The 1,106,621-nt window shown below is 40.2% G+C and overlaps 67 protein-coding genes, 8 long non-coding RNA genes and 6 pseudogenes across 155 annotated transcripts in view; 45 read left to right on the forward strand and 36 right to left on the reverse strand.

Moving 5' to 3' along the window:
* The first annotated feature begins 2,603 nt into the window (after positions 1-2,603).
* Positions 2,604-6,893, forward strand: Iswi (nucleosome-remodeling ATPase imitation SWI). Its single transcript, XM_077414527.1, has one exon. It carries the CDS (start codon positions 2,875-2,877, stop codon positions 5,896-5,898), a length of 3,024 nt encoding a protein of 1,007 aa, XP_077270653.1. The 5' UTR covers positions 2,604-2,874; the 3' UTR covers positions 5,899-6,893.
* Positions 6,894-7,701: 808 nt separating this feature from the next.
* LOC143901891 (CUE domain-containing protein 2) lies at positions 7,702-12,903 on the reverse strand. Its single transcript, XM_077414528.1, has 5 exons — positions 12,752-12,903; positions 12,089-12,178; positions 11,356-11,695; positions 10,638-10,811; positions 7,702-10,559 (listed from the first exon to the last, which is right to left on the reverse strand). The coding sequence occupies exons 2-5, from the start codon at positions 12,175-12,177 to the stop codon at positions 10,299-10,301; spliced, it is 864 nt and encodes a 287-aa protein (XP_077270654.1). The 5' UTR covers position 12,178; positions 12,752-12,903; the 3' UTR covers positions 7,702-10,298.
* A 1,312-nt stretch (positions 12,904-14,215) lies between these two features.
* Positions 14,216-21,615, reverse strand: LOC143901882 (uncharacterized). 5 transcript variants are annotated; one of them, XM_077414513.1, is made up of 5 exons: positions 21,533-21,615; positions 17,320-17,820; positions 16,391-16,656; positions 15,942-16,289; positions 14,216-15,855 (listed from the first exon to the last, which is right to left on the reverse strand). In XM_077414513.1, exons 2-5 carry the CDS (start codon positions 17,702-17,704, stop codon positions 15,241-15,243), a joined length of 1,614 nt encoding a protein of 537 aa, XP_077270639.1. In that variant the 5' UTR covers positions 17,705-17,820; positions 21,533-21,615; the 3' UTR covers positions 14,216-15,240. The 5 variants fall into 5 exon arrangements, with proteins under 5 accessions (XP_077270639.1, XP_077270640.1, XP_077270636.1 ...); XM_077414514.1 differs by having other exon boundaries at positions 21,537-21,555; XM_077414510.1 differs by lacking the exon at positions 21,533-21,615 and adding an exon at positions 21,050-21,446.
* A 2,122-nt stretch (positions 21,616-23,737) lies between these two features.
* Positions 23,738-57,334, reverse strand: LOC143901883 (putative fatty acyl-CoA reductase CG5065). Of its 3 annotated transcripts, none has more exons than XM_077414515.1 (8): positions 57,164-57,334; positions 33,424-33,666; positions 29,269-29,356; positions 28,937-29,166; positions 28,615-28,863; positions 27,256-27,605; positions 26,483-27,079; positions 23,738-25,994 (listed from the first exon to the last, which is right to left on the reverse strand). In XM_077414515.1, the coding sequence occupies exons 4-8, from the start codon at positions 29,147-29,149 to the stop codon at positions 25,853-25,855; spliced, it is 1,551 nt and encodes a 516-aa protein (XP_077270641.1). In that variant the 5' UTR covers positions 29,150-29,166; positions 29,269-29,356; positions 33,424-33,666; positions 57,164-57,334; the 3' UTR covers positions 23,738-25,852. The 3 variants fall into 3 exon arrangements, with proteins under 3 accessions (XP_077270641.1, XP_077270643.1, XP_077270642.1); XM_077414517.1 differs by lacking the exon at positions 57,164-57,334 and adding an exon at positions 56,058-56,079; XM_077414516.1 differs by lacking the exon at positions 57,164-57,334 and adding an exon at positions 48,656-48,794.
* Positions 57,335-77,768: 20,434 nt separating this feature from the next.
* On the forward strand, positions 77,769-82,162 carry LOC143901893 (putative fatty acyl-CoA reductase CG8306). The gene is made up of 7 exons (XM_077414529.1): positions 77,769-78,323; positions 79,468-79,719; positions 79,858-80,107; positions 80,190-80,382; positions 80,498-80,737; positions 80,822-81,079; positions 81,160-82,162. Exons 1-7 carry the CDS (start codon positions 78,132-78,134, stop codon positions 81,296-81,298), a joined length of 1,524 nt encoding a protein of 507 aa, XP_077270655.1. The 5' UTR covers positions 77,769-78,131; the 3' UTR covers positions 81,299-82,162.
* Positions 82,163-96,030: 13,868 nt separating this feature from the next.
* Positions 96,031-113,258, forward strand: LOC143901955 (putative fatty acyl-CoA reductase CG5065). Its single transcript, XM_077414615.1, has 7 exons — positions 96,031-96,511; positions 97,326-97,526; positions 104,977-105,216; positions 106,751-107,015; positions 107,283-107,585; positions 107,681-107,888; positions 107,986-113,258. The coding sequence occupies exons 2-7, from the start codon at positions 97,338-97,340 to the stop codon at positions 108,257-108,259; spliced, it is 1,479 nt and encodes a 492-aa protein (XP_077270741.1). The 5' UTR covers positions 96,031-96,511; positions 97,326-97,337; the 3' UTR covers positions 108,260-113,258.
* Positions 113,259-116,205: 2,947 nt separating this feature from the next.
* Positions 116,206-117,027, reverse strand: LOC143901906 (uncharacterized). Its single transcript, XM_077414539.1, has one exon. The coding sequence runs from the start codon at positions 117,025-117,027 to the stop codon at positions 116,206-116,208; it is 822 nt and encodes a 273-aa protein (XP_077270665.1).
* Positions 116,919-117,888, reverse strand: LOC143902043 (uncharacterized; annotated as a pseudogene).
* A 20,656-nt stretch (positions 117,889-138,544) lies between these two features.
* LOC143901876 (putative fatty acyl-CoA reductase CG5065) lies at positions 138,545-148,476 on the forward strand. Of its 3 annotated transcripts, none has more exons than XM_077414499.1 (9): positions 138,545-138,681; positions 140,729-140,985; positions 144,485-144,648; positions 145,632-145,767; positions 146,111-146,310; positions 147,203-147,455; positions 147,533-147,723; positions 147,807-148,064; positions 148,147-148,476. In XM_077414499.1, the coding sequence occupies exons 1-9, from the start codon at positions 138,582-138,584 to the stop codon at positions 148,283-148,285; spliced, it is 1,698 nt and encodes a 565-aa protein (XP_077270625.1). In that variant the 5' UTR covers positions 138,545-138,581; the 3' UTR covers positions 148,286-148,476. The 3 variants fall into 3 exon arrangements, with proteins under 3 accessions (XP_077270625.1, XP_077270627.1, XP_077270626.1); XM_077414501.1 differs by having other exon boundaries at positions 138,616-138,830; XM_077414500.1 differs by having other exon boundaries at positions 138,617-138,887.
* Rps3a (ribosomal protein S3A) lies at positions 148,463-152,371 on the reverse strand. Of its 2 annotated transcripts, none has more exons than XM_077414505.1 (5): positions 152,211-152,371; positions 149,980-150,083; positions 149,456-149,778; positions 148,793-148,954; positions 148,463-148,672 (listed from the first exon to the last, which is right to left on the reverse strand). In XM_077414505.1, the coding sequence occupies exons 1-5, from the start codon at positions 152,270-152,272 to the stop codon at positions 148,520-148,522; spliced, it is 804 nt and encodes a 267-aa protein (XP_077270631.1). In that variant the 5' UTR covers positions 152,273-152,371; the 3' UTR covers positions 148,463-148,519. The 2 variants fall into 2 exon arrangements, with proteins under 2 accessions (XP_077270631.1, XP_077270632.1); XM_077414506.1 differs by lacking the exon at positions 152,211-152,371 and adding an exon at positions 151,616-151,671.
* A 2,020-nt stretch (positions 152,372-154,391) lies between these two features.
* On the forward strand, positions 154,392-155,056 carry LOC143901907 (uncharacterized; annotated as a pseudogene).
* A 1,882-nt stretch (positions 155,057-156,938) lies between these two features.
* Positions 156,939-160,920, forward strand: LOC143901877 (protein RCC2 homolog). 3 transcript variants are annotated; one of them, XM_077414503.1, is made up of 5 exons: positions 157,409-157,548; positions 158,174-158,232; positions 158,594-158,834; positions 159,283-160,130; positions 160,648-160,920. In XM_077414503.1, exons 3-5 carry the CDS (start codon positions 158,624-158,626, stop codon positions 160,816-160,818), a joined length of 1,230 nt encoding a protein of 409 aa, XP_077270629.1. In that variant the 5' UTR covers positions 157,409-157,548; positions 158,174-158,232; positions 158,594-158,623; the 3' UTR covers positions 160,819-160,920. The 3 variants fall into 3 exon arrangements, with proteins under 3 accessions (XP_077270628.1, XP_077270629.1, XP_077270630.1); XM_077414504.1 differs by lacking the exon at positions 157,409-157,548 and adding an exon at positions 157,596-157,755; XM_077414502.1 differs by lacking the exon at positions 158,174-158,232 and having other exon boundaries at positions 156,939-157,548.
* Positions 160,921-162,131: 1,211 nt separating this feature from the next.
* LOC143901881 (uncharacterized) lies at positions 162,132-165,174 on the reverse strand. The gene is made up of 5 exons (XM_077414509.1): positions 164,886-165,174; positions 164,348-164,799; positions 164,020-164,255; positions 162,462-162,648; positions 162,132-162,326 (listed from the first exon to the last, which is right to left on the reverse strand). The coding sequence occupies exons 1-5, from the start codon at positions 165,148-165,150 to the stop codon at positions 162,132-162,134; spliced, it is 1,335 nt and encodes a 444-aa protein (XP_077270635.1). The 5' UTR covers positions 165,151-165,174.
* Positions 165,175-166,270: 1,096 nt separating this feature from the next.
* LOC143901880 (ras-related protein Rab-18-B) lies at positions 166,271-168,873 on the reverse strand. The gene is made up of 4 exons (XM_077414508.1): positions 168,587-168,873; positions 168,390-168,507; positions 167,694-168,011; positions 166,271-167,365 (listed from the first exon to the last, which is right to left on the reverse strand). Exons 1-4 carry the CDS (start codon positions 168,655-168,657, stop codon positions 167,204-167,206), a joined length of 669 nt encoding a protein of 222 aa, XP_077270634.1. The 5' UTR covers positions 168,658-168,873; the 3' UTR covers positions 166,271-167,203.
* A 3,074-nt stretch (positions 168,874-171,947) lies between these two features.
* LOC143901908 (uncharacterized) lies at positions 171,948-172,507 on the forward strand (annotated as a pseudogene).
* Positions 172,508-177,428: 4,921 nt separating this feature from the next.
* On the forward strand, positions 177,429-184,014 carry Pat1 (Protein interacting with APP tail-1). Of its 3 annotated transcripts, none has more exons than XR_013258224.1 (10): positions 177,429-177,932; positions 178,302-178,415; positions 178,722-178,963; positions 179,265-179,444; positions 179,748-180,003; positions 180,088-180,212; positions 180,281-180,560; positions 180,650-180,815; positions 180,894-181,645; positions 182,274-184,014. XR_013258224.1 is itself a non-coding variant. In XM_077414621.1 (9 exons), exons 1-9 carry the CDS (start codon positions 177,789-177,791, stop codon positions 181,121-181,123), a joined length of 1,737 nt encoding a protein of 578 aa, XP_077270747.1. In that variant the 5' UTR covers positions 177,429-177,788; the 3' UTR covers positions 181,124-184,014. The 3 variants fall into 3 exon arrangements, 1 of the variants encoding a protein (XP_077270747.1); XR_013258225.1 differs by having other exon boundaries at positions 182,794-184,014; XM_077414621.1 differs by having other exon boundaries at positions 180,894-184,014.
* A 2,158-nt stretch (positions 184,015-186,172) lies between these two features.
* Rbpn-5 (Rab GTPase-binding effector protein rabaptin-5) lies at positions 186,173-190,174 on the reverse strand. Of its 2 annotated transcripts, none has more exons than XM_077414618.1 (8): positions 189,525-190,174; positions 189,173-189,280; positions 188,645-189,090; positions 187,950-188,446; positions 187,477-187,758; positions 187,147-187,366; positions 186,876-186,986; positions 186,173-186,791 (listed from the first exon to the last, which is right to left on the reverse strand). In XM_077414618.1, exons 1-8 carry the CDS (start codon positions 189,565-189,567, stop codon positions 186,624-186,626), a joined length of 1,875 nt encoding a protein of 624 aa, XP_077270744.1. In that variant the 5' UTR covers positions 189,568-190,174; the 3' UTR covers positions 186,173-186,623. The 2 variants fall into 2 exon arrangements, with proteins under 2 accessions (XP_077270744.1, XP_077270745.1); XM_077414619.1 differs by having other exon boundaries at positions 188,657-189,090; positions 189,525-190,173.
* A 1,313-nt stretch (positions 190,175-191,487) lies between these two features.
* LOC143901967 (uncharacterized) lies at positions 191,488-192,371 on the forward strand. Its single transcript, XM_077414635.1, has 2 exons — positions 191,488-191,899; positions 192,093-192,371. The coding sequence occupies exons 1-2, from the start codon at positions 191,570-191,572 to the stop codon at positions 192,255-192,257; spliced, it is 495 nt and encodes a 164-aa protein (XP_077270761.1). The 5' UTR covers positions 191,488-191,569; the 3' UTR covers positions 192,258-192,371.
* A 565-nt stretch (positions 192,372-192,936) lies between these two features.
* LOC143901958 (zinc finger FYVE domain-containing protein 1) lies at positions 192,937-196,557 on the forward strand. Its single transcript, XM_077414616.1, has 6 exons — positions 192,937-193,466; positions 193,558-193,824; positions 193,930-194,302; positions 194,376-194,634; positions 194,740-195,190; positions 195,274-196,557. Exons 1-6 carry the CDS (start codon positions 193,004-193,006, stop codon positions 195,486-195,488), a joined length of 2,028 nt encoding a protein of 675 aa, XP_077270742.1. The 5' UTR covers positions 192,937-193,003; the 3' UTR covers positions 195,489-196,557.
* Positions 196,558-197,570: 1,013 nt separating this feature from the next.
* Positions 197,571-205,995, forward strand: LOC143901964 (uncharacterized). Of its 6 annotated transcripts, none has more exons than XM_077414623.1 (6): positions 197,571-197,697; positions 199,960-200,372; positions 200,498-200,928; positions 201,057-201,360; positions 201,458-201,563; positions 201,657-205,995. In XM_077414623.1, exons 2-6 carry the CDS (start codon positions 199,982-199,984, stop codon positions 201,937-201,939), a joined length of 1,515 nt encoding a protein of 504 aa, XP_077270749.1. In that variant the 5' UTR covers positions 197,571-197,697; positions 199,960-199,981; the 3' UTR covers positions 201,940-205,995. The 6 variants fall into 6 exon arrangements, with proteins under 6 accessions (XP_077270749.1, XP_077270750.1, XP_077270753.1 ...); XM_077414624.1 differs by lacking the exon at positions 197,571-197,697 and adding an exon at positions 197,741-197,928; XM_077414627.1 differs by lacking the exon at positions 197,571-197,697 and adding an exon at positions 197,957-198,282.
* On the reverse strand, positions 205,978-210,229 carry Bora (aurora kinase A activator-like protein bora). The gene is made up of 6 exons (XM_077414622.1): positions 209,469-210,229; positions 209,075-209,366; positions 208,926-209,011; positions 208,656-208,850; positions 208,297-208,519; positions 205,978-207,578 (listed from the first exon to the last, which is right to left on the reverse strand). The coding sequence occupies exons 1-6, from the start codon at positions 209,730-209,732 to the stop codon at positions 207,106-207,108; spliced, it is 1,533 nt and encodes a 510-aa protein (XP_077270748.1). The 5' UTR covers positions 209,733-210,229; the 3' UTR covers positions 205,978-207,105.
* Positions 210,230-210,416: 187 nt separating this feature from the next.
* Nct (Nicastrin) lies at positions 210,417-213,676 on the forward strand. Its single transcript, XM_077414617.1, has 8 exons — positions 210,417-210,649; positions 210,730-210,828; positions 210,949-211,286; positions 211,369-211,756; positions 211,840-212,257; positions 212,355-212,794; positions 212,855-213,047; positions 213,117-213,676. Exons 1-8 carry the CDS (start codon positions 210,598-210,600, stop codon positions 213,133-213,135), a joined length of 1,947 nt encoding a protein of 648 aa, XP_077270743.1. The 5' UTR covers positions 210,417-210,597; the 3' UTR covers positions 213,136-213,676.
* A 222-nt stretch (positions 213,677-213,898) lies between these two features.
* Positions 213,899-223,606, reverse strand: LOC143901966 (homeobox protein PKNOX2). Of its 4 annotated transcripts, none has more exons than XM_077414631.1 (8): positions 223,036-223,606; positions 220,933-221,053; positions 220,530-220,839; positions 219,825-220,025; positions 219,235-219,529; positions 218,881-219,021; positions 218,530-218,723; positions 213,899-218,455 (listed from the first exon to the last, which is right to left on the reverse strand). In XM_077414631.1, exons 3-8 carry the CDS (start codon positions 220,836-220,838, stop codon positions 218,135-218,137), a joined length of 1,461 nt encoding a protein of 486 aa, XP_077270757.1. In that variant the 5' UTR covers position 220,839; positions 220,933-221,053; positions 223,036-223,606; the 3' UTR covers positions 213,899-218,134. The 4 variants fall into 4 exon arrangements, with proteins under 4 accessions (XP_077270757.1, XP_077270759.1, XP_077270758.1 ...); XM_077414633.1 differs by lacking the exon at positions 223,036-223,606 and adding an exon at positions 221,793-222,014; XM_077414632.1 differs by lacking the exon at positions 223,036-223,606 and adding an exon at positions 221,545-221,765.
* A 1,722-nt stretch (positions 223,607-225,328) lies between these two features.
* LOC143901965 (tsukushi) lies at positions 225,329-229,739 on the forward strand. Its single transcript, XM_077414630.1, has 6 exons — positions 225,329-225,566; positions 226,163-226,434; positions 228,043-228,299; positions 228,388-228,679; positions 228,759-228,917; positions 229,043-229,739. Exons 1-6 carry the CDS (start codon positions 225,404-225,406, stop codon positions 229,367-229,369), a joined length of 1,470 nt encoding a protein of 489 aa, XP_077270756.1. The 5' UTR covers positions 225,329-225,403; the 3' UTR covers positions 229,370-229,739.
* A 1,664-nt stretch (positions 229,740-231,403) lies between these two features.
* Positions 231,404-238,860, forward strand: Bsh (brain-specific homeobox). Its single transcript, XM_077414659.1, has 3 exons — positions 231,404-232,313; positions 232,919-233,153; positions 237,704-238,860. The coding sequence occupies exons 1-3, from the start codon at positions 231,966-231,968 to the stop codon at positions 238,153-238,155; spliced, it is 1,035 nt and encodes a 344-aa protein (XP_077270785.1). The 5' UTR covers positions 231,404-231,965; the 3' UTR covers positions 238,156-238,860.
* A 4,874-nt stretch (positions 238,861-243,734) lies between these two features.
* Cdgapr (GTPase-activating protein CdGAPr) lies at positions 243,735-261,671 on the reverse strand. 5 transcript variants are annotated; one of them, XM_077414704.1, is made up of 9 exons: positions 261,279-261,671; positions 254,900-255,252; positions 252,504-252,703; positions 252,235-252,372; positions 251,769-252,173; positions 251,355-251,685; positions 250,927-251,260; positions 249,918-250,833; positions 243,735-249,848 (listed from the first exon to the last, which is right to left on the reverse strand). In XM_077414704.1, the coding sequence occupies exons 3-9, from the start codon at positions 252,570-252,572 to the stop codon at positions 247,404-247,406; spliced, it is 4,638 nt and encodes a 1,545-aa protein (XP_077270830.1). In that variant the 5' UTR covers positions 252,573-252,703; positions 254,900-255,252; positions 261,279-261,671; the 3' UTR covers positions 243,735-247,403. The 5 variants fall into 5 exon arrangements, with proteins under 5 accessions (XP_077270830.1, XP_077270825.1, XP_077270831.1 ...); XM_077414699.1 differs by lacking the exons at positions 254,900-255,252; positions 261,279-261,671 and adding an exon at positions 254,334-254,771; XM_077414705.1 differs by lacking the exons at positions 254,900-255,252; positions 261,279-261,671 and adding an exon at positions 253,916-254,271.
* Acc (acetyl-CoA carboxylase) lies at positions 260,151-275,710 on the forward strand. 6 transcript variants are annotated; one of them, XM_077414693.1, is made up of 12 exons: positions 261,789-261,982; positions 262,336-262,621; positions 267,403-267,526; positions 267,611-267,941; positions 268,108-268,405; positions 268,507-268,720; positions 268,845-269,178; positions 269,247-269,707; positions 269,850-273,695; positions 273,777-274,056; positions 274,133-274,413; positions 274,485-275,710. In XM_077414693.1, the coding sequence occupies exons 1-12, from the start codon at positions 261,952-261,954 to the stop codon at positions 275,097-275,099; spliced, it is 7,101 nt and encodes a 2,366-aa protein (XP_077270819.1). In that variant the 5' UTR covers positions 261,789-261,951; the 3' UTR covers positions 275,100-275,710. The 6 variants fall into 6 exon arrangements, with proteins under 6 accessions (XP_077270824.1, XP_077270823.1, XP_077270819.1 ...); XM_077414694.1 differs by having other exon boundaries at positions 261,790-262,191; XM_077414695.1 differs by having other exon boundaries at positions 261,790-261,949.
* Positions 275,711-276,038: 328 nt separating this feature from the next.
* LOC143902018 (SID1 transmembrane family member 1) lies at positions 276,039-281,510 on the reverse strand. 4 transcript variants are annotated; one of them, XM_077414709.1, is made up of 10 exons: positions 281,282-281,493; positions 280,721-280,916; positions 280,344-280,639; positions 280,099-280,246; positions 279,935-280,018; positions 278,598-278,906; positions 277,575-278,124; positions 277,241-277,509; positions 276,971-277,180; positions 276,039-276,868 (listed from the first exon to the last, which is right to left on the reverse strand). In XM_077414709.1, exons 2-10 carry the CDS (start codon positions 280,904-280,906, stop codon positions 276,581-276,583), a joined length of 2,340 nt encoding a protein of 779 aa, XP_077270835.1. In that variant the 5' UTR covers positions 280,907-280,916; positions 281,282-281,493; the 3' UTR covers positions 276,039-276,580. The 4 variants fall into 4 exon arrangements, with proteins under 4 accessions (XP_077270835.1, XP_077270834.1, XP_077270833.1 ...); XM_077414708.1 differs by having other exon boundaries at positions 276,971-277,509; positions 281,353-281,510; XM_077414707.1 differs by having other exon boundaries at positions 276,971-277,509; positions 281,301-281,499.
* A 319-nt stretch (positions 281,511-281,829) lies between these two features.
* On the reverse strand, positions 281,830-282,872 carry LOC143902019 (uncharacterized). Its single transcript, XM_077414710.1, has 4 exons — positions 282,704-282,872; positions 282,487-282,610; positions 282,144-282,377; positions 281,830-282,026 (listed from the first exon to the last, which is right to left on the reverse strand). Exons 1-4 carry the CDS (start codon positions 282,713-282,715, stop codon positions 281,923-281,925), a joined length of 474 nt encoding a protein of 157 aa, XP_077270836.1. The 5' UTR covers positions 282,716-282,872; the 3' UTR covers positions 281,830-281,922.
* Positions 282,873-283,713: 841 nt separating this feature from the next.
* On the forward strand, positions 283,714-290,986 carry Pi3k92e (phosphatidylinositol 3-kinase 92E). Of its 3 annotated transcripts, none has more exons than XR_013258202.1 (10): positions 283,714-284,448; positions 285,278-285,736; positions 285,813-286,250; positions 286,338-286,768; positions 286,853-287,140; positions 287,211-287,489; positions 287,618-288,268; positions 288,356-288,818; positions 288,914-289,339; positions 290,620-290,986. XR_013258202.1 is itself a non-coding variant. In XM_077414519.1 (10 exons), the coding sequence occupies exons 1-10, from the start codon at positions 284,284-284,286 to the stop codon at positions 289,043-289,045; spliced, it is 3,240 nt and encodes a 1,079-aa protein (XP_077270645.1). In that variant the 5' UTR covers positions 283,715-284,283; the 3' UTR covers positions 289,046-290,079. The 3 variants fall into 3 exon arrangements, 2 of the variants coding, with proteins under 2 accessions (XP_077270644.1, XP_077270645.1); XM_077414519.1 differs by lacking the exon at positions 290,620-290,986 and having other exon boundaries at positions 283,715-284,448; positions 287,618-287,887; positions 287,954-288,268; positions 288,914-290,079; XM_077414518.1 differs by lacking the exon at positions 290,620-290,986 and having other exon boundaries at positions 288,914-290,079.
* A 118-nt stretch (positions 290,987-291,104) lies between these two features.
* Positions 291,105-295,721, forward strand: LOC143901886 (protein white-like). 3 transcript variants are annotated; one of them, XM_077414521.1, is made up of 10 exons: positions 291,105-291,238; positions 292,552-292,789; positions 292,877-293,187; positions 293,391-293,592; positions 293,688-293,826; positions 293,889-294,225; positions 294,573-294,704; positions 294,830-295,058; positions 295,140-295,245; positions 295,321-295,721. In XM_077414521.1, the coding sequence occupies exons 1-10, from the start codon at positions 291,143-291,145 to the stop codon at positions 295,592-295,594; spliced, it is 2,064 nt and encodes a 687-aa protein (XP_077270647.1). In that variant the 5' UTR covers positions 291,105-291,142; the 3' UTR covers positions 295,595-295,721. The 3 variants fall into 3 exon arrangements, with proteins under 3 accessions (XP_077270647.1, XP_077270648.1, XP_077270649.1); XM_077414522.1 differs by having other exon boundaries at positions 293,394-293,592; XM_077414523.1 differs by lacking the exon at positions 291,105-291,238 and adding an exon at positions 291,346-291,509.
* A 1,441-nt stretch (positions 295,722-297,162) lies between these two features.
* On the forward strand, positions 297,163-309,161 carry LOC143901887 (protein scarlet-like). Its single transcript, XM_077414524.1, has 15 exons — positions 297,163-298,265; positions 300,122-300,247; positions 300,320-300,368; positions 300,458-300,507; positions 300,599-300,738; positions 300,799-300,969; positions 301,030-301,268; positions 303,110-303,305; positions 303,384-303,415; positions 303,528-303,633; positions 305,197-305,424; positions 305,512-305,647; positions 305,719-305,824; positions 308,278-308,378; positions 308,441-309,161. The coding sequence occupies exons 2-15, from the start codon at positions 300,133-300,135 to the stop codon at positions 308,608-308,610; spliced, it is 1,839 nt and encodes a 612-aa protein (XP_077270650.1). The 5' UTR covers positions 297,163-298,265; positions 300,122-300,132; the 3' UTR covers positions 308,611-309,161.
* A 9,018-nt stretch (positions 309,162-318,179) lies between these two features.
* On the reverse strand, positions 318,180-319,502 carry LOC143902041 (uncharacterized). Its single transcript, XM_077414741.1, has 4 exons — positions 319,231-319,502; positions 319,005-319,148; positions 318,654-318,910; positions 318,180-318,319 (listed from the first exon to the last, which is right to left on the reverse strand). Exons 1-4 carry the CDS (start codon positions 319,316-319,318, stop codon positions 318,212-318,214), a joined length of 597 nt encoding a protein of 198 aa, XP_077270867.1. The 5' UTR covers positions 319,319-319,502; the 3' UTR covers positions 318,180-318,211.
* A 167-nt stretch (positions 319,503-319,669) lies between these two features.
* On the forward strand, positions 319,670-322,821 carry Rtca (RNA 3'-terminal phosphate cyclase). The gene is made up of 8 exons (XM_077414737.1): positions 319,670-320,287; positions 320,355-320,499; positions 320,867-320,984; positions 321,068-321,389; positions 321,477-321,618; positions 321,698-321,837; positions 321,927-322,080; positions 322,141-322,821. The coding sequence occupies exons 2-8, from the start codon at positions 320,440-320,442 to the stop codon at positions 322,363-322,365; spliced, it is 1,161 nt and encodes a 386-aa protein (XP_077270863.1). The 5' UTR covers positions 319,670-320,287; positions 320,355-320,439; the 3' UTR covers positions 322,366-322,821.
* On the reverse strand, positions 322,355-325,667 carry Alg11 (ALG11 alpha-1,2-mannosyltransferase). Of its 2 annotated transcripts, none has more exons than XM_077414735.1 (8): positions 325,489-325,667; positions 324,682-324,915; positions 324,282-324,514; positions 323,953-324,170; positions 323,574-323,858; positions 323,249-323,508; positions 323,035-323,169; positions 322,355-322,951 (listed from the first exon to the last, which is right to left on the reverse strand). In XM_077414735.1, the coding sequence occupies exons 1-8, from the start codon at positions 325,512-325,514 to the stop codon at positions 322,864-322,866; spliced, it is 1,479 nt and encodes a 492-aa protein (XP_077270861.1). In that variant the 5' UTR covers positions 325,515-325,667; the 3' UTR covers positions 322,355-322,863. The 2 variants fall into 2 exon arrangements, with proteins under 2 accessions (XP_077270861.1, XP_077270862.1); XM_077414736.1 differs by having other exon boundaries at positions 325,440-325,663.
* Positions 325,668-325,822: 155 nt separating this feature from the next.
* LOC143902036 (zinc finger BED domain-containing protein 4-like) lies at positions 325,823-328,381 on the forward strand. The gene is made up of 3 exons (XM_077414734.1): positions 325,823-326,223; positions 326,345-326,718; positions 326,798-328,381. Exons 2-3 carry the CDS (start codon positions 326,457-326,459, stop codon positions 328,375-328,377), a joined length of 1,842 nt encoding a protein of 613 aa, XP_077270860.1. The 5' UTR covers positions 325,823-326,223; positions 326,345-326,456; the 3' UTR covers positions 328,378-328,381.
* A 3,233-nt stretch (positions 328,382-331,614) lies between these two features.
* Atp7 (copper-transporting ATPase 1) lies at positions 331,615-352,537 on the forward strand. Of its 2 annotated transcripts, XM_077414732.1 has the most exons (14): positions 331,615-332,123; positions 332,983-333,028; positions 345,213-345,628; positions 345,919-346,196; positions 346,349-346,570; positions 346,820-347,052; positions 347,141-347,330; positions 347,411-347,644; positions 347,720-348,590; positions 348,664-349,256; positions 349,339-349,542; positions 349,620-349,840; positions 349,980-350,162; positions 351,440-352,537. In XM_077414732.1, the coding sequence occupies exons 1-14, from the start codon at positions 332,057-332,059 to the stop codon at positions 351,570-351,572; spliced, it is 3,891 nt and encodes a 1,296-aa protein (XP_077270858.1). In that variant the 5' UTR covers positions 331,615-332,056; the 3' UTR covers positions 351,573-352,537. The 2 variants fall into 2 exon arrangements, with proteins under 2 accessions (XP_077270858.1, XP_077270857.1); XM_077414731.1 differs by lacking the exons at positions 331,615-332,123; positions 332,983-333,028 and adding an exon at positions 334,165-335,065.
* On the reverse strand, positions 337,875-341,407 carry LOC143902034 (uncharacterized). Its single transcript, XM_077414733.1, has 3 exons — positions 340,825-341,407; positions 340,516-340,723; positions 337,875-340,170 (listed from the first exon to the last, which is right to left on the reverse strand). The coding sequence occupies exons 1-3, from the start codon at positions 341,189-341,191 to the stop codon at positions 338,127-338,129; spliced, it is 2,619 nt and encodes an 872-aa protein (XP_077270859.1). The 5' UTR covers positions 341,192-341,407; the 3' UTR covers positions 337,875-338,126.
* On the reverse strand, positions 352,528-353,778 carry LOC143902042 (apoptosis regulatory protein Siva). Its single transcript, XM_077414742.1, has 4 exons — positions 353,510-353,778; positions 353,224-353,417; positions 353,000-353,151; positions 352,528-352,922 (listed from the first exon to the last, which is right to left on the reverse strand). Exons 1-4 carry the CDS (start codon positions 353,625-353,627, stop codon positions 352,877-352,879), a joined length of 510 nt encoding a protein of 169 aa, XP_077270868.1. The 5' UTR covers positions 353,628-353,778; the 3' UTR covers positions 352,528-352,876.
* A 935-nt stretch (positions 353,779-354,713) lies between these two features.
* On the forward strand, positions 354,714-356,791 carry LOC143902039 (MYG1 exonuclease-like). 3 transcript variants are annotated; one of them, XM_077414738.1, is made up of 6 exons: positions 354,714-354,968; positions 355,031-355,242; positions 355,397-355,492; positions 355,585-355,821; positions 355,899-356,100; positions 356,190-356,791. In XM_077414738.1, exons 2-6 carry the CDS (start codon positions 355,034-355,036, stop codon positions 356,547-356,549), a joined length of 1,104 nt encoding a protein of 367 aa, XP_077270864.1. In that variant the 5' UTR covers positions 354,714-354,968; positions 355,031-355,033; the 3' UTR covers positions 356,550-356,791. The 3 variants fall into 3 exon arrangements, with proteins under 3 accessions (XP_077270864.1, XP_077270866.1, XP_077270865.1); XM_077414740.1 differs by having other exon boundaries at positions 355,047-355,242; XM_077414739.1 differs by having other exon boundaries at positions 354,715-354,968; positions 355,054-355,242.
* A 1,182-nt stretch (positions 356,792-357,973) lies between these two features.
* Positions 357,974-397,479, forward strand: LOC143901902 (uncharacterized). Of its 7 annotated transcripts, none has more exons than XR_013258213.1 (4): positions 357,975-358,622; positions 365,092-365,401; positions 371,483-371,681; positions 394,818-397,140. It is a non-coding gene; the product is annotated as an uncharacterized LOC143901902 (long non-coding RNA). The 7 variants fall into 7 exon arrangements; XR_013258212.1 differs by lacking the exon at positions 394,818-397,140 and adding an exon at positions 371,773-372,201; XR_013258208.1 differs by lacking the exon at positions 371,483-371,681 and having other exon boundaries at positions 357,974-358,622; positions 394,818-397,160.
* Positions 372,418-393,534, forward strand: LOC143901899 (MYG1 exonuclease-like; annotated as a pseudogene). The gene is made up of 5 exons (XR_013258206.1): positions 372,418-386,450; positions 392,328-392,420; positions 392,506-392,736; positions 392,806-392,992; positions 393,074-393,534. The product of XR_013258206.1 is annotated as an MYG1 exonuclease-like (transcript).
* A 6,052-nt stretch (positions 397,480-403,531) lies between the features above and the next one.
* LOC143901901 (uncharacterized) lies at positions 403,532-409,980 on the forward strand. Its single transcript, XM_077414536.1, has 6 exons — positions 403,532-406,146; positions 406,240-406,330; positions 406,487-406,632; positions 406,818-406,950; positions 407,022-407,110; positions 409,627-409,980. The coding sequence occupies exons 1-5, from the start codon at positions 406,127-406,129 to the stop codon at positions 407,073-407,075; spliced, it is 444 nt and encodes a 147-aa protein (XP_077270662.1). The 5' UTR covers positions 403,532-406,126; the 3' UTR covers positions 407,076-407,110; positions 409,627-409,980.
* A 29-nt stretch (positions 409,981-410,009) lies between these two features.
* LOC143901897 (uncharacterized) lies at positions 410,010-416,276 on the forward strand. The gene is made up of 10 exons (XM_077414534.1): positions 410,010-410,660; positions 410,994-411,113; positions 412,208-412,325; positions 412,452-412,713; positions 412,804-412,920; positions 413,014-413,104; positions 413,264-413,409; positions 413,591-413,723; positions 413,795-413,883; positions 415,629-416,276. The coding sequence occupies exons 1-9, from the start codon at positions 410,517-410,519 to the stop codon at positions 413,846-413,848; spliced, it is 1,185 nt and encodes a 394-aa protein (XP_077270660.1). The 5' UTR covers positions 410,010-410,516; the 3' UTR covers positions 413,849-413,883; positions 415,629-416,276.
* Positions 416,277-416,423: 147 nt separating this feature from the next.
* Positions 416,424-425,443, forward strand: LOC143901898 (uncharacterized). Its single transcript, XM_077414535.1, has 10 exons — positions 416,424-416,645; positions 417,971-418,090; positions 418,871-418,988; positions 419,115-419,376; positions 419,467-419,583; positions 419,701-419,791; positions 419,961-420,097; positions 420,279-420,411; positions 420,482-420,695; positions 425,149-425,443. Exons 1-9 carry the CDS (start codon positions 416,502-416,504, stop codon positions 420,533-420,535), a joined length of 1,176 nt encoding a protein of 391 aa, XP_077270661.1. The 5' UTR covers positions 416,424-416,501; the 3' UTR covers positions 420,536-420,695; positions 425,149-425,443.
* Positions 424,797-425,561, reverse strand: LOC143901903 (uncharacterized). The gene is made up of 3 exons (XR_013258214.1): positions 425,440-425,561; positions 425,089-425,268; positions 424,797-424,903 (listed from the first exon to the last, which is right to left on the reverse strand). It is a non-coding gene; the product is annotated as an uncharacterized LOC143901903 (long non-coding RNA).
* A 319-nt stretch (positions 425,562-425,880) lies between these two features.
* On the forward strand, positions 425,881-432,996 carry LOC143901895 (uncharacterized). Of its 3 annotated transcripts, none has more exons than XM_077414533.1 (9): positions 425,881-426,171; positions 426,505-426,624; positions 427,399-427,516; positions 427,642-427,903; positions 427,994-428,110; positions 428,218-428,308; positions 428,478-428,614; positions 428,798-428,919; positions 429,001-432,996. In XM_077414533.1, exons 1-9 carry the CDS (start codon positions 426,004-426,006, stop codon positions 429,072-429,074), a joined length of 1,209 nt encoding a protein of 402 aa, XP_077270659.1. In that variant the 5' UTR covers positions 425,881-426,003; the 3' UTR covers positions 429,075-432,996. The 3 variants fall into 3 exon arrangements, with proteins under 3 accessions (XP_077270659.1, XP_077270657.1, XP_077270658.1); XM_077414531.1 differs by having other exon boundaries at positions 428,469-428,614; positions 429,001-432,995; XM_077414532.1 differs by having other exon boundaries at positions 428,469-428,614; positions 428,798-428,930; positions 429,001-432,990.
* Positions 432,997-435,431: 2,435 nt separating this feature from the next.
* Positions 435,432-439,494, forward strand: LOC143901916 (uncharacterized). Of its 4 annotated transcripts, none has more exons than XM_077414545.1 (9): positions 435,432-435,588; positions 436,868-436,987; positions 437,767-437,884; positions 438,011-438,272; positions 438,363-438,479; positions 438,578-438,668; positions 438,838-438,974; positions 439,152-439,284; positions 439,356-439,494. In XM_077414545.1, the coding sequence occupies exons 1-9, from the start codon at positions 435,445-435,447 to the stop codon at positions 439,407-439,409; spliced, it is 1,176 nt and encodes a 391-aa protein (XP_077270671.1). In that variant the 5' UTR covers positions 435,432-435,444; the 3' UTR covers positions 439,410-439,494. The 4 variants fall into 4 exon arrangements, with proteins under 4 accessions (XP_077270671.1, XP_077270674.1, XP_077270672.1 ...); XM_077414548.1 differs by having other exon boundaries at positions 438,233-438,272; XM_077414546.1 differs by lacking the exon at positions 436,868-436,987.
* Positions 439,495-441,639: 2,145 nt separating this feature from the next.
* On the forward strand, positions 441,640-446,644 carry LOC143901909 (uncharacterized). The gene is made up of 6 exons (XM_077414541.1): positions 441,640-441,775; positions 441,896-442,440; positions 442,672-442,783; positions 443,045-444,196; positions 444,313-444,316; positions 444,460-446,644. The coding sequence occupies exons 1-6, from the start codon at positions 441,640-441,642 to the stop codon at positions 446,642-446,644; spliced, it is 4,134 nt and encodes a 1,377-aa protein (XP_077270667.1).
* A 2,565-nt stretch (positions 446,645-449,209) lies between these two features.
* Positions 449,210-454,628, forward strand: LOC143901915 (MYG1 exonuclease-like; annotated as a pseudogene). Its single transcript, XR_013258216.1, has 10 exons — positions 449,210-449,682; positions 449,930-450,802; positions 451,602-451,957; positions 452,156-452,259; positions 452,358-452,525; positions 452,837-452,932; positions 453,036-453,248; positions 453,338-453,545; positions 453,631-453,970; positions 454,263-454,628. The product of XR_013258216.1 is annotated as an MYG1 exonuclease-like (transcript).
* A 38-nt stretch (positions 454,629-454,666) lies between these two features.
* LOC143901913 (uncharacterized) lies at positions 454,667-457,658 on the reverse strand. The gene is made up of 4 exons (XM_077414544.1): positions 457,407-457,658; positions 456,909-457,338; positions 456,541-456,828; positions 454,667-456,094 (listed from the first exon to the last, which is right to left on the reverse strand). The coding sequence occupies exons 3-4, from the start codon at positions 456,581-456,583 to the stop codon at positions 454,671-454,673; spliced, it is 1,467 nt and encodes a 488-aa protein (XP_077270670.1). The 5' UTR covers positions 456,584-456,828; positions 456,909-457,338; positions 457,407-457,658; the 3' UTR covers positions 454,667-454,670.
* A 1,972-nt stretch (positions 457,659-459,630) lies between these two features.
* Positions 459,631-464,682, forward strand: LOC143901917 (MYG1 exonuclease-like; annotated as a pseudogene). The gene is made up of 7 exons (XR_013258217.1): positions 459,631-460,084; positions 460,229-460,405; positions 460,545-460,640; positions 460,730-460,948; positions 461,041-461,236; positions 461,313-462,026; positions 462,306-464,682. The product of XR_013258217.1 is annotated as an MYG1 exonuclease-like (transcript).
* Positions 464,683-465,944: 1,262 nt separating this feature from the next.
* On the forward strand, positions 465,945-468,373 carry LOC143901918 (MYG1 exonuclease-like). 2 transcript variants are annotated; one of them, XM_077414551.1, is made up of 6 exons: positions 465,945-466,552; positions 466,771-466,943; positions 467,083-467,178; positions 467,268-467,504; positions 467,578-467,773; positions 467,860-468,373. In XM_077414551.1, the coding sequence occupies exons 2-6, from the start codon at positions 466,822-466,824 to the stop codon at positions 468,208-468,210; spliced, it is 1,002 nt and encodes a 333-aa protein (XP_077270677.1). In that variant the 5' UTR covers positions 465,945-466,552; positions 466,771-466,821; the 3' UTR covers positions 468,211-468,373. The 2 variants fall into 2 exon arrangements, with proteins under 2 accessions (XP_077270677.1, XP_077270676.1); XM_077414550.1 differs by having other exon boundaries at positions 465,945-466,943.
* A 36-nt stretch (positions 468,374-468,409) lies between these two features.
* LOC143901910 (uncharacterized) lies at positions 468,410-475,402 on the reverse strand. The gene is made up of 6 exons (XM_077414542.1): positions 475,376-475,402; positions 474,823-475,125; positions 473,600-473,789; positions 469,563-469,579; positions 469,158-469,475; positions 468,410-468,793 (listed from the first exon to the last, which is right to left on the reverse strand). Exons 1-6 carry the CDS (start codon positions 475,385-475,387, stop codon positions 468,605-468,607), a joined length of 1,029 nt encoding a protein of 342 aa, XP_077270668.1. The 5' UTR covers positions 475,388-475,402; the 3' UTR covers positions 468,410-468,604.
* A 1,417-nt stretch (positions 475,403-476,819) lies between these two features.
* Cpr92f (cuticular protein 92F) lies at positions 476,820-478,021 on the forward strand. The gene is made up of 2 exons (XM_077414554.1): positions 476,820-476,900; positions 477,277-478,021. Exons 1-2 carry the CDS (start codon positions 476,889-476,891, stop codon positions 477,766-477,768), a joined length of 504 nt encoding a protein of 167 aa, XP_077270680.1. The 5' UTR covers positions 476,820-476,888; the 3' UTR covers positions 477,769-478,021.
* Positions 478,022-479,772: 1,751 nt separating this feature from the next.
* On the forward strand, positions 479,773-481,761 carry LOC143901920 (cuticle protein 2). Its single transcript, XM_077414553.1, has 3 exons — positions 479,773-479,918; positions 480,429-480,703; positions 481,227-481,761. The coding sequence occupies exons 1-3, from the start codon at positions 479,901-479,903 to the stop codon at positions 481,438-481,440; spliced, it is 507 nt and encodes a 168-aa protein (XP_077270679.1). The 5' UTR covers positions 479,773-479,900; the 3' UTR covers positions 481,441-481,761.
* A 3,401-nt stretch (positions 481,762-485,162) lies between these two features.
* LOC143901919 (uncharacterized) lies at positions 485,163-487,268 on the reverse strand. Its single transcript, XM_077414552.1, has 3 exons — positions 487,102-487,268; positions 486,149-486,782; positions 485,163-485,547 (listed from the first exon to the last, which is right to left on the reverse strand). The coding sequence occupies exons 1-3, from the start codon at positions 487,111-487,113 to the stop codon at positions 485,354-485,356; spliced, it is 840 nt and encodes a 279-aa protein (XP_077270678.1). The 5' UTR covers positions 487,114-487,268; the 3' UTR covers positions 485,163-485,353.
* Positions 487,269-488,526: 1,258 nt separating this feature from the next.
* LOC143901923 (cuticle protein 2-like) lies at positions 488,527-491,604 on the reverse strand. The gene is made up of 2 exons (XM_077414555.1): positions 491,495-491,604; positions 488,527-491,104 (listed from the first exon to the last, which is right to left on the reverse strand). Exons 1-2 carry the CDS (start codon positions 491,504-491,506, stop codon positions 490,625-490,627), a joined length of 492 nt encoding a protein of 163 aa, XP_077270681.1. The 5' UTR covers positions 491,507-491,604; the 3' UTR covers positions 488,527-490,624.
* Positions 491,605-492,469: 865 nt separating this feature from the next.
* Positions 492,470-494,524, forward strand: LOC143902026 (uncharacterized). Its single transcript, XM_077414722.1, has one exon. The coding sequence runs from the start codon at positions 493,104-493,106 to the stop codon at positions 493,839-493,841; it is 738 nt and encodes a 245-aa protein (XP_077270848.1). The 5' UTR covers positions 492,470-493,103; the 3' UTR covers positions 493,842-494,524.
* Positions 494,525-494,790: 266 nt separating this feature from the next.
* Positions 494,791-497,512, forward strand: LOC143902025 (uncharacterized). Its single transcript, XM_077414721.1, has 4 exons — positions 494,791-494,892; positions 495,373-495,981; positions 496,192-496,375; positions 496,895-497,512. The coding sequence occupies exons 1-4, from the start codon at positions 494,878-494,880 to the stop codon at positions 497,140-497,142; spliced, it is 1,056 nt and encodes a 351-aa protein (XP_077270847.1). The 5' UTR covers positions 494,791-494,877; the 3' UTR covers positions 497,143-497,512.
* Positions 497,513-498,426: 914 nt separating this feature from the next.
* Heph (polypyrimidine tract-binding protein 1 heph) lies at positions 498,427-957,537 on the reverse strand. 7 transcript variants are annotated; one of them, XM_077414717.1, is made up of 17 exons: positions 835,005-835,135; positions 776,734-776,889; positions 722,447-722,503; positions 698,547-698,600; positions 649,316-649,420; positions 617,619-617,768; positions 579,874-580,062; positions 551,461-551,598; positions 532,320-532,371; positions 527,979-528,037; positions 523,687-523,906; positions 522,128-522,342; positions 519,463-519,496; positions 517,759-517,851; positions 517,285-517,501; positions 517,054-517,195; positions 498,427-516,638 (listed from the first exon to the last, which is right to left on the reverse strand). In XM_077414717.1, the coding sequence occupies exons 2-17, from the start codon at positions 776,812-776,814 to the stop codon at positions 516,570-516,572; spliced, it is 1,875 nt and encodes a 624-aa protein (XP_077270843.1). In that variant the 5' UTR covers positions 776,815-776,889; positions 835,005-835,135; the 3' UTR covers positions 498,427-516,569. The 7 variants fall into 7 exon arrangements, with proteins under 7 accessions (XP_077270843.1, XP_077270838.1, XP_077270837.1 ...); XM_077414712.1 differs by lacking the exons at positions 698,547-698,600; positions 722,447-722,503 and adding an exon at positions 836,289-836,368 and having other exon boundaries at positions 835,005-835,377; XM_077414711.1 differs by lacking the exons at positions 776,734-776,889; positions 835,005-835,135 and adding an exon at positions 746,365-749,983.
* On the forward strand, positions 557,723-560,357 carry LOC143902027 (uncharacterized; the record flags this gene model as incomplete). Its single annotated transcript, XM_077414723.1, has 1 exon — positions 557,723-560,357. A coding segment is annotated over one exon (861 nt), but the record flags the coding sequence as incomplete, so codon positions are not given.
* LOC143902028 (uncharacterized) lies at positions 605,523-608,364 on the reverse strand. Its single transcript, XR_013258245.1, has 3 exons — positions 608,233-608,364; positions 607,986-608,160; positions 605,523-607,675 (listed from the first exon to the last, which is right to left on the reverse strand). It is a non-coding gene; the product is annotated as an uncharacterized LOC143902028 (long non-coding RNA).
* On the forward strand, positions 608,573-611,875 carry LOC143902023 (uncharacterized). 3 transcript variants are annotated; one of them, XM_077414720.1, is made up of 8 exons: positions 608,573-608,759; positions 609,155-609,462; positions 609,719-609,949; positions 610,041-610,254; positions 610,343-610,446; positions 610,537-610,572; positions 610,691-610,820; positions 610,989-611,875. In XM_077414720.1, the coding sequence occupies exons 1-8, from the start codon at positions 608,573-608,575 to the stop codon at positions 611,117-611,119; spliced, it is 1,341 nt and encodes a 446-aa protein (XP_077270846.1). In that variant the 3' UTR covers positions 611,120-611,875. The 3 variants fall into 3 exon arrangements, with proteins under 3 accessions (XP_077270846.1, XP_077270845.1, XP_077270844.1); XM_077414719.1 differs by having other exon boundaries at positions 610,691-610,859; positions 610,989-611,874; XM_077414718.1 differs by having other exon boundaries at positions 610,691-610,904; positions 610,989-611,872.
* Positions 843,208-845,032, reverse strand: LOC143902021 (uncharacterized). Of its 2 annotated transcripts, none has more exons than XR_013258244.1 (3): positions 844,803-845,032; positions 844,181-844,337; positions 843,208-843,699 (listed from the first exon to the last, which is right to left on the reverse strand). It is a non-coding gene; the product is annotated as an uncharacterized LOC143902021 (long non-coding RNA). The 2 variants fall into 2 exon arrangements; XR_013258243.1 differs by having other exon boundaries at positions 843,208-843,895.
* LOC143901904 (uncharacterized) lies at positions 869,051-871,169 on the reverse strand. The gene is made up of 3 exons (XM_077414538.1): positions 870,655-871,169; positions 869,132-870,535; positions 869,051-869,090 (listed from the first exon to the last, which is right to left on the reverse strand). The coding sequence occupies exons 2-3, from the start codon at positions 870,232-870,234 to the stop codon at positions 869,051-869,053; spliced, it is 1,143 nt and encodes a 380-aa protein (XP_077270664.1). The 5' UTR covers positions 870,235-870,535; positions 870,655-871,169.
* LOC143901940 (esterase FE4) lies at positions 873,822-882,989 on the forward strand. Its single transcript, XM_077414577.1, has 9 exons — positions 873,822-874,141; positions 874,440-874,577; positions 875,000-875,162; positions 875,313-875,800; positions 875,879-876,047; positions 876,543-876,733; positions 876,792-876,939; positions 877,497-877,638; positions 881,944-882,989. The coding sequence occupies exons 1-9, from the start codon at positions 873,896-873,898 to the stop codon at positions 882,221-882,223; spliced, it is 1,965 nt and encodes a 654-aa protein (XP_077270703.1). The 5' UTR covers positions 873,822-873,895; the 3' UTR covers positions 882,224-882,989.
* On the forward strand, positions 932,475-934,909 carry LOC143901924 (uncharacterized). The gene is made up of 3 exons (XR_013258218.1): positions 932,475-932,580; positions 932,685-932,795; positions 933,069-934,909. It is a non-coding gene; the product is annotated as an uncharacterized LOC143901924 (long non-coding RNA).
* Positions 957,538-958,243: 706 nt separating the features above from the next.
* LOC143901911 (quinone oxidoreductase-like protein 2) lies at positions 958,244-960,963 on the reverse strand. The gene is made up of 5 exons (XM_077414543.1): positions 960,814-960,963; positions 960,436-960,627; positions 959,992-960,170; positions 958,639-958,779; positions 958,244-958,559 (listed from the first exon to the last, which is right to left on the reverse strand). The coding sequence occupies exons 1-5, from the start codon at positions 960,961-960,963 to the stop codon at positions 958,382-958,384; spliced, it is 840 nt and encodes a 279-aa protein (XP_077270669.1). The 3' UTR covers positions 958,244-958,381.
* A 32,494-nt stretch (positions 960,964-993,457) lies between these two features.
* LOC143902003 (pancreatic lipase-related protein 2) lies at positions 993,458-1,003,215 on the forward strand. Of its 2 annotated transcripts, none has more exons than XM_077414680.1 (7): positions 993,458-994,700; positions 995,896-996,167; positions 996,445-996,715; positions 999,363-999,602; positions 999,679-999,912; positions 1,000,516-1,000,843; positions 1,001,352-1,003,215. In XM_077414680.1, exons 1-7 carry the CDS (start codon positions 994,538-994,540, stop codon positions 1,001,458-1,001,460), a joined length of 1,617 nt encoding a protein of 538 aa, XP_077270806.1. In that variant the 5' UTR covers positions 993,458-994,537; the 3' UTR covers positions 1,001,461-1,003,215. The 2 variants fall into 2 exon arrangements, with proteins under 2 accessions (XP_077270806.1, XP_077270807.1); XM_077414681.1 differs by lacking the exon at positions 993,458-994,700 and adding an exon at positions 995,115-995,274.
* A 153-nt stretch (positions 1,003,216-1,003,368) lies between these two features.
* Positions 1,003,369-1,025,392, forward strand: LOC143902001 (pancreatic triacylglycerol lipase-like). 3 transcript variants are annotated; one of them, XM_077414679.1, is made up of 10 exons: positions 1,003,369-1,004,142; positions 1,018,617-1,018,783; positions 1,019,490-1,019,644; positions 1,020,904-1,021,023; positions 1,021,370-1,021,516; positions 1,021,740-1,021,968; positions 1,022,411-1,022,842; positions 1,023,526-1,023,652; positions 1,023,970-1,024,185; positions 1,024,257-1,025,392. In XM_077414679.1, coding segments are annotated over exons 1-10 (1,698 nt in total). In that variant the 5' UTR covers positions 1,003,369-1,004,140; the 3' UTR covers positions 1,024,360-1,025,392. The 3 variants fall into 3 exon arrangements, with proteins under 3 accessions (XP_077270805.1, XP_077270803.1, XP_077270804.1); XM_077414677.1 differs by lacking the exon at positions 1,003,369-1,004,142 and adding an exon at positions 1,018,209-1,018,405; XM_077414678.1 differs by lacking the exon at positions 1,003,369-1,004,142 and adding an exon at positions 1,018,213-1,018,405 and having other exon boundaries at positions 1,022,420-1,022,842.
* A 123-nt stretch (positions 1,025,393-1,025,515) lies between these two features.
* Rhogap93b (MyTH4 and RhoGAP_KIAA1688 domain-containing protein RhoGAP93B) lies at positions 1,025,516-1,034,118 on the reverse strand. 4 transcript variants are annotated; one of them, XM_077414675.1, is made up of 11 exons: positions 1,033,704-1,034,118; positions 1,031,870-1,031,971; positions 1,031,099-1,031,237; positions 1,030,166-1,030,330; positions 1,029,538-1,030,087; positions 1,028,858-1,029,430; positions 1,028,349-1,028,765; positions 1,028,080-1,028,268; positions 1,027,135-1,027,988; positions 1,026,573-1,027,016; positions 1,025,516-1,026,275 (listed from the first exon to the last, which is right to left on the reverse strand). In XM_077414675.1, exons 1-11 carry the CDS (start codon positions 1,033,715-1,033,717, stop codon positions 1,026,081-1,026,083), a joined length of 3,642 nt encoding a protein of 1,213 aa, XP_077270801.1. In that variant the 5' UTR covers positions 1,033,718-1,034,118; the 3' UTR covers positions 1,025,516-1,026,080. The 4 variants fall into 4 exon arrangements, with proteins under 4 accessions (XP_077270801.1, XP_077270800.1, XP_077270802.1 ...); XM_077414674.1 differs by having other exon boundaries at positions 1,031,870-1,031,974; positions 1,033,704-1,034,117; XM_077414676.1 differs by lacking the exon at positions 1,033,704-1,034,118 and adding an exon at positions 1,032,094-1,033,113 and having other exon boundaries at positions 1,031,870-1,031,974.
* A 239-nt stretch (positions 1,034,119-1,034,357) lies between these two features.
* On the reverse strand, positions 1,034,358-1,037,220 carry LOC143902005 (U5 small nuclear ribonucleoprotein 40 kDa protein). Its single transcript, XM_077414684.1, has 6 exons — positions 1,036,959-1,037,220; positions 1,036,759-1,036,888; positions 1,036,363-1,036,676; positions 1,036,006-1,036,278; positions 1,035,727-1,035,892; positions 1,034,358-1,034,942 (listed from the first exon to the last, which is right to left on the reverse strand). The coding sequence occupies exons 1-6, from the start codon at positions 1,037,070-1,037,072 to the stop codon at positions 1,034,890-1,034,892; spliced, it is 1,050 nt and encodes a 349-aa protein (XP_077270810.1). The 5' UTR covers positions 1,037,073-1,037,220; the 3' UTR covers positions 1,034,358-1,034,889.
* A 148-nt stretch (positions 1,037,221-1,037,368) lies between these two features.
* Pig-a (phosphatidylinositol glycan anchor biosynthesis class A) lies at positions 1,037,369-1,040,480 on the forward strand. Of its 2 annotated transcripts, none has more exons than XM_077414682.1 (8): positions 1,037,369-1,037,556; positions 1,037,637-1,037,818; positions 1,037,948-1,038,104; positions 1,038,296-1,038,475; positions 1,038,867-1,039,101; positions 1,039,184-1,039,481; positions 1,039,732-1,040,092; positions 1,040,336-1,040,480. In XM_077414682.1, the coding sequence occupies exons 2-8, from the start codon at positions 1,037,793-1,037,795 to the stop codon at positions 1,040,405-1,040,407; spliced, it is 1,329 nt and encodes a 442-aa protein (XP_077270808.1). In that variant the 5' UTR covers positions 1,037,369-1,037,556; positions 1,037,637-1,037,792; the 3' UTR covers positions 1,040,408-1,040,480. The 2 variants fall into 2 exon arrangements, with proteins under 2 accessions (XP_077270808.1, XP_077270809.1); XM_077414683.1 differs by having other exon boundaries at positions 1,038,317-1,038,475.
* A 2,292-nt stretch (positions 1,040,481-1,042,772) lies between these two features.
* Positions 1,042,773-1,050,995, reverse strand: LOC143901998 (GIGYF family protein Gyf). Of its 5 annotated transcripts, none has more exons than XM_077414671.1 (16): positions 1,050,853-1,050,995; positions 1,049,883-1,049,927; positions 1,049,540-1,049,774; positions 1,049,068-1,049,235; positions 1,048,578-1,048,779; positions 1,048,279-1,048,489; positions 1,047,216-1,048,200; positions 1,046,524-1,046,889; positions 1,046,120-1,046,434; positions 1,045,933-1,046,025; positions 1,045,424-1,045,854; positions 1,045,135-1,045,333; positions 1,044,276-1,044,479; positions 1,043,780-1,044,188; positions 1,043,482-1,043,711; positions 1,042,773-1,043,325 (listed from the first exon to the last, which is right to left on the reverse strand). In XM_077414671.1, the coding sequence occupies exons 2-16, from the start codon at positions 1,049,912-1,049,914 to the stop codon at positions 1,043,200-1,043,202; spliced, it is 4,206 nt and encodes a 1,401-aa protein (XP_077270797.1). In that variant the 5' UTR covers positions 1,049,915-1,049,927; positions 1,050,853-1,050,995; the 3' UTR covers positions 1,042,773-1,043,199. The 5 variants fall into 5 exon arrangements, with proteins under 5 accessions (XP_077270797.1, XP_077270798.1, XP_077270796.1 ...); XM_077414672.1 differs by having other exon boundaries at positions 1,044,282-1,044,479; positions 1,050,853-1,050,994; XM_077414670.1 differs by having other exon boundaries at positions 1,043,780-1,044,194; positions 1,044,282-1,044,479; positions 1,050,853-1,050,994.
* Positions 1,050,996-1,052,689: 1,694 nt separating this feature from the next.
* Skp2 (S-phase kinase-associated protein 2) lies at positions 1,052,690-1,056,618 on the reverse strand. 4 transcript variants are annotated; one of them, XM_077414686.1, is made up of 7 exons: positions 1,056,380-1,056,520; positions 1,055,355-1,055,484; positions 1,054,943-1,055,263; positions 1,054,577-1,054,865; positions 1,054,057-1,054,493; positions 1,053,842-1,053,969; positions 1,052,690-1,053,773 (listed from the first exon to the last, which is right to left on the reverse strand). In XM_077414686.1, exons 2-7 carry the CDS (start codon positions 1,055,396-1,055,398, stop codon positions 1,053,427-1,053,429), a joined length of 1,566 nt encoding a protein of 521 aa, XP_077270812.1. In that variant the 5' UTR covers positions 1,055,399-1,055,484; positions 1,056,380-1,056,520; the 3' UTR covers positions 1,052,690-1,053,426. The 4 variants fall into 4 exon arrangements, with proteins under 4 accessions (XP_077270812.1, XP_077270813.1, XP_077270811.1 ...); XM_077414687.1 differs by lacking the exon at positions 1,056,380-1,056,520 and adding an exon at positions 1,055,753-1,056,234; XM_077414685.1 differs by lacking the exon at positions 1,055,355-1,055,484 and having other exon boundaries at positions 1,056,380-1,056,618.
* A 138-nt stretch (positions 1,056,619-1,056,756) lies between these two features.
* On the reverse strand, positions 1,056,757-1,058,384 carry LOC143902009 (uncharacterized). The gene is made up of 2 exons (XM_077414690.1): positions 1,057,568-1,058,384; positions 1,056,757-1,057,481 (listed from the first exon to the last, which is right to left on the reverse strand). The coding sequence occupies exons 1-2, from the start codon at positions 1,057,741-1,057,743 to the stop codon at positions 1,057,346-1,057,348; spliced, it is 312 nt and encodes a 103-aa protein (XP_077270816.1). The 5' UTR covers positions 1,057,744-1,058,384; the 3' UTR covers positions 1,056,757-1,057,345.
* Positions 1,058,385-1,064,493: 6,109 nt separating this feature from the next.
* On the reverse strand, positions 1,064,494-1,082,911 carry LOC143902008 (MAP kinase-interacting serine/threonine-protein kinase 1). The gene is made up of 5 exons (XM_077414689.1): positions 1,081,785-1,082,911; positions 1,073,404-1,073,538; positions 1,069,598-1,069,954; positions 1,068,744-1,069,314; positions 1,064,494-1,068,639 (listed from the first exon to the last, which is right to left on the reverse strand). The coding sequence occupies exons 1-5, from the start codon at positions 1,081,840-1,081,842 to the stop codon at positions 1,068,186-1,068,188; spliced, it is 1,575 nt and encodes a 524-aa protein (XP_077270815.1). The 5' UTR covers positions 1,081,843-1,082,911; the 3' UTR covers positions 1,064,494-1,068,185.
* Positions 1,082,912-1,084,347: 1,436 nt separating this feature from the next.
* On the forward strand, positions 1,084,348-1,104,239 carry LOC143902011 (uncharacterized). The gene is made up of 2 exons (XR_013258242.1): positions 1,084,348-1,085,932; positions 1,097,763-1,104,239. It is a non-coding gene; the product is annotated as an uncharacterized LOC143902011 (long non-coding RNA).
* LOC143901957 (uncharacterized) lies at positions 1,094,643-1,095,832 on the reverse strand. Its single transcript, XR_013258223.1, has 3 exons — positions 1,095,443-1,095,832; positions 1,094,972-1,095,268; positions 1,094,643-1,094,902 (listed from the first exon to the last, which is right to left on the reverse strand). It is a non-coding gene; the product is annotated as an uncharacterized LOC143901957 (long non-coding RNA).
* A 1,318-nt stretch (positions 1,104,240-1,105,557) lies between the features above and the next one.
* LOC143902010 (uncharacterized) overlaps positions 1,105,558-1,106,621 on the reverse strand; it is a 3,083-nt gene continuing 2,019 nt past the window's right edge. Inside the window, exon 2 of the long non-coding RNA XR_013258241.1 lies at positions 1,105,558-1,106,621. This exon is cut by the window's right edge and continues 1,034 nt beyond it. This is a non-coding gene — a long non-coding RNA (uncharacterized LOC143902010).

Here is a 1,106,621-nt window from a genome sequence, read left to right on the forward strand (position 1 = left end):
TTCAAAACGTATCTTGTCGTTAAGGGGGGAGGATCAAGTAAACGGCCGTTTTTTCCCGAATTTTTTTTAAACAGATGGAAAGATTTATTAAATCGGAACAAAGTACATACAGCCAAAACGCGGGCATGACCACTCACTCTCATCTATTCTGCTAAGGCCGAACTTCCTCGATGTCGGTAATGTCAACATTTCTAGTCCTGTTTTCTATGTCATATATCTATATCTGTCTTTGTCTAACGAGAGGCATCTATTCTTGTTTCGATTGCTGCGCCATCTCTCGCTACACGCATAACTGCTTATCTTATCAATCTAAATGTGCTTTTGCTGCTTTTGCACATATAAAAATTTATTTAAACTAATCTTTTTTTCTAGGCGTTGAATGTTAGTTCTATTTACACAATATTGTTCCTACATGTTGTCCCTAGGTCATGCCGGTCTAATTTTGTGAATATTTATCGTGGCATTTTTGTACAAAGCAAATATATTAATTGTCGTCACGTTTACCAAAAATTAACAAAAATATTAATTTTTTTTGTTTTCGATATAAATTCGACCACCATGACCTAGATTTTGATGCGTACTTTAATTCTAGACAAGAATTTTGCATTTCCATAAAACCATTTAAAAGATTATAGTGTTAAGGAAAAAAGCCGGTATTACAGACGGTTTTAGGATAACCATCGGTTAAGCTAACCGATGGTTGGTGAAATTGGCTATTAACCGTTTGTAGTTATTCTCAAAGTATTCGCGCAAACATGATCGGAGCGCTAAAATGAAATATGATAACGCCGCTTATCAACGTACGCTGCATAAACATATATATAAATATGGCCATTTTGACTTTAAAATTTACCACTGCGTGAGCAAAGCGAATCGTGTAGCTTTGTCGTCCCAAATCGCGGGTTTTTCTGACATACGCGCGCGCCATTATCGCTTTCATACGCATGCGTAAATGCGCGCAGCCAACCACGTGACTGCCTCGACAGGCTTGTGCCGAAATGTAATACATACGGCTGGTCTAAAGCACACTGTGTCTAAAGTTCCTTTCTCATTTTTCATCACCGTCTTGTCATTATTATTTTACATTAATAATAATTTTTTCCTAATTAATATTCTTATTTTTATAATTTTTTTAAATTATTTTTAAGTTACCTTTTTTGAGTGAATTATTTCGCACGCGTAAATTTTTAGATGCTTGAAACATTTAATTGTTTAATGTCAATATTTCAATTATTTATGATGTTTGTGTCCATTTGTAAATTTGTATTTGATTGAAATATCAGTAAAGATTTTTTGTTTCAAATATAGTGTTTATTACCAGCAAAAATGATAAGTAACACATAACACTTTATTATTTATTAGTTCTTTATCTACAATCGACTTTACGCGAAATTACAAATTTACGAACAGACACATATATCCATGAGCAAATCCGCAAATAACTTTTTGTAATTTAATATAACAATATCTTTGATATATATTTTTTTTTACTATAATATTATCTATAATTTTGTTATGAGTATAAGTACTTTTGCTATTACCGTATAGTAAAGTAATTTATCATGAATATTTTACTGAAAATATGTGTTATAATAAACTGCTAATTTTTTTTATATTATTTGTAATTTGATTATAAACACAAGTAAAATCTTTAATTGTTATTTGTAGTCAACTTATTGTAAACTGTAACCTTAATTTATTGCAAACTATATTATTTAATTAACAGAAATTCGTTTCGCGCTCATGTGCGACTGAGCCCCGCGGCACCACTCTCTGGGTGCCATTACATGGAGCGCGGAAACGCGGAAACGCGGAAGCGCGGAACAGAATAGTAACTAGATTCCGCGTTTCCGCGAGTTGAGTCCCGCACGTTTGAACGGAAAAGCGGAATCCGCTATTATCGTGTATGTATGTATGGCTGCGTTTCGATATTCACTGCCAGTACTTAACGCAGCCTATGTATGTACCCTGGCTTGCATATAAGATATACTTCATAATAACCATCAACATGATGTTTGGATCTATAATATTATACTGCCACTTTTATTAAATAATAAAGTAATCGAAGAGTATGTGTAAAAGCTTTTTTTTTCAATGTGATTAAACAGCTCCGAAATTTGATGGAGTATACTGTATCCGCGTTAACAACGGATTTTTACGCGTTCGTTCCGCGAGTTTGTTTCTCCTTATATTACATGGAGCACAATTTGCGCGGAAAAGCGGAACAGTATAGTGACAAATAGACATTTGTATTCATTTCTTAAAATTGTGTTCACGTAATTCATTGCAATTTTTATTAATATGCTTATCTTTTCAGCTTATCTATTGAATACAAGCCTTTTAATCAATAAATACCGTTAAAAATTAATATTTTATAATTCTCCGTTCCGCTTTTCCGCTCAAAATATGCTCCATGTAATATAAGGCATTCAAAACAGACGGAACGGATCGACGGAAATCTAGTAAATTTTGTCTTCCGCGCTTCCGCGTTTCCGCGTTTCCGCGCTCTATGTAATGGCACCCTCTCTCTCTCTTTTCCACACTTCCCACTGTACTGCACTATATCGTATACGCTCATGTGCCGCGCTATCGCGCCGCGCATGCGTGGGAAAATCCGGCGCAACATGGCGTCAATGGCGATGCACGGCGGTGTTTGACGCGGTGTTTGCGTTACGGTGTGTTGAATTGTGTTGAATCGCTTTCGATGTGTCGGCGGCAACCGTAACCGGCCAGCGAGGTGGTGATCGGTGATACATACACAAACGGAACGTACAGTCTGTGCTCGACGCGAGTATTACGTGATCGGCGAAGCGTTTAGAGAGGCGGGACGTATAAGCTGTGCGTGTGTAGATCCGCGATCCGCGGGACCCCAAGATGTCCAAGCCAGACGAGAACGCGGACACCGGCGACACCGGGGACAACTCGAACGGGTCTTCGGCGGAGACGACGTCGTCGAGGGGGGGCGGCGACTTCGAGACGAAGCTCGAGACGGACCGTAGCAAGCGTTTCGATTACCTGCTGAAGCAAACCGAGATATTCTCGCACTTCATGACGAACAATCAGAAGGACAAGGCTAGTCCGTTGAAGATCAAGGCCGGCAGGCCCAGGAAACAGCCGGAGATTCCGAAACCTGACCCCGTCGATCACAGGCATCGTAAAACGGAGCAGGAGGAGGATGAGGAGCTGCTCGCGGAGAGCAACGCCAGCGTGGCGCCCACGACGCGCTTCGAATCGTCTCCTCACTACATCAAGTCCGGTGAGTTGCGCGACTATCAGATACGCGGCTTGAATTGGATGATATCGCTCTACGAACACGGTATAAACGGTATCCTGGCGGACGAGATGGGCCTCGGCAAGACGCTGCAGACCATCTCCCTGTTGGGATACATGAAGCACTTCCGAAATATTCCCGGACCTCACATCGTTATTGTGCCAAAATCAACGCTGGCCAATTGGATGAACGAATTTAAGAAGTGGTGTCCCAGCCTCCGAGCTGTCTGCCTCATCGGTGACGCGGAGACCAGAAATACCTTCATCAGGGACGTGATGATGCCCGGAGAGTGGGACGTGTGCGTGACGTCTTACGAGATGGTCATCAAGGAGAAATCTGTATTCAAGAAGTTCAACTGGCGCTACATGGTGATAGACGAGGCTCACAGAATAAAGAACGAGAAGTCGAAGCTGTCGGAGATCCTCAGGGAATTCAAGACCACCAATCGGCTCCTTCTGACAGGCACACCGCTACAGAATAATCTCCATGAGCTGTGGTCTTTGTTGAATTTCCTTCTACCAGATGTATTCAACAGTTCTGATGACTTTGACTCATGGTTTAACACAAATAGTTTTCTAGGTGACAATTCCTTAGTCGAGAGACTGCACGCTGTTCTAAGACCGTTCCTTCTGAGACGCTTGAAGTCCGAGGTGGAGAAGGGACTTAAGCCCAAGAAAGAGATCAAGGTGTACATCGGTTTGAGTAAGATGCAACGAGAATGGTATACCAAAGTGCTGATGAAGGATATAGATATCGTGAATGGCGCAGGTAAGATAGAGAAGATGAGGCTGCAGAACATTTTGATGCAGCTGCGGAAGTGCTGCAATCATCCGTACTTGTTCGACGGCGCTGAACCCGGGCCGCCGTACACCACTGATGAGCATCTCGTCTACAACTGCGGCAAGATGGTGATACTCGATAAATTGTTGCCGAAACTGCAGCAGCAAGAGTCACGGGTCCTGATATTCAGTCAGATGACGAGAATGCTGGATATCCTGGAGGACTATTGCCACTGGAGGTGCTTCCAGTATTGTCGACTCGACGGCAACACCGCTCACGAGGATCGTCAGCGGCAGATAAACGAGTACAACGCACCCGGTAGCGAGAAGTTCATTTTCATGCTGTCAACTCGTGCCGGCGGTCTGGGCATCAACTTGGCGACCGCCGACGTGGTCATCATTTACGACTCCGATTGGAATCCGCAGATGGACTTGCAGGCGATGGATCGTGCGCATCGTATAGGCCAACAGAAGCAGGTGCGAGTTTTCAGGTTCATCACGGAGAACACGGTGGAGGAGAAGATCGTCGAGCGAGCCGAGGTAAAGTTGCGCTTGGATAAGCTCGTTATTCAACAGGGACGGCTAGTCGACGCCAAGCAGACGGCGTTGAACAAGGACGAGATGCTGAATATGATCAGACACGGGGCGAACGAGGTGTTCGCGTCAAAGGACAGCGCCATTACCGACGAGGACATAGACACGATATTGCAGAAGGGCGAGGCGAAAACGGAGGAGATGAAGCAGAAACTCGAGAGTCTTGGCGAGTCCTCGTTGCGCAATTTCACCGTCGACGCACCGACGGACTCCGTGTACCAGTTCGAGGGCGAAGATTACCGCGAGAAACAAAAGATCCTTGGAATCGGCAACTGGATTGAGCCGCCGAAACGCGAACGTAAAGCCAATTACGCCGTCGACGCTTATTTCAGAGAAGCGTTGAGAGTCTCGGAGCCGAAAGCGCCAAAAGCGCCGAGACCGCCGAAGCAACCGATAGTACAGGACTTTCAGTTCTTTCCGCCGCGACTTTTCGAGCTGCTGGATCAGGAGATTTACTATTTTAGACAGACGGTCGGCTACAAGGTTCCGAAGAATCCTGAACTCGGATCGGACGCCGCCCGAATTCAGAAAGAGGAACAGCGCAAGATCGACGATGCTCAGCCGCTCACCGACGAGGAGGTCGCCGAGAAGGAGAAGTTGTTGCTTCAAGGTTTCACCAACTGGACCAAACGGGACTTCAATCAGTTCATCAAGGCGAACGAGAAGTATGGTCGCGATGACATAGAGAACATAGCGAAGGAGGTCGAGGGAAAAACGCCGGAGGAAGTTATGGAGTATTCGGCCGTTTTCTGGGAACGTTGCCACGAGCTTCAGGATATAGATCGCGTGATGGCGCAGATCGAGCGTGGCGAGGCCAAGATACAGAGGCGCGCCGGCATCAAGAAGGCATTGGACGCGAAAATGGCCAGATACCGCGCGCCCTTCCACCAGCTTAGGATAGCCTACGGTACGAATAAGGGCAAGAATTATACCGAGGAGGAGGACAGATTTCTCGTTTGCATGCTGCACAAGCTCGGATTCGACAAGGAGAACGTGTACGAGGAGCTGCGCGCCACGGTGAGGTCGGCGCCGCAGTTCCGCTTCGACTGGTTCGTCAAATCCCGCACCGCGTTAGAGCTGCAGCGTCGCTGCAACACCCTGATAACCCTGATAGAACGCGAGAATCAGGAGCTCGAGGAGCGCGAGAGGCAGGAGAGGCGAAAGAAGGGCAGCAACATAGGTACGAAGCCGACGTCGAAGCGAAAGGAGAACTTGCCGGCGCCGCAGGATAAACCGCGGAAAAAAAAGAAGTAAACGATTAAGTGCATTCGGTTTTTTCACTCTTGCGCGTTAAATATGACTGAAATACGGACCACGGGTATTCACACACAAGGCGCATTTTTCTATATTTACAAATTTACTCATTTTCATATGCAGACATACTCCATGTGACTCCTACTGTTTCATATTCCATTGTAAACGAAATACATTCTTTAGATAACGACTGCCAAGTTCATCAGGCTTCATCGAAACATTTGTAGTGACACGAACTTTAAATCATTTATCGCAATTGATCTCTGAAAATGTACTCGCGTAAATGCGAAAACTAGATTTATCCCGCAGAATCGTCGATAGCTATGCAATACTTCCCGATGGACTTAGGCAGAACTTTATATGGCGAGTGTTTTTTCATGTGCTCATAGATGCCTGGCCACTGAGATGAGAGAGAGAGAGAGAGAGAGAGAGAAACGTAAGATCAAGTACACTATTTATTTTTCCGGACTTAACGAGTAAGTTGTTATTAAAATTTTTTTCCTTTCTCGCTTTAACAAACTTTAGAATTCGACATCATTCTGTATGTCAAATATCTGTCAAATTGAGATATAAATTTTGTTAACTCAAATCTTTTACTAACTTGTAGTGTCCCATTGACATATTATGTTACGTTGCTACGAAATTTTTTTTATAACAATCTTTAAAATAAAATCGAAGTATTATTGTGCATGTATCGTACAAACGATATATGCTGATCTATTTTATAGCCAAATATTACTCCGTAACGCACTATTCTTCCACGTTAGTTTCAAACACCATCATGGATTAGTTTCAATAAGAAAAATTGCTGCTCCATCAATCGAAAATTGCAGCTTTTTTTTTAACACGTAAAATCCCATAGCGTTTCGGAAAAAAAGATGTACGCACTTAGGAAGTTTTATATTTTAAGTTTACATGTACACGAACACACATCGAATAAGAGTTTGCAAGAAAATTTAGTTTAAAACATTGATAATAAATAAATATTACTATTACGGATGGAGGATGTTTTATTTCAACTCTGCCATATGTCATCTTGATACTTCTTACGAGATGTTTTTATTGATCGTCGTAATACGATCGTATTCACAATTATTCGGAAGGAAATACAAATGTTTCTTATGTTTGAGCTTTATACGTAAAATACTGGCTGATTGAAACTATATCGTACTTATTATATATAAAAGTTCGACAATTATAAGCGTGATACTTCGATACTTAATTGCAAGTATAAGAGTGTATTGTGAAGAGAGAGAGAGAGAGAGAGTGTGTGTGTGTGTGTACTGAAAAATATGAACGTTTATAATGCTCGTATCGTATTTATTGATAAATAAAAAAATATAGATGAATATCACACGGTCAATTAGATCTTAAAAAAATGATGGAACTCACATTAGACAAATGTTGTTTCCGTTAACGAGTTATGCGAAAAAATAATAATCCTAGTATATATTTAAAAAAATCGGATGTAAAATTTCTTCCCTTTGTACACAACGTGGATACAGATTGAAAGACATGACGTATGTTGCGCAAATGTACAAGTTAAAAAATGAAACATTCTGATATCGACTTTTGTTTAAAACCGTCCTTAAGGCCTCAGAGTTCTATACCGCCGCGCCGCGGGATATAACAATCCTAATTACATATTTTTATATATTAGCCATAATTCGCGCTACCTTTCCCCCTCCGATCCAAAAAGCCATAAGAAGGAAAATAAAAGCATTATCAAAAATTACATGTAGTTTTTTACATGTCAATATAATCGCTGGCAATTGTCAAAAAGATTGTCACAAAGAGAAAGAATCCGTGTCATCAACATTTTTAATTGCGATCTAAGACATGATGTGATTAGAGCATATTAAAAGGCAAGTACAATTATAATTACAATCGTTACACATCTTACTTTCACACAACTTCAAGAGCTCACATAGAGTTCTATAACGAGTTAAAAATTAATAGCCACAATGCTTATTTATATGCAACACAGAAGGACACGTGGAAAATTCGCTTAAAACTAAAGTGATCCATTTTGTCATTCATCTTGCTATTTCTTTTTTCACCATATCCCCTTTAACAGTTTTATGGAATCGTTCCTAAGATCTATAGATAGAATTGGTACAATTTAGATTTAATCGGTGATGGAATACATAGCTTTTAACAAATATGTATCCACGATGAATACACACTTATCAATCGTAGCACGATATCACCTATGGCAAGAGTCGACCCCATTATAAGACATGTATTGTATTTGAATTGCATTACATTCATATGTTTACGAAGTGAATTCGACTATATATCGTAAAAAGATCGATTACGTAGAATAGCAATCCAAGATTAAAAAAAAAAAAGAAAAATTCAAAATTCTCGAACTGATGATAAGCAAATAATAAATAATTTTGTAAGTTTTTCTTTCACAAGTTATACGTTCCCCTATTTCACACAAATGTTTACAACTAACTTTATAACATTAAGGCAAAGAAAATTTAATGCAAAACGAATAGACGTCTCGATTTAAATCGTGTCTCGCAGTTACAGCATTCGGAAGCAATTCTATTTATACGGCGAGCATCGTCGAGATACGAATTCTGAAATAAGTATCAAGTTTATATCATTCTATACACGACTTTCTAACGTTTTAATGATTATATTTGCACTACACTTTAAAGTCTGCGACAGCGACAATAGGATAATAATACTGGCAAATCGTATGGCGGTTTTAAGCAGACTTCATCCCTAAAGAGTGAATATTTTCTAGCGACTGTTTTCGCGTTCATCTAAGTACGTATACTACAAATACATTATTCGAAATCTATATTATTTGAAATATTTCAAAATGTTTCAGCAATATATATCAATGCTTTCATTTGACACAGATGCGTGGGTGCTGTAGATGCACCTGTCAAATAATTTTTTATATCCTTCCGATTTTTGATTATTCGACAAACGATAATTATACGTACATTCTCGCTCGCGGCAATTGTTTCCTTACATCACTAGAATAGTATTGACTTACTAAATTGTTGAACAATTATTTCTGGACTCCTGAATAAACGTGCGGATAAAAATTCTCGTTTTATCGTCTAATATATAGTACATTTTCCTATAGTGCGGTTGAAAAAGGATCAGTTTGCTACCATGACAATGCTGCTATTTGGCTAAATATATTTTCAGGTATATTTTCATAAATCACCTCTCGCTCACTCATCGCTCCGCTATCAATGCAGACGTAAAATATAAAACAATCATTTTTTTCACAAGATTCACATAACATAAATAAAGCAATTGCGTCGTTAAAAGTATACACATTAAAGATTCTTCGCACACATTTACAAAGTAATAATGCAATTAAATAATTCTATTCGCCGCTATATATACAGTGTTCCACCAGAAACAGAGCACTTGAATAATGGACTGGATGTTCTTAACATTTAATACAAATTATATAAAATTGCTGCATACATTGTAATGCATGCCAGTTACACAAGAAGAAAGAATATTTTCTATTCAAAAGAAAAATTGATCGTTGATAAAAAAAAATTCGAATCTTCTGTTTCTGAAGAATCATTCTACGTAAGAATAGTGTGTATCTTAAATCTATATAAAATAAATAAACTTGAAAAATGTAACATGACTATTATCAGAGTAAAATAAGAGGAATGGATGTTAAGTCAAATGCCGAGTTTACACAATAGCCAGCGCACTTAAATAATAAAACATATTTATGTATTTTTTTACATAACAGTTCACAAATAATCACTGTCTAAATCAAATCTGTATCACTTTTACAATCAAATCTTAAACTATATAAAATTAATAACGATTCGGATAAATACTTAGTAAAAGAATATTTGACTGTGGAAGCTGAGAGAAACACCTTAATCTTAAATAATTAATTGTAATCGATTTATTATATATTTACTACGCTAAAATAAGTTGTTCCTCACAAGTCTTTAGTAACTATATTTCGATACTAACAGCGATTACTAACGCATTTGTGTAATTCCGTATATTCAAACTACGAATACAAATATTCACTTAAAACGGCCATTGCACGCTCGATCGTAAAGCTATGGTCTATTCCACGAAATAAAATATTAGAGATATCCAGTAAAAGATTACCCGAGAATAAATTCGAACGAATAACGTAAAAAACTGACTATTACTATAGCCACGTAATGGCGATAAGTTAACTTTACATGAAAGAGATTCCGAGAGTTGTGCAGACTGCATTTACGTAAAGGTGAAACGCCAACGGAAATGCAACGCCTTTAAATTCAATATTTCGTCTATACCTTTATATACGAGTAAGATGGAAATGATCTAAGTTAAAGATTCAATCGAAAATCTCGCAAATGCCTCCAGGGGGGTGGATCAGGGGGTGGAGGCAAAGGGACTGGTTACGGACGGCAATGGCCTCTCTTCCGACTGCCTTCGTTACCATCCTCGTCTTCGCCGCCCCTTCGTACTTCCGTATAACGTTCACCCTTCACACTTACGATCTTATTGTCAAGATACCGTACCAGCTTCTTGGGCTCCGTTTTCGGCGCGACTGGACGGTGCTCGCGGCAATCGTCGTCCCTGTCGACGTAACTGTATCGTGCTATGATACGAGATTTCAACTCCTCGTCGTTCAACCTCGCTTTGTTACGACCGTTGGGCTGAAACGAGCGAACGTCATCATAAATCGTAAGTCACTTTCATAAGATCGAATGAAATCGTCGTTGATGAAATCTCACCGTTAGAAACGTAAGGTTGCTCACGATGCTTTGACCTGCCTCTTGACGATGTAACGCGAGCTGCGCGGCTTTCGCTATATCACCTCCGGCTACCGCTAAACAGTGCCTTGCTTCGGCAGGACTCGCTGCCGGAAACATCTCTTGCAGCAGGGCCACCTGATGCCAGGAAGATTCCTAGAAAGGTAAGGATATATTAGATGTTCAAAGGCGCTTAATCACCTTGAGAATTCTCGTCGTTTTGAATTTTGCGTTCAGTCTCATGAAAATACATTTTCTCGTCACGAAATATTTTGTTATATTACAGCTACTAAATGTTTTTATCACTGTAGCAAAGTGTAACCAAGAGTTTTTGGGTGTGCTGAACACGATTTTTGAGTCTAATTTGCAAATTGTTGCCTTAGAAAAAAAATATGGTCATCAAAAAAAATGAAAATACTCGAATATTCTCGTCATGAGCTATTTTGTTATATGAAGTTTTACAATAAATTAATGACTGAAATAAAGTATACTTAGAAGTTTTTGGGTGTGCTAAACATGATTTTTAAATCATATTTGAAAAAAATTTGACTTGAAATTCGTTATCAGCACTCTGTATGACCCCTCTATATAAACTTATTAATTTCCGAGAATCTTTTATTTTTGGTATTTTAAAACCACTCGAGAAACATGATGTACACAAGGGGTTAACGCTGCACGTGTCGCTCGGTATTTTTCTTACTTCCGAAAAATATTCCCCACTTGAATCGCTTCCAGCGTCGCTCGTTTCTGAGAGATGATGGACCCGCATTCTCTGCGCGCCGGCTGGCAAGAGAGCAGTCAGACTGATGTGATTCAGCGGATCGCTGTGAGACTGGCAATTCTCGTTCTCCTTACTCTCCTGCTTCAATTTGCTTTCCACGTCGAGCAACCATTTTGACACAGCCTCCTTCTCGATAGTGGAAAACTCGGGTAAACAAGCAGATACCATTTCACATAGTCCGTCTACGTCTAGATTCTCCTCCAATGCGCTTTCTTCCACCATACTCACTACATAACTGAGTACAATGTCGTCTATTAAGCTAAAATGAGAAGATTTATTCATTTGTTAACACATTCAAAGTACACCAAGCGACTTTAGCTTGATTTTGCCATTTACATTGGATTAAATAATTTTATATTAACACTTTCACTGCCAAGCAGAGTAAAAGAAAACTACATCCTCAGGCCAAGACTGTTTTTTTTTAATTAGTTGCTGTATTTTATTGCAACCGATTCTTACAGTATTTATGCTTTTGTATTTCTTATGTTTTTTTACAACTTTTGACCTGGTGTATTATTTAAAAAACACTTGGCCTGCCTAGTTAGATTCTAGGTGTATAAATGATACACGTGGCAGTGAGAGTATTAATATCCCCGACACAGTCGCAGTATTAAATATAGAAATTAAAGACGAAAACGAAGGGGGTCCATACCTCAGTTGAGCGGTGGGCACCTGCTTCCTAACGAAACTAAATAAGGCCTTCTTCACCAGTTCCTCCTTCTCATCCATCGTACGACTCATCCTGCAAATTGTGAAGCTCGTAATACGTATACCTCGGCAACGCTAAGAATATTCAACGAATATCGACAACGTCCGGATCCGCGCGCCCATGGGGGAGCGAGCCGATCGTCTCCGCGTGCGAGACCGTTTCTCGAGTCGAGGGCACGATCGCGCGGTTCAAGCGGGTGCTGACTGCTGCGACGGAGCGTTCCCTCGCGCGTACGCACAACGTTCAGTCATTGATCCTCTAATATAGGTTAAGGGAGACGAGAGGGCAGCAGGTCTCTGGCTCGCGGCCCTCGCGCGCCCTTACGTACGAGAACGCCGCGACGACGTGCCCTCGAGAGCAACGAGACAGAAAGCGACCGGTCGTGCGATTGATAATATTTGCGTAATATTCGCGTCGTTTACAAGAGGATGGATACGTAGGTAGGTAGACGAAAAAAACAGGAACAGGTAAACCCGAGAGACAGCGGCCACAAGCCGTGGTCGCTCGCGGTAACGAGAGATCATCGACGACGCGGAACGACCCGTGCCGGTCGTCGCTCGTCCGTTCGCAAGAGGAAGACGTCAAGAAAGGCGCGCCGGTACGAACCTGATCGTGAACCAGGCTACCTCGATCGGGACACTCGGGTTTGTCGTTTGTCAGCGACGCCAAACACCCGAGATAAATTTCGTATACAAACAACGCTCGTCGATTTGACAGTTTGGCGAGGGGAGGGGTGAATGTGGACGCCTGGCGCCGCCTGACGTGTCGCGCGTCAACTTAACGCTGTATTTACATCGCGTTACATATGCATACTTACATACATGCATATACATACACATACGTGAATCTATGAATATCATACTCATACGTATTTAATGTAGTATGTATATATTATACATATATGTATATATCATGTGTTATATGTATGTATATATATATATATATATATACATACATATAATACATGATATATGATATACATGATATACAAATATATATATATAGGTATATGTATGTATGTACATACATATAGGTATATATACTCCATTAAACTAAAAAGTTTTTTTAAAATAACATTTTTTTTTCTAAAAAGAATGAAAAATAAACTCACATAAACACACGTACTCCTGATGGAAATATTTTACTGAAAATGTAATAAAATAAAATTTTATTAAAATGTATTTGAAATTCTTTCTCAATTGACCCTATTTCTTTATTATTCCATCCATATTTCAGTAAAAATTCAGTTAATTTCATGATATCTAATATTTCAGAAAATTATTATTATTTTTCAACACAGTATAATTTAACTCTTTCCTTATATTTCATAATATTAATTACATTTTATAAGGACAATTATGATTTATTTTGAAATATATTCAGTAATTTTTCAATAACTTTTATTTCACTTTTCATTGATTTCATAGTACTTCAGCAAAATATTTCCATATATTGTATTATAAATATGTATATATTATATACACCAGATCTCGCTTTATTAGATTTCTTCTTGTTTTTATTAAAAATAAAGTGATAACTACGGCTCCCACGATGAAAGAGGACATGAAGAGAAAAATTCGTGAAATATGCACATCCGTAATTCCACAATTGCTATCAGATGTCAGGAAAAATATTCATTAAAAAACTATTAAAATGTCTGGAAGTAAATGGACACCTCTTTGAACATTTAATAAAAATTCAACAGATGAAATTTTTTTGTTGTAACTCGTGCGTAAACTATTGTTAACTATATATGCGTAATAGGAATAACAAATATTTCAGATAAATATTATCAGGCTTGACAAGCGCTATTTGAATATTTAAGAGTTTATACCGCGTCCCAGTAAAAAGAATGAAGAGGCCCTCTATTTTGCCCCTCAGGGGCTTCCAACATTTTTTTATCCATCAAATTGTCAACCAACTTGTCAACCACAAAAAAAAACTCATGTTAATATCTCTAGCAATGGCGGAGAAAAACACTTTAAATAGGACACCCTGTATATGTATATCACATAATATCGCGAGACAAGGATGTTCAAGGAAAAGCGTATATTTATAGGAGTCTCGAGATTCGATTTTCAAAATTTTCTTCGATCAGCATTTTATTTTCTAGGTCGATTATCAAAGATGTCACATTCACATCTATCGACGCGTCAACGAACAAGGAAAAGCTTACATTTTTAATTTACATCCACATTTTCCCTCGCATAAAACCTATGTCTCTTTTCGGAAAAAATGCTCTTATACATACGATGAAAATTTTTGTATATTCGGTACACCGCGTGTTGCAGTAGCCGTTTATTTTTTAGACGTATCATCACGCGTTACAATCTACACCTACCAATCGGGTACAACGCGCGTACCGATGATGACAATTTATAGCTCGACACATACCCGATGAATAAATAATTACAACTCGCAACGAAACGGTACATAATATAACTCTATCACTTTCGTAGACAAAATAAGTTACACGACACAACTCTAGAGTCTAAAAAATTTAGACTTTTACAACATAAAATTTATCATATCCGCCGATAAGACAATCGAATACGTACTTTGTTATAACACCGCGGACATTACGTTAATTTTTATATAAAATGGGTGATCTATATCAGACGCTCGTATTTGTATACATACGAAGTTAATATATATACACGTAGAAGATATTTAAATAAATATTCACGTTGCGAAAAAAGACGCGCTGGACTAGCGGAAATATCTCTTGTTGTGTGTACCTTCCTCAAAGTTCTCCAGACTCTACATAATAGTAAGATATTAATCTTGGATTAGAGATCTCTGATTAACAGCAAGACTAAAATAAAAAGGTAAAATTTTCTCAATACGATCTCAATACGGTAAAATATTCTTAATACGTAGATACCAAAAATAACAATCTCTTTGTTTTGGTACTTGACTCGTGCACATCATCTCCGGTGAGAGTTATCCCAGTTCAGTTTGTCGTCATAAGAATGCATTTCTTGACTTGAGAGCTTCAAGAAAACAAATCGCAGGTATTCTTACACTAGTTTCCATTGAAATTTGTAGTATAATCCGATCGCGTTACGTAGATTACAAGACATTTCTATATCTTACTATGTCCCTTTTTTCTCTTTCGAGGGCTGTATCTCATTCTGCTCGATTTCATTGTCCTCGCCAACGGAAGCGTAATCAGGAGGCTCTTTTTTATTATCTTTATTACAACTCGATTCTGGCTCTTCGACAATGTCTTGCTGTTGCTCTAGGAAATCGGTAGGTACAAACTCCATTTGGTCTTCGTTATCGTTTAAATCCGGCGGAGCTGGCAGTTCGCAAAAGTGCAGTCTCTCGTCTCCGTCGTTAACTTCCTCGCCACCTGGGTCGTCTTCTTCGTGCAAACTCATAAGTTTCTCAAAGTCCGAGGAAGCCGTGGCGTCTTCACTATTCTCCGGAAATATCTCCGTTGGGCTAAGAGGTATATCTAAAGGCTCCATCTTCACGGTCGCGCATGGCGACGTTGGGGTGACAGGCCGCTGCAGACGTATTTTGGTAAAAGGTCTTGGCTCTATGTGTTCGGACTGTTGTCGCTTTTGCGCACGCTTAGGACTAGAAGACATAGACACCCTCGAGGGTGATGCTTTATTCTCTTTGGACTCTGTGGTACTTCTAGGAATTACGTGTTGAGACGACAATGGCTTCGTTTGAGGTATAAGTAGCGGTGACTTTGTGTTCTATCGACGAAAAGAGTACAAGTAAATTTAAAAATTTCGTACGTTAACGAATCTAATTACAATGAACCCGTTATGATCAGACTTACTTGGGAGGGACTCGGACCAGCTAGTCCCTTCACTTGCAACGCTTCGGCGGCGTTCAACAGCTGCGGCAATTTATCGTGAGCGACATTGACTTCCCCGCGGTACATGAATTTAACCAACGCCTCCACCTCCCAGAACTTCAGGTCCTTCATTAGAATAATGGGGTGTTGGCATGGATTCTCCCGCAATAGGTCTGCCAGGTAGTCGCTGCAGGAAGATAAAATCATCTTGTGACACTTCAAGGATCGTCCTTCGCACGCCAAGGTCACGTCGACAAATTGCTCCGTGTCCAATAACGATGGGAAGCTATTTTGCATATTACTATGATAACTGTTCCACCTCAAGCAAACCTGAAACACGTGGAAAAGGACGAGCTCGATAAAGATCTGTATTGAATTATATTTTCTTCTTGCAATAGATGCAACGTTTGCAAAGGATGCTATATACTTACTTCTGTAGGTTGCTGATGCACGACGTTATGGGGTCCCTGATTAGTCTGTCGCGATGGCATTTTGATAGTCGTAGGTGCAACTTGCTTCACTTTCAACGGAATAGTTTTTAATACGAGGGTCTTTGGTTGCGTTGCTTGCTGTTGCTGCTGCGACTGCTGTTGCGGGGGCGCCGGTGCAATATTACGTATGTGAGGTCTCACTAAGGACTGCGTGGCGATCCTTATGGCTTTCGTACTTCCGTTTCCGTGTGATGTCGACTGTAGAACTATAGGAAAAAAAAATATGTCATTAGTGGCATATGTGAGTAGAAAGAATAGTTACAGAAAGGGTCGGGGCACGCGTAAATTAAACATTAATGGTAATTAAGAATTAAATTCTGATCATGAGCCTCTAACTTTATTATTGCTGATTGTCATTTATAATAATTAAATTTATTGCAATGCTCAGTGAAAAATACAATAGAGAGAATTTGAAATAAAGAGTGCGCGCAAATGGTGATGAGGCATTAACATATTGTTGTTACCAATTGTAAGCCTACCAATAGTTAGACGAATTCAAATCGTTTAATTAGAATTAAGTTGCAAAACTTGAAAATAAATTTAATTAAAATATTAATTCGTTTAATTAAAGGTTGTAAAATTCAAAGATCATATCTAAGATTATATTTTAATTAATAAACACATAACAGATGTAAAACTTGAAAAGAATTAATTTAATTAAAATATCAGTTAGTTTTTAAAGCTGTAAAATACATACAATTAACCCGGACAGTACGCATGTCCAAAAGACGAAAAGACGTCGTAAAGAAGTCTTTAAGATACTTATCTTTTAGACATCTTGCTGTCTGGGAATTTGACATTTACAATTCTATTTTAATTAATAGACGCAATCCCGAAATTGCAAATAAACGTCTAAATGCGATATTTACCGTGATAACGTCTACCGATCAGCCTGCCTCCGTGATGGACCCTGAGATGCCGGTGCAGGTTCGTGGTTCCGCACTGGCGCGGGTTCGCGCCGCCCCTGACGACGACTGCCCCGCAGATGCGGCACTGGGCGCGCAGCGGATCGTTAGTACACAGGTCGAAATGCGCCCAGACAGCGCTGGGGTTCGCCATGGCACGTAAACTGCGCGCGTGGGAGCGCACTCGGTGCGTGACGCTCGCGTACCGGCCGGACGACGACGACGAGGACGACGACGTCGGTGGCGGCAACAACGCCGCCGTCGGCGGCGGCGGCGGCGTCGCCGACGCAGGCGGCATGCTCGACTCGCCGAGATAGCAGTCCTCCTCGTCCTCCGGCTCCTGCTTCATCGCCAGGCTCCCCCGAATGTCCGCTGTGGAGGTCGCCGTCACGACTGTTATACGCTTTACGCTCTTCCCCGACAGCTCGAAAATCGTCCCCGAACGAGCAGTCGGTCACCCGTCACCTGTCACCCGTCATAGACATTTTAAATCTTTTTAAAATGAACCAAGCTAATAATCGTCGCGCGGATGCCACGCCGTTCGCCGCTGTTTCCCGCCGACGAAGACCGTCATCGCGGCATCGCGCCTCCTTTATCGGATCTCCGTTTACGCAGGCACGGCTCTGCGCGAGTATATTCCTTATCGCCTAAACGACGATAATCGTCCCCGCGCTTTTTATAGGAATGCACCATTCTCCGCCGCGCGGCATTAAAATAGGCGTTGCACGTGCGCCGGGGTTCTCGATGGGAAACGTCGCCGCACGGAATTATTAACATTTTACATTATTATTAATCTCTATAAACGAAAGATCCGTCCGCTTAAATCTATTGGTCGTAACGCATAACCGATACAAATAAAATGTAGCGAACGATTATGTATTATAAATGTATAAATAATATGAATGTTTGAATCTTAAATGTTGAATATATGTTGGGTATTTATTAGAATACGGGCCTGAACGCGAATATATATGGATGAAATTATGTTGAATATATAATATTGAGTAAATGTTGAATAAATATTGAGAGTAAATTAGTAAATATTGAATAAATGTTTAATAAATGGTCACGTTCAGCAGAACGTTTATTTTGCAACTGTTGGACGTTTTCTGACCCCAGATTGGATTATTCTTCTACATCTAAAGAATAATCCAATCTGAGCTCAGAAAACTTCCAAAGGTTGCAAAATAAACGGTTCTGCTGCGGAACGTGGCCATTGTTGAGGAAAACTGATGCTCGAATGTTTAAATTTTCAATGACGTCAATTTCTTTCTCATCAGTTTTAAAATAACGCGAATGGAAAAACCAATAAATTGCATAATAAGACGAGGTACACTCGTGACTCGCTATCCCGTACAGCGACAGCATATACGTAGCGAAAGGGTTAAACGAGAGTTTAGTTACGTATCCGAAAACTGGAGCAAGGTTCGCCGTTACTCCCAGAACGTAGCAAAGATGTAATAGTTTCGCCCTCCCTTTCCTTCTCAAGACAAAAAATCGATGAATCTCTGTAACTTTGTCCGAATTGTTTGGACGCAAAATCGGTAAAATCAACAAGAGCATACGCGATATTCGTTCTATTCGTTATTCCGTTTGCGTCCGTGCGCAAAAAAATCCCGTAAATCACAAGAAGAAAAAAATCGAAAAAAGGGATGCACGTTTAAGCGTACCGTAAAAAGAGAATACAATAATAAAAGGATACAATAATAGCGAATACGATTTGCCTGTTCTACTCCACAGTTGCATTCTAAAGGCCACCGTATTCTTGAAGATATCCAAGCGAAAACGTAACGTAAAACCACTTTGACTGATAAAATATTGAATATATTTTCAAGGAAAATGTGATAATATTAACATTGAATATCTTACTAGATAACACGTATATTCTTGTAATTGAAACTTCAACATTTTCACGTCTTTATAACAAATAAAATAATTTTTCGTGAATTACATAATAAAATAATTTTATATATTTAATTGAATTTAAAATTAAATGTGATATTACTTTGACATTTAAATTTAATTCAAGATAAATTATTTAAATTTAATTTGAAAAGAATTATGTAACTAAAATTATTGTTATAAAAACTAAAATTAAAATTTTATAAAATTTTATAAGTTTTAATATTATATGTATAAAAAAATAATTTTATTATTTAATATATTAAACCTCACGCGCATTTTATAAAATTTTAATTTCAGTTTTTATAAAGATGTTTTCATAGTTACATAATTTTTTTAAATTAAATTTAAATAATAAAGTAATATTTTGTATTCATTTAAATTAAAATTTGAAGTTTATATACCTAGGGCACAATGTCCGCAACCTCTCGTATCATCAGATATCATTAAAACATCTTTTAGACGTCATATCATAAGTCGTCTTTGAGACATTTTTAAGACGTCTTACGTCCTCGATTTTGGACATTGTGCTGTCTGGATATGCGTTTTACAAAACTTTAACGTTTTTAAAATTGAACACAATCTTCCTTAAATTAAATTTAAATAAATTTTATATGCATAATTAAAATAGAATGGTTTTACAATTAATTAAATTTAACGATTTTTATATTTTTATAACAGCTTTATGTACAGTAGCCCTTAGGATGCATCGCTTGTACGGCTGCAGAGCAAAAGAGGCAACCGAATTCGCCACGAGGCTCGCTACGCCGCTGGGCTACTCCACGCCGTTCACGCGCCATCTTTCCCCATTCGTGTCCCTTTTTTTCCTCCCTTCGCGCGCGGCCGTCCCTTAGGCGCGCATATGCGCGAAAGGCCGGCATTCGGAGTATTCGGACGCGGAAATGTCCATGTAAATCTCTTTTTTTTCTTTTTCTCCCGATGCCTCGAGGATAATCGTCTGCACGTTGCCTCCTTCTCCTCCTCCTCCTCCCGTTCCCTCGCCCCACTTCTCTCTCCGCGTGGCGTTTCGCACCCATTCTCTCTCTCTCTCTCTCTCTCTCTCTCTCTCTCTCTCTCTCTCTCTCTCTCTCTCTCTCTCTCTCGCGTCACCCAGCGGCGTTTGCCGTTCGCGGAGGATCGGTGGTTATAAAACGGCGACTGTGACAAGTGCGCGCGACACACCGTACCGTGCCGCGCGGAAGCGGGGCTCGCTTTACTGTTTACTCCGGTTCGGAGTCAAGCCGTCAAGCCTCGTCGCGAGCGAGCGAGAGTGAAGAGCGAAAGCGAGAGCGCGACGTCACCGATCGTTCGAAATCGCCGACGATTCTCGATATCGTTCCGCGCGCGGCACACTGTATATACTCCCGATCGATTCGCGGAAACGCGCGCGCGACGCTTTATCGCGCCGATTCTCTCACCTCTCGAGAGTGTCTGTCCCTCCGGTTTTAGTCGCCGCGATAACCACGAAACCACGGCGTCGCTCCGCCGAGCGATCGGACGGGACGGGACGGGACACTTCTCGCGACGGACAACGATGACGGTTAGAACGAGACGATATCGTCGATAACCGTAGAGATCGACGGTCGCGTGTCCGCCCCGCGCCCGCGCGCCTATCCTCTCTCTCTCTCTCTCTCTCTCTCTCTCTCTCTCTCTCTCTCTCTCTCTCTCTCTCTCTCTCTCTCTCTCTCTCTCTCTCTCTCTCTCTCTCTCCCTCCCTCTCGCTCGTTCTCGTTCTCTGGCTCTTTATCTCTCTTTCTCTCTGTATCTCCACGCTCGTTCGACGTTCTCTTACACGATATACTTTATCCTCGTGAGATCACCAGGCGAAGATCGTCGGCTCACGCGCCACCCCTTCGATATTATCGCGCGCCGGGCGTGAAAGAAACTCAGGAAGATCGTTAGCGTCGGTAGCGGGGTCGCGAGACGCGAAACACGATATTGGGTGGTGGCCCCGTGGCTAACCGTGGCGCGCACGCTACCGCCGCACAGGAACGATTTTCCCCGAAGCCAAACCCGGGAGTGACTAAAATCGAAATCGGTGAACGAACAGGGGCGCGTCGGGGCGCGCATGTGCGGCGACGGCGTCGCCGGTTGTCGACGCATATTATCCGTGCCGCGTCTCCGGCTCCGGCTCCTCCGGCCCGTCCGCGCCGCAATCGCGTGCGCGCGCGTGCGTGCCGTCTCCCTCTCTCCCTTCTTCTCTCTCTCTCTCTCTCTCTCTCTTTCTCCTTCCCGCCGTCTATCTCCCAACTCTACACCACTCAGGATTACTAACCGACCTGACGATGTCCGACGCGACCGACGCCAACCCGAAACGCCGCCTACGACACACGTGAATTCCGATCGATCGGAGCATCCGGCATTGTCGACCGACTCTCGGCGCGCTCGGCTCGCACGCCGCTTCCCGGCCCCGGCCGCCTATCCCGCTTCCGTTTCCTCCCGCCGGCCGCCGGCGCTTCGCCGCAGCACGAGTTGGCAGTGTTGGCACGAGGCACGAGTGCGAGTGCAGCCGGCAGCCAGACTCCGGAGTGCCGGGAGTGCCCGGTGCCCGGCCGGCGCAGGCCGTCGGAATGTCGGAGTCGGAGTCGGAGTCGAGCAGAAGCAGAGTGAATTCTTCACGTAATCGAAAAGATATCGCGGAAGCGTCGAGAGAAAGAGAGAGAAACGAAGCGAGATTCGACTCGCCTCTCGCATTCGATCCTCGTATTTGTGACAAAAGACATGTGCGCGCGCGTGCAGAATGGAGGAGCCGCTCGGCGCCTCGTACGACGAGCAGAAACGTGACGGGAGACGGGAGCGTCGTATTTTTGGAACGTAAATCTCGAACGCGCGCGGCGAACATCGTGGGCGAACGTTCCCGCGTCTGTCTTCCGTAACTTTGCTCCTTTTTAATCGATTTGAGGAATAATGCGACACATACGATATGTGTCGTCGAGGCACACAAAGACTGTAAAATTCGTGAAAATGATTATTAACCGCGAGAGATCTCGCTGGAAAATGTCAATATTTATTTATCGCGTGTTACAACGCGGAATATAATTGTACGTTTTATCTCCATCAATTAACAAATTTATTCACGAGTTTTCGTATATCTCTATATGATTTTTTAGTGATTCTATAAAGTTTGATTCTTGCACTTTTATTCGTATTGCGTATTCGTTACTTATTTGTTTAAGTCATAAAAGTATTCTTAAGCCCATATCAGACTACGGATTGGGATTGAGATTGGATTGAAATTTAATCAATCAGAATAAAGAAAACTGATCTCAAGTTTAGTGAACTTTGCTTTGATTGATCAATTATAATCCAATCTCAATCCCAATCCGTAGTCTGATATGGGTTTTAGTGTGATTCTGCTGAAAAATGACATTCTTCCAAATATTCGTTATAGAGATGTGCGAACTATTCAAAGACGAATCGAATCGGGTGAGATGCGATTCGATTCAACTTCGAATTTCTATTATTCGAATTTGAAACTATTCGAAAATTTTGAATTTAAATAATTCGAATACAAATCATATATTGTGAATTTTATAAAATTATATTTCCCGTCAATAAGCAAAACAGTACGGTCATGTTAATATAAGTGCATTCACAACATTATTACAATCGCTCACTGAACGGCTAAGTAATAGTCAAATATGAGTAATTTTTTATATTGTACAGTATGAGTGTACTGATAATAAAATTGTATATTATTTTATTTTAATTTTTATGTAATGGATGTATGTAATTGGATAATGTTATTGAATACTACATCATAGAGTATTTGGTAATTATGCAAACATAGCCACTCCCGATTTCAATAATTTCGAGATATGTTTTATCAAGCTAAGTCATCACCCTAAGTAATCTTCAAAAGGTTTTAGCCGACGGTCATTGTTTGTTAAAAAGTTATTAACAAAAAAATAATTCGGTGAAATAATCCCAAATACTGCCAAATGAACATATCTAAAAGATTTTTTGGCGCAATTAAAAATTAACCGAGATAATACTAAAATAATAAATCTTAGACCTCTTATTTCCTTGTAAGCAGGAGGTGGGGTGGGAATGGTAGGATGGACTCGCTTCGTGTGGAAAGTTGAAAACCCAAAAAATTATTAACAAAAAAATTTAAGAAATAGAGAATTACGTTCTTCCCGGTGTTTATTGTCTATTGCGATAAATATTGCTACCAGCCTCACATGGATAAGACATCTCTGTTTCGGAAAATAGGAGGATCCAGTTCCGAATTCTGGCTGGAATATTTTTGCCATAAATTGTCTTGTAGATTTACAAGATGTTCGTTTAACGTTAGTAATGTTATACTGTATATCGATATAATAATACGAAATAAAATTTCTAGTTAATAACCAGAGTTCTAATTAATAATAAAATTGCTATTCGGTATAAGCAAGACTATGCCGTCTATACCCCTTTTAAAGCCGAATAAACTGTTTAATGTTTATTTCTAGGATAAAGATATCGAAACACTCATTCGTAATGATTCATCAATTTTAATGTAATTTGCATAATATATATAGCATAGTATAATATTAATTAAATTAATTATACATATTATAAATATTGTTTTTCTTGTATGCACTGTGTAACCGAGTAACAATACAGACGAGACTAGTAGAAGGTGACCTTTGTAGCACTACCCCTCTTTTACTCCTTGGCGCAGAATTAATATTATTTGTCGTTTTTCACTTTTACGTTGTTAACACGGAATATCTCCGTTACATTTATGTTTATCTATCTCCAAGTGTATGCTTTCATTCTCGAAGCACGACAACGTTTCATCGATCGTAAAACAGAAGGGGAAGCCCCGCTCCAATTCAATAAATTATTTTACTCAAAAAATAGTCGATACAAAGAGCTAATTAAATGTAAAAAGCATTAATGTATCATCGTCATCTCAAAGGCAAGGGCAGCAACGAATTGTCAGTTCGGCGATACGACTGTCGGGCGCAAATATTCGCATTCATATTTTCAGAAATGATGAAAGCGTACTTTCAAAAATATCTACGTGGCCAGATCTGTCGAAAGCAGATTTTGCGAAGTTACTGCTACAAGTTTTGTCGGCATAACGAGATCTATTAACAGAATACGATAGCAGATTGACTGCAAAAACTAAGCAGAAGCTGCCGTTTCTTAATCGTCTAAGTGATATATATTCCATTTCACTCAATTTCTGCTGGCAATCTGCTGTCAAATTGTGTCAGATTATAGTAAGGCTGTATGGTGGGACGCGAGTTTAATACGAACATCCGCCGCGATGTTCTGCTCGAATCTGCTGACAAATTGCTAGCAGTTTTATCTCCATTAATTAGTAATTTATCCACGAATCTTCATGTTGTGTGTATTTATACTTTATACATAGAAATTTTTGGCGACTCTAATTTGAACCTTGATGGTTTTGCATTTTTTATTCGTACCGCATGTCAGATCGATCAATCTTATTTCAGGAAAATTCAGTAAGTTGCCGATGCCTTCAAAATTCGTCAAACATTGATCCTGTGACAATAGGATGTGTAAGATACGTAGAGATATTTCATTAAAGTGGACTGTAACTGTAGCGCAACTTTTTTGAGAGACAAGTTATCGTAAGGATGTTGACTTCTCGTTGTTCCAGACAAGACGCGTTTATGGCTAAAAGATTTTCGCGTTTAGTGGCAGTTTTTAAAAAAGAAAAAGCTGTACATTTGTCGTCGCAACTTGTTGTCATATTCGTTCTAACTATCTTATTATATGGTGTCGTCTCTATGTGATCGGGTTTCTTGTACGTGTTATTTCTAAATAGTCGAACAATTTTCTCGCTTCTGTATGCGTGACCACAAGTCATACGTGCGGTCGTAGCAAAATATCTATCTAGGTATCTTACGTCACAGAGTAAAAAGGAAAAAGAATGTCAGATACCGACAATACAAAGGCACGACGACAATACGGCTCCTTGACGCGTCGTGTCGTGAGAACGGTGATTACTCACGAGCGTTTTTACCATACCGAAAACCGACTAGTTGGACTAAGAAACGAGCGATAGCAATGATCGAGCGCGTGCCGATGTAACTTGGCTCCTTTTATTTATTAGAAATTGACGTTGTGCAAAGTATACCAATGTACGATGACGCGAACAGAACAATCGTGACGATGCGCGTTTATTTTTATTCTAGCGTAATGGAACACGCAATGACGATTACATCGCTATATCGGAATTCGAAAAACGGCCAATTTTCGTGACGATCGCGACGGTTCACACGAGGGGCAACAAGGAATAACATCGGTAATGTAATAATAATTATTGTAATATATGCAAAGTGGTGGAGCGTACTTATATATTCACGGGGAGACAGTTCCATCATGGAATTCTTGTCTGATCGAATCAGTAACCGGCACTCTTTCGGGAATCAAGTATCTGTAACCGGCGTTGTTACTTGGCGTCGGTTATCAACATCGAAAAGGCCAATCGATGGGTATGTAGGTAGCGCTTTATCGTCGAGGAGGCTGAGCAACGAGGTCGAAGAACAAATCGCACCTTTAAATAGCGGCCGTTAGCTAACGGCCGCTTTGCGTTACGCTGATCGCGATCATCGACCGAGCCCGTTCTGAGCCGTCAAACAATCAAGCGGCATATGCGAAGTACGATGGACAGCAGCGAAAAGAAGGCTCCCCGCGCTGCGGAGCTGCGTAACAGCAGGATGCGTAGCATTATTATCAGTACCCCGAGTTGCACGGCCTTGTGAAGCCAGTATAATCTGTAAACAAATAAGCAAATTAGGATTCGAAAAGTAAGACGCGTAACCTTCTTCCATAAAATAAAATAGATAGAATATAAATAGAGAAAATTGGTTAATTATCGTTTTAAGTCAATCGTATTATTTCTGAGAATATTCACATAAATATTTATAGTAAAATAATATGAATAGATGATAGTAATAAAGAAACAAAAAATGCGTGTATTCAACATTAACATAGTCATTAAAAATAATTGTTTAAATAAATAGGATAAGAACGAAAAAAAAGAAATCACATAGAAAGAAAGAGATAAATTCTATAATATAAGTTCTCTAAATTCTAAAAATATAAATATAAGTTCTATAGTGAAAACATTGACAAATGTTGCAAATGATTGAAGAATCTTTCTTTAATATTCTGATTTCCAAACAGACACCAGGAAAGAGTTCTACAAAGGATTACCGCGCTGTAACAAAACGATTGCTGAAAAGCAAAAAATATGTCTTACTTTGTGATGTATGAACGAGCAGCTGGCAGTGTGTCCGGACTCTCTTTCAGGATAAACTGTCGTATTCCCAGAATGTAATGCTCCAAGTACGATGGCCAGTCGATTTGCCTAACATCGAACATGAATGTTTCTCGATCTTCCGGACTGAGTTGCTCACCCAGTCGTCGCACGTTGTCGTCTCTAAAATTCCACTGTTTCGTACTGAAGTACTCCAAACACTTGGCGGCTTTGGAAAGTTTCGTCTGCAGGCGGACCATTATAGGCCGCGAGCGCTTGAGCCGTGCGAGAGTGTCTAAGATATACGCAGGTAGTGTGTGCTGAAATGTCACGCACAATTTGTTTATCATGGCGGAGCTATGGCAACGACCGTCCGGATACCAGAGCACATTGTCCATCGGGTGTAGCCGGCAATATTTAAACGACAGGTCGACGAACTGCTTCCAAGTTATAGGATTTTGCTGGCCGGTGCAACAATTGTAGATCGGGATGGTGTCGGTGCGTTGCGTGGCGGTCCTCCATGCCGCGCAAATCATTAGGTTGATCACAATGTCGACGGGCACCAGATCCGCCACTTTGTCCTCGTGGCATAGCATAGTTCTGCAAGCAAGAGATCGCGATTTGTAAGAAAGATTTATTCGCACGAGAATAATGACTTACGAAGATTGTGAGCGATATTGAAGTAACAATACCGAGAGACGTCAAGTATTCATTCTAATTATATTATAATACCGATACTAGCGATCGCTAATTATGGCCGCCCGTTGTCATCTCACCTGAAGAAGCCTTTCCCAGCGGCGGCGATAATCCCCGTAGGGCCGTTGCAATTGTCCACCCAACCGGCGACCGGTTCTCTGTACGACGACAGCACGATCGATGGCCTGACAATCGCCACCGGTAAAGAACCCCTTTCCCGCTGGAGCATTCGCTCGGCCAGTGCTTTGGTAAATGTATATGTGTTTGGTCGACTGGCGATTAGATTTGGCGTGAGTTCCTCAAACATTTTGTCGTCCATCCATTCCGTCAGAGCGATCACCTGATCAGGTTCCCGTCCCACCGGATAAATCTCCTCGGCGACATCGGTCCGATCGCAATTACAATATGCCGTTGACACGTGAATAAACGCCTGCGATCAAACATTTGCATTTATCACATATAGCAGCTATAAATTGTTAAAAATACGAAATGCGTACGTCCATTCTTTTGCCTCGTGTCAATCGAACGTGCGCTTGTAATGACGATAATCCGTAAAAACGTTGACGAAGAAAATTCTAAGTAAAGTATACCTCAAAAAAGGAAAAAAAAAAGAACAAAAAAAAAAGACATAAGAGAAAAATAAATATCACTGTTTGATGATCAATAGCGTGCAGTGCCATCAAGTTGTACAAGTTCTCTGCTCCTTGATTGTCACATAAAAGAGATCGTACAATTTATCAGAGACAATTATCTGCGAATCGCGTGAGAATTTTCGCGGTTTATTATTTCGCGATATAAAATGCGTGTGCACAAAATGACAATAAAATGTTCATTTACTAATTTACTTGTTACAAAATATCTTTTGAAACTTCCGTGTAATATCACTTGACACTTTTTTTTCCTCTTACACTATACGTTTTATTCGCGCTAATCCGCGACTAATTTATGGTTGTCGTGAACAAACAAACAAATGGAATTGTTAAACGATAGACGGTGAGTGATTCACGATAGAATCGCGCGATACAATTAGAGTGCAGAGTACAAATACACTCGTATATAAGCCGGCTCTATTTACCTTTCGGAATTTGTTGACACAAATCGAATGTATTTAAGCAGAAACTTGGACAGACTAGTTGTCGATTAATTAAAAATCGATGTCGTACATCACGAGCAAATGAAACGAAGCGTTCAAAAGATTCTCGAGAGGATATGCCTCGAGGGTGTATCTTTCGAGATGAGGTAGAGATGTAAACCCTCCGTAGACAAAAGACACTGTAATCTTTCGTAAAGAGCACATTCGTAAAAAAAATGAGATTACTACAGACAAATTTGTCTTTGATTTACACGAATTCGATTTATGGCTGCAAGTCAATCCGGCTCGACGCGGCGGTTACATAGTTTAAATTGAGCAATTCGAAAAGAAAGAATCCCACTCTTACCTCCACATTGTGCATGCGGTTACATAATTGGACCAATCTTTTGGTGCCCAACATATTTATGGTAACCGAAAGCTTCAGAGCCTCGTCGAATTTTACGGTTGCCGCTGAATGAAAGACGATCGATACGGATCGTATTAACATATTTTGATCGTCCATCGAGATGCCCAACTCCGGTTCCGTAATATCGCCAGCCACGGGTATGATCTTGGTAAGCTCGCCAGGTGAATCCCGCCGTAGTTTCTCAAAAAGCTGCGAAAAGTACTATAACTTAAAATTTTTTGAAATAGCGATTGAAATAACAGGAGAAAGGTGATATTATTACCGGCCCGTTTAAAAGTTCCTGCAACCTCTCTTGTACATTCTGGGCCTTTTTAGGTCTCATTAGAAGGTAAATGTTTTTGAGGTCCGGACACGATCTCAGTAGCTTCTCGACAAGAACCTTGCCCATGAAACCTGTAGCTCCGGTTATGAAAATCGATCTGTCTCTGTAAAAATCCTTTACGGATGTATACTCACTGCCAGCCATCGTGGCCATATCAATTATTACGCGTCCTTTAAAAAAATATCAGGGATTAGAGAAAAAGACAAAAGTACTTAATAATATATAGTTATTCATTAATTTATCTATAATAATTATTGTGGCGAGTATCCTACCTGAATTATTTCGTTAAATCCTTGAATATTACTTTCAGGCAGAAAGTACTTTACACCTCCGTTTCCGCGATAAGAGTCGCCCACGTTTCTACATTTTTTACATAAAATCACGAATGTTAGATTATTTGGCATTGAAAATTCATTGCAATAGTGGATCTGTGAAGTTGGCACGACATTCTACGAATTTCAAAAAAATTATAAAAGTTCTGGTAGCACTTTTCATAGTTCTACAGTTCCTGATAAAAATTAAAAAGAGTTCCGCATTCCTTATATTAAAAAATCGAAATTGAAATAATGTCGTGCTAACTTCGCGAATCTAGCACGACACTTCTCCTCTAAATTACCAAAATTCGTTGAATATTATAATATTTCACAAGAGTTCCCGATAGTTCTAATCAAATTCCACACATATATACAATTTTAGATCGATATTCCACCAATTAACATTTTTAAACAATTATGATGTCCGCGCCCAGCGTGACGCTTAATGACAAGTGTCGTGCTGAAGATTTTCCGCGGTTTAACGATTATTTTGGACAGTTCTAAAAGAGTTCTGTTAGAATTAGTTGTAAAGAAAGTTCCGGTGATTAACAATTTTTAAACAATTTTAACAGTTACGTCCAGCACGACACTTAGTGAATATGTGTCGCGCTGATGATTTTCCGCAGTTCTGAAGGGAGTTCTCGGTAGTTCTAGCAGAGTTCTATGATTTAGAATTATTTTTACAAACAGTTCCGACTGTTTACTATTTTTAAAACAATTTTAACAGTTACGTCTAGCACGACGCTTAGTGAATATGTGTCGTGCTGATGATTTTCCGCAGTTCTGAAGAGAGTTCTCGGTAGTTTTAGCGGAGTTCTATGATTTAGAATTATTTTTACAAACAGTTCCGGTGATTAGCTATTTTTTTAAACAATTTTTGTAATCCACGCCCAGTACAACGCTTAATGACAAGTGTCGTGTTGAAGATTTTACGCAGTTTAACGATTATTTTTGACAATTCTAAAAGAGTTCTGTGCCTTAGAATTAGTTGTAAAGAAAGTTTCGGTAATTAACAATTTTTTAAACAATTTTTTGTGTCGTGCTGGACGTAACTGTTAAAATTGTTTAAAAAATTGTTAATCACCGGAACTTTCTTTACGACTAATTCTAAGGCACAGAACTCTTTTAGAACTGTCAAAAATAATCGTTAAACTGCGGAAAATCTTCAGCACGACACTTGTCATTAAGCATCACGCTGGGCGCGGACATCATAATTGTTTAAAAATGTTAATTGGTGGAATATTGATCTAAAATTGTATATATGTGTGGAATTTGATTAGAACTATCGGGAACTCTTGTGAAATATTATAATATTCAACGCATTTTGGTACTTTAGAGGTGAAGTGTCGTGCTAGATTCGCGAAGTTAGCACGACATTATTTCAATTTCAATTTTTTAATATAAGGAATACGGAACTCTTTTTAATTTTTATCAAGAACTGTAGAACTATGAAAAGTGCTACCAGAACTTTTATAATTTTTTTGAAATTCGTAGAATGTCGTGCCAACTTCACAGATCCTGCAATAATTACCTATCATTTTTTTGAAGATAAATGTATTTAAAATCTGATGTACGAATAGAATAATATATTAAAATATCGCAATAAAAATCTGATTTTACAAATACTCGCTATTTAACAAATATTCGCGTAAACCTCGTATAAAGATAAGTATATACACTGCTCAAAAAAATTAAAAGATCACTTTTCCGTAAATTTTTGCCGATTTTTAAACTGTAATTACTCAGCGAATAATTAACATAAAAGAAGTTCAAAAAAAGGTTTTACAGGGCAAACTCTCTACTATAAGGTGCTTTTGTTCAATTATCACTCAGGTTAATACGCAATGGTGTGGTCAGCTTTGAATAAGGACGTATTTAAGATATCTAAAATCTTGAAATTTGCAGTCTTCCACCGCCTAACAAAAAAATTGGTGAACATAATCATTAATACCATCTCAAAGTACGGACTTTGCCCTTTCAAATAAAAAAAAACTTTGTCCTACGCCGATTATTTAACGAGATATCGCAATTTAAAGTAAATCCTGTTTTTTTACGATTTTAGCACGATACTGCCGGCATTTTGCCGGTAACCTGATGTGCACCACGGGGAGGTTGAAGTTTTTTAAATCAAAGAGAAAATAAAATATTTAAAAAAGTATTACATATTTCTGGAAACATTGCGTTTAAATCTCTTAATGTTTCAACAACATTCCCTTACAACAAACATGTCTAATATTATCCATAAATAAATTTTGTATGTGTTTTTCTTTAATTTTAGAGTTGTACTTCGGTTACTGCTGTTCCTATCAGATATTGAACTTATCGATACCGATAATAATATTGAACTTATCGATACCGATAATCTAATTACGTCAGTGGATTGATATCTAATCACATTTACAAAGATAATATAAACATGAAAATTTTACTTTCTATTGTAACGGGTAAAAGCAGTTTAATAAAATTAACATCAGATATAATTGTAACGAAGTTTTACTGACTGTGAACGTAAGCCTGCTACATAAAAGTATACATATGCTGTATCTACTTACGTAAAGCACACGAAAAGTACTTAAACTTATACTTATCTTAAGTGCGCAGCTTTACGTATGTGCAAAACGACTTTTCGATGCTCCGTATATTCTCTCTTATAAAGTTCAAACTGAAAACGTGCGGCTTTATATATCTGTAAGAGGCTATCTCTGACTCTTTTGGCCCTTCTTTCCCTTCTGATTGAATGTCCAGAAAGGGAAAAATATTTAAAAAAATACTCAGAATGCTACGAAAAATTGCGCATTTAAAGGATTAAAAGTGTTATACTTATTTTAAAAGTACACTTAATGTTATTTTGAAAAATTCTTGAAATGCCACTAATTCTGATATACAAGGAATAAATAATCTCTTTTTAACATAACTCACATATCAATAAGGTACCTGACTTAATATCACTAAATCAATCATTCGAATATTTACTTATCTAATCATTGTTATACTTTTCTTATCTCGGTATCAATTATCAATACATTTAATATATTTAATATAGAAACGCCAGTAACCGAAACAGAATATTAAAATAACCAAAATAAAATATACAAATCATTGCTGAATAGCATTTTTCATTAAAATTAAAAATCTGACTAAACATTTATGAAAAAGACATAAAAGTTTTGCCAAAAATTTTTTTTATACATCTCACCGTTTCGACGGTATAATTGCTTAAAATCTAGTGTAAGCGTTACCTTTGAAGAGTTATTATACTCCTTAAACCTCAAACGGGCAAAAAATATATGTGTCTCAGATTTTTAAGAACATGTTTCAAAAGAGATCAAATCGGTTCCAGACAGATATAACACGCCTCTTGACTCTCTTGTTAGAATAATAATAAGAATCGATCTTTTTGAAGAGAATGCTTCATCTCCTTGCAAAAAAGCAGTTATGAAAAAATATGACTTTTTTTACCTATAATACTTCACAGCACATCTAAAGCTTATAAAAATCGGTGCACTTAAATATTTTCTCTCACAAGAATAGGATTGGATAGATCTTGCGAGAGGGTAAAATAAAGGACGAAATTAATTAGTGTAAGAAAGAATAACGTAACATATTCAATAATTTATTTCAAAGATTCTAAATTCAACATTTAAAGGATAAAATGAGGAATTAATAAAACTTAAACTCAATATATAGCGCGTAATTATAAGGGAAAGCTTGTTTCCTTATGTTCTCACATGTTTTTATTTTCGAAAAAAAAATAGAGTTTCTAATTTACACGTTTCTAATTTATTGCGCTGAAGATGACCACAAAAAATGGTCGAAACGTTCGCGAATTTTTTATGTATTGACGATAAGAAATATATATAACTTGCGCCCTATTTACCGCCCCGGCTCTTACTGCCTCTTTACCTTTAATCGATTCGAAAAAGAAGTTTTTAAGAATTATTATAATCTCGCAAGTCGACCGATTGTATCTGACATGTCCTCTCTCAGTTTTATTCCCCACGATCTAGAACGGCCAGGATATCAGATCGCGTAAGAAAGGAGAATCTTAGAATGCGCGGAATAGAAGCGGCGAAACACTCTGAAGCATTTTACTTATAAATTAACGTACTTTACCTGTTCTATTCGGAGTGACTTGGCCGATTCTTCTCTGGTGATCGTTTCTATTTATCCGACTCTTGTGAAAAAACGACGGAGCGGCGAGGACGACCCTCAAAGAAAGGGATGCGGCACCTGCGAACGGTGCGACGTCTCTTTTTCGCACACGTATACGTTGTACCGTGATAGTTCAAGCGGCTTGCGATCAGATCCAACATCCGTCGAATTCATGTCGCGTCCCTTGCAGGTAAGGACTCGTTTCTGTGTACAGAAAATAAGCGAGATCTTTTTCTGATTGTGAGATTCTGGAATTGTAGGGTAAACTCGGGTAAGATGGCCATACAGAAAAGATGGCCAACCTATGTTTTCTTTCAATCTAGCTCGCCATGAAACATCGAATGAACATGGGTTGGCCATCTTTCCTGTATGGCCATCTTACCCGAGTTTACCCTATATGCGCACGCATTGGTTAATGCAATTATGTGTGTCTTTTGTACGTAATTAAGGTAGTCGTCTCGTCAGGGCATGTATTAGATAAAGTTTTCAATTTCGGATTTTATATCAAATTATATGATCAGCTTTGCAGTCGATTTTTTCTGTGGCTCCTTACCGACTATTTACTCTAGAAAATCGATCTCGAAAATCACAAATTTTGCATTACTTCATACAGACGGCCAGAAAAAGAAGGCTCTATCACGGTTTCAATCACATATTTTCGCATTTTTCGATTAGATGAAGTGAGAAAAAACATTGCTTTTTGTACATTAGATTTCGAAGAATCCGATGCAACCATAAAATATATAGTTTACCGGAGATATCGCTGCTAATTTTTTAGTTTATTTTAGTGAAAATGCGGTAATCGAGCAGACATTTTTTGGTCGAGGTGAGGTTGGGAAGACTTGGCAACGCCGCTGGCTAATCACTGTAGTTTCAGGTTATGGGACTCGTCTTTCTTAGCCGAATTAGATAGTGATTGACACCCCTGTCATGCGTTTTGAAACCCTTTCTCAGTAATTGTCAAAATTCAATCGAAAAGTATTTTTCTTACTTGTAACCTTTCTCGACGACTCGCATGATCAGCTGATCAAAACGGAGTCAAATGAAAAAAATCACATAATTTGGAAAAAGTAACATACTTTGTCACGTATGAAATTTTACACCATAATTCATAAAATTTTTTTTCCCTTAGCAAAAATTGCCTGAAATATATTTCTGAACGTAAAAACCTACAAACAGTCACATGACTAGCACGTAGCGAGACGCCTACCTTTTCAACGATCTTATTTTAATATCTTTATATGAATAATGAGATTTTTTAGCGCAGCAGCGCAAGTTTTTTTACTATAAAATAAATATATAAATTAATATAGGAATTTTAAAAAGGAAGCTTCTTGGCACATCATTTTTTTTTAATTTTTGAGGTAAATATTAGTCGAAAATGTCGAAATACTCTTGTACACAGTCCCCTTTCCTTCTCACGTTGCAATAAGATATAAAACAAATATTTTACGAGATATTCTGCGATATCCGCTTCACTTTTCAATAATTGTTAATAAGCTTTATGCATAGAATAATAAAATTAGCAGCGCAAGTTATGTAGAGTTAATACAGTAATTAATTAATTAATTCAGCATAGAAATTTAAAAAAAGTAAGTCGTAGTATGCAGTAACCTAACTGCATGATTAATGGGATTTTTACAATTCGAGAATAATCGACTGTGCGGTTGGTCAATAGCTTACTGCATGCTTGTGTCTTACTGCATATTCTTATGGCTATTGTAGACGGTCCTTAAGGCCGGTTCTACAATCAGAGTCGTATGTCAGAGTCGGATGTCAGAACGCAGTCGATGGTCCAATAAAAAAAACTCGTTTTCAAAAAAAAAAATTATCTCATTGGACCATCGGTTGCGTTCCGACATCCGACCTCGACATACGACTGATTGTAGAACCGGCTTAACGCTGCGACACGGGTACCTACTACGGAAAACAAATGTTTTACTACTAGAGATATTCTGCGACATCCGTATATCGTTTTTCAGTGATCTTTAATCCCTTAATAGTCCGGGAGCCTACCGCAAAAATTTGGGTCGATCGCTTTTATGTCAAATTTTTACTCGAAACAGTGGGTAATGTACCACACAATACTAATTGCTTGTCAGCCAAAGTCGTACCCCCTGCTTTATATCTTATAACAAATTGTTAACAAATGAAATTATGCAAGGTACTTCACTCATTGCTTTTATGAAAATTTTCTATTTCAATAGATAGGGGGCAATAAAATGGACCTTCCAATACCCGGCTGCCACCCCTCATCCCCTGCTTTAAGGGTGGCTACCGATGTCCAATATGACAATATTGATTAACTAACCTACACCTATCACTTTTATGGACGAATGACATATCGTTGGAAAGCTCGTCAAATTTCCTTCAAAATAATACCCGGCTGCCGCACCTTCGCCCCTGTGGAGGTAAGGCTGCCGAGGTTTTAACTCGCTGCGCGAGTCCATTCGAAAACGCAGTTTAAAATGCGCGCTCTAGACAAGGACAGAGCGATGTGTTCCCAATTTGTTCTCCAATTGTTATTATTCTCCTGAATGTCACATTGTTACAATGGCAGAGTAGGTAAGAATTTGTGTTGTTTATATATTTTTCGACATTCATTGAGTGTAGTAGGCAAAATGTATAATCTTATTATCGAGTCGAGTTTCAAGTCTGTTTTTAATCTTTTCTGGAGTGTAAGGAAAGCGTAATTAGAATTTTCGAAAAGTTGTACTATCGAGTCGCATCTGTGTAATCATTTACGTAAATATGAATAACACAGTTATTGATATGTAATTATCATAAGTAAAAGATCCTAAAATTTAGTTGTAGGCAAAGGATAGATGTCATGTTTAACTGATTAGACATATTTATACTCACTTTGCCGTATGATTCTTAAGTGAAGGGTTACTTCAGCAAAGCTTTCGTGGAGATGAAGAAATAAAGGTTTTTCGTAGTTTACTAATGTATTTATTTATATGTTACAAAACCATATTGAGAAGAAGTATTAATTAACAATATGCTGTGTTGCAATAGCTATGTGAAACTTGAATGAAAAAACCAGCAATAACAGACATTTGCAAGAAAATGGAAAATTATTCATCGTAAAATTCGTCAGAAGACTCATTACTTTAGTCGCGAACGATAAAGGGTTTTGAATCGAATCTTATTATCCGCCTTGTTGGAAGTCTCTTAAACAAAAAATGTTGCGAACCATCTACATCAATTCAATGTTGCGCAATGCCACTGAATCTCGTTGCGTCAAATTACGTGCTGAAGATTGTGGATGGTTTGTAGAGCATTCTGGCGACAACACTAGTTTGAAACCGACGTGGTTCATTGGGGACGCTTTACCTTCGACAATAACTGAAATTTTGCAGGAAGATGCCAGAAATGATTCAAGTTCAGAGGAAATGATGAACGATACTAACGAAATTGTAGAAAAGGAAACAACCGACGACCTTGATTTTGATGTACATTTTTCGGGAGATGAGTCCTCTGACGAATTTTACGATGAATAATTTTCCATTTTCTTGCAAATGTCTGTTATTGCTGTTTTTTTCATTCAAGTTTCACATGCCTATTGCAACACAGCATATTGTTAATTAATACTTTTTCTCAATATAATTTTGTAACATATAAATAAATACATTAGTAAACTACGAAAAACCTTTATTTCTTCACCTCCACGAAAACTTTGCTGAAGTAACCCCTCACTTAAGAATCATACGGCAAAGTGAGTATAAATATGTCTAATCAGTTAAACATGACATCTATCCTTTGCCTACAACTAAATTTTAGGATCTTTTACTTATGATAATTACAGATCAATAACTGTGTTATTCATATTTACGTAAATGATTACACAGATGCGACTCAATAGTACAACTTTTCGAAAATTCTAATTACGCTTTCCTTACACTCCATAAAATATTAAAAACAGACTTGAAACTCGACTCGATAATAAGATTATACATTTTGCCTACTACACTCAATGAATGTCGAAAAATATATAAACAACACAAATTCTTACCTACTCTGCCATTGTAACAATGTGACATTCAGGAGAATAATAACAATTGGAGAACAAATGGGAACACATCGCTCTGTCCTTGTCTAGAGCGCGCATTTCAAACTGCGTTTTCGAATGGACTCGCGCAGCGAGTTAAAACCTCGGCAGCCTTACCTCCACAGGGGCGAAGGTGCGGCAACCGGGTATTATTTTGAAGGAAATTTGACGAGCTTTCCAACGATATGTCATTCGTCCATAAAAGTGATAGGTTAGTTAATCAATATTGTCATATTGGACATTGGCAGCCACCCTTAAAGCAGGGGATGAGGGGTGGCAGCCAGGTATTGGAAGGTCCATTTTAATGCCCCCTATCTATTGAAACAGAAAATTTTCATAAAAGCAATAAGTGAAGTACCTCGCACAATTTCATTTGTTAACAATTTGTTATAAGATATAAAGCAGGGGGTACGACTTTGGCTGACAAGCAATTAGTATTGTGCGGTACATTACCCACTGTTTCGAGTAAAAATTTGTCATAAAAGCAATCGACCCAAATTTTTGCGGTGGGCTCCCGGACTATAATGCATATAGATTAATGAGATGTAAGGTTAATACTGTAATTAATTAATTTCTTAAATTACTATATTAATTTAATTAAGTAATTAATTCAACACATGAAAATATAAAAACAGAAATTCTTGGCGCATTATTTTCTTTCTCACATCTTTAACGCAAATGTTTAGTCGGAGTATTCTTGCGCACAGTTTATTTTCTTTTATAACGCTGTGACACAGATATCACGCCGAGAAACAAACATTTTACGAGGTATTTACGATCGTTCCTCAATAATCTTACTTTAACATTTTTATGCGTAGAATAATTAGATTAGCAAAGTGGGTTTCTCTGACTATAAAATTAAATCAGTATAGAAATTTAAAAGGAGATTCTCAACATGTAATTTATTTTCTACATCTCTGACTAAAAGCGTTTAATCGGCATATTCTTCTCCCGTTGCGACATCGACAAAGTATATTACGAAAAACAAACATATTTTACGAGATACTTTGCGATTATTAATGATCTTGCTTTGATCTATGCCTAATGCATAAAATAGGTTTTCTAATTTTTATTTTAAGTTATAAGTTTTTAGTTGATAAATAATTGCATAATATGTACAATTTTTAAGAAGATATAATTTATTTACTCGCGGGGCTAATCACTCGCCTCATAAATGATTTTTTTTTAAATTAGTCCGCCAGAAAATTTTCATAATTTTTGTGGATTTTCCTAATTTATTTTTAAGTTACAAGTTTTAGTTGAGACAGATAAATGCATAATATATACAATTTTCAAGAAGATGTAATTTATTTACTCGAATCACTTGCCTCGTAAATGATTTTTTAAGAATAATTCTGTCAGAAAATTTTGGTAATTTTTTCGGATTTTTCTAATTCATTTTTAAGTCATCACAAGCTTAAAGAATCAACTTTTATTTACAGTTCTTAAAAATAAAATTAATAGATATCAATTTTACATTTAAATAATTTGCAGAGTTGTGCAAAAACAAGTATTGTGCAAGAACTATAATAATTATTTCGTTATTATAATTTTAGTTTTAAAGATATTCTATATCGATAAACAAAAATAAATATCATATGATATTATATTTATATGTTGCATTGATATGTTTATTTACTATATTTTAATATAATTTTTGATGTCATAACGTCATGCTACACAATTTTTTTTTGTCAATTGCTTGCCGCCCTTGGGAACTTATGTCTAGGAAATCAGCAATCCGAGTTTGATCTAATCAGACAATCAACAATCTTGCGAAACAGTGCAATGTATCGCTACAAAGTACATTATCATACTTTGTAATTTATTTTTTAGACATTCTATTCGTATACCGCTACTTTCAAAAAATGCAGAAAGACGGGATCACTTATTCAATATCATATTGTACAAAAGAACGAAGGAACGATTCTAATTATTTATCAACATACGCGTTTTACGTAGACGTTGTAATGCCAAGCTTTTGCCGGATACACACGCGGTCGTTCTAAAGCGATGTAATAAGAGAGGAGACAGATATATAGGAGATCGATAATCGTCCGTCACGAAAGGGCGTACGAGCGCGCGCCTTACCAACCGATTTGCGAGAGCGAACGTACCGTAAGAAGGTTATTCGGGCTTTATAGGAGGCTTTGAAAGGAAAGGAACGAGTGCGAAACGTAGGGCAAAATCGGATCGTTGACCTTGAAGAATCGAATGCCGACGGTGCAGTCCCGAGTCGCCCGAAACGTATAGGTACTTGCCCTCTGGAAAGTCTGGACGGGTCGGACGGCAAAATATTCATTATCTCACATCTCGCGTAATATCGATGTGACGCGACGTGACGCGACGTGACGCGACGTGACGTGATGTTATCTTTACGGTGTAACGTTACTGTTTGCACCCATCGCTCGATATAGCCGTATTTTTCTCCCCCTTCCGCGTAACGCTCGCGTCGTGGACAGAAGGGCGAAGACTCGGCTGGGACTGCTGAGAGAGTGGAGATTCGTGAAAGCTCGACCCGTCGGCGTCGGCTCGACGACGTGAGGAATCGTCGTGAGAAATTACGACAATTCCGGTCGAAAATGGCGGTGGATGTGTCACCGTCCGAGATCCCGCGATCTTCTTTCTCGCGGTCGACGTCGCGCGTGTCGCACTACGTGCGGATAATTGTGGGTGACTTGCTGGCGTGCGTGAGTTCACAATGCGACTTGAATTTACGTAACCGTCGCAACGGCTCGAACGCGGCTGCCGCGGCTGGATACGCTGTGTATATATACGGAACGATCGTGACTCGAAAACAAAACGTGAGAGAAAATAAAGTTTTCCTATGATTCGCGCAACGTGACGTGCGAGATCAAGCGACCTTCGAGAAGATGCGACCACGGCGACGAAATTGAAGAAGTAAATCAATCGTTACGATAATAGCCCGAGTCAAGCCGACGAATTTTCATTATACGAAAATTGTGAAAGGCTATTTTTTTCGCTCATTAATTTCGCCTACATATATGACGATAAATTTGGCCAACCAAACGAATCATAAATTCGTACTTTTTTCATGGCAAATGTTCGTGAAAGAAACCGTATAGCCTCGGTTGTCGGATTTACCTGGGCAACCGGTGGTGCAATTAACATTCTTTTCATCAAATACAAAAAACTATTACATCGCAGAACTATCTTGATTTCAATAAGTTACGAAAAAAACCGGCACTTGCATCCATCTCGTGTGACGACTAATTTGATTTTATAATTATTAAACACAGGATCTCTATATACTGAGAGAGTTTATAACTTTTTAATAAAAAACGAGCGACGGTTAAAACCTTCTGAAGGTCACTCAGGAGGGTGACCTTGACAACATATGTCAAGGTCAAGGTCATCGGAGGTGCCTCCCCTAAAATATGTAATTACCTAAAAAAATAAGAATTGTAACCATAATTATTTTACTATGCAATTATAGTCGCAAATACCAAATACTTTTCTCTCAGTGCATCTATATCATATTTAAAGTGGCCTCGTCAAAAGAACGAAGCGAGAAGCATCCTGACTCCCCGAATTCGGAAATCGCTATTTCATATTTTAAATTTAAATCTTTGAGAAAAAGCTATTGTATAATCTACCTACAAAGAGTATTAATATCAGAACATGGCTCCAAGTAGAAATAAATCTTTAATAGAAAAAAGCTGTTATATATTTTAAAAAACCTATTGTGTATTTTAGCTAGAAAGAATAATCGGAAAATAAAAGTTAGCTCGCTAACGTTTTTTCGTATGCAGAAAGAATTTAGGTAATTCAAACAAAGGTAATAAGAGCTGCGAGTCGGACTAGCTTTTGGTGCTACAATTTAACGTTAAGTAAAACTTGTATTGTGTGTACAATTGAAACAGACGTTTCGATTCTTAATTAGGTCACCTTCAGTACAAATAAATTAAAAAAGCAAAATGTTATTAGTTCGCAGATAACTATATGTATATTGTCGCTTGCAAATGTTGTCTGCGAACTAATTATATTTTGCTTTTTTAATTTATTTATTCATTGAACCTAAGATCTATTTCAATTGTAATCAACACAAATCTTAACATTAAATTGTAAACCTAGCTTTTGGCTTGTAGCCTATTACCTTTATTTGATTTTTAATCCGTTGAGCCCTTAATAAAATTTTATGATTTTAATTAATTTAAATAATTATTACCGAAATGCTCGCGGTAGTCCGTTACATACGTTTACGCGATACTAACCGGAGAAAGTGGAGACCTCGACGTCGTTCTGTCACGGTAGGTGCATTTCAAATAATTTTTGAAAAATTCTAGTTTTTTGAGATACAAATGTCGCAAACTGATATTTGTACCCGTTCTATGAATGTTGTATGAATGTTGCTATCGAACGGGATGATTACGTAACCGAAGCGAGAAAACGTTCCTTCTTTTTTCCTTTAAAACTCATTTGCGTTTCGTGGGAATATTCAATCATCCAATGACATTACAATTAAAAGGCGCCTTTCATGTGAATCGAACTGCAGCTATATAACATGTCTCGCACGATAAATCATGTGCGATAAATCATTTTTAATAGTCGCTATACGTGCCTGCGTGAACCGCCCGCGCTCCGCCGGCTAGAATTTTACAGTAATGCCTGTCGCGGTTCTACAGCAATGAAGAGCTCGCAGGTTTATGCCTTCTCTTTCCCACAGCGATTGCTTGCCTCGTCAAATTTCCCGATTTTTAACACATCAATAGCGCGTTGCATAACCTTCCGGCGGGCGCCTGTGTAGGGAAGAAGACTGCGGTTGGTTGTTACAGGGGTAAAATGATATAGCTATAAAAAGTAGATTCGTGAAACCACGTCTAATATAGTTTTTCATTGGTAGAACTGGTGCGCACTCAGTGCACATTAAAGCCGTTGTACACTGATTTAATCTCTAATATTTAAAGTAAAATGCAAATATTTCGACTGATAAAATTCCTAATACATATTTTATCAATTAGTACAATAAAAAATATTGAGGATTTCGTGAATAAACCCGTTTATATTAAACATATACATTTTACGTAGATTTGTGTACGACTGCTTTAATGTGCACTGGTTCTGCCAATGAAAAACGCTATAAGAAACACTAACGATTGTGAAATGCATGATGATTATTTAGCTTAAAAATGCGTTTATCGCTATCTAGCGTTTGTTAGATGGTTTCACGAACCTACTTTTTATAACTATCATTTTACCCCTGTTACAACCAGCCCCAGTCTCCCCTACTTTGTACACGCGTGGCGATTATGGACGGGATGCATGGAAACTTTCGGTTTGAGAATCTCAGCTCCCCGAGGAGCTATTCCTACGGTATCTGTTTGATTGTCGATACGCGTGGTTGTAGTTTTGCTAAACGTGTAAAAAAAAATCAAACGTAACGCCGCGCAATACGTATATATAAAATAATACGTAGAATAATAAAAGAAAGCGAATAATAATATTAATTATTACATTTACAATTTTGCAAAATTAAAGATGCGTGTCACTTATGTCAAAATAACAGGATAAAGCTGAAATTTACAGAGATTGTGCACTTATATATCCCAAAAACCTGTGTTAAATTTGCAATCGATTGTCCGACCCGTTTCTAAGATACTTGCTTTAAAAGTTACAGAAATTGTATATATATAGATATACTTCCCATGTAAATATCATAATATGTATCTCTGCTCATGTACGGTAAAAATGAATGAAATTTTTATGGTACACTTCTATGACATCGAGAATTGCAATTATGGTTTTTTAAGATTTTCTGGTTATATTTGTTTTTCAATTTTTTAATAATTTATTTAAACAATATCAAGTACAAAAATTGGGACAAAATTGCGATTTTTACGCTTTTTCTGTCCCAATGATACCATGTTGTTTATGAATAATTTCTGAGATTAGCTCTACACTGTTTAATCAAGAAAACAACATTATACTACATATAGCTATCTGACATACATCTTTAAATGCGTCTATAAAATGTAATCAAATTTGTTTAAGGTGGTCCTTTCGTGAGAACAAGTATTAGATAAGTACCTAAATTTGATATATGTTAAATATACAGTAATAAGGGACATCTGTACGAAAAATCAAGTGAGGTTACCGACACTTTACAAGAAATAAGTCATTCTAAATGTGCGTTCGCGGAGCGTGCCATTGTCAAGAAATCCTTGTTTACATCTAATGAACGAGAAAGATAGAATGATGCAAATCGCCACGGCCGAGATTTTCAACGAATAATACATGTACTTAGCGATCAGATGAATACATTATTCATGTCTTAAAATATTCCCTGAAGTTTCCGGATTTCGTACATACCTTGAAAATAAGGGCTTGCCGAATGTTTTGCTCTGATATATGAGGTTAAATAAGTAGTGGATCCACGCGCATATTGCTTTACTCGTACTGTCATGCCTGACCTAACCTAAATCGAGTCCAACCGCACTACTATTGTGATATTTTTTTAATTAGTAAATAATTAAATACGATTAAATCGTGCGTGTAAAATCATGTTATATTATTATAATTATTGGAATGCTGTGTGTAATGTTTGTTTTCAATTACCTCATGACGGACTGTTACTTGACTAGCTGGGTCCGCGAAAAGACCACCTTAAATATTTTTTTGTTTTTTTTTTACAACAATCGATTCCTTTCATTATTTTACGTATAAAAGTATGACGGTAAAGTCATCGAAAAGTGAATACTTTACGAGATATTTATATTCATATTTTATATAATTAAAAATATTATGATAAAATTTTAAATATCTCAAAAAATTCTTAACGAGAAAAAAAAGAACTTTATTATAGTGTTTTGAAAACGTCTCAACGAGATCTACAACTTTTATTTTAAAGAAAAAATCAAGTTCCACATTTTTAAGAAATTAAATAAAACAAATAAAATAATTAATTGCTTTGCTTGGCTGTATATAGAATAATATTTTTCTGTGTGTAATAATAATTATATATTGTTAATTAAAATTATATTTCAACGATTCACGGAGAAAAAGTTAGGGTTGCTACAACAGAATACTAATGTTATTTTTCGCTTATCAATACAAAAGAGTTATGGAAACTATAATACTCTGAAAGTGGCTCTGCGATTGAACTGAACTTTCACAATCAGTTCTGTACTCTCTAAATTTAAATCAGTGAATAGTCACTGATTCAGATTTAGAGAGTACCGTGCAACTATATCTTATTGATCTCTCAACCATACTATTTGTGCTGCAAACCACTTTAAAGAGAGTACCAATAATCCTTTAATTGAGGCAACCATATATGAGGATATTGTAACCGAATGTTACTTATAGTAAGAACTATGATTATGAGAATCATATAGATGAGCACATATTAACAGCTACATTTAATGTAATATCAATATAACTTGAATTCACATATACATATACATTTCTTTTTCAATCATAGAGAATGTTGTTGTAATAACCTTAGCAATTTTCTCCGTGTTTGTTTCAAAATTATTCGATTCGAAATCATTTCCTAATTCGTTTCAATTCGAATAAAATTGTGTCGATTTGATTCAATTCGAATTCGAAAGAGGTAATAAAATTTGATTCGATTCGACACATCAAAAATCCTTGATTCTCACATCTCTAGTGTCAACTTACAACTCTTGTTAGTCAAGTAACTTCGACCGATCTAATTTACCTTTCACCCCGATCTTCGCGATCTTTGCGTCAGATGATAAACGATATAATATAAACTCGATTCTCGAGTCCCGGACCGACGGTCGGGCACGATAATATAATTTCGATAGAGCGTATATAGACAGAAGCGGATGCAGTTCTAGGTCACTGCCCTGACATCGAGGCGATGCGACCGAGAGAAACCGAGCGTCCGGACGGTCCGTTACACGGAGACCCGTTAGACGAGAAGCGTGGACGAGCGCGAGCGTGATCGTGACCATGGTCACAATCGCAGCCGCGACCGCGAAACCGATCGGCCGACCGAGATTCCGCCTTATTTCTTTTCGGCGATCACTCTCTCCGGTGTCTCCGCCCTTCCTTTCCCGATGGCTCGATAAACAACGAGCAAGCGCGTCACGCACTCGTAACTTCGTCGCGCATAATATGTAATCGGTGCACGATTCTCAAATTCCACAAGCTCGCGCCGACTTGCGAACAGCGCAATAAAAAAAAATCGGCGAATTCAAGTTCACATTCCTTTATACTTATCAATCGTATCGATTCGTCAGCGGCACAATTTTTTTTTTTACAGAATCAAATGGCGCGAATTGTCAGAAATCGACCGATTCGTCACTCACAGCCCACTATTCGTATGAAATTCGCGAACAACGCGAATTTGAGTGGTTCGCTCGTTATTGCTTACCGAATCGTGTCGATTCGCCATCAGGAGAACTTTTAACGGAAACCAACGGCGGGAATTAACTGACTTGTAATGATTCTCTTGCTATACTTATAGTTGCTTATTCTTCATGTAATCGACCTTACGTAACGCAATTTATGTATACAAAACGTGCACCCAGAGAAATTTAAGTGACAACAAAATTTGATTTGCTGCTAGAGCAAACTTTTGCTATTGCAACAAAAGGTTTGCTACTATTGCTAAATTAATTAGTTCTCGCAGCAAACCAAGTGTTTGTTGTCACTATAGTGACAAATGATTTGCTAATACAGCAACAAATTTCTCTCAGTGTATTGTTATCATGGAAAAGTCGCTAAACTAAAGTCAATTGGGACATCGCACAGTTGGTTCATATTTATAAATATAATTTTAGCGTACGCTTTCAAAAATGAACAGACAATCGCCTGTTCTTGCACTCGTTAAAGATATTGGCCTGTTCGTTTTCGCTGCACTTCTGAACTAGTGCAATAGGTTAGACTAAAACAAATATATTTTCTTTCGTTCTAACTTATTGCACTAGTACAAAAATGCAGCGAAAACGAACAGGCCAATTAAAAAAATATAAAAGTACCCGAATTGTCACGATAAGTCACGAACAAATCGCGAACGAGTTACGAATTGCAGACGACGTGGAAGGTGGAAGGTCCGCGTTTGGGAGCGACGAACTTTCGAGAATCTTGTGATAGCAAAGCGCGATTCGCGTAGTCTGGCAACTGGCTTAAGGGATGCACGGATGTAACCGATAAGCGAATGAGTAAAGACCGTTTAACGCCGGGTCATTATTGCCACTGACAGCTACAACGCGATGAGAAAAAACTACGGCTTCCGCCGATCGAGCTACGTAGGTGCTTGGAGACAGGTGTTGCGGACTTCTTGCCCAACATTCTCGCGCACGCCGACTGGGAGGAAACGCGATAAATTATCGTGCCCGCATGTTATTTACTTTACTTCACGCTCTTTGATAACCGACTCAAGACATCGGCGTATACCCGCCGATAACGGGATCCGGTGATGGTACGCTAAGGGCCCCCGCACAATGAACAATATAAGGAACAGATAGTATAGCGATTAAGACTAAGGAATCAGGAATAAAGCTGGATGCACAATGAAAAACATATAGGCAACGGAAGCAAGGAATAACACAGGCAATAGATTTTTAACCTATCGGAAGCCGTGTATCAATGCTACATCAGCTTTATTCCTGATTCCTTAGTCCCAATCGCTAATATCTGTTCTTTATATTTTTCATTGTGCGGGGGCCTTAATTCTATAAGGAGCTCACGCGATTTGCGCGGCGCAGCCGAATTTTCCTCGCGAATGAAAGCCTTGCGAGGTGAACGCGCGGTTATCGCGGGAAACGTGGTAAAACGCAGTTGCATGACAGCTTGTGTTTAATAACGGCCAATAGCACGGCCTAGTATCCGGCTGCGTCTCGAAGTGTGTCAGCGGGGCACCGGCCACCGAAACGCGTCCGAGCGTAGCTAAGACGCGACTGGAAAGACAATCCTTATCTAATTGGCATGGACAATTGGAAAAGCGATCGGGATTGAATACCGATTGGCACGACAAGTGCAAATCGACTTTCTTCCGTGTCGCGTGTCTTCGAAAGAAATCGCGCGCGTGTTTCCGGTCGTTCTCAAAATATCCCTCTCCGCCTCCTTTCGCATTTTTATTGCTTCTTATACGCGCGGGATCGCACATCCCGGAAGCGTACGCTGAAATTATATATTCACAGATATAAAAAAACTGTGCAACGTCTTAATTGACTTTAGTTGACAGCAATGTTAACAACGACACGTTTCGTATATTATAAATGTAACTGACACAGTTTATATATCCGTGAATATATATTTCGATTTCGATTAAATTTTGTGCAGAAACGTTAAATAAAAGTATTAAGCTAAGACCGCGGTTAATTGATTAATTATACGATTCAACAATTTTTTATTTTGTATATTTCTGCATAAATTCGGTGAACACAGAAGTCCATGCCAGTTTAGAAATTTAAAAATTCGAACAGTAGGAGAGGAGTATGCGATATCTCTTTCAACGCAGACGTAAATGCATTCCACGCCGGTGTTAGCGATCGGGAACGCAAAGAAGCATGAAATACTCCGAGAATCGCGGTCAACATCCATGACCTACGTTAATAAGTTTCGCGACGTTCGATTCGGTCCAGACGCGGCGAGGTGAGTTTTCTTTCGGCGCGATTTAATGAGACGCGAATTTTGCAAGTGCGTAACACGGTATTCTCACTTTTTTTTGTCCCTGAATAAATATACAGCACATGCCGTGACACGCTGTAACGATAGACGTGATATACAATCTGGATTTATCTTAAATTTAAATTTAATCTATTTGATCTGACGCAAATGCGATCAATGAAATGATAATCGACAGGTGTGCGGAACGGCCTCGAATATTGGTAGCACTTCCCTTCTGCTAAGAACTCTATATACTCGATCAATTATTTGATCAACGATTAAGCCACGTGAAAAAGGATTACTCATCCGTCTGCGGCACCGATGATAGGCAGTATGTGTGCCATGCGTTCCGACGTGTGTGCACGTAATAAAACATCTTATCTATACGTCGTGGCGAACAACTTCTGTTAAGCGTTATTCACTCGCTCGTCTCGCAATTACATTGGAATCGACTAATTGAAACTAACGGAGAACTATATGTTCCTCGCGTTTATCGAAGCTTTACTATATCATTTACCTCGAGCAACATGTTTCGCTTACCCGATGGTCTCATGGCGCACTATCTTCTCTTCGATTTGCCTTCGACACTTGCTTGAGAAAGATGCCACACCTGAGGAAGGTGCTCACAGATGAGCACGGGATATTAGAATGAAAACGCAAACCTCTCTCTCTCTCTCTCTCTCTCTCTCTCTCTCTCTCTCTCTCTCTCTCTCTCTCTCTCTCTCTCTCTCTCTCTCTCTCTCTCTCTCTCGGCGTAGATAAGACGCGCGATGAGTTGACTTTCTTCGAAGCGGGACGACTAACGAAACATGCACTGAGCGTTCATGAAACTAACTCAAGTCCCTTATACCCGTCTATATACCTCCGTAGAACGGAGCGTTTTCTCCCACTGCGAGACGTTAGCGATACCTCAACTCGCCGATACATGATTCGCATTACCTTACTCTGCCGCGTGTATGTAGATAAAAGCTTTTTAATTTCCTTTTTTTACGTGCATAATGTTTTTATGCAATACTGCACCTTTAACATTACAGATTTTTTTAACGTCATCCTCTTAATTTTTCTCGGTAATAAAGAAAATGTCAATAAAAAAAAAAGCAATCAATCTGCTATGTAAAACTAACATTTACTGTCAAAGCATTCCGATTCGATAATCCTCTCCTTTTCCTTTGCGTTATTCAATTCAGGGCGTTAAAACGTCTTATTCGTGTGGTCACCGTATCATCTAACTATTTAATTAATCAAACATTAATTCAAACCACGCACGCTTTTAATTTTACATTAAAAGATGATTTTTGCATTATTTTACATTATTTTTGCATTATTTTTGCATTATTTTACATTAAAAGATGATTTTTGTATTATTTTGCATTATTTTGCGTTATTTAATCACTTGTTGGTATCGTATAATTAAAGTTTTTAGAATCAACATCAATAAAAATTTATTAGTTTAACTGGTTTTAACTGGTTTTGATAAAAATCATAGAATACTTTTAGATTATTTCCTAAACTTTTCTTTTTTAGAAAGAAGAAAAGGAAAAGGATTTCAATGTAAAATAATTACTCGTTTTAACTCATTCTCGCATCTCGTTTCATTTCTCGACGCCTACAGTAGAATTTCATTAGCGACATACGACAATGTATTCCAGCTCGCGATGAGCTGTTTTCAGTAATTACAACATCGTAATTGCAATAATATTGCAACCATATTAAAAAGTTTTTAATGTAACGGGTTAAAACCTGTTAGATATATGCAAATATATATTATATATTTTTGTAATTATATATACAAATTAAGTATGTATAATGAAATAATAGGAGCAATTTCGTAAGTTTCAAAACTTATATTATTTTGTTGACGTGAAATAACACAAAAATAAAATTATTTTCAAGAGTTTAGAAATATGTCGTCACATATGGCAAAATTCATCGAAATTGATCGATTAAGGTATTCCTTTCATGACACCAAAGTCTTAAGAATTAACTGATTTTTTGGTACGAAAAAGTTAAAATGCATATCTTTACGCTAGAAAAAAATTAAACCACATTACCGAACATATAAAGAAGAATTATGATTTAAAAAATTCGATATTTTATATGTGACGTTATCGAAAAAGTCTATTTTCTACATTTCAATGTAATAATTTGTTTATCTTAAGATTTAAGATATTAAATATTAACTGCGCTACACACACACACACATATTCGCTAAACTCTATACTTTCGATAATGATGCCGATAAAAATACAGAGTCACCAATTTAAACAAAATATTTATGTTAAAAGTTGACTTGAAATGTGGTTTATAGATGAATATTTTTGATGGCGACTTTCAAGGAATTATTTGGCAACGCTGGCGCTGCAAGCTACTGTGCGCTCATGTCACACTTCATTCATATAACGTACGGTTTATTATCAACTTTTATTTTCACAACGTGTCCCTTATTTTTGCCCACATTACTCCTCACTTTATGTTTCTTATCACTCATTATTATTATAAAATCTCTCTTTAATAAAAAGAAAATGTCACAATATTCTTTGATTAATGAAATTGACATTTACATTGACACTTTTTTTATCAACTTCACATTTTACAATCGGCGCCCTGAAAAGCGCAGCGTTGCCATATTGTTCTGACAGTAAAATTTACCATAAAATAAAAAATTTCTAAATACACATAATATTTTCACTTTTTTCTTATAATTAAAACATAATAATCAATTATAACTTGATTTTATATAAGTTTAATGCAATATACAAGAGTTTGCTGAGGCCCTGCTTAAGCGCCTACCAAATACGCTCCTCATCCGTGAAAGGAATATCTTAAACCAAATTGCATACGTTATAATTGTGAATTTCGTACTAATGAATGGAAAATATAAACATATGCATTATAAACACTAATAATAATAACGTTAAAACAGATAAAATATATATATACATATATATATATTTTTTTTGACAATTTTAACTTTGTACATATAAATACAGCAGGGTGTCCAATTTTAAAGTTGACAGTGCTATATCTCGCGAACCGATGATTTCATTGAAAAATGTTTCAGACAGAAGTTGTATAGTTTGGAGGGGACACATGAGATCCAGAGGGACAGATTTCTTAAATAGAATTTGGTTCGATCTTTCCTTGAGATAAAAGTTGTAGATCTCGTCGAGACGTTTTCAAAACACAATAATGAAACTCTCTTTTGTTAAAAATTTCCTATATAATATATTTTAAATTTTGTCATAATATTTTTAATCTAAAATAGGAAATATCTCGTAAAGTATTGCATGATAACTTTTACTTTCATACTTTTATACTAAGAATAATGAAAAAAATCAATTGTAAAATAAAACAAAAACATTTGTTTTAAAAAAGTTTGATTGCATTTTGTAGACGCATTCAATTTTGCAAAATTGCAAATATAAAAATTAATATTATTATTCGGTTTCTTTCATTATTCTACGTATAAAAATGAAAGTAAAGTCATCGAAACACGAATACTTTACGAGATATTTCATATTTTATATTAAAAAAATTATGACAAAATTTTTTTAAAATATCTCAGAAAATTCTTAACAAAAGAGAGCTTTGTGGTATCGTCTTGAAAACGTCTCGGCGAGATCTACAACTTTTAATTAAGAAAAAAACCAAGTTCCATTTAAGAAATTAATCCCCTTTAAAATTTCTTGAAAACGATGACGTCTACGATATGACTCACATCTGAATCATATGTCCCCCTCCAAACCATACAACTTTTGTCTGAAACATTTTTTAATAAAATCATCGGTCCGCGAGATATAACACTGTAAACTTTAAAATTGAACATAAGATTAAAATTGTCTATATATAATTAAAGACATTGCATTTCCTCAGCACACATTAAAATTCTTGCCTTCTTAATTAATTTGCCATGTTATGTTAGAAACGAGAAATTATATAAATTCTTTCCTTGCGGTAGATTAAAACAATTTCGGTTATATTAAAATTTTTACAGCAAATACCAAACTGTATCAAATATCGAATAATAAATGAACTTTTCCCTTAACATTATTACGCAAACAAAAGTGAAAATTTTCTTATGAAGGACACGATATCTTACCGTATTTTTAATTATATACCTATGATTGTATTTACAATAATGATTGTTTTTACAATATACAGATATGAAATTGTTTAAAATATGCATTAAATATAAGCAAATATATATATGAAATATATAAATGTGCACAATATAAAAAGTTACACGGAGAGAATTTTCTCTCAATACCCTGAAATCATGGTATAGTTGTGGGACAACATGTACCACCAAGAATTTTATGCGAGCTATTCTGATTGTTGGAGAAGTTTAATTGCAATCAAAATTAAGTATGCGTTGTTAGGACTTTCAGCCCTTAAAAGGAATTTATTGTGTCGATTATGGTTAAAAGATATTGATGATTAACGTAGAGTCTATTACGCCAAAGTTGCGACTTAAAGATTATGGATGTTATTAAGGATCAGTGTTGTACATTATTTGAATAAATTTTTATTCGATTACGAATAACGAATAATTTTTTTATTCATTATTCTTTATTCGTTGATAGAATTATTCATCATTAAAATTATTCGTTATTCACAATTAAATATGTTTAGTCGTTATTTTTATTCGTTATTTTTTATTCGAAAATAAAATGAAATATATAAAAAATTTTGTTAACAAATGATAATATTTCGTGAACGTAAAGTTATAATTTATTAATTAGTATTTTTAACATTAAAAAAATAAAAACTAAAGAAACTAAATAAATTTACAATCAATAAAATAAAAATTTAATTTAATAGATATACCTGTGTTATTAGTTTTAATTAATAAAATAAAAAACAACAAAAACTAATCTTATTTATAAATAGAAAAAGAGAAATTTAATGAAAAAAGTACATAATCAACTTTAGTTTCTCAAAAGTGTAGATTTAAGAATGTTTTTCTTTTAGTTGGTTAAAAAAAAATCACTTAATCAATGATAACTTATTATCAGTTTATTTTTTATTTTTGTTTTTTTTTGTATTTTATTAATTAAAACTAATGACACAGGTTTTTATTAAATTAAATTTTTATTTTATTGATTGTAAATTTATTTAATTTCTTTGTTTTAATTTATTTAATGTTAAAAATACTAATATTAATAGATTAACTAAGCGGTGTGGTCTAGTGGTAGAGCGCCAGACTCGTAATCTGAGGAACCAGGTTCGAGTCCACTAGAGCCATGTAACATGGAAAAGTTTTTTTCCGAAAAACCGCGCCCCTCCGTGCAAGATGCGGAAAAAACTGGGCTCCGTCTTTCGGAAGAGACGTTAAACCGTTGGTCCAAAGGAGGAAACAGTAAGGTAGTGGATGAATTGGAGGTTAGGGTTGGGTACGTCCCATCAAAACGCCCTTTAAGGCCCCTTGGGGTATATAAAGTAAAATTCTTTATCCTTTAATAGATTAACTAATAAATTAACTAATTAATAAATTATATTACATCTTTACATTCACGAGTGAGGACTTTAATTATTCGTTATTCACGAATAACGAATACATTTATTTTATTCGTTATTTTCTATTCGTTATATTCAAAATAAATTTTGCTCAACACTGTTAAGGGTCTATGAAATATTATTTAAATATGTTGTTCAAACTTAAAAGTTTTTCAGGTTACTGAAAATTAATCTGATATATCCAAGTTAATAAATTAAAAATGGCAAAGTTAATACAATAAATGTTAAAGATAAAAACCCAACCATTATTAATTATGATATCTGCCATATTAACTGACATTTTTAATTTATCAACTTTCACATCAGATTAGTTTTCAGCGACTTGAAAAACCCTTAAGTTTGAATAACATAGACTCTACGTTAATCATCAATATCTTTTTAATTATAATCACAATAAATTCATTTTAAGGACTGAAAGTCCTAACAACATACTTAATTTTGACTGCAATTAAACTTCTCCAACGTCATAAGTATCGTGGTTATAATATGCCAAAATACACTAAAATAGCCCATTTTTGCAACTTTACCTGTAAATTTCTCAAAATTGTGACGTGATAGAGCAATTTGGCAAACGCACTGATAACAAAATGATATTGATATTTGCAACATAATTGCATGGTAATAAAATAATTATGGTAGAGGTTACAATTTTATAGTTATTATTGCTATAATATTAGTATAACCTTACACTGAGAAAAAAATAGTTGCAGTTATCACAACTTCACGATAATTTTTAGTTGTCCCTTTACTAATATTATAGCAATAATAACTATAAGATAGTAACCCCTACCATAATTATTTTACTATGCAATTATAGTAGTAAATTTATGAATTATAGTCGCCAACAATTTTTTTATCAGTGCGAAATGTATTCAGCGTCCAAAGAAACCAGATGCTACAAATTCGTTCTTATTTTTTTTTTGTTAAACAGTGTTATTATTAATATACAAAAAATGTCTTAAAATCGTCTCAAAAACTACACATCAGCGAAGCATCTATTTTAACGATAGATTTATTACAAAGAAAATAAAAGGGCTAATAAATGACGTATAATAATGAACGTGCTATATCATTTTCATCATCATCATCACACACTGAAGATATCATTATTTATCTTTATTTAACTAATCTAATATATATCTATATATAGCACGCGGCGCGCGCGTGCATCCAACTTGCTTCACTTGCTCTTTTTATTTCCTTTATTTTTATTTAAATTTTTGAATCTTGAATTGTTTTATGTTTGATAGATTTATTAACCAAGTTGATTAACAAAATTTATTGAAGGTAGACTCACACACATCACTTATCGCAACTTATCATCTTTTCGTATCATGTATCTTTTTATGCAACTCTAAAATAAAAATTTTTTGCATTATGTATCTTTTCAACTAATTGTAAATCGGGAAGTGAAATTTTGTCATTTCACGCATCTTTCAACTAAATCTGAAAGCAAAATTCTATCACTTTTTGTATCATATATCTTTTTAATTACATCTCAAGTTAAAAATCCATCAAGGTATGTAATGCTTCGCGAATTAGCTAAAGAATACAGTTTTACATTTCGATCGCTTATAAAGTCAAAAATTACTCACTCCTCATTTTCGCCAGATTAAAACCGACTTCAAAGAATCTGGCCATTAGTCACGTCGGTCATACGTGAATAACAATTTTATGAAATCTCATAAACTCCCATACATGTTCTCTTTCTTGAAATCTATCTTTTCGTTATAAAACATTAAGTTGAAATATTAAAAGACGTGATAATTTCGACGTGATAATCTGACGACAAAAGACTAAACTTCGCGGAAATTAACAGAAGGGTCTTCGGGTGTTTATTATCGAACGTCATATATATTTTCATTTCGTAATACTATCGTGGCGGTCAATGTGATAAAATGATACCGGGTATTTCGAAATCTTACATAACGCAACGAGAAGGATAATGCGACGGCGCAGCGCCCATCGGGATTACACTTTATTGTTCGACTATTGCGCGAGTCAATTCACTGGAAACTGCGTGAGGGAGGAAAAAAGAAACGCTCAACGTTAGCGCCGATTGCAATAAGGCATCGCGTTATCGCGAGAAACTTCATCTAACATAAAATGCGTCAAGAAGTCCCGGATGTAAGAACTTCTTATTGGCGTAAACGCCACTCGAAGATTCGCACTTGGAAAGATCCGAGGCGCAAAAGGTGACAAAGTGGAACTGGGGAATTCGTTCTAAATAAAACGCAGGCTTCGGAGATTTCGGCCTGTCACGAGGAGGGTAGTAGCGTGGAAGTGACGCGTCGCGTATCGATCAGGTTTCCCCGCGGAAACTTATACTCGGCTCGAGATAAAGAGATTCACTTAGCCGCGAGATCTCTACGAGGAACGACCGCGCGGCGATCGAGGGCTGAGGTCGGCGGTTAGGAAAACTCACGGGAATCAACCAGCGTGGTTGCTGGCATATCACGGTTCCAGTTCTTTATCATCCCCCGCGGTGTAAGGCGACGCGCGTTACGGTACGGTTCCGCGAGAGAAACTTCGAGTTGCCCGAGTCGGCGGTAAACACTCCCTCGACCGATCGCGCACTCAAGCTGACGGAATGTCGCGCGGCTGCACCGAGCCTCGTCGAAGTCAAAGCACGCTCTAAAACGTTGTTTTTTCACTTCCCCCCACCCCTTTGCTTTCAGCATTTACCTTCACTGGACTGTTTCGAGTGGCATTTAATATTGTTTACATCTAATTTCGAGATGGGCCCGGCACCGACATGTTAAATTGACCGATTATACAGGCCGGACTGTGGGGTGCGAAATGGTTAACGAGAAGGGAAAACAGGGATGGCCCGGCCGGCGTATATCCGGTTGCACCTTGTCTCGAGATAAGGCGTCGAGCCGTCGAGATAACGCTCGGCTCGGTCGACGAGATGCGAGAGATAGGGAGAGAGAACGAGGATCGACGACGGCGAGGCCGAGAGGGCGAGGACGAGGACGAGGACGAGGGCGAGGGCGAGGGCGAGGGCGAGGACGAAGGCGAGGGCGAGGGGGAGGGCGAGGGCGAGGCGAACCGACTGCGGCGCGACGAGAGGAGCGGTCGCTCCGCCCGGCTCAGGCGCGGTCGGCGCAGCGGCTCGCGCCTATTACTCCGGTGTCCGTCGTAATGCGGCAGCGAGGCGGCACCGCGACATCCAGCCAGGCCTCTAGCCGCGGTCGAGAGGCCATTCCTCGAAGAGGCTCGGTCGATTTTTTAAAAAACGTCGAGATTACCCTGCCGACGTGCGACGACGGAGAAGGAATATACGTTGCTCGTCGCGCGGGTAAGAGAAACCGGAGAGACCCTCGGCGAGAAAACCCCGCGCGGCGGACGGGCCAAGGAGAAATAGCCCGGAGCGAACAAGTAGTAAACGGTAGAGTAGGCGCGGCCGGTGCGGCAGCGGCGACCAGCGGCGACGGCACTGACGGCAGCGGCGGCGGAGGCAGCAGCGGCGGCGGCAGCGGGTTTTCACATTTCCACCTTGTATCGCGTGAAAATCAACGTCGCGCTTACCTGCTCGATCGCGGACGGCCACCTCCGGTTTCGCGATATCCACACCGTGCACGTCCGACGCTGGCAGTGCCGCTTTAACACAGAATCACGGTTTTTTCGCGTGCTCGCCGCACTTTATCTGGCGCCCCTCGCGTGCCAATCGAGTCCGCCATCTTCGGTGAACTGCCAAATACCCCTTCTCAGGCCGGCCAACCGCTGCGCGCCGCTCGAAGCTAGTTTCGAGCGCTCTGCGCATCTCGTGTCATTCCGCGCGCGCGCGTGCGGTCTCGCCCTTCTCGTTACCGTATTACATGTATATATATATATATACATATATATGCATATGTATTTCACTCCGATTCACTCTTCTTTCCACTCGTCGCGGGACCAAGTTATCTTATCAAACGAGTCTCTTACGAATTTGGTAAAATTTTAATTATTAGGGTCAATTGATGAAAAGCACCGCCCAAACGTTAACGTCAGATTTCTAATTTTAGCTCTGCCGTCACGTGTTAGGATCTCTATTAGAAAAGTAACTAATTGTAAGGTATACATAGCAAGACCGATGTAGGAATATTACGAATAAATTTCAGAATTACATATTGAACGTTCAGTTTAAAAAATATATATAATTATAAAAAAAGTAAGATAAAGCAGCAGAGAGATCCGGCGAGCATGTAGCATGATCCTCTTGCGCAGTTATAAATGTGCGCAGATGTCACATTATAGTTGCTGCGACAATAGTATATATATATAAATCTATCCTCCCCCTCTCTCTTCCTCCTCCCTCTCTTTCTAATACAAAGTGCCGCAGAACTGGTGATACAAGCGGGAAGGGAGTGGACTCTATATATGCACATGAAAAAATAAATCGAAAATGTAAAATAAAACTTTTGCATGTATAATGCCTTATTTTTTAGAAAAGTAATTTTAAACATTCGTTGGATACGTGTGCATGTAATACACATTTGTGATTATATTTATAGATGTTTATAACAGAGAGTTTTATTCTACAATTATTCTCTTTTATTTATTTTTTTAATGTAGATACATGACTCTCTCGATCATATTCGCTTCCTATTTGTACCATCTTAATTCTGAAGCAGGAACTCATCTATACATGTATTCTTTTATATCTATATATGTGTATGCCTAAAGAGTAAGGCAAATGCAATCAGGCTTCTTTCACATAAAAACTGAAAACTCTATAAAACTGAGTTTTTAGAAGTTTCTGTGCACCTATGAAACACTACCTATCCGGTAAGCGAAATGTTAACAAGATGCCAGCAAATTATCGACTGATCTGAACAGAGTATTGCGCCAGATCGACGTCAACCGCCGTGTCCGCGTTAACCCTTTCGCTAAGGCTGCAGTGATTATTAACCGCCGCTGTGCCATCGCTGTAATGCGACAGCGAGCCGACCGCGTGCGTATATACACTTTACCGCGGGCAGATTCTGTTATCTCGTAATACTATGAGGTGATTTATTGATTTCCCTATTCGAGTTATTTTGAACCGATAAAAAAATTAACGGGATGGAAAATTCAAATATTTGAACACAAGTTCTTTTAATGAAAGTCAGACTCGTGTTTGAAAAGCAACATGAAAAGGTTGTGGGGCCAATAAACGAGCGACAAATTGTGTATTTCACTCAACTTTTAGTTTATTTTTTATTTTTTACCTATTTATGACACGTCAACTTGCTTCTGCATTTACTATCGCCTTTATTTATTATCGTGTCGTGGTTTTAATTCATTTTCCGATTTAGATACTAATTATTATATGTCATCTGAAGATTCTATGCAGTTCAAAACGTTCAACTTATTTTTCTTTATTAGAAGATATACAATATATATACATATATATATATATATATATATATATATATATATATAAAATAAGTCCTAATTTATTTGATACATTAACATTCTTGTTTCTTGTTTATTGACCCACGATCTTTCCACAGTTCTGCTTTGTAATACGTTTATTATTACATAATTATTTACTACATTTTATTGCACGTTGAAAGTAAAGCACTATTCCCATTACAGAAAAATACAGCTTTAATAATTTACTTTTATACCTTGCTAGCGCAAATAAAGCAGACTGTTCGCGTCGAGTGTGCATTATAGTGGCCGTTCGTACTCAGAAATCTGCAATATAGGCCACTATAATGGATAATAGCAGCTAGTGACGAAAGAATTAAACTATACCAACTTATAAACGTAATCCAGCAGATTGCAAGCAGAAACTAAGCAGGATCTGTCATCTTTTAGCAGATTCTTGTTAAACTTCTGCTAACATCCCATCGACAAGATTTACAGCGCGAATTCGACAAATAGGTAATCACCCGGAAATGATCGTAATATGGCAAAATTCGCTCGGTTTTAATTACAGCCAATCTATTGTTATATTTCACCAACAGATTTTATACTCCCTTCCGTTGGTATTCTGCCAAAATTTGTAGCAGATCTTTTCCGACCAAAACTCGTTTTCGACGGATGCACATCAGTTATTTAAGATAGACTTTTAAAACTACTTCTTATATAGCTTACATTTACTTATCGTACCGAAGGAAAGAAAGAAAAGAGGAACACGGCAGTTACGTTCCGCGAGGCAAAACTAGGCACGTCAAGGAGGTTTCGAGAACTCACAAAGTAGATGCTTGTCACCATCATTACCCATATTTTCAATTCCACAAATTGTCGCGTATTACTACTTATTGTAAGCAAAAGCTAAATAATTTAAAACGGCCAATTTTCGAGCATTTACAAGATGAGACATGCAACGAAGAACACGGCTGATTCTATATGTAATTTTGACGAATATTCGACAATTTATTCTCCGACTTCACTTTGACTATTGGTCCATATTCATGGATGAGATGTACTGTGTTTAATGTAAATCAATGTGTCGACACTGTTTCTTTTATGGATATTGATACATTTGTAATGCGTTTAGTTTTTTATGGTTCTGAAGAAGGCCAAGTAAGGCACAAAATGTTAACGACTGTATACTATTATTGAAATTATTAAATATAATTTTTTAACATCTTGTAAATGCTCGAAAATTGGCCGTTTTAAATTATTATGGCGTCTTAACCCTTAACTAGCACACGTCCGCGATCGAACGTTATCTGCACGCGGGGTGTTGTACACCCCACACACTTTGAACGTTGGGTACGGAAAAATGGAGGCTCCAATAGGCTTGAAAAAAATCAAGTACGTATACCATTAAACACTGGAAAATTATACCCATTAGCCTAAACTATGAAAGTTTTAGTTTTGAGGCTTCAAAAAAATTCTGCACTTGGGGTGTTCAGCACCCCAGCAATTCTATACGTCTGATTCGAATTGTGTTTGGAAGGGCACTGACGATTTCTCTGCCAGGTGAAACGTATTGGAATGTGTCATTGGTGACTTTTGACACCCCGCGTGCTAGTTAAGGGTTAAGATTGTACATCTTATGACACATCTCAAGACGGTATTAAATATAAGATCTGACTATAAATACCGCCCTACGACTCAAACACTAATGTTATATGATTTCAATGCATGCATGCGTGCGTGCGTGCGTGCGCGCTCGTGTGTATATGCACGCAGAATGCTATCATTAAGCGATTTTTGGCGTGACTCTGGTATAAGCAACCAAAGAGTACCAAACTGCAACAGAACCAATCGCAACCACCGATAACAACTTTGGTATATGTACCAAACCATACCAAACGATCGCCAAAAATCGCCTATTATACTTAAAATTTTACTAGGTAACGTCAGAAATAAAATTATCCTAAATCTCATTGTTATCTTGTTAGAAACAAAAAAAATAACGAAAAGATTTAAAAAATGTAAATATTATTCAAGTATACAGGTTAGTAAAACCGTAGAGAACAATTGTAATAAAACCATTAAGCCCGATTGTCACTATCGGTCAAGTCACGATTCGGTCAAAAATCGTTGCTATTAATAGCGTTTTTCACTGGCAGAACTGGTGCGCACTCAGTGCACATTAAAGCCGTTGTACACTGATTTAGTCTCTAATATTTAAAGTAAAATGCAAATATTTCGACTGATAAAATACTCAGTACATATTTTACCAAATAGTGCAATAAAGAATATTGAGAATTTCATGATTTAACCCGATTATATTAAACATACACTTTACGTTGGTTTGTGTACGACGGCTTTAATGTGCACTGAGTGCGCACCGGCTATGGTTTTGGTGTATGGGATTTTGATCAAGTTTGCTGCCAATCTACGAGCATTCTGCTAACATTTTGCTTACTAGATGGTTTAGATTTTGAGATATTTTACTCGAAAACTCGTTTGAAAAACTTCGGGTAACACTAGTAGTGCTTTGACGTTTATGCAATGACGCCAGTCATACGCATTACGCAGTTAGTTGATTTTTTTGTGTTCTTGGCACCGCTTAACAATTAATGATGATTTTACATACAATTAAAATTAGCATGTAAACCAGACAAAGTTTAAGAATTATTTTATTTTATTTGTGAATGCGTCAATGCGTGATATAATAGAGGAATCCGGGACATAATGGAAACGCTATATAAAAAGAGTTTAAACAAGTTTAAAACATATTAAAAATAAATAAATGAACTTGATCTTGCACCAAATATTCTTTGAAATATCCACTATAAGAAAAACACAAGAGAGAATTTTTACTGAGAGAAAATAATTTAAAAGGACGAAATTATTGTTTTATTAAAAGCGTGAGTTTTCCTTTTTATGCACTTTATGCGGGGCATAATTAAGATTTACGATCGCTGACAATATAACTTATATTGCTGTTAGTAAATTTATTATTATATATAGATGTCTCACAAATAAGCATACATATTTACAATAAAATAATATGCTGCAAAATTTCTAATCGTTTGTTAATCTACTCCTTAATCAATTTTTCTAAAAAAATTGAAAATTTCGTAAACTTTTGTAAATTTTCTTCTCAACGCGACGACTATCAGCAATGAAAATGACGAATCTCTATTGGCGACGATTGGTGGATGATCAATAATGATCAAAAAAAGTGAACTCATCTATTTCCGTGTCGTACGTTAAAGTAAAAAGTTAACATGAGATTACCAAATATATCGAAAGAGCCGTGAATGACGCCTCGAAAAACAACGATATTTGCACCGTCGTGTCGTCTCAAGTGTCGCCTACAATACAGTAAGGAGTAAGAGTACGCGTAAGAGAGCTATTCCCGGTTTAAGAGAGCTGGCGTAAGGGCGTAAGCGAAATAAATTTATTTTATTTTTTACTCCTATACTCTTTACTTTTATGCCCGATCTACAATAGCTGTAGTAAGCTGTAGTAAGACTCAAGATGTAAGAAATTGACCAATCACAGTCGATTATTCTCCTCACATTCGCCTGTAATTGGTCAATTTCTTACAGCTTGAGGCTTACTACAGCTATTGTAGATCGGGCATAACACTTATTATACCCTTGGCCAATCAGGACGCAATATAGGCTATAACGCTTACTCCTTTACTCTTACGCCTACTCTTACTCCTTACTCCACGCTTACTCCGTGTATTGTAGACGACGTAGAAGCGTCAGAGATCTATAATTGAACATTTGCAGAATTAGCCCACATCTGCAGTGTCTACAGCCGTGTGAGTTCGCCGAAGATAAATTACAAATATACAATGGTTGACTCTTCTTATGTCTGTTTTGCGAGGCAAATTTATCATTTTTATCTATTTTTATCCGCACTGAACACCGCGACTTCGGGTCGAGAAAGAAAGAATTTTGAAAAAGACGACTGGGCCGTAGGGCCGTAAATCACCGTATAGGGAATGATAGTTAAATCCGATGTAAACCCACTCTGTTAAATTCATAGTGTCAAATTATACTCAATCTGAGTAATTTTTGACCATTCGATCCTATAGGTCGTAACTGCTCCTAATCAATATAGTAATTAACTAAAACAATGTTAATTTAACGAATTGTAAACCAATTTTACAATTGTAATGGAATAATATAACAGTGTTTTGTGTTTAAAATAATAATTTTCGACACATATGGTAATTAAAAATAATAAAATGTTATTTAACCCAAAGTTTTGGTTTAAATTTCATCCTTTAACATTTGCAACAATAAACTTCACGTAGTATGACAAAAGATTAGCAATAGATTTGTTTAGATATCACAAAGATCCGGTATCATCTCTGTCCGCATTAAACTTTGTGCCTTGTGCTGGCAGAGTCTGCCAGTTATAATCTGACAACAGATTGTAGGCAAAAACCGAAAAAAATTCGTCATTTCATAAACATTTAAATGAAGTACATTATTCAAATGGTCACGAAATAACGGATCTTGAACGGATGAGCTGTTTCTGCAGTCAACCTGCTATTGTTCTATTAACAGTAATTTTTACATTTCTGCTGATATTCTATCGACAATTTGCATATCTATGTCCAATTGTGAACGATACATAATCGATTCAACCACGATTGTCCTTAATCGCAATGCTGTTTGATTTCGTTTGAATTTTATCACCGCTTTGTATTTGTTTCACACAATGCATATTACAGTAAAAACCAAATAAAGAAATAGTTTTCTAAGGCAGTGTACTTTTGGTTAGACCAAGTATAGGGCTAAGGCCCGGTTTCACCAACGTGATTTAATCTAATCGGTCGATTAAACTCACTCTTCGTCTCTTTCTAGAGGGACTATTTTATTACTGTCGCCCGTCCATCGCATCGTCGCGAACAAGCTCTCACTTGCCTTGTTTTGTTTATTTCTGCCAAAATCATTTGTATTTCTGCTGCTCTACTTCTTACGCAAGCATCCGCCGTAATTCTTGTTGAATTCTGCTGTATGTGCTAGTTTGCAACAATGCCGTTAGGCGGCGCATAATGGTAAAACTAACTCGCAAGTAAATTTCAGATGGGATCTAATATCTAATATAAGCAGGCCTCCGGCGAAGCGCGAAGTAAAATCATGATATTCGCGACAATCTTCGCCAGCAATACAACGCAAGGCTTACCCAACACCACTGCGGTGCTATAAAAATAAAAAATATTTTTGTAAATTATTTTAATCTTTCTAAAAAATATTTTAAAAATATTTTAAAAATATTTTGTGCTCTATATGGGTAGCAGTAGGCGCTGCTACAAATCTGGCGCGATTATGTTGCACTGCGATTTGCGCAAGCATCTGCCACATTGCTTGCACTATTCTGCTATATGTAAATGCATACACATATCTTCCACAATTCTGTTGCACTACGACGAGAGCAAGTTTCTGCCAACAGAAAAATAGTCAAAGTTGGAAATAGAAAACGCATTATCTGCCCGAAAGTTAGTGCACGACTTTTTGTGCAGTTTTACAGCAGAATTGCAAAGGAATGGTTACCAGGAATGCAGCTCATGAATCCATAAATATTGAGGAAACTGTAATAAATGTTGAGATTGCAAAAGATAAACCAACTAATCAAGTTGGTTTTCATATAATAATTATTTTACCTATGTCACACACAAACATAAATACATGCATATTTTTTTTAGAAGTGACACCGAACTATATACAAGCGTAACATTACATGCAGCACATAAAACCACAAATATTGAGGAAACTGTAATAGATGTTGAGATTGCAAGGGATGAACAATTAAAAAGGTTGGTTTTTACATATAATTATACTTTTTACACATTTTTTCAAAAATTAATTTACTATAAATAAAGTTATATACACATAAAATGGTTTACCTTAGTATAAGTTTAGTATTATTTTATTTTATTTTTAGAAAAGCAGATTTGTTTGAAAGTAACAAAAAACGTTTGCGTACTTTGAGATATGTCGGAGACCTACGTAGAGAAGATTTTGCTTCAGATGAAGCTTGGCACATTTTTCAAAAGTATTTAACGCAAACCAAGAGTAAAATAAAAAAATGTGATATAATACAGTCAGATATTTAAAAAAGAAAATAGAAAACCCCTACAAAAGAAATAATGAATTGTCAAAAAAAAATGGACTTTTTTCTAGTAATTCTATAGATATGATACAAGTAAGGAATTGTAGTATTGTTATATTTGACCATATTGCAATTAATCGCTGGTTGCTGTTGCTAATGGAGTATAATATATCAAGATATATGAAGATTGTGAAATTTCATACTAACTTTTCTGATCACTATATAGGATTCTATAAGTCCCACTTTACATGAAATAATTAAAAATCTTCTAACTTCCAAAAAAGTTAATACATATCCTACTGCATTAAGAGAGTTTGCTTGCACTTTACTATTTCACTCAGCGGCTGCTTACACTTATGTTAGAAATACATTTCCAAAATCCTTACCCCATCCACAAACTGTAAGGCGTTGGTTTTCCAAATTTGATTTTGGTCCTGGCATAAACCAACTTGTATTACATGTGGGGTAGTATGTTAGGCGACGGTGCGTCGGTTCCCACAATAACCAGTCATTCAATTAGGTAGAATCTCGCTAGGTTTATTCATGCTCTATGTACAGGTAAATTATTTCTTGGATGTGTACGGATAGGTGGACGTGTATGATTTGTGTAGAGGATTAATGTGTAGTGTTAACGCGGTGTGTTGCGTATTATCCATCCCGAATAGTTAGATTCGCTGAGGCCGAGCTTGGAGAGGAGTCTTGACGTTCTTGCAGACAAGGCCAGTGAGTGCGTTACCACAGAGTGCTCCGGTTGGAGTTAAATGTGTGGTACTCGGGTTGGCCGGTCGATGAGGTGTAGCTTTCACGGGAGGAAAGTATCCACCTTGGAGATCAGAAACAGACTCTTTGTCGTGGGTCGTGGTCCCAGGTGCAGGAATCGGAGTCGGAATCGGAGTTGGAGAAGGCAGCGCCTTGGTCTCGGTGTTGTCCGGTGTGCTTAGGGGCCCTGGTAGTAACAGTAGCACACCCTGACTGGTGAGCTGGAGAAACCCCGCTCGCTGGGTTGCCCCTTATATAGAAGTCGATGTCGAATCTTTCTTACGAGAGAATCGACCGGCGATGCGCCGCGTAGCGGGCGCGCGTTGGACTGCCCGGCTGATCGATACCGTGCCGCTGCTCGCGCCGCGCGCCTCCCGTCCTACTGCCGGCGTCGCGCGCGCACCGTCGCGCGTCGTGGCGGACAGCTGACCGCCACATTACATAATATTAAAAAAATTATTGATCGAAAAATGTATCATGGAACACACACACACACACACACACACACACACACACACACACACACACACACACGCACGCACGCACGCACGCACGCACGCGCGCACGCCCGCACGCACGCCCGCACGCACGCACGCACGCACGCGCACGCACGCACACCCACACGCACGCACGCACGCACGCACGCGCACGCACGCACACCCACACGCACGCACGCACGCACGCACGCGCACGCACGCACACCCACACGCACGCACGCACGCACGCACGCGCACGCACGCACACCCACACGCACGCACGCACGCACGCACGCGCACGCACGCACACCCACACGCACGCACGCACGCACGCACGCGCACGCACGCACACCCCCACGCACGCACACACCCACGCACGCACGCACGCACACACACACGCACGCACGCACGCACGCACGCACGCACGCACGCACACACGCACGCACGCACGCACGCACGCACGCACGCACGCACGCACGCACGCACGCACGCACGCACGCACGCACGCACGCACGCACGCACGCACGCACGCACGCACACACGCACACACACACACACACACAGAGTTGATTTGGGACTTGGCACTGATGATAGTAATAATTCTGAGAAAGCTACTTATGCTTTAGTGTTCATGCTGGTTTGCTTAAATGGTCATTTTAAGACCCCAATTTCTTATTATTTTATTAAGAGTTTGTCTGCAGATGTACGTGCAAATATTCTAAAACAAAATTTAATATTATTGCACGAAAAATGGTATATCTCATTTGTTCTTTGACTTTCGATGGAGCAAAAACCAATATAAGTATGGCAGAAAAAAGCTTGGAGCTAATATTAAAAATATAGAAAAAATTCCTATTTTGATCATCCAGTTACTAAGGAGCCTATTGTCATTATTCCTGATGCATGTCATATGCTTAAATTAATAAGAAACGCAATGGCTAGATGTATATTAAAAGATAAAGAAGGTATTATATTGAAATATAATATTATATTATATTGATATATGTGTATAAGTATGCTAAATTATTTTTTTTTAACAAAGACCATAAATACTTTCATATGCTCTATATATATTTTAAAATTAAAAAAAAAACATTTTACTAATTAACTAGCTTTCTTTTTTCTTTATCTTTATTTCTTTTCTTAGGAAATAACATTGATTGGCATTATATTGTAAAGTTAGTAGAGTGACAAGAAAAAGAAAAACTGCATGCAGGAACCCCAAAATTACAAGAAGACACATCAATTTTTATACAGAAAAAATGAAAGTAAAATTAGTTGCACAAATACTTAGTACCAGAGTAGCTGACGCGCTTATTTTTATGGAAATGAAATTTCCTAATGCATTCAATGGAGCGCGTGCAACTTCACAATTTTGTCGAATAATAAATGACATTTTTGATTTTTTGAACAGCAGGACAAAATATGGAAAAAATAAGTCTCAGGATTGCATTACTCCTGAAAATTTAAGTGAAATGGAAAAGAAAGCAAAAAACTTCATTGATTATATCATAAATCTAAATATTATAGAAAAAGGAGAAGAGAAATTTCTATTTTAAAAAGCCTTAAAAAAACTGCATTTTGGGGAATAATTGTTGGTATAAAAAGCGTGTTACATCTAGCAAAATTCCTTTTTATGAAACAAGTAATGTCTTATTTACTCACATATAAGCTATCTCAGGATCATTTGGAAACTTTTTTTCGTGCATAAAAAGAATGGGAGGAAACAACAATAATCGAACTTGTCGTCAATTTCGATCTAGTTATAAAAAAATAATAACTCATGTTAATGCAATTGTTCCAGAAGGAGCTAATTGTACTTTACAAGATGAAACAAATATGTTTAAAGTACAAGAAATGTCCGAGCTTACATATAATGAAAATTCAGAGACGTTTGTCAATTTTCAACATGATGCTACGTATAATAACTGGTGTTGGAACGAATATAATTCTGAAGTAGTAATGTACATTGCTGGTGCTGTAGTAAACAGTTTAAAAAAAACGTTGAAATGTGATATTTGTATAGAATGTTTGGAAGTGATATAATTTATTCTGAACTTCAAAAAATTTAAAACAGAGCACCTACGTTAGATATAATATGAAAATTAGAAGAAGTTTATTGTCACCATCTGCTGATGTAATAAAAATTTGCAAAACTGCAGAAAAAGTACTGCGAAGCACAAAACATCTTTTATCTACAAAGAACGTGCTGCTAAAATTAATGATTTGTGCTAAAAAATTATTACTGTCATTTAATATGTTTGAAAAGTTGAATTTTCTAATTGAAAAATCTTTTATTAATAATCATAAAAACGAATTATTAAATAAAATATTCTGAAAAAATATTTTTCTATAAGATTTTTTATATCACGAAGGCAAAACTTTAAGTAAAAATGTAAAACGAATAAGAAGTTTTCACAATCGAATTGTTATTTTTCAAAACCAATAATTATATTTTCACATATTATTGTTTATATTTTTGCAGATTTATGATATTATATTTGAATCTAATATATAATATATCTTATAGATAAAGCATGTATTTTACGTTAATTACATGTGCAACAAGTTATTTTGCTTATCTAATTTTATTTGTATGAACTATAAATACTTTTATTTAAAAAATTATAATTAAACGTTTTACATATTTTGAACTAATTATAATAAATAGTTATATTATGAACCAATAACTATTAAAAACATATACGAGTTTGTTATTGTGTATCACTATAAATAAAGTCTGATTCTTGAATACCAAACCATTTTTACATGTATTTTTATGAGTATTGTATTGCACGATGATACTTTTCCCGCAGCAAGATTCAAGGCGTCAATAACCACGTAATCACTTCTCCTAACCTTTTCTTCTCCCCACCAACGTCAATTAGAAAAGGAAGTGCCACTGCAAGCATTCCTTTACATCTCCGCGACAGATCTCCAATGGGAATGCGCAGTCTATTATATACGTCTATGGGTCTGCCTTATAGGATCCAAAGCATTTATCTGTGCTTTATCTTTTGTTATAAAAATCATAACAAAACAATTGCTATCAAGAACTAAGGAAACTTTTTGTTAATTTCATTTTTAGTCCAGTCAAATTAAACAAAAAAAAGGCTTTTGCTCGGAAGTGAAGAGAGATCAGTGAAACCTTTTTAGGGTTGTTGGGGGGATGTAGAAAAGCTTATTTCTGAGTTGTCGTGTTAATCGGACTGATGGGTTTTTAAGGGGGGGAAGGGGAATAAAATATTTCGTTTTTTCGCAATAACTCGGCGAATTTTGACCGTACATGATTTACTAACCCCTCATTTTGTAGCTCTTTTAAAGCCCTACAATTCATTTCGTGAAGACCCTAACTTAAAATCAATATTTGTCGAGTTCTAGCCGGTGAAAGTGGGAAAAAATGTATTTTGTCGCAGTTTTTTGCGTTTATCTCGTTTCCATTAATAGATAGAAATGTGCCGTCGCTGACAAAGTTGTAGGGCTTGAAGAGACCTACAAAATGAGGGGTCAGTCGTTCAGATTCGTTAAAAATTGAGCCCAGGGAAGCCTCTGGAAGTCGCGCTTTTAACGCGTGGCCGATCGTCGCCGGCGGCGCGGCGGCGGCGCGTGTCGAGTCGATTGCGCTCGGGACTCTCGGCGCGTATTCAAATGCTATCGTTCACGCGTTAAAAGCGCGACTTCCAAAGGCTTCCCTGGGCTCAATTTTTAACGAATCTGAACGACTGACCCCTCATTTTGTAGGTCTCTTCAAGCCCTAAAACTTTGTCAGTGGCGGCACATTTCTATCTATTAATGGAAACGAGATAAACGCAAAAAACCGCGACAAAATACATTTTTTCCCACTTTCACCGGCTAGAACTCGACAAATATTGATTTTAAGTTAGGGTCTTCACGAAATGAATTGTAGGGCTTTAAAAGAGCTACAAAATGAGGGGTTAGTAAATCATGTACGATCAAAATTCGCCGAGTTATTGCGAAAAAACGAAATTTTTTATTCCCCCCACCCCCTTAAAAACCCATCGGTCCGATTAACCCGACAACTCAGAAATAAGCTTTTCTACATCCCCCCCCAACAACCCTAAAAAAGTTTCACTGATCTCTCTTCACTTCCGAGCTCAAATGTCTAATTTGACTGGACTATTTTCCGAAATGGAGCTAATAGTGAAATTAAACTGAATAATAAAACCTAGTTAACATTGAATGAGAGAGAAGAATTAAATTTATCCAATTATTTGCAAGATTTTCGACTAAAATATTAGAAATTCTAATATAAATGTATAACATAAATTTTACAAAAAACTTAAATAATCGCAAATAAGATACAAGGTGATAGGCACCAAGCGGCCGATAATTGAACTAAAGTGCGTGATCCTTCATGAGTTTGTAACAATCTGATATCGCAACAGAGAGCAACAAATCTGGTATATATATTCGTTTTACCGTTTTAAACATTTAAATGGAATACTATAATTCTCACGTGTTCTTGTGTTCTTTAAATGTTTTATTTTTTTTAGCGCTGTTAGTGCTGCACAATATTGATGCCAAAGATTATTCAAACTAAATTTTGATTTTCATATAGGTATATATTTTAATAAAAAAAATGTACATTGTAATAAGAAAAGTGTTATTAATAAACAATTATTATTAATTAAAAGTGAAATAATATATTTCTACATATATTGCGAGTTCGAATAAATTACTTTTAAGAAGTTTTGAACATATATTAATAAAGAAGTTTTGTGAGGAATCCCATTACATCAGCAATCGATAATATATCGATCTTTATAATTATCCTGCGGACTATCCAGGATTGATAATAATATCTCGTCGGTGGAATAGTCGAAATAAATGTCCGTATATATCTGCAGATGGTATTGTTAAAGTGATAATTCTACGAATCTGGCATGATACGACAAAGTTGATAATGATACTGCACGTATGTTATTAATAAGTTTGTTGTATCTGAACTTGAAATCCATAAAATCGAATGTGCCATAATTTGCAGTTCTATGTGTATAATAATATGATACCAGACATATCCCAGTTTGTCCAATGGGATAATATATATATCGTATCTCGAGAAAAATATAATTATGTAAATTTATACATGTTTTTATATTTAAAAAATAATTATTTCAGAGACAAGCAAAGTTTATTTTAAAGGAAATTGCTTAAACTTTAAAGAGATTGTTTTTAAACTTTAACGAAACAATACTGTGATTGTTTATCACGCAATATCTTTTTATATTTTATGATAATATATTTAAATGTTAAAAGATATACTTGCTTAATAAGAGATCCAAAATTTTTTTTTAAGTATGAAAAGTTTGATATGGCGCGCAGTCGTTATCTTCATGTGCCATGGCGATTATGTAATGCGATTTTGGTAATGCAAATTTTCAACAATATTTATGTATAAGGTAAATAAATGTAAATAAATGTAAAAGGTACAAATATAAATAAAATCCTCGAATCTCTTGGTCTTAGGAATGTTTTACTGGCTGATATTTGTAAATATGCCCCGTTTAAAATATATATTATATATATATAATATTTTTTCCCCTTGTGTGTGTGTGTGTGTGTGTGTATAATCTTATAATTTGTATATGGAGGGATAAAAACCGCAGTGGTGTAAGTCAAATTTTTTAAAATATTTTCTCGTGTGCATAAATGCAATCTGTAGAATACATAAATTGCGATGCAATTTATGCACACAAAAAAATATTTTTAAAAATTTGACTTACACCACTGTGGTTTTTACCCCTCCATATATATAGATAGATAGAAAAAATTATATAAAAAGAATAATTAAATATAATTACCGAGAGTTTTGGATTTTACTGCATATTTTTCAGCAATGTGTACATATGTGTTGTTATATTTTTTATTTTATTTTTATATAAGTTGCATTGTATATATCTTTATAATCCTGATCATATATCTTTTTAATCTTAAAACTGTGTCAACGCGAATCTTTCATTAGAGAATTCGAAGATATTTTATTGTTCGCATTCGCCATATATTGTATCCGCCATTCTGGACTTTTTACATTTTAAGTACTAAAACAACTGTATGTTTATCTTAGACGTTCGGTAAAGCGGCGCACGTCGTACAATCCTTTTAACGTGCCTCGTTTTTGCGAGAGATTTCGCATTTATTTGCATGCAATTTGCCTCGCGTACATTGTCATACGTCAAACATAACGTCGGCCACGGTCGAATGCTTACTTTAAACACGAACTTCATTATCACTCGTACCTCGCGTCACAAATCGTTATGAAAGAGCCGACACACGACATACGAGCATTCCAGCATCAAGTACCCGACTTGTAAGCTATAAATCAATGCATCATCACAATCTTGAAATGCATTATGTTAATCATTGTACAATGCTGTTTTTAAAATCTCTCTGTCGTCACAGGTTTACGTATACCTGCAGCGTAATCATCATTCAAACAATTATTATCGCTTCAGATAATTATATCTTATCGAATCGATTTCACGCGTGTGTTATTTGTTTGTTTGCAAATCAAAGTGCAAGATATTTATGTGATTAAGAGGAAAAACTTGACTCACCAGATGGTGAGACAATTATAATTACATAATTCAAACAAAACAGTTAAAATTGAATTAATTAAATTGAACTAATTAAAATAATTAAAATAAGTAATTAAAGTTAATACTATATTAATACGTGTATTCTGCAAGCTAGAGTCAAGTTTTAATTTTAGCTATCGTCTTACATTCGGGATTTGTATATCCTAAAATCGGATGCAAATTACAAGATTGCTTAGAGTTAATATTTAAAAATGCAAATGGTTGGGTTTGTGTTTAAATCTAAACGATAAATCAACCTGAAATTTTTTACAACGTTTATATATCAATCTCCTATATTTTATTTCTTTTATTTTAATATAGAATTCTATATATAATTTTATACGCCGTGTTTGTATGTTGTACATGCACATATATATACGTGTAGGTATAATTCTGATTTTTGTATTACATGGCACGTAAAATTATGTCCTGAATTCTCATGCGAGTTATAAATCATGTAAAGTGAGATCGATATGACACCATTTCATTATTACGAGATAATTATGTTAATCGTCACATCGTTTTTCTCCGCAACAATAAGTTCAAGAATCCTTGAACTTATAATCGCGCAGCTTTAATAATTCATCAGGTTTCTGTGTTAAATCGTATAGCGATCTACCGGTTTAAAGCGACATGATACTTTTACAGTCAATACCTCGCTGTTATATATCACGGCGAAAGTAGTCAATTCCCTGCTATTAAATGTGAAAGTGTCTGATTGCAGTCGCGGTTACCTTTTTTCTTGGAACTTCAAGATCTTGAATATACAACAGAATTTAATAAAACACGGAAAATGTTATTGGCGAGTGTCGGGTCCATCGTGAGTCCATTGCACAAAAATTACAAAAATAATAAAACTGCTCTTAATAATGCAGATACAAATATGTCTTTTCGTGAAATAAAAAGCAAGATGCAAAAGATATTTTTAAAACATATCTGGAAAATAATGTATGCAAGGTAATGACATTTGTGTCGAATAATGTAGATTAAGCTTTAAAATAAAAATATCAAGAGATATATAAATTTTATAATGTGTGCGTCACCGCAAGAACATGCCGTTTATCGGAGGGCTCGTGTTATTTACAAAGACGCTGAATAAATAATGTTTTTACTTTTCACATATCGCAAAAAGTGCTAATGAGAAGTGCACCGTCGTAAATTCGATTTATACCTACGTTTCACTTCCGTGTATTGCGAATGCACGCAAGAAGTGAAAATTGCTGCGCATGCAAATGCTTCGCAGCGCAAAGTAAAACTGACCTGAGACGTACTTTAGATTGCGGCGTAGTAAGTAACTTTTTTTTCAGTTATTCGAAGAAATGAGCTCTATCGTGCGTTGTGAGAATCGCAAAGATTGTCCGCGACTTAAAGATTTTGCACCTCATTATTTATCTTAGACCGAGCACTTTCAACAGAATGACCGAACGCCGCGATTGACTAGCAAGTACACATTAACGTGTATGAATAAATGACATAAATGCTTTAACATCTCGGACGCGTGACTTCCACGATGAAGGTTTGCGAAATCTCAGGATTACGACGATCAGCAGAATAACGGCTTAGATAAATTTCAATCGGTTATTGCTGAACATGCAATAATAGCATTATAAGACTTCTTTAAAAATTACGAAAAATTTAGTGAGAAATCAATTTACATGAGAATATCGTAATTAATTTGAATAGTAATTATTATAAAGTCTTGAACGTATTTTTAATGTAATTTGATGTAATTAATTATCTATACTATTATTATGAAGCAACAGGGTTTGCATTTTTTTTTGTTCGCTATGATCTCGGAAACCAATGGACCGAATTTTTACCAAACGTATATGAAATAGGGGTTGAATTTTCCGGGGAGTGCCATAAAATGTGTAATTTTTTGTTACCGATCTCTTTGGAAGCCGGTACTGAAATTTTTGAAATTAAAAATTATTTGACCGAATTTTTATTAAATTTTATATACTTTTAATATCAATTTTTTTATAGTTAATATATATATACCAGTACCGATCAAAAGTTTTGAATCGCTTATGGAAAAAGAAGTCGTTACTTTAATGAAGAAAAATGTACATAAACGTTATAAAATGTTATTTTAGAGTACTGTTATTTTATACTTTGATTATAGGAGTATTTTAAGAAAAAAAAACAAAGATCTTAATGATCTCGTTGACGATAAATAATTATTATTGACAAAAAATATTCAACGTCAATTAAAATTATTAAGATCTTTATTTTTCTTAAAGTATTCCTATCAAAGTATAAAATAACAGCACTAAAACAAAATTTTATAACATTTATGTACGTCTTTCTTTATATAAGATATAAGTGATGCAATTTTGACCAATACTGCAGTATACTTTATCATATATTTTCTTTATTGGATTACATGTTTCAGCTGATCAATGTTAAAAATTTTAAAATATTTTTTGCAATTTCTTCAAATTTTAAGTTTTAAAAATATATTTCTAATTAAGTATGTTAATAGAATCAAAAGAAAAAGCAAAAATTGAAATTAACACTTTATTTTTTAATACGAAAATTTATATTCAAATCCGTATAACCCTAGAATCGCTGATTGTATAACAAACTCGTATGCGAAGCTATATATGATGTGTTTCTTTTTGTCAAATGGTATTTTTTAACGTTTTTAGATTAAATGGATCAAAGACGGGTTTGCACGAAATTCTATAATACAGAAAGAAAATGTATAAAGGAAACACATTTCTTTTATTTCTACCTTGATTAACTCAATTATTTAAAATTTTAATTTTTTTTATCCCAGTTAAATCTAATTAATTCTATAGTTAATTAAAGTTAATTGTAGTTTACAACCACCAATTAAAATGGAAAATGCTTCTCAAAGCGCTGTCTCTTAGTTATGTGTTTTTAATGACTATTCTGATACAGATATCTATATTTAATTATATGAAGTAAGAAGCATATTCAAGTACTTTTGTTTCAATTAATCGTATAAAACCTAATAAGATCTTTTTCTGATTCCTTATAAAACGTTTCCTTATTAAACGTTTTTCAAACCCAATGCAATATAAACAGATTTTAATAATATTGATTTTTTACAAAACGGCGATATAGATGTATAGATGATTTTTTGCTAAACACTGTTTTTTCATGTTTTTGAGAAAAAAAATTTATTTTTGTTTCAGAGAAAAATTAAAAAGATATTCCGGTTATCGCGGAAGCTGTTTTAGAAAAAACCGCCTCATGAAAATGGTTGCCACACACACATCCTTAATTTTATTAATTTTTAAATAAAACTTACAATTAATTTGTAGATAAAAGTATATAATTTAAGATGTATAATATAACAATTTTTTAATTAAAAAAATTTTTTACTAAAAAAATGGTAAAAAATTACTCTATACTTTTTCCCCGATAGCACCAATATCCTATAAATATTCATATAACGTCCATGGGCATTCTGGACATAATATGGACATCTATAGGATATTGTGTGCTGTCTGGGTTTTCGTCCTAGATGTATGTACATATACTGTATATATGTAGTCTCTTTAATATATAGAAAAAAAGATTTTAGATTATAAATAAATTGTATAGTTGAAAATTTTGCTGTAAAATATAATTTTGCCGCAGTTAAATTGATCGACGATTATAACTAGGGGTATTCAAATAAGTTAAAGTTTAACGGTTTGACAGGTTATGTCGGGTTAAAGTCGAGTAAAAAGTTAATTTTGGGCGCGCTACTCTTTAAGGTTATGCAAAATACATAAGTGACTCATTAATCTGTCACATTAATCTTTGGGTTAAAAGTTTAAAAATTAACTTTTTACCCGATTTTAACCCGACATAACCCGTCAAACCGTTAAACTCTAACTTATTAGGGATATTCAAATAAGTTAAAGTTTAACGGTTTGACAGGTTAATTATGTCGGGTTAAAGTCGAGTAAAAAGTTAATTAATTAACTTTGGGCGCGCTACTCTTTAAGGTTATGCAAAATACATAAGTGACTCATTAATCTGTCACATTAATCTTTGGGTTAAAAGTTTAAAAATTAACTTTTTACCCGATTTTAACCCGACATAACCCGTCAAACCGTTAAACTCTAACTTATTAGGGATATTCAAATAAGTTAAAGTTTAACGGTTTGACAGGTTAATTATGTCGGGTTAAAGTCGAGTAAAAAGTTAATTAATTAACTTTGGGCGCGCTACTATTTAAGGTTATGCAAAATACATAAGTGACTCATTAACCTATCACGTTAATTTTTGGGTTAAAAGTTTAAAAATTAACTTTTTATCCGACTTTAACCCGACATAACCTGTCAAACCGTTAAACTTTAACTTATTTGAATACCCGCCTATTATTTGAATACCCGGCCTACTTGTATTAACATGCGGATAAAATGATTTATAGTTTCTTGCGATTTAATATCATATAGAAAAAAAAATTATGGTATATATAGACATATAAACAACAAAAAATTAACAATCTTAATTATTAATAAAATAAATTGCGTATTATTTGGTAAATTAATCATCCGATTAAGTTAATCGGAGTAATTTGATCGAAGTCGTCCTATAAATATCCATTTTCTACCAACGTAGATTTTACTATAATCTCGGTTTAATTTATACTTTTTATCTTTTTTTTTTTCTAATTCTTGGAACCAGAAAGAGATAAAAAGTAAGTTAAGCCGAGATTATAAAGTATATAATCTCCATTAAACGAAATAGACGTGAATAAAAAATAAAAGCTCTTGAACTAATGATTTCTCTGTGTTTCCCGCATTCCCGCTCCATGCGCGAAGGCGCGGGCGCAGATTGCAGCGTGGCACGTCGACTGGACTGGCTGGAGCATACCACTCCGCACCACTCCGCTGCCAGCCTGGACTCTGGACTGGTTGGAGAGTTGAGAGTTGGACTCTTGGAGTCGTTCACCGGAGTCGCGGCGCAGAGCAGTCGACGCGTAACGGCAACGGCACAGTATATACTGTGCAGTATATACTGTGGCAACGGCATTGGCATAATCGATTGTCGTGTTGTTTGTATTGCACGCGGTGCCACTCGCTGCTTCTCGTTCGCTCCGAGTAGAGTGCGAGTGTTGAGCCGTTGAGTAAGTTGAGTTGGTTGAGATTCGATCGAATCGTTCGTTCCTGACTGTGAGAAGCTGACTCCTCGTCGTCAACGGAATCGCTCCTGCCGTGCTGGTTAAGTAATCAACGTGTGAAACCGTTAACGATGGCATCGCACGTAACGGACTTTTACAACGGTAAGAACGTATTTATCACCGGCGGCACCGGTTTCGTCGGCGTCTGCCTGATAGAGAAGCTCCTACGATGCTGCCCGGACATCAAGAACATTTACCTGCTGATGCGGCCGAAGAAGGGAAAGCAGATCGCGGAGAGATTGGAGGAATTGACGAAAAACTCAGTAAGTAGCGCACCACGAGACCTCGTCCGTGGAATCCGGTTCTCCTATATTCCCCCAGCCAAGCTGTCGAAAGAACAGATTTCTACGAAATGTCTGTTATGAACTTTCCAAAAAGACTACGAAAAAGGGACATAGGGACGTACAAAATATAAGCAAACTGCAGTATGACGACAGATTGGCAGCAGATTTTCTTGCAACATCCGGTCTCATCTGTGTCTGCATTAAACTCTGCCGATATAATTTGACAGCAGATTAATTGTCGGCAGAAACCGAATTGTTATTTCCTAAACATTTTAATAGAATACATTCTACAAAATAGTAGATTCTGCTCTGCAGTTTCTGCAGTCAATCTGCTGCCACAATTTATGTTCGGTTAACAGCTTCTGTTATATTTCTGACATTCTATTGACAAAATTTGCAGTAGGCACTTTCAAAATTTGTTCGTGACAGATTTGGCTAGCCAAACACTATTCTGCTGTTGGCAAAATGCTGACAGAAACATAACAGTTTGTCAATGAAATACAGATTGAATGAAATAACAGATTAATAGCAGACATTAAGCAGATTTTGATATATTTGTTACACAGGCTACATTCCGATATTCACTACCAGTGCTGAAAATCTATAGTATGTTACAGATTTTCAAAACTGTGAATATTGAAACCCAGCCATATATAACAAAATTTGCAGTAGGCACTTTAAAAATCTGTTTGTGACAGATTTGGCTAGCCAAACTATTCTGCTGTTGGCAAAATGCTGACAGAAATGTAACAGTTTGTCAATGAAATATCTACCGATTGAATGAAATAACGGATTAATAGCAGACATTAAGCAGATTTTAATATATTTGTTACATTCCAATATTCACTACCAGTGCTGAAAATCTATAGTAATATGTTACAGATTTTCAAAACTGTGAATATCGAAACCGAGCCATAGTTTGACGTTATAGCAAAGCAGAATTTGTGTTTGACATTTCTGTCATCAATTTGCTGCCAAATTATATCAGCTGGCTTTGCCAGTGAAACATGAGCTTAGTACGAACCGAATTGATGCAAATTTGCTAGAAATTTTTGATCAAATTTTCTATCTGTTGGCATATTGTCTACAATTTGTTTACTGAGTTATATTTGTTTTCACGCAGGTCTTTAACAGATTAAAGGAGGAGAAGCAAACCGATTTATTTAAGAAACTGATCGCAGTTGTTGGGGACGTAGGGGAAGAAAATTTGGGATTGTCCTCGCAAGATCGAACAACCTTGATAAATAAAGTGGAAGTAGTTTTCCATTCAGCCGCTACGTTGGACTTTGAAGCTGATCTAAGAAGCACGACAAATATTAATTTGTTAGGAACTCGCAGGATTGTTCAGCTCTGCCGAGAGATCAAGGATTTCAAGGTAAACCGGTATTTTAAAGAGATAATTAATTTACGTAATTAACTTACCTCTATATTTTTTATGCATATTTATTTATTTTTATGCACAATTATTTATTTTTATTTTACAATTTTTTTTGTTCAACATTTGCCATTTTAGGCGCTAGTTCATGTCTCTAGTGCGTACGTTAATTCAGTGTTGCACGATGTCGATGAGATAGTGTATCCTGCGCCAGCGGACGTGAATTCATTTCTCAAGCTGATCGATAGTCTGGATGACGCTACTTTAAATTCCAAAACGCCAGAAATATTAAACGATCATCCAAATCCTTATACGTTCACCAAACATTTGGCCGAGCACGAAGTAGTAAATGGAGGCCTGCCATCGACTATCGTTCGTCCTTCGATGAGTGAGTTTACGTTTAATTACGACACAGTTATCTGATCATTAGTATACATGTGACTATACTTCAAACAATTTTACATATTTAGTAATAGGAGCGTGGAAAGAGCCAGTTCCCGGATGGACAATATCGAAGAACGGACCGCAAGGTTTTATATTAGGCGCTAGTAAGGGCATTGTGAGAAGGTTGCCAGCTGCAAAGCATCTCGTTTACGATTACATTCCAGTAGATATAGTAGTAAACAGTCTGATTGTCGCAGGTTACAATGTCGATCGTGACAGGTAATTTTGAAGATAAAAAAGAAATTTGATTCTATATATTTTACTTTATAGAAAAACACACGCGCTTCCTTTGAATTATAATATTTATCTTTTCTGATATAATCTGTGATTTTAGCGACAAAGGATTAAAGGTGTACCACTGCACATCTAGCACGTGTAAAGCTTTCAAGTGGGAGCTCGTAGAAAAGGACATTAACACCTATTTACACAAGTATCCGTTACGAAGCGCCGTTTGGTATCCGTATCTCAAGTTTCTACCGTCGCTCTTCTTATTTAGAATCTCGGCCATCTTTGTTCATTTTATTCCCGCTTACATTTTGGATGCAATCACAAGATTATGCGGAGGCCGTCCTATGTAGGGTCGAATATTTTACCTAAAACACTGATTTGCCACAAAGTTCCTGTTGAACAATTGAAATATTCTTTATTTTTTTTTCAGTCTGGTTCGTTTGCATACAAACGTTAATAAATCGTTGGGGCGCCTTGAAAAATTTATCTTTCAAGAATGGAGATTTAACAATCCGCGTTTGCTGCAATTGCATGAATCGTTGTCGCCAGAAGATCAAAAAATATTTATACTCGACATTAGATCGTTAGTCTGGAACGACTATTTTACAGATTTGATACAAGGTGTCAGAACGTATCTTCATAACGAATCTCCGAAATCTTTACCGAAAGCACGCTCCAAAGATAAAATGTACGTATATTTGATTATGTGATTATATGAATAGTCGACGTTAATGACTTTGTTGTCATTGATGTACATTTTTGTTCCAGACTTATGATTGCTCATCTAGGCTTGCAAGCTTCTCTGTTAGGTTTGATCTGGTGGCTGGTTAAAGTTTTATTCGCTACAACGTGGACAAAAACTGGTTTAGTGGTACCAATAACATATTTGCTTTTCGATCAATTATAAATATAATACTTTATTTAAATCTAATAATCTATAAACATAATGCTACTTTTCTCAATTATTCATATACAGAATTTATACATAAAATTAATTTTTTATACGCAGTATATGCACATACGTATGTTATATACTCTTTATATCTGGATTTTTTTATATCATAACGAAAATATGAGATACTTTTATAACTCATATTAAATAATTTGGATATGCTATAAGTATTCACGATTATAGTACAATTTAGGCGTTTTAAAGCATCCTAAGGGTAATACATGATAGGTGTATAATATAGAGTTTTACTTCAGTTAAAAAGATAATATGATTTGAATATGAATATTACAAAACACTGGTTTACTTGCGTGTATGTGTGTAAATAAAATAATTGTAATACACACACACACACACACACACACACATATACTCGTACACACAATCATGTCTTCGGGTACTTCGTGCCTATGTATATATTTCAATTTATACTATTAATATTTATAATAATTTTTTTTACTATAAATATTGAATCTGAACTAATTGATCAACTGCGAACATCCATTTGCAGTTTGTTAAATAATAATAATGAAATTTTACAATGCAAAAATTAAGATTTCATCAAATTTCTAATATCAGTATTAGTTATTAGCGCGCACATTTCGTTTCCGTCCCATTGGAATTTTTAGGATTGGAGTACTTTGGCCGTATCTCAATGCCATATAAATTTTTTATTTGAATTTTAATGGACTAGGTAATGGGTATGAATAATAATAAAGTTCAAACACTTCATTATTATAGTATTGTAAGATTTTATTACACAAGTCTGTTACAAGTTTATTATGCGAACACATTGTTAATAAAATTTATAATTAATGTGAGCGTCATTTTCTTATACTGTTACTCATAGTATCATATTTTTATATTCTTGCTTTGCTTCTTTGTTTTAAAAAATTGTAGAAGGATTACGTTGATGAATACTTTGACGGTTTAATACGTATAAAATATGTGCAAACATTTTAACGATATATGTTTTGAATTGTGTAGTAAATAAAGAATTGAGGAAGAAAGGAGGAAATATTTTTTACTTTTTGCATTTTGATTGAAACAGGACACAGTTATGTAAATGAGACGATAAGAAAAATAAGGTTAATAGATAATTTAAGATAAAAAATAATGAAAATATGCAAAGAAAAAAAATTATAATCAAAATAGGAGACAGGAAATTTTGGAAGAATTTTGGATTGAAAAAGGGATCTGATGTGATGGAGGAAGAAATGAGGAATGAACATACAGAAGAAATAGTAAAAGGTAAAAGAAAATTTTTGAACATTTACATATATGTTATAGTCAAAGCCCGTAACGCGGGCATTCCTAGGATTGACTAGTCAATTCTGGGAAACGACCAAGCGTCTTAGTCAAAGCCCGAAATAAGTTTTGCGTTTCGGCTTTTGACTAGTCAATCCTAGGAATAACTAATACGGCTGGTCAAAGTTAGAAACTAAGAAAAATCACTTCGGACTTTGACTAGTCAATTCTAGGTGTGGCTTCATTCGGACTGTGTGACTGTTAACAAATAAAATCAAGATTTTTTTTACTAAATTAAGTTCTTATTGTTAACATAATGTAGCTTTGGTAAAATATTGGTTTAAAGCGCTTTAAACAGTTAAATACTTTTAAAGCGCGTAGATTAATGACGCGCTTTAAAAGTATTTAAGTGTTTAAAACGCGTTACTAAACTAAACAAAACTAAACAAAAATTAAACAAAAAAAAGTGTATGCGTGAACTATTTCGACATATATATTAGTCATTTATGCCTTCTAATACTCAATTTAGCTGCTATATTTTCTAAACTTTTTTTGTTAATAACTTTTTAACAAACAATGACCCCCGACTAAATAAAAAGCTACATTATGTTAACAATAAAAACTTAATTTAGTAAAAAAAATCTTGATTTTGTTTGTTAACAGTCACACAGTCCGAATTAAGCCACATCTAGGATTGACTGGTCAAAGTCCGAAGTGATTTTTTTTTAGTTTCTAACTTTGACCAGCCGTATTAGTTATTCCTAGGATTGATTAGTCAAAATCCGAAGTGATTTTTCTTAGTTTCTAACTTTGGCCAGCCGTATTAGTTATTCCTAAGATTGACTAGTTAAAAGCCGAAACGCAAAACTTATTTCGGGCTTTGACCAAGACGCTTGGTCGTTCCCCAGGATTGACTAGTCAATCCTAGGAATGCCCGCGTTTCAGCTTTGACTATAACATATATACAAACGATGTAATTTTGTTGGCAAAAAACGAATCAGAATTTAAGAAAGTGATGAACAAAATACTTGGAAGGAAATATGTGAAAGGGAGGAATTAGATAGAAAAGGACCCTTGATTTATAAACATTTTTAAATGCCTATATAACTTGTTTTTTTTTCCAGAAACTAATCAAAGAAAGTTGATGAAATTTGAGATTTTTTATCAGGAACACAAGAACTACAACATATCATACAAATTCAAGTAAAAATTGACCGAAAATGTTTTTCTTATAAGAATCGTGCGGGGTTCTTTAATAGCCAGATGTTATAGATGTAGAGATGAGATAAAAGGAAACCAAGATTGGAGAGAACAGGGTGACAGAACATTTAGAGTAAGGACGCAATAGAAAATATGTTACATGTATTAAACTATTAAAGGAATGTAAAATGATTAGAACTAATAATACACAAATACATGAATTTTATAGGTGTGAAGGAACAATATTGGGAATGTAAGGGGATAGATATGGAAACACATATAATTAGAACGAGTTATCAAAGGACAGAGGTTTAAAGCATTGCAAGCAGGGTGTGACGTAAAGTAAAGTATTAGTATAGAAAATGAAGAAATGTAGTCTCTATACTCTAGTTATGTTGAAGCAGAGTTATAGAATTATGAAACTGCTAAGTTAAAAATAATATATGGTATGTAGTACGTATGTAAAAATTGATATGTTAAAGTTAATAAAATATATACTGTAAATTTTAAACTACAAGCCGAGGATCAGAAAATGAATAGAAAAATAATGTAAATAAATATATTCTTGCTATATCTGTAAGGAAAAGAATGCACGTAAATAAGAGCAATAGTTTTAGATCGTTTAGTGAGATGGATACAATTTAACTCTTTACATAAACTATGCAAATGTATTGCTGTATTTTCTTAATTTAAGCTTCCAACTGTGAAGAAATTCGGGAAATCGCAATCAAATGTTTGAGATAATTGATCGATACAATGCTCTACATTTTTACATATTTACTCATCTTTTCTTCTTTGGAAAGCACTACAATAACTCACAAAATAAATTTTTTAAAGAAGAGTAGCATGATGTTGCTATGCACAAAATGAATTTCCAGTAATATAAAAACAGAGTTATATATAAATATATATAAATATCAAACTATCTGTTATAACCAGATAGACATCGCAATCTAAAGGAGAATCAAAGCCGGTTGGATTTTTTTATTTATTTACGTTCAATTATATAGCGATGTTAGTATAATTTATTTGACAATTAAAGTGGCATTTATCATGCCCGCCGTGCCCGCGCGTGAGCAAATTTTCTTCCCTATGCTCTTATTAGTCCTTAAAAATAACAACTGACCTTTATAAAAACTTTTTATTTAAAAAAGTTAAATTTAAATTTGAAATATTTCTAAATTCTGCTATTTAAAGATATCTTGGTATTGAATTCGATCGACGATCTGTTGAGATAACGTAACACACACACACACACACACACACACACACAAAAGATGACAAATATTAAATACTTAATTTAATTCACTTCGAACTTAAATAAAAAGTTTTTATAAAGGTCAGTAACTTGTAGTAAACATAGTTGTAAACTATGATTTATAAATATGTATTAAATTTGATTTATATATTTGAATATTTTTATATATTTGAAACTTGCATATTTGAACGAGTTGTACAGTAAGGTCCATTAAAATTCGCTGAGTCGCAGTAGCAATTATCAGCTCTGGTCTTTCATAATCAACACGTATGCAGTTCATCGAAATATTAAACTGTATCTATAACGAGAAGAATAAGAAGTAACTAGTTTTCTCTTTTCATTTCATTTTGCATTTTTTCACGCTGATAGTCAGGTATATTATGACCCATCGAATTATTGCACCTTACCTTATTATTTAGCATATGTAGGGTTGATTAAAAACCAGATACGAGTTATAATAGAGATATATTTAATAGCAATAATTGCCCAGTAAGTAAAACACTCGCAATACAACAGATTGGCAGCAGATTTTCTCAGATATTGCAAAAAATCTGGTATCATCTTTGTCCGCATTAAACCTTGTGCCTTGTGCTGGCAATTTGCCAGTATAATCATAGCAGATTTGAACAGAATTTGTCATTTTACAAACATTTAAATGAAAAATAAATCATTCAAATGGTTACGAAACAGCGGATTTGGCTCAATTTTCTGTAGTCCATTTGCCATTGTCAGCAGATTGTGATATATTTTTGCTAGCATCTAATCGACAAAATTTGTAGGGAATACTTTCAAAATCTGCTCTCGACAGAATCGACTATTCGACTTATCCGGAAATTTTTCGAATTTTTTAAATTTATTACACTGTTCCCCATTTACTGTAACTAATGTTTAAAAAATAAAGACAGCGTTCGTAAAAAAAATAGTCAACGTTACTGATTCAATGATTATATTCTTAAAACACACAATAAACCTAAACCATATCCCTAGGCTTTATTAGTACTAAACTAATTAGAATGCATGCGACTAGACTAGACTACATTTAACTAAAACATTGTGTTTAAGATTGCTTAAAAGTTCACATCGATATCGGAGTCGAAATAATAAATTACATGTCAGCACCGTAATTGCGAGTACCGAGACTCGAGCGTGCTTTATCGCCGTAACGCCGTGACGACCTAACGAGTAAACAAGGAAACCGAGGCATTGCCGAGCGAATGATCTTTGCGTGTTCGCTTTGTTTCCTCTGTTTATAATTGTCGATCACGGATCTCTCGGGGACTTCTCTCGGTGACTCGTGTGTTGGAGAAGTCTCGAATTTGCGAGAAGCCCCCGAGAGTTTAAAAGGACGCGCGACCCTGGCAACAGGGTCAGTCGCGCTCTGCTTTCCGAGTTGCCGCTGTCAATATATTTCGAGTTGCTCGCTCCTTTTCTTTCGCGTGCGCCTTAGTAGTTAGAGTTGCTTGCTCTTTCGCTCGCTTAATCATTCGCACTGCCTGCATCGGCGCTTTCGCGACACGATCGCTTCCAGCCTCATAATTGCGATACAGCTTGTGTAAATAGTGTAAATAGACCAATAAACTGTGCTTGTCCGTCAACTCTGCTCTTTGACTGTCTCTTCCTATCCGCGGTTCGTGTCCTCGCTCGCGCGCGCGGTCCACTTTCGAACACATTGCAAGCAATCTATATTTACTCATTCGATTCCTTAATGAACTATGCGCAGTCTTTGTAATAAAATAAACTCAAATTTATTTAGCCTAATGTGCAGGAGTAAAGTGTAGTTGTAATTGTTGCATTCTCATTTACAGAATATATCTATATGTAAGGCGCAATCAATATATACATATATTGAACTGTGGTGGTAAAGTTCGGACGAGATCAAGCAGCATTGCGATTGAGGACACTCGAGATCAAACACGACGGAGATCAATGCACGTCGCTTATGTAGACGGACACATGCGGATATTTTTCCTTCCAATGATTAACCAATTGATCACTTATCACAGCACCTGAGATAAAACTCCTGCAGTTCAGGATATTGTTTCAAAATAACGGAATAATTATCAGATATATCAAGTTTCGTTTCGCAAAGATATAACGTTTTCAAATTTTTGCACTGCGCTAATAATTCCAACCGGTGATTAGTGAGGACAGCAGCGAACAAATAAACTTCTTGCAAGTTTTGATAAGAGGAAAGTAATCTAAATATGCTGTCAATATTATCGTCACTATCTGAATATTTGAATCTGTAACAAAAATCATATAATTAGTACAGTATATTTTAATTGCAAAGAGAAAATTCATGTAACTTTTTCAAGATGCTCGCAAAAGAAGCAAACAAATTTCAATAAAGAATACAGTAATATGTATTTAAAAAAAAAAATGTAGCACACACACACTTACCGATCAAGGTTCACTTTGCGTAAATTCTTACAGTTAGCGAGAGCTTTAATACCCTGAGATGTAAAAGTATCTGCATTTAGTGAAGATATTATACTTCCAAGTCACGACACGAATTTCTCAATTCTGTTAGAACTGCGTTATATACCACGAATGTAACTCACGCATCTATTGATTATTTTGCAGTATTTTGCAAAGACGTTCAGTTCTTATAACTGTATAAATAAGGTTTAAATGTTCCAAATTATTTAGCCTCTCGAGATATATTTTAATTGCAAAGAGAAAATTCATGTAACTTTTTCAAGATGCTCGCAAAAGAAGCAAACAAATTTCAATAAAGAATACAGTAATATGTATTTAAAAAAAAAAAAATGTAGCACACACACACTTACCGATCAAGGTTCACTTTGCGTAAAGTCTTACAGTTAGCGAGAGCTTTAATACCCTGAGATGTAAAAGTATCTGCATTTAGTGAAGATATTATACTTCCAAGTCACGACACGAATTTCTCAATTCTGTTAGAACTGCGTTATATACCACGAATGTAACTCACGCATCTATTGATTATTTTGCAGTATTTTGCAAAGACGTTCAGTTCTTATAACTGTATAAATAAGGTTTAAATGTTCCAAATTATTTAGCCTCTCGAGATACGAAAATCCTTCGTTGTCTATGTTAAGACAATTATATAGACCCAATTCTAAGAAAAATTTGTATTAGATATATGCAATTTATCCATAATCTTGACAATCATGTATGTATACACTATATACGTATACTATATATATACATACTTTTCAAATTTTTGCATATCTCTGAAATTTTAAGTAGGGCAAGATTGTTGATATAGAGTGGCACTAGTGGCAGGGGCTTGATGTAAAGGTATTAAATACGCTTTCGAGACCAGTATCAGAGAGATTATCGGATCCTTAGGCACAATATTCACAGGTTTGATCTTATATTCTTAAGACCGTAAAAATTGTGTGGCAGTTTTAAAGTGCCATCCCCTCTCCCAATGAAATAATGCTCTTATTGTTAGAGCATTTCTGATTTTCAATTAGACGGAAACGATCTTGATAAATGCATACACCAGATCGAACTATGAACACTGTCTTAGGATCCAAAGTATCCATCTATGCCCTATCTTTATATTAGAATCATACCAAAAACAATCACTATCAAGAACTGGAGAAGCTTTTTGTATTATTAATTTTATTTTTTCGAAATGGGGCTAACAAGTGAGAGTAAACTTAATAATAAATCCTACTTAACATTGAAGAATTAAAGTTATTTGCAAGATTTTTTATGAGAATATTATAAATTCTAATATATAAGTGTAATATGTCACTCTTGCAACTAAATAATCGTAAAGATATTAGGTGATAGGCACCAAGTGGCCGATGACTGAACTAGTGCCTGACACAATTTGTTTTTTAGTATAATATCACAACAGAGCAACTAATATCATCTGTGTTCACGTTAAACTCGCGTTTTACCGGCAAAGTTTATACCTATAATTAATCTAATAGCAGATTGTGGGCAGAAACCGAACAAAATTTGTTATTTCATTAAACATTTAAATGGAATACATCACTTATACAAAACAGCAAATTCTGCATAGTTTTATAGTCAATCTGTTATTATATTTTGTTATAATAAACTCCTCAAAAATTAGAGAAACACTTAATTTTTCTTTAAAAAATAGGTAAAATTCAGGCAATGTTGTAACTTCGTCAAAAATTAACAAAATTTAAGTCTAAAATAGTTATTTGTGCAACACGTGCGTGAAGTTGAAAATTCCCGGGTGCGGTGACCGCACTCGCCTTCGGCTCATGCGTCAACTCCGCACCCGTAAATTTTCATCTTCCAGCACTTGTTGCATACCCTATTTTATGTTGCAAGTGTTTAAAGCTTAAAATCTCTACTTTCAAAAAGTCACTTTTTTTAGTTTCTGTGAATTTAGTCATTTTTACATATAGAAAACTACGAGCTGGGCAAAATAGGAATCTTCAAGCTTTCAAATTAGGAAGTCGAAAATTTACGCAGACATTTTTTGGACACTTGACAGGCCTACAAAGTAAGAAAAAATTTTCCTATTTTGTTCAGTTCATAGTTTTATATATGTAAAAAATTATCAAACACAGGAATTAAAAAAAGTAGTAATTTTTCGAAAATAGAGAATTTTTTTAAATTCTTTTTTTTTATTATTTTTCTTGTATACCTATACAAACAAAGATTATACAAGAGAAAAAAAACATACATGAACAAATTTTATACATAATTATATTAAAAAAAAAAATTGTTCCGGGTTACAAGTTTCAACTCATCTGACAAATATCATTCAATATTGTAAGTTGAATTGTTTAAACATGTAGAGCGCGACAGGATCAATATTTATAATTCATAAACTGGTTCCTTTTCCTTCTTCCTTTTCTTGAGAACGCTTAAGGCGTCTTTGCTCCTCACTACAACATATTGGTTTGTGACGTCAGAAGCGAGAGATTATACGGGTTTTTCCTCCACTGTAATGTACTACACATCGGAACAAGTTAATCTTTTTTTCATGCCACGACTCACGCTGGATGATATAAATTGATGAAATTATCCTAGAAATATATACATAGAATTTTCTTCGATGTTAATTAAATAGCTTCAGAGTTCGTTCTATTAGATGTTTATTACGTTTATTTCCACAGGAAATGTAAAGTCGGAAATTCACTACTTATGCGTCAGAATAAATTACTGTATTCCGGGAACGTACCTGCGCTCATGCTCATTAAATTGATAAGATATATACTTATTTACTTAAATTAATTTTGTCCTACACCGGTCTTAATCTATTTGTCATCGGACAAATCTGAGCTTAGAAAACTTACAATATTAGTTGCAAAATAAACGTTCTGCAAAATAAATGAACGTGGCCATTGGAAGAACATTTATACCCGTGTTCCGTTTTGAAGAACTTCCTGAACTGGTGCACATCAGTAATGCAATTAAGTTAGAGTGAGACAAGTATATTTTGTTTCACTTTAACTTATTGCACGAATGTGCACCAGTTCAAATGGACATTTTTACTCATGAGAAACGTTTCTAGAAATTGGTTATAAAACGTTTCGGAAAAACGCTTATAAAACATTTCTGAAACGTGTATGTGCTACCTGGGGTACTACATTTACATATATTTATATATATTTATTGAATTAAGAATAATTTAAAAAATATTATTTTGGCATGATTCATGGATGGATTTCATCGGTCCATGTTATTAAAAAGAAGTTAAAGGTAATTATTATAGAGATAAAAGTCATTAGAGCTCATAGTCATCAGTTTATCTTCAAAGGAAGAGATTTTTAACACGTTCAAGTGTAAGATGCACGTTTCTTCATATCGTCGCAGAAATAATGTACTTATTAAAAACTAATATATGTGGGGTGTCATTTTTCATTTAAATGCCCCAGGTAAATATCTCAAGAAAAATATGAAAGATATGAAAAAACGCTTTAGACAAAAGTTGCAGGATATCAAGGGTGACAAATAATGATAAAATCAATATTTTCGAAAATTTACTATTATTTGTCCCCTTTGATATTCCCCCTTAACGAGATTCCCACTGTCCCTATCTACTATCTAGCGAAACCACTGCCAAGGGAACGGGCTTGGAAAAATTAGCGGGGAAAGAAGACCCTGTTGAGCTTGACTCTAGTCTGGCGCACTGTAACTTTGATATTCTATAACTTTTGTCTAAAATGTTTTTCTGTATCTTTCATATTTTTCTAAATATTTGCCTGGGGCATTTAAAATGGCACACCTTGTATATATGTGTATGTATGTGTGTTTATTGTCTCTCCCCTCAGGGTTTACAAGGCGTTTTTATACGAGGAACGTACCCAAACCTCTTACAAAATTTTCCCTTTATTCCAATTCCTGGCCTTTTGCGACCTCACAATAAGTCTTTTTCCCTTCCCTTATCCCTCTCTTCTTCCTTCCCGACCTTAGGCCGCCTCCTTCCATCTCATCCTGTCTCATCTCTTCCTTCCTGTCTATCTCCTGCCCTGTGTCTGTTAGCCCTCTTCCTGCTCCTGTGGGGTTTCTCCTCCGTCTCTCTCGTGCTCTCCTCCACCTCCTACCTCCTCCCGCTCCTGCTCTCCTCCTCTCCTCCACTCTCTCTCCTATTCTAATTTCCCTTCCCTCTCTCTCTCTCTCTTAACCCCGTTTTCACCCTCCTCCTTCTCGCTTTTCTTCTATCCTAATACCCTCCCCTTCTCCTCCTCCTCCCGTTCCTAGCTGTCAACCTTATCCCCTCCCCTTTCTACCTCCTCCCATTTTCCCTCCTCCTCCTTCCATTCTATCTCCCTACCATCCACCCACAGTCTCCTGTTTTCCACCCTCGCTCTTCTTCCCTTCCCATCACCACCATCCACTGTCCCTCTTCGCCGCTCCTGTTCTCTTCCGTCTCGCTTCTCTCCTTGTCTCCTTCCCTCCTTTTCATTTGCCCTCTCACCTCTGTGCTCTCCCCTCTCCCCACCTTCCCTTCCCTTCTCTCCGGCTCTCTTCTTATCCTCTCTAACTCGTCCGCTATTCTGCCCCACACCCTCAACCTCCTCTGGGACTCCTCCATCTCTTCTCTCCGTCCTCCGTCCCCCCTTCTTCGCGCTTCCTTTCTCTTCCTTTTCTACGTCCCCTCTCCTCGTCCCTCTCTCTTTTTATCTCTTCCTCTCTCGCCTCCTCTCTTTGCACCTCCCTGGCTCTCCTCCTCTGCCCTCCTCCCTGCTCCTCCTTTTTTTTTTTTCCCTCCGCTCTCCGTTCACACACCCGGCTCCCTCCACTCGATTCCTCCTCTCCCTACAAACAAAATCTCCTTAAAATTTGCCTTCCAACCTCTTTCTCCCTCTCCTCTCGCCCCTCGTGCTTGCGTGTGTGTGTGTGAGTGTGTGCGTCCGCTCTTTTCCTCGCTTCCCTTGTCGCTCTCTTACTCTTTTTCCTGTCCACTCTCGCCTTTGTCACCTTTGCCCTTCCATCCGCCATAACCATCTGCCACGTGCTGTCCTTTCACCTTCCCGCATCGACCACATCGACCTGCTCGACTTATCGATTTATCGATCCATATTGTGCACCCGCCTTTACCTTCGTCCGTCGCTTCTTACTCCATCTCCTCCGCCATCGATACTTTTCTCCGTCATACGTTCTCTTCGCCATCGGCCATACTGCTACCTGCACTACCTGCATGCCATCTACGGACGTTGGCCGTTCACCTCCTCGATCGACTCATTCTCTCGATTCATCGATTTCACCCGCTCCATCTCATTGGCCGTCGTGCTGAGCTCTTGTGCGCTCGCCTTAAACCGTTCGTCTCTTGCGCCATCTCCTCCGTCGCCGATATCCCCTCTCTCTTCCTTACCGGCCTGCTCTGCCCGCCGCGCACTCCAGCGTATCGCGTCCTACCGCCCCGCGGTGGTGCCAACGTACTCTTTCGGAGCCGTCGACTCCCCGCGCCGGCTCTGACCGATGCATCCCCCGCACTTCCTTCTCGCCGACAGCCAATCAGCGGGTCCCATGTTTCCTCTTCCGTCCGCCGCCTCTCACCTCTTCCGTCTCTGGCGTCCTCTCCCACTTCCTCAACGTCATCCTAACCTCACTCTCAGCATTCTTCTTCCTTCTCGATTTCCGACCGCATTTCCTTGAATCCGCCCTCACCTCCAATGCCTCCGCTTTTTCTCAACCCCCTTCACCTTTTCCTTTACTCCTGCTCTCCACCCCTTCACACACCCACGTCTACAGCACCCTTTCCGCCTCCTCCAACTTTCCACCTGTTCACCCGCCGAGAGCTAACGAGTGACCTCCTGGCACACCTTGTATATATCCTGGAAAAGTGTCTTAAAATTTTTCATATTATTAATCAGAATTTCTATTAATAAAAATTTTCAGACTTTCTCAGAATGTGCTCAGAATTTTTCAGATTTTTTATACGAATTGGAACGTTCTTCAGAAAAACTCAGACAACATAAAAATAAAATATTACAAATTTCTCCTGCCAACATATCTTTGTAGAAATCTGAATAAATATGAGAAAATCTTTGCAATTTATCAGAAATTTTCATACATAAGAAATAAGGATACTGAAATATTCCGAAAATCCTCGATCAATTTTACTTGTGAAAGTATCTGAGAAATTTTATATATTTTTTTCAGAATTTTTCATAAGTCTTAATTCTTACAAAAATTTCTGAAAAAACAGAAGAAATTTTTTTCACCAGAGTAGCAATACGAATAACTTGTTTCTTTTTAAAGATGATGAGTATTGGTTGATATCGTTTGACAAATTACGTCCCAAATTGATTTTTTTTGTATGAATACGTATACTGTTATTACGCGCTATATCTATTTAGAACAGCGTGTAGGTAAAATCAGGTTTTAAAACCTTAAACTTTTTATGAATAAAACCGGTCGAGCAATAAAACTCATCTAAAAATGAGTAACAAAAGAGTGATTGAAGAGATTACGGGTAATGTCATGTATTATATATATAACTGCATATGCTTGAACCTGTTAGCGACGTCACGATGAAATTTAAGTCCCTGTACCGTTATATATTTATTATACGATAAAATTTAAATCAATATCTTGAGTTAAATAATATTGTTTTTATATAATTATTACGTGTCAAAATTTATTATTTTAACACATAACAATATTATTTTAATTCCATTGTTTTAGTTAATTTAACATTATTTTAGTTAAATTAACGACATATTGATTAGGAACTGCAGTGGCGACCTGTAGAGAATAGTTAAAAATGACTCAAATTGAACATGATTTAGCACTACAAATTTAATAGTGTACAGACAATTTTTGACTTGTCAATTTACTTTATTTTAATACAAAATTATGTCTTTATGAATTATAAATTTTTTCTAATCTGATAATCTTCCGAAAGATATGAGCTGATATTGCGTTTTTGCTGTACCAAATTGTATAAATTTAAAGTATTCAAATGTGTCTCGAATTTATTCAAATAATTCAGTCATACTCAATTATTCAAATCTTTGATGATGCCTATCTCACATTTTCTTCCTTCGTTCCTTTCGCATTTGTCATTTATTGTTTGACTCATATACACACGAATTCTTTTCTCTCTCCTGAAGTGACATCTTCGCTGATTCTCAAGTATTAATTCAAATCGATTTACTTTTTTTTCTCTTAACAAGCATAATAGTACGTTTTTAACGTAACACGTAATTCTATTAAATAACAATTTTCAAACTTTGACTCTTGTATATTTTACTTCCGCAATTATGAAGTGACAAAGAATATATTAATACGTCTGGTTAATTGATTTTATTAATATGACTATTGTCTTTGTAACTTCGACTTTTAAATGCAAATTCTAAATTCTAATTATTATTTTTTTCGACTCTGTCATAGCACGGTACACCATCATCATTCCAAACTGAACTGTAAGAACGATGAACACCCTTTCCGACACCAAGAGGCTCTCAATAAGGTCACATATACTATACACATATAATATCAATTTTTAACTATAATGCGAGATATTAATTTAAGTTTTTTTTTTATAACTCATTAATTTGCGTTTTTTCATTGAAATAATTCTCATCCCTGTATTGCGCACTGAAGATGATCGTGTTGAAGATTGATCGTTTTTAAACGATGATCTTTGATATCACGTGTGAACGCATGGTTTATTCGGACATTATAAATTTTCCCTTAATAATAAAGTGTTATTATATATGTAATAAAGTGTTATTATTGTATATAAACTATTCGTAAATGTAAGCTGTAAATACCTATTTATTATATTATTATACAGGGTGTCTCACACGTTAATTTATTCATTCTTTTCTCCAGAGTTAATCTTGAAAACATCTTTACTACTGTTCATCAATGTGTCATGACTGACCGCGCGAATTTCAGACACTTTGATTAGTAAACTTTGAATACTTCTCATTTAAAAACTATCATAGCCTCGATATTTTGGTATTAAAATTTTCGTCTCAAAATAATCTCAGGTATCTGCCATTAACGTAGCACAGCAGGTCGAGACACCTTGTACATCACATTGTGTTGCGAAGATATATGAAAGGAAAGAGAAGCTCTGTCGTTAGGTAGATGAGATGGTTACAAATAAGGATATCATTCACCACACACACTAGTTTATTTCTCAAAAATGCATTTTCAGATAATAATTTTTCCATATATGAATCTTTCTTTAAATAAACTTTAATTTGGCTAAAAAAACATTTCAAAGTTCTCAGAAACAACAGGATCTTATAACGGTATTTTATATAAGACAAATATATATTTCACACGTTAATTTTTACCACAAAAATGATAAAGCAGTCTAACGTAATCCCCCGAGGCCACTGCATTGCAAGGTCGCGGAATCATTGGGAAGCCCCGAGGTTCAATGGCTCCCTTTATGCCTGCGGCGATGCCGCGATGTAGCGATATCGCGAATCTCGGGTAGAATCCAAATCACTTGCTCCTTGCATATGAATGAACATAAATATACGATACTGTGACGTCGCGTCGCGGTAAGTTCCAGTTACGGACGGATCCGTCAGTGACTCGTGGGAATTATCGGCGAGACATGTAAATTTGCTACGTGAACAAAAATAAAATCGCGACGTAATGCCAGTGCGGCGAGCGTATCTGCTCGGTTCCATCGCTGCTGCATTTACCTGGGAAGGGGGAGGGAAATAAGAGAGAATGCGAGAGAGACCTTGGCGACTCGCTATCGCCCTCGAGCCTTCGATTACCGGACACTGTGGCACTGGACGAAGGCGAAGTCAAGAAAGGCTCGGGTATGACCGTGCGGTCAGCCGTGCAGGGATAAAGCCGTCGTTGATTATGCATCTGCATTCAGTCCGTTCTGACAGTCCCTACGACATGGAACGATAAGACGCGAGATTTTTTTTTTCAAGTGACTTCAAGTTTTGATTGCTAGTTTAGTGTACACGCTCTATTTCTCGTGCGAAGTGCAATATCCGTTCGAAACGCGCGTTGCATTTCCTGTATAATCTGATTTACAAATTTATTGCAATTTTAAGGTATTTATTAATTATGCAAAAAATACACGTTATTATATATATATATATATAATATTATGTAATATAATACATATTATTTATAAAGTTATATAATATAATATAGTTTAAAACACCTATTTTTTATATATAATACATATATACTCTCTCGCTTTTTCATTTTCAAAAATTACATATGCACAGCATAAATCCACATATATCCACACAAATAATAACTGCAATTTTTGCATCTGTATTTTTGTAACCTGTGGAACGAGAATCAGATGCCTTAATATAGTATCTCTTACAAAGATCGTAATTCCTATACTCTTTTTCCATTTTGTTTCCTTCCTTTATTTTGTGTTCTTCAATAATTATGTTTTTTTCTACTTTAATTTAGTAATAAAATTACAAATAATATGAATATTGCGAGTGAAAAAATAGTTATCTTTGCGTATTATATTTTGCATGTGTCCGGCCGTCCTAATTCAATTACAAAAGCAAAACTTTTAAAGAACTAAATACTCAATAAAAGCGAAAAGGAACGTCTATAAAAGAATAATACATGCTGTTATTAAAATATTAATACGAACTATAACGAAGTATCCTTGTTCATATTTAATATCAAATTTTAAAACTTTTTCGGTGGTTATATGTGTAACGTTCGGTGTGTGGTCATGTGTAAATATGTAACGGCTTATAGAACACACAACAGGAAAAGGGATTAAATAAACTAGAATTATAAACACTAAAACCTCAAAGAAATGAGCTATCACAGTCTTATAGATTTTCTTTCCATTTTTCTTCTTAACAAATATTTTACTTATATGTTCCGCAGTTTTTTAAAAAAATGACCACAAAATCGATACCCGAATGGTTTGCCAACAAAAACGTTCTCATCACTGGAAGTACTGGCTTTATGGGAAAGGTTCTAGTCTCCAAATTACTATTAAGCTGTCCTGATATTGGAGAGATCTTCTTAATAATTAGAAAGAAAAAGGGTTATGATCCGCAAATAAGGTTGCAGCTCTTACTGCAGGTATGTAACAAGCTCAATTTTATTCTTCTGTGAAAAATATTCACAGAAATCAATTCAATAGATCACTATCTTGAAAATTTAAACAAAATAATGCTGTTTAATGTTATTAAAAGCAAATTGCTATTATAGATATGTCGAATACATCTGATTAATTTGCGATCAATGTATTGAATAGTTATTACAGAATAAAGTTGAAACAATTGTCTTGCAATTAACCTATTAATTCGTTCTTAATAGCATTTTAATTAAATGTATATAATATTTAAAATATAAAATTCAGTGGTTTTTGCACGATTGTAACAATCTTGTTATTTTAAAAAAATGTATATTTTATAAATATTATCTAGTTCTAATAAAACAATTGATTAAAATTGATCAATTGAATTACAGATGTAAGATTTGTAATAGACGTTGTATCTTGTATTGATTTTTTCGCATAAATTTTTAGATGGTTACAATAAAAGTTTCCGTATTTTAAAATACCAAGAGGTTCAAACGATTAATAAATCAACTGATAAAAAAGGGGCTCAAAGCCACAACAGGATATTCGTGTGTCGCTAGGTTTTATTATTAAAATTTACAAACGTTTCGGTCTATTATTAGACCATCTTTAGTGTCATAAAAGTTATTTAACAGTAGAAATACCGGTAAAAAAAGATATAAAGTTCGCAGTAAACCACTCAAATTCACGCATAACTCGCATTAAGTATTCATTGCAAACCACATAGCTCACACTAAGTACAAATCATATTCCCACAATATGTTCCAACCGATTATTAATTACATTAGAAGTGACAGTTTCACAACATGGATTTCTATAAAAAATATTAAAAAAGACCTCCCACCATTTATATGGGGAAAAAAAAACGTTTTAAGTCAATTTTTTTGAATTTTTAATATGTTTTAATACGTTGTAGTACTTGTGTCTCTAATAAAAAGTTTCAATTTCATCAACTCTCTATGATTAGTTTCTGAGTTATTGACATTTGAAAGTTCACCCTTCAGTGTTATTTTTGCAAAAATATAATTTAAAAAAAATCTAAATACACGATTATATACAAAGATACACTTAATTTTTTTGTTTAAAACATTTTTTCATATACCGCACGGTATATGAAATCCATACTGAGGAAACACGATTCACGCTTGATGCGAGCTACGTGGTTTTTGATGTGATTTGCGAATACTTAATATATGCGAGCTATGCGCATTTGCGAACTTTATATCTTTTTTATCGGTTTCGATTGTTAAATAACTTTTTTATCACACTGAAGATGATCTAATGACAGACTGATACGTTTGTAAATTTTAATTTTAATAAAATATGCAAACAAACACTGAGTTCTCAGAGTCTCTTTTTATCAATTGATTTATTTTCCGTATTTTTATAACGCTATATTAATAGACGTACAAACATAACTGTACCACTAAAATGTTCAACGAAAGATTTTATTTATGCATTCTGAACGTCAATGATAGTTAAAAATCTTGATGCAAAAATATATCGCAAATAATTATTATTAATGCAAAATTGAGTATTGTCATTAGTTAGTGTAATCGTCGATTAGCGCGATTAAGATAATTGCACGTCAACGCGTACAAATTTATTCTAACAATTTTCACAATTGAGCTGGTATCGATTTATATTGTTCAATTGATTTTACTCTTTTCTCGTTACGCTTGTTAACAATTTTATTAAAAAACGTGTTTCATAAAAAAAAGTAATATATATATTAATTAAACAAAAAATGATTTTAAATAAAAAATATTAAAAATAAAAAAAATGTTTAACATATAATTTTATATTGTTTAAATATGACTTTTCTACAAAAGCAATAATGTAAAAAGATATATTAATTGGGAATAAAAACTATGCGCAATATTAAATTTAAACATTTCATCATTACCGCGTTTCAACGTCCTATATATAAAATAGCGATAAGACGATATAATATATTGCTATATACTTTTAAATTTTGTGTATATTTTAATCTTTTTGTGTATATTTTAATATTTAAATTAATTCTGTTTTTTTATATTTATTATATATACAAATATTTCATTTATTGTACACTTTTAAAAATTAAATTAAAGTTATTAAAATTAAGAAGATTCTGTGTCTAAAAGTAAATTCTGCAATCGTATTGAAATACATCGCTATAAAATATGTGAATTTAATTTTGTATCATGCATAATTTTTTACTTCTTTATCACTATAATATAAATAATAAATAAAACCAGGGTGCAAATTACAAACTTGCACATTGCTTCCTCATTATTACAGGAGCTTATTTTATTTAATGTATAAATTTAATGTATATGAGGAAGCTTTTATTTTATTTAATGTATAATTATTAATATTTATTTTTTTGGCTTCCTCATAGAGGAAGCTTTGTGAGTAAAGGGTTCTACTTGCACACTTAAAAACTATAAAGAAGCCCGATATCTCAATATTTGCGGAAGTTAGAGTAAATTTACCGAAATTTTTATAACTCCAGAACTAATCAACCAAATCTTAACGAATTATATATGAAATATAGGGGTAGAAAAGATTGAACAATATAATAAAATTAGAAATAGATCGATATCTCTAAATTTGCGGAAATTAAAGCAACCACAGACATTTCTAAAAAAATTCAAAATTTTTTTAAAAAAGAACCCCTTTACTGATCATCGCCAAATTCAATACCAACCTTCCTTGAATGATACTTTATCGATTAAAAAAAAAAACAGCCCGATATCTCAATATTTGCGGAAGTTAGAGCAACCGCACGGACATTAAATCTGCCATACACACACACAGACATTTTTTTTAGGCGATATTTCAACGTTTTACAACGATCTGAACATATTGAAAGAAAAAACTCAAAAACCAATCTCTTCGTTGGTTTCTTCTCTACCCCTATTTCATATATAAATCATTTAAATTTGGTTGATTAGACCCAACTTTATACGCAATCAAAGGTTCAAAGGTTCATATACGAAATTCACGAAAACAAAGCTTCCTCTATGAGGAAGCAATATGAGATATAAATAGAAATTTTGTGTGTGTGTGTGTGTGTGTGTGTGTGTTATATCTTTACTAGTATAGCTTTACTACTACAACAAAAAGTTTTTATTAATAGTCAAATATTTGATTACCTATTTAAATTTTTTGGCATATACCATTTCTTTTTCTAAATCTGCACAGCACGGTGTGTAGTATGTGTATATATTAAATATATCTTTGGAAATTATACTATAAATATCTATAAACATTAATTAGTTCATTAATTAATTATATAAAATTAGTAAATAATGTGTTGAAAATTATAATTGACGTAGCATTTAAAATATAAAGAAATTATATGATAATAATCAGATTTATTAATGTAAAAAAAATAACATTTGTGTTGATATTCAGAGTAATAATATCATCATATCGTACTAAAACTCTTGAATGTTTAACAGCTATATCATTCATCGATTATTATTAAAGTATACTCGATTATTCAATTATTAAACAGGTATAATTACTCTGTTACTAAGATATTACACCTTTTTAATTCTCTTACACCACTTTTACCCGCTAATTGGCTGGTTTTGATCTAAAATATAAATAATAATGTAGTACAATATTTCACGATATTACACTCAGGATCCCACTAGCGGAAAGTTTTAAAAGACGTCTTGAAGACGAAGACATCACAAAAACTTGTAAAAGATGATATAATTTTCCCACACGTCCTTTAGAAGACTATTTCAGAAGCTTTTGCTAGCTGCGGGAGAGTACTACAGCGTATTATTCAAAATCAATAATTCTGAGGAAAAATATGCATTTGTATGTAAAAAAGGCGGTTCAGAGTTTCAAATTTAAATTCAATCTTGCGTTACAATATCTGCTTGCATTTACATGAAATGTAAAAATCCTTTCGTTACGTAATCCAAATCTCGTCTGTCAATGAAATCTAACCCAATCGGTTCAAGCGTTACGGTGATTAAGTCTTATTTTTAGCTAGACGAGTCTGGTTAAATATAAGACGTATAAATGTGTCTTTGTTTGTTGCAAGACTCAATAAGACGCGAAAGATACTACCTGCTCTTGATACTGCAGATTTATAAAAATTATTATAAATTAAAATAGAATTTAAATTTTTGATTTGCACTCTTATATCTCAACAAGCCTACTTAGAACTTGATCCGTTCACTCGTTATCGAGATCTCAACATCTCGGGTACTCGCAACCCGTCGCGTCGCGTAAAAGAGTGACAGTCGGTCTCGCTCCGCGTGTACTTGGCGCGAGACACTACCGTGTCTCTTGATTGTTAAATATGCAAAATTATTGTAGAATGTCCAAAATTTGATACTGCAAATAGCATCCCAATAAACAATTTTCCATATAAAAAAAAATATATATTATACTATTAATAATTATCTTGTCTGTGTATGCGACCAAGAAAAAATATATGGATATATTTTATGTAATTTTATATATATATAATAAATATAAATAAATAAATAAATATATATATATATTATGGTCGCATACACAGACAAGATAATTAAAAAATAATTACAAAGATATAATAATTTTGGTGTTTTTTATAAAAAATAAAGTTTAAGGAAATGAGAAAAAAATTGTTCATATACAACATAGAATATTTTATAATTTAATCACAATTTTAATTTTTGTAAAAAAAAAACAATACAAAAGTTATTTTTTAAATTATTTTTCAATTACTGTTTTTATTATTTTTTCTATATATACGGTCAAAAACGCAAAAAAAGCAAACGGAAAGGATATATAATTTTATATATAATTATTTATATTTTTATATAAAAAGTTTTTTACTGAGATTCTAGAACAAATTCCCGTTGATCGAAAATTGTAAAAGTAGTTATTTTTAAAAGTTAGTTTACTTAAATATTACTTATTTTAAATCTCAAGATTTTCCTCGAGATATTATATTTTCTCGGTGCGTCTTTATTAAGAGTTTTTAATAAGAGATAATGCACATTTATGTAAGCGAGTCGTATGGCTTCTATATAAGGATATCGTATGACATTATCGGCAAATATGTAAATTGAAGAAAAATCTGTTGCCACAGGTTGTTTTGCGGTCAGAAGATAATTTTATCAAACTGGACACACCTAGACACAGCCAGAAGCGGAAGCGGATTATTTTTTTGAATAATAGTTCTATTATTATTCATTGTGTTTCACATTAAGTCTCCGACAAAAATTGCATTAAAATGTACAAGTCAATCCGAATTTAATTACATTGCAGTATACAGCCGCAAGTATAAAAACGTTCTATTTTTATCATCGTCGACTTATATCTCTTTGAGAAATGACTTTTAATTTTCTTTATATTCTCTTTAAATTTCTTAATCCGCAAGCATTAAATTCTGTAACAGAGAAGAAATTAATTCAAACTTTTTAATTAAAGATTAATGGAATATATCCGAAGATATATAGAATGATCGAAGATTCTAAGAAACAATTACTCTCCAGATGTTACAGAAGTTGGTTGGTGTACCGAAGTGAGAATATTTGCGATCCGAGAATTTTCCTTGGCGTACATTATCTATTATCCCGACGCGTCTTCGGCGAGGGATTTAATGGGCGATAATTCGAAAAGGATGGTCTTCCAAACAAATATTATGTAAATACTCACCGAGAAAAGAAATAAATAGCCGATTTGTGTGCGGTGCATTTTATGTAAGTGCATAGTATGTAAATACAAGTTATCCGCTCGAGGTCAGGGTAGAGAAAGGGACAATTACCGCGGTATAAGTGAAGACATCTCGGCGCAGATATATGCGTCTAATGTCGCGGTGGATAACTGAACGGGCCGGCGGCATCGCGATCTCTCTTCTCGAGCGTATGCACCTGATGTCGTTAAAATAGCTTCGGCCGATCGGTGAAGCAACGTGGACGGTGCAACACAAGCGGCAGCACACTTTTCTCGATCGCACTATTCACACTTCGCGCCGCGATTATATTCTCGCGAGAGAGAGAGAGAGAGAGAGAGAGAGAGAGAGAGAAAGATTTATTATAATTCTAATGCCTCTCTTTGCGCTCGCGCATGCGCGTAGCTTTTACTTTCGTAAGCTACTTATCGGCTTTTTAATGACAATTCGCGGCGCTTAAAGGCGCTGAAGGTTCAGCGATTGTGCCACGCGCGGCCGCAAACGCTGAACGCAATCGCTTCTCTAAACTTTAATGGACCTGCGCCGATTACGTGGAATAACGAAAGACATTTACGTTACTATGGCTTTACGTGTGGTAATCGGAGGAATGTTACTGTACGGCGGCTGCGAACGCGTCAACTTTTTAATCTCGCGTGAAGCAACAAACGCGCGTTGATCCCGAAGGTCTCTTTCGATCTCACTTGATTATTATAAATTTCTTTTTACGCGTCCTTCGCAGAGACGAGATAAAATACGTGATTTCCTGAGTCCCTAGGTTTTCATAAATATTAAAATTAATCAAAACGTAACGGGGACTCATGCGGAAGATCGATGAGAAATAACGAGTGATGCGCGCACACGTAATTACACTATGTACCCTGTAGACCGAAATGAATCGTCGCAAATCACCTTGACATCGATCGCGCCGTCAGAAATTTTCAATTTATTTCGTCATCTTTCCCTGTTTCGAGTGTCCGTCATCGAAGTGTAAAAAAGAAGAGTTTGGTAAGAGCTTCGTATCCTTGAATCATGCGAGCCCGCGCGCGAAATCGATAAACGTTTTTTCTGACATCTCATTCGAATCTCCTTCAAATACTCTCTTTAAAAAAGAGTTTAAACAAAAACGCTTCTTAATCAAATGTCATTATTCAGACGTTCTAAAGATGTTTGTGCCCCTAAAAAACCAATCTACAGATGTCGATTAAAATATTTTATAGCACACGCTCAAAATGCAAAAGCTTTTCACTTATATTTGCATATATTTGCATATGGATAAGACTCATTTTACTTTCAATGATACCAGATAAAAAAAATGTTCTCTCTTTTATTAAGTCATACTCTAAATAATATTTAAATATTACTTGGATATCTAATTTAAATGTCATACATAATATGCAATAATCGTACACGGAAAAAATGATGTTGCATCAATATCATCAGTTTAAGTTGAGATAAAATCTATTGATGCAACATCAATATTAATAAATAAAAAATTAAATAATTATTTTAATAATTTAAATATTTGGTTCAATAATATCCAATTGAGTTGACTATATGTTTGTGACAGCCTGTGACATCGACGTTTAATTGAAGCAACTTTATTATTTTCCATGTATTTAATCATAAATTACACTGCTCGAATTAGATCGGTTATGAATATCCTATCGTCTAGCGTCTGCTTCTTTGAGCTGATCGCTTTGTTTAACAGTTACGGATTATGAAATTATCTCGAATGGGTAAGGCGAGTTCATTCACTGAAATGGAAATTGTATTTACAGCAAGAACCATTTAGAATCCTCAGAGAACAGTACCCGGAACGGCTGAAGAAACTGATAGTTATATTCGGTGATATAACCGTCGAAGAGCTCGCTTTATCCGTCGCGGATAAGGAACGCCTCACGAGCAGGGTTGCCGTCGTCTTTCATATGGCCGCTAGTGTCAGATTCGACTTGCCATTAAAAAACGCCATCAAGATGAACACCATAAGCACCATAAACGTTATAGCATTGGCGAAACAGGTAAGAATAATGTTCGCTGTACACTGATCAAGAATAGAAATCGATGCAAAACGTACCGATTGTATATGTCGTTCAATTTTATAATACATATAATAACAACCGAGATAAAAATTGACTGATATAAACACCAAAATAAAATGCACACATATGTAACCAGAGAAACAATTTTTCATATATAATTATAGTATATTATAAAATATATTCATATATATCTGTTTTTTTTTCTCTTGTATAATCTCTATTTGTATATATATATATATATATATATATATATATATATATATAAGAGAAAAATATAGAATATATAATAAGAAAAAGAATTTAAAAAATAATTAAAAAGTAATTTTTTCACATTGTTTTTTACAAAAAGTAAAGTTTGAAGAAATGAGAAAAATTGCTCATAATTATATATACAATATATGTAATAATCATATATAAAAATTAATTTATTACATTTTTATAATATAATTCTTATATTTTTTGTCAACTTTTCTATTATTTTTTATTAAAAAATATATTTAAATTATATACATATATTCTTAATATCATCAAAAATATAAACAGCACAAGAATTTGATCTTTAATAATATTTATTATTAAATATAATAATACGATGATATAATTATAGCTAGGTATATTATTGAAAATTAAGTGAATATTAGTATTATGAAAATTTCAGTTGTACAGAGTGTCCTAGAATTCGCGGAATGCACATTGTGATCATTCGTGTCAGAAAAAAGCAACTTTTTTTCTTCCAGCAAAATTACGTCCAAGCAGTAATTTTTTAATGAGTGCAATTTAAAGCTGTAACAAATGAGCTCGAAATTACACGTGAATCAGAGACGCGCGTTGGACATGTATTACATACATACATACATACGCTGTTTTACTATATGCACTGTTTTTAATTATTTCTCCAAAGATTTCATAACAACATATATGACATACATATAGCTATTTTGAATACTAATAATTATAATTCAATAAGATAAAATTTTTTTTAATTGATATCCCTGAAACGCAACGGCTGAAAGTAAAATATAGTGGATTAAATATAATTAGAACAGAATAATTAAAATCTTTAAAATATTAACAAAACAACACGTTCAGCGCGGGCCGCGCTCGATACACGCACGACATTATTCATTAGCTTTAAATAGCACTCATTATTAACTATTACTCGAACGCAATTTTACCAAAGAAAAAAGCTACCTTTTCGTATTGCGTGTACGCGAATTCTAGAACGCCGATATTTTTAACGTTCCTCGAATGTAATTAGTCAGATTTTAATGTAACGTAATTAGTGTTTTATTTTGGTTTTTAACACTGTTATTTCGCTATTTGGTTTCCGGTGTAAGCGAAACTTTCAAACCGTAATTTGTTACAGTAAATTTTCGCCGCTGTTTATCGCAAAAAAATGTATCTACGATCTCTATAATTATACAAATAAAAACTTTGCTTGATATTAGAGGGGATAGCTTCACAGAGGTAAATGAGAGCGAGAGGGTAGAAAACCAGCTCAATTATCTTTCAGCTGCCTCTACTCGAGTCGTTTATTCACATCTCGACGTCTTTTTGCCAATGCGGCGAAGCGGTGCTGGAGGAACGAGCTTACCATAGCAAAATCTCGCCAGACGACGTCATTCACATGGTCAATACGATGACGGATGACGCCCTGGAGGCAATGAGACTGAAATTATTGGGCGAACAACCAAACACGTACGCCTACAGCAAGGCACTCAGCGAGGAACTCGTGTCGAGATGCGGACTGCCTGTAGGAGTCATACGCCCGTCGATAGGTGAAAAAATTAAACGTTTTCATGTTTTTAATCCTCGCTCGTCACGTAAAACGATTATCGTTGAATAACGAAGCAAATAAAATCTTTATATACGCATCTTCCTCTTGGAGAAAATCAACTTTATCAATTTTTATATTCAATATTTTACATATAGTTTTGCATAGAAAGATTTATTCTATACTTATGTACGACATATTCTTTTTTTTTTAAGGAATCTTCTCGATTGTATCATTAATAAACTATTGACAATATACGATCTGATTTTAGTGACAGCATCTTTTAAAGAGCCCGTGCCCGGCTGGGTGGACAATATGAACGGCCCGACCGGATTAATGATCGGGGCGGGTAAAGGAGTAGTACGGTCCATGCTCTGCAACGCGGATTACGTGTCCGATATAATACCCTGCGACATGGCCGTGAACGCGACAATCGCTCTGGCTTGGCAGGTCGGAATGGAAAAGTCTACCAAGCCGTTGTTTCTAAACGCCACGGCGAACCATGAGAACCCAATTTCTTGGGGCGACGCTTTAGAAATCGGGAAGAAACACGTTCTCGCAAACCCCTTCTCGCGTAAGGCGATATTACAACCCGAGTTTGCGGCAACAGATTGCAAAAAGATATCTGTGAGATATATCTAACGTATGCAACGTAAACGTTTGTTTTAGAGCCGCTTTGGTATCCCGGTGGACGACTGACTTCCTCCAAAGTTCTACATTGGCTCGCCGTCATGTTCTTTCAAACTATACCCGCCTACCTGTTAGACATTCTACTTATCGTCACTGGAAATAAACCATTCCTGGTGCGAGTACAAAATAGAGTAAACATCGGATTGGAATTGCTCCAATATTACACCATGAAGCAGTGGGTTTTTCGGTAAGTAGTTAAATTCCTCTTAAATACACCGTCGATTCGATTGACTAATTATTCTAATTAATGATTTATTTTCTTTTCTTGCTGAATTTAATTGCAGTGATAACAATCTACGCGATCTGGAACATCGATTGTATCCCTCCGATAAAGAGACATTTTTCACGAATACGAAGCTTATCGGTTGGAACGAATATCTGTTATCGTATATTTTAGGTACGAGGCAATATTACCTGAAAGACGACCCCTCGACACTGCCGCGGGCAAGACGAGTCTTTACGTACCTATACTTCGCCGATTGCCTACTGAAATTAGTATTCGGGATTTTCCTCGTTTGGATAATTTACACGTGGACAATTTCCGCTAAGCCATTATAGCGATGCTAGTCCCGTCGACTGAATAAGTGTAGAATATAAAACTCGCTTAATCCTTTACGGTATAGCGTAATTCTCAAAGTGCACGCGATATTGTAATTAAACTAACATTTTTGGAATTTTCATAAATTCCTTCAAGTAACAGAAATTCTTTGATTAATGTTATTAAGTTAGACCCAGCCAAGCAGATAAAATTGAGAATGAAATATTTAAAATCCTCGCTTGTTCGCGAGAAATAGTTTGGATCGCAAAGGATTGAGTACTTGATTTATAAATTTGAACATGGTTGTGCAAAAAAAAATCAATTTTTATACTCGACAAAAAATAATTCTCATAATATTCTCGTAATATTTCTCTCTCTTAACAACTTTTCATACTTTAAATTTATGAAAATTTTTATAAAAAATGGTTTAAACGTCTTCAGACTTTTATAAATTTTCTTCGAAAATTATGAACATTTTAGACCATTTCAGAAATTGCGTATAGAAAAAATTCTGGAAAAGATGTACATTTTCTCGACATTTCTGAAAAATGGTCTAATTTATGAAAAAATCTAAAAAAGTTTTTAAAAATAAAAAATTGTATAAAAGATTCTGAAGATTTATATACAAATTCCAGAAAGTTGTGAATTCTAAAAAAAATTCTAAAAAAATGTTTTGCAAGGAATATTATGCACGAGGTGTAATAAAAAACTATTATTTACTTTTTATTTTTAACTTTTAACATCGTGGAATTTTGTCCAAGTTCTTTTAAAATAGATGAAATATAATAGGTATATGAATATATTATGTTCGGTTCGAAAAATTATTTATGGAGTGAATTTTTTTTCTGCACATCTACGTCTAATTAATTTTATCTTATGTTGATAATATATACGTTACATGATAAGACAACCTCTTTCATGTATGATAGTATCTTTTTTATGTATATTTATCAACGAATAAGAAACGTGCCAACGTTTGAGAACTTTATTATTATATATTGTACACGCTACGATAATGCTATCAAATACTCGCAACCATAATACATATAGAATATCATAATAAAAGATTTTAAAAACTAGTAGTACATTTTGATATTGATTTTAATGAATCGATATCAAGAAATTTGCATTTTGTTATACTTACAGCTTAATGCAAATTTATCAAAATACCTCGAAACAAATATTTCGAATAACATCGAAATGCAACGATTCGCTTTTCAGTCTGTTTTTAAATATAAGTATAATGGAATAAAGTATGTAATGAAATGTATGGGCTTTCAAAATATACGAAAATAACACACACACACACACACACACGCGCGCGCGCGCGCGCGCATATGTATACGCGCTAATTTGTAATTGAATTGATTCTTGAGCTATTTTGAAATTACGTGTTACAAACAATTGAGATGACTCACGTGTAATAAAATTTTTTTCAGACAACAAAGTATAGTAAATAGCTCAAGATACAAGCTACGTTTGCCGTTGCGTATACTAAGATGGCCAAATCTATGGAGAACAAATTCTCCAAAATGTCCCGTTACAAATCTTATCGATAGAAAGATTATATATTTGATACAGAATCTGACATATGCTATTGACAGAACGTTGACAGAAATATTGTTATCACGAAATGTGATAGCAGGATTGATTACAGAAATTCAGTGATCTTTGACATAAGTACTTGCTATACAATTTGGCGCAGATTGACGGCAAAAATGTAGCAAAATCTGAATTCTTGATGGTTTCTGCTACCAAACTGTTATCAGATTATGTCAGTAGACTCTGTCGATAAAACATAATGCGCTTAATGCAGGTACAATTGATGCCAAATTGCTAGCAATTTCTGATCAAATTTGCTATTAATTTGATATCATACTGCTAACTGGAGACAATTTACTGTCAACGAGATCGTTATTGTACTATATATAGATGCACGTGACGTTAATATCTCTTTCACAGAACAACAGGAATGAATCATAACTGATAACAAAATACACTGCTAAAAAAAATAGAAGTTTACTTTTTGTCAGTAAAAAGTTTTGCTCATTTTTAAACTATAATTACTCAGCAAATAATTAACGTAAAAAAAGTTTTAAAAAAGTTGTATCGAGCAAACTCTCTACTATATAAGATACTTTTGTTTAATTTTTAGTTTAATAAATTTTCGGTTTAATACTCAAAGGCGTGGTCAGCTTTGAATAAGGACGTATTTGAGATATCCAAAATTTTGAAATTTGCAGTCTTCCAACGCCTAACAAAAAAATTGGCGAACATAATCATTGATACCATCTCAAAGTACGAACTTTGCTTTTTTAAATGAAAAAAAAAACTTTATTCTACGCCGATTATTTAGTGAGATATCGCAATTTAAAGTAACCCCTGTTTTTTATGCAGATTTGAGCACGATACCGTTAGCATTTGCGTAACCTGATGTGCATCACGGGGAGGTTGCTCGGTCGGATTTTGCACATCATGTATGCACGTGTATGTGTATGTGTATGGAGTGTATGTACATACATGTGTATGTGTGTACATGTAGAGGTTTTTTTTAGTAAGAAGTGTTGTCACTTTTTGCCATATTACCTCGCGCAATCTTGATCTCATATTGATGAATTTTTTTTTACATTAGATTGAGAAATTTTATTCAAAATTTGACCCAGTGCCTCTTTAATCTGATGTAAAAAAATGCATCAATATGAAATCAAGATTGCGCGATGCGCGTGATATGGCGAAAAAATGACAACACTTCTTACTAAAAAAAACCGCTACATGTACACACATACACATGTACATACACTCGCATATACACATACATACACGATGTGCAAAATTTGACTGAGCAATATGCTTGGTGATGCACATCAGGTTACGCAAATGCCCGCGCGGTATCATGCTAAAATCGTAAAAAAACCTAGGTTACTTTAAATTGTGATATCTCGTTAAATAATCGGCATTAGACAAAGTTTTTTTTCTTTTAAAAGGACAAAGTCCGTACTTTGAGATGATATCAATGATTATGTTCGCCAATTTTTTTGTTAGGCTGACTATTCAAAACTGACCACGCCTTTGCCTTTGAGTATGAACCTGAGTGAAAATTGAACAAAAGCACTTTATAGTAGAGAGTTTGCTCTGTAACATCTGTTTTTAAACTTACGTTAATTGTTTGCTGAGTAATTGCAGTTTAAAAATCAGCAAAAATTTACTAACAAAAAATGATCCCTTAATTTTTTTTAGCAGTGTATAATAGTATCATTATGTATTTTTTATTATGTTACTTCAGAGAAAAAATTCAAAATAAGAGGAAACTATCTGCAAATCAAAGAAATTTTTATAAATTTTTATACAAAATTACACACATACACACAATGTAAAATTAAAAATGTTAAAGACTATTTTCTCAATAGCTATTAGAAATAGTAATAAAATTTTGTAAAGGTTAAATTTGTAAGATAAGATTTCCTAGGTTTTTTATTATTATCTTTAATAGTTCCCGATAGAAAACAAATTGCTTAACATTCTTAATTTTTACATACACGTACAAATACAATTTTATATATATGTAAAATACATATGTATGTTTAGGTATTATTTATTTTTGATTGATAACCATCATTAAAATTACTTTGTCGTAAGATCAAGATAAGTCGCAATAACTGGCAATAATGTAACGAAGATTTAACGAGCCTTATGGCTCAATCAAATACTTTCTCCATGTTGGAACGAGCATTGAAAGAAAACACGCTCTTTACGCGCAAACGTACGCACGCTTCGTCATTCGGTAAGCGGCTTACTTCGATCTAAGAACTTCTTCTACAGACGATAAATTTACATAATACAATATATTATTTTACATTCTAATTATATAATTTTTGTACGCCGGATGGTTTGTATTTTCTTATCTTTTCGTTTAATATTACTGATACTAATATCAATTTTCTGACTTTCTTAAATAAAGCATTAATTGTAAGTAAAAAGTATTCTTTCAACATAATTTTTTTATTTTCCCGTTTTACTTTTCTCATAATCTTTTAATCTTTAGAAACTAGCATAAACGTTGTAAAAAATCTCTAATTGTAAACTGTAAATAATTTTAATAAACTAAGTATAGGCTTTCCTGAATAAATCAAATAAGGAATAGTGAGAGAGGCAATCGTCATTCTCGATTTCCTGTTTTGAATCTCATAACAATTTCAGGTTCATGATCACAAAAAATTATGTATATGATTCGTGCGTGATTTGATGTAAAAAAAAATTCTATCCAAATATATAGAATCGTGAGACGTTGTAATTTCTAGAAGTCAGTATCATATTTTATACACGAGTGAAGTTATATGTTAAACATATTGTATATATTTCCTAAAATGAAATATTCATGATTTCAGCAGAAGACTCTCCTGCGGTTCTTTTTATTTCTCATGCAATATCGAGAAACGCTTCCAATTATGTATGCGTATGCATGCAAAGAAGCACAAGTTTATTCTGTGGTTTTTTGTACTAAACATAAGGAATCGCCAATATATGTATAGCGGCGTGACGCAAATCCTCCCTTAATTCGAGAATAGTCACTTGGAGTGACGTTTACACTCCAGCGTCCAAAAAATGAATCGTCACAATAGTTCTTTTTTACTAATCGAGACGAGAATCTACACTTACCTGTCATTAGACTCAATCTGCATAATAGAAAGAGTTTATGACATGCATATTCATAGTAGCAACTTATTGAAACTTGCTATAGAATTCACTAAATACAGGTGATCGTTTACGTTTTAAAAATTAATAAAGTATGGTAAGAATTTATATATTACAAATTTGAAATCTATACTAATATATAAATCCTTACGGGTGCGGTGTATGTTTGAACGTTAATAACTTGAAAACTATTGGACCGAAATTTTATCACAAGTATATGAAATAGGGGTAGAATTTTCTGGAATGTGCTATAGAGTGTGTATTTTTTCGTTACCGATTTTCTGGAAACCGATTTTTTTAATTTTTCTAATTCTTACGGGTAAAAAAATTAAAAAAATCGGCGTCCAGAAAATAGATAACGAAAAACTATACACTTTATAGCACTCCCCGGAAAATTCTACCATTATTTCATATATTTGTAGTAAAAATTCGATCCAATAGTTTTTAAGTTATTAACGTTCAAACATACATCACCCGTACGAATTGGTAAGAATTAGATAAATTAAAAAAAATATTATTAACTTAAAAACTATTGGACCGAATTTGTATTAGAACCATATAAAATAGGGGTAGAATTTTCCGGAAAGTGCTATAAAATGTATAGTTTTTCGTTATCTATTTTCTGGAAACCGATCTTTTTAATTTTTTTAATTCTTACGGGTGGTGTATGTTTGAACGTTTTTAACTTAAAAACTATTGGACCGAATTTTTATTAAAACCATATAAAATAAAGGTAGAATTTTCCGGGGAGTGCTATAGAATGTATAGTTTTTTGTTATCTATTTTTTGGAAACCGATTTTTTTAATTTTTTTAATTTTACGCCAAATAATTGACCAAATCTTAAAGAATTATATATGAAACAAAGGTAAAATTTTCCGGGGAGTGATATAAAGTGTATAATTTTTTGTTACCGATTTTTTTGGAAACTAATACCGAAATTTTTCCAATTTTTCAGGAATTAATTGATCGAATCTTAAAGAATTGAATTTTGTGATACAAAGTGTATAATTTTTCGTTACCAATCTTTTTAAAAATTATTATCAGAAATTTGTTGAATTTTTCGGGAAATAATTGATCAAATCTTAAAGAATTGTAACAAAGGTAGAATTTCTAGGAAAGTATTATAAACCGTATAGTTTTTTGTTACCGATCTTTCAAAAATTTTATTAATTTTTTGAAGATGGGTTCAATTGCCACGATGCGTATTATTTTTTTATAACAATTTATTTTTTTATGTAGGATGATCAAATCTTAAAGAATTGCATATAAAACAGAGGTAGAATATCTCGGGAAATGTTATAATAAACTGTATAGTTTTTTGTTACCGATCTTTCAAAAATTTTATTAATTTTTTGAAGAGAGAGAGAGAGAGAGAGAGAGAGAGAGAGAGAGAGAGAGAGAGAGAGAGAGAAAGAGAAAGAGAGAGAGACTATTTGCGTGTCTTATTACATATGTCCTCCGGGGCGAAGCCCGGATAACCAGCTAGTAATAATATAAGTTTGAATGAGGTTATAAATACCTATATATATGTATAATATATGTAATATACATATTTTCTTTTCTTTAATAAATTGTTTTTACAGATCTCTCTCTTTAAATATGCAATCCTATCAAAACCCGCAATATAAAAGCGTTTCATTAATTGATATCTTTATTTCTTAAAAATACTGTCATAATAACTGGTTAATGTGCTTCTTTCGTTTGTTTAATATTTTTTATTTTTCTTTATTTTTTTCGGAAAATATTGAGTAAATCTATATACATAATGTCTTTAAATACTAATAAATTATAGAACAATCAATAATATACAATATGTATCACTCCAAGTGATCGTTTACACACAAAAAAAATCAGGTGGCTGTCCCCGGGTTAAAAGAAAATATGTCAACTCCGGTCGTTCCATGAAATGTATGTATAATAATACAGTCCTCGTTTATGTTAATAATTTAATTCGATGTGATATTGAAAAGAAGATTACTATGAATTGTTGTACATCCAAACTTTGAGATTTTATGGGTTTCCGGGAAATGAAGAAAAGGCGACAAAAAACGGGATATGGAAGGATATTGCAGACACTTTAGTCTCGCAGGCATACGCCAATGGCGCGAGTCAAATGCCCTTTTTTAGGACAACAGATAAGGATCAACGTTCTTAAAAGATGACTGTGAATCTTGAGGACATACTACTATATATAAAAGAAGAAAATAATATGGAACTATAGAAAATAGACGAGGACAGCGCCATTGAAATAGAGTGTAAATTCTTTAAAGTGTTTTAGGTACGGAAAATTTTATTTTATCCTAAAATTTTAGACAACGCAAGTTAGCTTAGAGTTTCGAACGAACGCTCAGTTCCTAACAGAAATGTTTATGTTATCTCTTCATTGTCGGATGGATGTTGACAGGCTGTGCCCAGCTAGGGTCCAAAACTGCGCCTCGAGAAAATCCTTCCCTTTTAAGACGCACGTACGAAGTGAGAATCTCGTGCGAGCCATCCTCGGCCACTCCTCAGATTCTGGCCCATTCGGGTATAAATAGGGTGGAAAAACGATGCGAAGTGTCATTTGTTTAGTCATTCCATTTCTGTTATTCGACCTTTTAACTATAATTTGATTCGACATTTGACTGAACTAATGCTCAATTATATATATTCGTATATATGAAATGAGGTCATTACGATCGAGCTAAGTCCCAGAATCGAAGGCGAATGCTTGGAATTATATAAACAAAAGGTCAAGTGACAGAAATAGAATGACTTAAACGCGTTACTTACTTTTATATATCTGGAAAGTTTAAAGAATAAAAGTGAGATCATTTTCGAAAAAAGAGCAAGTTTACGATCTTAGAATCTCATCCCGTATCTGTCGAATTCTGCATTTATCAGTCTTCTTTCGAAAACACGACTCGATTTTTGCTGACAAAAAGTGTGGCAAACTGGTTCTTTTTGCTGCCGAAAAACGTGGCGATTACAGAATTCATATTTTCAAAATTTATAATAATCATTAATTATTCCCGAAAATAAATTTAGCCTTTACGTTAACAAAGAGTGTGGCAACTATAAAGTTTGTTTTCAAAAACCTCTGGAATGACGAAAAAGGAAGGTAAACGAGTTTAAATTAAACGGATTAGATTCTAGATCAAACTATTATTTTAAATCAAGATCCTCTCCTCCTCCTCCAGAAACTTCAACAACTCGAAAATCAATCTGTAGCGGAAAATATACCAAATATAAGTTGATTTCTGTCGAATTTAAAGTTGATTATCCTAATTGTAATCAAATAAATAAGAACTCTATCTCGTGTGGGGTCCCATGCCTCTTGGGAAAATCCCTGAGACTGGCTGACAGGTCCTCTCGGTAGGAAGCCCAATCAGTTCTTTTTGGGTCTCTCACTTTCTTTTCTTCAGATCTGGCTTTAGCCAGCCTAAAGGTGATTTGTCTGTGGTCTGATAAAGAAGGCTCATTCGAGACCCTCCAGTCAGCCACCTCCCGAACCAATTGCCTAGAGCAAATAATAAGATCGAACACTTCCCTCCTCACTGTCGTGCAGAAGGTGGGCTCGTTTCCCTTGTTGAGAATTTCTAAATCCGTAGCCACTAGAAATTCCAACAGCTTTCTACCTCTCTCGTTGGTGTCTGTATTTCCCCAGATCGTGTGATGCGCATTCCCATCACATCCCAAGATCAGAGGAAGTTGATTTCCTTGGCAGTATTCCACCAAGCGAGTCACCGGCTCGGGTGGCGGTGGGCCTCCATCCTCGTGGGGGAAGTAGGCCGAGCACACTATCAGTTTCTTCCTGAAACCAAGCTCATCGATTACTTCTGTCTCGACCGCTACTGTATCTCTAGAACAGAAATCAGGTATTAGTCGGGCCTCAACGCCCTTGAGCGCTACACACGCTCTGGGTCGCTGCTCTGACCGGGCCTTAAATAGCCTCCCGCATCCCGCCAAGCCTCTGACACAACCTCGAACCAGCCAAGGTTCTTGTATCAGTGAAATGGCTGTGTGCATTCCAGCTTGGCGCCTGGCAAGAACAGCCGAGACTCCTTTGCTGTGGTGCAAGTTGATTTGGGTGAAGACCACCCCGGTCGGACTCATTTATTTAGATCCGACCTTTGGGTTAGGCTTCTCTTTACCCGTTGCCCTTCCCTCTTGGGACATCCCACTCACCTTGAAGGTGACCTGGTCCATCCCAAGGTAAGGTTTAAACTCCAGCGTCCTCAGCTTAAGGACACTGGATTCCGGGAGACCGAGTACCAGGTTCCTACCGTCGCCGGTAGCCCCTACGTTCTCGGCAAATATTCGCCAGCCCGCCGTGCAGAGCCCCGAGTTTTGCCGCTCGAGCCTCGCAAGGGTCGCAGCCGAGTCCTCGGGAGGTCCCGGGACCCAAACCACAGCCCTATACTGCTTTTGCAGCACCTCCGGGCCCACCACCTTGAGCCTGGCGCCTTCCTACGGCACGATGACACCGATCCGGTCTTCCAACCATTTCAGCGTCACCGCGTCCGAGCATCTCACGATCGACGCGCCCGTCTTTAGATAGGTGCCGTGGAACCTGGGCACGGACCCTTCCGGATCAGAATCGATCTCCTTGGAGACCGCACCCTTCAACAGTGTCAACCGCTCCGCAGTCAGCACTGCCTCGGGGTACCCCTCCGCCACAATCACCCTCGTCAGGGGGTCGGCGACGCCAGCATAGGTCCCAGTTTCCTGAGCCCTTTGCTTCTTTTTCGCTCCTTCCGCCGATGGAGGGGTCTCATTGGAGCCCATCCGGCGCTTGTTACCGGAGTGCCCCCGAGGCCCCCCACTCGGCGTCTTGGGGAAAGCTGCAGAAGGTTCAGAGGTTGAAGGGAGATCAGCTTGGGCTTTCTCCCTCTCCCTCCTAGCCTTCCTTTTCATTGCGCCACTGCGGTTCTTCCTAAGAGAACCCGCAGTGTTCGCAGTCTCTTTAGATGTAGGGCCGGTGCTTTCAGAGCCCGTTAGGGCCCGTTCCGCACCTACCACCCCATCTGCTTTCTCTCCGGAGGTCTCTAGTGAGACCTCCATCGGGATTTTGTTTGAAATTTTTGTAGTTCCACTTTCCATTTGTTCCCACGAGTAGCTAGGGAAAAGATGGTCAGCCCATGCAGAGCCCCGCATGCATGGGTAAGGCTAAATACTCTGGGGTTTCGCCTGGTTCCCCAGAAGCATCGTTCAAGACACTGCTCTCTCAGTGCCACGCAGCCCTCGCCACGATAGCTTCCAGCTTAGCTTGGAGAGTTGGTCCACGGCGGCGGCCTTTTCCTCCCAGATGGGGTTTTACGCCCATCGGAACTGATTATAACCGCCACTACCCGGACGGTCCGCGCGGCACGCGGGGGTTTAAGCCCGGGCCAAACATCCCCTCCGGGCGTCCTCCTATCCGCCACCCGGAGACGCGCCCGCTAGGCAACTCAACCCACGGGGTGGTTCTTATTTACTCGACAAAAAAATTTTTTTCTATTTTTTTTGCGGCACCTCCCAAAATGTTCCCAATTCACAAAAAAATAATTCCTGCCAAAGAGTTCAGCTTGATCGGATAACGGAAATTTGTGCCCCCGGCTCTTTAAACATTTGAATTGTATTAAACTGTTTACACAATTAACATTAATTTTTAAAGTGTATTTTTTACAAAAATCGGCCTAGAGGACTTTTCTTTTTTATTTAACATGTGTGCCTTGCTTTTCTGCACTGTTTGAGACCTTATATATATACGTCTTATTTAAACAATTAGGTGAATTATTAATAACTAAAAATAAAAGTAAATAGTTATTGCATTTATTGTATCCTGACAAAGTTGGGAGTCCCTCGGACTCTTATTCTAGGAGGGGACCTGAGGAGACTTAAGGGGGGAAACCACTGTTACGGCCGGAAAAAGAATTGCTATTTTCGTGAATTTTTTCGGGAAAAATAATAAATTTATTAAAGTTGGTTTTTTTATTTCTTTACAGTACATATGTATGTTATAGTCAAAGCCCGAAACGCGGGCATTCCTAGGATTGACTAGTCAATCCTGGAGAACGACCAAACGTCTTGGTTAAAGCCCGAAATAAGTTTTGCGTTTCGGCTTTTGACTAGTCAATCCTAGGAATAACTAATACGGCTGGTCAAAGTTAGAAACTAAGAAAAATCACTTCGGACTTTGACTAGTCAATCCTAGGTGTGGTTTAATTCGGACTTTGTAACTGTTAATAAATAAAATCAAGATTTTTTTTACTAAATTAAGTTCTTATTGTTAACATAATGTAGCTTTTTATTTACGTTGTAAAGCAAAATTATAAAGTACATGCATGAGAGGGGGAATGCAGGGGAGAAAAGCTTTCCTGTTCACGTGCGCTCACGCATGTAAGCCCCCTTGCACCCCTCCATGAATGTGCTTTATAATTTCGCTTTACAACTTAGCATGTACTTTAAGTTGTAAAGCGAGGTCAACGCTGCCTACCGGCGGGGTGGGTGCGGGGGAGGGGGGCCAAAGCTTTATAGAAGTTGTGATTTTCGTTAAAACAGGGCACATACACACGTGTGTATGCCCTGCTTTATAGAAGTTGTGATTTTCGTTAAAGCAGGACACACACACACGTGTGTATACCCTGCTTTATAGAAGTTGTGATTTTCGTTAAAGGTGAGCTGTGGGGCCAAGAAAGGGCACGGTTATTTGGGGAGCTCTCGGTTGTCAATCCGTTTGCTACCCTACATGCAGTAAATTTTATGGAAGGTCCACGTATGAATGTTAAACCCCCGGGTTCTCGGATGGCCCGGGTACTGCGTGCAAGATGCGCAAGCGATAGTGCCGTTGATGCGGAGGTACCTGACGGGGTCGTAGCTGGCCCGTCGCGTACTAGGAGTAGAGCAATGTCCGAAATCACAGAAGGGACTGAAGGTCCCTTGGCTCATATGGCTGTGAGTTTTGTCCAAGGGAGTTCCAGACCATGCGTGGTCTAAGTCTGCATGTTACTAGGACCCACCCAGTGGTGGCCAACAGCGCTGTGGATGTCGAGCGCGTGAAAGCACGTTGGTCAGTGGAGGAAGTCAGGCTCATGGCTCGTGCTGAGGCTTCAGCCACCTTAGCCGGGGAACGCTTCATAAATCGGCATCTGCAGGAGCTGTTCCCCCATAGGAGTCTCGATGCTGTCAAGGGTAAGCGTTGACAAGAGGCTTATCGCGAGATGGTTGGAGTCTTCTGCCAAGAGTTGCAATCGCGAAATGCGGTTGGCATCGATGAGGGCAATAGGGACGGCGCGGCGATGACAAGAGCTGCTGCCGGCCTTGCGACCATAGAGTCTGACACTATTGATCCAAGCGCACATCAGTCTTCCCCTGAGCAAAGATCTCGGAGGCTGCGGGACATTATCAACCAGCTCATAGAGCAGAGCTCAGCGTTCTGTAGCTATCAAACTGATACTCTTGTGGGCATCGCGAGAGATGCTCTACTGACGGGAGTGGTCGACGTCCAGGCCATTGAGAGATGGCTGGGCTTGATCTTCCCGCCGTTAGCTGTACGCCCTCCACTGCGCACCTCGACGAAGCAGCGCAATCCTCCCAACACAAAAGAGAGTAGGGAGCAGAAAAGGAAGAGAGAGTATGCACACGTGCAGATTTTCTACAAGAAGAGCCCAAAGGCCTGCCTTTCGCGCATCCTCGGAGGGGGCTCGGCACGTGAGCGACCGTCCGCTGTCGAATTTGAGGGTTACTGGCGTCCCGAGATGGAGGCGTCCAGTGGCGCGGATGGAGACATGACGGCCTTGCGCGAGTCATACGGGGTGGCGGGGCAGGTAGCGCGTACTAGCCGGAGCCGTCCACCGACAGCCAGAGGGAATCATTTCGAAGGCCTAGGTGAGGGCGCCGCCACTAGCCCAACTCGGGTGGCTGATAAGGCCTCGCTCTGGGATCCTATAAAATCTATCGAGGTTCAAAGGATTTCGATTAAGACTGGTACGGCGCCCGGATTGGACCAGATTACGCCGAGGATGTGGAACGCTGATCCTCTTGTTCTCCGTGCGCTTCTGTTCAATCTGCTGCTCCTGGCAAGAGCGGCACCCTCGTCGATCGCCACAACAAGAACCGTATTCCTGGAGAAGGGAGGGATGTCCGACCGGCCATCACCGGCGGAATACCGACCTCTCAGTATAGGATCAGTCGTGGTTAGACACTTCCACAAAATTCTTGCCAGACGTCTAGCGGCCTTGGACGTGTTCGACACTCGCCAAAAGGGTTTCCGGCCGGTAGATGGGGTGTGTGAAAACGTCACAGTCCTGTCCTCCGTACTCGGTGATGCCCGGAGGCGGTGTCGAACACTACATCTAGCATGCGTTGACTTGTCGAAGGCATTCGACACGGTCTCGCACCCAGCGATACATAAGACTCTCGAAGAACTGGACCTCCCTTGGGAGTTCAGAGAGTATATCAGGGCCGTCTATTCGGATGCGCATACGGTGATAGGATCCATCACCAGTAATATATCGGCCATTAAAATCGGCCGTGGCGTGAGACAGGGTGATCCGCTATCGCTGCTACTGTTCAATCTGGTCGTGGATAGAGCACTAGCAATTCTCTCGGAGGATGTTGGCTATCAGTTAGGAGACGAGTTTATCGGCGCCTTGGGCTACGCAGACGACATTGTGCTCCTTGCCTCTACCAGGTCTGGTCTGCAGGAGAACTTGACACGGCTTCAGGCTGCTTTTGCGCGTAATGGACTAACAATCAACGCAAAGAAAACAAGAGTGCTGTCCATGGTGGCGTCCGGTAGAGACAAAAAGGTGAAAATTGACACAACACCTTTACTTCACCGTGGGGTGAGCGCTGATCCCGCAGAGATCCTCTGTCGATATCTGGGCGTACCTGGGCTGCATGTACGAGGGTGCTAGGGAATTCGCTGATAATCCGCCCTTAGCTCATTCCATCGAGCAACTTACTAAGGCGCCTTTGAAGCCGCAACAGCGGCTGAGGCTTTTGCGTGACTTTTTCCTGCCACGGTATTATCATCGTTGGATAGTGGGATCAGTCACGGCCAAAACATTAAAGGGCGTCGATATTATGGTACGCACTGCCATTAGACGATGGCTGCGATTTCCCCATGATGTTCCTGCTGGATATTTTCATGCGCCGATACAGAGTGGCGGGCTTGGTCTGCCTCTACTCAAGACTCTAATCTTTATTCTGAAGTTTGACTGACTGCAGCGGTTGTGTCGCAGCACTTTGCCCGCGGCGCGCGCCGCCGTCGAAACCACATTTGTGGCTAGGCGGTTGGTTTGGTGTGAGAACCAGATGCGCATCCGGGGTAACAGGGGGCATACGACCGCTGAGCTCAGACAACAGTGTGCAGCCTGGTTGCGCGAGTCGTGCGATGGGAACGGACTCAGGGAGGCAAAAACGTCGAAACTGAGTTCGCACTAAGTGTCGGCGAGAGCCGACCTCATTTCCGGGGCTGACTACGTGCACTATCATCACATACGGGCCAACTGTATTCCGTCTAGAGCGAGAGTCTCCCGAGGTCGTGGAGGGCGCAAGGTTCGTTGTCGGGCTGGTTGTTCCGATATCGAGACGCCGGCCCACTGCGTTCAGCGTTGCTTCAGAACGCACGGAGGAAGAATCCTACGGCATAACGACCTTTGTCGTCGAGTCGGTGGCTTCCTTTAACAGAAGGGATGGCTTGTCGATGCGGAGTTAGTCTATTCGACCTCTGCCAACCTGAGGCGGCCCGACCTGACCATTGCTAAGGGTGATGAGGCAGTGGTCGTAGACGCGCAAGTAGTATCCAGCGAAACTGCGTTAGAGGTGTCGCATGAGCGCAAAGTGGAGAAATACCGATCTTGTAATGATCTAGTGGACCGGGTGGCTGAGCGCACAGGGGTGCCGCGTGATAATGTCCGTTTCACCGCCATTACTATCTCATGGCGAGGTGTCTGGAGCCCTTGGAGCGCGGGTGAGCTGCGTAGTCTGGGCCTAACGCCTGCCCAACTGCGTACGTTTACGACTCGCGTCCTTTGGGGCTCATGGCTTAATTGGAAGAGATTTAACGGAATAACAACCCGTTATGTGACGGGGCGCAACGTAACCGCGATTAGTGGTGCACGTCGGGGCGGCACGTAGAGTTGGGTGCCTCCGCATCGGCGGACGAGTAAGAATGTGAGTGTGCATGAGTAGTAGAGCGAGAGCTGCTAGACAGCTCCTTTCAAGCACTTCCAGGGTGTTAGCTGCAAACACCGACAGCAAACCACCTTGCAATATCGTTATAAGTTCAGAGTGACTGTGCATTATTGCGGTCGTTCTGCCTTAAACGAAACAAATAGCCAAATGCTTCGTCATCTAATTAGTGACGCGCATGAATGGATTAACGAGATTCCCACTGTCCTTATCTACTATTTAGCGAAACCACTGCCAAGAGAACGGGCTTGGAAAAATTAGCGGGGAAAGAAAACCCTGTTGAGCTTGACTCTAGTCTGGCACTGTAGCTCCCCAGGGTAGCTGCGGCAACCTCCCCCACACACGTAAAATAATAATTAAAAAAAAACTAATGCCGTAAAAACTGAAACTTTGTTAACATGTTGATTATGTTATAAAGAAATGAAAAAACGTATCCAGTTGAATGTAGAGTGGGGGATTATGCCCCAGCTTTTCACGTAAAAAAGTGAAAAATATGCGCTGAGTAAACTGATACCGCAAAAGCTGAAATTTTGTAAACTAATAGTTAAGTTAATAACTTAAACGAAAAAAACATCCAGCTTTATATTCAGTGGGGGAAAAATGACCAGCTGATGCAGTGAAAGATGCTGCGCATCGATATGCGCGCGGGCGCGTTGCATCTTTGACTGCATCAGCTGGACACTTTTCCCTTACTAAATATAAAGCTAGATATTTTTTTGTTTAACTTATTCAGTTAACTATTGTATTACCAAATTTCAGCTCTTGCGGTATCAGATATCTATACTTTTCTCATTAAACACAGCGCCAGCGCGTCCATGCAGTTATTGGATGTGATATATACGTATAACTTTTCTGCTCTAAAGAAAGATAATAAAAAATGTTTACTATTAATTATTAAAATTTTGTTTAGTATTTATTTAAAAAAATATACTAAAAATAAAAATAAACATACATAGTGTTAATACGCGTAAAGTAATATAATAATGTATCACCAAATTTTTTAGATCTCGCCTTCTTCGGATTCATCGCCATCGAACTCATTATCGCTTTCGTTATCGCTGCAATTGATGTCGATCTGTGAAATATCTTCATCATCTGTAAACATATATAATAATAATAGATTTAAAAGACATAGATGATAATTATATAAAAATACGCGAGAGCAAAATTTTAACGCAAATCAGATTATTAACTATAAAAAAATAAGTTTACATGCTATACGAAATGGTTATAAATTGTTGACCATAACGAGCAGAATGTTCAAGAGGATACAGTATGTAATAACGCAGTTTATACACTTTATATGCAGTTCAATATGCGATTTCTTTAATGAAGGACTTGTGATACAATCTATCTCGTGAAAGAGGTTGAGAGAAAAAAGGTGTATAGACCATCGAGAGTACATAGAAAGTAGCAGCTCGAAAAAAGGATGAAAAGTTATGATTGGTCTAGGGAAAATGTCGTCGGTGTACCAGTGACGAATATTCCAACACTCCTCCTCACATGTAATGGTTTTGTTAGCATATCAGATATCATATCTGATGTTTGACAGTATACAAAATCCATTACGTTATTTTCCTTCAATTGCTTTACAAAATGATACTTTGTATCGATATGTTTTGTTCTGTTGTTGAAACCTTTCGCGCGCAATAGCTTCAGACAACTCTGATTATCTTCGTAAATCTTCAATGGTGTCGTGGACGTTATCCCGAACTCTTCCAGCAATCTTCCAATCCAGATTCCTTCTTGACAAGCCTCGGCAAGCGCTATGTATTCCGCTTCCGTTGTAGAGAGTGCTACACACGTTTGTTTGCGACACGCCCAACTAATCGTGCCTCCATTTAACATGAAAATAAATCCGCTTCAATACTTCACAGAATATACAATTTTTTTTTTAATGTAGCTCGAACATTACTGAACATAAAAGAACAATGCTGCCATCGCTGGCCTTGACCAAAAATTTTTGTGCCACCCGTAAGTCGCGCGACTTTTGGCTGCCAATTGTAACGGGTCAATACTTCCCTCACAGAACATACGGTTAATCTCTTGCCATGTATTTAAATAAAAAATAAGACAATCTTTGACGAGAACGATCTTAAGAACCGATTATGAATACCGTCCATACTAGCGCGAAAATTCCCATCGAATATTTTGTGGAAAAAATAGTTTGTGATAAACAAGCTGCGCGTACATTGGTAGAGATATGGAATGAAACAAGGTAAGTTCATATAACATTCACGTATTTTTATTTCTTTATTCTTTATTCTTATTTTTTTGTGTGTATAAATATATATAATATATAAATATATATAACATAAATATATATAAATGGAATAAATTACTTTTACTTCGCCAGTTAAATGATAAACAACAATGGAAATATTAATCGACTCTACTGGCCATTATAATCGCCAAGACAATACGACCACGATTTGGTTCGATTATTGTCATGTAATCTTTGATACTTATATATCATTTAAATAATTAAATTTAGGGCAAAAAATATTACCTCAGCCATAGGGCCAGTAGAGCTATGGTTCCACGAAGATCCAACTTTATTAAGAGTTGAATCTTCATAAAGCATAGAGCATAAGAGCATAATTAGTCATAGAGCATAATGATAGTGACGACGAGGACTATACTGTCGATAGTTCCAACAGCAATAGCGAATAAAAAATGTCTCGTGATTTATATTTATGTTTTATATCTTACTTTTAAGATTTTAAATACACACACACACAAAAAAGTAAGAATAAAGAATAAAGAAATAAAAATACGTGAATGTTATATGAACTTACGTTGTTTCATTCCATACCTCTACCAATGTACGCGCAGCTTGTTTATCACAAACTATTTTTTCCACAAAATATTCGATGAAAATTTTCGCGCTAGTATGGACGGTATTCATAGTCGGTTCTTAAGATCGTTCTCGTCAAAAATTTTCTTATTTTCTATTTAAATACATGGCAAGAGATTACCCGTATGTTCTGTGAGGGAAGTATTGACCCGTTACAATAAATTGGCAGCCAAAAGTCGCGCGACTTACGGGTGGCACAAACATTTTTGGTCAAGGCCAGCGATGGCAGTATTGTTTTTTTATGTTCAGGAATGTTTGAGCTACATTTCCAAAAAAAAATCGGATGTTTTATGAGGGAGATACGGTACGAAAATATGTCACGTTTAAGGGTTGCTGCCATGGTTCCTGTCAAGGTAAGGGGTAGCAGCATATTTTTTTTATCAAAGTGCTTGACATCCTGAATCGATTGGCACAAGTTTCAGCCGGATGTTCTTTAAGGGGGTTTCATCTCAAAAAATCATACCGGAAGTGGCCCTTTTTTTAACACTTTGGTCAAGTTTCAGGGCATATAAAACCCGGCACAGGGTTAACCACTAAAAAAGCTATCTAATTCGAATAAAATTCAGCCGGATGTTCGATGAGGGAGGGTTTTGTGCAGCCGGCTCTTGGGCTATAATCTATATCTATATACAGGGTATTTTAGAATTGCACGGTACCACTTTAGGGAAATATTTACCAGGTCAAAATGAACAAAAAAGTTTATATAAACAAATATATAAAATGATTTATTAGTAAGATGTTAAAGAGTAAAAATTACGTTTAACAGTAAAACATTTAAAGTATGTTTTCGAAGTGGCTGCCATTTAATATCTTACTAATAAATAAATTTGGGACATATGTTTATATATAAACTGTTTTGTTTATTTTGACCTAGAAAATACTTCCATATAATAGCGCCGTGCAATTCTAAAGCATCCTGTATAAAGAACGTAGAATTCATTAATGTGCAAATCGGAATCTGCATCATAATTATAAGTAAAATCGTCGCTTAATTACAATGCAGATATTTTCGAGTGCGAACTATCATTCCTCCCGTAACTTAATTATTACGTTTATTTTTATTTATAGCTGTTACTGAATGCGGATCTTTAGTTGAGTCGGAATAATCCACACAGTCAACGCACGTGTAGGACATTTAATATGCAGTGAGCCTACTCTATAACTCTTAACGACAGTTTCGTTATCGTTATATTGTCGTTGTGCAGCTTTTTTACTATATATAATATCTGCGCAATGCAAATATAACGATAACGGAATAACTGTCGTTAAGAGTTACAGAATAGGCTCACAGAACTAGAAAGTAACGCGCTATTTGTCAACCGTTAGTTTTTCGATATATATATATATATATATATATATATATATAGTTACTTTTTTCCTATTAGTAACGTTAAGGGGATCCTAAAGCCGTCTGTAATACCGGCTTTTTTCTTAGCACTAATCTTTTAATTGGCTTTATAGAAATGCAAAATTCTTGTCTAGAATTAAAGTACGCATCAAAATCTAGGTCATGGTGGTCGAATTTATATCAAAAACGAGAAAAAATTAATATTTTTGTTAATTTTTGGTATACGTGACGACAATATTTGCTTTGTACAAAAATTCCACAATAAATATCCACAAAATTAGACCGGCATGACCTAGAGACAACATTTAAGAACAATATCGTGCAATTAGATCTAAGATTGAAAGCCTAGAAAAAAAGATTAGTTTAAATAAACTTTTATATGTGCAAAAGCACATTCAGGTTGACATTGCGTGTAGCGAGAGATGGCGCAGCAATCGAAACAAGGACAGATGCCTCTCGTTAGACAAGGACAGATATAGATATATAACATAGAAAACAGGATTAGAAATGTTGACATTACCGACGTCGAGGAAGTTCAGCCTTCACTTTAGGATCCTCTTAACGTCGTTATATTTTTACAGTAACGGTAACGAATTCAACCGTTATACTTTTATCGTTACTTTAGTTACCCCTATTTTATAGATCGTGCGCTGGTCGTGCACTGATAGCGCACATTAGGTATTCTTGATTGTATAAAAATATTTCCTTCTAGCATTTTTTGCCGCATTACGCACTTAACAAATCGGTTTGGGCCCAATGTATATATGAATTATGGTCAAAGCCCAAAACACGACTACCTTGACTCCTGGACGGTCAATCTTGCGGAATGTCCAAGCGTCTTGAAGCAGTTTCTAAGATCGAACAGTCTGGGAGTTAAATTAGTTTTTTTAGGTGCAGGCTCCGTCTGCGGAGCCCCTTTCCCGCCTATTTGTTTACTGTATATACACACATATCAGCAAATTACTACAAAACTTTGACCAAGACGCTTGGCCGTTCGGTAAAATTGATTAGTTAATCCCAGGATTGCCCGCGTTTTGGGCTTTGACCATAATATATATGTAACATAAATTATACATTTTGGGTTACCGACCGAGTAAGTATAAGGAGAAGCACGCATGTCATTTGCATAAATTCATTAGAAGTTTTCTGCCGTGATATCGCCTCAGGGCGACTCTGTTTTCAGACAGTTGCATGCGCAAAGTGCAATAGGGCAGAGGGAAAAGAAGGCAAGCAGAGCGGAGGAAGCGGAAGGAAGATTGTCGAATAACTGTTGCGGCGACAATTTGGAGGTTAGGAGAGGCCCGGAGAATGCAGAAAGGACATAGGAAATAAAAATCGGGTGTTTAGAGACACGACCGAACATCGCATCATTTTCAGTAGGTGATGTTCCACGTTATAAGCTTTAAGTAGCTTTCGTGTGTCAGACCCCCGAGTGCGCGTGCACGTGCGCGGCGCGTGAACACGATCACGGATTGCATGCCAGCACGGTCCCAAGCCGTCGCGCCTCCCGCACATAGGAAATAAGTAAGAAGACAGGGAGCACCGAGGGACAGAGAAAGGAGCGGATGGAGGAAAAGAAGGAGGAGAGCAAAGGGAGCAAAAATAGTGAGGAAAAGTACCAGAAAGAAAATAAAGAATCGTTTAAAGGAGGTAAGAGCGCAGAGAATAGATACGCGAGGACAGCAGAACTGTCAGAAACAAGAAGCAGAGCAGGGAGCCAAGGGTCGATTGCAGACAACATAAAGAAAAGGAGAAGAGAGCAGGAGAGTGAAGAAATAAAAAAGGCAGAGAAAGAGATTATAGACAAATTTAATAAGGAGAGAAGAGTAAGTAGATCACCACCAAACAAAGTAAAAAAAAGAGAAAGAAGAAAAGGAAAGCATGGAGAGAGAGACAGAAAAAATGCTGAAGGAAATACTGACCAAATTGGAGGATCAAGAAAAAAAAAGAAAGAAAGATAAGGAGGAACTGATGAAAGAGATACAAGATCTGAGAGAAGAATACAGAAAAAGCGAAGCGATATGGGAGAAGCTGAAAACCGGTATAGAAAAAAGAGTAAAACAGCTGGAGGAGAGAATGGAGGAGGCGGAGAAGAGGAGAGAGGGAGAGAAGGAATACAATGAGCTGTTAAAGAAAATGAAGGAGATAGAAAGAAAAAACGAATTAGAAGAAAGGAAAAAAAGAAGAAATAATATAATAATAAAAGGAGCGGAAATTGAAGACGGAAGTGAGAGAAGAGAGAAGATTGGAAAGCTGCTAAAAGAAATCACCAAAAAAGAAGTAGAAGTGGACGAGGTACAAATAATCGGCAGACGAGAAAACAAAATGACACTAGTAAGGATGAATAGGTGGGAGGACAAGAGAGAGATAATGATAAACAGAAAGAAGATGGGGATAGAGAAAAAGATATACATAGATGACGACATGACAGTAACGGAGAGGAAAATTCAAGGAAAATTATGGAGTATAGTGAAGGAGGAGAGGGAGAAAGGGAAAAGAGCAACATTAGGATACCAAAAAATATGGATAGACGGCCACGAAAAGAAATGGAATGAAAGCGAAGAAAAACTGGAAGACGGAAGAAGATTTCAAAGAGAACAAGAAAGAAAGGAGACTGGAAGAGAATGAGAAAATGAGAAGACTGTACGAAGGAGAAGAGGAGGAAAAAGGAGAAGAACGGAAGGAAAGAAGAAGCGGATAGCAGAAGAGCAAAGAGGAATGACAGTAGGCTTCTGGAACATAGCGGGACTAAAAGGGAAAAATGAAGGGTTTTGGAAGGTAGTGGAAGAGTGGGACATAATAACATTCTTAGAAACATGGGTGGAAGAAAAAGAGTGGAGCAAAGTAAAAAAAATAATGCCAGAAAGATACGTATGGAAATGCCAACCAGCGACAAGAGAAAAGAAAAGAGGAAGAGCAAGAGGAGGGATAATTACCGGAGTAAGAAAAGGGCTCGAAGTAGAAGAAAGAATAGAGAGAGAAGAGGAAGGAATAGTGGAAAGAATTGTAAGAACAAAAGAGGGAGAATGGAAGATTATTAGTGTATACGTAAATAATGACATTGACAAAAAAATAAGATTAATAAAAGAATATACGAACGAAGGAGGCATAGGAGAGCGAATAATAATAGGAGGCGACTTTAATGCAAGAACAGGGGAAAAAGGAGGAATTATGGACATCTTTGGAGAAGAAAGAAAATCAAAAGACAAAGAAATAAATGCAGAAGGAAAAAAGCTGATAGAATTTCTGGAAGAGGAAGGGCTAGGAATACTAAATGGAACTAAGGGAGATAAAGAAGGAGAGTTCACCTTTACCGGAGGGAGAGGAGAGACAGTAATAGATTATATTATAGGAAATCAGGAGCTATGGGAAAGAACAGAAGAGGTAAGAATTGGAGAGCAGATAGATTCAGACCACCAATATGTAGCACTAGAAATAGCGGAGAAAATAGAAGAAAGAAAAAGAGAGAAGAAGAAAACGAAAAAAGTAATGAACTGGTCTAAAGAAGCTGTAGAAAGATATAGAGAGAAGATCGAAGAAAAAACCATAGATGGAGTGAACCCGGAGGAGCTCATGGAAGAAATAAAAAATGCAGTAACAAGGGCGGTAAGCTGGAAAGAAATTAGAATAGACAATAAAGCGAAGAGAAAAAATAAATGGTGGGACGGACAGTGTGTGAAACTAAGAAGAGAAGCAAAAGAGAGGCTAAGAAAGTGGAAAAAAGGGGAAGGAGAAAAAGCAGAATATATAAAGAAGAGGAAAGAATACAGGGAAATGATAAAAGAAAAAAAAGAGAAAGAAAAAGAAAGAATTATAGAAGAAGCAAGGAAAGCAAAAAATGAAAAAGAGGTATGGAAATTCATAAATAGAGAAAGGAAACATAGAAAGGAAGTGAATGAAGAAATAAGCGAAGAACAATGGAACAAGCATTTTAAGAAGTTACTAGGAGGCGTAGGATCGAAGCAGGAGACGGCAAAGGAAAAACAAGAAACAGGAGATAGTTGCGAAAATCAGGAAGGAATAAGAAGAGAGGAGGTAGAAGAAATAATAAAGGAGATGAAAAATAGAAAAGCAGCAGGAGTGGATGGAATGCCAAACGAGGTATGGACAAACGGAGGAAGCAGATTAAAGGAAGCAATATGGAAGATATGTGACATGGCATGGAGAAAAGGGGAAATGATAGAAGACTGGAATGAAGGAATAATTGTTCCCATAGTAAAGAAAGGGGAAGGAAAAGAAGCAGGAGACTACAGAGGTGTAACACTGATGAACACGAGCTACAAAATATACGCAGCTATTTTAGCCAAACGACTAGAGAAGGAGATAGAAGAGAAGAAGCTAATACCGGAGACGCAAACAGGATTCAGGAAAGGAAAAGGAACGATAGAAAATATATACACATTAAACTATGTAATAGGAAGAGCGATTAGCAAGGAAAGAGGGAAATTAGTGGCAACATTTATAGATCTGAAGGCAGCATTTGACTCAGTTGATAGAGAAATATTATGGAAGGTAATGGAGAAGAATGGAATAAGCAAAAGACTGAGAGATAGAATTAAAGAGCTGTATAAAGAAACAAAAAGCGTGATTAGGTGTAATGGAGAAAAAGGACCGTGCTTTTGGACAGTAAACGGCGTAAGGCAGGGATGCCCTCTGAGTGCGCTACTATTTATATTGCTGCTGGCAGACTTGGAGGAGGTAATGAGAAAAGGGCAGGAGGGAGGGGTAGTTATAGGAGATACAAAAATATGGACGCTTGCATATGCGGATGACATAGTGGCAGTTGCAGAGAGAGAAGAGGAAATGAAGCAAATGATAAGGAGGTTAGAAAAATACTTCGATAAAAGGAAACTAACAGTGAATGTTGGAAAAACAAAAGTCATGAGATTCAGGAAAGGAGGAGGTAGAGCCAAAGAAATTGAATGGAAGTGGAAAGGAGAACAAATAGAGGAGGTAAAAGAATTTTGCTGCTTAGGATACATATTTCAAAGAAACGGAGGACAAGAAGCACACATAAAAGAGAGAGTAAGAAAAGCCACAGTTGCAATGAGGCAAGTATGGGGAATAGGAAAAAGAATTTTTGGAGGAGACTGGAAAAGAAGAATGAAACTCTTTGACTCGCTGGTGGCAAGTGTGGCGATGTATGGAGCAGAAGTATGGGGATGGAAGGAAAGAAAGAATATAGAGAGGATACAAGAGAGGTTTATAAGATGGACGTTAGCTTTAGATTGGTGCACGCCGGGTTATATGATAAGAGAAGAGGCTAAAAGAATTAAGATGAGAACAAAAGCGGCTAAAAGAGCAATGAGATACGAAGAAAAACTAGAAAACGGAGGAGGAAACGAAATAGCAAGAGCATGCTGGAAGGAAATAAAGAAGGACGTAAGGAAAGAGAAGTCAAAATGGGAAGTAGAACGTAGAAAGTTTTACGAGTGTAGAGGATATGCAGCGGAAGAGATAGAAAGGAAAAGAGAAGAAGGGTGGAGTAGCATAGAAGAGATAGAAGGTAGAGATAGAGACATACAAGTACAGGAGATAGACGAAAAGATAAGAGAATCAAAATATAATAGATGGTACAAAGAGATAGCAGAAATAGGAAGACCTGAGTATCTGGAAAGAGGAGGAAAAGAAAAATCGGTAACAAGGATAGCAAGATTCAGACTAGGAAACGAGATGCGTGGTGGGAGGTACTGGGAATCAGATGAGAAAAGAAGTTGCAGAGTATGCGAGGCAGAGGAAGAAACTTGGGAGCATACGTTGGAGAGATGCGCGAGGGAGGGGGGCGATGACATGGGAGGGGGAATAGGGGAGAGAGTAAGAAAAATTTTGAATGGTAATGGAGAGGGAGAGAGATGGATGGTGAAGTTGGAGGAGAGAAGAGAAAAACGAAATGCAGAGACAGAAAACTGTTAAAGCTATAATATTTTGCTCTGTTTGTCGGATTTGATTTGTATGTATAATTTGTATGAAAATGTATAAATGTATAAAATGTATAAATGTATGATATATGTATGTGTAACCATTTCAAGCCGGAAGGCAGAAATAAATATATTCTATTCTATTCATAAATTATACATTTTTATTACTGCAGTGGCAGTGAATATTGAAATGCATGACATACATAACGACAAAACAATAAAAACTTTTGGTAAGATTTGCGTTTTTTAATTACAGTCTAGATTCCTATAAAGAGATATAAATATTAATATAAAATAAATAATTAGAAAAATTATTAGATTATATGTTTAATATAAAAAAGCCTGCTGTATATATAGAGACTAGTTTATAGTTTGAATATGGATTATTAAACTTAATATATTGATTAATAAATTGATTAATAAAAGAAATAAAATACCTCTCAATAATATTAAGGTAGTTCGATGATGAAAGGCCAAAGTCAAAACAATGTTTATCATTTTTTTATTTATATAATTATAAAAAAAACAATAACGCATCGCAAAGTTTCGTAACGACGTAAAGACCATTAGTAAATAATTTTTACGTTGTAGAATAATATTTTGCCTGAAATAGATTAAATAAAGTGTGTGTTAACGCGTCGCTTGATTAGTTTTCAACTTTAATTATTAATTAAAAAAAAATTGTACGGTGGATCGTGTTCACCTTCAACTATAGGCTTTCTCACAGTGTCCTCTTTCCATCGATATATATTGTTCAGACATTTTTGGCAAAAGATTTTTCGCAAACTCGTGTTATTCATAGGAAAATAACCTCTTTTCCTATTGGACCAATGTTAAAATCATTAAAATCACCTAATTTTAAAATTAAATATCTTGAGAACGGGACGGTGAATTATCTTTTTTTCTGGGCTTAATCGATTCAGGAGAGTTCCTTTTTTCGATATAAAAAATAAAACCTATCACTTTTGGCAAAAGTTGTTCATCATCGAACTACCTTAAAGCTATAAACGGTCAATTTTCAAGCAAAAATTAATGTCGATATACAATTTTGATATACAATAAAATTTATTACAAAAATAAGGTTAAATAAGGCTGACATTTCGGCTTACTTATAGCTTCAGAATAATTAATTAGAATTTAAAAAATATATAAACCTAAAAATTTATACCTTAGGTCTCTAGGTTCCTAATTAATCACAGGTAGCAAGATGACGTCTAGAGACGTCTCTAGACGTCAATTAAACGTTATTAATGACAATAGATAGCGATAGTCTGCAAATTTATGTAAAATAATGCGATAGATGCCCGCACGAATTATTAACTAGTAACTTAGGTTTATATATTTTTTAAATTCAAATTAATTGAGCTAAAGATGGCTAACAATAAGTAAGCCGAAACGTCAACCTTATTTATAACTTTATTTTTGTAATAAATTTTATTGTTTATCAACATTGTACATTGACATTGATTTTTGCTCGAAAATTGGCCATTTAATTCTGCTTAATATTAATTATTAAATAATTTATAAATTTAAAGTAAAATATTTTATTTTAGTATCACAAAGTAGTAACAAAAAAGTAATGAATCATTACTTTCTTAACGATAACGATAACGCGGTCACTTCTTAAAATTAGTAACGGTAATGCGTTACTTGTATGAACGCGTTTCCAACTTTGCTAATATCTGCAGATGCGAGTAACAGCATTAATGTTGGTTTAGAAAAAACGCGAAAAGATTGCCGCGCGACCACTCAAGACTTCTGCAGCGTTTCGTTTATGGCGCGGTCCTAAAGGGCTAAAGGGGCAAATTTCATTTTCAATTAAGTCTTGTTGAGTAACCGCAGGTATTAATGTGTGAGTGCATGAAACTGATATTTGTTTAGGTATATAAGTATCCAGGATTTCTTTTAAAGATCTTTGATGACATTATGACAATCCCGAACTTATTGCCGCGGGCCTAGCAAATTAAGTAAATAAACTTTCCTATCTTGTCTGTTTAAATTTTGCCATCCGGAAGATTTCTTACGATCTTTCACGATTTCATCACATTTATATAAAGTAAACATGGAATAATGTCGAGATGATGGCCCGCTCGCCGATCAATATAATCGTTGGTCCACAGTTTTTTTTCTTTCTTTTTTTTATCCAAAAGATAATTCTGTTAAGTTTCCCCGGGAAGAAAGGAAACGTAGAGTTTAACGTGGACGTAACAGAATCTTAGGAACAAATAGCGCGCGTTTGTGGTTCGCGGTCGCAATCGAACATGCGAAAAGGATCGATGATTTCGACGCATTTCGTTTCCGATACCGACTTAGCTTAACACGTACGATTTTCACTTTTTGCACGTATTTACATGGCGGCGGGAAATTATATACAGGTCGCGGCATAAATAAATAGTAGCATTTACTACGAATGACCGCTCGTATAAAGAAACTTTCATCACGGCTCCGCGTATACCTTTTCAGCGGGAAAGGGAAAGCAAAGAGAGAGAAAGAGAGAGAAAGAAAGAGAGAGAGAGAGAGAGAGAGAGAGAGAGAGAGAGAGAGAGATGCAGTTACGAAAGGAAGTCTGTCGTGTGTTTGAATATCTTTAATACGATCCCGTCTGTGAGCAGTACCTAAGTATAAACAATGCAGGGGAGGAGGAAAGAAAAAAATAAGAGAGTGAGAGAAAAAGAGAGAAGAAAAGAAAGGGAAGGAGATATTGGTTCTGCGTTATGCGGTGACATAACTTGAGGAAAGCCTTCAACTCGTGGCACTATTTCTCGCGCTCGGCGAAATTCAATCTGTTATTCCGGGTGCTCGTTACAATATTTGGAACACGTTTCTCGCGATCTCCCTCTTTCTCACGTGCAATGCGCAAATTGGAGCGTGCGGTTCCAAAGAATCTGTTGGGATCTGTTCCATTGATTACACTGTTCAACAAAAAAATGCACGAGAACGAGAATAATCGTTTCCCATAATTTTTTCGATCCTAAATTCGATCCCCATTCCCAAATTGTATATTACAGTTTTGAGAAATAGTTAAAGTTCTAAAAACGACTATTTTAATTAATCTTGGCATATTATAACTATATAATGTGTTACGTGTTGGAGTTTAATTGCAATCAAAATTAAGTATGTCATTAGGATTCTACGCTATAAGATGAGAGATGTGCGAATCAAGTATTTTTTATGTCGACTTTAATCGAATCAAATGTCATTTCTATTTTCGAATTTAAATCAAATTAAATTGATAAAATTTCATCGAAATCGAATAAAATCAAATCGAATCGAAAATCGCATTAAAATATAATTTTTAACAATATAACCAATATAAGGTTTAACAATATAATTATTATTAGATTGAATTTTAACATGCAGATAACAAGAGAATATTTTGATGAGCAAAAATCATATTGATTATAAAATATAAATTCTTTTTAAAACAAAAAACATATTTAAATATTAATATAAAACTAATAAAATATGCTTATTTATCGCGGTGACTAAAACAATTAGACATCACAGATAAATTATTATTAAGTACTCTACTATCGTATTCAATAACATTATCCAATTACATATATATATATATATAGAAATTAAAAAATATATATATATAAATAATATAGTTTATTTTATTATCAATACCTACTTAGAGCTTACTATTTTTTACGTATATTCAAATTTTTGCTTGCAATTTGATAGGGTCACAGGGCATATCAAAAATTAGAAATAAACTTTTTATGGTCAGCTCTGCTTACAATTAATCGTTCAGTGTGTGGTTGTAATTATACTGAATGCACTCTCTAAATAGACCTATTGACATGACTGTTATACTTATTAGCAAGAAATATGATATTATAAAATGAACAATATACATATATATGATTCGTATTCGAACCATCTGGATTCGAATTTTTCGAATAGTTCAGATTTGAATCATAGAAATTTGAATTCGAATCGAATCGAATGTCACCCGATTCGATTCGATTCGTTTCGTGTTCGAACAGTTCGCACATCTCTATGTTCAGCCCTCCAAAAGAATTTGCTGTGTCGATTAAAAGAATATTTATGATTAATATAGGATCCGTTGCGTGAATATTGTGCCTTACATATGGCATTAAGGATCTATACCAAATATGGTTCAATTATATTATTCAAATTTAAGGAGTTTTCAGATCGTTGAATACTAATCTGATGTAAAAATTGTTAAATTAAAAATGACAAAATCAAAATTAAAAAAAAGGTTTAAATTTTTGGAATAGGTAATTCACATATAGGAGTTTTTCATAAAATTTAAGTTAAATTTACCAACTTTGACATCAGATTTTAACGATCTGAAAAACCTTCATATATATTTGAATAACATAATTTAAAAATTTGATATAGATTCTTGATAGCCTATATATACATATAGGCTAATAAGTCACAATAGACTCTGTACAAATTAACTACAAATATCTAAGTCAAAATACGTTAAAATTCTTTTTGCAGTTTTATAATTGTAAATTTCTGAAAATTATGACGTTTCTCGTACTCGAAAAAAAGTAATTTTTTGTTGAACATCAAGGTTATCAATATTTAGTGCAATATTTATCGAAATTTCTTGGCAAAAATATGTCGAAAGTTCCTGTTTTCCTTGTTCTCCAAAACGCATATCATGACCAAAATCATGAAAATGAATTGGGTCAAGTGCGCGTGAGAGTCACCTTGACACAAAGGGCCTCTAAGCCTTTTCATGGCGATAACACATTACCGTGATACGCGAGATCGTACGATATTGACCTGCTTTTAGGTCCAAAAACCGTCGAAAAACGCCTATTTCTTCTTTCTCTGCGCATAAAAAGAGACTGTACCATAGCATAACTCTGTATATCTTTCGTAATCTCGTGCCATGAGAGAAAATGCGCGCAACATGGAATAAATCGAAAAGTACAAGAATGAAAGCGAGATCAGCCGCGAGATTCCTCTTGTTCTCCGTCGCGCCGGACAACGTCGGAGAATCCGCGCAGCTGCCGCTCGCTGGAGCGTTGATCTCGACCTCGCTCGCGGGCTCTGCGATAATTAAACTGGATCGACGAACCGGCACTAGTCGGTCTTTCTTCTTTTTAAATCCTTTTCGAGGACGCACTTGGAAATAAACGACATCCTGTTTGTAAGACTGTACAGCCGAGAATGCCGAGATGCGCGCGATATTCGCATACGTGCGCGTTGCGCAAGATTGTCGGGTCTACGGGTAAAACCGCGTGTGCGTGTCGAGCGCGCGGGCGTGCGTGTCCATGTGCGTGTGCGCGATTCGCTATGAAAATAAATGCGAAAACATCAAGTTGGATCAGCGTGGTACTTTCCCGGTCTACGACGACCGGTTCGCACCACCCCGGCGAGCATGGCCGCCGAATCCGAGGCCGAGCACACGGCTCACACGGCTGAAACAGTTCCAGCCGCGGACTCGCGTCGCATTCGTTCGCCGACCGTTTCTTCTCGCGGTGAGTGTAGCGAGCACGACACAACGTACGATATAATCCCCGGGGTCTTCGATCCGATTTGTTAACGTACGCCTCAACACGGCCGACTCGGCTGAGTCTCTCTGTCTCTCTCTCTCTCTCTCTCTCTCTCTGGATCTCCTCGATCGCGGGTGAGTGCGTGTACTTACGGCCGCTGACGTGCGTATACAATTTGGAGAACGTTAACGGTAAGGATCAATTAAGTGTTAACGGCGTTAACGGCGCGCGTGTAAAAGTTTGCCGAATTCGTGAACGAGCCGCGCGGAGTCGAGGGGACTCGTTTAAAGAAGGCATTTCCTCTCGAGTTATTTCTGCGGGACACGCGAGCAGCATAACATTCCGTTGTTAATTAACACTGTAAACAGCAGTCGCGATAACAACATCTGAGCTGCTTAATAACGACCGGGAAATCACTTTTCTCATACTTTCTAAATGAGATCGCGCGCGCTTTCGCGTTAAGATTCGAGTAAAAATAAACGCGGGTCGTGTTTACGATGCCTATGTTAAATGAAATTTGCGCGTTCTTTATAAATAAATGTTACGTCCAGATACACGTTCAAGAACATATCGACGCTTCAATGCTACGTGCGTAAGATTGAAAAAGCAATATCCATATATTACTCGGAAACAGATTACGTATAGTTACGATGCATTGTGTACATAGTACATCGCTCGCAGCGTGTACACTATTTATGACGTAAGCTATAGAAGAAGTCAAATAATTACAACTTTTTTATATGTCGCGAGAAGACGCAACTAATCAATATTCGCGCTATTATAGTTCTACGTAATAGTTTAAGTCATACACGATATACATCATATACGATAAGTTTAAGTCATATATACTTTCGATAAAAATGTGATCTCGTGATTTCAAAAATAATCAAATTATTATTTTTATTTTATTTTTTCACCAATATTATTATTGTCGATATTTTTATGCTAATTTTTCATCATAGGCAATTTACAAAAATATCCTGATGTCTTTAATTGGAGCCAACCATTATTTTTAATTTATTAAAAAATACAGAGTATTCCGAATTATTATTTTTTAATTAAAGATTATTGAATTAAATTTCTCTAATTAAAGATATTATATCTTTAATTAAGATTCTCATGTTTTTAATGGAATAAGATTTCCTGGAATGGAATAAGATACTACCTTGTTAATCCAGTTATGATATTTTTTGCGTATTTGAGCAGTAATTCTTATGATAAAAATTTTTTTGTAAAGCTGTATTGGCTACTTGATGGATATGTTTCTGCGATATTTGTACATAGCAAATACATATATTTAGACGAAACGTCTAATAATTTCTCGACAGGAATCCTACTTTTTGAAAATATTCGAGACGAGCAATAAAGCAAAATAAATTAATTGCAAGAGAAAATTAGACGTTTTACTTTTCGGAGTAATATATAATACTGAACATTTCTTTTCTTCTATCAAAATCGTTAAAAAATATATATTTACCTATTTTTCTTATTTCTATAATTTTCAGTTTATCGTCAACTCGATCCTCTTCCTAATAGAAAATTCGCAGTTCGATAAACGCAGGCTCGCCTCTTAATTCGCGAAGTAAACTTTGCGTACAATATGAATACATTATCATTTAATATCGCTCGAAAAAAGACCCTCCTCTATTATTTCTGCTACTTGTCATGGAAGTTACTATTGTTCATTTGCCAGGCCATAAATATTCAATGCGGCGCAGAAACCAGTTGCGAAAATGCATAATGCGATTCACTTTCGATAGCTACTCGATACTTCTCCCAACTTCAATTGTGTGCAGTCGCGCAATACCTAATTACCCTGTATAGCAAAACGAGCGCGCGTCTGTCGTTCGTATACGGCCGCTATAATACGTGTTAATTATGCATTGCGCAATACGCTCTAGATAGCTTTCCGTTCCGTAAAAAAAAAAGTGAATATAATCATCTCTCTTTCACCCAACTCACACTCGCCAACAATCGCGTCTCTCAATTATTACGATCATTCGCATTTGAGCTTTCTGTATATATATCGTAGGGAAGTCTTCAAAAGGATCGTTCTTCTCGGCCGCGAGAATGGAGCAGAGCAAAACGGATGACGTAGCGCCGGACAGGATAGCCGAGACTCTTGCCGGTCAGAAAATACTGGTGACCGGTGGAACGGGATTCTTGGGAAAAGTGTTGATCGAGAAGCTCCTGCGGTGCCTGCCCGACATCGCGCACATCTACATGCTCATCAGAACGAAGAAGGGCAAGGATCCGAAGCATCGGCTGGACGAAATATTTAGTTCTCCGGTAAGTTTCGGCCCCGTTTCTTGCTTTCGAAACCCTGATACTTTCTAAAAGAAATATCGCGAAATATCGCGTTAAAAAGAATCACAATTAGGATCCGGAGCATCGGTTGGACGAAATATTTTTAGTTCTCCGGTAAGTTTCGACCCCGTTTTGCTTTCGAAAGGAAACCTGCTTTTGATACTTTCTAAAAGAAATACCGCAAAATACCGCGTAAAAAAGAATTACAATTAGTAATCTGACCGACTAATTGTACGGCAAGTACACGGATACATACGTACGTGATATCATCGCGATATATCTTGCCTCGTCTGGTAAACCCGGAAAAATTTCACGTTCCACCTTGGGGTCTCTCTCTATCTCTGTCTCTCCCATGAGGCAGCACCAAAAAGAGAAAGTGCGTGACTATGACTTTGCTATTGCGTCGCTGGTTGCATCATTGTTGCCTTACGACGATGGCGCGTGGTGCAGCTGAGAGGCTTGTAAAACGCGCGTTTCCTCTCGCGCTCACGCGCGCTTTGAATATTTCTTCGCTTTGGAAATAAAGTTCACCAGTGAAAGTGTAGTAAACCGGACCATCAGCCACCGCCACCGTCGTCATAACAGCCGAGCCATCTATGTGACGAAAGAAAACCGGGTCAAGGCCCTTTCCGTCGAACAAGCGAGGGAAGAGATGGCGATTATTATAGTATCGCGCTCTTGCCGATCTCGGTGAAAGTGCGGATTGCACGTTTCGCGGCGCACGTTATGTCACGTCTTTCGAATTTTAACGCAATACCGTAAACACGCCTTACGTACGCGCGCGCGCGCGGGCGCGCACGCGCGTCGTGCATGATAAAATTCCGACAAATTAGGCGTCATTAGAATTACATACAAATTTTCTGCTTGTACCTGTTTCACCTCGGGAGAAAACGATTGTTGCAAAAATCTTTAACTTAATTCAATTCATCCGCGCGTCTCGTTAGCTTACAATTAGCTTCAATCGGCGATGCGAACGCGATCGACTATACTTCATTACAATTAACTACAATTCATTACGACTATATTTCATTACTACTATATTTCATTTGACTAACGGCGACGCTCTATATTGTTTTTTTCGAAACTCTACTGCTGGATCTATTGAATAATCCACTTATCGCACGACACAATTACCGTGGCAAATTGATTAGATAATGTATAACTTTCAATTATGCACAAAGTGTATAGGATCACGCTATGCATTCGCGATTATCATATTATTAATATAAAACATCGACAAACGCGTCACCAATATATGTCAACGTAATACGAGATAATTATTAATCATATCAACAAATTAATAAACAGCGTCAAGCGCGGTACGTGGTGCACAAGTAAAGAAATTAATAGTTACAGAAGTAACGAATTACAATGTACATAATATACATATATGCATATATTCCAACTTAATAAACTGCGCGTCGATTATTTTTGTCGGACTTATTAATTATATAATATATTGCTTGGGGTGTGTAAATCTAGAATTTAAATACATGCTCGTTAAAGAACAGTGCTAATTAGGGGGATGGATTTTTTTTTATGACATCCCCCTCGCTAAGCGAGAGATAAAAGAAAAAAAATGGTTCGAGACTTTCCGATTCGCTTTTGATTAAAGAACAGCGGTACGTACGCAGTAGTCGCAAATTATAAGACATCCTACATACACATACGCACGTGTCACGTCGCAATCAGTTAAGGTAATTAATATACATATAACAAGACTTCTTTTCAAGCGCTTTTTCAAAGCGCGAGTTCAAAGTTCGCCAATGAGTTGAGCACAATAAAAAATATTGTGAACGTAATATAATATATAGATATACTAATACTTTGCTTTACATAACTTGAATTCCTCTGATTCTTGTGCATATATAAAAGTATTAAAATGGAATCATCGAAAAATTAGTATCTCACGAGACATCCCATACTTTATTCTAAAATAAATTAATCCTTTAATTTGATCAGTGGGACACATACGTCTTATCTACTTTAAAAAATCATATCTTCCATAAAAATCAACACATCGACTTTGTTAAGATCTCATTTTAAATAGGATGGTAGGCTCTAAATACAAAAAAATTGCTGAACCTGAGGGTAACAATCCTCCAGCTACACACCCTGTCAAAAAGTACCAAAATCACAAAAAAAATGAAAAATAAGCAGAAAGTGCGTTTAGGCAAAATTTGTGTTTACCTTCAGTTTATGTATTGTGCGTTTCGAAATAAAGTCAAAATTATGTACAAAAAATGGCCGCAAGAAAAATTACCCTTAACAGTGATAATACGCTAAAAAACTCTTTATGGGCGAATAGTCATTCTATTATTTTTTTCAAAGGAATAATTTGGGGGTGACTAACTTTCAACGGGATAGCTTAGAGGTGGTGTTTCCATGTCCTAGTAAAATTTTTTTCATTTGAAAATGATGTAAGCCAGATTTTCGACTTGGTAATGTTTCTGAAATATGGGAATGTTTTCTTCAATGTAAGGGTAGTTTATAAGCGTAGTAAAATGGTCTGTAAGTTTTTTTTTACAATATACCTGCATGTTCTGGAGTCTTTTTTTCTATAATCAGGATAAAAAGTAACAGGAAATTAGATTACAACGTCTTACATTAAAGATGACTTTTGCATGTAGGGGTAGAAAAATTGTAAAAACAATTTTTTTTTACATATTTGATACCTTTAATCTACTTAATGAGTCTAGTGTAAAACTCTTGCAAAAAAGTCAGCCGTTAAGTTATTATAACTAACTCGATTTTTTCTTGTCGTAAAAAGTATAAAATACTTCTTGAAATATTTGTTTATCGATTATCTTAATACTTATATCTACTTCTTATTATTATTTTAATACTTCTAAGCACAGTTTAATCGATTAATATAAGAAAAATGCATAGTCATATTTTTTACAACAATTTACAACAAAAAATTGTGCAGTACTGACCAATAAATTTTACGTTTTTGTACGAGATACATCGTGTAAACAAATTAGGTGACATTAAAAACTACGTAGTATGCATATATGTCACACGATAATGATCTGATATATAACAAAAAATCATATATATATATATATATATATATATATATATATATATATATAGCTTTTGTTTTGATCTTTTTTATACCAAGAACAATCTCATTACATATTAATTGATTGCTTGTGACATAATCGAAAAAAATATTCAAGGATCAAGATTGCGAATCCATTACGTTATACAATAACGGCATACTACATCTATGGATAACGGACAATAATGATATAGATCTATATAGTAGTTATACGTATAACAAAATGACGTTAACAGTGTTTATGACTCACGTCCTCTAGGATTTTTTTATAATTCCTTGGTCGGACTGCAATTACTTCGCTCTTACCTTCGCTCTTGTATAATAATACAATTGTGTGACCCTCCTAATATTATATGTGACCTCCGTCCCCTCCATATTGGCAAGTAACGAGCGATTCATTTGAAATAAAAATTACAGCTCTTCGAGAAAGTGAAGACTCAAAGAGGACTGTCGGCGCTTGAAAAAACGGTAACGGCCATTAGCGGTGATGTGTCAATGCTGGGACTTGGATTGTCCCCGGAAGACAGGAAGATGCTTATTGAGAACGTTACCATCGTGATTCACGGAGCAGCTACTGTCAGGTAATCGATAACGAAAAGGGATATACGCTGCCTCTAATCTGATGCTCAAGTATTTTTAGCGAGATTCGAAGACACTATAGGTTTAAACGTTTAACTAGTTTAAAGCATCGTTTTTTAATGAAAATGCAATCTGTCAAATCAAATTCAATAAGCAAAATGTTAGCGAAATAGCTTGTCAACAGATTCAAGCATCGCGGAGAGATTTGCATTACTCGGTTCTAGCAAATATTATAATCTGACGGCGAAAACCGAACAGAGAATCTGTCATTTCGTAATCATTTAAATGGAATATGTCATGTAAATGGTTACGAAACGAGAAATCCAGCTCGATAGTTCTACAGTCAACCTGCCATCTCATCCTATTAGTTCGATTTCCTTTTATTTCCGCTGACGTTCTACTTCAAGATCTATTCTTGAAAGATCTACGTAATCTTGTTGTTCGCTTGCTTTATATAAATTATTTATAAATCTCACCATTGTATAAATTATTAAAATATCTCGGAAAATCCCATTACCTGAATACATTATATCCTGGTAAAAAAATTCTCGTATCTCATGACATTTTTAAGAATTTTAAATTTATAAAGATTTCTAAAAAATTTCTTCAAATTTTATAAGTCTTCTCCGAAAATTATAGAATGTGTGAGAAATCATATAATTTCAGAATTTATATGTATAAAGAATTTTAGAAAAAATGTACGACTTCCTGAAGTGTTTCAATTTGTATAAAAAATCTGAGAAATTTTCTAAAAAGTTATAATATTTATTAGAAATTCAGAAAAATTATGTGAAAAATTCTAAGATTTTTCACCGAGACAATATTATTGTCTTATAGTTAGATCAACCAGATATATATATATCTAGTCATATATATACATATATATATATATATATATATATATATATATATATATGACCTGTGAACACGATTCTCTCGATGACTAATGAACTTCTTATTTGCTCGGTCATCAATCTTTTTACAGATTCGATGAGCTGTTAAAGAGAGCGGTACTGCTAAATACACGTGGCACGAAGCAGATGGTAGAGCTGGCCAAAGAAATGAAGCATTTAATTCTGTTCGTTCATATCAGCACGGCCTATTGCCATCTCGAAGAAAAAGTCAGTATAATTTCTGGGCATTTGCATGTCTGAATATATATATATATATATATATATATATATATATATATGTAGGTCCAGAGGTATGTTCCGGGACTGTTTACGTTTTTTGAAATGTACAGTCCTGGAATATAACGCATATATATGTAATCAGATTCAAAAAACTGTCCCGAAAATTGCCGTAGGACATCAATTTTTTCCAGGACAGTCCTGGAAACTGCCAAATGTCCCGGAATATACCGATATCAAAAATAAAAGTCCCGGAACATACTTCCGGACCTACATATATATATATATATATATGTTCAGAGAAAATACTAAATAAATAACGGGCCCCCGACAGGTTTTGGGCGAGAGAACGTATCCCCCGCCCGCGGATCCTCATCAAGTGATCAAATGCGTCGAATGGATGGACGATGACGTGGTCGAAGCTATGACAGACAAGATTCTGGGAAAATTACCTAATACGTACGCTTTCACGAAGGCCTTATCAGAGAGCATCGTCGAAGAATCTATGCAGCATATTCCATCGATAATCTTGAGGTATCGACGAGAGCGTCTCGTCCAAATTAATTCGTAGTTACTAAATCGTTAAATGCTTTCATTACACAATTTCATCGTCCATCAAGAAAGGTATTACATTAGTCACTACGTATAGAGGAATGTGTTAGTACCAAGGATTGGTTTATACGCCGGTATTCATAGTCGGATCTTATATTTAAGATCATCTTAAGTATAATTTTGTCATAAACCAATCACAACAGAGCCGTATTAGCATTTTAAAGACATTACTTAAGACGGTCTCGAAATAAAATTCGGCTGTGAATACCGGCTATAGATTAAGGTAGAAATAAGAGAGAAATATTAAGTAAAATGATAGTAGTATGTCGGCAGATTGGTAACAAATTTGATCAGGCATGTCAGCAGACTGACATCAACTGCGTCCGCATTCAGCTTGTTATGCGAGCAGAGCCTGCTCATAATCAGACAGCAGATTGGCAACAGAAACTGAACAATTCCAGCAGAACTGCTCGATTTCTGCCACTAATCTGCTGTCTGATTATGTTAGCAGATTCTATTATACTTCTGTTGGCGTTCTGCCGACATCATGTGATATATCAGAACCGGCATCAAATCTGTAGTCTTTCTGCTGACACAAAATTTGTAGCAGATACTTGGAGATATGCTTTTGATAAACTTGGCTGCCTGGGATTGGATAGAATATAGAATGATTAACTGGATAGTGTAAAAGGGAACATGTTGAGAAAATTATGAAAAGAGAAAGAGACTATTAGAGTAAGAAAGAATAGGTAGTATTAAGTACAATGGTTGCATGGATGGTATGAGTGCGTTAAGTAAATATTGTAGTAACCAAGTCCACCTCTTGGCAAGCTGAAGTTAATAAATTATTATTATTAATTTCATCATCCGTTAGGCCGAGCGTAGTTATTCCCATCTGGAAGGAGCCGATACCCGGTTGGACAGACAATATCAACGGGCCGACCGGTCTTCTGATCGGTGCTGGGAAGGGAGTGATCAGGACAATGTATTGCAACGAAAACGGCTACGCCGATTATCTGCCCGTCGATATCGCCGTCAATGGTATTCTCCTTACTACGTGGAATTTTATTCATTTCAAGGATCACGAGAAACGTGTTTATAATATGACGAGTAGTAATGAGTTCAAGGTAGATAGAAAATAATAGGTGCCTGGTGTACGTATCTTTTAACAGCATCAAAATGATATTTTCACCCTTGTCCACAGGTTACCTGGGCGGAAATAATAACACGCGGCCGAAAGATAACGGAAAAGATACCTCTGAACGGAGTCGTCTGGTACCCAGGTGGTAGTTTGAAGAAATCGCGATTTATGCACAACATTTGTATATTACTCTTCCACATGATTCCGGCCTACATCATCGACGCGCTCCTCTTTCTGGCAGGGTATAAACCGATGTAAGTCACCGGCGAGACCATAGGCCTTAGATCGATACGCAAAAAGCATTTACACACGCTTGTTCATTTCATTTGTATTACAGCATGTGCCATGTACAACGCCGTATAAACAAGGGATTTGAAGTTTTCGAATATTACGCCAATAATCAGTGGGACTTCGAAAACACGTATGTCGAGGATATAAGGGCAAAGCTCAATAGCACGGAATATAAAAACTATCAAGTGCACGGCGAGGACTTGGACATAGATGCGTACTTCGAGGATTGCATTCGAGCTGCCAGAATTTACATTTTAAAAGAACTTCCAGAAACACTGCCGGCCGCTCGTCGACATTTGAGAGTGTAAGTTTGAGAATCGCCGAAGGGAAAAAAATGCGCGTTCCTCTATGCAAATCAATCTAATAATGTCTTTTCTTTGTCGTAGTATGTACTGGGTGGATGTAATAACAAAGATACTTTTCTTCCTGCTCATCATCTATCTGCTAGCATCCTGGAGTGAAAGTTTTAGAACGTTACTCACAACCGGCGTGACATACGTTACAAAATTAATTAATAATTTGTAATTTAATCAAATTAGGATTTTCATTGCGCAAAGCTTGTCTAATTCGATCCAATTATCGATCGTTCTACCATTTAATCTCAAGGACGCGATGGGGGTTAAGTATATAGCGATACCTTGTAGTGCACGCTACAACCTATATGTACTAGATACGGATAAAAAAAACATGTAAATAAAAGTGTATTATTTACACAATCGTCTGGCTTTTATTTTTATGAAAGATTTAAAACACCCATCCTTAAACAGACTCTTGTACAGGTGGTTCGTAACCTTCCGGTCTATCTATTTTGGAACCACTTTCGCCGGCCTCCTCGCTCTTGTTACCGCCCCCATCTCCGTGCAACTCCAACAATTTGCTGAGTTCGAAGCGCGGCTTTTTCAATACTTTCACCTGAAATAAAATTACATTCAATTGTTTACTGACACTCTTAACGTTCTATTAAGTTAGTAAAAATAATAGCATTAAACAATCATTTGCCTCCAATTACGTCTATATTATATTGTTACTCACCTTACGAATGTAAACATCATGCAGAGGATAAATGCCTTGAGAGGCCTTCTCGATGTCCTTAGCAGTTGCATCCGGAAGCAGTTTACTAACTACACCTTTCAAATCAGTTTTAGTAACGTCCTCTGTAATGGTTTCAACCATCTTCTGCCTGATTTTTTTAACCTAAATTATAAGCCATGTATTATAAAATAAGAAATTAAACAAAAAAAACAATGGAAAATATCTAGCCAAACATAAATAAAGAAAAAATTAATATTATGTAAATTGTGTCATTAAAATGCAATTGTTTCAGGAATATTTTTGTCTAGTTAAATCTAATAACTTAAATTTTTTTATTTTACTTAAAGGGCTATATATATAAATATACCTCAGACGGTAAAAAAAAATATCCTTTAAATATTTGTGAATGTTCATAATTAAACAACAAGCAATCTATATTATATTATGTTATAATATATATACTATAATATAGATATTATAATATAGCATATATATGTATATATGTAGCATGTTCCTATATCACTACTTACTAAAAATGAAAGTAGTGTGGTAAGCGACTGCATTAATCTACGCAATCTCTCCTGCCACTCAACCATTGAGAAGATTAAAATGGATAACGGAGTTGCGTGTAATGCACAACGAACAATTCAGTGGAATACGGACCTGAGCGTGCTGGGCGTAACATGTCTTCCTCGTGCTCAGCTGATCTTTATTCGTGAAACCGATGCAGAACACTCGAAGCAAGTAGCCATCGGTAGTCTTCACGTCCACGTTGGCCTCGATCAAAGTTTGCCACTTTTTCACCATTGATCGAAGTTTGTCAGTTGTCAAGTCCATTCCGTGGAAATTGGTCAATACATTACGACCTTGCACATCCTCAGCGATCAGTCTGAATTTTCGGAAAGACCTCTCTGCATCCTGATCGCTTTGCAAATCAGCTAAAGATACTTCAAAGACTCGGAACTTTAGCCCCTCGGAAGCGATCTCTGCAAAATGAGATAAATACTTTGTAACAGAGATAAATACTTTGTAACATGTTCACAGACATAACGATGGTCAGTGACAAACATTAAACTTCCTGTTTATGCTGTCATTAGTCAATGTTGCTAGAAACATGAAACGAGCTATGTGCAACACATAATTTAGCTAAAAAGATATTCAGCTTTGAATAGGAAACGAAATCTTACTTGTTCCTTGCGTCCTATTAACTAAGGTTTTTCCAACCTGTCGGTTGGCAAACATGGACGGTGCTTTGACATCGTACCAATCCTTGCGAGTGAAGGGATCCACGCTGAAATAATAGCACTTGTGTGACAAAATGTAAGGTACAATATATTAATGGTGAGAATCTGTTATTTTATCTTTTTTAAATATATATATATATATATATATATATATATATATATATTGTAACATTTCCTATCCAATAAAATATTTTTTTTTAACACATCTACACTCATAATTTGTTAACTTTATGTCTACTTTTATATAATCTTCCCAGTTCTCCGATAAACTTGTAAATAACTCTAAGAATCTATAACTCTAAGAATCTTTCTTTTTTTTTAACTGCTGCCACGAACAACATAACTCGATCCTGTTACATCTAATTGTATGTTAAATTTTCTTATTTTCTCATCACATGATCTACATTGAAATATTAAATGTCTTTGGATTCATATCCGCAGCTACATCAAAGAATGATTGTTCTTTTTTTTAAGTGCCTCCCCAGTTAGCGAGAACTCTGAAGCGTCTTCTTTTTCTTTTTCAAAGGTTTGGGACAAGACTAGTCACGTGTCTCCAATCAATTTCTACTTGTTTTTTGACACAAAATTCTTACATCCTGATCTGTAATTCTTAACCTCTAACTCTTTTGTGAGTTATAATATACTTTACTATATGAACTATAATGTACTATACGGTATAAACTATAACATATTATACTGCGTATTCAGTGAACTATAATATACTATACTAGAATGTGAATTCTACTCTAGAAGAAAATAGAATAAGAGAGGGACATTTATAACCAACTTGTCCTTTTCTATTGCTGTACTCTTCGAGAACAATAAAGAACCATTAACTATTCAAAAATCGCTAAATAGAGACAAATGTGATCCTTAATTAACCTGGTTTTCCAATATAGCATATATCTATATATGTATATTTGTAGGTATATTTGTAGGTAATATAGGTCTATATATATAGGTAATAGGTCTATATATGTATATTTGTAGGTAAAGAATCGTATGTCCATTTTTTAATATTTTGAAAAAACAAAGTTTAAAATTTTAAATAAAAAAATAATTTTTTTTTTTTTTTAGATATTTTTAAATCTTTTTTTTAGATATAAAATAAAAGTAGCAACTTGATTTACTAAGTTTTTAATAAAGTAATTTAACTGACATGTTTTTAATAGTGCAACTGCCAATAACACACTGTACCTGGTTTAAAAATTGGGCACTATACAAATTTTCAATACGACTTTCTGTAAACATTGTATCTTAAGAACTAGTAATAATAGACGCTTTACCATTATACAATTTAAGCTGCTGTTAAGCCCGGTGTCCACGATGCAAGAACTGTGTCCAAGTTTCGGTTTAAGCCAATGAAACTGCTACTTTTCTGTAAGAGCTGCAAGTTGATTGGCTTAAATCAAAACTTGGACACAGTTCTTGCATCGTGGACATCGGACCTTATAATGAAAAATGTATTAACTCCATTTTTTGATAAAAACTGGAGATACGAGATCCTTTATCTCTCTAAGGTACAGATATATAGTTCACTGCATTTTTGCTTGTACTATTTCTTCCCGAATTGCGTTACGTATGTATAAGTGTCTGCAGTGGTAAACTCAAATACTCCATAGGTTCATCAAGTCCAAAGTTGTGCGGATTAATCTCCTCCCTGCAGGGAGAAGTGCCTTCATCAACCAGGTTATATAGCTCACATCTCACCCTATTCAACCCACTACATATATAGCTATAGCCTTGTAGATTATTTTTCAAATTTTCTTAATAAAGCTGTATATTATGTTCAATTTAAATTAAAAGTTTCTCCATTTAATTAGCTCGAATACATTTCCTTTATTTCCAACATGATTGATACACCAGGTTGATTAGGTTAGATTTCATTTCGATCGCGCAATCGCGAATCGCACGCGTCAGTTGATTTAGAGCAATTAATTTTTAATGCACGTGACAGTAGTCGAGGTACGCGAGAGATGCGATCGATAATCATATTATTGTACCGCGTTCAAAGGAGGATTAATGCAGCGATGTGGCGTTATCCCGTGACCAGACATACGCACACGAGGGATCCGACATAACCAAAGGCATCGCGCGAAACGATAAACCGACGAGAGATCCATCGCTAACGCGAAACAGCCGGTTACACGCGAGACGCAATATTCCTTACTTACATCTTCTTCTTCACTCCTTTCTTGCCTCCTTTCGAAAGACCCTTATTCTTGCCCACCGCCATGATTCCGCGTTCCAGGCGAAAAGAAACAAGAAACGCTCCCGAAGCGGAAACTTGGACAGTGGACTACGGTTGGCCGAGTGCGGCGGCGCGGCTCGCGGCGCGGCTCGCGAGGCCACGCGAGGCTGAGCGCCGAAAGCGGAAGTTACCACCCGAGTAGAAACTGGAAAAAGGTGCCATGTTTTTGTTCTATCGACGCCGATTTGTGCTGATTCTCGCACGTGCAAGGCAGCCGATAATTCGCGAGCCACCATACACCAGCGGAAAGCAGGCTAGCTGCTTTATCGGTCTGAATGCGCCCTTTAAATAAGCCTAGTGCCATCTGAAAAGTGGATGTGAAGTATTCATGCAGATAATCCACTTTTCTCAACATATCGACGATATATCGCTTGGTGCGTGTTTACGCTACAAATTGTGAATTGCGTCCATATATCTTATACATATAATATTCTATTTATATAATTTATATTATATATACATAATAATAAGAGAAATAAATAATAATAAATAACAAAAGAAATAAAAGAAAGAGTGCGTTAAACTGAATAGAAAATTTCTTTTACGGGTCTTCTTTCTCACTAATTAATGAGAAATTAATTAATATATTAATTAATTTATTATATATTTAATGTATATGTATAATTATATTGTATATGTATAATTATAATGTATATGTATAATGTATAATTAATGTATATATTAATTAATATATTAATTAATATATACACACACACATTAATGAGAAAATAATTAATATATATAATTTGTATATATTAATAAATTTCTCATTAATTAGTGAGACACCCGCAAAAGAAATTTTCTATTCAGTTTAACCCACTCTTCCTACCTATTCGCGAGAGGTGACACGGATAGACACTCCAGCGTTTATTTATTTAAAGAAAAGAATGATTTCCTCTATACGTAATAATATTCTAGGAATTGTAATATTATATACCAGCATATGTGTAATAAAGAAAACATAAGAAAATTAAGATATTAATGTAGCAATAAATATATATACATATATTATTATTTCATTCTTACAATGAATCCCTCATATCTGAATTAAATTATATATAATTATATAGGTACATATTATATATATGATTAATAATGATAATATATTATCATGTAACTATATTATTATTATTGTATAATGTTGTATTATTATTTTATTCTTTTTCGAGGTTTATAATTGCATCGGAATCCAGGTAGAACAGAAAGTCACAATAACGTCATATAGTTTTTATATCTTTTGCTATAATACAATTTCAAATTCGTTTTCTTTTACTCTGCCAAGTTTAGAGTTATAATTTAATAACAAAGGCTTCCTATAATTAACACGACGATCGTCGTCGTAAATTGTAATTTAGTATCGCTACTCGATTCAATTACATTATCTTAAATGCAAAAAGCATAGAAGATAAAATTATTACTAAATAATTATATGCATCCATGGAGAAAACATATGTATATATAATGGATCAAAAATAAACGTCCAATTCAATAATAACAATATAATTTCTAGTGTGAGACCTGCATGTAAATTGTAATCAATTGTTGCAATAATTTCTATACTAGAAAGTTGACTTTCTAGTTGAATAATGGAAAATAACAGAAGTCAATCATATAAGTCATTATTCAGCGTTCGTTCTCAGAATTTCTAGAAGTTGTGCATATTAGAACCACAATGTGGAACCATCCAGACGACTTATGATGTTACATGCAAATATTTTATTGCGTCTTAATGCGACAGATATGCAATTATGTACGCTTTGCTGCAAGAATCAGGGGTAATTTACATTTCTCCCTTTTTTTACGTCGAGAATTCATCTTCCCTGACGAAAGAGAGTCTGAGAAAGGCGAGCGAATTACCCGAGACTCGCAATAAATTTATGCGTGAGGATGAATCTCATTTCATCGACATTTTTTCTTACATGAAAAAATGGTGTACCGTCAAACGAGCAATTTTTTTCAGTTTTTAAGGGGGGAGACTCGTTTCTTATAAAATTTTTTTGCATTTTTTTTTGCTTAAAAAATTCATTTATTATCTGAAGAACATATTCTCGAAGTATTAAAGCCAAAACACAACGCTAAGGATCCCTGAGAAGTCATCAAAGTGATGAGCTCCAGATGCGCATATAACGCTGCACAAGCCAATAATTCAACTTTCACTCATCCAGTACTACTCCACAAAGATGTACAGAAGCACATTTTACCAATTTATCAAGACTTATCTCGGGATGATTTATTGGAGCGATACGTGGGCGCCTTTACTCAAAACGCAAACGAATCTTTCAACGCAACTGTGTGGCGTTTGGCTCCAAAGCATTTAAACTGCGGTTGGAAAATCGTTGAAATTGCTGCATACTTGGCCGGAGGTATATTTAACGACGGATATAAATATGTACTTCGAGCTATGAACGACCTGGAACTTCAAATTGGTCCCGAGTGCAAAAAATTCGCTGACATGACGATGACGCGCGAGTACACAGACAAAATCGACGAAGCAAAAGCAATTCAAAAGAAGCCAGGACTGCTGCAAAAGAGAAAAGTGCAGCACAATTGAATGCTTTTGCGGAAGAGGAAGACTTGATGTATGGTCCTGGCATCGCAGACTGAGCTTTGAAAGCTGTAAGTATCTCGGAACACAACTTTTGTAGACCAGAAACTTTAAACGCGTTTTTCTCAAAACGTATTTTTTCGCGCGCCGGAGAATGTAACTCAAAATCTAATCAACCGATTGACTTGAAATTTTGCACAGATATTTGTCAACTTATTGGCATGAGCATGAACCTAAATTTACATTTAAATTTTTATAATAAATATTATTTTTAGCCATTTGTTAAAAAAAAAATTGTTAAATTTTTTTAAAACATCCTCTATTTTCAAAAAAAAAATTTTTTGCTAAATTTGGATTTATGCGCATCGAAGGATCATAATTTAACGAAAAAATTTTGGTTTGTTGATTTCAGTTCATTACAAGGACCTGGGGCATTCTCCCGCGCAAAATCTAGACGACAACTTCGAGCAGCTGCAGCGCAGCCATTTTGTATTTTTTGTACTATAAAAAAATTTTTTCTTGTACATTTCATCGTCAACATTATCATGTGTTTTATTAGAATTCAATAAATACTCTCAGTTCTTTATAAAAAATAAAAAATTATCAAAGAAAGGGTCAAAAAGACGAGTCTCCCCCCTTAATGTATCTCGAGTTCTTTGTTCATTTCTTGAGTTATTAATGACCTCGTGTGCTCTCGTGTGGTTTCTTTTCCCGATTATTACTACGTATCTCATATATTACTTTTAATAACCTTTGTTATATTGTTGAACCTTCGTTCAGGCCGGGCCGTCGGTGAAGCAAAACAGAATGTAAATTCTTTACCTGTCGGACAGCTTCCTCTTCGTAACGAATCTTTCGTGCTGCTCGAACACCCTAGCTTTTCTCTACTTTTCAACTAATCGACCTTTCAACGAGTGTAACTGAACCGGCAAACATTTAATGTACTGCCATTGAGGGCATTGAGGGCGCGGGCGCGGATCAAGTTCACGTTACGTCTTCGCGTCCCGTCGCGTCCCGTGTTACGTTAAATTCATCGTAATCCCGGCTTCCGGCTCCCGGCAAACAGCGTTTATAGCCACGTGATCGGCGTAGCAAATGAGGCACGCTGCATGTCACGTGACTTTCAAAAGCTCGGGCTCGGCCCGTACGTCTCCCTGCATATATATTTCATACAATATTTTACTTTGGCAAATTTATGTAACAAATAAATTAACTGCATGTATATGTCTTGCACAGTAAACATATATTTAAATAAGATATATAAACACAAATATACTTATACATGATCGCATGACTATAACGTCAAAATGGTAAAATGACCAAAAATCATTTTGACATCATTTTAACTTTATTATAACTTGCTGTTCTACTTATACTGGGAAAAAATATATATTTATAACACAATTTAAATATTAAATTATAAAGATGAGAATAAATCGATACTAACATGATAAAAAATACCATTAAAACGCTGTACAATTGTGCACGCGTAAAAATATTCTTACAATAATCACTTTAAAAAAAAAGAAACACCAAAAAATTTTGGAGCTTCTTTTACGCAAGAAAACTGTTGTATATAAAAGACACAACATATTATTATTTTCAACATAACGGAAAGTTTAAAAATACAGCCAGGTAATTTAGAAAGTATTACAATAAGTATTTTGTTGTAAAAAAAATAGAATAAAAATGGAAGGATCCTCTCGTCAGCGGGTCAATTTTCCTGAAAATAAATCAAGTACACTTTCAGACCGATATATACGCGTCCCGCCTCGCGTTCGCATAACAACGCGACGTAACCTGTTGCGCAGACAAACCTAACCTCACGCGGCGCCTGTCGCTCAAAATTCTCCGCCGTTCGTCTCATCCACGACATCCACGTCTCGTCTTATTTCGGGTGACCGACGACTGACGAGAGGACGACAGCGATCGACGCGAAAACCTCGATCGGAGGGGAGACCGTCGACGTCGACCTCAAAACTTCAAAGCCGTTGCCGGTTGAATTTTCCCGCTCGAGCGCGGTCCGATTCCGGCGCGTTCCGCGCGTTCCGGCCGGAACGGGCCGGAACGCGGAGCGTGCCCTCCGGCGATTTACAATTTACAATCATAAACTGCGGTGGCGCGTATATGTATGTTTCGTAAGTATATATACTTATCGCGAGAGCGTGGTTTTATTATGATTTTTGAGCGCCAGGTGGCCGCGTTTTTGTTGTCGATTCGCCGTCGGCGGCGCGGCGCGGCTCCCTCAGCGCCATTACATCGATAAATGTCATCGCGGCGGCTGCCAGCGTGAAACGTCGCCGTCGCCGCTCGTCGCCGTCGCCGCTCGCCGCCGTCGCCGCCGCCGCCGACGTAGTGTAGCACCGTCCACCTGGCCCTTCTTGCCGCCCGCGTAAGAGGAGGAGGAGGAGGAGAAGGAGGAAGAAGAGACGACGGTGGAGGAAGGAGGATCGCGCGACGCCTGCTCCAGACACGACCACGCGTCCCGGTCGCGCGCACCGCGGCGATGTCCACCAAGCGGACAAACGCGAGCGGCAAGGCGAAGAACCGTCCGCCCAAGTCGCGGAAGATGGAGTACGACGAGGAGGACATCTCCAGCGAGCACGACTCGGAGGTCGACGATGTCGAGGCCGTCTCCAACGCTGATGGCGAGGACGCCGCAGCCGAGGACGCCCTCGCGGACGTCTCGAACATGCCCGAGCTACCGGCCCCGGAGGTGATATACTCCTCGTTTCTCTCCCTCTCTCCCCTTATTCCCGCTCCCCTCTCCCACCCCCCCCCCTTCGGTCTGTGGTTAAGCGACGCGCCCGGTCCCTCAACCCGCGACGCGACGGCCGACCGATTGTCCCGATCGTCCCGTAATTAACGCTATTGTCTTGCGTTCGGATATCGAAATGCGAATATTTACACGAATTAATACCAGGTGCATTAGGTTTATTGTTGAAACTTTGTATGTCCATTTCTACCAATGTAGATTAAGAATTTACAAAGAGGTAGAAAATCACTAATCGCGACAGTTAAAGCATAGCTTAATGTCCATTCTATTAATGTAGAATAACTTTAATCTCAGTTTAACTTGCTTCTCATCTTTTTCTAAAAGAATTGGAAAAAGATGACTTGGTAAGTTGAACTTAAGATTAAATCGAGTTAAATTTAATCTACAATTAACAGAATGGACTAAGTTTCAACTGTCGCGATTAGTGATTTTCCACCTCGTTGTAAAAATTCATTCTGTAAAGTATCATAGGATCTACAAAACGGACGGGAAAAAATTTGGTTTTTTGATCAGCATTTTGATACGATTACTTCTAGCTCTTGTTAAATTTTGTTTGTTAATGTAGAACTGTGTTGGGCTTTAACCCATTCGGCCGACGCTTGTTTCATACCTGCTGTGGACAAGGTACACTGTTTATGGCATTCAAATTAACGATCAAGACCCAACCCAGTTAGCAGAAAGTTCTAAAAGACATCTTAAAGACGATATCATTTTTCAGATGTTCTTCAGAGTTCTTTTAAGCGTTTTTAAGACATCTTTTAGAAGTTTCTGCTAGCTGGGAACTTATTTAAATTACATAGAATGCGTCAAGTTCAACGAATTTGCTGTATATATATGTAAAAGAATCAGCGCAACATTGTATTACCGAGTTAAATTCATAGATGCGCTCAAGTCGCTAACCACGAGCCTAACTCGTTTCACCAACCAAATGAGTTAACGCACTGAATGAAATGTATTAGTAACTGTGAAATCTGTTTTATATTAGGGCGGCTGGGGCAAGCCTGGAACATTGCTCATGTGTGGCCTTACTAATTGGGAAATGGCTGGTCGCAAGGCACCACCTAAAGGAGTGAAGGCGAACGTAGGACGTAGCCTGTGGACGCCGCACACCTTTAAAAATTTGAACGACGCTAGAGTACGACTAATCGCATCCGGTCCCGCTGCATCCCATAACATTATCGTTACTGAGGATAATAGATGCTTGGCTTTTGGTAGAAACGATAAAGGTGAGCGATAACGCGTCTGTGTGCGATAACTGTAATAGTTATCGTTTCCTTTCTTATGAGAAAAAGGGTTCCCAAAGTGGACCATTATTCATACCATATTCCTTCGATCGCAAACCTCCAATCGACCTGTTGTAAAACCAGAACATGCATGCGAGAAGGGCTGGGATTGAATCTACCAGCGAGTCGACCGCTTTCATGCAAAGTCATCAACCCGTTATCACAGTTATCATTTTATTTGCTATTAAAAATTTAACGCTCACAAGTCTGTATAGATTTCACGCTAGTACAGGGCAACGTCTCGATAAACTTTTATATTCAGTGTCCTAGAAGCATTAATTTAAGCTTGATCAATACATATCAGCATCTAATTGTATTTAAATTTGCACGTATATTGCGTTATTAGTTTTATTCAGACAATACTATTGCTGAGACCGCACGATTTGCATAGGTCAATTGGGTGTCGGAGACACGAAGCGTCGCGACGAGCCCACCGAGGTCGAAGCTTTAAAGGAACACACGGTTATAGGGGCGTCGTGCGGACGCAACCACACCTTATTTTTAACGAGCCGCGGTATAGTTTTTGCTGCTGGCGACAATAAACTAGGCCAATGCGGGGTCGGCAAAAATGACCCTTGTATCGTGACTGCCACCAAAGTTAAGTATTCCGGACCGCCGATAGTGAAAGTGGGATGCGGCGCAGAATTCTCGATGATCTTGGACATCAAGGGTGGTCTACACTCGTTCGGATGCCCGGAGTACGGCGCTCTAGGCCACAACACCGACGGCAAATACTTCATCACGAATACGAAAATGGCATTTCATTATGAGAAAGCGCCTAAGCGAATCGTTTTGTACGTCGAGAGAGGTAAGGACGGCCACGCGACGCCGTTGGATCGCGTTGAGATCACGGACTTTAGCTGCGGTCATTATCACACCGTCGCGATCGACAGCAAGAACCGGGCGTTCTCCTGGGGATTCGGTGGGATTGGCCGTCTGGGTCACAACGAGCAGCGCGACGAATTGGTACCACGTCTGATCAAGTTTCTGGAGCCGCCCAGCCGCGGTGTCCGTGCGGTGTATTGCGGCAGCACGTACAGCATCGCGATTAACGTACACGGCTCCGCCCTGATGTTCGGTCAGACTAAGCGCACAGGCGAGGCCAACATGTACCCCAAGCCTATTCAGGATCTATCCGGTTGGGAAATTCGATGCGTCGGTTGCTCACAAACGAGCGTGGTGGTCGCGGCCGATGACTCCGTTATTGCATGGGGCCCTAGTCCTACGTTCGGAGAATTGGTAAGATAGGATTACCTTAAAGATACATATAGGATATTGTAATTTTTTTTCCTTCTATAGCGCTACAATTTAAATCTAATCTCGCCATCCAGTATGAAAGCACTGCAATCTTACATGGACTTTGCTTGCCTCATTAATTTCATTAATTGCAATGTTTGTGGAAAGCAGATGTAAGCCTTTTTATTCAATCTCCATTTTAAAAGATGGAGTTATTTTAAAGCTTATTTATTGTTACTTGGAAGTTTCTGCGCACTGTGATTAGTTTATCTCCGGTTATTTTGAGAAGTTCATGTTTCGGGTACTGGTTTTATAACAGTGGAATATTTTCTCACACAAAATTTCTATTAATATAAATCATCCGGAATGGTGATTCCGGGAATCAAAACCAGATCTTTTGCTTAATAAAGAACTGTATCTAGTATCGACCTTTCCAGCACCCCAAAATCATAGAATTAAATATACCCTACTCGATTGATTCTAAATGATTCCCTAAGCCTTACAATTTATTTTTTCTCAGGGTTTTGGTGAAATGCGAAAGTCGTCGACGACTCCGATGGAAGTGAAAGCCTTGGAAGGTTTATACATTACTGCCGTTACATGTGGTCTGTCTCATACACTTATGATCTGCCGAGACGATACCGAGGAGGAAAGGGCCGAGATTAATAAGCTCCAGGTGTACTCTGTTTAAAGTATATTCTTCGATTGCGTAAACGGGTCTCCATCGCGTCGCTATGCAGATGATCGAATCAGAAGGAAAACGTTCCTTCGATGATCCACAGCTAGGTTTCAACGAGTTTTAACAAAGTATCCGAGAAAGATAACAAATAGATTGCCACGAAACGTCCAGAAAAGATATATAGGATTAGATATTATTCTACTTTGTACTTCCAGTTTTTACTTAACGCGCGAATGAAAGTCGATCTGTGTAACATTTGAAACCCATTCTGTTAGCAGCTCAGGTTAATAGACCAAACAAGATAAATGCAAAAAAATATATTTTGATACGTTGCTATTTTATTGAAGTTTGCTGCAATTTTCATCGGAATGGAGATAGTTATTCGTACGGAGAAGCTGAAGAACTGCAAAGAGAACTGGTAGAACTCAGAAGCAATTGCCTTCATTTTTATCGCTTTCTTAATCGATTTACCTATTCAAATAGTTTATATCATTGATTCATCACAATAGTACCTGAATCATTACATCTGCAGGAATCGTTTTTTTACAATGCATATATACAGGGATAATCTCTGAATAGGATTAACGCGAGTGAGCCATTCAACTAGGTAATATTTTAACGGTTGTACATGAATTAAATTTCGCGATGTGTTTTATTAAATTCATAGGAAGATAATTTAACAATTTTTTTTTTTTTTTAATGTAAAATGCCTACACATGGGAAGCATATATATTTTATTTTTAATAATATATTTTAATATACGTATGTAAAATTAATTTTAATGAATATCATTTCAAAATGATAAAAAAAGAACTATGGAAGTCACAAATTGTCTTTTTTTTTGTTGGATTATGATTACAAGAGAATTCATCAAATTCAGGCGATTGATGATACGTATTTCGCATTTTAAGGTCTTTCTTTCAAGATAAATCATATTACACACGTTTCTCGTATACCATTATCGTAGATGCATTAAAAATGTTTGGTCGAGTACACAATAAAAAAACAGAATGAATCAGAAAGTGCGTCTAGTACCTCGTGTACTAATAAACTTATAACTCCGATCACTGCCAGGATGTATTATCAACATCTTTTATTGTGATGTTCAGATATTCATTCCATTCCGTTCCACGTAATACTCGTGCGTTTTCTGCACCGAAATATTCTTCTGATAAACTTGCGATAAATGTACAAGTCCAAATAATGAAATAAATGAATTTTTTAAGAAACTTCCGTCGAAAGCTTTTGTCCTATTTAATAACTTTTAAGAGAAGTGTTTGTTTCAATTTTTAACAATTTTCAATAAATTTTATATTGTCCACCATTCAGTGCAATGTCGCTTCTTTTTGCGGATTCAATTTGCTTGTATTAAGTGCCGATATTGGCACTTTTATACATTTCCAATAACACTCTTTGATACGATACAATTTTTGCCGTTCTGAATATAAGTTGCAAGCAACATCTCTTACGACAGCTTTATTTAAACATTTATTTACGGCGTTTTTTACTTCGCGCTTTTGCTAGTTGGTAAAATTATATATTTTATAAACTATATGAACTAAAAATAAATCAATATAATGCTTCATATATTAGTCAAATTTCACATTTTACTAATATACTTCCTTTCTAAAAAATGCCAGATGTATTTTTTTTACCATAAGTGTTTGATCTAGTGTTGTCGCAACAGAAGCGATAAATTGTCGAGCACTATGCATTTCCTTTTGTGAAACATTTCCATATTTCCAACGTAGCAATTGGTGTGCTATGTAATGATTCGGATCTGTCGGCTGATATCTCAAAGCTCTACTTATTGCCCACGATAGTGGTACCATTACATTTTGTCTATGTATTATATACATGCGTTACACAATTTATTACATGTTATCGTAGGGTAGACCGGGGACAAAAGTAACAGGGTACAGTTGTAACATCGTGAATATTTCTTAAATTATAAAAGGTACGTGTGTGGGACCGCGAGGCGAGATTCGCTAGATGGAGCGGCATTTGTTCCTTAGTTCATTGCCGCCCCTCGCGGAACGTGCACGTGTGCAGAAGAAGAAGTTACTTTTTTCCTTCCTAAAGTAAGTTTTCTTACGTGCATAAAATCTGAAATACTTTTTGTTCTTTATGCCGAAGGTATAAGGTTTTATTTTTATATGTTTTAGTGATTATCTATGTTGATAATTTGCATAATACGATTGACTTTCATCCAGATATTTATGTAAAAAATTTACTTCGAATCATAAAATATCATTAGGGGACAATTGTAACATCAATGCCTGGGGACAGTTGTAGCGTTACAATTGTCACCGTTGCTCGGGGACAACTTCAACTTAACCTAACCCCGTTTGGTTGGCCTTATTTTAGTGTTGTTTTTTACAATGTTATTTGTATTTTTCTTCGTAGAATGCCGCGAACAAGAAAACGCAAGACGCAACGGGGCACGAAAGAAGTAAATTTATACGAACAGGCGTTTGAAGAGGTTATGAAGGGTCAGTTATCCATTCGTGCGGCTGCCAAAATGTATGACTTGTGTCATGTAAAAAAAAAGAAATCTAGCCGTGCTACCGCTAAAAAACAAAAAAAATAGATTTTTTTGCGTGATTCCTTTATTTTCAGTTTTTATATTAATATTAGATTTATATTTATAATATTATAAATTTTTTATGTTCATGTTAGAAGGAAAGACAGAGAGAGAGCTTATTTCTGTTTCTTTTTTATTTTATTATGGTTAATTTTTTAAATATATATGATTATATAAAGTCTTTCAGTTGAGAAAACAGTATTATTTGTTTTTATTTGCTATAATGTAAAAAAATACTGATATTTTCATGTAACAAATTATTTTATCATTAAATTCGTAAGATTGATTAATTAAACCTACTAAATAACCATTATTTTGTTTATAAATGATGTGGTACAATCGTCCCCTTCTGCTGTTACAATTGTCCCGGGGGTTGGGACGGTTGTAACAGTATTCCTCATATTCTTTAAACAATAATAACTTTTTTTCTAGTTACATTACTGAATTCAGCACAAAATAATTTTGTAGTTAAATAAATTCTACATCTAAAGGTACAGGTCTTTTTTACGTAGATATTATATTTTAATTGTTATAAAATCTTAAACTCAAAATGTTACTTTTGTCCCCGGTCTACCCTACTTATTTCATGCAAATTCAACACAGAACATTTATAAACCGCCATAAAATACCTCAAATAATCGTTTCTCGTCAAAATTTCACCAGCTTGTTCTTTCGGCAACGAATTCAAGTAACAAATGCACGTGGCAAGGTTTGTTACGATAGAAATATCTGAAAAAGCCGTTTTACTTGAACTGCAAGAACAAGATGTCTTCAATGAATTGTCGGATACAGTGTCAGACGTTTTTCCCTCCAGGAAAGTAGAGTGTGATTCCAATACAGTTAAACTGCATTCATGTAATATTTCCTGTCGATTATTTCAATTTCAAAGTAGATTATTTATTGTTTTATATATAATGTGCTTTTTTATCTAATGTCCTTTGAAATCAATTAAAACACCTCAGTTATTCCTAAAGCTTCCTTCTTTCTGTACTCGTTATACCCAAGATCAATTAAAATATTTTCAACTTCATCATCGATACCGTTCTCTCCTACATAATTACAAGTGTCCTCATCCAACCCGAGTTTTTTCAGAAAACGGATTATCGTTGGTGAAGCCGGCTTGGCTTTCCCCTGCCAGTTCAGAATTCCTGGGACGTCGATGCCGCTCGATAAAAGCCGATACAATATGCTTTCATCTTGAGACACCAGTCCGCACATAACAATGGTCCAGCATTGATTTTCGGTTAATCCAGTAGCAGCCAGATTCCAGATCAATCTACCATCAAGTTTCTTCGTCCATGTATCTACGTCTATTTCTGCCCCGAAACCGTAGAAATATTTCAGTTCCTCGGAAGTGAGACCGAGGAGACCATACTTCATTGCTTTCATGATACTTCGTAACGACATGCCTAAAATTTACTATTCAGTGTAATAAAACGACAAGAGTAACAGGACGGATGTGTACAGAAATCTCCGTACGAAAAAGTCTTGATACCTTTTCCTTCTAGTTCCACTAAAATACATTTATTATACATTCCATTATGGATAATAAAATGTAATGATTTATCACATAACGCATCACATGATACATCAGTGCACGCGGATAAAGATTTAACATTATTATGTCGCACAAGTTTATCCTTTAACAAACTGAGCAATTTCTCGTTACTCCATTCACCATAAACAAGCATTCCTTCATTTGAAAATTTTATATGTAGCTTCGTTTCACGTAATGCCTCTTCGTTTTGTGCATCTAACATTTTCAGGATAGATGTAAATTGTAACCCACACGAATGAAGATAGAGGTAGTATTAAGTGATTCTACGAAGCTATTACAGATGTCAAAATACAAGCTAATTATTTAGGCAATTGTTATGGATTGGTTATCGTTCATATCACATGACATTTTTTACATTAAAATAATATCGCACATCCAGGAATGTTTTTTTTTATTTACAAATGAATAAATTATAATACATAATTTATCTCAGAATTTGCGCTCACAATATGCTAGTCTCTAGCTAGTGTTAAAAGAAGCAACTTTTTTTCCTTTAGTAAAATGGTTTTTTAGCAGTAATTTTTAAATGAGCACGCTAAACGTATACAGTTTCATTATTACTTCCACTTATTACTCTAAAGATTTCATAACATTTAACTGATGCATGGCATTTAAATATCGCTATTTGGTTTAACACAAGAGAACGTTTTTTTAAACTCATATTACTGAAAGTAAAATATCTTATTCATAAAGTAAATACATATATGCATACAAAAGAAAGGCCTGCATTGCGAGCACATACTTCAAAATATTTAATTAAGCTTTTTATCCGTATCTCTTTAGAAAGCTTGGAACAACATATTTTGGATCTAATCTACTTATTTTGCTTTCAATTATTGCTTCAGTATCAATACCCATGTTGATGCACGAGAAATATTTCATACTCCAATACATTTTGACATGTATATGAGACATGTATTTGAGACATGTATATTCAAAACATTAGAGTTCAACATAAAAATTTTCAAAAGATAAAAAATGAAATTAGAATAAACTTACACGTTTGCATCATAAATTTGTACAGCATCCAATATTTTATTAGAAATTAATCGATTACTGCTTCTAAGTCATCCTAAATGTTTTTAAATTCAAATTCTGAATGTGTGTGTGTGTGTGTGTGTGTGTGTGTGTGTGTGTGTGTGTGTGCGTGTGCGCGCGCGCGCGTGTGTGATCCCCTTTGTTATTTCTTATTTATATCAATTCTTATATTATTTAAAAAAAATGAATTATGAAAATTATGACAATTTTGAGAGTGAAAAAGAGAAAGGGAGAAAGTGAGAACGAAATGAGAGGGGGGAGAGAGAGAAAGAGAGAGAATTAGAAAATGTTCAATATCTCTTATTAAATAAATCGTATTATAAATAGCGATATTTAAATATCACGTAAAGTTGCTATACAACTTTTAGAGAAATAATAAAACGGCACGTACAGCGTTCGTCGTCGCCTCGATTCATCCGTAGCTTATAGCGCTTATTCGTTAGCTTCAAATTGCTCGAATGCATTTTTGCCCGAGAAAAAAGTTGCCTCTTCTGGCAGAGGATCGCATTACGCACGTATACACGAATTCTAGGATATACTATATATCACTACCATACAGTTGTATTGAAATCTCCGTAAAGGCGTAAAATATATACTCTCCGATTTCTCGACACAGTATATATATTCATTGATAAGAGATATTATATTATAGCACCTCTCTAGAAATTAGTACACAATCAACAAAGTAACAACAATGAAATAACATCCTTAGATACATTTATACAGTATAATACATGCTTTTTTCAAATGTACAACGATATGCGTCAAGCGCACGTATTGTGCAAAATATAAAACGACAAACACAATCGAAAAAGACTACAAATATTTGAATTCACTTGTACAAAAATGCGATCGACACTACCGACTATGATCCATACAAATGTCTTATTAAATGTTTCTTTAGTATTTGTAAAATTATGTATTTACACAAACACAAAATTTTGCTTTACACCGTAGATACCAGATTCAACCTAGTCTCTAACGACAGTTTGTACGTTTAGATGTGTACGTGATACAAGCAAGTACATGCCTTTTTTCGGATAAGTTTCGTACGATCTGAATATATAGCACGTGTGAAATGGTGACCTATTACGTTTGACCCTTTCCATGTTACACACACTCAATGTCTCTCGAAATCTACTTCTCTCGCAAGACCTTCAAATTTAACACACTCATATACACTATCGTTGCGAGCACATGTACTTTTTCACAGTCCATTACAGCAAACTGCAATAACAATTTGAGTACGCATCCTGCTGTTGATAATCATTGGTCAATTGCATTCCTCGTTTTCCCATTCGATGTCTCGCGCCACCCACGGTACCATTGTCGTACAATCGCAAAGAATGAGTATCCCAAAGACCAGGTGTTTGTATTATCTGTTATACACAACATATCTTACAAAGCGTCATAAATAAGCAAAGATATCAGTTATAAGTGGCATAATCTTTGACAATAATAAATGATGTATACTACGTTTACGCGAGCGCTACTTCTGTAGTAACTTACGATATATTACTCGTTTACGCGGAGTAAATTATCGTAAGTTACTACAAAATCCCGTTTACGCGAAAGAAAATCCCGTTTACGCGAAGAAATTATCGTAAGTTACTACAGAAGTAACGCTCGCGTAAACGTAGTAATAGTTATAATCTATCTTGAAACATGTATCCACATAAAATTGTAGTATAAATTCTATATATCTACCTTTTGTACGAGTTCCTCAAAGCAACACTTTACACCGTCCGCCGTTTTTGCGCTGCTCTCGATATACAAGGTCTGATGCCTCCTGGCAAACTGTAGGCCCTCCTCAGTGCTCACTTCTCTATTCGGCAGATCTATCTTATTGCCCACTACCATCTTGACGATGTCCGTTTTATTGCAGTACGTATTTAACTCGTTGAGCCACGTTTCCAATTTCACAAAGGTATTCCGATCCGTAACATCGTACATTAAGATAGCACCCTGGCCATCCCTGTAATAACTCGGCGTTAAAGTGCGAAATCGCTCCTGGCCAGCGGTGTCCTGTAAACAGTGCGCTTTGATAAAGCTGTAATGTAGGCTGTAGTCCACTTGACGCTACAAATGCTTTGAAGCGTTCTTCTTCTTTCTTTATTGAAAGAAAGAAGAAGAGGAATGCTTCAAAGCATTTGTAGCATCAAGTGAACCGCAGCCGTATAATATGTCGCGTAGATTACATTGGGTGCGTTCAGCCGATACTCCGCTAGCCTAGCAATCGCGAGCAGTCGCTCGTTTTCGCTCGTTTCCTCTCCTTTGACCCAATGGATTAAAAGGAGAGGAAACGAGCGAAAACGAGCGACTGCTCGCGATTGCTAGGCTAGCAGAGTATCGGCTGAACGCACCCATTATTTTGTCGTCGCGAACAAAATTACGATTACAAACCCAAATCGCGAGTTTCACCACATTGCCGTCGATGTTGATCTGCTTGGTCTTGTAGTCCATGCCGACCGTACTCTGCATGTTCTCGTAGAACTCATCCTCGGTAAACCTCAGAAGTATGCTGAAAACAATTGTAATGAACAGATTAGTGTTTCGAGCGTCATCGATAAATGGGAAATGAATTGCACTTTGCGGGTTACCTCGATTTCCCTACATTGGATTCGCCTATCATGAGGATCTTTAGTATCGTCAGAACGTCTTCCTGATCCATAGTGATTCGACTGCACCTCGCGATGTATCAACCGATATTTATCTAGTAGAGTGCTGAAAAGAAAAGACACCGTCTCGCACTCTCGCCTTCCTCGTAACGTCGCCAAGTTGCGTATCCGGCGTATCGTGACCACAGTATATATGTGTCGTGACGTTAAACGTTAAACAACACCATCCGACGCACATATGATATCCGACGGATCCGCCAGTCCCGCCACCCGCCACCCGCCACCGTGCCTATGGCCTATGCCGCGCTGGTATATACAGGGTGTATCAGAAAGATGGGTAACTCGAATTAACCTTTAAATTAAACGGATGACGTTTTTGAAAAAAAATGTTAAATACAAAAGTTTTAGGGTTTGGAAATGAGCGTCTGGTGGTGAACTTGAACTTGACCTATATAGGTTCAGGACCTAGTACTACGTTTACGCGAGCTTTACTTCTGTAGTGTAACTTACGATAATTCCTTCGCGTAAACGGGATTTTGTAGTAACTTGCGATAATTTACTCCGCGTATAAAAGAGTGATATATCGTAAGTTACTACAGAAGTAACGCTCGCGTAAACGTAGTATATATATTAGTACGTTTACGCGAGCGTTACTTCTGTAGTAACTTTATGATAATTCACCCGTTTACGCGGAATAAATTATCGTAAGTTACCTACAAAATCCCGTTTACGCGAAGGAATTATCGTAAGTTACTATATACAGAAGTAACGCTCGCGTAAACGTATACGCGTAGTAATATATATACTACTACTAACGTTTACGCGAGCGTTACTTCTGTAGTAATAACTTTACGATATATATCACTCGTTTACGCGGAGTAAATTATCGCAAGTTACTACAAAATCCCGTTTACGCGAAGGAAAATCCCGTTTACGCGAAGGAATTATCGTAAGTTACTACACAGAAGTAACGCTCGCGTAAACGTAGTAAGGGTGTCCCTTTGAACAGTTGCTTTTCCGGCCCGACTGACTTGAATCCTGAGGGCCGGTATCACATACTACGTTTACGCGAGCGTTACTTCTGTAGTAACTTACGATAATTCCTTCGCGTAAACGGGATTTTCCTTCGCGTAAACGGGATTTTGTAGTAACTTGCGATAATTTACTCCGCGTAAACGGGTAAATTATCGTAAGTTAATACAGAAGTAACGCTCGCGTAAACGTAGTAACAGTCTCCGATTAACGTGATTCTCCGATTAAACTCACTCTGCATCTCTTTCTAACTATCCCCCTAGAAAGAGACGAAGAGTGAGTTTAATCGGAGAACCTAGGGAGAATCACGTTAATCGGAGACTGTGATTTGCCTGATTGTGAAATCTTTTAGCTGGATATTGGGTTGAAACCCGCCCGGATAAACTTCCGAAAACCTCCGACGCCCGATTTTGATAAAATTTTATATAGGTATATATAGACGAAACCTACAGTGGGTACTTTTGGTTACAGTGTTGAGTTCAGTTGAGTTTCGGAAATAAGTTTCCGAGGAAAAAATTTTAATTTTTCGACAAAATTAACGTCTTTCATGTTCTTATAATAAAAAAAATTATATCTCACTCTATGAACTGAGACATTCATATTAGAATTTAACATTAGAAAGAAGATAATTGTTGTGACCCAACGGGTTTCGGGGTTCACTTGAGGGATAGGGTTACAGATGCACGTACTCGTAAAATAACACCTTAATTTTTAATCGAGACAGAAATGCGTGTAGTTACATGGCTCAGTACCGTTGTGCCCGTCTGCCGGAAGAGACGAACGAACGATCCCGCTATACATACAACGCTCTCTCTCAGGAGGGGAATTCCCGCGCTCAGAAAGAACTAGCCTTACCCGTATACAGTGGACCGTGATTGGTTTAAAATAATAGAAAACACACATAACACCCTCTCCGCTAAGAAAAAAACGAAACATAAGTGGGTGTAAACGTTTTCGATGCCTACGCGGCGCACCTGTACGAAAAGAAAAAAAAATAATTCGCGCAAGAGAAGAAAATTAGTATCAAAGTAACATCTTTCTATCTTAGCTTAACTTCATAATCTCCAAAACGTGTAGGCAACTTATGTGGCCTTCGTAGTCTCACAGGTTGTCTTGAAGTAGTTTCTATCGGGTCAATTTCGCATTTGGAGGAATTTTCTAGTTGCGCTGGCAACGCTTGTGGAGGAGGCGGTGTTCTTACTACTCCTGGTGATCGGTGATCCGCTTCCTCAACGTTATCCCTAACTCTTTCCTCTACTGGAGGCGTATAATCGACTAATGAATAATCTAAGTCGGACGTGTTATCATTAATCTTTACTGGCGTCTTTTCGCCAATTACGCGTATCTGATTGATGTGTCTTTTCCAAATTCGTCCATCATCTAGTCTAATCGCGCTTATAGTGTAAATTTCCTATACACTCTAAAATTTTTCCAAACATCCATTTGTCTGCACCTATATAATTTCGACAACTCACTCTCTCTTCCTCCTTAAAGATACAATGAGTTTCTGTTCTTTCGTTACAATTCTTCGTTTCTGGAAGTAGTAGGTCCAGACGTGTGCGTATTTTTCTAGTAAACATTAATTCTGCAGGAGATTTCCCTGTCGCTGGATGAATCATATTTCTATATTGTATTAATATTTGTTGTAACGCAATGTGTACATTGGTTCTGTCGCTTCGCATACGACGTAAGGAATTCTTTAAAGTTTGTATAAACCTTTCGGCCTGACCATTGGTAGCCGGATTGTACGGTGCCGTAAATTTTTGTACGATTCCGTTTTGTTTTAAAAACGAAGTGAATTCGGACGAAATAAAAGTTCTTCCATTGTCTGACACGAACGTTTTTGGAATCCCGAATGTGTAGCGAAAATTTTTCTACACAAATCTATTGTAGTCTTTGCTGTAATGTCTTTGACGATGTAAACTTCTGGCCATTTAGTATATGAATCTACTAAGATAAAGAAAAAATGTCCTAGAAAAGGTCCTGCAAAATCTGCGTGAACACGACTGAAAGGAGTTGCGGTTTGCTCCCAAATATGTGGTTCTATTTTAGTAGGGTTATTGCGAAAAGAGTTACAATCTTTACAATTTCTAGCTAAAGATTCTATATCTTTATCGATATTTGGCCATCAAACATAGCTCCTGGCTAAATTTTTCATTTTACTAACTCCAAAATGTCCAATATGTAATTCTTGTAGAATTTTTTTACGTAATGTTAATAGAATTACTACTCGATGACCTCTTAGAATTACGTTATTTTGTAGTGTAAGTTCGCCGGTATCTAAGTTGAAACCTGATAAATTTCGCCCGTTACAAACGATATGGGACCGAATAATTTATAGCAATGTGGCGTAAATTTCTTGTTGGTTTTGCTGGACGTTATTCGACAGTAACAAACTCAGTTACTCATCCTGTTGATAATAATCGTAAGCTTTGGTTTATCGCTGATCCTGGTCATCTTTTAAAGAATCTTAAATTCTGTTTGCTTAATAACAAAACTATTACCTTGCCTACGAACTTTATAAGTGCAAATAATCTTTCTTCTTCTGTGGTTAATTGCTCGCATGTAAAAGAACTTGCTGAGTTTCAAGAAAATTTACAGCTAAAACTAACACCGAAAATTAAAGTAGACGATATTTTGAATGGCACTTTTAATAAAATGAAAGTAAATAAGGCCAAAAATTTTTTGTCTCGCGATGTTAGTGCCGGTCTAAACTTTCTAGCGATGCAAAATTTCAAAAAAGATTATCAGACAACATCAGCTTTGTTCATTGAAGTCGTTTCAAAATGGTTTACGTTAGTGACTTCACGTACTCCAAACCTCGCATTGAGAAAAAAATCCCAGGTAATAAGTTATTTGAAAATAAATTTCACACACACACACACACACACACACACACACACACACACACACACACACACACACACACACACACACACACACACACACACACACACACACACACACACACACACACACACACACACACACACACACACACACACACATCAATTGCATTTTTAGAATCTATTATAGAACTTTTTCAAGAAATAATAGTTGGAAGTGGAGCACAATTCAAACCTGTACAACGTGGAGTCATTATCACAGTACCAAGTCAATCATCGAATTGTCGACGTACTTAATCGATGAAAAAGGCTATGAATATGTTTTAGCAGGCCGATTAACGTCAGATTGTGTGGAAAATATATTTTCTTCTATTAGAGCTAAACAACCTAGTCCGAATGCTTTGCAATTTAAACAAAATTTAAAGATTATCGCGATATCAAAATATCTAAAACCAGTAGGTAACTCTAGCTATAAAGAAAATGATAGAGTTATTGCTGGTGATTTTTTAAGGCCCAGTTTCACAAGTGTCGGTTAACTTTTAATCTTAGATTAACTCACTCTTCGTCTCTTTCTAAGGGGGACGTTTAGAAGGAGACGAAGAGTGAGTTAATCTAAGATTAAAAGTTAACCAACACTTGTGAAACTGGACCTAAGTAAGCCTAAAACAAAAGAAATTAAGAAAAAAATGCCACTTGTACCTGATTTTTCCACAAAGGTCATAAACTTAGGAAACCCAGAAATAAATGTGTTATACTATACATTGTCGGATATATTTTCTCCCGTATTTCAAAATATAACGTTGTATGTGAATTGTGTTTAAATTCCGCTGGATCTGTCACATACAAACCGATTTCAGAATGTATGTACAAAATTCGTTCAGTTAAAATGTTTTCGACGTAATACGCTTTTTTTGTCAATAACAGAACATTTGAATACTTTTATGAGATGGAAATCGTTATCAGACAATATCTTCCATACTTGAAAACAAATTTTGATGCGAAAAAATATGATATAGTAAATTAAAAAAAAAAATGCAGTGCATTCAATGCGATGCGTTGAAAAACTGCCATAACATACAATGTAAAATAATGATGCATTTCATTAGATTTCGACTCCGAATAAGTAATTCTAAAGTCCAATTACCGAACAAAGTTTACAATAGTAAAACCATGGCTATGCATGCGATAGTACGGTAGTTCAACTAACCATTTGTAGCCGTTATATAAAAGAAAATGAATATACAAAAGTTTAATTAAATATTTAATTTAATTTTGTGTTATTTAAAAAATTAAACTTGTGTTCTTTTATTTAATGTATTTAATTCATATATAATTATTTACTGCATTACATTTTATTTTACATATATATTGTACCTGCGCTAAGAATAAAAATAATAAAAACAAAAATAAAAATAATTACCAAACAATTTTTTTTCTTTTGGCATTATATTATTTGTGATTATTATCAATTGATTCCCTATTATTAACCTTTATTTAACGATGTTATTTTACTTACGAAACCTTTTTCAGGACATATATACATTTATACATCACTATATTCATATATATTTACATCATTATTTATACACTAGTTTATACATCATTTTCATCAGCGATAGCACTATTCAGAGTACAAGCGTATTTCAATCCAAATTTTATGCCCGTTCGCGCTCAATGAGTAGCGTTCCTTATTGGCGCTGTCATTTTGTGGGGCCAAGTCACGTGCACCAATGACGCGGAATCCTCGAATGGCCAGTCGCTAGTAAAGGTGCCTTTTCATGCTGACGCTCGACGCTCATTTTCAGCGGCAAGAAGGTCGCATGACCACACGTGACGTCGGCGTCAATTGAAATTCATGAAAAGGAAAACAGCGTCAAAATTTCGGCGTATTCGCGCTGCTTTGGCTTTGACGCTAAAGCTGAGAAAATCCAGCTTTCTTTGCTTGACGCTAGCGTCAGCGCGAAATCACGTGATTTTATTTATCTTTATCTCGCTAAAAAATAATGTATTAGTAAAGTAAAAAGTATTGTTCCTATTTTCTTAACAACATTTTTGTCTTAATTTTATCGACTTTATAAAGTTGAATTAAAGAATGTAATTGCATGCAATTATTAAACTTTTTTTGATGATGCTCAATGTACGTACACCTATATCATATACGCTTATCATATTCATAATGTATTATACATGTGAATATATTATATGATGATTGTACCTCATATTGCTACCAAACTTATATTACGTGATTATTAGATCAATGATTGAACAAATTTAGAACGCGTAATATCCTTTTTTAACGAGAAAACAAGGAGTGTAGTGAGGGTGGAGAAAAGATACGGAAGGAAATTTTAGACAGCGAGAGGGGTAAACGGAAAAATTAACAGAGCCGATCAGGATTTAAACTCGAAACCTTTCGTTTTCTACCTTCGTAGTTTGTTACTGTGTGTTGCTTCACAATTGCTTTACCCCACATAGCAAAATGTTGGCAATATGCCGACAGCATGCCAGTAAATGTATCTCATAATTTCGCAGCAAGATCTTCTTGTGCTGTGTTTTTTATTCTATCCTATTTGATTTTTACTACCTTATAATTTTTTATCAAGAAGTATGTCAGTTTACGTTGCATTTCAATTTTATATTTAAATATAAAACTGCATTATAAAAAAAATAAAAAAAAAGATAAATTTAAATAGTTTTAGGACGTTACAAACATGTAAAATGATCTAATATTATCAATAATATATTTACTATTATTTAAACTGTACAATTAGTAAAAGAAATTTGGGTAAATTTTGATTTTAATAATTGCTTTTGAATGATTCGTTTTTTGCAGATTTTATATATAAAAATCAATAAATGTATGAAATATGGGTCTTTATACGTCATTAATTATATAAGTAAATTATGTCCTCATCAGCATTAATAAAGTACGGCGTTTAGTTTTCGAGAAATAAGGTGTCGCTTTAGAGGACCTATGTCGATATTAGCGACTTACCTCTTCACTTCTAATAAAAATATAATAAGTAAATTATTTGAGAATAGGCATTCTATTTTTTTGCATAAACTGTCACCTATTGTGAGATAATTTTTATATCCTAATTAAGTCATTGTTATTAAGTACATATTTTGTTTTATTATTATCAGTATTTGAGGACTATATATATGTATATATGTATATATGTTGTTCTAAGAAAAGAACTTAGAACAACATATACCATGCATTTGTAGCAGTTTGCAGAAGAGACTTGTCATCAACCAAAAAGGAACTTATCAACAAAATTTTTGTAGCATAAATGGTCTTTATTTATGCTACAAAAATTAGTAAAGTTTAATAAAAAAAAAATTGTTATAAAATACTTACCCAGTTGAATCATATGTTTTGATGTTTTCAAGAACATCATTTGGAGTAAGCAACTTTAATATATCTGTTTCATTTTGTAATTGTAAATTGTTTGAAACACTGGGAATAATGTTATCTTGAATATCTTTAGGCTGAAGGTCCATATTTTCTTGTCTTTCCTCAAAATTTGTATTACCATTGTGTTGGAGAAAAGAAAAAATACGTTTAATGGAAATTATTCTGTTTAGTAAACTTTTCAAAAACTTGCACATTGACTTTGATGACATATGATTTAAAAAAAAAACGGGTAATTATGCAGTATAGGGGAAGCACCTCCGATGACCTTGACCTTGACATGTTGTCAAGGTCACCCTCCTGAGTAACCTTCAGAAGGTTTTAGCCGTCGCTCGTTTTTTATTAAAAAGTTATTAACAAAAAAAAGTTTGGCGACCTCACCGATTTCAATGACCTTGATATATGTTGTCAAGGTCATGACCCCGAGTGACCTTCAGAAGGTTTTAGCCGTCGCTCGCTATTCGTTAAAAAGTTATTAACAAAAAAAGTTTGGAAAATATAGCATATATATAGGTGCATATATAGGTTAGGTTGACGCGCTTTAAACACTTAAATACTTTTAAAGCGCGTCACTAACCTACATAGGTACGATTTACTGCTTTAAATGTTGTGTTTTGGTAAAGCAGCGATTTTTTCGCAAAATAAAGTATTCTCTGCTTTAACAAAAAAATTTCAATTTATCAACAATTTACTGCTTTAAATGTTGTGTTTTGGTAAAGCAGCGACTTTCTCGCGAAATAAAGTATTCTCTGCTTTAAAGAAAAACGTAATATTAGTCGTTTATGCATCTCAGTACCTAAAATAACTGCTATATTTTCGAAACTTTTTTTGTTTATAATTTTTTAATAAAAAACGAGCGACGGCTAAAACCTTCTGAAGGTCACTCAGGAGGGTGACCTTGACAACATATGTCAAGGTCAAGGTCATCGGAGGTGCTTCCCCTATACTGCATAATTACCAAAAAACGTATTTTAAGTTTCAAACACGTTAAATTAAAATCCATTTATTTAATTTAAAAAAATTACAAATTATTCATTATTTTTGTAATTTTGCTCGTATGGATGTGTGTAGATTTTTATGTGCGTGTTTGTGAGTGGCTGTGCAAGAGTGTGTGTTGTATAACACACATACGCACATACATCATATACATATATATATATATATATATATATATATATATATATATATATTTATACCTATATATAGGTATATACATTAAAAAAATTATTTCTCGAAAATTTTTGCTCGCTGAAAATGAACGTCGAGCCGGTCGAGCGTCAATTACGTGAAAAGGCACCTTTACGCTCCAAATTAAAATTCTATCGAAACAAAGCTCTCATCAGCTGAAATTAATCCAAATCAACTGGAGCAGGTAGCTTAATTTTTTACGCCACGTAGCTCGCTCAAGCTCACTTCTCGCGAGCATATAATCTCTTCCTTTGACCGAAATCAGCTGATGAAAAAGTCATTGGTCAAGGGAGCTGTCATCGGGAGGAGTAACCGGAGTACGCGATGCCCGGGACACCCTGTAGATTTGATCAAAGCTCGATTCGAGCCAGAAGAACGCGGCTGAACTTCAGGTGCGCGAGCACCACGCGGTTTCGCGGTGCGCTCGCGACCTGTCGGATAAAAACGGCGGCGCGACATCTCTGATCGCGCGACGTACGTGGTACGTGCCCTCCGCGTCCGCACGCACGCACGCAACGCACGCACGCACGTACTCACGGCTCGCGGCTCACGGCACTCACGCATTCACGCAACGCTACGCTACGCATTCACGAACGCGCGCGCGCGCGCGCGCTACGACAACGGGCGACGGACGGTGCGGACGGCGCGGTTACAACACCCGAGATTGTGTTGGTGATTAATCAAAAAAAGGCCGTTCGCGAAAATGGCCGATGGACGCGAGCCACGGTTGTTTTCCACGCGGAGCCTGTACCAGTTGTGCGTGTCCGCGGTGGTCGACAGGTTTCGCACTTACAAACCGTGTCTCACCGATCTGCCCAAGAGCGTGCGCTTCGATCTCTACTATCAGGTAAAAGGACGTCAAGCTGTCGTCGTCGTCTCCGGCGACGCAGCGACGGATACGGGAGGCGAGGGGGAGACGATCGAGGTATAACCGCGCGCGCGATGACAGTCACGCTTGTTTTTGTATCTCCGTCTCGCCACCCTCGAACGGGACGGGACGGCATTGTTCTCGGTCGTGCCCCGACGTTTCCGACGGCGACAAGTTGACGCAAGTCGTGCCGAGGATCTGACCGCCCTACGGCACGAGCGAACTTGACGCTCCGTTTTCGCGATTCCTCCGAGACGGCCGATCTCGATCGACTCCGATTGATATCGCCCCGCACGCGCTTAACGGTAACAGCCTTCCGTTGACCTTCATGGGTTTGATCTCTTTCAGCTGTACAGAGAGAGGAGACTATGTATACTGGGGGCGGAATTAAGCGATCTGGAGACTTTCTCCAAGATGCTCAAGGTCACCAATCGGCGATTACACCTCCTGAGAATATTTCAGGTAAGCATGTCACGTAGGAATCCTCGAGAGTGACTTGGACCAGATTTGGATCAACTTAATCGGCGATTAATCCGACTGGAACTGCCTAAAGTGAAATTTCAATTTGCTATTTCTAACCCGGTCTTCTTTTCCATATGTTAAACAAGAAATTAGTTTTATTCATATTAAGCACAAGTATTATTTGACGAGTTTAAACACCGATGTTAATCGGAGTTTGGTTGATGACATGTTGATGGCTGTCACCCATCATACTTTTCCTCTGACGTCGGAAAATATTTTACATTTTTTGTATTTTCATGACCGAAGGCACCGATGGACCATAAGATAGGGATAGCGGGACATCTGGTCACCCATTACGGCAGGGTATGCTGTTCAAGTCCCTCTTCGCCAGACAAATTGATAAATCTAGGTTTGAGACTCGGTGGATTTCTCAGCGACGCCGGCTGGTATTTTGAAAGTAAAAAGGTGCTGACAACCTGCAAGGAATTGTGTGTGAAATACAATGACACCCCCAAGGATTGGTGCAGAACATTGGATTGTTGTCACAAGTATGAGCGTCGACATATATTAGTTTTAATTAATGTCTGCGAGTATAATGTAACATCGTGTTTGGCGACAAGCTCGTGCGCATGTGTATCTAGTTGACAGATCTTTAAGCCCCTTGCACAATAGGCGATAGCGATAGCGACAGCGATAAAGTTGCCGACAAAGCTATACCTTTTTCGGCAACTTTGTCGCTATCGCTATCGCTATCGCCTATTGTGCAAGGGGCTTTAGATTATCAAATTTTTGTACCGAGCAAGCTTTTAGCGGGATTAGAAGAATTGTATATTTGTCGATACATTTTAGGCTGTTACATGCACAAGCGGCATTCTGCGACTTTAAGAAAGCTGCAGAGACTCATCAAATTGCCATGAAAATGATAGGAAAGTTAAAGAGCGAGCAGTACAATAATAGCAATCATGCTGCCCTTTTTGCCGAGTTCAGTGTACTATTCTATATACGCAGTGAATACGACGAAGCTTACAGGTGCTTACCTAATACGTATTATTATATTTTCCCGAAAATGAATTAAAATTGCCAGAAACTTTTCACTTATTAATCGATCTCTTGTAAACCAATATGGAATGAGGGTCGAAATCGAATTCGACTGCGAGTTGATCCTCATTTATGTCCATTTCTAGTTTTAAGAATTAGAAAAAGATGAAAAGAGTAAGTTAAATCGAGATTAAAGTTAATTTACATTGGCAGAAATGAACATAATATTTGTTTTGCATCATTTTTACTCCTGACGTTATATATGTATATGTAATAATACTACCCACCATCCAGATGGAGCATAGAAGCGTTAAAACAATTGAAACCATCGCTTCCCGCGGGAATCATCGTCGACGTTCTGAGACAAGCAGCGAAGTCATGCGTGGTGAAGCGAGAATTCCAAAAAGCCGGTTTGCTGATTAAGGAGGCCGTATACCTCGCGAGAGAAGTATTCGATACGGATCATCCGAAATATAGCGACGTTCTCATCGATTACGGATTTTTCTTACTAAACTTCGATAGCATCAGCAATAGTGTAACTATATACAAGGTATTTATCTCCAGACATCTTCAAATCACCGCGAATCAACCGTAATCTGTGCAGACGATTATAAAAACCGTTCTTGTATTTTAGACTGCGTTAGATATTAGAAAAACGATTTTCGGCAGGACTAATCTTCATGTTGCCTTAGCACACGAAGACTTAGCTTACGCTCTCTACGTACACGAATACAGCTCTGGCAGATTTGACGATGCAAGGTAATCAATTGGAATTACATCTGGCTTATCGTATATATTATACGGTACGATTAACTCTCATTTTACAGTGAGCATGCTGGAACAGCTATAGATATCATGGAGAAACATTTACCCGCGAATCATTTAATGCTCGCGAGTGCTAGGAGAATAAAGGCACTTATTCTTGAAGAGATAGCTATAGATAACGCGTCCACACCGTTGTCTGAACAGAATCTCTTACTCAAATCCGAGTGTCTTCATTTGTCTGCTTTAGAAATGTCGAAAACTGCGTTTGGCGAAAGAAACGTACAAACGGCGAAACATTACGGAAACTTGGGCCGCTTATACCAGAGTATGAGGAAGTTTCAGGTATCTCGATGCATAGAATAAAGACTGATATAGTATGTATATACACGCTGCATATTTAATTATTTCGTTGCACGTTCAATGTGTTCCAGGAAGCGGAAGCGATGCATCTGAAAGCTATTGGTATTAAAGAAGAATTATTAGGACCCGATGATTATGAAGTAGGTTTGAGTATAGGGCATTTAGCTTCATTATACAATTTCCATATGAACCGGTACAGAGACGCCGAAAAGCTTTACCATCGTAGTATCTCGATCAGTAAGTATATATGTGTTTTGAATTGCGTTTATCATGACACAAAACGCTATTACATTTCGCAAAATTTTATTTCGACAGGCTTAAAGTTATTCGGAAAGGGTTATAGTGGTTTAGAATACGATTATCGAGGACTTTTACACGTGTATAATAAGTTAGACGATTATGAAAAGATATTGGAGTACACGGACATATTGAATCATTGGAAGGAGCTTAGAGATAAACACGCTCAATCTGAGGAACCACCGATTGATGTACAAAAACGTCCACAGCCAATCGCAAACGTAATGAATGTGTTCTTTTCCATGTGATATATCAATAAGTGTGTCTAATTCAAATTTTATGTCATTGTATATCATCGAGCAACTTACTGGTCCGTTGCGTTTACAAGACATTTTTGGGCCAAAGTAGGGAAAAGAAAAAAAGTCGCAGAAATTAGAAATTTATAAAGCATTGATTTGATCGTACGAGTAATACAGGTGACTCTTAAATAATACGGTACTTGAACTGCACGGAGTCTCGAATAGCACGGCAAAAAATTGTGGCAACCCTTGAACAACACGGTACTTGAGTGAAGTTGGAATAACACGGTCATTCAATTAAGGCTCCTAATCGTTGCAGTAGAAATAGGGTCATTTCTCGCCTCAATAGCAAGAACTTAATATGACCACGATGACTACTCAGGGGGTCGATTGTGTATTATATATGTGGGGGTGTATTACATGAATCACCATTTAAGAAATCATTCGAATAATGCAGAATTTATAAGAGATATCAAACTCTCTTCAGCAATCAAGGAGTAATCATATTGCACGAGTTTTTCTGTGCTTCCTGTAAGTATTCGAAGAAGTCTATATTTCTCGTACTAATATTTATTAAAATGTATTTGGGGATAACGTACGTAGTTGTCGTGGCTGAGAGGAGTAGTGTATGGTTAAAACGAGTTGAAAATTACAAAAGTGAACAGATTTACTAGAATTCGACAAATAAAATCGTAGATACTCTAGTGAATTTCCTCACTTTTGTAATTTTCACCTCGTGAAATTTAAAAGATACGCAAATTAAAAAATTAATATTTTTTATTTTGATTTATTTGTTTAAAATTTTTAAAAAGTAAATAATTGTTTATTTCTTTTAATAATATGTTGAATACAAATTTCCAAATAACAATAAAATAACATTAAAAATAACAGTATTAACGTTAGTACTATATATAAACTTTGAACAATTTTAAACAAATAAATCAAAATAAAAAATATTAATTTTTTCCCTTAATTTTCTCAAACAATCCGCGTTTTGCTCCTTATTTTCGATTATATTTTCCGAAAAATATCAATTATTTACATTAAATTTACAAAATTGATGATAAAACCACAAAAAATGTCATATTAAACCGAAAAGTTGACATTTGAAAAACTTTATAACTCGGAAACCACTTCTATTCCAAAATTGAAATTTCAGGGTTGTTTAAGGATATAATGAAGAATATTCCCTAAAAATTTCAAAGGATTTCGAGTTGAAAGAAAAAAGTTCTGGCTATCTGAAAATGGCGATTTTTCGAAAATCGATCAACTTTAGATGGCCATAACTTAACGAAATAGAAGCAATCAAGCAAAAAGTGGGTAGATTTCTTCAGAGTATACTGGAACAAAAAATATCAGCTGCTGATCAACCCTCTACTTCGAAAACTGTAGATATGACAGCATTTCAAAAATAGGCAAAATTTCTCTAAAACAGTGGTTTAGTTAGCAGCTCGCCATGAAGCCGGACTTGAGTATAAACCAATGACCAATTTTTTCCTTAAAAGTAGAGGGTTTACAGAAAAGAATGCGGCCTCAAACGAGTCTCTAAGTTATATAGAAGCTGAGATATAAATTTTTGAAAATGACTGAAAAATCGACTTTTCAAAAGTCAAAAAATTCTCCAGCGGCCGGATTTGATCGAATCGGGCTCAAATTTTCAGGATCATCTTCTTTTCTAGTGTACTTTCGAGGAAAAAATCGGCATCAAAATCGGTGACCCACCCCCGCAACCTTTGGTCGAAAAGTAATGGATGGAGAGATGGATGGAAAGAGATTATATATATATATATAATCTCTTAAAATCACATGCCCAATTTTATATGGATCTGGAATCTTAACTTGCACGGTTTTCAATAACACGGAACTAATTAATCGTGTTATTCGAGGGTTACCTAATAATTCTATCTGTCTTATGTTGATATTTTATAACATTAATAAATTAAGTAATTGTCAGTGCGATATTAATTCAAATTTATGCAATGTTAATTTAATGATTTTAATTCAAATTTATTGAAAATGTTAATTTAATTTATAAATTATTTGAAGGGTACAGAGGAAAAATGATCCATCCTGAGTAATTTCGAGAAAGACGCAATTTTAATTTTTAAGACATCAGAATATCTTAGGAAGCTATTTAAAAAAGTACTGGCAGTAAATACTAAGTATCGAAATGCATAGTGTTTATTTAGTATTTACATTGTATGTTGGATTCTGATGGATTCTTCCGCACAAACATGTGGATTATGATCGTTTTTCCCCAGCACGATATATTTAGCGTTTCTTCGAAAGTTCCACAAGATAGGATGATCAGATCAATTTCGACAAAACATAGGCTTTCCCCTTGTTTCGTTTCTCATCGGGATCATTTTTCCCTTGTACCTTTCATTTTTATTAGTCACGATACTGCAATATAAACATTGAGGGCTTCTTTTTTTAGTTTGAGTTGCTGTGCTTGTGTTGAATTATATTAGACTCAATGTTTATCTACGTTTTTCATCTCGATGTATTGAGAATTTTTGCACATAAAAATATATCTTTTTTAGATCTTTTGTATTTACATACGTCATTTTAATATAAATTTGCCAATGTTTTAATTTGATTTGTATATATATTTTATACTTTACGATTCGCTATTCGTTGACAGTTTTAATTTTTAAAGAGTTGTGCTCAGGTTTCGTATAAAATATTTTTTTGTTACGATTGCTTATCAAACGCATTTATAATACGTTTAATTCATTGTTCATCTCAAGATTTACAATGATCGTAGGTTTTCACGCATCGCATAATTTTTAAGTAACACAAAAAATATTTGAAATACATGCTCCTGTGTTTATAATAGTAATGTAGATGAAGAGATAGGTATTAAAGCTATTAAAACTCGGTGAACAATTTGTTGAACAGATGCTTTGCTGTATGAAGTTACCTTTTCACCTCATAAAAAATTCGACATTTAAAAATACATCCTATATACATACTACTGTTCAAAAGTATTTGCCACCTTAAAAAAATTTGATCAGGGATGAGTTTATTAATGAAATTTTAATGAAAAAGCTAATAATTTGCTACATGTCTTTATCGCATAGATAGTTACATGTTATTTAAATTTTTGCCTCATCAATATGTCCGTTTTTTTTTATTACAGTTTACATTACACAATTTTGGCATGTTGATTAATTTTGTAATTTTTTTTTTTTTTTTTTACTTCTAGATATACCAACGTGATGATTTCGGAAAATGTATTTATTATTTGAGATTTTCCGTACGCAAAATAATTACATGAAATTAGAAAGTAAGAGATACCAATATAACATTAGTTTTGTGTAAGATAATAAATACATGTAACAATAATCTCCACTTTAAATTAAATTTACTTAAAAAAATTAGAATTTTTTCTAGGGTGGCAAATACTTTTGAGCGGTAGTGTATATCCTAAAATTTTTGTTAAGCATATTGTTTTAGTATGAATATCGTAATATATGAACATAGATAACTAAAAATTATACACGCGTGCATGTCCTTGGACTGTTCTAGAGATATTTTGAGATAATTAATTTTTCAAACTCACCAATTATTTACAAGTATTTTTTGCAGATTTGTATCATTTTAACCTTAAAAATTCATTCAGGCACTTTGGATGGATATCGAACGATATTATTCACCCACTGTAAACTTGTATAATTTAATAGATAGTAAAGTCTCTTTGATAATTCAGACACTACAAGGGTAGCAGACGTAGTTGACAATGTAATAATCTATTTAGTGGTATTGTACAAATTTAAATTGATTGCTGGGGTTTAAATAGATTACACACTATCAACTGCACCTTAAGTTCTTATTGCCCTCGCATTGTCATTACATTATTAACGATTGTATTAAAGCTAGCGGTTATAAGATAACAAATAATTGTACATTCTATTTTGTTTAATCAACAATTAAAACTATCAATTCAATTGCTAGTTTTTATTTAAAAAAAAAAAAAAAAAAAAAAAAAAAAAAAATGCAGGAAAAAATTAACCCTGCAACCGTACACTCTTTTTCGGCACCTTTTTCAACAAGATGTTCCTTGAGATCTTAACTATAAGAGTTTAAACAATAATATTATAAAATTAATTTTGCAATTTAATCCTTGAAAAAAAAAAGCATTTTAAAAACGCACCGTAATGTTTAAAAATTCATAACTTTTATTAATTAACTTATTAAGAAAAATCCTTCTAGGTATTTTTACTTGAAGTTAGGTACTTTCAGAATTAATTTGAAAGATCAAAAATCGCTAATTCTGTATGGCGACTTATATAGAGGATAAAACTGAAATAAAAAATAAAATATCGATGGTTAAACTACAAAACTTCGTAGGTAAGTCCAAAAATATCCAAATTTATTATTTTATGTAAATATAATACAGTAAAAAAAATTTTTTTTACGGAGCGATCGCCTGATGTCATCACCGTTTCTCATTGCCATCTCACATTAGCAATTGAGCAATAATTGAGTCAAAACTTTTGTAAAAATTTATATTTTGAGTAAAAAAAAAGGATTTTTGAAAAGTTGAATTTTACCTATGTATAATATAAACCGTATATGTGGCTCGTTGGCGTTCTCAATAAAAGTTTACTACTCGTAGTCACAAGCTAACTAACGGATATCGGCGGGCCTGTGGCCTCACACTTTCTCCACCCCAAACTTTTTTTAGAGACCGTTAGGGTTGGTTTACAGTCGTTCACAGTCGATTATTCTTCTCACATTCGACTGTGATTGGTCAATTTCTTAAAGATTACGGCTTAAATCAACGGTTACGGCTATTATAAACCAACCCTTACGAACGCGCTAAGTAAACAAACCTTTGGAAAATACCACATAGTCAAAATGCCCAGGACGCGAACGACCCACATGAACGGTTGCAGGGTTAAGTAAACAAAAAATATTTCCATGAAAAAGAGTTAGTTGTCTGTTTCTCTTTCATAGACACAAAACTTTTAATTGAATATCTGAGAGATCCGTAATTAAATAAAGACAAAATAATGTAATATAAATACTCACGATTCTTCTGAACAACTCACATACATTCAAAAGCTTTAATCTGTTTAAATTACAGTAACCATTAGGTAGTACATAACTTTATATTTACACGATATCTGTTGTATCACTCCGGTTTTCAGGTAATAGGAATCTTATCTAAATCCCATTTTTACGCTATCAACATTTCTAACTCTCTCTTTTTTTTTCTCTCTCTCTCTACAAAAAAAGAGAGTCATCTGTGGTCGGTATTCATAGTCGTATCTTATATTTAAGACCGTGTTAAGTACGATCTTAAGATGTTATGAACCGATCACAGAACCGTATTAGCGTCTTAAGACATTACTTAAGACAGTCTTGAAATAAGATTCGACTATGAATACGGGCCTTAGTCACCTTAGATCGGTATACTTTTGAGACATACCAATCAGTATATTACCAGACTGATATTGCATGTCTTATTAAACTGTGTTAGAATCCCGTAACTTTAGAACATTTAGTCAGGTGTATGTGGAGGTTCTTGGCTGAAGTATGGTGCGGTATCTTGCACTAATAAAGTATGACAAACATCACAGACTCTGGATGGTCTTTGTTTCGGCCCACTGTTCACAACGTGTGAGAGGCAAGATTGACAAAATATATGGCCACAGTGACGACAATGTACCTGCATGATGTTAAGCCTCTTTAATTCTGTTCTATATGTATATATACAGGCCATAATAATTTAACTCGCGCTTCTTCAACTTACCTTCTTTTTTGTGACTGAGAATGTGGTGTGACAACTAGGACACTCTTCAACATCCTCTTCATGTTGCCATCTTACTTCACTACCTGCCTGTCTAATCCTTTCCAGTTGTACCTGTGTGATCGTCAAAATAATGTTATTTTATAGGTATATCACAGTTCTACTTATAGTTTACTACAGTTAGTTATCTTTTATCTACAAATAATTTCGACAATCTTTAATCAACTTTGTATCTCGACAATTCTGAATTCATTGTTTATATTATTTCCATTACCTGTAATGATTGTGATAATCGAACAAAGTCTTTCTGTACTGCCTCGCTGGTATCTAATTCTTGCTGTAGACTCATAACTCTTTGTCGTAATTCAGTTGTAACTGAGTCTGCATCCTTCTTCTCTTTCTGAACTTCCTGCAGCTGTTTTTCCAACCGATCAAGTTTCTCTTCTTTATCGGCGAGTGTACGATGATCTTTTATATATTTATCTAATTGCGCTCTGTGTAAAATGTGGAACGGAGTAAAGTTTTGTTTTAACAATTATGGTATCAAGCAATCGTAATTTATAATAATATTATTGTCGTATATATAGTCAATGTATAGCCTTACCTCAACCCACTTATTTCATTCTTTAATACAGCATTGTCTTGTTCCTTAACCCTACTCTCCTGCTCCATTTGTTCTCTCAGTAAAGTAACTTCGTATCGCAATGTTTCTTCCTTCTCCTGTGCAACTTCTTGAGCCACTTTAGCTGTAATTAAATCTTCGCGAATTTTTAGAAGGCTCATATGCAGTTCCTCAACAGTGTTTGGCATGTTGATACTCTCACTTTGAAGTTGTTGCGAATGTTTACTATGTTTACCCACAAGATTTTCATTCTCCATCTGAAGTCTGAAAAGTTTGAATAAAGCTTTATTAAATAATACACCATAATATCATCTACCTCTCATTTTTACATATAATTTAACTTTGTGTGTGTGTGTGTGTCCGCGCGTGTGTAGTTATTTTTAGTATTACACACACGCACATATATATACCTATATACCACTAAAAATAACTTTTTGATAGAAAGATTATCTTACGCAGTAAGATGTCTCTGTACTTCTTCTCTGCCTCGTGTCAATTTACAAAGTTCCTCCGATACACTCCTTTGAATTTGTTCAAAAGTTTTCTTCAACTCTAGTAAATTTTGCTGCGCCGTCTGCGAGGTAACGGTGAGCTCCGCAACTTTGATTTTATGCTCCTCTTTCTTCTCATTCCACTTTTCCTCCATCTCCTTTCGAAATTCAACTTCCTTAGCTAGATCCTCCTTTTGAGCTTGCAGCATACGTTGAGAGTCCAACAACTGCTTCTCCAAATCCTTGGCAGTCGCTTCTACTTTGACTAATTGCGCTTCGTAGTTGACGCACATATCACACGACGGCTCGAAGGAACCAGGTTCTTGCTGCCGTCTCTTTATTAAAACTTCTTTATATTTTTGTAATTCGTCATCGGTTGACCTCAGTTTCTCCTTTAAAGCTTTTATCTCCTCCTCAAGTGGAACAACCAATGAACGTAAAACTTCCGCATCTTCTTGCGCCTATAAAATTACAGTTTTTATCGATATCGCTGCAAATATTACAAATATTATTGCTGTAAGACAAGCGTTTGTTTTAACGTGTTTAAAGAGATGATGTTAGAGATCACTTAAATATATTGCAAAAAATATATATGCATTTATATTAGCAAGCGATTACACAAAGGGTTAAATGTACCATGCAATTTTAGATTTACGTACATATTTTTTTACCTTCCGCATGCTTTCTTCTAAATTGTCAGGGCCTAAAGATAAGGAATCCGCGCCTAATTGCGATACCACTTTTCTAGCTAATGTCTTGGTTACTGTAGACAACGAGATTTGCGGCCCGTCCGTCGGCGGGTCGCGCGGCAATTGCGTTTTCAGCAGCGCATTCTCTTCTTGAAGCTTAGAAAGAGCCAGTTGTAATTTCGACACTTCGCTGACAAGCTGCTTCCTAGAGCAGGAGAACTCCTCCACCGTTTCGTGTATAACCTGTTGCAAAGATGCTATCTCCTCCTGGGCCTTTCTCTTCTCCATCATTATATCATTCTGTATTTTAAGATCCGCGACGACTAGTTGGCTCTTTGCTTCGTCCAGCTCATTCTTCAGTCTCAAATTTTCCTTCTGCAGGCCCATATTTTCCTCTAGCCTTCGTTTTAATTCCACTACAAAAATACATTGCTTGTAGGTATAACTGCCGAAGAGCTACTTGTAGTCCAGAGTATAAATATCGCACATGTTACGTACCCTCTTTCTGAAGGAACAACTCCTTCATCTTGGCCCTTTGTACATTAAACTCCTCTCGCATCTTAACGTTCTCCGACTCCAATCGGCTGATCTTCGTCTGTGGATCCTCTGAATCGTAACAGACTCTCTTAATGAAATTAAATCGCATCGCGAGCGGCCTCGACATTTAACAAACACGCGAGCGACGTCTCGAAAAAAAGCCTGACAAGCGAATAGAGCTTTGCGCTTTCCTAACCACTGCGTTTAAATATCTCGTTTCTTTTTTTTTTTTTTCGTATTTTTTTTCTCTCGGCGTGTCGCGACGACGACACCGACAAAGACCTAAAGCAAGAACTACCGCTCGGTGACGTACCGTTTCCGTTCGCTCTGACCGTCCGATCGTCCTGGTTCTCCATCGTTCGATCACTTCACACGGACGAGGGCGACAATTTTGCCGGAGCGGGTCACTGCCACGGACGCGAATTCGGAGAGCATATCTCGGAGCTCAGCCGGGACTGGTGGCCGCCTCTCGACGATGATGACGATGACGATGACGACGACCACGACGACGACGACGACGACAACGACGACGGTGACGACGACGACGACGATGACGATGACGATGACGACGGCATGCCGCTGGCAGTGGCCAGTTGTGTCACTGGCTCATAGCGACTCGAGCGAGATCCGGTCCAGTCGTCCAGTACTTACGCGAACAGGGACTCGCTCGAGAATGAAGATCACGGATCACGGAAGCGAACTCGGAAACCGGAATTGACCTCGCTCGGCCATCCAACAATTTCGCTAACGACAGCAAAGATGCAATTCGCCGGACGATGCGTGTCCACCACTTATATGTAATCAGCGAAATCTCCCGGCTACACCTCTCGCATTCGCGCGATCCTCCGTTCTCCGTTCTTCGTTCTTCTCCCTTCGGGGTTTCGGGGGCGCGAAGCCGCGAATTACACCCGGACAACCCGGACCATAGACTTGGGAAGAGATAGACCATTTCCAACCAGCAGCCACGTCCACGCCACGTCCATTTTCCGACACTGCCGATAAAACATATAAAATTCTTATGCGCGTTCGCGCTATGTCCACAAATGGATATCTTAATTTAAAAAAAAATGTGGCTCAAGATATATAATATAATATATAATTTTCTTGATTCACAATCGCATGTGGACGTAGCGCGGATGTTTTTATCGGCAGTGTCGGAAAATGGATGTGGCTACGTAGTACCAATTTCTAACACGGAAGTATTATTGTATTGGCGGTAGTGTACAAGGGTCCCGTCCCACGGACCAAGATGGCCTCTCTCAGGCTTCGGCACTTCGGCACTTCTGGGCAGTTCTGGGCACTTCGGCTTCTCTCTGACACCAGAGAGAAACCTGAGAGAGGCCATCCCGGCATTTTTCGTCAATTTTTCTGTGTCACATTTTCCGACGCGCACCCTGATAAAGTGCGTATCAACTACGTCGTTTCGCTCGGTAACCGCACATGGTTTGCGTCCGTGCTAATGGTTCGTGTCCGAACTAACCAGTTAGTGGGGATATGCTGCGGCCTCGCTCGGCCACGCTCGGCCGCGCTCGGCCGCGCTCGGCCGGCCCGGCGCCTCGGCAAGCTTCGAGCGAGGAGAGAAGGACAGACATACGATTTACGATTTACTGTCTCCGTCTATGACTGCTAGCTGCCTTGGCACGCGCCGGCTATGCGACGTTGCCACGATGCCACGCATTTCGGATATCGCGTACGGTGTCTCGCCGAGTGCCGAATCTCGAGTTGTTAAATATATATATATATATATATATATATATATATATATATATATATATAATTTATTAACATAAAAATTAAAATTTGTTAACGTAATACTATTTTTGTTAAGTAAGGAAGGAAAGGATTTTTAGAAGTCAGAGGAACAGCTACGCATAAATAAAATATATCACCTATATGTATATTAATATTGTTATTTTATTTCAAAGTAAATTAAAAGAAGTACGATATAAAAGTATGATATAAAAGTTATATATTATTTCTCATAGTAATGAATTTGGATTCCGGTGATTTATTATCTTCTCCAGCTTCGCCTCTGCCTCTGCCTCTCCCTCGCATCGCGTTGTATACCGCCCGCACCAACGAGCTTAACGTTTCAGGCTGTAACAAAAAATAAATATTTTAAGTAAAATGACATTTTCGTGTATATATATATATACGTAAATAAATTTCATTATTAACACTTTGACGAACGCTGTCACGTATGCGTCACATGTGATATGTGCGACTGTCATTGCAAAGTGTTAATAATCATTATCAATAATGATAAGAAATTATCCCATTATTTCAACACTTACGTTTAATACGATCGGCTGAGTCGCCGTCGGAGCCGTTGCTGTGGTCGACATCGTCGCCGTGGCCATGGGCGCCGTTACGACCGCCGGGGTCGTCGTTGACGTCGTGGCTCTAGAGGCCGTCGCGGCCGCCGTCGGCATCGTGATCGTGAGGGCCGTCACGGGCCTCGGGGTCGTCGTTGCTGTCGTCGGCATCGTGGCCGTAGGAGCCGTCGCGGCCGTCGTCGGCATCGTGGCCGTGGGGGCCGTCACGATCACGATGCCGACGGCGGCCGCGACGGCCTCTAGAGCCACGACGTCAACGACGACCCTGGCGGTCGTAACGGCGCCCATGGCCACGGCGACGATGTCGACCACAGCAACGGCTCCGACGGCGACTCAGCCGATCGTATTAAACGTAAGTGTTGAAATAATGGGATAATTTCTTATCATTATTGATAATGATTATTAACACTTTGCAATGACAGTCGCACATATCACATGTGACGCATACGTGACAGCGTTCGACAAAGTGTTAATAATGAAATTTATTTACGTATATATATACACGAAAATGTCATTTTACTTAAAATATTTATTTTTTGTTACAGCCTGAAACGTTAAGCTCGTTGGTGCGGGCGGTATACAACGCGATGCGAGGGAGAGTCAGAGGCAGAGGCAGAGGCAGAGGCAGAGGCAGAGGCAGAGGCAGTGGCAGAGGACGAGGTGGAGGAAGAGGCAGAGGGCGCGGGCGCGAAGCTGGAGAAGATAAATAAATTACCGGAATCCAAATTCATTACTATGAGAAATAATATATAACTTTTATATCATACTTTTATATCGTACTTCTTTTAATTTACTTTGAAATAAAATAACAATATTAATATACATATAGGTGATATATTTTATTTATGCGTAGCTGTTCCTCTGACTTCTAAAAATCCTTTCCTTCCTTACTTAACAAAAATAGTATTACGTTAACAAATTTTAATTTTTATGTTAATAAATTATATATATATATATATATATATATATATATATATATATATATTTAACAACTCGAGATTCGGCACTCGGCGAGACACCGTACGCGATATCCGAAGTGCGTGGCATCGTGGCAACGTCGCATAGCCGGCGCGTGCCAAGGCAGCTAGCAGTCATAGACGGAGACAGTAAATCGTAAATCGTATGTCTGTCCTTCTCTCCTCGCTCGAAGCTTGCCGAGGCGCCGGGCCGGCCGAGCGCGGCCGAACGTGGCCGAGCGAGGCCGCAGCATATCCCCACTAACTGGCTAGTTCGGACACGAACCATTAGCACGGACGCAAACCATGTGCGGTTACCGAGCGAAACGACGTAGTTGATACGCACTTTATCAGGGTGCGCGTCGGAAAATGTGACACAGAAAAATTGACGAAAAATGCCGGGATGGCCTCTCTCAGGTTTCTCTCTGCTGACACTGATGAACGACACACGGCGATTCGATTGTTGATTTGCGTTTCTTTCAAGGGAGTTCGTGTACGTTATGAGTACGTTGTGGAAACCCTGGATTGAAACCTTAAAAGTAGAACCGACGGATTCAGCGATCATGAAGAGCCTGGACAGCAGCCTGGACAACGATTTTGACAAGCTACCCGAGTTCAGTCCCAAGCTGTTCACCGCGGGAAAGAATCCCCCGGTGAACTGTACAAAGTGCCATAATAACAATAACAAGAGTTTCTTGCTGCTCAATGGATGGGGGAACCTGCAGGTTCTCAATGCGGAAGAGTTTCTGAGGAAGTTGAACTGCGCGGAGAACGACAAAGTCAAAATCGTGTCGATATTCGGGAACACGGGCGACGGGAAGAGCCACACTATGAATCAGGTGTTTTTCAAGGGCGAGGAGGTGTTTCAAACGTCAAACCAGCAGAACTGTTGTACGTTGGGCGTTTGGGCGGCGTTTGATCCAATTCTCAATGTTATTTGCTTGGACACGGAAGGCTTACAAGGTAGAATATATTCTGGGTTGTCATTCTCAGATTTTATATGTATAAGTTAATTGTGCGTGCTAGATTCAACAGGTTTACATTGTTTGTCTAGCTGTTGCGAGCTGTGAAAATGAACGGGCAAAATTACTGCTCAAAGTACTTGCGGTTTCCGATATTGTGGTTTATGGAATCCATTCCGAGAGACTGAACAGGGATTTGTTCACGTTCCTGGGTACCGCGTCGCGCGCTTACAGCCATCGCTTTAAAGCTGCCTTACAAGCGATCGGGCAGAAAGAGGGGATCTCTACCTCGTTGAGCACGCTCGGACCGAGTATTATAGTGCTGCACGAAACTAGGCACACCATACCTTTGATCAACAGTACATATTGCTACTCTCTCAGGATGACAGTAATTTCAAACTGAGAACTTTATTACGGCTGATAATCGCTTCTGTAATGTGACATGTTGATTGGTTCTTTTATAGATGGGGTGGAAAGCGCGGAAGATATCCTGAGGAACAGATTTACGCAGATGAGTCTTGAAATTGACGCTTTCAGCTCTATTAAATACGTCGGTTTGCAATCGGCGAACGACACGACGGATTATGAGCTGTTGCGATCCACCATTGAGAGCGAATTGAATAATACGACGGTACGCTCAGCCAGAAAACCACATCTGGTGTACTACACACTTAAGAGGTTGAATGATCAGTTGTCAAACGAAAACGGAAACATTTCCAATTCTCTATTCCCAGAACAGTATTTTACTTGTCCCGTCAAATGTCTGAGTTGTGGTAATGGCTGTGCCAACAGTATGGGACACCTTCGTGAAGGAAAACCACACAGCAGTAATACTAGGTTGGTACATGGATTTTTCATACGCTGTTTTAGTTGTACAGCTCCTTGAATTAATGATTGTTTGTTGCGATAGGTGCAAATTCCAATGTCAGTATGAAAATTTAATATACATATGCAAAAGGTGTTATAAGAATGGAAAAGAAATTGAAGTAAGCAGGCGGTATTACGAGGAAAATCAAAACAACTGGTATAGTTTTGCTAAAAATGCCTGGTCGGGATACATCATAGATTGTCCGCATTGTGGAGAAATATACAAGAGCAGGCAGTACTGGTACGGCAATAATCCCGAGGATGTTGCCATACGCAAAAAGATCACGCACATATGGAACATGGTAAGTATTGAGAGTAAGAAGCTTCTTTTTATTATCAATATTTTTTTGTCTATCTAATTCTAATTCTTAATGAAGTAACTCCTCACCGTCCCTTTTCTTTTTCAGTCGAATCGGTCTATAGCTTCTCAGAATACGGCGCAACGGGTTGTCGATAGTGTTTCGTATATCAGTGAAGCTGTCACCAACGTTTCTCTGCAACCAACGAAAGCGTTGAAAGCTTGGGCCGCGGATCAAGTGGCACCATCCTATTGGCGACCGAATAACGAGATAAAGCACTGCTATCAGTGCAAATTGCTATTTAGTCTGACGGATGACAAGCATCATTGCCGCGAATGTGGGGAGGGCTTTTGCGCTCAGTGCTCGTCGAAAACAAAATGCGTGCCCAACAGGAACTGGTACTCGCCCGTTCGGGTTTGCGACGCGTGCTACGAGAAAGATACAAACTGCTCCAGCGATGATTCTCTCGAACCTGTCGAGGACGTAGGCGTACGAAAAGTAACGGAGCACGTGGTGTCGACACTGAATGCCGTTGGAACGGTTTTTAGTTATTCCAAATGTAAGTAAAAGCGGTCACAATTGCGATCATTAGAATTCGCGTAATTCTCAGATAAATTCTAAATATCCTTTATTTGCGCACAGCCTTTATAAAAGATAGTGTACGACCATCTTATTGGATACCCGACTCAGAGGTGGTTAATTGTTACGTCTGCGAACGGAAGTTTTCCTCGATGCTTCCTTTACATCACTGTAGAGCTTGCGGACATGGGGTGTGTCAAGAATGTTCGCAACACCGTAAGCCTGTACCTCACCGAGGATGGGATCATCCCGTCAGAGTATGCAACGCTTGCGTTTGAAATTATTTGAAGGCGTGTGTCTTAAAGGAAACGGAGCCCAAAAATTTATAGAGACCTCGGAATGGAAAAGGAAATATTCACTTTTGAAACGAAATACATTTATTTATTTTACGTAATTGCTTTTGTAAGATAAACAAAAGTATTGTACCGACTTAATCGTGAGCGTAGACTGTCTTAGATTTGTATGGCCAAATCGCGCAATTGACTGTAAGCTTTTTGAAAAGACTTTTTATGTATAAACTAGAAATTTGACTCTTTTAAATTCTAAATAAAAATTTTAATTCATAATTTTTTATTTTCAACATTATCTATCTAAGGTAACGATGCGAATTATTTTGTACGACACGCGAAAAAGCTTTGTGATAAAATATCTGAGGGATACAATTTTATTACTTACATATTTTTAATATTAAATTATATAAATATATCTTACTTGCATATTTCATCAAGTGAAAACTTTTTAAGTACATTTTTTACGATTGGAGATCGGGAGATCATCAAAATTTTTCAAGAATATAGAATTGTACCGAAAGTTGTTTGAAAATCGTACTTTGTTTAACTTGGTTTTTATAATTAGAAAATAATTTTGTTACTATATAAATGTACATAAATGTATGAGTGTGCCATAGTTATGATCATTACTGTTTGAAAGTAATTTCCTGAAGTGTATTAAAAAGACATACGTTACTTTTAACGTATAATTTTATTCTCTCAACGATACAAGATCGACGTTGCGCTTAAAAATTGTTCGGTGAAGAGTTGGTTAAAGATTTATGTTAACGATAGGACATCCCTATATAATACAGCATTGACGTTTGTACATATGTACAGTTCTCTGATCTTCTCTGATAACAATGACCGCGCAACAGTTGTAGGAAGAAAACCGTTTACAAGAAATGTAACTCTCATGGCTGTGACAATTGTTAATACCGGCATATGGCATTTGCAGATGCATATTCAGATAGGACGACGCGATGACGCGTCTTCGACAGTGGAAACTGTTACTTTTTATTTCGTTCTATGTATCATAATAAGCAGCTTGAAATAAAGTTTCAAATTCTCTGAGTAAGTCGCTGCCTTATTTTACCTTTATTTCAAGATATCGATCACTTTCACAGATGATACGCGCGTACATCGCCGAAAACAGAGTCCAACAATAATTTCAAGAGGTTGAGAAAGAAGCGTGAAAATTTCCAAAGAGCCACGGTGTACAAATGCCTATTTAAATAAATAATTTTCTAAAAATTACATACAAGTTATTATATATGTAAAAAGGAAAAGTCACACGTTTATATGATTTTCCCATCCTCTTGTGAGTAGAATATGCTGCTAAAGTGTTTGACTACCTATTTCTAAAACATATACTGTATACTGTGGTATCGATGAGATTGAAAAACGATCAATTCTGGAGAAATTATATGTAGAGACAATCAATGAAACCCTGGAGACAATTGAAGGTGTTATTGACTATGGAATTAAATTTTCGGATTACCAGCATAAATATATGAATAATGAACTTAATTTTAACACGGTATTTTTATTATTAAAGATGTTTCTGAAGTAAAAATGCACATTTACAATGTAATAAATATATTCTGCCACAAAATTGTTTTTTTTCTTACAATTATTATTTGCATAAAGGCCAATCGACAGAATTGCCATCGTGAAAAATAAAATATTGTAATTGAAGGAAAAAAAATTTTCTCATTATTTATAATTAATATGCACCCAGTTGTGCTTATTATTAAGATTGATATTTTCGCTAATCTCTTTTATCTTATCTAAAAGATTAGGTTCGGATTGACTTTTAGTTACAAATTCCGAAGTTGGCTATTTTAAAAAGTCAATAGTCAACTTCTAAAATTAGAATCAAATATTATCGAATCTCAAATATACGGCTAAATTTCAACAATTATCCGAATTTCCGTAAAATTGTCTTCAATAGTATTTTATCGAGTTCGAGTTTTTCGTTTTTCTCTTCCCGCTTCGAGTCGAAGAATCGCGCGCGCGCGCGATATATCGAATCGCGATAGATATACACGCGTGGACGCGTGGATATACCCCCGGCGGGGTGGGGGCATCCACGTGATGACGTCAAAATATGGCGTCTCGATCAGCTGGATGTTGTGTAGAGTGTGCCTACCTGCGATGCCCGTGATGCCCGTCTCGCGCGAATTAACGGAGACCACCGTCTGCCCGCCGTGATACCGTGAGTTTATTCATCCGCGATTGGCGCAAGCGGCGACCGACCCAATCCCGCTCCCACGGGCGATGCGGTGTGGTGCGCGGTGCGGTGCGGTGCGGTGCGGTTTCCCGCGGGAGAGTCGCGGCCACGCGAGTGCGAGACGCGCGGAGACGCAAAAGTGGTACATACTCGCGGGCGTTCGGGGGGGAGCGACCGCACGACGACGCGACGGCGACGCGAGGCTGTCGCCCGCACGTGAGTGAGACCCGTTGCGTTCGCAAACGGGGAAACGGCGAACGGCGAGACGCGAATCCGCGAGATCCCCGCGAGGTGTCCGCGGAGCGTGGCGCGACTCCGGGGAGCCGACGCCGAGAGCGGAGCAAAACCGGGGCGCCTAAAACCCGCGTCCCGTCGCGCCCCTTTTCCCGTCGTCGACTCGCGAAGGCGACGCTCGGTTTATCTTATGTAATTCCCGCGAGTGCATCGCCGGGAGGCTCCGCGTCGTGCGTGCGTGTACGTGTGCGCGTGTTCGTGTGCGATGTCGTGGCCATTTTCGCGTTTGCCATCGCGTTTCGTAATCGTTATCAGCTCCATATTTGAATTCAACAAGTAATGCAGGTCGTCACGACCCGCCCGACCGCCGCGGGGCCGCCGACACTCTTCCGGTTCGCCGCGCTCCAATTTCCCGCGGGGACGGGGAGACGCGAACTCCTAGCGAGTCTCGCGACGCGACGGACGTCGCGAATCGTCTCGCGCGGAGCAGAGAATCGTCCTCACGTGCTCGTCGCGCTGGAAGATTGTCCGGCCGCGACCGCGACCGCGATCGCGCCCGCCGATCTCTCTGCATCTCTCCCCGTGAGATCGCGGGGACTTGAAAGCTCGTCTCGCGGTAACCGCGAGACATCGGGACATCGGGAGAGTGTCTCGCCGATTCGTCATTATTAAATCGGACGAGCGCGTCGCGAGAGGGACGCGAGAGCGCGTCGGGAGCACGTTGCCGGAGGTGTGCAACGCGGGTGGACGCCATTAATTGCAAATTCCACGGGGCGGGTGGAGGGGGAGGGGGGGACATTCGGAACACGAGTGAGGCTGATGGAAGAGAACGTACTTATGTACGTAAGCGTAAGGCGTCGTCGACGTAAAGTAAGGCATCAGAGAAAGACCTAAACGTAAATGTATGACTATTTAGCCTCATCTACGTTTACGTGCTTCTCTGGCTTTACTTCACGTCCACGTCTACGACGCTTACGTCGTTTACGTTCTCTGCTATCAGCCTGATCGCGAGTATCGCGACGGCGACAAATGATGATGATGGTGACGACGACGCGACGCCGCCGAAGATGACACTCGTTCGCGGCGTGATGTCCCATTTGAAATTCCGATGCGCGATTCCGCGTGATAGCGCCGGCCATTTTGTCGCTTATTAGTCGAGCGGATAAACAATCCCGTCCCCCCTCCGTCCGCGTGGCGCTCGCTGATGGCCTCGCCACTCTCGCCAGCTCGCGCGAGCGAGCGCGGCTCACATGCGCGGAGATTTCAATTCCGCAATACTCTCCCCTTCTCTCTCTCTCTCTCTCTCTCTCTCTCTCTCTCTCTCTCTCTCTCTCTCTCTCCCTCTCCCTTCCTCTCTCCCTCTCTCTCCCTCTCTCTCTCTCTCCCTCTCTCTCTCTCTCCCGCTCTCTCTCTATCTCTATCCACGGCGCCTCGGCCGCGCGGCACCCCAAAAATAGAAAAGCGTCCGGAGGCCCATTTTCTGCGGTTTCTTGCCGCGTGGATTTTTATGTCGTAACGCGATATATTGCAGCGTCGGGAGATGATCCGCGAAACTTCCCTCGGCCGGGTGGTTCCACGGACATGGGCGATATCCGGCTCGAAGATATTTATTTTTTAATCCGGAGATGGCGATAGATTTTCCCCAAGTCGACGAGTTTCCTTAATGTTGTAAGAACGTAAAGGGGGAGAGAGAGAGAGAGGAAACGTTTTACCCCCGGGTTTACCGTAAGCTGATATATGTACCAGGAAGGAAAAGAGATCCCATTCTGCACACTGTGTTTATCTTTCCACGAGAGATCGTCCCTTTTTTGGTTGCACCGTCTGTTTTGCGACACCCTGTACACACAACCTGGACTCTTTAAATACTTTATATTATACAGGTTCAGGTGCAAGTTATCTTTTTTTTTCTTTTTTTATAGAAAACATTCGCGGAAGCAGTAGTACTCTTTTAAGTTTCCGCAATGTTTTGTATTTTTGGCGTGAAATATGTTATATAAATAATTTTGCTTGCAGTGACTAGAAGACTCTGTGCAACATGCCGCCAGATAGGCCTGATGCATCGGGTATCGAAACTGACATAGAACTGAATTCATCTCAGGATTATAATTTCGGCGAGAACGCGTATGCGATGAACGACAAGGAGAAGGAGAACGCCAGCGTTCTGGCTGACACAAACTCGACCAACGAATGTCAAAGTGAAATTCCCAGATGGGACAAGTCGACGGAGAAGAACAATCAGTCGGACGACGAACTGACGTCTCTCAGTTGGCTGCACCAGCAGAATTTACTTAAGGGTTTGGACATTTCGAACCCCTCCAAAGACATGAAACACGAGAACATGCTGAATAACAATATCTGCGACGATATAGCAGATTTTTCTGAGAACACCAATTCCGTATCAAGCTTGGATGATAGTTTCTGTCCAGGTAAGATGCGCGGCTCGAAATACATCCCGCACTGTGCTTGTGAGTGTCGAGTATTCGTTAGAATTTATTAGAATTTACGTTAACTTTATCCTTTCTTGTTTTTCTTTATGACGCTGCGTCGATAGAGACTAATGGAAAGGCCGGCGTGACGCTGAACGGAAACGGACAAAACTATCAGCATCCCGCCAAGAATTGTCAAAAGCCCGCGCAAATATTTCAGGAATCTGCGAAAAGTCATTGCAATATTTCGCCAAGTAATCAAACGAAGATTTGTTTGAGCAACAATAATTTGCCAATGTCTAATCGCAACAAGCATCCTACCCATATACCGTATGATCCTCATTTGCACAGAAATAGCAAACCACCATATTCATTCTCCTGCCTCATATTTATGGCTATCGAAGATAGTCCCGTAAAGGCGCTGCCCGTGAAGGAGGTTTACGCATGGATTCTGGAACACTTCCCATACTTTAGGAACGCCCCTACTGGATGGAAAAATTCTGTCAGACACAATTTGAGCCTGAATAAATGCTTTCGGAAGGTGGAGAAAGCTCCGGTGAGTGTACGAGGCAAATTTCTCTTCGAGAAAGCGCACCGCGAGATTTATCGATGAGAGTCATCGCGTTAACGTCGCGTCATATCGAACGTTTATATAACTTTCTATTCTTTTTTTTTCTTTCTTAGAATTTAGGAAAAGGATCATTGTGGATGGTGGATGCGCAATATCGTCCAAATCTGATTCAGGCGTTGTCTCGCGCTCCTTTTCCTCCCCCTACAACCCAGAATTTGTCTTCGTCGGAAAAGGTGTCCAGAAAATGCGTAAATGCACGTCTCCCAGATCCGGTTCTCTTTCCGTATCTATCCAAAAGACTGGCGTCTAGCAATATTAATGATAGCGCAGAAACCGAGATAGACAGCGACGTCGATGCAGCGGCTGCCGCTATGCTTTCCTTCAAGCATGGACCTATCATTTTGAATCACAATAAAGGTATTGAACGTATGCGAAATAATAAAAGATAGAGTCCCTGTCTGTATTTCGTTGAGACAATTCATATACTTATGTATTAATATATGTTTTAACACAGATCGTAAACGAAAATTGCCGGAATCGGAAAAGCTGGTGCCTGTAATTACCAGGAGTTCCAGTGAAGATCATACTTATAGCTGTATCAACTCGATAAAATTGGAAAGGTAAAGATAAATTAATCACGTACGATCGACGTAAATATTGCGCGAACAAGTAAATTTTATCGTTTTTTTTTTTTTTTTTTATTTCTTTTGCAGCAAACATTCGAACGAGGAGGAACTAAATCCAGATTTTGATGAACAAAGAAAGATTGCAGAAGGTGCGGACGCGCTTCTGAATTTGGCTGGCGTTAGTACAGCGCTAAATCACAGTAGAACGCATCATGTAACACAAGGTATTAATACGGCATCGAAATCGGGAGTTGTCGCAAAGCCAAAAAAACGTTCTACAACGAGCGATTACTCGAGCACGGAGAAAAAACGTAAGAGATGGCGAGACTGGAAGGAGGGAAATCGATACCTAAAACAAATTAGGGGTTAACGTTAACACATTTTGTTACATTTCGAAAAAAGTGTACGATATGTTATCGAGAGCTTCCCGCTTGTGCGCGAGTCGGAAGCACTTGGGAATTTTACCATCTAGTAACAAGAAAGTACTTTTGTTCTATAGTATCGTCAGTAAATTCTTCATTCATTTCTAAACGCGTTTAGATCGACTTTGATGGAAATTTCTTTGGTCAGGCCAGTTTCTCGTTGTAAACACAACAAAAAAACGCGCATGTAAATTCTTCCATATAACTTCTAGTTGTGCTAAGTAAAAGAGAGGGTTGTTAGATGCATTTCGAATTGATTGGTGTGGTTGCTCAGGGTTTACAACATGCTATATGCCAAAATACATTCGGTAGCACTAAACAACAAGCAATAATAGAGATGTAGTGTTAAAGAGATACTTTTTAAACACATTGTTGAAACAATGATACAATTGAATAGTACGTGGAATATATATCGATAAAAGAAATTATTACATACTGAAGTAATAATAATCATTTCAGAACTGTTGCAAGACGATTATATTAAGTCATAGAGAGTTTAATTAATGATAAAGTTCTACAGTTTTCTTTTGTCCTTTTTTTTGTAGATATGTATAGAGGCATAATCAACATCTGCTGTCACGAAGCCTGTCCCAACAGTAACGAGACCTATTGTTTTCAAACGTAACGCGGCGATTTCCGACATCAAAATCACAGCCCGATTTGAAGCCCAGTGTTACCATTATTTTACTTCAAAGAGTGCTAGTCTCGTTATTTTTGAGACAGGTCAATCGTATTCAATAGAGAGAGAGAGAGAGAGATCGTGCGGCGCGCGCGATAATATATTTAAAAAAAGATTACACGCATACACATATTTCTATGTATATGTGTATATATGTATATAAAATGTATGTATACGTGCATGTATATGCAGATGTACACATTGCACGCGTCAAGCCTGACATACTCATTCATGTATTTATAGTCGGACTCCCCGATTCTTGACTCGAGATGAAACAAATCTTTCTGTTTGCGCATACACAAGATGTCATCGCGCACGCACGCTTGCGTTCGTACATATATGTAAACTCGTGGACAGAAAGGTTGTCCGACTTATACACCCGTATTCATACTATGAATACGGCTTAAAGTCGGACAACCTTTCGGACAACCTTTCTGTCCGCGACCATACATACCTCGTTCGTCACTTATTCCACATATGTTATAAAAATGACGAATATGAAATCGTGGAAGAGGAGAGGTATCGTGTTTACGGAAGTTTAACCGGTTAGGAATAAGGGAGTTTGATTGTACATATGTACAAGGTGTTCCCAAATTAGCGACGATGAAATAGCGTGAAAGTTTATGAAAAACTGAGTTATAAAAGTTCACGTTCTTAATTTTTTTTTTTTTTTTTTTTTTAACAGTTTTCAATATGTAAGCACTTTAGACTTTGTTCAATATTGACTTGTCTGCATGTAGAACCGGTTAACACTAATTTTACGCGTTAAACAAATTAAATTACAAAAATATACGCGCCATTTGTGAATGTACAATTATTAAAATTAATTGTACATCGTAAATTTTATCAGATTTACAATTTTTGTGGTTGAAAAAGATCATCGATTGCGATTAAGAAGAATCTTTAGTTTTTCACAGACTTTTCATTACAGTTTTCACACGCGAATTTGAGGGCACTCTGTGCATATAAACACGCCGTGTGCATTGTTGCACATGTACAACATATGTGCCACAAACGTATTATCAAAAAAATATTTAAAAAGGAAATAAAAAAGATATTGAGATACATTCAGCATGATTTCGAAACGAAGAAATGTTATCATTTCACGTCTTTTTCTACTCTCTTTGTGGCTTTCAAGATGATTTTGAACAGTGTTGTACATATGTAGACCTTCTAATGTATCCATAGACCAGTTTTGGTATTCAGTTGGAAACTGAATATATAGCAATCGTGCTGAGATGTTAATTAAAATCGGATGGAGATGAAAAATAGCACTACATGGAAAGACAACCTATTTTTGTAAAAAAAAATCGTAACACTAAGAAGAGAGAAGTAGAAAAGGAGGGATTTGATAATACCTTGTAATTGTAAGATATGTACGTGTGCTACAAAGGCATGCGCACGCGCGAAAGAATATTAGGCAAACTGGTCTTGTATACATTAATACGTAGTTCAATATAGAGAGAACATATATTTTTACAGGGCACTGCCCGCGTGATAAAGGTTCTTCCTAATAATTCGCTGGTACGCAGTTTATTAGCTTAAATATCAATCTACAAAGTATAAATATTAGTGACTCTGAATGAGAGAGAGGGAGAGAGAGAAATGCAACTGTTGTAGCGCAACCTGATACGATTTCTACATATCAACGTTCATGATGCGCGAAACGTGGCTCCGACAAATTTCGCAAATGCATTCTATTAGTCATTTCGGAATTCATCTGGGATTACTTACGACGATCCTTTAATGTATCGCTCAAAGAGTTCACCGTCAACATTATAGAATTATGCTAGTTTCATAGCATAAATTCATAATTACGTACGCCATTGGCATAAGTATAGGATTCAAACAGTCTTAAATGAATAATAATTTCAAAACGTCTAACGTCTTTCGGTATTCCGTTTCTGTTAAAGCAGTAGATCAGTCATTGCAAGTTGTAAAGTCGAAAATTTTAATCGCTCGTACGGCAGACATCTTCTAAAGAGAATTAGAAAACACAATTTGTATAATAAACAGGATGCGCTACATCAAATATTTAATGTGATTGTAGCTAGTCAGCTACACCAGAAGAAAATTCACTGAAGGTGCAAGAAAGAATGCCATGCTCAATATGATAAATATCGAATTTATTTAATAAAAGAAAAATAATATTATTTAAATGAAATTGGAAGAATGACCACATTTCAAGATTTTTACATCTTCCAAATTGAAATTATTCCATGTGTATTACACTATGCTCAACATTGCATGATTTATATAAAATTTAGCTACAAGCAATCTATCTTTTTGTTGTTTTTGAATTTTATTTTACTGTTATTATTTCTGTGATATATTGCAAGAATGAATACAATATTATCATTGTTATACTTCAGTGTATCCGAAGTGTTAGAATTCTATATTATGTTGTTTAACGAAAAATAGAGTTATATATATATATATATATATATATATTATATATATTTTTTATATTATATATATATATATATATATATATATATATAATATATAAATATTATTAATTAACTGGCATTCTTACTCACACCTTGAATACTCTACCTTGATATCGAACTTAAAACAAGCTGGCATCTTCAAATTGATAAACGTACGGAAATTTAATGTTATAGCTTCACGATTTGTTAATATTCTCTTAGTCTAGCTCGCGTTTGCTATGACTGAAGATCTGCTCTTCCACGTATAGCTAATTCTAAATTAATCTGCTATAGAGAGTGGGATGCCATTCATCGATCATAATACTGTGTAGCTAATCGATAGGTTTAAAAAGGGTAGAATTAAATCGATTAGTCACATAATGTAAAGCAATACACCAGTAAATCCTGACATTGGGCGAAATACTCTAGTCAGCCGGTTTTCGTCGAAGAAATGGGCTTAAGTGCAATCGCGTTAATCGCGGAGTCGGTACGACGAGGGGGGATAGACTGTTACTCTGTAATTGCATTACGTAGAAAGAATAAGTATTAACATCGCATATCTTTCCTTTTTCTTAACGCATCGCGCCGACTCGTTAAACGATGTAAATTCGCAAAATCAATACAATTATTCGTACGTTGTCGTACGTTTTACGCGGAGATATACACTGTTATCACAACCGGCTGACAGGCGAAGTCATCCTATGACAGACACAAAAAAAAACACAAAGTATGGAGCAAAGCAGATTACGATGTGTCATTGTAACTAGCCAGGGACAATCAAAAGACATGATGTGTTTGGTTTGCTTCCATTACATGACATCGTGCCAAATGCAGAATCCTTTGGGTTTGGAAGATCAGAGATATGTTAATTTATATGTACACACACAAAACACACACACACACACACACACACACACACACGCGTACGTATATATGTATGTATGTATATACCTACACAGATTGTATATTATAAGAATTTTGTTGGCGTAATATGTAATATTATAATTATATATATCATTATTATTATTATTATTACTCATTTTAGATGAATCATGCTGTAAAATGTTTGTTAAGTTTTTGATCTTGCTTATATATATATATCTTGAGTATATTTAATATTTTAGGCTGTAACCACAAGAAAATTTTATCTAATGAAACAAATGAAGAAAATTGCAAAACTTGTTGCTTATTTTATTCAGCATTTTTTATTCCACATAGCAATTATGGCATACTTTAATATACAGAATATTTGGACAAACTTTCAATCGTTATCGTTATATTGTCGTTGCGCAGCTTTTTTACTATATAGTATACCTGCACAACTATCGTTATGAGCACTTAACGACAACATAACGAGTTACAGAATCTATTACTGGAGCTATAAGAATCAAGTAACAACGCGTTTCCGACCCCGGGTCCATTTGCAAAAAATGATCCTTATGGTGCCCCCGACAATCTCTGAGTTTGTCGGGTGAATTTCTAATATTAATAATATACGCCAATACAATAATGTTGATCATAAAGAAATGATTAAAAAATGTAAAATGTTTCTTTTGAATAATCTGGAGTCAATTTTTTCTTAACAAAAGTTTCGAGACGTTACGTTTAACGTAACATTTTGACTGAACAAATGTTAAGAATATAGCAACATAAAAGTATCTCGACGAGATATTTATATAATTGAAATCCATATTCCATAGCACATTACAAAATAGAATAACATCCTCGTGAAAATCATATAGGCTAGTCAGATTCAATTCAATTAGATTAAATAATTTTAAAACGTCAAGTTCGACATGCGAAGAAAATAATATTGCCTACATCAAATTGAGATCCACTTATCAAAAAGCAATTTAATTCAATTGATTATAATATAAGGGTTAAGAATAAATTTATGACAAAAAATAAATCATACACATTCGCTATATTTTTTTATGATAATTGTGAGCTAAATATTGTGATCTACTTGAGCATTTCGTCTATGAATTCGACTTCTATGATTCCATTTAAGTTCCACTTTTTTTATTATGTTTGGAAGGTGTAGAGCTAAATACGTTTCTAATGTTTTCTCTCCAAGATAGTTGAGTATAATCTTTGGACATCGCTATTTTTTCATTCCAGAGAGTTTTGTGATTCGTTGAAGTATTGTAACTGTCTATTGTACACATTGCGCTATTCATACTGTGAGTTTGATAACCAGTGTCTTGAACTGAATTCGAGATACTTTGGTGCTCGAACGCGCCGGACATTATGTTACTCCGTTTATGATTTTCACGTAAAAAACTTGCCGTTTCCTTATTATGTTCCTTATCACTAAATACAACGGCGCTGGAATGCACAATATTGTCAGTCGAATTTATACATTTTGGTAATTCCTCCATATTAATGGAATCACGTGCATTTGTTTTATCATTATTTATAATTATCAATTTGTCACTGTCTCCAGTACGTTTCACGTCAATTTCCATACTGGGCATATCTAAAACATATTTTTAACAAAGTATTGTTACGAGTATATCCATTTTGCTTGTGATAGGCATTAATACTACAATACTTTAATGGGAAAAGTAATACAATAATTATTTGATATTTACTTTTCTCTAAGGACAGAGTCAACGTAAAACTATGTTTAAACCCTTTCTTTCGATATTTGTCACTTATTTAACTGAACTCTTCAGAATTCTAACTATGATACAATCTGCTTTATGCAAGTACGCAACATTGATACTGTCAACTTTCCTTATCATTCCCGTTAGCCAAATCTATCGAGAACAAATTTCAAAAGTGTCTGCTGCAAATTCTGTCGACAGAATGCCAGCAGAAATATAAGAATCTGTTAACAGAATATAATGGCTGTAAAAACTCAACAAAACTTGCCATTTCGTAACCATTTAAATGATGTGTTCTATTTTTAATGTTTGTGAAATAACAGATTCTGCTCGATTTTTCGTTAGAAACTTGTTAGCAGATTATATCGGCAAAGATCTGTTGCGAAATTTGAGCAAATCTACTGCCAATCTGTTGTCATGCTGTGAGCAGTTTGTTCATTAGAACGATAATGGGTAAGTTACCTTTCCCATTTCGTTAGAGCAATACAGGCAACTCCTTTTCCAAAGAGTTATATAAGTGAAGATAATATAAAAATAAAGGGTAAAAAATGTATTGAAAAATTAGGCTATAACGAAAAGCTAATTTACCTAACGAATGATAGCCATTGACTGAACTTTGATCTTTTCTTCCAGCTATTTCGTCTGTGCTCATGTCTATTATAAAGTTTAACCGAGTGGCCGAAGAGCAATGTTTAGCTCTTTCGTACAACCTATTGTTCTCAGCTTCATGTATCGGCGACATGTTAGGTAGCGATAAGTTTTCAGATATCACTATGGATGATCTATTGCTTCGCCGTCTAGTTTGTAGTCTCTGAAATACATCATCACGTTAATTTTAGCGGTATGCATGAACTATAGACCATAATCAATCTTATTTGCCGAAGTACAAAATTGCTACTGTTATATAAAAAAAATTACTTGAATGTGTAACACTGTTATTTACGTACCTTTAACGGAGTACCGTGAACAAACATGCCACTTTGAGGAGGGCTGCAAGATAACGCCATGGACTCGCTCATTTTAACCGGTGACAACGACGTAAAACTCTCATCGTTGTCAGTGCCCTCGTCATGACAGAAAAATAATTTTCTCCTGAGCGAATTGTTGCTCGAATTTACATCGTCGCCGTCTACATTTTGTTCCTTCGGAAAACAAGAATATTTTTATCAAAAAGAGAGATAATCATACTTCCATCTCGACAGCCACTACAGGCAAACCTGAGTAAAATTGAAGAAGGGCTTTAAAACTTCTTCCACGTTCGGAGGCAGATCCAGAGGTAGAGACAATATCGTCTGACTCCAGGCTAAAAATACAACGGCGATGAGATCGATCAATTTCGAAATATCGATCTCTTATTAGTCCCTACCATCTTTCGTCATCTTCGAAGGTTCCTGAGTAGAATTTAAGTCGTTCAAAAGCCTGTTGGGAGTGTCCAGGGCTAAAAGGGGTTTGTCCTCCTGCTTGACGTCCCACGGGCTGGGAATTATCTGATTCTGCTTAAAGAATCGATCTATAGCTGCTTGGGCCCGAGTCTCCAGTTCCAGATCGGGAGAATGCACCTGATGTACCGGTGAATCCTCGATCCTCGCCGGTTTCATGTGAGCTAGCTCCTCTATGCTCCACGTAAATTCCGGGGACTGTTGCGCAGGACTGGGAACCTAAATATCGCCAGCAATTTTAGCGATTAGCGCTCGCTGTCAGCATAGGTACTCACTGTCGATCGAGGTACTCCTTTACGGAGCTTCCGCAAGCAAAATGACCTTGGCGAACACGGTCGGGCTGATCGTGGACAGGTGCAGTCTGTTGATCAAATCAGGCTCGAAGGGATTCTTGGTGATGAACTTCCTCAGCTTGGACGGTGGTGTCATATGAAACGGCAGGCATTGCGCGCCGTTTTGATATGTCAGTAGTTTCAAGTGATTATCGTTTCGCTTCACCGGAGTCCCGCGCCTCCAGGGACTGCACGCCAACGGACTGCTCTCCCCCTTCCGCTTTTCGTTCGGCGTGTCCCGTCTCTGCTCCATGACAATCAAAACAATCCGCTCGGAGAAACGGACGTTGCACACCTTGCCACTCTGCGTAGCTTCGCACTCATAATCAATTCGAAATTCAGCCCAATTCAGCCTCTCCACGAACGGGCAATTTCCGCCGCGAGACTTTGATGGTAGATTCTCTACTCGCGAAAGCCCGTTTACGAATTACAAACCGGAGGCCCGGAGGGCTTCGATATCCAATAAGCGATTGGAATTTTCGAACTTTTGAACATGTCAGATTCGTTTCAAATTGAAAACTTTACCTTGAAGCGCCTCTCTACGTCCATATGGACGTTGAACTACGTGGCCAATATTCATGAATCCCGTAGATAATGTCCACGATTTTATGGTTCGCTTCCGCGCTATATCCACAACTTAAATTTTGTGATAATGTTCACGATTTTGTCAATTTTGTGGTTCTCTTTTGTGTTATGTTCAAAATTCACGATTTTTTGGTTCTCTTCGGAAAAGAACAAAAAAATCGCGAACAGCACGGAAGAGAACCACAAATGCCAAATCATGGACATTACCTACGGGATTCGTGGATATTGGCTACGTAGTTCAACGTTCACATTTTGAGAGACGAGGCGCTTCGAAATAAAAGTAACAGCACACTGAGCAGTCTGAGCACTGCTGTAGAGTGTAGAGTTATTATAGGAACTCTACCACAACGTCCACAACTGCTGAGCACACTGCACACAGCTTTGCCATGACTCATACGATGTGTCATTAATTGTTTTCATATCTCGATTCTCGCGTTCGAGATGTATCCTAACGGCACCAGGTAATGCCCCGAAATTCTGGTCGAATTGCATAAATCTCTGGTACTCTCGAGCACGAGCGATAACAACGGAACATGGCGATGGAAATGTGGAAGTACGTTTTGGCAGTCGTCATCATAAATTCAGGTAACCCCCCCGAGCTCCACGTGTCTTACGCGCTATTCAATTTCAGTGTATCGCAATTATCGGAATTATTTTATTTCCAGTGACCTCCGAAAGAATAAAGGATATGATATACATGCCTTTGGAGGGTGTAGCTGCGTGTTTCCGAAAGCACAATGGCACACATCAATTCGGATGTTCCTGTAAGAATCGCCACTCGTTCCCCCTCGCCCGTCACTTCCACGATTGTTGATCCTCAAGTCTTCTTCTCGACCATTTCAAGTTTACTTTACTGACGTTTGCGACGTTTCCGTTATTTACAGCCAGTAGATCGGGAAGCGTAGGTGTGGTACACTTGGTCGAGGTGGACGACGATATCGCCTGGATAGAAAAAAATTCCACCGCCGGCCCGTACACCGTGGTCCTGCCGTTCGCAATGTTCGACAGAAGCACGCTTGTAAGACTGAAGAACACGAACAACATAAATGGCGTGCTGCTGACGAGGAATGCCAGCCACGAACGTCCGTCGAAGTATTCGCCCGAGGACCAGTGCCCAAATCGATATTCCGGTTATAAGAAGTGCAACGAGACGGAACCGTGGAACCCTTTCGGATCTGCGTTGCTCATGGAAGATTGGCCGTTCCCTATGTTCTACACAGAGGTCGGACGAGATTGTAACAGAACGAATTTGCGTGCCGAAAGTGCGCCTTATGGACCAAATGTTAAAAGTATCGTGTTTACAGAATCAGACAATCCTGGAGGCCATAAAGACCTGTTTCTGGGCGCATAACGCGCACGACCTGGAGACGCAGTATCAGAGATCTCTCTGCGCGATAGAAATGAAGTCGTTCATGCACGCCGCCGTTAACTCGGAATCTTGCATAAAGCGTTCGGATTTCATGATGAATTTCAATCCGACGCCGTTTTGTGACCCCCTCGGGGATAGGAACATACACTGGCCCCTGGCGCCTCTCGACGAGAATAACAATACGGTGATAATGGTAACGGCGCGATTGGACGCGTCGTCGTTATTCGACGGTGTGTCGCCCGGTGCCGGTAATACAATAACAGGACTGGTCACGATGCTTGCCACCGCGTACTATCTAAATGTCTTAAATGCCACTGTCAACAGTACGTATTGATCTTTCCTCAGAATTGTCACGAGATATTCAAATGTAAACAATATATATATATATTCTCATTATTATATCCAGATACGAACGTTGTGTTCTCTTTGCTGAATGGAGAGGCGTTTGATTACATAGGATCCAGTCGTATGGTTTACGACTTGAAGCAGAACAATTTTAACGCCCTTGGCGGAATCAATTTGAAACTCGACGATATCCAGACTGTGATCGAATTTGGCCAGTTGGGCAAGGGAGACATATTTCTTCATAGCAATGGCAACGACGACATAATCAAACGTTTGCAGCGCGCGTTGAATGGTTATAGATGGTTGACTGGTTATAGCGCGACGGTTATAAATGGTAGCGTTCCACCCACGTCCGTGCAAAGTTTCCTGGAGGCGAAACCAAATCTAACGACCATTGTTATAACCAATCACGAGAGACAGTTTAAGAACCGATATTACAATGGTATCTTGGATGACGCAGAGAGTCTTAGTTTTGATAGGTACATACACGTAATTTGTTCGATTTTAATACATACCTCAGGTTTTAGCATTACTTGATTTTGTATTATTGAGATTCTCTTGTGTATCATGTTTTAGAAACGATACTAGCGCGCTTGCATCAGATTTAGCGAAAATTGCTCTTCAGGTTGCTAATGAGCTTTACCGGGAAGTGACGGGCAAGGCGCCGGAGCCCGTCGATCTACCGATATCCATGGAGAAGCTCACCGCGGAAATGCTATACTGCTATTTGGAGAGCGCCAAGTGTACTCTGTTTCGCGCGGCTTCGGCGCCTAATGCCAAATTGGTCGATCAGGTCTTGCCGTTGTACGTCGGGGTGCACAGAGTGCTCAACATCGCGACGACTTTGACGGGACAGCTTTTGGCCTACCTGACGGGCGAAAAGCTCTATGATATGAACGAAACGACGTGCCACGAAAATCGGCTTGCTTGGATGGGCGGTCAGAACTTTTCGGGCTTGTGTATCAATTCAACCGTCAATTACAGTACGGCTGTGAGTCCCGCGTTTATTATCGAAGGTAAGTTGCTACGTTATTCGCGATAGATATGGGCATATCCAATTGTTTCTCTTGTTACAGAATACGACATGAAATCGGGTGTCTACTCGACTTGGACAGAATCTATATGGCAAACGTTAAGCGTTAGAATGTTTCTTAAACCAGCGGCAGCGACGGAACGCTTTAGTCTGATTCTGGGTAGTTTGGTCGCCTGTTTCTCGTTTGTGTTCGTATGGCTGGTCAATAATCGAGCCGATGTGTTATTTAACTCGAGGTTTGTATCGTCTTTCTGCAAAAAGTACATTGCACCGCATACATATACTTATACTAATGACATTTTCAGGAGGACCGCTGATTGCTAGGGATACGCCGCGGACCACATATCAATGACCAGGTTGGATAATCATCGAGAAAATCAAGATGTTCCGGTAACTAGCCTTTAACTGTATGTGTGGTACGCCCTCGGACGATTATTTTATACCCCGAAAAATACCCGGATGTGTCTCGCATTGTTATCTTTATAATTAGCTTATTTCTCGTCATCGCTCCATCCACAGTGGTTCATTTGAAAAAAATCACGGACGCATTTTTGACACTTAATGTAAATGGCAAGGTGAATATTTCCTCTACTTTCTCTACCTATATTATTAATTATTTATGAAGTTATACGAGAAAAGACATTAGATGACTGAAACGGAAAATTCGATAAGTTTAGTAGCTTTGTGTTGTGTGCGCATGTATATAAATGAATGAATGTGTATTTAAGGTAGTCGTAAGATTTAGGTAGTGGTAAGATTTTTAAAATGAAAATTACATAAAAATGCTAGAATACAGCAACTTTAACGATTAAAATTGATTATTCGTGTAACGTTAAAAAATCGAAATATGAATCATAAAACAATAGCGGAAAAGTATATCTCTTTCTCCCCCCCTTTCTTTCAAGTTTAGTTTTTAAGAAATTTTTTTTTTTCCACAAATATTAAATCTCTAGTGCATATTTCCCTAATCATCTTCGCTTTATATGCAATGTATCGCTCTTCGTTGGCGCAATGGTGTAGAAATATATCGACAGTATTAAAACAAATGGCATCTTACATAATTGCGGTAGAAATAAAAAAGGGATAATGCAAGCGTGATGGCGTTTATTATCGATAAACAACTTATTTAACAGGGCGTTGATGTACATGGGAAAGAAGTATTTAATTTGTATATCTATGCTTTCTTTTTTTTTTTTTAGTATACATTTAAGTATATGTTTCTCATTTACGACTTGAAATTTGGACAAAGTTAGAAATGGGCCATTCTCGAAAAGAGGTTGATTCGGATTTAAGAAATGTATACAGAATCTCACTGTTTTCTAGATAACCTAAATAATCAGGATATTTTTAACTGGTTCCAACATCTATAAAATAGACAATTTTTCTTATCACTGCTTTGCCACTGTACATTTGCTATTTGATCAGGCATGCGTAGAGTGAAAATGTGCACAGGATAAAAAGAAACGACATTTTCATTCTGCATATGTATGTGCCATTGAAATGAAGGCGGGGGGGAGGTACGTCCAGAATATTAGAATATTGTCCAGATGAATTAGGAATACGGAGATTTGATTATAGTACAAAGTAAGCACGTAATTATGAAATTCTATGAATAACATCACTTTTTTCGATTTTCCTGATACCTGCATGTAACATAATTTCTGCATTACATAAGCTATTTGACCCATTTCTATCTTTATATATCTCTTTCTTTTTAAATTTAATTCTCGATAGATAATTTTTTTTCGCATTAACTTTAATTCGACAGACACACACTTACGTCTTGTATAGTGTCCACATGCACGCGTCGCAACGAAGTTTTACGTCACGGACATCCGTGCAAAGTAAAAAAGCGAGAGTGCCCGGTGAAAGATATGCCAGGTGCATATACGCGTTTTTTTTTCGGCCTGTCCGCGTGCATATGGATTGGAAACGTTCTACGCAACGCACGTCCCGACACACGTTCAACCTCTTCGGTAATCGTTTACGCTTTCTTTTAACTAATTTTCAGTATACAAGGAGTGAAGTAGGAGGCTGGGCACCGCCCACCGAATTATCACAGTCGTCTGGTGCCGCAGCACATACGTATACGTGGTTCAGCCTTACAACCTACCTCTTAATCTAAGCGTTATCTTACGTTCATTTAGTTCTCGGATACAGTATAGCTCCGTACGAGGTAGCTCGTCGAAGCAATCATTTCTAGAGGAGTGATTACACTTTTTTTATATTAGATTGCGATTGTAAGTTATTGCTTTACTTTTACTACAAACAATCCGTTGAGAATAGCACAGATCTCTCAATGAATGTTTTTTCTTCAAGTCAGGAAACAGTGTTGATTGAGCAACACAGAGTCATGTTCCTCGTTTTTCCGTTTTATTTTTTGGTGTTCATCGTTGTTGCAGCCGAACGTTATTTACTTTAAAACAGACTGATATCGCGGCACCGTGTGCACGGGAGCTATACTGTCAGCTGTCTGCAACTGATAATATCGTTTTACTCAAGTTATATCGCATATTCAAATATTCCGCATGATTACGATGTTACAATCGACATTACGATTAGGTGATTGAGCGGAGTGTCGGGCGTACAAAAATCTATACGTTTGAGAAACGGAGGAAAAAAAAAGAAATTATATAGAGTTTGTAAGAACAGGTCGAACAAGCTACTAATGGAAGCACTTTGTCAATTGGCTATATACATCGAATCAACGTAAAAATTATAAGTACAGAGGAAATGATATTTAGCTACTTAAGGCAACCACGTCGACAGGCTCCATTATATGACACATTCCCCTCCTATGATCGAGTGACTAGTGTCAGCTTATCGCTAACTGCGATATCCGTGAGAAAAGTGACATCGACAATAACGGTAAAAGCAAAATAGAAATTAAGAACAAAATAAGAATTTCACGTTCCTGCGACTTCTGTCGATACAGCAAGATTACATCCTCCTATGGAATTGTTAACTTGGAAACAACTAATTTTACGCTACGTTACTTTACGTCAAATCTAACAAGGTAAGACGGTCTTAGCCATTCAAATCTCGATGGACGGATCGCGAGGAAATGATAGCGTCGGAGAAAGCATAAATATACACGCGTATGTGTATCAGGAAGAACGGTATGTACACGAGAATGCATCGGCGAGAACAACCAGTTCGCGAGTGGATATCGAAAGTTCGCCGGACTCGCGTAGGAGGCTCGAGATGAGCGAACTTCTGCCCGCCAAAGTAGCGCGATAAGAAAAATTTTGACTGGTAAAACGTAACGATCACATGTAGACAGCCTGTGCGTTAAACATTAATATCCCAAAATGTATTATATCGTTATCATTGGATATATCCAATTTCTTTTGTCGAAGAAAGTATTAGCTTTTCTTAACATAATTGGTAATATTTATTCTCTGCTTTGTCTGTCTCTCTTTCTCTCTGTCTCACTAACAGTTCCACATGTAATATGTACAGTATCATGTAACACGTGCAGTACACGTTCAAGGGGGACGACACTTAGAGTTTAAAAATATAATCATCATATATTTAAAGTAGTATCATCATCATTGTATTGTGGTTGTGTTGCTGCTGCTGCTGTTATATTATTGTTATTACTATTATCATTATTATATATAATTATAGTTATAATTATTATCATTTATCAATAGCGTAATAATTATTATCATTATTAGTTATATTATTATTAATTATTATTATTATCATGGAGGGACAGCGTTTCGCTATGCCACGACACTGCAGAGCTGAACAAAGACTAAACGCGGAAGTTACCACGCTCTTTAATGGCACGAAAAGTACAATTAATATTGCATGCTATGAACTATAATTCTCAATCTAATTTGGAAATTAATTAATTATCCATATCATCTTTTTACAATTTTCAATTTGCTAACAACGTTAGCAATTGCCGTTACCATTTCTCATACACTGTCCATATTGGATTGCCTTATATAAGTTGTAAATTGTAAAGCAGGTCAATTTCTCAACCTCAAAAACAGCTCACACGCATTATAATCACAAAATAAAAAATATGCGGATATTTTGTTGTGACACAAAAATGACAATTATTGTGGTAGGAGCAGTACAAGGTATTAGTAGTAATAGGTAGTAGTAATAGTACTAGTAATTTAGTAATAGTAGTAATAGCAGTAGTAGTAGTAGTAGTAATAGTAGTAGTAGTAATAATAGTAGTAGTAGCAATAGCTTTAGCGGTAGCAGGAGCGATAGTGTTAACAGTAATAATATTAATAATGATAGTAGAAATAGTAGTATAGTAATAGTAATAGCGGTAATGGAAGAAATAGCAATAGTAGTAGTAATACTATTACTAGAAGTAGCATAGTAGTAACAATAGTAGGAGTAATAGTAATAATAGTAGTCGTAATGGTAGTTAGTATCTGGGTAACAGTATTAATCGCAACAATAGCAGTAATAACATAGTATTGCCGGCAAAGCTAGCAGAAAAAAATTTGACTTTGTCCATTTTGTTTTATTATACGCCCAACGCATAATATAGTGTCAAAGTTATAAAACTGAGCGACAATCAATGCACCATGTCAAAAAGAATAAATTTGTATAATTCTCAGATAATGCTTAAGAATGTACATTGAATGGAAAATATGAATAATTATCATAAAAGCATCTTTCTTTTTGTGGCAAATCTTTGTTCGAGTCAAGTCGTTATAATCACGTTATATATGTATATATAAATATATAAAAAATATATATACATATAAATATATAATGTGATTGTACTTAAAACAACATATATCTTTTACATACATTACAAGTGTCATAAATAATAGTATCATCAGGGACGTACGTTTGTTACAAGTGACGTAATTAAACTAACAAAAGATCGTAGTTTCAAAGAAAGCTCAGATTTATCTCCACTTGTGCGCGAATCACTTACAAATTTGTCGTCGAAAAATAAATAACATTTCCCGTAGCGTAATGCAAACGTATAGGTATATTTTAGTTTGAGTTAGATGTACTTAAGTAAACCGCTCTTTCTAGTACCTATTCAATCTCAGTTCTCGTTTCTGAGTCCGTTAACACGTGGATAATATACGAGTCGAGATTAAAAATCTAATCAGCTGTCGTAAAAAAGCAGATCGGTCGGGTAGCTAACGAAAAATCAAAGTATCGAATAATAAGAGAGCGTGATAACCTCTATCCGCATATTCTTAACTTTCACAAGATTAATTACGTATTTGACAGTTAAAGCGATATCTATTCCCGAATACCTTAATACTGTAATGAGCAACTGGATTTGAAGGTACCGTAAAGAGGTTGACGTTTCGGTGATCGACAGAGGTCAGTGAAGATCATCCTCATCGCTATCGTTACCGTCTTTCGATCTAGCGGCACCTCCCTCACCGTCGCTAGAACCCGAGTCACTCGCCGAATCATCGGACTGCCAGCCCGCCTGTTGTTGCTGGGCCGCCTGTTGCTGCGCGGCGTGTTTCGAGCTCTTGTGACGTTTCCCCGCGCGCGACGCCACGTCCGTGCCCGCACCATCCAGCATGGGCTGCAGGATCCGTCGACGAGCGTTGATAAACCAATTGTTCACTTGCAACAGCGTCAAATTCGTCTGGCTGGCAATTTGACGCTTCTCATCCTCGGTTGGATACGGATGCTGCGACAGATGGGCGTTAGATACAAATGAACAAACGTATCGCGAATGATGGTTTTGTCGACATTGTTACTCACTACTAAATGCTGAAAGAGCCACGTTCGCATAATGCCAGTTGCGTGTTTGGGTAAGACACCCCGCTTCTGACGTCCCTTTCTAGCGCTACCGTGATTACTCCTATGATTCCCAGCGTGATTCGAGGCCGCGTTGCTGGCACCCTCCTCCTCGTCTTCGCTCGCCGCGGGAGAAGGCGAGCCTGCAACTGTAATGTCTAAACACGATCGACGTGATCCATTACACTCGTGATCCTCAATGCGATACAGCATAACGGTGTAATTTGCGCGTTGAGAGATAGCAACGGCAACGAGTCGTTACTATTTCTCAGCGCTGGCGCGCGCACGCGGAAGGAAACACATTATATTCCTAACCGAAATACTTTTGATTGTTAGATCTCCCAATATCCGCGTATTCCGCGTTTTCTCGCTCTCGCAAGGCGAGTAGTCCCCAGTATCCGGCTTCTTCCAGGTATATCCTGTTGGAGATGGTCCGCAGATACTCGCTACTGTCATCTATAAACGGAATTTTAGCGGGAGATCCGTCATGCGCAAAATACAACTGCTGCTCCAGGAGGAGAGGAGCAAGAAGAGTTAGAGTTTCGACGAGAGAGGAGAATATCTCGACCGATCAACCGATCCTGATTCCTAAATGGGTCAACGCAACTTGCGATCGGCGTGAACGATCGAAAAGAATCAACTTTGGTGCGCCGCGCAGTTCAAACTCACCTTGGCCGAGATACATGTCGTTAACCGGGGCGCATGGATGCGCCCCGATCTGCGAGAGAGGCGTACTTCCGTGCACCGTGGACGGTGAGAGCGGATCGTCATGGTCCTGGCTAGTGGATTTGCCCGAGCGCTGGACGGCGGAAGACGGTCGGACCGACGACAGTTGGTCGTGATTAACGCTCTCTTCTCGCACGTGCAAATTCGCGCCGTCGTTTTCCGCCACGGCGACGTCCCCTCGGCTCACTCTGAATCCGTTAGCTCCCGACTCAACATCATTGCCTGTAGATGACAGCACCTGGCAAATATATGTCTCAACTAGCCGTCAGAGAGCAGGGATGGGAAATTCAGAAATATCTCAAGAGATGTACGCGTACGCTCGTACGCGGTGATACGTAACAATATATATTACTGCCTCAATCAAATCGACAGCGATTCACGATCGCCGACGTGCAAACGGCAACGACAACGGCGTCGCGGGACTCTTCGCGTACATCCCTTCTACTACGGGAATATCTACGTTGGTAAGGGGATAGAGACCGGGCAGACCGGGGAGCCTAGCTTCATCGCGGCATATCGGGCAAACGTCTAACCTGCAGCGGACTGCTGCCGTTGCTCCCGCTCGACGGGCCCATGTCGTGCCCGTGGTGGCTGTAGTCGCTGCGTAACAGGTTCTCGCTCTGCATCTTGCCCTTCAGACACGTGATGTACCTGTTGCAGAAATCCTTGCACAGCTCCTGCACCTTCTCCAGCTCCAGAAGGTGAATACGCAGCACCTGTATCGCCTTGATCATCTGCAAGAAACGCGTCCCCGTGGAAACGCCTTTAAACGTTCAGCCGATCGTCATCTCTCGCCACCTCTCACGCTCATTTGTTCCCGATCTCGACTCAGGGCCGGAGCACGAAACAAAGGTACAGACAAATAGGAACAAGGAATAACGCAAGCAATAGATTTTCAACCTATCGGAAGCCGTGTATCAATGCCATAGACTGAGCATTCTCTTTGAAGAGTTTCCGGCAAGATCTGAAGGACAAAAGATATGCTTGCACACAGTGCCGCTTTCCTTTTCCAATTGTGACAATTAGAAAAGGAAAGCGGCACTGCAAGCAGATCTTCCGTCCTTCAGATCTAGCCGGGAGCTCTCTAACGGTAATGTTTAGTTTTGTATATATGATCAATGCATTCTGTTCCTGTTCCCTGTACTTTTGTATTGTGTTCCGGCCCTCACAACCGCGCGTGCGGGGAACGACAGGAAAGGGAGACGAGCGGGAGTTTCGGTGAGGTGTTTCGATCTTACCAAACCGTCAATCTCGGGGTCATTGATCAGAAAGGGCTTTCGGTCTCTTTCTTGGTGCTGGACGAAAGCCTGTATATCCATGTTGAAGCTTTCGGACGTGGAGTTGTCCGAGCTCTGGGTCGCCTGTTCGCATCTTTCGAAGAGTAACGCCAGTAGCGGGAAAAGCGGATGTTTGTACACGGCCCTCTTGTCCGCCTCGAACTGGGCCTGATCCTGATGAGTCGTATAGTCGGCGACCCCGCTCGCAGGGTCCTGGTCGTATCCGGGGGTCACCATCGCTAGCGCAACGGCGGTATTACCCTCTTGCATCCTGTCACAGACAACATCGCCGGAATCGTCATACTCTACGATCCCTTTAATCGATCCCTTAGATCGATCGCACCTTAAAACGGAGCCCTCTTACCTATCATTCCCCCTTGGCGATCCTCATTTTCGTCTGGATCCTCCGCGACTCGGTTCCCTCTGCGCCTCGGGTCCGACCACTCGTTTAACCCGCTGGTCAAATCCCGTTTAACCGGAGGATGCTTTGGAAAAAGGCAAAATCGCGATAAGACTGACTTTGTTTACGACGCTCCGTTTAATTCCTAATTATCGGTCGCTAAAAACGGTCGCTCCGCGGAAATTCGTGAGGCATAAGGCGAGAGAACGCGCGAGAAAGTGAAAAATCGATAAAGAGAAAAAAAAAGAGAAAAAGAGAGAAGAGAAAGAAAAACGTCGCGTCCCGCCGCGCCGCGCGAACAATCGAACGATGCGGCACCGCATTTAAATGTCATCATTAGACAGCATCGGCGCCATCGGCGCCCAGGGCTCCCATCGATTTCGGAACGCGGCGTGTGTCTTTCCCGACGCGGGTTAAATAGCGCCAGCGAAAGAAAAAAAAAGACGAAAATGACAGTTCGGAGAAACGCGCGCGGGTGAGAAATCGTCCCGTTGGGGGACTCCAGCCAGCTTCCGCAAAACTGGCGGCGAGCGGCGAGGTACAAGGGGCAAAGTCGCGGCCACGAGGTCGTCTTACGTAAGGAAAAATGTTTTTTCTCTCTCTCTCTCTCCCCGAGCGAGATCACCGCGCGTCTCCGCACTCGTCCCGTCTCGAGAGATTCCGAGAGAGGCGGCCGTCGGAGCCAGGAGCGAATCTCATCGCGGAGAGACGACGGGACGGAGGGTCCGCGATTTTTCCCTCGGCACGTGGATCCGCCGCTCCGAAAACGGCAGAGGCACCGGCCCACTGTTTACTGCCCGTCGATCATCGGCCGCGAGCCTAACCTGCGCGACTCGCGCGACGAGAGGGCACGTTGCCGCGCAGATAAGCGGCCGCAGTTAAAACACGCCCTGCGAACGTTACACTTTACAAACGGGAGGCGGACCGCGCCTCCGCCTCCTCCACCTCCACCTCTCCTTCCCCTCTTCCACCTCGCGCTTCTTTTCCCGGCCTGTCATTGCTCGTTCGATAAAGTCGAAGGGTGATCGCCGCCGCGCGCCCTCCGGAGAAGGCCGTGTCGCGATTAGGGACGAGACACGCGGCGACAGCGTCGTCGTCGCGCTCTCTTTTCTCTCTCTCTCTCTCTCTCTCTCTCTCTTTCTCTCTCGTTTTCTCGCCCCTCGAAAGATCGTAGTGATCGCACGAGCGGCCGAAATATTATGAGTCTGTTTTCTATTGCTGAACCGGCTGCCACTAGTTCGGAGTTAATCTTTTTTTTACTCCACATTCAGGCAATAGAAAACAGACCCTATTATATCAGCTGATCGTCTCGCAACGGTATATCGAAAAAAATGCGCTGTTCCATATCTCGCGTCTCCGGGCGCCTCCAAACTCTCGCAAAGTATTCCGGGATCAGCGTCGTCTCGTCGGTCTCGTAGATGACGCTTGTTTACGTCGAACGCTTTTCTCCCCCACCCTCCCGCCCCGAGAAACGAAGCTGCGCGCTTCCGCGAAGGATCCGCGAGGCGGCCCACCTTTTTCGTACAAAAATGTCGGACGGCGAGCGAGCCGAAGGGCGATGATTATCGGCGATTGTCGAAATCCACTGTCGGATTCGGAGCGCGTTCTCGCCGGGAGCGATCTGATCTGATCCATGATTTGCAGCTCCTCGGCTCCGCGTGTTGCGTCGCGCAACGTGAAATCCGACGACCGAGAATCCGCGCATCTTCCGCGCGAACACGGAAAACACGCGCGGGCGACATTCGCGACGACGCTGATCCGCGAGGACGCGCGATCGAGAGCTCGAAGGACGAGGATAAACGATCGCGACGACGATGGTTGTCGACGTCGCCCGTCGAGGCGTCCACGAGGACGCCGCCGATCCTCGCGACGAGCCCCGATCTCGTGTCCCGTCGAGAAAAATGGGCGTTTACGGCCGCGCCGCTTTGGAAACGGACTCTGGCCGAACCTAACCTCGCCGCCGCCGTCGCGTGGAAGACGCGGAAGCGAACGCCGAGCGAACGAATCGACACGACCGTCCTGACCGCGAACCGATCGCGAGAACACGCAGATCGGTTCGGTCCTTACCGTGAGACTCTCGTAGCGTCGATCCACTATAGAAGCGGCGCGCTGCACCTCCGCGCGCGGCCCTCGCCCGTTTTGTTTTTCACGCGACTACGCGGCGCGATTGAACGGATTGAACCGTCATACTCGTCATAGTCGTCCGGAGCCCCGACAGGCCACAACAGGCATCGACGGGACGGGGGAGGAGCCCCGTGTTTCGCTCCGTGCACGTGCCCGGGGGAGAAGAATGCACGTACGCACGCACGCACGCACGTACGCACGCACGCATGCACGCGCACTTGATCGCTCGCGATCCCGGAGAGAGATCGACCGAAAAAATCGTCCGGTGTCCGACGTGCACCGGTGTCCGATCCTGCGCGCGTAGCGCCGGTGACTCACGACTCACGCCGCTGCTCGCGAGTACCGTTCACCGCACGTTCACGTAGACGATAAATCCCGGTAGCCGGACATTTTTTCGCACAAACGCCACTACTCCGTTCACCCCGTCCACTCCTTTCCACTTTCCACTGGCAGTCCCGTCTTTTGTGACGTCACCGATTCAATACTTTTCGCGAAGGTTTCTCGCCGCGGCGGCGCCGTCGAGGTATGCCGACTGCCCGTCGGATGGCGCCACGTAATTCGTTTTTTTTTTTTTTTTTACTTCTTTGCACTTCTTACACCGTTTTGCACGTTTCTGCACTTTCGACTTTTCGTCCCTTCTAATTTTAAATTGTCATCATCGGATCAATACCTCTTTACGACTATACGTTTACATGGCGGCTTGTAATCCGGTTTAAACTTATTTCGCCTGACACTCGGGTCCAGATTGTATTATAGTTCCGTACGATCTCAGTGCGGATAAAATATAACTAATTGCGGATAGAAATCAACGAAACGAACGTAAAAATGGTCGAACCACCAATCACGAGGGTACTACCAATTCCGCATTGCGCAATACGTTCCGTACACCATGGGATCGCACCATTTCAAAAATCTTAAAAGTCTAGTTATTCTGTAGCACTCATCTTCACGCGCGCGCGCGATCGCTGCGTTATTCACGTCTAATTATGGCTGCGTTCGGGAAGCGCGCTATTAGCGCTATTGCATCATTCTATCTTTATCGCTCATCAGGCGTAAAACAAGGATAAAATAAGCAAATAGCACTAATAGCGTCTTCCCGAACGCACCCTATAAAGCCCCTTGCACAATATGCTAGGCAATAGGCAATAGGAACAGGGAATAGAATTCAGAAATCATGTATATAAATGCAGAATAAACAGTGACAAGTGACACAGGCAATAGACACAGAGTTTCCGTCACGTTGGAAATTCTGTGCCTATTGCCTGTTGCCAACCAATCATAGCATTCGAATTTTTTAGGTTGTAATTAACGATTTTTTGGTTATTTCCTGTTCCTATTGCCCGTTGCCTAGTATTGTGCAAGGGGCTTATAACGCTCGCTGCACCCAACATTTAAATATATGCGCACTTCTACGAAACATTTAAGTAACTAATAAATTATGAAATTAACATTTTATTAATTCTAACCATCTAAATTTTTTTTAACAACTTGTTTATCGATCGATGACGCGGCAGAAAATAAATTTAAATTTCTTTCGCTCCACCACATTTTAGACGATCCCGGCTGATCCCGGCGGTCGCTAATGAATAATTTTCCGATCGCCCCAGGTTTCGCCGTGCGACCGCAGATGTCGCTACTTTGGCTATCGAGGCGGCGCGGCGTGTCGCGCTCTCGATAACGATCGATCGCGCTCGGCCCCGCGTTTCAAACTGACTCTCTGATTCCGACCGGCGATTAGCTATGATAGCGTATGATAGCGTAACGTAACGTAACGTGGATCAACGTACAAGAAACGTATCGGTTACGGCGTTATATACGTCAATATACGTTTCTTGATCTACGTTATATACGGTTACCATACGAAAGTTTTGTGCGGAGGCTCTAATACTAACTCGGACAGCCACTTGAAAAAATTCACGCTTCAACACACGATATCTTCTCCTAAGTACAATGACACGCTGCGCATTTCGCGCAGCAAAATTCTCTATATTCGATTTCGTGAGATTTCTCACAATGCTCGCGGGTGAGACGCTAAAACACGTCGCCTGCGAAATATCGCGATTTGAATTCGAAATTACGTCTCGAGATCGAATCGGCTCATGGTTTAGAGCGGGATTATCATCAGCTAACGCCGCGTTTCTCGGCGCTTCTCCAGCTCGTCTCGAGCGATGAGTAATTAGACGAGCGATGTTATCTTATCGCGCTTACACCTTGTTATCGTATACGCGAAGCGTCAGATACGGTCGGATATATTCAATTTCAGTCGACACCGCGAGGAAGCTCAGAAAGTCGTGAGCTTCTACGCGTCAGGATGGACCTCCGACTGTCGGTGCCCCTGCTCGCGGTAATCCTTCTCGCGAGGTGCGAGAGCCGGGAAACGCCGGAAAACGCGACGACTGTAGTTCCGAGTGCGATTAAAGCGGACAACGCGACGTCGGGACCCGAGAGTATATGTGCCGTGTGCTCTTGTACAGGTAGTGTCGCAATTCAATATACTATCTGGCTCGATCGAAGGCGAGCGAACGCTTGATAATATGCGCGCTCGCGGTACCGGCAAAGTTTTCTCTTCGTATCACAGAAATTCACGGGACGCTCAATATAGTTAATATCCATTTCCAATATATATGTTAATCTATAATCTCGGGTTATAAACTCTTCATCCTTTTCTAGCTCGAAGAATAACTTTAATCTCGACTTAATTTTACTCTTTATCTTTATTTTTCATAATTATTAGAACTGGAGGAAGATAGAAAAGTAAATTGAGCTAATTCTAAAACTAAAATGTCTAATGTTCATTTCTACCAATGTAGATAAACTTTAATCTCGGTTTAACATTATTTTTTATTTTTTTTAAGGTAAGAAGTAAGTTAAATCGAGAATTAATCTACATTGATAAAAATGGACATTATTATATAGACATTTCAGTTTTAAAATTAGCTTAACTTACTTTCTATCCTCCTCCAGTTCTAAGAATTATTTAAAAAAATAAAAAGTAAAGTTAAACTATGGGTGAGATTAAAGCTAATCTGCATCGATATAGACATGAGAGAGTAACGCACTCCATTTTTAGATAGTTACGTAGACTGCAGCAATCGCAGCTTGGAGACGCACTTCGAGAAGGAGCAATGGTCGAACGTGACGGCGAAGGTAATCTCGTTCGAGCATAATCGCCTGGTGCACGTCACGCCCTTCCCGCGGATAGTCGTCGGGAAACTGATCCTGCGAAAGAACCGTATCGTGAAAATCGACTATCGCGCCTTCAAGGAGCTCGTTAATCTCACCGAATTGGACCTGAGTCATAACCAGCTCACGTCGGAACAGCTGCAGCCGCACGTCTTTGAGGTAATCGGAACGATATCTTCGCGCTAGTTAACGCGCGTTAGGCCGATCAAAAGGCGGAGCAAACGTGGCTCGCCTCCAATTCATGATTCATCGATCGACGAGAGAGATTTTGACGCTCCGCGATTCCGGACACTTAATATCCTTTCTCATTTCGACTGTAGCCACACACGGCCGCGTATTTAGAATTTAAAAGACATTACTGTCATCTAAATTTTCATATTAACAAATATACATTAGTTCCCTTTGTCTTTAGATAGATAACTATATATGTACTCCGTCCAACGAGAGATCGTGGCTGATCAAACATAATAAACGATAGGGCACAGAGCCGCAACAAGGTGTACGCGTTAAATTATTTTTATTTTTAATAAATATTGTCCAACACTATATATTGAAAGTAAAAATAATTTAACGCGCACATCTTGTTGCGGCTCTGTGCCCTATCGTTATTTATGTTTGATCAACCATGATTTCTCGTTGGATGAAGTATAGAAACTTCGTATACTTATAGATAATAGATAGCACGTATCTCGATATGTATTTGAATAACTTTTTAGGTGTTATCACATCTTTCATTTGTTACCGCTACAGTTCGGTGATAAAAATTATTATAAGTTCAAGCTAGTATAATTTTATACGAAGCTCGTAAAACTATAACTTCCTCGAAATATTTCATCAAGTGAATTTACTGACCAAAAGTAAGAAAAGAAGTATAAAAAGTTATTGCGCACAAATTTCATTGTGTACAATAACTTCGCAATGCAAATTATTATACATAATAGCAATAAAAGTGACGCATAAAGTCCTTAACTGTTTTCAAAATGTCAAAATGTTTTTATGAATCGCTCATTCGTCATAAAATTTGTATAAAGGTACAAATATATTTTTGTAGCCGTTAAAATAGTTTATTGGATATGAAAGGATTCATTGTGTGTGTGTGTGTGTGTGTGTGTGTGTGTGTGTGTAGAACTCTATCGCTTGGAGATACATAATCGATCAACATTTCGGCGAAACTGTCCTGATTTTATTCCAACCGAAAATTACCGTCGCGCATTGATCGTTTGTTCGGCTCGCGAGCGATAGAAAATAACAAGAGAGGGATAAGCTAAAAAAGTTATCTCTCTTCGTTCAACTTGTACAGATAAAGCGAATTCGCGGAAAAATTTATTTCGCAGAGTGCCGAATTCCCAGCATTCTCGCTTTGAATTCGATGATTTTTTTTAGAATTGATACGGCAGTGAAACGTTTCATGATGATAAGATTACCGATTGATGAGCCTTATGTGGCTCATGACTACGCTATCCTTGCGTCGCGGTAAAATATTTAACTCTCTTCTCAGATAAATCGTTTATGTTCATTTGTACTAACGCAGACTTTAATCTTGATTTATTACTTTTTATCTTTTTCTAGTTCTAAGAATTAGATAAAAATATAAAGTAATTTAAATCACTTAAGGTTAATCTGTATTGATGAAAATAGACATTACTCGTTCACACTCTGTTTAGAACTTTCGCTTCCTCGTTTATAAAGAAATTTTGCGATTTTTATTCCGCTTAAATTGATTACCACATTCTGTTTTCTGTTACCATTTTTACCTTATCGTTTCAGGGAAGGTTCTCGCCAGAAGCGTACGAGCCGCTGAACCTGAAAATCTTGGATCTTAGTGGTAACGTACTCCACTGGTTACATCAGAGCATATTTGAGCATCTTGCCGACCTTAAGGTGCTAAAGCTGGCGGAAAATCCCTTTGGCGTATTCGACTATCGTACATCCATAGCGATCAGCAGCGTGTCGTACTTGGAAGAGTTGGACATCAGTTATTGCCAGCTGAGAGAACTGCCGAACGTTCAGTTCCACAATGCCAAGTAAGAAACAGAGAAATATATGCGACGATTACAGTTTTGATGCGGTTACATTTACGTCGCCCGAGATCTTTCCGTTGCTCTTCCGTAGGCATTTGAAGAAGCTGAACCTGACCGGCAATCAGCTCACAGTTCCGCCCAGGGCCTTACAGGAAGCCAAGACCTTGGAGTACCTTAGCTTGGATGGTAATTTGATACGCATTATCAATCTCGCGAACGCCTTTCCCAAACTGACAAAACTGAAGGAGCTCAGTATGCGCGAGATGCCGAATCTGACAGAGATTGGATTCGGCGGGTTGTCGGCGTTGACCAGCCTGGAGAGTCTCCAGTTGCAAAATTGCAAGAAATTACAGCGCATCGATGAGTACGCGATAGCGTCCAAGGTACGTCGGACATACGACAGCCGACGATATAAATGCATCGTCGACAACGGTTATAATTTATTGCGTTACTGTTTCGTAGACCGCCGAGGGCACGATATGGCCGCCGTTGAAAAAGTTGAACGTGGCGTCCAACGCTCTCCGGTATCTGCCGATGTTGCTCATCGGAAGATGGGACAAGCTCGACGAATTGCGCCTGACGAACAACCAGTGGAGCTGCGATTGCCGTAATCAATATCTGGTAAGTTCCGACAATCGGGGGACGCGCAAGCTGTTGGGGGAGGAAAAAAATGAGTGAAGAGGCTCGGATCTCGCTCGTCGCGATCGAATCGAATACGACGATAATTAACGGATTATCTCTCGCAGATCGGGAACGTGTTGCCGGAATACGGCGAGGCGCTAATGGGCGAGGAGGCCAAGGAGCTCATCTGTTCCGCACCGCCGGAACACGAGGGAGAGAAGCTCACGTCTTTGGCTGACCGACATCTACGCTGCTTGGATTTGTGGAACGCGAGACCGGAAAGAGATGCCGCGATCCTCGTGGGAGTGCTAATCGGTCTACTCGTCGCGATCCCGATCGGCATGGCGTTCTTCGTCTTCTGGCGACGCGGCTTCTTCTTCTGCGGATCGCAAGGTCCTGCCACCTTCTCCCGTGCCTTCTATAAACGCGCGTCCAACGACGATGACATTTAACAACATATGTGTATATATATTATTTTTAACGCAGTTGCACCTCTTTGCTACTTAACTCTTGCTTCTTTTAACATTAAGCAGACATCAAGAAACAACGAGGTACAAAGAGATAGTGTTTAGATTGCAACAGGATCCGCAATATCGAATGACGCATCGAATACATCTAGTCTAAGCTTCATCAAATATGTACGGCGTATCTTTTATACGTTTTGTTAAGATATCGTAAAGCGCAATGCGCTATATCGTCGCGTGAGCGAGTTAGGTGTACATTTCTCCTGTTCGAAAAAGCGCTTCATGTAAAGCGCAGCCAGCCCGTCGCGCTTTGGGCTGTACGACACGTATCACAATAAACACAAAACTTGAAAATTAATGCGTGCCTCCCGTTGCTCTCGCGTTGTCTAACGAGTCCCCGGAGGATTCACGAGTCTCGGCGAAGGACGTTCTCGAGCCGCGGCCGAAACCCCGGACGATGGATTTTCGGCTTTACAGGCAGAGCCGCGCGGAGGGCTCTCTCTCTCTCTCTCTCTCTCTCTCTCTCTCTCTCTCTCTCTCTTTCTCTCTCAGCGCAAATGCGTGGAGGGTGCGAGGTGAGGCGAGAGTTACGCGACGCCGAGCGACGCCGGGCGACGCGGGCGGACGCACACGGACGGATGGACACGCGCCGGTAACGCAATTACCGCGACGTTAATTTACTCAATAATCGCAGAAGCAACCCCGTCTAAATGTCGGCACGCGTCCCTCGACCCTAATCATAGCCGGCCGTCGTCACGCCAGCAGAGTACGAAGAGAGATCATCGGAGATACACGAAAAGCCGTCGAGAGATTAACGTTAAGACGGTTAAAGTGCAAGATTCTTCTTATCTCCTCCTCTTTTCTTCGCTCTTTTCTTTTCTTTTCCTCTTTCTTTTTTTAACACTAGAATAACCAACCCCGTTATATGAGGAATTTCAAATTTCTTGTTTTAAATTACAAAAATGATTAAGGTGTTTTTGTTGGAATTTATATCGACTTTTGTCAACATAAAAAAAATTATTATTATATATGCTAATTTATTCTCTACCACTCTAATTTTGAAGTTCCGTATAAAACGTTTACATATATCATAATAATATTACAGGTGTCTAGTGTTGAGACGTTTACGCTGCCCTCAACACGGAAAAAGCGCGCATCGCGCTTATCCCAACCGAATGACGATTTCCGAAGGACGCGTCGGTATCGCGCCTTTCCGTCGAATTTATGCTTTCAGAGACCTCGTACTTTGTTTATTGCTCGGGTATGGAGATATGATGTAGTCATCTCGTCAAGCGCCGCACACGCTCGTACCGCGCCATTTGGAAAGCGCCCCCGTATACACGATCCGCTAAGTAATTTAATCCCGCGTTTCCGCCCGTCCTCTCTCGTCCAAGATTCAATACCGATACGGCGCGGCGCGAGGCGGGGTATTCGCGCATCGTACGAGGAACCTGATTACGTATGGGATGCAGGGGAGCGCGACGAATCGAGATCGAGACGATGCTGCGCGTAAAGAAGATGATCGTTTCGGTTGTCCCGAGGGGGGAGTACCGAGGGGTAAGGGGAGGAACACTTTCGAAAGTAGAGCCTTATCTACGAGACTGGGGAGAATTGGTTTTCAATAAATACTCGCAACCGGGAATCGTCGCGCGTCGCGCACGTATAACGGACGGCTACGCCGCGAAGGGGATGGCTGAGCGCGAGGGTTTTCGTGACGTACTCTTACATATAGATGCTTGCACTTCGCATTATTATCTACGTGTGAGAGCGCGACAGAATGGAGAGGAATCGCGAATACAGAAAGATCCATCCCTCCCGTTCCTCCTCCTCCTCCTCCTCCATCGTCGCCGCCACCGCCACTGCCGCCTCCTCGTACGCCGTTGAATTCACGAGTACCCGAGCGCGGTGTCCATGGAAACAAGTGGCCGAGTCCCGCCCCCGGGACCTTCGCGGAGCCAACCCGGGCGACGGCGAGCGTCGCGACGCCGGCCAATGCGGGCGCCAGGCCCTCGGATTCAAGCGTCACCCTTCCACGGAGATACGGGGGCCGCCGCGGTACGCTAACTAGCGGGAGGGGCTGCCGATGATCGCGTCGCGGGGGGTTGAATCGCCCTGAATCGTGCCGCGCTCACCTATACGCGCCCTAAACGACGACGAACAACTCGGTGAACGACGGCGAAAGACAGTGAGCGACAGACGGCGTCTCGCACGGATTCGTATATACTCGATTCGTGGCAGGATCCGCGACGATCAATCACGATTCCGTCGGGGGATGAACTCGCGAGACGTACGACGTCCGATTAGCTGAGCCAAGTCTCAGGGTCAAGTGGTCGCCGATCCGCGGAAGAGAAAAGTGACCGGTTTCGAGAGTGAGCCCCGCGAGATTACCGCCTTCGTGCGGTGTCGGACCCCCGTTGTAAACACGCGCGCACGCGGACGCGGATCGAGAGATCCCCTTGGCGCGAAGAACGGGGCACGGCGAGGATCTCGCGACCTTGTCGTCGCGCCAGGGCGCCCGGGCGAGGATGTAACCTGCGGGGCATGCCCCGCGTCGTAGCCGCAACGCAGTGTTAAACGAGGAAAGATGCAGTCGACCTGCCAGCAGCAACAAGCTCAGCCAGGCCAGAACGGGACTTCCGCCAGCAGGACGTCGTTCCTCATCGAAGATATCCTTAGCCGCGGCACCGTCACCCCGCACGTCCACCACCATCAGCTGCACCATCAGCACCTGACGCCGACCTCCGGCCACGGGCAGCACCACCAGTACCAGCAGTTCGCCAGTCTGCTCCCCGGTTATCCCACGGCACCGCCCGCCGCGGCAGCCTTCTTCCTGGGACCGCTATTCGGTAGCGCTGGCATGGGAGTCGGCGTGGTACCGGGGGTCGGGGAATTGGCCGCTCTCAAGCATTGCCGACGACGGAAGGCCCGGACCGTGAGTATATCCTCGATCTTTCCCTCCTCCGGTGCTTTCCATCTGCATCCGGAGTGGAAATCGAGAAGCCGCGTCCAACTTGTAAATGTTATGGATCGAACACTGTTAAATTCGTGGTGTCAAATTATACCCAATCTGTAGATCGCCGCACTGTTCCCACTCAATATATCGTATAATTTAACTAAATCAATGGAATTAAAATAATACTGTTTTGTGTTAAAATAATATATTTCGACGCACATGGTAGTTGAAAATAACAAAATGCTATTTAACTCAAGGTATTGGTTTAAATATGTCATCCTTTGATATTTAATTAATAGTGAATAGTCGACTCCAAATCGACGATCGTTGGAGCCGGAGCAAAACGCAAATCGGGATCAAGTCGAATTCGCGTGCAATTATTTACAATTTTATAGCAACAAGGCGTATCTGTGATATGCGTTCGTTGCTAAATGAACGATCATCAGGTCGTTCACCTCTCTCGCTTCTCGCCATTCTAGTTGCACATTCGCTCTCTTTTAGCTATTTATATATGTATTTTTTTTCCCTCCATTTATCTCTCTCGCGACTGTAGGAGACAAGAGTTTGCTTCCTTACGGCTTCAGGTATTCAGCGATCAGCAGCTGGCAGGTTTGGAAGCGAGGTTCGAGGTGCAGAGATACCTGAGCACGCCCGAGAGGGTAGAGCTGGCGGCGGCGTTACACCTGTCCGAGACGCAAGTGAAAACGTGGTTCCAGAATCGACGGATGAAGCACAAGAAGCAGCTGAGGAAGCTGAACACGAGCGGCAGCGGCAATTCCAATTCGGGCCAGCAATCGATATCGGTTACGTCGCCCGCTGGTGAGTCGTGTCTATTTCATTTCGGACGATTGTTCGCCTCGACGGAAGGAAAAATGTATAAATCGGCTCCGTTGCGCGGTGCGATATGTCGCGAGGGTGGTTACACGAAAGCGAGTAGAGCAGCTCTATAGATGCGTTTACGTCGCGCAATTGAACGATATCGTTTGAAAGACATCGCGATCTACGGTATCTACGGAATTTCGCGTCGAGTAGTCTCCGCAACGCATAACTTAATTACCAAATTAAATGCGCGTATCGACTTTTCAATAAACAGCTGCGAGCAGTATTCCCGCACCGCGAGTTAATTAACTTGGATTAATGGGTAATGATGCCGTGTCCTAGATAAGCGCCAACTCATGAATGGCCGCGCGTCGCTACGATAAAAAATAATACGCGCGTGCACGTATACATATAGTCGCTCGTTTACGCGCCGGATCCCGAAAGCTGAATCCGGAAGCTGGATCCTGGGGGAGAGGCGTGTAATCTCTTCGAACGGAGTACCGCGTAAGCGTCATAACGGCGCGCGTATTCGGTTTAATTATATAGTAATAGACAGCTACGAATGTGCGGATACGTAATCAAAATGCTAAACAAATACACCGGCACGACGAACGGATCCGGGATTAATCGGTCCATAGTTATCGGTTAATATCTGACCGGAGCGGAGAGCGGAGGAGGCGCGGGATGGCGCGTTATAACGTCGGTTGTCGCGCGCGCGTTAAATACTTCCCTGTTGTCACGCTAATGGGCGATATCTGTATAATGCAACCAAAATACCGCTGACAATAAATTACGCAAGTTCGGCGTAACTAGCCAGACCGTAACCGTGGTTACGTTGCGAGGAACTATAATCATTAACGGTATCTGCGTATAATGGTTGCATTTCGTCGTAGATATACATATTACCATAATCGCTCGCCGTTGACGTTGCATTTATAAATGTACGTTATATCAATTTCCTAGAGGAAAGCTCGTCGCAGTGGTGTCGTTGTTCCGAGCAATTTATGTTTTACTTTCCGTTTTCAATAACGCGATGCGCTGTGCATTAATTGTTTAAAAGAAAATTCGCCACGGTAGTGTCGTTACTTCGAGCGATTTATATTATAAAGATATTCTTTTTCAATAACGTCTTACAATTGTTTAAAATGTTTAAAAGAAAATTTGCCGCGATGGTATCGTTACCTCGAACGACTTATGTATTATTTTTTGTTTTTAATAACGATGGGCCTTACAATTGTGTAAAAGAATATTTGCCGCGGTAGTGTCGTTACCTCGAGCAATTTATGCATTATTATTTGTTTTCAAAAACGTGATGCACCTTATAATTGTTTAAAGGAAAATTCGCCGCGGTAATATCATTATATACTTCGAGCAATTTATACATATTTGCTGTTTTCGATAATGTAGCGCGCGTTACATTAATTTCCTAAAAGAAATTTTGCTGCGATAGTGTCGTTGTCTCGACTAATTTATTTTCCATTTTCGATAATTAATTAATTTATATACCTATTATTTTCCATTTTTGATAACGTGCATGGCGTGCGTTACATTAATTTCCTAGAAAAAAATTTGCTGCGATGGTGTTGTTACCTCCAACGATTTACGTGTTATTTTCGCAGTTTTCAATAACGTAATGTTCAATAACGTGTCGTAGGAGAGACCGGAGCTAGTTGGTACATGGAACAAGTTGGTATACGATAAATATTGTAAAAGTGACAAAAGATAAAGCGAGAAGCACAAACTCCTGCAAAGCGCATAATGCATAACGCATAAGAAATGAGAGTCCCCAATCAGAGTCCTTCATTTCTATCTCCACGATGGAAGTGAAGGACTCTGATTAGTTCATTCCCTTATGCATTATGCATTATGCATTATGTGTTACGCAAAAGTCTATGCTCCCCGCTTTACACTACATAAAAAATATAGTATTTCCACAAAAACATTGCAATAATATTTCAATTAGTTATTTCAGGCTGAGTAGCGTATTTTCACAAACAGAAAAAAAAATATTTTTTTAGTTTTATATAGCCGAAAGCAAAAAATACATAAAAAGTGACATATTAAATTGTATTTATTATTGTATTAAGTTGTATTTATAAATTTGGTCATTATATATCTATAACTGTTTCTTTAAAATCTTTACTTTAAATCACTTTTTCCAGTTACGTTAATGTCTTAAAATATTTTTTTGCTTAAGCAATAATTAAAATATCTAAATATGACAGGTCAGAGCTGGTTGTGACGGGGTAGGTTGTTACAGCTTTCTACTTATAATTTTGACCAACTCCGTCGATATAACGCATAACCTCGGCGCAACAGATAATTTAATCTTATGTAAGATTTCACCGTTAACGTCTCTTATTACGTAGTCAGTTAACACAGAACATCAGTTACATTATATCTACATTATAATTTTGCACCCAACAAAGTAAATGTAATATAACATATGTAATTGTTACATGTTGTTATTACTCTTTATTAAATATATTATTATTTAAAAACTGGATCTTTCACAACTCTTAATCCAGTACTGTAACAATTTACTCTACATATGGGGCTTGTTACAAATGTAGTCGCCTTATAATTTTCATTGGTGCCATAAAATTATTATAATTATTAATTATACTATTCGGTTAAAAAATTATTTTTGTGTTGTATATGTATGCGATTATTGAAAAATTCTTTTGTGGCTTGTATTCCACTTATTAGTCACATGTAAACCATTTAAAAAGACGTATCAACTAGCCCCGGTCTCCCCTACATTAATTGCCTAAAGAAAATTTGCCGCAATAGTGTCGTTGCCTCGAGTGATTTATATATTATTTTTCAATAACGTGTGTTGCGCGCATTATATTAATATCTTCTAAAAGAAAATTCGCAGCGGCGCGGCGGTGTCGTTGTCTTGAGTGATTTATGTGGTTATTTTTCATTTCGATAACGTAATGCACCGTACTAATTGTCTAAAAGAAACTTTACCGCGGTAGTGTCGTTTTCTCAAGCAATTTATATATTATTTTCCTTTTTCAGTAACGTGACGTGCATTATATTAATTTTCTAAAAGAGAATTCTTCGCGGTGATATCGTTGCCTCAATTAAGCGATTTACGTGTCATTTTCCGTTTTTCTTTCAATAACGTGATGCGCCATACATTGTCTAAAAGAAAATTTGCCGCGGTAGTATAATCATTACCTCAAGCGATTTACATATTATTTTCCGTTTTCAATAACGTGGCATTATATTAATTTCGGAGAAGAAAATTACCGCGGCGCGGTGGTGTCATTGCCTCGAGCGATTTATGTGTTATTTTTCGTTTTCGATAACACACGTGATGCGTTATATTAATTTCCTAAAAAAAAAAGTTCGTCGCGGTGGTATATCGTTGCCTCAAGGAATTTACGTGTCATTTTCCGTTTTTCTTTTAATAACGTGATGCGCCATACATTGTCTAAATAAAAATTTGTCGCGGTAATATAGTAACCTCAAGCGATTTACATATCATTTTCCGTTTTCAATAACGTGGCATTATATTAATTTCCTAGAAGAAAATTCACTGCGGTGGTGTCATTGCCTCGAGCGATTTACGTGTTATTTTTCGTATAGAGTACTCATTAATTAATTTCCTAGAAGAAAATTTGCTGCGATGATGTTGCCTCGAGTGATTTATATATAATACATGTTATTTTCCGTTTTCGATAATTTGGCACGAGTTTTTCCTGACGGATGCGCTCGTTAAGCCACCCCGGGATTCACGGCGTACGAATATAAAAGCGATTATTTAACGAGACGACGGGAGACATTTCGAGAGCGATTTAAATAGTTTAGTTCATGGCGTTCGCATCCCATATACTGGCATATACCAAAGTTGTTCGTCTCGGTAGACAAGATGGCTTCGTTCGGTAGGAAGGGCTAACCGAGTTACATAGACGTCTCCTTGGTAGCAACCAAGAAGGAGGTATCAGGAGGAGGGTGAGTAGGGTGGAGGGCATACAGAAGACGCGACCGCCTCGGCGTCTTTAGACTCGAGGCGAGCTACGTAAGGAACTCCGGCGGGGAGATTCGTTCCGTCCTTCGATGCCTCTCTTTCGCCGTCCTGTTCCGACTCCCGTTTACCCCTGTCTCTCTCTCTCTCTCTTTCTCTCTCTCTCTTTCTCTCTCTCTCCCTTCCCCCCTCTCTCTCTCTCTCTCTCTTGGAGAGAGAATTGCTCAATTACCTGTTAAGTGCTCGGTCAGACCTATATTCTCGATTGTGCTCACCGCTGAGGGCTATCGTAGGCCGTAGAAGCGCGTGCCGCGAATCCGACTTTTATTCAAATGTCACCACAATCGAGAGACAATATTAGAACCGGGAAACTGTCTTTGCTCGAGCGGAAAGTCGTGGAAGTATTAGCGTTGAGAAACCGATTGACCGATAAAAATATCTCGTCGCAACAACGTTGTTTCGCTTGCAGACATGAGAAATCGGAAATTCGCTCGGATATCGCTCCGGACAGTTTTATCCGGAAATTCCCAACTAAAAGTACTAATCGACGATTGTTTGCTGATGTTGACAGAACGTCCCGTCGACTTTTCGCTGAGCGGCGGGCGCGAGTCGCGCGCGAGCAGTGACGCGCCCGCGGACTCCGACGACGAGGACGACGACGAGATCGACGTGCTGGGCGACGAGACGCCGTCGCCGACCCCGACGCCGACGGCGACGCCGACCCCGACGACACCGACGCCGGCGCCGACGCCTACGCCGGCCCCGACGACGCCGACCTTGACGTCGACGTCGACGGTCCCGACCCCGACGTCGGCGCGAAGCGGCACCCTGCCGACACCTCTGTCGAGACGCGGCACGCCGCCGAGGATTCTTCATCCGACGATTCATCCGCATCCACATCCGCATCCGCATCCGCACTCGCATCCGCACTCGCATCCGCACTCACACCCGCATCCGCACACGGTCGGCCTGCACCATCAGCCGCAGCACGTCCAGCATTCCGCCCAACGCCAGCATCGCTGAGACGCGCCACGACGAGGGCGGGTGTCGCACCGCTCATCTCTTACCAGGATTACGGCAACCACCACGCGTAGAAAAGAACGGGATATAATCTCTTCGTCGGTGGTACCGGAAGGGGTTCCGGATGCACCCAAAAAGTTCACCTAGGCTAAAGAGCTCGGCGCGTATAACGGAGAACACTGAATTCGGTAGAGAGATCGTCCCCGCCCCGGAGGGATCGAGAGGAGAGAAGCCAACGTCTTTTCGTGTGTCTTTAAAGCAGTATTTACGTGTCACTGAAATAATTAATGCTGTTCAACGCGGAACGGTATTCGTCGCCGGAGCGTCGCTGGATTTTTCCCGCTTGCGTAACATAATTAAAAGGAAAAAAAAGCCAAAGAAATGAAGTTTTGCTGGTTCCGAAATCTCTACTTTTTATAGCGAAATACGGTAAATAAATATACGGTATTTGGTCTGTTGTTACTTTTTATAGTCAAGTGTGTAAAAATAGGCCGTGTGGTTTTCGTTGAGGAATTAAACTGTCATGCTCTGACGTGAATGACGTGATGTGTACACTTGTTTCTCCTCGATTTGTCTTTTCCCAAACAATTTTCCGAAATTTTTAATATACGTAATATATATCTTTGAGGGGAGAAGGAGAGAAACAGCGATTTTTATATACCGGAAGAACGCAGACGCGTTGTCATATGACACCAATGTTTTACGGACCGCGCACGGCGTGCACCGACATTGACATTTAATTGCGTCGCGGGTCGTGGCGGACGACAATCGAGTCTCTTTACGCGATCGTTTCGTTAATGGTCGGCGCGACATTTCGGTGTGTGCCTACGGTCCGAAGACATTTTCGCGAAAATTAACGAGGCGTCGAATCGGTACGACGGGAGGGAAACTCAACTAATGAAGCTCGCGAGGTCCGCTTCGTTAACGCGTTGACTGCCATTATTAGCAATCAGCGCTATTGAAACGTTTTAAAACGTTCATAAAAAAATGCCATTTAATATAAATTATAAAATTTTGGATGACACAAACAGCCAGATGAGAATGCGAGATAAAAAGCGTGCGATTCAAAACACGCTACACTCTGTTAAATTCGTATAGTATAATTTAAATTATACTCAATTTGAGTCATTTTTTAACCATCCCAGTGATTAGTCGAATCGAACAAAGTCGATTTATTTAATTAAATAAAAAATTTATTTATTTATGTAAACGGGATTTATAGATAGGTCTCTTTAGTACACATATAACAATTATAATTGTATAACATCAGCAAGATGCAGAAAAAAAAATAAGAAGAATACAAAAATTACAAATTACAACTTATAGTACATACAAAACAGATAAGATCTAATAAAGATAGTAAAGTATTGATCGCGTTTAACAGAGTTTAAAGATGTTTGTAAAAAGTCCACGCAATTGGAGAATTCGTTCGCCAGTAAGCATATTCTATTCAGGGGTTTGAATTTACCGCATAAACAGTATAAAGTATGCAATTCTTCGTAAAAAATTAAATTGTTCCTAAGAGGCCTGTAGTACGATTCTGTTACACGAAATTCTGATTCACAAATTCGTTATACAGATCGCGATAACTAAACTAAGCTTATATATAACATGAAATCGTATACGTATGGTCAGAATTAACACATTGGACTTTCTGTAAGAAAAAAACTAACTCTACCGAGAAAGCGGTGTTGAATCTTTTCAATTATTGCACAATATTTGATGTCGACGCGTCGATGAATGGTCGATGTTGCATATTGGTTGATATATTTGTCATCTTCGATCTCGTCAAAGTTATTCTTACGTTAATTGAGCAATTATGAATATTTCTATAAGATTTCTTTTGTCTTTCGGCCAATTTTATATTGATACAAAATTGAAAAGCACACATGTATACTTACTGATGTGTATTCGATATAGAAACGTAGAGGGGGGAGGAAGGCCAAAAGACAATAGAAATCCAATAGAAATATTCGCGATTGCTGGATCAGCATAAAAATAATGACGAGGTCAAAGATAACAAAAATATCAACCAGTAGGTCGATAGCGACCATTCATTCATGCATCGATATAGCAAATCGACAAATTGATTCGACTATAATCTCATTTCTGGCCGAGATTCCCATAGATCGCCACTGCTCTCCTATTCAATACGTCGTTAATTTAACTAAAACAATGTTAATTCAAACCGCAATGAAGTTAAAATAATACCGTTTTGTGTTAAAATAATAAATGGCGACACATATGGTAATTAAAAAATAACAAAGTATTGGTTTAAATTTCATCCTTTAATATTTAACAGCAGTATAGTCTCGTTTAATCATATATATAACACAATATTCCATTGTTCTACGATAACGAAAATTCTGCGATAAGACATTAGAAAATTCACCGGACGACACGTTGCAGCCCGTAATTACGACATCGCACATATTTGAATGGTGATTACGCGCGGTCGCGCGAAACGATCGCGAGGCGCCGTTTTTAGCTACCTGTTGCGGCAACGTTAGATCGGCAAGATCGGCAAGTGCCTGTTAAGAAAAGAGACGATATTGTAGCGGACGGTAGAGATTTTCCAACGAGCGCGCGCGCGTGTCACGCAGGCGGTGAGGTGCCTGCGGGGCACGTCGTGCTTCCAGTTGGGGTGAATCCTAATACCCAGATAATGGGAAGTAATTGCGAGGGATCAGAGCGAGCGAAGCTACTCTGTCGGCTGTCGGGTTCGGGGGCAGCGGGATGAGTATAGAAAGAGAAAGAGAGAGAGAAAGAGCGAGAGAGAGAGAGAGAGAGAGAGAGAGAGAGAGAAAGAGAGAGAGAAAGAGCGAGAGAGAGAGAGAGAGAGAGAGAGAGAGAGAGAGAGAGGGTGGCGCCGTGCCACGCTTCCATCTCTCCTTCCCCTCCTCCTCTCCTTCCCTACTTTCCCTTCTCGCCGTTGATTCGCGGGGGTGGAGAAAGAGGACGAAGAGAGGATCGTAATCGTGTTATCGGGACAAAATCACGGGGTACATTCTCGGATACACATCGGATAGATGGATACGCGCGTCGCGTCCGTGCGCGAGATCAATCCGCGCGAGATTTACTTCTGGCGAATGATCTCGGTGGGAGAGAGGGGAGGCAGAGAGACAGAGAGGGGGGAGGGAGAGAGAGTTTGTATCGACGTCGCGCTTCGTGGCGCGTTTATATAGCGACTCGAAGAAGAGCACGGCTCTTTCGGAATCTCGCGATTTCTTCCGAGCGACGACGCCGCGTCGAGGTGACTCTATCGCGAACGAAACACGAAGGTCTGGTCTGGGATCTGTAGCGCGCGCTGGGGGGCGGCAGGGGGACGGAGGGGGACTTGGCCTTTGATGCTCGGGAAGATAACGCCGGCGTTGCCAGGCTTGCCAGGTAAGCTGGTAAACTAAATGAGATCACGGGGCCATTTATGACGTTTATTAAATTCCGTTAAGACGTCTATTATTACGGTACGTAAATAAAGGGGGAGATTTCGCGCCCCTCGTCGAGGGAGACGGAGCGGAATGCGGCGAAAATAATGAAATAAAGGACAATGAAGTGGCAGGTACAATGGTCAATAGGGCATAGAACGAGAGTGAGGACGGGCAAAGCGCCAGCGAGCGCGGCGTGGTCCTCTCTCTCTCTCTCTCTCTCTCTCTCTCTCTCTCTCTCTCTCTCTCTCTCTCTCTCTCTCTCTCTCTCTCTCTCTCTCTCTCTCTCTCTCTCTCTCTCTCTCTCTCTCTCTCTCACACACTCTCTCTCTCTCGTGTGTGGAAGGGGTGTTGCAACAAGGGGTTACGGAGCGCGGCGCGCTTTAGTTCGGCGGGCTAAATGCAGTGGGCGTGTTCCCATTACTTTCATTATTTTCAGTCGCCGGGGTTCGGCGGGTATCGATGCCCGAATGTAACCGTACGTCGCCCGTGCGAGGCGCGTAAACGCGGCCGGCGAAAAGGTGGGCAACCTACGATTTTCGCCCCGAGTCGATGGGATATATTTGTAGTTCTTATTATATAATCCTGGATTCTCAAATATGCGTAGAAAAATCGCTATGAAAAAAAGGTCGATTCGACATTGAAACGAAAAGTTGAAACGATAGTTGAAGGTTCGTTGATATTTGCTGCAACTTCGATGTCGAATCGACCAAAATTTTAATTTCTTTCGACGTCATTCGACTATACATTACTAGGAATCCATCAATGGCGGCGACAAATTTGCGAAGAATTTATACCGGAGCGCGCGCAATGATACGCGTCGACCAAAGATCAATTTGATCCGCTCGAAAAAAAAGATAAAAAAAAAAAACAAAGAAAGGGGCGAGCGAATTGGGTCTCGAGGAGCAGAGTCGAGGGTGAACCGTTAGCCTAACAAGCTGTCAAGACGTCGCCGCGTGTCAATCCGCGGCTCTCCAACGATCCCCGAAATAAAGCCGCCTAAAACCCCCGCACAGTCGTTGGCCGAGAGAGTTTTCAGTCCGGCCGCAAAAAAATGTCTCCCTTTTTTCTCTCTCTTTCTTTTCACGCGAAAATTCCTGCTTGATTCGCGGGAGGATATGGCACACAAGAAGAGGACACGGAAGACACGTGATATATACGGCGGAGGCGAGAGGAAAGGAGAGGAGATACTCGCTATAGAGACAACGGCGTTACTGCCCACGTGCCGTTTAACTCGATCACAGTGGCAATCTGGCCTCGTTTCAAGCTCCGGTTACTACGACGCTTCCGCTAACAAATAACATTGTCGTCGACCCTGCGGGGGCGTTCTGATTCGATTTGCGCACCGTGAAAGCGCGCTCGCCTCTCGGGGAAGGAGCGACGTGGCGAGAGGAGCGTGGACGGCGAGGAGCGACACGCGGCGAGGATGAAAGGCCCGTGTCGAAAATGCCGCCTATGTTGTCTCTCGGCGCGCTCCTAATCAGTCGTCTCGTTTCGAGTAAGCGCGAGTCGGCGCGATTTTTGTTTAAAAGCCACGCTACTACCCCATCACGCTCGAGCCACGCGAGCTACAAGCTACAAGGTGAAGACCCGGGCACCCCGTGCGAAACACTCTCTCTTTCTCTCATTTTTGGTACTTAAAAAAGATCCCTATCTACACGGCGTGTTTAAAAATAATTGCCGCGGTAGATCCGGTGATAGTCACGGAGTCGCCCTCACCTCGGCGCTTCCTGGCCTCTCGAGTGGTCCTCGTTTTACGATATAAAGGCGAACTCGTGCCCCCTCGGCGAGGGTACCCGCGGCCTCTTCCGCCGCCGGTCGAGTGGCACCCCACCTTTCATCCACTCTATCACAGCGTTTAAAGAAGTAAAGACTAAAGGTCCTTTATACGTGTCGAGTGAGCTCGCCTCAAGACCGCTCGAAAGCAGTCGAGGCTGCTCGTGGGGCAATGACGACGACGACGACGACGACGACGGAGGGGTACGGAGCGTCCGGTTTGTCGGACGAAATTAAAAAAGGAAATATTGATACAACCCGCACAATTATTAATTATTATAATCCCGTCGTTAATTACCAACGCCATAGCATGCATGGACGAGGGAGACAAGGGAGACGAGAGTCGCGGAAATTCGAAGAAACATATGTGTCCCATCTTACTCCGATGTTTACAGCATTTATATTTATTTCACGTACAACTTGCATATATTATAATTATAATCGACAAACAGTAGTCTCTCATAACGGAAACAATTATTATTATTAAATGCGATTATAACTAAAGGGGGGCAAAGATGCGCCCAGCCGGATGAGGCGTGCGAGCCTCTTACACTCAAAAACAAGATTACTATATGTCTATATACATATTATACATATACATATATATATATATATATATATATATATATATATACATACACATATACATATATTTATATATATATTAGCCTTTGAATAATAGAGAATTAGTCTTTGTGTGTGTGTGTGTGTGTGTGTGTGTGTGTGTGTGTGTGTGTGTGTGTGTGTGTGTGTGTGTGTGTGTGTGTGTGTGTGTGTGTGTGTGTGTGTGTGTGTCGTTTTATAGGGAACTCTTTACTTTCTATACGGCTCTTAATATTGTTTCGTATCGTTTCTCTCTTTCTCGTGCCCTCAATAAGGATCTCTACGGACTATTTTGCGAGACTGCGGAATCTCATATCAGCTTATTAAAAATACACATCGCTCGCGGATGTATCATTATTGCGCGTTATATTGTGCATAAGTCATTAGGTACCTCATTTGTAAGGGGTTTTCAGGCGTTGTCTAGACATATCTCTCTCTCTCTCTCTCTCTCTCCCTCTCTAGTTAGGCCATTACCATCTCGGATAAAAGAATCCAGGAAAGCGCGCGCGCAAGCACGACTATTGAATCTCTAAGTATTTTATCATTAACAGTCAATCAGTTAGTAAACGTGCACTACACGTGCCTGAACACTGCTTACAGATTTTCACGATAGAGATACACGACTGAGATATTCGAGTGGGGATACGAGACACGCGAACGAATACACGGGGAAAGCACGGTAACACCGCGATCGTTGACGGTTAGACCAGTCAAATTAGACATTTGAGGTCTCAGGTGATGCGAACTTTTTTATTCCTTTTCAGGCGTGTTGGGGGTGTTTAGAAAAGCTTATTTTTGAGTTGTCGTATCATAAGACCCAGAGCTTTTTTAGGGGGGTGGAGGGGGAACCAATTTTTGACAAATCGGAACGAGTCACCGCTCATTTTCTTCGTTTTTTCAAGCCCTACAACTTTCTTAGGAGCGAAAAAGTGCTATCTATTAATCGAAACGAGATAAATGCAAAAAACCGCGAAAATTTTATTTTTCGGGGGAACCAAAATTTTCGTTTTTTCGCAATAACTCGGCGAATGTTGATAAAAAATGAATGACCAACCCCTCAGCTACAATATCAACATTCGCCGAGTTATTGCGAAAAAACGAAAATTTTGGTTCCCAAAAAAAATAAAATTTTCGCGGTTTTTTGCATTTATCTCGTTTCGATTAATAGATAGCACTTTTTCGCTCCTAAGAAAGTTGTAGGGCTTGAAAAAACGAAGAAAATGAGCGGTGACTCGTTCCGATTCGTCAAAAATTGGTTCCCCCTTCACCCCCCTCAAAAAGCTCTGGGTCTCATGATACAACTCAAAAATAAGCTTTTCTAAACACCCCCAACACGCCTAAAAAGAAATAAAAAAGTTCGCATCACTTGAGAGCAAAAGCCTTTTTTTTTTGTTTAATTTGACTGGCCTAGGTATCAATTCTTGGTTGCCGTACCATTCAGCCAACAAAAAAATATTTTAACGTTAATTAACCGACATTAAAAAGAAACAGTCACGTGTTCGAAACGAAAACCACGGTTTCGAGTCCTCACTACGCATGCAAGAGATTTTAAACGTCATCGTTTTTAATCACTAATAATCCTAATTAAATAAATATCTTGAGAATTTGTAAGAGATCAAAACGTATTTCAGCGTAAGGCTCTCCGAGTATTAAATTGTAATTTGTTCATCGCGTCCGCAGGTCCGCAGACGCGAGCATCACTGAAATCGTACTCAACAATTAGCGTCGACAATTAGTCCCAGTCTTATTAAACAGTTCTCAAACCGTGCTTAAAAAAAAGAAATGCTCAGTTTGCTGCCTTTATAGAAAAAAAACAAAACAAAAAAAAAACATTTTCGCGTGCGAAAACATCATCGTTCTCTTTTTCACAGAAGAGACCGATTAAAAATCGAAAATAAAGATAATAAAATGGGATAAAAGGAAACTAAAAACGTATGAACATCGCTCTAAAGCGATGTCGTGCGACGTAACGGAGATGAGATGAGGCGATGTGTGAGCAGCAGAGCTGCTGCTTAGTAATCGAAATGTAATAAAACGCGAGGCCAATGCGCGCGATACACACTTAGGATATTAATAAGATAGAAGAACCACTTTAGTAATCCGATAGTAATCTTGATTTTAAGCTAGCCTTCCGTCGACAAGCGCATTGTTATAGAAATCAATATGTTACACACATATTCACTAACCGAGAAAATTAACATGTTTTCAAAAGATATATCTGTGGATGTCGTCATTATGGACCAGTCCATAACGCGAGAGTAACATTGGCGCGCGAATGAAACGCCCGGTTTAACGTCGCGCGAGCGAGTTCGTCGAGACTCCCTCGACCAACTCGCAAAGCACAATTTAGTTAAACTTTATGTATGTACCAGAAATTTTTCACTCGCGAGAAAAAAATACTCATCTAAATTTCGGTAAAGTTACAATTTCGCTGTAAAAAGGCGACCAGATTTTACACACACACACGCGGCTCGTAAAGGAATCTCTCTAAAAAAAAAATTCCAAGATGTACAATTTTTTTTTTTTAAGAGATTTTTAACCTACGGTGTAAAAGCAACAGGTGAGTCCAACGTCTCGCGTGACGTCGTGAGAACCTGCACGAGATATTGTTGACTCTGGTACATACAAAGCAGCTGAAATGTTACATGCGCGTGCGCGTTTTTTCTTCGCTAGCGTAACAGTACAAAGAATATAAGTAAATATAAAAATCAAATAATAATATTAATAATAATAATTACAAAGAGGATCGTTATTTTAAAGCTTCTAACAATAATAAAAATGAATACTTTCCTTCGAGTTCGTAATAAATTAATAATGAGCTTTAAAAGCATTCGTACAATTCAGCTAACAATGGCGATCGACGATATGAAGATGAGTCATGGATCGCGTAACTCGTTTTATCATCCTCGTCGTAATTCACCTTCATTATCAACCGCGATAAGGCCGCGGCATCGGTGAGATTCAAGTGAAAGCGGTTCAGTGGATCTAGTGAAAGAGCGTTTGGCAGAATTACATAAACAATATGTCATCGAATGCAAAAGCGGCATTCGCATTCGTGAGTAGTACAAATAAGCCCAAGTTAGCGTACATACCTGGGATATAAATTCAATAAAAATATACGAACGGTAAAGTTATGTAATTTAAGATAACGCCGTCTCTCTATTATTAGCGTTTGGATATACGTTTGCTCGACGTCCCGTCATTCTAATTAGTTGCCGTGTATTCGAAAACAAAAGCAGACGTGGCGTTAAGAACGAGGTTGAATTTGGTCATATGATTGATTAATTCGACAGCCGCCCTACAATTTGCACTTGTTCTAAGATGCAGGTAGATAATGGATATCGCATTACGCGTTAACTGCTCAAGAACTTATTTATACTACTATAGAGAACACGAGGAAACCCTGGCTCCCCCTTTCTTTCCTTGTCTTACGAAGACCGGATTTCATTAATGAAGAGAGGGTCTCGTAGCCCTCTGTTTCAACCTGGTTAATAACGCCTGCTCGCCGTCGTCCTCGGTTTTCGATGAAACTCCACGGAAACTCTCCGACCGATACTTGTCCCTCAAAAACGTCCTTCTCTCCTCTTTGTACTTTTCGATTCTTTCTCTACACTGCGGGTCCCCCAGGTCTAGGCCGCCGAGATTTCGCAATTGGATCTTCTCGGAGGCGCTCGAGCAGGTGCCGGAGCTGATGCCGACGTTAGGCGTCGAGCAATGCTGCACGTCCTCGGACGTCGGTTTCACCGACAACGAGATGTCCTTTGTCATTCGATTGAACTTGGCCTCGTCCAGGGAGCGGCTCAGCGCCGCTCGAGTCGCCCTCGCGTGACGCGCCCGCAAGCAAGGTGGTAAATGCTGCGACGGCTCCTCGGATTTGCCCTTCGCGCAATCCAATTCTTGTCTCATCTTACTCTCTCGGACGATCTCCGAATCAAAGCTCCTTCGCTCTCTGACTGTTTCGCTTTCGTATTTTCTTCTTATAGGCGTAGACGCGTCCCCTACCGCGCCTCCGGATAATCTTTGTAGAGCTAGCTCCTGCAAAATCGCCGCGGTGTCTCGTGGCGGAAGAACCACCGTGTCGTCGATGGTCGGCGACAAGATGTTTGTGAATGTGCTCGACGTGTCCAACGTCCGTTCCATCACCTCGGACGCCCCTTCTGGCGCGTGTGCCACCTCGCAAGGCTCGGCCGCGTTCTCCGAAGGAATCCTCACTTCGATGTTGCCTCGTATTTGATTAGCTTGCAAGCTGACGCATTTGTGACCCTCGTCGCCACGTTTGGAAGCGCATTTGCGTATTTGTTGCGTATTACTCTGCTGCTTCTGCGAATTATTGTATCCGAAACTTTGGCACTTCTTTGACAGTCCGTTCGTACAATGGTCGTTGTCACGATCGTCTCGTGTAACGCTCGTCTCCTGATTTCCCTCGGATTTATTCGAGAATCGCGGATGATTCGTGACGTGTAAAGTGCGTGTCGCGCAATCACGCTGCTGCGCGCTCGTGTCTCTCGACAGACAGCGATAGTTCTCAAAGGTTTCCGTTTCCCCAAACAGCTCCTTATCGTCACGTATCTCGTTCCGATTTGTACCAAATACGTTCGCATTGTCCGCCTCGATGTAACAAGCGCGAACCTGTTGCTGCTGCTCCCTCGCGTTAGACTCTTGGCCCGAATTAACATCCGTGCAGGAATATCGATTGCCATTCTCCCGATCGCGCAGTCGAGAATGGGTGTCGTCCGTGAGATTATCCTCGTTTACGAGACCAAAACTCGTCTGCGACTCAGCCTCTTCTCGCTCGAGCCCATGACCCGTATACTTCTTCGTATCGGTAACATCGAGTATCATCTCCTCGCTTTCCTGCATCGATGCACGACTTCCCGTCGAATTGTCGGAAGTCATTCCCATACGAAACGCGTCCGCGGTCGGAGGCAGCGTGAGCTCAACCAGTGTTCCAGGAACGTTCTCCGACGCTGGATTCGCATCGCTTTCCACAAAGGAATTGTTGGGAGTAGTCGATTCGCTGATCGGTATTATAAAGGAATTAGCTGCCGTTCCTCCAACAATCACCCAGTCGCCGGAGTCGTTGTTGCTACTCGTTGCGCGCGGATTTTCCGTATTGGTGAACACTTTGTCGGAGCTGTCGCAAATTACGAATCCAGACTCCTGCAGCTCCTGTAGAGTTTGTTCGCACGACATGGGAGAATCGAGATCGGTCGTATTGGATGGCAACCTCGGCAAATCAGCCACCCCGGTAAGATTATTTGGTGAATCAGTAGACTCGTCGCGTTCGTTAGCCGCCTCTTCTTTTTCTTTATACGATTTAGATGAGATCTCCACAGAATGCAAACTCAGCTGTGTTACGTCCTTACGGGATGCGGCTACTCCGCTAGTTGCAGCTTCTTCGCACGAAGAGGAGGATAATCTGTTACACGGTGTCATCTCCGTATCATTGAAAATCGAAGCGACCGCGCTCGATTGAGTCGCGACGCGATTTTCGGTACGCGATGTGGTCGCGTTTCTATCGTGCAATTCCACGCGTCCATCATAAGCTATAATCCTCTCACATGGCTCCAATCTCTTATCCCGGTCTTCTAAATTTATAGACAACCTATGGCTAGGATCCGACGACTTTTCAGAAGATGACGCACTGGTCTCCTTCAACTTATTCGTATTACTTCCGTCGCGCTCGTCGCCAATCTCTAACGGCAAAGTGAAACTTCGAAAACTTATTCTGGGGCTATTAGCTGGTACCGGCGACGTAGAGTGAGACGTGCCCTGCAACGTAGCGGGCGTTAACGGCGTAGAGGCTTCCGACAACAACGGTAGATAACCTGGGGTTTGTAACGGAGACGGTGTTTCGATACTGTGAATATCCGCACTTGTCGACACCATGACCTGAAAGATTCGATAGATTAGACATGACGTGTATATAGAAAATGACTGAGACTAATTTACGTTAATCACCTGATCAGGACTTTGGCTGTCTATGAAACGCAACTCGACGTCGCAATGCAATCTTTCTTCTAAGCGAGATCGTTTCCTCTTAGACCCGCCGGTCGCGGCGGCACATTGATTTCCTTCGGTTCTCTGCCGACGCGGTGACGCTTCTACCGACGCCACTCCGCCACCTTCTTCTTCCGAAAGCATCCTCATCTCTCGTTCTTCGAGATCAAAGTTAAGTTGTATCTCTGAGAGATCCAACGGCGAAGATGCGTTAGGCGCATCAGCCAAGTGATCAAAGTACGAATCGTGCGAGACAGATCGACTGTGACCGCAGGTTCTGATGGGAGGTGGTCCTCCTAAAAGCGGACCCAACCCATCTTCGCCGTCTAAACTGTCGGCACTTTTGACGGGTCTCAGGCGTCGCAAAGAGTTCAAGGAACTTGGCACTGTTTCCGCTTGAGGTGGCGTGCCAATTTGCCTCGTTTTTCCGACAGCGCCCCTACCGAATAGCGCCCTCCAATTTAGCGAGGGCGATCGTTTCGAGCCATTTCGTTTGCGTGGCAGCTCTATGACAGTGTGATAGCGCAAAGGAAGGCCAGCCGGACCCGCCCCAACTTCTATGTAATCAGGCTCGCCTCTGAGACTTCTGTTGCGCGCTTCCTCCAAAGTAAGCAATCGCGCGGACGTGGTGATCGCCAAAGACTTTGGTCTGCCAACAGGACCATCCCCGAATATGAGTTCCGCGTAGCAGACTAGAAATTCCGTCACGACCGCCTGAACTCCGACACCCTGAAGAGCCGCTACACCACCCACTTCCAGCTCCTTGCACCTCAAGAGATTTGGCGCCCAGACGATGGCCACATTGCGCGGAGTCATACCTGTTTCCGTGCCACGCGCGGCTACCCTCACCAGATGACGCATCAAATATTCCAGTGTCCTGCGTACATGGTTTGATAAAGATTAGAATAAATCGTCGACTCGTTGCCGCGACAGGTGAACGTAACGAAAATGGAAATATAGATAAAACTACCTGTAATGTGGTGGCGGTAACTTTCTAACCGCGTCTCTCATACGTCTCAATCTCTCTGCGTCGCTACTGGCTTGAACCGCATTGACGAAAGTGGAGTAAAGTTGATACGTGCACAATGGATTCGGCAGCTCTCTAAAGTACATCTTCAATAACGATGCTACGGAGTGGATATCTTGCAGAATGCTCTCATCGGAATGCAACGCTGGTACCCTATCTTCGTCGAAGGCGTTCCGCAATTTTTGAATATTGGACGTTACGCCACTAAGACGATATATACCGTCGACTAGACCATGTTTCTCTATGAATTCCGCGCAGCACGTCAAAACGGTAGGCACTACAAAACGAATAATCTTTTTCGTCTTCCTTCCTCTTTTATATATATACTCGATATATCTGAATTATAAAAAGTATGCTAGAAAAAAATGTACCGTCTTGACCAGAGTTTAATAGATGTTCTCCCAAATCGCAACCAAATACGCGCTCTCGCAGTATACCCGATTGCTTCAATCTCCTCCTAGAGGGCCGATTTAGTATGAAGGATCTAAAAAAGGCGATCAATTTGCCATGTTTCCGGAGCACAGGTTTTACTGGTAATCTCGATCTGACCGTCGTCGAAACCGTCAAGTGACGCGGCACTTTGTCCCCGATTACGGCGACGCATTCGGCCGGGAAAAATCCAACCGCGAATCCATGCTTTCCACGCCACCACGTACTTTCCCCCGGAGGGGGCATGTCTATAACGGATATCATGTCGCCTACCTGTTTATTATATTAATCACTTGGATTAGTCAGAGCGCAAAGTTCTCATAGTACAAAGACTTAAAACTTAGCTAATCGATTACCTGGAAAGAGATCTCATCTTGGGCTTGAGCGGTGTAGGGTCTCACGGCGTATGCCGCGGCGACGGCCGGAGTATTGATAGGACAGGAATCCGATTCCGGCACCAGAATCCTTCTTCCCCTGTTATCGAGCTGTAGCCAATTTAATACCGGGCCACAGTTTAAGCCTTCGTGATTCAACAGCGAGAACCGGCTCAAGTAATCCTTTAGTATATCACAGGCGTTTTTTGGCCGAACATCTGGAAGCTTCGTTAAGGAGGAAAACTTTCTGTCAAATATGCAGCGATGCAGCTGCTTATCGAACATGACGAAGTTGTCGTAGGACCTCTGTAGCGTCCAGCACGCGTCGCCGGATGTTATTCGAACGGCGTAGCTCTCCGAGTCGTTGGAACCCTCGTTGACGGATACCTAAAAGCCAAGCCGGTGTTTTCTTAACCAAACCTTCCGTGCGTTTCGCGTTCTGGCGTACCTCCAGAGTACCAAGCTCGACGTGCTCGTAATGAAAGTGGGCACACTCGTCGAGCTTCGGAAAGCGCGCGATGCTACTCATGTTGCTGCCAGAACTAACGGGCGTGCCGAAGTCGTCCGTCCGGTTACCGCTCAAGCCCTGCAATTTCATTCACACAAGAGAATTAAATTCCCTGTGGAACTTTATCATCAAACTTGTGTAATAAATTCGACATTCTCGCGCGAGCTTTTAAATCCACTAAAGTGCGCCATAATTTTTAGTTTATTAACCTTCGTCTGAGACTCGATATCGGTGAGCCGATGAGCACGGGGCCTCTCTTGCGTCGACGGCCCGGGCATCTTTCGCAGCCTCTCCGTGGACGAGGACGAGGAGGACGAGGAGCCAGGCCTTTGACCGGATTTGCCACGCGCCAAGGTGGCCTTCTTCACGTTCCTCTCGATCGAGCCATCGCTTCTTTCCCGCAGTTTCTCTGCAGACACGACGGTGGAACTTGGGATTATCGTGTTCAGAAAAACGCACTAAATCCCGGACGTTCTCGTAAAGGGCGTTTTAATCGCGTCATTCGGAGAACGATCACTTTTAACGTCTCGTTATCTCAGATCCGTTCGTTTAGGACCAATAAACGCCCTTTGTTAAAGGCATCTCGTATTAAAATCGATAGAAATTCGAATATCTTCACGGGGCACGGCGCAATTATCGACCGACCGAATTTCCTTCCCGTCTCCGCGATACGTCCCGGAACGTCTGCGATCGTCTCGCGAAAGGGAAACGACCGTTTTTTTGGAATCGAGATCCGTCTGCGGCGGGTTTTTTTTTCCCTCCACGGCTCACACCATATGCGCCGCATATCGCGCGTTTATCCGACGACCAACGCGGACGAAACTAAAAGCAAAGCCGCAGTCCGCAGTAAGTAAAAGAAAAAAAAAATCTCTTAACTATACAGCTCCATCTCGACACGTCCCACAAACGTTGTTACCGCGATAACGTGAGCGAGAGATAAACATTAGGGAACATTTCGGATGACAGGTCGACGGAACGTTATAGATTCTCGGTTACAACGTCGTTTCTCCGTCGTCGGTTACCAGGAGGCACGGCGGAAGTCGTCGAGTCGCGTTGGACGCTTCAGCAGGGCGTCTCGGCTCGATCGGCACCGCGCCCGGAGCCCGGAGCGCCGGGAGCGCGATCGAGCGCAGGCCGACACCGACACGCGCGCGCGGGGGCTGTCGGCGCGCTTAACAAGGCGAGTCTATTATCTAAGGCGCGCGGAAGTGCCAATAACCCGAAGGCGGTGGTGGCGGCGGCGGCGGCGGCGACTCCGTTTCGGGCTGCTCGACTGCTCGACCTCGACATCGGGACGCTCGCGCCGAGGAGTGTCTCCCCGCGCGCGGATTCACGCGCGCCGAAATTTTTGCAGCTCCGGCGCTCTCACGACGCGTTTCGATACGCGGAAAACGATACGACGGATTACGGAGTAAGTAACGAAGCAACGGATTCACGGCATTCGCGCACGCGACTCGCGAGCGAGCGAGGGGGATCGACGGCCGACGTGTATATTTACATCGCGAGCGTACCGCAACCGCGACGTGAACGGCGGAGGGAGGAGGGATCGCGGAGCACGGGGGGGGGGGTCGGAGAGAGAGAAAGAGAGAGAAAAAGAGAAGGAAGGATTGATATATCGGACCTTTCCGCTTTCCGCACCGGCGAGATCGCGAAGTCGCGAAGGCTGAAGACTGCGAACAGCTGTGGGTCTCCGCAGCTCACCCCCCCCCCCTAACCCCTCTCTCTTCGCGCTCGCTCCTTGCTCGCCAATGCTCGCCACTGTACGACTCGAATCTTCGCGCTGGGTCTGGGATATAACGGCGCTATTATGTCACGAGCGGTCTCTTTCTTTCTTGCCTCATTTTTTCTCTCTCTCTATCTCTCTTTCTCTCTCTCGTTCAACGCTTCGTCGCGCACGCTCGGGCGAGGATAAACTCGGGAGGGGAAAAAGGGACGGTCGGCGCGATGCAACGCTACGAACAGGGCCGCTCTCATTCTCGCCCATTTTCGCATCCTCTCTTAACAAGCCGGCGCGGACTCGAGGGGGGAGAGAAACGTACCCGTCGTCGCTCCCGATTATTGAGAACCCCTGGTGGTCAGCCGAATATTTCGCCGCCTGTCGGAGAGGAAAGTCCGCGCACCCGCACCGTGTCCGCTGCCTCCATTTGTTTCCGTTTTACGTCGAGGCTGGTGCTCCTCGCGCGGGTGGAGCTCGACGAGACGGCGACGGAGGCGGCGATCTCGTTGCGATCACGGTCGCGTTCTCACTCACTCCTCTGCATCACCGTTCCACTCACGCCGCCGATCGCGAGACGCGACGCGAGTATACGTCCTTCGGCGAGGCGGCCGTGCGAAGTTAACGGTAACCCAGCCCCAGCCTCACGACGATCACAAACGGATCAAAGACGCTTCTCTCAACGCCGCTGCCCACCCGCCCGCCTATCCGCCACTACTCCCCAACCTAACCTAACTTCGCGTCACCTAGCCTGACGCGACGCAACTCGACTTAACTCGACGCGTCCGTCGTCGCCCGTCACAAGTGTCACCAATACCCACGACCCACCGACGAGACGGATTCTCTCATTTTGGTTTTGCAAAATATAAACAAAATTATTCATTGGATTACCGGTTTTATTTAACAGTGATCTCGACTACGTTCCGATTAACTTAATCGAGGATTTCGTGTCCCTCGTCCCTCGCAGTCTCGTCCTTCGTCTTCTTCGTCTGTTTTTTTCGAGCGTTCGGAGCGTCGTCGCGAGATACGATCGATAACAAATCGGCTGCTAACGCAGCTTGCGCGCTGGACGAGCTGCTCGATCGCGAAAGCGCGATGCAACGATCTCGAAAGTTGATGTTTGAGCTGTGCCTGATGATTTCACTCAGCGCGACGCTCAGCACGCGACAGAATCTCAAATTCTTGTCCGGATTGCCGTGGCCGTTGTCCTTGACGTTCTTGACTCCTTGACTCATACTCGCATTCTGTCAAACAGAACCCGAGCCTGTTTCGATCATCGATTCTTGCTTATTCATTCGCAAGAGAAACGTATACGAAAATTCTGCTCTTTGGGGTCCGCAATGCGAGTCGTAAAGGCCTTCGCGCATAAAATCGCGTAAGGACGTAAAACGTAAGCGTAAGAAAATCGACCAATCCCAATCAAGTATTGTGCTGTCCGTAATCCCAGTAGGGGAAAATACTCGATTGGGATTGGGTGCGTTCAGCCGATACTCTGCTAGCCTAGCAATCGTGAGCAGTCGCTCGTTTTCGCTCGTTTCCTCTCCTTTTAATCCATTGGGTCCAAGGAGAGGAAACGAGCGAAAACGAGCGACTGCTCACGATTGCTAGGCTAGCGGAGTATCGGCTGAACGCACCCATTGATTGATTTTCTTACGCTTTACGTTTTACGCCCTTAAGGTGCCTTTTCATGCTGACGCTCGACGCTCATTTTCAGCGGCAAGATGGTCGCATGACGCCGGCGTCAATTGAAATTCATGAAAAGGAAAACAGCGTCAAAATTTCGGCGTCTCGCGCCGCTTTGGCTTTGACGTTTAAAGCTGAGAAAATCCAGCTTTCTTTGCTTGACGCTAGCGTCGCGAAATCACGTGATCTCGCGATACGCTGAAACGAGCGTCCCATGAATTCGCACCTTAATTCCAACATCAAATGGACACAAATAATGACACAGTATAATATCTACTTATGCGCGCTGTGGGTTAACAGTTCGACCAATTCAGCAAATCGCAACGCAAACCCGCGGGTAAAACATTTTTTATATAAAAACGCATATTTAAATATATATAATTATACAATATTATATAAAATATGTCCATACTATGTTTTTTATGTTTAAAAGAATCATTTTTGCATTATTTTTTTATAATAAAAAATAAAGTTTGAGGAATTGTGAAAAATTTGCTCATATATATATAATCATATATAGTAATATTTTATTACACAATTATTACATTTGTATATGATTATATATATATCTTTACTATTATATAAAGGAGAAAAATTTGTAGCATTGTTCGGGGTAATCTTAAAAACTATTGAATCAATTTCAAAAATTTTTACACTGGTGGATAGCTTACGTCTTCCTAGTGATTATATATAGGTAAATATATAAACAATGCAAAAACAATTTTAAAAAATGCAAAAATTATTTTTTTAATTATTTTCTAAGTTTCTTTCTTTTTATTTTTCTTGTACATACGAACAGAGATTATACAAGATTATAATATTTTATATATTTATATAAATATTTTTATATAAAAAATTTTTGGTAAATATGCATATTAGGTCAAACCTCACCGATGACCTTGACCTTGACATATGTTGTCAAGGTCACCCTCCTGAGTGACCTTCAGAAGGTTTTAGCCGGCAGTCATTGTTTATTAAAAAGTTATTAACAGATAATGTTTAAAAAATATAGCAGCTATTTTGAGTATTAAAAGGCATAAATTATTAATATTACGTTTTTTTTTTAGCAGAGAATACTTTATTTCGCGAAAAAGTTGCTGCTTTACCAAAACACAACATTTAAAGCAGTAAATTGTTGATAATATGTGTATATATGTTTTTGCTTTTTGTACTCTTTTGCTTTTTATTTTTCTTGCTAGTTCTCACGAAATTTGTTTACACGTTATGGACCGGCAAGATATTTCACGTCGGTCTCTAATTCGCTGCTTAAATTATTCGTATTTTCGTATGTGTTCGGTGAGTGCAAATACTAATAAAACCTTGAACTTCATGCAATCGTAATGCGATAATTATTCACAAACAAATGTAGAGAAACGTATTCAATAATTTCTCAGGTTTTGGCCAGACGACGCTGTTTGCGTCATCCATTCTCAGTTCAGTCCTCTAATGCAATCTCACGCGATGCAATGTTCACGTCTCGACACAGAATGTATCCTAGATCCGAAAGTTTCTCCGGAGTGTTATGCGCGGTTTTTCAGTCCTACTGTTAAGTCCAAAAATCAATATTTTTCTTTGATGCAAAGTTACATTGGTTTTTAACTCAAAGCCACGCTTCACAATGTACCACGCTTGTCACCACTCGTTTGGATTTCATATTCGTTGTATTTAGTTTTAATTGGAATAAATGGCTTAATTTTTGCAAAAGAGCTAAATTGTTATTGTATAATTTGTAACTGAAAAGTTATAAATTTTACAATACATATGTAAAGAACTGTGTAACAAATGCGCCGCTGTTATTGTCAAATATACATTTTTTGATCATATATACTTATCCAAACCTTTTACAGAAGTAAAAGGTTTTGGTATATTGATCACCCTAAACGGGAGCTAACTCACCCAATAAATACCATTTATTGTGGATTGAGGATAAACTCCGGTGACTTTTCTGTACATTTGACAATAACAGTGGCGGATTTTAAAATAATTCACAGTTCTATCTTTTAATATAATTCATCGGCACGATAAATTATATTAAAAGCGTTTCTTAAATATATTATTAATGATATACACTTGAGTATATTATACACTTATATATCCTACGATCTGCTAAGATTAGAATTTTCGTGACTGACGGCGATACAGAGTCGTGCAAATAGAAGTGAGACGAATGTCTACTTCTCAAGAAAGGCCTTGGCTAAACTTATTGTAAGTACATATTACAATATTAATTATTATTAACATACAAGAAAAAATGTGTTAACAGATAATAATACATATTTGAACACAAATCTTTGTTACAGGTCATTAACAATAAGTGGGAGGAATCAGCGTTAACTCACATTTCTGTATTGAAGATGTAAACGGCGGAACGAACCAAGTTTCGTTTCTGTCTTAGCGGTGAAAGAAAGTGGGGCGATTACTCTCAAAGTAAAGCCTTGGCTTCAGCAAATGTAAGTTATTACGTGTAAAGTTATTACATTTATGTTTGAGAGTATATTTATTTATTTAGTGTTAAAAATTGATATTGTATATTTTTTTAGTTGACGACGCCATAAATGCGATAAATGAAAGTCAGGAGGCACAAACTCACACTGTAAATGTGATTGAAAAATGTGTGAACAACGCAGAGGTGTTTAATGTGAGTTTTATATCATTAATAATGTCGATACACAAACACGTGTAGACTCTTAAAGCCATTGTTCTAATTAAAACTGAATACAATTAATATTAAATTTAAACGAGTGGTGACAATCGTGGTACATTGCGAAGCGTGGCTTTGAGTTAAAAACCAATGTAACTTTGCATCAAAGAAAAATATTGATTTTTGGACTTAACAGTTGAACTGAAAAACCGCGCATAATACTCCGGAGAAACTTTCGGATCTAGGATACATTCTGTGTCGAGACGTGAACATTGCATCGCGTGAGATTGCATTAGAGGACTGAACTGAGAATGGATGACGCAAAACAGCGTCGTCTGGCCAAAACCTGAGAGATTCTCGAATACGTATTCTCCACGGTTTGTGAAGAGTTTTCGCGTTCCGATTGTATAGATAGTTCAGGGTTCTATTATTATTTCGCATCCATTACCTACAAGTTACTTTGCCAGCGAAAAAGAGATCGACGCGTGAAATCTCGTTTTCCATTGCGTGAAACACTTTTATAAAGGACAATTTTTAAATGCATGCCTTATTGCAACTGTAAATACAGTAGTTTTTATTGTGTTTGTATGTTTCTTAAGTATTTTAAAATGTATTATACTTTTTATTTACGTATTGTGCTTTACGTTTTGTTTATCGCTTGCATGCAGTAGCTTTAAAAAATATGTATCTTTATTTCTTTATTTTTTTATTCCCTTAATTTTTTGAAAATGTAGAATATTGTGAAATAGTTACATCTCGTAAGTAATTTATTTGACAATTTGTTTTTACATTTCCTCCTGATGGAAGACACCACCACCTTCCCGCGGTTTTCATCGAACAGTAATGTGGATTCGAATGCTTTTTTTGTTACGACAACATGTCAATAACAGATGTGGTATATATTTCAGACATTTGTTATTTACTTTTATGCACGTATAATAATGTCTTAATTAAAACAAGTGTTTTAATAATTGTTATGTAGTGACATTGACGAGTAAGAAAGTTTAATATTTTCTAGATTTATATATTTCTGTCCACGTTTCTGGCAAAGAGTGGATTTCCCGTTTGTTAAAGTACCTATCCTACTTATTAAACTGTGAGCTTTAAAATGCTTCTTTAAATTTCTCAATAGTGGGCTCCTTCTATTACAATGCGTTTAACTGTAGTACAATTTTCATATGAGGAAATTATTCCTTACTAGAATTTATTTGAATGGTATACAATTGAAAAGATATTGAAACAAATAAAGAAGTTATAAATTATACAATACATATGTATATAACTTTCTTATTTAGTTCAATATCCTCTGAAACACGTATATGTATATATATACATATATATCACGTTATTGGACATATAAATAAATAATATATAAAAATATAGTATTAATATTTCTATAAATATATTTGATAACGGAAATATACTTTTATATACATTTTTACTACAATTTTTTTCATGTTTATTTAATCATTTTTACATTATTCATCTCTACATCATCTCTACACATCATCTCTACATTATTCCAAAGATCGCTCTTTAGTTATCGTGCACTGGCAACTCAGATTCACGCCGAGATACCGAGAAAGCATTTCCAGCGTAAAAACATTCGTCGATCGCGCGAGCTGTGTGAGAGCGACAAGGAGGGAGCGATATTCTCCCTCTCGCTCGGAACGGCCGAGCGCTGCCGACACACCGATAGACTGAGCGTCATTTGTGTGCGTTAGTGGAGGGGGAAATTCGCGTGCGTGCCGGGGCCGGGGCCGGGGCTCGAGCTCGAAATCGCAGCACTGCCGGTAAGAATGGGTGAGGTGAGGACGAGCGCGGGCGATGACAGTGGCACGTCGATGTTGTACTTATCTTTCCCTTTTTTTACATTTCGCTACGCCCGATCTAGTAGCGGTTCGTCCGTTCCGTGCGGAAGGGCAAAAAAATTTCCCACAGAGATATACATGGTCACGCGGTGACGGTGACTCGGCTCGTCCCGAACCGATCACGACGCTCGCTGCGTCAGGTGAGACGTCGAAGCGGAGCACGGTGGACGCCCGTCCAGCCGTCCACCCGGAGTCTTGATCCCCACGCGGAACCGCCGACTCGGCTCGAATGACAGAACGGGAACGAGTGGACGAACCTAACCTCCAGGAGACGCAGCGGGTCGTCGGCCCGGCGCGCAAGATCCGTCACCGGTGAGTCGACGTCGTCTTTCTTAGACTTTCTGTTTGTTTTTGCGCGTGCCGGGCGCTTCGGCATGCCCTGGGTCAAATCGGGGGGGCGATCGACACGCGACCCCTCTCGAAAATGTCGCAGTTCTCGCGCGTTGAGCGTTGACCACGCTCGAGCGGTAGCCACGCTGCCACGGTGGGACGGGACACAGGACCGCGACCGTGGACGCCGTGGACGGCAGCGGACGCGGACGGCGCGGACACGCTCCACTCCGCTCCGCGCCGTGCCATGCCGTGCCGTGCGTGCCGTGTCACGCCGCACGCGTGGGCCAATCAGCGCCGCGCTCGTGCGTCGCCTGACACTCGGCTCGGCCAATCGCCGCCTCCTCCTAATTTTTTGACAATCTCATGTGTGAAAATCTACAGAATGAACCACGCGAGAGTCACGGATCGTCCGCGATAGTCCGTGATTCAAAATGCGAATTTGAAAGAGACGCCGTAGGTTCTGCCGGGAAGAAAAAAAGGGTCAAACGTCCTGTTAATCCCGTTGTTGAACGGTAAGCGTGATCTTTCGCGGTCCTTTTCACGCCGAGGCGACTCTCGGAAATCCCGAAGAGTCTGTGGTTCTTATTGTTGGTTGCGTATCGATATTATAAGTTTTTACGCGCTCGTAAAAACTTTTTACACGTCGACTTTCATTTCACTTCCGCAGGTCATTCTCATTCGCGAGATCGGCCGCTCGAGGAGTCGTTGATGCGGTGTCTGCGCTCCGTATGCAAATACTTACTCCTTGCTGATGACGCGCGTATTTGCGGTCCTTGGCGGCGATGTAAACAAAAGCGCGCGCGTCTCAACCTCGCACGCGTGTAAATGAGCGATCGCCGTACTTTCCGGCTGTCGCAAATTCGCCTTGCTAATGCACAAAAGAAAAAAAATATGATTCGACGAGAGTGATTAGATGAGTGACTGGAGACTTGAGAGGCGGTCGAAGAGAAAGGGAAAGAAAGCTCGGAGATCTCGAGGATCGAAAAGGGTTGAAGATACATGCAAGCTAAAGTTCCGATGGTGGCATTGACGCGCGAAAGCTCCACGAGGAATAACTGCGGAGGCGCGATCCCGGATGATCGACGTGATTGCCGCATGACCGGCGACGTTTAGCGACGACCCTTGAACCCGCGAGCGAGCTTCGGTCGTGCTCGGCCCATGCGAGACACGTATGTCGCCCCGCGCCGCGGACAACTTGTTCCGCCTGGATCTCTCGGCGAGTCAGTGCAGCGCGCGCAATCCGGTGGGAATTGTCGTCGTCGTCGTCGTCGTCGTCATCATCGTCGTGGTCGTACTCCTCAGTACCGTGTCAGTCCGCGATTCCTCCACGCGGCGCCGGTTCTCCTCGATCTCGTTATACATGCCACTCGACATAGGGAAGGAGGAGATGCCAAGGTGGAGAACGTAACCGTGGTATGCTACGCCGTCTTCTGGACACCCTGTACGGTACTTGCCCCATAATTTATATCGTATACGCACGCACCGTGTTTACGCACCTGTGCATCTCTCGTCCCTCGAAACGATCACGGTATCCACGGTGGGTGCTCTTTCTTCTCTTCTTTCCTCTTCCTCCTCTTTTTGAAGCGCGCGAAGGGAGCGATTTCCTCGCGTCGCCTACCTGCCGAGGGGCTCTACGTTTCTGCGCGATTCTCCTGGTGAGTAGCAAGCTTTTCGAGGCGTCCTTAACGCCCGAACCTTCCGAGGGAGATCGCCGTGATTCAAATCGCATCATTCTCCTCGAAACGATCGTTCCCGCTTCCGCAAGGAACATGTACACACGCGCGAATGTGTTTTTGAAGGTAACGTCGAACGCGCGTCGGAGTCTTCCGGTACGGCGGCAGGATCCAGGAAGGAGACTGTCCACTGTGTCAATTCCTGTACCAAGTCCGCTCGCGCGAAAGTGATGTCGGAGACACCGGTGAGCTTTGTCGTCGGGGAGCCCGAGCATGAGCCCGTTCCTAATCGCGATCCCGATCCTAGCGAGGTGCTGGAGATCGAGGATAGCTTCCCGAACGAGAGCAGCGATAGCGGCAATTTGCAGATAAATGTCGCGGAAGGACTGGTCGAACGCCGTAGGCGGCTCAGGTGATTTTTGTTTCTTTTTTCTTCTTCTTCCGTTGTCAGTAACGAGCAAAAGCAGATCCCGATTCAGATGCCCCTGCGGATGAAAGGAGCCTGTTATCGGTTATCTCGAACGAGTCGCCCGTCGGGGCGGCTACCCGCTACCCGCGTCGTTCGCCGTCCGCGCGAGTTTCGAGAGTGCGATTTAAGGATGAGACGGCGGAAAATTCGTCAACTTGCGCACCTACGAGAAAGCTAGGGAAGGAAAGGGAACGACGCGATATATAATATATATGTATCTTCGTAACCTTTTTCACCTCTGTCACCGCGCGACAATGAATGTTCAACGTTTGAATATTCAAAGAGTCGCCTCCGCGCAATTAAATACGACCGCCGCATTCTGCAAAAAAAAAAAAAACGTGGTTTTTCAGAATGCACGGTCTTAAAATATTTGCGTTTTAGATAAATCGTGAACATCCACGAACGTCGAACCGATTGAGTTCTCTACCATGTATTAAATACGCATTGCAAGCGACACGAATTCGACCTTACGCGGTTATCGCGGCTAACAAGATACTTTTAAAAAGCCGATAATGCAAAACTGGTTTCTTTTTCCTATTTTTTTTATTTTACGCGCACACACACATACACAAACATTTTACACTACACTTTCTTCGCTCACGAGTTATAACATTACGAGTTACAAATACGGTATACGTAAATAGGATGTTATCGCGTAATCTTCGATGTGGTCGTACGATCCTTCCTTCAAGAGTTAAAAGACCGAATGAGAAGCTAGAAGCTACCGTCTTTACGCGCGACAATATGTGATATATGAAACATTGGACGGAGAGACGATTATGTAATGTTTTCACGTCGTTTCAATTTTAGAGCGTGTCGTAATTCGCGCAGGTTCAAAAATTTTTATATATATTTATATTTTTATATATTTATATTTTTATATATTTATATATATATTTGTATATTTTTATATTTTTCAGATTTTTTTTATACGAATTGGAACGTTTTTCAGAAAAACTCGGAACACTCACAAAATAAAAATAATAATAAAATATTTCAGATTTTTCCTATACTAATATATATATATATTTTTGTAAAAATCTGAATAAATTTAAGTTCAAATAATGAAGCCAATCTGCGAAAAGGTTAAAGGCCTCAAAATTCCTTTAACATTGTAATTGATGACGACTGCTTTTTGCTCGGTACGTGAATGAGCTTGATAAGCAGATTCTGAAATGTCGCACGTTGATCACGTGATCGATACAAGATGCAACGATATCAATATATCGTATAAATATAATTTTATAATCCTCTTCATGCCGATATTAAAGCGATATTATTATTTTGATAACAATATCGAAGTAAGATCGTGTCGCAAAGTGAATGCAAAGTAGATGCATCATATTTTATATCAAACTATGTTAGAATAAGATATGAAACATCCTGTTTCAAAGCGATTGATGTTTTGACCTTGTCTTGACGCTTTATAACAATAGTTGAAGAAGAATTAATTTATGCGAGAAGAATCGTAATTGTTTCGTTTAGCAAAAATATTGATGGTCTTAGAATTGTGAGTTTTGACTAAAAATTTTTATTGACGTCTTTTCGAATCAACTAGTTTTTTCCGCACTTATTTCCATGTAGAAAACGAAGATATTTGGATAGTAAGGGGAAGTGAGTGACAATAGGCAATAGGCCTGTTCTTTTCAGCTGAACTAAAGCACGGTTTATCTTTCCTCTTTTTCTTTTCATGTTGGAGAGACAAATAGAAAAGACGAACCGTGCAAGAAGTTCAGCTGAAAACAGTAGACCTTATGAGTGAAACATGTTACACGATGACAGAGTAATGCAGGAATCAATTATTTAAAAAATAGAGAACCGCTCGACTTTCCCTGGTGGAAAGATGTCTCAGAATTTTTCATATTATTTAATTAGAATTTCTATAAAAATTGTCAGACTTTTTCAGAATGGTCAAAATTTTTCAGATTTTTTATACGAATTGGAACGTTTTTCAGAAAAACTCTGAACAAAACACTCACAAAATAATAATAAAATATTTCAGATTTTTCCTACTAAATATATTTTTGTAAAAATCTGAATAAATATGAGAAAATCTGTGCAATTTATCAGAAATTTTTATACAAACGGATACTGAAATATTCCGAAAATCTTCATCCAATTATTTCGGAAAAAATATATAAGAATTTTTATATATTTTTTTTTCAGAATTTTTTATAAATCTCAATTCTTACAAAATTTCTGAGAAAATATGAAAAATTGTTTCACCCAGGATTGTTACTATCTTTTTGTTTTCCAATTTTCCTTAAGAATGTCACAATATCACTCGTTAAAATATTATTAAATTGTATTTTTAATATATTATATAAATATATACAAGATTATATTAAAAAATTAGAAAGGCCTTGTACGCGCTTCTTTCTCTTCTCGAGCGTGCATGTAAAAAAAAGGTATAAGGGGATTCGCGTGTATCGAGGAAGGAAAGCCGTGTGGATAATCGGTAAGAAACTTGCTTGACCGCTGACGAGATAGTCGAAACGTCACGATAAGTTATACGTTTAATTCTTCATAGGAAACCCAAATTCTGCTATGCAGAACATCCTGTTGCACGTGTTGTGACTCAAAAGTATTCTTCATAATTTAGATTCATATATAATGACACGAATGACGTGAAATTAATATTCCCCGACGCTCATTTTTGAAAATTACATTTTTAGAAATTATCGTCTTCGAGTGGTCGTTGCAATGCTATTTGAGAGAAGAGATCTTGCATTTCGCTCGTTATCCAGCCTCGCGAATATCTCGTAGTTGTCGAAACGAGACAACTTGTTTATTTCTTACATTTATCTTATCATTTTTCTTATTATGATTATCTTCTATATTTTCAAAGGATTTTATATCTCTCTCTACTGTGCTTCTTTTGCATTTGAGTGCTTTCGTTGCGTACATGCAAATGCGTATACGCAACGATGAAAATGACGAGCTATGGTGTTTTATGACGATATGCAAACGTGGTAACGCCGAACTTGATTTTCAGGATTATCTGTGCATCTCAAAATTATCGATAACATCTTTCGCACTGTTTAAACGAGGCGAAGCGTTATAGCGTGGGAGCTTATTCAATTCTTATCCTGCAGGCTTTCGCAATCGCGCGCATTATTTATTTGTTTTTGCTATTCTGGAGATTACAAACATTTCGGCCATTCATCCGGGAATTGCATGATGAGGTGGATAAAGAGATTTATCTTGACGGAAAATACAGAGAGGGATTTAAACTGGAAGGGCTCAGATAGTCTGTCGACTCATGTCTCCAAAACGAGCATGGCGAGAAACAGCGATACCGAAGAGAAGAATACGGACGAGACGCGAACAAAACATCCATCCAGATTAATGTAAATTTTATTTTGCCAATATATATAGACACCTTGCATAATCCATGCTAAAAACGTTACATCGCCAACTACGCGCGTCAAGCGAGCCTTGAGAAAGAAAGAAAGGAATTTTAATTGACATAAGAAAATGATCAGAAAGTCTCAATCTCCAGTTAACTGAAATAATTAGAATAATCATAAATGTCAGGAAAGTTTCGACCACCTCTCAAAAAGACAGAAATGTATATGCTATTATTACTTAAATATTGAATGAATGCATTTTTACTTTTTGGATATCAGACAGATGCATTATTCAGCAATGAATATTAAATAAGCTTCGAAATTATGGAATTTTAAGTAGGAAATTGCGAGACTAACGATAAGTAGTAGATAAGAAAAATGAAATAAATTGAAAGCCTCAAATTATTATAATATTATGACGGGTACTGTATCGCGCGAACTATTTGAGGCTCAAACACTTTATTTTTTTGTACGTTTCGTATTTCTTACGGGCGGGTTGATGATGTGAGATGTTTTTGCTCGTAATGAACTCGAAGTACATCACTGGTCAATATTTATGCAGATATATGCGGAGCGTAGTTTACGGAATTTTAAAATATGTATCATCGAGTATGATAATATACCTCTAACACCACAATATATTGCAGCAGTATTGCACGGCAAGATTGCAATATTGCAGCAATATATCTATGTCTTACCCCGCGCAATATTGCTGCAATATTATAGCAATGTTGTGGCACTACATTGGACAAATATTATATCTATAGAGGGGTAAAAGCCATAGTGGTGAAGTCAAATTTTTCAAGATATTGACTCGTGTGCATAGATGCAATATATAAATTGCACACGAGTTATTTTAAAAAATCAAGAGACACGGTAGTGTCTCGCGCCAAGTATTTGACTTACACCATTATGGCTTTTACCCCTCCATATCTCTGAGCTAATTTATTTCTTAATTCACCATAAATGCCTATATTTTCATTGAGGAACTTTATATATTAAAAGCTGATCAAAATAAATCATTATCTTTATTATAAGCTAATTTATTTCTTAGTTTATCGAATGTGCATAGTTTTCCATTAAAAAACTTCATACATTAAAGTAAATCTAAATAAATCATCATTTTTATTACATCCAACAATAAGCTAATTTATTTCTTAATTTATCGAATATATATGATGCCTTATATATATAGTATGTTGCAATGCCACTTTGCAGCAATATTACTGCAAGATTGACATAATATTACATTCCAATATTGTTGCAACATATCAACACTATTGCACTGCAAGTGCAATATGACAATATTGCTGCATTATATCGTGCTGTTAGGGACAATTAATACTTATGAACGTGTTGTACATGTTTCGATAGGCCCAGCATGTCGCAGGGTACGGTGATGATCCAAGCGCAAAATCGGCTTCTTGAGAAGGACTTTACCGTTGCGACTCCCGAAGAGTTTGTCCATCGTTTCGGAGGCACCAGAGTTATCAACAAGGTAAGCGTTTGCTTCAAACGCGCGGAGCGAGAAAAGGTTGACATTGCTATACGGATCTTTACATTACAGACCGTCGTTTTGTAGGTGCTGATCGCCAACAATGGTATCGCGGCAGTTAAATGTATGCGATCGATTCGACGCTGGTCATACGAGATGTTTAAAAACGAGAGAGCTGTGCGTTTTGTGGTGATGGTCACGCCGGAAGATTTGAAGGCGAACGCGGAATACATCAAAATGGCAGATCAATACGTGCCTGTACCGGGTGGGAGCAACAACAACAATTACGCTAATGTGGAACTGATCGTCGATATCGCGATACGTACTCAAGTCCAAGCAGTTTGGGCGGGATGGGGCCATGCTTCGGAAAATCCTAAACTTCCGGAGCTACTCCACAAAAATAACATCTGCTTTATTGGTATAAATAAAAAGTATAATTTGTGTTTCTCCAGCTGTTATTTTGCCGATAAGAATCAATAAATTGATCGTGACAACAGCTTTTCGCGGGATTTTAATATTCATAAATTTGCATACTTTCATGTCGATGCGCTCTTACATTCTCATATTCCTAAATTCTTCGGCAGGACCGTCCGAGAAAGCCATGTGGGCTTTAGGTGATAAGATCGCATCGAGCATAGTCGCTCAAACCGCGGATGTCCCAACGCTTCCCTGGTCAGGATCGGAATTGACAGCGCAATACAGTGGGAAAAAAATCAAGATATCATCGGAACTTTTTAAAAAGGGATGCGTTGCCACCGTGGAGGAATGTCTGGCAGCGGCTAACAAGATCGGCTTCCCGGTTATGGTAAAGGCGAGCGAAGGTGGTGGAGGTAAAGGAATTAGGAAGGTTGAAAACGCTGAGGAATTACCCGCTTTGTTTAGGTAAGATCCAAAGTTCCGCCCCAAAAAGAGGACTTTAATTATATAAACCATTGCACTGCACTGTGTAAACCATTTTCATCGCAAGGATTTCTAACGTTTAGGCAAGTACAGATCGAAATACCTGGCTCACCAATATTCATTATGAAACTGGCTAAATGCGCTCGTCACTTGGAAGTGCAATTACTGGCCGACATTTATGGTAACGCAATATCATTGTTCGGACGTGACTGCTCTATCCAGAGGAGACATCAAAAAATTATCGAGGAGGCACCTGCCGTGATTGCCAAACCAGAGGTTTTCGAAGAGATGGAAAAAGTAAATATCACAGTAATTATATATATATATATATATATATATATATATATATATATATATATATATATTTTTTTGACAACGTTGTTATGGACTGCGCTATTAATTGTCTACTATCAAATGACAGGCCGCTGTGAGATTAGCAAAAATGGTAGGATACGTTAGCGCAGGTACCGTTGAGTATCTGTACGATACAGCGGGCAGGTATTATTTCTTGGAGTTGAATCCTCGTCTTCAAGTGGAACATCCTTGTACCGAGATGGTATCGGATGTAAATCTACCGGCCGCCCAACTACAGATAGCCATGGGTTTACCATTGCATCACATCAAAGATATACGTCTTTTGTACGGTGAAAGCCCCTGGGGCGATAACCCGATCGATTTTGACCAACCACGTCATAAACCTCAACCGTGGGGTCACGTTATCGCAGCTAGAATTACTAGCGAAAATCCTGACGAAGGTGAGATTACTTTCTACCGCAAAAGCTTTAATCTTGTATACAAATTATATAATTCGCTTGGATTTTAGGCTTCAAACCGAGTTCCGGCACGGTGCAGGAGTTGAATTTTCGATCATCCAAAAATGTATGGGGCTATTTCTCAGTTGGAGCTTCGGGGGGACTCCACGAGTTCGCGGACTCTCAATTTGGCCATTGCTTCTCTTGGGGTGAAGACCGTAATCAAGCTAGAGAGAATTTAGTTGTAGCCCTAAAAGAATTGAGCATCAGAGGCGATTTTAGGACGACAGTCGAGTATCTTATCACTTTGCTGGAGACCGAATCCTTTCAACAAAATAATATAGATACCGCTTGGCTCGATTTGCTGATCTCTGAACGTGTCCGAAGCGACAAACCAGACATCTTATTGGCTGTTACCTGCGGAGCGCTTCATATCGCTGATAGAACGATTACAGCCGCTTTTGCTGGCTTTCAAACTGCCTTGGAGAAAGGCCAGATACAAGCCAGCAACGATTTGGATAACGTTGTTGACGTAAGTTTCTGTTCCATGTTGTTCGAGTAATATCTATCGCGCAAAATGCATTTTTCGAACTATTTTGGAATTGATTTTATACGTTATGGACTATGTACTTTCATTTTATTTTCGTTTTCTGTCACTATATTATGTCTTGCAGGTAGAGCTTATTAACGATGGATACAAATATAAAGTACAGGCTGCCAAATCCGGTCCCAATACTTACTTTCTCGTGATGAACGGTTCTTACAAAGAGATCGAAATCCATCGAATGTCGGACGGAGGATTGCTGCTTTCGCTGGACGGTGCCAGTTTTACGACTTATATGCGTGAAGAGGTGGATCGTTATAGGATTATTATTGGAAATCAGACGTGCATTTTCGAAAAGGACAATGATCCATCTTTACTGAGATCACCGTCGGCCGGCAAGTTGATCAATTTCTTGGTCGAGGATGGCGGCCACGTTGGCGCCGGTCAAGCGTACGCCGAAATCGAGGTAATGAAGATGGTCATGACCGTTACCGCCAGCGAGGTGGGAAGCGTGTTTTATGTGAAGAGACCTGGCGCTATATTAGAAGCCGGTACATTGATCGCGCATCTTGAGCTGGATGATCCGTCATTGGTAACAAAAGCGCAAGAATATACGGGACAATTCAGGACAGCAGCGGCATCGACTGTACCGGACAAACTGAATCATCTTCATGCCATGTATCGAAACGCTTTGGAAAATACATTGGCTGGCTACTGCCTGCCCGATCCGTACCATTTGCCGCGTCTACGTAAGCGAATCGAAAAGTTCATGTTTTCATTACGCGATCCTAATTTGCCGTTGTTGGAACTGCAGGAGGTGATCGCAACGATATCTGGCCGGATCCCCGTTTCAGTGGAGAAAAAGATTCGCAAATTGATGTCTCTGTACGAGCGAAACATCACGTCAATTTTAGCTCAATTTCCCAGTCAGCAGATTGCCGCCGTAATCGATGGACACGCGGCGACCTTATCGAAGAGAGCCGAGCGAGACGTGTTCTTCATGACCACTCAAGCCATCGTGCAATTAGTACAAAGATACCGGAACGGTATACGCGGCCGAATGAAGACCGCCGTGCACGAACTTCTCCGACAATATTACACAGTCGAGAGCCAATTCCAACAAGGTCACTATGACAAGTGCGTTTCCGCGCTGATAGAGAAATACAAGGATGACGTAGCTACAGTGACCGGGATGATCTTCAGTCATAATCAAGTGACAAAGAAGAACGTACTAGTCACTATGCTGATCGATCATCTATGGGCTAACGAACCTGGTCTTACGGACGAGCTGTCGAGCACGTTGACGGAATTAACCAGTCTGAATCGCACGGAGCATAGCCGCGTTGCGTTGAGAGCCAGGCAGGTATTAATCGCCGCCCATCAGCCTGCATACGAGCTTAGGCATAATCAGATGGAATCTATATTCCTTTCTGCGGTTGATATGTACGGGCACGACTTCCATCCGGAAAATTTGCAGAAACTCATTCTCTCGGAAACGTCCATCTTCGACATACTTCATGATTTCTTCTATCATAACAATCGTGTGGTGTGCAACGCAGCCTTAGAAGTCTACGTGCGACGAGCTTACATCAGTTATGAACTGACATGTTTGCAACACTTGGAGCTGTCCGGCGAAATCCCATTAGTGTATTTCCAATTTGTTTTACCCAGTAATCACCCTAATCGTCAGAATCAGTCTCTGGTAGATCACAGAGCCGGCGCGATGGCGGCTTTTGAGGATCTCGATCAGTTCAGCCAGTACACGGACGAGATTTTGGACTTGCTGGAGGATCTGTCGAGTCCCACACCGGTAATGTCCGCGAAACTGTTGGAGGCAGTGGATGCTGTCGGTAGCGAATCACGGCACAGTACGTCAATCAACGTCTCCTTGAGCGCGGCTGAGACGGCAACTGCAGCGACAACGGCGACTATCAACGACATATTCGCCGAGCCGGTTCACATATTGAGCATCGCGGTTAAAGAGAACGGCAACGAGGACGACGCCACCATGGCCAGGATGTTTGGAGATTGGTGCGCGAATAACAAGGACGAGCTGATATCCCGCGGCATCCGAAGAGTTACGTTCGCCGCGCTCACGAGGCGACAGTTTCCCAAGTTCTTTACCTTCCGTCAGCGAGAGGGCTTCGTCGAGGACAGAATCTACCGTCACCTCGAGCCTGGCTGCGCTTTCCAATTGGAATTGAATCGCATGCGAACTTACGATCTTGAAGCACTTCCGACGTCCAATCAGAAGATGCACCTGTATCTCGGACAAGCCAAGGTCGCCAAGGGCCAGCAAGTTACGGATTATCGTTTCTTCATTCGCTCGATCATACGACATTCTGATCTGATCACGAAGGAAGCTAGCTTCGATTATCTTCACAACGAGGGCGAGCGCGTCTTGCTCGAGGCCATGGACGAGCTGGAGGTCGCGTTCTCGCATCCTCTCGCTAAGCGCACCGAGTGCAATCACATCTTCTTGAACTTTATACCCACGGTCATTATGGATCCCAGCAGAATAGAGGAAAGCGTGACGAGCATGGTGCTGCGATACGGGCCGAGATTATGGAAGTTGCACGTTCGACAAGCGGAGATAAAGATGACCATACGGCCCGCACCGGGGAAACCGACCTCCACTGTGCGTCTGTGTATCGCCAATGACAGTGGCTACAGCATCGACCTGCACCTTTACACGGAAGCCACCGATTCCAAGACGGGTATCATTCGCTTCGAATCTTATTCGCCTACGGCGGCCAATGCGACCAATTGGAGGCCGGGTCCTATGCATGGCTTACCGATCTCCACGCCGTATCTGACCAAAGATTATCTCCAAGCTAAGAGATTCCAGGCGCAGAGCGCCGGTACGACGTACGCTTATGACTTGCCGGACATGTTCCGGCAGCAGCTCGAGAAGCTGTGGCAGAGGTACATTGAGGAGAGGCCACCGAGCGAAGGTCAAAGTCCGATTACGATTCCTAATCCGGTGATGGATGTCGTGGAGTTGGTGTTGGAAGGAGAACAGCTGGTTGAACAGAAGCGACTGCCGGGCGAGAACGATGTCGGCATGATCGCGTGGCGGTTGACTCTGTATACCCCGGAATATCCATTTGGCAGGGACATTATACTCATCTCTAACGATTTAACGTACTTGATAGGCTCATTCGGGACGCGCGAGGATATGGTGTTTTACAGAGCTTCCGAGAGAGCGAGACAGCTCGGGTGTCCGCGCATATACTTTGGCGCCAACTCTGGAGCACGTATTGGCCTGGCCGAGGAGGTAAAAGCTCTTTTCAGGATCGCGTGGGAGGACGAGAACGAGCCGGAGAAGGGTTTCAGATACATATATCTCACACCGGACGATTACGCGCGCTTGGCGCCCCTCAATTCGGTGAAAGCCTCGCTGATTGAGGATCCCGCAGGAGAGTCACGTTATAAAATCACGGACATTATCGGCAAGGACGATGGTCTGGGAGTCGAGAATTTGAAATATGCCGGTCTAATCGCGGGGGAAACATCGAGAGCCTACGAGGAGACGATCACGATTTCTATAGTGTCGTGCCGTGCGATCGGTATCGGCGCCTATCTGCTGCGTCTCGGCCAAAGGGTAATCCAGATCGAAAATTCGCACATTATTCTAACCGGTTACAGAGCATTGAACGCCGTGCTGGGTCGCGAGGTTTACGCCAGCAATAATCAGCTGGGCGGTACGCAGATTATGCACAACAATGGGGTGTCTCATGCGACCGACGCTCGAGACTTGGACGGAGTGGGGACCGCACTAAAGTGGCTAAGTTACTTCCCTAAAAATAGAGGCACCCCGTTGCCGATACTGTTACCCATCACAGACCCGATTGACCGAGAGATCGCCTACGTACCTACGAAAGCGGCCTACGATCCGAGATGGATGCTAGAAGGCAGAAACTGTACCGAGTCGAACGTTTGGGAAAGCGGTTTCTTCGACCGCGGCTCGTGGCATGTGAGTTTTATTCTTGTTTTTTCTCGCTCTTACAGCAACACGATAGCAAATTTGTTAATTCGCTTTTGTTTGATGGAACAGGAAATAATGAGGCCATGGGCGCAAACGGTGGTAACGGGGCGAGCTAGGCTCGGTGGGATACCGTGCGGCATTATCGCCGTCGAAACGAGGACCGTCGAGCTACATTTACCAGCTGACCCTGCCAATTTAGATTCGGAAGCGAAAACCATATCTCAAGCGGGACAAGTTTGGTTTCCGGATAGCGCGTACAAAACCGCCCAAGCTATTCAAGATTTCGGAAAGGAGGAATTGCCGCTATTTATCTTCGCCAATTGGAGAGGCTTTTCCGGCGGCATGAAAGGTGAGCTCGATCGAGCGTGTCGCTCGATTAATAGCTGTCACAATTTCACTAATCGCTTCGGTATTCTCGTTTACAGACATGTACGAGCAGATCGTCAAGTTCGGCGCGTACATCGTGGACGGATTGCGGCAATATTGCAGGCCGATAATCGTTTATATCCCACCGAACGGGGAACTCAGAGGCGGCGCTTGGGCAGTCGTTGATACTACGATAAATCCTCGTTTTATAGAGATGTTTGCCGACAATACCAGTAGAGGTGGCATCTTGGAATCCGACGCTATCGTAGAAATCAAATTTCGTACCAAGGACATTGTGAAAACTATGCACAGAGTCGATCTCGTTATACTGAAATTAAAAGTACGTAAGCGATTTCTTCTTTCTTTACGTCAAACTTCCGATATGTTTATGTAATCTATGTGTGTTTGTAGGAAAAATTGTCGACCGCAAACACGGCGGAGGAACGAACCGAGATCGAAGCGCAGATTCGCAAACGCGAGCAGATTTTGGAACCAATGTATCGTCAAGTCGCCGTACATTTTGCCGATCTGCACGATACGCCGGAGAGGATGTTGGAGAAGAATACGATTCACGAGATAATACCATGGAAAAAGGCACGCCAGCTGTTTTACTGGCGATTACGACGAAGACTTTCCGAGGAAGAAATTAAAAACGAGATCTTGTCGACGCAGCCCAGTCTCGACGTCAGACAAGTGGAAGCAATGCTTCGACGTTGGTTCATCGAGGACAAGGGAGCAACGGAGTCATATTTGTGGGATCAAGACGAAGCTGCAGCTTGTTGGCTGGAAGCGCAACGTAAAACCGATGACAGTGTTGTATCGCGTAATATAATGTGCGTGAAGAGAGACGCGGTAGTAACGCGTATCAAGGAGGCTTTAGAAATCTGTCCGGAAATAAGGTTGGACGCGGTGCTGGAAATTGCGCATAGATTGCAGCCGACCGAACGAGCGGAGTTGCAAAGAACTTTGTCGCAATTAGAGACTACGGGGCAGGAACACCATAAGGACTCGAGCGTTTCATCCTGAATGCATTTCTCGTAAGAGTATCCACTCCATGCTATGTATTCATTCCAACTTGTTAATATTTAAATGCGCATCAATAGTACAATTTATCATCAAAGATATATGTATAATTATTTATATCAATCTAAATATGTTCTGGTATTAAGGGTTAATAATTGAGTAGGCGATATTTCGAGTAGAGTTTTGTAAGATTTAATTTTTTCAAATTTCGACTGGAATCTGGCCATGATCATGACCTCTCTTTTGACATTTAAACGGTCGGAGTATCCCGATAGTTTAAAATTTAGCAAATTTTATTTTAAAGTTGATGATTCAAGAAATTGGAAAAATACAATTCCACTTGGCGTTCGCAACACTCTTAGAATCATTTCATCCTTGTTGTTTGTTAAATGTTAAACAAGGATGAATGAGCTCATGAGCGTTGTAAACGCCAAATGGAACGCACCTTAGGATATTGTCCGATTAACTTGTTAAATGATTTTCTCATAATCTCTTTGATACAAAGCTTCACATATTCGAATATATGTATTTAGGAAAAAATAGAAAGGTGCGTCACTTGACGAGCTTATAGATTATAATTGTATATGGAAATATAAAGAGATTTATACCCAAAATATCGCATATTCCTTCAGTTACAAACTTTTTGAAATTCTAAGACAATTTTTCCGTAGGAGAACTTGCCGATGTATTGCTGTTTCTTTATCATGACCGTTAAATTTTTAGAAAACATCCTTCGTATCCGACTTGTAACAGTATGTCATCTTAGTATATCTTTTAATTTTCAATATTTCACAAGTTTCTCATTAATGCTTGATTAGTGATAAGATACGCCCCAATTTGGGACGTTCTGTACTGTGTATCTGAAAGTACATGCGTTAATAAAAGTGCGAGGGTATTCTGTATATAATTATATACACACGCGCGGGTGCGTATGCGCGCAAATATATAAAATGTATATTTATTTTTCGAAGAAAAACATTGTAGGAGACTTTGACATTGATGAACAATATATGCTCGCGCAACTGCCGCATTTAAATAACATTATCTTACGACAGATGCAAAAATGTATACATTCTATGTATAACGTTAATGTTTTTTCTCTATGTTAATTTCTTCTTTCTACGTTTGGTGCGGAAGATATATATTTCTTTTTCAAACATTATCACATTCTTCATAAAAAGTGCCATCAAAGCACTGGAATTAAAATTTGTTTATTGTAACATTGTATGCATCTATACATTTATTCGGTCTAATCGAACGTCACACGCATTCTTTGGTGCAGACAATACTCACTAGCACGTTTCTATCACAAGAAATACACACGCACACGCTCTCTCTCCCAAGCCTTTTATATATTTGATATAATTTTTTTTTGTAAAATTACTATTATATAAACTATATACCATGTATGTACATTCGAGAGAATACCTCATAAAAAATTGTAAAGTTTCACATAATTCTCAAACCTACGTAGAAGAGTATCCTTAAAAAACTGGTATTTGACTCCGATGTACATCTGTTAAGTCATCATCTAAAGTAAGTAATACCATAAATGAAAAGAACATTGCTAGTGCAGAGAGAAAGTGCCAGATATCATGAGAATCAAAAAAGTTCAATAATGCGCAAGGTTTATTGTATAGGCGGGATTGGGCCGGTGTAAGAGCCCAAGAAATAGTTTTATTCACGAAGAAGTACAAGGCTGCTGCCCAAAATAGCATGGATAGGAAAATATAAATTGCGGGTGTAGGAAGAATCCGTTCCCTATGGCAAATCTGGAAGCAAGATTTTTATATTAATTAAAATTATAAAATTCTTCTGATTTCTTACGTGGTCACGAAAGAGAGGGAGGGAAGAGAGCGAGAGAATATACATACCTTCATCATTATGTAAAAGAATGTATATAAAATTAAATTGGACATCAATATAGCCAGTAAAAATGTAGCGAAGTTGCCTTGCTGATACATATTTCCGAATACCGCGAGACCGACGTTACATAAATTCGCTAATACGAGCATTATGAATCTTGCGGGATAAAGCGGTCGAAGTAAATGCCATATGCCGCAGCGTGCCTCGTGCTTGAATCTCTGCAAGATACCAATGGCAAATGTCTTGCGACAGTGCGTGATATTAAATAGATTACATACCTGTATCACTCTTTTAAAAACGCTTCTGTTGAATTTGCATCGTCCCATGTAATATATTTGCACAGTCAGAAAGAAGCATATTAGTAAATGCAGGATGGAAAATATTATCAGAAAGGTCTTAGAACCATTTAGAACACCGATCAGTCCTGCGAATATTATAACAGCCAACATTCCAAATGTTACCGGTGCTCTAGCGTTTATATCGGGATGGCGATTTTGATAAATTTTGATCATACACAGCACAGCGATTACGTACATGAAGCTGGTGTCTGGAAATTGATTATATGAATATATGCAATTAAAAAAAATATACTTTGCAATTAATGCTACTTACCAAATTGAAAATTACTACGGCTAGGGCACACGTGATAACTCGCCGACAATATACCTTCCATTATTAATGCAGTGCCCATTGCATAAAACAGACCGTAATGTTGCGGTATGCCATAACATTTTGTTTTCTCCTGATCCGGCTCGTGGTGCTCTCGAGAGTAAGTTAGAAATATGAACAGTAAACCCAGCATAATGTATCCGAAATTTGAGAACACGTGATTGAAATCGGACAGTAGTCCCAGCGGATGGGCGCACAAGAAATTGTAATAGCACATATCTTGATTGCCGGTTGTATGAAGTACACGCTGATATGTCACCGCCAATTGCACGACCGGCAAGGTATAGAATATTGCGACGGTTGCCAAATAATATAAGTATAAACGAGATTTATGTCGCAATATCCTCGGTTCTTTACGAGCGAGATCGCAAACCGAGAGGATGACCTTTGTCCGTATTACGTCCTTATCGGAAAGAGCATCTTCCATTAGATCTATATCGTCCTCATCCAGGGATGAATCTTCTTCTACAGAATCCCATTTTTTCGGACTATTCTGAAGCATTTCAATATTATAAACATTGACATTATTATAAACGTACTTACGCAAAAGACACAGATGACTATGTATATGAAGCTCGAATTATGTTAACCCTCAGTTACCTTACGTTTTTACACCCCGATATTACCTCACCAGGGTCTGAAAGACCCCTGTCGTTTTCTCTAGCTTGTATCTTTAAGACAAATGCATCAATTTGAAGTCTTTTTTCTTTTAATCGATGCGTCTTTTAAAAGACTGTGCAAGTTAGATTATTCCAAGTTAAAAAATGTAAATGTTATTTAAAAAAAAAAGGAAGACGTGTTTTTCTGAAAAAGCGAAAAAGATTGCTTTTTTTCAAGTTGACGCAGTACTGACTAAAAAAAGATACAAGGGTTTTATGAACGTTTTAAAGACCCTGCACGTTTTAACAATGTGCAGGGTCTCTCAGACCCAGGTGAGGTAACTGAGGGTTAATATTAATTAGTTACCATCGACGGACTCGGTACGTGCTCATTAACATCTTGGCTTTGTTCGTTTATCGGTTCTTGCGTCGCAAGTTTCTTGGTCTCTCTGATATTGAATACTATTACAACCATTATATAAGAGACACAAAAACCTAATACAATTGCCGCCGCGGATGCCGATGCAACAACATAATCCCGTTTAGTAATAGTAGGATTTACGATTAACGTAACATTTTTAGTACGAAGAGGATTACTACTTGATAACCCATTGCAATCAGTGTCCTCCCCTTTGACGACAAGTACAACGAAGAATCCTAATGGATAAGCCTCCCTCTGAAACAAGTATTGTAACAGTTTTATATATATTGTAAATGATTTATGTACATTGTAACGATAACACTGTTGCATTATAATAGCATATTATAACAATTTTATGTTACATTACATGGACATACAAAATACATCAATTTTCCTAAGATTATCTATATATATAAAGGAAGATGTCCTGACTGACTGACTGACTCACTGACTCACTGACTCATCAACGCCCAGCCCAAACCCCTGAACCGAATTTTTACTAAAAGTATATGAAATAGGGGTAGAATTTTCCGGGGAGTGCCACTATGTGTATAGTTTTTTGTTACCGATTTTCTGGAAACCGGTTTTTCTAATTTTTCTAATTTTTCGGGAAATAATTCACCGAATTTCAAAGAATTGTAGATCAAACGGGTAGAATTTTCCGGGGAGTGCTATGAAGTGTATAATTTTTCGTTATCGATCTTTTGGAAGCCGGTATCGAAATTTTTTCAATCTTTCGGGAATTAATTGACCGAATTTGAAAGAATTGTATATGAAGTAGGGGTAGAATTTTACGGCGAGCGCTATAATGTGTACAGTTTTTGTTACCGATCTTTTTGGAAACCGGTTTTTTTAATTCTTCCAATTTTTCGGGAAATAATTGATTAAATGTCAAAGAATTATACATGAAGTAGGGGTAGAATTTCCCGGGGAGTGCTATAAAGTGTACTATTTTTTATTACCGATCTTTTTAAAAACCGGTTTCGAATGACTGAATTTCAAAGAATTGTACATAAAGTAGGGGTTAAATTTCCCAGGGAGTGCCATCAAGTATATAATTTTTCGTTACCGATCTTTTTGGAAAGCGGTATCAGAAGTTTGACGAATTTTTCGGGAAATAATTAATCGAATTTTAAAGAATTGTATTTAGAGAGAGAGAGAGAGACAGAGAGAGAGAGAGAGAGAGAGAGAGGGAGAAAGAGACTATTTGCGTGTCTGATTACATATGTCCTCCGGGGCGAAGCCCGGGTAACCAGCTAGTTACACTATATAGCATCACTTACCGGTACTGTAATACCTCCTCTTCTACTCACAGTTTGCCAGTGTCCAGAAAACTCGATGTTTCGTTCCAAATCGAATACAGGACACTGAAAAATAGAGATTAGAAAGGAAAAATAGAGATTTATGAGTATTGAATTTCATCAAGAACTACATCACCACTACTCACCGAAGTATTTTGTATAGACACGGTCATACAGACATCATTATCCGATTCGACGCGAACAATGACAGAGGAGTTCTTCTGTTTTGAGAAGATGTAGCCATAATATATAGGTTCAGATGGAGAAATCTGTACCTCTACTTTATTTCCAGAACTAAGAAGGATTAAACGCAAAAATAAGCGAAAAGTATGAGCGAGCTATATGCTTCATGCGTTTCTTAACAATCTTGCGTTTGTATGACAATACATACTTTAAATAAAAGTCTGTAATTTCAACCACGCTGATTTGAAAGAAGACATTATCGCGACTGGCTGTGGAGATACCGACAATAACATGTTCCTCGTCGTTTTGTGCATATCGATAATACTTGGTGGAGCACAGAGTACGACTAGTCTTGTTATATGTCACAGTATCTAAGTTCACGCCATTGACAAGCAAAGGTATTTGCCAAGATAGAATACCAGTTGTTTGACGCACTACTATTATCAACGGCATGCTATGAGTTGCGTTGCTTTCTATCTTGATTCTTGCGGTTTCCAAGGATATCTATAAATATACAATTAAATATATAATTTTATTCAAAAGGAGAAGAGATATACTTTCGAATAAATAAGTGTCGACACTTACATTGCTAGTGGGATACAAAAACACATATTCGATCGTAGCGTTTATGGTTTTTGTATAATTTATTCCATAATCAGCCTGAATGACGATTGGAGAGAAAGATGGGGATGTCGAGGATAAAGTCACAGCCCTTACAGTGTGGAGAAGTAGTAATAAAGTAATTAATCTCAAAGTATATTGCATCTCCATCGTGATTTTACTAGAAAAGAGGCAAAATGATTTAAACAAATTCAGCAGACTTGTAACTTCGTAATATATAGATATGTACTATGTATATAAAATACGGATGTGTCGCTCGACATTCGTATCAGTATTGAAATAATGATAAATTAGAAGATACTGGCGATACTGATAACTAAAGAACTATAGAATATTGGAATAAGGATAGGCTATATACAAGATAAGCATATAATATAAGCTGACATTCCCTGTTTCAATTGATGCAAAAAGGGCAAGAGACTTTTTCTTTTCTCTATAAACACTGGTTTTATTATTGTAAATTGCATGCATGTAAATATAATAATTTATGACAATTTATATATATATCGAGATACAAATTCGTACTTTGTTTATATTTATTGACCTTTTATTCCAATAAAGTGTCAAGCATCAAAACAACTTTGAATATACTTAACCTCTTTGTTTCACTTTTCTACTACTCTTTAGGCTGAGTTTCCACTGAGCGCGTCACGCGCGCGTCATCACAAGTTAACCAATCAACACACCCTATTTTGGCTGCGGTCCACTTGACGCTACAAATGCTTCGAAGCATTCTTCTTCTCTTTTCTTTCAATGAAGAAAGATTGAAAAGAAGGACACGCTCCAAAGAATTTGTAGCGTCAAGTGGACCGCAGCCTTTATTATACTTGTGACGCGCACAGTGGAAACTCAGCCTTAGGGTGCATCCCGATGGAGAAGAAATAGCGGAACGGAACAGTAACGGAAAAGAGATATGGTGGGGGGTTAACCAATCAGAGTAGTTCCGTTTCAATTCCGTTCCGTTATTTAGTGAGTGGGTTCCCCATGGCACGGAGCTGTTACGGAACGGAAAAGAAACGGAAAAATTTCTAACCTATTCTGTCGAAAGTTCGCAAATAAGTGCAGTGGATCGATCGGTTTGCAACATTTTTATTTTTGCAAATAAAGAGCAATATGTCGTCATCGGTAGGTATTACATGTGAAAATAAAATATATATGTTAAAATCCTATGTTATTAATATGTTAATGCTAATTAATGTGATATATTTTATTAATTTCCAGAAATTCAAATAGGTCCATCGTTTTTCTGCTTCAGTAGCGGTATATAAATCTGTGACACACGTATAATTAAGAAATATATATATGTATATATGTATCGTGTGTGTGTGTGTGTGTAGAAAACCTTGAAAATAAGTAAATATGTAAATAAATATCAATGCTTTTAAACCTTTCAAACATTTGCTGACTTCTTGCCATAGGCAGTCTTTTTGTTTCCTTCCTCGTTCTTTCACAGGTATGCGAAAATCATATAACGGTGCTCTCTCTTTTACGGCACTTATTAAATCTTCATCTAACTTTTCAGTATCGTGGTCGTCAGTGTGTTCTTGACGGTTTTGAGCAATATTTTTTTTTTCGCAGGCAGTGCTGTTATTCTCACTCTCGACGTGTGTTTCTAAAGAATCTAAATAATAACAGATTTAGTTTTACAACAAATTTATATATCATTTACATATTCTAACCATTAGTTATATTGAATATATATTGCCTCTCTTGTACACAAATATACGTACCATTTATAAAGAGATTTCGATCTTTATCCATTATTAAATTCGCATGATTTGCTAAGCAAGGATGTGAAAGTTTTCCGTCTTCATCGAACCAAACAATCCAGCGACAATATCCACATTTGAATTTCTGGAAATTAATAAAATATATCACATTAATTAGCATTAACATATTAACATAGGATTTTAACATATATATTTTATTTTCACATGTAATACCTACCGATGACGACATATTGCTCTTTATTTGCAAAAATAAAAATGTTGCAAACCGATCGATCCACTGCACTTATTTGCGAACTTTCGACAGAATAGGTTAGAAATTTTTCCGTTTCTTTTCCGTTCCGTAACAGCTCCGTGCCATGGGGAACCCACTCACTAAATAACGGAACGGAATTGAAACGAACTACTCTGATTGGTTAACCCCCCACCATATCTCTTTTCCGTTACTGTTCCGTTCCGCTATTTCTTCTCCATCGGGATGCACCCTTATGCTAGGTCTAGGCCATGAAGTTATACTACTTCATGGCCTAGGCCATGAAGTTATACTACTTCATAGTCTAGGCCCGGTTTCACCAACGTGATTTAATCTAATCGGTCGATCACTCTTCGTCTCTTTCCAACTGTTCCTCTTTAGAAAGAGACGAAGAGTGAGTTTAATCGACCGATTAGATTTAAATCACGTTGGTGAAACCGGGCCCTATTCTTCTCTCTGGCCCTACAATGCGAGTCGTAAAGTCGTGAGTCGTAAGAATTGACCAATCACAGTCGATTATTCTCCTCAAATTCGATTGTGATTGGTCAATTCTTACGACTCACGACTTTACGACTCGAATTGTAGACCTAGCATAAGTTTTTCTATGTGCCAAGGCCCTCACTGCCCATAAAAATCCACCTTAAGTTTTTCTATGTGCCACGGCCTTAAGCCCCTTGCACAATGCCAGGCAACAGGCAATCATGGTGGAAGTAATAACCCAATTGACCCCAATGGATTAAAAGGAGAGAAAACGAGCGACTGCTCACGATTGCTAGGCTAGCAGAGTATCGGCTGAACGCACCCAATTGTGCAAGGGGCTTTAATGTTCTCTCGTGGAATAGAGTATAGTTATTTCATGGGAGGAGCCATGTTCCTTCTTGCATTTCGGATAAATTTCTGATTGGTCAAAGAAAATGACGACTGCGCATCCTTGGAAATGCTACAATGCTACACGCTACACCTGTCTTTTATATCATGGTCGCTGGTGACTGGTGGTTGAACGCGAGGTAAATAATGGCGGAATCGTGCATTGTTATTACGTGTAGACGATAATGGTTATTTGTATCTTGACACGTAAATGTACGAAGCATCGGTCCTGTTTAAAAAGATGCGCCAGTTGAGACACGTTTTTTGCGCCACGTCGCAAATGTGAGGCGACACCCGTGGCGCGAGGACGCGCGAAGTCCCCCGAGAGAGAGTGTGTGTGCGCGCGCGTGTGTGTGTGTGTGTGTGTTGTGTGTGAGAGGGGCGGAGGGAGGGAGAGAGTGAAAGAGAGCGCCTCACGGTTGTGTCGTAATTCGGAGTAAACAGCAACGTACCCAGCGAGTACCCTCGACGTTACGACCAGTTACGACATCCGTTTTGTTTCCTACCGCAAACGGGCAGGATGTGCCGCGGTTTCGTCGTGCAACATGAACGGTTTAGGAGATGTCTCTGATAACGCTTCCGTCTCCCCCTGTGATGTGAGGGAATCCTGACGTACGTGGTGCTCGCCCACCGTACGTGCGTGTTAACTTGTGCCTGACGGATTACCGATTTTGTCCATCATGGTGCACGGTAATATACCGAATGCATACAAATATAACTTTTGGGCGGAGCGGCCCGGGGACGCGCACGAGCCCGCAGTGGTGGAACTCACGTGCCTGATGCCAAACGGTGTTGTCATACCGTTTGAGATCAATCGCAATATTACCTTAGATCAGATCAAGGAGGTGAGTATATATATATACATTGTGCATACAATGTATCTCTGTAGGGAAAAACAACCATTCTTTCTCTTTCCTTTTTAACCTTTTGACTGTGCCAGCGGAATGCATATTTGCATGTGATTGCCACCACATGGCAGAAATGTGTGCTCGAATGAAAAAAAAAAAAAAAATAAAAGGTTACATTTTGAATCTTAGGCTGCATTCTGATATTTACTGTCACTAAAAATCTATATTTTATGTGACATATATATATATATACTATAGATATTCGGTACTGACAGTGAATATCAGAACGCAGCCTTAGCGAATTTGAGCGCTTGCACTAGTGCGCACCAAGCTTGTTTATAATCTGTTCTTATATTTTAACATTATTTAAATACACATTTAAAAACTTTTTAGCCAATTAAACAATCTGTAATGGATGCTGTATAGATCATTTTACTGGCTAAGAAGCATTTCAGAAAGTATTTAAGATGATCTGTAAATATAAGAATTGACTAAGAACAAGCCTTAAAATACACATTCAGTGAGCGCTAGTGCAAGCACACAAATTCGCTATTGTATAGTATAAAAACAGAAATGTATTTATTTTACAGTAACTTAACAATAATAGATATATTCAGGGACACATATGTTGTTCTAATAAAAACATTGATATAGAGTTTATTTTATGTTTATTTAAATTTGCAACCATTTAATAGATACATACATATTTTACATTGTGAGCGCAAATAAATATTCATAGGTCAATGCGTATGAAGTATTCCAAGTCACACAGTTAAAGGGTTGCTACATAAACTTGCAGAAATATAAACTGATTGATACTTGACAGGATCTGTGGGACGAGGCTAGCAAGTATCCTCTTCACGGAACATTGAAAGACGCGCCGTCATATGTATTTTCGTGTATTAACTCGAATGCAGAGATAGAAGAATTGCGGGATGAAACAAGACGTCTCTGTGATATAAAACCCTTTTGTTCGGTATTAAAAGTTATAGAACGTGAGGGTATAAAAAGTGATAGGAACTTAGATTCGCAAATTGGTGTCTTAATCGGTAAAGGACTGCACGAGTTTGCCGCCTTGAAAAATTCCGAGGTCAACGACTTCAGATGGAAGATGCGGCTCTTGGGGGACGACGTGGCGTTAAGTAGACAGAAGAGATGCTGGATGGAAAAAGTGCGTTATCAGTTTCCTTCGAGGATAGCGCCGACGCCTACTGTACCTAAGAATATTGAGACCCGTTTGAAAGACGGAAATATCGTTTTAGTTACTAAATTCGAAAATTCGGAGGTAAGGCAAAATTATTTTATCCGGAATTTGGAACTACCGTTTGGACAAATTCTCATTTAAATTGACACTGTTGCAGGCATCGTTTACCTTTCAAATAGCGCATACTACTACGCCTCCTGAACTGCTCGAAGCAATCCTGAACAAAAGGGCAAATACTCTGAAGACTCGCGGCGAACTACCAAGCGACTTTACGCTTAAAGTTTGCGGGCAGGAAGAGTATTTGATCGGCGATAATATTCCGCTCATACAATTTGGCTATATTCAAGATTGCTTAGCGAAAGACATCATGCCTACGCTGGTTACGCTCAGCAAACAGAGTGTACCTGTGGACCAAGATAACGCTTTCGACAATCCGGACGTGGATACATTGCAACGTACGAAACCATCGTCCTCTACGTTAACGTTACGTAAAAAGGGCAAGCATATCTCGGTGTGGAAAATTGAAGAAGCTTTTATTTTTACCGTGAATGGAATTTCTCGACTTAACTGTGATGCCGCGCACCGTACTGTAGAGGTATGTTTCAGTGTTTCTTTGAAATAGGATACTTTGAAATAAGATTACTTGAAATTTGTGTAATTTTTATTTCTTTTGTATATACAGATTGGATTGCAAGCTGGCCTTTTTCACGGTGGAAAATCTCTTTGCGAAAGTCAGAAAACCAAAGAAATTATTGTAAGTTCCGATGGTAGTTGTGAATGGGAAGAAACTCTCAAATTCGACATTAAAGTCAGGGATATACCACGGATGGCACGGCTGTGCTTTGTATTATACGAAATCAGTAAAACTGCGAAGGGTTTAAAAAGCAGGAAACTGATTAGGGATTCAAAGCAAGAGTTCTTCATAAATCCTTTATGTTGGGCGAATACGACGATATATGACTTCAAGTCCCAATTAAAAACGGGTGCTATGACATTATACACATGGACATATGCGGAGGATATACAAAATGATGATTTGCTTCATCCTCTTGGAACAGTAGTCTCCAATCCACACATAGACAGGGCAGCTGCTCTCATGTTAACATTTCCAAAGTAATTATTTATTTTCTAGTTGAGAAAGTGATGTAATGTATCTGTGCATTACGTTATGCATTATATGTGCTTATTATTTTTTAGTTATGGAAAAGATCAATGCGTCCTCTATCCTACGCCAGAAAAAATGGTGGAATATGCTGAATCATTGCGAGAACAATCTAATGAGCGCTTGGGTAAAGACGAATTAAATCAGGAGTCTGATGTTAGTCAACAATTGGAACAATTGAGATTACTAGCGGATAGAGATCCGCTGCACGAATTACATGAACAAGAGAAGAAGACGATGTGGGCGTTGAGGCATCATTGTCTTCGCGAAATCCCGACACTTTTGGCTAAACTATTACAATGTGTCGAATGGAACGATCATAGGTAAGAAATTGATTGATTATTTGTATAAAGCTAACAAAATGACAAAACAAAAATTTGTAAATATTTATAGAGAAGTTGCGGAGGCCACGGCGCTCGTACAACAATGGTCAAAACTGCCAGTAGAGAAAGCGTTGGAGTTGTTAGACTACGCTTATGCTGATCAAAACGTCAGAAATTTCGCCGTTCGCTGTTTAAGAGACGTTACCGACGACGATCTCAGTCTTTACTTATTGCAGCTGGCTCAAGCTTTAAAACATGAAAATTATTTGGCGTGTCCTTTGACAGAGTTTCTCTTAAAGCGGGCACTTAATAATCAGAGGATAGGTCATTTTTTATTTTGGCATCTCAGGTCAGTGACATTTTGTACGTGATATTGTTTGTGCCAATTTATTATAATTTACAATGGAGTCTCATGTTATTTCTTATATTTTATAATATACGATTTACTCATTATTTGTTTTTTGAAAATTGTATTAGGTCAGAAATGCAGGTTGGCGCAGTATCCGTTCGGTTTGGTCTCATACTGGAAGCATATTGCAGAGGAAGCCAACAGCATATGCTATCGTTATTTAAGCAGATGAAATGTTTGGAAAAATTAAGGAGTGTTTCGCAACAAGTGAAGCAAAAGAAAGATCGCAAGGCGGCCCTTCAGGGCTTTCAAGACATTATCCAGGAAGCGCATTGCCAGGAGGCGATATCCGACGTTCTTAATCCTCTCGATCCGAGTTTTAGATGGAATCACATCAAGTGCTTACTATTCTCACTCGTTAAACATGTTATTTTTCACATTTCTTATATCTTCTATTCTTTTAGAATTGAGAAATGCCGTGTAATGGACAGTAAGATGCGTCCGCTCTGGCTGGTTTTCGAGAATAGTGATCCTTTTGGCGAAGATGTTTACTTAATCCTCAAACACGGAGACGACTTAAGACAAGATATGTTGACGCTTCAGATGCTACGTATTATGGATAAGATCTGGAAGAAGGAAGGTTTGGATTTACGTATGAATCCATACGGTTGCATATCTACGGAGAACAGAGTCGGGATGATAGAGGTGGTGCTAAATGCGGAAACAATCGCAAACATTCAGAAGGAAAAGGGCACATTTTCCGCAACGGCGGCCTTCAGGTAAATAACGCGTTACGAAATATCGATATAATTTGACAAATACGTGTCGGTGAGACTTCTTTACAACTTCTTTGTCTATATTTACAGGAGAGGTTCCTTATTAGCTTGGCTAAAGGATCATAACCACACGGAAGCGGCGTTGAATAAAGCAATCGAGGAATTTACTTTGAGTTGTGCAGGTTACTGTGTGGCGACGTACGTTCTTGGGATAGCCGATAGACATTCTGACAATATAATGGTTAAAAAGACTGGACAACTGTTTCACGTCGATTTTGGTCACATTTTGGGTCACTTTAAGGAGAAATTTGGATTCAGACGCGAACGAGTACCCTTCGTTCTGACCAATGACTTCGTACACGTCATAAATAAGGGTCAAACGAAGAAAGGGCACGCTGCCGAGTTTCAAAGATTTCAGAATCATTGCGAGCAAGCCTTTTTGGTTCTACGCCAGCACGGAGGACTTATATTGTCTCTATTCGCTATGATGATATCCACCGGGCTGCCTGAACTCTCGTCGGAGAAAGATCTGAATTATCTTAGAGATACCTTGGTACAGTGACATTCAGATGCATTAATATACAATTAAGATGATATATATTATTATAAATGAGTAAATTGAAATAATGCATTTAAATGTGTTTACAGGTCCTAGAAATGTCCGAAAGTGAGGCACAAAAACATTTTAGAAGCAAATTTGATGAGGCCCTCTGTAACTCGTGGAAAACGTCGTTGAATTGGGCGTCGCATAACATGTCCAAGAACAATAAGACTACATGAATAGCAACAATCGCCGATAGCGTGAGAGATCCTACGCATCCAAGAATGCTGTCATGACGTCATCGGACTTTACGTCGCGTTACAAATTGTAATGTTAAGATGTACGCTGACATACTTGGCAAGCGTGTCACGTTTGGCCGCTTGTCTAAGACTGGAAAAAAAAGAAATAAAGCTGTCGCTTTTGACAGGCCTTGTCGTCAAGATTGGAAATCGACGACCATAATCAGTATTTGAGACTGTATAAGGCGATCGTTGCTGCTAGTGTCAACGTGATAGGACTTGTACTATCGAGAGGTGACTTAGTAGAATGATTTCTCGAGACTCTGATACATTCGTACAGTTTAGAGCTCTACTTTGTGTAGCACAAGCAGTCGGTACCTACGTTCAATATGATACTTTTTTAAATCACGGACGTACGGTACATATCAATTGAACAAAATCCTTTTAAGTTCTCCTTGATTGAAACTCAATTTAAGATGAAATTCTATGGATTCTAAATTGTTATAAAGTTAATCTCGTAAAACTATTTTCATTTTATTAGTCAATTAAACCTCGTTAAGTTAGATATTATTCTAAAATTGTTTGTCACGATACGCCGAAAGCCTGTGATGGTATATGTATGATATACATGCGAATATTACTTGCAACAATAAACTGCTAGATATCTGCTGTATTTGATTGATCACAAACGTAACAAGAAAAGACATGCGCCGTTGTTTAATTCAAAAAAGCGAAAAGATTTGATGATCGTTCAGATAACGGATGATATGATTTATTACGTACCATTGGTAACGACAGTGTGATAATCCAAAGCAATATCTATTTTGTGAAATTGCCCGTAACAGTAAAAGTATCATGACCAAGTGATCGGCCTGGGACGATCTTAATTGAAATAATCGAATATTTCCATTAAATATGATTGCGCGAATGACCTGCGAATTAATTGCCGATCCGTGTAAATACGCTCCGTTGACCGAGGATATTTTTTTCCCGTGGTTTTCTTACGTTTATATTTAAAAACTTGTATCTCGTTTTTTTAACGAAAAAAAATAGCGATACGTTTCGTGCTGGTAAAACTAGTAAAATTTCTTAATTACTATCACGCGTGATGTCGTGTTTGAAATACATATATGTGAAAATAATGAAAAAAAGCCACTACGAGAGATATATATTTTGATAAATATACCGCAATATATTATTATTATTATTATCCACATATTAAGCGATAGTTAAATCAATAGGGCCACTCATACTTCAGCGCTGTCCTACGTAATAGACCGCTATGCTTTCTCTAAAACGGCTCTAAAACGCACGACCGCACGCGCGATCCTCACAATGTAAGATAAGATAATGATCTCTAATACACTAGAAAGAAATAAATAATGTTGCAGACTGCGTCAATGCTGCATATCCATATCATCATCATCTTACTGGCGCATTATATTTAAATTGTCGAGAGATAAACGAGAGAAAACGAAAACTTTATACACATAACATTATAGATATAATACACGTATGTACATCTTCAAGTCTCTGGATTTTATTTCTCAGTGCTGCTTTTGATTTCTTTGTAGACGGATTTGCGCGGCGGCCCTATCAAAGCCGTAGATAGGGCTGCAGATATGCAATACGGGAACTGATGGAGAGGGGCATACGTTCTTTCAACCACGCTCTCTACACGCGTATATACGCATGTTCTTTCACGTCATACGCAGGTGTACACACATCCGCGATACCGCAATCCGGAGGAAAAGAAGCCGGCTCCGTTCGTCGAGCGTATTTTCCGTTACACCATCTCGGGCAAGAATCACTTGCAATCGGCAATTTTTCTTCTATCGTCTCGTAACAGTAACAGAACATGTAATTTTATACAAAACGTGGATAAATTTTCTGTATTGATCATAGTGTCTGTTGTAAATAAAACCAACTCTGAAGTCTGAATTTTCTTTAATTGTAACCGTTTTGGAGGATTATGCGAATCATTATGCGAATTATTGCGGAAAAGCATTCTACTCATTATTAGATTAGAGTCCGCCGTATTTTAATCAGTGTACCTGTCGATGCGTTGGAAAGACGAGCAGCGGAAGTATTAAGAAAATGACGGCTACCGAGGAAACGGAGCCGTTGATAGCTACGACGTCGGTATCTTCCGTCAGTAAGACTCAAAGAGTCACTTATCATACAATTTCCTTCGTAAGTACAACAAGCAAGATATTTATGTCATGTGATATAATTATCGCGTCCTCCCAATGCAGCTAGTGTATGAACGAACGATGCCAAGTTGATGCAGCAATCCTGTGATAAAAATAATTTTTAATTGGAACGCATTATCGCACGTTTTTTTTTTATCATACCTTACGTAAATATTTTATTCTCATACATCCCTGAAAGTTACCTTAAACTCAGCGCAGACGATATTCATGTCTATGGCTTCGATTCTCTGATCGATTATTATTTGTATAGTGTAAGTATAGTGTACAATTAAGAGCACTTTTTTTTTAATTATTAAATACCAAGGTTCGAATAATCAACAATTGAAAGTAACGAGCGTTTTGACAAATTAGTTTTGACAAATTAATAGTGTTAGAGATTGGAAAAGTGGAAAGATTGCAATAAATGATAAGCTTTCCAATATTTTTATAAAGGAAAAAGCGTTTTGAAATTGGCTAAAGAGAAATTATACTGAAATCAAATCTTTGACTATTAGGGGAAAAAATGCTCTTGACAAAAAATTTAATAAAATTATGAAAAGGTACTTTCTGGGAATTTTTTTTGTCGTTAAATCTAAATTTCTATTAAAATTTAGATTTAATTTTAAAAAATTAGATTTATATTTTAAAAGTAAATATTTTTATAAAAATTCTTATAAATAAATTTTTATATAAATCGAACGATATTTTAAATTTGTTGACCGTGATATTGAATCTGTCATTTAATTGAAATAACAAATTTCAATTTTCAAAACGGAATCAGTGGCTTCAAAAACCCTTCAAAATTTTTTATGCAAATTGAACTATATTTTGAGTTAGTCCCCATCAAGACCGTAGTGCCCATTATATTGAATTTGCCATTTTGAATTCCTGAATTTTTATTTTAAATTTGAAATTAGCGGTTTCAAAAACATTTAAATTTGAATTTTTAATCAAACAATTTTTTGTATTTTTGGTTCGCCATATTAGATCCGCTGTTTTTAATTTTGTAATTGTGATTTTAGATTTGAATTAAGCGACCCCATAAACTTAAAAATATAGTATTCTTTTCTAATTGTTCCGCTACTCAAGTATTTTTTTTTAATGTGCGGATATTTCCATCATGAAAGCAGAACTTTTGATCAGTTTTATCTTTATGGATATTTTCGTCGTTGACAGTCAAGGAGTTAAAAAAATATTCGATAACTTCCAAATACTTTACATACAATGGAAAAAACACTAGTAAAGAGATGTACCTGTTTCAATACATTAATATCTACACTGAAATAAAGTTAAAAACGTTTATAATCGTTGTAGGAAGGTAATGAAAGAGATACGTTGCACGGCGGAAGCACGGCGGAGACCTCCTTTAATCTTAAATCGATTTCGAACGTTTCGACAACCGTAGATTTCAACAACGAAAATTTCGGCAACAATATTACGTACACGTGGAGCGACGTAAACGTGTATTATAGTGTGAAAAATGACAGAATTTGGGATCGGTTGATGTTCAGGACTAGAAAATCCGTCGCGCAGAAACACATATTAAAAGATGGTAAAAAAAGAAACGAAATTTTTCGCTTATCTTTTATGTATTTGCGACGTTTTAGTTTTCACTGTATTTTGAAATAAATTATTCTAGTATGTGGAGTGGCTTATCCTGGCGAGCTGCTCGTAATCATGGGTGCGTCAGGCGCAGGCAAGACAACTTTGTTGAACGCATTGACGTTCCGTTCAACACGCGGACTATCTGCGTCCGGTTTGATGGCTGCCAACGGTCAAAGAATATCGCCGGGTATCCTTACCTCGAGGATGGCCTATGTTCAACAAGACGATCTGTTCGTTGGCACGCTGACCGTTATGGAACACCTAATGTTCCAGGCGGCAGTGCGGATGGATCGGCAAATCCCTCGTAACCAGAGAATTAAGCGAGTTAGCGAGGTCATTGATGAGGTAGTTATTTGATCATGTTGTTTAACGTATCAGGAGATATCTTTAATTACTACATGCAAAATGCAAGTGAGAAAATAATAGAACTAGAAGATCTTTCGCTTGCTAATTGCTCTTATTATTAAATGGTTAAACTGTTAAACTTCAAGCTTCAGTTTTATTTTATCCACTCACATGTATACATTTAATGACATCTTTTTTGAAAGCAGCTCGCTCTTTCGAAATGTCGAAACACTGTAATTGGGATACACGGCAGGGTGAAGGGCCTTTCAGGAGGCGAGATGAAGAGATTGTCCTTCGCTTCCGAGGTATTAACCGATCCTCCGTTGATGTTCTGCGACGAGCCGACGTCGGGCTTGGATTCCTTCATGGCTCATCAGGTTGTCTCCATTCTGAAAACATTGGCGGGTGAGTTTGAGCCGATACAAGCTTTTTATTCTACGAGTAAAGCTATATTCTGCATTCAGTGTTTAAAAAGAATCAATAAATAAACAATTTAACAGCACGTGGTAAAACAATCGTTGCGACTTTACATCAGCCCTCTTCGGAGCTGTTCGCTATGTTCGACAAGATTCTGTTGATGGCCGAGGGAAGAGTCGCCTTCATGGGTACAGCCGCGCAAGCTTGCACTTTCTTCAAGACGTAAGTTCACTTATTAAAAAGCTTATTTCTAAACCATTTCAAATTTGCATTTTGTTTCACAGGCTCGGTGCCGCCTGTCCCAGCAATTACAACCCTGCTGATTTCTTCGTGCAAGTGTTGGCCGTGGTGCCGGGACGCGAGTTAACTTGTAAACACGCCATCGAAACGACGTGCGATACTTTCCGGAGAAGCGAATACGGTGCGAGTATCGCCCTAAAGGTCGAAGCCGTCCACGGCGAATTCGAGGATACCCTCAAACGGTTTAAATACTCCAAGAATTTCGGCCAATCGGTTTACAAAGCGAGTTGGTGCGAACAATTTCGCGCGGTTCTGTGGCGATCCTGGCTGTCGGTGATTAAGGAACCGATCCTCATTAAAGTTCGCCTGTTACAAACGATCGTATGTTTCCCTTCCAACATTATTAATCTATAGTTACAAAACGAAAGAGAAGATTAAAATACAGTCTACTTGTGATTAATAAAAAATATAATTTATCAATCTAGAGAAAAGGCCATTTACGGTCAGAACTAAATCTTGGTTGTCTAATAATATCGCGTGAATCTACATGAATATACGTAATTATGTACAATTCATCGTCTTAGTGATGTATGAATGAAATAATTTTTATTTTAACCCCCTTTTTGACGCTTATTCGCGTTCACGAATGATCTTATGTCATTGGCAAGAACGCATAAAAACAGACAAAGAACAGTTATGAAAGAACAAACTCGAATTTTCTGTTGTAGATGGTCTCGCTGCTGATCGGTGTTATTTACTTCGGCCAGCAAATAGATCAGGATGGCGTGATGAACATCAACGGTGCCCTATTCATCTTCCTCACCAATATGACTTTTCAGAATGTCTTTGCAGTTATTAACGTGAGAATTTAAGACGTAACATATATACAATCGAGTTACACTTGCAATTTCGGTTCCGATAATTATCAGAAACAGCATGATAGAACGTTCAACAAAGCTAAACTATATATCCGTGCTGTGTACAGGTGTTCTGCGCCGAATTGCCGATATTTCTTCGCGAGCACAAAAATGGTATGTATCGCACCGACGTCTACTTCATCTGCAAGACTCTAGCGGAAGCACCGATATTCTTAGCAATACCGCTGATCTTCACCGCTGTCGTTTATCCTATGATCGGCCTCTATCCAGATGTAAAGCACTTCTTTATCGCTACTGCTGTAGTAGCTCTCGTAGCCAACGTGTCGACTTCATTTGGTAATCGAGAGCTTACGAAACATCGCGCGCGTCGTTTTTAATTAATTTTTTTTTAAATAATCGCTGTCTTTCCTTTTACAGGCTATTTGATATCTTGTATCAGCAACAGCGTATCTATGGCCCTCTCCGTCGGTCCACCAGTCATAATACCGTTCTTGCTTTTCGGCGGCTTTTTTTTAAATACAGCGTGAGTATTTCAAATCGTCTCGATCAATAATAACTAAAATGCTAATTGAAATACTGATTTTTCCGCGTGTAACAGGTCTGTACCGTCCTACTTCGTGTGGTTCTCGTATTTATCTTGGTTTCGTTACGGCAACGAGGCACTTTTGGTCAACCAATGGTCAGAGATCGATTCTGTAGCGTGCACCAGAAGTAACGTGACCTGTCCAAAATCGGGACACATGATTCTCCAAACTTTCAATTTCAAAGAAGAGGACTTCTGGATGGACATCCTTTGCTTGTTCGCGCTTATCGTCGCATTCCGCTTTCTGGCTTTTTTTGCGCTACTGTCAAAAACTTGCTGTTCACACTAATCTTGTCATCGTCATCTTTATCTTTTATCCATGCATTTATTATTTTAGACGTCAAGACATCTATATACAAGAACCAGTAGTTTGCTCTAATGCTGCGTGTATTTTTAATAAACAATTTTAACCCTCAGTTACCTTACGTTTTTACACCCCGATATTACCTCACCAGGGTCTGAGAGACCCCTGCCGTTTTCTTTAGCTTGTATCTTTAAGACAAATGCATCAATTTGAAGTCTTTTTTTTAATCGATGCGTCTTTTAAAGATCTACAAGACTGTGCAAGTTAGATTATTCCAAGTTAAAAAATGTAAATGTTATTAAAAAAAAAAAAAGACGTGTTTTTCTAAAAAAGCGAAAGATTGCTTTTTTTCAAGTTGACGTAGTACTGACTAAAAAAAGATACAAGGGTTTTACGAACGTTTTAAAGACCCTGCACGTTTTAACAATGTGCAGGGTCTCTCAGACCCAGGTGAGGTAACTGAAGGTTAATAAAATTGTCTGGTCTTGTGTATTGACTTTAATGCCTACGCCAAAAAAATATTTACAATAAACGAATGTTACAACTATATAGTATCCATTTACATAATAGTCGGAGAGCTGACGACACTTTTGGCCAAGTAATTTTGTAAAATACGATTTTCCGTTTTAACTTGCGTGGACGACTCTCCTTCGATAATCCGAACACCTGGCTGGCCGTACCTGGAGGGTTTAGAAGTACGCAGGTGAAAAAAAAAACGGATTTTCAAGTCATAGTAAAAGTCTTAATTTTTATCGAATATTGATAATTGATCACTCAGGAACATGCAAATAAATTACCAGTTCGATTGCTCGGGGGAATCAGTCGTTAGGCTTAATTATGTGTAATTAAAAATAATTATTTTCAAATCATATTATAAAAGCTGGTTTTTTTTTACTAACAAGTATAGTGTTAACACATACCACCCAAAAAAGCCAAATGAAAATTTTGGTGGCAACATCTCTAAAAAAATTATTAAAAATGCACAAAGCCGGCGGAGGGGTTTGACGATGGCTTCTTATAGTATGACTTGAAAATAATTATTTTTAATTATTTATAATTAAGCCTGGCGATTAATTCCCCCGAGCAAACGAACTGGCAATTTATTTGCATGTTCCTATAAGTGACCAATTATCAATATCCGATAAAAATTGAGACTTATGCTATGACTTAAAAATCTGTTTTTTTTCTCACCTGCGTACTTCTAAACCCCCCAGGTACGGCCAGCCAGGTATTCAGATTATTGAAGGAGAGTCGTTCACGCAGGTTAAAACGAAAAATTGTATTTTACAAAACCACTTGGCCAAAAGTGTCGTCAGCTCTTAGACTATAATGGGCAAATTTGGAAATTTACAAATGCGTGATAATTAATAAATATATTCATGTGAGTGTCGTTAAGGATATCGATGTTGACGCGTGGTGACCGCAAAAAAATGCTATACGTAATAGGAACTTGGAAAAATATGTGCCTCGACGAAACAACGCGCGGTGCAGCTACTACCTACGTGCATGTCGGTGTTTCCTGTATCGAAGCTGACCACTCTTTCGCTCGCATCTAGATATCATTACAAACCGGTTGCAATATATACCGTGCGACCGCATGTACGCCGGTACAGGGATATGAGAAACAATCTCGGGAGATCTTCGAGTGTGTCATAAGAGAAAAAAAATAGAACGCCGAGATCTAGAAATATCTACCCGCTTGATCTCGCGATACCGCTATCGGTCCGCGAATCGAAGATCTTGCCGGGATTGTCATTCGCCTGGAAGCAGGCAACGCGATATGAGACACAGAGGCGAGGAAGAGCTACTGTTACTGCCGCTACTAATGTCGATCATTAAAAAGCAACGTACAATAATTCCAATAGCGAAATAAGATCGGTCTGAACTGGCCGCTCGTCTGTCTCGCTCGACGTACATATAGGGTTTCGGTTTTCGATTACCACGAGTCTTCTGAGTCACGAATGCTTACTACGGTGCGGAGAGTACTTTTGAAGAAAGCCTCGGATGGGTGTCCACCCGCTTACTTATGCATCCGCGAATGAGCTATCGATTCGCGAGCGTCGATTACCGTGTTTGCTTGATCATTATACGCACACGTATTGTGTGACGGTATTGTTCGTCTTTAATCTCACAATATCGTTGGAGAAATTTCACGCCCTCTGCAACAATCGCAATAATTTCGCATTTTAAAAGCTAATAATAATTCGATTAATTCACTGATAGAATTTGTGTTGTGTCATCATTAATTAATATTTAATATTTTACGTCTGAGAGAAAAGATAAAATGTGTGCATTTGTATATATACACGAGTTATTCGCGATCGATAAACTTAGACGAGTCTCTCCAATATTGCTGCTTGCACTGCGTGAATGCGTGCGTGCCTGATATTCGGTTGCAAAGAAAGGCGAAGAAGGGTAACAAGCAGGCAAAGTGCATCAGGTGTATCGAGTGCGGTGGTAGAGTTACGTGCGTTGAGACGAGAAGCAAACGTGACGCCTGCAGCGAAACTCGTACTTTCAGTGTCAATCTTCGTTTCATGACACGTCTTATCGGTTTCTCATTCTTCTACAGACAACGTAAACGCACAGTTTCCAAGCTACGGATTGTTGTGCATCGGCGGGCCATTTTGTCCTTGTCATTATCAAGATAACGGCGGTATGTATTATACGTATCATCTTTCACTCGAGAATGGAGCATAGTCTGAATACTCTAAACATCAGATATGATAGACAAGTTTAATTTAACATTTTATAAAGTCTTATTATATAAACTCTGTTTTTAAGGTTTATTAAAAATATCTTAAAAACTTAAGAGTTTATATATTATCTTCAAAATAAGATTCCATCATATTTTTATTTCAACGTTGTTAACAGTTTTAAACTTTCTAATAAAATATCAGTGAAGATAATGATTGAGTTGAAATTCTTATTAGGTCAATAAACAAATGTCACATTTTTTATGTATATATTCATAATCTAAATTTTTTATAATTTTGTACTATTTTATATTTTTGACACAATTGAAATATGGTTTATCAAATAAACAATTACATAAATGATAATTTATTGCATAAAGATATATAAACTTTAACTAGATAGCATACTAAATAATACAAATAAGATATGAAGTGTTGATAAATTTTTAATCAACCAGAGATATGATATATAAGGCAATTATATAATTATACCTAGATAGCAAAATGTAATAGTGTGAAAAATCATAAACATATTGCTAAAAACAATTTATGTATTGTTGCCACAAACATATTGCGTATACATAAATTGTAGCTCCGTCTAGAATTTATATGATGCTCTTGTAGTAATAATATATATTATTAATGAAAATAAATACAATATATGTAAATTGTTTACACAATAAAACCTCCTTGCTGTAAAAATTTGACGAATATTGAATAAATCCGTTGCTTGAAACAAATTTAATACTGTTGCTGATCATTTACGGACGCAGCTTTACATGTTATCTGCGCAAACAGTCGTTACGAGTTTACTGTACATATTTTGTAAATATGACAAGCGTTTTGCAATCTGTACGGGTATTCTCTAACTCCTTAACGACAGTTTCGGTATCGTTGCGCAGGTATTATATATAGTAAAAAACCTGCATGGCATTAAAGCCCGTGCCAGCCATTTTTTTGGAGCGCCGCGAAAAAAACGGTGACCACGATTGTAGCCGTTGTAGTTATCTGAAACAAAAAAGCAAAAGGATTCTTAATCTACTTGAGTGTGGCTATCGTCTGAATCAAAATCATAAAAAAATATTGAAAATTTTAAAAATTATAGCTAAAAAACATCTGCTAAAAAAGACGAAAATATAATTATAATCGCTATAATTTTTAAAATTTTCAATATTTTTTCATGATTCTGATTCAGACGATAGCCACACTCAAGTAGATTAAGAATCCTTTTGCTTTTTTGTTTCAGATAACTATAACGGCTGCAATCGTGGTCACCGTTTTTTCGCGGCGCTTCAAAAAAATGGCTGGCACGGGCTTAATAATAAATATAAAATTTTGAAAAAATTTGTATGCACTCTTGAAATATAGTAAAATATGTGGGAAAAGTTGTTCATCAATGGGCTTTGTCCTTTTCCTTTTAATAATCATTCATTTTAGTCCCTGTCATACTAGGGAAGCCCCTTATAAGGAGTTAGAGAATCTCCGTACTGGGTAATAACGAGGAGATTCTATGGGAGAATAAAGATGTGATAAAAGATCGAGATAACACACAATAAACGCTTACAATTGATACTAGAAAGAAATGAAATATTTGTAGATTATATAATGAAGAAATTAAGAAATTATCTATGTATCTCATCACAATTTTTGTATACTGCCAATATTTTGGCATTATCGATTACATGATCTGTTATCGTGCTTGAAAATTTTACAATTATTATGACATAAAGATGCTTTAAAAATTTTTCCATTTTTCTCTGAAAAAAAAAATTGAGAAAAGAGTTATGTTTTTATTTTTTTGTGTTCTCTTATCAAGTCTGAAACAGCATGAACGTTAAGCTCGATGCTTCACGACATATCACGATGCTTTCTTGGCAAAACTTATCCGTTTACGCGATGGATCAGAACCGACGCACCGTAAGCAAGCAGCTCATCAATAACGGTATTTAAAACATATTATTTTTCATGTGTAATGTAAAATAAAACAATGCGATGATGACAGTCGCTTTTTTAGTCCGAGGTGTCGTTCGGCCTGGTGAACTCACCGCGATCTTAGGCGGCAGGTAAATTATCCGCGATCAATTATATTGCATAGATCAACTAGCATATTGTTTGTAATCGAAACTATTTTTTCTCCACCCTCATTTTCCAGCGGTGCTGGAAAAAGCTCACTGATGACAGCATTGGCATTTCGCGCAGAATGTAGGTAGAATTTTTGTATAATTAAATCTTTAAAGAAAAAGAAGAAGAAGAAGGAGATGTTCAAAGCTTAGTTTTTTACTTGAATTGGCAGCCGGCATTGTGGTGCATGGAGATGTTCGCGTCAATGGCATATCAGCTAGCTCTTCGTACATGAGACGTCACAGCGGCTTCATGCATCAGGAAGACATGTTCATCGAGACAATGACGGTGCTCGAACATATCTGGTTTATGGTAAGACTCCGTTTTCCGAGTCCAAGTTATGCGCGTTACACTTTTAACAATCTTCATCAGGCTAGAATGAAATTAGACGGGAGAATGCACACCGCGGACATTCGTCTCAAGATTGATTGTTTGCTGAGGGATGTCGGTCTGATCGAGAGACGCGACACTCGCATCGGGGGCGGTGATGACGGCAAGGTTTTATCGGGTGGAGAAAAGAAGAGGCTTGCTTTTGCTACCGAGGTGCGTATCCGTATGTTATCTTAGTTAGCGTCTCGTGCAAATTCCCGTTTTTCCTTCCAGCTGCTGACGGATCCTGACATACTGTTCCTGGATGAGCCAACAACGGGACAAGACGCGCATTCGGCCGGCGTTCTCGTGTCGCATATGACAACTTTTGCGTTGAGGAACCGCACGGTTTTGTGTACTATACACCAACCGAGTTCCACCATCTTCGGTAGTTTCCATCGCATAATCCTTTTAGCCGGTGGTAGAGTGGCGTTTGCCGGTACCAGTATGCAAGCAAAACAGTTTTTCTCCAGGTATGTTTCATCATTCGAACACGAAGCAGACAAATTGTAATTTCATTAGATTAATTCAAGGAAGTTCTGGAACATCGTCATTCTGGAACATCGAGAAAACGCGATATTGCTTTAGTTATAAAATAAATTCATTTTTCTTATATAATAGAGATAGAATTTATGGCACGGCTATAGAATTTTCGTAGAGTATTGATATCCTTGTCTTATGCAATTCTTCCTTTTTCCTTCCACGACTACATTTCATGTTCAATTTTGGTCTCTGATCTGTAGAAAAATATCTCAAAATTTTTTATACTATTTTTATACTAGATATTAATTAGAATTTCTGTAAAAATTTTCAGATTTTTTTATACGATTAAACGTTTCTTTTTTCAGAAAAACTAAGACAAAATAATGAAATATTTTAGATTTTTTCTGCTAACATATCTTTGTAAACATCTGAATAAATATGAAAAAATTTGGGCAATTTATCAGAAATTTTCATACATATAGATACTGAAATAGCAGAAGAATTCCGAAAATCCTTATCCAATTAATTCTGAAAGTATCTGAGAAATTTTACATAGGAAACTGGGCCTAATATCGCCTTTGTTCCTAATTCTGCATCCTACGATATTGAGACTGTTACGTGTTGCATTCTATCAATGAGTTTAGTTTCAACGAGGTTTCGAAATTTCGCTAAAGGTGTCTTCCGTTATTAATACAGCAAGATATGTACCAAGAACGAATTTCTGTCATAAAAACTTTTGATATTGTCTAATTTTATTCCAAAATTAAAGATATTCGTATTGTTAACCATTATTGTGATGCTTTAATCGGTGAGGCTTTATGTTTCTTCCTTGTTACTATTCCTAATTGCTAATCCCTCTAGGAATGTTCATTATATCGCCCATTTTGCCTAACTAGTCTGCCTCTAGAATACCTAGGACGCTCCCTCAGTCTCCTGTCCTATGAGTAACAATTAAAGATCTTTCTGAGGGTCAGACGGGATGCTAACCACATCACCCTATATAGTCCGTAAAACTCGATATTTTGAGTTGTTTCTATTTCCAGCATGTTCATATATGTGTCATAAATTGTATTTTTAATCAAAATATGTAAGGGTGAGATATTAAAAACACTTTTTCGATGTCAAATGCTACTTTTTTGTTTTCTTTCATAAAAAATAGTTAAAATAAATTTTGAATACATTTATGCCATGGAGATCATATTACATATTACGATAATCCTAGAATAAAATAATGCAGTTTAGTTATATTTTTATAGGAGTTTTCAGTCAAAATTTTGATTTTTAAAAATGGGGTACAATATTAGGTATAGTTTTCCTATTTTGTTCAGAACTTTTCACAAATCTAAAATATAGATTTAGAAATTAGATAAAGTTAGAAAATTTCTGAAAAAATATGAAAAAACTTTTTCACCCCAGGGACTTTGTTTTATCCCATATATTTTATTTCCCATAATTTGTTATAACTATTTTTGCGTGATTACTACTTTTTCGAGTTTTAATTAACCACTCTGAAAGAGGTGTATCTCGTTTGGACATGTAACGATTGGACACCACCCCATTGGGCACACCGCTCGATTAGACATCACGTGTGATTGCAGTGAAGTCCTCTTCTGCGGGGGGGGGGTCCGTCTAAAAAAAAAAACTAAACTAACTTAACTCAACTTAACTGTTGTATGTATGACTCACTCACACAACAATTGGGTTAGCATAATACGTGTCCAATCGAGCGGTGTCCAAACAGAGATCATCACTCTGAAAGAATGCCGCTTTAGAACATGTTAGATTGAAAAACTCATTGAAACACACTTGTCATTGCTATTGTAATCCATAGCCAAGGCTACGAGTGTCCATGCAATTATAATCCGGCCGATTTCCTGGTGGCGACTCTAGCGATTGCACCCAGCGACGCGGATGGTAGCGGAAGAGTCGCGCAGAAGATCTGCGACGCATTTCTCACGAGCGAAGTCGGCAACGAAATCGACGTTATATTGCAACAGGAGCTTGATACCGCTCATTTGCAGTCCCCCGTAAGCAAATTGTTGCGGAAACAGATGTTAACGATTGACGATTAAAGGAAATTACGACAAAAATTTTTTTTGTTTTAGATCGAAAAAAATATTCGCGAGTCGCGTGCCTTGTAAGTGTCTTCTACGCAAAAGAATTTGCTAACAGTTCAAATATCAAAAGTATCTAAGAAAATTCGATGACTTAGTTATATGTATTTACGCACGTTGTTATATTTAATTCAGCGTGGAATCGCGCAGCTGGTTGCGGCTCTACTGGCTGATCCATCGTGGATTCCTGCAAGTTCTGCGCGATCCCTCGGTGCAATTGATCAGGATACTGCAGAAAGTGGTGAGTGATCGGTAGGATGTTCTAATAAGTCCCTGTGTTGTTTGAACTTTAAGATAAATCTGAGGATCGATTATATGTATCTTGAAACGATAAAAATTACAAAAGTGAAGAAATTTACTAAAATATCCTGGCGGAAAAAAAACTATAAGAAAGTATGCCATTCCGACAATAAATTATAACTTTCTACGATAAAGTATCCAAAATTTACAACTTATTCATATTTTAAAAAGTTGTAGTTTTTTGTAGAAAATTTATACAACCATCTAAAATGAGTTACAACCTAGCTTCTGCAAAAATATGTAGTTAGCTGCTGTAGTTTCTCATATACAAATTATAAATATCTATGGCTACGTTTACACCCTGAAATTAGGCCGCGGCCTGTACCTCAAATTCGACCTAAATTATTTAGCCCGCCTGCTGTAAACAGTTGATAGACGACCGGACCTGGCTTCAGATCAGGCCGCGTATTTTAGTGACTCGACCTGAAATCGGCCGTTGTCATTTGCGATGTAAACGCGCGATCAAGCGCGACGCGTCCTAAAAGCTTCATTTGCTTGTTCGGATTCGCTGCAATTCAGGGCGATCCCAAATACGATCCCGTCAATTTTTAGGTTTCTTTCGGTGTAAACGAATGATGACTAGACCTACTTCGGGTCACAATATAGGTCAGGCCGCGATCAGGTCGCTGGGTGTAAACGTAGCCTCTATGCTAAACTACTGGTTTCTACGGCATAGTTCGGACATAAGGGCATGGGTACACCGGGACATTTAGGCCGCTGCCTATACCTCAAATTCAACCTAAAGTCTGACCTGAAGTTAGTTTCGGCCGCCTATCAAATGTTTACAGCAGGCGGCCTAAATAATTTAGGTCGAATTTGAGGTATAGGCTGCGGCCTAAATTCAGGGTGTAAACCTAGCCATAGATGGGAAATGAAAAGGTGGACGGAGTCATTTGTTGTACTTTCATAGAAATTACAGTTTGACCAAAATTGGAAACAAGTAAGGCAAGATAACTTTTGTAGAAGAACTGTGCCTATTGTCGCACTCCATTTTTTTTAAACCAAAATTTTGACTAAAAACTTCTATAAAAATATAACTAAACCGCATTTCATTCTAGAATTATCATAATATGATCATTGCAGTATTTCCAATTTCATCCCGATTTCGTCATATAATGTTATAAATCTTTTCCTATCGGGGTATCTACAAACATGTTCCAAATCTTGCACTTTTTTCGTAGATAGTTATATAGCTTCGGTACAGTTTAGCGCAGTAAGTTGTATTTTCGGCTCAATTTTGCATAGTAAGTTGTTGTTGTTTCGGCGTATTTATCCCGAAGACTTACGCAAAAATTTGTAGTTATGACGTAGTTTTGGCGTTGTAAGTTGTAAAAATTTTTACGCTAGAGTATCTACGATTTTATTTGTCAAAATCTAGTAAACTTGTTCACTTTTATAATTTTCACATCGTTTTAAGTTACATAATTGACTCACTGCGTGCGAGGAACCGATTGAACAACTCGTTGGATGTGTATACGGAAGTTAATAATGAGTCGGGTTGCAGACCATTGCAACAACCGCCGGCCTGTGCTTCGTAGGCGCCATTGACTTTGATCAATTGGGCATTCAGGCTGTGGATGGTGTTATATATCTTCTAGTGTGCGAAAACGCGTTTTTCCCCATGTACGCGACCCTGGCGTTGATTCCGCAGGAATTGCCGCTTCTTCTTCGAGAGTACAAAGCGGGCATGTATTCCGTTCATCTTTATTACCTGGCGCGAATGATATCGCTGGTGAGTCCAATTTTCCAATCGGTCCACGCAGGCACCGATGAGTCGTGTACGCGATTCGATTTGCGAGAGCATTTTTGAGTTTTTCAGGTACCTGGATTGCTGGTGGAGCCGATGCTGTTCACCGTAATAATGTATTGGCTAGCAGGTTTGCGTCCCGCAATGGACGCTCTCGGTCTGACCATCTTGGTAGTTATATTCACGATGAACGTGTCTACTGCTTGCGGTAAGCGTTTCCATCGGTTCAAATATCAGCGACAGATTACGTGTCCGTTTATGCGAACTCTTACGTTTCAGGGTGTTTCTTCTCGTCCGTCTACCAGAGCGTGCCGCTGGCGATGGCATATCTGGTGCCCTTCGATTACGTTCTTATGATAACCATGGGACCTTTCATTAAACTCGGGTATTTACGACTATTTCATCTAAATTTCTACATTTCTACCAAGTTTTAAGATTGTTATGGACATTTGTGCGTTTCGCAAATATTCTGAATCAGTAGATATGTAATGCGGTACTTGTACAACATGGATTCATATAACAGAAAAATTACGGTAACGCGGTAAACCAACCCTGTTTAACGCATTAGATACATGTAATAAAACATTAATCCACTATCCTATTTACATAATTAGTCATTATTCAAAAAACGATGTTGGAATGTATTTGTGGATAGTTCCAACAGATAATAAATATTAACAAATTTCAGAGTAGTTTCTTATTTCTAAGGCAAATAGTATATTATTACCAAGTGTAAATATAATATATAATTAATTTTATAATATTAGCCAAATGGCCAATTCTGCTAAAAGCAAGCTTTGCAAAATCATGTGCTGCATGCTATACTGGGATAATTTTGGCAGTAGCAAAGCATGATCTGCCGTGTCAGATAATGTGATAGAGATGAAACAAAAATCTAGCAGAATCTGATATCATGATTTGATGGTAGATCGTGACGGCGCTTGTGCACGGTTTTTGCCGCGTTTCTACGATTACATATTATATGGAGCAAATCGTGCTACTAAAAAATAAGCTTAATGAGGACGCAGTGGATAGGAATCTGCTGCATATTCATTTTCAGATTGCTGGAATACTGCCGGCATTCTGCTAGCTATCAGATATATTTAGCAATCTATGTCCTGAAGCCCTATTCTGTAACTCTAACGACAGTGTCGGTATCGTTATATCGTCATTGCGCAGCTTTTTTTCCATATAGTATACCTGCGCAACGACAACGTAACGATATCGACACTGTCGTTACGAGTTACAGAATAGGGGTCCAGCAGTACTAAAAGTTTATGTCTCTCGTTGCTCCGTTAAATGCAATATTTACCATATTTCTATATACATACGTAATGTATGTATAATCTATGAAGTGAATTTATGTAACGTGGAAAATATTTCCTGCGTTATACAGAGATCCACCGTACTTTTTCCTTTTGCTTCCTCATAGAGGAAGCTTTGTAATGGTGAAAAAATTTTTTTTCGAGATTTTGATGGAAATAGGTTTAGAATGTTCTAAAATGTCGAAAAATCGTATTAGTAAAAAATGTCCGGAAGTATGTATGTATGTGTGTGTGTGTGTGTGTGTGTACGGATTTTTTGTACACGCATCTACTTCTACAATTTTTTAGATACCGGGTTGAAATTTGGCACACAAATAGAGTATCCTAGAAAGTATGTCCTCCTCAAATTTTATTGAAATCGGTCTACCGGTATAGATTTTATGCAGATTTTCCTTTTTTTGAAAAATGTGTTTTACGCTGCCGCTTTCTCAATATTTGAGATAGCGATTTATTTTTAATTTTATTATATTTTCCAGTCTTTTCTACCCCTATTTCATATATAATTGGTTAAAATTTGATTGATCAGATCTCGTATTACACACATTTGAAATTTCGAAGAATTCGTACATACATAGAAGCTTTATAAAACTTGATCTGATCAATCAAATTTTAACCAATTATATATGAAATAGGGGTAGAAAAGACTGGAAAATATAATAAAATTAAAAATAAATCGCTATCTCAAATATTGAGAAAGCGGCAGCGTAAAACACATTTTTCAAAAAATTTGCTAACAAAGCTTCCTCTATGAGGAAGCCAAAACAAATAAATACCGATAATTATACCTCGAATAAAATAAAAACTTGCACACTTAGGAACTATGAGGAAGCAATGTGCAAGTTTCTACTTGCACAATTAAAAACTACGAGGAAACAATGTGCAAGTTTCTACTTGTTTTTTATTATAATTCTAAATCGCGGGGTTTCTTAAGGCTTCTGGCCTTTTTCCATTATCATGTGAGATCATGATGTCAGAGGCGAGAAATGACACGCTGAGAATTTATGCGTGACGTTTACAAATAAAAAGATATTTGCGTAAAATAACACTTTAGATTACTTCAACACACATCAAAAATATTCCGAAAACTATTCCCTTGACATTTAATAAACAGCCATAAAATGAATGTAATACGAACCCTAGTCATGTATCTGTGCATAAACCTGCATTCGTATTACATTCATTTTACTCACATGATGACGGAAAGTAGAGTCCCTCTAATCAGAGTCTGGCCATACGGTAGCAACTTTTGATTGGTTCGCCATTTCTTGGCAAAAGCAAGAGAAACAGAAAGAGAAAAAGATAGAAAAGAGACAAAGAAAGAGATAGAAACAAAGAGAAAGCAATAGTAAATGTATATATCCCTTTTCTCTCGCAGAATTATGCTAGAACTGCAAGTTGGCTAGACTTTGATTGGAGGGATTCTAGCGGAAAAAGCCTAGCGCGATACTGCATAACGAGTTACAGAATCACACTACTGGAGCCTTAATTCTTTTTATTAATGCCCGATTGGTAGCTCGTTGCCCGTATACGTGCGATGGATAAGATACGTCTCCTGGCTACTGCACTCCACGGAAGCTCTTACCATTATCCAATGGAGAGACATGCATAATATATGTGAGTTTCATCGAGCGTCGCTCCTTTACGAGACGCATAACGGATCTGTTTTCTGTGAACAGCCTGCGAAACGATCGACCTACCCTGCCTTACCGAGGGCACTGAGGTGTTGGACCGCTACGACTTTGATGAGCGCAACTTCTGGCCCGATATCGCCCTCATGGCTGCCATTTACATCATCTTCCACTCGTTGGCATATGTCTTTCTGTGGAGGCGATGCAGATCGAAATAAACGGATCTTTACGCCATCAAAGCAAATGTCGTATATGTATTACATATTGATTGCGCATCTCTGTAAAAGCGAACGACATGTCGAATGTCGGGGTCTCTGCTTTGCATCGTTCCAGTTTCATCCTGGGTAATATGTGACGTGCAAAACCATTACAATTTCGTAAAAAACCGTGATTACGTGTATGAAACAGTGATAAAAGTGAAGTTGGCGATATCCGCAAAAAGTATCTAATCTTGAACAAAAAAGTTCATTTTTTTATAGCTAAATTTTGTAATGTATATACCATTCTCAGCCAGATAATTAGTCGAATTGACGTCAATTTCGCGCGCTTTTCAACTTTCGGTCATCGAAGAAGATTAAAGTCCAACTTGGGTTGTTTCCCCCTTAAGGGGATCCTAGAGTCGCACGACCGAACTCCGACGGGGTCGATAATTTTGACCGTTTTCTATCTTCCGGTCTATATATATATGTCCTTATTATCTAACAAGATATTTGCGATATATCTGCCCTTGTCAGATTGCAACGCCATGTACACTGTATGTATGTGTGTATATGCACTTTAAAAAGGGGAGTTGAAAGAAAAATCATTCCTTAAACTTAGTTTTTACAGATTTCTTTTTCCTTCCCCTTTTTAATTTTCACAATCAATATATTTTTTTTCCCCTTCCCCTTATTTTTATTCTTCAAATTCACCCCCTTTTTTTTTTCCCCAATTTTTCCTTTTTCCCCGACGATTTCTTTTTGGGTTCTTTTTTTATTCGTAAATTCTTCAGAAAAATTTTTTTCTTTCACTACCCGTCCCCGGCCCCTTTCATTTTTTATAATTTTTCCTTTTATAAACTTTTTATACAAAAATTTCCCTTGAAATTTTTTATTTTTTTAATAGGGCAAGCTGTTCTTTAAATCTGGGGCCGGGGTGCGGGACTTTTTTCCAATTTTTTACACGTATTATGTACTAAGCTATTTAATTTATAATAAGCACCGTTTCCTTGAAGGGGATATATACTCAGGTAAAAAAGGTTGAAAACACCAAAACTGGGATTAAATTATTTTTCTCAGTTTTAGTTTTTAAAAATTTTACTACTGCCATTTTTCTGACGCACTTTAAATGGAAAAACGGGTTTTCCCATTCGAAAAGGGTAAAATTAAAGAAAATTGTCCAACTGAAGGGCGGAATTGCCGGACTCCAGGATTCTTTTAAAGGGGAAACCAAAAGGGGGACCAATTGAGTTTATCGGATTTATTGTTAATAATATATATCCTCTTTAAAACCGGGGGTTTAAACTGATACGGGAAATGGCTATAATAGAATTCTTTTCCTTTCAAATAAACATCAGATTAATTCTTTTTTAAGAAAGAAGATCAAGTACGAGTAATTTAAAATATCCTACAGTACAAAATATTTTTAAAATATTTTAGAAATATTTTTTAGAAAGTTTAAAATAATTCATGAAAATATTTTTAAAATATTCCTATCACCATCGTGTCAAAAAAATACTTTCAAAAATATTTTTTAAAAATTGCATACAAATATTTATATTCAATAATGTAAAATTCAATTGTAAATTTTTTTAAAAATATTGCTTCAAAAAATAAAATAAAAAGACATACAAATATTTGAAAAATATTTTTGTAATATTCCTAAAATATTTCTGAAATAATTTCTTGCTCGGCAACAAATAGCTTCAGTGAGTGTCATGATTTCCCAATAAATTTAAATAAATATGAAAAAAAGGGGAAGAGCAAAAATTTAACTATAAAAAACTTTTGGGGGAAATGAAAAAAAAAATTAACTGAGAACCGGATTTTTTGCCGGCAATAAGGCAATTGATTTGAGGGATTTTTCCCTTTAAAAATCCGAATCGGGGAAAAAACAAAAAAAAAATTTGGGGCTCAGTTTTTTAAGCAAACGGGTTTCAAAAGTACAAAAAAAACGTGTTTTAGGCCATTTTAAAACAGGTGGGAAAAAACAAGGGGAAAAGCTCTGGAATCTTCTAAATGGGATGAAATGAAAGTTTAAAAACCTGCCCTTTTGCTTGAAATTTATTTCCCAGTTTATGATTCTGTTGTCAAAGTTTTTTTAGATAAGTTTGAAAAAAAACATGTATTAGGTCCCAAAACCAACCAAATAACCTAAAATTAAAAAAATGTTTGGGCAAATAGCGATAATGTATGCATGGCGGGAAAATCTGCGCGGAGGACCTTTTGCAGTCGTTACGGTGCGCACAGCGAAAATGACCGATATCGCACATCTGTCGTTTATATCGATCTCTATATATTATATAGATTCCTCTATAGATTCCGGCGACAACAAAATTATGCTTGCGGCGACCGCTTGACAAACCCCCCGAAACTGTAAATAATGTAAATAGCTGTAGCTGTAAATAAAAAAAAACGGAAATAAATATAATCATGTAGCAAAAAAAAAAAAAATTTCCGTGGCAATTACTCCCATCCTTCGTATCGAGGTTGGTTCTTAGTTCCCTGAATGTTGTACGTTTGCGGCGACGTCCAGTCCATAATCAATTTGAACGAATGCGACTTGGAAAAAAAATCTCGCGTCTTGTAATGGGCCTTTCATGGGGAAAGGGGGCAGATAAAAAATTCATTTGCGACCATGTTATAGGGCGGAGGAGGGGGGGGAAGGTTCCACGTTCTTAACGCGAGCAGAGGGTTCGGATGGTGGTGTCTCAACATTCCTTTTTATGTCTGCTATAGAAAACGGTTGAAAACCGGATGGGTTGGGAAATTTAAGACGCGAGATAGTGGTTTTTCGTCTGTGCAGGGTAAAACTTATTACGCTTGGGATAAAACGACGAAAAACGCGAATGGTAGGAAAAGGGACAACGAGAGACAACTACAAAAAACGCGATTTCGAAAAATCTTCCTTTTATTCCTCAGAAATATCACCGTTTTTTGACAGGATTATGCTAAAAAAGAACTCTGCGAAGAATGAATCATCGAGCGATTTTTTTCTTTAAAAAATACCGTTTTAAAAATGGCGCCCAAATGAGGGCCCTTTATAATTTAATTAATGCAAAAAAACTATTAAAAAAATTTCTTTTTCTCATCACTTTATTTTATGGGTTTTTTGTAATTTTGCAAAACTTGCTAGGAATGGTAATTAATTCTTTTTTTCCTTTTTCACCGTTTCTTTCAATTCAAATTATGAGATAAAAATAATGAACTGAATTTAAACTCGCAAGGACATTAATTTTGCGGCGCAATCCCCCAAATTTGTAAAGAGTTAAAAGGTTTAAAAAAAAGTCTAAGATATAATTGCTCTGATATTCAATTTTCCTATAAAAAAATAAATACTTAGGGGCTCTCCTCAGGGTTGAAAAGCGTTTTGTAGGTCTCCCAACCTTTCTCATTTACCCAAAATCTACCCTCCTCCTTTTTTAAAAACCCCTTGGGAAACCAAAAAAGGGGGCTTAACTTTCTCTTCGAAAGGGGGGGAGCCCGTTGTCCCCCCAAAAAGGGGCCTATCTTGTTCCTTGTCTTTGGATTACGTGTTCCTGGCGCCTTTTTTTTGTTTCGGTGGAAGAGGAAAAATGCCTCGCGCATTCCTGACCCCGGCTGTCAAGATATGTGGGGCTTGCACCCACAAAACAACCTCTCCCAAAACATAGCACTGGGGGCCACAGTCAGGGACAGGGCGGGAACCGGGAAGGTAGGGACATCACGGGGGACAAAAGTTTTGTAAATATTTACAAAGAGTTTACTGAGAATGTCACAGCTGCCAAAAAAATTTCCCATATATTTGATTTGGAAAACCAAATAAAACCCAAATATTTACTTTTTTACAACACAAATATTTTTTCTATCTTATTGAAAAAATCACGGTCTTTTATAAGATTATTTATTTCTTGTTTTTTTGACAGTATCGTGTTTGTAAACGATTATTACCTCATCTGGGTCGAGTGCCCCCCCCCGTCCTATTTTTTGGGGCTACGTTTACACTTGAAATTGGGGCCGCGGGCTGTACCTCAAAATTCTCCCTAAATTATTTACCCCCGGCGTAAACAGTGATAGCGACCGGACCGGGACTTCAATCAGCCCGTATTTTTAGTGACCCGACCTAAAAATCGGCCGTGATCATTTGCGTTTAAAAAGGGCGCGTTTCAACCCGGGGGGACCGTCCAAAAAACTCATTTGTTTGGGTCGGATTCGCTGCAAATTCAGGGCGATCCCAAATACGTCCGTAAAATTTTTGGTTTTCTTTCGGTGTAAACGAATGATGATAGACCATTCGAGTCACAATAAAAAGTCAGCCGCGATCAGTCGCTGGGTGTAAACGGGGCCACTGCTGCGCGGCCCGGGGCCGGGCCCCATGGGGGAAATTAATGGGTTGCTCAAACTCGAAAAACCACGCCCCTTTTCAACTTTGGAATGTCCCGAAAAAAAAGGGGGGGGGGAAAAAACTGTGAAAAAAAAAAATGTTTAGCTTTGGGGAAGTTGGCACTACTGTACTAGTCGTCTCTCTTGCACGTGAAAATCGTGGTGTTTCTCGACTCCTCTGTCGTGTGGTTTTCTTTCGGGTTTAAATTTGTCGTGGGATTTTAACCTCCACTACTGGGGCCCAAACCCGTTGTTTATTTTAAAATTTTGATTTCAGGACTTGGAAAAACCCCCAAAAAGGGGGGTTTTGTATTGTCAAATTAAAAACCCCAAAAAAACATATTCCCACGGAAATCCCGTTTCCAAAAAATCCGGGAAAAAACCAAATCATTGCGTGAAGGATGTACAAAATATCGGAGAAGTTTCCTTCCTTCCAATACGGTAAAGGGGAAGTTTTTAATAATAAAATAATCTTTATTTGTTTGTTTTTTGTCTATCTTTTTTTCAAAAATTTTTTAAAAAGAAATAGAATTTAAAAGTGTAAAAAGCTGTTTTCATTTTGTTTTAGGTAAATTTGATAGAAATTAATTTAAGGAAAAAAAATTTCAAAAAAAAACCCGTTAAACTAATTTGAAGGAACATTTTTTTATTCAATTTTACTCCGAGCGTGTTAAAAAAAGGTTTTTAACTTGTACAACATTCATCCAAAGTAAATTAAAGGTGATGTTGATAAAATCCAAAAAAAATACATACGGGTTTTTGTTTTACAGCCCAAAAATTGTTCAAGCACTTTACGCCGAGTTTGTTCGCCGAGGGAAAGGGGCTGCAAAAAAAAAAATTTTAAAAAGGCGGAGTCTTTCCATCCCCCCTGTGCCTACATTGATTTTGAGCCATAAATGAACAGTAAGTTAAAAAAGGGAAAAACAAATAGTCCTTTGAAAACCAATTAACTCCATATCGTTAAAAATAATATGGAATTTAATGTTATTTTGAATTATTAGACGAGATAAAAAATCATTTCATTGCTCTGGGGAAATTTTTAAATTACAAACTAGCAATTGTTTGTTTCTGTAGGAGTATTGAAAATTCCGAAACTCCTGAAGAAAAATATGAAGGTGATACGGCGGAGTTTTTTATTGGTTGCCCATCTACGAACACAAATACTCCGATACGATCTCGGGGCCCCCCATCCCCTGTTTGGAGGGGCACTAGCACTAAAAAAGATTTAAAATTATATTAAGAGGGGTATTAAAATACAAGCCCCACATTGAGGTATACTGTAAATTTAAGGTATTTTTTCCACAATAAATAATGTAATCCTAAAAGTGGGTAATATACATCCGGACTAAGTGGAGGATTTAAAGAAGTATTTTTGATTCTTTTGAAATGTTCAAGGTGCCACAGTTTTTTTTCCGGTGGCATCACTATAAGTTCGTGACATTATTGTAACATTATTTTTCTAGATGTTTTTTCAGTAATCGTTGCCAGGAACCAACTAACAGTGACAAACGAGTCAGGAAGTATCCTATGAATGTTGCGCATGAGGAGTTTTCCAAAACAAGGTTAGTAAAATTTATCGTGATGTAACACCATCGTAACGCATAGGAGGAAAATTTTTAACAAATTTTTCAGCAAGTCCCATTTCAATGCGTGCACAATTTGTTTATATTTCTGTTGAATTTTGTAGTTTGAACAATACACTTAATGAAGTTTTACAGTGACAAAAGTTAGGAAATTCTTTTAATGACCTTATAAGTATATTTTGAGATCCAAAAAAAGAAGAAGGTTGTTACTACATAAGATGAGTACCAGTACGATCGAGAGTAAAACGGTTTACTCGAAGGAACGGGAAAGTTCACGAAGGGGGCAGCATATAATATGATAACAAGGAAGTCCACTTGAAACGTCCAACGGTCGGTGATGTGAAAGTACTAATGCCTATTTATGGTGCAAATATATGTAGTAAGATTAGTTTGTAATGCATTTGATATTTTAGTATAACAGTTTAAAAAAAAGTTGACTTAGTTTACGTTTAAAAGCATAACGTTCAAATGAACATGTTGAAAAGTATAATATTCATTTTTCAAGTAATTTTAAAGAATCATGTACTTTATAAAGTGCTGTACATGTAATTGTTTACTATTTGTTACATGTGATCGCAATTAATCCATTAGGAAAAAAAGGTACTTTTCTTTGGGGGGTCAAAGCAGGGCCAAGAAAAGATTTGAAAAAACCTAGGCACATACAAAGAAATGTCAACTATATAAAAGAAAGGACATGCTCAAGATATTATTCCTTTCGACTCGAACTATTATTAAACAAGCCGCTACCCGTGGGAATTTTCAAACATGGCTCTGGTTAATTGGAGCAAATGCGGAGTTGTCAAAAAAAATATTATTGGGAGTATGAAGAAGTTATGGACAAAGGGCGACTTTTCAAGACTTGCTGGTTCTTTTAATTCGAAGTTCTGCATTTTCTTTTACGATGAGCTTATGATTGTAATAGTCGTATAAGTAAGTATTGATTAAGGCAAAGAGAGAGTACGATAAATAGAAAATAATTTTATAAAAAAAAAAAAAATAAGCATTGCACTCTGTGTGAGTATCATTCGGATATCAAGGTATAGGACGCTAATCTATCCATGTACAAAAACTGTTAAGAATTATTCTGACATAAGTTGTAAATAATTATTTCATCATTAGCATTTTATTATTACAATATAATTTATTGTCATTTACTATCAACTATGAAAGAAAACCAATTCAAGCTATGAACTCAGGCATTGGTATGTTTACATTGTTTTAGGAGTATAAATTGTGTTAATTCATCTAAAGTAATTACTAGAATAAGTTGGAAAGGAATTTATTATTTGCAAAAATTATGTGGCAATATGTTTACATAATAGATTAGGTCTCAAGTTGTTAATAAGTAATAAAGGAATAAAGGCTTTTCAAAAATAACGGGCTTCGCAAAATCTGTTCCTAACCGACATTTGTATTAACTTTCTCATCACTCATTTTGTTGGTAGGGATGGTTGTTAAATTTATTTCTACTTCTGGACCAATTATTTAAATGCAATGAATTATCAATAATATTCATGATTCAGATGTAAATGGACAAAAGGTTCATATCAAAATATTCCCACTATTTACATGAATGGATGACATAGGCAAGGAGGAAGTGCATTATGTGTTACCATCGTAGTAGACTATTAATATTATCAAAACAGGAGAAATTCGGGACCCACGCAGACACGTGCTGATGGTCATGCACAACCAATACTCAACCAATGATCGATACAGTGGTTCTATAATTACAACTAAAGTGACTTCAAAGTACTAAGTGGCATCAATGATATGTGAGTTGGTTAGGCATGACCATCAGGCACGTGTCTGTCGTAGGTCGGAAATTTTCATATTTGATTTGTTTTTACATTGGTTGCGGACGATAGATTTAGTATTTAAAGATCTAATAGTATCTTTTGTGACAGTTTATGTTTGGAAACACTCGTATAAGTGTACAAGTGCAAAATATTAAATTCAAGGGAGAATACCATAGGATAGAAAAATGAAATATAATTTTATATGCAAAAAAAAAAACAATTACACTTTATACGATTCCCAAAAGGTTTGTTATATCCTTTAGGAGTTAACATGCCCACTTTGACATTCGAACATAGAACATAAGTTTCAAAGGAATCACAGAAGTGCAAATTTCTAATTATTTATGTATATAAAGTAATATTTTAAAAGTATTTCGTATTCGAACTTTACCTTAATCAAATACTCGCTTATACGAGTAACTACAACTCAAAAAACTCATCGTAAAAGGAAAATGCAATATTGGAATGAAAAAGACAGCAAGATTAGGAGTCTGCCCGTGGAGCAATAAAACTCTCAATACCTCAAGTAGCATCTTGACAGCTCCACAGTTGCGTAATTTACAAAAGTAGATTTGAATTCATTGGTAGTTTTGTTAATAATTGTTCGAATCAAAAACGAATAAGCATTAAATAGGTCTTCTTCGTGTTTGCTGTTTTCTTTTTAAGATGTGTATAGTGGGCAACTAAAATCTGATTGGGCCATGGAAAGATATCCCTTATCGATGCCCACATTAAAATCCCCATGGAATAAAAATGCACGTTCACAACATGAACACTCCACTTATATTTTTTCGTAAACATAAAGTCTACAGAAAAACTCAAAAAACAACTTTTCAGATGCCAAAAAATAAGTGGGTTTGCTGGAATATGAAGAAAATGTACATAAAAAAAAGGAAAACTTGTTTATATGATTGTTACCTGTTTTTTTTTGGTCTGTGTATATATAAATAAACATTGTCTTTGGTAGATATTAATAAACCTTAATTCTCTGTCAAACTTACTTTTAGAGACCCTTTATTAATCCTTAACCTCCTGCAAGTTCATACTATAACTCGACTGGTAGGCAAATATTGTGACAGGCAAAGATGCAAGATCTTTGGCAGCTTCGGGTTTTGCTGATAGAACAAGCATTTTGCGTTTTCACATTCTGGACTGATAATATTGATTTTCTTATCAACTTGTTCCAAAATCAACGCTTGAATGAATTTCGTTCTAAACATAAGAAACGAATGATTTGTTATTAGTAAATATAACAGAAAGTAATAGAAGCCAGTGATCACATTGATTAAGTATCTAATATAGTGTTAAGTGAAGAGAATATTTAAAAAGTATTATTAATTATATAAAATTAATCACCAAAACAATCGTGGAAAACAGTAAATAAATAAAAAATTAACGTAAACATGGTTAATATGAATATGCAAGGCTACATTCGAAGAGGAAGTACCGAGGAACAGTTGGGATTCCATCTATGATGAATAATTTACCGATGTCTTTAAGAAAAAAAATAGTCTTTATAAAAAAAAATAGTCTTTATTAAAAAAAATTAGATATAAAAAATTAATCGACAGTAATTAAATAAACTCTTTTTTTCCTGTTTTGTTACTTTATTTTATATTAACGGCCGGCTGGCGAGGCACGAGACGCGATACTCGAAATGCATGGCATCGTGGCAAGGCAACGTCACATAGCCGGCGCGTGCCGCAGGGCCGCAGGGGGAAGTGATCCGCGCAGTTCCTTGGGCTTATTGGGCCCAAGGCCCAACAAACCTACGGCATTAACCCGAGTTCAAGACACCGCGGACATATGTATGTACATACATACACAACTACACTTACGCGCATACGGGTGCACCAACTTTTTACCATAGGAGATGAGTTACCGACCGCAACTGTAATGAACCAAACGATCCATAGGTGACACCAGCTTGAATCGACCGCTTCGATCGACGAGTCCGAGGTGATGTATGTACAGGCAAGTTAAAAACTGTGAATCAAATAACGTATATCGTGTGTACATACTTTTCTAACATATCCAACTGTCTTACGCATTTTCTTTTTACATATAATTTTATTTAATAACACGATTTCTTATTATTCTCCATCTATGCGCAACGTATTTACCGTATGTATTACGTTTACGCGAGCGTTACTTTTGTAGTACTAACAACAGTTTTCGGTATTGTTGTGCAGGTATTTCATATAGTAGAAAAGCTGCGCAACGACGTTAACCACATCGATAGTTGTCGGTAACGAGTTAGAGAATCCTGGCCTCTTCATTATTTTTAAGTTTTATAATAAATAAATAGCAATTACTGTACCTCAAAGTAAGGCCAAGTGCGTCTGTTATTGCCACTTTTATTATTGTGATCTTTAATATTTTTGTAAGTTTTTTTTAAACCATTGAATTTACTTTTGCATTGTAATCCAGTTATATCATATAATTTTTCCTTTAATGTTTCAGATATTATTTCCCAAAACCTTTTTACTGAAATTTTACATGTGTTTAATAAATGTTCATGTTCTGTGTATGCTGTCAACAGTAATTTTACCGCCTTGTCTACCCATCTAAAACCATCTAAAAGAAAATATACATTTATTACACATATATAAATACAATCCATTAAAAATTCTTTCAACAAAATAATTATGAAAAAATATAAATTATATACCATTAACTTCATCGACATTGGTTATATCTTGCATTACGTCTTGTATTGCAGTTTCTTCAACATTTGTTGCATTTTCTTCAACATTTGTTGCATTCTCTTTTACATTTTTTGCATTAGTAAGCAACTGCGTTCTATATTGTAAATCTAAGAAAAGATAAAAGAAATTTTGTACACATAACAATAACCTATAAATAATTTACAGCAAATAACCCTACAAAACATTTACCTGTTGTAGCACGGGCAAAATCTTTTTGTGTCAGGTTAAATACATATGTTGTTGAAGTTTCCTCATCAACGAGATGTAACTCAGGCATTTTTGAGCTTATTTTCCGTATACCACCGACGAGAGTATTTTACTGTTACGTATTATTAATATGTTATTTGAGTTTCCCGCCAATGTTGGCAAACGCTTCAGCTCTTGTGGAGCTGAGGCGTTTGGAGGACGTTGGGAGCGAAAACCATGACGTCATTGATGACGTGTTATATCACCTCACTACCTCAGAGCCATTTTGTAGCGCCATGTGGACCATCCTGGACCGCACCCAGAGAGAGAACCCAGAGAGGGAGAGGAAGAGAGAAAAATAAGAAAGAGAAAGAATGAGAGAGATTAGAAAAAGAGAAGCTAAAGAAAGGAAAGTTAGAAAGAGAGAGAGAGAGAGAGAGAGAGAGAGAGAGAGAGAGAGAGAGAGAAGCCAGAAAGAAAAAAGCCAAAGAAAGAAGTAAGAGAGAGAGAGAGAGAGAGAGACTCAAAGCACGCGAACGCCTCTACTCTACGTCCACATTGAACTACATAGCTGTCTCAAATAATCTCAAATCCTCCGTAGATAATACTCCGTGTTTTGACTTCACGCTCGCGGAGCATCGCGGCATCGCTTCGAAATATAAATCCGCGATGTTTCCGTTAAATATATTTCTAGAGACGCGTACGTCGAGATCGCGCAGACAGGGGATTCTTCGTCTCGGTCAGCAACATCGCCAACATCAAATCTGAGAAAGAAAGAGAAGGAGACATATCACTTCTGTGTTATAAAAAATAAAGTTTTCCGGCGTGAAAGCTGCGCCTTTTCCGCTTTGCGGAACGATCCAGATTGTCAGATTTATTCTCTCCCCTGCCCTGCCCCCCCTCTTTGAAGGACTCCGTCGTGAAGTATCTCGTTGACGGGACGGAGATTTTGACGGATCTCCACGATTCGTTATTGCGTTGGCGCGAGACAGCGCGAGAAGAGCCGGCTGCCGGCGGGCTTTACGACTACGTGCCAGCAGGATTCATTCTATAGTTAGATGTAAGTAATCCCCCTCCGAGCGAGCGCTTACAACGGCTTACATACAAGATATCTTTGTTTTCCCCAGAGATTCGCGGCGCTCCGAAAATAAACGCGGAACCGGCGTGTCACGCGCTTGACGTCCTTCCTTCGACGCGGACCGGGGTGCTCGAATGCTCAGGAATCGCGTCATGTCGTCGCTCGTGCAGATAGACGGCAGTTTGGGCGAGGGTGTAAGTACGACGTGGGGAGACGAGCCTCCGAATGTCGTTATTTTGCAAATTAAACACATTGAGTTATATGCTAAGTTTGACATGTTTATATCTTGAAGAGAGAGCGAGCTACGCTTCAAAGTACTTCATTACAATCATTACCTACATGTCTTTTAAATCTGTTTAATGTTATGATATGTCTTGTTCTCTGAAATATTTCCTGTAGCGTTTAATTTGTGTGGTAATAGATGGGTCACATCTGTCAATGTTAACAGCTGAATCTATCGCTCTCTTTCTCTCCTCTTCCTTTTCATATTTGGCATATAAATCACGGCCTCTTGAAAAAAGTGCGGTATCTATAATGCGCAATCTTGATTCTTTCTCAAAGGGTGGACAGGTGTTGAGAGTTGCCCTAAGCTTGAGCACGCTCTACGGCATTCCGATCGAAATCGAGAATATACGCGCTGGAAGGCCCAAGCCTGGTCTCGCGGCGCAGCATTTGAAAGGTAAATGCAAAAGCGAAATTCCAATATTTTACGCGTGACTCCGTTCGAGATATAAAACTAACTCAACTCTGTGTTGTCCACAGGTGTGGAACTTGTCAAAGAGATGTGTAATGCTCAAGTCAGAGGTGGATACATAGGCTCGACACGTTTGGAATTCCGTCCCGGTCCATTGAACAAGACCAAGAAAACGTTTGTAGCGGATACGCAAACTGCTGGATGCATTTGCTTGTTGGCACAAGTAGCTCTGCCGTGTGCCCTTTTCTTTCCGTGCAACGACACGGTCACGCTCGTCCTCAAAGGTGGCACGAACGTTCCCATGGGTCCACACATCGAGTATTTGACGGAGGTGTTCAAACCGATGCTGAACAAATTCGGAGCAGACTTCGATTTCGTAGTCGTGAAGAGGTATATATATGCACTAAATTTGTCGCACCTGATTTTAAATTTATGACTATATTATTCTATTTATACTAAAATTAATGATAAATGGAGGGGATATTATCCGAAGGGTGGAGGCGAGGTGCATTTACGCATAAAACCGGTCAGCAATTTAAACGCGGTTACTTTAACCGATGTAGGAATTTCTCGGGGAATAACAGGATGGTCTTACGTGGCTGGATCGGTTAACATCAACGTATGTCATTTTAATTGAATCTACAAGTAAATTCTAGTAAAAAGTTAAGTTGATTGTTGATGCTGTACATTTTATATAGGAGGCACATACAATGGCCAGCGATGCTAAAACGGTTTTAACAAATAAATTAGTGAAAAGCAACATTCGAGTACCACCGATTACGATTGAAGCTTACAGGGAAGACAGAGCGATGGCCGTTGGAAACGGTTCCGGTATTAAGTAAGGAACCTACTTCATTAAAATTTTCTTTTCCAATCTAATATATCAGATAAAAAATTTTCAACAATGTAAATATAAATGAATATCAGTATAGTGTGTAACACCAGTACGGGATGCGTTCTCGGCGGCTCCGGCTTAGGATCCAGAAACCAAGAGGGACCGCCGCCAGGTGATACAGCGGCTAACGAGATTTTAAAGCCACTCCTAACAGGGGCGTGTGTCGACGAACACACGCAGGACCAGGTAAATTGACAGCGAGCCCGAAGAGCTTCAACTTTCAGATTAATGCGTCACTTGTTACAGATGATAATTTTAATGGCACTGGCGAAAGGTACGTCGAAGATCAAAGTCGGAGACGAGAAGCTCACTTGTCACACGGAGACTGCTATGCAGATCGCGGAGATAATGTTAGGTAAACGTGGACTTCGTTTCAATTTATCGAAAAGCGCCGAAGACGGGGATACTTCGTCTTACGTCTTAGAATGCCAGGGATGTGGATTGATTAACGACAGTCTGGTTACGCAATGATCATACGATACTTTATTATAACTTATCGTTGCACATGTAATTAACAATTTCGACCGAAGTATTACGGTCAATTGGCCTTCGCATTTGCCGTTACAAATAAATTGCAACATCGACGTACATTAACGTGCAAACGTACTTTCGTAAACTTTCAAGAATATTTCTAGAATTTTATAAGAATGTTAAAATTATTTAAATACAGTTCAAGCATCATTATATATACAATTATACACGTACTTTAGTTTTTGTGTGTGCTAAATCATGATTGTTTAATGTACTATATCCTAAAATTAACGCAAATCAAACAAAAAGTTTCGCGTCTCTAAATAAATAAGTAAATATTTACCTCACATAGAAAACACCCTTATTTTTTACATATACACGTTATTATATGTACGGGATGTAATATAACATGTACTAAAAATGCATTCTGATTTTGAAATGAGCCATTTACACACACATCCATAATTTATCATTTACAGACGAATTGTAAGGCAAACATTATTCTTGTTTTGATCTGAAAAACGGTTCGATCGCTCGTAAGAATTCCTTCTCAAAAATTTGGCATGAGAAACGACTTACAGATGATCTAACAAAAAAGGAGTTGATATATAGCAGAATTCTTATTTTATAATATCAAATTATATAAAATATTCTTGATTGTATCTATACCTGGCAGCAATTCTAATAGCATCTCGTTCCTTTGGATGCATTTGTATAATGGACGCTAGTACTTTGGCATATTCCATCTCGTCTTCCGCTAGAAAACCAGTTACAGTACCCACTTGCGTTTCTATGATGTCCGCCCTAAAATCATAGAATTATTTATTACGATAAAGAAACTTTTTATAAAAAAATTTTTTTACGAAATTGAATCAGTATGTACTTCGGACCACCGGAATTATGGGCCACCATAATCAATCCCGCGGCCATGCATTCCACAATGCTGATACCAAAATGTTCATTCCACATTGTATGCAGACCAATCGTTCCTTCTTGCATCTCGGATACAAGCTCGGAGTACGGTACATTTACTTTGAACTCGACGTTCTTGTCTAAAGCCAAGTGTTTTGCCAAATCTTGCATATCTTTAACGCGCTTTTCGTCCTCGGCATCTCGACAGGAACCGATGCAGATTAATTTGACCTAAATAGCACGATCAAGTTTAGAATACATTTCGATGCTATTCGGGATGTGAGTCATTAGTTCACCTTTTCCCAAACTTCTTCCTTAAGGATAGATCTTAGCTCGAACATCGCCCTCAACATGAGCGGATGATTCTTCTCCGGCCTGAATTGCGCGATCGCCAATATGCGTATGCAGCTGCCCTTCTCCTCGTCGCTGAGAAGCGGCAGTTCAATCAGGTGCTCCACGTCACACGGGGGATACACTCGATGCGTTTTTAACGGACATTTCCAGATAGCGTTGATATGGTCTTCGGTCCACGTGGAGTTTACAGTCGTGATCTCGGAGCAACTACCGACCATTCCGTACAACTGAAACGTTCTACTGTGAAATAGCCGTTTGAAAAGACTTGTTCTTTTTTTTTCCTATAAAACGATTTAATCGAATTTGTTGCTGTATACTTACACGCGCGAATAATTTATAGTAAAGGAATTTCGCTCCCGAGAAGAAAGGATTTCTGGCGATGATCCTTCGATTGTTGTGCGCGATGACTCTCTTGTAGACGTACTTCAACATGTCAGTTGAAATAGTGGGATAATGCGTATACGATCCGACTCGGCAACCACCGATATATTTGAACAAGGGATACGTGAACGCGTAACCCATCGTGTCGATGTATATATCTGTAATTTGTATAATTATGTGTTATTTGTAATTTTATGTGTCCTTGTTTAATAGAAACTGTAAAATTAGTATATTTTTAGTACACATTTGAACAATTTATATCAAGTCACCTGGTGTAAGATTGTTCAGTGCCTCGATGCCCAGATAAATGGATCCCAGGCTTTGCCCCAAAAGCGTGAAATAAGGATACGTGGAAGCTTCCACCCATTTTCGTCCGTGCAAATAGACAAATTCGATGTTGGACCGTAATTTTATATTGAATGTCTTTTCGGTTCTGCTGATAATCTTTTCGGGATCTGCGTCAAGATCGCCGGTGTATATAGCTATGTATACATCGGGATATCTGGAAGCACATGTAAAAATAGTTGAAGTCGAGTTCAATATAAAAATATATAAGAAGTACAAATGGGGCAAGTGAGCGAGTAACGATGCAAAGATGAATCTCAAGTTTGACAGGTCACAAGTTGTATTAATATTAGACGGCCTCAAAAACGTTACTTCGGCACATACTTATTCTGTATAGCCTGAACCGCAGCCCAGAGCACTCTCTCGCCTCCTCCGCCTGCGTTGCAGTATGGATGAAAGATCCCGAGGACCGTTCCAGTTTGTTGTCTCTCCTCGCGTCTCTTGGAGTAAAACTTTCTCAATATTGTCAATACAATTGGCAAAAGGACGAGTACAAGGAGTACTTGTACGGCAAGTATCAGTAACAGCATGTTTACGAATAAGATTTTTATGGGTGTTCTGTAAAGATAAGTTGAATTAAGTAGAGACATGTCTATAGATACGCTTAAATATAAAGACAATGATTTCCTTATCAATATTGTAGAATATCACTACGATAGGCGAGACTTTTACAAATATAATCTAAAGCTGATTAAATTATAAACAGCCAGTATAAATGTTGCGACTACAAGTACACATTCTTCAAGACGATCTTATGCAACCTGAGATAAAATTATGCCAAGGTAGCAATGAGAGAAATGGAGAAACAGACTGCGGATATTAGTAAGAGGAAAAATTAATCAATATTATGGAACATTACTCCAATGAGCAAGACTTTTTACAAATTTAATCTAAAGCCAACTAAATCATGTACGGTAGTGACCAATGTAAAGTTTGAAACTAAGCGCAAAATTCTCCAGGTCGAATATTCTCGCGAGATAAAAATCTAATTATTTCGAAGCAACGGGGGAAAACGGATATTCGCAAAAGAAAGGGGAAAAAAGATTCTTAACGCTAGAGAACTCTATTTGCAAGTTACACACCATGCAAGAGGATCGCACTAACGAGCTGCTAACGAGCGGTATCCCTTACATTAGGAGGTAAAAAATCGCGATCATGTTCGCGGCCACTTGCGGATCTGCACGTGGAACCGCCGAGCTTGCTGACGTGTAATTTTGGTCCTCAAGCCTCAAGTGGACAATCTCTCACGGGCGGGAACTTCGCACCGAAAACTAACCTCGCTGTCACGGGAGATTAGCTCTCCGTCAGCTGTCTGTCTGGCGTCTGCCAAGAGTGATGCGAGAATCTGATTCGATTATTTGAGAATCGATCTTTTTTCATAAATTAATCGTGATTATTAATCGATTATTTTGACAGTCGATTATTTGCGAATCGATCCTTTTTTCGCCATAATCGACTATTTTCAGGGAGCCTATCAGCTCCTAAGCTCCTACACATGGGACGCAGGCACGCTTGCGCGCGCCGCGCGGCAAGAAGCGACGTGGTAGCCAATCAAAGTTCGCCAACTTCCGCCGCGCGGCAAGCGTTACCGCGTTCAGTTGCACATTCCGTGTGCACGTGCAGCCCATTTCACTTCGAAAGTTTTAATTACGTGTTTGTGTTAAACAATTTGGTGTGTACTACCGCCGACCGCAAACGACTTGGGGCTCGATTTGAAGCGAGTGCAGCAAATAATTCCGCCATTATAAGAGTCCCCGGTCGTATTATTTTATTATTAATAGAAACTCGACGACGATTCGCTCGTTACTTGTGTCGATTACGGCGGTGAAACCAGAGGCCGACGAACAACGACGACGAGAACAATCAGTAAGTACTATGTGCAGCGTGTAAATTTTTTGTTTATGGACTTCTTGTGCTTTGTTCCATTACCTTTGTATCTTGGATTTACCCAGTTACTTTACCCAGTTACTTTACTGCTCTTCTACAGGTCCTAAAGCACCAGTCGAGACAGCGAGGTTTTGTATGGGCACGTGAGGAGCCGTTAACAACGGCTGCGCTCTCCGGCGGAGAACCTAGATCGCGGTTTAGCTTTGCACCATATGATGGCCAAATCTAGCGACTTGTATTGGCAAATCGAGCAGGAAGATGATCCTATATTGATCGAATCTGATCCAGCTTTATCATCAACATCTCAATTTAAACGATCGAGATCTTGCACTCCGATACATAAATCAGAAGCAGGTATCCCCAGCATAGTTCGTTCAACATCGGAGGAGCCTTCGACTAGTTCGACTCGGATCCAGAAGCAAGTGAAGCAACCATTTATTGATCAAGCTTTCCAAAAAATCAAAGCATACACTGGTAATTTATAAGCAATATATGCATATTTATAAGCATATTTATATTTATATCATGGCTTATTTAAATTTTATTACTTTAGATGGTGGTAGTATGGCGTGTAAGATCATGAACGCTATCCTGTATATGATAGCGGTGGACCGACAGCCTTTCTCGATGGTCGAGGACAAAGGATTCAGGAATTTCGTAAGAATCGTGGCACCTCTATACACTGTGCCATGTCGAAAAACTATTACAATGCGGTCAGACGAAAAGTACGAGCTACTCAGTTCGATAATCAAGACCATGCTTTCAAAAGTCAAACATCTTTGTTTAACTACAGACATCTGGACAGAACCATTTAATACCCGGAGTTATATCGGCATCACTGTACATTACATTAATTTTGAAGCTATGCGACTAGAATGTATATCTCTGGGAATAAAGGAATTAGAAAAAAGCCACAACGCAGAATATATATCAACAATTATAAGCGAGGTACTAGATGAGTGGCACATTAATGCTGATGCAGTAGTAGCTGTAGTTACAGACAACGCTTCTAACATGGCGAAGGCGATACGGGATACGTTTGGACATCAAAAACATATGGGGTGTTTCGCTCACACCCTAAATCTAGCTGTCCAAGATGCAATCGCTGCAACACCGGAATTCCAGACTGTGGTGAAGAAAGTGAAATCAATTGTCACTTATTTCAAACGCAGCGTCAAAGCAGCAGACGCACTCAAGGAGTTACAGACTTTGGATCTTGAAAATGGTGGACTAGTTTTAAAATTAAAGCAGGAATGCGAGACACGCTGGAACTCGCTTTTTTACATGATAGAGAGATTTGTTCAACTGGCAAATCAAGTGAACACCGTATTGATCACCCTTCTGCGAAAAAAGCAGGACGATGTCCCAGAGACGACAACACACGACGAGCTACAAATTTTGGAAGATGCCTGTACCATTTTGCGTCCGATCGAATGTGTTACCACGGAAATGTCGGGTGAATCGTATGTCACGTGCAGTAAAATTATCCCTATCGTCAATTGCCTAGTGAGAACATTGGAGAAACTGAATGTTGAGCACAAGATTTCAGACTATCTGCTCAAAAATGTTTTACGAGAACTTCACAAGAGATTTGTGAATGAAGATTCAAGCGTTGAAAAAAACTCTATGCTCGCTGTATCTACTTTGCTGGACCCACGTTTTAAGAAACTGCTCTTCCGCGGTCCATTAGCTGTTTCTACAGCAATAAGTAAGATTTGCCAGTTGCTGAAAAAAAATCAGAGAGAGACTCAATCTATTGCCGTAGAAAATAGATCAAATACTGAGAAAATAGGAGATTTGTGGAACGTTTACGATGAATTAAGAGCATCTCAATCAACAAACTGCGACGAGCCTGGTGGCGTACCTGTCGAACTTCGACAGTTTCTTAACGCTAATGTCGTCGATAGAAGCGAGGATCCGTTAAAAGTTTGGTATAAACTAAAGGATGTTTACCCAAACGTGTACGAAGTCGCCATGAAATACTTCGTGATTGTGGGAACGTCTGTCCCGTCTGAACGCTTATTTAGTGCTGCCGGAGATATTATAAGCGCAAAAAGAAGTAGAATAACTGGAGAAAGAGCGTCGCAAATTATATTTTTAGGATCTTTACCTGAAAAATACTGGAAATATTGAATCAACGGTGTCTCGCGTACTGATTCAATTCTCTTCTTGATGCCGCCTGAATGTTTGCACGGCCCTCGTCATGAACGGATTCGGTAAGCATTGTGTGGAAGAACACCAGTTACCTGTTAGTGTGTTACAAGCCCAGTCTGTGCAATCTTCACACAAAAAAACCGAGTCACCCATTACGATTCTGCCACACCATAGGATACAGAGGCATCTTCGTAGATGCTAAACTTTTCACACTGGACGACCGACTCCATCTTATCATCGCCAATAACGCCGACAAATTTTCCATACCGTCCGTAATCTATCGATGGAGCGGTACGTACATGGACGTCGTCACCCAGGTGATGACAATCGGCGCGATATCGGTCACTACGTTCGAGCACCGGCGATCGACGATCATCGTATTTAGAGCAAAACCGAGAATCCGTGGATCGGTTCCGAGGTATATGAATTCAAAGACAGCAACAAAGTGAGGATACAGTTCTTATCCACCGCACGTCCGACCTCGGTGTATCACTACGTTCATGGGGACTTCAACTTTATACTGATAATAAATGACTTAGGACCAAGCAACGTGCTCTGCTGGGACGGGAGTGAATTGCTGGATTGGTTCAGTCTCCCTGACATCGCAACTTCACCGAAAATTTCCACATGAACGGCTCTATGATAAAAGTACTTGACAAGTGGCTTCAGATCTACCAAGATGTCACGATATTTGGTGATCTGCACGTTCAGAACATTAAGGTCGGGAACGCAACGGTGCTCTTCATGGATGACGTCCCGGTAAACGTGAGCGACATGTTCGATCAATATTGGAGCAAATCCACCGATCAGACGATCACTGAAAAAATCACTTTAAAAGCTGGCCTCACTATCGACGAACTCAGTACGAAGTATCTCAACGGTTTCGCGAAGAGTGACTTTTTGCATACCACAATGGAGGAGATACCGAGCGATTTCACTAATCTGCACTTCGAGAACTTAAACGTCGATCAGTTCCTCCACGAGGACGGTCTCAACGACAGTTTCTTCGAAGTTGAATCAAATGCATTAACGATCCGCGAAAAGTTGCATGTCGAAACTCTCCGAGATATCATTGCTCTAACTTTCAACGGCGTCAGTGTGGACGACATCATGAACGAGACTCGTGTGAATTTCTCAGGAATCACGGACCTTCGGATTGCTCGCAATACGCGTATAAAACGCGCGTTAGAACATTGATGACTGTTTATTGCTACGGCGATTATTATCCATAACTATTATTATCCAAAGTTTTATTTTGTTTCGTTTATACTTGTACTTGATAAGTCGATAAGATTCACGGTAAACTTCATTCGGGACGATGTAGAGAGCGATTGCTCGCAATACGCGCATAAAACGCGCGTTAGAACGTTGATGACTGTTTATTGCTACGGCGATTATTATCCATAACTATTATTATCCAAAGCTTTATTTTGTTTCGTTTATACTTGATAAGTCGATAAGATTCACGGTAAACTTCATTCGGGACGATGTAGAGCGATTGCTCGCAATACGCGCATAAAACGCGCGTTAGAACGTTGATGACTGTTTATTGCTACGGCGATTATTATCCATAACTATTATTATCCAAAGTTTTATTTTGTTTCGTTTATACTTGTACTTGATAAGTCGATAAGATTCACGGTAAACTTCATTCGGGACGATGTAGAGCGATTGCTCGCAATACGCGCATAAAACGCGCGTTAGAACGTTGATGACTGTTTATTGCTACGGCGATTATTATCCATAACTATTATTATCCAAAGTTTTATTTTGTTTCGTTTATACTTGTACTTGATAAGTCGATAAGATTCACGGTAAACTTCATTCGGGACGATGTAGAGCGATTGCTCGCAATACGCGCATAAAACGCGCATTAGAACATTGATGACTGTTTATTGCTACGGCGATTATTATCCAAAGTTTCATTTTGTTTCGTTTATACTTGTACTTGATAAGTCGATTGTAGTAACGAGTATATTAATGTATTTGCACCAAATTTGTGCAAGTGGGGTATCCTATTGTAAAAGAATTTTGCGACTATAGGATGAACATGTAATAATTCTTCTTCGTTATTACTTTAGTAACCTTCCATAATTTTAACAGAGGCACTAATTATAATGTCAATATCTCAGATTATGTTTGTACGTTATTTTCATGCGAGAAGTGTGTCTGTGTGCATTCGCCAATTAATGAGGTGGCATAGTAGTATCGGTCGTTTATAGGCCAGTCATTAGACTCCACGCAGGAATCCTGTCAAAAAAATCTATACAAAGTGCCTACTATACTGTTCTGATTATCTGTTTGATTACTTCACTGGCAAACTAAATAAAACAGTTTGCCAGTGAAGTCATCAAACAGATATTAGACAACTCTCCATTATGCCCGTTCTAGACTGGAGTATCGGTATAGTAGTGTTGGGCGAAATATATTTGCAAGTAATGGATCCCCTTAAGTATATGTATATTTTCCTGTGAAAATATGTATTCAAAAATAATTATTTGCAAATATATTTCAACCAATATTAGGACGTACATTGGGATGCAATTATCCAGATGTGATTAAAGCGAATGCTCCGAAAATAATTTCGTAATTGAAGCGAGTATAGATATTGATACTGCATCTACAGCGATGATTTAAGTTTATTAAATGTGCAATGAAATAAATTAAAGTTTTATAGCGTGTTGCAATTACATTTAATTTATTATTAGAAACCTTTGATTGCAGTCAATAATTCTTGATCTTTATTTAAATTTTTACATTATAATTAAACAGTACTTTATATGGTTATCATTTCTGTAAAACTCTATATATATATATAATGGCTTTAAAATCTTCAGATAAGAACCCGATTTTTAATTGATTTTCTCATAATCGATTCATTTTACTCCGATTAATCGATTCGTAAATTCTTCTTTGCTAAAATTAATCGATTATGAAAATCGATCTTTTTTAACGCGATGTCGCATCACTCAGACAGCCAATGTCTGCTGTCTGCTGTGCGCTCAGCTGTGTGGCTGTGTGCTCTGTGCTCTGTCTCTCTCTCTCTCTCTCTCTCTCTCTCTCTCTCTCTCTCTCTCTCTCTCTCTCTCTCTCTCTCATTTTTAGTATACGTCGGTGAACACAGATGGCGGAATCAGCGCCATCAGCTGATCAGCTAGAGTTCCTATCTCTGGGTGCGTGCCTCGCGGAACTTGCGTCAACGCCGTTAACGGCGTCAACTTGCGTGCCGTGCGTACCCGTTGTTGGCTGTTATCCGTCTCCGTCTCCGTCTCCGTCTCCGGTGCGTGCTCCCCGTCCTCGCGGCCGATTAATCCGCCCGTCGACGCGGGATAGTCGCGCTCGCGCTCGGCGAGCGACGCGCTCATCCCAACTCCCGAGGAGGGCTCTCCGTTGACCGTTCACGGAGAGCGCGAGGCGACACATTTAGGTTATAAACCGCGCGAGGTGCCGACTGCCGCGGGAATCGAACGGTGGAGACCGGGTGGACCTGTTCGTTGTGCGTTGTGCGTTGTGCGTGCTGCGTGCACAACTCTCCTCCACGAGCCGCGCGTCGTATGCGGATCCTTGCCGATGTGTGCGCGCGGGCGCTGAAGGGACGAGCAGTCAGTTGGCATGATTCTCTCTAACGCGCCCGAACCTCGTCTGATTACGGAGAAGAATGGAAGCGGCGAAGGTGATGGAGCCTCAGAACGGTGCTGACCCTTCACGGGCACAAAGGGATGAAGGTACGTCGAGCGTCGAGCTGCCTATACTTCACAATCAGACGTAATCACGCACTCTCTGTTCCAGTGTTGTGAAGAGTGAAGACTGATAACGAAAGAAAGTAACCGAATATTCTTAAGGGATGCTCAATCAATATATTTATTCTTTCTCGGTTATTTGTCATTATTATCACAATCCACGTTCAAGATTTCGAAGACGGGAGACAAAGATTTGAATCATATAGCTTTTATCTTCAGTTGTCTAGACATGCTAAATGAATCATGCGATGATTTGAACAATACCGTGTGTCATTTAAAGGTCGCTCTACTTTGGTCTCAAGCAATCCATGTCGTCGCAAGTCGCAAGAGGCTTGCAATTTGAACTTTTACACTGCAGTCTTAAGTCACAGCCGAAAGAAGAGATTTGTTGTAGAAATTTCGTTGTCAATGTCCTAACCAAGCAGAACTGCTAGTGGTACAAGTAGGTCACATTTTTAACACACACACAGAGTGCGTTTATTCGCCAATATACTTTGTACGTAAACACCTTCGGTTTAACTTCATTGTTGATTTTCTTAAACTATCAAGAAAGCTATTATGAAGAGTGAAAAGTATGGTATTGTTCAAATTATCGCATGAATCGTTTAGCATGTCTAGACAACTGAAAATAAAAGATATATGATTCAAATCTTTGTCTCCCGTCTTCGAAAACTTGAACGTAGATTGTGATAATAATGACAGATAACAGAGGAAAAATAAATATATTGGCTGAACGTCCTTTAAAAATATTCGGTTATATACTTTTGTCATTAATCATAATTATACAAAAATACTGTTTATTAATTTACATTATAAGTTATTGTTTACTGAAATTTACTTGCAGAGAAAGGAAGTGATGGTAGAGGTGTCAAGCCCAAACGTCGTAAAAGGTGAGTGAGATTCATTTTTTACATGAATATTTTCCGACTTGAACTGAGTGAAAACAAAATTGAAGCTTTCGATCGGTTTAACACGGTAGTCGAATTCTTTCGTTGAACAACATAGTTTAGAAGCACGAGCACGAGAACATGATATTGTTTAATAACATGATTGCGAAGGTATCTGTGCAGCGTCACGCTGTAACCGGAGGACCGATCAAATATCGAAACTGGAGCCCTGTAGATCGTCGCATTTGATCCGAATCCGTTCGATCGCAGAATATGCAACGTGGATGTATTAACAGGTGCCTGGTTGTCCTCCGTGTTGTCGCGTGCACAGAATCGTCCGGAGCCAATATCGGCGCGCGTTCGAATCCACTTGAGATCTGTGACAGCTCTTCATTATGAAGTCTCATTAATTGTAACGCGACTCGTTTCGACGAGTACCAAGTGCGGCTAAAATAACGAAAAGGCAAAAGTAATATAATTTTAGCAAACGGAGGAATGTGTCAGATCTGAATTGTGGGAATACGTGCATTGGGAGACATTCGTAGAAGATTCGGGGGAATTTTCCGACTAACGTGCGACGAGAAATGGCACGAAATTCTAAGAACGCGTGGAAATACAACGTGTTAATCGAGACACCTTATACCGGGTAAGTTGTGTTGTTAACGGAAGGATTCGAGTTCCTCTCGATCGACATCTGACTAAATGAGTCACGCTTCATTCCGGTCATTAATTTCCTACAATTATCTTTTGTCGCATTTTATTTTCTGAAGATCTATCAACGTGGCGCAACATCTGACGCTCCTTTTTTAGAGCTGAATTCCGAGGGCAGACAGCAAAATTGAATTAGTCCTCACGACCATTCTTATATACTTTGTTAAACGCGAGCGCGTTACATTGCGATTCACGCGTTATATGCGGTTTGTGGTTTAATAGATGTTAAGCGAGATCACGCACGTGATAGAAAGAAAGAGAGAAAAAGAAATTATTTATCGTGTATCTTACTCCGATAATGCGAGAATATCGAGTGACTTGAAATTCCGACACCCAAATTCAGAGGAATTATTGGAGTATCAGAGGACGCGCCGTCGCCTTGGAAAAAAAAAAAAAAAAAACCCGTCCGATAGAAACTTTAATACTCTTCTGAAATTGGGTGTCGGAATGTCAAGTCACTTGATATTCTCGCATTATCGGAATAAGACACGCGATAATTTCTTTTTCTCTCTTTCCTTTCGCGACGCACATGCACGAGTGTCACGAAATCCCCCTTCAATCTCGCTCGACGGAATCGCTATCTGGAGCATGCCTTTCTCTCTCGTCCGAGTTTGCCCCGAGCAGTCGGCACAGGTAGCCTGACTCACCTGGTCCTCTGAATATTCACTCTCGGTTTATATCCGTTAAACATGCACCATTTTCGTATAACGTGCCGCGATGAGATTGACGTTTTCGCCGTGCCTTACGTATTTTGAATCCTTGATCATTATACGATCAGAAAATATATTTTTACGCAGACGATTATTTTTTTACGGCTGTGGATATAGTATTTTCACCATGTGGACAACTGATTTAAAGAGTGTTACCGTTGTTCGTTGCGATAACGACAATGAATATGGAAACTTAGCGTGACTTTATTGTCGAGTTCGGTGCTTCTTTAGACTCGCGGAAGAGTAATGACGATTACTTCAGCAAATTATCGCTACCTCCTGCTCACATAAGGTTCCTCTTTTGTAGCGATGTATACGCGATATTTACTGTGATGATTACTGTGTTACCTACCTCTTAGGATTATTGAACTCTTAGTTAGTCGGGAAAAATGTGAAATGAGTGATAACTTGATGTGACAAAATAAGTATCACAATTTTACTCGACGAGCACAAAAAATTGACGTTGTATCGCGCCGTTTAATCTATAACACGAGATGGTGAAGTTCAGGGGTCCGTTGGTGCATCGGGTTAAACTGGCGTATCGCAATCTAAAGGATATGACGATGACGAACGAGGTGGAGCACTCGATATCGTGTGAAAACATAAGATTGCTTGATGGGTCAGTACGTAAAATTATTGTTTATGCATAGAATCGGACCCAAGAAATTGAATCGTCGATTTTCTAGGGCTATATTACTGTGAGAACTTCACGCCTCTAAATATGTATCGCGCATATGATAACAAGTATCGTCATCATTGCACGAGTATTAAATCGCAAATATCATATAAGTATTAATTCTGTTATCTTTGCCATGCCTAATTCCTTTAATAATGGCAAAGATAGCAGAATTAACGAAAAACTTTCAAGCTTAAGGAGGTTTGACTGTTTCCTATATATACTATAATTTTTTTGTTTTTATGATTAAACAGTGTAAAGCTAGTCTCAGAAATAATTCATAAACAACATGTTATTATTGGGACAGAAAAAGTAGATAAATCGCAATTTTGTCCTATTTTTTATACTTGATATTGTTTAAATAAATCATTTAAAAATTGAAAAAAATCCAACTTAAAAAATTAAAAAACCGTGATTGCGCGATTCTCGATGTCACAGAAGTGTGCCATAAAAATTTTATTCACTTTTACCGTACACAGAAGCAGAGATATATGATATGATATGATATTTACATGGGGAGTATATCTATGTATATATGTATGCACAATTTCTGTAACTTTAAAGCGAACTTTTAAAGCGAATATCTCAGAAACGCGACGGTAAATCGTTTTGCAATTTCACACACGGTAAGATCATATACATTCCAAGACTACACAACAATTTCAAATCTGTAAGTTGGATTTGACCTAATAGTCGAACCCCCTTAACAAATACATTCTAAGAGACTCAAGAATATTTGATTTACTTTCGAAGAGAATTTTTAAAGTATAACATGATGCTAACCGATGTTTCAAAATCCGAAAGAAAGAATTAATACGCTTATTTCTTTGCCATATCGAAATTATCTCTAGCAAATCGACGATTCACTTTCTTGAATCCGACTATATTACAGGCTATATAATAACACGATATCAGCGAGATTTTTCTTCATTAAAACCTAATTAGTACGTATTGGGATCTTCATTAAGTTCCTTCTACAGTCCGCATGCATATATTATGCGTCTAGCTTGCCAAACGAAAGTTTACCACGAGCAGAAAGCCTTTTACCTGAACGAGTAACTTTCACGCAAATCACGCGTGTTAGAATTAAGATCGCTATATAGTGTCGTGCGACTTGTGGATACAAGATATATAGTTGCGCGTGACCGATACCCGTGTCAGAATTTACCGTTGCGTTAGCAGTATTTTGCGACATAAAATCGCCAAGATGCACGTCCTTGTCTGGCGGCGTGTCGGGTCTGCCGTCGATCATGCTCGATTTATAGCGTACACGTGCCCTCCGTTCAATTTAATATTCCGTCGCGATAAAACGCCACATTGTTCGGCAGTTAAGAGACACTCGCGCTCATACGTCTGAAGAATATGACGCGTCTAATGATGGCGTTTGTATCTTTTACGTTTATTATATTCAATCCGAGGGATTCAGTCGCCGGGAAATATTATTACGATTGTAAACAGTGCAAATTACGTAATTCGTAATTATGTTTCTGTAATTGTACCATAATTTGCGCAGACACAACCCCATTTGATGGAAAATCACACGTCTTATAAGTTAGCGGAACAAAGTGAGCAGAATTGATTCTAATTAATATTTTTATTTGTTGCTCATTTGTTGCTAAAAAGTTGCTAAAGAAAAAAATTTGTTGCTCTGTAAGTTTTCTTAAAAAACAATGTTCCGTTAAAAGAAGATTAAGTTAGCGTGACAATATACATGTAATAACGAAATTACACATAACAATAACGTAAGAATTTGTTGCTAATTTGTTGCTAAGCGTGCAGCAAGTTACAAGAGTAAAGTATTAGAAAAAAATTTGTTGCTCGTTTAAATTGGTACTGGCGTATTGTCTGAATTTGTTGCTCTCGAAATATCCGAGTTCCGAATTTGTTGCTTGCAAAATAAGTATAAACAATAGCGGAAAAACTCAGCGTGCAACTAGTTACAAGAGTAAAGTATTAGAAAAAAATTTGTTGCTCGTTTAAATTTGGTACTGACGTATTGGTTGCTCTGGATATATCCAAGTTCTGAATTTATTGCTTGCAAAATAAATGTAAATAACAGCAGAGTTGTCAGCATGCAGTTACAAAAAATCAGTTTTGTATCCTTATTGTTAGAGTAAAACGTATAAAGGAAATTATGTATGTGTCTGTGGTGTATGTGGAATAAAAAGTTATTAGAATTTATGTTTCATGTTTATTCAATACATATATTAGTAACTGAGGATCTGTTTTATAAGTATCAGGTTTTCTTTGTTCTTTTTCTGTNAAGGGGGTTGTCGTGAAATATAAAAATATTGTCGATTTCTCTAAACTTCGCGTATGTATTAATAAACCTTACATACATTACGTCTCCAAATTTGAGATAGACAATCCATATTCGTTTTCGAGATATTCATTGTGGAAGTTGCGCTTTTTAACATGGGCTTTTATGGAAAGGTCGCCGCGAGAGCCACATTTTCGCTTATAACATCTCCACCAAAACTGTCATTGTTTTGAAAAACTAATATGTTATTAATGATATTCAATAATATCGAATAGCAGAAACTCGTATAGAGCAATCCATATTCGTTGTTGAGATATTATAAGTAAAAGTACGTTATCATGATGCCTGAAAAATGCGCAAAGAGAAGCGCTGTGGTGACGTGGCAACGTTGGCGGCCCAGCAGACATCGCGCGTAAATCACACTATACTCTTTGAGTATAGTGTGTACCGACGAAATATATTTTTTTTTGTTTGTCAATAACATTATGAATTGACGAATTCCGGATTTTGCTGGCTACATAAATGAAAATTGAGGAGATTTATGCAATAGAAATCTTTTTGTTGAATTGATTTATAGTAACATTAGGTTATTACGAGTATTAACGAATAATTCGAATAAAATATGAGTGCATGAAAAGATGAGGATATCAAATAAATATACCAGAGTAGTTTTACAATAAATAATATATTAATATTTTTATTTATGAACATTTAAAAACATTTAAAAATATTATTTATAAACATTTAACATATTTTTAAACAACCAATTATTTTCGTCAGAACTTTTTTATTCTTAGTTACTAGAGGCTTACGGCTACTATCACATTTGGAAAGAAACTTGATTACTTCATCTTCTCCTTCATTTGAAAATTTTGATTTTAAATTTTGGAATGTTATCCCTGCGACAGCTATTTTTTTAATTATATCACGAGAAACGATGTTTTTAAAAGGAGCCAATTCCAATACTTTATGATTGATAATTTTGTTGATTTTGTTTTCTTCGATTGCTTTCTCAAACTTCTTTTCAAAAATGAATAAGTCTGTTTCTTTGGAAGTAACCTTTACAAGTTGTTGTAATACACGAACGTCAAATAAAGCTTCATGGAAAAATCCAGGACTCTGAGTTTCAAGCAGATCTTGTGCTAAATTGATTAATTTAAAGGCACCTGGGCCTTTACGGAATGGATACACTGTTTTAAACAATTTTAACGTATCTGAAAACCCAGTTACAATTTGAAACCTGTCTTGGATTTTACAGTTTGTAATTGCATTTAGTAATCGAGGAACATCAAAACGAGCATTGTGCGCAACAAGCAAACAAGATGGAGATACAATATTTATAAACTCTGAGAACGCGAGTAATGCATTTTCAAGCGTAACGGCATCAACTTTTTTATTCTTGAAATATAAATCTCCATTTTTATTATGTAAAGAATTGATTTTGGTTACATGAATAGGAATCGCTTGACTAGGTAAAATGTATACATTAAATTCAAAAGCTTCGGATATTGCTGCTATTTGTAATATATCACTTTCTATTTCAAAGCCTGCTGTTTCTAAATCAAAATAAATTATTTTAGTCGTATTATTTGTACTTCTATCATCAACCTTTTCTTCAATGCTTATTTTTTCGCTCGTCATCTCTATCCCACAGTTAGTCTTATATGTAATACCTTCTCTTCTTTCTTTTTTCTTTCGTAAATTTTGTCTGTTTGCTGCTAACTGAATACGCCTCAATTTCGACTCTCTCGTAACTTTTCTAGATGACTTTATTATTCTAAGTTTATCACTTCTTAGGCAATATGCTGATGTATATTTACCTGCTTGTAAACCTAATAATTGTGTAACCCTTATTATTCCTTGATCACCTTCATTTTTACTTAAAACAGCACTAGCGACTCTAAAATCCGCAGACTGCGATTTACTGTAACATCTCATCTTTGGTGCTTTACAAGCTATCATGCTATTTAGGCTTTCATTTGCCTGACTGGATGCGACAACGCTAAATTTTGCAGCATTATTTGCATATTTTTCAAATAATTCTCGAAGACTTAAATATAAACTTTCATCTTTCAATACAATAGTTTGCTGTGTGTTATCGTCACATCGCTTACACCACTCGCCACAATTCTCGTGACTATTATATACATGATCCGGGATGTTTCTTATTGCAGAAGCAAGGTCTGCAGTTCGTCCTTTTTGTTGAGCAATCGCGTACGTGAAACATTTTTTTAAATGATTTATAACACCACTTTTTTTTAATTCTTTGAAGGAATTCGATAGTGTGTACAATTCACTTACAAAATTTTTAACTAAATGATTTTTATCGGCCAATTTATGAATGACTTTGCCACTTTCTTTTCGTATTGCGGCAATCGTACTACTATCTTCGTCACCGATCAAAACTCCAACATTTAAATTATTTTCTTGAAGAATTTTACTTCGATTGATCAATTGCGCTCCGGCGTCCGCTTCCATCGCTTTTGTACTGTCTTCAAAATTCTCTCGACAATCGTGGTCATCTTTCGAATGTCCTATATCACATTTGTAACACTTGCGATTTCGTGTTGTATAATCTAAAACTTTATGACTTAAAAATCCAATTATTGCTGCATAACCATTCAGACTGTCATAACTGCGACCGTTGCCTCTTTTACTCCAGCCCATGTCGTACGAAACTATGATGTTTACAATACTACTGCATGCTTGGTCAAATTCAGGACTTCTTTGATTAGAGGATTGAAGAATCGTTAGGTAAGGATAAAGATCGCGAACAATGTCGGCTGGTCTATAAATAAAATAAAAACCGTATTTGAATTATGGCTATATATTAAGGAAAAAAATCATGTTTATTTTTTTAAATCTAAGTAATGTTTGTTTTTATTTTTTAATGACAAGTAAAATACATAAATTCAATTAAATATAAAATATAAAGGTTTATCCCAGCTAAATATCAATCCATTATTGATGTATTATAAATTAAGCAATAATATACAATTCAATATACAATTAAAAAGTTAAATCGCAGCTACAATTCAGTATAAATATATAATTCAATTAACCAAAAGAATATTCAAAAATGTGCATATAAAATTTACAAATATTCTCATACAAAANAAATGATAATTCTTACAAATTATCACAAAGCTCTTGAGTGTTCTTTATCACAAGGTGCCTTTCTTCTAACGCTGCTTTTTGGCAACTTTCTACAGCTGCTTTTTCGATGGCTAATCCGACTTTTCTTTCATATCTTTTGAACATATCCATTGTTATGACTGGAATATTGAGGCATGCAAGAATTTTGTTCAAACCAGTACATCCAAGACCAGAATGCATCGCACCTACAAACAAATTTTTTTATTTATAGTGATAACATAAAATATTATTAAATAAAACAGAAAAATTTGTTATAATTAATTGCAAGCAAAAACTCATATCTTACCAAGGACAGCTTGAAGATTCACATTTGTGTAACAGTGGCCATCTAAGTCAACTTTCTTACCAGTGTTAACCTCATTTTGAATTCCACATTTATGGCACTTAATATGAAGTATTGAGAAAAGTCCTTTGCGCACTTCATTATTTATATTATCTAAACTCAAAACTTCTTTGCAAGCACAGCAGTGTAGTGCTTGGCCCATACTTTTAAGGTTAACAATATGATTCCCCTCATCATCGCTTTCTTGCCTGGTACTTTTATTGGTTTTGCTTTTTCTGGCTGCTACGCTATTTTCTACAGCTTTTTTCACTCGTTCAGCCTTTTTCTTTGAAACGAACCTTCCACGTTTTGAACGCGGTTTTCCAGACATTTTTTCTAAACGTCAATTTACGCAGCGTTGCCAAATCCGAAATTTTTTACACGCGTGCGCGGAGAGAGTACATGGACAGGCCACGTCTATGTGTGCGTGTACAGTTGCTCTAGAAAATCCAGTCTTTAAAGTGGAGAAGGGGAATACGCGGAGAACCGTAAGCGCGCGTTTATACTTTTTGCTGATATTTCAGCACGACAACCCCCTTAAGTCATCATACAGCATCCATGTCTTATTTGGACGAAGACATCATGTTGTGAAATGTCCTAGTTGTTGACTTGATCTTCGAGTATGATGTGGTCCTTTATAATCTATCACAGCTAAAAGTGTATATTTTTTTTTCCTATTTTCGACTATCAAATCTGCCGTATAAAAAGACTGTGTTAGAGGTCCAGCTTTTAATACAGCGAGCAAATTCTTTTTACAACAAGCAATAAATTCAAAACTTGAATATTTCGAGAGCAACAAATTCAGACAATAGGTCCAAACAGTACCAAACGAGCAACTAATTTTTTTCTAATACTTTACTCTTGTAACTAGTTGCACGCTGAGGTTTTCCGCTATTGTTTATACTTATTTTGCAAGCAACAAATTCGGAACTCGGATATTTCGAGAGCAACAAATTCAGACAATACGCCAGTACCAAATTTAAACGAGCAACAAATTTTTTTCTGATATTTTACTTTTATAACTCCGCACTCTGAGGTTTTCCGCTATTGTTTACACTTATTTTGCGAGCAACAAATTGGCAACAAATTAGCAACAAATTCTTACGTTATTGTTATGTGTAATTTTGTTATTATATGTATATTGTCACGCTAACTTAATCTTCTTCTAGCGGAACATTGTTTTTTAAGAAAACTTACAGAGCAACAAATTTTTTTCTTTGGCAACTTTTTAGCAACAAATGAGCAACAAATAAAAATATTAATTAGAATCGATTCTGCTCACTTTGTTCCGTTAACTTATAAGACGTGAAAATCACATATGACGGATGTAATCAAGAGTAATTTGAAATAATTGGATAAAGATATAATACAATTATTATTATTTTAGATGTATTATTATCGTCATGTGAAACACAAATATAAAGGCACAACCTTGTGGATTTTGGCCATAAATCGAAAATTATTTTTTCGAGATTCAAAGAGGGCAAGGAAAACACTCGAAGGAAAGTTCGTTTCTTTATTTGTGGCGAAATCAATTCGACCCTAAAAGTAATTTGGAATAATTGGATAAAGATAATATATATAACTATTATTATTTTAAATGTATTATTATCGTTCTATCACGTGTATATGAGACGTAAATCAATATAAATTTCTACCATAAATTGAAATTTCTTTTTTCGAGATTCAAAGAGGGCAAAGAAAATGCTCAAGAGGAAGTTTGTTCTTCGTCTGCGGTGGCGAAATCAATTTGCCCCTGATCATTCCTTAACGCTCCATGGAACTTCAAGTATTTGGGCTCTTCATCGAGCGATTCTTCCGCGTCTTCGGCTCGGCATTGTCACGTATGTCGTGCTGGTCCGCGTATCAGCCGATATCACGAGCGATCGTCCGGCTTTTATCCTCTCCGTCGAACGTCTGAAGAAGTGTGCCGTGGGCAAAAAGGTGATCCGTGAGCAACCGATTGTGGGACAGGCGATTACCGAAGTTATCAGTCGCTCGGTGATATCAATTCGCGTCGAGTATCGCATAACATTTTGGTGCCGCGTCTTCCCCACTTGTTCGCCGTCTCCAACTCGCTCGTAAAAATCGCAATCGACGAACGTCCACGTTTCTGCCGCGCGGCAAAAAATCGTATTTTTACAGGGGAAGACCGATCGCGATACGATCGCGCGTTTCTCTGGATCGTTCTTTTCGCCAGGCTTCTGACTGCTCGAAATGTTCGGATAATAGTTCGGACGATAGTTCGACGTTGGAGTTTCCATGGTGGAACAGCGAATCGATAGGAGATTCGGCCCGGCTTGCTAACTCTTTGGTTAAAATCGAATCACGATTTTATATCGCGCGGCTCTTATCGGAGCGCGACAATAAAGCAGACGGACAATAAAGTCGAATTTTCCCGGAAATACCACGAGAACGTTTTCTCCTATAACGTTCGCTTGAATTAACGTTCGCTAAAGCCTGCGTCATTTTATCGGGAATGTAACTTTGTTCCCAACTTTTGCATACGACTATTTTTTTTCGTGCTTATTTACCGTGCCGGACGAAAGAAAATAGATAATTTTCGAAAGCCTAATTCGAGGCAGATAAGGAACTGCGGCGCGTAACGATTAAGTCGAATTGAATACAGAACTTCAGGTTCTCCGTTTGATGATGAAGGGTGAGGAAAGGTTGCCTCTCCTTAATAAAAAAACTTACGGCGCCGTTGATACTTTATGGTAAGCTCTTGGAGAAATGCGATTGTTAATTGTTGTGCAATATTACGCACCTGTGTTGGGAAGGAATAACCAGTCCGCCGAAGTCATTTCCACAAAGTTGCTGATGGAGATTTAATTTATTTTCTCTTTCCTTGTATAGACCAAATGGAATCAAGGAAAAATATAGAAATAGATAAACGTTAGTCAATTTTAATAAATAGTTTTAGGATTTTTAGCCATTAGTTTTTTAAGGTGATCCTAAAGCCGTGATCCTAACCGGTTTTTTTCAGTTTTTTTCTTAGCACTAATCTTTTAATTGGCTTTATAGAAATGCAAAATTCTTGTCTAGAATTAAAGTACGCATCAAAATCTAGGTTATTGTGGTCGAATTTACATGTGGTGGTCGTCACGTATAACAAAAAATATTAATTTTTTTTCGTTTTCGATATAAATTCTACCACCATGACCTAGATTTTGATGCGTACTTTAATTCTAGACAAAAATTTTGCATTTCTATAAAGCCAATTAAAAGATTAATGCTAAGAAAAAAATTAAAAAAAAACGGTTAGGATCACGGCTTTAAGATCACCTTAAGCTTTTTTTTTAGATTAACATAACGCAAGCACAGCTTGAGCTTCGGAGATCTTTGTATTGAAATAAAACGAACTTGTATTAGCTCGTCTCAGTTGAGTCTTGGGGCTCTCTGTATTTCAAATTTATAATTTATAATCTTATCTACCTATAGTATTCCGGCAAGTTATTTCATCTGCTTAGCGTTCGTGGAGTATCGTTTAGTAATTATAGCTTGCGCTGAACGCGTTGTTTGTGGAGTTTACAGAAATCTATTTCCGCGGTGTCGACATACTGCTGTTATCAACGAGCAGATAAGAGGCTAGAGTTTTTGAAATTAGAGATAGCCGACTGAGACGTTCATTGTCTTCTAACGTGGTACGACAGATCGTTGCGTGCTGCATATCAGAGTTTTATGCTAGCGCACGCCGTTAATTTGTAACTTTTTCGAATCTCTCCCCGAAACTTTCGTAACATCTTTTATCTACGATGTTGATTCACGGAACGATGAGTATGGAATCTCTTCGGTTTATCATGTCATTCACGTCAAACATGTTGCGCAAGTTTGTAAAAGAGATTACCTACAGTAAGCAAAGTATTAATTGGTTTAAAATACTACGAGACCGTTATGGCAATTTATTTCGCAATGATAAGTACACGATCCCTCCATCGTCTCGTCATCTTCGGCCTATCTTAAATAAAACGCGGAACACATTGCTAGAAGGAGCAACAACATCTAAATACAAAATTGTACTTTATTTGTTAAATTCAAAATGTCTCTTAATTTATTACAGTATATGTACTATATTAAAGCAATATATTAAAATAGAATAATTTCATTTGAAAGATAAAATGCGATTTACTTTTAAAAATCCTTTTTTTAAGCCGGAAATTGTTCAGTTCAAAATATGATTAATTAATATATTTTTTAATAAGATCTACTTATCATATTGCACTGGATTTTAATGATGAATCAGATCACATTGTTACGAACAGATCGGATTAAAATCGACGATCAGCTTTATCGCGATAAACCCGGGAGACACTTACGTTGCAGAATGTCTGATTTACTATGAAAATTTGCAGTGATGGCGACGACCCCGATTCTAAGGGTATCACGCACCTGGTGCGTGCACTACGCACGTCGGAAGCGTGGCAGCTCGCGCAGGAGACCAGCACGGTTAAAATCGGCATTGAGGGTATGACCTGTCAGAGTTGCGCGAACAACATCGAAAGGGTGATCGGCAATCGGCCCGACGTCGTCGGTATCAAAGTGGTTCTGGAGGAGAAAGCCGGCTACATCGAGTACAAAACGCACGAGATCACACCCCGTGAATTGGCAGAGGCGATCGAGGACATGGGGTACACCGCCAGCCTGCCATCCAACCTGACATCCGGCAACGCGGAGAACAAAGCGAACAACTCTTCAATACCTGCCACCGGCACTTGCAACATACACGTAGACGGAATGACGTGTCAGTCGTGCGTTAAGAACATTACCGGTGAGTCGACATATGAAAATAAAACAAATCCAGGACGCGTGATTCGGCATAAAGGTTCATTAGTGACATCAGTATCTGAAAATTAGACACCAGGAAATCTTGGTTCTTATTTGTTATGTCTATATAATCTTTACACTCACTTGAAAAAAAGATTGCTCTGTTCGTATATGATAAAGTAATAACCGTTTGATGTTTTCTTGGTTTAAAGCTTTGACATTTTATCCTTTATATCTTTTATATTTTATCCTTGATATTTCTTATAAGGCCATGATGTGTATTTTCTGCCGTAGATGTTCTCTCCGAAAAGCCCGGTATAAAGAACGTGAACGTCAGCCTGGAGGATAAAGAAGCCAAAGTCTCTTACAGTAGCGGTGATGTAACAGTCGATCAGATAGTAATGTATATAGAGGACATGGGCTTCACTGCGTATGTAAAAATAGCGAAGGACGAGACATCGCAATTGGATGCTGATATCAATAAAAAGAAGAAGAAGACGGAGCTGGTGCTGCAAGCGAACGGCGCTGGTGATGTCAAAAAACAATTGTCAAAGTGCTTCTTGCGTATAACTGTACGTTATGTTTCATATATATATATATATATATATATATATATATATATATATATTACTCTATATATATTTATAAATTTTCCAGTTAAGTGTGTAGCGCCTCGTGTTAACAATATAACTAGATAATGAATTAATTTGTGTTTATGAAAAAGGGTATGACTCATGCTCACCATGTCACTGGAATAGAGAAACATTGTAAAAAGCTGTACGGAGTAAATAGCATACTGGTTGCTTTGATGGCCGCCAAGGCAGAAGTTACATACAATCCTGACAAAATAAAAGCGGCGGATATTGCTTCCTGTATATCGGAATTGGGTTTTCCTACGACTTTAATCGAGGAATTTGGGACCGAAGAAGTCGAAGTCGAGTTAAAAGTAAGACAGTTGAAGATTTAAAGTATATTTTTAGATTAACATTAATAGTATTGATTGAAAACAGAATTTCGTTCGTTTAGCATGGATTTTGGAAATAAATCCCGCTTGTCTATAACGGCACAATTCTCGAACGTGCTTGGTATAAAAAAAAATTTAAATTAAAATTATGTAGAAAGTTAAAGATTTATAACTACTTCGTATGCATAGCTTTGTGGAGACGTAGCACGTTCCTGACTTAATTCCTTTCAGATCATGGGAATGACGTGCGCGTCTTGCGTAAATAAAATAGAATCGACCGTGAAGAAGCTACCTGGTGTACGATCGGCAATGGTCGCTCTAGCGACGCAGCGGGGCAAGTTCAAGTACGACGTGGAAATGACTGGTGTCAGAGATATCATCGAATGTATCAATAATTTGGGTATTTACACGGCCAGTCTGTTTAGCAATCGAGATAAGGAAAATAGGGACTACCTGGATCAAAAGTAAATACAATTTGCGATATGAATAATATACGCGTCGCGCGCACGCGCGATATACAAGAGTTTTTAATGGTTATTGCTTGTGTTGCAGAGAAGAGATAAGTAAATGGCGAAGGACGTTCTTCATATCGCTGATTTTCGGAGTTCCGAGTATGGTATCGATGACATATTTCATGCTAGTTATGTCGTTCGGTAACAAGACACACGAGGAAATGTGTTGCATAGTACCTGGTCTTTCTTGGGAAAATCTGTTACTCTTCGTGTTCTCCACGCCGGTGCAGGTATGCGCAACGAGAGTATATTTACCCTTACCATATTCAGTTGTATGCGTTTCGAATTAATTATTCATATTACTATGCAGTTTTTTGGTGGCTGGTATTTCTATGTGCAAGCCTATAAAGCTTTGAGACATGGTACAACCAACATGGACGTTTTAATCTCGATGACTACTACGATCTCATATCTTTATTCTATCGCCGTTCTTACTGCTGCTATGATAATGCAAGAGAACGTCAGTCCACAGACGTTCTTCGACACTCCACCGATGCTCTTGGTCTTCATCAGTTTGGGAAGATGGCTCGAGCACGTCGCGAAGGTACCTCACCATGATTGAATCCTTTGTATAAAAAAATATAACCAAAAATAACGCTAAAATGTATTTCGCTTTTAGGGAAAGACGTCCGAAGCTCTCTCAAAACTGTTATCTTTAAAAGCCACGGATGCAGTGTTGGTTTCGCTAGGACACCACAAAGAAATATTAACGGAACGCTCGATAAGCGTTGACATGGTGCAACGTGGCGACATACTAAAAGTGGTCCCAGGTGCCAAAGTGCCTGTTGACGGCCGCGTATTGTTCGGTGAGTCGACCTGCGACGAGAGTCTGATCACCGGTGAGAGTATGCCAGTGCAAAAGAAGGAAGGCTCGATGGTGATCGGCGGTTCGATCAATGAGAACGGATCGTTGGTGATCACCGCCACGCACACCGGCGAGCACACGACGCTGGCGCAGATCGTTCGCTTGGTGGAGGAGGCGCAGACGAACAAGGCACCTATCCAGCAACTGGCCGACAAGATAGCCGGCTATTTTATACCTCTGGTCATAGTGGTCTCCCTAGTGACGCTAGTGATTTGGATCATCATCGGCTACATGAATGTCGAGCAGCTGCCCATGTCGCACAACGACCAGTTCAATAAGCACGGCTTGAGTCGGGTGGAGATCATATTTCAATACGCCTTTCGAAGTGCCCTGGCAGTACTCGCGATTGCTTGTCCCTGCGCTCTTGGCCTGGCCACCCCGACCGCGGTCATGGTCGGCACGGGCGTAGGTGCACTAAACGGCATTCTGATCAAGGGCGCCGAGCCGCTGGAGAACGCGCACAAAGTCAAATGCGTTGTCTTCGACAAGACGGGAACGTTGACGCACGGTGCTCCAACTGTTACCAAGATCGAATTGTTCGTGGAAGAGATGGTCTGTTCATTGGGGACGTTGCTGACGGTCGTCGGCACGGCAGAAAGAAACAGCGAACATCCTATCGCGGCAGGTAAACATCATCATGCTTTCTGTACCGTTACGCTTACATTGAACCGCGCAATGATCGTTAATTTCTTTTTCAGCGATCGTACGCTACGTGCAGGACACAATCGGATCGAAAACTGGACAATGTACGAATTTTGAAGCAGTTCCCGGCTGCGGTTTGAAATGTAAGGTATCTCATTTGGAAGGTGCGCTGGGCGAGTCGTTGCAATCCGAAAACCTTATAAACTACATGGATCAGTCGCACAACGTGTCGACTGGAACGTACAATGTCAATAACGTGCGCATCGACAAGTTGTCGATCGTCGAGAAGCCGGTAACCGATCGTCAAGAGATGCAAAAGTTAAATCTACAATTACTTTTGGAGCCTCTGCGTCGCGATTCGAACATGATTGACGAGATATACGAGATGTGCATCGGTAATCGGGAATGGATGCGCCGGAATGCGATCAACGTTCCGCAGGAAGTCGACGAGAGGATGGTCAACGAGGAGAACCTAGGACACACCACGGTTTTGGTCGCGATAAACAATCTTCTGGTCGCCATGATCAGTGTCGCTGATACAGTAAAGCCCGAGGCACATCTCGCAGTCTATACCCTGAAGAAAATGGGATTGGAGGTGATCCTCTTGACGGGCGATAATAAGAAAACCGCGGCTTCGATTGCCAAACAGGTACGGAATAACAAGATCCTATTGTATTGAATTCGATTTCTATGATTAGATCAGTTTTTATTGGCTTCCTGGGAATATGTAGGTCGGCATCGACAGAGTTTTCGCGGAGATGTTACCGTCCCACAAGGTGGCTAAAATTCAGCAACTGCAAAAACAGGGTTTGAGAGTCGCCATGGTGGGAGATGGTGTCAATGACAGTCCGGCTCTAGCTCAATCAGATGTCGGTATCGCTATCGCGTCTGGCACAGATGTTGCCGTGGAGGCTGCCGACGTGGTTTTGATGCGCGTAAGTCATGCACAAAATAAGTGAAAGTAATGTGTTCTACGAGTTATTACACGAAAGCACTATCAAATGTTTTGCAGAACGATCTTCTGGATGTAATCGCGTGTTTAGATCTATCGAGGAAAACGGTCCGCAGGATAAGACTGAATTTCTTATTCGCTAGTGTCTACAATCTTCTGGGTATTCCCATAGCTGCCGGAGTATTTAGCTCCTTTGGTTTCTTCCTACAGCCGTGGATGTCTTCCGCCGCCATGGCTTTAAGTAGCGTATCGGTAGTAGGAAGTTCCTTATTATTGAAGCTGTAAGTAGCTAATACCACTTTTTAATCATGGATTTAAAATATTTTTAATATGATCTTAGAGAAATAAAGAGATAGAAAGATTACGTTATTCATTTCATAATCAATAGAATGTTTTAACGTATACTGGAAATTTTTGCAGTTATCGTAAACCGACTAAAGCCACGTTGGAAACTCCCGGATACCTAGAAGTTAGGTTTACCCATTCCATAGGGCGATCGAACGATTTGAATACGATAATAGTGGATCCATTCCATCGTGGATCAAACGATTCGCTGAACAGATATAAATCAGCTATGAACAGATCAACGTCCACACTGTCCAGGTATTATAGGCAAAAAAAGAATACGTTATTCTTACAAAATAGAAATAGCTCCGTTGCTTAATATTATGTACAGTTAATTGATGTTAAATATAGGAGAAAATTAATTATTTATTTCTTATACTAACCATGTACACAGAATTATTTTTGATAGTGCAACTTATGCTCTTCCTTTCATCGCTTATTAAAATATCGATATTATGTGTAATTATTATTGTTTGCGAATAACAACTCAAAATCAAATATAACTAATCGATAATTATGTGCTTAATATATCACATAATTGTAAATAACATATAAATATTAAGGGGGCGCATTTGATAAATTCAGGTCATTGTAAATAATGTAAATATACTTTATATATTTTAGATATTTTTGTACAGGATGATTCTTAATTATATTTAATTTCAATATAATGTTATAATTAAATTTTAATTCAATCTAGTTACTATAATTTTCTTCCGAAACATATTTTCTTGATAATTTTCACGATTTTTCAAAAGTATAAAAAAACTAATTTTTGCTTAACTTTTCATTTAAATGTCTTAAAAAGAGAGAAATTGATATCGATATTAAATAATTTAGAATCATTCTGTATGTGACGCATGATGTGTTCAATCAAGCTATAACATTTTTCATGTATGAAATTACATTATTCCTTTATAATGATACTAAAGTTGATCAAAATTATTCTTTCTGCGAAAAGATTTTATTTTAAATGTTACAAAAGTTTTGTTTATTCTCTGGGAAAAATGTTGGTTTGTTACTAACAATAGAATATAAGACTGAGAACAAGAATATTCTTATCTGCGAGAGAAATGTATTATCTAATTGAAATTATCTTTATTATAAATATAATTCTTTATAATGATACCGAATGTGAAATTAAATAATTAATGAGTAAAATTGTCAAAGAAATGAATGACATGTGTCGTTGCTGTGGAATATTTAAAGAACTTATTTGTGTTGGATGTAATAAAAAATATTTGTTGAATGTAATGTATTATGAATTTGACTGTACATGAGACAATACATGAGAAAATACATGAAAATGCATGAGAAAATCATATTTTTATTCATGCTGTTAACACATTACATCATCATCGATAAAATATAACACATTACATCATTTGCTCAAGTGCACTTATAAAACTAATATGACACTAATATAACGTATTAATATGCTATATATAATCTTTGTTGCATACAGCCATTTGGATAGCTACAAATTAGCTAATATAAAAATTAATATGTCTGTGCATCACGAAATCAATTTGCAGAATATTTGGAAAGTCAAAACTCGAGGTGGAGGGCCATCTCCTTGGCGAGGAAGCAGATGAAACTGATTTAGCCGTGGATTTTTCGAATTATCGTAAAAACGCGAAAAACTCTATGGACATAACTTCCGTGTGAATCTTGCATGAGCACTGTCTGACAAGCATTTCAATTCTGTTGACTTTGCAGCAAATGAATCGAACGTTACCAATAATTTTAATATTACTTTATAATGGAGCTAACAGAAGAAATTGTATAAAAATAGTCAACTAACAATTCTATTATAATATAAAGTGATTTTCACTTGTCACATTAAAAATGAGCTGCATCGCGAAAGTAATACCAATAATTCATACAAGACTTCGTGAATCGATTTGAGTGATATTCATGTTTAAACGAATTGATTGTTATATTTTTATAAACTTTATATATTAAGATGTATAAATAACACCGATCTACCTGACTGTGAATGTTTTCATAACAGGATAGCAGTACTTCCTTTTTATTGCAATTAATAGATACAAGTTTTATCAATAGTTTTTTATCTTATTACATGCAGATGTACTTAATTCAAATAGTAAATGGAAAAAATTACGTTTTACACATTTTTAAAAATACATGCAATATTTTATATACGTTTTATATATTATAAGACATTACGTATGTCCTTTTTTATTTTATAGATTTTAAAACAAACAAAATACAAAACTATTTTATATAAAATGTATAAAACTAAAAATCACGAGATTTTAGAAAAATTTTAAAAATCTTTAAAGTTTATCGCACTCATTTTTAAATTATACATTTTATTTTTCGACTGAATTGCAACGATTGAAAGTAAAAGAAACAAAAATCATGATCTGTTAAGATATTTATTATAAATTATACATGAAATATCAGAAATCTTAAGCGCTGCAATTGTAACTTGCATTAAATAAAAAGAGATGCGAATAACGGTGTTACTTTTAAACGTATATTAAGAAATTTTTATATTACTATTTATATTTTCTTTCAAATACTTAGTAAGACACCACAATGTGCGTCTAATATTTAAGATACAAGACAATGCGTATGTATATATATACACAAAATTTTTTAGCATAGATTTGTGCTTTATTTTTTTCATTTTATAACCTCTCTTGTATAATATTATTTAAAACATATTTGTAACCAATTCCTTCTTACGTATAAAATAGCGTTTAAATATTAATAAGTAAAAATTATATATACAGTTATTAAAATATTCTATATCATAATATTGTTTATATAAGGTAATTTATGATTACTAAGATTCTCCAGGTTTTTTTAACATTCTCGATAACAACGATATATGTAATTTACATGCACATAAAATCACGGATAGAACAGTAGAACAGTAGTTAAATTATAAATATCAATTTTCATATAAAAGGAACCTTTGCATAAAAATACTTCTTTGACAGCTATCGATAGCAATTAAGACACATAATTTGCTCGTCGCAGTTATATCTGAAACAGAACAACGCAAACAGTTACAAATGGTATATATGAAGCTTTTACAAAAGTACATATGGCTAACAACTTACACAGGTACAGAGCAGTTCTGACAGAACAATTCTGTGCATTTGGCGCACATAGCCTGACAGGTGAGACACAGCGCCTGATCGCAATAGTAACACGCGCTCACTGTAGATCGATCTATCAATCGGCCACATCCGCAAAGGTCTATCTGGACATCCTGGAAGAAAAAACAAATGGTCGCAAAGCCGCCGGACGGTCCAAGTGCCACAACGGCAGTCCCACAACCTACATTGACAAGTTTGTTGCTAGTTTTCAGCTGTAATTTATCGGTCAACAGCATCTGCTTCAGATTGGCCGTAGATCTGAATTTACAAGGTGACGGACGTTGAGGGGAAGGTAGATCTGTAGAATCCATTTGTGCGGACGTGTTCAACTTATGGGCGAGTGCCTTCGCGCCTGCCTTGAGCAAACTCAGGGTCCTATCTGGAAACGTATGCGGAGTCAGGTGTTAAGATTCGAAAGAGAGCGTATACGAATTATTTTGCGCAAAGCGAGCTAAATAGGTGCTTACTTACCGTAGACATCCCTCATCCGCTGGTCGCTGGATACGCCGTTATTCATCTGTTTCTCTCCCACGTGCACTTTCAACTGCGGCAACAGGTCGCTTTCGAAGGGACAGGCACGTTTTGGCATTTTCCAAACTTGGCGTTGAATGATTAAAATAACAACATGACACTGTCACACACGTAACGTCGGACAGAAGCCTGAGAATTAACAATAAAGCCTGCCGGTGCCGAGAGTGCCGAGTGCTGAGTGCCGGCGTTTTAGATGGAATATGGAATCTGTTGACTATAATAGCGCCTCTCAGAAAACGTGCACGTTGAATAACTACGTAGCCGCGGCTGTTTCCGACGGGTAACACAATGGGTCTGTTTTCTATTGTTGAAAACTGCACTATAATTCAGAATTCATTTTTTTCCTTCCAATGCAATGTGGAGTAAAAAAGATTTAGGCTCTGCGCACAATGAGCATCATATTAGGAATAAGAATATTATCTCGACAGGAGCAATAACTGATCGAGACACGGTGGAGATATAAAAACTCGAAAATTTATTTTGACCATTTTTCCAAAAAATCGCTCTGTAGCAGTTTGAAGGCGATGCTGCTGAATACTGCTGATTATACGAATATATCGCAGTTAAAGCGCGATTTTCTCATTATTTTGGCCGTAATATGGATTTTACGATTCGTACGTATAAGTTCACGCTTTATTGCAGCGTCTCCACCGTGTCTCATCCTGTCGACCCTTAAATATTTATAGGATATGTATATAAATGTAGGAATATATTCCTACATATTTATATTCTATATTTAATTTTTTTCCATTTTGTGTGTGTGTGTGTGTGTGTGTGTGTTTACGATTAATGATTATTTCTATAATTCCGTTTTCTATAATACTTAATATTTATTCTTATTCCTCTAATTATTCTTTTTCAGATACAAAACAGCGTTTAGATAAAGTTCCATTGAAATAGTATTAATTTCGTATTTATTGCGAATTCTTATGGAGTAGAAAAAGCATATTCTTTTGGTATCTGAAGAAGGACTCAGAATTGGTGACATAGAAATAAATTTCTTTTGAAATATTACGAAAAAAGAGTTTATTTCATAAATCGGGATCGAATTTTTAATTCTCCTTGCTATCTGGGGTGTTACCCGTCGAAAATATTCGTGACTACGTAGTTTAATGTGCACGTTTGGCGTACATAGAGGCGCCAGTGGCCGGAGTGCCGGAGCGGAGGCAGCGGGGCAGTGGAGCACGTATACGTGCATTATTCGCTTCGCAGCCTTCTTTCTGCCACTTGCCACTTGCCACCACTCTCTGCTGGAACACGGTCAAACACTGCCAGTTTAATAAGTACAAATTCTTATATGGAACGTACGATCTGAGCGTGCAACGTTAAAGCAACTAATTTAGAAGAACTTCCGCATGCAAAGGAGCTTCTGGTGAAACTCACGTTTCGCTACGACCTGGTGAGGATTTATTAAATAGCGACATATATTTTTTTGGTACAGCATTAGATCGCGTAATTCAGTATATGATGATCCGAGGTTTCAGTCAATTATCGAAAAACGCGCTTTCCGGCGGACTCCCCAATCTTTTATTCAGCGGAGCTCATCTCAGAACAATGTCGGGAAAATCGACCGTGAAGATCGGCACGCACGACGGAACTTTTCATTGCGATGAAGTCATCGCCTGCACACTCTTAAAACTGCTACCGCAATACAAGGATGCATCTATAGTAAGGTAATAATTCTCATCTCAAAGCCAAGAGCTTTTTAACGCATTCGATCAATGATAAAATGCGGAGAAAGGGAATTGGCGTGAATAATAATATCGAAACGAAATGAATAGGAAATATTGGGTTACAGAATCCATGGATATTCAATTAAATTTTTAGATCTCGGAATCAGAGTGTCTTAGATACCTGTGACATCGTGGTGGACGTTGGCGGAGAGTATGATCCTTCTAGACATCGATACGATCATCACATGAGGTAAGGTAAAATAACATACTTTTCAATGATACGCCATTAAAGAAAAATCTCTGCTTTTGCTTACATCGTTATTTATTATCTTCCCGTATCAGAGAATTCCAGGAGTCGATGAGTACCGTTATAAAGAAACCAGGGTACGATTGGACAATAAAACTAAGCAGTGCCGGACTGATCTACTGCCATTTTGGTCATGAGATATTGAGGATTGTACTTTCGGACGTAACAGAGGACAAAGTCATTGATGAAATTTTTAGGAAGATTTATGACACGTTAATCCAGGAAATCGACGCTATAGATAACGGTGTGCCGATGTACGACGCAGAGCCATTGTAAGTGGATGTAACTTGTAATGTTACGTGCTGTGCAGTACGCTTTAGCAAAATTATTGTATCCGCATTTGTTTCAGGTATCGAATAGTCACTAATTTAAGCGCGCGCGTAAGCAGACTTAATCCTCCGTGGAACAGTGAAGATGTGAATATAGAAAAACAATTTGAGAAAGCCATGGCTTTGGTTCTGGAGGAATTTTTGGAATTTGTACAATACGCGAAAAACGTTTGGTTACCGGCAAGGGGCATCGTGCGACGTGCTGTGGAGAGTCGATTTGAAGTAAGGAGAACCCTCTCTCTATTAGTTTTTTTGTTTTGAATATATTTCCGATTATCGTTTGATATAAAATTGTAAAACGTTTCCATAAGGTTGATTCGAGCGGAGAGATAATAATGTTGTCGAAATTTGTACCGTGGAAGGAACATTTGTTTCAACTGGAAAAGGAGATGAACGTGTCGCCATCAATAAAGTACGCCCTTTTTGAGGGTGATAACGCTTATCGGGTTCAGTGTATGCCGGTAACGGAAGGAAGTTTTGTGTGCAGAATGTTCTTGCCGGAAGCGTGGGGCGGTTTGCGCACTGACGCCCTTGTGGAAGCCTGTGGAATTGAAGGTGCCATATTTGTGCATTCCGTTCGATTCATCGGTGGTCACAAAACCAAAGACGGCGCGGTCGCCATGGCGCGGAAAGCGCTCGAGATCGGGAAGGCCGTGCAGTGTGTAGAATGATAATGTCGACCGCTCATCTTTTTTAGAATTTTTGTAATGGTTATTGAATAATTTTTAAAAAACATTTTTTTTATTAAGAGTTGCATGGTACAACTCGATCGTGTACATTTTGTTCTGTTTAAAGACTCCGATCATTTAACACTCATTGAATCCCACGCAATATTAAATAAATCATTGTATCTTTTCAATTGTCATGCATCGAATACTTTCGAATATGTTCAATAAAGTTGAACCAAACTGCATACACTTGGTCCAGAGATTATAAAAAAAGCTCATTTATTGTCCAAGTTTCTTTTACATTAGATCCATACAAAATATCCCAGATAGCAAAGAGAATTGAAAAATAGCTTTGAATCGTCTATCACTGATACTGATACACGATAAACAACAGTGACTTTTCATTTGTCATTATATGATGGAAAACCATTTACTCATGCTGTCGTGATTTTACACTGATCTATATTATAACTGGATAGTGAATACCTTACTCTCACCCCAAATTTTATGAAGCATTATGAACGGCCGCCATGTTGGCCGCAGCGGGCACTTCGGGCGTCATCGGGAGCCGTCGTGAGCGTTCGTGAATCGCCGAGTTTGAAGTTGCACACAGGTAAAAAATTGAAAACCGCTTAATGTTGTTAAAGTTAGTAATTTGTAATCGGGTAACTTTTTCGTTGTCGAAAATGAAAAAGAATTGCGTACATTGTGGGAAAAACGACAAGGGTGAAGATGTGCCCAGGTCTTTTCACCGGTAAGTATATATTATAGTATCTAATTTATTATATGTAAATTAATGGCAATCAATCACTCGATATTAAATTATTGGTTATGTTGAATAATTTATTGCTTTTTGTAGTTTTATTTTCACGTCGTACGATTTTTAGCGATAAAATACATTATCTATATTATAATTAATCCGTGCATGAGGTAATGTCGTGAAAATTACAAATTGAGTGAATTTTTTAAAACAGCTGTACACAATTATTCAGTTCAAAAGGTACTTTATTTGCCCCGAAGGGGCTTTAAAGGGCGTTTTTACGGAACGTACCCAAATCTTACAGATGGTGTTTTGAAGGGACGTACCCAACCCTGCTGTACACAATTATTTTTTAAGTATTAAGTTCTGCGATACCTTGGAAAATTTTATTTTGTTGTTTTGCGATACCTTCGAAAATTTAATTTTGTTAATTTATTCTTCTATAATTTGTATTTTATGTGTTCTTTATGTTTATCAATAAATGCATTTATATTTTACACAATTGTATGTATATTAACTGTATGTAAATTAACTGTATGTAAATTAACTGTAAAAACACAACTAAGCGATTTTCACTCCTGTGTGCAACTTCAAACTTGGCGATTCACGAACGCTCACGACGGCTCCCGATGACGCCCGAAGTGCCCGCTGCGGCCAACATGGCGGCCGTTCATATTGCTTCACAAAATTCGGCCTATTCACTATCCAGTTATATATAGATCAGTGTGATTTTATGACAGATCACGAAACGTTTCCTTTTGTAACTTTACGATGAGATACGTTTTCAATATTCTATCGTTGATACTTGATTAAAATTACAGGGTTTTTAATGTGCGATAGGAAACTTAGAGCTTCCTTTATTATAAAGACACAATTAATTACGATTATAGATTTTCAATTATTTCTCCTCGTTAAATTCCAACAAAATAATAGAAAGCAATAAATTATTACTATAAGAGTTCTATCGTATTCCAACGATTAAATCCGTTTTTAACAGAGAATAAAAGATAACGATAGAAAACGATAACATTTCTTTCAGAATTTAAAATATGGAACGATATAGATTACGATAAGAAACGATAAGATTTTTTTGCAAATCGTATCGGTTTCTATCATTTTCTATCAATTTGTTAATATTCTCACATAGTATAAATACGTAAGGAAACGTATTAATTCGACCCCGCTCTCAGAACGATGTCGGGAAATAAATCGACCATGAGGATCGGCACGTACGACGGAGTATTTTATTGCTCTGAGGTTCTTGCCTGTGTGCTTTTAAAATTGCTACCACAATATAAGGATGCATCTATAGTAAGGTAATTATATCTTCATCTCAACGCCAAAAGTTTCAACGCATTCAGTGATAAACTCGAGAAAAGGAATTGCCATGAATTATATAATAATATCGAAACAAAATGAAGAGAAAATATTAGGTTGCAGAATTCATAGATAGTCAATTATATTTTTAGATCTCGGAATCAGAGTGTCTTAAATACCTGTAATATCGTGGTGGGTGTTGGCGGAGAGTATATGTCTAGACATAATTTTAATTCATACAATTTTTATTTTGTTCGACAATTATTATTAAATTTTAACATATAATTTTAATTCATCCAATTTTTATTATGTCTAGACATAATAAAAATTGAATGAATTAAAATTATGCCGGGACATAAAAAAATTTTTTATTATGTCTAAACATAATTTTAATTCATCCAATTAAAATTGTCATAACATAATAAAAATTGATAAGGTATGGCACGCCGTTTTGCTATTTATTAATAAGATCTTTTAATCTAAAATAAAAATTTAGTAATTGATTTAAACTGAAGTAGATAGTTTTTCGGAACCATTTTTATTATGTCATAACATAATAAAAATGAATTAAAATTATGTATTCACGTAAAATTAATTCAAAATAAAAATTTTATGAATAAATAACAAAACGGCGTGCCATACATAGAGAAAAATACAGTTTATATGTCGAATTACTTTTATGTCAAGACATAATTTTAATTCATTTTTATTATGTCATGAGATAATATTAATGTATTTTTATTATGTCGTAACATAATAATAATTGCAGAAATTTAAATTATGTAAGCTATCATAGTAATTCAATAAATTAAAATTATGCTACAACATAATAAAAATTCACGAATTAAAATTATGCCATGGTTAATAGAATTTCAGTGAATAAAAATTATGCCATGACATAATGAAAATTAAAAATTAGAATTACGTGCTACTATCATTTCAATCCTAGATTTCATATAAAATTTTAATTTGAAAGAAATTTTTATTATGTCAAGACATAATATTTATTCGGAATTCTCATTATGTACATAATTTTCATTCACGAATTTTTATTATGTACATAATTTTAATTCTTGAATTTTTATTATGTACATAATTTTAATTCTTGAATTTCCATTATGTACATAATTTTAATTCCTGAATTTTTATTATGTACATAATTTTAATTCTTGAATTTTCATTATGTGCATAATTTTAATTCCTGAATTTTTATTATGTACATAATTTTAATTCTTGATTTTCCATTATGTACATAATTTTAATTCCTGAATTTTTATTATGTACATAATTTTAATTCCTGAATTGCCATTATGTACATAATTTTAATTCTTGAATTGCCATTATGTACATAATTTTAATTCTTGAATTTTTATGTACATAATTTTAATTCTTGAATTTCCATTATGTACATAATTTTAATTCTTGAATTTTTATCTACATAATTTTAATTCTTGAATTTCCATTATGTACATAATTTTAATTCTTGAATTTCTATTATGTACATAATTTTAATTCTTCAATTTCTATTATGTAAGGCGAGCCGTTTTACTTTTTAATAACATAATAAATATTCCATCAATACAAAAGATAGAATAATAATTGTCTTAAAAAAAATCGCGATTCTTATTAATGAATTAAAATTATGTCTAGACATAATAAAAATTGACGAATTAAAATTATGTCTAGACATAATAAAAATTGGCTGAATTAAAATTATGTGTACACATAATAAAAATTGGATGAATTAAAATTATGTCTGACATAAAAATAATTCCGCATTTTTATTATTTGTACACATAATTTTAATTCATTTTTATTATGTCTGGACATATTAAAAATTGGCTGAATTAAAATTATGTGTACACACAATAAAAATTGTATGAATTAAAATTATGTGTACACATAATAAAAATGCGGAATTATAATAAAAATTGGTTAAATTAAAATTATGTGTAGACATAATAAAAATTGTATGAATTAAAATTATGTGTAATAATTTTAATTCATACAATTTTTATTATGTCTACACATAATTTTAATTCAGCCAATTTTTATTATAATTCCGCATTTTTATTATATGTACACATAATATTTTATGTGTAATAATTTTAATTCATTCAATTTTTATTATGTCTACACATAATTTTAATTCAGCCAATTTTTATTATAATTCCGCATTTTTATTATGTGTACACATAATTTTAATTCATACAATTTTTATTGTGTGTACACATAATTTTAATTCAGCCAATTTTTAATATGTCCAGACATAATAAAAATGAATTAAAATTATGTGTACACATAATAAAAATGCGGAATTATTTTTATGTCAGACATAATTTTAATTCATCCAATTTTTATTATGTGTACACATAATTTTAATTCAGCCAATTTTTATTATATGTCTAGACATAATAAAAATGAATTAAAATTATGTGTACACATAATTTTAATTCATTTTTATTATGTGTACACATAATTTTAATTCAGCCAATTTTTATTATGTCTAGACATAATTTTAATTCTGCCGTTAGGGAATTTTTAAGTCGATTCTTATGAATCAAGCTTGGATTCGATGTCTAGGTATCCCAGGTTGCCGATGACGAGGTCCAGATAGTGCGTTTCATAGTTTTCGGTATCCAGGTGTAATCGTACGTTGAATTCGATGTCTACGTGTCCCACATTGCCGATGACGAGGTCCACATAGTGCGCTCTGCAGTTTTCGGTGTCTACGTGTATTAATACTTTGAATTCAATGTCCACGTGTCCCAGGTTGCCGATGACGGGTTCCAGATAGTGCGCTTCATAGTTTTCGGTGTCCAGGTGTAATCATACGTTGAATTCGATTCTAGGTGTCCCAGGTTGCCGATGACGAGGTTTAGATAGTGCGCTCCATAGTTTTCGGTGTCTAGGTGTAATAATACGTTGAATTCAATGTCTAGGTGTCCCACGTTGCCGATGACGAGGTTCACATAGTGCGCTCCGTAGTTTTCGGTGTTTACGTGTATTAATACCTTGAATTCGATGTCCCAGGTTGCTGATGATGAGGTCCAGATAGTGCACTCCATAGTTTTCGGTGTCCCAAGTGTAATAATACGTTGAATTTGATGTCTAATTTTAATGAGATTCCGCAGACGTTAACCCGCAAGTGAATAATTTCACATTATTTATGAAAAATTTTTATGTCCTGGGGAAACTAACGTTAGGCCATAATTTATTACATGTCAGTTTTTGCTTATTTACGTATATTAAGCGCGTTTAATATGCATTTTAACGTTTGAGAACGTGGTAAGAGAATGTGAGTTTACGGTATTCCACATACGTCAACCCGATTCCGCAGACGTTAACCCGCAAGTAAATAATTTCACATTATTTATAAAAAATTTTTATGTCCTGGAAACTAACGTTAAGCCATAATTTATTACATCTCAGTTTTTGCTTATTTACGTATATTCAGCGCGTTTAATATGCATTTTAACGTTTGAGAACGTGGTAAGAGAATGTGAGTTTACGGTATTCCACACACGTCAACCCGATTCCGCAGACGTTGACCCGCAAGTGAATAATTTCACATTATTTATGAAAAATTTTTACGTCCTGGGGAAACTAACGTTAGGCCATAATAGGGAATTTGCATGAAAAAATATTGCATTTTTTTTTGTTTGTAATTTAAATATACATTATTATAAATTTATTTACAACAAAATTTTAAATTTTAATCAATAAATAGGTAGTCAGAAATGAAATTAAATTTTAATAATATTTAAAATTTTCTGTGCTGTGAGAAAACGATTTTGATTGGCTGACAAGTGCATGACGTCACATTGCAATAGTCTCAACTCTCCGTCTGCTAGGCTGCGTTTGGAAACGTCACCCGAGTGCACACGAGTATTATACTCCCTTCTCTTTCTATCTCAGCGAGTTATAGGTTATGTCAGCGTCAAACGGGAAGATTCTATTTGTATTCTCACGTTTTTATCTTGAGGTACATAAAAAAACAGTTTACCTAGTGTTTTAATAACAGTACTTTTACATAAAGGTACAAAACACGTTTTATGTGTCTTTGCTTTACTCATTTTTTAAAATAAATGATTGTTTCAATGGTTAAAAGTATTACTTTACTGCGGTGTGACGTCACACGGCGTTCGGGAAAACTCGGTCGTTTCCGGACCGTTTTCGGCATTTCAAATAATGCAATATTTTATTATTTGTTTTCTCGGTTATTTTGCGTTAAAAAATTACGAAAAAAAAACAATTAAAAGAACATACAAATTATTTAATGCAATTTAAAAAAAAAATCATGCAAATTCCCTATTTATTACATGTCAGTTTTTGCTTATTTACGTATATTCAGCGCGTTTAATATACATTTTAACGTCTGAGAACGTGGTAAAAGAATGTGAGTTTACGGTATTCCACACACGTCAACCCGCAAATGAATAATTTCGCATTTACAAAAATGTGTTTGTACCCCGAAATTTGAGGTTATGTCATAGAACTATACATATCAATTTTTGATAACTTCCGTACATTCAAAGGGTTCAAAGTACTTCTTAACATTTGAAAACGCGATATGGAAACATAAGTTTAAGTTATTTCGCAAGCATTATCCCGCAAATCAATAATTTTACATGATTTATGAAAAATTTTTATGTCCTGGAAACTAACGTTAGGCCATAATTTATTACATGTCAGTTTTTGCTTATTTACGTATAGATTCAGCGCGTTTAATATGCATTTTAACGTTTGAAAACGTGGTAAGAGAATGTGAGTTTACGGTATTCCACACACGTCAACCCGATTCCGCAGACGTTAACCCGCAAGTGAATAATTTCACATTATTTATGAAAAATTTTTACGTCCTGGAAACTAACGTTAGGCCATAATTTATTACAAGTCAGTTTTTGCTTATTTACGTATATTCAGCGCGTTTAATATACATTTTAACGTCTGAGAACGTGGTAAAAGAATGTGAGTTTACGGTATTCTACACACGTCAACCCGCAAGTGAATAATTTCGCATTTACAAAAATGTGCTTGTACCCCGAAATTTGAGGTTATGTCATAGAACTGTACATATCAATTTTTGATAACTTCCGTACATTCAAAGGGTTTAAAGTACTTCTTAACATTTGAAAACGCGATATGGAAACATAAGTTTAAGTTATTTCGCAAGCATTGTCCCGCAAATCAATAATTTTACATAATTTATGAAAAATTTTTATGTCCTGGAAACTAACGTTAGGCCATAATTTATTACATGTCAGTTTTTGCTTATTTACGTATATTCAGCGCGTTTAATATACATTTTAACATCTGAGAACGTGGTAAAAGAATGTGAGTTTACGGTATTTCACACACGTCAACCCGCAAATGAATAATTTCGCATTTACAAAAATGTGCTTGTACCCCAAAATTTGAGGTTATGTCATACAATAGTACATATCAATTTTTATAATTTCCGTATATTCAAGGGATTTAAGACACTTCTTGACACTCAAGAACGTGGTATGGAAACATATGGTACGGTATTTTGTAAACATTATCTCGCAAGTCAGTAATTTTACGTTAGGCCAAAAATTGTTCGTGTCTTGGAAACTAACGCACCATAAAATGGTGCATGTCTTGGAATCTACCATAAAGTATATATAACATGTCTTGGAATCTATCATAAAGTATAAATTTTTTCCAAGCCAGTCCTGGAAACATTACTGTAACATTACTGTCCTGGAATATACCATTACGAAAGTGTCCTGGAAAACATTATTTTCCAATATCTCAATAAGTAATTGGTTGATTTAATTTTTCTTTGTAGAATAGAACCAGGGTGTTAGGGGGCGCATTGAGAAATATTAAAAAAATAGGATGTCCCGGAACCGACCATTTGACAAAGATATATATATATATTTATTTATTTATATATATAACATACTGTGTGTGTGTGTGTTATTATTAGTATAATATTTCATATATTAGTATTTTATATATCATTAATTTGCATCATTAACGGATTCATCTATTATATATGTAATATTTTTTAATATTTCTCTTAATTTCTTTTATTTTTTTTACGCGCGCATTGCATGACATTGTGCATTTTTAACAATAATTCTGCATAATTTTTATTGAAACTAACAGACACGGTTGTATCTCGCGCCAACTGCGTTAAATTAACCTCAATATGGACTAAACGAGTAGGAAAGAGAGAGATGACAAAGAAAGAAGTGAGACAGAATACTGTTTTATTTCGCGCATGCGCACTCCATTTTGGCCAACACTAACATCAAAGGTGCCGACAGAGAGTTGCGCTACTGTATATACTGTGACTAAACCTTTTTCGCGTATTGCACAGTTTCCAAAAATTCCTCCAGAACCAAATGGCTTTTGTTTTCCGAAAAGTGATCCAGGAATACTAGTATAATTCAGATTCTGGTTGGCCCTCTGAAACAAATGCAGATCATATCACAGTGTTCTAGAGCCAAGCGTGTCAGAGTGGCGTGAGGCCTCGCGGCCGATCGCCGTTAACACTAGCAGTGTCTGTGCGCCGTGGCCGAACTGCCGAAGGCGGCCGAGCGACGAGGAATCGGTGGGCGACGTGCCACTGCCGCCGTAGGCATCCGTGCGCCGAGGAGACGTCTGTGCGCCGAGGTAGGCGGCAAGCGATCATCATGGTGTACTACTGCCGAGGGCGAACCACCTGGCTCCTTAACGTCGATGAGCATTCACCCGCTGCTGCTGCCCGGTAGGGCGACTAGCTTCCTCAAGATACAAACAACAGGTATGTACATACACTGGGTTGTGCGTAGGCGTCTAGTGACTAACAAGATCTGTCGGGTCCGGATCCGGATCCCGTAAGGGGGGTCTCCTTATATCCTAGTCGGTGTCGAATCTTGAATTTGAGAAAATGCATAGGCGATGCGACGCCTAGCGACGTTGATGCCAACTGCTACAGTTACCGCGCGCGGGCATGTATCGGTGGCGGGGGCGAATTACCGACACCATAGCGGAAACATTATTATCTCTCCGCTCCCATCAACCTTACAAAAATATTTTACGTTAAACAGTAATCGAAAATATATAAAAAACAAAAAGACAAATGGAGGGTTTTCCTTACTTCAAATCGATTCACCACAGCGTCTCGCATGGTGTCTCTTACCCGTAACCAAATCTTTTTCGCGTATTGCACAGTTTCCAAAAATTCCTCCAGAACCAAAGCTATGGCTTTATCAAATTGTTTTCTGAAAAGTGATTCAGGAATATTAGTATAATTCAGATTCTAGTTGGCCCACAGAGGATTCAATCTGCTTACGCGCCTACTTAAATCAGTATTTGATCGACATCTGAAACAAATGCAGGTTTTGCTAAAGTGTACTGCGCAGCATGTAACAAACGTGCACTTGCAATTACGCTGCATCGTACATTTGCAAATCGCTATCTACAGCATCGATTTTTTAAATTAGCACTTCATAAATGATCTTAAAGATTTCCTCAATGACTTTGTCCTCTTTTATGTCCGAAAGTACACTCTTCAATATCTCATGACCAAAATGGCAGTAGATCAGTCCCGCACTGCTTAGTTTTTCTGTCCAATCGTATCCTGCTTTTTTTATAACGGTACTCATCCCCAGACAGCACACAATATCCTATGGATGTCCATATTATGTCCAGAATGCCCATGGACGTTATATGAATATTTATAGGATATTGGTGCTATCGGGGTCGTTTCCTGGAATTCTCTAATGCAAGAAAAAAATAAATAACGATGTGGCGAAAAAAATATCACGATATCATAGGTATCTAAGACACTGATTTTGAGATATAAAAATTCAATTGGATATATTTATGAATTCTGCAGCTCAATATTTTCTCTTCATTTCGTTTCAATATTATAATAAAATTTATGCCAATTCTTTTTCTCAATTTTATTATTGAATGAGTTAAAACTCTTGGCTTTGAGACGAGGTTAATTACCTTGCTATAGATGCATCCTTATACTGTGGTAGTAATTTTAAAAGTGCGCATCAGGCAAGGACCTCAGAGCAATAAAATAATTTGTCGCCCGTGCCAATCTTCACAATCGATTTTCCCGACATCGTTCTGAGAGAGGCATCGAATAAACACAATTCTCGCGCTACGTGAAAATCCTGATTAAAGAAATCGATAGAAAATGATAGGAACCGATACAATTTGCAAAAAATCTTATTGTTTCTTATCGTAATCTATCGTTTCACATTTTAAATTCTGAAAGAAATATTATCTTTTCCTATTGTTTTCTTTTATTCTCTGTTGAAAACAGATTCAATTATTGTTCAATTTATTGTTTTCTATTGTTTTCTTGGAATTTATTGAGGAGAAATAATTGTGTATTTATAATAAAGGAAACTCTAAGTCTCTCCTGTCGTGCAATTAAAAACCCTATAATTATTAATCACGTATCAACGCTAGAAGACGATTGAAAATATGTCTCATGTAAAATTACAACAGGAAACGTTTCGTGATCTATCATAAAATCACGAGGCATGAGTGAATGGTTTTCCATCATATAATGTCGACAAATGCAAAGTCACTGTTATTTATCGTGTATCAGCGATAGACGATTCAAAACGTATCTTATCGTAAAGTTACAATAGAAAACGAGAGAGCGCGACTGCGACCGCGAGCAATAACTAAAGGTCGAGTGTCGGATCAATTAGGTAGTAGGAGATGTCCCGTACCGACCATTTGACATATATATATATATATATATATATATATATATATATATATATATATATATTATAAAAGTCAGGAATAAATGTAAAAAAAAAAAAGTATATATAACATATATAATATATAGAATAATTTTCTCGCATAAAAGTATACACACAAAGAAAAATTATGTAAACATTTTAAATTAATATAACACTTTTTAGATTAAATGTATACATTTATATATTTTTATAAAATATGTCACATTTTAAAATATATTATTTATTAAATATATTATACATTTTGTGTGTGTGTGTGTGTGTGTGTGTGTGTGTGTGTGTGTGTGTGTGTGTGTGTGTAGTAATAAACTCAATTTTTTAATGATACAATAATATGTGGTCAATATATATTGATAAAATTTTTACATTTTATTTTATAACATATATGTAGATAAATTTTTACAAGTAATGAATATATATTATTGAAAACTTTACTGATAATGCTAAGCTATTGCACAAAAGAAATTTCATTAATAATATTAAAAACTTATTAATATTAAAAACTAAATATATGTATAATTTGCGCATTGTAATACTAATAATACATAAACTTCTTCAGCTTCTTGAGTTATGTGTTAATTTAAATTTAATTTTTCTAATATTTTTATAATAAATGCAAAAATAGCTTACATATTATTGTTTTTATTTTCCATTGATACTACATCTGTTGATACTGTAGAAGCTGTAGTACTGCAGTAAAATAATATATTTTTAATAATTTTATATTACTATCAAAAATATTTTCAAGTATCAAAACTAGATTTTTCCAAATAAAGAGTAATTAAAACTAATATAAATGAAAACTTACTTATTACTGGTAAACTCTAAACATCTTGTTGGTACAGCATCTGGATGAAGGCGAGCTCGACTTTTGACGATTTTATACTGATTTTCTTCAAAATGTACATGGCACAATCGACAATTGCGGTGAGCACACTCGGGGCCTTTTGGTATTAAATTCAATCTTCTGCATGCTTGAACCCATGCCAACCACCTGTTTATGTCAGAATAATTAATTAAATTACGCAAATAATGAAATAATGATGTAAACAATTATTAAAATAGTACTGTACCTATTATGTTTTTTTGGAAAAAGGAAGTGTCGTTTTTCCACATTTATGGTGCTCATACATCCTGTCACTGCACACCAATGACTTTCTTTTTTAACGTTTTTAATAGTTTTTTTCATTTTCTAATTCCTTCTCGTAGCAAAAATCTGAAACAAAGCTAAGATCAAAGTGCTCTCAAAGAAAAGGAAACCTGTATAAAATTTATACAGGTTAACTTTCCTTTCTATACTTCCAATACACAAATCATTTCACAATCACTTCACAAATCTCTTCACAAATCTCTTCACAATCATACACTTTACAATCACACAATTTACACAATTTTTTTCCGACTTTTATCAAGTCACTCTATAGCTGTCTATAGCACTTTAACGCCTTAGGCATTTAAATGTGCCTCTAAATCCGTTAAAAAAGGAAAGACAGTAAGAAGAAAAGAGACAGAAATAGTGCTTTATTTCGCGCATGCGCAATCCGTTTTGGCCAACACGAAATCAGAGGAGTTGCGCTACTGTATATACTGTGGTTTGGTTACGGGTAAGAGACACCATGCGACGCGCTGTGGTGAATCAATTCGAAGTAAGGAAAACCCTTCATTTTTGTCTTTTTGTTTTTTATATATATTTTCGATTTTTGTAAGGTTGATGGGAGCGGAGAGATAATAATGTTTCCGCTATGGTGTCAAGAGTTTTTATGGTATAAGCAGTTTCTGTTTTGTTTGGAAAAGGAGATGAACGTGTCGCCATCAATAAAGTACGTTATTTTTTAGAGTAGAAACGGATATTGTGTTACGTGTGTATCGGAAGCGTTGAAAAGTTCCGTGCGGAGAACGTTATTGCCGGAAGTCTGGGGTGGTTTCGACTTTAATGCTCTTGCACAGTAAGAAATAAAATGTTAATCGTAACATTTTTCAAATGTCCCAGAAAGTCCACTCTAAATTTTGAGTTAAAATAACTCATTCATCGTGTGTTACTGTTGACAAATTAGAAATGTTAATTTATTGGCACTATATTTTACATTTATATTTGTTCATTTAACTTTAAGTATAATGTAAAAATAATTTGTAAAAAATGTCGATATAACATATTTGAATAAAGATGGTTATTTCAACTTAAGAGAAATGTTGTTTTAAATACTTGATATGTAGTAAATTTGATTATTTTGTATGTCAAAGTTTACGATTATTTGAGAAGATTTACTTTAACTTTTGTTTATGTTAAAATAACTTTAAGGCGTGTTGATTTTTTGAAATAATTATGTTAAAAGAACTCAAAATAATATTCAATTTCTAAATGACATACATAAAGTGTTAAGTTATCACGTTGACATTAATATAACACATGAAAATGTTACGAAAATAATAACATAGCTGTTGTATGTTAATTTTACATTAAAATAATAGTCAAATCTTGGTAACACAAGAAAATTTTAACATTTGGACGCACGATTTTTTACTGTGTGTGGAAGTTTGTGGAATTGAAGGCGCTGTACACGTGTCTTCTAATTGGTCCCTCGGCGTTTGCAAAACTAACGACGGTGCAATGGTCATGGCGCGGAAAGCGCTCAAGGGTGGGAAGACCATGTATTCGACGACGGACTGAGGACTGAGCATGGAAGTCAGATAACAAGCTGCGAACCGCTAAGAGACAAACTTGAATTTAAATAAAGAGGATTTAAACAAACAATGTGTATTAAATTTATTCACAAGTATCTATTTACAGCTATTTACGGAAACTCGGAGTGGCGACTTAAAGCGAAAAAGCGAATTATTCAATTCGCGAGGAAAGCGTTCGCGAAATAAAGAGCAAACGACTCAATTGATAAAGATCGACAGTGATACCTCGCGGATAATTAGCGGAGAACACGACTGGCCCGGTTGCCGGGAGACTCACGTCTTTCATTCTCTCGGGAATTTCTCGAAGATTCGGGATCTTTTGCGCCGGTTCAACGTACAAGTTTCTGAGAGAAGTCGCCGCTCGATTAGCTGACAAACACTTGGTAAACAGCTGAGATAAAGCGAGACGCATGAAGACAATGCGAGGAGAAATTTGCTCGTCATAGGCTTTATCTCGGTTCCGTAAATAAGCTAGGCTTCGAAATCTTTATTTGAAATCTTACTTCTAGACGGTTTTAGATATTATACTTTTATTCATTTGCGGCTATTGTTTTCGGCTTTTTACTCTCTACGGGAATGACAGCGAATTTTTAAGGCAATCTTAAACATCATGCAAGGTGTAGAAAAATGACGGTCTATAACATTTTTTTTAATTTTTATGATTATTGAACATTTTTTAACTGAAGTATTTTCTTAATTTTTAGTAAAAAAAAGTTAAAAAGCTAAACTATATACAATACAAGTAATTAAATAACTGGGACAAAATTGTCACTAATTGAATTTATGTAGGTATTAAAAATGACTTATTTTGACCCTTTAAAAACAAATTTTCCACGGATTTAGACGGATAAAAATGCTATCATCGTGTTTAACGACCCAAAAAACACAAGATACATATATAGGTATAGCTTACGACGGCTTATCGTTACATTTTTTAGGAAGAAATCAACCTATTTTGCCCATCGTCATTTTTGCCCGTAAGATTATTTATCTGTCGATCAATAATACTCGCGAGAGCTTTCATGCCTTATTAGTGATATCAACTTACAATTAATAAGATCAAGCGCAATTGGATAGTACTCGTTCAAAAGAATGGACTGTTATGTGGTGGTATCGTGTAAAAGCTTGAATCACTTTTTACACGTATACAATTATTTATTTTTTTAATAGGGCTGCTCCGTTTTTTTATCAAATTGTAATTGCGGTCAGAGAAAATTGAAATTTTTCTACATAAGTAAAAATGTTTTACATATATTTTTATGTAACACGTGCATGAAAAGTGGCCCATTGCGCACGCTACGCGTGCGTGATAGACCACTTTCCATGCACTTGCAACATAAAATAGGGTGTGCAAGTCGTGTACAAGTGATGCACAAATAACTATTAATTTACGATTTTAAACAAAATTATTGTACTTACATTTGTTTCAGTAGGTATCAATCATATATACTGTTTAAGTGCGCGCGTATATCCTCAAAAGTACAGCCAGGATCTAAATATCGAGAAACAGTTTGAGAAAGCTATGGCTTTGGTTCGGGAGGAATTTTTGGAAATTGTTTAAAACGCGAAAAACATATGATTATACTGGGAAGAGATATCATACGACGCGCTGTGGAGAATCGATTCAAAGTAAGGAAAACCTCTTCTTCTCTCTATTATAGTTTTTTCGCTTTGAATATATTTTTGATTATTATTGTTTAACGTAAAATATTCTTGTAAGATTGATTCGAGATATGGTTGATTCGGAGAGATAACAGTGTTGTTGCAAATGGTACCGTGGGAACCATTTGCTTCAACTGGAGATGAACGTGTCGTCATCAATAAAGTAATTTATGAGTACACAACTAGAAACTCTTATTTTTTATTCCGGATTATGTGTATGCCCGATGCCGGTAGTGTGGGGAAGTTCTGTGCGTACATTATTATTGCCAGAAGCGTGGGACGGTTTGTGTACTGATGCTTTTATGGAAGCCTGTGGCACAGGAATGGAATTGAAGGCGCTTTGCATGTAGAAGAATAATAATGCCTAGACCATTAATTTTTTTTGAATTTTTGTGATGTTTATTAAACATAGGTATTAAAAAAACATTTCATTTTTTTTACTGCACTTATTGAATCACAATATAAGATAATTATTTCACTTTTTAAATTGTCGTGCGTCAAATACTTTTGAATATGTTCAATAAAATTCATTTATTCTAGAAATTATGAAAAAATTGTTTGTTTATTATTAAATTTTTTTACACATTAGATCCCCATATATAAAATATATAAAATATATAAAATATCCCAGATAGCAAAGAAAATTTTTAAAAAATTCTTTTTAAATTCCCAACTTGAATAAAATGAAATAAATTTTTTTCTGTACCATTTCTGCTCTAAAAACACTACTCTTTATAAGAGTTCAAAAGGAATTCATTTTTATGTCACCAATTCTGAGTCTTTCTTCAGATACCGAAAAAATTCTTTTTCTACTCTATAAGAATTGTCATCATTAAATGCAAAATTATGTTTAGATACTATTTTAGTGGAGCTTTATCTAAGCGGCAAGCGCTATTTTGTATCTGAAAAAGAATAAGAAAGAATTCTTTATGAACAGCAAAAACAATTAAAAAAGGCCAAATTTCGAGCAATAATAGAGGTGTTGAAATTTATATATTCAAATTACAAATTACAAACAAATTGGTTTACGTTTCGGCCATACTTGGCCTTTCTCAGAACCGCAATTTCAAATCCTTTATGATTTATCCAAACGCGATTTATCAAAAATCTTATTCTGATCCACTTTCTGCATCAGAAAGAACGTAAAACATACTAGTGCATTTTGCATTTCTATACTATGTGATATCAGAGGTATCACTTAAAGCTGATCCGCAGCGAAGGATATCATGGTCAGGCATTTCGCAGGCTCGTTTCTTATATTTAGCGCGTGAGAATTTTTGCTTGCGAGAAAGTACTGGCACTCATTAGCGCGTCGCGGCGCGGTGGCGCGCGCGTTAGTTATTGCTCGCGGTCGCAGTCGCGCTCTTTTGTTTTTTATTGTAACTTTACGATAAGATACGTTTTGAATCGTCTATCGCTGATACACGATAAATAACAGTGACTTTTCATTTGTCATTATATGATGGAAAACCATTTACTCAACTCATCGTGATTTTATGACAGATCACGAAACGTTTCCTGTTCTTTACAATGAGACACGTTTTCAATATTCTATCGTTGATACATGATTAAAATTACAGGGTTTTTAATGTGCGATAGGAAGTTTAAAGCTTCCTTTATTATAAATACACAATTAATTACAATTATAGATTTTCAATTATTTCTCCTCGTTAAATTCCAACAAAACAATAGAAAGCAATAAATTACTATAAGAGTTCTATTGTATTCCAATGATTAAATCCGTTTTTAACAGAGAATCAAGAGACACGGTAGTGTCTCGTGCCAAGTATACGCGGAGCGAGACCGACCGTGACTCTTTTACGCGACGCGACGAGTTGCGATAAAAGATAACAACAGGAAACGATAACATTTCTTTCAGAATCTAAAATATAAAACAATTACAATAAAAAACGATAAGATTTTTTGCAAATCGTATCAGTTTTCTATCGTTTTCTATCGATTTTTTAATATTCTCACGTAGCATATACGTAGGGAAACGTGTTTATTCGACGCCGCTCTCAGAACGATGTCGGGAAAATCGACCATGAGGATCGGCACGTACGACGGAGTATTTTATTGCTTTGAGGTTCTTGCCTGTGTGCTTTCAAAATTGCTACCAGACTATAAGGATGCATCTATAGTAAGTGTTCCCGATTATAGCGCTCTCTATACAGAGTGTGTGTGTGTAAGCAATATGGCGACAGAGAATAAACGTTCGCAACAGGCTCGTGCATAAGTTTACTCAAAAACCCGGTTTATGTTCCCAAACATAAGTTTGGCGCCCAACCACGATAAGTGAGCCCATGGCAAGTAAAATGTACATATAAGCGCAACAATCAGCAAAAGTGTCCGCAACGCAACGGCGCGGCGGGGCAAGGCGCGGGGACAGCGTGGCAACGGCCACATCAAATCGCAAGTAGTGCCGGCATCAAGAATACATCAAACGGTGAATGATCAGTGGATCATTTCGCGTGTTTAATAATGCATTAGATACAATCAAAAAACGGTGAAACGCGTCATTCGCGAGTCACGCGTGTGAAAGAGAGACGGTGAATGTGCAAGTAGAGAGAGGAGCGATCGCGGCGACACTCTCTCACAATCATAGACAGAGTTCGCGACGGTCGCAAAAAGTAACCGCTCGAAACGCGAGAGGGCACGACAGCATCTCGTAGAGACATTGATACATCGATACAGCGATCGAGACAAAAAATCGTAAGGCACGTCAGTGCACGAGACAGAACAAACACAGTTCATTCGCAACACACAAAGAACATTCGCAACACACCAAGTCACACATCTGTAAATGCAATGAGTACTGGCAAGCACTCTCATCGCAGAATTACGAGTCATCAGACAACAGTTACATCGATCAAGATCGACACAAAGTTACGTATAACCTGCAAATTGACAATTTAAGTAAATTGCCTCAACGTGGAGCTACATATTACAGCTGCGCAAACAGTCACAGCAATTAAGAACAGGTTAGTAAGTTCCCTGCAATTACTGCCTACACCTGATTAACATTTTAGATACAATGGCGGAGCTAAAAAAATTGTGTCAGAAGCGAACGACAATTAAGGGTCAAATGACCAGAATAAATAACACGATAAGCGAAGTAACCTCAGCGTCGGAAGCTAAGATCAAAGCAAAAAGGATCGAGGAGCTATAGAAGATGTTTGAGGAGGTGCATGCACAAATATAGACGCACTAAAATTAAGTGAAGCGCAGGTCGATGGAGAGGAAGAAGTCAACGTCGAGCTTCAACAAGAATCCGAAAGGGAACGAGAAGTCTTCGAAAACGTGTATTTCGAAGCAGCGACGAAATCGCAGACAATCATCGATATGGAGAAGACACAAGAACAGACTGTGGCACAAATGCAGATAGCAGCGGCGCAGGGTGGTGAGCAGCCCAGAGACAGAGGACAACGATGCGATGTAAAACTTCCGACTTTAAAATTTCCGGAATTTAAAGGAGACTACAATGAGTGGCTTCTTTTCAAGGACGCGTATGTATCAATGATTCACGAAAATGCTAATATAACGGCAATACAGAAGTTTCAATATCTGCAAAATTCGCTTAAAGGAGAAGCTTTGCAGGTAATCAATGGATTGGAAACTTCAGCAGAAAATTACGAGAGCGCTTGGAAGCTATTAGAAAAAAATTACGAAAACACCAAGTTGCTTATAAATACTTATCTCAACAGTTTGCTTGAATTTCCAGCTGTGGCGAAGGATAAGCCAGCGACAATTAGACAGCTCATCGTACACATACTTACGCATCTCAAAGCATTGAGAACGTTGAAGCTTCCCGTGGAGCATTGGGATGAGCTTTTAATACACATGACGAAACGCAAATTAGACTACGCAACTCAAAAGGATTGGGAAGAAGAATGCAATCGTGACAGGCAGAGACGAAAAACTTTAGAAGAATATTTAACGTTTTGAAACGAACATTGTCGCACCTTGGAAATGATCGACAAAAGAAAGACCAAGAGCGAAGTGGTCAAGCCTTCAGCATCAAAGAAACAAGGAAATTCGGTATTCTTGGCATCTGTTTCTCAGCAGAGCTGTCTGAGTTGCAGCGGAAATCATGCAGTTTACAAATGTCCACAGTTTCTACAGATGTCAGTATTTAGCCGAATAGAAGAATCAAGATTGAAGACGGCCTGCCTAAATTGTTTAGGAAAGGGTCACTTTGCTGTAAATTGCAAAGCATCCACCTGCAAAAAATGTGGAAAAAAGCACAATACGCTTTTGCATCTTGAGCAGGAAGACAAACCGGCGGAACAGAAGCCCAGCGAGGAGTCATCTAAGAAAGCGGTCGTCGCACACTGCGTAAAGTCAGAAGAACATGCCAACGAAATGACGGAAGCATCATCAGTGATCAACTTCATGCGAAAGCAAAATACGCAAATCGTGTTATCAACAGCTCGAGTAAACATTGAAGACGCAGATGGAAAACAAGACAGTTGTCGTGTTCTCTTGGATCCCGGATCTCAGTTAAATCTTATCACAGAACAACTCGTGAGTAAGCTCAAACTGAAGTGCAGAAAACGAAATGAGCTTATCAGCGGCGTGAATCAAACTCAGACAACGGTCGGACGAACAGTTACGGTCAAAATCAAGTCTATGCACACAGATTACAAAAGGATGATATAATGCCTAGTATTACCACACATAACGGAGAAGTTACCGCAGGTAAAAATAAATACGAAATTCATAGTGTTCGGGATTCTCGCAATCTATTGTTGGAAAAACTTGCATCTAACCGGTACATATACTGCGAGCTACGCTTCCGTTGCTTCTCGCGCAAAATTAGCTATAAGTTCGGAAACGCCGGAAGGAACCGATCCGAGTCGAAAAGCGAGCGCGGGTCAGCACCCTCACGCGGCCCGCCCGATAGCCGGCCTCTCTTCCAATGAACCCGCCGCGCCGAGGTATATAAGCCAGCGCTCCGACAGGAGCCGGCACTTCGTCTTATCTCCAGCTTTCAGCTGCCTTCGACGAAGCCAAACCCATCCAATATCCTAGGAAACACACAAAACGAGGTCCGGTGCTCCGAGTCTCGACTGAGGGCTCTCAGGTGTTCCCGAACTCCAGCTTACCAACCCCGACGACTACGATCCCGCGGGATCGAGCACGCTCGGTCTTGTAGCGAGGCTCTCGCTGTCGTGGCCCCGGGGCTTCGCCTCCTATCTACCGCGTCTCGGTAGGCATCATACGTACGACCGCGTTTCGCCACTCCGTCACATCGCGACAATTGCATTCGCGATACCGTATCTCGTTTCTCCAGCGTCTTTGCGCGCACTTTATGTAAAACCGCGTTTCAAAACTATAAGTCACAGCGCGCCGAGTGCATTCGCCCTACTTTGTCTGTACATCTCGCGTTTCGTCAGTTTTGTTATTATACCGAATAAAGTTTTGTATATATTGTAAGTCAATTGCTGTCTTTGGGCCTTCCACTCAACTTCCTGACCGGCGATCGAGTCCGCGTTCAGCTGAAACTATTCGGTCGTCTCATAGTTGAAAGGCTGAGCGGAGCCGTTCGTGATATCTCGCGTTCTCGCGGAACGGATTCGGCAACTTGTTCAGCGCGTTTATTGCGGGCCCGAACATAAAATTGGTCCTTCGAGCCGGATCAAGATATTCAGTGTAGCTCTTCAGCCGTTAACATGACTCCCGTGCCGGAAGTCTCAGCCACCATCAACGACTTCCTGGCTCAACAGCAGGCGTTGATGCATTCCATCACTCGAGCGCTCGATAACTTCAAAAAACTCGAAAGAAATAATTACACCGTCGCAAAGGTCTGAGCGCGAATAACCAGCTTCAAAGAAGTCTAGACGCAATGCCTTCGCGTGCACTCTGCCCTCTTGCAAGTTATTCCGGAGGCGAAAAGGAGCACGTTCGACTACTTTCAAAACGAGCTGTTTGATTAGACCAAGGACATCCACTTGACGACGTTGGATTACATGACCGAGTGTCTGGAGGCACTCACGCCGACGCCGCCGCCCTTGACAGCGAACCAGGCTCCGGGCGCCGCGTGCGGTCATAGGCCGTCTGCCTCCTCATTCTCACTGGCGCATCTGCCGCCCATCAACATTCCGCCGTTCTCAGGGAAATATGAAGAATGGGAGACGTTCCGCGATCGCTTTACGTCCCTTATTATAAAAAATCCCGACCTTTCTGCATTTGCGCGAATGCATTTTCTCTCATCAAGCCTTGCCGGGCGAGCGCTTGAATCTATTCGAAGCATCCCAGTAACCGCGGATAACTTTGAACTTGCGTGGAAGGCCCTTGAGTCGAGGTACGAAAATAAGCGCCGATTAGTCGAGATGCATGTGTCCGCATTATATAATTTGCCGAGCGTTTCCCGCGAATCAGCAAGCGAACTCAGCGAGCTACGGGATGAAGCAATTTGCGCAATCACGTCGCTGAAAAATTTAGATCGATCCGAATCCGACATTCTCAGCGACATGCTTATGTATAGCGTCACGCAAAAGCTTGATCCCGTCACTCGAAAAGCGTGGAAACTAAAGGGTGGGGATGACGCGCGAATCCCAACCTTCAGCGAACTCGATCGATTCCTCGATTCTCGTGCTCGCGCGCTCGAAGAATTGCATCCCGCGAATATAGACAAACAAGCTCGCGCGCAGAAGGCGACCAGCGCTACAGCATCGGGAGTTTCTTCAATTTTGTGTCCGCTTTGTAAAGCATCTCACTTTCTAAACAAATGTCAAATCTTTCTGAAGAAGAGTCCAAGTCAACGATTAGAAGCAGTAAAGAAGGCAAATCGCTGTGTAAATTGCCTAAGCGACAGACACGCCGTACAACTATGTCAAAGTAACTATTCGTGCCGCACATGTCACAAAAGGCATCATTCGATGTTGCACGTCGACTCGGACACTTCTACCATGAAAGATACCTCCACCGCGAAAGATACTCCTGTCGCGGAAAATACTTCTGTCGCGACCGCGTCCATCCACGATGCCGCGCCCATCACGACATGCCTCCTGTGTTGCTCGCGACGGCAAGGGTAAAGGTGCCTTTTCATCAGGGTTGGCATCAAATTGTCCAAGGTGGAAAAAACCCCCCGGTTTTTTCCACTTTTGTCCGCCCCGAAAGAGATGTATATGATGGACAAAATGGACAAAATTGGAAGAAATTAAAAAAAAACGCAAACTGAATAAACTCTCAGGAAAAATAAACTTTATTAAATACAAATAAAATATAAATTTTTAAACACCAGTCTATAATTATATAATTAACAAAATTAAAATCTTAATTGACCTAACTGGCTAAATTAAAATAAAATAAATGTTTAAATTAAAAAATGTCCATGTCTTCTTATAATCTCAGGAAAAATAAATTTTATGAAATAAAAGTAAAATGTAAATTTTTAACAGAATAAACACATTTACTTCGCGTCTTTGCCAGTATATGTATAATTAACAAAATTAAATTTTAAATTGACAACTGGCTAAATTAAAATAAAATAAATTTATAAATTAAAAATCATCCATGTCTTCTTTTTAACTAACAATCATATTGAGCATTCGTCGGCTGGCAACAAGTTTTGATGCTTTTTCGATTCCTAGACGATTTCTTAGTTTGGTTTGTATTATTCCAAAATTGGAAAATATTCTCTCTATGGAGGCTGACGAGGCAACACATTTTTGCAAATGTAAGGAAAATTCACAAAATTGTAAATTTACAGTATTGACTTTTAAAAGAGCCTCCCACCATTGTATGGAACTTAGTTGTTCTCTCATTTGATCTTGAAAAAAACTTTTCGGAAACGGAGACATTTTAAGCCGAAATTTTATAAGTAGTGGTAAAAAATCAGACGAAACTTCTTCAGAAAGCCACATACGTCCTGCTTCCTCAAGTTCAGAATCTAGTTGTAAATCCAAATTTTTAGGATTTAATAAATACCCGATAATATGGGCTGGGGTAATACAATCGTCAAATCTTTTTTTAATTAAATTATTATATGGAAGCAGAACGTCATTTGTGGATAATTCTTTTAACTTTAAAAATTCAGTTACAGCATCTGAAAGAGTGGCATTTTCTGACTGTAATTTATTTAAGGCTGCTCGAATTGGTTTTAATTGCGTTATAAGCGACTTTACTTCTTTCATAAGACCAATGTTTTGAATAATATTAACTATATTTCCTTCAACGTTCTCCTCGTGGTCTTCAGCAATTTTTAGATAAAAATCACGGTTAATAACAAAAACCTCTAAACATTCTATAACACTGTTCCAACGAGTTTCCCCTGGTAACTGTGGAATGCGAGAATTTTGAAACTCGGCTAAGAGACCTTTAGCTGCATGATGGTTTCTAAAATATTTGCTTAATTCTACAACTTGTTTAATTATAGTTTTAACATTAGGAAGTTTACAAATATCGCCACATAATAAATTTAAAAAATGCGCCGCACAACCATCAATAATAAAATAAAAGTCAGATTCATTGTTAAGCTTCTTTTGGAGGTCACTGCGCATTTTTTTCATTTTAGCTTCATTATCGGACACAAAACTTTTTACAGTACATCCAAACCTATTTTCTGCTTCCATAATGTCTTTCACAGCCAAATCCAGACAATATTTACTCGTTTTTTGGTTAGAACCAGTTTCATACGATGACAAAAAGAAAGATTTTTCACCATCAGAGACACAACTTGCTATCACTGGTTCATTATGGATAGCAGACCAACCGTCTTGTATCAGTGTAACCGATTTACCATTTAAATGAATTTTTGCGTCTTCCTGGGTTTTGTTATAAATTTTATTTAATAATTCGCCAGCTAGTTTTTTTCTATTAGGTGGAGTGTATCCCGGTCTTAAATCACTTATCATTTTTTTAAAATAAAAGTTTTCAGAATGTCGGAAAGGTACACCAGAAGAATAAAAGTAAGATGCTAAGGATAAATCGAGTTTTTGTTTATCAGCTTCGGTTGTTTTAACTAAGAATTGATTCAATTTTTGTTGTTTTAGTTGTTGAACTTGTACTTGAACATCAGGATTCCTACGCTTTCGGCTAATATTGATTGCTGGATTATTAGGATCTTCAGTTTCTGGACCCGATGAACCCTCCGTTGAATCACATATATTTTCTTTTGCATCTTGTTTTTTAGTACATTTTTCAAAGTGCTTCCTTAATCGGCAAGCCTTATTACTAACTTTATTTTCGCACACCTGGCACTTCAAAATTGTTTTTGTTCCTTTAGTTATTTCATAAAAATGTTTTCTGATTGAATCTTTTTTTCTACCAAATCTACCAAAGCCGGTGCCGGCGGTGCCGCTAGTTCTTGATTTCTGTTTAAAAACAAAGATATTAAAGTTTCTTTAAATAAAAATAACCCTAACAAAAATAAAAAAGCCTCCAGACACGAATTGCCGTAGCCGTAACATAAGACGTATAGTACGTACCGTCCATACGTAGACGCAGGGTTGCAAATAATTAAATCAATTTCTGATTTAATTCAAAAATAATTCATAAGTCAATTTTGAATTATTAATTATTCTAAACTTTAAATCATAATTAAAATTTGATTTATGAATTACACAGGCTTTAATTCACAAATCAATTTTGATTTATAAATTGCACCGGCTTTAACTCATAATTCAAATTTGATTTGTGAATTACACAGGCTTTAATTCACAAATCAATTTTGATTTGTGAATTACAAAAGCTTTAAATCATAAATCAATTTTGATTTGTGAATTACACAGGCTTTAATTCATAATTCAAATTTGATTTGTGAATTACACAGGCTTTAATTCACAAATAAATTTTGATTTGTGAATTACACAGGATTTAATTCACAAATCAGTTTTGATTCGTGGAATTACAAAAGCTTTAAATTATAAATCAATTTTGATTTGTGAATTGCACCGGCTTTAATTTTTCATGCTGACGCTCGACGCTCATTTTCAGCGGCAAGAAGGTCGCATGACCACACGTGACGTCGGCGTCAATTGAAATTCATGAAAAGGAAAACAGCGTCAAAATTTCGGCGTCTTCGCGTTGCTTTGGCTTTGACGCTAAAGCTGAGAATTCGCACCTTAAAGGTGCGAATTCATGGGACGCTCGTTTCAGCGTATCGCGAAATCACGTGATTTCGCGCTGACGCTAGCGTCAAGCAAAGAAAGCTGGATTTTCTCAGCTTTAGCGTCAAAGCCAAAGCAGCGCGAAGACGCCGAAATTTTGACGCTGTTTTCCTTTTCATGAATTTCAATTGACGCCGACGTCACGTGTGGTCATGCGACCTTCTTGCCGCTGAAAATGAGCGTCGAGCGTCAGCATGAAAAGGCACCTTTAGAGTTGGGTTCCCGTCAGAATCTCCGAACGGTCGTACTCGCGTCGTTCGAGCGCTTCTCGTTCAAGGATCGGAGATGAGCTTTATTACCGAACGATTGAGGTAAGGCTTAAGATTGCGTCGCGTTCAAATATCCGTCTCGATCTCCGCTATCGGAGGCGTCGACGCCGGAACATGTTGATACGCGGCCAAAATTCAGATCTCTTCGATCGACCAAACCTCTCTCGCATTCAGGACCACTGCGTCCGTCATGCCAAGTCTCACAAAATATACTCCGTCGCCTGTATCGACGCCCGTCCAATGGGGTCACGTAGCCGATCTCGCGCTCGCGGATCCGGATCCTACGAGCTCGGACCCCATTGATATACTGATAGGTGCCGATCTGTATGGCGACTTGCTGCTCGATGGCATTTGAAAGGGCTCCCGCGGAAAACCCCTCGCTCAGAATACCGTTCTCGGTTGGATGCTGTCTGGCCCCGCGGTTGACCCACAAACACATTCTCGAACAGTCACGGCTCAGCACTGTTCTAATTCCCCGTCTCTCGACGAAGAACTCCGACGCTTCTGAGAAATCGAAGAAATCCCTCGCGCCGTTCCACTGAGTCCGGAGGAGCAACAATTCGAAGCTCACTTCCTCGCCACTCATTGGCGTCGCTCCGACGGACGATACGTGATTCGCTCTCCTCTCTAAACCGGTCTCCCAATTGAGATCGGCAATTCTTATCACTCAGCCGAGCGACAGTTGAGAGGTCTTAAACGCAGGTTAAACGCCGATGAGAGAGTAGCGACGGATTACCGCGCCTTTATGGAGGAGTACGAGCGACTCGGGCATATGAAGCGTGTACCGCACGACGCAGACGCGTCATCTCAATACGTTTACATTCCGCATTACCCCGTGATTCGCGAAAGTAGCACCACCACTCGGTTACGGGTCGTTTTCAATGCGTCGAATCCGACGAGCAACGGCACGTCGCTGAATGACCACTTGCTAACCGGGCAAAAGTTGCAGACTGACTTAGCCGCAATTTTACTAAGATTCTCTAAACATTTCTTAAACAATATAATAACGTAAGGATACACACGTTTTATGAAGACAATTATCCTAACGTATCCGGTATCTGCCAAGGCAGGTAGAAAATTCGAAAGCGAAGGACATTCAAAAGTGAAGGATCAGCTAGAACTAGGGGAGGGACCGGAGAGAAGGTCGGTCGGGTATTGTTTCCTATAACAATAGAGGAAACGAAGGCAAAATGGTACCTGCAGATGTAACACGGACCGCTCTCAACATATTTAAACCATTAGTATCCTGTAGTGGTAACCAGCGTTATTAGATAGTATGTCTCTCATTCACATTTGGTCAGTGCGATCAAAACTGTCATTCGCCGGCACTGTAATTTAACAAGATAAGATTTCTTTTTTATGGTTTGATCTAAATTTGCGATTTTCAACTAGCCTTCAGTTTATATTTGGGTTTATCGTAATAAATTTTACTGATGCATACATAAATTAATATTGTTTCATTTGGTTTTAAAGTAAAAAATTTTTTTAAATAATACAACATAACTTAAAGTTTAGAGAGTGATTTAATCAGTACCCAAAAGGCAAAATGGACCGAGCAAAACGAACCGAGCAAAACACATGGTCTGTTAATGACGTTATGGCATTGTTTAAGCGTTATTATTGTTATTTATTAATTTAGATGGATGATAACCACAAACGAAAAATAAATCGACAGTTTTGGGACAAAAATATGTAGTATAAAAAATGCTATTGTAAAAATTGCTACTGGTGCAATGGTTCTCAATAAGGCGTCGACTTTATATAATGTGCCAAAAATAACTTTAAAAAGAAGACTGACTAAATATAAATTCTACTAAAGATATTGACAAAGCCATAGAAAAAAATGAGTAGGTCCATTTTGCCTTCAGAAGTAGTCGACCGTTTTACCTTGCTATGAAGGTAAAATGGACCAAAAGGAAGATATTAAAAATCATTTAGTATCTTTTTGATCTACGATTTGATTAAAGTCTGATTAATAGATAATAAGGAAAAATAAATACTGATTTGTCATGTTATAATAATTTTATAATAAAGCTTACTGTTTCTGCGCAAATATTTTTTTTCGTTAAGTGTGCCGTTTTGCTTTCGTTTTCCCTATAGGTTCTAACGGTTACAAAATCATACTTGTTCTGTACGCGAAATAGTCGGACGTATAACTCTTGTGAGATTGTAAGATTGTGAGTTCATCGTGAAGTACTCTTCTACCGATCGCTCGAATTTTTAAGAATAAAAAACTTTTCTTACAAGGCGCATGGCGCATTCGATTAAAAGCTCTTACAGGACTTAACTATAGCCTGTGACGTGACAAATGTCACGTCCCTCACCCCAGATGGGAGCTTGGCCGAGGGAGGCGTCAGGGATGGTGCCTCCGTCCGAGGCGGGCGGAGAGCGAACCTTTAGGTTAGGATTAAGATCTCTTGCGAGCGTTACAGGTCGAGGGAGTGCGGAGCAGATGGCCAGGGGCACGACGTTGTAACGGCCTATGCCGCATCGAGGGACTTATGGTTGGACAGCAGGAAGCTTCCAAGGGTGGACGGTCGATGGGCGGGTCACGCTGAAGTCCACAGCCGGAAAATCAGCTGGCCTGTCAAGGCGTCACCAGCGGCACGAGAGCACTGCAGACCGAATACGGAGGACCCGAAGAGGGGGGACGCCCCGACGAAGGTTCCCGTCAAGAAACGGGGCCACCACCGGTGTACCGCCCCCGGTCGACAAGCCATGGCCCGGCCAGCCCTGGCCGTCGAGAAACCGGACGATGAGTCGCGGCCTGGACAGCCGGTCTCACGTAGGCTGGCTTTAAACCTACCGCCGGCGGATGGGAGCAGTGACAAGGGGCGCCCTAGTAGGGCGCGACGGTCGCCTAGGAGGATCGGTGGCGTGCCAGGCCGCCAGGCCGAAGGAACGCCACTGTCGTACGAGCCGCTATTCCGGCAACATCCAGCCCTGCGAGCCGAACGACGAGCTGCCGGAACCAGGAGAATTCGTAAGGCCACTGCTCAGCCTCCCCGAAGTAAGATCGCGGTAATACCAAAAGGCCCTCCCGGGAGTCGCGTTGGGCCGCGGGAATACATGGAATCAGCCGTAATTGAATAATACCGAGTGCCATACCGCGGGAGGACCCGTGCGACAAAGTGATCGCGAGTGCCCGTCTCGGGGATGCGAACGTCTGGCCGCCGACAGTCAGCGTGATTGTAATTTCGTTGCGTGTGATTTCGTTTCGGGTACTTTGGTTGCGTGTAATATTTCGTTGTGGGTAATTTCGTTGCGTGTAATTTCGTTGCAGGCAATTACGTCGCGTGTAATTTCGTAAACGTCGTTGGCTTAACCGTGCCGTAGTTTTGGGAGGTGGCTCTCGCGCGTATGAGAGTCTCGTAGTTATCGTCGCCGGTTAAGTTCGTGCCGTTTGTAATTAGAGATCCGTGCGTTTCATCGGGATTAATGGCCCACGGTTGTGTCGCGTTTCGGGTGAGGCCATTCGTGCGTCTCAGGGAGAGTGAAGATCCCCAGCGTCGTCGCAGTGGATCGTAAGGAAATTGCGCTAATTGTGAGAAGTAGACGTTTCGAATATTTCGCGTTTGACCGTCCGGGTAGAATTCGATGCAATTTATGCCGGGGAATAGTCTTGTACGAATTCGATCGGGATTGCCGTGCAGTTTAACGACGGAATGAGTATCGCGCTCGTGGGGTGACACGTGGCGCGTACTCGAATTGCTTGTTCGCCGTGGAACACGCTATCCTCCACTTGTTATCTGCCTTAAACTGAAATATAATTTTATGTTCTTGGTTATTCGAGTGTGATGATTGCGCTACGCTCCCTCTTCTATTCCAACCGCGGTTAATCAAAGAAGCCCACGCCTGAGAATACTACGATCTTGTGTATCGTGGTGCGAGGAATCGCACCTGGCGCCCAACATTACATCCTAAAAATACTCACGATACCACCAGGGTTTCGGAGAGGAATATCGCGAATTATAAGGAGATCTCTAGTGAAGAAAGCGACGGCGCACTCCTCCACGGCCGGCGAGACCGTGAGGACATCGTCGTCGTCGTCACAAGCCTATATATGTATATTCACCACAAAATAAGGTGATCAAAATCGGTGAAGAGTCAGAGATACGACCTCTCCTGTCAATATAATAATATCCAAGTTTTCAGTAGATTATATCAAGAAGCGCGTTTTTCGGTGGATTCCCCAACTTTCTCACGTAGCAAGAAATGTGCATATCCGACCCTGCTTTCCCAACAATGTCGATCGTAAGGATCGGCACAAAAGATGGATCTTTTCATTGCCCTGAGGTTCTTGGCTGCGCACTATTAAAGCTGCTACCACAGTATAAGAATGTGTCTATAGTGAGGTAATCATCCTTAATTAAAAGCCAACCCGATAGAAAAAGATTTATAAAATTATATATGACAAAATCTGGATGAAATTTGGAATGCTGCAATTACGTGTCTCAATATTTGCAACAATACTTGTAGAAATTTAATTTTTAATTATAGTGTAAATATTGATAAATATTTGCACAATTTATTTCTAAGTAAATGGTATTTCAGCAAAACAGCAGCATTATGGCGAACTATATCTTACAAATATTTGAAAATTAAATTTGAAAAGAAATTGTGACATATATATATATTTTTAAAAAAAGGTAAAAAAAGGCGCCAAGTACACGTATAGTAGTGTATATGTTGTTACCTAAAAAAAAAAAGAAAGTGGTAGTATTATACCTCGAAAAAACCTAAGTAACAAGTGGTAGATCTTTATATCTCGAAAAATCTCGAAAAAATCTAAGCAGTAGTATTTTTATTTCCGAAAAATTATAACCCAAGTGATACACGTCACAAAATTATGTTACCTTATCAAAAAGAAGAGTCGCGCTTCAAGTGATCTATTACAATTACAAAAAAGAAATGATATCTCTTTAAGTTAGAGCGCCAATTACAGAGAGAACATGTATATTGCCTCAAAAAATAATTGTCGCACTACATTGAAAAATCTTTACATTGTGTCAATTAGAAAATAATGTATAATAACAATTTTATAAGATTAAAAAATTTTATTTAAATTTAACAAGGGAATACAAGATATTTAAATACAAAGTTATTTACATGTGTATTTTTTAATGGCCACAAAGAATTACAGAAGTAACAGTACAAAATAAAAATATTTTATTAAAATACATAAATTTTTCTTGTAAAAAAACTTGGCGCTGCTAGACCTTTTAAATAAATAAAAACAACAATAAATAAAAATAATTCAGAGAAGAATACAATGGGAGTAATATTAAATGATTATCAGCGTGGATGTGGGAGTGAGTGATATGGGTGTGCGTGACTACGCGGACGGCGGATAATGCGGCTTATAATTAAGTATAGAATAAGTTTATTTATTTATTTAAAATTTCGAGGTCTAGCAGCGCCAAGTTTTTTTACAAGAAAAATTTATGTATTTTAATAAAATATTTTTATTTTGTACTGTTACTTCTGTAATTCTTTGTGGCCATTAAAAAATACACATGTAAATAACTTTGTATTTAAATATCTTGTATTCCCTTGTTAAATTTAAATAAAATTTTTTAATCTTATAAAATTGTTATTATACATTATTTTCTAATTGACACAATGTAAAGATTTTTCAATGTAGTGCGACAATTATTTTTTGAGGCAATATACATGTTCTCTCTGTAATTGGCGCTCTAACTTAAAGAGATATCATTTCTTTTTTGTAATTGTAATAGATCACTTGAAGCGCGACTCTTCTTTTTGATAAGGTAACATAATTTTGTGACGTGTATCACTTGGGTTATAATTTTTCGGAAATAAAAATACTACTGCTTAGATTTTTTCGAGATTTTTCGAGATATAAAGATCTACCACTTGTTACTTAGGTTTTTTCGAGGTATAATACTACCACTTTCTTTTTTTTTTTAGGTAACAACATATACACTACTATACGTGTACTTGGCGCCTTTTTTTACCTTTTTTTAAAAAAAGTAATTTTGTGCGGATATCACGCCTTTTTGTAGTATATTACGCATTGTATAAACAGTATGTACAGGATAAAGCTATTTGGAGGTATAATACTACCACTTTGTTTTTTTCGAGGTAACAACATAACAGGGTAACAACATAATACATATACACTATTATGCGTGTACTTGGCGCTCATTTTACCTTTTTTTTAAAAAGGTAATTTTGTACGGATATCACGCTTTTTTGTAGTGTTACGCAACTTAATCTTATAAACAATATATCTTATAATTTCATAAACCGTATATAATACAAGGTATAAAGCTAAAAGTGTTACGGACTATTATTTCTAAAGAAAACAACAATTTAATATTTTGCTCAGTTTTTTAAAAATAATAATCTGTAACCCTTTTAGTTGTACACCTTGTATATATTTTTCAATTTCAACATAAAACATAATCGCAATAAAACATGATTAATGTTAATAAGTCGTTAACTGTAAAATTCTTTATTTATTTTTATTTGCGTGTCTTACTGAATGTTGTTTGCAACTGTATATGTACCGATATCTTCAGGTATCGATATTTTTGATAATTATTTTTACGTCAGACATAATTTTAATTCATCCAATTTTTATTATGTCTAAACATAATTTTTGTCCAATTTTTATTATGTCTAGACATAATTTTAATTCAGCGATTTTTATTATGTCATGACATAATTTTAATTCTGCCGCTAGGGAAATTTTAAGTCGATTTTTATGAATCAAGCTTGAATTCAATGTTTAGGTGTCCCAGGTTGCCGATGACGAGGTCCACATAGCGCGCTCTATAGTTTTCGGTGTCCAGGTGTATTAATACCTTGAATTTGATGGCCACGTGTTCCAAGTTGCCGATGACGAGGTCCACATAGTGCGCTTCGTAGTTTTCGGTGTCTACATGTATTAATACCTCAAATTCGATATCTACGTGTCCTACATTGGGTGCGTTCAGCCGATACTTTGCTAGCCTAGCAATCGTGAGCAGTCGCTCGTTTTCGCTCGTTTCCTCTTTTTTGACTTACTGGATTAAAAAGAGAAGAAACGAGCAAAAACGAGCAACTGCTCACGATTGCTAGGCTAGCGGAGTATCGGCTGAACGCACTCATTCAGATTTAAAGTTATTAATACACCTAGACACCAAAAACTATGAAGCGCATTATGTGGACCTCGTCATCAGCAACCTGGGACACCTAGACATTGAATTCAACATATTATTACACCTGGACACCGAAAACTACGAAGCGCACTATGTGGACCTCGTCATCGGCAACCTGGGACACGTAGACATCAAATTCAACGTACAATTACACCTGGACACCGGAAACTATGAAGCGCACTATCTGGATCCCGTCATCGGCAACCTGGGATACGTGGACATCGAATTCAAAATATTAATACACGTAGACACCGAAAACTATGAAGCGCACTATCTGGATCTCGTCATCGGCAACCTGGGACACGTGAACATCAAATTCGAGGTATTATTACACCTAGACACCGAAAACTACGGAGCGCGATATCTGGACCTCGTCATCGGCAACCTGGGACACGTGGACACCGAAAACTACGGAGCGCACTATGTGGACCTTGTCATCGGCAACCTGGGATACCTAGACATCGAATTCAACGTACGATTACACCTGGACACCGAAAACTATGAAGCGCATTATCTGGATCCCGTCATCGGCAACCTGGGACTCGTGGACATCGAATTCAAGATATTAATACACGTAGACACCAAAAACTACGGAGCGCACTATGTGGACCTCGTCATCGGCAACCTGGGACACGTAGACATCGAATTCAACGTATTATTACACCTGGACACCGAAATCTATGAAGCGCATTATCTGGATCCCGTCATCGGCAACCTGAGACACGTGGACATCAAATTCAAGATATTAATACACGTAGACACCAAAAACTACGGAGCGCACTGTGTGGACCTCGTCATCGGCAACCTGGGACACGTAGACATCGCATTCAACGTATTATAACACCTGGACACCGAAAACTACGAAGCGCACTGTGTGGACCTCGTCATCGGCAACCTGGGACACGTGGACATCGAATTCAAGGTATTAATACACGTAGACACCGAAAACTACGGAGCGCACTATGTGGACTTCGTCATCGGCAACCTGAGACACCTAGACATCGAATTCAACGTACGATTACACCTGGACACCGAAAACTATGAAGCGCACTATCTGGATCTTGTCATCGGCAACCTGGGACACGTGAACATTGAATTCAAGGTATTAATACACGTAGACACCAAAAACTACGGAGCGCACTATGTGGACCTTGTCATCGGCAACCTGGGACACCTAGACATCGCATTCAACGTACGATTACACCTGGACACCGAAAACTATGAAGCGCATTATCTGGATCCCGTCATCGGCAACCTGGGACACGTGGACATCGAATTCAAGATATTAATACACGTAGACACCAAAAACTACGGAGCGCACTATGTGGACCTCGTCATCGGCAACCTGGGACACGTAGACATCGAATTCAACGTATTATTACACCTGGACACCGAAAACTATAAAGCGCACTATCTGGACCTTGTCATCGGCAACCTGGGATACATAGACATCAAATTCAAGCTTGATTCATAAGAATCGACTTAAAAATTCCCTAGCGGCACTTTCTGCCAAGCATAGAGAACCTACTTTTCCGTTGACTCAATATTTATTATATATATACCTAATTTTTACTTAAATAGAAATCTTCCTCCTGACCGATAAGTTTATCGACCTAATTTTGAAATACGCGCGCGATATCGAAACTGGCGATACCTGCGCCGCCAGCGTCGAAAAAGTGAAAAGGACGTTTCTCTGATAATCATAATAATATTGAATGAGAGCGTTAGGAGGAGTATCTTAAAAATAAATTTTCACATTTGGACTTTGCGTCGCAATATCTCCGCTCGTAAGGCACGTAGCGAAATATTATGAGAGAAACCCCCCCCTAATTGAACCCCAAGCTATCGATCAAGCCTACTTAGAACTTGATCCGTTCACTCGTTATCGAGATCTCAACATCTCGGGTACTCGCAACCCGTCGCGTCGCGTAAAAGAGTCACGGTCGGTCTCGCTCCGCGTGTACTTGGCGCGAGACACTACCGTGTCTCTTGATATATATATATATATATATATATATATATATATATATAATTGAGTACCTAATATATATTTCAGTTTTTATTACGTTTCTCTTATTGCTATTATGTAGCATATTCTGTGTTTGCTAGGTTGCCGTTAGATGGCATCCTTTGTCATCGTACGTAAAATATGATGAACAGGTATGCATGTACTGTTATCTTACATCAGTGTTTACTGATTCATGCATTATAATTAATATGTTTTTGGAAGTTTTTCCCAAAAATTATTTTCTGGAATAAAATCGCCATTCCAATTTTCTCTAAACGAAAATTTACAATCTTATTCATGCTGCTCTTATTGCTTCGTCTCGACAATTATGGTTTCATTTCATAGTTATATCATACGTTTTAAAGAATAGATTGCATTGTCACACAATGGCTTCCCGCTACAATGCTATTGCTGTAATAATCACGAACATATGGATACTCGTAAATAACTCATTATTATGTTCTGGTGTTAGCATTCTGATTGACTTTCAATTAGCTTTTAGATATGAATTTCCGGGAAAGAACTCGTAACTAACAAGATGCTTCGAGCGGCTACTTAAGTTTATGACATAGGTATCGATATGTTTTGTTCTTTTTTTTCTTTTTTATTCCCTCTCATTGTTCTTTATTTGGTTTGATATCTGTGTCCTTTTGTATTTCATTGTTTTTAGAGTGTACTTGATAAGGATCAAAAATAATGGTCGAAACGTCGTCATATATACAAAAACCAGGAGTCGTGTATAAACGTTGTAATAAATTATCAGATTGGTCAAAATAAATGGTTTTTTCTTGTAAACTAATTCATGTTACATGCAGATTAAAGGCACGTCCGTGCAGAGAACTGCAATTTTAAAAACACATGGCGAATCATCTTAATGCAATAATCGAGAAATTCCTCTCAATTGAATAAGGCAGTTATTGTACAATATTTGCTCAATTTTTCTATCGAAAAAGAGCTTTAACACATTGAATGAAATCAAGAAACAGAATTGGCATATAAATTATAATACCACAACAAAAAAAATAGGAAATAGGTATTAAATTCAATTAAATTTTTAGATCTCGAGATCACTCCTTAGATAACTGTGATATCGTAGTAGGTGTTGGCGGCGAGTATGATCCTCCCAGACATCGATACGACCATCACGTGAGGTAAAATAACATACTTTTTACTGATACACTATTAAAGAAAATCTCTGTTTTCGCCACATCATTATTTTTTTCTTCTTCGTATCAGAGAATTCCAGGAATCAGTGAGTACCATTATAAAGAAATTAGGGTACAATTGGACAAATAAATTGAGCAGTGCGGGATTGATCTACTGCCATTTTGGTCATGATATATTGAAGAGAATACTTTTGGACGTAACCAACCACGTACTTGAGGATACAATCGTTGATGAAATCTTTAAGATCATTTACGATACGTTTATCCAGGAAATCGACGCTATAGATAACAATGGGCAAATGTACGATGCAGGGCCATTGTAATGTTACAAAACGCTTCTCCACAATAATTGCATCTGCATTTGTTTCAGTTATCGATCAATTACCGATTTAAGCGCGCGTGTAAGCAGATTAAACTACGAGGATGAGAATATCAAGACACAATTTGCGAAAGCCATAGCTTTGGCTCAGGATAAATTTTTGGAAATTTTCCACGTCACAAAGAATATTTGGTTACCAATTACAGACATGCGACGTGCTGTAGAGAATCGGTTCGAAGTAAGAAAAACTCTTTTTCTAGTTCACTTTTTGTTTTAGATATATTTTCGACTATCGTTTAATGTAAAACATTCTTGTAAGGTTGATTCGAGCGGAGAGATAGTAATGGTGCCACAATCATCGCGATGCCAAAATATGTGGCGGTTTGTGTTTTATTTGGCAGAGGAAATGAACGTCTCGCCATCAATAAAGTACGCTATTTCTAAGACTGGGAATAGTTATCGTATTAGGTGTATGCCGGTTAGTTCCAAGCGCGCAATGTTATTGCCGGAAGAGTGGGGCGGTTTGCAGAGTGATGCCCTTATAAAAGTCTGTGGAATTGAAGGCGCTGTACGTGTAGATTCCAATCGGAAAACCGGCGTTCACACAAAACTAAGAACGGCGCAATGGCCACGGCGCGGAAAGCGCTCAAAATTGTGAAAACTGTGCAAGGTGGAGAAGAATGACTATGTCTAGACCGTTGATTTTCTTTAGAATTTTTATGATGATTATTGTACATCTTTTAAAAACATTTTTTTAATTAAATGCAACTTGATCTTCTACATTTTGTTTTATTTAACACTCATATTAAATCCCAATATAAAAAAAATCAATTCATCTTTTGAATGGTCTCGCGTGCGTCAAATATTTTTAAATATATTTTATAAAGACAAATAAAAAATTGCATACACTTAAGATCGGGAAGAGATGGAACCACTTAGACAGCAAAATCCTCCCCAGCCTGTACCGCAGGTGCCTCCGCAGCCTCCACAAGCATTTGGTGTCAACCCTATCGGACCACGCAGCAACAGCAGCAGCAACCGCAAGAACAGCAACAGCAGCAATCTCAAAATAATGCTGGAGGTACCTTTCCGCCTCAAAATTTGATACTACCAATTAGTAATTAGTAATTAGCACGATCTTAAAACTTTTATTGATCTGATTCGCTTTGGTCTACCTTAAGTTATTGATGGATAGAGTATTATTTTAAAGAAAGATTGTTGTTGAGAATCGGTGAAGGGAATACCGATTTTTGCTTAAAGTGTATAAGATGTACATGAATATATATATATATATATATATATATACTGCTAAAAAAATTATAGCATAAAAAAATTTGCCAAAAATTGGCCACTTTTGATTGCCGATTACTTCGCGAAAAATTATCGTAGACAAATAATTTTTTTTTTTAATTGAAACTTGAAGTCTCTACTTTAAGAATGTACCTCCATTTTTGCATGCAATGCACCCCTGTAACCTCTGAAAGCTGAGGGCATGTTTGGCATACTTGAAAATTGCAAAGTTTGACGGAATGCACGGATGTGAAAAACTTTCTTTTGGGGACGCCGCGTTTGCATTATTATAAAATTCAAATCTTTTACTTCAATGTAAAAAAAAAGCAAAGTTGGTCCAAAAGCCAAAAAAACAACGGTAATTTTGAAAAATTGTAACTGCGAAAAAAATCGTAGCGATTTTGCTTTTCTTTTTAAATTAAAGTGGAAGATTGGAATTTTATGACGATGCAAACACGGCGTCGCCAAAAGAAAATTTTCCACGTCCGTGCATTTCGTCAAACTTTGCAATTTTTAGTATGCCAAACATGTCCTCCAATTTCAGAGGTTACAGGAGTGCATTGCATATAAAAAATGAAGGTACATTCTTAAAGTAGTGACTTTAAGCTTCAATTAAAAAAAAAAAAAAAAATATTCGTCTACGATAATTTTTCGCGGAGTAACCGGCAGTCAAAATTGGCCAATTTTTGGCAAATTTTTTTCTACGCTATAATTTTTTTCAGCAGTGTATATAAACTTATTGAATACTTAGAACAGGTAATGTTTACTTGCAGGTGAGTACCATTCTACCGGTACAAACACACCGGAAAAAACGGAAGATAACAATTCGGAAAACAAGGATCAACAACCTTTGAGTTTGAAGTATAACCTTTGTTATTATCGAACGAAGTGTAATAATAAGCGGTATTATTTGACCAAACTGTAATAATTGTAATAATTTGAAAAAAACTACTTTAATATGGAGTATTTCTAATTTTTGGGAGAAATGCAGCTTTGCTGAAACTTTACAATTTAGTAACATCGAAAGACAGCCCTTTAACCTTAAGATGTTTACTGATATAAAAAATAAAAAAATAAGTTTCTCTATTTGTCTTACTGATAACAAATCTAAAGCTAAGATTTGTATTCAGTTATATAAAATTTATATCCGAAGTAAAAAGGGACCAGCCATAGTTACATCAAGCTGGAAAATTTTTTTTTCAAATATTAACTCGTTATATGACGTATCTCTTGAAACTCTTCGCAAAGATGAGTCGAAATATTTATCTAATAACACACTTTCAATATGCTTTATATTTAAATCATGCAAAGATAATTTATTACATAGCTCTATGAATGATTTCACTTCCGATGATTCAAAGATTACATTTGTAAAAGAAGGTAGAGAGTGTCTTGTAAAAAGATGGATATTAAAAAAAAAAATGTGAACAATACTTTCTTTAACCCCTTAACTGTCGATGACGGCTATAGCCGCAAAAATAAAAGTGGCCAAGAGTGCGTATGACGGCTATAGCCGCAACGTAGAAAAAACAAAGTAAAACTTTTTTAATTTGCTTGAAACTTGTTACACGGGGGTTTTTGGGGTCGCTGATTACGAATCCGAAGTCAGATGTACAAAATTCAAAATGGCGGATCCAATATGGCGATCCAATTTGAATATATTAATTCTAATGTTAAATTTAGATTCGGAGATCTAAATAACTTCAAAATAATAATAAAATTCCGTCTATTTTTTGTAATTTTGATCCGCCATATTGGACCCGCCATTATTTAATTTTGATGTCATATTTGGATTCAGAGACCCAAAAAACATAAGGGTACCAAATTTCATGAAAATCAGAACATTTCTTGTAATTTTGATCCGCCATATTAGATCTGCCATTTTGAATTTTGAAAATCTGACATCATATTCGGATTCAGAGACCCAAAAAACATAAGGGTACCAAATTTGATGAAAATCAGACCATTTTTTGTAATTTTGATCCGCCATATTGGATCCGCCATTTTGAATTTTGTAAATCTGACATCATATTCGGATTCAGAGACCCAAAAAACATAAGGGTATCAAGTATCAAATAGTAAAATTCTCTTAAACAGCCAATGGGTTAAGGATATATTAAAAAATTTTGATACAGAAAAAAGTGAGAAGAAAAAAATTATACTAATAGATAAAGTAAAGTACGATGCTTTCGCAATTGGCAATACGCTCTTTAACATTAAAAACATTAAATTGTTCGTATAAATTAGAATTAACAGTAAATGAAACGCAAGACACTTACATAGATCGGGTGATCTCCTCGTAGCAGCTAATGAATTTGATATAAAAGGTCTTAAAAATTTGTCTGAAAATCGTCTCATGCAACATATGCCAACACATGCAACATATACAAAAGATAGACTTGTAGAACTTTTAAATATTGCAATTACAAATGATGCAGAACAGTTGAAGAGTTATGTAATAAAACAAATCAGATTAAACTTAGATCATCTTGAAAACGACATGGAATTGTTTAAATGGTTAGGACTAATAGAAGAAAATCGTGAGATATACAGAGATATACAACCAAAACATATCTAAAGAAGATGCTATATATACTCTAAATATAATAATGATAATTAGTTGTAATATAAAATCGAACTAAACTTTAACTATAAATTAGATCTTTGTTTACGAGATTAACTATTCTGCATTAATTTAGTAATCTTAACATAACATTAATTTTCGTCTTTTTTTTGCCGTGTAGATTTGTCAAATAAAAGATATCATACTGCTAAAACGTATAAATATTCGTATTTTATTTAAAAATCATTGTTATTAGTAAAATATAATACGTTTTTGTAAGTAATATTTGGAAGAAACTTCTTAAAAAAAACCATAATTTAATATCTTTTGATTGTAATAATATTATCGTATGCAGCAAAAATAGTTCCTAATTTTGTTTTATTTTAGAAAGTAAAAACGCAAAAAAATTATTTCTTTTTACATAAGTAATTATTGATGTAATTATTTAGGTAAATAAATATTGCTATTCTTTAATAACAGAATTTTTATATCTTTATTGTAAATGCTAATAATTTTTGTGGTAAGCTAATTACTTATGTAACATAATATTAAGTTATACATTTTTTAGATATATTCCATTTAGTTAATTTATTTAATATGATTGCGATTTCTCTTTCTCTCTCTCTCTCTCTCTCTCTCTCTCTCTCTAATTTTTATAATAGTTTCCTTAATTATAAACTAAATTCTAAGAAAATAATCTAAATATTACTGAACAATAAAGAAATTATAAGAAATAAATGTATTGTAATTTATAAATATATTAAAAAAGTCTAATTTCTTTTTTGTACACTTTTTATTATGCATTATTTGTATGTAAGTGTTTATTGCGTTTCCCCGCAGGGCTTACAAGGCGTTTTTTACTGAGGAACGTACCCAAACCTCTTACATAATTATATCCCCTCCTGATCATTTACGACCTCACAACACTTTTACTCCCCTCCCCGTATTCCCTTTCTCCCCTCTTCCTTTTCTTCTTCTTCTGCTTCCTCTGCGACTCGTCTTTCCGCCTTTCTTCTTCCCGTCCTGCTCCTCCCTATTCGGTCCATTTTCTGTACCTCCCCTCCTTCTCTTCGTCGGATTCCATGAGCAGCTTCTCCTCCATCTCTTTTAAAATTTCTTCCTCCTCCGACCTTCCTACTTTCCTACGCACATCTCTCTTCCCTTCTACTCTCTCCTCTCTCTCTACTCTCTCTCTATCTCTCCTTTCCACCGACTTATCTTCGTGGATCTTTACCCCAACCCTATTACCCACCTTTTTCTTCGCCTCCAACACCCGCCACTTCTCCTCCTCGTCACCCAGTTTGACCAAGATCGTCAACCACGCACCTCTCTGCCCCAGAACTACTACATCCCTTGTCGTCACCTTCACCTTCAGTCCTTCTGTGAAGAGCTCCTTCACCTTGTCCCAGTTTGATTTCTTCCCTCTCCACCTCTTCTTCTCAACCTTTATTATGACGTTCTTCCTTCTTAGTTCCTCCTCGCTCCTTTTGTCCACCCCCGCCCACCATTTTTTCTCTCCCTCCTCACTCTCCTCGCTGTCCGCCCTCTTCCTTTTGCCTCCACCTTGCTCCAATCTCTCAACTTTTCTCTCCAATCTCCTTAATTTCTCCTCCATCTCCTCCATCCTCTCGTCCTTCTTTCTATCGTCCTCCTTCTTTTCCTTCACCAACTTTCTTACCTTCTCCTCCACCATTCTTTCCACCGCCTCTGCTATTACTCTCCCCTCTCGCTTCATCCTGGATCTGAAAGCATGAGCCTATTACTTACTTCTTCCTTCCTCTATCCTCCTCTCTCTCCCCGCTCCTTCTCTCCTCCCCTCTCTCCTCTTTCTTCCTTGCTTCTTCCTTCTTCCAGCTCTTCCACCTCCCCTTTCCTTCTCCTTCTTTCCTCTTCTAGCTCTATCATCCATTCCTCCCCTCCCCCTTCTTCATCCAATACCCATCCCACCGCTTCCTGCCAGCTACCGTTTCTTGATTTCCAACTCCTACATTCTTCCCATATATGCTCCCATGATTCCTCCCCATACTCACACACCCTACATTTCTTCTTCTCCTCCCCTTCTCAATATCTGTTCTCTTTCACCTCATTCCCTAATCTAAACCTTGCTACCCTTCTCCATCTACTCTCTCCCCATCCCTTCTTCAAATATCCCGGAATACCCCCTCTTTTTATCCACTTATACCATTTATTATACTTTGACTTCTCAATCTTCTCCCATCTCTCTCTCCTCTGCCTCTCCTTATCTTCCCCAGCCAGCTTACCAAACCAATCATCTCCGTCTTCTCTCAACCTTTCCAATTCTTCTAACTTCACTCCTCTTTCTTCGAAAAACTTCCCTCTCTCTCTCTTTCCCAACTCGAGCCTGCTTTCCCTTCCCTTTCCCTTCCTTTCATCTCTTTCTAACACCGTCTCGCCAATTGGCTTCCTCTACCCTCCTCTAACTTTTTCTCAAATCTCCATGCTCTCATCCCCGCTCTCCCTCTTATCTTCTCCCTTTGCAACTCTTCCCTAACAAGGTACCACGGTGTTCTCCCGTCCACTCCTAAGACCCATCTAATATACCTTTCTTCCATCCTTTCCATCTCTTCTCTTTCTCTCCTTCCCCATATTTCTGCTCCATATCCCATCACCGTCCACACCAGCCTATCAAACAACCACAATCTTTTTCCCCAGTCTTTCCCAAATCGTCTCTTCCCTATCCCCCATACCTTTCCCATCACCGCCGCCGCTTTCCTAATCCTTTCCTTTACCTGCGCTTCCTGTCCTCCGTTCTTTTGAAACACATATCCCAGGTATCTAAATTCCTTTACCTCTCCTAATTCCTTCCCTTCCCATCTCCATCTTTTTTTAATTTCCCTCCCTCCTCCCTTCCTAAACCTCATTATTTTCGTTTTCTCTACATTCAACTCCAGTCTCTTCTTCCGTAAGTACTCCTCTAATCTTTCCAACATACTCCTCATTTGCTCCTCGTCCTTTGCGATTAGTACTACATCGTCAGCATATGCCAGCGTATATACTCTCTTACCTCCTAACATTATTCCTCCCCATTTTACCCTGCCCATTTCCTTCTACATATCCGCTAGTAACACGTTAAACAATAACGGGCTTAGCGGGCACCCCTGTCTCACCCCCCTCCCCGTCCAGAATACCTCTCCTATATCGTTTCCTACCCTTACTCTACTTCTCGTCTCCCTCAGCAATTCCTCCGTCCTTCTCACCAGCCCTTCCCTTATTCCTCTTTCCCTCATTGCTTTTACTAGCCCCCCCTGTCTACCGAGTCAAATGCCGCTTTCAGATCTACGAAACATGCTATTAACTTTCCCCCTTTCTTCTCCAGCCTCCTATTCACCAAGTAGTTTAAAACATAGATATTATCCACAGTTCCCATTCCCCTTCTGAAGCCCGTCTGATTATGTGGTATAATTCCCTTCTCCTCTAGCTCCTCTCTCAACCTTTCCGCAATAATGGCCGTGTACACCTTGTATAGCGACGACATTATTGTCACTCCTCTGTACCCCTCCACCTTTTTTCCTTCCCCTTTCTTTACGATTGACGATTAATCCCTCTCTCCAATTCTCCGGCCAACCTCCCCCCTTCCATACTCTGTTTATATATCTCCATGCCCAAGTCTCCAACTCCTTTCCCCCATATTTCCACACCTCACCTGGTATCCCATCCCTTCCCATTGTTTTTCCATCCTTTAGCTTCCTTATTGTCCCCCTTATTTCTTCTATGCTTATCTCTTCTTCTTCCTCTCCTTCCTTTTCTTTCCTCCTCCCGTTCTCTCCCATCCTCACTCTTTTCTCTACTCCTCCTAACAGCTGCATAAAGTACTCCTTCCATTCTTCCTCCTCAATCCCTTCCTGGATTCCTCTCCTCTTTCTTCTCTCCCTATTTACTATCTCCCATACTTCCGACTCTCTCCTTGCTTCCATAGCCCTTCTCTCCCATCTCAGATTCTTCTCCTCCTTCTTCCTCTTACACAGCTCCTTAAACTCCTTCCTCTTTTCTCTGTATGTGTTGCCCTCTTCCCTGCCTTTCTTCCATTCCCTCAGTTTTCTTCTCGCTTCCCTCTTTGTTTCTCTGCACTCTTCGTCCCACCACCCCACCTTCTTATTCCTGCTTCCTTTCACCTCCTTTTCTACCTCTATTATTGCCTCTACTATTCTCGTTTCCATTTTGTCCCATTCCTTATTTATCTCTTCCTCTTTCTTTTCTACTTCCCTTATTCTTTTTTCGAACATCTTTATTCCTTCCTCATTCCACACTCCCCTGTTTCTTTTCTTCCACTTTCCCCCTCTGTCCTCCTCCATGCTCCCCCATACCGCCATTTCCAAGGGATGATGGTCTGAGTCCACTTTATCCCCCACCGTCATGCTCTCGATTTTCTCCCTTTTCTCTCCATCCCCTATCACATAGTCTATCACAGTCTCCCCTCTTCCTCCCGTAAATGTAAATTCCCCCTCCTCATCCCCTCTCACATTCCCATTGAATATCTCCCACCCTCTCTCCTCTACACATTTTACCAGCAACCTCCCCTCTCTATCCATCTTTTTATCTTTTGATTTTCTTCTTCCTTTCCTCAGCCCTCTCCCCTCTTCCTCCTCTACTCTCCCCCCTTTCTGCCCCGTCCTTGCATTGAAATCTCCTTCAATTATCGTAAATCTTCCTTCCTCTTTCTCTTCCATAAAATGCCCTAGTTCCTGTAAGGTCTCCTCCATTCTCTCCTTCTTTGCATACACCCCTATAATCTTCCAGTTCTCGCCACCTATCCTAACCTTTCCCACTATCATTCCCTCCTTGTCAATTTCCATTTCCGTTCCCTTCTCTTTTAACCTCTTTCTTATTCCCATTATCATCCCTCCTATTGCTCTTCCTTTTTTGTTCTTCTTTCCCGCTATTTGCACTCCCCATTTATATCCTGTTATCATCCTCCCCCTTATTCTTTCCCAGCTCTTTTCTCCTATCCAGGTCTCTATCAAGACTATCACATCTTCTTTCTTTAGTCCCTCCCAAAACTCCTTATCTTTGTTTTCCAAACCAGCTACGTTCCAGAATACTATGCTCCACACTGACCTCCTTCTTCCCTCCCTCTCTCTTCTGACCACCTTCTTGCCCTTCTCTGCTATCATTCCTTTCTCCTCTTCCCCTATTATTCCCCCATCCCCATTTCTTCTTCTTTCTCTCCTGCCTTGCCTCCCTCTTCCTTCTCTCCTCCGCTCTCCTTTCTTACCTTTCCCCTTTCATCTTTTAGTACCTCTTCTTCCATATCCCATCTCCACCATATATTTTCCAACCTTATTCTGCCTGCTTTTATCCACGCCCTCCTTCCCTCTCTTTCCTTTCTTCTCGCTTCTCGCCTCTTTCTCAGTTTCCAATTCACCCTTCTTTCCTCCCACGACAGGTCCTCCGTTATTCTCTCTTTTCTACTCACCAGTCTCCTTTTTTTTCCATCACCTCCCATTTTTGCTCTTCATTCTCTAACTTTAGCAACACCATTTCCCTTCCTTTATCCACATCCCCCCCTATTTTCTTTACTTCTAATGCTTTTACTTTGGCTCCTATTCCCTCCAATAGTTTTTCCACCTCTTGTCTTCTCCCTCCTTCTTTTACTTCTAATCCCCTTATCACTACATTCTTTCTTCTCTCTTCCTTCTCCTTCCTTATCAGCCTTCTCTCCAACTCTCTCATTCTCCCCACCATCTCTTCCTCTCCTTTTCCTACCTCCCCCTTTCTCTCCTCCTTTCTCTCACTTGCTTTCTCCTCCAACCTTTTTAACCTTTCATCTATCTTCTCCTCTAGTTTTTTTACTCTTTCTTCTAGCTCTTCCTTTTGTTTCTTCCACATTTCTTCTCTTCTCTTCAATTCCTCCTTTAGTCCCCTAATTTCGTCTTTTATACCTTTCCTTATCTCCTTTTTATCTTTTTTCCTTTCCTCCTCTTGCACCTCCATTTTCCTTAAGATTTCTTTCAGCAGCTCCTCTGTCTCCATGCTTTCCTTACTCTCCTCACCTCTTTTAATCTTCGCTGGTGGTGGCCTATTCACTCTCCTTGTTTCGTTAAATCTATCCAACAGTTCTCTTTCTGCTCTAGCCGTCGCTTCTTCCTCTATCTCTTTCTTTTTCCTTTTCTGTATGAGATCCAGGACAGACCCTAAGCTATCCGTTCTTTCTCTCTGCCTTGCAAGCCCCTCCGCCTTTGTTGGCCTGCCTCTCGTTTTTTTCTCCCCTTCGCCTTCTCTTTTCTTCCCTTTATTTCCCTGCTGTTCACTTTCTATTCCTATTTCCTCCCCTGACTTCATACAGATTTTGATTGGATATACAGCTTCATGAAACTCGATATCTTTAAATAGAAAATATTATTATATTTACTCTCTTCTCAGCAAAAGCGTATCTTCCTTAACAATATCTTATTTATCGATTTAAATATTACATACCAATATATCTTTTTTCGCTCGTCATGCCATAATCGTTTCGTCTCATGAGCCCATCAATGGGTCTCATGAAAACTTCGTTTTGCCACGGAGATATTGAAACACCAGTACAATTCTTTGTCATCTATATTAGAAAATCAAAATTGTCAAATAGTAGAAAATCTTGTAACATATAATATATAGCGATTACTTTGTACAGGACTATATAACAGAAATAGGTAGTACCAAAAAAAACACGTACCACGAAATCATAAAAAGGAATTGGTAAATGAAATGGTTGTCCGTAATTTTGAAATTTGGGTGGCTCAATTATGTCAGGGGCAGTATAAAATATGCTAAAACTCTCGTGGTCCACGGCAACAAATATTTTCTTCACAAATTGATAGATAAAGTCAACACTATCTTCTTCTCCTACGGATACTCTGCCGACATAGGGATATCGACTACAACTCTCGCAATATGAAGATTTATTGTGGGTTGTCATATTGTTTCTCTAAAAGAAGACAAAAAATATGAAGAATAATAATCCTTTCTTTTTTAGCATATGCTAAAATGCATTATAATATCATATATATTTATATTATAAATTTTATAATTATAGCGTTAAGATTATGTGTTGTCACGATTTTTTCACTCCCGGACCGCTCCGGGACGTGTGCCGGATCAAAAGGAGTAAGGAGAGCGGGATGACGGGCCTCTCCGACGACTCCCTCGCACTTCCGACACGTCGCGAAACGAATTTACCGTTGGGCGCCAGACGCGTCAACGCGCGTCCGCGAAATCGCGAAAGAAAACCGACACGAGACGCAAAGCGAGACGAGCGGATGTGCGAGGAATCGACTAGCTCGACCTAAGGGCTGGGGCAGGGGTGATGGAGAGCGGCGCGATATTCGGCGGGGTGACACACCATAAATAAGGTCCCGAACTCAAGCAATTAATAAATCAAAATAACATTTATTCATTAGAAATTTGCGCGTGAAACAATAAAGGCCGATTCGGCTCCGGTCAATCAGACAAATCATATAATCAATCGCGCGAGCGTCAGAAATGAAACAAAAAGAAATAATGGTAGCGCGGACACCAGAATGAACGAATTGTTATCGTATAGTAACGCGCAGAAGGCGCGGCGCTTAAATCAGAGAAATACAGTATGACGAAACTTACAATTAATATGGAACATCAACAGTAAACACGAAATAATCACGGGAATAGAAAATAAGATCTCGCAGGAAAGATCGCGAGAGGACGATACCTCACGCTCGGAGCGCGTGAACGCAACGCCGGGGCACGAAAATTCTGTCGCCAATTATATTAACGCGAGTCATTCGGGTGATGACAATACTCTGTCTTCAGTGATTTTCGTAACGCGCAGAACGATATACCGGGATACTCGAAATAGCGCAGGATCCTGGAACGAACGCGGGGAAAACTGTGCGGAATTACCGCGAGCAATAATAACACGCAATCACGACGGCACGGAGCCTATCGCGAGAACGGAGTAAATCACGCGAATAACGCTCTCCCGCTACTGTCCCGTATTGAATCAATTTGTCCCTGGGCAGCGGACTGAACTTCGTTCTGGCCGGTGTGCCTCCGGTTGACCTCGGGGCGGTGATCAGTCACCCCGCGGGACGGTATTTCGTGGAGGAAGATTGCTGAGGCCGGGTTCTCTCCAGGTACCTGGGGCCCCGCTATCGACGGCCTTGTCCATCGCTGCCTCATTCGCCGCACGCCTGCCGCGTTGCTATCGCCGCTCGTGATCCATGTAGCTTCCTTGGTCCTCCCGGATCCCTCTCGTTGTCGGTACTCCCTCGAAGATTCGCCGTGGTGTGGGTGAGGCGCCGCGCGCATTAGAATTACACATGAAAATAAAATAATAGTCAAAACGCGGAAATGATACAAATTTTTGGCCTCTGGAGATCTCGTCGTCGCCTCTCTGGCTCGTCCCTGGGCGCGAATTTTCGCGCCTTGTGACGGCGGCGGGGCGTTGCCACAAAGCGGCGGGCCGCAACGTCACAGTACATATTGTAAAGCAGTTTAAAGTTAAATTAATACAACAAGAAGAAAAATTACAAAGGAAAAAACAGATAAAAATAAAATAAAACAAGAATAAAGAAAACAAGTGTGCAAGTAGAAAACTTGCACATTGCTTCCTCATAGTTTTGAAGTGTGTAAGTAGAAATTTGCACATTGTTTTCTCATAGTTTTTAGGTGTGCAAGTAGAAACCTGCACATTGCTTCCTTATAGTTTTTAAGTGTCCAAGTAGAAACCTCCATATTGCTTCCTTATAGTTTTTAAGTGTGCAAGTAGAAGCCTTCGCTCACTAAGCTCCTCTATAACGAAGCCTGTATTTTATTCGATGTATAATTATTAGTATTTTATTGTTTTGGCTTCCTCATAGAGGAAGCTTTGTGAGCGAAAACTTCTACTGATTGAAAAATACATATATAAACTTTATATTTAAATACAAATTGTATTCCCTCGTTGGATTAAATATTTTAATAAAATATTTGTATTTTGTACTGTTACCTCTGTAATTCTTTGTGACCATTAAAAAATACACATGTAAACTTTGTATTTAAATATCTTGTATTCCCTTGTTAAATTTAAATAAAAATTTTTAATCTTATAAAATTGTTATCATACATTCTTTTCTAATTGACACAATGTAAAGATTTTTCAAAGTAGTGCAACAATTATTTTTTGAGGCAATATACATGTTCTCTCTGTAATTGGCGCTCTAATTTAAAGAGATATCATTTTTTTTGTAATGGTAATAGATCACTTGAAGCGCGACTCTTCTTTTTGATAAGGTAACATAATTTTGTGACGTGTATCACTTGGGTTATAATTTTTCGAAAATAAAGATACTACTGCTTAGATTTTTTCGAGATTTTTCGAGATATAAAGATCTACCACTTGTTACTTAGGTTTTTTCGAGGTATAATACTACCACTTTCTTTTTTTTTTAGGTAACAACATATACACTACTATACGTGTACTTGGCGCCTTTTTTTTACCTTTTTTTAAAAAAGGTAATTTTGTGCGGATATTTGATATACAAAAGATTAATTTGTGCTGTGGATATGCATCGCAAAGCTATGAAGTTAGTAAGCAATTTAATAAACAATATAAAGTATATATATATATAATAATTAGGATATAAAATACGCGCATATAATAATATTTTTATTTAAAGATTTTCTAACTCGACAATATATAGATTTAAAATAATGTTCACCTTATTGATAATAACCGGTGTAATGTGCGGAAGTCTTAATACTTTTCTGGTAAATACTGCCTTTGTTTTATGATGTATATACTTATAAATAATAGTAATTAGATTAATTACTGCTAAATTTTCATTCAGACAATTCTAATTGTTATTTTTTTTATAATATTGATTTTATTTTTATGACAATTATTACAATATCCATGTATCTTAGATTTTTCAGATAACATCCTTTAAATGTGATATTGAAGAACTCTTATTACGATTAATAATTATGATGTATCTCTTGACTTACATGTTTGTAGGCAACTATTTTGCGCAAGAAATTATGGATCATAATGATAACGTTTTTGTCACCGTGTAAAAATTATTTTATACGATAAAATTATATTATATATCCGTACAACAAATATGCACACATTCGTTATATGGATCACTGTAATATTAATATATACTCGTAGTTTAAGAAAAGTATGATAAAACTGTTTGTAGACATAGATTTTATTTATATTTTTCAATTATTATATTAATTAATCATCACGCAGGTACAACGTTCAGTGGTACGTAGCTCCGTTGCTAATACAAAAAATGATACTGTTCCTCTTGCAAAGAGGAACCAAGGCGTTCACTATGAATATTGCTGGATTATTTGTGGCATCATTAGAAGGTGCTGCTACGGTAAGAAATAACCTTTCAAAATAACTAACATATATTTGAGAGAAAAACAGAAAAGTCATGTCTTATTACAGTTGTTGAGTACTGGAATATCGTTTTTTACCGTTCTTCATTCTGTGCGGAATTGACCAAAAAACAAATTAACTAACAGTAAAATAGTGAGGTACTGTTACTAATAGTAGTTTTAATAAAGTAGTTTTACTAATAGAGGAAAGACCCCGATTATGAGATACTACATCTATTTTGCGTGATTGCCGGAAAAGTCTATGGGCAGAATTGAAAATATAGTAGGTCATTTTGAAGTGAATTTAATAAGCTTTAAGATGCTGACATGTAAAATTTAATTTAAATATTGATTTTTTTGAAAATTATTTTAGTTAATCTTTTAAAATTGAATATACAACAAAAATTTTAATTAAGATTCAAATTATTACATTTCTTGGTAAATATGCATAAAAAGTCAGCATTCACCGATTTTATCGCCACTTAAATATGTTGTAGGGGGAGGGGGCCCATCTGTGTAATTCTACGCAAAAAATACCTAAGTGAGAGACGGCATTGGTTTAGAAAAAATAGCAAATTAAAGTTTTACAATTTTATTACTTTTCTTAGGTATTATAAAGTAACATTATTTCTAAGAGAAGTAATTTATTGATATGTGTGTGTAGATAGTACACGAGTAGGCGGGTAGAGGCTACCGTTTCTCCCCCGCAAGCAGGGATGGATGGGGGTAGACCTTGGTTCGCGTGGAAAGTTTTTCACCCATACAACAATTGGGTTGGGTCAGATCTTTGATTACATTGAAGTTCACCCCACCCACCCCTGCATGCGGGGTAGCTACTCCTCCGCCTACGTACGTACTGTCTATACACGCACATATCAGTAAATTATTACTTCCCTTAGCACTGACATAAACTGTTATATTTTTTAGTTACATTATTTGTTCTTAACTTTTAAATAAACAATGACCGCCGATTAAGATATAAGGAAAATTTATTCAAGATTACGTCCTTGACAACATGTCAAAGTCATTAAAATCGGTGAGGTTGCTTAGTTTCTGTATAATTATCTCTTTTATGTGTGTATTTTTTAACAAATAATTGTAGAGATAATTATTAAAAAATGTAACAATTATTATAGCTTCTAAACTTGTTAAGATAACTTTTACTCTGTTCATCGCTCTGATACTGTTAAAACTGCTTGAGATGTAGACAACCAATAGATGTTACTTTTTTATAGCGAATTTGGTTGAACATTTGAATGCGCCAGTGCGCACTAGTGCGACCAACTAAATTCGTTATTAATTACAATTCCATGTACAAAGGAAACTATGTGACGAACAATAGTAGAATAATTCGCTATAATTATTATTTGAGTAATCCGTAACAAAAATTTTATAAGGCAAAATTATTTATTAGTTGAATACTTTTGTGTTAAAAGACAAGGGCCATTAATTTTTTTTTGCTTTTTTTTTGTTTTACTTTCTTTTTCTTTCTTTTAGAGATCTTATTTTATCGCTGACTAGATTTTCAGAAAAACAAATTTTTTTTTTAATTATTAATTATAATCTAGAAATTTTTTGATTAAGACCCAAATTATACAATAATTAAAATGAGAGAAACACGTAGAGGCCTCCTAAGACTTAAAGTGTTAAGTCTGCAGTAATTGTAAGATAATTTTCCAAATATTATAAGTATTCCTGTAATTTTGTGCAAAAAATATATTTTTTTTAAATATTACTTATTCCAATAAATATACTTAGAATAACATTTTGATTTTAAACAGAATAATAAACTTTTTTCGCCAGTATATAGAATAACAATCAAAGTAATTTAAATCGACCTGACTGGCAATGTACATAACGTCTTTCCGATACGAACATTGAAAAACTGTGAGCCAACTTGGTTTTTCGGATTCACACAGCACTTTTTTCAGATCGATATCGAGACATTATTAATTTTGACCATGGTTTTGGTCAGTTGATGTAATTTCTAAATTAAATAGTTTTTAATTTTATTGCGAAAAATATTACCAGATTTTAATGTTCATATCGGAAAAACGTTATATATATTGCCAGTCAGGTCGATTTAAATTACTTTAATTGTTATTCTATATACTGGCGAAAAAAATTTATTATTCTGTTTATTATACACCGTCGACCTAGTAATCGGTGCTCCATCTTACAGTTGTTATTGCGATAAATATTACCACAGCCCCAGTGGTCGAATTGGCACGACACCCGCGCGGTATTCGGGAGGTTCCAGGTTCAAACCCTGGTTGGGGTAATATTTTTCGCAATAAAATTAAAAACTATTTAATTTAGAAATTACATCAACTGACCAAAACCATGGTCAAAATTAATAATGTCTCGATATCGATCTGAAAAAAGTGCTGTGTGAATCCGACAAACCAAGTTGGCTCACAGTTTTTCAATGTTCATATCGGAAAGACGTTATATATATTGCCAGTCAGGTCGATTTAAATTACTTTAAGTGTCATTTTGATTTTACTTCTATTTTATGGCCATTATATGTATTTAATATCTTTCTTTGTTTATATATATATATATATATATATATATATATATATATATATATAGCTTTGCACAAAACTGCTTACCCATTATATGAGCAACTGTTTCATAAATATTCATTGATCCGCCAATTTGTGCTTTTTCAGCAACAACTATACTGCTTACAACAGGTCGATCTTGTATAACAGAAATACTTCTAATGTCTTCAAACAGGAAGATATTCGTTGTTGTCACATAAAAATCGATCATTTAACTATACATCCTTTCTAGAATAAAAATGTAAATGGATGCAATCGGCAAACAAAAGTAAGAAAACGCCATTTAGGAAATACAAAAATACTCGAATCAAAGATATTTTCAAGAAGGAATTATATGTAACATTTATCAGCAATATACATTGACAACCGTTACATCGACATTTCAAGTGCAAGTTGTACCATTGCGAAGAAATAACCGTAACTCAAGACAGCACACACTAGAATGAGGAACGTTACAGTATAATAACGCGCTGTAATGGATGGGGTAGAAACGCGCTTCTACTGCACAGTCCGCTGTCACGCTGTCACGCGCGCAACCCTCTTCACGAAGTATTTCTTTATGGGAAATAAACATATGTTATTATTATTACGTTGCTGCCGTACTCAAATCAATCGATTGCACCACTCACACTTCTCTTTAAAAAAAAAGGTGCAAATAGCCAGTAAAAGTTGTTTTATAAGGTACTTTGATCACACGGTGGTATATCGTCATATTTTGTCAGAGAATTTATAAGTATTTACCTATGAGAAATAAACATCTGTTCTATTATCTTATGTCGCTTAATCACCGACTTATTTACAGATAAAATTGTTAAATTGCGCGTGTTCCCATCTCTTGGTAATATTTTGTTACATTTTTGTTAAATTAAATAATTTACGTTAGAATTTAAGCTAGAGTATGAAAAAAATGGAGCAATACAATATGCAACTGATAAAAAAAGAAAAAATAAGCGAACTGGCCTCTCCGGTGTCACATACATTTGCGTGCTCGTGGAGAAATGATTTGTATCGACTCTTTACATATTAGCCTCAATCGGTTTCTATTACTCACAGTTGGTCTGTGGCCTTATCAAAGGTCTAAACTTGTTCAACTCCAGTTCGCATTGCTTTTTAGTGTTTTGGCGACCTTTATCCTAGCTCAGGTATGTTAATAATTTTAATTATATAATAACAAGATAAAGAAAATAACGATTATTTTTAGCAATCTTTTACTTTGCGTTTTAATATATCAAAATCGTAAGACCGTCACAATATTAAATATATTGATATTGATTTTATATAACATGTGTTTGTTATTACATATAAAAAAATTTAATTTATCTAGTTTTGCTTAATATATATTGCAGTTAAATAGCTTTCTCATGTTAAATTATGGTACATTGTAAAACAATTAAAGACTTAGAACCTTTCTCTGGTTGTATAAGAAAATAGATAATAATTTCAGTGTAAAATTATATAAAGAAATTTCTTTGCAGTTTGCAACATTTCTGACATCACAATGTACTCCAGATCTCCTCATTAATGTTTTTGCATCTGCATTATTTTACATTACCTTTGCAATTAAATATAGTATATTTAGTAATAACGTTGAAGTCGTAAGTAAACATACTGGATGACAATTTGGAAGTTCGTGAAACTAAACCGATTTCATTTTATGATAAGCAGAAAGCAGAAAATAAATTAAACGCTACAGAAATAAACCAGGTTTTTGTACCAGCATGTAGTATAAAAGAAAAGTCATATATAAACTTGTAAAAATTAATATTATAAAAAAGGATCAACAATTCAGTTCATAACATAACTCAATAATCAGTTCGAGATGGTTACTGAACTGACACAATAATTGAAGCGTTCTTTAAAATTTTAAAAATTTACATATGCTATCTAACATTAATAACTGAAACTATGCTTTTAAAGAATCTTGGGGATATTTCTTTCATGAAAGTATCCATGTCGATATTTTCTAAATACACATGTTATATTATTGAGTTATGCAATTAACCAAATTTTTATTTGTTTTGTAGATTTTATTTTTACATGTACATAATAAACAGATATTTTTTTCACGCAATATGCAGATAATTATGAAATTTTTCTGTAGTGTAATATATTTAATTTATTTAATTTTGTTGATTAATTACATAAATATTAGCTATTCAGCTTCAATAATTTCTCGAGTGTCTCGTGCGGTATATATATTGTTACGCCCGCTCGCCCGTGCCGAGACGTTCGTTCTCGTGGGCTGAAATTGGCTTCGCTCCGCAGAAGTTTCAAGCCGAAGCGCGTCCCTTGACAACGGGGACGCATAGAATTATTGATTTAATTACCGCCCGTCAGATTGATCTGGTGACTCGAATCGTTCGGTCCGGTTTCCCAGAACTTTCTTGTATTCTGTTCTGAGTTTAAATAAACCCGAGTTCCTTTTTGTATAACGAGAGTGGTTATTTCTGCGATCCCGGAAGTACGCGGACGCGTTCGTGAGTGCGCGCGACACGAATAGCGAACGGAGCGTAACAATATTATATATATATTGTATTCATATATGTGTATTATTTTTGAGAAACAAGTTGTATTGTATAAAAAGATCAATTTTTCAAAAATATTTCCGAAAAATAAGTCTTTTTATAGAATACAAACGAGAAAATTTTTTAAAAATGTGATTAAGAGAAATGATATGCAATATTGATAGATAAAGTGTTTGCTGGAGCAACTGCAGCATAATTGTAACGAGTTAACTGACGAAAATGAAATCAATATCATAAAACAGTATGCTATCTGTGCAAAACGTTACACGATTGCGTTAACATGTAAGACAACTGCTTTAGATTTACTTTGAATTATTATATTTGAAATATAGTATTTAGAAAACTAAACGCGCGGCGAGTTTATAATAAATTTTTTATCGAAATAATTGACCCTTAAATATTTTTCAGTGGTTGGTATATTTATCATAATTATTTTAATTTTATACCCAATTTGGTCGCGCGTTTTTTACATCTTACTGTCTATAAATGAAACTCACGCACGTATTTCGCCGCTGCTTGTAACAAAATACTTTGTCGATAAAAGATATTTCTACTTGATATTTTTCCATACAAATGCAGCCCTTTTTATTGGGTTAATTGCAATGCTAGCGACAGGAACAATGTTCATAGTTTACTTACAACATGCATGTGGAATGTTTCAAATTACCTGGTAAGGGAATAAATATAAAATCAAATAAAAATATTATCAAATTGGAAAAATAGAAAGGCTACTTAATGATGCCAAAAGAATCATTTGCAGTTATCGTATCGCACGCACAATGACACTCGAAACTCTACGAAAAAACAGCTTGCAAAACGAATATTTGATATACAAAAGATTAATTTGTGCTGTGGATATGCATCGCAAAGCTATGAAGTTAGTAAGCAATTTAATAAGCAATATAAATTGTATATATATATAATAATTAGGATATAAAATACGCGTATATAATAATATTTTTATTTGAAGATTTTCTAACTCGACAATATGTAGATTTAAAATAATGTTCAGCTTTTTGATAATAACCGGTGTAATGTGCGGAAGTCTTAATATTTTTCAGGTAAATACTGCCTTTGTTTTAATATATATAAACTTACAAATAATAGTAATTAGATTAATTACTACTAAATTTTCATTCAGACAATTCTAATTAATTGTTATTTTTTTATAATATTGATTTTATTTTTATGACAATTATTACAATATCCATGTATTTTAGATTTTTCAGATAACATCCTTTAAATGTGATATTGAAGAACTTTTATTACGATTAATAATTATGATGTATCTCTTGACTTACATGTTTGTAAGCAACTATTTTGCGCAAGAAATTATGGATCATAATGATAACGTTTTTGTCACCGTGTAAGAAATTATTTTATACGATAAAATTATATTATATATTCGTACAACAAATATGCACACATTCGTTATATGGATCACTGTAATATTAATATATACTCGTAGTTTAAGAAAAGTATGATAAAACTGTTTGTAGACACAGATTTTATTTATATTTCTCAATTATTAATTAATCATCACGCAGATACAACGTTCAGTGGTACGTAGCTCCGTTGCCAATACAAAAAATGATACTGTTCCTCTTGCAAAGAGGAACCAAGGCGTTCACTATGAATATTGCTGGATTGTTTGTGGGATCATTAGAAGGTGCTGCTACGGTAAGAAATAACCTTTCAAAATAACTAACATATATTTTAGAGAAAAACAGAAAAGTCATGTCTTATTACAGTTGTTGAGTACTGGAATATCGTTTTTTACCGTTCTTCATTCTGTGCGGAATTGACCAAGAAACAAATTAACTAACAGTAAAATAGTGAGGTACTGTTACTAATAGTAGTTTTAATAAAGTAGTTCTACTAATAGAGGAACGACCCCGATTATGAGATACTACATCTATTTTGCGTGATTGCCGGAAAAAAGTCTATGGGCAAAATTGAAAAATATAGTAGGTCATTTTGAAGGGAATTTAATAAGCTTTAAAATGCTGACATGTAAAATTTAATTTAAATATTGATTTTTTTCAAAATTTTTTTAGTTAATCTTTTAAACATGAATATACAACAAAAATTTTAATTAAGATTCAAATTATTACATTTCTTGGTAAATATGCATAAAAAGTCAGCATTCACCGATTTTATCGCCACTTAAATATGTTGTAGGGGGAGGGGGCCCATCTGTGTAATTCTACGCAAAAAATACCTAAGTGAGAGACGGCATTGGTTTAGAAAAAATAGCAAATTAAAGTTTTACAATTTTATTACTTTTCTTAGGTATTATAAAGTAACATTATTTCTAAGAGAAGTAATTTATTGATATGTGTGTGTAGATAGTACACGAGTAGGCGGGTAGAGGCTACCGTTTCTCCCCCGCAAGCAGGGATGGATGGGGGTAGACCTTGGTTCGCGTGGAAAGTTTTTCACCCATACAACAATTGGGTTGGGTCAGATCTTTGATTACATTGAAGTTCACCCCACCCACCCCTGCATGCGGGGTAGCTACTCCTCCGCCTACGTACGTACTGTCTATACACGCACATATCAGTAAATTATTACTTCCCTTAGCACTGACATAAACTGTTATATTTTTTAGTTACATTATTTGTTCTTAACTTTTAAATAAACAATGACCGCCGATTAAGATATAAGGAAAATTTATTCAAGATTACGTCCTTGACAACATGTCAAAGTCATTAAAATCGGTGAGGTTGCTTAGTTTCTGTATAATTATCTCTTTTATGTGTGTATTTTTTAACAAATAATTGTAGAGATAATTATTAAAAAATGTAACAATTATTATAGCTTCTAAACTTGTTAAGATAACTTTTACTCTGTTCATCGCTCTGATACTGTTAAAACTGCTTGAGATGTAGACAACCAATAGATGTTACTTTTTTATAGCGAATTTGGTTGAACATTTGAATGCGCCAGTGCGCACTAGTGCGACCAACTAAGTTCGTTATTAATTACAATTCCATGTACAAAGGAAACTATGTGACAAACAATAGTAGAATAATTCGCTATAATTATTATTTGAGTAATCCGTAACAAAAATTCTATAAGGCAAAATTATTTATTAGTTGAATATTTTTGTGTTAAAAGACAAGGGCCATTAATGTTTTTTTGCTTTTACTTTCTGTTTTACCTTCTTTTTCTTTCTTTTAGAGTATTTTATCGCTGACTAGATTTTCAGAAAAACAAATTTTTTTTCTACATATTAATTATAATCTAGAAATTTTGATTAAGACCCAAATTATACAATAATTAAAATGAGAGAAACACGTAGAGGCCTCCTAAGACTTAAAGTGTTAAGTCTGCAGTAATTGTAAGATAATTTTCCAAATATTATAAGTATTCCTGTAATTTTGTGCAAAAAATATATATTTTTTTTAATATTACTTATTCCAATAAATATACTTGGAATAACATTTTGATTTTACTTCTATTTTATGGCCATTATATGTATTTAGTATCTTTCTTTGTTTAGTTTTGCATAAAACTGCTTACCCATTATATGAGCAACTGTTTCATAAATATTCATTGATCCGCCAATTTTTGCTTTTTCAGCAACAACTATACTGCTTACAACAGGTCGATCTTGTATAACAGAAACACTTTTAATGTCTTCAAACAGAAAGATATTCGTTGTTGTCACATAAAAATCGATCATTTAACTATACATCTTTTCTAGAATAAAAATGTAAATGGATTCAATCGGCAAACAAAAGTAAGAAAACGCCATTTAAGAAATACAAAAATACTCGAATCAAAGATATTTTCAAGAAGGAATTATATGTAACATTTATCAGCAATATACATTGACAACCGTTACATCGACATTTCAAGTGCAAGTTGTACTATTAACCGTAACTCAAGACAGCACGCACTAGAATGAGGAATGTTACAGTATAACGCGCTGTAATGGAAGGGGTAGAAACGCGCATCTGCGCAGTCCGCTGTCACGCTGTCACGCGCGCAACCCTCTTCACGAAGTATTTCTTTATGGGAAATAAACATATGTTATTATTATTACGTCGCTGCCGTATTCAAATCAATCGATTGGATCACACACACTTCTTTAAAAAAAAAGGTGCAAATAGCCAGTAAAAGTTGTTTTATAAGGTACTTTGATCACACGGTGGTATATCGTCATATTTTGTCAGAGAATTTATAAGTATTTACCTATGAGAAATAAACATCTGTTCTATTATCTTATGTCGCTTAATCACCGACTTATTTACAGATAAAATTGTCAAATTGCGCGTGTTCCCATCTCTTGGTAATATTTTGTTACATTGTCGTTAAATTAGATAATTTACGTTAGAATTTAAGCTAGAGTATGAAAAAAAATGGAACAATACAATATGCAACTGATAAAAGAAGAAAAAATAAGCGAACTGGCCTCTCCGGTGTCACATACATTTGCGTGCTCGTGGAGAAATGATCTGTATCGACTCTTTACATATTAGCCTCAATCGGTTTCTATTACTCACAGTTGGTCTGTGGCCTTATCAAAGGTCTAAACTTGTTCAACTTCAGTTCGCATTGCTTTTTAGTGTTTTGGCGACCTTTATCCTAGCTCAGGTATGTTAATAATTATTTCTTCATACCTCGGTCGAAAGTACGTACTTTCGTCCCTAATAGCAGGGACGAAAGTTTAACATTTACTCCCTGTGAGAAGTACACGCGCGCTCTCTATAACTTTAAAACTTAACGCCCTTTAACTTTAAAAATAGTCATCAATATTGTTCTGTCAATATGTCATCTGATGAATCCGTAGACGAGGAAGAAGTTATACGAAATTTCGATGCAGAAGCGCGATTGATAATAAATACAGATACGTTGCCAAAGATGTCTGTTGATCGATACAATCTTGTTTACGACACGTATAAAAAGTGGCAGATAGAACACAAAACTTCACTGTCAAATTGTGAAGGAAATAATTTGGTTGTGTATTTTAAGGACCTATCTAAAAAATTAAAGCCGTCAACTTTATGGAGTGTTTGGTCAATTTTGAAAAGCACATTAAATTCAAGAGACAATGTTAACATAGGTAATTTTCTTAACTTGAAAGCTTTAGTCAAAAATAACTCTAAAGGTTACAAACCGAAAAAGTCCTTGGTATTGAAATGGGATGAAATTTTAAAATTTATTAACAATGAATTAACAATTTATTTGTTTTTGTTTATAAATTTTATTATAATTAATATAATTTGTTAAACTAATGAAAATAAATACATTTTTGATAGAATAGAATTAATTTATTTTTACAAAATATGACAAGACTTGACTCTTGGAATGTATTTGATGCCTGCCCCCCCGACCAGCAGCACTCGCTTCGCTCGTGCCGCAAATGTCGGGGGCAGGCATCAAAAACTTGCTTATTAACATTTAAAGTTAAAAAAAGTAAAATTAATAACGTACTTTCGACCGGCGATGAAGAAAAATCGTATACACTACGCGGGCCAAAAGTTGAAATTTCGGTCCTGCTCGTCATGATGCCCTCGGCTTCGCCTCGGGGCATCATGACGCGCAGGGCCGAAAATTCAACTTTCGGCCCTTGTGTGTAGTGTAATATACTATTAATTATATAATAACAAGATAAAGAGAATATAACGATTATTTTTAGCAATCTTTTATTTTGCGTTTTAATATATCAAAATCGTATATATAAGACCGTCACAATATTAAATATATTGATATTGATTTTATAACATGTGTTTGTTATTACATATAAAAAAAATTTAATTTATCTAGTTTTGCTTAATATATATTGCAGTTAAATAGCTTTCTCATGTTAAATTATGGTACATTGTAAAACAATTAAAGACTTAGAGCCTTTCTCTGGTTGTATAAGAAAATAGATAATAATTTCAGTGTAAAATTATATAAAAAAAATTTCTTTGCAGTTTGCAACATTTCTGACATCACAATGTACTCCAGATCTCCTCATTAATGTTTTTGCATCGGCATTATTTTACATTACCTTTGCAATTAAATATAGTATATTTAGTATTAACGTTGAAGTCGTAAGTAAAACATACTGGATGACAATTTGGAAGTTCGTGAAACTAAATCGATTTTATTTTATGATAAGCAGAAAGCAGAAAATAAATTAAACGCTACAGAAAAAAACCAGGTTTTTGTACCAGCATGTAGTGTAAAAAAAAGTCATATATAAACTTGTAAAAATTAATATTATTAAAAATGATCAACAATTCAGTTCATAACATAACTCAATAATCAGTTTGAGATGGTTACTGAACTAATTGAAGCGTTCTTTAAAACTTTAAAAATTTACATATGCTATCTAACATTAATAACTGAAACTATGCTTTTAAAGAATCTTGGGGATATTTTTTTCATGAAAGTATCCATGTCGATATTTCCTAAATACACATGTTATATTGTTGAGTTATGCAATTAATCAAATTTTTATTTGTTTTATAGATTTTATTTTTACATGTACATAATAAACAGATATTTTTTTCACGCAATATGCAGATAATAATTAAGAAATTTTTCTGTAGTGTAATATGTTTAATTTATTTCATTTTGTTGATTAATTACATAAATATTAGCTATTCAGCTTCAATAATTTCTCGAGTGTCTCTCCCCCCCCCGTGCGGTATATATATTATATATATATATTATATTCATATATGTGTATTATTTTTGGGAAACAAGTTGTATTGTATAAAAAGATAAATTGTTCAAAAACATTTCCGAAAAATAAGTCTTTTTATAGAATACAAACAAGAAAATTTTTAAAAAATGTGATTAAGAGAAATAGTATGCAATATTGATAGATAAAGTGTTTGCTGGAGCAACTGCAGCATAATTGTAACGAGTTAACTGACGAAAATGAAATCAATATCATAAAACAGTATGCTATCTATGCAAAACGTTACACGATTGCGCTTACATGTAAGACAACTGCTTTAGATTTACTTTGAATTATTATATTTGGAATATAGTATTTAGAAAACTAAACGCGCGGCGAGTTTATAACAAACTTTTTATCGAAATAATTGATCCTTAAATATTTTTCAGTGGTTGGTATATTTATCGCAATTATTTTAATTTTATACCCAATTTGGTCGCGCGTTTTTTACACCTTACTGTCTATAAATGAAACTCACGCATTTATTTCGCCGCTGCTTGTAACAGAATACTTTGTCGATAAAAGATATTTCTACTTGATGTTTTTCCATACAAATGCAGCCTTTTTTATTGGGTTAATTGCAATGCTAGCGACAGGAACAATGTTCATAGTTTACTTACAACATGCATGTGGAATGTTTCAAATTACCTGGTAAGGGAATAAATATAAAAACAAATACAAAATTTATCAAATTGGAAAAATAGAAAGGCCACTTAATGATGCCAAAAGAATCATTTGCAGTTATCGTATCGCACGCACAATGACACTCGAAACTCTACGAAAAAACAGCTTGCAAAACGAATATTTGATATACAAAAGATTAATTTGTGCTGTGGATATGCATCGCAAAGCTATGAAGTTAGTAAGCAATTTAATAAGCAATATAAATTATATATATATATATATATATATATATATATATATATAATAATTAGGATATAAAATACGCGCATATAATAATATTTTTATTTGAAGATTTTCTAACTCGACAATATATAGATTTAAAATAATGTTCACCTTTTTGATAATAACTGGTGTAATGTGCGGAAGTTTTAATGCTTATCTGGTAAATACTGCCTTTGTTTTATGATATATAGACTTATAAATAATAGTAATTAGATTAATTACTACTAAATTTTCATTCAGACAATTCTAATTAATTGTTATTTTTTTTATAATATTGATTTTATTTTTATGACAATTATTAAAATATCAATGTATTTTAAATTTTTCAGATAACATCTTTTAAATCTGATATTGAAGAACTCTTATTACGATTAATAATTATGATGTATCTCTTGACTTACATTTTTGTAAGCAACTATTTTGGGCAAGAAATTATAGATCATAATAATAACGTTTTTGTCACCGTGTAAGAAATTATTTTATACGATAAAATTATATTATATATCCGTACAACAAATATGCACACATTCGTTATATGGATCACTGTAATATTAATATATACTCGTAGTTTAAAAAAGGTATGATAAAACTGTTTGTAGACACAAATTTTATTTATATTTTTCAATTATTAATTAATCATCACGCAGGTACAACGTTCAGTGGTACGTAGCTCCGTTGCTAATACAAAAAATGATACTGTTCCTCTTGCAAAGAAGAACCAAGGCGTTCACTATGAATATTGCTGGATTGTTTGTGGGATCATTAGAAGGTGCTGCTACGGTAAAAAATAACTTTCAAAATAACTAACATATATTTTAGAGAAAAACAGAAAAGTCATGTCTTATTACAGTTGTTGAGTACTGGAATATCGTTTTTTACCGTTCTTCATTCTGTGCGGAATTGACCAAAAAACAAATTAACTAACAGTAAAATAGTGAAGTACTGTTACTAATAGTAGTTTTAATAAAGTAGTTTTCCTAATAGAGGAAAGACCCCGATTATGAGATACTACATCTATTTTGTGTGATTGCCGGAAAAGTCTATGGGCAGAATTGAAAAATATAGTAGGTCATTTTGAAGGGAATTTAATAAGCTTTAAGATGCTGACATGTAAAATTTAATTTAAATATTGATTTTTTTGAAAATTATTTTAGTTAATTTTTTAAAATTGAATATACAACAAAAATTTTAATTAACAAGGGGACCTTCAGGCTAACGAATTTTTGTTTTTTTTTCGTACTTACTGTACTTGAAAGTCATCACTCGGACATCAATTTCCCAAAGTAATAAGGCGCGCTTTAAAAAAAAACTCGAGAAAATCGACTTTGAAGAATTCCGAGCGCGCTATGTACACAGAATTTTAATTTTAATGTAAAATTTATCAAATTTATGCTAATTAATATTTAATCGTTTTCAATTTCGTTTTCAATGAAAAACTTACATCTTCTTATTTTGAATATTAGTACAAAAATGAAAAACGTCAGGTAGGAAATAAAATGGTTTTATATTTTTGAAAATTACGAGAAAATACAGCGCAAAAATAATATTAATAAAAATATTGTTTAATTTTTAAAAGTGAATTATATGATATGAAATATATAGTTTAAAATATATTGTATACTTCGGTATAGTTAAACGGCCTGACTGGCAAGTTTTATTAGTATATCACGACGTTTCGACCACTAATTTGGGTCCTTTTCAAGTAATTTTAACAATGCTAGAATACGAGAATAAAAGAATATATAAGAAATTTAAAAAACAACATTACTCGTTGAACGGATTTACGATAATAACGATAAATAGGACTTACATGGATCATTGTGCGTCAATTATATAAAATTCGTGGCGGGTCAGAAAAAAACGACGGTCTCATGTGAAGGCCGAAAAACTAATGATACATTATCGCATAATACAGTAAACATAGAAGGAGAACTTAAAGTAATACATTATCGCAAAATACAGTAAACATAGAAGGAGAACTTAAAGTGAAGAAATTATTCGATCATAGACCAATGGTAGGTTTTCAGTGTCTTTCTGTGAGTTGATTGCCCCTTTATGTTTTTTAATAAATAGCATTTCAGAAATTTCACGTTTTTTTAATTTTGTTCTTTGTGTAAGATTGTAACATCCTGCCATTTGAAATTATGGTCGCAATCTGTTCTATGCTTACTGACGACCGAATGTTGGTTGGGGGGTTTTTTTATGTCTGCGCGATGCTCTTTTATACGCGTTTCTAAATGTCGCTTCGTTTGTCCGATATAGCATGCATTGCAATCAGAACAATCGAGTTTATAGACGACATCAGTGCATCTCCCGATCTCCAATTTATCCTTCCCTTTCCTGATTAGTGTATCCATTTTCTTAGGGACCGTATACAAAGTGTTCAAACCGTAATTTTTGAACGTACGGCGTAATCCCTCACTAAAAGTTTTTACGTAAGGGATGGGAACCTAATTTTTCAGATCGAGAGTAAATGCACTGTCCTCGTTGTTAGCGTTATCCTCATTATTCGATCGTTTGTTAATTTCTGAAATTCTTCTTTGAATGTGTTTGTTCACCAAAAGGTCCGGAAAACAGTTATTAGACAATATGGTTTTCACTAACTTGATGTTCTCATCGTGAAACTGTTCATCCGACAATAGTATGGCCTGGTCAACTAAATTAATGACAGTGTTAATCTTGTATTTCAAAGGATGACTGGAGAAAAAATTAATATACCTGCCAGAGAACGTTGGTTTTCGATACCAGTTGGTGAACAAACAGTTGCCGTGTCTATTATGCGATAATGTATCATTAGTTTTTCGGCCTTCACATGAGACCGTCGTATTTTTCTGACCCGCCACGAATTTTATATAATTGACGCACAATGATCCATGTAAGTCCTATTTATCGTTATTATCGTAAATCCGTTCAACGAGTAATGTTGTTTTTTAAATTTCTTATATATTCTTTTATTCTCGTATTCTAGCATTGTTAAAATTACTTGAAAAGGACCCAAATTAGTGGTCGAAACGTCGTGATATACTAATAAAACTTGCCAGTCAGGCCGTTTAACTATACCGAATTATTATTTCATCACTGGCGAATAATTCTTATTGAATATATTGTATCCATTCGTTTTACACGTCAATATTGCACGAACCAGGATATGATAATCATCGTAAAAGCAAGGGAAACAATAAGTTTCACGGCATCTAGCCCACCGTACGAACGCAGATATTTTACAGGCGCAAGGTTTTTTTTAAAATGTCTATTGGAAAACACACTTCATTGACGTTAATGACGTTCATAAAAATGTCTCTGTCATCACAAAGGTTTGAAGCGAATCGCCACGCGTATCGAATCATGTTCTTAAAGATTGGAGAGAACAGCTGGTGATGTACAATAGATTGAATTTTAATGCAATTTTCTCGAGAATTAATTAAAATGCCTGTAAAATATCTGCCTGTAAAATATCTGCGTTCGTACGGTGTGCTAGATGCCGTGAAACTTACTGTTTCCCTTGCTTTTACGATGAATTAATATCATCCTGGTTCGTGCAATATTGACGTGTAAAACGACTGTATACAATATATTTTAAACTATATATTTCATATCATATAATTCTCTTTTAAAAATTAAACAATATTTTTATTAATATCATTTTTGTGCTGTATTTTCTCGTAATTTTCAAAAATATAAAACCATTTTATTTTCTACCTGACGTTTTTCATTTTTGTACCAATATTCAAAATAAGAAGGTGTAAATTTTTCATTGAAAACAAAATTGAAAACGATTAAATATTAATTAACATGGATTTGATTAATTTTACATTAAAATTAAAATTCTGTGTACATAGCGCGCTCGGAATTCTTCAAAGTCGATTTTCTCGAGTTTTTCTGAAAAGCGCGCCTTAATACTTTGGGAAATTGATGTCCGAATGATAACTCTCAAGTACAGTAAGTACGAAAAAAAAACAAAAATCCGTTAGCCTGAAGGTTTCCTTGTAAGATTCAAATTATTACATTTCTTGGTAAATATGCATAAAAAGTCAGCATTCACCGATTTTATCGCCACTTAAATATGTTGTAGGGGGAGGGGGCCCTTCTGTGTAATGCTACGCAAAAAATACCTAAGTGAGAGACGGCATTGGTTTAGAAAAAATAGCAAATTAAAGTTTTACAATTTTATTACTTTTCTTAGGTATTATAAAGTAACATTAGTTCTAAGAGAAGTAATTTATTGATATGTGTGTGTAGATATATATAGTACACGTGTAGGCGGGGAGAAGCTACCGTTTCTCCCCCGCAAGCAGAGATGGTGGGGGTGGACTTTGGTTTGCGTGGAAAGTTTCTCACCCATACAACAATTGGGTTGGGTCAGACCTTTGATTACATTGAAGTTCATCCCACCCACCCCTGCATGCGGGGTATCCACTCCTCCGCCTACATACGTACTGTCTATACACGCACATATCAGTAAATTATTACTTCCCTTAGCACTGACATAAACTGTCATATTTTTTAGTTACATTATTTGTTCTTAACTTTTATATAAACAATGACCGCCGATTAAGATATAAAGAAAATTTATTCAAGATTACGTCCTTGACAACATGTCAAAGTCATTAAAATCGGTGAGGTTGCCCAGTTTCTGTATAATTATTTTTTTTATGTGTGTATTTTTTAACAAATTATTGTAGAGATAATTATTAAAAAGTGTAACAATTATTATAGCTTTTAAACTTGTTAAAATAACTTTTACTCTGTTCATCGCTCTGATACTGTTAAAACTGCTTGAGATGTAGACAACCAATGGATGTCACTTTTATAGCGAATTTGGTTGAACATTTGAATGCGCCAGTGCGCACTAGTGCGACCAACTAAATTCGTTATTAATTACAATTACATGTACAAAGGAAACTATGTGACAAACAATAGTAGAATAATTCGCTATAATTATTATTTGAGTAATCCGTAACAAAAATTCTATAAGGCAAAATTATTTATTAGTTGAATACTTTTGTGTTAAAAGACAAGGGCCATAATTTTTTTTTGCTTTTACTTTCTGTTTTACCTTCTTTTTCTTTCTTTTAGAGATTTTATTTTATCGCTGACTAGATTTTCAGAAAAACAAATTTTTTTTCTACATATTAATTATAATCTAGAAATTTTGATTAAGACCCAAATTATACAATAATTAAAATGAGAGAAACACGTAGAGGCCTCCTAAGACTTAAAGTGTTAAGTCTGCAGTAATTGTAAGATAATTTTCCAAATATTATAAGTACTCCTGTAATTTTGTGCAAAAAATATTTTTTTTTTTAATATTACTTATTCCAATAAATATACTTGGAATAACATTTTGATTTTACTTCTATTTTATGGCCATTATATATATTCAGTATCTTTGTTTGTTTATATATATATATATATATATATATATATATATATATAGCTTTGCACAAAACTGCTTACCCATTATATGAGCAACTGTTTCATAAATATTCATTGATCCGCCAATTTTTGCTTTTTCAGCAACAACTATACTGCTTACAACAGGTCGATCTTGTATAACAGAAACACTTTTAATGTCTTCAAACAGAAAGATATTCGTTGTTGTCACATAAAAATCGATCATTTAACTATACATCCTTTCTAGAATAAAAATGTAAATGGATTCAATCGGCAAACAAAATTAAGAAAACGCCATTTAAGAAATACAAAAATACTCGAATCAAAGATATTTTCAAGAAGGAATTATATGTAACATTTATCAGCAATATACATTGACAACCGTTACATCGACATTTCAAGTGCAAGTTGTACCATTGCGAAGAAATAACCGTAACTCAAGACAGCACGCACTAGAATGAGGAATGTTACAGTATAACGCGCTGTAATGGAAGGGGTAAAAACGCATCTGCGCAATCCGCTGTCACGCTGTCACGCACCCCTCTTCACGAAGTATTTCTTTATGGGAAATAAACATCTGTTATTATTATTACGTTGCTGCCGTACTCAAATCAATCGATTGCACCATACACACTTCTCTTTAAAAAAAAAGGTGCAAATAGCCAGTAAAAGTTGTTTTATAAGGTACTTTGATCACACGGTGGTATATCGTCATATTTTGTCAAAGAATTTATAAGTATTTACCTATGAGAAATAAACATCTGTTCTATTATCTTATGTCGCTTAATCACCGACTTATTTACAGATAAAATTGTTAAATTGCGCGTGTTTCCATCTCTTGGTAATATGTTGTTACATTTTCGTTAAATTAGATAATTTACGTTAGAATTTAAGCTAGAGTATGAAAAAAAAATAAGCAATGCAATATGCAACTGATAAAAGAAGAAAAAATAAGCGAACTGGTTTCTCCGGTGTCACATGCATTTGCGTGCTCGTGGAGAAATGATCTGTATCGACTCTTTACATATTAGCCTCAATCGGTTTCTATTACTCACAGTTGGTCTGTGGCCTTATCAAAGGTCTAAACTTGTTCAACTTCAGTTCGCATTGCTTTTTAGTGTTTTGGCGACCTTTATCCTAGCTCAGGTATGTTAATAATTTTAATTATATAATAACAAGATAAAAAATATAACGTTATTTTTAGCAATCTTTTATTTTGCGTTTTAATATCTCAAAATCGTATATAAGACCGTCACAATATTAAATATATTGATATTGATTTTATAACATGTGTTTGTTATTACATAAAAAAAATTTAATTTATCTAGTTTTGCTTAATATATATTGCAGTTAAATAGCTTTCTCATGTTAAATTATGGTACATTGTAAAACAATTAAAGACCTAGAGCCTTTCTCTGGTTGTATCAGAAAATAGATAATAATTTCAGTGTAAAATTATATAAAAAAATTTCTTTGCAGTTTGCAACATTTTTGACATCACAATGTACTCCAGATCTCCTCATTAATGTTTTTGCATCTGCATTATTTTATATTAACCTTGCAATTAAATATAGTATATTTAGTAATAACGTTGAAGTCGTAAGTAAAACATACTGGATGACAATTTGGAAGTTCGTGAAATTAAACCGATTTCATTTTATGATAAGCAGAAAGCAGAAAATAAATTAAACGCTACAGAAAGAAACCAGGTTTTTGTACCAGCATGTAGTGTAAAAGAAAAGTCATATATAAACTTGTAAAAATTAATATTATAAAAAAGGATCAACAATTCAGTTCATAACTCAATAATCAGTTTGAGATGGTTACTGAACTGACACAATAATTGAAACGTTCTTTAAAACTTTAAAAATTTACATATGCTATCTAACATTAATAACTGAAACTATGCTTGTAAAGAATCTTGGGGATATTTCTTTCATGAAAGTATCCATGTCGATATTTCCTAAATACACATGTTATATTATTGAGTTATGCAATTAACCAAATTTTTATTTGTTTTGTAGATTTTATTTTTACATGTACATAATAAACAGATATTTTTTTCACGCTATATGCAGATAATAATTATGAAATTCTTCTGTAGTGTAATATGTTCATTTTATTTCATTTTGTTGATTAATTACATAAATATTAGCTATTCAGCTTCAATAATTTCTCGAGTGTCTCTCTCGTGCTGTATATATATTATATATGTATTGTATTCATATATGTGTATTATTTTTGGGAAACAAGTTGTATTGTATAAAAAGATCAATTCTTCAAAAATATTTCCGAAAAATAAGTCTTTTTATAGAATACAAACAAGAAAATTTTTTAAAAATGTGATTAAGAGAAATAGTGCAATATTGATAGATAAAGTGTTTGCTGGAGCAACTGCAACATAATTGTAACGAGTTAACTGACGAAAATGAAATCAATATCATAAAACAGTATGCTATCTATGCAAAACGTTACACGATTGCGTTAACATGTAAGATAACTGCTTTAGATTTACTTTGAATTATTATATTTGGAATATAGTATTTAGAAAACTAAACGCGCGGCGAGTATATAATATATTTTTTAGCGAAATAATTGACCCTAAATATTTTTCAGTGGTTGGTATATTTATCATAATTATTTTAATTTTATACCCAATTTGGTCGCGCGTTTTTTACACCTTACTGTCTATAAATGAAACTCACGCACATATTTCGCCGCTGCTTGTAACGGAATACTTTGTCGATAAAAGATATTTCTACTTGATATTTTTCCATACAAATGCAGCCTTTTTTATTGGGTTAATTGCAATGCTAGCGACAGGAACAATGTTCATAGTTTACTCACTACATGCATGTGGAATGTTTCAAATTACCTGGTAAGGGAATAAATATAAAAACAAATAAAAAATCTATCAAATTGGAAAAATAGAAAGGCCACTTAATGATGCCAAAAGAATCATTTGCAGTTATCGTATCGCACGCACAATGACACTCGAAACTCTACGAAAAAACAGCTTGCAAAACGAATATTTGATATACAAAAGATTAATTTGTGCTGTGGATATGCATCGCAAAGCTATGAAGTTAGTAAGCAATTTAATAAGCAATATAAATTATATATATATATATATATATATATATAATAATTAGGATATAAAATACGCGCATATAATAATATTTTTATTTGAAGATTTTCTAACTCGACATTATATAGATTTAAAATAATGTTCACCTTTATGATAATAACCGGTGTAATGTGCGGAAGTCTTAATATTTTTCTGGTAAATACTGCCTTTGTTTTATGATATATATACTTATAAATAATAGTAATTATATTAATTACTACTAAATTTTTATTCAAACAATTCTAATTAATTGTTATTTTTTTTATAATATTGATTTTATTTTTATGACAATTATTACAATATCAATGTATTTTAGATTTTTCAGATAACATCCTTTAAATGTGATATTGAAAAACTCTTATTACGATTAATAATTATAATGTATCTCTTGACTTACATGTTTGTAAGCAACTATTTTGCGCAAAAAATTATGGATCATAATGATAACGTTTTTGTCACCGTGTAAGAAATTATTTTATACGATAAAATTATATTATATATCCGTACAACAAATATGCACACATTCGTTATATGGATCACTGTAATATTAATATATACTCGTAGTTTAAGAAAGGTATGATAAAAATGTTTGTAGACACATATTTTATTTATATTTTTCAATTATTATAATTAATCATCACGCAGGTACAACGTTCAGTGGTACGTAGCTCCGTTGCTAATACAAAAAATGATACTGTTCCTCTTGCAAAGAAGAACCAAGGCGTTCACTATGAATATTGCTGGATTGTTTGTGGGATCATTAGAAGGTGCTGCTACGGTAAAAAATAACTTTCAAAATAACTAACATATATTTTAGAGAAAAACAGAAAAGTCATGTCTTATTACAGTTGTTGAGTACTGGAATATCGTTTTTTACCGTTCTTCATTCTGTGCGGAATTGACCAAAAAACAAATTAACTAACAGTAAAATAGTGAAGTACTGTTACTAATAGTAGTTTTAATAAAGTAGTTCTACTAATAGAGGAAAGACCCCGATTATGAGATACTACACCTATTTTGCGTGATTGCCGTGTTACGTCCTGTTGACTCCACGATTTCCTTCTTTCGTGGAATCACTCATCTCATCACACAAAACAGACGGAAACCATAAAATAGCGGCTATCAATTGACGAAGCGGATGCACTCCAACTGTCATCGCTCATTAAATGGTAAATGACGAAACTTTCCAGAAGACTCGAACCTAATAAAATAGGCAAATTATAGACTTGTTTGTCACATTCCATCTAATTCTACAAAATGAAGCACGAAATTTCAATTATCACGAAATTTCATCGCAAAGGGCGCAATAAATTAAAAACGCCATAAGGATCTGGGTGACCTCTCGGGTCACGGAAGGGCTGATTTCACACTGTTCCGTGAAACGCAGATTTGACCTAAGACCCACGCCTCGCGGCGATTGATAAAATTAAGATTCTGGAAGGGACTGTCAAAGGGCAAGATGATAACGTACTCGCCAATGAATAGCCGCTAATTAAAAATTGCTCATAGGCAACGACGATTTTTGGGGAAAGTCACCTCGGGATAGGCGGAAAATTGAAACATACGTCACGATCAGAAGAGAACTTTACCCAATCAAATCGGATTAAAACATAATCCCGCCTCCTTAATTTTGTATAAAAATCGCGACTTTGCGCACTTGGACTCACTTCTGATCCAGTCCGAGACGTCTTAAAATTATATTTACCAGCCGTACTTGTCAACTATCATCCAGTTGTATTCCTCAAGTGAAACTAAATTTCTGTTGCGTCGCGAGTTGATTCTGTGCGCGTCAAGACACATCACAGAACCGAGCCGAACCTACCTCCGGGAGAATCCGGCGCAGTCACCTCAGAGATTCCCCAGTCACAGCCGTCAACAGTAAGTCCGAGATACCCGCTCGGTTATCTATATACATCCCTACAGTATACATATATATATGTGTGAATACCATACATGAGAACACGTATATATATTTATATATTTATATAAAACCGTCTTTAAAACTCCTTCTTTTTTTCGAATTCAAAATCATAAAATAATTTTAGTGAAGTCGAAAATTCACCGCCGCAAGTCCTTGGGGATAACTATCCGCAATCGGCTATTTCGGAACAGGCGCGCCCGCATAGTGGAGCAACAGCTCCTAGCCTCCTTTCTAACACGCGAACAGTCTCCGCATATCGAACTCGCTATCCCCGATTCTCCCTCTTCCCGATCTTCCTCATCTGCCTGTTGTTCCCTTGCGTATCGGGTGTTCCCCGATACCCCAGAATCTTCCCCCCCTTTTTTGAACCTTCCTACTCTCCAGTTCCTTCCGAGGAACTTGCGGAGTTCCGGGAGAGATCACCCTGCAACTTCTCCCCTGTTCCTTTCGGCGGAATTCCTTCCCCCTCTAGTTCCACCACCCTCTATCGCGACAGATCACCCTCTCCCTCCTTTTCCGACTCGAGTATCAAAGTACTCGAGGAATCCTCCCCGCGTTCCCCATCCCCTACTATAGAAATAGTATATGAATGTATAAATTTATAACTAATCGCTAATCAACCATTGTATCGTAATCATAGCCCCTTACGTAATCATGAATTTATAACTAACTATTTCTCTAGAATAAATTTAAATATTTTATTCCGATAACTATGTTATTAAATTAATGTTTGAACCCTCGTTTTATATATTCACGCATACATAGTCAACACTTATTCTTTGCAATCTACTCACCAAATGTATCGTTGACGAGCAGAATATCGATCTTTATAAAAATACTCCCCCATCTTCCGAATTTGTACCAGGGCGAATGTCAATCCACACACACACACACACACCACACTTCCACGTATTATTATATACAATAATGATTCTTTAATTTGTAATAATATTTGTCTATTCCTTTTACAATAAATGTTCCAATTATTTGATTAAAATAAACTCAATGTTTATTTATTTATAAATATGACCTCACCCCTCACTACCTCTCTAAATCGCACAAGGTCCGATCCCCGGTAATAGGGATATTATCCTTGACCGAAAACAGGACCGCGAGTGCACGAAAACTCTCAGTAGGCGTAATAGCGTCCCTTCTGGACGTTGACCCACGACTAGAGTTTTCCCGGAAAGTGCATTCGACTCGAGGCACGCGCCCTTCCAGCGTGAACCCGAGATACCATAGAGATCTCGTTACGTCTTCCTTTACCCCCTCCCTCGGATAGCCTATCCTTCGTTATCCGTCAATGTACCTAAATTTCGGGGTTCTGACGTAACAGCCGGAAAAGTCTATGGGCAGAATTGAAAAATATAGTAGGTCATTTTGAAGGGAATTTAATAAGCTTTAAGATGCGGACATGTAACATTTAATTTAAATATTGATTTTTTTGAAAATTATATTAATCTTTTAAAATTGAATATACAACAAAAATTTTAATTAAGATTCAAATTATTACATTTCTTGGTAAATATGCATAAAAAGTCAGCATTCACCGATTTTATCGCCACTTAAATATGTTGTAGGGGGAGGGGGCCCTTCTGTGTAATTCTACGCAAAAAATACCTAAGTGAGAGACGGCATTGGTTTAGAAAAAATAGCAAATTAAATTTTTACAATTTTATTACTTTTCTTAGGTATTATAAAGTAACATTAGTTCTAAAAGAAGTAATTTATTGATATTTGTGTGTAGATATAGTACACGAGTAGGCGGGGAGAGGCTACCGTTTCTCTCCCGCAAACAGGGATGGATGGGGGTGGACCTTGGTTCGCGTGGAAAGTTTCTCACCCATACAACAATTGGGTTGGGTCAGACCTTTGATTACATTGAAGTTCACCCCACCCACCCCTGCATGCGGGGTAGCCACTCCCCCGCCTACATACGTACCGTCTATACACGCACATATTAGTAAATTATTACTTCCCTTAGCACTGACATAAACTGTTATATTTTTTAGTTACATTATTTGTTCTTAACTTTTAAATAAACAATGACCGCCTATTAAGATATAAGGAAAATTTATTCAAGATTACGTCCTTGACAACATGTCAAAGTCATTAAAATCGGTGAGGTTGCTTAGTTTCTGTATAATTATCTTTTTTATGTGTGTATTTTTTAACAAACTAGACACTACAGACGCGCGCTTCGCGCGCGCTATTTAGCTTTAACATTATGCTATTACTATTACACTATTAAACCTTGATACACACAACTGTCAAAATATACAATGACAGCTGCAAATAAAGTAAGCGCAGCAAGAGAACCAATCGGCATCGCGGAAAAGTGACAACAATACCTACGACATGCTCTTTTTAGAAGAGGATAATTGTAGAGATAATTATTAAAAAGTGTAACAATTATTATAGCTTTTAAACTTGTTAAGATAACTTTTATTCTGTTCATCGCTTTGATACTGTTAAAACTGCTTCAGATGTAGACAACCAATGGATGTCACTTTTTTATAGCAAATTTGGTTGAACATTTGAATGCGCCAGTGCGCACTAGTGCGACCAACTAAATTCGTTATTAATTACAATTCCATGTACAAAGGAAACTATATGTGACAAACAATAGTAGAATAATTCGCTATAATTATTATTTGAGTAATCCGTAACAAAAATTCTATAAGGCAAAATTATTTATTAGTTGAATACTTTTGTGTTAAAAGACAAGGGCCATTAATTTTTTTTGCTTTTACTTTCTGTTTTACCTTCTTTTTTTTCTTTTAGAGATCTTATTTTATCGCTGACTAGATTTTCAGAAAAACAAATTTTTTTTCTACATATTAATTATAATCTAGAAATTTTGATTAACAAGGGGACCTTCAGGCTAACGGATTTTTGTTTTTTTTCGTATTTACTGTACTTGAGAGTTATCATTCGGACATCAATTTCCCAAAGTATTAAGGCGCGCTTTGCAGAAAAACTCCAGAAAATCGACTTTGAAGAATTCCGAGCGCGCTATGTACACAGAATTTTAATTTTAATGTAAAATTTATTAAATCTATGTTAATTAATATTTAATCGTTTTCAATTTCGTTTTCAATGAAAAATTTACACCTTTTTATTTTGAATATTGGTACAAAAATGAAAAACGTCAGATAGGAAATAAAATGGTTTTATATTTTTGAAAATTACGAGAAAATACAGCGCAAAAATAATATTAATAAAAATATTGTTTAATTTTTAAAAGTGAATTATACGATATGAAATATATAGTTTAAAATATATTGTATACAGTCGTTTTACACGTCAATATTGCACGAACCAGGATAATATTCATCGTAAAAGCAAGGGAAACAGTAAGTTTCACGGCATCTAGCACACCGTACAAACGCAGATATTTTACAGGCATTTTAATTAATTCTCGAGAAAATTGCATTAAAATTCAATCTATTGTGCATCACCAGCTGTTCTCTCCAATCTTTAAGAACATGATTCGATACGCGTGGCGATTCGCTTCAAACCTTTGTGATGACAGAGACATTTTTATGAACGTCAATAAAGTATGTTTTTCAATAAACATTTTAAAAAAAATCTTGCGCCTGTAAAATATCTGCGTTTGTACGGTGTGCTAGATGCCGTGAAACTTATTGTTTCCCTTGCTTTTACGATGATTATCATCCTGGTTCGTGCAATATTGACGTGTAAAACGACTCTGTATACAATATATTTTAAACAAATATATATATTTCATATCATATAATTCACTTTTAAAAGTTAAACAATATTTTTATTAATATCATTTTTGCGCTGTATTTTCTCATAATTTTCAAAAATATAAAACCATTTTATTTCCTACCTGACGTTTTTCATTTTTGTACCAATATTCAAAATAAGAAGATGTAAGTTTTTCATTGAAAACGAAATTGAAAACGATTAAATATTAATTAACATAAATTTGATAAATTTTACATTAAAATTAAAATTCTGTGTACATAGCGCGCTCGGAATTCTTTAAAATCGATTTTCTCGAGTTTTTTTGAAAAGCGCGCCTTAATACTTTGGGAAATTGATGTCCGAGTGATGACCCTCAAGTACAGTAAGTACGAAAAAAAAAAAAAAATCCGTTAGCCTGAAGGTCCTCTTGTAAGACCCAAATTATACAATAATTAAAATGAGAGAAACACGTAGAGGCCTCCTAAGACTTAAAGTGTTAAGTTTGCAGTAATTGTAAGATAATTTTCCAAATATTATAAGTATTCCTGTAATTTTGTGCAAAAAATATTTTTTTTTTTTTAATATTACTTATTCCAATATATAAATATACTTGGAATAACATTTTGATTTTACTTCTATTTTATGGCCATTATATGTATTTAGTATCTTTCTTTGTTTATATATATAGCTTTGCATAAAACTGCTTACCCATTATATGAGCAACTGTTTCATAAATATTCATTGATCCGCCAATTTTTGCTTTTTCAGCAACAACTATACTGCTTACAACAGTTCGATCTTGTATAACAGAAACACTTCTAATGTCTTCAAACAAGAAGATATTCGTTGTTGTCACATAAAAATCGATCATTTAACTATACATTCTTTCTAAAATAAAAATGTAAATAGATTCAATCGGCAAACAAAAGTAAGAAAACGCCATTTAGGAAATACAAAAATACTAGAATCAAAGATATTTTCAAGAAGGAATTACATGTAACATTTATCAGCAATATACATTGACAACCGTTACATCGACATTTCAAGTACAAGTTGTACCATTGCGAAGAAATAACCGTAACTCAAGACAGCACGCACTAGAATGAGGAACGTTACAGTATAATAACGCGCTGTAATGGAAGGGGTAGAAACGCGCATCTGCGCAGTCCGCTGTCACGCTGTCACGCGCGCAACCCTTTTCACGAAGTATTTCTTTATGGAAAATAAACATCTGTTATTATTATTACGTTGCTGCCGTATTCAAATCAATCAATTGAACCACACACACTTCTTTTTTTAAAAAAAAGGTGCAAATAGCCAGTAAAAGTTGTTTTATAAGGTACTTTGATCACACGGTGGTATATCGTCATATTTTGTCAGAGAATTTATAAGTATTTACCTATGAGAAATAAACATCTGTTCTATTATCTTATGTCGCTTAATCACCGACTTATTTACAGATAAAATTGTTAAATTGCGCGTGTTCCCATCTCTTGGTAATATTTTGTTACATTGTCGTTAAATTAGATAATTTACGTTAGAATTTAAGCTAGAGTATGAAAAAAAATGGAACAATACAATATGCAACTGATAAAAGAAGAAAAAATAAGCGAACTGGCCTCTCCGGTGTCACATACATTTGCGTGCTCGTGGAGAAATGATCTGTATCGACTCTTTACATATTAGCCTCAATCGGTTTCTATTACTCACAGTTGGTCTGTGGCCTTATCAAAGGTCTAAACTTGTTCAACTTCAGTTCGCATTGCTTTTTAGTGTTTTGGCGACCTTTATCCTAGCTCAGGTATGTTAATAATTTTTCTTCATACCTCGGTCGAAAGTACGTACTTTCGTCCCTAATAGCAGGGACGAAAGTTTAACATTTACTTCCTGTGAGAAGTACACGCGCGCTCTCTATAACTTTAAACCTTAACGCCTTTTAACTTTAAAAATAGTCATCAATATTGTTCTGTCAATATGTCATCTGATGAATCCGTAGACGAGGAAGAAGTTATACGAAATTTCGATGCAGAAGCGCGATTGATAATAAATACAGATACGTTGCCAAAGATGTCTGTTGATCGATACAATCTTGTTTACGACACGTATAAAAAGTGGCAGATAGAACACAAAACTTCACTGTCAAACTGTGAAGAAAATAATTTGGTTGTGTATTTTAAGGACCTATCTAAAAAATTAAAGCCGTCAACTTTATGGAGTGTTTGGTCAATTTTGAAAAGCACATTAAATTCAAGAGACAATGTTAGCATAGGTAATTTTCTTAACTTGAAAGCTTTAGTCAAAAATAACTCTAAAGGTTACAAACCGAAAAAGTCCTTGGTATTGAAATGGGATGAAATTTTAAAATTTATTAACAATGAATTAACAATTTATTTGTTCTTGTTTATAAATTTTATTATAATTAATATAATTTGTTAAACTAATGAAAATAAATACATTTTTGATAGAATAGAATTAATTTATTTTTACAAAATATGACAAGACTTGACTCTTGGAATGTATTTGATGCCTGCCCCCCCGACCAGCAGCACTCGCTTCGCTCGTGCCGCAAATGTCGCGTCGGGGGCAGGCATCAAAAACATGCTTATTAACATTTAAAGTTAAAAAAAGTAAAATTAATAACGTACTTTCGACCGGCGATGAAGAAAAATCGTATACACTACGCGGGCCAAAAGTTGAACTTTCGGCCCTGCGCGTCATGATGCCCCGAGGCGAAGCCGAGTGTAGTGTAATATACTATTAATTATATAATAACAAGATAAAGAGAATATAACGATTATTTTTAGCAATCTTTTATTTTGCGTTTTAATATATCAAAATCGTATAAGACCGTCACAATATTAAATATATTGATATTGATTTTATAACATGTGTTTGTTATTACATATAAAAAAAATTTAATTTATCTAGTTTTGCTTAATATATATTGCAGTTAAATAGCTTTCTCATGTTAAATTATGGTACATTGTAAAACAATTAAAGACTTAGAGCCTTTCTCTGGTTGTATAAGAAAATAGATAATAATTTCAGTGTAAAATTATATAAAAAAAATTTCTTTGCAGTTTGCAACATTTCTGACATCACAATGTACTCCAGATCTCCACATTAATGTTTTTGCATCTGTATTATTTTACATTGCCTTTGCAATTAAATATAGTATATTTAGTAATAACGTTGAAGTCGTAAGTAAAACATACTGAATGACAATTTGGAAGTTCGTAAAACTAAACCGATTTCATTTTATGATAAGCAGAAAGCAGAAAATAAATTAAACGCTACAGAAATAAACCAGGTTTTTGTACCAGCATGTAGTATAAAAGAAAAGTCATATATAAACTTGTAAAAATTAATATTATAAAAAAGGATCAACAATTCAGTTCATAACATAACTCAATAATCAGTTCGAGATGGTTACTGAACTGACACAATAACTGAAGCGTTCTTTAAAATTTTAAAAATTTACATATGCTATCTAACATTAATAACTGAAACTATGCTTTTAAAGAATCTTGGGGATATTTCTTTCATGAAAGTATCCATGTCGATATTTCCTAAATACACATGTTATATTATTGAGTTATGCAATTAACCAAATTTTTATTTGTTTTGTAGATTTTATTTTTACATGTACATAATAAACAAATATTTTTTTCACGCTATATGCAGATAATAATTATGAAATTCTTCTGTAGTGTAATATGTTCAATTTATTTCATTTTGTTGATTAATTACATAAATATTAGCTATTCAGCTTCAATAATTTCTCGAGTGTCTCTCTCGTGCTGTATATATATTATATATATATTGTATTCATATATGTGTATTATTTTTGGGAAACAAGTTGTATTGTATAAAAAGATCAATTCTTCAAAAATATTTCCGAAAAATAAGTCTTTTTATAGAATACAAACGAGAAAATTTTTTAAAAATGTGATTAAGAGAAATAGTGCAATATTGATAGATAAAGTGTTTGCTGGAGCAACTGCAGCATAATTGTAACGAGTTAACTGACGAAAATGAAATCAATATCATAAAACAGTATGCTATCTATGCAAAACGTAACACGATTGCGTTAACATGTAAGACAACTGCTTTGGATTTACTTTGAATTAATATATTTGGAATATAGTATTTAGAAAACTAAACGCGCGGCGAGTTTATAATAAATTTTTTAGCGAAATAATTGACCTTTAAATATTTTTCAGTGGTTGGTATATTTATCATAATTATTTTAATTTTATACCCAATTTGGTCGCGCGTCTTTTACACCTTACTGTCTATAAATGAAACTCACGCACGTATTTCGCCGCTGCTTGTAACAGAATACTTTGTCGATAAAAGATATTTCTACTTGATACTTTTCCATACAAATGCAGCCTTTTTTATTGTGTTAATTTCAATGATAGCGACAGGAACAATGTTCATAGTTTACTTACAACATGCATGTGGAATGTTTCAAATTACCTGGTAAAGGAATAAATATAAAAACAAATAAAAAATCTATCAAATTGGAAAAATAGAAAGGCCACTTAATGATGCCAAAAGAATCATTTGCAGTTATCGTATCGCACGTACAATGACACTCGAAACTCTACGAAAAAACAGCTTGCAAAACGAATATTTGATATACAAAAGATTAATTTGTGCTGTGGATATGCATCGCAAAGCTATGAAGTTAGTAAGCAATATAATAAGCAATATAAATTATATATGTATATATATATATAATAATTAGGATATAAAATACGCGCATATAATATTTTTATTTGAAGATTTTCTAAGTCGATATTACATAGATTTAAAATAATGTTCACCTTTTTGATAATAACCGGTGTAATGTGCGGAAGTCTTAATGGTTATCTGGTAAATACTGCCTTTGTTTTATGATATATATACTTATAAATAATAATAATTAGATTAATTACTACTAAATGTTCATTCAGACAATTCTAATTAATTGCTATTTTTTTTATAATATTGATTTTATTTTTATGACAATTATTACAATATCCATGTATTTTAAATTTTTCAGATAACATCCTTTAAATCTGATATTGAAGAACTCTTATTACGATTAATAATTATGATGTATCTCTTGACTTACATGTTTGTAAGCAACTATTTTGGGCAAAAAATTATAGATCATAATGATAACGTTTTTGTCACCGTGTAAGAAATTATTTTATACGATAAAATTATATTATATATCCGTACAACAAATATGCACACATTCGTTATATGGATCACTGTAATATTAATATATACTCGTAGTTTAAGAAAGGTATGATAAAACTGTAGACACAGATTTTATTTGTATTTCTCAATTATTAATTAATCATCACGCAGGTACAACGTTCAGTGGTACGTAGCTCCGTTGCTAATACAAAAAATGATACTGTTCCTCTTGCAAAGAAGAACCAAGGCGTTCACTTTGAATATTGCTGGATTGTTTGTGGTATCATTAGAAGGTGCTGCTACGGTAAGAAATAACCTTTCAAAATAACTAACATATATTTTAGAGAAAAACAGAAAAGTCATGTCTTATTACAGTTGTTGAGTACTGGATTATCGTTTTTTACCGTTCTTCATTCTGTGCGGAATTGACCAAAAAACAAATTAACTAACAATAAAATAGTGAAGTACTGTTACTAATAGTAGTTTTAATAAAGTAGTTCTACTAATAGAGGAAAGACCTCGATTATGAGATACTACACCTATTTTGCGTGATTGCCGGAAAAGTCTATGGGCAGAATTGAAAAATATAGTAGGTCATTTTGAAGGGAATTTAATAAGCTTTAAGATGCTGACATGTAAAATTTAATTTAAATATTGATTTTTTTGAAAATTATTTTAGTTAATCTTTTAAAATTGAATATACAACAAAAATTTTAATTAAGATTCAAATTATTACATTTCTTGGTAAATATGCATAAAAAGTCAGCATTCACTGATTTTATCGCCACTTAAATATGTTGTAGGGGGAGGGGGCCCTTCTGTGTAATGCTACGCAAAAAATACCTAAGTGAGAGACGGCATTGGTTTAGAAAAAATGGCAAATTAAAGTTTTACAATTTTATTACTTTTCTTAGGTATTATAAAGTAACATTAGTTCTAAGAGAAGTAATTTATTGATATGTGTGTGTAGATAGTACACGTGTAGGCGGGGAGAGGCTACCGTTTCTTCCCCGCAAGCAGGGATGGATGGGGGTGGACCTTGGTTCGCGTGGAAAGTTTCTCACCCATACAACAATTGGGTTGGGTCAGACCTTTGATTACATTGAAGTTCACCCCACCCACCCCTGCATGCGGGGTAGCCACTCCCCCGCCTACATACGTACCGTCTATACACGCACATATCAGTAAATTATTATTTCCCTTAGCACTGACATAAACTGTTATATTTTTTAGTTACATTATTTGTTCTTAACTTTTATATAAACAATGACCGCCGATTAAGATATAAGGAAAATTTATTCAAGATTACGTCCTTGACAACATGTCAAAGTCATCAAAATCGGTGAGGTTGCCCAGTTTCTGTATAATTATCTTTTTTATGTGTGTATTTTTTAAAGAAATAATTGTAGAGATAATTATTAAAACGTGTAACAATTATTATAGCTTTTAAACTTGTTAAGATAACTTTTACTCTGTTCATCGCTCTGATACTGTTAAAACTGCTTGAGATGTAGACAACCAATGGATGTCACTTTTGTTTGATACTCTGTCTTCGAACCCCCGCGTCACGCGGTCTTTGTATCGGCGACCAATGAGCTGCGATTGTTCACCAGCCAATCCCGCTCACTCTTGCCACCATTGCGCGACCAATCACATGCGTTCCCTCCAAAACTCTCTCTCTATGCGCGATGCGTGTGTGCAGTCTCAGTTAGTTAAGGTCTGTGTTCCGATGTGGACGAATGCAGTCCTCGCGACGGGCAGAATAGCGCTCATCAATATAGTCGTAGAGCGATTATTTAGACTGTTGGTGCGATCGACGAAAGGTGTATAATAAGGGAGTGCAATAAAAGTTGTGCAATTAAACTAAAAGACACATTGTCTTGACCCGCCGTTCCCGTAGCAAAACCCCGGTGAACACGCGTGGAAGGCTATATCGCCTACAGCCTATCTCTCTCTGCCATTGGAAAGAGAAGGAATTAACATTTGGTCCTTCGAGCCGGATACTCAACGAGCTCTCGATCTCCTTTTCGTCGTCACCACATCTAGGGCTAGCCAAGGCCCACCCGTCGCCATCGGGTTGCATCACATATCGACGCCATCCCGATCAGCCGCCGACTTGCGGCATCCTCTCAACCACATTCGAGATCTGCCTCGCCGGTGCACATCACACCGAAATCAAGGAGGTCATCATCACAGCCTACTCGGGCCACATCGATGCGGATCATTCCCCGCCGATCAACCCGGAATCGTCAGCCATCGAGTAGTGGCAGCCATCTTCCCGCCATCTTCCCGACATTTTCCCGCCATCTTCCCGCTACGCAACGGGAAAGCAGCCGGCAACGGACTTCGACAGCCATCTTGCTTTGTCTTCCGCGGCGACCAATCGCATGCGTCGATCGTCTGCAGTCACGTCGTGTCATCCTTCTCACTCCCATTGCGCTTCGTCAACGCTCCGTAACATTGTAAAGGTAAAGAGAATTATTTAGCGTTACCCGACCAGAAGCCCTTTTTTGCAATGGCTACCGAAGCCGATTTCAATGCTATTAAAAAACGACGCTCGAACGTTAAAGCAGCATGTACGCGTATTAAAAATTACGTCGACTCTATCCAAGGCCCTTCGCCAGCGATATTGTCTCAAATCGAAGAGCGCAAAGACAAAATGCAGCGACTCTGGGACGAGTATAACGATGTACAAACTAAATTAGAAATGCTCAATGAGGCCGAGGCCATTGACAGGGATTCTTTTAAAACGGCCTATTTTGATTTATCAGCTAAGATGCGGGATTTACTAAGAGGTTCGTCTGCGACACCTACCGTTGCGGCGTCCTTGCCGGGAACTTCAGCAAATAATTCAGGGCTATCGGAGCCCTTTAGTGCCATTCGATTGCCAAAGATTGATATACCCAAATTTTCAGGGAAATACGATGAATGGTTCCCCTTTCGCGACTCATTTACCTCAATCATACACACGAACCCTACGCTCCGTGATATTAATAAGCTACAATACTTGAGAGCCGCGTTATCGGGAGAGGCAATTTCGGTGTTAAGTTCGCTCGAAATTTCGGACGCCAATTACGAGGTTGCATGGAATCTTCTCAAACGTAGATACGATGACAAAAGGGCAATAGTTCATAACCACATAGGATCAATTGTAGATCTGCCGGTAATGACAAAGGAGAACGCCTCCGAATTACGGCAAATCACCGATGGCGCAACTCGTCATGTACAAGCTCTAACCGCTTTAAAACGCCCGATCAACGCGTGGGACGATCTTTTGGTTTACATTATCAGTTCCAAGTTAGATACGAATACGTCACGCGAATGGGAATCGTCCTTGGAGGACTCAGAATTGCCAACATTAAAAAAATTATTCGATTTTCTGTCACATCGATGCCGAGTTCTCGAGGCTACCAGCAAATCCGGTAATAGCTCGCGTTCTCAGCCACATGGTAAGCAAAAGGTATCGTGTAATGGTGCCACCAATACGAATTGCGAATACTGTAAAGCCGCGCACTTGATTTATCGATGCCCTCAATTTCTGGCACTTCCCATTGCTAAACGAATAGCAGAAGCTCGCACTCGTAAAATATGTCTGAATTGCTTGAGATCAACAGCTCACACCGCGAATAAATGCACGTCAGGGGGTTGCAAAACTTGCACCCGTAAACATAACACATTGCTTCACTTACAGACCACGGGTTCAGAACAAGCCGTGTCAAGCGGTGAAAAGAATAACGATAAAGGCACTGCGGCGCCAGCCGTTCCGGACGCGGTCACTGCTCATACATCTAGCGTATCGGACGGTAAATCCATATTATTATCAACCGCCGTTGCCTTAGTTTGTGCCGCAGACAGATCACAAAAACCTTGTCGAGTCCTCTTAGATTCGGGATCACAAGTTAACCTCATTTCTCGGGAATGTCTCAATAGTTTACGTTTGAACCCTCGTTCCGTTAGCATGTCCATATCAGGCATAAATGGCACAGCTACGCGTTCCACAGAAGCGGTTCATGTAAAACTACAGTCGCGACTAAATTCATTTTCCGTTACTCTCGATTGCATAGTAACTAATCGCGTAACCGATAGCGTTTCCGCTTTCAGCATGAAAAAATCGGCGTTTAACTTACCGCGAAACATTGAGTTAGCCGATCCTAATTTTAACGTATCCTCGGATATTGACATTCTTGTCGGCGCGGAAGTTTTTTGGACTCTCTTATGCGTGGGTCAAATCAAGGCCTCTTTAAACCATCCAACGTTACAGAAAACGAGATTCGGTTGGATCATGGGTGGTCGTATGGGCACGCGCGTCTCGCAAAATCAGAAAGCAATCGTTCTTCACACTACTATAAGCAACGACGAATTACATAATCAGCTTCAACGATTTTGGCGAATTGAGGATATTCCCAACAATCCTAACAATTATACCTCCGAGGAACAAGACTGCGAAAAGTACTTTTTAGAGACTGTTACTCGCGATTCTCAAGGACGTTACGTTGTTAAATTGCCTTTAATGGAAGGTTGGGCACGCAGCCTCGGACATTCTAGAGAAATTGCATTGGATCGTTTTCGCGCATTAGAAAGGCGTCTCGACCGCGACCCTACTTTAAAAGCGCTTTACTCTGAATTCATGGAGGAGTACATCGCGTTAGGGCACATGGAACTAATAAACGAGCAATCGCCGAACGAACAGGGTGTCTATTATATACCTCATCATTGTGTTTTCAAACAAACCACTGAGGGACCCAAAATACGCGTAGTTTTTAATGCCTCATGCAAAACTGATACCGGATTTTCTCTGAATGATCTCATGCTCGTCGGTCCTGTTGTTCAGCAGGATCTCGCATCCATACTTCTCCGTTTTCGCATTCATAAAGTCGTTCTCGTGGCCGACATAACAAAAATGTATCGACAAGTGCGGCTTCACCCTTCTCAAACGCGATTACATAGAATCTTTTGGCGTAAGGATAACAATTCAAACATTGAAGTCTATGAAGCGATGACCGTCACCTACGGAACCGCGGCAGCCGCTTTCGTCGCCACAAATACAATAAAACACCACGCAAAGCAACGTACGCAACAATATCCTCTCGGTTCACTGTGCGTTATACGAGATTTTTATGTTGACGATATGCTCACAGGCGCTGAAACGATTGAAGATGCTCTCGAGATTCGCGATCAGACTATACAATTACTCAGAGAAGCGTCGTTCGAACTCAGTAAGTGGGGATCCAATTGCCCCGAACTGCTGTCAGGCGTAAGCCCCCGCGGAGACAAGATTGTATCATTTGAAAAGGATAGCGATGTTCGTATTTTGGGCATTCTCTGGGATCAGGATGGTGATTTTTTCCGATTCTCTTATCAACCCAGTCTCGTTTCCGGTCCCGTGACTAAACGCTTGATATTATCCGAGGTATCACGATTGTTTGACCCACTAGGTTTGCTAGGTCCCATCATTGTAATCGCAAAACTCGTATTACAGGATCTCTGGCAATCAGGCCTTGATTGGGATGAGTCAGTGCCTCAGGATACTCACACTAAATGGCTGCAACTCAAACTACAGCTACCCGACATTAAGCAGCTACAGATTCCTCGCTGTGTTAAAGATTGTACTCATAGTCAGGACTTTGATTTGCACGGATTTTGCGACGCCAGTCAGCGCGCTTACGGTGCATGCTTATACGTTCGCACTAAGACAGGACAACAAATACAAGTCTGTTCTGCTCTGCTCCAAATCTCGAGTCGCTCCGCTCAAGGCAGTGTCTCTTCCGCGATTAGAATTGTCAGCCGCTTTGTTACTTGCCCAATTAATCGACAAAGTCAAGGCATCATTTAGCATGTCTAACGCGAATATTACCCTATGGTCGGATTCCACCATATCCCTAAATTGGATCTCCTCTCCGTCACGCAAATGGTTGCCTTTCGTCGCGAATCGTGTCGGTGAAATTCAAAGGCTAACCGAACCGCGTCAATGGCGTCACGTGGCATCATCCGATAATTCAGCAGACGTATTGTCACGAGGAATGCTCCCTAATGAGCTAACACAGTCACATATGTGGTGGAACGGACCCCCGTTTCTGCAATTACCCGAACAGCAATGGCCTAATAGCGAATTTGTCTTACTCAACGAAATTCCCGAACAAAGGAAAATTTGTGCCGTTGCTGCACCCTCACATCCTAACGTCATTGATGACCTACTTAACAAGTTCTCTAATATAAACAAAATTTGTCGCATCGTCGCTTATTGTTTTAGGGCATTAACTCCCCAGAATAAGAAACCGTTGACTATTTCTGTATCGCCCAAGGAAATGACTCATTCGTTAAACGTAATTTGTAGGGTCATCCAAAAACAATCCTTCGCAGATGAATATGATTCTTTGATCAACCACCGCGAAATAAAGAAGACTAGCAATCTTTTGTGTCTCTCCCCATTCATGGACGAGGACCGACTAATTCGAGTAGGAGGAAGATTGAAGAATTCTTTTCTTGCCTTCGACGCTCGTCATCAGATAGTATTGCCGCGACATCACGATTTATCTAAACGAATAATCGAATTAGAACACGTCCGCAACATGCATTCGGGCGTACAAGCCACCATGGCAGCAGTAAGACAAAGATTCTGGCCGCTCTCTTTGAGGTCGACAACGCGAAAGATAATTGCCAGTTGTGTGACCTGCTTTAGAGTAAAACCTATCTCCTCTGAGGCATTGATGGGTTCCTTACCAGAGAGTCGCGTTACCGTATCACGTCCGTTCACGCATTGCGGAGTGGATTACGCCGGCCCGGTAATATTGCGGGAGGGTAAGCGTCGTAACTCGCGTAATCACAAGGCGTACATTTCCGTCTTCGTGTGCTTCGCGACTAAGGCGGTACACTTAGAGCTTGTTAGCGATCTTACCACCGACGCGTTCATCGCTGCTCTCAAGAGGCTTATTGCGCGTAGGGGGAAACCGGAACGTATCTACTCTGATAACGCGACTAATTTCGTTGGAGCTCAAAAGCAAATAAAAGAATTTTATGAATTCCTTAAGGCCGACAGTACTCGAAGTCTCATAGAGCATTTCTTACATGAACAAAAAACTGAGTGGAGCTTTATCCCCCCCAACGCTCCGCATTTCGGTGGGCTATGGGAGGCTGCGGTCAAATCCGTTAAATTTCACCTAGCACGCATAATAGGCAGCGCCCACTTGACTTTCGAGGAAATGCAAACTGTTCTATGTGAAATAGAAGCAATCTTGAATTCGAGACCTATCACTCCATTAAGTTCGGATCCCAATGACATGAATTATCTAAGTCCCGGGCACTTTCTGGTCGGGGCTCCGTTGAATAGTTTTCCTACCTCGGATTTAAATGATATAAATGTAAATAAGTTATTGCGTTGGCAAATAATTGAGCAAATGCGTCAGGACTTTTGGCGTAGATGGAGTCAGGAGTATCTCAACACCCTGCAGCAAAGAAACAAATGGCAGACTTCCAAGGGCCAGCAACTGGAAACGGGACAACTGGTCATAATAAAGCAGCAAGCGACAGCTCCCCTGCAATGGCCAATCGGACGCGTCCAGGAAATACACATCGGATCTGATGGTGTAGCGCGCTCGGCCACCGTTAAAACCAACAAGGGCTCTTATGTTAGGCCGCTCACCAAATTGGCCATATTACCTCTTTAACTTCCAGATTTTCAATTCCTCCAATTTCATTGTACTTTTCTTTTACCGACTTATAATCATTCGCTAATTTTTGTTGTTGTAAATGTTCTTTTGTGTTCAAGTTCACGCGTTAAATCGTCTAATACATTGCGTTTAGATGTAAGAACCGCATATGTGATCCTTTAGTAAGGTTTAATTAGTCATTTATTTTTTAAGCTTGCGACCCTAGAATTAATACAATTTCTCGACCGGTAAATTGACCGCCTATTGAAATTCTTTGAGCATTATAATTCATTTAACTTAGCACGTTGAAGGCAAACCCTTCAAGGCGGGCGGCGTTGTTTGATACTCTGTCTTCGAACCCCCGCGTCACGCGGTCTTTGTATCGGCGACCAATGGGCTGCGATTGTTCACCAGCCAATCCCGCTCACTCTTGCCACCATTGCGCGACCAATCACATGCGTTCCCTCCAAAACTCTCTCTCTATGCGCGATGCGTGTGTGCAGTCTCAGTTAGTTAAGGTCTGTGTTCTGATGTGGACGAATGCAGTCCTCGCGACGGGCAGAATAGCGCTCATCAATATAGTCGTAGAGCGATTATTTAGACTGTTGGTGCGATCGACGAAAGGTGTATAATAAGGGAGTGCAATAAAAGTTGTGCAATTAAACTAAAAGACACATTGTCTTGACCCGCCGTTCCCGTAGCAAAACCCCGGTGAACACGCGTGGAAGGCTATATCGCCTACAGCCTATCTCTCTCTGCCATTGGAAAGAGAAGGAATTAACAACTTTTTTATAGCAAATTTGGTTGAACATTTGAATGCGCCAGTGCGCACTAGTGCGACCAACTAAATTCGTTATTAATTACAATTACATGTACAAAGGAAACTATGTGACAAACAATAGTAGAATAATTCGCTATAATTATTATTTGAGTAATCCGTAACAAAAATTTTATAAGACAAAATTATTTATTAGTTGAATACTTTTGTGTTAAAAGACAAGGGCCATTAATTTTTTTTTGCTTTTACTTTCTGTTTTACCTTCTCTTTCTTTCTTTTAGAGATCTTATTTTATCGCTGACTAGATTTTCAGAAAAACAAATTTTTTTTTCTAAATATTAATTATAATTTAGAAATTTTGATTAAGACCCAAATTATACAATAATTAAAATGAGAGAAACACGTAGAGGCCTCTTAAGACTTAAAGTGTTAAGTCTGCAGTAATTGTAAGATAATTTTCCAAATATTATAAGTATTCCTGTAATTTTGTGCAAAAAATATTTTTTTTTTAAATATTACTTATTCCAATAAATTCACTTGGAATAACATTTTGATTTTACTTCTATTTTATGGCCATTATATGTATTTGGTATCTTTCTTTGTTTATATATAGCTTTGCACAAAACTGCTTACTTATTATATGAGCAACTGTTTCATAAATATTCATTGATCCGCCAATTTTTGCTTTTTCAGCAACAACTATACTGCTTACAACAGGTCGATCTTGTATAACAGAAATATTTCTAATGTCTTCAAACAGGAAGATATTCGTTGTTGCAATGTACCTCCAATAACCAATTCCTTATTTTCTTTTTGCATATCTGCCACGAGTTCGACATCACCAACAGCACTTCATTGTATCGCTAAACCGTGTAATCCTTTTTCCATCCTTTTCTCACAAATTCTCTCCATTACGGAATTAGCCATCCCATAATTTGTCTGACCTGCGTTTCCTCTTCCACTCGACACGGAGGAAAAAACGACAAAATGTCGAAGTTGCAGACAGATCTTCCTCGACAATTCGTCCATTTTTTTTGTCATCCATGCTTTTGATTTGAACGAATCCTCGAACGCTTGTGGTGATTGATTTTGAAATGTTCAATTTTTTAAAACAACTGCAAGATTAAATATAGCGTCCACTGGTGCTTTTTCTTCAGCAAATTTTAATATAGATTCACAGTCTTCATGTTTCAAATTATCATCGACTGTAACAATCTGTACATCCACACCGTAAGATCGCCATAGCTTTACTCTTGATTGTTGATAACCTGTTCTGATCCCGGCTCGTGATGTTAATACCAGATTTTTTGCACCTCGAAGAGTCAACCATTCGAAGTCTTTTTCCGAGACGAGAATTATCTCCGTATCTACACCAGTTTCGTTTTCTACATTCATGATTGATTTCAGTTCGTCTACCCATGAAAATTCGTAATTGCACCGGATTCTTTTAAAGTCAGTAGAAAACCCTGTAGCATTAACAGAGATAGCAACTGTTTATATAATTTTTTGCTATTTTTTGTCAAAATATCGAAGCCAAAGACTATCGAACAATTCTCGTCTTTCGACAACTTAGTAATTTTCGTTGTAGAAACGTTGTCGGGCAAAGAAATATTTGGGAATTTCTCGTGGGTCGTCACGTGTTTAGTGTGGTGTCGAATCTGCGGTAAATCATTTAAGATTTTACTAATAAGTGGAGAATTTAAATCTTCTGGTACCACTTTGTCACTATCAATTTATATAGCTAATGCTAATAATAATGTGATCATACAATTTTATTATAAGTTTTTATATTTTTATAAAAATAAGTTTATTGTAAAATATTTTACGTTTTTTGCATATACATATTTGCAATTATCATAATAATTAAATCGATATTTTTATAAAATCTATCAAGTTTCCTAAATTAGTCCAACCGGACTAATTTCACACGGGTATGTTTTTTTTTTGTATTATTGTTTGCAGTTTTAACTAACAACCAACGGGAATAGACCACCAAATGTCAGCACGCGACTACTAAACAAATGCTTACAGTTATAATGATACACGCAGCCTGGAAAGCCGAGTTTTACAAGAGGGGGGCTAACTTCACGCGCATATGCGACTACTAAACAAATGCTTACAGTTATAATGATACACGCAGTCTGGAAAGCCGAGTTTTACAAGAGAGGGGGCTAACTTCACGCGCATATGCCTTTTTTTCGTATTTTTAATTACAGTTTTCACTACCAATTATCGGGAATGGACTACCAAACACCATCAAACGACCACCAAATGAATGGTAATAGTTATTATTGGATTTTCAGTAGTAGGGAGGCTAACTTCACACAGCTCAGAATTTGATTATGTATTTTGCTAAAAAAACTAATATATGATGCATGATATGATATTAGGAATGACATATTACAAAATAAAGATACGTAGCGGTACACTTTATGTGTAATTGTAATCCGAAGTTCTTCGCGAAGTTCTAACGGTATTTTGATGGTATTTTGATGGTATTTTGATGGTATTTTGACGGTATTTAGAGGGGTGTCACCATGGAGAAGTGGCAACACTGTACAGTCTACGCTAAAAATTGTGGAGTGGAGAGAAGGTCGCGCTGTACGGAAAGACACCCAAATCTTTTGGCTACGATTATAACCGGTGAACGTCCTATATTTGAGACAAACTTTTCAACTGTTTAAATGCATTTATTTCCCAATAATTGTACATTATAATAGAATTTATATTTATATAATAAATTTGAAATTATATTGCGTATTCACAATATCCATTGTTAACTTTATTTGTTAATCAAATTAGTATAAAATTGGCCCTGATCAAAATTGAGTCCTACTTATTAGACGAGATACTTCAGTCAGCGCACCTGTGTTTCGCGCGAAACCGGTTGAGAGACGTTAACTGTGAAACGCGCTTGCTTTTCAGACGATGCGGTAGTGGACAGCGCGTCGCAGCGACGGAGTTCTTTTACGGGCATCGAAGGTTAAATTTGGAGAAAAAAGATATTTCACGTAGAACGGAAGGGAAGAAGGGAATCTAGATGCTAGGCCGGATCAAAACAAAATAGAAGAGAGAAAGAGCGAGAGAAAGAGAGTTCTTAACAGGAAGAGCAGGCGAGGACGAGATAGGGGAGGAAAGAGAACGAGAGAAAGAGAGAGGGATAGGTGCTGGGATGGGCAAGAAGCGGCACGACCGGCGCCGCGGCGGTCTGCTTGAGGCACTTCCCACGGGAACTCCGCTCCATGTGGCGATGCTTGGTCTCGACAATGCCGGGAAGACGATCGCCCTGTACAGACTCATATTTGATCAGTATATCAACACCATGCCGACCTTTGGCTTCAATTGCGAGAGAATTTGCGGCGATCTACTTTACGTAGATATATTATATCTGTATATACGTACGTATTTCTATGTACTTCTACATTATACGTAATGCAAGAGCTGATGGAAAGTAGTCTAAAATTAGTATAAATCTAAAGCAAATGATAACATTTAACTATTAATAACAAATTACAAATCTGAAAGTAACAAAAATAAACATACTAAAGTAGATACATGTATAACTGCAAGTACAGATAAAAATTAGTAGTCTAAATTAATGCTATTAATAATGAATTAAAAAAGTTGATAAATAAAATGGAAAATAACAAAGGAAATAAAAAATAAAATAAAAAGAATTAATAAAAGAAAAGAAATGTACAGACACACATACACGTAATGCATTGTACGTATGTAAATTGTGCGAAAAAATAAAAGGAAAAGAAGAAGAGTACAAATTTGAAAAAAAAGTCGATTATAATCGGTGGGAGTAGTGGAGGCTTTCTACCGGTTGGTCCATTTATACTGAATTATTTATTTGAACCTTATTTGAATTCTTAAATTGAAAAAATATATATTCATAATCTGTATAGAAAAAATTCAAATTTAAGTTTCTATATTGTAATTAAATTCGGTTAAAATGACGCCTAAAACGTTAAAACTGTACAAATAAATGTTTGAGCAATGGAATTATATTTGTTCTTCTCCATTGTAGTTACTCTTTGGTATATGTTTTGCATGTAAACACTATTAAAGAACATATATGTATATAGTTGACGCTTTTTTTATTTTTAATATCTCTTATCAGGCTCTTAAGTTATTCCAATTTTTAGTTATTTTTTAAATAATATATTGTTACGCAGTTACACTTTGTTATAGGCATGGAACGGAATCATTGGAACGTATGTGTGTTACCTGCCGGAAATATTCATGGCTACGTAGTTCAACGTGCACATTTTGCGTATATAAATATAAAGGCGTCAATGGACGTGTTACACCGTTCGATTTTCCCACCAACAAATATCGAAAGAGAATCTCGAACAGTATTCGTGTAAATACGCCTTAATAAACCAGCTTCAACAACATATACTAGCCGTATTGAATTAATGACCTCTCAAAAGAGGCAAGTGTCAACACAAATGGAAGAAGTTCGTTTTTCTCGACAGCAAGTAAGCACGCATTCTCAGGCATCTTTTAGCCACTCTCTGCTGGAAAACAGTCGTCAGTTTAGAGAGGTACGAACTCCTGTATAAAACGTACGTTTTTTGGCGTGCAACGTTAAGGTATCTAAACACAACTTAAAGAACTTCTGCATATAAAAGAGCTTCTGGTGGAACTCACGTTTCGCTACAATCTGATGAGAATTCATTAGATATTCATATATTTACTTGATATAGCATTATAAATATCGCAATTTTGTATGATAATCACAGTTTTCAGTCGATTATATCAAGAAGCGCGCAAATTCTCCAACCTTCTCACGGAAACCGAAAGATTTCAGAAATATTGTTGTATACAATATTATAAGAAACATGATGTAGGTACATTTCTGAAATAGTTCAGATGCACAGTTAATTATATATGAAATGTTAATGAAATATTTCTGCACCACTTCCGAACATTTCAATATTTCAGGAATATAACATGCCGAATGAGGTGGTTAATCGACAGAGCTCCCATACCCATGTCAAAAAAATCGGCCGTGAGGATCGGCACGCACGACAGACATTTCCATTGTTCTGAGGTCCTCGCCTGCGCATTGTTAAAACTGCTACCACAGTATAAAGATGCGTCTATAGTGAGGTAATTATTCTTAACTGAAAGCTAACTAAGAGTTTTAACGCATTTAATGATAAAATCAAGAAAGGCAATTGGCCTTATGAGTTATATTATCGAAACAATAGCCCGTATTCATAGTCGGATCTTATTTCAAGACTGTCTTAAGAATAATGTCTTATTAAGATGCTAATACGGCTCTGTGATTGATGGTTCATAACATTTTAAGATCGTACTTAAGACGGTTTTAAATATGAGATCCGACTATGAATACCGGCCAAAATAAATAGAAAATATTGAATTGCAGAACTCATGGATGTATCCCTTTAAATTTTTAGATCTGAAGATAAAAGTGTCTTAGATACCTGTGATATCGTGGTAGGTGTTGGCGGAGAATATAATCTTTCCAGACATTGATATGATCCTAACTCGAAGTAAAATATATTTGTACTATTTAATTATATGCGCCATTATAAAGAAAATCCCTCTGTTTCCGCGCGCGCGCCACATCGTTATATATTCTATTTTTGTTTTCAGAGAATTCCAAGAATGGATGAATACCGTTTTAAGGGAACCAGAACATCATCGCAAAGTAAAACTAACCAGTGCGGGACTGATCTACTACCAATTCGGTCGTGAGATATTGAGAAATGTACTTTCGGACGTAACAGAGGACATAATTATTAAGAAAATGTTTGCGTTTATTTATGCGAAGTTAATCAGGGAAATCGATTTTATGGATGAGCGCAAGTACGATACTGCAGAGTCATTGCAAGCTTGTGATATTGCATACTGCGCAGTATGCTTGACCAAAGTTATTGCATCTGCATTTGTTTCAGGTGTAAATTAGAATCATATACTGATTTAAGTGCGCGCGTATGCAGACTGAATCCTTTGTGGGATAGCCAGGATGAGGAAAAAGACAAACAGTTTGAAAAAGCCATGGCTTTGGTTCGGAAGGAATTTTTGGAAATTGTAAAAGACGCAAGAAACATACGCGTACCGTCAATGGACATTGTGCGACACGCTGTGGAGAATCGATTCAAAGTAAGGAAAACTCTTTCTCTATAATTTTGTCTTTTTCTTTTGAATATATTTTCAATTACCGTTTAATGTAAAATATTCTTCTAAGGTCGATCCGAGCGGAGAGATAATAATGTTGTCAAAAGTTATATCGTACGAAGACTATCTGTTTGAACTAGAAAAGGACCTGAACGTGTCGCCCTCAATAAAGTATGTCATTTGGAAGGCTGAAAACATTTATTGTATTGGCTGTGTCCAGGAATATTACGTGTACAGAATGTTATTTCCAAAAGCGTGGGGTGGTTTGAGCCATAATACCCTTGTGGAAGCCTGTGGAATTGAAGGCGCTCTACATGTACATCCCGATTGTTACGTCGGCGGTCACGAAACCGAGGGCGGTGCGGTTGCCATGGCGCGGAAAGCACTCGAGATTGGGAAAACTGTGCAAGGTGAAGCAGAATGATGATATCTAGACCAATGATTTTTTTGTAGAATTTTTATGACGGTTATTAAACATTTTTCAAAAACTTTTTCCGTAATTAAATGCAACTCAATCAGGTACATTTTTTTTCTTTACACTCATGGAACTTCACAGTATGAGAAAATTATTTCATCTTTTGAATTTTTGTGCGTCAAATACTTGTGAATATGTTCAATAAGGACGAACTATATACTGCACACACTTATTCCAGAAATTATTTAAAAAATGGTTCGTTTATTGTTAAAATTTCTTCATATCAGATCCATATAACATGGCACAAGTTTTCTTCATGGTATAAATACAAGGGTATGCTCTTGCGCACGCGACCAATCAGAATTGTCGAAGTGTGACGTCACAGATAAGCGGTAAATTTAAAACTGCTGTTTCCAAACAGCTTATGTTAGCGGCATTCTCGTCAGATATATTATTTTAATTTCAAGTTTGCAGGGAAAAAATCTGTTGTAAAGTAATAGTTTATAAATTAATAAATACTCTGTAATAAAATATAATATAAATAAACATTATAAACTTAATAAATATATAAAAGTTTACAAAACAAATATATAAAAATGTTAATATTTTTTTTACTTTGTTTGACAGCTTTCCTCCTCATATCACTTTATAGGGATTAAATGACAACAATAATAATAACAACATATATAAAGATGCTATGAAAAAGATTTATTATTCGTAAATTTGGTTAACTTCTTTTTCTTATTCTTAAATCTATTTTGTACAGCAATGGTTCGATTAATTTCGCGTACCCTAATGTAGGTTCTTGTCCTAACAAGACATAGCAAGACCTCTCTTGGCAGTTCGATAGGTTTTAATGCAATTTCTATTTTATCCGTAAGTTTCTTGAAGATGAATTTGTCTTTACTAAGCTTTGAACCGTGATACTTGGAGAATTCTGTGTTCATAATATGTGCAGCTTTTAAAAGATCAGACGATGGGTACATGCATTTCCCTCGGGAAATAAATTGTAACCAATCTAGATCATTGACAATTGGTAGCTCGCATGTTTTAATACCTAGTGTGTCGTGTTTACTTTTGAATCTATATGCTACATAGCCAGCTATATATAATAAACCTTGATCCTCAATATTGTCGACAATTTCCATTTCATCTAATGATTTTAGTATTTGTTCTTCTTCTAAAGTAGGAATATATGTTGCTGAATTAAAGCATGGAACGCGATTTTCCTTATTATTATTAATTTCATTTTCTGTTAAGAATTCTTCTTCGATATGAAGATCGGTTGTTTCGTCTTCGTTTGTGTACGGCGCTAACATATTACTTAAAATATACTCTTCACAATTATTATCGTTAAGCGGAGATATTAAACAGGATACATTTCGTTCGCTTTCTGTGACATTTGTATTTTTGCAGAAAATAGTCGTAAAAAATTTTCCTAATATATAGCGTTTTACTCTATACTTAAAATCTAAGGCTGTTGGTTGATCATTCGCACCACCACCATTCGATCTTATAAAAGAAAAGAAATTTTCTAATACATCTTGGTTTAACCGATTTGTTATGACATATTCAATATTAGCCGTGGAATACTTCTCAATTAAATACGGTAATAATTGTTCCAAAGAATTACTGCTCACGATGAACCCTTTCTGAAATAACATTAAACTTTTGTGATTTCCTACTCTTAGTTCGTACATGAAAGACGTCATTTCGTGAAGTATTGCATTTTGTTCCTCTAAGTTCTTGCCATATGCATTTTTTCCTGAATAGTTGCCGTACATCGATTTTGAGTTGAATATATCAAACCAGTCATTCAACAATTTGATCATACGTGCTGTTTCCACCCACTCTACATTTTCGAGAAAACCTTTTTGTCCACACCATCGTAATGAAGCAGCGGTAGTGGCAGACAGTAGCTGCACAGCTGGGAGTACTTTTTGTCGCTCAGTACCTTGCAGGTCTAAATGGTACTGAGATATTTTGTACGCCACTTTCAAATCCTTAATATTAATAGCTAACAACCGTTCTAAACTTTTTTTACTTAAAATTACTCCGTTAACGTTGAAGTCCTTATCGAGGAAATGATTACGCGCCAGCTTAACGAGATGGGGCATATCTGCAAATACGAAAACTTTGAGTTCAATACAAACAGGATGCTGAAAGTAACATTTTTTAGGTGCAATTCCTATTCCCATTTCTGATTACAATCCCATATTACCCGAACCCATATCACTCGTCACAGCAATAACCGTATAGCCTATATTATACATTTCCGAAATAACGTGCAAAAGCGTGCTCTTAGACATAGGTTCATCAAAGTTGTAATACACTGGCTGCTTCCAATTGGAAAACAAACTTCGTACCATGATACATTGACACGTCTTGTGAGGTCCAACGACTTGCTCACATTTGCGATCTATAGCAATTTTATTAGATAAATAGACCTCATCAAATGTTACTACTACCAGTTTTTCAGAGTCTTTTAAGCATTTCCCTTTCTGTTTCATGCACTCGAGCACACACGATATAACACCTGTTTCTGCTTTGATAGAACTTGCCCACCTTCTGAGCGTTGATGGACCAGGGAGCGGTATCTGCAAAACATTCCTTAAATAGCGATATGCCTTCGGACTGATAGATCGTAACGATATAGCACTTGCTATATCTTCTGGAGACCATGATATACGTTTCTTAGACGGGTTTAGTAACATCCGTATTTGCCCCGGAGTAAATATTTTTCCGAGTATCTGGTATATTTTTGTTTCCGCATTTTCGTCGCCTTTCTTCTCTTTCTCTTTGTACATAAGCAACTTCTTTTGTGTTGCTGCTAATTGCTCTTCAACACTATTACTGAAAGTAAACAATAAAAACCAACATTATTCTTTCATATAATGACCTGAAAAATTTCTAAATGTTAGTTTGTAACTCACAGTTTCTTCAAGAGAGCAGTTACATCCTTTGATGTAGATGGTAACGCTGTTATAGTATTGATCGACTGGATTTCTTTTGACACAGGTATATCATCGCCAAATGTGGCAAATAGCACTGTATCGTTGCATGTTGATTCCGAAGTTGATGTGTCATTGCATGTTGATTCCGAAGTTGATGTGTCATTGCATGTTAATTTCGAAGTTGATGTGTCATTGCATATTAATTCTGACATATCCGACGTATCAATTAATGGCAATGATCTTTTATTATAACGAACAGCTTCCATTTGCGGCGCGTCACACATTAAACGCAACGTAGGAATTGCATCTGGTCTCAATTTTGTCAGTCTTTTTTGAGCATAGAAAAGGGACTTTTCTTTCGACGGCTGTACAAAGCATGATGCATCGAAGTGTTGGGAACATATCATACCTAAACACAAAATTATATGCAGTTCACTTCATTATATTTGTACATTTACAAGAAATATAAAATCTTACTTTTTTTAATGTTAACGTTGAGGTTAACGTTTTGTTTTCCGCATGCTGCAAGCCACTTAGCTGCGATCGTAAAATCTTTCGGAAACGAAAAATATTTTATGCTGTTTCCGTCAAGCAATTTTGTTTTTCGATAATAATTGCCACAACCTTTCACGGAACAGGACATTGCATACTTAATGTCCACAATCACGTTTCTCCGGATCTAAACGACAAGCACCAGGGCCATATTTAATTGTGGTCCAATGGGTCCAATCAGATTTTAGCCGAGTGTGACGTCACACTTTGACTGCGCAGTGGGTGTCCACGGGATGAGCATACCCTTGTATTTATACCATGGTTTTCTTTAGATGTTCTTCTGCGATCGGGAAGAGATAGCTCAGTTTTATCGATCCGCGGTTTCCGATGGTTGCTTAACTCTTCGGTCAGCGTTTCAGGCAACTGCTTGTGCGGCAAAATGCGCAATCTTTGTCCCTGGCTCACTGCGGAGTGTCGATTATACGGCGATCAGGTCCAAGTGGAGCGTAACTGTAAGCGTAGAACGCAGGCGAAGTGGCATATATGGCAGAGCACCGTATGGAACCAGCCCAACAGTCTTAGCTGCTTCCTGTGCGTAAACGAACATTTAATTAAATTACTCGTCGAGATATATTGCGAATCGATATGGCATTACGACTTTAAATCTATATATATATATATATATATATATATATAATTTCTATGCTGTAGATGAACGTTGCATTAATGGTTCTCGACTTTCGATATTGAAGAGCAATTCTGCGTTGAAATAAAAAATCCATTACGTTAAAAAATAAAAGTTGATTAACAGAGTTGAGGCCCGGGACTACTGCTCCGTTTAATCCGAAGTATCCGCGCGTACTTGTATATGTAAAGAAATCCCTAACAATTGTTCCTGCGTTTTAAAAATTGTTTTCGCACTTGTACATTTTGGCACAAATCGCAGGATTGATCGTTTGAGATTACTCTTACATGTGCAAATATTTTAGATTAAGCGGAGCATTTCTGGGTCTCTGTCTATATAACAAATCATCTTTTTTTTTAACGTATAAATCTTAAATATTGTCCCAGCACTTGTGGTACGTTTTGGTACCAAACGTGCGAGGACAAAACGCAGGAATCACCGTTTTCGTGAATATTTTGTTCTGCTTTGATCTCTTTTACCTTACATAATTTGTTTATTTATTTAAATTGATTTTTTGTTATTGTTTTATGTATATGTAAGTATATTCCTTTTAATAAATTTTTTTATTAGAACATGTTTTTAATATTTGCTTTAAGATCACTCCAAAATTCAACTATATTTTTTTGTACATGTGTTTTATATATTTATAATTTTTTGTGGAAGTTATTTTACAATATTTTACAATTATTTACAGTTGTTTTACAATACATTACAATTTTATGAAAATATAATACAAAATATAACCGCATTGTTTGAAACGAAACATTTTATCAGCATGAAATTATTAAGAGATTCATAATGTGTAAGACATTCTATACATACATATTGTACAACAGCACATAAAGATAAAATAAAACGAGAATAAAGAAAGAAAAAATAAAGTAAATATACTTTTCTTTATGCGTAGTGCAAGAGCTGAAGAAAAGTAGCTTAAAATTAATATATATAAATGTAAAGTAAATGCCATTGATAACAAATTAAAAATATGAAAGTAACAAAAATAAACATACTAAAGTAGAACTATGTATAAATGCAAGCACAGATATAAAATTAGTATCCTAAAATTAATGCTATCAATAATGAACTGAAAATATTGATGAAAATGTTATGGAAAGTAACAAAGAGAGATAATAAAAGATATAATAAAAGAAATTAACAAAATCAATGAAATGTACATGCATATACATAATGCATATTATATGTTTGTAAATTGTGCGTTAAAAAAATAACGAAAGAGAAAGAAAGAACTTTATTTAAATTCTTAAATTAAAAATATATGCATAATATGTATGAGAAAATTCCAACTTCAAGTTTCTATTGTAATTACTTTCGGTCAAAATAGAATAGCCTAAAAAGTCAAAACTGCACAAATAAATGTTTAAGCAATGACATTATACTTGTTTTTTTTAAGTTATGCAGTTTTTCTATAGTAATATATATTCTGCATGAAATCACCATTAAAAAAAATATATATAGTTGATTTCTTATTTTTAATATCTTTTATCTGGCTTAAATTATTCCAATTCTTAGTTATATTTTTTTTAAATAATATATGTTGTTACGCAATTGCACTTTATGGGCATGGGACGGAATCATTGGAACGTATGTGTGATGTCTGACGGAAATATTCGTGGCTACGTAGTGGGCACAATTTGCGTACATAAAGGCGTCATTGGACGGGTTACACCGTTCGATTTTCCCACCAACAAATATCGAAAGAGAATCTCGAACAGTATTTGTGTAAATACGCCTTAATAAACCAACTTCAACAACATACTATAGCCGTATTGAATTAATGACCTCTGAAAAGAGGCAGGTGCCAACCAAGAGAGAGAAGAAGTTCGATTTTTCCGACAGAAAGGGAGCACGTGCATTCTCAGACATCTTCTTGCCACTCTCTGCTGGAAAACGGTCAGTTTAAGGAGCACGAAATCCTAATATATAAAATGTACGGCATTCTTCGGCGTGCAATGTTAAGGTATCTAACACAACTTAAAGATCATCTGCAAACAAAAGTGCTTCTGGTGAAACTCATGTTTCGCTACGATCTGTTGATTTGTTAAATAACAATATATTTACTTAATATAGCATTAAATCTCGTAATTTAATATGATGATCATAGTTTTTAGTCGATTATGTCAAGAAGCGCGCTTTCCGGCGGATTCTCCAATCTTCTCACGATGTCGGGAAAATCGATCGTGAGGATCGGCACAGATGACGGTGATTTTTATTGCCCTGGAGTACTTGCCTGTGCACTCTTAAAACTGCTACCACAGTATAAGGATGCATCTATAGTGAGGTAATTATCTTTATGTAGGAGTTAAGAATTTTGACGTACTAACTGATATTGAGAAAAGGAATTGACATTATTTATTATATCGAAATTGAATATGAAATATTGGGTTGCAGAATTCATAGCTATACAATTAAATTTTTAGATCTGGAGATAAAAGTGTCTTGGATACCTGTGATATCGTGGTGGGTGCTGGCGGAGAATATGATCCATCTAGGCATCGATATGATCATAACATAAAGTAAAATATATTTGTATTATTTAATTATACGCCATTAAAGAAAATTTCTGTTTTTGCTACACCATTATTTACTTATTTTTTTAAATTAGAGATTTCAAAGAATCGGTGAGTACCATCATAAGAAAACCAGGGTATGATTGGACAGTGGAACTAACCAGTGCGGGACTGATCTACTGTCATTTCGGTCACGAGATATTGAGAAATGTACTTTCAGACGTAACAGAGAACGGAGTTATTGATGAAATGTTTAAGTTCATTTATGACAAGCTAATCAAAGAAATCGACGCTATAGATAACGATGAGCAAATGTACGGTGCAGTGTCATTATAAGTGGACGCTTGTGATGTTATATGCTGTCTAGAACGCTTCTCCAGAATAATTGCATCTGCATTTGTTTCAGATATCTATCATGTACTGATTTAAGTGCGCGCATACATAGATTAAATTTTTTGGTGGACAGCCAGGAAAAAGAGAAACAGTTTGAGAAAGCCGTGGCTTTGGCTTGAAAGGAATTTTTAGAAATTGTACAAGACGTGAAAAACGTTCACTTACCGTCAATGGACATTGTGCGACACGCTGTGGAAAGTCGATTCGAAGTAAGGAAAATACTTCCTCTATTTGTCTTTTTGGATATATTTTCGATTATCGTTTAATGTAAAACATTCTTGTAAGGTCGATCCGAGCGGAGAGATAATAACGTTGTCGAAATCTCTACCGTATAAAGAGTATCTGTTTAAACTGGAAAAGGAGATAAACATTTTGCCATCAATAAAGTATGTCATTTTAGAAAATAAAGAGTCTAGAGACTTTTTTAATTGGATTGAGTGTATGCCGGTAGCGCTAAGAAGTCGCATGTACAGAATGTTACTCCCGCAAGCGTGGGGCGATTTAAAGAGCGATGCTCTTGTGGAAGCCTGTGGAATTGAGGGCGCTTTATTTGTGCTTTCCAATCGGTGCATGGGGTGTCACAAAACCAAGGACGGCGCAATAAGTATGGCGCAGAAAGCACTCAAGATTGGAAAAACTTTGTAAAGTGGAGAAAAATGATTATGTCTAGACCATTGAACTTTTTTTAGAATTTTTATGACGATTATTGAACATTTTTTAAAAACTTTTTTCTTAATTAAATGCAACTCGATTATGTAAATTTTTTTTTACATTCATAGAATTACAGTAAGAGAAAATCATTTCATCTTTTAAATTTTCACACGTCAAATACATATAGGGGAGAGTGGGGGAATTGAGAACGGCGGGTAATTGGGAACAGCTAAATAAATAATACATCCCCCCGCACTACACCGTCCCGAACCTATTTAACAGCTGCATGCAGTGCCACTCATTGCATACGCGACAGTGAGAGTGAAAGGACGCACGCGTGCGGTCACGGTAAGTCAAACAATTTCTTTTGTATTTTTGATATAATTTTTGTCGTCTGTTATAATAGATGTAAGTATCATATTTTAGAGTTCAAAGACACCATATTTTGTTACTATCATGCACGCACGTGGCGGCTATTTTGATGTATATGTTGACTACTTCGGGCAATTGGGAACAGCGTCAGGTGGGTAATTGGGAACGTTCCCAATTACCCCCTTGCGTTCTTAATTACCCATAGTGCTGCTGGTTGATTGTGTAAAAATGTTTAAACTTTACAAATTGTTTCAGATGCCTCAAAATTACGTACGAAAGACTGAACCAAAATACCATCATGATAATCTTCGCCATGCAATCGAAGATGTTAAAAGTAAAAAGCTCACATTGGGCCAAGCTGCTACCAAATACTCAGTACCAAAAACAACATTATTTACGCAACTAAAACAAAACGAATTGAAGACACCAAAAAAAGGTCGGCACGCGGTATTTAATAAAGAACAAGAGGACCTTCCCCCCCCAACTAGAAAAATACATACTTGATTGCTGCAAGTCTTTTTATGGCATAACACAAAATTTATTACGTAGACTTGCTTTTCGATTTGCTGAAGCTAACAAACTGCAACACAATTTAAAAACAGAAAAGACGAAGTGAGAGAAGCGCTAAAAAATCAGAAAAGAACACTAAAAGATCACCAGAAATCATACCAAAGAAGCCACGAGTCAAGGGTAAAAGAGTAAAAAATTTGAAGAAAGCTTTACAAAAAAAAAAACGAAGAAGAGTTTTACTGCATAATGTGCTACGAAAAGTATCAATCTCCACCGAAAGAAGATTGGATCCAGTGCGCCGTTTGCCAACTCTGGGCACATGAACAATGTACTTCCGGCGAGACCAGTAGAGGTGTGTGATACATGTCGTGATTAACCGTCGTTCCTAATTACCCCATACCGTTCCCATTTCCCCCGCGGGATGATCTCAATTACCCCAAAGGTATCGGGTAAATAGGAACGGCAATGTTTTTTGTTTTTGTTTATATTTTTATTAAAACGTAAATTTTTAAGACTTTTGTTATAACTACTAAGTACATAGATAACCAAAGTTTCTGTAGCAATAAAAGTTGATTTAGTTTATAACTCTTCTCTATTATTTTTCAGCGTTAGAAGTTAAGTGTTCCCAATTCCCCCACTCTTCCCTATATTCAATAAAAACGAACCAAACTGCACACACTTATTCCAGAAATTATTTAAAAAAATAGTTCGTTTATTTTGTTAATGTTTCTTCACATCAGATCCATATAATACATAACACAAGTATTCCCCGCATGTTCTTCTGCGATCGAGAAGAAATAGCTCGATTTTATCGATTCGCGGTTTCCGATGGTTGCTTAACTCTTCGGTGAGCGTTTCAGGCAACTGCTTGTGCGGCAAAATGCGCAATCTTAGCCCCTGGCTCACTGCGGAGTGTCGATTATACGGCGATCAGGTCCAAGTGGAGCGTAATTGTAAACGTAGAACGCAGGCGAAGTGGCATATATGGCAGAGCACTGCATGGAACCAGCCCAACAGTCTTAGCTGCTTCCTGCGTAAACGAACATTGAATTAAATTACTCGTCGATATATCGCGAATCGATATGGCATTACGACTGTAAATCTAAATATATATATATATATATATATATATATATATATATATTTCTATATATTTCTGTAGATGAACGTTGCATTAATGGTTCTCGACTTTCGATATTGAAGAGCAAGGCTGCGTTGAAATAAAAAATCCTTTACGTTAAAAAATAAAAGTTGATTAACAGAGTTGAGGCCCGAGATTACTGCTCCGTTTAAGTATCCGAAGTATCCGCGCGTACTTGTAAATGTAAAGAAATCCTTAACAATTGTTCCTGCGTTTTAAAAATTGTTTTCGCACTTGTGTACATTTTGGCACAAAACGCAGAAATGATCGTTGGGGATTACTATTACATGTGCAAGTATTTTGAATTAAACTAAGCATGTCTAGGTCTCGATTATTAACAAACCAACTTTTTTCTAACGTAATAGATCTTAAATATTATCCTCGCACTTGTACATTTTGGTCCAAAACAAAGAATCACTCCCAGGTAGCAGACAGTCGTCATAATGACGTGATTTTTACGTCATTTTATGACGTATGTTACGTCATTTATTCCTAGAGTTTAACGTAAAAATGACGTATTTTACACGGTCCTAAGTCACATCCCAAAGACGTCATTTTCTGACGTTTTATTGACGGCAAAAATAGGTCCAATGTACGACATACCGGTTTCTAGAAATGTTTTTTATGAAATTAAAATTTTAAAATGTCTACTTGATAAACGTTTATAAAAATATGTTTTTTTTCTTTATTTAAGAAAAAAAAGCTTTTTTAACTGTTTCGTTACATGCCATGTGCATATAGCCGCTCCTCTCAAGGCGGTCACCCATCCTAGTATAGTACCGCGTCGGAGTCGCTTGACTTCGATGATCCAGTGGACAGTGACGATCTTCTCACCCTGATCCTTATTAACTGTACTTGTGTATAACAGGTACATCTTTAAAATGTTCAAAAATCTTGTAATGATATCTTCTTGATAGTTCTAACACTGCATGAAGTAGTTATCATAAAACTATAATTACACTAGATCCACTTATACCATAAATTCACCACGTCAATCATAAAGTTACGAAACACTTTATAAATGTAGAAATATACCTGTGAAAAATATTGTGAAAAATATGTCATTTTTACGTTAAATTTTAGGAATAAATGACGTAACATGCGTCATAAAATGACGTAAGAATCACGTCATTATGACGACTGTCTAGCGCTGCTACCTGGGTAGTCAATTAAACGTCTATATAATGTCATTTTACAAAGTCTTTTTGACGTATTAAAACATGACGTTAAATATACGTCATTTAATCGACGAATGACGTTACTGACCAATTATGACCAAATATTGACGTCAAAATGACGAGTGCTTGCTACCTGGGCTGTTTCGTGAATATTTTGTTCTGCTTTGATCTCTTTTACCTTATATAATTTGTTTATTTATTTTAATTGATTTTTTGTTATTGTTTTATGTATGTGTAAGTATATTTCTCTTAATGAACGTTTTTATTAGGACATGTTTTTAATTTTTGCTTTAAGATCACTCCAAAATTTAACTACATTTTTTTACATGTGTTTTATTTATTTATTATTTTTCGTACAAGTGTGTGTTATTTACAATATTTACAGTTATTTTACAATACATTACAATTTTATGAAAATATAATACAAAATATAACCGCATTGTTTAAAACAAAACATTTTATTAGCATGAAATTACTAAAAAGATTCATAATGTGTAAGACATTCTATACATACATATTGTACAACAGCACATAAAGATAAAAAATGAAATGAGAATAAAGAAAGAAAATATAAAGTAAATATACTTTTCTTTATACGTAGTGCAAGAGCTGACGAAAAGTAGCCTAAAATTAGTATAAATGTAAAGTAAATATGCCATTGATATAACAAATTAAAAATATGAATAAGTAACAAAAATAGGCATATTAAAGTAGAAATATCTATAAATGCAAGCACAGATAAAAAATTAGTAGCCTAAAATTAATGCTATCAATAATGAATTGAAAAAATTGATGAAAATGTTATGGAAAGTAACAAAGAGATAATAAAAAATATAATAAAAAAAAGTAATAAAATAAAAGAAATGTACATATATATACGTAATGCATTAAATGTATGTAAATTGTGCCATAAAAAAATAGCAAAAATGAAAGAAAAAAGTACACATTTGAAGAAAAACCTCTCTACCGTTTGGTTCATTTAATACTGAACTTTTTTTAAATTCTTAAATTGAAAATATACGCATAATATGTATGAAGAAATTCCAAATTTAAGTTTATATTTTAATTACTTTCGGTCAAAATGAAATATTCTAAGAAGGCTATTCTATTTATTCCTCAAAACTGCACAAATAAATGTTTAAGCAATTACATTATACTTGTTTTTTTTTCAGTTCTGCAGTTTTTCTATAGTATCTAATATATATTCTGCATAAAATCACCATTAAAAAAATATATATAGTTGATTTCTTATTTTTAATATCTTTTATCTGGCTCTTAAATTATTCCAATTCTTAGTTATTTTTTTGTTTAAATAATATATGTTGTTATGAAATTGCACTTTATGGGCATGGGACGGAATCATTGGAACGTATGTGCAATGTGATGCCTGCCGGAAATATTCGTGGCTACGTAGTTCAACGTGCACAATTTGTATACATAAAGCGCCACTGGACGTGTTCCACCGTTCGATTTTCCCACCAACAAATTTTGAAATGAAATCTCGAATCGCAAACTGTATATTTATGTAAATACGCTTTAGCAAACCAACATCAACAAGATACTGACCTCTGAAAAGAGGCAGGTGCCAACCAAGGGAAGAAGTTCGATTTTTCCGACAGAAAGGGAGCACGTGCATTCTCGGACATCTTTTTGCCATCCTTTGCTGGAAAACGGTCAGTTTAAGAAATACGAAATCTTATATAAAACGTACGTTCTTCGGCGTGCAACGTTAAGGTATTTAAGCACAACTTAAAAGAACTTCTGTATATAAAAGAGCTTTTGGTGGAACTCATGTTTTGATCTGTTGATTTGTTAAATAGCGATATATTTACTTAATTAACTTAATATAGCATTAAATCGCGTAATTTAATATGATGATCACAATTTTCAGTCGATTATATCAAGAAGCGCCCTTTCCGGCGGATTCTCCAATCTTCTCACGATGTCGGAAAAATCGACCGTGAAGATAGCCACGTATTACAAAAGATTATTTTATTCCTCTGGAGTTCTTGCCTGCGCACTTTTAAAACTGCTACCACAGTATAAGAATGCATCTATAGTGAGGTAATTATCTTCATCTAAGAGCCAAGAATTTTAACGTCCTAACTGATATCCAGAAAGGGAATTGACATAGATTATTATATCGGAATTGAATAGGAAATATTGGGTTGCAGAATTCATAGTTGTACAATTCAATTTTTAGATCTCGAAATAAAAGTGTCTTAGATACCTGTGATATCGTGATGGGTGTTGGCGGAGAATATGATCCATCCAGGCATCGATATGATCATAACATAAAGTAAAATATATTTGTACTATTTAATTATACGCCATTAAAGAAAATTTCTGTTTTTGTTACACCATTATTTACTTATTTTTTTTTATTAGAGATTTCAAAGAATCGGTGAGTACCATCATAAGAAAACCAGGGTATGATTGGACAGTGGAACTAACCAGTGCGGGACTGATCTACTGTCATTTCGGTCACGAGATATTGAGAGATGTACTTACAGACGTAACAGAGGACGAAGTTATTGATGAAATGTTTAAGTTCATTTATGACAAGCTAATCGAAGAAATTGACGCTATAGATATCGACGAGCGAATGTGCGGTACAGGGCCATTGTAAGTGGACGCTTGTGATGTTATATGCTGCTAGAACGCTTCTCCAGAATAATTGCATCTGCATTTCTTTCAGAGATCTATTAGGTACTAATTTAAGTGCGCGCATATTTGGACTGAATTATCCGTTGAACTTCCATCAAAAAAAGAAACAGTTTGAGAAAGCCGTGGCTTTGGCTCGAAAGGTATTTTTAGAAATTGTACAAAACGTGAAAAACGTTCACTTACCGTCAATGGACATCGTGCGACACGCTGTGGAGAATCGATTCGAAGTAAGAGGAAAACTCTTTCTCTATAATTTGTCTTTTTGTTTTGGATATATTTTCGATTATTGTTTGATGTAAAACATTCTTTTAAGGTCGATACGAGCGGAGAGATAATAATGTTGTCGAAAGTTGTATCGTATGAAGAGTATCTATTTTATTTGGAAAAGAATATGAACGTGTCGCCATCAATAAAGTATGTCATTTGGAAAACTAGAACTTATTGTATTGGCTGTGTCCAGGAATGTTACGCGTACAGAATGTTATTTCCGAAAGCGTGGGGTGGTTTGAGCAATGATACCCTTGTGGAAGCCTGTGGAATTGAAGGCGCTTTGTATGTACATCCCGATTGTTACATCGGCGATCACAAAACCGAGGTCGGCGCGGTTGCCATGGCGCGGAAAGCACTCGAGATTGGGAAAACTGTGCAAAGTGAAGCAGAATGATGATGTCTAGACCATTGATTTTTTTGTAGAATTTTTATGACGGTTATTGAACATTTTTTAAAAACTTTTTTTTTGTATTTAAATGCAACTAAATCATGTACATTTTGTTGTTTTTTTTTTTACACTCATGGAACTTCACAGTATAAGAAAATTATTTCATCTTTTGAATTGTCTTACGTCAAATATTTGTGAATATGTTCAATAAGGACGAACTATGTATATACTGCACACACTTATTCCAGAAATTATTAAAAAAATGGTTCGTTTATTGTTAAAGTTTCTTCACATCAGATCCATATAACATGGCACAAGTTTTCTCCGCATGTTCTTCTGCGATCGGCGAAGAGATAGCTTGATTTTATCGATACGCGGTTTCCGATGGTTGCTTATCTCGTCAGTCAGCATTTCGGGCGGCTGCTTGCGCGTGTGCGGCCAAATGCGCGGCCTTAGCCTGGGCCACTTCGGGAGTGTCGATTACTCGGCCGTCAGGTCCAAGTGGAGCGTAACTGTAAGCGTAGAACGCAGGCGAAGTGGCGTATGCCAGAGCACCGTACGGAACCAGCCCGACGGTCTTAGCTGCCTCCTGCGTAAACGAATATTTGATTAAATTAAGATAAATGTATCAATGTCTGGACACGTACCTATGTCTGGACAGGTAGGTACGTGTCCAGGCATTGGTATAATTTACCTTACTCATCGATATATTGCGTCGCGAGGAAATCACGGAAGACTAAATAATGTTACCAAAACGCCTCGGAGATATGAATGGGGCATTACGATTTACAGTCTAAATATACAATATATAACATTTCTATGCTGTGGAGTGTAGATGAACGTTGCATCAACGGTTCTCGACTTTTAACAATGAAGAGCAGTGCTACGTTGAATGCCGGTCACGAATAGCTATTGCCGTTTGCGCAACCATCTCTAAACCGAGAGTGTCGTACTTGGGCGTGAGCGGCGAGATGGGCAGCCTTGGCCTGGGCGACCTCAGGTGTGTCTACCACCCTACCGTCGGCGCCGATGGGCGCGCCGTACGTAATCGTAGGTGCATAGATCGCAGGTGCATAAATGGCGGGCACGTATCCGTAGCCGAGCGTGTTCCTGGCCGCCTCGTAGGCCTGAGTGGCGAGATGCGCCGCTTTCGCTTGCGCTACTTCTGGCGTGTCCAGGACTTTCCCGTCCGGTCCGAGCGGTACACCGACGCGATATATCGAGTAGGCCGGTTTTGCGGCCGCGATGGCGCAGAATGCGCATAGAACAATCTGTAAAAGAAAAATTCACGCGTAAATCTTGTGCGTATAGTCATTCCAAATGCTTGTGTGAAGTACTTTCTCAACAAAGAATCTGACCCCAAAATTGAAGAAACCTAATTACGGAAAAAATTAGTGACAGATATTATATCATCAAGTTCTATTTAAATTTACAACTAATAAATCGGTTGGACGATAATCGAGTTGATCGCGGAATAAACGATTGAATGCAATTAAATTTTCGTCCGTAAGATTATTCGTTCGAGGGTCCCCTACCGAGATCCATGGTACTCACGAGAGCCCTCATGTCTTATCAGTGAGGTCAAGCGCTGCTGGATGATAAACCAGTACTCGCCCTAAAGTATGGACTGCTATATGTCGTATCGTGTCGCGTCTCGGATCTCCTTTTATATATGTGAATCCTGGTAGGGAGTCGTCAACCCGTAGGAGGGGACTGCACCCTGCAGCAAGTATTATACCTCAAAGTGCTGACATTGACATTACGTTAATGAGGCCCTGCCACCGTTTGATTCTGCCCCGGGGAGGGATATTCTCTCCGGCTCTTCTGAGATGTGGCCGCATCGTCGAGGTCAGTCTCACATCGTCTTGCGACTTCGTTGGCTGGCTCTTTTTCACGCTCATCATCATCATCAACAGTGACCGCCAAGGGCTCGGACCTAAATAGGAAGCCCGGCGCGGTTTGCTGCACGAAGGGTCGATTACTTTTTGCTGGATGGATGCGCGGAAGGTGATTCCCGGCCGTAAAGTCTCGTTTATTACCGCGAAAATAATGGATAATGAGCCTTCTTCTCATGGACATGTATAACCGCAAGTGCTAGACTATCATCTTTCTGCAGGCGTACATAAATTTACATAGCGTATCAAGTGAGCTTCAAGATGAGCGATTTAATTAAAATGAAAACAAATACGTTAGTTTCCTTGAATCTTACATATAATTTAATAGCATTATTTAATTTGAATCACTGAATTCTCTGCTACTAAACTTAACGCATTTTCGATCGCTTTTTATTGCGTCTATATATTTAAAAATATAATAATAAACGATGTAAAAGGGGAGTATAAAATATTGAACAGTTATAATCGCATTTGTCGGTGTCTTAATCATTGATCTTTATATTTATCTGCGAGAAAAATCTTCTAATAAAAAGAAATAGAATCGAGGTTGCGTATCATCGTGTTCGGCGGAGAATCCCCGTTCACCGCGTTACCATAACTTCTCGATATTCTCCATCAGGCATGCCGATCAACGGCCGTCCTTGCCGATATCAAAGCGAAGCTGCCGAAAGGTGGAAGGGAAAGGACGGGGCGAGACGCAATTAAAATGTATGAGGTGCGACGTAGAAAAAGAGAGCGTGCCGAAATGAAGGTCTCGATCGCGCGTCCTCGAGATCGGGATCGTGATTTTTCCTGGATGGAAGATCGGGACGGATCGTTCTCTTTGACGATACACACGTCTGATCCGTATCATCGGCAGGTGCGGCACGCGTCTTTTTGCTCGCCGATCGAAAATTCCGCTTCCTCAAGGTCTCGCTTCCTGAACGAAACTCTCTTTGTGCCGTGTGCTCGCGCAGGACGCTTCGGCCACCCGACCACACGTTTTAAGAACTCGTAATGTTTCGCGGGAGAAAGATATTTTACCGGTTTCGCGTTACTCGGAAACGCGAAAGCGTCTTCCGTGAAAATTAAAACGCATTAATTTCTAGGATCTCTTGGAGAAAATATCTTCCGGAAACTTCAAAATTTCATTCACGAGGAGGGGGAGGGGAGGAAGCTTGAAACTTGCGGAACACCGCTTCTTAGTATTTATTTAAGCGATTTGTATCTGTTGCATCTATTAAAATGAAATATGTAGCAAATCGTAACGCCTTTATAAGCATTACGTTAATTCATTATACGCGCTCTGCCAACGTAATATCATTGAGCAACGACCGCAGTTGTAAGATACCTACTATACATTTGCACATAATGGCGAATTGTTAACCTTATTATGGGTTTGCACATGCGTAAATGCGGTGAGTTAATTGCTAAAATCACTTTAAATAATTTGATAAATAACTAATGAGAAGTCGTAAGTAGGCCACTTACGAAAAGCAACGTTAGGATCATCCAGTATGCAGTACGGATATACCTGTAAACGAATATATTAAAAATTATTTACAAACAAATATATATATATATATATATAAATTTTATATATTAATAAGTAAGTGAAATACGACCGTATATGATATGCAAAATTCTATATATATATCTTTAAACATATAAAATAATTCATATATAATAAAGATATTAAATTTGAAATGTATTCAAAATTAGCAACAATCTTTCTTTTACGTAAAAATGAATTTACAATAGTATCCACGTGTGATTTTGCAACACGCAAGTAACGCATGACCATTAATCGGAACGTTGCGTTAATTTCAACGATTCCTTTAAACGCGAAGAATTTTTACTCGCGTTTTCAGCGAGAAATTTTCCCCATATCTGTGTGGGCGCTTTATTAACGCAACGGCCGGGGAACAAAAGCCCTTTTCCTTGGAATTCGAGATAATCTCCGGCACGCCCGACGACCCTATATTGTCTATTAGCATAAGCGCATATACGGGTATGACTAGTATGACCTTAAATCCCCATTAAACGACGTCTGCAATTAGCGCCGGCCAACTTGCCGTTTTTCCTTCGAGCGTATACGCGCGCGCGTGGGCCGAAAGCATTGATCTCCCAGCGATTTCTATAGTGTACCGATTAGGTGGAGCAGCTATTATGACGAGCCGCGATTTCTCGTGCTGAGATAATTACGCGTGTAATTATATAAGATTTGCGTGTATGGAAAATTGCTTCATCGAGGAAATTCATCTTCAAGTTGTCGAAAGAGTGAAAATAAGGAGAGAGCCTGTTATATCATCAAATTAAAGAATTATCGAAATAAAGAAATACGCATGTGTTGGAAAGAAAAAAGTAAGTAGATAAATATCAGAGACTTAATAAAATGGATTAACGTTTTTCATTAATCTTAAAATATTCGTAATTAACATTTTTTTTTTAATGGACCGCGAGTGATTTATTGATATTGCGAGAGATGTCGACGTTGTAAAATATTAAACCTATTCAAGGGGTGTCGGAATCGTTGTTGCGTGTGAAATGTTGTGTGCCTTGAATTGAATTCGACTGTGTATTCAGAATAGGAGCACGGGACGCGCGGTTAAGTGATCGGATCAATCATTCCTCGGATTCGTACGCGAGCGCAAAAAGACGACGAGGTATGCCGCCAGCCAGCCTGCGAGGCCGCAGGCGGATGTTGACAGGTATGCCTGTTGCATACGTCGATTCTCAACGGGCGATACGATTATTTATAGCGTGCATTACCGAGAGATATGTATCTCTTCAGATCACGCCTTTTCTTCTAGCGTTCATAAATTGTAACACTCGGTCGATGTTCCGTCGTTTAAATAGTTACATCCTGTGCAATGTTCTATCTGTGTTAACAATCATAATTTTACAGAATATTAGAATTGAACATGATCTTCCGTAGTCAACATAGTAGCAAGATTACATGCAGTGTTATTGTGGTATTAAGATTTGATTGTTACGTGTGAAATGCACGAATATACGTTTTAAATTCGGATATTAAATTTTCTTAAAGATGCAATATATTCCATAAATCAGTTTTTCTCTTTTGCAGAGGATCCATTCTCAGCTAAAGAAACATTTAAGTAGTTCAGTATTAGAAACAGCAATATTTTGGGATGAGGATACACTGTTGTAATAAAATATAAGAAATCAGGCAACCACAGCGGAATGCTTTATATTTCTTACAAGCTAAAGCATTGGTATTAGCATGTCTTACAATGAGATAATGAATCGGGTACGTGAATCTTGCGGTTCAGCCTGAAAGCCGATTGTGCAAGGTGCGAAAACATTTACGATTGACGTATCACGAAATGTATTGTATAACAAAACTGTTGCGCGTATACAAAATTAAGGAACGCGCGTTTTCCAACTGCGTAACATTGCGGCAACGTCAATTTATAATTCTATCAACACCGCGGAAAAATCAGCTCGCGTTCACGTGTCGCCCTGTTCCCTTGATTGACAAAGTCAGTAATCGTCGTAGCCGCTATTCGCGCCGTCGTCGTAAGACAGGGTGCCCGACGGATCGCCGTAATAGCCGTCGTGGCTGTAGACCGCGGGCTTGTAAATCTGCGAATGATCGAACGCGACGGGTGTCGCGGAAGCTATGTGATTGTAAGCCGCGAAATGCGCGGCCCTCGCTCGGGCCACTTCCGGCGTGTCTACCACGCGACCCTGAAAACAAAAAGAAGAAAACAATATAAAGACAGCGGCATATTAAATATCCACCTTTTAACGTCTACGGCCTTCCTCTTCGATCCGATGTTATCAAATTATCTCCCAATTAATTACTGTAATTTCCACTTACTAATTAAAAAATGTATAAATTTTCAAAAGTTTGCGAAATTTCAAGTATGTAAATTATAGTGAATAATACTTCTTTATTGTTAATATTCAAAATCTAACATTAACACCTGAAATCTAGTCAAGCGTAACTACAAGAAATGTGAAGAAAAGTGGAAGTGGGATTTAGTACTATTATTATGATTATCTATTATTAAAAAGGCTCAAAGAAGAAAAATCAATCAAATAAAATAAAAAGGTTTAGTGCCATAACTAGGTATTCGTGTCGATGTATTTAATACGAATTAATATTCACAGTCGTGATTCTCGGTTCGTAATCAGACCATATTCAGTGTAATTTACGAAAGGAACGGTAATTAAAAATTATATAAGCACGCAAAGACGCATTAACACGCAGCCTATATTCTAATGCAATCTTATAAAGTTATGAAGATCTCCCGATTCTCCTTATCGATACGTGTTTTTCGACCGTTATTAATAACATAATGGCAGTTTACAACGTGTCTTATTATAAAGAACATTTGAACCATTTTTATTACTGCTTTCACTTTTTAATCTTTCATATGTTCGCACGCGAAGAATTTGATCTACGCTTTATATGATTGCGTTATATAGACAGCAAATAATGCACTTTGCGTGCTTATATAAGTTTTAATTGCATGTTTCTTTGTTTTAATTACATGTGTTCTTTTGTAAATTACACCGGTCTGAATACAGGACCAAGACGCTTGTGAATGTTAATTCGTTGATCATCATTATTAAATTATAGTTCAAATCTTCAAGAACTCGAAGAAACTGATCTAAACCGAGTACACTTTTAGGATTATTATTTTCGCATATTTTTGAAACTGTGCGCCGCATCGAACTTAATTGTTCACTCAACTGAATGGGATAAAAATCTTACGTCGCGATCTAACGGGGCAGGTGGCCCGTGATATCCGTATCCGTTGTGGTACATTTGATGACCGACCGATACGGGTTTGACGTATCCGTGATAGTCCTCATTTTCCGCGTAGGAAGCCACGACGCCGTGCGGAACTCTCGCGGCAGCTTCCGCCACGGCGGCGAGATGCGCCGCTTTGGCATGCGCCACTTCCGGCGTGTCCCTGACTCTGCCATCGTGGCCTATTGGCGCGGGTGGTCCGTGATATTGATAATGCGTCGGCATAGCCAAAGTTATCCAGACAACGGTGGCGATTAAGAAGATCTATGAACATAAAAACGATTAACGTGTGTGTGTGTGTGCGTGAAGACAGCAGCATTTTTCGATATTAATTATCGATATTTCAGCAAAATGATTTTTGGATACAAATTTCGCGGTTTTGCGATTCTCATTGCAGATTTTATCGCAATTCCGACAGTTCGTTTAATCGTTAACGATAATAATTTATTGATACTTGCTCAATAATTTCTTGATTGACTGCTAAAAATAGTTGTAATCCAACAAAATCACTTACCAAGGACTTCATTATTACGTTCAAGTCTGAATAAAAGTGTCACCGTTTTCTAACCATCGAGAGCAAAACGCTCGGTTTATATACAATCGGTGATATAATCTTACCTAACAGCGTCACCCCACCAATGGTGAACACCGTTCGGCAAATATTCGTACAACTGATCGTTTGATTTTTACGAAATTGCGCGTCAAAATTCTCGATATTTTCGCATCAATGGTGCGAGACTATATTACGGAAATAAATATATAATGTTGTATTAACAGCGGTCTAATAAAAAATAATCTTAATTAAATAACAGTATTAATGAAACAAATATGTTTTAATAAAATGTCATTAAACTCTTGTTTCAATTAGAAGATAATTGTTGTTAGCTAACGTTGTTTATACAACATCTCTTTTTTCGTGCGGGAATGTGCAATTAATTTAATCATCAATTGTTTAGATCAACAATCCAAGCGGCGCCCGTGTAATTTCATTTCGTTGATCGAATCATTAATCTTTCGTTAGATCGCGCAACAAAGGATCAGATATATTTAATTGTATCTGATGTAATTATAATCGGCACTCTTATTGTTCTTCAAGTAAACCGCGATGGCTCATTAAACAATTAGACGCAGTGCTTTTACGTGGCGGAATTTAATTCGCAGTGCAAGATAAGAAATCGCGAATCACGTTACGGGTTATTTAGAGAACCTGTATTTTGTTATACGATATTTATTAATTATAGTCAGGAGAATGTCAATGTCGACGAGTAATTTCAATATTAAAGGGGACTAACGGGTTTTTTTCCTCGTGGACAAGTAAATTGACAGCGTTTAATCTTTACGTTAGATTCGTTAATAAACGCAATGTCGAAAAACTTGCGATTAATCGCTCGTCTCGATAATCTTCCTGATTTATGTCGGGGCTCTGCAATCTTGAATCTTTCCTCGCGGAGCCGTTCGCTCGGCAATCGGGATCCCGACGAGATGCAGGGTCGATCGGATACGTTCCCATCGGCGCTGACACTTTTTTGCCGAGCCAATTGTACAACATCGCTCGTAGAACGTTCGCGTTTTGGCGCAATCATATAATTCCGTTCTTGCGGGCATTCCAAGCCGCCCCTCTATCCCTCCCTCTTTTCACCCTTTCTCGCTCTTTCTCTCTGCCTCTCTCCCTCTATCCCATCTGTATCTCTCACTTTTTGTTTCCAACTTTTTCTCGTTCTTTCTCTCTGTCTACCGCGATTTTTCGATCTCTCTTTTTATCGCGCAAAATGATCGCCCCGATGTGTCTCCATTTCGCCTTTCAAGCGAAATGAACCAAACACGAAAAACCGCCTCTTTCGCGTTTTTGTTATCTGAAAATCAAGGCGGCCCCATGTTGTAAAACGTTCCGCGTTTACGCTATAATATTTAGTACAGCACGTTTGTACTAGTTCCCCGCGTATCGTTCGCCGGCTATATAAAGTCTAGGTACGTAGCCTAACCGTACAGACAGAGATTCGCCTGATCTCGAATAGACGCGCGCAAGTATGAAGTCCCTTGTAAGTACACAGATATACTCTATCCCGATCCTTCTTATTTTCACAATTCTTTATTTTAACAAAAGTATTATATTAATTATTATATTTAAAAAAATTATTATTTTTCAATGATAAACCCTTTTACTATTAAAAAACGCAATAATATAAAAAAATTTAGATTGAGACAACATTCTGTACTAAGTTTATTAAAATTAAACTTTCTAGCGCAATGAAAATACTGCTTTCACATCTGTACACAAATTTTTGAATACTTTGCTTGTGAATTTTTTTGCAGCGTACACTAAGAGACTTTTTATAACTATTGTTATCGCTGTCTTTCATATAGTTTCCTCCTTTTATCTCAGGATTCGACAGATAAATCTCTTTGTTCTTTCAGATTGTCCTATCGTGCCTCACGCTGTCGACGCTGGCTCTGCCGACGCATCACGAGCCTAAGCTGTATCACGTGGGACATTACTACCACGGACCACCAGCCCCGCTGGCCCATGACGGCCGGGTGGTCGACACGCCGGAAGTGTCCCACGCCAAAAAGGCGCATTTCGCGGCGTACGCCGAGGCGGCTGCCAAAGCGGCGCCGCTTCACGTTGGATATTACGCGGGCGGAGGTCACGACGGGGGATACGCCGGCGGATTTGACGGCGGATTCGACGGGGGATATCCCGCGGGCGGAAGTTACATCGGTTACGCCGGCGGACACCACGGCGGGTACCAGAGCAAGTACCACGGTCCACCGGCGCCGCTCGGCAAGGACGGGCGAGTCGTAGATACGCCGGAAGTGGCCCACGCCAAGATCGCGCATCTGTCCGCTCACGCCGAGGAGTTGGCCAAGCATCTGCCGTACGCGTATTCCTATCCGCATTTCGCATGATGAACACCTTGTCGAGGGAATACACCACGGAAGGACCATTAACTCTCATTGCTTTCATCAATAGCGACTTCTTCAAAGAATTGTGTCGACGCGCATCTTGTTATACGCTCGCGTTGGCTGATGTGCATCTCGGGCAACATAAATATTATTTCATACACGCTATAAATGTAACGACACGAAAATAACAAATACAATATAACGTGTGAGTAAATAACAAATATAATGTGTGAATAAATAACAAATAAAATATAACGTGTGAGTAAATAACATTCATTGATTTCCCTCTCGTACAAATCGAAGGTATCGCTAAGATTCATTATTGCTTCGATATAATTATTAATTTCGTAACGTATACGTAATGATTTTGAATGGAAGATTACGGAAATTAATTATATATTCGATTTTTGTATCTTTTTTGATGTTTTGATATCTCCGTGCGTTTCTGACTTGTGAATAATATTTATACAGCAGATTGCAAATGTTTTGTTTCACGCGGTTGGAGTGCATAATAATTTTTCTCGCGGTTCTGCGGTGAGAAGTGCTGGACGACGTGCCGAGCTCAATTATGGTTCAGAAGCACGAGTTCAGTTGCCGATCGTGCGTATCGATCACTCACGATCGACTGCCACTCCGTCAAGCTCGACTAAACGCCCAAACACGTCGGTGTTGCGCGCGTTGGTGACAAACGCGCGCAATTCCTTTCAGATCAAACCAATAGGGCTTGATCGATGAACTGGCCAAGCGGCTGGTTGCGACACCGCTATCTCCGTTTTAGTAATTCAACAACTATTGTTATCGCCATCCGGTGACATACTATTGTGATTGATACGACACGTGCGGATAAATAATCCCTATAAACTGCGGGGCATAGTGGGTGTAACTCGTTGCGTGATCGTGGCCTAAAAGATAATGGCACGTGAGATACAATCGTAAATCGGTCTCGCGGGCTGTTATATCTGTTGCTTTCAATAAAATGCTAATGAAAATTTACTGAAAACTTCATCCATAGTATCCATAATAATCGATCATATATTTGTGCAAATAAAACGGAACTTATTTGTCATGCTTTCAATTCTCAAAGAAACACTGTTAAATATTAAAAGATAAAATTTAAGCCAATACCTAAATTAAATAACATTTTGTTATTTTTAACTACCATATTATGTGTCAAAATATTATTTTAACAAAATAGTATTATTTTAATTGATATAGTTAAATTAATTGTTTTATTTTATTATTAATTAAATTGTTTTAATTAAATTAACAATATATTGAGTAAGAGCAGTGGCGATCTATAAGAATGGTTAAAAATGACTTAAATTGAGTATAATTTGGCACTACAAATTTAACAGTGAAAAATTTTTAGAAGAAAAGTAAAGTATTTATTTCTAGAAAAATTTGGATAGCACACAGAGAAATGTTTCTTTAGATTTAATAAATTTTCTTAAATCTAAAAAAATGTATGCATAAATTTCTTTAGATTTAAGAAAATTTATTAAATTCTAAAGAGAACATTTCTCTCTGTGCATAATATATTTAATCGAGAAATTAAATATGTGGACGAAATAGTATAATTGAGTGAGAATCTCGGACGTTCTTTGCAAAGTGACTTTTGTAACTTATCGATTTAATTCCTGGCGCCGCATTTAAAGAGGCAACGTACGATGATGGGGATTGAAAGATCATTGATCTCGCGGCATCAGCGAGATCACTTTGGCGAAAGCCGGCGACTTAAATGACTGCGAACTATGCATCCGCGGGTGACGCGCATAGCGGCGCAGCATCTATGTGTGCATATTTTACTCGCGACACGAGGTCACGGGACACGCGCATACGGGTGCCATTGTTAACGCACGGCGTAAATGTTACGGGGCACGGCGTGTGTGCAGTTAAGGAGAACGTTTTTCCTGGGTGTGGTTGTTACCCCGCGAGTCGATCGCGCCAAGTCAGGCGGGGCACGGGCAGCCACAGCACGCCCGATCGAGACGCTCGTACCCCTATAAATTGCACCACGCACGTTGATGGCGGCTGTAATGCGGATCTAAACGTGCGTGCCCGACAACCGCACAGTGTCTTGCCCAGAGATCTGAGGGCGACGGGATACCTTTGGGATACGCAGGGTGATCGCCGCGATGATGATCAGATACGTCGTGAGTATATGCTGATGGCAAAATCGGGGCAAGGTGCTGCGAGGCGACGTGCCCGAAATTCCAGATCGATTTTCCCGCACTTGTCATCTTGATTAATATTAAATTCTCCTATGAAATTAATATTTACACTTTCAAAGTTTACTTTCTAAATCTTATTAACTCTGAGCCTTGTTAATGTCAATAATTAGTCAATCGTTTGTCAGTTTTGTCATCTAATCCTTCACGTAACTCTCCAGACAACAATGCCCAAAATCGAGACATAAAACATCTTTAAGATGTGTCGAAGACGTCTCATGTCCCGATTTTGAACATTGTGTTATTTGGGTCGTTATACTAATTGTAAGCTTAATCAATGTCATATTCTCTTCATTTCCATATCGTGTAAAGAAGAGGACTGTTCTTCCAACGTCTAATTTTGAACGCTTGCTCCTTATAAATGTAAAATGGATGTTAATAATAAGAAACAATAACAAAAAGATCGGATGATATATAAGATTCATTATATTGTAGATCCTCTTCTTCGCAATGTCGAGCGCTATTCTGGCGGCTCCACAGTGGTACGGGCCCCATGCTTCCCCGGCACCTTTGGGCCCCGACGGTCGCGTGGTAGACACACCGGAAGTCGCGCAATTGAAGGCTGCCCATTTAAGCGCTCTAGCGGAGGCTAACGCACGTGCACCGAAGGGACCGGGAGCTATCGGCGCTTACGTCGGACCCAGCGGATACGCTCCAAGCGCATACGCTCCAAGTGGATACGCTCCCAGAAATTACATTTCGCATTACAGGTTTGTTTCAAACACGCGTTTCTACCCAAATAAATCGGACCTCTCTGGCATCTTCATGCGTTCTTTTATTCAAACGCAACTAGATTAAACTTAATTTAGAAAAAAATTATCTTTTTCAAAATTTTATTTTATTTTAATTCCGTTCATCTAACGAGACCCGACTTAGCTAAACTTAACCCTAGCTCTAGCCATACTTATTTTTTGAAATCTTTATATTAATTCGCCGCACTTGGGTCGACTATGTCGCATTGTCATTTTCCTTTTAATTAATATTTTTAAGCTTGTATATATATAACAGATAGGAATTGGAAATACAGAGTCTGAATAAGATGTTTATGCTAATTTCAGATCAAGAAAATAATTTGAGTTTATAAACTGAACTTATTATAAGAAAATTGAAAAATTACGTTATTTATGTGAAAACCGGAAAATCGAAAAACGTGCAAAGCGGTCCACTGAACCGTAATGTGGCGAGCTATATAGGGTTTACTCTCTAAAATCGTCCGAATACATCACGTTGCAGCGGACCACCGGCACCGCTGGGCCCGGACGGCCGCGTAGTCGACACGCCCGAGGTTCAGCAAGCCAAGGCCGTACATTTCTCTCTCTACAATGCGGAAGCGCGGCGCGTGCCGGCCGGTCCAGCCGATCCAGTTGCCGTTGGCGCCTACAATCCATCCTGGAACAATGGCGCCTACGGTCCCGCTTGGGACGGCCCGGCCAGCAGCTACTATTAATTCGACTCCAAGGAAACGATCGGTTCAGAACGACACACTTCCGCTCGTTCGGTGGACGTCGACGATACCGGCGAAATCGATCGCGCGATTGGTCGCGCTGGACCCGCTCGTGAGGTCCTCGACGTCTTTCCCAGCTACCTCAAGAATTGGAAGACTAAGACAGATATTACTAACTACCTCTCCGATCAGTTCGAACAAACGATTCTCCCTCGCCGATCTTCCGATCGCACTTTCCAATGAACTTCCTGCCTGTATTTACAGCGTCGTGTTTCATGCATTTCCTATTTGTCACGCGCGAGTACTCGTACTTCCGTGGTATATGTAGTGGAAAAAATATATATGCATATGGGATAACAGTAGCGTAAAAATTTAACCATTTCGTGTTTCTTTGCACGGTCCAACACCCTTTGATCCACTCGTCTTGAGAATGTTTAAAAAAAAGTTTAAATATTTAAAGTTTAAATATTATTTCTAAATTTATGTAAGTCCAGAGATTCGAATATCTTTCCCTAAAGCTCGTATCAGACTACAGATTGGGATTGAGATTGGATTGAAATCTAATCAATCAGAATAAAGAAAACTGATCTCAAGTTTAGTGAACTTTGTTCTGATTGGTCAAATTTAGTCTAATACGGGTTTAAGAATTTATATAATAATAATAATAATAATTTATTAACTTCAGCTCACATGTCAAGAAAGCAGACTTGGTTTACAATATTTTCTTTCCCTAAGAATTTCTAAAAACTTTTGTATAAACGTCCGCGTTTTGAACGTGTTAATTCTGGCTGTTCTTCTTTGAATGAAAAGATTCTATTACATTCATTCGCGGCAATCGGTGTTTCACGGCACTCACTTCGATGTTATCGTATTCTACCGTTACTCAGATCTACTTTCGCCGGCAGTACGCGACACAAAAGATCGTTATCTGCTGAACTCGGTTGCGTACCTCGTTATGCACGATTAATCGCGTCCTTGCTAATGGCACTAACCGTCTAGGATCACGCAGGATAATCGCCTCAAACTATCTCGCAGTCGTAGAAACCGGTTTCCTCATCGTTTTCTCTTCGCAATCGATTTTTCGTTTCCTGCTGCTAATTGACATCAAGTGATTACAGATCTATTAGTTAATCTTTAATGAGATGTTCGTTGCCATGATTCGCTCCGCACGGTGTTTTCTACGCAACCATCCGCAACGCGTCAACGCAACGTGCATTCGAATGAAGTTTTTTTGCAAAACACGCCCGATTCGCGGACGACCGATCATGGATCACGGATCGCTTCCCTTCAAGGCGGTCTTCTTCTCGTTAGCTGTCGCTGCGCCTTTGAAAATTGACAGCCTATTGTTTAAAGAACGGTGAAACTCAAGCTATAGATTTCTGTCAAAAGATCGAAGAACAATTCTATTAATATCTGCCAGGTTCTCTTTAAAACCTAACCTAACCTGATGTCGATTTAAATCGTTCGTCGCATTTGATATGTTATAAATATTTCTAAGCAATTTCTTTCGATAAAGCAATATCGGATGAGTTATAATCTCTCATTTAAGATCAGTAGAGCAGCATGAGGGAAAAGATTATTTAATCCTACTAACAAATATCTGCCAGATTCTTTAAACTTGTCGACTAAAATCATTCGCTGCATTTAATATGTATTATATCGATATATCATAAATCTTATATATATATATATATATATATATATATATTATAAATCTTATAAATCTGATATATATCTTATATATTATAAATCTTATATTATAAATGTGTAATATAAAATATAATAATTATACAAAACACATTATAAATGTTTCTATTGTTTAGCAATTCCTTTTGATAAAGCGATATCGGATAGACTTCGTTTGAGGTCAGCCGGGCAGAGCGAGGGAGAAGATTACTTGATCTTGTCCCCGTTATAATCGACGCCGATCCGCGCGGTAACGTGAGACGGAAGAACTCGGTCGACTATAGCTCGCCGATTGTTGCGCAAATCTACGCAAAACGGGGTCTCGTAATACGTATAATGCTCCCCCTCCACTTTCCCTCGTACACGTAACGAGCAAGACCACGGTCGCGAATGCGCGGCTGCGATATTTCCACGCAGCATCCGCCGATCTTTGCGCGCGCCAGCGGAATTTTTAGCTCTTCTCGCGGGTAGGCGTATCGTCCGATCTTGTATCTTTATATCGAGGTCAGTTCAAGAAGTTGCGCAGGGTAAGGAGTGGGTAGCGAGGTTGCACACTCCGTCGCGAATGAAATCGGTTCTTTCCCCCCCCCCCTCGAGGAAACGCCTCGGTGACAGAGATCGACGATTTCTGGCGATCGCGACGTAAGTTCGTCAACGCGCTCCGTGATGACATCACCTTTGGCTCCGCGTCACTTCATTCTGGCGAATCTCCGAGTCTCGATTCTCCGATACTCGTAAACTCGTTCACGATCGATTCATCCTTCTTGCATATTCTGCATCGGTTTACGAGTTACGATTCCTGACCTTTTCGCGGCGGAGGTATTCCGAATCACGATGTGCACAGGTTCGTTCTCGAGGAACGAAGCTATTATTCCGCTCCCTCGCTCGTTTCTTCTCACGTCTTTCGTACACTGGTGACCTATGTGGCAACATCCACAACCGTAACGCGAGATGACTACGTTTCAATAAGATTTACATGATATTTCTCAGTTCCCAGAATTAAATCGCCATTAGAGCAGCAATCCGCCGTGTCGTGAACATCATATACGCGTGTGTTTTCCGAGAGATACGCAATGCGTAAAAAAGAAAAATATAATATATAATAATTAACGTGTTTTCCAATAAATTGGTGTCTGCGTGCGCGCCGCGCAAGCACAATACCGATTAGCTCCACGGTACATTGCGCTCCCTTTTTATTCAAGTGTCGCGATTCGGCTTACGTAAAACTGCGTGCCGCATTCGCGCCGCAATCCTACAAGACGATCGTTACGATATCGTCCCGCGGCGCGGGTGCACCGCAAAACGCAAAACTTTCCTAATCGGCCTCCCACGACGATCCGATCGCTCTCTTCTTGCTCTTCCGATTTCTATCTGGATTAAGACACAAGAGTTACGTCACGTACCGCCGCGATTTCTTCTGCGAGAAATTCTCCCGTATTTGCGATTCCCTTCGCGAATCCTTTTCTTTGCGCGTGTCAAAATAACAAGAAATATTTAATGAATTATTCATCTTAAACTAAATTTAATGCTGCAGGCATACCGAATATAGCGAATAAAAAAAAGTCAGTGCGACAATATTCTAATCCGTAGAAGTTAGTTAATTAAACACATTTGCATGCATCTTTACAGTCTTGAATTAATATTTTTATGGTTTAATAGTGGTAAAGAAACATTTCAGCCGTATTTAAACTAATTGCAAGCTAGACGCAACGCAAGATCGAGAAGTAGGCCAGCACGTGAATAGGATCTTTATTAAAACTTAATTGCTTATTTGACGTTGCGCGACGACGAGCTAGAGATATTAGTCAACGTATTATTTTGCAATCATATATAAATTACAAAATATCGCTCGTTAATTGACAATAAGAATAATCAACTTGTACCACTCTATTTTTAATTTTTTACTAATATAGATACAGAATTTAATATAATTAAAATCGTGCGATATTTTTATGTTAAAAATAGAAAGAAAAAAGGAGATTAAAAAATAAAGATAAGGATCATGATGGAGAGAACAAGGTTCGTTTTTTCATTAAATCTTTCTTTCAGCAGTCTTTATATTATATATCACACTTTTTCGGAATATTTAAAAATTTGTGAGATGTACAAGCGATTGATCTGCGTGGAGCGTCGCGAAAAACATGATAAATTCGTAGGAAGGGAAAACAATTTATTCATCTAGAGTATGTACAGGCACCGGAACATGTCGATCGACCGCGATCCGCTAGGTTCAGAAAGTTCCTAACAGATGCTGGGACTGAAAGTGATGAGGCTCAAAACCCGATGACGGATTGAACACTTGCTGCGTGGCGTAAGGCTGAGTTCCAGGGAAGGAAGATCCTGGGAATGCCCGCGAACCACCATAGTGTCCTAGATTAGGATTATAGTTGATGGGAGCAGGACCGGCTGGTGGTCCAGCATAAGCTGAAACAATATGAACAATATGAATAATATGAGCGATATAAATGAACGATACGAATAATATGAACGATAACGAACAATATGAACGATGCAAATAATATGAACAATACGAACGATATGAACAATATGAACAATATGAACGATATATGAACAACTTGAACAATAAAACACCATTTGGAAAATACCCAGCAATTTCAAGGAATAAAATGGATATAAATGCAAGAGTTATTATGCAGCAGGAGGGGAGACCATAATTAGAATAATTTTTTGTAAAATAAAAATATCCTTCAAAATGTCCTAAATCGTAGCAATTTATATTTACGTTTTTTCTATTTTAATTTATTACTCACAATCAGAGATGAAAAGTTATATTATATTTCTATGCTCAAGTAATGCTGAAAACTCTTCGGTCTTTAAAATACTTTATCCAATTTTTCTGTAATTTTCTTGTCAATCTTTTAAACTTTCACATCTTATACTTCGCGTTATGTTGCCGCGAGCGGAACTTCAAAACATGTTTCTTATCCACGCCCTACGTCAACGATTTACGCCGCGGCCCACGCAGCGGGTCATCCGGTCTCTTCCAGTTCTTCGCTTCGCTCACCTTGACCCTGATGGTCCTCGTTCGGGTGATCGCTCGCGTGTTTGTAAGCCCGGGCCTCCGCCTCGGCGAGTTCGGCTAGTCTGGCTGCCTTCAGGGCCGCCACTTCCGGCGTGTCTACGACCGTCCCGTCCTCAGCCAATGGCGCCGGGATGAAGGTAGTAGTGGTCTTCGTCGGTAGCGAGTAGCTCTTCTGCCCCACGAAATTAGCCCGTGCGTTGTATTGCTGCGGTTGCTGGTAATTCACCGGGGCGTAGATGGGCGCCTGCACGTGGTTAGACGTCTGATATATCGGAGTGGGTTGCTGGTAGCTGGCCTGTCTCAGATAAGGCGTCGCGGTCGGCTGTACGGCCGAGTAGCTGTACGCGGGCGACGATATCTGATTGTAATCGGACAAGTGTTGCTGGTTCTTCTCGTTCTGGGCCGCGCGGGCGGCGGCCTTGGCGAATTCGGCAAAGTGCGCGGCCTTCGCCTGCGCCACTTCCGGCGTGTCGATGACGTTGCCGTCCTCGCCGACGGGAGCGGGCGGCGCGTAGCTCGGCGGGACTTGTTGAGGGTGGTGAACCAGGGGATTCCCGTATGGAGACGAACCGACGTACGCGGCTCTACAGGTCGCCGCCGTGGCGAGCAGGAAAATCTAAAAGAAAACAAATGAATTGGAATAATTAGATTTTAATTTGACTTAAGAGAAATACGTATTTATAAAAAAAATATTATATTTTATGTATTGTTCCCAAAAAGTGTCATTTCGACTCGGAATCATCTTGTGGAAGGAATTTGATAGAACCGATGAAGTTTAGTATTGGTAGTCGTTACGAACTACCAATATGTAATCGACAGTTAATCCGCCGCTTATCGGGTCATCTCGTTGCGCGATCTCGATCGGCATTTCTCGCTGGGCGGTTTCGTTTGACCTACCCCAACCTTTCACTTTCCTTTGTCCCGGGATCACTCACCAGGCCTCTCATGACAATCCAGAGGCGTGTATCCTTCGCTGTACTCCCACACACCTTCTGCACCGATAAAAAGAGCGCTGTCTGTCAGTACTCGCTCCCAGGAGTGAGGGACCCGGACCGGGCGTCGGTTCGGTGTTTTGTGTTCCTGGAGAACGGCCGGTTGGTACCATTTATAGTCCGCGCATTCGTCCGTCCCCTCCCACGTTGATGCGATAGCCGGCGACCTGGAGGGAGCCAGAGGTGATCGGCTAACCCGGGTGGCCCGGGAAGTTCACCGGAAAGATCGGAAAAGCTATTATCCTCCCTTTCTCTCTCTCTCTCTCTCTCTCTCTCTCTTTTTTATCTAGTTTTCTCTATCTTTCCTCAACCTTGACATTTGAACGCGGCTTCTGCACTTCGTGACCGGAAGCGTGTCAGTATAGCTAATGATGCACTCGATTGAATCTTAATATTATAGACATAAAATTGCCATCGTTTCTTCGCAGAGTGGATTTTCATTTACTGAATTAAAGCTGAAAGACATTTCATCATTTACAGTATTTACATCAATCGTCTCTTACAATATTCATTAATTTTTATAAATTTTTTCGGCAATAATTAGCAACGCGAATGATTAATTCTCTGTTATACCGAGTTGCATAAATCAATCTGGCATCCTTTTATCGAGAAATAGATATATATTTTTCACTCCTGCATGATCCTGGTTAAATCATGTCACCGATAGAAGGGATCTCTCACCGTTGAAAAACAACAAAGGCATGTGTTGGTGCTAACTCACCAGCCCTGAGCAAACGAAGGACTCGAAGTCGAAGGACGAGTTATATTAAAAATGCATTCTCACAGTACAAAGCACATTGGTCGTAATGCATTTATGGTGTATACGGACCTGCATGATTCGTGCAGTAAATTCACACAAAAGTCACTCTCTACTGCGATCAAAAATTGTTTCTTCAAATATTTATTATGTGTAAACATAGCAGAGCTACAATTGTTTCTAAAAGTGTGATTTTAATGACGTTCATTTGTTAATTTTAATTCGGCATTATCAACAATAAGAAAAAATGTAACACTATTACTATATAAGGTAGACTTTATTAAATTTCAATTAATCTAAGAGCTTAGATTAATATAAAATTTTAAGAATAATTTAAATTTTGAGTCTCAAATTAAATTTAAATTTGGACTCAAATAAAAATGATATTTAGACTCAAATTATTTCGATAAAATTGTCAAAATTACTTAAAAACTTTTTCTATTACTGAATATTACGACAAATACAAAGCAGTTATAAAAATAACATTATATTTATAGTGTCTGATTTGTCACACTCCCCTAATGCCGGATTAAGCTGTTATTCTTCTAATTTAATCAATAATATTTTTCAGTTCAACGCACTGAAGACGATTGTGCATTTTTCGCGAAGAAACATATATGTATATCTAATCGAGTATATGTTAAACGGATATACAGTGTTCACACGTATTTCGCGCGAACACCTTTGACACTACATGACGTGAACACCTTTGACAAGCCCATGCTGCAAAGTGCAAGCAGATAAATGCAGGCAAGCAAGGTGACGTATTGCTGTCATCATACGCGACCGCGCCTTTCCTCGCCGTTGCCCTATTATCGTAACTTATCGATCTTACGATCTTCATCGCTATACGTTCGATCGAATCAACGAGTGACCTATTGACCACCCGTGAGCCAGCACTCGCTCCGCCGTGCGCAGCGTGTCGATTACGATATGAAAGCGACAGTGAACGACTGTTTAACGCGCGCTCAATGTTAATCTACAGTATCTAGCACCCTATCCCGCGAGACGCAAAAACATTCCAAACTGAACACGAGCGCGCGAGCGAGCGAGCCGAGCTGAGGAATTTTCGTTCTCTCAGATTGGGCAAATCTGCGCACCGCGCGACACTCGGTGAAACGCGAGTATCGCGAAACGTCACGGTAATCGGCGTGTGTGTAATACGAGAAAGCGGGCGGCGGCAATTCTTGCTCCCTTTTCCTCAGACAAATGCGCTCGCGACAGAATCCGCCGATTGCATACCCACGCTGGGCCTCTCCGCCAGCGTCTGAGGTTGACCCGAAAAATCAATTGTGCGAGAAATGACCGAAAATCGTGTACGCAACGAATCTTTTATTGTCGTCGTCGTCTCGGTGATTATCATTATTGTGGGCAAGATTACGTATTCTCTCGGCGACATGGGATTACGAGAAGCAACCAGTGTACTTTTTACGGTCCAAACTATTTCTCGCAAATGAATGAAAATGAAGTATTTCATCTTTAGTTTCATCCAACCAATTTAACATAAATAAATAAATTTTTATCATTTGTAGAAGAGATCTTTTTATGGAAATCCCAAAAGTATAGCTGGCCAATTATAATTGCAGATAAATTTGAATAGTTCAAGAATTATACTACCGCAACGTGTTACGTCGAGTCTAATTCGACACAGGGCTGCAAAAAGTTAAGAAGTATTTGTGGGTCTTCTTAACGACAAGTTTACAAATAGCGAGTGTATTAACACGATAATTTTCACAGTCAACAGCTTCATTCGTTAAATCGTAGAAGACACGTTCCCAAACGACTGTATTCGAAATTGAATTATTAAGATGCTTTCTCGCAGTGCGAACACGCGGCTGGGAAACTTTTTTTCTGGGACCACGGTCTCTTTAATGGCGTTACTTTGTTACTTCGAACAGCCTCGCTTAAGTTTTGTACTTATGATTAATAGACTCGCGAACTCCATGCCGGTTGTATCGGAAGAATCAATAAACTTGTCATAATAAATATTTCAATGCCTAATTATACATTCTTGATATATATGTGTTTCACAAACTTCTCATATACAGCTTCGTAATAACTCAACCAAGAAAAGCATGACGATGTGTGCAAAATAAATAGCTAATTTTATTTTAGAAATTTATAGTAATGTATGATATTTATATAAGATTAAGAAATATTTCTATACAATTTTTTATTCTTTGACCAAAAATTTTTCGGTCAACGAAAAAAAGTTATATGGGATTATATTTAATTATCGTTTTAAAAAAGTAGAAATAATACCTCTTTTTTTAAATACTAAAAAGAAGTCAAATATATTGCAATGAAACATTTATAATGAAATATATGTTTATTAATCTCTTATCGATCTCTTTACATGAGACGCGCCTGTTAGAACGCATTCCGGCTAGCACATATTGCTAACTACCAGACTGCATCCTTACAGACCAACGTAGATTTCTACGCAACTTTTAATTCTTATTTGAAACTTAAAAAAGATATTTGCTCGTAGTAACAATTAACTCTGTAACAGTATAAGTAGAAAAAAAAATTAAAACATTATGGCAATATTAAAATTTGCAGCTATCCTATAATACGAAAACATTTGAAATTCCTGATGTGACTTGAATTTATAAGAAAAAGAGATAATCGAAATAACTCTGCCGGATTACGGCGCGCGGGTGGCCCAGATATATTTACACTTTAATGTGGATGGCACGCTTGTGTGTATTAACGAAGATAGTATTGAACGAGCGGCGCGCTGCGGTCCAGGACGACCGGCTGATCGTAGTAGACCGATCTCACGGCTTCAAGGCCGAGGTTCTCGTTGATGTGAGCCGCCGCGTGTTCCGCCTTGGCGAGGGCCACTTCCGGCGTGTCGACGACGCGGCCGTCGGGCCCGATCGGTGCGCCGGAGACCAGTTTCGTCGTCACCGCGATCGGTTGCACCAGCTGCGCGCTACCAACCAGGGCCGCGTCGGACGCCGCGACGTAAGCGAGCACGTGCTGGTCGGCCGACCTAACGGCTTCCGCGGCCAAATTAATCTTCTCGTTGACGTGAGCGGCCGCGTGCTCGGCCTTGGCCAACGCGACTTCCGGGGTGTCGACCACCCGACCGTCCAGACCAATCGGAGCACCGGGCACCAACCTGGCGTAGTAGAACAGCGGCGAAGCGGCGAAGGCGCAAGCCAGGATGGCAGAGAGAACAATCTGGAGAGAACATGATATCACGTTGCGATATATAATCTTTAAATATTTATTTAATAAAATCTAGAAATTATATATATGTTAATCTGGTTATAAGCCTAGCTCTAGCTTATGCATCTCATTCGTTAGATTGTATTTTAATACCACTAACATGAATAAATATATTTATAGAAGTTAAAAACCTATCATATAATTAACGTAATTCTTGAGACTATAAGAAATATGAAATTTGTGTGTATCAAAATAATTGAAACAAATAAAGTTAATAATTAAATCAATCTATCTCTATATCCAATCTATATTATATTCCTTTATTTTTAATATTAAAATAATAAAAATTGCAGGTATTACTACAATATTTGTTATTAAAACAGACTTTTCACTGATACTCACCAAGACCTTCATGTCGAACGAAATTACTCAGCTCCACAGCGCTGCCGATCAGGATCAGTACTCGCCAAGACGCTTGGCTAATGTGTCGTGCACTACCCTGTCCACGCGGACTTTATATACCCCGTGGGCAAAAGAGGCTTTGTGGCCAAACCAGGCGCCGCTACCAGGATGTAACCCATCGCAACGTAAATACCAGTGTCCAATAAAAGCCGTCACGTATCTGACATTGACGCCCCGTCATCTCGCTCCCGTTCGCATAATCGCGAATCGTATCAGCTTCGTCGGTCCTTACCAGTCCTCATAGCGCGAAACCTATCTAAATTGGTCCCCCTTCCGATTCGATTAATCAAAACCTGCATTAAAAAGGATCGATTGAGCGATTCGTCGCGCTCGCCTTTTTTGAAGTCGCCAATTTATCGTAGGTGATTCTCCTTCCGTTTTCTTATTCCGTTTTATTTTAGGTTTAATCGCTAACCGCTGACGTAAATATTTACCCTTTGTCTCCCGGAGAAACGTGCACAAGCTTCTTTCGATAATGAGAAAATTCTCTATTTTGTTAATTAATTACGTAATACTTATCATGATTAGTATAAGCACTAGCTGTAAATAACCATAGTATGAAACTTACGTAATTAATTAAGTGTAAATGAAATGTAAATTAATTTTGCCATGTAACACAAATTCTTTTAACTTTTTAAAAATAAAATTTGCATGAAATCACTTATTTCAATTTTATTTTTTAAGATTATTATTGAAGATTAATTTTCATAAGATTTTTAAAATTGTTTATCTAAATTATAATACATTCATAGCACAATCATCCAGCTTGGTTCGTTAGCCTCTTTTATATCCTTTGTTTTTAATTTTTCGAACCTTGAGTTATTATTTTTTTAAGATTATTGAAGAAATGTGTGTGGGTGTGTGTGTGTGTGTGTTTCTTAAAATTAACAAGTTCACTAGACTCAATAAAAAAAAAAAAATGCTCAGAAATGCAACAAATGGATGTAAATCGACGAATCTATTTTCGCCGAACTAATCGAGGATTAAGTAACGCGACAGGTATGCAAGTAGGCAGGCATCCAGGCATCCTTACCTAACCGAGCAGAAACGACAATAAGCCCGCTCTAGAACCTGATTACGCGATCGTACGTAGCCTTCAGCACGCGTCGTCTCTCTCTCTCTCTCTCGCAGATGCAACCTTCTAGATCACGGCCGATCTGACGGAGAAATGGAAACGGGATCGGGTGTCTTCCCGACCTCGTAAAAAAGAAACCGAAAGAAAATCCCTCTCCGTTTCATCTCGTCATCCTTCCTCGCCCCGCGCTACAACTACAACGTTTTTTCTTTCATCCGGCGTAAACTCTCACTTTACAAACAGGCTTATCTTACCCGATGCGAAACGGAAGCAGCTGACCACAGCTTTACAAATCGAGATCTCTCCCACGCGATCGTTCTATTACGTGATCTATGAGGGCTATAAAGACGATCGCGACGACTGGACCGGTGCGTGTTATCTAGTGAATCCCGTTACGCGCTTATACTCATTGTTTACGATTGCGTGGGACCACTGTGTCATTTTCGGCGCGACTAAATAAATAAAACGTAAGAGATGACGCGCTTCGCGATCGTTCTACTCGGTTTGACGAGCCTGGTCTCGGCCAAACCCGCTTTTCTGTCCGTACCCTTGACGTACGCGACACCCTTGGCACCCGGGACGCAAGTCGGTACCAACGACAGAGTGTTGGACAACTCCGAAGTCGATGAGAGAACGGGGGTGGCGAACGAGGCTGCGAGATCGGCCGCTGGATCTCAGCTGCTACAAGGAAGACAATCGTTTTCGCTTGTTCGCGACGATGTACCGTCGATCCTAACGTCTTCCGCGCCTCTCGGCGCCGACGGCAGGGTTGTGGACACGCCGGAAGTCGCGGCCGCGAAGGCGGCTCACGCGGCCGCGCACGTCAACGAGAGAATCAACCTGGCGCACGAGGTGGCGAGGTCCGGCGGTGATGCGTCGGATTCGTCTGACGTCGCCGACAGCGATCCCGACGGCAGAGTCCTGGACGCGCCGGAGGTCGTGACCGCGCGCGGCAGCGGAAAGATCGACCTGGTGAACGGAGCTGCGAGACCTGGCGACGCTGTCGCGCGCACCGTGAACGATCGGCTGGTGCCGTTGGTGCTCGGGAACGGTGTCGTCGCTGCTCTCGTGCCCGTCGGTCCCGACGGCAGGCCGCTGGACGTGCCGGAAGTAACCGCGCGCGGCAATCAGATCCTGGCGAGCGACGTGAGGTCCGTCGACGCTCTGGCGGTTGCTGGTCCGGCGCTCGCTTACGGCAGATTGATTTACTGAAGATGGTTTTACCGACGCGCTTGAAGAAAATACAGCTTACTTTATATGCGTAACTTTGTATCGAATAATTGCGGAATTTTTCAGATGACAATCATGTCATAAGCTATTTGTAGATCTATATATATCAGGGATTATGTGTCACCTTTTCGACGAAAAATGGAGAACTCAATAGGACAAGAATAAACTAAGTTAATCATCTGACCATTTTTTGCTTGCGCACACAATTATTCTCACTATTCTGTACTACATATATAAAAATAAATAATGTACACACACGTGAAACCAATATATCGTAAAGGAATAAAATTCTTTCCTTACACACAAATATGATACCTCATTTAATCCGTTTGTACTTTACGCCAAGCTATTCGACTCGTCTCGATAAAATGCAAATGCCGAGACGGCGACAAAATTTTCCATATTTCATATTGATCGCCGCATAACTTCGCGTGGCAGAGCCGCGCTAACCAGCCGAAAGACCATCCCTCGCATCCCTTGGCGAGCGACCGGCGTCAGCGAGATGGCTTTCGCCAGCTCGAGAGGCGTTCCGCGGATACACGAGCGAGGTATAAATCGCATGATAAATTAGCGATAATCCGCGTCGGCGTCCTCCTCCTCGAGATCCCTCTTGGCTCGGCAATCCCCCGCGACATAACGATCGCGCGGTGTTATGCGCGACCCTGACGGTCGACGTATTAGGGCATAATCGGGCGGATACCGGGCCCCGCGGGAAAAAAGCGCACCGTCCGATGGACACTCTCGACGGCGAGGCGAACGCCGCGAAGCCGGATTCCGAAGACCGCGACCTCGAAGGGGCCACTCGCCGCGACAAGTTCTCTCGCCGCGATGGCCCACAACGCGGCGACTCCTCGCAAATTTCTCGCGATTCCGAGGGAGGAGGAAGAGGACGCACAGGAGGGCAACATCATCGCAACGCGCCGCAGGGCGTGGTGGCACCGTGACTGCGTGCATATATAAACGTGTCCTGGCGCCCGTGTCGCGTCGAGGATATACCGGTGCCGTCGATACGATCGCCATGAAGAGCGCGTCCGTAAGTGCTCGTTCCGCGATTCCTCGCGTAGGAGAATCGCGTATTCTAACAATAAAATCTCTCCAGGGTTGGTCCTTGGTAGAGTTTAACTGCGCGCGTCAGGATTACCACTGCGAAAGGTTGCTCGGAGCAGATCGGGAACTTATCACCCTCTTGTCTTTAATTTTCTCCTATTTGAAAAATTTATTTGCCTCTTCAGAAAAGACAAGTAAAATTTTGTTTTGCGCGTTTTACGTAGCTAAATTATCTCAAGTTGAAATTCGTAGTTTGTTACTTCAAGCGGCTCTCTTGATACAACGGGGATTTACTCCTTGTGCCACTCCCGCAAAGTAAACCGCTGATACCTGTCGCGCCGTAATATTATCCGATACTAATCCTAAACACCTAACACCTCCCGCGCATATCTGATCTGCGATACAGATCTTACAAACCGCAACGTGAGTTGTGCAAATTATGAGTTGATTTTATATATAATTTTAGTTGTTCCTTGTCTTCTGTTTGATCGTCACCGGCTTTGCTAAGCCGCCGCCGCCGGTGCCGGTGTTCCTCAGCTATCAAGACAGTCTGGGCCAGTACAGTTTCGGCTACAGCGCGCCAGGCTCGGCCAGGTCGGAGGTCAGGACGTCCAACGGCGCGACCAGAGGCACTTACAGCTACGTCGACGGAACCGGGGTTATCCAGACCGCGCAGTACGTCGCCGACGGCGAGAATGGGTTCCGAGTGATCGCGACGAATCTCCCGCAGGCGCCACTTCCGGTCCAGGACACGCCGGAAGTGATGGCCGCGCGCACCGCGCATCTTCAGGCCCTGGAACTGGCGGCCAGGAGGGACGAAGAGGCGCAAAATCGCGAGGAGAATCGAGAGAATGCGCGTGAGAAGAAAATCGAGGGGATTGAGGGGAACCAAGGTGACGCGAGTCTCTCGACACGACTTTCGGGAACCGAGATCACGGAAATTCCATTGAACGAGGGGGAGCGAAAAGCGTTGGCGAACACGAAGAATATCGAGCTGAAGGACAGTGACGAGACTCTGCAGGCGGTCGTTTCGACAAGCGGCATTGGCAAGGCGAGCGAGACGAGCACGCAGAAGGTACGTCAACCGTGAAATGCCAAAGACAAAATAAATTTACAAAATAATAACGGAATGGTATTAATGAGTTGTTAAACATTTTCGGGTAGTTACTTCGGTCTTTGTAAATTTTGCAAATTCTCCAATGAAATACCTAATTTACGAGCGTGTTTCGAAATATTCCGCTCCAAAATTCTCTCCTCATCAGCATTTTTGCGAAACGGTCCGCAGGAATTCGCCGGAAGAGTACCGCAGGAAATTATCGGCGGCGCAAATATCCCGGCGATCCCATTAATCTCCTCGCACGTGTCGCTGTCTCAGGCGTTGGGACGACACGCGGTACCGGTATTTCGGATCTCCTATGGAAACTACGAGATCGAGCCTTCCATCATACCGGAGTCATCGATCGCTGAAGGTCAATTATGATTGTAACTCACCTTACCGTTCACTCTCTCCTCTGCTCTGATTGGAAATATCAAGTCGCCGTGGGCTATTTTGATTAAATACTTTTTTAAACTTTCCGCTCGGCATAGTTCACATCTATACTTACAATTCTTCGATTTATTTTGTGATTTAAATGCGTTTTGGAAATTTGAAGCCGCGAGGAAAGATCTTAGCTGTGTGATGCTTTAAAAATTATTTATTTTTATTTAAAAAAAAAACGAGATCATTCACTTATGTTTATCGCTTTTTTTCCGTCGCTCTTTCGAAGGTCGTCCCACTTCCGGGGCCGAGGACCGTCTGAGGTCACCCCTCTCATACCGCGACTGCGATCGGTTCGCAAACTCGTTCGTTTATACTGTAAATTAATTTTGCAACGAATCAAAGTTGTGCAAATTGCAGAGCAAATTATAAAGAGTAGCGCTAGGAATGCGAGCTCGTGCGAGAATCGACGCTGAATGAAAATGATTGTCTCGTCCGTTTTTCTCCGCAGGCGCTTTCCGTGATGTGATCACGCCAGCGGCAACAGCCTTGAAGAGCGCGACGGCGATCTCGACCGAGGGAGCGGCGACGCCGGAGAGGAAAGAATCGTCGCAACGTACGACCGAGCGGATTCGCACCGTCAACACTCTGCCGCTCGCACCGCTGCTGGGCGCGATCCCGCTGGGTTCCTCGCAGTCGAGCATCATCGGATACGTACCGTCGACGCCGCTTCAGTATGTCGCCTACAACGTTCTGTAAATATCCCGGAAAGCAGAAATATCCTGGAAAGTGTATGAGAGATTCGCGGGCGAACACGCGAAGAGTTGGAATAAAAGCTCGAACGAATCTGAAATGATCAGGCTGGATTTTGGGGGGGGGGGGGGGTTATTTTCCTTTTGCGTTTGTCAAGATATTTTTATTCTTCTTTACAAAATAATGCAGGATGTTGTCGGACAATACAACGGAGTAGTACACGTATTATGATCGATACTAAGGATAAGGATAATCAAAATCAGCGTCGTCGTCGCCATCGCCGCCAGCGTCACTCGTCGTGGAGACATTGGTATAGCGTGAGAAGTAATGCTATAGGTATATAAATGGGATATTGAACAGTAATGCCTAAAGGGGGGGGGAAAGAATCTGACTCAGAGTTCCTTACAGATAATGGATGAGAGAGCCTAATTAAGAATTATAATGTAAAGTCCGATAATAAAATCACGAAACCACTACACAACAGCCGTTGTATCTAACAGCTAACACGATATATTAATTAAAACAAGGCGTATACCTTCAACATTTTAATCACGTTTCAAGAGACGTCAGACAGGACGAGTTGGACACGAGCAGAAAATATCAGTGTTCAAGATTTCATTTACACACTCCGCCCCGTGAGTCTGAAATCTTTGATTTAATTGATCCAAGGAGAGTGGGATTGGCGATTCGAAAAGGCAACGTTATTTTCGAAACGCAACACGCGACATTGCCTCGTTAGATGTAATTATCTTTAAAATCGCGAGACAATTGTGCCGGACAACCTTTTGCCGGTTGAATGTTTATACGTGGCTCTACTTTTTTTTACTGGCCTGAGATTTTATTCCTAAATTCTGCATCGCGAAAAATCGCTAATGGTCACAAACAGTCGCGGCTGCGACTGCGCACTTTTTTTTTCGCGGACGATTTAAGCTTGAGATGGATCGCGCTCTGCGACAATTCATTATCACGGCAGAACGAACCTCAGCTATTGTAGCGGGCTCGTCCGAGATTAATTACGGCTTCATCTGCGCGTGAAAAACCGCCGCGCTCCGTCATGCGACACGCGTAAATCGTACTGAGGAGCGAAAGCGACGGGTTTGTCGATAATAACAGGACTGCCAATACTGCTTGATCGTTCGGTAATAATGACACAATAAAATTATATTAATAGCGACTTTTTTTGTGCGAAGGAAGAGTTATAACGACGTGATTGATATCTGTGCCTCTCCACGCCTCGCCGGTACCCATTTCTCTATACATAACGTTCTCTTTTACATATATATTTTTATATATATATATAAATCTAAATTTTATAATACGTATTTATAATGTTCATATTTATATATAACACACTTGTTCTAGACGTCAAATGCATTGACTTCGAAGCTCGGATGATCGACACCCTCCGATCCTCTTCTTTCTCATTTGCTGTCCATTGACCCGCACGGTTTTTCTCCCTATTCTTCTCGCCCTCTACCCGATATATGCTGCCTCAATATATATTTGCTATGCTGCTACCAGTGACGGATAATTGCAGCGCGCGATATACGCAACGTATATATACGGCTAAACATTGCGCGGAACGTTTTGAATATTTTTTTTATATGTTCATTTAAATTAGAAGATACATCTCGAAGTACTCGTTTATATTTGGCGGATACGCGTTTGTACCTCTGATGTGGACGCCGCTGTGCTCGCCGCGATACCTCCGTCAAATATTCGATAAACCTGTGCGGAAGCTGCACGGGTCAGTGAAATTCGCGGTCAAAATAAGTCGTTCGAGAAATACCCTGAAGAGCCGATTCTTATCGACCCGCGCAGTTTTCCCCCCAGGAAACTCTCACAGCGCGCGATTTCACGTCTCAACGCGAGCAAATTATTACCCGAGAAAACAGGATTATATAGAATTTATACAGGCATGAACTACTGTACACACGAACATTCGATCATATACGCACCGTGCGCGGCAACAATCGGAATACCTCTTGTAAAAGATGAAATATTTACTTAACGTTACGTGAGCAATATATGGAAACGAGAGTACACAATTTCTCTAATTAAAAACAATTCTCACACCCGATCGTCTCAATCCACATCGATCATTTTTTTTTCTTTCTATTGAAAACTTCTTGGTACCTAACTTTCGCGACGGTGAAGATCCACCCTTTCATTTTGTGCGGCGTCGCCGCGCAAAAGAAATTTCGCGAATGGATAATTTCAAAAAGATGAAGAAAAGCTCCTTCGTTAATTTCGATTGGAATCGAATAAAGAATTGTTTGCAATAAATCTTCATCTTTCGTCTATTTTTCAGCGTTTAAGAGTGCCGTTAAAAATATAAAAAAGACAGTTTACGCGGCGCAGGTTTCATCCCTCCCGAGAATGTCGGATGCGCCACGTCCGCCTGCGTCTCGTTCGCTTTCTCTCGATCGCAGCGTCTCTTTTTAATTCGCGCGCGCGTGTGGCCGGGTGGTATGCTTTAAACATCAACGAAAAAATTGAACTCGATCGGACCGACGTGTGCGTGTGCGGGGATTACACGTCGCGCGATCGAAATCGTCGCCGCCGACGCGAGAGGAAAACGAGAGGAATCGTCCGAGCGCGCAACCGATTTTTTTCCCGCGAAAACTGCACCTTCGGTGAATCCTGCGTACGCGTGCGACGCTTTGTCTTTGTAAAAACGTGGCAATTTGATTGTTTAATCCGAGATACTTGGTCTCGAGGGTAGTCTCGCGACTCTTCGGATGGAAAATATGCGACGACACGGCCCGTCGAATATCCATAAGTCTCTCTCGCGCCTTCCCTTTCTTTTTTTTTGTATTATTATACTTCTCTTTTGTGCTACGCCTCCCGAAACTACTGCCGACTTACTTGGCGACACGATAAAATTTATTACTTAATGCTCTCTCTATATATAGTTCACTATTATTAATCTTCTTCTCTTCTTCACGTAAATACGTATACGAGTATAATCTGTACGCGTCCGTTTTTTTTTGGGGGGGGGAGAGATTGTACGTGTATGTACGTGTGTGAGTACTCGGGTTTTCACACCGCGTGAATGTAATTAGCTCGGATGATCTCGTCCTGACTTAATTATAATCGTGTATCGACGATTTCGATTGACTACGGTCAAAGGTGGGCACGTTTTCTTTTCACGCACGTTAATTATGCACAATTGACTTCGTACTCGTTTCTAGAAAACTTATAATCAGACATCGAAGAGCTCTCTCTCTCTCTCTCATTCCTTCTCACACTCTGTTCCGAACAGTACTTTCTTTAATTTTCGCTAAAACACCTCGTTATTCGCACAATATATCCTCGCTGGATAAAAGTCGTTAGAGAGCGAATTGTTATGTACTGCATAAAAAAAAAAATATACGCGGCTCATTTTCTTGCCAGCACAATAAGCTTGATGTACAAAAAGAATCGGCAAGCTAAGAGAAGTTGGAAACTTTACACAAAATCGATTTTAGAGAAACAATATCAACGATGCAACAGATAACGGCAATAATTAGATATTTGGATGCTACAATCGCGTCATTGTTCTCGTCGATACTCAACGAGGTACTGTTGGAAGTATTTTTGTTGTTCTCGTTGTATTTATAACTTTCGAGAAATATTATTAGATCCTTGCGAATAAAGCAAAGTGCTTCTTTAATACTATTCCATGCGACTGATAGTGACTTGTGAGTATGTCTGCAGTAAATCTCTAATAAATACTGATAGTAATATTTTGATAGTAGAAGAAGAATAGCAAAAATGTTTAAAAAATAGACAAAATTATTAAATATTAAAAACGCGACACAAATATTAACTGGTCCTATAAATGCAATATTATACATCGCATATTCACATGGTCATATTAATAGATTATTAATTACTTATAGACGCAATTTAATTTAATAAAATAATTAATATTTGATTTTCCCAATTATTAATATTGTTACGCTAAATGTAAACTCGATTTCTAGATTAATCTATAAAACTATTTATAAAATATGGATTTTTTTCTTAAAAAGAATTATAAGTCATCACAAAATATAAAAACACAATGGAAAAAACCATTAAATTTGATTTGTCTCATCTTCGTTCTCAATAAACGATTCGTCATAAGAGTATTTTGTAAAGTTTCTATAATCTATGTCTATAAACAAATGAAAAAATATTTTGCAATTTCTCATCGTGCAAAATTATTTGCAGCGTATCGCTAAATTCACCAATATTCCTTCAGGAATAAAATTTACAGTTATTTTTTCGTTCCCAGGTTCAATTTATCATCAGAGTTTACATATTATTCTCGTAAATTGTTAAGTATTAGTTTCTTGAAAACTTTTACTCTATTAATATTAATAAACATAAAGTAATGTATACTTATTATTATCTACTTTCATTCCACGATATATATAATGCTTAACTTTTTTTCATGATTTATTATTTATTTATGTTATGAAGTATTACAGTGGAGAGAAGATAGTAAAAATTTTTACAATTTAATATTTTTTTCTTTCCTGGAATTTAATAAATTTACTTCTCTATTTAACTCAGAAATAAATTTATCGATACGCTGCAATCGGACGAGATTGAAATCGAGACGCATCGCTTCTCTCGAAAGAGAACGAGACCTCCGATTTTCTTACTAAATTAAAAAAAAAAAAAATAGCAGCTTACCTACATTTACGCTACGTTAACTTTCGACTAATCGTAATCGTCAGCGTCCGCCGTTGTTTCTCCTTCTCTATAATATTAATCTCGGGAACGCTGAGAAATACTTAATAGGGACTTTATACACATATTACGTTTACCTCGCGCGATCGCGCTATTTGTTATAAAGTAATTTATCTAAATTGTATGCGCCGGTCTATGTCTTATCAGCGTGAATCTTAACACGAGTATGCCGACTACGACTCCGCTCTGGAAGACGGAGCTCGGACCTTATCGCGAATTTCTCGGCGATCGGAGGACCGAGTTTGTCTTCCGCGTCGCAAACATGTTTGTCCTCGTTAGCTCCCCCTCGTAAAGCGCATAATCTGAATATCCATTTGTCTACCTAGCTACACGGAGCCTTCGCGAGGCGTTACCATACCTACGATGGATTTCGGCAGGCGATTAATCAGTTATTGAGACCGTTCGCCGAGTCCGTTTCGTCCCGACGAAATCGGCAAGCTCCATTTACTTACAAACATCATGAATTAGGGTGATTTATAAATAGTAAACCGGAGAGGTGTTGCGCCGGACTTTGGAAACATACACGTGAGATATGCGGTTTTTCTTTTTACGTGTACATATCTTGCTGCTCGTGAGGGTGTCGTGGTGTGTTTGCGAACATGTGTCTCGTGTAGCACACAATGATGCACAGATAACAGCATCATGCAGGAGAGAGATTTCGAAGATCGAAAACTGTAGCGACACGGGTCACATGTCGTTTTTGATTCGACGTCGCTACGCGTTGAATTATCTTCCATTCTGCGTCGATATTTTAAAGATATTTCTCAAAATTGAAAAGAGGAATATATCTATTAATATAATAAAATATCAAACTGCAGAAGGTCGTACGTGTTATTAATTATTTTTGTTTAATTAACAAGACAATTTGATTATCATATCTATTTTCATGCGTAGCGATACTATATTATCGAGCCAATAACGACATAGTAACGTCTTAGCGAGTGTCCACGTGCCGGAAAGATCAAAGTTTCTAGTAATAGCGGTAATAGTATAGTAGAATTATATAGTAACAGTAGTAGAATAGTAGTAATAGTAATAGTAGTAGTAGTAGTAGTAGTAGTAGTAATAGTAGGCCGTTCGAAGTAGATGGCGAAGGGGAAGACGACGACAGGCAGTAGCATAGCGATAGTTCGACGATCAGTTCGAGCTGGAAGAAAAGTCACTGGGGAAAAAGAGGAACTGAAACGGAGATCTGGAAAATTAATATTCAATTCCATTGAATTAAATAAAAATTAAATCTCTCTTGAGAAGATTCCCTCCGGAATTAATTACACCGAACAATCGAATCTCGATGTCCCGAGAAAAGGAAATGTCGGTCAATTAAACAAAGAAAAAAGAAAGAAAAAGAAAAAAGAAATTAAAAGAATCATCAAACGGGATTTCAAGGAAAATTGAAGCTCTAGTACTAGTACAGATATTATTGCTGCGGAATGAAAGGTATCACGATTGCAAGTATCACAGCAACGTGTGAGGTATCTCCCCTCACGTAACGAGCTACGTAGAGGGAAAAAAAGAGCGCATTTATTGGAGTCGTGAGTCTTAGAAAAAGGGACAGGGTTATAGTACATATTCTATACATTGAGATAAGAGTGTGTATATATATAGCATGTATATATATAGTATACAGCAGATGTAGAGCTACATAGATATACGGAACGCTAGAGGTACAAGTAGAACATGATATATGGAATACGAAAATTATATAGAGTGCCACTAGACTTAGTTATGCAGCATGTTGACAATACAAAAACGTTAGTACGGTAGTGGTCAAGCTCGTCAGAGATAAACGCGACGTCCATTCAATAGCTCGTGCGGTTCCCCCGGTGCTCTCGCGCAAAATATAATCTTCCCCCAACGAGATATATGCATCTTTGCATCTTGTTCAATAAAAAAAAAAAAAAAAAAAATACAAGTATTTACATCAAATATTTTCCAACAACGCGTTGAACGATCAATCCTCTCGTTTGCCGAGCAAGAATTTTAATATTCGTTCGATTCTTTTGGCCTGATAACGATTCTCGTCGTTCAAAGCCATTTATTCTAATTAATAATTATTAATTAGGATTTTAAATATATCTCATCAATTTTCAATATATTAAAGATAAAGAGCGATACGCCCCGACGTAACAGGACTCGTTCCAAAAAATATGGATGGACGTCGAGAGTAATCTCTGACACATATCGGAAGTGTGTGTGTGTATATATAGATATATACACTTGTTGGCAAAAATTCAGTGCCACCGGAGCAAAATAATCGCACGGCTTACGATCATCGTGCTCGCAATCTCGACTCGGTCGATCGACGTCGCGGCGGAGACATTGCCAACGCATATATAAATTACTCTGTAAGGATCGCGGCTCGATCCATTCTCTCTTCTCCTCTCTAATACCACATTAGACGCCTCTTGCTTCCCTTCACTTCTCATCTCATTCTCTCCCTCTCTCTCGCTCTCTTTCTCTCCTCCCTTCTCGCCACTTCACTTCGCGCACTCTTTTCTCGATTCTAAAAAGGTAATGACGTTGATCCCATAGAATACAGTGTTTTAAACATCTAGGCACAATTCCTAATGATTGTTTTGGGCGAGCTTGTGCGCAAGAAAATCTTCCTCCCTCACTCCCGAACGGCGGAACTCCGGTTTCTCGATCTTCCGTCGCGTCGTGGATGTTCTGCCCGCTTCTAACACAACGTCGCGGGCAATTTCTCAACAGAAGCGCATAACTAAGAACAATAATTCTTAGCGAGATGGAAAATACGTGTGCTTTAATTACTGAAATTGCGCGCAAAAGAGGTCAACAAATCTAAATATATGACGACTTCGATGTCTTCAATCTTCGTCAAATAATCTAGAGACAGTTTGATATAAAAATTTCTTTACTTCGCATTCCACTTCGATGTAAGATTGTGCAAAAATCATCAAGAGATCGAACAATTGTGATTAATTAACGATTATTAATTATGCGCTTCTCTCGTGTTTTTTTTCTTTTCCGGCAATGCAGTTTTTTCAGACGCGTTGAAAGATACGAAACACCAAGTTCGCGCAATCACCCTTTCTTCCTGTGTAGACCGTAAGGGTCACCGCGCGCGTGTGGATCACGAGCGTCGAATGTGAAATTTGCGATTCACTCCGTTTTGATCCACATCGACGCGGTTTCTCTTAATTAAAAAAAAGGCAGAAGTAAAAAGAAAAACAAGATAAAGTAGAGCGGGTCATATGAGCGGGAAGTCTAAGGATCGCGCGTGAGAAGCGACATAAGGAGTTTATCAATATGTGTGTATATTTATTTATATGTATAATACATACATATAATTTATCCCTCAGGGATAAAAAATAAATCGTTCTTTTTCGGGGAATAAGTAAGATCGCACGAAGCGCTCTTTAGGTCGCCCCCGAGGTTCGCGCGTAATGGAAAAATGATTCAGGGAGAAGGGGCGATCAGGCGGCCGGAGATATACCGAAAAAAAAAACACAAAAAAATGGGTAGGTTTATTTTTTTTCTTGTTTCAATCGTTTTCTTGACAAATCGAAGATTAATTATATGTATATGTACTTTCGTCCCGCTCGCTCGCGAAGTCTTTTTATTCTCGCTTCGACACTCGGTGATATCAGAGGAAGGGGTGGTCAGTGGAAGAAATAAATGTGTCGAGAGGGATACAGTGTGACAGAGAAAAAAAACGGTATAGAGATTCGCAACACCAAGTAGATGCAAGGAGAGGAAAAGGGGAAAAGGATAAGTGGAAATTTCGATTAAAAGTAATTGTTTTTTTTTGTTTGTTAAAAACGAGATAAAATAAAGAACAGGCAAGGACATACAGTTACTTACGAGCCGTAAACGCATTGACGGTTACAAGTAAGAGCAAACATTGGTCGGAGCGGCAACAGTAGCACTCATAGTATAGTAGAGTAATACAATAGTAGAGTAATATAGATAATGATAAGAATAGAAGTATAGTATAAAGCACATACGATTTATATGTATATATAATAATAATATATGTATAGAGAGAGAGAGTATGTAAGAAAGATTAAGAGAGATAGAAGTAATATAGATGATGAAGAGAGAGAGAAAAGTAGAGAGACAGAAAAGATATAGTATAGTTATGATAGATGCTGAATAGAGTGTGATAACGATCCGCATTGCCATTAAACTCGATTATCGTAAGAAGATAAGACGTGCCCCATCTTTCTCCTCTTTTTTTTTTTTTTAATTTTAAAAGTTACTGATGCTACAGTTATCGCAAATTAACTAGCAATGAGAATCGTCGTGAATTTTTCTGACGGAGAGAGAAAAGTTGAAGCGGAAAAAGTAAGAGTGATAACAAAATATGACTAATAGTGACTAATAGTGAACAGTGATGAGAGTAGCAATAGTAGAGTAATAGAGTAGAGTAATAGAGTAGCAGTAAGTGACAGATAAGAGTAAGAGTGAACAGTAGTACGATTATCAAAGAGGGATAGTCCGGAGAAATTAATTAAGATAATTATAAAAATATAAGTACTACGAACTAAGAAGTGCGTTTTCTAGCAGAGAAGAGCAGTCTCCCTCTCTCTCTCTCTCTCTATCTCGGCACGTAAAATTAAGCGCGTCGTTAATGCTAAGATAAAAAAAAGGAGGATTTATTAAAGATAAGAATAAAATAATTATAATAAGAGTAAATAATTAATATTAATTAGCGCTAATAATAGTAAGGATCGCAGTGGCGATGATAATAGCAACCGGCGACGATTAAAAAGTATAAAAATAAGATTAAAAGTAAAAGAAGCGCAAGGATAAAACGCAAAAAAAAATACGATAGCTTCAGCGGGAAGAAGTAGTGAACGATGATAATACCGATAATGTCAAAGTGGTGGAACGGGAATACTCGTAAGACGCTAAAAACGCGGACAGACCTGGAAGGTATGCAAATTGTACAATCGAAACTTCTCGCACTCTTGTGATATGTACATAATATTCCCTTAAATATTTCCTGAGGTAATTTCACGAACGAGCATACACATAAACGTAAAGGAACTTATTTTTTCGCGCAAGTGAGATTCGTGAAACGTTATCTCTAATTCACAGAAAAGTTACGCTCGTCTAAATACACACACCTCTTTTGGGCTAATGAAACAAATAACGCGACAAGAAATTATAAATACGAATAGAATAGGAAAACAGGCATCTCTCGAGATGTTTCAAGGACGAAGTTAAATTAAGAAGAGAGAAAAATTTATACGGTACAAAACTTGGGAACGCAGCCAATGGAACAAAACGACGCTCCAACGAACGATCTGTTTTGAGATCGAACGGTAAAAGCGCCTCCAGATCTGTCGAGGTGGAAAATCAAGAACAAAAAATACTTTTTTTTTTCGTAAAAGAGGGCTGGGCTGCGTTCCAAAATTCACTCTAGTTAACTAAAATGCTATAGTGTACGTGATAAATTTTAGTTACCCAGAGTGAATTTTGGAACGCAACCCTGGAGTCCAAGAGTCGAGCTATAAAAAGGTCGTGGGCGATAATGTTAACAATATCGCGTCGGCGTACACTGTACAATGTGTTTTGGTTTCCGTGGTGAGCGTGTCGCGCCAAAAAAAAGGCACGTGGAAGATCGTCAATCGTATGTGTTTCACGCGTGTCAAAAAGTATATATATCTTTGTGTTTTAATAATATATATTGTATATAATAATATATATATATATATATTCTCATGCATGTGTGTATGTATGATAAATGCGAACGTGTGGATGTGCGCGCGTCTCGCGTAAATGCTGACCGGACAATAAAAAGATCGGTCTCGTCGATCGTTTTCTTCGACGATCCGAAAAAAGAGTCTCTCCTCCCTTTTACTCCTCTCCTTCTCTCTTTTCTCCCCATTACAACTGTGTGTTCCCTGAATTTTTGTTTCTCTTACTTTCTTCTTTTTCTCCTGCCGCGCGCTTCCATCGCAATTCGTGCACCGCGGTGCAGAGCGCAACGAATAAAAAAAAAATATAAAAAAAAATAATCACTCGCAATCTCCGCCTTCCTACCGATAGACTAATCCCTAATCGAACTTACTAAGAAAGAGCTTAACCGTAAAACGCCCGCTCTGACAATGGTTCTCGTCGAAAGAAAATTGTCTGTTTTGCCGGAGACGAGCTGATTGTGACTTGCAACGCAATTCCTGGCCCATGATTGGTTTTCTCTCTCACATATATATCTTTTTTTTTTTTTTTCGAAGATTTATCAGATTTTAGAGCGCGCCTCGCCGACGATCGACCTACTGCTGACGCGATCCCGCACGTTTCCAGATTTTATCAGCCGTGCTCACGCGTAGCAAATATTGTTTTCCGCAATAACGGAGAAATATCTTTCAAGGACTGAAAGATCTCCTTTTCTTTCCTATTTTTTTTATCGATAGCAACGTGCGGGATTGCCATCAGCTGTCGATCAGATCGGCAAACGGCGACTGTGAGACGAGGGAAAGAAGGAAGGTATACACGCAGAAAACCAAGGATCTTCCTGGGCACGGAATTTTGGAAAATTCGAGAGCTAAAAGGCGGAGTTGACACACTTGTCACGATAGGCTTGGAAGTTTTTTTTTTGCAAACAGGCGAAACATAGCTGGCAAGATTGCTCGGAAAGGCTTGGAGCGAAGAAGTGATATATGTACAACCTGAGATTTTTCATGAAATTACTGAAAAGGATGAGAAACGTTAAAGATGTTACTCTAAGCTCTATAAATTTATCGAACGAAATATATTCCATTTTCAATATTCATTCGCGAACAATTTTTATAAAATTTCTCATTAATGCGCCAACTAATAGGAGACTCAACAATGCAGCTAACATATCGTTAAAAGACAATCCGTTAAAGATATATTTATCGGCCACGAAATGTCGCGAAGACATAAAACTGTCCTTCCAACAATCGTCTTGCGAGAGAAACATCGATCTAGTTACAAATCTAGAACATCGTCGGATAAATAAGTCGCGATAACGACGCGAGCCGGAGAGAAACGAATCAACGTATTTTTATCTCTATATCTTCCTTTTTCTCTTCTTTTATTTACAGTTTTCTGGCTTGTGTTAGATTGCGAATTCGCGCGCCTAGTTGTCCGCCAGCTCGGTGAAATTCTCTCGAAGAAGGAAAGTCCACGATCGGAGAGTATGATGGGGGAAAGCCTTGTTGTGGGGGGCGGGGATGATAGGGGGATGTGAGGGGACCGAGAAAAAGAAGGGAACACGAAGAAAGGGGGTTCGGTGCGTAGGCAGCTTATCACGGCTTTTTCGAGATTTCCTTCGTCAAATTGTCGATACAGAGAGTCGAGTGATTGTCATTTAACTATACACATTACTTAAGTCTGGAGGCTTAATTAGAAAGGAGCTACTACACGACTAAGACGCTACTAACGTTTTTTTTTTTTTTTTAACTTCGCTAAACATTCCTCGTTACACATCGCGCCTTTCTCTCTCCTCCTCTCTTCTCCCTTAAGCGACTCGCTTCTCATCGCCTTAACGACTACTGCTTAGTTAATTTCTACAACTCTCGTTGACTTACAACGTACAGCGGTTTTTCTTTTTTACGTAATTCAGCCGTCCTTTGTACGTGCCGCTAATCGAGAAGAAACAAACAGATACCCTACATTTCCGACTACGAAGGTGTCGTCTCGTCACGAGAGGCTCTAAACGATCCCCTCAATCTCGCTACTTCTCTCTCTTTATCACCTCAAAAATTAGGCTCCATTGAATTGTACGTTTATCTCTACGTTCGCGTTCCTCTTCTCTTACGGTATACCTGGTTATATCGGCATGGCGACAGCGATAGAGCGATACAGTCTCGGTACTACTCGAAATATTTGATAGCGGCTCCGTCATCGAGGCCTCTCTTTGCTATTCCCCCCTTAAAGTAAGAAACCCACTGTAGGACTACGAGACGTAAGGACCGGTCGAACCGCTTCCTTCTCCGCGAACGAAGGTAAAATTGATTGACAGGTTGATTGATCGTTCGTTCGTTCGCGGTCCTACCGTCTCGCCTCCGTCGTCGAAATCTAAACTGGCGTGACCCTCGAAAGTAAGAGCCAGGCAAGAAAATCGCGGAATCACTCAGTCAACAGGCACACCAACGAATAATCCGCGTATCCCAGCGACCTATGCATGTCGAGACGTTATTTACGCAGAAGAAGAAACCTCGCGTTTCGGATTCTCCTCCGTCCATCCGCGCCCAAAGGATCGAGATAACAATCGATGTGACAAACGCAATTTGAAAGAGCCGAATTTAAGGTTTTAACTTTATCTAAAGAATAATATTAATTGTTGGCGTTTTGATGTAAAAGTATATGATCTTCACAAGTTCTCCGAGTCTTTGTGGAGTCTTTGTATTATCCAATTGTGATTATTTTAATATTATAGCGTGTAATTTGGAACCGATCGCTATCTCAACCTTTCCTATCGGTTACTCGATCCGCTCTCTTACTGTCGACGTTCTATCCCGAAGACCTCTTTGTTACGGTCCGCACTTTGGAGACCCTGTGTGTCTTTTAAATGCTTCTCCCCTTTTTCGCGATAAACTAATGTTATATTTATTTTAATTTTTCGAGCTGTGTTTTTCCGTGTGAGTGTATGTGTTTTGTGTATGTCGTGTGTATGTCGTCAAGTCGTATTTTCTTGCTGCTGACCGCCCGTTACCATAAAATTCAAACTGTTCTCTCGATATTAAGAAGAAGGAATCACTTGCGAGTCGTGATGGACTGCCAATAACTCGCAATTGTGAGAAACGTGGCAAGGTTTTTGTGCACTATCGCGACGTCCTAACTCTAATACACGAAAAAAAAACTTGACGCGAGAAAACGGGGACGCCGTCGGCAGCGATGACGCTTTCTTGGATCTGTTCCTTTCTCGGTATAAACAACGCCTAAGGCCCCGGTTAGGCAAGCAGATCGTATCCTGATAATTTTCTCAACGATGTATCTCTAAGATAGTACAGATATAATCATTTTAAACTCATCATATACATATATATTTTTATACCTCACGCCTCTATTCGATCACGTTAACGTTGCATATTGTATTTACGTGTGTATGTGCGTGTGTACGCGTGTCCTCCTCCGTCTTTGCCGTTTCCATGTACTTGAGAGTTCCGCCGCGCATTATACAATATATATATATATTTATATAGATGAATCTCTCTCTAATTTATGATAATCCGTAACACGTTAGTAACCCTATATATAGACTTATCCCTTATTAATAAAATATAGATTATCGGGATGTGCAGCCGCCGCGCATTTTGGACACACCTGTTACAATGCGATATATCAAATATATAATAGATATAAGTCCGTGTGTGAATGTACGTGTGTGTGTGTGTGTGTGTATGCATCTGTGTGGGTGTATGTCTGCTTGTATGCTCGCGTACATATTATAGTTCAGTGTTATACCTTCTGTGTGTAGGCTAAGCTTCGTTTACTAACGTGGCTCTCTATCAGACCCCGAATTTCCTTTGGTCCGAGTGCAACGTCTCACCGACGTCGCCGCGCCGTCGATTCCCCCCCCCCCCGTGTCTCGTGGCTCTTCCCTTGGGATCAACAAACCGTGCGATCATCGATATGCGGAATTTTACACCCTAACAAGAAACAGACATCGCGTCAGGATAATGAAATCGTTAACGCCTGCTTAAACATCTTTGCTGGAGATCTTTTTTTCTTTGATTACGATATACCACTCGCTGCCGGATGTTCTCGCGTTCTCCTGGACGAAAGGGTAGCGCCTACTAGTCGCGAGGGAGGGATGAAAGCAAACCCCTCCGCTGAACTATACCGGCCGATTCCTCGCGCGACGAGTGTGGGGAAATTTCGGAGTCTGAATAAGTTCTACGACACCATATAGCGAGTGCTGGCTACTCCAACCCTCACCTCGGCCCCCCTCAACCCAGCTAGTGATATAGTCGATCTATCCGTCTACAGGGTGCCTCCTCTCTTTTCTTCTTCATCTCTTTTTTTCTTCTTTTCTTTATCACGCGAGGACCGTCCGAGCGGAAAGGAGGAAGGCCGATCTAACGTGTCGTACGGCGACAGAATAAACCGAATAAGTGTGCGATTTAACGTCGGGCACCCTGTAGATATCTATAGCTCCGTATTATGGCTGCCCCGTTTCCGGTACGACGTATTCTACTAATAATAATAGTCCATCACGGAAAGAAGCGGCTCGCGCCGCTCGCGAAACGAGTTACTTTGGCGATAACGCTTCGGAAGGAACCTCGCGCCGAATTCCTCTTTTTGCGAGCAGAGGAGCTGATTGTCACCATTAGCGTGGTGTAAATGTCGAAAGAAAAAAAAAAGACGGGAAGGGGAAAGAAACGTTCGGGGTTTACGTCGCGAGAAGACATTCCGAAAACGAGAGAGAAAGAAAAATGAAGAAAGAGGATGAAACGCTGGGTGCGTGCGCTTACGTGGATCGTCACGTGTGTTGTGTGTTCCGTGTGGATGGGTGGTGTGCGGACGCGTGCCGTACGCGTCGGCAGGAATGTGCTAAGAAACGGCCGGCAAGCGACAAAATGTAATTAGCGATCTGGCGTGAACGACGGTGGGTGCTCGGCGTTGCGATTCGCGAAAAAGATACACGTATATTTGTGTATGTTTGTGTATATATATATATATATATATATATGTATGTATGTATAAGTCGAAATATATATATATATATATATATATATATATATATATATATGTAGCTCGGGAAATCGAGTAACACTCCCTGTGCGAGCTGTTCAGGTACGCTTAGACGATATTCGTGCCGGAAGTAAGAATTGTACGGAAGCTCCCGCACAGTCTCTTCCTCCTTTTTTTTCCATCCTCGTGGCACTCTCACGCTAGGTTCCGCGATATGCGATAAGAATCAAGGAGATACGAACGTGTAAACGCGTGTCAGCGCGCGGGCTGTGTACAAGACGCTTTAAAGGTGCCGCACGAAAAACGATCCTGGCAAACGGAACGGGCAAAGTAGGATCCGCGTAAGAGCGAGAAGCGCCTCTTGAATTCCTAGATCAATACAACAAAGCGAACTAAGCGAGCTACCTAAAAACGAGAAGAATCTATTTCATTCGGCCAAATAAAAGCTGTAACGCGCGCTGTATGTATATACATCCGTGGGCGATCGCGGAGGTGTATTATTAATGGATATATATGTATGAGTGTAAGCGCAAGTGTGTATATGTGTGTAGGTTTCGTGATTTGCCTCTCGTGTGACAGACGTTGCAGTCCGGGTGCTCGGAACGTGTGTGCCCGGTTAAGAATGTATAAATGCAGTCGAAGTAAATAATGTAGTATCAGAGGTCCGAAAGACACAGATCATAGATGCAAAGACTGGCCCCTTCGCTCATGCCGGCTACTCGCTACGTCTCTAAACAACTAGCTGATTGGTCAGTATTCGATCAAAGCGAGACCGCCGATCAGGGGGGGTCCCACGTTATGACCATGCGAGGGGGAGAACCCCCGGCGATCGGCGTCCGCACGATCAAACAGGGATATCCCACTGATCACCAAGAAATCCCATTCTAGAATATTAACTGCTAGCCTACTTTGGCACAAACAGCACATCATGCCCGAGCCGGCATTCGCTTTGTTTTATATATTTTTTTTCACAGTTTCGTCACTTTCCCCGCCTTGTACGATCGCTGCGCGGTTCTCGACATGGAGAAACTCCTCTTCCCACCCCCTCTACGTAGTTCATCCGTCCAGAGTCGCGCGACACTACACTCGCGTGAATACAACTCGTTCACTCCATCTCTCTCTATTTCTCTCGCACTCGCGCAATTACTCTCTCCCTTTCTCTCTCTCCCTCTCGCTCGCCTCAGTTACGCCTTCGCATAACAGTCCTTCCAACACGCGCTATTCATCTTCCTACTTCTCTCTACGATCAGTTATGTTATATCAGTAAAATTTAATTGACTCCAACAGAACGTCGATTAGACAGAAATCCGTGGGCTTCGCCGGTGCGCGCGCGGCACGTTTCATCGCTTAAGGACTTCAGGATTCTCACTCTTGATAAAAATGAGAGATCGATCATCCTCAATGCAGCGCCCGATTAAAATTCCGCCTCGCGCTTCTCGACGAGGTCACCCCAGACGCCTCGAAAACCGTCCCAATCGATTTCTACATCTTGCGCTTTATCATCACGTCACGCTACATCATGCTTCTACTAAATCCCCGTAAATACGATTCTGGCTTATTACTTTGCTTTCATATCCACGTATTTATGCATCTACAATAACAAGGACTCAACATTGCAAATGGGTTCATCGGATGATGGCCACCTCAAGTACTAATGTTTGATACTTTTCTCGAAATGTTTGCTTGTATTGACGGGGCATCCTCAAAATCGTCGACTACTGAAGGAATGCTTTGATATCAGGAACTCTCGATGGGGTAAAACGAGGCTCGTCAAACGATGGACCTATCGTTGGCACAGAGATAGGATATAACTCTTCTCTTTTCACACACGGATATCATCCATCGGCGCGAGCCATCTTCGAGGTGTCCCGAGTGTGTCACGTCGATCACCGCCAAAATCGGTACAAACATTCTGCGCGCGCCCCGCACGTTGCAAACTTTTTAATTAGCGATATGTTCAACAGTTCACTCCTTCCTCTCCTAGTCAATTACTTATCTAGTCGCTTACTATACGATTAAGATCCTAACACATGCCTAAGCATCTATTCTAACTAAGAAATCTGCGCGCATTCAGTTGTATCTATACGTCTGTGTGTATTTGTGTTTCTGTTGTATGTGTGTATTATAAATCAGACGGCGGTTGAAACATTTATCTTCACGCGCGGCGCATGCATAATTGTGTGTATGTGTGTCTCGTGTCCGTGTACGTATAACTGCATAATTGTACGGTCTCGTAAAGACGCGGATACGTGTGCGGGTGCAATATAATACTTATTTCCAAACTGAAACGTATAAATTATAAAAATGCCATCTGCGACGACCGTACGATGACGCGTGCAAAACGCGCCGCGTGGGCCTCGGAGCGAAGGACCTCGCCTCAGCCATCGAGCGTTCAGGCGCCGCTCGACCCCTCCTAAGAAGCGTTCGACTTCGCCGGATAGTCGAGAATACTGCAGGTACTCTTCGAGAGCGAGAAATTCACCCCGCGAAGAAGCATAAACGTAGGTCGAGCGGGCCTGAGTACGTTCAGAGTAGCGTAGCCCAATTAGAATTAGCTCTCAGCACGCAACAAACGACTTTGATAATTGCTTCGCTTCCGCCTTACGAACGGATCAACCAATCGCGGATAAGTAACGGATACGGAAAGAATTTTGAAGGTCGATTTTGGGGCCACCACCGCTGCGATTTCGGCCGCTGCCAATTCCGTGACGTAAAAATCAAGGCGAGGGCGATCGGTTTGTCGGCGAAGTAGTAGTACCTCGTGAAAGCATGCAAAAGGTCCCGTGACATTGGCGATTTTCTTACTTAGATACCCGGTTAATTAAACACGCCGTTCCCGTCGTACTCAATCGATCAGCATCGTCGATCATATTGTCTCGCCCTCGAACGGAACGGAAGCCACGAAGAAGTACGCTCGGTCGCGCATGTATTTGGTCGTCAGAAGAATGAAGATTGTCTGTTGGGAAACGCTGCTGGTTCACGGCTGTCGGTCGCCGCCGTCGCCCGTGAACGTACGACGATCGTCGGGATGGACCTCGCGGTCCATTTATCTCCACTTGGCTCCCCCCTCGAGTCCGTTCGCTCGTCGAACGAACACGTCGACCTACGAAGACCTACTTTCCGAAGTGTGATATACGGACGCCGTCGCGCGCGCTTATCGCAAGATGGTCGCCCTTGTGTCCACGTAACTTTGAAAAATCCTTAACCGTAATCACTGTAGCGGTCCGGGCCGCGCGATCATGAATTTTACATGTATAATAATATATCTTATCTTCCCTAGCCTTAACTCTGTACAAGAGTCGAGGACTGTTCGCCACACTGCGCTATTTCCTCGCTCCCGTCTAATCTTAATCTCTCTTTCCTCTTTTACGCGTGGTTTCTCTATAGCCCGGCTGCTAGGCTCTTCGTCTCATTTGCATATAATCTCTCTCTCTCTCTTTCTCACTTTCTCTCTTTATGTTTTTCTTTCCCTGCGACGGTCCTGGATTTCACAAGAATGATCGATTTGTCGCGTTATTATCTTTCTCTCACTCTCATTCTCACTCTCTCTCTCTTTCTCTCCCCGTGATCGTCGTCTGTTTCTAAATTCCTCACATTAAAAATTATGAAATTGTCGCGTTAATACGCTCGAAAGCCAGCACCGGAAACTACCTTCGAGAAGGCCGTCGCGAATTTGCCTCTTCATCATCTAACTTGAGCGCTTGCAGCCCTGGTACATCTCGAAACACCCTAGCGACCCTCGAATCGTCAGAATCAACCGGATGCGGAAATAGGTGCGTGCCGTATGTATAGACGTCCCAACAACAAGGGCAAGGCCTCGAAAGCATCCTAAGCTCGCTCGGACGAGGTAGCTCCTAGTCCGCTTGTGCTGCCGCTTCAAAGTCCGAGTGCGCGACGTAGTCCCGCATGGGTCACGCGTGCAGTGCAGCCGATTGACAGCAGCGTAGCGATTCTCGCAGGAACGGACAAGCACCTGAGCGGATCCAGCTACGGGACCATCAATCGTAGACCGAAGCGGGTGACCAAAGGGGGACTAGGGTGTACGGCTGGTACCACTGCTGCTCGTGCGGTGGCGATTCTTGTTAGATGTTGCTCTTGGAGAACGACACTCTGAGATGGTTGGACTCGCTAAGCTGGTAGTTGTGCATTTTCTGCGAAAAGGAGAATGAGTCAGTTTTAGTCAAGCAGTAATTTGCATTACACGTCGTATAGTCGTCACCGCCGTCAGATATAACTTCGATTTCAAGTAAAGTTAAAACGTTTTCTCCGTACTTTCTTTTTCCTCAAAAATACTTCCGTAAAAAGAATCGATACATATTATCTTTTTAAAATTGACACCATAAGGAATTCTGTTTCTCGTCAGAAAATTAAGATTAATAAATAATAACAAAAGCAAACAAGTTTTAAAAACAAAGCTCCTTCAGAGTGAAAGTTGAGCAAAGGGCTTACAATACTTTTCCATAAAAATTACAACTAATGAAACAAGAAGGAAGCCATATAGGGTTTTCACCAGGAGGCCAAAGTGCAACTTGAGCTGTAACACTATTGACAGTAATAATGACTTACGATCAGCGCAGTCACGGCATCGTCCATGTTAGGCATCTGTATGAGAGCCATCTTCCTGTCCTTCGGGAAGAACTTGAAGGCTTTCACGGTGAAGCCGTTCTTGGTGAAAGCATCTTTGATCTCTTCCTCCGCTACCGTAGCCCTGAAAGAGTAAATTGAACGTCGTTAAGCTAGCGGAAGAAGAATGCCGCGTGAAATATTTGATTCATGCACCGTTGCTGGATCACTTACGGAATGTTTGATAAATGCAGAGTCGCGCTCGGCGGATAGATGTTCTGGTAATTCTTCGAGCCGGGTTTTTTAAATCGGTGAAGGGTGCTGTTGGTGTAATCTTTCGTGAGGCCCGCGTCTGGCTGACCTTCTTTTGGCAATTGGACCGTTTGGTGTTTGCTGAGCATTACTTTGATTTGCTTTCCAAACACTCTTAACTTGTCCATATGAGTTAGCGCTGTTACATAAATTAAATAATATTAATTAGCCATTGATGTATCTAAATGTAACATAATTAAGCTGTAATTACAATACAGGTCATACAATTATAAAATAAAAAACCGTGTTTTCTAATTTCTTACATTAAAAAATTCCATATTTCGAGTTTATAAAAATATTATTTTTTTCCGAGACAAATTTAATTAACAGATTATTTACGAGACAAAATTCGATTTCGAGTCATCGCTATGCATGCCCGCAAAAAAATTCACTCACCTAAAAGCGCCTGATGAGGTTCGGCCATCTGTATTAGTGCCGAGTCTTTCTTGTTGTAGAGGATCTTCACACGCTGTACATCCCCGTAAACGCCTATATGCACAATACGCAAATTTCTCTTTAGTAAACTCGGACGGGAGCAACAAACCGCGTATTCTTTTTTTTTTTTTTTAGAGAAGCTGTTTCGAGGATTATCGAAGATGAACGGGACAATATTTCGGTCGATCGAGATCAGGGTACGATCGGATCTAAGAAATCGGGACATGCAAGAGGCGAGCGATTCGGCAAGAAGCTTTACTTTCAGAGTACAAAGTTATTTCGGTTAACAAAATAACGGGAATCTGTTAATATTTAAGAGCAATCTCCGTATTGATAATTCTATATATTTCAGAGTGCACGCCATTTTTTCTATGGAACGTTCTCTTTTAATAATAATTTAATTTGCTGAAAAACTAGAAAAACTAGAAGTTATTATTGTAGGCAATTATTAATATATTGATAATCAAATAAATTTTTATTAAAATAAAACGCATTAAATTAACGAAACAGCAACATTTTATTACCCGTGTTTCCATCAAAGTTTAATTAATTTAAATTCTACATTTTTCGATGTTACGTAGCTACGGAGTGTAGCGAATGAAATTTTCGCTGGCTAAAAGTCGAAAAAATGAATGTCTACGGGGCGGACAAAAACTTCTTTAATAATTTTTTTTAAAAACGCGTTTTGCAACACAGTACGTGATTTTTGTACGTTCGTTTGTAATTATCCGGTAAAATCTGCATAACAATCGCTCGCGGAAAGGAAAAACGCGACCGTAGCCGAGTCGCCACGCCTCGTTAATAGTGAGTTTTCCTATGGAATTACGTAAAATAAGCGAAAGCTTACGTAATATTAAGGTTGTGTGGAACTGATATTAATAAAATATTAATGAAATAATCTTGTATAAAGAGATGCTTGGAAATAGAGATTGCGAGAGAACGTGTGTTCGGTGGTGGTGGCCGAATGGGCGGCATGACGATATATGGTGATGACGGTATGAACGGTGATTATGAAATTTGCGAATGGAGTAGCTTGTAGTAATAAAATAAGTTGAAATCACGAAAATATCGAAAGAGATACGGATTAAACGTTAATCAGAATATATGTTATGTATGGCGGATGTTTCGACGAGAATAAAACATGACGAGAGAGAAAGAATGAACGATGCTCGAGTTTTGTGAGTTGCCGAAAAGAAAAAAAGAGAGAAAAAAATAATCATACAAATAAAACAAAGAAAAATAATAATGAAACGAAATAAAAACAAAACCGAGGAGGAAGGAAGAAATCTTTTCTTCTTTTTTTTTCGGTATGAAACGTAAACCTCGGACGTGACAATCGTGTATGAGAAAGATTCTACATTGGCGTGTTCGTTTTGTGCGTGTACACGGTTTTGTCTTGCTCGTCGCTATCCGCGAGGAATATCTACGTGACCGAAGAAAAGATTCGGACGATTGTCTTCGCCTGTGCCATTTTCCATCTCTTTTTCTTTTTTTTCCCTTTCGTTTTAATCGCGCGTACAAGAATATCCGGAGATACGTGTGATGTCGCGTGTCACGCGCGCGTCCGGATTCGTGTGGTGTTGCGTATAATGCGTGAGAGCGCGAGGGTGTAAATATAATAATTAATAATGTAATATAATTAATAATATAAATGTGGAGACGTACCAAACAGGGTAAAGAGAGCGTCAGGCGTGACCATCTACACAGAGAACAGACAGAGTCCAGTCAGTAGTCAGCGAGTATAATAGGATTCAAATGTATAGTGTTGATGTGCGCACAAGATTCGCATTTCTGAAGTTAATGCTCGCGCGTGGCCACGGGAAAGAGATGTACTTCGTGCAAAATCGACAGAAGATACGATAAAAAAAGTTCTTTTTTTTTTAAACGATGTATCCAGTATAATCGTCCACACGATAGATTTTTCAGTGAGTTTTGGTGACAAAAAGATGCGTTTCTTCCTTTTTTTTTTGCAAAAATTGAGCACGATCGAGAAAGTGGTTGCCAGACTGCGAGGCTTGTGCGCGGCACAACGATAGTAGACACACAGTTATAGTACAGTAGTGACAAGTTGCAGCTGCGAAGTGTGACGTCGACACACAGTTTCTTGCCGAGGCGACATTCATCATCCCAGTTGATGCTTCTTACGCGATAATGTTCGTCGGTTTTGTCATTGAACGCTACATCTAAGTTCGTATGCAGGAGCTGATAACAAGGGCACGTACGCTTTTAGCAAAGACACGAGGAATTGTTTAAACGTACGTACTATAGATATAACGGATATTGAAGACGCGTGATCTTTCGTATCGTAAGTACCGAAGTACGAAAAAGTAAATGAATGTCGCCTCGCAAGAAGTAACGTCGTTCAGTCGACGACGCTACGAATTAATTAGGGCGCAGGATGGTTACACGTTGGAGTGATTTGTATGTGTGTTTCGAAAATGAGCGGGGCAAGATCAGGGGCAGAATCAAAGGGTCTCGTGACGAAACAGGGTACATACGCATCACGGCTCGATTTTTCCACCTACCCGACAGGAGGATCTTGCCCTATTATTCCAAATAAATCTTCCTTAAAAAAAAAAAAAAAAAAATCAAGTTCACTCTTCTTCCGGATTCCGAAACGTTCGGAAACCGAAACGATTTAACTCTCTCGCTATTCACATTTTTGTTCTAAATTTGTACTACATTGACAAAAATATTTGTAAATTTCTTACGGTAATTTTCCATCTTGGTAACAAACGCAAACTTGGATCGCGAGATCTCTTGGCAATCAAGATGCGCACGTCGCGGAGTTTGCGAGTTGATCCTCTGTCTTGCGAGTTCCCAGTTTGGAGCGAGATCAGCCGAACTCGGCTCGGCGGAAAGATCGAGCCGGAGAATCGAGAGATTGCGGCGGTTTGCCTACGTAGCAACTACGCTTGTAACTCGCTCGTTAGGCCGTGTAATTATACGTGTATGCACGTGCGTATATACCGGATGGGGGTTGGCCGGCTGGTTGGTTGGTTGGTCCCGCGTGTCGCACACTGAGAGAAATAGCTTGCGGTCTCTTTAAGGGGTTGGGTGAGAAAGACGAGGGTGCGAGAGCCCGGGAAACACGAGAAAAGAATATAGAGAGGGAGAAGTATGAGAAGGTACAGAGAAAAGATAAAGAAGAGGCAGTCGCGCGTATGCGTGCGTGTGTCGCGGCGGGCAAGACGATAATGTTCTTGCGAACGGTGTTACAGCGGACCGAGGGCTCGAGTACACACACACACACACACACGCGGCTCATATACACGCGCACACACGACATACATACACATTGCATAAAGGCACGACATATGCCACACTACAGATACATTATTTCGCATACGACACACTTATTCGTATGTGGGCGGCCTACTTCTCTCAGTGTTGCTCGAGGTCTACTCGAACAAAGCGCAACACCCCCATTATCGCGTGCATCGTTTAACGCCTCGTTTCGTCAAATACGCGTCGAGTCGGAATTTTAGACCTATTTTCGACCTGAATTTTCCAACATCTGTAGATGCTAGAGGATCAATGTAGATTTAATTTACATGGAAACTTATTTAGTCCTACTTAGCGTCTCTAAAATAGCAGAAAACGCACAAAATGCTACTTGTAGGTTTTAAAGAGGACTTCAGTAAAACCTCCGGGTACGTCCTCTGGATTTAACCTGCAATATTGGAGTCCTCTTTAGAACCTACAAGTAGCATTTTGCAAGTTTTCTGCTATTTTAGAGACGCTAAGTAGGACTAAAGTTTCCATATAAATTAAATCTACATTTTAATCCTTTAACATCTACAGATGTTAGAAAATTCAGGTAAAAAATAGGTCTAAAATTTCGACTCATATCCTTGTGCCTGGAAATCTACGCTATATATTCATCGTCATGTATTAGTCCGAACAGACTTCCTTCTAACCGAAGAGAATTCGTCCAAGCCAAAACGCGCGATTGGTCTACACGAATAAAACGCAAATTATTGTAGCACAAAGTCATCCCGGTACATCGAAACGAAAAGTTAAACGAACACGACGTTCAGTGGAAACGGAATCTTCCACCTCTTCTTAATTCAGTGCGATTCCGGTTGATGAGGCGGTACACGAAGAAAATTTCCGGGAAGCTATTCCATTGCAGCATTACAATAGTCGGAAGATCTTTAATTGTAAGAACGTCGCGAATAAAGAGACAAACTACCCAATTTTTTTCTTCCCGGAAATCTCTTCGCGTATACCGTGCCGCGGATCTCCGTACGGGATCCTCTCGTTCTTGGGGAACAACGCGTCGAGAAGGACGGGAACGGTAGGGGGTTCGGAGTCACGAGGTACTTACCTCCTCATTGAGATTGCTGACGAGCAGCACGGCCGATGCTTGCGCGCTTCCCTGCACCCGGACACCTAGACCGGCCGCGCCGAGGGGGAATCCGCCGAGGCCGGCGAGCCCGCCAGCCGGGGGCACGCCGTTGTAGGGACCGGCCAAGGGCGAAGCGAGGCCGTGCATGGCAAAGGGCGTGGGCAGCACACCCGGTGCCCCTGCAATGGACTCTACTTCAGGAAGTTCAGACGACATTATTACATTGCCGACATTGCGATAAAAAAAAAAAGAAAAGATACAAGACGAAAAGATAGTTTCGAGAACCGCGCGCGATATCCTGCCGCCGAGAATTTCCGGATCGGAGAATCGTCAAGTCCAAATGTAAAAGCTCGCGTTTCTAATTACGGCGTCGCGATTCGTCGAACAATCATTTCCCGTCGTGCCCCGAGCGATCTTCCCTCGGCGTCTAATTAATCGTGCTTCGTGTCGCCGCGGTTTTCGGAGACCCCGACCGACCGTCGCGAGATCGCCTCAATCCTCAATCATCAACGGATCGTTTGCGTAACGAGATAGAGCGCAAAAGTGGATTACATCGTTGCAGATTAAACACCAACAACAACGCCGTGAAATTAATTTAATCCAAACAAGCGCCGGGCCGAGCGTGTAATTTAAACTAGCGTTGTCGCTACGGTACAAACGGCAAAAATCCGGGCGATTTGGCTCGCCGAGTCGCGCTCGCCCGGTACTTTGTACTAATTAATTAATTTACCCGAGGAAATAATAACGTCCGACCGGCGCACGCCAGCGGACAGCGGACGTAGGTTTGAAACGCCAACAAATTGCTTCCACCATTACGAGATGATAATAATAATAATTCAGCCCGACGTCCAAGTGACGTAAAATCGGTATCGCTACTAATGTAATTAATTTCGATAAACGTAACGCCGCGCCGCGCGCGCGATCGTGCCGCTAATTGGCCGATCAACCTTCCAATTATACTTTTCACAAAGCCGCTCCGCGGGCTTTCACGCGCTTGCCAGAAAAAAATACAAAAACGGCCTGAATTCATTCGGAATTGACGATTTAACGGCGATGAATCCTATAAAGCTCGCCTGTCACGAGCTATTGTATGCACACATTCGACTATTATCGGGTTATTATTACACAAAATCGCGTAAGAGTAACGCAACTCCATTGTTTCGTGTGTAACCTATTCAGAATTGCTTCGATCGAATTTCGTTAGATTAATTGAGCGTTTATTGATGAATTTTGCAAAGCGCTTGATGCCAGTTGTAGCTATATTCAATTATTGCCGAGCATCGCTATATAGAAACGTCCGAGATTAACGCGTTTATCGGACACATAATTATTATTCAGAAATCACTGTAGTCTCGACATTTTGATATATTAAGATTTCCGTTTCAAAATAATCTTAGGGAATCTACCCGCAAGAATTTTTGCAACATTTACGAAAACATCTTGTTCATAAATAATTAAAAACGATTTATTCGGCAGGTCAAATCGTGATCGAGATGAAAAATTTCAGAGAAATGGATTTTACATAATACAATACTCACCGGGTATTCTGGCACGCGGCTGGGAACCGGCACCCATGAGCAGCAATTCGCCGCCGAGGGCGAGCGACGCCGCATCCAGATTGGCGTCGCCGGTCGGAAGATTCGGGTTGGTGTAATCCCGGGACTTGTCGTTATTGTACTTAACATTCAGATTTTGCATCTTGCTGTAGTCGATACGCAGCGTGCAGCAGGAGTTGTAGACGTTCTGCCCGTCGAGCGACTGTACAAGAAATCATGGAATTCTTCGTGATTTGAGAAAACATGGACATCATCACGTTTAAGCTTAAGATCACACGGTGGCTAGTAAAATACAATAACAACAACGACTCAAACATCTGTTTGTGTCGATCTTTTCGTATTTTTTTTTTAAATCTGGTCGCTTTATTAATAATTTCCTGTCAATTTAAAATTTCGACAAAATCGAGACATTTATAGTTATCTATTATCTTGTTTTTATAACGTGTATCTTAAGAAAATTAACTGCGCAAAATTTGGATTAAAAAATGACAAATTTCTTTAGGAAGGGATAATCCTACTGCGCGCGATATTATCGAAGCAAAACTAATCAATTAGTTTCATATCAAAGATCAGAAAATCTCGTGAAGCATACATTGCAACAAATCAGGGAATTGAAAAAAGAGGAAGTTAGCTCTAAAAGCGAAGAAGTTGTAAGAGATCAAGATTGGTGGACGCTGAACAAATTTAAAGAAATCCAGACAAATGATTCTACACGCGCTACACGGCGAGATCCGCGAGAGTTACGAGTCAGATTTCTCGTATAGGTCCGTGACTTCCGCTAATCAACATCAGCTGCAATGTTAATTCAAGTGCTCCTGAGACGTATGAAATTTACGTTGCGGGTTGTCATACGCAAGTGTGTTTCGTGCGCTTAATGCGGACGCAAGTCGGTCCAGGTCGCTTGTTTAAGCAACGCGCACGGCGCGCATTGTGCGCGACTATACGTACCCCCTGGGGTATCACGCGGGTGTGTATACGCCCGGCCGCTCTATATTTACACGGGCTAATGAATTTCGTACATAATTAGCGGGTCGGCCCGCGCTGCGAGCCTTTGGCGTGCGCGCACGGCGGCCGGTCGTCCCTCTCTCTCTCTCTCTCGCTCTTTCTCGCTCTGCATGCTCATCGGGCGGTTTATTCGTGGCTGAGAGAGCACTGATGATAATCGAAGAGAACAAGATAGATCGATTTTCTCGGCAAATTCGAAACGATGTTTTTCTTTGATTTTCGGAAAACCCACAATTTTACAAAAAGGGCCAATTAATCCTTTAAAGCATCATACATTTGTGCGTTTACGAATCCCTTGAAACTTGGTATATGGAGTTTAGTAGATTTTGAAAAGTTTCAAAATTCAAAATGGTAGATCCAATATGCAGCATTAAAGATAAAAAATGGGCTCAGTTACTTGAAATTGAGTATTCAGAGGTTTTAGTGATTATGAATATGGAGTCAGATTTTGCATTAAATTGCAATTAATTTGCAACTACGTTAAATTAATTTTTGATCTATTTTTTGCAATTTTAATTTGCCATTTTCATTTTTTGGTATTTTTATTTCATATTTAAAATCAGCGACTCAATAAAACTTTGGATACCAAAAGTGTAAATATACAAATGCCATTTTGCGATTTTAATTTCTCCTATCTTAATACCTATATTTTCAAAGTTTGTAAATTTTAACTTTGAAATCGAAATCAGCAACCCCCGAATATCTAGTTTCAATATATCATGTATTGACGAATTTTTTACTATAAGATATTGTACATTATACATGTACAAAAAAAATTGTTCAGACTGTGAGTCATCATATTGAATCAATTAACCGTTGTAAATTTTGAAATTTTTATTACAGATTCGAAATCAGCGATCCAAAATACAATACCCTAAATATGACATTTCAAATAAAAAGTAAGAAAAATATATCTTTTTTAAAAGGCATATCATATAACATACCGTGCTTCAAAAGATTAAAATAATTCCAAGTCAAAATGTATTCGTGAATCTTGATCTTCGAGTAACATAATTTGAACACATTTATTTTACACGTTATGTGCAAAGTAGTTTTTTGTTGTACATTTGCCGGACCACGCGCGTCGAGAGGGAAAAAAAATGAAAGAGAAGAAAGGGAGGAAGATGCGCGAGGAGAAAGGGGAGGGAATTGGAGAAGAGCGATATCCGCAACAAAGCTAAATTAATTTTCTGTCTTACGCGTTACCGGGTTGGTTCGCGATGGAACCGGTATATTTCAAGCGAATTAATTTTCCCTTTGATCAGCGCACAGGTTTACTAGTTTGCGGCGTCGAGCTTATGGCGCGGGAAGAGAGCTTAGCTGCAGGGGTTTTCGACCGGCGGTAGAACGAGGGAGGGAGGGAGGGAGGGAGGGCGGTGGATTTCAATGCGCGGGTGCGGAAAGGGACGGAAGTTTCTGGCGAGCTTCCGTTCGCGATGGCTTGTCGTTGCCGGTGTAAAACAACGCGGCAACATATCCCGCACGCGAGTACGCCGACACAGTTAATTCCGGAATGTAACTTTCCGAGTGCGAGTGTCATGAGAAACGGTGTGCAACCTCGCCTCGCAAATCCTTTCAGATCTACCCCGTCTTTTCCCATCATTAGAAATGACGTCTTCTAGGTATAATTTCCGTTCTATTTTAAACGAATCAATTCAAATAAAGGGCATTATTTTGGCATATAGGTATTGTAATATCAGTCTTGTATATAAATCAATTTACTTGTAAGTAGCGGATTTTAAACGACAGCGACTGAATAACAAAGAAATTAATGCAATGCACACATTCGGTATGGTATATACATCGGCGGTGAAGTGAAGTTGCGTCACACTCACTTCACAAAAAGTTATCGAGTATCTCAAAACACTCATAAACTTCACAAAAAGTTATCTCGAGTATCTCAAAACACTCATAAGACAGCTGCAAAGAGAAGCCGAGTATATAAATCACAGATATGTACAGTAGATTCCAACACGGGGAGAGAAAAATGTTTAGATCAACAGAAAGAAAGCCAAACTTAATGTACACAGTCAGGAGTCTGAGAGAGTTAATTTGAGCTATTTTTTTCTTGAGAAAGTTCATAGAACTCTTCGTTCATAGAATTCTCTTAGTTTCCTATAAGTTCAAAGTGAAACTAGTTTGTGGGAGTGTTCTACAATATGGTACAACGTGCGTTATTGTTAGGAAACTGGTATAGACGGATTTATATAGAGAAAATTAGTTGTAATGTTCATAATAGAAGAAAAAAGTCTCGGGCAAAAACTACACGCACATTCTCCATTTTATTTCTGTTTTTCAAGCAGTGCGTCCGCTTTAATGCTGCAAATCTCTCAACTTCCTCAAAGAGAAGAAGAGTGGAAATAGTTATCGTCAAGACACGTATGGGGAAGTAACTTTAACTCGTGATTACAGGAAACAAAACGATTATACGTAAAGGAATTGCAGGTAAAACAAAATTTACGGCAGAGACACAACTCGTAGTACCTTAAGCAGCGGCAAGTTTAATGCTACGGCTTTCTCAACCTCCTTAAAAAAAAAAGAAAAATAGAAGTAGTTATCATCAAGATGTGGCGCTTTAAATCCTACGGGTTAAACGGATTATACAGTAATTATTATGAAGTTGAAGCGTATTGTTATCTCTTTTTTGTTTTAATGGATAGGAGATATACGAGATATTATATGAGCAAAGTCAATACCATCGATATTTACGCAAAGTGCGAGGAACAGAGCGAGAACAACACGATCGCGCATCTGTGGTCTGCTTTCAAGAATTAATTTGGTTTGCAAAGCAGCCGATATTTCCATAAATCCCGCGGAAATACCGTGTATCAGGCGAACCGCGCGCGCGATCTTCTCGTTCCTTCCCTGCTCCACCCTCCTCGTCGGGATTCTTTCTTCCGCCATCAATCTTTCGATTACGTTCATCGGGCTTACTTCCGACAATTAAGCGCCGCACCGTGGCTTTCGTCGGGATGAGCAGAAAATATATTTTCCCAACGCGGGAGATATTCCGCGGAAAATTTCGATCTGTCCCGCGAGAGCACGGCGGATAAGCACCGCCCGTTACGGCGTGATGCCTGCCTGCAGGATACGGGGGAATAAAGTAACTAAAGAGAGGATGAAAGGAAAAAAAGAAAAGACAAGAAAGAACAAAGAAAAAAAAAGAGGAAAACAACGGGGGCGCACCGATGGCGGAAAGATGAAATAAAGGGAGGGACGCACAGAGCGGCGGTGGTTAAAAGTAGAAGCGAAGTCAAGTAGATACTTACGAATTTAGCGGTCTGCGCCGACAGCATGTCCGCGTACTGTATTAGTGCCTGGAAGGAGCCTGGAATACAGAAACGATAAAAACTATTAGACTACGTCGTCCGTTGGTGAACTTTACGACTTTTTCGCACAAGTCGCACTCGAGATCGCAAAAAACCACCGGGGCGACCAATAAATTCATTCGTTGAATGATAACGCACGAGAGCGGCATTGAGCGGCAAAATATACTCATTAATAATAATTGTACACTTTATGTAAAGAAGTAGGCCGATATGCTCTTATTGAAAGAAATGATTAATTTTAAGAATTACTTTATTTCGTTAGGCGAATGATCATCAGGCTTTCGGCTCGAGTGATGATCGTGCTATGACTCCTGGGAGAGTCTTTTGCTCCAAAACGTGACGTCATAAAACAAAAGATAGCGCTAAGTACGAAAGAAATATCGCTTTAAGGCCCAGTTTCACAAGTGTCGGTTAACTTTTAATCTTAGATTAACTCACTCTTCGTCTCCTTCTAACATCCCCCTTAGAAAAAGACGAAGAGTGAGTTAATCTAAGATTAAAAGTTAACCGACACTTGTGAATGATATTATAGCGCTCCCTTAGATCGATTACACAATCGAAGCGACAATTCCATACAGCCACATGGCTATTGTTAAACTTATCATATTTAAGAGCGGGAGAAGCAACGCTTGATTATTTTTTCATTCCGCTTCCTATAATGGCGTAACGCGCAATTTTGCGTTAGGCCCTTCGCACAATAGAGCGCGCAATAAGCATAAATATTGAATATTAAAAATAATAAAAGGAATTAGAAATAATAATTAAACGTAACGCATAATGGAAAAGTATAAAATACAAGATATAAATATAGGAATATTCCTACATTTTTTTATTTTAATATTTAATATTTATTACAGGAATCTCTCTCTCTCTCTCTCTCTCTCTCTCTATATATATATATATATATATATATATATATCCTATATAATATTTAATATTTATTCTTATTTCCCTAATATGTTCTCTATTGTGCGCTTACACAAATAGTGACTCCGGCAAAAGTTGTCGGAATCTTTCCCTTGTAATCGCAAACTTCAAGGTATAAAATAAAAAACAAAAAACCGAGAAATGAAAAGTACAGAATATTCCATAAAACCTGTTGGGAACGCAAAACGCGCAAAATACCATTGAGAACGCAGCTCTAAATGCAAAATATGTAAACTCTTGAAAATTTGATTCGCCGCAGAAAACGGCAATTTTTTTTTTGCGTTAAATACGCGCGGTATTTGAAGTACCGACCGGCCATGGGCACAAAAAGTAGTGATTTGTTAATTTAGTGCTCGAGCGCTGCGGGAAACTAACTCTGTCATGATAATACGTTTTTCCCGTATGCGGCCGGAAAGCCGGAATTGTTTCGTTAGCAGCGTTGACCAAAGTTCCAGCCGGCGGCTACGCTATTTCATTTTCGAATTTGTTCCATCGTGATAATGGAACTCTTTACAATAATACGCTAAAACCCGAGCAACGTTCACGTGCGCGCGCGCGCGCGCGCACACAATCGCAGTTTCGCTAAAATCTTTTAATTTTCTGAATCCAGAGAACCATTCCGTATATGTAGGATTACTATAGGATTTTATGCGCATCAAAATATTTATGCGGCAAATACGGTATAATTATACGATGTTAATTTTATTCAAAAGTGCTCTAAAATTAACGAGTCTGTCCACCCAGCTAGGTCAAAGTTTTTCCCGGAAGATATCAATTGAAGTAGATTAATGTAAATTCAAAAAACGTAACGAGATGACTGATTGATGTATGCGATAAAAAAAAGTAACAATTCTTTTATCAATAACAAAGAGTTACGGACATTTAATTTACGGGCATTTTATTTATTCTGCACTGAATTGAGCGATATTGTGCGGATAAATGCACGTGCCACGAGAACGCCTATCCCACGCGTGCCCCACTTCGCGGTACGAGTACGCACGGGTAAACAATTGCAGAAGACAAATGTTAAAACTGCCAAGCGCGCGCGCTCGTTTTGTGAAGTTATACATACTACAGAATTTTCCAACTGTAGTCGTTCGCTTTCTACGTCCGGTCGGGTTTATAATTGCTATTAAATCTCAATTAAACGAAACGTCGCAAGGTATCCCGGACAATTGCAATTTTGCGAGTTTTAATCTCGCATACGTACGTGTCAAATTCGCGAGACTCCGACCGTGCCGCGTGCGCGCGCGCGCACCCCGCGATATTTCATTACGCGGAGCGCGTATGATACAAAACAAAGGATCGGCCCGCGGCAATGTTATTTAATTTTCGAATCTGAATTGCGGAAGCGAAAAAGAGAGCTCTCTCCCCCGGCGGTAGGAGAGCTACCCCCCGCGATGTTACGAGCGTCAGAAAAAAGAGCACCACGCGTACTTCGCTCTCTATAGCTCTCGCGCTCTTTATTCCACGACAATCGCGGTCTCCCCCGGACGAATGGCCGCGGTAACGATAATCGCGATGATAACGTTTACTTTGCTTCGCAGACGTAGTGGCCTCGGTAACCGAACGCGGAAATTTTCATTGAAAAGTTTTTTATTGCAATATCTCGTTTGAAAATACGCGAGGCTCGTCGCGAGCCGGAATAATATGGTAAAGCGAGATAATTTGCTTTTGTACCGCCGACAATTTTGCTTTTGTGCTATTTACAGCGTCAAAGTAATCCGTTTTGCGTTATTCAAAAGGTAATTGAAATATCGTCTGAAATTTCCTCCGCCTGTTTCGCGAGTGCGACCGCGTCTCCGCGTAAGGGAAAATAATCGATAGCGTGCAAAATTATTAGGAGGATAGGTACGTGGCGCGTAGTTGGGCTAAAGCAAAATTCTCGCGCTACTCGGCGAGTTTCTCGACATCGCGAGACGAACTTTCCATCAGGTTTTTCGTTTTCGCATTCTCGTTTAAATTATAGCGACGTAGATTCTGTGATTTTTCACGGTTCAACATTCGCAGAAACCCTGCGGGCAATCCCCACAGCGAATGTTGAATTCTGGGAGGATTCGGACGACGAGAAGCACATGCGTGTGTGCAATCACGCGGACGCTTGACGTCACGACTCGCGCGCATCGCGCTTGTTGCGACGCGAACACACCGACGCACCTGTGTACAATCGCGCACACCGACCCAATGCGCGCACGCGAAATAATGATGCTCTCGCCCTCATCTACTGCAAACGTGAATTAGTAACACGCTCCCCGGCTACGTACCGAGGGCCCTCCTCGTATATACCTTTTGTACAGCAAGTGCGCCGAGAGATTGCGCGCGTTACCCGAGTCTCAGCTAACGATTTTGATTGAGGGAGAGAAAGCGAGAAAATTCCAAGATGCCGATTCATTGAGAGTTTAAATGTACACTGAGAGAAATACTTAAATCGTTAGAAAATTAACAAACGGGTATAATATCTGATAACTTTCAATCGGAATTATAAAAAGCCGATCAAGACCAAAATAATGTCCGATTAATGATATCCAGATATCATTGATAATTGGATATCATAGATCGAACATTATTTTGGCCTTGATAGAATTTTCATAATTTCGATTGAAAGTTATCGAATTATACCCGTTTGTTAATTTTCGAACTATTGTCCGATTATTTAAACCTGGATTTTTCTCTCAGTGTATCTTCCGGTATTTCTGGGAAAGCTTGTATTATTTGTAAATTGTTGGCAATTGGCGATTTAATTCTAGTTCGCCACATTTCGGTTTTCTTATAATTTTCACATAATAACATAATTTTCTAGTTTCCATATAATTAATTCAGTTTAAATTCAATTTTCTTGACCTGATATTATTATAAACATCTTATTCAGACTCTGTATTTCCAATTTCTTACAACAGTACAAGTTTAAAAATATTAATTAGAATAAAAATGACAATGCGCGATGAAGTCGAGCGGTCTCACGGATCGAAGTGTAGCGAATTAGACTCGAAAACAACTGTGGCCAGCTATTAAGGTTAAGTATAATGAACGCTGCTGTTCGATTTCCGTGCATTATGCGTTCTTCCGGATATAACGATTTCGTTTTGAGGTGGATTTCAGGGAGACACCCTTTGGGGTACTCGGCGCGATTCCAAAAGTACTGATGGCGCCAAGTGCGCGTAACGACGGCGGCAAGCCAGGACGACGCACTTCCAAGCACACTAAAGTACTAAAGTGCCGTATGTGTCTGCTAACGAGAGCGGGATCTGTATATACGGCTCGCGGGTTCCGCTCTACCGTTCGTTCTCCCTGTGACATCGATTCTAGGTCGATGGGTAACACAATGACGATACGCATATTAAAAGCGGTACTTACTGTTCTTTGTGAAAGTGACAATCTTCAGAACCTTGCCGAAGCGCGTGAAAATCTGCAACACACAAAACAAGTCTTGGCTGAGTAAAAAATCGATCGACTTACAATCCATATAAGAAATCTTATATCTCGTGACTTTTGTTCCTCAGATAATTTAAGGTATTCCTTTCACGGAGGAGCGTATTTTGTAGGCGCTTAAGCAGGGCCTCAGCAAACTCTTGTATATTGCATTAAACTTATATAAAATCAAATTATAATTGATTATTATGTTTAATTATAAGAAAAAAGTGAAAATATTATGTGTATTTAGAAATTTTTCATTTTTGGCAACGCTGCGTTTTTCAGGGCGCCGATTGTAAAATGTGAAGTTGATAACAAAAGTGTCAAAATGTAAGTGTCACGTTCATTAATCAAAGAATATTGTGACATTTTCTTTTTATCAAAGAGAGATTTTATACATATAATAATAATGAGTGATAAGAAACATAAAGTGAGGAGTAATGTGGACAAAAATAAGGGACAATTTGTGAAAATAAAAGTTGATAATAAACCGTACGTGATGAACTGAAGTGTGACATGAGCGCACAGCTTGCAGCGTTGCCAAATAATTCCTTGAAAGTTGCCATTAAAATATTCATCTATAAACCACATTTCAAGTCAACTTTTAACATAAATGTTTTGTTTAAATATTCGGTGACTCAGTATTTTTATCGGCACTATCGAAAGTGTAGAGTTTAGCGAATATGTAGCGCAGTTAATATTTAATATCTTAACATATTTGATAAACAAATTATTACATTGAAATGTGAAAAATATACTTTTTCGATAACGTCACATATAAAATATCGAATTTGTAAAGTCATAATTTTTTTTTATATGTTCGGTAATGTGGTTTAATTTTTTTCTGGCGTAAAGATATGCATTTTAATTTTCTCGCACCAAAAAATCAGTTAATTCTTAAGACTTTGGTGTCATGAAAGGAATACCTTAATTTGAAAATACAGTTGTAAAAAAAGCAATCATCTCGATAATCGTAATTATGTTTTGCTTACAATAACAATTAACGAAAATTCAAGGCGACGGGTTTGCAGGTGTTTTGCGAAAAATTACCTCGATTGAGTCTCGCAATTAACGAGAACTACAATCGTCATAATCGTATCGCCACACGCACGAGCACGGGGCAGGCGGAACGACGTGACCGACGAAAATTACGAGTTTGGCGAACCGATGATATTTCGCAGCGACGAAATTACAAAATAATTGGTGTGGATATTACGACAAAGCGATTTATTTCAGACGCAACGGGCTGCAAAACGGGCGCGCATGGATTATCAGACTTATAACGCGGGGCAATTATCCACCGGTAAAAGCAGCTATCGGAATCCCCCGGTAAAACAGCTCGTAATTACGATGACCGGAACGGGCCGGGCGCGTTCTAAAAAATTGATTTGCGACACAATGGGCGCGGCAGCGGAATAGCATTCTGTATAAATACCGGCGACATTCAAAGGCCGGGGTAACGCTCGCATGAATTTTCAAAAAGCCTCTTTGGCGGAGCAAAGCGACGGCGGCGACGGGAGCAGTATCACGCAATATTTACAGGCGTATATACGGTGTCGAGCCGCGGGCTAATAATCGCGCACTCTGCTCACGTCAAACCGCCGGCCGTCATATATTTGGCCGACAATGGCCGATGATCACATTAATGCCGCGAATGCAAATATTTGGCCCGGTATAACCGTCGCGCGCTCGCAACGGTTAACTGTATATACATATATACGGTTCTCCGCGGCGCCGCGGCGGCCCGAACGTATACACGCGGGTGAGCTCCGGGATTAATGAATTTTTGATCCATTCAGCTTTTCACCCCGATCGATTGTGAATCATTCCTTGTTAAATGTCAATATAGGTTTCGTTACTGTCTCGGGCTCGCGTCAATTATAACCGCTCCATTGGACTGGTTTGACAATGACACTGATTTAAGCGTTTCCGGGTGCGGAGCCATTTCCCGACGCTCGAGATCGTCGAAAGGGCGCGTTCGTCGAGTAAATACGTAAAAAGCTCGTATAAAAGCTTGACCGCGAGGAGAAATAAAAAATTCCCGACGCAGAGAGGGAGGGAGGAAAACATGGCTAATGCGAACCGCGTTTTAGCGCGAACCGCGAATATTCAATATTGCACCGCGAACCGCGGACACCGGCATACTGAATGTTTATATATTTCGCCACTAACGCGACGATAAATCCGCGAAATGGAAAATAGAGAAACGCGCGCCGGGCATTAGATTGAAAGAAGAAAAAAAAGAGAACGATCGCAATATCGCGGAACGTCGCGCCGGCATATAAAACTGTACGAAGGATGCATTTCTTACAAGCCGCGATGCTTTCGTTCCGCGCTTTGAGATCGCACTCTTCCTTTGACCGTGGTACGCGAAGTATATAACGCATAAACAGATTTGCGATCTTTACAACCTTTTGTAAAACTCTTGCGTTCGAAATCGCGCCGTAGAAACTCTCGCGAAGGCGTTTGCTCTCGCAAAACCAACGTGACGATATATCGAAACTATAGTTTCTCCGACGTCACAACTCTCCTTCTTGCGTTTGAAAAAATTGCGGGCATTTATGTTTTACGATTAACGATTAATTCATTCGGGGAAGGAAAAGTCATATAAGAAACGTAATTTACGAAAACGCAAACTGATTTTTAAAACTCGCTAATGCGTGCGTAAATGTCAGAGATTGCGAAAGCGTGGCGAATACAGTGTTACTATCTGATAAATTAATTCTCGATTTTCGTGTTACCGTGCGCGCGCGCACGCGGCAACATCTTCTAGCGAACGCAGGAAATGAAAAAATTGCTGTAATAATGAATGAAATTCCAACGTTAAAGGGGGGGTTACACACAACGTGAAAGAATGTGAAACACGCGCCGCGGGCTTCACGCAACGGTTCCGTAATTAGTGAGCTCCAGAGAGGAAAGATGTGTGCAACCGCGTTGCATCTGCGCACGTATACACCAACTGGGACAAAGACTTTTCGCGTGCCAACGGCGCAGCCGTTCGGAGAACTTGAACTAGAAGGAGACTATATACACGGCATTCTTTTCCTCTTTCTATTAAACAAGTCGCCAAAGCGGTGTTCTCCGCGGATGCCCAGCACCCATGATGCGCATGAGTCGTCGAGTGAATAAAAAATCCGAATAAGTAATAAAATTCTTTAATCAAACTGGATGGGCAAAATGTTCTCGTACAAACAAATTTACAAAAGAAAATTCAAATACGGTTAGATTAAATTTCAATTGCACATTCTTCAATAAATTTTTAGTTACTTTTTCTTTGAAAGATTTGATGAGAAAGTATTATTGCAATAACTTCTTTCAATTTTAAACAATTAAATAGTGTAATAGCTAATAATAACACTCAATATTAGTTATGAATGAGATTTTATGACAATACAATATCTTGATAATTTCATGATTGTTTATTAACCTGAACCTAATGAATTTTTCTTTTCAAACCAAAGCTTATACAGGTGGACAATGCTCGGTTTTGGATGTTGTGTAATTGGTGTGCTTCTTAATATTTTCTTTGTATGTAACCATTAACTTTTTCCGATAAAAGAGCGAGCAAATTTTCCAACGAAACCTTTAAAAATAGGCTAAAACGTACGAGACTGTGTTAACGAGGAGTAGCGAAATTTTTCTGATGCAAATAAACGTTGAGTATAATCATTAGAGCCTGCCCATTACGGAGGGGCACCGATAACTATACAAATCAGCGCATCTACGCAAATAAATTTTCTTCATTATCGTTACGTTTATTTTCCGCTGCAAGCAATGAGAATCATTTCAACGGTAATTGTCCCCGAATTCGGAATTTTCGGGATAGCAATTATTATATCGGGATAAGCAATTATATATCGACTTACGTGTTGCATTTTCACGCAACAAGAATCTTCCTTTCTTTTTTTTTCCCGCGCAAGTACCGGCGATAATGCGCCGTGTAACGTAACAAATACTTTTGACTAAACCCGCTGGGAAATATTGTATTTCTACGAAAATGACGTTCGAGCGCAGCACGGATATGCTACCGCGGGAGAGTCGAGTATATCTCGCATTACATCGTTGGCTCGTATTACATCAAATAAAAAATTCGATTATCATGGGTCCATTATCGCGGATATTAGACTCGGAGATTGTGAACCGAGTAAATTAAAAGTAGATGGATCGTTCACGCGGACGGATTCAGCGGGCGGCGCGACGGCCGGGGCCGGGGCTCGTGAAGGCGAAAAGGTGATAACGATGATAATGTTTAGAATATATGGATTACGGTTCCATCCATTACGTTCACATACATCCGCGGCGTCCATTACAGGCCGCAAGACCGCCCGTAATAGCTCTCGCCCGGCTATATGCGCGCACATTTCCCTCTTCTTTACTCTCCTACGCTCGCCATCGCGCGGCTGCGGCTGCAGCTGCAACTGCGACTGCATGCCGCCTCTGCGTTTCTCTGAGCGGTAACGGCGCGCGCTATTTACAACGCGTAATATAAAAAGCAGCAACGGCGGCAACAGCGCGCCCGTCGGGCCACTGTACATGTTTTTATCCGTTTTCCGATAAAACGGAAAATATTTCAATTTTGATGTTCGAATTTTTGCCATCGTGTGTTTCCGAAAACAGTTCGATCACGAGCGGATATGAAGTCGCGATGCGTCCCGCCTGCAGTATTTACTCCGAGATTGCTCCAATAAACGGACGGATCGATAATAATCGCGAGAAATCACAAAGTACGGGGAAAGATAATCTCCGGAATAGTCGACGGACAGTCCTATAATTGTATTCCTTCTTTTGTTCTCGAAAGATATGGTCACCGCGATCGAGTAGGCGACAGTTTCTCAACGCGGAATTTTCGTCGCAGAGTGAATTTCGGATCCTCATAAACATATAATTAATTCCGTTATAATTTCAAACTGTTACTTAGTTAATTCCTTCTTTCATAATTTGTTTTGCGCAATGAAATATAAGCGCCGAACGGATAGATCGATGTCGTATAAACGTTCCAATTGGCAGCGCAAATGGAAAGCTCCCCGGCCTTCCCTTGGCATTTACGCGCGCGTCCATTACAAACATACTGTACAATAAAATTAATTAAACCGGTATTTAATTAATTAATCGAAATCGGACAAATTTTCCGCTTCCTGCACACCAGCGGCAAATTGTCCCGGTGAATTTCGGAGAAATTCGAGCCCCCATAGGCGGTAACGTTTATTATCGGCGCAGTTGATGCATTCCACGATTGCTGCCGAACACACACAAACTTCTGTTCGTTATTGCACCATTATTCCCCCTATTCCGCTGTTAACGTTTGCCTCGTACTGTTGTTAGAGATTAGGGAAGTACACTCGGTCCCCGTCGTTACTTCACGATATATCGTACATCGTGCGACACATGCGACTGAAATTACGTCACCCATTACGTATATCAACAGCTATCACCAAATAGCGCAATGTCTATATTGCACCCTTGCTGTCAACAAATGCTTTGTGCGACTGGAAATATGTATAAGATATCAGAGACACATGATGTTGGAAATCGCTATTTTTAATCTATATATACGTCGCCGATTCGCTCGGCTTCATTCTAAAAAGAAAATATGCATGTTCATAACAAAAGTGCGCTGCGCCGGATATATCGACACTGAGAAAGTAATATCGATAATATTGGATGCTCCGATATCTGCAACTTTGTGACGAATGGATTAAGGCAATCCGCTTTCACGCCTCGGCGGACAAACAATAGCGAGATACGCTCTCGCCCGACGAGATGTAAATAAGCGAAATCGGAGAAAATCGGGAAATCTGGAAAAAAAATAAATCGGCACCCGGCGCTGAAAAAAAATCGGCGTTTCACAAATTCTGCCGGATTGAAACTAGGACGAATCAGCCGCGCGTGCATGATTTGCGATCCAAGTTTTAATGAGGACCGAATAAAGTGTGGATGTTGGTGTAACAGTTATTTTAATTGCTGACGTCTAAAATAAGAGGAAACCGTACCATTGAATGCCAGAATAAAGGAGATCGAACGTGCGAAAGGGATAAAATCGCGCGAGAAAAAGAAACACACTTTATTTTAGTCACAGGCAGTAGGTCAAATGTCGCGGTCAATTAATCTCAGAATAGTTTCAGAATCTATTAATAGTAACTTCGTCAAAATTGCACACGCGCGAGAGTTTAATATTAATTTTCGGTCTATCAGCTCCAGAGGCTATTTTATGAAATTATGCTTTAAATTAACAATAAGTTAATAATATGTATAATAATATAATACAAATTAAGACGAAGGGGAGAGAGGGAGGGAAGGAGAGAATAGCTGGAATATATTTAATGGCAAGCTTCCAAGATCGATTCGCGAAAGTTTAGGAAAAGCTGCGGTCGTTATCGCAATCAAACTGCCATAACATTTCTGCGCGAAGCGTGGCCGTTCTCCTCGTTGTCGGTGCTATACTTTTAAGGTCCGCGACTATAATACGTGAGATCGTTGTGTACGTGTGTATGTTCCACGCGCGCGCGAAGTTCCCGCGGGAAATCATTCCACGCGTGCATTCTACATCCGCAATCGATACGTCTGTGTATATATACGCGTTACGCGTGCGGCCCCGCATCCGTCGCCCCGACGAACGCTCGAAAGACACGGCGTTGTTATAACTTTTGCAATCAGACCGACCGTGAGTTATCGGAGCTTCCTGTTTGATCTGAACATTTTTTTCCGCGTGGAAACTCCGGCGCGAGAACAAGGCGCGTCGCGCAAATCAATGCCGCTCTTAATCGTAAGTCGAGTTACGCGAAATTGCGTATTATGGTATATTATTAAAAATTGTCCGTTCAAATTGCAAAGAAATTGAATAATTTGTTACCGATTTTCTGAAAACCGATTTTTTTAATTTTTCTAATTCTTACGGGTAAAAGAATTAAAAAAATCGGTGTTTAGAAAATAGATAACAAAAAACTATACACCCTATAGCACTCCCCGGAAACTTCTATCCCTATTTTATATGGTTTTAATACAAATTCGGTCCAATAGTTTTTAAGTTAAAAACGTTCAAACACACATCACCGAAATGTATGTTTGAACGTTTTTAACTTAAAAATTATTGGACCAAATTTTTGCCACAAGTATATGAAATAGGGGTAGAATTTTCCGGAGAGTGCTATAGAGTGTGTAGTTTTGACGTAGAACTACGTCTCTATACTATTATATAAAATCCTTACAAGTGGTGTATGTTTGAACGTTAATAACTTAAAAATTATTGGACCGAATTTGTATTAAAACCATATAAAATAGGGGTAGAATTTTCCGGGGAGTGCCACTATGTGTATAGTTTTTTGTTACCGATTTTCTGGAAACCGGTTTTTCTAATTTGTCTAATTTTTGGGGAAATAATTCGCCGAATCTCAAAGAATTGTAGATCAAACAGGGGTAGAATTTTCCGGGGAGTGCTATAAAATGTATAATTTTTCGTTACCAATCTTTTTGGAAACCGGTACAAAAAATTTTTCAATTTTTCAGGAATTTATTGACCGAATCTTAAAGAATTGTATATGAAGTAAAGGTAGAATTTTACGGGGAGCGCCATGATGTGTATAGTTTTTGTTACCGATCTTTCTGAAAACCGCTTTTTTTTAACGTTTCCAATTTTTCGGGAAATTGATTGAATCTCAAAGAATTGTACATGAAGTAGGGGTAGAATTTCCCGGGGAGTGCTATAAAGTGTACTATTTTTTGTTACCAATCTTTTTGGAAACCGGTTCCGAATGACCAAATCCTTGACCAAATCTCAAAAAATTGTACATAAAATAGGGGTTGAATTTTTTCCAGGAAGTGCTATAAAGTATATAATTTTTCGTTACCGATCTTTTTGGAAACTGGTATTAAAAGTTTGATGAATTTTTCGGGAAATAATTAATCAAATTTTAAAGAACTGTATATAAAACAGGGGTAAAATTTCCCGGGGAGTGCTATAAACTGTATAGTTTTTCGTTACCGATTTTTTGGGGAACCGGTATCTTTTTGGAAATCGGCTACAAAATATTTCCAATTTTTTAGTAAATAATTGAGTGAGAGGGAGAGGGAGAGGGAGAGAGAGGAAAAGAGGAAGAGAGGGAAAAAGAGAGAGAGAAAGAGAGAGAGAGAGAGAGACTATTTGCGTGTCTTATTACATGTGTCCTCCGGGGCGAAGCCCGGGTAACCAGCTAGTCAATGAATAATTGCGCGATATAATCGGGTTACCTTAAATTAAAAAGATATAAATCGATTGTCTCTCTCTCTCTCGGTGCACGTAGGAAAAATCGCGGTTTCGCGTTAAAACGCGCGGAAGCGTACAATTAATGAATTAAGAATTATTCACCGGCGTAAATTATTACATCCGACACACAACGCAAAGTTTTGATTTGATTTGATTAATTAAAGTTCACGTAATTGAAACTTGAAATTGAATGAGTCTGCCCCTCATACTAGCGAGCGATTGTAATGCAATAAAATTAATGTACCTCGAAATATATGTTATTCGATATGCGATTACCCGAATCGGATATGTAATTATTCAATAACGGCTGAATTATTAATAGAATATTGTATGATAAAATTGCGGAAAAGTAGGATCGCAATTCTTAATTTCGTATAACGCCCGTGTAAAAAATGAAATTTAGAGCCCCGCCACGCCCCGCTGCCTTTCACACGATCATGCTCGAACGCGATTTTTTCCCATTTCATTGATTTTCTCAATTATTCCCTTTATGTACAGACACGCACAAATTGGCACATATAGTTTGATTAAAAAACTTGTGTTCATCGTGGACAAAGAGCATTGTGCGTCACAATCTCGATAACGTCGCGCTTGTGTACGCGAATTCGCGTTTGCTCATCTATATGCGGCTCTCGCAAAAGCTATCGTTAATATTTTATTTCTCCCGCATTGTGTTTCCAGTCGGCTTGGCCGCACTTACAGCGCCGAAATGGGATTGCGCTCTGAAAGGGCACGGGAAAAACGTGTACTACACGACGCACGGCTACGGCTCGAAATGGCCATTGTCGACGACTTCCGGCTCGCGCACAATGAGAAAACTTTCGACAAGGGAGATTGTGACCTTAAACTTGCCTTGGCGCGCGAACTGGTCTACGCGTCTCGGAAGATTATCCGTAGATAAAAAATTTGTATTCTTTGACGTAACCGAGAACTGTCGCAAAGTACCGCGACAAATTTTTATTTTTGATAAAAAATATTTTTATTTATATTCATAATAGATTTTTTGTTTTTTTAGTACTATATATTGTAATAAAAACGTATTAATATAACGGTAAATAGGAGTGAGACTATGATATAATTTGAATGTACAGACGGATTCTCTACTCTAATGACGTAAGATATGCGCCCGATTAAGTGATTATCTGTTCATCCTAGGGCTAGATATCCAATGCACGTTATTTCGAGGGTGCTCGCGTTAATTCACCTACGCGACCCCCCCCCTTAACCCCGTTTCGCTGTGGCACGTCAACTATGCGAATCAATTCGCGCCACTATTTGACAGAACCGCGCGCTGCATCTTTGACATTCCGGCCTGGTCCTGAAAACATAAACTGGCGGAAAAGGAGAAACGCGTGCAATTTCAATTTAATAAAAAGCACGCGTAAAAAAAAGGAAGGAAATCGGAATACCCCTTAATTATATTAATCCTCGAAAACCACACTGGGTTCTCAGAAACCCCAACGAAATTTTGAAACTATACGTTTGAAACTATCATTTATATTTTTTAATGAGTATTTTTTGATAATAATTTTTTTTTTTTACAAATTCTGAGATTACCAACATAATTCTCAGAAAATTTTCGATTGATTAAAAAAAAACATTACAATACGTTAATTTTTTCGAAACTTATGAACGAAAAATAGCTACAGGGGTCTTCCATACTCCAATGTGGCTTACACTGCAAAAAATAAGTGTGGCTTGCGAAGATACGCGAAATTCTATTAAATTATGATTCGAAATTCTTGTACATACTACACGTTTCGTTCACAATTTATTTTATAAAAATTCACCCAAAATTGGATCTGCACGTGACATTAAGAAGCGAAGAGTTGATAGTGGTGTCCGTAATATTACGAGATTAATTAATATCGATAAAAGCATCGACCTGGAATCCGGCAAGGATGCTACCGGTTGACAAATGAATGGAACGTGCAGAAATGCATCGTCCGCGCTACAATTCCATTTGCTATTTCGTCAGTAGCGGGGAATCATTCCTTTCTTCTGCAAACATTCCGTCACATATTTCGAGCGTGGCCCCCCTTCGATCCAGCTCGCTCGCGCAAAATTTACCCCCATAACCCAGAACGAATATACGGGATGTTTGCATTATATATTCCACTCGCGAAATCGGCTTTTCTCAGTCAATATTTTCGTAAAGATTTAATCGCATATAGAACATTAACTACTGCAGAATTAAACCCTCCGATGTTATACACACATAAGCTATACACATATAACATTTATATCAAACAGAAAGGCTTGTCAAAAATTATAATTACCCTACTCAAAAAAATTGTCAGCAAATTCGTCGGAAAGTAATTCTCGCTTTTTACAATGTATATACAGAATACGCAATCATCCGTCGATTCCGTCGTAATATTTTCCTTAATCTCCTCGAAAGAGGGAGAGCAGAGAAAGGACCAAGGAAGGGGAGAGAGGGAGGGGAAAGAAGATGCCGGGAACAGCTCGTTATTAAATCGAACGCGACCCTTTGGCCGGTGGCTATCGCTCACGGATCCCGCGGGGATGCCCTCGTGCCGAGGGATTACAGGTGACCAAACTCCTCCTATTCCGTCGCATTCATTCCGCAAAAGCTACCCATTACCGCCCGCGTATTGATTGATGTAACAGTTATTAATTCGCGTGCTCGATTATCGGCCCGCTGCCCATATGCCGGCCGGTGTCTCAGCGGTTTCCGTAATGCAATAACGCGCGATAGCAGTAACGCAATTCCCGCGTCGCGTCGCGGCGATCCGTCGTTATTCATTTAATCGGCTCGTGGGGGGGAGGGGGCAGGGGCACCCCACGATCAAAAGAGAGCGAGTGCTGGTTTCTCGATGTCTGATGGCAAGTCGCGGGGATTCGCGGGCACGAACTTCCGGCGAAAAACGGATTGGAATTTTCGCAAAAATTCCCCTGGAAAGTTGCGCGGATTTTTCCCCTTGCGAGAAATATATGTTTCGTATCGCGGTTCGCAACGATTGCAGTTCGAGAAGTCGAGCGCAATTATACGAGATCAATTTTTCTCTCGACCCTATATAGGAGTCCGCTCCTCGCGATCGTGGTAAAAGTGCTTATCGGCGGGTGAAGTGGATTTTTCCTCCCCATTGTGGGACGCCGTACGAAAAATCGAATCCTTTTACGAGATTGAATTACGGAAATTAATAACGTACGTCTCTACCATGAAGAAGAGAAAAATTATTAATTTTCAAATCCGGTTTAAGTAACTAAGAATATCTTTTGATTATAATTAATGAATAACAATGACACTTAATATTAGCTTATTTGTAATTTGCGCGCGAGAATTTCGCAAATCCTATAAAAAGGTTTTAGAGTGCATATTGCGCACTTGCGCGCGTGGCTGGTACGATATATAAGCTGGGACTGTTAATGCCGGCTGCATATTAATCGCTACAAATGCATCCTGATATGACATAGGACCGTGCAAGCCGCACGAGCAGGCTTTCAAAGCTGTGTCACAGGCGTCGCCCATTAGTGAGATAACTTTTAATATCTTTGTGCCGCCAAGATACGACGTTATCGCAAAATACCGCCGCAAAAATCCTTTTCTTCTTTTTCTCGCGCCAACGCTCTCTCTCCGCAAGTCTATACTTTCAATGACGCAATCTCACCCTCCATTAACATGAACAACAAGTAATTCCGAGCAAATCCGAGATAAATATCGCGCGCGAAACTTCGTCGATTACCGCGAACGCACCATGTCATCCTGTACACCGAAGTGCTTTATGCGGAAATTTATGTGGTCACGAATGCACGGACACTTGTGACACGTGTTTCACTAGACGAGCTTCCAATGAAGCTAATTTTTCTACTCGCCTCTCGACTATTGATCATCAAATAAACACGCGGGCGTTTTTGTCACAAGCTGCCATGCTCGAATATCAGTTGGAATATGAAAAAGGCACGTTTTTTTTTCACGTTTGATTGAACAACACAGTCGAAATAACCAAAATAATTGCCTCGATCTGCGCAACGTTAACCGTTGTAATTGCAACGTTTTAGTGGTGCTGAAGCCTCCAGCGGATTCAAGGCGTAAAACACTCGCACGCCGGAGCGCTTGTTCGTACACGAACGAACAACTGGAACGATCGAACCGAGACATTAGACGGTTGCCAGCGGTCATTAATCATACAGGACAAGGAGGCAGGTGATTAATGTTTCCCTCTGTGCGCGCGCTAACTTCGATCCCCCCCCCTTTCATCTCCCATTTTCACACTCTCTCCCTGGTTTTCTTCGAGTCACCGTTCCTCGGATTCCATCGCCGTTCGCCATCGAGATCGCATCGCAAAACCGTCCGACTGCTATCGCCGAGCGATTAATTTACTATACCTATCCGTCATTTCGCTTCGTTGCTGCTCGCCGGGGCCACGTCGATTTTCGAAAACTCTGACGAAACACCATCTATATTCTAATGGTAATATTCCACAGACGGTTTTCATTTAAAAAAATAATACGCGAGTCGCGTGCGTGCCAGTTGTGTAGAAAACATCTTACTGAATATAAAATTTAGATGACAAGCCATTTGTAAAATCTATCATCTCGCAGTTATAATTTCACGATTTAGAATAATTTTCATTATGCAAACCGCCATATTAATTCATAAAAAACTTCAACAGACCTTGCAATGCTAGAATGACGCCACTGATTTTAGGACACATCAAATTTAATACGTGTATAAATTTCGTTGAATTGTGCAGACTTTATATATGTGTCTCGTGAATATATACATATATATCTCAAATATCTCATATATTTACATACATATTTTATATTCCCGTATCAATTATAACTTTTACAAAAAAAGTCAATAAAAAAATTAAAAATAAAAATATACAAAAATAAAATCTTTTATTATATCTACACACACACACACACACACACACACACACACACACACACACACACACACACACACACACCCACACACACACACGCACACGCACACGCACACGCACACGCACACGCACACGCACACGCACACGCACACGCACACGCACACGCACACGCACACGCACACGCACACGCACACGCACACGCACACGCACACCCACACCCACCCCCACACACACACCCACCCCCCCACCCCCCCCCCCACCCACACACCCACCCACACACACACACACACACACACACACACACACACACACACACACACACACACACACACACACACACACACACACACACACACACACACACACACTTATAATTTCTGAAGTAACTTTATTAAGGTAGTCGTCTCGTCAGGGCATGTATTAGATAAAGTTTTCGATTTCGGATTTTATATCAAATTATATGATCAGCTTTGCAGTCGATTTTTTCTGTGGCTCCTTACCGACTATTTACTCTAGAAAATCGATCTCAAAAATCACGAATTTTGCATTACTTCATACAGACGGCCAGAAAAAGAAGGCTCTATCACGGTTTCAATCACATATTTTCGCATTTTTAGATTAGATGAAGTGAGAAAAAACATTGCTTTTTGTACATTAGATTTCGAAGAATCCGATGCAACCATAAAATACATAGTTTACCGGAGATTTCGCTGCTAATTTTTTAGTTTATTTTAATGAAAATGCGGTAATCGAGCAAACATTTTTTGGTCGAGGTGAAGTTGGGACGACTTGGCAATGCCGCTGGCTAATCACTGTAGTTGCAGGTTATGGGGCTCGTCTTTCTTAACCGAATTGGATAGTAATTGGACACCCCTGTCATGCGTTTTGAAACCCTTTCTCAGTAATTGTCAAAATTCAATCAAAAAGTATTTTTCTCACTTGTAACCTTTCTCGACGACTCGCATGATCAGCTGATCAAAACGGAGTCAAATGAAAAAAATCACATAATTTGGAAAAAGTAACAAACTTTGTCACGTATGAAATTTTACACCATAATTCATAAAATTATTTTTTCTTTAGCAAAAATTGCCTGAAATATATTTCTGAACGTAAAAACCTACAAACAGTCACGTGACTAGCACGTAGCGAAACGCCTACCTTAAGATCCTTGGCTTAAACGGCGGCTTTAAAAAAGAAAAAAAAATAAAAAAAGGATAATTAAATCTATCACATTTTGCGTAATCACCCTTCGTTCGGCGCCGATGATGCTGCGGTCTCGCTATATTTCAGACCGGCACGGGCCTTAATAAGACGAGATTTAGAGCGTCCCAGGTAGCACACTGGGCCTCAGCGGTGGCAGTTTATGTCGTCGTGTATCCCGACGGAGTTTCCGGATTTAACCGGGACGTAAATGTTAAAAGCCCCGCCCCGCCGTCTTTCCCTTTACGCTCCGCGCGTATACGCGAACGTTACGACCGGTTTTACATTCAAGCTTCGACGCGCCCTCAGACCCGCGGGGTTTCGCGGGTGGTAGCTGGGAGGGGGGGGGGAGAGAATGCACGATGCAGCCTCCCAGCGCATCGTGGAAAAAAGATGCAAAGCATGGCAGAAATTACCCGCGGAGAAACGGCTCGCTTAAGTCGCTATCATTTTACGGGTTTCCCTATCCGCTGACTATGTAATCGGATTTATAGAGGAACTTATAGAGCCACCTATCATACCATACACTTAAACTCTTTTTATAGAACGAAAAGTAAACAGATTCTGTAAAGTGATGTAAACGGTTAATCAGATACTGAAGAAAGCAAGCGTTTTCGATATACAGCTCATATATCTATTATTGGTATTATTCGTCAAATAATATCTCAATATAATATATGACAATAAAATATTAATATAAAATGAAATATTAAATGTAATACTGAATACAAAAAATCGTAAAAGAATTACGCTATTTAATTATAAACTTAGTCCTAGAACTTGTATTGCAATTCGTTAAGAATTTATTGTTAACTCGAGATCTCTAAATTAAAAAAAAATCTGCAAAGAAAGCTCCTTAAGTCCAATCTCCTTTTGTTTCCCGCGCGCGCGACACCATCTTTGCTCACAGATCATTAAGAATTTTCCGGCCCAGGAACGTCGATTACCAAGTTTTTACAGCGCCGCGCACCGGTTCCCGCACCGGAGAGTACGCATCTAAACACCTGCAACCCTTTCTTACAACCCCCTCGGACGCAACCTTTCTTCCCTTCCCGCTTCGGGGCTCGCGCGAGAAGTTTCCGCGCCGCGAGGACGGACTTTTCGCGGCATTTAACCCGCCCTGGCTCGGGAGACCGTAAAGTTAAACATCGGAGGAGGATTTCTAAGGCGCGGAGAGGCGAGAGGGTGGAAGAAACACCACCGCCGCCACGTAAATTGGCTTCGCCGCCGGAGGCGGTCGGTTAATCGCGCGAGAAGGTCGCGGCGACCGAGCAACAAACCAGGAACAAATAAAGAACGAAGTTAAAATTCAATTCGACCGGAAGAAACAATCAAAGTCCGGGACGCGAGAACTGTGGGGAAACCGCATTTTGCGATTGCTTCAGCGAAGTTCAGGTAGCCCAGTCGATAGAGACATTTAAATGGAATTAATTCCGGGAAGCGATTTTATTTTTTTTACTGTTTTGGAGGGTCATGGGTAGTCTAAAACCGGATTTTCGGGATTCTAACCCTGGAGCGTTAGTCGCCATTTTGATTAGAAGGGTGACTTTGTAAATATCTCGCTTATTTTCAACTTTAGAGTGAAAGTGGTAATAACCAAACTTGTAGAAAATTTAATACTCTACAATTTTGGTCCTTATCATTTTTCACTTAGGATCGATATTTTGGGTCTTAGACTCGAAAGTGAGGGGTAAAATTAGGTTAGGTCCCGAAAATCCGGTTTTAGACTACCCATGACCCTCCAAAACAGTAAAAAAAAATAAAATCGCTTCCCGGAATTAATTCCATTTCAGCGGCTCTTTCGGGCTCTATCGACTGGGCTAAGGAGAAATCCAAAGAGACACATGAAAATTTCATGAAGCTCTCTTTGTTTAAAAAAAAAGCAAATAATAAAATTAACAGTGAAAAGTGCAGTGTGTATGTGTGTGTGTTGTGTATGACTTTTTTATATATTTAGATGCAAGTGCACTCTCAAAAAGATCATAATCGCACCACAATCTGCCTCATTTTAAATAATGTAACTTTAAATAACGGAATAATAAATATAAAAATGCACAAATATATAAAAATATATATAAATATAAAAACAAAAAAACAGATCAAGATTTCAAGGCAAGGCAGTGCTTAATCTGTTTCGGACAAAAAAACACTTTTCTCGCGAGAGCACCGCATCGGATTACGTACAGTAGAACAAGTCAAGCTTTTATCAGACTTTGGTCAAGCGCGCGCAGCATATACAAAATGTTTCCAATAAACACATTATTGGCCTTATTAAAAATTCAAAGAACACCGTAACATTAAATAATTAAAATTTCAAGACTTAAGACAGCTTATTTAAACGATTATAAAAATTTTCATTTGTAATTGTCTCACACTAGGTTGCACAGTGCAAATTGAGTGCAAAGTTAAATGTTCATTCCCCTGGCTCGTATTTTCAAGTCGAATTGATCATCTTACGGTTTATCCGGATTTCTCGAGGTAAGTGTCAGTCCATATACGACAAGATTTTCTTTCTAGCGCAAATCATATGATACCCGAGCAGATCGAAGAATCCGTCTGAGCAATAAGTAAGCACCAGGTGGCTGGCTTTGACGTGGGTTAATCTTTCGAGCTGATTACAAGTCGCGAACAGCCGGACACAAATCCAGTTCTGCCTTCTAGCTGCCAAAACCGTCGGTGTAAGCCTTATACTTACACAGCCGAACATATAGCCAGCCAATCGTCGATTGGTAATCCGGGAATGTTTTCTGCCCGGTCCATTATCGGCTTAGTGCGGCTGCCGCGCGCTACTCTCTCCGTTCCGCAACGACCTGATTCCACGCGAGAAAAAAAGAAAACGCCACCCTGTATACACCAGGCGCCTCCAGGATAAATCGATAGTGTTAAAGATAGTTTCCTTACACGCCACTTTGCAATCGCAATTCCTCCAAGACATTCGGAGAAACGCAAAAATCCTCTGTAACAATCAACACGATAACGCGAGTCCAACTCAATTTCAGTAAATTCAGAATAGTTGTAATATTTGCGAGCTATATTTTTCGACAATTTTCGAAATAGCTGCCAATGAGACGCATTGTATTGTCCGTTTTACGAAATGATTGTTCGCGCGCAATTTTTTTGAAATTTTATTTTGTCGTCGCGCTCATTCAGTGAGACAATACAAATTTGTTACAAACGCAAATAAAAATTTAATCGAAAAAAATTTGGTCGATTGGACGCTGCTCGTTTTATCAAAGTAAAAAAAAAAAAAAAATATCGTTGACTATAAAACTGAAGTAACAAGCGTAAACATCTGTTTTCACAAACTTGAGGAATAGAATAAAGTATGACCTTCGTGTAAGTACACCATCACCGAGGATATTATTCGCGGCGCTATTGAGCACGTTTAAAAATGCATGGGCCACTCAACCCGAACCGGAAGCACTTCGGTTATCCTGTTATCCGGTATCCTCAGGGATAAGCCTCGCCCTTTAATGATGACCAGCAATATTTGCTCCTTTGTTTTCCTACCGAGAGAGGAAAATAGTGTGCGACGTCTTGTGCATTAGTGCGCCTTCACACGATTACGAGGTGTTTTATTTTCATAAACGAGGAAATTACACGTGCAAATAATAAAAAAAACTCATGCACATAGATAGTCACGATAGATGGATCGTTCACTTCCTTTTCGGCTTAAGATTAAGAAGCATTATTTTCGGAAGTCTCAAGCTATAAAACTCTACAAAATCATGACTATCAATTTGATTATCAATCTATAATCTTCTTATTATTTTATTATAGAGTTTACTTCTTCATATAAATAAATTCGTATAAATAAAAAAAATTTTTAGAATATGCATTTACATGAATTTGCATAGACATCAGTTGCTTGGCGCGCGACGTTTAGAATTGTTCCGATTGAATTCAATATCTCCCAAGTATTTCAATAACAAAGTAAAGTGTCAATTCCGCGACAAGTGCAATTAGTATCTTACGAATAGAAAGTCGTGCAAAGTCTATCGCGATGCGCCAAGCGCAATCCCGGACAATTCCGTTGTCGCGCGCTGGCAGGAGATTATTCTATAATTTTAACAATCAATTATTTTTAGAATTCAGTTATCTCTCGGTAGCGAGGCTACCGGCGCGTATATTCAATTTTAAAACTGCAAACAGTCGCAACCGGGGCGCCCGTCGCTCGCGACGAGGCACTCAATATGTAAAGCGCGGATGTATAACTTCGCCGCGCGGCCGCCGCGCCGCGCGGATTAATCAAGCGGAATTCACGCCCGACTTGTAAACGTTGATCAAATATCCGTGAGCGAGTTAACGACCGCGGGATTGTCTGCGAAATTCGACTAATTCAACTCCCCGGTGCGCGCGCGACATTTTTCGGCGACGACATCGACGTCGAAGTTAAATTACGTTAGCCCTTTCGTTTCTCGGCGTCTCTCAATTAGGGGCACACTTTCCCTTCGTCGGTAACACGCAAACGCACAGTTTGCATGAGAAATTTTTTGTCCCTTTTTTTTTGTTTCCATAATTTCACGACAGTTCACTTGTCAGTGTGGACTCTCGAATCTGGATAAAAAAGTTTCTCCAAAAAGTTCCCGCAACACGCCAACGGTCACGTAGAAACTCGTGAAAAATTTCCATCCTTTCCTAACGTATACGTATGAATATGTATATAATTCATCGTTGCATTACACGCGATACTGCATTCAGAGTATATATCGAATGCGACCGCTTTCAATATAAAATGAAGAAATAATAAATGAACCGGCCGTCATGTACCGGGTGGTGGTTCGCTCACCTGATAAAGTATGTCGAGGGTGATCGGGTAGAGCAGGTGCTCCACGATGACTCGGAGTACGGTGTTGGGCCCGCCCTGAGTCTCGCCGGCACCGGATACCTGATTTTGCCCGGCGATCGCGACCTGGTTGTTCGAATTCTGTAACAGAGAAGGAGAATGGAAATGAATTAAGCAAACTTCGCAGAAATGAACTGATTGCGATTTACGAGCGACGTTTACGCGTCGCCCAAAGTACTAAAGATACAAAAGTTGCCGAAATTTCGAATAACGTCATTTTTTCCACAAATGGTTGTTCGAATTGAGCGATTTTCATCGAACTTGGTCTTTTTGTAATTTTTAAGACTCCGCACATAGATAAATAATTGAAGACTTGCTTATCTAATTGTCTAATTATTTGCATAATAACAGGTAATAATAGCAGTACATGTAATAATATAGTAATAATATTAATATAATAATAGAAAAGTTATGTAAAATAGCCTTCAATTATATTGGGATAGTATAGGAATATAATAATCGATACAGTTATTTTAAAATCCAACACGTCCACAGACAAAGTCTTTTAAAGCGTCGATAAGACGCACACGAATGTTCTGTCCTAATGTTTCCAATATACGTATCAAGCTCATCAATACCAAATGAAATTTCAATAGCTAATGAAATGAATATCACGAGATTTTGTCGTTTGACAAAAATGCGGAAAATTACTTGCAGCGTTGGCATTGAAACGTTTACATTTCAGAGGGGAATAAAAAAGTTTTCGTCTAAAAATAACAAAAACCTAGATTTTATTCCCAAATTATAATATCAATAAGAGTTGTTTTTTACATTTTGTACATATTCTGTATGAAATCATATTGTTAAAATAGCTATTGTGTCGGGAAAATGAAATAATTGGAAATTCCCTGGCTTAAAAGAATACATCATGGATGACCTTACTGACTTCGATGCGATGCATGATCCTCCTTCTTCGAACGATACACGGATCACGGAAATTCTCTCTCGGGGTGTCTGCTGAGCGTGATGAAGCGGAATAGAAAATGATTTCTTTGAAGCGAGAAGCGAGAAAGAGAGCGAGAGAGCGTCAGAAGAAAAACGGAGAGAAATGCGAGAGAGCAAACGAAAATAGATGCAAGAGTATTAAAATTGGACGCATACTGAGCGTAAAAACGAGGGAGACATTATACTTTGTAAGTGAGAGCCCGTATAATGGACGATGGCGCTGCTGAGTTATTAAAAGGAACCGTGTCTTTCCGGAGTCTGGTCGAGTAAAACACCACCGGTAAGTTCGGCCCTGATATTAGATTGGAAATGAAGTGGATTGGAAAAAGAAATCGTAGCAAAACGGGAATCGCGCTACAAGTTCTGCAACAATCAGTTTGCGAGATCTTGTCTCATCAATTTACATCAGGATACAAGATAATTAATGCAAGATAAAAATATTATTTGCTGCGTTACACTCCAACTAAACGAGTATAATTGAATGTTAAACAGTTACGTAAAATATATAAATATATAAATATATATATATATATATATATATATCTTGTTTTTCTTGTTTTACAGAAGCGAAAATTCAAACCAATATTCATCTTCTTGCTGTAAAAAATTTTATTACAATTATTAGGGGACGTTATTTTTTAAAAAACTTCAAAGACTTCCTAGACAATTTCTAGACAATTCCCTAAATTAATTTAAAAACAATGTCATCGCTAAAAATTTGGCGGAGATTCATTCTACCTATCTTTCACACATGCGAAATGCGTCTCGCGGACCGTCGTTTTCATCAGCTGCCGTTCCCGGTAAAGCTGTCAAAGTGAACTTTAAGGGGTACGACGCGGCGGGCATTAGCATAAAATGCTAAAGAAACGCGCCACATTAGAATTTCGATGTAGATTAAAGCGCGGCACCCGCCCGAGCGAGGCTCCTAAATCTGACTTCGTAAAAATAACTTCTCTCGAGCTGGAGTATCCTAACGAAATTTCCAAGGCGACGACGACGGAAAATCGTCTCGCTTCCTAGTTCACGCAGAATTGCTGGATAACTAAATTCTTCGGCGTAAGTAGCAGGCTAATTATTTGAGTATCGCGAAAAATTTCCCTATAAATGTATGTATGAGTAAAAATTCAATTTTATGTCACTTTATGTAAGACGACAAATTATTTCCATTTTACGTTGATAAGGTACTTAATGGATTATTTTACAGTGGATGTGCAAAAACAGCCAGTAACCGACAAATAAAACAAAAGCGTAAAGAGACATTGATTATTGTTATAAGGCGCATAACGGCTGTTACCATATCTTCTATTGGAAGCCATTTCAGACGAGATTGTAGTAAGGAATATATACACGGCTTCTCGCGTAGCACTTTCCACGAGGCGATATACAAGTCTTTAATGGAGACGCTCGACAAAAGCAATTTGGAATCAAACGGAAAGACTGATACACGCAAGAATGCGGCGCAGTACGGGAATCATCTTCGCGGAAGAAATGCAATTGCTACACTTAGAAGGTGCAGCGTTTAACCGCAATGTCTTATTGACTTCAAAAATACGACGCGTTGAGAAAGAGTATAAAAGTAAGAGGTAAAGCCGAGCTACAAGTATAGTTCTTCAGTGGCGAACGATGATCGCAACAATTCGGAAGAAGTAACTCGAGTGCACGGCGCGGGAGTGAAATTCTATTTCAAGAGACGCTCGTAAACGCAAAAGCTTTCGATTTTGCGACGGTGTTAAACTACACGTGTTCAAACGGATTAAAATATTTAAGAATAAAAATCAAGGTGTCTTTTTTTAAAGTCCTTAAATATTTGTTATGGTTACAAAAAAGACAGGAGTTTACGATAACAATGTTTCTTTTAATTTTGCAATCACGTTTACATCTCAAAATGTATTTCAAGAAGAAAAAAGAAAAGATCTGGAAAACAAGAAATATATACATCGCGCACATAACAGTGCTTCATGTGATTTTTAGGTATATTTTAAATTTCTCAAAAAGAGGAAAAGCTAGTAGCAGCATAACGTGCGAATCGTTCTTTATGTAAAAAGTTGCACGAACTGTTTTCTCGCCGAGGCTAAATGAATAGTTAAATGGCCGGTATTTCCTTCGCGCTGCGCGCGTTAGATCTTACGCGGAATTTACGAGCGTTCTAAACGCTCGCTTCATTGCGCCCTCGTTTCTTCACACCAGCCCGACCAGCCCGACCATCGTCTGTAACATCGCGCTTCGGTTTTTGACGGCGACTTTCGACGAGCGTCAATTTTTACACGTAATTCAGTTACACCCCCGGCGCATCGTGTGTGTTCCGTCTAATTGCGATGTAAAGCAGATTGAGGCTTCGTCGCAAGAGCACGGCGGATATTATTATTATACCGTCGACCGTGTCCGCTAATAATTTTACGAGCAATTTTATTGAAGTTCGTATCGTGCGCTCTCGCGGTTTAGTCGAGTTTCCGCACAGATTCAAAAAGCAGCCTCCGGCAATGGTGATAGGGTACAAGTGTCTTTATTAACTGTAAACGTACTGTAGTAAATGCTTTACGGAAGAGCCGGGCGTCGCGACGTCGGGATTAAGTGGAATAGAAATGGACCAATTAAAATGGATGAGAGCGACTGGAAATATCAAGAATAATCTGAAGGAGCACGAGATGCAATAAACGTTAAAGGTAATTAAAATATTATAGCTGCCCGATTTTCAATTATGAGCTTACTTGCAATATAAATAATTCGCGGTAAACGCTAACGCGACTATTTTTTCGTTAAAAATAAAATGGTTCGACAAAATTCATGTTCTAAATCCTGATGGTCCTTCGCGACGGATAATATTCGAGATCGCCGCGCTTTCTTAAGAAAAAAAAATTACTTGACGTCCCGGCATCGGAGGAGAGAAGTGTGAGAAAGACGGAGGAGACGAGAACGAAAGTTTGCCAGCTGCTAATTAATTAGCTTGACAAACGGTAACTGACGCCGGCTGTTTTGCCCTCCCATCGGCATCGGATCTAAGCCCGTAAGGACGGTGTGCGGCCGGTCATTTTATCCGGGAATTAATCCTAAAAGTTGCGCGGCATACAACCCCGGCCTTTCTCGCATCGCGCGTTCCATCTCCGTTTCCCATCTTTTCACCTCGATGCCGATATCCCACCCCTCCCAATTAGCGGCCCATAAATTTCCATGCGTGCGGAACATAAAAATTCGCGCCGACGCTCCTCGCTCTTATTTCCTTCCCTCCCCTCTCTCGTCCCCCGTTTCCACCTTTTTTTTCCCCAAAGAAATTCCCGGGACCGCTTCCGCTCTCCCGATGTAATCCTTCTTATCGAAACCATGCGTCTTCCGCGAAAGACCCGCGATATTGAGAGATTCCTGGAATCCCATCAAGCCGCCGCGAAATAAATTTTCCGCCGGCTCGAGCGTGCTCGCACAAAATCTAATTTCATTTGCCGCTTATCGGAATTTAACGAAAATCAAATATTGCATAAAAGATAGAAAAGTGTTCGGTTGTCTGGCTACCGGAGAGTATTCCATCCGAATTTATTTATCGCTAGTGCGAAACCACAGTGCCGGTGAATTTCGCGCATGGCTAATTATGTCGCGGGATAATATTCCATCTCTTCCGTAATAAACTCTTCGGATTTGTGATAAATCTCTTGACCTCGCGCACAAAGATTTTCCATTCCTCGCGTCACGGCCGTTAGCAGGGCTCTCGAGAACGTAGCATAAATTTAATAACGAAGTTACAGTTGTTATCACCTTATTTTATTGCGAATCATCCGCGCGACTGAGCAGCATAAATTTATATCAAAATAAACAGCCACGTGGCATAAGGAAACGTATGCTACTAAATATTTACTAATGTATATGACAGGCGTATCAACTGGTTCGTAATTAAAATTATAATATTATGCTCATGTTAAAATTACGGTGTATTAACTACACTGGATGTTGAAGCTTCCGTTATTTTTTTACGGAAAACTATTCGCACATTTCGCGGAATTCACGCGTTGCAAATTAAATATGAAATAAAGAATTTGCATCTACAAATTGTATTTCGCGCCTCTTCCTCAAGATAATACGTGGTAGTTTCTAATCTATGCCGAGGCGCCACAGTCTTTACAGCTAAAACAAAACGTTTTTCCCCCTCCTAGGGGACTTCTCTCGTGTTCGCGCCCAATGCGTCATTCTTTATTCTTGTGCCGAGATAGTCACATCGCCATTAGTAAAATGGGAAAAAGGAAATACAGGAGATCAGATTCGGACGATGAATCCAAGGAAAATAGGATAACTAAAAAAATGAAACGCCTGTCGAGAGATCTTGAAAAGCTTGAGGATCGAATACGGAAAAGACGGGCACGTAAGTATTAAGTTAGGTTAATCGAAAATCGATTGCCATCTTTTCTATTCCGCCTCGTAAGGAGTGGTCGGACGATAATGTTTTTATATGCATATCTCTTGGTACGTACACATTCGTCGCGTCATAGGCTCTAACCTATGAACGAGTCACAGGCTCTAACCTGGTGGCAAGCTTTAGCATACGACGAATGGCTCGTGTACGATGCAAGGCAAACGATTTTATCGTTTGCGGAGACTGAGTCTCCTGACGTATAGATAATACACGTATTAGCTACACACTCGTCACGTCATAGGCTCTAACCTATTGACGAGCCACAGGCGCTAACCTAATATAGCGAGCTTTGTCTCAAGACGAGAGGCATAATGTACCGTGGTGTATAAACCGTTAAATACATATTGGATACACACTATCGTGTCATAGACCCTAACCTATTGACAGGCCGCAGACTCTAAGTTAGTGGCGATTTCATTTTATGATGAATGACGTAATGAACCTCAGTGTGTACGCTTTAAGACAAGCGGTCTTACTTGAGACGGGATGTCCAAGTAATCCATGTATGTGTTTAATATGTATATACATATATACATGTATATACATATATATATATATATATATATATATATATTTATGTGAATGTGTGTTTTACACATATATAAAACGGTCCTAAAAGAAATGTGATTTATTAGGAGACAGTGATTCGAGATTAGAGGATGGTGATCATAAACGGCGGAAATCAACCAGTGGCAGAGACAGGAGGAATCTGTCACAAAGCCCTTCACGAACTCCACCCGATTCTCCATTTATCCCGTCGGATGATGATCAACGATCGCCCTCGATTGACGAGGGGCTCACTGTGGATACAATAAAAGTTGCGTTGGGCGGCGAGGTCGCATCGACCTCGAATCATTCTCATGATCCGCCCGTTGGTATACTTCCACAGCACCGGCAGAGGCTTCTATTGAACATCAACCGAAAGTAAAACCAGGAGAAGATTCATCTTCTTTAAATGCCCAAAAAACTGAGGCTTCTGGGCAAGAGAATGAACTCATTATTGAAGACCTGGATGAGGAAATTTTGAGTGTAATCGGCAAACGAGTTGCAGAAGACAGAGTGCTGGCCCCAGCTATTCCTAAAAGTATCGCTGTTCGGCTGGAAGACATTTTGAAGAAAGGTCTTCCAAAGGAGGAAAGAGAAAGGCTAATCAAGGAACATGCACCACCAAAAAATTGCGTCTTGATTGATCCTCCTAAACTAAATGAAGAAATTAAGGTTTCTATAGCGAAACCGTCAAGAAAACGAGATGATCAAATCGTCGATAAACAAAAAAAAATTACTGCTTGTCTCGCCTTGATGGGTAGCTCCATAGTTGATGTTATCAACAATAGCAAGGCGAATAAAGGAACTCCGATATTGCCACCAGCGCAAATTGCCTTAGTTAAAAAGCTCAGTGAAGCAGCACGGTTGTTGGCAGATCTGCAGAGAGATGAAACCCTGACTCGCAGAAGTCTAATTCTTGCTACGATTAATAGCTCACAGAAGGAAGCATTGGAATCATCAACAGCTGATGAATGGCTTTTTGGCCAAAAATTGGATGAGCGTCTTAAGGCGGCAAAGACAATCGAACGATCGGGAAAGGACCTGAAAGCAAAACCTAAAATCTCTAAGAAGCCAAAAAACTTCAAGACTCCGCCTCGTCGTCAGCCTTTCAAGCTCAGGACGTCGGGCGGGTTCCGGAACAAATTTTACAATCAAAATCAGTCCAACAAGAAGAACTGAGGGACTCAGAACACGGGAGACCACAATCCCCAATCACAAACCCCAGCACAACAGAAAAAAGCTTAGCTTTAAGGGATGTAAGTAGATCAGCTGGCAGGTTAAAAAATTACCTGAATAAGTGGAGAAACTTAACTTCCAATTCCAGAGTTTTAGATTAGATAAAGGGTTATAAAATTCCCTTTGCGGAATTAGTGTTTCAAAATACAATCCCTAGAGAACCTTCATGGTCACTAAAAGAAAAAAATTCAGGTTAAGAAACACATAGATCAGTTAATTTCCAAAGGAGTTATTAGTAGGTGCCATCCACAGAAAAAGCAATTTGTATCGGGTATCTTTTTAATTCCAAAACCAGATGGTTCAAGTAGATTGATTCTCAATCTTAAAAAATTAAATGAATTTATTGAAATAGACCATTTTAAAATAGAGGATTATAAAGTAGCTTGTAAATTAGTAAGTCGCAATTGTTTTATAAGTAAATTGGATCTTAAAGATGCGTATTATATGATCCCAATTGACAAAAATTATAAAAAATATTTAAGATTTTTGTTTGATGGCAATCTTTATGAATTTAATTGCTTACCCTTTGGCCTCAACACGGCTCCATATATTTTTACGAAAATCATGAAGCCAGTAGTAGCTTATCTGAGAAACTTAGGATTTTTATCGGTTGTTTATCTGGATGATCTGTTACTGTTTAGAAACACGTATTCGGATTGTTTAAAGAACATAAAGGAATCTCTAAATGTGTTAAAAAGTCTAGGTTTTATTATTAACGAAAGTAAGAGTCGTAAAATTCCAGCACAAACCCGTAAATTTCTTGGTTTTATTCTAAATTCACAAAAAATGACGTTAGAATTGCCACTAGAAAAAAGATACAAGGTTCGTGATCAAATCAACATTTTTAAAAAATTGAAAAAATGCAAAATATTAAAGATTTTGCTCAGTTGATAGGATCCTTGGTATCGTGTTGTCCAAATGGCNNTTGTGATGTGAATATGCAATTGAGTCAAACTTTACAAGATGATTTCTCTTGGTGGGAATCAAATATTTTACACAGAGTCTCGACAATTTCTAGTCGTGAATTCAGTTTGGTTATCTTTTCAGACGCTTCCCTCACGGGTTGGGGAGTTTCGTGCAACAACAATAGAGCTCATGGTCTCTGGAGTGAATCCGAAAGGCTACACCACATTAATTACTTAGAGCTCTTACCAACCTTCTTTGGACTCAAATGTTTCGCCAAAGATCTTCAAAATTGCAATATTCTGTTAAGAATCAACAACACTACAGCGATTTCTTATATAAATCGTATAGGTAGTATAAAATTCAAAAAACTCAGTGATCTTGCGAAGACCATTTGGAAATGGTGTGAAGAACGCGAATTGTTCATTTTCGCATCATATATTGCTTCAAAGAATAACACTGAAGCAGATTTTGAATCCAGAAGATTGGATAAAGAAACGGAATTCGAATTGTCGGATGTAGCTTTTCGGAAAATCACTAGTAATTTTGGTTATCCGGACATAAACTTGTTTGCTACTAGAATTAACGTAAAATGTAAAGATTATGTGTCCTGGATAAAAGATCCAGGCTCAATAGCGATCGATGCTTTTACTATAAACTGGAATAAATCTTTCTTTTATGCTTTTCCACCATTTATACTGGTTACTAAAGTCTTACAGAAAATTAGATCGGAAGGAGCAGAAGATATAGTTGTAGTACCACAATGGCCAGCACAGCCGTGGTTTCCCTTGTTCCTTTCAATGCTGGAATCGGAGGTTTTGACATTTAAGGCCGATAGTAAAACCTTACTTTCACCCGATAGGGAGCCACATCCGCTTTGGAAGTCACTTAGCCTGGTAGCCGGGAAGTTATCAGGAAAGCTTTCCTGTTAAGAGGCGTTCCAAAGGAATCCATAACAATTACTATGGCTTCCTTAAGCGAATCTACCTTTAAGCAATATAACTGCGCATTGAAAAAATGGTGGATATTTTGTAAAGATAAGAGTTTATCCTTTTACGATGCTGAAGTAGCAGACATCGTTAAGTTTTTAACTATAGAATTTGACAACGGGGCATCTTACGGATCCCTTAACGGGATGCGATCTGCTATTTCTCTTATTTTGGGCTCAGAAGTAAGACAAAATGAGGTTATTAAAAGGTTTTTCAAAGGATTGTCAAAATTAAGACCTCCGAAGTCTAAATATGATTCTACGTGGGATCCAAGTTTAGTTTTTGATTATTTCAGAGACTTACGAAACGAGAACTTAGCCTTAGATAAGTTAAATAAAAAATTAGTATCGTTATTAGCGTTAGTAACTGGGCAAAGAATTCAAACTTTGTCATCAATTGATGTAAGAAATATAGTTACCAAAGAGAACTTGATAGAAATTAAGATTCCGGAGAAAATAAAAACCTCTAAACCCGGAAAATATCAACCAGTGTTAACTTGGTTACAAGGAAAATTTGAACATTTGCCCAGTTAATACGCTACAATGTTATCTCAAAAGGACAAAAGAGCTTAGAAAAGATATAACGAGTTTATTTATTTCATTTAAAAAACCGTTTAAGAAAGCATCAACCCAGACGCTTAGCCGATGGGTAAAAGATGTTTTACAGAAAAGTGGCATAGACACAGATATTTTCTCAGCGCATAATACTAGACATGCGTCTACGTCCGCGGCGAAACGCAAAGGTATTAACATTGATGTAATAAGAAAATCAGCAGGTTGGACAGAAAGATCAGCCACTTTCACAAAATTCTATGATAGACCCATCGTTCAGGACTTAAGAGTATATTTGGGCAAGCAATATTAGATAAGTAAGAAAAAATTAAATAAAACTGTTTGATATTCCTTATTATCTGTAACAAACATATATATTTTATAATTTCACAACCGTAGCCAACTTTCAACATCTACGTATTATTTTGAAGAAGAGGCGCAAAATACAATTTAATGATTAAACGAACTTACCTGTAAGTGAAGTTCTATCATAATTGTATGAAGCGCCTCTTCCGAAAGATGGGTCCCTCCCTATACTCATATCCGACAATTTCGGATCCCGTAACTTTTAGGGCTACGGCTGAACTTTGAAAAAAAATGACGCATTGGGCGCGAACACGAGAGAAGTCCCCTAGGAGGGAGAAAAACGTTTTGTTTTAGCTGTAAAGACTGTGGCGCCTTGGCATAGAGTAGGGACTACTACGTATTATCTTTCGGAAAAGGCGCTTCATACAATTATGATAGAACTTCACTTACAGGTAAGTTCGTTTAATCATTAAATTATGCATTACTTAATTACACGCAACGTCTCCAAATATAAATTGCGCGACTAAATTAATAAATAAAATAATATATTTTTCAACATTTCGTATTTTTCGCCCTTAACCACACTAAGTTTATTTTTTTCTGCATTGTTTCGCAGAAAGACCACGTCTTTTGTTCAACGAGAAACGTCACTACGCATTGAAAGACGGGACGTTTCCGTTCCAGTAAATTACGACGGAAAGACGGAAGGGATCTGCTCTCTTCCCGCCGCTTAGACCGACTTAATTATACTGAATGTCGATAATAAAGTCACCATCTGCGAGCGGCCTGGAGAGGCTCAATTAAAGCCGTCCTCTAAGCCGCCAAAGAAAGATCCTTAGAAGTGATGGGGAAGGAGTCTTCCACCCGAAAACTATACAATTCCCGTTCGAAACTCCCGCCGTGAAATAATAATCCTAATTATTGTTATCGCGAATCGCACAATAGAAGCCTGGAGAAATAGCCGGCAGCTGCCGCTATACCTCAAGGTGCTCGGCAAGCCCAGTGATATACGGGGTGTCTTAAACGTTGCGCAATTTTCTATGATTCTCAAACGATGAAAATTGTAGTGTCGAGTAAAAAAATGTTCCGTCTTTTATTTCATGTCTTTACATTTATCGAACGCTTAAAGTAGCGAGTTTAGTTACAAAATAATCGCCGTCGTAAATCTGATGTAATCGTCGTTGATACGACAAACTACCTGTCTTACACCCGAGTGCTCTTGTCTATATCGCGTACGTTCGTGACTTCCGCGGCCCCACTAAAAACAGACCGGCGGGTGATACTGATAAAGCGACGAGTATCTCTCCAGAATGTTGTGATCCGCAACGCGTGCGCGCGGCCTGTGCATTCCGGGGCTACGAGATTGCCGTGGCGCGCGGCGGAACGCCTCTCGGTCCGGATCGTTACCGCGACTATGCACTTGCCCGAAGTCGCTTTCAAGGGGTGAAATAACTACTCTTAGGGGTAGTTTCTATCCCCCTTTGATAGCTCGGCCTCGGAACTAACGGTGAGTGCCGGGACTGGGAACATTATCATGACCTTCCATTACTTGTTGCCGCCGCGCCGCCGCGATCCACCTATCCCTATCCTCACCCTCTCTTTCTTCATCTTGCACATTCTCCGCCTCTTTTACTCTCTTCACTCTTCCTCCCGTTCGATATCTATCTCCCTAGCCAATCGCGACCGGCTATCTCGCGACGCGTGTCGGCACCTCTGAATTCGATTGGTATATCCAACAAGATCCTGGCAATCTTGTTTTCCGCTGTTTTGTATTCTAACATCTTTACTAAGCTATAGCAGAATCAAATCAGTGAAATCGAACTAAACCTATTGGATTGTTTACCCATTGTATACTAATTTGTACCACTAATAATAATTTTATATTCCGTGCCATTAAAAAAAAAAAAAACATGACGCTGCTACCTTAATATTAAATTAGAACAATAAGTTAAACCACAATATAAAAAAAGAAAACCAGAGGCAGAAATCCAAAAGACTATCACTCAAACAAAAATTTAATATATTCATTCCTTCTGCTTCAAAAACGACTCAATTGAACTCAACCCTATTAAGGGTTCAAGGGTAAAGTATACTTCCCTATCAGCAAAATCAATACTTGTGCACTCAACGCGGCATATAATTTGTATCATTAAAATATAAAGTTTCAGATTTTGTACCCTCCGCCATTCCTTTTGTACCTTCCGCCGGAAACTACTCCCGACCGTTTCTGTGTGTGTGTGTGTGTGTGTGTGTGTGTGTGTGTGCCTTCGGCTTCCTTTTTAAATTTTTTTTTATTGTAAAATTCTGTTATCTTAATTTTAAAATATCATAGTTTTTTCAAAATAGCGAAATGGAGTACAAAATCATTATTATAAGTGAGTACAAATTAGTACAAAATTTATATTAAATAATTCGATAGGTCAAGTTTGATTTTGTTGATTTTTGGTCCTGCTAGCTTATGTCAGTGGAAGTGTATTCTGGCGCCGGAAGCTATGAAACGATCGTGGTCGAGATCGTGTCGTAAAATTTTGACTGAAAGCACCGCGGCGCGAAAACGAACGTTAAAGTTTTACAAGCGATCTCTCGCAAAGGTCTGATCCGCGGATATTCTTCGAAAATCTTTCCTGCTCTCGGAGTCTATACCTAGAAATTTGCAATTCGTTCTCCACGCGATACAATAAACCGATTCGTTCGCGCTAACACGTCACGATCTATGTAAATCTTGCTTGCCAGAGTAAATTTTGGTTCGCGCTAGAGATTGAGCTTTTCCAACTTCGGATACGATCAAGGGAATTCGCCTTTTTCAAAGACCATATTTTCGAGTTTTCGTTCCGATCTTAATTTTAAAGTGTCATATTTTTTTTTTTTTTAAATAGCGAATTGGAGTACAAAATCATTACTATAAGTGGTACAAATTAGTACAAAATTTATATTAAATAATTCCATAGGTCTAGTTTGATTTTGTTGATTTTTGGTCCTACTAGCTTATGTTTTAGTAGAAGTGTATTCTGGCGCCGGAAGCTATGAACGATCGTGGTCGAGATACTTGAGGTAAGTTTTTCGGCCCTCTTTCTCAAAACCCGTGATATCATTTCAGACTCGACGTCCGAGGGACGTCACTCCGACGAGAGGCATCGAATGAAAACGACTCCGATGATAAATAACAATGCCACGCGGCATTAATTCTCACGATAAAATACGAACTGATAGCTGTCGCTACAAAAATAAACGGCACTTCTAAAACTCGGAACGGAAAAGATGACGACGATTAATAATTGCACGACGGCCGTCGTCTTTTTTATATCGTCCCTCCTCTTAGAGAGACTTGCATTGTCGAAACCAGTTATTTGATCAGCAATACACTGTTCGTTTAATTGCATATTGAATTTGAGTAATGATACTCCCCCGCGTCGCCGTCGGAGTTATTGAAAACGTGACAGTAGCCCCTGAGAATGATTAATACCGCGACCATTATCCTTTTTTTTTCGTGTCCCCATTGCTTAATTGCGTTCGATTCGCAACTCCGAATAAATTACATTCGCCTGGGAATTATTTGTTTCGGTGGAATGAGAATTGCGATGAGAATTTTGAGAGTAAGTCCCGCCTCTGTTCCGTTCAACTCGCTCTCTCTGTCGAATTGCCCGAGAAAATAATAGTGTCTGAGAAAATAAGAGGATTCCGCAGACCGCGATATCAAACCGGCAGCTTTAAAATCCGTCTGAACTCGGACGCGGAGGTGCGGCATCCTATTACCTATTAGACTGGAATTATTTCATTACAAGATATATTATTTCGAGAACTTATCGGTCAAAAGCACCGAAAAATTTGACGTTTAATTATTATCTCATTTTAATAAATCTTTAACTATAGCGAGAGATTTTTCCACGCCCGAAACTCTTGTGCAATTTCACTTCTCGTGAAATAAACAGTAAGGATTTCGACAAACATCTTCTCTCTCTCTCTCTCTTTCTCTAATCTTAAATTAACATCACCGACAATTATTCTACAATACATTGTTTAACTTCATTTCAAGAGAATACGAAACGACCGCTCTCGCGGCGCAACATACGCTCGAAGGCGGAACGAAGGAATTAAGAATTAATGAACACTTGGAAGCGAGAAGCAGCGGTAGATTGCCGGGAAACGTCCCGCGATTTCTTGGCGAAACGAGGGAGGATAACACGTCGGAATACGGCTATTCGCAGAATGTTTCGCGGATGAGAGAGAATAAAGAGAGACGCCGTTAAAAAAAAAGAAAAAAAGACGAGGAGGAGGAGCGCGATAAGAAAACTGCGCGGAAAGTGCCGCACGCTCGTTACACGAGCAGCGCAAAATTTTCCCTGAATAATTCATCGGCCGGCGCGGCGATGAAATTTCCGCCGTATATACGTACACGAAGATGCAACCGTGACGGCGGCGCAGCGCGGAGCCAACGTGTATATCACCGCTAATGGACAGCGAAGGGCGCGAAATAAAAAGTAATCGGACGAACTTCATCAGCGACGAGACCCGCGCTTAAACCCGAAACGGTGAAGAAAAGAAAGGAGAAACAATCTCAGTTCTACTTTGCGGGACGACTCAAGAAATTATTTGCGTTCTCTATGAAATAAATTTATATCTCTTCGCTTCAATCTTGGGATTAGTGATTCTCGAGATATGTAAATCGAAAAAAGATACATAAAATTTAGGTTTAGGGGTTAGGTTAAATTAGAGTATCTATAATATAAGAATATATGGACAATGTTGGTCGATTTTTCATTGGTTCGTCGAGATTCGCCATATGTAATAGAAAAATAGAATTTTTTATTGTGTATATACTGATAAAAACAATAATATTCGCGTAATTTTAAGTTTAAGTTAATAAACAATGTTATAAAAAGAAATGCTAATGAAGCTGATTATTATTATATTTTGCTATTTCTTTATGTGACAAACAGAGTGATGCAAGTTAGGTTAGGTTACATTGTCAGGCAAACTTCGTAAGTTTCATTTAAATGTTATATATTTAATATTATATTATATTATATATATATAATGTGTTATATTTTTATATATTATAATGTTATATTATAATATAATAGTTGCTAATATTGAATATATTATAAATAATAAAATATAGACTTTTTAATTTACTTATTACTTTCATAATTTATATTAATATACAAATTCCTTATTAATGGCGGACGGTGTCCGTACTCTTATTATAGGTACTCTAGGTTAGGTTCTAAAGGCTGAGTAAAGAGAATCGTATATTGCGTAAGTGCGTTTGATGCTTTGATTTTTATTATATTCCCGACGCGCTTTGCACTTCCATGTCCATTTCGGTTCAATCCAATTCACCCCGATCTCGTGCGTCACGCGTCTCGCGGCAAACGACACGAGGAAGCGCCTCGAGCGGGAAAAACTCCCATATGTGAAAACGTCAAATTAAATTATATCCATTAAATTCGTGTTCACGGGCTCGATCTCGGGCCCCGATACCGGTCTTTGTGCCGTATTTCCCGTCCGCGTCGACGACGTTACCGACGCGCGTTTTGGAGTTTGGACACCTGCAGAATTTGTTGGCTCACGGGTCGATGGTACGGCCATCGATTTCAATCATGCGCAACCCTGACACCGTTTACTCACCCCCCCTTTCAGGTACGCACGCGACGCCGCGTATTCTATTATACGCGTCGAGTTTTTCGACCCCCCCCCCCCGATAGTCACGCTTTTTTCACGATTTTAATTTTTGTTTCCTCTTTCCCTTTTCTCCCTTTCCCATCTTCTCCGCCTTTCCGCCCCCCCCTCTTTTTTTCAGCGCCTGTACATACCTCGCGCTCGCAAGTGGGATAAAGAACGCGCGTTCATTGGACGACATTACGAGCGGGATTCGCCGCTGTCAAAATGATGGAGTGGCCCACCTAGCCAGACGGACTCTTCTGCAGTCAGAATAATCAGTCTTCCCGGCTTGTAGCGTCACCCCTTTTCCACCCCGTCGCATCCTCCCGCGCTCCCAAAGCCATTCGTGCTCTGCGGAAATCCGTCCAGAATCGTCGCAGCTACCTTTGACGTATTGTGTGCTCGTAATGTCGAACGAAATCAAACACGAGCTTCGAGCCAATTAGCGTTTAGCGAGTTCGTGAAGAGAAGAGAAAGAATTCGCGACAAATTTCAAGAGAATCATTCGCACGCTTCCCCTTTAATTCCTTTCTTGGTGATGTGTCACGAGTAGTTTTCTATTTTCGTTCCTTTCGCAAACTTTCATTATCGTTACGTTACACATCGTGGCGATCCTCTTCTAAAAAAGGCATGGATAGTTTATTGTTGCCTCTTTTCCGCGATGCTGATTGGTTCTCTTGCTGCGCTTACTTCATTTGCAGCTGTCATTGTATATTTTGACAGTTGTGTGTATCATGGGGTTAATAGTCTAATAGTAATAGCATAATGTTAAAGCTAAATAGCGCGCGCGAAGCGCGCGTCTGTAGTGTCTAGTATAATATAATATAGATGGCCTTCGAAAATAGTACTTGAATTGCATGGATATACGATACTTGAATTTACATAGAGTCTCGAATAACATATTGTATAACAATAAAAAATTGTGACAGCCCTACTTTTTAAAAAATTATATTTTTTTTTAATAATTCCTTGGAACCAAATCCCCAATTCTATATGGATCTGGAGTCTTGAATTGCACGGTTTTCTATATAACACAAAATCAATTAGTCGCGTTATTCGAGGGTCACCTGTATATCTATTATGCATCTCTAGAAATTGCTTCTGGCTCGGGGGTACTACGATGTTTCACCCCCAACGTTTTTCAAATCACCTCACACAACAGCAAGACAATTCCCATCTAAAAAATTCACAAAGTCGAATTTCGTCGAAAAGTCGAAGAAACACGTCCCTCGCGCTCCCACAAGACATTCCTACTTCTTGATCCCCGGGTGTCCACGTTCCAGCGAGGGGGACAAAAATTGAACGATCTATCTTCATGCATCCTTCTCGGCCGACCCTCGCGCCTCGGTATTGGTAAAGCGCCAATAGGCTCGCGTGCGTGTGGCTTCGCGATACGCATATACAGAGCCGTCGATACCGAGATCCGATACTGAAGAGAGGGTGTACAAAGCCATCGGGGGAGGAGAACGGGGTCGTACTCTTTTCCAGCTGGGCAAGGGGGAGGCGAGCAACCTTTCAGATTTGTTGCGAGGAAAAATTCGATTTTTCGCGCCATCAGTAAAAACAGCTCTTTTTCTCTTTCGCGGCGACGCGACGGGGGGGGGGGTGGAGGTAAAATATGACGGAGGTCGCAGGGAAGCGCGTCGAATGCGTGGAAATGATGGATTAGGTTGGCGTCGTTTACTCGTCTTTAACTCGCGGTGAAAAAAGAGAAGGGAAAGAGGTTTCTCTTATGCGCGAGGGATACGCGATATGCAAATATCTTTAATAATGGTTAAATACAGTGTTCCCTTCTATCTGTTAAATTGTTCGGTCTCAATAACAGGTCGTACAATGTCGTATTTCATCGGATGATCTGAATGGTGTGGTTAACTATATTGTGTCCATGCTAATGTCGGTGTCCATTATATCCACGCAACGATTGCAATAATGGCCGTTGTCAGCAATTATGACTATGTCGTTCCCTATCCGCATTATAATTACCGGGGTAATTAATATCTATCTTCAAATCGAATGCGAGACATTCGCATACGCCGCCGCGAATAGTATTAGGTATATAAAACGTCAGAGTTATACGACAAGTCGCGTATGCCGCACTTTTTGTCGCGGCACGCCGCATATACGTTGAAATAAACGAGTTCGCTCGCATGCCGCTAGCCGCGATAAAATGCAGTCGTAAAATGTCCCGCGAACTCCGTTCGTGGGATCGTGAATTAATAAATAGATGCGGAAGTTAATCAACCGTCCTACGAAGTTTACTTTTGTCAGAAATGTTGAACGTTAAATTACACGGCCGTTTAGGTTAAATTACAGTCTGCTCTATTGAATTGCGGCATGTCAAAAAGTTTTTCCGCGTGCCAGTGAAAAATTCATCTATTTCGACCGCGATATTACCAAGAAAAAATTACATGCAATTTCTCTCGTTTCTGAGATAACAATGCGTTATGCTTATAGAGCATATAGAGCAACCGGTACCTATAGAGGTTCAAAGACAAAAGACAATAATATCAAAATTCAATTTATGAACAACGGTTTATAAACATAATATAATTGCCAGCTATTCTGACAAATGATTGATAAATGAATTGTATTTCACATATTGCGATATTACGAAATCATTTCTGAGCAGCTGTTGATGTACACATCGAGACAAAGTACAGGACGATGTTACAAGATAATATCCGCGGACGTTCCGCGTTCATCCCGTGAGATAGATATATATTCTCGGTCGGGCCGAAATTTCGCCCGAGTGGGCGGGAGCGAAAACGACATTTCCCTCTCGGCGATAAAGCTCGTTCATAGGGGTCGGATAAGCGAGGGCGCCCTTGGCTCAAGGGTGCGTGGAGAGGACCTCGCTCTCTGTAGCGCGACGGTCTTCATAGCTTGCATATTTCAGAGCTCGATACAGTGAATGTAGGTCTAACAATGGCACATTGTTATTCGGACCTGTCGCGGCTGCCAGCCAAAGTGGAGCAGGGTGGCTGACGGAGGGGCGTTCGAACCCCGCCGGCCACGGGAATACAGAGAGTTCGCGGCGGCAGCGCGGGCGGCGGAGATCAGGAGGAGGACGGCTACGCGCGCGGCAAAATGGTGTAATATTTTTAATGGAGGGTGTCTCGGGTGATCTACGGCGCGTTGCATTGTTTCTGTGAGACACCCCGTGCATTGTATCTTCCCCATTTCTCAACCCTCTTTTCTCACCTGCTTTCTTCCCGTCCCGCCTTACTCATCCCGTCCCTCACGTCGTTCACGGTCGACGCGAGAGCGACCCCGAAAAATCCCCGAAAAATCACGTGTCACCGATGTCTGCGACGATTCAGTTTGAAATACACAAAATGTACATCACGCATCAGACACTTTGACGTTCAACGCTTGCATTATTAGTTTAATTGTCGCTAAACAACGGTGTAAATATCACGCAACTACTCGCGACTCTTTTGACAAATAGGGAATATTCTCGCAAATTGCGGTCTATCGCGAAACTCGTAACCGCATCAATAAGTCGCGCGGGAAAAAAAATGATTCCTATAAAAGCAAGATGGTGCCAAGAATATAAAAGAAAAATCAACAGCGGATACAACAATCGCGAAGGCGGTTTTGTATCGCAACATATTAATTGTTAAATGTAACGGGGAAGCAAAAGCGGGATTATTGAAGCACCCGCCCGTCCTTGCCCCCGTCATTGTATTCGGGACGGGAACAATGCCCCAAATTACGCCACTCCGCCGCGCGTATATACTCGGTCTGAAGGGAAAAAGAGTGTGAGATCCATTGCCAGTTTCCCTCCGGACGTAACAAGATTATATATATACGCGCGATCACTTTTCCGGCTTTAACGCCCAGCTTTTATGTTGCTCGCAATTACCCCGGTGGAAGACATTAGCCCATAAACAATGGCCGCGCGGCAAACAGATTAACAATCCTCGTCGAGATTAAGCCCAGTACGTATTATTTAACTCTTTAATTGGACGTTAGGTGCTTTTTCAATCTAATCGCGAAGTATTGTTAACAAATTTCGAGTCTTTAATTTTAACCGGCCGGAATTGCCGGCCCCGATCGCGTGCCCCCGATCTCTCTTTTATTCCTATACAGCCCCATTTCGTGCCCCGTAATGATTTTTATATACTGCGTACGTACGTCGTTCCATGTTCCATGCATTCGTTCACCGCGCATTTTTATTGCCTCGTCGTTGAATCGAATATTCAATTTTACTTTTTCTACCCCCGGAGCTCTAGCCTTCTGTTTTTCTAGTTTGCCGCTGTATTACTTTGCATCCTGGTTCTATTGCTTTTCCCGCTGAGAAATGCGTCTATCTCTCTCTCTCGCACTCTTTCTCTCGTTCTCCCTTTCTCATGAATCCGATAGCATCTACAACGTGCGCGGAAGTGTACCAACGATAACCTAGTGCCCATAATAAAAAGCAACGACAAGGTTTTAGTCAAACGCGTCGCTTAGCGAACACGTTTACTTCGTGGTATAACGCTGATTTATTCATGATCGCCGCGTTTATCGCGCACCGCGCCGGTTAGCGTCGGCGAAAAATGTTAATGTTGACACGGGTTAATTGCAGAAAATTCATGTACGCGCGGGCTGTATCTTTTTTTCTGCGTTCTTGTTTACACACCTCGGCCTAGACTACCCTAGACAAAAATAGTCCCTGGCATCCGTAACTAACCACTGTAAAAAGAACTCTTTTTGGTTGGACAAGCAATTCCTATAATAAGTGAAACAAGACATTGCAGTTATAATGTACAATCAATTAGAGAGAAATTACTGAGTGGGAAGGTCCAAGTTCAAATCCTGGCTGGGGTGATATTTTTCGCAATAAATTATTTACAGTGATTTAATAAGAATGCTTATTGCCTCAAAATTTAATCAATTATCGATTTAACACTTTAAAGCACTCAAATAATGTCTTTAAAACATTTTTTTAAATATTTCTTTTACTTCGATTTCTTTAAAATTTCATATCTAGGTATTTTGAATCACTGATTCTCGTTCGAATCTGTAACAAAAATTTCAAAATTTACAACGGTTGATTCAACTCCATATTCATAATCACTAAAAACCTCTGAATACTCGTTTCAAGTAAGTAAGCCCATTTTTTATTTTTAGTTGTATATCAGATTCGCCATTTAAAACTTTGAAAATCTGACTTCATAATCAGCGATTCCAAAACTCCTTGTATATCTAGTTTCAAGAAATTCGTATGTAAAAAAAAATGTATGCTTCAAAGAGTTAAGGTAGGCGTCTCGCTACGTGCTAGTCATGTGACTGTTTGTAGGTTTTTACGTTCAGAAATATATTTCAGGCAATTTTTGCTAAAGGAAAAATAATTTTATGAATCATGGTGTAAAATTTCATACGTGACAAAGTATGTTACTTTTTCCAAATTGTGATTTTTTTCATTTGACTCCGTTTTGATCAGCTGATCATGCGAGTCGTCAAGAAAGGTTACAAGTGAGAAAAATACTTTTCGATTGAATTTTGACAATTACTGAGAAAGGGTTTCAAAACGCATGACAGGGGTGTCCAATCACTATCCAATTCGGTTAAGAAAGACGAGCCCCATAACCTGCAACTACAGTGATTAGCCAGCGGCGTTGCCAAGTCTTCCCAACCTCACCTCGACCAAAAAATGTCTGCTCGATTACCGCATTTTCACTAAAATAAACTAAAAAATTAGCAGCGAAATCTCCGGTAAACTATATATTTTATGGTTGCATCGGATTCTTCGAAATCTAATGTACAAAAAGCAATGTTTTTTCTCACTTCATCTAATCAAAAAATGCGAAAATATGTGATTGAAACCGTGATAGAGCCTTCTTTTTCTGGCCGTCTGTATGAAGTAATGCAAAATTAGTCGGTAAGGAGCCACAGAAAAAATCGACTGCAAAGCTGATCATATAATTTGATATAAAATCCGAAATCGAAAACTTTATCTAATACATGCCCTGACGAGACGACTACCTTAAGTATGTAGATTTATTGTTCAAGCTAGAAACTAATACGTGTTTTAAAATCCGACAAAAAATCGGCGTGTAGTTTACTGAGTTTGGAAAAAATATTAAAAATCCACACAATATTATATATATATATTATTAGACTCCGAAGATCCAGTTCTAATCATAAATAGCGTTCTTCTCTTTAATCGATAACGTTCTTATGTTTCGAAAATAAACTCAGAAGCAATATCACAAAGATCTTTTCGAATTTTGGATTAGAAGATCATGTGTGCGTGTGTGTGTATGTGTGTGTGTGTGTGTGTCTGTGTGTGTGTGTGTGTGTGTGTGTGTGTGTGTGTGTGTGTGTGGGTTAGAGTCCATATTTAATATAAAACACGTGACTTTCGATACGCGACACGTAAGCGCCATATAGGATAAAATCCAACAAAGAGTTTGATCTCCCGTGATACCGCTTCTTTCTTTTTTCTCCTCGCCGATGGAAAGTTTTCCGAGAGAACAAGTAAAAAAGTCGCCGACGGTGTAAAGCAGAATTATGTCGCGCCGTTATATAGCGGGACACGAAGCCGCCTTTTACCAGGGCTTCCTGCCGGGCGTGAGTTTAGTTAGTAAGGGCGCGAGCGAGCGAGCGCGACTACTACTAAAGGCTACCAAAAGTTTCGTTGTCGGGAAAAACCATTAGCCGACGCGCGCCTTTTCTTTCGTGCACAGGCACAGGCGGCATACTTTCATTGCCGGCTTTGTTACGACCGTCGCGTCGCGCCGAGCGGAATCTGTTTTAAAAGTATCAGGGGCCGAGAGTCCGCCCTAGCCGCAGTCGCCCCGTCAAGGCGATAAAAATTTTCCGCGCGCGTGGCCTATCGCGGCGAGCTTTTTCACGCGGGTTCCCGCGTCGGCCTCGGTGCGGTTGACGAAACACGAAAACTCGGGGATATTTTCGTGCTTGGTCGTTCGTCGGGCCCGTCATCACACGCGCGTCAAACAAAGGTGCGTGCACGCAACTCGCCGCGTACGAAAAATCAACTTTTTCGGAATATTATAAAAATTCCCGGAATAAAAATAACGTGAATTAATTTTCGAGCCGGTTTTCCCTTCGTGAAATATTTTGTTGCTTTTCAAAAAATATAATAAGGCAAACCTTCGAGACAAAAACCGGTTAATGCTTTATTACGTGACCCTCCGTTCATGCCATTCAATAAGGAGAGTGTGCAATCGCGATGTCGGGCGTTACGGAGAGTCTATCTTTTGAGACTCGGGAATTCTCCTTCAATTTTGTAAAAAAAAATTAAATGCACGAATATATATATATATATATTTTTTTTTTACAACAAAACAAAAAAAATGAATATTTAGTTTCAAGTACTATTGAGAGATATTTTTTTTATATATCCCGCAGATATGTAAAAACAAATAGCTTGCGTTGCAAAGCTCCGTGGTTTACGATCATTATTCTATACTATATTTACTGGCATATTTGACAATATGATACATAAAAATGTAGAATAAATATCAATTAGCGCTGAAAGGTTACAGTATAAAATATCGGTATATAGTTTGTGTGTTACAATTAAAAAACCCCGGGATGCTTTTTACTTTTTTCCTTCTAAAGTTGACATTATATGTTGTAAATTTTTTAATAATAATATCGAGTTAACAAGTATTGTAAATAAATGCAATAAACGCAGTCAAGTGAGTAATTTCATTAGTTCGATGAAAAAAAAGTATCAAATTTTCTCGTTTTCTCCAAGTTCTCATTTGTTTCCCGCTTTTCCGTAACACACCTCTATTTATAAATAGACATATCACTGCGAAACTTCGCTCGTGGTGCATGCCAAGTTATTTACGCGCGCGTTGAAATTAAATCCCGTCGACGTCTCGAGCACAAAAGCGAAATCATTCGAACGAGGACAGGAATGGTGATAAAAGCGGCCGCGTAAAAGCAGTCGGGAATATCTAAATTAATCCAAATTGCCAACTAACATGGAACCGGGGGAAGGCGTTGTACGACGGGCGAGAAGCCACGTAAAAATACCTCTTAATTCCGGCCGCGGGTTTCTAGACTGCGACGAAAAGCTTTCCGGCGAACTTGGAAACTCAGGGAAAAGTGCATTTCGAGAGGTTAAAAGTGGAGCTGTAAAGCTGACGATATCTCCAAAACTCTTCGTGTGACCGCGTAAAAAACAAATCGATCGAACAATAAGCGCAAAATAAAGTTATCTAAATCGAATTCGCAATGAGGTTACACGCCGGCAATTCGCATCGATGATCTGAAAGTTTGAAAAATTAGATAAAAACTGATGTATTCAAGACGATGTAGGTAATGCAGAGAGAATTTGGTCTTCGGCAGCTATTATTAAAACATATTTTCAATTTTGACGTAATTTCAATATATCCATTATTCAAATGTGTATCAATATTATTTCAATTTCCATGTAATTTTGCGCATTCAAAGCGCGTAATTGAAAGCGTCTAATTGCTCGCCGGTTTACTTCAATGGTATTTAATTTGGTTTTAATTAGATCTCTCTTGATAATAATCTATTTTTGAGCGCGCACAACGCGCCGTCACATTATAACTCTCCCATGTTTTTATCGCTTTGTCGTCCGAAATATACCTTATTCTTGTCTCGCTCATTCCCGCTCTAAACAGCGCGGTTATTCGTTGCGGGGCGGCGAGCTCGGCTCTAAATTAATTACTAAACAATGCCGAGGCGCCGCGGCGCACGGCGTCTTTATTAAACGAGTTCGCCAACCGGGCATTTACTTAACCGACACATCACCCCCAGGGGCTGTCGCGTTTTACTCATAAATATATTCCCTTTCTCTCGCGCTCTTTCTCTTGCGCTAAATTTGATTTCTCCTAGCTGTTTCGTGCCTTCGCCGACCTGTTCCGTCCAGTCCGCATTCAATTATGTATATATCTCGTGCAATCGATACCGGAAGACTTCTAAGTCTAAGACTGTTAATTTTCCTCGCGGATGCTTCTACGTGAAAAGTATGTAGCAAAGTCTATATTAGTTTATACACACCCAGAAATTAAATCGAGAAAAAACAAAAAATGTCAATGTCGAAAGTATAAGAAATACTGGATTATAGGATTATATAATAGATATATGTATAAGTTTTTAAAGATCGAATCGCATAATATGTGAGAATAAAGAAACTGGATATGACGACTCGTACAAGTCATTCGATCTGAAATTGCGCGATGATTTTTTAATCGAGAATAAAAGGCATGGGACACTATAATATAACGCGTGTTTCGTGGCAGCCGTCGTCGCGGATTTGTTTCTTCGTTCATGTAAAATTGATTTCTCGTTCTAGACGGCAAGCACGCGGTGGCTGACGCGCGACGTTGTCTTGCGTTCGGACCGCAGAATTTCCGGCATCATCGTCGCCCACGTAGAGACAGAGGCCGATGCGCGAGCGCGGTGCATCGCCGAGGCTTTCACGGCGATTGCTTTTTTGGCGTCGTTTGTCAGTCTGGACGTCCGGCGAGAAATCATTCGACTGTAGGGGGAGCTAGCGAACGCGCCGTGGAACCCTTCGCCATCTTTGCCCCTTCAAAAGTACTGTCGCGTTTTCTTTTTCTTTCTTTACCTAACCCTCCGTCTGTATACGTTTTTTTTTTGTACCGTTGGACTATTCATGACTTTAAATATCTCATTCGCTAACGTCCAGAAGTTAAAATCGTTTAAACACTACCGTTTGTATAAGAGTGATATTAAATTAAAATTTATACCATCGTATCTTCCTTAACTCTCCGTCTGTATACGTGGATCTGTCACGTTTGATGTTATTTTTCCTTACCTTAAAATATTTAGAAAAATCTAAAAAAAATTCACAAAACATCTGTCTACATTTTAGTTGATTTTATAGTCATTTTGATAATCATCGTTTATTTAATATATTCTGTTAGGCTTGCAAGTTTTACAATCACAGATATCGTTTTGGCTCGAACGCCATAGACCCACGTATACAGACGGAGGGTTAAGAAAAATACGATGGTAATTTTAATTTAATATCACTCTTATACAAACGGTAGTGTTTAAAAGATTTTAACTTCTGACGTTAGCAAATGAAATATTCAAATAAGTCATGAATAGTTTTAGTTACAAAAATTTAGGATGATAAAATTATGATTTGCTAAAAACGCTGATCAAACATGTATTTCGCGATTTTTCATAATTTTGAGCCGTTTATTCCGAATTATATGGGGTGGAAACTTTTCGTTGGCGGACCCCCTGTGTAATATTTGTCTTTAGATCACACACACTCGAATTTTTAGAAATTTAGAATCAGAACGGAAATAAAATTGAAGCTCGAGCATTCTTTTATTCTTGAGAATGAACATTTATAATATAAATATAATACTTTCTTGATGCGCGCTAGAATGCCAATCCTATAATATCTTAAAAAAAGTTCACTGTTATACGTTCGGATTATTTTAATATTAATTCGATACGAATAGCTTTATCTCTCAATATTATTTTAGTAACAATATATAATTGGAGAAAGACTTCGAATATATAAGTGTATTTAAAGAAATTAAATATAAATTGTATTTTTATAAAGATATTTATTTTTAACGTAACTTGCAATTGATTTTCTTTCGTCGAGAATTTAATTTCAAGTTAAATCAACTATTTAACATCGCAAATGAATGAACAGTAATAAATTAGATGTATAACGGTAATAAATTTAGATAACATTTTCTCCACGCGCTTGAAGAGAAAAATCTACAAAGTAAAATTTACTCTTACAAGAATATATATATATATATATATAAAACTAAAAATAAATATTAAAAATTAAATCTTCATGAAGCAAGTTGAAAACAACTTCAATATTTTCTAGAAATAGAATCCTGCGTGGCGCGTGAAAAAAAAACAGTGTACTTTAAACATAGTTTAAGAGAGTCACTTCAACTCCTTCTCGTTCTTCTTCCGCGTATTTTACGACCGCCCTTATTTAACGAAGCGATAATGACATCGTGATACACCGAGAGAGTAATGTGAAACTTGCGCATAGGAATTTCCTAGAATTACGATGGATTTTGTTCTCAGGCAAACCGCGCACGTCGCGGCTCTGTAAATCCTGTGGATTGTAAAGTTTCCACGGTCACGTGTGCCGGGAAAGTTTCCGCGTGTCAAGAAAAAGCATCAGCGGCGACGAGGCGCGTCGCCAGGCTATTTACTTCCTTATTTATTATTTTTCGTGCGGACCATCACCACCGCCGCGCTCCTTCCCTCCTCCTCCACTCTCCCCCAACCACCGTCCCGATACACGCGAAACTTTCCCGGAGGATTCCCCGTGGGATCGGTGTCCGTTTCCACCGCAAAGTTGCGCCCCCGGGGGGGGGGGGGAGTAGCAACGGCAGTTCGGTAATTCAAGAGGACGGAGAGTGTTCTCGGGAGGGAGGCAGACAGACCGACACGGTGGCATCGGGAAACTTACGGGAGTTACGATGTTGACGACGCGAATTGGCGGGGCTGGTTAACGATAATACTGCGGCTTCGCTCGACGTCATTCTCGACTCTCCCGCGGCGGAAAGACGACGACGCGACGCGATAAGACAATGACGCGCTGTGCCGCGGATTCGCCGAGCACGTGCGTGCGTTTCGAAACCATCACCATATCGTTCTTGCTGGATTTCCGATTAAAAACGATCCACATTGATCCGTTTGGGCCATGTGGGCCAATAAATTCTTAGAGGAAACGTTCAAAAGAAGATGCGCGTTAATTCCAATTTTCTGGAGCAAACACAATAACAGCAACAGAGCGTTCCACGTAAGTTGGCGCGTGCGCGCACAATGCAATGTCGCGAGTACCCTAACTGAATTCCGTTAATTGATTCGTCGGTTGAGTTCGCACGCTAATTAATTCGCTGACAAATTTCATTCGGAACGGCCGCGCGCAGCCCTGAATTGCGCAGCGAGTTAACTAGTTCCGATGATGACCGGCAGCACACGATGACACGCGCAAGTCGCAAGTAGTGGCGTATGTACAGTGCGACTGTGTGCAGTCATGTAGACGAGGGGTTTAGCAGGGCGTAGGCGGGATGAGCCATCGCGCTCGCTCGCGCCCGAGGGATCGTTCATAAATTATGGACGCATTAATTATAACGGAGTTTGCGGACGCGAGTATGTTTAGATTGACTTGACGGCGAAATGGCCGTGGCGGGTGCCACCCGCTCTCGCGTATCGCGCCACGGGTTTGGATGTTGCCGCCGATGATCATCAGTAAAGATATATGCAAGGGGCTGGATATCGGCTTAATTAATTAAACCGCATAAATAACCCTACTGTCGAAGCTAATTTGGCCGCGCGATTAGCAACCACTGCGTATTGGCAGGATTCGACTCGTTTCATGGATGCCGCCTTCAGCAAACGCCTCGAGGCATCGAAGTCACCGTCATCGACATCCAGGACATAGAGCGACAGCACAAGCTCTTTCTTCTCTTCACGGATAGGAATGCAAAAAGTTCTTATCGAATTTTATCATATAAAAAACAGGAAAGATGCGGCCAACCCATGTTCATTCGATGTTTCATGGCGAGCTAGATTGAAAGAACATAGAGATTGACCATCTTTCCTGTATGGCCATCTTACTCGAGTTTATCCTATATAATTTTTGACGAAACAACGTGACTATTCACTTGTGAGGTTCGACGTTACTTCGAAGTTTTTTGCTTTTGAATACCTACGACCTATGTCACCGGTAGAAGAAGAGGGAAAAAAAAGCGAGCGAGTGTTAAGAGGAGATTGAAATAGAGTTAGTCCGGCGAGAATAACGTTCATGCAGCTTTCCCAAGGTTTAGTGAAGCAAGAAAGAAGTTGAAGCAAGAAGTATGACACAGACCTCAGAGGTGTTGGCGACATCATTTGTTGGGCTACTGACCGCGTTGTTGGAGTGCGTTTGATCCGTCTTGAGTTCACGGTGATTGCTGAACTGCACGTAGACCGCTCTGCCTCTGAGTTGGGCCACGCCGGAAGCGTAGTAGGTCACCATGGTGGCTGCAGCGTTCTCGTCCGCCATTTCAAGAAACGCCTGCAACAATAAAAGAAGATTTTGTCAGCTACGGAACACGCACAAGTCATTTGACTTCAAATGTCTCAAATAAAAAAATTAATTAAAACACTTAAATAAATATATCATTTTTTCACACAAGTGTACATATTTTGTGATACAGTTGTTAATTCTGGCTCAATTTTTTTTCTCGGTGTTAACGCATGATAATAATTATATTGTACAATTTTTTGAGACGTATTTCAGTTGCGTCTAATTTAGTTAAATTAAAATCCCTAAAAATGACTTAAACGTCGGCGCTTTTATAGCGAGACCAATAAATTAAGGTCCGATATGTAATACGCTTTTACTACTTAACTGCTCTACTATAATGCCGATTTCACGAAGCATTTACGTTTTATAGTCTTGTTGAGCAAAATCACAGTTTGAGATAAAAGGGGACGACACGACTGTCCAAGTTTGCACAGTTACTTTAAGCCCGAAACCGATCTCGGGGAGTTATGTCGAGATTTCCTTTTTGATTTATGCGCGGCAAGGTAAAACATGCAGGATGGAACGGAAAGCATTTTTATATTTACCTCGGAGTGCAAGTCGTAATGGAATATCTGAAACTCGCATGCGGGTAAACACGCGCGGAACAGATGACAAAATTCAAGGAAACGAGAGATGAAAACGGAAGGCGGGTTTGCGAAGCAAAACTTTGTACGCGCAAGAATTTTGTTTTAATTACGTCATTCCGCGGCAAAGATGCATGGCAATTGATTCTGCAAAAATGCTTTCTTTTATTTCAATTAACATTTTATTCTATTCGTTCGGTTTAATAAACATATACCTTTTTTACAGAGCGAGACTTCTATCGGGCGGCTATATTACATATTGTAATAATTTATATTGTAATTTCGTCGGGAAATAAAAAATGTAACCGTATCGTAAAACGGAGAAAGAATAGCGTCCCTCTTGAGACCCCCGAGTGAATTTCGCTTGGATTCTTTTCTCCTTTGAGTGTTCATGAAATTAATAATCCCGTATTTCTAAATCGTCCTCGTGCGCAACTCGGCGTAAAGGGAAATTCCCCGAAGACCCGCCGGGGGTTGCAAAGTCGCATCCGCGACAGTCAAGTGGTACGTTTATCGAGGAAAACTTAATAAAAAGCATTACCTACACCGTGCCGTTCTCCGTTTTATTATCGCGGCCGACGAGGAAGAAGAGCGCGATTTCGCTGAGATAGAGAAATCGCGTGCCCAGATCTAGGGAAAATTGATTTGCCCCGAAAGAGAGAGAGAGAGAGAAAGAGAGAGAGAGAAAGAGTGAGAGAGAAAGGGGGGAGGAGGGAAGGGGAGTGAAGAGAAAACAGCAGCAGATTAATAAAACGTCGCGTAATCGTCTCGAAGAGGCGAAGAGGGGGAGATATCTCGCGATAACTGCAATTTCAAGCTCATAATGTATGTATATAAGTGGCGGATAAGCGAAAATGAAAGGCGCAGGACAGAAAGAAAGAAGGATGTTTATGTGCAGATCGCGGTTATATTCGCCACCAAATAGCTACGAGTCTTCTTCCGTCCTCTCCGTTTTCCGCGCGATCCATTTTCAATTCAATATCGATGCATTCGCAACGCTCGCTTCTCCCTTCTCCCCATTCTCTCTCTTTCTCTCTCTCGAACGTTCCTCCCTTCTTCCTTTCTTCAACACCCGTCTTTTCGCTCACGAACGGAGGAGAAAGACGCGACCAGTATTGAAATGCGAATGATAGTTTCTTATGCAACAAAAGCACGAGGCTCGTCGCTCGATTGTGAGGATCTCGACGAGTCAGCTGGATCCGTCGTTATTGTATCACGCGCAAGTCAAGTACTAAAAAGTGCTGTAGGGCATGTCTTATTACGCGTTTGACTTGATAACTTTCTTAAAATTTTATTATCTCGTCCAGATATAAGAGCATAAAAAAAATAATCTGTATTTTGCGAGGTACCTTTTTACCTCGAAGCTTTGAGAGTGCTTCAAAGAAAACTTGATATCGAGAAATTCAATTTTATCCAGGTAAAATGTCCGTTGTTATATATATTTTATGTAAAATTGACGTAAGTTTTCTCTGTTGAATGATATTACTGTGCGAGCACCGCTTGTATAATTTCCGTTTATTTAATTCATGATATAATATTTAATTTACTTTTCGTAAATATATACATTCGCCGTGAATATTTGAAGGAGTTCTCGGTGTATCCCGAGTTAATAAATGAGAATTATTAAAGGGAAACAAAGAGAAGTAACAATTTAATACGTTGTATTTCTGGAAAGTTACGATATTACGATCTCGTGATAATTTCAGAGAATAAGATAAACATACCGCTATATAACGCGGGCAAACATGACATTACTTATTACTTTCGTTATACTTACTTTCGTATTTCGTGTACGAATTAGATAGTACGTACAGATTAGATTAAGAATAAGAATCGGCACGAAAGAAGTTTGTGACTTATCACGGCAAAACCAAATTTCACGTCAATATACAAGCAAATTTCGCAAATATATAACCGCACCAGTCAATCTTGCGCCAGTTAATCTGAGTAACGAACTAAATGAGAAAATTATTATAACGTTATGCGCAAATAACATTATGTATTTCGAATTTGTCTAGCTACGTATGTCAACACGTTTTGGATTTGATATCCGGACACTTATGCTAATTACAGTGTATGCAATAGACAAATTAATTAATTGTTAACGAAGTGAAACACTAAGCAAACAGTGGTATTACTTCATGCGGTATTTGTGTTTACTTCAACGAACTATCCTTTGTATCCACACTATGATCTGCAGCTGATGTAATCTTCCATTAGCGAAAAAGCAATTTGTTAATGTAGCGAATACAGCGGTACTGTAATTCGCGACGCGTAAACAACGCGTATCCATATACATATATCCATAAACAAATTATGATATATTTAATTAAATGCATGATTGCATGATGACATAATTAAAATAAACATTTTAAGAACGCGCGTAATAAACGCGTTTGTTTTTATCGAATGCGAAGCATTGTATGTTTAAGGAGGTTCGATGGCTTCATCGGAGGGAGTAGTGGGACGCGGGGGTTCTGGAAACAGCGCACTAGCGTTTGAAGTAGTGGGAATGAAAGGGATTGCTCTGATTGGTCGCCGCGTGCGTATAATGCGTGCTGCTGTTCACGTCGTTCACGACCGTGGCAGTCTAGCAGACGAAAATTCAAGCAATTTAAGCTTTAATAATTAATTTTTCTACGAAATGTGCGGTAACCTTCCCCTTTCTTTCGCTCATTTATTTGTAAATTATTAAGTTACATGTGCATATTTTTCTTTCCTTATCATTTGCATTTTTTCTTGCACTTATTTCATTCTGAAGGTATATGCAATATATCATTTCCCATAAAAACCTATGTTAAAAATGCAGCCAATTTAATGAAATTTTAATATGTTGTTTTGGAATGCAAAATAAAATTATGTGAATTTTTTGGGAATTTTTTACCGTCCCGTTTTGAAAAAAAATCTAATCCAAAAATTGCACTTTTTAAGTTTTTAGAGTAGATTTTTTTCAAAACGGGACGGTGAAAAATTCCTTAAAAAAATTCACATAATTCTATTTTGCATTCCAGAACAACATATTAAAATTTCATGAAACTCTCTGCATTTTGTTGTAGCCATCGAACCTCCTTAAGCGGCTCATCTCGTTACATTCATACATTTATATATCTCTACAAAAATTATTTATACTTTTGTAAAACGCACTAGTGTAAATGTGAAAAATATTGAATTACTCTTTCTACGCGCGTGGTAGTTGCATTTTGCATCGGTGAAGTGACCCAATTTTTAGTTTGTGTATTATAGTTGGAAAATATTTGCCGAATAAACCACGAAAAATATTGGCAAAGCGACGAGATTCGATATTGATAGAACGCTAAAGGAAATAAAATTTCTCGTCAGTGAATTTCCAAGAATTCATTTTTACTACATAAAACGCGCAATTCTGTGGAACCGCGATTATCATCAAGATCTTTCCAATCTCTGCTAAATTCGGGATAATTATTTCTTACATTTGCTTAAAACTTATTAACATAAAAATTTATTATACAATTCTAGACAGGTGCGAAAGAGTACGGTGGAGATCTTAAAAACGATCTCGTATCACTGAATCTTTGTGCAAATGATAAAAAACTATCCTTTTACGACAATTTCTCGATTGTTAACAAATCGGTTAAGGATAAAAAAACGTTGTGAGAAGCCCCGAGATGATGCAATGGCAGTCGGAGAGAAAAAGTCAGGGGGTAAAAAAAAATATGTTCATTGACGAAAATCAGGTTACAGTCGGAACGAACGCGATCGCTCATTCGCATTTCGCACGAGAGATCGTCATTTCGCGCGCACCGGCGGTGACGCATCTGCACGACCAAACGAACGAACGGTCGGCACAAGTGCGAATAATAATCGCAGCCGGGGACCGACCGACCAACCGACCCGGATTTAACGGCGTTAACTCGGTTTCCAACGCTAATGACGCATAGAACCGCGCGCAATTGGGTTTCCGCTGCGAATGGGACGAAATCCTCCGCGCGACATCCGCTGAATCCAGGATCAACCCTTATGTTAGCGAACTACGCAGCCGGACACGCATGATCACGTCGCTCATTTTGGCGATCAAGCGCCACGATTTTCGGCACAATGATCCATTCGGCCGCCTAAACGAGGACGTGCGTTCGTCGTTCGCGCCGGCTTTAGAACAGCGGAAAATAGAACGGTGTAACTATTGTAACGTATCGCAACAATCCCATCACGTTAATCAGAGAGTTATACGTTTAAACGCAGAAAAACACCCGGGCAAATTAATTTTAATTGGCGGGGGTTGCGGCGCACGTGCGCCACAACCGCCGATCGACGGCAAACAATCGACCCCGCAATCGGAGTTTAATGGGAGAAATTTAAGGTAAAAAGTTACCCGAAAACTAGTTTTATACATCGTTGAATGAACAGGCGTGTTCTATTGTGCATGTTACGATTCGCAAACAATTTGCGTACTCGAGTACATGATCATGTTTTTCGTTTCGCTCGACGGATCGGATAAAAGATCTTGTTGCAAAAGCGCGCGTCGATAATTATCGAGCAAACGACACACCGTTATGGTCGGCCGCTGTATTTCACAAAAACCGAGCATTTACGGGCGATTCTCCACGCCATGTATTTCTCTCTCTCTCTTTTTTTATTTTGTTTCCGCTGTACCAAACGCAAATAAGAGCATTCTTTGGCGAGGAGGGGGGGGGCAGCGTATACGTTTCGCTGCCTGGATGTTCTGCGTTGTTTGTCGTTTTATCGTGACATTTCGAAAGCGTTTCAGATTTCATGGACTATCCGGGAAATGTTTTTCGCGACCATTTGCAACTCGTCGTCCGTGTTCTCCAACGCCGCTGTACGCTGCATTTAATTATGATCGAGGGTGCCACGCTCCTCGCCGAGCGATTCGCGCAAGCAGCGAATTTGAAATCTATTAAATATAATCCGTTACGCGATGCCACATCGTTGCTAGACCGCGATGTATTATTTCCAGTTTTTTTTTTACACCAAAGTTAATCCATCGATCACCCTAATCGAGTAAATCGTGACGCAGTCGTCGTGCTTGCCTGCATAACGAATACTTATGAGACATCGAACTTCTAGAGAGCTAGAATTTTCAACACACATACACACACACACACACAGACACACACACACGAGACGTGTTGCGTAGGGGAGACCGGGGCTCGTTGGTACAAGAGGCAAGTTGGCGTTGCGTTCCGTTTATGTATTTATTGCGAAAAATACCATGGAAAAGTTATCACAAAATATCTCTTTTATGACATAGATACTTCCCCCAAAGTTTTATTTAAATCAGATAAGTATTACAATAAAAAAAGAGAAAAATCTGATTCAAGAGGTGGCAAGTAAATTTTCGAGCGTTACAAAATATCGTATTAATGTTCTTCAGCTTGAGAAGTAAATCTAAGTAACGTATTATTAGTTAAAAGAAAAGTTTCTGTTACTATACGACATGTTATATATTTTGAGTAACAATATTAATTTATTATAATAAAATGACTAAAATATAAAATCATGTAGGGATGGGGCATGTGCGAAACATGTGATTCGCGTTACAATGCTGATAGAAGCAAGAGAAGCAGAAGATGTAAGTAAAATGTTTAATAATGAATGTAGTTGTCGGTCGATGATTACAACGGATGTAATCAACGGAAGACACACGCACAGTCTACATGTCAATCTAACCTCTATACACAGAGAGGTTAGATTGACATGTAGACTGTGCGTGTGTCTTGCGTTTTGCGAACTGTGGCCAGTGTGGTCTACGTAGACCGGGCTTTATATTTCATATTTTTATAAGCCTGTTCACACGAGGCGTTTCTGCCGCGCGGTTGCCACGCGATTGCGGCCGCGCGTTAACGTTTGCACGAGCCGCGCGCTGTCGCGAGGCAAGGTGCGACGGCGAGTGCCCTATGAGTATGAGTCTAAAATGCCGCGAAGCGTATCGTAGACGCTCGTCGTCACGCGTACGCCGTTTCGCGTATAGGCACGTATGCGCGCGTTGTCGCACCTTGCCTCGCGATAACGCGCGGCCACGCGCGGCAGCGCAACCACGCGTCAAAACTGCCTCGGGCCTCGGGTAAACCGACTATATTGAAGAAAGCTATATCTGAAATAGTTTACAATTGTTTTTCTATAACAGCATTTTGCTCGATCATTACAAAACAACTTTAAAAGATACAATCTTTATCGAGAACATATCTGCTATGTTTCTTATTTTCTATTACGTTTTCATTAACTTAACATGGACTTTAGTCCTACAACCTTACCTCTAGCCCCTGTAGCCAACTTACACCATGATATATGTCAATTTGCCCCACTATCGGGGCAAGCTGGCTACAATGCAGCATGTTCGTATTTCACTTATTACAAAAAAAACTATACAGTATACAGGATCGTTTCGGGCATAAAAATGTAGAGAAAGGTTCTCTCTATCATATTAGCACTGTTTAATCATGATAATTAGTTGTTTAAAAACTCAAATGCCGAAATTGTGAAAACGGTGCCAACGAACCCCGGTCTCCCCTAGTCAATCGCGGAAACCCCGGAACAAGGGTGGTAATCGTACGGGCGTATACACCACCGGTCGTAGCCAGAACCCCATTACGAGGGTGCCGGCTACATTTATAGGGCCGTACATCACCGAGAAAAGGCAGGCGGAGAACTTTATTATTTTGCGGATAGGTTTATATATCGGTGGCTTTTGCAGCGAGAGTGAGCGGTGTCTTTCCTTGACTTCTCTCAGGATCAGAAAGGTCAGATGTCGCCAATATAATATTTTCTTTGCTTCATTCCTTTTCATGGAGCGCGATATTATTCTACAACGCGTATATTCATCTCGCATTGTCCCATTCCTTTTGACGCATATAATATGCTTTTGCGCGCGAGCAATTATATTACTGTAATTTTAAATTACGCAGTGACATAATTCACTTATGTAATTCGCCGTTGCTACGTAATAATTTTTAATTAAAAGTTCGACATATTCCCTTAATGCTGTCGTCCCTCCATTTGGGATATCGAATTAGACTGACGGTTCCCGGTACACAAATATGTTTCGCCACACGACCGAAATTCTATAATCCCCCACGTCGTGACACACGATAGATTCGGACTCCCCTTCTCGTATCCTCCGCTTCGAGTCCCGGCTCTCCTCGATCTCGGAGGTTTGGGTTTGGACGGGCATCTCGCCCTTTGTGATCCCGGATTATCCGCAGTCCTCCTCTCTGCTCGTGCCCGGCCACAAACTTCCTAAAATATTGCAATCGAGAAACCGCGGCGCGCTCGCTCGACGTCGGCTATAAAGCCGTTATTGGATCGAATACTCGCGCCCCGCTATAAACATCCGACTTACGAACGTATTGGCGGCGTACACACGTATGTATAGATAGGGTTTGTGTGGTTCGCAATGCAGGCGGCCCGGAGTCGTCCCGATGGATCGAAGAGTGGGTCGCTTTCGCTCGAAAAATCGACCCTTCAGAAAGCCCACCCTTCTATCTTCCTTCCTTCCGCGTCGTTCAACCTCGCTCGCGAAGCTCCGCCGAAATTTATTCGCATCCGGTGAATAAGTCCATCCCGAGTTCGCGAATTCCCGCGGGTGCTTTCTTAGCGATACGTCTCGCATTTTGCAGACTTGGGAAGGATAGTTTCTTTTGGAAAGTCTGATAATCGCGGTATTCGACGGCCACAAAGATTACTGTCATCCAGCTTCTGAATCTGTCGTGTTTTCACAGAAAATATGCCGCGAGTATCTCTTCTAAAAAGGGCATGTCGTAGGTATTGTTGTCACTTTTCCGCGATGCCGATTGGTTCTCTTGCTGCGCTTACTTCATTTGCAGCTGTCATTGTATATTTTGACAGTTGTGTGTATCAAAGGTTAATAGTTTAATAGTGTAATAGTATAATAGCATAATGTTAAAGCTAAATAGCGCGCGCGAAGCGCGCGTCTGTAGTGTCTAGTAAAAGAAAAAAAAGGAAGATATATTATATATACACGTCTTTTCAAGACAATTGCATTTCAATTTTCAAGTTCTTCGAACAATAGGAATTGACTAAATATTTATTTAAAATTTTATTATTATTTTTTTTATAATTAAGAATAAAGAAATCGCAAAAAATTGCCGTTTGGTTTCTGCTCAGAGGAAATCCAAGTTAGCTAGTAGCAAAAAGAAATCGCGATAGTACCACGACACCCTATAGAGATAGGCAATTTGTCATGAGATTGTTATTAGAGCGGATAGAAGCGGAACCTCGTTATTATTGACGGAGTTATAAGCGTTATAAGCCATCCGCTAAGTTTCTAGTAAGTTTCGGTGCAGAGAGGGACAAGATTGGGGGACAAGCAAGAGAAAGAGAAAGAGAAAGAGAAAGAGAGAGAGAGAGAGAGAGAGAGAGAGAGAGAGAGAGAGACGGCGGAATATGCCTCAGCGGGAAGAAGACGGGACACGGAGAGTTATTTCTGATTTAAATAAACTCCGCTGCTACGTTCCGCGAAGCTCGTCTTCCAACGACGATTCGAACGGGGACTCGCGCGGTGCCCGAAGGTAGTTGCTGCAGGCGACGGAGGGATGAGGGCGCGCGGGGTGGAGAACATGAATGTAATTTATCTCCGCTATAAGGGACGCAAAATGGGTTTTCCTTCTGCTGAAACTACGTTTGAACTCGTCCACTGTCTTCTTCTACCCCCCCCCCCCGGTCGCTCAAGGAGAAAGAGAAAGGGGGAGGATGAAGGTTGGGATCAACTCGGGGCCCAAGAAGGGTGGTTGTTAAGGGAGGTACGCCGCTCCGGTGAATCAAAGAAATATTATATCATTAATACAGACCCCAGGGTGCAATGGGGCCGTTGGGTGTCTGCGTGGAGCGCACTACCATCCTCCGGCAGCCTCCTTCTGTCGATTTCCCAACCACCCTCACCTTTCCCCCCTTTTTCCTACGCGAGAGCTCCTCTTCTCTCTCTCTCTCTCTTCTTCGCCAACTCTTTTCTTCTCACCCTTTCGCGTCGGTACCACCCCTGCGAGCCTTTCAGCCGCCCGAGGTACCTTAGGAATATATATCTTGATAATTTGACGCGCCTTATATACCGGGCGTAACTATTATTTACGGCTTATAGGTTCGTTGGGATCGCGAATGCGCGCGACTAAGTAAAGAATGCACGGCCGCGAAAGTCGAGCGTCTCGCGTGCGTGCGTGAAATTTTTACGATTCTTTCGACGGCGACTGCCGTAGTGTGGCGCGACCGATTTTTATGGTCCCCATAAAAATATGCGTCCTGCGTATATATCAATATTTCCCGACTGGAAATCGTTAACCTTCTCGCACTCCCACCTCCCTCGTCTTCTTCCCGCGCGCATATCTATGCACGGCAGTATATATTATGTTTTCGTCTTTGATATAAATAAAAAATTTTATTATTAATCTGGGACTTCAGAAAAGTTTTTCCATCTACTTATCAATTTGCATTTTTACTTTCACGTTACGTATGTATATACATAAAAACAAGGTTTTTTTTCCCAGAATTTTTTGAAAATATTTTCTTAGTCGATGACTACTGCGGTAAGTTTATTAATAAGAATTAATAATGTGGTATTAATTAAGCTCTTAAATTATACTCTTCTAAGATGCTCGCTCTTTTAAGTAAAATGATCTATATGCGAAGTTGATGTATATTGCGAAGCCTGTGGAAAATGATGCTAATACTATAAAGAAGTCTACTTTCGAACATTAAGAATTACAATCAATTAATGTCCTCCTTAATTAGGATAAATTATACGTCTATTATACTCGAAAGATGAACAAAATACATTAATAATCTTCTTATGCGCTTTATAATTGCAATATTAATTTCGCCGTTATAATATGTAGAATATATCAAAGTTTATTCAAGCATGACGTGGCGTTTCTAATGATTTCCGAATCGATTATTCAGGATTTTTTTCCGCATCATGCGAGAATGCCATGAATGTGTACGAATATATTGACAGATACGCGAATCGAAGTAAAAAGCGTCAGAGTTCATCTCAACGGTGACATTGCGACTTTAATTCGGTCGTTTATCGACGCCCGCCGAAATATATGTTCCATCCGTGACGATGCCATATTTTCCTGTATCAAGAGACGCGGGCTATTGATACACGGGATGTCTCGGAAGTGGCGCACTTTCTCCGAACCATCGATATTGAAAGCCAAACTCGTGAAGATATCTGCAGGATATCTGATACACCCTACATAAAACCAATGTAAGGGTATCCATCCTCTCATTCAACGACGCGTTTTTATCCCGCAAAATTGAAATCGGCGCATTGAAGATGGCCCGAATCATGATTGGATGCTATACGTGACAAAGCTTGTGAAAGCTCCGACGTTTTCGTTGTAAAAAAAAAGGTAATCACGATGATCGGACTTTCCATCGGAACAAACGATGCCGAAAGAGGATCGCGTGAGACGTGTCACCCAGACAAGACGGATGAAAGAACTCTGAAAAAATTTATGTTCGACTATTATGCTTGAAGGTCTAGCACTGCTATACGAAGGCTCAGTTTCGGTCTGCGTGATAAATGGCGCGTATTATGTATTTAAAGCAAATATCTTTCCATATATGTACATATGTTAGAATATTCTCATACATACAAGGTGTAAAGCTAAAGAACTAAGCAAAATATAAAATTTTTGCGACCTTAATGATTCCTAGAGAAAAAGTAACTTCATCATATGATATTACTTTGATACCAAACGGTTGACAGAAAGCAAAAATTTAATATTTTGTTTACCTTTCAGAAATAATAGTCTGTACACCTTTAGTTTTACACCCTATATATATATATACTGAAAAATTTATGGATATAATATATCCATAAATTTTTCAATTCTATATCTTCGTCCATAAAAATTGATGTTGAAAATAATCTGTATAGAAGCCGAGCAATAATAATGGGAAGATGTCATATAAAAAAGGGAGGAGGGGCAACGTGACTCTCTCACGAGTTTGGTCCCGCGATCGCGAGAGCAATGCAGGCGCCATTTATTTTCTTTTATAAAACTCGACATTTTTCCGACGAGATCGAGTGGCGCAATACCTTTTCTCTCGATTAGCTTTTCCCTTTTCCTCAAGCTTGTGCAGCGCAAACAAAAGCGGCACAACGACCGTGGAATAAACGTCTGTTGACGGTACACAAAATTCTAGTATAACAGACTATTTTTGAGGGCGGTTAAAAAAAGATAGTAATGAAAGAGAGGGATGGATCTTTTATTTCGCAAATCCCCCGCCTATCGTTTTACACAACGGGTGATTTACTCTCGTGTTGAATCTCGTTTATTCCCTCCCTTATCTCTCTCTATCTCTTTCTTTCTTTTTTTTTCGCTGAATTTGATTGCGGCCGATCGGCGCGTCGCGTCGCTCGGAGATCCCGATTGCTAGTCTAAAAATTAATAAACGCCCTGACAGATAAGCGGATTATATCGGTTCGAATTAAACCTCGCGCGCTCCGACGAGCTCACTCACGCATACACAACACACATATCCGCAGGCATGCGCGTGGGAGTCGGCTCGCGTGTACACGACGACAATATCGCGATATCACGAGATTCCGTTTTTCCGCGAGGAAAAATAAGCATGCCGCCTGTGCATCTCGCGCTTCAGAAAGGGCAAAATTTACTTTGGCGTAATCTAAGTACGCTATATATAATCTCCCGTCGCGGCGGACTAAGATACCGACAGATCACCGACGCCGCCGTTAGATAAAGCGCGCGGAGATTGCGAAACAGCCCCGAAATTTCCCACGCGAGAAGAAAATGTCGTTTCTCCCTTTGCTCGGTGACGCAAACTTATTCGCGGCGTTTTCACGAGACAAAAACCAGAGCCGGTCTGTTGTAATTTTTGCCGGTACCTTCGAGACTGCCGACGATTACGACAAATCAGGCAAGTTTTACGGTTATGTAACGACCGAAAAAATCCCTAAATAAAATAATAAGAAATTTCTTTTTTAAATAAAAATAAAATAAGTGACCTATACTTTACGTAATTGATATCTTGCCAATTATAAACAAATAAAAAATACTGTAAAAATTAAAAATCATATTATATTCATGTACGCGCATGTCTGTGTGAGAGCTTCCTTATCAATAATCAAGTATCTCTCTGCTGTCTTGAAAAATGTTAATCTCGTTAATGACTAAAGTTTGCTATGGTATCGTATAATGATTCAAGAAAATGTACTAAATTTTAGTACATATATTTACTACACCCACAGCCTTCTATACTTTCAATACTAGACCGCTAACAGGGGCCTCGGCCATGATCCCTTCCGCCATATTGATTTGAGTCAAAATATATGCTATACTACGGACTTCTACACAATAGTATATAACACACACAGTTCAAAAGAAAGAGCTAAATACTACAAGAGTGGTTCGACTTCGGCATCCAAGTACGCTACATGTCATAGGCATGATTTAACAATATTTAACACAGGAACAACATTTTTTGCCTGCTTCGTCACGTATTGTAATAACAAAACGCTGATAAACGTAAATTATGAGCAACTAAACACCCGATAGACTCAATTCAATATGGCCGCATCCCCTCTTCCACTTCCACCCCGCATCAGCCTTCCGCCTGTGCGTCCATAGACGTTAGCGGTCTAGTATTATACAGAAGTCTGTGACTACAACTATTATCACCATTACTCACACACTCTCCGATTTCGAATTTTCGCCTCAGTAGGTACCATTAGCTAATAACAACAGCAAGATGGGATCTCGAGTTAGTTTCTAGAAATAACACTCGCAAACAACGGGTCGTGGTAGTTGTAAGACTATTTGCTTATCTACTATCCTGTAAAAAGGAGCGGCACAAAAACTTTTCCATTGGTCGAAGGAGGAAAAAAATCTTAATGGGAGGCGGACGGTCCGTGTTGTTTATTTGCGGGTGGCAAGAGAACAAAGAACGGACAGAATAGAAAAAGAAAAAGAAAAGAAAAACTGCGTCAGAGAAATTAAATTATGTGCCCAAGTTATACTATTATACGCGTGCGTTTCTCTCAAAGGACAAAAAGCTTTCCACACAAAACTGGGCTCGCCCTCAATAATGGCTATTAATTAATTAGTATCGAACCGTCGGTGTTTGGTACATGTCTCTAAAGATGCTGCCTCGTATCAAAATTTAATCTTATGTACCTTAATTGACAACAAAATAAATAGGAAAGCTTAAAAAAAAAATGTCAAAATTACGCGAGATGCCTGAACGATTCACGATAGCGAAAAGGAAAACACGTTCGTCGAAAAATCAAGCCTCGCATGTGTGCGTTTCGTTTCCAACCCTCAGTCGCGGGGGTTACAAATGACAGGACTCGAAAATATTAGAGGGCAACTCCGGTGACGCGCAGGGAGTGGGCGAAAGGAAGGAACTTACATGATACAGAGCGGTATGATCGGCTTTGCTCGACTTGTATGACTCTGCCGACGGCAAAGAGGAACGCTGCGTGTGTGTGAGAGAAAGAGAGAGAGAGAGCAGGGGGAAAAGCGAGGGGTAGAGTGCGACGGGAAAAGTGGGCGCAGAGACGAGGGTGCATGGTAGGTCACCACCTGGAGTTCCCACCAAAGGCTTTTCTGCGGCTTCGATCCCCATTGGCTCACCAACGACGGGCATTTCCCTCATCCCTCTTCGTTTCGGAGGTATTCACCACCCTCGTCGTCGTACCTGTCCTCCCTTTTGCGCACCAGAATTCCACCCTCGCCCTCCCCTCCCCCCTTCCTTTCTCACCCTCCCTCGCCAAATTCGTCGAAAAAGTTTTTCATCCGTACTCTTGCTTCTAAGGTTTCCTTGTTCTTCATTGAGGTGCTACTTAGATGATCCGCATCATTCAAAGCCGCCTCTTTGTAAGTTTCGATAATATGTCGGTCTATTCAGAAATAATGAAAGCAACTTTATGGAATGCTTTTTGTATTGAACGCGTAAAGGTTTCTTTTCCTTTTTGTGTTAACCGGAGAACGCTTCTACGCGCGTAATTTTCACATGTATTAGGTTGGCCAATAAGTCCGCATGCGGTTTTTTACTTATAAATTTTACTTATAAAAAACCGCACGGACTTATTGGCCAACCTAATAGATTTCGGATTCAGATTGTTCTTTCGTTAACTTTAAGTTCAACAATGTATTTTACAAAATATTTATATATCTATTTTTATCTTATTATATATAAAGTATATTTTTCGACAGTTTTCAAAATTTTTTGTGGATATTTATAATCCAAATTCGGAAAAGTAAAATTTGCAATGCGTATAATACAGTAATAGTCATTCCTGTTTATTGCGCGCAAATTATGGTATTAATTAAAATTTCAATATAATAATAATAATTAACATTTTCGATACATGTACGATAGTAATCCCGTAATCCATTGTTTTTCTGTTTATGATGCAGAAATTTATTTTTCGATTTTGATTAAAAATGTATTCGTTAAAATCCTTTTCCACAACATTTCCATTAATCATCAAAATCGTATTTATTATAGAATATTGTATACATTCAGTATACAATACTGTCAGTTTTTATTCTCCTTTTATACACGTTGCAGGAACGTGGAGAATTTCTAATCCTCTTACTCTATATATAATAATTATATATTTTTGATAAGGATAAGAGATTTTATACACAGAAAGCTATTTTAAAACCAGGGCAAGAATAATGAATAAATTTTAACCGTTCCCTGGGTATGTGAAGACTTTGGAACTCTTGCCACCTATATCGCAATTTTAACTATATGTTTTTATCTAGAAAAATAAATATAATTTGATTTCACGTACAGTTAATGCCGAAAAAATATAACAAACTACAGCAGCAAGTAGGTATATATGTATGCATAAAGTGGAGAACAATTATTGTTATTAATCTTTTTTCCACATCTATAAAAGTAGGAATTCCTAAGGTTCCATATTCACTAATGTGTAATGTCTACAATTAAAAATTAAAAAGAATACTGTAAAAATTTACACAGGTGTGGCTTTGAATAATATAAAATAAGAATAGTCAGATCTTAAATAATATAAAAAAAAGAGTTAAGTAAAATGACTTAATATTGCTATCCGTTTATAACGAGCTTGTGTAAAACCACAGCTAAGTGCGGCCGCAGGCGAATTCAGGCCGAGCGATTAAAAACTTGGCCCATGAAGAGACGAGAGCTATCTCCGATCTGGCGATCTGTGAGAGCTGATTCACATTTGTAAAGCAACCACTGTGGGGTATGAGGACGTCATTAGCGAACGAGGACTCCAAAGTTCAGGGGATTCGATCGAAAAAGCAGGATCTCTATAGGGACAGGGACAGGACGCAAACCACTCGAGCGACCCTCAAACGGAATTAAATACCATCTTAGGTCAGTCAAAACGCACACGAAAATTTCGGGAATTAGAAAAGGCACTTTCCTCCCCCTAATGGCACTTACAAGATTGTCGTCTCCTCATATTTTCTTAACGAGATTAATGTTCCGCATAAAATAAGCGCTATCACGCAGATATTGTACTGCGAAAGTCAACTTCTCCAAACAAGAAATTCGGACAAATGCGCGATTTAAAATTCCGCGGTGTTTCGTTAGTAACCCGAAAAAAATCATCGCGGTGCGTCGAACAGGATGTGATATTCGACGTATTTTTAGAGCAGGATGATGAAGAGCAGCCATAGCCCTCAGCAGAAAATGTTTTCTCCCTGCGGGAATAACAGCGGCGATATATGTATATAAAAATATACACGTATATCGCATATATCCCAAAATGGTTTGATAACGCCGAGCTCGCGCGGGCGCCGTTCTCGAATTTGCCGTGTATTTAATGCGGGCGGCTTAACGCGCGGCAAACCGACGGAAGCCGCGAAAAGCGGGATCGGTCGGTTATTTCCTCTCGATCAGCTGCAGTTTTCCCATCACCCTGCACAGCGCGACGTATGTATATAGAGCGCGCGAGACAGTCCGCTAATGAATCGAAAATTTCCGCGCAGCTCACCGAGCGCATAATTATTCGACCGGTGCACCTGTAATCCGTCGGCTATTCAGACGTTTCATTATTATCGCCGGTAAGTTGTGTATGTTACGCGCTTATGCACGACTGGGAAAGCGATATTTCTATTCGAGACGGTCCCTAATGCGTCGGAAAATCCAAATGCCACAAGGAATCTCCAGAAAACGCTTTTTATTGCGTCGAGCTGCATCGTTTTTAATAATCTACAAATTAATCGTAATTATTCGCAATAATATTTCCCGTTTCAGAGGCAATTAAATCTCGCCGACGTGTAAAATGTAAGTTTCACGCTTCGCTCAATTAAATCGGTCACGATGCCGAGAAAAGACTGACAAAGAGAAATCTCGATTTCCAAAATTTAAATATGAGATTACACACAAAGTTGTTGAATAAACGAAGGATGGTACAAATAGCAAAAGAAAAGGAAGGAAGATCGCTAAATCGTGCGAACGCCGCGAAATATTGTCGCGGATCGCGATAACTCTTCGGATGAGAATCTCGTTTGGTTTAATTCTCGGGGGGACCTTTCCGTCAGCTCGTCAGCCAGGCGAGAAACGGAGGCGCGACATCCAAACGCACGGGAGTTGATGCGAACGCGCGTTGATGCGAGCGTGTCCCGTGTTCGGTGAGTTTCCGTTTAGTCGAGCGCATTCTTGCGGGTACGCACACGCTGTTTTACGGCCGATACGCGGAAAATCCGTTGACAAACATACTCGCTTGTTTATGCACGCGAACGAGGTTAAAAATTAACTCTTGCCGATCTCACCCCGTTACATTTACGTCCCATCTTTTTTCTCGTACTTACCGTGTCGCAAAAACAAAACTATCTCGTTATTATCATCGTATATCATTTTCACTTGCTCTCTCATGTTTTACATGATGGTCCCGTTGGAGAAAAAAAAAAGCTTCACGTTTCCCTCCCTTCTCGCTTGTGTGAGTTTCGTTTGGTCAAAATGGAAGGGAGCCAGAGAACGGACGCGAACAATAGGAGATCGTTATTGATGGAACGAAGCAACCCGGTAGCGAAGCATTTGATCCCGAATGCAGGTTGGCGCTAATGGTGCTAATGATCATCGTATCCGTCATGTCGGTATATATATAATAAAGCAAGCTGTTTTTTTTTCTTCTCTTTTTGCAACGCTAGAAATGCGGAATCGCTGTGTGGAAAGCAACAAATGACGTGTGCATTACATTCGTTGCGGTATCGCTGACGAACAAAGCATGCAAAATCGTATTACGCGGAAAGCTTTAATAAGCGATGCAGTGTTATCAGGTAATAACGATTTATGAAATCTAATAGTCGTAACAAAATGATCCAATTACATTCACGCGTGCGTGAAACGTACGCAACATTGTGCGATCGTTTATTGGCAATCGGAGTATTGAGACAAGAAAAGTCCTCAAAATCAAAGAAATTAACGAGCTATAAAAACACATTTTTCGATACATTATCCTTAGATTCGTTTAATCAAATTTACATCACGGTTTGAATTTTATTTCCGAAAGTCGATCGAGAAACTCTCGTGCATACGTCATCTCGTTTTAACGAGCAATATTAAAGCCTCGTTGTTAAAATATACGAAAGAAATATAGCGTAGGCCGAGAACATTGTGCGAGAAGCTCGAAGCTCAGCTCGATCCAGGATCGCTGGAAATAACCGGCTAACATGGGTTAATCGGATCCCATTATCCTGTTTGCGATTGGATTAAAGTAACTCGCTTAAGACCGGGGCCGAGTATAATCCCGGCATTAATCCTGTCGCTTAACCGAATTATCTTCCACGATGTCGAGACGACGAATTTGTCGTTCGCCCGACCGTATATACGACACTCGGCGGGGCACGCCGGCATTGCTCGCTCGTGCGTGTAGATTCGTTCCGAACGATATTTTCCCGACACAGGACTAACGCCCCCGCGAAAATTTGCATTTTTATCCTCATTTCATGGGCCAGCGGCGATGCATTAACGCGAATTCGAAGCGCGCGGTAACGCAGTAACGCTAGAATAAAAAAGTCTTCGAAAAAAGTAGTAGCGACGCGTTCTCCATGAAGGACGTTACGTGTATTACTACATTCAACATTGAACGACACGCGATAAAGTGAGGTTGCGAAAAGTTCACAAACTTAAGTCCTGCAAACAAGTTTCGCAAACTTTATTCGCGACACGTCTACGTGACACTATCGAATCCCGGATAACCGCATTATTACGACTAACACAAAAAAAGCCGATTTCAACGAAGCGCTCAGCGAAGCTTCCTCCGGTTTAACTCCCGCGGAAACATCCAGCACGAACGATCCGCCCCGAGGTCGGGAGGAGTCAATCTCGCCGAGACTAACTTTTCAATTTTCCCTCCCAACTTTGCGAGAGGGTGTACTCTCCCGCTATATGCGTACATGTGAATGTACGTGCCCGATCGTGCAAGAGAGAAAGAGAAATAGAGATAGAGAGAGAGAGAGAGAGAGAGAGAGGAGGAGGGAGGCGTCGCTCAATTTCCTCGCTGACGAGCCAGGCGACTACCTGTAGACGGCTCGATTTATCACGGCCTATAATTGAACGGAAGCAATTTATTAATCGGCCTTGCGCGCCCAAGCAAATCGATCGTATCGCACCGGACAGAGCGAGAACGCTTTTTCTATTTTGAGCGTTTAGCTGGCCTCCAAGTATTTCGGTGTATCTCGTTCAGTAGTTCAGGTTAACGATAGTTCGACGTCCGAGGTGTGAAACGCATTATGTAAAAAGAGAAATTAAAAAAATTATGGACGAACAAGTTTTTAATTAGTCAAATAAATTCAAATTATCTCGGAGAAATGCGTCAGTTTTTTCATTCTTTAGATCATTAATTCCGCCCTCATCTTGGGTAATTAATTTTACTATTAAGTCTCCGAGGTGCTTCCTCATGCGGCACGTATAACCAATAAATTTCGTTTGAAAATTTGAGACTGCAGTTTCACTCGTATCCCACTGGATGCATCGCGTCATATTTTAACGCCGTTTTTCTTATTTCGCGCCACTATTTACCACGACAACGTAGTTACGATGAGTATTTTTCAACGTCTACTGGTGATATTTTTGCCATGCGCTCTATAGATGTGAGTGAAACCGGCGCGGCGATGCAACCGCGCAACAACGATCGCGCGCTTCCTCCACGGTATAATTGTCTGAATGTTTATCGTTGCGTACAGTTTACGTTTAAAAAACAGTAATTTGCGAATTATTAATTGACATAATAATTTTAGATTATGCGATTACTTTTAAAATATACTCGCCACTCGTCTTTCTCTTTTTGCGCGCGGCGAGGAACTAAATATATAAACTCGCATTAATCCTTAATTGCACATACAATTCTTTTTGCAATTATTCCAGCTCATAGGATCGCGTGTAAATCGTATTGTATAAAAGGTATTGTTGTATACCGTGCACACAATTGCACGATTTTATTCCAACGAACCGTTGTTATTCCCGCTCGTTCGATGAAACTGCGATTAGCAGCAAATTATCGACACGTCATTGCCTACATCGCGCGTAAACGCACAAACTTCCGGCGACGAAGTGAAGGTGTGTGAAACTTCGTTGACTCCCGCGTTCGTCTTTCTTCTTTTTTTTTTACGTCGTTTACAGTCATAAAAAAAAAAGCGCGCGAGTGCTCTCGTCCGCAATTCCGTCACGGAGAGAGGCTGTCTCGCGAGACGTCTGAAGCGAACCGAGAACTCGACCCTTCCCGCAACGGAACGGCACGGAACGGCACAGCGAAACGTGTTTCCAGAGGCCGGTCGTAAAAGTCTTTAACCCGTTTCGAGACGTGACCACTCTCTCTAAACGAAGACCGCCAGCTCTACACGTTCGCAATGACGGCCGAAAGTTTCCGCGTTTCACGATTCGGCCGAATCGCCCTCCCGAACTCGCGAACAGAGTCACGGCCTAAAGAAGCCTTTTCCCCTTCGAGGAACCGTCGGAAAATTTCGCGCGGCACTCTAGCGCCAAGGTCCGAGAAAGGTTCTTAACGGGGATTTAAAAAAAAGTCGGCGTGCGATTGGTCGCGGAGGAAAATAGACGGCCGTAAAAACAGCGGACATAAATGGAACGGACGTTATATAGAAGAAAGGGATACTGCTTATATTCGTGGCGTGAATACGGTTTTATTCGTTCGCGAATCGCATCATCATTAAGCTCGGAGTGGATATCGCGCACTTGTTTGGATAATTTTCAAGAAAGATCCGCGGCGCATCCGTGACTAACGATGTTCCTCGCGGTCTTTTGACGCGCATACACGTTGTTTCTATCTCGCAATTAAAATTCGTCAACGTCGTATTATGGTACGGCGACCGTAACGCTAACGCATTATCTTCGTAATGGACAATTAAAAACGACATCAATAAGGGACCATATACGCGAAAGGAACTCGCGCGCCCGCAATTGCAGCTTGTGCAGCACATAAAAAAAAAGAAATAATAAGGGAGACACGTCGCGGAACGGTTATCTCGTCACGCTATTTGCAGTCGCCGTCTGTCAACGCGCTTGCGACCGACTAGGGTCGTCGAGCTTTTCACTCGCCGAAGGCTCAACGTACGTCCGTCGCCCGGCCGCGCGGCCGTCGTAAACTTTAAAGAATGCTGCACACGTACGAGGGATGAATTTCTATCTCTCGCCCGTAACGCCGGAGGAGACCATGAGACGTATTAACGAGGAAACGAGATTAACGTTTCGCGTAAATTGGATGTTCAGGAAAAATGGCAATCGCGCGGGCACGAATTAAAATGCGCAATCGCTAACGAAATCACGAGATTAAACGAGAGTTCGATCGCGGCTGCGGCAGATATTCGGCCAATTTCGGAACGCAAATTCGTCGTAGATACGAGCGGTATATAATCCACGTAAGAGCACTAAAATAGAACGTAATGGAAGCCGCAAATAATTGATAAATTATCAGCTAATTACAATAAATAGATTAATGCATATTATTTTAAGCACTCCGTGTATTTCGTATATCATTTCATTCATTCCGTGAAATTTTACGAGGGTCCAAAGTCCAAATACTGCTCGAAAATATAGCAATATTATTTTAATATTAAATTAAATATGCAATTGAAATGGAAAACTTATATTTTTAACTCGTAAAAATAAATAAATAAAGAAGCCTTTGGATAGATTTGTTAGAATGACAACAAGAATACTGGTATAATGCAAATTATTTTCCACGATAGATGCAAGTGGATGAAAATTGTCGTTTCCGCGTTTTCTGTGCTCGACAAGCTGCTGAGCCTTTTTTTCCTTCCGCCCTCTTGTCTCGAGCCCCCTGATATCGTGCCGTTGCTTTAGTTTCTCTCTTAGCCCGTAAAATTCTGCGAGGTATACGCATGCTTGCAAAATTGGAACAAACCGCGCCCAGTCTTCTCTTCGAGACATTTTCGTCGTATAGCTCGTTTTCGGAAATACATAGAAAATAAATCCGTGGCAAATTATATATCGTGCACGTTAAAATCCATATTACCCGCGTTATAAAATCTGAATCTCTCTAAATGACAGTGATATATCCATTCAAGAATTTCAAATAGTATATATTACGTCGTCCTCGTAGAATTCACGACATGTATATAAGTACGGTTGATTCGAATTATAAATTTTTAATCCACGCAAATTCTCTCTTTACACGCTAATAACGTACGTAATACATCCACCCGATTCACATTTCACATTCGAGAATCAAGAAAGATTGAATTATATTTGGCTTTAAGGAGATACGCTTTCCTTCGTTTCCGACGTTCTCCCGAGTTTTCCGGAATTCATTCTCAAGCAGTTAGACGACGTGGATTTTCAGCGGAATGAAAGCAGAATTATTATTTATTACCGAAACGAGAGACGATTCGTCACGCACAAAAAGTAAGCGTATTAAAATGACATTGGCGGACGCAAAAAGTGGGTCGAGTTTCGAGGAGACGGCAGACCGTATTTAGATAAACGGGTGCGTTGCACGCGATGCCGCGAGCGAGCGAATCGATAGCTCAGCCCCCGCGAACGGTCACGCATTCCATGCATCCGCGCATTTGCATAATGGAAATTTCATTTCAATCTAAATACGCGCGTGTCGCGTAACGCGCGACCGGCGGGCGGCGTCGCGGTCGACTATTCGAGCACGTCTCCTTGCGAGCTCTCGATATGCGGTTTCGCGACGACCGCGAGAAACTTGGCTTCAAACTGCCCCAAGACTCGCTAACGGGAAATTTTATTTTCTGCTGTTTGACAATAAAATGATTTTCCACGCGCGAATCGTACTAAGAGAGATCACTCAAAATTAACATTTAACAACAACTCGCGACAAGGTCAATCGTTTTCGCGAATTACCGGACATTGCACTTCTGCACCATCGTCGCGCTTTATCGTGAGAACAAAGACTCATGAACGAACGAAAGAAGAATCGTTAGACTTGCGTAAAAAAAAGTCATCGCGGATACGGAAAGAAAAAACAAACGCGGTACAACAATTAGAGTAAGTATACGTGCTGTTTGAGCACAAAACAAAATTCAAATGATAGATTTCTTTTTTACCCTTTACCTTTCCTTCCTTTCTTCCGTCATGTGATCATCACTTCCAGCAATGGGCGACGACTGCTATATTGCGGGATATAACTTTAACTAAATTTAAATTAAATTTATAATATATATTAATATTACTGTGTCATTAGTTATTACATTTCCCCGCCCGCGGCATTATCGTAACCTTCTGCCCTTACAACTATTTTCACTCCCGGCTCCGACCCTTTCCGAGTTCGCGCGACCCCGTGCTCCGTTTTGCAGCCCTTTTAACATCAGCGCGTCGTTCACTCAGCAAATTAATTAACCAAAAATTGAAATTGTCGTCGTTAATTATATAAGAGTTCGCCGAAGGGATTTTTCCCTTCCCGTTCGCTTTCTCTCGTTCTCCCTTTCTTAATTAAATTACATATACGAGCGATTGCGACTGATGATGTCTATGGAAATGGGCACCGTGGCACCTCGCGGATATTTTCCTCGCGCAAGAAACAAGATTCTAGATGAAAGACAAACAGGGATTTGGGTTACAAATACTCGGTGCGATACACGCTCCGGTATTACCGAAAGCATTAAATACCGTCGTACATTTTCTCTCTTATCGTTTATTTACGAGATAACGATCTCATATCAATTTTTATAAATGAATAGTGACTTACATTGAGATAAGATTGCAAAAAGAGTATAATATTCATAATTTTTTTGTCTACTTTCTCTTGATAATGTATATTGCGTTACGCTAAGCATATCAAGTTTAACGCGAACTTAACGGACAAAGATAACAATCAAATCCGAAAAACTCAGGTGGGATAATGCGTTTGCCGTGTGTGTCAAAGAGCCGCGTACGTCGAAAATTAAAAGGAGATCTGGCTGATGAGTGCACGCATCAACTGAAATCCTAGGAGGTTCCGGTGTATAACAAACGCCCACGCTCGTATTTGGATACTCTGCAGGCACGGCCGCAGGCCGTCGCTTTTGTAGATCGAACACCGGCCGCGAAAGTCGGAGGCCGCGCCGCCTAAGGGCGGAGACCGAAGCAAACACAGCGGCGGCCGGCGAATGGGGAAAGCTCGCCGACAGCGCGCGCACGGAGGATTAAACAAAGCGCGGCAGAAATATATTTCTAATGCCGGGAATATAGTTGATCGATAGTTGTTTTCCTTTTCCTCCGTTTCTTTTTTCCTCGCCGGGCCGCACCCTACGCCGCCGGATATCTAGCGTAGAGAGGCGCGGCCCCTACGGGCGCTCGCGCCCGTTAATTAAAACGAAGAGAAACAGAAAAATCAAACTCCAGCCAATGCGTGTCTAACTGACTGATATTTGCGCGAAGTTGAAGCATGCGCGCGGTGGGAATTTTCGGTGGGAAAACGGCCTAATGGCGAATCAACAGTATTATATACGAAAAAACCACCGGCGTAGGACAGAGAAAGAAATTCGCGCTGTTCAATATCGACAAATAAAGTAGACTGTTTTCCAACGATCTACGCGCCTCCCCGAAAGCACGTGCGTTATATTTATTTTAGGAACGTAAAAATATTTTTATTATTATAAAGTTTTTTGCGCATAATTAAAAAATACATACATTGAATATTGAATAAACTGTTTCATATCCACACAATTTGCGACGAACTTTTGTAACGCGAACGGCGGTAGCAAACGCGACAAGTTTTTTGGGACTTCCTACGAGCGATACCCGAGTCGAAATTTAAAATCTACTATGAACCTTATTCATGCTTATTTGGCCTCCGATAATGTTCCTTGGCCTGCAAGTTCTATTTTGAACTTGCTAACGCCTTCTTTTCGCCTCTGTTGAATCATGTTGTCCTACATAATCCGTATTTATCCTACATTAGACTACAAGTTTCGCCGAACTTAGAGAACCAATAATTTAAGCATGCCTACTTTCAGTTCTTACAAGTCCTACCTCTTTTTATCTCTTTTGAATCTTTAAATCTTATCAAAATTTTTAGCGTCAATAAAAATATTAATACTCGATCCGCAGATCGAGAATGATTTTTCTATTATTTCAGCCTAATGCAATTAATATGGTAGGCTATAAAATGAACAGTAACAAATATACAAAAAATATTTTATTCTAGTTCTTTTTGGTTGATAGGCATTCCTATATACATTTGATTATCGATCTTCATATATACGCAAACACATTTTAAAGTTTCAATCGGAATCGCTATAAAATTGTCTATTTTGTGACATTTTTGTAAAAAAAAATTAGTGTCAGCTGTATTATAATCACCACGAATAACGAATCCATTATCAGTCTCAATTTTTTGTATGATCGCGTAATGTTTATTTTCTCTATGTTCGCATTGACAGAGTTGTTCATTGCAATTCTGTGATAAAACACTGAATTTTTGCAATGTGTGTTTGACCTTCATTATTTACATACTGCACAACAGAAGATTCAGTCTGTAAATCTACTTTGTACATTTGCGATACGTATAAATAGCCATTTTTTAATAGTCTAAAATACTGACACCATGAGAGAGTTTCAGGGATTCTTGAATTGTGCATTGCAGTGATAATAATATTTGGTAATCTCCGTGAATTCTTATAAGTACCAACACTGTAACAGTTCGGAAATATTTGTTCTATAATTTTTACTTGTCGTTTCTTACTCAAACAAAATGTAAGAACGGCACCTCTAGGCATTTCATCTATTAATCGACTCATTTTTATAAACTGCTCATGGGCCGTCGCAATTTGTGTTTCAATATGCCACGTTCCATGCACTAATTTTAAAAGCTGACCATTCAAATTCTCGTATTCAAAGCAGGAGAAAACCCATAAGGGCCCCATTTTTATAACGTTATCTGGTAAGTGTCGTAGTTGATGGTGATGGACATTAATTGAGCAAAATTGCAATCCATATAAATGTTCGAATTCACGCACAAATTTATTTAAAAAATCTCGAGCAATATTTACCATGGAAAACGTAATTTGTTCGGAATTTAGCATAGATATTGCTATTACAAGAAGAACATAATGATTAAAATAATCTTGTCTTAAAATTCCTTCGAGAACTGGAACAGAATAATGAAAAAGCCACGTTTTCAATTCAGATGCTTTCCAATGAACTAAATCTTGTATATATCGCGGCATACGATGCACATATCTCGGCGGCTTGATTGTCATGAGCCTTCTATTAACGACATCAATGACAGCATATAAAGAAAAAGGAAATGATCGAAATTTAATGTCAAACCATAGCGATAACAACTTTTTCACGACGCCGCCATCAACGCAATGCATTCTATCAATTCCGATTCCTTCGATAAAATCTGGCATAAGCTTTGAGAAAGCAGTGTGTCCCTTTGTACCCATAACAGGAAGGATTATCAGGACTTGCTCTATTAGCATATTCAATACATTCATTTAAAGTTCTTAATTTTATTTCATTTTCATAGCGATAAACATGTACCGAACCTCTTGGAGCAATCGAAACGTTTTCACCTTTACAATAACACGAGGGACAGCCATAGTCTCCATTGAATTGAATAAAGTTTAAAAAATCGCTTTTGGCTGGTAGATCAGCAGTTCCCATTAACAGTACACCTCTCACAGTTTTTAACTCTATATTATCATATCTTGTTATTTGAACTTGAATACCTCTACTAATTTCTTCCAATGCTTCACGAAACTTATAAATAAAACTATTTGCATTCGGCTTTTTATCTCCGTACCATAAGCCTACGAGTAATGTGTTTTCTCTCTTTTTTCTTTCATTAAAAGGTAGTTCGTTGATGGTCAAGTATAAAGGCCACATACTAATTTTTGAAGATTTGAAGACAGGCACCCCATCAGTGTACCAACTCAACTGAAAGAAATATTATCAGGATTCATTAGAAACCCATTATCCACCCACTTTCTATATAAAGATCCATCATACACATCGGTTATAATATTAGGTGGATTGGCTATCCTTTCAAAACGCTTTTGCAATTTAGTATAAAACTCATTTCTTTTGTACATTTCCCGCAGTTGTTCAAGAAATGACAATTGGATGAAATATGAATTGTTCTTTTTGGGACACGAAGGACAAATATCTTCAGCTGATTCGAGATCTCTGGTGCAAAACGAACAATAATAATGTTTCTTTAAATTTGATTCTTTAAGAGAGAAAAATTTTCGAAATTTATATAAGCTATTTTTTTTCAATTGCTCAGGCAAGCAATGTAAATTTATTACTGTTATGATATCTGAGAGACATAACATATGTATGTTATGATGAAGAAGAAGCCTTAAAATTAAAAGCATACTATGAGTAACAGTCAAGGGGGCACCCAGATAAAGTGCCTGATCTTCCTCTCCTCATAAAATTCGTCATTATTGTTTCGCGCTGGCTCTTCTACTTCATTTTCCATATTCTCATATTCTTCTTCTCTTTCTGTTGCTGCTGCTTGTTCTTCTTCTTCTTCGCTCGTAATATTGTTATATTCGTCATCGTCTGCATAATTATATTCTTCCTCAGTGTCAGCATCGAAAATTTCTCTATAATATTGAAAAAAAATCAAATAAAAAATCTAAGTTCTGATAGATAATAGTTGAATATTGTAAAATAATCGTTTTTGTACTAATAAATTTTTATTGATGTATTTGTTGTTTAATTCTACTTTAACACAATTACTTCCATAGAGATAATAATATAAATCTACATATAATATATATAAAAATCTACATATAATATATATAAATATATATATATATATATAAATCGATTTATATAGAGGTAGATTTTTATAATATTTATGAGTTTTGTTGCCGGAGATGTTTTATTAAATCAAAATGAAAAATAATATACCGTTGATGAGGTGATAACAATCTTTCTCTTTCTATTTGAGGTGATAATGATCTTTCTCTTTCTATTTGCATATCTTGTTGTCGTCCGTCTCCTACGTCGACACGTCTAAAAATTTCTCTAATAATTTGACGCCGTCTTCTCTGCCCGAGGTCGCCAAAAGCCTTTCTTGACATTTCTACAATTGATGTAATAAGAATCTGTCTTATGCCTCATCTATACATACATACATACATCTATGTATACATACTCTTTAAGATCGATCTTCTGCGCTATAATTTATATTTATAATCCTTATCGAATTGATTGCTTTTTATCTCAGGACAAGACCACATAAGTATTAGCTAGTTTATCTTTCTTATTCACTGGATATCGATAAAGATAGGAATGATGGTTATGTTACCGTAGCATATATCGGTCACGTGACTGAACCTAGTGTGACCACGTGATCACACTGCCCTGCCATCACCGGCCACCGGCGTGACCGGCACCACCACCACGTAAAACAATCGACATAAGATAGTAGCATTAGTCGTGAAAATTTCGTTCCGTACTTTCGTTGAGTTTCGTGATCATTTTGACGAAACGTGATGCCGAAGCCGAAACCAAAGAAATTCGCACTTATATGGTGGCTGGACAGTGCCTACAAAGATGTGGTCGATTTGCCGGTATTGCCGCGATCTAGCAGGGAAGTTAATTCTATTGCGTCTGTGAAATGGCGAGATAATAAACGGAAAACAACAATCAATGCGCGCGCTAAAGTTCTCGCCATAAGTGGTAAATATGTCTTTCATAAAATAGTAATTGCTAGTATCGTGATAAAAATAGTGATTTAAGTGATATCTCCGACTATATATCAAAGAAATTAATAGATAAGTTTTACTTTAATTCGAATTTTCAGTATTAATATCGTTTGGTCCTTTGTCATGAAAGTTTTTTACGCCATCATATATTTTTTTGCCATTTAGATTAATAAATTTTTTTTAAAGCTGATTTTTTTCTTTTAGTTATTTTTTACAAATAATTAAAAAATTTCCATTTTGTATTATATCTTAAAATAGAATAAATAAAACTGTTAGATACTAAATTTTTTAATCTTTTCATGATTTATAGCTACATTAAAACTTATTGGTACATGGTTGTTATTTCGTTAACGTTAATGTTTTTCTCAGAAAATCGCGATGAACTGGAAAATATTATTGTCGATAGTCGTGGGGAAATACATGATGCCTCAAATAAAATTTTCTCAAAGGATGTATTGCAAGAGAAGAATGAGATTACACAACAGGAAAAATTATGCAAAAGTATAAAAAAGTCAAACAAAAATCGAATTGAGGAAACAATAAAAAAAGATCGTCCAATCTTTGATAAAGAACATTCTTGCAAAGAATATATCTTTCCATCTTGCTCAAAAATTCTCGACGAAGGGATACTTTTTGATAAGCCAGTAAATGATCAACAACCGGCCAAAAACTTTCAGGTATCCGAAATTGTTAGAAATTTTGCACTTTCACCGAGAGAAAAATATATAATATTTGTGACTATAATTAATATTGTTATTACTAACATTATAGTAATAATAACAATATTAATTATAGTCACAAATATATACTTTTCTCTCAATGTTATTATTCGGTAACAAAAAATTACTACGTAATTAAATACTACGTAATTAAAATCCATATTCTTAAATATGAATCAAGCTTTGAGTATCTATTTATTTGACCATTTGCCAGAAATCTCTTGAACCTCCTAACTGCAATAATCAGTCCGAGTGGATGAAAGAGAATCCTGTGGGTGCTAGTAAAAACTATCCGATTAGAAAAGTGTCTGAAAGTAGTGACATACATTACGACGAGCAACCAGTTTACACTGAGTTAAAGAACGTTTCATGTATGAAGAACTTGCAAAGCAAATCCAAAACATTGAGTAATAATCCGAAAATGTCACATCCTACGAAAGTACAGGTAAGTTGAAATACATCTGGTACTAATAATGCCGACTTACGAAGTTTATAACAATTGTTATAGTAACTAATAGAGCACTTTCATATTATAGAGCATTACAGGAAGAAATAAAGAGTCTGAAAAGAAAAAAAACGTTTCAAGTGGTTCAGAATCTACAAAAGAATATTCTGTAGAGAATAGCAGCGAAACTTCGAGCCTGGATTCTTCGGATGAATCTCAATCTAGTGAGAAGCAATCTCAATCTAGTGAGAAGCAAAACTTCAACACTGCAGCACGATCATTTGCAGGCCTAATACCATTTAAGAGTAATTTTCTAACTACGTAATTGTAATTACATTATTTTTACATTTAAGATTATGATGCTAATTATATATTCCTTTATTCATGTTTCAGTCACCAAACGAGACATTGAATTTTTAGAATTTCTTCTCGCAGCTATTAGACATTCATATGAATCTGAGGCAAAAGCTGACCGAAATAATAGAGAAATTTTTCAAGTAAGGAGCCCTGAAAGAGTTCAATATAATATATAGATATCATTAATATATTTTATTTTTCTTGTTTATTATTTCTCTTTTTTTGTACAGATTCCGGCACACATGCTGAAACCTGGGGACAACCTGGTAAAAAGTTGCTAACATATATATATATATATATATATATATATATATATATATACAAAATTATACAATACTTTCACTAACATAAGCTTATTTACCAATTTTTGAACAACTATTGCAGGTGGAGATATCACCGAATAGTAGCTTTTACTTATCAAGAGAGAAAATCGCTTACATCGAATTGAAATCGACAAGGGAAAACCAGTGTGATTGGAAAATGCTTGTGCGAGAAACTCTCCTAGAGGTGTACGGTGAGAGCATCACTAATTATTCTGCCACTGGAAAAAGAGGTGCTCGACCAGCAATTAATGCTATACTTTTTAAAGCTTTATTTAGTATGTAATTTCTATCATATGCTATTATTAATTTTTGTTATGTTTATAATTTATCACGGATAAACAGTAGTATTTTTATTACAGATTGGGCAACTGAGAAAGCTGAAAGACCGATTACTCGAAAAGAATACATACAGTGCATAAATAAGTGTGCGTCGAACAAGCGTAAATATAGAAGCAAGAAAGAAAAGAATAGAAAGCGCCGAAAAATGTAAAATATATATAAACATTAACCTTAAGTAACATTAAGCGTAAGTTTTAAACATCTTTTAAGTTCATTACATTTTTTTTATATCTTTTATAAGACTTGTCATTTTATTTGCATTTTAATTTGGAAGATGTTCTAATCATAGATAGACATATAAAAAAAATATCTACTCTCAAATGTTGCCTGAGGATAGTGTTTTCCAATCACACTTCTGGTTTTCTCTTGTCGAGTTTAATTCAGTGTAAGCAATTACAACTATATTAAAAAAAAAACAATTACCATGCGTAAATAGTTTTACATAAGAAAAAACATTTTACAATTTAGTTATCAAAAAAGTAATAAAGTTGAAATAAGTTAATTATTAAATGCACACAATTGTGCAGGTGCAGATTATATTAACGTTATCTTCTATGTCATGATTTCTACTTGCTCGAAGCTTCTTTTAATCGTACATTTACAGTGAAAGATTGGAATTAAACAATTTATCGAGTTAAACGCATTGACATTTCTCCCACTTGAGTATAACGTTTGAAAGTTGATATTTTTCTTTTTATATTTTTGTTTATATGTCTATACTTCTAATATTCTTTGCGTTTCCTTCTATTACTGAAAAAATTGATCTGCTTGCATTGTATAATTTTAATATTTCTATTGAATAATAAGTGAGAACAGCTGTGATCCAGACTCTCGTAAGATTTCTTTATTTTTATTTTTATCTATATGTAATAATTTTTCGGCGTAAATAAAGTATTCATTTTTTCTGTACATGGATTTAACATCTCTGTTTATAATTTTAGATCAATTAACTGTTCATTAAAATTCGGAATTATTTAATATGCCATCATCTCGTATACTGTACTTGCATTCAATGTGCATCTTAATTTTAATAAATAATGTATTAATTATGTAATTTACTTTACTACAGATAGAATATGTACGATAAGCGAAATATTATATTATTTAATATTTGCTTTTCGCACATTATAGTCTATCTACAGTTAAGCAAATTATATAATTAATATAGATACTTATTTATATTAAAATCCAGATCCACATTAAATGCAAGTACAGTATATGAAATGGAATATTAAATAATTCCGAATATAATACGCATTTCTAAAATATATAATACAGAACATTGGAGCCTTTTTAGAGGTTCTTAAAAGGTACTCTTTTGAGCCTTCACATGGAGAAAACGGCAATAAGTGACAATTTCTAGCATCAAGGGAGGACAATAACCAAGTAATAGATAAGCTTACATTGGTCCTCTAAATTCCGCGGAACTTGTAGGTCTAATCTAGGATAAAAATTTCGACTCGGGTAGGCATTTCCTTCGTCAAATTGAAGCCCGCGAGATAAATCTCGCTGGTCCGAAAGGCGGATACGATAGAGCCGCGCGTTCGCGTCGAATGGCGCGGAAAATCCGCAAGCGGGAGGCGAGAGGGAACGGCGGCGGCGCGGGAATTTGCGAGATCGAACAAAGAGCCCGTTCCGGTAACCAACTTAACCGGAAACTTCGAATCAAAGCAAACACGGCGAAAGTGCCCGCGGGGGTCAGGCCGGCCCGGGAACCGGCGGGTTCATCGTGAAACTCGATTTACTACTGCGTCGTAATGGACATGCGCTTCCTCTCGGCGTCCTCCCCATCGTCCCCGTCGTTGTCCTCGTCCTCGTCGTCGTGGCCGTTTGTTTGCGTGTAATTGGGAAGCTTAAGCTCGGGTGTACGATAATAACGCGAGTTTCCCCACTTGATCGAGTTACTTAGGGATTGTCTTAGCCGCCGTGGGCGGACACGCCGTCGAAAACGCGGTCGGGGAGGAGGGCGAATCGCGATTCCTGAACGAAGCCGCCGGTGGTCGGGAAATTGCATTTACGAAACACAGAGCGTGTCTGCGATTTGCCCGGTATTTCCACCTGGGAGAGCCTTCTCAGCTGCGGCTAATGGTTGTAACTGTTGCCCATAATTTCCTGATTATTACAATTGTAATTCCTGTTCGTGATGGTTACGGTATAGTAAGTAGTAAATCGTATTGTCCACACGTTATCGCATTTTGGGTAAATTAGATTCCTATTCGTTAGAGATAATTACGAAATTATCGGACTGCAGTTCGAATGTTTTTCTATAACGTACATATATGAACTTTCGTTCCCCGTAAAAATATATAGATGAAAGAAGGTTCCGGCAAGAACAAGCAGTGTCGAAATGAAATTCCACGCAGTTTGTCTACGGGCAACCAAGGAAAAATAGTCATGTGTGCGAAAGACAGGATACAGGACGATCTCATCGCGCGAGACAATCGAAAATTGTCCGTTACGGACCGATGAAACCGCGTTCTCTTACGTATACGAATTTGTGAGAATCACCGGGTCACTTCAGTGTGGATCGCCGACGACGAGGCTTTGTCGACGCGCCCCCCGAGATTATGCGAGTGCATTTAATGCTCGCGTGCATACCCCACGCATACGCGCACTGATAACTCTAATACGGTAGCGCACAACAGGTATATGATAATGCGAATCGAGCCGGGCCGCAGTTTATACCGGGCGGCGGGGGATTAAAGTAACGCATCGATGCACCGGTTCGCCGCATTGAGCTAGATGAAGAGATTTACCCCTCGTGCAGGTTACATACGCATTAGCGACGGCGATGCTCGCGCAACGCGCGAAATTCCCGCAAAACTGCACGTGTGCATGACGCATCGCGATCTTACATGAGATATCTTACATGAGATATATCGCTCTACAAGAGCGATACATAAGTCTTCCGATCGTTTATCTCGATAAAATTATTTTCAACTGTGTGCGTAAAACACTTTTCAAAGTAAACTTGGGATACAATAAAAAACACATAAAAAAAACGTGAGAATTATTCATCCTTTCTGCGAGAATGGTTGTCGTTACGTTTATGTCGCGCATGCAACGTGTAAGATTGAAAATATCTTGCACGGCGAATACTCGATATACCAAGGTAATCCAATTTTTGTTGAAGTTGTTCGCGCGCAATAAAGATGTATTATGGTATAAATAGAGAATTACCCCGCAAGACTCGCGTAATGTAATGATGGTTTAGCAAACATTCCTTTGAAGGAGTTCTGTGTCCGCTTATAGCGCAGTCATTTAATAGATTCCGAATAGGGACGCTTCGCCTATTGCGTATCTCGTGCAAAGCGTATGCTGCAATTAACCACGCTGATTAGGCAATGCGCTTTGAAGCGACATGCAAACGATGAAAGGTTCATGCATTCCATATATCCCTGAGATTTTGTACCCGCAAAGGATTCAAATTTCTCGAAACGCAAACGAAATAACGAGATCGTAATGGCGTTATCGTATTCAAATTAGCGGAATTAATTCCACTCTTTTTATTACAGTGTACGAGCCGAAAAACTGCTTCGAACAAAAAAGAAAATTAAGAATGCTTTTAATCTACACAATGCGCGTATATATATGTATATAAATTTTTAAGATTGTTAAATAGATCAACCCAAAATTATGCGCTCCAATCATTTTGTTAATAAACGCAGCCCTTCTCCCCCCCCCAACAAGTAATACTTTGAAGCAAAATTGGAGGAAGCGATCGTTTATCGACGTAATGAGTAATAACTTTTGACTGAAACGATGTTTTAGCAAATTACAACGAGAGGTTCAGCGGAGGAGTATAATCAAATCGGGAGTACAGATGAGGGGTGGTTAGACATCGGCATAGGAAAAACTAAAATAAGTCGTGGGAGAATTTAAAATCGAAACGCGCCATTAAATCAAATACGCGTTCGAGGGATTTACAAGTTATTCAAATATTCCCCGCTCGGTAAGCTATGATGAATACTCGGTGTTCCAATTTAATCCCTTTTCGAAGCCCCGTCCATCCTCAAATCACATCCTTGCCGCTCGCACTCGACCCCTGCTCCCGCATGATTTCAGACGATTCGCCATTAATTCGTATCGAAAAAATTTTGCGCGAGCTCGAGGAACCGCCGGCATGAAAAACACCCCCTCTGGAATAATTTGCGGTAAAGCGGATTTCGGTGCACCGCCAGTAAATTCGAACGAATCATTGATCGACCTCTCTGGCACGAGCACAAACGTTAAAGCGATGAGATTTAAAAAAGAGTAGGATAATATAATTCCGTATTATTTAAACGTAATCGTTTATCAGTAAAATTAATGAAATATTCCGTGAATTTTCAGCTGACATTTACCGGATATGTGTTTAAATTATAAACAGACCTTTTTTCTATATATAAACCTCTCTGCTTTTTAATACCGGGTTTTGTATGACGATGAAATATTAAAAGTGGAATTTGTTATTATTAAATACATACGTTATTTCGAGAAATATATATGTTATTAATTTCTAAAGTATCAAAACGCGTGAAACACCTGAATTTTTTGGTGTATTTCAAACGCGAAGAGAGAATATATGTGAAGTTTCGGTATGCTGACTATCTACATTGTTCAAAATCTGGCACGGTATATACACAATATGAAGCTGTTGGCCCATTTTTTGCAATCCGTGCTTACATTGCTGAGAGTAATCATTGCAACTGGAACTTGTGGGATTTTGTAGAAACATTGTGACAGTGCGTTGGGCGTGCGTTGTTCGTTTTTATATAAAGCTCTATTTTTGTGCGACGGAAATAGCGTAGAACAATGTGCTATATAGAAAGTAATTTATAAAAAAAAAAACATTCAACTTTTTCTCACGCAAAAAATCTTCAAATTAATGATTTTCTTCATTACATTTTTTCATTAAGTTTTTAAATTAACTAAAAATTAAACACGAAGCAATGATATAAATATGAAAATAATATAGCACATATATAAAAATAACATTAAAATATTTAACATTAAATTACGTAATATTATATAATCTGTAAGATTATAAAATGTAAAAAATCATTTTCTATGCATTATTTTTGTTCCATTAAACTTAATAACGAATATTCGTGTCGAGATAATGACGCATCCATACTTCTCCCAAGAAAATTGATTGTAAACGCGTAGATAAAAGATACGGAGCAGTCGAGGATATCTGAGGACCACTTACCGCGATTGCATCGCATACGGGCGCGAAGTCGAAAGATGGACAAGCGTCATTATTTGAATACGCCGTCGCGTTGCCGACTAAGTACGCACGTCGCGGCGTCGCGCAGAACCCGCAGAGCTTCATGAAACGATGTTAACCTTCCGGCGAGTATTGTCGCACGTGCGGGCAGAGGAATTAATACCACCAAAGCGAATTTGATATTTTGATCACGCAGGCCGGAACGATGACGCTCGCGCGCGCTCGCGTAATTTCGTTTATGCGTAATTGAGCGTGCTCCGGGAGAGATCGCGGATGGTTGGTATCGTTCGTAAAACTCGATCGCGCCGCTACGATAGTTATGCCACGAAATTGCTCTAAATTTGCCATTCCGTCGGATTTTGATCCAACCGTGGCGCGCGCAGTAAAGAGGAAGCATTAAAGTTTATATATATACAAACCAAATCACAACTACTGAAACGTGAAAGATAATTTATTTCCTCGCTAATGGAGGACTTCTCTTTATACCCGAATACAAGCTTTCAACAATATTTATATTAAAAAAAAATGAAGTATTAAATAATATATAAATGATCTCACGAATACGATAAAATTCTAAGAATCAATGGAAACCAAAACCACCGAAAAAAAAACAACCGAAGCAAGGGAGTCCGTAAGTGCGTTTATAAGGGCAACATCTATGCGGATAACACGAGAGCGAGACAAGCTGGTCGATGGAAAATGTCGTTCGATAAACCGAGACTGCAACTCGATAAACCGGCTCTCACCGTACGAAATAATAGCCTTGCGATGCGTGTAGCGTCACGAACGAGCATCGATAGAAAGGGCGCGCTGGCTGCCGGGTGGGTCAGAGAGTGTCGAGAATGACGGTAGGTACACATCAAGGGGTTGCGTTTCCATGGGGTTATAGAGAACACGGTTCGCCTTTGTCGCGACGTAAAGTGGAGCGCAGCGCGGGTAATAATGGATAATAATGCTTAAACGGACGATCGCCAACTCGACTAAACTCAACTCGAGTCGAATCGATTCGACCGCGTATATCGGCGATTCGATTGTCTCCGCTATTGCACGCTATATTGCATTCATATCGCGCCGGTCGAAACGCGTCATGTGGCACAAACTCTCCCTCTTTCTCTCTCTCGCGTGCTGCAGCACTCTCATCTCCGCCTGGCAAGTGTGCAATGTCGCAGAGCATGTGTAAACGGCGTCGTTGTACTGAACGACGTCGTCATTCGGTACAACGCAGCGCTGAGAGATTTCGCGTTCGAGCAGTCCGAGTAAATAGGATATTCTTCCGCGCAATTCTTCTTCTTTTGTGTGTTAATTCTATATTATTACTTTTAACCTGCGTTACTGTCAACAGCAAGTAACGATTTACAACGATCTTGTATATGCGTCTTTCTATATAAATATAGTTTGAAATAGACAGTCGCGTAAACGTCTGTAATTAAACTGGACTTACCTGATTCTTGCCTTTGAGAACAAGTACATTGGTGACACGGCCAAACGGCAGACCCAGATGGATGATCTCTGCCTCTGTCACCTCGTTAGGTATGTTCCTAATATGAATGACTCTGGAAGGTTTGCCGCTGTGACTTTTGTCGAGCTTAACCTGGAACAAAAAGAATGGATCCCTGGTGAGTCGTCCGATGGAATGAGCTGAAAACTTAATGTCTAGCTCACTATAAATATATAGCCCAAAAAGGAAAAAAAGATATAAATGGACTCATAAATAAGAAAAGATGTTAGGATCATGTAACACCTAAGAAAATAATCTTGTTATTGTCCCCCTCCCCCTTGCTTATATACAATACAATTTAATAACTGTTTAAATATAGCTAACGTTTAACGCTTCAATGTACATATTTACATGGATAATTATCCAGTTTATTTCGTATGAACCCCAATATAGATATTGTAATAACATTTGTAATAATCTTGCATATATATTCCTACCAAAGATACGCTATTATTATACGCGATTAAATGTTTTATCTTTTAAATATTATACATTGGGGTGTCACAGGGATTATTTAGTATAATTCGTTTTTCGTAAAATCCCTAGAAAATCCATAAAAAACCGGGATATTGTGAAATAAATAACAATTATTAATATAAATATAATTTATAATATATTTATCAATATAAATTAATAAAAATTTTAACTCACAATTTCACTCAACCTAGGATTTTGCAAAATCACTAGTAAAATTGTGTAATTTTTATTCATTCCATAATATCCCGTTTTTTTGTAGATTTTCTAAAAATTTTGCAAAAAAAACAAATTACACAAAATGCAGATACACTTGCGACATATAGATACACAGATTTTAGTGGAGAAGTTTAATAAAATCTCATTTATCTCCAAGACGAGGTTGATCAACGATTAGTGAAAATCGATAAACACAAAGACGCCGCGAAAATCGAAGTTATCGCTAACAAAACAGGGCATAAAGACGGTGCAATCTGCATGATTAGTGTGTACCTGCACTTGATACTAATATATAAAGAGATAATGTCAATTTTCCACACTACAAAACCACCGGATGGGGAAGGGTCATATCGCGCTCTTACGACGCGGACGCACGCAGGAAACGAGTCCCCGCACCGAGTTCTAGGAGAAAAAGATGCGGGTTAGCCAGCCCGGCAAAAGTTTCACCCGGGATTCATTTTCGCGCGCGAGGCAGAGAGGAACTTATCAAAATTCCGGACGAGTTCGCAATCCCGGCCGCTTATATTATTCCATATGCGGCGGCGCGAAGTCGAAAAACGCGCGAGATATACACGTACGTATACCCTCGTTGCGTATACGTGTGTGTACGCATACTTAAGTGCTCGAAGCTCGTGCTGCCGGGGGCGGTGTTTTCAATCACAGCTCTATCTAGTCGAACTCGAGAGCACGACGCTTCCACCTTCCTCGCTTCGGAAAGAACCCTCCGAAAGCCATCCTCCTCCTCCTCCTCCTCTCTCTTAGCTTCACCGTCGCTTTTCCTCATCTTTTTTTTTCCTTACCGCTTTTCCTAGCCCGTTCCAAGGCTCTCTTAGGAACGTCGCTGAGGTTTAGTCGGGCTTAACTGATCGGAAAACGCGCTTCTTACCGGGTTAAGGAAGATGGATATTTCAGAAGCGCCCCATCCTTAATCCCCCTTCCCTCTTTCACCATCCCGGAATGGAGCTCGAACGAGTGGCGGATATTTTTATTTGAGCGTGTCAATCGATACAAAGTAAAAGAGAACAAGAAGCGGATAATTAAAAATAATTTGTAGATTACAAGTTATTAGCGGATAATTGATTTAATTAATTAGTTGATCAATTAATCGCGCGAACGGGTTATTTATGTGTATGGCACAGGGGAAATATAAATATTTCACGGTAATGAAATGGAATACAAATTAAATGGAAATTTTCAAGTTATAACGTGTTCATTTCATAAGCCGAATCAATTTACAAACGGAACCACATACAGTCACATTATATACTGCCTATAAAAAAATGTAATAGATCAAATATTATCTAGAAATAATCGATAATTTTTCTGACATTCAAAAATATATATGTATATTTATCTAGAAAATTATTTGTAAATTTTCAACTTATAAGGCGAATTTGTCTGAATACTTATTAATAGGAAAATCCAGGGAGAGTTAAACGGCTTATTATCCCTCATAAACACCGGGGTTGACTGGCATTAACTCAACTATAAGAGAAGGTCCGGCGAGTTGTGTCCGACAAGTACTCGACTACCTGTGAATGAATTAAAAATCAACCCTGGCCGACGTTCCTTTACGCTCTCCTCAATTTTGCCGACGTCCTTTTTGCGACCACGCTTTAATCTCGCTTGTACGAACTGCCGCGACGACGACGACACTACAATGAAATCGGATTATAAGCGAGTTGACGTGCCGTATCGCGGTGGTATGCCGGCGTCGTAATAAGGCGGCTTCCATGACGAGGATGGCCGACGATAACTCGTTATAAAAAGTGTTTCTAGCTCAACAGGTCAAAAGTCGCAATGGAACGACCGTGATTCAATCGTTTTGGCTGCAAAACTTTGAGAAAAAGATATTCTTTTTATATTTCTTTACAACAATGAAGCATATACAAGAATATAAAAAGATAAATGAGGAAAGAAAATCTCAATCAATTGTTAGTAATTGCTATTAGTACCTTGTAAACCTTATATGCAACAAATAAAAAATCAATCACCGAAACTGGATCTATCAATTAGAAGCCCTGCGTCTTAACGCGCGAGAAAACAACTCCATCTTGTACGCTCTTGATTCTACGCGAAACAATAACTTGCTGATTTTCTTGATCGACCCTCGTTGAAGGTTTCTTCGTTAAACGAGAAAACAAATGGAAATAACGGAGCAATCACAGCATCAACAGGGCTCTCCTATGTCTATGTCATAATGTCGATTGCAACACGGTATAATTATGTTACAAAAAACGTAAAATAAGTTGAAACAAACGCTAATCATACATTGAAGGAATCGGACCTAAATACGAAAAAACGACGGCGACACGAAAAATTCCGCGAGTGTTAATTCCAGCACACTGAGAAAAAAATGTCCTAAATTTTAGTAAATATTAGTTTGCATACAACTGTGACTCTATTTACTAAAATAAAAAAAAATTTACTAATAAAAAGGAAACTTTTCTTATTTTAATAAGTAGAGTCACAGTTGTTTGCAAACTAATATTTACTAAAATCCAGAACATTTTTTTCTCATTGCAGAAAGGCCAAGATACGACGTGAGTGGATGTCGAATTCAAGGAAGAAGGGCCCTAATTGCTCGGTGTTTTTCCGACGTAGGTATACGCGGAAATCACGCCGTGGAGAAACGCGGTCGTCGCGTAAACAAGATTCGCTTCAAGTGACGTTCATTTACCGTCGAGAATAGCCTCAAGAATCACCACCTCCACCATCCCTCCCGTCGAGTCTGGACGACGCGCGTGTTCCCACAAGTTCTCCACTTTGATCGTACATAGGGTGAGACTAGCACCCTCGTCCACCTTGCGACTCTTACTCATTTGCTCGACTACGTACAAAAACGTCACCTCATCGAAGTCCCTAGTTGTTCAATACGGTCGCACGTGTTTCCATTTTTTAACAACAATGATCACTGACAACGCGAGTTTTTTTATTTAATTTCTAATTTTTTTCCCCATGTTGGAAGTAAGTCGGAGGTTTGCTCCGAAGTTTTGCCTCTCTCCTTCTCGTTATCGTCCGAAGAGGCAGGCTTCGTTGGAGCCGATAATTGGGCATAATAGAGGCAATTCGCGGAAAATCGTTCGTAGGAAATAGGCCATGTGAGCCTCGTGCGTCACAACGGCGGGCGCCACCGAAAGTCGAACGTGACCCTGCGATCTGATTTATTGACAAATGCGCCGCTGTACGGTCGCGATAGCGTGCATTCTTGTCTGACACGGAGGCTATACATTTTGCGATGTTACATATCATCATACACGCCACACACGCGTGATTGATAAAAATTTCCAATGGCAATTTCGACACGAGAAAAAGAAGAAAAGGGAATAAATGGCGATTTAATTTAAAGGCCCGTGATACAAAATAATTCGAAAATATCTTCAATTTTAATAATATTAATAATAGGATTATACATTATCCTTTAATGTCCGAGTTATTTAAATATTAAATCCAACTCTCCATTGGCCGTAAAATTCGAGCGCGCGTGAATTATTCAGACGCGGAGCAAATTACGTCGTCGCGATTCCGTAATTACTGCAAGAAGATAATATATCCGTATTTTTATACGCACATTTTTCTAATAAAACTCTACACGAGCACCCAAAGTGCCGTAAAGCAGAAAGCAGATAATAGTAATTTTGGATTCGCCGTAGCATGTTGCAAGGAATTACAGAAGATGCGTTACGTCCGATGCGAAGTGCGCCGGTAAAAAATCTTGCGCGAACGATAAACACGTGTGTTATCGTAACTCTCATCCCTTGCGCGTTCTGTACATGCCAAAGGTATAAAGCGTGTAAAAGCAAAGTTAACACGTCAATAATTTTTACGGCGCCGCTACTGCAAGCCGCCGCGCCGGCTTTAAGGGTATCTGTAAATGAGAGCAGCCATCAGCAGCGAATGCTGCCTATTACACAATCATGTCAATCATTAAAAGCGATCGTTACGGAAAACGGCGGATAGATACATCAATGAGTCGATATATCGCGAGTTCCAATTCGAATATTTTGACACACGCGATAAATGACGATCAATCTTTCAGCTGAACAACAACCCCACAACCCCTTTTTCGCTGTCAACGATTATCGCAAATTTACAAAAAATATATGATATTAAAAAAAATATAGTTAGTAAACGCGAGCATATTTTTTTGTTATTTCTACTGTAAAAAATAAAATTCAAAATCCAGTTGTGAATTCAATTATTTTGTTTACAGTACATAAGAGATATTAGTTTTACCTGTGTAGAAAAATAATGTTCATGAAATTGTTATATATGGCTTAAATGCTACATATGGTGCAGAAAGAGAGAGAGAGAGAGAGAGAGAGAGAGAGAGAGAGAGAGAGAGACAGAGAGAGAGAAAGTAAAATAAATAAGTACATTGCGATCTGTTATTGTACAATATTACGAGTATAACAAAATCTCATGTTACTAAATGCATTCTCTGCTTGTAACGCAAGAATTTTTTTTCAGTAGTATAAAATAATCGTATTTCTGTTTTATGTATTTTCGTAAAAATCGTAATCTATATAAAGGAATGTTTAGATTATGTTCTAGAATTTATTATATTGTTACGCCCGTGCTGGACACTGAGTAGAGAAGTCGCGGAAAGCTATGAAGCGCGCTCCTTGACAACGGGAGTTTGTTGATGGATTTATTGATTTTCGGTCTGGCGGATTTTTGGAATCCGCATGCGTTCTGTTTTACGAGCTTGGAATAAACGCATTTCTTAAGTTCTTTTGAGTTCTCTTTCCTTTTGCGAGTTCCGCGAAATACGTGCGCGATAGTGTTACGGCGGCGAGCTTACTCGACGAGCGTAACAATATAAAAGAAAAGGTATTTCATTAAAGATCTATCATAATAGCTATAAACCAAACACAAGAACGTGCAGCTATTAAATATAATTAAACAATAAATATTTAAAGTATAACGGCAAAGAATCGCGATAAAGTACATTTATTTTTCTACCGCGCGTTAAGAAACACGTGCGTACCGAGAATCCACGTTCCGTGTTTCACGAACATTACACAACTTGTGCTCTACATAGTGCTGCATATAATGCAAGATCCAATCGCGCTAAAGCTTTGCGCTTCTGTCTCAAGGTTACAACAGCCGTATGTTGCAGCCGCGCTGCGTTCATTGTTGTGTGTTTACGTGGCGCCTTTGCATTAATAATTCGCGTTACACTCCGTCCGGAGCATGTAAGATAAACGACGTATTAAGGTCCTAATTATATCTGCCGCGGGCTATAATACAAATTGCCTTCGATAAAGCGACCCGAGCGGCGATAAAGCCGAGAATCCCAGATATCGCTGGAAAGTAAAACGAAGACGGATATAGTCTCCTTTCGCGTTCGATACTGCGAGATCCAGAAACGTGCCCGATATAAAAATGATTACGTATCGATCCCGAAGGACGCGGTTAAACGCGACATTAGCCACCGAGGGGGCCACGTCGTGGATATACACTTGAGATCAGAAAACGGTCGAATAAAGCGCAAAGGAGAAAAAAAACCGGGATTTCGATCCCGTAATGGGCGGTCGGATACGTCCGCCTCATTTGCTCGCCCCCGTGGCACTTTCCAAAATGAGAGAAAGCCGGGGAAAAGCACCGTGGCTTTTCGCCGTTTTCGCCTTGCCTTTTGCACGAAGATAAATGTTATTGCGCGGCGAGCCGCGTAAATCTTCGATGATAATTGATAAGAGGGGACACTCCGGATCGACGTTCGAAAGCAACCTCTCGGCCAGCTAATTTCTTTAGGTTTATCCTTCTCCGACGCACAAAATGTGACTCTCCCCCAATCGTTACAGAAACAAAGATACAGAATCATACAAATTATTAGTACAGGCGTGTAGGACGATATATTTCGTAAAAATGTTATCGCAAAATTATTGAAATATTAAGTTCGTGTTTGCAAATTAAACGAGGGAACAAACGGCCAACAATACGATATCTAAAAATCATGATGTTATATTAAAAATAAATGTTATTCATAAATAAATTGAATAAACAGTAAATGTTTCGACTTCACTTAACCTTCTCAGTACTAAACTAAAGGCCGGTTTTCACACGCAATGATTGGTGGCGCCAGGCCGCGCCAGTCGACTAATGCCAGTAAAAATGCAAGTGTAAACACTTGATGCAAACTGGCGCTAGTAATGTGGCGTTTACTGGCGGTTATTGGCCAAAGCATATAACCTCAAAATTTGAGGTTATATGGTTGTTGTCATTTACTGTGTGTTTAATAAATGTTAAATATTTTCCATATTATACGCCAATCACTGTGTAAACACTTGTGAGTTTGCCAGTTGGTTCTGGCGCCAATGAATGCCAGTCAGTTGGCGCCACTAATCATTGCGTGTGAAAACCGGCCTTAATTGAATAATAATAATCATAGAAGAATTCGTCTACCATAAAATTTTTCGTAATTAAAACAAATATAATAAATAACATATTGTTTGAAATAAATTAAAATTTAAAAATAGTAACAATAAAATACGTACACGAAATACGAGATCACACGAGAAGCTATAAAACAACGGCAAGAAATATAATCCTTATTTATATATATATAAAATTATATAGATATTAAATAATTGAAATCCCGAGTCGTGTTAAAATGTGATGGTTATCGCGAAATATTCGTCGGTATTTCCATCGCGAGTGCGCTACAATATTTTATTTCGTAGACTATTCTGCTTTTGAACGAATATAGTTTACAGCGCACTAGCGCGGTAATGGAAATAGAACTCGAGGCGAAACGTGAAAAATGCTGTATCGAAAAACACGAACATTTTCGTATCGCGAAACGAACGAACGCATATATCGGGAGAGAACCGCAATTTCGCGCCTATATAATAGTTTTCGACGTTCAAAGCTCCGGCAAACGTCAAACAAATATTTTCGTAGAGAAAAATTGCAAGAGTCACACGTCGCTCGCTTCGTATCTCTGATGTGGATCGGCAAAAAACGAATAAGTTTCGGCGACGAAAAATCATCTCGACGCAAACGGGATTCAAACTTAGGTCCCACGTGACCGTCCATGTTCGCGTTACCGATATAACTGACGCCGTGTTGCTCCGGGCGCTTCGCGCGAAGGGACGAACGCGAGGCACAAACGAGATACGTATATCTCGAAACGCGGCAAGAAGCCGCGAAAGACGAGAGAGCGCGCGAGCAAAAGGTACTTACGTCGAGGAAGTCCATGCGCATCCTCAGGTGCGAGCCTCCCCTGGCCCACGTTTCGTGCTTGATGCTGCCGCGCATGCCTAACGAGCCGCCGAGCGCCAGCAGGTGGTGAGACTCGCGATAGACGTCGAACGGCACCGGCGGCTGGCCGACGACGCCGATACCGACGCCGACGCGTTCCACCGCCGCCATATCCGCACTCCCGAGACTCTTGTTAACGAGCCGAAACATATAGCCGGTAACCCGCGGCCGTCGCCGCGGACGCCGACGACGACGACGACGCGACGCGGCGTCCGTCGGGCGCGAACGTGCCCACGGAACAACGAACAACGTGTTGCGGCGCCGCCGGTTGCGCCGCCCGGTCGATCTCGCGTCGCCGCTCGGCCGGCTCCGCCGCGACTCGGCGAGCCTCGGCAAGCCTCGCGCCGCTCCGCCGGCCCCGCGCGCGTCACGTGACCCGCTGCGCCGGTCTCTGCGTACGATGATACAAACATAAGTGAAAACGTGCTGTAAGCGTGATTAACTTCGTTGAATCGTTGAATGTTCGGTTCCCCCTCCCCCCTCCCTTCCCCCCCAAGTGCCTCATAAATTCGCGCCTGGCCGTATCAATTTTTCCTATCTCGTTTTTCAACGTCGACGCTGCGCCAGTACACAACGGCGCGGCGCGCACTTTTCGAAGATCTGTGTATGTAATAAAGATATATGTAAATCATTAGAGCGAAATGCTATTACGGTCGACTGGATTGCTAATTATTGATGAATTTTAGCACACTGTTTATCGATTATCGATTAAGTTCTGATTACGTTCGACTTGAAGCGTGTTTTAAAGAGAACGCGCGTAGTTTACTGAGTTCGGAAAAAAGTATGTAAAATTCACGCAATAATATTACGCATATTACCAAGATTCAGCCCGGACCGTAAATGGCATTTTCTCTCTAATGTAAAATATGTATAGATGCAAGGTGTATAATTAGATCTGTGAAACTATAAAACATCTTTAAAATAACTAATGTATATTAAAACTGGTAAATTATGATTAATGTACTCGACTTATATCTGTAATTTTTTCTTATATCTATAATTTATAATTTTTATATCTACACGGAGAGAATTTTCTCTTAAAATTTATCCTGAAATCATGGTAGTTGTGGGTTGTGGGACATGTACCACCAAGAATTTTATGCGAGCTATTCTGATTAATATCTAACCATAATAAAAGATATTAATATCTATTACATTAAAATATAAAATACTAGCTGGTTACCCGGGCTTCGCCCGGGAATCGTTTTTCTTGAAACGACTTCATTTGTGTTTCAATATCCTTATTGTGGACAAACATAAGGAGTGTGTCGGGTGGTTGATTTAAAGACGGTAGTTTAACTTTTCTGCATGAATAACACATTCTAGGTGTTTAAGTTTTAAACTTTTTTACTTGACAATGATCACATATATTGCATCCATTTTCCCAATTATTACACTCGGATGAAATTGATATTCGTAATTTGAATCATAACTAAATGCCTGATGTATAATTTCAAATCGGACCGCATAAATGTTTCCTTTGATTAAACATGTCGTAACCGGTCTTTTTCTACTCGAGTTTCACACTTTATTGAGTCCTTTCCGCTTTTCCGATATTTCACTTACCAGCGACATCATCACTTGGTTTACCCAGGCGTTTTTTCGGGAATTTTGAGATTGCTCGCTCGCAATGTATACAGAACCTCGATTTTTCAAATTAAAAAACCAAGGAATAAAATCGGTAATCACCGATTTTCGCCAAATTCAATATAATAATAATCTATCCATAAAAAAAATTAGCTTATCTCAAAATTTGCAGAAATCAGACCAATCACGTAGATTTTTTTAGACCGAAATCGATAACCCCTTTATTAAAAAATTCTACCCCTGTTTTATATACAATTCTTTAAAATTCATCAATTATTTCCCGAAAAATTAGAAAAATTTTGGATACCGGTTCCAATAAAAATCGGTAACGAAAAAATATACAGTTTATAGCACTCCCCGGAAAATTCTACCCCTGTTTTATATACAATTCTTTAAGATTCGGTCAATTATTTCCCGAAAAATTGGAAAAATTTCGGATACGGGTTCCAAAAAAGATCGGTAACAAAAAATTATACACTTTATGGCACTCCCCGGGAAATTCTACCCTTGTTTTATATACAATTCTTTAAAATTCAGTCAATTATTTCTTGAAAAATTGAAGAAATTAAAAAAACCAGTTTCCCGAAAATCGGTAACGAAAAACTATACACCCTATAGCACTCCCCGGGAAATTCTACCCCTACTTCATATATAATACTTTCAAAATCGGTCCAATAGTTTCTAAGATTACCCCGAACAACAGTACAAACTTTTCCCTTTTATATAGTAAAGAGTAGAGATGTTTGATTAATTTTACTAAAATATATCTAGGAAATTTCAATAATTTTTCAAAATTTACCAATCTGCTTGGTAATTTTCATCACGTTGTTTGTAAAATGTCTATTGTATATTTTAAAAATTCCTTGGTTGCCAAGTTGTCCCAAGTTTGTAGTGAATTTAAGGGTAAAATATAACAACAAATTATCTCAGTGTATAATTAGTTACATGTATATTATATCTGTAAATAATTTTTATATCTAAAAATTGTATCTTTAATTTTTTATATCTATAATTTTTTTATATTTGATGTAATTTATTTTAAATTATTATAAAGAGCAAACAAACAATATGCAGAATATTCTAAAATTACGCACCTCTAATACTTTTTTTCGATCTTGTACATGCTTTTAACAATTCAGCAACAATGAAAGGAAAAATGAGCGCAGTAATGCAGTGAACGAAGGTAAACGAAGATATTAATCACGTCAAAATTTTTTATTAGGTTCAAGCTGATAGGCAAAATTTGTTTGCAGCTTGTCCCGGAGCGAAGTTGCGCTTATTCGATTTGAAACGAAAGTGAAGCTTTTTAAAGCTGCAAGGCCGTTTAAAAATTCTATTTCATGCAAATGAAGAGAGGCGGAGAGATGCGCGTGTGCCATGGCTGTAAAGGTTTCGCAAATTCCGATACCTCGTAAAAAGCACTCCGGTTTGTGTCAGCGCGCTCACGGGAGGCAAAATTTGTTTTCATTCGATGTAATTAGAATTCTCAATCGATGATTAATAACGTTAAAACGTCGCCGTTGAATTGGCATAATTAATGCGCTCCAATGTGAACATTACGGCGTATTTTCTAAATCTAACCCCCTCTATTTGCATTGCACGACGTGTGCAATGCAAACGTGTACCACCGTTGAAAATAACAATAGACTCAATTGCCTGTACTCGCCATTTTCGCTCGCGCTAAAGCAAAGGTCGTTATTATCCGCAACTCTATGCAAAACTACATCGTCGCGACACCTTTACGTCTCCCAGCTCCCCAGCGCGAGTCGTCTAATAGCGCGAATGCACACTTATTGTTAAATTCGGCGGCACGTGCCACGACGAAAGACGCAACAGGCGGGCGGCAGTCGCATCTCCATTAGAAATCCAAGTAGGCGCCCGCAGCAACCGGTCCAGAACTTGTGATCCTCCTACGCGGTGTCGCAACCGCCAAGCCGTTTCCAAACTCTCCGCCCTCCCCCCCACCGTAGGAGAAAATCCAGGTTCTCTTCCTCGGAAGTCATCCGAAAGCGTCTGCAGTCTGCAGAGCCCCGAGATAAGCGTCGCGACAGATGCACCCGAGTGCATTCGAGGGTGATGCAGAAAGGAACTCCCCCGCCCCTCCGCTTCATTCTCATCTCTCTCCTATCCACCCTTCACAATGAGATGTATTCGCGTTACCGGGTTGTCGAGCCCCTTTGTGCATCTCTATGTAGATCCCGACGACAAGAATCTTTTATGACGCGATACGCTCTTCCACCCGAACGCCTCGCCATCAAATTTTAATCGCGGATTCTTTGGCAAACTCGCAATCGAATCACTCCTTCTGAGATACTTATAAATGTTTCTTTATATGTATACCGGAAGTGAAGTTCTGCTGTTTGCGAAATGGATCAATTACTGCTCACTTGCGTCTATGTATGTAGTTTCTTCCTATATTATTATATTATGTTATAAAATATTTATGGATTTTATTTATCATAATAAAAATAAATGATATTTTATGGAATATAGAATACCTAATATGTAATATAGGCTAAAACCGAAAGGAGTAAAATTATATTTAACGTTAAATGCGAAGGGAGGATTTTTATTTCCGTTTTCCTAATTTAATATGCGGCGACTGAAAATTCATGAGAGCGAACGGTCGAAGATTTATTTCAATGTGCATAATTTAAACCGTCGGAATCAGCGATCGATTCGCTTTTTATCGAATAGATTAATTAGCGCTCGAATTGAGCTCCTGACGTGAAAACTAAACTCATTTTCCGGAACGACCCAGAAATACGCGCCAACCGCAAGTGTATAGGGGAATAGCCATCAGGAACGATATACAAATTGCGCCGCAGGAACATCAATCGTTGATATCATTGACGCGAACTTTCAAAATAGTGACGAAAGAAAAATCTTCGGTTCGATTAATTGGTCGTCCGCCCCCTAAAAAAAAGTGGCGAAAAGAAAGGCAAAGGGGTAACTGGCTGGCTCAAACCCAATCACGTGACGGTGTCGATAAAAAAAAAAGAAAGAGAAGAGAAGGGCAACGAGAGAACGCAGCGAAAAGGTACGGCTGGAAAAACGTAGCGGGACAAAAAAGAGCGATGAGGAATGTATCCGGAGGGGTTGGAGCGGAAGGGTTAAGGCAAAGGAGGGAGGGAGGGAGAGAGGGAGGATGGGTAGGAGCGAACGTTGCGAACGTGCGGGCGCCCGTTCTCGATATTAATTAACGCCAATAATGAGTTATTTTCTGTTTGGCTTGGCGCGGACCCGCCGCGCCGCGGGCAACCACCACCTGGTCTCCCGCGTACACGGCGTACAGTTGTACAAACGATCGGCTTCCATCCCTCTTCTCCGTCCTGCAATCTCGTACGGTCCCCTGTTCCCCCGCAGCAGCGCCCAACGGCAGTCCAGCCGATCGCACCCGCGCGCGCTCTCGCGACCCCATCGATCGCCAATCATCGTGCGGGTTTTGACTCTGATGAAGGCGAGCCGCAGTATCGATTTCGATGGGACACTTGTCCCTCTTTTTTTTCCCTACATCGCACTTCCGCTGCCCTGGCTTTCCGCAACCCTCTCGTTTCATCTCTCTCTCTCTCTATCTCTCTCTCTCTCTCTCGTTCTGCGACAAACTCGCAAAATTAACCAGTTGTGAGCCCGTCGTGCAAAACGCGAATATATAGTGTAACGGCGGCTGCCACTGCGAATTAATTAATTCGATCGAATTTCATATGCCAAGGGCTGTACGGATGATGGGGTTGTTTTGGCGAAACGATCGAGAAGCCGATCGGGGTAAATACGATCGGGTAAATTTTACAACAAATACGTGACCGAACGCACCGGGAACTGGCTGCGCGTTTAGCAAAAAAAACGATAGGTATTATTTTTAATTTCTTTTTCCGCAGTCACATGTCAAATCCATTTTTCCCCGGTATACCGGCAAATTCTTCATCGTTTATTTAGCCCGTTTTATCGATACGTGCAAAACGATTACCACATTAATTTTTAATAATAAATTTCACGATTTTGAAGCCAATTATTTTGTAATTATTGGCCGACGAAAAATATTGGACGATTCGAGTACATTAAATCTCAAATAATTAATAAAATCATAATGTCTACATTAAATCGTAATTGCAATAACTTTGTGTTATATTTTAACCTGAGCGTCCGGTTCTACGTATCGGTTTTTCTTTTTTATGTAAAACACGCGATCGGTAATATTGAAGGATGATTCCGAACTGAAAATAACGCAGTAAACCGTTCTCGCTTGATTACACGATACGAAGTTGTTGCATTTGGGGAATAATTTGCACGCCGGGCAGCGTCCAGGAGTGTACAATTGCTCACGCGTTTTCGACAATTGCAACGCGAGAGCGCGGTAACTCGATAGTCGAGAGGCAAAAAAAAAAAATAATATATATCGCTCGCAAGCGTTTAGAAATTTTTCCCCGGTCGCGTCGAACGTCAAAGTGGTTAGAGAAAAAAATTTGTCACGGCCCGCGATGTGCCATGCCATATGCCGCGGTGGAAATCGCACGCGCGCACCGAAACGCGAAAACAAGCAAGCGTGATGATGGTGATCAACGCGGTTGGTCGCGACCCATCGGTGTTTATGAATACGCCGCCCGACGTATTTTGTTAAATGTTAAACAAACACATATGTCTATAAAAAATAGCGGAGTATATCGTCCGTGCTCTGGTGTCGCGCGCGAACGCACGAACAGAGTACGCGTACACCGTGCATTATTCGCGTAATAAAAATACTCGGAGTATAAAATCTCGATCGGCTCTTCGAACAATTTGCATCATCCATAACTGGCGAGCAGTTTATAAAAATACAAATCTCTCGATTGACTTTTAAAGCATGCTCGACAACCGTGATGAATCGATTTCGATCATCCTACTCGAAATGACGAAATGGAGAAGTAAGAATCACGTAAAGGAAAGAGAGAGAGAGAGAGAGAGAGAGAGAGAGAAACAGAGAAAGAGAGAGTTCGTTCAACCCTCGGCGAAGTCTTCGATCGAGAAGCGGTATCCATTATCCTGGAACATCTTGCTCCTCTGACCGCCCGACCAGACCAGACCCGATTTACCCACTCTCGTTTCCTCATCTCGGAAACGCATTCTATCCGCAGACTTTGCGCCACAAAACGCTCTTGTGTGGCCCGGGATTTCCTCGTTCGACGCCTAGCGCCGGGGACGCCGCGGGAATTATCGGCAAAACGTCAATATGCATTACATCGCCGTCTCTCCATCCACCCGGATCTGACACCATATCCCCTTGGCTATCCTGGGAGATCCCAACCCTCCGCGCGTCCTTTCGACAATCTGCAATCTCACCGCTCGGTCTCTCTTCCTATCTCTACCTCCCTCTTTCCCTCTCTCTCTCCCTCTCTTCCTTCTTTCCTTTTCGGCTAACTTGACTATCTTTTCCTTTACCTTCAGCAAAAAATTCGCTCGTTATTCCTTTTCTCTCGTCGATTCAACACGCTCGATCGCCGATAGAAACGTGTTGCTATCGACAGATTTTCGGGACGGTTCAGCGAACTTTTAAAACGATACCAATTGCGTGTGTATACCGTATGTTTTTGTGAAAAACATTTCTAACAATAATCGCTTCTTCGCAAAATGTCTAAATAGTAACAATTTTTAGCGCATTTAATTTTACAGCAAAACGCAAAAATGTTTTTTACGTCATACGAGCTTCGATTATAAGCGCGAATATCGTAAATTAACAATGGAAAAACAAATTGTGGTTTTTAAAATCAGATTTTTGGATTTTTGCTGTTTGAGTCGCTGACAATGAATGCATGTAGCACTGTACGTAGCATTTTTTGCAATAGCTACACAATAGCGCGATAATAATCGATATTAAATATCCAATCGATGGATCAGGGCAGATGTTATTTATTTCATCTCGCGAGAAAAACGGGAGAGAAGGGATGAGCAATGGTAAAATGTTAAAAAGACATTAAAATCTAAATACGATCAACCGATTTGAGCGTGCGATATTATTGCGTATGCAAATCCAAAATGCACCGTGACACTCGTGCGATTTCGCGTCCCAGATTGCACGAATAATTGAGATGTGGGAAAGATTGATTTGTCGCCCGTTACCGCGACACGAGAATATGTATACCTGTCCTTTCTTCATCATCTTTCTTCGTTGCCGGCGATGTCTGTATTATACGCGGCGAAGCAATAAATGATGCATGGCACGAATCGGATGGAACAAATTTAAACTCGATCGTATTATCAAATCTGCGATCGTCGCGATCGTCAGTGCGATCTGATTAAAGATTAACGAGGAATCAATCTCGCGAGATAGACCATCACGATCGATCGAGAGATCGGGCGAGAAGCGTAAATGTCTTAATCGCGCGGAGCGCCGTCTTAAAATCAAATCAAACTTTCGCGAATAATTGATCGTAGATTCAATGCATTTTCCCGGGTACCGCAATCTCGAACGGATAATAACGCGGAGCTTGAATGAATCTACATATTATGCGAGCCAATTTTGACTGTACAGCGGATGATAGCGTTTCACGATAATTATACCGACGAGTTTAAGAATTCCTCGCGAGAGAAATACGACCGAGTTCCGAGATTGAGCAGGATGAAATCACTAAATTTACCGGGGATCGCGCTATTCGTTCCAAACTTCTAGCCGAGCCGGCAAGAAAGCTTTAACTTGCCATAAATATGCATTAGGCACGCAATAGTCTGTTCGCCGTAAATAACCTGTCAATAAGAGTTACTCCGTGAAATCGCCAAATCGCAAACTGAGAGTTTCATTTAGTTAATATCGACGCGAGGCACACACACACACACACACACACACCACACACCACACACGGCAGCGGGGGGAGAGGAACGACGTGGTAAAGACAGAGTTGGTTAATAAATTGGTAGAATATCGTGATGGGGGACTTCTACATTTTCATTGCTTTTACGGGGAGTGAAGCTCGAGAGACTCGAGGGACGGACGATGGAACGGCGGGAAAGCGCTGGTTATTGATGAACCGTTCACCCTTCGTGCGCACGTTCTCACCCCTTTATGTCCACCGTCCAGCGTGACGCCGGCGTGTGCACAAGGCGATACAATGAATATTTGGATACGCCATCTTGGCCAGTTTGTGCCACGACAACGTGATTAATCGTGCACCGCATCTTTCTTTCCCGCAAAATGAGCCGCGCCGCGCGAGAAGCAGGCGGGCTTTGTCGCGCTCCTGGCCGTCGTTTCGAATCGATTACGCGCTCATTTGCGACGACAAAGGACCTAATCCGCTCCGCTAAAAGACACGCGAACGATTAGTGAAACTGGAGGTGCGCGAACCTAGCCCGACGATTGATCGAAGTAAATGAATTTTTTATATAATACGGGGCTCCTATATATACATTGTAGCCGACGCTAGTTTGAAACTGGTAATGATGATGTCAATAAAACGTTGGCGACGTATAAATATATAAAACTACTATAGTTGAATCAATTTTCACCGTGCGTTTGTTTGATAACCTTGTAATGAAATGATATCGATCGAAAATAATTGCGATTTCGGGCAAGCATAAACTAAATCCTGCAAATAAAACTGCAATGTGTGATTAGTAAACTGCAACGTGAACTATACTGATGCAAACTCTGCAACTCGATGAAAACTAATACTATAAATTAAAATTATTTTGATATTATTTTTTAACGTAGTGCGTCGTACGAACGCCTTAATTACAAATTTTATTTTCACTCTTCTTAATTGTTATCCGGTTTTCGTGCGATGCGATCGCTCAAGTTATTAAACACCGAATTACGATCTCCGCGGCGTATACATAAACTTAATGACGCGGTACGTATAATAACGACGTCGACTTACGTTGAGCCCGTCGACATGTTCGGGATCAACTAGATTATTACAATTTCATCACCGTATCAGTTGATCTCGATTAAGTGCAAACGAAAGAACGAGCTGTCACTCGACAGTATAAAATTATTATTCATTCAGTCCTGTGTCCATGCCTTCTCTGTCTATTCTGTCTAGTCCCATTACCGTTTCTTTGACAAATGGCCTCTATAGATCTGTTTCTATAAATATCTTTTCATTATATCAATTTTCGTGCCGTCAACCACATTATCCTTTGTGCACTGAAAAACGGCTTAAAAAAATTATATTTATATTATAATCGTTATTAATATTAATCACCTTAGATATACGTTTGTGAAACAACGCTCAAAGCCTTTCGAAGTCTGATTACGTCTGAATCCCTTTTCGCTACGATTAATACCGCAGAGGAGCTCTATTTGCTCTAGAATCTCGATCCAGCATGTGGAACAAGTTCAAACATAAGAGTAAAGTTCCGACAGCCTAGAGGGGTTCATCGGGATGTTATCGTTTGTATACGTGCGTTGTAAGTTCGAGAATTCGATCCGAGGCACGCGTCGGATAAATTCAAAATAAAGACGTATATATGTACGCAAGCATAATAAAAGAAAAGTATCTGTCGATGTATTAACGAGCCGGCTATATGATTCACGACGCGGTGATTCGACGTCTGCGCGAGAAAAACGATGGAAAACTTCCGAATTTCCACGAGAATCGTGCATGACAAAGTAAACCGATTTAAAGTCAAAGATATTCATCAAAATATTTTTGCTGAGAATCTTAATGTAATATGTTATATTGAAGATTTAAATTCGTATTATATCGAAAAATTGCTGTAAATTCATGAATTCTAACGAGTTTTTGGACGTTCTGGTCCATGATCGCCCATTGGAGTTCTTCCGAAAAATATTATGGCATTAAAGATCTCTCTATTTAATCAAATTTGTCAGTGTACTTTAATCAAGTTTAATTTAATAATCTATCAATACCATAATTAATATATCTCTTATGGTTAAATTATTATTAATAACAAATATTAATAACACTGCAATATAACTATCACTAATACATTATCAGAGTCTCTTCCGGCACATATGCATAGTTACGGCTTAGTTAATAATGATTTAATTAGTATCCGGCTGGCAAAACCCGATTAATATTAGATTACATGTTAATTAATTTTGAAATCTGTACTTCGTAAGCAGAAATCCTGGCGCAATCCAAAATATTTTCTTATAATAGATATTAATAATTGCAAAATCGCATTTAGTTTAAATATTTTAAATATTCCGCATAAATATATATAGACTTTTCAGATATTTGTAAAAATAATTATTTCAGTCATATCTCAGTTTCATAATCGTCCGAATGAATATTTACTACGTAATAATTGAATTAAATGGTTTTCCTCTAAAGAAACAAAAATTGTACATTGCGAAAATAAATAAAGTCGGTAGGTAAATTTTTAGAATCATGCCTCGTCATAAAAGAAATATTACAAGGTTGCGGTTTTGTTTCTATAGCTCATCGTTCCATTTACACGCACGAAGATATGACGTCTCTTGAATGGTAGACTAATTACTCGCGTATACAGAGTTTATAATTACAGCGGCTGTTTTATCTACGAGGAAAAGTAAATTGAACAATTGCTAAAATAATACGTGGTATGCATTATACGTTGAATAATTCCGTAAAATAAAAATATCGTGGTTTCAACGTGAGCTCAGAGTTTCTCAAAAGGTACTCGACAAACCGTAAAAAATTCCGCGTCTTTTCAGACAAATATCACAATGTTTCTTTTACTTTTTTGTTTTGCAGAAGAAGGACGCGGACAATTCAGGACGCAGCCCGCAATTCAAGATACTTCTTCAGGCGCGGCATGATTACGACGACCACTCGTTAGAAGAAACCGCCAACTTCGTTACGCTCCTGAAATGCACGCTTCATTGACTGCGCATCAAAATTCAGAAGAGAAGATAAGAATTGCGGGGGAAAAAAATGAGACGTTGCGGGGAAAAATGTTTGATGTTCCAAACACGCTTTCTCAACTAGCTAAATTCGTATATATTATCGCGAGCTGTACTTTGACGAAGAAATGGAATAAAGAGATATTAATTTTTGTTATTTACATATAGATATGACAAAGAGGAATTAATATCCTGGATAAGGAACAATTTTGCAGGATACCACAAATGATTAATGAGGACGTATTCGAGTGATAATATCGATACGGGATTGCGATTTGCGCAGGCTATTCGCGAAACGAATGTATCCTACGTGTGTATATGCACGTAATGCACTTTTACCCGTGTTTACGGAAGGCGCGGCTTGGCACGGCTCCAGCGGCTTTGAATCTCAATAGGAATCTTGTTTGTACGAGTTCCATGTCGCGCTTGTCCTAATCTCTGCGTGTCTGCGTGATTTATCACGTCACGCGATATCCGCGTCGAATTTAAAAATAAAGAAGATTCACGACGTAAACGCACGGATTGTATAACAATGAGCAGAACGCGAATTTGTAAGATTCGCTTTGGAAATGAATAATACGATTGAATAACGTCGAGTCTACGATAATCGTGGACATCAGTGACAAAAGATCGTTGTCTCGCGAACGCCGAGACAAAATTCGGGTAGACTTCCGAAAACGGCCGCCCTCCGATTTCGATAAAACTTTGCAAAAAGCTTCATTTTGGGTTAAAATAAAAGCCCTTAAAGCGAATTTTCGCGACTCTTACAAGAAAGCCATTTTTTAAGATAAAATGCTAAAAAATATAGGAAAATCTTCGTAATTCTACAGGATGTTATAAATTGAATATATACTGTTTGTATTTAATGATTTAATGTTTTTATTATATACTTACAACAGAATACATAAATAATATGCTTTGTAATATATTACACTTTCCACGCGAACCGAGGTTCACGCACACCCCCCGTGCTTTCGGGGGAGGTGCGGTAGTCCCGAAATAGTTCACGCATACACTTTCCACGCGAACCGAGGTTCACGCACACCCCCCCCGTGCTTTCGGGGGAGGTGCGGTAGTCCCGAAATAGTTCACGCATACACTTTCCACGCGAACCGAGGTTCACGCACACCCCCCCGTGCTTTCGGGGGAGGTGCGGTAGTCCCGAAATAGTTCACGCATACACTTTCCACGCGAACCGAGGTTCACGCACACCCCCCCCCCCCGTGCTTTCGGGGGAGGTGCGGTAGTCCCGAAATAGTTCACGCATACACTTTCCACGCGAACCGAGGTTCACGCACACCCCCCCCGTGCTTTCGGGGGAGGTGCGGTAGTCCCGAAATAGTTCACGCATACACTTTCCACGCGAACCGAGGTTCACGCACACCCCCCCGTGCTTTCGGGGGAGGTGCGGTAGTCCCAAAATAGTTCACGCATACACTTTCCACGCGAACCGAGGTTCACGCACACCTCTAGTTTAAAAGATGTGGAGCTCCCCGCAGGGGAGCGGAACCTACTGCCCCCACGCATACACTTTTCACGCGAAACGAGATGTCACATGGGTTCGTGGCGCGCTTTACAAGCTTGTTTATATATATACATACGAGCTTCTGACCTTGATTATTTAAATACAAACAGTATATATTCAATTTATAACATCCTGTAGAATTATGAAGATTTTCTTATATTTTTTATCATTTTATCTAAAAAAATAACTTTATCATAGGAGTCGCCAAAATTCCTTTTAAGGGCTTTCATTTTGACCCAAAACGAAGCTTTTCATAAAGTTTCATCGAAATCGGAGGGGGGCCGTTTTCGGAAGTTTATCCCAAAATTCTCTTCGCCCGCCGGTATGGAAATATTCCCTCCTTGTCTACCAACCGGAGGTTGCTTTAAAGCTCTCGCGCGCGTCGACAAACGTCGATAAATTCATCGTCGCACCTTACATTTTCAAGCGGACTATACGCGCGTCGCAGAAAGGGAATGGACGAGCCTCGCGCTCCACAGCGCCTTTTCCTCCCGTTCCTCTCGATAAGTGGCGTGCTTCCGTTGCGCGCGAGAGAACGTTTCCGCAGCTGCTGCTTATCCGGCAAATAAAAGCCGTCGTAAAAATAGTCGGGAGCGTCGTCCGAGTATCGTTAACGCTACTACTTTCATCGTTATCGAGTTCGTTAGCAAATGTGACGTCAGTGCATTAAACCCGTAATAAGGGCGTAAAATTTTTTCCTCCCCACCGGAGAAAATAACGTTCGGTTCACTCGACAACTGCTTGTCCGCTAACAAGATAAAAATGATCATTTCGATCGCCGACATTTCATATGAAGGTCGATTATTGTTATCATCTGTCAGCGTACAGTTATACAGACGCGCATATAAATTTACAGAGTAGATATTTAACCCTTAAAGCGCACATGGGGTGTAGGATACCCCACTCCAAACTTTGTGCTCTGCTAAGTCCCATTAAAATGTCTTTTTCAATAATTTTTTAAACAATGTTAATTTTAAGAAATCGCTATAACTTTTGTTTATCCTTAAAATACATGACTTTAATTTCATTCAGAAATTTTTATGCAATAAAATAGTCAATAGCGTCGTTACAGTACATACTTAAAGACACTGGGGTATCTCATACCCCCAGTGCGCTTTACGTAATTTTTCGGAGGTGTGCGTTTTAAGGGTTAACTGTAGACATAATGTTGCAATTGCTTGACATATTATTTGGGATATAATTTCAAAATATTTATTTTACAATTATATTTTAAGACGGTATTGTAGTGTTAACACTTTTTAAAAATAATTTGCTAAGGTTTGCCAACGCGAAGAATTGCACGTAAAATTCACGCGAATAATATTTAGGCAACCTAAATCCAGGCCTGACCGTTTAACGGCGCTTTCCTTAATTTGATTTTATAATAATAAGTAAAAATATACATATTTATCGATGTCGTAAATATGTATATACCTTAATAAAACATGTCACGCGTTCAGCGCGTCGATCTTGGTTCTGCGCACCCCTGTAACGGTCATCCCGTAAGGGAAACGAACCGTCAATCGTCGCTCACTCGTATCGGTCGTGCGATTCACGTGGCGATACTCAAGGATATAGAAGCAATTTATCTAAACGACAGCTTTGTGAGGTCACTTCGACCGAAAGCACAGCCCATTCGTAATATTACTGGCCGGATATACCGCCATTACGTCGGCGGGGCTTTGATTCTTTTGTACCTTCCGGGCTGATGCTACCGACCCCGCGCGTTGCTCTATCGTTGTCGTTGCCTTGTGGGCGATTATATACGTCGACGTCGAGCACCGCAAATCCATATTGGTAGTCGAAGAGAACGGGAGAAAGAGGAGAGAGAGAAGAGGGAGAGAGCACGTGCACAGTGGCCATGGTGAAGAAGCGAAGCAAATTGGCGAAGTCGAGCGGTCGCTCACAAAGAACGCTTTTTCTTCTATTTATGCTCCTTGGCTTCGTTTCGCCGGTCTCGAGATTTTATTCGATATCAACCTGTCGTGCGGCTCTAGGGATGACAGAGCGTCTGTAATCGCGTAATTGACGCGGCTATAGGTATATCAGGGATTTTACAATTGTATTATGCAACGAATAGAAGTCATTTGTACAGAAAAGCTATTCAACGAACTGAATTAAGGATAAGTCATTAAATGAAGAAAAAACTTTTTATAGAAATTTTCTGACTTTATATATCAATGAGAAAGAAATATATGATATAATGCAAATGTGAGTGAAAATAAAAATCACTTTTAGCTCTAATAATAATTTTGATGATATTTTCCATGTTTCTAATTTTTCTAATTTTTCTCAGACACTTATTCCCTTTATTGCAGACGATGTATTTTTAAATACAAGATTGCCATCAATAATCGTTGTGGGAATACCACAGGTCGTCTATTTCCCGACCCGTCGCATCGTGGCTCAGATCAGTTGTAACCTAATTCGACAATCCCCTTCATCGTCTATTTCGATTTCGACGTCGCTTGTATTTGACATAAGCTCTATTAATTGATGTTTCCAAATGCGACGTAGTCCCGTCTCTCATCGAATTTTGAACAGATAGACATCAGAGTCTGTATATACAAAAGACCGCAAAAGATGATCGAAATTCCGTTCAAAATATTACAAACGTGTGAATTAAATAGATCGATCGTTTCACACAAGATATGTTTATATTTTAGACCTGTGTGCAAAGTCGTACCTTAAAAAAGACCAAAGCTTACTCCACTCTAATACGCGCCAATCAATAAATAAAGTTATCATTTATTATTTCAAGATTAGATTTCAATCAGAAAAGAAGAGAAAAAAGAAAGCGAAGTCCAAAATATGTATTCAACTACGTGCAACTCGAACTAATCGCCGTAAGGAGAAGTATTTGCTCGATCGGGCGAACATGTCAGAGAGAGAGAGAGAGAGAGAGAGAGAGAGAGAGAGAGAGAGAGAGAAAGAGAAAGAGAGAGAGAGAGAGAGAGAGAGAGAGAGAGAGAGAGAGAGAGAGAGAGAGAGAGAGAGAGAGAGAGAGAGAGAGAGAGAGAGAGAGAGAGAGAGAGAGAGAGAGAGAGAGAGCGATACTTTGCTCGGGCGCGGCGCCATACGATATTGCCGTTCTTAAATCGAGAAATCGAGATTATCCAACACGAGGGACGGCTGGGATTCGAAAATCGTGCCCGACGTTCCGGTGCATTCGGAGAGAAACATTCCGACATGAAATATGTCAGACACGCCAGCGAGAAGTTCTAGTCCGGTTTCAGACGTTCCGCGTCGGTGATTGACCCACCCCGTTGCCGCCCGTGTATACGTATACGTATATATAGCTCTGTATATACACGTTTTTAATATAAAATTCCGGGATTCGCCAAGGAGAATGGAACAGGGGCAACTTCGCGTGTGCGCAGTCAGCAATCTCGAATACTTCAACGCTACCGACGTGCACGCCCATAGGCTACGTCAACTTATTGGTATCTGGTAGTAAGCACGTGGAAGAACATGGACATTCTTTTAGCAGAGAATTCAGAAACGAGGAATCTACAATTTATTCCGCGCAGATGCATCGGTAGAAATTTTTCCGACAAAAATATTAAGTGGTATAATTCTTTCCCAAACTTTTTCTCTTGAGTACATTTTGATCGTTGCAAAATTAATAAGTTATTTTTTTTAATTAACAAAATTTAAAAAATTTCCTGTCTCTTTAATGTCTTAAACATAAGGAGAAATTTATAGTAATTACAATGTCTTGTTTCTTGTGCAACACAAAACTCACATGAGGTACCGAAGTTCCTACATAAGTATGGGAGTTTGCCTCTTAATTTGAAGCACTTTCTCTACTCGTCAGTTTAAGACCGTTTAAAAAAACCGGCACGGCAATGAAAGGATTCAATTGTGGCTTCCTTGGGTGCTTTCGGAATTAGGTTGCCGCCTTGGAAGCGACGGCTTACCCGACGAAAACGTCGTTGGCGCTGACCTTCTGTCGTCCTTAATCGAGAAAATAGAAGCACCACAACATCGTCAGAAAAAGTATTCAATCTTAACAAACCTATTTTACAAAGTTATAGACACTTATAGAGGAATACACGCTTGTGATTGACGTAAATCGTCTTCTAAAATCTTTATATGCGTAAAGGCATATATATTTACGGTACGATATACCGTAATTGTAATTCGAATTATATGTAGCACGACGACTGAATTATTTTCTTGAAAATAAAACACGTTCCAATATTGGTTCCAAAATTTGTAACCCCTTTTGTAATATACAAATAAGAATTCAAAATGAGAGGGGAGAGAGAAAGAGAGAGCTAGAAGAGTGCGTATATAATATATGCGTCATATATAGTTTTTCTTTTTCATAAAATAAAACATTAATTTAATTTCTTCAATTGATTACATGTCTTCCTTCCGAATTATATTAATTATGGAACACAAATGTTATAGGATCATCACAAGTGTCGTCAAAAATGATTGAGAGAGAGAAAAGCAAAGGGTCGCGAAAAGCCAATAAAATCGACTATGTTATAAAGGCCTGGACACACGAATCGACGTAAGACGTAAGACGTAAATCGTAAGGAAATCCACTAATCAGAGTCGACTATTCCCCTCTTCTTCCCTCTTAAAAAAGGGAATAGTTGACTCTGATTGGTGGATTTCCTTACAATTTACGTCTCTTCCGTCGATTCGTCGTGTGTGAAGGCCTTAACACCCTTAACGAAGCCATGTTCCTAGTGTCCTCTGCTCTCTCTCTCCCTCTCTTTCTCTATCCTTTTTGTTCTCTAGTGTGTCCAGGCACGAGGGATAAGCACGCGGACGCGCGTTTAAGTAGTGACATGGCTACAATTCGTGGATAATGGGATGGAACGAGGCAGAAAATTGTACATCAAAAAGAAACGGGGACAAAGAAGAATCCGTTGTCGCCCTCATAAAGCGGAGTGGCGAGCACGCCAAAGCAGTTTTTGCGCGCGACCCGAACGGCTCGTCCTAAGATCTCGTCCTTCGCCCTACGAAATTTAAGGATATTCGAACAGAACCGAATAGTGTCGACGCGCAGAGAAATTAACAGGCTTGCTGAAGACGAACGGAACTGCAGATTTTATTTTTGTAATAGTCTTACAGATATAATGTTTTTTTCTATTTACTATCTAATTTCTCAGATATGTTTTTGGTGACAGTTAATTTAAATTATTCTTGGTGCTCGTAGGTCAAACACAACTAGATTTAAATTACATTTAAGTGCAAAAATGTTACCGGCAACATTGATATTATTTATACATTTGTTTGTCTCTCGTTTCTGATAAAACGCGATTTACGGAAAGTTAATTGATGATTCATGAAACGCACACAGAGAGATCGGTGAAAGATTAAACGCTGAATTTTGGGAAGAATTTCGTCATGGCCTTCATCGAGCCGCTCTCCGACTGATGGAAATACAAATTGCGATATTAATTCTATATGGAGCCGTTATTTACGAAACGGAAATGGGACGCTGATAGAGAAGTATTTACGTTTCAGTGAGTGCAGTTTCGCGATTATTAAAATTAGCAATTCACAACGGCCGGAATGTAAATTACATGGTCCTCATTAAGCCGAGCGTGCAACTAATCAATTTATATACCCGCATTTAATCCGCGTTTCCCAAACGCGATTATTCACGCTAGACGGGATCTTACAGAGCGAATTAAAAATAATCCAGATTAAAGCGAATACACATCCACTTAGCAACGTTATAAAATTAATACCATATTATACAATTTCTCGGTGTGTGCGTCCGTCCAAGAAAAAATAGAAGCGTTATATCGACCCGCCGCGAATCATCATCGCGGTATCACCACTTTCCCATGTTACACGTTACGTTGCATTAATTGCGTCGCGCACATCCTGCATTGTGTACATTCTACGTTCGTATTCGCGAAAGAATGTTTTTTTAAAGTAATACTGTCGTACTTGCGAAAAACGCGGGGGCAACTGCTTTCGCGATATAGACAAGCATACAAAAGACTGCCACTTACAGACATCCTGCCGTTGCGTTGGAGGGTTGGGTAAAGAATCCTAAGTGACCGGCGACGATCGAGAAAACCGTCCCGGGACTCGACTCGTCCTCGATTGATACGGTATCCCCAACCGGATGGGAACAGTCGTTCCGCGGAGATTTGCTGAAGAGGAGGACAAATCTGAAGGCGAATCCGGAGCGATTGATATCGAGAGGAAAGCCCCGAAGGCAAGATAGGTGGAAATATGACGGTGGAGACTGCGGAAAAGCTGTATGCTTCCCCCCCTCTCTCTCTCTCTCTCCTGCTTTCCTCCCCTTTCGGAGCTTTATTCAGCCTGCAAGGCGCAATGAATGGGAGCTTCTACGAGCTTCGAGCGTACCTCTTCAGACCGTCTACGCGAACATCGGCAGAACTCTTTTCCTTTTTCCATCGTCCCCATTCCACTCTCTCTCACCATCCCGCAACGCCGTGCCTCCAAAAGAAAGAGAATTTCCCGCCTTTTCTCGTGTTCTTCCTTTTTCCTCGCTTCAAAAGTCAACTCTTCGCACCCGCGGATTTTCACTCCACATTACTCCACAAGCATCGCGGAAATGGCATTCTTCGACGCATCGTCTTTCTTACTGCGAGATTAATTTGTGTGATTTCTTTTTTTATCGCAAACGCGTATTACAAATAAATTAAACAAGTCAATTAATTGATTTAAAAAGAAGTATAATTTCTGTCTCAATTTTTAATGTACGACAAAAAGCCGTGTGACTTAATAAAGAAAGAATAAAAAAACCTTGAAAATCTTCCTAGGTCAGTAAGACGTCGAAGACGTTCGGTGAAGGGAAAACAAATGTTGAAAATACGTGAAGGATTATGGCGCGGAAAAGTAGAACACCTATAAAAAAAGTGAGAGAAAGGAAGAAAAAAAACAGCCGACATATATCGCGCGCAATAATAGCAAGCGGTTGATGTACGTCGATCGGTGTCCAAATTTCGGAGGGGGAGGGAATAATGACAGCGCACCTTCCTTCTCCGAGAAATCAACTTTTCTTACCCTTAATGGATTACACAGTGATGGCGAGCAGCGAGTTCGATTTCCTCACTAATAAATCGCACCCTCCAGACCTTTTTCCCGAACACCAATTTATAATATTAAGTGAGAGAGGCATACGTGTTATGGCAGCGCCGTCCAGAAATATATACCGCGTAGGTCGGGGGGCGAAATTGCTCCGGCCAGGGTCAATTTCGAGTGAAGATTTCGCCGCTATTTCGGCTATGTTTAGGAAAGAGGCCGACAAATCGCTACACGGATTGCTTTGTAGGCTCCAAAATAAGAATTTTTTAAGTCTTTTCCGGGAGCAGCTCTATAAGGCTGCATCCCATCCCCATGGAGAGAGAAATAGCGGAACGGAGCTAAAACAGAATTGCTCTGATTGGCTAATCTCCACAGGTGGGGGCTCTCAAGATGGGATTATTAGCCAATCAAAGGAATTCCGTTTTAATTCCGTTCCGCTATTTCTTTCTCCATGGGGATGCACCCTAAGACCTGTCTCGGAGATAAAATCGAAGCGTATCCGCAATAATTTTAGTCGGTAACTCGTCATAAGTCGCTTATAACCACGTGCGCGTTTTGTTAAATGCGTTTCGCTTTCAAAATCTTCCTCGTAACGTTATTCTCGTCGCTTTTCTTACACTAGCGCTAATCCGGCGAGCCAGCTTTGATGTAGGTAACTATACTCACGGCATTTCTCGGCGCGGTATTTTCTCGCGCGCCCCGTAAATGTTGCGATTTCAAATAACGCGAAGCACATACATGTACTCGACGACGGCTAATAATTTCCTCTGATTTTTCTCGTCGTCGAGACCGTCGAAAAATAGAGAGCGTGTACGTTTTCAAAGTAAAAGGCGCGGGCAACGAAAGGCTCGGGCCCTTTGTCACCGAATCTCCACGCCGCTCTAACCGTCCTCGCGCGCGTCGCGACGCCGCGCGTGTAAAAAGCATGTGTGTCCGCGCGCGCAAACAAAAAGAAGAAAAAAACACCTACGCGAACATTAACGATCGCCGATAGACACAACGGTTTTGCGTTACATGGTTGCGCTATTGTAATGCGCTCGCATTCTCGCCGAGATATTTGTGCAACGGGCGCGCGCTGTGAAAAACATCAGCCGCGCGCCACCAGCATGATTATTTTCATTTCCGCAAATGCTCTGTAAAACAGTAACATTATTGTTGTTTGTGACAAGAAAGAAGATGCGCGCGCGTTTCCCAACAAATATAATTACGGCAAAATTAATTAGTATTTAATTTCTGCGAAAGAAGTAATATCAATGTATCAAAAAACGCTTTGAACATAATTATTCGCGACGGACATTTCGCGATAATTAAAATGCACTTAGTGTGATTAATATGTATATTTCAAATGCGTGAGGAGGAGGGAGGGTAAAACATTATTTTATACTCCAACTTTAATAAGTGTTGGAAAATATCTATTAAAAATAAAAATAATTTAACGCGAACACCTTGTTGCGGCTCTGTGCCCTATCGTTATTTACGTTTGATCAACCGCATGATCTCTCGTTGGACGGAGTATAAGACGCGTCTGTTCAGCCGCTAAAAAGTCAGACAGACCGCGGCGCGGTTGGAGGAAACGGCTTGCGCCCCGGCAGTTATTTTAACGAGGCTGTTAAGATCGCTCTGACATTTTCAAATGGCATTGTTTGTCATGATCAAAATGACGGTAACGTCGGGAGAAATAACGCGCGGCGTATATGGCGTTACTGCCCTGATACGTCGATTTATGCCGCGCCGCTAAATGGCCATCACGTCTCTCTTCGTAATTTATAAAAACATGTGCCAAAAGATAACTCCGGGCTTTAAAGAGCGCATCCGTCATTACGTTTTCCTCGATTAAAATACGAACGGTCGAACTATACGCGCGCGGGCGACCGGCTACGCGTTCCGACCGAGGCTATTAATCAAACCGTATCGGCATTTTTCGGTGACGCCAAACTCGTGGATTCAGTTAAACAGGAATTTCGGTAAATTCCGCGGAAAATGAAAGCCCGCGCGCGTAGCGCTTTACACGTATATCGCGCCCACGGGTTGCTTCTGTTTGCCATCAGCTATACGGAAAATGATTAACGACGCGAGGAACGAGGTCGAACTTTCGGCACATCCGGCGGTTGCACGTGCAACCGAGTGATCCGAGACACGCCCGGCTCTTTTCCCGTGCGGTTTTCAGACACGCCGTCGTCGTCGCCGTCGTCGTCCGCGTCCCCCGGAAATTTCACCATTTTTTTTTCAACCGTCCTCGCGTCGAAACGACATGTGACGACGTTGAGCATACGTGACGAGAGCAGGTGCGCGAGAAAAATGCTGTCCGTCCTGCTCCTCACCGTGGAGGCGAAGCTTTACCGCCGTAAACGGCTGTCGCCACGGCAGCGCGCGCAAAATATTAATTTAAGGTACGTTGCCTCGCTAAAAGGTCGTATCTTACGGCCCGTATTTTTCCCCTCTTTCGCGGAAACGAATGTCGGCCTCTTATTCTTCCAGTTCTCTCAAGGCGTGAATTTTTTAATCTCTTAAAATTCTAAACGTCTGCACAAAAATTCTTTATCTCCCTCTCCACCCCCCCCCCAACGCCGTTTCTTTCCACATCTCTTGTCTAAATATTCCGATAAAATATTTACAGCTGAGCCGACTATCAATTTCAGCGAAACATAAATAGACTAGCTGCTTAATGCATGGTATTCGCAAAATCATCCATTCTTTTATTTTGATCCCGTATAAGTAGATCGATTAATAATCGTCAGACTATCGGATGGCCACTTTCTCTCTGCTGCGCTGCAGTTTTCATCGGCTCGAGGCGCGACGTACGAGATGCTGCGCCGGGAATTAATTTTTCCTGCGGAACTATATATACACGCCGAGATAATTTCTCTTCGTCCATCGGTCGTCGATTATCTCACGACACGCACACACGAGGCTAATTAATATTTGTCATATCTCTCGTTTACGCGCGCCGATAATAACAGATTACGTTAAAAAATTTAAGTTATTCCTTCGCGAGTCTGCCCCGCCTTTGCATTTTGTTCTTCTCGTCTGGTCGAAAAATTTCTGCAAGCGGCGGCGATTCAGCGTTAGAGTCGACTTGTCCGAAAAAACGATTCCCGGTCCCTTTGATGGACAGCCATACGTTCGTCGCAACTGCGGAAAGGCCGGAAGGAACGCGAAAACTCTTCGGGGAACGCGAAAGCGCGACCGATCAGATTTCAATGAATGCATTTCAATCGGGGTCACTGCATACGAATTTCTCTTTGATATGCAATGATTTATGGTTCGTTGCGCGTTCTGGTTGCGGTCGGTTCGCCGCCGAGGTAGCTTCGAGAAAGAGAAAAAAAAGCTCTTCTAAAAAGCTCCGCACGATCGCTCTGCCATCGGCGAAATGTGGACGGACCCAAAAGGAAGTTATCGGCGTTCCTTGTATTTTATTCCGTCATGTTGCGCGTATTACTACAGTCGCCGAAAATCGAAAAAAGGGAATTTCGGAGAGAAACGAAATATAAAATGCGATTCGACGATTTTACGCGATCATCCGTTTCTCAAAATTCCTTAAAATTTTTATCGAATCACTATAAATGATAAACGAAATTATTAAAAATTATTAATAATTACTAATACGATCGTTTTCGCTCCTGTCCTGAGCTAAAAGCCTCAAAATATTATTGAGCCCTGTAAAGTCTGACACTCTGACACACAATATTCGACTTCGCTTTTATTTCAATTAAAACCACTCACCTTCTTGGCGTCATTGTTGTTGTCGGCCGCGTGATGAGGTTGCGGACTCATTGAAGCACCATTGCTGACTGCCCCGCTTTGCGATAGAAGCTCGTCACTACCCCTCTGCAACAATAGAAAACACTCGTGTGAAAAAAAAATAACTCTTTTTACACGACGATTCCTCAATAAATTCTACTTATTTGCGCCAAGCATATTTTACGTTCAGCGAGCAATAACGTAATTCAGAAATATTGCAAACATCGCAGGTTTTTGTATGAATTCTTACGACGTTACGACGATCTCCAAATATTATTATAATTGTATATTTTCGGAGCACGGATAACAACATTGCAACGTTATGCGAGAAGCGGAAGAGAATATTTACTGGAGAATATTTACGGAATAACGTTAAGTCGGACGGTTTAGTATTCCACGAGTACTATAATCGCGTCGCCCGTCCCATTTTATCCATGCAGCTTTGAGCGGAATTGAAATAAATTATCGCGTCGAGCATCTTTCAATTACTTAAAAAAGTGGAAAGAAGCAACGCGGGTCTTCAGCGAAATCCCATTCGATGTCTCGTCCTTAGAGCGCTGATAAATCTCGGACTTGGGGTCAAAAGAAACGGATCAGAAGTGTATATACAGTAGTAAAACGCTTTTAACACGGGTCTGAATTTAAATGCTTCGGAGTCTCTCGGACGCGCGGAGAAACGTTGCGGTCACTCGAGCGAGGAGGGTTTCCTCCTCGCGAGATATTAATAATTAATCCATATAAATCTTCGTCTCTTTTGCAAATCATCAAGAACTTCTTTCGATTCGTCTCTCGAGATCGTTAATCGGCCTACACGCAATTGCTACAAAGAGGAATTTACAGAAATAAGTGAACAAAACTATTATATTCATATAAGAGTAATTAACAGTAAGCTTAATCAATGCTGTGCCTTTATATACGTGTGTTTAGTAACGCTCCTTATTATTATTATTTTTCTACGGATTATCTACGTTAAACACCGTTACATTGTTCCGCAGATATATTTTGCACAATAATATAAAATATGTAATCTATGAAAATAATACAAGTTTTATGACAGAGACTCGCCTTCTCGCAATTACGACTTTTCTTATTCGCATGCCATTCATTATACATTAAACGCACCGTTACATTATATATTCAGCAGATATTTTGCATAATAATATAAAATATAGGAAATATGTAATCTATAATAATAATACAAATTCTTTAGGAATGTAACGTTTCCTCATTTATGACAGACTCGCCTTCTCGCGATTACGACTTTTCTCATTCGCACTGCCATTCATTATACAGTCGCGGTTTTATCGGCGGCATTCAGCGTCAAAGGATCGCGTCGTATATGCATCGAGAGTATCGCTCAACGAAATATTTATTCTCCGCCACGCCGTCGCTGCATTTATTCACGAATTACCGGCTGTATTATGCAATCGCGGTTGGACACGGTCCGTTAATATTGCAGATGAACTTTGACAGCGAGAGAGTCTTCGCTGTACGGCTCACACGGGCAAAAATGCATGAAAGATAATTCATAACTCGTAAGGAAAACCACCGAGGACTTCGACCACATCGAGACGGAATGCGAGATCAAAGTCGACAGAAGAGACGACTGAACGAAGCGGAAAAGGAAGCGAGCTACGACGTATGGCAGACTTCACTCGCGGCCAACCCTCCGGGTCACATATAGGCAACAAAGAGCGCGGGAGTCAACCCGGACTTCTCTCTCGTTATTCTTTGAACGTTAGCTGAAAAGTTGCTGGCCGATTCAAATAAATGCATTCACTCGTTTACGAAATGCCAATTTTATTATCCTCTCCTATTTCTTCCATTTACGAAGATCTCTTTCGATTTGAGAGAGAGCAAGCCAAGAAAATTGCCGTCCATAATTTGCGACTTTCTTCGCATAAATTAAAGAAAATTAGATATCTAATCTCCACTTTACGAAGCAGCATTACTTTTTCGAAATTTAATGGGAATATTACTTCTTCCAATTTTTAACGATACTTCCCGCTCGAGACAGCATCGCGCGAAATACGCAGAAACGTACAAATTAAATGCAATAAAAAAATATGTATATGAATATATATACATTTAAATGTACGTTATGTAATATCTACTCGTCCGGTCGCACGGAGTGCAGAAAGTCGCAGAAGTGTTTATCTCAAACTCGAAAAATAAATAAAAGTAAAAAACCTCGAACCGCGAGAGAGTGCAATTAGGAGGATGCGTTCTCTGCGACGACGCACGTCTCATACACGGTTTATCTTACGAGGTACGAAGAGTACATCGCGAACGTTCTCAGCGCATTGAGTGCGCGCTGTTAGGCGGAATATCGTTCAAAGAGCGGCGCAAGAAGGGGCTCTTATACGGAACGAGGTTCCCATCTCTTTGCGATCGTATAGAGAAAAAGAGAGAGGGGAAGTCTCGTGGGTGGAGACAAGCCGTGGAAAAGAACTTGGATTCTGTATTTTCGTCGAATATGGGGATCCGGGTTCATCCCCTCTAACCAACATCCGGCGGAGTGTGTCCACCCCGATCCCGGTACTCGTGTATTATTTATTTCCCGCGGACGTATATGGATTATGGACCGGCCAACTCCCCTTTCGCTTCGGAGCCTCTCGCAACCCCCGTCACGAACTCTGTGTTTCCTCTCTCTTTCCCTCTGTGTTTTCATCCTTCATTTCTCCACCCCCGACCGCCCGCCGTCCCGATTGCCGCCCCCGGTTTCTTCTTTCAACTTCACTTCGCGGATCGCGAGGTTGTTTTTGCTCGATCTTCGCGAATCGTCGAGATCTTAAATCCAGGAAGCAGCCGCTGTGTCTCGTTCCTTCTCGCTCTCCTCCCCGCCTCTCGGTCACCGTTTTCTTCTTTTTTTCTTTCCTTTTTTTGTCCTTCATGTTTCCGTTGAAAGAAAATCTTCCGTGCGACCCGGCAAAAAAGCGCGCGAGCATTTTACGTGCCCGACGACCCGGACGGAATTGTCTCAAGATCGTCCGCGCGCGGAGTGGACGGGGTGGAGACGGACGTTGGTACACCGAGTGAGCGTATACCCGGGAAACGATGGAGCTTCGCTCGGATGACAAACCAATCTCACGCGCCGGCTGCGGGCCCGATGAGCTCTCTCCCGGTCCGCGGACGCTATCAAAGAAGAGAACTCGTGACACGCTCCGTTGGGCTCATCCGGGTCCGATGACTATCGGACGAATAAATACCGAATGCACGAGTGGGAGTATTAAATTGCGCTCAATCACCGAAAAGCGGAGATAGGGGTACGCGCGTTAAGAAATAAAGTGCAATTTTCGATCGAAATCTAGATGTCGAAGTCCGTTACCGGAAGCAATCTTAACCCGTGAACCTGTTATCCCCGAGCACGGCTACGAGACGGCGATTGCCTAGCCCGTAGGTAGGTCAATTTTCTCGGTAGGTCGTCTCGCGCAAAGCATGACGAGGATGACGACGACGACGGTGGCGGTGGTGGTGGACGGATGCGCAACACATGACGTAGAGTCGCTAAAATAATATTGGCCGAAGATAGGCTGCCAAGGAAAGGGCTTGGCTGGCTCGGGACGAGGGTGCAAGAGCCATTATTGTCTTTCGAGATGGATGACCTCTGGATACACGAGCTCCCGACACACAACCGACCGAAACTTTCGCCGAGAAAACACAAAGGTTTTAATTTAAAATCAAGAAGATGAGTTGGATCACTTCGTTTTATGGAGCAGGATTATGTACGAATCATATTCCTGGATATATTTCCTGCTCCTATAATATCTACGATTCTGCGCGCGTGCCACATTATCGCTGATGAATAAAGTTTCGTCTTTCCCCACCAGTCTCGAGAAGTTATTAACATCAAATAATGTCTAATGACGTAAATTTATCCACGATTGATCGCGCACCTGCGACGGGTTTATCGTTACGCAATAAAGACTGAATACTATCGATAGAGTATAAGGGTTAAATATCAGCCAATAAGGGTTAAATATCAGCTCGTTTCGTTGACGCGTTGGCAAACTAACGAAGAAACGCTGCATTAAAATAATTCTTACGCAAGGGCCAAGGCCTATATAACAAATTGAACGGTAACAGTGAAACTTAACAAATGAATTGATAAAAATGTTAATCAATTTCAATTATATAAATTTATGTAAAGGTCCTCGGTCTTTCGTAATTCTTAACTATGATAAGAGTGTCCTCATTTCAATTAAAATTTAATCGAATGCAATGGAAGAAGTAAGACGTAACGGGATCGCAGACTCGATATCGGCTGTAATTACTAATAAGAGGAACCTTTATGCGACTTGTATCACGACTTGCCTACAAGCTGGATAATTTGACGGAAGTTTCCCCGTCGAGTCGTGATTCTCGTAGAGATCCCTCCTCTAGGGCAAATGACGTGGAAAGAGGGCAGAAATTAAAGCCGCTCGTTAGGATGAAACGCTGCCGCTGCGATCGCCGTGCTTCGGCGTCACTGAACCGCGAACAGAGAGAATGGTAGGGACCTGATATTCGAAACATACAAAGAGCGCCGCGAAAGTGGATCGCGTCTTCTCTTTCACGGGCGTTGGAATTTCGCGAAACTCCGTCGGGTCAAACGGCGGATGGGAAACCGGATTATCGACTACGATAATCGCCCGTCTTGCATCTCCCACCGTGTGCGGTTCACCTACCCCGAAATTTATTTAAGATTAGAGAATCCTTCATAAGTCCGCGGCTGACAAATTTCTTGAGAAACTCGACTTGCCACGACTTAAATTGATTACGAAATAAGATTCCTTTTGTCTCACGGTATACTTCGGTTTATTCAGACAACGAAAAAGCTACTACCCCAAAGCGCTATTCATTATCACACACAATTAGGAATTTCCGATTCTCCATTCCTCCGCATCTCAAATCGATACCCACTACACAAATTTTTCATTCGCAGACCCTCCTTAGCACATCAACTTCTTTCCACACACTAATTATTCGTATTCCCAAAACAGAATATAACCATCTGAACGCAACCTCGATTGTATTAGACTATATCACTCAGTATAACTATTATACTGTATCGTTTGTATTATGTATCTCAATAGTTACAACTTACAACATACTCTACAACATAATCCATACTTAAAGCGCCAAACGCTACTTTTGAAATAAAGTATTAAAAAAAAGCTGTTGCTTCAAGACACCGAGAAAAAAAATCAGCATTGAGAATTGATCGCTCAAAGGAAAATGGGATGAAAAGAACGTCGGTGATTCTAGGACATCTTTCATATTATTACGCAGGCCCGCCACTCTCGCGCAGCTCCCCGTGTGAAAATTTACTGGACTTAATGAACGGTTAATCCGACGCTCGTGAGAGTCGCAATGGAATGAAAAGTTCGATGTGTACATAATAGGTGCCGATCGACGCTACCAGGTATACGATGCCATATGCCCGTGACTAGCATCATTAGTGGTGTTTCCCTCCGCGGTGCTGTATATATCTATCCGCTAATGAAGTCGATACGAGGATCGAGAATTTCGCTTTAATTAGCGCGCGCAGCTAGGAGGTTTCATTTGCATCTTACGGTCGGGAGAAACCTGCCAATGCGTTCCCATCGATCCGGTATAAAATTGATAGACGATCGCGGTAGCGCGAAAAACTTGTACATAACGAAAAAGTTACACATCGGCGCATTTTCCTAATGTATCAATTAAATACCGTGCACGTTAATTTGTCATTAATTAGCTTTTATCATACAATACAATGCACTAATAATATATGAATAATTAGTCCAACGAATTGCGTGCTGATAAGTATCAAAGTAGCTCGCCTTGTCGTCCGCAAGTCTCATAAATTACGTCGAACGAGCTTTTCACGGTTTCTTCCAAAGTACGACGACAATAAAGGCAAGAATATTCTATCTTGGAAAATTGACAGGCGGTACAAATGAATGAAGTAACAAATGGATTTCCAATTTCTCTCCGTCAATTGTTGGGAGAATTAATCCTCTATGAAACATAACTGATATCGGTGATGTGGGAAGAATAACTGACTCTGTACGAGGGATATGACGTACAATGTACGTCTTTATCGCGTGGATTTACTTTTAAAACAATGAACCCCATAGTGAATCTATAAAATACCTGCCAACCGGAAATACCTGATGCCGTAACCTCCGTTCGTTGTCGAACGTAAAAATGACTTCTCCCGATTACCTAATATTTAATTTCGGGGATGGAACGGGATATTCAAATATCGACGATGTACTGTTCGCCGACGCATGCAAAATAGCGAATATGTGTTTGCCAACGAGGCGTTTGCGGTATAGCCTTTTTTTTTTCATCGCCGAGTGCCATCCCCTTCTCGCCATACCCGCCGTTCCGTACTCAACAAAAGTTACTTCAACCGGGCCACTTCGCCCCCATCCCTCTCTCCGCCAGTCTTTTCTCTCCCCTTCGTCTCTCAAACTTCGTCCTTACGCGGTTACGCCATTCGACCTCATGAATTTCAAAATAATGCCCTGGCCCGCTGCCTACAAAATACGCGCGAGCATCCTTCGCGGGAGAGCAAAGCCTGAGCGCGAGGACGAATTTCGCGTATATGTGTATGCGGGACTCGTGGTGTACACAAGTGCGAGTACTTTCGCGAAAACCAAACACAAGGATGGGAGAGACGCACGCGGAAAATTCGCCGACTGCGTTCCGCGAAGTAAATTAAGTTTCGACGACCGCAACTTCGCGAAAAAGAACTCGGTAGCTCCGGGTAAATAATCCAGCGCAATATGTAACCGTAGCTTATTCAATGATAAATCTGTTCATCCGAGATGCGGAGCATCTCAAACTCTCTTTCAAATTTCTCTCCCCGTAAAAAAAGTAGCACGGCAAGGAAAATTAATCAACCAACGCGCGGAAAGAAGCTGCCGTTTATCGATCGCAATTTTCATCGAAATTCCAATTCTCGCGGAGAAGGTGAATGTTCGAAATTACGCTTGGCTCGCAAATATTCGTTTCTCCTCCAGCATCTATTGTAAGACACCGCGCGTTGCAATCTTGAATCCTTGATTTGAAAATATAATCTCGAGACAAAGCTTTTCGACCTCATACGCGAGATGAGATTCTCTCAAGGGCTTTCCACATTTCGCGTTTTTATCACGATTACGTCTCGTTCGGCTTCATGAATTTCAGAATAACGCATTTTTTTAAAATACGTACGAAGCTCTCGGAGAAAACAGCAATAACCGGCGACCTCGAGCATTACTACTCTTGTGCCTTCTCAGCTACGTTTTGTGAGAACATAGGGTGAAATAAGGATAAAGGGCACGCAAAAAATTTGAAGGAGGGAAAAAAAAATTGTTTTAATCTTGCATATCGTAATTTACGTTCTGCGAAATATCATCGTGTGTGAACAGAAAATGATTCGCGAATATTATTTGGTATTTTCGATGTAAACGATATGAAAAGAGTAATATATGTATAAAGTAACATATGTATATAAATAAAAAAAACAATAAGGACATAATTAATATTAATGTTTTGTAAAAAGATGAATAAAGATCGCTCTGTCCGGTCTGAAGTTATTTTGCACTTGGAGCCTTTATTGCCACCATTTTTATTATGAGAAGCAAATTGATGACAATTACTTTTGATATATAGCAATTTCGCTTAACCAGGCGATTGTCTTGGGAAAAATAGAGCGACAGTAAAGAGATGCCGCGTCGATAGGAGACGACCCGGAAGAAAAGTCGCCTTTACGGACGATTATCTTTGAAATCTTTGGGGAACAAAAGGGAGAAACTCGCCTAATAAAGGCACGAGGGCTTAATAAGCCATAATCGCGGAAGAAAGTAGACTTACCGACGGTTTTTCAAGAGGTACTTAAGAGTTCTTCGTGCGGGCTAAAAAGCTTTGCGCGAACGACTGCGACGATGACGACGACAGCGGCGATGAGAAACAATGAGAGAGAGAAAAAGAGAAAGTATTATAGTTGCACAAAAATAAGATTCGTCGGTGCCGGGGGTTGTATAGCTGCTGTGCGAATCGAAGAAAAAAATACGAAGGAGCGCCAGTCTCGGAGCACTTCTCCAAAGGGATTGCGTTACGCGAGTTTCAAGAGCGCGAGTGGTCGATTGGCAAAAAAGCGTTTAAAGAGCTGGAAAAGTCAGCAAGTTCTCTCCAAAACTGGGCTATCAGGGCAGGAAGTAACGTGAATTCTTGAAAACTAGCGCGAGTCGAAATGAATCGTGAAAACGCGGGCCGAATCCCGCGGGAATCCCTTGAGAAAAATTCCACGGCGGCGATCCGTGCGCGGACGAATTGAAAGTCTAAGACGAATAATCAATTTTTGTCAGAAATCCAAAATTCTCGTATTTTCGCGCTCTATGGAAATTTACTCTTCGAGCCGCGCCAGCACAACTCCCCTCTCGCGTATAGTACCTTTATCTTCAATTTTCTCTTCTTCTTATATTTCGAATTCAGCATTTTCATCATTTTCTTGAATATCTTCTTGAACATCTTGAATATCGGTTAGGATCAAATCACAGAGAGACGTATTATTGTAAACACACAGAGCGCCGAGGAAACGCGTCCGACACTGACGGAGTTTAGTTCGATACTGATAGGAAAGAAGTATACTGTATACATGTCCTCGTTCGAGGCTGTATTATGATGACAGTTGTAATTCCAATGTTCATGGACGCTTTAACGTTCTTATTTATAAAACGGGGAATATCGGTTGAATTGACAAGCATGCAGACAACTGTAAGTCAAGCTTATACCTGAAACGTTTCACGATACTTAAATCTTAACGAGATTTCAGAAGATTACATTTTTCGTGAAAATAAAGTGATAATTAATTAACAGCAAAACGGCAATACGTTTCCTTATATGTCTCATTCGATTGGCTGTGTCGGTTTAATAGACGGTGAAAGATACACAATATCGCACCGGATGTACACAGTAGCCGTTATGGTTCTATTATGCCGTTGCGGAACCACGAACGATACAATTCGGATTTTTCCGCAAGAGAGCTCGCGACCACCTTCATAATTCCGTTACGGAGAATTCCACGAAAAACGGCCCCGCGGGAAAAGCCGAATGGGAAATTTAGTCGGCCAGGATGCGATTAAGGTCGAACGTGGCGCAGATGAAATTTCAAGCATCGCTCTCCTCTCGTCGATCCTTTGAGATATGCTTCGCCATTCATGCGCGGGATATCTCGATCTTGCTACAAAAGCGCGTAGCTATCGGCCCCGATATTTCACCTTCAACGTTGAAAATGCGAATCTTCACCGACAAGCCGATTTCAACGCCTTCGAACAGCGATATATCAATCTTATCAGATCTGCACGTTTAACTAAAATAATAATTTTCTACGTTGAGCGCGATTTAATTTAATTTGATTGAGTATCTTCCGGATTAAGAGACGCGCGTGCAGATTTATCGATAATCTTTTAATCTCTTAAATCACAACAATACAGTTTTCCTTTAAAATATATATTAATCGCTTAATATAATAATAAAAAAATAATTTTGTTAATTTGTCAAATATTAATTATTAACATTCTGCATTTAGAAAAAGTAATGTGAATTTTGAGAGACTTTTATTTCTTTTTCGCCGTGGCTTTCTTATATCTATTCAGTCTTTCAATCTGTTCAGTTAAAGGATTGTTGATTAGAAATCATTGGCAGAATGTCTGCAGAAGATAAGGATAAGCTAATCTCGGAGAAGAGCACGATTCAAATGACATAACTAAAGGATAAAACGAGGGAATAATTACCCATCGATTAACAAAGAGTCTAACTAATTGTTCCATCAAGAACGGCAAAAACGCTCGATCGATCTCATAATAACGTTCTATTTTCCTTATTCTTGTCATTCTTCATTTCATCGTCATTTCATTTCATTGCGAAAACTTTCCGCGTATGTTTATATTTGAATTCGTAAGAAGATGTCTTGAATCTTATTTTCGTAATAATAAAAAATAATGTCCTAAATAAATTAGAAATCGTCTCCTTTGAAGGAAATCTTTAAAGAAAACATATTGAGGGGATGTTGACCTCGTTTCCAGAACAGGAATGATAAAAGGCGGAACACCACGAAATGAGCGATGAAGTCGCTGAAAGAGGTCCAATTACCGTACGTGTCACGGTGTATAACGGAGAAACTTGTAAAATAACGCTTTTGCCGTCAGCTTGATCGTAAAGACTAGTTTACAGTTTCGTCTTTGAGCTAAGTATATAAGAATAGACGAACGAGAGAGAGAGAGAGAGAGAGAGAGAGAGAGAGAGAGAGAGAGAGAGAGAGAGAGAGAGAGAGAAGTTCGTTCTTCGAATGTGTTCAGCTATAAGCAGTATAAACGCGATTTCCCGAGTCCGTTTCAAAACGCTTTAAAATCATTAAGAAATAAATGTAAGGTCCCATTTTTACTAATAATAAGAGTAGTAAATCGACACGAGTTTATTGAAATTACAAAATATAGCGAGATCGGAATATTCGATTATGTTTATCCTATTTTCAGTAAGGAAAAGCGGAGATCGTATTTTTGCTGAAGAAAAGGATTTATCGAAATTCAAAATTCTCTCCGCAAAACTGATTTACAAGCAAGCGTGACGTAAGCGAAAGAGGAATAAAGCCGTTTCAGTAATCGCGCATTTTTCGTCAGCGCGATGAAAACGAGGCCGTCTCGTCTCGGTCGATCGACGGTAAAACGACCGTTTGGAGCCGTTCTCCTCGGGATATATAAGGGCAATTATATTGGCAGAAACGACGGATGGATTCCGGAAGCGGAAGGGACGTCGCCCGATTGTCCGGAAGGCGGCGAAGATTGCCGTCGCCAGCACGTTTCACCAAGCCGATTTTCGTCTTTTCTTGTCCATTTCAGACCTCTTGTCTGGAACTCACCTCGTTCGAGAATGTCATTCCTAACTCGTAGAAAGTTCTTTTCGCCCATCTCCCCGTCGACGAGCTGGTAAAAATCACTCGGGAGTCGAACAAAAATTCGCAGAGTTAATTTAAATTGTTATTTCGTAACTTTTGTACCATATGTATTTCACATTCTCTTTTTTTTTTCAAACTTACAAAAAAATATATTCAGTTAAAATATAAGAACCGTGCGAAACTTCAAACAACGTAACTTCCTGAAACGAGCTTTTTAAAAAAAATTGCTTTTTCAAAAAATTGTTTCAACGTTAATAGTAAAGTCAATTTACCGCGTATATTGCAGTCGCAATTTTATTCCGATAAAATATTCTATCTACGTCCACACTCTTGTTCAAACGACCTCTCGACATCGCGCTTAAACTCGACCAGGCGTTAAAAAATTTCCCGGTAATTTAAATGTTAACGTCGTTTCAATTTCGAGGTCTTCGAGGACCCGTGTCTGTCCGAATACAATACCACTATATACTATGCGCGCGCGCGCAAACACACATCGAATTCATCCCCTTCCGAATTCCTACCACTTCGCGGCCTTGTCGGGAGCCGGCAGCCTCAGTCGACCGCCGCGAGCGGCGAAATTGGATTGTTATTCTATTTTCGAAAGCAATTTGCAAGTGTTATCAAAAGTTTTCGGGCCACGCCTGCCATTCTCCGGCTCGCAACCCGACCCCAGCTGCGAACGCGCGAAACCAGCACTACTCCCGTCCTCCGGTTCGGTTTTCCTTTTTCGCCTTTTTCGCCGAGCTGAGAACGCGACGACGCATCGGCGCGACGCCGATGGGCTCTACATCTGAATTTCGGATTTTCTCCAACGCATCTCGCGGAGACGAGCGCGACGAGAGAATCCGTCATGGTAAGCTCCTTTCCGAAATTCGCGGCGACGCGACGACGCGTTTATTGGCTCTTAGACCTGGCGCGCGTTGCTATTTTCGCACAATTTGACGCGAAGAAATAAGTCTGTGCGGATGAAAGTCTACGCAGGATACATCCGCCACAAATCTCATCCTTTCTCTTACTCAGAAGAATTTTTTGTTAACATAAATTTCCAAGTTTTATAATTCTTTGTGGACTGGAAAGTAGTTTTATGAATTAACATAACGTGAGCGCGCGATGAAATTTTCAGCTTCAATTACAAATTGATTCTGCTATTATCATTTTTCATCTGTCCCTTCAGATTCCTGATTAAATTCGATCTGTTACACGAGAAGAAAAAAAGTTAAATGGTTATTATTTCGCTACTACGCTCAAGTAAGTTGGAGTTCATTCATTATCCATATACTATCTCAAGGGACAACAGACATTTCCATTTAATCCCGGGACACGTTCTCCACTTTATCTTGCGACCCAATGCGAACCGTTTTATCCTCGACTGACGATTGTGGAGATCAACAGATGGTCGTTCGAACTTCAATACTTTCTCAACTTCGTCGGGAGGGAGGAACGCACGGAGAACGGGAGAGTGTCGTCGCACGGAAAAAAAGTTCCGACGATGAAAAAAACGGAAGATGAGCGAGGAGAAAAAACTCGGAGACCCGTAATTAAAAACAATCCCTTATCCATCGGCTCGCGATGTAACGTACACATTTGCGCGTGGCGAACCTATTTTCGTCTCGTAACACCGTGGAAACCCGTCGTATGTATAGCTACGCGCGCCGGTTATTTTCTGAAGTTTGCGAAGTAATCTTGGATAGATCGTCTGGGATACTGAAGGGAGCTTGAGCCCCCGTGTCGGCAGCACGGCGTCCCAGCGAAATTTTATCGTCTTGAGAAACTCGCCGTCACCTCCGTATTCGAGATTTCGTGCCAATAATGGTCATTCGAGCGGCCGAATTGATCGCGAATAAATTTACACGGACGACATTAGATATTTGAGGATTTTAATTATTTAATTAATTTTCAATTTAAGTTTTTCAATAAAATTATTGAGGAAAACGTTATTACGATTAAATATTTATTACAGTCACAGTATTGTATACTTATAGTGTATACTTTGTTGTCTTAAAGGCGCGAACTAAAAAGTAAGCTTATAATGCTGCTTTTCATAATCTCATCATTTTCAGTCTTTAATATAAAACGCATATCATTTAATTATGATTAAATGGATTCAGCGACAGTAACCACGTTACTCAGATTCAAGTACAACGATTCAACATCAAGAACAATTTTTGTCTATAACGCAGAGGAAACTGACATCAGCGAGAAATTTGTCGAGCGAACGTCGCCGCGCCGGTGGGCCTCCTTGAGATCGAGCAAATCGGATTTCCCAGACTTAACGATCAACAAACGTTGTAACTGCGACCGTGGCAGTTCCCGTTAGACCACCTATCTCGCTCCCTACGGCTTCCAACGGAGACTACCCCACCCTTTCGTTCTTCTTTCCCCTCGAGCGACGGATGGATGAGTTAAGTAATTCCATTGGACGACTCGGAAGGGCCCGGCCAGTTTTCTCTTCCCATCAGTCGGGAGTTCGTAACTATGTCAGAGCGTTTCCTCGACTTCCGAGCCGCGGAATTCGATTTTAATCATTCATCGCGTTCAACCCAAAACGATTTCTTTTCCCCCCGGTCGTTCGTATCCGTCGCGGTAAACGATACTGCGAGGCAGTCTCTCTGCGAGCGGGTTCGCGATAATAAAGCATGCTCCTTGTCGGACGGACAGACAATTTACGTTCCAGTTAAGTCCGCCGCAGATTGCGACCCCAACGAGACAATTAAGGAGCGCGATTTTAAAAAGGAGCTTGCAGATTGTTATACACGGTACGAAAGAAAGTTATATCTGAGGGATCAAATCGCTTAAAATTATAATTAAGACTTAGTTCGGCAGCGTCCCGTTTCTTAATTATTTCTTATATTTATGTATAAATAATCTTTATTCTTCCTTCTTTTCGAGGACGTTTAACAAGATATTACAATCAATTGTCTTTGATGGTTTTACGCAAATATGGTATATATATATATATATATATGTAGGTCCAGAGGTATGTTCCGGGACTGTTTACGTTTTTTGAAATGTACAGTCCTGAAATATAACGCATATATATGTAATCAGATTTAAAAAACTGTCCCGAAAATTGCCGTAGGACATCAATTTTTTCCAGGACAGTCCTGAAAACTGCCAAATGTCCCGGCGAGCCCGGAATATACCGATATCAAAAATAAAAGTCCCGGAACATACTTCCGGACCTATATATATATATATATATATATATATATTTGTCGCATTGATTCAATCATTTTTTGAAAGTTAAATAAATAAACTCTGAACTAAACTTCCTACATAACGAAGAATTCTTATTCTCAAGGATAACTGACTAGTCACTCGGGAAGTTAGCACGCCTTTGAGTCCCTTCGAGAATGAATTCCGGTTCGACAGTTCAAAAGATACCTGAAAAGTTTACGCGAACAAAAATTTTAATGTAACGACACGTCGACAAAAATATCTCTGAAGAAGTGGCGTATTCCAAAAGTACGAGTTAACAATCTGAATAAATTGCGCATTGAGCGCGGCGAAGCGGTGCGAAAATCTTGCAAGTGAATTCTGCGGGGGATTCAGTGAAATAGAGTGTAAGATAACGATGCAATTACAGCTTTTTCCATTTTCCATTTCTTTTTTCCCCTTCTTTACACGAGATTGTTTATGTAACAGATACGAATCTCCTCCCAATAAAATTATCGTTTAACCGAGATTTCTCGCCTCTATTCATTTCCGTAAATGTTTTCAAGATCGGAAATCATAAATAAATCACCGACTATATATATATATAACTGTATGACACTCGCGCACTGATCTCCCAATGGCATTCTCGAAATTTGTATCACTCTCGTCAGCGCGTATTATTTTTCAAAAAACACTAGAGGCTCGGCGAGATTCGAAGCGAAGCGAGAGGACATACGAGCATCGAGCGAGGCGTAAATCAAATTCGAATGTCCCACGTGCGCCCATGGGTCGCGAGAAAAGCGTGCGCGAACGAACGCACACGTGCCCGCGGGAGATGAAATACGTAAATATGGGAGATGAAATACCGCAAAGAACGGGCGGCAGCTTGCGCGACGAAAAATCCCCCCGAGTGTCGTTTTCAATGGTGTCCGGACCTACCGAGGGTCTCTCTCTCTCTCTCTCTCTCTCTCTCTCTCTCTCTCTCTCTCTCCTTCTCTCTCTTTCTCTTTCACTCCCTTCGGACTCGCCGCCCTTTTCGCTCCCAAATCGAATAAATGCCATTGCGTGAACTACGGAGCTACAACCGAAGACAATTGGATTTTAATTCGATTCTTTTTCCCGTTATCTCTCGTTGTCATTGCTATATTGTGCTGCCTTCCCCTTGCATTCCTTCTCTATCTATCCATCCAACTCGCTTCACCGATAACCTGTGACGAGAGAGAGAGAGAAAGAGAGAGAGAGGGAGAGGGAGGGAGGAAGGGAGAGAGAGAGAGAGAGAGAGAGAGAGAGAGAGAGAGAGAGAGAGAGAGAGAGAGAGAACAGGAGAAGAGAAGGCACACGGTAGTTCCCGGGTTACAGTGTTCCCTTATGATCTCGAATTTCTGGCAAGATTGGATTACGGGCTTTTCAGTGTTCGCAAAGAACAGCGCTCTTTATTATTTAATCGATCGTGGAATTAAAACGGAATTCAATTACGATTGTTGAGGTGAAACGACTTGTTCCCACCGTCCGTCCGCAATTATTTTCGCTTCTGCGGTAAGATCCGTTCACGTGTGCGATACCAAGTAGCGGATAAACCAAGTTTATTTGGGTATTATACGTTAGCCGAATGATTTTCCACCACAACACGCGACGATTTAAGGACTTCTTCGGGATAACGTGGGCAACTATAAGACGTTAAAAGTACGAAAAGATTCAGAAAAAAAAAATTATCTGGAAAGCAAAAAAGGTATTCTGTTCAATCTCAATTATTTCGAGACAAATAGCATTTTATACATCAGTTACACATCTGTTTCCTTCTTTTTAATTCTGTTTCTCTTTCGCGCTTATATAGCCACGCTTGCATCCTTTCGATTATTCCCCGAAGCTTTTAATCCACCGTTGAATGCGCCGCTGTTTCGAGAGCATATCCAGCATACTCGCCGATGGTCATTTGAAAAGCGGCACTGAAGGCACCGCGATTATCCGCGGGGCGTCAAAAGCCGCAGCAGCCAGCCACCGCCGCCGCCGCGCTTGAACTAATATTTAAGCAGCGGCTTAAATCGGCAAATGTAGTCCCGGTGGTTAAAACGACGCTGTTGCGAGCTCCGCCCGGTCGCGGATTAACCCAATATACCCATCCACTTTCGAAATTAACTTGGGCCGCATATATCCCGTAGCGTAACGCTGCGTCTCGATATGGCCGACGCGAAACGGCGAGATCGCTCACGATGGTGGAAGAAAAACGCAATCCGCGGCGCGTATTCAGCTACGCTGAAATATATTTCATCATACGATTCTCTATTTAAGTCTTTTAATTATTTTCAACACACATTAATTATAACAGATTTAAAATAAATTTTGTAAGATAGAATTGATTATATTAAGTATTATTCTGCCATTATTATATAACTGCAGTATTATTTAATGTTTAAACAAAAACAATCATTAACTCGAGTTTTGTTGTATAAACTATAGATCCCCGTCTATTCACCGCGTTACGTTAACGATATTTCCCTTGATCACCGCGAGGAAAACAATAACACGAAGCAGACGCGCGGCGCAAACATTAAATTAATTAGCTCGCGTGAAAAGTAAGGCGCACAATCGCCGACAACCGTTTAAACTGGCTTGGCTAATTGCCCGCCAAATTGCCGGGGCTGCACCTTCGTGCAGCAACGAGAACGCGGCAAAAAAAGTGATGCAGTAGAAAATTGAGAAATAACGTTGCCCCCTCATCTCCCTGAAAAACTCGACGACACTTCGCCAACTAACTTGATTTACGAAATTTCCATATTTATGCAGACGACCCTCTCCCCATCCACCTCGAATACACCCACCGCTCGCCAACCATCCACTCTCGCGTTGTATATATCCGCGATCCCCTGACCTGCGTGTTTCTCCCTTCGGCCCCTTTCACCCTCCCGCACCCGTTTCTCTTGTCGGAATCGCCTCGGGGTGGAAAAGAAAAAAAAAGAGAGGGATCCTCCCGTCCATGATTAATTTAAACGCGCGAACGTGAAAAAGCATTCTGATCCTCAATCGCTTTTCGACGTTGCGTGAAATATCGGGAAAACAGGGGGTCGCTATACCCGCCGCTCTCCCTCGTGCCCCCTCCTTTCTCCCCGTGAAATTGCGTTGACATCCAGGAAAAAGATCCAACATGTTGGGGGCCGGTTTGCATATTCGGGAAATTGATGAAAGCTCTACATAATTCATGCCGACGCGAAAGACCCGTTGTTTCGCCGGATACAAGAACGCTACTCGAATCGGCGATAACGATATGGTTGTAACGTATCAATAAATTGCAAAAGCGGTGTATTGAGACAATGTTATATTTGCTTAGAGATTATTGTTCCATTCTATAAGTCTAACATATGTCAGATCAAAATTTAACCCTAAAATTTGAATTTTAGGATCGAAGTACCTAAATCAAGGCAATCAACTCTCGCGATCTTTCCATATTTAATACAACGCAAGAACATTTTGGTGCTTCACACACAACACATACACACACGGAAAATTATAAGGCCAAAGTTCCCGCCTTTGTTCTCGCGATTTTATAATTAACTTATAATTAGTAATTAATTTACAATTTTCTTATTATTCAATTTCAACGTCACTTTTTTTGCATCGCAAGAACGTCAAGCGGAAAATAGTAAAAAAACACCAAGATGGATCAAACTCTTCTCGTTTTCCATATACCTTCGCGCCTGTTTAGCCGACGAGAAAATTGCCAGCTTCATGTTCTCTTAATCTAGTTCTCAATCACGTGGAAGGTTATATAGTCCGCGTGAAATGGAGTGCAATATTATAGCAATGAAGCAGTCGGGTGTTTTCATCCGAGTTCGGCAAACATACCGTCGCACGATTTTTCGCGCTTCCGTCATTTTTTTATTCAATTTTTTTTTAAACCGTTTGATCGTCTCTCCCCAAAACTTGGTTCTAGTTCATTTCGGGCAAACAGGATTCGAACCCCGCGTCGGTTTATCGGGTCGAACGGCTACACACTCGCGCCGTTCGATATTACATACTTACACCGTATTTTCCCCAACGTTCTACTGTCCGCGAGCGCGCTTTCGCGTTTCTCAAACATAAAATCGTAAACGCGCTTTCAGGCGCGAAAAAATATCGAACAAGACGCTGTGCCGCATTCAACACTAGAGAGACACCAATATATATATACACGTACGTATGTATATGTACGTAATATATATTATATATTCGGAGGGTGAAACGTCGGTGTACTCCCCTCGTTGTGGGGGCTCATCCAATATTTACCTGACCAGACCATTGAATATTCTCTCCTAGCAATATACATTCGGAGTACGACGTAATGCCCGGCGTCGTCGTCGTCGCGTTACCCGGAGAACTCTGTGTATACAGGGTGTCGCCGATCAACAAGCTTTACGATTATGTTACGCACAAATTGACTGAAGAAAGGCAAACATCATGTCAACGGCATCTATTCTTAATCAAAGATCGAATAAAGTGGCGACGTTGCCAAACAGTCCGCCTCGCGTTGCGTTCGCATTACAATTTAGAATCAATAGAATAGAGCTAGGACGTTTGTTTCGAAATTAAAGAAAATATGCTTCTCTCGATTCTATCGACGTGTCCGATTCTTTATCTTCTGATCTCCTGCTTCGGAAAGGAAAAGAAAAGAAAAAGAAGATGTTCGTTCCACGACACTACGTATATACGACACGAAACCACGCGAAGTACCAACCGGAGGACCAACGGCGAGCGGGGGTTGCTTAGGGCCGGGCTGGCGGTATCGAATTTTCACCCCGTCTGAGAGCAACTCGAATTAATACTGCACGCGATTGCAACCGACCGCGCTCGGCCACAGGGATACGGAAGGTCGCGGGTCATTCTCGCGGAAACGAAACTCGATCTCGTGAGAGATCTGCTTTTAACCGCATCAAACATGTATCGTTTTTGCCTGTCCCTTGCATGTAATCCTCCGTGGTGACAAAACGTCATCGCCGGGCATGACGTCGACGTGTTCTCGCCGCGCATCCCGAACACGGATCCGATGTTATGAGGGGGTCGCTGCAAGAACGGAATTCGAAAATCATGTCATTTTTTCTAATCTCTCCCGCTTTCTCCGTATCATTCTTGTATCGACCGTGTCACGTCTCGCGTAATCATGTAAGATCCCCACGAAACATTGATATTCCGAGTACGTTGACAAGATCGAACCGCACAATACGCGAAGAATTTCAGATGGTATAGTAAAACCACGGCGATGAGCGTACGTATACGTCGGCTTAATTAGGACGCGACAGTAATATCGCGACGGAAATATCGTGGCAAGAAATCGTCGAACGGAGCCGCATCATCTTTATTCGTGCCGCAGTTAACCCAGTTTCCAAGATCAATATGGTCTCGTTACTACCAGGTTAGTGTAATACATCTTTTATTTTCGTTGTGAGAGTTTAGATATCTCCGTTATGATTGTCGTTATTATCCGAGTTTCATTTTACGTCTTATACGGTTCGCGGCATCTTTGAAACAGTTGCCATTTAACGAGTGTGTATATAAAAGAACAGAAAAAAGGAGGAAACCCAATGTGTATATATATATATTTTCGTCGACTTGAAGTATTAAAAATATGATTCTTAATAAATATATAATAATAATCATATAAGTTACAGCCGAAGTATATAAGCTATTATACCATAAAGGAAGTTTCCATAAATAAAAGCGCTTGGGAATTAATGATACATAACGCTGCGCGCAATCGAGATGCACGAAGAGAGCGTACGTATAATCCCATAAATATCTTGAAAATATCGAAAGTACGTCAAATATTGGCAAGTTTAGCAAACTGCGGCAAAACATCGGCGTTATTTTCAGAGCAAACTAACGTGTTATTCCATCTGGAGTAAATACCTGGAGGAGACGAATCACGCGGAGCCCCGGAGTTAACGCAATTTCTTCAAGCGCGCGCGCGGTAGATTGATTAAAAAGGGTGCGCGATCCTTTCTCCGGGAGAAGAGATGCTCTGGATTCGCCCCGCGTGAGCCGAGACGCGCGGCGGCGCGGCGCGGCGCGCCGTGGCGGCGATGCCACGGAGTTTAATCGAATAGTTCGTTTGACCTGGATTTAATCAAGATGTCTATCGCGGATCGATATCCAATTGCAGGACGAGTCTGGAGATTCTGTCTCGCTCGTGTACGCACGTGAATCAACTGCATCGAAAACAGCGCTGACCTTTTAAATAAGCCGACTCACGGAAGAAAACTATATCGTTTTATATCCGGCCATATCGGCGGTGAAGGCTAATACGTTTTCAGATAACAGCGTATCGAGCAGTTGAGTTTCGATGAACTTGACGTATATGTTTAAGTGCAAACGTACTGTTATATCGATTCCTTTCATTATTCTACGTATAAAAATATCAAGGTGAAGTAATCGAAAGTGAATATACTTTATGAGATGTTTCAATTTTATATTAAAAATATGACAAAATTTAAAATATCTCAAGAAATTCTTAAGGAAAGAGAGCTTCATTATAGTGTTTTGGAAACGTCTCGACGAGATCTACAACTTTTATCTGAAGAAAGAAAAATCAAATTCCATTTAAGAAATTAGTCGCCTTTGAAATTTCTTGAAAACGACGACATCTACGACATGGCACATATCGGAATCGTGTGTCCCCCTTCAAGCCAAACAATTTTTGTCCAAAGCATTTTTTTCTCAAATAAAAAATAAAATAGTTTTTAAGGTAAATTAAAATAGAACACTTCGTATATACATATAACAGTCGACTGCTGTTTCTACTCTATCATATTCAATTTCAGTGATGTCAAATATACCTATCTATAATATTAGCGTTTATCTATATTTTAGTTCTGCCAATATGACACGCGTGTATGTAACATACGCGAAATATTTTTTCAAACAGTTTTAAAATATTGCTGGTATTAAATGTCGATTAATATTCTCCGTAGGTACTCTCGATGTGGTAACGATTCAACCAACCCACTTGACGCAATAATTTGTAGCTCCATTCTATCGAAATTATTAATGCGAAAACTATACAGGAGTAGCAATTTTGCGGCGCACAAAAGTGGCGCTCGAAAACGTATATCTCGATCAAAGAACGCGAGCGAACATTACGGACCGATGAGTCGGCCGATAATTTTCACGATAATTGATTAATTAATTCGATTCACTGGAGTCAAAATATGCTTGAATAAAGCCGCTAATAGATGTATCAATTAATAAAGTTAACCGAGAGTTGATAACACTTTGTGTAAGTACTATGTGAGTCATTTGAATTCGCTTTGTATGATCGGTCATTCTACAACGCGGGTTCTCAGAGACCGAGACCGAGCGGTCCAGCGGCGTGCAAGGAGAAAGAATCCAGCTTATATTCTCAATCCCTCGGTATCTGAAGTATCTTCTTATTTCGCCGGCATCATGCGTTATGAAAGAGGTCATTTCGACGGCGACGCCGATAAGCGACTTGTTTCCAGCGTTTCATCGGGAAGTGTATCTATCCTCTCTGGCTGATCATTAATTATTGACGATGCAATTTGGCACTAGCAGAATGACGTCCCTCGCAAATGTGGCGAATTTCTACATCGAATCGAAGCCGATTGAAAACCTACCTAATCAATTATTGCTGCGTTGTTGCTATTGAAATTCTTGTTTTTCTCGTTTCTCTTAAACCACTTGATCTTGAAAATAATAGTTACGTATATGTTCTTAGGTACGTTATACAATTAATGTATATTATTGCTCAAAAGTATTTGCCGCCTTAAAGTAATTTGATTAGAGATGAGTTTATTAATAAAATTTTAATAAAAAGGCGAATAATTTGCTACTTGTCTTTATAGGTGGTTACATGTTATTTAAACAATGATTTGACAACAAAATAGAATTAATTGTTTTTAAATTTTCGCCTCATCAATGTGACCGTCATGTTTTTTATCACAGCCTTACACAGTTTTGGTACCCTTTTGATTAACCCCTTCGTTGGCATTGACGCAATAGTGCGTCAAATTAATCGGTGCCCTGGTGTGGCATTGACGCAATAGTGCGTCAATCTTTTTTTTCCTATTTAGCTTGCTCCGATTTGGCATCCAAGTCTTACACGGGGGTTTTTGGGGTCGCTGATTACGAATCTGAATTTAAAATTTGCAAATTCAAAATAGCGGATCCAAAATGGCAGATAAAAACGCAAAAAATTACTTGATTGGGATGAAATTTGCCACTCGGAGGTTTTTGGGGTCGCTGAGTGCGAAGCTGAATTTAATTACGAGAATTTACGAAGCTTGAGTACTGATCCGACTTTAAATTAAACCGTTTTTTGTATTTTCGTCCGCCATATTAAATCCGCCATTTTGAATTTTCAAATTTTAAGTTCAGATTCGTAATCAGCGCCCTCAAAAACCCCATCTCATCAAGGTACAAATTTTCAAGATAAAAAATTTTCCTGCCATTTTGGGTACTTTCTGTCGAATTCTCTCCGCCAACGTTTATTTTGTGATTGATTTTTGGTTTCTAAATACACCAACATGTTAATCTCAGAAAATGTATTTATTATTTGAGATTTTCCGTACACAAAATAATTACGTGAAATTAGAAAGAAAGGGATACCAACATAACATTAGTTTTGTATAATAAAGTAACAATGAATGCATGCCATGCAATAATCTACTTTAAATTAAGTTTACTGCAAAAAAACTAGAATTTTTTCCATTTTTTTCTGAACTAGCAAATACTTTTGAGGTAGTGTATTAGTCATATTAGATCTTAATGATTTTTCTTTATCTCGCAATGCCGGAACAAAGAAAACGTAACCGTTGATTGCGGAAAGAAAACTAAAAGGTACGTAACAAAATAATGCAGAAACATTTCCAACAGCTTCTTCATATATCCTCACTTTCTTTTTATTTCTCCGACGGTTACACATACGAACGCCACACGACAGGATTTATTTAGCGAGCTTTTCGATCGAATGCGGCATCTGTATATATCTACGCGCGGCGTCGAGTCGTGAAACTTGCACGACGTTGTTTCTCGTCCCGAAACTCTCTCCGCGCCTCTTCCTTTTTCACGTTCCTACCCATCTACGCTCGCGTATCCCTTCCGACGGTCACGCTAATTCCACCGTTAATTGAATCGTTTCTTGCACGTCCAGTTTATCGTTGATTCGGTGCGATGAGAACAAATCCTCGAGTTGTCCGATATGTACGATAATTCGAATTGCTTACCGAACGTATTCTATATACGAAAAGCAACGGGTAGAAGTGAGTATTGTATACAAATAAAAAATGCGAATTAAATACCGAGTTTACAAATTTCTTGATTGAATCTGTTCAATGTGACGTTTCGCTCAGCCGCGTACCAACGCGACGTAATTTTTCCGTAACGTTACCGTTCTCGAGTTAATATCGGAGAAACTTGGTTTTTGTCATTCAGATGATAAAAGTACTTAAGCGCGCGTCTCTGTATGTTTTAGAGTTCGCCGCGACAACTTGAAAACGCAGTTTCCGCTTCATTGAAACAACGTCAAGTTTGATATGCAATATCCAGTGCATCACAAAAACGACATCCGACACGACATTTCGTTTTATTGAACATTTCACCCGGTACACAGAAATGCACTCATGAGAGCCTCCAAACGATTCCTGCCAGATGTTTATACATTTCATTCACATCGAAATATACAACCGATTCATTAGACATTTAAAATTGGCAAATTATGACGATTTTAACTATAACCGTCTGATATATTGCCATTTAGGAACAACACGTTACGATACTTCTATCAGTCGCGTTCACCAAAATAGTGGAGTTTACTTGAATTGCGAAAACACATGCAAAACAATTGCACTATATCAAGTCTTACGAAACAACTTACACGTCCGGAATTTTCTAATTCTTAGTCACGTGTAATTGTAATGACCAACGTCTAGGCTGAACTTATCAAGATGCCGCAAAACGGAACTGGCGATCGCAAGGACGCGATAGAACGCACTCTTCTTCTTCGACGATTTCACGCAGCATAAAACACGTCACGTCGCGTCCAACATTTACGCGATGATATGATTTTCCTCCGTTCGTTCTCTTATATTCAAGCCGCGCGCGGTTGCACGTAGGTGCGGTGCAAATAAATTTCGGGATAACAGCGAGGCGGATGGAAAGACAGACGAAAAGAGAGACTGTGGCGGTGGCAATTTAAGACGGTAGTCAGACGGACAATTTAAATTTTTCGCTGGCCTCTCCGGGGTGCGATTACATCACGAGTAATCGAGGAGGGTTGGAAGGACCGCGAAGACGAAAGAGCGGTGGAGAAAAAGCAGGATGAGACTGCGAAGAAACGGATAACTGCAGCGGTAATGATATTCTCGACGAGACGCACGTCGTAAAACTATTTCGTCGTAAAACACCCCAATTTTGTCTTTTCTGTCCTGAACAACACTGAACCGCGGAAATGTAAAAATATATCTGGATCTGCGCGTGAAGGTTCGAGCTAAAAATAAAACTCTCGATTGGAAATTTATGCGTACGACTGGTGGAATTTATTAGCCCGGAAATTTCCACAAAGCAGGCAAATAAAAACGGTTCATATGGTGTTAATCGGAGGACGGCCGCAATATAAATGTTAACCTCAGCGATTGAGCGCGCGGTTGTTTTGATCAGCGTTTAACGCGTTTCGGCGAGCCTGGCGAAACGTTCGTCGCCAATACCCAGTGACACGTCGGTGCTATTGACGAAATAGTTCGTCAGTGGCGAGGTAACACGCTGCCCCGCTAGCTGCCTGATATCCCGTTTCAACCGAGACGCGTTTCCCATTTTGCCGCGTTAAATCCTATTCGACGTTGTACCGAAGCTATCGAAAGGAAATTCTCGGAATCGCACGACCACGAGCCGCGTGTAACGCGTAAATGTTACAGGAATAATCTATCGCGTTCCTACGATATCTTTCCAAGTTCCTGCGATATTACACATATAAAATCGTTTTCTCTTTCCAACCTCTTATTCCCGTTATACATATACGACTGATTGAATAAATTTTATCTTTCGTTATCGTCTTTGCTACATAAATGAATGTCATGCAGCGAGAATTTAAAATATCAGCTTGGACATTCTCTCCGTAAATCGGGACACGAAAACGATGCTAAAGATGCTGAATTTTGCCACGACCGCGTATTACGAGAGAAAAAAAAGAAAAGACGGGAAAACGCGCCCGCGAGATGGAAAGAAAGAAAAGCAAGGTACTCATGCACCTCCTCCTCCGCCGCGGTAATTTAACTCGACCTTATCGAAGTTTATCGCGGCGGTTCTGATAGGTTTGCCCCATAATCCACTGCTTCGTTTCAAGCTGGGGAAACCCATTAAGGTAGCAGTTGCAACACAGCGTGCGCGAGAACAAAACGAGAAAGCAAGAGCGAGAGAGGAGGACCGCCCTCGCGCATTCTCTCTTCCTCGCCGGAGTGATTAATGTGAATGGATGAAGAACAAAAAAAAAACGCAAGACCCGGTAGGCGAGGTGGGGAAAGCGGGGGATGATGGAGAAAAGAAACAACAAATCTGGCGCAAAGTGTAGCCTCGACCGTTGTTTTCTCCTTTTTTTCTCTCCCCCCCCCCCCACTCTCTCACTCTCTCTTTCTCTAGACAGGGCATCACCGCGCCCGATGAAAATCCGCGTTTCGTTAAAATCGTTGGGACCGCCAGAGCGCTCGCTTAATTGCGAGTCGGATTAAATACGACGGTTTCTTTTCACGAGTCGCGAAGGAGGTACGGAAGATTTTACGCATTTCACTGAGATAATTATGGAATTTCGAAAGATGACTTATATCGCGGATTTCTGAAACATTCTTCAGGTCAGCGCGACGAGTCGATAAGACTAAGGAAAATTCAAGTTATCTCCCAATTGTTAGAATAATTAACGTTGCGTAATGAGGAAATTGTCCTATATACATTAACTCGATATCCTATTGATGCGGATTGTAACGAAAATGGTTTATCACCCTTGTTAACAGGAAATCCCTTTTCGATAAAAATGGCGGAATTCCTGATATATCCGATTCATCCTGCGGCCGGATATAGCCGATTACCGTTTATGATAATCGGCTGGTCGACCGTTTTGTCCGATTTCGCGAACAAGCGGTCTGTTACATAATTAACGACGAATTTTCATGCCATGAATATGAAACACGGCTAATGAGGAACATTAATATTGTCCGTTCCCCGCGGTATCTCTCGTCGTCCTACCCCCTTCGCCCTATTGCGGTCTACTATACGTCAGAATCGAGCGAATCTCGTTTTCGCGTATGCACGTTCCTGAAGGAGATAACCGCCGCGCGCGAAGATGGAAAAAAAGATCCTGATAGATTATTCGCGCGTCTGTCTCGCGATACTATCGCTATTCCGCAGCCGAGTTTCCTTAAATGCGATAAATTCCAACGGCGGCGATTTCGACGAAACTTTATTCCGCGATAGGAGCAAACGTGCAATTACGCGAACAACAGCGGGAAGATTTATCGCGCCGGTAAATTTTATCATACGCATCCGAATGTATGGATAAACACCAATTAATCGTGGGGATTTAATTAATCTAACGTAATAGTAATGCGGCGCGGAAATAACCGGATGCGGGATTATTGTGCGGGAGACGCGTACCCAGCATTTTGCGCGTTGTTCCCTCGATGGTAATCTCCCCTGATTATCTTTTATTCCTCAATAATAATATATCCCCTATTTTCCCCGCAATATTTCCCTCCCAAAGAAACGCCAAGTTTCTCCGGTGTGTATTAATCCGCGTTAATTCCGTTCTCGGACGTATGATCGCGCGTATTCTTTAGGCGGCGTATATTATTACCATAGCAATTCAGACGCCTACGTGAATCATTGGTTATATATTACACGTCCCAGTACACGTCCCAGTACACGTCACGGTACTTTATCGTAACATCTCGTTTTCCTGTCACAACAAAGTTAAACCTATACGTTTAAAGATTTACATCGTTTATAAAGTCAAAGGCCACCAGCAATCCGGTATAAACGTAGATTGCATGCATACACGCGCATTAGAAATTATAACGTGGCAAATAAATTGTTTATTTGAGTGACAATCGGAGATTTTCAAATATCATCGTAAAAGATCAAAGATCACCCCAAAGCGATTTTATGCATTTCCTTCTCGCCTTTATACAAAAGTTTAAATTGTGGCATATGGTGCCCCAACGTGAGACATTCAAATGCGAAGGTAAATTTTTTTAATTAATGATGGAGATAAATAACATACTTGTGTATATATATATTCTTATCTCAAAACCTAAATAAAGTTACTGGCTACGAAAAGTTATTTCTCACGAATCCGTCTTGAATTTTGTTTCAAGAACGATATTCTAAATCTCGTGGCAAAATTCGCAGATGATATCGCAAATCATATACAAAAGTTACATATATTTTACATTTACATATACACGCATTTAATATGTTATTGTTATCAGAAAAAAGCACAATAAATCTAGAACGATATTTGCTATGCGTAGGGCAACAAGTGTGTTGTGTTGCGTAAAGGATCGGGACACCCACTGAAGTAGAGATTTACGAGCGATTTGCAGAATGCTGTAGAAACGCCAGAACTTTTATGCGCGCCGCGGAGATTGAAGAGAAACTAGAATGACTAACTGGCAACTGTAATGGGATCTGGAAGACGAATGAACCCGCGAACTGAAGTATCCTTCAAATCAGATTGATGGGATAAACAGAAGTGACAATTCGTTGGAAAAATCGATCGCTATATACTATTCCGCACATACAAAATACAAATCGGCTAAAGCTATAGCAATAATGCAATGTTAATCGAACAAAAACAATATAAAAAGCTAAAGATAAAAATACGATTAAAATTCTCGGAACAATTGAAATTGAAAATTGGCGAGTTACAATAAATGAGAGAAAAATGCAACTTGATCAAGAAATCTGTGGCTGAATGTTGCATTTATGTCTTTGATATTAGATAACAGCAATCACAAATGTGCAGAATATGCATCTAATCCAGAAGTTCGTCTAAATCAATAATGCTCTCTTCATGGTTTAAACACACACGTCTTATTAAAATCCGGACTAACGTGCGACAAAGTCATAAATTGCGTTTATTCTTCGATAAAAGATCGCGTAGAATATTTGAGTTTAAGTCGCGATGGGATCTCTCAATGCGGTGAGAACATTCGTTGAAACATCTAACGTCGCAGCTCACATTTTACACATCACCTAACGCAATTAACAGATGGTCCGGTGTCAGTTTTCATTGCCCTTTAAAAACGCTTTGCAAATGACCAATGCTGCGGTCTACTTGACGATATACAACAAATGCTTCGAAACATTCCTCTTCTCCTTTCTTTCAATGAAGAAAACAGGAAAAACAGAACGCTTTAAAGCATTTGTAGCGTCAAGTGGACCGCAGCCCAAAGTTAAAGGCGTGAGAAGCGACCTTTTTCAAAGCACGTGACAATTTCGAATAATGATGATTGCGACAGCTTTTCTTCCGCGCGTCTCCGCGTTTTTCTAACACTATTGTCATTTTTGCTTCTCGAGCTTTGTCTTAACGGTGAAAGTGTTGTATTAAGACTCGTAACACAGCTTACGGCTCGCAAATATTGTAATAAAATTGATATATTGGTAAAAGATCTCCTTGGCTTATATCTCTTATCTCAGTCTGGTTCTAATACAATATATTCTAATACGGTTCTATTCAACTCTATATTCATTACATGCACATTTTTAAGCACTTACATATGCACTTCTGTTTTCTCTTTCCGTATCATTGTCTCCTTATCTGGCGGAGTTATAATACCGCGCTAGCTCTCCATTTGCATGGCGTCTATAGTTAACCAGAAACTGAGCATGCACGGTTATCTTTTTGGGGCACACTTCACGCTTGGCGAGAGTGAATACCAGAGGCATCGAGACAGAACGAAAGGAAACCAGATTGGGATGCTCGTCTGCGCCAAGTATACGTCATGACCATGACGGCCGACGACTGAATTGAAATTTTGAAACACGTCGATAACAAAGAATATGACTGTTCGATTCGTTTCTCACAATATATGTATATCTCATAATATATATATCTATCGAGTGAATTTTCTAAATCAAAGTGCCATTTTCGACTTATTTAATTATTGAAAACCAAAAACGGCAAAACAGCAGCCTTGGGCTACATTTTTACTAGAAAAGAATCGCGAAACTCTTCCAAGAATAACAATTTTGCTATGAGTTTACTACTTTTTCGGAAATATAAATGTTTCATATGATTCCTCGTCTTACATCCTTGTTTGCCAAAAAAGAGGTATTTCACAGAAGAAGAGGGTGTTTGGTACTCGCGTGTAAATAGTTACTTGTAAATAGTTGTTAGTTGCGTCATTGTATTGTATTCGCGTTAGATTAGTTGCTTAGCATCTTTGTATATATTTGTCTCGTTTACGGTCGGTAACGAGGCTCACTTCGTATTAGCGACTCGCGCGCGACGTTGGCGGATCGCGATCCATTCGATAGTCAATGTTCGCGCGACTCACCCGACTCGTGCTGCCCGCACGCGGGCGGCCACCCCAAGCACGAAGAAGAGGGGCTTCTTCCCGGTGTCTTCGCGAGGCGCAAGCACCGACACAGTTGTATTTCGTACGCGAGAGAAGACAGTAAAATTTGGGGCCGTACTCGACGCCTCACGTCTCGGACCATCGTCGTCTCTCGCTTTTCGAGAAGAATTACATCGTATCGATAGAATCTTGCCACATAGTGATTTTGTGGACGGTATTCCGCGCCCGGGTGCACCCCGCGAAACGGCGCCGTGTGATTCGAATCGTGTGCATTAACGCTTGCTTGCTTGTCTTCCGCCTGCACGCACGATCACGTGATCCGCATGCGTCTTGCACGACCATCCTGCCTGGGCTGACTCTCCGCCACCACGAGAACCAGGGGGAAGGACGGAGGCTGTGCGAGGACATCACGGGCTACGATACGGTGAGTCGCTTCGCACCCCCCCTTTTTGGCATTTCTAATCGTTTTCGTGAGGGCACGGGCCCTCTGGTCCTTCAACCGAGTTTGACCATTCGCGAATCCGGGGCGGATAAACACCCCCCCGAGCATTGGTCCTTCGAGCCGGATCTAGCTTCGCGTTCGTTACTTCCGCCAACCTTTCGCGCGATTCGCAATACTTCGCATTAATTCGTAATATTAGTCGGCCCTGTTGGGCATTCCGTTGTGCGATAATCGGCGCGTGCACGATCCCACCGCGTGATCGCTCTTGTCCGCACGTGCATTCGGCACGCTGTGGCGAAGAAATACGCGTGAAGATTGTTCGCGCGTGCCATTATTCGACACGCTACCCCTGCACCCGCGTGCAATACAGATTAACGCGATAATTGACGCGTGCACGTTCGCACCGCGTGATCACTCTCGCTCCCCCGCGTGTATTCGGCGCGCGGTGAGGGGAAGTTCGCGCGGGGATTGTGCGCGTGCCGTAATTCCTCGCGATCGAGAAGACGCCGGCACACTCGGTGCCGTTCTCTCAAGTGAAATTCGCGCTCGCTGCACGCTTGGTGCAACATCATTTGACGGAATCATCAGCACGTTCGGACCGCGTGATATCTGTCGTCCGTACGTCGCTTTCAGCACGTCGCGACGGGAATATCCGCATATTCGTTGCGTGCGCTATTATTTCTCGATACCGAGAGAACACCTTATTATTTTTTGCGCTCGAGAGTACGATTGCACACTCGGTGCCGTTCTCTTAATCATAGTTTGTGCAATAATAAGCGATCGAATATTCGCGATATTCCATTGCTTCAGCTTAGCCGTCGAATTCGAGACGCCCGCCCCTCCCGACCTTGGCGACCGGTGCGGTGTTTTTCGATATTGTTGTTGGTCTCCGCGTTCGAAGCGAGACCTTTGAAAATATTTGGCACGTGCTCTGATCACGTGCACATACATTTGCTCGCAAATATTAGTTGTCATCTCCCGATCCTTCTCACTCCTGTAGGACAAAGCCTTCGAACCGTTGTTGATTTTCGTGTCTTCGCGCGCGTATAGATCATCCTCACCATGACGAAGGGGGCTCGATCGCGGCGCGAGCTATGCATTCGCCGCATGAGGGAAATTCATCAATACTCGGTGCTCGCATCGGAAAACCCGACTCAGAAGGCGGAATTTATGGCGCGCTACCCGACGGTCGCGAAAGTGGTAGATGATTTCGAGGGAAATCACCTAAAGATTATCCAAGACGTCGGGGACGACGAGTTCGAGACGGAGGATAAGATTCGCGACGAGTTCGACCGATTGCGCTTCGCTGTCGTGGGGCGATACGAGAAATTGGCTCGAGCCGCACGGAAGGCCGATCCGCCGGCTCCATCGTCCGCGTCTCGCTCGGCCATTCGCCTGCCGAAGCTCGCGCTCCCTCAATTCAGCGGAGATCTCGCGCTGTGGCCGACCTTTATCGCGCTCTTCGACGCGGCGGTTCACAATAACCTCGACGTTACCGTCATCGAGAAGTTTCAGCATTTACTGACTTCGCTCTCTGGCGAGGCTCTCGGTGTCGTAAAACACCTGCCGTTGACAGTGGAAAATTATCCCATCGCGTATGACGCATTACAGGCGCGCTATTCGGACAAGCGCGAGTTAGCTAAGCAGTATTGGCGTGCAGTCGTACACGCTAAGCCTTTGGTCGGGGATACTCCCGCCTCTCTCCGTGCGTTATTGGACGGGTTCACCGAGAACACGCGCGCTCTTGGAATGTTAGGCTATCCGGTCAAGGCGTGGGATTTTATGCTGTATAATCACTTGCTGAAAAACTCACCCCTACGTTACGGGAGAAGTTTGAAGCGAGCCACATGTCGGTGGACTCGCCGAGTTTCGATCAGCTGGTACAATACCTATCGAGTTACTGCTCGGTTCTCGCGTCAGTGGCGGGTCCTTCGGCGCAATCGGGCAAATCGAAGCCGTCGACTCCCGCGAAGAAGGGCGCAGCGACTACCTCGCTCGTCACCCGGAACGCCGCGTGCGTAAAATGCGGAGAGCAGCATTTATTAGCAAAATGCGCCGGTTTTCTTCAACTCTCGGCAAGGGAGAGGCACGACCTCGCGCGTGACAAGGGATTATGCTTGAACTGCCTGCGCTCGGGTCATAACCTCAAACCCTGCCCCAGCTCGTGGACCTGTCGGTCCTGTAAATCGAAACACCACTCGCTCCTGCACTTCGAGCAGGCTAACACGGTTTCTCCCGCAACCGTTCCCTCGATAGCTTCGGGCGCCAGCGAGTCCGCGCCCTCAACCATCGTCGAAAACAAGCCCATCGTTTCGATGGCCAGCGTTTCTAACAGTGTGGTGCTCCTTTCGACCGTGCGGGCCGAGGCCCTTGACGTTAGGGGCAACGCATTTCCAGTACGCATGTTGCTGGATAGCGCCAGCCAGGCAAACTTTATTACAGAAAGCTGCCTTCGAAGGGGCGGTTTCGCGCGGACTAGACATAGCGTCGCCGTTTTGGGCGTCAACGAGACGAAGGCTGCCACCACTCGGGGCCTCACTTCACTCGTGATTCGCGTAAAGAATCGGGATGATCTTCGTTTCCCGATCGAAGCCACGGTGCTCCCTCGCATAACTTCGCCGTTGCCTAACCATCGAGTTGACTCTAAGGATTGGAGTCACTTAACGGGACTGCCGCTCGCGGATCCGGAATATCATCTGCCGGGCTCTATCGATATATTGCTGGGCGCGGATTCCTTTGTATCCGTGCTACGTGACGGTCGCCGCACCGGGAGAGCCGGGGAACCGGACGCCTTCAATACCGCGTTCGGTTGGGTACTGATGGGCGCGGTCTCTCCGGCGTTACAAGTGCAGCCACTGCACACCTTTGCCACCACGCTCGAGTCAATTGATGCCGCGGTGGAGCAATTTTGGAGACTGGAGGACGTGCCAGAACACCCTCCTCGATCCGAGGAGGATCAGCGATGTATAGAGTTCTTCGAAAGAACTACTTACCGTGACCATTCGGGTCGTTTTGTCGTTTCGTACCCGTTCGCGTCGGGCCTTCCCACGTTCGTGGATTCGCGGCCGATAGCCGTAAATAGATTGCGCGCACTCGAGCGCCGTTTCAAGTCAAATCCGGACGTTCGACAGAGCTATAACGCCTTTATGCAGGATTATCTGGATAGCGGTCATATGACCATCGCGAGTGAGGCCGCTCCTCCGGACGGCCGGGTTTACTATTTGCCGCACCACGGGGTGCACAAACTTGACAGTACGACCACCAAGCTTCGCGTCGTCTTCGATGCCTCAGCGAAAGGCCCGAACGGGTTATCTCTCAACGATACGATTCTAAGCGGACCGAAGCTACAGCCCGACATAGTCGCGGTTCTCCTCCTCTTTCGCGCGAAACCCGTGGCTCTCACCGCCGACGTAAAACAAATGTTTCGGCAGATCTGGATCACGCCGGAGCATCGCGATTACCAACGCATCGTCTGGCGTTTTTCGGAGTCGGACCCCATACTCGATTACTTGCTTAACACGGTCACTTTCGGGAATACGGCCTCGCCGTTCCTGGCCATTTACTGTCTGCTTCAATTAGCGCGGGAGAATCGCGAACGATACCCCCTAGTTTACACCACCTTGCTCGAATCGTTGTACGTCGACGACGTCGTGGCTAGCGTCCGCTCCGTCGGTCAGGCCGTCGCGCTGCGAGATCAGCTCCTCGAATTGTTCCGAGGCGCCGGTTTCGAACTGCGAAAATGGGCGAGCAGCCACTCCGAAGCGTTGGAGGGGCTCGACCCATCAATCTGTAGCGACGCGATGCTTTCGTTTGAGTCAGCCGATGACCAGGTCCTCAAGGTCCTGGGACTCCGGTGGCATTCTCAGTCGGACACCTTTGGCTTTCAAATCAACCCGCTGAATCGGAACTGCACGAAACGCACCATTTTGTCGGAGGTGGCCCGCGTGTTCGACCCCTTGGGTTTTTTGACCCCGTTGACGTTCACCGCGAAGTGCCTGATCCAGAGGTTATGGACGCTAAAGCTCGAGTGGGATGACGAACCCCCGTTGGAGGTCCGCCGCCAATGGGAGCGTTACCAATCGGAGTTCGACGCGTTGACCGCGCTCCGTATCCCGCGCACGTTCCCAGTGGGCGATAACATTCGATATGAGCTCCACGGTTTTTGTGACGCAAGTGAGCTGGGCTACGGGGCCGTAATCTACCTGCGTGTCGTCGCTCCATCGGAGAGCAAACGCTTGCTTCTTTGTGCCAAGTCAAAGGTGGCTCCCCTCCGCGCGGTCTCTTTACCCCGATTGGAGCTCTGTGCCGCGTTGCTCCTCGCCGATTTAACTGCGTACGTCCGTCAGGTGTTACGGGGTCACACCGTCATTGACACTGAGCGCGCTTGGTCCGATTCCACGGTCGCGCTTTGTTGGATCCGATCCTCTCCGCATCGATGGAAGACATTCGTACGCAACCGCGTCGCTCGTATACAGGAGAGGATTCCGATTGCGGCTTGGGGACACGTGCCCACGGATCAAAATCCGGCGGATCATTGCTCGCGCGGACTGTTTCCCCGCGACCTCGTGGCTAGCTCGATGTGGTGGGAGGGACCCGAGTGGTTGACGGACTTCGAGACTCACGTCGAACCGGTCCTCTCGGAGGAGTCGCTTCCCCGCGAGGAAGAGCGGATCACCTCGCTCGTGTCACTCGATCCGCCCGGTTCATTGCTCGCGTTATTGGATCGCTTCTCGTCGCTAGACAAAATCTGTAGAATAGTCGCATACGTTTCTCGATTCCTAAGTCGTTCCAGGGCCAGGCCGGCACCCGCGACCTTGGCCGTGGACCAACACGAATCGCATTCCGCATTGTTAACGTTAATCAAACTCGTCCAGCTGGATTCGTTTGAGGAGGAGATCGATCGTCTAGGGCACCGGAAAGGGCTGCCAAAACCGTTTCTCAAACTCGCTCCCTTTTTGGACCCAACGGGTCTTCTCAGGGTGGGCGGCAGGCTGATTCACTCGGGATTGGCCTACGAGACCAAGCACCCTATATTGTTGCCCAACAAACACCGGTTAACCGACCTCATAATCGAGCGGGAGCACCGTGCGAATCTGCACCCGGGTAGACGCACGCTCCAATATCTCCTCGCACAACAGTTCTGGATCCTCGGAGTCCATCGCGCAATTCGACGCGTGCTCTCTGCGTGTTATAAGTGCTTCCGAGCGAACCCTCGCCCGAGTCAACCGCTCATGGCGGAGCTACCGGTCGACCGCGTGAGCCAGGTCAAGCCCTTTTCGGTGAGCGGCGTCGACTTTGCGGGACCCTTCACGCTCGTCACTCGCCGAGCGCGAGGGGTCTCCTCGTTTAAGGCATATGTCTGCCTTTTTGTTTGTTTCGCGGTTAAGGCCGTCCACTTGGAGGCGGCGCTCTCGTTGACCACGGAATCCTTCCTCGCTGCGCTGCGCCGCTTCGTAGCCCGTCGCGGACGCTGCTCCTTGTTATATAGTGACTGCGGCACGAACTTTGTGGGCGCTTCTCGGGAGCTCGCAGCGCACATGCGCGGCGCGGCGGAGCGGGAGAGGATCCGATGGTCCTTCAACCCTCCCTCTGCGCCCCATTTCGGGGGCCTCTGGGAGTCGGGCGTTAAATCTTTTAAAACTCACTTACGGCGGGTGGTGGGGGAGCAGATTCTGACGTTGGAGGAGTTCGCGACGGTCCTCGCTCAGATAGAATCCGTATTGAACTCGCGGCCGCTTTGTCCCGTGAGCACGGATCCTCTGGACCTAGAGGTCCTGTCTCCCGGTCACTTCCTCACAATGGAGCCCCTGGTGGCCATTCCCTCTCCTGACTTGACTCCTCTCCCCGTGAACCACTTAGGTCGATGGCAATTAATACAGCGAATTCACCAGGACTTCTGGAGACGCTGGCATCATGAGTATCTCTGTACTCTCCAGCAGCGTCCCAAATGGTGGACCTCCGCTAATCCGCTCGCCGTGGGCTCACTCGTACTCATTCGAGAGGAGAACGCGTCGCCTCTCCAATGGAAGCGCGGCCGCGTAGAGTCCCTTCACCCGGGTCGCGATGGCGTTCCGCGGGTCGCCACGGTCCGAGTGACGGGCGGTTCGATCGTGCGTCCCCTGGTGAAGCTGTGCCCCCTGCCGATGGGCACACTTCTCCAGGCGACCAACCCCGATCCGTAAAAAAAATGCATCTCGCTGCATTTTGGTGGGCGGGATGTTTGGTACTCGCGTGTAAATAGTTACTTGTAAATAGTTGTTAGTTGCGTCATTGTATTGTATTCGCGTTAGATTAGTTGCTTAGCATCTTTGTATATATTTGTCTCGTTTACGGTCGGTAACGAGGCTCACTTCGTATTAGCGACTCGCGCGCGACGTTGGCGGATCGCGATCCATTCGATAGTCAATGTTCGCGCGACTCACCCGACTCGTGCTGCCCGCACGCGGGCGGCCACCCCAAGCACGAAGAAGAGGGGCTTCTTCCCGGTGTCTTCGCGAGGCGCAAGCACCGACACAGTTGTATTTCGTACGCGAGAGAAGACAGTAAAATTTGGGGCCGTACTCGACGCCTCACGTCTCGGACCATCGTCGTCTCTCGCTTTTCGAGAAGAATTACATCGTATCGATAGAATCTTGCCACATAGTGATTTTGTGGACGGTATTCCGCGCCCGGGTGCACCCCGCGAAACGGCGCCGTGTGATTCGAATCGTGTGCATTAACGCTTGCTTGCTTGTCTTCCGCCTGCACGCACGATCACGTGATCCGCATGCGTCTTGCACGACCATCCTGCCTGGGCTGACTCTCCGCCACCACGAGAACCAGGGGGAAGGACGGAGGCTGTGCGAGGACATCACGGGCTACGATACGGTGAGTCGCTTCGCACCCCCCCTTTTTGGCATTTCTAATCGTTTTCGTGAGGGCACGGGCCCTCTGGTCCTTCAACCGAGTTTGACCATTCGCGAATCCGGGGCGGATAAACACCCCCCCGAGCAGAGGGAGAGAGAGAGAGAGAGAGAGAGAGAGAGAGAGAGAGAGAGAGAGAGAGAGAGTGTTCCAGCTTGAAAGGGTCGAAGGTTTATTTTAAAGAGGTAAAGATCGTTGCGATCGTTTTCGAAGTTGGAGTTAAAGTGCTCGGAGGCGAACAATGGCGATGGGCGCGGAGAAAGGGAGCGTGCTCGATGCAAAATAACTTTTATCTTCCTCGGATGATAAATACCTTCCGCACGACGAAGGGGTTGCAACGTTAGAGTGAAGTACGTGTCTTAAGGGTCGTCCGGTAACCCTTTTGTCGGTTCGAACCTAACCCCTCTCTAAATAGAGAACTCGATCCCTCGAATCTGATCTCCATGATCCCTCTCCAATCTGCCGCGCGGAAAATCGTGCATGGGTGTGACGATACCTTATAAGTATAGAACACTCAGTAATTGGAGAGATAATTGAAAAATAAACGATTTCCTTCTCGCCGGAAAGTGTAATTCTGGCAAGAATAACTTTTTCTCAGAAGTTAATTAACTTTTTCATAATAATATAACATACCATAATTATATCACTTCCATGTTTATTTCATTAATTTGTTTCTTCCTACATATTTACTTCTCTCATGTGTTCTGTATAATATTTTACCGGCACACTAAGCTCGAACTTTAATAACTGATGTTGTTCGTCGTCCTAGCTAATATGTGTATATAATAAGTAAGCATTCGAAATATACAACGCACGATAAAAGATTTATCGCCATAAACGAAGTGCACAACGGAGTAAGTACAAATTAAGCTGCACGAAAGCTGCTTTACCAATTGGCTGCAAAAATTAATTTTGCACGAGACGCTTAGAAATTTCTATCAACTACGGCCGCGAGAATGCCTGACTCCACAGAAAGTGAACTTTAAGCAGCCTTCCGCATTTAATAATTGGGTAACCCTCAATTGCGAGCAAACAATGACCGCGGCACTTCAGAGTATTTATACGTTACACACATCTTTCGTTATAAATTAAATATCTCGATTCCCCGACATATGCACGCTGCACGCTCGACCTCGACCGTGACATTTCTCGATTAATGTCGCAAACACGTTACTTGCTACATGTATCAAGACGGAGATCAAGAGCAAGTCACTTTAAGAAGATGGTAATATCGGCGAGTTCTGAGATGAGCGACAGACGGCACGACCGACTCCGGGTAATATTAGAAAATTACAAAGGACCTACGGGACACGAACACCGGCGCGAGCTACCCCTAGGGTTGTTAACAAATCTCGACACCCCCCCCTCTCTCTTTCTCTCTACTTCTTCGCGTTTCTAGCCTTCTCATTTCTATCTTCTACCCGCTCTCGTTGACGGGGACAGTGACGTGCGGGGGCCGAGGTATCCTCGGGGACGAGCTCCAAGTCCTATTTCATTGGACTTTGCCGGGAGTTCGGGGTCTCTGAGTTTCTGATGACTCGCGAAACTCCTCCAGACGCCTATAAACGGATATATTTATTGCCCGACTCCTCAGAAACTCGTTCCTTTGGCTGGCCAGTCGATTTACTAAATGAGATCGGAAGTGGATTGCCCGTCACCGACATACTCCTGTGATCTTCTTTGAAGCAAAATCTTGAAGAGTCATCCTCTATCGTTTTTTTTCTTTTCTTTCTCCGCGGGCAACGATTCACTCGCAATTTTTCTACGATAACGGATATTATACATGTAAAAACGAAAGAACAAATTCGTCTTATGTACATCAGAATTATATACCCTGTATAACAGACGCATTGTAATTTATGCATCTTGATACAAATCTCAGCTTATATTCTCGAAAAATTAAGTACGAGTATTCCGAATTATTCACTGCAATCGTTTCTGCACCGAGTGTAATGCATGAAAATAATCATGTTCGTTGATTAATGTAAAATGATATTTTTTTTAGATCACATCTGCAAGAAGCACAGACACGTGCATAAAAATGTACGTGTATTATACGTGCTTCTACTTCGTACGGATAAACTTTGGAGAAAAAGAGAAAGAGAACCACACGTACACGCATACGCCGCTGGTGAGATTCGGTGCAGCGAGAGGCTCGGAAAAAAAGTACGGCGTTTAAAAAAGCAGATCGGGAAATCGACGGAGCGGGGTCAGAGCGAGGGTATACCGGGCGCGCTCCATGTGCGGGGCTTATCCTTTTCCAGGCGATTTACGTGCGAAGTTCGCGTGGAAGGAAGCGAATCGTTTATCACGCGGAGAGCTAATAGATAACACGGCGGTTACGTGTTCGAGCCTCGATCGGCGCCCTTCCCTTATTTCTCCTCTCTCTCTCTCTATCTCTCTCTTTCGCTCTCTCTTCCCTTCTCTCCTCCTCTCTCCCCTTCTACCCTCTCCTCCGCCATGCCCTCTAACCCCGAGAAATTCACTTTATCTAGCTGTCTCGATCGGCGCGCAATACCGCGCAGTTCGATCCTACAATACCGGATTTACCCCGAACTTCGAGATACGAGGTACCGGATGTGCGTAACTCTTTCCATGGAGTGATCCTTGTTTCGCGAAGCGCACGTGTGCTGCGTGTTAAGCGCAGTCCTGAAAACGAGGAGCTGAATCCCGCCGACCGCAACGTTTCGCGAAGAACATAATCGCGGTATCGTCATGTAATTATATATAAAAACAGCGAGAAAATACAGATCGATTAGGGTTAAAATAAGAAATTTGCGACCCTGAGAAAACATAACGATGGGATTGAAAAGCAATCGTGATGTATGCGTGTTGGTATACGTTAAGCGAACAAAAATTAATATTAATATTTATATATGTATGTATGTATGTATGTATATTTATTGTGTATCCCCGTAGGGTTTACAAGGCGTTTTTTATGAGGAACGTACCCAAACCTCTTACAAAACACTCCCTTACGCGCCTGGCCATATGCGACCTTACATTTCATCTATTTCCCCTCCCTTCGACTTTCATTTATCCAAATCCTTCCGTCTTTTTGCTTTAGCCATTTCTCCGCTTCCCTCCTTTCTGCCACTGCTCTTTCTCTTTCCTTCCTTCTCTCTCTCTCCCTCCCTCTCCGCCCGCCTTCTCCTCCTTCCTATTATGTTCTTCGCTCTGTAACAAAACCCACTTCCTTTTCCCTCCCCTCCTCTTTACTCCAGCCATCTCCCTCCGCCTTCCTGCTTCTGTCATTCTCCGCTTCCCTCCCTTTGCACTACTCTCGCCCTTGGCCTCCTTCTTGCTTTTCTTCTATCCTAATACCCTCCCTTTCTCCTCCTCCTCCCGTCCCTAGCTATCAACCTTATCCCCTCCCCTTCATACCTCCTCCCATTTTCCCTCCTCTTCCTTCCATTCTATCTCCTTGCCATCCACCAACGTCTCCTGTTTTCCACCCTCGCTCTTCTTCCCTTGTCCCCTTCTTTCTTCCTTCGCCTTCTCCAGCATCCCTCCACCTTGCCCTCCTCTCCTCCATCGACAGGTCCTCGTCCACCCCAATCCCCCACCCTCTGCCTAACCTCTCCAAATTTTCCCAGCAATTCTGCCCTCCTCCCTCTCATTTTCCATCTCCACTATCAGAACCTCTCTCCCTCCTTCCCCTTTCCTTTCCCAGACCCTTCTAATCTTCGGTTCTTCCCCAGGCACCTTCTCTGCTATCCATATCATCATGCCCCTCCTTTCTCCGCGTCCCTTCCATCCAATCCTCTCCATATCACATTCTTCTTTCTCTCTCCTTTGCTCTCTCTCTTCCTCCAGCCTCTTTACTCTCTCCTTTATTCTCCTCATCTTCTCTTCTTCTTCTTTCCTCCTTCTCTCCGTCTCCTTCCTCCCTCACTCCTTCTCCTATCTCCCTACCTTTCCTCTTCTCCAAGTCCTCACTTCTCTGCTTCTCCAGTCTCCAGCCTTCCCCCTGAACAAGCCTCCTCTCCCTCTCCTTCCTTTCCTCTTTTTCCTCTCTTTCTTTCCTTCCTTTTTTCTCCTCACTTTCCTCCTCCTTGTCTTCTACTATTCTACGACCCCCCATCCGCGCTCTATTCCTCTCTTCTGTTCCCTCCTCCTCCCTTCTCTTCTCCTCCTGTCCTCCCTTTGCCCTCTTTGGCCGTCCTTTCTTCTCTGTAGCCTCTGTCTTCCTTCTCCCTGCTTCGCTCCCCCTTCTGTTTCCTTTTTATTTCCATCCTTCCTACTCCCCCCTTCTTCTCTCCCTGTGTATAACCTCTTGCCGCCGTACCGTTCTCCTCCTCCTTTCTCCTATCTTCCTCGCTGGCCACCTCCTCCCACCAGTCTTCTTCCCCACCCCTTCTCTCTCCAAACCTCCCTCACTGCCTTCCGATCCATCCTCCTCCGTCATCTCCTTCTTGCCACTCCCTGCTATTCCTCCTTCGTCCTTGCGGTTCCTTTTCTCTCCCTCTCCACCCGTTGCTCTCATCTGTCTCTCTTTCCCTCCTCCTTCTCCCTGCTCCTCGCTTTCCTCGCACCGCCAGCGCTCCTCCTCTAGCCTCTCCAACCTCTCTCCAATCTCCCTTAATTTCTTCCTTATGCCTTTTCCTCCTTCCCGTCTTATTTCTTCCCTGATTTCCTGCCCTATCTTCCTGACTTCCTTCCTGATCTCCTCCACCCACTCTGTCTCCTCCGACCTTTGCCCCATCCCTGCCATCGTCTCTTTTCCTATCCCTGTGTAAACATGCCTTATGTAAGATATTTATTGCTCCTCTCTTCTCACTCTCTCTCTGTCCGTCTCCTCCTCCCCCTCGCCTCTCTTGTTCCTCCTTTACTTACAGTCTTCCTTCCTCTCCTCCACGGTTTTTCTCCTTCGCATCTCCCTTATACCTTTTTCCTTTCACCTTCCGTCTATCTTCCTCCTTTACCCTTCACCTCTGCCAGTGCGTCCAACTTTGTTGTTTCCCTACCTCTCCTCTCAGTCTTGCCATCCCGACTGTCTTCCAGCGCCGCCGTCACACTTTCCTCCATTCGCTGCGCCCTCTATCCTCTCCGCTCCTCTCCACTCACCTCTCGCTCATTTCCGTCCCGCGCTGGCCGCATCTATCATGCTTTATCATTCCTCGGCGCGCCTACGCGAGCGCCGCGTTGCTCTCTTCCTATTCGTCGCCGCTCGCGCGGGTACCGCCGGCCCCATGTGCTGCGCCTCGACGCCCCGCAGTGTCGCCAACTCACTCTTTTGGAGCGGTCGGCAACCCGCGCCGTCTCAGCTCCAGCCGGGGCCCTACCACCACCTCTTCGCTTCGCGCATTCTCTCTCCGCCTGCGCCGCGCCGCGCGCCACCTTTTGCTATGCCGATTTCCTCCTCCTCTTCCACAGTACCTCACCTCTGGCGTCTCCTCCCCTCCTCCTTCTTCTTCCGTGTCCTAACCTCCAAGGCTTCTCTCTATAATTCCATGATCTCTCTTCGTCCCCCTTCCTCTCAGCATCTCCTCCAATTACTCCGCTTCCTCTGTTTCTTTCCTCCTTCGGTTCCATCGTGTCACTCCATTCTTCCTGCCTTACCTCCCTTTCCAGAACTTATTTTCCACTCCGCCTAATTCCCGACCCTCCGCACGCTTCGACGGCTTTTCGACTCAATTAATATTAATATTTATATATAGTTTTTTATTCGGTTCTCATCTTAAGAGGAAGAGAAATGCAAACTTGTGAAATAAGTATGTGATTAAAATATGTGCGTTATCTGAAAACAATGCAAGAGTTAAATTAAAATATAATTAGCATTACAACTGGAAACGCACACTTATTGTAACAGTATAGAGGGTTGCAAACGGCTAACTTTCATCAGGAATCTCATTTTATCGGCATCGTCAACAACGCCCGGAAGAACAGCAGACTGTCAAATGGTTTATGCATACGCGGACACAAGGGGTATCATCGGGATTTTATGTCACGGAAGTGCGGCGCGCCGCGATGAGTGGACTTTACGCAGCGACCGTTTTACGATGTCCTTTTCGCGACAATATCCCATTTATGGAGCGCATTTGAAGAAGCACAGTCGTTGTCTCGGCGGGGGAAAAAACGACGACCTTTCCCAGCAGACAGTCGTAACTATACTGTTTTTCCCGGCGTCTCACAATTAATCTAACGTACCCTGCTCTCGTTTTTCTTTCTTTCTTGAAATGAAATTAATGAGGCTCTACTCTGAGTGATGCAAAAAAGGATAGAAAACCATATTTTTTTGTAGAGCACAAACTTAATTTTGCCGAGATATATACGTATAAAAATAACGTAGAGTTTCTGACAGTTTTATTGTTGGTCGCAATAATTGCAAAAGATCGGGCTACATATTGGTAATATCATTTGTGCGTAATAATTAATAACGTTAATTTACATTACAAAAGGAAGGAGAAATCGAAAAGCTGTACTGCGCAAATAATTTACGCAGATAATTTACATTGTTGTGAAATTATCTATAAAAGCATTGAACAGTAATAATAAATCAAATGTTGTTGCTTTATATGTTACAAAGAAGAAAACGTTAATTTGATCAATATTATACGCGCGTATCTGATAAAAGTATTAAACAGTAATCGTAAATCACACAATTAATTCGCGTTAAAGAAAACAATTAGCCATTGAGCGTGAGAAGTGATGAGCTTTGATTCCTGCTTGATAGTGAAAAATGCGAATCGAGAAGCACTTATTCGAGCAAGCGCAACGGGTGTGTAATAGAGCGTGCTCTCATGGTTTTACGCGGAAACGCGAGCGGGAGTAGAAGGATGAGAAAAGAAACGGGGCGAGCTATTTTCATGCGTCACAGAGATGGTAATTGAGTCGTGTGCCGCTCGAAAGATCGAGTCACCCTCCACTCACTGAGACACGATGGAGATTTAAAGGTGTCACGCGTGCACACATGCGAGACGCCGGTGGAAATGCCAATGCGAGAATCAGCTTTAAAGTTAAATCTTTCGTTTTTGGAGACGACTTTTCTTCGACAAAAATGCAATCGCAAAACTTCGGCATCTTCAAAGTTTTATATCGTAGACGTGATACAATCTTAGAGCTCTATATAATTATATCCAAATCATGGTGAAATTGACTTTTAATCTCCTTCTGTTTATATACAAAGCTCTTTTTTTTTCCAATTTGTATCATACATTTTAAAAAGATACAAGGACGTCAAAATCTTTCCAAGCAATTTGAAGAACAGATATATGTATTATTACATTCAGTAGGTATTCTATATACGTCCGCGTATATGTACACGATACTTGTACGATAATATTTCCCATTTTTCGTTACGTTTCGCCGTTCGCGATGTTCCCGTTTCCGACACTTCCAATGCGCTTCCGATGCCGACGAACGAATGGTATTTCCGTGCGGTGAATCGCGCGGAATCTATTTTCGCAATGGAGTGACGTATTCGCGGCTGAGCCGCTCAATGACGGCAGAAGCCGGCGCGCGAGTAAAAGTAATCTATCATAGCGACATTCCGCCTCCAAGATATTCCGACAAGGGTGACAAACTTAGGTGCGTGGATCACTGCGTGATTTGAAACACGAATGAACGCAAAACTAATAACAACAATTAAGACAAGAAAAGAAAAGATTGTTCTAAAATTATTCGAAATTGCAAACAAGTAAATTCTTCAATATTTCAAAAAGTCTTTCTTACACATCCCAGAAGTTCTAAAAAGAATTTAAGGTGCTTTATTCTTGATCATTGTCGCAAACAAAACTGAAATAAACGTAGTAAGTGGATCAGTAAGATAAGAGATAGTAAAAATACTTTTGGTCAGACGCGTCGCCGAAACAAAATTAACGCGTATTGTCTGCATGATATCTGATTTTGGGATTTCTACAAATTCTCTCATTTTAATGCAAAATTATTTATAATAAAGATACGATAAAGCTATGAGTAAAAAAAATTTAAACACGGTTTTGGTCCAAGACAAAACTGTATAGCCGAAAGCGTAGTGGGATAATAAAGACACCTCAGGGGGCTGATTTTGTAACTCTCAACGACAGTTTCGTTATCGTTATATTTGCGTTGCGTGCAGATATTATACATATATGGCGAAAAAGCTGCGCAACGGCAATATAACGATAACGAAACTGTCGTCAAAAGTTACAGAATAGAACAACTGGTCAGTGGTCAGACGCACCGTCGAAACAGATTTGATGGTCTTTTAATAGGGGAATTATTTATAGCAAAGATATAAGATAAAGTTATAATTGAGAAAACCAGATGAGCAAACCTGTGGTCAAAATAAGCGCAGTGAATAAAGGGCGCTTGTGGTCGAACAAATCTATTCTACTTTTTAATGCATAATGCTTGATATTTGCTTCGAGTTTATGTAAATTTTTTTATTCTAATAATAAATTGTTTATAATAAAGTTTAACTAAAGCTACAAACAAGGCAAGAGTAATTTATAAAATAATAAAGCAATTTCACATGAAGGTTAGTTATAATCTATATGCAAAACACCCGACAACATTATGGTATTTTCGCAGCCCTTCAAAGTCGCTCACATGCTGCTAGTAGCGAGTCGAGTTAAAGGGCCATGAGCTGAAAGTGTCAAGCCAAGGATTCGCCCGGAGAAATGGTTTTCCACGTACGTCACGTCCTCGGAAATTCGCCGTCCAGGAAATCGCGAGGGCGAGAAACCGCCATGCTCCGCGTACGCGCTTTGATGTCCTGGTGAACAACGTAAACTCGCGGCACAAAGGCGAAAGCCCACGGAGAGAGAAGAAGGTTCTCGGCTTCACAGAGAAGGGAACACTTCGCGAAGAGGCGTTCTCACGCAGGAAATCGCCCACAGATGAAAGGAGAAACAGTCATCCCGCGGCATGCGTGAAACCAGATATGAATTTCAGGGCGTCCGCGCGCACGGGGGTTATAGCGTAAATATTTCATCGGGATATGGTGCGAGAATGTCGCTGTCAACTGGAAACATTAATTCAGATTACTTCGATCGAGCCCCGATTTCAACCTGCCAGCAATATTAATGATTCATATTAGCGAATAATTACTATTAGTACGCTGAATTTGAGGTGTTAATCCCACCATTTGTAATGTGCACGAAAATATGTAATATATTACCTACTATCGCTACGAGCAATTTCGCAGATTGCATGTTTACACGGCCCCATGTGAAAGACGTAAGACTTTTCTCTTAACAAGCGAATATTCAGCGCGCGGAGGATTAACGACGCAAAATATAAACGCACGGAAGGAAGTTTCAATAATGAGATGGGAAAGAACGCCGGGGGGTAACGAGGAAATAAATGCTAATGGTCAACTTGTTCGTCGGCATGCCGGGAGCGTGTCGCGCTCTAACGATACCTGGAAGGCTTGCACGGCTTGATAAGACCCGTTGCCCCCGCAGAGGTCTTACGCGCGGAATAAAGATAAGCCCCGATGCGTCATGACGTCGTCGTCGCGCGCGCGTTGCGTCGTCGCATTTGCCAATTCGGGTCGTAAGTCGGGGAGCGCTTGCATTTTGAAACAATTGCGATCGTTAAGTCCATTGCGCAATGTACCGTGTACCCAATGATACGGTGAAGACATGAAACCGTCTGGAAACGAGACGGATCTCGGAGAGGCATTATTAGGAGCTTTTTGTATATTATACGGATGCTAAAACGCAGCCGCTCTGATCCGACGGGGCGTTTCGGTTTACCGTCACTTTTCTACCTCCGCTATACATTCTCTCTCGGATCACGCTTTTTAAATCAGCGTCCGTGACGCGTGAGAGAGGTTGATTCGCCTCGAATAAAACGCGGCGCGTAAAGAACCGAGCGATCAAAACCCTTTTACGATCGGGCGCACGATTGAAAACGACGGCAATCGATACACGGTTAATAACGAATTCTGTCGTAACACCCGACGAAATAAAAGCGGTCTATTCTATTTCCCCATTCAATTTGTTGTCGTTCAAACATGCATAAACATTAGACCGGAATGGACGAAGGATCATAGCAATATTTACACGCGCTAGCAAAAGTATTTCATTGCAACAAATATGGAGAATGCTATCGGAAGAAAAAAGAGAGAAAGCAAGAGAAAAAAAATTAGCATCAGCGGTCCGCTTTAAAATATCGGGGTAAAAAAAAAAGAGATTAAATCCACGCATCGTGGAAAAACCTATCCTATTTTCCTTCCGATATTAACGCGGATTTCCCTACACTTTGTTTGACGTGTACGTCATACCCGCCGTTTCCAAGCACCGTTTCAACCCCCCTCGCGACGCCCTTTCGTGCGTTACGTGTTCACGTGTGACATCTCTGACGATCAGCCTGACAATATACAAACACATTCGTCACTGTCGCCCATGGGACGTCTCTTATTTCACGCCGGTAAGGTCGGCCGAAACGACGGTAAAGAGGTAGACAGGCGATCGAATAGGCGGATCTCGATTTTTCTTTCGGAAACAGCCAGTGGTTATATAAGTATATAGTCGTATTACAGTGCATTATTATCGCGTCACGAATTTTTTATACCCTTGGGACTAGTTTAATCAGCCGCGAGACGTTCTCGCGTGACGTTTCACAACTAGCCGATTTTCCGCGAGACCAACCTTTACTTTCTCATCGCGGGATATTTTGCGAAATATTAAAAAATTTTGAGAAAAGAAATTTTGTGGCTAAAGTTTGAAACGTTCTTGAAAAAAAAATTAAAAATTTGTCCCAATAAAAAGGATTATAAAAAGAAATATATATTTTCATAAAGACAATAAAATTATAATAAAATGGAGCACTTCCGGGCTTCGACTTAACAAACTATTTTATTCTTTATAGTCAGAAATTTTAGAAATTGTATTCGCACTTGTATATTTCATCACGAAACAGCGTTTTTGAGATTCTATTCTGTGCTCTCGTTTATCTTTTGTTATTTGTTTAATTTTATCATTCTTCATATAAATATATTTTATTTAAATTCCTTTTTAATTAGAGCAAATCTTTTATATTTTCTCCATAAACGCTCCAAACTTCAACTACATGAGAGAAGATTATCCAGAATCGTGGACAGATATAAAAACTAACGTTCAATCCATTCGCGGTATAACCGAAGCTGCACCCGTCGTGTGCACTCGCGTGTTTGAAAATGCATAAGAGGCCTCAAACGCGGCACCGCTGTCGTTTTATTTTCATTCAACGACCACCTTCGGATTCTCTATTCCCAGGCCGAAACGGGAGGCGAAACCGGAGAAGATCTCCGGCTGCTAGTTGTTTGCACACGCCTGTTTCCATAAAAGTTTAATTAATTAAGCCGTCGTATATTTGATTAACGCCGCAGGATCTTCCGCGTTTCACGAAAATTGCACGAGTACACGAGTGACGACTCATCGCGTTAGCGTTGGAAACGTGCTTAATAAAAGCATCATGACATCAATGGATTAATGCAGCGAGCTGCAGTTACGTTACATTGACGCATTAGATCAGCTTAATATACCGGCGGGCTATATGAGCGATGGAAAATATCGGTATTGACTAACTGTTGTTTTCAATACGTAAAACATCGACGCCAATATTTATTATCTACGCTAAAATGATTGATTCACGTGCGATTATATATGTCCCAGGAGAATTGCCATTTATGTTTAATGTGGTAAAGAGCTGCACGACCAAATCCACGTCAAATTTATTAAATTACGAAATTTATGTTGCAGCACACAACACACGAGTCAGATTTTATAAAGTGAGGCACATATTTATCAATATTTCGCTATAATGAATGTCGTAAATTACAAGATAATTGCAAAGTTCAAATTACATGGCAAGGATAATAGAAGAGGATATGCATGACATACGATAGAAACACGACACCTAATTAGCGTTCGTCTATGTATTATTTTGAAATAAAATATAACAAAACGCTATACCTTTTATCCGTCCATATTTCGTCCGTATTTGCGACAGTTTAACGAAAGGCATTTCTCCAACGCGAAACAATAACGAAATTAATACGGGGGAGGAAACGAGCTAAATTTCTGCGGTAATTTTTGTCATGCGCAGCGAGATTATTAGGAGTAAGCTGGCGCATATTAAACCGAATGCCGCAGCCCGGGCAGCAGCTCGGGCGGAAGTCGAGATGTATCGCGACGTTAATTAAGACAGATGTGTGCCTGCGAGATATTAGGACCTCTTCCCATATCCTTCACGAACCACATCGTCCCGAAGAGGAGAAAGTCTTTCGGCGGGAGCAGGGCGGCAATACGCGGTTAAAGCGACGGTGTACATTGCTTTGTGGCTTACCATCGTCAGGGACGCGCCCGTCCCGCGCGCGTACTGGAATTCCTGGACACTCACCTGGAAACAAAAGAAAAGAATAGAGGGTTAAATACCGTTGCGAGGATCAGATCGATGTTTCGAGCAGTTTATCTATAGGATACTGATCGCGAGTAAGAGTATCAATGTGTTGAATTGTTATGTCGGGTATTTTTAGAAATTTAAAAACTCGTTATTCAAACGTTGAAATGTGCATCAGAAATAAAAAAAAGTATAAATAATAAATATAATTCAGATAGATAAGATCTGATTGATCACTTGATCGAGATATTGTGCAAAAACTACCGGAGAATTTTTTATTTTTTTCAAGTTAAAACGCCTTCGTTTTTAAGGCGTCGAGTATATCGCAGGTCCATTAAAATCTTTAATGGTCGCGCGAGTAAAAGGCTTCCCTTTTCCGCGAGTTAATTCGCGCGGGTTAAAAGCGCGAGCTCGCAGCCCAGATATCGATGATGCACTTGCAATGGCGGAGATGCACAGACGCGAGCTATCTCGATCGTGCCATCTGGTACGTACGGAGTTCGCGAGATATCTCGGCTGTGTGCCACCTAATAGCCAGATTAACACGTCGACAAGCGAGCCTATCGACCAAATCACACATATGGCGTACAGCTCGAATCGCATCCTGGCGGACAACCTAATTTCCCACCGCCGTGTGGAAAAATAGCCTTACATTATATATACATCATGTGCGTCATTTATACGTATGCACAAGTGGACTTATGACATGTATAGAATTATGTAACATAATATTGTATACGGAAATAATAATAAACGAGGAAAAAAATATGAGTTTGTACTTTTTTAAAGATTAATTTTACGTCAATGCGTCAATCGATCCCTGTCATTAAAATCTCGCGCGTCGTGCAAGAATGCCGTGGCACAGAAAGTGCATCTTAGGGTTGGTTTATAATAGCCGTAACCGTTGATTTAAGCCGTAAACTTTAAGAAATTGACCAATCACAGTCGATTATTCTTCTCACATTCGACTGTGATTAGTCAATTTTTTAAAGATTACGGCTTAAATCAACGGTTACGGCTATTATAAATCAACCCTTATTTCTACGGGGTGATAAAAAGAACCATCGTAAAATTCTTACAACATCCGCACGATTAAAAAAATAGTTTGCAGGTATTGCGTATAATACACAACGACGTAAAATAAATATTAAACAAATTTTTCAAGCTTATTTACACGCGCGTGCGAGTTATAATGCTAAAAATCGCATAAAAACGCGCGAAACTTTCTGATAGAAACTAATAAAAGAGTGAGATCTTGCGGATATCGTAAAGATCCACGTGCGCGAACGATAGAACGCGATAACGAAGAAAAACCGTCCGTGAAAACGTGTTGATGAAGAAAGGCAACCGGAGAACGAACGCGGAAAGAAATCCCTCTTGGATGTGATTCAGGCACGTGTTTACGTAAATACCGTAAGGACGGATCGATATATAGCGTTTTTTACCACGCTCTTGGCACGCAACTTTGACGATTGGCTGCCTTTTTTCTCCACGCGAGCCCTTTATGCATGCTCTTTGACACGGAATCAACAAGGCGGAACCGTGTGCTCCGTTATCGGCCGTTAGAAACACGCTCTCGCGCAGTGTGCCACACGCAGCGCACACGTGCGATAATATACGAAGCAGGTCTCGCAGAAATTTTTAATGATATACGCGTTGTGCATTATACGCGTCGACAGAAAGATATTGATCGATAGATCGAGACCATCTGCACCGACGCTCATTAGCGCTAATCTCGATCAATTCGATTTCTTTCCTTGCAAACCCTGAATACGCGCGATGTCGCAAGAATTTCATTCTGCTGTATGTTAAGAAGTAAATCCAATGTCCTATCAAATTCCTATATCGAACATTTTATCAGAGCAGTCTGTTGCTTTTATCCTTAACAGTCGAACGGATAGGACGGCGGGTTTAGGAAGAAAATTTATCAGGCGATGTTGGGAAAGAAAAAGGAGCATTCATCTTGTTATATTAGCAAATGGATGATAATGACATCCCAATGAGGGAACACGCCGATGGAATCAACGGAAGCAACGGTCGGTGTTTACGGGCAACCAAATGCATACACGAATGTGTGCGCGTGCGTGTGTGCATGTTCACGCATGTGAACACCTTTGTAAGATTAAACCCGTTTGCCTGTCCGACGTGTAAGTATATACGCATAGAGCTGACGTCGGTACACATTGCGTGACGTGTGTGAGCGCGTGCACTGAAGGCTGCATCCGTACAAGTTGCAATAGGAATGTTCTCCGCTGTCAGCATCCTTCCAATAATAAAGGTCGATTCTCACTATCGGTCAAGTCACAGTTCGGTCAAAAATTATTATCCAAAATTAATATGCAATTTTAATACGCAAACACTTCGGGAGCATTTTTACACAAGGTATTGATACGGATAGCACTGCAAAACTGACCGATAAAAGATCGATATGACCAAATAGTGAAAATGCACTGAAAAATCCATAACCGCAACTTGACCTAGTCTAGTGAGAATCGGGCCTTGTTGTACGAGTAGTGGCATTGATAGCAGTAACTCAATTTACGTCGAAGGTACCATTACGTAAGTTGGACAGGTGAAAACGTTTCGATTAATTGAGCCTCAGCAACGCGAATGGATAACGAAATCTTATTTTTCTGTCAATTGCAAGCGGACTATCTTCCATCAGAACTTTTAATTCGTTCAATATTGAGCGGGCTTCAATTTAACAGAGAATCTTAACTTCCGACTTACTCGACTAGCTATTTAATGAAATTTGAGAAATACTAAACAAGCGAGTCTCTCCCTCTCTCCTTCTTTCTCTCCTTTTCTCGCTCCCCTTTCTTTTGACACTCTTTCTCGCAGAGAAATTGCAAGTAGCACATGCCAACCGGGGCGTGCGCGCGGAAGGAGTTAACGTGTGTTTCCGTCAAAGGTGCCCGGTTCGCAGGAGTGTGTACATAGTTACGGACGCTTCATGATACTAATTGATGTCGGCTGACGGACAAACCAGACAAGACGGCCGGATCAGCCGTAGAAGCGCACAGGGCGCCTTCACAGGGTACACCCTTCCGCCTCACGATAGTCTTCGACTTCTCCTCGCTTCCGCCTACGAGTCCGGACGAGCGAGTCGACAATGGACACGTCACTAGGAAGAATGTCGGCGCATGCCTCAGCAACAATGCGCGAACAATGCCGCGTAACGAGTAACGACTTTGGCTCTCTCCCTCTCCCTCTCTCTCTCTCTCTCTCTCTCTCTCTCTCTCTCTCTCTCTCTCTCTCTCTCGCTCGCTCGCTCGCTCGCTCGCGAAAGCGCAAATTGGCGTCGCAAATCACGAAGAAAGATGTCGACTTGACGCAGACTTGTTTCGAGAAGGAACGACTACTCCCGACCAGCATGTCGGTTTGATAAGTGATTCACGTCACTCATTGCGTTTTCTCCGGAAACGCGAAAATGTTCGCCGGCGCTCAAAGCGATGCCCCAGTTTTTCAACGGGGCATTTTATGAACGAATAATCGAATGTACAGACTTTTTTATCTGTTTAAAGGTTTTGAAATTGAAGCTAATTTAGGGAAAACTTAAAAAATATGACTGATTAATTTTCCGATGTTTCAAGTATCGACGAACCATCAGATTCCACGAGTACGAATCAATAAGTTATTATGTGGTCGCTTATTTCTGGTTACCATTTATATGTAATGTATTTCTCGTTATTCAATCATTAAACCGGCTCTTATTTCGCGACGAAGTCAACTGACGAAATCAGCGGAGAGCAAGAATAATTAGTATCGATCTTAACTTAAACCTTTATGGTCTCGAATTTCCTCATCGAAGCGCGGGTCTTATCGAATTTCTTATTTCCTCCTAGTCTCCTCACGCGAAACCAACATAGCAAGCAAGAGAAAAAAAAGACGGTAACCATTCAGGACCACGTGGAGAGTGTGGAGACAGGTGGTAAGGAACACAATGGACAGCCGGGATTGATGGATTGATAGAAGAGAGGAGGCTCAGCTGCTGTAAGGCGATTGCGAAGGCGCCGCGGCGCGAGGAAATATAATTTTCCGATCCGCCACCGATCGGAAGTCAGGAGGCGGAGAGGACGCCGCGCGAGCACGACATACGTATCCTATGAAGGCACCGAGAAAGGAGTAATTCCACATACACAGCTACATAAGGTATCTCGGTGTGAGGCATTAAGATACGCGCGAGGGATGCGATGGCGGAGGAGATGGAGAAAGAAAAGGATGAAGGATCAGAGCAAACGGGGGCGAAGCAGCGAGAGGAGCGAGAGGGCGGAAATCGTCCCAGCAGCTAGATGGGCTTCCAGGATCGACCTTCCACTCGAGTAATGAGAAAATCACAAAAGACGTGTCACTTCAATGGGTCTCCGGTATCTGTCGCGTCTCTCTCTCTTTCTCTCTTTCTCCTCCCACCCCTCTATCTCTCTCTTTCCCTAAAATACTTTTCCATTCCAATACCAACGACAATCTACGAAGACCAGTAACCTACATCGGTCCAGAAGCTTATTATCGAATTTTATCCTTAAAAGACAGAAATCGTCTCGTATATAATGCGCATTGTTGCGCTTTTCGATTGATTAATCTGACGTTTTCAGTGGGACTCTATTACAGAATTTTCGTTACTCTAATAAAATATAAGAATAAAAGTGTCTATGAATATACGATTACGACGGAGATAATCAATTGTCAAATTCGAAAGTGCCGAATGTCATAAGTGAGCACAGCACATACAGCGGATCAAAAAAATATTTGCACACCCAGTTTTCTTACAATAACCTTATTCGAAGGAATAATACGTAATTACAAATTGTGACCATAAGTAACTTATTATATACTGTACGTAATAAATTACTTGTGGAAACAATTCGTATGTATTATTCCTTCAAATAAAGTTATTGTAAGAAAACTGGATGTGCAAATACCTTTTTGATCCACTGTACATCGAGTCGAGTACAAAACGGATTTCGATTGCAAACTCTTCAAAGTTATCGAAATTGATTACGATTACAGCCTTATATTGGCATTGCTTTCTCGCATACAATGTAATAATCCAAAATAAATTACTCATGCGCGCTTAAAAATATTCAAAACGCCAATAAAATGCCGTCTGATAAAATTTACTCTCGAAAAAATTTCGCGAAATGATCAGAGAGAGAGATCGCTGGTTAATAACCGGCGAAAAACTGTTTAGTGGGTCGATTTATTCAGGAACACGTAGGCGGCCATTAATGCGCGATAGCACCGGCTGATCGTAGACGGCGATACGTACGAAGAGATTTAAGTATCGGCTGACTGGGCGGTTTCCGAGACTTTTCCACCGAACGGGGGTGGCAACCATCTTTCCGAATGGTTTATTTACCCGTCTTCAGCTCTCGTTTGCATAAGTACAAGGATAGCTTGAATTTTTAAGAAAATTAGCTCGGAATTGACCGGCGAGCGATACCGATTTTTTTTCCATTTCAGCTAAGTATCTTTTTCCGCAATATTTACACAATTTCCGTAGATAAGAATAAACCCAGTTCGTTCGATGAAAAAACGATACATTAAACGTTTAAAAATATATATACAAGGGAATTAAATCAAAGGCTCAGTTAATAAGTTGATTGCAAAGAGTTCGAAAAAAGAGAGAGAAACATGGCCTTAAAAAAATTCAGTCTCTCACCGAGCAGGAAATTTAAAGAGTCGCGACGGAAATGATAAATTACATCATCCTCAAAGAGAATTGACTTTTTTAAATTTACTTTGAGAAATCTCGGTTATACGTATTATTCCGGGGCACCTCTCGCGCATACATGAAGTACGAAACTGCCAGCCGGATTACTTTTATTTCCACGGCAAAACGAGCTTAAACGGAGCTGGGAAACGAAGGGAAAAAGGAAAGGACGTCAAAAGGAGGCCGTGTTCTACGAGAGGAAGGTAAGAGCAGATGGATTTCATACAAAGAGCCCGTTATTTCATAATGTACGTGGATACTAAACGGACGTGCGATGGACGTTAACGCGCACAGGGAGAAGAATGCGATGTAAAAATACAATCGGGAAAAACAATACGCGTCTTCCCGTTCCGACCGCCACCGCAGCCGTCGCCGTCGCCGCCACGCTGTATTCCGTTTCGCTGCATGAAACAAACACTCGCTTTAAGATTCGCAATACAAAAAAAAAAAGAAAGATATAAAAGAAGGGAGAAAAAATACAAACGATGGAGAAATTGCAGGGATGCACGGAGAATTACGTCGCGGTGTGTCTTCACGCTTTTACTTTGACTTTCTCTGACACGAGCAATCTCTCTCTCTCTCTCTTGTACAATTCGTTTCCTGGCGCATTCTCCCATCCCTCGCGCGACGACTGCATATCTATCGATATCGTTACTACATCTCTCGCGCACACGGCTTTAAGACTAACGGACAATTACGCGTTGCCGCAAACACTCGTGCGTCATATTTCCTGCGCGAAGAAAAACAGTTAGACACATTGGAAGAAAAAAAAAAGAATAAGGAAAGATTCTTCAGAAATATCGATATGCATGGGTAAGAACAACTTTCATTCTGTGCGTCTCCGTGTTTGGAACGTTAGTGCATGTCTAACTGACTACTTCGATAAGAAGATACGATTTTCTTCTCTCTCTCTCTCTCTCTCTCTCTCTCTCTCTCTCTCTCTCTCTCTCTCTCTCTCTCTCTCTCTCTCTCTCTCTCTCTCTCTTCCCCCCTCCTCCCTCTCTCATTCTCTCGCTGAAATGGAGAATGGAATATTTTCGAAGTGCCGCAACGACCCGTAGCCCAAAGTATTCTCTATGTATGAGTCTGCTACGTACGTCAGTTTATCTCCGATTTATTCCGTGTGAAACGCTCGAATGTTCGTTACACTCAAAAACAAGAGATTGTTTGGATTAAAAACTGACTCAGCTGCAGAATGAATTTCGGAGGGACTCTTTCGAGCGGTGATATAATTTACTTGATAAAATATTTATCTTAGGAAGTGGAATTTTCGGCTCAAACGACGTCGTGTGTGTACGATCTTGGAAAATTAAAAAAAAAAAACACTATTAGTTTCCTCGATATTACAACGTAAAGAAATCTGAATGCAATTACACTCAAAAGTAAAAACATTAAAGCCAAAGAAGGTGATATCCGAATGCGTAAATAAATTACATAACCGCCCGCCAGCGATGGTTGTCATAGACGTAATCATCTCGGTGTATGTATGTACATCTTAAGTAAACGAGAAGATAAAATACCGTGACTCTCTCTCTCTCTCTCTCTCTCTCTCTCTTTCTCTCTTTCTCTCTCTCTTCCGACTTTTTCTCCGTCTTCCATCAGGCGATGTTGTAAGAGTTATTGCCAATCTCGTTCAGTACGCAAAACAAATCTCCTTTGATGTCTTTCAGAAACCCTGAGATTGCCTAGAGGCTCTCTCTGGTCGAACACGTTTTCAAAACTGTCCGACCTTTGAGAAACTTCACATTACTCATTAAAAGTCTGATACCTCATTAACTATCACTGAAATTAAAGTCACTTTTTGTAACGGCAGCTTTGCATTTGACTGCCAAATGCGAGGCTTTACAACGCCCGACCTCCAACTATTTCTTTATGAACTTGCGTGTCCCCTTGTTATTCAAACATTGTAATATACATTAAACTTTAATCTTGAAATAATTGAGCTGTGTGAAGTTGGTCCCCCCACTATTGAAAATCCAATAATAACTATTACCATTCGTTTGGTGGTCGTTTGGTGGTGTTTGGTAGTCCATTCCCGACGTTTGGTAGTCAAAGCTGTAACTAATAATATTCTCGCGAGACGCGATTCTTATCGGCCAACCAGCAACGATTCATCGAAAAGCACTTTCAGCATTAATATTGAGGCATATGACTTACGATGTAAATCAATTTCTTTTTTCTTTGTCAAACGTGTCCGTGATCAGGATCTCGAGCCGGGCTTTATTACTCAACCGGGAGAAAACGGAGCCACGCGGTGTTCGAGGGTGAATTACCGAAGCGAAATCGCTACGTTGGTTCCGGCAGTTCCCACGCATAGCGCGGTTTACGATGTAACTTTGTCGGGCGGCCATTTCCGCGGGTATATCACGTCGTAAAAAAGACAAGTTACCGATCCCACGACGAGGGAGAGGACCGTTGTTGGGCTCATATCGCAACAGCGTCGAGGGTGGCCTGTCCTTCCTGCCGAGCCGATTTTGGCACGCCATTCCTCGCTTTCCCCACCGCGGGGATGTAATTCCTATCGCGACGACGATAACGTTCAATCGAGTCGAGCATGCGATCATTGTGATCGAACTAATCTACGAAGTTTCCTCGTAAACGATCTCGAGAGGCGGCGAGAGACAGAAAGAGGGAACCTGTAAAAACAAGATCGCGAGAAACGTATAATGCGGACTGATAAACGCGGCCGATAACGCCGATGGTGCTGGTAATCGCGGCATTAATCGTCGAAGGATTTCGTCGAGATATTCGGCGGAAATCGAACTTTCAAGGATATAGGACGTTTTCAAAGGCCTGCCGAGATCTTCTTTTCGTGCGCATCAGTATAAACGTTAATAATAACTTATACGTCGCACACGTAAAAAAATGCGTGCGTTTAATTTATTCCAATTAAAAAAGACGAGCAGATTATTTGGCAAAGTGCAAATGACTCATAAATGCTACGTTTGATATCTCGTACACCGATTCCGAACAACCTCCGAACTTGCCACCGAATAAAAGTTACAAAGAAGTATCGCACTCGGCAGAAAGAGATAAAGAGGGGAAGATAGAGGGGAGAAAGAGAGAGAGATATCTCCGGTACCCTATTAACGAGGCAATTAATAATAATGGAGCACAAACCCCCGCGCAGCCACACCCAATTACCGCCTCGTTCTACGGGCCGCTGTATTATCCGTTTTAATTAGTGCAACGCTTTGTGCGATGCTCGCTAATAGCGATAACCGTCAGCCGATTACTCCGGATTCATCAATATGCCGTTTTGCCGGCGCGGCGTTGCGCCTCCAACCGGCTTAGAATTTCGCGCGCGGAAGCGGCAAGATCAGTCTCAAGTAGAGATCTCTGTGCCCGGTCAGCCCCGCTCAAAGGGAATTGGATCAATGCATGATCAACTTCATTCGTAGGTCGTCGCGTTGTTGTTTCGACGATAATCAAAAATCGATTGATGGCGTCGCGCGGTATCAATGAAACTTGTGTAGAAGTCGCACGTATCACTTCAGGAATGAATGTAAAGTGAAAAATTCAATTGCAAGCTTGTAGATTACGATCAAATCGATATATATATGTATACTAAATATATAAATATATTACACAAATAAAGTAGTTTAAGAATTCTTATTGAAAAAGTATGCCGAGAATTAAGAACTACCGAATTTTGAAATGCTGTATTTCAGCTGTGGGACAATTACACTAATTTACACATTTAAATATATATATATATATATATATATATATATATATAATCATTGAATATATTGAATATATCATTTGTAGAGCTAATTTACAGATTACGTGATATTTGTAGATCTCTGAATCCGAAGGTTGTAAAATCTTCTATATCGATGAAAAAACATGATAATAAATCTTTTAACGCAACATGATATCGTTTTCAAACACATATATTACATATACACATAAATACATTGTGTGTACATCTGTAAATATACGTAATATAATGTATACGTATATATGCGTATATGTATATACTTTAAAGAAATAGAGACGAGAATAACGGCGATAACACAGATTCATCGCGAGACTGCAATCGGCAACGTCGATAAATGGAAGCTGATACGAAATCAATCAGTGAATTCCCGTCGAGTCGGGGATGGCGCCGCGTATGTTCTCAGAGTCTATTATTTACGCTGCCGATACATATATACGTATCGGCAGCGCGAAATCAAATGATCGACGGCGCAACAGAGAAACGCGAAATTTCGTTTCGGCGCCCCTCGCGAGAGATGAAGAATGGCTTCCAGCATATCCGGGGGTAAAAGCTGGAAACGAATTTCGAAGCGCAGCTTCGCCGCAGGCGGCGGCGGCGGCGGCGGCGGCGGCGGCGGCGGCATCGCGGCAGCGCGCAACGGCGACGGATCGAAGTAACAATACCGATGATTGCGGCCATGTAGTTAGTATCGCTTAGGGCTTAGAAGACCGGACTCTTCGCCTCGGTATTAGTAGGTTCCGATCACAACTGGGTAAAAGCTCGTTATTGGAATTGTCCCGGCCAACATAGAACGAGAATGGTATAACATAGTCGAGATAAGCGCAATTTTAAAGGCTGCGGTGTACTTAACATTTTTTTTCTACGCAGTGTACGTATAAGAAGACGATATCGAAATCTATTTCTTGGATTTTTTAGAGAGCTATTTTAATTGTACTTTTAACTCCCGGCATGTATACTGAGTCAAAAATCTCTTTTCTTTGATTTTTATAAATTCATATATCGTTTAAGTAATGTTTCGATTTTTTTCTTTATATACTTTATCTCATATTCTATTATCATTTGCCTTTAGATTAAATTTAGACACAAGTCGATGTAAACGATGATGACGTAGAGATTGACGTAGAAGGAGAAAACAGAATTATTAATAAATAAGTGAGATTAAACTCGGTTTAGAACCCAAGATGTTGATCGCAAAATAAATACAATTTCACGATGCGTTGCATATCCTATTTCTCGGGGAAAATAGTCCGTGCAATAAATATTACACAATGAGCGCCACTGCATGGGTCAACAAACTACAAAGCAGGCAAGGTAAACGAGAAATTTTGCATTATAAATTGCAAGCAGCCGTTATTATACGGTAAGGGCATTACTACATAATGTCATAATAATAATGTTGCTATTCAATTCAGTGTTTACGAAACGCAATTTCATAACGCCCCGCCGATATAATGAAATTTAATTAAAATGACGTATTAGACGCTCAATTATTTATGACAGCGATTATTATTATTAACATTCATCCGTCATGTGAAAAACAGTTCGTTCTGTTGCGAGTCATACACGAAAGCATTAAAAATAATATTTTTATGATACGATACATAATTACATAGCGGTAACTTGAATTTCTACCGTGCACAATCAATCTACCTACACGCATCCGCAAATTTTTTTTCTTTTGCGTCTGCAACTGCGGTCTTGTAATTTAGTCAAATAATACGCACAAGTGCTAAATGCTTCTAAAAAATTATGAGAAGATTACTAATCCCGACTTTAAGATATTATTGACCAAAACGTCAGCAATATTTGATTATAGCAAATACGTGAAACAAACTTTAAACGCGGTCGCGTTCGCGGGGTTGGAGTCCTCCCTCACAATATGCGACGTCTCGTATCTGGGGCACGTATCGCTAACGAGAGAGAGAAAGAGAAAGGAGCGAGTCGAGGCAAGAGGAGCGCGTGGGGATGGGACGGAGGTTGAAGCCGACGTCGCCTTCCCATCGCGGCCTCCGGCCAATGCGAGGCAGATAAAAGCAAGAATGAGCGCCGAGAGGGACGCCGACACGAGGGAGGATGGTCGGACGCCGGGAAAGATGGAAGAGGAACGCGGAGCCAGGCCAGGAAATCGACTTCCCCGGGCTGGCTCGGCAATGGCGATACACGATCGCCAATTGTCTCGCCGCGCTAGCATACGCTAACAATGCGCTCGCCGCCAGCGTCGCCGTCGCCGCGAAATGTAGGTACGGGCGCTCCGGAGTTTAATTAAACTCGCGGCGAAAGTCGGCCGTGGTTGGCGGCTATCCCTCGAAATCGAGAGTATCTCGCCTAACGGCGACCTAATGATATCGTTCTCCCTTCCCAAAAAGGCGGCTATTTTTTTCCAGGTAAATCATTAGATTCGATCGCCCATTCGTTCACGTTCCGGATACAATCCCGCGAGATTCGACGAATTTTCCACCGGTTGACGTTCCACACACGGTGGACAATACGTTTTCCGACGTTCGACCCGGCGCGCGGTGTTAAATTAAACGCTAAATAAAACATAACAATGGAAGAAAGACATAAAGGGAACGTAGGCGGCAAGTCGTGAATTATTTCGCGCGCTGGTCGACTCAACCTGCCGCTGCTCCTCGATATTTTTCGAGAGATCCAAACGCGCCGCATCCGCCAGTTACGACGAACGGCCGCCCGTCGCCGGCCCGGGATCGATCACGCGGGTCTTACACCCCGGGAGTGTTCTACATGCATATTTCGTTATCCTTTCCCTCGGCCGGCTCTCGTCCGCGCATTAGGTTACGCCGATCACGTCGCCCTGGCCATTACCTCCACGAGATCCTCGTTCGCTCTGCTGGGAGCGCCGCAGCGCGCCCCCGGATCCAGGACAATATTCATTCTTTATCCCCCGCGCGTTCCTGCGCCATATCCCGAGGCCGTCTTATTCCGTCGGTTACGCTTCGCCACGGCAAAGCCGACTCCAATTACATCCGGAATCCCACCTCCCACCTCGTGCTCGCTCGGCCGGGCAATTGAAAAATAATAGAAGCTCTACTACCGGACAGGCCGTCCCTACGCAGCTTCTTTCTTATTCGTTTCTTCTTTTTTTCTCTCCCTTCTCGCATCCCCTTTACCGACGGAATTCCCTGCGGGAATTAGCGGGATACGCGAGGAGAGATACAAGTCTGTAGAAGAGGAGGGGTGGTAAAAGGACCCGGGAAAGAACCAACCAGAGGCGAAACGAGATAACTTTACCAAGAGCGGTTAAACGGTTAATCGACGTCGTCGGGGGCGTCGATTAATCAAAAGCGGCACGAACCACGAACGGCAGGTGTCGTCTCGATTTACAAATGGTCCTTCGCTTATTTTGACGATAAGCGGATCCTTATTGGATGGTTGAGATCCCCGCGGGATCTACCAGTATAGGGTCGATTATCCAGCGCCGGCATCCAAGAAAGAGAAAGCGAGATTTCGCTGGAAAAAAAGGCTCGTAGCGGCGGTGGGAACACCTAAATCCTCTGTGGTTCCCGTTCAATATATCCCGCGAGAAAACAGGCTTGTGCGTAGCAAATCCATTTGTAAGATTTATCTTACGAGATTTCATTACTCGGCAAGTAGATCAAAACAAACATCTTTCGCGCAAAATATACAATAAAAGTCTTCACGTCGATAAAATCGAATACGTCGCTTGAATTTTTTATTAGGGAATAATTCTTTGTTTCGATTGCGTAAGATTATTTTTGCTCAAATTTAAATTATGTCAACAGCGACTTTCCGTTCCTCTCACACTTTTATAAGTATTTTATATATGAAAATGGTACAATAAAAAAACAGTCTATTTATGTCATACAAGCTTCACCATTAAGAATCGTTGAAAAAAATTTTGCTCGATTTCAAGAACGCTAAGAAATATATCTCACAAGGTATAAGTCGGTTACGTGTGGGGACGAGAACGCTCGCGAAGGTTTCGATAAACGCGAACAAACAGCGGGGATCCCGATCGTGTCGCCGGCGCAAAGCGCCTCGAATACGTCACACACAGCATACATCTCCGGATCTCGGGATTTGCGGGATCTCACGAACGAGGTTCGTGCGTAATACGAGGGGTGAAAGGAGAAACGGCGGCGAGAAGGGAAAAAAATGACAGTACGAACGAAGGCAAAGAACGGCGGGGGGAAAGGATGAAGAAGCTTCCGCGGAGGACTCGTGATCCCTGTCAGCGAAGCAAACGGACAGCGAAAGCGGCGGGAGTCCTCGCGCGCCCCCTCTGTAAGATATATTTTCTATTTCGCGGCGAACGTGCGTTGCATTCGTCTCGCGCGAGCGACGAAAAGAAGTTACAAAAATCTTTCCGCCGACGACGTTATATTTGTTACAATTGCGTCGACGACCGCGGAGTATTTCTCATCGACGAATGACGACGGGGCGTGAATGCGAAGCAGGAAAGAAAGTGAAGAAAGAATCGGAGGAAAAGTCGTTTTTTTTTTTCTTTTTTTCAGCAGCCTCGTTAAAACTTCGCTATACTGGAAAAACTCGATTTCGCGATCAATCGCGGGATCTGTGATCTAAAAACTCATTCACCATTAATTTTCCAGGGTATACCAGCGAAAAATCATTAAACTGTCGCTCGAGTCGGTTATAATCCGTCATGCGAAAAGATGGGGGTTTGCTTTAGTTTGGGGATCGTTGCCATTCGTGACGTAAACCGCGCGTCGGTCGACAAGGGACGGCAGCTACTATGAACGTTAATTATACTACGAAATTTACTTAGAAATATGACGAAAGGGGCACGGAGAACGAGAGAAGCCGACGAAAGGGAACTGGAAGGCTCGGCGAGAGAGAGATAGAGAGACAGAGCGCTCGAACGAAGAAAGATAGATGAAGAGGCGGACGAGATGGAAAGCTGAAACGTAGAACGCTGGAAACTACCCCGGAAACTAACTCGAACGGTTAAGAGGAGAACGAGGTCTCGGTTGCCGAAGACGGCCGAAGTTTGCCCCTTAATTAGACATTTATAGCAGGGAGTTGTAAACGAGCGTTACAGACATTAATTAACATTTATTATTCATCATGGCGTTTGCCACTTTCAATCAGCGCAAATCGACCGGGGGAACTATTTGAGATGATTCGCTGGTTGAGATTCGCACGATCCGCACCCATCATTTTCTAATTATATCACTCACATTAATGTTAACCGTTCTCTTTCCCCTCATCTGTGCTGAATCCAAGATCACCATTGCTAAATCACGTGATGACTGTGATTGTTTGTTAATCGTAAACACTCTTTGTACGATTCAAACGTTCAATTCACTGGACATATTTCGCTCTGATCGAAACAAAAATAAAAAAATATATGTGCATATCTACATATATACAGAGTTTCTATAAAGTCTGTTGTCACCCCTATATTTCGCAAACGGCTCAAAATAATGAAAAATCGCAAAATACGTGTTCGATCATTTCGAGGGGCTTCTTTTGAGAAAGTTGGAGGGGATGTACCCCCAAGAAGTGCCCCAGGGGAAACCTCAACTAAAAAAATTCATTATTTTGAGCCGTTTGCGAAATATAGGAGTAACAACAGACTTTATAAAAAAAAAATATATATATATATATATTTACGCAAAACGTCGCATTCTGCGGTCTTCAGGATCGGCGGATCGGCACGCAATCGAGCGCGCCACACTCGTCCATCCGTCCGTGTCCCACACAATTCACTTTGACAAACTTTGTGGCCAGCTTTGTGGACCGCGGAAACTGCATCGGCATCGCCGATGCGCGCCCATAAAACTGATCCATTACAGACGCAGACCGATATGGTTACGCGACCATAACTGCCGCTCGGCACAAAGCCTCCCCTACCCTCTCTTCTCTTTCCGTCCTAAAAGCAGCCTTTACAATGCGACGAGCTTAATTGGTTTGACAGCCGCTATGGGGCACTTTCATACTTGACCCTCCCCCGACACCGGGCGCGTACTCCGCTCTCACCAGCAAACCCCCTTGTGTTCAACCCCCAGGATCGCGTATCGGAGATGAACCGCGCGCGATTTATCGTTTCGATTCACGTTCCGGTATCGCGCATGATAAAATATAAACGAAAGAACGTACGGGTTTTATACTCGCGGATCGGGAAGCAGGTATAGGCAGACAGATAAAGCCTCGCAATGAATTCGAACGATTTCGAGCACTCGCTTGAATTTTAATGCGTTTAATACGTACGACGTCGGTTTCGCATATTCCGCGATAGCACGGTCGTTACAGAGGCGCCGTTATAAACAAGAGTCCACGCGGAACATCGGATGTTGTGTCCTCCGCTCGCCCGTGTCGTGTCCGTCGACGTATCATAAATGCACTTCGAGGCGGCATTGTAACAGTTGAGGGACACGAGGTCGGGCTTCACGGGTCGTCATTGCGATCGCGCACGCTCCACGCGCGCGATACCGTGAAGATTACGCGCGTCGTGATGCTTCCACGCGCGCATATAAATGCACATAAAATCCCATCCCTGTCGCGCGTCCACCATCCGGGAGTGGCGCTTCTCCGCTCTTTGTCACTCTCTCTCTCTCTCTCTCTCTCTCTCGGCTAGAAATCGCGTGCGAGCGTGCGCGTGTGCGTGTTCGCGCGATGCGGTATTTCTAGGAGAACGTTAATTAATAATTTAATCGAAGAGCCTGTTTCGGTCCTGCAACCTCGGGTACGTGGCGCAGGCTCTCTAATTAAAACCGACCTGGCCGCGTGTGCGCGCACGCACGTGCACGTAAGGTAGGTACACACACCGATTCTCCCGTGCTCCGTGCTCGCGCGCGGCTTCGACACCGAGGAAAATCGGGGAATCACAATGTCCACTCTCGGTGGCTAAGAGGCGAGAGACCCGCCGGTGTATTAAATACATTCCACCCGCGAAAATCATCACCCCGTCTTGCGTGTCTCGCTTTATTTTAATCCCCGTTATAACACGACGCTCGCCGCGCTTGCGACGAATGAATGAAATGTGCGCGCGGTATGCTATTTATCTCTTCCGTTTCGTTTCTGTTGACTTTGTCGTCGAAATGCCGATGGAAAAGCTGCTCGGCGGAATGCGCGGGGAGCCGTTGGTTCGTCGAGAAATCTCGCCGACGTGCAGTGGGAATCGAAAGATTGATTGATGGACGTGTTACAGGGCGGAGGGGAGGTGAGGGAGGCAGCTGTCGACGTCTTGCTTCACGCTGACGCGTCGAACGCGAAACACCTTTTTCGCGCTTTGGAATATTTGTTACATCAAAGCGGCGATAATGAGTCTGCATGATAAATATAACGTAAACTGCATTACGAATGTATAATGAGCGCTATAATAACAAGTATTGCAAATTTAATGGCCGGCGTTCGCGCGGATGTGTCTGTAATGAATATTGTAAATTCGCGTAATATAATTTCGTTCAATTTATAAGTCATGTAATATGTAACGGTTTTTCGCAATGCCACTAATGACGCGATAACATAATACGTTTTATTATGAATTGTTAATGGCGTCAACTATACTGCCTTGACACCGCGCGGACACCGTGAGCCTTTTAAGACACAATCGATTTTTCGTTTATGATTTCCACGGCAATGGCTTCAACGCTCTTAAAAAAAAATTGCAACCGTTCCGACCTATGTAAGTATAGAAATAACTTTTTGAAACCTTTTTAATGATACATAAATTTTTGTAAATTTTTTTTGTAACACAGAAAAGCTTCCAAAAACCCTTCGGACTTAAAAGTCCCAGGGTGTCCGGGTGATTACTCCAAAAACACGGTGTCCGCACAGTGTTAACGTGTAAAGGATATATACAAGCATGTATAAAGAGTATAACATAAAGTACTTCTGTCGCTCGCGTATTGACGCAAGTACCCTCGGAGCAGTCGTGTAATTTCTACGTTACGAGTCCTCGGCCAATAATAAACTGCTATAAGTACGTCCGGCGCCGCGACGCGCGCGATGCGCGCGTATATTCCGCAGTCCGGTGTCATCATAAAAGATGATCATTGTCCTGCGTGATTCCTGGTTTATCACCGTGTAACTTAGTAGCCGAGATAGAGAGAGGAGCCAAGTACCTATTGGTCAAGATGAACGTTTATACGATGCTCCGGTCGGATATATACCGCTACCCCCGCAGCTATACCACCAAACATTACTTTCCGAAAGCTCGCGAAATAAATCGCGGTAAACTAAAATTTCCACTACAACGTGCGTTTAATGCCCTGCAACATTAAATTATTATTCAAAAGCGAGGAAATCGTGCGCATTTCGAGAGCGCAAAAAAATTTATATATTTTATAAATCGTAAGTTTTATACATATTATTCTATGTATATATGTTGAGATAATTATATCTTTTACCTTCTATTGTTACCATATCAACTCCTATCAAATCACAATGTTTGAGCGACGACCCAAAGTAGTTGCGGGTCGGACATAGACAGACGCAGCCACAAGCCGTGCCGTATAAGAGCGAGTGCCATGCCGTTACGGGCGAGCAATATAGCGTGGCCAAGTATTCAACGAGATTTCATGCGAGCATTTCATGCATCTCGGCTCGTTACCGAAGGGACAAGCGGACCGACAGGACCGAGAGAGGATGAACGCGGCGCGCGTGTCGAGGCCACGGCATTTTGTAGCCGGAAGAGAGAACGAGAGATTGAGAGAACACACCAGCCAGCTGCGCTGCGGAACCTCGTTCTCGGGAGGGTTAATGACCAAGGCCACAGGCTCGTAACAATGCATCATGCCGCGGCATTTCTGCGCGCTATTTTGCAAGTCTCTGCGAGCTATACGCTCGCCTCTCGACGCGCCGTAAACCGACGCGGCACGAGAAAATTTCAGCGGCGGAATGCGCGCGCGGGCGCGCATAGCTCGACCGATCTGACATCGCGCGATATTAACGCTTTGCGATTACGCTTGCAACGAGCGATTAGGAGATATCCTGTCTGAAAATGATGAATATGTCGGAAGCGTTTTGTGTGCGAATAAAATTTTAATTAAAAACACTCTGATAAATAATACAATAGTTTACGCATTAAAGCTAATTCGAAATAAATCGTCCTAGAAGATTTACAAGTGTTGTACAATTGCTATTACGGTCAGCAATTACGGAATTAAAAGATCAATTTGGTAAGTAGACCTACAGAGAAATTTCTGGAGCAAGACTCTAAAGTAAATATCGCACTTACCAACAGTACGCTGAGCTCCCTTGAGACTTCCTTAGAAAGGGACGAGACGGAGGCCGTAGAACGATATTAAAATATGGGCTATATACGTGACGCATGCCCCAATTCTCTAAAAGTCCATTAGAGGAATCACGGAACGGTCCAGGGGAGCTATCGTTCGGCCGAAATGCAGATTAAGGAAATTACAACCATCGCGAAAGAGCAGATTTTGAAGAGGAGATTCAACTGGCTCGAACTGACAAATTAATAAAGAAATAAAAACGAAGAACAATTCCGATGTACAATGTACCTCACAACAGTGGTCGTGGGAAGCGGAATAAATGGAATAAATGGAAATGGCAAATAATAAAATCAATTTTGAGATCGATAAAATTTGAGATAAATTAATAAGAAAGACGGAAACATCTTGGAATTAAATGTTTTCGTCCTCTAAAATTTTCAGAAAAATGAAATTTCAACATGCTCAATATTTTGTCACTTATATTAATCACGAATCGAGACTTACTGCTACTCCCTAAATTCGGCCGCCCGGTCGCGGGGGAAACCTGATTTTGCCTCGAATCTCCGATCATAATCTTCAATTACCTACCCGCATCGGAGAGATCCGCACGTTGTTCCTCGGGAAAAAAGAGTTTTCCCGTCGATTACGGATCTCTTGCCTCTGTGCTACCGAGAAGCACCACCGCTGGATCACTTCGGACTTCCGCGCACGTTTCAAGATGAGTTTTAAAATCCCATAGTGGTCGAGTTAAGAGGGAAGGGAGCGAGGGAGGGTACAACGTATCGTGTGCTAGTGGTGGGTTTATTCCTCGGGGACGCGGCGTTCCACGTTGCCCCCCCCCCCCGATTCGGACTCGAAATTACTTCCAGTCAGCTAGGCCGGAGAACGGACGGCGGGACTTAGGTGGTCTAATCGCGTTTACACGAGGCCAATCCGACCTGGGTCTCGCGTTTTGTCCGGTAACGTATAGGCAATCATGCGTAGTCCGTTTAATTTTTAACCATATCGCGTCCATTCTCGAAATTACATTGGACGGGTCCCGCAGATGGCGGGTCTACGTGGCGCTTCAAGAAGGGTAAATAAACCAAAGGAGTGAGACGGCAAGTGATAGTGCCACGCAATCCGCGGGCGTAAGTGGACATTGTTTTACCGATTTACACGACGCAAACAGCTGCGTTCTCTTTATCTGTCCGCTAATTTTAAACAATCATTAAGAACAGCAACTTTATCCAGATCAACTAATTTCTTAAAAACCATTTATTTAAAAAAAAATTACTTCTCTTAATTTGCCTTTTATCGATTAATTTTGTTAGCTTCGTGGAAGACGACAATATACTTCTTATATACTTTAAGAAAAGAAAAAACGCGAGTGTATGGAATGGCGAAATACAGCGGCGAAGACCCGATATACTTTTCGCGAATGAGATCTATTCGTCGGAGCGTGTACGGGCTCTCGCGTGAAAAGTTTCACGGGGATACCGCGGAAGAAAAAGCGCGTTATCGAAGCGACGGATAGATTCCCGGAAAGAAGAGTTGCCTTCCGCTCGGCCGGAGTAACGGGTCGAGATATCTAATCGAGATATCACGATCCGCACCGTACGCTCGAGCGATCTTCGACTTCCGTAGGACCGAGGGGCAAACGAGGAGCGAAATCCGTAGCGCGTAAATTTCCAACCCCCCGTTCCACTTCGAACCCCCGCTCGAGAGAGAAGACACGGAAGGTAGAAATGTTCTCGAGAAACTGTTCGAGGATGCACCTTCGAGCGTGAATTTCTTCGACTCCGGTGACATGCAAGGTATCGAAGGAAAGACGAGAGACTGAGTAAGAAAGTAAGAGAATGAGAGAGAGCGGGGGAGATAGAGAGAAAGAGAGAGAGAGAGAGAGAGAGAGAGAGAGAGAGAAAGAGAGAGAGAAAGGTCGTCCTGCTGGAAGAAAAGAAAAGCATCTTGAAACGTGGGAATAAAAGCGCGAAAAGAGGCACCCCCTGCTTGAATCGACTACGAGAGATTGCGCTCGTCTTCCGGTGGACGAAACGAAAAATATGACGCATTGAATACGCGCCGAATGGTTTTGGCTGAATGGGAACACGGGACTCACCATCTTATACACGATGAATGATAAAAATTGACTATACAAAAAAAAAACTTGAATTTTTTCCTGACATTTTGCATACGCAAATATCGACTATAAAAGTTTATCAAAATGCGGCTTTCGCATCACGCCTGATCGCTTCGTCTGGTTTTAAAGCCTAAGAAAATCTTGCTGTATCTCTTTCTAATTTCGAAAAAAAAAACGCAAATGCGGAGCCGCAGCGAAGCAAAGTATCAAATATTCATCTGTCATCTTGCGTTGCCTTTCTTCACTCCGCCGTGGAATCTTAGGGCTTCAGGCGCAGATTGGCGGACCGCCGGAATTCGCCTGATGCATAGTCGATCCCGCGGCGGGTTACCAAACGGATGCTGAAGAGCAGGATGCACGTAGTGGTACAGCCCCACCGGGAGCCACCCCGCCGCACCGACGACGCTCGGTCGGTTATTGCGGACGAGAAGTTTCTCGAGAAGGTAGCGCGCGCGCGCAACTTGCGAATCTTCGAGAGTGGAAGAGCGGAAAGTCAAATTTGTTCATGATAATACCGCGAATTTCTTATGGAAAGATGAAAACTGTTTGCGTCCCGCTTATCCGCTGCTGTCCCGTCGACGTGTCCGGAATCTCTCGTGAGAAATTTAGGAGCCGAAGAAAGAGATTTTTGACATTATAAAATCATTATATATCACAATGGCAAACGGCAGATCCTAGCATAAGTTCAGATATGCTTTTGACAAATATTTATGTATCTAACAAAAGGACTGACGTAAATTATTATTGTTACATATATTAATATTTTAAGCAAACTGCGACACATTTTTGACGTATAGAATTTTTTTTAGCAAAGTAAGATAATTCTGACTTTCCTACATTTCTTTCCGTATATCCAGTTCATAATTTCGCAGACAGCATTATTATTATTGATAGACTGAAATAACTGAACCTGATAAAACACCGACGGAATTTTAACGAGTGAAGGCAAGGAGTTGCGATTCGAGTTGAATAACAAACGGAGAGAGAGGAACGTCGCTTCTCTATCGCCGTCAGATTAGTGCCGCTATAACGGACTTTGCTTCAGTCTAAAGAAAAGAGATCGCTATTCCGGGTTCCGAGGCATGGGTAAACACGAAGCTTCGACAGCATTTTGAAGACGATTATCGAATGCAGAACAATGACCCGTCTTCGAGTTGCTCCTTCCCTGACTGGACTGAAACTGGCGGAGCAAACACTTTATTCCACTAAACGGTGCATGGATCTCGTAGTTGTCGCTTTTAACAGTTCTCCAATTTCAAATTTAACGTCGTTAAAGTTAGCAAGTATGCGATGTCGATGCGCTTACACGCGACATTCTACAAGAGGAAAATGTTTACGATGGCGCGAATTGTTCGACAAAAATGGTCGAAATCAAGTCAAACAGTTGTCGGATAAAAAAATTGCGTTTTACGAAAAAGACGAAACGACAGCTGGCTGAATTAGTATAAACTAATTAAGTAAACTCTATATCCTCTTTAAATATACGTTTATGAATCGTTTTTACAATATTAATAAGCTAAGTCTGGAAAGAATACAAAACCTGTGAAAACTTTTGTCAGACAGCATTATTCGTTGCTCAATAATTAACAGTTAATTTCCATCGCGGGGAAACAGATCGTGCCAGACGTACTTAAGGCGCGTTTCACAATTAACTATTAAAATCCTATTTAGAGGGAAAAAAACAGAGTCAGAAGAGTTCCCGCGATCGTTACCTTCCTGTTTCTTACGGCGCGGTATCACTCTTCTGGGAAGAGATAAAACACTTCTCGCGGGCCATTCGAATGCAGTTCGAATTCGTGCAGCAGCCTGCCTACGGTATAAATATCGAAAATGGTGGAGCGCCTCGTGAATCGTGATAAACGGCCCGAAATTTCTCCGAGTCTGCCCCCCTCTCTCTCTCTCTCTCTCTCTCTCTCTCTTTCTCTCTCAGAATCCGACGAGGCCTCCTTCGCTCTACCAAAGCGTGAAGCTACACGATCGACCATGACAGAAAAGTTCGTGTGAGCGTCTAGCGCAGCGCCTCACACACACACACACACACAAACACACGCATCTATACACGTGCAAGTGACTACGAAAATTCGATGCCCGAGGGAGCGGCTGAGTTAAAGGTACCGAGAGTACCATAAATCCGTTTAAATTGCAACGACGACCCTCGATCTGTAGATCGTTGCCGCGGCCCGTGAGCAATTATCCATCAGCTCGCCTTCTCTCGCGCGATTCACCTGTTCTCCTTAACTTGCCCATGCACCTTGGCATCTTTCCACAAGGCGAAATGTTTCAACCGTCGACATAAAAATATTAGCATTAAGTATCTGATTTCGATAGAGAGCGAAAATCTAATTATATTACATCTAAAAGATTAATAAATGCGTTTTTGTTAGTAAAACACATAATGCCGACGTGAATTCTAAATTTCTACCTTTCTCCCAATAATTTATTGTTCGTTATCGTTACGTAAATTTGTAAACGAAGGTATAAGCGTGGTTTGTCTCGGCTAATAAATATTGAAATAGAAATAAAAGCGCTAAAAAATTTACCTACTATTATCGCGCCGCCGAATACCTTCAGTCAACCGTTCCTCGCACTTTTACGATTGCGGAAGCACTACTTATTCGAGGGTTCGATCGGTCTATTGTTTCTCCTTATAACTGGCGCTGCTGAGCGCGCGTTCGATAGTCAACGTGAGATCCATGTGACAGAACAATAAAATAAATGTCGTAGCGCAGCAATAAAACAGTCACGTAGTCGAACGGAAGCACGTATAATGGCGCATTTGTTTCGTCGTTGCGCGAGAAAAATGAAGGCGCGATATAATTTACATACTCGATAATGTTCTTGGAAATCTTGAACTAAGAACTTTCCGGCCGCAAACTATAATCGTGGCATCAGTGATCGTCAATTGATTTTAACAATTTTTCGACCATTCCGCAATTGTAACAAATTGATATACAATAATGTGCCTGAGCAAACATTATTTTTTTTTTACATGCAAATATTATACATTTGTGCAACATAAATGTATGTATCATTTGTGTAAATACAACGTGATATTTCAAATGGTAATATTTCATTGAATTGCATGAGTGTGTATATGAAGTGAGTCAAACTTACCACCGGAAACGGTGCTGTAGGAAACGGACGAAAATTCGAAAGGTCTGGAATTCTTACCTGCAACGGAAGAAACACACAGTTATGTCTAGATAATAATTAGCGTCTTGGACTGAGACAGAAGTGTATCTCGCGTCTTATTTCTTCCTAAATGACATTAAAGTTTCAAAGTTGAAAGTTATGTCCAATAAATCTTCTCAATATAATTATTGGAAAGATGCGGGCTTGAAAAGGGCGAGCAAGTAGATAAAGTCCGTAATGGACGGCCACGTGCGACGCGACGCACCGCGCCGACTTAGGTCTGATCATCACGGTCTGTTGCGAGTCGACAGGAAGTGCAGTCTGATTTCTTTCTACGCTTCTCCGTTCGCTACTTCCATTATCCTTCCGGCCGCGGTTCCGCGACCGCGAGTTGTACGCAAGAAACTTGCGATGGTAACGAGCTTAACTCTTCATAAAGAGATCGCAAAATACTTTCGATCGAATAAATTTGCTGGTAAGTAAACTGGTATGCGATATTCGACGAACAGACATTATTCAGCGCGTTACAAACTCATTTTTGTCTTTTTGCAGGCGAGCGATATCACGTACTCGCGATCGTTCCGTGAGGTACAAGCGTAGCTCGCGATCGTACAATTAACGCGCGCAATTAACGTATACGATCAGAGCGTGTCGCTCGCGGCTGAAAGAAGCTACAGAGGAGTACGAGTCGCAGGCCACTTAATTGAAAGGAACGATGGAAGGCAGGCAGGCAGGCAGGCAGGAAGGAAGGAAGGAAGGAAGGAATGAAGGCAAGGGCGAGCAAAAGAAGAATGAGGAGGAATGGCGCTCCTCCAGCCACCAGCTGCAACCTGTTGAATTCGGAGATACGGAGAGATGGGGAATCACAGGGACCGTCCATTTGGTAACTTCGAATTACTATGAAATTGTTTTACTACTTCACACACACCATCCCCGTATACGGCGTTTGTCGTTGGCGTGATGACGTTCGTCCAAAATCTAATTATGCTGCTAGAATGGAGGAGCACCATTCGTGGAAAATTATTATTGTCGAACACTGTCGCTACGATATTGTTTATAAAAATCGTTCTTTACAAAATTACATTGACCATTATTCGTAGAAAAAAATACAGGTAAAATAGATGCCTGATAATTTTGAAATCAACTAATCAACTATAATTTGGTTCGACTTATTGTGTCGTTTCCCGATAAATTAAAAAAAATTGCAAAACTTTTTTGCCAATTTAAATGACTTTTTCGAACGTTTTGTGAAAATATGCATGACGGTGCAGAGAGATAACCCAAATTTTTACGTGATGTGAGTTTTTATAATAAATGTACGTAAATCGTGATTCGTGATTTATCGGAATGTATAATATAATTTCCCTAAAACTCCAAAAGTGATGTTGATGTATAATTTATTTCTGTCGTATACGTAAATCAATCATTTGACCATATATTGATGATTCAAAACTATTGCAATTTTTTTTATATTCTCGCGCCTCGTAGTTTGCGCACGTTTCCAAATAGCGTGATTTACCAGTGGAGAAAATATACAACAAAAATATTGGTCGCAGAATCGCTCGAAAGAATGCCTGAAAGCCAAGAATAAAAACAAGGGCAGCCAATTTCTTTTATCAGGTTTCTCTCTTCGCCATATTTCTTACATTAAACAAAACGAATAGCAGGTCAGACATATCAAACTACACCTCCGATTAAATGCGCCATTTCCAACTATCTCATATTGCCAAGAAAATCTTTCCACCCGAGACATTAATTGCATCGCACGTGTGTTTTACTAAAATAATATCTCGCAGCTTTCATTTCGCATCACGATATTCTCTTATATTTCAGTAAAATCTTCTATATTCGAGAAATTGCGACATCCGGCTATGAACGTAAAAGGTCCGAATAAACACGGTTATCAGTAAATCGTTGATTTGAGCAATTAATCTAAAAGCCCATCCAAAAGCGGAAATGACTACGTCAGTCGATCGAGGAGATAGGGAAATAAATAAAATCATACTTTTTTAATTACAATGTTTTTGAAGTTCCGATATGCCATCTCCGTACCTATAATTACATTATTCCAATATCTCGTCGATTTTCGAGAATATAAATTTTCGCGATAGCTCGAGAATATATACGAGAAGCTGAATGCGACGACGCGTGACAAGGATAGAACGGAGCGGATCTTAAAGCGATGAAGAAGGCCTGGCAGAAAGGGCCTGGCGAAAGAAAGACAAGGAGAGTGCAATGACCAAGTGCACGTGGCCGCGCGCAGCACGTAGTGCATAAAGCGGGAATGTGCGGCGGTGCGAGCCACTCTTGTGCATTCCGCGGTTTCAAGGTTGAGGTCAAGGCACACCTATAAGGTATCAATCGTCTGAAGTTCCGACTTCCGGAGAAGTGCGGAAACTTCGGCCGCGATCCCGCATATTGAAACGCAGTTTCGCTTCGGTAAAATTATCGCGAAGGAAGTCGCAAAGGAAATTGCAAAACTAAAATAATTTTTACTATCTTGTGAATGAAATTAATGATCGTGTAAAAACTTGTAACATAACCGTCGCGCGAGATGCCCATTAATCGTTGCGTATCCGACGTAAAGCTCTAATTGGCACTCCGAGGAGGTGTATTCGGAATCACACAGCTGAACTGATACAGCGTATCTATAAGCGACAAGATTGACGTAACGTTACATTAGGCGTACGATATAGCCCGCACCAAAACGACGCTCGGTCGACGCCCTTGTTTCGGCCTCGACGTCCGCTTCCGACCGGACGCGGACAGGGATCTGTTGTACAGCTGTGTGTCATGGTTGTCGATTACGGCGCGATTGTATATATTTTTTTTCCTCTTTTTACGACGAAAAATATGTCCGCGTCGGTGGTCGCGCGCGTGAAACAGAGGAAAGTGAATTGGGAGTCGGATGAATCAATATTTTCCGCGCTGCGTAAAAATTGCACGCTGAAGCTGCAATTCCCCCGAGGACCGGCTGCAAGATCGCGATTACACGTGCAATGAATCGACAGCACAGAAATAAAGATCACATCAATTCGTGTAAACTCTTGAACAAATATTAACATATTTTTTAAAAACACTTTTATATTGTTGAAATAGTATCAATAAAACACAAACTGCAATACTAAATAAGATTGATAAGATACTGTGCGATGTATTGTTATCGTATCAACAATAATATTGGCATCGTATAATTGTGCAAAGAATTATCGAGAAAAAAAAGGGAAAAAAGTTGAACTCAAGAAGACTGAGAAATACAAAAAAATACAGAAAAAAGTAAAGTTTATACAAAATGAAAATACTAAGATATAAACATCCCGACAAATTTGCATATGCGTAAGCTTTTTACTTCGTCGTCACGTTGTAGATTTTCCGATGGAAACAATTTCACAGCGTAAGCAGAAAAAGATTCACGAAGATCCTGCTTCTTTCTTCTAGCCGGATTTAAGCTCGAATTATTGTCAGAATAAGGTTTCAATAATAAATGTGGAAGAAATTTAAAGAGGATAGGACAATCAATTTAAACTCTAGTTGGAAGAAACAGACATCGGGGAAAAAAAAAGTTTTACGGAAAGAGGCATAATATGCATATGGAAAAACGGATTTTAAATGAAAAAGTTACTAAAATCCGCGAGTTTCAAGATTACGATCAAATCTCTACAAATACATGTATGCTTTTTTTGAAAAATAAGAAATATTGTTAGCAATAAAAGTTTTAATTGTAACATAAGATGTGCTAAAAAATTAATCTTACACTCATTACTCAGTGGTTCTTAAAAAAATATCTTATTACATTCTTAATATATAGATATATAATTTTACCCTATATTTTTACCTATAATCTTATTTATAATAGGCAAATAAAATAATAAATAAAGTCATACTTTTTTAATTACGATGTTTTTAAAGTTCCGTTATGTTATTTCGTACCTATAATTACATTCTTCCAATATCCCGTCGATTTTTAAGAATATAAATTTTCGCGATTTACAAGTGTTGAGATTTAAAATTCTTAAAAATTCTCTCGCAAAATTGATTCGGCGATATTTGGGCATCCCTGCATTTTAAAATGTAATATTTTATGGACTTTCTTACATAAAAGTAAGAAACATATAGAAGAGTATATATTCTAGTTCATCTAAGTTCCTCATACATTACGTATAGCGAGTCAGTATTTCAAAGATGTAGTATAAGGTTACAGGCGGAAGTTCGCAGGGAGATAAAAAGTATACGAGCGGCAATGTGAAGAGAAGTAATTCTAAATCAAAGGAAGCAAGAGTTACGCGTGTCAAAGTATAGCAATCCGACCTCTTACGCCTTTTTATATATATAATATATCCCTTTTAGTGTTTCGGAATTGCGACTCTCTCTCAGGTATCTACTCGTGCTGAAAGTGCACTCCGAGCTAAGGATAGCATAAGTAATCTTTTTCTGATTTTTCAAGAAAACGACGTCGGTTGTGCCAGATCGAGAGAGGGCGGTGGTACGGAGAAAATTCTCCGTGACTCGCACAATATATGCCATAAAAGACTTATGGCTTCTATATATGCTCCGAATTTTACTTTCAAAGCGAATCTCTATAAACTGCAGTCGAAATATGGCTCGCGCAAAGCATCATTACGAGTAAAAGAAAAACGATAATAATTGTCAAATTTTACGGTTACTTATTTAAAGACTTGAAAATTGTTCAGGTATATAATTGCAAAACGCTCATTCCCCTCTACCAAATGGACTTCTTCAATTTATTATCTATTTCTGATTTAATGTCATATCTTGTTTCATTAGTAGGTCCGAGATATTTCTGTCCTATAATAACGCAGTTCGCAAAGTGCCTATGAGGAAAAGGATTAAACGGAGCAACGTGTATATAATAGCAGCGCCACATCCTAAACACGGTAACCAATATCCGAACTTCGTAAGCCTATACGAAAGTCAGGACGCGTTATTACATTATTGCATTATACATCGGTATATGCTACCCGGGTGCATGTCCATCGAGCTTTCGAAGCGGTAAACAATGGCGGCTGACCGCCATGGGGCAACCGAGTCTGTAATCACGACCCAGGCATCCTTCCAAACGAGTCCTCCACAGAGACGTGGATATATACAGACGCGCGAAACATTAACCGTGAAAATGCATCTGTCGCTGTTAAAAACGAGAACGGGCACCTGGGACTACACTTAAACACCCCAGTGTCGAAAAAATGAAGCTCACGTTACAGTAATTTTAATGTGCTTCTTTCGTTTTCTTAATATTTTTTAAATTTCTTCTTACTTTCTTTCGGAAAATGTTGAGTAAATCTGTATGCAAGTTGTGTCCTCAAATACTGATAAATTAGAACAATCCAAAATATGCAATATATGTAATTAATAACTGACTTTTAATTGGAGTGTAAAAATAGCCCTAGATAACTGAGGCGCCCATTCTCGGAAAATAAAGTCAGTTTCTCAGTTGATCCGAGATAATTCATAACCGCGATTTATACGCGCGTCTCTGATAAGAATATAGTAACATCAATACAAGTTAATTTAAATTTAAAAAATATTTTATTTCGCGATTAAAGTAAATACTTTATGTATATTTGGCTTGTAAAAACTATATTCTCTTTAAAGAATACATCACGAATCTTATTCCAAGTAAAAATAAAAATTATTTCAGTTAGATTCTTCCCGAGTGACGTCAGAGCCCCGCAAATTTCGCCTCGAAAATGTTTGAGTCAGTCAAGATGTATCGACAGCTTTGTCTGAGTGTCCTCGCAAGCGGTTCTTTCACGAACTCTCCATTGCCATAGTTGTGCATGTAATAAAGAACGGATAAAGAAAACGAACCGTTGATAATGTTAGACGCAGACTTGTTCTAAAAACATCTAGACACAGCTAACTTTATAACAATCAATTTTAAGAGAGAGACTTTGGAAATGTTACAAGAGAGAGAGATATATTGATAGACATAAATAAATTAGTTATAATTTCTAAAGATATCCTTCGCACACACACAAGTACGAAACTTACGACACCAATCTCGCGCGATTATTGTAATTATTATTGAAACGCGCGGCCGGGGTACGTATACGCAACTTCGGCGCCGACAATAATTTTCGCGAACTTTACCGCGCGTGAAAAACGCTTCAAAAGGCCGTGGGCGTCGAGCACCGCGGCGCAAAATAATTAAACGATTCCGGCAACTCGAACATTAAGTAGACTTAAGGGGTCTACTTCGCCGCTCTTACCTCGCGGCGCCGCAATAATCTTCCCAAGAATATCCAGAAATAGCTTTCGCCGCGACACGAGAGAAAGAGAGATAGGGGGAGGGGGGACTTTTCGCCGACGAGAGAAGAGCGCGAACTGCGAAAAGCGAACGAAGGCGTGTAAAGCTCGAATGAAAAACAGAAGGTAGACGGCGCGGCGCGGCGCAACGCGGGCTCGGCAGGATTCGCCTTTCGCTCTTTAATCCACGAGACGCCAATTTCACGAGATGCCCCGTGCGTTCGAACGGCCATGGTACGTGAGTCTGATAAAAGGCAACAAAACTGCCCCGAGGCGAAAATCTAACTCATACAAGTCATCATTAAATTGCGACACATTCAACTCCATTGTTCTTTTCCGTTTACGAATGCTCCGCATCATATTCTCAATGCTCCACACAGTCTGCAGCTCGTTCGAGTTGCGTATTACACGTGCTCCAAAATCTTTCTTCAAAAAGCAGCTCTTGGAGCACTGGTATTTTTAATATAATAATATAATTAAATGCTACAAGTGCTACCTTTTAAGCATTTGTATATATGACATATATTTTCACCTCGGGTACAAGCACTGCAAAGAATGATCCAGTCTGCAGTAATGTAAATAATTTGTCAAGCAATTCGACTTCTATACTACAGCAGAGCAATACATTGCTTATACCACCTACATTTCAAAATTATTCATCCACTTAATAAAAAATCATATATTATGTAATATTCATATCTTTTTATATTTAGTGATAAATATATATGATTAATAAAATATTTTAACAGAGAAATTACTTATTTCTTAATATCTGTAGCATTCAATAAAACTACAATGTTTAAACTTAAAATAACACACACGTAATTCTGGTAATGCACACAATAATCTTTTCGTTCTTAGGGAGGAGAAGAGAAAGCTAGAAAATACAGTCGAGTTTACTATTTTCACTTATATGTGTCTATTTTATTAAATACTAGACACTACAGACGCGCGCTTCGCGCGCGCTATTTAGCTTTAACATTATGCTATTACTATATTACACTATTAACCCTTGATACACACAACTGTCAAAATATACAATGACAGCTGCAAATGAAGTAAGCGCAGCAAGAGAACTAGTCGGGCATCGCGGAAAAGTGAAATAATATTAACCTCGCGACACGACGCGAGCTGTCACATCACGACACACACGACGCACTACACGCACGAAACTCGCCTCACTCCGCGATGACAGTCATCCCTCACGGGATGAAGCAAGCTACGGCGCGGCAATCAATCGAGATAACCAATCGGCATCGCGGAAAAGAGGCTTCAATTTTTCGATACAAACGAAATTCACTCAGTTAACACGCCTTTTTTAAAAGTGGAAAAAAAACTACTACATTTAACAAATATAATTATACACGATTACGTTTGGTTGAGAAATTATTACTATTTTCTTCTTAGAAATGTGGTAGTTCTTACTTCAATGGAACAGAACATGAGCGAAAATATAGAGTGGGCTATATTTTTTGGTTCTCTTCCCTCCCTGAGAATGAAAGGGTAATATGCGTTGCCAAATTTTCGAGCACAGAGAGCATTTGTAACTCACGCCGTGTGCTCAGCAGCACACGGAGCATATATGAAGCACATGAAATTCCGGACAATAAAATAGCATTTTGAGCACTTACATGTGCTCCAAAGTCGTATTTCTTCTAAAAGCAACTCTTAGGGCACTGGCCTTTTTAATATAATTAAATGCTACAAGTGCTACGCCTACCTTTTGAGCATTTGTATGACATACAATATATTTTCGCCTCGGGAATAAAGAGGGAACTGTAACTTTTTGAGGATAAAGAAAATGGGTCGTGGATCATATCCCACCTCGCATTTCCGCGACTTTCCGTCACTTGCTCCGCGTGTCACAGGGTCTCATATACTTGCAAAAAATGCCACGTTCTTATTTTAAATAGGAAAAATTAATCTCGGTTCCTGTTTGCACGTGAAAGACTTCGCGAGTCGTAATTTTATATAGCCTTTTGAGAAGACTGGTTTTATTCTTTCTCTCTTTTTTTTTCTTTTCGCAAAAATGACGAAACCCCTTTTCATGAAGCAACGAATCCTTTTACTCCCCACCTCCAACTTATTCGGTCTCGAAACATATTCCTTCGTAGTTCGTAGCGATTGGCAAACGTTTACACGATGGTGCAATCACGCCGAAATAAAGAAAGTACATCTTCTCGCCTGGAATACGAAGAGAAACGATCGGAAACAATATCGCCGTGAATTTTATATCTACGTCGCGGAAAATGGATTCGTTGTTGTTCGTATGAGCGGCAGAGAAATAATATTTGCCTCGTTGCATATATAAGCGTCAGATGTAAGCGTAGATTTAAGCTTTATCGTTCGCACGAGCTATATATCTATACGCCCTTGTAGTTATGGCCTGTGCTTTATAGTTGCTTACATGGAAATTATCGCACGCGTATTACCTCGAGATAACGTTTACACTCCGATGGATTGGCCGCACGGATGCATTCGTTGCCACGTCGGCCTACTATTTTTATGCGACAATTATAACGCATTGCTTCAAATAATCACATCACGCTGATATCAAACTCGAGAAATTAATCACGATACAAAAAAGAAAAAAGCATAAGTATAGTACATCTCGGAAATTCGCGTCAAATTTTCGAAAAATAGAACGTGTGTAAGATTTGGAAATGCTTATTACTTTCGTAGTAATTATAAATTTTCACAGAGAAATATCGTATGTACACTGTTGGAAAATTTTTGTAGTTTTGTTAAAAAAAAGTCCTTGTTAAAATTTTTGTGTAAAATAAATAATCAATACACATGTATAGATTTAACATATCCCTGCTATGTTAATTGAACTTAACAAATTTAAAATGTAAAATTATTAAATTAATTTAAAAAATATGTTAAAGTAACACAATATTTGAACGTATTTATTAAACGTGTTAAAATTTACAGAAAAAGAGTGTTAATTTTATCTTACAATCTTAACTTCAACACAAAAGTTATGTTAATTGTACACATAATTAACGTCAAATTACGATCAGAATTACACTTCCTTTCTGTTGAAATATTTTAACATAGTATCGGTGTTACTATTTAACACATCCATATTATGTTAAATTAACACAATAATTTGAGTGGACCGTTGGACATGTGACTTATGTTATATTTAACACAAATTTTCCAACAGTGTAAGAGATACGTCTTATTAACAGTACTCGCGGAAAAATCGCGACGACATAAGGAGATCCTCGAGGAATGCGATCGACTACAAAGGAACAATCCAATCCCTACAATAAAGTAGTTACCTGTCGGCAGACACGACGCAATGGCGCGTCAGCATGACAGGATCGAAATGCGCACAGCAGTAATTCGTCACAGCAAGTCGGATGGTCGAAATGGTTGTATCGCGCGGGTCAGTGAAATTCCAGCAAAAGTCGTTCTACATGAACGTCCATCCGACATTCCAACCTGCTGCCGTCAAACTCCAACAAATGTAATCCTCTTACAGACTCCGTTTCGTTATAGTTACATAAAAGGCACGTTGCAATTACATCATTCGTATACGTTAAATCCCGACGGTTCTCCAAGTGCCGGAACGCGTCGAGTAACGGAAAAGACATTGCAAAAGTGGCGAAGATTAAATCAGCCCGATATTATTACCCCTCAACAATTAGACAATCAATTAGCAAAGCGGTTAACTCCAAAAATTTTGCAAACTTATAACGGTAGGGGATTCAATTATAATTTTTCCGTTCGTAAAAGCGTGGACGCGGAGAATGCCGCGGAAAAAAGGAAAAGAAAGAGAAAAGAAAAGGGAGGGAAAATTATATAAAAGCTGGGCATAAAGACAAAAGGCGGAGAAGATAGAGAGTTTGCGAGGTGGATGCGGGGGTGACGCATCCTTCTTCTGCGACGCTGCCACGTACAGATGCGTGCGGGCTAGTTTAAAGGGATTTACGTGCGCTGAACTTCTTTGTCGTACAGCATGCCGCGTAATGGTACCCGGAGAAGACGACAGACTTTTTTCATTGCTCCGATGTTGTTCCCGCGCGAGGATCCGCGCGTACGCGGTTTGCTCGAAATTCTACGCAGAAAGCCAAAGGAAACTAGAACGCATGAAACGTATTGTACATCGTCGCTTACAAAGCGAAATGGTATTCAAACGCATTGCGGAGGAACACGCGAATATGAACTCGCGACTGTCAAGAACAATCAGCGATTTTACTAGAACTGATTGACCGTTAAAAAATGTAAGTGTTGGTTGAGACGTTACGAACATTTCAGTCTAACTGAGTGCGCAGAGAAAAGCCCAATTACCGACATTCTCAAACTTTGAATCGAAGGAAAGCTAAAAGAAAGTTGAAAACGTTAGAAAAGAAGTTTCTTTGATGATATAGAGATCATCGATACAATCAAGCTGACGTAACGACACGCGCGAGCGAAGGAATCGTTTCCCGACGTGAATCTTGTAGAAACGTCAAACTCTGCACCGTTCCCCGATGTAGATCCGAGAAGCTGGGTCGGAATTCAGTACTTCGACTGGCACTCTAGCTACGTGCTAATCCGAAGATTCTGGTGATTAGCAACGAAAGATCGAGAGAGAGAGAGAGAGAGAGAGAGAGAGAGAGAGAGAGAGAGAGAGAGAGAAGATGAGAGAGAAGGATAGCCCAAGCGCGATTACAAATTCAGAGGCCGTCGTCTTGTCGACAAAGTGACAAGTTCCAGTTATCGAGGTTTCAAACGGGCCACCTGTTTTCCCGTTCCTCCTGACTACCCCCGACCTGACGTTCTATCGAGGCAAATGGAACATTAGAACGCGATAGGCGTGCAGGTGCAAATAAGCTTATGGGCCTTGGCACATAAAAAAACTTAAGCAGTAAAACTTAAGCGGTAAGAAATCAACAGTATGGATTCGCTACCGCTTAGGGCCGTGCCTTAAGTTCTTGACTGTGATTGGCTGATTTGCTTACTGCTTGGGTTTTATACTGTTTAAGTTTTTCTATGTGCCAAGGCCTTATCTCTCGCAACTGGGCGCTACGCGAGAATTTATGTGTTTCGCGCGCCGAATGGTCTCCTTCGATTTTATCGAAGAGATGAGGTAAGACGGGAGAAAAGCCACTTGGTTTAAAAATTATCTCACAATCCACGACTTGTTCATCATTTAATCCACTGACGCGCGTAGTCGCATAGGTCAGAGATAATTTACAGGGCACGTCGTCAGAGCTCCTATTCGCGTTCCATTTTTCAACGTGTGATTTTGATTTAAGGTCGACACGACAGCTGGCCTCGTACAACGGACAGCATCGACGAAAACACTCCTATCTCGATTTTCCTCTCCCGAAGCGTCGACTTTGCAGCAAACACGTCAGCCTCCGCATATTCGACGGCGCGTAAACGGTGTAACGATGTTTCAGCCCCGGCTCGCTTAACAGATATAGATATAACGGCGTATAAATGAATTAAAATTTTCGCGCGAAATTCGCGTTAGATTGGTAGCAATTATCCCGGCCCAATCTGCCAGACAGTTATTTTACTTGCATTCTTTCCCAATTTATCGCCAATAATTTCTTTCATTCAAACACTCTTCCGGGCAACGTTTGAAGCCCCATTTAAACAATTTATCGTTACGTTCCCGCTACGAGGGAACGCTTTTATTAATCCTTTACATTCGACCTGCGTGGAATTTCTACGTTATTCTTACGTTGCATTGTGCCCTTAGAAAAAAGGTTATCTCGCCATGAGGGAATATAATAATGCGAAAAAGATATCGCGCGAACAAAACTTATGTCATCGCTCGTCTCGCCGCTCAACTGTGAGAACGAACGTGTCGCGTGTCAACGCGAGACTACGCACGTCAGCACACTACGTTAGGTACTACGTGTGCACGGGGCGTATATTTCGAGAACGCTCGGGAGAGCAAGACAGAGAGAGACAGAGAGAGAGAAAGAGATACTGGGGAGAAAGGAGTGAGGAGAATGTTGCTGGCGCCCGATGCGGCGCGTTAATGACAGGAAACCGACAATATGAACTTGACGGCTCGGTACCGCACCGCGTACCGCAGTAACGTACCAACAAACCGCAGAGTCCCATCGTCAGGCAGCCCCTTTTCGTTACCCCGGTTTCTGTCACTGTCTCCCGTTGCCGTGCCACCCCCCTGACTCGGTTTTACCCCACCTTCGTCATTAACCGTCGCTCGTCGACGAGCCTCGCCCCAAAGACAATGTTGCAGGCACATAACTTTGAGCAAATGAGCGCGCGTATGATACTTCTAATTCTGGGTTAAATATAAATATGATTTATGTCAAATTGAATTGAAAATGGTATGAGAAGTCGAAATAAATTTTCAAACATTTAAATGGAAAAGTTAATAATAATTTTCTGACTTCAGGGTATGCAGGGATATCAGGGATATACATATTATCTTACCTATATCTTCCAATCCTTACACGATTCTTTACGTCACCGCGCGATGACGTAAGGAAAAAAAGAGGATCGCGATCGACGGGGACGTTCGAAGAAAAAAAACGACAGCTTAAAACGCGCTCATTCAGTATATAACCACTCGTTAGCACGAAATTACAGCTCCGCACCTTGCAATTACTTTCAATATCATGGCTTCCACAGTCTGCCTTCCAGTTCTCCCTTCGCCGTCGTTTACAGTGCCGGCGTTAAATTGGAACGCGGTTAATTATCATCTGGCGGGGAATTAAACATTTCGCTTTCTATCGCGCCGGCTCCATTCAACGGAAGAGCTAGCTACGGTCAAGTAGTTCCTCATAGAGCACCGTGTGAGTAGAATATATGTGTGCATCTCCTCTAAATGAGTTATATAAGGTACTAGAGATGTCGTTATCGTTAAATCGTTATCGCTAAATTTGTCGATAAAAATATACTGAAAAGATATAATTACATAGCAATATTTTATGACCTATAACATTAAATTTCCCATCTAATTTATATGGATCTGATATAAATACATCGTCCCAAAGTGGAAAAAAGCTGATCAATTGAATGAAAGTAATAAGTGGCCCCACTCTCGTCGTTCAATATCGCGAATGTCGATCGTGCGAGTTTATAAACGAACCAAGTTGAGTGCGGTAGACATTATCAGAAAGAAAAAAATGCGAGAGAAAAAAGAGAAGCAAATATTCGAGGAAGACTGAAAAGACAGAAATAGACGAAAACATCCCGTGGCGAGAATAAAGGCAAATCCTCAGCCATCCGACTTTAATTAACGTCATTAGGTAATTAGATACGTTTACTGTTAGATGCCTCTTGGGATTGCGTGTGGTCAAATGTTACGTTTCGGCGTGTAAAAAAGCTCTACGAAAGAGAGCGACAGTATAAACACAGCAAGAGTTGAAGATGGAAACTCTTTACGATGGATATAGGCATCAGCGATGCATGTTGAATAATTAACGAGACATTGAACATAACGCTACGAGGTACTTTCGAAACATATATATTGCACGGACTGTGCAACGTCATACATTAAATTAGGCCTGAAATTTGTTACCGAACCGGCAACGATTTGTTACCGAACCTGACTATGGATCGCATATTATGCAACAATCTCGTGCGTAATTAAAATTTCTTCACGTACGTTTGGGCAGCATTGTATCTACCATTATAGATTTCTTATGTAAAAAAGTACGCTCTACAACTTTTATTTGAACATTTTTGTCGAAAATGTTAACCACAAAAAAGTTATGGCGTGTTTTATTAGAGAAAATATAAAAAAAATATCGAAAAATTTGACTTTTCGCCAAATTTCACTGTATAATATTAATGATATATTTGACTATTTTATAATGCATATTCTTAAAGTTTACACTTTTCTGAATAAAATTCGATACTAATAATTTCAATTTTATCAAGCCAAAGATGTGAAAAAAAATCGAGAAGAATCCTATGTTCAAAACGCCATGTTGTATTGTTCCGACGCGCGAACTTCAGCGAACTTTCGTTTATTTTACTTGCAGTCACACGATGTACTTTCGATATTTCATAGTTAGAGCTGGTTATCTCGTCGTTGCCGGTTACTCGCATTTTAGAAGGCTTTTGGCGGTTGAGTTGCAGGCCTAAATATTGTAAACTCAATAATAAATTAAGAGGCACAATTAATCACTTATTGCGAAGACAATTTGTCCATGCACGCTTTCATTAAAATCGAATACGATATTGCGCAATATTTTGCAAGATCCAGGGAACATCCCATATAGCGTTTACAATCTGGCCCAGTATTGGGCCAGAAATCCTATATGGGATTCTATACATAATATCTAAAGTAATATAAGCGTATAGATATATACGTACAGATATCATTTAATACATAAAAGCGCAATAGAATGCATACATTGACCGTAGTAGATTTTACGATACAATATCGCAGTGCAAGAAATGTAGAAACATGAGATATATAAAACCGTATGAATGGATGGCTATTATATCCTTTTGAAAACACCGCGTCTAATACCGTTTCATAGATCCTGAACTGATAACGTCACAGCATGATAAATTCGGAAACAAGGCAAAATAACAAAAAGGGTAAAAGTTAATCGACATTTTTCAATCAATCGACCCATAGAAAATTACTACATCCTTCGGATAGCAAATTCATGTATATGATATAATATTTCCCTTCCCGTGTCATTGCGCTCATCCGAAAGAAAATACTCTTCTCTCCAGTGTCGCCCGCCTCGAACAAGCTATCAATCGAAATGCAATAACACGCGCGATCACCTGTCACGCTTAAGAAAACGCGACAATCGATACCGAGCAAAATAAACAGGGAATATTTTGAAGAAGATTAATACATCGCCATGTATTCGTTCCGGGCGGAAAAAAGGTTTTCACATCGTATAACTTGAAAAACGCAAACAAACTTAACGAATTAACGTCGCGGGAATAGTGTCCACGTTGTGTCTACTTTAACGCGGTTATCTTTTGCGTCGCGCCCAAATAAACATATCTCACGTTGAACAAATAAAGTGCAACGTCGCCAGACGGTCGTCGCATTTAACGGCAAAATAGGCAGGCAGAAACCTGACGTAAACGCGCCGTAGTCCCCAAAAATATACAGCGTGGAGTGACCAAAACGTGCAGGATGAGCCGAAAATACGCGCGGTGACGCCGCGCCGCGCCAGTCGCCTTCCCACGCGTAAAACCGAACGCGAACCCACACCGTAACTTCACCTACGGTGAACGAGAGTGTGCCGTAAGCGGCACATACGTACGTAAAGGTCTGACGATCCGCGGTAAGGTGGCGAACGATAATTTCTAGCCGGCGTCACGTGCCAGCGATATAAATCACATCCCTTTCCCTGATGCCTACGCCACCGGGCGACCCCCTTTTCCAACTCCTCGGCAGAACTCCTCGGCCCCGCAATTACCTAATACGTCCGCCGCGTTATCCCTAGACACCATCGGCGCGAATCCCTCCAGCCCACCCCTTCGGCTCTTCGTCTCCCGCGGCCGCTAACTTACGTCCTGACGCCCAATAATAGATCTAGACAGCCGCAGCTTGTGATGTGGATACCCCTAAATCACCGTACCGCTCGAGAAGAAGGAATTGCAAGTCGTAATCCCTTAATTCCCTCGCTATTGAGAAAGAAATGAGAGAGAGAGAGAGAGAGAGAGAGAGACTCTGGAGAATTGTTCCTCGATCGATTTCTCCTCGATTCGATCACGGAATAATTCGCTCGATATCAATCGCTATGCAGCCATTGATCTTCATAGAGTCGATATACGCGTCGTGTAATACAGAAGGTATTTCGATATTCTTAAAGTCAACGCCTATGATCGCGATGCGCCAACGATGCATCTCTCTCGCGCATCGCTTACTCCGAAAACGGAACGGGATAAAGTGTGCGCGGTACAAGCAAACTGATAGTGGATCGAAATTAGAATTCGCTCCTCGTATCTTCGCGGACACTTTGGCGAAAAAAAGAGGCATGTCCGACGCAGGCGTAAGCCGATAAGCTCACGTCTCGGAGAAACGTCGCGGGGTTACTTTCGTCACACCGTCGAACGGCGGCGAGCCAATGCCAGGGCGCGATCGATCCTTAAGTAGAACGCGGAAAACGGCTGCGTAATCCCACGGAAACTCTTTCTCACGTGCTTCCATCCCGGTCGTGCAAGACCATTCTTGACGCCTACGTACATAACCGACATCTCCACTCTTCTTCTCTTTCTCTCTCTCTCTCTCTCTGTCTTTCTTTCTTTCTCGTAGCATTTTACCGCGTACATTTACCACGGATAAGTATTCGTGTTACTATGCCCGCAGGATACATAACCGGGGTACTCGGAGTGCATTTTCTAGCATCGTAGAAACGTAGGACATGTCTACGAGAGCCACTATAGAGTCGCGGAAATTCGCGATTTCTCGACGACGATCCCGAAATATCTTGACTCTGAATTTTTCGTATGCGACGTTCGAATGTTACAAATGGTTCTAAAAAAAAATCTGTATTATCTTTCTCTCGTCAGTATTGCAAATATTTTATCCACTTTTCGAAAATAAAAGTTTTCCTTCCAGGGGAAAAAATAACATTGGCTATAAAAAACTGGAAGCGGTTTTTTCTTTTAATAAACTCAGTTTAAAACATCAGGAATAAAGTATCGCAGATGACTGTAGAGCCGTATCTATATCGATTTAAATGGTTCAACTGACGCTGTAAGTGAGTTATCGTCCCGTTAGTCGCGCCATTCTCACAGAAAAATACAAGGCAAATACACATCTAGATATTTTTCCTGTATATTTTCACAATTGAAAACCAATCACTTCCGTTAAGCAGATGACAGTTGGTCAATCGAAAGACTAAAGATGTTCGAAAGGAACGTTCAAGATATTCAGAGACGCGGCCTTTTATTCTGCTGGAAATTGTTACGAGAACAGCGTTTCTTTTTTTCTGATAACGCTTCCGTAAGCTCCAAGTGCATTTAAAAGGAATGGATGCACGCCGCACATCTCTTTCGCCAGAAAAGTGCAAAATCGGAAGCCATCGGACACACACTAAAAATTTACCGGCCTGGCCAACGTTCGCGCATTCAAAATCGGATTACCAATTTCCGCTTGACCGAACTCCGACAACCACGCCCCATTCGTCGTGCGAATGAATTTCCACGTCAAGCAAGCCGCGAAAATTCGCTCGTAGTCAACGTTGTCACATCACTACATGCCCCTTTTTACTATCCCCTACCAAGCATTTTTAAAACATAAATAAATTTCAATAACGGTTTAAGAATAATTATTGACGTATGTAGAAAAAGAAATAACAGTAAGTGGAAGGAGAGAAAGTTTGAGGAGCCCTGTTTTGGAGCGCATAACGCCCACGTGAGAATAATCGCCCGTCTCGCGACCCCCGGAGGTATGTACGTCTTCACAACACTGCATCACGCTATCATCCCCATCCCCCGACCCGTATCCTCTTTCTCACGTTGCATCACCCTCTTTTCTGCGCCCCCACCACCCCGTCTCGTCTACGACGGAATTGCACTCGGAAGCTGAAGTATGCGCGACGCATGATGGAAGGCGATCCTCGAGAACGAGATCGAAAGTAGGCCCGCGATGATGCATAAAAGGGGAGCGACACGAGGTTCTCTCTTTGAGAAAAGCGAGAGAGAGAGAGAGAGGGAGGATGCAAATGGGAAGCAGAAGAGAACATAGATATTCCTCTCTAAGCGTTCTTATCCTCCGCCTAAGAAACTCTATTACGCGGATTTGGGTCGCGCGCAACGTATTATGCAGATCACTCGAGTCGATCCGCGTGTAAGCTCTTGTTACTTACGGATTTTAATTACGTCGCGCATCACGCGTGCTTATTGAGGAACTGCCGCTCGGCGTGGCGTTATTTTGCTTTATTGGTTAGCTCGTAACGCGATGAAGACGCGGCGAACTAACAGTATCACGAAACGCACGCACCACGAAAAAAAAACCGGGATAAAGGATGTATATTCGAACGCCGACACTGCGTGGGATTTATTCTTTATCCAACAGCACCGAATTGCACTTTCTCGTAAAATTTTACGATTCGGTTAACGCACGCCGGACGTTCAATGAACGGAAAACTCCAGTCTCGCGCGCGCACGTAAAGCTTCCGACGAATTATCAATTGTCAGTCGCTTTTTGCGCGCGCGCGCGATTCACCCCGTCGCGATCTTTTTATATTCCGAAACACGGGGAAGCAGGAAAGATACGAGCGCCGGTTCGTAGAATATCGCCGATAAAACCGTGTCGCGCGTCGGATACTTGACCGCCTGCGAGAGAAAGAGAGAGAGAGAGAGAGAGAGAGAGAGAGAGAGAGAGAGAGAGCCCCGTTGCGCTTCGCCGGCTCGTAAAGAAGAGAATCGGTGTGCCGGTGGCGAAATCCAGCGGCGCATCGAACTGCATCGGGGGCCACATCGAGAGGCCGCATCGCCTCGGAATCGTAAAGTACGAATTCGACGTGAGCAAGCGAACACATATACCCGGATCAACACACCGTATTACAACGATCTTAGTGCATTGCGGGGCGATTACGCCCGAGAGATTATTACCGCGTTTACTAGCGAATGAAAGAGAGTTTCGCAGAAAAGATAATAGAATCCTTTCGTTCATTTCCTTAATCCTTCTTTTCTTGTTCGATTCTGTCTACTTCGTTTCTGTAATTTGCACAACGATTCAAACTTTTTATCAAGTGAAATTTCTATCGTGATTAAACGATAATAATCAAACTCCGAAAATGAAATAGAAAAGAATTCTGAGATAAGAAGAGATAAAGAAGTCGAAAAGACAAATCCTGCTATTTAATTGCAGATTGTCATATTATACGCGGATAAATATTACGGTCTCTTTATTCAAATAAATTTCCTACCTAAATGTCTGCAATATGAAAGGATCGATCACAGGGCCTGGTTTGGACTAATCGAAAACGCCAGACGAGCGTGTGTCAGGTAGCTCGGTCAAACGTGGGACCCGAACTTCCGAATTCCCGAAGAAGCATGAGTAACGTGTGAGCAAGGCTTATGTGACGGTCGGTCAATGCGGTTGCAACACAAGCGGGCGGTTCTTCGCCACAATTTAACTTGGCATGAGAAACTGTTGGACACAAGTTTCCTGATGAATATACCACGGTGGAGTTTACCGAGCTTATATGCGCTCCACGTGCGGCTACATGTTAGCGCGCACATTATGTCACGTATGACGTCGCTCTAATTATGTATACTCAAACGGGACAAAATTATCGCGGTCATTATGGCGCCCGGTACACACAATATTTTCGCGCTTTAACACGCGAGAGTGGGCGCAAGATGAATTCCAGAGAAGCCAGGAGGCTTAAAACGAAAACCTCCTCCGCCACTGTTTCGGCACGAGAAATACGTTTAAAAAACAAGCTTCGACCTATATGCAAAGAAAAGAATAATAAAATTTCTTTATTTTCTAAATCCAATTTTTAATTTTCTTTTTTAGCACCGTAAAACAAATACAAATGGAGAACGAACCTTACGAAATCTTGGATGACGGGAAAAGTTTCAATTTTTTTTTCCGGCGCTCGTGAGTTTCCGATCGGTGATATCGGATTTGGCGATGGCGGGTTGATGCACACGTCACACTTGGTGAACGCGCGCAGGAAGACAGGCAGGCAGAGAAAGACACGGGGGTTGAATGTGCGAAGTCGCGCCGAAACGCGGTTCTCGTCCGGGAGTTTACGTCCATTTTCATTTCGACGCGTCGCCAGCTTTTCACCCGTGCCGCTGCACGCTGGCGCACAGAGTTGCGAATCATTCGGCGAACTCGCCGACGGAATACGAGGGGGCGATTAAACCGGGTTGATGGTGGTATCTCGTTTGGAAAGGGAAGAGTAAAAACGGAGAAAGGATTACGTACGTGTGAGAAAAGCCCGGTGGTTTCGCCAAATAATGTTTATCGCCAGAACTCTTTAGAAAACGTTAGAACACGTTCAGAACTGTAACGAAAATTATAATAAAACTCGCAGAACTGTCGAAATACGGCCAGCGTCTTACCTATTTTCGATAAATTCCTGACTTTTGAGTGTTATTAATTTATTTACAAATTATACAACAATGCCATTGCCCGGAACTCTTTGGAAAATGCTTCTATAAGTTCAGAATTATTCGAAAAATATTTTATTTAAACCGGAACTCCGAGATTTTGCTTAGCGTTTCATCGTTTTTCGTCATGATTATACTTTTCGGTTAATATTAATTTTTTAAAATATAACACAAATATTCTAACGCTCGGAACTCTTTAAAAAATGCTTTAATATGCTCAGAACTACTCGAAAAATATTTTACATAAACCGGAACTCCGAGATTTCAACTGGCGGTTTAACTCGGTATACTCGTTACATTGTAATTTTTTTTAGTACCTTATAATTAATTTTTTTGCTTTTATATGGCAGAACTCTTTATAGAACTGTTATAGAACTATAGATCTCGCAAAATCTGATGAGATACAGTAGTGGAACTTGTGTAGGACAAAGTGAGACGCTGCGTGAACCTATAGCGTCTCAGTTTGTACTGACGCGTTTTTTGGCTTTAAAAGCCAGAACTATTTGTTTAAACTCGCAGGAACTCTAGAACTATTAAAAAAGAAGTCAGAACTCTCAATAATTTGTGAGTTTCCGCAAAATGAGACGCTAGCTTCACACACACCTATCGACGATTACGTCAAACGCAAGGAAAAAATTAAAACGAAGATATGTATAAGCACTTGTGTCTTTCCCGGTTTAAAAAATTTCAGAACGGGTCAAATCAAATAATCGCGAAAATAAGATGAATCAATCGTATTAAAGACTTCTCATCTTATCTCGTGTTTTCGAGTAAGTTTATTTAATGACACTAAAATGCATATATTCGGTTGCATAAAGTTACCAAAAATCGATATATTCGTTGTTCCACTTCGCATATTGCGGAAAATCGACAGAATGAAGTTATTGCAACGTTCCTAATACGAAAGAAAGCTGAATCCTGAAAAATGTTTACGGAAGGTAAACCTGAAAGACGTGCGCATATAGTATTTTGCACCTTACCCTGCCTCCTGCCAAGTCTGTCCCTTTCAAATAAAATTCAATCAAATCTCTCTGACACTGCTACACGTTCCGTTCGCCGCGCATGCCATTTCCGACGTAATACGCGTGTTATATTAAACGAGTGCGCCCGCAAGGAATATTGCAATAACGAGCAAGAAAGCAGATTTCCAAAGAGATTTCCGTCGAGTGCGCGCATTCCCCTTTCCGCGTCTTTTCCCCCATCACCAGCGTCGCTCTGTTGACGTTTCCTCCGAGTCTCATCCAACGAAAGGAGGAAGGAACCGTAGATACATTCATTGTGGGACAGAATGACCTATTTTATCGGAAACGTACACGTGAAAAGGGGCGCAAGAACGGAATGGGGAAAAGGGGAAAAACTCCCGCATATCATCGTTACGAAATGAGTCGCGCGTCATTCAAAACAGAAGCTCGAACGAGGCACTTAACATAATTACTTCGCCTGACGGGATGCGAAAGCAATTGCCACCGAGACGGTCTCGACGACTACTTGAAGGATCGCAATGTCAACAAGAATTTCTACGCGCTACAAATTATAATTTCCACGGAAAAGTTGAGGAGAGAAAAAAAAAAAACAATTCCGTGTGATATTAATATTAGCTTAAAAAATTAGAGAAACTGACGATTGTGCAAGTGTATTTTACTTGTACATCGATGTACATATATGAATTACAAGAGCCTCTAACGAGCCTTAATCTTTATTAGGTAAAATATATAATCAATAGCATTTTGTCAGATCTGAGATTCACGCAATGGCAAACATAGATCGATCAATTATCAAAAGAAATGTAATCCTTCCGCAGCAACGCCGACAGATTTTTTCCGCGCGAAAAAAGTAAAAGGAGGGATATGAGTGACGTCTTGCCGGTTTATTTTAAACGTCGTAAAATCGCGACTCGCACAAATCCAGCGTGTAAATCTTTCCGCGAACGATGCATTCGAACGACCCCCGTCAAGAAGGTAACGACTATTCTTTTTAACATTCTCGAGCGCGATCCGTTCGTAGGTGGCGGAAACTGGCGGAATAATCGTGCGAATATTCAGCGACACGTGAACCACATATAACGATTTTTAATTCGCAACCGAGACCGAGCACAGTGAAATGGGAAATTTTCTGGCGGTACACAGAAGTACGTGTTCCAACAGATCGAATGATTACCAAATTAGATTCGAACTTCGAGCTCGAACTATCTGGCAAGATCTCGAAGCTCTATAATACGTATGATCGTGGTAGGCAAACTTCGCGATCCCATCCGACATGCCCGTCTTGACTCCCACACTCCCACACTCGCGGCAAGTTCCGCGTTCCAACAACTGTGGATGGAGATTGCACGTGCGCCAATTAAACTCGCGTATGGGGGCGTATATATGTATATATAAAGAGAAAGAGAGGGAGAGAGAGAAACATGTAGAATATCGACTGTGCTGTATGCCGCCAGCAATAATGCGATTCTTTCGCTACGTGCTTGACGAGGCGCGGCGCAACTCGGGCACGAAGAGGTGGATGAGACGGAACTACGGCGGAGAGGGCTGAGAGAGAGAGGTGGAGGCGAAGGGCCCGGGATGCGGGAAACGGGTGAGAAAATTAGGTTCTCGTGCCGGGGATCGACGAGCGGCGCGATCATCCGATCAGGCGGAAAGGGTAGGTTTGTTCGGGATTCTCGATCGCGGGATGTCACGTCGCGAGGCGGGACGCCTCCGCTCACGTTCTCTCTCGCTCCTTTTCCTCCACTCTTGCTCGACACCTGTCGATCGAAGGATTAAAGAGGATGCCCCCGTAGAGACAATCCAGGATTTAAAGCGCCGTCCGCGCTCCCCGCGAAACGTTTACCGAGCGGCGGTGGAGAAGAAGCAAGAGAGGAAGAGGAGGAAGAAGAAGAAGAAGAAGAAGGAGCGAGAGCGTGAACGGAGGTAGCGAATTCACGCCAAGCCCCGGGTTTTCGGTGAGGATACTCCCCCTGTTTACACGGCAAACGTAGGAAGTAATTCATCGTGGCTCGTCGCGACTAAATCCATTCCTGATTCACCGCCTCTATCCTCCGCCGTGCACGGGAGTATTACTCGTGCCCGGCAGTAAGTATCCTCGTTACTGGCTGTCGAGGGTTCGTTACCTCCGAGGAACTCTCGTGAGAGCTTTGTCTTCGGAGACACGCGGAGAGTACGCGAATGCTCGGGGGATTTCCACCGGGTATAGCGCCATTGTCAAGATCGCGAATATAGCGCGATCAAGACGCGAGAGGCAACTGATTCTCGCGCGATCGACGTTGTTTGCACGAGAAGACGCAAATTGGATGGTCGACGAATAACAATCATCTAACAAGCTAATTATTGCAAAATTTTTATCGGCTATTTACAAGAGTGCAAAAAGAAATAAACAAGATTCTCGTTATTCAACGTTATTTCGAGTCAATAATAATAGCTGCAGAATATATTCTTCATAGCGTTTTCGATACGATAATTGCTATGAATCGTACGAAGAAGATACACGATTAGATCCGAATTTTCAGATCTACCGCTAGATAATTGTACTGTCAGAGAAGATGGACTAACCTTCGGCAGAATTCCTCGTGGCAACGATTGAGCGAAGAAAGGTGGACTCACCATAGTGTCTTTGATATGATCAACTGGTTGCAGCAGGACCGCCGTGGTACCGAGTGTCCTGTGATGCTGCTGCTGCTGTTGCTGCTGCTGATGCTGCTGATGCTGCTGCTGCTGATGGTGGTGTTGATGATGGGGGTTGCAGTTAGCAACGATGTTGCAAGAGCAAGTGCAGGCAAGGTTGCAAGCCTGCTGAGCACCAAAGAGATGTCCTACCAGCCCCGGGGTGATCGCTGCTGCCGCCGGATTGTTAATGCCGTTTAGCAGGGGCGGGGGCAGGGGCACCGCACCACCCGGGACGAACGGGTACGAATGAAAATACGTGGTGATGGGGGAACGTGTCTCGTCAGCGCCGATGATCGTCTCCGCGAGCCAGGATTTGCTCGTAGGATGCAGGAAGAAATTGCGGCTCGTAGCGGCCGCGAACGACTGCTGCAGGCCCCAGAGGGTCCGTGCGCGTTCCTGTGCGTTCCAGCAGGCACGTTCCACCGACGCGGCCTGGCAGCGAGCGGTTTCCGTTTTGCACGATCGGCTCCACTCGTACGATGGCCACCACAGCTTGAACGAGTACCCTCCCTTGTCCTCACTCCTCCGCCGGTCCCCGTTCAGGGACGCTCGTCCTCCTCGTGTTTCTCTTATTTTTGCTTCCTCGTCGTCCTCCCCTCAGGGACAGGACGCTCGATTGGCCGTTTTTTTGTTCTTGTTTTCCTTTCCTCTCGTTTCGACGAACGAGCCGAGTGACGCCCGTTCGATTTCTCGTTACAGCGAGTTCTACGCCGATCTCGATAGAACAGCGATGTAGAAAGAGGGAGAAAGAGAGAGAGAGAGCGCACTCAGCTGACGATCGAATCGCGCGAGATTTGCGGATAGTCGTCCGGACGGGAGAGACGCGCGGTTGCAGGTAGTCTCTCTTTGACTCGCGAAGTGATCGCGTAGGACTTTGGTTGTACGCGTACGCGAGTACACCAAACAGGACTGAATTCTACTTATGAGCTATATACACGTACACATACACACGCACACGCAAAACGTACACACGCGCTACTCTTACGTTACATCGATACAACAACGACGTGGTCTAAGCGTTATCTACATATGCAATCGAGACAGCCGGATTGAGATCCCTAAATGATACGTGCGAGGATGTTTACCCTAGGAGGAACGGCGAACGCGAAACGCGTCGTCGAGAGTGAACTTCCGAATGATTGTCAGTAGTGTGAGCGAGCGGAGAGAGGGCAACACAGTTACAACCACGAAAAGGGAGATCCGCGAAGGGGCGGTTAGTGATGGGTGATAGACAAGAAAGAGAGAGGAAATTTACGCGGTGCGGATTAAAATATGTACTTAGTGTGCGGAAGAGGCGCGAGAGAGACGGAGGCGACCTTCGTCTCTCGATTCGCACGATTCTCTTGCTCGTGTAATTGAAACGACGTAGGTACGTGAAATATATCTTTTTTTTTTTAACCCTTCCTTCTTCTCTACGCTCCCTTCTTCTCCTCGTTAATCCTTCCTATTAATTCGACGAGCGAACGTTATTCTATCGGGAAAAAAGGTGATACACCTCGAGTTACGCGCTAAGAAAGCTAGCTGAAAATGATTGTCACGAAGATTGACAGAGAGTAGTCCTATTACCGGACAGGGAAAGAGATCCTTAAGTTTCTTCTTTTTTACCTTCTAATGCGCCTTAACCTTCTATCACTTTACGATCCGTTTTTCCTCGCTATTATCCAGTCGTACTCGAATCACGTGTCAGCGTCTCGCGGCATGCCGATCAGATATGTTTTATACGTATAAACGTATATATACGTATGTATAAGTGTAAATATATATATATATATGTATATATATCGATTGTATATATATAATATAAATATTAATGTAGAGCGTGTAGAATCACACGTAGAATCGGTACAGAGGCTGAAGATCACATAAAGAGACACGAAAGTCGATCGCTCGACCTCTTATCTCACACTAGACATGTACATTACCGCCCTGACCTGGGAAAAAAAGTCGCAAATAACTTCCCCTCTCTTTCCCTCGATATGTCCCAACCCACTACAATTGATTGTCTTGACGCGATTCTCTTTGTTCCTCGACGGTCACCTGACGACGCAGATGTCGCGATTGTTTCTTAATTTTTTTTTGCTCTATTTTACTCCTATCCCTAGCCTAAAAACTTAGCGACGAGACTCGTCTTTATACACATACGTTTTTACACACCTAACACACAACCGAGACTCTCCGTTCTATTACTATTATATACTTGATTTCTTTCTCAAGTCTCGCGCGGAGGGGGGGGGGAAAGGTACTCTCGATGATTTAACGTCTGAACGACTATCGTTTAGTGACTTAATTAACGATTAACGCTTAATCTCGCGAGAGCGAGAAACGCGACGTATCTTTTTTCCGCTGTTTTCTTCTTTCTCTCTCTTTCTCGATCGCTCTTACTCGAGACGATCGGTGGAAGAACTGCTGAAATGGGACAGCCGCGTGCTCCGTTTCGTGTCTTTTTGCAGAGATATGTATACGTCTATTCGTGTCGACTGCTACTCGGCTACTCGGAAGAGTTTCTCTTGCCGGATGTCCGGTCTCTCGTGACTTTCCGCAGCAATTTTTCATTCAGCTTGACATATTTTTTTCCAGCAGCAATCAGGACAATGAGAGGAGGAGCAAGATGAGCCGGTTAACAGTTCCTTGCCCAGTTTGTTCGACGTGTGTGTGTCGCGAAAACGTGTGTCAACAATACGACGATACGACGACGACGATGTGACGACCTTGAATCGCTCTCGCAGTTCAGTCCGGCAAGCTCTGTCGCTCCACGACACCGGTGGCTCGTGCTCGGCACACACAGACACACACAGACACACACACACACACACGAGCTCAAAGAGGGAAGACAATCGGGCGCGCAGTCAGAGGGCTGCTTTATGCATGCGTACTCGGCATACAGAAAGAAAGAGCGGGAGAGAGCGAGCGAGGTATAGCGTTAAATGTGCTTGGGGGAGTCTCTTCGCGGCGCTGATCACGTGGACTTGCTCCAACGTTGCCTTCCTTCTGCCTTCTCTCTTCTTCGCGTTGCGTTTCTCAGACGGTGGGCGAAGACGGGGCAAAGACGGCAGGCGGCGGCAGCGACGACAACGACGACGTGGACGAGGGTGACGTATGTTGGCTCGTGCGATGCTTTTACTTGCGCGCGCGTACTTCACGGATTCAGGCGCAAGATAAACGAAAGCGGAAGAGAGTCGAGAGAGTTGCTCGCGGCGAGAAAGAAGGAAGCAGACTGGAGGTAGCTGAGACTGTGGGGGGTGACAGTGGCGCGTGTGTGTCTGTCTGTGTGTGCGTTTGTCGTACGAGCGCTTATGCCGCGGGTCTCGCGCTTGTGTGTGGACGTGCGTACCGTGGCGGATGTGTGTCAGTCGGCGGTGAAGGAGTCCAGCGTGGAAGGAGACAGACGTGGCAAGAGATGGAGGAGGAGAAAAAGGAAGGGAAAAAAAGAGGAAGAGAGAATGTTTGTGAGTGTATGTGTGTTGTGTGTGTGTTCGTGAAAGAGAGAGAGTAACTCGGAGGCGGAACGATTAAAGTGCGTCCTACTCGATCGCCTAGCTTGACACAACTGAGGAGCGTCTCTCTCGCGCGGCGCCGCGTAAGCTTCCGCCGCCGCCGCCGCCACCACCACCGCCGCCGCCGACGCCACCGCCGCCGTCGCTGCCGCCGCCGCCGCCGCCGCCGCTACCACCGCTGCTGCAGCCGCCGAGTCGGATTACACCGTATACGCGCCTTTCAAACGTGCCTTTCTCGGCCCCCACCGAGCGAGCGGCGGCGCGTAACCAATGGGGTACCAGAGTACGCCGAGAGGACGCGAACCCGTACGAGACCCATCGAGTCTGCGCGGCGGCGGCAGAGCTCTACTCCCCGAGCTTCTCTCCCTCTCGATCCTTCTCCATCCCCTTTCACCCCCGCTGTCTGATCCGCGCACGCCTTCACCTTCCACCCTTGCGGCACCCTCCGACACCCCCGACACGCTTCCCCTCCCCGCCCGCCCGCTCGCCTTCTCTTCGCCGCAACGACCCGCGCGCGCGGACGCGTCCATCTGAGAGACGCCACCGCGATCCCGAAGCCGCTCTCTTAAGCTTCCCCACCCTCCCGCCGCCGCGAAACAGACTTCTGCGCACGGGTGCTTGCGAGGTAAGGAAGAGCTTGTATTTATTATGCGCTTGAACGGATCCTAGATCTTTCCCGCGAGTGAGCCAAGATTCCATTCGGTTCCGCTCTCCGTGAAGGACTACCTGATGCCCGAACGTTAGAAGGATTTAAGAAGATGCACTATCCGAATAATTTCAGATACATTGCATTTAGCGAATTTCAATCTCGATTGTTATCAATCTTTGAAGAAAAAAATAGATTTTGTTGACCGATACGAGATAATATTATATACGTTAACAATCTTGTATTACAATCACAATCTCTCAAATCGACGTATAAAATTAGCGTAGACCTGATAATCTCAATTATTACAACAATAAGTAATTTCGTAAACTCTATAAATAATATCACGATTAAGTATTTCTTCTTAACAAAATATCTATCAGTATATTTCATATATTATTGATAAAATTAAAAGTGGTTTTACGTCTAGTCTAATAGTTGATTATCGCCCCATTGAATGATTTCGTTAATTTTCCCAGACCCACACCTTGCAATTAATGTGGGAGTAGTAACGTTTACGAGCGATACTCGAATGGATCCTACTTGCCGAGAGTGATTAACATAATAGCCGGGAGTTTAAGGTTAAACATCGGCCGTTTAAAAAAAAAACCCGTTTCTTTTAACGCGCACCGTCATAGTTGCAACTGTGGTACGCGCCGCTTAACGATAGCGCTCTCCGGGAAAAGTACACTGAGGAAGTTCAATGGATAGCAATAAAGCACCGACGTCGCAAATGGTTCCCTCCACTCAGTCCGGTTGCCCGTTATAGCAATAGGCTGGGGGTGCGCGCTAAAACAACCGAAACTTTCGCGTTCACCGACCATCCGCGAGTCGAGCAGATGAAAAAGTTTCAGAGACAAATAACGGGATGGGGGTGGGAACGCGTAAACAGAAGCCTCGTGAGTGCATCCCCGAGAGCGGGCCCGGGGGTGGAGGGGGCGGGGAATAGGGATGGCGAATCGCTGATTCTCGAGTCGGCGAAGAAAGAGAAAGGTGTAAGTGTGAAGAAAAGAGGGGGCGGAAGGTCGCGCATTGCCATTCGTTCGACGAGCGCTTCTCAGAGCGAAAGTTCGGAGTGTTTGTTCAAGGCGGAGATTACTGTTTTCGCGAAGAGACAGAGAGGTAAGAACGTAGACAGACTCGGAGAGAAAGAGAGACGGGGAGAAATTCGAGCATAATCACCTCCTTCCATCTCGACGTCCTTGATGTCAGAACGAAAACGGCAGAACTGCCGCCTTACCGTGAAGGGCTTCGACAGGCTCTCTCTGGAACTGATTGCGTCGCGATCGACGAATTCCAAGTTCCCCAAAAACAAATCTTGAGCAGGATCGATTGCGCTTGTGAATGATTTGCCCGGAATCGGGCGTTTACGAGGGCGCTTCACTAACCGCCTAAAAATGCCCGGTAATATGATGCCGAGGAAAGTCGTAACTATATATCGCGATAAAAGGCGCTGCTAAAGAGAGAATGAGAGAAGTGCGTTGATACTTATATGAAAACCGAGTTCAATATCGACATCTATAATTACTCTCAGTGATGGTGAACATTGAACTGATCGATGGAGAAACCTATTTGTTGAAATAATCAGGCATGGAACGCCGGACACGCTTTCAAGACTTTTCAGAACGCATAATGAGTTTCGTTTTAATAAAAACCGGCAAAGAATTTTTACCGGAAAATTCTATTACATCAGATGTACCTCCGTCTAAAAGGAGAGTTGGTGACGTCAATAGAACGCCATTATACAAGCTAAAACTGGAGTGTCCGTAGTCATTGTAATGCTTGCAACTTTCATAAAGGACGCTTTGTCCGCTCTCTCCGCGGTGCACGAGTATCAAGCTTGTCATGTAAAATTATGTAAAAAAAAAAAACGTACTGTTATTTAAAAACGTATACCAAATTGGTAAATATTTGCGGATTTCAAATTAGAAGCTGTATCTTTCGAGCGCACTCGTCCCAGATTTATTTCAGCGATTTTTAATAAACCTCCACGGGGCACGCACTAGTACTGTTTTCTATATACGTTTACATTTCCAAATGTCATTTCATTTAAACTGCACTTTCGCGTTTAAAATACCTATATATCGTCAAATATAGAAAATAAAATGTTATATAAAATACGAAAGCGCGGTAACAAAACAAAATGAAACAAAAATAAAATGAAAAATTTTAGACAGCTCCAACTATTTGCCGTAGTTTTCATCAAATTGCAATATATGCCGTAGGCTTATTATATAAATAATAAATTCAGTAGAAAATTCAGTAATCCTTGTTTAACTAAGCACAGTACGGCGAAATACGAGGCAAATATAGCTGTCAAAAAAATTGCTCCACAAAACCACGAAATGCGAATCTTTAAAAATTTCTCAGCGCGCGCTCGGTCGAAATGCGGCGAAACGTCAAATGTTCGCAATTTTCGGTAAATTATCCAAGTTGATTTCACTTTGATCCTCGCCTAAAACTAAACCGCGTATCGCACAATCGCTTTAACGTTCATTATCGGCCGTCCGTAGCGTTTTATACATATTTTTAATTACGTCAACGAAATTAAAGCCGCGCAGCTGAAAGGCAGCTGTGCGCCTTTACTTGTGAAAAGTTTAATTAACTTACTAAAAGCTTTGTGTGCCAGAGAAAACGATGTCAAAGGGGGCCGCGGCAGCGCTTACCTGTAAACAAAAATTATTACGGGAATTATTCGCGAACCTCGCCGTATTAATGCAATAATACATATGTTGATTCAAACGGTCGTCAAAAAGTTTATATTCAATAAAAAACAATACGAGTGTAATATAGAATTAAAAAAATAATAATAAACACTTTATCTTCAATTTTTTTACTGCTGTATATATCATTTTGCAATCTCCCTCTATATACAATTAACTCGTTTATATTCATAATAATAACGTATAATAAATATAAAGTAATATATATAAAGTATAGTAGATGGAATGGCATAAACATGTTTATTAATATTAATATCTCAATTAATATTAAAACAACTGTGTGTGATGCTTTCTATACAATATTTCCAAATACATAGATTTCCTTAAAAATATCATTTCTGTTCATATATTAATCATTTTATCAATATTCAATATTTATACCTTCTAAACATGTTGACAATAACTTTATATATATACTTTGGAGCATGTTAATAATCAAAAGCATGCGAAAAGACGAGGTCGGAGCAAACTCCGACGCTCTCTACTCCAATGTATTCTTAGCTCGCGTCACTAAACACTTAATACACAGCATACAAAATACATCGCAAGCGATGTTGTAAATAATCGGAATTCCAAAATAATTAAAATGTGTTATATAACTATACTATTAAAAACTACATTTTACAAACAATTAAAGATTACATTTAAAAAATATAATGTGTCTGCATCTCTTTCTCTCCTCCAATATTATATAATATACTTTATATACATATTTTATTATGACATGCTGTTATATTCGTTAGTTTTATCGCTTAATCAAGTTTAACGTTAAACTTACGAAGCGCGATCGTTGTGAAGCTGTTTCAAGGATTTAATCGTTTCTCTGGCCGAAGGCGGCTCGCGCAGTCGATAGAGGCTGCAAATTGCGCTACAAACCTCGCCCTTAATATAGCGCTAATAACGTCCTAAGAACGCACATCGCGCGCCTGAACCCTCCGGGAGAGTAGGTGCGAACGAAATCGCGAGGAACGTTAGAGTGATCGTTAATCCCGCCGTGCCGACGACTTAATACGTCGGGCAAACCGTTTCGCGCCCTCCCGGGGCCCCCCGCCCGTTCTCTCTAAGCCCCGGTGAAATTACTACGGGAGTAAGCAGTATGCAGATCGCGAAATCGCGACGTACGTTAAGGATTAACTCGGGCGCCGGCCCGGAGGGGCGCAAAGAGGATCCGCTCGCGCGAAATCGGGAAGTCGAAATGCCGCGCGACAGCTGCGGCACTCGCCCGTTTAATCTATTTGATGAGCCCCTCGTCCCTTCTCAACTATATTTCTGGAAACCGTTAAGTTCTCCCTCAAATTTAAACAACTGTGCTAACGTTTTCGGCTCCGCGAAAAATACCGATTCGCGGTATCCCATGTACCTATTATTATCTCTAATTGACAGTTTTTATGTAGAGAGAGAAACAATATCAAAAAAACTTTTTTTAACTTACTGATACAAGTAAATTACTAATACATTAACGAAAGCTAAATTGATAACTAATAATTTCGTGCGTTAAGAAGGAACAACAGCAAGACAGTGATAACATATAAATTGCTGCCAAAGCAGTGATCTTTGAATAATTCAGTATTGACAAATCGTTTACGCGTTCTCAACTCGGCTCGAAGCTCGATTATACGAGTCGCTCCGTACGCGTTTGATTTTCATAAACGATAAATCGCTCCCGATAATAATCCATTACGATTTCTTGCGCTTATACTCCGGACAATCTTCCCGTCAATCGTCCGCACTCGACATCAATCATCCGCCGCAATTTAATAGGCGAAACAGCTGCCATATACGTAAACCGATTCGTCGGTGGCAACCGTTAGCGGATGACCGCAATAATGATTCGTCCAAACAGAATTATGCGCCGTCGATTTTGACCGATAACTATCGTCACCTCAAATTCGCTCTCGCGCGAATTCCGTCTCGATATCGACTTGCTCGCGTCGTGACAAAAAATTATCGGACACCGAAAAAAATTGCATGCCACACCTTTTTCGTCCGCAAGAAACTTTCGGCCCCCGGAGAATTCTCTCATGCAGCTCGTTTTCGGTACGAAAATGTCTGGTCGCTCCTTTCTCGCTGTTCCCATTTCCCTGTGCGACAATCGACGAATTTGCGCGACCAGAAATCAGCAGACCAGAGGTCACGACGACATCCCACTTCGCTCGGTCAATCACGCAATCGACGTGTGAGATAAGGGTGCGAAGAGGTCAAACAAATTTTCGTAAATACGTACAGTCTTTCCGCTTTTGTTTTATTAACTCTCCGGTGGACGCGTGAGGTGTATTTTACACCCCAGGCTTCTTTTTTCGTAATGAGTTCTAAACTCATTTCAATTATTATCAAAACCGATTTTTATCGAAAAAAAACGTTAAAATTATAGTTTAAACCTATTAAAAAAATATATACTTTAAGATATGTGCAACAATGAATAATATTAAACAGAAAACAATAAATATTAATTGATTTAATATTTGTAACATAAATAATATGTAGGGTGTAATTTACATCCCTTTTACGTTTCAAATTTTTATGCGCTTACTGGGCTGCGTTCCAACATTCAACTTTGGTAACTAAAATCTATAGTTTACGTCACGTACACTATAGAATTTTAGTTACCGAGATTAAATTTTGGAACACAGCCCTGAAGAGTTAAGGAAATACTCTGATTTTAATCGAATACATACTGAACATCGCAGATGCTCGTATGTCACAAGTACCTACGTTTTTCTTTCGATCAATTTAGCTTCAATTTAATTTGGTATTTTTCAAGGTTATCTGAGAGTCGAATAAACCGATATCGGATAGCCGAGCGGACTGACGTTGGTTAACGAATCTCCGATATTAATCGGCGCAACACGTCAACTCTAGGATCTAAATGCGAATTTTCAAATAGAGATTCGATATTCGCGCTAACGAGCGTTCGTCAGATAAACATTTCAACGCGACGACGGAAAAGCGATACGATGAGCAACAACGGCCGGGAATCGTTAACCGAAGCACGGTAATCGTACACTCCAAAACAGGCGATTCATAAACCGTCGCATGAGAATGGGAATGGGGATGGGAAATGTTCGCGTTTCACGCGTGACACAGGCTCAAACGACAATCTTACCCCGCTAAATATGTTATTCCGCGATGAATATAACGATCGCGCGCGTGCATCGTTTTACGCTTTGTCGAGGAAACGGAGGCGGGAACGGCCGCGAGGTACTTTACACGCGACGTGTACACGGCGCTATAGTTAATCAAGTAGTTAATCGTCTAATCATCCCCTGGCGATCAAGGCCGACGGTTTTCCGGCGGATTTCTCGACGGAACCGATCTTATCCGCCGGAATAAGTCACGCGACGCGCGAAAAACTCTTACAGCAGCGAATCGCTCTTGTCGTTACCTCCCGCGACCAATCGTCACGGTTCTTTTCCACAACACCGCCACGGTGTTGCAGTGTTGTGCCATGGAAAAGTTTGTACGATAACAGAAAACACGATAAAATAGACTGATGACGAATGGATCGTAATGATTAATGACAAATACGAGGATGTATTCGCGGCGAAACTTTTCGAGATAGGACGAACTCGCGTCGTTCAAAAGATGAAAACTTTAAAGAACCGTCTACAATAGCCGTAAAAGTATGCAGTAAGACGTAAGCAGTAAGCTATTGACAAATGGGATTTTTACAATTCAAGAATAATTGACTGTGGTTGGTCAATAGCTTACTGCTTACGTCTTACTACATTCTCTTACGGCTATTGTAGACGGTCCTTAAGATTACAGGGATCCTCCGACATGAAAAAAAATATCTAAGGTGCGTTGAAAGACGCGTCAAGATCTCGTTGAAATAACTCTTAAGTTCCTAGCTCTGGTTTTTCTCAACTCTCGGCGATTGGATAAGCGCGGATCACGCCGCTCAATCTCTTTTCCCTCCGTCGTCGTCCGCTGCGGAATCGCGAATCTGCCTGATCCTGGGGCCCGACGCGACGCGACGCGACGCGACGCAACGCCCGGGAAACGAGCGTGAACGGGTTTCCTGTAGATTTCAGTTACAGCCAGCGGGAAGCCAATAGTTAGGCTGTCGCGGGTAATAGGGGTTGACGCATGGCTCCCACGACGCGGCGCGGTCCCTCTCGATCTGCCATTCTTCCGACCGCGCCACCCCCGTATGCCGACCATCACCCGCCGCCCGCTCTTCTCACCCCCCCTCTCGCCGCTATCCTTCTCAGGCCCGCCGAATCCACCATTCACTCCCCTCGCGAGTCACTCTTTATTTATTTAAAGCCCCGAGCGACCGGCCGTCCGCGGTCTGCACGGAGAGTACCTGGCATTTCCGATGGGATTTAACCGCGCGAAAAGGATTCGGCCCGTACACATTCGCATACATCGTGAGAGATAGAGATATAGATATAAATAGAGATAGAAACAGATTGAAAGAGAGAGAAAGAAAGAGAGCGAGCGAGCGATCGAACGATCGCTTCCCTATTTCCGCCGGTTTTGTTTCCGCGAGAGTTACCGTCCGTCGTCGCGATTTCCATGTCTCTTCTGGTTCCCAGCAGATCGATTACGCTTTTGGACGACCGTACTGGTCATCTTCCCATTCTTCTACTCTATGCTCGCCTAGCCGATTTATTGCTCTGAGAAGCCCGGAATTGCGAAATTTTTCGTTCGAAGGCGTACCGGAATATGATGGCTATAAACCATTGACTTTCGGCATTTCGGAAAATAGACGGCAAAAATGTTAGTCATGTGGCAATTCAAACATTCAATTAGTTAGTCGGTTGGTTTTACGAGAATATCGCTAATAATCAGAATAAAGAAGTATCGATACGATGTGTTTTTATTCTATCCCGAAAATTTATTGTCGGATTTACTTATCGGGATGTAAACGTAAGGACATCTGGGAAACGGGGAGAGAAAAAAAGGAGGGTACCTCGTCAGGAGGATCCGCAACAAGAAGTGAAAGCTCAGGGCGGTCCGGTCTGGAGACGAAAATCCCTTTCGTCGATACCTCACCCTTCGGAACCGAAGGATTAGCGAGGATCCGAGGATCGAAAACTCGGGTGATTTGTAGCCGACGGGCAAATAGAATCCTGACACGGCCAACAAAGTCAGCGCGACGGAGAACGGAAAAAGCTTGTTTACACGGCTAAAGCGACGAAAAACATTTTCCGTGTATCTTTTGTTGACCAAATAGAAAGCAGGTGTTAACGACACCGGCCTCGTCCTGCCACGCGCTGCGCATTGCCCGTAATTAAACCCCTATCTGTTAACACCGTCAATTGATAACGTTTATTTCGGACTCGCGCTTGAACATTTGTACATCACATCTTACGTGTTAATTACACCTTCGTGCAATTTCTCCGTTCTTTTATCGTGTGTGTGTATAAAGCGAGGATTTTTATTGAGAAACACAAACGTGTCATTCGCGCGACACGATTCAATCGCCAACTTTTACCGGCCGAAAGCAAACGCGCTAGCGCCCGTATCTCGGGCGAGGATGAGCGTTTCCAAGTTAACAAGTTTCCATCAGTTCATTACCCTACCTACCCGAGTAAATAAATCATTGCCACGAATTGCGCCGGCTGGGACTCCTCCGCGATCTTTGCCGTCTAGTTTCGCCATCTACGAGTTTACCCTCGGTGCAACGGGCCGTGGCTCTCGATTAAGATCTCGTTCGAGAGGCTGAGATACACACGCGCGCATACACACACACATATATCTCGGTGCTTGTGTACCCAGTCAAGTGTATATAGCTTACTCCTTGCTGACAATTGCGTCAAGATGCGAAACGCGAGGACCATCATTACGTAACAGACGCGAAATGCGGCAGTGCGAAGCCACCCTTAAATTACTAGCAGATCGTCATCAAACAAATCCCCGCGCCTCGCGATTCATGAACGTCTAGTTTGCTTTAATCTCACGGAAGATTAACGAAATGTTGAAAGATTTCAATCTGCTCACCAGATATTACGCGTTTATAAATTCGATAGGTTAAGTCACGCTCTCTCGTCTTAATTCGATCGTTGCTAATCATTAATCACTCTCGTAATTCATATAGGAGATAACAACCACTTGTCATCTCTTTTCACGCTCATCAAGAAGTTCCTCAAAAACTTGCGAAAGCATGACAGCCTTCAATCGCGTGACATAACGATGCGCGACCTTATTTTCAGTTCCTTGTCGCAAGCGTGAAGGTTGCGCGATAAGAATATCGCAGACACGAGGCATGCCTGAGCATGCATTTTTTTTTTTTACGTAACTGATAATTCTCAAAGATAAGGTGACCTCGTAACGTTAAAAGCACAATCTTGAAGAATTCTGGCTTTCGCGGCGAGGATGTATATGCGACCTCGAGACAATTTGCAACGCAGCTGGCGCGTCTTAGAGGATGGCAAACGTATCAAATTCCACGTTCATTGTGCAATCGCAACAATGGCTCGATAAAACGCGAACCGATACAACGTTTCTCCTATACGAGACTATCATCGCGGGGAAGAATGCACGCGAAAAATTTGCGACCGAGTGACCCGCGAAGTGCAAGAATGGGACGCGTCTAAGAGGAAAAACAAATTCCTAATCGATTTTCGAGACTCTTATCATTGGGGCTCAAATATTATTCCGGTAAGAGACGGTACTCTCCTCGGTCTATTCGAGGTCTACTTGGGCATTTTTACTGCGTTCCATAAAAATTCTTGGTCTAATAGCTCGTAGCCGAGAAACGGCCGAGTAGGCTGAAAGGGAGAGAGATAGTGTTACAGCTGGGATACAGGAAGTAAAATAAAAGCCGGATAGTCACGTATATATTATAGACAGGCTGACCCTCGCGTAACTTCCGATTCAATAAACCCGAAGCCCATTAAATTCGTGAAATGAAAAAAATAATAGAACACATCAAAAGCGACTGATCTGATCTTATGGTGCTGCGTAAATTAGAGCAGCTTCTCTTGAAAAATGTACTGACGAAATAAGCCATTGTTTAGAATTTCTTTTCGCAGCCTAGTAACTAGTAACGCGGCCAGATAAAATTAATTAAACAGGGGAAAATATAATGAAATTCATGTAACGGTTACATGATCGAAGTTCCGAAAAGGCACTTTCCAAAGTTCAATTAATTCTCGATTATCATGATTAAATACGAAATCTAAACTCGCTAAAGTCAGACGACATTTCGCTGGCATTAACTGCCTAAACATTATATATATAAACAAGAGTTTAATAACTCCTAACTTTAATTACACTTTGATACCTTCTTTATCTTTCCCCGATCCAATTTTTCAGAATCAGAATCTATTCGAGAGTTTGCGAACGTGAATAGAATTATCATTTCACAATACTTAGCGAACGATACGTGTCCTCCAGACGTTTACTTTCGAGGGATGCTCCGCAGTTCCCTCGCCTGGAGAGCACATTTGCGGGAGCAACTCTCAGACAGTAACGTGTTTAATCGCGTGAACGCGCACGACTCTGTACAGCCGACAGATACTCTCAACTGTACGTATAATATATACTTCGTAAAGTTCAGAGTTGTTAAAGGAAAAACACGTGACCGGAATTATCTGTAAAGATGAAATAATATTGGGTGTCTCAAGATAAATCTTATGAATACACTTTATGCGAAGAGAAACTGCGAACACTGTTCTATCGGTCGTAAGAATTAACTATAAGCACGAAGTGTCAGATTGCGTATCAACGCAGATAAAAAGAAATTTAACAATTATGCATTTTTAATTCATCATTATCATAACAAGTCCTCAGTCCGAAGACCGTTTGGACGCATATCTCCATCCTCTCCTGTCCTGAACTGAACCACGCATTTCCCTGAAAGTAGAGCATCCTATGTCTTTGACTATTTATGAGCAACAATCTATAATCTAAGTCTACATCTACCTCTATTTATTCCTATACGCCTCCAATATGTCGCAGGTGTCCTACCATCCTATACCTCCTCTCCTACTCTTTATTGTTTTCCATATATTTCCCTTTTCCTTAATTCTTTCTATATACTTATTCCTAACCCTATCTGTCTATAACGGTATTCTCATCATGCGCCTGTAGCACCATATTTCGAAACGCTTCTATTTTTCCTAGCTATTTAATTACAAGTATTATTACGTATAAATTTTATATTACGTAAAAATTTACATGTACAGGAGGGTGTACATCTCTCAAAAAGTTAAACACCGCGACAGCAACGTGTGTCCCATGAGAGACGAAAAAGCTCGCGCTGCCGTTGCGCGCATGAGATAGACAAGTCGCATTAAGCGAAACGCTTAAGTGCGGATCGACGCGAGATAGCGAACGTAATCCGTAAATGAGCGAAGCAGCGACTTCCGGCACTAAGCAGCCGGCTGACTTTGATTAATCGTGTGAAAAGTCCGCCCCCTATAAGGCTCCGCGAATTCCGTATCAACTCCCAAATTGGCGTAATTCCTTCGTCCAAAACGTTTGACCTCTCCCGACGAGGGAATCTTAGTTTTGTCGCATCCCCATTTAGTCATAATAATGCAGCACGAAGCACGTTCTCTCCCCTTTAATCTCGTGGTCGAGGGAAACCGCGCTCCACGAAGCGTGGAATGGAACACGGAGATTCGCTGCTTTGTACTGCCATAAAAATGGTAATAACGATAACGCACTCACAATGCGCTCCGTTTACCGTGATATTTTATATGCGATATTTATTGTGCCGTTTCTCCCGCATCCATCCGAGCCCTGACGTATCTTACACGCTATTACATCATAATCCCATACATGAGACGTACACGTAAACGTAGTTAAAAAACATCGCGAATGTAACCCCGATCGTGAATAAGAATTAAATAAAAACGTTGCAACGCTGCATAATGCAAATTGATCAAGCAAGCAGACAAAAGAAAAATATATACAAAGAAATGCCATGATTCGTAATCAAATTGCTATTATTTATTCATTTATTGTGTAAGCAATAGGCACAAAAATGTAAATAATTTATCCGGAGAAATGTCTGATCATTCAAATTAGAATAGCCTTAACGGATTGAAGTAAGCTAAATTAATGATTCGCATCCGTATTCGTAATTGTACAGAGAGATTAGCGATTTGCTATAGAGGCGCCTTCTCATTAGACGCGCGTAGCTTCCTAAAAGCTACTTTCTGATCGTTCCAACAACCTGAGAGAAGCTACGTAAAGGTGCATCAAACGAAAGTGATAAGATAAAGGATCGCGCAGACTAAGAGAATAAGCGCCGCTGTTGATGCGGTTATTTATAGATAATTCTTTGTGTAATTATATTTCATTTAATAATACATGAAATGTCTGATGTACAACGGGCAGAGTAAATTTAATAATGTTCAATAGATATTATTAATTGAACATTATATTACCGACTTGCTATTCTAACGGACACAATTAAACTTGCATAAAAAATTATACGGTATAATACAAATTTAAACTATAAAGGCTATAAAAGTTACAGGTTGTAAATCGCAATTATACGCCGCAAATTGAGAATTCTCTGATCACCCCGTTATATATTCAGTGTAGTTCTCCTGTGTCATACATAGACGATGTTTAACATCATCTCGTGTAAAATGATTGAAAATATATGAACACATCATTTTCGCATTGATCCAGTCACGTCAACAATGCGCTATTACATTTTTATCTTATCTGAAAGTCTGATAACTAAAGAACTAAAAGTAAAACGATAACTGAATGTTGACAGCGTAATCCGACAAGCATGGAGTGCAACAGAGCTTCGTTAAACCAACTGTAACAAGTATAATAAAAAAAAAGAGAGAGAGAAAGAGATTAGTGCATACGAGAGACAATGGAACTTTACGCAGAACTGAATTCGGCCGCGAAACTTCCATTTCGCGGCAGAACACAGCCGTGACAGCAAACAACATTGTTACAATGCACGCGAAATGTTTTTTGAAAAAAGGGAGGCGGAAAAAGAAACGTTCAGCAAACTCAGCCTTGTATATATATATATTTGCGTTTTCCTTTTCCAATCGGAGCAACACGGAGCAATCCACAAGCGCCAAAGCGTAGGCAACATTCGACCCACAAACGCTCACACAGATTCACACAGGAATAGAAAGAAAAAGAAAGAGAGAAAGAAAGAAAGAGGAAAAGAGAGAAAAAGAGAGACAAGAGTGTTCAGCACGGACGGACCGGACGCACGCTTAGAGACGAACGTACACGGGCTTGGGAGCCGCACGTACGATGGTACGATTCAATCGCAACCTTAATTAGCACACTCAATTAAACACACACGAGCGCGCAGCTCGGACCCGCACCGCAACCCGGCAGAGACTGTGCCGCACGCGTGGAGTTTTTGCGTTTAAACTGCGTTAGAGAATCGAATTACGGACAATTACACGCCGGTTGAGCGAACTGTTTGTTTCGCGCAAACCGAATTAAAGAGAGGGCGAAAAGCGTCATGACGAAGTACGTAGGAGATCAAGCGGGGAGAATAACTTCTGCGGCTTCTCTTTAGAAGTATATATATTCCCACAGCTGTCGACCCTCTTACGCGTTATATCTTTGTAACTTGTAACAGCTTTTCGAACTTTTTTTTCTCAAATAATAAATTAAAGTTTATCTCTTCGATGCATTAATACTGAATAAGAAGAAATATAATTAAACAACAAGCAGAAAAAAAATTATCATCGAGAAATCGAAACCTTCGCAGAAACTTCCAGTCAATAAAATTTTGTAGTTTATAATAGTAATTTTATGAAGCCATCTTTTATGATTAGATTGATTATTCAAATTAAAAATTTAATCAAGAAAATCGGGAATTCTCTTTCACAGAGTGCTTCTTCTTTTGTGATACATTTGTTAAATATTGCGAAGGTAACATTACATAGAAACACATATCGCACGCTGGTTAGACATACTACACGGCTGGTTAGACTTTTATAGTTCTCTATATAGTTATAAACTTTACATTGTCTTCGTAAATGTGCGAGTTCGAAGGAGCGTTGTACAATATGACGGAAGATAGCAGCACGTCGGAGTAATATGCGTTCTCAGATCCAACACGTGCCGCACTAAAATCGTACGAGAGCTCAACTTTCCATTTGCTATCAGCGTGGATACCTCCTCCGATTTCGCTATTCTCCCGCGCGGATTGCGGTGGAAGCGTTTATTGGAAGATCGTACCGGAGCCCGTTCTCTTCCGCCTTTATCGCGCTTTAATAAATATGGATAAATTCCTTTCTCATTAATGGGAAATGCAAGCTTTCAACGTGCTGAACCGGAAGATTCTTTTTTAACAAAATCTTCAGGATATGTGAAAATACCTCCATCTATCCCGGAGCTATCTAAAGATTAAGCATCCACTTCGTGAAGCATCCGCGCCGAGAAGAGTTCCCATTGTCGGACTCATACATCGAACAGTTACGACCGAGTTAAGCTCTTCGCGAAGCGATCGGCATCGACCAGAGATATTCCCGGACGATCGGAGCATATTATAGGCGATATCGTATCACAGCATCTCCGTTCTTGCCCAGCCCATTTCCAGCGGGAGGCAGCACAGGGTAGATCGCGTGACAACCGCATTGTCTATGACGAAATTCTCGATGCCTGTTTACCGCCACTTGCCCCGAGTGCACAGGAAGACAATGGCCGGACGAAAAAAGTCCGATACTTCGGGCGAGTGCGGCGGGACGAGTATATAAGCGCTCGCTACAAGAGATGAGCCGCTTTCTAAGACTTGAACTTGAAGAGGTGCACCCTCGAGACTGATGCATCGAAGGGGGGGAGGGAATATAGAGAGGACGTAGGAGAGGGATACTTTGATTATTTCTCATGTATGAAACTTTTCGCACACCAAGCAAGGATGAGTCAGAATTAATTGAATACACCACGGCGTTAATGTAATTAAAATTTGATTTACTCCTCGGTTACTCGCCCTGTTTTTTGTGCAAATAATGAACAATAACGCGCTTGCATCATCCAAAATTAAAATAATTATAGCAGAAAGGATGGAGTACTATTGTACATCGCAGTACATTAATAAAGCTTGAACCATTTTTTTAAATTAAATATTATAATTCAAGTAATTATAAGAATATTTTTTAGCAACAGTAAATTTTATATAAATTTTATTAAATACTTTAATTTCAAAATTAACAAACGTTTATTGGCTACCAAAAATATATTGTAGTAGATTTTATTATCTAAATACATTTCCAATGCTTTTTTATACACGAGTAATTTATACTTTTATCATATAAATTTAAATGTAATATAAAATATAATATAATATTTTAATAAAAATATTTATGTACAATTATAAAATTTTAACAATAACATTAATGCATAATATATTTTTATACGTTACTCAATATAAATATGTGAAAACTATATAAATTCAATAGAAATATTTTCTACAAATATACATATAAATCATCTAGTAAAATTTTTAATTATTCATTCATTGGAAAACATTCATTATAGGTTTAGTACAAATGTAAAAGCTTTATTTTTTTCCTAAACTATATTAATTTACGTAAAGTAAATAATTAAATAAAGAATCTTCAATATACGTAATAACTTCCAATTAAAAATTGCTTTATTGAATATTAAAGAATATTATTTTATTAAATGTTATATTCAGCTGTATATTGTTACGTGGATAAATGAAAATATAATTAAAGCATGGATTATAAACGCGTTAAAGCTACAGTTAAAGCCATCAAGAATTAACGCGTTCGGCAAACTCTTCGACGTATAAATTATCGATTCTTATTGGAATAAATTATCGGACTCTTAGACACTCTTAAAAGCTTGCGCGGAAACTTTCTATCTCAGTAAATATCGGATATTTTGCGAGACGAGTTTTATTTCCTCACCTTTCTTACTCTTGAAAAGAAATTTCCAACTGTGCTTACGCATCAACCTCCTGTTTCCATCGGCAATCTAAAAATCCCGTTTACGCCACTGATTGCACTGTTCTATCGTTATCTCTCGCGCGGAAAACTTTTGCGAACCGAATGCTGAAAAGTTGTCAAACTAAGTGACGTGCTAAAGAAAGGAGCGCCGCGCTAGTCAAGAAAACATTGTTATTCCTGTGAAAATCGTTTCGAGACCTGACAGAACACATCATTAGATGCATCTCGCAAGATGGCCGACAAAAGATATTTGGCCGTAAGTTTCTAAAAGCATATAAAGTTAACTAGTTTTCGTTAAAAGCTTATAATATTTCTCCCAAACTTCAATGTTTTATAATTTCTTAGTAATTTATTATATATTTCAATTAGAATTCTATTATTATATCATTACATTATAATTCATACAATTAAAATTAAGACATATTAAATTGTTTCATTATATGTTATTAATATATATATATACAATTATTAGAATTCTATTATTATATTATTATATTATAATTCATGCAATATTAAAATTAAGAAATATTAAATTGTTTCATTATACAATTATTAATATACACATATACATGTAATGTTTAATTTATTAAAATCTTTCAACGTCCACAAATATTCGTCGTTCAAATATTATTAATGGCTCAGTGACACAAACGCCATATTTCCTGACTCGGTTTCTAATAATAAATAATTTGACGAAAACCGCAATTCATTGTAATAGATATGTTATACGTATCAAATTACTTTGTCAGCAGTTACGACATGGTTGCAAAAGCCATTTATACTGGATACATTTTTTAAACACGTTAGAAAAAACATTCTACAATTTATAAACATATCGTGTGTATATTTAGAAAAATTTGCTGTGCAATAAACGCATACGCAGCCGCATTAACTGTACACAATTATTCGTTAACGGAAAATGCAAAAGACACATTTTCCGCCATAAAAGAGACAGCTGACGCAGCGTTAAAAATTTCTCGCGAGTCAGAACGATTTAGTATCCTACACATCACGCTATTTCATAGATTAAACAACGCCTGACCTTCAACGTTCGTGGAAATGAAGCTCATAAAAGAATTGAAAGACTCACCTTTCGTCCTGACCGTTTCTTTTATCGACGTTCTCACGCGCACACAACGCGCCAATTCCCAAAATTTCCGACGCGAGAAAATAGACATTAATTTTTCATCGAAGTCGGACCGTCGTGTTTCCTTTCAAAACGCGTCCCCGCTATCGAACAACGTTTATTCACCCTAATCCGACCTCCGACAGTAAAGTCAGCGATATCAAGAAATAAAGTTTGCGCTTATCGAGAGCAAGTAACCGTGTCATTTTGGAGATACTTAATTACAAAAATATTGCGAGATAAAACTGATGAAACTTTCGGACTCTCACGCGAAAAACGAAGATTGGACGTTCCTTTTGAAACAAACCGAGACAGCGAGGCGATTTCGAATGTGAAAAACAAACGAGTGTAAAACAAACGCGACATCACGTCCATCAGGGCATCAATTAATTGACTCTCGAGAGTCTTCGGTATCGGACAACGCGGGTTTACCCTGGCGTTCCATTTTGACGAACGTCATTAATTTTGAACGGCCGCGCAACCGTGTCACGTTACATCTTTTCGGCACTTTGTTAACGATGATTAAAATTAATTGAGATCTGCCCCCCTCTCCTATCGAGTTGATGGCGATCCGCTCGAGCGGCGGGAAATCGCGCGGGAGGGGGGGGGCGTAACACATTCTCTCTTTTTTTTACATCGCGCCAACTCTCGCGGCGTTAATTAAAAACAATAAAATATTTTCACAAAGGGACTGTTAACGACGCGCTCTCCGGCTTTTAATAAAAAAATAATGAACAATGACGCGCAATTATCGCCAGTTCATTTACATAACGCCGCTCATCCCCCAATTACTCCACGCGTTCGCAAACTTTCGCAAATTATTTCGCATATAATGAAATAACATTGTAATTATGCGTAATGCGATAGCTATTTTCATTACGTGTAATGCAATACATGCAACGGCTATCTCACTTCGCTTATTATCAGCGCGGGCTTCATTCGCGCTCTCCTAAAACCGCCCCGGCATTTGTAAACCAAATTCAACCGCAACGTGTATTAACGCTGGGTCGATTTAGGCTAAAAACATTTTCTTTCCGAGTTTTGATTTCTTGCAATGTGGAAAGATTGTGTAATAATAATTTGTGCGAATTCGGAAAAAATTTCCGACGCGAAAACAAGAACAAAATATCTTTCTAAAATAATATATATCGTGTTGAAGTCCATACAGTTCTTTATGTATAATTAATAATCTTTAAACACTTCTTTTGCATTCTTCTAAGATATATAGATATCAACGCGCGAACTCCATTTAATCGTTATAATCGCTCCCACATGCATCCGAAGTTGCGGAGTTTCGTGGTTTTCGCTTGTCGCCCCAGAATCTTGAATGGATTGCGTTTCGGTGTTTGAGGCTCGCTCGTACACATACAGAGTGAAATCGCATAAAAGCATCGAGTCGGATTTCCATTAGTTTAATTACGGGAGGGAAGGATATAGTCGATACCGATAAGGAACAGCCGTGTTTTCGGGAACTGCAGCCGAGACAGCAGCTATACGAGGCAATTCCAACGAGAACGGAAACTCGCGCACCCTATATCATTATCGAAGGGCAAATACGTACTCGTGTATACAGTCGAACACCCTCATATGTATATGGCTGTATAATCGCACGCGAGAATTGCATTATGAGGATTGCTCGATTATTCCTGGAATTCTTTCTCAATTTTCCGAGTTACGTGCCGTTTCACAATATTTCGCAAACATATTATGTCGCTTATCTGTTTCGCCGTTACAGAGGACCGGCACTTGTTACGCGTTTTAGTCGCAACTAAATTTAGCGGAAAATATTCAGCGACGCGAAACTTTCGTCGGGCACGTATCTTGGAAACGCCCGCGTTCCTTAAACTTTCCTCGCTCCGAGCTAAAACACGCGCGAGAAATATTATCGATAAAGTACGAAGGATATGGCGTCATGGGAACGGAATTCCATTTTCTATAGTAAATCGTAAATTGGCCTTCCGGCTAGGTATGTAATTAAAAAGCTGCATGCATTCGAAATGATTCGCATTGTAAACTGTAACGCGGAATGGAAAAAAAAAAGAACAACATCGGAGAACGCCGACGGGGGCCGGTGGTGAACGAGAGAGTACAGCAAACGTTAGCGGCGATGGTTACGACCGGCTGGAAATAGTCAGCGGGAGGGAGCGGGAGAGGGACACAAAACCCATCTGAAAGCTACACCATCGTCTCCTCCAACGCGAGAGTACCAACGCTTCGTTCGTCTACGAGCGAACAAAGCGCGAAAGCTGCGGCCTACAAACGTGGCGCGCTGGAAATGCCGCGCGGGAGTCTACAACAATGGTTATTGTTTCGGAGGCCGTACTGTGTAACCGGGCTAATAAAATAGAGAAGAGGAGCTCGCGCGAGCAGGGCGGGCGGGCGGGCGCGGAAAACGCGGCGTGCAGCAACGGGTGAGGGCGAACGTCGGAAAATCAGTGGGCAATAGGAAAGCGTCAACGATGCGGCTAACTGCGAAATCGGGGCAACCCAAGTTCACCCTCTAGTCGTTATTCCGATGCAGTGCAATAGTCGCTTATATACCGCGCCTATACTGTTAAGCTCTTTTTACCGTTCATGATTGTGCATATTTATCGAGAAGCTTACGCGGCGCTTGAGCATTTTCGGGCCGCCGCGTTCCAGGTTAAGGGGGTAGTACAGACTGGGAATTTCAAAAGATCTTTTTTTTTTATTGCGTATTTTAAAAGTGTTATCCTTTACGCGTATTTTAAGCCCTTGCCGATTGCAAAAGTCCAAAAATGGACGAAGTTATAGCCGTTGGAGCGAAGTAGTGTCGGCCGCTAAACCAGTCTGAGACGCCGCCGTCAAAACTTTAAACGCGTTTATCTCGAAACGACTTTTTTTGAAACGGTGTAAACGATTCCAAACGTATTTTTATTCCAGCTGTCTTGGCGTTTGGCTTACATCAATATAACAACACAATGCTCAGGTTAATTGACGTAGAGTTTTTTGTCCCCAATAAACCAATCTTTTCTTTCAGTGCATGTGTTAATAACAATATATAAAAAAAAACCATTTGGTTTTTCGGCACAAAATAAACTTCTTTTTGTTAAGTGCTATAACTTTCACAATTTTTAACATTTTTACAATTTTCGAACGTCAACCTGTGGAGAATACATTTAAATTTAATACCCTTTTTGAGTTTTTCATTTCAGACACGCCGCACAGAAGCTACTGGCTACACCGCAGTCGAGCGCGCGCGCAAAGAGCAGATGACTCATAACTCCTACATTTCTTAAGGTAGTTCGATGATGAACGACTTTTGCCAAAAGTGATAGGTTTTATTTTTTATATCGAAAGAAGGAACTCTTCTGAATCAATTAAGCCCAAAAAGAAGATAATTCATCGTCCCGTTCTCAAGATATTTAATTTCAAAATTAGGTGATTTTAACATTGGTCTAATAAGAAAAGAGATATTTTCCTATGATCAACACGAGTTTGCAAAAAATCTTTTGCCAAAAATGTCCGAGCAATATATATCGATAGAAAGAGGACACTGTGAGAAAGCCTATAGTTGAAGGTGAACACAATCCACCGTAGTTTTTTTTAATTTATAATAATTAAAGTTTGGTTTCCGGTGCTCAAGCGCTGATTTTCACAACTCGAGCGTGGCGACGTGGCAACGCCGCACGCTGGGATCGTCGGCATAAGGTTAGGTGCACGTTAGGTGTGAGTGAGCGCAAAGACAAACAAGTGTACCAACCGCACAAACTGTTTGGCGTTGCCAAGTCGCTGCCCTCATCTCGTACATGAGGGCAGCGAGGAAAATTGTTTATGTAAAAAATTACATGCACCTTGTGGCAAAATTACTGTACTTCAGTAAATCGCCATAATAACGCAATAATTCAATCGAAATTATCTCCAAAGTAGAGCACTCAAGAGTTGGCACAAGTTGAAAATTAGTCAAGCGACGCATTAACATACACTTCATTTTAATCTATTTCATTATTCTACAACGTAAAAATTACTTACTAATGGTCTTTTTGCGTCGTTACGAAGCTTTGCAATGCATTATCCTATTTTTTTATGATCATATAAATGATTTGATAAAAAAATCATAAACATTGTTGTGACTTCGGCCCTTCATCATCGAACTACCTTAATATTTTTCCATATAAAAAATACTGTATATGCACCTAAACAACATGTACTTCAATATCGTATACGAACCTGATTGGCCTACCACTTTGTCACAAATAAATCTTGAAATTGACCCTCCGCCAGACTGATGTACTACCCCCTTAATGCAGTTGCAGAAAATTTCCTGCAATGGCACGTACGTGGTGCCGCAGATACGGCATATTCTAATGTTGTTCTATTATCGCGTAAAGTCACACATAAAGTAAATGACGATGAGTATCGATCGAATAAGATGAAAATCATCGTGAAACTATTTCGCGTCAAACGTATACGAGTTTAGTATACAATTAAATTTTTAATAGCTTTTTATATATTATACTATAGAGGTGTTTATGTTATATTGGAAGAGAGATATCACTGGTGAATTTTCTATTTAGGGAACTCGTCTGTTTAGGAGGAGATAGGCGGTTCTCTCCGAAATAAGAAAGTTGTATATCTTCACGCGCGCGAAATTCGGGAAGAAATGGAAAAAGATGGATGGCCTGAGATACATCGTTAGTCGCTTGAGCATTAAATTATCGAGACGCGAACAATGCTTGATCGATTGTGATGGATCCATCCATTTCACTGATATTCGGCGCAAGCATATCATTATATGTTTTTGATTAAAATGCAAAAGAATTATTGATTCAACGATTGGTCTTTCCACCAACAATAAAGTACAAAAATTAAAGTAAGCCAGATAACAGACAAAATTCGAGCAGAGATAATAGAAGAGTGTCGACGTTAAATATTCATTCAATGCTCATGCATAGACCGCAAAATAAATCGGCGCGACGGAGACACCTCTGGAAAAATGATAATAAGAAAGAAGGGCGGGCCACGTCGGGAACGTAATAAGGGATCCATTCGAAGTTTATAAACTGAATATTATTGAGATACTATATAGCTACCGGTATAGCGAAAAGCGCCGTGACAGTGAGCGATGAGGTATCTCGCAGTTCTCCGATTTTCTATTAAACGTCGATTCATTTATGGAATATTCGATGCGACGTGTCTCGCGCGACGATGAGGGACGCCGCGAGGCTGAGCCGACATAGAAAATTCAAATCAACCCTCGTCGCGCTCAAGAATTTTTCGCGAAAAGCTCCTAATCCGTGAGTCATTCGCGGATTTCTTCCAAATCGCGAGAGCATTTCTCGTTATTTGAATAAACATAATAATAATAATAAAAGAAATAACGTGGACTCTAATTTATTTAGATATTCTCACTAGGTGTAAGTTAATTATAGAAGTAAATCATAATTCACTTCTAATAATTTTTAGAATTCGTTAATTGAAGTATGACTTTATTTTTTGCGAGGCCACGCCGAAACAAATTCAGCGAGAGCTAATTCGAAGAAAATTTATAAAGTTCGTTATAGAAAACAGAGAAAGCACAAACGCGACGTACGTAATCAAATTAGGTACTTGACGCAACCGGAAAGAAGTCGGGACACGAGAGAGTTTGGCAAACGCGGCATGCCAACGGGGGCCCGGAGGACCCGTCAAATTTCAGGCAATATTGTCGATTGTTCCGACGTGTTTCGACGACAATAACCTGCTCGAGACGACAATAACGCGCTCCCGGGGGCAAAGGACCTCCGATCGAGCATGCAGCGCGACGTGTCCGGCCCTAATTCCACTGTTTGCGTATGCAAACGAAGAGACGAGGTCACCGACGGGGTGCCAGGATATTCATGCGCATTTCCATCCTCTTCGTTTTGTCGTGCAGCCATGTACGATCAAGTGAACAATCGTGGCTCGATAAGGGCACACCGTTACAAACGAGAATATCGAAATACAATTTGAAATAAAGTCATTGCGCATATGGGATATATTACAGGTAGATAAATTTGATTTGATTACACGCGGCATCCGAATTCTTACATTACAATGAATAACGGACAAATTGACGAATATCCAGAAACGGAGGGAGAAAGAGGGAAAAGTAATAAATAAAGTGCTAAAGGGAACGCGAGAGAATGCGGAGTTTGGAAAATTAAGCGAATTTATTATGGCGTCGCATACGCCGCGCTCTCGTTGTTAATCAATTAGCCGACGTCTCTGCCGGCGCGAATCAGGAGAGTATAACATTTATTAATAAACGCGACGAACGAACGGTTACGGAGACGGATGAAACTCGGCCCTGTGTACACCTGCACGTCGCGAATGGAAATTAATTCGTCGCTCTCCGCAACAATCAAATCGTTCCCGAATTTGATGCACGCGCGCGCGTGCGATGCGTGCGTCTGACAGGTGGGCGGCCGCGGCGTGCGGTGGCGCGCGCGGGACGCAAGTGGAAATAATACGAATGACGTCAGAGCGCCTCGGGAGTTCGAGCGGGGCCGCCGGATCCCGGTATATACGCGCGGGATCAACCGACCCGGACACGATTAACGCAAGGAAAATATAAAACACACCGTCGGGGGAACGATCGACCAGGCCTGGACGTACTCGGGAGGACAACGCTTTGTGAAACGACGCGGCCTTTAGGCGAGAAAGAAAACGCCCCGCCGGCGAATGTAAAATATCCTTCCGGTCGAACGGTCGCAGAAATTGATCAAAGTGACGCGCGAAAAATCGATCCTCAACGTAATCTTCGCTGCGCGAAACATCAAGCGGAAACCCCGCGGGCCCCCGTCCGCGAGTGCTGTTCCAAACAGCGGCGGCGAGATTAATTACAAAAATATATTTGTGACAAGACGAAGCTATCAAATCTTCATCGATACAGTCAGAAGGGGATAGCTATGTTTGTTACACAGAAGAAACAATTATAGCGGGATAAATTTAAAGTTTATCATTTATGGCTTCTTTGGTTTATATCGTGACAGTTATAATAAATACCGTTATATGGCTCTCTAATCTAAAAGCGAGACTGAAGTTAATAAAATATAAATATTAATCAGATAAAAAGATTAAGATGTGGAGATTTAACGGGGGTAAGAAGCTTCGCCGGTGGTTATAGCTGCGAGAACACGGCACTCGCGCGCTCTATAGTACCGACGGGCATTGTGTATTAAAATTAAGGGAATACATTAAGCGAGTTAATGTTATTCAGCTTTTTGTTCGCGGCAGCGCTTCTATACAAGCGGGTTCTTTGCCGACAGCCCGAACACGCCCTTTTTTCTCTCACGCTCCCTTTTCCGAGATGAATCCGCGCGCGTTGTATATACTTCCCGCAACGAGCCGACAAACTTCTTTGCATTGAACTCTTAAAAACCTTATACAGCGTGTCGCAGAACTATCTCCACTTTTCTCAACTATACCAGAAGATGAATTACGAAGGATGTTTTCAATATCGAAGTTTAGAATATCCCTCTACATGAGCTAAGATACGGTTACTTCTCGAATATGAAGTCGATCTTCTTTTCGAGAGGGATGATCGAACGGCGAGCAATAAAAAGCACGAGTACAATAATATAATATTCAGTTAATTTCAAGCGCAATTTTTTACTTTTATAATAATGGAAATGACGTTTTACGCCGGACTTCGAGATAGCTTTATATTTTATGCGGTTATCCTTCGCTGGAAATAGTTTAATTAAAGTTAAAGTAACCACCGCGGGAAATACGATACCGCGGAAAAATACAATGACTCGGCCCGAAGAAAAAGAATCGAGAATAACGCAGAGTATCTCGGAGCCTCTCAATCGCTAACTACCTATCGTTGAAAGCACGCCTCGTCGATCTGCTTGAAAGGGTGCACCCCCCCTTCTGCACTCGTAAAAAGAAACAGAACGCATTCTTTTGCGACAACGAAGATAAGTTGTACAAGTTATCTGTTGTAATAAGATCTCACCTTTCACGACTTTTCCGTGGCGATCATTTCAGACAGACCCTTATTCCGTTCCGTGTACAATTGAAGGTAACTCGAATTATCTTATATACATATGCCCTCCACACAATCTGCACTCAATTATTTTATTTATCGATCTACTCTCCGGCGGAAAAGATTCCGAGAATAGCCACGTGTAAAAACAAAATGTGCATTCAAGCAGATTTGCATTCGGGATTTCATTGGCAAACTAATAACGTTTGCGAACTGAAACGCTGAATAGTAACAACGCAAATTCGCTAAGCATCGGTAATGCGGTTGCAGCTGTAAACAACGCTAGAAAATCTGGAAAATTGCAGTCACGTATTAACAACGCATACGCGCGTATGATGACCAGTGAAATTCACCGCACGATCGATTATTAGCTCGCTTTTCTACCGTTAGAAAATTGGAAATGTAAAAGGTAATTGATCATTTCTCTTACACAGAAAATCCAGTCTTTACGACTTTTTGGTTTGATATAATGGCGAATGTCATATACGTAACTTTATATATTTAAAAGGAGAAAAGACTATTATCCATTAAAAAAAAATTAATGTAATAAGATATTAACGTTAATATACTTCATACAAGGTATAATTTACTGTACTTTATACAGTTACACTTTTTGCACACATAATTTAATATTACTTTAATATCTTATTTTCTTCTTTACACAGTTGTAGAGATTTACTCTATCCTAATTTTAATTAATTTTTTTATTATCTTAACATAATTGCATCCCTCGCTTGCAGCATTATGACTGCAACTATTAGCTTTCGCGCGAAGTTGACGTAAGTAGCATAATGGAATTTTGATGGCTGTTGTTGCTTGTTTATTTCAGAACGTGGAGAAGATCGCCGAGTAAATTAGACGCGCCAGCGCAAACGCCCGTCCCACGCCGGTTAGCCAATACGCCCGTGCTCACCCCTCACTTCCGCGTTGGAAATATTTCAGACGGAATTTTAATTAATATCTCGCGGCTTGTAGGGCGCTCTCGCACAAGAGTGCAGTGTGAAGCTGTGTAAAAGCCGAGGGATAAAAGGCGATACCCGATGCTCCAAAGAGATCCGCCAGGGGTGCTTTTATATCGGCACTAAAACGTTCCAATTGCTCCGAGGGAGGAAAAAACCGTAGAGACGTGAGAAACGGCGAGAGAACGCGCAATAGTCTCTCTTTTTTTTATATATAGAAATGTTTACAATAATCACTAAAAATTGCCCGCAACGATTTTATAGTCGGCCTGTCAAAAAACTGTCGGTAGAAAATATCAGTTTGAGAACGATCGACGGTGCTTTTGCGTGGACTAAACTCGAAATTGTTTCATGCGATCGATCTGTTTCGTACGCGTTGACGCTTGCCTTTTTAAATAAACATACGATGATAAGGCACAGCTAGAAATTGTAATTGGTACTTTGATTGTATTTTCCTTGGTATATTTTCGTATCATCGCGAAACTCAGTTTCTTTGTTGAGGTTACCGCAGGATAAATCGACTCACCTTTATTCCGAGAGTAGGCGTCAGCATCCCGTAGTCCGTAATGGGTGGCAGCATAACAGGGGGTAGGTTTGTCATCATCATACTGTCTAAATTCTTCGCACGTATTTTCCGTCGATGTATCGAACACAGATCAATTCTATTGCTTATTAGACCTACCTGAAACACGAAAAAAAATAAGAAACGTTAAAAGACGCTTCAAAACAATTAAATTTTGAAAAAAAAAATGTTTCGCAACTTTTAACTTAATAATCGAAAAAATTGTTATAGAGAGTTGCAAGAGATATCATCGAAAATAGAATTCTATAAAAATAGAAACTGTTTGATATCTCGAAACTAACTTAATATTTTAAAACTAAAAAATTTAACGCGATAAAATATCCCAATTGCTAGCAATACCGCATTCGTTTACAATAACAGTTGCTAAAACGCGGACAATATTTGCCGCGACCGCATCGACTGACAGACTTGTCACTTTGTGAGCTAAATCACTGAAACGCCAATCGATTGTGGTGCTCCGTTCTACAAAGCGCCGATGGAAGCTTCCGACAAAGGGCCGCGGAATAGTTTCGTATCCCCCAACTTTTCCATAAACCGGTAACGCACTGTTGACATTTTCCAACATAGTCCAAAACTTGCGGCAGAGAGCGGGGTCTCCGAGAGAATTCGGCTAAAATTTTGTCGCAACCCCTTGCCGGCGCCGGTCTCCGGTTATACAGTCGCGTATAGTTGTGCCTCAATTATACAAACCACCCAATTACAAAATTAATCCATTAAGCCCGACGGTATCACGAGGTTAGGCTTTTGCCACGGAGGTGCCTGCGACTAAGTTTAAACGTATAGATCGGATCGCGGGAAAGTCGACGAGCTGTGTGCGTCAAAGATCGCGCGATTACGATTGCATTAGTTAATAAAGCCACGATTGAGAGCGTGTCAGAATTTGAGATTGATTACCTTCGATAGCGAAGAATCCGAAAGCGAAGGAGCGATTGATTAAATAAGAGTACCCTCGAAATAATATAGCGAGTTTATAACGAGATTGTTTTAAACTGTCTCTTTCTCTCATTACGTGCATGTCTTTGAAATTCATATAGTCATCGCAGCATCAGCCAAGAAAGAAATATTGACCGATTAATTAATTTTTAAAATCTATACATAACATCCACAGTATTCAAACAATAAAATGTCTATAATATTCTATGTTAATGATTACTACATTTTATAATTGCCCTTTTAGTATTTTGACAAAAAGTTCAGGTATTTTATATTCAAAAAGTAAGTTTCTTTGAGAGAGAGAGAGAGAGAGAGAGAGAGAGAGAGATATGAATTAATATTAAAGCAGCTATTGTTTTCTTGTCAAAACTTTTGTCGTCTTTCTATACCTGCAAGATGGATACGAATATACATTCACAAGTCAACAGCTGGCATCGTGTATCCTCTGCACCCTGACCAACGTGGGACGTCCGTATCGTTTGGCCACGTTCGCGCATCGCACGACGGCAACCCTCCGTGTCGAGAATTCGTGACGGAATCGTTTCGGCGCGGAATCTTCGATCCCGGGGTGCGACGTAGTCACGTATCGCATCGGCTCTGAGCCGGTCTAAGTGCTCTTCAATTACGCGGCGACGCAAGCAATTATGAGCGTAATCCTTTAAGATTTACATGGCAGACACGCGCCCGCGCGACGCAGGCGGACCCGGGTTTTAGAATCGGCGTGCGGCGGGAGGAACGAGACCGAGGAAGAGGCGGAGGGGAGCACTTCCGGCGGCTACGGGCATACGGGAACACCGTGGAAACATGGCGTTCGCGGAAATAGAGATTTCGCGGGGGATCTTACCTCGGATTTGCCGGTTAAGCCGCCTCGAATCGTGCTCAGTGTTCCCGTCCCTCTCTCTCTTTCTCTCTCCCTCTTTCTCTCTCTCTCCCTCTATCTATCCCTATCCTCTTCTGCACTCTCTCCTCGACATTTCTCTCTCCCACCCACTCGTCTCTTACTTTTAGATCGCCGAGAGCCACGTGACACCAATCTAAGTTTCGAAGTGTTCGCTCTTTCTATTTCTATCTCTTTCCCTCTCTTTCTCTCGCTCGCATCCCTCTCTACTTCATAGTGTCCTGCTTTTGCACTCCACTGCTCTCGCACTGTCTCATTTTCTCACTCTGTGACGTCAAGCGAGATTGTTCGTTCGCAAAAGTTGGCCAAGTTGCTAAACACGACGCTGAGAGTGACCGTAAAGCCGTAAACAATGGAGAGGACACAATTGTCGGTATGGCCATTGAAATGACCAATCGCTGGGTGTGTAAATTTCATATTAATTACGCGGATAAAGCGCATAATACGTTATAATTAGATGATATTTCATTTGTAGCGCGTATCGCGCTTTTAAACCTGCCTACAATAGCCCTGCTAATTCTAAAATAACTGTACGAATCAACGAGATAATTCGTGACAGATCGATAGAACGATGCCGTGAAATGAGACGAGTTTATGTACGAGAGACGACACGAATAACGCGAATATCGCATCACACACGTGTCCCGATCCTGATCTATTCAGATAATCTTCAGAAAGTTCGCGAGGTATCTGCAGTCGTGTGCAAACGACTCGTGAAAAAAATTCAGACTTTTCTCTCGAACGAATAAAGAGAAAGACTCGGAGACCTTTCTGGATGGGTTAAAAAGCCGGGCGACAGTAATATCGAGGCCGCGTTTCAATAAACAAAGAAACAAACGGGCAAACGGGACGGCGAGGTGCGATCGGGCGCGTAATAAATTACCGCAACGATCGGCGGGGAATATGAGGCGGCACTTTAATGCACCCGCGAGATCACGCGCGGCCGCATGGTCCCCGTGTGTATCTATTGTGCAGCAGCAGCAGCCCAGGTATAGGGAAATCGAAATGCGTCTGGCGGCCGTTCCGCGCCCCATTTTCCCGCCCGTCTCGTGTGCTTTTTTCCTCAACGGCACCGGATATTTTATTCAACGGCACTCCGTTCGCGCGCCGTTTGATATTGCAGTCTCATTGCATAAAATCCAAGACCTGCATAAAACAGCCCTTCGCGCCCCCCTTCCACGCGATTCGACGCGGCTCCCGCGCGGACACCCCGGGAACACGGCCGGAAGACCGCCGTTACGGCCGTAGAATGGTGGGATGCTCGCGCCACGATCGAATCCCGAAAAAGATTTTCAAATGCAATTTCCGACGAAGTGCGTCAACTCATTAATGCCCCGAGTAACATTTCTTGCTGAAACGGCCAGCTGATGCAAAGAATCTCTTCGTATCTCCGTGTTTCCCGTCGCTGTATTTATCGTATTAAAATGCAATTCTATTATCGTTGTTCCCCGTGTAAACCGTGTAGTATCAAACGCGCGGCATCGTCACGCCCAAGTGAAGGGTTAACGCGTTATCAGTGTACCTCTCATTGAATTTTTCCGTGGCTTGAATTCCAACGGAAATATGTGGAATACGCGTGCCGTCCCAGGGTAGATAAAACGACTTTTGAAAAATAGTTCACATATTGAAAAATGATTCACAACAACGCGCGCCGGCCATATATACACATAAAGCGGACGAATAATAAACGAGAGACTCTGCGTATTGCGCCTGCGGAAGAATACACAATGTATCTCATACGGATCATTTTATATTATTTTCTAATACTAAATCTCAAAAATTTTTTTAATAAATGCCAGGAAATCGTCCATTTTTTTAAATTGTTGACGCGACGATGAAAAACCAAGTATACGTCACACGAGAATTAAGTAGTGGATATGTTCGATGCAACCTGTCTGCTTTGTAAAAAACAAAAATTTAATTTATAAGAATATATATGAATTTAATATTACCGGATCGTATAATAAATAATACGACGTTTCAACGTCAGTTCAATTATATAACTATTTTTCTACTACATTAATTAGGCGTAATTATACAATGTAGACAGATTTCTATTTCACCGCATATCTACGATTAAGGATCATCCTGCATGATGGAGGAGCAGAAACAGCGATCCTTCAGCAAAATCTTCCAATATTTCTTCATCTCGTATTATCTTGAGCGCAGCAGCAGCTCATCGCGTGAGAGTGCAGTGATAAAACAAGTTATCGTTATAACAGCGAGATATATGTGATATACTTCGCCATAGGAAAATGTACGTGGATTTTTCATATGTGCGCTCACATTAAAGCGAAAGATTGATAAAGGGTAATCGCCAGCAGCAGCGGTATCAACACCTGGCACTTATAAATCGCAATATCAATACTGCAATTATCCGCGAGCTGAGCTTTATTATTCACTATAGTTCTTTTCCTCTCATCGCAATGAAACAAAAAAAACACAGTTGCAAAAAAAACGTAATCCGCACGAGCCCCCGTACAAAGCAAGGCGATCGGCGTTTTCAAAAAGTCATCCGAGCATAAAATATCACGCAGAGTCGCAAATTGCAATCGCCAATTAGGATTATACGCCGGATGGTCGTTCGGTCAACGATATTCGCGGTATTACGACTCGCGAGCGCGTATATCGAATTGGAAGCCTTGATATCGACCGCGACACTCATCATCCGGGATCACGGGCCCATAATCCGAATCGATCCCGCGACAATAGCTAGGCATACAAGAGCGGGAGCTTTTTTATGGATTTGGCCCATAGGTTAAATCCGAAGGATTAAGCCCGGCTGAATTGAGTCCGGCAAACCTGATCTCTCGTTGTCCACTAACGTGACTTCGCTCGCGGATCTCCTGTTCGCGCAAAATTCGTTAATTATATAGCGACTTGAAAATTCGCCAAAATGGGAGATTTTTAAAAAAAGAAATTTCTAATATCTAATATCATTCTAAAATTTACCTTCCACCTGCAATTTGTCACTACCGCGACATTCATTCGAAATGTCAGATTGAACGAGCTGCGATAGATACGGTCCGTTGTAGTACGTATATACGTAGGTTTGTTTCAAATAAAAAGATTCGATCCGCAGAGTTAATTCGCAACAACGCAAATCCGTCAGGACATCCCGGTTCTTTTCCGGACAGCAGACCTGACCTTTTAGTCGCGGTGCAGTGGTTGCGCGTCTCCGCGACACAAGTGCGTATGATAATGCACATACGCGACCATGCAGACGGTGCACGCACTCCGAATAGCAAGTTCAAAGCAACAATTGCGCGCGTTATTCCGCATTGATACGGATAAAACGACTGTATAGCATGTCCACCGTCCATGGCACCCGGTCCTTCTCTTGCGATCCCCGTTTCCCATTCTTCTTCCTCCTATCTCTTTCTCCTGCTACCTCCCTCCTGTTCTCGTACGCGCCACCCTCTACGTTTCTCCCTCTTTTCCCCCTTTTCACCCTATATCGCGCATTTCCCTCCGGCCACGCTCGATTTCCGCATTCTCTCTTTGCCCTCGTTCAATCTGCCGCATGCCTCTCTACGCTTTTCGTGCTTAATTCTGATGGCATACCGGCACTTTTTCCGTCGCTACAGTTTGCATTTGATTAATTCTGCATTCACTTACAGTTAATTCGGCACTGATTAACTCCGCTTCTGCCAAGAAAACATGCAGACGTATAAAGAAAGAAATAACATTAACTCAAAAAATATCTCAGAGATGTAAATCTGTATATTTATTTAGTGAGCGATCTGAATTCCTAGAAAAAGACCCCGTGGTATAGTCCATCACAAAAAAGAAAAAGGAACGAATGAACTTTATCCTAATGTCTTCGCAAGCGGGAGAGAGGTACGCGGTCGTTTAATGGAGGCAAAGGTGGGAATAAAAGTGTCAAAGTCGACGGTTCCTAAAGGACGGAGTTGACGCGCGCGTTATTTCGGGAGGTACGAAACGGGCTCCTCGCACCAATGACAAATTGAACGTGTCGCAGCTTTCAAAGGGAATTTTGGAAAAAAATTCTTCCTTTTTTTTCGCCCGTTACACGACGCAGTGATGTATTATCGGCACGAGTTGCGACGTTTCCCCGACGCAAAAATAAATTCCTCCCGTGCTTTCTCTTCGCAACGTTCGAGCACGGTCGACGCACTTGCCGTTTCCAACCATTTCTGCAATTCACTGTACATCCAAAAAAGACTTCAGACAAAAACAGATGCTACGAGAAATATGAGCTATCCCAAAAACGATGTATACATGCAAAGAGATAAATCGTGATGTCTTTCCACGAAATTCAAGTTACTAATTCATACCAGCTATTTAAATAATTAAATGAATTTTCAATATTGTAGTATTATGTGCGCACATATATCGCAATACAAATATTTCTGATGATATAACAAAGCATACGTACTACTGAATCAATAGTTATTTAAGAAAAGATCATGCGGCTCTTAAAAGAGGCTGACTATACACGAGCATGTACTACTGCAGACGTAACAGATACTTAGCCTGTGTCGCTATTACTTATGCTTCTTCGAGAATAAAAGTTTTATAAAGCGTGCGAGGCAATAAAATAAAAATGCAGTTTACGAAATTTTTTATGCAGCGTCTAAATTTAGTGCCTCTCTGCGTACTTACGTTATGTTTATTCTCTTTCACCCCTTAAAAATATTTTCCGCAAGAGTACAACACTCGTCGAGAGCACATAGAACGGAAGCAGCGTCGGTATACAGGGAAGGGAACGATTCTTGGTCAGCATGGCCCGGAGGAGATGACGCGTGTTTTCAATTATTTCACACAGCGATCGGGGAGAGTACGTCAAAACGGCTGAGAGAACCGTCGGGGTGCACGGTGTCGAGGCAATTTACATTTTTAGCCATTATTCGAGCCATTTCAGCGCCGTCAGCTCGGTCAAACGTAATACACCCGCGCTCATCCCCCTTTTTCCCAGCCCTTTTTCCATCCCTCTCTCCTTTCTCACTCTCTTGCACACACCCTCCTCGCACAAATACCGATTTCACGATCGTCTCGTTGAAGTTAGCGTACCTGTTGCCGGATACGACGGGGGTAGCACGGTATTGATTAAACGTCGCGGGTTGAGAAAATTCTATCTTAAATCTCCGTCGTGTTGGTTTAATTGAATTATTCGGTTAAATTAAATTATTATTTTATTTTATTTTAATTATATATATATTCGCGCAAAGTGTGTTGCCCCTTCTCTCGCGCTGTTTCTCGTTTTTCACTATTATTATAATACTTGGATCAATTTGACAAATACAAGCTAACTATACCTATAATCCGCCGAGCGTTTCCTCCGCCTGAACAAGCAGGAGGAAGACAGAAAGGAGGGCAAGTACCCATGGAATCCTAGAGAAACCTCTTGCTTCCTTCCAGCTATTCCCAGAGGAGTAACGGGTACCTAAGTTAGGCACGGATCGTTAATTCTGCTATGAATATGCCGAGTTACGGCACAGTTGCGATCTTACTTAACTGATATATCCTCTAGCTATCGTCTTCTGACTGTTTTGACTACGAGTTTATCTCAACTAACTATCTAAAAACATCATGATCTATCCATTACGTAATGATGCGCAAATGGATTCGTTTGCTGGATTTGCTATTGATATTAATCACTGAAATTTGCTGAAACGTGTACAAGTGTCGCCGACGTTATTCTCAACGTGTAGCAATACAGTGGAAGATCACGATGATTAACGTCATTATCGGACCGATGAAAGATCAATTTACATCATTCATCAAAATGCCTTAATACCAGGAAATTCCCGATTGTGCGTCAGACAATCGCCTCATGGGCTTCCATTATCGCAGGCCGATGTCCCATTATAACGATTGTTACTGGGACGGTAACGTCGACAAAGCGCCAACGGTCGCGGTTCGGTTTCTCTGAAAGTGCAAAACGCGCATAGAAACATTAGCGTCGGACATTAACGGACGCTAATGTACTCGCAATCGAAGTAATCGACGTTCGATAGACGGCCGCCGCGCCGCGCCGCCGTGTTTCGCGATTATCGGTACGCGATCTCGCAAATCTGACGGATCCCGGGCAACAGGTTCCGCGCGCGGCTCGCTGCAACGACCACCGCGCCGCATTGAATTGAATTCCAGCCAGATTGTAAATGCGATTGCGGCGGCACGCGCCACGTTACGACATTAAAGCGCGCCGGCGTCATCGCGGATAATCGATCGCCATTGTTTCGCGAGAAATCTGCTGCGAAATTACCATTACGTTTATAGAACGTTGTGTTTCCCACGGTGTATTCACTCTTTACATTTAATTCAATTGCTCACGATATACACATACATATAAGATTGAATGGTATAATTCGCAAAATAAAACTCCCTTTACGTGCCAATTTGCGTGCGCTATTATTTTCACTTTACCTTTGACAAAAAGAGTTGGCTCTCTTGTAGAATCATAAAAAGGTATTTGAATTAAAGATGAAAAAACTCGATTCTGCGTTAAATAACGCGTCCCCATCTCGCGCACCCCAAGGTCTGAGATATCCATAATTTCGAGGACAAATACATATCTTTAATATCAGCATTTATGAAAGAAAGCAAATAATTTAATTAGGAAGGGTCTTTCCCTCCCTCCCCCTCGCTGTAAAAAGCGGAAGGATCGTGAAAACATGGCAATGATATATCTAAAGAGTCGTTTTTGAACGGCAGAGCCTCTCCGAGCATCTTGGCGGAATGCATTACGCAATCCTTATATAGACGGCGCCGAAGGAAATGTGTCCCAGACGAGAAGGCGTCATCCTGCGAAAGCGTGCACGGGTTTATAATGTAATAAATTGCGGTTCGTTAAACAGTTAATGGAGTTCGTCTAGCGGCACCCCCGCCGTCGATGGAATTACGAAGAGGCGACGGCGACGGCGACGGCGACGGCGGCGGCGGCGGCGGCGGCAGTGGCGGCGGTAGCTTTCCCTTAAGGCCTATCTACATAAGACGCAGAACGCGAGTCGCAAGACACACGCACAGTCTACATGTCAATCTAACAAAGAGGTTAGATTGATATGTAGACTGTGTGTGTGTGTCTTGCGACTTACGTTCTGCGTCCTATGTAGATAGGCCTTTACACGGTACGCTTAGCGAATTATTATCGACAGGTTAATCCTTTGGTTACGAGCAGCTGCAAAGAATGTGCCCCACGGCTATTGAGCTAAGAACATGCAACAGTGAAAACTAACGCTTACCCTTGAGCTTCAGTAGAGCGAAATAGTGGTAAAGTTAATAATATATCAGGAATTTTAGAGGAGGTACAATGCTTGACATTTTGATGTAAAAATGCCAAGAAAGAAAAAAAAGACTTATATTTTGGAAAAATAAGAAGAAATATTAAAATTTTTATATTTTTAGTGCTTATAATCGTGAAAAAAGAGTACTACAACACACACAAAGCAGCTTAATCTTATATATACAAAATAAAAATTCTGCAATTTTATAATAAACTGGGAGTAGCCTCCGTTTCCTATTCGTCTCTAGGAAGAGCGAGAATGCAAAAAAATATCTTCCATTATCTTTAAGCAAAATGCGAAAACAAGATTCTTTTAATAAATTTACCGCAAAAACACGTGGCAGCGCGGCGATTTAATATCGGCTCAGAAGGACAATGCCGTCAGAATATCTTTGTGAGGCGCAAGCTTAATTACCTTCGGCATCTCGCGCCCCTATCTCCGAGCGCAACAAGCCCTCTCCCCCTTCCGCAGAAATATACTATCTTTCTGCCGCAGATAGCTGGTACCGAGAGAGCTAGTGCGGAGCTTCTCGACCCCTTTTTGGCCCCCCGTCTTTATATACGTACACGTGTACTTGCGCGCACACGTACATTCCGCTATATGTGTCTTAGTCCCGCCAACGTCGCCGCAGCCTCAAAACATAATTAAAATTTTCTAATTAAGAATTTCGATAAGGAAGCGGGCGCTCGCTTCTATATCCCGCAAAATAGACGGCTTTGCCTTGTCAGGACCTCGTCCTTTCTTCCCATGTCCCCTCGCCGACGAATTCTTCGCAACCCCTGTTCGCCTTTGCCTCCGTTTAATATCGAGGCCGTCCCTGATGCACCCTCTACCGTTTACCGAATTAACGAATTCGGCGAACGTTACGCCCAAAGGCAGCTTCTCTGTCCCCTTTTCATTCTTCTCGAGACTTAACCGAAAGTTAGTATCTCAGTGTTTGATTTAATTCGGCCGTTTATTTTATAGTTTTGTAATCACAGCATATAATCTTGCGTATATGTTTAAATTACTATCGGTATTATCCTTATCCTTTCTTTGACAAATATTATTATATGATCCAAAATGTTCAAATAGAAATCAATCACACACCCTCTCTCACTAAAGACTCTTGAGTGACAATTAGCGTTACGGCTAATAAACAATCGATCAAAATACATCGCAAATAAGAATGAAAAATATATCGAGACAGACGCGCTTCAGAAATTACAGAGATATACACATCTCGTGCCGAAATCGCACATTATCGTCGAATATCGAGACGTCGGATATGAAGGCTCGAAGAGGGATAATCGAAGGACCGGCGCTCCGGATCGCGCGAGATCAATCGTGCAAATTACGAAGAGACGCGAAATACGCGGTGTGTTACGTTTCCAACTGTATCCCAACCGCCGCCGCAACTCCTGGGACGAAGACTTAATCAGAATAACCGAGATTCCAGACTCTGGGACTCCGAGCCTCCAAAGCACCCAATTCCGGGTTAACCTCGTTCGTCCTTGTAACTAAGTGCCGCGATCCTGTCGTGGATTCTCGTTTCGGTACTTAATCGACTGCTCATACGCGTCGTTGATCGAAAACCAAAATTCCCCATCGATCGATCGGCACGGATGTCGACAAATTGAAACGTGTAGAATTCAATAATTAGATCCTTGAAGAGAGGAAAATGTTCTAGATCTGCATGTGCAGTATACAAGATAAGAAAAGACATATATGTTTCCATGGTCTCTATTAAACAAATTATCGAGCAAATTATTATCAAAATGAGTAGAATATTTTTTACAACATATTATAAATTATTAATTATCCAGCAATTACGTGAAAGCACGATTTTTTTCCAGAAAATAAAAACTCATATACTCGTGTAGGAAATAAATCTGCGATTGGCAGTTTTTATCGGGAACGTTTCACCAATATCAGGCTGAAAAAGTTGATGGTCGAATGTATATTCGAAAGAGCCCAATTAATGCGCGTTTGATTCGTATACAAATTAGTGTATTTGCCAGTATTGCTCTCTAATAATTATTGCTTCTCTCTCTGTAAAACACACATTTTTGGAATACATCGAATATAAAAAATAATAATCCAAGCTCTAATAAAGATTTTTATGATTAATCCGATCCTTATATATCTTGGAACAGTTGAAGAAAAAAAATTCATAAAAAGACCAAATATTCAAGAGACCAAAAACTCGCATTATAAAATACTTCAAAATTGGCCAAGGAATTTATAATCTAGAGAAAATACGCGACGTGTCTGATACATTCTGCATATTTGTGATATAATATCCTTAATAAAGCTTTCGATGAAAAATGTCTTTTCGAAATTCCTCAAGGACCCCATTAACGCGCGAGAATTTCACCAACACACTTACGGGGTTAAGAATGTCGATGAACCGAAAGGATTTTATCCCTATAACGACGGCAATGAATCTGGGGCAACTCGCTCGAATGATCGCGTACCGTTTCCATTTTTCCAATAGATTGCGCATACGTCGGAGGTGCATGTATACGTAAAAGTTTTATCTTCTGTCCGTATGTATGAGAGTTTTACCTCGCGAGAAAGAAGCGCGGATGCCAGATGATGTAAACGAGACGCAAAAGAAGCAATCCCTGATATACACAGCGAAATGAGGTAACATTAGCGGCGTTCCAGGCAAACGAACACGAGGGATTTACCGCGCGAATGACTGGTATCGGTGGAACTCTGTTTTTCACCCTCTCCCCCCCTTCTCTCTCCTCTGCCCTGCGCTCTGACGGAAAATTGGAGCCCGACACTAATTGAAAGTCGATTGAATGCGATGAATGCATCGGTTGGTTTGGCATCGACTCCCCGCCCTCCTGCTCCATCCGGAAATCGCGGCATTCTCATTTCTTCCTCTCTCCCGCCTGGTAGTCTCTGTCTTTGTTGCCGCGGGAAAATACACGGAAAAGCTTTCGATTCGAGCCCGGTGATCTCTTTGTGCCGAGCGAAATACGGCGGGGGAGTATTTAACCCTTAACCGCGGGGGTCTGGTTTGCACTTTGGCCGGAATGCAATCCGCGAATTACAGATCCCTGACGCGAGTTTATTTTACATTTGCGTTTAAAACGAATAATTTGCGTTGAGAGAGCGCAATGTCTCTCGTTTAGCATTTATTTCCAAGATCACAAAGCAGCAAGTGAAGAACTTTTTTGTCACATATACTGCATGCATATACGCAATGCATATCCCTTTATATTTAACCCTTAACGTGTACACGTGGGTGTACGGTGTCCGAACCAAAGTGATATCTGCTCGTAACTGTGAAACTTGCAAGAGAGAGCCTGTTAGAAGATATTAAATAAACAATGTTTATCAAAATGACTGTAAAATCGTCAACTACAATATGACAGATGTTTCTCATAAATTTTTTTAGATTTTTTAAAATACGTTAAGATAAGGAAAAATAGCGTTAAACGCGATAGATATCCACGTATACACTTATAGAAGGTACCGAAAAAACGTATACACTTTATAAGGATTAAATTAATTACAGCCTTGTATTTTTATTTTATAAATGCTTTTAATGCACGGAAATAACGGTTTTGCTGAAGTATCTAAAAGTTTAGCTAGATACAGATCTGAAAATAATTTTTTGCACCATCAAAATAATTATAGTAGAGGTCGCTGAAGTATGATGATAATATACTGTAAAAAAAATTTGATATTTTAGCAATCAGTTTGAGTGTTCTACATAATTATTTTAATGGTGCAACAAAATTATTTTCAGATCTGTATCTAGCTAAATTTTTAGATATTTTAGCACAACCGTTCTTTCCGTGTGGCATTGGCAATTATTCTTAAACATTAGCGATTCAATTAACGTAATAGATTCCAAAAAGTCAACAGGACGAAGGACATCGTCAGCAAGAAGATGACTGATCAATCGTCGACTCGACTACTGAAATTCGACAAAAACCTATTTAAGAATAACGACCGCGCTCCAATACTTGGAGAGGTGGCAGTTGTGTGCCGCCACGTCGTATTTTGACGCATCTGCGATTTCTGCCGACGACACTGATACAGTTTCAAGACCCACGCCAATAAGTTTCCCAAAGCACTTGGAGACGCCACGAAGCCCTCTCACGCCCGCGCGCCCTCGATGTGTAATTAGTTATTACTAATCGCCGTGAGTAGTTCGGCAGTAGTTCGATTTGCGGGCGCATTCGCGTCGCGACGCATTGACGAGACGAGGCAGGGGAGAGAGACGGCGGATTTCAGAAACTCACGTCAGAAGGGTAAAGGTTGTGCTCCTCGCTCAAGTAGCCGAGTTATATGCGGAAACTCGTATCTTCCGTTTAGCGATGACATGCACGTGTTTTGCATCTCGAGTGACGTAACGAGATTCAAAGCATGAATTTAATCCACACGTCAGTTTTCGATTACCCTTTATATCCCTCCTCTTATTCGTATGTTAATGAAGAATCATACACGACGGCGATCCCGCGGATGATACTGAGAATGATCTAATTAGCAGTTTAAACATTACGTTTCTGTCATTCATATAGGGTTGTGAAAACAGAAGCTACGACCGAGAAGAATGATCGCCTTCATTGCTTTATCGCAAGACCAAACTTACACCGAGAGATAAGTTGCCTTCGAGATGTGCCATGAAAACAAAGAATAACACATAGCGGCTTTACTTTAAAAAGTGTATACTAATGACGCGTCATTGCGACAATAAAAAATCTTGTCGGTAATCAGCTGTTATTATTATACTGTCAGTTGCACATTTCAGATAAAAAATCTCGAATCTATCGTAATATATTTCAAACCAAAAATTTCATAAAATATAAATCGAGTTATATCGAAAAACTAAAACACATAGCCTCTGTGTACATAATAACGAGATAACGTTTCTTAGTTTAATTACAGCGTGCATATAGAACGTACACTTTTACAATGATAGTTACAGATATTGTATGTTTAATTTAAGCAATTTATTTTCGAGTGATACAAAAGTACATTTTCAAAAAACGCCACGTGCTACGCTTTTGCCACTTTAATTTAATAAAACTCACTTTCCGTATTATTTTGAAAGCAGATGAAAATCAAACACGAGCCTTAATTTAATTAAAAAAAAAAAAACACCCAAATGAAGCGCGAGGTAAATATTGGCGCGTTTTTCAAACAACGCGCATTTGCCGCGATAACAAGGCCGTCCCGATTCTCATTCAAATCCGTATACGAATTATACAATATAACGCATTGCCGTTGTTATCGTTACCGCCGATCTTCGCCGATTGCGCAACAAATCAAATATTCTCTCTGGCCAATGCGCCGATAAACTCGACACATGTTTGCGATCGAATTCATTTCAGATATTAATTCCGGTGCGAACAAAAACGGAAAACGCGAAAGTCATATCACGCGCGATGACATCCCAATTAAGACTGCGCGGTCAATAAAAGATTAATCGAAACCGGATATATCCGCGCATATAATAATAGGCATTCGTATACCATACGGAAACTCCGAAACGGCCATTCGAAAAGCTATTATTATAAATGCAACGTACAATTTATACTCGATATTGCCTCGGCCAAGCTTATCTTCGGCCTGTATTTTTTTTTAATGTCGCATCAAGAATCGCAAACGATCGCTGCTATTTCGTGATTCAGGACTTAATACGTGGCTGCAAATTGACGTTATGAGAGGGCAGGAGCACGATCTAGGATCACAATCGGAGTGGCATGAACCGCGACCTGATGCAAACCGCGAAGAGATGACTACTGTCGTGCACGACATCGGCGATTCCGCCTGACCATCCGCTGAACTCCTGCGACGTCTCGTGTCTCCGTAACACGCGTCTCCGACAATCCGGTCGCCTCACTGCATCATTTATCGCGACTGGATGACGGCCGAGCATCTCGCCGTCGAGACATCGAAGATTGAACGATGAGGGAAGCGGGGGGAGGGAGGACACGAGAGAATCGAAGGAAGAAGTTCGAACGGGAGCGAGGGGAAGAGAGACGTTGCCGGCGTTGCAGCAGCGTTGTCGGGACTCAGGATATTGTCTCTCTTCGTGCTCAATATTTAATTAATTCTGCTGCTGCTAAGGAGTTTACTCTGGAGGTTGAATCGTGGGTTAGGCTGGGCCGAGTTTAGCATCTCCCACAAAGCAACCGCCTCTCCGTACGCGTAACGAGACGGAGGGGGGGAAGGTCGGAGGCTCCGTCAAACTGACTTCTGACAAGCTCCGGATGGCTTGATTGTCTTAGCACGGAGAGACGTCGTGCGACGATCGCGACCGATCGTTCCGTGTAATTGGTCGGCTACGTGACGACAGTTGTTAACCGTTAATACGGCTAAATCGTGAACGAAGATGATCGTAGCATTATCTCGATACGCTAGACCACCAAATGTGGCAGACAATTGCAAAAAAGAAATATTCCTCGAGATGCGGGCAAAAGTCACCTTATAAAAAATGCACAAAATAGACTTCATCACATAAAACTGTTTATTAAACTTGTATAGAAGACGATAGATTTTCAATAACGAGAAAAGAATTAAACTACGCCCCAATTACGTACGAATTCGCGCTCCCTTTTTGTTCTTATTATCCAAGCGAGAATACGCGGAAATTATATAGATGCCGTGTTTCAGAACGATCGCGGCCATTCGGTTCTTTTTAATTTCGCCCTCGTCTATTATTCTATCACCGCTCGGGGATCGAGGCGAAAGCCAAATGGAGGCGAGCTACACTATTCCGGATGGGAATCCCGCGTGGGGATGTGCCGATAATTCTATGAATCCGGAAACAGTGGAGTGGTTTCTGCCTGAAGTTCTGGAGAGCCCATTACCAGGATTACTTTTCCGGGCGTTTTCTACCCAACCGGTCTCTCGCGCGCGGAACTTAGAACATCCCCGACTTTTGCGTTCCGCGCCATCTGAATGCCGCGCGGCTGATTGATATATAGCATATCGACCGTATACCGATAACGCGTTTTCAACGCGCATCCGTGGTTTTCGCGATGTGCTCGATTGATTCCTCTCTTGAAAAAGAATCACGCATTTATCGAAGCGAATGAACAAGACTGCCGAGAAATGCAAGCGCGTCAATGCCTATTAAACTTATTGTATACAATGAAATGTTGCATCGCGTAAAAATAATTGCGCCCTACTTAATTAGGATTTATACATACGCTAATATTGACAGTCGTCACATAAATCTCGTATTGAAAACTGAACCAAACGAGATAACTAAAGTTTTGTTTCTAAATAGGATAAAAATTATTGTAAAAAAAATTAAGATAGAAATCGAGAAAACAGAGATGCGAGAGATAAAATAAAATAATTAAGATTAGAACGACATGATATAAAACAATAAAACTGTTTGTTTTAGCTGAACTTCTTGCACGGTCCTCTCTTTTTTCTTTCTTTGAAGAGAGAAAAAGAGAAAAGATGAACTGTGCAAAAGTTCAGCTAAAACGAACAGGCCTAATAACATTTAATGGAAAAAGTGCAGAAATCTTTGAAAAAGCCGAAGGAGGCGCGAAAAGTCAAAATCAAAACTTTCGTGGAATAAAATCCAACTCGAGGCATTGACATCTCAGTTTCGTCTTTACGTACGCGATGTCCCGACGGGAACGGAAAAAGAAACATTGACAAGCGCGATCGAGAAGCCAAGTTCGTGCAAAAGATGTTTCGGTATCGACACCAAGCGTGCGCGCCATCTCGACCGTCCTATTAAAGTATTACCGCTTTCCGAAGTTGCGAAATACTTCGGGATCGCTATATGCTGTAATATAATTTATCAAAGAGTTAACCCTCCCTCCGATCCCCACCTCCCCTCCAGTTAAAGCTTAGAAAAGTTATATCTGTCGGAGCAGACTTTAATACCTCCCTCGCGAAAGCGTAACATAAACTTCTGGATTTGTACCCATACAATCGAGTACAAGAAGATTTTCTGACATAAAACTCCAATATTTCTTTACATTCACATTTCCAATATCATCAATACTACAGGATATTACAAAAGGTTTGCACTTTACTTCGACACAATGTAAATGTTTCCTCGGTGAAAATTCGATTGACTATCGTTTTGAAATCTTCAAAATTAATGTAATCTTGAAATTCTCCATTCTCCGTGTATAGTCGCTCTAATATTATCTTCACTCGAAGAATAACTGAACATTTATATACCTACTTAGCGAATTGTTGTGTTGTGATCACGAAAATGATCACCTCAAATGACTGAAAAGTTGGACAATGCATGAAGGTTACTAAAAACAGTCATGGAAATACAAAATTCTTAAGGTAAAGCATATGTAGCAGGTGCTAAGGGACACGATTTCGGGTTCGCTTTTCCGTACACAATTTTATAAGGAGGGTCGAATGAGACGTTCTCGGAGAACCAATCCGGAGGAATGTTTCGTACATTAGTCACGAAGGTATTTCGGGAGGTCGTGAGCACGACAGCGGATACGTACCGGCGAAGAAGCTTTTTCGCACACGTGGCGCCCATCGGAAAAGCCATCAGTGCGCAATAAAGCGAGCGCCCATGTCGCCGCTCGTAGACGCATAGTTTTGACGTTACATCTTTCCCGGTTATTCCGTTCGCCTTCGGAAAGGCGAGGAGGCGGACACGTGTGTCGAGGCTCGCGAAGTTTACCAGAAAGCGACTGCCGCGCTTGCATCTTCATCCGAAGATTCCCTAGTCCCTTTCTTTCAAGCCAACTATCCGAACCGACTTCCCATAAAATGTTATAATTATAGAAATGCCTATTTATGAAAATCTGAATAGACATACAGGTGACCCTTGAATAACACGGTACTTGAATTGCACGCGAGGTCTCGACTAGCACGGTAAAAAAAAATTGTAACAACCCTACTTTTTAAAATAATACCTTAGAACCAAATGCCCAACTGAATCTTGAATTGCACGGTTTTCAATACACAGAAAAAAGTGTCAAATTAATATAATACTTGTATACTCGTATAACAATCTATAATCTTCTTATAAGAATTTCAACTTTTCATTTCAACTTCTTTCTCTTTGGTTGAACTATATAAATAACTTCATTCAAGTAAATTCTTAGTGCAACATATGTCTCATTTCAAGATTATAGATTCTTGTATATAAGTCTTGATTTGACACTTCTTTTTTTTCTGTGTAGCACGGAACGTGATCTCTAAAATTATATAAATTTTAAGTTTTGGCATTTTTAATAAACCTTGATTTTGCTGATTTGGTCGTGCTAGCTTTAATAAAGATTTTCAATAGACGGAACTAATTAATCGAACTACTCAAGGGTTACTTGTACAAACTTCTCTGCAGGAAGCGTTTCGCCGAAAACCATCTCTCGCGAGAACGGATTCTTGCGAACCCGTGATGTTTCGTGCGACAGAAGACAACGATCGATACACGAAACGGCTTCTGCGAGATCCGCTTGAGGGTTAACGATGCGTGAAAAATCGCTAAAAATCTCTCTCTCGACGGGTGAGCGAACCCAGACCCGAAACTTCGGAGCGAACTTTCCCGACATCTGCGACGTAATAGTTGGCGTAGTAACCGGTCATTAGTTATAAAATTGCGCATAGGTTTTCAGCTATATGAACTGGCACTCGCCCCCCCCCCCCCAATCGGGGCTTCAAGAACGAAGTTTGACCGGGGCAAATCTGTCCCGGCGCAGCTCGGCAAATTATCCCTTTTCATTAAAAAGATTCTTTCTGCGCCTGGCGACGAACTTTTCCTATGAAACACTCACGAACTTATCTCGCCGGTTCTGACAAACTTTAACCGAGCTAATGGAAAAATGTACCGTCTCGATCGCACATGGCGACTGACACTCTTCATTTATTATTGGTAATCGACTCGACACGTTGCAAGAATAGTATTTAAAATCGGAAGAACTAACTTATATCTATTAAATTATCATCGTAAGATTAATATTTTTTTTTCACCTTGATATTACATAGAGAGAAAATGAGAATTTAAAAGTAACCGATTTCTTATCAGAACGACAATTAGACGACATACTAATAGCGTGACCCAATTATAACTGGGGATTTAGACACGTATAGTACACGGTAGCACACTGGCGCTTAGAAAGGAACTTATACATACGTGCGAGCCAATCGTTTGGCAATGGCGAACGTGCCCGCTATTCTATCAGGGTGAAAAGCCGCAGGTAACTCGTTTACTAAGTCCAGGTGCAATCCCAAGAACTAACGAGCCACGTCTAAGTGCCACCGACACTCGATCGGAAGTTAGAACGACGTCTGCACAACGCAACCCCTGCCGCTTCGCGTTCCCTTCGAGAACCCTCGACGACTACTCGTCAGCGCTCCGTAAATTTTTCAAATCGACGTCCACTTTAGAAACATTGCAATTGTTGTAAACTCACGTGAGAAAATCTTTCGTCGTCCCAAGATCGTTAGGACACCGAGTGGTTTTTCTCAGCGTTTAGTCGCATTATAAAATCTCACGACATTCGCGACAATTTCATCATAATAAATGTGTCGAAAAAAATAACAGTTTAAAAATTGTTGGATTACCAAGAGAGAACAAGTAAAAGAAAATGCGATGTAAAACGCTCGAAGATAATTTATGTCCGTGCCGCGGGAAAATACTGCACGCTAAGTCTCATAAAATATGCAATGTATATATTGTAGTCACGTAAATATGGATTAAAACGTGGAATGACAATCACGCAGAAATTACGAAGTGAGATAAAATAACGCCCGAGCAAAAAAAAATTGTAAAAAAAACGGAGTCTCAATCAACGTAGATGTTACCGTCGCTTCAAGTTCGACAAACGTTAATTAATAACCGCGATGCTAGCAAAAATTATAATTGTCGCGCGAGGACGAGACTTTTTCCATTCACGCGGTTTCCCTCTGCGAATTTCCGAACGCATTTCCCACTTGTTAATTGAACCTCAATTTCGGCGACAATTTAGCATCGACTAAAATAGACCGATTCCCAATTTACACGGCCGACCATTCTTCGTCAATATTAGGTTTACCTCTCTCTCAGTTATATTTTCATGCAAATTTCCCTCCAATATGAAAAAAATTGTGTACACTTTGGAGAGAAAGAAGAGCAACATAAACAATATGCATAACGAACTAGAAAGAACAGATCCAATAAGCTTATCGTCACTTTTTTCCATATCGCCGCGCTGTTCTTTTTCGGTTATCGGCCAACACGAATGAGAAAAAAAAAGCTTGTTCGAGGTATGACGAATGTTCGAACGAACGAAGCCGCGGCTGATTTACGAGCGGTCATTCCACAGAGACGTTTTAACGATCGGCCAGAAGCCGCGAGGTGTCACATCGGCATGGATGAACCTCGTGTGGCTCGATTTTAGTATCCGATTTAATGCCCCATTTAATGCATGCACGCGGCGGAAAATAATAGCCCGCATTATCAGGGTTGCCGTAATAAAAACGCGCCGCGCCGCGCCACGAGGCAGGCTACGATTAACAATCATTACGCGTCCGATTCGATTTGCCGATGCTTTTAATGCTCGCACGAGTAATGCCCGCCAACTTCGATCCTCGTATCTTCGTCTCGATAATAATTTGTGAATATTTGATAAATAGTTTTGTCTTAATAACAAAAATGGATAAACTGACGATTAATCAAGCTGGTTGACATATTTTCCATAAGTCGAGTAAAAAAAAACGAAATAAATTGATATGCTTTATAAAGTAGATGAGTGTGAGATAATTCACTAATATATATGATAGCACGAATTCTTACGATAGGACCTCTGTTAGCGCGACGTTATAGACCGATCGGTACGTTAATTAAGAATAATTGCTCGTCTTGCAATAAAGAGAAGTACAAGAGAGAGAGAGAGAGAGAGAGAGAGAGAGAGAGAGAGAGGAGGGGGGGCGCAGATGCAATGCTTCTGGTTGCAATCACTTAATCGCAGAAGCGAGAAAGGACGACGACGAAGAAAAGCGAGCGAAGTAAGCGAGAATCGAACCGGAGTAATTACGGTCGGTGAACTCGCGCGAGAAGTAGCATCGCGAAATAAACGCGAGTCGTCTGACGACGTAGCAGAGAAAAGGAAAGAGAGAGAGAGAGAGAGAGAGAGAGAGAGAGAGAGAGAGAGAGAGAGAGGAGAAAGACGCCCGAAGCATCTCCACTCGCTGCATACACCGGAAGATTTTCTGCAAAGTGGAAGTCAATCAAGGAAAACGCGGGCGTGCAATCGCTTTAAAGAGCCTGCTCGCAGGCAGAGAAATTAAAAACTACCACCGCGCCGTTTCATCCTCCGCATTTTCCTCCCTTCCTCTACCCCTCCTCTCTCTCTCTCTCTCTCTCTCTCTCTCTCTCTCTCTCTCTCTCTCTCTCTCTCTCTCTCTCTCTCTCTCTCTCTCTCTCTCTCTCTCTCTGTTTCATGATGCGGCGCGCGACCTTTGGACTTTAATCTTTCCCTGTACGCGCGAGGAGAGAGTGAAGGGCCGTTACGAGCTGAGAAAAAAAATGAAACCTTTCGAGAGAATTTGTTTGACGACGAAACGATTCTCCGTTGGCAAGGCCGCCACGAAGCGCGTTTGCCGCAATTCCAATATTTAACTCTTCGATAGTCATTATTGTAAAAGTAACGTCATCGCAGTCGCGTCCTGATACGAGATACGCTATTTATATTATGAAATGGCGCAAGATCTGAAAAAAGATGCGGACAAATCGCGACATTCGCAAGTCTCTTTTAAAACTCTCGACCATTGAACGCTACCGTTCAGTTCAAATCGGCAAGCGGTCCCCCGATCTAAAGAATATATACACACGGTCTGTTTCTATCGCTTACACGCGCACACAAATGCGTTGCACGACGGAGCATAAATTAATGATCTTTGCGTAAGTACCGAAGATAATTTAACCGGGGATTAACTAACCCCGTTCGAGCGGTGCCGTTAAAGCTACTCCACTCCCGCAAATGGTTTATGAACGTTATTAATTAATTTCTATTTGTCGCGCGCCGCGATCGTGACGGGCGATCGTCGTTAATAATCGGCCAATCAGGACCGGCGACAATCCTCGGACGTCTTCAATCCATTTCATTGAAAACAACGTAAATAAAACCTAAATAAATGACAAAGCCGAATGACGTTGGTCTGCAATAAAACTCGCTTCAAAACTCATTTTACAATCTTTTATGCAATATTAAATCGCATTATTCTTTGATAATCATTCACTTATTAGCCTTTAGGAGACGGAAAGCCGATTTTTAGGCTTCAAACTATGCGCTATAATATCATGGGTTTTTTGGATCATTGAGTTCCGCAGTTCCGGGAATTTAAAGAAAAACAAATGAAAGAGAATTAAGCGATATCTCTTATCTTCTTAGAACTCTTTGTGAAACCTTTAAATAATATGTCCCCTCTACCTTTACTATTTTCCTACTATACTACTATATTTTACTATCTTTACTCGTAAATAAACATTTTTGTCTCACCAAGTCCTTCTTATGAATTTGTTTGCATTTCTTAGCTCTGAATTTTAAAATATATTTTTATAACGAGATTTTGTAAGACGTATTTCCATATTTCTCATTCTAAATCTTACTATAAATAAATAAAAATTTTTTAAATTTACAATTATATGAATATTTTATGCAATTTTTCTATTTTTGTTAACGTACCAGATGGAAAGCCTATTTTTAGGCTCCACGAAGGTCGCTTATTTTTCGTAGTATAACACATATGTAAAAGTTATAAATAAAAATCATAAAAAGTCATGAAAAAACCTGCCCGTCCTCCAAAGGTTGACAGGAGTGTTCGTTCTTTATTTATTGTGTAATTCATAATGGTCATGAACGCAGAGAAAAGTCTCCAATTGTGATGTGTATACATATATTTCGAAGCCCGATGAGAAAAGTATATGATTATTGACAATTAGCTATCCGCGGTATAGCGAAAAAGGAAGGAAAACAATAGCTGCATACGCAGCATGCCGTTTACATTAATAATTAACGTTCGTGTACGCATAATGAGGCATTAATAAGCTATTAAAACGGGGCACAATCAACCGTGTTACATAATTAACATTTGCGCCACTGCCCCGTCATATAATATTAATACAATAATTAATCCGTCCGTAATTGCGCAGGATTTCTACTCCCATGTCATTATGGCGGAAACAAAAATCGGGCGTTTTCCGCGAGTCGGGAGAGGGGGAATAATAATAATCAAAATCTAAATAGTTCAAACGCAAAATTTTTGTATTTATAAACAAGAGAATGAGGCCACGGTATAGGCATGATTCACTCTTAACCCTTATTCCGTTTATTGTAGACATGTAGTCACATTTTATGAATTATGAAATAATGTATCACTGCAGTCTATATTTTTATATCTATATTTATATTATATACATTAATTCTTTGTATATACAAATGGTTGTAAAAGCTTTACGCTTTTATCAATAATACATATTTTGATGTGCATTTAAAAACTTGTCGGTATCAGAGAGTATCATCGACGTTTCGTTTGTTGTCGTTATGGCTTGATGTGATAAAAATTACCATAAATATAACTAAAGAGCTTGCAAAATTACAACTTTCGTAAAATATGTTAAATGTAAATTTTACCAAAAGTAAAAAAAAAAGATTTTTATTATGTATAACTCTGCAATATACAAATTACTAGATATACAATTGTAATAAAAATATTGTATAAAAAAGTCCTCGAACGTTTTCAAAATATTAAAATGTTTCTACGAATCATTTATCTGCTCTGTAAAACTGCACAAAAATATAAATATATATTTTTTGTAGCTGTTAAATTATTCGAGAATTGAAAGGGTTCATAAAATTACACTGCGCCACAGATAGAGCAGTTTGCGTGGCACGATAAAGTCGCATCGGCGACGCGCACGCAGGTGCGTGAGCAAGTTTTAAAATTTATGGCCACCCTACAAATTTCCACGGTTACAGCGCCCGTAACCGGATTAATATGAGGGTGCCAATAACGGCAGCCGTTAGTCCCCGGACTTTAATATTAAGAGGCACTCAAAGCGACCCTTTAAGCCGAAGTGTCGTCACTGACGACGGAAATGACGACCACGTAAGAATACATAATTTCGCGAACGTGTGCCGGTTTTGGTTTATTTTTAATTCACTTTGAAACGTCGATTGAATTTAACTTTAAACGACGGTGAATTTTAAACCAACCGCGCGAAAATCGAACGCGAAAATTCGATTCAACTCGTCGTTAATCGAGTTGCGTGCTCCATAAACAAATGCGCAACAAAGCGCGTATTGTACACAGTCACGTAATGCGTCACGGAATGACTTGGCGAGAGTAATCCGACGATACATATTTAAAGCGCACATTTAATGCGCCTGAGAGCTAGCCGTTAAGATGTTTCTACCTGAGCATTCCTAAATTAGAGCTACTTGGATAAATGCAAGAGGCGTCGTATATAACTCGCAAGCCGCTGCGAGATGCGAGATTGTCTCGCGAAAAAGGAGGAAACCCTAAAATTATCGTGTTTAGGAGCGTGACGGCTTTGCACTGACCTTTCGTCAGCCGGGCGCCGTGAGACTCCTCGGAACTTTACAGCCGCGACATTACTCCTCTGGTAAAAATAATAAAGTTAATAGCCGCCTTTCCGAGTAAACTGCCAGCATATAAGAGAGCATACGCTGAACAGGTGCAATCTGAGACACATCCAGTTTTTCCAGCTTTTACATTATCATCCAAAAAGTACATTATGCTACGTTACGTCAGTAAATATCTGTCATAATTCACTCGCCATGTTAACTATGGCAAGTCGAGGTTGTATTAGTTCACAACAAAAACATTTACTAAAACGATACATACCGGAAAAAGATATAGAAGCAATACAGACACGTGTTGTTGCAACACGAGACTTATAATTCGACGTTTAAATGCTTAAGGAACATCGAATGACAACTCCTATTTCGCGAATCGACATCCCGGCAGCATCCAAGAACCAAACGCGATGATAGAAAATGGAGGGCAGGCAAGTGAACGAGCACGACCATAGCAAGGGTTCTTCATGGGTCAATAACGGGGATGCGCGTCCTTGTCGCTGTAAATTATTAGGCCACTAACCCCCGCCGCGCCTTCAACGAGCGATAAAACGCGCCCAGGTGATATCTGTAGTCACCCATCAAGCTACGGGTATACACATACCCGGAAGACGTGCTACGACGCGCGTCCGTCCGGCTCTCTCGGGCTAGTCCCGTGAGAAGATAACGATTAACTCGAGACGTCGTCCACGGCGACACCGTGTATATACTGTCGTAAATCACGTACCGCATCCTCGCGCGCGCGGCTTTGTCGACAAAAATTGTATTAGAAAATGCGCTCATCGTTCGCGCCGCGAGAGGCAAGACGCACGCGGTGCAATTTATTTCTCGAAAGGTAGAACACCACGGTACCGCCTGTTTATTAACGCCCGAGATTATATATTTATCGTTAACGGCTCCGTCCATCATTTGATGTTCTACAGCCAGATATTTACATGCCGGTTATTAAGACAGATCCTCCGCGGAGATTTTTTTCAAGAGGATTTTTCAACTTTTCAGAGACCTTTAAACATAAAAATCCGTAGATTTGCAAGATCAACTCCGTAAAAGTCCATACTTCAGAGGAAATGTATAAGATATATAATAAAAGCGTCGGGCTATCTCGCTGAATATCTCGGTTTGCACTCGCGTTACCGGAGAGCAAAAAAAGAAATTAAAAGTTACTAACATTGCAAAACTGTCAGGCACGGCAGTGCTGATTAAAAAATATAAATCGTATCTCCGCGGCTCGACGTGAGACAACCCTTTGCAGAGACGACCCCCGTGGCCTTCAGTATATTGCACCCCCTACGGTGCAGGCCGCGACGACGACGTCGGGACGACGACAGCCCTTATATTACGACTCTGATCTTCGAGGCGGCTACAAGAGACGTCTCTAATTAAACTCTCTAGATTTTTAAGCTCGACACGCTTCGTCTCGACGAGCGCTTTCCATCAGAGCGATAGCGAGCATATTAGACGTTCAAAAAGGAAAAAAAAAAGAATAATCGGAATATCTCGTTCGCTCTCAAAGTGCAAGAGACACTCATTGTCAGCACAGAAATGAACATTTATTCATTAAAATACAAGTTCTTAATTAAACCGCCCGATTCATAAAAAATGGTCTACGAATCATTGTTCAACAAAATAAGATTAATTTAATAATCTCCGCTCTCATAATACCTTTCAGACATTTTTATGAAGAAGAGAAAACTCACTGCCTATATAAAATTTAATTTTATAAGTACGTACGAAATATTTGCAACTACATCATCAGAAAACATTTGCGTATCGTTAGGGAAGGTTCAGTTAACCAGAATTCAGCATTAATCGACGTAAATGCAACCTGGGTTGGATGTCCCTTTTGCGGCAGGTCGACGAAAGCCGTTTTCTCTCCATTCTCGTTCGGGAAACACATTTCTCGTCGGGGCGAATTGTTGGACGAGCGAGCGCGCGCGCGCGTTGTTACCTACACGCGCGGTATTTATCCGCCGGAAACCGTGCCCGTAACTTCGTTTCCATGGGAATTGTTTGGCAACAGGTGGGGAAAATTTCCACGCACCGGCTGTCCACCGCCGTCCCCCCGGTTCCCGGGCTCCCCGCTGCACGGTAACGCAATTTCGTTTTCGCCGGCCATCTTCCTGCTTTCCGATGCCGAGTACGTTGGCGTCGAACGAATTTGCGATTCCCGCGAGAAATGCGCTGCGTTGGGAAATCGATGATGGCCCGCGAAACAATACCTGCGTCGATTCGATGCGCTATCAGGAATCGAATGGCCCGTTCGAGCGAGCAGTAAACGCAAAACCGCGACAAGGATAGATTTGTACTTTCTTCTTTCAGTGCAAGTTATAACCCAACAGTCAATATGCCATTTATATTATAACCCTATATATTTAGTATATAATATTATATACTAAATAACCCTAAAATATAACCTTACAGATTACGATTTATTTCAATCTGACCAAATCCATTTTTTAGATATTTTAATTTAATTTATAAATAAATTATTATTCCCACAAGTCACATAAAAAACATTTAAAAAATTTTATTTAAAACGAATGTTTCTTCCGACGAATCTTACTAGTCAGAAAATAAATCATCTTATATACCCCAGGAGAATGCAAATTAAATAATTCGCATCATAAATTACCGTTATTAGTCGTATAAACCCCAATATGTACCCAACACGTCGTAGGTCGTAAGGTCAGGCGTTACAATTAAATTCTACAGCACCCCCTGTTAACAAGATAATATGTTTGTGAGAGAACCGGTGTGCTCTAAGCTACTTCGTAATTTCTGAAAATCAACCGCTCCCATCAAGGAGTCACTCTCGTTAAGGACGCAACAAACGAGTATCCCTAACGTGCCTTATCGCCGTGCTTACTTCCCCCGTGATAAAGCAGATAAAGAGAAACGTGCTTCCGTAACTCCGATATCTTTCGCGGACTGAGAAAAGTGGGCCACCATTTTTTTTAATTTAACATTTTAAGTAGATTGCGCCTTGCCGACCGCGCGCAAGAAAAAAAATGAATTGCACGCGTCCCGAAGACGCTCTAATATTTATTTTAATCCCGAAACGAGGGAATCATTCCGCATTCGGCGGAAAGTACCGGAGCGAGTTATCTCGGTCGGAGATTTTTAGACAGTCCGCATCGCGTATCGCAAGCGGAGGAGAACCCACTTGTCCGCCGTGTGCGAGCGCACACACTCGGGCAATAAGGGAACGAGCGGACGGGACGAACCTCATGAAAAAACCAACGAGGGCTCACGGGCCCGCAGATTGAGGAACGCAATTCCGTTTTGTAAATGCGTAATGCTACTGCGGCCGTTTTCCTCCTCGCCCGACACCCTCGAAGAACGACGACCGTCTCGCTTGGACGAAGTAACCGGCCGCCGCCGTCTGTACCCGAGGGTGCAATCGGTTATTTAGAATTTCGCGACCGCTCTCGACACGGCCCCATCGATTTCCCAATCGCCCGCGCTCGTTCCCGACTCATTCCCCGTTGGACGGCGGACTTTTTACCTTACTTTGGCGAACATTGGGCAAACGCGTAGCCGTCGCAATTTCCGCGGGAACGAGCGGTGCTGTTGACTCGTCGGCGAAACAGAATTTTACTCACTCGCCTAATAAGCATCCTAATCGGGAGACCCATAAACGCGAAACGCTGTTACGAAGTTTTCCGAGAGCATTAATTTGTACACACTCTGCCCGCCGCGAAAGCGCGCGCTTGTAACCGATGGAAATAACGCGAGGTTCGTAACAAAAGTGTCCAGTCTAATTAAAACGTTCGTAAATTAAAGCCTACCTGAATTTATTACCAGGAATAAATCTTGCTGTTTATGCTCGCCAACTGACTTGAGAGCTTTGGCAATAACGCAACACGATTGGTCTCGTTCAGTTCTTGCCGGTCTTAACGGTCAAGTTTTCGACACTTAATATATACCTATATATATTCTCAGATTCTCACTTTGTAATCTCACTTTCGACGCAGAGGAAGTTCAATGCTGACGGAGAGGACCTCGATGTTAAACTCATCTGGCGGGGATCCTCTCGGCAGCAAATCTCCTCCGAGTCCAGCGAGAGAGAGAAAGAGAGAGAGATCTTTACGAAACTTTTGACCTTAACTCACCAACTTGGCGCGCTAAAGTCTCTTGTCCCTCAAGAAAAACGGAAAGTAAACTCACCTGAAACAAACAAAACAAAAAGGTTGAGATCGATCGGAATCATAGCGGCACTAGCATTAGAAACAAAAGCGATATGTTGTAAATATTATTGTTGCTATTCCTAAATGTCTGCCACACTGGTGTTGAGCGAAATAAAATATTCATATTATTCGATTAAAATTAATCATCGACAGGCGACTAATGCCTTGTATAAATTGCGATAATATAATATTAATGACTGTCCGAGTTAAATAAATTATGAGCTATATATATGAACTACGAGCCGAATGAAACAAATGAAATAAACTGGTTTCTAAGTGAATAATAACGGTTCGAGTAATGACGAAAAAATGCAAAATGTTAATCGCGTTGTATCGACAAATTCTGCTAACGAAAAGTTGTAATTTCGTTAAGAAAATTTCTCCCGAGTTCCACAGCGCGATGGCTCTCCTTACAAGATTTACACGCTCCGCGGCCGAGGGCGACGAAGAATTCCTCGAGTTTGCAGCGAGAAATTGGCGGAAGTTTGCCGGAGTCAGAAAGAAGCATTGGATGTAACCGGATCTACGCTAAACGCGAATCTTTCCTAACTGTCGCATAAAGCGAACGTAACGCTACGGCGCTACGTGGCGCCACGACACGTCAGATTTACACGCTAATATTTAAATTCGCAGCGCGATAGAATCGCGAATTGGACTTGCGAATTGAACAATTAAACTCCAAATTAAAATTCCACAAAATTAGAACGTCGGCGAATCGACGAGAATCGATAATGAGAGTGATCTAACCGGGAGAGACTATTGAAAAAAAAAAAAACCGCGACCTATTGCGCAAAGCGATTCCTCAGCCTTGGCAGTATCGGCGCGCGATGACAGGCCAATAATTCGCTGACAATCCGCGCAGTCATCGTGGCTAAGGGCTTTATCGCGGCCCGGTCGCAACGAACCGTTACAAGATTTGTCACGGTCGTGTAACAGGTGCCCGGAGGCTGTGTCCGTGCGCGCCGCGACGTTTCGCTCGGCGCACGTTTCATCGCGGCGCGCCATGCACGCCGCTCGTTTCCACGCCGGCTGTCGCGTACGTGTCGCGGGGGGCACGTGGACGTTTTGCGTTTCGTCGCGCAACGCGCATCGCGAACGGGAAACGCGCGGCAGAACAAAATGCGACAGCGACCGACGGCTGACAGTGGTTTCGCACCGTCACTGAACAAATTAACCCGTGAACGTTCGCGTCACGGAACGCGGCCGTTTCGCGAAATTAAAATGACCGGCGTGTAACGCTGATCTGTGCTCCCGCACGCACGCGTTCACGTGGCAGACTTTAACGCGGTTAATTATAAAACGGCACTTATCGCGTGGTTGTTTAGTACATCTCAATTTCTATATTTCATTTTTAATATTTATAAATTTATATTTATTTTTATTGGCCTCGACACGTCGCTCTTTTTATCGGCGCAGCGACAAATTATAGCGCTGTACGATGTAAAAGTGCTCCCTTAAAAAAAAAAGCGCATACAGCCAACCGGCCGTTCCAAATACGTGCTGCCGTTTATTTTCAGCGTTTGACTCAACTATTCGACATCCCTCGAAATGGCACGGAATTCTCCCACGCTTTTGTCGGTATATTCCGTGCCTTCGCTAGAATAACTAATAATAAGTCAGTGACGAGAGAGAATGTGATATACCTATCGTCAAGATAGTTTCAAGATTTGTATAATGTTGTCCACGTATTTTCAAGTAAGAAGTACAAAGATAAAGCAACGAGTGAAAAGGAAAAAAAGAGGACTACTTTTACGTGCGCTCGTGTTTTGCGCCAGCAATGAACGCTCAACACTTCCATAGTCCTGCGCAATTCGGAACAATTCCAGTAGATCCAGTGTTTCAAAACGAAATACGACGAAAACGACAGTGGCGAGGTCGGATACAAAATGCTTCACCCCAGTAGGAAGACGAAGGCTGCGCGAGGACATTCCAGGAATAACTTCGTCGATCCAACTTGTCGCGGCCAAAGCTCCAACTTTCACAGTCGAAGTTTCCAAGAGTAGCTGTAGTAGCTGGCGGAGAGACAGACGACGACAGGGCCCGAAGAGTTTGTCTGCTCTCGGGCCTTGTCCTCGTCGCACGCGACGATATGCTTAAATTTAACGCGTCCCGCTCGCAAACCATCGAGCAAACCATGTTAACTGTCGCCTGCCGCCAATTAATCTTTCGAGCGAATTATCTCGCTGACAGAAGTAAAAAAATTTTGAAGAGAAATTTTAAGCAAATTGTAAAAGTGATTCTCTCGTTTGTTTATTTGAGAAAAAAAGAATATAGGTGTGTGCGTCGCTTAAGGTAGTTGTATCGCGACAGTATTAGTCAGAAATAATGATCACACTGCAATACGATAATGTACGGAAAACTCTACTTATCTGTGTAAAACTTTTGACTGAGCTTGTACTGTTTTTACTGTTTTCACTCGCGTCAGTAATGTCAGTATACCATCGAGATTAACTCGCGACGCTCGCGTTAGTATGCTCTATCGAGGTTATTTTGAATAAATAGAAGAAATAAAAACAAAAATATCTGTTGAACATTACAAAGAAAGATTAATGAAAAAAAAAAGTATTAAAGAAAAGACATAAAGCTTTAGCGGCAATGTCTGAACTACATATACATATATCTAATCTTCATATGCGCAGTGTTGCAAGATTTTTACAGGTTAGCTGTCGTAGTATGCGTCCACCGCTATGAGAAATTGTGTACTTTGTGTAACAATTGCTTCAAAACTAAATAGATAAAAATCTTGTACTTTTGTAAGAATATTTTTACAAGTCTCTTTTGTCATCTCTTTGTTTTTCATTAAAATCCTATGAGTAGTTTAATCGCTATACAATTACAAACGTGATATAAGAAGCCGTTTTCGTCCTACGATACATGTAAAAAGTGCTAAGTTTGATTTCCATTATTTCAACTTTGGTATAGTCAAGCTTTTTCTACTTGCACGTGTGTGTAGAGCGTGTTTACATTAATATGCTGTTCAAATTTTAAAAGATTCCTATGAAAATGGGTTTTGTGACACAACTATACCTTAACTTCTTTCTCTGCCTTGAGAAGTCTCGTTATTTGTCGCGGCGTGATACGAGCGATAAGCGTCGAGCGAAACGTAGAAATCAAGCGGAAGAGGTGGTGAATTTTACATCGCGGTCGCTATCGCCGGACGTAATCTTCCCCTGTATTAACGTAATTCGCGGTGGCACCGAGCCGCACTTTTTAATTAAAAGTACCGCGCCGCCATTATCTCACGAATTTATAATCGCGCCTATCCACCCCCGTCTTCTCCGCGTCGCGGAAGTCGGCCTTTATTCTCACGGCACAAGACCTTAATGAGCAATAATTCAAATTTCTATGCTTTTCCTCGCGGTGGCAATAAAGGAGGAAGCAGCAGCGGCGAATATAAGCAAGAAACGGGGATGTCCCCATCGCGGAATAACATATTTCCTTCTTAACAAGATTTCTTCCGGTTATGATAACCAATTGGGCTGCGTTTTACACCGTACCGCGCCGTAGGGATGTTCCTACCGTTTTAACAAATTAATCCCGGACTGATAGCTCCAGTACATTATATTTGCAATTATTTATCATTATCTTTCATCTCCTTTGTATCTCTCGTACTTCCGCATTTCGAAAAATAAACATAGAATATTCCAAAACCAGACGATATCTTATATCAAACTAATTTTCTTTAAAATGGCATGATATTATCATTTGCGGTAATAGCCTACTGTCGCAACAACGAGTTAGAAAAATCTGTAAATATAATTAGCGTGAAACAACGGCTCTAATGCCGACTTGACGCATCATGACGAACAGGGCCCGAGAATCGCTGTTGCGAACGTGCGTTATCAAGTAACATAATTCCTGGGTGAGATAACCGAATGGCGGTCGCAGTTATACTCGAATAACTGCTGACACAAGGATCGACGAAGGCGGCTTGACATCACCTGGGGAAGATTCGTGTCGGCAAGAAGGAAGAAACGAAGACGCGAGGGAAACGACCAATTTATCGGAGAGGGGAAAAAGCATCTGACACCGTCCTCGCAGAATTTGCATACTAACGAGCAACACGGTCAGGCCTTTCTCCGGTCGACTCCCCGCCCCAATGAAGTTTCAATTTATTCATGACGACCACTTTCCCTTTCCTCGGGGTACATTATTGACACAGCGCGAAATGCAAAAGGTATCGGTCGGAAATAAAGAATGACGAGCAGACCCGAAGGCAACAGCTGAAACATAAATGCCAATTTTCGAAACTATATATCTGCGCGAGATTTATCTCCTTACATATCTAAATCATTTAAGTACTGCAACATCGGAGAGTCCCCAAAGTGATGAGTTTTATCGATGCAATAAAAAGATATGGTGAACATCCCGTTTAGGGGACCCACCTCCGATGGCCTTGACCTTCACATATGTTGTCACTTTCCTGAGTGACCTTCAGAAGGTTTTAGTCGGGGGTCGCTTTTTATTAAAAAGTTATTAACAAAAAAAAGTTTGGCGACCTCACCGATTTCAATGACCTTGATATATGTTGTCAAGGTCATGACCCCGAGTGACCTTCAGAAGGTTTTAACCGTCGCTCGCTATTCGTTAAAAAGTTATTAACAAAAAAAGTTTGGAAAATATAATATATATAGGTGCATATATAGGTTAGTTGACGCGCTTTAAACACTTAAATACTTTTAAAGCGTGTCACTAACCTACATAATTACGATTTACTGCTTTAAATGTTGTGTTTTGGTAAAGCAGCGACTCTTTCGCAAAATAAAGTATTCTCTGCTTTAACAAAAAGACTTCAATTTATCAACAATTTACTGCTTTAAATGTTGTGTTTTGGTAAAGCAGCGACTTTCTCGCGAAATAAAGTATTCTCTGTATTCGAAACTTTTTTTGTTTATAACTTTTTAGTCAAAAGCGACCCCCGACTAAAACCTTCTGAAGGTCACTCAGGAGGGTGACCTTGACAACATATGTCAAGGTCAAGGTCATCGGAGGTAAGTCCCCTAAACGGGATGTTTACCAAAGATATTCTCTAAAGTCGACGTTCAACAGGAAATAAACGATTGGTTTAAGTTGTCCATTTCTACCAATGTAGATTAATTTTAATCTCGGTTTAACTTACTTTCTATCTCTTTCTAACTCTAGAAAAAGATGAAAGATAAGTTAAACCAAGATTAAAATTAACCTGCATTGATAGAAATGGACATTAGTCAGATGATCAACAACGAGATGACTGGTGACAGCCAAGAAGAAAACGTCGGCACACTCATCCGCGTTTCGTCGCTCTCGGTAAACTTTCCACCGCGTAAAAAAAAACGAACGAAAGCAAGGTCCGCCGAAGTTGTTAACTCGCGTCCCGATGGTTCCCAGGAACGTCAAGATTCGGACGTTCGCACGTCGGGAACTTTCGCGGGGCGGCAATTAGCGGGGTCTTCAATTAACGGAAACGCATCCGTACGAAGTCGAGATTTCTTTTTTTTCCATCGACGGCGCGAAATCGAGCCGTTTAATAAAAGCCATTCAGCCGCGTTTAATCGCGTGCGAATAAACGAATTGTGCGGGAAAGGTGGGTGTGGAGAACGAGAAGCATCGCGGAGAGGCTTTACAAGGAGAGAAAGACATTGTCCCGGGTTCGTTGCACCGGAATGACCATGGCTGCGATTTCGTTGAGCGATACCAAGCCAAGCCGCGATTCCCGAGATTCATGTTCACGATTTAATTGGCCACCTCCGACACGACGTGTCCATTAATCAGCTGGCTTTTTCTTCAACAGCTGACTGGATGACTCTCTTAGCCGCTGGAAGATAAGGTAGAAACTCCGGGTTCATCCGCCGACGGTAAGGAAGCGTACCGGGGAAACCGAACGGTGTGCCGTACCGACCAGAAATAAGCCTCTCGCGTAGACCGCTTCTGCCCAAAAATTATTCTCCTGTGAGACCCCCGACCTTCTTTGAACATCGATAAAAAGCTCCAGGGCACTTCCCAAACGGTCAAGGATGCTCTCGAAAAATCTGAGAGAGCCAGAAAGACGACTCGAGCGTTTGAGAAAGAGTTCTCGAGACTATCCGCGATTTTTCTAAACGCTCTTCGTTACTTGACTCTCAAATAAAAAAAAAAAAACCGTTTCTTTTCAAATCTGCATCGAGAACAAAGATACGCGAGACGCTTAGCTCGCGCGCGTTTCAACACGCGTCGCGTTTCACTGCGAACTTTTGCCGATGCTTGTACGTGGCCGCGATTTGAATTACAATCGGCGCGTCCCGCCGCGCCCGCGCCGTGCTGCCGTGGCCGTCCATCCATTCGTTCGTTCGTCCGTCCGTCCATCCGACACCTCTCGTTAACCACCCGCCATTCCCGTGTAATTTTATGCTAAATTTCCCACCACCGTGCCGCACTCGCCGCGCCACCACGTCCCGTTTTTCCCCGTGTGTGCCGCGAGTTATTTTTCCTCATCCTATCTTGCCTCTTCACGTATTGCCGAGCCAGTGGAGCAGCCACGCTTTCGCCCGGTCTACTGCCTCTTCCTCTTTCCCACTTCTCGTGCCTTTCCTCTCCCCTTGCTCTGCTCTCCCCGGCCTTCATCGTCCCTTCCTGCCGTTCTGTTTTTAATTCTCTTTCCCCCTTCTTCACGCGCCCCTGCGTCAGATCGCTCGGGACGATAATCAACAAATGTTCGCCGTGTTTCCTCGGAACAATAGTAAGAAGAGAAACCGGGTGGAACGAGAGCCTCTTGACACAGCCCTGGCTGGCCTTGGCCTTGGCGATTTCGCGTCGTCGTCCTGCGGCGACGGCATTTTATGTGCACATGGGTATACAAATAAGTCGCTGAAAGTGCACACGCAAGCGATTCCCTTTATTTCGTCTTGGTCATCGATCGAAATAGGATCGATCGAGGAATATGATTTGTAGATCGCAGAGGATATTGCGTTAGAGGGGAAATGCCGACGCTTTCGCAAAGAACTTTTGATCTTTTGATTCGTACGGATTCTATATTCCGATCTGACAAAATTATACACGTAGCAGTAAATGATAAAGTAAAATAAATATGCCGTATTTTATAAAAATGCGAAGAGAAAATATTGTAGAAAGCGATCTGAGTTTATACAGAATCGATTGCTCACTTTTAACCCGATGGTCGGATAAAAAAAGGAACGCGCGACACGAGGCAACGACTTTCCCCCGTTTTAATTTTATCACGTCGCCAACACGTCGCCTTTCATAAAATCGTCATAAATCTTGGAACCCCGGAACAAATGCAGTTCGTTTAGAAAGGATAGGGGCGGAGCAAAGTTCGCAAGTTCATAAAGAATAAAACGTAGTCGGCGCGATGGGCAAATCCTCCCCCTAGAACTAATTACCTATTCTTAATCCGTGCACGCAACAAGAAACAAATTAACAGAGCAGTCCACTTTAATTATGTTGACAACCCGTCGCGTATTTTTGCGGAAGGATTAGAGAAGACCCGCAAGACGACCCAAACGAAGATAAATATCGGGACGCGGAGAAGGATGAGAATTAAGTGACGCAAGTCTTTCTCGTTCCCTCCTTCTCTTCCCTCCTTTCCCCCTCTCTCTCTCTTCGCAAGTTCATAAAAGATGAAATACATCGGCCTAGTTTTTCTCAGGATCAATAAATGCTCGATTGTTTCTGGTGTCCCTCTAAATTAGTAAAATCTTAGATAAGGATTCCGTGTTCGAATCGTAAAAATTCTCGCAGCAGAGAACCGTCCATCTTGGCGGGAATAAAATTTTCGAATAGGAAATCAATGGAGTGAATATACGACACCCTTTCACAGGCCACCCCTGGACAATATAAACGTCACATTGCGTGTACAACCGATATCCGGACGCGAGAGCGCTCGCACGAGCAAACGCGAACGAACGAACGAACGAACGAACGACGAACGAACGATCCGAACGAACCAACGAACGCACGCATACACACAGCTCGTTTTTACCGCCACTTGTTGGAGCACTGCCATATGTCGCCGAGACGAACATGCGTGCGTCTCGGGGGTACACGTGTGCGTGTACAGCCTCGGGCAAAAATCAGCTCGCAAACCGATGAACGGTAACAGCTGACAATCTCTCAGCGGTGAGATAACTTTCTTTTTCGGCTAGAACGAGACGTTTGTTTCTTATTACCGTGAATTACTTATTAACATAATTCCCCGAATTAACGATATCCCTAATCGGATTAATGCCTCTTCTTTGTGCTACTGCAATGTAAAAAATGCGCTGTAAAATATTAAAGATCAATCTGCGAAAATAAGATCGAAAAAAGGGACGTGCCGTGATAAAGAGCAGGGCAATCCAGAAGAGCGCCGACGATGCGTGTGGCCAACGAGTAATTTTATGGTGGGACATGACCGGACTCCTGAATCGGCTGGAAACGCGAATCCAATTGACCTAACAGGTCGGGTTGAGTAATTGACAATTGTCGGCCAACGTTGCCGCGCTCATTCGTCTATCACAACGAACGTTCTCAAGTCGCACCTTCCGCCCACCTCGCACTTTTCACGAGTACCTCGTCAACGTTCTGTTTACCTCGGTGCTCTTAGCTCGACGGAAAGAAATATTTGCGTGATCTTTGTGTTGAGAGAAATAATCGCGGCAAATTTAGTATAAACCTGATTTAGATTCCTATTTTGTAAGAACAATATATCAAAAATGCATATAAAAAATTAGTTGCACCTTGACATGATTATCACGACAAGTACAATTCACTCTTATATTTTTTTATATTTTTCATCAGCAAATTTAATATCAGAATGTTTCACTTATGACTTCGGTAAAAATTATATATCGTTGCGACCGATTCGAATGAAAATCAGACGAGCCAAAAGGCTCGGTACTTCATTTTGAGAAGCACTGCATCGACGAGACGTATAAGGCGGCAAAAACCACCGGGCTCGCCGTCGCTAGACGAGAACCTGTCGACCCGGGTAGATCAGCCGGTGTCGAAGCGCATTGAGGCTGGAACATCGAGAAACGAGACAAGATCCGGTGAAGACGAACCGGGCACTCTCTCTCGGAACGCGACTGTATTTCGGTCGAGCGCCCTGCGAGAGCAGGGACACAGTGGATAAATAAATTTCCGGTCGGCCTATTCCTGGCAAGAAGTAAATAATTCGCCGCGCAACACACCGGGGTGCGCGCCGATTGGCGACGCCGCCCGCCGTTCTCTGTCGCGGTAAAAATCTATTCTCGGTGACCGACCCCAGAGACGCGCGGGGACAAATCTCCGTATCGAATTTCCGGCATCCAGCAAATCTCACGAATTCACAGGTTCACACGTGACTCACGGTTGTGCCGTCATTCGCACGCAAAGACGCGAAATCAATCGAAGCGATTACGTCGTTCGGCGGTTGAAACGCGAGCCCGAACCTATTTTCCCAACGAACGACAGTCATTATTTCTTACTGATTGCATCGCGTCTGAATGCCGAATGCTTATCATGCCGAATGACTGTGACCGAAGTCACAAAATCGATGAGAACTATTCTGGGTTATGCTCATATCGACGGAGTCATTTCGAAGGTTAGAGGCATTAGGTTAGCAATATCTATGTGGAGCTGCGTCCGACCCAGTTTCAATAATTCAAAAGACTTCAACTAGCCAACGTCGCCGATGTGCCCTGTAGTGGTCCCTACCAATGGCCTGGCGAACGGTCTCATGCAGCCTTTATTGCCGCACGTGCAACGACTGCGCCGACAATGTACACGTGTCAGAAACGCAATGATTTCCTATTTTATGCAAGGAAAGTGCATGCTCTTCCTAAACGCAATTTTCAACACGTTGATGCGAAAATTTCCCGCCGGATAAAATGTTTACCGGCTCATCGATTTTGCAACGTGCAAAATTCTAAATGTCTCTCTCATGCCTCATTTTTATTTCCCTTACGTTCCCTCAATCAACTATTTATTAACGTAAAATGGTTTCGATAAACGGTGCCACGAGAATTATTCGATTTACATGAAAATTGTATGCAGTTGGCTATTTTGTGCCGCGGTTGATTTCAAAAAATTAGATTTATTCTAGGGAAGGGTTAAAGTTTGGTTGCGCGGAGTTACGTCATTTGCTCGCAGCTAAAAGCGGAAGTTGCTAACTCGATTAAAAAATCGCACTGGCAGCTACAATCTGCGAGTTGGAGGTTGCCGTTTTCCCTGCTAATTCCATCAGGCCACTTTGCGTGAATATAGCAATTTCGTTCTTATCTGCGTCACCGCGCGAAACGGTTGGCTAACTGACGTTGCGTCCGCTAATGAGAATCAAGCACTTTTATCGGAAGAAATGAACATCGATCGTTTTCCTCCTTTTACGCCGTAGCCTGAAACTGAAATCCGCCAAAAATTTCTTTAACTGGGCGTCACCCCCTAACTTGCCCCGTCACCGACGGGAAAAACAACATACTTTTGGCCGAAAAACGCTGTATCTCAAATGTTTCTTTTTCGCGCGCCGAGTTGAAACCCGTCCGAAAATAAAGCCCGCCAAAAAAACCGGTCGTTTCGGCAAAACGCTAAAAAAAATATGCCGGCATACAGCTGCTCGATTCGCGTAACTGACAAAAAGAATTCAAAACGCCAACGTGAGGCCGATTGGCCCTCGGCCAGCAAACCGACCGACGCCATGTAATTCGATCATCGTGTAAACTTTGCGGTTCCGAGCATTTATGTAATTCTCGCTATTCCCTCGGTTACACGGTTTTCCTTTTAGCCGAAGAGTCGATCGGCCGATTGCGTCCCCGGCCAATTTCGCATTCACGAGTTCTAGATGACATCCCCCGGAATCGAATATCTCGACTCTAGTTTTACTTCATCAACACGATAAAGCATGAAAGCATGAAAAGAACGCAGAATATTTATTGCACGGGTACCAATAATTGTACCTTAATGTAATCATTATTTATCTATCGTGTTTGAAATTGCATATTGCAATTTCGCATCCGGCTGGTTGCATCAGCGTCAAAATTAATGCATTCTTCATTAATAAAAGTCACTTAACGTTGCATGAAGACTGCCGGTTTTATGCCGGTTCCCGTTAATACAATTAATTAGATTTAATAAACCGTTCAGCTGGACTCGATAAATAATCCATTCTCATGTACACGACGCGAATCAATCAATAGCGCAACCGCAGCAATCGCACATTCGTAAATTTAGCCGGTTTAATAATATTCATCAGCGAGACGTAGTATACATCGACGAGAATCAATAAATTTATGCAAAGCGCAGACCGAATATAATTACACACTATATGCTCGATCGGGGAATATAAAGGTGATTTAGACTGGGTAAATTTCGTGCCTGACTGATCGGCAAAAAAAATTAACTCGCGCGTGTGTAGCTATAGGAAATTCGACGAAATAATTCAACGTTTTAACAAGTAAATTACCCGTCGCTAACAATAAATTTAATTATTTTTCCTACGAATAATCCTTCATCGAGCATGACGAATTCCGGAGCCAAATCGCGCACTGGTCACTTTGAAATTTGTTCGATTCCGCGTGCGGCCACCAATTTGGTTAAGCAAATACGGTATCGATGGACCGATATGTATATATTTACAGGCGATCAAATAACCGGCGCGCGCTTTACGCGCAGGAGGACAAAGAGATGGATGACTGTCCGTGTTTTTTCGGAAGTCGATTAACATTTGAAGAGAGCGACGAAAACGGCAGGCAGTTTTTCCCCACTTGATCCAAATAAAAATACACTGCAAACTACTGCGGTGAACGGACGTTTTCCGAGGGACAAACGGTATTTATATATATACATTCGTATATAAATATATTAATTTAAAATAATGTCCTTCTCTTGTCGTATATATATTTAAATATCTACATTCTGTCGCGGAATTTATTTCACTTCGAGTAATAACTGTCTAATTGTCAGGACATAATTAAAAAATTGACGTGTCTCATAAAATGCGATTAAAAAGCGTTAAAATCATAATTTTCGCATATCCGTCGCTAAAAGACATAATGAAACCTGTTGAACAGCCTGGCACAAAAAAATCAACCGGATCGCAATTTAAAAAACGCTCTCTCTCGGTCCCGCATTGATTACATACGCGTAAGATTAGCGCGGTGTGTTGGTGAATTTTATGAGGCGCGCTTCGGTGTCTGACTCATCGACCAAGATATTGATTTCTGACGGTTCTTTTCCCTGTGTGTGTAGCTGATTAGATCGCGTAAACGGCCCGTATAAACGCGGTTTCGTGCGATTCGATCGAGCAGCCCCGCATAACTCACGCTACGATCATCGACGTATTTTTTTTACGCACGCAACTATACATTGTCTGATGCTGTTATAGCTTTATTTACGCGTAACTGACTCCACGTGACAGGTATTTAAAAGTTACACAGAAAGTATTGAAAAAAGTTCCTTCAAATTAATTTAATGGCCATGTATCTCGAATGCAGCAGGAATTAACGAATTATATTAGTAACGAATAAAAAATAATAACATTAATTATAACATTAATAATAACATTAAATCCGACAATATTATCGAAAATATGGATCTTTACGTGCTTAAAATTATACAAGGAAAAGAAAATTGTATAACGAGATTGTTAGCTCGCTTAATTTATCATTTAACGTCAATCTTCGAAATTGAACGAAAAAAAATTGTGTAATGAGACTCTCTGTTGAGCTTATTTAATTCCATCATTAAGGCTACTTTCTTGGAAATTGAGGCATTAAATTTTGAACACGAGCTGTTCCGCCAAACTTTCCATTGTTCGAGGACCGACACAATTCCACGCGTGACGTCAAAAAATGTCAGACAAGGTTACCCAGGTGAGCCACGTGGAACGAGCGCGAGATATCAACGAGGTTTTCATCCCATTGTGTCCGCGACGTTCCGGGCATGTAAATTTCTGCGTATAAATAGAGACAAGGCGTTACCTCGCCTCGCCGAATAATCCATAGAATGCGGAATTCACGACAAACTTTCTAATGTCGCGTGCGATAATAGTTATTTATATCACACGTGCGTGGAAAGTGGCCCATTCCGCGCGCGCCATCTGTGCGATAAATAGCCAATTTCCCACGCGAGAAATTTCTCACTCGAGGCCGTGCAGGAATGAGCCACTTTCCACGCACGTGTGATATAAGATTCTATAGGTGACATCTGTTCGCGTAGGCCGTGCAAGACTCCGTAAACCCACACACACGTGCGATCAAAAAGTTAAAGAAATTTTGCCAGCTATCAGAAAGATATCAAGAGCGCCAAGCAAGGTTAAGGCTAAACCGAAGGTCGTGCAACAGGAGAAACTTCTGATAAAAAAAAAGAGAAAAAAATCGTTTTCTCAGCACGGTAATGAGTCGGTCTTCGATGAAGCGTGTAATCAGTAAATAATCCCGATTGCGCAATCCGCGATTACGCTTGCGACTTTACGCAAAGCAATACGTGAGAAGTTAAATATATATATGATAACGCACATATATGTATAGACAAACTCCGACGAGATGCTGCATTCGCTTTAAATGATTGCATTTTCCGTCACCTTCGGAATTTTTATTTAATTCTTCCTCGTCGTAGAAAATGCACAAGGATGCACGAGCGATGTTACATTAGAAATGAACACCGAGCGAGAATTACATGACGCATACACTTGACGCTTTTAAGGTCGCATCCGGTAGCGGAGAAGACTTAAAGGAGGAGACTTCCGTCGTATGGCGAATTTTGATCGATCAAAGAAAGTATTTTTGAACGTGCTCGCCGGGCGTGCAGGCACGACTCCAGACGCTGACGCACTGTGCATACGTAATTTTTTTTTTCTTTTTTGCCAATGGTTCTCAGTCGCGAGTCCTCAAGGTTATTCCGAAAAGCGTTCGCCGTGACGCGCACAGCTGGAGCTGTTAATCATCTAAATTATCGTCAATGATATACGTACATGTAATTACAAGTTCCATCACGAAATTATACAAAATACATACTGATTATTATCTATCCTGCAAAACCTGAAATTTAATTCCGCACTTGCCGTTTAAAATCCAAAACTACATCGTCATCTACATATTTTTGTTCTACCAATCAATTTTGGCAGAGTCATCGATGTTTCTTAATTAGCATCCCGGCGTCAAATATTCAGGCATTCCTCCTGTACATCTTGCCTGTCTGAATAATTGCATGGCGACGGCCGACGACTGGTATTGGTATCTACACGCTTTAATCTCGCGCAAAACGTCGGCGCTTGCAGCTGCACGCGCGCGTCGTCCCAAGCATATAACGAACAAATACGCGCGCAAATAGTCCGTATGCATATTTATGTGCAATACGACTCGTTATTTTCGCCACACTCGCTCGGATAATAACGGATCGTTAATATTTGCGCGTTACCGAGGCGATGAGCGCGTGCAAAAGTGAATAATATGTGAACATTAGCTAGCCCCCGATCGCACCAAGCCTCGTCGAATAGGCTTATCGAGCTACCGGCTCGCTTTTAATTATCATTTCCCCGTCAGCGTTTTCGAAGTAAGTCGTGTTTTGCGTTACATGATTACCTCGCGTCCAGGGGTAAAGGCTATTTGACTCGCGCACCTTTTGTTAACCCGACAACGCAATTAATTGGAGGTAAAACTCCTAATCGATCGAATGTGCATGCGTGCGGGCGTACGTACGTGCAATCGTTCGCCAAAAATTTTACTCACGTATATTTGCGCGTCAACTGTTGCTCTAAGTAACAATCTAATGTAATAATCCTAACAGTGTCAAAAATATATAATTTCTGTTAATATTAAGAAAAATGAATGATTGATATTAAGACAAGAGAATAATTTATAAAACTTTTGCTATAAAAAATTAGCTGTGCATAGAAATAATAAAATTAAATAAATTTGATAGAATTATTTATAAGGCGGAGTCTTCCAAAACCACTGAAGATGAGAAGAAAACTATTTTGACCGCAGCGAGGGATAAGGGGCGAAGACAGAGTAGACAGAAAGAGAGAAAAGCGAGGGAGAATTAACCGGTTTGAAGAATGTCGACCCTCGGACGTTGGAGTCACGAAAAAACACCGAGAAGAGAAGAGGCACCTGTAGTCCTTCGCCCGTGTTACTCATACTCCTTAAAATTAAAAAAAAACTCTATAGTTGTCGCTCGAAATGGCATCACAGTCGCAACAATGGATTATTATGCGCCACAAAGGCGAACAAGAACAGCTAGGAGAGACGGGATACTGTGAAGCTGTGTAAACAAGATGAATAAAGAGTAGACGAAGTAGAAAAAAGGAAAAAAAACCACTTCGAGAAACTGGTTTCGAGGAATCATTTCACGAATACGTATAGCGGTCTCCGTTTTCTCGGAGGCTTCAATTCCGCGGCCTTGAGCATTTCGGGAAATTATCCCGAGGAAAAGTTACGAAAACGTGGCCCGCACTCTGAATACGCGCAAACACGTGGTCGAGACGGGAAATGCGATCGATACTTGGAAAAGTATCGCAAGTCTACAAAAGGGGGAACTATCGTGAGAGAAGTTTCGATACTAAGCTATTAGCGTGAAAATATCAATGTCGTAATGTTGATATTTTACGTGTCAACTAATACAATTCGCATGTACGTGAAACTATTTCATAGGGGAAGCATATATACTTCACTTATTTAGCGTTGATAGTCCACCAAAGGCGAGCGTTATCGATACTCTTTATAGACGGCGTGAAATGTATCGACAATATTAACACGGAACAGACCAACACATAATCAAATCCTTATGAATAAATAAAGCAATTGAAGAAGGAAAAGGGAGATATATATCGAGACATTCAACCTTCGAAAGAGTAAGATGGATCGCGCCATTACGCAAGAATCCTTACGCACACTTGACCCACCAGTATACTTTCACTTTTTCCATTCGGAGAGCAAGAAGGCTAGTCTGTCCGCAATCCCTTTCATGTTTCGTACAGCGAAATACATGAACGAATTGGCGAAGGTGATCGATTGAAATCACGAAGATTTAACCTCGCCGAATATCTACAGCCCGAAGCGAAAACACACGCTAACAGCGAAGGTGAAAGTTCTAGTGTATAGAAGTTACCCCGAAAGAACTCCGAGAACTCTAACAAATTCATCAGCTTCTTCCCGAACTCGTCTCTTTTTTGCACGACCCCGTAAACTTTCGCCTACAACGGTTAGATAAAAAAATTCGAGAGTGATATTAAGTAGATAATATCATCCAATGTTCTGAAATATGAACAAATTATTATAACGATGATGGCTGACGACTGCCATCATCTGATCGACGCTATTGAAATTTTTTAAAACGTTTGTAAAAAATAAATGCTATTTAATAGAAAATTTGTCGAAATATGGATAGATAACAATGTAAAGTAAAAATTTATTCAAGAAATAACACACTATTCATGACTTGAAAAATATTACGTATATTTTATCATAATTTATATGCTTGTGATAACGAAAATTCAACTGTACACGGTAAGACGTGTACAACTTTCTAGGCAGACAGACAATATGTTGAAGATATGCCGTGTTGGATTTTTATTCTAGCATACAAGCAAGATATATTCTAACTCATCCCTATATATATCTATCTCTAAAATAGTAATTAAATAAAACTTTCCAAGTATATGTCGCAAGTATGACAATTCAAGTATAACAGTACCTAGAAAAGATAACATCAAATTGGTGTCAATTTTCGGAGTACTGTTATCTGCAATTATATTGTATTTGCTATGAGAAGTGTACCCGAGTGTTCTCGCAAACACTGCAAATGGTTCTTGACCTCAATGGGTTCTGCTGCATTTGTTGTACTTCGCTTACCAGTATTCACGCTGCATTACTGATTGCGTCATGAAAATGAGTATATAATTGCAACGAGCTATTTGACGGGCATTGAGCGTCATGCAAGTTGAACACTACTGTCAAACCGTTTTAGAGAACATAGAGATTCTGTGAAACGTACAAGAAGACATTCCCTTCTTTTGCTCTTTGTTCTCTTTCGCGATTTATGGGCCTATTATATTCTGTTAGATCGTTATAAATCAATTGTATCCATTGTTATCCGGCTCACCGGGTTTATAAAATATTTACAAATCGCAAGTGTTTCAGTTTAAATAATTTTAAATATTAATCGAGCGCACGCAAAACAATATTATTGTGCAAAGGTATTTTTGAGCTTTCACGATATATTATACGAAACAAAATATTTTTCCTAAATGAATATCTTTCTCTGTGCGACACTCCGCCTATCTGTAATATTCTCCGACCTGACAATACCATTTTGCACACGAAACATACTGTATATCAACGGATACAAATGACGTCAAACGTATCAGACAACAAACATGCAATATTCAGCGCGTTTCGATTATTACATTTTCCACACGTTACGAATTTTATCTCTCTGTAATCCGATTTGTAGTGCGCACAAAACTGTCCTGCGTAACAATATTCTAGTCTAGGATTAATCATTTCGTCAGACCTTGAAATTTATCAGATATTTTTGCGGTATTTTACTGAATACCGAATATCTACTATCAGGATTTATGATCTTCCATATTATTAGACGTTAAAATAAAACTTGTATTTCACGAATATTTTGCGGTATTCTACGGAAAATGGAGGCCATATTGAAATTTAAATACGGGGATTTTCTCGTAAAGTTTACGAGAAGGCCTATAATTCGCGAGTTCCCTTTCCACCGAGGGAAAATATCACATTTCCAAAGTTTCCCCAGGTAGAAACGACCGCGTTTCACGCCCGAAGGGTTAATTTCTTGCATTCGAGTTACCCCTTTATTCCGTCTCACAGTTATTATATCGGTGGCCCCTCGTCCTCTTCTCTCTTTCCTTCGCACCGGTCTCCTCATCCACCGAGGCGTTTCAAAGCGTGGAGGCGGCTTAATAATTCAAATGTTTACTGTCGCTTTCAAAGATAAGCTGATAAAAGCGTGCACTCGCCTCAAGCCAATATAGGTAGGCAGACTTAAAATTATGCGTGTGCGAGTGCGCACGTACGAGAGAGGTACGCGCGCGCGGGGTGTAGCGTGATTCTCGGTAACACACCGCGCGCGCAGCACATGTGCACATCCCATACGTACGCAATTCAACGGATTAATCTCCGATCGGAGCGCATCCCAGTGCCAAGACGTCACTTTCATTAAATCACCGTCACGCAGACGGTAACCTCGTTTCCGCTGCCGACATGGGTACAATGTAATCGAAGAGAGTTACGACACACACGCGAGCGAGCGACACGTTCTAGCTCCGTGTAAAAACGTGGATTTGATCATTATTCTAAAAAACGCAATTTGTTTTACCCGTCACAAGTCTCATGATACAAAAAAAAAATATATAAAAATAAATTGCGCAAAAAATAAAAAAAAAGAATTTTTTTAAATGCATATCGAGAAATGTGTCAAGAAAATGAAGGAATCACATCCAATCCTAACTGTTGTCGTATATATTGATTTGATAAAAGATAGGGATAGAGCGCTCCTCGCGAAGTTTCATTACTAAAATTCGATTATTCCGCGCGAAATAGCCCAAATCTATCGGCAGTTGAACCAGGCGAATAGTTCGATCAGTTTCGACTGGAATAACGCAAAATTTAGGCACAGCTAAATACATCGACACTGTGCGCAATTATGCGTGCAAAATGAAATTGTCCTGTTCGCCAATAATCGGAGCGCGTCCATCCGAGCGCGATTGTTTCGAAGAGTGCACCCGGCGACAATGCTTCGTTTCGCAATAATCTCATCGCGCTGAGTAATACCTTTGCCGAACGGAACGGCGATACGTTCTGCGAATAGAACACGCGAACGCATCCAACGCGCAAATTGTCGTTCCGAACGCTCACCAGATTATTTCGCGTGACGACGCGAGCCAGCCGGCTGTCGCGTGCTATCATAACGCATTTTATCGCATGTTTAAAATGCAGGGATGTTCCGATAAAGAAGTTTCAAGATTATTCTTCGAAATATCTATATATTTCAAGAACATCCGTTATTTTATAATTGTATATATTTTTTATTCATTCAATTATATTTCACGACTCTTTCTCTCTTTTTCTCTGTCTCTCACTTCTTATAATTCAGAATAATATCTGAAGATATATATCTTAATTAAGCGTATATAAGCCGTCAGAGTTTTTTATATAGCCTGATATTATCAAGAGCTCTCGAGATCTCTCGAGTTATATACTATCGGATCGACTTTTTGTAAGCCGTAACTATTTGCACAAACTTATCTCACGTAAGAGAGCATACTTTGCGATACTGTATAAAAACGTTATCATTTTATTTTTATCGCGAGATGTATGTGCAAGCCACTAATCGCAAGTTAACGAGTCGCTGACGGGACAAACAGGTGCAGCAGCTCTTCAAAATCGCGACAGCGAACGAAGCGGCGGTAATAATAATGTAAACACCGGTGTCTCGAGCATGTGCAAGACTTGAACAGCTGTGTTCAACCGTCTGGGGCTTCTTCTAGATTCTAGAGCGAGACGAACGATTTAGAGTGCAAAACGGAGGCGCAAACCGATTCCCGAATAACCTTTCCGCCGGCTCGAAAGGTCGCGCTCGCGAAGCGATCCGTAGACCAAGAACGGTTCGACGAAAATGCTGAGTTATGACCAGAGGTATTTGACGTAAGGCAGCTGCCGATGCCTCACAGTTAGGTACTTGACCGAAACTATTAAACGACCGCCGGCTAACGCGTAGACTTAAGAAATACTTTGCGATATTACGTGTGCGAAGTGTTGATTTTTCAAACTTAAACTTCCGCAGGAATGAATTAAGAAAATAGCTGACTTAACAAATGATTAATGCACATCACATCAAATACGAAGTTTTCGTAAAAATGTTTGACCAACGAAAAAGATCGAGAATTTAATTAAGGTACATTCTATTTCAACTTTCAAATATTATAACAAATTGACGTAAATTTGACATTCTAAACAGAGCAAATCAGGTCGTGTTTACATTAATAATCAAAGTTAATCCAATCCTGCGATTTGTTGACTCTTTTTAACCTAGCATTATAAATAGAGACGGAAGGTTGAACTGACTGGCGTTAATCTAAATCAGCATAGATGTAAACCATGTCTTAATGTTAGTCAAATAAATCCCGACTCCACGGGATACGATAATCTGGCTGCTTTTGGTCCGTGACTGTAAAGGGGATCTATTTGCCTGCAGTTGAACGTCTGCTCAGAGTCACATTAATGAGTCCTCGGAATGTAACAGACGAGAAGTTAAGTAAGGGACCTGTTGGCCCTGACACACATCTGTCGTGATTGAATTTTCAAGAAGCCTGAAGCCGTCGTTTTTTTCGACGAAAACTTAAGATATCGCTAATAACTGAATTGATTCGCTGACTCTCAACTAACATAGTGCGATCTGTAAGGCTGCAATGGGACTATTTGCAAAAAAAATGAAAATAAGGATAAAAGAAAAGCACGCTCGTCTAAATTTATAAAATACAGCTACTTATAATCTACAGAAAATAACAAAGTTACTTTCTGTAAATTATAAATGATTGTATTTTATAACAAAGTTACTTCCTGAATTATATCCTCTTTATAGTTTCTGCAAAGAAGAGAAAAAAATATTCAATCACACAAATCGGATTATAAAATCGCACCTCTCGTCAGATCTATTACAAAAGTCACCCTCCGTTATTTTTCCGCTGATAAAACCCGCGCGGCTGCCACTATGCCGCGACATTTTTATCGCCGCAAGAATATCGGCGGCGTTCCATCGAGCGGTGGAATTAATTAAGTATCTCTCTCCGCTGCTCGGTGGGTGGACGTGCGGGATAGCGAAATTACTCGCTTCCTGGTTGAAGAGCCTCGGATTGTTCGCCGACGCGAGAACTGACGCGCGCGCTGAGCTCCGTTTACATCGCGTCATTTTATGTAATAATTAGGATTATCGAACGCGCGGCAAATTACCGCAACTGCGAATGATGGAAAGTTAGGTTTCCCCCCTCCGTTTACATTCTTAAAACGTTATATATTTTCAGAATAACCGGAAAATACGCGATATACGTATTCGATGGTCTATTGTTTCTATATCTGCCCAACCCAGATACGGTATCGCCAAACTACGTGACAAGAATTTTCCATCCATCTGCACGTAGAACGACTAATCCATTTTATCATGTATCTATATACCAAAAACCATTTTCCGGGGTGGGATATACCCGAAATACGCATGATAGCGAGAACGCTTCTGCGGCTTACGCGTAACAAGAAATTGATTTTCAACGGCGAGGCGAAAAAAAACAGAGGGAAACAGAAAGAGAGGGGAAGAGCGAATCGTTTTCGCCCGCGCAACCAAAAATCGTGCTCTCGGCGCGCGCAATCTCGATAATCCGATCTAATTAACGAGGAGACGTGATCGGATCATCGAACGCTCGCATTATTGGATACGCCGCGTCGACGATCGGTGGTTTTGTACACACAACGAAATTGTTTTCGAAAACTGGCCGACGACGAACGACGCTGATGAACGACGGTGGGTAGAGCGCGCCTCACGACTCACGGTGTTATTTTCAGCGGCTCTCGCCGCGACGCTATTCTGTCGATTTATTTACGGCACAAACGCGACGAATTCTTTATTCCAACCGCGTTTCGGAAATCGGTGGGGCCATGTTTTGATCGGCTTGTTACCGATTATTGCATCGCGCGCGACACCGCAATACTCCGGAACACATGTATAAATATATTCGCGACCTTATTTCTGCAAATTAATATACAAATGAGATTCCGCGAGATTACACATTCAAGTGAAAAAGAAAGAGAACAAGTGAAAATCGGTCGCACAAACTTTTCCATTTAAAGTACAAAATTCACGCTGTTAGAAAAGATGCACTTTTATTTGGTAGCAATCTCGAATAATCACTTGTAAGAAGAGAATTAAGATTGCGGTCGTGAGAATATTTTGAAATAAAACCGCGGAAGCTTTTTACGACAGCCCGAACACCATTAGCACAGCCGTATTCACGATTATTAGCCCGTCCGTTAATTTGTCGTTCCCGTCGACGACAGGCCTTCTCCGCGAAAGACAGACGGGCCTGCGGATCTGTGAAGTTGGCACGACATTCTACGAATTTCAAAAAAATTATAAAAGTTCTGGTAGCACTTTTCATAGTTCTACAGTTCCTGATAAAAATTAAAAAGAGTTCCGCATTCCTTATATTAAAAAATCGAAATTGAAATAATGTCGTGCTATAACATCGCGAATCTAGCACGACACTTCTCCTCTAAAGTACCAAAATGCGTTGCATATTATAATATTTCACAAGAGTTCCCGATAGTTCTAATCAAATTCCACACATATATACAATTTTAGATCGATATTCCACCAATTAACATTTTTAAACAATTATGATGTCCGCGCCCAGCGCGCAGCGTGACGCTTAATGACCAGTGTCGTGCTGAAGATTTTCCGCGATTTAACGATTATTTTTGACAGTTCTAAAAGAGTTCTGTGCCTTAAAATTAGTCGTAAAGAAAGTTCCGATGATTAACAATTTTTTAAACAATTTTAACAGTTACGTCCAGCACGACGCTTAGCGAATATGTGTCGTGCTGATGATTTTTCGCAGTTCTGAAGGGAGTTCTCGGTAGTTCTAGCAGAGTTCTATGATTTAGAATTATTTTTACAAACAGTTCCGACTGTTTACTATTTTTTAAACAATTTTAGCAGTTACGTCCAGCACGACGTTTAGTTAAAATGTGTCGTGCTGATGATTTTCTGCGGTTCTAATGATAGTTCTCGGTAGTTCTAGCAGAGTTCTATGCTTTAAAATTAGTTCTAAAAAGAGTTCCGGTGATTAGCTATTTTTTTAAACAATTTTTGTAATCCACGCCCAGCACAACGCTTAATGACAAGTGTCGTATTGAAGATTTTACGCGGTTTAACGATTATTTTTGACAGTTCTAAAAGAGTTCTGTGCCTTAGAATTAGTTGTAAAGAAAGTTCCGGTGATTAACAATTTTTTGTGTCGTGCTAGACATAACTGTTAAAATTGTTTAAAAAATATATTAGTTAATCACCGGAACTTTCTTTACGACTAATTCTAAGGCACAGAACTCTTTTAGAACTGTCAAAAATAATCGTTAAACCGCAAAAAATCTTCAGCACGACAGTGGTCATTAAGCGTCACGCTGCGCGCTGGGCGCGGACATCATAATTGTTTAAAAATGTTAATTGGTGGAATATCGATCTAAAATTGTATATATGTGTGGAATTTGATTAGAACTATCGGGAACTCCTATAAAATATTATAATATTCAACGCATTTTGGTACTTTAGAGGAGAAGTGTCGAGCTAGATTCGCGAAGTTAGCACATTATTTCAATTTCAATTTTTTAACATAAGAAATGCGGAACTCTTTTTAATTTTTATCAGGAACTGTAGAACTATGAAAAGTGCTACCAGAACTTTTATAATTTTTTTGAAATTCGTAGAATGTCGTGCCAACTTCACAGATCCCGGGCCTGCGCCGTGAGTATTACGGCGGCAGTTAATTTTCAGTATCGATCATCCCGCGCGCAACGAGGGCGATTTAATTAATTAATTTCCCGCGACAGGTGTGTGTGTGTGTGAGAGAGTTACGAGTACCCTGTTGGACGTTCGATCGCCAGGAAAATGGAGCCGGCCTTCCCGTAGAACGCGCCTAAACGCTAAGCCTCTCTCGCGTTCGCGTGAACGAAAAAAACAAACGGTGCATCAGCGGAATAGATTCACTGCCGAAGCTAGATAAACGACAAGCAAACGTACACGAAGAAGAAACTTACATTCAGAGACACGTGTTGCATCCGTTTTTAGAAAGTATCGTAAACGAAGGTAGACAAAGTTCTTTTGTAAGACGGAACGTCGGTGCGTTTACACGGTAAAACTTAAGCGTTTACTTGCAGCGCGAGTTAAGAGACTCTCGCGTGATAGCGGCTCTTAAGTTACACTCGTTTCATGCCGAATGAAATCGCGTATACCACCACCACCCGCGGAACATCACATCGATGCCACGCGAACCCCGTGCATTGCTTATTTTTCCACGGGATAGTTTCCGGTAGATGTTTACCCGAGCGGAAGACTCCGACTGAGGCGGATAGACGTGGAGAAACAGAGATAAAGAGAGATCTTTTACTCCTCTCGCAACGCTACCCCCTTCCGCGGAGTGCTAGCCGGCGGTTTGGAAACCGCAAATCGCGCGAAACATGGAAATCCACGCAGTGGGGGGAGAAGAAAAAAAAAGACAGAGAGAGGGAGAGAGAGAGAGGGGGGAGGGAGAGAGAGAGCATGGGAATGCCGTCGAGCAATCGATTACGGGAGAGGAATCGTACTCTTATTACTCCAGACAACCGCTTTGCGAAGCGTTGCAAAACGAACACCAAATCGATCGACAGCCGATGCGATCACAAACAAATGCTGGAAAGAATCCAGACTGACGGCTATAAATATGCAGACGCCCGGGAAGTCGAGCGAAATTGTTCAGCGGCATGTCTAAAAAAATATATATTACGAAAAAAAAATTCAATATGAAAAAAATAGAAATAGGCCATTTCCACGGTGTGTGTTACGCGTACCGAACCTTTTTATTAGGAATTTCCCAGTGTCCCCTTGCGCCTCCTGGGGGAGGAATGCCCAGGGCGTAATCCGCGCTTACAAATCTCGAAATTACGGAAGAAAAATCGACGGGGGCCGCAACGACCATAAACGTCGGAATGGAAAAATATGATACGCCTCGCGAACCCAAAATACTAGAGTTTCAAGTCCGACGTAAAGAAAATAGAAGAGAGGAACTCTTCGAAAGGAAATCTTCCACTCCGCGCGGCGGCAGAAGGAGAATTGATAGATTGCTTTGCGGGAGTCGGGCGACCTTGATGATCAAAAGAGCTCGCGTACCACGTGGGTGGCCGTTCGGCTTAAATGTCATTTAAATAGTCCTGAATTTCGTAAATCTCATAATTACGAAAACGCTGATTTTACAATAATACACTAAAAAAAATTTATTATCTGCAAAATAAATAGATTTCTTTGAATTTGATTTCCTTAAATTCAATTAATTCAAAGAAGTATTGGATAAATTAAAAAAAAAAACATTTTTCTGAGTTTGTAATATTTTCTCGAGTCTACCTAATAGTTCTTTGAATTAAGGAAACTAAATTCAAAGAAATCTATTTTCTTGCAAATGAATTTTTTCAGTGTACTTTTAAACGAACTTCTCCTCCAAACACGAGAGAGAAATAAGAAAAAGAAATAAAAATCCGCGTATAACAAAAAAAACAAGCTAATAAGTGGTCGGCTGTACAAAATCCTAAATGCATTATTGTTAAAGAACAATTTAATTAACGTTACCTCATTCGCGTGATTTAAATTTTAGAGTGTAGGTTGCGATTTAAGAAAAAAAACCGTGTGTTTTTATTGGCGTGCGAAAGAACTATTACGCCGTATCAGTACAGAAAATAAGCAGCAAGATAAAGCAAAGTCGAGTTTAAATTACAATCTAATTATCATGAATTCGATGGTTACAGTCCTAATGGAGATAACAGTAACTGCGTTTAGCTCGCGGAAATGTCTCCCGCGGGGGGAAAAGGTTATTAACTCGTGAAAAAAATGCAGAGACAGAGAAATTGAACCTTCCGCGCTTAATAAATCCTTTAATATCTCGGTTATGGGAAGCATTTAGTCGTCTCGCAGGTCCAAGACCGTTCCGGCGCATGCTCAACATTCTCGGCATAGGGTTCCCATAAATTGCGAGTATGATACGTCCTGAAAACGTCGGCCGGAGTGCTTTAACACTAAACGACGAGAGGAAGAACCAAAAAGAAAGAAAAGATTAAACGGATGACACGTCGGATCGATATCAAGGTAAAATGAGACACCTAACGTGCGCGGCTCTCGGTGGTGCAGTTATAAAATATCAGCAAATGAGTTTTCGCAACCTCTGTCAGCGCTTCTTCGAAACTCAATAATAATTATATATAACTAACCGATAAAATTCATCACCGGTTATTCAATAGCGATAAAAACTGGTATTTCCCGCTATTAATACTTCTATTAAATATCGTTACCATTAATTTTTATTTATAAAAAAAAGCATCTGAGACCGTCAACTTTAAAAATAAAAATAAAATAAGATAATCAAATTTAAGCGAATTGAATTACGACCGCGTCTCTGTATACAGACTCTCTTCAGGTGACGACGAAAAAAGATTTTCGCGTTAGGCAAATATTCTCGCAAATGGCGAAAGCGAAGGTCCAAGCGCGCCTAACGCGCATTGGTTCGCCGAAAAGCATTCGAGGCGAAACGAGGAGCTCGACTTCTCTCTCGAATTGCGAAACGCGCTTCGCATAATGATGAACCGCGACGATTTCGATTTCGGTTGCGGCGCGACGATAGAGTCCCACCACACCGGGACGACAGAGAAAAAGAAGGCCTAACGATAGCGAGGAACCGGTTTCTCGCACGTTTCGGCAGACGGCAAGGTGATCGTGGCAGGCACACGGCAAAAATGGTTTAATCATAATCCGACTGCAATATCGCGACGTCGCAGGTGTCAGCGGTGCATCATCGGAGAAAATAGCACTCCGAACCGTTTCGCGAACCGTCTCGATTACCATTCGCGGCGCAAAAACTGCACCCGAGACAGCCTTAGTCATCGATATTCGAATCACGGCCACAATTACGGCCGATATCACCGGCCGTGGAATTTCAGGCCGAGATATGGCGTAAATTACGAAGCAGCCCGTGAACCCTTTCAACACATGTCACACAAAAATCACCGAGAGAGAGAAAGAAAGAGAAAGAGAGAGAGAGAGAGAGAGAGAGAGAGAGAGAGAGAGAGAGAGAATATTTTTCCGACTTCTACCAACGTTACGTGTATAAAAATAAAATACGTCAAATTTGCTAGAGTGAAAATTTCGTAATCACGAAAATTGATTGTAAACACGGATACGATACACCCCGCGGGTGCTAATAAATTCCGATTGAGCCTGAACGGCAATCATTTTTGCTCACCGAGAAATTACACCTATAATTACGATTACAGTAGATTTCCTATTACGTCGACTGGCGACATTCGCGTAACAAACGCAAAAGGTGTGGTTTCTAATTCCCGAGCAATATCACGCGTCGTAAGTTGCTTCACTCCGTTCTCTCTCGTGTGTCTCGGCGAGACTCGCGCGCTCCGGCATACAAGGAGGTGTACGCTCTGATTGCCGGTTTGCAGCCTAGTTTCTATTGACAATGGCATCGTTGACGACGACGGCGACAAGTCTTGCTCAACGAGGCGCGGGCCTAAAGGATACGAATTTCCAGCCTTGCGAGGCTGCGCGAATTGCGAGGGCGCCGAGAATTTCGAAGCGAGCTAAGCGAAATAGCGCCCGCGTTTCAGGACAAGTTGGATATTTCCAAGCGGAACGGTATTTCGCAAAAGAACATTTTCGAGCAAGTTGGCGTTTCAAGGTGAATCAGAAATCTCGAGACTATTACCTAATACATCCGGGAGCGGACTTATTAAAAGGAAGTTTCTCGTTAAATCGCCGTCCTTAAAACATTCTTAGGAAGGTCAAACGTGACCCCGGTCGATTAATTCAGCGACCGCAACTTTGTCGCTGTAGATCGAAAACGGTGACAAGCGTGGAAGAGTTCGGCGTCGCGGAACGGGACGTGCGGGACGGCGCTCTGCGAAGTGAAGTCGTGTGATGCGTGCTGGAGGAGCGCGGGGACACGCGCATCACAACGGCGCGGGCGATTCTCACGATCCTGAAGAACCTGGCGCACCACGGCCGCGGGGTACCGTAGACCAGGTGCATACATGCATGCGGCGGCGCGGCGGCGGCGCACGTACGAGGGGCCGTGGGTTCGAGGAACGCGGCGTTGCGCCGCGCAATGCGGCGCCGCGATAAGCCGCGCGTAACTATACTAACTATGCGCCACCGGCAGTCAAGCCGCCGGGCTGTTTATGGCAGCGATTTTTATGCTCGCCGCGCCCCGCACAAAAAAAAACGACTCGTTGATAAAAGAGCGCGACTCGTTGATACTCGACTACTTCGTCGAGTCTCTACCTGCGACATCGACGTTTTCCCAGCGGTGTAAAACGATTGTTCCGCGAGATACGTTTGTATAAGCCGGTGGAAAGAACCAGTCGTGTCCTCGGTTCTACCTCGAAGCCCCCCGGGACGACGAAAAATTATTTACTGGAAGACGCGACATAAATATTCAACGACATATGACACGAAAAGGTATTAGACAAATAGGCGAGGAGAGAGAAGTACACGCGAGCGCAATTTATAGATTTATTGCCGCTATATAAAAGTGAAGATTGATGAATGTTAATAAACTCCTGTTTATAAAGACATCGAGCTATATCTCCGTCCTGTCACGTCACTCGCATGAAGAATAATGAAATATTTATGTTAATTTTACCGCGATTTTTTTGTTGAAATTTCTAATTTTGTTGAAATGTCGAGTCGTAACGCCATCTCTTTCGGATATTTCTATTATTAACGTTGTCAAGGGCCGGTTGTTCCAACTTATCGGTAAACAAACTAATAGTTAAATCAAATATATATGTCTGTTTTTCCTTCAAATTAGACAAAAATAGACACGTGATTTTAACTATATTGTATTAGTTTAATCGGCCCTAAGTGTGTTACATTTCTCATTATTGACACTGGGTGCATTCCGTTAATTTATCCTTGTTTAACATTCGGCGAACAACAAGGATAAATGATGCATTATGCTCATCACGCGTGAAACGGCATGCGCCCATTATTAGATCTCTATTATCTTGCTCCGCAGCGCGCTCAAGAGAACTCTCGATATCGCGCGGCAAACTTAATTTCGCAATCTTTAAAAGAAAGCCGTCACGTGTATCCAGCCGGCAACACCTGTTTCTCCTCATCAGGAGCATATTTCCGCTCCTTTGCGCAAGCCGGGCTGCGCTCGGAAAACCGGCGCGAAATCGGCTTTCCGGTGAGCGCGCGCGCGCGCGCGCGCGCGCGGAAAGGGCCAAGGCCGAGGGACCGTGACGAATGGCATCCGTCCCGAGGAGAGAGAACAATCGCTCCGCCGACGGACTCGACCGTCGCGTCGGAGTCGTCGGACGGACGGAGAGATCTCGTCGACGGAAATTCACGACCACGTGCGGGAACGGAGCGGGCGAAAGGGGGGCCGTGGAAGCCGGTTTCAACGCGCGCGGACGCGCGGCGGACATGCGCCTTTCGCGCGCGGGCGCGCAACGAGCGGAAAGAGGGAGAAGGATCAAGGATCCGCGCGGATTTAGGAGCGCGCGCAGCGGGCACGGCGCGCGGCCGCGTGCGACCGCGCCGGAAACGCTCGGCTCAACGTGGTGCGGCGGCAGCCGAGGATCGTCGCCGAGGGCCGGCAGGCAGCGCGCGGCGCGGCACCGGGCACGCCGATCGACTATCGCGGCCGAATGTTACTAACCGTGTCCACGGTAGGGCTCCCGAACGGCGGCGTCAGCGGTGGCGGCAACGATGGAAGGAATGTCCAGGGGCGAATTCCGTGGGATAACCGTGCACTCGGTGGTTCGGCGACGTGGCTTCTACCCCGCGTGGCTTCGTCTCACTCACAAAGCGCGACACAGACGACGCGTATAATAAATTCCGGCAGAAAAGCTTTTATTTTCCCTCTTCCGATTCCTCCTGCCTCAGTGGATTGTTCCGCCTCGCGGTTACTTGGACTCGCGCGGCTTTTGTCGCGCCGTGTCGACCCGACGCGAAGAACACACACGCGAGAAACACACCGTTTGTAAAGTTACGTTACGACGACGACGGTATAGCGGCAACGACGGCAGAGGCTGCGGATCGCGCTCGTTATGAATCGAAGATAATGTCACGGGGACGCACACACACATACACTCACACGCGCGCGCACACGTCGAGGTGGCAGCGTCGCTCGTTTGTAGGTACGCGTCGGCTAAGCGGCGAGGAGCCCGTTTTGGAGGTTAGGAAGCGCACGACGACGACGCACCACCGGCTAGCTACTGCTCTCCTTCCTCTCTCCGCCTTTCCCTACAAGCTACGTGCGGCCGCCGTCTCGCTCTACCCGTCTGCCCCTCTCACTCCGGCTCTCTCCCACACGAGGGTCTACCGAGGCACGACTCGTACGATCTCTCTCGCGTCACGTTGTACGTTGTACATACACCCGTTCGTGCAACCAACTAAACCGATCGTCCGTTTTGCCGGGGGTAAACACCCAGGTAAACGAGATAGGTAGTGATAGAGAGAGAGAGAGAGAGAGAAGAATAATAATAAATAACAACGGCAAGAAGGAAAACAAACAAGGAGGTGCGAAGTACTGCGAAGCGCCGTACGAGCGACAAAGACGAAACGCGCGCTTCGGGGAAAGAGAAAGAGCGAGCAAAGAGTGAAGGGGAGGGGATTTCCCGAATACGCCGGTTAGAAACTCCGGACGCACGACCACGAAAACGCGTGTCGCGTACGCGCGATGAATTCGGCGAAAAATTACGCACGAAGAAACAGAGAAAGAAAGAGAGAGAGAGAGAGAGAAAGAGAGAGAGAGAGAGAGAGAGAGAAAGAGAGAGAGAGAGACGACGTTAAAAACTTCGCTACGAATCGTGGCGCGCCATGAGAAACGTAGCTGCGAGGGGGACACGCTTTGGAGACGCGGCGACGAGCGAGCGGGAGAAGGTTTGGCACGGAGAGGATGGAGAGGAGAGGAAGGGAGGAAAGGGGGGGGCAGACTCACCGTGTAGCCGAGTGTGGGCTAGGTGCGGCGCGGGGTTGCGCGAGTGGGGAGCGACACAACGACTCCGTCTCGGCAGAGGGACGCGGGGCGACTGACGCTCCAGGCGGTGGCGGTAGAGGGGGAACGTAGGCTTCCGTGGGATGGGATCGGTCGGGAGGGGCGGGGCGGGAGGGGGGAGGCTCGCCAGCCGGCAACAGCCGACGCGGCTCGATCCGCCACGATCTCGCTCGCGCTTCCCACGCGGCCGTGAACGTCATCTTCGTCGCTCTGCCGGGGCTCGGCGCGGCTGTATCGCCGATCGCCGCCGTCGCCGCTGATGCCGCCGTTGCCGTTGCCGTTGCCGTTTGCCGTTGCCGTTGCCGCCGTCGCTGCCGGCTGCCGCTGCGATGTGTCGGCGAACGACGTAGGAGGCGCGTCAGGGTGTATACGGGGTGTCCACGATATTTGTTGACGATTACGCGCTATTCACCCTTCGGCTCCCCCGACGGAACGATTTTGTAATGGCGGTTATATGAACGCGCGGCCGTTAATGCAACGCGCGAGCGCGCCCCGTTGCAATTTAATTCGTCGTAACGCGCGGTAAATAATCGTCGCGCAATGTTGTAGGTGTAATGCGTAAACTCTCGGGTAGAATGCTTCCCCGCCCCGTTAGGAAAGTGAAAATAAATGTTCCGCCGAGGGCATTTGCATAATACGAGTTTGCATAGCACACATCTTGACTGTATTTGCATAATACGGATCCTGTTTGTATTTGCATAATCCAAATTTCGATTTTATTTTCAGCGAAGTAATATTCTATCGTTCGAAAATAGTTGACGTATCCGGCGAGAATTACGCGTGTTCGATGCGTTATTCATGATGGCCACCGAAAATAATCCAGAATTCCTGTCGTTTTTATTGTAATATATTTAAAGGTGAAACACGTGAAAAGAACTTTTTATGGGTTGCTTACACAAAAAGACAGCTATTAATCTTTGAAAGAAACCACGAAAGAAAGACCGCAAGGTATACTTTTAATATCACAAAAATTGTACACAATTCCTCGATGTTGTTCATATACATATAAAAATAGATAATGGCTTCATAATTCCCTTAGAATCCTCTTGGAATTACTCATTGTTATTTAAATCGACCATGCGCCGCGGATCTCGGTACTCTCGGTACTTCTGTTCGATTCTCCATCGCGAACAAAGAACACGTAGCAGAGGGAATTCCGCTTTGCGCGCGCGTCTCACCCGGTATATACGCGCGCATCCTGCGATCGTCCTGATCACACGGGCGAAAAGCGAAAAGAATACGTGACTCGGCAAGGTAAGAGACGGAGGGGGCGGGGAGACGCCGGAATGGGGCCCCGAGGAAGAAAACGAGTCTGCGAAACGAGGATAGCACGCGCCGTGAAAAAGCGACGAGAGAGATGAGCACGGAAGGGTGGCAAAAGACGGAGGGGGCGAAGGGGGGATGGACACCGGGTGTCCGGGGAAATGAACGGGAGAGACCTTGTACTGCTTGTACATCGCGGAGAAACGAAGCTTTGTGTCGGACGGCAGTTGTGTGAAGGGAAGAGAGTGCCTGCCAGGGCCTGTCCAGAACAGAGGAGGGAAAAGAAGGGACGGGAAGGGAAGGGCGCAGAGAAGGGCCCTCGACCGTCTGCGATCGGTGCGCATAAAGGACCTCCTCATACGACCAGCTTTCCGGATGCGGTCCCTCTCTCCTCCCTCTCGTCCGTTTGCCAGCGGGGGACGGCGGGACCGAGCGAGAAAACCGGATTGCCGCGCTTCACTTTTTACGTTTGAATGCCGGGGAGTATTTTTCGGAGATGCGCGATGTGTGTTACTCGATACCGGGTCCCCCCACTCCCCCTCTTCCGCCCTCTTCCCCCCTGCCCCCTGTACATACACTTTCGCCCGTGGAGGTATTTTTAGCGGCGGACCTGCGTATTTTTGACAACGGATCCCGAGAGGGGCTTGGACCGATGCCCCTATTAGATGCCCTCGAGAATCCAAGCGGGAATAAATGCTTCGATCTGTCGGCAATCGAGAGGAGTTTCCCTTCCCTCCTCCTGCCCTCGGCACGCACAACGAGGAACATTCGATACTTTGGCGAAATAGATCGCGCGTAGTCCGAATTGTTGCATCACGCAACCTATTCGAGAGATAGGTCTTTTTTTTTTTCATAAAACTCGTAACGCGTGTAGTCATTGTTGTTCCTCAAAATCTCGACGCGATAAGAATTTCGTCATGAGAGTTTCCATTTCTGTGTAATGAAGCAATGTCAATTTCACTTTCACTCCTCGATTACTTCAAATTGCTCGATCACGCTTTTGACTCTCAGAGCCGAACGTTTCAATCACGTCTCGTCACGTGTCGTGCACACGTCAGGATTAATTCCCGAAGTGTGAAAGTATTGAACGTGTGGTACCTATGATATGATATCTCTCGCGCATCGCAATTCTGCAGATTAGTACGTGACGCGCACACACGCGCGGAGGAGGTGGGAAACGAATCGTAACCGTGGGAGCGCATCAAACGAAACTCTACAACGAAATCGTCTCTATCGTGCGAGAAGCGACCGTAAACCGGCCGTATCATGTATCAGCCGACTAATCAGTGAAATTCATTCATTAAGCGCACGTAAAATCCCGACGTTATTGTGCAAGGCGCGATTCAAAAAACACTCGCGAATGCTTACGAGAAGCGTACTTTTGTAAAGATTGCGTAAACATGACTCCACGGAATTGAATTATTATCAGCTGTCAAGCGAGTCACTTGCGCTTAAGCATGATACGTGTTTGTTTATAAATAGCTGTATCGCTCAGCATTGCTTCGCTGCAACATTTATACGTACAATTATGTCACACGTCGAACTAGAGGAGGAGGTGATTAAAATAAGAAAAGCCCGAAAGTTATATATATCGAGAAGCTAATGGGCCCTCGGAATTAACTTGACGAAGTTTTCTGTCAGAACGTACGGCGCGAGGTGTCAGTTACTCTCTCCACGAACAACAGGTATTTCGAGACGTCAGTCGCGTTCCGAAGGTGCGATATGGACGCGAATGTGGCGGGAGTGGCGGGACGGCTGGCGTCGGGCCGGACAAAGGAAGCGGTGGATCGTGCGGCCCTGTATATTTGCATGGGAACGTACCCACAGGATCCCATGCTCGCACAAAGGACGAGAACGAGCCATCTTTTGCGCGTGTACTCGCGACGCGAGCGATTGCACGCTCACCTGGGGCCCGATTTTCTAACGAGAAACGTATGCGCAAACTCTGCTCTAACAGAAAGGCTGCAAATCGATTGGCTCTATCGCACAGTTTTTAGCCAATAAGCTTGCAGCTTTTCTATTAGAGCAGAGTTTACGCATACGTTTGTCGATAGAGAATCGGGCCCCTGTGCACCAGCGGACGTGCACGTGAACGGGTTTGTATATATATCTACGTGTCGTCCCCATCCCTGGGCCTCTATATGCATCAGCGCGGAGGCACGTACGAGCGCGGGGAGAGAGAGGTCTTAAGACCACGTTTAAAAATGTAGGATACCGCAGGACGGAGGGTTCGTCGTTCTCTCTTGGGACGGGGTCAGATCGTTACTTTCCATTTCGACGAGGGATACACGAGCCCTTGGGCGAAGTCTGAGGAGCGAAGGGAGCGCGCGCCGGCTTACCTTCCCCTGTTTGGGCTTGCTCTCGGCTCGAAAACCCAATTCATCGTCGGGAATAGAGTGGTACCGGATAAAGACGCATCAGGGACGGACAGGGAATGTTTTATCGCGGATTTATCACGATAAAGTCAGCTGATTTGCGAACTTGCGGAAGAATGGATTTGGATTCTGGGTCACCCGACAATCCGCGTTCACCACGAATTCTGGAATCGTTTCACTTCACGTTCAAATTCAATTGTGCCAATACCGATTTAGCATAATTCAATATTTGGCGAATCGCTAATTCGGTTTAATTCGATTTGACGTCCTCGAGTCTAGGGTTTGTCCTCGGAATATCCTTATATAGCGAGAGAAATTTATACAAGTTCCATGGCGCGCCACGTTTCTTTTTCTCGTGCTTATAAGCGTGAAAATATTGTTTATCGATTTCTCGCGTAATGTGGTTATTACCGTCCTGTTTACGTAGAAATATTTATCATGTATCGCCATCATCGAAGGCAATTATACTTTATATTTGTTACGGAGCCGATTGTAATGTATCCTCGTTTCCTGCTATTAATCGATACGACTTTACGATTATTATTTTATCAAGGCTGCAGAAGTCGATTCCATCAAATGATGAGTAAATTAAACGTTTGTTCTAGAAAGAAACTGTCGTGATCGTTTAGGAAGAAAATAACCACAATTTAATTTTTTTAATGGCGCAACGATTATTTCAAATTGTCTTTTATTTTATCGAACCGTCCACGATATCACGCTATATACTCAAGGTCGTCCATCGCTCTCATTTCCGGAATAAAAATAAAAGGACATGTAAATCTTGAATAAACAAATTTCTCAGCATCTTATTCTATGAATATTTGTGCAGATACATTTTATTAGAACGAGATGTAACGCCTACCAGAAAAATATTTTAAGATAAAATATATTTTTTCTCAGTCCCCAGCCAGAAATGATTAGTCGAATCGATTCGATATCGATGTGTCGATGATCGCTGTCGAATACCTTTGACCTCATCGTAATTGTTTTTATATTTAATTGAGTAGTTGTGAATATTTCTATTAAATTTCTATTGTTTTTTTATCCCCCCCTCCCCAATTCTACATTGAATACACAGTATATATACGTATAATACTGTGCTTTTCGATTTTGCATCAATTTGATATAGGACTGGCACAGACACAAAATCTTTTTTTTTTTTTTTTTTAATCTTTTATTATAAGTGTTATTTTGATTCGATAAAACATTTTCTAAGACGTCATCTTTAAAGCGAAGAAAGTTGGGTTTTTCTATTAAAAAAATAATTAATAAAATGTATCCTATCATTTTTCAATGATCGGAATTATAAATTATCATTTAAAGTTCAGTCCGAGAATGGAGTGACGACTCCGCCCCGACAATTTTGACATTTCAATTTTTGCACCTTTGTCATTTTCACTCATCTATACCAGTTGAACAAAGCGACATAGACCAAAAATGTCCGTATAAATTTTGCAGCCAAGGGTTCACTCTTTACAACGGTATACCACATTTTACTAAAATTATTTGTTTTGTTGTTAAAAATCGGCACCGAAAAAAATAGTGACAACCGTTTCTCCTATTTATTTCGTTAAAAATTTTTTTTTCTTAGTGTAGAAATATTCATAATGACGAGGTCAGAAGATGACAAAAATATCAATCAACCAATCATTGACGCATCGACATCAAATCGACTTATTCGATTTGACTAATCATTTCTGGCTAGGTCTTAATGGAAACTCTTAAAATTTTATTAAAAGAGTAAATATACAAATGCAGAAAATGTCTCAAAATTGACATTGGATATCGGCATATCGTCCGAGATTCACCATAAAATGCTTTAGTGAGAATTCAAGCAAATCTAAATCCTCACGTACATTAGTAAAGTCGATAGAATGGTGACTCATATCATAATCAGCTGATTCAAGGCTGAGAATACCCTATCGAGCCATCCAACGGAAATAAAGCGTTTTCATCGATGTCGCCCGGTAATAAAGTACGCAAATGAGGTCGTGGGAAGAAGAGAGAGAGAGAGAGAGAGAGAGAGAGAGGAGTGAGAGAGAGAAAGAGAAGATACGAGTTCTCTCTCTTTCTCTCTCATGAATTTTCCGTCGGTGTATTTTGCAGCTTCAAATCCCAAAACAGCACTCGCGACGCGGAAAAGAGAGACAGCGAGTGGTGGGCCATATCTCACCTGGCGTGGAACACTAAATGCCGCGTTTCAACGTGCGAATTAAGATTTATCGCGGCCGCCGTTTGACCAAGAAGCCTTTTCGCGCCGCCGTAAAGTCTCGACGAAGACTTATGGGTCTCGGTTACCCCGCTGCAACGCGTCGTCCACGTTGCTACTGAATCCCGGACGAGAGTTCGTCCGATCTTAGGATTCTGACTTTCGTCTTTAAGCACAACTCCAACTTAATTAATCCCAAATTGTTGTGCACTATTACGTTCTAAAGCGTTATCGGCGCGAAAACTTTATCGAAACCATAAAGATTCTCTCGTGACTGGGACTTTGTTTGGAATTTCTTTGAGAATCACGGAGAAGACGGAGAAGTCTTGAAACTTGACGAGAACACCCCTGCAATCGCGCGAATTGTCTTAATGTAGGCGACACTCACTTGGCACAACTGGCGTCGTTCATCATTTGGAAGAACAGCTAGAAATGCTTACCCGAGCGAGCGATTACACTTCTCACGCGGCCGGTCCCGGAAAAATCTATCTTAACTAGATGATTATAAATCAATCACCCGTTTAGCGAGACCGTAAAGTCGCGTAGAGTTTCTACCGTCTATTTCTACACGAGATATACGTTACATACGAGGTTACATATATACATATAAAATAAACGTTTCATCGCAGTGTGCAACGTACGTGGATTTATCAAATAAAATAGAAATTTAAATCTGTAACTAAACAACGTTAATAATTTTTGGAATTTGATACTTATACAAATATTCTTCACAGAGAATCCTTTAAAGATAAATATTTTTTTAGTCTAAATAAACGCAATTTAATGCAAATTTTTATCAGAAACAGTGCTTTCAATGTATTTATAAAAATGCAACAACAATTTTTATTAAAAACAGTGCTTTCAACGTATTCATAAAAATGCAACAACAAAAATTAAAAAAAAAATAGATATGTTAATACCTAATTATTTACAGCGTTATAAAGATATTTTTAAAGAATTTCAATTAATTATTTCGTCAGGGGAATAATATAATCATTTCGAGCGAAAGTAAGCTTAGAACATAATGATACCGTTCGAGTCGCGTGCTTGCTTCGGCGAAAGTAATCGAAGCGAAACGCGAGCGATTAGGCGAGTCGACTGGACTCAGCGTTATCGGTTATCCAGATCGGGTAACCGTGAACCTGAATTCGAGAACGAGACTTGTCTTAACCGGTATGTTGTACATACAGTGCGAATGAGATATTCGCTCTATATCATACACGCCTGGTCACTTTATCGTCACATTCAGAGTACATTCCTTGTTAGAGGAAGGGCAGAGGACAGGTTTATATCCACTAAACTCTTGTGGACTGGATTACATTTTACTACAATGTCTGTCACGTTAATCGTCCCGCGATCGCGCAATAGCAACAAACCCGCGTATGTGATTGTAGCGTCATATGCAAGAGCGCGAAATTTAGGGCGCGTTAACGTTAAGAAATATCTGACCCGCGCATCTTTCCACTGACAGGTTTTAACATTCAACGATTTATCGGATGTCCGTTTCCTGCGTATATGTTCTTTTATTTAACGCGCTATATAAGCTTCACAACGGATGCCGGTGTGTGTTCGCCGATGATATTTATAGCCGATGAAATATCGATGCTTTATACGCCGCATATGAAGATGGATGTGCGTGCATACAAATTTCAAGGCCTTTACCCGGCCGTTGAGTTAAATTAACATTACGTCTTGTAATTTAACTGAAACAATAGGGGTATTCAAATAAGTTAAAGTTTAACGGTTTGACAGGTTATGTCGGGTTAAGGTCGAGTAAAAAGTTAATTAATTAACTTTGGGCGCGCTACTTTTTAAGGTTATGCAAAATACACAAGTGACTCATTAACCTATCACATTAATTTTTGGATTAAAAGTTTAAAAATTAACTTTTTACCCGACATTAACCCGACATAACCTGTCAAACCGTTAAACTTTAACTTATTTGAATACCCCTGTTGTGTTATTTGGAAAAAGTTCTATATACGTACCGAATGACGTTACCATATTACGGACATTCGTCACGAATCGTCAAATGAAACGTCTTTAATATTATTCTCTGCGGCGCGCCGGTCGCTTCGTAAATTTTTCGAGAAACGTTTGCGAGACGGCTGAGTTGCGCCAGCGACGAGTCAGAAGCAAGGGGAACTGAAATTAATCTAAATTAAGTAATGACGCTCTCTTGCTCGCTAAGAACATCGCGACGTCGGCGTTAGAGGCTCAAATTGCCGCAGCCCAGTGGCGTATTTCAACAAAACCGAAACGGCAAAAAATTCCCCGATTTTTTGGAGATCCTATCGTGAATACAAAAATGTACTCCTTTTTATTTTCATCGCCATATTAATGTTCCTCATAATATTCATAAATTTAGAACAAACGTATTCCTTTTTATCAACATTTGTTCGAACCATGACCGTCGATTCAGATCGAGTAGTCCCAATCATTTTTCGGACTTAGGATTAAAACTTTTAAATGATTAATTTAAAATTCATGTCAACGGAATAATTACGAAAAAATGACAAAAAACAAAGAACAACTTATTTTTATGCATTTCTCGTTAATTAGTGTAACTGATTCGAATATTTCCGAGATGTATGTATACCGATACTGAACTGTAAATATTACGCTTATTGTTGCGACTGCCGCCACTTTCGTTTGCTCTCTTTCCTCTTCAGCCTTTCTCGCGGTCTTGCGTCTCCACGGTATCGCAGCATCTGCTGGGCGTCTCCTGATTAATTAATCGACTCGTTTGTCTGACCCTCTACTTACACTCTGCCTTTCTTTATACGTTGCTTCTATACGTTTCATGGACAACACGCGCTGTTTTGACACAATAAAATCGATATATGAATATTATAAAAAGTATCGGGATCAAATACAATAAACTCCAAGCTTCAAGATAATGAAACTTGACACATCACTCATTGTCAGTAATCCATTATCCTGCTATTACTGCATATTTAATGCTTTAATCCGTGAAATTTAACACTTTAATTCGCGCGCTCTCCTTTCAATATTATTAACTGCTGTTCTCGAAAACGATCGGTGTTTTGTCTGCGATGCCATATGAAATCTGAACGGGCCGCGTTACCGTCTTGGCCAAACAATAATTCACAGTGAAAGATAATGACAATCTGACACCGTCGGTGACGGTGCTCAAAGCAAAAAAGACGGGTTGGCACCATTTCAGTCATTTCTAATTCTGTCGACCAGACATCAGCTAGCCGATTTACTAATCGACCAGCGTTCGTCGGTTGACCGGTAACACTTGAAATTTCGTCCTAAATGGTTTTACGTTAAAATTTCCCTACCGCTTGTCCATGGTATCCTGTTACCCGCGATGACTCGCGAATGATCTATCGAGTGTCGCGCAGTCGCGCACGTGAGCGCGCCATAAATTGCACGCTGCGAAAAGCTATTTTTGCGGAAACTACGGGAGCGTTAATTGCTGCAGACAAGTCAATCCCACGTAGCTTGCCGCAGTATAGCGAGTTAATTAACCACCACGTCAGAATCTCTTACTAAAGCGCGGTCCTAGAATCTGGCTTCGGATCCTCGGCGCTTCGCATTTCGCTTCCCTCTCTCTCTCTCTCTCTCTCTCTCTCTGTCTCTCTTTCTCCGTTCCTCTCTCTTCCGCGTGTAATACATATCTACCCACCCGCCTATCTCTATCTCTATCTGCGAAAACGTAAGCTGGGACCATCGCCAACTTCACCCAACCACGACCCGACGGCTTCGTGCTCGGTCGCTGTTTGACTTACCGACATAACGATTTTGCCAAAACTTCGCGCCGTTCAAACACCGCCTACTAGGAACGTTTCCGTGTATTTTGACGCTTTGACCCTGCAGACGCATAAACAACCGTGAAGTTGTATAGCAGGCAGATTCGAGATCCCCGCGTATCTCGCGCCTCATTGCCCGGAAATTGAAACGCATCCTGAAAATTTGTCCGGAAAACTGGGAAAACGCTCTGGTGATATGAAGAAACTGGGCAAAAAAAACGGAAGACAAGTAGTATCCGAACAATTACTGTTGCCGGTAATTTTATTCGCGATAAAACCGTGTCACGCGCAAATAAAATAGCCCCCACCCCCCCCCTTCCGTGTGAAGTGCAGCTCGCGTTAAGCTCGCCGTAGGTGTCTTTCAAAAGCTACGACAAGCACGAAATCCAGAGCGCGCGGCGCAGAGGGGTTCGCAGATTATGTTTTTAAAAAGCGCGGCGTATCATTTACGGCGCGAATTAATCACGAACTCGGTTGCACGCGGCGATAACAAGCTTTTTGCGTTCTTTCTCCTTTTTTCTTTCGTAAACAGTCACGAGTGTGTTGCCCGCCGCGACGCGGCGGCCGGGGCCGTCGGCGGGCAGGGAACGCAATTTTTCGCAGGCAATATGTTCGTTTTAATCCGTATGTACGTTACGATTTAAATTGGATATCTCGCCGCGGATATTAAATTGAATCATATATCGGCGCCCTTAGTCACGGATATTCCGCGAAATAAATCTAGTTACGGTGCGAAAGCTGAAACTTTTCCACGACAATTCGATTATAGCCGTCCTGACGTTTCGGTACAAGTTTTAATTTTTATCCCGCGCAGATGGCGGAATTAGATAGCCTTCATTAAAACTTGGACGCGATATATCACGCTCTATTGGCTGAAGGAAGGTCGCGTCCGGGTCTTTTTCGTTTAAAAACGATAGCTATAAACGTCCTTAGTAATGAGATCGTTACCGAATGTAATAGTAACAATAAGGCTACAAAAAAAAGAGAGAGATACAAAGAATATCGCTGGCCGCGTATTTCTTTCTCACTATTAATATTCCTCGATGAATTCCACGTCCGTCTTTCCTTATTGAAAGGAATTGAAGGAACCTATCGGGAAGTGACGATGGAAATGGAACGACCTACGTGGAATGGTAAGTGGAAAACGAAAGTCGTTACGCGACGTGGAAATTTTTACCGTGCGGAATACAAAATGCACTTACAACGACTTACAAAGCTGCAATGTCGAGCTTCGACGCAAATGATAACATTACGGCGGGTAATGACGATGCAATTTGTGTCGATAGAGTAAAGAGTAAAACGACCAATATTATCGCATCGACCCTCGTGTCGGCCATCACCTCGCCGTTGTCTCACGCGCGGAGTACACGTATCGACAATATCGCGTGACCTTAAAGTCGCCTGCCACCCCGGTATCCCGTGCGCTCTCGTTTTTTTTCCCTCCCCGACGACACGTTAAAAGAAAAATAAATGGTTCTAAGTGGAGAATAGCACGATCTAAATATACAGGCATATAGGCACGCGGCCGTGCTTTTAAGCGAATCAATAAATATCGTTCGCCAGATAGAATCCCAGACCGTTATATACTTTCCTATGTCTGCTGTAGGTATTCTTCTTTTCGCACACCGCACCGCCTCCATCGGAGCACTGTTTTTTTCGCGGATAAATCTCCTACGCGAGAATGGAGCGCGGGGGGAAAGCTCCGAAATCATGCATCACGCTTTAAACGTAGTGCGTGCGGCAGGTGTGGTTACATTACCGTTATTAATCCAGCGTTAATTAATGGCGCGGGGAAAGAGGGGGAAGGGCGCTGCAGCGAAAGCGGACAAAGAACGATCGTTCCACCCCCTCCGTTCGTCGACGCGAATTTAAGGAGCGATCATTCTTCAGGCCTTGCGGTCACTCCGGTGGCCGCGAAATCCGTGGCACGAAAATCCAGATTCCAAGATTACAGTGGGTTTCACTTGCTGCCTCACCCGCACACGCAATCCGTCCGTCGAACGTATATATAGTGTTCGTAAGCGTGATTTCTCGAATTTCGTCGTGTACGACTCGAGAATATCGATCGTATTTAATTTTATTATATAACAAAACTTTCTCAGGTGACAAACTACGTCGTTCGATAATTCGATAAAGTCCGCAAATGCGCTCCCTGCATGCAACCGTGACATTTGCACAATTTTGCAAATGAGATTTACGTAGCTAAATTTACGGTGTTCGCATCGAAACGAAACGGGGATTGCGGGACCGAAATGATGCGGCGAGACTTTTCTCACGGAAAGATTCGGACTTACACGAAGGAACTTGTTCGCGAGGTGAATCTTTACGGCCGGCGGGTTAGGTGTCTCGCCGCAACGAAATCAAAATTACTTTCCTTCATTTTCCAGGAGGAGGAACGCCCCGGAGGAACGTCCAATTAAAACTCATTTTACAAATTTCACGTTTTACCCTCCTTTCATTCCTGTTACGAGGATAAACTTTGAAATTTTTGATTTAATAACTGTTAACCGATTTACGTTTATGCGCGTGGCTCTCTCCCTTTGACGCGATTCTAAACAAAACTCAATTTCCCAGGCAAGCTTGACCAGCGAGCATTGCATATTTCCAAAATATGGATACCTGCAGGCGAATCTATTCGTTAGCGAATCAATTCTCGTAATTCCAAATCTACGCGACACGGTAATCCGATCGGAAGGTATAATGTTTCGAATATTGGAAATTTGATCAACGTTGGTCTGCCTGGCTTTACGATGGAGGCCCGTAATTACGTTAATGGCGAATCGTGGTAGATGGTAATATCGATTACGCTAACGTACCGCACGGCTCTTTTAGAACCGCGCGGCAAAAGGCGAATTTGTGAGACCTTATCGGGCCTGTGTATATCGGGACACCTCGCCAATTTCCAGCGCCAAACGTTCCCCCGAAATGATTTTCGCCGACAGCTTATACGCTCGCGGGGTGGGTCGTAGAAAACACGCGGAAACGCGTCCAAGCCGTCCAAATGATTCCGATTGCGGCGAAAAGACGACTTTCAAAAAAATTCGTTTCTCGTGTATCGCAGAAATTACGCCACTCGAAGGTGGCGCGCGCGGTGCGCCACAAACGACTGTTTTTTTTCTCTCGCTTTCTTTCTTTCTCTCTCTCTCTCTCCCCCACACCGACATCGTCGACCGTAAAGGCAAATTAAATTATCTCGCCGCAAGTGCGGAAATTTTATCCTTCGCGTCTGAGCGTATTTTACAACGCGGCGGGAGGAACAAAAAGCGCGGACGATCGCCCGGGCTCGCGCGCGAGAAAGAAACGAGGGAATGGAATTAAAAAAAAAAAGAAAAGAACAAAAGATACAAATGTAATTTCCAATGCGTTTGAATACTAACGGGCAAAACAAACGTCCCGCCGTTGCAAAAAGCTTACGCGCCGACAACATTCGAAAACACTTGCTGAATTCGCGGCGAGCGAGCAACGTCGATATTGTGCACGGTACAGACTGGGAATACCCATTGTTCGACATTGTTGGCACGTATATTCCCCTTCTTCAACGATGATTGATAACCGACTTCGCTGATGGTGTAAGTTCGCGTGCACGCGAGCCGCATACATTAGCGATAATAATGCGTATCGCGGGCGAATCGCGCGGGGCACGCACTTCCACAGCCGCGCTCTCGGAAGCGGCACACGGACGCGCTCCGTCAGGGATGGCCATTTCTCGCGGCGTTTTATACATCTATCCGACCGCCGCTAATGACACCGTCACTTCATTCCCGCGGAGATAGCGGACGAATCTTCTGGATGTGTTCACGCGAGTCATTAAGTCTAATTATAATCACGCGTAATTAACCCTCTGTCTGAGCCAAAATGGATATCCGCTCGTAACTGTGAAACTTGCAAGCCCGCCGGTAAATATTAAAATAAACGATGTTTATCAAAATGACTGTAAAATCGTCAACTACAATGTAGACAGATGTTTTGTAGTTTTAAGCAAGTCTGTCACGACAAGATGAACGAATTGGGTGGGAGTCAACCTGAAACTCGAGATTCCCCTTATGTTTATTCATTATTTGTTAAAACTGTTTGCTTTCCTCGTGAGTTGAGAACCCCGACTTCGGTTTATATCGCGGAACGAGCATTCCGCCGGTTCTACGAATGAATAGAGGAGGCAAGCGAGGCAGAGCTTCGCGCATACGTGCACCCATTGGGACTCGCTGTACCCGCCGAGAGACCGGCACCTATGTGCCCTCCCCCATAGAAACAGCGGGCCGTATTGTGCGACTCGATGTGTCTACAAGTTGCGCGAGATAAGTGCTGAATAGGTTCGTTTATTGAACTTCCACACTCTTCGAACCTTCGCCACCGTCGATTTTCCGAGCCTCCCTTCCCCTCTCCTCTTCTTGTTTGCACGCGATACCGTGACAGCACAATTTTTCGTTCGATCGGATAAAGTAATAAAACATATTTTATATAATTTCAATAATTTTCGCAATATCCCCCTTTAAAGCAGATATAATTAATAAACCTGGCCTCCAAAATAATGTCGCATAATATTTTGCATAATTATCGCGATGATAAACAAGTTTATAGCTGTCATCGAAATACCTGCGTCACGATGATTATATCCGCGATTATTATTCACTCAATATTACAACGTGGCGATGCAAACGTTTTTACAACCGGCACATTTATTTGTTAGTGCATATTACGAATATACGGGGAATATTCAATGCTATCGTAATCCGGCAAACCCATCTGGCATCCGTTAGTCCGTCTGTGAAAATAATCGGCGTTTGAAACAGTCGCATTCCTAGAACGACGGCGCAGTTTAGCGATACGTCTAATCTATACGTATCTTGGGACAGACTGCCATAACGCCAGTGTATGTGCATCGTAAATGTCGCATCGGCCATTACGAGCCGATGCTTACAGAATATCTTGGCGAAATGCTACGAAGCTCTATTTGGCTCTGCATCAATATGTTCCTAAGCTTCCTCAAATTGGCGTCCAAAAGACGCTCTCCTCCTTGAGATTCCTATACGTAAGACAGGAATATACATCGTCTTACGTTTTAACGCTCATATTAATCAACAAATTATAAGAAAATTTGCGATGTTAATTTCTTTACGAAATTAAAAACAAAGTCTGCAGATATTGCAGCACAAATTAAAATCTATTTAAAAAAAATACAATACCCACACATAAGAAAAACTTAAACGAATAATTCCAATCAAAAATTCATTAATTTCCATTAATTTTCATTAATTTTCAGGATTATTTAATAAAACTAAATATTCGATGCGAATTTTGCAGAAAATTAAATATTTCGGGACGATTACAAGTCAGATGGCGCGTGGACTTGATGTTTGTTTTTATAACGTAACATTGTGTAAAGCTCATCGCTCCGTACACAAGGTCGCCGCGCTACCATTCGAGTGCCGACAAGCGAACTGGATATAGACGTGGCGCGTGCCGCTCCGTCTTGATCGTCGCGTTATCCCTCGAGATGCGATAACAAGAATTTGAGAATGCCAGAACGCTATTATATCCTTACACAATTATTATAATAAAAGCCATTTATTGGTCGCGTAATCAATAATTCGTAATAAGCGACGACTCTTTATCAGAGCATACATCTTACGTGATGATTCATTCGAAGCAGAGATCGAGGCGATACAGAACAGAAATCATCAATTTCGTGATACTTATACGCGATAATTGCTTGCTTAGCGACACTTGGGTTCATAAATCTCTCTACTAATACCTTGAGCCATCGAGATTTACATGTGCAGATTTTGTTACTGTTTCCGGATTGAGAGCGCGGAATGAGCGTCATCGAATAAGTGATTCGAGAATCAAAGATTACGGAGCTCGCCATATCGACAATTTATTAATTAGTTTGTAGTATTGAATAAGCATTGAATAAGCATTGGGCATTTACTTATTTTATAATTCACTGTAAATATCTTTAAGGCTGACGAACTGACTGGGAGTTTATTTCTTTTCTTTAACCATATTCAGAGGTACAATTTTGATGTGGCAGTACTTTGACTGCAAATTGGATGATATCCTAACAATGGGGAAAATATAAGCATTTATTGTAATAATGATAAGATATTCAAAATTCTGCCACGAGTCGAGATGACTTACACGACGAACACATTCCATGCATTGAAGTCCCGTTTTCATGCACCGACAAAGCGTGCCACGGTTAATCTTCGCATCTTAATTAATCTTAATTTCGGAATACCGTATGAAATGTCGCGCAATCGTCGTATCTTGATAATTAGTTAGCGCGCGATCGTAATTAACCGCGTTTCCTCGAATGTTGTGTTACGGTAAATTGAGCGAGTGCGAGTGTGTGCGAATCTCAACAATCGTAGGAATCTCTCGAAGGAAAAGGAAGAGGCCTATACGAGGCATCGGGCAACGGCGAAGCGACCTTGATGGGTGAGTAATTTATTATTTAATTATTTACACATTAATTCTTACTCGCGAGATCGATATCGTTCTTTCCCATTCGTTCGTATCGTTTATTTAGTCGATTTAAAAATAGAAATCGGAGGGAAAGAGATTTTTATCTGCAAAACTTCATAAAAGTTACACACTCGAAAAAACATTATCTTTGTAAACTGATTGCCGAGGCTTTTCGCGAGGAATCTGGAATTCGACACCGCGAAACCGCGGCGCAGCGCGGCGGACGATCTCCGCGCGATCGCGGATGCGGACGGGCGTTGTCATTTGCATATGCGTGCTCGCGAATAGCTTCAAGTATACGGTCGACGGCGGCGGCGACGACCGCATGTTTATTCAACGCACGGCCGTTCATTTCCCATATGACAATATTGGTCGATAGACGAATCGCTCGTATCCCGCGCTATACACGCGCGACTTGATATGCGAGCTTTCACGCTGCGCCACACATCGGTGATGGATAGGAGACACGGAAAAAAACGTAAACACGTGGCAATGACGTTCTCAAGCATGGATAAAATAAAGCAAATTGAATTATCGTTGGGCTTACTCAGGCGTACATGAGGTTTAATGCGCAAAAGAAAGATATATAAAAAACGCTGAAAATTTTTGTAAAACAGCGTTTTCTTGGGCCAAAATCATTATTACAACTGATTTGACGGTAATTTATTTGAATTTATTTCGCAACATTTCAGAGGAGAAGCTTTGAGAAAATGTTTAGATGCACAAACAATCCTTTTCGATTATTTTCGCTGTCCGCGGTAAGATTCGTTTATTGAAGTTCGGTGATTGCGGAGCTAATAGAAATAACAGCTTCAATTTAAGTTAGCAACACTTTTTGGTACAATACGAAATTCCAAAATCCAGGGTCTCTACTAATCAGTATCGAGCTTCAGGCTACAGAATACCGCGAGCAGAGGCTTTCAAGTTCGAAATAATGGCGAATCGTCGATTATATACCGCTATCGTGGTCATACACCCAACTCCGCTCGGAATACGACGTATTTTAGGATGCATCATTGCAGAGCGCGGACCATTGACGCGGTCAATGGCATCAGCTGTACATAGGTACAGCTACGAGAATTCGTAGAGAAGGTAGATATTGATGTATTTATTGCCCTTATTATATTAATATAAAAATTACTATTTAATTTTTTGACATGAATATAAAACAATAATGAAAAAGTATTTTGAATATGATAAAATACGAAAGCAACAGAAACTAAAAAGAATATATATTTTCATATTCTTTTTACAATTCCAGAATTTGCGAGTCATGAGCGTTTGCATTGCCAGTTCAAGTTCTGTCTAAATATAAATTATTTAATAGCGCGCGCAAAAAAAAACATTTTATGTAAAGTTCTCCTATATAGCAACTTGTTGAAGCACAAAGTGCTTTTATTTCATTTTCGATCTGATAATCGATCGCCTATCGTTATCGGCGTTATCGAAAGAATCACACAATACAATTAATACTTTCTAAATATTGATTGTTCGTAATTAATTTAACGCATATTCCTGATAATGTTAATTAATTATCCGTGCACCGTGATAATATGTGTGTAACGGGGCCCATCAACAAAACAGCACACAAATATGCCATTCCGGAAGGACGACCGTGATCGCGTATAATCGCGCACATTTGGCATGATCAAGATTTTATTGATAGCCCCCCGATAATCCACGATACTCGAAATCAGACGTTACCATGACAACCCCTGAATTAACTTTGATCTCAGGTGGGACGTCCATCGGAAATGTGTCCGCTATTCGTCAATGCCCCGCGTAATCAAGATGGAGAACACTTCAATACCTAATATCCGATCGGTTGATCAGTTTCCAATGTGGCATTGCCGTATACACACGGGGCCAGGGGTTGTGTCGCTACTTCCGACAGGGCTCGATTTCGCGGTTTTACCCTCGGAACATTCCGACGGTAATTACAATGAAATTGTTTAAACAACAAAGACAACGCAAAAAGATTCCGCAACATTATCTTTAATGTAATATAAATAACGAGATTGTGTCGTCTCATTATTTGTGATAAGACAACATCGAGTCTTCTAGAGATACAAATTAATATTCGATGTATTGTGTAACCAGCTGTGTCGAGATAAAATTTCTTAGACCCGAATTAAAGTGCTGATGTAATGAAGGATTAAATCTCTTTAAAAGCATTCGAGCTTGGAATGACGAGAGTAAAGTGGATTATATCGAAACAAAATTCTCCGTCTCTCCCTTTCTTCCCTTCCCCCTCTCACCTTCCTTCTTGATAATGTCTAAAACTTTTCGATTTTCTAATTCGGAACTTCAGCATCCGGTAGATTGTGCTTTTGTCTCTGCGCAAACACGCTTCTCGACAATACCTGTGGCGGTAGTAGCAACAGCAGCAGTAGCAGTAACGGCAGCAGCAGCAACAGTAGCAACAGTAGCAGTAGCAGTAGCATCAGCAATAGTAGCATTCACAGGCTATAGCATGGCGGCTAGCTCACGTCGGCATCGGTACGGAGCCCCAGGTTTGCATACAGCGTGACCGCGGTTGACCGGGTTTTGCGTCGGAAAATTTGCATTGAACGACGCACGCGAGAGCGTGCGCGCGGGTCAACGCGCGTTTTCAGCCCACGCGGCGGACGGGTGTATTGTACATACATACATACGGCCGGGAATGCGCGCAACCTCTTCCTCTCCCTGGTGCACGTCCGCGCGTGTAAACGCGCGTCCGAATAGAATATAGTAGAAAATTATGCATGAGGATTTCGCACGACTCAGCCAGCGCGGCGCGGCGGTCCCCGCGTCGCCGAGTATTCACGTGTTACCGGTAATTTATTCGTCCCCCGTGAACGCGTGTTTCCGGCTCGCGGAAACGATCCGGGAGGATCAACCGGGCGCGAGATAACGTCGGCAAGAAAAGGGACCGACTGGGAATCCAGCCAGGGCATAAATTTTCAGATCCGATCAAAACTACGAGACATCATTAACCCGAGAACGGGCGCTGGGGCTACTTAAACACCCCAGTGTCGCAAAAATGAAGCTCATATCACAGTAATTTCAATGTGCTTCTTTCGTTTTTTAAATATTTTTTTTTGTTTCTCCTTACTTTTTTCGAAAAATGTTGAGTAAATCTGTATACATATTGTCTTCAAATACTGATAAATTGTAAAACAATCCAAAATATGCAATATGTAATGAATAACAATGACTTTTAATTGGAGTGTAAAAGTAGTCTCAGGTGATCGCTTATGTAAAAAAAAAGCGAGGCGCCCGTTCTCGGGTTTGTTATTCGACGAAAATTACGAAACGACATGTATCAGTAAGTCTATTCTATCCTGTCCCAAAATTAATATTTTTATTAACACAAAATTGACTATCGATTATTGATACTTATATAAAATTAATAACTTTAATTTTTTTGCTATCAAAGGTGCGACTTTACTGCAAGCGTGCTGTGCTACGGCCCGACGCGAGCTTGCAACTCGCTTATTGTATTGCAATATTTTTTTACGTTTTTTATCTTTGCGAGAACTGTCTTCGGGCGTACCCATTTTGCAGATGGAATACCGCGAACCGGAAGCAGCGTTTTTTTGCCACGATGGCCGTAGAATCTTTCGTAAAAGGCACATAGAGAAACGCTGACGAGTTCCATTTTCGAAAACACAAAAAAAAAAGTGTGTGTGTGTGTGTGTGTGTGTGTGTGTGAGAGAGAGAGAGAGAGAGAGAGAGAGAGAGAGAGAGAGAGAGAGATCAGCAATCGGAGTTATTCGCGCGCGCGGTGAATCACCCCGGGCCGCTCGCGAGAGAAAGAGATGACCCCTGCGGAAGATAACGCGGTAAGCGCTTGTACGTACCCGATTGCATGCATGCAGGCGTGCATATTTGATCGTGCCGCTGTACAACGGTGACGTTACAAAGGCGACGCGTGACTCACATCGCCATTTATGCCGAGCACGGAATGTAAAATTCAGCGAGCTTACGGATTGTTGTAACTATAAAAGTATATGCACCTGTGACGCCAGGCGCGAAAATGTATATCCGCCGCAATTTGCATAGAATTTTAAAATCAGTTCTCGGCTAGTTCCAGACTCTGACGTGTTAATCGGCAATAAAATACGAACGTCACTCGTCAGTAACGTCACGGGATGTCGACGCGTGCAATGATTTTGCACGGAAGAGGGAGAAAGGTCGGAAAAAGTGTTCCGCGATGCATCTCTACGAAAACTGTGTTAAGTAATCGGGACGACAAATTTTACGCGTCTCTCCCCGGCATTTATACCTGTGCGTGAAGAGTCCATTTATTTCCCTTTACGGACTTGTCGAGCACATCGCTCGTTGCTCAAACGCGCGATTTATGCGACAGAAAGCGTTATCGACGACTTCACGATTTTTTATCTCGCGCCGCGTTATCCGAGATTTCGGGCTTTTCGGGGAGTTTCGGCATTAGCGGTGGCTTTTGCTCGCGGCGCGATTGCACGCGCGGTTCGTTACATCTAGACGATCGTTATTTTTCTGGCCCTCCCGATACAGCTATCGTGCTGCCATGTCCAGCGTATTCGATTTATAACGGGTCTCTCTTTCGGTATCGGGATAATAATGGCGCGTGACATGCACAACACGTAAATGGAGAACAACCCCACTTGAGACGCGGAGACCCGAAATCGTGTCATTAATCGCGGAGCAGGACCCGAAACATACATTTGTGTACAACCTTCGCAGAGTTTTCCGCGAGATCGAGTACGATACATAATTTGCCAATATCAATATATCAACAAAAGAGGGAGCGAGTAAAAACGTAACCTTTATTATTATCCAATCCAATAACTTACTTTCTCGTCGTATTTAAAAAGAATCGTTCAATATCTTTCATTCTACACGCAACTGTTTGCGCAGTTACACGCAATTGTCACGATAGCCGTGTTTTCGAGGAAAATAATTCGCCGCTGCGAATTTATATAGTTTACAAAAGCGCCATACATCGGAGAGCGTAATACAGCTCAAGGCGTGCTCGTGCATGCATTGCTCTCGCGCCACCGGACACCGGCCGCGCTTTTACGCGCGATATCGTCGAATTGACGGGGACGCATCCGTCGTGCGCGCCGTCGGAACGAAGATGGAATAAAGCATTGTCAGTTCGGACCCGTCCATTTTTGACGGGCCATCGCTAAATGCCGGACCTCGCAGCAGCGTGCAAAAAAATTGAGCTTCACGATTGACGCGCGCTGCGAGCTGCGAGACACGCACATGTGGACGCGTCGGTATATCGACGAGATTCGCTGCATAAGAACTGAGACTCGAAAATACATGCGCATTCATGCGATAAATCGATTTTTTTTCCAGCGGAGTTTCCAATAAATATTTTTTTGTTCGCATAATCTCGTTCTGATGTGATCTAAATGCGACGCGCATTTCGTTGATGACGTTAATTGGCAATTGACGCGCTACTCACGAGAATATAAAAAATGTTAATTGGCAATTAACGCGCTACTCACGAGAATATAAAAAATGTCTTGCGAACATCGCGATGGTTCATATTGCCCCATTATCTCACAATACCCGCGGTTTCTTTAATACGTGAAACAATACTACGTGATAAACGAAAAAATGCAAGAAATACGAAGTAGAAACAGCGAACAACTGACACTCTAAAGCCGTGATCAGACTACGGATTGGGATTGAAATTGGATTGAAATGTAATCAATCAGAATAAAGGAAACTAACTTCAAGTTTAGTGAACTTTGCTCTAATTGGTCAAATTTCAATTCAATCTCAATCCCAATCCGTAGTCTGATCACGGCTTAGGGCGCTAAGGGCTGCTAGGGGCGCTAGCAAAATTAGAGACGCACCGAGCTGTCACCGAGTACCGAGCATATCGTTAACGAGAAAAGCTGTGTACATAAACGTGAATATTTCGAAATTTTTTAACATGCCGAAAATGTGTGTGGAATATGGATGTAAAAATAAGGGAGGGCATCGGTTCCCGAGAGACAAGACGATGAAAAAAACGGTGGATCACTGCTATAAAACGCGAGAATTTATGTCCGAATACAAATTCGCGACTAAACATATGTTTCATTATATGTCTATTAATTGTATTGTAAACTCACCACTTTTTCAAAGCCGGTGGTAATATAATCCTCAGGTCTAAAGTGGTTTGTGTGCACAGTCGCGAATTTGTATTCGGACGTAAATCCTCGCGTTTTATAGCATCCACCGTTTTTTCATCATCTTGTCCCTCAGGAACCGATGCCCTCCATTATTTTTACATCCATATGCCGCACGCATTCCCGGCATGTTAAAAAATTCTCCAAACCTCTCCACTCGTTAAACGTAAACATTATGACGTCTCCAATTTATGTGCTGTCCTCTGCGCTGAGCTTGTCAAATCGCCATCCACATATTAGAACGAATCCAATTTCGTTAAATTTTTATGTTAAATATCCCCCGCAGTCAGCCGAACAGCGAACATCAGAAGAATCTTCCGATCGATCCGCCGTTTGATTTTGTTATAATTTTTCCTCTCTCTCTTCTGACACAATACATCAACATGCCTCATGCAATTTCATACGACTGCGATTTCGCGATCGGCGGCGTTGTGACTTGCTTTGAAGAGTGACCAATCGTGCGCGAGTTTTTCGGAGAATCTTAGTGGCGTATCGACGTAACTGTCGATACCTCGCCTAATAATATGCGAGACCAGTCGAGATCGGTCGAGCGGGCCGCATCGGCCGCAAAGCGGCGGATTCTTGCCGATGCTGAATTTAATTCGCGGACGCTTCTCGATAATATGTCCGGCGGCGGATTGCGCAGATTAAAATTGAACCGTCGCCATCATCGGCCGATATTCGGGTTATCCGTCGACGTGCGGTTATGATCCATCAATGCCGACGGAAACTGATGAAAAGTGCGCCAGGCGGAAGTACGATTCTTTTTTCTCCTTCCGATAAACGCGCGCGGTCGACGTCTGAGAGATGAGGCCGTCGCCGAGAAAGTCGGCGTTCGCGCAAAACATCCCCCTTTCCCCTTCTCCTATATACCCCCTCCCCCTCCGCCGTACATGGCTCTCGATAGAAATGCCGTACATACCGAGGTACATACATACGCGCGTATTACGAAAAATATCTATTCACATCGCGAGAGAATATACGCATAGAGCTGTGCGCTCGATATCAAATATTTATCCGTCGCGCACCGTCAGTGACATACACCGCGGGAGACACGGAATCGTCGGTGTAACTTTGAAACTCCGGCCGGTAGTTAAGGAATGTTCCGAGTAGTTTTAAGTAGACAGTCCGGCCGGCGCAAAGTAACTTCGAAGTAACTAACGCGAAATTTCATTAGCTCGCCCGCGGCACGTCCTTTACGTATTCAGCGAGCGATTTGGAATGTCGGAAAGAAATGGCGAGATAATTTCGCGATCTTGTCCTCATACAGCGGGAACAGTATAATGTACCTAAATATACAAGAAACGTATACATAATACAAATTACTATCGCGATAATGAGAGATTATCTAATTAAACCAATAGCTTTCAAGAAAATCGCGGTCATCCTCGATTCGACTCGATGAAGCTGAATCGAATATCCAACTTTTAACTTTGATTCAACTTGGAAAAACTCAATTGCGATGCAAAACTGCAATAATCCGATGTAACATCCATGGTGATGCGAAAATCCATATCGCTTCTCGGGCACGCCCGGCCCGCGAGGAGCGATTCACCTTCAAGCACCTTCGGCGCGACGGGCCGGCGAGGAAACGCGATGGCGACCCGGGAACGTGGGGGAGATGGCGATAAGGGCGGCGAGAAGCGGCGGCGGCGAGTCGCGGTACGTAGTAATAGAATGGTAAATACTTCATTAGCGTGTTACTGCACCCCGGTGGCCGAGCGATGGCCGGGAGAAATCGTGGGGGCAAATGAAGCAACCCCCGTGTGGCATACGCGGCGCAGACAGAGCGCGCGCGTTTCTTTCTCCCCCTCGCTACCTCGCCGAACGTTCCCCGCTCCGTACGTAAAGCGGGAGATCGTGCTACAAGAGAAAGAGAGTACATTAAATGTCATTAAAGTACCCAAGTAATCGTCTCGCGCGTTTCGCGTTTCGCGTTCCGCTCCCGTGCCCCGTCGGCGTATTAAGTCAGTTGTATGATAATTTTCGAGCTGACGGCGAGCTGCAATCAACGGTGCTATTATGAACGACGCGAGAAGTTACCGGCGTTGTTGCGAACGTTCTCGGGGGCTTGTTGAGCCGCACTGAACGAAGATCGCGCCGACGATCGAAAAACGACGATGACTCCGTAACGAGCGAATTTGCGCGAAGCTTGTAACGTCTCTTCTCGCTCCGCGCGCCGGCGCCGATGTATTATTACCGTCTATACTTCGCAACGGATTCCCGGGGCTCGATTCTTGAATTCATTCGCAAGAGAAACGTACGCGCCAATTCTGTTCTTACAGAAAAGTTGCAAATCAATTGGCTATCCCATGGCTTCTAATCAATCAACTCGCAACGTTTCTGTCAGTTTCTGGTAAGAGCAGAATTTTTGCGCATGTACGTTTCGCTTGCAAATGAATTTAAAATTCGAGTCCCTGATTGCAGATTCGTACGATATTGAGATAAATTTACGCTGGAAGGCAAACCGGCATAAATTAATGCGCTTTTCCTAAAAAGAAGATACAGTTGTTATTGAAAATAACGTTTCACGCAAGGATAAATCGGTGCGGGAAGAGATTATCTATTTAAAATAGCAATGGGAGGCAGTAATAAAGCCGAGTTCAGTTAATAAATCATGTTTCTACGCTCGACGCTCATTTCGCAGATTGACGCGCACTTTTAACCTTTCAAATTAATTTTCTTTCAGCTCGTGCTCCGCTATGTGCGATGGGAAATTCTTCAGAGAAAGCGTTAAGTCGGATATGTATTACACTTTCAAGATTGTGCTTCGTATTATCCCTGGTTTTCTCATCTACCATTATAAGAGTCCATCTATCTCACCTCTCTCTGATTTTTCTTTCCGGTTTACGTATCTTTTCCAACTACATATCGTAGCTTTTTAAGAATCGACGAAATCCACGTTGGCCACTTTGAATCGCACACCAAGACGAGAAAGGTAAAAATATAACCAGTGCTTATACTCGGAGCTCGTAGCCGACGGTACCGCGGTATATTTCGTGGAAAAAGAGAGAGAGAGGAGAGAGAGGAGAGAGAGAGAGAGAGAGAGAGAGAGAGAGGAGAGAGAGGAGAGAGAGAGAGAGAGAGAGAGAGAGAGAGGGATATACGTCCCAAGTGTCGATACCTCGAATTAATCATCCCCTATGATCCGAGGCGATCAGGGGCGCGCGCGCGCGCGCGCGCTCTTGAGGAATCAAGAGACTTCCGTGGACAGGTTAATGGCAATATCATTATTGCAGCCGGTCGTTATTCACTCTAACAAACTGTGCGGCGCGATGCATTAATCTCCCGAGGCAATGCATCACCGGGCCGCAGTGCTTTCTCGCGTACGCGCCGCGGTGCATGCAGTGTGTGTATGCACTCGCGCGCGGCTTGCGCGCGGCGCGTACAAGCTGCGAAAGCTGCCCGCCGATGCTGGTGGTTCATGTAGCAATGTCGCCGGTAGTCTAACGTGCATATTTCACTTTCGCGCGGCCAAGTGCCGCCGGCCGTTTCGCCCTCTCTTTCTCTTGTTCTTCCACTTTCTCGAGTAGTATTTCGCGTAGCTCGGCTCCGGCGAGCAGCCGAATTAAAGGGAATTTCGAGAGCGTGACGGCGAAAGGCGACGCCAAAGGATTCTCGCCTTTCTGAACTGGGAATCCCGCCTTTTTCACGTTTCCAAGGACCGTCGCGAGCGTTTCGTTTAAGCACCGACAGAAACACCAACATTACATCAGCACGCGCAATAACAGCGGCGACTTCTTACGTTCTTACTCCAAATATCTTTTTATACCTCGGCAATAAAAGGTATAATGCACGAGTCGATTCAAGCTTACACGCGCGTGACTTACATTTCTTCACAGCTTATTGTGAGAAAATCGATGTTAGAGCCGTCATTAAAAATTTATAATTCGAGAGTAAAGTCGTATTTCTCGAAAATAGAAAAAGAATGTATGAATGGTGTGTGTGTGTGTGTGTGTGTGTGTGTGTGTGTGTGTGTGTGTGTGTGTGTGTGTGTGTGTGTGTGTGTGTGTGTGTATGAAGCAATATATCTGTTTGGTACTTTTGCGATTCTTTCAAACTTTGTACTTTACAATAACTGTGCCGAGAATAGCGGTTGTGGAAGTTATTTTTCTTCGACAGAGCTCCCATGTATTATTCACCCTTGCGCCCCTGATATTTTGCCCTTGAACGCTCTAATGCGCCCGAAAAGCACCAAAGGGGAGTAAGCGGTTATGGCGTTTGACAAAAGTAACCCCGCGAGAATAAACCACTCTCAGCGACCCCGAAACATCTTACACGACCTTTACGAAACCCCCAAAAACTTCTCGTCCGTGTCGTGTCTTCGTGACAAAGAATATTATGTTATAAAAAATATAAAAAGATCTAATGGTATATATTTCAGAATAAACTTACTCTCCACCATTGGTGGAATGGCAATAAATGTGGATTGTAAAAGAGAGGAATAGGCGGAATTTAAATGTAAAAGTTATCTTATCTACTGACGTATCCGGCCATTTAACCATAAAGAGAAGAAAGTGAAGTATATGTCCAGTAAATAATAAAAATCCCAGATCGTAAAATTACGGCCGTAAAATTAAAAACCGCAAGAAATTCCAAATTACACGGAGGATCATAATCTTTTTCGCGGAGTCATGCACCGTAATACAAGAGTTAAAATAAAAAATTCCTTTATTTATTATAGCTCCATATTTCCGGATGTTTGTTCGCTAGTGATTCGCCTCGAACCAAATTTTCTTTTAAAGCGTAAAAAGGATGGAAAACAAGACGTACTAGTACGGTCTTGTTTTTCTCATTTGGCCAAGCGCTCTCATTTTCCCTTTGTTCGTAATTCCTTTACAGATATATATACGCGCGCTTTTCAACGACAACATTAAACGAAGTTAAAACCGCGGCAGCAAAAGAAAAAATAATAATTCCAGCCTCATGGCACGTAGTAATAATGCCGTCGTGCAAATACAGGAGACGGCTACAGAGCTAATTTGAGCGCCGATAAATAATATCGCGATTAATAATTTCACCGTGGCGACCATTCGCGTCGGTTAATTCATCGTTTCGCGACATTTAATGCACGTCCTGCATTTATCCCCTCCGGTAACGCGTTACAATATAATTTCGCGTCGGCGGTAAATTCGTTTTCTCGCTGTGTAATCGCTCTGCACCCATACGGGAGCGCGCATATAATGACGTTTACATTAAATTCAACATTATCGACGTAACGCGATATGCGTTAGCCACGACAAAAGTCGCCGTCGTCGCCGCGCAAACGCGTAAAACTGAAAACGTTTACGCCGCGCCGCCGTGCCGGATATCGCGACGGTTGACGAGTTGTCGCTGCAGCTTGCGCATACCTACTCCGCAAATTGACGCGACTACGACATCGCGCGCGCCGCGGAAAACCTTGTGGCTGTCTCGTCTCTGGAAATCATCTCGTTATGCAAATGTGTCATCCCGCGCGAGACTTATCGTGCACGGGCACGCGACAAAAACCGCGCGAGCGCGCGCGCGCTTTCCCATTGTTCTTGCCCGCTCACGGGTCACTGCATTATACGCTCTCGGAAAAGCACTCTGGGTTTACGTTTCATTATTATAATGCATTCACGTGTGTGATCAAAGTCACGTATACCTCTCTTTATTTAATAACGCGACGCGGTATAGAGAAAACACTTCCCCAGCTTACACACAGGACGTTCCGATTTAAACGGAATTACAGATTTAAAGGAATGGAAATGACAACGTGTAATATGAAAACGTTTAACGGCCACAGTTATTAATCATACAAACGTTAAACGATTTCAGCGGGGTTTATAATTGTATACGTAGAGGATGTAATTGTACATTCGACGATGTTAATAGCGGAGCATGACATGTCGCTCGACGCGTGCGCCAGCTGGGAAAATTGGTTGTATGTACAAAGTAATCGTGACGAACTTTGGCGACATCGTCAAGAATGGGGAAAATTGGTCCGCATACCGATGCGAGAACGCCACGCTATTTCCGGACAGTTCTTGCCGTCGTGATGCATGACTGCACCGCGTACTGCAATTAGTCCACGACGTGACAAATAGACGAATGCATAATCCGGCGCGGCGTTCGCCTTTAATCAAACACGACGTGCTCCTATACGCGCACATGGAAATGGAAATAGCCGATATTAAATCATATTGACGTTCTACTCGATCCAACCCCTCGCGCTACTCCAAGCCCGCCATTAGCGAGCGAGCGAGAGTACCGAATTAATCCTTATACCTTCTGTCGTCTTTAGCATTCCGGGGAAATCAATCCCAATTAGATAAAAGATTGACAAGTGTATAGGCGTTATTTTTTTATTTTTCTAAAACATGATCGTACATATAAATAAAATATAGATAAATAAAGCAAATTGTATTAAATTTATAAAAAACTAGATTATGTAACTAATTCGCACAGAAACAGATTGTATTTTACACGCTTGTTCGACATGTAAGAATACTGATACTATAATAATTATGCTTATTATAGCGCTTAACAGCTTTTATCGTTAAACAGGAAAATCGTTTGATTTCATTTGTTTCCACGCTCTCCTAAAAATATCTTTTAATATACGAGAGAAGAAGAAACAACGATCCGCAAGACCTGTTTGCGAGATCTCTACGTGTGAGCAAAACAGCTGATCATTATTGTGTCCGTTAAAACGCGTCGACCATGTCTTTGACATGTTCGCATGGTTCTTGAAAACCGTAAGATAGTAAAAAATTAGAATTTGGCGTCCTTAGTGCCAGTTGTGAATAAGTTATCAGTTAATTTACTCGCATGTTATCATTTTCGTTCGCATGTTATTACGTTCACTCCTAGAGACTTTCGTTCGCGCAACGCTATGTAACGCTATAAAGTGTATGTATATATATCCAATTAAAATTTTAACATTTTACATTACAAGTATAGTATGTTACTTAACTCAACGATTTGGTAATTCCTCACGCGCCCTCATTATCTGTTCTTATTCTATCAAGTTTGCCCACAATGCTATGTGCATGCTAATTGCATGTAATACTTAAACTTGCGATAATAGATAATAAAATAGATAATACGACAGAACGTGCTGATAGCGCTTTAATGAGATGTTGACATCTGTTCATATAATGATATGCTGATAGTTGCTTCCTCATAGAGAAAGCTTTGTGATAGTGAAAAAATTTTTTTTTCGAGATTTTTATGGAAATAGGTTTAGAATGTTCCAAAATGTCGAGAAATCGTATTAGTAAAAAATGTCCGGAAGTGTATGTATGTGTGTGTGTACGGATTTTTTGTACACGCATCTACTTCTACAATTTTTTAGATATCGGGATGCATTTTTTTTTACTCGATAGAGTATCATAGAAAGTATGTTCTCCTCAAATTTTATTAAAATCGGTTGACCGGTATAGATTTTATTCAAAATTTTATATATATATATATATATATATATATGTAGGTCTGGAAGTATGTTCCGGGACTTTTATTTTTGATATCGGTATATTCCGGGACATTTGGCAGTTTCCAGGACTGTCCTGGAAAAAATTGATGTCCTACGGCAATTTTCGGGACAGTTTTTTGAATCTGATTACATATATATGCGTTATATTCCAGGACTGTACATTTCAAAAAACGTAAACAGTCCCGGAACATACCTCTGGACCTACATATATATATATAGAAAAGCGTGTTTTATCCTATAGCTTTCTCAATATTTGATATAGCAATCTATATCTAATTCTATTAAATTTTTCAGTTTTTTCTACCCCTATTTCATATATAATTAATTAAGATTTGGTTAATTAGTTCTAGAGTTACAGACATTTCGTACATACATAGAACCCTGATAAAGTTTAGTCTAATTAACCACATTTTTTATATATGAAATAGGGGTAAAAAAAATAGAATTAGATATAGATCGCTATGTCAAATATTGAGAAAGCTATAAATTTATATATGAATTTTGTCTAGTAGAACCCTTTGCTCACAAAGCTTCCTCTATGAGGAAGCCAAAAAAATAAATATTAATAATTATACATTAAATAAAATAAAAGCTTCCTGTAATAATGAGGAAGCAATGTGCAAGTTTGTAATTTGCACCCTTTTTTTACTTTTTAACACAAATATGCTCCGATACTGTCACGGGTAGCCCATCAGTAGATTTCTATTTATATCGCTTGAGTTTATTTCGCGAACAAATAAACTATATGTATAAGGATTAATCGTTTTTAGAATGCAATCACTCAATTACTTGATAGTTCCAAATACGATTCTCCTCAATCAATTGGGCAGATACTTCGAAACAAAGTACTTAAATCTATATATATATATAAATGAATGTGTATGTATGTATGTGTGTATGTATGTCCTTTATACACTCTTGAACTATTCGACCAAATTTTTACCAAAAGTATATAAAATAGGGGTAGAATTTTCCGGGGAGTGTTATAGAATGTATAATTTTTCGTTACCGATTTTTTTGGAAGCCGGTATCAGAAATTTTTCAAATTTTTCGGGAATTAATTGACCGAATCGCAAAAAATTATATATGAAATAGGGGTAGAATTTCCCGGGGAATGCCATAAACTGCTCGATAAACTGTATAGTTTTTCGTTACCGATTTTTTGGGGAATCGGTATCTTTTTGGAAATTGGTTACGAAATTTTCCAGAGCGGGAGAGAAAGAGAGAGAGAGAGAGAGAGAGAGAGAGAGAGAGAGAGAGAATGAATGAATGAATGATTTTTATTATGCCCTAGTTTAAACTTTAGGCAACTCAAGAGATATACAAAAGATACAAAAATTATAATAATTATACAACGAAAGCAAATATGAAGAACAGAGTGTAATCGCCACAGATAAGCATATACGGTAAATAAAATCGGAAAACGGAGAATCGCGCTACGTTTCCTCGCTAAAATCTATACTATTTACTATTTACAATGTACACGGCGACTAGCTCTGCAGGGGATAGGCACTCCTCTCCAGTGAGAAGAGGTAATCGTGGAGTTTGGATTTGAAAGCGGCAACAGACGTAGCCGACACCACCTCGATAGGAAGTGAGTCCCAGAAATAGATTCCTGCGAGGTGAAAGGAATTATGGTAAGTTTCCGTTCTATGGATAGGAATCTGAAATGTCTGAGGGAGAGCCAACCGTGAGGATCGCCTTACCGAAGGATCGAATTCGGTAAAGATTTCGGAAATGTAATTGGGAGACAATGCGTTGGCCACTTTGAACATTTCGACTCCGAGGAAGTAGAGACGTCTGTTTCTCACAGACAGCCAATTAAGTCGATGACGAAAGGAGGTAATGTGCTCATCTCGTCTCAGGTTAAAGATAAATCGAATTGCACAATTCATGAGCCTTTGCAATTTTGTGTTGAGCTCGTCAGTGACGTCATTGTAGACAAGCGAGCAATAGTCAAGCAGCGGCCTAATCAGAGTGGACACAAGCTTTATGCGTACCTGGAGTGACAGCGAGTTTTTGTGGAATTTTAATTTGTGCAGCGTGAAGTGCACTCGCTGCGAGATGTGCGAGACGTGACTCTTCCATGAAAGGTCAGATCGCATGATGACTCCCAGATTCCTCGCCTCATGAACATATGGAATAGAGGTTCCATTTACTGATATAGAGATAAGGTTACTAAGATCGATCTGCTCTACGTTGCGCTTACTTCCCAGTATAAGAACCTTAGATTTGTTGAGATTGAGGGTCAACCCATTAGTGGCCGCGAAATCCGCTATGACTCTCACGTCATGCGCCACGAGCCGTAAACCCGTGTTCAATTCGCGTAAGAGGCACCTGCGGTAGATCTGCGTGTCATCAGCAAATATCATGTAGTGGGTAAACCGCAGAAATGCCCCTATGTCGTTGATGAACAGGGAAAAAAGAAGCGGCCCCAAGACAGATCCCTGCGGGACTCCTAGAGTGACGGATAACCACTCAGAGAAAATGCCCTCGAGATCGACGACAGCCTGAGTGCGACCGGTGAGATAAGAAAAGATCAGCTTAAGGGCCAAATCGGAGAAACCTAGCTTCCTGAGTTTTTTCAGTAATAATGGATGCGAAACGGTATCGAAAGCCTTACTGAAATCGAAGAGGACCAATATGCTGATCTCGCCCAGATCAACAGCTCTCCCGATATCATGAGAGATACGAAGTAGAGCAGTCTGGGTCGAGTAGCCCTTGCGGAAGCCTGACTGTCGGTCATCCAGAATGCGGTTGGTGGTAATAAAGTCCACGATTTGGCGGTGGATGATCTTCTCAAATAACTTGGAGAGTTCACATAAATTGGTGATAGGTCTTGTGTCAGTAGGCGAGGAAGGTGTCTTGATTTTAGAGAGAGGGCGCACTATGGCGCGCTTCCAGAGCGATGGAAAGTAGCCGAGATTAAGGCAGCAATTGAATAGAGAGACCAGAAGGTTTCCCATATGGGGCAAAGCTAAGGCGATAGTGGATGAAGGCAATTGGTCATAACCCGAGGCGAAGGAAGAGGAAGAAGGATCGACTACTGAACACAGGCTGTCAAGCGTGATTGGAGAAAACGAAAACCGCGGTTCCTCAGGCGTTACGGATAGAAGAATGTCCGAGAACTCAGTCTGCGAGCAGGAGGGGAGACGGTTCGATATTGAAGCGTAGTAGGAGTTAAGTACGTCCCGCGAAAAGAAGCTTAGAGGTGAGGGAAGGGACGATTGGATAAGACCGAGGTTGGAAAGCTCCCGCCACATCTTAGACGGATCTGAAACCGAGCTTAATCTCACCATGTGGTACCGCTCTCTAGCCTTCCTTAAGTCAAGTGTGAGATTATTTCTATAGTTTCTGTATACTTGAAAATCGAGAATGCTACCTGACCTGCGCGCAATGTTGTAGAGCCGATTGCGGTGTCTAATCCTGTCAGTGAGAGCAACAGAAAGCCAGGGTGCTGGGGGACGAGACACGCGGAAAGTGTGGATTGGAGCATGCTTGTCTAAGCTAGCAGTGAAATCGTTGGTGATAGTATTAAGGAAGTTGTCTAATTCCGACTCACTGGGGCTCGATTGACTGAAGTCCTGTGCGAAAGACGCCGACAGCCTAGCGATGAGCGTTTCAAGGAAACTATGCTCCTCGAAATCCCTATAACAGCGCCTCGTCAACGACCGGCTCTTAAAAGAGGAAACCCCGAGCGCATACGTTAACTCGATTAGATCGTGACCGTTGATGAAGGGAGCATTTGACTTGCTAAACGATAACACTTTGTCTAGATTATCGACTAAGAAGACGTCGAGCCATGAATCAGAGGAAGCAGTGTGGAAGGTCGAATTTGATTCGACAATGTGAAGCGACAGCTGCGTGGCCACGTCTCTCAAATGATTGGATTCATAAGAAGATGTGAGGAGATTGCAGTTTAAGTCGCCGGTGATAACAATGTTTTTGTAATTGTGCAATACTCCAGTAAGCGCGTCTACATACTCGTCGAAGTTTCTACCCTTGGGTCTGCGATACATCGAGGTGAACAAGAGAGGCTCCCGCGTGCCATCGCGGACCTCGAGAATGAGATATTCCGGCGCATTCGCGAAAGCAGGAGGAGATGAGGCAAGGACACGCGCTCTAAGCGACTCGCGAACATAACAGGCCACCCCACCTCCCTCCCTGCCCTCTCTATCGGCACGGACCATGTAGTACCCGGCAATTCGCACCAGATCGTCGGAAATATGCGAGTGAAGCCAGGTTTCAGAGATTGAGACAATGTGAAACGATTCAGAAGCCAAAAACGCCTGAATCGACTCGAGATGGGCAGGGAGGGAGCTGGCATTGAGGTGAGCAACCTTGAGACAGTCATGTGGGGCAGCAGGAACCCGACACACACCCTCCTCGAGTCACTGAAACTCCGCGAAATCAGCGTCGGAAGTAATCAATATAGGAGGCTGACCACGGTCTTTACGGACGAAGATCCTACCATCCCTGCTCCACACATGCCTGTAAGAAGATTGCCTTGCTCTCACCCTCGTTCGACGCAATAAATTGTAAGTGTCGGCCGGGAGCAGCTCGTTTACGTATACGCTGCCCGAGGCACCACTCCCAAAAACATCGCCCACCGACAGACGTCGTCTAACACGCATCACTTTGAGAACGTGATCCCGAATCTCGCGCGACTTGAGCGCAACTATCACTGATCTCCTACGATTAGTCGCCTCGGCCCGCCCGTCAGAAGCCGAAGCCGAAGCAACGCTCGACGCTCCGTCTGCCCCGACCGACACACCACGCCTCACCGCATCACGGGTCTCCAGGACGTCGGTGACAAGTTGAGGAATACCCAACGCTGTGAAGACGCTTCTGGCTATCACACCGGAAGCTTCAGTAATCTCGCTCGGAATACCCGAGATAATGATATCCGACGTTCTGGAGACCGACGATGCAGCAGACGACTCGCAAGCCACACGCTGGGCGCTCTCCAGTTGGACGCTCCGAGCCTCCAAAGCCGCTATTCTTTCACCGTGATCCTTCGCGATTTTCAAAATGTCTGGTAATTGGTCAAGTTTACGCGCGAAGTCAGCGTTCACGGCCTCTTGGCGACCGATAAAGGCCGATATTTTTTTGTCCGATTTCTCGAATACAGCAGCAAACTTTTTGTCGAGTTCGTCCAGCCTGGCTGCGAATTTTTTGTCAGATTCTTCGATTTTAGACAGGGAGAGAGAGAGAGAGAGAGAGAGAGAGAGAGAGGGAGAGGGAGAGAGAGAGGGGAGAGAGAGAGAGAGACTATTTGCATGTCTTAATATACATGTTCTCCGGGGCGAAGCCCGGCGGGGCATGCTAGTATGTACAAGATACAAGATACTTTTCTGACATATATTTAAATATTGTGGTTTTGACATATATTTAAATACTAATTGTATTTAAAAATACATTTATAAATACTTTAAATATTATTTTTTGCGTTTATTTTTTAAATAATTAGACATCACAGACGCGCGCTACGCGCGCGCTATTTAGCTTCATACAACTGATGCACACAACTGTCAAAATATACCAAGACAGCCGCTCACGAAGTTAGCGCAGCGAGACAACCAATTAGCATCGCGAAAAAAAGTCAACAAATCTAACTTCGAGACTTGCGAGAAGACTTCGAAAGATGCGAGTATCAATTTAACATGCCTTTTTTTAGATAAGGAAGATAGATACATATCTAAATACGTATCTCAGATACTTTAAGTTACGTATCTGCCCAATCCTGATTATAGGCGAGATTTTTATCACAATTGCTATCGTGATTCGTGCTAGATACGAGATCGAAACGGAAGGAAAGATGGAGATCGCGAAAGAGGGAGCGACTGCGATCGGCGTGAATCTGCGGCCAAGTAACACGGCATAACTAATGACGAGAAGATAAACGGCTCAGCAAACGACGCGTAACGAGTGAAGGTGCCGTGGAGATTTCGTGCGGAAACGGACCGGAAACTCCCGTGGGAAACCCCTTGTCAGGAAATTGTTAGGACCCGAAGCACCGGCGGAAGCGGATCCTCCACCGCGGCAGCGGAGGTAGTGGCGGTGGCGGTGGCGGCGGCGACGGTCGACGTAGAAAATCGAGAAGAAAACCCACGGGATGCGGTAAGAGCGCCGGTGAAACCCGAATGAAATTAGACGGTCGCTCGACTTGAGATAAATAAAGAACGATCGCCTTTCAAAGGCCCGTTTCGCGCGGCGTTTCGGGTTTTGAAAATATTAGTGCTTATTAACTCCAAAACTGAATAAATTAAGAAAACTAATATCAAAAAATTAGGAAAATTATAGATTTGCGTCGTTTTTTCCGAAGTTTTTAAAAAGATGCATTATTATTGCGTTAATTCTTCGACTGATTTCGTTTCTGTTTAAAATTCTTTATACATGTATTTTTTTTTTTGAAACAATTATTTTACTCCGAGTTTAGAAATAAAATCGGCGACGTCATTTAAAATAATTCCGCTCTTGCAAGAGTGTCAAAAAATATTTGTGCTCCAAAACTGAATAAATTAGAATTAAAACAATGATCTCACACACTTTCTTAAGAAAATTAATGTCAGGAAATTAAAAAAATTATAAATTTGCATTTTTCCGGTTTTTACGAAGTTCTTAAAAAGATACATTATTATTGCGTTAATGCTTCAACTATATATAGATTTCCTTTTTGGTTGAAATCCTTGATATATGTATTTTTCGAAGTAATTTTACTTCGTCGTTAAGATGGCTTTTGCGAAATGGTCGGCATTTCCAGTTTCAAATAACCCTGCGCGATTGTTGACATTGTGAAGTATGTAGTACCATGGCGGAGAGCTAAAATGCACCGTGTTGAATAATGGAATGGTTAAGAGTAACCCGGGTTAAGTTGCTCATCTATAATAATGTGCAGTATGTAGCTAAGCTCCGCCAAAAGCCGCATTACCCTTCGCTTAATAATACGTCACGGTTGATAGAGATCCTTCTGCTGAATAAATGATGTAAAGACGGTGGGGCGAGGACGGAATATTCAATCACTTCCTACGAAAAACATATACCTATTTTCCAACTTTTCGAGAAACAAATACGTGAAAAAAATAATTTAATTATAATTTAATTAATGTTATATATAATATATATTTTGCAGTTTTATATATATATATATATCAATTCACATTTAACGATTTGACACGAATTTGGAATATGCTCTTGACGACTTAAGCAATTTACAACGTCGTTTTAAATGCCTAATTATATAGGTATTACGATAACAGTTTGAAAGCAGTAAATTGAATCGATGTGTGTGTGTGTGTGTGTGCGTGCGTGCGTGAGGCGATTAAACTTCAAAGCAAAAAACTTGTCAACTTTTTAAATATGTCAAGTTTCTTTGGACATACAAATCGTTATCTAAAATTGGTACATTTATAACCGCGTTTTATTTTCCTAAACTCATTATTTATTATTATTTATATATTTTTAATATATTTATATTTTTATATTTATTTTTTTATATATTATTTTTATATATTTTTTATATATTAAATATTTTCTAAATAATATATATATTTACAGAGTGTGGAGATTAGAATCAAGTTAAATCCTTACGTCAAAATGTTCCAAGATATCTTGATCTCATAAATTTCGTAAACTTGAACAACATTGTAAAATAGTTCGGCTCAGCTCGGCTCAGCACTAATTCGTCACATTCGTAAAAATTAAACGTGACGTAAATGTCACGTGTGACGTGACGGCTCGCGATAACGCACAGTTGTGCATATAAAGTTGTGCTGCATTTCAGTCGTTTTATGTACGTTATCCGCGCGCGATCCCACGCAATAAAGATATACGGCAACGTGAATCTCTCGCATGCGCTGCGCTATGTCGACACTGCGTCTTTGGTTAGACACAAGAATTTTTTGGCAATGCATGTGCGTCCTCGTGTCCCTGCTCGTCCTGGCCGACGGCTTGTTCATCGAGTCCAAAGAACTTCTCGTCAATACGAAATGGGGCTTCGTCCGCGGCAAGTGGACCAAAACCGTGCGCGATCGGAGAGTCGCGAGTTTTCTTGGGATACCGTACGCTCTACCCCCGCTAGGCGAATTAAGATTCAGAGTGTGTAGTTATTTATACACGTGCGCGTATCACTCTTTCTTTTGTACATGCCTCGATAATAATATGTAAGGGTAAACTCATCTGATTACATTTGATTCTTGCAAAGATTTCAAAGAAATCCGATGATTTTTTTGGCAAATAAAAATTGTAATGGAATTGTATATAAAAATTTCAGTTGCATCTACCTACATCTTAACTAAAACACGTCTAAATTCAGGTCTAAAATCTAATTAGAATAATTAGATTATATAATGAACGGTTATATAATAAATAGTTATATAATATAATTTTTTGAAAGAGCCCGCAACGATGGAATCGCATGTGGACGACAATTCGCGACGCTACGGTCGATGGGTCACAATGTATGCAACTTTCTAGGGAAGGCAAAGTTGTTGGCAGTGAGGACTGCCTCTATCTGAATGTCTACGTTCCCTATGTGAGTGATGCAATTACAGTTATACACAAATATTATCGCTAGACATCAATCACAATAATTGAAATACGTATAACAATAATAAAGACAATCCAATAATAAAGCCCTGAATGGAGATAGTCTCGTAATCAAATAAACAATCAGCGTCGCGCATTATTTTTATAGTTCTGCCAAAAGTGTCAAAGCAAATAGAGAGTTACAATGTTCCAAGAATGAACTCAATTAGACTGCGAGGTCTAACGGTTCATGTAATGGCTTAACAAGCTTAATTAAATCTAAACGGATCAAGGTTACATTGTTATTGCGACATTCCGCGGTTTTTACGTTGAAAGTTTAACGCAACATTTATTAAATATTTCGTTCCTCCGTTCGTTTATATATAACGATTTTGTGTCACTTTGTAATTTTATCAAAAGTCTTCGTAGATTTCAGACAGACAGCAGAAATCCAAGAACCTACCGGTTTTGGTCTTCGTCCACCCGGGTGGATTTGCGCGGGGAAATAGCAACAGCAAATTGTACGGAATGGATTATTTGGTGGATCAGGATATAATTCTCGTCACGATGAATTACCGACTTTCTGCTTTAGGTGAGGAAAAAAAGAATTATCGATCAGTCGACTTCTTCTTTATGTATAATAATGCGTTAGACGTATTGCAAATTGAAGCGTATTTAATCAGGTCTTATTAATATACAATAACGCGATAACGAGTCACAGGGTTCTTTTTTAATCACTTAGGGTTTTTTAGCACAACGAACCAAGTCTCGCCGGGTAATTACGGCGTTAAAGATATAAAGATAGCCCTCGAATGGATACAAGAAAATATTCATAACTTCGAAGGGGATCCCAAGTCGGTGACCCTTATGGGGCAAAGTGCCGGTTCAGCGGCCACTCATATTCTCGCTCTCTCAAATAAAACCGAAGGGCTCTTTAACAGGTACATTTTGCAGAGCGGTTCTGCTTTAAGTACATGGAGTGTTCACCCTCGAAAAAGGTATAGACGAGTGTGTTTGAAATTGGCGAAACTCGTCGGCTGCCAGCTGGAAAAAAAAGACAATGACGTAATCGCGTCGAATGAAACGACCACCGAAAGTCCGAAAGAAGAAGATGTAAGTACGAGCGCCTACGGCGACATTTCGGACTATGAAGTGAAAGATGACGAGGAAATAATGAGATGCATGAGAATGGCCGATGCGAGAAGAGTAGTGAACATGACGCAACATTTCGTAAGTGCCATTAGTGGAGTTATAAAAACGTCGGTATATAATATCCAATTACGGTAGTTTTACATTACTTTGTGTCAGACTGTTTGGAGGAATCACCCACGTTATAACTTTGGCCCCACATTGGAGGATGACTCGGAGGACGCTATCCTGACGATGCATCCATTGAAAATAGTGAAGAACGGACTGTTTCGCGATATACCGGCGATATTTCAAGTCGTCAAGGATGAGGGTTTAGTAAAGTCAATCGGTAATTTTCTCTATAATCTTTGTTGTAGGTTGTGTTGGCAGTAGTTTTTCATATTATTACTCCCTTACATATTAGATACTCTTTTATTAATCCTGGCCTGTAACCACTTTTTCATTGTATTATATAACCTTTATTATTATGATAAAGCAGGCTTTTATATACATATATATTAATTAGTATCATCGATTGCTCTCTAAAACGTTACACTTATCTTAATAATATTTAATAATATTTAATAATATTTTATGTAAAGTCGTCGCGCAAATTAATTAACAGCGTCGGATAATTTTCTCAGATGGAAGAAATGTAGTTACACATTTCACACTATTACATTAATTAATCTTACATTAAATAAAGTTAAAAGTCTCATTTTATACAAAGGAGATACTAACTACTTGACGTTAATAAAGAAATTATTACTAAATTTTTAACTAAATTTCGACGCCGCGAAAAAAATCTCGACGGCATTCGCGTCCACGTTCGTATTCTTTTCAGAATTATTCACAAATGCTATGGTCGAGGACGAACTGACGAAGAATTTCGAAGAATATTCGCTCTACTTCATGGAGAATCACGAAGCGATTATCAATCGTAGCGCTTTCATTTCCGCGTTACAGGATTTTTACTTTAACGGAAATGTGTCGGGTATCTCGGACAGGCAACGACGGATAGACAACATTACGGAGGTGAGTTCGCGGATGAATGTGTAGGTAACGTTTGACAACAAGATCAAATTTTCTTCAGATGATGGGTGATGGCGCATTAACATGGCCGATGTTTCAAGCTCTACAATATCAGTCGAGAATAGGAAATTCCAGCATTTATTTTTCCTACTTCACGTATGAAGGCACGTTTTCGAATACCTTCAATTTGGACACCTCGAAGTATTATGGTATGTCATCTGTTACAGCAATTTCCATAACATCAGAGAATAAACGGTTTAGATTGACTCTTAACAAGATCTCTCGGAGTCTGAACTTTATCTCCTCTCATATTGATAGGCAAGATAAATAATTAGAAGTATCGTTTTCAACACGATAATATTTCTCTTCTAGTTCTGTGCTTCTAGATACTTTAGATGTAGCTAATAAAAATCATTATGTTGGATAAAGCTATTCGAAAATCAATATAATAAAGACAGATCTGAGAAAGTTTTTATTCTCAGATCTTTATATCGCCTTTTCGGTTTTATATCAACAGCCGAAAGTTAGGTGTTTCTAATAGCGAATTCGGTTGGACACACTATATAGTGCGTATTAAAGCCGTTGCACACTGATTCTAATATTTAAAGTAAACTGCAAATATCTCTGCAAATAGCACAATAAAGAAGATTGAGGATTTCGTGATTTAACTCGTTTATATTAAACATATTACACTTCACGTTGATTTGTGTGCATCCAACCGAATTCGCTGTAAGGCACTTACGAAATTAAAAGTCTATTCCTCCAGGTGTTGACCATGGTGACGATTTAAACTACTTATTTCCCATACTGAATAATAAGTATCACAATTTGTTGCTGCACAATACGGAGAACGATATTACAATGATTAATATCCTAACAGAGATGTGGACGAGTTTCGTGATAAAAGGGTAAATATAATTAATAGCATTACGTTATATTATTACGCAATAATTATTGTTATTATTTTAATATCTTCATGGAAGATGTAACATTTAATTTTTTGGCATATAAATCTACCCAGATAGCACAGGCAATCGTTATGAACTCAAAAAAATTAGAAATTTGCACATGGCTTCCTCATAGAGGAAGCTTTAACTTCCGCAAGTTTGGAGATATCGATCTATTTCTAATTTTATTATATTTTTCAGTCTTTTTTACCCCTATTTCATATATAATTCTTTTAAATTCGGTTAATTAGACTTAGCTTTATATGCGATCAATATTTATGTACGGATTCTCCGAAATTTCAAACGTCTGTAACTCCAGAACTAATTAATCAAATCTTAATTAATTATATATGAAATAGGGGTAGAAAAAACTAAAAAATTTAATAGTTAGATATAGATCGCTATCTCAAGTATTGAGAAAGCTATAGGATAAAATACACTTTTCTATATATATATATATATATATATATATATATATATATATATATATATACTAGCTTTTCGGCCCGCGCTTCGCGCGGGCCTCAAAGCTATTCCCCCGCCAATCAGCTTTTCGGCCCGCGCAAAGCTAATCCCCCCGCTGACTCACTATATTATTAGCTCTGATACAATTTTTTATTTGTTTAATTTATAAAACTTCTTTGTATACGATATTTTTTGTATAAGATTCTGGATTTTCTTCAATGAGATGTCCTTGATTGCTTGTTTCATCAATCTTAATTTTGACATTTTCCTTTTTGGTTGCTCTAGAAAATGCCACATAGAGTTGACCATGAGCAAATACAGGATGTGGCAGATAAATCCCAACTTTTTGTAAAGTTTGTCCTTGAGATTTATTTATTGTCATAGCAAATGATACTCGAATAGGAAACTGTCTCCGTTTAAGCTTGAATGGAACTTCCGAGTCATTTGTAATGAAATCGATTTTTGGGATGAAGACAATCTGGCCTCGAGCAGGACCAGTTAGAACCTCCGCATAAATAAGATTATGTTTCAAATCTGTAACAATAAATCTTGTGCCATTGCAAAGTCCTTTCTTAGTATTTAAATTTCTTAATAAGATAATTGTAACACTGACTTTTATTTTAAGTCGATGAACTGGCATTCCAGAAGGTGTCATAGAATTTAAAAACTCAGTCGGATAATTCAATTGCTCTTGTGGATCATCACTTACAATAGAGTCAATTGATAGATATTCCTTTTCTTCTCCTTCCATTAAACGAAGGATTTCGTCATTAATTTTGAAAGTATCTTCATTTTTAGGACAAAGAATCGCTCGATCTGGATTTTCTCTAATCTGTTCCATGGTGATTCTATCACCAAAAATCTCAGTAATAATAGATTCTTTTGATATAAAATCCTGGGGGATTTCAATTGTATCAAGATGTAATCCATCTGTACTTAACAATTTACCATCTCCTAATTGCATTAGCCAATTTGCAAATTCCTTTTCATCCGCAGTTCTCATATTTTGCTGTAATTTAACCTGAGTTACATTTCTCCATATAGGATTGTATTTGACAGTTGACTCAATTATGGCTGCTTTATGTGCATGAGGTACTACTGGGAGATTTTGTCTGAAATCTCCTGCAAATAAAATAACTTTTCCTCCAAATGGTCTAGGATTCTTCATTAAAACATAAATTATTACAATTTTGTGTTAAATAAATTATATTCATCCCATTTGATTTTAAATTAATAAATTTGATTCTCTTTCTCTCTCTCTCTCTCTCTCTCTCTCTCTCTCTTGCTCTCTCTTTCTCTAAAAAAATTAAAGAAATTACAAAAAACTATACACTTTATGGCACTCCCCGGGAAATTCTACCCCTATTTCATGTACTCGTAGTAAAAATTCGGTCCCTCTCTCTCTCTCTCTCTTGCTCTCTCTTTCTCTAAAAAAATTAAAAAAATTAGTTTCTAAAAGGTTGTTAACAAAAAACTATACACTTTGTGGCACTCCCCGAGAAATTCTACCCCTGTTTCATATATAATTCTTTTAAATTTAGTCAATTATTTCCCGAAAAATTAGAAGAATTAGAAAAATCGGTTTCCAGAAAATCGGTAGCAAAAAAATGGCCACGACATTTTCATCCCCGGGAAATTCTACCCCTGTTTCATATACTTTTGGTAAAAATTCGGTCCACTAACGAATGAGTAGTTCGCGTACATACAGACAGACAGACAGACAGACAGACAGACTGACGGTACTTATATATATATATATATATATATATATATATATATATATATATATATAAAATTCGAATAAAATCTATACCGGTCAACCGATTTTAATAAAATTTGAAGAGGACATACTTTCTATGATACTCTATATATCGATTAAATAAAAATGCATCCCGGTATCTAAAAAATTGTAAAAGTAGATGCGTGTACAAAAAATCCGTACACACACACACACACACACATATTTTTTTTTAAATCTTGCAAAAATTTTTTTTCACCATCACAAAGCTTCCTCTATAAGGAAGCAAAAGGATTCACCTTTTCAAATTTTTTATGAATTCGCGTAATTTGTTCGAAATGAATTGAAAAAGAATCTTTTTTTGATATTTGAAAGAGACTGCGAACGCTAATAACGCGCGCTGCTGCAACGCGGCTACATGCGCCAGTACCTTCTCGTAAGCAAAAATCCTCATGCGCCAGAATGAAAGGCGAGAGCCTGTGAGACACTTGGCTCTAATATTTTTCGTGATACCTCCGAGAAATATCATATACAGTGCAGAGATGGCAAAATGCACTAGTACATTTTATGTTCTTTCTGATACAGAAACTGGATCAGAAAATTTTTGGCAGATCTTTTTTTGATAGATTATGAAAAATTCTTTCTTATTCTTCTTCAGATACAAAATAGCGCTCAGATAAAGCTCTATTGAAATAATATCTAAGCATAATTCCGAATTTATTTCGAATTCTTAAGGAGTAGATAAAAATTTCTTTGTATGTGAAGAAGGACTCAGAATTGATGACATAAAAATGAATTTCTTTTGAACGCTTAAAGACCTTTGCACAATGCCAGGCAACAGGCAATAGAAACAGAATTTCCGATGCTTTAGATCTCTATTCTCTATTGCCTATACCTGACCAATCACTAAAAGCGCCATATAAAATTAAATCACTGTGATTGGTCAAGGTGCAGGCAATAGAGAATAGAGATCCACAACGCGTCGGATATTCTGTTCCTATTCTCTGTTTCTATTATCTGTTGCCTGGCATTGTGCAAGGGCCTTAAGAGTTTTAGAACAGAAATGACACGGAAAGAGATATTATTTCAAAAATCAGGAATTTAAAAAGAATTCTCTTTCACACACACACACAATTCGCCTTGCTATCTGGGTAAGCATTACACAGTAAAAAATCGTGTGTACATAGCGGTCCATATGTTAAAATTTTTCTTGTGTTACCAAGATTTGATTATTATTTCAATGTAAAATTAACATGCAACAGCTATGTTATTATTTTCTTAACATTTTCATGTGTTACATTTGTCAACGTGATAACTTAACGTTTTATGTATGTCATTTAAAAATTAAATATTGTTTTGAGTTCTTTTAACAAAATTATTTTTAAAAATCAACACATCTTAAAGTAATTTTAACATAAACAAAAGTGAAAGAGTAAATCTTCAAAATAATCATAAACTTTGACATACAAAATAGTTAAATTTACTAAAATCAAATGTTTTAATTACACATAATTCAAGTTAAAATTATTAATATCATGTTTTAATATAACTTGAAAAATAAGCGTTTATTTTAATTATTGAAATGTTGATACAACTTAAAATAAAATAACAATTATAAAGTAATTTAAATTGACCGTAACTGGCAATATATAACGTCTTTACCGATATGAACATTGAAAAACTGTGAGCCAACTTGGTTTGTCGGATTCACACAGCACATTTTCAGATCATCATCGAGACATTATTAATTTCGACCATAGGTTTTGGTCAGTTGATGTAATTTCTAAATTCAATAATTTAAATTTTTTATTGCGAAAAAATATTACCCCAGCCAGGGTAATGTCTCTTAATAATGTCTCGATGATGGTCTGAAAATGTGCTGTGTGAATCCGACAAACCAAGTTGGCTCACAGTTTTTCAATGTTCATATCGGTAAAGACGTTATATATATTGCCAATTACGGTCAATTTAAATTTCGATCGAAATACTAAATCGCTAGGAAATTTTGTTCTACATCGACGACCGGATGTTCTTACTGATCGTGATGTTTATTACATATACAGCATCCCGAAAGCGTGGATGATCCCCGCGTGGCCCAGCTACCACGATCATCACGAGTTCATGAGATTCGGGATTGACAAATCGCCGGAAACTGTGGTCGAAACCGATTTCCTGTCTAACAGAATGGAATTCTGGGAGAAGTTGATGCCCAACGAATCGACGGAATCGATGAACGACGTGTTTGTCAGCGAACCGGAGGAGGACGTACCTACCAGTAACGCGATCAATCGTAGATTATCAGTTCAGTTTGCATCATTAGCAATAATTTACTTCTACATATGAACAAAATTATCCTATCTACGCTCGAGAGGATACATTGTATGTACAACAAAAATACGATGAATCACATAAATTATGAGCTGTTATCGAGCAAATTATTTCCGCGCATCTTATCGCACATATACGATTTTTCCACACGGGCGGTTTAAAATAATAAAGTTCAAATTATATGTCAAAACTGCCTGCGGTATAAATGCAAAGAAAAAAATACACGAATATAAATAGATAGATGTAGCTTTTGTTTAATACAAAAAATTATAAAAAATATTTATCTCGTGAAATACATTTTCACTGTTGTAGTTAATATAATATTATGTGTGTTATTTAAAAGCGCCAAACGTATAAACGTATGCGCGAGAAAATATGAATGTAGAAAAATATAGACAGAACATATACGAGATTCGTTCTTTTTTTTTGTGGTTTAAGATATTTGAAGTTCGATGCACTTTTCGCAGAAGCTACTTTTACCCGCGCCGCGGTAAAAAGTAACGATGATAATAAACACGGGGCGAAGCTGTTCCGTTTACTACCTGACGCTTATCTCTCTCGCGGCACGAGAACGATACGGTTGTTAATAGCATCGATAAAGTTCCGAAAAAAAATACATAAATAGAAATGTTTTGAATTTAACTGTGTAAATAAATATTCAGAAGCAAGCTTACGTTCACTGATCCGAATTACGAAGATTTCAATTAAATACGCGTTATATTTAAATACACACAAAATTGTATTTTAATACGTCGAAAATATATATATCATCTTCCCCGTTTTCTACCACTCATATTTTTATAATGTTCCTCACATGAACACAAAAATCACGACTAGAAGACATATCCATGACCGGCCCCGAGAGTCATTCGCGTTTTCGTCTGCAATTACCGCCGAGATTAACGTCATCAAAAGTCCCCGACGGTCGGTGCCGTCGCGGCTGTTGCATTAAAGGGAGCCCTAATAAACGAAAGGCATAATGAAATTCGCTGGAAATTAAGTTCGCCACGCGACGAGTTAACGCGCATATAAAATATGCAGCTCCCAATTTTCCCGGGTACCTGGAGCGCGCGAGTGCACGCTCGGGGAAATTAATCATCCGCCCTAGGCAACCGCTGTTTGTCTTCTTTCCGTTTTCCATTCCGTTTCCGGATGTATCGCGGGAGGTGCTCGCCGCCGCGAAGGAGAGCGCGAGCGAGAGTGAGAGACGACGGCGAGGCGGGACGAGAGGGAAGGAAAGAGAAAAAGAGGCTCAAACGTCCTCTCGAGCAATGATTATCCATGCAACGATGAAACGAAGACAAACACGGTGCCACCGTCTCGCTTTCGGAGCACCACCACCGCGCCGGCGAGACCATATCGTCGTGCCTCTCTTAAGGATGAAAAGTGCGCTAACAGCCATGTAAATCCGCGAGATCTGGGGACTCTACGTGGATTATTGTACGGCTTTCGTCTTCCGCAAATCTCAACGTGACGCAGCGAGATAAGTAAAACTCTGTCGACGTTTCAGTGATGCATTCCGGTAACTTACACTTTCCCTTAGGCGAAAAGAGTCTAGTTAACACTGTAATTAATACATAACGCAAATTGTTGCGGACGCGTGTTTTATTTATTGATATTAATTGATGGAGTTTTTAAAACATTATTATTAACATATTATATGTGTGTCGCGTTTGCAAGCTCGTGAAAACTTAAATAGCGAGCGCGAAATTAATAAAAGAGGAAAAAAAAACAGTTTGGTAATCAAGCGCGTATAACAGGCAGGGAGAATGTTATAGTACATCAAATTTTAGCCGGACAACGTCATTCCGGCAATATTTCGTTATTACAAAGAGGCGACGCAACGCGCCGACACGCTCGTCTTTCTCGCCAGTCACCTTATTCAAATGCTACATATTTTCATCAACGTTCGCGCAAATATTTTCTGGCGCACCGTCTCTTATATATCCAAGGCAGCGGAAACGCAAACACACGACGGCTCTTGGCCGTCGATACGGAGGCAGAAAACTAATTAAAAATGCGCCTCCGCGCTTGTCGAGAACGCGAATGACCAATTAACGAAATCGTATATCGCGTCGATATCGCGATTGACTCCCCGTTCACGATATACGTTATTGTATGCGTGCTAAAACTAAAACGTCATCGGAAAACAAATGTTTGTGTTAGTGGCTTTACGATTTAAATTTAGCGACTCTAATCTTGCTTCATCCAACTCTCCCAACGTTGGCTTTAAGTCAGTTGATTTGTAATTTGACATTCAATTCCGCCCAAAGCGCGCGGAACTAATTAATGGCGGAACAAAGCGGAGAATCGCAAAGCGACCAAATTCCCATCGTTTTAAACTATACATGTGACCGCGCCAATTGAAATGACGTGCAAAGATAATATTGTTACACCTTGGGGATGGAAAGCAGCGAAGCTTAAAACTACTATAAAGTTACGTATGTAAAAACGTCAACTTTTATCGCCCGCAAGCGTTAACTTTGCACAAGGTGGACGAACTAAAATAGAGAAGGACTTATTTACGCAAAACCGAACGCTCTCGCAATTCAACGGGGAAATAAATTCCTTTCTTTTTTTGTAATTCGTTTATACATTTGACGGACAAGTATAACAAAGTGACGTATAACTCGCATTGAAATAATTTCGCCCTAACAATGGCGCTCCGTATCCGAAATAGGATTCCGTTGCGCGTATTACACCGCGAGAGACAGTGTCCTTTATATATTCGAGACAGCCGATGCTTAATCCACTTTCCACATCGCTAATGAATAGAGTTCTGCTAATGGCGTTCGCGACTGCGAAACCGTGGCGTTTCGTGGCTTCGGAATTAGATTCGCGAGATACCGCGCGCTAATGCGATATTCAAAATCCTCGGATCTATCGCGCACAATGGGAATCCCGCGCAAATATCGCGAATTAATCGAAAGATACGCCCGATGATATAGGTACCGATACCATTTAATATATATATATATATATATATATATATATATATATATATATATATATTAAATATAAAAAAAAATATATATATATATATATTTTTTTTTTATAAAAAACGGCGGAAACTTATTTGTACTCCTTATATATTATATTTTTATATATATATATATATATATATATATATATATATATAAGGAGTACAAATAAGTTTCCGTTGTTTTTTATCAAAAAAATTATTCCCAACGATTTTAAACGATGTGAAATTGCTTGTTGAGTCACTCCTAATGTAAGTGCAAGTTCTTTTTGCGTTTGGCACGAATCTTCCTCCAATAATGTTTCCAATTCCGTGTCTTCGTACACTTTCGGCCTTCCGCTACGTTCTTTGTCCTCGACGTCAAAATCACCGTTCTTAAACCATTGAAACCACTCACGACAACTTATATGCTTCTACAAGCAATCGATGTGCCTCAGCTGCAGATTTCTACAAATTAAAAAAATAAATCAAAAGTTCCCGCAAATGACGCTTATTCGGCTCAAAATTCGACATTTTCGCACGAAAAGAATTATGTGATGCCGATACAGTCTGATACTATGTCAAGTTTATGGTGTTGCCAGATGTCCAACCTTACGATATAACACTTTACATCTGACAATTTCAATCATAACCTCCTGGTGGGGCCCATCTATTGTAAAACGGCGGAGACTTATTTGTACACCTAATATATATATATATATATATATATATATATATATATATATATATATATATAAGTACGAATTTAATCATTCTGTCTCTGTCTCGCTCGTCCTCCATTTTTCTATTTTAATGCTAACATGAACGTAAATTATCATATGAAAAATACCCGACATCCCCGTTCGCAGAACAAATTTTTTCATCGCTCACATTAAGGCCGTAGAATTTGTCAGGCACTTGATCTGTTTATCCACGTTAAAAGGCACCGTTGTTCACAAGCGGAACAGGACGAAAATGCTATTATCTCGAGCTCGAATTATCTCCCGGGACACACTTTTCCGCGCCGTTCCAGCGTCGAGCTTAAATTGTAATTTCAGCCTTTGTCGCGGTCTCCGACGACAATGCTTGGAAAACGCGCGCGGGCAGCCACGAGCGCATTTCCAGTCTGTTTTTGCGCTCCCGGTCACGTGCGTGTGAAAAACGCGCTTTGACGTGAAAAATGCACTACCGTTTGAGGTAAAGGGCGTTGCGCGAGCGAAACGCAGGAGAAATTCAGTGGAGGGGAAAAAAACGGACAGCGAAATGGTAGGTTTTTTTCCGAGTTCGCTGGAGAAATCGTGAGAATAAGGGCCCCGGCACGTAAACGAAGAATTAAAAATAAACACGAAGTCGAGTTCATTCGATGCGCAGGATCGTTCACGTTAACGACGGTGTTTAGACGATTTACATTGCTTTCTCGTCTCGCAAGTGAACCGTGCATACCCCCCCGCCTTGAAACGAATGCCGGGAGATAAAGGGGACCGCGGGGAAACACCGTTGATTGACGATTTGCATAGGCAAATAAGCCCCCAAAAAGACCAACGGACCGCCGCTACTATTTGCGCGGCAGTCGAGTGATTGTTTTCGGAACGGTTATTCCGAGCTGAAAGTGTACATTGGTGTGCGAAGGAAAGTGCGTAGATACCTTCAAATTCATTGGAGTTCGAGTCAACCGGCCGAAGAGTGTCAATTTCCTGCAAAACCGAACGCTATTTGTTTGTCGACGCTGAAGAACTTTGGACTCGTCGACGCAGTTAATTTCCACTAATTTTGTATATATTATATATATTTGTATAGATATATACTGTAATTAGAATTCGAAAGAATTTTTGTTAAATAATTAAATCCCCTGATATTCGTCAATTCGAAAATAAATATTACAACTATAAAATCAAAAGATGCGAGAAAAGTGGATTTTGCAAACAATAGTTGTTCGAAATATGATGGTTACATGGGCAATCTTCGAGCAAAACAGACGTTGGTTTAATATAAATAGTAAAATTTATTAGATGACAATCGTTTGGTTTACGTTTCGATTAATAGTCTTCATCAGTACACGTTAGGTCAAACCGATTAAATTATATTATAAATTATATTATTACATATATAAATTTTATTATTTATATCAAACCAACATCTATTTGTTTTGCTCGAAAATTAGCCGTATAGCCTTCATATTTTATAGCTTTGCTATTATTAAGCGTACAATACTCTCTAAATCTCATAGAGTATGGTTTCGCCACTAATATATTAGAGTGATTACGATAATCACTCCAAAAGAGAAAGTTGTCACTCTAATTTGAGTAAATGCGGGTACTCATATAAGGTAGAAGTGAATTTTAATTCAAATTTTTAGAGCGGCTACTCTACCGGAGGGATACAATTTCACCCTAAGTGAATCATGATTCACTATAAACATCAACTCATAAATGACTCTAACAAAGTGAAGTTTTCCACTCAAAATTGTAGAGTGACGCAATTCACTCCTGGACATTGATCTGCTGCATTCGAAAAGAGTGCCCCTTCACCCAAATGAAGTGCGATTTCACTCCAACTTATAAAGTGCAATTTAACTCCTTCTTAGAGTGACAAAGTGCACAAAAACTCAATTTTCACTTTTCGTTACACTTGCATTTCACTCGTTTCAAGTGATATTTCACTCTTCGACTTTTAGAGAGTATGTTTGTCTTTTTAATTTAATAGTTGTTCAGCTAATCCATAAAGCGACCTTTGAAATTTTGCAATTCAGCTTATACCGTACACTGTTGGAAAATTTTTGTGTAAAATAATCAACACATACGTGTGTAGATTTAACATATGCCTGCTATGTTAATTGAACTTAACAAATTTAAAATGTAAAAAATTATTAAAATAATTTAAAAAATATATTAAAGTAACACAATTTAAACGTATGTGTTAAATGTGTTAAAATTTACAGGAAAAAAGTGTTGATTTTACTCTAGCTGTAACAGAAGTGAGAATACAAATTTACTGAAGGAGAGTGTTGATTTTATCTTACAATCTTAACTTTAACATAAAAGTTATGTTAATTGTACACATAATTAACCTCAAATTATGATCAGAATTAATTTCCTTTCTGTTGAAATATTTTAACATAGTATCGGTGTTACCATTTAACACATCCATATTATGTTAAATTAACACAAAAATTTGAGTGGACCGTTTGGGACATGTGTGACTCATGTTATATTTAACACAAATTTTCCAACAGTGTATTGTGTAAAAATCAATTCTCCCCGTGATCCGATGCTCCGCTTGCAATGTACAGCTTAGGTTTTCGGGTCGTGCGAGTAACGATGATAAAAATGTCCTAGATTCCGCGGCTCGAATACGCGGTTGGAATTCGCCTTTTCACAAGATGCAAATCGCAGAGCGTCGCGAATTGCGATACCGGCGTGTCGCATGACAGCATCAGCTGGTCGATGTCGCGCTAGCACAATACGTTAATGTGACATATTGTTCGCCGCTACAAAAATTGCCCCTCGTTACAGGCTCGACAATAGGAAGCCCGCACGCTCTATCGTTCTTTATGATACCGTCGTGCCTATATAGGGATAGGGCCTATAGCGATATACGAAGTCAGTCGATCGAGAAAAATCGCAAGAGAGCATTGACGAGTTTTTATTCATATGTTACGTCCTGTGGATTCCACAATTTCCTTCTTTCGTAACCTTTCTTAAGGGGGGAGACTCGTCTTTTGACCCCTTTTTTAAATAATTTTTTATAAAAAACTGAAAGTATTTATTGAATCCTAATAAAATACATGATAATGTTGACGATCAAATGTACAAGAAAAAAATGTTTTATAGTAGAAAAAATACTCGCTGCAGCTGCTCGAAGTTGTCGTTTAGATTTTGCGCGGGAGAATGCCCAGGTCCTTGTAATGAACTGAAATCAACGAACCAAAATTTTTTCGTTAAATTATGATCCTCCGATGCGCATGAACCTAAATTTACATTAAAATTTTTATAATAAATATTATTTTTAGCCATTTGTTTGAAAAAAAAATCGTAAAATTTTTTTAAAACGTCCTTTATTTAAAAAAAAATTTTTTTTGCTAAATTTAGGTTCATGCACATCGGGGAATCATAATTTAACGAAAAAATTTTGGTTTGTTGATTTCAGTTCATTACAAGGACCTGGGCATTCTCCCGCGCAAAATCTAGACGACAACTTCGAGCAGCTGCAGCGCAGCCATTTTGTATTTTTTGTACTATAAAAAAATTTCTTCTTGTACATTTCATCGTCAACATTATCATGTATTTTATTAGGATTCAATAAATACTCTCAGTTCTTTATAAAAAATTATCAAAGAAAGGGTCAAAGAGACGAGTCTCCCCCCTTAAGAACTTTACGTAAGAAGTTTTCCTATAATAGAATTACCTTTATGATAAGAACCGAGTAATATTTAAAGAACAAAGGTTGTCATCGTTATAAAAATTGTCTCACGTTACACGCTTTACTGTCCTTCGTGATATCGTGGACGCGAGGATCTCGCGGGTTCATCCCTTCAACTCTTAGGACACCTTCGGGCCTCGGGAAGATATAAGCGTTACCGCGTAATCCGTTGCATCCCCCGACGAGGGGGCTGGCGGTTGGCGGCTGCGGCGCCGAATCGGATGGAAGCAAATGCACTCGTGGGCGGACGGTATGAGAAAATGAATATTTGAAAATCCAAGAGTAGATGGCTATAGATGGGTAGGTACGGTACGATGACGGGCGGCGCCGCCGCTACGCCCGCGAATATCCCGCTGCAACCTTCTAATCTCGCTACCTCTAATTCCGTCGTAAGATTTCTCTCGCCTCGCTCATTCCCGCGGAAACCACGACCTAAAGAAACGAGAATTGCTCGCGGAGCTCTGCTCGCTCCGCCCGTATGCATACAAAGCGAATTTCGACTACGCGCGAACGACGCAGCAAGCGCGGCGCGCGGCGTCGTGAGAACAACACGCGACTAGCTGGATTGTTTCGTGAAAAGTCATTAAACTATCTCCTTAATCCATAATTCATCAAGAAAGGTTAACCCTTTGAAGCACGGCATATCAGTTATGTCTTTTAAAAATGAAAAATATTTATTTATTTTACTCCGATTTCTTTGAAATGTCATATCTAGTGATATTTTGAATCGCTGATTCCGAATCTGTAATAAAAATTTCAAAATTCGCAACGAAAGACTCAATATGATGGCTGAAAGTCCGAACAATTTTTGTTGTGTATATATATGTATAAAATGTATTATAATAAAAAATTTCGTCTTTATACATATGCTAAAACTATGAAAGTATTCGGAAGTTTTTAGGGGTCGCTGATTTCGAATTCAAAGTCAACATTTTCAAATTTTCAAAATACAAGATGGTAGAAACCAAAATCGCAAAAAATCGTTAGATTTACACCAAATTTGGTATCCTGGTTTTTTTCGTTACTATTTTTAAATATAAAATAAAAATACAAAAATTTAACACCCTATAACGGATTCAATATGGAGAACCAAAATTGTCCCCCCATCAATTTATTTCTTGCAACTTTTACATTTTTAGTGCTCCTTGTCGAATCCATTTAAAATTTTAAAAAATTTTAAAATCTGCAGATTCTATTCGTAATCAGCGATCCCGAAACCTCCTGTATAATAAGTTTAAAGGAATTCATATATATATATATAAAAATGTATGCTTTAAAGGATTAGTCAGGTTTATCATTGGAAAGCATTACGACTGTTCGTGATATCTTCAGATCTGTATAGTGTATACCCTATTGCGCGCGTTAAAATTTTTGTCTTTCCATACAAATTGCTTTCTCATCGATTTTTATCTCGAAAACAATGTCACTAAAAAGCGAATCGATGCGCGAATTCGGTTGCTTAAATCATTCTTGCGATATAATTACGCACAAGTCAAACTTTTAAAAAGGTCAAAGACCAGAATACACATCCGCAAACACAAAAGCTATACAGCGATCGCTGTTTAAGTTTTGTTCTGTTCACGAGACAAGAGTCACGTAGCGCATTCACGAGTATCTGCCGCCCTCCATCGGACGGGGGTATAAAACGAAGGGAAAGATTCGGTGAAAGGAAGCGAGCATGTATATAGAATGAAAAAAGAGAATTTCGCCGCAGCACGAATTTACATGTCACGTATCGAGAGACGAGCGAAGCTGCGGAAGCCTCTGGCGATGCAATCCAACCCATACTCTCTGCGCGAGCCACCCCTTCTCCTTTCCCCCCTTTCCCACCCTCGTATATGTTTTTTCTCTTCGTCTATTCTCCCCTCCCCCCTTCTCTCTCTCTCTCTTTCTCTCTCCCTCGCCCCTCTACTCTCAGCCAGCTCTCAAACCTTCGACCAGTCGACGTACGTGTATTTCGCACTAGACTGCGTTTTCGGCCACTCGATGCGGAAGAGAGGTTAATTGTCGCGCCTTTTTTGTCCGCAGCTTTCACCGCGGCGGGTAACCCGTCGGGAAAACGGGCGAGCAATCGGGCGGATCGGGTAGAGAGGGACAATCGATTTTTCGGTAGTTCATGTCACGACCGATGAGCTCTCTTCTCCTCGCCCGTGGCTTTTCGCGAGCTCTCGATATCCGTTCCGCGTATTTTCTTATCCGAGGCGAGAAAAAGCTCTGGGAAAAGCGCTTCTACGCTACCACGGGGGAAACAGGGTGCTTTTAAAGCTCGCCGAAGAACGTAGCCGACATGCGAAATCGCCGAAAAGAGCGTGGAAACGTAGAGCTCGACGTAGAGAACGGCTCAATATTTTGTGCTAAAACAACTGTCTAAAAACGTTACTAAAAATTTGATGACAAAAGAGAGAGAGAGAGAGGGAGGAACGCGAAATTCGAAACGTTTATGATATTCGAGAAAGTATCACAGTTCAATGAAACACGACAAAACTGTATTGATAACACAGGCCGATGATTTTCGACTTTTTTTACACTCAGACCTCAATAGTCGTTTCCGAAGAATTTTGGCATGCTGAAACCGAATCCGTCGCCCGAATTGCTCTATCACGTCAGGTTTCGAGGATATCTGTAAATACCTAAAAGTGTCAAAAAAACCATTTTTCAGCTTTTTTTTTAGGTTGAAATAACTATATAAAACAATCCATTTTTTCAACGAATTTAATTCTGCAGGAAAAAATCTATAGAAACCATACGTTATTCGTTGAAAATCAAAACTGACATCGGCCTGTGTAATCCTTCACTCAAATATGTATCTAAAAATAGATATAAAAGAAGGATAATTTTGGAGTAAAGTTTGAAATATTTTTAAGCACATGTTAAAACGTCTAATATACACATGTGTGACATTATGTTAAAATATTAATAACTTATATCAGTAAAAATTTACAATATCGTATCATCTTTTTGGTGTAACGTGTGTAAAATTATTATACCCCCGGAGAAGGTCTTAACATCAAGAAAGAAAAACACCTTGGAAAACTCATGCTTATAGATAACGTAACGTCACGTAACATCCGCCGTAAAGTTTTCCGCTCACTTGGAATTCACGTAACTTCATATCCAACTCCGAGAATTGCCGGCAAGTCGCCCTCCTACCCCAACTCGCGATCTACATCGCAATAGTATCTACGTAAACCACCTCGATATGCAACGGGTTCAGGCACTGAATAATTGAAACGATCTTTCGTCTCCGCCACCGAGCACGAAATAAGGCAGCCGTGTAACAAGAGCGACATTAGCCTCTCGGAGTTTCTCCATGGCCGGGCGAGAGAGAGAGAGAGAGAGAGAGAGAGCGGCGCGATGGTTGTTTGCAATTTTAAGATGAAGACAAATTCAAGCAAACGTATGCGAAGCGAGAAAGACACATGAAGATGGAACAGCGTTGCGCAGAGTAGTACGTATATATACGTACTGCGAAATGTTTCTTTTCGTTGCGAGTGATGCGGGAGAAGTAGGAAACAACAATATGCTTCTCCCGCGAGCATCCCTTCTATTTATGTTCGTCACGGCGCTTATACTAACCGGAAAAAATTAGCTGAACCCGTACCGCGCTATTGTTCATTCTCATCTATCCTGCTAACTGAAAGACATTAAAAGAAATGTATTTTCTGAAAGTCGAAGAGTGAAATATCACTCGAAACGAGTAAAATCCAAGTGTAACGAAAAGTGAAATTGAGCCTGTGCATTTTGACTCTAAGAAAGAGTAAAATTGTGCTCTGTAATTTCAAGTAAAATCGCACTCCATCCGAGTGAAAGGGCATTCTTTCCGAGAGTGCAGTAGATAAATATCTCGATCAATATCCATAAAGTGAATTGTGCGTCATTATACATTTTTGAGTGGAAAATTTCACTCTGTTAGATAGAGTTATATTTATCGGTAGATCTTTAGTGAATCATGATTCACTGTAGCTTTAGAGTGAGATCGTGTTACTCCGGCGCACTAAAAACAAAATTTTTTTGTTTTAATTTGAAAAAATATTTAGTCCGATATGTGGAACTAAACATGTTAGTTAGTTAACTAAACATTAGTTGTTTCAATAATTATTAAGTTGCACTAAAACCAGTCATCAAAATTTTTTAATAAAGAATTAATTAATTCAACTAATGTTCAGTTAAACTAACTAAAATGGTTTACTTGCACGTATCAGACTAAATATTTTTTCGTATTAACACATTTTTTTTCAGTGTAGAGTAGCCGCTCTAAAAATTTAAGCAAAAAATTCATTCTTATCGTATGACTGTCCGCATTTATTCAAATTGGAGCGACAACCTTCTCTTTTGGAGTGACTATCACTCTAATATATTAGTGGCAAAAACCACTCTGTGAGATTTAGAGAGTATATATTAATAATATTAATTGGACACGTAAGACATCTCGCGCTGGATAAAAAAAATCGTAAACGTGCAAAATAACTGCAAAATAAAGTACATCGAGCGGTCGTTGTCGCGCCGACTATACTACTGCACTTGACACGACGCGATAACAAATCGCAACGATCGGACGATACGAAAGCGCACCCGCAGACAGTTTGCCAATGTTAACTGCCTCGGATTCGAGAGCGCGGCTTGTTAACGCTCCGCAACTTGTAAGCCACGACTAACAAAAAGGAGCAGACGCAAAGTGGATCTTTCGGATTTCTCCAAAGGGACAAAAGCCTCAGCGAGCTATGAAAGGCAGCGTCGAAGAATTACGAGCGATAACGACGACGACGACGGAGAGAGCCCGCTGATATAACGACGCGAACAGGTGCGCGTGTATACGCGACTGGAATAACTGTAAAGAGAAGCGGTGCACTGGGAGGTATGGGAACTTTGTTCATTATTCCAACAATTAGCGGGGCCCCCTATTTCTTGTCCCACTCGAGCAAGAAACGTCTCCTCGCGAGATGGTGACGCGCGCGCGCGCAAGCGTTGCCTGTCGTTTCCTTCTCTGTCATTTCCTTCTCCTCGAGGCGCAGCCTCACTTCGCTTTTCTTACCGTCGCTTATCTTTCCGAAGATTGACGAAAGTTGACTGTACTATGCCCGACAAAATAAAGGATCCCCGCATCATCGTAGTCGGTTAATGAACAGGCCTATAGCGATGTGGGACTTCCTGCTAATTAGCATTCTTCAACATTTTCTATAAAATCCGTTTCGATAGAGATCAATTTTTTTAACAAAAATTTCTGCGCTTTACGTAATCACGCGAAAATGTAATTTTACTGTAAATCGATGTTAATGTAAATCGCTTTTTTTCCCCCAAACCGGTCTCGATTTTCTGCCTGCGAACAGCTAAAATACGATTTGCCTTTCGATGACGTGCACTTACCTACCGTGCACTTAAGTTAAACCGACCGCGGGATAACAACATTTTGTAAGCTGCCAGTTGGAGATACGCCATTAAAATTTTACGTGATACAAAAAATACCGTGTACACGCTTATCGCGAAAATCATACGCCGCAATGGTCTCTCTATACAATCCGCGGCTCGGAGAAGTTTCGTTCGTTCGTTCGTGCAATTTTTTACTATCGCGTCGTTAAAAACGCAACGTTCTATGCCGTTATACGTCTTGTCTCTGAAGAAAGCCGCGAAAGCCGTCGCCTCTAAACGAACATCGCCAAACTAACAAGTCGCCGGCAACTCGGGGCGACAAAAGGGTAACAAAACGCTGAAAGATGGTACGGTCACCAGGTAGCTTTTCGCTGAACGAAATCGACAGGTGCGACCGCAGGCTGAAGCGGCGGGGCTTGCGAACAGCAGAGAAAACCGCAGCGGTCCGCAACCGCCGAGGACACTGCTATATTATTCCTGGCCTGCGCGTTTCGTATACGGACACGCTCGCTCTCTCTTTCTCTCGTTCGGGCCTCAAGCCTTGGTCGTCGTCGTTGTCGTCGTCGTCGACCGGGAACCGCGAGCAGCTTTCCCGACAAAGCTTTCCGTGTTAATATTCCGCGCCGGTGGAAGTTCCGTCGCGCTGCATCGCGCGACACCGACAAAAAGTCCCCCCCGTGCTCCGGCGATCGTCGCGCTTCCCTGTCGCAAAAACTAACGACCTCCCTTTGCTAAAGGGACCGGCGAGATATTTTTGCCGGTGTAGCGCAACGGTGTACCTCTTCGAAATACGATAAGCCCCGTGACCTACGGTAAGTCCGGTTACGCTTCTGTGGGACTAACGGCCAAGTGCTAGTGGGAAGGTATGACGCACATCGTTATTGCAAGCTTAAAAAGCTCGTAGAGAAGCGTCGTCAAAAAAAAAAAGTTGGCTGATACTTCGCTCTACTCTTTTTCGGCGAAAAATTAACGGCGCGTATTCACGAGAGATGAGGCGAAAAATAGATCTGGACGTAGATAATCCAATTTCGCATCGCCGTTGATTCGTTCTTTCCTCGTTGTCTTTAAACATTTAACGCACACCTCATTGCGTGAACATTGACAAAGAAAGAGAGGCCGATCAATGATTGTCGGAGCACAACCGCGATAGGAGAATGCAGGACAAAGTGGCGAAACGAGACGATGAGAGAGAGCGTGCGTACGTAGCTTTCTCCAAGTCCGTAATTAAACGGTACGCGGGCATATACGACAAAAGCGGCGTCGATCCGAAGGCAGCGACATGAAACAGCGGACGGGACATCATGGGCATCAAAGCTTTTCGAGCGCATAACGCATAAACGAGCGTATCAACGGCGCTATATACGAGCGCGAGATCGCCTGGAATATACGTCAGGTACGATTAACCGATTATAGGATTATCTCGTAATCGCAGCGAATAAACGTGCGTCGTCGACAATTTGCCCTGCGAGCGACTTTGAATACTATTTCGGGTAAAAATCTTAATCGAGATGCATGTACCTATATATATATAAGCGTTCGACACAATTCGGAAAGGAGGGTTCCCGCGCCATGTAAAATAATGAAGTGCTTTAGCCCGGCGTCGGGGAAAGATTGAAAAATAAAAACTTCCGGCGGGCTTGCACCTGCGTTCTTCTCCTCCGCATAAAGACGGAAAGGATAAGAGGAGAAATAGCCGACAACCCGCCGGACGTAAATAACCCACGAAGTTGTGAAAAAGAACGGTAACTGTAGCCGCAATCACGGGAAGTGGCCGAGTTTCAGCAAGTTTTCCATAATCCTCCTTGCGGCTTTACCGCGCGCGTCTTTTACGGTCATGACAGAAAGATGAAGATCTCGTAGGAACAGGACATGGAATAAACCGCCTCGCGGTGAAATCGGCTTTTCGGCCGGATATATGTCGGGACGTGCATACCGCATATATGGAATAACATTTAATCGTCGAAAGTTTCCGATCTCCTAAGAGCGCTCTCAAAAACTCCTATGCTTTTCCCAATTAATCTTTCGAATTAATTTTCGAGCCGCGAGCCGCAAGCCGCGCTTAGTCGAAAGGGCCGAAAAGAAGCCGCTTTTATTTCCTTTCTTACATACGTATATATCGTATATACAGACGGCAAACGAGGTCAAAGTTCACGCGTTAAATATTTAGAGCGTACTCCGCGCGATAACTTTGACTGCGTCCGCATCAACGGGGGCTGTTAGCATCCCTGACAAAGAGCAACAATTCCGAGCGTAGATTTAACACGGGGGCGGCGCAATAAGCCCTCTGAATATCGCGGCGGCGACCGGAATTTGCGCGAAACCGAATTTCTACCGTTGCTACTCTGCACCTAATTACGCAATTCATTAACAATACATGTATACTTCAAACGCGCGCTCTACTCTCTCCGCCTCTTTTTCTGCGCCGCGTTTGAATATCATTAGTCCGTAACAATGCACCCAGATTTGTAATGTCCATCAAAATCTGTTTCTGCCGCCGCGGCGGTTGTATTACATCTGTAATTAAATCCGCGATGGATACCGGAATTGAAAAGCCGTGCGCTGCAAATTCAAAGATGTTATTTTAGCCGAAGTTCTTTTTACACATTTCTTGCCGTTTTAAGTCACGTCACTTAATTAAACGTATTAACTTTTCATTTAATACAATTAAACATGTTAAATGACATAAAGAAACACGTAAACAGAGTTTCAGTCTAATGTGTTATTTTTAGACGTTTATATATGTGTGTGAAAATAACACACTTGAATTTGCAGTGCGTCGAGACAATATCGCGAAAAATCGTGACGATTGCGTAACGATTTTTCGGGAACCTCGCGAAACGTTTCGCTGCGGCTACGAAGATAAACAAGAACGCGTGTTGACTTGGGCAAGTTACAAAGAGTTATATTTAATGCGCTCACACACACAAGTGTTCTTATAGGGCAAATCAAATTTGCACATTACGCATTATTCGGACGTTATTACAAATAATATACACGTTACTATTGCGTATAGATAATCAAATTTCGTTAACAAGCTTGATTAACGCATTATCGTTGAAATTAATTATTGATAAAGCACATTATACTAGATTTTAGCTGCAATTATATGCAATATTGTAAACCGGGATTATGATAAATGCTATAATTTTCTCTCTGTGTGCGTGTGTGTGTGTGTACGGGTGTCGTTATGTTGCATTTACATCTTTTGAGTCTTACTAATGTAGGCAGATTGTAATACGGTTCTAATAACACGTCGCAAAATCCAGAATACCAGCAATGCCGCCAATATTTTGCAATTCCCTTTGTATCGAGATGATACGGATATCATGAAACTGATTGGCTACACGGAAACATTATGGACATTGCTCGTCAGCCTCGGCACGATTCCGGTTGACAGTTTGATTGCGAGTGCGATCCGGCTGTGCAATCCGGCGCTAACTTACAACGTTATCTGGAACTTTGTTCGGTGCCGATGAAATGAAATAAGCTCAACTGGGAAATCCCTCCCTTTCGCTCGCTCTCTCTCTCTTTCTCTTTCTCTACCTTCCTCCAGCTACGTTTCTACATTGAAAAGCAAACGGCATATTCCAACACTTCCGTTGGGTGTGACATTCTCAAACTTGAAGCGAAGTTATCCATAGCGCAGTGCAGGAAAACCGAGCTTATTTGAACATTCGCGATCCTGAGTACACATGGAATAAACTTACTTCAGAATCGCCGCATTGTTTCCCAAACCTTTTGTTACCCTCTTAATTATTACATCATAAATTTGTCGAGTGTAATTATCACAAATCTGCGTCGCTTGTTACTTGTAAAAAAAAAGGAGAAAAAAAATTGTCTAATCATTTCAAATTTCAATGCAATAGTGAGATATTAATAGAGAGATTTCGGAAACAATACGGTGAGATCCCATATAGCTGCGGTGGACAGTACAATAGTTTCCGAAAATTAAATTTCTGTCCCGCTGGATTTTTCGATGGATCATGTTAATAACCATTGTACGCGTGAAAGGCACGATAAAACCATTTTCAAAAGGCCGCAGTCCGGTTTAAGAGAGGTTATTTCAAAACGCACAATATCGCTATTCTAATACGTCATATAATATAATATGTATCGATTGATGAGCTAGCTGCTGCACGAGCTGCTACGAGAAGAGAGTATAACAATCGATATCGTTAATCGCGGACGGGAACTTCTCACAAAGGCTGAATACACCGAAAGATGAATACAATGGACAGATAAGTCGATGGCTTCGTGCTTATATAACTCCTCCTCGATTACGCTATTATACTTCCATACGTTATATATATAGGCTTCACTGGTTTCATTGTTATTGAAGCAGCAAGATTAATTAGCATTGCGACAGAACGAATATCGAAACGCGCGATGCAATTTATAAATAACACGGAATTGCATCTTCATATATATAGGGGAGAGTTGGCAATTACCGCGCGGTTGACAATTCCGCGCCATTGTTTATCTCAATAACTATTTGTATTACGCGCCTACAATGATGTTAATATCATAGAGTAACACGAAATACCCCACCCGCATGCGCCGTCAATGCGTTCCGGCCATCCATGTAAACACAGTGCGCTCTGGAAGCTTCTCTGCTTGCTCGTTGCAATTTTGCTGGTAGTTTCGATAAGAGGTGAGTAATATAATATTTACATTAGAGAAATAAATTTGACGGATTTGATAGGCTAAAACACTATAAAATTAGGTTGCAAAGTGATTTTAGAAACACGCGTTTCTTTCCTATATATTTTAAGGTTGTAAAGTAAAATAATTGAGTTTGATAATTTCACGCCCAAGGTATAATACTCATAGGTATAACTGTGTGTTAAGAGTTACCAAGACTGTTTAGTTTACAATGTAAAATGCTTACAGAAAAGATCGTTGCTTAGGTTTTGATTTGAATTTATAATGATCGTTATTTGTGTGTTAACACATTCACTTATTTTTATATGTAGGTAGCTACCAGACGATATTAATGCATAAATATAAAAAAACATTTTGTTATTGTGTTCTACTTCATGTCACTAACTGAAGCCAGAGTAACTTTTATAGGCACGGTTTTATTAAACTGGGTACGATTTTATCAGACCTGGTCACGATATTATCAGACCCAGTTTGATAATACCGCGTTTCCTCATTTTTTGGAAAATTATTAATATTTCAGTTTGTGTTTAACTTTCAAGATTATTGCTATGATATATGGATAGCCAAATAAATGACCTATCTAAAACTGCACAGTTTGTTTTTTTTTTTTTTTTTTGAAGCATTTCTGAGCTTAGGCTCAATAATTGCCAAAAAACTCTCCCCTATATATATAATATATATAATATTTATATATATATATATATACCGGGGGAGGGTAGGGGGGTCGAGAGTAAGCGGAGACAAAGAATTATTTTTAGCGAATAATCGCTGAGAAGAAAATTATTTCCAGCGTTCGCGAGGTTCGCGATGTGCCAACGCTCGTCTTGTTTGAAACGCAAAAAGCGGTGCCCTCACACGCGCGTTTTTGTCCGCTAAGAAACAATTTCATCAGCATACGCTCCGCTCTCCGCGGCTACGCTCTCGGAAACGGATCGTTCTAAATTAAGAAGCCGACATGCGGAAATAAACTTGCCTCCGTTACGGCAAAGCGGCGCTCTATCAGCCCCGGGGGTTGATACGGTCTCTGGTTTCTATTGGCAACGCGATATGGAGTTCAACGTCGAATCCGCAGTATCCATAACGGGGAGCATGATCCTTTCGAGACTGGTAAATTGAAGCCGAGATACGCAAGACCGGATCGCTTTTCCAAATTGAATTTTCCGCGGTGCTTAAACGTTCTTCCTCGTTCCGCGTTTCCCTACAGCGACAGACTAAAATCACTGAAATGTCCGCCTGTATGGCGGTATGTTTTCATCTCTGGGAATAAACATCTCGTCGGCTTCGTCTCAGCTGAAGACGGTACGAGAGCCATTTATGTTGGGGAAAGCGCGTCGCAAATGTAAACTTCAGGAGCAATAAATTGAGGTAAGACGTAAATATAAATGAGTGCAATTTTATCTACCTCAGTGATAATATTTAATAATGTTTTAACGTAAAATTGTGAAAATACTATTTAGAAATACTTTGCCGTATAGCGTAGTTGACAGAATTGTGCTTCAAGGTTTTATTATTCGTTACGATCGCTTATATTAAAAAGTCGACGAACGCGCGGATAAGTTTAATTTGATTCCAATCGTTGGGAAAGCGTAACATACTCTCCACCTGACAGAGATATAAGATATCGTCATTGCCGCCGTCGAGAGAAACATCGAGTCGAATGCGAAAACCGCTCCGAATATATCCTCGTCCATCGTCCCGTCACGTCGATCCCTCTCAAGCGAAATTAATCAATAATAGGACGGTTACGTTGCTGTCTAACGGACGGAAATTGCGTGCTCGCGCGTCAGTAGTAAATACAAATAACTGAGACTTATCGCCACCGCGACACTCTCGGTCTCGCATTGAAAGATTCTCTGTTCTGTTTGCCGAGATTCCCCAACGAGCACTCAATTAACCCGAATAAACTATTTCAAATTTATGTAAGTTACTTACGTCAGACACCGACGGCAATCTGTACCCAACGTATTAAATTTCCAACAGCCGTGACAATTATGTCATGTTGAAAAATGTAATACGCGGTTGATACTAGTAATTACGAATGTTTTATCGATATATACAATATGTATTCGATTTAGACAACTAATTTAGGTCCAGTTATTTCACAAGTGTCGGTTAACTTTTAATCTTAGATTAACTCACTCTTCGTCTCTTTCTAAGGGGGATGTTAAAAGGAGACGAAGAGTGAGTTAATCTAAGATTAAAAGTTAATCGAGACTTGTGAAACTCGGTCTTAGACAATTTCAATAATTTAGATTTAGATAATTTAGATTTATAAGGTCAAAGATTTAGGTAAGCATATTTTCGAGGCGGAAACTCACAATAATACACGGAAAAAATGGATTAGCTATATAGCAAATTTAGTTGTAAAATAGGGATAACATTTTTTGCAGCAAGAGCTATAATTTAGCACTAGTAATACAACTTTAACAAAAGGTTTTGCTACTATTGCTAAATTATAGCTCTCGCTGCAAAAAACGTTAGTTGTGCCTATTTTACAACTAAATTTGCTACAGTAGCTAATCCTTTTTTCCCGTGATATAATTATACAAGCTTACGTCCCCTGTTTCGGGCGTAAAGCTTCTCTATATGTTTCTCCGCGAATTTCTGATAACCAATTTACTCGCATTACTCTGTATAAGCAATGCACTTTGCCCGGTTAGGCTTCCGCGCATGCATACATAGACACAGTATAACGCTCACGCATTACTGTGAACCGAAGGGTCCATCCCGCTCTCGCGTCTGAGTGCGGAGAGGCCCGGTATAATCCGTGGTCTGGTCCAGATCAAAGACAAGTCCCGCGTAATATATTCTCTATGAATAACTCACGTCGAGATGTGGGATGACGGTTTCCTGGCGCCGCGCCGTGACCTTTCCTTCGCCACTTTTCTCGCGTTTCAAATCGGAAATTGTGTAACTAGAGAACCAACGCGTAATACGAAACGGGAAAATTAAACGGCGAAAACGCTCGCTCTGTAGAGACCGCTGCTGTTGCCGGCGCACTTCTATCGAAGAATATAAAATAAACTAGCGACCAGGGAGACGTTGGCGATAGTTTAATATCGCTGATACTTGGTCTTCGTTTTTCGATCGATATCCATAAACAGAAATATAACATGTGTATGAAGAATACAGGGGAAAAACAATCAAAGTCCACTTTTTGTCGAAATTGACCCGATCATGCTATATCTTGTGGCATTTTCATAATTCTTATCTGTTTTGATCAAGAATAAGTTACGATTTATTGGAAATAAGGCCGAAAAATGTACCGTGCTAGGAAAAACCGATCATAATCCACGCTTGTGGGAAAGAACCATCAAAGTCCAACGTATACAATGTAAACACATTACTTTTTGCACTAATTTTTCAATAACTTCCTAAGATATCTGCCTTGAAATTTAACCCTATATAGCTAGCCACACTTGTTTTCGAGTTCTTATTCGCCACACTCCGGTCCGTGAGACCCTTCGACTTTGCCGCATTATCATTTTCATTCTAATTAATATTTTTGTTGAGCTTGTATAATATAGGAATTGTGGAAATGAAATACAGAGTCTAAATAAGATGTTTATGTAGGCCAAGAAAATTATTTGAGTTTAACTGAAATTATTATAAGAAAACTGAAAAATTATTTTATTATGTGAAAATTAGAAGATCCGTTCAGCGGTCCACTGGGCCGGAATGTGGCGAGCTAGGGTTAAAATTGCGTGTGTCTCGAAATTACTCCGGTTGATCATTTCTCCTCTGTACCCTTCATATATAACATATATTTCCGCGCGCGCGCGTAAATACGTTCTGTAATTTCTAACCCACACTGGAGTGCCACTGACAGAGCATTCCAATGGGACAAAATACAATGGTTCTCGCGACGGAATTCGCCAGCTTGCTCGGACGTGACTCTGCCGTAGAAAAAAAGATTGGAGGAAACCAACTTTATTAAGATATGCCGGTTAACCGGGAAAATGCGGACAGAGCTTAAAAGCCGTCCCCGACGGGCGCTAAATAAGCCCGAGCGTTCCCGAGCACTCGGACAATATGGAGGGTGATGGTGGGTTCCACGGGATGGGCTTGCCCGCGCGCGGCTTAAACGGTAATTACGTCTCGGCGCATAATGCGTACATTTGTATCTATTAGTCGACAGCGGCAACAATGACGGCTCCTCGCGCGGTCCTAAGACCGCGGCATTAATCATCGTAACGCGCTGTCGCACGAAAACGCGACACTGATAGGAATCTCGAAACAGAGTGACTCGATAGTTTGCCCAGTTAGATGGTAAAAAGTACTCGTTTTAAGAACTGCTATTGTAAGTGGCGTGTATCGATGTAAATTGATTTTACATCGATTGCTGCAGGAAAGAATGTTGCTGTCGTTAAATACCCCCAACAATGAAGCGACGCTGCCGACGCTTATCGTTACTCTCTAAAAGTCAAAGAGTGAAATATCACTCAAAACGAGTGAAATACAAGTAACGAAAAGTGAAAATTGAGCCTGTGCACTTCGAGTGATTCGCCACTCTATGAGAAAGAGTAAAATTGCGCTCTATAAGTTGGAGTGAAATAGCACTCCGTTTTGAGTGAAAGGGCACTCTTTCCGAGTGCGATAGATCGATCAGTGTCTAAGAATAAATTATGTCACTCTACAGTTTTCAGTTGAAAATTTCACTCTGTTAGAGTGTTCAAGTTATTTATCGGTCGATTTTTAGTGAATCGTGATTCACTGTAGCTTTCGAGTGAGATTATATCACTCCGCGGTAGAGTAAAAATTTAAATAAAATTTAAAAAAAATTCACTTCCACCTTTTATATGACCGCTTGCACTTACTTAAATTAGAGTGACTGCAACCCTCTTTTTTCGAGTGACTATTGTAATTACTTCAATATATATTAGCGGCGAAACCACTCTGTGAGATTTAAAGAGTACCAAGTACAAATACCATATATGTTGTACTATAATATCAATTTATTAATTTCAGACGACTAACGCGGTTGTTTTACTGTCCCACTAAGAGATTACACCAAAATCAGTGTAGTCATTATCTGTCGCGTAGGATGCGTTTATCACGCGTCGTAAATCTGCGCGGAAATCTCGAGTTCGGCCGTCTACACGTTATCGGGATAATTTTATGATATTTCTCGCGTGATTTTACGGCCCGTCCCGTCCTCTGCGACTCGTCTGATTAATTTGATTGTGACGGTGAGACGATGACTGCGCGCGGATCGGACGAAGTTTCTTATCCGTCCGTCCTCGATTATAATTGCAACGAGTTTATTACAATCGGCGTCACGATATTATCTCTCGACGGCGAAAATCTCCTCGCCTGCTAAATTCGCCCGCGCGGAGAAACGTCTCGCGTATAATCCGGGCGGAGTCACGGCGTTAAGTGACGCGGAATTCAATGTTAGAACGAAAGCCCGGGTATAGCGGCGGTAACGAAGTCTTTATAGGCATCCCGTCGTAGCGTCGCGTCGTCGGCAGCGGGGCGTTAATTAATGCGTTAACGAAGAGGGCTGGTCCCCTACCGAGCCAGTAAAATTGGTATAAACATTTACGGCTCCAAGAAAGGATATCCGATTACGGTGAAGAACTTGGAGACGTGCATTTACCCCCGGAACTGTATGAGCAGCTGATAACTGAAGTAACGTTAAGACGCTTATCTAATTGTAATGTGAACAGACGGTAGGTTAATTATGGGGAACGCGAAAAGAGAAAAATTTCGCGTTTTTTTTTTAAGTTAATTAAAGTATGAATAATTTCTTTATACGCGCTCACATATTATGTATAAATATTTCTGCGGAGTAATCTCGTTCTTCGTTATCTCAGAAAATAACGACACTCCAGGAATTTTAAGGAATTTCATAATAATTTCATAACACTAATTCATAATACGGAGTTATCACTGGTGTGCAGTATCATAGCTTATTATTTTTTATTCTTATCATTTGTGTAATTGTTCTTCCGATTTTTTTTCTGATTCTAGGTCACTCCGAAGATCGCTCTATGCCGTCCACATGCGCGGATTTAGGTGTAGTTCATGCGTAAATAACATATCCTGCGAAACTAAAGAAATTATAAAGGATTCGCGGCGTTGAACCCGGGCGACGGATATGTAGCGCGCACGACGTCGAACAAAATTAAACTTCGCAACTTATTAACCTCGTAGGCATCGTAGTAGGCGTCTAGCGCGCCCTTGCGAGCCTATGAGAGGCCGCAAGCTCCTTTCCCAGCCGCGACTTTCATTTTGCGCGCGAGTGACTTCGTCCCCTCCATTTACCCTTGAAGCAGTCAGCCCGTAAAGACGGTGTAATTTTGTGCCTAGATTGTTTGTACATCGCGAAAAGTAACGCTAGAAAACGACACACAAAGTTCGCGTCTAACGAAAATTCTTATAGGTTTATCTCCTTCAGTTTTCTTTCTCTATCTATTAGTATGGAAATAAAATTGAAATTTAAAAAGTGATCGTATTGTTGGAATAAAATCGCGTTAATGGAAACAAAACCTCTCTTGTTTCTCCAAACAAAGCTTTTTTTCACGAATTTTTTGGGCGATGGAAAATCCTAAAATAACACACGGCCGATTGACATATTTAATAAATGTTTTTTTCAAACAACTACAATAACAGGATTCAGTTGCGTAGTCGGCGTAGTGTGTATCGGAAGGATAACTATTAAATTTAATAATACAGTTGTTACCGTTGTATATTGTTCGGGCATTGCCAATTATTTGTGAAGAACAAAATGGAGGAATGTTCGAACTCTGTAGATTTCCACGGTTGAATAGCACGGTTGAATACCGAAGTTAAATCGTTTAACAAGCGTTCTCGCCACTCGAACCGAATAATTTTTCTCATGGACGGTACGATGCAAGAATTATTAAGGGATATGTGGCGAAGTTGCGCGATATTCTGGATTGGCTTGGAAAGTTTCCAGCTAAGAGCGAGGTAGAAATGAGCTCGAATTGGTTGCCGCGCGTATCGCAGAAGTTGAAATCATGTCGGTTGTTGTTCGCTTCGAGAACGGACGAATGTATGTACGCTTATTAGTCGCGATTAAAAAAAAAACAACTTTACAAGCAACGACGATAACAGCGGCTTAATGATGGCGAACATTGTTATAAAAGTAATATACATAAAAATCGTTATCAACCAATAATATTTCATGTACAAGTATCTGCACATTCGTTTTTGCCTCTTCTCGCCACGTGATATTTTAATAATTCTTAAATGATATGAGAATCAATAAAACTTTATCATATGTCAAATTTTGTTGGCAAAACGAAACATCGCACACATTTGAAATATTTATACTATATTTTTTATAGCAAAGAAACGTTCGGCTATATAAAATTTTCCTCAGTAATTATTTACTTTAGGGACACCACGCCGATGACTTTGATCTTGACATATGTTCTCAAGACATGATCCTGAGTAACCTTCGAAAGGTTTTAGTGGGCGGTTATTGTTTATTCAAAAGTTATTGATAAATGTAACTGAGAAATATAACAGTTCGTGTCAATATATTAAGAGAAGTAATTTGCTGATATGTGTACCGTGTGTCTTTAGCACTGACACAACCTGTAGTATATTTCTCAATTTCCTGGTATATTCTCAAAATTTTTTGTTTATAACTTTTGAACAAACAATAACCGCCGACTAAAACCTTTTGAAGATTGACACGAACTCAGGGTCATGTCCTTGACAACATATGTCAAGATCAAAGTCATATGCGTGGTGTCCCCTAAAAGTATACATTACTTTTCTTCTCTCACACTCTTGTTTAGACGAAACATCTCGATATTTAGCTTCTCTGCGTCATGTTCCGCAAGAGCGATCAAGATAATCCATTGTGGAGGATTTGTAGAGGAGTGCTTTAAATTAGCGGGCGATTTGCGAGGATGTTAAGACAGTCGGCAACGCGAAACGGAATAGATGTGCTTTGCGGAGAGCGAGAGCTTCGTACGGGTGCATCTCTCAGCGAGAAAAGCGGGCCCTGAATCTTTCATGAAGAGGTCCGGTCCCTTTTAATGTGCATGTTAGGTGGCGCGGTCGCTGATGCGATCTATGTATACCCCCGTATACATAATGTGCATGTATGAATATAGCGGCGGTACAAGTCCTTTCCGGTGTATCACATCCTTATACATGAGACACGAATCCTGAGCGCTCTGATTATGGATCTCGGAGATGGTCCTCTCGCCGCTCACGATTAATGCGTAAGATTTTTCACTCGCCAAGAAGTTGTAACTTGACCCCAAGATTTACATACCTACTACGGAACATTCTAAGAATTTTCACGAGAACTTCCATTACGCCCAAATTATCAAATTACTCTGGGAACTTTTTAACATTAAAGTCGAAACCCCCCCCCCAGCGTAACAATTTGCAGACAAATAAAATTTTTCGTCCCACACCTGCCCGTGCAACGTGCCTTTTTTATTCAGTCTTCGAAAAGTCATCTTAGGCCCGCCATTAGACAAGTTAATTTAATTAGCTTCATAACGGCACAAAGCAAGATGCTTGACGATGTTCCTAAACGAAACGCACCCACGGCATATCGCCTTCCGCGAACAATCAATGAAGTATTTGCGGAGGGTCCTTGACGAGCACAAGGGCCGGGCGTAGGCGCTATAGAGATCAGCTCTGTACGCAGGTTTCGCAAGCGGCGGATAATCAACGGCCATTATGTCGTCAACGCTGTCGTTATCATCACCGTCATATCGCTATCGTCTTCTTCGACGCTGTCACGAACGTCACCGTCCTCACCGTCGTCGTCGTCGTCGTCGACGTATCTAATCCATTAATGACTATTGTTGTGTATCGAGGGGAGGAATCATCCCTTAGCGCCAACGTGACCCCCAACAACCTAACCCGGACTGACCTGAATTATCTGACTATATACGCGAGGCCAGGTCGAGGTGGACGTATGTCCGTTAAGCTTCTCCTGCCCACTCCTACGAGTATCTGCGCTAATCTGAGGAGAAAATCGGCTCTCTCTCGCCAATCGATCAGCGAGCTTACTCCATCAGCCCGTATCATCGCCGCACGCGCGCGAAATCATGTATCTCAGTACTGAAGAAGAGTACATTAAACGGCACGAACCTGTCGCGATGTGAAGATTCAATGATGCGGATCGCACCTTTATTCAGTTTATTCCGACGCAAATTTTTAGCTTTTCCTTCAGCAAAATACAAGTATAACTATTTTGCCCGATATATAACGATTATCATAATTCCAAGCAGGTATTTATCGCATTAATGCAAAATGGAGATGCGCAGGCCGGCCGCTTGGCCGGTGACTACTCGGATGGATGAATCGGCATTATTCAGGCCGACAAAGCGAACGAAATTCAATCGCTCTATCGAATCCGCATGGCCCGTAAACCTCATTGTCGTTATCGTCCAATCGGAAACAGGTCCACGCGACGTCGTTCATGTACGAAGCCCGTCGAGGATTATCAAACTGCTAAACGATGTTTCGTTGTCACGAATAACAAACACATTTCAAGTAGCGGGCAAAGGCTCTTGCACGCGCGACGCGGGCAAAAGGGGAGGGGGCATCAAACGGTTAATTAACGATTCGAGGAGATTAATGATGGATTTCGAGAGCGCCGATGTCGACTCGACAAAGCCCTCGAGATCAAGAGGCCATCGTGGGAAAACCGACGGAGAGAGTGGAAAGAATAGGCAAGAGACAGAGTCTCGATGATAGAAATGTAATTGATATAAATAAAAAAAAACCGTAGAGACAAGCCTGTAAGTGAGAGTCACTGATCTTTCTCTCTTTCTTTTGTTTTAAAAAATATGTCAAAAAAGAGATTTTTCTATCACGCTCTTTAATTTAATGTAATTATTAACTTTGATTAGTTTACAACGCGTTTATTCACACGTATTTATCTTCAAGGATTTTGTAGCTTTATGTCGATTTGACGACTAAGACTTTATCATTATTAACGTACCAATGAACAAACAAATATTTAGCTAATGAAGAAATAAGATAACGTGATCCGAAAGAGAAGCACAGTAGGAGGAGACGATGAAAGGACCGTAACGGAGAGGAGAGTACGCATCGAGCGATCGGGGGTAATCAGCATAAGACCCTCCGTCGCCGCTTTGTCGTAACATACACAAACGCATCGACGTCCGATGTGTTGTTACCAAACACACATGAATATCAATGCGACGCGACGCATCTCGATGAACCGCGTCGGCACGCGGCGCCAGCCGCCGTGACGAATGACGGACTCGTTTCCACGATTTTCATTTTCACACATACGACTCGACTTGCTGGCACGTGACTCCATAGCGAATAGCATTTCACCGAACGCGCCAGCAAAAATGTTCGCAATTATATCGCGACGCGGCGATACGGACGAAGGATGCAAATGCGCGGATCGCGATCGAACGCATGACTAGACGAACGATCGTCTGGCCGGCAACGATAAAACATAAATATACCGCTCGTGTGTGAGAACATATACATCGACGTTTAAACGAGGCCAATATATCACGCTTCTTGAAATTAAAGTATTTTTCCAAGTGTGTTATGTTTACACGCGTAAACGTCTAAAAATGACACATTTGACCCCGAAGCTCTTTTTAATACATTTAGTTTTACATTCTTCATGTTAAATTACGTCATTTAACTAGAAATGTGCGACAAAATTATGCATCGCGATTGCGATCTTGTTTAAGAATTAATCGCAGTGAATATACGTGTTAAATGTATAGAGATGTGCGCAAAATCACACACATCTCTACATTTAACACATTTAATAGTATTAAATGTGTTAATTTAATAATATTAACACGATTAAACGTATTAACTTGTAATTTAATAGTATTAAATTACAAAAGTTAATACGTTCAATCGTGTTAAAAGACGTAATTTAAAACGGCAAGAAATGTGTAAAAAAAGAGCTTCTCAGCTAAAATAACACACTTAAATTTGCACAGTGAACTTGTTTCTATTATAGAGCAAAAATAGAAACGTCGCATTACGTGGAAAATAATGCGTGAGAGAGAATCGTCCCGTGAGTAATTTATCCATCGCGCTTTATCAACCGTGTGCTCCGCGCTATTTCCTTAGAACATCTTAATCCGAGGTTTACATCGCATACGTACGCAGCTCGAATATAGCTCGATAATTTACTCGGCAAACCGCCTCTGTTACCAATGTCTTGCGCGAAATCCGGCTTCGCGCACGTTAGATCGGCAGCCTAAACGAGCAGACGATCTCCGCCTCGCTACGTCGCGTTACTCCGCGAAATATCGCGGTAATAAGTATTCGCGAGATATCGGCGCGACATATCGGACGGTCATTTCATCGCGAGGAAAATAGCCGCAATTACGCGATCTACGCGTAATCCGTTAAGTCCCTGACATAATATTCCGTTATTATAAGCAAGGAAGAGGGCAATTACCGCGACCGCGCGGCTAATCCTCGGCTGCTCGATAGCGTTTGCACGTGCCGCGCGCTAGATAGCTATTCCGTTTGCTATGTTATTCATTAGCTGGGCCTAGGAAGCCCCCGAATTATACAGGCTATCTCCCACGACTTACAGTCGTCCCGCGTATATAACCCGGGCCCTTTGAATCGTATTTGCCCACGCATATGTTTAAGCGCTCTTGGGCGCTTTGACCGAGGTGTACCCGGCGCCGATTATCCGAGCTCTCCCGCGAAACCTTGAACACCGGTCGCGCCGCGGCTTCCGGCCGTTTCCGTCCTGCGCCTGCAACGGATAAAACGTTAAACGGCTTGGGGCTCGTTAGACCGCGATATATCCTCACGTTCGTGAAAGAGAAAATTCTCCCCCGACACGGACGAGAGAGCGCGCGCGCGCGCGCGCGCGTTTTAACGCTGCTCGAAAACTTTGAATAACGGGGTCTGTTGTTGGTCTGTTAATCCCTCGGGGGTGCTCGTATTAATGTATTAAAGTCCCGTAAATATTTGAAATTTCGCTTTGCGAGATAATAATCTATGTCTGCGCAATTATAGGAGTATTGTATACATCTACGATATTATTAGAAAATATCAGAATGCGTGAAATCACTTTATCCGTGCTTCGAGTAACGGCACAACTCGATAAATTTGATATATATACCTATCCAATAACGTTACAGCGATGCCAAACCAACCGAGGGAGAAGAGGATTCATGCAGGGTAGAAATGTCATCTTGTTACCGCGTCGAAAGGTTACCCACTACGTCAAACGTGGTGGGCGGAGAACAAAGAAGCAGGCTTCGATGAACAAAGAGCCGGAGAACGGATCGCATTCAAAACTACCGTGTTCGCATAGGAATCCAACAATGGTCGGGTATCAACCGATTCGCGTTTGGGGGGAGAACTTTGGTATCGCGTTCGCTATCCCAGCCAGCGTCAACTTACTTGGGTAACCAGTAAGAAGAGCTACAAATGCGCGGTGGACAGTCGTACCTCGATGCGCCGAGAATCATTTGGAGCTTTAGATATTTACCGAGTGGGTATAATTATGTCAAGTAAGGTGAACGTTGCAGCGCATAGAAACTTCGTAAAGAGCAATTTATAATATAACTTTTTTTTTTTGTATATGTACGACTGCTTGCACGACGTCAATTTTGCAGTCTCCTTGAAAATTAATTGGGGAAAGCTGTGTCCCGCGATACACGCGCAAGGTCTTTCCTTCTCAGATCTTCGCCGGTTTTCGAAGCCGACAATAAATAACATGGGAAGTACGGGAAATCCCATTTGCTGTCGATCCGGAAAGATTGATAAATTGCCCTTATTAATCCTCGAGCGGAGCCTACGCGCGGAGGACTCGAAGATGAAGTTTCGTCGCAGACGATATCTTCCGGAGAAGTTAACTTCTCTTGAAATAACACCCGTGCGGGATTCCTCCCGTTTACATTAATACGTAAACACCGAATCGAGCTTACGACAAAAATTAAACAAATCAACAAGTTAACAAATAGAAAAAAAAATTATCGCTCGACCGGAAACTCAAAGTTGGGAAAATAAAAAAAAATGTCTACTTACGTGAATGGCAGAAGTTTCAAGAAGATAGGTGGAAGGACTGTCAAGTGGAGGTATGGACATCACATCGACAGGCTTGGTCGTTATAAACGGAGGGAACCGGAGTCAAAACATTGGCCGTACAGTATTAGCAAAACAATCGTCGCATCGTCTAATTTTTTAATTAATTAAAAACGCGATACCACTCTTCGCGATTGTGGAAATAAACGCTCCTTCCGTATGGACAAGAAAATATTTTTTTAATCTTTAGCATCGCGCGCGCTATTCATTTCGTCATTCCAAGATCGCACTCAATCGCAATAATAAGTGATGTTATACAACTATAGACGATAATTTCAACACGATTCTAAAAGTGTTATCAATATTGATCAAAGTTTCCTCTCTTATGAATCGCATGAAGTTGATAATCAAATTTGTACAAGTCTTACTCCTACAAATATCTTAATTATATTTTTCGGTACGTTTTCGGATCTACTAATTCCACCAAGAAATTATAGAAGAGAGAAACAGCGATAGTCGTAGAGATGCAAGAGAATATACGAGAATGAAAGAGAAGGAAGAGCGTGATAGATACAGAGAGTTCTACGAGAGATAGAAGTAAAAAAAAGAAAGATAGAACTAAAAACGTGGCGCATACGGGAGAGCTCGTACCTTCTGCCCGCTGTGAAGAGTATCTCTGTAAAGTAAAACAGAAAAGAGAAGAGTTAGAAAAAGTGTACATAAATATGATAGGTAGAGAGATAGATAGATAGACATAGCAGAGAGCGCGGGTACAGTAGGCGATTCTCTAAGTTGAAACAGTTACCCGAGAAAGAAAGAGAAAGAGAGAGAGAGAGAGAAAGAGAGTTTTCTATTCTATTAATTAATATCACAATGTGAAGATAGATATGTGCGTATGAAAGAGAGACAAAAAAAGAAAGAGAGAGAGAGAGGCACAGAAATGGGTGACAGAAAAGTAAAGAGATAGAAGAGTATAACACATATAGCTAAAGTGGCAGAATGGACTAATTTTTGTGAATTAAGTAAATTTCGTCTCTATTGAATATTGTCTCTAACAAAATAAAAAATTATCGATTAGGCAAATTATTTATTAAAATTAATTACCAATTAGAATTATTTAGAAATTTTTTAACATCCATAGCTGCATTTATTATAAGAATCGCGACGGGTCTTCAATGTGCATTCAATAACGTAAACTTTATCAGTACATAAGAGGTTCAATGAAAAAAAAAAGATACAGAGACAATCATGTCGTCCCAACATTATTTATTCAATTTTTATTTACAACTTTTTTAAAGCTAAAAATATCTAGAAACTAAAATATATCTGGAGGTAGCTTCTTCTCCGTCTCCGAATATCAGTAGCTGCAACCATTGGTCTGAAAGAAAGCCCGGATTGAAGGGAACTGAAAACAACGAAGAGATAAGCGTAACGTTTCATACCGTCTGAAACTATAAACGTATAGTTTTAAAAAAGTAAGAATATTTTTTTCATAACGCAATTAAACTGCTGTTTCTCGTCTATAAACATAATAAATAATTATGTTAAATAAGTAACATTTACTTCGCTAGTAAATAATTAATCTAATTAACAGTTAAGACTTTTTAATAATAAATGATTATATTATATATACGCATTAGCATTAAATCCTGCAGTTAATAATATTACACGCAAAAATTAAACCGCGAGAATCTCTCTGTTTCCTATAATATCGTTCCGTAATTTCACATTAATTCCAATTGAAATTTATTTTTGCAAAGGCAAAGGAAGGCCTTCGAGGTGATTTAGTCCACCACGTACGGTAAAGTTTCTCCCTTAGGTACTATTTACGTAAGCAGCGGCTGTGTAAGTTTGCATAACTTTCGGTTCGCAATGGCCCAGGCGATTTTTCGAGGCGCCGCGTGATGCCCCCCCCCCCCGTGTTTAATTTTCTCACCGTCTCGCTTGCCGTAACGTCGGCAACGAATTCTAATTAGGCACATTATCAACCCATCGCGAATTGCTGCCTGTTGGTCCACGATAACACGCGAAGGTTTCCCTTTAACACGGATCGCAATGGCACGAGGAACTAAGCGGAATTTCGACTTAAGACGCGAACAACGATCGAGTAAACCGCGACTCTGACCGCAGGATGCGGTTTATTCTATTCTGCCAACGTGGCTAAAGAAACTACCTCCCATGTCTTTCCAGAGAGATAGTCAGTGTATTACTGTATCTATTAATATCTGTTAATTATTTCTTTCGCCGATGGTTTGCTCTTTAACCCTTTCGCGCCTCGCCGGGATATATATGTCCCACCTATACAGAAAAATTCATAACTTTTTCAAATAATAACCTTTTGATAAGCGGCTTTGGCTTATTTTATTCATGGAGAGTCAACACTACTCGGAAAAAAATTATGAAGCATATGTTATTCAATTGTTATTATAAAAAAATGGGTCAAATTTTAAGCAAAAATGGAAATTTGAGGTAAAATTATTAGTAGCTCAATCACCAACTTCTACACGAAAAAAAATTTAGCTAAATTTAATCGTTAAATATGGATAACCAACACTTTTTACAGTGAGAGCTATAATTTAGCAATAATAGCAAAACCTTTTATTCTCGCTGCAAAAAATTTAATGTTAGTTATCCATATATTAGAGGTGACGGCCGGTCTAGTGGGTGTAACCATATTCGAATCCCGCTGGGCCACTGAGAATATCTCAGTAAAAATGCCGCACCCCCCATCTGACGAAAAAAAGTAACTTCTAGATGGGAAAACTGGACTCCGTCTTTCGGAAAGAGACGTTAAGCAGTTGGTCTACTCATAGCCGTCGACCGCTATGAGGTACCTCAGGAAAAAAGTCACTAACCCGCTCGATAAGCGTGGTGGTGACTTCTAGTTAGCGTAGGCGTAGAGCTGACAACCCACCTACATAATGAAACAAACCTGTCATGAACGCATTACTATAGTAATGCAGGTCAAGGCTTTCCCCAAGGTGTAGTGCCACTGGATTATTATTATTATTATTATCCATATATTACACTAAGAAAAAAATGTTCTGCATTTTAGTAAATATTAGTTTGCATACAACTGTGACTCCATTTACTTAAATAAAGAAAATTTTCCTTTTTATTAATATATGTATATTTATTCAATTTATTGAGAAAAAAATATACTAATAAAAAGGAAAATTTTCTTTATTTTAGTAAATGCAGTCACAGTTGTATGCAAACTAATATTTACTAAAAGGCAGAACATTTTTTTCTCAGGGTACGACTATATTAGCTGTAGTAGCTAATCTTTTTTTTCCGTGTAAGACGGAATAAATCCAGATAAGTTGGTTTTTAAGGTTTTTGAGGTTGCTGATCAAAAATGGAAATAATTAGAGAGCAGCATATTTAATAATAAATAATCGTTATGAGAAGTCGCGTAAATTGATGTTATTACTACGCAAAATGACGACCGATATACTAGTATAATTTTGTCGATAGAATAACAAATGCGGTCGATGAGCGGTAAAGCTTTTCGTTGTCGCGGTATAACATGATGCAGACCCAAATTTGTCAATAACGATGAAGTGTCCATTAAATTTACATAATTACAAATAAGCTTAATGGCATGCTAGGTGAAGTAGGTAGGTGGTGGGCTATTTCAAGTCCGATTACGCGCATACTAGACATATATGTATAGGTAAGCAAACATCTCGGGTGAAGAGCCAAATCGGAATATACTGATTGCACCCAGTCCCTCTTATTGCACTGTATATCATCGGTGTCCCATAATCGGAATGGAATCGAATACTAATGCAACAGCGTGATGTACATTATTGCATTAGTTGTATTAATTATGCTAATTAATGATGTTAAACAATGTCAACAAACAGCGGCACAGGCTCCGATGACGCACAACATTGTCGATTATCTGGCGCGCGGATGCCGCGCTGCGCGTGTAAATCGTGTATAATTTTTCGTTTGAATAAAATTATTTTCTACTTATTATGTAGGATAATACTTAACGGTCGTCTCTATACACTGTAGATCGTAAACCAAACTAATCCTACAGGAATAATTAATCCGCACAGTCATTTAGGCTTAACGGGCCCATGAACGTGAGCCGAACACCATGTGGGCACTCGCATATATTTACACATCGTGTACAACCATATACTCGCGTTTTTTTTTAACGATAATGTAATAAATTTGAGGAAAAACGAAAGCAGTTATACAATCTAATAATAAAAGTAAGGACAAGATTCACGAATGGAGAGCGAAAGCTAAAGCTCATTTTTATGTATTTACATTCCTTAATTAGAAAAAATAAATCAGACGAACAAAACGGGCTATTGCGATTATCTATTTCGTGCAACACAAAAGGCAAAACGTGATTGACGCGAAATTTTCATGATAAAACCGACGTCGTCCAACACGATCCTTCACCGCTCCTTCAGCTCGCGCATGTCGCGCACTCGTGTGGACTCGTCGTATTGACATGTAGGACGTGTTTTGCCTGGGCTCGCAGCACACAGGCGTCCACTCGCAGCACAGGCAGACCCCCGGGGGCACATGCACGCGCATCAACGGATACCACATCGCGATTGGCACTCGAGAATGCCGTACATACGGCGTCCTCGTCCACCAAACGCGTGCATGTGTGTCCCGCCGACGGTGACTGTGTGTGTGTATGTGTGTGTGTGTGTGTGTGTGTGTGTATATGCGCGCACGTGCTGAAGAGAGAGCGGATAAGCGAGGGTAGGATGATGCAGCAGCTACAGGTAAATGTAATTAGAGATTGATCGAATGGTAAGCGCGCGGAGCCGTCTAATTGCCCGAGCCGATAGCTATCTTCCGGCGGATGCTCGACCGACGAGAAAGCTCGGCTCCTAGGACTACGATTGGCGGAACAACGATTGGAGAATCGGCAACGGCCAGGAAGAACCTGGTGAGACGAGATTATGATTCCCTTAGCCGAACTGATCGCAATACGATCTTTGATCTTTCGCCAAATTGCGAGATTATAAGGATGTTCTGGATGATTTGTCAAAACGCTACGAAGTTGATGAAAATTTAATATCATAATTTGTATTTTCTTTCAAAGTTCGGACCAAATTTCAGATCAATTCACAATTTAGATAAAAAGTTATCAATTTTTTAACATCCGAATTTTAACACGTAACCTTGTGGCGTTACAGAGAAAAGTGAAAAAAAACATTAAATAATACTACCAATATAGTGATATTTTACACACAAGTAGATCATCAGCAAACAAAAATCTAGCAACAAAATGTTAAACAAAATTTGAAACAATTTACAACATTAGAGTTTTAAAGAAATTGCAAAAAAAACAGAAATTATTGCTCGGACTTTTGGCGCGCGCAGTATGGAAGCAATTACTTTATTTTATAATTTTTCACATATTTCACGTTATATTAAGTTGAATTCGGGGCAAATTACTCTCAAATTTTTTGCCGAGATTTTCTTGAAGAAAAAAAATAGTAGCAGTTATTTACAATCACTAAATCTACGTCTTTTACATTCTATTAAATTTGCCATACCTATTTATATACATTTTTTTGTCTTTGGATCTCTGAAGAATTAATATCGGGCATGGTTTCTTTTGGTTGGACCGGTACCTTTAGAACGCCCTTAACAAAATCCTTAACAGATTAAGAAAATTTTCACGAAAGTGAAAACCATGAGGCGTACACAAAAAAAGGAATATTCTTGATTAAAAAATATCTTTAATTTCAACGTTAAAAAAATTGGAAGTCTTGAAATGAGATTATATTGCGTTAAACGAAGAAAATTTTTTTGGATAAAGTCATATAGTTCAACCAAGAAAAAAAATGTTGAAATAAAGAGTTGAAGTTCTTATAAGAAGATGTAGATTGTTTCGTCTTTACGCAAGATTACTATAATCTTATAAGAATTTCAACATTTTATTTCAACATTTCAACTTTTTATTTGAACATTTTTTTTCTTGGTTGAACTATATAATGAGTTCATTCAAGCAAGTTTTCTTCGTTTAACGCACACAATAAAAAATCGTGCGTACATAGCGGTCCATATGTTAAAATTTTCTTGTGTTACCAAGATTTGATTATTATTTCAATGTAAAATTAACATACAACAGCTATGTTATTATTTTCTTAACATTTTCATGTGTTACATTTATGTCAACGTGATAACTTAACACTTTATATATGTCATTTAGAAATTAAATATTATTTTGAGTTATTCTTTTAACACAATTATTTAAAAAAATCAACACGTCTTAAAGTAATTTTAAGGTGGTTGGGTCATCAGAGCATGTCAAAGAAAAAAATCCGAATTAAAAATATGTTATTAAAAAAACCTAAATACGCGCGCTCTTAAATTTGCAATTTTGAGAAGATCTGACGTCTAGTTTTTGAGATATTAAATCTCAAAATTGGCATTTTTAACATAGGTTTTAATAGGAAATTGTACCGAAAACATACATTGTTCGAGAATTTCACTCACTGTCTGTAAAGAAACAAGTTCAAAAAACTGAAAATAACATTATTTGATTCTTCTAGCACTTGTTGAGTATCAGTATAAAACAAAACGACGTTGACGTGTAATAAGGCCAAAAATTCAATCAAAAGTTGATGAATCGTCGCGTTTCTGGTCGGCCTTTCGATCAGCTGTACGCGACGTGACCATGTGGCAACGCCGCGCCGTGTAGTGTTTTCTTTCCACAGCACTATTCTTTTGCAAGCAAATCTTTCGTTATCGAAATTGTTTGTTACCTTCCATTATTTTTCAACATAAACACAATACATAACCTCACTCAAACACATGGCACTGGCATGTTAGCTGCCTACAGCGAAGAGATGCAATGTCGCGACATTTCTCTTGTATACGAATGTCAACTGAAGTCAAATATTGAACTGTTTACATTTATCGGTAGATAAATTGATACATAATCGAATGAGAAATTACATTATAAAACCAGTAATTATACAAGTGTCTAGAATATATCCATAAAAATGGTTTTTCTTAAAATAAAATTTAGGCCTTATATTGACTCATATGGTACTAGCCCAACCACCTTAACACATAAATAAAAGTTAAAGTAAATTTTCAAATAATCGTAAACTTTGACACACAAAATAATTAAATTGACTAAAATTAAATGTTTCTATTACACATAATTCAAGTAAAATCTGTAAAATAATTAATATCATGTGTTAATACAACTTTAAAAATAAAGTCAAAAGAATATAAATGCCATGTAAAGTACCTATAATGTCAATTAACATTTCTAATTTGTCAACAAGTAACACACGATGAATAAGTCATTTTAACTTAAAATTTAAAGTGGACTTTCTGGGACATGTAAAAGATGTTAAAATTACATATTATTTTTTACTGTGCAATATAATCTCATTTCAAGATTATATATTCTTGCGTATATATGAATATAATTAGTGTTGATTTAACACTTCTTTTTTTCTGTGTAGTTTGTTATAACAAAGAATGAAGGTTAATGCAACTTTCGCGTCTCCATTTCCGACGTTTATGTAACCGAAGTCAAGATGCAATTGTCGACAAAGTTAAAGGCGATTTCGGCGAGCGATGTGTTAGCGAAGAGACGCCGTCGAAGCGTGACGCACGAAATTTCCATTTAAGCTGCGAGCGTCGAAGTTACGAGATGAACGGACCATCTCGTGAGCGACTGTCGATAGATAGATAGGGACGGAGACAGAAACAAACGGTGGGGTTGGTCCGGGGGGGGGCGGGGGAAGGAACCAAGGGACAGGCCTGTATGAAGGGAGAGACCCAGGCACCAAACTATTGTTGCCAATATCTCGGACAGTTCAATTACTTGGTTATTACGCGCCTCCAAACTGACAGGGTTGCTTACATGCTTCGCCAAGCGGCTAATGCATACATGCATGTACACAAACTGCACTTATGATGACATTTCGCGTGATCCCGTCGCAAAGCGAACACTGTGCCGTCTGCATCATCGAGCATTAATCTGCCGCAATCAATGGCGCGTTTATAGTGGGAGTCTCTATTTGAGAACTTAATCGTTTAATCTCGTAGATATTCTTAGCGAGCTTAATTAAATTAACGAATTAAAAATATGCGACTTTAAATCAAAGCGATCAACTGCCGATTTCAACGGTCCGACTCGAGATGCTCCCGTTCGTAAAAGTTATTTACATAATGGAGAACATTTTCCCCCGCAGAGAATAAATCCGCTCCCTCTCGTCCCTTTTATTAATCTCGATTCTCAATGTGAATTGAACAAGAATTTAATTCCGCACGGATCTAAATAGAGATTTTATATCCTAACCCCATAATGAAGGAAAATTGTCTTGAAAACTGATAAGCGCGACAAACCGTTTCATTTTAAAAACTAAATTTTTTTTACCTTTATATAAAATATCCGTCACCGCAGTCGCGAAAAGTCGGTGCCAGGAGAGAAGTCTCATATATTCTGAATATTTTATATTTTAAGGTCAGCATAATTCAAGCCAAGAATGAAACCACGTTTTGCACTTCGTTTTCATTTAATGGAACCGACGCATCGGGTACGACGTATAACGATTGATATTTCGGTTAACTGTACGGCCGATGCACGTTGATTGGAACGAACGCTTCTTTTTCTCTCTCCCCGACATTCGGCAATAAGCGTACCGGTAAAATGATTTCCATTTCACGCGGCCAAAACGAGCAACGCGCGAGAGAGAGAAATTCCGCGCGTAGAAATAAAATTCAGAATTATTAATGCCGTGACACATATCGTATTTCGCTCTTTTGTCCTTGTAATTCTTATAATATAAAAAGACCATACTGTTGTAACGCATAATAATGTGATATTGCAATATATATGCTACGCTTTTAACGATAAATCAGAAATAGTCGGTGTACAATAATATCTCTTTTTCAAAACGCGATCAAACGATACATGTATATCTGATACGTTAAAATTGATAAAATACAATTTTGTTCGTCTCTCCACTTTAAATTTCACGAGAATTAAAAATCATTAGGGACTGGGCACTCGGACAATTTTTATCCTCGTGCTCGTGCTCGCCAAAGAGAATCGGGATTGCTCCCAGACTATTGCGGGAATCTTCATGATTATTCCTGCATGCTTACGAGTGATCAGTCGTCTAATCGACATCTCGACATCATTATTACAAATCCCAGCACTACTAACGATTTATTCTGCGTTCTCCATCGTATAGCATCTTGACGTCTTTGACGATTGATATACACTAGCTCATGAGCTGCTTTGCATGAACAAGCGAATAAGACGCTCGTATTAACTCGCGAGTACTCGCAATGTGTGTAGGACCAACCAAATACAGAGTATAAGCAAAGACGAGCATGCACGAGTACGAATAACCAAGTACGAGTAGTGTGGGAGGTCTGCATTCGGCTCGGCCCCGAGAACTCGCGCATAATCGCACTCGTAAATATTCGCGAATATGTGTGGACCCGGCTTAAGATTCCTTAAAATTACAACAATCCATTACCACCGACGTAAAATAATCTTTCTCCGCCAGATCGATATTCAATATTTAACGAGATTATTTTAATTAATCCGCGAAATCATGAATTCTCAGTGATTATTATTCCGATATATACACAAGTGTAAGAGAGTTGAGTGGAATGGAATTTTTTAAAAATCGCGAGAACAACGGAACGAAAGAGTCGAATAATTCTGATCGAAAGCGTAGAATTCGATTTGTCAACTTCCGAGTTGCGAAGTGGATTGCCCGGCCATCCTCGTTCGGCTCGTCGTGGGGGGCGACCCCGACACGGCCACGTCGTGCATTTACGACGCTAATGAGTCGAACGAGAACTTTTCTGTTGGCGATGCAAATGAGACGCGCGCAGAGCTACAACGCGACCGATGTACTTGCACTTGTCGAAGCCGCGAGGATTAATGGAAAAATCGCAGCTCGCGATAATTGATCCCAGTTTCCCCGACTTAATTGAAATAGTTTTAGATAAGTAGAAGGGGGGGTTTCCTAAAACGGTAAATGGCATCAAGAAACGGTTTGACTGATGGCTAAAGTATGACGAGGAATGTTGAAATGTCATAATGAGATAAGGAAGCGAAAGATGAAATTGGAGCAAGAGACATGTAAGATAAATGAGGATTCTCAGTACCGCTGTCGTTCTAAATACACGTTTAAAACTCATTTCAATAAAAATTTAATATTTAATATGTAATATTCAACATGTAAAATATCTTGTCCCTTTTGGTAATTTACAAGGCAGGTCGTTATATATTTGCGGCGCGCATTATCGTTTACTTTCCAATATTAATTACAGACATTACGTTTTGCATTTTAATGTGATTAATTGAGATGTGACAAAAAATATAGAATAAAATGAAAGTTTTTGTAGTAATTAATGAAATCTAATTGCATAAAGAGAATACAGGGAATGAAAACATAATATCTCGCTCCGGCTTCCTATATTTAATTTGATATCGCCGCATATGAAAAAAAGTCCCGCGTTTGTTCACTTTATTAAATGAGACTTGTAGTTCCGCGTTAATATAATTGCGCGCCGCTATGCAAATGTAACGGGTAAAAATATGAATCACGCAACACACATCACGTTTCGCTTAACAAACTTTACATTACATTACCAAACATAATCTTCGCGTATTCATTTTACAGTTTTACACCACAGTTCTCCGCCGGTAAACGCGGCCGCTCCCAAATGTACAATCACAAATGGAAAGCTTGGCAGTTTTTTACGTCGATTTTATCTGCAAAAATGCACTTCAATTATGGCTTTTAAATTCCGCATAACGGATTAAATTATAAATAACTTCAAATTACTTATCTCAACCCGCCCTAATAACCTATAAATTGATAAAAAGCAAATTCCTGAATAATTAAAGTTGTTAAAAAAAGCAGTTCATTTAGAAACAACATAGGTATAATAAATTCAAGTGTTATTTGCCATTTTACAGAAGGCACGCGTGGCATGCAAAAAAATAAAGAAAGAGACAAACATATAAATAATTTTAAGTGATATACAAAAATAGCATCTTGTTGTAAGAATAGCATCTTGTACTATCAAATTTGTATGAATCTCAAAGAAATATAAAACATTCTTCAAATATTGATCATTAAATGTTATACGTGTAACTACGTTATTATTGACAAATATTAATTATATTTAAGCAGCAAATTCCGCCTTCGTCGACCTTTAGTATCGTGATATGTATGTTTGTGCAAACTGATTATTAAATAACATCAAACAGCACGCGTTGCGGCTTCTTTTTGCCTCGCGTTTCGCAGCGCGTAATTTCGATCGAATGGCGAATTCGTCGAAAACAGAGGCGCATAACAAAATGATCGTTTTATGTGTCGTTTCGATTCTATAAAATTATAAAACGAGAGCGCACGGTCGCCGCTCTAATCTAAATTTCGAGACTTTCAGTGGATTTCGTTGAAAATCCACTAAAAAAGTAAAAAATAAAAAAAAGTTCAAACTACCGCGAATAAGTAGACGATAAATCGTGCTAAGACGACAATTAACTAGTCGCGATGATTTCTCGCCTAGGCATGAAAGATGATTACAAGCGAAAACCCTCGGATCCTGCGTCTGACCGATATTACGGAGTAAATATTAACTTTCTTCCCCTCCTTCCCGTCCCAGCCCGCTCCCTTTTTTTCGGACGAGGGGCACGAGAGAACTCGATGATGTTTTTTACGAGCTGCTCATCCCATTTCCCGAGAGCCCGTTGGCCGTATATCGGCTACATTTTCGCTCATTAAAAAGTTCCCGAGCTCAATCGTGCCCAAGCGCCAAGGTGCCTTTCTCGTTCACCTCCTTCTCGTCTTTACAAGGCGCGGCGGCTGTGGCGTCCAGACGGGATTTTCATTATTAAAAAGTATTACAGCTGGCCGAAGGGATGAAAGGGTAGAGAGTAGAATGCGGAGGGGGGGGGAGGGCGAGGGATGGGACGGAGGCGGAAAAAAGGTGGCCGAACGAGGGAATAAATGGGGGATTACTTCGGGCCACCGAGGTGGTGGAGCTAATTTCAAAAACCCCGGGCGGAGTAATCGCCGGGATCTTGAAGGCTTCCCGGTTAAACTCGGCGACGACGGCGAACATCCCACCATTTCCGCTCTGTATCTCCGCGCGATTAGCGTGTCCGTCCTATAAACGCGCGGCGGCGAGTCTTAAATAAATTACCTCCCTTGATCTGCTGCGATCAGCGCGCTTGTACCCGCGACGTTACTTTTAAGCGTAATATTAAACGTGCCCAGTTGGTTTAGAAAAGTGGAGCAATATTAAATGTAAGAAAAACTCTTACTGAAAATGGCGTGGCAGATTCGACGCTCAGCGAACGCAATTAGTGACGTGAGTAGTGACGATGGTTGCGGCATGATGACATCGACGAGGTACATTCTATTTGATCTTCATACGCAAACGTTTACATATCTCATTAGGTTCTGATTTGTCGAGGACGAAAACGCATGGACGCGTGCGATAATAGTACATACTGACCAGTATACATATATCGCACCAACTGGATCATGTCAAGTAAATACAATTATTATAATAGCGCCCAAAACTTTGAAACTTACATCGAGGATTCGTCGAGAACGTCATTAAGCCTCTAATCGTTAATCCATTGATGTTATGTTAGGCTGGATTTTATCTTTGTTATAATTCTGAGATGAGTCTGAGAAAAATATTGTATTTGATGCTTATAGAAAAATTAAGAAAAGAGGTAAAATAAAAAGCAAAATGTTACAATTTTAAAATCTTGAAACCATTTTCCTTATGAAATAAGTAGACTGTGCTTATACGGTACCTATCTGTATCATCAGTTATTTTTAAAAATATTAAAAATATACATTCCCTTCCCCCCCCCCTCTCTCTCTCTCTCTCTCTCTCTCTCTCTCTCTCTCGTGAGATGTAGGGCAATGCATCACTCTTGGGTAATAACGACAAATTTGTTTACGAAAAGGTAGGTAGTTATGGAAGTTTGTAGGAGGCGAAGAAAAGCAGCTCCAATATTTCATGACTTCTAGACATCCACGTGGTATCTAGAGTCATATTATGCACAAAATACATTTAATTTTTTCGCCGAACTTAATTACTCGGTTACCGTGGGAAAACACGTGGAATTTAGTTAATTTCACAGCGCGCACATACGCGACCGGCGTGCCTTTTGAACCACGCTTAATTAAAACTTTAGATTGCCTACTGAATACATTAATGCTATATGCTTTCTACAGAAAAGTACGATGAAATAGGGGGAAATATATCGCGAAATATACCCCGGTAACAGTTTTGTCCGTTTTGAATTAAATTGGAAAATGGAAGCAGAACTTGAACCTTTGGCCAATTAAGTCTCAAAGGTACAAATAAATGGTAGCACTTCTGTTTTCTCATTGATTTCAACTGGGCTTTGTGGATTTTACAGAAATTCAATTTAAAGTTTTATATTATCAAGATATCTAATGCTAATAAAAATTAAAATGCGCATGTATGTGCATAGCGCATAATCACATTCTTGACAAATGAGACCAAAAGTCTGCCAAGTTTGTTAATGAGAACATGTGTTCAACTTTCGTTATCTCGTCATAATAATACGCATTGTATATTTAAATGCGTATTTTGTTTGATTGCTTGAAACCAAAAAGCACGAATAAAAACGCACCCGAAATGTAATGGAGATCAGGCGGCCCAAGAATAAGAAGAACGGACAAAGGAAGAGAGATTAACACGATGGATCCGTTAGCAATACCGTAATTCCATGATCCTTTTGCACGATCCCTGCCAGGCAAGCCGTCCGGGAAATTCACATTTCCGCCGCAAAACAAACAGAATTAAAAGCGACTCGGTATATGCTTGTGTTAAACATGATTAAATATCAAAAGCCGCCCGTTTCCACAGCGACACGCCCATCCCCCCTAATACTCTCCGCGCGCGTACAGCCTTATAATACGACGGCTAATTAGGATGATGAGGGGGTCAAGAGCGGATAATATATATTGTTCTCGCAAAAGAACTGAAGCCAGAGCTGAAATTAACCAAAGAAACGGAATAGCCAACGCGCGCGCGCTCTTGGCTATACATGTGAATTAACCGGACCGAGCTCCCTTTTCAGTATATTTTGCATGAAAATGTGCACGGTTGCAAAAGCAGAATTCGGTGTACGTTGCAAAAGAACAGAGACTCTCTTTCACAGCAAACCACTAATTTGTACGTACTTACATGCTTAAGAAATTTTTCTTGAAGCTGAACGATTACGAGACAGATCCAACGGAACTAAAACGCGTACGTAACTATATATTAATATCAAATAATCACACGCGTATCGCAAAAACTGGACAAATTTGGGGAAAATCGGGAAAGAGCAAGAGAACAGCATTACTGAATTGCTGCTGAATAGTTCATTTCCTTGGCTGCTGCATTCGATTGCAGACAGGTTTGAGTGATGAGAAGCGGCTGATCCTTGACTCCAAAATCGCTGTTTAATTTTGCCGCTTGATTTATGCTTTCGATTTTACGTAAGTGCCGAACGGCATGACGAACAATGATAATTTATTAATATTACACTTTCTCGTACATAACTCAACCGCGGATAATATTTACATACTTAAGTCTTTGGATTGAAGAAGAACATCAAGCACTGCGATTTTTATGTTGTTTACAAATTAAAAAACATTATAAGTGCAAAGAAATAAATGTATATTTCCTTGCACTTATAATGTTTTTTAATTTGTAAACAACATAAAAATCGCAGTGCTTGATGTTCTTCTTCAATTTCGTCAAAAAAATTCGCTCATTTATACAATGTCAGTCTTGTGAACTTTACCGGTAAAAAATATCAGAGACAAAAGAGAAATAAGGAAGAGGTATCTTTTTATTAATTTCGTTTATTGTCGTCGTCGCACCGAGATACCTGCGGCTGCTGTTCTCTTTCTTTATTTCTTAATTCCGACAAATTATTATAAAACAATATTATCGTTTTTTGACGTTGAAATTCCGGAGATATGCCAATGGAAACGGCGATGGGCCCCTTACATACCTCGGGCACGCGCGGCAGAAAAATTTCAAACAAAGTGCGTTCAACGATAATTACATTTGAAATTTCTCTCTGACTCTCTTTCTACGCAAAAAGCAAAAGCCAATTCAAAATTAACGCACGATCAAAGAATAGTAATCCAATAGAGATATATATAGTATATATATCGTGCAAAAGTCGAGCCAATTATTGAGAATGGGTGACAAATTATCACTCCATCTTTCAAAATATCTTTCTCTAATTTATGTTGTAGAAATATTCATGTTGACATAATAATAGCAGAGACAGAAGTTTATTTTTGATTTATCGAAATATCCCGAAAGGAACCGCATTGATGAAAGCTTATGCTCTCGAATCGAATATTGGGCACTATATTTTCCCAGTTTAGCAAAACGTTATTAATTGAAGCTTAGGCTTCAATTTTCAACAAATAGCACCACAACTTCCAATAGCGTGAGAACGATTATTATTCGTTATCCCGGAGTTAGTTAGACCGCTGAGCACAAATTTACGATCGCGATCGAACGAGTATTTGCGCGAAGATACTTCGGAGGGGCTTAAGCGGCTTTCAAAACGCACAGTGACGTGTTTTACGTGTCTTTATAACGCTTGTTTATATCCACGACTATTTCTAGGTTAAAAGAAAAATTCTTTCTAGCGTCTAACGCGAAACGACATGTTATAAAACCAGGTACACATGTTATAAAACAATTCCGTCTTGAGAAATTTGATACGCCTACATTTAATATACATTACGAAAAGCTCGTGTAACAATACGTTCACAAGCTTCTTAAATTCTGACTCCGTTATATGTTCTGTATAGGGTAAACCAGCCAGTGAATGAACGGGGTCCAGTGAATGAACACAAAATCACTTATATTTTAAATATGAAAAAAATTATGAGTCAAAGATAAATGATTTTGTGATGAAAATTAAGAGAAAAATTCACAGGTGGCGTTGAGATTAATGTCACGGTTATAAACAAAGTGTCGACTTAAGGAAAAATATTTTTATGCTTATGACGTGCAAGCTAATAAGAGGTTAATTTTGGAGAGGTTGCGATTTTACGTTTGAATAAGCGTTATAATTGATTTTCGAAGGTAAATATTGCATCATATAAGTAAAGATTACAGAGTCAATATTTTATTTTGTCAAACATTTTTCTGTAAATTCGTAAAAATACGCTAAATATAATGATGTCTATTCACTGGTGTGATTTTCTAACCTTTTCCCAGTGAATGAACATATGGGCTCTATTTTGGTAATTAGGTAGTATCTAGATAGTAATGGATAAATTGACTTGACATATGATTCAATAACTACAGAAGATCCTGCTGTAAATATGTTGATCAAATTATTCCAAAAAATAAAAAAAGAGTAACTAGTACCCAATCAGCAGACAATATTTTTTAAATGTTTTTTAAATATTTTTTTTTCAGTATTTATACATTGTTACAGTTTATTGTACAAATAATATTTATTTAATGTTTATTAAACGTTTATTTTACATTAATTATTAATTTAAAATAATGATTTTGAACAAATATTTATTTAACGTTTATTTAATATTTAGATCACATTAATTATTCGTTTGCAATAATATTTTTTACAAAAATTTATTTCACAATTATTCAACATTTATTTAATATTTATTTTACATTAATTATTCATTTAAAATAATAATTTCGAAAAAATATTTATTTAATATTTATTGATTAATATATATATATATATATATATATTTGTTACATTAATTATTCGTTTGCAATAATAATGTTTAAAAACATTTATTTCGCATTTATTCAACATTTATTTAATATTTATTTTACGTTATTTATTTATTTAAAATAATAATTTAGAAAAAATATTTATTCAACGTTTATTTAATATTTATGTCACATTAATTATTCGTTTGCAATAATAATTTTAAAAAACATTAATTTCACATTTATTTTACATTAATTATTTATTTAAAATAATGGCTTAAAAATAAAAATACTATTATTATATACGTCATAACCGAGGGGTAAATCACTCTAAAATCATGATTTTTCAAAATAAAAAATCGGTAGATGTTGTTAAAATAAGCGCAGCTTTATTCTGCTTAACGCAGTGTAACTGCCCGTACAATTTATTTATTATGTATAACATAAGTTTCTTATTCTATAAAATGAAATCATTCGCATACGAATAAAATAAATTAAAATCAATAGCTAAGGAAAGAAATCACAAGCGTAGTCATACGCAACGCGCCGCGAAGAGAAATAACCATGGGATAAGCATCGAATAAGGAAAAATAGCATTCGATCGCTTACTGTACAGCGTACAGTCTTACTCTTCGTGACGAGTCGGGTAAACTCGGAATATGTTGGCTACGTTCGGTTTGGGCGCTCACGCGCTGTAAGTATCATTCTATCTTCGTTGCACATCGAATATCAAACGAAGATAGAGCGATGCTTATAGCACGTGAGCGCCCAAACCGAACGCAGCCAACGTGTCAGGGTCTAGTATCGTGCAATATAAACAACGTTTATTGTAAATACGAAACGAAAGAGGAACGTTGCAATATTGAAATACTAGACTGTGTTACTAGATGTTTTACAGATTGTTCTATGTTTCTACATTGTAAAAAGAAAAAAAATACTTTTCTACCTATAATTTGTTATAAGTGTCATTACATTATACAGAGAATATACTTGTCTACTCAAAATAAGTCTTAAGTGTTTTCTTGGAAGAAGGAATAATGTTTTCTTCGTTGTACAGAGAGAATTTATAATTTTGGAATTAAATTATAATTGAAATTATAATTTAAATACAAAATTATAAATTATTGACATGAAATGTCCAAACTTTAATTTAAAAATAACAATCAATTACAATTGCCAATATTGCATACAAATTACGTATATTTAAAATTCTTCGAATTTCCAAGAAATTCATTTATAATAAATTTGGAATCCGTTAGTTTTCGAAATTTATTTCAATCGAATAAAATTAATAAAAAACTTAGACATTAAATTTCTCAAAAGAAAACGGAAATTAAAAGTTCCAGAAAAATCCACTCAAAAATGATTAAAATAAAAAATCTAAAAATTGGACATAGATTTGATGAAAAATTCCAGAAAATTGAATAAAACTTAATTAATTCGACTTACACGACTATATTTAAAAAAAAATCCCTCGAGATCCAATTGCCTGTAACATATTAACTTACAAATCGAAAAATTGATGAAGCCCAAATGCAACTGTCATAAAAATAAATGATTATTCTTCATGATTCTTCATTGATTGGTTATTGTTTTTCTTTTAATCGTAAATAAGTAGCGTTACACTTGAATCATAAATATATTCGGGCGCTTAATATTATGAAGGTATAATCTATTTTATTGTTATACACTCAATTTTAATGTATTTAATAATCAACCCCTTTCAGTTAATGAAACGCATATTTTTATTTTAAACCAAATATATATAAAATAAAATAAAAATATGCGTTTCATTAACTGAAAGGGGTTGATTATTAAATACATTAAAATTGAGTGTATAACAATAAAATAGATTATACCTTCATAATATTAAGCGCCCGAATATATATATATATATATATATATTCTATATATATATATATATATATATATATATATATATATAAAATATATATATATATATATATATATATATATAGAGAGAGAGAGAGAGAGACAGAGAGAGAGCATAAACTTTTTGTATATAAACCAAGGTATAAATATAGACATACGGAAGAAGAAAGATTCGATTAACGTCAACATCGAGGTGTTAACGAACCTGTAAAGGACGGCTCTTAGTTGGTAAGAAAAAAATCATCCGAGAAGCTACTGGACTAGGCTCTTTTAGCGCTGCTAGCGACGACGAGCTTATCGCTAGCTTACAAGAAATATATAGTAACTCCGACGTTAAGAATAACGATCGCCTATTGCATTGATGCTATTCTAACAGACTCATAAGACAAATTCCTTACTTTAGCGTCACCGATATCGAAAAAACAGAGCACAACGTCTAAATAACGCTGAACGTTGTCTCGCTGATTTTAGAGTGAGTTACCCCTCGGTCATAACATACGCTAATAAATTTTTACACGGTTATTATTTGTACGATTAATTGTGTAATTATTTGTGAGAAACTTTATATGCAAATTTCTTGCGAATGCTTGAGCGAGTTAGACGGAGTCTACAAATGAAATGCGCAAGTCTGATCAGAGTCGCAGGAGCGGCGGTCGTAAGACAGAAATTGACCACAGTCGGACGCTTTTAACTGTTATATTAATTGGTCAATTTCTTTCTTACGACCGTTTCTACGACTCTGAGACTTGCATCAAACTATCAAACCGCTCAGTAGCAATCGAATGTGATTGGTTCTTACTTTTAGAACCAACAAATCAACGTAGTGTGTGTTGATAAGACAACTCAGCACTCTCAGCAGTAGTTATTCTGCTGAATGATTGTAGACCCCGCATTAATTACGGCTCCTATTATACTGTACACAGGACTCCACGATAACACAATAAAGTGACAAAGCGGTGACCAATCACCGTTTTCATTTTTCCGGAAATATTAGGCTGCTTTCGGAAACGTCACCCGAGTGCACACGAGTATAATATACTCTCTTCTCTTTCTAACTCACCTGAGTTAGAAGAAAAAGGAAGTATATATACCCGTCTGTACCCGGGTAATATTTTTGAAGCAGCCTTAATAGCGTACATACGTCGGTTCGCGGCGCGCTTGATTGGTCGCTTGAGTTGCGACAACGTGCGACGTGCTAATGTTCTGTGGACGTGACGTGTTTGCGCGTGTCGAGCTCGAGCAGTCGGTGACTTTATGGCGGAGCATGCGGATGTGTATTGTTTATATAGATTGTGTAGCAACTTCGTTCTTCGTTCCCATTTGTTGTGTGCCGGTAGGTTTGTGATATAATAAAGTTCTAAAGTTCAAAAGTTTAATTGTCACATCATTATTGCCCTCCCGCAAAGATTTCCTATATAACTATTAAATTTCTTACAGCAACGTATATACCGTCGAATGCACATGGTGAGCGGAATCAAACGACGACTCGCCGACCCACGTTCCACGCCGACCGGTCGCGACCGTTCAGTACATATTTAGATAAGAAGAGTAAGTAATATTAATTTATCTTACATTCTAATGGTGCGTGTCCACCTGCGAGTAAGAACTCTCGAGAGCAAAAAGAGAGAAAGAGAGAGAGACTCTCGAAAGTCTCTCTCTCTCTCTCTCTCTCTCTCTCTCTCTCTCTCTCTCTCTCTCTCTCTCTCTCTCTCTCTCTCTCTCTCTTTTTGCTCTCGAGTTTTTACTCGCAGGTGGAGATGCACCATAATATACAAACATCCTGCCTTAAATGCTCTATAAAAGCTGCAGATGACATTTCAGAAATATCTGGTGAAGATGAAGACGACTCATCTGCAAACGAAAATACTGGTGCCCATGATGACGGCTTGACGGCTCATTTGATGCAAACGAAAATAGCGACCGAGGTTAAAAAACTCATTTATCTTACTATTATAATATTATGTATTGAATGTGCAATTTTATTTTTTTTATATTATTTAAACTTAATACACCATCCCAAGGAGAACAGAAAAACATTATATGTCGACCAAATTGATGTTACTTTATTTATTTTTTTAATTTTTAAAATCAATTTTATCAATTTGATTTTCTGTTTTCCTTGGAATTTATTGTTTTTGGAATCTCGATTATTTCATATTTGAGGGGAATCTTTTTTGAATGAAATATTAACGGTGATGAAAAAAGGTGGTTTAAAATGTATTTAGAGCTGTAATATCAGGCACTGTGAGCTTATCACGGAAACTATAGATAATAGATAAACAGTAATGAGATAACTGCTGACACGAAAAAAGAGAAAACTGAAATTGCAAATTGAACATTGTGAACCAGATGTGTACAGAATGTTGATCTGGACGAATGGTTGTTCATGCTCGCTGGTTTCAACCTTCGACTAATATACGTAATTTTCGTTCGTAGCAACACTGAGTACATGGCTTAAGTTTGACGCAAATTCTAAGTATATTTTCGAGTCGAGATATTTTGCGAATCTCCATTTTCGTAGAGGGTGCCATCGTCAGCTGAATATCGAGAGACAGATTTCGCATTTTTATAAAATGTAATGTAAATGTATATGCGCTATCATACTCGCGAGTTTAGCTTATTATGGGCTTTGCAAGTTCTCTTCTCGTATTACGAAATGTAATTCATTTCGCGTATACAACTCTACGATTCTGGAAAATTTACACATTCTTGATTGCGTACGCCATAAATATGACTCGTCAATATAACATGAAAAAAGAAATATTTAGGTAAACGTAACACGATCTTTTTTGTGTCACTGTTAATGCAAAGATACTGTAATGAATTAAGCTAATGTGCGATCTTGTTGATCAAATAATCTGTCGCCCACTGTGTATTAATTTGATCGATCGGAATCGCATACGATTGCGTCATAGTCTAATATTACGGTCCCCTTTCATTTTATTATCTACTTAATATACAAACGTAAATGGGTTCAGTGTAATAACCATTGTTTCGCCAAACAATCTAATCCGCGAAATGTTCCCATTTACAAAGTACGAAAAATCTGCTCTTATTCTATTAGCTTCTCCTGTTTTGCTTACGGCTATTCTTTGAAAATTCTTTTGGCAATATTACATAGACTAAGAAGAAAATACTTTGTCTTACTGCGTTGTAATTGGAAACGTCGATAGATCCATTTTATGGAGTCTATTTTGCAAAATGTATTTTATTCAGCTTTCGAAAAAGTCAATAAGCTAATAAGTTGCTAATAAGCAAGCGTTCAAATCTTTTAATTTTATAAAAATTTTAAAAACTATTCTATTCCAATCAAAAATTATTTCTAACCAAAAATTCTTACTGATCTTTAAATGTGATCGATGTACGATGTTCGTACATTTTACCCATACAAAAACTTGTAAACGAAAACTCGTCCATTAATATTAATATTAAAAATCGACAAATTTGCGTGCTGTATTTGACTCTTTCTAAAGAATGATGTTTATGAGAAGTATATAAACTTAGAAAAAAGTGGGCTTAAAAAAATAAAAAAAAATGAAGAGAAAGAAACATTGATTAGCAATGTTATGTGAGCAGACTGAAGAACGTGGTAATTTTATAATATTTACCTCTCTTGCAGTCATACCTATATATTGCCTATATTCTAAATTACAGACTTGTATCCTTTTCTGAAAAAATGCTGGAAAATAAGTTAATGAGTATGTTCGTGGCGCGTTTTACAGTTGCAAGTTGCCAAAGTAAACATTTTTTACTTTGGTATATTTTACCACGTCTTCACGTCTGTGCTCCATGAGGTATATCCAAGTGCGGTTCCCACAACTAATCTTGGATATAACAAGGAGTGCCCTTGATATATGAAAGTAAGCGAGTGTAATTCGTGCGACGTAGAAATACCTACGGAAGATTTCGGAAGTAATTGTTAACATATCCGGGTATATGCAAGAATATTGCGGAGAATTTTTTTTAAGCACAAATAAAAATTGATCATATGGTCCATTAGACGGTCATAGCAAGATCTTAGTGCAAAAATAATATTTCTTGTGATTTTTAAATACATTTTCTGATTCTTCGAAGTGTACGCGTTGTGTTACTTTCGGTCTCAACGCAGCTCTTAAATTGAATCAATTGGATCTTTCTCCTCCTCCTTCCCTCTTTTCCTTCTCCTTCTCTCTCTCCTTCTTTTTCTTCTCCTCCTCCTCCCTCCCTTCCTTCCCTCTTCCTCCTTCTCCACCCTCCCCTCCTCCCCCTCCTCCTCCTCCTCCTCCTACTCCTCCTACTCCTCCTTGACAATCAATTTAATGTGTGATATTACTTTTCTGATTCAATTTAAGAGCTGTGTTGAGACTGATAGTAACCGCGTATCAGTTCGAAGAATTAGGAAATATATTTAAAAATCACACATGAAACACATTATTTCAGCATAAAGGTCTCGCTATGACCATCTATGGACCTTGCTCAATTTTTAATTGCGTTATACAAACAGCGGTCTTGTCAATGCCTTAAAATACAAGTTAAATTTTTTTTCTTTCTTATATGTATTTTATTTTGAACTGCAAATGTTTATTTTGTTATATATTATATATACCATGTGTACAATATGTACAAAAAATAATATTTAGTAATAAAAAATCATTTATAACAAATTTTTAAAATTATTAAAAAATCCTTTTAATGTAAACGTTTCCCAAATATTAAAAAAACATTTTTTTTTATGTTAAAACAAACGTTTATTAAACGTTAAAATAATATTTTTCTAAACGTTAAAATAATATTTTTCTAAACGTTAAAATAATATTTTTCTAAACGTTAAAATAATATTTTTTAAACGTTAAAATAATATTATTTTAAACGTTTTTAAAAATGTTTTTTTAATGAAAAAAGGGAACTTATCCCATTATTTTTAACGTTTTTAAAAATGTTTGAAAAACGTTTTTTAAATGTTTCTTAAAAACATTTTTTAAATATTATTTTGCTGATTGGGTAAGTCTACGTCAAAAAAAAAGAAATTTATTAATTCTGAGACTGAAAAGAAGTAAAGTTACTTTAATCCCCAATTCGAGATAAAACTATATTGTCAAGAGTCAAAAAGCCAAAAAAGCTTTATGTTAGGTTAGGTTAGATTAGCTTTATAATACATAGGTTTATATGCTTTATAGTATTATTCCAGTGCAAAAATAACATTCTGTGATTGTTAAAATATAATATTTAACTTTAATTATTAAGATCTATATACATTAGTAGGTATGTATCTTCATGGAATACATATGTTCATTCACTGGTATAAGCAGCCGTTCATTTACTGGCAATTCTGTTCATTCACTGGTATATCGGTCCTTTTGTCACTTTTCCATTTATTTTCTAAATGTTTTATTCTGAAAGCACCTTTAATATTTTTTTAAATAATCAGTATAATATATTGAATCAACTACATCGATGCTAAAAGTGATACGGATAATAATTTTATTTCACGTCTCTAATGAATAGGAGACACCGCTTATTTGTTCATTCACTGGCTGGTTTACCCTATAGGATACGAGCTTTTCTTGTTATAACTCCTCTGGTTTATTAAAGACAATGTGCGCGCCGCGGCGCCGTCTCAAATAGAAATGTATCTTTAGAATCTTGATCGTGTTTAGCAAACTTATAGTATTTCGCGCCGCGACGAGACAAGGCGTTTCGACGACAGAAGTCGGTAATTACGGGTCGACGCCACGTACAACCGAGAAGGAGAAAAAGACGAACGTCGGATATACAATAATCTGCGGTGCAATTATCGAAGTTTATCGGGTCGCCGGGTTGCAGTGATTTTCCGTAGGTACAAGACCGCGAGAAAAAAGAGGGAGAGAGAAAGAGAAAGATCTTCGAAAACTCGCGAGTAGCGGCGATTAACTCCGACGATGCGGGGCAAATCCGGGAAGGAATATAGGGGTCGCGAAACGAACCGCTTGGCAGTCGTAGAAACTTTTAATGGCGCGATCCGACGCGGGGAAAAGCGCGGAGCTCGACATGAAATATGTAAAAGCGTAAGAATCTATCGGACACAAAGCGGCACATAATCGCTGGGACCGCGCATTGTTCCGCGCACAATGCCCGGGCTGCACGCGGAACGACGACGCGACGACGCACTGACGAAAGTCGGGCGACCGACAACACTCGGCGGCGCGGTCGATCGGTCGGTCGGTCTTATGAATTTTTCAACTCGACCGTCGCGGCGACAAAACCGGCAAGGAATATTGGATTCACCGTAAAAGTAGCAAATGTCATCAAGATAAATTGTTTTTGAACGTCCGGTTATATTCGGTCACGGTGCGCGAGACTGACAATGAGACGATATCTTGAATTGATGTAGCTTTAGATTATTACGAGTGTCTCGCAATTTTAATATACCTTTATATTTGAGAATTAACTCGGACTTGCGTCCTGCAATTTCTAAAGTTAAATTTATCAGTTCACTATATGGCTCTCCATGCATAAAGTCCCGGAAAATATTACAACCAGATTCATGTCGTTTTTTATAATTTTATTTATAATGAAACTTATGTAAAGGGGAGTTTACACGCACGCAATGATTAGTAGCGCCAACTGACTGGCATTTATTGGCGCCACTAATCATTGCGTGCGTGTGTAAACACCGACTGCCAGACTCACAAGTGTTTACACAGTGATTGGCGTATAATATGAAAAATATTTAACATTTATTAAACACACAGTAAATGACAGCAAGCATATAACCTGAAATTTTGACGTTATATGCTTTGGCCAATAAACGCTAGGGAACGCCACATTACTAGCGCCAGTTTGTATATAACAAGTTTTATACACTTGCATTTTTACTGGCGTTATAGTCGATTGGCGCCACTAATCATTGCGTGTGTAAACTCCCTTAATTCATGACGAAAGCAACGGTATATGTGTATACTTCATGTAACAATCTTCTGTGTCACGTCTAACGTGTGATACCTATAACTTTGATCGGAAAATAAGCGGAATTTCTTTGGTTCATGCACGTGTGAGAATGTGCTCGCGCGTGCGTGTCGCGGAGAATTAGCATTTTAATCGTTCATCCCGTTCCGGCGCGGTCCAGTGGCTGCGTTCCCGCATCGTCGGCGGCTTGCGTCTAGAGATGTGCGATTTTACGATATATCGCCAGCACCACGATTTTTTTTCTTGCAATTTGATTTTTAATCGTAAGATCGCACGGGATATAAAATCGCAAATACAATTCAAAATCGTACTTGTATAATAAAGTATTTATTCATTAAATCTTTATATAAGAAAATAGTAAAATAAAATGATTTAAATATTATAAATGCACGTTTGGTTCCAATTTAAAATATGCTTATTATTTTTAAATCTAAACACGGTTTAATCAATCTGTTTAAAATTTGTTCCTCTTTACACGGAAAAAAAATAAAGTTGCTTCAATTAAACGTCAACGTCACGGGCTGCCACACGCATAAATAGTTCATTCAATTGGATATTATTGGACCAAATATTTAAATTATTAAAACAATTATCTGATGTTTCTTGCTCATTAATATTGATGTTGCATCAATAAATTTTATCCCAATAACACTGATGCTGTTGATACAAAAAATAATGCTGTTGATACATCATTTTTTTCCGTGTATTAATTCGTAAGAACTTTATTCATAATTTTCTATCATAAACGCAATTTTGAATCACACGTGTGATTTTATATATCGCACACATTATTTTAAATTTTCCCCGTTCTAATATATAATTTAAAATTTTACGATTTAAAACAATCAAAATGTAGGATAATAAAAGTTTCAAAAGTTGTAAAATTTAAATTACATAATATAACGGGGGAAATTTTGGGTACAGTTACAAAACTAAAAAAAAAGAAAAAAATTCGACCAATAAATTCTTATTTTTCATGTAGTGCTTTTTCATCTAATGTTTATTTTTAAGTCTTCCAGTTTGACAAATAAGAAATTATTGTTTAGACAAGTCTAAAAATTATGTTCTCTTTACTACAAAAATTATGTTTCCTTTATATTTCAAAAACTAGTTGATATCACGCTACAATAATCATGTTTTACTACAACATACTTTTTACATACACAACATATTTTTCGTTAATGCGACTATTTTTTTTGTAGTTTATCCAACAATTTATTATTACTATATTTTTTTTAGTTTATATAACTTATTTATTGTTGTTATTACAACTTTATGATACATACTTGAGGCGCTATTTGTCCACAAATTTCTAGTTGCCATGGTATGACTTTTTTCTCTGAGTGTAGAAAATTACGCACAATTCAAAATAAGAGATAAAAATCGAAATGCGATATATATCGCATTCACTGCGATTCTTAAAGAGAAAATCGCGATACACAATTTTGAAAATCGCGCATCTACTTGCATCACGCGTACACGCAGCGACGCGACGAGCGGAGTGTCTTCAAGGCGCGTTTGGCGTCGTCGATGCCGCAGTTTTCCCCCAGAACGTAACGAGGCTGCCTCTCTCGTTTGCATACTGATCGCTTTGTTTTTAATACGACCGTAGACGGACGATGTATAATTAGGTTACCGCACTTCGTGTCACGCTCGACCAGGGTGAGTTAATCTCGCGAAGCTAAACTGCTCGTCGTCGGCGCTTTCAGTCAACTCTTTTTCATTATAATCCGTCGAAACGGCGCTTCGTTTCGCTCGACGCGCGAAACCCGCCGCGACTCGCTATACCATATAACGTCTCTAACGAGAGAGCTGTTCAGATTCACGCAGATTCAAACGCAACCATTGGGATTTATATTCGTCAAAATTGCTTCGATTGGTCGTCGGATACACGGCAGTCAATAGCAGATCGCTATAATAATACTCAACATTTTTCGATCGAACCATCACACAGCACAGATGAAAGAACTACTTTTCAAACGATCGAGAGAATTCAATTTACAGCAAATGATGCAAGTACTCCAAAACGAATGCCGATACAGTTTTACAAAGCAAAGAGCAGGTGCGGTATCATGTGATTTACGGCCACTCCCCCTCCTTTCCCCCCTCTTCACGCACAACATATCGAAATACACTCGATACCCGAGAGATTTAAATATTTCACGTTGTCGTCGTGATACAGACATTTATTAAACCATTTATTAATGGTTTTCCATTTTTGTGTAACCAGCGGCGAAGTTTGATTTATAACGTAATCATTAATATAAAACCATTTGCATTAACGTAATGGTAAAACGACCTCAATATTAATTTCCTGCTACTTTGATATTAGATCGACAAATTTAGTAATTAAATTAGCACCTGATTATATATACCATAAATCCAAACTTGATTTCTAACGAGAGTGGTAAGTTAGCGTAGATCTTATTAGAGGTGCAGAAAAAGATAGAAAGATTGAAATACAGACGAGGGAAAAGGTTATATCTCTCCTATAACGAGGACGAAACAAATGTGAAGCTGAACCAGGATAACTTACTTACGCGCTGGCTATCGTCTCAAGCTATACTATTTTTTTGATAGAAAATTTAGCAATATCGATAAGCTTTAAATGGATGCAGGATGCACGAAATTGACAGTTCGCCCGTTATCTAAAATTAAATTTAAATTTATTTAAATTATTTAGTACAACACAAAAACCTAATATTTCGATAGGGAATCAAATCCTTTATTATTTAAGTAAAATTACATGTCTGTATATTTTCGAAGATATCGAACGATAATCGATACACAAATTCGAATAAATTATGTTTTTATTAAATTAAATAGAATGAATTATGGAATAAAATAAGCTATATGCGCTGTTGTTGCTTTAGTGTTTAGCTGCGCAAATAAAAATAAGTTACATTCGCTTTGAATTAAAATTAATTGAACAGAAATATTAATTTTATTTTATATTGGCTTCATAACATAAATAATTTGTACATGGTACAGCCATTTTACAAATTATTTTCAAAAAGGAGGCATTATTATTTCACTAAACATGTTCAATTCGAAAATTCATTGCGGATGACATTTTATTTTTTAAATCCTTTTTTCTTATTCTCTCTCTCTCTCAGCACGTATCCCGGCTACTCGATATAATAATGTAACATGAATTTTTTAACTTTGGTCTCGATATTCCGTGATAAACGCATTAATCGACGCGTGAGATCGCGTTATCGTGAGGTACACGTTCACGTTACATCCTGAAATTTCTATTCTCAAAATAGGAAAAAAGGGTTAAACAATATTCATGTTAATCTGCATTTTTTTTCCACGGAAGTTGACCACGAAAGTATAAAGACGATGTCAAAGCACGCGTCACACAATCACGGTGCTATGTGTTACCGGAAATGATATCGAATACCTATCCAATTTACGACCGATGTCCGTTTTACCGAGCGTTCGAGCCTCGTATAATTTCCATCCGCGGAATAATAGAGTTTCATTATTTCGCGGGAGGGAGAAGGGTTGATCGATCGGACACGCGGAAAAGAACTCTCTCGTTCTGCGTGTCACCACGTTACCCACGTCCACTGGCCTCTCGACGGTTGCGAAGTTAATCTTGCGCGAACGAGAGTCTATCTCTCTCTCTCTCTCTCTTTCTCTCCCGCTCTCTCTCTCTCTCTCTCTCTTTCTCTCCCGCTCTCTCTCTCTCTCTCTCTCTCTCTCTCTCTTGTGTACGGGCGATCGCGTGATCGAAATTGAAACGAATGAACGGCGAGAGGTCGCGTGTGCTATCAAGAGGACTCTCTGGTGTGGAGCACCAGGCGGACCTTTCGCCATCCCCGCGGGCTTTTCGTTCGCGGCCCAACTGTCCATTCCCAGCCGTTAATCCCAACGGAGGGTTTCCGGTCGAAGGGTATACGCGCGTCCGGGCAACACATAATGGCGCTGCCCGCGCTTGACGGAAAGGAGCAAAGGGTGTACTGTGGATATATGTACCAGGTATCGCGCGCTATCTCTCCATCACGGATACTTGAGGCAAAACTCGGTGGAATTTAGGTTGCCTCTGTGTGCGCGGTATCACACGTTCTCGCGAGGTGAATTATACAGGAATTGAACTTCGGACTTGCGGATAGATGATAAAAGCGTATTTTTTATTGAATTCTCGATAGATTTCGCATTGACGAAACTTTCAATTGAGATTTGTATAGAAAGGCAAACGTTGAACCTTAAGAAATAATGGCAATTTTGCAACACCAAGTTTCTATAATTAAAACAAAGTCCATTAGATTTCGTGTATGATTCTTTACAGAGAGAATATCAGAATATATATATATCCAGCTATAATAATTAAATTGATATAATTAAATCGATACAAACAAGACACAAACTTATTCAACCATGTGTCGTGTTTTCAGGTAATTCCTAACTTTTTCACGGAAATTCCATTCATCTGCGCAAAAAAGAGAAGACGAAAGAGACACATCCGAGCTTCGAGAGTCATGTGACTAATGAAACGAACAATGACGGGTTCTCGTCGGTGCGCCTCTTCACGCGCCTCCTCGGCGTCGCGCTTCCGATTTCACGTCCATCAGGACCGTAATATCGCACGCCAAATCCCGGTAAACCCGAGAAGCCGGCATTAGCGGAGCACGCGCGAGCACGAGCGGAGCGGCTGCGCAATTCCCGGACCCTTAGAACGAAATTAGAGAATCCAACATTGCCGCTGAACGACGGCGCGGCGAGGCGCTTGCGCGCGAACCTCCCCGGAGCGAGAAAATCCGATTTTATCCCGTCCGACTATTCGATTCCAAATTAACATAATAACGACGAAAATTAGAGGAATCTACACTCTCGCTTGCCTACGGCTAGACCGCAGGAATTGCGGAATAATTAGGAAACGCTCGGAACGAGCGAATCCGATACGCGTGGCGAGCGAGATCGCATCAGGCAGAATCGATATCTCTCTCGAATTTTGATGTTCTCCGAGGGTAACTACTGACAGAGTAGCTGTAATCGATAAGGGAAGTGCTTCGCCCTCATAGGTACATCATAATCAAGAATATGCTCCTTGAATCACGTGAAATTACATTGGCGTACTAGTTAATCATCAAGATATTAACAATTAGCTCAAAAAGATGTAAAATTTGTAAATTACCGTAAATAATTTACATATGGAAATACAAACGCAATCTGAGAAATAACGTTACTGATGGCCAATTTTAATCAACAAGTCTAATTAATTTACTATGATCACTAGTTTACCTATATTTTATTCAATAAGAAATTTGAAACTTCTCTTAATTCTCCGCTTACTGTGACAACTGGCTTCCGATCCCTAAATAACGCCTTATTTGTATCAAAAAGCTCCTCCAATATCATCCAACGCAATATAGCTTAGTGGATCACACGGAAAAATCAAATTCTGAACGAAATATTCCGTCCAGATCTTCCCGATTTAGCTGGTTGACGAAAGCGCAAAGAGCGTGAGGAATATTCAATATTTTGTCGACTTGCGTTACGCGCGACCCTCAAGTCCTCAACCTCGGCTTCGCCTCTGTTGTGTCGACCCTCCGAATCCCAGGCCGAATGCCGTCTCCGCGATTTATTATTTGCCGAACGATTTGTCATTTGCGCATCACCCTCGAGTGGCGCTTTGTGTGCCCTTAGGATCGAAATATCGCCGGGCCGGCTTGTCGAGTCGAGATATTCCCTCCACTATACCGACGTTTCTCCCACAGGCAGGATGACGATTTTCGCGACGCCGAGCCCAGCCGAACCCGAAGCGGATATAAGGACTTGCTCGGCGGATTGGATTCGTCATAAATATTTTTATCCGCCACGTGACACGTCAATCTGGTCATTCGAAAATCTTCCCCGATGTTCGAGATGCGAAAATTTAGATCATCCCATTTCTCTGAGCTATATAGATACAGCAGACAGGAATCCAGCTATTGCGACAAAACTATATAGAATAAAAATTAATTTCGACTCTTTTTAGATCAGATGAATAAGATCAAGATAACCATAGAAAATAAATTTTGAAATTCTCTCACTGTTCCAAGTTTTGCAATAATGGGGAAATTTCCATGACCAATATGTATAATCTTAAATGTTTACGTTTAGAAGCAGGGATTGCAAAATAAAAAAAAAAGATAACTTGTATTATTAAAGCAACACAAACTTTGACATGTAATATAATCCTGTATGCAAATTTAGATCAACAAAAAATAAATGAATATTGAAAAAATGCTGTTATGAAAGAAAAGAACGATTAAAAAATACCGAATAAAATATAAATTTTAATTATTTTGTTGATTAACGTCGCAAGAGAAGAATTAGGAGAAGACAAAAAAAAGAAATAAACGCAAAAATGCCTAAAAAATGCTTCTCATAAGAAATGATTTGTAAAGTGCGTGAGTTTTGAACGCATTACAATTGACGCATTGACTACAAATGTTAGAGATATGATGTTTAGAAAATTATAAGTTATACTTTTTAAAATAAGAGTATTTATGGAAATTGCGCGAGCAAAGTTTAAAATGTCAGGCTTGTTTATATATTTCCTTGATTTTTCGAAGCTTTCCCTGACCAATTTAAATTTTCTCGGTTTTTCCAGTTTTCCAGGTCTGTGGTAACCCTGAAGATTAAAGCGTAAGTGATTTCAACATCCTGATGTCTTCGCAGATTACATCGGAAAAAAGCTTAGAATATCGCTCGATATTATACGATAGTCTGATGACGATCTCGCGAGGATGAAGTAAAAGGCCGACAGTGCAAGGTAAAGTCAACGCGAAATGCGAAGCCGCATGGCATCGTCACGCCACGGCGCGGTGGATATGCGTCATCGGACACGGTGCGTCAGTTTTAATTAGCGCACGCCCGACATCGATGCCGGAATAACCATCAAATATCGGGCCGTCGGCGCGTTACGGCCGTTAATAAAATTCCGCGGACATCGGTCGTCCGTCGGCCGTTTGCGGAGACGCAAAGTCGGCTCTCGCCGTTACTCTCGCAGGGCATCCTGTGCGATTATTCACGTTCGATCACGGAATTCCAGAAATCGTGGGGAAGCCGCGACGTGTCTCGCCACTGTACAGTACGTTTCAACACTGTTATATTCTATAGGTCGCCACTGCTCCTACTCAATATGTAGTTAATTTAACTGAAACAATGTTAATTTGACTAAACCAATGGAATTAAAATAATCCTATTTTGTTTCAAAGTAATAAATTTTGACGCACATGGTAGTTAAAAATAACAAAATAAATGTAACTCATGGTATATCGGTTTAAATTGCATCCTCTAACCTTTAACAGTGAAAATGATCAACCTATTCCCAGTGTGGCCGCGTTCAGGAAACACAACTGTTGAGTGAGCGCTCATTATATTATGATTGGTTTTTACAATTGGATCCGGAAAAGAACCAAAGACAAGAACCAATCATATTAAAGAATCACTGAGCGCTCACTCAACACTTGTGTTTCCTGAACGCGCGATTAGTGTCAACTGCCGATCCTTTCCAATTCAAAGTCAATCTTTCTGATTCGGTAAGAATTTTACGCGCAATTTTCAAATTGTTAATTCTTTGCGGTTCTATGTTGAGTTGGTTATGATTCGATACAATGCACTGCGTTAGCCTATCACATAATTCTTCAAGCATTCGAACACGCTATTATAATCGACAAATTGTACTTTTGAAATCTCTATAAATTACTCCAAGCAATAAAAATTCTTTGATGCGTGTTAAACTAGGCGATTAGATAAAAAGGACAAAATATTCTTGATCTTTGCTTGATTTGAAAAAAATAGTTTAAACCTCGAAGGGTTAAACAATCGTCCATTTCTACCAAACAAGTTAATTTTAATCTTGGTTTAACTTGCCTTTCATTTTTTTCTAATTCTTAAAACTAGAAAAAGATAAAAAGTAAATTAAACCAAGATTAAAGTTCTACATTGGTAGAAATGGACATTAGTCATTAATAGAGATGTGACATCTCGTTTGCAACTTAAAAATACTTCCGGTCGGAAGCAAGTTCAACTTTTGCTATACTTCGACCTTTCTTATCTATCCAAAATTCAATAAGATCTCGAGTTTTATCACCACTTCAACACCTTCGTTAAACAACAATATTTCGCCTCGCCTGACCTCTAATCAATAAAAGTATAGTAATAATTTCAAGACACTGCATAAAATCCAGAGCCCTTAGATCGTGCTGCAAACACATCTATGTTTTACAATAAAACGAAGTTAAGATCAATGCCGACCGGAATGCTCGTACTCGGAAACGACATATTTACTGTGCATTACGTACGTATTAAGATGGAAAGTGAGTGGCTGCGCGTAAATCGGTCACTAAGCCGCGCTAGAAATTAAATTCATAATAGCATTTCGCAACACCGCGCAATATTCCACAGTATTGTCAATTAATTATTGCAAACACTCAAGGCAAGTGCACGTGTACCCGGCAGCTGCTCTAAATAAATAATGCATCCTCACTCCTAAATAAGCGTCGGATTTATTCAGTATTTTTTGCTTCTTTTCTTCCCCAGAACTTATTTAAAAACGAGGCGTATTATCTATACTCCCTGGGCTACTCAAATAATCAACGCTCCACTTCGACGCAGGTGCACCAAAGCGAGGCTGTGTGTGTGTGTGTGCGTGCGTGCGTGCGTGCGTGCGTGCGTGCGTGCGTGCGTGCGTGCGTGCGTGCGTGCGTGCGTGCGTGCGTGCGTGCGTGTGTGTGTGTGTGTGTGTGTGTGTGTGTGTGTGTGTGGATGCTGCAATTTTCAAAAATTAAGTCGCGAGCAGGAGAGGTATTCGTTTTTATATCTTCCCAGCCATTAGCAATGCTCGCGCGCTAAAAACTCGTATATCTTTCCCGGGAAAAATTGTGCGCCGTGCATGAATAAGTTGAAAAACGAGACAGATTTCGTATTCCTCGACCATCAATTCACCGCGCGTATAATAATTGGCCGTCGCTTATCTCGTATAGTCCAGTCACTATGTACAAAAAAACGGATTATAAAAGACATAATTCTGACCCAGGATTTTTCTTTTGGGGGGTGTTGGGGGGCTCAAGAAAAGCTTAATCTCAAGTTTTCGACCTCTGTTTCCCGCTTGCTTTTTTTACGGGAGTAAAAAATGTGAAAAAATGGTTTTTCCGCGATAACTCGGTTTCTAATAAAGTTACAAGGTCGAATCGGAGCTCATTTTAAAGCTTTTTTTACGCTCTACAAATTATGTCGTATGACATTTTTACGTATGATCGATTGTTTTCGAGACATCGAACGAGAAAGGGAAATAAAAAAGTATGAGAGAGATATATTTCGTTTTTTCTTTTTACTCATTATTGTCGTCCGAACTTGCAAAAATGCTTCAAATAAAACTTGTAGAGCGTAAAAAAACCTACAATTTTTATTTGTTATTTATTTTATTTCGTTGAAAATTACGCCTTGTAGAGCGCCTCAAAGTGGAGAGTCGTCGTCATCGCGTTAGCGGCGCGTTGGTTACGTCGATACGCGGCACCGAACGCTTTCGCTAAGATTTCCGACTTCATTGACGCAAATAAGTAACATAATAGGTGTTTTTTATAGGATTTTTCCCGCTCTACAAGTTACGTTCAGTGATATTTTGGCGTACGATCGATAGTTTTCGAGATATCGAAAGAGAAAAGGAAAAATTGAGCATTTTTGTTCGTTTTTTTCTATTTTATCGTTTTTCGCACACGAATCTGTATAAACGCTTCAAATAAAACTTGCACAGCAATAAAATTCGTAAAATGTTCTTATTTATTACTTTAATTTCGTTGAAATTCCATATCGCACTACGCCTCAAAGTTGCAAATAAATCTTGCAAAGCCTGAAATTATTGTAGCTATTTTGAAACCGTCAAGTTTTCTTAATTACACTTACCGTTTCATTGAAGAATACATGAAAGCGTGCAGTTTTATATCTAAGTGACAATATTTGTGAAGTAAGTTTATAAGAAAGAAATACTTTATCGCTGACGCGATGGCGACGACTCTCCACTTTGAGGTGCTCTACAAGGCGTAATTTTCAACGAAATGAAATGAATAACAAATAAAAATTGTAGGTTTTTTTACGCTCTACAAGTTTCATTTGAAGCATTTTTGCAATTTCGGACGACAATAATGAGAAAAGAAAAAAAACTAAATATCTCTCATACTTTTTTATTTCCCTTTCTCGTTCCATGTCTCGAAAACAATCGATTATACGTAAAAATGTCATACGACATAATTTGTAGAGCGTAAAAAAAACTTTAAAATGAGCTCCGATTCGACCTTGTAACTTTATTAGAAACCGAATTATCGCGGAAAAACCATTTTTCACATTTTTTACTCCCGTAAAAAAAGCAAGCGGGAAACAAAGGTCGAAAACTTGAGATTAAGCTTTTTTTGATCCCCCCAACACCCCCCAAAAAAAAAATCCTGGGTCAGAATTATGTCTTTTTTAAATGTACATAGTGACTGGACTAGTAAGCATTTCGCGGAAAGACACGAGCGTCGTTAAATACGGGATTATCACCGCGGGGAAATCACCGACGATGATGACGTCTGTTGATGAGCGATTGAGATATTTGCGCTACCGCGAGTCTTGTCTATTTTAATTATCATCGAGCGCTACAGGCCGGCCCGATAAGCATTTACCCGTGACAGAGAGCCGTGTGCACGCCGCCGGTTCGATGAACGCGTCGATAGCGGCGAAATGCGGGCGCGTTCTCGCCACCGTATGCGGGCGGCGTTATGCATTCACTATGCTATTCTATGAAGCTGCTGTGACGATGCGTAAAGTTTGACTCGCGCGGCACGCACTCGCGTACATACATGGCGCACGCACGCAAGGTATAGACTTGTACCGACATATAACGCAACAGCGTAAGGCTCGCGTGACGGAATGATAGTATAGTTTAACGACGGTGAATGATACAACGGAACGATAGTATAGTTTAACGACGCGGTGAATGATACAACGGCGTTGTAGCGAAGATCGAAGTTTAATCAGATTCTAAATTAGGAATTCGCGATTAGACATTTCCGCCCGCCCTCGATTTCGCTCCGTTAATTTCGCGAATTATATCGACACTTCGCGTCGAGATGTCAAAAAGTTACAGAATGAATAAATAATGCAATTTAACATTGCAGCATTGTCGAGCTATTCGCGCGACAGTGCGCAGATCAAAACTCTCGACGAGTTCAACCTCTAGCGAATTTTTACACGCGTAGACCCTCACCGCGGATCTCTTCTTCGCGCGCGAGTCGCATATAAGTCACGCTTTGGCAAGACGCCGCGGATGTCATACAGGTGCGGCACGTTCGCGAATCAAAGAGAGAGAGAGAGAGAGAAAGAGAACATTTCCGCGACACGAATACTCGGTAATTTTACCGCGACAGGGACAAAAACGCGCTTATGCAACGTAAGAAACCCCCTATCGATGCATCGCGAGCAAATGGCACCAAAGTGCGTCCTAACGCAACGGGTGTTCCAACGTCCCGCGAAAGCTCGTATTTAATAATTTTCGCGAACCGCCTGATTGAGCACCGCCACCAGCCCATCGCAGCTGCATCGATGGCGTACGCGGCCCGCAGTGAAACATAATATCAGATACGAAGATGGGTGGCGAGCCTCTGCCAGTATTCATGCACGTTAATTTAGTCCTCACGCACGTTAATAACGCGGCCGACACTGCATACATAAGATCAACATGACTGGACGACGGTCGACACGAGAGCATTCTGCATACTCGGGAACATAGTTGAACCTCCATAGTTGAATTTACTGTAAGATTCCTGCTTTTACAAGAATCCGAATTTAATATAACGTCCGGGTTGACCTTCCGAAACGTATAACAGTTTATGCAGGATGGAAACGAATAATAGAAGAAGGCTACTGTAAAGGGATGGGAATAGAACACATCAGTATTCTCAACAACCGTTTTAGGCCAGAGTAAGCAAAGACGCTAAAATTCGAAAATTTAACTTTAATTAGAAAAGTTTTCAAACTGTGATGGAATATTGGGTAAGTTGAAATAACAATAAATCTCATTTTGCAACCATTCCCGAGGTCCGGAACATGTTAAACATTGCAAAAAAATGTTAATTTATTATAACTGTGAAAAAAATTGCAAAAATCCTGCAAACTTAAAGCAATGTCTATTGTAATATTTTTCACAATTTGCAACCTTCTTATGTTGCACGCAATATATATTTTTTTAATCAATGGTAGAACAATTGTTTATTTGGTCGTATAATAATTTTGCCTTAAAAAATGCAAAAGTTTTGCAAATTGGTTGCAAACGTTGAGACAAAATAACAATTTACCTATTATTAACAATTTTTGAATAACAAGAGTTCCATTAAAAATTAAAAAAGGTTATTTTATCTTCGTTGCAACTGTCATTGATAAAATAACCTTTTTTAATTTTTAATGAAACTCTTGTTATTCAAAAATTTGTTAATAACAAATTGTTATTTTGTCTCAACGTTTGCAACCAATTTGCAAAACTTTTGCAATTTTTTCGGCAAAATTATTATACGACCAAATAAACAATTGTTCTACCATTAATTAAACAAATATATATTGCGTGCAACATAGAAGGTTGCAAATTGTGAAAAATATTACAATAAACATTGTTTTAAGTTTGCAGGATATTTGCAGGTTCTTTCGCATAGTTATAATAAATTAACATTTTTTGCAATGTTTAACATGCTCTGGATCTCGGGAATGGTTACAAAATGAGATTTATTGTTATTTCAACTCACCCAATATTCCATCAAAGTTTGAAAACTTTTGTAATTAAGGTGAATTGATTATCTTTAATGACTGGCCTATTTAATGTATTTATACTACGATACAAAAGAACAGTCCATTGCACGGAAAGAACGCGCGAATCGCGTTAACAAAGTCCGCGTTTTTTGGCATAATTTCTTTCTTCAAGTACTGTTTACCCTTTACGCTTATAATCCTTTTATTGCAGCGCGCGTATGCACACTGGATTGGAAAAGTGATTCAAAGAAAAAAATTATCTAACTGCGCGAAGAGGAAATACTGTTTCGTTAAATTCAATATTTGTCTTACAATTAGTCATTCACAGCTTAGACAATGAGAGATCAAGGTCCCAATGACACTGTTAAATATTAAACGATGATATTTAAACCAATATCTACCTTGAGTCAAATAATATTTTGTTATTTTTAACTAGCATGTGTATCAAAATTTATTATTTTAACACAAAACAGTATTATTTCTCTATTATTTCTCAGTATTATAACTCCATTAATTTAATTAGATTAATATTGTTTTAATTAAATGAACGATACATTGAGTGAGAGCAGTGACGACCTATAAAAATAGTTAAAAATGACTCAAAATGAGTAGGGGAGACCAGGGCTAACTCGACACAATTTTTTCAAAGGCATTTTTCAACAATTGATTAAAATTTTCAAGCAAATTTAATGGTACACATTTAAAGAGCGTTCTTTCAGGTACAAAATTGCTTCAGGAAATTTTGCTGTACGTCGCTTAGTTTTGCCCGAAAGCTCAATGAAAGAGTAGACCATTTTCGAGAGATCAGAAAAATTACTTTTCACTATCAAAAACGCTTATGTCGCGTTAAAAATTACACTATAACTCAGAATGTTACCAAATTCCGTTAATAATACTGGCACATAAAGACGCATTTTCAGTAGGAAAGGCAAGTTTCTACGATAGATTTAAATTGGTAAAAAGCCTAGTGTCAAGTTCGCCCCGGGGTCGTGTTAGCCCCGGTCTCCCCTATAATTTGACACTATAAGTTTAATTAGTAGAAGGTCAAGCGATGTTCAAACCACTTTTGCGATAAGTTTACAATTATATAGAATTATTAAATTAAGAAACTTATTAATGAGTTTTCCCGACAAATAATAATTCTTATACACAATGATATTGTAATATATATAAAAATTACATCAGTTATTATTTAGAAGAACCAAAATTCACGGTCGAAAACGTCTTGACGATTAACTGATCAAAATCAATGGCCGTATCGTCATGACGATTATAAAGATAGCTATAATAAGGTCGATTAAAGTCTTTACTGCTAATTAGGTTAGTTATTGACTGGCGAGGTAAACGGTTCTTATTCGGTTTGTATATTATATAAAATGTAGATGGATCTTTAAAACACCGATTCCGACTAAAGCAAACAAGCTAAAGAGTTCCAAGTTCGCGAAAAAAAACTGCAATCTAAATCAGTATACATATATTGACACGGTATAAAGACATTATCGCCGACTCATCGGCAATGTGCCAATTCATAATGCACGAAGTCGTGTCTTTCGCAACGAGAAACATTTCTACGAAACTACATTCGGTCGTTACGCGTTTCCGCAAGCCGCGTCTTGCGAAAATACGTGAAATCTGACACGATTTTGCACACAAAATGCCCGAATACAGTCGCTTCAGCAGTTCTGGTGCGACAAAAAAATTTGCGAAAATTCAGATTTGCGAGGAAATTCGCGCTATTCGCCATTGTGAGCATTGTGTGGCCGACTCACTGCATTCGGATACGTCATGCGGCGGCAGTTTTTTTTTTTTCGACTCATATCACTCGTCAGGACGTTAGACGAGAATGAAACGGACAACGAAAAGAGGAATCGGATGAAGCGAATCGCAAGCGAGTCATTCCCTGGCGCGGATCCACGCGGTCGCCTGATCGCTGCCAGGCTTCAGCATCTCGCTGCACGTTTCTCAGAGCGATCTAATTCCGACTTCGCGTTGCCCACGTGAAACGAATATAGCGGTCGCCGTGACATAATAAACTCTCTGACGGCGGTACAACGCCGACGGTCAATTCATTACGACGGCGAAACGAGTGGCGACTTAATTAAACTAAGAGCGCGCTTAATTAATTAATTCGTCACGTTTCGCATGGCTCGATGCACGCGTGTGTAAAGTATGCACGGTGATAAGAAAAAAAAATTGCGAGTACTTAATCGCGAGCGATGGAAGTTCTTATCGTCCAGCGACAGGTACGAAATAAAACGCTTGATCGAATCCGAGGCGCCGACGTGACCGTGGGTTGATAAAACCCGTTCGTTTGTTCGCGCGGAAGGAGTTACCACGTGCGCGGTATACCGTCGCGAATACCGACCGAAGGATTTAAAGCCCGATGCACGTGGCACGTGACGGTGCGTCGTGATCCGCGAGAAAACAACCGTGACACATGCACGCAAATTTCGTCGACGAGATTGCGTGCAAAATCAAGCAAGGCTCATGGTGTAAATATATAAGGTGAAGCATTCCCAAAGTTTTGCGCAGTGGATGACCAATCACAGATTCGCTTCATATTGTTATTTCCATGGCAACGTTGTTATTTCGGCAAGCGAAAGGATTAAATTTTGAAAACGATCGAAATTCGACAATTTTTCGGGCGGGAGACAAATGATATAAATGATTCGCGCTAAATCGTATTATACGTGTCGACAAACGCGCGGTACTTAAATGTACAATTCATTCGAACGCGCTCCCGTTTAATATCAATGCGAATTTTAAAATCGGCAACTGCTGAAATCGGAATACTTACCGATTTAGAAGCGAAACGAGCTTTTTATCAAGCGCGATCAATAGAAAATTATATTTTATGTAGAACTGCAGAACTAAAACGGGTAGATCATAATAAAACTTTTAACGATACAGTATGTCCTCCTCGCGCAATTCTGTTTTTCTTCATACCTCGGTCGAAAGTACGTACTTTCGTCCCTAACAGCAGGGACGAAAGTTTAACATTTACTCCCTGTGAGAAGTACACGCGCGCCCTCTATAACCTTAAACCTTAACGCCCTTTAACCTTAAAAATAGTCATCAATATTGTTCTGTCTCGTCAGTTAATTTAATATTAAAATATTATTAAAGTCAATTCAATAATCTAGCAAAAATGAACAATATGTCATCTGATGAATCCGTAGACGAGGAAGAAGTTATACGAAATTTCGATGCAGAAGCGCGATTGATAATAAATACAGATACGTTGCCAAAGAAGTCTGTTGATCGATACAATCTATTTTTGATAGAATAGAATTAATTTATTTTTACAAAATATGACAAGACTTGACTCATCGAATGTATTTGATGCCTGCCCCCACGACCAGCAGCACTCGCTTCGCTCGTGCCGCAAATGTCGGGGGCAGGCATCAAAAACATGCTTATTAACATTTAAAGTTAAAAAAAGTAAAATTAATAACGTACTTTCGACCGGCTATGAAGAAAAATCGTATACACTACGCGGGCCAAAAGTTGAAATCTCGGTCCTGCTCGTCATGATGCCATCGGCTCAGGGCCAAAAATTCAACTTTCGGCCCTTGTAGTGTAATATACTTTTTTTTTTCCTTTAGATTCTTTTAGCTCGGTGTTATCCGTATGTTTAGTAGAATTATTTAGAATTGGAGCTTTCCCCAATTTTAAAGTTTTTCCATTTTTTTTCTTTGCGAGTGTATTTTGTTGTCAAGTTAAAGAATCGTACGGGGGAGATAGAAAAGCTATTCTTTTTTACGAATTTTAGAAACTTCTCAATTAACGTTTTTTGGGAGGGAGGTAAAAAAAAAGCTATATTTTAGATAAATATATTGATTAAACACACGATATATATAAACGTGTGTTTAACTTCATACTTCAAAATAAAAATGAAGTTTAAAGTATAGAGTTAAATATATACGTCACTTAATAACTGTTTGACCTGAAAAAATAAGTAGATCACATATTCTTCGACCTCCCCCGATTGATTATCGAAGTCACAACAAAGCTTTTTGTCAAGACAACCGCAAAAAAAATATCAAAATTGGGAAAAACCTCAATTTTTAATAATTACCATCAAATTAGAATAAACTGCTATTCCGAGCTTGGATTGTTAGTAGCCTAATACTACTATTTCTTGGTGCGTATATATACAGTATACACATATTTTTTCCAACTTACAATTAGTAAACTGCGCGCTGAGGAACATTAAAATCCTTTCTCTCCACATCCCCCCCCCCTAAATTAAATCAATTCCATTTTATTGATGCTATAAGCCACAAACATCTAAATAACTACGGAATTTATTGCGAAAAAAATATTACCTCAGCCATCAGAAATAGTAACTAAGCTACTAATTATAAGATCCAAGGTCAGACCGTAAATGACATTTTATTCTTATTTGATTGCATATCATAAAAAATATCACGGTCTTATTCCTCTTAGTATTAAATAATTATCATTTTCTCTTATACAAACTTCGCGTATATCGGACAATCGAACAAACGCATCGAGAGTTAAATAGACGCGAGGGAGGAAATCCAAGAAGCCAAAATACAGGGAGAAAGCCCGTTAAACCTGAGCTCACCCTGAAAACGTTGCGGTTTCACGGTGCGCGCGCTCTATCCGCGCGTTGAAACATAAGTAGAGCGGCGTTACGGGAGCGCTAACCCGCGCGCGTCCCGGCAAAAAGGACGCCGACGCGACGGCGCGGGGCAAATATACGCCGTCGGACACGTATCGGATACTGTTGCGCGGTGTAATCGAATACTACTCATAAAATGTGGCGCGCGCGCGCGCGCGCGCGCGCGAAAGCCGAACCGGTGCGCGTAGCTTTCATAAACACGGCTAAAAGCTCCGGGGCAGGGCGCTCTGCGCCCGGGAGCCACCTGCACCACCGGGCGTAGCGCTCCGCATAAACACACCGTGTGACAACTGATGTGACGTACATACGCAGCTTCGATTTCCGCGCCGAGGACGGCTCCGAAAACCCATTCCTGGGGCGTCACCGATGCGAAGTCGCGCGCTCGCGGCGAGCGACAAACGATCAGGGAATTACCTCGCGGCCTCGCGGGTTATCAGCGCGCGGTGCGTCGCGTCTCTCGCGCTTAATCAACGCACGGCTCGCGCCTCGCTTTTGTGTTATTGAAGAACGATCACGGAGGACCGGGTCAAAGGATATTTCTCGTTTTTTTTTTTTCTTTCTTTTCCTTTTGTAAAAGAGCAAACGCGTACGAGCGATATCAGATAGCCGTTATATCGCAATCGTCGGAGATTAAAGGACTCTGGCGTTGCTTAATTAATTTTCCACGGTAGAGCTCTCTTCTTTTTCTCGTTCGCCTCGCCGAACTGCACGCGATTACAGAGCACGGGCAGACGGAGTACGAGCTGCACACGTGTACTCTTACAAAGACAGAGAGCTGGAAGAGGGAGACAGAGAGAGAGAGAAAGAGAAAAAAAGAGAAGTAATGCATAACAAAGAAAAGCTTCCATACCTTCTATCGCTCTTTCTTTCTCTTCCGATAATATCTCTCTCTCTCTCTCTCTCTCTCTCTCTCTCTCGCTCCACGTACAATCGCAAATCAATGCATTATCTCTCCCCTCTCTCTCTTCAACTCCAACATAGCATTCCGACATATACCGAGACTATACGTTCTTCCCTTTCCCGTCCGTCCATACGTTCGTACACATTCGGCTGTCTCGCTCTCACTTCCCTCTTTCTCCCTCCTCTCTTCCTCTCCCGAGCTTGTATCTTACGGCGAAACTATTCCATTTATCATCTATCTAGATCTAGTGTCGTCTTACCCGTTCATACTGCCGTCAGCTCCCAGCGTCGACGAGCCGGCGCGTTTCCCAGGTCGGCGACGGGCGCGAGGTTAGGTCGGCCGCCAGCACGTCGGATGCCGCACGTCGCTCAGCACGGCTGCGTGTCGGTCAGCAGGCGGTGAGGAGCGCGCCGCGAGAGAAAACAACAGGTTGCATGCACCACCGCCGCCGTCGTTGGTCGCGAGATATGGCGGAGACCGCGGAGATACGACAGATATACGACGATATCGACGAGAGCGAGCGCGTTACGGACGGGCGGACGGCGGATCGACCGCGGACGGACGGTGACGGGTAACCACGCGACACGCGACTAGGAGAAACCGAGCGACGTGACGCGACGTGACGCGATGCAATGCGACGCGACGTGACGCGGCGCGATGCAGCAGCCCGTCTCCCCCTCGTCTGTCTGCCTCTGCACTCCCTCGACCAGAGCCGTTGCCAGCCGCGTGGCGAGGGGCCACGAGAAAGGAGCGCGGCGGCGACGTTTACGACGGCCGCACTCGCGACGACAACGATCCCTCCGTCGCGTCGGTCGGATTTTCCGCGACGCGGACGACGAACCCGAATCCGTACCTCACACGATTTATTCCGCGAGGACCGCACGCTCGAGGATGCACGCTCGCGATATCCGCCGGCACCGGTCACACGCCACACGCCTGGGGACGCGGAGGGGGAGGTCTACCTGCCGTGACAACCTGACAACGCGACGCGTAAACCGTGGAACCGCGAGCGGACACGCGCTGGCACGCTGGCACTCGCTTTTCTCGGCGCTGCGCCTGGCTGCGCCGCCCGCCGGCCGCGAGGTGCATCACGATCACCGTGCATCGTTGCGCCCGACGCGTGACCCTTTCGCGCACCGTGCCGCCATCTCGCGGCGGCGGAGCGCGTCTCTCGCGCCGGCGATGCGAACGAAATTAAAATAAAGCCGAAAATCGAACAAGAGCGTTCAACGCGAATCGATTTTCGTAATTGTTATCTTTTATTACGTGGATCTTTTTTTGTATTCGTCACGCAAGTCTACTTGCGGAAATCCACTTTATCTACAGCCGATGAACTCTCGCGAGTTAAAGATTTTTACGTTTTTTATTATTTTTTTTCTCCATTGACGATGAAGTATCGTGTTGAGATTTCGGCGTCAACAGTTCTACATAAAGCTTTTTTGGGGAATAATTGGAATATTGATTGATCGTTGATAAATATTGCAAATAAAGGGCACGCACCGGCTTATAGATTTAGCTATAGGACATACGAAATATTTAATAATCACGTAAGTATATTACCATTTGATAATAGAAAACTAATAGAAAACTATACTTTGAAAGAAAGTTTTAAAAAAGTATACAATTATCGGGCTTGGAGATGATAAAAAAACGATAGTCTTAAATATAGGAGAGATGTATACATTTATTATTCTGCTAATTAAATCAGATACAAGCTCCCCGATAACGATTCGCAAACATTATTCTTATATCGATGAGATAAAAACACGATCTGATCGAGAAACGGTACCGTATACGCTAACGCCATCTTGGAAATTATCGCGGGCAAGATAAAAGAGCCGCCGACTGATAATTTGCCTATTAAACAGAATGGATCGACCAAATACGTATCTAAGGCTCGCACAGAGTCAGCCGATCACGATCCTTCATGTCGATCAATACCTTCCCGCTCGGCACCGTCGCGTGATGATTGAACGCATCGTTAACGCGATGCAGGCCGAAAATCGCTGAGATCCGAGGACGAATCGCGCATTCCGACTTGTAGTCCAACACATGCCGCATGGTCTCTCTGCGGGGAAACATGTTCCGGTTATGTACTCGGTCAATTGTGCGAGTGATCGTCTGGCTCTTAAAAATACAATGTCGACCTGTACACTAAAGCGTCGGCGACTTTGTAGTGCTCCGCGGCGACTGCAAACATCGTGCAGTTTGCTGGCATGAAGGAAAGATCGAGAGACCGTTTGTTTCGCGCACCACCGAGGACAGCGACCAGACCGTCGTATTCCAAGCTAAAAAAGAAGATACATATATATGCGCCACGTAGTATAGTAACTAAGATCCGTATCGAAGACTATAATACGAACGGAATTTATAATTCGATCTTGTATTCAAGATCGTCTTATTGTTAAAGGGTATATTAAAGGATGAAATTTAAATCAAAACCTTGAGATAACATTTTATATATGTATATGTATATCATATACCTTTTAATTCGTTACTTCTGTAATTATTAATTTTTTTACTTGCGCATCACGTACCGCGCCTGACTCGTATCGCCGTCTATTAATTTGTTTTAAATAACATTTTGTTATTTTTACCATATGTGTCGAAATTTATTATTTTAACAAAAACCAGTATTATTTTAATTTTATTGTTTTAATTAAATTGTTAAATTAACGACATATTGAGTGGGAACAGTGGCGACCTACAGGAATAATTAAAAATGACTTGAGTCAAACTATACTTTTGAGACATTCCAAAAACAGTGTAATAAGTCTGGTCGATCTTAAGATTCGATCCAACTAATGAAATGACTATACAGCGTCTCGAGATCGTACTGAAAACATATTAAGATCAGACTATGAATATCGGCCTTAAATGCATTAAAAATCGTGAATTAGAATTTAATCGAGCAGAGCCTAATCTCAACACATTTAATGTCATTATCACCGATTGACCAACGCTATCATAGAAATGTATAAAACTCGTAAAAAATAACGTTTATAATTTTATAAATGTAATTAATATTAAAATAACAATTTGATAAGTAATAAATAGCACTGTGCATGATAACTGTGCACAATTCAATCACATTATATAATATTTTGTCGAAATGTAGATTTAATAGTGAAAATTTCACTTCGAGACGTAGACGTATAGAGATGAGCGAATAATTAAAAGTCCAACATTCAACGTGTTAACCAAACAGAATTATAAGAATAGGATTTTTTTATTTTCATTCGAATTCTAATCTTCAGTTTGCAATCCACGATTTCCAATGCATAGTCTGATGTCTGATATAAAAGTTCACGTCGCTGATGTTCGCGATTAGCCTGGAAAGTCGCAAACGTGTCCTTTTTAGGCGAGGTCTTAACATCTCGGACGATCTACTTTCCACGTTTCTAACTTCCGTTTCACAATCGCGATTCTTGCTATACCTCCGACTATCAAAAGGAACCTCGTAATCTAGTCTCATCGTAACATAGCATGCGTGATTTCACCATTTGATAGCGTTCCGAAAGCACGGCCCGCCTTCGGTCTCGATCATCACCCGCACTTCTTCCTTCCCGCCGATCTTCTTCAACTTGTACGGCAAGCAATGTCCGCTTCTGCGTATCACGGTCGCGCCGAGATCCGCGCACAACTCGGCTCGTCTTGCATCGTCGCATAGAGCTATCGGCTGTAAAGGAAAGAGGTAGAAAAATCCGCCTTTTTTGAATAATTATTAATTACCTGCAAAGTAATTAAACAAATAATTGAAACGAACTAAATATAATAAGTAGTTTTACAGGATCGAAGAAATATACATATATTCGTGCAATGGGAATTTGATCTCAGTCATTACATCGATGAAATCATAAACAAGTATGTGATATATTCTTCAAAAAAAGCATGTAGTTTTCGTTTATCGTAATAAAAATATAATGAGATTGAGATAGGTATACTTTCGCTCCGAAGACTCGAGTGGCGAGATCGATGACGGCGAGAGCAGAGCGCGAGTGTCTCGCGTTAACAAGGAGGCATTCGTTTCTCTGGATGCGTGCTCGACGTCCGATCGCCAGTAACGCCGAGAAATAATCGTCCGTGACGGCCGCCGCGTTTTTCAGAGACACCCGTCTCGTTAATCTAAACACGTCCTAACGTTTACCAGGCTCGATTATTCTCTCAGCGGGGACCCGATCCCGGCGGAATGCGCGGCACGCGTGAAGAAAGTCGGCGTGCGCAAACCGACACGGTATTTACAAATTATAAGTCTCTGAAGCACATATACGAATTGAGATACGCCTCTCCTCTTCAGGGTAAAACACGCCCTATATACCTACTCTGTAATGAGCCAGACAACTCTCGGCGAGACCGCCGCAGACGGGATAGTTGTGCACGACGACTTCCTCGCCCATCTGGTAGCCTGTCCTCTCGTGTGCCAATCTGCCCATTTCCAGAATCGTGCCCGACACCTCGAAACCGAGGACCATGGCCGGCTCCGGGGTTCTGCGGTGTTCGCCGCGCCAGAGGAGCACGTCGCTTCCGGTGAGCCCGCAGAAGCGCACGTCCACGCGGACCTTTCGACGAAACGCATTCCTCGCGAATTTCGCGCGGAGGAAAGGACGAAGGATCCCCGCGATCGGAGGAGAACGAACGGCGCGCGTCGCCGGCGCGGCGAGCGAGCGAGCGAGCGGGCGGAGAAAGTGTTTATCGCTCGCTCAGCTCGCTGTGTGAATTTCAGCAACGGCGACTTTTAACCTTCGTGCTCGGATCGCGAATCGATCCTTAAGTGAAAGCGAGATTTTCACAAAGCGAAGCGACGGGTATCGCCGCGACGCCTTATGAAATTCCGCGTTGGTCGCGGCACTGCAACGCGTAGAACGGCGTCAAAGTTCACCGAGAGACCGGCGGTTTATTTTGCCAGTACGACTATCTTAATTCCGCGTAGAAATTGCAATGCCGCGTGGAGAGCAGGAAGTAGTGATTAATCCGCAATGATATAGGAAAGGAAGTGTGGCTGGATTCGAGTTAAATGCGAAAACATTGAGTTTCTTTGAGAAACTTTAATAAAAACGTTTTATCAAAGACGGCTTTAAATGTCTTTTAGACACATATATCTAAAAGATGTCTTAAAGATGTTTGTAAGACGTCTTTCAAGCATACTGTCTGAATATTTTATAATGCAGTTAAGATGGCCAGGAGACAGACCACATGGCAAAACGTTTTCCTTCTAAGAACCTGTGTTTTCTGAATCGCCTCTTCGGGAATGTACTCCAGTTTCAGATTACGTGGTCCATGCAGTACCGCAGCTTGTAGTTTCTTTCCGGTTTGCGTGCTCCGCGTTGGCTCCACCACCTTCCGAATTCTTTCCAAACATGTGGCAAGCTTACCATATCGCATAAATATCTTGGAACTTGTCTCGGCAACAGCTCGCGGCTCAGCGAGCAACTTCATAATTTATAACCTGTTATCGCGTCTATAGACAGTTTCCTGCAAATTCCTCCTTTCAGGTCGCTCGGAAAAAAGACGATCGCATAGCCAATCGATCATACTTACATTTTCTCTCCGCGCGTGATCATCTCCTTTGTAAAAAAATGACAAGATTTCTAATCTAATGATCGCTAAACATCGCCACATAAAAATTCGAGAACCGAAATATTTCTGCAAAATACAAAATCTATGACAGAGCGTATACAAGTTTGCTAGATCTTCTATTATTTTAAGGGATTCATTTTCCCTCAATCCTGTAAAAGTGTAAAATCTAGTTTTAAAGTATCGATCTTTTGTTTTTCTGAAACTTGCGATAGCTCAATGCTTCCTATGACGGTCTTATAATTAATCTTAGTTTAACTTACTTTTTATTTCTTTCTACTTCTAACGTTTAATTCTACCAAGGTAGATTAACTTTAATCTCGGTTTAACTTACTTTTCATCTTCTTCTAATTTTTAGAACTAAGAAAAGATAAAAAGTTAAGTTAAACCGAGATTAAAGTTAATTTACGTTGGTAGAAATAAGCATAAGAGTTAGAAAGAGATAAATAGTAAGTTAAACCGATAGATAAAAATTAATCTACATTGGTAGAAATAGACAATTAGGCCGATATTCATAGTCAGATCTTAAGATCGTCTGGTCGAAGGCAGTCTTAAGACTGCATCCGGACTATAAATACCAGTCTCAGATGCGGTTCGCGATTCGTTCGACGCTCCATTCTTCCTGTATAAAAACCGCCATCAGGTTTACCTACCATCTCCAGCCTATCGTACCCCCCAAGGTAAGCGACTCTCTCGCGAGAGGCAGGCGAGCCCTCGCCTCGGTCTCTCTATAGGGCTGGCTCTAGCGCGCGTTCGACCTTCTGTCCGCTCCTAAGATCCTCATAAGGTTGTTTATCTATTCGCTGCTTTTGGCATTTACCTCTCGCATTTGTCCCAAGCTAGACCGGCTCGTGGAACACGCACAGCTTAATGGCCCCGGCCGTTAAGCTGCGCGACGACGACCGACGTCGTCATAACTCACGCCTACTCGTTTCCTGTTCCCTGTGTCGCGCCACCGTATATCGTCCACCTTACCCTCGCACGAGATGGTCTCCTGTTCATGTGAGACGGAATTGACGCTAGACCGATCGAATAAGGGTGTGGGCCACTCCGGCCTACCCTTTCTATCGTCGCTCGGTCTTATATACCCCTAATCGCCAGCCGAGTCAGTTCGCACCGTTTGTAAAAACTCACATAACGGCATCCGCGTCTACGGCCGCGGTGAAATTACGCTCGTGTAATCCTAATCGGTACCGTGCACACGAGAAGTGGTGGATGCGAACCATCTTGCGGAACGGTGAAAGCGTATCATCGGGCTGAAGAGAGAGGGAGAGAGAGAGAGAGAGAGGGAGACGGAGTCTCGAGACGTGTCTCTTTCTCTCGAACGAGAGGAGGCCGCTGTGCTTTTTATAGTATCCTTGGACGCCAGGACGAAATTTGTTCGAACCTGCTCAACCGTAACTGATTCGGCACCGCACGGGCGAGTTTAATGCTCGGTGCGCGCGACTGAAATGATACGCGACGCCGTTTATGATATCCTGATGAGGTGCAGTCTGAGTTTGGTATCAAATGGCTGCCGACGATAGGACGAGTCACGAAGCAAAACGAGGATCCCGCGTCGTCATCTTGCGCCGCGTCGCCGCTGAGTGAGAACAGCAATGGCACCGTAGGCATTTATCGACGGAAATGGGCGCGGACGCGTCCGCTCGAATATAGCGTCTGCCATCGCGATCTGGCACGTTTACCGTACAGACCGCTACAGAATCTTTAGACAATCTTTTCACGAATTCTGTTGCCAATTCAATTTTTGCTTAAAAATAAACGAATTTTATCACGTAACATCATACAAATCTTGAACAAACATTCTGTTGGAGTAAAGTATTTAATCGATGCACTCTTTCCGGGAAGTATAGTCCGTTAAAAGCAAAACCTTTGAAACAAAAATTGACTATTAGATTGCCTGAAGAATAACCGAAAAAATTTGAAGAGAATTTTCGCAACAAAAAAAATGTTCCTATAATAATTGCTTCTTCGCTTTACGCTATTTCGACTTACAAAAGATTCCATAGGAACGCTCTATACTTTCGGATAGCGGGGGAAGCCTGTATCATAGAAGCAAGATATTTTCCCAGCATACACCTTTATTTACAGATAGATAATGCTCACAGAAAACTGTATTATATCATCACGCCGAGCGCCTCGGAATCTCACGTCGAGCACTCGCGCTTGGTCCGCGCTTGAAAACCGCGAGTAGTCACTGCCTTTCCGAGCATGCCATATAGGCTAAGTGAGGGAAACCCATGAGGCCGTCTTCGCGCGTCCGATCTGCCTCCATCATCTCGTGCACTCCTGATCGGCCGGTAGTCCCACTTTCTTTCAAAGCCGCTGAAGCGGCAAATCTTTTTACCCTACGGGGGATTAACAAAGGGCGGCCGATTAGGCACTCATGAGCGATCCTGAGGCCTGATGTGATCCCGATCTTTCTGGAACCGTCTTCAGGGACGAGTCCGCACCCTTCGGACGCGCGGACGCGGACGCCGCGCCGAGGAACGCGCGCGGTGCAAAGCGCGGGTCGATAATAGAATTAAGCTCGCTCGTGCGCGTGCTTTATTCATTTGGCACGAGGCGCGTCGGCTCAATATACATTTGCATTTCAACGCGGGCAGATCAGGTTGCATTGGCAACTTGCGTGGAACGTTGTAGAATAAATAAATTCGAACTGCAGAATTTTATTTGTCGAAACTAAAAGTTTGTAAAGAGAAAATGTAGGAAAACATTGGGAGAATCATCAAGCGAGTCGCAACTTTTGAAAGGTATAAAACTTAAAATTCCTTTGTTGCGTGCGTTAAAATTAATAATGATCTACAGATAGAAGCTGAAATTATATCAAATCCGATTGTTACGCCGCGAGGACCGTTGTGCCGCTGGGGTGAACGGAAATATACGTATCTCGCAAACAACGCGCGGAGGAAGGCTTTGTTGGCAACAACAAACGTTATCATCAAGATACGCATCGCGCATCACGGAGGTGTGGCTCCTGAGGGATGAGTCCACTTTGCATAGTCCTATGCTCCCCTGATCGCAGGTGTTTCGTATTACACGTGGCCGTAATCCCTGGAACACCCTGGACGACGTCGACGCCGGACGTCAAACGGCGCGCGGCGCCGCGCCGCCGGCGACGAGACCTGTGGGAATCCTCGTTCATAATTGCTGCCCCGGACGTTCGTGTAAAATTAGCATATTAATAAGAAAGACGGCGACAGCGGCCAGGATAGTAGGATGAAACCGCAGGAGAACCCGCGCCGCGCCGTGCGGTTCCTGCGGCCGAGCGACGCCGACGGCCGGAGGATCCTTCGAGCCTCCTCGGGCGCTCTGCATCCCTGATGGCCGAGTCTCCGCATTTAGAACTCAATGGAGCGAAACTAATTGCCGTCATTATGACGCCACCGTGGATCCCGGCGCTGGCGAACACCGCGAAGACCGCGATGATGCGCCCGCTGCGAATCCGCGCACCGATACACACACATATGCGCACGCACCGCAATGCGCATTAACTCTGCAGCTCCCCGTCGTAACTCGCGTTTCTGCCTCTGCATCCTCCGCCTCTATGCTCGACGTTACTCTCGATGTATTTTCGTTCGATTCGTCCCTTTCCCAGCTCGTATTTTTTTTTTACCTTTTACATAAAGTTTTTTACAACGGATAATAACAAATCGCGAAATGTCACTTTTAACGAGAAAAGGAAATTCCACATCCGCAGTTCAATCAGCGCAAAACACACTTCGCGATGTTTATCAAACGTACGTCTCGTTAATTATCGATAAAGCTCGGCGTTGGGGATACCTATCCCGTGTAAAACGTGACAAAACGCGATTTCGGAGAAATGTAAAAGCCGGCCTTTTCCGCCGGCAAACTCCGCGATGATGATGGTCTCCTGTTAGCACGGATATCACTTTTCATTTTTTTCATATCTCATCATCGGGTTTCTGTGGTTTGAGGTGGAACGGAGTATGGACAGAACGGATAGCCCTTTTTGCCGCCTCGCCGGACCCTCTCTCGCCAACGGATCTTATTTCTTTTATCCGACGATAGACTGAACGAAGAACTGCCACGCCACGCATCATGCGCATTATAATGACAGAGATGAAAAAAAGCGCATCTGCGTCATACATTTTACATCGAAATAACAGATCGAATTATAATTTATTCGGTGACAATCTCTAATCTAATTTTTATGAAGCTTCAACGGCAACGCGAGAAATAATATCTAACAATAAACGTGAAAACCAATTACGCGTGGTTCAATTTTGCGGCACATACGATGCCTTATGGGGAAACTTAACGCACCCTCGGGCTCACCGGAAGCGCCGTTACCCTTTCGCGAAGGGCTGCGATCCTGGTCCGACGTGTATCGCGATTCGCTCTCCAGCTTCCATTTACGATTGTCCTTTCGCTTGCGTAACAGCTTCGCCGCGACGCGGACGACGCGACGGGGACGGCGTGTTTTCCTCCTCGTAGCTTCAGGCCGAGATGCATTCCTGGTGAGAGATGTATCGCGATAACCTGAGCCCGTTTAATACTCTCGCGTTCAACGGGACTTTCCAGTCCCGCGGGAATTTTCGAAGCGCGCGACACACCAGCCAACCACGGTGTATCGCGCAGACATTCCAGTTCCTCGCGATAATGCGATCCTGTCTCTCCGTGTTTCGCGAAAACGTCGACGGCATCGCGCCCGAGGAGAAAGAGTCGCGTGTAACGGACGCGAGGAAATTAGTTGCGACGTTACGCGGTTTCCGCGGATCGGATATAAATGTTATGTAAATTACACACGCACAAGAGGCCCGAGACGTGCATTGCGCGCGACGAAAAAGGCGCCGAAGATCGAAGAGACCGAGACGCTCGCCGAGATCTCGATGACGCGAGGCGCGAAGGACAACGGGGACGCGAATTATGACGGGAGAAAAGCGCATCGAAGCCATATTACATGCGCAGTGTAAACAACTCCGTTACATCGGCATAGCAGGAGAATAAACGGACCGAGGAGGTGACAGGGCGGGAAATCGCGAACCAGAGGCACATATTATCGCGAAGCAAGAAGGTAGCCGTTGTACCATTGTCCATCCATTTGTTATGCGCATAGCCGATTTCGAGTAAAGACCGAAGAGCTCAACGGGGACGATATACCAATGCAACGCGATCAGTTTTTTAATTAAAATAAATAGTCGAAACGCGCGTGGCACGTTATGCGCGACAGTCACGCACGTTACGCGTGTCATTATTTCTCGCAACTTCGATATTTTAATATCAGTCATGGCACTCACGCGTGGCTCGTTTAAGGCAGAGTTTTTGCACTGATAACTATGCGAGAGCAAGCGCCCGATACCGAAATTTCCGAGAGTCATCGCGAATAATTAATCGAATTAACCGGTAGCTATAAATACATAAATTGCGATGGAATAAGAAAGTATACTCGCAAGGGATACAATAGGGTAGGGCTCGGCCGAGGAAAAGGCCGTAGATAGGGCGATTCATATCTCTCATATGTCGCAAGATAGGAGAGCAGGACGCACAGGAGCTACGTTATGATGCGAGCACATCATATTTTCATGGTGCGTAATATCTTCATACGGCAAGGTCCTCACTCGTCAGTCGCCACTCGCCATGCGTGTCGGAATAATCTCATGCGGAAAGCCACGCTTTAAATATTTCCGTTTTATATAACATCGTATAGAGATAAACTAAATTATCCAGTATGCCGTTACATTATTTATTATTAGAATCAAATATCTTGAAAATTTATATATCAAATAAGTTCTTTATTAAAGAGAATTAATTGCAAAATCGTGCAGTAATTTCACATATTATTTCATGTATCGTGATTATTTCGAAAAAACTAAAAGTAAACTATAAATATAAATAAATGCAGAAAAATATAGGAGAATATGAGTGAATGAAAAAATATATGTTATATGCGATCGATTTTGCAATAAAGTTTGCAATTTACAATATTTATTTTAGCAAAACAAACATTTACATTGTGATATAAATTGCGTATTCGCAAATTTACATATTTTTTTTTCATTTTTAATAAAAAACGTAATACCCTATGGATAAAAAAATAAAACGTGCAATTTTACATTGAAAAAAATAGAGTTGAATTCATCATATTCTAGAAAAATGTTCGATAAAAGAGCAAATATATTCATTCTAAAGAATTTGCAAGTCCAGTGATCTTCATCTACCTTTAAACTGTGATAAAATCCTGATCAAAATGCGTGGATGTATTTCTACAGATCCAATTTTCTAAGATAATTTGTTTTATCTATAGTTATGAATACAAATCTTTTTTTATATCGTAACACACAGATCTGAGATCAGATTTCTTCTTATCCTTGCCAATCGGCGAACTGCGAATAATTATTTTCCAAAAGGAATCTATAAAGCTTTAATATATAATAACTGATAATGCAATAATTATATTCGTACAATTGCATTTGTGACCTTTAACATACCGTTATCATGGTATGCATATAGCAGTATAAAAAAAAAATTAAAAATTGATGATCTATAAATTCTGTACAACCGTTATCTTAGAATATTTCTTCTTGAAACATGCATCGATGCACTCGTGTTTATGCCTTTGATCTTTGGCCTCCAATGTAATGTATCGGGCATGCAAAGTTCAAGCGGTAATTTCTGCAGTATTCTTGATCAATATTCAGTATCGAGACACAACTTTGCCAAAGTACGACGACTTTCTTTCGAAAGGTCGCCCATTGACCTTTCACCATATGATGTAGCAACAAGACATCAAAATTCGAATTTTGATAAATCTAAAAAAAGTATTACGAATAAATATTCAGTGCTCAAATACTTCCATTTACTGTTCGCTTTTTGATATATAACGATCTTTCCACGCATTAACGTACTATTAAAAATCTAAAAACCAGATACCCGTAAATTTCGTAACACCATCAATTAAAAGCTCAAGCTATTGCTTTGCAAAAAGCGCAGCTGCATCGCGCTTTCCCGTACTACGCCCTTCGGTCTTTCGATGTAATGCAGTACCAGGAATCCAAAATTTGAGGATCGTGCCGGCGAAAGGCAAGTCGATATCCCGAGACTCTTGCATCCGACAAAGCGGAGCGCGCGAGCGAATAACAAGCCAAGCCAGTGGCCTCTGAAAACTCGTTTGGGCTCCGCTCCGTTCGCCGCGGCCGGCTCGACGCTCGATCGTTTCTCGCGATCGGTTCTCGGCGCGGTGCGCGCGCGGTGAGGAGGAGAGGGAGCAGCTGCCGGCGCGGCGCGGCGCGGCCCTTGACACGACCCTTACGGAGGGCCCCACACGAGAGCGAGATCGCGGACGGGCGCGAAGGAAGAGCCGATTGGGGAAAGGGGGGCGGAGAGAACGAGAGAAAGACGGAGTGATACGTTCCAAGGCCAAACGAGCTCCAGCCGACTTCTGGGATCCTGCTAAAAATGCGTGGGCGCGGTCTCCCCGAGGGCTGGCCGAGGCCGTCGAAGGTCGCACCCTTTTTCGAGCGGCTCGCGCGCCCGGCCCTTCCGTCCAACCTCGCGGCTCCCCAGCCGCGCCGGCCGACCGGCTTCGGCTCCCCGAGAGCCACACCGCCGTCGATCGCTCTCTGGCTCTCTCCTCCTTTCGCGTCGTCCGCACGAGCCTGGAGGTGCCGCGAGGTTGGTCCAGCCGGCTCCCTTCGCCCTATCCTCGCCACCGATCCCCCAACACTGGCACCCGTACCTCCGACACGAAGACACACACACACACACACTTGCACGCAGTAGCGGATTCCCGTGCAGGCGCGCGACACGCGCGGAGACTTTCGAGACACATAAAAGCTTTTCTATTTTACGAAGATTCGTGGACTGTTCGAGAAAACGATGTCTCGTGGAGTCCCCCATGACTGTTATCGTGATAACTTTATGTTTCTAAAAAAAAAGGTGCAAATTGTATCTCGGCGTCTCAGACTTTTGCTCCGTCTCGCGAAGGCTCTTCTTTCAACATTTAAAAGCGATGCTGTCGAACGTTCTTAAAATTTTCGTGATTTATAAAAATTTTCTTGCTTTATTTAAAAATCTTGAAATTAGCTTACGCACACACGGGTATCCAGTCGCCAAAATCCATCACTGCGTTCGCACACGTACACACAGACACACTTTTGGGCGATTCACACGCATGCCCGTTTACCCCATCCTGGGAACCTACCCACGCCACGGTGTTCCGCGTTGGGACACGACCAGCAATGCGCAATGCGCGCTGCGCGATTCATTATGGGTTTCTGGAAGGGGCTTTTCACCCCCTCGGCGGCAGTTTCAAGGGGTGCACCCCGCGTGTTTACGCATGCTGAAAGGACGATCCGTGTTGCTCGACCTGGGCCGAGGGTAGGCGGGAGGGCTGGTCTTTCGCATCCCCGGGGTGGCGACTTCGCAGGATGGGTCAATCGATTGTAAGCCACGACGCTCGTACGGAGGGGTTGAGGAAACCGCCACGGCGCCCGGGGTAGCAATGTCGATTAAGAGCCGCCGGCTACAAATGCATTCCTCTATCTTTATCCTGATTGATGTCCATTTCTACCAATGTAGATTAACTTTGACCTCGGTTTTACTTACTTTTTTATCTTTCTCTAATTCTTAGAACTAGAAAAAGATAAAACGTAAGTTAAACCGAGGTTAAAGTTAATTTACATTGGTAGAAATAGACATTATAAAGCTATAAATTTTACTATAAACTTTAATATTTTTTAATCTAATTATAAAATTAAATGATATAAAACTTAGAAAACTGTATTTTAATGTGTGCAGCTTTTTAACGTACATTTATGTTTACAAAAGCGACTTTTCTTGTCAAAATGTGATCTGCAAATGAATTTATAATAGTTAATCTTAGCAATCTATTCGCAGAGAGTATGAGAAATACTCCATAATGTGGAATTTTAATTAACTTCTTTGAATATTGAAATCAGTTTTTGACTTATCTTTTCTATAATATAAACAATTTTTAATATGCAAAGCAATGCTTTGTTGTATATATACGTATGCAATACATACATACGTATGTATGGTCTTTTACGCGGCTAATATTCAGACGCGAAAAGAATCCACACTATTTCAAGATCACACTGGACGCGTTAATACACAGTCCAGTCAGCGTAGCAGAAATGCGCAAGAGCAATCAAGATATCGCACCGATATTACAACGGTATGGCTGCTTGAAGAGCTAGGAGAACATGAGGTACGGTCTCTTTTGACATCACATCTATTACATTGCACGATATATATGTATATACATATGTATACCTCGCTGCGATGTATGTACGTTGTTCTATCCGACGCAAATTCAATGCGAAATTCTTGGTCATGCGGTCGCGGTATTCGATGTAACCAACCAAATATTCTCTGTAGGCTTATTCCGGTACGATTAACGATCACACATCATTCTAAAATCAGTTTAATATTTTTCGCGATTGTCCGTTATTGTGTCAATATCGGATAAGATGGATTACGTCGCACATGAAAAATTCAACTGCAGTCGTGACAAAACTGCGCGACAAGATTTCCAGCAAGAAATAAAAACACGTGTGCCTGTCTTTGTCAGAGCCATACACGTGTGACGCAACATATAATGAGTAACACAAGTCACAAACTGTAGAATGACCTTAATTAAAATAGCGAGACCACTCAAGTGCTACCATGCGTGTTGCTGTTGAAACGATCGACGTGTTCTCGACGGTCGTCGGACGTGACGGCGGACGGTATGTTCGATGCCGTGCGCTCCATTTTTACACGTGCAAGAAAACGTCGTGATCCGCAACAGGACTCGATCAGACATTAAAGGTGCCGCTTACCAATCGGCACCGTCTTCCGCTGGTTCATCGGCGGATGATCAGTTCCTTGGGGTTTCTGTGTTCCTGTTCAAAGAGCGGGGGCGGCTCCCGCGGAGGGCAGGCCGTCAAACTCGCGGGGCGGAACCCTGACATGAAGAGGCGGTGCGGAATCGCGTGCCGGCACGCCGCGATATAATTTTAAAAACATATACATAATTCTTCCTTCTCGTTCGAGAGGTCGTCTCGCGGAGAGAGAGGATCTAGGATCGTCGATCGGCGTGGAAGAGATCGAGATCGCCGGCGAAATATCGAACGCCGTACGGCGACGGCGACGGCCGTGATCTCCGAGGATCTGCCGGACGAAAGGCCGCTCTGAGAGAGACGGAAACGCCCAAAGGTTAAGGTGTATGCCGTGTGACGGCACAGATATACGCCCAGAAGACGCGCCGTAGGAGGCCCTCATCGGGTAAGGTGAACGAGCCGCGCGCTCTGATTACAGCGATTAGAGGCCACGGTATCTTCTTGGGCGTAGCGCGATCTCCCTAGCCTGGAAAACGTGGAAGGCGAACTTTCCTCCGGGTTTGCCTTTGCTCACAAAAATTATATTTTATTCCTTCTGCGGTGTGCAATTCCACGATCTCGCAAGGATTCAATGCTCGATCCCGTTCGTACGTGCGCGTGATTGATATTAGAATTACGCGTATATATATATATATATATATATATATATATATATATACCTATATGAATCAAGATACTATACGATTATATTTCTATTTTGAAAGAAATGAAAATTAACGGTGAATTATATATAAATACGTGTACATAAATCCGAGAAGATACTTTAAAGACCATTCGTTATATTTAATGTTAATTTTATTTATATTTTTACTAATTGGAGCATGTCAAATCACGTTCTGTTACAGGGGCGTGCAAAAACCAATCTCGCCGAGACTTTGAATGCAGATGAATGGTCGGGGATGACAGCGGGGTCGTTTTCACCCTAACGGCGAATCACCCACGATGATTCAAAGCCATTAACCGCCGCGCCGCCCCTTGGTGGGGACTGCGGTCGGCCTCGTGCCACCCCTATTTCAACACTCCCTAATTCGAGAGTCGAGCAACCACCTCCGCGCCCTCCATGTCCACCTGATCGACTTGTTTACTCTTGTATTGTCTAAGATCGTCACAGGTCATCAAACGGCCGTCATTCACTTCCGCGTCCTCTGCGCCGACGATATCGTATCGATCGGTCCGCAGTTGGACCCGTCATCGCCTAAGGAGGCGAACGATTTATGCTCGCCTACCACTCTTGTATGGTGCCCAATGGCGGTCCGCGGCATTCATGGTATCCTGATATAGTTGGGCCGCGAATATGTTCAAGGGGTTTCTCTCCGTGGGAGAGACCCCGCCCGACCATGCCGACCGTGACCTGAATCGATTCGATGACGCTCAAATATATATATTTGTAATGCCAAGATGCTACACCGCGAACACACAACCGCAATCAAGTCGACGTACGAACGTAACGGGCGCGAATGCGGACGATCATACCCATAATGGATACATATGAATATTAATTACACCGCAGGTGACAATGTCCAGGCACCCATCAGCTTACAGGAGGTCTTCAGACGCCCAAGCCGAACAAGGCGCCAACCCTAAAAACCCTTCGATATAACCGTAAAAAATGAAAGATAATCGTATATGATCGAACAAAAGATGTGACATTAACTCGTTACATTGAATTCGAAAAAAAAATGACTTTACATATCGTTAAATTGGATGCAGATCTACGTAAAAATTAGATTGTGATTAATTTGATAATTCACGAGTGTTTGCAAAATTATTCCAATGTAATGATAATGTGATTTTAGATATTAGTATGATCAGACGAAAGATGTCAACTTGAATATGACAGTAATGCATTACATTGAATTCGAAAAAATGAATTTATATATCGTTAAAATGGATACAAATCTACATAAAAATCAGATTGTGATTAGATTGATAATTCACAAGTGTTTGCAAAATTATTCTAATACAACGATAATGTGATTTTAGATATTATAGTGCAGTCATTTCACTATTAAATTGATTATTTTATTGTAAATTTATTTTCATATTTAGCATCTCATCTCGGAGTTCAATTCTTTGGGAGCCTTTAATTGTCAATTAATTAGCATTAGGTGAGTATTGATATCTCGAAATAATTTTTCTTTTATTAATTTACAGTTCCTGATATCTGTAATCAAAAGAGCGCGCATAAAACGTTTTTTTGTTTAATCAAAATATTAATCACGCGATTTTCCATGAACCATGATGCGGTTACTTCGAGAGACACAAATATTCGAGATCGCGTCGACGTGTATTAACGCAGTATCCGCAACCCAAACGGCGCGGCGCGGAGCGACGTATATTTAGCATCTCGGATGAGTGGAGCGGCGGTTCTTCAGCGCGCGATGTCATCGACCTTGAGAGCGTGGGTTCTCGCCGTGCCGAAAGCGGCGCGAACCGGATTTCTCGCGCGGATGTTACCCTGTGAAAAAAGCGTGGGTGGAATCCCGACGAGGCGAACCCTTTCGCTCCAACCCTGCCGGCCACGGAGAGAGGACAGTCGCGGCGACGTCGACGTCGTCCTCCTCCTCGTCCTCCTCTTTCTCCTCCTCTTCCTCTTTCTGCTCCTCCTCTTCTCGATCGTCTTCTCGCGTCCTCGTTCGACGTGGCGCGACGAAGCGCCCGGGCGAAACGATAGTTTCCGAGGAGCGAGAGCGGCGACCAGAGCAGCATGAGTCCCCAAGGACGACGATCGAAGCCCCAGCCATCGTCGACGAATCGACCCGCGCCGCGCGCGCGGCGCGGAGAGGCGAACGAACGAACGAACGAACGAAGGAACGAACGAACGAGCGCGCGACCCGACCCGACGCGACGCGACGCGACGCAACTTTCTCGCCCGAGATGCTCGCCTGCTGCGAATATGTGAATATATTTTATTCAACCCTTTCCCTCGGGCGCGGGATTAAATTATTCCCGCCGCGGGGTTACCGCCGTCGACTTGCTCTCCTTGTCGCGACGACGAGGCGGCGTTGCGATGTCGGGAGAATTGGTTTGCCATAAGGGTTGGCCATAAACATACGAACGCATTCATCTTTTAGAAGGAGAGAGACAGAGACTGAGACTGAGAGAAAGAGAGAGAGAGAGAGAGAGAGAGAGAGAGAGAGAGAGAGAGAGAGAGAGAAGCAGATATAAATTGGGTTGGTGGGAGGGTTTATTCTATAGTAAAACGTGACAAAATAATAATCATTACAAATTTAATAATGTTAAAAGTTCAGAAGCATCTTTAGAATCACTTTATAAGTAAAATTAAAAAATAATTAAAGTAATTATATATAAAACTATGTAAAATTAAATAGAGATAGAATGTACGCGCGTGCGCACGTAGACACGAATGGTAGACTATGTATAGAGAATGTAATAACGAATAAACTTTTCCGTTGTACATATGTAAAAGAAATAATCGAAAGAAATTGCATGCAAACGACAAAAAGTATTAAAAGTAATAACACATTAATGTAATAACTTCTCATTAACGCGATTATTATTAAACACGTTACTCTTGTATAAAATAATTTATTCATTTAATAAAGATGGAAAACATCGTTCCAATTAAAATAATATAATAATAAATTGTCGAACAATCAGATGAACACATGGTTCCCTAATAATTAAACTTATTCATTTTACAACCAGGAAAGAATGACGAGTAGTAACTTAATGACACTCGGACGGAAAATCGATGGAAGGTCATCGCGACGGCAATCCATTACGTGACGTTCGTCCGGCGCGCGCGCGCCGCGCGCGTCGATTATTTCTCCGTTTAGTCTCGCACGGTTGAAGAAGCAAAGCTCCGGTCGGCGTGAAAAATTTTAAGTACATCCATCAGACATATTTCGGAAAGACGAGAACGAGGACGAGGTTGACGTTGAACGCCCGCGGTGCGTGTGCGTGATTACCGTGACGGCGCCACTACCACAACGGCGAGGCCCCCGGGGAATTTCGTACGACCACCCGGCCGCTTCTGCTAGCCTGGGAACGGGGGATCAAACCAATAGACTGCCGATAGCCCTTCCGATTATCGGGACGATTGATACCTAGGCGCGCGTCACCGCGCGCCTCATCTCCCGACGACGGCCGATCGAACCGGCGGCCCTCCAGCACTCGGCGGCCCGCACCTTCGAGGAGGACGAGAACTCAAGACACCCGGGCGGGGACCGTCTTCCTCGCCAGGATTCTTGCCTGTTCCTCGACCGTGCAATAACAACAGACGCGATCGATCTGACCGGCCGGTGTTCCTGACAACCGGCGATTAACGTCGGACGCGATCACCCCCGGCGAACCGAACGTGTTAATTAAGCGCCAGACATTCGGCCACTTGAACTCCGTCGTTCGAACCGGTTTCGGCAGCTGCGCGAGATGGGCCAGATCCTTCGGAAGGTGTCGAAGCCGAGAGGCATGGAATAAAGAATGAACGCTGATTCAGAATTCATTGGAGCTTCAATCAAAAATTGACAAGAATAAGCGACCAGATGCGACTACAAACATTCTAATAATATCTAAATTGTTTATAGAAATAGTATCCTAAATTAAGAATCATATATATATTTTTCTTTTATTATACGCACAAGGATTATTTAGCTTTTGTAAACAAAGAGGGCGATTTAATTAGAAAGATCTAATTGCAAACGTTAGTTTTTAAGAAAGTGTGTAAATTCTTAAAAGTTGACGGGACGTGAGACGAACGTTTGGAAGCAGTTCGGTGCATCTGTACTCTTATTTCTGTCAGCATCGGCTCTACCTAAAAAGCAGTTACCTGAAATAGAAACCTCTGTTGTGGAGGGTCTGCGGAATCCCCTTCGGAGATTACCTGCGCGTTCGGGCACGCAAACAAATCAATAAACCGAATGGCGAGGGTTCGGGGATATCGGGGGCTCCTGGGCTGCTGTCCATCTGCCATCCGGAGGGCCGAGGGGGCGGTCTCGGGGCAACGACCTCACGAATATTAGGAAACCTTCTGCCGTTTCATGATGCCCCTGTCGCGATGTGTGGCCCGAAGCACTTGAAAGACTAACTCTTTCCTTCTGTCTTAGCGATCGTTCTCATATGTGAAGGCGACGCGCGCGATTGTGCGACGGGGAGTCGGCGGTCCGATGGGGGACCGTCCCCCCCACGATCCCCCTCACGGACTCCTTACCGCGACTTCTTCGGGCGATTTTAAAAGTCTTGGACGCGTCGCCGTCTATCAGGAGCGACGCATCGCCAACCGGGGACACGCACGTTTTTCACATACGTGCGCGCGCGAACGGAAAACGATAGGAAAGTTCGATTTTCCCGGCCGGCTCATGTTGCTCTGATAGTGCCGGAAGCAGCCGATTGATTGGAAACCGAGCACCCACACCCGGAGAGAGAGAGAAGCGGATTCCGCCTGATCGCGCCGAACAGGACGATCGTACACCCCCGCGCGCCATGCCGTCCTGGTGTCGAAAAAAAATCGGAGGAAGCTCTCGCAACGAATGACGAGCGACACGGAAAAGCGAACTCCTTTTTGGCCGATCGTCACGAACGTCAATCAATGAGAATAGGACCTGGGTATTTCGATTTTTAAGACGTGAACGTTTATTTAAATACGCGCGAATGTTATACGAAAAGTGCGCGAAAAACGCGTGAAAAAAAGTACGCGAAAGAAATTAAAAGATAAATATATTTCGTAATCGTCGTAATTAAGAGCAAGAACGTCGTAAAACGTCGAGCTGAGCTTAAGAGCCCTATTTTCTAACTTGAAACATGTAAATAACAAAACGCCACATATATGCTTGAATAAAAATAAAGTAATATTCTGCTGTGCAGCGTATCAGAGCATAAAAAACATATTTATATCTAACATTATTAAGGTGTACAGAATTATTCGTTGCACGTTCTTCATTTACATAATACAGCGCGAAGGAAAGGGAGGCATAAAACACGATCGATCGGCCGTGTCTCGGTAGGCTTTCGCCTCGCTTTCTGCTTTCCTGACAGTTCGTTTACCCTGCCGATAATCCTCCTCCGTCCGCTAATAATCCGTCCAATTACACTGCGGTACGGAGCCGTGACCGTCCGCCAATCGCCGTATATAATGGGATATAATGATAATCTCGCGAACAAAGGAAACTGGTGGAAAATCCTAGGGTTGCATGCGTCGACAGGGGGTAGTCCTTTCTTCTCTGTAACGCGTCGAACAAGGGCAGGCATGGCCCGCGTGTACAGCCATTTATCGGAGTCCGGCCGGTCGTCGTCGTCTAACAACCGTAATTATATACGACGTTATTTTATATCTGAACGTCGGCTTATGTATATTAATTTGTCAGAGCGACATACGTACGCTTTCGCATATTAATCCTTCGCGACTTGTTAAGCACGCGTATTAATCTTTGCAATTTATAATTTTTGTAAATATTAAGATAAATTACATGCATCACCAGCTCTCAATTAAATATGCTGATCAACGTGTCGATTTTCTCTTTCCACGAGTCTTTCCACGAAACGGCAGTTTTTCTATTTCTTCAAAGAGAATTGTAGCTTCATCCGTACGACAGATCTTGAAGAAATAGGCCGATAAATAATTGCTCGTTTTTATCAGAAAATTCAATCGTCATGATTTCGCTTATTCAACTTACATTCCATACTTTTATACGATTATGACAATAGATTACAATCGCGCGTAAATTATTTTATAATGAAATATATTTGATAATTGTTGCAGAGAAGTACAAATCTCTGATGTCAGACGATCGATAACTCGTAGGGTTTATTCTCCAACGCTTCATTAAATATTTGTCAGCCAATTTACTCAAAGCACACATGATGTTATTCTTTACGCTTTATGCGCGGACGAGCAAACGTCGGGCGATCGTGGCCGAATGCGAGCCGACGAGGGGTCACACACCGCAATTAGAGGCGGCATGGCAGCGGCTGGCATTCGTAAAGGGGGAGCAAATGCCGAATCGCCTCCTCGTGTTCCTGATCGCCGGATAGAGTTTCTATGAATGGTTTGTTACCGCCCACAACCCTTTCGCGACCTAACCGCTTCTCTCGACGTTCGCCGCGCACGGAACAATCGTGCGACGCGAGGCTAAATAAATCAATTCCGCGGACGAACGTCTTCGTGCACCCGCTCTCCGAGACAGAGAGAGTCGGACTGCGGTCGGTCGAGGGGGGCGGGCACCACCTCATTGATGACAGCAAGATGGCGGCGCCCAGGCACCTCCAGATGCTCGGACATTATGACGTCCTGATCGTTGTCACCGCATTCCTTTTATGCGGAATCACTCAGGCGAGACGACCGAGTCTGGGGCGGGCAAGTAACTCGACCGTTTCGGTCGGCGGGGTTCAATTAGCTTCACCACCCACAGAGGCCACGCGACCACGCCTCGTGGGAATCTCCCTGGGAAAGAGCACTACAAGCGAAGCCGTCGAATAGAAACCCCCGACAACTTCTCTTAATCAGCTTAGATGTTGTCGATCCCGCCTTAAAAAACCTCTCGCTAGGGCAAATAAAACATATACAAATGTCTTTTACCATTTCGAACGCGAATAAAACTTTCGCGTGTCGAAAGGTAAACATTATAGATATAGACTGGACTACAGCTCCAGCAAGGTCGATGAGACGAGGCGATAGGGGCAGCCATCGCTGACGCATGCCTGAATCATCGTATCCGTGACGTCATCGGAGGGCGACCCAACGCCCATCGATATCCCCACGTCGCGGTCGTCCCGCGTCGACCACGACGAGATCGATCGGTGGACCGGCGACCGGGACGGACATGCTGTCCTGTTACGGCGCACCGAGATTCTTTTATTCTCGATTGATTGACCCAGGTCGTGGTCGGCCTCCTTGGCCGCGGACGCGACCAGCCCCGGCTAGGGTAGCTTCCCAAGCCGATCGATCGACCCGGCGATTTCTCCGGGCTCATATTACCCTGTGACACGGAGAAGTCGCTCCATTGTCCTCGGCTTTCTTGGCGCGTGCCAAGACGCTACTCGCTGTACGCGGCCATTCTCGTAGCTCCGATATAAAGAGAACGAGAGAGAGAGAGAGAGAGAGAGAGAGAGAGAGAGAAAGAAAGAGGACCGTGACCGTCGGTGCCGGAAGCCGCTTCCCCTTCCGTTCTTCTCCCTCGAGCTCGTCGCTCCGCGTCTTCCGGCTTGTTACTCCCGCGAGAATGGCCTCGGAATAACGCCGAGGAGCGACTATCGATTCCTTCGGTTTCTCTCTCCCGTTTCGCACATTATACGCATAATGAGAGCAAATACGGACACAGAGGCGGACAAATAGCCCGGACACGCGGTGGACGCGAGCCGGTGGAAAATCGCCTTGCGTTCCGCTTCTCTTCTCGTATTCCTTTCAAATGCTAACTCCACCGCGATCATTCACTCCTTGCACCCGCTTTCTGCAAATTACTCCTCGCTCATGACACCCTGATACCTAACGGTATCCACCTGCCCGTTGATTGACGGCGATCGATTTAGATGAGGGGCGGGAAGGGGGGACCTGCGAGAACAAGGGGAGACCGCGATTGATGACGCGAACGTCTCGGGCGTGAGTCGGGATCTTATGAAAGGTAACCGGATGAGTGAGTAATCGTTCAGTGGATTTATCGCTCCGCAACAAATAGCGATGGGATGATTATAGAACGACTAATTCGTTAAAACGCTCGTTTCATGTGCTATTATTCTCATTTTAATTAATATGACAAGATTTCAATTACGCCAAAGTAATTTTAACAAGGTTGAAATAATTTTGAACTTTTTTTTAAATAAAATAAGAATTAGAAAATAATTGCTTTCTCAAGGATGATTTTAATGCAAGAACTGAAATTAACGAAGAAGCTATATATATGTATATATGCGCGCGATACGTAGGTTTCTCGCGAACAAACGAAGTAGATTTGCGCTGTACTTGAAGTATTGAATATTTACACATGATAAATCAATAAAAATAAACTTATTAATATTTAAATATACAAAAAAAGGATTTTTCCTATCCACGTTAAAAATTCTGAGAAAATCCTCGCGATTCCGTTGAACAACTAAAAGTGTGTCAGTCAGAAGCAGATTTCGCGCGCAATCGAATCGGATTTCACGAGAAGCGTTTCCCGACATTCGTGCCGACGGGATATCGACCCTTTGTGAAAAAGCAAATCTCGTTCGGATGATTTTCTCTTCGAAAAGGGATCGGTCGACTATCGGTCGACAGCGGGATTCATCGTCGGCCTCCACCGTGGCATATTTGCCGCGGGATTCGACGGCCGACTGGCCCCCCGAGGCTTCTTTTGCGATCATGTCGCCCTAATACCGTTGACATCTGCGCGATTTATCTTTGCTTCAGCCGGGACAAATTGAATTCGCTGCGCTAGAACGGCGAACGCGTCGCGCCGCGTCGCCACCGAGGCCTCCCGGGGAATCCGAAACGAGACACCGTCGTTGGCGCTCGTTTCCCCGTCGCGGGGAACACCACACCATGGTCGACACTATGGTACCCTGATTGTGCGTGCCCCATCGCTATAAAAACAAAGGTGATGACGGAAGCGCGCGTCGCGCGACAGGTGATGACGAGCCACGTGTTGCGCTCAATGATGATTTTCGGACTGGGGTGGCTCGAAAGTGCGAAAGGGCGAATGAAACTGGACGAGAAAGGCGAAAAATATAGCGAATTATCTAGAAATTCTACTTCTTATCATGCTTATTCTGCAGTTCTCTTTTATAATATTACTCTGGGTTACCTATGTGTTATACACATGCATTATTATAATAATGGGAGCATTCTGTTTCAAGGCCATCGCACACAAAATGCATAGCTTAACATAAGCGTAGCATAAGACCGCTAAACCAATGAGCATCCTGCATAATGTCACCATATTAATTTACGTAAGATGCTCATTGGTCCAGCGGTCTTATGCTATGCTTATGCAGCCTATGCAATTTTGTGTGCGACGGCCTCTCATGATGCGCATAATGCATCATTTATCCTTGTTGTTCAGCGAATGTCAAACAAGGATAAATGATGGGTTACGCGCATCATGCATGAAACGGAATGCACCTAATTTCATATTCTATAAGCAAGATAAAACATACTCTATTCTTTCACCATCAGCTCGTGAAACTTTACGCCATTTTTGCGGACGTATTTCTCTGCGATGCAAGAAGATTACAATTAATATTGAATAGGATCTTTTATCGCCTTCTTTAATTATGGCACTATATTTCTTTAACGGATTTTCAGTAAAAACTCTTCTTTAACACATCGAATGCCGTGCCGGTCATCGATGACTGTTTTACTGTAACTTTCAATGTGAAATGGTGACGCCGCCATCAGTGATCAACGAGCGCAATCAAACTAAAAAAATGTATACTCGTAAAAATTAACGTTGTATAATTGTATAAATATAATAAATATTAAAGTAATACTCCGTAAGCAATGAATGTACTACGCATAATAATTTTGCATAATTCAATTATTTGTCGAAATGTGAATCTAACAGTGAAAATTTTACTTTTAGGCCAGTCACATTAGACTAATTTAGGGGGGTAACCTTCCAATCACTCTTTTCAGGTTGCAACCGCCATGAATCGCTTTGATTTAAGGTATGTAAGTGGGATTAATTTTGCTTCGCATAATTAATGCGCATTAAAAAATTATTAACAATATTATCAACAAAAAACGCGATTTTTTTTATTTTTTCTCAAATATCTTGAAAACTAAGCAAGATAGGGTAACTAACTATAAATACCTTTTTTGTAGAGCGTAAAATTATCTACAATAATAATCTGAACAACATTTATCGTCAAGTCAGTCGTTTAGCTTGCACGCGCCGTCAAAGTCCGAGACTCGGATCTCGAAAACCCTCGATTTCATCGTTTTTTGATGTTGCGTCGGTGATTTTTTTCAGTCATTTAAAATGGAATTAAAAATTCCCAAAAAATCACACATCATCTGAGAACTACAAAGAATACTTTTCAGGGTGTAACCGATTTTTTAGACCTTTTTTTTGTAGCTATGCAAAAAATTTTGACTTTTTGGACTACTCTTAGTTTTTCGCTGTTTTCAGGCCTTAGAATTTATTTGAGACAAAATCGTATGCATCTTGTTGTGGACGAAATTTGCAACAAAATAGGACTCTTGTATTTTTTTCGTACGACAAACGCTGATTTTTTTATTGACGCGCAAAGTTATCCAATATTGCGTACAGGTCGGATAAACGCTTGTTTCACACTAAAATAATTATTTTTTATTAAAATTTACGTAATTTTTCGAATTATTATTAAACCATATTGCAAAGCCGTTTTCAACACATTCTCTCATGTTTACTGATTTATTAACAAATTGTTTATTTAAAAATTATTATAAACAATTAGAAAAACATGTTATATTCGTTGTACTCGTCGTCTTATTTCAACTCAAAAAATGTTTTTAAAAAATGTATTCATGTTATTTATAACATTTATTCAAACATACAGTGCATCATTTGACTATTTTTCGCACCATCTCAACGTGTTAATGTGCTAAAAAGTCGGTTGTTTTTTTTTTCGGATCGAGTTCTCGTGCTTTTTCCACATCAGGAACTCTCGTAATTTTATACGCGCGAGAATGGTCATTCTCGGGCCGCGCGTGTCGCACTCTGATACGCGGTCCAGCGCGTGGTATCAGCGCCGACGGGAGTCAGTAATCCCCAGGAGATCAGGAAGCCGGCCATGGGCCACGTCACTTCGCGTTTCGCCATCATAATATCCTAATACCCCCGGTGTCTACTCGTTTCTGTTCGCGGCGACAAACCAGGATAATTTACGAGGCTATATCGACCGACTCCGCCGCCCGCCGCCCGGCTGCGCGCTGCGCCGCGCCGGAGGAACGAGTGACAGAGACGAGAGAATCCGATGCGCGCTGACAGAGAATCTGATAAGCGAAACGTGTCGTTGCCGCACCCTATAAGTAACATGAGCATTCGCGGAGAACATTCATTTGCAAGATTTAAAGCGAGAATAAGGAACGATTTTCAATTAAACGGTCCACTAAAATTGTAATCAATGACGAGTTTGTTAATAGAGCCTGACGAAACAAATCACATTCGCCAATAACATTTTAGACGCAATAATTTTGCGCCCGACGTAAGACATCAATAGATCGTTACAATCCTGATATACCTAAAGAGATTATGGCCGGTATTCATATAGTCGAATCTTATATTTAAAACCGTCTTAAGTACAATCTTAAGGGGTTATGAACCAATCATAGAGCCATATTAGTATCTTAAGACTCTTGAAATAAGAACTGACTATGAATACCGGCCATAGTCCATTTTTATTTCAAAATCGTCTTAAGTAATATAAGATGCTAATATGGCTCTGTGATTGGTCTATATAACATCTTAAGATTGTACTTAAAACGGTCTTAAATATAAGATCCAACTATGAATACCGGCCTATATAGAGTTAATTGTCAGAGCGGGCATCAAGATGAGAAAAAGGTCGCGCCAAGATGAACGAGGGACGACTCCGTTCTTTCACTGATCCCGTCGATCCCGCCGGAAATGCCGGGGCGACGTAATCCGATCATGATTTCCTGGTACCGTTGACATCCAGGCGATTTGTCTTGCCTTGCCACGAGGCAAATGCAATTTTATGGTAGGGTTTATACGCCCGCGGCCAATCGCGACGCGCGGCGCACTTCCCGCGACGACGCGCCGGTTCGGCGAGCCCCGGCAAGGGCGTTTCTCCGCGCACCTTGGAGTCTCCATGGTTTCCTGATTCCGTGTTCTTCCGTGCTCGAAAAAAAAAAACGCATTTTTTGACGTGCGCCAATTTTTTTCGACGACTCTCGACGTTCGCCGGGGTGGGGGAAAAACGCGCGCGGAACGGGCAATTAACGCACGTAATTACCATTCAGCGAAAGTGCGAACAAGAATTCCTGTGGAATTTGCACAGAACGGGAGAGACCTCTGGCTTGAATACCTACCTCTGCATTTTTTCTCAGAAAAAAAAACATTTTTTAATAAAAATAATAGCGATAATTTTTGTTAATTCTATCACGAACGTTCGACTAATTAATTAGAAAACTTTTATTAAGAAAGTACCGCGTATATATATATATTTTTTTTTAAGAAAATTTATCAAAATTGCACGCAGCGCTTTTGCAAAGCAGAGAAAGAAACTACCGCGCAAAACTGAATTTCCGTAAATCGGAAATAAGCGTACGCCATAGCGAGTCGCAGCATGTCCCACTTTTCATGCTATAGCCGAGCCATCCTAGTCGCGAGCCACAATCACGCCATGATTTCCTGATCGAGTTATCCGGAAGTTGATTAAAAAAAGTTAAGGTTCCGATGTCCCGTGCACTTATCACCCGCATCGTAAAACGAATCTTAATTATTCGCGATCGGGCCCGTTATCGCTCGCCGTTTCGTTTTATTTGTAATCGTTGCGGAGGATATAAAAGAACCGAACGATTCCAGCAGGTTTCTTCTCTTCCGTGCCGCTTTCGACGATTCGAGTTTAAGTACAGTTCGTAACGGGAGTACGTCGCCCACGCGTCCCACTACTCCATTTAGGGTCCCTAAACTCGCCCTAATCGCTTCTTGTCCCGCACGCGTACCCTCCACGCGGAGATGATTGCCTAATTCCATCTTCCTCGGTGCCAATTAGTATTCATGCGCATTTGTTCGCGCTCCCCACGAGGCCTGGGCCTTCGTTCTCACGACGACGCGACGGTGAGGGACGACGATGACGAAGCCCTTTTGCGACTCCACGATGACGCGGTAAACAAAAGGCCACGGGCCGGCGCGGCGGGCCGCTCGACGCTTTGATTTAAAGATAAACTAGCGCAACAGGAACCCATGATCCGCGAAGGGCAACCGCCCGGGACTGCAAAAATTCCGCGAGGAACACCCTTCGCGGTGTTCCAGGCGAGAGCCCTTTTATGGGAGATCCCGCGACTCTTAATCTCTAAAGGGCATACGCCTACGCACTTTTACTAGGGAACCATGAAGAAAGGACTGGTCGAAACACGTGCGGAGAGCCCTTCGGCAGTCCTGAGAAGGGATCCAAGAGAGGCGCCCATAACGGCCTCTCTTCCCCGTAACGTATTTACGAACTTTCCGGAATGCGTTAATGTGATAACACGACCGCGCGCCGACCGCGAGAGTGCGACCGATACGGCACCGACGGCGACGTACGCCGCGCGAACGCGAAACTTTCATTTTGCAACGCCGACGTTTCGATTTTGCTAACTAACGAATACGGAACACAATGCGGAACGCAAAAACAAGCGGGTAATATACTATATGCGTAATGTATGTTGCATATGCCTTTCGATATACGTATGCAATATTGTATAACGTTACACAGTCTCTCTTTCTCTCTCTCTCTCTCTGCAAATTGCGAGACTCTTAAGAGACTGCATAACGACGAGCGACATACGCGATAATCATTATGATTAATATGCAAATTTTTATATAAAAAATTGTAATTTATAGTATATTGATATAAAGTGGTTCTATGTAGGTTGGAGAGAGATATACGATAATACGTATTATACTCGATTCAACGACGAAAGTGGTTTCCGGCTACCCACGACTTCGCCAAGGGCTTCGAGAGGTGAAAGTCAAATCAGCGTTGAAGTTTAACAGGATACCATAAACCGGTCGACAAATTTTTGAGATCAATCCTCTTAGGCAGCCGTTTTACACGTGTACATACATCGTACATGGAGCAACTATTTCGATCGTAACGTATTTAACACCGTGTGTATATATTTACAATGAAAAATTACAGAAAAATATGAGAACGCTATTTCTTTGTAACTCTTATAACCGACAGAAATATTATGATACATAATATGATATGGTATTTATAAACTTATACAATTCTAATTAGAAAGTGTTATAAGACAATAATATTTAAGTACCAAGTCTATTTTCACACAATTAGATACTTTATAGCTTGATAAAAAGTTTCACTTTCCATTCTTTGGATATAGAAATAACATTGCTCTCAGCTTAAGGTAAATGTCGTTTTATTAGAAAAACTTTGATCTTAATTTAGTATCCAAAATTTGACGTATTCATACGTAGAACAACGATGTCGATCGTAACGTACTTAATTGTGTAATTACAATAAAAATTTATTACAGAAGAATACAAGAATGTTATTTCTTTGCAGCTCTTATTACCGACAGAAATATTATGAATATATATGATATGATATAGTATTTATAAACTTATACAATTCTAATTAGAAAGTGTTATAAAACAATAATATTTAATACCGAGCTCTATTTTCACGGAATTAAATATAGATACTTTATAGCCACGAAAAGTTTCACTTTCAATCTCTCTCTCTCTCTCTCTCTCTCTCTCTCTCTCTCTCTCTCTTTCTCTCTCTCTCTCTCTCTCTCTCTCTCTCTCTCTCTTTCTCTCATTTTGGATATAGAAATAACACGCTCTCAGTTTACAATAAATATCGTTTTATTCAAAATACTTTGATCTTTACTTTTATTAATTTAAAGATTGGAATTCGACACATTCTTTGCACATCGGACAACGTAATTCGATTGACAGAGTCTTCGGCAATAAGAAGAAACGAGACGGAGCGCGATCTGCTTCGAGCTTCGCTTTGTTCATCGATGTCTTACACAAATTGTCTTTGAAAAGGGAAATTATCCGAGTTAGATTTCAAGCTCGGCCTACCTAGAGCGCTCCTCGAGATATGCTCTCCTCATCGGTGTCACCAGCTGACTTCCCTTCGACGGCGACACTATTGTCGACGAGGCGCGTGCCGAGGCGCGTCGTAGAATTACAATCGCGCGTCGAGCGGAACGAGTCACGCGCGCGTTGACCCCTTTAGGGCCATCACGCGAAGGGCCGTGTTCACAGGGTCTTAGAACGTGCATGTAAGTCTTTTGGGGACTCTTCGGCCCTGACTGTTGCATGGCATCATAATCCCTACCGAAAGGGCGATGGCGCAATGGCAATCGAGCGGAGGATATGGCGCCGAAAGCCTGATCGTACGCTTGCGCTTGTCGTGAGTCTAAAACATCGCCACTCCTAGTGGAAGCAGGAAAAGGAGAAATGGAAAATTCTTACAAATAACATTTATCTAGATTGATATGGTATTTGGGAAAACTTTATTTTATTAGTCGCTAATTAAAGTTGAAATAAAATGAAAATTAACATTAATAATATTTCGCTTTGCAAGAAAGTAATTCAACTTTATTTCGATTCGCGAATCAAGATTTACACGCGTCGCTGAAATTGCTAAGTTGTTGAAATGTATAGAGGAATTCTTCCTTCCGGATTCCGTAATGATGAAGAGAAAATTATTTATCGCGAAATGCGCATCGCTTGCGTGAGGCTGATTAAAGTAGTTAATCATGTTTTACCGGCTTTTTAATCTTTTCACACGCATCGATTCACAAGGATCTACATAATATGATAATTGTGCGGTATCTCGAAATTATTTCTCATGTTATACCACATTTATTTGATAAATTTGCGTTCGCATGCATAAGTTTACTATTATAATCGCGATTTAAATGCGTTTACGGAAGATACAATTGCATACGACAACTAAACCATTATGCGAAAAAGTTTATTTTTTAATTTTTTTTAATAACGACATTAAATAAATATTTTATTTAAATGGCACATCTGTAAAACCAATTAAAGTCTGAGATCGATATTCATAGTCGGATCTTATTTCAAGATCGTCTTAAGTAATGTCTCGAGTTGCTAATACGGTCATTTGATTGGCTGGACGGAGTCTTTAAAACTGCTTTGATGATCTTAGATATAAGATCCGATTATGAATACCGCCCTAAGACTTTCCAATCTATTCGGGATTTGATTTTGCGCAAAATTCTTAAATTTAAATTACCTAGAATTCGAAAATAGACGATATACGATCATAATGTTTGTAAATTTCATTCCGGATCGGTCGGAAGAATTGTTGCTTGGATGTATGTACACAGTTCTGGTTACGGTACACGCGCACCTTTGGATATAGCTATGGCTCATAAAACGTGCAGGCGCGCGCGCGGAAGTGGTTTCACTTTGGTCAACGATACGGAACCGTACGCAACGATACGCATCAGCACGGCGCGTTGCGTCGCGTCGCGTCACATCGCGTCGCGTAGCGTCGCGTATATATAGGCTCGCTTTGCCACTTTCATGTTCGCCTGATGAAAAAAATGAAGTTGGTTTTGTATGTTCCTTTTTTTCTCCTCATTTAGCTGCTCGCGCGCGCGACACACCGGCGCGATACCGTCGCGCGCTTATAATAACGTGTGTCGCGTATCGAGCCGCACGTTCAAAGGGTTACGCAACCCCAGACGGACACGTGTCGGCGAGTAGAACAGGGATTCATGAAGACGGACAAGGTTTAGATCGGTGTGCGCGGCCCTACAAAGGCATACGTGCGCTTGAGAAAGCAGGGAGGGAACGCGAAGGGACGACCGCGAGAGAAAATCCGATAAAAATTGTATATGATTGATTCGAAGTTCGTGAATCTGCTCGTTTTTTTTTTCGATTCTTCTACGAAATCACAAAAATTTCTTATTATTTATAACTATTCTTTATAATTCATAATTTATTTTTACATATAAACTGAATCTTTATTATTATATACTCTGTTTTTCTCCTGTTGTTTTAAGATAAAAATTTTAAACAGAGAATCTAAAACTGCAAACTTTGTAAACATGCGAAAAACATGTTATTTTATATTCATTCATATAATATTTAGAATAATATTTGTACTGCTACACAAGTCTGTCGTGTGCATTGAATTTAGATAATCTTACGGTCGTGGAAAGACCTGTTTATCATTCGAGTGGAAAAGCCAACAACAAAGTTTACAACATTATGTTATGTACAACCTTGAGCTTCTTGCTCAAGTTATTTTTGCACAAAGCAAAATTGCTATCTACTCTGCCTTTATTGCGATCTTATATTGAAGAAAGCAATTAAGCATGTATATTGAATGTAGATCCGGTTCTTTTTAGTTCGAAAGAAAATCTCGCTCGACCGACCTACGTCCCGGCGACGCAATCCTCGTTATCCGATGTACATTGCCCGGAATTTACATGACTGCGGACGACGGCAGATCAACAGGGCAAAGTACAGTTACAGAAGCATAATTGACGCACGTTTTAACGAACAAACATTTTTCACGCAGACAAAAAATTTTAATCCGTCTACATTTAATTCACGTCATCGTCGACGTAGTCGATAAATATTTATGCGCTTATCTCAACGTCAGTTTGCGATTGAGAGAATTTTTCTCCCGACCAGGCGCAATTTTTCTAAGTTGAACATCGTCATTAAACGACGCCGGAGAAATACCCAAGGTATCTTACAAAGTGCAGATAAAACTGACAAGTAACTGAAATATGAATATATAGAAAACGATTAAGGGCCAATTTCTTCACCGTTGGATAACTCTATCCTTCGTTTAATCTCACTCTTTCATTTTTTTCTAACTGCCCCCTTAGAAAGAGATGAGGAGTGAGGTTAACCCCGTTAACCGAAGGATAGAGTTATCTGACGTCGAAGAAATTGGCTATAAATGATAATATACGCGATATACGTCAGGCAGGGAGATAGATACTCGCCGTAATCCGGTGATAAACTGCGCTATAATAATTATACATATAGACGCGAAGAGACTCGCTCGGATTCGTTGCGCAAAGCTACTACGATGTATGTTAGCTGCTAACTGCATCAGACGCGACCGAGCTCCGGCGGATAATTAGCAATTTAGCTGGAACGGCGCGGCGCTTCGTGTGGGTATGCTTTACGTGCCGGCGCAGCGAGGTAAATCGGCCGAGACCGAAGGTCGCCTTGCACGGAGGCGCATGTAAATGAATGGAGATTGGATAGGGCAATGTAACAGGGTAGCAAGGGTTGCCAGGAGTGTTTCAAGGGCTCCTTCAAGGTCAGAAGGGGGACGGCAGTCTGTCGTTCATATCATTAAAGACCCACATTATGGCGTACGTAACTGCCCACGCGCGCGAGCAACGAGCAACTTCTATATATTCGATTCCTCTTTCTTTCCCCTTCGCGCGCGCTGCCCTCTTTTTTCATTTACTTTTTCAGGGTAACGACCGCGCGTAATATCGCGTATTTTATTTATAGCTAATTAATTGATTAAAGAGCGAACCGGTTTTTGTTGGCAACTTATCACGTAAGAGTAACTTTGAAGTCACGACGTATAAAAGAAACCACAGTCTTTCAATACACCAGTAATCAAATATCATTTAATGTTAAAAATATAATTACGGATTTAATCGAATTCTGATGGCGCGTGCAGGAAATATGCTTTGTGAAAATAACAAATTTTGAAATTTTGTGGGTATGAAAAAATTACCCGCAAGGTTAAACGCCAGGTACGCGGTATGCTTATAAAAATTGAAATAGAATTTCGGGACGCAGATTCTCCGTATCGCGGCCGCCGGCGATGTCAGAGGCTGCAACATCCCCACAGCATTCCGCTCCGCTGTCATTCATACTTTTCGTAGTAATCACGATGCAACAGTCGTACGATTCGGCTACCAAGCCCGCAGGAACAGCCAGGAGTCCCGCGGGGCCCCGGCGCGCCGTTCCAGGCGCGACGATTTCGCCAATGTTTTCTAAGTAACTAGCGCGAGAGTCTCGGGGGTGCGCGGTATTAGGGATTCACGATCGGACAGGAGGACGAATTTCACCCCACTCGGGGGTGAACTCGCGAAGGGGGATGCTGTGGGGATATAACGTGAGGATTCGTTTTACGCAGGCAGGACCCCGGGGTCGATGGCACCCCATAGGGCGGTGCGCGCCAATTCTATGGGCGCGCTACCGGCTCCCTCGACCCACCCGTATATCGATCGGTTCGACATACCTAAGCCGGAAAAGAGCTTTTGTGTTTATCCTGTCCTCGCGCGAGGCCTGCGCGTCGTATCTTATTTCAATGGGTTCTGAATGAGGCACGCGCGAACAATAGTTTCGCCACCACAAATTCGCCAAATATATGTGCTTCTACAAACACAAGAATCTCTGCCTGACAAAACAGTCACTGCGCCGTTCATATTATTCAATAAACCGAAAGCTAGAATTAAAATAATATTGTTTCAGTTCAACAATTATTAAAATAATCAAAACTAAATATATTTCTTTCGACAACAAATTGCAATAAATACATGTAATTACACGACGTTTCGACCCAGGCTTCGGGTCCTTATCAAGTGATCAGATGAGGGAATAAAGAGAACCATCGCCGACACATTCTCAGTATAGTGCTCATGTGTCGGCGATGGTTCTCTTTTTCTCATCAGATCACTTGATAACGACCCGAAGCCTGGGTCGAAACGTACGTCGTGTAACATTGCCAATTTGTTGTCGAAAGAAATATATTTAGTTTTGGTTTAATATTATTGGCGAAACAAACACTTACTTTGTGGTATTGAAATAATTTTATTCGTAAACTTTAGAGAGAGAGAGTTCGAATGGTAATATAAATAAATTATTTACATTCAAGGCTCTCTATTACGAAATCTCAAGTCCATGCACGAAGGTCTCGGGTGCAGTTTTTACAGCATTCTCCACGTGCATAAATCACTCCCGCAAGCCTGCTTCGACGTTCGTCTTCGCCAACGAACAAAGATCGACCTCGATGCAACGGGGCTATGCGTTTTGCTCTTACCTGCAGAAACTCTCGTGACGGTCTCTTTGCACGTATCGCCATGCGGCGATCGCGCGTTGCCGCACTTTGGCGAGGAACGGTTGTCGCGCTTACTTGATGGGAACAACAACTAGGGGAAAAACGGGGACGACTTAACGAGCACTTGAGTGGTCTTTGATCTGGTTTAATTAGCCGCGAGCCACTGGACTACCGGCGGATTTATCATCTGATATCGTCCGAGAAGAGACGCGCTTCCACGAAGAGGCGGCTGCCACAAAAAGGTCGGTCCTTTTGAGGCACTTTCGACGATACCCCGTCGGATTCCGTAGAAACGGTGCTCCGCTTAATGATCTGCCTCGAACGGCTGTTAACTCACAAAGCGTCAGTCTGCTTCAACAAATTCTCCCACGAGTTCAATATTTCGAGAAAATCGACGAAACTAGGAAATGTCTGTGGAGCACTGCTGTGAAAAATTAATTGGCTCGTAAGTTGTGGAATTCTGTGCCTCATATATCAATTTATGTCAGCATGTACGTAATAAGTGAACAAATATTTGCTATATATATTGCGGTAAATATTTTTAAAATATAGGTAGGTATATATCAAGCGAGCTTATCCTTTTACAATAATTTTCGTCATATTTATGAAATATTCACTGTCTCGGAAAATTTGAGAAAATGCGGCGCGCTTTTGTAAGGGATCTGTTAAAACGACGTGGCGATCTTTGCCTCGTCTTTCCATCTTAAACCGGATCGCCCCGAGAAAGAGAGCTCCCAGTTGAGCTCTCTTCGAGGAGTGGGGCGGAAACATGAAGTTCAGACGGGTTAGCAGAAATTTGAGTGATTAGTACGTGCCCGATCAGTAAAGGACTAGAGATCATCGAGGACGCTTGACCGTGACCGTGTCACCGACGCGCGCCGTGACGCTTTTCGAGCGTCTTGATCTTTCTTGTCTCAGCGTGTAATTGGCGTGTCAGCAGAACGTTCGTTCGATCTTTGAGATCGATCGAAAAGGAAATTATTCACAGCGTTCAGTGTGGTTTAAAAATTCTTCAGAAATATTTAAATTGAAAGACTATTTAGAAAACTTATAATTCTGTACATTTAAAAAGTAAAGATCGCTTAATTATAAAAGCTAATTAAAAATTTCTACATTTCTAGAAGAATCGAGAGAACGCTAACGGCTTGAAATAGCACCGTCAATTAATGTGCCGTAAGACTGAATCGCGCGCGCGATTATTTCGTTTATTTTGAGACGGACGCTCAACATCGGGACCGCGCCGCCGACGCGAGTGCTATCATTGGCGCTTTTGCGTCAATCGATTTTTTTTTTTTTTCATTATTGTTACTGTTTATCGCGCGGCTTACATAGCGGACTGGCAGTGATGAATTGCTTCGTCGACGAGACAGACATTTAGAGCTCACGAGATCTTCGTAGAGTCCACGCGCCAAGGACGTCGCAGCGTATTTATATTATATTTCTGCAGAATTTAAAGCGAAAAGTGTGTCCCACGTTCAACAGACCAGAAAAGTTTCGAAGATCCAGGCTACTTGGATATTTGCGACTGCCAATTTTCGAGAAAGTGAAGTGATAAGGAAGAATAACATTCTTAATAAGAGAGTGTTAATAAGAATAACATTCTTATTATATAGCCCATAATTGGCCTTCGCACAGAAGACGTTAAGTTAACATTGCATTAACATTAAGTTAGCATTAAGACACTGTGATAACATAATTTACTCGATATACCGTCTGAAAATATCAATGTTGTAAATATAAACTTGGTGGAATAGTACGATAATTACGATAATAAAATTAGCGTAATACGCAAGAGCAAGTTAGTGTGACAAGTGTAAATTATATACATCAACGTGAAGGTGTAGATACCTGTGTGTGTGTGTGTGTGTGTGTGTGTGTTGGTATATACACTATATACGAAGAATATTTCAACATGTCTTTTCTCAACGAGACTCTATTGGTGCTGACAATCACAGCCAAAATAATGTCTACGTTGCCCGAAAAAACAGACCCAAAGAATATTAGCATAGCTCAGAATATCACCACGACGACCTTGTCGCCGGAGGAAGCCGAGAACAAATTCGATTTTGACGATCGTAAGTGTCAACTATGAAAGATTCTTCTTATAATCTTTTTTTACTTCCAAAGTAACTTCTCCGTAACTTATTTAAAATACTTCGTGAAAGGAACGGGAGTATAGAAAACGGAACAAACAATAATCTTTTGTTACTGCCTCCTATATATTTTTTTTGCAATAAAGTCACACTTGATTTGAAAGTCTCACATTGAGTGGAGACTAAAAAAATACCCCGAAAGACAAAAGTCGGAAGGGTATATTGCAATAAATAAAATGAAAGTGAGTCACTTATACATATGTATACAGTCACGTGCTATCATCGTATATTGCGCTGATCACTAATCGTTGATCTCCAACACGGAGACAAAACATCAACGGGGTCTTCGAGGAACTGATAGAGCCGCGTGCGGAGATATGTCGTGGACGCGCTGATAACCCCTGAAGAGTAATCCGTAGTAACGCTCTGGTCTCTCGAAACGTCGGTTGATATTAGTGAAGGACGGCGAACGAATCAGTTAGATATACGTACACCAAAATATTTGCGTATGGACGCACTGAGAAACTTTCTATATAACTTCACGGCGCGAATAACGGTATAGTCTCTCCTAAACGCAGAAGAATTTTGCGATTGTTCCATATTAATTACCTTTTCTCATCTACAACAAATTATTTGACATTTATTTGAGGGATAATTATAGAATTGACGAAAGTGATTAAGATGAGATTACAAAACTTAACGGTTTCGCAGTTGATAAACGTTCAGGCGCCTCGTACATGGTAGCCCGATATATATATAAGCGTATATTATTTAATCAGCAGGCGTAATCGATATGTTTTTATTTCTAAATGTTCTTGTATAAGATTTAAGTTCTTCAAGGACTCAAAGCAGAAACAATTGTCTTTTGCAATCTGTTAATTTAACACCACTTTATTTAATTTGTCTATTTAATAATATAATATATTGCGCACTAATATTACCGTGCCTCTTTTTCATTATTCTTATTTGATTTGTTCAAGAGAGCCTCTGTACATTTTTATTTTAATTATCTTCTGTTTCTAAGTAAATTAAAGATTTCACGATATGGTTGCCTATTTTAAAAACTTAATAAAATCGATCTTCAAGTTGAGCCAATTAAATTTAGATTGCTTTATTGCACTGAATCTTTTTTGCGGTTAAAAACAGGGAGTGTGAACAGTACTTTTTTATTAATTAGAATGGTTCATGTGGCGTTGTTACGAGCCGTTCGGCTGCTTTTACATCGGCGCACCTTGGTCCGGAGAGAACCGACCGGTGTCCACATTTCCCGCACGCCCGGACAGCATTAACCCTCGTTACACCCTTTACACACGCGAACAGACCGAGAAGCCACACGAATTAGAGATCGATAGCCTCGAGACGATCCGGAAATCGCCTTTGAACGAGAAGAAAAATTTGTACCTCATCATCCACGGGTTCTTGGACAACGGAGACAAAACATGGGTTTTGGTGAGTGCCTCTCGAGATTTAGAGAAGTCGACATTTCGTAAAACGTCTCTCAAGAAGGAAAAACTTTATAATTAACGATATTAAAAATATTTTCAGATTTATAGGGATTTATTAATTTGTTCGTTATTACGAAATGTATCGAGTTTTTGTGTATTAAATCCTTTTTTTCATAAAAAGAATACATAATTTACACATAATTTACACATGTTTCGTTCTTTAGAAACGTTTTACGGTTGTATTGTTGTAAAGCTCTTCGCTCACGCGAATGTTTTGACAGAGAGTGATGAAGGAGTTGCTGTTGCGGGAGGATTGCAACGTCGTGATCGTCAATTGGCTCGGCGGGGCTGGGCCACCCTACACGCAGGCGGTGGCGAACACGCGGCTGGTGGGCGCGATGACAGCTCGGTTGGTGGCACAGCTGATCAACGTCACCAAGTTACCACCCTCGAAGACGCACTGCATCGGGCACAGCCTGGGCGCTCACACATGCGGTTACGTGGGATACAACTTGCGAAACCGCTACGCGTATACATTAGCACGAATCACAGGTAAACGATCAATCATCGGGATACAATTTTTTTTTATATACAAAATGTATAGATATTACTCACTGCCGCGAGAGTAACAATTTTCCATGGCATACTATACGCGATATCGCACGGCCTCGTCATACCGCGCAATAATCGGCAAAGCAAGTCTTTATATGGCGCGGATGAATAAGCAAGAATAAAAAAATGATTGATTAAATAATCCTCCGAAGAGATTACGTATACGCGGCAAGAAAGCCAGGGGCTTCTTCATGAGAGGTTCGACCGTTCGAGAAGCGATATTGCGAGAGAGAAGAGTGTCAAAAGCCTCCTTATGCAAGGCTGAAGGAGGCGATTGCAAAAGGAAAGCGCAAGAGGAGGAGAAAGGAAAACGCAGAATGAAGTCATAAAGAATATGCGAAAGAATGGTACGAAGACGCGCGCGCGCGGTCGTTACGGCGCGGCCGCGGCGGCCGCTTTTTCTCTCCTCTTCCTCATTTTTCTGCTTGAAATCGGTCAATGTCGAGTGGTCCGTCTGTCCCCTCCTGCAGCTCGCAAACAGCTCGGAGCATTACGAAGATAGCCGATTGAATCGCAGATGATCAGGATAACAGTCGCCGCAGAAGCGTCTTGCTAGAAAAGGTCCGACGGGTCGATCTCGAGGCGTTATTAAGCGCGTAAAAATAGGGGCGAAAAATGATTCTAATAATGACGAAATTTGCAATAATAAAAAATCAGATTTTTCGAACCGTAACGTCATCCTTAGCTGTAAACTCACTTTAGTCTCGAAAGTAAGGAAAACAATTTTTTTTATATTTTCTACAATAAGTTTAATAAAATATAAAAATAATTACATTTAATACAAATGAAGTTATATGATGTCGGCGAGGACGCGAACGCGTGCAGAATCTCCGAGGGATATGAAAAATTTGTTTTAATGTTCGAAACATATACTTCAACTTTCCATCCAGAGTTGTCATTACGCACACTTATAATTTAAATGATCAGTGAAATTTTTTCAAACTAGTAATGAGCTGAGACTCGAGCGAACGACGATAACTCTCGCTGCGACAAGCAAATAGAGGGCAATCGTTATACGACTGTAAAACCATGTTAACTTTCGTTGTACTTTCTTGTGATTTGTGCCATCAATTTATGTAACGTACGATATCGAGCAGCAACAACGAGACAACGAAATTAAAAATCGTAAATTCAGGATACAATCGTCACGTGAGGACTCTGTGTCTTCTTTTCTGCGTGACTCTTCGTCGTAAGTCGGCACCGTCAACGTGCAATTTGCATTACCAACGACGGCAACGACAAATCGATGAGAAATGTACGGAAGCGGAGTTTGTGTGTTTCGGGAGAAGTAGCCCCGCGAAATTTCTACCCCCCGGCGGAATCGATGAAATCGAACGCACCCGATCGGAGGTGGACGGGTTTGGTCGTTACGTAAGCTATCGATCCCATCGGGAACTACCAGGATAACAGGAGAAGGCGCGAAGTGTGTTAACAAGGGCGGCGGCGGGGCCTATATCGTCAATGGCTGCGAGGCGACCCGCAGAATTCGCCGAGGGTCGGCGAATCGACGCCCTCTCTCCGCCTCGGCGCGACCACGAAGGCCAGGACACATCCCCTAACGAGAGGGGTCGGTGTCTCGGGTCTCGGATCGCGAACGGCGAAAGCACGGTCGACGGGAGGACGAGACTTGCGTCCGAGGATGCGAGCGAGAAGCGTAGCTCCTGGACACATCCGGAGACGAGATTGCGGTAAACAACCAGAATAAGAGAGCACGTTGTCTCAAGAAGTGGCAGGATAGCAGGAGGATAGGCCTCGTCCGAATAAGGACGCGAAAGATAATGGGATATCATCAATCACAGGCGTGAAAGAGCGCGTCCTGGGGAAAATTGTCGTAGCGAAATGCAAGTCTCGTCGTCAATTCATCGCCGCGTATAAAAATTAATCGTTTCCACGTGGAATATCCCGAGTTCGCTGCGCTCCAGTATCATTTATTAATTTTTCTAGGAGGAAAATAATAAATTTTCCGCGGTGCACATCGTAGTGACATAAGAACATCGCAACGATGATTTTCCTCCGTAAAAAGGATAAGCGGTTAACGTATTGTTTACGAACCGCAAATAACTTCCGTCTTTGCGCAATCTAATGCGATATTACGAGTTACGACGAGGCGTTCAGCAATCCTTACGTGATATGAGCTGAACCATATGTGCCTCATAAGTCGAGCGAGACGAGCGATCATTAGATCGCAGAACGATGCATATTCTATATATAGTTCGTACATGCTTTTAAAACTTGTTAGTTTCGCCGGCATGCACGGAAACATAAATTGAAAATTTCTGTTACGATACAGATAATTTCGTAACTATTAGGTATTAATTATTTATCGATACATATATATATATATAAATTCGACAAAATTTAGATCATAAGCGAAAAAAAAATAAATACAATTCTCTGTAGAAGTCCTTAAAAAAATCAGCAATTCTTTATCAACGTCCAATTCCAATGCAGAATTCGTTCCGTTTGTTATGACTTTATTTCGCCGATGCGGCGTATTCGCGTTGCCAAACTCGTGCGCCGCGATTTCGGCAATAAATTTCGGCGGTCTGTGCCAACATTTGTCACGTTACAAATTTCTCTTCGCAAGGCCTCGATCCGGCGGAACCGCACTTCAGCAACACCTCGCCGATGGTGCGGCTGGATCCGACGGACGCGACATTCGTGACAGCCATTCACACCGACTGCAATCTTTTTATCAGCGGTGGCCTCGGCATTACGCAACCGGTTGGGCACATTGATTTCTATCCGAATAGCGGCCGCAATCAGCCTGGCTGTAACGAAGGCGTGCTCGATTCCATCACCTTGGAACGCGGCAGTTTCTTTCGCGGTGAGTTTCCCAACCGCTTATAATCATATACGACCTCGAAATATTCTTTCACCATTAAACGCTTCCTCTTTCGCAGGTATTAAGAGGTTTCTGGGATGCAACCACATCCGCAGTTACGAGTACTTCATCGAGAGCATAAACTCGCCGTGCCCGTTCTTGGCCGTGCCGTGCCGCTCCTGGGACAAATTCCAGGAGGGCGGCTGTTTCGATTGCGTGAACCAATATTGTCCCAGATTCGGGCTGGACGCTCAGCCCGGGAACTATCACGCGTCTGTATACCTGATGACTGGACGTGACAAGCCGTTCTGCAGTTAGTAACGCAATTCATTTATTTACTACACAGAAGAAGAGAGGTGTCAAATCAAGACTTATATACTCGTTATATATGCAAGAATCTATAATCTCTCAATTCTTATAAGAATTTTAATTTTTTATTTTAACTTTTTTTCTTGTTTGAACTATATAAATGACTCCATTCAAGTTTTTCTTTGTTTAACCCTTAGCTGGTACTGTGGGATATTAAACGCGCACCAGTTCAGCTCTAATTTAAGCCCCCCTATAGTACGAAAATGGCACTAAAAAATGGAAGAGTTTTAAATTTTTGAGTGAAAACAGTCATTTTTTTATTTTTCGTTTTCTTTTACGTTCTCCAATTTTTTTCACACTTAGTATTACATTTTATCAAAATAACCTATGACATCTGTTAAAACAACATTCGAAGACTATCTTGGAATTTTTCGAAACGGCCCCAGTGTGCCAGCTAAGAGTTAACGCAATATATCTCATTTCAAGGTTATAGATTATCTTTCTTTTTGGGTAAAGTTGTAATTGAGCGTGGGTTACGCAATTCATTTGCCTTCGCAAACGAGCGAAAACTGAAACTGAAATGATTAGAATGTCGTGGAAATTGCAGAGGCCCATTACAAGCTGACGATAAACATCTCCCAAACGAACGAGAGTCTGTTGCACGGCGGGGAAGTCGGGATGTTCGTCGTACGCGTGATCGGCGTGAACGGCAAGAAAACCGAAAGGATGCAGCTGAGCCCGGCGTCGAAGTACTACGAGCCCGGTAGCACGCACACGATCGTATTGCCCGGCGACGTTGTCGGGAGACCGCACACGGTGGAGATCACCTGGGAGTACCAAACGTCGGTCTTCAACCCGCTCACGTGGCGGCTGCTGCACACGCCGCGGGCTTACATCGACGCGCTAACCGTTAAAAATCTGGAGACCGATCACGAGTAAGAAACTTCGCTTACTTTACTCGCCGGCGAAGCAATGTCTAACGAAAAGAGCCTGGTGCCGCGTATCGCGAGGATCCTTGGAACACGCGACGTTTCGCATATGCTCGACGTCCTCGCGCATGCGAGGCTTAAGGACATAATCGTAAATCCCTTGCCCGTGCGCTATATCTCTCGCACGTTGCGTCTTTTTATAGCTTTCTGTGCGGCTTTACAGCCGCACCATAGCTTGTCTTCCGTGCAATCGCGCATCGCGCACGTCTTTATTATGCGCGAGCGTTTCGACAGCGACATTTGTTGCTGTTGAAAGAAAGAAGGTGTTGGTGCGGCGCGATGCGTCATAAATGAGCCGCTGGCATTTATAAAGTCGGACATACATAATTGCACAAGTAATTACACAGCAATCTCTGATTGCATATTAATTATTAAACAGAACTACTAGATAGAATTGCGTAATCGGTTAAATCCTATTGTTCGTGACACTATTTTATGGTCTTTTTTTTTCCAGAGTTACTCTGTGTCCTGATGAAACGAAGACTCTGATCGCTAACCAACCCAAGATCTTGACCACGGAAAACTGCCGCAATAACACCGAACACAACACAATTTCTACGTGAAGGATCCAATGACGAAATCCACGCGTGTCATTCATCCTTTCTCACGATCAAGGATTAAATCTCATTGAAGCTAATATAATTTCGTTGAGCATAACGCTGGATTTTTGCGAGCTATAAATAATTACCCTTTGCCCTGATGTTCGTAAAATTAAAATTTAATATCGCTGAAATTATACTAGCTTTAAATTTTGCTCGTAGTGAGATCGACGATTAGATGCTCGTTATAGCGAAATAAGACTTGTTAGCTGCACGAAGAAAACATGACGGTCTTTTGGAGGCTGCAGAGATTTTTCTATTTACCTCTTTGTATAGAAGCTGCAGGTGAAAAAAGAGTATCCAATCTATAATATCACATAGGAAAAGCCATCATTCAGCATAGAGCTCTTAGAATAATTATCATAAATTAAACGGCCAGCCCCTCCATAATAATCTCTACGGGACTTAACTTCACGCGAATGACATTTAGGCCCGTGTTCTGAGCGCGCTTTTATCGACAAATGCATTGATTTCTGAGATGTTATATAACACGTGTAACATGAACTATAGCATTTCAGAAATAAAAGCGCGCTTTTATCGATAAAAGAGAGTTGAGAATATATGGGGCTTAATCTCCGGAAACTCCGTTTCCGACTCGATCCGAGCTGCTCATTTTGCGGCTGTCGTAGGCGAACGAGCGCGAGTCGGGCATAATAGCCTCGGTTTCCCTCGCAACCAATGGCAAAGTCACGATCCTTTCACTGTCATTATGTGCGCGCCCGGGGTCTTTCTCTTTCTTTCTCTCTCTCTCTCTCTCTCTCTCTCTCTCTCTCTCTCTCTCTCTTTCTTTCTCTCTCTCTCTCTCTCTCTCTCTCTCTTTCCTTCGCCGAGCGCTTTCGTGCGACGCCGTCGTCGTCGTCATCGCATCGCGCGGTAAATTGTCGCTCTGACCCCGTAATTTGTTACCGTAAATGATGCGTCAATCCCACTTTGCTCAGCTATGCGAGAACTAATGGCGACAATGGCGTAACTAACGACATTTGGCATCGCGCAATAAATTTAACGACAACGGAAAAAAAAGGCAAAAATAAACTGCCGAACCTAGTGGCAGTATTTGGATAATTTAACGTGACAGTTATCGCACGATAAATATTTGTTTATTTCGTTATAAAGACGGCAGAGACGTTCTCGTAAATTTCGCAATTTCGTCGGTCGCATCGAATTAATAAGCAACGCGAAACGCAAAGTGGGCCGGGCGCGTACGATTTCTGCGTTCCAAATGAGCCATAAAATTACCCTACGAAAGCGTTTGATTCGATTCGATCCCAAAAATTTCATAATCGATAGATTTAGCAAACACGGCCCGTTCCACACGTGCTGGAAAGAAGTGAGATCTGCAATGCGGAGAACGTTCTGAGTTAAGGAAATGAGAGTTAAGTTAGAATATTTTAATATGATATGTGAATTATTTAATTTCGAGCCAGTGCATATTTATACACAAACACTTCATTACATGCATGACGTGCATGCGTATAGAGTAAGTTCGTGATTCAGTTATGACAAGGATTATTCTTAAGTGGAAATGTACATACAAGTAAAATTCATTTAATTTCGAGGAAACGCCAGGTTCGGTCAGGATTGGATTTTGATAGTCTAATAATATTACACGTATTTGCGTGTACAGTTTTTCGCCTTAGCGAATTGACGTTTCCTCGGAATTGATTGTATATCATAGTGGTCGTGTGTTTCTCTTACTATATTAAACTTCATTTAGAAATATTTCACGCGCAATACCATTACTTCCGCATACACATTTCGCAATTCGATATCCGATTTATCAGACCGTTCCGATGGATTACTTGAAGAAAAAAAATCAAAACTTTCTATACATAATGGTCCTCGGCGCATACTCGAATGCCTATCACAAACTTGAAATAAGCGTGCTATCAAAAAGTAAAAGACACGGAATTAACGAACTGAAAAAGCATAAACAGGAAATAATATATCATTTATCCCAAAGTCATTGCCGCGCGCGGCACACTCGTATAAGTTCCGCATTCACTTCACGTTTTCTATCGCCGCGTCTTTGACCGTAGATTGGCTCGTTTTACATCTTGATCTTTAATAAGCGAGGTAATTTAGTATTGATAATTTTCCCTCGTCATTCCCTCTCTCAGTTTTGACGTGAGGAAATAACCGGGGGGACCCCTCCCCCCCCCCCCCGACGTTCGCGCGCAGCGAGATCCGACGGGACCCTTCACGTACCCCCGAATGAACCCCCGACACCTGGTAGTAGTCTATACCCGGGTGGTGGGCAGGCAGGTATTCCGGAGCAGGTTGTGAATCCGCCGTGCATTCGGGCAGTCGAGCGCCGGCCTCTCACCGCGCAACGTTCCGTTCCTCTCCCGAGCAGTGCGCCAACGGAAAAACGAGCGGCGGCTCGGACGCATTTTCCCCTCGCCGTTCGCCGCTCGTGCCGTCGACGTCGAAGGAACGAGGTAGCGAAGGCAGATTTCCCGCATCAGAGTCGTCGGCAGAAACACACCGTGTCGAATACGGCTGATTCTACAGGGCGGCTCGCGAGGGTAATGCGAAGCCTCGAGCACGCGGCTCGCGAAGACCGCACGTGGATGCACGCGACGATTTCTGCGATGGATCGATAGGCGACAGAACGGACGCGTGACATGAGAGAACGGCTGCGAAAATGTGAGTTGATTCGCGCGAATTCGTCGTACTTACTGATGATGTTTAAATCCAAACCGAATACGCGCGACCTGCTGTGGGCTGATGGAAGAGAAACATTGGCTTGAACGTCGTGTGAAGTCAAGCGACGAATATAGCGCACGCGCATACACGATTGAAAAATATTTTTACAACTGTAAAACAATAAATATTAATTTTAGTGCGACCGGTAAACGATATCCACATTTATTTCTCGCAATAAATTTTGCAAACAATCGAAGTAAGCAAAAAAAAAACAAATAATTAAGAATATTATAAACTTTCCAAAATTATATGTTTTTCGTTTTTAAGATAACAAATTCGCAAAGATTCTTTTCTGCTGTAAAATATTTTCAACAGTTACATCGCTATCACGACCTTGACAAAATAATGGCGTAATTATATGAGTCACCCGGTATGCATGCGAATCAGAAGTGCAATTCATTCGGATCAATTTAGATATACATAAAATATCGTTTTAATTCCTAATATCGTTATTTTATTACGTTTGTCACAACTCACTTTCTTAGATCGCTTAACCACTCATGTCGCGTTGGAAAACACACCGTTTACGCGACGCATGAGTGCGTCGCTCTTAAGACGATTCCGATTCAGAACACGTGTTCGAAATCACGATGCATGTCCGATCGCGCCGCTTTTTAAGCAGTGCTGCAACACGATTTATTCGCCGTCGGCGTGTGTCGGTGATGCTCGGAAAACTATTCTTTTCAGATTAAGATTTACGCGTGGACTTGTGTCTGCAATATAGAACACTAGAGAAACGAGCTTCATTCATATAAACTTCATACAAAACTTCGTTTTTTTTTTTTTTCTAAATAAAATTTAACGATCCATTTCATCATTTCGGCATAGAAGAGCTCGATTCAATCGATATCTGTTTATCGTTCGCAACACCAGAATGCATCTCAAAAAATTTCGGGTTCACCGATTTACAGACTGCAGAGCTTCAAGCTCGCGAGAGACCGTCGTAGTTAATTCACGAGAAGAGCGATCGTTCCGAGAGCACTCTCGCGTCAGCTTGAAAGATTTCGGAAACGCCGTGTGCGTATGCGCGACGCGAGGGAAAGAACGGCATTGCAGCTATAGATAGAGTTGTAAGCGAGTAACGAGAACTTTCTCCGGACAAGCCTACGTCTAACGTAGGCGTGCACGCGCCTGCACGCGGGCCTTATTCCACCGCAAATCGCACCGAACCGATCTAGCCCCGCGTGCCCCGAAGCTATATGGAGCTGCACGCTGCATCGTGTATAAATTGGCGGCAGCGACGTCGATCGCGACACCACGATTCCTATAAGGAAAAGGAAGTTCGAGGTCGTGCGGAAATCCCGATCGCCGAACTTGCGCAGCGCACATTATCGATTAGCTCGAGTGTCTCTAATCACATGCCCCGCGAGAATGCATTTACTTCCGCTTTCTTCCTTTCTATCTTTCGCGTTCAAGTCAGCTCGCGCGTCGTGCGCGCCGCACGAAATAATTGCAGCGTATATACGTATGGGATATGATTAGCCGTCGTTAAACATTCGCCGCGTCGACAAGTTTGCATAGATCGATTCCGCCCTCCGTCTCCGGCAGCGAGATGAAAGTCCCGCGGATAGAAGTTAAAAATCGTTGAGAATCTTTGAACCACGGTCCAAGGCATCGAGACGCAGAGTAAACGAAACGAAAATAATAATGTGATCTAACGACGTTTGCAAATTTATTTAATGACGTACGTGGAGTCCTTACTGCGAGCGAAGCAATTCTAAAAATTCTTCCTACAAATCTGCGTTTTCGTACCCAGAAGAAAAGAAGTGTCTAATCAAAATTTATATGCTCGTATAATACATACGCAAGAATGTAATAATTTTCTTATAAGAATGTCAACTTTTTTTCTTGGTTGAATTATATAAATGACTTTATTCAACCAAGTTTTCTTCGCTTAATGCTATGCATATCTCATTTCAAGATTCTAGATTCTTGCGTATCTATAGGGCTGGTGATTTGCTTCGAAAGCTTCGATATTCAAACTTCGAAGCTTCGGAGATTCGAAGAATCAAAATTATACAATTATTAATTTAAGATAATAGCAATAATACCGCAACAAGCACACATTTATAAAATTATGACAAAATCCGAATAAAATTTCTAATGTTGCCATCATGACTCTTAAGGTGCCTTTTCACGTTGACGCTCGACGCTCATTTTCAGCAAGCAAAAATCTTCAGAAATAATGTCTTTTATTTATATACATATCCATAAAACATTATTACTTGAAGATATTACTTGAAAATAATAAATATTTTACGTATTTCAAAGTCTATATGTTTGATTGTACTGGGACGATTAACGACGATTCAGCGACGACGCTAAATATTAAACAAATTCAACTTCATTTCTTTGACGCTAGCGTCAAAGCGAAACCACCAACGTTCACCTTGTTGACGCTCATTTTTAGCGTCTCATGAATTGGCATGTGACATAAAGGATGTCATAAATATATTTTTTGAAGGTTCGAAATTAACTTCAAAACTTCGAATTATTTGAAGGTATCTTCGAAGCTTCAGAACTGTCAAAGAGTAACACCCCTAGACTAAACGGGTATATGTATAAATCTTGATTTGATTTCTGTGTGATGAGAGAGATCTTTCAGAAAAAAGTAAGAGGAGGTTTCTCGAAATATACCGGCGCGAATACATTTTCCGAATAAAATTTCTAATGTTGCCATTATGATTCTTATGTGTCATAAATAAATTTTTCGAAGGTTCGAAATTAACTTCGAAGCTTCAGAACTGTCGAAGAGTAACAGCCCTAGAATAAACGCGTATATATGTATAAATCTTGATTTGATTTCTGTGTGATCTCTCTTTCAGAAAAAAGTGAGAGGACGTTTCTCGAAATATACCGCGAATACAGCAGCACAATAAAATAAGTCGGCGGCGAATGTGTAAAACGCAGTCACGAGTATTAGCCGCGAGTGTTACACGCTTCGGTGCCACGGACGAGTGCGCGCGAGTGCGCGAGATCGACCATTTGATCGTTTAGGAAAATTATTCTCTCGTTATCTGAGAAAACAATCGCGACCTCTTCCCCCAGACAGATGTTTCCGGTTCTTTCAAATATAGAAACGTTTCATTAGAATCGTACGTATACGACCTTGCCATTTCATCGCGGAATGACTACAATTTCGTCGATTATCCGGAGCTATTTCGCCATATTAGCCGCGGAACTTAAATGGATAATTCCATCGTGTCATGCGAGGTACGAAACCGAGCGACATAAATTTAGAACGGGATGCACGCTAGTCAATATAACGTCGTGATTTTCGTCGGCGAATTTCCCTTCTCGATTGCAACAGGCGCAAAATGTGTTGAGAAAATTAAAACGTTCGCCACGCGAGATTTTACAGCTTATCGCAAGAAACGCAGCGGGATGCAAGAACCAGTGCAAGTGCCGGGCCGCGTTGCATAACGCGGTGCAAATCGCGTGCGATGTCGCAAGCGTCGATCTTTCGCTGATCTCTCCGCGCGCGCGCCGATCGGTATCTGTCATCGCGCGACTCGCAAAGGACACTCGCGGTCGCTTATGCAACAACGGTAAACCGAACGGGAAAAAACGATTGCGTACGGACGATTGTATACATACGGGCGGCGCGCGTTTCCTCGGCGTGCCCGGCGGCACTTCCGCAAGGAAACACATTTCCCCCATTAAATCGCGCAAAAGCGCGGACTGCGTGTCGGCACGAGCTAAGCGGCTTGAAAACCGTGAAAACGACTTACGTCTCGACTTACGGCGTATTTCGACGGCTCGCTCGTAACAGCGAGCCTGCGGAAACGCGGCGCGGCGATGCCGTCATAAATTATCACTCACGCGCGTATTACCGCGGACCCGATAGAAAATTGCAGCCGCGCGCGGATCGGAACGTTTCCTTTAGCGCGAAACGCGCGAACATTATCTCTCGCATCGGTGTTTGTCCGGAAATTATCCGGGAAAAGGGAATTTTTGCGGCAAACGTCGTAAAGTTGGATAAATTAATGTAAAATTGTAGAGTGTGGAACCCTCGGTGCCTGAGAACGAAATCCATTTCCTCATGTCATTTCTTCTATATTCTATGCCGATCCCCTAACACGCCTCCCTTCTTTATTCTGTCGTCACATCGGGCCCTTAATCGCGACACCTCGACAACCGGTGATTTGCTCTTCACGCACGAACGGCCGACGCGCGGGGCCTTCCCGCGTTATTTCGCCTATTCCTCTCTTTCTCTCCACGATCTCGCCGCGCTATCGATCAACAGAGAAGAAGAGCGGAACACACGCGCGCGCGCGCGCGACATTGAAGCGCTTAATATCGTGATCGCCGGCGACGGGCGAGCGCGGATAACCGCGCGAGATCGTCGCGGTGCGAGAGAGGCGGAGAAATGTTGAGCGGAGAGAGAGAAAAAAATCGCGCGGTTCGCGCGAGCACATGGCGCGGAGTCATTACGTATAGAAACTCGACGCTGCAACTTTCGCGATCGCCGTCCGTCCGCATATATCGCGCTGCACCTGCATTCCCCGATTGCCAGGCGCATCTCTCGTGAGCGCGCATCCGCCGCTTCCGCGTCCGCTAGGCCCCTCGTTAGAGCGTAATTGTTATAGAGCGAGAGGATTAGAGGCGATTGTCGATCGCGGCGATATACGTGTTGAACGATCCCATTGGCGGGATCGTCGTTCCGCGATTCCGACGTGTTAATTACGAATTAATTGGGCGATAGAGCAATTAGGCGAGATTAGCCGATCGTCTCAAACGCGATAGTTGGTGAGAATGCGGCTTTGTCGTGCCTCATCTATGTGCTTTATTACCAGCGGTATATATAATTGTCTTGAACGCTCAACGGATTCGCTATTATACGAGATACCGCAGAAACCGCACGTTTCCAACAAACTGCGAATTGAAACGTAAATTGGAAAATGAAGTTCTATTCCGAGGCATATATGTTATCCGAGTACCCCGCGCGCAAATGTCCACGACATTGAATTTCCGCTACACGGCAGGTCGCAAGGCGAAACTGTGATAAAATACGTTTGCAGTGCATTGATTTATCGAAGAAGTTGAAAGACGCCGGAGGAAATCGCGGCGTACGCCGACGGTTTCTCGAACTAGAGAGTAATTAGTCGGACGAGAACTCGTTCGCGACGAATACGCGCTTAATTGCGAGAGAAAATTCGACGTGAAAAGCGGACGATTTATTAACGGACCTTGGGTTCACGATCGTAAAAAAATGTAAAAAAATCTTCGCAATTAATTATTTTTTTGTTTTAAAGAAATATATTATTTTCCAATAAAAGAAAATTTTAAATATATTTATATGTATAGCGTTTAATTGGATGTATATCGCGTAAACATTAATATTTCAAAACGTCAGTAAATGGACATCACAAAATAATTATCAATAAAATACTAAAAATATCAATATCAAAATATAAAAAAAAAGATTAATTATTTTAGATCATTGATTTTACATGGAGTCTTCACGAAATTCAAACTTCAAATCTTGGCTTTACGGGTACAGAAAATAAAATCTGATTCACAACGTATGATGGAACCTTTCGGAATGTATTCCAACCGGAATTGCTTAGTTTCCTTATAGTTTCTTAAATCTCTATTATGTTGTTAGAGGGAAAACGGAACAAAGAATCCATTCCGAAAAGTTTCATAATATGTGCCCTGATGAGACCTATCAGTGTCGACATCGAAAGAACTCGATCGAACGTATTACGTTGACCAAAGAACCAGCTGCAATCGCGCTCGAAAATCAATTACGTTCGAGAGAAAAACACGTTAGAGCAAGCACCAGCTGCAAAAAAGTTAATCTTTCCCGCGAACACCTTTGCGCCGGATGAAACCGTACGAGGTGAAGTAACGGCTTCTTCTGTAACTAAGTACAAAACACGACGATTATCTAAGTAGAGCGGCATAAGTGCTGGTCTACAACCTTTCTTTAAGGGTATTTAAGCCCTAGGCCGTAATAAATAAATTGACCGATCACAGTCGAATATTCTCCTCACATTCCACTGTGATTGGTCAATTCCCAGCAAACACAATGCAACATGTAACGTACAAGTTAGTTATAATTTCCTATACTCAACAATATAAATGCAATATAACACACCTGTTATATTGCATTGATATTGTTGAGCAGGAAATTACAACTTACCAGTACGTTACATGTGCATTGTGTTTGCTCGGTTTTTTCTTACGGCTTAGGGTTAAAGCACTTATATTGTAGACCAGGACATGGGAGCGAATTCTTGGCGTGAAAGATTTGCGTTAACATCGTCATGAAAACTCCCGAGTTCCATTGACTTTGTTTCCAATTGATTCCGAATTTCAATTTGCGTTTTAATTAGATGGATATATAGGGTGTATTACATAAGTCACGTTCCATCTCCAGAGAATGACTTAACGAAATTAAAATAAGTCGAAAATGAAGAATGACAAAATTACGTTTGAAACTTCTTTAAAGAGTTACAATAAAATAATCGACAATTTTATTTAGATTATTATTTTTATTTGAATTAAAAGTTTGTAATTGTTTTCATAACAAGAAATTAATTATTTATCGAAAGTTTCTACTTTAGAAGTTATACTAAAGAAGCAGGTACTCTATATTTTTAGATTAGAAGTAGATAGATACTTTAGAAATTATTTGATCGTAACTCTTTAAAGAAGGTTCAAACGTAATTTCGTCATCCTTTATTTTTGACTTATTTTGACTTCGTCAACTCATTCTTCAGAGATGGGGCGTGACTTATGATACACCCCGTATATCGCAAAATTTTTTCTCGCGAATGTTGACCATGTGCAATTTGCCGTTTAAAAATAAACCCGAAAAGACAAACACATTTTCCATGTAATACCAGGTAAAATACCAGAAGAGTACGACGATACTTATTATACAATATTATTTAAATACGAGATGCGAGGTGTCACTCACGATTACGTCTTATTTATCACCATTTAAAGACTTGATAATCGCGAGATCTCCGTGTAACACGCGTGGCATAACGTAACAAAAGTTCAGCGCGTGTCCCGGCGTTAAGCGCGACGTGTTGCGTCGAGGAGAATTTCACCGAGTAGAGAGGTTTTCTCGCAACCGAGAGCTGCGTCACCGTGCCACTGCACCGGTGTCCCGAGCGTTCCTCATTTTAAGGCTTGTGCAACGGCGCGCATTAAACTACACCGCCAAGCGAGGTGCCGTCCGCGTCGCGTCCATCTCCGCGAGGTCGTATAACGTACCCCTCGAGAGACGCGCGTGAACGAGCCTCAGCCCTATGCGTATATACGCGTGAGTGCACGGCGTGATTGCAAGGCGACCGGCCTCTACTTTGATTCCGCGAGTGCACACCGGCCGAGTGCTGGCGTGTTACGCCAGGTATGTAGGTCAGTGTAAAGGCCGATCGTTGGAAAGCTATATCAATCGTGACGGTGAGTGTGCGACGCGACGCGCGAGCACGCGGGAAAAGAAGGACGGGAAGGAAATATGCGAAAAAAAATACATTGTACATTATATATAACTATTATACCACAAAAATTATCGGCTCGCGAATAACAATCTGAATCTGGAAGGCAGCGATTCTCGTTTGAAGAACGGAGGAAATAGCAAGACGCGAAAGGTGAAATTTAAATTAATTTAAATCAATACCTTGAGTTAAAGTAACGTTTTGTTATTTTTTAAATACCATGTGTGTCAAAATTTATTATTTTAACACAAAAGAGTATTATTTTTACTTTATTGGTTTAGTTATGTCAACGATATTGAGTAGAAAAGCAGGGGGCGACCTATAAGAATGATTAAAAATGACTCAAATTAAGTATAATTTAGCACTGTTCCATCTATCGTTTTCTATTAATAAAAATCTTGATGGAAAATTTTATTCTCTTCAGCACTGTTAAATTCGTAGTGTTAAATTATATTCAATTTGAGTCATTTTAATCATTCCTGTAGGTCACCACTGCTCCAATTCAGTATGCCGTTAATTTAACTAAAACAATGTCAATTGAACTAAACCAATGGAGTTAAAATAATACTGTTTTGTGTTGAAATAATAAATTTCGACACACATGATGGTTAAAAATAACAAAATGTTATTTAACTCAAGATATTGGTTTAAATTTCCTCCTTTAATATTTAACAGAGAGATATTACGAGCAAGCAATATAATTAATAAGTCTTTCCATTAAGTAACTATATACATGCATATATACCGTTATGTAAATTCTCTTGAATACATGGTATCTTAGATTCAACGTTTAAACGAGATGTCTTCCTTTTTCTTTCTCTCCGTCACCTACGCTTATCTGCAATGCTAAACTACACAGCTTCGCTGTATCGGCCCGCGAGGCGGAAAAATAATCGTAAATATCAGGAAAGGATTCCCGTATTCCGGGTTGAACGACTCATACGTCAGGATTTCGCATAATCTCGTTAATTGCGCCGCAAGAACGTTATCGTTAACAACGTCACTGCGACTGTTGAAGCACGCGTTATACGACGAGAGGGAAGAAATTCGCGCAACCGTGAACACCGAATCACCGAAGTGCGTTGCGAGATTATAGATTTCGCGACGCGCGGCACGAGGAAAGCGACCTGTCGCGGCAATTAAGCGCGTAGTCGCCGTAAGGAGACGAAGGAAGGAAGGGGAAGGAACAGCTGGACTTCTCGCCGAAATGACGGCGGACGTGCGACGCGTACCTACTTCCGTACCGGCGAGCGCGTTTCACCGCTTTCCGATTTAACGACGATAAATAACGCCGATTTAGCGTCGAAAAATCGCGCACCGTGGAGATATATATTTGTGCGCGCGTAAAAACTCAATTTCCGCTGAGGCGCGCGCGCGCGCGCGAAGAAGCGTCTTCCTTTCTTCCTTTCTTCACGAGTGCCCGAACGCGCGGAAGAAACAACGGCCGCGCAAAGTTTTGCGCGGTTTTCGATCGCGCAAGGACGCAATTACGTGGCTCTCACATAATTCCATTAGCCGCGGAGATCTGTAACCGTGCGGCGCGAAATAATTGGATATCCGTTTCAAGACGTCTCTTGTCTTTTGGAACGGCCGCGGAGAGGCGACAGTATTATTATCGCCCGCGGTTTTCTTGCGCAAGTCGCAAAGCCTGTCGAAACGCGTAATGCTCGTGTGTCACGTTCCCGCCGACTAACTAACTTCCTCGATTTCGTCGGATTTTCATCCGCGGCTTCTTTTCAATCGCATACGGAACCTTTATTGCACACCGCGCGATTGCGAGCCTCCCGGGGAGAAAAGGAAGATTCTCCGTATACGTGATCGCTGAAAACGAGTACTTGGTTCGCCGAATTACGCGATATACCTCTTGATTACGTCGGGCACACAAACGGAAGTGGGGCGGTAGAAATTGTTTTTTGAGTTATCGCCGTGACGACGCGACGCGCGAGTTAAAACATGCGAGGCCGTGCCGAGCCGAGATGAGACGATGAGACAGTGAAATTTATGCCGGGGCCCCGCACGAATTTGCGGCCACGCGCGGCGTGTTGCGCAACGCGCGAGAGAAGAGCGCATAAAAATACGAGCGACCACGAGGGAGCGAGAGAGAAAGAGTGGGAGAGAGAGAGGGTAGAACGAAAGGTGCGATTACGTAGCGCGTAAGCTAAAGGATCGGAAGAAGAATTTCTCCTGTCGCGTCTCGGAGATTGGATTAGGTCATGACGATGACGATGACGCCGTCCCACGCTTTCTTTATATGCGACTTAACTTAACTTGACTTTCGTCCCGGTTTCAAAACGGTGTCCTTCGTTGAAACGCGAATAAGTCATTGTAAGTCATTGATATTTCGCGCTTATCGAGAAGTTCGACTGAAATTCGTCAATTAGAATTTTTGGATAAGGAAACGTGCATGATAGATTAAAATGCCTAATTGATGATTATTCAACAAGATCGAAATGTAAATTACACTTCAATAGCTGTATAGATTGAACGGGAATGTGCCCGTCGCGCGGTCTTTCACCTCGTACAATGATTTCAACATTTTTTATTATTCAGAATATTATTCAGATTCTTTTAATTTTCTCAACATTGTTCAGATCGTTCAATAAGATACGAATTTGTTTAATGAAGGCCATGCCCAATGTTATACGCTCCTACAAAAATCGCAAGTGTGATGTGGTAACTCATTATTTCTAATCGGGATTATGTAAGCGCGCGATTCGACCTTTCAAGTTCGAGATCTCGCGCGAATCTGTGGATTTACACAAAAAGCGGTGAAAATGCCGTGTGTCGCGTGTCGCAAAAATGCGCTTATGGCCGCGAGTGCGCGGGGACACGCACTGAAGAATGCGGCGTTTTCGCGGAACGACAAAAAGAACGTGCGATACGCGCTTCCTGTACAATCAGTCACACCTCGTGCCCGCGTAAGAGAACTAAGAGAGGTTTTCTGCGGAAATGTACCGGCGAAAAAAAGAGACAAGAAAGAAGATAGAATCGTCCAGAGTTTCGCGGAAGATTCTCGTTTACGAAGAAATGCTGTCATTATTTATATCTGTACCTCAGACGAGGCAGAAGACAACATTTCTTCGACATACAATCCGTTGAAAATCCACGAAGAATTTAGTGTAAAATAATTGCGTCATCGCAGTCGCGAAAATATAGAAGCGAATCAATCCGGGGATATTTAAAAAAGATGTGCGCGCATATCGCGCCGGGGCAATTGCTTCGCGTTACAGATGAGGGCACACGGGAGGCGGGAGAGAGAGAAAGAGTGAAAGAGAGAGCGCGCACGCGCGCGCGAGGGATATACAGGAAGTGGTACAGCATTGCCGCAGGGAAGGACGCCGAATCTAGGCTACAATTACATGGAGAGGCCAACGTTGCGCCTCTCCTTTCCTCGTGCGACTGGCGCCGCGATTACATATACACTATCCCGCTTTCGAAATAATAATTATTTAATACCTGAAGCAAACGGTGAAATGCGGGACTCGACTGAGAGAAAGAAAGAAAGCGCGAGAGAGAGAGAGAGAGAGAGAGAGAAAGAGAGAGAGATGGACCGGTTTTTCTGGCCCACCTCGTGACAACTGACAACATCCGAAAGCTAAGAGCACGTACCGGCACGTACTGTGATGAGAGAAGCAATAAAAACGCACGAAAACAATATTTGTAATTTTTGAACGGACAAGAACGGGGCTTCGATTGAAATCCATCACGACCGTGTTGCCTTGATTCTATATGCTAAAATCTCCATCGTGTGCAACGCGAGCAATTGATAAAGAAACAACAAGACGAGAGATTGACGTTAACACGCGCTTCTCCTATTAGATACCGCGCAATGTCACTCAAGCCGTTCGGATACGAAAAATCGAGAGTGATTTGCGACGAACATTTGAACATTTCGCCTCTAGGAAGTTGAGGGAAAGTGGTGATACAAAAGCAAATAGGCCGTGTGTGAGCGGTTGACCAAGCGGCCCGCGCGCACAGCTCGAAAACGGTACGTACGCGCGTACGTGCACACGCCTCGGAATTGCCACAATTCCGTGCGGTAAAGACGGATAATAAAACGCCCCGCCACGGGGCGGCGCGGAGCAACGTTCACGTTCTCGTGTTCGTTATGCGTGACTCATTGAAACTCGGCCTGTCGACGCGATCAGCAGGAGAGAAGGGCTCCGGGCTCCGGCTCCGGGACGCGCTCGAGTGTGCAGCTGCTTGTTTGGGGAATGCAGAAAATACCGCGCGACATTCCACACGGCGCTGCCCATATTCGTTCCGCAACCGGTTTCGAATTATCTTTGCCCTACATTCCAAAACGCGCCTCTCCCTTTTTCCGATACACATCGGAAAATATAATTAACTCGGATAATTTACCTTGAACGGCAATCAAAGGCTCCGGTCTTAATTTCGATATACGGAGAGAGAGAGAGAGAGAGAGAGAGATGTTATCGGATTTTAATTCCCTTTTGTTGGGTTGATTCGTAAATAAGCTCCGTTTTACTTAACAAACTGAATTACTATATTTAAAAGGTGTTATAATAGTATACAAGTACCAATTGGTAAATGATACACTTATTAACTGCTTGCAATAGATACAATGAATAGATACTGTGGATAATATTGGGGTTTTTTTTCCGGAAGAAGTAATTCAATAATTTGCTGCACTGCTGAACTAATGCACACTGGTGTAATAAGTTAGAATGGTACAATAAGTATATTTTTGTTTCACTCTAACTTATTGCACCAGTGTGCACTAGTTCAGCAGTGCCATGCAGCAACAGAAAACAGACCTAGTATAGCGGAACTTATTTACACAGACAAAATTACAGACCATTACAGAAAAAAAGAAGTGTCAAATCGAAACTTATATACTCCTATATATATACGCAACAATCTATAATCTTGTAAGAATTTCAACTTTTTATTTCAACTTTTTTTTCTTTTGGTTGAACTTCGTTTAACATTACTATATAAGCGACGGTTGTTCCAACTTGTTGGTAAACTAACTAATAGTTAAATCATATTTATAGCCTTTTCCTTCAAATTAGACAAAAATATAGACATTTGACTTAATTATTAGTTAGTTCGCCAACAGGTTGGAATATCCGACTCTTAACGACTTCATTCAAGCCAGTTTTCTCTTTAACGAAATATAATCTCATTTCCAGGTTATAGATTGTTTATACGTATATACGAGTATGTATTTGTCGATTTGACACTTCTTTTTTTTCTGTGTCTAAATCAACCTATACGCACTATATATCTTTGTGCAGAAACCGATCGCTTTGAAGCTCTCGCGGATCGCAAATTCACGTGTAAACTTCGTTAAAAAAACCGTATCAGTTCTCTTTCTTTGCGATAAAGATATTTCATCTATTAGCCGACACTGCCGACAGCGTTTATTCCGCAAGTGAACAATGTTAACACTCTCTCGTACCACATCGTTGATCCCGACAAACCGGCAAACGACTTAATGCGATCTGCCTGTTTGCTAGACAGCGCACTTAACTGACAATCGGTTGACGCGGTGACGCCGAGTGTTGCGCGTGCAATGCGCGCGTTTTCCGCTGCGAATGACCGGAGTGGCCTGGATGGTCGCCGCGCCGATCCGATCGGTGAAAGCGCGATCGTCAATGGCAACTCGACGTGATAACGCTCCTCGCGAGGAGCCGCTTCTAGCCTGCCGATGTCCCTGCACTCGTGAACCCTCTCCACGTAAGTGCAATGCACACACATGACGTAATCTAAGGTTCAATGAGGTATACGATACTCGCGCCTCGAGTGACATAATCGTCCTCGTTGCGTAAGATGACGAAGTAGAACAATCGTTCCTTCAATGTTCCAGCTCGAATCGACACTCTGATGGCAGAAAATTCTTCGAGAAACTCGCCGATTCGCGCATCGACAATTGCACGATGTGATTATTCAACAATATGCAATTAATGATCTTTCTTTTTACAAAACGGAAAAGTAACGACGTCGGGGCTCGTAACGATGCACGTAAATACTAGATACGCCGGTTATATCATCGAAATGTCCAATACGTTAACCGAGGCTTCCACGTCTTCCTCTTCCTCATTCTATTGTCGCGGCCGCCAACATGTCATTACAAATGGTCATCACACGCGGCGCGAATATCGTAGCGCAAATAATGGTACGGCATATACATCGCGTGATTATGACGACCGCGACGTCAATCCGAGGAGACAAAGACCTGTCCAGATACACAAACGTTGCCAATGTTGACTTAATCTCGTGTTACATCTCACTTCGACAAACTATGCATTGTCCAGGAACATGACGCGTTGGATTTGCGTTATTTTGAAATTCTTGAATTTTATGTATATTTTCAAACATCCAGACGTCGCCGAATAGAGCGATTCTTAAGAAGCGAGACGAATCGAGGAGATTCCCGTTTCTTTCTCGCGAATAAAGAGGATCTTCGAGCAACCCGAACGCAAAAAAATGTGCACGGCCAGCCTTGTCGAATATCTCTTTCTTGTAAACAGTCTAAACACAACTCATTATATCGCAATAAAAGATCGAAGGCTGCTCAACTCCCACCAATATCGCGCTCGACGCTTTTAGATTCGGTGATCGTCCTTTCGAACATTTACTTAGTAGCGATTTAACCCCCCTGAGACGCGCGATATTTGTCCGATGCTTGGCTCGACAGACCCAGCCGTCGTGTTTGTTCAACAATTTTGTTCGCGACGCGTTCGTGGTCGGGTGCGCTCGCAACGTTTTCATAATAATCTTCGGTACATTAATTTTTATTTACTGTCAAAACAATCCTCTTTGATAATAGTCTTGTTTTGAGAAGATTGCACTCTGATTTTAATTGGCGACTGAGTATAAAAAAGTGAACAGGTGTACCCCCCAGCGACGCGATTGAGTCGCATCAGTACGCGACCAGTGTCTTCGTCGTGCGAATCGTTATCGACCGTGCCGGATATATTTTTTTCCTTGCAGGATGAGGAGGAGCGGCATGAACGGACGAGGAGTCGGCGACAACGGCGAAGGAGCGTTGGTCCTGCTCCTCGTCGCATTGACTCCTGTTATCTGCTCCGCCGGAATCCTGGACCCTTGGCAGTGGGCGCGCAGCGATCGGATCGAAGTCAACATACCTTGGCTGCCTTGTAACTATCATTCACAGACAGATTAGAAAGAAGATCCAATCGTAGTAACGTTAAGGGGCGATTCTCTTTTACAATGTTAGAAATATGCGCATATTAAATATACACTACCGTTCAACAGTTTGAAAGCACTTTTTTTCCAAAAAAAAACAAGAAAAACAGAACAGTGGTGCTAATACTTCCGAAGAATGTCATATAAGGAACTTTACTGTCCGTTTTAACTATTTCTGAATAGTTTATTTTTCAAGGAAGGATTTTATTTAAAGAATTTTACATTTAAACATGTTTTCATGGTTCGAGTAAAATATAATAATAATGAAAAAATAACAGTTATATTTTACTCAAATCATGAAAACTTGTTCTTTCTTCATAACAGAACAATGGCGTAGCATGTTCACTCGGTAAAATTCTTTAAATAAGATTCTTCCTTGGAAAATTATTAGAAACGAATAATACTGTGTTGAACAGTTAAAACGAATAGCAAAGTTTCTCATATTACATTTTTCTTTGGAAACATTAGCACAGTTCTGTTTTTCTTTAAAAAAAAAGTAGTGCTTTCAAACTTTTAAACGGTAGTGTACGTATATTGAGATTTATTGCCTTCCACGCGCGCATCTTTTGCCAACTGTAAAATTTTTCTCGTCGTGTATATGGTTAGTAGAATAAAAATTAGTCGAAATTACTCAATGAAGGGACGATTTCCTTTCAGTCGAGAACGAGACGCGCTGTTACGACGAGCTGGGCTGCCTGAACATCACCAGGAGCTGGTACCACCTCATTCATCGACCCCTCAACGTTTTCCCGTTGCCGCGGGAGGTCATCAATACCAGATTCATCCTCTACACGCATAAGAATCCCCTGGACGTAAGTTCGACGTTTCGACGGATAAATATCCTATTCGGACGACGACAGTCGCACGGCACGGGCGAGCGTCTCGAAAGCGCGTTTCGCATTTTGGCGCGTAACGCGAAAGTGAAACCTGGATGAGATAGATCGAAATTCATCGGCGACTAGAATTTCACGGCTAGTAAATCCGATACGGTGTAAACGCTTCCGTGTGTATATATATATATATATATATATATATATATATTGTATTTAAAAGCCCGTCGGGATTCCGTCCCGCGACAAGAATAACCGGACGGAGTATTTTCCGTCTCGCCTCCTATCGCGAGCGGGATCAGCCGTAAATATTCAATGCCCATAGATATCTTAATTAGCTTCATTAATTAAACAAAACTGCACGTGCCGGTGAACGGACGATGGTGCTAACACGGCGCACGCCGCGTGCCATTCTTACGTGCGTGAAGATAAGATCTCTGATTTATGAATTAATGGATATCCAAGGAGGAAGAGAGCTGCGGGTTAGTGTGAAGTATCGTGCTGCGGTTTCAGCGGCATAACGCGCGGTGAAATCAACACATGCCTACTACATATAACTGCGCACGCAAACGTATATGTATCATTCGCCTCGCATAAAATCGCTGAATCGTGAAATTAAAATTAATACTTTTGTGCACTGCATTCATGATTCGCAAATACAATCCGTGACGTCGCGATATTTTTACTAATATTTTTTTTTCTTCAGAAAAGAATACACATCTGTCTCTGAATGTAATTTTTGCTACTAGTATCTGTCCTCCTCAGCAATAATAATTTAAAAAAAATGTATATATGTGCAGTGTGTGTCGCCAGCATTTTTATGAAATCAGCCTTTTTGCAATAAGGCTGTAGCCTGTTTGCAAAACGGCGGTTTACGCACAGTTCGTTAATTTTTTTTTTGCTCGAAAGTACACATGTCGGCGGGGTGAGGCTCCGCCGCAGGCATAAAAAAACTAATCTAACTCCAAGTCTATTTAAGAAAAACTTGAAATTAAAAATCAGCCTGACTGAGAAACGATCTGTCTTTCGCAAAAAAGCCGCCGTTTTGCAAACAAACTTCAGCCTTATTGCAAAAAGGCTGATTTCGCAAAAAGCTGCGACATATGCATCACGTTTAGGAGCTAAAATCAACTGATGTTTTTAAATGAGCTCTTCGAATAATAAACTCTTTGTTGATCCACGGCATGTGAATGTATAATACGCTTAATAATATTTACCCGTCTTTTTTTTCTCCCCATCAGGGTCAAATATTAAAAGTGGCCAAGGATAAGTCCATCGAAAACTCGAACTTCAATCCTAAACGAAAAACCAAATTCATTATTCATGGCTTTATAGACACTCCACTCAGCAACTGGGTCAAGGTGAGTTTATTATTTCTATATAGATATATACTCATCGTTTATCATCCCGTACTCTCCCATTGAAATCTTGTTTTATGTATTCGCAATCGAATTGTCATACTCATAATGCCAATTGCATGTACCAAAGACTAGCCTACATCGTGCATCTCCATCGTCCCGACCGTCGTCGTCTATTATGCGGGCTAGACGTATTGGTGAAGAAACGTATTTTTCTGCTACATTGCGTCAGTGTTTTCAAAATATACGCGACCTAGTGACACAGTTGCACTTGATGACAGACGCAGTTCTTAAGCAACACGCGAAAATTATTTTGCCATCATTTCATCCTCGAATTATATACCCGTAGGAGATGAGGAGTGAGTTGTTGGTGCACGGTGATTACAACGTTATCGTGGTCGACTGGGCAGGCGGGAGTCTACCTCTGTATACCCAAGCGACGGCGAACACGAGGCTGGTTGGACTCGAATTGGCTCATCTCATCAAGCACTTGCAAGTGAGGAACGTTCCAAGCTATAACAATTCAATTCAGATCCGCAGATAATATTATATCTTCAGCACAACCGAAATTAAATATTACGAGCGTAATATTTAAAAAGAGAAGAGTGACCACGCGGTATTCACATCAACGCCGTAACGTGAAAATAATTTTTACTTCTGTGAGATTGTAGCAAAATATTTTATTTACACATCTATCCATTGATTCTGGTTGAATGTAGACAAATTACGGCCTGGACCCGAACGACGTGCACTTGATCGGGCACAGCCTCGGTGCCCACACGGCTGGCTACGCCGGCGAGAAATTGGGCGGCAATATCGGACGCATCACCGGTCTGGACCCCGCGGAGCCGTACTTCCAAGGAATGCCGAGCCATCTTCGCCTGGATTACACGGACGCCCGACTGGTGGACGTAATTCACACCGACGGGAAGAGCATATTTTTCTTAGGTAAACGACGCACAATGGACATTACCGCGCTTCGAATAGACTTTTTTTATCGAGATCGTCCGTGCGCAAAACGAGGAACTAGCGAGGCTCGATCGATCAGGACGATTCAAAAGACGACAATCTATCGAGACTGAAACTGCGACATCGTAAAATACGTGCAATTTAGCGAATGAAAAAAATTATAAAGGGAATCAGGTTTATATCAGTCTGTGAAATCTTGTCAGCTCAGAACTCAAGTTTATAGCTCAGGAACTCATTAAGAAAAAGGAGAAAACTCTCGACTATACGGAAGCAAAAATAGTTGTTACCAGTTTTTGATACGCCGCGACAAGATTCTTATTTATATTCAGACGTCGTTCCGATAAATCCTCTGATAAATGGAGCCATCGCGCGTTCCCCGCGTGAGTCACGTTCTCCAAACTAACGTAGTATACATGGCAAGGCCTTCCAGGGTACGGAATGAGCCAGCCTTGCGGGCACCTGGACTTCTACCCGAACAACGGCAAGGAACAGCCCGGCTGCACGGATCTGAGCGACACCACGCCGTCGTTGCCGCTCACCCTGATACGGGAGGGCCTCGAGGAGGCTTCGCGCGTCCTGGTCGCCTGCAACCACGTGCGCGCGCTCAAGCTCTTCATCGAGAGCATCAACTCCAAGTGCCAGTACGTGGCGCACGAGTGCTCGAGCTACGCGAGCTTTCTACGGGGCGAGTGCTTCTCCTGCAAGAGCAACAACAGCCTGAGCTGCGGCGTGATGGGCTATCACGCGGACACCAGTCCGGCGCTGGTGAAACGCCAGGCCATGGGCCAGGACGTCTCGTCCTTGCTGGGCTCGAAGTTCTTCTTCATGACCGGCAAGGAGGATCCGTATTGCAGTGAGTGTCCGTTGAATATTCGAGGCAGCTGAGCAGGTTTTTAAGCGACATTAATGGGAATAAATTCAGCTTCAAATGCGTACTATATTCTTCGCATATTTGATATCTAGTATAATGCGCGCGCTGATTATATGATCTGCGGGTACGATACTACCAGTATGTAAAACTATGCTAATGCTGATGGAGCAGTCATTTCGGCGTCGTAGAATAAAAAATCGGTAACTATTAACTTTCCCAATAGTAATAACTGCTTAAGAACATCGTCGAGCCCATTAGCTTTCCATTACAATGTACTCTCATGCTTATTAGATAGGCGCATTATAAAGGTGCAAAATATATAGCAGCCGCGATTAAAAGTCCTCTCTATCGCTACGAACGTTAATTTCGATCGAGATTTATTCGACCCAACTGTATAGGCGTCCGTTAATTCCTCGCTATCGATGCGAGGAAGAATATCTACCGAGCAATGCGGCTTTTCTCTATCGCGAGAGAGACGCGACTTTCTCCGCGCGCGCGTACCGCGATAAAAGCAGCGAACGACGTCTCCCTCTCTTTCCCTATCGCTTCTCGCCATTCCTCCCGACTCTCTCTCCCTCTCACACACACGCACACTCTCTCTCTCTCTCTCTCCCTCTCTTTCTCTTTTAAAATATTCTCTAATACCAATCGTAATCACCTTTTAGGAAGACATTATAGAATCATCATCAACCTCGCCCGACCGCCGACCGCGGAGAGCTGGGTGCAGGGCTTCATGAAAGTCACTCTCCACGCCGACAAAGGCGTGATACGCAACATGGACCTCACGCCCAGGCAAGTAATCGTGAGCGTTATCGCCGCGATAGCCCACATTCGTCCACGTCGGTCCGAGAATCGGCTATTTAATTTCACGCTTCGCGTGGCCGGCTGCTGCGCGATCGTAAACAATAGGGCCCACGTGAACGCGCTCGGAGAGCGACGTTCCCCGTTCTCGCGCATGGTTCCGAGAGGCGAATTACATCGATCGCGAGAGACCGGGCTGACCGGGCTCGCGTGTTCGTGAATTATTTTACGACCGGTCTGAATCGCGTGCTCGATAGCCCGTTCAATTTTCTTTCTTCTGCCGTTTCAACGGGCTGTTTCTCCCGCAGCGGTTACATGAAACTGGAGCACGGGTCGACCGCGCGGATGGTCGTGGCCCACCCGACCGGGTCCGTCGGCAACATCGGCAAGATCAGGCGGGTCGAGCTGTCCTGGGTCTACGACATGGACGTGTTGCAACCTAGGTCCCTGTGCTTCTTCTGGTGCAACGATCGCCTGTACGTTAACAGCGTCAGAGTGGACGCCATGGACCTTCCGGGCAGAGGGTGAGCAACTAGAGCGCGACCGGAGAAAAATAACCCCGTCTTTTTGTATATATACCTTGTTCCGCTTTTAGAAAACGGGAGGTGGATTTCTCCAGCAAGCTCTGCTCGACCGGCAGGCAGGAGTACGCGGAGATCGCCAGCGGATCCACCGCCACGTTCGTCGACAATTGCTGACAATCCGTTCCGCGGCGGGAAATCGCATTTCGGGCGCGTCGTATAATAATAAAACATCGTTCTTCCATCCGGAGGCGGAGACTTCTCAAAAGTCGGACGACGACGATAATGATGATAATGATGATGAAACGAGAGAATCGCGGTCCCTCGTAATCCTCATAATTTTTTTCGCCGACGATATACGACGATGGCAGAGACGTTTTATGTGTTTGGCTTTCTTTCTCTACTTATCGCGACCAATCTACCGCTTTCTTCAAAAGCGGCACGAGCTACTAATTAACGCTTCTACGAGGCGGCGGACTCGCGAACAAAACCATCTGACGCAATTCGCCGTTTTCAACGACACGCCTATATAATCGAGTTCCTAGAGATCTGTCCCGTCGGCGAAGATTAGATCCTAATAATCGTGCCTAATGACGCGATTCAGACGCGACGATTGCGAAAGCACTCGTACGGGAAGTGAAATTCTTAGCGAACGGATTTCTAGATGCGAAATCAGACGAGCCATGAGCGTGCTTCTGACAGAAAAGTCTAACTTCTCGCTATGCTTTTTTTTTCCATTTTTGGTAACGATTTCTCCAGTATTAGTATTGATCAATTATTATGTACATGTTGTATATAACAGTAGACAGTTAACACGTTAAAATTAATTTCTTATGGATGTGATTATCGCTAGAGTCTTCAGTGATCGCTAATGTAAGGCTATACATTGATACACTTGTTCATTTCTTTTGTACGACGATATGATTATCGTATTGTTTTTTCGCAATGCGAGTATGACGATAGGTTGTGATATTCTCTTATAGCTTAAGAATAAAAAAAAAAAATGCGCAAAATGCGGTGACTCAAAGATGACAAACTATACTGCTACTTGCTCATAGTCTTTATAACTAAAGTGTACAAAACATGTAATGAAAGGCAATTCTTGTTAGTGATAGGAATATTCCGAGCTATTTTTATATCTGTATAGATTGTTGCATTGTAAAATAAAGTTTATTAGTTATAAGTATGAATACTATTGCACAAAAATAAAATGGGGATATTTTTATAAAATATATGTGAGATTTATGTGTGTTCGTGGTAGTTTATAGTAAAGTGTGTTATATTTTTGTTTCTGGAGATCTCGGGGGAAAAATCGAAGAAACACACCTGCGACTACAGCTTGCTAATCTTTCGCAGTGTTTACTCCTCGATAAAACGCTTTACACGTTAATCCGTTGCTTATACAAAAAGATTATCGCGGAACGCAGCTATACACGGTAACACATGATTCTTTCTTTTTTTTATCTTACACGAGATTCAACAATGATTGAGTAAAAAAGCCGTCCACGTTTGTTCGACGCGGTAACAAGGGATTGGTAAAATATATAATATGATATAATATAGCGATATACATAATATAATCTAATATAATCTCTAAAATCTGTCATATAACATAGAATCTGTATATAAATAATAAATAGAAAATAAGGGAGCGGGTTGATCGATTAGCTTGGTAAGACTTTAGCACTAAATTACTGTTACGAAGAACATTTATGTAGGGGACTATGGGGAAAACTAGTGACTGGGATAAACAAAAAGAGTGTGAAGTTAAATTGAGAACAGTGAAAGAGAGAGATAGAGAGAAAAAGAGAGATAACTAACAATAGACGTGACTATACAGCTGATTCATTTGGCATAATAGTCTAGAGCGGACTTTTTTCTAGCGCGATAGGATACGGTCAGTGAAGATCGTCGACCCAAGCGGTGTCTAATGACTCGATGAGAGTACGGACGAAGGCCATCTCCTTCCGTGCATTCTCTAAGATTACCCGAGGATCTTGGGACGTACACCGCAATACATTCGGCGCCATCACCATCGCAAGATTATTGGCGTCCATTTTAGTACGGGCGACCACCTCGGGTCTAGCGAATATCTGTAAAATTGTTTCAGTATCGTAGCATATGTTCTCCAAAGGCGTTTCTCTATTCAATTTGATTCAACGGTGTCGAGTGCATGTTGCTCTCGAGTCTTCGTACTCTCACCGTGCGTCTAGCGTTAAACGTTACTGTACATATAGGTCTACACTGTTTAAAGAGCGATGAGTATTTTGTTTGACATAAATACATATTTAGAATCACGCGATTGCACGCGGCTAAGCGCACGGTGAAAATAGCAGACGAATTTTTCATTTGGCTTTCTCTTATTGAGAATGTATAAAATAGTTTCTTACTTGTAGGAAGCGTATTAGATGACACAGCACACGACGGTTAAGATCCGGTAAACGTTCAACGATCGTAGCCACATTTGCCGCGGAGGCTTCCGGATCGTCGTGCCGCATGGACACGCATTCTACGTAGAAGGAATCCGGTATCAACGGCTCGTACAATTCGCGTACCCATAACTTCAGCAGGGAGGCGGGCGCGTGAGCGTCCTGAGAAGCTGCCAGAATTGCCCCGTCTTCGAACCTATCCAAGCAGGATTTCAACGCGCTGACTTCGTCGGCGTCCGCGGACACACGGAAAATACCCTCTGTCAGCGTGCCACCACGCACGAGCACTTGCCGCGTCAGCGTTGTTTGTATCCATGGTAACTCTCTATGCTGGAAGCGGTCCCTTTGTAAAGCCATAACTTCCGAGAGCGTCGCGCCGAACATGGACGCGCGAAAGATTTGTATCTATGAGAAAAACACGAAAGACATGTCTAATTTTTAGAATCACTATATTATAACGCGAAGTGAAATTAATCTATACTCGATAATTGATCTTTTAGTAATGGTTAATGCAATTAATTACCCTCGCTTGGTCGATATCCTCCACTGTGGCCTTGCGAGGTTGTCGTTTGCCGTGCGCGCCGATCCGTTGCAATCGTTTGCAAGCTACGGTCGCATAATGACTGACTTGCACGTGTATTGGCCACTTGGCGACCTCGGGGAACTGGAAGTTGGGATCGCGATGCCTGTTCATATAGCCCTCCAGGTAGGGCTCGAACGTGGCGCTAGGCGGCACGAAAGCTAGACACACAGCCATCAATTCCCATCCGCGTCGCAGACTCTCCTTCCGCGGATTCTCTGTCGTCTGCCGACAGATCTGAACATACAACTCGTCCCGTAGAGGCGGCTTCGTGAACGCGGTATTCACGATATCCATGGCGACGCCGTCCAATGTCATGCCGACGTTGGCTTTGCGATCTCCCATGTACACTTGAACCAATCGGAATAAATTGCAAGCCTCCCTCTTGAGTAGCTTCTCACCGTCCACCATCGCGAGCATCGGTTGCGGTATTGGATCTTTCGACCAGCTGAGAATGTCCCGCACGCTAAATTTCTTTCGAAACAACAATCTCAACCCTTTCGGTCTGCCGCAATTCAAATTGAGATTGTCCTGTGCGTATTTCTCGATGTCGCCGCCGCCCGTGCTGTCGTCTCTCCGCGCTTCATCCAGGTCAGTGTTATCGACATTCGTTATGCCAATACTTGGAGTTGAACTTACGGTAGGTATAGAGACCTGTCTTGTAGTCACCACACTGTCTCTCGCTTCCGTCTGAGACACAATATTCGGCGGTGACGGCGGTCGCGCTTGCGGCCTTGTTAGAGTGTCGGCCGTGGTGTAATAAGTCGCTAAGCCCGCGGTGTCATAATTACCTAAATCTAAACAAATTTACGAGACAAGGATACATCGTTAATTACACGTTCAATAAAACACGTCATATATTTTATAATCTTCAACATAATTTCATACCCGCGTAGTGATCCTCGAGATATTCTTGACTGGACGAATCGCCTTGATTGCTGGCCGCTTCGTCGTCCGCGAATTGATCATCGGAATCGTCATCACCTCTTCCGCCGATACCTTCGCCCCTGCCGCCTTCCTCATCCAAAGAATCTTCCCCTTCTTCTACTAATAAAGGATCTCCGAACTTGTAACAACCTATGTGTTATAAAAGAAGAACAATGAAACACATTTCGTCGAACAAAGCTGCGATGTAAAAAAGATTTTTGGCTTATTACCTGATAATTTCGCTTGTTGAAGGATATAGTGTTGCAACGGTAATAAGTGATCAGCATCAGCCAGAAGATTGCCGTAAAACGGCGACGGTGGGGGACTGGGATTTCCATTACTTCTTTTCTTCTTGCTGTCGTCTCCTTCAGCGTGACCCTCAGTTTCTTCGCCTGCGGCACTATTGCTGCTGCTGTTGCTGCTGTTGCTACTGCTAGTATTACTACTGAGTCTTTGTCTAGTTTGTTCGTGGGTTTGACTTATCATCAAGTAACGTTCGTGCATAGCATCATCGTCTCGCTCTCTCCTTCTAGCCTGTTGCTGTTGTTGCTGCTGCTGCTGCTGTTGATGTAACTGCTGCTGCATTTTTTGCTGTTGCTTCTGCTGTTGCACGAAACTGTAACTTCGACCCAACGGCTGCGGCACACCTTGTAAAATAATAATCACCCATGTATTGCAAAAGACACGCGCACATCGTACAGGAAGGTGGCGAAAGAAATATAAAGATTATCTCGCTTACAGTCGAGTGAGTTATTGCACGCTGTGTTTCGCCTGTACTCCTTTTCCCTATCGCGCTCTCGCTCTCTCTCCCGCTCCACCGCTTCGAGACCTCCTCGCTGCTTCGACGTATTACCGGTATGTACGCCAGCGACCCTACCGAGACTCTTGGCAGGATCGTTTCTCTCGGACAACATTGCACCATACACATCCCTGACATTCGCTTCCGAAAGCGACGCGGAACATCCGTGATGCCTTCTACCTATGCTACCCGTACCATCCTGCGGCTGCTTATTCATATTTCTCGAGTGCATGGAACTCGGATAAAAGGCTGGCGGGTTCGTTTTATCGAGACTATTGACTCGTTCCCGATGATGCTGCTGCATCTCCCGCTCTCTATCCCTATGGTAACGATTGCCACTCTCCATTAAAGAACCATACTTCTCGCCTTGTGATTTGTAACTATGGCTAAGTTGAACCTCAGGCGGACGATACGGTGGCATTTCCTGCCTGAAGACTCGAGATTCCATCAGAGAATCGCGATATGGCGATGTACTCGGCTCGGGACCATACGAGCCTCTACTACTTTCTCTACCTAAAATATCAGGAAAACAATCGATACAACCGGGAAGATATGTACGTGGCTTGCACGTAACAAGTAATTATGACTTGAACGTAAAAACAAATATTATACATCCTTACCATTTTTACTTTTGTCTAGGTCCAAGTTTCCAGCCCTACCTTCGCGTTGCGGGTCGGTGAAGGTCTTCTTCTTAAACAGGGGTGTGCTGGTCGAAAGCGACAGACCGAGTGGCGGTGGTTCTCCCACCAGCGATACAGACTTCTGATTTTTCACACTTTCGAGAGTTCCGCTCTTGTGACACCTAGTCTCCAGGGTGCCGGTGCCGCTACTGTGCTGCCTAGGGGAGGATTGTGCGGTGTTCACCGGCGTTTGCGCGGGCGAACGATGATGCCTGTGTAGCGAGTCCAACAAACGATAACCGGTTGACTCCAAGGAAGTCCTACTGTGCGAGACAGAGCTGTCGCTGGATCTACCAGAATCCTGCGAGTGATTGTGTTGTCTGGTACGTGTCGTGGGTACTTCATGGTGCCTGTGATGCCTGTTATTGTGGTGATGATGGTGATGATGGTGTCGTCTCGCGGACGGAGACGGAGAGGGAGGAGAAGTCTGAAGATCGACGCCAACCGTAAAAGTCCGCGTTTTGTTCGCACTAGCGAGAGAAAGAGCTTGCTACGAGAAAAAAACGTAGTCATGTAGAATCTCGATAGGTCAATATCGTCTAAATCCTCGGAAGAAAATTAAATTTACCAGTGTCGGAGTCAAATTCGTATTCTCCTGATGGTTAAATCGCGTCGATCGACTAACCGAAGGAGTTTGCGTCTGCGTCGAGACGGATTCTTTCTTTCTCGGCTCGGTTACCTTTTGAGTATCAGATGTGCTACCGCTTGCAGGTTCCGTGTTCTGTTTTAGCGTCTATATAAATATAAGTAAATATATATATATATATATATATATATATATATAAATTAATAAATAAAATATAATAAATTAACGATTGATAGCCAACATTAATCTTCTCTATCTATAAAATATAGAAGAATAATAGAGAATATAATGTTTTATAAAACGTTTGACACAAATAAGATCGCAATTTATATTATCATTTATGTACATCCCATGCAATCCTACTGTTTTATAATCTGTTATATTTCAACATATAAGTAGATGCTATAGAATATGTGTATTTTCCGGGAGACATCTGGCAATCATATTTTTGTCAAACTTTAAATGAATAACATTATCATGAGAGAAGTTTCATGATAGTATCGTGGTATAATGTAAACCAGAGTTTTTTCTCCCCGCTGCAAACGTCTATTTATAGCTGAGAAAAGAGCAGACGCGCTTGCACACTTATATCTCCACCACTTTAAGATACACGAAGTTCTGTGTAACGTGCGTTATCCCGGAGAAACTCACAAATCATTACACACATCCGTGAATATATATACACGCGCGTGCGAGAACGTATGCGGAACTCGCAGATTTTATGTGATCCGTAAAGTAAGTACAGATTCCCGGCGGATGCCGGCCGATGGAAGGCACGATCTTATCTGGATTTTATCTGCACTCGAAACGCCGAATAGCCAACTCAATCGACGTGACTCACCGCGCTGCCGGCACCAATATTGTATAAATGTGTTAAATCATATCAAAACGATATCGAAATGTTTTTCATTTTACCTGAAGTTTCGCCAACGGGATGATGTCACAGTCCGTCGGGCGGTGCCACACGGTTTTCTGAGATGTCGCGTTGTAATAATAAAACCGCGAGGTATTCTGATCGAACAGCTCCCACCACTGATTGTTGTCCGTCTTTTTCCTACAAATTATTAAACGGGACATGTAGGCACTACATTTATCGTCATAGCTGGTGACTTTCTCTAAGATAACTTTCTCTAAAATAATTACAATGGTAACCATCTCGAGATAATTAGCTGATTACATATAATCAAGTTAAATGAATATAACTTTAAGATAATAGCTAATTGTAAATTAGGCACATTAGAATAAGATGATTGATTCAACCTCGAAATTATATTAGCCACCAGAAAAAAATGGATAATTTATTTTCTCTAAATTGTTTATTCTCTAAAATTTTAGAAAATTAACTTATTCTCTAAGATTTTTAGAGAGTTAACTCGTTCTCTGAAATTTTAGAGAGTTAACTTATTCTCTAAGATTTAGAGAGTTAACTTATCCTCTAAAACTTTTAGAGTTAACTCGTTCTCTAAAATTTTAAAGAGTTAATTTATTCTCAAAAATTTTAGAAAATTAAATTTATTCTCTAAAATTTTAGAGAATTATATTTATTCTCTAAATTGTTTAGAGAAACAATTTACTGTAAAAAAAAAAACAGTTCGAGGACTAATTCTTTCAGCGAATTATCAAATAGACGTGAGGCACGCTGCACGAAAACTACTGAAGAATCGATATAAGGAGGGAATAGCTTACACAGGTACACCCGGTGGAGGATCCCATACGCATTCTCCCGTGGTCAGGTTCGCGTACATGTGCTCCTTCGTGCGTGGCTCTATGATCTCCACCCATTCCATCCTGCTGCAATTGTCAGCCATTAACATCTATCCCTGAGGGAGGGGGGGGGTGGCTTTAATTCTCCGCGATCGCGAATCTATCGGGTCCTAAAATAACCCAGCGCGGCCAGGAAGGCAATACACCTTGCGCAACGGCTCCAAATCACTCTCTTCCCCTAAAACTTTCACTCGCCGTCGCGGGCTGCTCGCCTTCGACAGTTTTTTTTCTTTTTCTTTTTCTCTTTTTCGGTCACTCGCACGATACGAACCGATATGCTCGCGCGGATTCTCAGATATGCACGCAGTGCTTGAACGATAAAATCGTAAGGCGGGATCGATATGTCACGAGGCAGTCCTGGAGCGCGAGACACCGAACAGAAATATATCGTCGCGATTCGCGATGCACGGGGCCGACGGCAGACCGTAGCCCCCATTTCTTATTTACATCCACCGCGTATCCTCGCCACCGATATTATATACGTCTCGGAAATCGGAATACGTCGTGCGCGATTTCTCACGGGGAGAAGCGGAGTAGAAAAAAAAGGGGGGGGCGGGAAGGTGACTCGCGCGAAGCAACGTGTGGCGCGTTTTAAAGCGACAGCGATACCGGAGAGCTTAATTGGAACATCGTACGGCGCGACCTCAGGAGGGGAAAAAAATCGCCCTCGCCGCAAACAGACCGACAAGAAGGGGCGATGGCAGGGAGAAGAGGGGGTTGGAAAGAGGGACACCCGGCGACCGCGCTCAAGATTCGCGGGGCGCGAGAACGTTCTCAACGGAGGCCGACGGCCGACCGCGACGGAGCGATGATGACAATCGGGGCGAACGAAGAAGGGTGTTTCGCCCGCTCGTCCATCCGTCCCGCCGGCGCCGCACCCCACCCTGACACGAGGCCCCGCAAATTAATAGGAATGCTGGGCCGCGATGCAACGAGAGAGAGAGAGGTCGTCTGCTCTGATGTCATGCTGGCCGTTTAATTGGCTGAAATAGGCCGCGGAGATCCATTCGCGCGTGGATCGCGAGCGGTATACGTATAGCGGAATAGCGTTGACGCGCGCGGGGAAAAGGAAGAAGGAGAGAGAGAGAGAGAGAAAGAGAGGAATGAGAATAGGATGGATAGAGAGAAACGAGAGAAGGAAGGAAGGAAGAGGAACGGGGGCGCGGTAACACCGAGAGGAAAACGCGCGTACGGCGGCGTACGACGTACGACGCGAGCGAGCCTGAAACGCGGACTGCGAAATATAGCGCGAAAATGTGCGCGAGGGCCGCGAAGACCGCGCGTGAGGGAGCGAGCGAGAGAGAGAGACCCGCCCAATCGCGACGACGGCTAACTTCAGCGCGAAAGCGCTCCGCGCGAAGGAGCGAGGAGCGAGCGCAGCGGAAAATCGCTCGCGCTCGGTTATCAGGGAGGCGACGGCGAATTCTTCTGTCTTTCTTTCTCTGTCCCTCTCTTTCTCTCTTTCTCTCCCTCGCTGCACCGAAGGGAAAGAACGGAGCAGGACGGAGAGAGAGAGAAAGAGAGAGCGAGAGCAGAGTGCAGGACGGAGACGGAGAGAGGGAGAAAACTGGGACGGGTGACTGTAAAAAAAAAAAAAATTCACTATCGATCCGCGAGCACACCGTCGGTCCCGTGTGTGTGTTTCGCGACGGCCGCGTTTTCCTTAGAGCAGCAAACGCGCTGCTGCACCTCCGGGTGCAGTCGGGTGCAGTTAAGGGACAGGCAGGTTTCTCGCCGTGGTGCCGAGGGCCCTTACCCGTCGGATGCCATCTCGCGCGTCTCCGGCTGGCCCGCCGTCGCCGCCAACGCTGCCGCCGCCGCCGCCGCCGTCGCCGTCGCCGTCGCCGTCGTCGTCGTCGTCCTCGTCCTCGTCGTTGTTCCCTCCGTCCTCCTCGTCGCCGCTGCGGCCGTCGCCGTCGTCTCTCGCCTCGTCACCGTCGTCGTTGTTGCAACGCGCGACGAGTGCAGCGCGGCGCGGTGCGCTACCGCGCTCCGCTTTTCCACTCCACTCCAGTCTCAACCCGCTTGCCCCCTCCGCTTTACCCTTCGGGCACGTCACCGGTCACCCTCGCCGACGATTCACCACCACTCGCCCGAGCACTTGGCACTGTGACGACGGATGACACTCGGATGTCGCAACGTCCCATTTCCGCGCGAGCGCGAGCAGCGACGCGGCCCCTTCACGGCAGCCTCGCGGCGGCCATCTTTTTTCTTCTGTTTAGTTCGTGGTTAGTTTCGCCGCCCCGCTGCGCCGCGCCGCGCGCCGCCAGCCGCCAGCAGTACTCCCCACGGGGCCCACGGGTAGTGACAAAAATTCGCTTTCGCACGCGCGCGTGTGTGCCCTCCTCCGTCCCTCTTTCTCGCCCCTCCCCCTCCTTCCCTCGCTCCGAGCCTCGTGAACTGCGCCGCACTCCCGTGCGATCGATCGAGCGATTAATCGCGACCGTTATATTGCCGATCGTAGAAATTGCAGAAAGCGATTCGGGCGATTGACTCTCGTTATTATCGACCCGCGCAAGCTTTCATTGCCATGAACTCGCATATGACCAGAGAGAAACCTCTCTGATATGACTAAATTATAATTAATGATGATTATCTCTGAAAGGAGAATGAGAAAATGCGCATAATGTAGGAAAGGAAATGAAACTAACAAGGGACAAATTACCGATATTCAAAGGCAATTTTTTTTTCTTTTTACAGGTATTATATGCGTAGATGTGTTACGGACAAAGTCTGCATGGTATGCAGTGTCGGCACTGCCCGGGCAATGATAACAGTTACTGACATTGTCATCGTTCGATGGGCAGCGTTAACTTTGCCCACATCAAACCGGGCAATGTCCGCTAATAAACTACTTCGCCCAGTCGCGTTGTGCAATGCCGACACTGCACACCATGCGGACTTTGCCAGTAACAGATATATTAAGAATAAGTTACACGCTATTAAGTCTCGATTTCACCCAGGTAGATTTGCTTGTCGCTAGATCCCGAGCACACTGAAACAAATGCAATATTATTGTTTATCGAAATACGTCAGAAAACGTACAAAATTCACATTGTTTATTTTTGATATGAGAGGTTTATCTACATAAGAGATTTATATATGAAGAGTGCGGGAGAAAAACAATCAAAGTCCACTTTTTGTCGAAATTGATCTGACGATGCTATCTTAGGCCTGTTCTTTTCAGCTGAACTTCTTGTACGGTTCATCTTTTCTCTTTTTCTCTCCATAGTGAAAAGAAAGCTAAAAGCTTCAGCTAAAAAGAACAGACCTCTTGTGGCATTTTCAAAGAATTCTCATAATTCTTATCGGCTTTGATCAAGAACAGTTACAATTCATTGGAAATAAGGCCGAAAGATGTGCCGTGCTGGGAAAAAACAATCATAGTCCACATGTTTGTGAAGAAAACCATAAAAGTCCAACATACAATGTAAACACTAAATAAACACTATGCATTCCGATACTCACTGCCAGTACTTTTTTTCAATAGCTTCCCAAGATATCTGATGCCTTAAAACTTAAAATAGCGCTTTTCTCGAAATTACTCCTGACAGACAGATTGATCGCGCGTTTTTCCCTTGTTTCCCTCATATATAAATCTCTCATATTAAATCTATCCTATATTTGATATATCAAATATTTTATATTATATATTTAATATATCAAATACATTCTCTCTCTCTCTCTCTCTCTCTATATATATATATATATATATATATATATATATATATATTTGATACATTGATATGAGATTTATCTTATTACGAATCGTCCCATACCTATAGGCTCCTTCGGGTGAAAATCGATGTCATTTACAGATCCATTGTGCCCCGGCAATTTGTACAATATCCTACGACTCGTCGTATCCCAGACGTAGTGAAACCGATCTGACGATCCCGCCGATACTTTGCTACCGTCCGGTGACCACGCACATCTCAGAAGGTTCTAAAAAGAGCAATGTTAAAGCTGTGCAATTTCCCATCGTCTATGGCATAGAGCTACAGACAATTCTTTTTTCAGGTTCTTATAGATCAGATTAAGGCAGTACGAAGGGACACCTTTTCGAAATTATGCTGATGTCCAGACAGTATCTTCACGCAGCGCTCATAGGGCGCGAATGGTCTTACGTCCCATATCTTCAGTGTGTTATCCATGGCGTTGGAAAGTATGTAAGATCCATCGGGACTGAGGCTCAATCCAGTGATGGTGTCGGTGTGTCCTTTCAACTTGTAAAGTACCGCGTTCTTTCGAAGATCCCACACCTTTATGTCGTTATCAATCCCGCCGCTAATCACTTGTTCTGCCGTATCGTTGAACGTCACTGCGGTAACCTAGTAGCGTTAACAAAAGTTTGTACACAAATGCCGCTTTCGTTATTCATATTATTCAATAAAAAATACAATTTTATGATATACCTGGTATGTATTATTCAATGTATAACATTGACCCCGTTTCCTGGGATCCCAGATACGTATCGTACTATCGTCGCTGCCCGAGCAGAGCAGCGTAGGTCCCCTTCTTGCCCCCGATATGGAATTCACGAACGAAGTATGACCCTTCAGCTTCTTAATTCGTGTCCCAGCTACTATATCCCACAAACCCAGCGTCATGTCTGTGCTAGCTGTGTACAAATGATTGCCGTCCGGACTGAAATGTAACTCCATCACTGCGCCACTGTGCCCGGTCATGATGCCAATATTTTCGCATTCTCCATAAACATTCCAGATAACTGTAAAGTACGCAATACCACATTAGACAAAATAACTGAATTTACACATAAACGTGTCAATCCAGCTCTGCGCGAAACGTACAAATTTGCCGATCAAATCCCGTGGAAGCGAGATACTGTCCCTCTGGATGAAATTCTATAGAGAAAATATCTCCCTGGTGTCCCTCGAGCAGCATTATCATCGACATTAAGGAGGACGTCCGTGGTGGGCCCTTAAAAATTTTATTATTAACAAACGTTATTTTTTCCAAGAACGTACAACACACTTGAGGTTATACTTACGCTCTGCACAACCGCCTTCTCTCTACTGCTGAAGACGACTTCATTCTTGGTTCTTTTCGAAGCGGGCACCAACGCCAGAATATCGTCTCCCTTTCTTTTGTCCAAGATCGGCATGTTGGTGGAATATCAATTCAACTTCAAGCACAACGGGGACATTTATTTACTCGATTTCGCGTCGCGATTCGCGATAAACTAAAGCGCCATTTGAATCTAGTTTGAGTACTTCGAGACCTTCGAGTTCCTTATAGCCGGTAATATCAACGTTCTTCTATTATCCACCTGAGACTGAGAGGCTTTACCGGTATATAAATCTTTGTTGGTTGGCTACTTACTGGAGGCTGGAGGTGGAGGTTCAGTCAGAGTTTCAAGACTAGGGAGGGAGTGGGAGGGAGCATTCGGAGCAAAATAATTTGCAAAATATTATTGCTTGGTGCTGAAACTCTTATATTAAATTTGCGGTAGAAATACATAGAATTAAATACGATCTGAGGTTTATTGCGCACAAGGAAGTTCTGAAACGCCGAATGAAACTCCCATAAACGGACCAGCTTGCCGAGTCCTCGGCGCGAAGTAAATTCGAGGTTTTTTCGCGATTGAGGTTAGAAAATGCTTTCCGGGCGTAAATTATCGTGCGACCGCCCACAAATATGTTAATCGCCTACTATTGTCTATTATCAGAACTGATTAGAGATGCATGAATATGATCCGAGACGACCCGACGTGCGCCGCGATGGGATAATAACAAGACCGTTATCGGGCGGGAACGGAGGACGATGATACGGCAAATTTGCAGTCGCGTTAATCGAGCAGCGTGAATCATGCACGGGCGTGAAGATGAGCGGTGCAAGACACAAAATATGGTTTGTATAATATCCTTTCGCTTTGAAGCTGCACACACGCGAATACTTCTTTCTCTCTCATTTATCGTTGATAAACCTAGTTCTGTGTTTTTATTGTATATACATGTAATATACATATGGTTTGTACAGCATGGTCTCGGATTTCTTCTATCCGAACATGGGCGGCGTCGAGGAGCACATCTTCAATCTGTCCCAATGTTTACTGGAGCACGGACACAAAGTGGTGATCCTCACACATTCCTATGGGGACAGAATAGGAATTAGATATATGACAAACGGTCTGAAAGTACGTTTCGTCTTTATTCGATTAGCTGTAAAGCATCGTCTACGATACACGGAGTAAGCGTGGAGTAAGGAGTAAGAGTAGGCAGGTGTAGCGTCGTCTACAATGGAATTACTCCACGCTTACTCCGTGTATTGTAGACGACGCTTAATAATCACACCTTTTTTTTTCTTATTACTTGTGTCTCATTTAAGGTATATTACATTCCCGTCAAGGTCTTCTACAACCAGTGTGTTCTTCCAACGATGGTGTGCTCTCTTCCACTCATTAGGTATATCTTCATAAGAGAAGATATACAGATAATACACGGCCATTCTGCATTTTCCGCTTTAGCGCACGAAGGGATGCTGATTGGTAGATTAATGGGACTGAAAGTAAGTCTTGATTGTACTAACGACCCTAACAGTGCATGTTATCATAAATGTAAAGCTAAACATAAATCAAACAGCCGACTTTCGAGCAAAAACGAAGGATATTGATTTAAACCAAAAACAATTTTATTAAATCATATAAATATAAATAGTTTACGTTTCAACTTACTAAGTCTTCCTCGGAATGCAAAAGAACATATTTGGTAAATTACACGTCATAAAATAGATAAAATATGGAAGATCATGAATGTACTTAGAATATAAACCTAATTTACTGAGAACATCCTATAATATTCTCTATTTTTGCGACATCATCTGAACATTCTCAGAAGCTACATGTGTTGTTAGAGAATGGCGCTTAGAAAGCACGAGGTGACTAACGCTATGTTTGCAGACAGTATTCACGGATCATTCTCTTTTTGGTTTTGCGGATGCGTCCGCTATTCTGACGAACAAGTTTCTCGAGATATCGTTGGTCGACTGCGATCATTGCATATGCGTGTCTCATACGGGAAAGGAAAATACAGTATTGCGAGCCAAAGTGCAAAAGGAAAAGGTGTCGGTTATTCCAAACGCCGTGGACACCGCATTATTTACACCTGACATCGGTAAACGGAACAACGACTTTAGTAAGTTCAGATTCCAAGATCTCTTTCTGGCTGTATTATGAACGTATCAGTCTAATTGCCATAATGTGACCGTAAATTTCAGTTACCATAGTAATAATATCGCGATTGGTGTATAGGAAGGGTGTTGACCTTCTAGCCTATGTAATACCCGAGATCTGTTCGCGTCATAAGAATGTACAATTCTTGATCGGTGGAGACGGTCCGAAGAGATGGCTCATAGAGGAAGTAAGGGAGAGAAATCTGTTGCAACATAGAGTTACCTTGTTAGGCAGTCTGGAGCACTCTCAAGTCAAACACGTTCTGAATAAGGGTCATATCTTCCTGAATACAAGCCTGACAGAGGCTTACTGTATGGCTATTGTAGAAGCAGCTTCTTGCGGGTAAACTGCAACATGATGCATCTTGTCTTCTTGTTATGATGCCTGAAATTAATTTAGATCTCTCTCTCTCTCTCTCTCTCTCTCTCTCTCTCTCTCTCTCTCTCTCTCTCTCTCTCTCTCTCTCTCTCTCTCTCTCTCTCTCTCTCCCTCCTTTCTTAGTTTCTTTAATAAATACCATTTAGCACATTTTTTCTTTCATTAACAAGATTTTTAAATAACAAAAATGAAAATAATAAATACTATTTTATAGTTTGCAAGTAGTGTCAACGAAAGTTGGAGGTATTCCGGAAGTTTTACCGCCGGATCTGATTTACCTCGTGGAACCCACTGTACCTGGATTAATTAATGGGCTAGAGATGGCTATAACGAACTACAAAAAGGGCAATGTTGAATGCCCTTTCGAAACGCATAGGAGGATAGGCTTATATTACAATTGGTTCAACATTACCAAACGTACGGAAATAGTGTATAATTTAGTGAAACGTGAAGCGAAAAGAAATCTAGGACAGCGATTAGCTAATCAAATACAAAGTGGTGTATTGGCCTACTTGCTCGTACTGTCGTTATGCTATATAATACTACAAGTCCTGGAATTCCTCGTCCCAAGAAAGGTAATTTCAAAATCACCTAACTTATACGCATGTATTCTATTAGTTATAATTTGTATATTGTCATGTTTTTTAATTTTGTGTAAAATTCTTTTCTTATTTTTTTTCATTATTGGCTTACGTATTTAATTTTTATTTTTTTAAATTGTCTACTGCTATATGCGCATATTTAATATGCATATCAAAGAGAATCTTTGTATTTATAAATAAATTTATTCGTTCACATAAAAATAAACAAATTTTCAGTATATCGATATTGCGCGAGATTACAACGATATTCATGTTGTACCATCCAACGGGAAAGGAAAAGAAGATTAACTACAATTGCAGAAGCCTGAAATGTAAATTTCTCAATGTGTTCAAGTATTTTATTCTATAGGTACTTTGGAAACGTTCCAGAAAAACTTGTTTTCTGCAAAACTTATTGTTATACAGGTAATTATGGTGTGTCTCCGCGTAAGAAGAACAATCGTCGTTGCATTTACCGATAAATTTTTAAAGAAATATAATTATATACATATATAACGTATGTATAGATGTTGTACACATAGAGATAACAATGCGCAAAGTACAAATGTCATAATACTTGTACGTATATAGAATTACAACTGAGAGACGACTGTTTATAACAATTTTATTTATTATACTATCCTGCTTTCTCGCACGCGTAATTTATATGCGTTTTAAAATAAATGACGGCACATGGCGTAACATTCAAATACTGACTCGCCAGTCCAATGTTGAAACATCGGATTTATGAAAATAATATTGAGTTAATTAATAATTAATATTAATTAATTCATAAAAATAATATTTGTCCATTAAATGATTTTTTTTTATTATGATACATGATCCGTATGAATCAATGCATAACATGTATAACAATTCGTAACGATATCCAACCGCAACGCCGCTCACCCCACATACATTTAATACATATGCTTAAGAAAGATTTATTGCGTTCATTAGCATTACAAAATATCGTCGCGTGTATTATGAAATATCGTTCGTGCTTACTTTTAAATCAATCCGCGCTAATTTTCAAGCAGTTATTTGTAGCAATATGTGGAGTAAAAAGGTTAATTCGTGTTCATGTAATCCCACCATATGGTATTATCGTACATCAATATCTTTCTTTTTGAGGGCTTTTCTTTTTTTATAAGAATCAATAAAATGATTTTATTTCAAATATTTGCGATTCCACAAATATGCCGTATTTTCATTCAGAATCCGTTATCAGAATATATAAAGTATAGAGTATATTAAACTTACAAGAAAAAAATATAAAGACAACGTTCTCATACATTCATCTTTCAACAAAAAATGTTGCATTGTTACATAAACATCTGTATATATATATATATATATATATATATATATATATATATATATATATATATATATGCAGTGCAAATATATATATATATTTTTTTTGTCTCTGACTCTTTCGATATTGAAGATTTGAATTTCGATACATAAATTAATTCATAAAACAATAAAAAAGCCAAATTGAAAATATAATAATATTTATTTCATTATGTTGTACGTTAGATACAATAATAGAATATTGATACAATATCAATTATCTGGTTTTTTTTTAATTATGTCGCTTTAATCAGTTTGTTTAATCATCACTATATTACTCTGTACATTAATCTATATTTATACATAAATCTTTTTATGCAAGGGTCTGTGGTCTCCTCCTATTTTCGATCTTGTATAAGAGAAGATCAACGAACCTTAGTTAACAACCATCATAATATTACGAGTGGTCAGATCTGTCACAACATTCCACGCTTATCCAACGTCGTATCTGTATCAACGCATATTAGTCCAATTAGAAAAAAAAAAATAAATGTTCTCAAAAGTGCTAAAAAGTAGTTACGGATCTTTAACTACGACATTCATAGAGTTATAAAATAAAATTTTACAAAAAGAGATGCCATTTCTATCTGCATATATTGCATCATTTAAATCAAACATTTTCAAACGTTTACTGTTACGATCGACTACAGCGTATATAGAAGAAGTCTATGCCGACGACAATGAGATCCATATGCAGTAATCAGTGTTATCAAGATTTCATGTGTATGCCGATCTCGTGTATATCGAGGAATACGCATTACGAATATTACTTATAATCGTTATTGTTGTTTCTACTGCAAAACCGAAAATTTCTAATGAAGAAAGCTATGATGAGTCAAAAGTTACTAGTTTTATTTCATAATTATTATAATATCAGGAAAGTATCACTTTGAATCGCCCCTCGTCCATCATTCCAGAGTATGATACAAGTTTCGGTTCTGTTATCAGTGTTCCCATCCCCCTTTGCGTATACAATTATCATATGTGTTCTGCTTAAAGTACTGTTACTGCAATATTATGACGGCGAAGAAATGATAAAAAGATGAAGGAAGATTTCTTGTACTTGAAATGCACATTAAATCATTTGCAGGATGTATTACGAGAAATATAAAGTAAATCTCTTTTTCTCGACGTGTATTTGCGATGAAGCGAAAATCCATAGGATTCAATAAGGACAAATACTGACATTCAGTACCGTACTTGACATAGAGGTGATGATTTCCGCGATCTCAAGCAAGTTCTAATATGTTACTTCTTTTTCGTTGAACACCTTTACATACACATATTGCTATTGACTGCCACATATCCGCATGTGCAATTATTATCGGTCGGCATACTTTTCTCTCCTCTTTTTTTTCTTATTGTGTATTTAAAGTGACGATGGCGAGATGAAATGTTATAAAAGTTTCCAACCCTAATTGTCGTGTACATAGGGAAAAGTAAGTCGCCCGTCTTCTTTCATGCGAAATATTCTTTGAGTAATATGTACAATGGAGCTTTTTTTTATGTAATGTAAGAAAATAACGCCACGCTCAACCGGTCCTAGATAAATGGCCACCATAAACGATCGACTTTGAAGGGATGAGTTTCTTGTCTTCGTGCATTGGATAAAAGTCTTCATATGCTTTAAGAAGTATCCGCGGTGGGTTTCTCAGCATTGGTTTGGCATGTATAATAAATAAATAACGAACCGTTTAATGAAACGAGCGTCGCATCATTTCTACGAGGTAAATTGGTGAAACAGCTCAGGAGCCTTCGCCATAATCACGATCACCTACGTTAATACGATCGGGAGCAGCAGTTACACTGAAGCCAAGGATCCTGTTATCCACTTTGAACATCTTTCCCTTCTTTGGTTTCTTGGATTTTCCCTAGACGAAAAAGATCTTTCAATATTTAAATCTATTTCATAGACTCGATACATTTGTGCTTAATATTAATGATGTTTCGCTCACATTTCATACTAATTTAATTATAATAACATAAATAATGTTAAGACAATTTCTCTGGCGATAACAAGAATATACCTTAACTTCTTGGAATTCTGCAGGTGCATTTGGATTAATAGCGGGTGCTGGCTTGCACAGGTCATCAGCTTGTACCTGAGGACGTTGCGCTGATCGCAGTTTGCTTCGTTTTTCGAGAAATTGCTTGGCGAATTCCATGCTCTGCTTGGTATCCCCAACGTAAACGCGAATGTACTCCCTAACTTCATACGGTGTTTCGAGGTCTCGCAAAAATGTAACGAACGTAGGGACTGCAAATGTATACTTATGCGTATAGGAAGACAAAATTCGTAAAAAAAATTCAATGTGGGACACTTACTGTCCACAGACGCCTGTATACTGCTCAATGTTTTACTACACCATTGCGTGAATTCGTCGGTCTTGGCAGTGTTCTGTTCAAACAATTTCTTCACTAGTTCCTCCTCTTTCTTATTCTTATTTTTGGACGCTTTATTATTACTATTTTGCTGTTGTTGCTGCTGCTGTTGCTGGCTAGATACAGGTTTTGTCATTGTAGCTTGTTTAGCCGGCTGTTTCATGGTGGTGGACAACTTAACGGGTGTAGGATCCCAGAAACCAGTAGTACCGGAATTCATAGACCACCCTTGGCTGCTTGATGCGCTCGAATTAGCCCAATTCAAACACTGTGATGCTGTACCCCATATACCGGCGTTCTGGAGCAAACTCGCAGATTCCTTCTGGCCGGCTTTTTCTAATCGTTCTCTTTCCTGTTGCTAAGAAATTTCAAATTTTTCATCGCTCAATCTTTCGAAAACAATATTTCATGCCACTCGCATATTCAGGGCAATAAGTACCTTTACCTTAGCGACGCGCTCTTGCTCCTCCTGCTGAATCTGCGCAAGACTCTTCACTTGAAGTAATTTAGAAGCAATAGCTTTTTCCGCCCACTTGAATTGCAATCGCTTCGAAGAATCGATTGCCGATGCCTCTTGTGTCGCTTCTACTGCCTTCTGCTGTGCTGACTGTTGCTGCATTAATTGTTGATGCCGTTGTTCTTCCTGTAAAAAAATAATAATAATAAACATAGACATGTATTGCATGCATTGTAAGGATGACCGAAAAGAATTGGTAAATAATGGGTTGGCCAATAAGTCCGCGTGCGGTTTTTTATAAGTAAAATTTATAAGTAAAAAACCGCACGCGGACTTATTGGCCAACCTATTATTTGGTTTTAGGTATTTAATTGGAATCTCGGTACAAGCTTATTTAAATCGGAACGAAAGCAACTGCTACTGGCTACGTGACAACGTGACTGTTCCCTCGACCGGACTTAACTCGACTCGACTTCGACTTGCACGGATCTGCACGGACCTGCACAACGACCGTTGAACAACGCTTCGCGTGCCCACATGCCCACGATCCCCTTGTACTTCAGCATCCTCGCGCCCTCCATAATACCAACCGAATAAACCGTCGGCCGCACGCCATTTACGCGCACTGCGGCTTGTCGCCACAACCAACTAAATACTTCTAGATTTCTTAGGGCTCAGACACAATAACAAAAATAAGGAATATGATAAAGGAATAAGGAATAAGGGAATGTCGCATCTCACTTCAGTACACGTACATTAAAGTGAGATGCAACATGCCTTATTCCTTATTTTGCTCATTGTGTCTGAGCCGTTACAGCTTAATTAAATGTAAATAATTTACCGCTTTCTTTTCTCTCTCTAGTCTCTGAATCTCGGCAAGCGAAGCGGTATGAGTGGCGGGAGTCAATGTGCGTGGAGCCTGAGCCCACGGGGATTTAGTTGTCTTTTCTTGAAGCTTACGCAACGCTTCGTCTTCTCTTCGTCGTTGTTCCGCACGACGCTCGTCTATTTCCGCCTGTCGTCGCGCCTCTGCCTCTTTCCTGTAAATTTCACCATTGCAAATTTTGCTGGAATGTATTATTATTTTACTTTTTGATAACATCATGCTTCGCATAATTCTACTGATATACCTGAGTCTCTCTTCTTCCTGTCTTTTTAGCTCTTCCTCAAATTTCTTCTTCTTTTCCTCCTCTTTCTTCTGTTTTTCTTCTAGTTTTCTAAACTCTTCCCGCTTTCTCTTCTCTTCTTCCTGCTTCCTCTTCAAGTTCTCCTCCTCCTGCTTTCTCTTTTCTTCACGCTTTTTCTCTTCCTCTTTACGTTTTCTCTCTTCTTTTTTCTTTTGCTCTTCTTCCTGTTTACGTTTCTCTTCCTCTTTTCGTTTCTTCTCCTCTTCTTTTCTCTTTCTCTCCTCATCTTTACGTTTTGCTTCCTCAGCTTGTCTAGCCTGTTCCTCTTTTTGCTTCCTCTTCACATTCTCCTCTTCCACTTGACGCTGCAATTCCTCCTGCTTTCTTAATTCTTCTTTTTTTCTACCCTCTTGTAACTTAAGATTCTGTTCTTCCTAAAAAGAGAAAATTAGACATTGATTATTCCGTAACTACATGAAAAATGGTACAAAGAGAATTAAAAACTAATTTACTAATATCTGCTGCTCGGTTTTCATATCTTTAGCATGTAAATCCCACAGAGAACCAGGTAATTGTCCTGGCGGCATCGCGGGAATGGGCCCGACCTGGAAAATGAGATAAATAAACAAAATTAAACAGATCGTCAACCACGTCAACGCACTTGAATTTTACATAAGTGTAATTTTTAACATAACGCACCTGCGCTAACCAATTCTGCGCATTAAACTGGGGAACTATTTGCGGTGGAGGTTGCGGCCAAACAGTGTCCATGTGGGTCGCCTGCGGATGGCCGTTTGTGTTGACATTGAGTTGACGTAGCAAAGACTTTATTGGATTGTCTTCCTGCGTCGGCGTGGGAGTCGGAGCGATATTTGGTTGTTGAATGGGGGGCGGCAAGTTCTGCATACCTCCCATCTGCTGGATAAGCTGCTGTATAGGATCCACCGTAGCCGGATGAGCCGATGCGGCCGTATGTGGATTCGTTGGTAAATGAGTCTCAGGTTGTGTCTTCGCCTGCGCAATATCGCGCGTTATCACGATGCGAAATAAATAATGAACAATGAACATAGAATTAGCAAAAAAAAATATGCCAAGATCATTACCTGTTGCATTTGAGTGAAAAGTTGCATAACAGGATTAGCCGTCTGAGACGCGATGTGAGGCACAAACGGGTTTGTCGCTATCGGCACTTCCGGAATTTCCTGCATTCCATCTTGTATGACGTATTGTAAAATTAACTGATTCTGTTCCACAGGAGTCAGCGTAGACCAGTGCTCCGATTGCGACAATTTCGCTATCGCTGATGTTCTCATCTGCCTGAACAGCATCTGATTGTGTAGCATTTGCATATGCTGATATGTCATCAACATGGATAATGGATCTTCTATTCCAGGCTTCGGTATAGCACCTGGGGCTAATCCAGCCGGAACGGCAGGATTCGGAACAGGTGAAATCACCTGATCCGCTAACTAGGAATGAAAATATTTGATCTTACTAAATGAATATAACAGCAATTGAGAAATTAAGAATGCAATAATGATATATAACTTTGTAAACTTTATTTTGGAAATGTCTGAATTTTCCTCCACATGGCAAAACTTGATTATAGATGACAACAAATATAATTCACTCTTCTTTTGCTTCCTTTTCTCTAATATTATTCATACTTTAAACTTGATACTTTTCTCAACACTATATAAGTTGGTTACTGATATAATCTATATGCAAATTCTGAATTAGTAAAATAATTTTTTAAAACGCAATAAAATAATACATATGATAAATGTATATGTACCTTTAACGGAGGTATTGGTGGTCCAGGAACGAACGGTACTCTTCCAAACATTTTCATCAAATCACCGAGCGTGGCGTACCTTTCATCGCAAGTTCTTCTCACCAACAATCCCGCAGTGAAGTAACCGGCTTTGCACCATTCAGCCATTTCGCTAGCTAAAAACGGTCCCTGAACTTCGCCCTGTGGATCACGGTAAAACCATTTTTCCTGATTACCCGTCGAGGAAACCGCGGAAGGTTGGTTACCAATTGCAGGCGGAACACTCGTAGCGGCTGTCTTCTCCTTGTGATTTTCTTCATCTGCCATTAATTTGGCCACCAAAGCGTTTGCCTCCTCCTTCATTCTATCCAGGTCATCTTCCGTTCTCTGCCTGACATTAGCGGTTCCCGTGTTGTGTACGAGCTTCGGATGCTCTAGAGGAACTTGTCGATTGGTCACGGCAGTTATCTTCGGCTTCTCTGTTTTGACCTCCGTCTGAACGGAGATCTTCTCCTTATCATGACGAGCTCCGCTCGGCGGTTCGCTAGATTTCTCACCTAAAGTCTCAACTTTATCCACATTTGCCACTCCGATAGTCTTCTTACGCAAGAGATCCGAGGACGACGCTAAAGTCTTCGTGGGAATGCTCTCAGTTGACGGCACAGTGGTCGACTTAATAGAGGGTGAGTTACATCTCCTCTCTTTCTCCACAGAATCATCCTTATCTTCAAGTGAATCCAACGGTTTTGATCGTTCTTTGCTTAATGTATTGCCTATTGTGTTACTCGTATGGCGATTCAAAGATTGAACCGAACCCGTCCCGAAAGCTAATGGCTTGCTATTAGGTCTCACTATGTTCGAAGCACTTCCTTCCGATACGCGTCGAGTTCTACCCTGTTGGGAAACGCCCGCCGCACCGTCCTCGTCATCATCCGAATACATTCCACCGTGAAATGCGCCCGAAGAGTCGAAACTGCCACCACTCTCTGTTGGATTGTCCGTTGCCCTAAAATATAAAGTTTAGAATGTATAAAATTAAACACAAACACACACATATTCTGTAAATAAAAATAATTTAATGTACCATTCAGGTAGATTGTCATGATTATCGTGATGATTCGATTCCCAAGTGCGAGCGGTGCGAGGTGGCGGATGATGACCTGAATCATGAGAGGGTCTGTGGTTCCCTCGATGTTCCCATCTTGCTGGTCCGCTTCTACCCTCCTCTCCATCACCCTCGTTTCGATCCAGTCTGTCCCGATCCATACTGCCACCCTCACGCCAACTACTTCTTCCTAGTATAAATATTTCGTTATATTACACAAATATATGTGCATAATAAATAATCCCCAAAGGAATATAAAAAATAGAGCACGTATTTACCCCACTTGCGCCAACTATCATCGTCCTCTCCGCTCCCACGATGACGTCGCCAATTACTCTCCATAAGCGAACTACCACTAGTCCCACGATTTAGATCTTTTCTAGGACTAGTCGATCCGTTCCATTCTCCCGGTTCTGAAGCGCCGTTTCTTTCTGACCAGCCGCGTTCGCTTTGAGATCTATCAAATGGCCTGTTTCTCCCCTATAAATAAAATTTATAAGATTCCCCCATTTTTGCGTTGACCGGTGTGGATCTGTTATATGTAATTAAAATAATTAGTAAGTTCCCAGTTTTTGGTTCTGCAAAATTTGTGACATTAGGAGAAAGGGAAAAGACAGATGCACATACATATGTATTAGATGTAATTTATATAACGGTTATAATTACAACATATACATGAAGAAAAGAATAGAAAAGGATTTTAAATCTAAAATAAAAATTAAAAAGCAAACTCGTATTCTAATAGTGAAAGAACAAAAAGCTTTGTACCTGAAATGATTGGCCCTCGATTCGTATCCCATCACCGGAGTCATCAAAACCGACTGCCCGTGAATAATGAGACGAATACAAGCCTCCTCTTCCAGTTCTACCACGTCCACGATCGACACTGCCACCTCGTCCACGACCAATATTAGTTATCCCTCCATTCCACATACGCTGTAAAATTCACATACACATGTAATAAATTCATATTATAAAGGATTTTTTTATCAAACAAATTTAATATCTCTGATAAAAATATATAAAAACTGTTACGAGAGCTCGAGTTGTTAATTTTCAGAATAGTTCCTAATATATAGGATATACAATAGAATAACAATTTCACAGCGTCTTTCTTTTCTTATTATCAAGAATAAACTAAACTAGGCTGTTGGTTCTTAGGTTGCAATAGAAGAATATAATAGAAACAAAGAATACACAATGTTACATACATACATCTTATATACATGTCTTTTATTACCGTTTCATCTTCTGTCATGGTTATGAGAGCCAATGGAAGCTGAGTTTTCTCCACATACAGCGCTGAAAAAGTGTTCAACGGCTCCAAAGGTTTACAATTGCGATCAAACATGGCCAACATCTCTTCCCGGCCGTATCTATGCTCTGCTAACTGATAGCGAGATGCACCAAGAGTTGTGGTCCCTCCACCCCCACTACCAGTATTGCAATTGTCTGCCGACGAAACCTTGCGCAACCTACGTATGGTTATACATAAACGTAATAAATACAACATAACATACAATAATATAAACACAATTAAATGAGGTTCTAATTGTGTTTTACCAGCGATATAAGTCACGTACCATTCTGGACCGAATTTCATGGAATCCGTCATGATGCACTATCTCCTGAAAAAAAAAAAAAAAACAAGGGGAACAAATGAGACCAATAGCTTGTACGATAAAAAAGCACACGTGTACAAAGATAAAGACCAAAGATAGACGCTACAAAGACAAGTAATAGAGAGCAAGAATATCAAATATAGATGTTGTGTAACACACAGTGCAAAGGTGTCTTTTTTTTCATCGGATGTTGAACTATGTTCGCCAAACATAAATATTTGCAAGATCATGTCAAAATCGGCGGGACATAGAAAGCTGGGAGGACAGGAGGCAGCAGAATAACGCATCCTCCTGCGAAGGATCATGGGCAGATGAAAGAACTCGCTCGCTGCAGCGGTGGAAGGCTCGTCATCTGTTACAACCGAAACACGGACGTGTGCGACACGGTATAAGATCTTAACGCGACGATTTCGCGAATCGGCGCGCACAGACCGACGGCGTATCGGCTTGTACCTGTTGCTCGACGGCGTATCGGCTCTCGTCATCGGCGATCGCGCGCGCGCGCGCGTATTTTGTCAAACGCGCGTAGACACGTAGAGCCGATCGGAAACAACGAACGTGGAGGATGGCACAACAGACAGCAGCGCGGAGCTCGTTGATCGCATTCATCCTCGGGGGGGGATTCCGGCGTCTATGGCGTCGAGACGACGGGGAGCAGCCGGTAGGAACGTCGAGCGTGGACATCGGACTCGTTATCGCGACGGCAGCCGCGTCCCATATTCACGACGTTAACTCTCATAAAGCGCGAGCGGAGGTGGTTGCTCTCCGCGAGCCAAGGTGGCAACATTAACCAAACTTTTTTTGCCAGCGAACATCAGGGTGATCTGCATGCGCGGTGGATCGCGACCGGGGCCACGCGGCCACGCGGAAAACGATCGCCGACCGGTCGCGGAACGGATTCGGCGACGGCGGAGGCCTTCGGGAGAAATACCTTTGCTGATCTTCGGAATTACTGAGGACAGCGATACAACACACCAATATGGCTGATGGTTTTTTTGGGAATGAAGCGCATGCGAAATGCGAAGGCGAAGGCTCTCGCCGTTCCGTGGTATCCCTGGGAGGAGGCGTGGAAAGTCACTAGAATCATCGCGCGCGGATCGCGCGTGATCAGTGGGTGCGTTCAGCCGATACTCCGCTAGCCTAGCGATCGTGAGCAGTCGCTCGTTTTCGCTCGTTTCCTCTCCTTTTAATCCATTGGGTCAAAGGAGAGAAAACGAGCGAAAACGAGCGACTGCAATGCTTACGATTGCTAGGCTAGCGGAGTATCGGCTGAACTGAACGCACCCAGTGATCCGCGCATATGCGCAGAAAGGAAACCGATGGGATGAGAAACGATATTGGAGGACACGTGTAAAACGCCAAGGGGTCCATTGACCGTCCCGCATACTAATGTTAATTTTCGAGAGGAATTCTTGGAATTACGATTCGTCGAATTTCGGTAAACGATATTTTTCACCTCGTTATATTTTCCTGATGTTCCATTTGCCTGTAGAAATTCAAATTTCTTTAAAAAAATTTCTAAGTCGGGTAATTATCTGTAGTCGATAAAATCGGTAGCGCTCTTATCGACCGTCGCTAATTACATATATATAATTTTGTTATAATTTTAAAACATATATTTTTTTAAAATCGATATTTTGTAAAGGATAAAAATATAAACTTTGAAAAATCAATAAAGTATTAGGAGAATATAATCGAACAAGTATAGCACTGAAATTTCAAGAATTGTAACTCCGAGAATTTTAAGTCGATGTGAATGGTCAAAGTTAAAATTCTGAAAAATCGACAAAGTATCAGGAAAATATAATCGGATAAGAATTAGCACTAATAAAAATTCTAAAAATTAGGATTTCAACAATTTCTTAAAATTTCAAGTCGACGAATTCAAACCGCAAAAATGGAAACTCTGAAAAATCAGTAAAGCATAGGTGAATAAGATAAGAAATGGTACAAAGCAAAAATTCGAACGTCAATTTCAAAAATGTTATTTGTAAATTCTTTTCTTGCTATCTATTCTAACACGAACAAAATTATGACTATTATACCATCGCAACACACATACACACATATAATCAATGATGTATAAATATTTAAATACGATATGCTTCAAATACGCTCATAATTGTTGCAGTTTAAAAAAAAAAGTAAAGTTAAATATATAATAAATTAATTCGAACAAAATAATCAATTAAAAAGTTACTACTTAGTATAACATTAAAGAATCATCGAATAAGTAACATTTACTTCGCCAGTCAATAATTAACCCAATTAAGAACTTAATCGACTGTACTGGCAATGATCGTAATCGTGGGCAACGATTATAATCATCACCATGTTTCGACCAAGGATTCTGGTCATTCTAAAATTGATGTAATTTTAGATGCTTATAATATAAGCATCTTAATTAAATTTATTGCGAAATTGAAGATTTATATTCAAAAGACAAAATTTGTGATGTAGTTCGTGTCCTGATGAAAAGTCTCAAAAATTTCATTAACCTTCTGTGATTAGTTTCTGAATTATAGGCATTTAGAAATCTTCTTTGCAAGAAAACCGTTCGTACATTTGTCTACACGAGTTTTCACTTGCTATAAAGATTGATAGAACTTTTCATCAGGGATACGAGAACTTAACATAACACAAATTCAAGGAAACTAACCGAAAATGTTTTTCTTATAAGAATCGTGATCCTTTAAATTAAAAATAATTTTTATACCATAACAATGTGACGATGACAAATATGTATCCAACGTAAAAAAAAATACCAATTTTCAGTCCAAGAAATTTTATTGTATGCGCAACAAATTGATTAGTTTATATAATCGTTAACTAATCGTTAACTAACAATAAAAATGGAGTTTTATCACAAACGCATTGTAAATTTGAGCTTTCGCGTTTTATATGACTTCTCTTTGTTGTAAATAATACACATGTATATATCTGGCCATTACTTCATTTTCTGAGATCTTTAGTAATAAAAATTAGTGTAAATTAGCCAAACAAAAGCCTTTGACAAAATTCAATATATGTATAACACGATCGAAAGTTGTGAGTTAAACGGTCTCACTAGCCGAAATAACTTGATCTGTTAAATATCAGCAAATGCTCCGTATTAGGAATAATGTGTATACAGGGTGTTCCAGACTTATCGTGATACTCGTTTAATGTTAGATTCCTGAGATTATTTTGGTATTAAGGTTTTCATCTCAAAATGATTTTAGAAGTCTGCGTTTACGTCTGGGACACTATATATAAAGGATTCTATGTATAAAACTGAGCAACAATTCAACATTAAATTTTCGGAAGAACACACGTATTACCTTTAACATCTACGTTATTTCATTTGTTCAAATTAAATTTCTCCTGTTATCAGTACAGTATTCAGTCTGCACAAAAAGATGCAATATTACATGTAGATCAGTTACCCTTTGGTCAAATCTATAGCTCGATTTTATTAATGAAATCTATCTCTCGTTAATGATGAAAGTATTGCCTATATATTAATTTAATCTCTAACTCGAAGGCCCCAAATACTGGTTCTTCGAATACCGACTGTTGGCCTCGCGACTGAGCTATAAAGGTACTTATTAATTTCGGGTTCGCGGCAGGTAGCTTGTAATGATTTGAGCACCGACTCCGACATTAAGCCAAAAACATCTAAATATAATAAACATGGCATATGAGCTAATCTCATATATGCTGATAGCGGAATGCTGTAACAACGGCTCAACGACAAGTGCTCGAGTTTCGTAAAGTTCAGTAAATTATGGATGGTTTGAATCGTAAGCATAGCGCAATCACTCAAGTCCAATTCTATAATATCCGGACACCTTTTTGACAAGTCCTTTACGTCTGAAATTTAAAAAGAAATGCATGCTACACAACCCAATAAATAACAAAATCTCAATTATTATACTTACTCTCATCAGTCATAGTTTTTCTACAGCCCGCTACGTTCAAGCGTGTAATGGACGTTGGCAGTGTTTTACACAGCAAAGTCATACATTCATTATCCAGAGAACACCATGACATATTGAGAGCAGTTAAGCTGAAACAATCCATTGATCGTATTAAAATTGGAAACTACATCCATGTATATGTACATACAGAGAAAGAACGTGATTAATAATTTTACCATTCAAGTTTCATTAAATCCGTAATACACCCAATGTCTATATTCTCGCACATCGTTAGATTCAAAACTTCTAATTCAGTATTTTGACTAATCGCTCTACAGCAATCTCTATTTAATATACACTTTTCCAGCGACAATTTCTTCAGATATTTACATTTGGATAATAACGCAGCCAAACCGACCGGTGATATAACCGCCATAGATAAATCTAAATACTGTAATTTACTGATATAAGAATCGTTGAGAACTTCACTGCCTTCACAAAAGACAGGATCCGCGATTTCCGCTTGTGCCAGTCTTAAAATTTGTACTCCTCGTGGCAATATATACCCTAACGTGCCTTCGTTTAAAACTTTACTACCCAAGTCTAATCTCGTCCACAGTGCTTCATCCCGAGCTATTTGACACCAACGTTTGCACACTAGCATAGAGCGTACCTGCACGCAAAATAATTTATACAATTGTATAATATAAATATGGCAATTTATTAAAATTACATTTAACACATTATTATTCTTACCAAACATTTCTTAGGTAACCATTTTAATATCATCAACATTATTTCATCTGATAATTTATTAAATTTGTCCTCGCCCTCAACGGAGGACTTCTTTCTTCTTCTAAATAAACAAAATTGATCTAAACTAGTTTGCTCGTTTTTCTCGGCGGAATTTTTTATCTTTTCCTTAGTAAAGCTCTCCTTTAAATCCCCAAAATAATCAGCTTCCATTTTTGAGGAATAGCCAGATTCATTCTCCCCAATACCGAGCACAGCTGTATCATCCATATCATATGAATCTTGTTGAATCCTATAAAAATAATTAAATAAACAACAAGTGAAGAAATATAATTTAAAACGTTCAAAGCAACTTCTTTGGTTACAAACCTGTCTGTATTTGCAATTTCCAAACCAGAACTAGTATAAACCTCCTCTTGATATCCAAAGACATCAGATTCATCCATTATTGATCTATTATGACTATCTAAGTTCTCGGATAGGATTGTACGTTCTTCAGATTTTAGTCTTTTTGTACTCTCATAATTTCCTACTCCATCTTCCAGCATACCGACACCCATGTCCTCCAGTATTTCGGGCTCTATGAGACTGGTATTTCCTGAACATGACCACTTTGTATCGCTTCGAGAGTCGCTGTTGAGCGTACTGTTTAGATTGTTATTACAGCCATCGTCCAAACGTATTCGTTTCCTGCGAACATAGAAAATTATTTTACTCCAAAAAAATTCAGATACAGAGGTACCAGTTTGATTGTAAATAAAGGAACAAATTATATATAAACCTGTTCCACCAAGGTGACGACGAGGAAGATGGGTCTTTATTCATTATATATGTATAGATATACAAGCTCTTATTTCCCAAACTCTAATGTTATCAAGCTCTTGAACTGTTTATAAAACCAGGCACAAATACTGTAGGAAAGGAGGAGTTAGTATTTGAGTTACAGGCTATATCAGACATTTATCATAAAGATCACAATGCGACATACCCTTAACTTTACATGTAAGTCGCAAAAAAAAAAAGAATAAATTGGTCTGTGTTTCTTAAATAAAAATAAAAACATTTGTACATGACAGTTTAAAGAGAAATTAATAGATTTATTTACATACAATCATGCACACAAAAAAAAGGACAAAAAGAATTATTCAGACCAATCCGTGCCACAAAGTTTACATTTACCAAAAATGTGGTTTTGCTGTTATTTAACTTGTAAAGAGCACACATTTATTCCATAAATCTCACGAACGGCAACTGCCACACATTCGACAAAATCACGACGACGTTTCGTCGGAGATTTTGTCGGAGAGTGAAGACGGAGTTTCCCGGAGATTCGAAGATTCTCCCAAGGTACCACAAACACAAAATTGTTCACGAAAACGCAGGAGCCAGGGAACTCGCGACCGACAATGGAAAGGATGAAGGTTTCTCGGCAGCGTTTAAGTCTCGTCCATGGGATCGCAATGCATCGAGCGTTCGCTGCGCGGCACAACAAAGCAGGACGGTCGGTCGTAGGGGGGATCGTGGAGTACTTCGGGCGCTATTCAACGCTACTCAAAGCGTGTGTTTTCCGACCGAGAAAAACGCTAACAAATAGCCACGAGCGTATCCGCGGTTCGCTCGTAGCTCGTAACCGTAACCTTACTCGCGAGAGAGCGAATGAGCGCGCGCGCGCGCGGGTGTCGCACCTGCTCGTGTCCCTTCCCCTCGCCCCCAAGAAAGCGCACAGGCAACAGGTAAAGGGAGCTCGTACGAGAGTTCGCCGATAACCAAAAGCGACGTGACGTTGACGACGATCTACTGCCTCACCTCTCGGGCGGCGAGGACTCCTCGGATTTCGGCGGACGGGACTCCTCGTGTAGCCGCGCGTACTCGAATTCCACCGCGCCGCCGGAATTCATCCTTGGCGAAAAAACCGCTGGTGCCAGTCCACACGTCCGCTCCTTTTTCTTTTCGGCGATTCTCCGCACGAGAGGTTTCCAGGTGCCCACCGATCCCCGGGGTGCATCTGACAAAACAAATCGCTCGGTGGCGGTTCAGTCGCGCCGGTCGCGCGAGCGCGATCTGCGCAAGATTGTCCCGCCGAACCGGCTTAGCGGGACGACGCTGATTGGCCGATGGTCGAAAGGCGGGAACGCGGCGAGATATCGAAACTGCGAAAACGCGCGCTCGCGCATGCGCGACGAGATTTCGCGCCTTTTCCACGTTCGACTTCGCGCCGCGACGCGCGACGTTCAGCGTGACGTTAGCGGCGTTTCATGTATACGACTGATTTGCAACGGTGTTTCCCGCGCCCTGCGGCCTAGGTTTTTTCGCGCGAAAAAACCTAGGCCGATGGCCAATGACTTTTAACTGGGGTGTAAAAATCCAAGTGATCATTTATGCAAAAAATATCAGGTGCCCGTTCCCGGATTAAGATCTCTTAAATCAAATGAGATTTAATACATTTCACGTTATACAGTTTTATCTTATCGTCAGTTAAAAATTGAACTTAGCGAATCTAACAGACGTGAGTTCAACCCACTGCGGACATTCGCATTTATCCTTATATGCACACACTTTTGCAAACGGCAGAGCGTATTGCTTAGGATAGAAAAATCTGCTCAGTTAAATAAAAGGTTAAAAATGTACAAGTCGCCCCACGGTAATCAGAACGTATTTCGATTTATTTATAGATGATTACCATATTACTATTATATCTTATTACGATAAATTACTATTATCATATGTCAATATAGTGAAGTAAGAAAGCAGCCGAAACGACTTCAACCCCGTTTATTGCTTGAGGCCCTTCAACTTTCGATCCTCGGCGTAAATTTTCATTTGGAAGCTCACCAGGTCGGACGTTCTTTTGTGAAAGTTAAATCGCGCGTCCTTCGGGTGTATTCCCTTGTCGTGCCACCAACCGTAACTGAAAATCGTCATAATTAGCGGTTGTAGCGACAGACAGCTGAGAAAATCGACGTGCGGGCACAAAAGAGAGACATCAGGAATTACGTGTGGCTGGTCAATAGCGGCGACTGGTATAGCTTCCTCGGGTTCTTATCTTCCTCAGCGGCGAGTCTCTCGAGCGCGTCGCTTACGTCCGCATTTCGCGCGTCCTCGAGTCCCCGCGAGTAGAATTTCGGCGTGACGAAGTCAGCTGCAATTGATTTTGCACCTCGCGTGCGCATTTATTCGGATCGTATTAACGCTCGGCTCGCGGTTTCGCGTTGCGAAAATCGAGATCGCGAGACCGCGACCGACGACGCAGCGCGCGCGCGCGTGGAACGTGTTTCTTTCATCCCTTTACGTTCGACAACTCGGATAAAGTCGGACTCGAAAAATTCGCGCGAATTAATCTCGCGGCAATTATAAGACTTACGAAAATAATTGCCGATTTTTAATGACTCGGTATCTCAACTTTGAATAATGAAATGAGATATGACTGGACGAAATAAGTAAGTCGAAATCGGTATGGGGTATCTCGATTCCGCTGGATATCCTTATTCTCGCTGTCGATCCTTCGGCCGATTTGAATTCGATCTCGATCGCTCCCGCGGTGAGAACGATCGAGAGGGTCACTCGGCGGTTCCGATGAGACACTCCACGTACGTGAAAGTATACACTGTTAAATTCGTAGTGTCAAATTATATACGCAATTCGAGTCATTTTTAAACATTCCTATAAGGTTGCCACTGCCCTATATCAATATTATGTCGTTAATTTAACTAAAACAATGTTAGTTTAACTAATGGAGTTAAAATAATACTGTTTTGTGTGTTAAAATAATAAGTTTCGTTAACACAAAGGTGGTTAAAAATAAAATGTTATTTAACACAAGATATTGATTAAAATTTATATCCTTTAATATTTAACAGTGTACCGTTCGTTTTTGACACACAAGCGTCGGATCTTCCGATCTGCTGGTTTCTCGAGAAACACAGCTTGAACGGCGGCCTCTCCGACCTCCTGGACGTTACCGGTCTCGAATCGTACGAATCGGTTCGCTGCTCGGACATATTCGCCCACGCGTTCGCGATTTTTTTTCCGACGCTCGTCCGTCCCGTTGTCGTCGAGGATACTCGACTGATTGAGCGTCTCCGCCTGAGCTTGCGTTATTGAGTGTGCCGCGTGCGTGTCTTCGCGACATGCAGAAACCACCGTATATTTGATCGATATCCTGTGATATGCCTGGCGAAATAATACGCGCCGTTGGGAATAAGCGAACGTGGGTGACATTCTCGAGCACGATGACTATACAGGCCCAATAAGCATAAATTGCCCGCAGTATGATAATAGATTGACAGCAGATTTGTTCGGATATTACAACAGATTCGGTATCATCTGTGTTTGCATTAAACTCATGTTTCGGTAGCAGAACCTGCCGATATAATCTGACAGTAGATTAATTGTCGACAGAAACCGAACAGAATCTGTCATTACACAAATATTTAAATGAAATGCTTCATTTAAATGGAAAGGGCAAATTCTGCAAGTCACCCTTACAGAATTTTAATACTGTAATTAAGTGATTATTTGGCCAGTGATTATTGTGACTAATTATTTATTTCGAGTATCAAAAGCATTAAAAACAGTCATGCTTTTAATACTCAAAATAAGTAATGAATCACTAGCCAAATAATCACTTACAGTATTAAATTTCTGTAAAGGCAATCTGTCGTTATATTCTGTTAGCAGATTCTGTTATATTTCTGCTGACATTCTATCGACAAAATTTGCAACAAACACTTTCAAATCAGAGTTTTCGAAAAGGGATGAATATATTAATTTAAATGCAGCGTTGCTATTTCGGACGGCCAGGAAGAAATGTAAACTCGAAGAAACGAGCGAGGAGTCACCAAAGAAAAACGAAAAAAAGCAACGGTGGAGCTCTGCTTTGCAGAACGCTCGTGGGACAAGAAACGGGTTTCGCGGGGAATAAATGAGGCCGACACAATTTTTCCATATTTGCCTCTCTTTTTATTTTCGACTTTTTCTCCCTATTAATAATTCAATATATTCCAATAAAGTATATGCAGCTAATAGTGGTTATAATCTGGCGCAGCGAGACATTATACAAATCTCTCGGCTCTGATTCTCTTCGTTTTCCTCTTATCGACCTTGGCGCTTCTCTGCCTCCTTATCGCCGTTTAATATTCGCGTTATCTCTTCACGCCTGCTTGCCAATTTAAGTAGCTGCATACCAACGAATGAAGCTCCCGGAGAGAAGAGGCGGCCGTTTTCGGAAAACGAAAATCTTTCTCTCTCTCTCTCTCTCTCTCTCTCTCTCTCTCACACACGCACACACTCTCAGTCTCTCTTGTATTTGTCGTGTTCGTTACCTCGTGTAATACAAAAAGCATCCCCCTCAGAATCCCCGTATTGACTCGCGTTAATTAATAGGACGTTTACAGCCGTTACATTTCTACCGCGCGATCCGCACGCGGTAATCGTCGGTGTCTAAGCAAACTCACTTCGCAGCTCCGTTTACGCTTCATAAAATTCTTGGAAATCAGCCGTTGATGACGTAACGTTAACGCTAACTCGATTTGTCCCCGTTATCGCTAAAAGTGTCGCGATTATTTTCTCAAGTTTCCAAGCGACTTCGCATCTCTATATTCACGAAGAATCGGAACCGATTCTGCATCGTCACCTCAATCTTGCAACAAACGGCGGTGTGGAAAAGATTATGTCGTATCAACAGGATGTTTGTCGTATTATAGTCGCGCTTACGACGGACATACCGATATAGCGTATCGTCATTGCGTAATCGAAGAATACGTTGAGGTTCGAGGTTTAAGGCCATTGCGCGTAACAAAGTTTTAGTCATAATCGTAAGGCCGTAAGAAAATAGACCAATCACAGTTTGATAATCATTCTCCTTGAATAACTCGAAGAATAATCGAGTGTGATTGGTCTATTTTCTTACGGCCTTACGATTATGACCAAAACTTTGTTATGTGCAATGGCCTTTACCGTGACGCATTCTCTCTCTCTCCCTCCCTCTCTCTCTCTCTCTCTCTCTTTCTCTCTCTCTCTCTCTCCCCCCCTCTCTTTCCATAGAATAGTTTCAAGATTTAACAACGGATTCTCGTCAATCCCGAAACTACGTAACTGCAATTAAACATCGGAAAAGGTCAACAAGGTAAATTCTTACGCGATTCGCTCTGGGCTGATTGATATACACGCACGCAAAACACACAGGACAAATTTCCTTAAGACTTTATCACGAAGAGCGTCCTCGAGTCCTTACATAGAAAAATACTTGAGACCCTCTCAAGGATACCGGATTTAAGCTTCTCGATCGTTTTGGGCAGAAAGCACGTTTTGCGATCGGCAGTGCATTCGTCGAAATCAGGAGGCGCGTCCCCCTCGCCGATTTCCGCTTTTGTTCTTCGTGATTTTTATAATTATCAGACTATCTGATTATACCCAATTCGCGCTTACAATTAGTATCCTCAAAGCTGACGTAATATTTTTCTATAGGAGATATGACCGATTCGAAAATATCCCTCAGCTTTCAATGGAGCTTTTCGTTGTCGACCGAGGCTAATAAAACGCGATCGCGACTCTCCGTTCAGTCGAAGGCGGGTGGGGGATAAATCGACATCGTTTTCTTCTTCAGAGGAAACGATCCGACGCTTCAATAACTACAAATCGGTCAGATGTACAGTCGAATCTCCATATTCTTATAATTAGGGTCGCGCAACCTCTCTATTCTTAATTTCCCTTTCAGTTAAGTTTTAATCATTTTAATAAACGCGAAATATAAAACGCCATGCTCGCGATTAATTCAGTATGAAAAAGCAAGTAAAAGACGAGACATTATTGCAAATCTCGTCGAGCAAAATCGAACGGTATAATAGAAACGATAAGCACAAGAGAGCAAAAAATCAAGTTTACGGAGATACTGGTAGCACAATACATTGGCAACATATTGGTTCTATTGGGAATAGAACCAATATTTCCCAATGATGTAAAGCTAATATTGGTTATTAATAAAATACGAGTGCACTGCCAATATTAACTAAAAAAAAAAGAGAGCGTCTACTTTACAATGTAGTACCAATATGAAAAATTAATCTATATCCCAACATCCCTTACAGAAATTTAATACTATAAGTGATTATATTTGGCTAGTGCATGATTAATTACTTATTTCGAGTATTAAAAGTACTGTTTTTAATGATTTTAATACTCAAAATAAGTAATTAATTACTAGCCAAATAATCACTTACAGTATTAAATTTCTATAAGGGATAAAAATTGGATACATATATTGTTAGCCAATATTGCTGCAATAAAGTTGCGCTACTATAGGGTTCGGTTCACTTCGGTCGTATTTCAGAACACGGAGGTCCGACTGTATTTCCGTGCGTGGTCGCCTACGCTGATGCGGCACAAAAAGCGTAAGAAGCATCGACGATCTCTCGGAGTAGACCTACTTCGAGAGAAAGAGCGTTTGGGATAATCGCCTTTGACGACGCGATGAATCATCGAGGCTTCTTACATCCGTTAAATAGCTGCACCCCGCCTCTGTATTACTTTTTTTTTTAACACGAAGATTAAAGAGCTGCAATTTGTACTCATATATATACGCTTGTGGCCGACTTGAACGTCGACACGCAAGGACGGCGTGCACGCGTGCACGTACGAAATTAAATACGATCTCCTGGCGATCGACTGTTCCCCGGAACCGCGACCATGTCGAAATGCATGCCCCGTATGCCATGCCGGAAATCCTGAGAAGCGCTTTAGAACCAACGCGTGCTTTAACAAACCTTTCACGTTTTCCCGCATCCCTTCGACGACTTCCTAAAATCTTTAAAAAGTTAAGTATACGAGTCAGCTACTCTCTAATTAATTCCTTCGACATGGACACGATTTTACACAAAATCTCCGACGTTTTTTTTTTTGGTTAAGGGCTTCTTCTCTTAGTTAAACTTGGTACGTCTTCGCGAACGAGATTATGTTAACGTTCTCGGATTATTAAAACTCTAGGCTTTCGGGATTCCAATGGAGTGTGATATATCTTGTCCACGGCTAACTTTCGCACCTCGTATGTCGCGTGCCATTTATCAACGAAATCGGGTTTCCGAGAATTAATAGCAACATTCCAGTCACATGCTCGCCTATGTTTCGCTCGGCAATCGTGATCTCTCTAAAAACGAGATGAGACGAGATGAATCTCATCGGGTGGATTCACGATTGCATAACAATGGCGCGGACATGCCAGGCAAATCAAGAGAAAATAAATGTGACGTCGAGGGATGCGTGAGTGTGTGTTATGCGTGTATACATATGTGTGCTGTGTATGTCAAGGAGAGAATGTAATAAAATGGCTCTTAATATTTCACTTAAAAAATATACATTTTAATGATCAATCGTGTGAGGAATTAATGACAAATCAGATTTTCTTTTTTTTCATCGAATCACGCCGTTGCCGGTCTGCAATCAGATTCGCGGATAAATGTTCGGAGTCGTTAAGAATTGCCGCATATGTGTTGGATCGAATGAAATCGCAATTACACGAGCGCATTTCTCGCTCCCTCGGACGATCGTACGCGTTGATCAAATCGCGAAGTGATTAACATGTCTTGTTTACAGGTATAAGGTATTTTTGTACGTTCGTAATCCAGTCTCAACATTTACATGTTTTCTCGCGCTAGGCTACTAACGCGCCACTTAAAATACGGATAAAAGTACGTACGAGAAATTAGCGCCTCCGTGCTCACGGTATATATTTTCTTTTTTTTTCTTTTTTTTCAGAATCCGATATCGCTCATTCGCGGATTACTTATAAAAAAAGACGATGTCGACAAAACGACAAGCGTTCCAAATTTAAATTAAATGATTCGTATGATTTAGATCTCGCGGTAAAAGGAAAGACATCTTGGTGTTTGATACTCTTTCCTTTAAGAAAAAGAAAGCGTGCCGAATATTTTTGCGTAGTACAGTTTTGAAAATTGTACGTGAGCACGTTGTTAAGCGGACTTCAGCCCTTGTTCTCGAACGTTTCTCTCTCTCTCTCTCTCTCTCTCTCTCTCTCTCTCTCTTCCTCTCTCTTTATTTCTCTCTTACTCTCTCACTCTCACAAAACTGAAGAACGACTTCGGTTTTACAAAACTTCTAATACTAAGCAGTAAGATATCGCACCAAACGCAAGGAATGAAAGAGAGGCCATCGCATCCCCTGACGTTGCATCCCGGACATTTTCAATCGGAATCTGGAAAAAACGATCCTGGGGAATGCGATACGGCCGGCTCCCTTCTTTCTTCGCAATCAAGCTCCGTTTCCTCAACCGTGTCAAAAAAATATATCGTATATGTTCTACATACAAGTGGGTATGAAAAATAAAAAATATTTTTTGGCCATTTTTCTCGTTTTATAACAATTTTTTTTGGGACGCGTGGAAATAGGAATTGTGACGCAGAGATGGAAGGAGGAAGAGGAGAGGGCAGGAGAAGGGTTCGCAAGGGCTCGGCTGGAGGTCGATTCGGAGAGGAATGTTTCGATTTCGAGGAAGGGGAGAGGGGGGACGGACGAGGGACTCCTCGGGAGGTCGTGGAAATGTGAGGGACGTGCGTTGCGTTTTGCGGGGAAAGGGCGAATGGGGAAGGAAGATTGGTAGGATGAAAACCGGGGAAAACTACCTATCGATCTAGCTTTTTTTTTTTAGGATATAGGCACTATAGCTACGAGATAAATCTTATTTACACATTCTCCAGTTTTCTCTTACTCTGTCCCACCTTCAATCGATATACCTACTACGATTACAAGAATAAGAAAAGTTGATGAAAAATCAGCTCTTGTCGAGTCGCCCGCACACTCTTATTGTATAGCCCCCTCCTCCTCTCTAACAGAACAGAAACGTTTCGACGAAACCAAAAGATCGCCGGTGACGTGATTTCGAACACAGCCTGTGCTTGACAATATCTCTGTTATTTTTTTCGCTCGTAAAAAGGAAGAGATGCGCACCTTCCTTTTCGAAGATATGTGTCAACCGCGCGGATACTACCTCGACAAGCGGATTTTCACGACGGGACAAGTCTCGACGAAGAGTGTGCGGGTAGAAGATGAGAGGAACGGGATGCGTACCACTTAAAATGTATATGACACGTGACGATTATTTTTTGTTTTTTTTTTTTCGCGTTTTTTTTTTGTAAAAAAAGTGTAACGAAATTTTCTCGCTCTCTCTCTCTCTCTCTCTCTCTCTCTCTCTCTCTCTCTCTCTCTCCTCGCATCGTGACTCGTTCCTCGTAAAATCATCCGCGCACCACGGCGTTGGCACGACGCGAAAGAAACATACACACACACCAACGTCTCTCTCTCCCACCCTTACACATTCCTCTTTCGTTAAACTCGCCACTCGGCAAAAAGACTTACAACGCTTACCGTGTACTACAAAGGAAAGAAAAATGAGAATGATAATGTTTCTGCATGTTTCACATGTACAGTCGACCGCTGCGCTATACCGATATGATTCAACGTTATGGTCCAGCCACTGCACATGAAGCGTTATCACAATTCCAATCTTCGGCGATCGAAACAATTACGTTGACCGTACCAAACTCTCGTGAAACCGGGTAAACGAAAATTTATTCGGACGATCCGCTCGCGCAGGATAGTACAAAGTAGAGAGATGCGTGTAAAAGGATAAAAATAAACAACGATCTGATAATCGGTCGGTATGACTCAGCGGTACAAACTTACGCTGGCTAGTAATTAATTTCTTCCGCACGCTTCCGCCTCTTCATGCTTCCAAACACACGCCCACACAAATACACACACACACACACACACACGCGCGCGCGCGCACGCGCGCATGCACACGTACATCTATACTCGCTCTTCATTATACAATCTTAAATTCGTTACGCTTACAGATCTGTGTATTATGGCCATTTGTATATTTTTTTCTTCTTTTCCTTTTATATTTTTTTCCTTACGCGGCACCTTATTCTTCACGCACTTTCACTTTCATATCCTCTTATATTATATATTCTTTTTCTAAAAAAAAAGACAAAAAAAGGCATTCACTTACACATTCGAGTCTATATTGATACTTTACCAAAACGCACGATCAATACAAGAAAAATCTCTTCGTTTCACGACCCGATAGAAGAGATAATGAAGAATTTTGTTGCTTTTCTGAGCGGTACACTTAATTGCTTAAATGTGTAAACGTGGGTTATATCGTATAGAACTTCGCGCAAGGACAAATTAATAAGAAAGACAAGCGGAAAAAATGAGCTTTTTTATGGTAGAAATATAATTTCGTGTTACAGCTGATTAAGGAACAACGTAAAAAGTTGTTTAGCCTTGCGCAAAAAGGCCGATAAATATATTAATCTTCCAATATTTCCTCTCAAGAGAGCTCGCATTATATATTGCTTTCCGTATCTCTACACATCGTAGCTTCTTTTTTTTTTTACACGGGTTCTCATATATATAATCTCATCCACGCGCGCTATAAACTCTAAATCTTTACCTTACAAAGTACAAAGAAGACAGAGGTTGACAAAAGCCATATCCGCCGTATATCCTACAGCAAGCAAATGACTTTCTAAGAAAGTTTCTCCAATGATGCAATTACAATGTATAAACGCATGTTACACTCGCAGCCCTCCAAAGTTACACGTTTCTACACGGAAGATCTCGAGATCCTAGAGCGAATGCCAATAACCCCGTTGTTAATTCCGGAGAGACTGCACTTTGTAAATCTTACAGATAGCTTCTTCACATTCTTTCCCCATCTTCACCGCTTTCATCAAATTGTACGAGTATAGAATACCGTGCGCAGCGGTCTCCCAGCTGCCCTGAGTAAAATATGTCCACCGCATCAAGACGCGAATGAAAGAAATTCTTTCTTTGTATCTTTTTCTTTCTTCTTTTTTTTTTTTAATTTAAAACACACGATAAAGTAAGAAAGAAGTGACCGAGTTTATTTCTATTCGAACCAAACTGTTTCGTAGTGCATGATAATAGAACGAAGTTATAGAAAAAACAAATAATTTGTTCGAAGGTATTATAAAGCATTATCGTGGGTGGGCTGGCGTTAAAACAATTTTTTGTATAAACAATGTTTTGCGATAAAACTCTACAAAAATATTTAACACGTAAATCAATAAACGATATCCCGTAATTTAACAACTGAAAAATTTTAAACGAGCTAGCTCTCTTTTTGATCCACTTTCGCGTAACTTTATATTCAAATGTTGCTTTGAAATCTTTTGCCGCCTTACGATCTATTGCATTTCTATAAATCTAATATGAGCAAACTAATCTGCACCTGTGGGCCGAGATACGCTCACCCCGTTTGCTCTCCGATTCGAGAATATATTATTATGGCTCGAACATACATGAAACAATATATAAAAAAAAAGCAGTAAAAGGAACATTTTTTTCGCCTTACGTCGGTTGCGTCTGTTGATCTTTTTCTTTTTTTTTCTTTTTTTTTAATTTAAAGAAAATTTAGCAAACAAAAAAATAAAAATAATATTTACGTAATAGGACATTCGTGCGTTCAAAGACGCACGAACTATCACGATCACGAAGGTCTTTACTTTCCTTTTTTCTCCTTCCTTTTTTTTAATCTGTCCTACACACGCACGCGCGCATGTGTCTTAACGTACACACTACTACGTAGCGAAAAAATAAAACCACCGTCAACGTCAGTTGACGCAGTAACGTGCTATTCCCGAATCATCATTCGGGATGCTTATCCACAATGTTGATTTACTTGCACAACACGGTCGACGTGTGAATAAACGAAATATTCGAATGTATATTCGGTATGTATATCTGCGGGATGATAATGTTCGATGCGCGTGTTGTGTAGCTATCTCTGTACAATATGCAACATATGACTGTGTGAATAACGGATCACACACAGCGCGGATAACAGCATTCGATGAAATCAGATTTGCTTTTATTTCCAAGAAACACGAGAAAGGAATTACTCACGCGCGTAGCGCAACGTCGATGATTTAAGTCAAACTGTGGTATAATTATCTTCCTCCTTGTTCCAATTATGATAAATATCGTCCTCGTGTACCGCGGTACACTTCAATGCGTTTGTAGCGCATACATTATTATTATTATTATTATTATTATTATATTACGATTAAGATTTATATTCTAAACAAAAATCTCTATATAAATCCCTTATTATATATATATATTTTTTACATATTTTTCTTCATACATAATTTTAATAGTTATATTATTTAAAGTCATAACTATTGCGTTACCAATTAATTTGAAATAAATTCGAAGAGCGAAGAGATTTTATATTGGAAATAAAAACAATCTGGTTGCCATCCAAGTGCCTGTTGAAAGGAAAGTTTAAAACAAAAGAAGCTTAGAACTGTTCAGAAAAAAAGAAGATAACGACGATATTCTGTTCGATTATTTTTCGCGGCGAATACTTTTCGATTATTATCGCTGTCGTCACTATCGTAAATTATTGAGCCCGTTCTCATTATCCGCGCAGAATCAGAAACTCGACTTATGCTACGTTAGCTTCCTAAGCCATTGGAAAAGGTATTGTACATCGTTCGCGTTTTCACGTAGCTAAAAAGAGACAAGTGATACTGTAGCGAGAAAAAGTGATCGGTTCTACAGCGACCTCTCAGCCACTCGGAGACGCAATAACCGCTTTGCCGGTCTGACGTTCGAGCAGGTCTGAGCGTGCCTTCAAACGGCGCTGCATCAGACGACTCTCGGTTGGCGGTGATAGCCCAAACCAATTTTGCGAGTCCTTACCGATGACGCGATTCTTCCCGATGATCTTGGAGTCATTCAAATCGACGCTGGAGTGCAAGGAGCAAGATTTTGGCCGCATGCCGTCGAATTCGCTGGAAGAATGCGTCGTCAGGTGCTTGCTGTTCTCGGACAGCTCGCTGCTGGAGTCGGATATGTGACCGTACGGATGATTGTCGTCGTCGGTCGACGATGTGGACAGTCTGGGCTCCCGGTTCTCCGCCAGCTCCTCGAGATTTAGAGAGAAATGCTGAAGTACCACGCGATTCACAGCCATTGCGGACTCAGCGAACGCTGAGAGTTCTCTAGCGGAGTTGTTCCTCCTGGAGATAAACGTAACGGGCGCGTTATATGCGATAATAAAGCAATTAAAAGATAAATTAAAAAAAAAAAAAAAACGTAAAAGAGATAACAAGTAAATACCCACCTTATGATATGAGGCGTGGTGAGTGATCGATCACCAGTTTCGACGGAAGTCGGCCCGGGATTAATCCAGGGATGTTTCAAAATACTATCGGCGCTGAGCCTCTGGTGGGCTTCCTTAACGAGCAAGCCTCTGATCAAATCTTTCGCGTCCTCGGAGATGCATCTCCACTCCTTGTCGGGGAACTCGTATCTGCCTTCCTGAATACTGGTAAAAAGCAACTCTTGACAGGACTGACAATTCTCTCCCCTGCCCCAACCGCAATCGGTGCCACAGTTCCCATAGAAAGGCGGATAACCGCAGAGGAGAATGTACATAATAACGCCAAGACTCCAGAGATCGCATCGTTTGTCGTAATAATTGGCCTCGCCGATGAAAGCCTCGACCACTTCCGGCGCCATAAACTCGGCGCTGCCCACTGGTGTCAAAAGTTGCGGCGTTGCCACAGGACTAGACAGCGAGTTGTTGAACTTGATACCTGATCCAAGATCGAAGTCGCACACCTTGATCGGCGTCAACTTGTCCGGGAACACGCACAAGAGGTTCTCGGGCTTGAGATCTCTATGAGCAATACCTGAACATACAACGATACAAAAATATAAATATTGTGATCAATCCCGAACAGTTCTTGTCGAGTGACACGTGGCTCAGTGTGAGAACGGTCGACTCATAATCGGAGGATCTCGAGTTCGATCCCGATGCCTATTATGAGAGGTTGATTGGAGAGTTAAAGGTTTTGAATAAAAAAGCACGAGGCAATTTGTAATCTGTTTTGGGAATAATAAGCTATACGTATCCCAGAGATTCTTATCGATTTATATGAATTCGATGCCATTACTTCATCTCGTCGAAATTACCTTTCTTATGAAGAAAATCGAGCGCACTCGCAATCTCTTTGACGATCTGGCTCGCCTCTCTCTCGGTGAAGTGAATTCGTTCCTGAATCCTGTTCAACAGCTGGCCACCGTTGATCTTCTCAAACACAAGATAGAACTTCTCCTCGTCCTCGAAGAACTCGATCAGTTGTATGATGTTCGGGTGGCCCTGGCAATGGTGGAACGTTTCGACTTCCTTAAACACCCTGGCACGCGCGTGCCCGGGAATCTTGTCAATGATCTTCACGGCGTACTCGAGGTCCGTGTAGAGGGACGTACAGGTCTGGACCGAGGCGTAAGCACCCTCTCCAAGAACTTCTCCGGTCAATTTGTACAGTTCTGTAACAACAACATGAGTTTTTCCTTACGCACTCATCGGTTCCTCGATTGTTTGACACTCTAATCGATATGCCCACACATACTCGCAATCTCTTTGACAGAAAAAAAGAGAAGAAAATAAAAAACACAAATGCGCTCGATGCTTCTGACTTTGTACATCTTACATATTCTCATACATTTCACACATCTGCTGTACTATTGCAAGTATAGTAAGCCGCACGAATGCTTTGTTCCTCGAGCTAAGCCCTTCCGAGTAAGATGGAAATATATTTTATCGTGTCTCATGACTAAAAAGATTTAAAACCATGTTTTTACTGGTTAATTTATTATTGCATAATCCTTGTCGATAATCTTTTATTCTTACGCTTAATCTTTTACGCGTTCAAACATTTACAGATGCCCGTCAGACGTAGTTTCGAGTCACGATGCACAAACATCTAGCTTAGCGCTCAGATATTTATGGCAATGTTAAGGTATTCTGGAATCGAACATATAATCGCGTGGAAAAAAAAGTTGCGAAACTTTCAGACTCATCGTAGCAAAAACGTAAGTATAATCGCAACGTCTTGAATCCGCGTGTGGACACGGATTCACCGCGATGAATCGATGCGACACCGCCACGATACTCATTCGGCATGGAATTGCGCGTCGCTCTCTACGAACACGCGATTGGTGATTACGTCGTACCGTATGTCGCGTTGTCATTGCAAAGACGAGAGGGGACCTAACATCGAGAACGAATCGATCGGAGCGCTCGAGAGCCGCGCGTTAGAGACGCTTTCCTCCGCGACGCGATCGGCGTCGAAACGGCCGGAGACGCCTTTTTCTTTCAGTTCGGTTTCCAGGCGGCAAGAATGGAGCAGGCTCACGCCAGCTGGAGTCTCCTGCAAGCCAATTTTTATTATTTTATTATTAATCTTGCCGTGTCGGATATCTCGGAATATTTGGTATCTCTCGGACTCTCCGAGAGTCATCAAAGGAGAAACGTTCAAACGTTCCGATCGTCCCGACCTTTTCGACGCCGAGCATCCGCGTATCGCGTTTGATCGCGGTTGCTTGTTACGCTCGAAAGGCCCAATTATCTTCGGTTTAAACCGAGGCTTGGACCTGGAACGCTCGAGCGGTGCGCAATGTGTGTGTGCGCGCGCGTCCTGCTCTAACGGCCAAGCCAATGTCAAGGTCGAGAGGGGGTGGCCGAGATCGTAGCGTGGAACTACGACGCACGTACACCGAATTTTCCCTCTCTCTCGGAAGTCCGCGCGCCCCAGGCTATAAGCCACCGGCTCCTTTCCTCCTTTTCATCCTCGCCGAGCGCGTCCGCTCGCGCGTCTCTCCCTCGGTCCATCCCTACCGCGTTGGAGCGCCTGACGTTATACCGCGTCTCCGTTTACCCACCGCTTCCTCCCCCAACGTCCCTCGCCGCCCGTCCCACCTTTCGTTCCGATATTATACGTCAGGATACGCCGCGCATGGCAGCGTCGCTCAGCGCCTAGCAACCAGAGGCCGATAATATGCCTCCACGTCTTTACGCCGTTCTGCGCCAATTTTAACGGCGGCCCGGTCGAAAATAGCGACTCGAAAATTGCGCGATCATCGACCCACTGGCAGTTAGCGACCGAGGGAAAAATAATGTCGCGCGCGAAGGGTCGCCGATCGCTCGATAACGACACAGACGAGGTGTCCTCGAGGAAATTGTCTCTTGATAATTTTCAGGCGATTCGCCGGCAGATATATACTCGCGACGACAATTTTATAAACAAGGCGGACTCTCTCCTCGACAGACCGTTCCATCGACTTTAATCGTATGGTATATACGGTCTTAGAGCGGAGTGGAAGCTTCTCGAACCGAGCCGAGCTCGCGAATCGATCACATGCAATGACGCAACCGGCCAAGATTGCGAACTTGATTCTCCACGTTTATTTAAAACGAGATCAGTATTTTTTGTGACGTTGCAGTGATTGAAATTCTTAACATTCATTGAATTACTGAACTGTAAATATCAAATTACAAACATACACTACTTGTCTTTATTACAAACTTTCCCAAATTATTTTTTAACAACGTTATTTTCGTACAATACATTTTATTTAAAAAAATATCCATGCAACTTTTATTTTATTTTTTATTAAAAGTATATATATACACAAGTATATACAAAATTCATACAATATTATTATTAGGCTATCAAGATTCAGTCCGAATCACAAATGATGTTCTTATATCTAACTGATTATATATCATAACAGTCCTGTTTCACTTATTTCATTATTGTTAATTTCTTTAATTCCAATCGTTTATATTTTATATATACCAAACATATTTATCGAAATTTTTCGTAATATTATCCACGCTAATGATCGAATAAGATTAAAAGGAATGTACGATAAGGAATACGTCGCAATTTTTTATCTCTTCTTCAATAATCAATTATTCAATCAGTTGGTTAAGAAGATTAATTATTCCGCCTATATCAAAATATCAATATTGATCAATTTGTTCGCAAACAATTGCTCACGAATAATTACAAAACATAATTATTTACAAATTGCAAAACGCTAAAATGCGAATCGTCCTCGAGAGTCGAGCTGAACCGACGCCGACGCTTCTCGTACCGAAAACACGTACGACGAATTCGTGGCTCTCTGTGGGCCGCGCGTCGTATCGATCGAGCGAGCGACTCCGTGGCCGAATAACCGTATTTGCCAGCTGCGCAACTCCGGATTAATTCCGATCCCGCGTTCTTCGCGCTTCAACCAGTTTACTAACTTAAGGGCGTAAAAAAAAGCGCATCTCGCGCAAGTCTCGCGAGAGACTATAAATACCGACGTTTCTTCGCCCGATTACATCAACGGGACATAATGGACTCGTTAAACAGATAAGTAATCTGCCCAAGGCTCTTCTCCCGGAGAAAGAGAGAGGAAAAGGGGGAGAAGAGCCTGCATGGACTATTGTTTTACTCCGGTCTATTCTCCGAGGTACCCGGCCACGGAAATATAGCGGCGCGCGCGGCGGGAGGGGGTCGGAGCGAACTTCCGGTGTTTATAAACAAACGGCGCGCAAAATTCCAGGTCGCCTGCGCGCGATCGATTACCGCCGCCCCGCGCGAGTTCCTCGAGCGTTCCGAACTTGGGCAAGGTCACACATACCTACGAAGGAGGACTGCAAGTCACACCGGGGCAAGATAGAGAGAGAGAGAGAGAGAGAGAGAGAGAGAGAGAGCCGCACGGGGTGCTCGCGCGATCCGGCCTCGCATCGAAAGATCGAGCCACGGCCGGTTCTACCCCGACTTCCGCTCGCACCTCCTCCCTCTCCCTCCTTCATCGCTGTTTCTTTCTCTCTCCCGTCTCGCGGATTATAGGATCCGGAAGCGGTCGCACGAATCTCTTTCGCGGACAACGTCAAAACGTTTCTCTTGCACCCTCTCACTCGTCGATCTGTGCGAATTTACCTTGGAAGCAGGAGGACACCACGGAGGAGCCGGAGCGTCTCTTCCTGCGCCTCTTGCGTCTCGCCTCCTCCTGACGGGCCTGCACCGCGCTCATGGACTCCCCCGTCGAAGCTACGTCCCGGCAGGTGCCATCGCCTGAAATAAATATAGTCCTTTGTCAATCCGAGGTCGCAAAATTCGTCGATTGATCCGCCGCGTCTCTCGTCGATGCGTCTTTTACGCGACATGGGCTTCAATGGACATATTCCATATAAGATTCATATTTCGCGAACACATCGTAGAACTTGGAGTCTCCTGTTAGCCTAGCTCAGTTTATTTTTCAACGCGATTAACGTGAACGAAGACTCTGACCCGAATGAACGAGACAAAGGCGCCGCGCGCGATATCTAAAAATAACAGCGAAGTAATTTTTCAGCGTGAATATGCACGGCACGGGCGTAAAACACGAGGTACCGAAAACGCAGTTGCGCAACGAGCGTGTTTATTTGCGGATAAAGTAGCTCGTGGCCTACCACACGTAACGCGGACCCCGCGCGTTTCGCGTTATCGCCGTTTATTATTGCGAGCTTATCGACGTTCTCGCTATCATCGCGCGACGCCGCCGCCGTTAGTCATCCTCTTCTCTCCTCGAGTTTCCCGCCCGTTACCACCAGTGATAATTTTCGTCGCCGGATGCATATAGTTTGACCCATCGCCATAAATATACAACAAAAATTTTTCCTGCAGTTTAAAAAAAAAAAGAACCGTTACGAAAAAAGATTCCCGCGCCGCGTAACAAGGGGGGTAAACCTTTGCATTCATCGGGATACGTTGCCTTTATGAATAACCACGCTCTCGTTAGTCGAAGGTTTAAAATGTCCGCGCATCGTTATAATTATCACCCATGCAGTATAGACGTTGACGTGTCACCCGGCTATTTCCAACGCGTCATAAAATTACGCCTTCTACGTTCTTTTACAATGCCGATCGTAAAATTCGGTCCACGAGTCGCTCAATGGAAACTGGAGACCCAAAAATCGTGGGTAGGTAAGGTGGATCGTAAAAAAAATGATGGGATAATAATTAAGCGGGAGAGAAATATTACTGAAAATTGCTGCGTTTCGTCGTCCCTTCCTGGGCCGAATATCCCACCCGGGATACTTTCCCTCCCCCCGTGTAATAAAACACGCCGGACAGAGAAGGGGAAAATCCCGGGGTTCTACAGGGGTGCCGCGATTATATAATAGAGGAGGACCGCGAACTTTTGTGCCCGGCGGGGATGGGGGAAGCGTATATACGCGCAATCGATTTAGAGCCGGGGGTAAATGAAGATGGGAATAATTCCCCCTCGTACGCTTCCTCCCTTCGACACAACAATGGTATAGCTTCTCGAAACCTCTGGTAGTTTCTCCGTTGCGTGTTTCGGACACGTGTAGTACACGCTCCGGAATAATCCGATGGGCCGAGCACTCGTGAGATTCAGACCAGACGGCCATCGATCTCTTTACTTTTACAAGCGACACCGTTTGTACATACAAACGATCGATCTTCGACGTCTTAACAATCGTGCGACGGTTGATTAAGTCCGGAGTAAAAAATTTCTCGGAAGTGAAATCCGCTTTTTTTTTAAAGCCTATACAATGTCGGCGTCGCGACAACGAGCGGCGGTTTGATTTCGCGCAGCTTGGTCCTACCGCACGTATACACACCGTAGGTATAGGTTCTCCACTGTCCTCGCCACTTTCTAATTCAACCGCTAAAAATGGGACCGTGTTCGCCGATACGAGCCGTGTCGTCGCGTCGTGCCGCCGGCAGTTCGGCGTTTCCCTCTCTGTTTCTCTCCGCTCTGCTGGGAAAGTTCACTCGCGAAGGCGCAGCTCCGGGAGAGACCGGTACGCGATTCACGATCCGCGTATGTTAACGAGAGATATACGACGGCAGCAGGTATTTACGCGAGATGTATATCGCCGGCCGAGGCGGGGGGGAGGGGGAGGAAGTCACGCTGTAGGTATCTCCCGCGACGATGTTTCCGCGACCGTTGTCTCCGCCGAGCTCGAATACACTTTCGCGGACTAAAATAAATTGTTCACGCTAATAAAAGATCCCTCGACTTAATCGCGCGCAAGTTACATTGTTTACCTATTATACATATGTATAATAAACTTATTATATGTAATAATATAATAAGCATATATATTATAATAAATATTAAATGTAATACACATTAACCTTTAGAAAGCGGAAATTTTTTTTTTTTTTTTTACTATTTTTCCCTTATTCTCAACACACCAAATTTTGCCTGAAAACATCAAATAGTTTGTGTTATTTGGGTGGTTGATATTTCGACCACCCCCGCCCTCTAAAGGTTAATGAGCATATTGTCAATATGAGACTTTCATCGCTTTGATATTTTAAGAGTACAAAGGAATATGTAGTCGATTACGAAGGGACAGAAATTGGTAAAAAAAATACGTATTTTAATTATAGACTACGAAGTAGGACCCTTTACAGTTCTACATCCAATTGGACTCGTTGCTATAACATATTTCGCATAATTTTTTGCATTTAAATCTGCACACGCGATTATAATCGGCAAACTATTTTTAGAGAGTCTCCATAAATTCCTCTCTCTCTCTCTCTCCAAGTAACAAAAATTCCTTGATTCACATTAAACCAGCTGATTGAATATAGTTCAGAACGAAATACTTGATCCTCGCTCGTTTGCGAAACGGTCCGGTTTGGATCGCATAAGGACTAAGAATTATCAGAAATTTCAGAGAGTCAGTCAAGCACGTTTAACGAGCGGCCAATAAGTCTCCTTCAAAGAATTTCAATCGACCTCTTTAAGAAGCGTGACAATACGACGACGGTCGAGATGACGCGGTGCGCGGTGGGCAAAATCGCGGCGGTAAACCGCGAGACGAGGTCTTTCGGTCGACGCGGAAGAGAGATGCGCGCGTGGGCGAGGACGTCGCCCGCGGCGACGACGTTCGCTCGCGATACACCACAGCGATGAATAACAAAGTATAACCGGCGTGCGCGAGGAGAACACCGACTCCGTGCCACTCCTTCGAGAATGAACGGACACGTTTACGGGCCGTTCGCGTGTGGGTCGAGGAGAAATCAGAGCCGGATCGGGAACGAATAACCGCGTAACTGTAGGCCGGTCGACTCCTCTCTCTCATTGTCTTCGATGAGACTGACTCCCGAGATTTTTCCGCGGGGATCGCGAGTCCAGAATGTCGAGATAACGACAAAGCGGAGAAGCGTCATCGAATTGGAACCACGAGACAGCTTGCAAATTGCCGTGTGTCGCTCGAGGCGATTCGATCGCGGGCGCACGCGAGTTATATTTAACTCACGCGACCGATGACTGCGTTAATCGTTGACAAATATAGTTCAGGCCAGGCTCGGGCTCGGCGTGGCGAAACGAAGAGTCACCTAATCGCGGCGAGGACTCGTTTTAATCGTCACGTTTCTTAGGAGACTCGGTCGACTCGAGTGTTCACTCGGAAAGTGTCTTGTCGCGCGGAGACAATTAGTTAACAAAACGTCAAGAGCCTCGGGTAGACTCGGGTTTCACGATTATCCAAAAATAAGCGAATCGCAGCGGGAGCTTCGCGTCGCTCTGTCTCTCCCGAAAATTGCCACGCGTCAAGCTCCGTTTCATCTTTCCCCCTTTCTCTCTTTTTCTCCGGAAAATCGACACTTTTTCGAAGAACCCTTTGTCCGATCTCGTATCAGATGTTAAATTTCAACACGTTGCGGCCCGCTCGTATATTCTCACGCGCGATCATAATTTCGGTGGGCGCAGCGAATGTATTTTCGTATTGCCTCGCCGGTCGCCACCGACGCCGCACAACGACCGACAACTACGAGTTCAATGACTGGCACAGAAAAGGAACGCCGCCATCTCTTACGCGAGATATGCGCGTACGATAGTGTTCTATCCGCGAGCGCCCGCGCGCGCGTGCGGGCGCTGCTGATTACGCGCGAAAAATCGTCACGGGGGTAATTCTTCTTGCGTAAATCGTGCGAGAGAAACATCGGTGCGAAACGCCAATAGAGCAAAGAGCTTCGTAATCTATCAGATTGAAAAAGCAAACAGGCACGAGAAGCGCAAGCCGCACTCACCGAAAATGTAACTTAGCCCAGTCAATAGAGCCCGAAAAAGCCGCTGAAATGGAATTAATTCCGGGAAGCGATTTTTTTTCTTTGACTGTTTTGGAGGGTCATGGGTAGTCTAAAACCGGATTTTCGGGATTCTAACCCTGAAGCGTTAGCCGCCATTTTGATTAAAAGGGTGATTTTGTAAATATCTCGCTTATTTTCAACTTTAGAGTGAAAGTGGTGATAACCAAACTTGTAGAAAATTTAATACTCTGCAATTTTGGTCCTTATCATTTTTCACCTAGGATCGATATTTTGGGTCTTAGACTCGAAAGTGGGGAGGGGGGGTGAAATTTTATTATTTTTTTTTATTTTTTGAATAAGCGCGCCATAAACTCTACCCCCGTGGTGATGTGGAAAAGATGTTTTTCATTATACCAAGTAAATTCAAAAAATAAAAAAAAAAAAATAAAATTTTACCCCCCACTTTTGAGTCTAAGACCCAAAATATCGATCCTACGTGAAAAATGATAAGGACCAAAATTGTAGAGTATTGAATGTTCTACAAGTTTGTTTATTACCACTTCCACTCTAAAGTTGAAAATAAGCGAGATATTTACAAAATCACCCTTTTAATCAAAATGGCGGCTAACGCTCCAGGGTTAGAATCCCGAAAATCCGGTTTTAGACTACCCATGATCCTCCAAAACAGTAAAAAAAAAAATTGCTTCCCGGAATTAATTCCATTTAAATGTCTCTATTGACTGGGCTAACTAGGCCGTCCTCTGAACAAACGAGTGAGCGATAGGAAATAGTTTCTGTTTACTTTAAATTGTCTCGGGTGGCCACTCGAAAGCTTTGTTCGAAATATCGAGTCGCAGTGAAGTCATTTCGGGGTCGACCGGAGAACTCCGGAGGAAGGTGACGTGTCTCTGTATAATATACAATAGACGCAATAGCTGTCATTAACGATCGCATAAATTAAATCCTAGCAAAAGCGACGTGTATATATAGTCGCTCGCACGCGAACGTCGTCGCCTAATTAAAAGGTCGGGCGGAAAGGGGAGCAATCACGCGACGTGCCGGAGCGTGACTCCCGTTTTTCCAGTTGTTATCGTTACACGAGGCTGCACATATGTGACGCGGAGAAACGAAGGAATCGCGCCGCTCACCTCCAATGTTTTCCGTCTATCCGCCGGATAAAGGCCGGTTTTCACACGCAATGATTGGTGGCGCCAACTGACTGGCATTCATTGGCGCCAGAACCAACTGGCAAACTCACAAGTGTTTACACAGTGATTGGCGTATAATATGGAAAATATTTAACATTTATTAAACACACAGTAAATGACAACAACCATATAACCTCAAATTTTGAGGTTATATGCTTTGGCCAATAACCGCCAGTAAACGCCACATTACTAGCGCCAGTTTGCATCAAGTGTTTACACTTGCATTTTTACTGGCATTAGTCGACTGGCGCGGCCTGGCGCCACCAATCATTGCGTGTGAAAACCGGCCTTAACACTCGTCCATTTCAGATCCTAAGCCGAGTCCACATTATCGAGCCGAACCGCGAGCCGAACTTCGCCGCGAACTTTGTCGGCTCGAGCATCGGTTCGCGGCGAAGTTCGGCTCGCGGTTCTGCTCGATAATGTGGACCCGGCTTAAGATCTTTTCGTAATTGTCCGCGGGCGACCCGTCCGCGCGATATGTGGCAGCGAGTCCAGGAGGACAGAGAGATCCCGTTTCGTTAAACTCGTCAAATCGCGGCTGCACTTGTCGCGCTTCTGTCCGCGGAGTCAACGGTTATATATTTGGTCGCCCGTACCCCTCGCCTTTGTCCGTCCCACTCATCTCGCGTTCCTTCACGCACGCGTCCCTTCACGATAACGTGTTCCTCGGTCCTCTCTTTATTCGTCGCCGAACACCCGCTTTCTCGCGTCCGGCTTGCGCGTCGCGTCGCTTCTCGCTTCGGTTCGGCGATCGAACGGGAAAAACGGCCGTATAAAACCGCGGATACATGCCGGGACTCTTTTGTTCCACGTATAGGTGACGTGCGCGTTTCCCTTTAAAAGCGCGCCGAGTTGACATGCGCGGCCCCGGGACCCTTCCTCCCTTCGTTCTTTGTTTGGGTCGCCCTATAACCGACTCGAATCGCGTTCTCCCTTCGCGTCGCACGAACCCGTGCCGGTGCCGAGAACCCCGAAACCACCCTTCTCTCTCTCACTCTCTCTCTCTCTCTCTCTCGAAACCTCATATACCGACTAACCCACTTGTCCCCCCTCTCCCCCCAACCCCTCTCTATCCGCTCGAAAATCCGTCGTGCCAACGACGCGCCGCGTGGCGCGTCGGAAGCGACGTTGCAAAATGCTCGGTGCGTCGCGGAGCTTCTCTCCCGCCGCCCCAAAATACTCCCCGAGTTCGCGGAATACATTGGCGCCAAATCGTCGCGTCAAACGGGATTAGATTCAGCGAGATTCGATCCGCGAGCGCGGCGAAATAGCGCTATATATCGCAGATGCGGACGGAAATAAAGAATTCGGCAGTCTCGTATTTATATACCCCCGATCCTATTTCCTCGCCTCTCATTTTCTGTTTCCTCCTTTTTCGCTTGGATAAGGAGAATTTGCGGATGCGCGATGATTACGATTACTGATATGTAACATGCGCACGTGTGCGCCGTTAAACGGACCCGACCGCGTCAATGAACGGGCGGGGGCGAGGAGGAGGAAGAGGAGGAGGCGGCTGAAGATTTGCCGAGATGATTATGCGAAACACGCGTTTGTTTCGTCATCCCTGTTATTTCGGACGCTATAACCGCGCGTCTTGCTTTATTATGCCGTCGATGCGGGGAGTTGCACAATTCGTGGACGTGGCGCCAGCCTCGGGGTTTTTTCCCAGGTTTCCACTTTTAGACGTGTAACGAAGCGACTCGGCCGCGGTATAATTAGCGGGCCGGCTCTCGCTCGATCGACAAACTGACGGAAGAAGGAAATTCACGGGAAAGGGGTTCGCGTAAACAGAGGCGAACGCGTATATCGTTGATCTCGTGACGTTAAACGATAAACGGTGTGAAATGTAAATAAACCTCTACTCGAGCTACGTTCCGATATTCCCTGCCAGGACTGAAAATCTATAATTTACGTCACGTACGCCGGTAGACTCTCAGACTCCTCCTGGTATCGGGGAATATCGGAACGCAGCCTTGGTACATCGCTTTTGTTGACGACAAAGTCAATGACGGCTGCATCGAGACGCGCAGAATCTCAATCGGAGCGGAAACGACCACGAAAAAAACGACGTACACGCGCGCGTACGGAATCATCGTTGCGACAAATACTCGTCGATAAGCTTCAAATAGAAGCCCGTTTGTTATACGTGTCGCGATTCGTCACGCGGCGTGACGAAATCTGTCCCCGTGGCTTGCGCGAGTCGGACTTCCGTCGAAGTTTTAAATCGCTGGGACACGTTATTGAATCGCTGCCCGTCCGTTTTCGTCGCGGCCGCGGAACGAGCACGCCGGTTTCTTACGGTCTATCCAGACAAACTCGAATATACAGCATTCCAAACATAAGCGTATAAGAAAATTGATCGGTCACACACATACGCGCATGAGAAACAGAACCGATCCATCGTTTAATTGCCGGGCCGCGCGACGCTCGGGTGCCGGCTTCTAGAAAGTTCTCTCCGTCGCTCGCTCCTCCCACGTCGCCACGGCCGGCCGATTCGGTATTCGCGGCGCGAATTTTCCGCGACGAAAAGCGAATCGCCAAGCGAGCGTGAAATCCCGTCAATCGTCCCCCTCCTCTCCTCTCCGTTTCGCCCCGTGACAACGGTGAAAACGCAAATCGCGAAAGAGCGTTCGCCCCGGCACCCGTTACCGGGTCGTTACGCATCGACCGGCGAAAATGGCCGCCGTCGCCGCCGCCGCCGCCGACTCCGCAATTAGCCGGTTCGGCGAAACAACCGTCAATTTCACATGCGAAATAGTCCCGTGATTCTTTAGCGGACAGATTCCCCCCCCCCTGCGACAAGCAGAATCCGGGGGTCCTTTTTCTCAACGGGGTCATCGAGATGTCGACCGGAGTGGACCGAAAAAGAGAGTGGGGCTTCTCGACGGGCAAGATCGTCTTCTTCGAATTAATCTTATACAAATACTTGAAAAGGAAATCCGAACTTTTTTCGCAGGAAAATTTAGAAGCGTATACATTTGGCGCGCGAGACACTGCCGTGTCTCTTAAATTCCGTCGTTAAGAAATACAATGATAAGACATAGGGACTCGACTCACCTCCTCGTCCGGCCTCCTGAGTGCCGTCCTCTCTCTCCTCCAGAATCTTCTCCACCATGTTTCCTCTCGCGTCCCTCTCGCCGTCCCACACGAACGATCGTCCGGGGAGATAGATCGGAGAATCTTCTGGCTCACCGCTCACCGCTGGTCACCGTCGAGAGATCCGTCCGGTCCGAGCGCGCGTTCTCCGCTCTCGCAACTCGCACCGATAGCAATAATTATAAAAAAGAGTCAGTCGTATATACAAAAAACCCTATCCACTAAGATACTGATATAATCTTTCTTCGGAGTGATTATAACGTTTCTCTCTCTCTCCCTCCTACTCTCTCTGGACGTCACTCGCCTCTCTCTCTCTCTCTCTCTCTCTCTCTCTTCGTCCCTTTCTTTTCTCGCGAAGAAGGTGTCGATGTATATCAGCGTCGATATCACAGATGTAAATAAATATATAAAGCTTATCCCTTTCTTTCTCTCTCGCTCTCTCCCTCGTCCTCCTTTCTCACGAAGATGACGCGTCCACCAGGTGCTCCTGATAACGATGTTGTTGTTTTTGAATAAATACTATCACAGACTTTGACACTGCACTTTCTCTCGGTCGGTCATCCTCCGCGCTGGGTTCTTTTTTTACTCCTCCCGCTCTCTCTCCCGCTCTCTCTCTCTCTCTTTCTCTTTCTTTCTCGCCCTCGGCGTCGATCTTATTCGCCGGTTTGTCTTCCTCCTCTCGCAACCAAGCAGCCAAGCCCTTCCGTCGATGAGAAGCTATAAGCTCTCGCTGTCAACCTCTCGCCAGAACCTTCTCCGTGACCTGCTCTTCACCGCTGCTGCTACTACTGCCACCTCCGCCGCCTCCTCTTCCTCCCTCGCCGCCGCCGCCGCCTCCGCCTCTCCGCCCCGCTCCTCCGCAGCTCCCACCCGGCTGAAGGTTTTTAACCGGATACACCGGGCGTTTTCGCACGCGAAAGCCCCGCGATGGTCGTCGTGGCTCCGTCGTCGCTATCGCACAGCCTCTCGCACGTAGCGGCAATCGGGCTCGGAAGCGCATTAAAAACCCACCGGTCTAACACATCTGGCCTCTCTTCCACATCACTGTCCCTCACTGCTCAGCAGTTGGTTTCCGACTGAGCTCGACAAGATGGCCGCGCTTGCTTACCAACACTCGGCGACCCGCCGCCGCGCCGCGCCCGTCCCGCGGTCTCCTCGCTCTTTCTCGCTCTGTCTCTCTCCCTCTTTCTCTCGCCACCGTCGGCCGGCGAATCACGAGGCTCCGTCGACGCCCTGCGAGTCACGTAGGCAACGTGGTTCTCATGCGGCGCGCATGAGGCGACGGCTCCCGGACTCCGCGGACTCCGTGGACTCCGGGAGGACGGATGACGCAAACGGCGACGCTCGTTTAGCTATATTCTATATAGAGTTCTCGCTCGATCCGCGACGCGAATTTCGGCAGCAAATATCTCGAGATTGACGCGAGCGCGGTTGACATTTCGCGCGCGCCCATGTTTATTATCGCGGATCGCGTCATTTTTCATTTTTGCCTATTGTAAAACGTCGCTCGTGGCTATTTATGCGCGTTACTTGTTTTTTTTTTGTCCTCCTGCCGCTTCAATGACGTTCGTCTCGGCGACGGAGGAAAGGACGGAGAACGCGCGCGATTAGCGCTTCTGTCTTATCTCATTAACGGGCGCGTACCGATGGAGCGTGTAACGCCAAATAGAATTCGCGCGGCAGGTGTCAAGAAGGGGAGGGGAGCGAGAGGGAAACTCTAATCGATCGCATCGTATATATTTGCCTCGCGACTCGCGAGTTTCGATCGTCCTGCAATTCGCGCTAGCGGTATTTCCGCTTCGAAGCCGCGTCGCGAGCCGCTTCTCGAACAATCTCGAACGGGCGGGCGTGTGAAGTCGCGCGCGAGTGAGAGCCGCTGACTTCGCTTCGCTCGCTCCGGCTCGCCGGCTCGGGCGCGCCATTTTGCGCGTAGCACGGGAGCGGCGGAGTTTTCTACGCCGCACGCCGTCGTCCAGCCCCTGAAGAGAGAGAGAAAAAAAAGGAAGGAGATCGACTCTCTTTCCTTCCCTCGCGAGGAGGACGTCCGTCGCCGTTCGCCCTTGTTCCTCGGCGTCCGCGACGAGGCCGAGGAAGGAACCGGCGGTCGAAATTATCGGACATTTCGGACAAGGACGGCGGACGGACGACGCTGGTCGCCTCACGTTCCGCTGCTTGTTTTCGGCGGCGTTGCGATGCGCGCGCACCCCGTTCTCCGGTCACGTACGCCGCGGTCGGCGCGTATCGCGCAGCCGCGTCAGTCAGGCGAGATCGCAAGGGTAATTGAGGGGAGTGGAAGCGGGGAAAGCGCCGCGCATAAAAATGAACGAGGGATTCCGGGGAGGGAGGTGAGAAGATGGTCAAACGCGGAGCGACGCGCACGTGAATGTGGAGAATAACATACATACATTAGCCCCAGGCACTCTCTCGACGATACCACGCGAATGTAGGCGCGGAGCGCCTTAATTTGTATATTTAATTCCACGGTGACGTGGAACGTCGGAACTCGCGCCGAACAGGTATCGGCGCGAAGTTAGCCGAGGATCGAAGATCGAAACTGCCCGATCGCTCGCGCTTTCTTATTCTTTCTCTTTCTCCCGCGCATTTACGCGTGTATATGCGTGTGATACGTGCTTGTTTCGATCCGAACAACGCCGCGGCGACTTGTTGCTAGTATAAAATACGATCGGCATCGCGCCAATTTTGTACGCGAACAGCGCGTATTACTACGCAATCGTTATCGTGCGATTCAATAACCCAAGCGCCTTTCTTCCTCATTTTTCCTCACTTCTCCTCTCTCGCCCTTCTTCCGCCGCGATTACATCGGCGATCTCCGTCTTTCGCTTTTGAAGATCGCCGGTTTCGCTCCCGGAAGAAAACGAGCGACGCGCGACTCCCCGCCGGTTGTAAATAATCGGCTCCCTGCTGCAATTGCTTCGTCCGGCCGATTCGTCCGGTGTTTCTTCGAGTTCAATGATACATCGCGACCGCCACGTACTCATCCATGCGGCTATAAAATTACCGATTTTTAAAAGGGAAAATAAATCATAAATCACACACACAGTAACAGTCGCCGTCGGTCGGTACGCGACAAAGGATTAGCGATGGTCGTATCGAGCCCGTTTCAGGAAATATTAATAAGTGCCAAAATATTAAGGAGAAGTCGTTGATCGATCGAACGTGCCCGGCTTTATCGTAGAAACGAGTGCCAGAGTGGGCCCGGAGGTAGGGACGAATGTGACCCCGAATTGCGTCGTCGAATTCGCAAAACCCGCCGTCTCGCGCGGCGCCCAAGGAGTCGGGGATCGCGTCAGCGTTACGTAATCCCTACTCGTTAGACAATGGGACGGGACGAGGGCAGTCGGGAGGGAGTCGGAACGAGCGCGCGTGCTGTTATATTGCCAGTTTACCGAACTTTGTTTATCGTTTCGAAGCGCACGACGCACTTCCTCGTGTAAACAGGCGTTCGGTGCCAATGGCGTGCGCGCGCGCACGTCCGTGCCACGCATCAGCGGATATCGGGCCCCTCGAGATGAGGCATATGTATACGCGCGCGTATACATGAAAACGAAAATAATGCACTATCGCGTTAAAGCGCCGTTGGATATATCGCGCGCCGCTGCAACATGAGATAACGTTTGCGTCAAGTCGCGTCGTTATCTTGGCCAAAATGTCAGCCGATTAATTTGTCCCGTGAAAAAAAGGGCGACAGAGAGAAGAAGAGAGAGAGAGAGAGAAAGAGGGGGGAGGGGCAGAGAGGGTACGAAAGTGCGCATCGTCGTAGTTTTAATCTCCGGTCTTGCTGATGATGTCTCAGGCGTCCGTTTCAAGGTCGAGAGAGAAAGATAGGGAAAGAGAGAGAAAGAGAGAAAGAGAGAGAGAGAGAAGAGAAATGACTGGCGAACCCTCTCGTTTCGCCGCACTGACTATTTGCGACTGACTTCGCAGGAATCGCAAAAAATATCCGCCGGTCGCGCGTTCACGTTTGCGATTACGTAATCGTCGTGTCCGTCGAGAACGATCGGCGCCAGGGCGAACGGCGATAATTGACGAGTTTTTTCTGGAAGCAATAGGGCATCGGGATCAATCCACGAGGAATTCATCCTCGCTTGGTAAGTGCTATACTATTTCTCTCTGCTAATTGGTTTTTATCGCGACCTTCTCTATATGTTGCGATTGATCGAAACATTGTTGACTTTCTTGTCGGTATCTCTCCTGTAATCTCTGTGATAACGTTAATAATAATAATTACTAGAAATAAAGATCGATTTCTCCTAACGATCTGCAAAGTCACGTTTCATCAGTGCGTTGATTAACGGCATATATAGTCATTCGTGTTATAATGCATTTATGTAAGAGTTGATAAATAAATAAATAAATAATCCTACATTACTCGCATGGAGATAGAGTGTATTTTACCACTCAATATTGTGTCTCAATTTTCATTGTTTCTTTTGATGATTTATAAATAAATAAAAAGCTTGATAGCGCAATATTCTATACATGTTTTAAATAAATTTAAGGATCCTTCTTTAATTTGTAAAATAATTGTGCAGCAAATTCGATCAACGAAAATGTTTTGCTCTGAATTTAGATTTCTAGGAGGGGGGGGGAGTTGGGGTGTATTTTGTATCCTAAACGTAGAGTTAAATAAATAGAATTTCGCATGCGAGAGGACGCATTGAAGAACCGTCGATACTTCGTCGTCCCAGCCGGGAAGCTCGGCGTGCCACGTCTACCGCGACCGCGAAAGTGCGTACGCACTTCGGAAAGGGTCCGCCGATCAATCCGATGACCCTGTTTTCCTCGAGATAACGTTCCGCTCGCCCTCTCTCCCTCGCCAGGAGATCCCTCTCGGATTTCTCGCGCATCGAAAATTCGAAAGACCTACTCGTCTTCACACGCCTCGCTCGCGCTCTCAGCAAATGGTCACGGTCCGTAATAATCGCGCCGAACCGGTTTCTGCACGTGGCACGAGTCGCTCGAACGTGACCGGGACCAGAATCGCCTGAACCCGATCTACCAACCTACCTACCTGCCTCCTGCCTGTCTACTCCGCCAGCGCGCGCTCACGTGACTTTCTTTTTTTCGCCTCCGGACATGTCGAACGAATTCGCGTGAATGAAGATTTCGCTTCGTCTCGGTCGCCTTCCATTCGGCTCTATTTTTTTTTTCGTTTCGTTTCGTTGTTCCACGCGTCCCTCTTCTAAAGATAATTTTTCCCTTCGACCGTTTTTTGCGACTTGCGACGCGTAAAAGCAAACAACACTCGCGAGAGTGTTAATTAATTCGTCGTAATCAGCGTGGTCTCGCCTCGAACTGCGCAGCGGTTTCGCCGAGTATCACGAAACGCACGTTCGCGGTTTCGTAAGGCGAAACGTCAGGTTTTGTCTAGCGCTTATCCCGCGGTTATCCGCGTCGTTCACGCGTTCCAATGTGCTTTAGTAAGTAATGTTTACCGTGATAAAGGCGTAATCGCGCGCGATTAATGTGTCGAAGCGCGTGTAAGCGCGAAGGATTGCGCCTCCGAGCAAGAAAGTTCGAGCAATAAATGCGACGCGCCCCTAATTGCCCTTACGACGCGGCCTTATCCGGTTAATAATCATTCGTGACAGTTCGCGACATACGCGCGACAGTTTAAACAGTCGAATACTATTCATTTTAACGAGGGAGGCGTTATCGCGCTGTCCTTATGACTCACGAGTTATTACTTATACGACGATTAAACAGTGCGACGACTAAGTCCGCGGATAAGACTAAGTTACAATTAGATGCAACTCATTCGTCTAAATTAATGTAACGCCACCTTCCAAAGAAGATCCATATAATTCGATCCGGTTTCGCAAATTGGACGCATTTTTTCGAAATGTCAACGAGGATGAGGCACCCTGTTAAATATTAAAAGATAAAATTTAAACAAATACCTTAAATTAAATAAAATTTTGTTATTTATAACTACCATGTGTGTCGAAATTTGAACACAAAACGGTATTATTTTAACTTCATCGGTTTAATTAAATTAACATCGTTTTAGTTAAATTAACGACATATTGAGTAGGAGCAGCAGTAATCTACAGGAATGATAAAAAATGACTGAAGTTGAGTATAATTTGATACTATACGAATTTAACTGTGCACAGATTTGCATATTTTTACAGACAAGCTGGAATGTTTTTTTCTGAATAAAACATTTGTGGATAGATATTAGTCAATAGTGATCCGAGTTTGATTAACAAAACTTATTTTAAAATCATGTAATTTCGCTTCCGACTGGATTTGCGTAAAAGATAAAAATAAAACTAGAGCGAACTTTTTTCCAAACAATTTGCATTCTCGGACCACGCGTGTTATCGCGTCCTTGCGTGGCCACGAAGAAAATATTTTCGCGGCGCGTTCTTCAAAGAGGCAACTTTAGACGAGTATCGTCACAAAATACGGAACGCGAAGGCAAATATAAAAAATTTCGGACGGAGTTGCGTGTTTTGCGCACGATGAAACGGAACGGGTGTCTGCGAACGAGCTTAAAGGAGAACGATCACGTTGCGATCAGCGACACAGTTACGTAAGCGAGAGCCTATAGGATGACGGTGACCGAATCGACGCGCCGCGCCGCCGCCGCCGCGCCGCGCCAGCCGGCAGACACGCCGCCGGGTCTTCTCACCTGTATTTCGACATATTTTCAAGCACGTGAGTTTTGCTTAATGAGCGAATTACTCGCGCATCATGAAAGCCGGTATTTATCCTTCTCGCGTCTCTCGCCAGACTCGCGCGTGCAGCTCGATTATTCGCGCAATCCGAGTATAACATTCACGGAGATGAATCACGCTCCTCGCGTTCCTCGTGTACGCGTACACACACGTGTATCGTAATCTTTCGAAGGGGTCGATCGGATCTGAAGAGATCTGCGCGAATCGCAAACACGCGGTCGCGCAATATCGATAAGGATCGTTCAACGAGAGCGAAAAGCCAGATCGTTCGTTTTCAAAAAGCTATAGCGAATGCTTCGATAAGGCATAAGATTAGCCTCGCAGATAACAATGTTTGCCGTATCAGGTGATTGTTCCTCTATTGTCGATCGATCTATATCAGCCGCGTGCGATCGCGTGAGGCTTTATCGCGTTTTTAATAGCTTCGAGTGCGAACGGATTTAATCCTTGCCTGCAAGGAACCGCTATATAGCGACTTTTGTCGTACATTGAAGGTTCTTCAAAATTATGTATTTACTTCCAGATATTCGGATTTCTTTTGAAAACGACATATTTCTTTTTATAAGTTGGTATTGTACAAGCAAAATTGATTATATTCTTGATTCTTTAGAATATTAAGAAGAAAAATATACGTTCAAGATTCAATCATTCCTTTATTAAACTTTTTAAAATTATATATTTACTCCCAGGTATTCGGATTTTTTTTTAGAACTATATATTAATATATTTCTTTTTATAAGTGGGTATTGTATAAATAAAAATGATTATATTCTTGATTCTTTAGAATATTAAATAGAAAAATATACGTTCAAGATTCAATCATCCCTTTATTAAAATTGTTCTAATTTCATTTGGGTTGATTAAATTTTAAATTGGACGCACAATTTCCCCGAGTCGAAATATGAAACTTGAGAAAATTCTTTACGAACTTAGCGACGAAGCCAAGCGGAAGAACGCTTATTATTCTCTCGCGTTTTTTTTTTAATTCCTCTTTCAAGCGTTTTCTCCTCTCCTCTCTGAGTTTTATGAACCTGACGACCTTCCAATTGAACGACTCATCGCGATCCCACGCATCGAAATAACGCGCGACAAGAAATAAGAATCGCAGACTTATTTAATCGCGAGGCGACGCAAAGGACGAAAGATATTCGATAGATACATCACAAACGATATTTTATTTTGCGCGTCGTAAAATTGCGCTTCGTGAGTGGCGCCAACGACTTTCGGCTTCGATCGAGTCGATATTTGCCAAAGGCGAAACAAAACATACATTTTTACCTCTCCGACGAGTCCAAAACGATTAAATATCGCCGGTCGACGTGCAAATAAATTTTTAACGAGACATGTATTCTCTGAGAGAAAGATATAATATTTATTCTCGTGCGATTTATCCTGCGCGATTGTAGTTCCGTGAAGTTGGCACCCGACTTTAACAAAATGAATTTAAAAAAAAAGGAAATTGTAGCATTTTCTTTGTAGTTGTTTGTAGTAACAATAATTTCGTTTGTAGTTTTACCGATTTTGCAAAAACAAAGATTTTCAAAAATCACTCTTGCCTAAAATTGAGATATTTGAAATTCGCTTGCGCTATGTGTTTTAGAATCGTTTGTAGTTGTTTGTAGTAACAATAATTTCGTTTGTAGTTTTATCCATTTGGAAATAACGAAAAATTAAAAAAACCACTCTTACTCAAAATTGAGATATTTGAAATTCGCTTGCGCTATGTGTTTTAGAATCGTTTGTAGTTGTTTGTAGTAACAATAATTTCGTTTGTAGTTGAATAATATAAAAGTTACAACGTATTTGCAATATACAAATAACGTATTTATCTCAATTTTAAAGATATCTCGAACCCGCTTGCGCTATGTGTTTTAGAATCCTTTGTAGTTGTTTGTAGTAACAATAATTTTGTTTGTAGTGGAATAACTTAAAAGTTGCAATGTATTTGTAATAAACCAATTACGTATTTTTGTCAATTTTAAAGATATCTCGAATCCGCTTGCGCCATGTGTTTTAGAATCGTTTGTAGTTATTTGTAGTAACATTAATCTCGTTTGTAGTTTTATCCATTTTGCAAAAACAAAAATTTTTTAAAATCACTCTTACCCAAAATTAAGATATTTGAAATTCGCTCGCGCCATGTGTTTTAGAATCGTTTGTAGTTGTTTGTAGTAACAATAATTTTGTTTGTAGTTTTATCCATTTGGAAATAACGAAAAATTAAAAAAATCACTCTTACTCAAAATTGAGATATTTGAAATTCGCTTGCGCTATGTGTTTTAGAATCGTTTGTAGTTGTTTGTAGTAACAATAATTTCGTTAGTAGTTTTATCCATATGGAAATAACGAAAAATTAAAAAAATCACTCTTACTCAAAATTGAGATATTTGAAATTCATTCGCGCTATGTGTTTTAGAATCGTTTGTAGTTGTTTGTAGTAACAATAATTTCGTTTGTAGTTGAATAATATAAAAGTTACAACGTATTTGCAATATACAAATAACGTATTTATCTCAATTTTAAAGATATCTCGAACCCGCTTGCGCTATGTGTTTTAGAATCCTTTTGTCAGCATATAAGATTTAACACGTGCGCAGCGTAGTCGAGATATATTAAATTGCAGGTACGTTTTAGTTTATTCAATACATCGTAATTGGAAATTTCAACAAAGAAATTTATACAAAAATACACGATTCTAAAATGGGAGCGATATCTGAAATTGACAGGACGTATTGTTTTTAGAATCGTTCGTAGTTGAATATTAGTCAACAATGATTTCTACACATACAAGATTTATAGTTGAATATCTTTAAAATTGGAAAATACGTATTTGTATATCAATACGTTTAACTTATTTATTAACTACAACGAAAATTGTACTACAACATTTAAACGATTCTACAAACATCGCGACGCTTCATTTTGTAGAGTGATTTTTTAATTTCATTATTTGTGATAAAACTAAACAAATTATTGTAACAAACAATACACGATTCTAAAACACATGCGCAGCGAATTTCAATATCTTTTTAAATTTGAAAATACTTTTGTTTTGACAAAAATCGCGTATTTAAGATTTTCAATACCTGAAAAACAAAATTATTGTTACTACAAACAACTACAAAGGATTCTAAAACACATAGCGCAAGCGGGTTCGAGATATCTTTAAAATTGAGATAAATACGTTATTTGTATATTGAAATTACGTCGTAACTTTTATATTATTCAACTACAAACGAAATTATTGTTACTACAAACAACTACAAACGATTCTAAAACACATAGCGCGAACGAATTTCAAATATCTCAATTTTGAGTAAGAGTGATTTTTTTAATTTTTCGTTATTTCCAAATGGATAAAACTACAAACGAAATTACTGTTACTACAAACAACTACAAACGATTCTAAAACACATAGCGCAAGCGAATTCAAATATCTCAATTTTGAGTAAGAGTGATTTTTTTAATTTTCGTTATTTCCAATGGATAAAACTACAACCGAACTCATTGTTCCTACAAACAACTACCCCCGATTCTAAAACACATAGCGCAAGCGAATTTCAAATATCTCAATTTTAGGCAGAGTGATTTTTGAAAATCTTTGTTTTTGCAAAATCGGTAAAACTACAAACGAATTATTGTTACTACAAACAAACTACAAAGGATTTCTAAAACACATAGCGCAAGCGGGTTCGAGATATCTTTAAAATTGAGATAAATACGGTATTTGTATATTGCCAAATACGTTGTAACTTTTAGATTATTCAACTACAAACGAAATTATTGTTACTACAAACCAACTACAAACGATTCTAAAACACATAGCGCGAACGAATTTCAATATCTCAATTTTGAGTAAGAGTGATTTTTTTAATTTTTCGTTATTTCCAAATGGATAAAACTACAAACGAAATTATTGTTACTACAAACAACTACAAACGATTCTAAAACACATAGCGCAAGCGAATTTCAAATATCTCAATTTTGAGTAAGAGTGATTTTTTTAATTTTTCGTTATTTCCAAATGGATAAAACTACAAACGAAATTATTGTTACTACAAACAACTACAAACGATTCTAAAACACATGGCGCAAGCGGATTCGAGATATCTTTAAAATTGACAAAAATACGTAACTTGTTTATTACAAATACATTGCAACTTTTAAATTATTCCACTACAAACAAAATTATTGTTACTACAAACAACTACAAAGGATTCTAAAACACATAGCGCAAACGGGTTCGAGATATCTTTAAAATTGAGATAAATACGTTATTTGTATATTGCAAATACGTTGTAACTTTTATATTATTCAACTACAAACGAAATTATTGTTACTACAAACAACTACAAACGATTCTAAAACACATAGCGCGAACGAATTTCAAATATCTCAATTTTGAGTAAGAGTGATTTTTTTAATTTTTCGTTATTTCCAAATGGATAAAACTACAAACGAAATTATTGTTACTACAAACAACTACAAACGATTCTAAAACACATAGCGCAAGCGAATTTCAAATATCTCAATTTTGAGTAAGAGTGATTTTTTTAATTTTTCGTTATTTCCAAATGGATAAAACTACAAACGAAATTATTGTTACTACAAACAACTACAAACGATTCTAAAACACATGGCGCAAGCGGATTCGAGATATCTTTAAAATTGACAAAAATACGTAACTTGTTTATTACAAATACATTGCAACTTTTAAATTATTCCACTACAAACAAAATTATTGTTACTACAAACAACTACAAAGGATTCTAAAACACATAGCGCAAACGGGTTCGAGATATCTTTAAAATTGAGATAAATACGTTATTTGTATATTGCAAATACGTTGTAACTTTTATATTATTCAACTACAAACGAAATTATTGTTACTACAAACAACTACAAACGATTCTAAAACACATAGCGCGAACGAATTTCAAATATCTCAATTTTGAGTAAGAGTGATTTTTTTAATTTTTCGTTATTTCCAAATGGATAAAACTACAAACGAAATTATTGTTACTACAAACAACTACAAACGATTCTAAAACACATAGCGCAAGCGAATTTCAAATATCTCAATTTTGAGTAAGAGTGATTTTTTTAATTTTTCGTTATTTCCAAATGGATAAAACTACAAACGAAATTATTGTTACTACAAACAACTACAAACGATTCTAAAACACATAGCGCAAGCGAATTTCAAATATCTCAATTTTAGGCAAGAGTGATTTTTGAAAATCTTTGTTTTTGCAAAATCGGTAAAACTACAAACGAAATTATTGTTACTACAAACAACTACAAAGAAAATGCTACAATTTCCCATGATGTAAAAAGAAAGGTGTTTCATTGCGCATAATGGCGGCCAAATACGGAGCAGCCAATCAAATTCACTCCCCAAATGTAGCGCGAAATTCTAATGCAGTATTGGTAAAAATGTAAAGAAAAGTTGTAAATGTAAAAAAAATACAAACAAAATTAAAAATTTTTAAAGTAATAAAAGACTACATAAAAATAAAAATACGTAATATAATTTGAAATGATAAAATTATTAACCTAGATTGATTAGGCCGGTTCTACAATCAGTTGTATGGATGCCGAAACGCAGCCGACGAAATAAGAATTTCTTTTTCGAAAACAAATTTTCTTCATTGAACCATTAGTTACGTTATAAAATGCTGTCATTAATACAATGGCCGTTGCAATGCTTTATTAATATATATATATATATATATATATATATATATAAACCTATATGATAATATTAAATATAATAAGATCGGACTATGTAGACCGCTTTAAGTTTTAGAAGCCGTGCTATTCATAAAAAATAAGTGTATAAAAAAGTTAGTATAATTTATATATATAAAACAAAGTCGGGTTAGTTACACCATTTATAACTCAAGAACGGCTGGACAGATTTTAATAATCTATGGTTTGTTGGATTCGTCTCTGCCCTGAAAAGAAAAAAAAATTAAAAAAAAAAAAAAAAAAAAAAAAAAATCTAGAAAGATATCCAAATACACCAAATACCGGGGCCGGGGCGAAGCCCGGCGGGGCATGCTAGTATAATAATAACAAATAAATAAATGCATTTATATTTTATAACGTTATTTTATTTTTATCAACATTTTCTTTATTAGACAGTTTATATATATTTTTTTATTTTTTCTTACGTATGTTATTTTCTATTATCTCTCTGTTTAGTTTTCTCAGTCTTATTAACTTTCAAACTTGTCTCAGTTTGTTGACAAGCATTAAGCCATTGCTGACGAATTGGAGTTTCTTTCGGAAATCTAAAAAAGGTTATTCCTCTTGCATCTCCGTCGCATGTTCGATTTTTGCAATTTTTTATGGAACACGATGGCATTGTTTCTGTAAACAAAATATAATATGTAGCTTACTAATAATAAATTGGCACATTTAAAGATGGCCAGGACAAACCTCTTATCGTAGTAGCCGTAGGTATACTACGTTTACGCGAGCGTTACTTCTGTAGTAACTTACGATATATCACTCGTTTACGCGGAGTAAATTATCGTAAGTTACTACAAAATCCCGTTTACGCGAAGAAATTATCATAAGTTACTACAGAAGTAACGCTCGCGTAAACGTAGTAGTAGATTCGTTGGACCGGCCCAAGAAACTGCGCTGTAAACTGGTGTACGATGGTTTGTCTAGAGACTTCGATTTTTCCTTATTGGTCCAATCATAAGCTGACCGTTCCTCATAGAAGCTCTTCTTCACAAACAGATAAGAAGATTGCTAATATGTTGCTTACATTCTCATCAAAGTTACAATATTATGATGATGAAATGTCTTTCAAAGAAATTTTTTATATAATTCATTACATGCACTAATAAAACAAAAACATTTATATTTATAAATATTATTATTAATTTTAATGATAAATACCTTCTTATCGAATGTTAGATCTAAATTAGTCAATTAAAGAAGCAAAGTTATGCGATGCATTTACATTCGACGGTAATGATCCACCTTCTCTCTGTCTAGCAGAGACATTGAGTCCTGTGTATTTTTTATTCTTTCTCCTACTACTTCCGTAAGTATGACAGGAACTACCAGGAACTAGACGTCAGATAAGCAAAACTCGCCGGTTGGATTTAAGCGAGAATCCGCTCATGCGGCGGCTAACAATCTAACCTCTTACATATCATGGAAGTAGCCATGTTGCTTTTTACATTTGGGGAGGCTTTTTGATTGGTCAGAAGGCAGTCATTATTTTAGACCACTGCGCATCTCGGGAATGAAACACCTTTCTTTTTACATCATGCAATTTCCTTTTTTTTAAAATTCATTTTGTTAAAGTCGGGTGCCAACTTCACGGAACTCGCGATTGTCAGTCTCGATAATACGAGAATAATTATCCGGTCTCTATAGCTGTAACGACTTCGGGAATAAATTCGGGCGAGTTACAATAGCTGATAGGTACAGGCAAAGTGGGCGGTATCAACCATAAATAACGGTCGCGTAACGCACGTAATTAATTAATAAAGATCGAGCACGAGGTGGTTTAACTGATGCACGTTTAGAGAGTCGCGTGTGTCAAACGTTGATATAAATTGTCGTGCGGCGTGCACGAGAGCGGATCGGTCGAGTATTAACAAATTCTATTGCGACGCTCTATTTTGCATCGGTGAGGATTATGCGTATCGCATTTTATGCAAAGAACTCGGCAGATATCAATATTTGCGCAATATACATGACATAAACGCCTCTCGAGGCGTCTAGGTTTATTCCTCTCGCACGGCGCGTTCTCGTGTATATAACCGTGGATTGTTTTAAAAAATTTTTTAAAATAACAAAATTTTATTGGATAATTGTCGCGTTAGTAACTGGTCGCTCGCAAAAACCGGTTTTCGAAACCTTTACCGACAATAATGTCACTCTTTTTCTTTTTTTTTATCTCCCTCCCCTCCCCATCCTCCCCTGAGTGGTCTTCCTCGTATATCGAGGAGCGGACAGCAAAATGAATGACTCACGAAAGCAAAATCGTTCCAAGGAGAAAGGATTACGCGTTCCCGCGCGGCGTATAGCTCGCTTATCATTCCCGCAGTGACGGAGCCATCGTACGCGTTAGAATGTTTTTGATAGATTAAGAGTATCGTAACGCGATTGTAACTTTATTTTATTGTTAGCGCACTTTTTACAAGATAAGTAACCGTGATAATAAATTGCCTCTCGATTGAGATAATTTAGTTCCCGTTTTTTATTTATTCCGTCAAACGCATGAATGAAGAAAATATGGCTTGATTTATGTTTTGATAAAATTATTATATATTATATAATAAAAGGTATACTATATATATATATATATATATATATATATATATATATATTATCATCAAAGAAATACACGTACATATTTTAGTATTTAGTAATCTTTGATCATGCATCGCCATTCGCTCTGGCCAAACCAAAGAATTTGTGAAAAAGAGACGATGAACTTGATTGACCCCGAGACCGTTTTTGCTCGGCGAGTCCCGAAATATAGTCGTTTCCAAGAGAGCGCATATCGATCCCATGGCATGCAGATACTTTTACATCTATATTTTGGTGACTGCTGAATGATTTCTTATAACGATTAATTAAATTTTTTTTATTATATTAATCAATTTTCTAAAGATACCTAATAATTGTCGTAATTTCTTGAATTCATATCTTTTATTTAATATTATTCCGGAAGATAGATATATATATATATATATATATATATATATATATATATATATATAAAGGTCTCGCGGACGATCCCCTTTAAAACTCGAGACTCGCAGAAACGTTGTTATTAGCGTCCGGGAGAATTAATTTCCGAGGATACACGAAGAGATCGAACGGCTATTATTTTTGTCCGTTATTTAAAAACGGCTGTGCAGTTATTCCTGTTTTCTTGCGACTCGAGCGAGCGCAGGAAAAAGTGCGGAGCTTTAGGTCAAAGGTAACGTCGTATAATCGGGCGTGTAAAATAATCCGTAACATGTGTATATGTGTATGTATATGTGTGTATGCGCGCCAGGAGAGTTCTCAGGGTGCAATCAACCTGCAAAGGTACATCGCACCGTGTGTTCGCGCGCGCGTTACGCCACACGGAAAACCTTGACTTTATTGCGCCGTGACAACACGTCGCAGCAGCCATCTCCTTTCCCTTTTTACGGCGCACACACTTATTTGTCGGTCGTTGCGCTCACGCTTCTCTCTTTTTTTTCTTTCACAGACGAACCATCATCTATCTAGGATCGAGACAGCGGCGATTAAGTATTGCGGGCTTTACCGGCAGAGAGACGCGGCAGAAATACGAAGTTAAAGAGGATGTTGACGACGAAACGTGATCATAAAATTAGAAGGACCATTAGAAATTGGGAATGTTTCTACAATGTTTCGCGTGTTTTTCTCTTCGACATATTTTACGCCAACTATACTGTCCGTCCGTACGTTCCTCAGAAAATATCGTAAAGTGATTAGATATCACGATGTAGTGCTGTATATGATAGATTCATACACTTACGCTTATTATTATGTATAAAATGTAATAACTGTCTCCGTGTGCTCGCCGCGGTTGCATCGTTCACGTTTTTGTTCACGTTTGTAAGTATATATCCAAAACACAAATATTTTTCATCGAACAAGCAAACGATAAGATAAGATCAGTCGAGAATTGCGTCCGCGATTGTTTATCGCTGTGTCACGTGTTGCGAAATTTTGACACGAATAAGCGATTCCTACGAATCTATGAATCTTAAAACTGATCCAGATTCTCTCTTATCCTGAATCACCGTCTCATTTTCGGATAACGTAAATCTTTTATACGTGCATCTTTTTCGACTATGTGATTACCGACATTGTTAAGTTCGTCAAAAGTTATACTCAATTTGAATCACTTTTAATCACTCTTATAAGTCGCCACTGCTCCTATAACTGAAACAATAATAGAGTTAAAATAATACTGTTTTATTTTAAAATAATAAATTGTGACACACATGGTGGTTAAAAAAATAGCAAAATGTTATTTAACTTAAGATATTACACGGAGAGAATTTTTTGTTATATATTTTACTCTTAAATTTACTACAAACTTGGGACAACTTGGCAACCAAGAAATTTTTAAATATACAAAAAACATTTTACAAACAACGTGATAAAAATTACTAAGCAGATTGGTAAATTTTGAAAAATTATTGAAACTTCCTAGATATATTTTAGTGAAATTAATCAAACATATTTTATATCTTAATGTAATTGATATTAATATTTTTTATCATGGTAGATATTAATCAGAATAGCTCGCATAAAATTCTTGGTGGTACATGTTGTCCCACAACTACCATGATTTCAGGTATATGATGACGATAGGGAGTTTTTCAAAAATTCCCCCTATTGGTTTAAATTTTATCTCTAATCTCTTGAATACCACGTTATTTTCCTCGAGTAGTCCTAAAATACCAAAAACAAAAGATTCTCGAAAATTAATAAAAGTTTATATAGAAGAGTGCTGATTTGATAGTGCTGATGACGAATTGCAAGTCAAATAAAAAAAAATGTTTTGTCATAATCCTTTATCATAACCTTTGTTATAAAACTGTTTGAACCGTAAACGTCAGCCTTTCAAATGTGACTTGAAAATCATGTTTAGCACATCCAAAAACTCCTAAATGTATCTTATTTTATTAATTCATTGTAAAACCTAATAAAATATTACTGACAAGAATATTTGAGAATTTTTATTTTTGTGTCAGCTATATCTTTTTTCTGAGGCAACATTTTGCAAATTGGACTCAAAAATTGTTCAGCACACCCAAAAATCCGTACTTTGCTTCAGTGATAAAATTATTTAGCGAATTATTATTTCCAATATGACAAAATATCTCATGACGAGAAAATGCATTTTCGCGATACTGAGAAACGCAAAATCCAAAATGACGAAAATTCTCGTCATCGGTACACGAGGGGTCAATATTCAATCGTGTATACGTGTACATTGAAATAAATCAATTACAAGTATGCGATATTTAGCAGTATTAGGCAACACCAATCTAAAGATAGGAGCGAGAAGAAGACAATATTAACTTGCTCAAACTGGAAGGCGCCTGTTTTCACGTCTTATCGCGGAAAATATTATTTCTACTCTCTATCTGAGTTCTTTTTCGTCTCAGATTAGAGCAGAAACGCGCGTATACGTGATCAGACGAGACAAGATGGATAAATTCACGCATGACGGAATGCTTTCTAAAACAAATATAATAATAGCGCAATTTGCGTCCATCGCACGGTCTCTCGTGACGCAGAGCACAGATAAAAACATATGCCCAAGATAAAACTTGATGAACAATTTAACTCGCGATGGCAAAGGTTAAAGACTCGGAGGGCGAACGTGGCCGGCGTGATATCGCTTTTGATAAAACGTGACTCTACCGTGGAAGAGATCGAGAGGTCGTAAATTTCTCAAAGTTCAAGGTTTATATAGCGCGTCTTGGTTTGAGGCAAAAGGATCCGTCGAGCGTTCGTCCCGGTCGTTTCGCTCGCTCGCTCTCATTCGTAGTTTGTGTATACGACAGCCCCGGGGCTCCGGAAATCGTAATCGAATTTGTATTCCCGGGATGAGCGTACTCCCGTGCGAATGTATATCACACCTCCACCCTCCCACGGCGTGACGTTCCGGCGAATAGTCCGCGACCTTCAGTCTTCCGCCGGGGTGTCCTCGACTGTAAACGCGCAGAAAAATCCACTCTCGTAACACACGGAGCGAGAAGAAGAGGCGGCGGACGGCGGATACCGGTTCAGTCCGGCGTGGCGAATGATTAGCCTGGAGATAAAAATAATGTAAATCCACTTGTACCGCCAAAATTGATTTCGCCTCTGCCCGCGTCCAGAATAGAACGCGCTCTACCGCGGCACGCGTGTAAATTTTTTTTACGCACTTGCGGCGTTTATCGTCTCCCTCGTTTATCTGCCGGACGAGGCGACTCGTCGTGTTAGCATATAATGAGACACTTGTGCATATATACGTAACAATTAAGTCGCTCTGTTAATCGTTTAATTAGAAAAGAAAAGAAAAGAAAAGAAAAGAAGAAGGTTGGCTTTTTCGAGTCACACGCATTCCGTGTATACTCGCGATGTGACAAATCACACGTTTGTCGCGTGAACAATAATCGGCGTATCGATGAGCTCATTCCCGCGGACGTCGAGTAAGACAGATCGAAACTTCAACGGTCCTGACATATTTTCGGTTTGGTGTCACACGATGAATCATTCCCCTATCGCACCTTACAGCCACGAAACTTTGTATTTATACAAAGTATCGACAAAAGGTTTAACTATTATTAATTAACTGTTAAATATTAAAAGATGAAATTTGAACTAATATCTTGAGTCAAATAACATTTTGTTATTTTTAACTACCATGTGTACGTCAAATTTTAAATTAACATTGTTAAATTAACGACGTATTGAGAGTAGCAGCAGCGACGACTTATAGGAAAATGATTAAAAATGACTCAAATTGAGTATAATTTGATACTCTACGAATTCAGAAGGGAGAAGGACAAGTGTATGCGTGACAACATTTATTACAACATCGCGTCTCTGTGTTATATGTTTTTAAATAAATTCACAAGACTTTTTTTTCACGTCGGCGCGCTCGACTGACAATCGTGTTACGTTTATACCGATAAGTGCGTCGCGCGTTATATCGCTGACCTTGTTATTCGCGTAATATCGCAATGGCTGATAATATTACGATGTCGCATGTTCGAGAAGGCGAATTATCAATCAGCATAAAGAATCACAATATTTAGACGATGCAGATTAAATCTATATAGATGGAACGTATGTACGTAAGTATACAGCGGTATCCTGCAAGTGGCGTTGTAGCAAAAGCATATCTCATCGCCCATTCCTTTCATCGGCCACGTTTACTTACGAACTCGATACTCTGCGGATTGTATCTCGACAGAGAATCCTCGTAACATTCGTACGGACTTTCATAAGCCTTCCCGATATATATAGGTGCAGTTATCTAATATCTGTATTATGTCTTCGAGAAGAGAAAAAAAAGAACCGTAGAGCACGAGTTTTCAAGTGCAAATATTGGATGACTCAGCCTGTATATTTCGAGGCGAATGTCTTCGTTATATGCGAGTTAGGAGGAGTGCCAGTTAGAATGCCGTAAACGGAAAGTCGCGTGTACCGTGATCTTTTTGCGCAAGCGATATAATTTCTACTGAGAAAAATGTAACATTCGATGTTAATTTAATGACACATAATCATCCGAGACGAATATTTTTTCGAGTAGCTCTTGCAGAACGAGAAAAGTAGCGCCAATCCAATCCCGTAATCATCGGTGAGTGAAAGCGTCTGGAAAAATTCCGAGAAATTTAGCGGGGTATTTAGAAAGGGTAATTCGTGATCTCATCTTTTTGGGGATAATCTTGATCGGAGTAGAAAGAGACATCGCGCGGCAATATGCTATTAATATACGTTATTCGATATATTGATACAGATGGAAACTGGAAATCGTGCATTAATTCCGACAGAAATTCTGCCGCAATACCGTCTCTCTGTTGCTATCGATTGATTCCAGCAAAGAATGAAGCACGCGATTATTCCTTCCTGCGTAGAAGACCAGTTTTTATTGCGCGAGGCGTGTATCTATATTTTCGTAAAAAAAGATTAGTTTCACCAACGAGCAGTTTTTACAGGTGAGTCACCGCGCAAAGTGCACGAGCAACGAATGTTTTAAATGTTTATTTTTATATATCTACGTGTGAAATATAAAAAGAAATGCCGTTGTTTTCCAACGTCTTTTTCGCGGTTTATATTGGCCTGAGTATAGGAAATAAAATTCAGCTCTCGTATCATTGTATAAAAATTAACAAAAAAAAAACTAATTTCTCCATGACTCTTAACTATATTACATTTGCAACGACTTGAATTTGTGAAAGTTTCTTCGCGCGCAAGTACGAGATATTTGCGGGAGCATCAATGACGGCAAAATGATCAAAGTTTAATACGGGTCACGAGATTCTCAGGGCGTATACTTGGTTTATTGTAACGAGGCGGAGAGGAAGGAGGGGGCCTGGCGGAGCGGATATTTATAACGATTTATACGTTAAACCGGGAATTATGCCAGCGTTGTAACGGCTATTTTGCATCCGCTTCAATGCTAAGCGGCATTCGCAAAAAATTTCTTAATTTGTAATAAAAAACTTTTAAATGACATATATCGAAGCTTTTCAACCTCTGAGAATTACCATGCACGCGGGTAACGTACGATTAATACTAGTTCCTGCGGTATATAATTTACATTGGTAACGCGATAAGCCGCGAACTATAAATAAACAAAACTGAACTATTTTCCGCCGATAAAATTGCGTCGACGATTGTGAAGTAATGAATATATTGCGGATGGTCAGTGCGCGTCTCGTCAATTAATTATAGTGTATAAACATCCGCTACAGGCGCTTTCTCGGAGATGCGTCTCTTTAAAAAGGATACGCAGATATTATCATGTCTATGATATATTTATGTACCATCTATATTCATAAGAAGGAAAAAAAAATAAACGACACACCGACCAGCCATATTTAACTTACATCATATCACTGAAAAAAGGTTTTGGTTATAATAACCAAGGCTTGGTGAAATAGCTTCAACTAAAGGATTTAGTGATTGTGACAAAATATTTGGTTGATGTTAACCAAATTTGTTAACATTTGAAGCTATTTCACCAAGCCTTGGTTATTATAACTAAAACCTTTTTTCAGTGTATCGGATGTGTAACACAACGTTATTTATCCTTATCTTAATAGAACGTAATGTCTGGCAATCGAGTGCTGGCAGTCGATTACTCAATATATGTTGCTTCCTTTCCGGTTGTATATACTACGGATTTCGTCACGCTCGGTATACGGCTGTTTTACGATTTACGCAATATTTAGGGATCGCACCGTAAGGAGCCTCTTCGAATACAACGCGTCGACTATTCGATACGAGTGCTAAATGAAAAAGTACGCGCACAGGTCATGAAACCCCTTGTTAATAAACTTGTTCTCGCCGTCGTCAATCGACATTCCAGTCTCGAAGTATCTATATACAAACGTGCCTCGCTTCCTCGCGAATCGCCTCGATCATACACGCGGATTTAAATGTACAATGTGTAACAACAGAGTGTTAGACGCCGCGACGCGAATAGCCTTTCGATCACGGATCACGATCGTGCCGGACGTTATGCTTGCCAAGATCGTCCTCCGCACGCGATCCGCGTGTTCAACGGTGCCTCCAGTACTTATAAATACTCGGTGGGGCAAATCGTATCGGCGAGTGACGCTAGAGCGTCGCGTTTCTTCGTCCGGGGGACCGATTAGATTTGCATTGAGAAATTTTTTCCATCTCGGATTCGATATTCGCCGCTGCTCGTCAGAGAGAGGGAGACAAGTTTATTCGATAACTCACCGCGAAGTTATATACGCAGCGCGATTATGCAATCGGTCTCTACCGGTTGAAGTGACCAGAGCGCATAACTTCTTTCTCGTTTTTTTCACCGATTTCTTCCCCAACGTGCTTTTCCGTAATAATTTCTTTGTTTATACGCATACGTTACACTTCGATATGACGCATTCAATTTGATTGACGAAATATCCACGAATATACGTATCCTTCGTATGAATATGTTTAAAAAAATGTTTGATGACGACAATCTTCGAAAAAGTTAAACATATATATATATATGTATATTTGTAAAAACTCAATAATAAATAGATATATGTATTTTTTCTGTTTTATTTCTTATATGAATATTTTCAACCTTATTTCAAAATTTAAGAAGCTTAAAATTGAAATTAATTAACTAAAAGTTAGAAACATATTTTTAATTGTACACAGAAAAAAAGAAGTGTCACATCAAGACTTATATACTCGTATATAAGCAAGAATCTATATAATCTTTTTATGGGAATTTCAACTTTTTATTTCAACTTTTCTTGGTTGAACTATACAAATTACTTCATTCAAGCAAGTTTTCTTCGTTTAACGCAATATAGTCTTATTTCAAGATTACATATTCTTGCGTATATATACGAGTAGGTATATACATCTTGATTTGACATTTCTTTTTTTTGTCAATATATTATAAGAGAGATCGTGTGTGTATATTATTCGTATAATCGTAAATTATATCAATTCATTATGTATACAATACTATCTATATCCATTATATGTATATTAATTCTATATATAAACATATATTCTATTATTAATATTTATAGTTTTTTTACATTTACATGACTCTTTTTAAGGAACTTACATTACGAACTGTAACATCTCTTTAAATTTATAGAATAATGTTATTGCGAATTTTCCAATTTGTTAACATATTGCGCAACGTTATTTTACGCTCGCAGCGAGACGCGGTTAAGAAGAAAAGAGCTGCAAGTCAAGATGGAACATTCGCGAAGAATGCATTAATCCTTGCGCGATTGATAATTGCGTGGAAAACGAGAAAAAGAAATCGAGAGACGAATCTTCTTCTCATAAAAGAACCGGTTAGTTCTCACGAATTGCATAATATTGTCGATGATGAGGTTTATGTGCGGCGCGTTACGCCAAATTACGTTATGTTCGACGAACTCGGTTTTAATGTCTCTTAATTATACGTATAGCGTTGCATTATCGCGTTCTTATCGCAAGATGCGTTAATCGTCAGCCATGATGAAGGTCTTCATCGATTGCTAAATCTCGTTTACGCAACACACATTTTCTCATTCCGGTATTTATTCATAACAGATTATAATATACGTACACTTGTTGTGCAAAATCGGATCGGTGATGTAAGAGGATTATCGCCCTGCACGGCGATAAGACCAGGACGCTCGTTACGCGAGGATGCCCAGGCCGCGCGGTCATCTGTCGCGCAGGAAAGAAGGCTGTTTAGTATTTGTCAAACATGATCGAACAATTGAACAACGGTCACTCCATCGTTATCGGGTCAACGACCGTCCGGTGAAATCCGTTGACGTTGACGAGGTGCGTAATTTATACTTCCTGCTCGATCGATATCCGTCGTGTCATTATCGACCCGAACCGCTGGTTACACGGCGGTTGAGAGTTAAAATTGACCGGTGACATCGACAAAAAAGATTGTAGCTCACATCCGCGCGTGATCGAGATATCATTTTTGCGCTTCTTCCCGCGGTTGCCGCGCGCGCGGGCGAAGCCGCGCGACGCGACGCAAAGAAAAGGAGGAAAGTGTCGGGTGAAAGAGGTATTACTGCGGATCGGGTGACTCAAAACTGGCTTACAGGCGCTTACATATTACGAATTCGAAGCCTCTCAGCAACGTTCTTGTTAAACTCACTCAGGCCTGACCTGACCTGATTTACGCGAAGTTATGTACGCGGGAGTATCGCGCCTGTTTGAATTACGCGCGGATCGGGCTTTTCCGCGGAAACCGAAGATAAGTCGCGCAAGTCTCCGTCGTTACGCAACGCGCGGCTACAAAGAAGTTGAAGGATACAGAGAGTGACGAGCAATTTAATATATCACAATAATAATACAATATCACATCTCCGCACCTGGCGAGCAAAGATTGGGGGCCGAGCTATCGTGTAGCTTATTTATTATTATTATTAATCCGCGAAAGAGCTAACACGCGCGAGGAGCGCGGACTGCGCGGAGTGGTTCGAAAGATCGTCGCGAGATAAACCCGCCGTTGTGCCTCTCCCTCAAGGACCCCTCTTCAAGCTTCCTTCGAGACCAACAGTTACGATCTCGCATATACGCGAGAATACGCGATCCTACGTACGGCGCATAAATTACTTCACCCCTGCGCTTTGCATACGTTACATTTCACTTACATATACGGTGTAAGTGAGTGAGCGAGCGAGCGTACACACATTCTCCCCGTATACGCCGCGCCGATCGGAGCGGTGCGGAATTACGCGCTCTCGCACTCGGCGAAGATCGGCTCCCGTCGGCGCTTGTCGGAGCTCCGAGGGGATATCGGTGCCGCGAGTCGCTAATACTCGCGCACACCATAATTATCTTAGCGATCAAAAATACGTGGGCGCACCGCGCCCTGTCA

This window comes from Temnothorax americanus, unplaced genomic scaffold (assembly GCF_048541705.1).
Source record: "Temnothorax americanus isolate GAGA-0224 unplaced genomic scaffold, ASM4854170v1 Scaffold37, whole genome shotgun sequence".
Taxonomy (NCBI): domain Eukaryota; kingdom Metazoa; phylum Arthropoda; class Insecta; order Hymenoptera; family Formicidae; genus Temnothorax; species Temnothorax americanus.

Excerpts from the sequence above, each read along its gene's own strand:
- Iswi (XM_077414527.1), top strand. The coding sequence starts at position 2,875 with ATGTCCAAGCCAGACGAGAACGCGGACACCGGCGACACCGGGGACAAC.
- LOC143901891 (XM_077414528.1), bottom strand. The coding sequence starts at position 12,177 with ATGAGTCGTACGATGGATGAGAAGGAGGAACTGGTGAAGAAGGCCTTA. Across the intron at positions 11,696-12,088 it reads GTGCCCACCGCTCAACTGAG|CTTAATAGACGACATTGTAC; the intron begins GTATGGACCCCC and ends TTCTCATTTTAG. Across the intron at positions 10,812-11,355 it reads GTGGGGAATATTTTTCGGAA|GAATCTTCCTGGCATCAGGT; the intron begins GTAAGAAAAATA and ends TTACCTTTCTAG.
- LOC143901882 (XM_077414513.1), bottom strand. The coding sequence starts at position 17,704 with ATGAAGCAGGAGCCGGAGGACGAGGAGGACTGCTATCTCGGCGAGTCG. Across the intron at positions 16,290-16,390 it reads TGCATCAGCAACCTACAGAA|GTTTGCTTGAGGTGGAACAG; the intron begins GTAAGTATATAG and ends CACGTGTTTCAG. Across the intron at positions 15,856-15,941 it reads CTGGTCCGAGTCCCTCCCAA|AACACAAAGTCACCGCTACT; the intron begins GTAAGTCTGATC and ends TTTCGTCGATAG.
- LOC143901883 (XM_077414515.1), bottom strand. The coding sequence starts at position 29,149 with ATGGCCACGATGGCTGGCAGTGAGTATACATCCGTAAAGGATTTTTAC. Across the intron at positions 28,864-28,936 it reads AGGAACTTTTAAACGGGCCG|CTTTTTGAGAAACTACGGCG; the intron begins GTAATAATATCA and ends TACTTTTCGCAG. Across the intron at positions 25,995-26,482 it reads GCTCGTTCATACATCACAAA|ATTATACTGGCTTCACAAGG; the intron begins GTAAGACATATT and ends ATTTGTTTACAG.
- LOC143901893 (XM_077414529.1), top strand. The coding sequence starts at position 78,132 with ATGGCATCGCACGTAACGGACTTTTACAACGGTAAGAACGTATTTATC. Across the intron at positions 80,383-80,497 it reads TACAATGTCGATCGTGACAG|CGACAAAGGATTAAAGGTGT; the intron begins GTAATTTTGAAG and ends CTGTGATTTTAG. Across the intron at positions 81,080-81,159 it reads GCACGCTCCAAAGATAAAAT|ACTTATGATTGCTCATCTAG; the intron begins GTACGTATATTT and ends TTTTTGTTCCAG.
- LOC143901955 (XM_077414615.1), top strand. The coding sequence starts at position 97,338 with ATGACCACAAAATCGATACCCGAATGGTTTGCCAACAAAAACGTTCTC. Across the intron at positions 105,217-106,750 it reads TTATAGCATTGGCGAAACAG|CTGCCTCTACTCGAGTCGTT; the intron begins GTAAGAATAATG and ends ATTATCTTTCAG. Across the intron at positions 107,889-107,985 it reads ATGAAGCAGTGGGTTTTTCG|TGATAACAATCTACGCGATC; the intron begins GTAAGTAGTTAA and ends ATTTAATTGCAG.
- LOC143901906 (XM_077414539.1), bottom strand. The coding sequence starts at position 117,027 with ATGAGTCCGACCGGGGTGGTCTTCACCCAAATCAACTTGCACCACAGC.
- LOC143901876 (XM_077414499.1), top strand. The coding sequence starts at position 138,582 with ATGGCCGCCGAATCCGAGGCCGAGCACACGGCTCACACGGCTGAAACA. Across the intron at positions 145,768-146,110 it reads ATTGCCATCTCGAAGAAAAA|GTTTTGGGCGAGAGAACGTA; the intron begins GTCAGTATAATT and ends GGCCCCCGACAG. Across the intron at positions 147,724-147,806 it reads CTGGCAGGGTATAAACCGAT|CATGTGCCATGTACAACGCC; the intron begins GTAAGTCACCGG and ends TTTGTATTACAG.
- Rps3a (XM_077414505.1), bottom strand. The coding sequence starts at position 152,272 with ATGGCGGTGGGCAAGAATAAGGGTCTTTCGAAAGGAGGCAAGAAAGGA. Across the intron at positions 149,779-149,979 it reads TAATAGGACGCAAGGAACAA|AGATCGCTTCCGAGGGGCTA; the intron begins GTAAGATTTCGT and ends CTCATTTTGCAG. Across the intron at positions 148,673-148,792 it reads ATGATGTTTACATTCGTAAG|GTGAAAGTATTGAAAAAGCC; the intron begins GTGAGTAACAAT and ends ATTTTATTTCAG.
- LOC143901877 (XM_077414502.1), top strand. The coding sequence starts at position 157,339 with ATGTCCACCAAGCGGACAAACGCGAGCGGCAAGGCGAAGAACCGTCCG. Across the intron at positions 157,549-158,593 it reads CCGAGCTACCGGCCCCGGAG|GGCGGCTGGGGCAAGCCTGG; the intron begins GTGATATACTCC and ends GTTTTATATTAG. Across the intron at positions 158,835-159,282 it reads TTTTGGTAGAAACGATAAAG|GTCAATTGGGTGTCGGAGAC; the intron begins GTGAGCGATAAC and ends CGATTTGCATAG.
- LOC143901881 (XM_077414509.1), bottom strand. The coding sequence starts at position 165,150 with ATGTTAGATGCACAAAACGAAGAGGCATTACGTGAAACGAAGCTACAT. Across the intron at positions 164,800-164,885 it reads AGTGGAACTAGAAGGAAAAG|GCATGTCGTTACGAAGTATC; the intron begins GTATCAAGACTT and ends AGTAAATTTTAG. Across the intron at positions 162,649-164,019 it reads ACGAGAAACGATTATTTGAG|ACAAAATGTAATGGTACCAC; the intron begins GTATTTTATGGC and ends TATAATACATAG.
- LOC143901880 (XM_077414508.1), bottom strand. The coding sequence starts at position 168,657 with ATGGATCAGGAAGACGTTCTGACGATACTAAAGATCCTCATGATAGGC. Across the intron at positions 168,012-168,389 it reads TGGTGAAACTCGCGATTTGG|GACACCGCTGGCCAGGAGCG; the intron begins GTTTGTAATCGT and ends CACTGTTTACAG. Across the intron at positions 167,366-167,693 it reads TTGAGGAACTCGTACAAAAG|ATAATACAAACACCTGGTCT; the intron begins GTAGATATATAG and ends TGTGTATAACAG.
- Pat1 (XM_077414621.1), top strand. The coding sequence starts at position 177,789 with ATGGCCGATGGACGCGAGCCACGGTTGTTTTCCACGCGGAGCCTGTAC. Across the intron at positions 178,416-178,721 it reads ACCTCCTGAGAATATTTCAG|GCACCGATGGACCATAAGAT; the intron begins GTAAGCATGTCA and ends TCATGACCGAAG. Across the intron at positions 180,213-180,280 it reads GGCAGATTTGACGATGCAAG|TGAGCATGCTGGAACAGCTA; the intron begins GTAATCAATTGG and ends CTCATTTTACAG.
- Rbpn-5 (XM_077414618.1), bottom strand. The coding sequence starts at position 189,567 with ATGGAGAACCAGGACGATCGGACGGTCAGAGCGAACGGAAACG. Across the intron at positions 188,447-188,644 it reads TGCGGAAGGTAAAAAAATAT|GCGCAAGAAGATGCGGAAGT; the intron begins GTACGTAAATCT and ends GTAATTTTATAG. Across the intron at positions 186,987-187,146 it reads GATTATCACAATCATTACAG|GTACAACTGGAAAGGATTAG; the intron begins GTAATGGAAATA and ends ACGATCACACAG.
- LOC143901967 (XM_077414635.1), top strand. The coding sequence starts at position 191,570 with ATGGGCGCCGTTACGACCGCCGGGGTCGTCGTTGACGTCGTGGCTCTA. Across the intron at positions 191,900-192,092 it reads CTCAGCCGATCGTATTAAAC|CCTGAAACGTTAAGCTCGTT; the intron begins GTAAGTGTTGAA and ends TTTTTGTTACAG.
- LOC143901958 (XM_077414616.1), top strand. The coding sequence starts at position 193,004 with ATGAGTACGTTGTGGAAACCCTGGATTGAAACCTTAAAAGTAGAACCG. Across the intron at positions 193,467-193,557 it reads GGACACGGAAGGCTTACAAG|CTGTTGCGAGCTGTGAAAAT; the intron begins GTAGAATATATT and ends TTGTTTGTCTAG. Across the intron at positions 194,303-194,375 it reads CCACACAGCAGTAATACTAG|GTGCAAATTCCAATGTCAGT; the intron begins GTTGGTACATGG and ends TTGTTGCGATAG.
- LOC143901964 (XM_077414623.1), top strand. The coding sequence starts at position 199,982 with ATGCCGCCAGATAGGCCTGATGCATCGGGTATCGAAACTGACATAGAA. Across the intron at positions 200,929-201,056 it reads GGAAGGTGGAGAAAGCTCCG|AATTTAGGAAAAGGATCATT; the intron begins GTGAGTGTACGA and ends TTTCTTTCTTAG. Across the intron at positions 201,361-201,457 it reads CATTTTGAATCACAATAAAG|ATCGTAAACGAAAATTGCCG; the intron begins GTATTGAACGTA and ends GTTTTAACACAG.
- Bora (XM_077414622.1), bottom strand. The coding sequence starts at position 209,732 with ATGGAGCAGAGACGGGACACGCCGAACGAAAAGCGGAAGGGGGAGAGC. Across the intron at positions 209,367-209,468 it reads GCCCGACCGTGTTCGCCAAG|GTTCCCAGTCCTGCGCAACA; the intron begins GTCATTTTGCTT and ends GGCGATATTTAG. Across the intron at positions 207,579-208,296 it reads CAATGGCTATCATTCGTTAG|ATATGCCCAGTATGGAAATT; the intron begins GTAAATTAGCTT and ends AATATGTTTTAG.
- Nct (XM_077414617.1), top strand. The coding sequence starts at position 210,598 with ATGGCGATGGAAATGTGGAAGTACGTTTTGGCAGTCGTCATCATAAAT. Across the intron at positions 212,258-212,354 it reads GAGAGTCTTAGTTTTGATAG|AAACGATACTAGCGCGCTTG; the intron begins GTACATACACGT and ends ATCATGTTTTAG. Across the intron at positions 212,795-212,854 it reads TCCCGCGTTTATTATCGAAG|AATACGACATGAAATCGGGT; the intron begins GTAAGTTGCTAC and ends CTCTTGTTACAG.
- LOC143901966 (XM_077414631.1), bottom strand. The coding sequence starts at position 220,838 with ATGCAAGAGGGTAATACCGCCGTTGCGCTAGCGATGGTGACCCCCGGA. Across the intron at positions 220,026-220,529 it reads ACCCCGAGATTGACGGTTTG|ATGATCAAGGCGATACAGGT; the intron begins GTAAGATCGAAA and ends CGTTTCTTGCAG. Across the intron at positions 219,022-219,234 it reads CGACATGTATCTCGGCCAAG|ATGACAGTAGCGAGTATCTG; the intron begins GTGAGTTTGAAC and ends TTCCGTTTATAG.
- LOC143901965 (XM_077414630.1), top strand. The coding sequence starts at position 225,404 with ATGGACCTCCGACTGTCGGTGCCCCTGCTCGCGGTAATCCTTCTCGCG. Across the intron at positions 228,680-228,758 it reads AGTACGCGATAGCGTCCAAG|ACCGCCGAGGGCACGATATG; the intron begins GTACGTCGGACA and ends ACTGTTTCGTAG. Across the intron at positions 228,918-229,042 it reads ATTGCCGTAATCAATATCTG|ATCGGGAACGTGTTGCCGGA; the intron begins GTAAGTTCCGAC and ends TATCTCTCGCAG.
- Bsh (XM_077414659.1), top strand. The coding sequence starts at position 231,966 with ATGCAGTCGACCTGCCAGCAGCAACAAGCTCAGCCAGGCCAGAACGGG. Across the intron at positions 232,314-232,918 it reads GACGACGGAAGGCCCGGACC|GTATTCAGCGATCAGCAGCT; the intron begins GTGAGTATATCC and ends TTACGGCTTCAG. Across the intron at positions 233,154-237,703 it reads ATCGGTTACGTCGCCCGCTG|AACGTCCCGTCGACTTTTCG; the intron begins GTGAGTCGTGTC and ends TGATGTTGACAG.
- Cdgapr (XM_077414704.1), bottom strand. The coding sequence starts at position 252,572 with ATGCCCGGGCCGTCGACGCAAGAGAGGCCCCGTGCTCATCGGCTCACC. Across the intron at positions 251,261-251,354 it reads ATTAAACTCTGGTCAAGACG|TGCCTACCGTTTTGACGTGC; the intron begins GTACATTTTTTT and ends TTCGTTTTGTAG. Across the intron at positions 249,849-249,917 it reads ACAGCCAAAGTCCTGATCAG|GTCATGGTGTCGACAAGTGC; the intron begins GTGATTAACGTA and ends CGAATCTTTCAG.
- Acc (XM_077414693.1), top strand. The coding sequence starts at position 261,952 with ATGCTACGCCGTCTTCTGGACACCCTGTACG. Across the intron at positions 261,983-262,335 it reads TCTTCTGGACACCCTGTACG|GTAACGTCGAACGCGCGTCG; the intron begins GTACTTGCCCCA and ends GTGTTTTTGAAG. Across the intron at positions 267,942-268,107 it reads AAATAACATCTGCTTTATTG|GACCGTCCGAGAAAGCCATG; the intron begins GTATAAATAAAA and ends ATTCTTCGGCAG.
- LOC143902018 (XM_077414708.1), bottom strand. The coding sequence starts at position 280,906 with ATGGAGATGCAATATACTTTGAGATTAATTACTTTATTACTACTTCTC. Across the intron at positions 278,125-278,597 it reads ACGTACCGAGTCCGTCGATG|AATAGTCCGAAAAAATGGGA; the intron begins GTAACTAATTAA and ends GAAATGCTTCAG. Across the intron at positions 276,869-276,970 it reads TCTTTTACATAATGATGAAG|ATTTGCCATAGGGAACGGAT; the intron begins GTATGTATATTC and ends TCTTGCTTCCAG.
- LOC143902019 (XM_077414710.1), bottom strand. Across the intron at positions 282,378-282,486 it reads TCGAAATCTCTTTATAAATG|ATTCTTTAGAAACACACGTC; the intron begins GTACGTATATTT and ends GTTATTATTTAG. Across the intron at positions 282,027-282,143 it reads AGTCAGCAAATGTTTGAAAG|ATTTATATACCGCTACTGAA; the intron begins GTTTAAAAGCAT and ends CGTGTGTCACAG.
- Pi3k92e (XM_077414518.1), top strand. The coding sequence starts at position 284,284 with ATGGTGCACGGTAATATACCGAATGCATACAAATATAACTTTTGGGCG. Across the intron at positions 286,769-286,852 it reads CTCATGTTAACATTTCCAAA|TTATGGAAAAGATCAATGCG; the intron begins GTAATTATTTAT and ends ATTATTTTTTAG. Across the intron at positions 288,269-288,355 it reads TCCGCAACGGCGGCCTTCAG|GAGAGGTTCCTTATTAGCTT; the intron begins GTAAATAACGCG and ends CTATATTTACAG.
- LOC143901886 (XM_077414521.1), top strand. The coding sequence starts at position 291,143 with ATGACGGCTACCGAGGAAACGGAGCCGTTGATAGCTACGACGTCGGTA. Across the intron at positions 291,239-292,551 it reads CTTATCATACAATTTCCTTC|GAAGGTAATGAAAGAGATAC; the intron begins GTAAGTACAACA and ends TAATCGTTGTAG. Across the intron at positions 293,188-293,390 it reads TTAGCGAGGTCATTGATGAG|CAGCTCGCTCTTTCGAAATG; the intron begins GTAGTTATTTGA and ends CTTTTTTGAAAG.
- LOC143901887 (XM_077414524.1), top strand. The coding sequence starts at position 300,133 with ATGAACGTTAAGCTCGATGCTTCACGACATATCACGATGCTTTCTTGG. Across the intron at positions 300,369-300,457 it reads ACCGCGATCTTAGGCGGCAG|CGGTGCTGGAAAAAGCTCAC; the intron begins GTAAATTATCCG and ends CTCATTTTCCAG. Across the intron at positions 305,425-305,511 it reads TGGCGCGAATGATATCGCTG|GTACCTGGATTGCTGGTGGA; the intron begins GTGAGTCCAATT and ends TGAGTTTTTCAG.
- LOC143902041 (XM_077414741.1), bottom strand. The coding sequence starts at position 319,318 with ATGCCTGAGTTACATCTCGTTGATGAGGAAACTTCAACAACATATGTA. Across the intron at positions 318,911-319,004 it reads CAATGTCGATGAAGTTAATG|ATGGTTTTAGATGGGTAGAC; the intron begins GTATATAATTTA and ends ATTTTCTTTTAG. Across the intron at positions 318,320-318,653 it reads GCACTTGGCCTTACTTTGAG|TTTTTAACTTGCCTGTACAT; the intron begins GTACAGTAATTG and ends TTTGATTCACAG.
- Rtca (XM_077414737.1), top strand. The coding sequence starts at position 320,440 with ATGCTCAGGAATCGCGTCATGTCGTCGCTCGTGCAGATAGACGGCAGT. Across the intron at positions 321,390-321,476 it reads GATTTCGTAGTCGTGAAGAG|GGGATATTATCCGAAGGGTG; the intron begins GTATATATATGC and ends TGATAAATGGAG. Across the intron at positions 321,838-321,926 it reads GGAAACGGTTCCGGTATTAA|TATAGTGTGTAACACCAGTA; the intron begins GTAAGGAACCTA and ends AATGAATATCAG.
- Alg11 (XM_077414735.1), bottom strand. The coding sequence starts at position 325,514 with ATGATCGCGATTTTTTACCTCCTAAT. Across the intron at positions 324,916-325,488 it reads GCGATTTTTTACCTCCTAAT|AACACCCATAAAAATCTTAT; the intron begins GTAAGGGATACC and ends TTATCTTTACAG. Across the intron at positions 323,509-323,573 it reads AGGAAGAAGTTTGGGAAAAG|GTCAAATTAATCTGCATCGG; the intron begins GTGAACTAATGA and ends CGTGCTATTTAG.
- LOC143902036 (XM_077414734.1), top strand. The coding sequence starts at position 326,457 with ATGATGGCCAAATCTAGCGACTTGTATTGGCAAATCGAGCAGGAAGAT. Across the intron at positions 326,719-326,797 it reads AAAAATCAAAGCATACACTG|ATGGTGGTAGTATGGCGTGT; the intron begins GTAATTTATAAG and ends TTATTACTTTAG.
- Atp7 (XM_077414731.1), top strand. The coding sequence starts at position 334,941 with ATGGTGAAGTTCAGGGGTCCGTTGGTGCATCGGGTTAAACTGGCGTAT. Across the intron at positions 346,197-346,348 it reads AGTGCTTCTTGCGTATAACT|GGTATGACTCATGCTCACCA; the intron begins GTACGTTATGTT and ends TTTATGAAAAAG. Across the intron at positions 347,645-347,719 it reads GGCTCGAGCACGTCGCGAAG|GGAAAGACGTCCGAAGCTCT; the intron begins GTACCTCACCAT and ends TTTCGCTTTTAG.
- LOC143902034 (XM_077414733.1), bottom strand. The coding sequence starts at position 341,191 with ATGTCTGGAAAACCGCGTTCAAAACGTGGAAGGTTCGTTTCAAAGAAA. Across the intron at positions 340,724-340,824 it reads GAATCTTCAAGCTGTCCTTG|GTGCGATGCATTCTGGTCTT; the intron begins GTAAGATATGAG and ends ATTTGTTTGTAG. Across the intron at positions 340,171-340,515 it reads CAAGAGCTTTGTGATAATTT|ACCAGCCGACATTGTTCGCG; the intron begins GTAAGAATTATC and ends TTTTATTTATAG.
- LOC143902042 (XM_077414742.1), bottom strand. The coding sequence starts at position 353,627 with ATGCCAAAACGTGCCTGTCCCTTCGAAAGCGACCTGTTGCCGCAGTTG. Across the intron at positions 353,418-353,509 it reads GCGGATGAGGGATGTCTACG|ATAGGACCCTGAGTTTGCTC; the intron begins GTAAGTAAGCAC and ends ATACGTTTCCAG. Across the intron at positions 352,923-352,999 it reads CAGAACTGCTCTGTACCTGT|ATATAACTGCGACGAGCAAA; the intron begins GTAAGTTGTTAG and ends GTTCTGTTTCAG.
- LOC143902039 (XM_077414738.1), top strand. The coding sequence starts at position 355,034 with ATGATGATCCGAGGTTTCAGTCAATTATCGAAAAACGCGCTTTCCGGC. Across the intron at positions 355,243-355,396 it reads AAGGATGCATCTATAGTAAG|ATCTCGGAATCAGAGTGTCT; the intron begins GTAATAATTCTC and ends TTAAATTTTTAG. Across the intron at positions 355,493-355,584 it reads CGATACGATCATCACATGAG|AGAATTCCAGGAGTCGATGA; the intron begins GTAAGGTAAAAT and ends TTCCCGTATCAG.
- LOC143901901 (XM_077414536.1), top strand. The coding sequence starts at position 406,127 with ATGCATCGCAAAGCTATGAA. Across the intron at positions 406,331-406,486 it reads GAAGTCTTAATACTTTTCTG|ATTTTTCAGATAACATCCTT; the intron begins GTAAATACTGCC and ends CATGTATCTTAG. Across the intron at positions 406,951-407,021 it reads CATTAGAAGGTGCTGCTACG|TTGTTGAGTACTGGAATATC; the intron begins GTAAGAAATAAC and ends GTCTTATTACAG.
- LOC143901897 (XM_077414534.1), top strand. The coding sequence starts at position 410,517 with ATGATTTGTATCGACTCTTTACATATTAGCCTCAATCGGTTTCTATTA. Across the intron at positions 412,714-412,803 it reads GGAATGTTTCAAATTACCTG|TTATCGTATCGCACGCACAA; the intron begins GTAAGGGAATAA and ends AATCATTTGCAG. Across the intron at positions 413,105-413,263 it reads GAAGTCTTAATATTTTTCAG|ATTTTTCAGATAACATCCTT; the intron begins GTAAATACTGCC and ends CATGTATTTTAG.
- LOC143901898 (XM_077414535.1), top strand. The coding sequence starts at position 416,502 with ATGATCTGTATCGACTCTTTACATATTAGCCTCAATCGGTTTCTATTA. Across the intron at positions 418,989-419,114 it reads TTACACGATTGCGCTTACAT|TGGTTGGTATATTTATCGCA; the intron begins GTAAGACAACTG and ends AATATTTTTCAG. Across the intron at positions 419,584-419,700 it reads ATGCATCGCAAAGCTATGAA|ATTTTCTAACTCGACAATAT; the intron begins GTTAGTAAGCAA and ends TTTTATTTGAAG.
- LOC143901895 (XM_077414531.1), top strand. The coding sequence starts at position 426,004 with ATGCATTTGCGTGCTCGTGGAGAAATGATCTGTATCGACTCTTTACAT. Across the intron at positions 426,625-427,398 it reads TTAGTAATAACGTTGAAGTC|ATAAAGTGTTTGCTGGAGCA; the intron begins GTAAGTAAAACA and ends CAATATTGATAG. Across the intron at positions 428,920-429,000 it reads GTTTGTGGGATCATTAGAAG|TTGTTGAGTACTGGAATATC; the intron begins GTGCTGCTACGG and ends GTCTTATTACAG.
- LOC143901916 (XM_077414545.1), top strand. The coding sequence starts at position 435,445 with ATGATCTGTATCGACTCTTTACATATTAGCCTCAATCGGTTTCTATTA. Across the intron at positions 435,589-436,867 it reads CGACCTTTATCCTAGCTCAG|TTTGCAACATTTCTGACATC; the intron begins GTATGTTAATAA and ends ATTTCTTTGCAG. Across the intron at positions 438,273-438,362 it reads GGAATGTTTCAAATTACCTG|TTATCGTATCGCACGTACAA; the intron begins GTAAAGGAATAA and ends AATCATTTGCAG.
- LOC143901909 (XM_077414541.1), top strand. The coding sequence starts at position 441,640 with ATGCAGCGACTCTGGGACGAGTATAACGATGTACAAACTAAATTAGAA. Across the intron at positions 441,776-441,895 it reads GATGCGGGATTTACTAAGAG|GGAAATACGATGAATGGTTC; the intron begins GTTCGTCTGCGA and ends CCAAATTTTCAG. Across the intron at positions 442,784-443,044 it reads TACATCTAGCGTATCGGACG|TAACTAATCGCGTAACCGAT; the intron begins GTAAATCCATAT and ends TCGATTGCATAG.
- LOC143901913 (XM_077414544.1), bottom strand. The coding sequence starts at position 456,583 with ATGTTTTGCAGATACCGCTCCCTGGTCCATCAACGCTCAGAAG. Across the intron at positions 456,095-456,540 it reads GGTCCATCAACGCTCAGAAG|ATATGCCCCATCTCGTTAAG; the intron begins GTGGGCAAGTTC and ends TCGTATTTGCAG.
- LOC143901918 (XM_077414550.1), top strand. The coding sequence starts at position 466,822 with ATGTCGGAAAAATCGACCGTGAAGATAGCCACGTATTACAAAAGATTA. Across the intron at positions 467,505-467,577 it reads ATGTGCGGTACAGGGCCATT|AGATCTATTAGGTACTAATT; the intron begins GTAAGTGGACGC and ends CATTTCTTTCAG. Across the intron at positions 467,774-467,859 it reads CTGTGGAGAATCGATTCGAA|GTCGATACGAGCGGAGAGAT; the intron begins GTAAGAGGAAAA and ends CATTCTTTTAAG.
- LOC143901910 (XM_077414542.1), bottom strand. Across the intron at positions 473,790-474,822 it reads CTGCCCCGTTAGATCGCGAC|GGTCGCGTGGTAGACACGCC; the intron begins GTAAGATTTTTA and ends TTTTGTTTTCAG. Across the intron at positions 468,794-469,157 it reads ATCTCGCCGCTCACGCCCAA|GAGGCAGCTAAGACCGTCGG; the intron begins GTACGACACTCT and ends TCGTTTACGCAG.
- LOC143901920 (XM_077414553.1), top strand. Across the intron at positions 480,704-481,226 it reads AATTACATTTCGCATTACAG|CGGACCACCGGCACCGCTGG; the intron begins GTTTGTTTCAAA and ends ATCACGTTGCAG.
- LOC143901919 (XM_077414552.1), bottom strand. Across the intron at positions 485,548-486,148 it reads CGAGGACCATCAGGGTCAAG|CTTATGCTGGACCACCAGCC; the intron begins GTGAGCGAAGCG and ends ATATTGTTTCAG.
- LOC143902026 (XM_077414722.1), top strand. The coding sequence starts at position 493,104 with ATGACGCGCTTCGCGATCGTTCTACTCGGTTTGACGAGCCTGGTCTCG.
- LOC143902025 (XM_077414721.1), top strand. Across the intron at positions 495,982-496,191 it reads GCGAGACGAGCACGCAGAAG|GAATTCGCCGGAAGAGTACC; the intron begins GTACGTCAACCG and ends AACGGTCCGCAG. Across the intron at positions 496,376-496,894 it reads GGAGTCATCGATCGCTGAAG|GCGCTTTCCGTGATGTGATC; the intron begins GTCAATTATGAT and ends TTTTCTCCGCAG.
- LOC143902023 (XM_077414718.1), top strand. The coding sequence starts at position 608,573 with ATGCCGAAGCCGAAACCAAAGAAATTCGCACTTATATGGTGGCTGGAC. Across the intron at positions 608,760-609,154 it reads TAAAGTTCTCGCCATAAGTG|AAAATCGCGATGAACTGGAA; the intron begins GTAAATATGTCT and ends TGTTTTTCTCAG. Across the intron at positions 610,447-610,536 it reads ATAATAGAGAAATTTTTCAA|ATTCCGGCACACATGCTGAA; the intron begins GTAAGGAGCCCT and ends TTTTTTGTACAG.
- Heph (XM_077414717.1), bottom strand. The coding sequence starts at position 776,814 with ATGATGATGACAAACCTACCCCCTGTTATGCTGCCACCCATTACGGAC. Across the intron at positions 722,504-776,733 it reads CGCCTACTCTCGGAATAAAG|GTAAGAATTCCAGACCTTTC; the intron begins GTGAGTCGATTT and ends CTTCCGTTGCAG. Across the intron at positions 517,852-519,462 it reads CGCTCTCTTTACCCTGTTTG|GCGTTTACGGGGATGTACAG; the intron begins GTACGTCTCCAC and ends TTGTGCATATAG.
- LOC143901904 (XM_077414538.1), bottom strand. The coding sequence starts at position 870,234 with ATGGTCCGTGCCGATAGAGAGGGCAGGGAGGGAGGTGGGGTGGCCTGT. Across the intron at positions 869,091-869,131 it reads GTAACGCCTGAGGAACCGCG|TAGTCGATCCTTCTTCCTCT; the intron begins GTTTTCGTTTTC and ends GCCTGTGTTCAG.
- LOC143901940 (XM_077414577.1), top strand. The coding sequence starts at position 873,896 with ATGCGCTGCGCTATGTCGACACTGCGTCTTTGGTTAGACACAAGAATT. Across the intron at positions 876,048-876,542 it reads GGGTTTAGTAAAGTCAATCG|AATTATTCACAAATGCTATG; the intron begins GTAATTTTCTCT and ends TATTCTTTTCAG. Across the intron at positions 876,940-877,496 it reads GGACACCTCGAAGTATTATG|GTGTTGACCATGGTGACGAT; the intron begins GTATGTCATCTG and ends CTATTCCTCCAG.
- LOC143901911 (XM_077414543.1), bottom strand. The coding sequence starts at position 960,963 with ATGGTCCTCGGTTTCGAGGTGTCGGGCACGATTCTGGAAATGGGCAGA. Across the intron at positions 960,628-960,813 it reads GTTGTCTGGCTCATTACAGA|GACGTGTTTAGATTAACGAG; the intron begins GTAGGTATATAG and ends GGTAAACGTTAG. Across the intron at positions 958,780-959,991 it reads TTTCGGAACGCTATCAAATG|CTTGGAATACGACGGTCTGG; the intron begins GTGAAATCACGC and ends CTTCTTTTTTAG.
- LOC143902003 (XM_077414680.1), top strand. The coding sequence starts at position 994,538 with ATGTCTTTTCTCAACGAGACTCTATTGGTGCTGACAATCACAGCCAAA. Across the intron at positions 996,168-996,444 it reads GAGACAAAACATGGGTTTTG|AGAGTGATGAAGGAGTTGCT; the intron begins GTGAGTGCCTCT and ends ATGTTTTGACAG. Across the intron at positions 1,000,844-1,001,351 it reads AATCTGGAGACCGATCACGA|AGTTACTCTGTGTCCTGATG; the intron begins GTAAGAAACTTC and ends TTTTTTTTCCAG.
- LOC143902001 (XM_077414677.1), top strand. The coding sequence starts at position 1,018,305 with ATGCTTGGCTCGACAGACCCAGCCGTCGTGTTTGTTCAACAATTTTGT. Across the intron at positions 1,018,406-1,018,616 it reads CGTTTTCATAATAATCTTCG|GATGAGGAGGAGCGGCATGA; the intron begins GTACATTAATTT and ends TTTTCCTTGCAG. Across the intron at positions 1,018,784-1,019,489 it reads CAACATACCTTGGCTGCCTT|TCGAGAACGAGACGCGCTGT; the intron begins GTAACTATCATT and ends ATTTCCTTTCAG.
- Rhogap93b (XM_077414673.1), bottom strand. The coding sequence starts at position 1,031,997 with ATGTTAATGGCTGACAATTGCAGCAGGATGGAATGGGTGGAGATCATA. Across the intron at positions 1,031,238-1,031,869 it reads CCTCCACCGGGTGTACCTGT|GAAAAAGACGGACAACAATC; the intron begins GTAAGCTATTCC and ends AATAATTTGTAG. Across the intron at positions 1,026,276-1,026,572 it reads ATCTAATACGCTTCCTACAA|ATATTCGCTAGACCCGAGGT; the intron begins GTAAGAAACTAT and ends ACAATTTTACAG.
- LOC143902005 (XM_077414684.1), bottom strand. The coding sequence starts at position 1,037,072 with ATGCCGATCTTGGACAAAAGAAAGGGAGACGATATTCTGGCGTTGGTG. Across the intron at positions 1,036,889-1,036,958 it reads AGAAGGCGGTTGTGCAGAGC|GGCCCACCACGGACGTCCTC; the intron begins GTAAGTATAACC and ends AAAATTTTTAAG. Across the intron at positions 1,036,279-1,036,362 it reads CATTGAATAATACATACCAG|GTTACCGCAGTGACGTTCAA; the intron begins GTATATCATAAA and ends TAACGCTACTAG.
- Pig-a (XM_077414682.1), top strand. The coding sequence starts at position 1,037,793 with ATGAGCGGTGCAAGACACAAAATATG. Across the intron at positions 1,038,476-1,038,866 it reads GTAGATTAATGGGACTGAAA|ACAGTATTCACGGATCATTC; the intron begins GTAAGTCTTGAT and ends CTATGTTTGCAG. Across the intron at positions 1,039,102-1,039,183 it reads TAAACGGAACAACGACTTTA|TTACCATAGTAATAATATCG; the intron begins GTAAGTTCAGAT and ends CGTAAATTTCAG.
- LOC143901998 (XM_077414668.1), bottom strand. The coding sequence starts at position 1,049,914 with ATGACGGATTCCATGAAATTCGGTCCAGAATG. Across the intron at positions 1,049,236-1,049,539 it reads CCATGACAGAAGATGAAACG|CGTATGTGGAATGGAGGGAT; the intron begins GTAATAAAAGAC and ends TGAATTTTACAG. Across the intron at positions 1,044,195-1,044,275 it reads AGCGCGTCGCTAAGGTAAAG|CAACAGGAAAGAGAACGATT; the intron begins GTACTTATTGCC and ends GAAATTTCTTAG.
- Skp2 (XM_077414685.1), bottom strand. The coding sequence starts at position 1,056,471 with ATGAATTCCGGCGGCGCGGTGGAATTCGAGTACGCGCGGCTACACGAG. Across the intron at positions 1,054,866-1,054,942 it reads GAAATTGCAAATACAGACAG|GATTCAACAAGATTCATATG; the intron begins GTTTGTAACCAA and ends TTATTTTTATAG. Across the intron at positions 1,053,970-1,054,056 it reads GATTTAATGAAACTTGAATG|CTTAACTGCTCTCAATATGT; the intron begins GTAAAATTATTA and ends GGATTGTTTCAG.
- LOC143902009 (XM_077414690.1), bottom strand. The coding sequence starts at position 1,057,743 with ATGCGCACGCGAGGTGCAAAATCAATTGCAGCTGACTTCGTCACGCCG. Across the intron at positions 1,057,482-1,057,567 it reads CCGCTATTGACCAGCCACAC|TTACGGTTGGTGGCACGACA; the intron begins GTAATTCCTGAT and ends GACGATTTTCAG.
- LOC143902008 (XM_077414689.1), bottom strand. The coding sequence starts at position 1,081,842 with ATGGTGGAGAAGATTCTGGAGGAGAGAGAGGACGGCACTCAGGAGGCC. Across the intron at positions 1,069,315-1,069,597 it reads CGATTTTCTTCATAAGAAAG|GTATTGCTCATAGAGATCTC; the intron begins GTAATTTCGACG and ends TTGTATGTTCAG. Across the intron at positions 1,068,640-1,068,743 it reads ACCACGCCTCATATCATAAG|GAGGAACAACTCCGCTAGAG; the intron begins GTGGGTATTTAC and ends GTTTATCTCCAG.